This window comes from Mustela lutreola, chromosome 3 (assembly GCF_030435805.1).
Source record: "Mustela lutreola isolate mMusLut2 chromosome 3, mMusLut2.pri, whole genome shotgun sequence".
In the NCBI taxonomy this organism is placed as follows: domain Eukaryota; kingdom Metazoa; phylum Chordata; class Mammalia; order Carnivora; family Mustelidae; genus Mustela; species Mustela lutreola.
Genome location: NC_081292.1, coordinates 203,047,623 through 204,201,055, shown reverse-complemented (window position 1 = coordinate 204,201,055; position 1,153,433 = coordinate 203,047,623). Strand labels below are relative to the sequence as shown.

Below are 1,153,433 nucleotides of genomic sequence, written 5' to 3'. Positions count from 1 at the left end.
GATTTATATTTCTGTAATGATTAGTCATGTGGAGCATTTTTTAATGTATCAGTTGGCCATTTGGAGGCCATTTTTGGAAAACATTTAGAAAAATGTTATATTAACATTTTATCAGATAATTGATATTTTCCCCTATTCTGTAGGTGGCTTTGTCATTTCATTAGTTGTTTCTTTTGCTGTGCAAAAGCTCTTTAGTTTTATATAGTCCCAATTATTTATATTTTGCTTTTGTTGCTTCTGTTTTACATATGTTGCTTTGACATCATGGTCAAAATTGTTTATGACTAAAGTCAAGAAGTTTTTTGTCTTTTTGGTTCCCCCCCCCTTTATTTCTTCTAGGAGTTTTATTTTCAGGTGTTCTGGTTAAATCCTTAATCCTCTTCAGTGGTGTAAGATAGATGTGATGTGAGTGATGTAAGATGAATGTCCAATTTCATTTTTCTTCATGTGGTTAACCACTTTTTCTAACACCATTTATTAAAGAGACAATTTTACTTCTTTTTTCCAATTTGGAAGGCAAATCTCCCCCCTCTCCAATGTGTCCAAACTCTCTCTCTCTCTCTCTCTTTTTTTTTTTTCCCCAACAGAGTACTGGAAACTCTCCTCAGGAAACCTGGACTTCTACAAAGGATTTCTTATCCATGGAAGACTGCCAAAGTCAGCAATCCTCAGGTATTCCATGATCATGACCTAGAAGAGCTGAAACTGGTTCACAGGATCCTTGAGTTCCATAGCCCTTACTGAGGTCTGTCTGCCTACTACCTACAGCACAGGTGTGTGAGAACCCACCCAAGGGCCTTGGCACATTGTACTGGATCCCACAACACTGACAGAAGCACTTTTGCTCATGGATGGATGCCAAATTTTGGCTGTTAAAAGGAGAGGCAAGAAGGGAGGGGTACCTATGCCACCATGATGCTGATGTACAAGTCTTCATTTTCTTGATGCTTCCTATGATGGTTTGTTACCCAAGTTCATATGAATATATAGTCACCACTTCCATCAATCAAGATAAACTATAGTCTTTTGGCTACATAGATTGTTTCATTGAATGAGTTATTTTTATACAAGTAAAGATAAGAAACACCACCAGACAGGGCAATAGTAGTTGATTTTATGTATGATGTGGGAGTTACGTGTCTCTTTAGAAGGGGTATTTGAAGAAGGAGGAACCAAGATAGTGGAGGAGTAGCAGACTGAAACAGCACTAGGTCTCAGGAGTTCACCTACATAGTTATCAAATCATTCTGAATATCTACAAAGTCAACAGGAGATAGAAGAGAAGAAGAGCAGAAATTCTAGTAACAGAAAATCAACCACTTTCTGGAAGGTAGGATGTGTGGAGAAGTGAATCTGAAATGACGTGAAGATAGACTTCGGGGGAGGTGCCAGCTCCCAGAAAGCAGTAGAGCAGTGAAGCACAAAATCAGAATTTTTACAAGCCTGCTCCACTGAGGAACATCGCTCCAGAGACTAAGCTGGGATAGAGTCCTCGTGGGGACAGTGTGGTCTCAGGACCAGTGGGGTCACAGAAAGACCGGGGGTGTCTGAGTGTGGCAGAGCTGCCAGGTATCGGAATGGGAAAGCCGGATACAGAAACAGAACTGGAGCCAAGGAGTTTGTTTTCAGCTTGGAGTTACCTTAAGGCATGATCCAAGGCACAGTTGAACCACTACTCTTTGAGCAGGGACCCCTCAAGTGACAGATCTGGAGAGACCCCCTCCCTCCTCCAGGAGGAAAAGAACAGGAGTGTGCAGCAGGAATCTGCTGGGTTTGGAGACTCCAAACGGGGCTGTGCTCCAAAGATAGAAATGATTGGTCACAGGCCAGGTGAGCACAGGCAGAGACCAGGGAGAGAGGAGGGACTGACTGATTTTCTCTGAGGGCGCAACAAGGAGTGGGGCTCTGAGCTCTGGGCTCCTCTGGGGCCAACGATTGGGAGGCCACCACTTTCACTCCCATCCTCCGAAGCTCTATGAAAACTGTTCAGTGAACAAAAGGTCCTGAGAGCAAATCCGAGCAGATTACTTAGCTTGGCCCCTGGCAAGTTTGGTGCAATTCTGCCTCGGGCAAAGATATTTGAGAATCACTGCAACAGGCCCCTTCCCCAGAAGATCAGCAAGAACATCCAACCAAGACCAAGTTCATAAATTAATGAGAATTGCAGAACTCCAGAGCTAGGGGACAACAACACATAGAACTCATAGCATTTTCCCCATGATCCTTAAATCTTGCAGAGTTAATTTTTTTTAAATTTTATTTGTTTCTTATCCTATTTTTTAACTTTTCCTCTTTACTTTTAACATTATAACTATTTTATTTTAATAATACATTTTAAAAAAACCTTTTAAAATTTTCATTGTTATAACCATACTTTATCCCTTCATTGTATTTAACCTTATTTTTTGCAAAATATAGTTTTTTTTTTCTTTACACTTTTCAGGTACAATTTATTCTAATAGATCAAAATATACCCTAAATCTAGCACATGGCTTTGTCCTAGTCTCCAGTCTGATCTCATTGCTTCCCTTTTTTTTCTTTTCTTTTTCCAACCAACTTATCAATTCCTTCTTTAGAATCTTTTTTAATATTCAACTTTAAAGTCATATTCCATCCCTTCATTGTGTTTACCCTTATTTGTGTGTGTGTGTGTGTGTATATGTATATGTGTGTGTGTGTGTGTGTGTGTGTGTGTGTGTTTCTTTCATTAAAATTTTGGTAGATAGTTTTTTTCTAAGAGGCCAGAATACACCCAAAATCAAGTGGGCAGCTCTGTTGTACAGAGCTGTATATACACACACACACACACACACACACACACAATTTTTCAAAAAATTTTTTATCTTTTTATCCCCCTTTCTTCTCCACCCAGTTTCAGGTCTCTTTTGATGTGGTTAGCATATATTTTTCTGGGTTCTTTGCCATGCTTTTAGTATTTTACCCTCTCATTCATATATTCAAATCGGGATAAAATGGCAAGGAGGAAAAACTCATGACAAAAAAAAAAAAAAAAAAAAAGAACAAGAGGCAGTACCAATGGTTAGGGACTTAATCAATATGGACATAGGCAGTATGTCAGGACTAGAGTCCAGAATGATGATTATCAAGGTTCTAGCTGGACTGAAAAAAGGCACAGAGGATACTACAGAATCCCAATCTGGAGAAATAAAATCCCTATCTGGAGAAATAAAAGAATTAAAACCTAAAAAAGTTTAAGTTAAAGAAGTTATTTAATGAGGTGCAATAAAAAAATGGAGGCTCTTAATGCTAGGATGAATGAGGCAGTAGAGAGAATTAGTGATATAGAAGACCAAATGACAGAGAACAAAGAAGCTGAGCAAAAGGAGGACAAAAAAATACTGGATCATGAAAAGAGAATTTGAGAGACAAGTGATACCATAAGACAAAACAATATTAGAATAATTGGTATTCCAAAAGAAGAAAGGGAGAGAGGTGCAGAAGGTATATTGGAGCAAATTATAGTAGAGAATTTCCCTAATATGGCCAAAGGAACAAGCATCAAAATCCAGGCAGCAGAGAGAACCCCCTCAAAATCAATAAAAATAGGTCCACACCCCATCATCTAATAGTAAAATAGGAAAAGAGACAATATACAATATAAAGAAAGAGCCATCTTTTTTTTTTAAGATTTTTATTTATTTATTTGACAGAGATCACAAGTAGGCAGAGAGGCAGGCAGAGAGAGAGGAGGAAGCAGGCTCCCCGCTGAGCAGAGATCCCCATGTGGGGCTCGATCCCAGGATCCTGGGATCATGACCTGAGCCAAAGGCAGAGGCTTTAACCCACTGAGCCACCCAAGTGCCCAAGTAAGAGCCATCTTAAAGGCAAAACAATGGCACTAAAATCATATCTTTCAGTAGTTACTCTGAATGTAAGTGGGCTAAATGTCCCAATCAAAAGACACAGGGTATCAGAATGGATAAAAAAACAAATTCCATTAATATGCTATCTACAAGAAACTCATTTTAGACCCAAAGTAACCTCCTGACTTAAAAGTGAGGGGATGAAAACAATGGACATCAAAAGAAAGCTGGGGTGGCAATCTATATATCAGATAAATTCAATATTAAGCCAAAGATTATAATAAGAGATGAGGAAGGACACCACATCATACATAAAGGCTCTATCCAACAAGAAGATCTAACAATTTTAAGTATCTATGCCCCTAACATGTGAGCAGCCAAATACATAAACCAATTAATAACAAAATCAAGGAAACACATGAGCAATAATACAATAATAGTAAGGGACTTTAACACACCCCTCACTGAAATGGACAGATCACTCAAACAAAAGATCAACAAAGAAATAAAGGTCTTAAATGACACACTAGACCAGATGGACATCATATTCAGAACATTCCATCCCAAAGCAACAGAATAGACATTATTCTCTACTGCACATGGAATTCTACAGAACAGATCACATCCTGGGTCACAAATCAGTTCTCAACTGGTATCAAAAGATTGGTATCATTTCCTGCATATTTACAACCACAATTCTCTAAAACTAGAACTCAATCACAAGAGGAAAGTTGGAAAGAACTCAAATACAGGGAGGCTAAAGAGCATCCTACTAAAGAATGAATGGGTCAACCAGGAAATTAAAAAAGAGTTTTAAAAATCAATGGAAACAAATGAAAATGAAAGCACAACTGTTCAAAATCTTTGGGACACAGCAAAGGCAGTCCTGAGAGGAATGTATATAGCAATACAAGCCTTTCAAAGACACAAAAATATCTCAGGTACACAACCTAACCCTACCCCTAAAGGAGCTGAGTAAAGAACAGTAAAGGAACCCTAAACCCAGCAGGAAAAGAGAAATACTAAAGAGCAGAAATCAATGAAATAGAAACAAACAACAACAACAATAACAACAACAACAACAACAATAAAAACAACAGTAGAACAGATCAAAGAAACTAGGAGCTGGTTCTTTGAAACAGTTAATAAGATTGATAAATCCCTGGGCAGACTTAGCAGAAAGAAAAGAGAAAGGATCCAAATAACTAAAATGATAAATGAAAGAGAAGAGATCACAACCAACACCAAAGAAATAAAGACAATTTTAATAACATATTATGAGCAACTATATACCAGCAAATATGGTAATCTGGGGGAAGTAGATACATTCCTAGAGATGTATAAACTACCAAAACTGAACCAGAAATAGAAAATCTGAACAGAGCCATAACCAGTAAGGAGATTGAAGCAATCATCAAAAATATCCCAACAATCAAGAGCTCAGGGCCAGATGGCTTCCCAGGGGAATTCTGCCAAACATTTAAAGAAGAATTAATACCTCTTCTCCCAAAACTGTTCTAAAAAGTAGAAATGGAAGGAAAACTTCCAAACTCATTTTATGAGGCTAGCTTTACCTTGATCCCAAAACCAAACAAAGACCCGACCAAAAAACAGAATTACAGACCAATAACCTTGATGAACATGGATGCAAAAGTTCTCACCAAAATACTAGCCAATAGGATCCAACAGTACATTAAAAGGAAAATTCATGACAACTTAGTGGGATTTATTCTTCCTGGGCTTCAAGGTTGATTTAATATCTGCAAATCAATCAATGGGATATAATACATTAAAAAAAGAAAGAAGAAGAATGATATGACACTCTCAATACATGCTGAAAAAGCATCTGACTAGGTATAGCATCCTTTCTTAATCAAAACTCTTCAAAGTGTAGGGATAGAGGGTGTATACCTCAATATCATCAAAGCCATCTATGAAAAACCCACAGCAAATATCATTCTCAATGGGGAAAGACTGAGAGCATTTCCCCTAAGGTCAGGAAAAGGGCAGGGACATCCACTATCACCACTGCTATTCAACAAAATACTAGAAGTGCTAGCCTCAGCAATCAGACAACAAAATGAAATAAAAGGCTTCTGTATCAGCAAAGAAGAGGACACTATTTGTAGATGATATGATACTTTATGTGGAAAACCCAAAAGACTCTACTCCAAAACTGTTAGAACTCATACAGGAATTTAGTAAAATGGCAGGATATAAAATCAATGCACAGAAATCAGTTGTCTTTCTATACATCAACAGCAAGACAGAAGAAAGAGAAATTAAAGAGTTAATCCCATTTGAAATTGCTCTTAAAACCATAAGATTCCTACGAATAAACCTAACCAAAGAGGCAAAGAATCTGTACTCAGAAAACTATAAAGTACTCATAAAAGAAACTGAGGAAGACACGAAGAAATGGGAAACGTTTCAAGCTTATAGATTGGAAGAACAACATTGTGAAAATGTCTATGCTATGTAAAGCAATCTACACATTTAATGCAATCCCTATCAAAATACCATCATTTTTTTTCAAATAAATGGAACAAATAATCCTAAAATTTATATGGAACTGGAAAAGACCCTAAATAGCCAGAGGAATGTTGAAAAAGAAAGCCAAAGTTGGTGGCATCACAATTCCAGACCTCAAGCTCTATTACAGAGCTTCATCAAATGAAATGGTATGGTACTGGCACAAAAACAGACACATACATCAGTGGAACAGAATAGAGAGCGCAGAAATAGACCCTCAACTCTATGGTCAACTAATCTTTGACAAAGCAGAAAGGAATGTCCAATGGAAAAAAGACAGTCTCTTCAACAAATGGTGTTGGGAAAATTGGACAGCCACATGCAGAAAAATGAAACTGCACCATTTCCTTACAGAACACACAAAAATAGACTCCAAATGGATGAAGGCAATGTGATACAGGAATCCAACCAAATCCTTGAGGAGAACACAGGCAGCAACCTCTTCAACTTCAGCCATAGCAACATCTTCCTAGAAACATCGCCAAAGACAAGGGAAGCAAATGTAAAAATGAACCACTGGGACTTCAACAAGATCAAAAGCTTTTGCACAGCAAAGGAAACAGTCAACAAATCCAAAAGACTACTGACAGAATGCAAGAAGATATTTACAAACTACATATCAGATAAAGGGCTAGTATCCAAAATCTATAAAGAACTTATTAAGCTCAACACCCAAAGAACAAATAAATAATCCAATCAAGAAATGGGCAGAGGACATGAACACACATTTCTGCAAAGAAGACATCCAGATGGCCAACGGACACATGAAAAAGTGCTCCACATCACTTGACATCAGGGAAATACAAATCAAACCCACAATGAGATATCACCTCACACCAGTCAGAATGGTTAAAATTAACAAGTCAGGCAATGATAGATGCTGGTGAGAAAGGGGAACCCTACTACACTGTTGGTAGGAATGCAAGCTGGTGCAGCCACTCTGGAAAATGGCATAGAGTTTCTCAAAAAGTAGAGCTACCCTATGACCTAGCAATCACACTTCTGGGTATTTACCCTAAAGATACAAATGTAGGCATCCGAAGGGGCACATGCACCTGAATATTTATCGCAGCAACATCCACGATAGCCAAAGTATGGAAAGAACCTAGATGTCCATCAACAGATGAATGGCTGAAGAAGATGCAGTATATATATACACATACATACATATACAATGGAGTACTATGCAGCCATCAAAAGAAAGGAAATCCTGTCATTTGCAACATTGTGGATGGATGGAACTAGAGGGTATTATGCTGAGTGAAATATGTCAATCAGAGCAAGACAATTATCATATGATATTCCTGATATGAGGAATTTGAGAGGCAGAGTGGGGGGTTTAGGGAGTAGGGTAGGAAAAAATGAAACAAGATGGGGTCAGGAGGGAGACAAGCCATAAGAGACTCTTAATCTCACAAAACAAACTGAGGGTTTCCTGGGGGAAGGAGGATGTGGAGAGGGTCACTGTGTTATGGACATTGGGGAGGGTAAGTGATACGGTGAGTGCTGTGAAATGTGTAAGCCTAATGATTCATAGACTTGTACCCCTGGGGCAAATAATACATTATATATTCATAAAAATAATTTTTAAAAAGAGAAGGGGTATTTGATCCACAAACTTCTGCTACTGATATATATCTATAAGGCACATCCTTGTCCTAAACATCTTAATTCATCTTGTAAATTCTGAAGCTCAAAGAGCATTAATATAGACTTCACTCATTAATATAAATTCACTTCACTCTTGTAAGCAGTGCGCCCTATAACATTAGGTTACAAAAACTATTTGACTTGTCAATGCATATAAATTACATTTACAGAAATAATTATTGTTATAATATGTTTGCATGGTATATGTTCAGTTTGTACCAACAGCCATAATCAGGAAGTTAAAAAGTAAAGGCCATCTGCTACTGCATTTTCAATTGTGATACTCAGACATAAACCCCATTTTCACCATGATTATTGTTCAATTGGCTTTACATATCAAAATCCAAAAAAAAAAGTATAAATTTTTGTTTTGTCTAATATGGGTCCTTTAGGAATTTAATTAAGTTACTGGTGTCTTATCTTATAGTCCCTATCCGCCCAAAGCCACAGAGAAATGAGGTATTCTAGAAATGAAATTCAATAGAATAGTTTTTATAAATTCTTTGACAATAATAAAATATAGTTGGCTCAATAAAAAGTAACTAATTTTTTTTAAGGATTTAGGGTTTTAGTCTACTACTACTTTTTTTGGGGGGGTGTTGAGTTGCCTAATTATTTCACTAGTGCTTCACAATGATTTATAATGTGCCATAGCTCTGTGTCAACTATAAGAACACATTTTATTTTATTTTATTTTATTTTATTATGTTCACATTTTAAATTATATTTCTTCATGGAACTGAGTATTCCAGTCTTAAATTAGTGTGACGATATCCAGATTTTTTTCCACTAATCTATCTGCTTATCATTCATTTTCCACACTTAGTATGGAAACTGTCTGGAAAGTGATAGTTGATACCTGGAATTGTCCTAAATAGAAGTCGATAGCTTAACAAAGAAATAAAGCAAAATCATAAAATGAAATAGGGAAAAACTTGACTCTCCTAGAAAATTAGTGCTTGCCCAAAGGAGGTCTGTCATTTTTGCTGTTCTTTTTTCTAAAGACAAATGATATCTCCACCCTTATGAAAACTTCTCATTCCACAGAAATTGCTACTTTCTATAATGCATCTAGGTCAGAAAGTGGATTGCAATTGTTTATGTCATCCTGGAATATGAAATCAATACCAAAAGGAGTGAACTGACCCAAATTATTAAATTACAATTCTTTCAGAGTCAAATGACCAGGTTCTGAGATTAAGAGTAAAATTCACTTCACTCTATCAAAATCATGGAAAAAATAATAGCTACTGGGGAATATTCATAGATATTGATAAGAATTTTGGAGTATTATGCTGATGTTTAACAGAGGATCCCGGAAACAGATTCTACAGCTTTTAGCAATTGGTGTTTTCCTGTGTTGTGTAACCACTACAGGCAATAGTTCTTTGTAAATACTTCAACAGATTAAATGCAAAGAGAAGATATAAATGTTGATGTGGAATACTCATACGAAACTGGAAACTGATCTAAAGACTAAATTAGTGAAAGCCATCCATTCATGGAAAAATCAAACCCCAGGAAAGCAGAAAAAATCTTTTCATCTTTATAAAAAGGTAATGAACTGATGTAAAGCAACATGAACTAACACACAACCTATAGAGACTTTGTAAACCCTCTGGACAGTTCAGTTAACATCAACAACAACAACAAGAACAACAACAAAGAAAGAAAGGAAAAAGAAACCTCTACTTCTAGAATATTTATTATGAAATGAAGATCAGATAGGTTAAGTAATGATTTGTGTATTCCAAAATCCCATTTTAAAAACAATAACTTAAATATTAAGCACATGTAGTGTTAGCTTTCATTTTTAAAATTATTTTTACTTGGCATTCATTTCATTTTATCTTAATATTTCATTTTTTTGATGTTTTCATTATTAAATGTCTAAATCAAGTAGGAAAACTTTCACATGTTAATGAAATATAAAATCTTGTCACTATATATTACTTCATACTATTATTATATTAGTATATTATTACATTATTTCAGTTTGTTTTATAGAGAACCTCTGAAACTTCTAGTATTGCCTTTTGAAAAAAAACTATTCCCTATTTATTACCATCCTCACTCATTATCATACAAATATACTGAGATAAAGAATAAATTATAGGGTTGGGGGTAAGATGGCAGAGAAGTAAGAGACTCTGTTTTAACTGTTCCCCTAAAGTGAGCTAATTATCAATCAGAAACTCTGAACACCCATGAAATCAGCCCGAGATGTAGGATTATACACTTCTGGATCTCTAGGGAGGGCAGAAGATGCCAGTCGAGAGGTAAAGGGAGTGGAAATCGGACTGATACTGGAGAATAAATAGAAGGGAGGGGGGGGGCACCAGAAGTGACCCTTTGGAAAGCAATACCCCAATAGGAGAATGCTCTGTGGGGTGCCTGGGTGGCTCACTGGGTTAAAGCCTCTGCCTTTGGCTCAGGTCATGATCTCAGGGTCCTGGGATCAAGCCCCACATCAGGCTCTCTGCTCAGCAGGGGGCCTGCTTCCCCCCCCCACCCCCACCCTCTCTGCCTACTTGTGATCTGTCTGTCAAATAAATAAATAAAATCTTAAAAAAAAAAAAAAGGAGAATGCTCTGTGATTGGGGATGAGCATTAATTTGGAGTCAAAAAAAAAAAAAAAAAAGCACTCAAAAAGAGCAAAAGATCTTAAGGGGCACAGGCCTAAGCCCACGGACCCAGAACGGCCACCGCTGGAGACCAGCCATGCCAGAGAAAGTGCAGCAAAGCCTCTAGGCCCTGATCCCTGGGCCACCAAGTTTTCGCAGCTTCGCCAGCACTGAGCCAGGCACCCTCTGCACTCGCGGAGTCTGATGTGTGCGCCAGCCGGTGCTCTCTAGAACCACAGCCTGTTGCACTCCGCATGCTCAGGGCATGATGGGGACTGAAATGCAAGCACCCCCCACCCATGCCAGAGAGTACTCTGTGCAGGCGCCAGCCAGTGGGCGCGAGGACCGGCCACGAGTCTGATCACTCCCAGCCCGGGCTTGAAAATCTCAGCGCACTGTCTCTGGTCTGCCGCAGTCCCAGCAAAGGCAGCTACTGGAAGCGGGCTCCCTGGACCAATACCCTCAGGGTTTTAGTAGCACAGGGATGCGAGACAAGTAGGGGTGCTTTGCAGGCCCCCTCAGATGGTGGCCAAGGACACGCACTGCCTGTGGGAGGTTAATGACTCAGCGGATTTTGCAGAGGGGGATATGTGTGTTCTTGACCACGCAGAGGGGAGCAGACTGAGGCTTCTCTCTGAGATGGAGGTCTGGGTACAGTTTGCTTTCCACTAAACCTCCAAAAAGCTGAAAAAGCCACCAAAGAACAAAAACCTCCAGAGAACAAAAGCCTGAAAAACCAGTTTCCACAGAGCCCAGCCCCTTGATAGGGAGCAAGAGGACTCACCCCAAGCAAGACTGACTGAAAAACAACAGGGCAGGCCCCTCCCCCAGAAAGCCAGATGAAAAAATGAGAGGAAAAGCACCACAGGGTCCCCATAAGACTGTACAACCCCGATATCAAGGGAAATCATGATATTAAGCTCCCGGTATGGCCCTAAAACCTGTATATTTCCTAGATACAACTTTTATTTTTAAATTTGTTCTCACTATTCTTGTTCTTTTTATTTACCATTACAATGAGAGATTCTATACAACAAATTCTATAATGACCTTTTAATTTGAACTTTTTTCATACATATACCTGTGTTTTTCATTGCTTTTGTATTTTTTAAATATAAATATAGATATAGATATAAGCTTCAAAGTAATCCTCTTTCCTTAATCAATACTACCCCTATATATAAACTAGTTTTAATCTCCTTTTATCTCTAGAAAGTTGAGTCCTTTAACCAAGATATCAAGATACACCCAGGAAGAGTCAAAATAACCTTTCTCCCCCACACTGAGGATTTATAACCACTCACCCATCTTTTTCTTCTGTCAGTGTTTCTGCATATTTGTTTATGTTCTCGTCGATTACATAAATCTTATTCTTGGGCTTCATTTTTTTTTTAAGACTTTATTTATTTATTTGACAGAGATCACAAGTAGGCAGAGAGACAGGCAGAGAGAGGAAGAAGCAGGCCCCCTGCTGAGCAGAGAGCCCAATGCAAGGCTAGATCCCAGGACCCTGAGATCATGACCTGAGCCAAAGGCAGAGGCTTTAACCCGCTGAGCCACCCAGGCAGCCCTTGGGCTTCATTTTGCTGGGTTCTCTTTTTTGTTGTCATTTACTTTTGTCAGTCTTCTCATTTGGCCATTTTTGTTCATGTACCTTTAAATCTTACCTTGGGGGCTCATTCTGGCTGAGTTTTTTTTTTTTTTTTTTTTTTTTTTTTCTGTCTCTCTCTCACTTTTTTTTTTCTTTCTTTCTTTTTGGTGGTAACTTCCTATTGCTCAGAAGTGTTCCAGGGTGCACTTTGCCAGAATCACAGTTGATATATTCAGCCACACATCCCCTCAACCACCTCTCACTAAAATGAGGAGGAGGAAGAATGCCCAACAGAGGAAAAATTCAGAGACTGTGCCCTCTCCATCAGAGCTATTGGACATGGACATAAACAATATGTCAGAAGGGAATTCAGGGTAACAATTATCCAGGCAATGGCTAGGTTAGAGAAAACCATTAATGACAACATGGAATCTATCAGGGCAGAAGTGAAGCTGCCCTGGAAGAAGTTAAAAATGCTATCAGTGAGATCCAATCTAATCTAAATACTGTAATAGCTATGGTAACCAAGGCAGAAGATAAAATTAGTGATCTAGAGGACAAAATGACAGAGAAAAAGGATCAGGAGGAGGCCTAGAACAAACAGTTTAGACGCCATGAAAACAGAATTAGGGAAATAAACGACTCCATGAAACATTCCAGTGTCAGAATTATTGGGATCCCTGAGAGGGTGGAGAAAGAAAGAAGATTAGAAGATATAGTTGAACAATTTCTCCATAAAAATTTTCCCAATCTGGGGAATGGAACCAATGTTCATGTCCTAGAAGCAGAAAGATCTCCCCCCAAGTTCACAGAATCTGGAAAGACCTCATGACACCTGATTGTTAAACTGATGAATCATAATTTTAGACAGGAGCTCCCGAGAGAGCTATAGGGAAGAGATTCCTTACATACAGAGGAACATCCATCAGAATATCATAAGACCTGTCCACAAAAACCTGGCAGGCCAGAAAGGGCTGGCAAGACATATTCAGGGCACTAAATGAGAAGAACATGCAACCAAGACTACTTTATCCAGCAAGGCTGACATTCAAAATGGATGGAAACATAAAGAGCTTCCAAGAACAGCAAGGTTTAAAAGAGTATGTGATCACCAAGTGGCATGATATTAAGGAGGGGGTTCTATAAAAGAAGAAAGAACCCAAGAGTGTCATAGAACAGAAATTTACGGAGACAATCTATAGAAACAAGGAACTCATGGGCAACATGATATCAATAAAAACTTATCTTTCAATAATCACTCTCAATGTGAATGGCCTAAATGCTCCCATAAAACAGCACAGGGTTGCAGATTGGATAAAATGATAGGACCTGCCAATATGTTGTCTACAAGAGACCCATTTGGAACTTAAGAATATATCCAGACTGAAAGTGAAGGGTTAGAGAAGCATTTTTCATGCCAATGGACCTCAAAAGAAAGCTGGGGTAGCAATTCTAATATCAGATAAATTAGATTTTAAACTAAAGACTGTAGTCAGAGATACAGAAGGGCACTACATCATTCTTAAAGGGTCTATTGACCAAGAAGATCTAACAATTATAGTTATTACCCCAATATGGGAGCAGCCAACTATAAAACACAACCATTAATCAAGATAAAGAGTCATATTGATATGAATACGTTAATAGTAGGGGATCTTAACATGCCACTCTCAGTAACAGAAAGATCATCCAAGCAGAAAATCAATAAATAGGGCACCTGGGCAGCTCATTCGGTTAAGTATCTGCCTTCAACTCAGGTCATGATCCCAGGGTCTTGGGATCAAGCCCCACATTGGGCTCCCTGCTCAGCAGAAGCCTGCTTCTCCCTCTTCACTCTCCTGCTTGTTTTCCCTCTCTCACTGTGCTCTCAATGTCAAATGAATAAATAAAATCTTAAAAAGAAAGAAAGAAAGAAATCAATTAATCAATAAAGAAATAAGAGCACTGAATGACACATCGGACCAGATGGACCTCATAGATATATACAGAACATTCCACCCTAAAACAGCAGAATACTCATTCTTCTCGAGTGCACATGGAACTTTCTCCAGAAGAGACCACATACTGGGTCAAAATCAGAGCTCAAGTGATACCAAAAGATTGAGATTATTCTCTGCATATTCTCAGACCACAATGCTTTGAAACTAGAACTCAACCACAAAAAAAAGTTTGGAAGAAATTCAAACACTTGGAAGCTAAAGACCACCTTGCTTAAGAATGTTTGAATCAACCAGAAAATCAAAGAAGAACTTAAAAAGTAATGAGAACGAAGACACTTTAGTCCCAAACCCATAGGATACAGCAAAAGCAGTCCTAAGTGGGAAATACATAGCCATCCAAGCCACCCTCAAAAAAGCTGAAAAATCCAGAATACCCCAACTCTCTTTACACCTTAAAGAACTGGAGAATCAACAATAAATTAAGCCAACCACACACACAAGAGGGAAATAATCAAGATTAGAACAGAGATCAATGAGATAGAAACTAGAAATACAGTAGAATACATCAACGAAACTAGAAGCTAGTTTTTTGCAAGAATCAATAAGATCAATAAACCATTGGCCAAACTAATCCAAAAGAAAAGAGAGGACCCAAATTAGTAAAATTATGAATGAAAAGGGAGAGATCTTGACTAACATCAAGAAAATAGAAACAATCATCAGAAATTATTATCAAGTTATATGCCAATAAATTAAGCTACCTAGGTGAAATGGATGCATTCCTGGAAACCTATAAACTTCCAAAACTGAATTAGGAAGAAATTGACAACCTGAATAGACCAATATCTAGTAATAAGACAAAAGTGGTGATCAAAAACCTCCCAAAAAAACAAGAGCTCAAGACCTGATGGATTCCTTAGAGAATTCTACCAAACATTCAAAGAAGAAATAATACCTATTCTCCTGAAGCTCTTTCAAAATATAGAAACAGAAGGAAAACTTCCAGACTCTTTTTATGAAGCCAGCATTATCCTGATCGCCAAACAAGGCAAAGACACCACCAAAAAGGAGAATTAGAGACCAATATCCCTGATGAACATGAATGCCAAGATTCTCAACAAGATCCTAGGTAATAGGATCCAACAGTACATTAAAAATATTATCCACCATGACCAGGTCGGATTTATCCACGAGATACAAGGATGGTTCAACATTTGCAAATCAATCAGTATGATAGAACAAATCAGTAAGAGTAGAGAGAAGAACCATGTGGTCCTCTCAATTGATGCAGAAAAAGCATTTGACAAGATACAGCATCCATTCCTGATTAAAACAATTTAAAGTGTAGGGATAGAGGGAACATTCCTCAACTTCATAAAAACTACCTATAAAAAACCCACAGTGAATACCATCCTCAATGGGGAAAAGCTGACAACCTTCCCTTTGAGATCAGGAACACAACAAGGATGCCCATTCTCACCACTGTTGTTCAACATAGTACTAGAAGTCCAAGCAACAGCAATTAGGCAACAAAAAGAAATAAAAGGTATTCAAATTGGCAATGAAGAAGTCAAACTCTCTCTCTTTGAAGATGACATGATACCTTATATGGAAAACCCAAAAGATTCCACCCGCAAACTACTAGAATTCATACAGCAATTCAGTAATGTGGCAGGATACAAAATCAATGTACAGAAATCAGTTGCTTTCTTACACACTAACAATGAAAATATAGAAAGGGAAATTAGAAAATCGATTCCATTTACTATAGCACCAAAAACTATAAGATACCTGGGAATAAACCTAACCAAAGAGGTAAAGGATCTGTACTCGAGGAACTACAGAACACTCAAGAAAGAAATTGAAGAAGACACAAAAAGATGGAAGACCATTCCATGCTCTTGGATTGGAAGAATAAACATTGTTAACATATCTATACTGCCTAGAGAAATCTATATTTTCAATGCCATCCTAATCAAAATTCCACCAGCATTTTTCAAAGAGCTGGAACATACAATCCTAAAATTTGTATGGAACCAGAAGAGACCCCACATTGCTAAGGAAATGTTGAAAAAGAAAAACAAAACTGGGAGCATTACATTGCCTTATTTAAAGCTTTAATACAAAGCTGTGATAACCAAGACAGCATGGTACTGGCACAAAAACAGACACATAGATCAGTGGAACAGAGTAGAGAGTCCAGATGTGGACCCTCAAGTCTATGGTCAAATAATCTTTGATGAAGCAGGAAAAAATACACAGTGGAAAAAAGACAAGTCTCTTCAATAAATTATGCTGGGAAAATTGGACAGCTACATGTAGAAGAATGAAACTGGACCATTCTCTTACACCATACACAAAGATAAACTCGAAATGGATAAAAGACCTCAAAGTGAGGCAGGAATCCTTCAAAATCCTAGAAGTAAACATAGGCAGTAATCTCTTCAACATCGGCCACAGCAACTCCTTTCAAGATATATCTCTTAAGGCAAAAGAAACAAAAGTGAAAAGGAACATCTGGGACTTCGTCAAGATCAAAAGCTTCTGCACAGCAAAGGAAACAGTCAACAGAACAAAGAGGAAACCCACAGAATGGGAGAATATATTCGCAAATGACACTACAGACAAAGGGCTGATATCCAAGATCTATAAAGAACTCCTCAAACTCAACACACACAAAGCAGATAATCACATCAAAAAAAAAAATGGGCAGAAGAACAGACACTTCTCCAATGAAGACATACAAATAGCTAATAGACACATAAAAAAATGTTCGTCATCATTAGCCATCAGGGAGATTCAAATCAAAACCACATTGAGATGCCACTTTACACCAGTTAGAATGGCCAAAATCAACAAGACAGTAAACATGTGTTGGAGAGGATGTGGAGAAAGGGGAACCCTTTTATACTGGTGGTGGGAATGCAACTTGGTGCAGCCACTTTGGAAAACAGTGTGGAGGTTCCTCAAGAAATTAAAAAATAGAGCTTCCCTATTGACCCTATTGACCCCACAATTGCACTACTGGGTATTTACCCAAAGATACAGATGTCATGAAAAGAAGGGCCATCTGTACCCGAGTGTTCACAGCAGCAATGTCCACAGTCGCCAAACTGTGGAAAGAACCAAGATGCCCTTCAATGGACAATGGATAAAGAAGATATGGTCCATATATACAATGGAGTGTTATGCCTCCATCAGAAAGGATGAAAACCCAACTTTTGTATCAACATGGTCTGGACTGGAGGAGATTATTCTGAAATAAGTCAAGCAGAGAGAGTCAATTATCATATGGTTTCACTTACTTGTGGAGCATAAGGAATAACCTGGAGGACATGGGGAGATGGAGTGGAGAAGTGAGTTGGGGGAAATTGGAGGGGGAGACAAACCATGAGAGGCTGTGAACTCTGAGAAACAAACTGAGGGTTTTGGATAAGACGGGGTTGGGAGGTTGGGTGAGCCTGGTGGTGGGTATTATGGACGACATGTATTGCATGGAGAAGTGGGTGTGGTGTATAAACAATGAATGCTGGAACAATGAAAGTAAATTAAAATAAAATATAAAATGATAAAATAAAATGGGAAAAAAAAGAATAAATTATAGTTTAAAAATTTGCTACACCAGGGAATTCTGATTTCTCCCATTACCAAACCCTGAAGATTGATATCCGTCAGGAATTTGAAAACATGAGCTCAAGAGAGTGGTGTTCCATGACCTAGAAGAGTTAACAGTGCAGCCCTCCCTTATTTGTTTTGTTTTAACATATTGCAGTTTATGTGGGCCCAAACATTTTCCAGTTTTACTTAAACCTACTCTCACAAAGCAGACAGCTAGCTTTTAAAAAAAAAATGCATGAAAAGAAGGTGTGGAATAAGACCTAAATTAATAAAATCCATCTAAGCAAACAAAAATCAAGTGGTAAAAGAGACACAGAGCAGAGTGTAAGGCCCACTTCTCAACCACAGTACGTTGTGGTCTGTGCATGTATGATGGGAAGAATTCAATAAAAATTGAGAAAATGACATAAGACTTAGCAGACAAAAATATTACGGATAAGGGCTAAGTTGAAACACAACCTTTAAAATAAAACCAATACACAGCTGAAAGATTGACCAATCCAGGAATTGACATTGATGGATCAAAGAAGGGCTCATTCTGGCTTTGGGACAGAGGGTAGGAGGTCCATTTTGTGTGGAGAGGCCATCTGCTAAAAAGCAAGAGTCAAGCTGGGTATAACCAATTTATTTTTTTTCCCAAATTGACTAATTAGATGAGTTACCTCATCTCTGATCCTCAGGGATGGAAAAAAGGAAAAAGTGAAAAGAGATCAGTGTATGGTGGAGAATTCCATGATTCTAATTTAACATCCCCCATTTAAACATCTCTGGGCTCTATATGCTTGTAATAACAAATTTCTTAAGATTAAGTTAAGTCTTAAGATAACTGTTGGACAAGCAGCTAAAATGATAATGTTGTTAATGGCTACTTGTCATTAACCTAGCTGTTATTTTAGAGGACTTAACTAGACAACTACAGCTATTCAAGAATCATTTGAGAAGAGAATATAAATCTCATTGTTCTCTGGAGACCTCTCCATGACATCACCTGGGGAAATTAAGAAAATGCCAGCAATAACATTTCATGATGAGTGAGAGTGGTAAGAAATCGCAGATAGAAAGTACCACTCCTAAGAAAAGTAGCATTAGTGATGTCCTTGATGGCTTCAAGTTGATACATTGTTGAAATACACAATATGCAATATACAATACACAGCTGAAAACACTTGGACATTGATAACACTGACTCAAAGCTTATTCAGAGATGTTGGACCTTGCAAGTAAAGAAGTTTTGAGATAATCTATCCAATTTGTTTCACTTATTCCTCCTTTTTCATGCATGCACTATAGGTATACATGATTAAAATCTATACCTAATGGCAGAGGAGCCTTTTCAATAAGTATAAAATACAAATTCAAAGTTATAATACATGTCCTGGTTTAAGTGGCAGCATTTTCTCCATGGTGTCTATGTAACAATAGAATGTTCTCTGTAACAATCAATGCCATCTTAGATTCAATGAAATAAGAGAAGTGATAATATATAAGTTATATTGAACACCTCCTTTACATCCCACATAGCACTGTACATGTATTAATTTCACTCATTACAAAACCTCTATAAAGGAGAACCTAATACTACTGCTATTTTACATTTTAGAAAACAAAGGCACACTGTTATATAATAATCACCCAAAATAGTGTAACTAGTAATTGTATGACTGAAGCTTCAAACCCAGTCAGACCTAAACGCTGCACCATATTGTGCCATTCAAGATACACTATTCACTTGGAAACGACCATCTTGTTTGGGCGGAAATGATAAGCTTACCTCTGAAACTAAAACAGAAAATACTATTCCTTAGAAAATCTCATCATTGTCCCTTGTTTTAAAGATTTAATGGCATCCTGTCAATGATATATTTTTGAAAGAAATTTTAAAGTTCTGTTGTGAAACACTTCAAAGTTATTGCTCAATAAGAAGTATTGACCCAACTTGTACCAGTCTTTTAACAACTACACTTTTATCTTTTATGTATGAATGTGGGGCTGGAAATAGATACATTCTGTATATCAGTTAGGAAGGAAACAAATTAACCAATATCAGATCCATTTTTTAATGGGAAATTGGGTTTTTATCTCTTTGTCTAAAAAAATGTAGTGTTTACAGCTTCTAATTAAACTTAAAAAGAACTTAAGACATCACCATTTTCAATATCTAGCTATAAGCTGTCTCTGAACACCATTCTCAAAGAAAAATTAATTCTGCATATACATGTGGGATATTATCTTATAAATCCTGCAAAGAATTACAAAAAAATAGAAAAAGTATATAGAAATAATGTGGAGAGTACATAGTATCAGAAAGAAAATGGGTCAAATTTGTATTAATCTTATTTATCAAAAATGACTTAAAATTTACAAACATTTGGGGCGCCTGGGTGGCTCAGTGAGTTAAAGTCTCTGCTTTCAGCTCAGGTCATGATCCCAGGGTCCTGGGATCGAGTCCCGCATCGGGCTCTCTGCTCAGCAGGGAGCCTGCTTCCCCCTCTCTCTCTGCCTGTCTCTCTGCCTACTTGTGATCTCTCTCTGTCAAATAAATAAATAAATAAAATCTTAAAAAAAATTTACAAACATTTTATGTACTTTATAGTCAATGTGCTATCCTGTATGATTCATCAAAAAAATTGTTAATCGTGGAACATTAACATATTATACATTAACAGCTATTTCTTTGTCAGAATTAACTGAAAATTCTGTTTTTGCCAGTTTGTATTTCTGTGCCATCATATATGTAAAATGCTTTTGTGGTTCTGCAAGGTTGTTCCAAGAACTCTTTGGATAGAGTAAATGCAAACTTTGCCTTATAAAACATATTGTCCTGATTACTTCAGCTGTTAAGATACTAATACCACTAAATTTGAGCAGACCAATTGATGCTGGGTAGAGCACTGCTATCAGTACATATGTAATTATAAGTGTATGTATGTCCAAACGTAATGACAGTGGAAACAGTGAGGGTTAGATGTTTGTGACACTAGTTAGTTTTTCTTACTAAATGGGTTTTTTGCTTTAGTAACCTCACGTCTTATGTTAGCACATTAGTGGTGTAAAATATATGAGCACCCCAGACCAATCAGCCTGTGGAAGAAGGGATCATTTTCTGCATCTCAAGTGAGTAAGATAAGAGTTTTCATAAATATGAAGAGTGAATAAATGACATGATTTTATCAGACTTGGGAGTATTTTGAGATACAATGAGGTTTAATTCAGTTTATCTTAAAAAGTGTAATTTATAAGCCATGCAGTATTTTCCAGGGACTATGCTAAATGATGTACAGAGTAAGAAAAAGTCACATCCCTTGCCCTGAAGAAAGCAATCATCAAGTATGGAAGATCGACAAATGTAGGCACTCGGGGTATCACCAAGTGCAAGATGTACACTGACATTTTAACTGATGAAATGAGTTCTTCTTTCTTGGTATACTTTTAAAGAGGATAGAATGAGATATCAGAAGTAATTTTAAAGAGTCAAATAATTTTTGATGCAAACATATTTGCTTATGTTTGGATAACTAAGCATATGAATCTGCTTATAACATAAGAGTGGGGGATAATTTTATGAGTAGCTAAATCCTGTACAGCCAAATATTAGAGCAAGTATCTAGATTCACCCTTAAATAAAAGTTTGATCCTAATTTTAAAATATAGTCAATATAAAACGTCATCTGTAAAAGCAGGCAAACATCACACAACATCAATTTCTTTTACAGAAATAAAAGTTTTCCCAGGTGCCTGGGTGGTTCAATCAGTTAAGTATCTGCCTTTGGCTCAGATCCCAGGGTCGTGGGATCGGGTCCTGAATCAGGCTCCCTGCTCAGCTTCTTCCTCTCCCTCCACCTCCCCACTGCCCCCAGCTCGTGCTCTCTCTCTCTCTCACTCTCCCTCAAAATAAATAAAATCTTCTTTAAATTTTTTAAAAATAAATAAGAATTTTCCCTCAAAGTCCACAGTTTGATTTTTAAAAATTTTTGCAGTTGGAAACACCACAATCTCTGTCAAACTTATGCTCCATATACATGCATATATACATGTACATATACATGGAGAGAGAGAATAAACAACACACACACACACACACACACACACACACACACACACACACCGAAACAGGAGATTATGATTTCATTCAAGTATCTTGAAACCAACCAAGAGTTACTAAAATTACATGTATGTAATATAGTCTCTCTGAGTTTCCTATTCTGGCTGAGATTTTTCTTTTCTCTCTGCTTCTAGGAACATATTGAAAAAGAAAGATTAAACAGAATTCTCAAGTAAGTCATTTACTAACTGAGAATTTAATTGTGAGGTTGCCAATCATGGTTTGATTTTTCATCGTCTTGTTCCAGGGTTGTAAACCTTTCAATTCATTTATATTTATAAACAATTCCCACCTTATTATGTGCATGGATTATTAGGAATGTCTCCCAATAGAATTTTGTCAGCTTTCTGTACACAATTAATTAAAAGCTCGGATTCATTTTTTATCAAACTTCTACAGTGGGTTAAACTATCTGAAATCTAAACTAAAGGTCTTTTCGAGCCCAAATGATGACTCACTCTTTAGTTTGGAAGGCTCTTTATTTCACGGGATTCAAAAAGGGAGATTAAAGCCATTGGAGAAACCACCTTGGGCAGAATGTGGTTTTGCTGATAACAGAATTATATTTCTCAGCAAAAGAATCCAGACCCTGTATCCAGTTAATAAACCAACTGTGATAAAAACAAGTCAATGGAGAAAACTTTTAGCCTAAAACTATAATCCTACCTGCAAAAGAATGTAGAAGGTATAATAGCTGACCTCTGACCATGCAATATTTGCAAATTACATTATATTTCTAAGAGGAACTCGAATAAGCATAGTTTCCATACCCTCTGCAGTGAGTAAAATCCCTAATCCTGCAACTCTCTCTAACCCAGATTCTTGTACCTTCAAATCAATTCAGGAGCTTTTAAAACCTATCAATGTCTGGGCTCTAGCACCCAGAGATTCTGTTTTAATTAGAATGGGAGGAGAGAGAGAATAGTGTGTTTATAATATATTTATATGTATCTCCAGGTAATTTTCCTATGCGTAGGCTGAGAACTTCGAAGTCCTAATCTGTTAATTCTGAGGAATTTTGAATCATCTATCCCATTTCCTCAACATTACTTTAAGTTTTCTTTTTTTTTTTTTTTAAGATTTTATTTATTTGACAGACAGAGATCGCAAGTAGGCAGAGAGAGAGAGAGAGGAGGAAGTGGCTCTCCGCTCAGCAGAGATGTGGGACTCGATTCCAGGACCCTGGGATCATGACCTGAGCCGAACCAAGGCAGAGGCTTTAACCCACTGAGCCGCCCAGGCGCCCCATCATTACCTTAAGTTTTGAAGGATCAGTGTGTTTACTGTGATGCAGCGAATAACAGAGCAAAAGTGCAGAAGAAAATTGACAGGAATGATAGTAAGGGTATATTTTAAGTGGCACTTTACCAAGTAAAGTACTTGAAATTTCAAAGATCTTTCAATGCCATTGTCTTATACAACTGTAGTTTCTTTTAGACTCGGGTGCAAAGACTTGAGTTAAGCATAGTCCTCTACGCCTGGAACATTTACAGTTTAGGCCCAGGTAATATCTCTTCTGTCTGTTTATTGACTCCCAGGCCTCTCCCATTTCCCCACAAGGGGCAGCCATTCTATGCTAAATAGCATCATTTCCTTACATACAAAAATGTTTTAAAATAAGGTAGAGCAAGTTCTATTATTCTCATTTTTACAGATGAAGAAGCTACAAACCAAGTAGCCTTTATGGCATATGCTTTTTTATATGCAGAGGGTGGAGACGCCATAAAGTTCTAGAAACAAATATACTCTCTGCAGAGTTTGTACCAGTTGACACTCTCTCTGGAGACAGAGTGCCTCTTTTCATACAGCGCCACTAAAGCTAGAAATCTTCACTCATTCTTTAATCTTATGGCTCCGATAGATGAAAACGTACTTCATAGTGTTGCTTTAATTGAGAACACTTCATTGCTAGTGAGGTGGGACATATTTTCACATGCTTAGTGGACATTTGCATTCCTTTTGAGTTGTTTTGCTTCTTATTGCCTATTCTTACTTAACCTTTTTTTAATTAAGGTATAGGTAATATGCAACAAAATGGACAGAGTTTAAATATCCAGCCAGATGAGTTTGAGCAGATGTGTACATGTGTGTAGCCGCCAGGCAAACAAAATATAAGATCATTTATTTCCATCATACCATTAAGTTTCATGTCTCCAACTACAAGTACTTCTCATATCAACTTTCTGGTTTCTATCACTTTAGATAATTTTTTTTCTGTTGCCAGAATTTATGAATAATGGAATCATACAATATATACACATTGTATCTAGATTCTTCTGGCTAATATGCTTCATATCAATAGTTTAACCTTTTCTTGCTGCTTATTATATTCTATTGTATGAATATACAGCAACTTGTTTTTATGCATCCCTCTATTGATGACACACTTTACCCAATTTTTTTGGCTGCCATAAACGTGACTCTAAGACACCTATTGGGCAAATTCTTTTGTGGACTTACGTTTTCAGTTCCAGTGGCTAAATACCTAGGAATGGAATTACTTGCTCATACTGTAGACATGTTTCATTTTATTTAAAAAGTGTAATTCCAAAGTGATTTAAACCATTTTAAGTTCCTACCAACAATGCCTCAGAGTGCCAGTTGCTCCATATCTCTACAAATATTTAGTGTTTTGAGGTTTTTTTATATTAGCCATTCAAGTCAGTGTGAAATGATTGTAGTTCTAATTTGCATTTCTCTGGGGACCTTTATGTATGATTACTGACCATGTATCTTTTTTTTAAGGATTTTTTTTCTTTTTTTGGTAAGGAAAATAGTTTTACCAGTAAAGAAAAACTGTTCAAGTTTTCGCCCATTTTTGAAAACTGGAATTTCTTTTAATTGCTAATTTGTAGGAGCTCTCAGTGTCTTCTTGATAAAATTCCTTTGTCACACTTATGTGTTGCAAATAATTTTTCCCTGTTATGGATTATATATTCATTTTCCCAATTATGTTTTTTGATAAGCAGAAATTTTCCTATTTTGTTGAAGTCCAATTTATTTATTTATTATTATTAATAATTTTAGTGAACTTGTTCAAGAAGTTGTTTTTTTATCCCGAATGAGAAAAATATTATTTTGGGGTTTTGTCTGGAAGTTTCCTAGTTCTGTGTTTACCGTATGATCCATGATTTATCTCAAATTATTTTTATGTGTTGAATGAAAGAGATTAGTTTTGTTTTGTTTTTCATATAATAATCCAATCATCCTAGCAACATGATTAATAGGGAAAAATGCTTGCAAATCTCACAGCTGACAAAAACTTCATGTATGGAATATATAAAAAAGTTTTAAAACTTAACAGTAAAACAATATACAATCCATTTAATAGATGGGCAAAAGACATGAAGAGATATTTCACCAAAGAGGTTCCAGAGATGGCAAATATGCTGATGAAATAATGTTCAATATCAAGATCACTGGTCACTATAGAAATGCAAATCAAGATCACAATGAGTTATCACTACATACTTATGAGAATGGCTAAAACAAACAAAAAATTGTGACATATCAAGTTGTGGTGATGATGTGGAGAAACGAGATCTTTCATACACTGCTTGTGGAAATGTAGAATGGTATGGTCACTCCGGAAAATGGTATGGCAGTTTCTTAAAAACTAAACATATATTTATCATATAACCCAGCAATCATCCTCCTAAGCATTTATTCCAGGAAAATAAAAACTTATGTTCATATAAACCATGCCCATGTTTGTTCAAGGCAGCTTTATTTGCAAAGGCAAAAAACTAGAAGCAACCAAAACATCCTACTATAGTTGAGTGTTAAAAACAAAAACAAACAAAAAACTATGCTTTAGGCATACTTTGAAATTCTACGTGGCAATAAAAATAAATGAACTACTGGTACATGAAACAGCTTGAGTAGATCTCAAGGGGATCGTGGCTGAATGGAAAAAAGTCAATACCAAAAGGTCATGTACTATATAATTCACATAACATTTTCCAAATGAAAAAATTAATAGATCTAAAGAACAGATTTGTGGTTTCCAGGGATTAGAGATGGTGGAGAAGAAAGGGTGACTATAATTAAGTAACACTGAGATCTTCATGGTCATGGACTATTTTTGTATCTGTGGTGATGATTCCAAAAATGTACATGTGGTAAGATTACGTAGAACTGTACACGTACTTTGTTTTATACTGTACTAAAGGCATTCTTAATGTAACCAATGGAGCAAAGAGGGTTAAGCAGGGAGAGGTGAATATAGGTCCTCTCTGTGTACTATCTTTGCAATTTCCTGTGCATGTATAATAAAGACTTTCTTATGCTATTGCATTTTCTTGGCTCTTTGTTGAAATCAGTTGACCATTTTATGTGAGGGTTTATTTCTTGACTCTCTAGTGTATTCCCCTGGATTATTTATCTATACCTAAGTACATGTCTTCCTATATAGGATAGAGTTATTTTATTGCCTGACTAGAACTCTGCTTATCTTCAGGGAAACCTGGGTATCTGGTATTGACTCTTATATCAAATGGTTCAGAATGCTAACCGGCTATGGTTTGTGTGCCGACCAACTTACCAGTGATGAGTGATGTGGTATTTAATCTTAAACTCCCCTTGTGACATCCCTTCAGTGGTTTTTAACTGGCAAACACGGTCAGCTTTGTTATGGGACAAGAACATATAAGACCTTACTGGAAATTTCTACCTTGAGCTCTACAGAAGGTCATCACACAAATCTTGATGATTTATTCTTGAGACAAAGTGTATCTTTATAAAGAACCTGGAGGATCTGCATCTGGAAGTCTCTCAAAACTAATGCTTGTCTGCTTTCTCTTTTTCTTACTGTATTATATTCTTGGCCTGCGAGTGACCTGTGAATCGTTCAAATATTCAAAGTTGAGTAATCTCGAAAAGTCTGTCTTATTACTGTAGATTTATGATTCAGTCCTAAAATCATACAGTATAGTATCTCCAACTTTATTTTTCTCAAAATTGCTTTCATATTTTACATCCTATAAATTTCCAAGTAAATTTTAAAATTAGGTTATCAATTATTTTTATATACATGCAAAAAGTTTTATAAGCCTATTTTGAGAGAATCTTAATATTAACTTCCAACCCATAAACGAGATCTCTCTCTCTATTCATGCAGGTCTTCAATTTTTCCTCAAAAAGACCTTATAGATTAAATGTAGAAGTCTTGCTGATATTTTAATAGATTTATTATAAGGTAGATGACATCATTTTTGGTGTTATTATATATTATGAAATGCTTAAATTTTTTTGTTTCTGATTGTTCACTGCTAATACATAGAAATACAATCAACTTTTATATTAATATTAAATCTGCATCTTGATAAATTCAACTAGTAATTCTGATATGTTTTCCTAAAATATCACAGGGTTTTGCATGTAAAAAAATTACGCTATCTGGAAAATTAGTTTTATTTTTGTTTCCAAACTGATTGTCTTTCTTTTTCTCTTGCTTTATTATAATTCTAGAACTTTCAGAATAATGTTGAACCAAATTGGTAAGAGAACACATACTTAGGATTTATCTTATAAGAAAAATTTTCATATTTCTCTATTAGGTTATGCATATGCATCAGCTATAGATTTGTTTATTTCATGTTTGTTTGTTTTAAGGACCTTTAGCATCTTGAAGAAGTTTTCTTTAAATCCTGATATGATAAGAGTTTTCAAAGAGAAGAAACATAAAATTTTGTCTGTTATTGCTGCCTAATGAGAAGTATGGTTTTTCAACTTTATCCTGTTAATATGGTATTTTACATTGTTCGATTTCTACTCTTGAATCAAATTTGCATTCCTGTGATACATCTGACTTGGTCATGATGATTTATCTTTTTTATGTGTTGCTGAATTTGATTTGCTAACATTGTGTTGAGAATTTTTACATCTGTATTCATGCAGAATTTCAATACATAATTCTCTCTTGTTGAATTTTTCAGGTTTTTTGTATTTTTTGTATTTTTATATATATATTTTTTCAGGTTTTTGTATTTTTCAGGCATTGTCAAATATCCCTCTAGGGGAAAAGTAGTACCCAGTTGAGAAGCATTGTTCTAAAGATTACAACATTCGTTTTTACTTGTTCATAGTCCACTATTACTACACTATTTTGAAATAGTATAAGAGATTGCTTATAGTCTAATTCTATTTTCCCACCTCTACTTTTAAAGATTTCTTTTATAATTTGATTTTCTATTCACAAAAAAAATCCTCCAATATTATGACACAGAAAGTATCTAGCACCACCATTTGCCTAGCAATAATTTATTCAAATTCCGTTTTTTAAACTTCATTCTTATTAGACTCACCTGAAAATATTTCAGACAATTCTGAACTCCAAGCTTTATTGAAGACTAATTAAATTACAAACGTTGAAGGAAGGATCAGGCATTGGTAGTTTTTTAAAGCTCAAATTATTCCACGTGCAACCCAGATTGGGACCACTACTCCAATGTAAGCAAGGGAATAGACTGAGAACAATGTCCTTGTAGAATCAAATCTATAAATTTACAACAACAATCACATTTTTGTATCATATACTTATTTGATTTGTTAGTGTTAATGGTAAGTGAGATTTGTTAGTATAAGCTAACTTTCAGGTTGAAATGTATTTGACACACTTGGACAAATAAGGTCTTAACTGGTAATGTATTTTACTAAAGATAATCTCAATCCAAGAGAGTATACACTCTGGGTTCAATCTGAAGAAGCAGAATAATCCCAGTTGAAGATACTTAAGGAATCAGGACACTACAACAATTTTCTCTCATACCACTATTTCATATTATACAGTTGTTTACCTTTTCACCAGTTTTTACACTACATATAGTAATAGTTTAGATTCTATGGTCAGCACTATGATTCATTTAACTCCTTTAATCTACATAATACTTATTTATGCATTATTATTTCCAACACTGAGAGTTGAAGAAACAGGCTTTGAAGAGATGAAATCCTTATCCAAGTTCTCACAATAGTAAATGACCAAGTACTTAGACTCCAAATCCTATTTGGTAACCACTCTAATGGACAATCTACCACACATGATCTAGAAAACAATGTAATTTTCCAAGCTATATAATTAAAATTGTTCCATACTGAGTAAGAGTTGGTAGATATACTATGTGCAGTGCAATGATAATTACATGGCAAATAACTGATAAACACTTCTTGGTTGCCTTACAAAGATGTGTACATACCATCACTAGAAAATAAATAAAAAAGGAAAATTTTAACATCACATCTAATGTAGTAATTAGGATGAGAAAAAAAGAGTTGTTTTGTGGTTTTTAATTGTTTTTTTTTTTTATTTTTCCCATCATAAAACTCTTTTTAGCTTCTTCTGTGTACATGAACCATGATGTGTCTTACATGTTAACGTACAGGCTAGCATCTCAGTTCCGGTTTTATGCAACAGCAAAATTTTTGTTATGATATAATATATATTTTTAAATATATTTTCTCAATTAGATAATGCAATTTTTTCAGCCCCTTATTCAAAGTAATATCATGGAATGAATACAAGTCATGTTTTTTCTTGCACTGACCTCCAACCCTTTAAATATTGTCTAAGCCTATAGCACTTCTGGAATAAGCATTGGTACTTTTCAAAAGTTACATGGATTGTTTTTCCTTATCTGTGATTATCTTTGCTTGCGTGCTAGCAAATATTCTTATTATGGATGGTCAATGATGTCATATATAACATACCATTGAGCATCTAATCAGGGTGCTTATAATATCATACGGTGTAATACAGTGTAATGGTGACATATTGACTGATTTAAAAGATGTGACTCTCATTTAATTTCCTTTTTATAGTTATTGTATCTATACATATTGTAATACTTAAAGTTATTCTGTCATAGCTAATTTGGCATTTTTTAACTTGATGTTCTTGCTGTCATTTATTCACACGTTATAAACCTGGACCTATATTTCGACAGACCTAACCTATAATTAGAAAACACAAAAAAGCACTTTTTATTAACTTCTTTTACTCTACATGAAACCCTTCAATTTAGATGGCATAACCATGCTAATTTCCTACCATCAGCCTTACATCATTTGTATACTTTCAAAATGCATCTCTCTGCTGTACCTGCTCTGATCTCACCCCATACCACCACAATCCCCTCTTAGAGTGTCCTCTGCAATTTTTATCATCTATTCAAGTATTTTATTCTATCTAGTAGTTTAGTCATTGTAAGAGGAGAGTATATGAGTAGAAAAACCAAAAAGATCCTCTCTTTCTTTCCAGAAAGATAGTCAGGTGTTTTGTGTTTTTGTTTTGTTTTGTTTTCCCCTCAGAGAAACCCCAGCAAGCTGAGGTTAAAGGCAGCTGAAATCATTAGCTTTTCCTGTCTTCTTTACCATGCTCCGGAAGGGTTGGCACAGGCGACGGAAGAAAAAGGTGAGGATTTGGGGGACAGGAATTAAGAGAGATTGGGTAGAACCTAAAAGACTGTATATCTTTTAACAGAGGCCTTGGGTCCTATTAGCTGGCAATACCTTGAAGAAGTGGAAAATATCAGAGAATAGTCACTTTATGCTCCAGTGAGGCAGATACTGAGTTTTTGTTGTTGTTTTCTACATGGACCTCAAATATAGCATAAAAACAGCAGAGTTTCTGAAACTAAAAGGCCCCTCAAGACTGGGATAGCGGGTATTTCAGTGGATACTACTTAGGATTAGTGAATTAGGACTGAAGCCACCTCCACGTGGGACACTCGAGTAATTGTACAACATTGGTGGACTGAAAGAAGGAATCAAGTCTGATCGTAGATGAGCACTTGGACAGGGCCTTGATTTAGAATTAACTGATGAAAAAAAAAAAAAAAAAAGTAAAGACACATACCAGTGCTGCACAACTGAATCTATGATTCACGTCCTCCATAAGATGTTAATGTTTTACTACTCCAATTTAATTGTAAGTTCCTATAAGTAGTAGTCTCAGTTTTTATAGTCCTCTTCAAATCTACCAAAAATACCAGATAATAAGATGTCAAATATTTGCTGATTTGTTTCTTATCTATCTATGGCTTTTAGGGTAGAGATAAAAATTTCTAACTTATAAATACAATGTTTAGAACTACTGATATTTATAAAATGATGCAATACTATTGTACTGCTAATTCACAGGTCAAAAACTGGAAATATGCCCTAGCACATGAGGTTTAAGGAGTTCAGTGTCATTCTGTTGTTTAAATGTGTGTGTGTGTGTGTGTGTGTGTGTGTGTGTGTGTGCTCGTATACAAGAATACTAAAAAATAAATTTTTAAATTAATTATTGAATGCTTATATTAAAGGTTGGCTGAAACAATATTAGAAATCTTAATAGCTTAACAGATGGATGTGAAACCATTTGGGAAAATCAAATTTGCCTTTCCAATAATAGCATCTTCACCATAGAAATATGTTTTAATTTTTTTCATAAAAAGGTAAATTCTTCATAATAAAATATAATATGCTTCATGTACCTGTATATAGATTATGTTGCTATATCTGTAATATAGATGTTTAAAACTATATACAATAGTAATGTTCCTGAAAATTCACATGTAAATAGGATTTATTCTTATTCAAGTAGCATGGCTACAATCTCAGAGAAATTTTCAATATGTAGGAAATTCTTTGTGTTGTGAGTAATCACATCCTAATGAGAGTCTTTTAAACATTCAGGACAATTATTTTTATGCACAGTTTAACTAAATTAGGCCATTCCTAAGTCATAAAAAATAAGCAGTCATCATGCAGGACCCTCCCAAAAATATTATGTAAGCCCAGTATTAGCAGCAGTGGGAGATCTTTTGAGAACCCTGCTAACAGTCAGTGGACAGGACAAGCGTTCTTATTTACTAAGACTTTCCTCCTCCACCAATGGATTCCAGGGTGGCTATGAACGTGCATCTTAATAAGTAGCCTAACTAGCAAGTCTCTGTGCCACTGTGCTTGAGATTTCCCTCCCTCTTTGAGAGCCAGTGGGAGAGCCCAGCATAAGGAAACTCCTTCTTCACCCTTAGACAGTGCCAGCAGGGACCAGTGAAGTCCTGGTAGTACCAGATAAACCAAGTAGACCAAAATGAAATGGTTTTACTGTACTGCTAATTTTTTTTTTAAATTAGGGCATATTGAGCATTTTTATTTTATTCATTTCTGATTATTTCTCAACATCCTGTAAGAGCCCCCCTTTGTTTTTTTCCCCCTTTATGCCATTCATTACAATCTATTTTTTTATTTTTTTTTGATTTTTTATTTTTTATAAACATATATTTTTATCCCCAGGGGTACAGGTCTGTGAATCACCAGGTTTACACACTTCACAGCACACACCAAAGCACATACCCTCCCCAGTGTCCATAATCCCACCTCACACCAGTCAGAATGGCTAAAATCAACAAGTCAGGAAATGACAGATGCTGGCAAGGATGCGGAGAAAGGGGAACCCTCCTACACTGTTGGTGGGAATGCAAGCTGGTGCAGCCACTCTGGAAAACAGCATGGAGGTTCCTCAAAATGTTGAAAATAGAACTGCCCTATGACCCAGCAATTGCACTATTGGGTATTTACCCTAAAGATACAAACGTAGTGATCCAAAGGGGCACATGCACCCAAATGTTTATAGTAGCAATGTCCACAATAGCCAAACTATGGAAAGAACCTAGATGTCCATCAACAGATGAATGGATCAAGAAGATGTGGTATATATACACAATGGAATACTATGCAGCCATCAAAAGAAATGAAATCTTGCCATTTGCGACAACATGGATGGAACTAGAGCGTATCATGCTTAGCGAAATAAGTCAAACAGAGAAAGACAACTATCATATGATCTCCCTGATATGAGGAAGTGGTGATGCAACATGGGGGCTTAAGTGGGTAGGAGAAGAATCAATGAAACAAGATGGGATTGGGAGGGAGACAAACCATAAGTGACTCTTAATCTCACAAAACAAACTGAGGGTTGCTGGGGGGAGGGGGGTTGGGAGAAGGGGGTGGGATTATGGACATTGGGGAGGGTATGTGCTTTGGTGAGTGCTGTGAAATGTGTAATTTTTAAATTATCTTTACTAAAAACCAAAATAGAAACTGATGTGATCCAGTGGCTCTCCCTAAAATAATCTGAGTATAACATGAACTAATGAAAGGAGACCTTGTCGTAATATGAGAATGGAGAGTAGGGTCATGGAAGATGGTTCTCTGGCAGTACTTGTTATGTTTTACAGTATTTAAAAAAGTGCTTCATTATGAATTATTGTATCTGAGTCAGTTCTTAGTTCTTATCTGAGATGAAATAAGTTGCAATGATCTCCTTTAGTTCAAAGACCAAGAATGATAACTTGGAAATTTTAAACAGAAAGAACACTAATGCAAGGAATTAAATGCTAATGAAACCACCAGACAATACCAGGAAAAGAAGTCAGGTCTTGTAGATGCAAAGAGAATATATTGATATCTGGAGGTCAGAAAGCTACTGCTTCAGTCATTACAACTCCATTCAAATGGCTTCTTAGCCTCAGAAAGTTGGTGGGTCTCAGGTGTGGTAAGTATGGACAATGTAACTATTTCTAAATACCAGATTTTATGATCTTGCTTTTAGCAGAGAAGAAGAAACATGGTCTCCACATTATGTCTACCTTGCCAATCTTAAGTGTAGGCAATTGGAGGAACCCAAACAGCATCCAAAATTCTCACATCAAGGCAGTCTCAAAAACATAATTTTTACTTTTCCTGCTTCTAAAATCAGGAAAAGTAGAAAAGAGGTTGATGAAATCAGTCTATAATATCTAGTATAAATGTTAATTCTTTACATTTATGCTTCTCCACTCACCCAATGTTTGTGGTTCTTCTTAGCCATGTCTCAAGAATAAGGAAGTCTTTTGAAACACAAAACCATCTGAAATAATCTCCTACTACTCCTTACCTTAAGCAGAGAAGTATAATCCATTTTAATTACCTTTCTGTTCTTTTAAACATTTTCCCTTTATTCCTAACATTTTTAAATACCACATATTTTCACTTAATAACCTCCCTCTCTTTTTCTCCCTCTTTCTTTTAACTAAGATTCATTTATGCTATCACCCAGAACAAAAACATCAGGACAAAAATGTTTTGTTTGCTAACAACAGCAATACAATTTTTTTCTTTCTGCACTCTTTTGTCACTTTTGAAGATCTAAAGTGATTTCAGATATTTTTTTGAAATGTAAAAAAAAAAAAAAATGCTACCTGTATTTTAAAAATTTAGCCATGAGCTTCTGTAAAGATAAATTACTATATTTCAAGGAAAAGTAAATTTATAAGAATGGGTCCTGGGATTGAGTAAGGCATCAGGTGCCCTGCTCAGTGGGGAGTCAATCTGCTTCTCCCTCTGCTCCTCTCCTCATGCTTGCACTCTCTGCTTTTCTCTCTCTCTCTGAAATAAAATCTTAAAAAAAAAATAATAATAAGCAAAAAAGATCAAACCTGTAAGAAAAACCCTTAAAGAGATGCATGGCAGCAAAGAAAGCAGTCAGGGTAAAGTGAGAGCAAATGTTTTAGGGTGGTAAATAGAAAAACAGTAATAGAGCTTGAAGTCAGTAGTACATATTCCAATTTTATGAAAAAAATTCCTATTAGTGTATAGAAATAAGATAGTATTATTATATTTGGAGTAATTTTTATCCTGCCCAATCTGTTTTTAAGGTTATTTTATAATGACCATTGCAATTATTTTATAATCAACCATTTTATAATGACCAAAGTATCCTAAAGATGGTTTTCCTTATATATACATTTAATTATTCATTTATTTTCCCCAAAAATATTTATACCATATCTACTGTGTAACAGGTAATAAAATTGAGATAGATACCATTTTCATATTTCCAGAGCCATTCTGGTGACCAATTAATGATAAATAATTAAGAAAGTCAATATTCTTAGATTTCCTCCCCCATATGATATTTCTTATTTCATGCCTAAAAATATTTCACAGCACCAAAAATTCTCTCTGCTCAAACCATCATTTACCACTAAACAGGTTTATACTTCACCAAGTTAGGTCATGGCTGGTAAAGCAGAAATTTAACCAGATAGATTATCTTTAGATAAAGTTATGAATTTTATATTCCAAATACAAGACTCTAACTTGGAATTATAAAACAGTATGTAACTTAATTAAAAATCCTACATTTTTTACATGAAGCAGGAGATGTTTGATCTTCTTTGCTATAAGTTATCCATAAAAGTTAAATTTTAAAGGATTTATTAAAGAATAAAAATGAATGCATTATATTTATCATATTAAACTAGACTAGACTAGTACAGATGCTATCAATACATACTCTAATTTTATTATGCAAACAATTTTTAAAAGTATAAATGAAAAGTTGTCATAAACTTCATTGAAAATGCCTATTATTTCTAAATTATGAATTAATTCTGTTATTTCACCTGATAATGCAAGAATTAGCTTTCTCCAAGACAACACATAATGTGCATTTGGGATTAGAATGATGGAATCACATTCTTTGTAATTACTTAAAACAGAATAAAACAAAACAAAAAGAACACTACATGACAGAATAGTTTCAGAGAAGTTTATGACTCTTGACACATCCTAAATTGGTTGCAAATTACAGTGCATTAAGATGCTACTCTCTTACATGACCTAATTCTCCCAAATTTATAGCATTTCCTAGTAATATAGAATTTAACTTAATTTAACTGTTTTCTAAGAGAAAATGATCACATTAGAATTATTATAGTGGTTCTACTGGAGTGTATAGTCCAAAGTCATAATATATGAATGAACCATATACACTTTCACCATATTAAAGTTAATATAGTTTCTATTGTTTCTGAAACATGTAAATTCTCTCTCTCTTCAAAATGTTTTCTAGTTCCTAGTGACATGCTTAGATATTTCAAAGAAATTCAAGCATATTCACTTAATAATCTACTTTCTTCAATATAATTTAACACGAAACTGGAACCATGAAATTGTCATTAAAAATAATAATAGGGGCCCTTGGGTGGCTCAGTTGGTTGAGTGACCAACTCTTGATTTGTGCTCAGGTCATGACCTCAGGGTCCGGGATTAAGCCTGGTGTGGGGCTCCATGCTCAGTGGGGAATCTGCTTGAGGAATCTTTCAACCTCCCTCTGCCCCTTCCGCCACTCACATTCTCTCTTTCTAAAATAAATAAATAAATCCTTAAAATAATAATAATAATAATGAAAAAAGACACATGACAATATGATATAAATAAAGCTTTAAAGTTACTCATAATTGAACCCTATGATGCATGGCATTTAAGGCCACAGTGTTATTCACACTTCCTCATCTTTTAGAACATAGCTGACATAAAGACTTAGAATTTAATCAGTAACAATCTCATGTATAAATAATCACTATTCCTCAGTTAAATATACACACTTTGTTAACTAGACCTAATGATGGTGCATTTCTTACTTAATAAATCAAATTCCATTTAAAAAAATAAATATATATAATAGAATAAATCTATCCATATGAATTATATAGGGCAGATCTTGCATCTTAATTCGAAGAACATGAGATTCAAAATGCTTATGGCTGCCTGGCTATTGTGATGATTCAGAAACCCAACTTAAACCTTCCAACTTTAAGTCTCTTTTTTACCACTGAACTATAATGCCTCCTCAGTCTCATAATCAGAACTTGTTTTTGTTTCTAATCTAATGTTGGAAACTATAGAACATACTAGATTCAAGTCCAGTATAGGTGTCCATATATGTGTTTATGTATTTCTTGTTCTTTTTAAAAAATTGCTGTATTTTAAAAATTTTCCTAAAATTTTGAAATAATTCAAACTTAGAAAAAAGTTACCAAAATAGTACAGAAATCCCAGATTTCAAAATGTGCTAACATTTTACCATATCATCCTGTCTCTCTCGCTCCTTCTCTCTCCCTCCCCTACCCCAGATGGTAGATGGCAAGATGGATGGATGGGTAGATAATAGGTCTATTTATCACCTTTCTCCAATGTGTGAAAGCAAATTGTAGATATGGTATTCCTCTACCTCTAAATACTTAAGTGTCTATTTCCCGAAACCAAAGACATTCAATTCTATAATCATTGATACAATGATGTCATCTAATTTAAAGATATTCGCATTTCATCAACTGTCCAAAGAGTGAACTTTATAGCAGAGAAAAAAAAAAATCTGGTTTAGTATCTAACCCAGGATTGTGTGTTTCATTTAGTTTTCACTCTAATTCAAAAAAAAATTTTTGAGAGTTATGTTTATTTTAGAAAATATGCATGATAAAGAAAACAAAATCTATATTCTTTTGAAATTTAGACACACTTTTCCATATTTTATTTTGTCTGTAAGAATTTTAAGGAATTAGAAAAAGAATTATAAGAAATTTTAAAATCTACTTTTCCCATAAGTTAAAGGAACACAATTAATAATTTTACATATATACATACACACAGAAAAGAGGCATCAACAAACTTTTCCATAGGGCATACTGTCATTCTAATCATACATAATACAAATTGTTAAGTAGTGTGTCTTTAAATGCTCATTTTTTCCCTTTTTTCTCAACTATGAGCATGTATAGAGTAAGAAATACTATAAATGTTAGGAATATTAATACATAAGCCTTAATCTTTGCTTTCTTTGCTTATTTCTTATGACACCTTGTGTTACCTTTTACATAAAGAACCCTCCTCCACAACTAAGTAAAACTCTTTGGCACTCAGCTAGCCCATTGGTACTTATCCATGTGAACTAATAAAATTAATACATTAGCCAAAGACCTAGAATAGCCAACAAAACATTGAGTAAGAAGAGAACTCTGGAATCACACTTCCTGACTTCATGACTTACTATAAAGCTACAAAATTCAAGAGAGGGTGGTCCTGGTAATAGAACAGACAAATAGATCATGGAACAGAGTAAGATTTCAGAAACAGACCCACCTAATACAGTCAACTAATCTTTGACAAAGTTAAGATGATACAATAAAGCAAAGATAGTCTTCCCAACAAATGGTGCTGGAAAAAACAGACATCCACATTCAAATCAATGAATCTAGTCATGGAACTTATACCTTTAACAAAAATTATCTCAAAATGGATCATAGACCTAAATGTGAAATTAAAACTACAAAGCTCCTAGAAGAAAACACAGGAGAAAAATTAGATGATCTTGGATATGGTGATGACTTTTTTGGTACAACACCAAAACCCAATCCTTGAAAGAAATAGCTAATAAGCTAATAAGCTAATAGCTAATAAGCTAGCTAATAAGCTAGACTTTGTTAAAATTAAAAACTTCTGCTCTACTAAAGATATTTTCAAGAGAATGAAGGAAAAAAGCCACAGGCTTGGAGAAAATACATGCAAAGGACACATTTGAAAATGGAATGTTATCCATACTATATAAAGATCTCTTAGAATTCAACAATAAAAAAATAATGAAGAGCAAGATGGCAGAGGAGTAGGAGGCCTAATATCATTGGGTCCCAGGAGTTCAGCTAAATAGTTATCAAACCATTCTGAATACCTACATACTCGACAGAAAATCAAAAAGAAGAAGAGCAGCAATTCCAGGAACAAAAAAGGGACCACTTTCTGGAATGTAGGACGTGTGGAGAAGTGAATGTGAGACAACATACAGAAAGATAGATGGTAGGGGAAAGGGCCAGCTCCCAGCAAGCAGTGGAGCAGCAAAGCACAGAATCAGAACTTTTATAAGTTTACTCCACTGAGGGATATTACTCCAGAGGCTAAGCTGGGAGTAGAGCCTTTGCAGGGACATTTGGTCTCAGGACCCGCTGGGTCACAAAAAGGCCAGGGGTGTCTGAGGGTGGCAGAACTCCCAGGTATCAGAGCAGGGAAGCCACCTGCAGAGACGAAGCTGAGGAGTGAGCTCTCCACTCAGTTACCCCATGATATGAGGCATAGTCAGGCCACTGATCTTCGAAGCAGGGACCCCACATGTGGCAGATCACGGGACACCCCCTCCTCCAGGAATCCACTGGGTTTGGAGACTCAAAATGCTCAGTCACAGGCTGGCTGAGCTCAGAGTGCAGGCAGAAACCAGGGACATGGGAGGGATTGATTGCTTTTTTCTGAGGGTGCACTGAGGAGTGGTGAAGGTACACTGAGAGCCCCAAGCTCTCAGCTCTTATGGGGCCAGAGATTGTGAGGCAGTCATCTTCATTCCCATCCTCCAAACTGTATGGAAAGCATTCAGGGAACAAAAGCCACTAAGAGCAAACCCCAAGCAAATTACTTAGCCTGGGCCATGGCAAGGGCAATGCAATTCCTCCTCAGGCAAAGCCATTTCAGAATCAATGCAACAGTCCTTCACCCAGAAGATCAACAAGAACATCCAGCCAAGACCAAGTTCACCAATCAAAGAGAACTGCAAAATGTGGGAATACAGCATACGGAATTCATGGCTTTTTCCCCATGATCCTTTAGTCTTTCAAAGTTAAATTTTTTTTTAATTTTATTTTTTTCTATTTTTTTAAACTTTTCCTCTTTTCTATTTTGACATTTCGTAACTATTGTATCTTATCAATACCTTTTAAAAATCATTTTTAATTTTCATTCTTATAGTCATATTCTATCCCTTCATCATATTTAGCCTTATTTTTTGTATGCATATAGGTTTTTATTTCTTTAAAATTTGGGATACAGGTTCTTCTAATAGATTAAAATATATCCTAAATCTAGCATATGGCTTTGTTCTAGTCTCCAGCCGATAACATTCTTTCCCATTTTTTTTCTTTTTTCAACCAACTTCTTATTAATTCCTTTTTAAGAATCGTTTTAAATTTTCATCTTTACAGTCATATTCCATCCCTTCATCATGTTTATCCTTATTGCTGTATATATGTTTTTCTTTCATTGAAATTTTGGGAGGCAGTTTCTTCTAACAGAACAAAATACACCAAAATTCAAGTGTGAGACTCTGTTCTATTCACAACAACTATATATATATATATATATATATATACATACATACATATAGATATAGATATAGATATAGATAGATAGATAGATAGATAGATAGGGTTTTTTTTTTCCTCCTTTCTTCTCCCAGTTTCAGATCTCTTCTGATTTGGTTAGTGTATATTTTTCTGGAGCCATTGCTACCCTTTTAGTATTTTCTTCTCTCATTCATCTATTCTTATCTGGATAAAATGGCAAGGTGGAAAAACTCATCTCAAAAAAAAAAAAAAAAAAAAGAACCAGAGGCAGTACCAATGGCTAGGGACCTAATCAATCTAATCAATACAGACATTACTAAGATGTCAGATCTAGAGTTCAGAATGATGATTATCAAGGTGCTAGCTGGGCATAAAAAACCATGCAAGATACTGCAGAATCCCTTTCTGGAGAAATAAAAGAACTAAAATCTAACCAAGTTGAAATTAAAAAAAGCTATCAATAAGGTGCAATTAAAAAATTGAGCCTCTTATTGCTAGGATAAATGAGGCAGAAGAGAGAATTAGTGATATAGAAGAGCAAATGATAGAGAATAAAGAAGCTAAACTAAAAAGAGACAAACAACTACAGGACCATGAGGGGAGAATTTTAGAGATAAGTGATACCATAAGATGAAACAATATTAGAATAACTGGGATCCCAGAAGAAGAAGAAAGAGAGGGAGGCAGAAGATATATTGGAGCAAATTATAGCAGAGAATTTCCCTCATTTAGCAGAGGGAACAAGCATCAAAATCCAAGAGGCACAAAGAACCTCCCTCAAAATCAATAAAAATAGGTTCACACACTGTCATCTAAGTAAAAGTTAGAAGACTCAGTGACAAAGAGAAAATGTTGAAAGCAGCTCAGGACAAGAGGTCTGCAACATACAATGGTAGAAATATTAGATTGGCAGCAGACTTATTCACAGAGACCTGGCAGCCCAGAAAGAACTGCCATGATATATGCAGAGCACTAAATGAGAAAAATATGCAGCCAAGAACACTATATCCAGCTAGACTGTCACTGAAAATAGAAGGAGAGATAAAACATTACCAGGACAAAAAAAAAAAAAAAAAAAAAGAAAAAAGAAATGAAAAGAATTTGCAAACACCAAACCAGTCCTATAGGAAATATTGAAAGAGGTCCTTTAAACAAAGACAGAGCCTAAACGTAGTAGACCAGAAAGGAACAGAGAAAATATACAGTAACAGTCACCTGGCAATACAGGCAATACAGTGGCACCAAATTCTCATCTTTTAATAGTTATCCTGAATGTAAATGGGTTAAATGCCCAATCAAAAGATACAGGGAATCAGAATTGATAAAAAAAAAAAAAAAAAGACCCATCCATATGTCACAGGAAATTCATTTTAGACCCAAAGACACCTCCAGATTTAAAGTGAGGGAGTTGAAAATCATTTACCATGCTAATGGACATCAAAAGAAAGCTGGGGTGGCAATCCTTATATCAGATAAATTAGATTTTAAGCCAACGACTATAATAAGAGATGAGGAAGGACACTATATATACTTAAAGTGTCTATCCAACAAGAAGTTCTAACATATTAAATGTCTATGCCCCTAACATGAGAGCATCCAATTATATAAAACAATTACTAAGAAAATCAAAGAAACACATGGACAATAAACAATAATAGTAAGGGACCTTTAACACCTACTTCACTGAAATGGACAGATCATCTAAGCAAAAGATCAACAAGGACACAGGGCCTTAAATGACACACTGGGGTTCCTGGGGGCCTCAGTGGGTTAAGCCTCTGCCTTTGGCTCAGGTCATGATCCCAGGGTCCTGGGATCAAGGCCCACATCAGGCTCTCTGCTCAGCAAGGATTCTGCTTCCCCTTCTCTCTCCGCCTCCTCTCTGCTTACTTGTGATCTCTCTCTCTCTCACTGTCAAATAAATAAATGAAATATTAAAAAAAAAAAATGACACACTGGACCAGATGGACATCACAGATATATTCATAACATTCCATCTCAAAGCAACAGAATACACACTCTTCTCTAGTGCACATGGAACATTCTCCAGAATAGATCACATACTGGGTCACAAATTGGGTCTCAACTGGTACCAAAAGATTGGGATCATTCCTTGAATATTGCAGACCACAATGCTCTGAAACTAGAACTCAACCAGAAGAAGAAAGTTGGAAATAACTCAAATACATGGAGGCTAAAGAGCTTCATACTAAAGAATGAATGGGTCAGCCAGGAAATTAAAGAAGAGTTTAAAAAACAAAACAAAACAGAAACAAAAACATGGAAACAAATGAAACTGAAAGCACAACTGTTCAAAATCTTTGGGACACAGCAAAGGTAGTCCTGAGAAGAAAGTATATAGCGATATAAGCCTTTCTCAAGAAACAAGAAAGGTCTCGGGGCACCTGGGTGGCTCTGTTGTTTAACACTCTGCTTTCAGCTCAGGTCATGATCCCAGAGTCCTGGGATCGAGACCCTCCTTCCCCCCTCTCTCTCTCCCTGCCTCCCTGCTTACTTGTGATCTCTGTCTGTCCAGTAAATAAATAAAATCTTTTTAAAGAAAGAAAGAAGAAAGTTCTCAAGTATACAACCTAACCCTACACCTAAAGGAGCTGGAGAAAGAACATCAAAGAGATTCTAAACCCAGCAGGAGATGAGAAATAATAAAGATCAGAGCAGAAATCAATGAAATAGAAACCAAAAGAACAGTGGAACAAATCAACAAACCTAGGAGCTGGTTCTTTGAAAGAATTAATAAGATTGATAAACCCCTAGCCAGACTTACCAAAAAGAAATGAGAAAGGACCCACATAAATAAAATCATGAATGCAAGAGGAGAAATCACAACCAACACCAAAGAAATACAAACAATTATAAGAACATATTGTGAGCAACTATATACCAGAAAATTTGAAAATCTGGAAGAAATGTATGCATTCCTATAGACATATAAACTACCACAACCGAACCAGGAAGAAAGAGAAGACCTGAACAGACCCATAACCAATAAAGAGATTGAAGCAGGTATCAAAAATCTCCCAACAAACAAGAGCCTGCGGCCAGACAGCTTTCCAGAGGAGTTGTACCAAACATTTAAAGAGGAATTAATACCTCTTCTCCCAAACCTTTCCAAAAAATAGAAATGGAAGGAAAACTTCCAAACTCATTTTATGAGGCCAGCATTACCTTGATCCCAAACCCAGACAAAGATCCCATCAAAAAGGAGAATTACAGACCAATATCCTTGATGCATATGGATGGAAAAATTCTTGCCAATATACTAGCCAATAGGATCCAACAGGATCCTAAAAGGATTGCTCACCACAATCAAGTCAGATTTATTACTGGGCTTTAAGGTTGGTTCAACATCTGCAAATCAATCAATGTGATACAATACATTAAAAAAAGAAAGAACAAGAACCATATGATACTCTCAATAGATGCTGAAAAAGCATTTGACAAAGTACAGCATCCCTTCTTGACCAAAACTCTTCACAGTGTAGGGTTCATACCTCAATATAATCAAAACCCACAGCCAATATCATCCTCAATGGGGAAAAACTGAGAGCGTTTCCACTAAGGTCAGGAAAATGGCAGGGACATCCATTATCACCACTTCAAAAAAATGAAACAAGATGGGATCAGGGGGAAAGACAAACCATAAGAGACTCTTAAGAAGTCCTAGCCTCAGCAATCAGACAACAATATGAAATAAAAGCCTTCTGTATCAGCAAAGAAGAAGTCAAACTCTCACTCTTTGCAGATGATATGATACTCTATGTGAAAAACCCAAAAGGCTCCACTCCAAAACTGCCAGAACTCATACATGAATTCAGGAAAGTGTCAGGATATAAAATCAATGCACAGAAATCAGTTGCATTTCTATATACCAACAGCAAAGCAGAAGAAATAGAAATTAAGGAATCTATTCCATTTACAATTGCACCCAAAACAATAAGATACCTAGGCATAAACCTAACCAAAGAGGCAAAGAATCTATACTCAGAAAACTACAAAGTACTCATGAAAGAAATTGAATTGAGGAAGACACAAAGAATGGAAAAACTTTCCACGCCCATGGATTGGAAGAACAAATATTGTGATAATATCTATGCTACCTAAAGCAATCTATATATTTAATGCAATCTCTATCAAAATACTATCAATGTTTTTCAAAAAAATGGAACAAATAATCCTAAAATTTACATGGAACCAGGAAAAACCCTAATTAGCCAGAGGAAAGTTGAAAAAGAAAACCAAAGTTGGCAGCATCACAATTGCAGACTTCAAGCTTTATTACAAAGCTATAACCATTAAGACAGTATGGTACCGGCAGAAAAACAGACACAGATCAAGAGAACAGAATAGAGAGCCCAGAAATGGACCCTCGACTCTATGGTCAACTTATCTTCAACAAAGCATGAAAGAATGTCTAATGGAAAAAAGACAGTCTCTTCAATAAATGGTGTTGGGAAAATTGGACAGCCACATGCAGAAAATTGAAACTGCACCATTTCCTTACAGAACACACAAAAATAGACTCCAAATGGATGAAGGCAATGTGATACAGGAATCCAACCAAATCCTTGAGGAGACCAGACTGCAACCTCTTCAACCTCAGCCACAGCACAATCTTCCTAGAAACATCATCAAAAGCAAGGGAAGCAAGGGCAAAAGTGAACTATTGGAACTCCATCAAGAAGAATGATGCTTTTGCACAGCAGAGGAAACAGTCAACAAAACCAAAAGACTACTGACAGAATGCGAGAAGATATTTGCAAATGACATATCAGATAGAGGGCTAGTATCCAAAATCTGTAAAGAACTTATCAAGCTCAACACCCAAAGAACAAATAATCCAATCAAGAAACGGGCAGAGGACATGAACACACATTTCTGCAAAGAAGACATCCAGATGGCCAAGGGACACATGAAAAAGTGCTCCACATCACTTGGTCTCAGGGAAATGCAAATCAAAACCACAATGAGATACCACCTCACACCAGTCAGAATGGCTAAATTTAACAAATCATGAAACAACAGATTTTGACAAGGAGAAAGGGGAACCCTCCCACACTGTTGGTGGGAAGGCAAGCTGGTGCAGCCACTCTGGAAAACAGTATACTATCTGAGGTTCTTCAAAAAGTTGAAAATAGATCTACCTTATGACCCAGCAATCACACTACTGGGTATTTACCTAAAAATACAATTGTAGACATCTGAAGGGATATCTGCACCCGAATGTTTATAGCAGCAACGTCCACAATAGCCCAACTATGGAAAGAACCTAGATGTCCATCAACAGATGAATGGCTAAAGTAGATGTGGTATATCGATATACAATGGAATACTATGCAGCCATCAAAAAACTGAAATCTTGCCTTTTGCAATGAAGTAGATGGAAATAGAGGGTATTATGCTAAGTGAAATAAGTCAATTAGAAAAAGACAATTATATGATCTCTCTGATATGAGGAATTTGAGAGGCAGTGTGGGGGGTCATGGGGGATAGAGAGGAAAAAATGAAACAAGATGGGATCAGGGGGAAAGACAAACCATAAGAGACTCTTAATCCCAGGAAATGAATTGAGGGTTGCTGGGGTTGGAAAGGGAGGGATAGTGTGGATGGGTTATGGAAATTGGGGAGGGTATGTGAGTGCTGTGAAGTGTGCTAGACTGATGATTCACAGATGTGTGCCCCTGAAGCAAATAATACATTATATGTTAATTTTTAAAAAGGAGGAGGAGGAGAAGAAAACGAGGAAGAAAAATTAAAAATTGGGCCAACAGTCTTTACAGATACTTCACCAAAGAAGATATACAAATGGCAAATAAGAATATAAAAAGATGCCTGACACTGTATGTGATCAGGAAATTGCAAATTAAAACAATGAGATGCCACTACCGACATGTTAAAATGGTCTAAATCTGGAACTAGGACAAAATCTGGAACAATGACAAAAATCTGGAAAATGCTGCTGAAGATGTGGAGCAGCAGAAACACTATCTCATTCCTGGTGGGAATGCAAAGTAGTACAGCCACTTTGAAAGAACTTGATGGTTTCTTGCAAAACTAAACATACACTTAGCATAAAATTCAGCAACCCTGCTCCTTGGCATTTACTTAAAGGAATTGAAAACTTACATGCACTCAACAATCTGCACGAGGATGTTTACAGCAGCTGTAGTCATAATTGCCGAAACTGGGGAACAATCAAGATGTCCTTCAGTAGGTGAATGGATAAACAAACTGTGGTGTATTCAAACAATGGAGTATTAGCACAAAAAAATGATCTATCAGAAAGGGCATGAAGGAAACTTAAATTCATACTAGTCAGTGAAAGAAGCCAATCTAAAATTCCAAGGACATGACATTCTGGAAAAGGCAAAACGAGGGAGACTGTAAAAAGATCAGTGGTCTATGAATTGTGGGGAGGGTGGTATGAACAGGCTGAGTACAAATGATTTTAGGGCAGGAAAACTACCCCGTGTATTATACATAGTAGCATCGGCAACCATTTCTCAACCCAACAATAAAAGATAAAATGGAAAAATCTTCAAGAGATGAAAACGAGTTAAAATTCTGTGTGGTAGCTAAGGTAAAATTAATAGGATGGTGTCACACACACATAAATACCTCTGAATGAATCAGGTAATAACTAGATTAAATCAATCTATTATTCCCTATCACTAGAAAGTAAAAATAACTATCACTTACACTAATTTCCTGTCTTCTTTTATTCACTGTTAAAATTCTTATATTAAAAAAAATGTATTTTTTGTATATAAGTGCTGTTACTAAATCATTCTTTAAAAATATTTAGGGAAGAGGCACCTGGATGGCTCAGTCAGTCAAGCCTCCACCTTCTGTTCAGGTCACAATCCCTAAGCAGGCTTCCTGCTCAGCGGGGAGCCTGCTTCTCCCTCCCCCTCCGCCCGCCACTCCCCCTGCTTGTGCTGTCCCTCTCTCTTTCTCTCTCTGTCAAATAAAAAAAGTCTTTAAAAAAAGTATTTGGGGAAGAATGAGCACTAATGTAAAGTATAGACTTGGGTGATAATGATGTGTCAATGTATGTTGATGAGTTGCAGCAAATGTACCCCTCCTGTGGGCATCTTGATAATGCGGGAAGCGAAGCAGGTGTGGGGTAGGGAATATATAGGAAATCTCTGTACCTTCCTTTCAATTTTGCTATGAACCTTAAATTGCTATAAAAGAATAGTCTTTAAAAAAAAACTAAGTAAATAAATACACTGGACGCAGATTTAAGGAATCTGAATTGAATTAGTCAAGTTTAGGAGGCCAAGCGTATCCCAAACTAATATGCAAATTATAACTACTTTTTTGCATTGGGTGAGTGTGGGGTAGGGGTGGGGGAAGAAATCATTCAACTGGTTTTAAGCAAAAATCCAAATGACTATGGGAGAAACACTACCAAATTCCAATTATCAGCATAGTTGGTGAAACTGAGATTATCTCCTAGAGGGCACAGAATTCATTAATGTGATTTCTTTATAGTTGGTGTAAACTCTCAATATGTGTAGTATTGCTCCTTTTTATGATATCTTACTGAAATTGCATTTCTAATTATTTAAGCTCAAACCAAATTCAACCTAATCTTATCTAAGGCATTAAATTAATGTTTTTGTATGATTTTTGAGTATGGTTTAATTGCCATGTGTTTAATATCTATTTTAAAAACTTCATATCTACTAATATCTGATGAGCACAAATGATCACCCAAGCAAAGCATTCCTACTATATTTTCCCTGACTGAATTTTAGGAGGTCCCCGGACAATAGTATAAGAAGGACAGATACTTTCATTGCCCAATTTTTCAAAGTTGTCTGTGTCCTTGACATAAGCAATAGATCAATACTTGGCAGCCTTTAGTTCATGTCTGTCTACTTAGAATATCATTACCATTAACCTCCATACCTCTAATTCTTAACCATATTCAAATAGTAAAAATGTCCTTCATATGTCTTCAATCAGATTTTAGACTTCAGACCATGGCAGTGGAAATGCTGAGTACTGATCACATTCTTTTTAGGCTTCTACTCAATCCCACAGTACTTGTCAATGCACAAACCTAAGGTTTTCTGTTGAAAGTCCAAATTCTGGGCTCCAGAAGGCTTTTAACATTGTTATTGACATCATCAGAGCTCTCCACTAAAATCCTCAGGATGTTATAGCAGCAAACCGGGAATGTGTACTATATGCTAGCCCCCGCATTGGGTTCTAGGCAGTTGTAGGTGAATTAGTTATGGTTTTAACCTCTAAGGAGCTTAATAATAATACCTTTGTTTATGAAGTTCTCTCACACATATTATTTTCATTTAATCCTCATAATGTCTTTTGATATTATACTAATAATTACACTGTGGTCTACTGAATTACAAATGAAAGTGAATTGAAGGATTGACGTTGCAGATTTAATCAGTTTCACCATTCTAGTAATCAGAATCTGGTGGACTGTTTCTTTCATAGTCATTTGCATGCATAAAAGAAGCTATTGCACAATGGCATATCATTTCTAAAATAAATAATGGCTATCCACTTTCCCTTTTGTGTCTTCACTTATTTTTGAAATTTTTTATAATAGGCATATATTGCAGTCATTGTCAGTATTTTATATATATCTTGTTTTGACACTCTTAGGTAGATACTTTGTTCAGAGAAGCCAAATGAGGTCATACAGATCTACTTACTAACGACTTTGCTGCCAACAAAAGTAATTGACAGATTCCCTGACCTCCTACATCCAAGACAAACATTCCCCATAAATTGGTAAAGAAGTTCCAACCAAAGTTTTCCCAGATTGCTTTCCGCACATAAAAAAAAAAAAAATTATTCTTTGTTTTATATACATTCTAGTACAATGTTTCAATTCTAATTTTCTATAAAACAACCCAAATAAACAAAACAGTTTGCTTATTTATTTTAAATATTTTATTTATTTATTTGTCCAAGACAAAGAGAGCAGCAGGCAGGAGGAGAAGCAGGCTCCTGGTGCCTGGGATCATGACCTGAGCCAAAGCAGACACTTAACCAACTGAGCCATCGAGGTGTCCCAACAAAACAATTTAATCATGCTTCTATAAACATTTCCCATAATTAAGTAATCTATTCATCTATCACTCTGTTAAACATTAATAAACAATCTAGCAATTGCTATTTCTTACTATTAATAGCATTTAAATAAAAATAAGTACCTGAAAGTTAAAATGATTTTACTGGCAATTTTGCTCAATTATATAAATAAAAAAATGCACTAGTGCAAACAGTCAGATCACACTAGTTTTACAGATAATTATTTGGAGGGTTAGGAAAAAGCAAACTGATAGATCACAGAAAAAATAAGATAATTAAAGTAAACTGATGAAATGAGTTCATTTGAACTTGTTTCACCACTAAAAGTGAAGAAAACTGACTTCAAATATTTTATTGTGCTATAAGTAAAAGTGCACAGAATTTATGAGTATGTAACTTTCCTCCCTTGTGATATGTGTGGATGAATGTGCATTTACACATGTGTGTTCATGTTTGTATGTGAATCTGTCTTTCTTGTTTTTCTTTTTCTTTCTTAAAGGAAAGCCTCTTGATTCCCTCCAACTGAAGCTGTGTCGCCAAAAAATAAAGGATTAGCCAATTGGTGGTGAGATTTTGATAACAGTGGTGAAATTCTATGATCCTAAAGAGGAGTTGCTTTTTAAGGCTTAGCCAAGATAAACAGTGGTTTGAGAAGCTGGGGTTTCAGTGTAAGAAAGACTCCACAGGCCTGCTGTTACTAAATGCAAAGCAAATAACAGAAGCAGGTTGAATGCACTCCATGGGTTTTTGAAAGTGACTTGATTCATAATAAAACAGTGCTTAAAATCATGAAATTTCTTTTTCTTTTCCTCTGGAAAAATTGCACTGAGCTTACTGAGGTATTGTTATTGTTAAAAAAAAAAAAAACAGTTTTATAAAGAAATGTGTTAGAATCAAACAAATAGATCAACTAGTGCTATCACTTATATAAGAAAATATGCTACCATAAAAATACCCTTAGGCCTTTTTCTGACTCTGTATTACAGGCTTCTAAAATTAAAGCATGGCTCAAAGTAATACAAACAGAGTCACCCTCAAAAGGCTTTTTGCCTTTATTAAGTCCCCTTCTCTCCATGACAAAATTATCTTCTCCCTCCTGTCTCTAAAAAGCAATCTCATCCTAGAACATTTCAACAGATGCTACCTTTCCTATCCCTCTTGGCTCAAAAAGACTGCCTAATACTGAAATATATTTAAGGCTGACTCTGTCAGACATCAGATTCTACTCTTTCAAAATTCACTTTGCCTGTCAATAATTCCAGGCTGACATCTAAGAATTTTCTTTATTGGGAGTGAGAAATATCAAATGTCTAATATGAAATTGCCCCCTAGTGGAACAAAAAGCTCTCATAACCATCTTTAAGAATATGGGTTGAATCGTATGTGGTAAATTTATTTCAGTTCTCTTACTTTCTGTGAGGCGTAGGGTTGTAAGAGAACATAATAATCCATGTCAGTAATTATGGCTTCCCCTTTGTAAAAGAGCAGCGACCAAATTCTACATCTCACTCCGGACGATCTGCCGGCGCGGGAACAAGCTGCTTAACCTCCAGCCCTCCCATCTTCCTTTATCCCTCACAATTATTGTCTTGAAATAGTGTCGCTTTGACACAAGGGATATACCGCAAAGGGAAATAGTAGTATCTTATTAAAAGATACAATGTGCCCCAACTGAAGATTCTATCCATCTTGACTAACACGTAATCAGTAACACTTTGTTTGCAAAATTAAGTCAATATGATACATTTAATCCTTAACCAAATGATTAACATGACTTCTTAAGATGAAAGATATAATCTTTCCCAACACATGTTAAGAAATTCCATTTTCCAGCAGCGCCTGGGGTGGCTCAATCCTTAAGCGTCTGCCTTTGGCTTAGGTCATGATCCCAGAGTCCTGGGATCAAGTCCTACTTTGGGCTCCCTGCTTGGTGGGAAGCTCGGATTTCCCTCTCCTACTCTCCCTGCTTGTGTTTCCTCTCTTGTTGTGTCTCTCTCTCAAAGAAATGAAATCTTTAAGAAAGAAAAAAAGAGAAACAAAAAGAAAAGAAGAAAGAAACAAACAAACAAACAAACTCCATTTTCCCAAGAAAATTTCCCTTAATATCAATAACAGGCTGTAAGAAACACTATAGGTGCAATTTATTATTTATTTTTTAAGAGACAGCACATGACCAGGGGGAGAAGCAGAGGGCGAGGAAGCAGCAGACTCCAGCAGACTCCCCGCTGAGCAGGGAGCCCATTTAGGGCCTCAGTCTCTGAATTCCAGGATCACCACCTGGGCTGAAGGCAGACACTTAACAGGCCCAGGCACCCCAGGGGTGAACTTTTCTCTTTTTTTCAATGAAGTGATTACTTAAGTCTTAAAATACTGTTTTCCAAAGAATTGGCAATTTCAAAATATTTTGAAACAAAATGTATAAATAATTTCTCCTCCTTTCATTCTACATGAAAACATAACTCATGGAAACGCTTACTAACTAGAAAAGACACAAAACCAGTAAGATAGTATGTTATCTCAATTCTAGTAATTATCAGACATTGTTGTAAGCAATCTGTAGTTGATAATTAATAAAACTGATGGTCCATTAACATTCTTAACATACACTATTTTGTTTCCTTTCTCTCATTCTTTTATTTTTCTTTCTCTCTTTCTCATTTTTTAAATAATCTTTCCTCATTCTCTTTTTCCTACTAAGCAGCTAGTCTTAGTTATTTTCTTTTTTTACAACATCATATTTCAGACATAGAATATGTGATATCGAACTGAAATTCTAAACTTCAGTCTGTGATCATGGCTATGATTTCATTATTCCATTTGTATTTTGGCCATAATACCTTGAAGTATTTATAATAATACTACGGTAGTCATTCTTAAGTATATATATATATTTAAGTCATTCATATATATATATATATATATATATATATATATATATATATAGTATAAAACAGAATAATGGGAAGTAAGATTTTATTTTTTAAAATATTTATTTATCTGAGACAGTGTGTGTGCACATGGGCGGAGGGGCGATGTAGGGGATCTTCAAGCAGACTTCCCTCTCTATGGAGAGCCCTGGACGGAGTTTGACATCAGGACCCACGAGATCATGACCTGAGCTAAAGCCAATAGTCAGGCGCTTAGCAGACTGAGCCACCCAGACGCCCCACAAGTAGGTTTTAGATTTAGATCACACAATGGGTTTCTGCTAGATTTAGTACCATGGGGAATAGTAGAGCTTGCCCTACTGAACTGAACCATAAATGTATAGGAGCCTGCTTCTCCCTTTCCCTCTGCCTCTCTGCCTGCTTGTGCTTTTGTCTCTGTCTCTCTCTCTCTCAAAAGTATAAACAAAATCTTTAAAACAACAACAACAACAGCAACAACACAGAGATAGAAGCTAGACACAGATGTGGTAATAAAATATACCGTGTATAGGGGCGCCTGGGTGGCTCATTGGGCTAAGCCTCTGCCATCGGCTCAGGTCATGATCTCAGGGTCCTGGGATTGAGCCTCGCATTGGGCTCTCTGCTCAGTGGGGAGCCTGCTTCCTCCTCTCTACCTGCCTCTCTGCCTACTTGTGATCTCTGTCTGTCAAATAAATAAATAAAATCTTTAAAAAAATATTTTAAAAATAAAATAAAACATGTATACAGAAGGATGTTTCCAATAGAGACAGTGAATAGAGACCTATGGAGAGTCTTGTGCAGAGATGTCTTGTCCTTGTGCAGAGATGTCTTGTTTGTGTTTTTAGCTACTTTTCTGGACTAACCATGGTTCATGCAAAAGAAGAAAGTCCTAACCAATGTGAAAGAGCAGAGCTGAAATCTTGACTCATTAATTTTACCTGCTTATAGTCACAAGCATAAAAGCATTAGGAACTGTAACGAAAATATACACTCTAGCAAGAGTGATTAAATGAGCTGGTGATAGGCTTAAAACACAAGAAACAGAAAAGCAAATAACAGAAGCAGGTTGAATGCCCTCCATGGTTCACATTACTGAATCTGAAAGTCCCAGGAATTTCTATTTCTTTTTATCTTGTTACAAATGTTTGTTTATCCATTTCTCCCAGTGTTTTTTTTTTTTTTTTTTAAAGATTTTATTCATTTGACAGATAGAGATCACAAGTAGGCAGAGAGGCAGGCAGAGAGAGAGGAAGGGTAGCAGGCTCCCTGCTGAGCAAAGAGCCAGACTCGGGGCTTGATCCCAGGACCCTGGGATCATGACCCGGGCCGAAGGCAGAGGCTTAACCCACTGAGCCACCCAGGTGCCCCTCTCCCAGTGTTTTTGAGACAAAATCTATTTAAAAATTCATTTTATAGACCAGAAATTAGAAGATTAATTTTCTACATATTTGTTCATTGATTGTCCAGTGCTCTTTAATGGAAAATCACTGAAGTCTCCATACCTTAATTAGAGGGGGGGCCTAGCCAATATTCAAGATTGTGTGTGGCAAACTGAGTGTTTAGTAGTGAGATACACTAGACATGAACAATGGGTTTTGCATTGCTAGTTTCAGTGCAGTAGTATTTACTAACTCAATGACGTGTCTTACAATCAACGGTCAATTTAAAAAGTAGAACTATGGTACATAAATCCTAGAAATTATGAATAAACAGGCTTATACTTGCACAATAGTATGGACATATTCGGCAAAAGGAAGACACACTGCTCAAAGTCTGCCATACTGGAGATTAAGGATCAATAAAGATAGGATTAGTGTATAAACTACATGGAACACAGCACAATTTTGAATGATGTGAATAATAGTTGTAGATTAGCCAGAAATGGAAAAATAAGAAATTTAATAAATATCATTAATTTGAATTATTATTATAATTGGGTTATAAGAATGTATTTAGAAACAGATTCCTACTAATAAATAAGTGGATATGTCAGTCCAGGTAGTGAGATCCTATGTTATGTAAGATTTTTCAACATAGGCACCATGTTGGATTAGAAAAACAATACACTGCTTACCATAATTAATGCTCTCGGCAACAAATCCTTTATTAAATTGGTTTTTAAATTCTACATGGGGCGTCTGGGTGGTTGAGTCAGTTAAGTGTCTGTCTCTTGGTTTCAGCTCAGGTCAAGATCTCAGGGTTGTGAGATGGCGCCCAGCCTCAAGCCTCATGTTCGGCCCACCTTGGCGCTGTGCTCAGTGCTCAGTGGGGAGTCTGCTGAGATTCTCTCTCTCCCTCTCCGCTGCCCCTCCCCTCTCTGTCACACATGTACACATTCCTGTTGTCTCTCTCTCCCTCTAAAAAGAAATAAATCTTTAAAGAAGCAAACTCTACAAAGGTAAGGTAAAATAGAGTATTCAGTAGGCATATTCAGTGCACTGAGTATTTGCATTTCCTTTAATACTTCTGTCTGCAGGCTGGTTTGGGATTCTGTTCATTTATTGATTGATATTTGTATCATGCTTGCAATTTTTTCATGGATGAATGTAATGTCAAATATAGCAAAAAGAAGACTGTATTATAACATAAAGTAATATACTGAGAAAATTGAAAAATTCTTATGAGACAAATTAGAGGTAGTGGAGCTCGTAAGTACGGCCTGTGAGGTCAGATTAACTGGGTTTATTTTAGCTCCATCTAGTTACATGACACCGTAAAAGATATGTAATCATCATTTGCCTCAGTTTCCTCATTTGTAAAATGAGAATGTAATTCCAAATGTCCTTCTTTGCAGGACTGTCATGAGAATTAGATGAGTTAGTGATCTAGAGCACTTAACGCAGTGCCCAGCACATGGTAGAAATAATCAGTAAATGTTAGGTCTTATTATATAATTCAATTCCTCATAATTTTCCTGTCTTTGACAGTTTTTACGAAATGATTTAAAATCAGACACATAGAAAATTTAAATAAAAATTATTGAAACAATGGTAATAACATTCCTTTAGAATCTAAATTAGAAGATTTCGAAACTTATAGGTACAGCCAATGACCAAATAGTATATTCCAACTCTAAGTTAGCATGTCTAAAATTCATATTTACTCAAACTGTTTAAAGATCTGGCATTCTTACTTGCTCTTCAGGGGATCTTAGTGCTTATTGAATCGATCAGATTGTGGTTTCTTGATGTGGTTCTGATGTTAGTGAACTGCCTTGGTACAGACAACTAAGTATAGACAATTTTTTAGAAAAAAAATTAAATGCTAAATAAGCATTAGGGATTATAACCGATATTCCACAAAATTCAATATATTTTTGAGAATCTCTAGAGATTACAAGAAAGTACAGAGGTGATAAATACAAAGTAGAAATGTCTACATCAGTCAATATGTCCAAAGTAAAAATGGACATTTCAGTGAGACTCGTAGATGCCTGATCTATATGTCAATATGCCTATATCGCATCTTCTGTTCTTGTGGCAACAGGTATCAAACTGGATTATAACCATTGAGTACAAAACCGCTGTCAACAACATGAAGCTAAAACTGTATGTTGTGGACACTTCTGTACCTGTAGGGTTGGCTCAGTTGGAATAGGCACTTAATAAACATTATGATGTAATGAATAAATGACATTAATTATTAAAATACCTGACACCTGTGATAACTTAAAATGAATACAAACTAGTTGATCACCTCTACAATTCTGACCCTAAATACAGCTTTTAACTCCACCTTTATGTCATTCAACTCACTATTGTTTTTTTCAGATATTTGGTGCATGAAAAGTCAAGCAGGAAGTTGGTAAACATTCAGACAGTTCAGTACTGATCTAGGGCTTACATCAATGTTAATGAAGTAGTACAAATTTTGGCTGAAATAAAATATAAAACACATTCTTTTAATCTTTGTGTATATGAACATGTGCACAAAATATTTTCATTCTATGGAGGCAGAAGGCCAAAATAGTTGATTTTTACATTTTTTGTTATTTGACGCCAAAGAATAGTAATTGCAGAAATATTTGCACAAAATACATTCTGTTCTGCACATGTGATATTTGGGTCAAATTTAAACTTTGCATGTGAATTTTGGGAGCTGTAACTAAAATCCGAACATCGACAACAACTTTAAAATAAGAGATTCTCCCAAGAAAACGAGTATAAATATGCCTATCATTCTGTAATGTGATGTGTTTCTAATTTCTCACACAGTCTGATTAAAAATTGTGTGAGTACATAATATAATTTAGGAGGGCTTTCTTTTCATATGCTTGGCATCTCCAGAGGAGTTAATATTTGTTCTGTGGATCGGCGAGCACTAGAGATAAAATTAAAGCTAATGCGTAGATCTCTTTTTCATCTAAGAAATCCCTTCTAAGCCTCATTGACTGAAGGCCCGGAGTATATTACAGGGTGTGGGGAACAAAGGAGGAAAATAAAAATGAAAAGTCTGGGAAAAGTCCTACACTTCAGTCTCTCAGTTTCTGTAATTTAATTTTCTATACAAACTTGCTCTTCCTACCAAATATGCATTTTTTTAGTTTTCTATAAAAACAAATTAACAAACAAATTTGTTTATATGTTTTTAAATACCTGTTTCACCACAAAAATAAATTTTAAGAATTAATAATTTAAGTATTAAAAAATACTGTAAATATTAGGATAATTTTTTAAAGGAATATTCACTCTCATTTTCATTTGAAATGCCCTTAGGTAGTACCAATAATGTTTATGAAAGACTCCATTGAGTGCCTTTCTTTTTTAACCACAGTTTATATGACAGTCACATGGGGTACAAGTTCAGTAAGATATGTTTTTATTCTTGTTTAGTAAATTTTCTTACACAGTAAGAGAATTCCCAATTATGTATTTTAACATTTATGTGAAGATAAAAAGTTGGCTATTTGCACAAAGAGTTTTAAAAAATATGTTGAGCAAATCACTTCTGTATATTTGTGTGTATATCTGTATATCTGTATGGATATACTTCCATTGCATAATAAGACTTTTTATGTTTCCTAAAAGATGTTTTTTCAGTTCAATGGAAAATTATTTCAAAAACCATGAATTAGACTTCTTTCCTTTCAAACCATATAGAATTTGGATTTCAAGACTATGTTCTATTCATTTTAAAGGCTTAAAATAAGAAAATGTTCTTTCACGAAAGTCCAAAATGCAAACCTGCATAATCGTCTGCATCTTGCAAAAGATTATAATAAATGTTACATATGAGATCTATTCTCATCAATACTTCTTCTAGTAATCAACATTTTGAGTAGATAGCATAGCCTATTGAAATTTCTGAAATATACATATATATGTGTGTGTCTTTGTGCATACATAAAATATTTAAACATTTATCACACATATTACAAGATAAAGAAGGTAAAACTATTTATAACTCTTTAATGTGGTGTAACTACTTGAGGACTTAGGCTGTCTTCCTTCGGAAATTATTGGGAAGAACTCATGCCTGCCTTTTAAATATCTCCTTATAATTTGACTAATCTCCTAGTATTTCAGGTTAATTTCTAATACTGGATATAAAAGGGAGAGCAATTTTAAATTAATGAGGCATAGATACATTCAAAGGGGAGGAGAGAAATATGACACCTAAAAAGCAAGGGAGCCCTACCTAGCCTATGTTACAATGAATGCAAAGTCAAGCTACCTTGATCAGGTATTCACGGGAGACATGAAAGTTAAAAAAGACCAAAAGCAAAAAACAAAAACACCCTAACAATGATAAAACTGGAGTGACGCGAGACCAGCTTCATACATTATGTAGTCGTCACAAGGTACACGCTGCCAATTTAGACAATGTCTATAACATGGCAGGCAAACCACTTTCATCTATCTCAATATTTAAGTCATACGACAAAATACAGATATGTTGAATTATTTGAATCATTCATATAATAGTATGGTATTTTACTAATAAAAATTTTACCTTTAGGAATATTAGTGTGCCTACTGTTAGGAATAAACATCATGTGTGGGATCTCATCAAACTCTCTACTGTCCATTTGTAGTTAATGCAATGGAGAAAGCTTTTCCCTGCTACTAAAGTTCTTCAAGCTCTAGGATTATTTTATGTGCACTCTTAACAATACACAGGTCCACAGGCTCTATAAGATAGACAGTAAAAAGTAAATCGGCATTTAAAATGGCCCAGTCCAAGATATCAGTCGATTTTTACCCAGTGCTGAAAGCCACTCACTTTGTCCCAGCAATGGTCAGTATTTGGCTGACGAGCTACTTTGGGACAAAAGACTATGGCTTCTTGTTCTTTCAACTTCCATTTTGTATTCACCACCTGAGCTGTGGTTTGGATCCACAGTGGGGTAAAGGAAGGGAGCAGCTAGAGATAGGACACGAAAGTTCTCACATGGCTGGGGGGTGCTACTTTCCTAAATAGACTACGGCTCTTGTTCCGGGGGTGCCTCCCATCGTCCTCATGTTTTCCTCAATATGGGGATCCACGCTATTCTGGACTCTCCTTGTTAAAGACTCTTCACCCTTTAGAAGATCTCTTTGGTGAAGATTTAATATAGCCCCAAACCATTTCTCTCCCCAGAGACAGCCACATAGAATCCATAACTCAGCACTTCCTGTCCAGCCCTTGGTGGGAGAGCTGTGATTTCCCGACCCATTGCTCACTCTCCTTATTACCCGCAGGAGTGAGTCAGACACAAGTCTATGAAGTCTCCCAAATCAGAGAACATCTCAAATTCCCCAGGTCATCCTGTTGGAACTCATTTTATCTACACTTGAGATAAAGGAAGCAGCACCCTCTACTTTTCTCTCTTTGGTGAAGTAACTCTCCTCAGGAAATCTATTCACAAATTCCCCAACTACTCTTTCTGTCAATGTATTATGCTCCTCCAAATGATGCTTGTTTCTGTTTGCTTGTTTTTAAGAGTCACTGAAAGCTCTGAACTTGGAGCACCTGTGTGGCTCAGTTGGTTAAATGTCTGCCTTCAGCTCAGGTCATGATTCCAGGGTCAAGTTCCCTGTCAGACTCCCTGCTCAGTGGGGAGCCTGCTTCTCCCTCTACCCTCTGCTTGTATTCTCTCTCTCTCTCTCTCTCATAAATAAAATCTTAAAAATCTAGAAAATCTAAAACACAAAAAATCTTAAAAAAAAAAAAAAAAAAAAAAGCTTTGAACTTCTTCTTAGGAAATTATTTTAAAAACTCACACAGTTTGAAAGGAGAAGGGTTTTCTATCCTGCAGTGGGTCTTTACTGCCCATGCTCTGTGGCCATTCAGATAAACACTATAGTTTTGAAATCTTAAATGGGGAGATAAATATAGCTCCACATCATGTCTGTACTGTAACCCTTCATCTCACTATTCTAGCATAACCCCTTCCCCACCTAAAAGAGAATAAGAGAAAGAATATGAATATCCTAGCCCAGCTTCTTTATCACCGCTACTATGACGCAAGCATGGTATTGGGGCAAGGCAGAGGCTGAGGTCAGAGACGACCTAATGAAAGGTAGAAAATAAGATTTAAGGCACTGACACCAAAGAGACTTTGCTTCTAATACAAACTCATGTGTATGAAAACTTTTATACTCATCTTGGTCTAACTGAGTTTAATTAAGATATTTGTTCAATCTTGACCTGCAAGTAAGGTCAGGGCACTGTTTTCAACATTTTTCCTCCTAATTTTATTCCACATTTTACCTTGGCATTTTGATCTTTTCCTCATTAAGGGACACACTGAAGGAAAGATAGTATTTACTAAACTTTGTGTTGGAGAGAGAACCCACAATTCCACCGTGGATCGGAGTCACAATTCTCACTGCCCCTTCAATTACTCTGTTTCCCAAATGTAAAAATAAGACAATCAGGTTCACTTTGCACAATTAAATACATTAGCTTTCATGAAAGAACCTAGAACAGAGCCTTCTTCCTTTCCTCCTTCATTTGTTCAGTCTTCTTTTTCTCTTTCCTGCCTTCTCTTTCGACTTTTATTTCCCTTTAAATTTCCCTTCCTTCCTTCCTGCCTCTCTCTCTTCCCTTCCTTCTCTCTCCCCAGCTCCCTTGAATTTTTTAGGCTATTTCTTCTGCTTAAAAAAAAAATTTTTTTTTTAAAGATTTTATTTATTTATGATAGAGGTCACAAGTAGAGAGGCAGGCAGGGAGAGAGAGGAGCAAGCAGGCTCCCCACGGAGCAGAGAGCCCGACGCGGGGCTCGATCCCAGGACTCTGGGATCAGGACCTGAGACAAAGGCAGAGGCTTTAACCCACTGAGCCACCCAGGCGCCCCTCTTCTGCTTTTTAAAAATCATACTATACAGGTGTCTCTGACTCAGTCAGTTAAGCATCTAACACTCTTAATTTTGGTTCAGGTCATGATCTCAAGGTTTTGAGATGGAGCCCACATCAGGTTCATGCTGGGCAGGGAGCCTTCTAAAGATTTTCCTCTCTCCCTCTCCCTCTGTCTGCCCCTCCCTGCCTGCACACATACTCTCTCTCTCTCTCTCTCTAAAAAAGAGATTTTAATTTCTCTCTCTCTCTAAAAAAGAGAGAGAGAGAAATTAAAATCATACTATATATGTCCAGAGATGTAAAAACATTTTATGCAATTTTTCATAATGTGAAGAATAAAATTCTGACCATATTTATACCTACATAACTAATAACCTCTCAATTTATTTGGTTTAATGAGGAAACAGTTTTAAAATGAAGCTCAAATATAAACCTTACAGGTAAATTATATTTTGTCTTTATTTGCTATAGATCTTACACTGAAACAAGTGTGTAGTAAAATTGGTCACTGCATTAATATCTATCTCAAATTGCAAATAACAAATTTAGTCAATAACATCTAATTATTATGATTGCACTAGATTAAATCGAAAGGAACTATAATTATAGCATGGGTGCAATGAAAGCCTTTGTATTACCACAGCATTTCAATGTTTCATTAGGATGCGTTCAGTCATCCTCTGGCTGTGCTATGAAATGCAGTGATTCTTCTTTAATGTAGACTAATTAGAATGAAATTATAAATGGCTTAAGAAATTGTAAATACATTATTTCTAAGAGTTATTCACAATTATACAAGCTAACAAATCTTGCTAAGGTGAAATTCTTGACTTGTTCTAAAGGATGTCATAGGACAGTGCTTACTGACATAGGAAGGAGGTATTGTAGAAGAAAGAGCTTGAAAAAAAGGAATAGGAAAATAATTATGGACTTTATATGAAGAATATTGAATTGAGCAGAAAGGCAAATATCTCACTGATTAATGAATGGATATGAAGACTGAAGACTATTCTCCCTTCCAAATTGTTAGATTCTGAGTATTAGATATATATCAAAGAGTAGTATGTAAGACTAAGTAAAAGGAAAAAGTCGAAGTTATTTGAAAACATCTGTTCCGTTCTGTGTCCTGGACATCCATATAAACACAGGCTTCATGAGAGAAATAGGATTATGATAGCAGAATTAGAGAATGTCTGGTTCATCTCATTCATTTGATAAATCCCAAATAAATTACATAGGGGTTACATGACTTGCCCAAATTGGCAAATATATTTAATTTCAGGTTGGCATTTAGGCACAATTGACATACGTTCTTTCTATGCCTAAATCTGTTAAAAGTTGTTATCATAGGGACGCCTGGGCAGCTCAGTTGTTAAGCATCTGCCTTTGGCTCAGATTATGATCCCGGGGTCCTGGGATGGAGCCCCCGCATCAGATCAGATTCCCTCTCAGCAGGAAGCCGGCTTCTCCCTCTCCCACTCTCCCTGCTTGTATTTGCTCTCACTGCGTCTCTGTCAAATAAATAAATAAAATCTTCTAAAAAAAGTTTTTTATCATAAAAGGAAATTTACTTTTTAAATGTTTTTTTTCTGCATCTTTTGAAATGATGATTCTTTTCTTTTATTCTGTTGATGTGATGCAGCATACTGATTGACTTATGTATGTTAAACCGTCTTTGCACCTCAGGGATAAACCCACTTGTTCATGTTGTGTGATCCTTTAAATGTGCTACTGAATTTGGTTGGCTGGTATTTTACTGATAATTTTCATATCTATATCCACTGGAGATATGGACCCATAGTTTCATTTTCTTTAACAGTGTCCTTTTCTACTTTTGGTGTCCGAATAATGCTGGCCTTATAGAATGAGATTGATAGTGTTTGTTCCTTTTCCTTTTTTTTTTTTTTTCTTTTTTTTAAGGATATGAGAAGGATTGGTATTAATTCTTTAAATATTTATTTTAAAAAAATCAGTGACGTCATCTTGATTTGAGCTTTTCTTTGTTGGGAGATTTTTGATTACTGATTCAATCTCCTTACCAGTAATTATTCTACTCAGATTTTCTATTTCTTCCCAATTCAGTCTTGGTAAATTGTACATTTCAAAGAATTATTTCATTTCTGATAGGTTGTCCTGTTTATTAGCGTGTAGTTGTTCTGAGTGGCCTCCTATGATCCTTCAAACTTCTGTGGTATCAATTTTAATGTCTCCTTTTTATTTATAATTTTGTGGATTTGTGTCCTTTATTTTATCTTCTTTGTTAGGCTAGCTAAGGGCTTGTCAACTTTGTTTATCATTTCAAAGAACCAATTCTTAGTTTCGTTAATTCTTTCTATTGTTTTTCTATTTCATTTACTTCTGTTCTAGCCTTTATTATTCTTTTCTTCTGTTAACTCTGAGCTCTGTTTTCTCTTCTTTTTCTCCTTCCTGAAGGTGTAGAGCTCGTTTGTTTATTTGAGATCTTTACTACTTCTTAAGATAGGTGTTTATTGCTATAAAATTCTTTCTTATAACAGTTTTTCTATATCTCACAAATTCTGATATGTTGTGTTCCCATTCTATGTTGTATAAAGAAACCTTTTTTCCCCTCTAATTTCTTTTTGATTCACTGGTTGGTTGGGAGAGTGTTATTTAATTTCCATGCGCTTATAAGTTTCCCAGTCTTCCACTTATTACTAATTTCTAGTTTTATGCCACTGTGCTGAGAGAAGATATTTGATATTATTTCAATCTTCTTGAATTTGCTTACACTTGTTTTATGGACTAAAATATGGTCAATCCTAAAAAATATTCTATGTGCCTTAAGACAAATGTGTATTCTGCTGTTGTTGAATAGAATGTCCAGTATATGTTGGTTTGGTTCATTTGGTCCATATCATTGTTCAAATCTGCTGTTTCCTTGTTGATTCTTTGTCTGAATGATCTGTCCATTCTTGAGAGCAGGGGATTAAAGTTTCCAACTATTTCTATATTAATGTTTATTTCTCCTTCAGTTCTGAGGTTTTTTTTTTTTTTGCTTTACATATTTAGGTGTTCCAATGCTAAGCCCATGTTATTTATAACCGTATTATCATCTTGATGTAAGGACCCCTTTGTCATTATATAATGGTCTTTGTCTCTTTTTAAAGACTCTTACTTGAAAGTCTATTTTGTTTGACATAAGTATACCTACCCCTGTTTTTCCTTAACTATTGTTACAAATTTCTTGTAATGTCTTTTTCCATGTCTTCACCCATCGTCTGTGTTTATCTTTACTATTTTTATAAGTAATGCATTTTTTAATGATTTATTTATTTAAGAGAGAGTGCACGGGGGAGGACAGATGGAGAGGGAGAGAATCTCAAGTGGACTCCTTGCTGAGCACTGAACATTGAGCCCAAAGTAGGGCTCAATCTCCGGACTCTGAGATTATGACCTGAGCTGAAACCAAGAGTCAGATGCTTAATGAACTGCAGCACCCAGGTGCTCCTGTGTCTATTGTTAAAAGGCCAAAGTAAGTCTGTTGTAGGTAGTATACTGTTGGATCTTGGTTTCCTTGTTTGTTTTCTTAAATCCTTCATCCATTTTATGACTTTAGATTATAGAATTTAATCTGTTTATATTAAACTAACCTATCGATAGAAATGTAACCATTGATAGGTTTACTATTACCATTTTGTTAATTGTTTCCTTGGTTGTTTTATAGAACCTTTGTTCTTTGTTTCTTATCCTGCTACCTTTTTACATTTAAGATTTGTTTGAGAGAGACACAGCGCACAAGCAGGAGGGGCAGAGAGAGAGAATCATGGGGGGGACTATGCCCTGAACTCAGAGGCCAGCTCAAGGCTCAATCCCCCTGAAATCACAAGCTGAGCCAAAAGCAAGAGTCAGAGGCCCAACCAGCTGCACCCACCCAGCTGCCCCATCCTTCTACCTTTTTATGTGTTTTGATGTCTTTTGGTATCAGTATGCTTTAACTTCTTATTGTATTTCTTTGTGTAATTAATATAGGATTTTCTCAGGTGTTTGCCATGAGGCTTACATAAAATATCTTAAACTTGTAACACCCAATTTTAAAGTGATAGCAAATTAATTCAATAGAATTCATAAAATTTATATTTTTTTTACTTTTCCTCCCCCTCACATTTTAGGTTATTGCTGTTACAATTTACATATCCTTTCTATTGTACTAACAATAACAAATTATTGTATTTATGGTTTTTTTACTATTTTTTTAACTTTTACACTAGGGTTGTACATGAATTATACAACATTATTGCCATATTGCAGAATCTAACCATGACTACATATTTATCATTACCAGTGACACACTACCTTTTTATGTTTTTTATAATGTTAATTAGCATTATTTTACCTCCCTTAAAGAAATCCCCTTATTATTTCTTGTAAGGCAGATCTAACGATAAAGAACTTCCTCAGCATTTATTTGTTTAGCAAAGTCTTTATCCCTCCTTTTTTCTGAAGGACAACTTTACCTGGTATAGAACACTTGGTTAACAGTTATTTTTCAGTGTTTTGAGGATACCATCCCATTCTCTCCTGGCCTGAAAAATTTTGGAGTAATCCACCAAAGGCCTTCTGGGGGTGCCTTTCTATGTAACTTCTCTCTTTTCTCTTGATGTTCTTAAGCTTCTTTCTTTGATTTTGACTTTTGACAGTTTAACTATAATATATTTCGGTATAGCCCTACTTTGCTTCAACCTATTTGGGATCTTTGAGACCCCAAGGATCTGGATGTCCGTTTCCTTCCCCAGTTTTGGAAAGTTTTCAACCATCATTGGCTTCAGTATATGTTCTGTTCCTTTCTTTTTCTCTTTTCCTTCTGAAATTCCCACAATGCAAATATTGTTTCTTTTCGTTGTGTCCCATAATTCCTATAGGCTTTCCTTATTCTTTTTCATTCTTTTTCTTTTTGCTCCTCTAATTTCTAATGTCCAATTTTCCATATTGCTGGTTCCATCTTATTCAGGATTGATTCTATTTTGAAACTCTCCATGAAATTCTTCAGTTCAGTTATATTTGTAAATCTAGGATTTCTGTTTTTGTTTTTGATGGCTTTTATTTCCTTATCAAACTTCTCATTTTGTTCATGTATTATTTTCCTAATTTTGTTTAGTTTCATATCTGTGTTTTCTTTTGGTTCATTAAGCTTTCTTGAGAGGATTATTCTAAATTCTTCAACAGTCCAGAGATCTCCATTTCTTTAGGGTTAGCTTTTGGAGTTTTATTAGTTTCCTTTCGAGGGGTCAGATTTACCTGACTTTTCATGATCCGTGATTCCTTGTTTCTATCTGCACATCTGAGTCATTGGGTTCCCTTCTCAAGCTTTACAGGTTTGCTTTGGCAGAGACAGTTCACCAGTCGGCTCAGTTTGGGCTTCTGGCTCTGTCTGCTGCTAATGCTCTTGTGCAGTTAGAGCCTATTATGGACTATTTTGGGGTGAGGCAACTGTTAGGGCTCGGAGGACAAGGACACAATGGCAGTTAAATAAGACTGCTGGCTTGGGGCACCCGGTTAGGCACCTGCCTTTTTCTCAGGTCATGATCTCAGGTCCTTGGATTAAGCTCCACACCAGGGGTACTAGTCAGTGGGGACTCTACCCCCCCACCCCCGCTGATGTCTGCGCTCTCTCACTCTCTGTCTCTTGCTCTCTCTCTCTCATAAATAAATAAAACCTTTGGGGGAGTGGGGAGGACCACTGGCTTGATTCCCTACCTAAATAAAGCTGTAGGATTGGTTTTGCAGTTTCCTGGATTAATAGGTGGTCAGGACTGGGTACTGTATTCAGTAATAATTGGGGCAAAAAAATAGCTTCCCAGCTCTGGCAGGGAAGCAGGAAAGGACCCAGGGCCTGTACAGCCATTGCTTGGGTACCCAAATCAGGCCAGAGTGCGCACTAACTTTACTAGTTAGATGACACCGTTGGTTTTGTTTTGCAGATGGGGAAGCCATGGGCTGAGCCCTTTATTCAAGTGCCACTGTACTTATGACTATTAAATGGGCCATGCAGCTTCCTGTGTGCTCTGGTTATGTTCCCTGGTTAGACAGGATGAAGGCTGCTTTCAGTAATAAGCAGAACTATGAATTAGATTTCCTCCCCAATACAGTGGGAGAACCCATTCTAAACTGGTAAAGCTCTTTGCTGTCTTAACTGAAGCAAATGGACAAGTTCCTTGACCTGATAGGGCCAGTGGCTTTGTTCTGCAAACTACCAGCTCTACCTAACTGTCTCTTGGTTAGAATGCCATTAGGCTACACAGCTTCTAGAAGTTGCCTCCAGGGCTTCTGGTCTGATGGGGCCAGAAGACACTCTCCATAGCCGGTGGGGCTTTGATTCAGGTCCTTGCCTGTGCAGGAAGAGAAGGGGCTACTCCAGGCTACTCTCAATTTCCCAAACACATTCTGTGGTATAGAGGGTCCAAAACTTACCTTGAGCCTTGGCTGTGAATTAATCCCCCAGCCTTTGTAGCATGGGAATGTTCCATTCTGGCACTGTCTTTGCTCTGGGGGCTATCAGTTCTGCCCATCCATTTCTCAGATGCAGTAACACTGTGCTGCACTGGTTCCAGTCTTTCTCTCAAACGGTGATGGAAGACATTCTCTACAGAGGCTGGGACTGTGACTGGGTAGCATAGCTAAGCATGGGCAAATTGGGCTTGAGGACCAGTAAAAGTTTTTGTCTGATGATATGCTCTTGGCCGTTCTGCACCTGCCAAGTGCTCTGGTCATTGTGTACCCCTACCTTGGTTCTGCAGATGTGCAAATCTGCTGGATGGGGTTACCACTTGGGCAGAGCCCTTAAGAACTCAATCTGCCAAGATTTTTGTGCTGGTATTGTAAGACCCTTTCCTCTTATATTCTTCTTAGAATCACACTTAAAGATTCCCAGGGGTTGTGCCCTACAGATTTCCCTATAATCCCTGTGGTGTGAGATCAGAGTAGGGGCTCTGATCCTCCGCATTGGAGGAAAGCAGTCAACATACGGCCCCTTCTCTTACCCTTCTAATGCAGTCTGTCTTGGTCTCTGAAGTGCAAAGGTTGCTTCAGCCTCACCCCTGTTCTAGGGTTCTCTCAGTGGTATCTTGCTGTTGAACAGTTATTTGTTCTTCTTGTGATGTGGAGCAAAGTCAGGAACAACCATGTCACTATCTTGGTGATGTCATTCCCCCTTTTGCTTTTTATTAGTCATCAACCACAAGCAAAGAAGTGAACAGATAAACAGAGAATGTGAAATAAATAGCAGGTAATTTTCACAGGAAAATGGAATAATAGGGATTTTACCCAACCATTTGATGGGAGAAGGAAAAGTATATTTCCACAAACAGTTTCAAACCAAGGCAAAATGTGTACTATATATCAAAAAAAGAGAAAACTGCCAAGAAAAAGTAAAAAAGAGCAACACTGAAGCACTGAATGAATCCCAGGCATACAGATTTATTCAAGTCTCTAAAACAATGGCACGACCCAGGAAGACCTCAGAGTAAAATGGGACTTCAGCAACGTGGTTCAAGATTGATAAAGCACACCACATCCAAAAGATAAAACCATTCAATCGCTACTTTTTTTATTTATATAATTTCTTCCAAAAATATGGATCACAGACTATGTGTCTAACATAGGAGACTCTCTACCTTATTAAGATCAGAAATGTCTATAACAAATTGTAAATTCCCATACTTAAAAAATGTAATGGGTGAATATTATGGAAGAAGAAAAAAGAGTTCTGACTTATCTTGACATCCCACCAATGAGATGGCGATAGAGTGTATCCTCCTTTAATGGCTGAAGAGCAGAAGCCCTGAATACATAAGCACACAGTTTACACAAGCATGCACAGTACACATGCACATACACACACGTGCACACACTCACACAGCAGAATAAGTAGTATATGTATCTTCTAATCATTTGGGGTTTAATAGCAAACCTTACCTTTCTCTTGGCCTAAAGCAAAGGTCTGAAAGGAATTATTTGAGTTAATATTTCATTTCAATCTAAACTATAACAATATTCTTCTTTATTTTCACTTACCCTTGAATTCAAAAGCACTTCTCTGAAATATGGCAAGTAGCAGTAGTGTATAAATATAAGATGACCCATAAGATAGAAGAACAGAAATTGTAACTATCTACACAGACCTTAACCTTGAAACACTAAGCTTCCACAGAAACTAATGATTCCATGTAACTTAGTTTCTGAAACCCATGGATGCGCTGACTGGCCCCCACCGCAGGTGCTGTACTCTAAAAACAATGAATCAGAATACAAAAAAATAACATTTTATCTCAAGTATACTGAGAGGGTCACACACATATCACCAAACCCAATACTGAAAGGATCACACACATATCACCAAACCCAAAACGTAAACCAATAGTCAAACACTCGATTACATGTCAGTCACAACCATGAAAACTTGGATGGAACAGAAACCAGTAGGTCATAGACTGGCAGAAAATACCTTGGAGATTTTCTTGCCTTGATAGCAAACACAAGTTATTCTTTGTTAAAAACTGTGCAGCAGCATTTTTATTATAGTTATGTAAAACTGTTTATTGGTTTATCTGAGAGACACAGATACAATTAATTCTTTTGTAAAATAGTTCATTATTAGATTAATTCTATCATTTTATCTAATGTTTGTGACTGGATTAGATTTGCTGAGTTCTTATAACGATCTGTCTTTCCCTATTATAATTTTTCATCTTACCATACAAATAGTAGCACATTAATCAACAAAACTCCAGTTACTTCAATAGGAGCCATTTCATGGTTCAGTGAGTTAAATTACAACTTGAAATATTTCCCAGTCAAGAAAATTTACTGAAGTTACTTAGTCACTACCCTGTATCTCTTGTCTTCATTTATGAAATAAACAAAATTGTGAAAGTTTTTATTTTCTAAATGTGGAGAAAAGGCTTCATATTTAACAGCATATTTATATGGCCCTTTCTGCCTAGATAATATTATGAATTTCTGATGGAACAATCATTTTTGGTACCATGGAACATTCTTTTAATGTCAACTTAATAATAGAAAAATAGGATTTCTTTCATTTTATAAAAAGGCTGTATTTCAAAGGCCCTTCTTTCACATATATTTAATAGGAATATTACAAATAGTTTTTATTTCTTTGTTTTCTGAGTTCATCTGGGCACAATCTTACCCAAGCCTGCAAAATTCTAATAGGTATATTATGGAAGACATGGAAATAGTAAAAAAAATAAAATAAAATACTTATGATGATTGACTTACATATTTTTTAAAATATTCCCTGAAAGTTAAAATGAGTAGCTTTCTACCAGGATGTTAAAATTTCGTACAATGCTTTTATTGAACTTGTATTCAGGAAAGAGTTCATCATTAGAGACAGCATATTCCAGAAATCTGAAATGGAGGTTATAACAATTTTCTGGGCACAGGGTTGGTACAGTTACTATTCCGCAGAGTTATTTTCAGGAATGGGACAAATATTTCTATATACTGCCCAGTTTCTAATGTTACAATAAATTCCCCAGTGGAAATTAGAATATACTTAGGATAGGTTATTTCAAGTTTGCCTTCTGAAAATATTACACTATATGAGCCTAAAAATTAAAATTGATTGTTTTAGAATAGAAACAAAGTGATAGGCAAAAAGGAACGGCTTAAATCTACACGGATCCACATTCTATTTCTTTTTCTGAATAAGGGCAGCTCATTACTTACTGAGTCAACCTAATGTAGAAGACATAAAGGAAAATAATGTTAATTCCTATGTAAAAGAAATGAAGCAAGCATCGTGTCCAATTTCATTATGGTTGTACGGAGATACATAATTCTTTTAGTCCTTGAATTAAAATTTTGATGATAAAATCGAGTGTGGGTCATATAAACTTCATTTGAAAGAGTAAAAAGTATTTTTATATTTGTTCTAACCTTGGATGCAAACATGGTACTGCTTATTGCCTCAGTATATTAGCAAATGGTGCAGAGATGCCATGTGTGTCTGACAACCCTTCATCTTGGCAGTGGGGCTTTGGTGAACAGCTGAACATTAAGCACCGCTGACACACCCCCAATCTGTCTAGTATGCAGACACAGCTGGAACACGGGCACTAGGGTGGTGCTAAACGTTGTTTTGCTCAAAACCTTGAGTACTTTTAAAACGGCAATTAATAGAATCAAATGAAATTGAAAATTCAACTTTTCTTCTTCATCCTCTATGACCTAGACCATTTCTCATGATAACTAACGTCTGTACACTGCTCACAAGTTGAACAATTTATATGAATTTGCCTAGTTCCAATGAATTGTTATTAGGCTACTTGAGTGCATTCATATTTTTCAGATAAAATTCAACCAGCAATTCTGCTTACTAACATTCAGGCTCATTTCAAGATAAAAATGAACAGTCTTAGATAAGGAATCATTGAAAATACGCAGATATTGGTTGAGTGACCAATTGGCAAGAATACTGGTTTGGTGTTTGTGACTTTAAAGTTGATATTTAAATCTGCTTTCATGATTTCTCCCAGCAGCTAGATGATTTAAGAGTAACCATTCTTCTTATCCATTCCTTCACTGTGGATATTTTAGTAGGCTCTCCTTTTTCAAAATAGTGGAATTAATCTTAATATTGCATTTTAGTTTTTGAAATGACTATTGCTTCCTGAAGCTATTTTCACAATGGTGCCATAGGCATAACATTTTTCTTTTAAGAAATTAGTTGAAATTGCAGATATTGGTTAACCTGATAATTAGCTTCATTATGAGCATCATGCCTGATCTTTGTGATATTAACCAGTTTCTATTAAAATTTTCTATTTCTTTTTTAACCTTTTATCATCTCTTCTTGGATACGTGTATCACACCCTGCTAATTTAAGGGTTATTTTAAAACCCTACATTTTGATTCCTACATTTTATATTCCTGTATTCTCATCACAGAAAGTATGATAAATTAATATTTTGCATTGTTCAGGAGAAATTTTGTTATGCTGTTAAACAAAGACCTGTCATTTTTATGGAAACAACGGTACTCAAGGCATAAGTCATGTTTTTGACATATTCAGAATCTCTGAGCTTTTGAGTTAAGCTGTGCTGGCAAATTTCATTTTGTGACACCTATTCAATTTGTAATGAAATTATCTTAGTGATCCTAAGTGCTTTTTTTTTTTTTTTAAGATTTTATTTATTTATTTGACAGAGAGAAACCACAAGTAGGCAGAGAGGCAGGCAGAGAGGGAGGGAAGCAGGCTCCCCCCTGAGCAGAGAGCCTGATGTGGGGCTCGATCCCAGAACCCTGAGATCATGACCTGAGCCAAATGCAGAAGCCTAATCCATTGAGCCACCCAGGTGCCCCCTAAGTGGTTTTTATTGAGATACTTTTAAGGTAATCCTACCTGCCCCTATTCTACATCTCTCCAACTTCTCAAAATGAGTCAGAAAAATAACAGAAATCAAATTTCCTCCCCCGCTTTTATTTTTTGACCTAGCTTGTATTTTCCACCTTTATGTTATTTCCTCAAATAGTGAGTGCTACACTTATCTTCATTTTCTCATATTCTTATTTCTTGCTGGACTGATCAACCTCTCAACCAGTAAGTGAGTGAGTGGAGTCACAGTTTCATTTTGGCTCAAAGTAAGCATACATTCAATTATAAATACAGGATGAAATCCAGATATCTAAAAAATAGAGACACATCATTTTTTAAACCGCCTGAGTTGAGCATTATAATTTTGCTCTGTTTTATTCATTAGTAATTTTTGATTTTCTGTTTCTATCAAGGGAAAAAAAAAAAAGCAGCCATTTTTTTGATATCGAGCAACCCCTAACACTGACTAGGATGGTTTATGGTAAAGGTTTTCTCTGTAGAAATCAGATCAGTGAAATCATTAACAAAGGAAAACACACATCAAATTTTAAAAACTGAGAAATTTTCAAAGTGCTCACGGCAATCCTACCAAATATGTAGAATTAACTTCTACAGTCATTGTTTAGATAAAATAGACTCAGAGAAGTTGGACACAAAGTTGGACAGAAGTGAGTGGCCATCAGAACCAAAATGTCATGGCTTGCTTTCTGAACTTGGAATCTAAACAACTTTGTAGCTTACATGAGACACTGCCTGGCATTTCAGTGTATTTTGCCTTGCACATAGAAAAGCTTTTTATCTGGTCACCCAGGAAATTCACTAAGTTATGCCAAAGTCACTGGATAATGTAATCTTTTCTGTAGGAGTAAATGGGCCAAATAGGTTGTTTACTGTAGTAGAAAATACGCCATCAGTAGACAAAGGCCTTGTGTGAGGAATTTCTCCTTCCAGAGACTCATTATGAAGAACAAAATCTCAAGGAGAACATGGATGAATAGAGGTAAAGAGATGGAATAATCTAACCTACTTCGTGGTACGCATTCTCTTTAATCAGTTGATGGCCAAAGTTTGGTGTTTGAAGTTCAAATGAGTCTTTTCAAAGATACACTAAAAATGATATTTAGGAAAAAAACTGAGTACATTTCCAAAACTTAAAATTCTTATGATGAATGAAGATATAAGATAATTAAGAATAAACATTTAACAAAAATAAAATATAGAATAGCTTTTATTATTTTAAGATTGGCGTATAATCAATTTATTAACTAATAACTATACTATATTACTTGAAGTTTTCCTTCCTTAAGATTTTCCCATGTCAGGAATAATATTTTGTAGCTTATAATCTTTTAATGATATATCTTAAAAATTGAAAGTACATCAATATGTAAAAAGGGTAGTTATAGTCACAAAGGCATGAAAATTAAAGATTAAATTTCTAATTAACATCAAAGGTGGATTTGAAAGAAGATATAGTAAAACTTTGATTAACATAGCCATGGTTTCAATTAATCAAAATTTTCCTTAATTTTAAAATGAGAGTCATGCTATAAAAAAGTGATCATACGTTAAAGATCTGGTAAAAAATAATTTAAACTCAATTCTGGAGTAACTATATTGCTGTACAATCGTCTATATCATATAATGTCTGAGGGTAAACGATACAGAGATCATAATCCTATAGTTCTGTAAGCTCCTTACTGCACTGAGGGTCTAAGCTATATTCAACTTGTTAGAATGTCTACAATCCAGTCAATGATTAATGCTCAGTTCACTGGCAGACAGTGATGCCTACTTCACCTTTGTTAATTCTGATTAACTAAACTCAGAGAAGAGCACTATCTCTGCATAAGTGTTCTTAGAGTAACAGGCAAAATAAAGCCTATGATTACTGGAATGCTAAATTAATGCAAAATTATCTAGACACATGTCATCAATTACACATTCAAATGTTAAAGAAACATTTTAAATCTTAATGATATTCTCATGTAGAGACAGGTCATTCTTTCACCTTTGTTAAATCTACTTACACAAAAGACCTGATTTCTACTTGAGTAATATGGAGGCCATGAGATAGTTGATTTATTGATTTACTCAAAAAGCCAGGAAAATGATACTGATTGGGGACAATGTGCATACCCCAATTTTATAGAAACAAAATATTCATGATTGTTTCAAGGATCAGACATATGCCAAGAGATAGAGAGAGCTGAAGACTTCTATCTAAACGCCATGAAACAACCAGGGATTCCAATGGTATAAGTCTTTATAGAGTGAATGACTAGTGATTCAAGTTAAGGGAACTCTTAATTCACCATATTCCTGAACTTTCCACTCTCTCCAAGTATTCCATTGGGATGCCCTACCCCATGATATTTCTGACCCCCAAAAGATAGAAATCCCCACTCTACAAACACATGGCATGAATATTCACACCACATACTTATGAGAGATGGGCCTCTTGTGAAATATCATTTTTCTCTCATTCTCCCTCCTCACTTATTTCAACATGTTGAAATGCATGAGAGAGTTGAAGAGTCACATTGTATTTTTAGCTCTTTTCTCTGCAAATACTGTATTTGGAGATTTGTCTTATTCATACTTTAGTACATCTATAATACCAGCTCCTTGGTGAAACAAGGGAAGTTTTATCCTAAAGTCCTGCTACACAAATTTATTGCATTATCAGTGATATTTATTTATTTGACTTTATTATTAAGCACTCCTTACATGCTAATTTCAGAGAATGGAATCGTGAACAAAATAAAGGTAATCCCTAACTTCACATAACTTACAGTTTAGTATAGAGCTAGTACTCACATGGCACCCATGAGACCATAACCCACTCGCAAAAGGCTAGACAGCAGAGCTGACAGATATACCAGCTCAGCACAATTTTCTTTCTTTCTTTAAAAAAAAAAATGTATTTCTTTGAGAGAGAGAGGTATGAGCAGGAAGGAGGGAGGAGCGGGAAAAGCAGACTCTCTGGTAAGCAGAAAGACTGACATTGCTTGATCCCAGCACCCTGGGATCATGACCTGAGCCAAAGACAGACACTTAACTGACTGAGCCACCCAGGCACCCTTAGTGCAGTTCTCTAAGGAGTCACTATCAATTCATCAAAACTCTTACCAGATATGAAATATTCTTTTTTTATTGTCATTTGTTACTAGCTGACTATAAACTGAGGTAGCAGGGAACAAGTGTTGTACATCAGATGCCACAGAACACAAAACATCATTTGATCACTAAATACTTCTTTATTTGTATGATAAGTATTTCTTGAATTAAATAAATGTTGAAGATCAAGGATTTTTATTTTAAATTAATATCAGACATGTACTAAGTACCTAAAATATTACAGAAAAGGATGAGCTTATATAGTTTCCTAAGTAAATTTGGAGAAGTTGATGAGGGGACTGCTGTGATAAATGTATATGAATTATAAATGCATTCATATATTTCTTTTATTAAGCATCTACACTGCACCTAGCACTGCTTTAGGCTTAAAGGGATCATCAATGAACAAAAGACAAGATCCTGCCTTTGTGAAGCTTGCCTCTTGGTGGGGAGATAGTGTTTAATAAACACAATTTAAAAAGCAAAATACATAGCACACAAGAAACTGGTACAAGCAGGAAAAGGAGTCTCTGGATTAGGGAAGAAATAAGGGGTCAGTGTATGCGTCGTGGGTGGTCACTAGGGCCATCCATTACAAAGATGAAATTTAAGCAGAGCTGAAGGAATTGAGAAGGTTTCCAAATAATAGAAGGAGGTAGTAGTGAAGGAAAAGTGTTAAAAAAAAAATGATCGATTAATATTTATTGAGTGGCAGGTAGCAACAGGAGAGGCAGGAAATAGAGAAGAGCAAGATTATGCTCTAAATTACACCTGCCCCTTTGCAAGTTGTTGATGTAATTATAGAAGGAGGAACTGAAGATAGAGAAGAAAAGGGAGGTAAGGTACATGGCAGAACAGAAAATATATCGTAAGAAAAAGTAATCAGAAACAAAATACATCAGGGCCACGTGTCTATGTGTTTAAATAAGGGAGGTAAGAAGTGAACATTTTAATGAGCTTTGAAATAATCTTTCATGATGTAATCAGAGAAGGAGTTCAAGGCTATAAAAGAAAGGAGATTGGAAAGTCACCTCCCCCTGGGCTCGGCCATAGAAATTATGTCTAATAACGTTTGTATGTTCTCAGCACCGTCTCTATAGACGAGCATCTATTCACTTCTATGCTGTTTCACTTTCTTTATTTTAGATTAATGATCTGTTTTGAAATTCAATCTAACCCCTCCACTTCTGCACTAGATTGCGTTTCCTATTCTCTCCTTCATCATTTTTACTTTCTCCATTACTTCTTCCTAATCAACATGCAAAATTACTCTTTTCCCCTCTTTAAAAATAAACAAAAACAGGGGTGCCTGGGTGGCTCAGTGGGTTAAAGCCTCTGCCTTTGGCTCTGGCTGTGGTCTCGGGGTCCTGGCATTGAGCCCCACATCGGGCTCTCCGCTCAGCAGGGTGTCTGCTTCTCCCTCTCTCTCTCTGCCTGCCTCTCTGCCTGCTTGTGATCTCTGTCTGTCATATAAATAAATAAACTTCAAAAAAACAAAAGACAGACCTCTCTGAACTCCTCGCATTCTGCGTAAAACTGCTTCGATCTTTGGGCCTGCTCTCCCACTGAAACTGTTCGAAAGTCATCCCTGACAGATGCTAATTCCAGGTTCCTGATTGCATTCTATCTGCAACTTTTGATACAGGCGTTGTCCCCATTGTTTTGAATGCCCATGATCTTTTAGGTTACCAGGAAGTACACGTTTCAGATTTCCTCTCCCTTCCATGGATGTCTTCTCTTCTAGTTGCCCTTGAATCTCTAACCTCTAACTACTAAAGTGCTTTTAATGTTCAATCTTTGGACCATATTCCAGGTTCGGTTCTCTAAGAAAAAAACACTGAGATCGAGTGTGGCCTACAGAGCACGTACTAGGGAAGAACATCAGTGCCCGAGAGAGGCAGGAGGACTGGGCAGTGGGAGAAGTGAGCTAAGGTGCAGACGCGTGGTTGCCTCAGTGGACTCCACTGGGAGCAGAGTCAGAACTGCCCTGACCTGGGCTGAGATCGTCTAGGCTTTATAGCTTCGTCTCCTACAGTCATTGGATGACGATGGCCCAGCAAGAGCATCTAAAGCAAACCCTTAAGGAGTTCTCAGAGGGAGGCGATGTGCTAATAGTGCTCCCCGCCTCTGGAGGGGAATCTGAGCAGCGCATTTCCGCGGCCACCGCAGACCTCTTCTCCTTCACCCACACGAAGTCTCTTTTTGTCTCATGTATTCTTATGGCTTCATTCCAAAAATACATGAAGTATTTCATTTGCATGGCCAATCCCAAAATGATACAACACCTCAAACAAAATATATCCAGAACGAAACTGATCCACCCACCCCAATATGTTCCTCTCTCAGTCTTCCCAGCGTCAGTGAACAGCAACTGTATTATTCCAGTAGCTTAGGTTGAAAAACACAGATTTTTCTCTTCTTTTCTTTCTCCCATGAAGCTATTCTTTTTTTTTTTTTTTTAAGATTTTATTTATTTATTTGACAGAGAGAGATCACAAGTAGGCAGAGAGGCAGGTAGAGAGAGAGAGAGGAGGAAGCAGGCTCCCTGCTGAGCAGAGAGCCCAATGCGGGGCTGGATCCCAGGACCCTGGGATCATGACCTGAGCCAAAGGCAGCAGCGTAACCCACTGAACCACCCAGCCGCCCTCCCATGGAGCTATTCTTAAATCCTCCTCTTCTGCAATCCATGTCAATCTACACACAAATTCTACTGGTTTACTTTCACATACAAGTAGAATTTACCACTTTGTTCTGCAGAGTAAAGCAGCAGGGGCTATGGGAGGCAGGCTTTTTAGCAACAAGAGAAGAGGGTGGCCCCTGATTCCCATAGATGATTGGCTTGTTGGAGCAGTTTTGTGGCTTGTCAAGAAAGTGAAACTCATTAAGTTAAGGTGAGGCACAGCTGGTCTGGAGGCCGACAGATGTCCAGCTAACACATAAAACCTAGATCTTACAATACACAACTCCACACCAACTCGTCTGAGGCAAGCCACCATGACAAAATAAAAGCCAAAGTCTGTGCATAGTTTCGAAGGCCTAACATGTCCTGAGCCCCATTATCTCCCTGACTTTATTTCCTGATACTCTTTTACTAACATGCTCTACTCTACACAATGACCTCCTTTCTGCTTCTTGAGCACATCAAGAATATTACCGTGTCAGGAACTCTGCTCTTGCTTTTCATTCTGCCTTGAACACTTTACTCTCCTTCAAATTTGCTCCTTCATTCACTTCTTTTGAATCTCTGCTCAAATGCCTTCTTTTAAAAGAGGGTTCCCCAAACCTGCCTATTTTAAATCCTATAGACTCTTCTTCAGCACATTGTCTAATTCACTGCTTTCATTCTCATAGAGTTATCACCATCAAAAAATCACATAATTTACTGAGTTATTCTACCATGTGTTCATCTCTCTCCATTAACATGGGGGTTACACGGTAAAAGGTCATTTGTCTATTAGTTCATTCCCATTAACAGTGTCACCTGAAACAAAGGTTTGGTATATTCGGGCATGTAATAAGTCATTTGTTAAATAAAACAAATCAATAAACCTACCATTATTTTACTGTGTAACTGCAATTAGGTAATATGAAATTCTAAAAATCTTTTTTTTTTTTCAAATGTTGAGCATGATTTTTCCTTATAAAAACAATAAACACTAATTTTTCCCCCCCAGGCCAGGGATTGCATAGGGTAAAGCTTTGCAAAAGTGACCCAGAGGTCTGGGAAACACAGGCTGCAAGTTCAAGGATCACATGTTCCTTTGGGATAAACTTCAGCATGAGAGACAGAATATATGAAGGAGGCTTCATATCATGTTCTTGCCTTTCAAGGTAGTCATTCATACAGCTTCATCAGAGACCCGTCACGTGGCCAATTCTGTTTTATGGTGAAGCTGTAACCAGTTCTGGCAAGACCCATCTTATTTTTGCTCTTCCTTCATCTCTGCCTCATATCCCTTTCCCCTCACCATTGTTTGGAATTACATCTTTCAAGAAAGTGTAGGCATATGAATAATTACTCAGGCTTAATTTCTCTAGGGAAAAAAGGCTAAATAAAATACTTTTCTACCCCAGAACAAAATTACTTTAAGAAGAAACAGAGATGGCTATAACTTAAAAGGAGCCTACAATCTGGTTAGTAATGCAGAAGAGACCAAAATGTTAAATTACAGAATAAAGAATTAGAGAGTAAATCCATATGGAAAAGTGTGGGTGATACAGTTAACAAGAATGATAAGATCTGAGAGAAGCAGTGGGATTGTTACAGGTTAAATTTATCAGAGAGTATTGACCTTAAAGGATTTAAGAACATGACTTAGAAGAGTATAAATTTCCACGTATTCTAACCTGGAGAAATACTCGGATTAGGAAATGTTATGAAAGTGTACATGCATGGAAGAAAGGGAGAGGGAGAAGATGAAGAGGGGAATTTGTTCCAGATAGTAACACCAAGCAACTAAAATGGGCAAAGTATAGAAAGAATGCAAAGGAACTTACTGAGGACAAATGATACACACACACACACACACACACACACACACACACACACAAGATAATCAAGTATCCAGCTTTGTACGTATAAAAGGAGACAGATGATTTCCCTTCTCAATGAGATGAGTAGATATTATGTTATAAGACTTTCCCAAGAATTTCCCATAATACTCTCTCCTGAGTTCACACTCAATATGTGAGTGCATATACACGTATTTCACCTGAAATAACTGCATTTATTACTTTGAATTAGTCCATTAAAAGGCAACCTACTGAGAAAAAGGTGTTTTAATAGATGAGTGAAATAGGAGGTGCAGGCTGCAACATGGGACATTGCTAATAAAGCAAGCCTAGAAGAAAGGATAAAATAAAGCTCGCTGTACAGCCACAAAAGCCAATAATAGCGTAGAGACCTGAAGAGCAACCGTGCCGTGAGTGGTTGAAGGACACCAAGAAGAAGGCTGAAGGATGCCAGAGACTCCATCTGTCTTACACTGTTACCCAGGAACAACCCTGACACAGAACACATGTAATTAAAAAAAAAAAAAAACAAAAACCTAGGAGTGAAAATGGGCTGCAGGTGATAACAAGACATATACGTAGTAGTAGCCTTCAGTGTATTCAGTGTAATTCATATGCTTTTCCTGTCTTGCCATAGATTGGCAACTTGGCAACAGCCTGCTCTGGACAGTACAATCCATGGAGCTAGAGAAGCCTTGCTTGCTTTGTGCTCCACGGTCTACCATAACAGGGAGCACCACCCGTCACACAGGATTCCAGTGGTGCTTATTGAATCAATGGATTGACCAAAGTTCTCTGTAATTTAGAGTTCCAGCAATTTTTTATGCCCCCCTTAAACCAAAAGAAATAGGTGACGGTTTTATTTATTGAATAGTTAGATCCAAACATAGTAATATGTGTTTATGCCCCAATGACATGGTACGTGTTTGTTGCTCCATAACCTCTCAAACCCTCGGTCCCTATGCCACATTGACTGTTGTCCCATACCTGCTTTTCATCACATCTGCTTAAAAATCAGCTTCATAAAGATGGAACATCATCCAAAAGAAGTTAGCCATTGAATGCTGAAACTACTTGAAGTTAGTGGTTTTCTTGATGTTTGAAAAACACTGCTAAGTTGACCAGAAAGTTTTAAATATCTCTCAGTGCTCCTGGAAAATGTATGGTACTCTGTTGGGGAACATCAGACTTAATTTTTAAAAAGTGAAGAAAGTATTTATTAAATTTAAATTTCACAGTATTTCACAGATTGGTTGTTAGCATTAAGTGTGTACATATATAAAGTTCATCATTTTAAAAAATAAGCTACTGCTTACATCTTCACATTTGCTTTTGGTGTCAAATCTACATACTGTAAATTATTTCTGTTACCAAACAGGAAAAGACTACTCATTTTTAACAATTTGACAAAGCACAGATCCTCCACATTGAATCAATGGATTGACCAAAGTGTAATATATTAGTGTACATGAACAGATATATTACTCTTAACTGATAAACTTTAGGAAGATGTTCTATGTAGTATATACAGCGATTGAGTAATTCAACCCCTTGATCTTTAAAATATCTTCATCAGTATTGTGCAGGAGGTTCTATGTAAAAAACAAAACAAAACAAAAAACAGACCAAAAAAAAAAACAAAAAACCCTCAAAATAAATCTCTGCTGATGCCATCCATATTCCTCTTCAACTATTGTCCTGTGTGCTCCTCTTTTGGCCAAATCTTTAGAAAAGTATTAGGGGGTAGAAACTTAATCCACAACAGATGTATACAGAATATGTATTGATCACAGTTCCCCAGAGAAAAAGAATCAAAAGAACACACACACACACACACACATAGAAGAAATTATTATACAAAGCCCAAAACAAAACCTGGAGCTCGCATTTGTATAAGTACACGGGAATAGATACTTCAACACATAAGAACTCTGTGACCTTATAATTTATTTTGTATCTTGCAGCCTAATTTTCCTCATCAGTAAAATAGTAGTAAGTCTCTGAAAAGAGCTAGAGCCAGTAAGTGTTCTCTAGGTTCCTTCTATATCATTTTGAGTTCGAAATGGGTTTCTACATTTCTTGCAAATCCCCAAAGTATAAAACCTAGTGTCACTATGAAAAATTGTTCATCTTGAAATTGCCATTCTTCTATTGTCATACTTCAAATCATTTCTTTTTTCTTTTCACCTACTATTCATTCTTCTTACTGCTTTTTCCACATTCTTACCACCTTCATGTGCATTTATCCACCTCATGTGTTACATTCTTTTATGCACCTAGATTTGCTTTGGCCAAAATCTGTACACGTTTTAAAATTAATGAATTAATAAGTGTTTTTATTTCTATATGTAGAAATCATGATTGCTGTGCTTTCACAAGATATGAGAACACGAGAGTTGCTAGTGTTTCTACTTATCAAAGAACATAGGTTTGCTTTAAAAAACTGAGCTATATTGAACTCTTTCGATTCAAATTATTTTATTAATTTCATTATTTTATTTAAATATTACATACAAGATAGGGAATGGATTTTATGTTATTGTTTTCAGTACCAGAATCCAAGTCAACTACCTAGAATCCTGACTGTTCTCAGAGGAGCTGTGGCCAACCAAACAGTGACAATATTAGGAAAATGTTTTTAGGAACATCACAAACACATTTACAGTTCAGCATGGAGTTTTTACTGCCTATGCTTCTTATGTAATCATGGAAACAATTTTCCAAAGACCATATTTCCAAATAATGACTAGCTGATTTTCTGCCATTATTCAGACAAAACTCAGAAATACTAAGAATAGCATAGAAGAAAAAATAAGTTTGAGAGAAAGAGGTAGTAAAAGCATAAAAGCAAGTCTTTATATATAATGATCACCTAGTTTCTTGTAAACAAATTCTTAGTTATTTTTATTGTTGGTTATACAACATTGAAAACAATGGGCATGGCCATTTAATTCTACTCAACTACTAGTAACTCTCATTCTTCCTCTTGCCTGGTATCCTCTAATGTTGACTAAATTGTAAAATCAAGTTTAAAATTCATGTGCATATGTGAAGAAGCCCAAGCCCAAGGAAGAATCTAGCCCCCATTAGGTATTTTTCAGTATTTCTAGAAGTTTTCAAGAGGCATTACATCAACACACAAGCCTGTCTATCAGCTACAGCCGTCCCAAGCCTCTCAGGTCTCACTCTTCTCCCTTGGCGCTACTTGCAGACATCCAACGTGTGCAGCTACTGGCGAATTCACACTGTAGCCAAATTCACAATTTCACTGTATTGGTATTCATTACATTGTAGAAGAGGTCTCTTTTAGCAGAATAAAATAAATCATTTATCTATTTCCTATCATTCTAAACACGCTTTTGTGAAGAAGCCATGAGACAATTGGTTTCCCATAGTATGATACACACTTGGGTACCTTAAACGACTTCTGGTTGTTCGAGGTTTTATTATTGATCTATTTTTTTTTCTTTTGCCACATTTTTATCATTTTACATCATTTTCTAAGACCACATTACTTCCCTGGGCATTAGCTATCCACTACTTCCCATGCATCATTTTAAATCTGGATATATCTCCCAAATACATGTTTCATTACTCTGATTTGAGCCTTCACTTCCATTTATGCCTGGGCATGCATAATATCTCATAAAGGTGAATTTCAGTATCATGGTCTACAACATCAGCATGACCTCCTACATTAGAAGTACTGTTTCAGTCTAGACCTCATATCATGCATTAAGAATTAGAGGAAGATTTTGTTTGTTTCATTTGTTGTACTTCATTTTGTTTTAATACAATCTTGTACTGATTCACATTAAGTGGTATCAGTGGTTGATGCTTTGGAATTGGGTATACTTCTGAATGCTGACATATATGCTACAGTTAAGATGAGATCAAGAATTTTTCAGAAGCTCTTACAAAATAAGGGGAAGTCTAAAAAAATCACTTTTCTTAATTTAAAGATTAAGAAAATAGAATTAATTTTCAGATGTCTACTTTAGCTTTTCACAGTAAGCTGTGCGTTCAGCTTGTCTTATCTTCCTTGGACCAGTGAACTAGCTGTGCGTGTCTTTCTCACAGCAATGGGAGAAGCACAGCCAACTATATAAGCATATTTCTAGTTCACTATTCCAAGGCTTAAGGAATGGAGAATTTTATACTTTCCTAAGGAAAGTGAGGAGGTTGTAAATCGAACTTTTTTAAAAAATAATAATCTAATCAAGAGGAGGTGCTATTACATATTCCAGTCGAGCAAGGATTGTTCTTGGGGCAGGTGAAAGGGGCACAGATGAAGAGAATTGTAAGAGGAAGGATATTTAGAAAGCAATATACATAGCATGTACGGATAGGCTCTGATGAGCCAAGGAAAGAGGAAATATCGAGCATTAGACCCACAAGCCTGAATTTATTTACTTGATGCCCTCTATGGACATCCACAGAGACAGTGAACAGAAGAGAAGAAGGCGGTTTTATGGGTGCGAGTAGGGGTTATAAATAATCCTCATCATTTCTCGTGCTGTGAGTATCACCATTATTATTGATGACATTACTGGTTTGGGAAATGGATGACAGGATGCTGCCTTCAGTGCTATTCTTCCCAAGCTCGGACACAGGTCTGTCTAAGGGCACTGAAATCACTCAGCTCTGTCCAGACCTATCAGCATGGTCTGTCCTCCACGGAACAGTTCCCATCACTTCACCAGCCAGCCGTCCCTCCCGACTCCATACTGCCATGGACACCACGCAGTGAAAATTACTGCTGCACCTGCTCACTGCTCTTTGCAAAAACTGCTTTAGGTTCCACCCCTACTTTCTATTTTAAACTTACGTGTGTGAGTATTATGTATATATAAACGTGTGGTGGGGGGGGTGAGTAAATTTTTCCAGTTTCTATCCTATGGACTTTATGTTTTTCACTCGTATTCTCTAATTAACCACTTTCAGACTAGCAGATTGGTTTAATCTGAATTCTAGATTTAATTATTAGAAATATGTTAGTCCTAGTATTTCACTCTGGTTCATCAGTAGCAGGCCTAAAGCAGGTACATGCACTCTTTCGCTCCAGACCCAGGTTTTCCAAATCCTACCCCACGCTGACCTCAGCACCTTGGGCCCATACACATACAGAAGACAGGATGGAAACAATTGTGTATTGGTAATTTTGGTAAAATATAGAATATTCATACTATAATAGTTGTGACAATATGTTCTGCCTAGAAATCCAAATGGAATCTAAAAAATGAGGCTATTTCCACTTAAAGCATTTTTACTACTGAAGTAGTTAAATTACATTCAGATCTGTTAATGACTAAGCTCAGTACCAGCGTTAAGTGAATCTAGATCACACACACACACACACGTGTGATTCCTGGTAAATTATTTAGTGTTTTCAGCACAGCTGCACAATGTGAGCATTTATTAATTGCCTGTAAAATCAGCAAAATATGTTCAAGAAGTGTCAGCTTGCCATATATTGTACATAATCACACATTTGAGCCATACAGTTGTTTATGTCATTTTATAATCGTGCTAATAATTACCAGACAACTAAATTATGCAGCAAACCATAAATGTTACATTTAATTACTTTATCATTTTTGTATGTTGCCATGCAGATTAAATTGCTAACTCAATCCATAAATTCAGTTCTTTTCTAATTTCCGCCTTTATCAATATGAATGTGGAATGAATTAATGAAACTAGGAAGCATGTGCAAACAAGTTAGTATTTTCTTGGTATGTTTTCTAGTCACACAGCTTCTATATGATGCTGTGAAAATTTATAAGGTTCTCTCTAATATCTTCAAAGCATTCCTGAGCTCTGAAAATTAAAGGGAGAGGAATAAAATAAATCTTTCATAAGATACAATTTCCACCTTCTGTCAGGAACTAACTGATTAGAAAACTCTTTATAGGTTAAACCAACCATCACATTTTTATGGTTCTGTGTATTTCCAAATGTAAAGAATAAAGCTTTCTCTCAATACACTATCCCCATGCAGTAAACACACGGTCCACAACCACAGTCTGTGCAACAATTTATCATATACCTAGTTTTGTTTTGCTGCGGTATCTTTTTTTATAGGCTTGCAAATTTCCCCAAGAATATCCCTGCATCTAAAAGCATTTATAACTTAAAACTATCTTGTAATAAACACTAAATGTGTGCCAAACCTTCCCATAAAGCACCCAGCGTCCATCTTACAACATTTTGAGTATAAGAAACTTGGGTCATTAAAATGAGTTACTCTTCTTGTAGGTAACAGGTATTCAAAGTATCCAAACATGCCCTCAGGGCCTTAAAATCACTTGAAGACTCTAGCTGTACTGAAAAATTTAAAACTATATTACAATTTAATCAAATCTCGAGCCTTTATATGTATACAATTCTAATATGTCAGTGTTGTTTCTGGGTGATAAAAACGACCAAACTTTTGGGGCTTATCTATCTAGCATATATTTGGGGAGACATTCACACTGAAATGTTCTGGTCATTGTTGCATTATTTATAAATAGAGCTTAGGAGACTGGAGATGTGTAAACTTTGGGTTGGGTTAGATATACATAATGATATTCATTAACTCACTTGAATAGATACTGATTTATCCAATTGTTGATACAACATGAATTGTGAAGATACCTGGTAAAATAATAATGCATTTGTTAAAAATTTACAAGTACTTTTACAGATATTTCTCCAAACAAAACTGAATAATCACACAATGCTCCAAAATTTCAACAAATATTGGGGAAAGGTATAAGAAAACACAAAAAAAAACATAGTAGGAGATGGAATACTATTAATGTCATAATGCCAATTCTAAGTGCTGTAAACATTCAAAAGAGGAAAAAAAAGAGAGAGAATATTCAAATTCAAGTTCCTGGGGAGACACTTTTTTTTTTTTTTCTATAAAATTGAGAACTTGATATGATAATAAGTAATTAATTATCAAAACACATGAGCAGACTATACACCAGGAGACAATCTTGCCTGGCTTATTAATAAAGCTTCCCATGAGTTTTACTATTTCTAGTCTGCCCCTTTCCAAGCCAAACTCTTTACAGATTTCAGAAACTTCTTTCTAGAGCACAAATGATATATACTATCACTACAGTACTTAAAATTCTTCTGTTGTCCCAAGTTCTCTCTAGAATTCACTCTAATAACATTAAACGACATACAAGTCAATTCAAAATGACACCCTTGCTGAACTCTTGCTGGGCTCCATTCCCAGCCCAGCATTCACCCCTAACACTCCAGACACAGCAGCCATGTACACTTGTGCTTAGTCCCCAAAGATAATTAGGTTTTACTTAGCTTCTAGATCTTTGTCTACATAATCCCTTCTTAATATGAACAACAACAACAACAACAAGCCTATTTACTCCCCTTTTCCTGGGATAATCTCTAGTCAAGGCTCCTGTCCCTAATTAGTTATCATTCCTTAAGAAAATGTTCCCGAGGGCGCCTGGGTGGCTCAGTGGGTTAAGCCGCTGCCTTCAGCTCAGGTCATGATCTCAGGGTCCTGGGATCGAGTCCCGCATCGGGCTCTCTGCTCAGCAGGGAGCCTGCTTCCTCCTCTCTCTCTCTGCCTGCCTCTCTGCCTACTTGTGATCTCTCTCTGTCAAATAAATAAATAAAATCTTTAAAAAAAAAAAAAAAAAGAAAATGTTCCCGAGTACTTGAAAATTATAATAGGGGACTTCCTTTTGTACCTGTGCTTCACCCAGGATAACAGACCATACAAAATTTTTCTAAATATTATTACTTATTACTCAAAAAATATCAAAATAAAATAAAAATTAATAACACTTCTACTAAGTCAAAGATGCTCAAGTCTAAAATCTGAAATTTAAAAGAAAAAGAGCTGAAAGACATCTTTATATGCATTCTGGTAATGCTGACTATATTTATTATTCATATTTATATCTAACAAATTCCTTCTCAGTCCCAACTTTTCCCCCTTCCAACTTTTTCCTCTCTTCAGATACCATCTTCTTCATTGTTTGCTAAAAAAAACCCAACAAACTGCCAAAGTGTCCCTAGAGGCTTCTCTGAGGATGGTGAGACAGTCCCTCTCAACCAGCCTTGGAACTCTGAAACTGACGTGCTCTCTAGGGGCTGCAGTAAAGATAAATTACTAGTTGTCATTTTTTTTAAAAAATGCCTTTTAGCTCTTCAGACTATAGTCAATGAATAAAGTGACTTAAAATAGTAATAAATTGGGGTTTATCATTAATGCCATCCCTGCAGTGGCATGTCAATATCAAAGGGCATGCTAGCAAAGAAAACCACTAATATTAAACTTCAAGCTGAGATACAGATAGTATTCATGCGTCTTGCCTAACAACTGAGGGAAAAAAGCAAGCATCATGAAAGGAATAGCAAGTGATCAGTGGAAAAATTAAGAAGTGAAAGGGAACATATGGAGATTTGAGAAAAGCCCAATTCTATGTTTAAATTCAGAATTAGTCCAGAAAGTCCTTTTCAAATTTAGTTGACAATTCAGGTGCTTAGATCAGAGTGAAAGGTATCAGTATAAACACAAGCTCACAAATATCTATGTGTTGCCAAGTTGGTTCTTGACAAAAACCGTGATGACTGTTAGTTCAGACAAGTCTAGGATTCCACCACAAAGCTACTTAGCTGAACAACTTGGCAACCTCCTTGGAAAGAAGCTATCCTAGATGAATGAAAATAGGAAGGTTTGAGTGTAATACGGTGACCTTTTATGAATCACTGGAGACTAAGATCCATGGGCATATATCTGATTCTTGAACAAGAAGAGCTGCAAATAGAAATCAAAGGTGTTTCACTTCTCCGTGATGTTCAAGGAATAAGAAAACACTTTGTAGGGTCTAATGTTAAGCAAGTGAAGTGAAAGAGAAGAATCACTCCAAGTGTAGTGAAAGTAGCGCATAAATCTTATGTCTTGAGAGCCCCAGACGACAGAGTGCAAATTTGGTATGCACTTGAAAGGTGTAGCAACTTCTACAGAGGAAGTTAGAGTACTGGAGTTTCTCTTTTGGGAGAAAATAACATTCTCTATGCAGAGAACTAGCATTGTGTATATTGAGCAATTTAGGGAGTTTAATGTATGTGAAAGTGGCTGGTACATAGCAAAGCTCAATAAATACTAACGTTATATTTTTCTCTACCTATACACAGTCCCTTATTAATCTCATTAGTTTTTGTTATAGCTTTAGAGAGCATCTATAACCTGAGGGTTTAGGATAAATTTTGGAAGTGAAATTAACAGGATTTGCCTGGATTGGCCATGGAGGTGGGTAAAGAAAAGAAGGTAAGATGTCTCTAAGTTTGGGGCACCTGGGTGGCTCAGTGGGTTAAAGCCTCTGCCTTCAGCTCAGGTCATGATCCCAGGGTCCTGGGATCGAGCCCCGCATCGGGCTCTCTGCTCAGCGGGGAGCCTGCTTCCCCCTTTCTCTTTCTGCCTGCCTCTCTGCCTACTTGTGATCTCTGTCTGTCAAATAAATTAAAAAATCTTAAAAAAAAAAAAAAGATGTCTCTAAGATTTTTGGCTGAACAAGAAAGAGAAAGGATGGAATAGTCACTTACCGAAGTGGGGGTGGCAGGCGTGGATCTGCAGTTGTTACGGTTGGGAGGTGAGAACATTTCTGATTGGAATATATGGTTTGAGATGTGTATTAAGCAATCAAGTATTGTAAAGTTAAGGCTGAATCCAGAGTTCAAAATAACCATCAAGGCTAAATATAAATTTAGCAGTCATCAAGTATAAGAATTAATAAGATCGGGGCGCCTGGGTGGCTCAGTGGGTTAAGCCGCTGCCTTCGGCTCAGGTCATGATCTCAGGGTCCTGGGATCGAGTCCCACATCGGGCTCTCTGCTCAAGGGGAGCTTGCTTCCTCCTCTCTCTCTCTCTCTGCCTGCCTCTCTGCCTACTTGTGATCTCTCTCTGTCAGATAAATAAATAAAATCTTAAAAAAAAAAAAAAAAAGAATTAATAAGATCACCAAGAAGGGTATGTTGATAGAAAGTGAAAGACGTTCTCGAAGTCTGAGCTCTAGGACAACAAAACTTTAGAGATCTGAGAGATGAGAAGAAATCAGCAAGAATGAACAATGGCATTAAACACACACACACACACGCACACTGTACTAGAAGCAAAGTAGGACTAAGTGAGCAACCTCTGACAAATGCTGCTCATAGCCTGAGATGATTCCTCAGAATCAGTCGTTAATGTTAGCAAGATAAATAGTCACTGGTGACAAGAGTCAGCAAGTCACAGCAAGCCTATACAGTGCCTTTATTCAAATGAGGAAAAAAAAAAAAAAGAAAAGTGCTGCTTCTCCTGGGTGAATACAGACCCCAAGAAAGGGCATGGTTTGGTGAGTAGCACACGAAACAGATTTCATCCTCCACATGCTAGGTACCCTAGAGTGATGAGAACACACAGAACTATAAGCTGCATCTATGTAGACAAGAATCATTTCAGTGATGGGGGGGCATGAAGAAATGATTGGGGTAGGTTGAAGAGAGAATGTAATAAAGTAAACTAGAAACACAACTATGAAGGACTTATTAAAGAGAACTGTGCTGTAAAATGGGAAGAAATAGGGCTGTGGCTGGAGAGGGTAGAGGTATCAAATCAAGATTTTATTTTTAAGATTTTTAACAAATGCTATCCATGACATATCCACACAGCAGATAGGTCATGAATGCTATCCGTGACATGTCCATACAGCAGATCCCTATATAGATCCATACATATCTCTTGTCTCTTGCACTAGAGACATTTCCCTAGCCACTGGATGGCTTTTTATGACAACCGCATCTCCTGCGCGAAGGCTTGTACTCACTGTAGGAGCGCGCAGAGTCAGCTGGGCGGGCTGAGGAAAGCCACCGCAGGGAACATTAACCAAGCACTGTGGATGGGACATGGCAAGTAAATACTCCAGTGTCCTAAAGGCCCAGTGTTCAAAATCAGAGATTTTCTGAAGTTTTTTTGTTTTTGTTTTTGTTTTTTCAGAAAATAATCTCTTATGTTTTATAGTAGAACAAATCAGAGTACAATCTGCAGAATCTGGATTGTAGCTGTTATCACAGAATTTTTTTCTCCATTCCAATATACCTAGAATACCATAAGCAATTTGCTTTCACTTGGCAAGAACAGGGGATGCGTTAAATTTTGCTCCATACCCCACTTCATTTATAAGGATTTGGCTCTTCAGCGTCTCACCGTCCTACTGAATATTTGTATGCAATCACCAACAGAACCTGCAGAGTGGGAGGCAGTAAACACTTTCGGTGCCTTTGAAACACTAACAGACAGAAGATAAACCCCATCCTAACACAGGTATCTCAGTGATGTATCTGTGGACACAGCTGTCTGAGACTGCTGAAAATTTTTCCTCCAAAAAGGAATATCTCTAAATGATACAAAATAACTATACAATTTAATGTATTTAGTTGTACCTTTTAACTAACACAAATATGAACTTTGGGGGTTTTAAAGTGTATTGCTAATAATAATTAACAATGTTTAGTGGCATAAACTAAACATAAATACCATGACACTTTAAAGTCCATGTTTTTATTTTATCCCATAGTAAAACAAATTCCAAAAAATGTCATTTCCTTAAAGCATACACACATAGCCAGGAAAAAATATATACTGAAATATTAATTATATGTCATATTAATGACAAACAAAACTTACTTTTTTTTTCTAAAATACAAGACCCTAAGAGTTTAAAATATTAAAGGTATAACTTTTATGTTATTAAACAAAACTTGGATTTTTCTTGCTAATGCAAACAATGTTTATATAGGGAAGTTAAGCTATTCCAGTTTTTAAATCACCATATTAGACTGATTTTAAATGTAGTTATAAAGAAACATACTATGACATAACAGCATCAAGGAATGGTAAACCACTTCCATACATGAATATTAAATTAAACTTTGCTGAGAAGTATAAACCCTTAATTTTGTTCTCAATATAAATCTTCCTCTTCATTTGTTATATTTAGTGAATATTCATCTGATTCTTCTCTGTTGCCCTGGAGATCGAACTGTTTTTACTTCTACAAAAAATAAAAAATAAAACTGTCCATTGAGTTAGAAATATAAAAATATATTAACAAAATATCTAAAGATTTGTTCTTGATGTTTAATATTCACACATTCTAATTTATTGTTAGTAATTTGCTTCCAATTAGCTGTACTGCCCTTGTCAGAAATACTATTTGATAAAGTTTTGAGTTGTAAGTAATATATGCCAATTATGTAAGTATATACCAGAACTTAGAACTCAGAACAGGTTAAAGGAAAAGGAAATGTAATGGTACTCCTATTATATGGCTTAATATAATATCTATTGGTATATAAATGTAAACTAGTTTTACAAGATATGGCACAAGACTGGATTTTACTACACAACTGTATGGGAAATAGGTGTTAATTATATTTTACTCTCTTCCTCTACCTCATTAGTTTCAAAGAAGAAATAATTTTAACTTGGTCTGAATATTTGAATATTATTCTATTTATCACCTTTATATGTGGGTAAATAATGATGAGCAGATTACTTTTGTTATTGAAAATCTGAAAATGTTGTTCATATATCTTTATTGTTTCAAGTTTTGGGAACTCAATTATTTGTACCTGCAAAATAACTTACACCTCTATTAAAAATTTGTGCCGAGCATGAAAGGTGCTAAAAAAAAAAAAAAAGGTTTTTCATTCATATCTAAAAATATGCTCTATTTATCTTTATCACAAGAAAAAAATGTTAAGATGTAAATGAAGGTATCTTTCTGTTTGGCCAAAATGCATAAGCATCTAAGTCTCAACTTGAAATAAATTTAGGTCGTATTTCAGGAGGCTGTGCTCTTCTATTTGTATCTGCTCAACTGTGGGTAGAGAGAAAACCCTGCCTCAGTAACTGCTTTATATTGTCCCTACTGAAGCTGAAACCCTAGCCTGGGTGTTTATTAGCATTCACATTTTGATTATGAAACCAGGAGGAGTAAAAATATTTCCACCTTCCTCAAGTCCTGGATAATGTAATTCTTCTTAACTAAAAATGTGGGGGTCCTGCAGGGTAGGCACTAAGTAATATTTCATTGTATAAATGCTCCACAGTTCATTCAGTCACCAATTGAAGACAATCATGGTTTTATATGTTTGTATTTTTGTGTGTGTGTGTGGGGGGGGGTTGCTGTATGAATAAAGCTGCTATGAGTATTCACATGCAGGTGTTTATGTGGACATAAAATTTCAGGTCAGCTGGGTAAATACCTAGGCGATAGATTGCTAGATGCTGTGGTACGCTATCAAACTCTCTTCCAAGGTGCCTGTGGTATTTTGCACTCCAACCAACAATGACAGCTTCTAGTGCTCTCCATCCTCACCCAATTGTTACAGTTGGTTTGGGGGATTTTAGATGTATTAATAGGTATGTAGTATTATTTCACTGTTGTTTTCATTTGCAATTACCTAGTTGATAAATAATGAAGAGCAACATTTTCATATACTTATTCACCACCTGTCTGTCTTCTTCGGTGAGGTGTCTATTCAGATCTTTCATCCATTTGTTCATCAGATTTTTTTTTTTTTTTTACTGTTTTGTTTTAAGAGCTCTTTGTATATTTTAGATACAAGATCTTGATTATGCATGTTTTCAAATATTTTTTCTCAATCTGAGTTTGACCTTTCATTCTCTTAACAGGGTTTTACACAGAGCAGAAGTTTTACATTTTAATCAAGTTCAAACTTGGAGATGACAAACTAGCAACCAGAAATCTTAGACTATTTATATTAATGTTACATTACCCTAAGTTACTGAGTAGTTCTAATATGTGTGTTAGGTTTATCATTGATTCCCTTTTGTTTCCTAGTTATATAGTCATACCCTCTGAAACCAGCTTCACCACTTTCTTCACCCTGATTCTTCTCAATCTGTTGTCTGATGGCATTGACTAATGAACCTAATAGTATGTTGAGTAGTGAGGAGATGGGGACAACCTTGTCTTGTCCATGCACGCTTTAATTATTCATTGACAACTCTCCACCCTGTTACATTATCTAGTAGACATCAATCTTTTTTCTTTACACACAAAGTATAGTAACTTATATTATTTCTTAGTATCTTTTTTTTTTAACTATTCCTTCAAATATAGAGAAAAAAATAATTATACTATTTGGCAAATTATGATCACTGTTTTGTGTAAAACATCTCCTCTTGTTCTATTTATTATTTTGAAAATCTTACTCTTTGTTCATCTTCTTACCCCCAAATGCAAATATTGTACTGTATTGAACATGTTTCCTTGTATTTTATATGTCCATTTTAAAAAGAGGCTGGAATGTTTTGTGAGACTATTTTAAATGCACGTAAATTATCTTGTGTTAAGACCACATCCTGTTTCTCACTTTATTCATTAGGCATTGTGTTCCTAAAAGTTATTGGTACTACTGAGCTCATAACTAGCTTGCTGTTTCTAATTTTTTATAGCATACATCCACTATATTTTATTTATATAGTCTCCATTTAGGGACATAAAGATCTCTTTCAACTCCCCCACTTCAGTGTATTTGGCTTTTATGACACCATCTGTGATATGTACAGCCAGGTATGAAATGGATGTACACAGAGTATAAATATAAATAATTTTATAATATATGGAAGTACTGCCCATTAGGATGGCCAAAGCAGTATAAACTCCCACAAATGATTTGTGAGTGGTCCAGTTTTCCAAAATCCTTACTACCACTTGGTGCTATGCAACTTTTTAATTCTTGTTAACCCAATGACTATAAGTAGATACCACCCCTTTTAAACATTTTAATTTCTCTAATTATTTGTGAGTTTAAATATTTATTCATATACTTACTAACCATTTCTGTTTCCCTTTCTATGAATTGCCTTTTTGTATCTTTGCTCATTTTTTTTTCTGTTGGATTTTTTTTGTCCTTTATTTATTGATTTTCAAGTGCTCCTACTGTATTCTACATATCTACTCATTACTGGTTTAATATAATGACTGTGTTCTTTTTCAATTATCTGTTTTCTCTATCCACTGTGCTTTTGTTAAACCCAAATCCTGAATTTTGGTGAGAAATAAACCTATCTATTTTTCACCTTATTGTTGTTGCCTCATGAATCTTAATTAATTCTTGTTCAATACATTTTATTTGCCTTATATCTGTTATATAATGTTAAATCTCACACTGAATTATTTAAGTCTTCTGGAGTTGGGTGGTGTTTTTACAGTAAGGAGGTAAATGAATCAACATATGTTATTTAAATTTCTACTCTCTTCATTGCATCTGACATTTTTTTTTTTTTTTTTGTCTGACTAAAGCAGATCTTTTAAGCCTTTCCTCAGTGAAGCTCATCAAGGTAAGCTTCCCCTAGTCAAGATCTATCTTCTAATATATCAAGGCCTCTGAACTGTCCTTTCATAATTCCTCTCAGTGTTCAGTCATGGGGTATCTCAGATAGATCAACCAATTAATCATTTCGCATTTCTACCACGACTAATGTAAACTAGTTTTTATTCCAGATATATATAAATCTAGTTTCCAAGTTTTCCAATTCTTTTTCATATTTCGTATTTGTTTTCTCTCTCACTCTTCCTCTCTCTCTTTATTTTTTTTAAACTTCTGCCTGACTATGATGGTTAATTCTGTATGTCAACTTGCATGGGTCACCATACTCAGAGATTTGGTCAGATATTTGGTCTAAATGTTTTCTAGATGTTTAAGTGAAGGTATTTTTTTTGGATGGGATTAACATATAAATCAGTAGACTCTGAGTAAAGCAAAAAGCCCTGCATATTGTGGGTGGGCCTCATCCAATCAGTTGAGTCATAAAAAAAAAAAAAAAAAAAAAAAAAAGACTGACTTCCCCTAAAAGGGGGAATTCTCCCAGCCAACTCTCTTTGTATTTGAATTGCAGCTCTTTCTTGGCTCTCCCATATATCAGCCTACCCTGCAGATATGGATTTACCAGCTTTAACAATGTGAGACAATTACTTGAAATAACCATTCTCTCTCTCTCTCTTTATATATAAAGGGAGCCGTGACTTCCTCGCCCCCATATTCCCTGGACAGTAAGTATAGCTCCCGTAATGCCTGTGATGTCTCTGTGACCCAGATTCCCCTCTCCAAAACCCTTCTGGGTTCATCTCCCGCCCAGGCGCTGGCCTTAGTTCCTTCCTTCTCTGCCCTGACCCTTGATATGCTTGTTTAGCTCTAATAAAGTAATAAAGCTTTGTTGTGAAAAAAAATTTTTCCCATTTGGGTGGTTCATTCAGTTAAGTGTCTGCCTTTGGCTCAGGTCATGATCTCAGGGCCCTGGGATCAAGTCCTTTACTGGGATCTCTGCTCAGGGGAGCCTGCTTCTCCCTCTCCCTCTGCCTTTCCTCCTGCTTGTGCTCTGTCTCTCTCTGTGTCAAATAAATAAAATATTTTTTTAAAAGAGAGAAAGATGTATAGATATGTATATATGACTGGTATGTTTATATATAAAAAGAGATATAAAGATATATATATAAAGACATATATATATACATATATATATATTCTATTGGTTCTCTTTCTCTGTAAAACTGGATAATACACTGATTTTCTTAATATTTTTAGTGGGTGTTATATTTGTATTTAATTATTTGATAATCCTAATATATCTAATTTTTTCCCCAGAGGTTCTATTATTATAATTTCATCTAGAATAGATTCATGTTTATATTTGTTGATTTTTTTCAGTTGCATTTCTTCGAATTACATTCCTTCATACATTTTGAAAATGTCTTACTGTTTATTTGAAGTTCTTTGTTATTCTTTCCTTCTCTTTTATTTTCTCTTCCGTTTCTATCCTATTCATTTTGAAATTGCTCCTTCTTGGTCCAAAACAAGATTATATATAATAATTCCAGAACCACAGTGATATTGGAGATATCACAGATAAAACCACCGGGGCAGTAGGTATTGAGATACCAGGACCTTGTCAGCTAGCCTCCTCTAAGGCACGTATGTACTTTTATATGCAGACATTGCCCCCAGGAAATGCTATTGTTTGTTTGTGCCTTCTCCTTCTCATTCATGTTTTTTAGCACTGATCTTATCTCTCGTACCCCACTGCCCCAGAAGTGATGTTACTACTAATTATTCTATAAGATTCAAATAATCATTTACTTTTGTCTGCTTAAAGACGTGCCAGGGAAGACCATGATTGAGACTTTCCCTAAATTCTATCCATTTCTTGCCCACAGTTCACATAAATAATTTACTGCATGTACCATCATAGGACAGGTTTCCCAATTCTTTAGATAAAAGCACTAAAAAAGTTAGAAAATGAAATAAACATCACTAACAGATTTAAAATGGATAAAAAGCAGCTGAACAGTGAATGAGTAAGCTAACAAATATGATTATATTTACAATTTATTTTTAAGAGAGGTTGGTAGAATATAGTAAGTAAGAAAGATCATAATTTGACAGCTAAACAGGTTATGTTTGATCATCTTATGAGTTTAGGGAAGACAGTGCAGAATGTAGGATTTTAAGAGCTTCATGAAAGAGGAAATAAGAGACCTGAGTATGCTAACAAAATAAAAGATTCTTTTTACCACATTATTTCATATATTAGTATTTACCTCTCAGCATTTTGCCTAATGATGTGCTCTTTTTTGCTTAGGTAAGCATTTCTGAAGTTTCAAAGTCTTTAAGATGTTTTGACAAAAGAAAAAAAAATCCCTCTTCTAACTAGAAATTAAGTTTGTTTTTTTTTTTTTCCCATTATTTTTTCCTTGTCTCCAGGAGAAAGACTGAAGAACAAATTTAGTGTTATATTTTTTTATCAGGAAGAAACTTACATACGCTAAAGCGAAACACAGTTGATATAATTCATTACCTTAAAACTTGAATAAATGCTAAAAAAGATAGATTAGGTAGAGGCAAGATGGTAAAGGAATAGCAGACGGAAATGACATCAGATCCCAGGAGATCCGCTAGATAGGAATCAAACCATTCCAAATACCTACACATTTAAGAAGAGATAGAAGAGAAAAAAAAGAAGCAATTCTAGGAACAGAAAATCGACCACTTTCTGAAAGGTAGGATGTGTGGAGACGTCAGTCTGAAGAGATGGGAAGATAGACCCCGGCGGGAGGGGCCGGCTCCCAGCAAGCAGCAGAGCAGTAGAGCACAAAATCAGAACTTTTAGAAGTGTACTGCACTGAGGGACATTGCTCCAGATGCTAAATGGGGTGGGAGGGAGCCTTCGCGGGGACATTGTGGTCTCAAGTCCCACAGGGTCACAGAAAGATAAGGGGTGTCTGAGTGTGGCAGAGCTCCCAGGTATCACAGAGGTGAAGCCGACCACAGAGACAGAGCTGAAGAGTGAGCATTCAGATCTGGGTAACATTAAACCATGATTCAAGGCACAGTTGGATCACTGCTTTTCAAGCAGGGACCCCATAAGTGGCAGATGCAGGGAGACTCACCTTCCTTCTCTAGGAGGAGCAGTGCAGCAGGAATCTGATGGGTTTGGAGACTCCAAACGGGCCTGTGCGCCAGAAATAGAAATGCTCAGTCATGGGCCAGGTGACCTTGGAGAGCGGCTGGAGACCAAGAAAACAGGATTGATTGACTGCTTATCTCTGAGGGTGCACTAAGGAGTGGGGCCCTGAGCTCTCAGCTCCTCCGGCCAGAGATAGGGAGGCCACCATTTTCATTCCCTTCCTCCAAAATGGTACAGAAAGTGTTCAGGGAACAAAAGGTCCAAGAGTGAACCCGAGCAGATACTTATCCCAGTCCCTGGCAAGGGTGGCGCAATTCCACCTTGGGGAAAGACATTTGAATATCACTGCAACAGGTCCCTCCCCCAGAAGATCAGCAAGAACACCTAGAAAAGACCAAGCTCATTGATCAAATAGTGTAACTCCAGAGCTAGGGGAAAGCAATGCATAGGATTCATGGCTTTTCCCACATGATCCTTAATCTTACAGAGTTAATTTTTTTAAATTTTATTTTTATCCTTATTCTATTTTTTAACTTTTCCTCATTCCTCTTTTAACGTTTTTTAACTAGCTTATCTTAAAAATACCTTTCTTAAAAAAAAATCTTTTTAAACCTTCATTGTTATAGTAATATTTTATCCCTTCATTGATTTTATCCCTTTATTGTATTTAACCTTATTTTTTGTATACATATACGTTTTTATTTTATCTAAAAAAAATTGGGATACAATTTCTTCTAATAGATCAAAATATATCCTAATCTAGCACATGACTTTGTTCTACTATCCAGCCTGAGCACATTCTCTATTTTTTTTTCTTTTGCAACTAACTTATCAATTCCTTTTTTAGAATTTTTTAAAATTTTCATCTTGACAGCCATATTCCATCACTTCATAATGTTTACCTTATTTTTGTAATGCATGTTTTTCTTTCTTTAAAACTTTGGGAGGTAGTTTCTTCTAAGAGACCAAAATACACCCAAAATCAAGTGGGTGGCTCTGTTCTATTCACCAGTCTAATATACATATAATTTCTTTTTCTTATTTTTACTTTTTCCCCCTTTTCTTCTCCCCCCCACCCCCGTTTTGGATCTCTTCTGATTTGATTAGGATACATTTTTCTGGAGTCTTTTCCACCATTTTAGTATTTTATTCCCTCATTCATATATTCTTATCTAGATAAAATGACAAGGCAGAAAACCTCACACCCCAAAAAAGAACAAGAAACAGTACCGATGGCTAGGGATCTAATCAATACATACACTGGTAATATGGCAGAACTAGAGTTCAGAACAATGACACTCAAGGTGGTAAGTGGGCTCAAAAAGGCAGGGACAATATTAGAGAATCCCTTTCTGGAGAAATAAAAGAACTAAAATCTAACCAAGTTAAAATCAAAAAGCTATTAATGAGGTGCAATAACAAAATGGAGGTTCTTAATGCTAGGATAAATGAGGCAGAAGAGAGAATTAGGGATATAGAAGACCAAATGATGGAGAATAAAGAAGAAGAGCAAAAGAGAGACAAACAACTATTGGACCACGAGGGGAGAATTCGAAAGATAAGTGATACCATAAGACAAAACAACATTCGAATAATTGGGATTCTAGAAGAAGAAGAAAGAGAGAAAGGGGCAGAAGGTATATTGGAGTGAATTACTGTAGAGAATTCCCCTAACATGGTAAAGGGAACAAGCATCAAAATCCAGGAGGGACAGAGAACCCCTCTCAAAATCAAGAAAAATAGGTCCATACCCATCATGTAATAGTAAAACTTACAAGTTTTAGTGACAAAGAGAAAATCCTGAAGAAGCTCAGGACAAGAAGTCTATAACATACAATGGTAGAAATAGTAGATTGGCAGCAGACTTATCCACAGAGACCTGGCAGCCCAGAAAGAACTGGCATGATATATTCAGAGCACTAAATGAGAAAAATATGCAGCCAAGAAAACTATATCCAGCTAAGTTATCACTGAAAATAAAAAGAGATAAAAAGCTTCCAGGACAGACAAAAATTAAAAGACTTTTCAAACACCAAACCAGCCATACAGTAAATATTGAAAGGGGTCCTCTAAACAAAGACAGAGCCTAAAAGTAGTAGACCAGAAAGGAACAGACACAATATACAGTAACAGTCACCTTACGGCAATACACTGGCACTAAATTCATATCTTTCAATAGTTACCCTGAAAGTATATAAGCAAAATGCCCCAACCAAAAGATAGAGTATCAGAATGGATTTTAAAAAATAAGACACATCGATAAGCTGTCTACAAGAAACTCATTTTAGACCCAAAGGTACTTCCAGATTGAAAGTGAGGGCATGGAAAATAATTTACCTTGCTCATAGACATCAAAATAAAGCTGGGGTGCAATCCTTATATCAAATAAATTAGATGTTTAGCCACAGACTATAATATGAGATGACAAAGGACCCTATATCATACTCAAAGGGAATGTCCAAAAAGAAGATCTAACAATTTTAAATATCTATGCCCCTGGCATGTGAGCAGCCAACTATATAAACAACTTAATAACAAAATCAAAGAAACACACCAATAAAAATACAATAATAGTAGGGGACTTTAACACCCCCGTCACTGAAATGGACAGAGCATCAAAGCAAAAGATCAACAAGGAAATAAAGGCTTTAAATGACACACTGGACCAGACGGACATCACAAATATATTCAGAACGTTCCACCCCAAAGAGGAATACACATTCTTCTCTAGTGCCCATGGAACGTTTTCCAGAATAGATCAATCCAGGGTCACAAATCAGGTCTCAACAAGTACCAGAAGATTGGGATCATTCCCTGCGTATTTGCAGACGACAAACCTCTGAAGCTAGAATTCAGTCACAAGAGGAAAGTTGGAAAGAATTCAAACACATGGAGGCTAGAGAGCATCCTACTAAAAAATGAATGGGTCCCAGGAAATTAAAGAAGAATTGAAAACAATCCATAGAAACAAATGAAAATGAAAACACAACTGTTCAAAATCTGTGGGACACAGCAAAGGCAGTCCTGAGAGGAAAGTATATAGTGATATAAGCCTATATCACTATATCAAGAAACAAGAAAGGTCTCCAGTATACAACTAAACCCTACCCCTAAAGGAGCTAGAGAAAGAATAGCAAAGAAAGCCTAAACTCAGATGGAGAAGAGAAATAATAAAGAACAGAGCAGAAATCAATGAAATAGAAACCAAAAGAACAGTAGAATAAATCAATGAAACTAGAAGCTGGTTCTTTGAAAGAACTAATAAGATTGATAAATCCCAGGCCAAAAAGAAAAGAGAATGGACCCAAATAAATAAAATCATGAATGAAAGAAGAGAGATCACAACAAACACCAAAGACATACAAACAATTATAAGAACATATTGTGAGCAACTATACACCAGCAAATCTGACAATCTGGAAGAAATGGATGCATTCCTAGAGACATATAAACTACCGCAGCTGAACCAGGAAGAAAGAGAAAACCTGAACAGACGCATAACTAGTAAGGAGATTGAAGCAGTCAATCAAAAATTTCCCAACAAGAGCCCAGGGCCAGAATTTAAAGAATTAATACCTATTCTCCTGAAACTCTTCCAGAAAATAGAAATGGAAGGAAAACTTCCAAACTCATTTTATGAGGCCAGCATTACCTTGAGTCCCAAACCCAGACAAAGACCCCATCAACAAGAAGAATTACAGACCAATATCCTTGATGCATACAGATGGAAAAATTCTCACCATAATACTAGCCAATAGGATCCAACAGTACATTAAAAGGATTATTTACCATGACCAGGTGGGATTTATTCCAGGGCTGCAAGGTTGGTTCAACATCCACAAATCAATCAATGTGATACAATACATTAATAAATGAAAGAATAAGAACCATATGATACTCTCAATAGATGCGGAAAAAGCATTTGTTAAAGTACAGCATCCTTTCTTGATCAAAACTGTTCAAAATGTTGGGATAGAGGGTCCATACCTCAATATCATCAAAGCCATCTATGAAAAACCCACTACAAATATCTTTCTTTAAAAAAAAAAAAAGATTTTATTTGTTTATTTGACAGAGATCACAAGTAGGCAGAGACGCAGGCAGAGAGAGAGAGAGGGAAGCAGGCCCCTGCTGAGCAGAGAGCCCAATGCGGGACTCGATCCCAGGACCCTGAGATCATGACCTGAGCCGAAGGCAGCGGCTCAACCCACTGAGCCACCCAGGCACCTGCAAATATCATTCTTAATGGGGAAAAACTGAGAGCTTTTCCCCTAAGGTCAGGATAATGGCAAGGACATCCACTATTACCACTGCTTTTTAACACAGTACTAGAAGTACTAGCCTCAGCAATCAGACAACAAAAAGAAATTAAAGGCATCTGAATTGGCAAAGAAGAAGTCAAACTCTCACTCTTTGCAGATGACATGATACTTTATGTGGAAAACCCAAAAGACTCCACTCCAAAACTGCTAGAACTCATACAGGAATTCAGGAAAGTGTCAGGATATAAAATCAATGCACAGAAATCAGTTGCATTTCTAGACACCAACAACAAGTCAGAATAAAGAGAATTTAAGGAATCAATCCCATTTACAATTGCACCCAAAACCATAAGATACCTAGGAATAAACCTAACCAAATAGGGAAAGACTCTGTACTCAGAAAACTATAAAGTACTCATGCAATAAATTGAGGAAGACACAAAGAAATGGAAAAACGGTCCATGCTCATGGATTGGAAGAACAAATATTGTGAAAATGTCTATGCTACCTAAAGCATCTACACATTTAACATAATCCCTATCAAAATACCATCAATTTTTTTTTCAAAGAAATGGAACAAATAATCCTAAAACTTATATGGACCCAGAAAAGATCCCAAATAGCCAGAGAAATGTTGAAAAAAAAAGCCAAAGTTTGTGGCATCACAATTCCAGACTCAAGCTCTATTTCAAAGCTGTCATCATCATGACAGTATGGTAGTTGCACAAAAACAGACACATAGATCAATGGAACAGAATGGAGAGCCCAGAAACACACCCTCAACTCTATGGTCACTAATCTTTGACAGAGCAAAGAATGTCCAATGGGGGGGTGGGGAGCTTCTTCAACAAATGGTGTTGGGAAAATTGGACAGCCACATGCAGAAAAATTAAACTGGCCCATTTCCTTACACTACACACAACAATAGTCTCAAAATGGATGAAAGACTTTAGTGTGAGACAGGAATCCATTAAAATCCTGAGGAGAACACAGGCAGCAACCTCTTCGACCTCAGCTGCAGCAACATCTTCCTAGAAACATTGCCAAAGGCAAGGGAAGCAAGGGCAAAAATGAACTATTGGGATTTCATCAAGATCAAAAGCTTTTGCACAGCAATGGAAATAGTCAACAAAGCCAAAAGACAACTTACAGAACAGGAGAAGATATTTGCAAATGACATATCTGATAAAGGGCTAGTATCCAAAATCTATAAAGGACTTATCAAACTCAACACCCAAAGAACAAATAATCCAATCAAGAAATGGGCAGAACACCTGAACACACATTTCTTCAAAGAAGACATCCAGATGGCCAACAGACACATGAGAAAGTGCTCCACATCACTCGGCATCAGGGAAATACAAATCAAAACCACAACGAGATATCACCTCACACCAGTCAGAATGGCTAAAGTTAACAAGTCAGGAAATGACAGATGCTGGTGAGGAAGAGAAAAGGGAACCCTCCTTCACTGTTGGTGGGAATACAAGCTGGTGCAGCCCCTCTGAAAACAGCATGGAGGTATCTCAAAAAGTGGAAAATAGAGCTACCCTATGACCCAGCAATTGCACTACTGGGTATTTACCCTAAAGATACAAATCTATAGTAATGCGAAGGGGCACATGCACCCGAATGTTTATAGCAGCAACGTCCACAATAGCCAAACTATGGAAAGAACCTAGATGTCCATCAACAGATGAATGGATCAAGAAGATGTGGTATGTGTTCATACACACACACACACACACATACACACACACACACACACACATATACTATGCAGCCATCAAAAGAAATGAAATATTGCCCTTTGCAATGATAGAACTAGAGGGTATTATGCTGAGTGAAATAAGTCAATAAGAGATAGACAATTATCGTATGATCTCCCTGATATGAGGAATTTGAGCAGCAGAATGGGGGTTTGGGGGAGACGGAAGGAAAAAATGAAACAAGATGGGATCTAGAGGGAGACAAACCATAAGAGATTCTTAATCTCACAAAACAAACAGAGTTTCCTGGGGGAGTGAGGGTGTGGAGAGGGTCATTGGGTTATGGACACTGGGGAGGGTATGTGATATGGTGAGTGCTATGAAGTGTGTAAGCCTGACGATTTACAAACCTATATCCCTGAAGCAAATAATACAAATAATACATTATATGTTAATAAAAAATAATAATAAAAATTTTAAAACTAAAAAAAGAGATTAGGTATATAGTTAATTGGTTGGACTAATTTTGTTGTTGTTGTTGCTGTTTTTAAATATATATATTTATAATTTGACAGAAAGAGGGATCATAAGTAGGCAGAGAGGTACGCAGAGAGAGGGGGAAAGCAGCCTGCCTGCTGGGCAGGGAGCCTGATGTGGGGCTCAATCCCAGGACCCTGAGATCTGACCTGAGCTGAAGGCAGAGGCTTAACCCAGTGAGCCACCCAGGTGCCCTTGGACTAATTGGTTTTAAGAAGAAAAATCTTTAAATACAAATATACTTAAATATACTTATTTATACATTAAATATAAATATTTAAATACTTATAATATTCAAATATTTAAATTAAATATAAATTAAATTTAAATATGAATATTTAAATATGTATGTATATATATTTATAAATATGTTTTTATATTTATATATTATATATTTTTATATTAATATAAATATATATATAACATTTTCTTTTTCTTTATAAACGGTATTTCTCCAGAGATAATCACTCCCAGACTTTGGTGTTATTTCGCCAATAGTCGGATTAAAAAGCTTCCCAGCTGACAGATCTCAAACTGGGTTGGACAGGATGATTGTAAAAAGCCCCTAAACCATGAAATTCTATTATACATCAGATATTTGGCACTGTAATGTCATGAAGAGAATAGAAAACTTTAAATCACAGTGTACAGAGAATCTGCTCTATATCTGGTCGGTCTTCCATTCATTGTATAAAGCCTAATGTCCAAGAGTCTCAGTCACATTTCAAAAAAATGTGGAAATGTGGAAAACAACGCTGTTTGTTGTGATAGTATTTTGAGAGAACAAACATAAACCATACACTAGAAATGAATTATATTTCTACTCTTTATGAAATAAATGCTAACAAGAGAAGATTTTAGGTAATTGTGGTATTTTTAAGATATTGAAATATAGTTTTTAAGATGATGAAACAGTCACATCACTGATTCGTCAGATAATGAAAAACACAATTTCTCAACCTCTCTCAACAACAGCATTACCTTCTAGGATTATTTTAATAGTGTATTTCCACTTCTTTCCTTCTTTGGTAATAGATCAGTTTGGAAGTTAACAGTGGTCTCCTTATCATTAACACTACCAACCTAGGTTCTTATTGTGGTTTTTATCACTGAATCAATCAATTCCACATCATATAATATGAAGATTAATAAAGAAATTTTTAAATATAGCTCTATATTTTATGGACTAGTTTCCCTTAGAAATATCTATTGTCTTTGTTGTTCTTCAAGATCTTGCAGCTAGAATCTAAGATTAGGTGGCTGATTTATTCGTCTCTTTGGTTTGATGTCTGGTGGCATTCTCTGCTTATCACATAGCATTTATCCTTACTGACAACACTGAATAGCCATTGACATGTCACTTTATGGGTTAAAAAAAAAAATGTGTGGTCTAATTAAAGTCATAGAAACTGTGTTGAATAACATACACAATGACCATATCATTACATGATATCAAAATAACTTTCTTTAGCAATAGAAGAAATCTTCCTGCATATCCTTTTACAAAAATCGGTAAAACTCTTGTCTGCTAGACTAAAATTGCACTCAGTGCATTTTATTTTTAATCTTCAAAGGGAATAGTGATTTACTTGTCATTTAAGTGATCAGAATCAGTAAAATGCATATATTGGGCTGCTTTCAGTGATAAAACTCTCAAAAATAGTAAAGATGTGTTCTGGACTAGCAAAAAACCTGAATTAAGCATAAGCAAAATGAAATTTAAGAGATGCTGTGTTATGATAATAATGCTTTCATTTAATTAAATTCTCAGAAACAGGGACTATTATCCCTACTTTCACAGATGAAGAAACTGAGACACAGAAAGGCTAAGTAAATCACTAAAGACCACCGGAGCACTAACTGCTGGAGCTGGGATTCAGACCCACTGGGATTCCGCTGTCTCAGGAATCTGCCCTGATATCCGTACAGCCTCACATCTGCACCACAAAACAGATGTGCAGCATCTCCCAAGCTTCCTGGAACATAATGACATTTAGTGAATCCTAATCTAAACTTACCTTTACGATACATGAAAATCGAAGCTTCTTTCAATGGGTATACTCTTCTACCACGGAGACTTTTGTGACCAAGACTCCTTCCTAGTTTCTGAAGATAATTAGGAGAAATTCACTGTAGGAAAGATAAGTGGTTCAAGTATTCTGGTTTCTGGTCTGAGACGTAAATAGCATAGAAGTCATCACTCATGTCCTCACAACAAGAAAAAAGATAAACAAAACCAACAACTCTCCGTCAACTCAGAACTGGGCAAACTAACTGCCCCAAATCTGAAAGACAGACCAGCAGATTCAGAGAATCACAGCTTCTCAGACGCAAAGCCAGGGGCAACAGTAGCCTGTAGCAGAAGCCAGTATCAGTAGGCAGACTGTGGACTATAACTGATAAACGGTGGGCTCGAGGTAGACTAGCTCAGCAGCTAAAAACTCAAAAGACATGCAAGAGTAGGGACCCCCTACCCACATTCTTGTGCCTTTCATCTGGGGGGGGTGACATTGTTCTTTCTGTGAAAATCAGAGAAAAACCCCTTCTGCTTCAGGCAGGAAGAGAAAGAAAGTAACCATTCAGAAATCTATTCAGAGCTCTCCATTCTTCTCAATAAGGCATACCCTTGAGAAAACTTGTTTACCAGAGGCTAACCTACTGGTGTTTTATCAAAGATTAACCAACCTGAGGGAAGAGGAATACCCAACTCAGGGTCCTTTGAAGACTAATACCTAATCACAGGGCAAGAGCACAGTTCCCTTCCCTCAGACATTACCACAGCATCAATAGGGCCCCAGGAAAATGACAAGGGATTGCAGCCAGAAGAAGTGTAAGCCTTAGATTCTATTTAAGGAATAGCTAGAAAAATTGAAAGACAGAAACAAGGACTCCAGAAGAAACTAGGCTCCAACAGTACAGGTACAGCAAACAATAAATGTGACCTCCTATCCAGATAAAAACAAACTACAAAAATTCACATTAAAGACCTATCTACCTCAATTCCTTGTACCTGATAAACAGTTACAAATATGGAAGGCATTACTCTCATTATATCAATAATTGCTTTCATGTGCATGTTCTAAATATACCAATTAAAAGACACAGACTGTCAAAGTGGAGTAACAAAAGCAAGACCCAACTCTATGCTGTCTACAAGAAAGACAAGTGGATGAGCTCAAGATTCATGGTTCTTCAAGGAAAAGTTATCAATCCTTCTTAATACTGACCTTTCCTGTCACAAATTATTTCAGTGTTTTTATATCCCAGTGTACCTCCTAAAATATGTTGCTTTGCAAATTATGGTAAACCAGCTCAAATCGATTTAAGTAGACAAACGGAAAATTCCAGACCATTAATTCTTTCGTCCAAAATCTCCGGTCTGGGCTCAGCTCAGAGCTCAAACTATATCACACAACCTGCTTTCTCTATGTCTCCAATACATTTCCTCTACATGATTTCATTCTCAGATGGGTTTCAAGACAGCCGCTAGAAGTACCCAGGTTTGAAGCCAATCAAAATACTGAGATTCTTTTCCCATGATTTGGAACCAAACTCACTTTGTTTTATTGCTCCAACTGGCTTTGGTGGCCATCTTAAGCCCACTGTAGTGGTCTGAACAATGCAATGTACTGTGTGGATCTGGGTGTTACGTGAAGTAAATGCCACTGAAGCCACAAGATGAGAGGGAGTAACGTGTAGTCTCCTGAAGGAAAACAGGAAGAGCTACCGGGACAAGAGTATTTGGTAATACAGGCCTCTATGTGTAGCTGGACTAGAACATCAGCGTTTTTTTTCTACACTGTACCCCAATAATTTGATCATTAATCCTTTCTACGTGGTTTCTAATATACTGCTGGAAAAATGAACTAATTTACATGAAACCATACTGAATTGAAGGAAATGAACTGAAATAAATTGAAGAGGTGAATACTATAAAGTCCCCTACTGCATGATTTTGTAGAGCGTGGCACTAGGAAAGCGTACAATAACAAACTGGTCTTTCATCCCACTACCCAGTACAAAACGAGCAATTGTTTAAACACCGACAGGTAACCACCGTCTGAAGTAGGAAAGTGTCTTTTCCTGGTATGCCTGATCTTAAAATTGACAAATGACTAGGAGTTTTTGCTCATTAGTTGTCAAGCATTTTGTCATAATGCTACTTTATGCTGTAGAAGTTCTATGTAATAGTAACAAATCTTTCACAAAGAAAATACATGGGAGAACAATGATAAGTTCCTTAGAAACATCTCTTGACGTTTTTAGGATGAGATTCAAATCAGGTTCACCCTCTTCCCCATTTAGGTATGACCTTTTCATATTGAGAGATTATATGGTATAGGTTACTCTAGGGATGGCTAATTAAGATGTCTCACAACAAAGCACAAAAATAGGGAGAAAAGGAGAAGAAAGGGATGGAGGAATACCATATATTTTGTCTTCTGCATTTTTCTAATTGAATTAATCAACTTCTCATAAGGTCTTTCCTTGGTCCTGAAATGGTGTATAATCATACCTTACATGCTGGACATCAAGTCACATGATGTGGGAAGACATTTGTTACACTAAACAACCAAAGAGGAATTCTGAATCAGAGTAAGAGCCAAATGTATTTGAAAAACTGTCTTGCTTAAAGACTGAATTTCCCAAACATTTGTAAGTCAAAAAATTAAGGACTTTACTCTCAAACAGTGATGCTGCCAAAGATTAAACACAAACCAAATCTATATGATGGAAACATTTTGGGAAGAACGTTATTAGCAAAGTCAGAAATTAATGTTAATTGCAATTCTATTGCCATTTATAAGCATTTGGTTAATACAAAGTACTCTTACTTTATTAATGGCATTACCAAATATTTAAAAAAACACTAACTGTACAGTTTTGCATTTCTTACAAAGTTTCCAGCTATGGTGAACCTCAATTCATAATGTCAGTTTTAGGGAACATAACTAGCCTTAGTAACAACTTTATTTCCTAATAGAACTATAAATAGTGCCAACACTATTTTATTAATTTTTTTTCTGGTTTCAAAACAAGCCCTATCATTAGTTAAAATTTACATTTTAGAAATCTACATTTTGATCATCTAAAATTACAAAATCAGTGAGTAGGCACCTAATTTTTATCCATGTTCTACAATAACTCCAAACTAGGTTACAAATACAGATTAAAATTATAGCCTTCAGTGTTTGCTGTGTGACTGGTCATGGGACATCACAATTATCTGTTCTGCAGAGGACACTGCATGGCCCCTACATTTGCTCTTCTAGTACCTTCTGTCCCTTCTAAACAGTCTCTGACCTCCCATCTTCCCGGGAAAACAAAACAGATTAGGAGTCCTGTCTTAGTTCAGACTGCTATAACAAAGCAAAACAGAGCAAAACAAAACACCAGACTGGGTGGCTTAAGCGACATTCATTTATTTCTCACGGTTCTAGAGGCCGGGACATCTAATCTGACTTGCAGATTGTTTGGTGAGGGCCCACTTCCTGGTTCATAGACAGGTGGAGGGTTTCTGGTTTTGTTTTTTCTTTTGTCTTTGCCATGTCCTCACATGGCAGAAGGGATAAGAGCACCCTTGGGTGTGTTTTATAAGAGCACTAATCGCATTAATAAGGGGTCCACTCCTATTACCCAACAACCTCACAGAGGCCCTACTGCTTAATATCATCACATTGAATGAGGAATTCAACATAGGAGTTTCAGAAATTCACAAACATTCAGTCCATAACAACCAACTACTCTGCAGTTTATGTGTCAGACTCGTATCTGTTCTATGGAGGGGAAAGGGAGTCACATTCCAGGAACATAGTTTCAGGGAATCCAGTCCAACTGGAGGGTGGGCAGAGAGCACTCAAAGAAAAGTGGGTATACAGATAACTTAATATCTTAATAAATCTTACCAAAATATTATTAGAGAAGGTATAAAGTCTACGAGTTAATCTATATCAGAAGAGAATTGCACTTCATGACAGAATTCAATAAATTCAACAAGGAATAAAGATACCCTCTTCTCATATTTTTTGGATGCAGAGTATGGGAAATAGATGAATAAATATAGACAAAGATAAATACAGATATAGTCATAATTTATTTCTTGAAGAGTCATTGTAATAATGTTAATTAAAATTATAGCCATTTTGTGTAAGAAAGATATGAAGGTTTATTCACCTCGAACAATGCATTCAAATTACATTCTGGATTTTAAATTTTATTCACTGAGCACATATCCTAGGAACTATTTGGCAAAATAAACCAATAGATGATTCTGCAATGAAAAAAGACATTCTTGTCCTCCTGGAACATCTATATGCTATCCAAAATATAAATCTGTAGTTGCTTAAGTAATGGGCCATAAGAACATGGGAAAAGATCATATTCATTTCAACTGAACAGATTAATATAACCTCTTACCCACTTTAATCCACTTTGGTGGATTTAATAAGATTTTTGGGAAAAATCATAATCAACATTCCATAAATAATTTAGTAGACTATCAATACCTCATAAGCTATAAATACATATTCCATGACAAAAGTATTCCACAGTCAAGTGTTTTAAAATTAAATAAGAGGTAAGTTTTTGCATACCTATTTATAAAAAGAACTTTGCAAACAGAAAGTAATAGCAACAAATCAATTTTAAAAACCTCCGCATTTGAAAAATGCATCTGATCACAGAAACTGACTTTTCAGATCACCTATTAAAATCTCAGTGGATGTTAAAATTCCATGGCATGTAGAGATAGTCTGGGCCTTTTAAAAATAAAGGTCTGTTTTTACTAATAACTGCCCACCAGCTTTGCAAAATGTTTCTGCAAAAGAGCTGCCAAGCATTGTCAAGGCCTTACCAAGAAATACGGCTCAACCACTGACCTCTTGTATAATTTGAGATGAATCATCAAACTTGTGTAGACTTAATTCACCCACCCATTAAATATAAGTTTGCGGACTTAAAAATTGTACCCAGCTAATCACACATAGTTTCTCCCCCACCATTTTTCTGTTAAGACACTAAGCAAAACAAACTGAAATGAATGAAAAATTATAATTTGTCATCTTATTTTTATATAAAACAAACTTTCCACCTTATTAAGTGAGGGTGTTCAACCAAATCATTTCTAGAGGTTTTTTTCATATCTAAGATACCAAAAAGAAATAAAACAATAAAAACTTGTTGTTATAAAAAAATATTTTATGCTTAAAGTCTAGAGAGCTGCTTGTTGGTCTTGTGTGTAATCAAGCTATAAATTATTTCTTCAAGAGTTTTTTGAAGCATGACATTTACAACAGAAACTACATGCTAAATTTCTAAAAGTGTAAAACATCATTGAATGTAAGAAACACCATTTTTTATGTACTATGAATGAAGAAAAAAAAATCTCTACTTAAACTATAACTTATTACTGACTGAAAAATGCATACCTATTTCAGAGATACCAAAACTTAGGGGAAAAAATGTTCTCCTTACAATCAACAATAGGGGTTCCAGGATAGCTCATTGGGTTGAGCATCCGACTAGGTTTCATCACAGGTGACGATCTCAGGGTCACAGGATCTGCCTTTGTTGGGCTCTGTGCTGTGTGTGGAGCATGGTTGAGATTCTCTCTGCCCCCTCCCTGCTCTCTCTCTCAAATAAATAAATAAATCTTTAAAAAATCAATAATACATATAAATAAGATATACATATATATGGAGGAAGAAAAATTGTAACAACTTTCTTTGAACTTTTTAATGTGTTTTATAACTTTTTTTTTTTTTTTTGCAAATCCACTTTCTCAAAGAGTCATTACAATATCCCTAAAAATGGTACTTTAAATATGGTCAAATATTCCTTGATACCAACCTTAAAACATTTTTTCAGTGGAAACTCCCAGATCCCATCAGTTAGAAATTGAAAAATGAACCAATTTCTTTTAAAAATATATCTAATTCTTGAAAAATTTGAAGATCAGTGGCTCCTGTTGTACAAGATAAGCCTATAAATTCTTCATAGTAACAACAGTTACAATGGTAACAACAGTTACAATGTCCAATTACTGACTTTATACCTATACTTAGCAGTGCCAAAATTGGAAAGTGAAACTTTTATTTGTGCTGATCAAGGAGCCAGATACAGTTAGCTAGGGCAATCTCTTAAGACATCCCTTTCCAAAGTAAACACCAAATTCATTTAAATAACTGTAGAATAACAAGCATTTATAGAATGGCAGCAATTTAAGTTTTTAAGTCTGACCTCTTCACGAAATCCAAAATACATTCTTCGAGGATTAAAATCACCCCCAAACTTCCTAGAACAACTAAAGCAACATGAAAAATTCTCACCATGGCCTGTAAGGCTCTACCTGCTCTGCCTACTGGGGCCCCTGGCCTGGGTTCTCATCGCTCCTTCTCTTGCTTACTCTTCCTCAGCCACTCTGACTCTTTATAACTCATTCAGTTTCCGTGATCAACATGGGTTAAGTCTCAATTTTCAGGGTGTTGAGTACAGATCCCATCAGTTAGTCTCTGTTCCTGCTGTTTCCCGCACAGAGACCACTTTTCTCCCAGACCCTGACATCACTGTTTGAACAGCTTTCATTCCTTTGTCATCTGCTCTGATGACGCATCCTTCTTCTCGCCACCCATTACTCTTCTTGCAGTGACTCTGTTTGTGTGGCACTTCACTAATGGGTGACAGTCGAACTGGCGGGGATCACTGTAGGAGACTCACAAGGACTGAGAAGACAGTGCTTACAAAATCTGCAGTTTATCAGAAAAAGCAACAATGCAGCCACAGCATCAAAGTCAAAATGGGCATCATCGGCTGTCTCGGGCGAGGTCTGGAAAGGCCAGGTGATCTCTACTGTCCTCCTTCTACAAGGGTGACATGGATGCAGTTCTCTCAGACTGGGAGCCACTGATGTGTGTAGAGAAGACCTCAGAACTGGGAAACCCCAGAGGGAGTCTCTGCTGGGGTTTCTCTAGGTGTCTTAAGGGACCATGGGAAATCAGCAATCTCACTGTTATCAATAAACAATGCTGATAAACTGGTACAAACTGTCTTGAAATTTTGGGGATTTGTGGTTACAAACCGACATTGTTATTAGTATCTTTTATTTCATGCCTAGGTATTAGTGTCATGCAGGAAAATTCCTTATTTCAGTGGAACAATTCTGTCTATTTCCAAGCCTATTGCAATTAACCCAATGAGGAGAGGCACTTAGTAGGACATGTGTGTGTTGCATTAATAAACCTTTACTTCAAAATTTTTCTTAAGATTTGAATTTTTTAATCCTAAGTTTCTCTACATAGAAAATAAACTTGGCTACACCGTATTCTGGTGGAAAAATGACTAACTGCCCAGCAAAATTGGTGCTTCCCCTTTCCTAACAGAGTACTTGCTGGCAAGTCCAGCCTTGCACTCCATTTGACCCTCAACAAAGGAGTAAGAGAGAAAGTGATTTGTCTTGTTTTAGGGCTGAAGCAATTAAGAACTGCAGGCATGGCTTCCCGCTTTGTAACTTCCCCAGGTACTTTCTGGATGCAGATGACCCTGAGACCCTAGGGGACAGTCATAAGATGAGAACTGACGCTGACCAAGAATACCTCCATTTGTCTTTACATGTGTGAGAAATGGATCTCTATTGGACGAAGTCATGGAAACGATGCAGCTAGTGTTTCCTTATGCTACAACTAAGACTAATTCTTAATACTCTGCTAGAGAAGGACACCAATAAAAGGGACTACTCAGTTTCTCTGATGATTAAAGTTTACTTCATATGTTTGCAGAATTATGACACATTAATTTTCATTTAATAGCTGATATTTAAATTTCAGTTCAGCAATCTATTTTTATATCATTTACTGGGTACATGTCAAATATACTTCTCTTGATATATTTTACTTAATTGGCAACATAATGTTTTAGGATTGCTATTTGCTTGTGTATATGTGCTACAACTGATGTGTTCAAGATAGTTTACAACATAAACTGGTAGAAGATTCTCATATTTTTTTAAAAAGATTTTATTTATTTATTTGACAGACAGAGATCACAAGTAGGCAGAGAGGCAGGCAGAGAGAGAGGGGGAAGAAGGATCCTCGCTGAGCAGAGAGCCTGATGTGGGGCTCGATCCCAGGACCCTGGGATCATGACCCAAGCTGAAGGCAGAGGCTTTAACCCACTGAGCCACCCAGGCGCCCCAATCATATTTCTTTATTCATGCTTTGCATCTTGTATACTAACAAACATTTAAAAATTAATTTTTCAATTTTTCCAAAACCTGTTTTCACTCTGGATTTCTCTCCTTCCTAAACATAAATATTTACTCTACCTGACACACAGTTTGGAATGTGTTAATAATCTGTATTATATTTTTCCCTAAGTTCTCCACCATGAACTGAATATTAGATCCTGTGCAAATCGAATGAAATTTTCTGTTGGTTTATTGAGATTTTCTTGTTACATGTTTAATATTTTTGGTCTATAAGCTAGTTTTAAATTGGTTATCTACTTTGTGAAACAACCATTATTCAATTAATTATGTGTAAGCTAGTAATACCAAACAACCCTCTAATAATGCAATGTGTAATTTATTATAAATAAATACCACTATAGCTTCTTAGAAAGGTTACTTTTATATTAGTTTGTTACATTATTTTACATAGTATAGTAGTACCTAGCATATAAATCTAATGTTTTAAAATTCAATAAAATATTATGGATTATTCATCATCAAAATAATTCTCTTACTTTCAGATGACTATCCAAAATTCTCTAAATAAATACTTATAATCTTAGTAATATGAGGCCTTTTGTGTCTCTAGCTTTACTTGATCTCTAAAATTAGTATGATGATTGATGTATGTAATTTAGTCACTTGATAAAATTGCTTGTTCAATATCTTATCAAAAAGGAATGCAAATGAGCATGTCATAAATGTTTTTGATACCCAATGTAGGGTTTTAATAAAAATGATATACTTTTAAGATCCATTCCTTGTATTACTTTAAGAAAGTGTTCCTGTTTTTTTCACTTTATTCCTATCTGCCCCACCCCTTCCCCAAAGGCATTCTGTAATGAGATTCTGTTAAAGGTGGTAACAAAATTATTTCTGCTAAAGAATAGCTATCAAATTTTTGGTACATGCATTCTAGTTTCAAAAATTATCTGTCAAATAAAATTGCAGTGCTTATAACTCTAGCCATTACCAAAGATGAATGACAATGCATCAACCCTGTGAAAGACTAGTATTTCTTTTGTTTTGTTTGGGGCTATTCTGCTTTTGCATCACAGTACCTGCTAAATTGAGCTTCATCTCCAGGATCTTCCTTCTTTTAGTAAAAACAGCGTAAATCTAGATATAGACCGCCTTGCCTTTAGTGTACATACATTTTGACCAAATTTAGTGAAACTCATTTTGTGAACAAAATTCACAAATATGAATAAACTAGGACTACATAATAACTTAAATCACAAACTTGCATTGAAAAGAAAGTAAAATTAGGAATGTTCAAAAGCAGATTGAAGAGAGTGATAATTATAAAGTTTTCTATAGGAATTAAGCCTTGCAGTACAGGACTGCTGAGAGGAAATCTCTAAAGTAATTGTTCTTATTTCTTCAATTGTGGAAATTGTTTACCTTTACCTTCAAAATTGGTAAGGTGAGTTCAACATGATTATCCCTCTTAGGGAAAAAAATAGAAATTTTAAGTGTATGATTACCTGCATTAGTATCTGCGAACCGCTCTCCAATGAGATCAAAGCACAATCTCCCCTGCCCACTTGAGTATGGTATTAATTAGCTACGTAGTTTAGACTTCCTTAATTGATAATTTATGTCTTTACATTGTTATTTTTAGAGTGGTACACAGTAAGCTTTGGAAGAAAAATTCTCTACTGAGCATGCTCAGAATAGTATCAATGACTAAATAATAACTGAACTCATGGTCTACATCGACCTTCTTTCTAAATGCCAACGATTAGATTTGAATCATTCCATTTTTGAATCCTAAGGAACAGCAGAGGAACATGGGAGTGATTGAAAGGGGTAGGTATAGGGAAAGCAGGCTTGGATTCCAAATTGAATGCTAAAAAAAAAAAAGCTCTAAGAAAACCACTGGAAGCATATTGAAATTAAAAAGTTGCTAAGAGTCGGTTCCCATCTTTCATAGTTTTGAACAAATTCAGACATCCTCCTTTGCTCTAGTCATAATATGATTTGATTTCCTAGGAAAATTTTACAAATCATTCTAAAAATGTAGTAATCCTAAAGCGTAAGAAATCCTAAAGTATAAGAAATCCTAAAGTTAATGCAATGAAAATAACAAGATATGTTTTTATTTTTTATTTTTTTTACAATGGCGGGGCCCTAATTAAAATAAGGTATTCTAATAGGTAAAGGTTGAAAATGTCTATTCATACCTTAATTAGGAGTGAGACATAAATGATAAAAAAATTAAAGCACACATATATAAAATATGTTACTACAAAGGGGGAACAAATGAATACTAGTAGTACTCACTTGCAGAATTTTATCCTGCAATGACATCAGAACAACAGCAGCATTTTATGAACTGATCATGGTACAACTACTAAGCCAACTACTAAACTACTTTAAAAGGTTCCATGAGAAAAAATTATACTTTGATTAGTTTCCCATTTAGATAGAAAAATTTATGGGAAAGACTTTAGAACCTATAAGACCAAATCAAATCTAAAATATTGTTACTATACCTATGTATAAGGCTTTAAGTATACTTTTTTTTTTACTAAATCATTACAGTGGTCATTTCATATGAGTATTAGTATTGTTGTTTTTCCTTCTTAATGTAACTTAAATTTTGAAATTAGTATTGTTTGTTGAAGAAAATTACAAGAATGTAAACAGAAAAGAATGTAATTATCTAAAGTTTTCTGTTGAATATTATGCCAAAAAGAATATATGCAAGTATGTTTATTGGCTTATTCGTTGGAATAATAAAATATTGCAAACAACTTAAAGTTTCATCAAAGCACTCACATACCCTCATTATCACACATCCACCCAACCAAATGCTACACAGCCTTTAGAGAGAGTGAGGAATATGTGCAAAGACTGGCGTGAAAAGATCCCCAAGATAAAATATTAAATTAACATATAGACACATATATATAAAGGACCTATATTTAGATATATAGATATATATATAAAATATGCCTACATACACACACATTGGAGAACAAATAAAATATGGCACCACTATTTGTGTAAAACAGAGAAGAATATTTATACCATATATTTATATACACAAACATTTTAAATATCTACAAATGATATCAATGATACAGATAGATATAGACACACCTGTATATGGGTGCACATGTGCATGCGCGCACACACATGCACACACACACACCAGCTATATAAAATTAGAAGCAACATTTGTCTTTAGGGAAAAGAACTGAAGGGGTGAGGGGCAGGATGGGAAGAATATCTATGTCTTTACTATGAGTCTTTTAAGAATTAGGACTCTTTAATTATATATATTATTATTACATTTTGAAAATCAAAAACAATATGGTTTAATTAAAACCAAAGATTGTGCATTATAGATAAAACTAAAATGCAGTTGAGAGAAAGACTGCAAAATTTTTCAAAGTCCCACATTTTGATGATAAATACTACTAGTATGATCATGTATGTCTCCTGTATTTGCTAATATTAAATATTTTTAAATAATTCAATAATTATTTATGGTTGTATTATATTATGATAGCACTAGTTAATTAATATTATGTAATATATCCATATTTATTTTATTAATATCACAGTTGGGATTATACTATTATCATATATTAGTAAATTATTATATTTATTAATCATACTAATAAATATAGTGCTAGTATGTTAATTATGTTTTAAAATAATTTTAGATAAATATTTTTAAAGAAATACATTCATAATTCTACAAAATCTTCCTAAATCCCACTATTTAAAGAAGTTTCTGTTGGTATCTTTGTACATGCATATGTGTGTGTTTAATAAAAGTTGGGATAGATATCATCCATTTGATAAGAAGGAAAATGTAGGTCACAGACTGTGTGAACTAAGCTACTTCAATAAAACTAGTTTTTATAAAAGAGTATTTTCAGTTAATAATTCAATACATATACCCACCAACAACTATTTACTAGGAGATTTTATATGAATTTAAGAAAGAGTGATGTAAGGGGAAAAAAACACTAGATGAGATTCAGAAGACATAGATTCTAATTTGCTTGGAAACCAGCCATAGAATTCTAGCATATTTACTCGGACTTTCTCTCTGTACCTCACTTATTTATTGATTCAACAAATGCTCTTAAATATTACCTTTGAAAGACACCCACCTGGAAAGTGAGGCTTGGAAATATGATTTATAGGGTCCCCTGTAGCTTTAACATTCTGATAGAGCATTTGATAGGACAGGTCAATTTTCAAATCAGGGAATGGGAATATTAGATACTCATATTATTTTCACGAACTCTCCAATTCTCTTATTACTACTACTCATAGGAAGCCATGGGCCATCCACTATAGTTGTTACTTTACCTATACTCTTGATGGTTTTGGAGGGGAGGGAAGTGGGGGAGTTGAGTGAGCATGGTGGTGGGTATTATGGAGGACACGTATTGCATGGAGCACTGGGTGTGGTGCATAAACAATGAATTTTGGAACACTGAAAAAAAAATTTAATTTAATTTAATTAAAAAAAAAAAAAACCTTACTTCCTTTTTATCAAAAAGCCATCTCTGAAACCATCTTAATGTTCATTAATGGATGGCCACAATATCTCTCCATAGTCATATTTTTCTCCTTATCAGGTGTTCAAATTGCTTTAAATATTCTTTTGGTAGGGCAACTAACTCAAATTAATAAAATACGGCTTTTTTTTTTTAATGAAAGCAGAGAGTAATTTTCTAAAGCTGTAACGATATTTTTTCATACATTTAGAGAGAAATATGTCCTCAGGCCTACAATATGATATTGGTAGGAGGTATCAGAGTAAAACTTTATGCAGAGTTCAGAGGTGCCCTGTTGATTACTGGCTAAGTCTGGCTTATAGGAATCAACATAAGAACAGTGATATTAAAAAGAATGCTAGTAAATTAGCAAATGCAAATTAAGAGTTTGTATTTGCCTTCCATCTTTTTAATCTGTTAACATATTCTAATACTTCAAGAAATTTAGTCTAAAAGTAAGTTCAATTGTAATTACAGTACAAGCCATAAATAACAAATTATGATTGCTTTCCTTTGCATCATACAAATGAATCAAACTAAAAATCAAAATGATGTGCAATATGTCAAAGAAATGCCATGAATCATTTCATCCAGTACTTCTTTTGTGGAGAGTAATGCATCTTCCCAAAGAACTCTTAACATCTCTCTGTTTATAGGCCAGAAAAGATTTAATGGCTATGAAGAAAACTGCCAGTGGTCAAAGTTTTGAATCAGAAAGGAGGAAAGGTACTTGAGAAGACATTTACTTTTGAAGCATCATTTAACAAACTTCCAAAAGAATGATACTTATTTTATTAAAAATATCTAGAAACATATTCATTACTATTTCCCCTTGGTAAATAAGAACTTTAAAAATGATAGCAATGAATTCAATTTTTCATTATTTTTTCACCAATCATTTTACTTATTTATTTCTTCCTTTAAAAGTTCGATCTATATAGATTTTATGAAGCTGAGGAATGTTCGCACTATCCCTATACTTTGAAGAGTTTTAATCAGGAACAAATGTTTTATCTTGTCAAATGCTTTTTCTGCATCAATTGAAAGGACCATGTGGCTCTTCTCTCTTCTCTTACTGATTTGTTCTATTACATTAATTGATTTGCGAATGTTGAACCACCATGCATTCCAGGGATAAATCCCACCTAGTCCTGGTGGATAATCTTTTTAATGTACTATTGGATCCTATTAGCTAGGAGCTTGTTAGGAATCTTGGCATCCATAATCATCTGGGATATTGGTCTGAAATTCTCCTTTCTGATGGGGTCTTTGCCTGGCTTGGGGATCAAGGTAACACTGGCTTCATAGAAAGAGTCTGGAAGTTTTCCTTCTGTTTCTATTTACTGAAATGGCTTCCGGGAAATAGGTATTATTTCTTCTTTGAATTTTGGTAGAATTCCCCAGGGAATCCATCAGGTCCTGGGCTCTTGTTTTTTGGGAGGATTTTGATCACTGCTTCAATCTCATTACTAGATATTGGTCTATTCAAGTTGTCAATTTCTTTCTGTTTAAAAATCCTAGAGGAGAACATAGGCAGTAACCTCTTCGACATGAGCCACAGCAACTTCTTTCAAGACAAGTCTCCAAAGGCAAAGGAAACAAAAGCAAAAAGGAATTTTGGGGACTTCATCAAGATCAAAAACTACTGCACAGCAAAGGAAACAGTCAACAATACAAAGAAGCAACCAATGGAATGGGAGAAGATACTTGCAAATAACACTACAGACAAAGGGCTGATATCCAAGATCTACGAAGAACTCCTCAAACTCAACACCCAAAAAAACAGATAATCACGTCAAAAAACAGGCAGAAGACATGAACAGACACTTCTCCAAAGAAGACATACAAATGGTTAACAGACACATGAAAAAATGTTCATCATCATTCGCCATTAGGGAAATTCAAATAAAAACCACATTGAGATACCACCTTACACCAGTTAGAATGGCCAAAATTAACAAGACAGGAAACAAGTGTTGGAGAGGATGTGGAGAAAGGGGAACCCTCTTACACTGTTGGTGGGAATCCAAGTTGGTGCAGCTGGTTTGGAAAACAGTGTGGATATTCTTCAAAAATTTTCTAAAAAGCTTCCCTATGACCCAGGAATTGCACTACTGGATATTTACCCCAAAGATACAGTTGTACTGTAAAGGAGGGTAATTTGTACCTTAATGTTCATAGCAGCAATGGCCACAATCACCAAACTATGGAAAGAACCAAGAGATGAATGGATAAAGAAGATATGGTCCATATATACAATGGAATATTACGCCTCCATCAGAAAGGATGAAGACCCAACTTTTGTATCAGCATGGATGGAACTGAAGGAGATCATGCTGAATGGAATAAGTCAAGCAGAGAGAGTCAAGTATCATATGGTTTCACTTATTTGTGGAGAAAAAGGAATAACACTGAGGACATTAGGAGAAGAAAAGGAAAAGAGAGTTGGGGGAAATCAGAGAAGGAGATGAATCATGAGAGGACTCAGAAACAAACTGATGATTTTGGAAAGAGCGGGGGTGAAGGTTGGGTGAGCCTGATGGTGGGTATTAAGGAGGGCACTTATTGCCTGGAGCACTGAGTGTGGTGCATAAATAATGAATCTTGGAATACTAAAAATATTAAATTTAATTTAAAAAATAAATAAAATAAGTAAATAAATAAAAGTTGGATCTGTCTTTCCATCCCCGATTCTTGTGCACTGTGCCTTAGAACATATTTCTTGGTCTTCTTCCTTCAACTTTAGCAATGCCCCTTTCCCCACCCACCCATAATTTATAACCATAGCTACAAATAAAGCCATAGCTCCTTCCTCAAATCTTGGTCAAGTGGATCCAACGCTTCTAGATACGACACTTCTCAGATGTAGTATTGTCTCTTTGCCTTAATGGCTTTCTTCTTATGAAGCTGCTACTTTGTTTATCTTGGTCCTCTTGATAAGCCTTCAACAGAGGTATATTGTACAGGGTTCTGTTAGTTTGCAATTTACTTTCTTCCTCTTTTCTGTTCTCACACTCTTTTTGCATGCACTTCTCTGAAACTACACACCACATCACATTCTACTTTCTATCGAAATTATTTTTATAAATATCTCCTCTGTTCTAAGATAATACAAATAAGCTCTCTCTATTTAGGCATGTTGCTTTTCCTTTGTGTACTTTAGCAATTATAATTTTTTATAATATGTGTACCTCGGCAGTTAATACCTGAGCATTATACATCCTGATGTTTGCTAAAGTGAATTAAGTAACATCTTGCTTTGTTCTAAATCTTCCATTCTTTGGTCTTCTAAATGCCCTATTTATTGCATTTCTATATTCTCTAAGTTTCTGTAGATTTCAAAATCATTTATCTCAAATTGTAATTCCAGTAATATATATGTATTACCAGAAAAAAATTCTTCTAACAAATATAAATTCCCTGAATTATATTTAAACTACTTTAGTTTTGTCTTCTTAGATGCAAAAGCTTGCAGATTAATATCCAAATTAATACATTTTTTAGGCCTACTCTCAACTTATCTTCTTCTGTAATTGAAATTACAAATTACTTTCTCCTATTTATTTACATTTTGCATATGTGCCTTTTAAAATGTTTTCAGTTGGCTGCTTCCTGCCTGTATTTGTCAAATTCAGTACTGAAAAATATATTTGATAAACATGAAGATTATAATGATATTAATTCACCATTATACATTCATCTATTAAGTAAACCAATTTCTGTGTAACAAAGAATTTGGTTGGCTTTTGTCCCTGGTTTCTGGGAAACAGTCTCTAAATCTTTGGTATTTCCCAGGTGATAGGACTGTCTTTATTATTCATGGTAGAACCTGATAATATATGCTAATGAGGTGAATCATGGAGGGCCCCTAGATAGTTTATGTATGACAGGTGATTCAGTTTGCAGGTTGGCCATGCCACAAGAACCAGTTTGTGATTGGACTATTGGGATTTTAAACCATGAGATATCAGCCTGACCTCCAGGAAGCAAAGGAAGCTAGAGGTTGAGTTCGGTCACATAGCCAAGATTCAATCAACCATGCCTATGTAATGAAACCCCAGTGAAAACTCTGGACATCAAGGTCCGGAGGCTTTCTTGGTTGGGGATACTCTGCATATTGTCACATACAGTCTTACCAGAACAAAGGGAAGGGACGTGGTAGTTTAATATCTCGAAACCCCCAGATCTCACCCTTGTGGCTCTTCTTCTGGCTGTTTCTGATTTATATTATTTGGCTACAATAAAACTTTAATCATAAATATAATGTTTGCCTGAGTTTTATGAGTCATTCGGGTGAATTTTCAAACTCTGAGGTGGTAGGAGGGCCCCCAGATTTGTAGCCAGCTGGTCAAAGGTACAGGTGGCCTGGGGACTCTGAAACTTGTGAGCTTGTGTCTAAAGTAAGTAAGAACAATGTCCTTAACCGGTAAAGTTAGTTCTAACTGCATAACTGGTGACAGAAGTCATTCCACCAAATAACTGCATATTTACATATGCTCACCATTTTCAACAGTATGAACAGTATTGCATAGCCATTTTTTAGGCCAGAGTTTTTCAAACTCAGGATTATTGACTATTTGAACTAGGTAATTCTTTTTTGTGGAGGGCTGTCCTGTGCCTTGTAGGGATACTGGTAGATGTTGAATGTTTTGAGAACCAATGGTTTACATATACGTGCCTTAAAAACAGGAACATGAAAGAAAAAAAAAAAAAAAACAAGAACATGGAAATTCATGTCCGTGGAAATGATTTTGGATATAACACTAGCAGAAGTCAATATATGAATAAATATATGTAATGATTATACTGTTGTCTCATACAAGCATATATTTCCAGACAAATTTTCAATTCTTTTGCTGCTGTTGTAGCTTTCCTTTTTAATGGACAACACCTTTTGCTATACCTTGAACACAGATTCTGTGGGATTTTGCACAAAGACTATTTATGCAATAAGTATTTTGTATTGTTTCTGTTTTCCCTAAAGCTATGCGCTGAAATATTTCTTCAGGTGTTCCAAAATCCATCTTATGTTCCCCATTTCCACAGAGGAAAAAAGACATTACTAACAACATCATATTTCATAACTTTATACAGTCTCTGATCCAGTAATGGAGGTTATAATTCTTCTCAATGCTAAATATACCACCTAATTTTTTTCTATCATTGGAAAACAGAAGCAGTTTGTACCCAAAGTATATATAATCAAAGAAATAAAAACACTTTAAGTATATTTCCAGATGCATGTAAATTATAATATTGTTTTAATAACAAAATTTATCTATTTAAATCTTAAGAGCACCTGATGGTTCAAAATTAGTCAATGATCTGATATTTTATTTTCTTAATGATTTCTTCTTGACTATTACTAACCAAATGAATAATTCCTTGTAACCTGGACCTCTTAAAAAAAGACAGTTGAATAGCTTGATATACATCTTACAAAATTAAAACTTATTATTGGAGAAATATATATAAGTGGAGAGGAAGGATACTTTGAGGACTTTTAAGATGAAGCCAAAGAAAAAGGTAGAGCAAGGAGAGAAGAGAGGAAACAATCAACTCGGTAAGAGTGTAGAAGATTAAAAATAACAAAAAATCCACAAATCTTATCCCATGGTAGAAAAAAATTTACAGAAAATGAGTTAACAGTTTTGATACTGCTATAGATGTACGTGGAACTGGACAACTGAGTAAACGGATGGCGAATGGTGGGAGCCAGGAGGGCCTAAATGCAGCCGCAGCTCAGTTGTAACGAGGACACACAGCACCCAGGTCTTGGTTTCCACTATCATTCTCCAGGAAAGGAACCACAGCTTTGTGCAAAAATAGTAGGTTCTAGGACTGACATAGGAAATATTCGAGAGTCTGGAGCATCTTGTAGTGCCAAGAAGTAAATAAAGGCTAAAAAGAAAGAAAGAAAAAAGGAAGGAAGGAAGGAAGGAAGGAAGGAAGGAAGGAAGGAAGGAAGGAAGGGGAGCGTGTGGACGGAAAGGGAAGGGAAGGGAAGCAAACCGAGCGACACTGGGTACATGCTAACCGGAAGAGTTCCCAAATGCAAAATTGGAACAACTGCTGCAAGGCAATAAATAAATTATTCCGGATTGTAACCTACAATGAAATAAATATCCATGAGTTCATGCTGATATAAATTATTGAAAGAGTAAACAAATCAGGCGGAAAAAAACAAATCTCTTATGCACAAGCATTACAAATAATATAGGTAGAGACTCTACCCTTCAGAAGAGGGGGCACGTAAATCCCAACTCTTCAAAGTATCACCACCTTCACCCCACCCTTTCCCCAAATATGTTAGTTGTCTTCAGGCACCAACACATGTCACATATCCTCACTCACCATTCCGAAAACTTGATGTGTAAACAATAAAGAGCAGCAGCATGGCCCTTTGATTTTATAAAGCACTTTCATTAGCATAATCACATTTAAACTTAACAGTAGTTCCGTATATTGGCAATATATTTACCAATCTGCAGAAAGATGATTTCAGTTTTTAAAGGTCTCAGTGTATTTGACCAATCCATGACTCAGAACTAGGTACTCTGACGCCATATCCAGTACTATTTCTACCTCTCAATACCAGACCTTAATAAAATCTATCACTGATTTGCTTAGGCCACAACATCTGTAAGTACCAACATACACAGAAAGTCCCAGAAAAACACACCCAAGAGTAAATAAATATATGCACTTATACATAAGTAAGCTTAAATTGAGCTAGAATCACATATAGATATTCAACACATATGATTTTTCTTAAATATATGTGGAGGTTTACAGACAAGCAGAAATTATATGCAGATATACATTGTTTTATATGAATCTGTGTGTATATACACATACACACAAAAATACACATATATGTGTAAAAATCTTCATGTTCACAGAGGTTGTCCTTCTGAATGAAATATGCATATGTATTTCTCCAGTCTTTTAACTGCCTTCAAAATGTTGCATTGTTATGCTTTATGTTAAACTGTTATGTTATTTAATTTGTGTCTTCGGAATGTTATTCCCTCCATTCTATAGATGACAGAACAGCTTCTTTAGAGAAGCTATTAGCCTATAAACCTATTTGGGTTGTGGTCATACATTTGTTCCATTTCTCAGCCCAGTGTCCTCTACATATATAGGGAAAGCAAAGAATCAGTAACTGTACAACAGTATGTGTCGAATACGTTACTAGTCAGAAAGGCAAACATAAGGATTAGTAGTTCTAAAAAGTCTAGTAGCCTATGAATATTTAGCTACAACCAATTTTCCACTAGAAAGACTATGGATCTCAAAAGTACAATATCATTGGTAAAAATGTTAGCTTGAACTAAGCTTACTAAGCTTACCAACCCTATCTATCCTCAGTTAGTAAAGCAATCAAAACTGATTTGTTCTTTCTTTAGTGCCTAATAAAAACAAATGAAAGGGCAGCTCAGTGTCAGATACATCAATTTATAAGTGGATACTTTACAAACTGCTTCAATACAGCTTCGTAAGCAAAATAATGGACACCAAAAAGGTCACATTTCTATTCAACATGAACTATGAATGCATTATTAACAGTATAAAATTTATTTTGCTAAAAATAATCCAAATAAGTTTTCAATTTTGTATTTATTTGGAAAAATCAAATCACAGTACTTTTATTTTTTCTTTTTCCTATCATATTGAATCCACTCAGCCAGAAAGGGCGTCCATGCCTTGATGACATTAGTGGCTGCGGGATCCTGACTTGTCTTCAAGAATTTTCTCTTATTTATATTGCACCGTTTTTTCAGAAAAGAAAATCAACAACAATAGCAACAACAAAAAACAGAAATTTGACAGCCTCTGTTTGTTCGAAAGAGACTACTGAGAACATAAAAGGCCAGTATCTTTCTCATTGATTGTTTGAACAAAAGCTGGACAGATTCTCAGGGTCCAATTTTCTTTTTCCCCCAAGTCGTTCAATCCTGTGTCAATGCTTTGAAAAGCTTCAGGCTCAGAGCACTTGGTCTCCAAGTCACCCTCTTCCGAGTTGAAGTGTGTGGGAAATGGCAGGTTCTTGCAAAAAGAAAGTATGGGCCCTAATTCATTTTGTTCTTGCCCTATCTTTAAAACAAAATAATAACTAGATTATAGTAATCTTATTAGCAAGAAATTTTTAAAAAAGCAGATGAGAACCCACAGTCAAGTAAAAATGAGAAATTCATTTTTTTGCATATAATGTGATGCATTCTTTTTTTTTTTTCTTTTTCTCTGCATCTCCTACATTCTGTTCCACCCCAAATAATGTCGGGATATCAGTACATCACATCAGTCAGGTCCGTGGCCTGCTCAGAAGAAATGCTTACAGATTAAAAATAGTTCCAAGCACAGTATAGCAAAGTGAAATAACCCAATTCCATTCACCCTGGGTTCAAACAAAGAAAATTAGCTTGAATATGTACCCACCATGAACAAAGAGTAAAATGTCAAATTTAAATTCGTATACTTAAGCGTTTTAATATATTTAATGCTTGGCTTTAAAACCAGCTTCCACTCTTACTTGGAAACCTGACAACACAAACTGCAGAGTCCTATGCTTCCCTTTGTCAGTTGTGCCTTATCATTTTACTGGTGGGAAATTAAGAGCTATCTGAAAGACACATTCTTAATTACCATGTTCAATTCATTTTAAATGTTCATGTTATGGCATGATAGCTATAAAAGGATAATAATGAAAATGAGATATTTGATCTACGTTGAAGGAAGAAGATAAATGTCTCTCCCAGGGTTAAGAGCAATAGCAAAGGAAGACCCCGTAAGTCAGTCATTGAATTAGATTTGTAGATGAGAAAGCAACAGTCTCCTAGACTCCAATCCTAGAGAAAGCATCCACTCTGGTGTTGCGTGTTATCATGGAAGAAATATTTTTGGCTGGAACTACCATTTTCCAATAATTCACCAAAATGACCAACACAAAGGAAAAGAGGAGCAGCACATGTTATGTGTGCTCTAGCCCTTTTAGAAAACAGAGAGTTGCTCCTTTGGCCACATACACACAAATCTATAAGAAAGATGATATTGGGAAATTAAAGAGAATGGGCACTATTCAAATAGGAATGCCCCACAAATTTGACCATGGCAAAACTGGAAGAATCTACAATGTTACCTAGTATGCTGATGGCATTGTTGCAAAGAAATAAGTTTGTTTGTAAACAAACAAGACCAAGTTTCTTGCCAAGAGAATTAATATATATATTTATATTGAGCTTATTAAGCACTCAAAGAACTGAGATAGCTTCCTGAAACATGTGAAGGAAAATGATTTAAAAAAAAAAAAAAAAAAAAAAAAGGAATCCAAAGAGAAAGGTACTGGGTTCAGCTCCAGTGCCAGCCTGTTCCACCTTGAGAGACACTGGAACTAACGGAAAGGAGTCTGAGCTCCTGGAACCAACTCCTATGAATTCATGGCATGAAAAGGGTAAAAATAGTAATAATAATAAAGGCCTCAAGACTGTAAAATAACTAACTAAATAAATAAAATAAAACTCATAGAGAAAGGTCCCAAATCACCTTCTTCTAGACCTCTGCATACCCCCAAATGGAAAGCGATGGCGAATAGTAGAGGGACGGCTCAGAACTGGTACCAGGGTGCATGGTGCCTCTAAGAGAACCTCAGAGTTAATAACTCTTTCCTTAAAGGAGACACACAGCCTCATTGTGGAATGCTTAGCTGCTGGCTGAGTACAACAGGAAGGTCCCCAGTTCCCTCACTCTCTACCTAAACATCTTTTAGAAACTCAGAACAAGTACCAAGGAGCTTCCTGAATCATTTTCTCGGTGAAATTTGGATGAGTTATGTTTCCAATCAAGACAGTGACCTTACTGTCTACCCTATGGGTATAGTGTGATGCAAATATCGGTGAATGCCATATGTCACCTTTCAGTAGCACCAACAATGCCCAAGAGAATGAAAATGAGCCGGTGTGAAAGAGTTAAAATAACATCTCTCCTGGGGATGATTCAGTGCACTGAACTCTCTGTCCTTAAGCTCTCTCACACACAATATTTCTGAGCCTTCTGTGTCTATGCATGACCTAAACACAAATTGCAATTTTCTTCTGTTAAGTAATTCCTAAATCAGCACCTGCTAGGATGCCTGTGTCTGACAGTCCCCTGGTCAGTTCCAGGTGGTGATAGGTAGAAGGAGTGGCTGCATGGAAGCAGTGGCCCTAGCAATACTCGTGCTCATGGTGAATATTTATTGATTCTTCTGTGTTGGGTTTTTTTTTTCTTTCATATGTACTTAGCACTTTATATTCATTGTAGCTCTCACAATTACACATATACTATACATACATACGACGATACATACATATGACTATGCATACAGGTCTGCAACTTAATTCTATCGTTATTTAATCAAGGGCATTTCTCTAAGATAGAACACATGGACTGACCTTATGTAAAGAAGAAAAAAAAATCCACTATTTATATTGCCTTTTAAACTATACCTTCAGAGATATATAGCTCGAGATTTCAAGCAATACTACAATAAACATGTGCATATGAGTCATTGCTTTTTTCCAGGAACAAATTCCTATTGATAAACTCTGCAAAAATGTTGCAACAATCCAGAGTCTCATTGACAATACATAAGAGATCTAATTTTTCCATAGTCTTGGCAATATTGCCCCTCCACTTCTTAAAATTTTGCCAAACTAAGTAAGTTTCACCATTTGATTTTAATTTGCAACTTTCATTATTAGTGATGTTGAGTATTTCTCGTGTGTTTTGAGGATTTGTAAATTTTGTACTTTTCTAAACTCCCTAGAAATATCCTGTATCTACCTTTCCATTTCCGTTGTTTGGCTCATTATATATTATTTCACTCCATATTTTTATTTTTTATACTCTGTTATTTTCTATTTGTTTGTCCTTTCTTTAAGATTTCTTTGTTACTTATTTTTATTTATCTCAAATGCATATTTATTTCAAATCACCAGTGTCCTCCAGCATTTTATGAAAGAGAGGAAATGACAGGGAAAAGACCTTTAAAAAAACTAGTAACCCATTACATTGACTAATGTTGCAATTGTTTAGAAAAAAGAGATTAACAACCTCTTTACATGGCTGGTTCATTTTTTAAAGCATACTTAAAACAATACAGATGAAGCATTAAGCTTTCTTTCTTTTTTTTTTTTTTAAGCAGCCAGCAAAATTGTTAATTTGCTTTCAAATTGCATTTTCAACTTTCTTTGGATTTATTTAAAAAAAAAGTGCATGTCAACAGACCAGAATTAAAAAGGTGACAAACTGTGAAGAATTAGAAGTTTTAATTTAACAGATGAGCAATTGCAAATAACAAAATCTCAGAAAAACACAATTTTAATGAAAGGTGACATGCTGGAGATTCTTTTTTTGTTTTGTTCCTTTCCATCAGGTAACAACAAATTAGTTTAGGAAGCTATACTGGAATGCTGTGATTGTGATAACCAGCTCACAGGCCTTGAGGATAGCTCTGGTTTTTGTTTGTTTTCTGAAACCACATATGACACTTCTTTTGTACTAAATAGGTATTTTCTTCAGTCAGATGTATCACAAGTTGTTCAAGTCCAGACTAGTTTTTATGTGTTACTGTTATCAGATGCTATTTTTCTTGTGGTTCCCACCTCTGAAAATCTTATTTTCCTTAGTGTTCAGAACTAGAGAGGTTTGCATAGACATACAGTGAGGAAAAAGAAAGTTATTTTACGGTGTAAGAGTAGCATTTTTTGACTCAATAGAAAGAAACTGTCTTGCTCTGCAAACTCAGAAAAAACATTAATTTCAAGTGGGAGGTGGATTAAATGTGATTAAAGAATGGAGAAAAATTGAATGTGATTAAGGAAATTTATGGAATATCAGAGAGTACAGACCTATTCTTTTTTTGATTTATTAGGGCGTCTAACAAATGTTTCCTGATTAATTAGAGAAATATGTAACCACATGTTCTTTGCACATTTATAAAGCAAAAATAGCAAAATGTTCATGATTTTAATGGAACTTGTATGCATAGCTCACACTTTCATGTTTGTGAATGTGTACTCAGAAGGGTTCAATTTTCCATCCAGCTGATTCTATACATTTGATTATACTTTCCCAGCTTCCTTTTTTTTCTGTTGAAAGTTTTGATGTTGTTTTAAAGGGATAACAGAAATTAATACAATGAGAAAATAAATCTCTGAGGAATATTTTTCTTTTTCCTTATCCATTTACATGAAATTACACCTTAAGAATTTATTTTACCGGGGCGCCTGGGTGGCTCAGTGGGTTAAAGCCTCTGCCTTCAGCTCGGGTCGTGGTCCCGGGGTTCCGGGGTCCTGGGATCGAGCCCCGCATCAGGCTCTCTGCTCAGCAGGGAGCCTGCTTCCTCCTCTCTCTCTGCCTTCCTCTCTCCCTACTTGTGGTCTCTCTCTCTCTCTCTCTCTGTCAAATAAATAAATAAATAAAATCTTTTAAAAAAAAAAAAAAAGAATTTATTTTACCATACATTTAATTCCTCTACATTTAAACATGTATTTCTGGTTGATCTTGTATATCATCATTTTGCAAACAATAATATTCTAAGCACTTGTCACATTTTATTTAATATTTATTAAATATATTATAAATATACATACATTTATTATCTATCACAACAGTTTTCAACTGAAGGCAATTTTGTTTCCCCAAGAGTTTTTGGTAATTTCTGGAGATGCTTCTGGTCCTATAACTGGGGAGTTCTACTGGCCAAACAAACCTCTAAGGGGTAGCGATTAAGGATGCCACAAGGATCCTATACATCCACAGGGCAGTGCCCCACATAAACAATTACACATGCTAGGATGTCAATACTAAGGCTGAGAAAGCTGCTCTAGACCACCCATTTTCATCTTACTGATCATGAAAATCTAGCCCAGATAACTTCCTTAAAAGAAACACATAATTAAATGTAATCTAAATTTGGATCTGTGTTCATTTTCTGGTAGGGGTGACACTGAACACCCAAGCTCTACAGACAGCGGACTGAAGAGGGCTATGGAACAACAAGATGAGTTTAGCTTCCAGTGATCAATATCATTAACATTGTGGAAATGATGAATTAAAAAAACATTGCCAGGCTTTGAAGTAACAAAGCAAATACATTTTCAAAAATCAAAAGCCACGGTTAACCCTTCTAAGTATTGCAAATATGTAAGTCATTTCAGAAACAATAAATATCATCAATGTCAACCGAAAGGTACAGCCTACCAGACCAAAAAAAGTTTGCCAATCAGGTAAATAAATGATTGAGATGGTTTTATCTAATACCAAGTGTTTGAGTCTGAAATGTGTAAAATGGAAAATACAACTAAACTAGATTGTCTTGATGTATTTCTGATTAATGAGGGCTAAGATCTTGACAACATCCTGTATTTAAAAAGCAGTGGAGGAACTGGAAGAACTTCCTTTCCTCTTATTTTTTAAAGACTTTATGTTTTTAGAGCAGTTTCAGGTTCAAACTTAGCACAAATGAGGGGAAGCGGAGATTTCCCCAGGTATGAATACCCTGCTTCATTTTCAGCATCCCCCTCCAGAGCAGTACATTTGTTACAAGTGATCAGTTTACAATGGCACGTCATAACCACCCAAAACTCCCTGAATTTGTGGATTGTATCCCATTGCATAAATGTCTACAAACTAGGCATATGTTCGGAACTCATTTTTCCCCTCAACAACTTGTCAAAGAACAACTTACACATACCATCAACACTGTTTTTCATTCCTTCTCCTACAGCAATAAATTCCTTGGGTATATAATCTGCCTTTCATTTTACCATAAATGGTAATTTTACAAATATTTTACCAAGAGCTATCATCTTCTCAGTCTCTGGTAAGGTTTCTTTTCCATCTTCCACTTGACCCCTAAACCAATGATGTGTGTTTCAAAGTCTGCTCTTGTTGGTTTAGTCTCATGTATGTGTAGATGTGTGAATGTGTGTGTGTGTGCGCGCGCGCGCGTGCGGCATGCGTGCACATTCGTGAGTTTTAATAAGTGTTCCTTCTACTTTCAACTTTTCTTATCAGGCAGAACAGACTAGATAAGGCAATAGTAACAACCCCCAAATCTCAGTGGCATTAAACAGAAAGGTTTATTTCTTCTTCTTGCTATACATAATCTTGGGTCAACAAAGTGATTTGTTCCATGTCATCCTCCCTCAAGGACCCAGACTTCTTTGAAAACTCCATTGTCTGGATCATTGTTTACTCTAGCAGAGGACATCAACATGAACAAAAGAGCACTTTCCCATAAATGCTTCATCCCAGAAGTGACCTGTATCACTTCTATTCAGAGTTACTTGGTGAAGTCAATTCATAAAACCATATGTTACAAACAGAGACAGAGAAATGGAATCCTATTATATTCTCAGAAGAAGATGTGGAAATATCAACCAATACAACTAATGACTACCATAGTCTCACTGAACCACACTAAATGTGAGCAAGAGGATAAAGGAAAATTCTCAAGGACAAGTTGAGTCTGGAATAGCTCAAGAACTATACCACCTTGGTTTCAAACTTTCCATGCCATATGTAGAATATTTATGTAGTCGGAGAACTCTACTCTACAAACTTCTCTCACCAACCCAACAATCCACCAAACATTTACTGGATCCTATTTCTATTTCCAGAATAAGAAAATAAATTATGGTAAAATGAAAGTAGTAACATTTATGACATAGTGTCTCATTGTTTCACCAATGGCCACATATAATTATGTTCTATGAATACAGCATTTGTATTATATGACAAAATAAATTTTTATTTTATGGGCTGCATTTTCCAATATAATTCTCACCAGTTCATTCACATCTGCATGAGGAAACTAATTTTACTGGGAGCTTTGTTTAATGAAATGTGTTACTATATATTCTTCTACACCAAGTTAATATTTATTTTCTTTAAAGATTTCATTGATTTATTTGAGAGAGAGAGGGTGAGGGAGGGAACATCAAAGGGAGGGGGAGAAGCAGGCTCCCCGCTGAGCAGGAAGCCTGATGTAGGGCTCCACCCCAGGACCCTTGGGATCATGACCTGAACTGAATGCAGATGCTTAAGCAACTGAGCCACCCAGGCATCCCACCAACTTACTATTTTAAATTAAGCAAAATCATCCTGCTCTTAGTCAAGGTACCATTATATGAACTGTTATTATATTACCTACCACTGTAAATATTTTCTGCTATTAGTTAAAATTTAAACTGTTTACAGAAAATAACAAATTAAAAATTTATTGTCAAATGTTATTGCTTTATCAATCTTACCCAACTAATTCCAAAAGGCATCCAAACACTTGTGCTTACTTACTTACTTTCATTTTTACATTTTACTTACTTACTTACATTCATTTTTAGAAATGGCATAAATTTCTACCTAAGAATAACTTTAAACATTAAAAAGAAAACAAAAAAACTTTTGAGTAGTTCTAAGTCTAAGGATGGTAGTGAAATCATCATTTCATTCAACTGCTATTATCCCAAAGAAGATGAAAGCTTCTAAGTGATTCCCTCTCCCAAATTTCCTGTCCCCCGACCTAGGTAGGAATCATTCACTCATCCAACAACTCTTTCCTGAGCACCTTTAATGTGCAAAATTCCTATTACATCCTAAAGATACAGGAGCCAGTTTTCAATTAGGACAGACATTTTTTTTTAAATATATTTGTATCAGAAATTAACAGAAGTACTCTGAGAAGAAAGGGAAGTTGATGAGAAGTATGACTATAATAGATGTGGGAAAGGAAGCAAAAGCTCTGAGAAAATAACAGTTAAATTAAAATTTTTACTTAGGCAAAATGTGGGGGGAAGAATATCCCAGGCAAAAAAAAAAAAAAAAAAAAGGATTAATAATTAGGGACTAAGTCATCTAGGCCTTCATAGACAGAGGTGAGTATTTTTACATTTTACTCTAGGCCAGAATTCCCTGAAAGGAATTACACAAAGAATAAAATAATCAGATTTTTTGGTAAATGATTGATTAGGATATTAATGGGAATAATGGGCTAAGAGGAAGGAGAGACATATACACAGAAATGGTAGTTAGGAGGTGCTCAGAGATACCTTTGAGAAAGAAGATAGTGTCAGGAACTAAGATGATAGCAACAGAAACAACTGCAGATTTGAAAGCTACTTAACACTTGATAGTTCTTAGTACTTTGATAGGAGAGAAAGAGAGGAGGTTGCCATTTAGAAACTCAGTTCTAAAATCCAGCTGTAAAGTTTGAACTTTATTTACACTTTGGTTTTTCCTGACAATTCACATTATCCCATGAAAGCTTTCATTACTAAGTCTCTTTTTCCTATGCATAATTTCTGGAATGTCTGATGTCTCTCCCCACATGGCACAAAGGAAATTTATTAAGGGATTTAAAATGTACATTTCTAAGAATGAACCAATACATAGGTCTGAACAGTTGTAAATATATACTGGGATTATCTTTGTATTTATTTCCTACTATTTTATATCTTGTAGGAATATCACACAAAATTGTAAATAATTGAACATAAAAATATGTGGTGGAGAAATAATGTAAAAGTGAGCTAAGCTTCCCATCATAATGAGTCTTCAGAATCAGTGAGATCTAATTTGCATGACTTTCTAACTCCTAGGACTACCCTCAGTGTGTCTGAATAAACTAAGATCCATTTTGGAAGCATGTTAGAGGACAGTTATCAAAGGCAAAGATGGCTCCCACGAGAGGCAAGCAGCAAGGAGTCTTACTAACATTTTTGGCTTTATAAGTTGAGTTATTGCAATAGGTATGTGGACTTGTAAATTACATTCAAAAACAACAAAGAGATTTACTTACACTCTGGCTCTTATTTTCAAGAAAACTGAATGTCTATTCTCACACTATGGTATCAGGTCTCTCCTTCTGATCTGGAACTGGACCAGCTCTGCCATGTGTCCTTTTAGTTTCTTTAGAATCGGTCTTTCCAGGGAGTCACAGTTTGGTTCCCTAAAATCCAGGCTTTGTGTAATTCTGCTTCTTTCTCCTGTTCGTATACTCTGCTGCCAATTAATTAAGCCATGATTTGACATGGATATCTGTTTTAATATGGTAACATGCTATGTGTTTTTGATAACTGGTAAAGGAGAAATAATTCAGCTCTCTTGCTTCTTATAGGCAAGTCATTAAACAAACTACTGAATATGTATCTGATGGAACCATGAAAGGATGAAATAGAATATCTACCTGATTTTTTCTTAGTTATTGATGATGTAAAGCCATCTATAACGTTCCTTCCTGTCAGGTAAGAGGAAGAAAAAGATATAATAAGAACATTCATTTCCATATTTATTACAATGTAATAATTTAGAAGTAGTTACATTCTCTTATGAGGCCACTAGAGAGTTATTGAACTTTAAAAATTAGCAGTCTGCTATAATAAATATACAATTTCAATGTAAATGATTCCTTCATAGCCTGCCATTTTAGAAATTTAGGAAGTCCAAAAGTCATGACACAAGAAATAGTGTTAAAAGGTGATGTAAAGGAATCAGTGGCCATTGAAATGGTAGGACATCCATGGGAACTGAGTTCTAGTATCATTAATAAAACTTATAGGCCAGATGTGACTGCTTATTGAAAAAATGAGTCATTATAAAAACAGCATTATTAATATTAATTAAATATTGTGAATTTTAATTTTTGAATTTAAGACAATATTTTAGACTGCAAAAATAATTATTTAATTTAAGTCATGGATTAATAACTCATATTAGGATTTATATGAAGAACCTAATATGTAGGAAGCTGTGATCTTAAATATCTCCAAGAGAGGCAAATGTTTTACATGTCCATTTTCAGCAATATAGCTACATTTTGATAATTTAGATCTGTCTCACACTATGAATTCTTACAAAAATAAAGTGCATATAATACATATTAAATAAATGCAATTTTAAGTCACATTACTTTAAAGGAGTAGAAGTTTTATATGAATAACGGAATTATTTTTTAAATAAAAGGATGTTTACATTACATTGTATGTTCACACATTTGAAAGAGATATGATCTCAGAAGTGTCATATGTGTGTGCTCATGTACACACACACAAACACACACATACACACACACAGTGTGTTGAGAAAACTTCCAGAAAATAAGGCTCTCCAAGCTGATACAGAAAAATATCCTCGAAAGGAGGAATATGGCATCCTTGGTTAATGAATAGACAATTCAAAGTCAGAATCGTGAATAGCACCTCATGGCTAGGGGCTTTTGAGGGGTTTTGAGCAAGACATTAGGGATGGCAGTAAGTATAGGAAAAATTAGTGCCTATGATAGGAGAGGAAAAAATTACTCCCTAAGCTTGTGTGAGAAAAGCAAACAAGGAAAACAGCATTTATATGATTCTGTGAGTGAAAAGTCAGTCTTAGAAATCAAAACTATAGTATTTCTTCATGCACAACTGGGGGCCTCATTTATAGAACCCATGCTTTATACATAACACAAGTTGGTAAATGAAAAATTGTGTGTGTGTGTGTGTTTGAGATAGAGACAAAGAATGCGTGTGTATAAATTCATATAAACTATACTATATTACAATATATTCATCTGTATGTGTATATACACACACAAAACTACCTTTAACAAGTTAATGGATAGGCATCACACATAAACAGTGATTATCAACATGAAAAGAAAGCCATGTAGATTTTTGTAGATCCTAAGAGAAGAACATACTACTCCCCATTAAGTGGATTTAAAAAATATTATATATATATATATACATATATATATACACACACACACACATATATATTCCTAAAGCTTTCAATCCACTAGAACCTGCTACCAACAGAATAACTATAGAGACTAGAATATATTAATCATGTTCATACTAATCATATCTTTCTTTACTCAATTAAGGACACAACCAGAAAACTATATCACAGAAAACACAGTAGATCCTATGACCTAAACAACTGAAAACGTATGACATCTATGAGAAAACTGGAAATTCTGTCATTGACTAGATATTTGACATTAATAAATTATTATTAAAGTCCTATAATGATACTATGATTATTTTAAAAGAATTCTTCATTTTTAAGAAGTATTAAAATGTCTATTCCTAAATTAAGGTGAGGTATGGAAATTGCTTTAAAATACTACAGAAGAAAAAAAAAAGAAGAAGAAAAAATAAATAAATAAATAAATAAATAAATAAAATACTACAGAGAGGGGGAAGTGAGTGGAAGTACATGAGAAAACAATGGCCAGGAGATAATAATTATTAAAACTGGAAGTACATTATAATCTTCAGTTTATTTTTGTATATGTTTAAAATAGTTCATAATAAAAAGGTCAAGAAGGAAATAAAATTGTATATTTGGAATGGTAAATTAATTTGCATTAGGACTACACTACAGTAAAAATAAACGGTGACTCTGAAGACATTATAACATAATCCATTCAAAAAAATAAAGGAATAAAATATGTTGAGCATTTTTAAAAATAAAATTGGTAATTTTAACCTCTTCCTGGGAAGAAATTATATCCTATACACCTTACATATAACAGTAATCCAATAATTCATCCTAATAATTTGATTTTGTTTTGCCATATCAGAATATGAAAGAGACTTAAATGATACATGAGTGAGATATAACCCAAGACAAATCCAAAATGTATTATCCGCTTAATGATTTAGAAACATAGGCATACTAATAAAGATGGGTATTCATATAGTCAGAAAAATGTAATATTTATGTAATAATAAATTTTAAATATTTTCTATTCAGTCTTTAAGAAAAATCAGTTAATGTAATTTTCAGAATTGTTACATGATCTATTACATTGAAAAGAAGTTAATTAAGGGAACTACAATGAGCTAGAAGAAGCTAATTGCTAACCTTCTCTAAAAATTCTTAGGCAGCCTATAAGCCAACTTCCAATCTCTTGTGGCATCATTCATAAACCACTAACCAAAATAACTACAAATGAGGGAAATATAATGAAAACATGAGCAAAGAGCCCAGTGCATTTGTAAATCATGTCAAGCAAACTTAATTACTTTCTCAACTGAAATACATAATTCATGGATGAAGTGAATGTAGTAAATGTGATAGATTTATATTTCATAGAGTTGATGTAGTGACTCAGAATTATGATTTGAAAAACAGATTTAATTGTCTTACATGAGCTGGCATTTCTTATTGAAAATGGAAACACCAATTAAATCTTTTGATAGAATGGATAAGGTCTACAAATTAGTAATCAAACCTACTCATAAATCCGTCTTTTGTAAACTTCTAGTAAAAGATGACACACTGAGATCTGCCATACCTCCCAATTTCTCTAGAGACAGAAAATGAGACCATGTAATCAAGAAACAGGGTACTTGCCAGATGAAAGAGTAAAGTTAAGCTAGGTAGCTCACCCGTACCCTTGCTTCTTTTTTCACGGACTCTTTTTCATAATGTAATTTGGAAATAGTCTCCTACCTCTGCCTTTAGGAAGAACTAATAAAATCAATACCACTAAATGATGCCTAAATGTGTTAATGTCTCACAGAAGTTTTGGTGATGTTCATATTTTTTTAAAAAATTAGTAAAGAAATAAAATCATCTAAATTGGAAAGGAAAAGGTAAAATTATATCTATACACTGTAATGTGTACAGAAAATCTCAAGTAATACACACACATAAACACATGTATATGCCCACACACTCAAATTAGAACTATTAAATGATTTCAGCAAGATTACAGGATACAATGGCAACATACAAAAATCAACTGTATATAAATACACTAGTAATAAATAATCCAAAAATGAAGTTAATCCAAAAATTCCACTTACAATAATTTGAAAACAAATAAAGTAGCTAGAAACAAACTTAACACAAAGAGTACAAGATTTCACTGATATCTGTAAGGCATTATTGCAGTAGAGAAAACATAAAAACAATGGAGAGATACCCCATGTTCATGAATTGGAAGGATTAATGTTGTTAAGACGGTAATACCACAGATTCAACACAATTCCCATGACAATCAGAGTTGGCATTTTTGCAGAAATTAACATGCTGATCCTAACGTTCATATGGAAACGCAAGGGACCCAGACTAGGCAAAATAATCTTGTAGAAGAACAAGATGACTTGTTTTGATGACTTCCTTAATTTCAAAACTTACTATAAAACTATTAATAATCAAGACTGTAGTACTAGCAAAAAGATAACCACAGAGCAGTGGAACAAAACACAGACCAATGGAACAGAACTGAGAGTCTAAAGCTAAACCTTTTACATTTATTTTTGACAAGAGTCTCAAGATAATCCAGTGGAGCTTCTTCAGCAAATGATATCTGGACAACTGAACATCTATCCGTTAGTAAAACCAAGAGAGGTCTTGCATTTGCAGACATTCATGGGGGAAGAGTATTTTTGGACCAAAAGCATACTAGAAGTCCTTGATCTCTCATTCCCTAGTAAGTTACAAGTGGAAGTGCAGAGATTGATGTACTCTTCTCTACATTGAAAAGACATTTTGAAGGGCTCACAATCAGCCCTTCTTAATGTGGCACTTTCCAATCTGGCTTTCTGTGACATCCGTGAATAAGCATGGTTGCCAGGTGAGCAGCCCATTTCTAGGGCTATTTACCTTATTGTCCCTACTGTGAGTTAACCTCTGTTTTAGGTTTGTTCACTCTGCCTGGGAAACAGGAGGAGCAAGCAGGTCACGGATGTAGGTATTCAGTTAGTCATTCACTCATTCTCCTGGTGAGTAAACACTACTGCATACTTTTTTAATACCCTGTCACATCATTTAAGAATAATCAATGCTCTAAGACTATAAGAGTATAAATTCTATGAAATCAGGGATTTTTTATCTTTTGCTTTTTGTAGTGTCCCCATGACTAGAAGAGCACCTTAATAGGCATTCGTTGAATATTTGTTAAATGAGTAAAAATAGCCAAAGTACTCTGAGGATTAAGATGTAAGGCTCTGTTCGAAGTACTTTTATCTTTTGAAATCTCATGGCAGCCATTTGACAAAGGTTATAATCCCCACCTCACACCCTGAGGAAACTGCGGGACGGAGAACTGAGTATCACACAGCCGGCAAGTCTGCGCTCTGACCAAGACAGTGTGGCTCAGAGGCATTCAGAGCTGATGCAGACAACTTAAGTGTCCACAAGGTTATGGAAAACATAACCACATGCTATGCAACCAGAGGACATAAAATCAGATCAATATGAAATCAGTTACTACTCACTCCCCAATCTCAAAACTGCTGTTTGCAAACACGAAGTCCGTTGTAGAACAGAAAGAGAAAAAAAGTGATTGGCCACAAAAAAGCATGATAATCAGTAAATTAATTAGCCCTATGAAGCCTATGAATTCTGTTCACTTGCTTTATTAAAAACCTGGACATTTAGTGTGGTAAATTTTTTTGTCCCTCTACTTAAAAAAAGAGTCCCTTTCTTTTCTAACCACGGAATTAAGATTCCTCTTATACTTATCTTTTAAAAAGTATGCTGTTTTTTCACAGTAATCCAGCTCATAAAAGATAACAGATCTGGCAAAAAAAAAAAAAAAAAAATCCTTCAAATCTGTCAGTGTTTCATTAGCTAAAAAAATATATAATTTGTTGTTGTCATTAGAGTTTAAACTATGTTAATATCTACATTTAAAGAAATTAAAATATTTATTTTAAATACCTTGTTTTACAAATGGAATTGAAACCTGCTGAGGAATGTTAGCGACTCCCTTGATTTCAGTCATACATATATATATAACCATAATTATAAGCACATACAGTGCTTTCTTAAGTTCTGACTTGGGTGACTCCACTTTGATTACTATAGGTTCATAAAATCACAAGACTGGAAGGGACCTTCAGAGGTCATTTACATCTCCCCTCTCAGGCAGCACCCAACTTAACTGTCCCTGACAAATGTGCATCTATCCTATTTTTAAAGCCGTGATGCAAAGGAGGTTCATATAAATTAATCACACACACAGCCCTAGAGAATAGAGAGCTCAGAACGCACTCCTGATTTAACCAATCAAATTATTATTGATTGCATCAGCACTTCCATGGTTCCAACTGCTTTTTTGCTTGTAAATCAGTAGCATCTTAAGGACTCAAAATTCTCATGTACTCCCGAGGATGTAAGAAATCACTCCTCACAAGCATTTTTACTAACCAGACTAAATAAGAAGCCAAAGCAACTGCACCATTAGGGAAGGCAAACCGGCAGTGAGCAGACTAGAATCCCTAATTCCAAGTCCTATCTTCAAGTAGAAATCGGTAAAAGTCAAGATAAATATGGATATATATAAAATGCATTCTACTAAATGGATGCAAATACTGATAAAGATTTTCCCTACTTTAACTTTATAGGATCTTTCCCTGTGGCCTTGCTTCTACTGCACACATCATTCATTAGATTATGAAAACCATTAATGTCAAGAAGCAGAACAAAATGAATTCACTGAGGGGCTGCTATTAGCATATCAAGCAGCTATTTCTCACTAAATATTCCTGACAGCTCTCATTACATATGATGGATGAGCTTTATAAGTAGTAGTAGTTTCTGAGCAAAATAAAATCTTGAAGCGTACTACCACATGCGGCTGAATAACTAGCAATCATCTTTCAACAGTTTATATTTTTCCCTTTTTAATGGGAAAGTGTTATAAAATTCACAGGTAGGTTAAACGCCCGAGTCAAAATTCATTTAGAAACCGCAAGTCTAATTTATGACCTGAATGTTGTAAGTGCTTTTAGTTAAGATACATTGGAGCCAGTCATGTAAACACTCTACAAACATAGGGAATGATAATAAACGGAGAAAAGCAGTTGGAAATCAGAATTTTGGAAGCCATGGTACTGGAGGGGCTTAAAAGAAGCAGGGAAACTTAAAATATTGGCTAAGGATACTTCTTTTTATGGTTTCAGTAGAGCTTTAAGAAAATCCGGCAAACCTTTATCATAATATGAGTGAGAAGAAATAATAATAATTACAGCAATATTGCTTGCCTTCCTGCTCAGGTAAGAGGGGAGCACTGTTGAGTCCCAAGGGTGTAGCACTAGAGGCCCGAAGCATTACATTCTCTAAATCACATTTTACAAGTGACAGCACAGATTGTATCTGGCCTGTAGAAGTTTCTGTTTGGCCCATACAGTGTATTCTTAAAAATCAAATTTTCAGCATTTAAACAATCAAGAGATTTCAGATAAATGTCAACATTTCTGCTTACTTTTTCAAATCTGGCAGCAATTGGCATTAATTCCCCCTTTTGCCACAAACTCTTCCTCTTTATAGTAGTGCTGGGTAGACAAGTGGGGGTCCTGTTGTCTTCCATTATTAAAATAGTCTTATTGTCTTACTGATGGCAGAGAAAGAGAGTGTTCTATGAAATGTGGTGAGACAAACAAGAAGCTGAGAGGGAAGCCTGTCATGCGTTCTTGATGGTCATTGACTTGGGTTGCCTTGTCTGGTTCTATTTTAAATGTATGAAAGGATTTAGTATAATCTTAATATGTTAATTTCTTATTAACAATAAGAAACAAATGAATGTTCTAAAGCAATATGAAGTTGACTTCTACCTTAATATTTTCTGTGTACTGTATAATATATGTTATATATTATATATTACATATTCACTGAGGTTGTGCAAAGAAGTAGTAGCATGTACATCTTGTAATTTACACAGAAAGAAAACAGAGTATTTCAGTTAATCATATATACATTCTCACACATTTAGTGGTTAGTCATCATGTAAAACAAAGAAACCAACACATCTATATCTCTGAAGGGCTTCTTAAAGCCAAAGAATTGCCCTTAACTCTTACCTGTGTAAGACTTTCACCTGTGTAAAACTTTTAAAGTTTTAAAAGCACCTACCTATTATTCATAAAAAGGCTCCTTTTTCAACCAAAGAAAGTTCAGGACTGGTTAATTACCATTTTTTCTAATTTCAACATTGTATTGCTTGGAAAGGAATTTTTAAAGATGCATCTTTTTAAAATTTTTGTCATTAGAATGACATTTAAGTACTTTCAGATAAACCACATTTTTAAAAGCTAGTAGATACTAATTTATCAGCTTGTAGAAAATCTTTATTCTCACCGAAAATAAACTTACATCAAAAAAATAAAACTGGCTAATAAAACGCAATCTTATTTTTTATCTTCTTGTCCTACTTTATTTTCCTTTTGGGAGGACGTATTTCTAGTGTCATAACAGAAACAGAAGCTCCAAAGGACATCTACTTAAGCACTTCACCGTCAGTATCAGTGTCATATATAATGTAACACTACCCTTGCACATAAAAAAATCTCAAATCTCCTTTTGTCTTGTTGACAAAAACAGCTGGATGACAAAAATCGAGGTTCAATCTTATAGAGAAAAATACACTTTGATAATATATAATACCAAATTGCACGTAAACAACCCTCACCACGAACAAGGAGATTTTAGTTTTCGATTTACCAAGCGAATGCAGAACAATGAGGTTTACAAAGAAAATGGAATCATTCCAACCAACAATGTGTTTCCCCACCCCAGTCCCGATATTACTACGGCTGGCAGCAGACAATTCGAATTCTTCCAGCTATGTTTTTCGTGCCTCACTGCAACAGGGTATTTATAGCCACTTCATTTTAATGAATGTGCAGTGAGTATGAATCTTCATCGTATGAACTCAGTTATGCAGGAAATACTCGTTATATATAAATCTGAGTTCTGGTCTAGCCGGGCTGGTGAAAAATTTAATAAGGGAGACAGAGACTGAGTACAAAATGAGGGAAAGGGCCTCTGCTCTTCCGGGAGCACTCACCGTCCGCATCCTCCATCTCTGTCTGAGACTCAAGAGCACTTGATTTGATGTCACTTTAAAAGTCTGGATTTCTCTACAGATGCTGAAAAACTAAATGCCCAGAGTCTAGCCTCCCCTACTGCTAGTGAATGTTTCTTCCAAAACACATGAATGTTACTCACTATCCCTGGGTTCAAAAAGACAGTGATCCTACAGGAAATGGAACAGTGACCTCAGAATGCCTCAAATATGAAACAGACGTGTATGTTCAGATAAGAAGAAAAATATTCACAAAGGGCTCCCAGGAGGGAATATTTTTCCTGAAACTCTCCAGGAAATATTATTTTTCTTAAAAAAAAAAAAGAGTTAAAGAGTCCATTTCATTGATGATTCCTCTCTAGATCCACTACACCGCTTAATTTGGCTTACAAAGAATGGAGGGAGGAAGTTATCTGTAAGCAAATCACAACAACTCTCTGCATCCACCATCTTATGGTCTAGAGACAGAAAGAAATATGGCACAATTAATTATTAAAGAATCAATCTGCAATTGCACTACTGATATTTACCCCAAAGATACAGATGTAGTGAAAAGAAGGGCCATCTGTACCCCAAAGTTTATAGCAGCAATGGCCACGGTTACCAAACTGTGGAAAGAACCAAGATGCCTTTCAATGGACTAATGGATAAGGAAGATGTGGTCCATACACACTATGGAGTATCATGCCTCCATCAGAAAGGACGAATACCCAACTTTTGTAGCAACATGGATGGGACTGGAAGAGATTATGCTGAGTGAAATAAGTCAAGCAGAGAGTCAGTTATCATATGGTTTCACTTATTTGTGGAGCATAACAAATAGCATGGAGGATATGGGGAGTTAGAGAGGAGAAGGCAGTTGGGGGAAACTGGAAGGGAAGGTGAACCATGAGAGACTATGGACTCTGAAAAACAATCTGAGGGTTTTGAAGGGGCTGGGGGTGGGAGATCGGGGTACCAGGTGGTGGGTATTATAGAGGGCATGGATTGCATGGAGCACTGGATGTGGTGCAAAAATAATGAATACTGTTATACTGAAAATATAAATAAATAAATAAATAGATAGATAGATAGATAGATAAAATAGAGTTGTAGACCAAAAAAAAAAAAAAAAAAAAAAAAAATCAACCTGAATTAAGGGGAAAAAACTTATACTAAAAAAGTTGCAATCATGCTCTAGAAAACATAAGGAACAAATAACACCATCCGGGAAACACGAGATGATATAGAATTACAAAGAACAACTAGGAAACCTGTGCTCCCCTTTTTCTCTCCTGTCATTCCCCAAGGTTCCTCATAGAATGGGGTAGTTTTGCATCAGCCCTTTAAAAGTGGGAGAGAATTAAATGCACTTAAGAGAAATCTTTGATAAAAATAATTATTTCATAATGGAGACACATAATTTTACAAATAAACAAGTCATTATTTGAACATTCCTTTTATTATACATTCTTTATGATAGATCTTCGATTTAATGATAACAATGATAGGCAGACAGACAGATGGGCACATATTTAAAGGGAGATTCTGGAACTTTATTCAAATTTGCATGTTCTAAGAAAGAAGTGTTAGAAGTTTCTTTTCCAATACTGGAAGGAGATTTTTGAGATATTAACAATTGTGATCTCTGGGCCTTGGGTTCTTCTTTGTTCTGTTTCATTTTTTACTTTTTATTTAGAAATAATTTAAGACTCACAAGACATTGTAAAGATAGTACAGACTCCCTGTGTTGCTTCGCCTCACTTTGTTCAAGGAAACATCTGACCTAACCATAGCACACTTTTAAAACCAGGAAATTAACACTGACAAAAATTATTAATTAAACTGCAGATGTTACTTAGATTTTACCAGTTTTACAATTTGTAGGTAATTTTAAATTTTTTAAGCTTTCTGGCTTTTATAGCTTCTTCTAAAATGGCTGTACGGATCATGCATACATGAAATTTAAGAAACAAAACACTGAAAAAATAAAATACAGGAAAAAAGAAACAAATGAACAAAGAGAAAAAGACACAAACAAACAAAAAACACAGACTTTTAAAAGTGGTAGTTACTGGAGGGGGTGTGGGTGGGGGGATGGGTGGAACAGGTGAAGGGGGTTCAGAGTGATGTGATGGGCACTGAGGAATGTATAGAAATGTTCAGCCACTATATTGTACACCTGAAACTAACAATACAGTATGTTAATTACACTGAAACTTATACTCATGATAATAGTAATAGAAGGATTTGTAAAAAGATAACTAGAAATATTTATTTACATTTAATTATTTACTTATTACATTTAATGGATACATTAATTAATACATTTAATTACTAAATTAAATTATTATTATTTGTCTATTTTCTTTGCAGAAATGTTTTGACTAGGATTTCCAATTTTAGTATATGTGCTGCCAAAGCGAGCACTTGACTAGGGTTTCCAAAGTTATGTCATACACCAAGTATAATCAGGTTTTAGGAATAATCATCTTCACTTTGATCTCTTTTATATTTCCTTCCACATCACTAAGAAAATTTAACAAGAATTTCAGGGTTCCCCGAATGTTAACCATCCCACTGAAACACTGTAATGCACTATAAAGCAATTTCCATGAGCTAATATCTAAGCAGTTAGAATTAATGTTATCATTTGTACATCCAAAACTGAAATATTCACATTGTTTGTTTTGATGTTTTGATCAAGTCTGATAATATTCTTTCAAGTAAACTTTGTCTTATATAAATAATAAACTGAGCCAACGTTATTTTACTACTTGACATTCTGAAGAATTGCCTTTGACTTTAACTGTGATTTTCTTCCTCTACTTTCTTTCTTTCAGAAACTTTCTCATGAAATGAAATGCTTCATTACTCATTCAACAAGTGTTGAATGAATGACATGTGAGTGACACTGGAGGAGTTAAAAACATGATTGAGGTGTTATTCCTGCTGTCAAGGAGATAAAATGTGCACACAGATTACTGTAATGGAAGATAGAAAGTGTTAAGGGGCATATGAGAAATTTAGACAGAGTGCAGAGGAGCGGGGGAGTTGCTTCCAGTTAGGGAAGAGTAAACCCAGTGGGAGGTTGTACCATGTTAACTGGTAAAACACAAGCTCTTACACTAGATACACATGTTCTGTTTATTTGTCTTATTGAAAATTAGCTTTCTCTCTGGGCCTCATTTTTTCTAATTTGTTAAAGGGGAGTAATACTAGTATTTGCTACTTAAGGTTGCTGTGTGCATCGAAGAAAATGTTGCCTGCAAAACACAGAATGGGCCAGGCACAGGCATTTTATCTAACTCAACAGTGTCATGCATTGTATTGACTAAGAAAGAAAGGGATATGTGCCCTCTATCCCTACACTTTGAAGAGTTTTGATCAGGAAGGGATGCTGTACTTTGTCAAATGCTTTTTCAGCTTCTATTGAGAGTATCATATGGTTCTTCTTCTTTCTTTTATTAATGTGTTGTATCACATTGATTGATTTGCAGATGTTGAACCAACCTTGCAGCTCTGGAATAAATCCCACTTGGTCGTGGTGAATGATCTTTTTAATGTACTGTTGGATCCTATTGGCTAGTATTTTGATGAGAATTTTTGCATCTGTGTTCATCAAGGATATTGGTTTGTAATTCTCTTTTTCAATGGGATCCTTGTCTGGTTTGGGGATCAAGGTGATACTTGCCTCATAAAATGAGTTTGGAAGTTTTCCTTCCATTTCTATTTTTTGGTTCCTCAAAAAGTGGAAAATAGAGCTACCCTATGACCCAGCAATTGTACTACTGGGTATTTACCCTAAAGATACAAACGTAGTGATCTGAAGGGGCACGTGCACCCGAATGTTAATCGCAGCAATGTCCACAATAGCCAAACTATGGAAAGAACCTAGATGTCCATCAACAGATGAATGGATCAAGAAGATGTGGTATATATACACAATGGAATACTATGCAGCCATCAAAAGAAATGAAATCTTGTCATTTGCGATGACGTGATGGAACTAGAGGGTATCATGCTTAGCGAAATAAGTCAATCAGAGAAAGACAACTATCATATGATCTCCCTGATATGAGGAAGTAGAGATGCAATGTGGGGGTTTTAGGGGATAGGAAAAGAATAAATGAAACAAGATGGGATTGGGAGGGAGACAAACCATAAGTGACTCTTAATCTCACAAAACAAACTGAGGGTTGCTGGGGGGGGGGGCGAGAGAGGGTGGTGGAGTTATGGACATTGGGGAGGGTATGTGTTATAGTGAGTGCTGTGAAGTGTGTAAACCTGGCAATTCACAGACCTGTACCCCTGGGGATAAAAATACATTATATGTTTATAAAAAAATTTAAAAATTTAATAAAATTTTTTAAAAAGGGGGCGCCTGGGTGGCTCAGTGGGTTAAGCTGCTGCCTTCGGCTCAGGTCATGATTTCAGGGTCCTGGGATCGAGGCCCACATCGGGCTCTCTGCTCAGCAGGGAGCCTGCTTCCCTCTCTCTCTCTCTGCCTGCCTCTCTGTCTACTTGTCTACAAATAAATAAATAAAATCTTTAAAAAAAAAAAAAAGAAAGAAAGAAAGAAAGAAAGAAAGAGACACTGAGACTATCTGTTGTAAGTGAATTTGGCAGAAGCTCCAGGCGCACGCTATTCTTCTATTATCCCAACCGAAGCTTATGTAAAATTTTTCACTCCCTTTTTTCCTAATACAACATGTAAAGAAGAAATTAAATTAAGACTTACTTTGTATAATTAAATCTGCAATCTTCTCTCTCTCTCTCTCATTTTTTTTTTTTTTTTTGCTTTTAAAAAAACATTGCCATAAAAATATTTCAAACTACTTTTACGGTTTTCCTCATAACGTTCATATCTCCTGAGTGTTTTTCATTGCAATTATATTTAGAGGCAAACTTCGCTTTGTACCAAGGGGATAAGAGTCTGAGAAGATAAAGAGGGCCTTTTTAATTTGTCTTGATTCTGATGATTCTAAAAAATCGCTATTTATCATCTTTCCATTCTCCTTCACATTGTTACAGACATGCCTATGCCCACACCCTGGGTGGGATCACAGGTCACCATGTTGCAAACACGGCCACACCATCTGCTGTGAGTCTGTACGCATGGCAGTCCATTGGACGTTAGGGACTGGGCTATCCTGGACTGACTGAAAAAGGTAACTCTCACTAATACAACTATATTTTCTGCTCTTTTCTTCCCCCTTGAAAATGTGAATGGTACTTACTGAGTGAAAGGAAAAAGAATTAGTCACGAGAATATGGCCCAGAGATAAACTTTGCTGGGCCTATGGGAACAACTTCAAGTGTACTTCCTCCTCATTCAGCTTCTTAAAGCTCAGACCCCAGAACCTGTCCTGCAAAGTTGCTTCAAAAAAGGTATTTTCAGGGGCGCCTGGGTGGCTCAGTGGGTTAGGCCGCTGCCTTCGCTCAGGTCATGATCTCAGGGTCCTGGGATCGAGTCCCGCATTGGGCTCTCTGCTCAGCAGGGAGCCTGCTTCCCTTCCTCTCTCTCTGCCTGCCTCTCTGTCTACTTGTGATCTCTCTCTCTGTCAAATAAATAAATAAAATCTTTAAAAAAAAAAAAAGGTATTTTCAGAAAGTTTTCAGAAAGAAATTTAAAAATGGTATTATTGAAGCTGTGGGTTTCGGGGTGAGACAGGAGTGTCTACAAAAGTTGCCTGAAACTTAACAACAGAACAAAACAAAACAAAACAAAAAAACCTGATCACTTGCTGTAAGAACTGGTTCTTCCTTGCCTTACTGAAGTTGAAAGGCAACTTAATGGATTCTCTCCACCTGAGCAATTTCAGATTTCCCCAAAACTCTTTAATAAGTTTAGAAGCACATGTTTCAGAATCCACTGCAAGTTTATTGAGCAATTTTATAATAAAAAGGAAACAAGGAAAATAAATCAATGGGAAGATTTTAGCCTAAAAACATTATCTCAACAGCATTATATCTGCAATATAACCACTCGTATGTGGTGGCTTGTTAGCAGCTGCAGTCATAAATCTTGGCGTCCAGCATGTTCAGAGGAGATGATGTACTGCTGGTGGCTGTCTATACACAAATATATGATCTTTTAATCTATGAACTGTAATCACACCTTGGAACTGATGACTTAAAAGCATCCTCTGGAGACAATTCACTTATGCTTAACTTTTACTAGCCTTAAGTAATATTTTCACTCTTTCTCTGAGAGACTCTTACAGGACTGATTGTGTTTGCTCAGTCTCCAGACGCTAGCCCCTATTCTCCTACCTGTATGAGTCAGCCCTCCCCCCAGTCCTCAAAGCTAACTCTGAGACCTGACAAGAGAGATAAACCAAGCAGCACCGCCATTGGGTCTCCTATAGTTTGCCAACTTCAAGAAGGGGCCCAGATCAGTTATTGGGCTCCTGCCTTGCCCCCAGGTGTCAAGGTCCTTTTCCTTCCGGAATTTTCCAATTTATATCAGTGGACTTGGGTTTTATTTCTTATGCCTAGGTCAATTTCCATAATACGTGTGTCGCCACCTATGGAAATAGTGTGGAGAAGGGCAGACATAACCTTTGGCATCAGACATACCCAGGTTAGAACCCAGCTGACACTGGCTATTTGAATTTTAGCAAATTTCTACATCTTTCCAAGTCTTATTTTCTCAGAAAGCTGCTGTTATAATTAAATTCATCTGTACAATACATTTTAATGTACTTAACATAAAAAGTGCAGCGTGATGCCAAAGAGTTATCAGTTCCCTCACTCCATCTCCTTCTGATGACAGCAAAGTCTCTTAGACAGCTGGATGGCTAGGGCACAATCCACATGGATAAGGGTCCCCAGTACTGAAGGCACAATTTCCTCTCCGCTCTGTCAAAGACAAACATAGTAAGACACTACTTAAAGTATAATGGACAGATTTTAGTTAGTAATATACTAGTGCAATAGGGAAAAGTCTCCAGTGTGAATTGAACTCAACTTTGATTTGTACAGAGGTGACTAAAGCAATTTAAGAGAGAATGAGGAAATAGGGAGCCGGTGAGTAAGGGCTCAATAGAGTCAGAGAGATGAAAAACTACCAAAAGTAGAAAGAAGGGGATGATGGTCCCCGTGAAACCCAACTGGGTTTGTTAATTAGCACTTAGAGAAGTTAGTTTCTTACAATCCACGGAGACTGAGAGATAGGGACCCCATCTTTAGGATTTAGCTGGAACAAATAGTAAATTCTTTTGTCACTCTTGAGTTTTCTCAAGCAGGCTCCTTAAGCAGGGCTAGGGTCATCCTAAGAATGCGGTCCTCCTGTGCTGTTAGAAACGATGTATTTTATTCAAGTCTTGAAAGATCAAGGTTGAGGCCTAGTCAAGAAAAGGCTCAGAGGAGCCCAGCTAGAGTTTGGACAAGGAGAGAATTTTTGTCACCCACAACCCTCCTCCCTTTTGCCTCCCAACTATTGAAATACACTTCTTCGTCCTGGTCCTCCCCCCGTCTAGCCATTTCTAACTTGCACAAAGACCCAGGAAATGTTGGAATCTCTGGACAGTGTTTCCTCATCCCCCTATGGCTCCCCTCTTCACTCTGGCAGTTGACTTAGTTTTCTTAAAACCTCTCCGACCCTTTCAGGTATTTCTATCCTGAGGCCTAAGTTCCCGCTTCGCTGGGTCACTACGAATGCCTAGTCAGATCCTTAAATCGTGAGACACGGAAAATTCTCATTCTTTATTTGCTCAGGTCTCCTGTGACAGCCAAGTGTCTACCAGTGACTGTCTAGCAATTAGTATAAGTGTAAATTATGTTCCAAAACATTATGTATTTTTAAATTCTCAATTAATTTCATGTTTCTATAGTGTTTGCTCACCAGAAATATGTCTTATTGTTTAAAACCTAATATTTCTAAAAGAAAACAGACTTAAAAATAGATACAGGTAGAGATACCTATGGGTATCAATATAGTAGCAACTCTGTGAATTAGAAATAGTGTCCTTTATTTTTAAAAACTGTGCACAAAACCACATTGTGTATTGAGTAATAATTTTCCCCATCTCGAAACTTGAGCTTAACCTGTAGTTTCAAACCATATATATATACATATATACATATATATATATAGCATACGCATGAGTCAATGAATATACATTTTGTGATGTTTTTGATGTCAAAGAATGTGTTACACAACCAAAGTTTGCTCACAATTTCTCCTCGGTTCTAGGTAAATCTGGTCATATCTGATTTCACCTGGATCTTATTTAAAGACTTCTCTCCAGCTCATCCCTGTAGGGCAGACTTGTACCCAGATCCTCAGGTAATAGTGTATAAGCCCCAACCTCATCAAGGGTGCCATTATAATCCTTTTTAGCTCCATAGCAACTCTCTCCTGTGAGCCTAAGATACCAGATAACTATCATTTACTAAGCTATTAAAATAAAGGCTTTTCAGCTTCCTCAGGTGCAGAATTGGAAAGAAGCCTAGAAACCTGCAAGGCTTACCTGCCTGGCTAAGTCCTGCGATCCATCAATTAAATGCAGAGTGGTTTATGCCACCAGTGTTCAATGGAATCTAATTTCTCATCCGATCTTCTTAGTGCCATAGTCTCTATCTTCTGGTTTCTTGCTATTAAGTCTATTTGTTGCTGGTTTCCTATTTCTGCCTCTTGAGTAGTACTATAATTAATGGATGCTATTGTTTCTCAGACTCCCTTGCTTGTCACTTACTCATTTTTACTGTGTATACTAAAGATAAGAAAGTTTTTAAAATGTCATTAAATTGCTGCAACTCTATACTATTGCAGACAGCTATAAGCAGGTTACAAAATATAATTGTACCAGGTAGAAAGAATTATGGTAACTAGAGGTAAAAAACAAATGCCTTTCGAATTAATTAACTTTGTAGCCTTCATAGATGGAAGAATATTCGTGAATTTAAAAGATTCAAAGAAAACTGCATCATCTGCACAAAAATTACTTAGACAATGCGTTGCCAAGTGGAAGGTTGTAAGAAAAAAGCATGCATGGGTTCTGTAAATAATAATATAGCTCCTTGAGTGAGTCTGCTAATAGTCTTTTTTATTCTCTGTCCTTAGCATCTTTAAAAAATAGACATGCAATGACAAGACCAGTTTAACTAAAGATGCTTTTAGGGTGATACTTTTCCATAAGTCTCATAAATATATATACCTTTCAAGAAGGTGTTAAGTCTGATCATAACCACCATCTGTTGTCTGGACAGCAAAGCGTACATGGCTAGGTCAAAATGAGATGGTCTATATACCAGGAATAAAATCACCTTACAGACAAGTGGATCTGAAATGAGCCTCTTTTTACAAACGTATTTTCATGAAAATCCTTCATAGATACCACTTGTTCTAAATAAATAAACACTGAAAATGGTTAGAAACTTCAAAATAATAAAAAGAGAAAGCCTTCTGTCTGTCACTGCCACAATTAAATGCTATCCATCAAACAAAAAAGCTAGTAAAATATTTCTCCCAATTCATTCTTTTATTTAAATCTTATTACCATCATGATTAAAAAGAATAACTAAAGCATTTGAGAAAAATTTCAGTCTCTTCTGCTAAGGAATGCTTTCATATGAATAGAACTTCAGAATAAATCCTGTCAGACTGTCTCTGAACTAAGGGATGATAAAAGGTTTTAGCTGGAAAAGAAGACAAGTGTAAAGGTGCTAATGGCAGAGAATTTATTTCTCCTACTCAGCATCCCTTTATCCTACTAACTCAGAAATACTAACTACATATTATAATTATAATTTATAATTATAAATAAGAAATTCTGAGGCCTCAATTAAAGGTCTTTGTACCAATTATATAGAGAGATTTTTTTTCTTTTTTTTAGATTAAACACTAGAGAACAGAATGCTTTTGCAATATTTCACTATGGTGCTCGCTTCGGCGGCACATATACTAAAATTGCAATATCTCAATATTTTTTTTTTACAGGAAAAGATATCAAAGTATGTACAAACAGTATTTCACAATCCAAAGCTGGGAGTAATCTTAGGGAACAGTGTGGTTCTATTGTCAAGAAACCTACATTTGGAATTCATTTTCACACCTGACTTACCCCACAATCATTGTCACCAGACATCTATCACCTGTTTTAGCTACAAAACACAAAAAGTAAAAACATCTTCCCTCACAGAGATGTCAAAAAGGACCCATGCAAAAGCAAATACACAATAAATAATTCAAACTACCTTCCATACAAATATACAAATATAAACTCTTGTTATTAGTGGTAACAGTGTACCTTGAACTGGTAAAACTACGAAGTTTGAGGACACAGTCATCCCAACATTGACTTCACTTCTTACACAAACAGCAAAATTGAAGGATTCCCAAAACCACCCTCAGTGTGATGGCTACAGTTTATTACAGGGAAAGGATATAGATTAATATTAGCCAAGGGAAGAAGTATGTGGGGTGAGATCCAAGAAGTTTCCAAACAGACTTCCCACAGTGCTCTCCCCATGGAATCAGAACACATCACCCTCTCAACACCAGTGCCTGAAAATACACATGGAGTACTGACCACAGTATATAACTCTCAAGGTATATTTCCATATAGGGTGTCAAGAGTTTTACTGGGGCTTCATTATGTAGCATGACTGATTGATTGCCCACCTGGTTGAACTATTTCCAGACAGGCTGATATCACATGACCTAAAGCCCCTACCCTAAGTCACAATGTTGGTCTTTTGGGTATAGTAAAACCTCACTGAAGACTGTTGGGTGTGGTCACTGCCCCTGTCCCCAAGATCTGGAATGGCCAGCCCCATTTTGTTTATGGTGGTAAACAAAACCACTTCTATCGGGTACCACATAGTTTACCTCCTAGAAGCCAAGGGAAAAGACCAGACCTCTCTTTAGGCAAGGTAAAATTCTTTACTACACAGGTAGACTATCTCTCGGCCTTTGTTAAGGGCTCTCTTACACAATCACCACATTCACCTGGGGCATCTATATTTAGTATAACATTGGTATGCCAGACAGAACAATAATATCTTTAAAAACACACCTAATATTTGGTGGAGCCAGTGTAGGGGAAGGATAGTTTAAAGAAATAACGGATCCATTCTATAAAGCCACTCCCTGATTTATCATTATTTGTACTTTATGACAAACTTTCACAGAACTATCTAGCACAGAAACTAGTTGACAGTTAGATAAAACCCGTTCATTCTCAGTCTAGTTATTTTCCATCAATATTACATCCTGGGGAGGCTTTACTCACATTTACCAATTTGACCGTCAACATCAGTATTATAAAACCTTATCAACAATGTCAGTATTAACAACCCATCACAGTATGGCAGTAGGTATAAAATAAAAATAAGAATCAAACATACTAACTCATTATTAGAGTCTTACTCAGTCATTAACAACTAGTCCAGTCCATCATTATAGTATATAATGAAAATAACTCCCAGAGCAATGGCACTCGGGTTTCATTTTATCCTGTCAGGTTCCCAAAAGCAGCAGTAGTATTAGCAACATACATATGGTTCAGCATTTCGGGAATCTGGAATACTTGCGCTAAGAGATGGTATCACCTCTTGCTCTGAGCCTTTCTTATCAATGTAATATCGGATTGCGTCGTTGCGTAACCCTGTTTAGTCTTCTATTTTCAACTACCATTCCACCATTCCATTTATCATTTAGGTTTACCCAAACTTTTCTACCTCCATGGGATAAGGGAAGAATAGGGAAAGAAAAATAAGAGAGAGCCTTTCTTATCCTAAAGGAGGGACTTTTAAAGGAGAGGCCATCTAAAGAAGAAGTATAGGGACAAGAGGCAATATGTAAATGTGTCCACACCCTACTTCCCACTATCAACCACCAGAGTGATATTTGAGATGGAGACAGAATTTGGGGGAAGCTCCCAGGGATATTTGGAATATATGAAAGCATAACTTCACCAAATATTTGAAAGATCCTAGGCTTCTTGGAATAGACCAAGGCCACATCCAAGATCATGTTCATGGGAAGGAAGAAGGGTCATGACAACTGAAGGAAGTGCCAAAAAGCAGCCTCAGAAACCCCCACAAGAGTGCATGATGTATGAAATGGATTCCCATATTATTTTTCTTTTCTCCTATTATTGATGCAATGGGTCATCCTTTCAATATGTTCATGGACTAATTGGTATTATCTTCTGTGAATTTTCTATTTGTAACTTTTGTCTCCTTTTAATTAGGCTGTTCATCTTTTTATTATCTGTAGTACTTCCTTATATATTCTACATGTCAATTTTGTATATATTACAACTATCTTCCCCAACTTGTTTTATATCCATGAACTACATTTATGGTATATTTTGTTATAAGAAGTTTTAATCTTGATGTGACTAAGTTTATTATCTATTTCCTATATGATTTATACTTTGTGTGCTTGCTTCAGAAATTCACCTCTCATAATGTTCATTAAAATATCTGTCCATGTTTTCTAATTTTTTTGCCATTTTTCATATTAAGATCCTTAATATGAAATGGTTTTTGGTAGTTTTTTTCTGTATTTTTTTAAATTTTTTAAAACATTTTATTTATTTGACAGATAGAGACCACAAGTAGGCAGAGAAGCAGGGAGAGGCAGGCAGAGGGAGAGAAGGAAGCAGGTTCCCTGCTGAGCAGAGAGCCCGATGTGGGGCTCAATCCCAGAACCCCGAGATCATGACCTGAGCTGAAGGCAGAGGCTTAACCCACTAAGCCACCCAGGTGCCCCTCTGTATTTATTTTTAGAGTAAGATCTAATTTTATTTTACCATGTGGAAAGCTAAATGCCCTAATACCATTGATCAAATAATTCATCCTTTCCGCACTGATTTATGATGTCTCATCCACCATATAAATACTTTCCTTTTTGCTACTAAAATATCATGATTCATCTTGTTTTTATATGTTAGTACTGAATAACACTAATATAACTTCACTGATCTTGAACAATGTTTGCTTTCCTGATATAAATATTATTTAGATATGATCTACGAATTTGAGTCTTCTTTATGTGTGTAACTGCTGCATTCAATTGGATACTGTTCAGTTAGAATTTTCTATCTAGATTCCTGAGTAAGAATGGTCTATAAGGCCCCTTTTTAAAAATTGTTCTTATTCTTCATTGTTTTTTGTTTTTGTTTTTGTTTTTTAATTTTATCAATTTATTTATGTATTTACTTGACAGACAAAGAGACAGCACAAGCAGTGGAGTAGCAGGAAGAAGGAGAGGGAGAAGCAGCTCCCCACTGAGTAAGGGGTCCCACATGGCATCGATCCCAGAACCCCAGGACCATGACCTGAGCCGAAGGCAGTTGCTTAACCAGCTGAGCCACCCAGGTGCCCCTCTTCCTTGTTCTCATATAAAAAAGTTATTCTGGCATCCAAAAATATTAACCAAGGTTGTTTTTTTTTTTTAAATGAGACAAAAACCTGGGATGTTTTCATACATTTCAGAATAAATGCTTCAAAAGAATGTCTCTTTATGCTGTATCTATTTCATTAAGTATAGGTCAGCCCCCCCCCACTCTCATAATCTAAGTTATGGTTAATGACAGCAAAATAAGAGGTTAATAGTGTCATTAATGTGATAGAATATAAAATGGTACATTTATTTCACATTATTTGGTATGATTAAATGATACCATCTTAAAAATTTTACATTGTAAGTTTTTGCAGTCATACCAACCAATTTATAGTATTGTATTTTCCCTATTCATATACAAATACAAATGTTTCAAACAAATTTATACCTAACATGATTAATGCCTCCAAATGATTTATCTATATTATAAAACTATATTTTTAAAATTTTGTAATTTAAATTTAATTTAGTTAACATCTACTGAATTATTAGTTTCAGGGGTAGTAGTTTGTGATTCATCGGTTTCACATTAACGCCCAGTGCTCCTTCCATCAACTGCCCTCCTTAATGCCCGTCACCCAATCGCCCATGACTCTAGCCCCTCCCCTCCAGGAACTCTCAGTATGTTTTCTAAGGTTAAGAGTCTTTTACGGTTTGCCTCCTCCCTGTTTTCATCTTTTTTATTTTCCTTCCCTCCTCCTATGTTCATCTGTTTTAGAAAAAATATTGGCATGCATATTTCCCATATGATCAAAATAAATTACAAAGACCAGGAACTTGACCTAATTATTTCTACGGAATACAAAACGGTCTAAACCAGTGTACATATTTTTCTCATCTAGAAACACAAAAGGAAGAATTCCTCTTCGTACTAGAGAAAATTCTTGATGTAAACAAATGTTGATAATAGAAATGTTTCAAGAGAAGAAATATTTTGCACTTCTAAAATATATATCACCAAATATTTTTTTCAGTAGCAAATATGCTTCTTAACAAAAGCTATAACCAGAAGTGTAAGACATGCAAAGGGGTACAGCTTATAAAGTATGAGGTACAGGTGTGGAGGTATGGAGTTTGGATGAATTGATTTATTATTAGGTCCCAGCTCTGACTCATTATGTCTATATGGTTTCAGCACAGTACTTAACCGAAATACTATCCTGCAAGGTCTCTTGGGGAGCAGATAGGAAGATTCGTTCCTGATTGTTCTGTCTTTTTGTTACAACACTATTAAAACTTTATTATGTCATTGAATTAGAGAAAGTAGAATATGGAGAAGACCTTTAAACTTCATCTGGTCCAAAAATGATGCATCCTTGTGATACATCACAAGGATGTATCTAAATGATAACAGAAAGCAATGCATATAGATTATGTTCAAAGACTCCCTTAGAAGACTTCATAGTCTCCTAAAGAGCTCCATTTGCCTGAAACATAAAAGACCAGTAGAAAAAAAAGAACACCACTGGGCCAGTGTTATCCAAAGTGTGGCATTTCATCACAGGAAGGAGTGATTCAATTAGTTGACCACCCTATATATTTTCTACAACATTTGGCAATCTTAGAAAATGTCATAGGTTTGAAAGAAGCCTGAATCATTATTATCTTCAAACACTGCACTAGAAAGGCAGCCGTGATTGTTATTCATCTAACACCGTCCTCGGAAAAGCAGCACTTTGGCCAGTTCTTCTGCATTGATTATTGGATAGCCGTGTTAACACTAATGTATTTAACGAATTTAACGAGTTAAAGTGGGAAAGAAGACAGATATGAGTAAACCACAAGAAAATTAGTGCATGAAGTCTTTTATTCACTGTTATTCACTGATCATTTTGAAGCTTTCGTACAAAACCAGAGGGAATATTAAGTCCTTTGAAGTATATTTAATGACGGAATGATCAACAATAAAGGCTGTAATAAAATCTGAGTGATACATTTCATTCGATAAAGTATAAGTCAATTCCATAGTGAAACAAAGTCCATCCAATTTACTGAGATAGCCTTTGAGATATAGGGAATGTAAAAGTGCTCATTTGACCAAAGATACTCTGCCCAGTCATTGCATATCATTTTCATATCATAGCAAAGTCTGTCAATATCCATTTGCCACTAGAAAATACAAAGAAGTAGAATCCTTGTTTGTACAAAATAGATGCTTACAATCTAATTATATATATGAAGTTCATCCACTTAAATAGAAAACTCACAATAAAATGCAATTGATAATTGCCCATGAACATCACATATAACAACTGTTGCAGAAGCTCAGGAACATGCCATATCACAATGAGCTGATATTATAAAGGAAGATTTTTCTGATGATAGATTAAAAAAAAAGTGAGTAGGCTTCAGACGAATTTAACATAGTCTAAGAAACATGTGAGAAAAGAACCAAAGTAGTGTTAAAAAAAAAAAAAAAGGTAAAGTGAAATGGATAGCATAAGTTTCTCAGAAAAAGACTGAGTTGAGGATATCAACAAGGATCAAAAAAAAAATGAATACTGTTATGCTGAAAATAAATAAAAAATAAGTTTAAAAAAAAGGATCGAAAAGAATCAAAGATAAACAAGAGAGTAAGATACAGGTAATATTCATCTCTTACGAAACTACACTTTGCCTAGCTAACAGTCATGATCTGGTGTGTCACTGGATCTAAGCAAAGTGTGTCAGGAGTGTTTGCCCCGTACAAAAGCCCCTGAAGAGGTAGGAACCACAGCTACTACACCAAACCTTGGCCCACAACTCAGCCTGTGTCTCTGATTCTTCTACTGCTTTGGTTAGATTGCAGGAAGTCAGCTTAGGGAAAACCACTTAGAAACTACCATTTCTATATTTGAAAATGCATAATAACAGTTTCTTGACAGATTATTTTGCAGACCACATATATGGACCCAAAACTCTATCCAGATGCATTACAGAAATAGTCAGTGAATCTGAAGTTTCATTCTGTCGTTGAGTGTCATCAAATAGAATTTGTCAATTAAAAAAGAAAGAGATATTGATGTAGGGAATAAATAACAAGAAAAAAAAGTTAAGCAACCTATCTAGATCACTGATGTATTCATTATGTTTAGGCATAGGAAGAGACTCCAGGTATAACCAAGAAAATAGAAATCAAGTTTGAAACAAAGATTATGAGACCCAGGGTTTCTATGTCCAGGTGATGAGTTGTCATGGCATTTTTGTACAGTACCAATGGCCTCAGAAAAGGAATAGAATTGAGCCTGGACAATATAAAGCACACGAGATCACGGTAGGGATTATCAGAGAGATCATGTGGGGATTATCAGAAAGCTAAACTGAGAAGATTGGTTGTAGCTAGATTTCAGAGGACTGCTAAGAAATTCTGTATCAGAATGGTACATGCACCAAATAGGCCTCCTGACAACTTTCATGTGCTTCTATCTACCCATCACCCTTAGCAGACCACACTGCTGTTCCTCACACTCCTTGTGGATTCTGAACTTAATATTCCCTCTGACTGGAATACTCCTCCCACAGATGTTCATGTGACCCACTCCTGAACCTCCTATAGGGATTTTTAAAACATCAATATCTCAATGAGGGCTTCCCTGACAACCGTTGACAATTTTAGCCACACCCTCAATTCCCTTCCTTGTCCTGTAGCACTGATCACTCTTATATATTAAACAGTTTTGCAGATGTCTTTGTTTCTTTCCCATGCTCCTCACTCCTTTATGAGCTTCACAAATGCAGAAACTGTTGGGTTTGCTCCACCACTGAATCGGCAGGATCTAAAAGAATGTTTGTTGATATGCAAACCATATGCCGGTATGACTGTATGTGTGTGAATAAGTATTAAGTTCCAAATAGAATTCATGGTGATCCAAATAGAATTCAAAGTGATGTTTGAAGGCATCAAAGAAAGGCAAGAATTCAGCTAATAAGACCATAAGGTATAGAGAGAAATAGTCAGATACCTGATGGTAAGTTACTGAAGTTCACAAAAAGGCCATGAATCTTATGAATGATATGTCAAGGTTATGATATAATATTAAAAATTTGGAATTATACATCAATTAGAATAAAGGGAAACTCATATAGCCGTAGATTTTAAACCTGAAAAATGGGATGCCTGGGTGCCTCTGTTGGTTAAGTGTCCAACTCTTGATTTTGCCTCAGGTCGTGATCTCGGGGTTATGAGGTCCAGCCCCGCATTGGGCTTCTGCTCAACAGGAAGTCTACTGAAGATTCTCTCTCTCCCTCTCTCCTCTTTCCAGGCTCATGTGTGCAGGCATTCACTCCCTCTCTCTCTCAAATAAGTAAATAAATCTTTTTTTTTTTTAAAAGATTTTATTTATTTATTTGAGAGACAGAGATAGCAACAGAGAGCAAGGGTGGGAAGAAAAGGGAGAGGGAGAAGCAGGCCCCCCGCTGAGCCAGGAGCCAAACCCAGGGCTCCATCCCGAGACCCTGGGATCAAGACCCGAGCCAAAGGCAGATGCTTAACCAACTGAGCCACCCACGTGTTCTGACAAATAAATAAATAAATCTTAAAAAAATAAAATGAAATGAAATAAATAAAACCTGAAAACTATTAGAGTTGGCCCCCAAAAATCAAACAAGGACTGTTATAACAAAAAAATATAGAAAATGGGAAGTGATACTACCTTTATATATTAAAATTCAAGAGGAAACATCCTTTTGTTTTTTTTATATACATAAGCATACAGAAAGAAATGATATACATAAACATACAGAAAGAGATAAATAAATAGATACATGTGGAGGTATTTAAAAGCAAAGGAACATAAAGAGAAAAATATTATGTCCTGAAAAATGTAAATAAAACCTAAGAGTTCAAAAATAACTCCAGAGTTACAGTCTATCGACTTTCTTACAGTATTATGAGTTACCAGGAAAGATGACTGCCACTTTGAGGCACATTACTTCTAACATAAACTAACTTGATTTCATAAATCTCCTTGAAATTTCTGATCTGATGTTTCCTAAAAGAAAAATTTCAGTATGACCTGAAAATATAACAAGGTAGCGAACAGTCTAATGGGAATGTCACATATGTGAGATGAACAAGTGTATATGGGAAAAATCAATCTGGATTTAGTAAAACTATAAAAGGAGTCTGTGTGAGAGTTTGTCTTGGAATTAAGCACCAGTTAATGAGGATGCCATTAGAAGTCCAAAATGTTAATTTAATGAAAACCTTTAATTATGTCTGTTTCATTTTCCCATTAACAATATCAACATTTAGCAGTTGTTCTCATTAGACATTAAAAGAATATCAAAGAAATTAGAATAAAGGTCAAATAGAATTAGGGTATATAAAGACTAGCTGAAATCAAGAGAGAAAATTTGCAAGAGTTGCAGTAAACTTCTCAGAAGACCAGAAAATTCTAAAAGAAAAATGAAAAAGAAAGTATCCAAAATTTGCATCATCATTTCAACCCATGATACATATGCTGTAATTAATCTGACCAATGAGTCAAACCTGAATTCTTCACTGTAGGTATTTCATCCCCAAATCTATTGAGGGTGTCCATATTATTATTTGCATCAGACATGGAAGAAACCATACATAAAACCCCCAAACTATTACCAAAAGACCTTGGTCTTTGGTCCTACTCTATTTCTGTTATAAATTTGACCACTACTGCGACCAATCCCAACCCTAATATAAGTGCTGTTTTTAAAATAATAATTATTATTATCTAAAGATTTTTTACTGATATTTTCTATTTCTATACTTGTTTTACTTTTAATGGTTATTACATGCCTTTTATAACTAGTCTTTATTAGTGAATACTTAAATTGTGCTGCAATGAATATCCTTGTCTGTTCATCATTTTATCGATGTGTGGTGCATTTACATGCTTCACGACATATGTATTAGACTTACTGGTGTTCCTTACTACCCACACCCCAGAGTTTGTGCTAAAGCATAGACTTCTACAGACAAATTATTGCATGATATGAATTCCCTTTCCCAGCCCAGGGAAACTGGACTATATGAGCTTCTGTCTTCAGTTATCAATCTACCGATCTACTGGCTTGCCAACACTTGTGACATAGCATAAGAACATGAGCTCAGACAATTAGATTTGTTTTTAGAAAAAAAGTTTTAAAGATTTTAATTCTTTCATTAATTCTCCATCTATCCTCATCATCATTTCAAATATTTTCTTATTTTCTTAAATGTATTAATTATTACTACTTTAAAGCCCTCATGAGCTTACTTCAATATCTGGGTCATCTGAATTTGGTTCCATTGACTGTTTTTTTTCCTCCTCGGATTTTAAATAGCATGCTGAACAATGAATGAAAAGTGCTGAGGTTCTGATGGTGTGATCTTCATCCAGTGGGGGTTCATCTTTTCCTTCAATAACCAGATACATCTTTTCCTTTCCTTCAATAACCAGATACAATAACCAAATCTGCTTCCAACCAAGGACTGAGCTGAACTGAGGTGAGCTTCAGTTCTGGTATGGTCTGTCACCTCTTTCTATCACACATCCCAGGGTGTATCCCTTCATAGTTTTGTAACCAAGGAGAGTGGGACCAGTGTCCACAGGGCCTTCTCTGAATGTTAATCACTACCATGAGACTATGAAATCTCTTCTCTGCCTTTTATTCTATTAGAAGAATGTTGAACTGAGCCTTTATCTCTCTTTTATTACAGGGAATTCTGGCCCCTTAAATCTCAAAATTTTGTCTCACAAGCCCTATGAGACTATCAAAAGTTCTATCAGCTTCTGTGTCTCTGGGTAATATCAACTATTACTCCATTTTGAGAATCAAAAATGCTCTGATGGAGATAAGGAAAGGTTGCAGAATATCTTCTCACCTCTTTGCGTAGAATCTGGTTCCCTCAAGATCTAATTGTTCCAAAGATTGCCCATTGCATTCAAACATTGATTTCTCATCTACCTTTCCAAGTTTTCCACAGTGAGAACATTCACTGGTCTACCACAAATTATTCCGTCATAGCTGGAAGCTGAAATCCCTCTCAGGAATGTGTACTAAGAAAAAGCCAACTAAAAACAAGCAACCAACAAAAGAATTAAGTCAGTTAGCAATGTACCAGAAAGCTATAAGGACACATAAGAGGAAATTTGAGACAAAGATTAATAAGCCAAAGTTATAAGGAAAAGAAATAATACACTAAAATAATATAAATCCTCCCGCAGCATCCACTGAATTTAGTTCTCCTTGGAAAGTTAACAGACATTCAAGAATAAAGACTTTTGTAATACAAAAACCACTGTGAGAAGTTAAGTGAAAGAAAACCAAGCAAGTTTTTAAACACAGAAATCATCAGGTCCTTCAATATATTCATGTGCTTTATGACCCTTAGATCTCTTAAACAACATTATCCCAAATATCTGACCAAGGGATCCTTTCAATTCAGAATTCAGAAAACTTGGATACTTAAGTAGTGTTGGACAAAATCCAACAGCATTGGAAAAACTAAGTCTTAATATACAAAATGAACTAAAACAATATAAAGTAAATTTTTAGAGGTGAGCAACCATTAGCAAGAAGCAGGAGTTTATGCTGTTATGGTCCTACAAACACTTTACATGTGAACATGTAGGCCTATACTACTTTTTTTATTCTTAGATCTCCCTAGTAGCCATACCTACCTACTGCCCATAAAAATGTTTGTAGTTAAAAAAAAAAAAAAATTGTAGTAACCACCTTTACCAAAAACATGAATATAATTAATAGAAAGATAGGAAGACTAAAATAAAGTATCTCAACCAGAATCTTTTACTTGGTCCAAGTTTCTGCACATCAAAAATTACCAACTGCATTTATGTATTTGGTGTATTCTGAGAAAGGCTTTGTTTCAGTGGACAAACCTCATGAGCATTCTTCTACACCAAGAAATTAATTCTACCACTGAGTGGTGATCTTGATTATCATAGATCCCACTGATTCAATTAACATAAACAGTGGGCCAGGAACTATCACTGCCTGTAAAAGACGAAAAAAAAAAAAAAGTATCTCCATAAAGATTCTCTTTTGACTTAAGAATGCTTCCATTATTTTGTATTCATTTAATATATTAATATTATTGTGAGCTTTTATGTTAGGCTTATGTTAGCTTCTGTAAAAATCATATTTAAAATATGTTTTGTGAACTAACAGTACAGAACTCAAGAATGAAGTATCTTACAAAGCAAAGAAGAATGAGGACATGAAAATCTATATTACTCATTTTCATTTGTGTCACACTGAAGAAAAACCAAGGTCATTAATTGGATTCTCTTTGGAGCAACTTTTTTTTTTAGTTTTTTTTTTTAATTTTTTATTTTTTATAAACATATATTTTTATCCCCTGTGAATCGCCAGGTTTACACACTGGATTCTCTTTGGAGCAACTTTTTTTTTTTAAGTTTTTTTTAAATTTTTTATTTTTTATAAACATATATTTTTATCCCCTGTGAATCGCCAGGTTTACACACTTCACAGCACTCACCAAAGCACATACCCTCCCCAATGTCCATAATCCCACCCCCTTCTCCCAACCCCCCTCCCCCCAGCAACCCTCAGTTTGTTTTGTGAGATTAAGAGTCACTTATGGTTTGTCTCCCTCCCAATCCCATCTTGGAGCAACTTTTGAATGACCTATTGACCCAATATTCATTTTCCTATTGCAACCCAATGAAGTGCCATTATCAGGGTTTCTGCAAATGCATAAACTATTTCTATCCTTCATGTATTGAATCGAGCCTGAAGGAAAGTGGTGAATTTCAAGAATGTAAGTGGAAGAGCAAAGGAAAACACCACACGTGACGTGTTTGACTAAACAGCTTAGACATCCAGCATGGCCAAAGTATGTCCATTGTGCGAGGTCTGAGACAAAAGATGGCAGAGAACTGTGACAAATGAGAAAACACATGCTACATCTGTACGCATTCAAATTTATTGCTTATATGGTATGTCAGGAAAGCAAAACTCAGCAAGGTCTAGATCCAGCATCCAGGTGGCCATTTTCCGACCTCTGGTGTAGATACCACCAACCCCCACACAGTAGCAAGAAGGAGCAGTTAGAGACAATACGTTACATGGTAAAAAGTAGCATCCATTCATTGCCTTCTGTGGGCCAGGATTGTCCTGAATGCTTATCAGACAGCATGCTAACATATCTTAATAGATAATATCTTAACAACATAAGAAGAAGATACTATTAATAGCTCCACTTCAATAGATGAGGACTCTAGGGAAATTTGATTCATCATTTTCATGTACTGAGCCTGGTCTCTTAAAAATAGCTTATTTGTTGAAGTCTTCCTCTACTCCAAGTACTCTACTAAGCATTACTTTCTTTACTCCTTATAACAACCCTTTGGAGTAGGCTGTATTCAAAGAAACTGAAGCTCCAAACATGTAATTACTAGCCAAAGCAGTAAAGTGAGCAGGTTAGGGAGGTGATTATTATATTACCATTAGAAATGCAGATTTCTTGGCTACACTGGGCTTTTTGATAAGTAATGACAGAAAACAATACTGATTCAGAATGTATATAAGCTCACAATCATGCTGCTTGAGACTTCTGGTTTTTATCTGTAGCCTTGGAGAGCCGCTACGTAGCAACCCCACACCGCATAGACTTGCACTAAGTGACAAGGATGTTCCAATGTTATGGATGCCATGCTTAATCTGATTTTTCTTAAGAGTAGACTAGATAAGTTTTCATCATTTGCTTTTTCTAGAACTAACCATTTCTCTTTTTTTTTTTTTTAATGTTCAGTTAGCCAATATATAGTACATACAGGTTTTGATATAGTGTTCTACAATTCATTAATTGCCTGCAACATCCAGTGCTCATCACCACATGTGTCCTACTTAATACCCATCACCCAGCTACCCCATCCCTCCACCTTCCTCCTGGGATACAAGAAGCCTAGAACTAGCCATTTCTTTGAAATGTACACTATTTTAATAGGATGTTCTTTGCCACGAAGAAAATTTACTTCTGGAAACACACTTCTTTTAAAAGAAAATTGCAGACACCCCCAGAAATGATTAAGTGTGAGAAACACATTTTGTGTGTCTTTATGTAATTACACTTTTTTAGTCCAGTGCAATCTCTATAAATAAATTTCTATTGTCACGACAAAGTGAAAATAATAACTGTTTCATTAGACATTTCAAAACTAAGCTTCTGTTTAATTTAAACCTAAAATGTGTTTCTTTCCAAAAATAGTCCACTACCCTTCTGTCTAAAAATCCCAGAAGATTCTCTCGCTGCATGCCCGTCTGAAGTTAACCTTAACTCTTGTATCTGACTCAATTTTCACTGTTTTTCCTCTCTTTATATCCGATCTGTGCTAATATCTGGCTGTTTTTCTCCCCTGCTCCTGCTTTTCTCCTGCCCTCCTCTTAGCACTTAAACTGACAAAGCTTTATTCAGTATCTAGGCCCTGGGGGCTTTACTAGTGTCATTGTGTACCCTTCATGGCCAACGGAAGCAAAAGGGTTTATCTGTGAATAGAAATTTCTATTAGGAGATTTCTAAGTACCTTACATTGCTAAATTGACGTGAAAAAAAAAAAAAAAATCAGCCTCCCACTATAACAAAAGAAAATCTTTTCTCTCTGGAGAGAACCATGATCAAGTATATATCTTTAACTCATCTCATGAACCTTTGAGTCTCTATATCATAGGACTCTAAGACTCTTGACCAAGAATTAGGCCTGAAAAAGAGATTTCTTGCAAAATTTTCAGAAATCCAACATACCAGTTCCATGTGCCTCTCATCCCCATGTTTTAGAGTGACTAGTCAAAATACTAGAACCTGAAGCCCACCATCTTCTCACAGTCTAACATGTTTTTAGGGCTTTCTTCTCCATTGTTTAAACTGTTAACAAATAATCCAGAATAAAACTTACTGTAAAATTTAAAAAAGCATCTAAGTTGTTCCATTTCCTTGCTTTAATTAAAATTCAACCCTTTTCAGGAAGCCTGGGTGGCTCAGTCAGTTAAGCATCCCACTCTTGATTTCAGCTCGCATCATGATCTCAAGTTTGTGAGATCCAGCCCCTCGTTGGGCTCCCCACTGACGGTGAAGCCTGTTTAAGAGTCTCTCCCTCTGCCCATCTATAAATGAATGAATGAATGAATAAAATAAAATTCAAAACTTTTTCAGGAAGACCATCTCTTTACTCGTGCTCTGTCCTCTGGGTAGAAGTTACTCAATATCCTGGGCTATACTAACATCCCCTAAACTCCCTACTAAATGTTTCAAAGTATAAGTTCCTGATATTTGTGCAAACACTGAAAAACTATGTTAATTATAATGATAATAATAAATGTAAGGTGATGACAATTGGCTATGTGCCTTTCCTACTCTTTAATTTTGCTGTCTTCTTCTGACTTTATAATTATGCTTCCTTATTCACTCATTACTTGGGTCCCTGGCTCATTAGTGTTTTTGTTTATGACCCACCAGGTAATGTAGCCTCAAATATCTGTGACCTCTTAAATGCCAACAAAATTTACTCACACTCTTTGTGAGCGTTCCTTTTCTGTGACCTCTCCCTGGCCTTGTGATGGGATGGACAGGCTGAGGTACCACATACAAACTGTAAGTGAGCATTTCTGGTGATTACAGCTATAAGTTTTCCAGATATTTCAGGCTGCTAAGGCAAACATAAATAATTCAATCCAAAACTCCAGCCAAATTAGACATAAATATTTCAAGAACTATTTCTCTTGCATGAATCAACTCAAACTTTCAAAATTCAAACTATGAATCCCCAGTCACCACCTTTCCACATCTCTCATGCACTAATTCCCCCACTTGTATTCTTGAACTTCATCATGGCTACTTAGGGCTCTAACCGTTCCTTCTATTCTCTGTAATCTCAGTCTTGGATTATCTTCCTCTTATTCAATACCAAGCATGCAATCCATGGTAGATGACTTCAACCATCTCTTTCATTAGAATCGTCTATTAGCCAACTCACATTCACCTTTTTTTTTTTACTGGTGAATAAAAATTTGGCTCCCGGCTTAACTCCTCTGGAAAGACTTTCCTGAACGCCCCCCTTTAAACAGGTAGAACTTCCCATTTGCTGTTCATTACACTATTATGCACTTCTACCAAAACCATTACCATACTTTATCGGCCTTGTTTGCATACCTACTTCTGTCTAAGATTATAAACTCTTTGACAGTACAGATCAAGCTTTATTTCTGGAACTCAATGCTTAGCACAGAGATGAGTGCCACGTACACACTTAGTAATTGTCTCCTAGGTTAATCAATATTCTTTTGAGAAATTATATTGATTTCACTTGCCCCTGAGAGTGATATTCAATTGGTCTCATTCACTTTAGTAATATTTTTTTAACACTTTTAGGTTTATAGAAAAATAGAGAAAGCATAAAAAGTTTCCATATATATATATATATCCCTCACCCCCTCAGGAACCCCCCCTATTACTAACTTTTGCATCAGCATGGTACATGTGTTATAATCCATGAGCCAATATTGGTAAAGGATTATTAACTGAAATGCACAGTTTACTTTAGGGAATCACTCTGTGTGCTGTAGAGTTCCACAGGCTGTGACAATGTATAATGACAAGTACGCACTATCATATCACACAGAATTATTCCGCAGTCCTAAACCTGCCTCCTGCTCCTCTCATTTATCCTGTCCTCCCCCCCCCCCCCGACACAAACCACACGCAACCGCTGGTCTTTTCACTGTTTCCAGAGTTTTGCATTTGCAGAATATAATCAAGTTGAAATTACATGGTATACTTTGGCTTTTCTGACTGGCTTCTTGCACTTTAAATTATGCATTTAAGCTTTCTCCATGTTTTCCCATGGTTTGATAGCTCATTTCTTCTAATCGCTGAATAATGCTCCTTTGTACGGCTATACCACAGTTTATTTATCCATTCACCTATTAAAGGACATCTTGGTTGCTTCCAAGTTTTGACAATTATAAATAAAGCTGTTATAAACATTCACATACAGGTTTTTGTGTGGACGTAATTTTTTAACACATTGGCAAATACCAAAGAGCTTCACTGTTGGATCATTTGGTAAGAGTACAAAAGAAGTCTGGTTTTGTAGGAAACTGTCTTTCAAGGTGGCTGTTTTGCTTTCTTACCAACAATGAGCAGGAGTCCTTGTTTCATTCAGTTTTCAAGATAAAATGACCCACCCTTAAATATATGCTCATATATTACTCTTTTTGCAGACTGGTCTTCCAGTGACCTTTCATTATGGCTTCCCCTCTGATCTTTTCACTTCCGGTAAAAAACCCTTACATTACTTCCCAAAAAGCACTTCCCACATGGCAGGGAACAGTGCCCCTGCTACCCCCACGATGTAGGTCTCAGTTTCCTCTTTGTATGCTGAGACAATGTATCTAAAACAATGCCCACAAGTTTTTGATAAATTAATCCATAACTATATAAATTAATGTATAATTAGATATTTCTATCTTACTTCATGCACAAGGGCACAGAAGGTTCTGAGTGTAGAGTTGGGTTATTATGCCTTCTCTGTTATTTCTACATGGTAGAACTACAGGGTCTCTCAGGATACTAATAAACTGGAATTAAAAGCTGGGTCAGAGTTGAATAGTGCTGCTGCTCTAGAGAAAACTACTACTAGAAAAAGTGTACTGCTTGGAAAAGAATGAAGAGAACTTACAAATGACTTCATGTACTGTGCCCCCTTGTATAGATCTAAGCATATCTAAGGGGTATGTGCCCCCCAGCTCTAAGCATAACTAAGGGAGCACAATACACAGAACATTAAGCTGTGTGTTGGGAGAACTGGCTCGAGCCCTGGCTCTACTGGTAACCATCTGTGTGACCCTGGGCAAAGTCTCTACTTGTAAAATGAGGGGTTTGTTCATCCAATTTTCAATAATTGTATTGATTTCCTACTATGTGTGTCCTAGATGCCTGGGCTATGGCAGGACCCAGATGGTCAAAGTCCCTACTTCGGTGTGCTTACATTCCAGGGGTGAAGGAGGCAATGGGAAGAAGCAATAAACAAATAAACTAGCACATATCCAATAGCGGTAAATGATGTGAAGCAATGAAGTAGATAAATAAATGTGGAATGTGAGTGCCTCCCCAGGGAATATTAAACTGAGTGGTCCACCAATCTCTCTGAGGACATAGTGTCTAAGCTGAGCTCTGAGTGGTCAGAAAGAGCCAACTAGCCTCATAAATATCTATGCAGAAAAACTGTACCTGTGAGGAACAATGAAGACGAAGTCCCAGTCGGTACAAAGCACATGGTACAGAGAGACCACTGTGCTTCCAAGGTCGTGCCCCTCTCTCGGTCTCTAAGAGAAACTTTTATTATTGTGTGATTATGGCCACTGAAGGTGTGACATTTCACCAGTGAGGTTATACTAGAAAATTAATATTGCTCCTTAGAAGATCTGTGAACGGCAAATGTGGTTTCGTAAGGCACTCTCTCTGCCCACATTTAGCAATCTGTAAATGCTCTTTATCCCATTATCCATCCTTACCTTTTCCTCACACAACAGCTCATATTAAAAGTCCATCAACTACACAAGTTAGCACTTTGAATTGTTTTCTGTCCCAAGGATCATTTAGCATGTGTTTTTGAACTCACTTAGAGATTATTTAAGCAAAGTATTCTTTTTAACTCACTGGTATTAGACAAATCCAACTATGACTCAAATGCCAGGAAAATAAATTTTTATCTAATTTTCCTAGCTAAGGAGCCTTAATGAACATTAATCAGTTTTGATGTTAAATTAGCGGAGCTAACATTCTTGGTAAGTTTTATATATTCATTAACTTTCCATATTTATTATATCCAACTTGATTCTTAGGTGATTATTACACTCATTATTAGATTCAAAATAATAATCTCTTCAATTTTTGTAGCTCATTGCATTCTTCAGATAATTCACAACAATACAATTAGAGATGATCTGCATTTTAGACATGAGGAAACCAAGGCTGGGGAGATTAAAGAATTTATGTAATGTCCACAGCCAAGTATTAGGAAATCTAGGCCTAAAAGCCAGGTAGGTCTTCTCTTCCTTCCTGCCTCCCTCCCTTGCCTCTCTTTCCCACTTCTTTCCTTCCTTCCTTCCCACGGTCCCTGTGTCAGAGACTGTGTAAACCACTGGCAGTTTGGTCATGAATAAATCCTCTCTCTGCCTTCAAAGAGTTTGAAATTCAAGGGAGGAGACAGAAAAAGACAAACTTCCTCTCAATGTGAACAAGGCTGCAGCAGAGGTAAATCATGGAGCCCCCATGGGAGCCTCTTCTCACAAGAGCCCACTTAATTAGCTAATTGCATGGACGACATATTCCTCCGCTAAAACAGTAAAGCGCCTTTCAATGATCAGTTTAGAGACTATGACTTTGGCTAACTTAGTCCAATCTCCTTCACACTTAACATGCACAGCAATAACAGTTTCTTTGGAGAGGAATGAAACATAGTAAGTTGTGGATAAATAAACCAAGATCCCGTATCTATGAACAAAGTAGCAGAATCAAAAGCACAAAGATTCAGCTATTTCTTGGTTCTCGTACTCACTGCATGGCAATTTTCAATGACAAAGTTAATTAAACTTGCTAAGTTTCCCCATTTATCCCCATAAGATGGGGATAAAGTTTATTTACTAGGCTGTTATTAGGACTTTCATGTATTAATATTTGTATAATTTTTAGCATAGCTCGTGGTACATCTTAAATGATCAGTTAAGTGACAGGAAGACTATGATTCCTGTTCAGCAGAATTAGATGCTAATTCAATTCTTTTAAGTATTATAAATAAATCTCCTACCCAAAATGTTTCAAGATAATAAAGCTTATAAGAATTATATTTGTAGCATCTCTGGTTATGATCATTAAAGAAAAGAGAATTCAAGACAAGATGATCTAAAAGTCTATTTCCTTCCCTCCTTTGTTAAGGATATTTTCTTTAGAGTTAGAATTACTCTTTTTTCCTATCTTTGAATATCACATTATCCTAAGGATTCTTAAATGGCCAAGTCCTATCTAATCAGTTGCTGTAGGTCAATTATTTTACTACTCCTCAGCCTATCCAAGCTTCTTAACTATCCTGGCATCCCAGAACACCTTGGAACAAATCAAGATCAAATGGAAACATTCTGCATTCACCATATTAGCCTCTTTCATGAATTCTATGGGTATCTCCTCAGACTGTATTTAGTCTGAGGTAAACGGAAGCTGTACAGAGAGTTTTAGACATCAAGTACAGTAGAGAACAAGCAGTAGATATTAATGTTCATAAACTGAGTTGTTCCTGGCCATGCATTATATTATTATAACTACTTATAATTATAATTAAAATGATACCAGATAGGTTCCTTTGGGAGGAAGGAATAAGGAAGCCTTAATTAGAGAAGTGAAGTTCTCGACTAAACACATGAAAGCATCGAATTCCTTTATTTTTAAGTTGGTGAAGTAGCCAGAACATACATCAAAATAATTCACCTATCCCAATTCCATAGTACTGAGGATTGACGCCTATGAAAAGGGTGAGGGAAAGGGGAAGTACAAGTCAGAACAACATTTCGCAGTGACCATCTGGCTATTTTAAGCCCCTGCTTGTGGTACATTTACATGAAAGTCAGCTGAAGTTAAGCAAAAGCCAACAGAAAATCATCTGCACTAACAAAAATGAAAGACTCTCCCTGGGATTTTTAAAGCTTCCAAGAACAACCTGAGCCAAAATGAATGCAGTCTGTATTTCAGCTTAGTAAAGATGGTACCAGTTTGTTAATAACTACTGCCTTTCCTCTTGACAGCTGTTTAAAAGCACCAAGTTTGGAGTTTGCAACCGCTAAGATTTGAAAATGTTGGATTCTTTCTATTATTTGGACTCATAAGCACTTCCTTCCAGAGATTACAAGAAAATGGGAAACATAATGAGAAATCAACATTACTTCCCAATCCCCTGGTATGTTAAATATTTGCTCCCATATAGCATTTTCAAATCCTGCTTTGCATTTGGGCTTCCCCCCTGCCAGAGTCTTGTCAAGAGAAGTCCCAAAGCACTTGCTGTTCATCTGCTCTGTGTGCCCTACAGACTTCTTTAATTGAAGCACAGTTTGCACACTTCGGAAGAACTCCACCAGGACCAGACCTGTGCAGGAGGAATTGAGGACCAGCCTCCCCAGAAACCCACAGGCTTCATTTCGTTGGCAGCCACTGGAAAAAGTGCAAGGGCATACTACCTATAAATCTTATATCTTCATGTAGGTCAGCTTTTCTTCATCTGTAACCAATATATATCTGTTTAAGCGGATTGGAATAGTATCTCATCCGCTTACATATCTTTGTGTATCTATTCTTGTCCATTTCTATAAGCAATATATACCATAAGGTCATAAAGGACCAGAAAAAAAAAGAATTGGTCATTTTTGTATTATGGACTCTTTAACATCTTAAGATATTCTTAAAGGCAAATACTGCCGAATATCATCACCTAGAGAAAATCCTCTCTCTTGATGCTTTGCCTCATAATTGTGTTTGTTTCTTTTTATAACTACATTACTAAAATCTTGGAGAAAGCTAAAACCTCTACATCTGAAGTGGCTTTTCATTTGTTTAGCTATTAAACTTCCTCCCATGCAATATATGTTTATTTAAAGTATCTCTAACTACACATTTACAATGTGTTTGTTAAATTAGTTAAGAGATTGTAATTGGGCATTGGGGATTACTTGTACTATTCCCAAATCTCTTTACTAAGAATACATGAGAACAGTGAGTAGTTTATTTATAACCTGTTACTTTGAGCCATTAGTGATGCCATTGTTTTCCCTCTTCATATTTTGAATATGTCAAACTCAAAATTCAATCCATAGCCCAGTTTGCTCATGTTTTATAAAGTAGCCTACAATGATTTTAAGTTAAATACAGTGCATCCACCTGCTAAATTTGGAACAGAAAAAGATGGGAGAGTTCCCAGAAAAGCTGCATTAAAATTGCAAATAGAATTTGTAATTTTTCTATTCATTGCCCATGGAAAGAATTTACAATGGTATTCTTCTTCCATGTAAAATACACAATATTATGGGGAATTAAAATTAAAAACCAAGAATATTTCCAATGGGAATAATATTCTCTATCACTATTCCTATAACAATGAATCTGTGTCACTTCTATGTGTATTAAGACAGATGTGGATAATAATATCTTGTCACTTACAACATTATCTGAAATAATTTTTGTGATGGCTGTGTGTCCGGGAATCTGCTTGGCATCTGATAATCATTAACACACAATAAAGAAGTCTGACAAATTGAATCCTGCTTCTCTTACACCCGAAGGTATAAGTTCAGCCCAGAAAACAACTGGCTTCGTGCCAAGCTATCAGACCAGCAAGAAACATGCTAGATCATCTCACTTCCAAAGGGATATTCCTCTGTAGCCTACACATTCGGATTAGCCCTTAGAAAGCACTTGTTTTTTCTCTCAATCTGGTTTTTCATGAAGCAATTCTTCCAAGACCTATGCTGCCTTAGGCACACCTACATCGGCCTGGTCTGGGAGACAGAGACTGAGGCATGACCCTCAAGGTCTTTGACCATAGTGTTAGCCTCACTTCCCAACTTCTACCAGTTGAAGGAGGAAAAGCCCTACGTTAAACAGAGACTTATTAACTACTGATCAACATGACCTTGAAATTCCTGTCAGCTTGAGCTAAACTGCAGTCCGTTTTCTTTCTGACTACAGGCTCCTGACTGCCCTCTTCTTAGAATATTTAGCTTAGAAAACCTGCAACTTAAAGTTCTTTCTCTGCCTCCAAATGCCTTTCTCAAGATCCTGGAAATCACCTCTTTAAAATGTAATCATTGGAGAAGAGAGTACATTCATCTCCCAGTTTCTGTGGCAGGATAGGATCCTAACTTCAATAAGCAGCAATTAGTACCTGTAGATGGCCTAATCACATTGATTTGCCTACCCCTACATCCTGCAGTATTCTTCCATTTGCTCAGCCCAGAATTTAAAAATCTTCCTGCCATTTGTTTTAGCAGAGTTGAGTTCAGACTCTCTCCCGTATAGCAATCATCTCTGCCCTACTGAAATAGTCTCTAATAAAATCTCCCTTGACTCTTTAACTGGTCTGATGCAATTCCTCTTTTACAGTACTCAGCTGTTTTATTTATTTTTTTCTTCAACAAGAGTGAGACAGATGCTCAAGCCTAATTACGAGCAACTAGTCATTTGCATGTGCATGAATGGCTTTAAAAAATACTTTTATTTTACAAAATGAAAATGTCTGGCTACTGCTGAAACTCTTTTTGTAGGAGATAGATTTATAAAGATTGCAAGCTACCACTGTTTTTATGGGTGTAAGGTGAGTAAGTCACCTCAGTACCGTTCCAACCTCTTTAACTTGAATACATCTACATAGACAATGAGCCCAACACTTCTTTTTGACACATTGAGTCTGAGTCTTACTTCCTTCCAAGATTTTTTTTTTTTTAACCCCACCTCCTCCCTTTAGCCTCAGGACACTGTTCTATCCCTCAGTTCTTAATGAATAATTCTGATTGATGCTTACTGAGGATGAGGGTACAAGTGAGAAGTCTGAATGAAGATACGAGAAAATAATCTGTCCATTATCTCTTTAATGATTCCCTAGTGGTGTCAATTCCCTCCAGTCCTATAAAACCAGGCAGCAAAGATAAAAGTAGATTCCTGCTGATGAAGTCTACGGTGATATGAAGAATGAATCTTATTGTGGCTCACGGCAAAAGGTTAACAAGAAAATGATTAAGTTACATACAAAAGCTTCTTCCTCTTCCTGTGCCTTCAAAGTCTTCAACATAGAAGTAAAAGACTGTGCCAGGAAGGAAGGAGCCATTTATGACTTTCTGGCAGAAATGCTAATATTTTACTTTAATTTACTAATGTTATGTTCTCTTTTATTTTTATGAACTTGTAAAGTCAACTAAATTAGGAGCAGAACTGTGTAACTAAGGTAACTGCTTTCATAAATCAAGGAAATGAAAAGTAGCAGCAATAAATTAAAGTAAGCAAAAATGTGCTAGAATTATATTCACATAAGTACAAAGTTTTTAGTATTAGTCTCATTCCCTAAGAGTTCAAAGATGTCACTTATAAGACTTTCACTCGAATGATGCTGTCTGATGTGCATATCACATGCATCCCTCAACTATTTATATAATTTTTGTGTGTGTGTGCACATATGCGTGGTCTAAACAAAGCCATACAGCTGTTAGTCAATGTCATGAAATATTCTGTAGAGCCAAAAGAGAGAGCCAGTATTTATTAAAATTTACTTTTACAGCACAGGAGAAATTCCACATAAGTCAGATTGTTCCATATTAATGCATACATACTTAAATAGTATACAGAAAAATAATTATTTATGTACTTTGAGGAAAAGGCATATATTATATTTAATTAATTTTTAGGAGTAATTAATCCATTAGAAAAAAAATCAGATATGTCAGCCTCTAAAGAGTCTAAAATCTCAAATGCCACCAGATGTAGGTATGACTATAACATGTCACATATGTGGGTGAAGGTATATAATTCAGAAGGAAGAATGATTCAGTCAGGAGTATTATTCCAGTTGTAACCTGGAAGAACATACCTCTCCCAGGACATTCAAATTCACTTTTAGAACCGTCTCCTGGCTTTCACGAGTGTGCGGCCTAAATATGTTACCTTAGCTCCAAGTATACAACTCCTGAAGTATTGTTAGACCCTGTTTTCTGCTTATGAAATATAATATTTGTATAACTGACACCAAACTAGGATGTAAGAGCCTGTTCTAGTTGTAACGTCATAAGTCAGGTCAACGAGTTGTATCTGAAGTGGTAATTAGTTTGCAAATAGAAATATAAATGGACAGAACATGAAGTACCTGAGTGGTTCCATCCATTAAGCATCGGACTCTTGACTTTGGCTCAGGTCATGATCTCAGGGTCATGAGATTAAGCCCGGCATCAGGCTCCCTATGGAACCTGCTTCAGATTCTCTCTCTCTCTCTCCCTTTGCCCCTTCCTGTATCTGTCTAATAAAAAACAAAACAAAACAGTAACCAAAAATAAATAAATAATTAAACCATAAAACCCCAGAACATTATTTTGGTAACTCTGTCTTTGCCCCTTGGGTCACTCTCTCCCATTCCTGATACACATAACCGTACATACATACTAATGCCAAAGTACCCACCTTCCCCTATTAGTTCTGACTTCTTCCATTTGGATGTATTTTTTGGCATATAATTACCAAATAACAAATTCATGGTGGATATTTTCAAAATAGATTTTACTTCCAGGTCCTGTCGTTTGAAATGTTTGATATTAGGTGATTGGTTTGATCTCTAGTATGTTGTAGAAACTTTCACCCAAGTTCAAATCATTATTTGCAAAAGTGCTCTAAGCACTGGGACTTCGAAATGGAAAGGAAGCAAGCCTAATGAGTCCTTTTGGGGTTTATAGAAGCAATCAAAAACTTGGAAGGAACAAGAGGCAGTAAACTGATTGATAGTCCCTGTGTACTGCAGCATACAACAGACCCTTGAGGAGCTCACAAGCGTGTATTCTTTCGAATCTGTAGGAGGCTTTCAACAACTATTTAAATTATATCTCATGTGCCCTAGCAGGCAGTGTGGGAATAGTAATTAATAAATAGCCATGATAATATGTAAATTGCATTCCTATAAAAGTAGATATCTTGCAGTACTTCTGAAAATAAAGACCGATTTAGTTCCTCCTTAAATCTGATTATAGAACAGATTTTGTTCCCACTAAAACCAGCTTTTATTCTCCTAGATAACATTTTCTATATTTTCCCACATGCCAACCTCCATCTCCCAGAGCAGTTATGTCGGACCCTTCCCTAAAGCTCTCTTAAACAAGAATTAAATTAAAAGTCCCAAAGTCTCTGGGTAGTGTATATCAGGGAACAGCCGTGACGTTCCCAATGAACAGACAGCTCAATGAAAAGCAGCTACTATTTTCACAATGTGTCTTGATCAATTTAGGACTCTGGGCCCTGGGAGCCCAGATTCATGCCCATCTGGCAGTGCTAAGAGACACACACTTAAATATCAGATGTGCAGCAGAGCTCACATTACCACACAGGAACTAGGCAGTCACTCACTCCTGATTTCCACAACTCACCAAGTGCACAGATTTCCCAATTTGGCTGCCCAAAACACAGGAAAAGCAGCAAGAAAGAGGGAGACAAGATGGCAATGTAAGGAAGAGCTAATAAAAGAACCAAATGACTCACGAGCAATCTGGCAAGCAGTGATCAGGCCGTTGTGTCTCTGGTTCACAACTCTGAAGAAAAAAGGTTTATCTTCCCCTCAACAGAAAATGCTCCAATTAGGTTTCTGTCCCTGAAAGCTAGCAGATATTACCACAAAATGCCCCTTACCTTTTCTTAGAAAAGGGATGAGTTAGTTTGTTCTTGTGTAATTTCAACAGGCTTTATTGTTGCAAATGTTCTATATTCTTAGATATGCATATAAAAAGTAGGTATTGGGGCGCCTGGGTGGCTCAGTGGGTAAAGACTCTGCTCAGGTCATGATCTCAGGGTCCTGGGATCAACCCCCGAATCGGGCTCTCTGCTCAGCAGGGAACCTGCTTCCCCCTCTCTCTGCCTACTTGTGATCTCTGTCAAATAAATAAAATAAAATCTTAAAAAACAATAGATATTGCTCTTCTTTTAGTACAGTTACTTTATGGTGCCAATGTTCCCAAGTTTAGTGCTCGCTTTGGCAGCACATATACTAAAATGTATAAAATTTAACAAATATTACCCCATTTACTAAGAGTGTTACAACTTTGTAATTTAAAATATGAAATATTTGTCTAATATATTTCATGCTAACACAAAAGAAAAAAATAGGTATCACTTCCATTTAATTATTGTTTGTGGATATGACATTTGGTAGCAGCTTTTCAGCATTTACTTTACAAGTAAGTAGTGCAGATTGTTGCCAGGGCAAGGTAATTGAAAAGAAAGGCCCCTTCCCTTGAAATCATTCAGTAAAGCATTTGATACAGTTTTAAAGTTTCTTTAAGAGTCCCCTAGAGAAGTATAAAAAATACACACAGTGCAAAATCCTACAACTACCCAGCAAAGATACACAGACTGGAGTAAACTTGGACTAGCTGTCATATAGTTACAAACTCAGAATTAAAATAAAAGTATGGATTTAAATGTTTTATCAACTGAATTACATTCTTTTCTGCGATAAGTCAAGCATTTTCCATTTCTCACTTAATCATTGCAAAACATTTCCTCGCCATCAAAAGTGATTTCTAGAGACACCTGGGTGGCTCTGTCCATTAAGGCGCTGCCCTCCGATCAGGTCATGATACCAAGGTCCTAGGATCGAGTCCCACATCAGACTCCTTGCTCGGCAGGGAGCCTGCTTCTCTCTCTGCCTCTGCCTGCCACTCTCCCTGCTTGTGAGCTCTCTTACACTCTCTCTCTGACAAATAAATAAATAAACTCTTAAAAAATTATTTCTAGCTTATGATACATGTAATACATTAAAGATTTAGTGGAAAGGGGGGTCATCAAGATGGTGGAGAAGTAGCTGGCTGAGACTACTTCAGCTAGCAGGAGATCAGCTAGATAGCTTATCTAAAGATTGCAAACACCTGAAAATCCATCGGCAGATCGAAGAGAAGAAGAACAGCAATTCTAGAAACAGAAAAACAACCATTTTCTGAGAGGTAGGACTGGCAGAGAAGTGAATCCAAAGCGACGGGAAGATAGACCCCGGGTGGAGGGGCCAGCTCCCGGCAAGCGGCGGAGCAACGGAGTACAAAATCAGGACTTTTAAAAGTCTGTTCCGCTGAGGGACATCGCTCCAGAGGCTAAACCGGGGCAAAGCCCACACGGGGTCAGCGTGGCCTCAGGTCCCGCAGGGTCACAAGGATCAGGGGTGTCTGAGTGTCGCAGAGCTTGCGGGTACTGGAACGGGAAAGCCGGCTACAGAGACAGAGCCGACAGTAAGCTCGCAGCTCGGTGTTACCTTGAACCGGTCGCAGGCTCGGTGAGCTCGGAGCGCGGCCGGAGGTCAGGCAGACGGGAGTAACTGGGCGCTGTTCTCTAAGGGCGCACTGAGGAGTGCGGCCCTGGGCTCTTGGCTCCTCCGGCCGGAGACCAGGAGGCCGCCATTTTTATTCCCGTCCTCCGGAACTCTACAGAAAGCCCTCAGGGAACAAAAGCTCCTGAAAGCAAACCCAAGCGGATTACTCAGCCTGGCCCCTGATAAGGGCGGTGTAATTCCGCCTGGGGCAAGGACACTTGAGAATCACTACACCAGGCCCCTCCTCCAGAAGATCAATAAGAAATCCAGTCAGGACCAAGTTCACCTACCAAGGAGTGAGGTTTCAATACCAAGGAGAGCAGCAGAATTCCAGAGGAGGAGAAAGCAAACCACAGAACTCATGGCTTTCTCCCTGTGATTCTTTAGTCTTGCAGTTAATTTAATTTTTTTTCTTTTCTTCTGCTAAAATATTTTTTAACTTTTACCCTTTTCTTTTTTAACAATTTTTAATTAGTTTATCTAATATATATATACTTTTTCTCTTTTATACTTTTTCTTTATTCATTTTCTTTTTAAATTGTTTCTTTTCTTTTTTTTTTTTTTTCTTTCTGAATCTCTTTTTATCACCTTTCTCCCCCCTCACGATTTGGGATCTCTTCTGATTTGGTTAAAGCATATTTTCCTGGGGTTGTTGCCACCCTTTTAGTATTTTACTTGCTCCTTCATATACTCTTATCTGGACAAAATGACAAGGCGGAAAAACTCACCACACACACACAAAAAAGAACAAGAGGCAGTACCGAAGGCTAGGGACCTAATCAATACAGACATTGGTAATATGTCAGATCTAGAGTTCAGAATGACAATTCTCAAGGTTCTAGCCGGGCTTGAAAAAGGCACGGAAGATATTAGAGAAACCCTCTCGGGAGATATAAAAGCCCTTTCTGGAGAAATAAAAGAAATAAAATCTAACCAAGTTGAAATTAAAAAAGCTATTAATGAGGTGCAATAAAAATTGGAGGCTCTCACTGCTAGGGTAAATGAGGTAGAAGAAAGAATTAGTGATATAGAAGACCAAATGACAAAGAATAAAGAAGCTGAGCAAAAGAGGGACAAACAGCTACTGGACCACAAGGGGAGAATTCGAGAGATAAGTTACACCATAAGATGAAACAACATTAGAATAATTGGGATTCCAGAAGAAGAAGAAAGAGAGAGGGGAGAAGAAGGTATACTGGAGAGAATTATTAGAGAGAATTTCCCCAATATGGCAAAGGGAACAAGCATCAAACTTCAGGAGGTACAGAGAACACCCCTCATAATCAATAGGAATAGGTCCACACCCCATAATCTAATAGTAAAATTTACAAGTCTTAGTGACAAAGAGAAAATCCTGAAACCAGCCCGGGAAAAGAAATCTGTAACATACAATGGTAAAAATATTAGATTGGCAGCTGACTTATCCACAGAGACCTGGCAGGCCAGAAAGAGCTGGCATGATATATTCAGAGCACTAAATGAGAAAAACATGCATCCAAGAATACTATATCCAGCTAGGCTATCATTGAAAATAGAAGGAGAGATTAAAAGCTTCCAGGACAAACAAAAACTGAAAGAATTTGCAAACAACAAACCAGCTCTACAGGAAAAATTGAAAGGGGTCCTATAAGCAAAGAGAAAGCCTACAAGTGGTAGATCAGAAAGGAACAGAGACAATATACAGTAATAGTCACCTTACAGGCAATACAATGGCACTAAATTCATATCTCTCAATAGTTACCCTGAATGTTAATGGGCTAAATGCCCCAATTAAAAGACACAGGGTATCAGAATGGATAAAAAACAAAACCCATCTATATGTTGCCTACAAGAAACTCATTTTAGGCCCGAAAACACCTTCAGATTTAAATGAGGGGGTGGAGAACAATTTGCCATGCTAATGGACATCAGAAGAAAGTAGAAGTGGCAAACCTTATATCAGATCAATTAGATTTTAAGCCAAAGACTACAATAAGAGATGAGGAAGGACACTATATCATACTCAAAGGGTCTGTCCAACAAGAAGATCTAACAATTTTAAATATCTATGCCCCCAAAGTGGGAGCAGACAGCTATATAAACCAATTAATAACAAAATCAAAGAAACACATCAACAATAATACAATAATAGTAAGGGAGTTTAACACTCCCCTCACTGAAATGGACAGGTCATCCAAGCAAAAGATAAACAAGGAAATAAAGGCCTTAAATGACACACTGGACCATATGGACATCACAGATATATTCAGAACATTTCATCCCAAAGCAAAAGAATATACATTATTCTCTACTGTACATGGAACATTTTCCAGAATAGATCACATCCTCGGTCCTAAATCAGGTCTCAACTGGTATCAAAACATTGGGATCATTCCCTGCATATTTTCAGACCACAATGCTCTGAAGCTAGAACTCAACCACAAGAGGAAATTTGGAAAGAACCCAAGTACATGGAGACTAAACAGCATCCTTCTAAAGAATGTATGTGTCAACCAGGAAATTAAAGAAGAATTGAAAAAAATCATGGAAACAAATGATAATGAAAACACAATGGTTCAAAATCTGTGAGACACAACAAAGGCAGTCCTGAGAGGAAAATATATAGCGGTACAAGCTTTTCTCAAGAAACAAGAAAGGTGGGCGCCTGGGTGGCTCAGTGGGTTAAGCCGCTGCCTTCGGCTCAGGTCATGATCTCAGGGTCCTGGGATCGAGTCCCGCATCAGGCTCTCTGCTCAGCGGGGAGCCTGCTTCCTCCTCTCTCTCTCTGCCTGCCTCTCTGCCTACTTGTGATTTCTCTCTGTCAAATAAATAAATAAAATCTTTAAAAAAAAAAAAAAAAAAAAAGAAACAAGAAAGGTCTCAGGTACACACCCTAACCCTACACCTAAAGGAGCTGGAGAAAGAACAAGAAAGAAACCCTAAACCCAGCAGAAGAAGAGAAATCATAAAGATCAGAGCAGAAATCAATGAAATAGAAACCAAAAAAACAATAGAATAAATCAACGAAACTAGGAGCTGGTTCTTTGAAAGAATTAATAAGATTGATAAACCCTTGGTCAGACGTATCAAAAAGAAAAGAGAAAGGACCCAAATAAATAAAATCATGAATGAAAGAGGAGAGATCACAACTAACACCGAAGAAATACAAACAATTATAAGAATATACTATGAGCAACTCTACACCAATAAATTTGACAATCTGGAAGAAATGGATGCATTCCTAGAAACATATTAAACTACCACAACTGAACCAAGAAGAAATAGAAAGCCTGAACAGACCCATAACCAGTAAGGAGATTGAAACAGTCATCAAAAATCTCCAAACAAACAAAAGCCCAGGGCCAGACGGCTTTCCCAGGGAATTCTACCAAACATTTAAAGAACTAATTCCAGACAAAGATCCCATCAAAAAAGAGAGCTATAGACCAATATCCTTGATGAACACAGATGCGAAAATTCTCACCAAAATACTAGCCAATAGGATTCAACAGTACATTAAAAGGATTATTCACCATGACCAAGTGGGATTTATTCCAGGGATGCAAGATTGGTTCAACATCCACAAATCAATCAATGTGATACAACAAATCAATAAAAGAAAGAACAAGAACCATATGATACTCTCAATAGATGCTGAAAAGCATTTGACAAAGTATAGCATCCCTTCCTGATCAAAACTCTTCAAAGTGTAGGGATAGAGGGCACATACCTCAATATTATCAAAGCCATCTATGAAAAACCCACTGCAAATATCATTCTCAATGGAGAAAAACTGAAAACTTTTCTGCTAAGGTCAGGAACACGGCAGGGATGTCCATTATCACCACTGCTATTCAATATAGTACAAGAAGTCCTAGCCTCAGCAATCAGACAACAAAAGGAAATTAAAGGCATCCAAATCGGCAAAGAAGTCAAACTACCATTCTTTGCAGATGATATGATACTATATGTGGAAAACCCAAAAGACTCCACTCCAAAACTGCTAGAACTTGTACAGGAATTCAGTAAAGTGTCAGGATATAAAATCAATGCACAGAAATCAGTTGCATTTCTCTACACCAACAAGAAGACAGAAGAAAGAGAAATTAAGGAGTCAATCCCATTTACAATTGCTCCCAAAACCATAAGATACCTAGGAATAAACCTAACCAAAGAGGCACAGAATCTATACTCAGAAAACTATAAAGTACTCATGAAAGAAATTGAGGAAGACATAAAGAAATGGAAAAATGTTCCATGCTCCTGGATTGGAAGAATAAACATTGTGAAAATGTCTATGCTACCTAAAGCAATCTACACATTTAATGCAATTCCTATCAAAGTACCATCCATATTTTTCAAAGAAATGGAACAAATAATCCTAAAATTTATATGGAATCATAAAAGACCTCGAATAGCCAAAGGAATATTGAAAAAGAAAGCCAAAGTTGGTGGCATCATAATCCCGGACTTCAAGCTCTATTACAAAGCTGTCATCATCAAGACAGCATGGTACTGGCACAGAAACAGACATATAGATCAATGGAACATAATAGAAAGCCCAGAAATACACCCTCAACTCTATGGTCAACTAATCTTCGACAAAGCAGGAAAGAATGTCCAATGGAAAAAAGACAGCCTCGTCAATAAATGGTGCTGGGAAAATTGGACAGCCACATGCAGAAAAATGAAATTGGACCATTTCCTTACACCACACATGAAAATAGACTCAAAATGGATGAAGGACCTCAATGTGAGAAAGGAATCCATCAAAATCCTTGAGGAGAACAAAGGCAGCAACCTCTTCGACCTCAGCCACAGCAACTTCTTCCAAGGAACATCGCCAAAGGCAAGGGAAGCAAGGGCAAAAATGAACTATTGGGATTTTATCAAGATCAAAAGCTTTTGCACAGCAATTAGCAAAACCAAAAGATAACTGACAGAATGGGAGAAGATATATGCAAACGACATATCAGATAAAGGACTAGTGTGCAGAATCTATAAAGAACTTAGCAAACTCAACACTCAAAGAACACATAATCCAATCAAGAAATGGGCAGAGGACATGAACAGACATGTCTGCAAAACAGACATCCAGATGGCCAAAAGAGACATGAGAAAGTCCTCCATATCACTCGGCATCAGGGAAATACAAATCAAAAGCACAATGTGATATCACCTCACACCAGTCAGAATGGCTAAAATTAACAAGTCAGGAAAGACAGATGCTGGCGAGGATGTGGAGAAAGGGGAACCCTCCTACACTGTTGGTGGGAATGCAAGCTGGTGCAGCCACTCTGGAAAACAGCATGGAGGTTCCTCAAAATGTTGAAAATAGAACTGCCCTATGACGAAGCAATTGCACTAATGGGTATTTACCCTAAAGATACAAACATAGTGATCCAAAGGGGCACGTACACCCGAATGTTTATAGCAGCAATGTCCACAATAGCCAAACTATGGAAAGAACCTATATGTCCATTAACAGATGAATGGATAAAGAAGATGTGGTATATATACACAATGGAATACTATGCCGCCATCAAAAGAAATGAAATCTTGCCATTTGCGATGACATGGATGGAACTAGAGTGTATCATGCTTAGTGAAATAAGTCAAGCGGAGAAAGACAACTATCATATGATCTCCCTGATATGAGGAAGTGATGCAACATGGGGGGTTTAGGGGATAGGAGAAGAATAAATAAAACAATATGGGATTGGGAGGGAGACAAACCATAAGTGACTCTTAATCTCACAAAACAAACTGAGGGTTGCTGGGGGGAAGGGGGTTGGGAGAAGGGGGTTGGGGTTATGGACATTGGGGAGGGTATGTACTATGGTGAGTGCTGTGAAGTGTGTAAACCTGGCAATTCACAGACCTGTACCCCGGCGGATAAAAGTATATTATATAATTATAAAAAATTAAAAATTAAAAAAAAATTTAGAGGAAAATCTTAAGTCACAGATATTCCTATAAATTCGAACCTCACATATGCCTTATTAAAAGGCAAAATATCTCCTTCCTCCCTTCCCTTTTTTCTTTCAAAAACATTCATTAACCTTCTGAGGTGCCAGACCCTGTTCCAGGTACTTGAAAGATGTCAGTGAACAAAAGAGTGATTCTTGCCCCTGTGGTGCTTACAATCTGGTCAGTAAACAGACACCTCACAAATACCTGCTATGTGACCCTGAGCGAGTTATGTAACCTCCCTGTGCTTCAGTTCCCTAATCTGCAAAAAACGGGATGCTAATAGTATTTACTTCATGGGTGCCTGAGTGGCTCAATCAATTAAAATCCACCTTTAGCTCAGGTCATGATCTTGGGTCTTGGGATCAAGCCCTGCATTGGGTTCCCTACTCAGCAGGGAGTTTGCTTCTCCCTCTGTACCTCACCCTGCTCATGTTCTGTCTCTCATTCTCTATCTCAAATAAATAGATAAAATCTTTAAAAAACAAAGAAAGTTTAAAAAAATGTATCTACCTCATAATATTAAATGAGTTCATGTGTATAAAGTGCTTGCACAGACTGTTTTATATAAATATTAAATATACAAATAAATATACAAATTTTATTTTGTCTCACATGTGGCAATATAAATGTACAAAAAGACAAAAATACCAAGCTGATCCCTATGAAATTGATACTTTTTTAGGCAATAGTGTATAGTTCAACTTATAATTTAAGAGAATAGTATTATGTAGCTACACATTAGAAATGCCTGAGGGAAATTTTAAAAACTACCAATGCCAGGATTCACCCTCTCCCCAAACCCAAATCTATAAAGTTACAACTTTGTTGGTGAGAAGCTGGGTATCATTTTTTTAAGTAATTAGGTAATTCCAGTGGGCATCCAGTGATGAGACATCACAGCCCATTTTTTAAACATTTTATTTCATAGCAAGTAGTAAGAAAATCAAGACAACATGATGTCAAGGAAAGCAGAAGGAAGGAGGAAGGAGGGGTCAATGATGCTAAATGCTGCAGAAAAGTCATATGAAAGGGAAGGATCTTACAATACTTAGGGAGACATATTGACTCAGGTGTTCCTTACAACAATGACAGTCTCCATTGGAAAATACAACTACTCTGCTTTGGCTCCTGTCCCTTGTGATACTCATATTGTGTGATACGCATATGTGATACTCATAAGTGGTCCAGAATACCAGATTTAGTCAGTTGTGAGAAAATGTTCATGAGAAATAAAATGGAAACATTTTTGACTCAACTCCTCCTGTCACTTCAGCAGAGCCCAAATTCACAGACTCAAACATTAAAGAAAAAGTTTGTATTAGAAAATAAAATACAGGGGCACCTGGGTGGCTCAGTGGGTTAAGCCTCTGTCTTCGGGCAGGTCATGATCTCAGGATCCTGGGATCGAGTCCCGCATCTGACTCCCTGCTCAGCAGGGAGCCTGCTTCCCCCTCTCCCTCTGCTGCTCCCCCCACTTGTGATCTATCTCCTTCTCTCTCTGTCAAATAAATAAATTATTTTAAAATAAAATAAAATACATTTAAGTTTTTATTAAGAAGTCTCTATGTATCACATCTGAAAGTATAAAGTAAGCAGATAGCATATTTTCAAAATTCTACTGTTCAGAAACAAAATAGTCATGCTGAGCAGTAAGATGTTTTATACGGCAAGAACATCAGTATCTACAAGCCCCTGAGAAAAGTGCTGTGGTTAGCTACTTTAGAGAGTTTGGAGTTACTTAATGGAAATATGGTTTTTACAGTAAATGAGTTATTCTAAGAAAATATTTATAATGTAAACTGCTCATCATCAACAATATGGAATCTTTATCTAACCATATACTAGGAATCTGGGAAATCCTAAAGTCCTCAAGGGAGGTCCTCAAGATATGTCCTAAGCCTCAGTCATATACTCAGTCTTGTACTCTCCAACATTTTTAACATGAAGATACAATTTTAAAGAGTAGGTTTAGGGAGGAGGAAGCAAGATGGCAAAGGAGTAGGAAACTGAAATATCATTAGGTCCCAGGAGTTCAACTAGATAGTTATCAAACCATTCTGAACACCTATAAACTCAACAGGAGATAGAAGAGAAGAAGAAAGGAAATTCTAGGAACAGAAAAGTGACCACTTTCTGGAAGGACCACTTTCACATGCAGAAAGTGAATCCAAAGCAACAGGAAGACAGACCTTGTAGGGAGGGGCCAGCTCCTGGCAAGCACTGGAGCACCGGAGCACAAAATCAGAACTTTTAGAAGTCTGATCCACTGAAGAACATTGCTCCAGAGGCTAAGCAGGGGGTGGAGCCCTCATAGGGACAGTGTGGTTTCAGGACCTGCAAGGTCACAGAAAGATAGGATGTCTGAGAGTGCCACAGCTTCCACATATTGGAGCAGGGAACCCAGCTGCAGAGATGGAGCTGAGGAGTGAGCTCTCAGCATGGGGTTACCTTAAACCATGATCTGGGGCACAGTTGGGCCACTGCTCTTCAGGCAGGGACCCCACAAGTGGTAAGTCAGGGGAGACCCCCTCCTTTGACCTCCAGGAGGAGTAGCACAGAGGCACACAGCAGGAATCTACTGGGTTTGGAGACTCCAAATGGGGCAGTGCACGGAGATAGAAACCCTTGGTCGGTCACAGGCTAGATGAGCATTGAACGTGGCCAGAGACCAAGGAGACGGGAGGGATTGACTGCTTTTTCCTGAGGCACACTGAGAGTGGTGCCCTAAGAAATTAGCTCCTCCAGGCCAGAGATTTGGAGGCCGCCATTTTCATTTCCGTCCTCCAAAGTGGTGCAGAAAATATTCAGGGAACAAAAGCTACCGAGACCAAACGCAAGTAGATTACTTAGGCTGGCCCCTGGCAAGGTTGATGCAATTCCACCTCAGGCAAAGACATTAGAGAATCACTGCAACAGGCCCCTTCCCCAGATGATCAGAAGAACATCCAGCCAAGACCAAGTTCAGCAATTAATTATCAATGAGAACTGCAGAACTCCAGAGCTAGAGGAAAGCAACAGGTAGAATCCATGGCATTCTCACCATGATCTTTTAGTTTTGCAAAGTTAAATTTTTTAATTTTATTTTTTTCTTATTCTATTTTTTAACTTTTCCTCCTTACACTTTTAACATTTTTAACTATTTTATCTTATCAATACCTTTTTTAAAAAATCTTTTAAAATTTTCATTGTTATAGTCATATTTTATCCCTTCATTGTATTTACCCTTATTTTTTGTATACATATAGGTTTTTTCTTTAAAATTTTGGGATAAAATTCCTTCTAACAGATCAAAATATATCCTAAATCTAGTGTATGGTTTCATTCTAGTCTCCAGCATGATCACATTCTCTCTTCTTTTCTTTTTCCTTTTCCAACCAATTTATCTGATCAATTCCTTTATAGAATCATTTTTAATTTTCATCTTTACACTCACATTCCATCCCTTCATCATGGTTGTCTTTATTTTTGTGTTTATACCTTATTTATATATATATATAAATAAAAGTTTTTCTTTCCTTAAAATTTTGGAAAGTAGTTTCTTCTAAGAGACCACAATACACCCAAAACCAAGTGGGTGGCTCTGTTCTATTCACCAGTCTAATATGCATATATATATTTTCTAATTTTTCACCCTTTCTTCTCCATCCAGTTTTGGGTCTCTTCTGATTAGGTTAGCGTACATTTTTCTGGGGTCATAGACACCCTTTTAGTATTTAATTCTCTCATTCATATACTCTTATCTGGATAAAATGACAAGACAGAAAACCTCACAACAAATAAAGAACAGCAGGCAGTACTGACAGCTAGGGATCTGATCAACATGGACATTGGTAATATGTCAGAACTAGAGTTCAGAATGATGATTCTCAAGGGGCTAGCTGGGCTCAAAAAAGACATGGAAAACATGAATAATCCTTTCTGAAGAAATAAAAGAACAAAAATCGAACCAAGTTGAAATAAAAAAGCTATTAATGAGGCATAATAAAAAAAGGAGTCTCTTATTGCTAGGATAAATGAGGCAGAAGAGAGAACTAGTGATATAGAAGACAAAATTATGGAGAATAAAGAAGCTGAACTAAAGAGAGACAAACAACTACTGGACCACAAGGGAAGAATTTGAGATTTAAGTGATACCATAAGACAAAACAATATTAGAATAATTGGGGTCCCAGAAGAAGAAAAAAAAAAAAAAAGAGAGAGAGGAGGGCAGAAGATATATTGGAGCAAATTATAGAAGAGAATTTCCCTAATATGGCAAAGGGAACAAGCATCAAAATCCAGGAGGCACAGAGAACAACCTCAAAATCAATAAAAATGGGTCCACACCCCATCATCTAATAGTAAAACTTACAAGTCTTAGTGACAAAGAGAAAATCCTAAAAGCAGCTCTGGAAAAGAAGTCTGTTACACACAACAGTAGAAATATTAGATTGGCAGCAGACTTATCCAAAGACACCTGACAGGGCAAAAAGGCATGGTATGATATATTTAGAGCACTAAACAAGAAAAATACGCAGCCAAGAATACTACATCCAGCTAGGCTGTCACTGAAAATGGAGAGATAAAAAGATTCCAGGGGGGAAAAAAAAAAGTTAAAAGAATTTGCAAACACCAAACCAGCCCTACAAGAAATATTGAAAGGGGTCTGCTAAAAAGACAGAGCCTAAAAATAGTAGACCAGAAAGGAACAGAGACAATATACAGTAACAGCCACCTTACACACAATACGGTGGGACTAAATTCATATCTTTCAATAGTTAGGCTGAATATAAATGGGCTAAATGTCCCCAAACAAAAGACACAGGGTATCAGAATGGATAAAAAACCAAAACCCATCAATAATTTGTCTACAAGAAACTCATTTTAGACACAAAGACACCTCCAGATTGAAAGTGAGGGGGTGGAAAACCATTTACCATGCTAATGGATATCAAAAGAAAGCTGGGGTGGCACTCCTTATATCAGATCAATTAGATTTTAAGCCAAAGACTATATTAAGAGATGAGGAAGGACACTATTCCATGCTTAAAGAGTCTGTCCAACAAGAAGATCCAAAAATTTTAAATATCTATGCCCCTAATGTTGGAGCAGTCAACTATATAAAACTGTTAATAACAAAATCAAAGAAACACATTGAAAATAATACAATAATAGTAGGGGATTTTAACACCCCTCCCCTCACTGAAATGGACAGATCATCCAAGCAAAAGATCAACAAGGAAATAAAGACCTTAAATGACACACTGGACAAGATGGATATCACAGATATATTCAGAACATTCCATCCCAAAGCAACAGAATACACATTCTTCTCTAGTGCACATGGAATATTCTCCAGAATACATCAATCCTGGGTCACAAATCAGGTCTCAACTGGTACCAAAAGATTGGGATCACTCCCTGTATATTTACAGACCACAAACCTCTGAAGCTAGAATTCAGTCACAAGAGGAAAGTTAGAAAGAACTCAAATACATGGAGGCTAAAGAGCATCCTACTAAAGAATGAATGGGTCAACAAGGAAAGTAAAGAAGAATTGAAAAAAAATCATGGAAACAAATGAAAATGAATAATGCAACTGTTCAAAATCTGTGGGACACAGCAAAGGTGGTCCTGAGAGGAAAGTATATAGTGATAAAAGTCTTTCTCAAGAAACAAGAAAGGTCTCAAGTACACAACCTAACCCCACCCCTAGAGGAGCTGGAGAAAGAACAGCAAAGAAAGCCTAAACCCAGCAATAGAAGAGAAATAGTAAAGATCAGAGTAGAAATCAATGAAATAGAAACCAAAAGAACAGTTGAACAGATCAACAAACTAGGAGCTGGTTCTTTGAAACACTTAATAAGATTGATAAACCCCTGGCCAGGCTTATCAAAAAGAAAAGAGAATGGACCCAAATAAATAAAATCATAAATGAAAGAGGAGAGATCACAACCAACACCAAAGAAATACAATTATAAGAACATATTATGAGCAACTATATGCCATAAGTTTGACAATCTGGAAGAAATGGATGCATTCTTAGAGATATACAATCTACCAAAACTGAACCAAAGACTAAACCAGGAAGAAATAGAACCAGGAAGAAATAGAAAACCTGAACAGAACCATAATCAGTAAGGAGATTGAAGTAGTCATCAAAAATCTCCCAAAAACAAGAGCCCTGGACCAGACAGCCTCCCAGGGGAATTCTACCAAACATTTAAAGAATTAATACCTATTCTCCTGAAACTGTTGCGAAAAATAAAAATGGAAGGAAAACTTCAAAACTCATTTTATGAGGCCAGCATTACCTTGATCAGAAAACCACACAAAGACCCCACCAAAAAGGGGAATTACAGACCAATATCTTTAATGAACACAGATGCAAAAATTCTCACCAAAATACTAACCAATAGGATTCAACAGTACACTAAAAGAAATATTCACCACGACCAAGTGGGATTTATTCCAGGGCTGCAAGGTTGGATCAACATCCTCAAATCAATCAATATGATACAATACATTCATAAAAGACAGAACAAGAACCACATGATACTCTCAATAGATGCTGAAAAGGCATTTGACAAAATACAGCATCCTTTCTTGATCAAAACTCTTCACAGTGTTGGGATAGAGGGTACATATCTCAATATCATCCAGGCCATCTATGAAAAATCCACAGAAAATATCAATATCAATGGGGAAAACCTGAGAGCTTTTCCCCTAAAATCAGGAACACGGCAGGAATGTCCACTATCACCACTGCTATTCAACATAGTACTAGAAGTCTTAGCCTCAGCAATCAGACAACCAAAAGAAATTTAAAGGCATCTGAATTGGCAAAGAAGAAGTCAAACTCTCACTCTTTGTAGATGATATGATACTTTATGTGGAAAACCCAGAAGACTCCACTCCAAATCTGCTAGAACTTGTATAGGAATTCAGCAAAGTTTCAGGACATAAAATCAATGCACAGAAATCAGTTCCATTTCTATACACCAACAAGAAGACAGAAGAAAGAGAATTTAAGGAATCGATCCCATTTATAATGGCACTCAAAACCATAAGTTACCTAGGAATAAACCTAACCAAAGAGGCACAGAATCTATACTCAGAAAACTATAAAGTACTTATGAAAGAAATTGAGGAAGACACAAAGAAATGGAAAAATGTTCCATGCTCATGGATTCGAAGAACAAATATTATGAAAATGTCTACACATTTAATGTAACCCCTATCAAAATACCATCTTTTTTTTTTTTTTTCAAAGAAATGGAACAAATAACACTAAAATTTACATGGAACCAAAAAGACCCTGATTACCCAGAGGAATGTTGAAAAAGAGAGCCAAAGTTGGTGGCATCACAATTCCAGCTCTATTACAAACTGTTATCATCACGACAATATGGTATTGGCAAAAACAAACAAACAAACAAACAAAAAACAACCAGATACATAAATCAATGGAATAGAATAGAGAGCTCAGAAGCACAAGCTCAACTCTGATGGTCAACTAATCTTCGCAAAGCAGAAAAAAATGTCCAATGGAAAAAAGACAGTCTCTTCAATAAATGCTGTTGGGAAAATTGGACAGCTACAAGCAGAAGAATGAAACTGGACCACTTTCTTTCCCTCACATAAAAATAGACTCAGAATGGATGAAAGACTTCAGTGTGAGACAGGAATCCATTCAAATCCTTGAGGAGAACACAGACAGCAACCTCTTCGACCTCAGCCACAGCTAACATCACCAAAGGTAAGGGAAGCAAGGGCAAAAATGAATTACTAGGACTTCATCAAGATCGAAAGCTTTGCAAAGCGAAGGAAACAGTCAACAAAACCCAAGGACAACTGACAGAATGGGAGGATATATTTGCAAATGACATATTAGATAGACTAATATCCAAAATCTATAAAGAACTTATCAAGCACCCAAAGAACAAATAACCCAATCAAGAAATGGGCAGAGGACATGAACAGACATTTCTGCAAAGCAGACATCCAGATGGCCAACAGACACATGAAAAAGTGCTCCACATCATTTGGCATCAGGGAATGCCAAATCAAATCAAAACCACAATGAGATATCACCTCATACCAGTCAGAATGGCTAAAATTAACAAGTCAGGAAATGACAGATGCTGGCGAGGATGCAGAGGAAGGGAACCCTCCTACACTGTTGGTGGGAATGCGAGCTGGTGCAGCCACTCTGGAAAACAGCATGGAGGTTCCTCAAAAAGTTGAATGACCCAGAAATCACACTATTGGGTATTTACCCTAAAGATACAAATGTGATCCAAAGGGGCACGTGCATACAAATGTTTATAGCAGCAATGTCCACAATAGCCAAACTATGGAACAAACCTAGATGTTGCCATTTGCAACAACGGGGATGGAGCTAGAGGGTATTATGATGAGTGAAATAAATTAATTAGAAAAAAATACTTATCATATGTTCTCCCTAATATGAGGAATTTGAGAGGCAGGACAGGAGGTTTGGGGGGTAGGTAACGAAAAAATTAAACAAGATGGGATCGGGAGGGAGACAAACCATAAGAGACTCTGAATCTCACAAAACAAACAGAGTTGCTGGGGACTGGGAGGTAGGGATGGGGTGGCTGGGTTACAGACATTGGGGAGGGAATGTGCTATGGTGAGTGTTGTGAAATGTGTAAGCCTGATGACTCACAGACCTGTACCTCTGGGGCAAATAATACATTGTACGTTAATTATAAAATAAAAAATAAAAGTAAGTTTATAAAATCTACGAATGATAAGTTTGGAAGCAACATAATTTGTATAATAAAGATCCAAATAAATCTTGACAGACATGAAAAACAGGTCATATTTAAGAGAATAAAATAAAATAATAAAATAATAAAATAATTACTCTTCTGATTCCTGGGCTAACAGCCTATTCTCTAAGTTACAGCACCTTGTACAGATCTCAGTTTCAGCTACCATGTTAACATATTATAGGATGATATTATAATATATAATATACAATCCATAATATATTATAGGATGATATTCCACCATAGTTTGAAATGTAAGTTTATCTGTTATTTCTCCAGAACAACACATTCCAAGTCATCCTTAACACCTTAGGTCATCTAACAGAGTGCCTCATACATTGATCAACTCTCGCAGAACTGAGTAAATAAATAACTGAAGAGGCTACTACTACAACAAACGCCATTTAAAACAGCATGAAAAGAAGGCATGAGTGAATCAGATAAAGTGTAAAATGGACATGGCGAAAGGGGTATGAGAGGTGCCTTCAGATATCTGAGAGATTATCATTTAGAAGAGGGCTCAGGACCATTCTTCATGATTTGAAGGTAGTAGGATTGGTCAATATGTAGTATTTACCAGGACATAAATAAGAACCTTGTATCAAGAGAAGTGGAAAAAAAAAAAAAAACCCTAAAAAATCAAAGTTATGGCCAAGTATTGTTTTGAGTTTCCTAGCAATGATGTTTTCAAATACATATCAGTGACCACTTACTATAGAAGGGAAAAGCTCATCATTCATTTTTTCAATAATGTGCTCTGCTATGTTGTGGGTACAGTGCTAGGCTCTAGGGACACAGAGCCTATGGCATAGTTTTGTGCTCAAGAAATACACAATTTAATGGGAGATAAAAATAAGCACATAGGCAATAAGAATCATTTGTGACAAATGCTACAATGTGAAATAATGAGAAAACATACGAAAGATAACCTCCTCTTGGGAGACTAGGGAAAAATTCCTTCCCCTGACTCTACAATTTTGAAAAACGGAGGTAAATGATCTTTAATTTCCTTAAAACCTTTGTTTGTCTAATTCCACACACCCCTACCACTTTGAATATTACCAGCAGGAAAAGTTAGACTACTTAGTTACCTAGTTGGAGGTATGAAGATGTGTTTTGCCTGAATGATAACCCTTCAAAATATGCTTCTGTCAGTCCTTCCTATGCTGTGTCAGTACCACGGTTTTTATTATACACGAATATATAGGACAAATTTGGCTACTCCTATTGTTTTTGATTATGCTGGCATGTCACAGACAATATTCTGAGGATACGGTAACTCTGTATTCCTTTTCGAACACAATGTTATCTCTGAAAACAACAGAAATTACAATTTCACAATTATGTTAAAGGTGGAACCAGCCCTAGGCTGTTTTGGGATTGGGTATCTGTTGTGTCTCTGTGGGCTGGAAGGAGCTGTAACGTACAGTGGGGTAGTCTCTACTGGAGGCTGCTTCCCGTCGTTGGGAAACTCTTCCTACAGGTTAGTAGGTGGAGTTTTTGACCCTACAAAGTTTGTACTGAACAGTCATGGTGGCCTTTCTCCATGGATTGGGTGGGCAAGGTGAGCGACTCTATCCAAAATGCAGATGCATTGTATGGAGTCTAGGGGTTACCAAGGGGCGGAGGTGGAAGAGGAGACCGTATGCTCTGCACAGGTGGCTTTTGGTCTGTCAGACTCTAGGTCTTGGAAGCCACAGGTCAGGATGTTGTCGTTGGAGGAGTCCCTGCCTCCAACTCATGTCTCTCTCATTCCCCTGTAAGTACTTGGGACTCTGCCTCGGGCATTCCTTCTACTGTACCAGTCTAGCTTCTACCTAACAAAACAATGTGTCTAGTATACTTCTAAGCTAAAACATGTTTTACCAAAAATATGAACTGAGAATTAAAATTTAACAAGCTAGGGCTCTCCTGTGTATATATTTCACAGACATGTAAATGGATAAATGAACTTACAGGAGACAGCTGGGGTCAAGTTCACATTTTCTAAATTTAAGAAGAAACCCTTTACAAAAGGTTATACAATACACCAAATTAACATATGCCAAAAATAGACTATTTGAATTTGATTAGATAAAATATTTAAAATAAAACTATTATCCTTTCTATATAACCTAAAGTTCATTTTTATATGAACTCAGATGGCAATACCCATATTGGTCCTGAAGTCTCCTTAGATTGTTATAGCATATAAACTAGCTCCTTGGGGCACTTGGGTGGCTCAGTCGGTTGAGCAACTGCCATCAGCTAAGGTCATGACTCCAGGCTCACATCGGGCTTCCTGCTCTGTGGGAAGCTTGCTTCTCCCTCTCCCACTCCCCCTGCCTGTACCCCCTCTCTAGCTCTCTCTCTCTCTCTCTCTCTGTCAAATAAATGAATAAAATCTTTAAAAAATAACTGGATCCTGGATATCTATCACTTTCAAAAATTACAATAAATATTTGAGGACACTGGATCTGATCAGGATGCTGGTACTCTGACATAGTAGTTAACTGAACTTTGGGCTATGTCTCCTCCACAAACTGCAACATGAGACATTTGGCTATTCTTTAAAACATCCAGAACAATCTTGGGGACAAGACAGGAATACTCAATGTGTTAAATAATCCATTCATTTAGACCTCTTATTAATTGGGGCTTAACTTTCATTGGAAAACATGGAAACCTTATCATCATAAGCTCTGCACGTCATGGCACACAGATAATTTTAACTCTTGTCCTTTTATTTTTTCAGATCTGTATTCTAACTCAGCATCAACCTGCTTTTTACAAGTAATTATTATGTATCTGGGGGCAATGTAGCTGCTCCTGCAGAAAAGGGGGACAAAAACCCTGACACAACGTCATCAAAAACCCCGAAAAATGTTAGAAGACTTATACATAAAAAAGATCAAACATATTCACACTATGCTGCAAGAAAATTCAAAAAAGAAAAGGACAGAAAAAAAGTAAACCTGCAGCTCTTAGAATGAAAGAACGAGAGTAAAAGCAGATTTACCATAAGAAACAAGAGAACTGACCAAGAAAAGAGGCTCTGAATATATTAAGCTGAAGATGAATAATTAAAAGTACTAGAAGGACAAATCACACTTCATAGTAACTAATCAGAATTTAAAAATTGATAATCATCTGTGAGCTTTATAATTAGACTAGATATATTATAGATTCCAGGTCTATATCCCTATGCCTCTTGTTAATGCCCAATTATAATGCAAAATAACTAAATAATAGGGCATTAAATATACAATATAATGTATATGTACATAATAAATGGAGATATATATATCAACTATTTTGAATTACCACTTAATGAATATTCTAGAGTATGCAAGTGATTATGAAAAAGCCAAATTTGCTTTCATAGATTAACGTCTCTAGGATGTTATGTGACAGAAAAAGTAAAAGCAGCTATCCAGTATCACTCACAGTGATAAAGAAAAGGGGAATTTACAGGATTGCATAAATATTGAACACAAAAAGTTAAACTACAATATGGACACATATTAATAAAAATATTAGTAAAGCAATATCCATTTGCAAAATGCTTTAGAAAATACACGTTGGGCCTACTCAACGCAAATGAGAATTTTTAATCTTCTCATTAAATTGGGACATAAGGTTTGGCAAAGAAGAAATAAGGATTAAAAAATATATACCCTGTAAAAATTCTAAATTATCTTGATTTTCTTTCTACATGGACTAATAAATATCAATAGCATATTTGCCACATTTATTATCTCTTTGTTGTATAAAAACAACATAATGCCATGTATAAAGAACCTAATTCAGGATTATTCATCTTTTCATTTTATCTCTCTTCTCTAATACTGGATTATATTATAGATTATAAATTAAGCATCACATTGTATTATAAAAATTTTAGTTTTTATTATAGTAAAACATAATATATTTGTGTCTTTCTTATAAAATTATCCAAAGATATAAAAAGATTAATCTGGACAATCCATCATAAAATAACATCCTTCTTAGTTCAGTTTTTCAGAACTATTGGTCTGAATCTTTAAAATTAGCTTGAAATTATTAAGAGCAAAAAAAAAAAACCTTAAGGTCAATTTAGACTATCCCTCTCCCAAGGTATTTGTTGCTATTGCTGTTATCAACGTCTTCTCAAACGTTTAACAGATTTTAGGCCTTTAGAGTTTTGTCTATCAAGCATTAATGAACTAATAAAAGGAAAAGATTCTGAAGTTAGGGTCTTTCTAAATTTTCTTACTTTCAAAAATTATTTAAAATAATTTTCTAAAAATAAATTAAATAATTTTCTATGTCCCTACAAAGATAGATAGGTGACAGAAATAATATGCACACCTACCCACACACGTACACACGTACATGCAGATACATGCACATGTAAAGGGAGCTCTCAATATACTGAAAGGTCTGTAGTCATGATATGAATGTAACCATTACTTTAATATATAAGACAATTTTATATTATATAGTTATATATATATAATGTTCTTTTATATTATGTGTGTGTATATATATGTATATACATATATATACATTTATAATGTTCTTTTATATTATGTGTGTGTATATATATGTATATACATATACATATACATATACATATACATATATATACATATACACACACACATAATATAAAAGAACATTTCCCCCAGATTTCATATTTTGGTCTTATACTATTATAATCAGGAGTAATTAGGAAGTGTTGGACACTCAATGTACATTCAATAAAGTTAAAATAACTGGGTTAACTTACGAAACATGCATTAAATCTTTTCCTTTGGACACTCTTACGTTCGTTTGTTGCTCATCTCTTCGGCATAGTTCTTACCTTTGGATTACTATTTAATTTAGAAGTGTCCTTTCACTCTGCTTTTGCTCTGTCCCCTCCATGCAATACTGATGGTAGTTTATAACATCAGTCCATCCCGTTTGGGGAGTGATCTCTTCGGGTCCCACAATTTCCTGCTGTATGCATAAGTCAATGGGCTTACTAATTCACAACTAAGAGCTTACTTGGTGAGATCCAGTCGACCCAATGAAACAAATTTACAGTAGCTTTCCCATGTCTTCCTCTTCCAAAACAACATATTCATCTGCTCCCCATGTGGCGGGAGGAGAAGACTGTGTTGTTTGCCTTTGGGAAGGCTCTTTAACGCTTTCTGTGATCAGGCCATGTGCCTCTTAAAGGCATTATATACGGGGAGTTCTGATTTATATAAATGTCATATATCAAACAGGAAAACATAGATTCTTTATCTTATCAATTCCCGAAATCATGGTGGTTATAACCTGTCTTAAGACAGCAGGCAACTAGACCTTCTCTTTGATTGTCACTTTTTTTTTAAATTTAATGCAGAAGAAATTTATTGTGCAATCCAGAATCAATCAAGGTTAGTTGACCTTTAATGATGACACACGGCCAGATACCTGCCAGAAAAGGAGAGAAAGCACAAATTTAACAAGCAGCCTATGTTACAAGTTGGGTGCCCACAGAGCTTACTTCAAGTCTAACTTAAGCCCCCCAAATTCTTCAAATATGTTTCAAATCCCATAGATTTCAAATGGAAATACTCTATTTGAACAAAGTTGGAAAATATGTATATCTTACTGTTGCGTTCACAAGTGATTTTATATATATATATATATAAATCACATACAATCACAGTAATCTTGTGAGGTACTCAGAACAGGAATTTTCATTTTAAAAACTAAAAAGATGGAATTCAAAAAGTTAACTAAATAGACCTAGATGTATATATGTATATGTGTATATATATGCACACACACATGCATAATCATCAATATTGGTTTCTTCTCTGTACTAGCTCTTGTTGAGCTTATATTCTAGGGGAGGAAGCAATCATTTAACTAATTACTTCATCAAATATTTCATTATGCTTCTGAAAATTGTGATGAAGTTCAGGCAGCAGTAAATACAGCTGGGGGAGGGGGGTGGGGTTGTGATTGTGGCGGGACTCTAGCCAGGACTTGGAGGAAGGCTTATTATGTAAATGACTTCTGAGCTGACTGATAAAAGGCAGGGATTATCTGGATGAAGGGAACCTGGGCGGAGGAAAGAGTTTGTGCTTCCATCCTCAGATGGGAAGGAGCGGGATTTGACCATGTGATAGAACAGAGAGCAATTGGACCAACAGCCCCACATCAGAGTGCTGAGAAGGCAGGACAGATAAAACAGGGCTTTGTAGCCTATCTTGAGGACTGTGATCTTAATTCTAATGCCAGTAGGATGTGGCGAACAGTTTTTAAGCAGTAACATCTGCTGTTAAATTTGAATGCTAAAAGCCCGACTGTGGTTATAACGTGGGGCCCAAGGAGCTCTCTCAAGAATCTATTACAGTGATTTAGACTACAGTAGTTTCTGGAGTTTGGCTGATATCAGGAATGGGATGATTTGAGGCAGAATAGGCAAAATTGAAAAAAGAAAGTAATCATTTGGGGGGAGATATCAGAATGACCCTAAATTTACTTGTTTGTATAACAGTACTCTTCACTGGAGATTTTAAATATTATTAAAGGACAAGAACTGGGACCAAGAGTGTATATTACAACATGTGAAACTGGTTGCTTGGGCCCCTCCAGGATTTGGAATAAACAGAGCTGGAGTTATAGAAGGAGTTTGGACTGGAAATAGAAATGTGAGAGTCATCAGCCTGTAGACGGTATATGCACCTACTTATTCATCTGTGGGGAGACTATAAAGCAGCAATATTTAAAAGCCAGTCACAAGATAAGACAGCAAAGCAAGATCAGTAGAAGCAGCCAACAGAGGCTAGAAGAAATACAGATGAGTATTTGCAGCATTGCCCGCCAAGGGAAGAGGTGGTTTGGGAAGACGGAAATGCTCTTTTTAAATTTCCACTCCATTCCATTATTTATTTCCATTCCATTATTATGGAATCCCAAATAGGCTATTGGGATCATCTCTATATTCAACCCACATCCTGCCTAAAGAGGAGAAAGGAAACACACACGTGCAGTTCACATAAGAGGAATACAAATAGAATCAGAGTATAAAAGAGAATGCTTACCCACACCAACTCTATCTATACAATGTTTTTAAAAACCACAAAATGCTATTTTGCATGTATATTAGCAAAAGGCAAATGTTGGAAAGGTTGCAAGAAAACTAATAAATTCATTAGCAGTTGTTGTTAAAAATAATCGGTACAATAATTTTAAAAGACAATCTAATAATATGTATAAGCCTGAAAGTGTGTTGATGTTCATTGGCACAAGTGTCCTAGTGCTACGTGGAAATAATTTAGAAATCCCCAAATGGCAATTGCAAGAAATAATTTGGCTGGAAACTGACTCACAGGATGTTAACAATGTAGTAATAATGTACATTGTGCTAATATCTTCATTTTTGAGATGAGCAAACCGAGACACAGAAAGGCTAAGCAACTTTCTTAAGGTTGCCAGAGCAGAGATGAGGAAATGAGCGATCTGAACTGAAAGCCTGTCTATACTCCGTGTGATTCTGCCATACCCTTCAGCACGTTTTCCCTTCTGGGCCTTGCTTCTAGTCTTCTACCTTCTACTTCCCTCTCGTAGCCCTATAACAGACTCATTTTTTTCCCTATAGTGTGTGGAATACAGTGAGTGTTGGAGAGTTTTGTGGAATGAGCAAATGAATGGCTTCATGAATCTTAAAGTAAATGAATCAAGGACTCAATAGCTTACAATCTGAGGTTCCCGTGTCTGCCTCAAAAGCTTCTCCTCTACCACCACTGCTCCTGCACCATTACCACATCTTCCAAAATCTCACCAAGTCATCTTCCCATCATTCAGTTCTCTAAAAACTCTTATTTACCTGACTATGAACATTCATTGGGCATTATTTTACATATGAGACACTGTGCGAGATCCAACAGAAATAAAGATGAATTCCACTCAATCCTGGATTCAGAGAGCTCGTGTTCTTTAGGGGGAAGCAAACATGTAAACCTCCCATCTGTGTGCGTGCCCACATTCGAGGTAATGCAATCTCAAACTATGTCAATCTAGAACGGAGTCAGAATCACAACAAAATTACACACAGGGACATGAGGACCAAAAGGAGGATCACTTGGAATAATTTGAGGGTCTGGGAAGGTAGAGATGATACCTGAACTGAGTCCTGAAGTATCAGTATATATTATCCAAGTTAATGTTGGAAGAGGCAGATATGCCTCAGGTTAGGAGAAACGGCACCATATATGGAAATGTGTGTGTGCGCGCGCGCGTGTGTGTGTGTGTGTGTGTGTGTGTGTATCTTAAGGATGGCAGAGGAGCAAAGGAGGGGGATGTTCTAAGAATTACTTGGAAAAGAGACCTCAGTTTTCCTATGATACTACATAAATGTATAATCCTAGGTGCAGCACCTTACCTACTAGTAAATACATTAATCCAGTTACTGTTCAGAACACAGAATATCAGATTTGAAATGCATATTAATTTCAAGAGGATTAGCCTTATGCATAATTATAGGAAAAGCCTGATTTGATGACCTCCATTTCATAACGTGCATCTGATCTTACTCTAAAACCGCTTCCCTTCTTCCCAGAAGCCAAGTGTTTTCATCTCAGTCCCTGCTTAAATAATTTTAACCCACATCTCCACGTAGGTTATTCATTGGCCTAATCAGCTAATCTCTTGAAATAATTCAAATAGTGGTATTAGCTCTTTAAAATGGCATATTTCATATGTAATGGACAAATTCTATGCTTCCGCTCAAAAATATTAATCCTATACATGAGTTTATCCCTTTAGACTAAAATATTTTCATGTATAATCTCCGTTGATACTTAGAGCATGTGATAAAAGCAAGATAGCTATTATTATGCCAATTTTTTAAAGATGAAGACAATGAACTTCAACTTATTAAAAGTCAGAGTCCTTGGTACCATCAATACTAAAGCCCATTTTAGTTATGTCTTAGTGGGGGCATTCTACCCCTTCCACCTTCTACCTAAAGACAGGATCAATGACGTTACCACTAGGGCAAGGTAAGGTATGTGTATTGGAGCGTCCATTGGCTACTTCTTTACGGGACACCAAATAGGCAGCCTCCTACTCTAGCTCCACTGAGGGAACCAGTGTTCACTACCTCCGTCTCGGGGTGCCAGGCACATAAACTGACACATAAACGTCTTGGTAACAACATCTCATTTAAAAAGCATTATATGTTTGCTCTTTGACAATTTTAATCTTAAAAATTAAACCCATTTGCAGAGACATAGTATAACTTTCAACTGTACCAATGGCCTAAGTATTGGGACTTATGGACTAAAGTCACAGTAATATTTTTATAAGTTTTTAATTTTTTTTCCCCTTAAATATTTTGCCCTTGCCTTTCACTCATAGCGACTGAAAGGAAATTTTGATGGGTAGTTGAAACCCTGTTTGGCAAAACCATGGAAAATGTCAAAGAGTACTCACTAGTCAGTCAACAAGAAAAGAGATAGAGGCGTAGAACCCATTGGCAATAAATGGGTAACACAAAATGCCTTGAGAGAGTATCTCACTGTCCCTTTCACCCCGAGGCATCTCCAACAACTGTGGTTTCATTTAAAATGGCTTGTTCTCATTATTTATTTATAAACAAAACCAAATTTATTACCGGTGCCCCTCCATCATCCCAACCAATTCTCTATTCTTTGTTTCAGTTAATCACACTAGCCTTGCCAACCCAACCCGGAAAACGGAGTCATCGTGGCACATTCTCCTACTTTCTTACGCTAAATCTTTCTCAAATGTGTTTTCAACTTCTTTCCATATTTGTCATTCCAGTTCGGGACCTTAACATTCCCAGCGGCATTACTATAGCAACCTGAAGTTGGGTGTCTGGTCACATGCCCCTTACTTCCCCACCTTGGCCCTGACGCCTCAATTATCTTTGACAGCACAGATCTTTTCATGCACCTTCTCCTTTAAAAGTTTTTATGGTTCCCCAGCATGGCTAAGTCTTAAACTCCTTTTAGGTTTTTATAATCTGACCCCAATCACATCTCTAAAAACATACAGGCCAGCATCAAATGTATACAGCCTCATACCGGAGAAAGAATTTCTGACCTAAGCATGAATCTATCCAAGCTTTACTGACAGAGAATTAGAAGGTAATCTATGTGCTGAAATCTCAGAGATACAACTTATATTTTCTTCTTGACAAGAATTAGCCCATCTTACGCTGTTGTTAAGAGATATATTAATTTAGGGACAGTACTAGGTACAGTCAGATTGGTCTCCCCTTTAGCAAATGAGTTGGCTAAGGAGATGATTTAGAATGCACACTCCCGAAGCATTTTGAGATACGGAATAGTAGGCTCCTAGGGCATACCTACTTAACATCTCTCAAACTCATGACAGACACTAGTATACACTGTATTCACATTAAGATTCAAATGACTTCTCAGAAAATAAATTTTGATAAAGGGGAATAAATGAAAGTGAGAAAGCAGAAAACACAGAAAGAAACCTGAGATCCTGAGGTGTAGGTTGGATGGGGGGAGAGGTACAGTAGATTGAGAAGGAGATGGGGTACTTGACTTCACATCTTTGAAAACAGAAAGAGGACGTAGGCTTCTAAATTCAAATTTCATCCACTTTTTTACACCTCGTTCCTTAGAAGACATATCTGAAATATGATAAATACTAACAAAATGTTATTTCGAATAGATAAATATTATATGTATAAGTAAAAGTCAAATATTGACCTTTCATCTTTAGACAGCAATCTTTTGACACTATCAGAAAAATGGATACATTAAGTACGGACACCAACACTATTGTTCTAAAATAGTCTTACAATCTATAATCATTGGAGCTTTAATAAGAATTAGCCATGAATAGTTAAATGTAAATACAAATTCATTCTGTGACCGTATCAGTATCGGTCCTGCTCATTTTGAAAGCTTTGCTCATTCATGCTAATATCAGTTACACCAATAAATATGCCTTTCAACGTGAGCATTTTCAGAATAAGCAGGTCAGAAGAATTAGGTTAGGCATTTGAGCACTATGAAAACCATCCTCACAGCATTCTAAGTTCTAGCATTGCCAAGTTAACCCCAGACAGAAAAAAATGCACATTGTGCAGTCAGTTTCTTGAAAATAGACTGATAGTAAAAACTAAGTTTGGAACATGCAATTTAATTTGGGGGTCAGTGGGAACAGGTTTGGGTTGAATGTTAAAGTAAAATAAACTAAAGGACCAAGCATTATTACTGCTGGGAATAGTTCAACGACAACAACGAAAAACTCTGAACACTCTACCTTCAAGGAACTTGAATAAATTCTGGCAATTTCAGGTTTTACATTTCAGAAATAACCCAGCCCTCATTATTTTCTACTTCGCTGCTTCTAAGCTGGAAGAATTTAGGTCAGAGTTGGGAATGAGTTAGTCATGGTAACTGTCAACAAATAAATCTCTGCCCCATATTTCATTCTTCATGAAAAATAAATGAGTGTGGGGCAGGAAAATTGACAATCTTATAGAGACAAGAATCTGTTAGCACCTGTATTTGCATTCTAAAATTACTTTTGAAGAAACGATAATGGACTTTCTACATTCCTCCCAAAACACTAAAGATGGCATTACATAGAGGCCCATATTTGCTTCCCCTTGTCCCTAATAACTATAACTATATGTATATTTCCTTTTTGACTCCAATATAGGTGAAATCAGTCCCTAGGGCAGTGAAAAATCTCTAATAGAAAATTATTCCAATTAAGCACCACTCTGAAAATGACTTTTTTAATCTTTTCATTGCCTTCTATTGTTGAAAAAGTATCTGTTTAAAAAAGCCTGAAAGTACTATAACAACAAGAATTTTATGTTTGCATCACTCATGGCTTCACAGTGTCAGTGTCTGAAATAATGCTTCATTTTCTGCTCCTACTGATTTTACTTTGATTTGCATGGTTTGTGAAAATTTCCCTAATTTGGTCAAAGTCACATTTATTTGCAACAGAACAAAATCTTTGGAAGAGTTCCAAAAAAGTGTTCTGCAAAATTTCAGGGCACAAAGGCAAAAGGAAGGAACTTTAGCTCAAGCAGCACTGTGAACTTCAGGGCATAAAACACGTCTAATTTGTCTCAAGTTCAGTATGAGTTTCCACTCCTGGTGAGGAAGAAAGAGACTCTGAGCTCTCAGATTTGTGTGAAATATAAAAAAAAAAAAAATTTTTTTTTTTTCTTCAGTCTTGCTCATCGTGCCCTGCTTCAGTTGGGCTGCCTCTCTTTTCCCCACAACCTGCTGAAGAAAGTGTGTTGGTCACATTCAGGCGGTCGCTGTCCCTGGTACTTTCAAGTTTGAGGAGCACCATACTCTACGCAGTCTCTCTTGAGTTTCTTTGTACCGGTGAAATACCAATCGTTTTCAAAGTGGATCCCTTGGGTTTCTGGGGGATGAAGCTATGATGTGGTGAGATTTTCCGTATTATTTTTCTACGTTCTGGGATCAGATTCTGCACTCCTCTTTTCGATCTTTAGAGTGAGTGGTCACAAAACAGAGAGCTGCTGCATCAAGAAAGAGACTGCATTTAGTGGCAATTAGTGTGCTGGTCACCACGCTGTCTACGGAGAGTTTCAGAAACCTAACTCAAAATCAAAAGAACAATTTATCGGCTAGTGTGCCAAAGGAAAAAGGTGATGCTTAAAGAAGGCTTTAAAGACAAGAATAAAGGATCCATTATCACTAAAACCTTCCCTTTCTACCCACCCTCCAGCTCAGCTCATCTTGCTCGTTTCTCTTTGTGTGCTATCCACATTCTCCCCTCTTCCCCACAGGCCTTATTTAGGTGTCGGCAGGCATGCCTCCCAGCTGGCCCTGTGCAGCCACCACACCAGGTCACGTGTGTTTTACCAACACACAAATGCATTCACTGAGTTCCTACTATGTGCCAGTAACTGCTTTAGATCTTCACAATAGAGTCAGGAAAAGAAAAAAAAAAAAAAAAAAAGAGTCCCTCTGTTCAGGAAATGGGAAAGAAAATTAGGTTAAAAATGAAGACACAATATGTCAGATGGTAATGAGAACTATGGGGAAATCAGAAGGGAGATGAATGGATAATAGGGGGTGAGTGCTATTTCATTTTGGAAGATCAAGGAGTCTCGTAGAAAGGAACATTTATGGGGCGTCTGAGTATCTGACTCCTGATTTTAGCTAAAGTCAAGATATCAGGGTGGTGAGATCAAGCCCCGCATCAGACTCCAAGCTCAGCAGGGAGTCCGCTTTAGACTGTCTCTCTCCCTCTGACCCTCCCCTGCATATGTGGATGCTCTCTCTCTCTTTAAAAAAAAAAAGGATTAAAGAAAGGAGAAATTTGAGCAGATTTGAGGGAGTTAAGGGAAGGAACAGTGCGACTGTGAAAAGCACCACCTGAGAAACGAAAGTAGAAGGGGTTAACAGAGAGTCTGGCTGACAGCTTGCAGAGGACGAGAAGGCCACACACAGCTCTACACTCCATGGGCTGTATACGTCATCTTTGGTCACAAGGTTAGACTCTAATTTTAGAAGAGGAAGAATAGGAGACTTTCCTGAAAGAGAATAACAATAGCAATAATCACCAAATACTTGTTTATAGTAGGGGCTGGAAGTTGTACTGGTTCAAACAGTGCCCCTTCCAAAATTCACATCTAACCAGAACCCAAGAATGTGATCTTATTTGGAAATAAGTTCTTTGTAAATGTAATTAATTATCATGGGGGCATGCTGGCTTAGGATGAGCCCTAAGTCCAATGTCTGGTGTCCTTATAGGAAGGCCAAGTGAAAACACAGAGAAACACAGGGAAGACCATGTGATCATAGAGAAATCAGACTAATGCATCTACCAGCCAAAGATTGCCAAGGATTGCTGGCAACGAGGACCAGAAACTAGGAAGAGGAAAGGAAGGGTAGTCCCCTAGCCACTCCTAAAGGGAACATGACCCTGCTGACATCATAACTGCAGACTTCTAGTCCCTTGGAATCTGACAAAATAAATTGCTGTTGTGTTAAGCCACCGTTACAGCCGCCCTTGGAAACCAAAGCAGAGGATCTCCTGTTTTACGCAAGATAAGCACATTTCAGGTTTCCTCTTCATGCCAGTTAGCAGTAAGAGCAGTCCACCACCAGAAAGCCTTTCCTCAAAATGCCCTGTCCCTTCACCCGAGCAGAGTGCTGAGAAGACTGCACTGGCCGAGTGCGGCGTAGCCCGGGGCTGCCCTGGCACGACGGTCTGGCTAAAGGACTCGGCCCGGGGTTTATCTCCCATGTATTCACTCACGCCTGCCACTGAGGTCATGTAATCCCGGCAGTGCCGGCTGGACGTGCCAGACCCCCAGCTCCTTTCCCTAAAGCGGTGGGCAGAGCCACCTCACCACCTTGAAACCTGCCCAGGTCCTTCAGTAGGCTAGTCATGAGACAGCCGATGTTTTCTCTGTTCCCAAGGGGAAAAAAAAAAAAAATTTCCTCAGCCCTGGTGTGTCCGTAGGCAAGCCTTCGTTCTCCACAGGCTGAGATGGTCTTGCCCTTAGGGACATTTCATTTGCACCGTCTCTATCCCGGCGCTGCCTCCACTCCAGCAACTCAGCTGTGGTGTCCAATTCTCAGCTACGAGGGGGACAGGAATGGGGAAATCTTTCGTTTTAGCACGCTGCTTCTCTTTCCTCAGATGATGAGGGGCTGCTATACCGCAAGGAGCTAGTCACATCACCTTCGGAAAGATTTTTTCATGGGCCCAAAGTTTGTTTTTACCGAGGACCATGTTGTCAGAGGGAGACAAAGGTAGTAATCCCAGCTTTGCGACATGTGTGAAGAACTTAAGGAAGACTTTCAGTGGACCTCTCCGAAGAGTCTACGACCCCCATATGTGATCCCACAGAATGTGAGGAAGGTGCCCTGATCCCTGCTTCCCTGGGACCCACAGGAAGCCGGGAGCACAGCTAGCACAAGCAGCCTCTGAGGGGAGAGTCAACAGACCAGGGAAAAAGGTCTCCGTAGCTCAGGACCCTGGTTTACTAATGGAATTTCACCACTGGGGACTCTAAGCTTCCTCAGCTGAAGCCAAATGAACTTCTGAGGACTAAGGGTTATAACCAAGTGTCCAAGTGTTCTTCGCACTTAGCTGCGGCTATGCTTGGGCTACGGGCCTTTTGCCATGATGAATACCAGGAGGGACGGGGAGCAAAGATGCAAACTCTGAAATGGTAAAGTCACACTGAGGCCTTACTGGACGCCAGGCCCGTACAGAAAAGCATACAACAGCCTAAATGAAAAGCTAAAACGAGACTCTAATAGCCACATGGTGTAGGTCTCTCAGATAGAACAAACTCATTTCTTGTTGCTGTTGTTTTCTGTAGTTTCCAGATTTTCTAAGGAGAGCTTAGGAAAGAACTAGCATCATTTCCATTCTGTTAGCAAGAACCCACCAAGGAAGGTGATCTCAAATGAGTCACTAGCAGAGCAGATGCACCACATTATGTATCCAGAGGCTAACTCCAGTTTAACAGGTAAAATCTTTTTGGAATATGTATGTCCCATCTGCCATTTTTAAAAAAGGAGATTTTACCTCAAGAAGTATATGACATAAATGATGTCTGTAACAGACAAGAGGAAAGGGAAAGCCCAATCTTTCTTTCCTTGGTCACTGGAATGAAGACAAGAAAGTTGGTGAGAAACACATAAGCCACGTAGATCCCGATCACCGCTCTCGGCAACGAGGTCACGGAGCGAGGACGGTGTGATACAGGTTGACAAGAAAACCATCAGACAGAGGGGTTTTGTCCTGTTTTCCACCAGGAACTCTAGGGAAAGCCAATTGCACAGAGCATAACAAAACAGCCAGGGTAGCTACAAGGTTAGGGAGATGAAAATCCTGACCAGTCCTGTCTTGGTCTTCCTAGGGTCCCCTATGGCACAAAAAATATTGGCAGGCTCATCTGGGCAAAGATTGTGGCAATGGGAGATAATTTTTTATCTACAATCTGCAGAGTACACCCAAGATTAGAGAACAAAAAGAAATTACGACCCAACCTCAGAGGGGTCTGTGGAGCCAAGTCAGCAGGAAGAACTCCTGACCAACCTGAGAAATAACTTCCCAGGCAGGAGCTCCCAGCTACAGTCTGAGGATGCCAGCAGGGTACTCAGCCCCCAGCTAAGGCCATCGCTGCAGAAATCAGAGGAACCAGAAAACCAAGCAAGGTCTTACAGATGTAAATATTGAGATGTGTGCTCCCTACCTTGCTGCCAGATCACATAGCTCCCTGTGAGACACACATCACCTTGAAGAGAAACAGAGAAGGGGAGAAATGAATGAACGAGAAACTGACTTTGGAGTCTGAATCCATCCGATAGGCTGAATTTAGTTTCATGAGTTTGTTTTCTGTTCTTTCCTCTTGCTGCCCTGTGAGATCACATCAGATGCAGAACACAGAGAAGCCACATGGAGGCTGTACACTGGAGGGTACCTGGAGCCAAGGGAAATCATAATACACGACACAAGAGCAAAGTACCGACACTGCCTGCATTATTACGGGGTTTCTTGAATTCTTCAAGAAACTTCTGTGTCAGTGACCATTTACAGATTGAATTCCATACCTCCAGGAAGCTAACAAACCAAAAATAAAGGTGAGACAAAGAAGTTGTTAAAGGCATGAATTCAACTTCAGTTGACAGAAGGATAAGGAACTATCTCCAGATTTATTTCTAAATGTTACTCTTAATTGCTGCATGATTAAAACCATGTTAAAAAGCAGTCTGTAGAAAATTAGCTGTTCCCAGTGAGGAATTGCCAGTTAGGATTTAAACAGGCAGGTCAATTTTCTCAAAGGCCTCTCCTTCCAAAGGGTAAATAGTTGCTAACTATAGGACCAGATTTAAACAGTTGGTCTGACCTAAGGAATGAGACCCTCTGACCTTGAAAGGAGCTTGAGATAACCTATTTGGAAGACTTGGCAACAAATTTTAAAGAATGATTTTTGCAAATGGCAACTGGTGGGAGGTATAAAAACTGGTCAGTGGAACATTAAGTGAGGTGGATGTGCTCTCTGTATGTAAAATTATTTCGATTTTAATCAAATGATTTATGTACAAAGGATTACAACTAATGTACACCTCACAAGGACACTCCTATTTAAAGCACATGATAATCCGCAGAATGCAATCAGCTATGTATTTTGTGAACAGAACATAATGGAAAAGAAAAGAAGCTTGTTTTATGGACCTGCAGGTAATTTCTGCTATGCAGATACTTAGCTGTTCTATATTTTCTCCCAAGAGCAATACAAATCATTGTGCTAAAATTATAAATTTCCAGTTAAATGGCAGTATTTAAAACAGCGTAGAAATGAGAAATTGAAGGGGAATAAGTTTTATGGAAGAAATATATGTTTCTTATTGGGTATGTCTAGGAATATATTCCACTCAAGACTTCTAGACATTATTTTTTTCAAAGTAGGTAAGAAACACCTCATATACATGACTACAGAACTTTTCAGGTTCTGAAACATACCCTGTACTTTCTGAGAACCCAGAACGTAGTTCACACTAATTAAATGGAAAACAAATACATGTTGATATAATTCTATTGTCTTAAAGGATAATACTTCCTTTTTACCAAGTGCATATGGTAAACTTCAAAATTCGAAGCCTTTTCCCAAACCCATTAAGCCCATGGCTCATTTTCAGCCAAGATTAGTATGACTTTCTTAAAATTATAGATTTTAAACTTTAAACCCTAAACTGTCATCTGGATTACAAATATATTAATAAACACAAAGTTAAAATACATTAAAACAGATTATAGAGATTTTATTTATAAAGCAGCCTTATTCCTTAGAATTTTCACTTTTTAAACAGAGGCTATTCTCAGGCATTGCTTTGTGTCTGTACTGAGCTAATTTCAGAAACAATCAGCTGTTTGCAGTCCCTTCATGTGCCTACAAATATCTGTAGGTGTGAAAATGTCATAAACAAAAGAAAAAGTTCCTATATTAAGCCCACACCTTACTGTGAAATGAATTAGATCGGAAGATGAAAATCACAATTTCCATTAAGTATTTTCTGCAGTCAGGTTATTGAAGCATTTATTGGTTTTGAAGCAATGAATTTCAGATAAACAAAAGAGACCCAAACTCTGAAGTTATCAGGGGTTTTTTTGTTGTCAGTTCTGTCTTTGTTTGAAACCAACAAGAATCTACCAGCCTGCTTCTTTATTAATTGAGAAGCAAGAGAAAGAAAAGAAAAAACTCGTACTTTTAGAAAGGAACTCCTTTCCCTGATTGCACTGAAAATTAAAACAACCGACGGAGCAGAATTAGTACATGTTTATCTCGTCTCCTCTGGTTTGCCCATACCACCTTTGCTGAACGGTCTGGTGAGTCCCGTCAGTCGTCCTTAGCAAGGGAAGTCTCAGAACCAAGAAAATCTATGATATGACCGACTTCCTAATTTACCTTTATATGAACAGTACTAGGAAAAAAAAACATTCTAATCTTTTTGGTCACAGCAGATGAAACTGAAGATTTAGCACCTACAATAAGTGAACTCAGCATTACTATTAAAAATAGAGAGAAAAACAAGAAAAGAGATTATTTATAACTAAACAAATAAAAAAGCTCATTTTAAGAAATCAGTCTCCCACCAGGGAATTTGGTCAACTCAGTATCAAGTCATTCACAAGAAAAAGAAGACAAAACTCCCTGAAACTTCTAGATGTACAAAATTGAAATGCTTTTCACATGTCAGGTCCCATGAAGCTGTGAGTGGCAGAGACAGGCAGCCTCCCGTTTTGCATTCCCTGGCCTCTGTAGTCAACACCTGGGGATCACGTTTTTGAGCAAACTCAAACCCTAAAGAGTATTAGGGGAAATGTATATGCATTTTATAGAAATGATGTAACTCTACATTCTCTCTTCTTGCTCCAAAATGTTAAATTAAAAAAATTAATTGGAAAAATTCAATCTTGGCTTTATATAAACTCTATTCTTTAGGGGAAAAGGAGGTTAAAATGGTATTTGTCATTAAAGTATAGCCTCTGAAGGAGAGAGATGACAACTTTCTACTCAAAAGTCTTGTTATGAGCTTAGGCACTGTATCAGAGGCCCTTGATTCAAATACAGCTTCCTACATTCAGAGCTGTATGACTTGGGGGAGAGTTACCAAAGTTTTCTGAATTGGGAGTTTCCGCTTCTTGGTGATTCTTTTTTCTTAAATAGCACTTTCCTTTTAGAGTTGTTTTATAGACTGGTGTTTGTATCTCCCTAGCATTCACGTGTGGAAAACCTAATCCTCAGTGCAATGGTAGAAAGCGATAGGGCCTTGGGAGAGGGTTAGGCCATGAGGGTGGGGCCTTCATGACTGAGATAAATGCCTTTACCAGAAATCCCAGAGAGTTCTCCCACCCTTGCTGCCATGTGGGGACACAATGAGAAGACTGAGCCAGAAAGTGGGCTCTCAGCAGACACCAGATCTGCTGGCTCCTTGATCTTGGACTTCCCAGTCTCCAGAATTGTGAGAGATACAGTCTCATGTCTATAATCGGTCCAGGCTATGGTATTCTAGGATAGCAATCAACCAGGCTAAGGCAAGGGGTCATGAACATGACACTAGACGGCTTACGTAAAATGTGTTGCAGGGTATTCAGTATATGCGTGCACTTACTTCTTTTATTGTGATACGCAAATAATCTGAAAAAGGATAACTGAGACAATTATTGTGTAATCAATCATTGTTGATACAATGGCTTATACCAAAGGGCACTATAAAATTTTATTTTATAATATATCTTTCAAACGTTTCTGTAATAACTCCCTCTGGAAACAGTAGCAAGAGCAGCAGTGATCAGTGTATAACGGTAACAGCTGCTGCTTATTGGTATCAGCTCTATGGCAAGCACTATTCCAGGTACTGAAATGTTTAAAATAAAAATTGTAACAACTATCTTTTGAGGTAGATCCTGTCATGTTCTTCAACTAAAGAAACTGGGCCTCAGAGACATGAGCTAATTTAGTTACTGTCACACAGCTGATGTGTTGGAAACAGGAGACAACCCCATGTACGTTGTTTCCAGAACCCAGGCCCTTTTCTGCTTTCAAATTTAATCAAAAGTAGTTTATATTGACAGTAGGATACAGGAATGTGTTTGTTGCAAGAACAAGTATAAATATATGCGATCCTATGTCCAATATTCCAATAGATGAAACATTTATTACAGAGTTATCACCGAGAATTTAACTATACAACTCCCACTGACATTGGCAACTATGATGCAGCTGACTCACTAGATACTTTTAAAGCAGTATCTTTGCCCCATTGTGTTATATTAACTTGTTTTAATGTAGGTATAATACAAAAAAGAGATAGTAATGTGCAGTGATATACAGTAATCTAGTTATTTTTAAACTGTGTTGTTCACTAAAGAATATAATTACTTCTTAATCACAGCAAGAGTCATGTTGACATTACATTTACTTTTTAAATTTATTCTAGCATTAAAAATCTTACAAAAGGACACTAAAGTGCTTAGTGATTACAACACCAAATGCAATTCTAACACAAGTACTCATACTCACCCACATACATATCTACGACAAACTCATATATTTATAAGTAATGTGTTTATAAGAATGTAGTTCATTTTAGCTACCCATAGAGTCTGTAATGTCCAAAATTTATGGATCAAAACTCCTGTGAGGAATAATTCCCCTTTCACAATTTCTCAGGTGAAATCAACCTACCTGTTAAAGACAAAGGAATTTCACTGGAAAGGAATACAAATTCATTCTGTAAATCTTGCCCTTCAAAACTTCCTGAAAATTTCTTGTAATTTATGAGCTAATGTAATACCCGAAATTGTCTATAAAATTACAAGGCAGTATTGCACAGTGGTGAAAAACCAATGGATTTAGATCAGATGAAAAAGATAAGATTCCTAGCTTCTAATACTTCTTAGTTTGGTGATTTGAGAAGTTTATACAATCATCTGTAAAATGGGGATAATTAAAATCTAACTTAAAAGGATTAGTGTGCTCATGAAAGGAGATGATGTACATAAAAATACTAATGTATAAGTCATATATAAATGCTCAACAATTTTAGGCTTCTGGTATTATTAATTGTTATAGTCTTTTGACTATATATTTAGAGTAATGTTATTAAGCTGCAAGCAAATGTGTTATATTTTCTTGGAGAACGCAAAGTGTAGCAGGTAGAAAAATGTTTTATTTATGTTGGATATCCTGCTTTACACTTTCTCCATTCTTTGGCTAAAATAAGAAATCCACTTTTCTCCTAAAGATTCATCTGCAGAATCTGCTTCCTTTAGGCTCTTACTGATGGTCATCTACAATGAGCTTTTTTTCAAAGAACCTTATGGTAGAAGCGGGATATGAAATGATGTCTATCCATAAGGTCATGATTGGTAAATGGGCAGTGCATGCTTTCGAGCCTGCTGAATTTATGTTGCACAGTCTAAGCCTTTGAAATTAATGTTTTGTATTTTTCGTTTTTCTCAGATTTTAAAAGTATTCCATTCTGTTTTATAATCTATTGTCTATCTGCTCAAAAATGAATAGCTGAGACACTCCTGTTTGGGAAAAAAACACCTATATTTGGTACCACCGCTATGTGATCCTAGTTTAGATCAATGCAGGAGTCTCAAATTTCAAATCCCAAAGCAATGAGTCTCAGAACTCATGCATAAATCTGAATGCCAAATATCATCCTGGAGTTTTAGGTATCCTTAATTTAATCTTAATTTAATCTAATTTAATTTACCTACTCCACTTAACTTTAGCTAAGACACTAGAGCTCTTCCCACAACTCACTATCATTGTGTTGAAGGTACAATAGAAGAATATTGGAATAGCAGTAAGAGGCAAGATGGCAGAGGAGTAGCAGACTGAAATGACATCATAGCCCAGAAGTTCAGCTAGATAGTTGTCAAACCATTCTAAACACATAGAAACTCAACAGGAGATAGGGGAGAAGAAGAGCAGCAATTCTAGGAACAGAAAATCGGCCACTTTCTGAAAGGTAGGATGTATGGAGAAATGAATCCAAAGCAACAGGAAGAACAACTGCAGGGGGAGGGGCCAGCTCCTGGCAAGCAGCAGAGCAGTGAAGCACAAAATCAGTTTAGTATTTTATTCTCTCATTCATATATTCTTATTTGGATAAAATAGCAAGGCAGAAAAACTCACCACAAAAAAAGAACAAGAGGCAGTACCAACAGCTAGGGACCTGATCAATATGGACATTGGTAATATGTCAGAAGTAGAGTTCAGAATGATTATTCTCATGGTGCTAGCTGGGCTCAAAAAGGCATGGAAAACAGAATATTTTCTGGAGATATAAAATCCCTTTCTGGAGAAATAAAAGAACTAAAATTTAACCAAGCTGAAATCAAAAAAGCTATTAATAAGGTGCAATAAAAATTGGAGGCTCTTAATGCAAGGATCAATGAGGCAGAAGAGAGAATTAGTGATATAGAAGACCAAATGATGGAGAATAAAGAAGCTGAGCAAAAGAGAGACAAACAACTATGAGACCACAAAGGGAGAATTTGAGAGATAAGTGATACCATAATATGTAACAATATTAGAATAATTACTATTCCAGAAGAAAAAGGGGGGGGCAGAAGGTATATTGGAGCAAATTATAGTAGAGAATTTCCCAATACGGCAAAAGAAACAAGCATCAAAATCCAGGAGGCACAGAGAACCCCTTCAAATCAATAAGAATAGGTCCACAGTAATTTATCTAATAGTAAAACTTACAAGTTTTAGTAACAAAGAGAAAATCCTGAAAGCAGCTCAGGACAAGAAGTCTGTAACATACAATGGTGGAAATATTAGATTGGCAGCAGACTTATCCACAGAGACCTGGCAGGTCAGAAAGAACTGGCATGATATATTCAAAGCACTAAATGAGAAAAATATGCAGCCAAGAAGACTATATTCAGCTAGGCTATCATTGAAAACAGGAGAGATTAAAAGTATCAAGGACAAAAAAAAAAATAATTAATTAATTAATTAATTAATTAAAAGAATTTGCAAACACCAAACCAGCCCTACAGGAAATATTGAAAGGGGTCTCCTAAACAAAGACAGAACCTAAAAATAGTAGACCAGAAAGGAACAGAGACAATATACAGTAACAGCCACCTTACACACAATATGGTGGGACTAAATTCATATATTTCAATAGTTACCCTGAATGTAAATGGGCTAACTGCCCCCAATCAAAAGATACAGTGTATCAGAATGGATAAAAAACCAAAACCCATCAATAATCTGTCTACAAGAAACTCATTTTAGACCCAAAGACACCTCCAGATTTAAAGTGAGGGGGTAGAAAACAATTTACTATGCTTCTGGACATCAAAAGGAAGCTGCGGTGGCAATCCTTGTATCAGGTAAATTAGATTTTAAGCCAAAGACTATAATAAGAGATGAGGAAGGACACTATATCATAATAAGATCTACAATTTTAAATATCTATGCCCCTAACATGGGAGCAGCCAACTATATAAAGCCATTAATAACAAAGTCAAAGAAACACATCGACAATAATACAATAATAGTAGGAGACTTTAACACCCCCTCACTGAAATGGACAGATCATCCAAGCAAAAGATCAACAAGGAAATAAAGGCCTTAAATAATACATGGCAACAAATGAAAATGAAAACACAACTGCTCAAAATCTGTGGGACACAGCAAAGGCAGTCCTGAGAGGAAAGTGTATAGCGATACAAGCCTTTCTCAGGCAGCAAGAAAGTTCTAAAGTACACAACCTACCCCTACCCCTAAAGGAGCTGGAGAAAGAATAGCAAAGAAAGCCTAAACCCAGCAAGAGAAGAGAAATAGTAAAGACCAGAGTAGAAATCAATGAAATAGAAACCAAAAGAACAGTTGAACAGATCAACAAAACTAGGAATTGGTTCTTTGAAAGAGTTAATAATATTGATAAACCCCTGGCCAGACTTATCAAAAAGAAAAGAGAATGGACCCAAATAAATAAAATCACGAATGAAAGAGGAGAGATCACAGCCAACACCCAAGAAATAGGAACAGTTATAAAAACATACTGTGAGCAACTATATGCCAGTAAATCTGACAATCTGGAAGAAATGGATGCATTCCTAAAGGCATATAAACTACCAAAACTGAATCAGGAAGAAATAGAAAATCTGAGCAGACCCAAAACCAGTAAGGAGATTGAATCAATCATCAAAAATTTCCCAAAAAGCAAGAGCCTAGGACTCTTTGAAAGACCCACAATGAATATAATTCTCAATGGGGAAAACCTGAGAGCTTTTCCCCTAAGGTCAGGAATAGGGCAGGAATGTCCACTATCACCACTGCTATTCAACATAGTACTAGAAGTCCTAGCCTCAGCTATCAGACAACAAAAAGAAATTAAAGGCATCCGAATCAGCAAAGAAGTCAAACTCTCACTCTTTGCAGGTGATATGATACTTTATGTGGAAAACCCAAAAGACTCCACTCCAAAACTGCCAGAACTCATACAGGAATTCAGTAAAGTGTCAGGATATAAAATCAATGCACATAAATCAGTCGCATTTCTATACACCAACAGCAAGACAGAAGAATGAAAATTTAAGGAATCAATCCCATTTACAATGGCACCCAAAACCATAAGATACCTAGGAATAAACTTAACCAAAGAGACAAAGAAGCTATACTCAGAAAACAATAAAGTACTTATGAAAGAAATTGAGGAAGACACAAAGAAATGGAAAAATGTTCCATGTTCATGGATTGGAAGAACAAATATTGTAAAATGTCTATACTATCTAAAGCAATCTACACATTTAAAGCAATCCCTATCAAAATACTATCATTTTTTCCCAAGAATGGAACAAATAACCTTAAAATTTATATGGAACCAGAGAAGACCCCGATGAGTCAGAGGAATGTTGAAAAAGAGAGCCAACATTGGTGGCATCACAATTCCAGACTTCACGCTCTATTACAAAGCTGTCATCATCAAGACAGTATGGTACTGGCACAAAAACTGACACATAGACCAATGGAACAGAGTAGAGAACCCAGAAGCACACCCTCAACTCTATGGTCAAGTAATCTTCGCAAAGCAGGAAAGAATGTTCAATGGAAAAAAGACAGTCTCTTCAACAAGTTGTGTTGGGAAAATTGGACAGTCACATGCAGAAGAATGAAACTGGACCACTTCCTTTCACCACACATAAAAATAGACTAAGAATGGATGAAAGACCTCAATGTGAGATAGGAATCCATTCAAATCCCTGAGGAGAACACAGGCAGCAACATCTTTGGCTTCAGCCACAGCAACTTCTTCCTAAAAACATCACCAAAGGCAAGGGAAGCAAGGGCAAAAATGAATTATTGGGGCTTCATCAAGATCAAAAGCTTTTGCACAGCAAAGAAAACAGTCAACAAAACCAAAAGACAACTGACAGAATGGGAGAAGATATTCGCAAATGACACATCAGATAAAGGGCTAGTATCCAAAATCTATAAAGAACTTATCACACTCAACACCCAAAGAACAAATAATCTAATCAAAAAATGGGCAGAGGACATGAACAGACATTTCTGCAAAGAAGACATTCAGATAGCCAACAGACTCATGAAAAGTGCTCCACATTACTTGGCATCAGGGAAATACAAATCAAAAGCACAATGAGATACCACATCACACCTGTCAGAATGGCTAAAATTAACAAGTCAGGAAACGACAGATGTTCGCAAGGATGCAGAGAGAGGGGAACCCTCCTACACTGTTGGTGGGAATGCAAGCTGATGCAGCCATTCCAGAAAACAGCATGGAGGTTCCTCAAACAGTTGAAAATAGAGCTACCCTACAACCCAGCAATTGCACTACTGGTATTTATCCTAATGATACAAATGTAGTGTCCAAAGGGGCACGTGCACCCGAATGTTTATAGCAGCAATGTCCACAATAGCCAAACTATATATAATGGAATACTATGAAGCCACCAAAAGAAATGAAATCTTTCCCTTTGCAATGACGTGGATGGAACTAAAGGGTATTATGCTGAGTGAAATAAGTCAATCTGAGAAAGACAATTATCATATGATCTCCCTGATATGAGGAATCTGAGAGGCAGGGTAGGAGGTTTGGGGGGTAGGGTAGGAATAAATGAAACAAGATGGGATCGGGAGGGAGACAAACCATAAGAGACTCTTGATCTCACAAAACTAATTGAGGGTTGCTGGAAGGTGGGAAGGGTGCAGAAGGTGGTTGGCTTATGGCCATTAGGGTGGACATGTGCTATGGTGAGTGCTGTGAAGTGTGTAGGCCCGATGATTCACAGACCTGTACCCCTGGGGCAGATAATGCATTATATGTTAATAAAAATAATTAATAAAAAAAGAAGTAGAAGAATATTGAAATAGAGTTACTCCTATAAATTTTAAATAATTGGAGAATCGTTACAAACTGACCTAAGAACACAAATGAACAGGGTATTGACGATGTATCTGACTAAATATGACCACAGAAATGATCAGATGAGGCCAATTTTAAAAGTCTCCTAAAAAAAAAAAAAAAAGAAAAAGAAAATAAAATTCATTGTTGACATTGGAAAGGCAATTTCCAGAAAAGTCCAGGAGGCAGAAAATATACCATGATATAAACCAGAAGATTCCATCAGATAATAACCAGACGTAAACTTGATAAAATCATGTGAATTAAAAGAATCCCTTGAAATATACTTTTAACAGTAGTTTTTCATGAAAAGATCGGAAGATAGCCTTGTCTCTACACAGTGTTTACTGAAAATGCAAAGATTTTTCAAGAGCTGACACAGGTTTCTGAATCCATGTTTTTTGCTTTTTGGGTTTTTTTTTTTTTTTTTCCCTGAATGATTGCTATAGTATTTCAAAATGACGCATGGCATTAGATCTCTTGAGCTGGCCAGTTAAAAAGCAATCAGTAAACCATGTAGCTGCAATTATTCCCCCCGCCCTGCTGCTGGCCCAGCCCCCAGAGAAGCCATTTCTGGATACTATTTATTACCTGAATGATTTTACAACGTTGACGAAATTGTTTTGTCAATGCTTGCAAACTTCCATGCTATTAACTAAGGTTTCAGCAGAAAAGGGATTGATTGTATGTTCTTTTATGTGCTAAAGCAGCAGGCACCCACAGAATAATATATATTTAGGATATATATTATTCTAGAATGTATTATTTAGAATATAATTAGAAATTATAATCATCCTATGACTCAAAAGTTACTGTGTACCCATTGCCTGCTTTAGGAGAGCAAATTAAATGTCAGTTTCATTAGACTTTTTCACTGCATTGGTAAAAGGTATCAGAACTTCCCTGAGAACAACAGAACCGTCCTTCTATCAATTGTAAAACTCGTGCTCTTCAGCCTTCTTGGGTAAAGTTTCAATTTGCCCAGGAAAGAAATGGATTTCCTTTCAGTGGAGCTAGTCCCATGTGAATTATCAGGTATGAACTCAATGACCCAATTTTGGAGACCTGGCAGAGATAAGGATTTCGGGACTAGAAGTGAAGCTGGCACTTACAACTTTTATCAGAGATCTTTCTTTCGTGCCATTATAATGTGCATTTCATTCAGAAAAATATCTGTGCAGTGATAGCGACATAGATTCCTCAAAAATGACAATGCTTAAAGGAGATAGTTTTAACTTAGAATTTAGGAGGACAGCAAAAGGATTTGCTGAGAATGACTAAGTCACAAGTCTAGCTAAGAATTGTAAATGACTGCAAAATAACACAAAGAATTATAGGCAACCACGATGGATCTCCATCGACATGTGTCATACGCAGGTATGTTTATGCATGTGTGCACACATACTTCTAGTTCCTCCTCAGTAAGAAACTAATGGACCCTGTTAGCAAGTATTTTTATTCACCCTGGAGTCTTCTCCTTCCAGACTCTGCAGAACCACATTTTTAGATTCACTGCTGTTCCTATAACACACCATTTACTCTAAGAGTACTTGTTTTCTTATTTTAGGACTCCTTTCTATTTGCAGAAGTCTTTTGTCATTCTATTTGCTAAAGCTCATTTTGCATAGACTTCTTCAATGGATTGCATAAAGGCTTCACTTCTCTCCAATGTATTTTACAGTATGTGAGCAGCCTGCTTTTCTTAATGATGCACTGGATCCCTCAGACCCCTCGAATTCTGAGCACGTGATTCTGCGTGGCTTCTCTGTCACAATCATAATCCTCTTCAGATATTTCACTGTTGAAATAATTACATCCACCCAACAATGGCAGATATAAACCTGATTGTGGTCCACACTAAAAAGCAAATCTTCCCTCCCTCATTATCACAATGACCCTTCTTGTATTACCTTAGTAAATATCTCTGTGTCACCATCCCCATCAAGAAACTCAGAGCCATTCAAGTTTAATGATTTTAAACATGCCAAGAAGTGGGCTGCCACAGGATATTTAAATTTTTCAAAATATTAGGAGTTTCAGTCTTAAGAACCAGATCTCTAGGAGGAAACAGATAAATAATAACTAATAATTTTGCTAACAAAAAAGTCATCTTACAATGAAAGAAGATAAAGATGACAAAGAAGAAAAATAAATAATTATACATACATACTAGCACGAGACTTCATAAAAACACCTAGAGATTCTTTATGGATTTGGGGCTACCTTTCCCTTGTATCTTCTCACAGATTAGACCTATTAGTCATGTACTATAAGAGAGTTGAAAGTAAAGGCTATCTATAACATAACATATATTTTACATAATATATTGCAAAATCTAGTCGAAGGGGCTGGTTCTAGAGAACATACTGTCAAAGTTGAATGGAAGCTGACCTGTAACTGGCTATAAGGTATAGGGAAGAGGAAAACAGAAAGCAAGCTGATTCTCATCATAAAATATGGAAGAGGCAGGATGTAAGATGGCGTTAACAGAAGAGTCTACTTAACACAATTTTCTACCTAAAAGAGGTAGAAAATACTCAGCTTCAGCTTATTATTACTAAATTCAGACCATAGGTATAGTGACATATCTTCAATTCTAATTTTTTTTTAAAGTTGTGGTTGTTGCCATGCTTAAACTTTTTGAATATCAGAGCCAATATTCTTGGTTACAGTTAATCATTTTTATGGCCAAAGCTGAGAAAATGAACAAATGCTATCAGATCACAAAAAAGATAGACTTGTATCTTTCCTTTAGACTTACTTTTTCTCATGAATGCAAAAGGCCTGAGGCAACAGATTTCTCTGTTTGATTAACTCCCCAGAGAACATGGAAGTCTGAAAATCTTTCTTTGCACTTGTGTTGAAAGCTGAGCATTTAAAATGAAGAACATAATTTACTATAAAAGGATTACTGAAATTATTCATTAAAAGAATAAGATAAAGTATATTTAGAAATGTCTCTTCTTTCGGCTGAAAATTTTTGGCTAATCCATGCAACTATATTTCTGAAAACAAAGGATTATTACACTCCTACATCCGTTCTTTAAGGAAACCTGTGCATTAATGTCTATGATTTGCAGTTATCCGTCTAGGTTTGAAAGCATAATGAAATGCACACTGACCTGAACTAAATAGTTCACATGCAAATGCATTTATTGACATCTCTTCATCCTCATTTCTGGCCTTCAGAGGTATCTTACGGCGGCATGTCAATATGGAAAGCTGTACTGCACAATTTCAACTTGACAAAGAATGCAAGGCATTTGGGGTAGGCTAACAGGAAAATAGAGTATGAAATCAAGAATAAAAAGTGGATAGAAAGAAAATGAGAGTAACCATCTGGCAATCGAGAAATCAGATTTTACTTCTGAATCCATTTTTGATGACTTTTTATTTTTCTGTGTGTATTGTTGAATATTGATACACTTTAATGAATAGAGGAGAAAAGTACAAGAAACCTCTTATACCTTGTGTCAATATTCAACAATTTTTAAACATTTTGCTCAGCTTGTCTCACCATTGCATCCTCTCCTTCTGCGTCCTGCCCTTACCTCGCTCTTCCCCGTATGGATGCACAAATACCCATACGCACATGATTGCTTCTGAGCCTCTGAAAGCATGTTGGAGACATCATGCCCCTTTACTTCTAAATTCCTATTTACATTTTATAAGAAAAAGACCATTTTCTTAACCCACAGTTCAATAAGCAGAACAGCCAAATACAACATTAGTTCAATACCATTATTTAATTCATGGCCCATAATCAAATTTCACTAATTGACCCAATCATGTCCTTTATACCTATTGCTTTTCATCTACACAGGATTCCTCCAGATCATCTTCTATCTCGCTGTCATACCTCTTGAGTGTCCTTTAGTCTGGAACAGTTGCTCAACTTTTCATTTGTCTTTCTTAATATTTAAAAGCTGAGACAGTTAATTTGGTAGAATAACTCTCAATTTAGGATGTCCAATGTCTCCTTACAATGAGATTCAGGTTATATAATTTGGGCAATATGTTATTTATGTCCTTGTCAGGGCACCATATCAGCAACATGTGATGTTGACTATCCCAAATTGTTAAAGTCAGCTTTGATCACTGCCTGGCTTCTCTACTGGAAAGTCACTACTTTTCACTTTGTAATTATTAAGGAATTTTAGTGGAAATACTTTAAGACTCTATAAATATCCTATTCCTAATCAAACTTTGACTCACAATTTTTAAATTATTTTGATTTTCTAACTCAAGCATTCCTTCTAATGCCTATTAGCCAGCATTCTACTATAAGAATGAGCATTTCTTTCTCTATCATTTATTGATTTATATAAGTATGAACTCATAGAACTTTTCATTATTCAATAACTTATAATTCATTGCTATCATTGCTATGCTAGAATTGCCCCCATTTTTGACAAGAGCCTCACCAAATTGGATTCTGTTAAATTTTTATATTTTCCCATCACCCCTTGAATACTTCATGGATTTCTGATACAACAAAGTATTCTGAGATTACTTTATATTTCTCTGCACCAGCCCTGGAATCAGCATTTACTCCAAAGAGGCCTGGTTCCTTTTAGTAGAGACTCACATTTAGAAACTAAGATACAGGTATTAAGTACAATTAAATAACAAAGACACACACATATTTTCATGAGTCTTTATTGATACCTCCAATTTCCATTGTTTTTGATATATTCATTAATTTGCTTAGACCTAGAGTTGTAAAAAGTTGAAAAATGTTTTTCAAAATTGCTGACTCATACCACTAAGTTAAACAAAACTTTTTTTAAGTTAAGCAAGTATTTTTCTAGGTTAAAAATTTACAAATACACAGGGCACCTGAGTGGCTCAGTCAGCTAAGCCTCAGACTCTTGATCTCAGCCCAGGCCTTGAACTCGGGGTCCTAAGTGTAAGCCTAGCATTGGGCTCCACACTGGTTGTAGAGCCTACTTAACAACTACAAGAAATTTACAAATACACGAATCTTCAGTGTCCAACGCAATTAGTTGTTACATATAATTATACCCATGTAAGCCACACCCTTATCAAGATATAGGTAATTTCCATCTCTAAGAAAGGTCCTGTGATGGTCAACTTTATGTGTTGATTTTATTAGATCATAGGGTGTCCCAATATTTTGCTAGCTATTATTTCCAGGTGTGTCTGTGAGGGCATTTTTTTCCGATGAAATCAGCATCTGAATCAGAGGACTCAGTAAATGAGTTTGCCCTCCCCAGCATGGGTGGGCATCATCTAATCCATCGAGGGCTTGCATGGAACAAGAAGGCAGAAAAAGGAAGAACTCAACCCTTCTTGCCTGATACCTTGAGCTGAGACATCAATGTTCTGCTGCCCTTGGATGTTCCTTCTTCTCGAAGCCTTCTGTCCAGACTAGAATCTACATCATTAGTTCCCCTGGTTCTCGGGCCTTTAGACTCAGATTAAATTACCAGTTTTCCTTGGACTCCTGCTTGCAGGGGGCAGACAGTGGGACTTCTTAGGCTCCATAATTGCATGAGCCAATTCCTTATAATAAATCTCTTCTACTGGTTTTGTCTCTCTAAAGAACCTTACACCACAGTTCTCTTTCTTCCCTGTGCCAGAAGCACGCACTCTTCCTATTCTTTTTGACCATAATTGTGTTACTTGTTCTTTTTCATAAAAATGGATTCATGCAGTATGTACGCCATTATGCCTGGCTTCTTTTGCTCAGCATCACATCTCTAAGATTCATGAGTACTCTTGTTTAATCAGTGGCACATTTCTTTTTTATTGCTGAGTAATATTCTGTTTTGTAAATATAACAAAACTCTAATAAATTTAAACCATCTGATTTCTTTGCCAAATCCATTAATTTTCTAGTAACAGCATCATAATCCCTAAAAATCATTGGCAAACCCATTTTTCTATCTTAAGAATAGTAGAAGATTTAGGGAAGAAATACATGAAAATTCTTAGGGGGAAATATCCCTAATACAAATTCAAGATAATTCGTCAGTGGAAAATGAATCTTAAATATGTGATGACACAGGGAAAATTATGTTTGTGTCATTTGTTACAGTTTAATATGAAAAGAATTGTATTTCCAAGCAAAAGACCTAAGTTCTTATCCCAAATCCAGTGCCTACTAGTCATGTGACTAAGAAAGTCATTTCATCTTCCCGAGCCTAAATTGCACTACGTGTAAATAATAGAAATTCTATCATACATAAATATGAAGCTCAAATGAGTTTAATAAAATGTAGTGAGCTGTGCAAATATAAATTATTATGTTTGCTGAAAATATAGCTATCACAGCAATTTTATGAATTGAGTAACATCCCATTATTTTGCATTCGTTTTTCTTTTTTCCAGCTATACTGAGGTATAATTCACCAATAAAAATTCTATATGTTTACAGTGAACGTGATGTTTTGATTTATACATATTGTGAAATGATTACCACTATCAAGCCAATTAATGTATCCTTCACCTCACATAGTTACTTTGTTTTGGATGGTGAGAACACACAAGATCTCTCTCAGCAAGTTTCAAGTATGCAGCATAGATTACTAACTATATTCATCACACTGTACACCAGATCATCAGAATTTAATCATCTTGCATAACTGAAACTTTATATCCTTTGACCAACATCAAAGGAGTCATCTTCCTCCCACCTCCCAAACCCTAGCCACTGCAATTCTACCTTGCTTATACGAGTTCCACTTTGCAGATTCCATCTGTAAATTAGATTATGTGCACTTGTCTTTCCGTGCCTGGCTTCTTTCATTTAGCACAGTGTTCCCAGGTTCATCCATGTTGTTGCAAATGACAGAATTTTGTTCTTTTAAGAATGACTAACATTCCATTGTAGAATATATACCACATTTTCTTTATCCATTCATCTGTCAACAGAAACTGAGGTTGATTCTGTATCCTGGTTATTGTGAATAATCCTGCAGTGAGTAGCAAAGTGAGGGTATCTCTTACGGATACTGATTTCATTTCCTTCAGATATACTCCAGAAGAGGGATTACTGAATCATCCTATAGTTCTTTTTTTTTTTAATTTCTGAGGAAACTCCACAATGGTTGTGCCAGTTTACATTTCCATTAACACTATTTAAGTGTCCGATTTTCCCCACATGCTAATCAACGCTTCTAATCTGCTGTCATTTTGATACCAGACATTCTAACCGGTATGAAGTGTTAGTTCATTGTGGTTTTGATTTGCTTTATATTTTTTATAATTTTTTTGATTCTTTATGTTTTATGGTATCCATCATAATATCTTCTCCTTCATTTCTGATTTTGATTATTTTGTTTCTTTGTTTATTTTTGCCTCTTAGTCTAGCTAAATATTTGTCAATTTTGTTTGGTCTTTTTGAAAAGCCAGCTCTTAGCTCCACTGATCTTGTCTACTGTTTTTCTAGCCTCTATTTCATTTACTTCACCTTTGATCTTTATTATTTCTTACTTCTGCTAGATTTGGGCTGTTTTTTCTTTTTTCTGATTCTTTGAAGTGTAAAGTTAGGTTGTTTGTTTGAGCTCTTCTTTTTTTTTTTCCATTTTAATGGACAATTTTAAGATATTTGAAGTACACCACATCATGGGTTTGTTCATGTACACCTTGTGAAACTTAATTAGCCCTAACAAGTTAATTAATACATCCATTGCCTCAACATATACACTTAATTTTTCATGAGAAAATTTAAGTTCTACTATCAGTAAATTTCAATCACATAGTACAGTGTTATTAACTGTGGTCAGCATGTTATCTACCAGATCCTTATTCATCTTATAACAGAGTTTGTACCCGTTTACCAACTTCTTATTTTTCCTACCTCCTAGCCCCTGGAAAACATTTTTCTATTCTGTTTCTATTAGTTTGATTTTTCTCTTCTTAAGATTCCACATATAAGTAAGATCATAAAGCATTTGATTTGCCTTTCTCTGTCTGGCTTATTTTATTTGCAAAAAAAAAAAAAAAAAAATGTCCTCCAGGTCCATCCATGTTGTTGCAAATGTTAGGATTTATAGTTGAATATTATATCATGTATACATAATCACATTTTTTTTCCATTCATCTGTCAATGGACATTTAGGTTGTTTCCATGTCTTAGCTATTATAGATAGGCTACAATAAACACAGAGATACAGATAACTCTGCAAGAATGATTTCATTTCCTTTGGATATACACCCAGCAGTGGTGAATCATATGGTACTGAATCATATGGTACTTCCACTTATAATTTTTTGAGGAAACTCCCCCTCCATACTGTTTTCCATGCTTACTACACCAATTTACTTTCCGGTTACAGTGTATAAGGGCTCACTTTTCTCCACAGCCTTGCCAACACTTGGGATCTCTTATCTTTTTGATGATAACAATCTTGACAGGCATGAGGTAATATCTCACTGTGGCTTTTATTTGCGTTTTCCTGATGATTAGGGATGTGGAATACCCTTTAAGGTACCTGTTAGTAATTTGTATATCTTTCTTGGAAAACGTCTATTCCGTTACTCTGCCCATTTTCAAATTGGATTGTGTTGCTATTGTTGTTGTGTTGAGTTGGGTGAGTTCTTTATATATTTTGGGTATTAACCTCTTATCAAATATGTGGTTGCAAATATTTTCTCCTGTTCCATGAGTGACATTTTTATTTTGTTGATGATTCCTTTCGCTGTCCAGAAGCTTTTAGTGTGATGTAGTCATAGTGTGATGTTTATTTTTGTTTTTATTACCTTTGCTTTTGGTAACAAGCCCAAAATGTCATTGCTAAGACTAATGTCAAGGAGCTTTCTGCCTGCATTCCTTTCTAGGAGTGTTTCGGTTTCAGGTCTACGCTCAAATCTCTAATCCATTTTGTGTTGATTTTGTACAGTGTAAAATATGGGTCCAGTTTTACCATTATCATTTAATGAAGAGACTATTATTTCCCCATTGTACATTCTTGGCTCCTCTGTTATAAATTCATTGACCATATATGTAAGGGTTTATTTATTTCTTAGATCTCTATTTTTCTCCACTGATATGTATTTGTTTTTATGCCTGTATCATCTTGTGTGTCTTGCTTAATGTTTCAGAGTAATACTCTGACTCGATCAGAATTGTAATTTTCAGTGCCAAAAATGTCACCCAGAATTTTGAGGTCAGGCCTAAGAATGTCTTTCCCAAAATAGCAGCAACATTAAGTTTATACTTCTATGTATTTTTCTTCTGTATTTGTTTTAGTCACCATCTTCAATCCTCTAGCTCATCTAACATATTTTTTTAAAAGATTTTATTTATTCATTTGACAGAGAGAGATCACAAGTAGGCAGAGAGGCAGGCAGAGAGAGAAGGAAGCAGTCTCCTGCCAAGCAGAGAGCCCAATGCAGGGCTTGATCCCAGGACCCTGAGATCATGACGTGAGCTGAAAGCAGAGGCTTAACCTACTGAGCTACCCAGGTGCCCCTCATCTGACATATTAAACAGATTCTTACCAAGTTCCCTCCAGAGGATATACAATGGTGTTCGGTTATAACCTACATCTAAAACACTTTGAATGTATCATGTTTTATCTCAATTGATTTCAGTTGACACAAAATGAGTGACTGAAAACGGAAAGGAGATATTAATATAGCCTTCTATGCAAGGTGAAGTAACCTCACATTTCAATCTGAGTAATGGGAATTGGAATTAAGAACCTAAGAAACAGAAGTTTGCCAAACTGCAAAGCAAACATGAATTAGTCTCATGGTCATAAGTGTTCTGGAATGCTAAGAACATAAAGTTTCGGGGCACCTGGGTTGCTCAGTGAGTTAAGCCTCTGCCTTCAGCTCAGGTCATGATCTCAGCATCCTGAGATCAAGCCCCACATTGGGCTCTCTGCTCAGCAGAGAGTCTGCTTCCCCCTCTCTCTCTGCCTACTTGTGATCTCTATCTGTCAAATAAATAAATAAAATCTTTAAAAAGGAAAAAAAAAAAGAACATAAAGTTTCAGTAAATAGTTCACTTAAAAGCTCTTCTCTGCAGCCTCTAGACAATTAAAAGTGACTTCAGGGGAACCTACGTGCCTTAGTTAAGTGTCTGCCTTTGGCTCAGGTCATGATCCCAGAGTCCTGGCATTGAGTCCCACATGGGGCTCCTTGCTCAGCAGGGAGTCTGCTTCTCCCTCTTTTCCCTGCTTATGCACTCTCTCTCTCTCTCCCTAAAATATATATATATAATGTTTTAAATGGCTTCAATCTGCTCATGTTATCCAGTCTGTACTTATTTCTTGCTTTAGAAACCCCATCTCAAAAATCACACATGTACCAAACCCAATCTTACAAACCTTTTTCTATAACCTCCCTTTAAGGATCTTTTATTATTTGTTGGCAAGATTATTATTAAGAAAATAACTTGTTTTTTGGTAACAATTTTCCTGGTGATCTTTGTGAAGGATTTTACAAGTTCATGAGAATCCACTGTGACCTATCCAAGACTCTTCTCTTACATAAACCAAGACGACTGATTCGGGACTCTCTCATACTTCCAATACCCTCCTGATTCACTTCTCTGGGGGCAAGGGGGCTATCTTAGGCTGCTGTGGTGGATAAGTTTCCAGCAATAGGTATGAATCTGATCTTTGTACAGTAAACTCTCTACTCCATTCATCTTGTATCCTTAGAATTGGTTCTTCAGAAATATTTTTAGATCTCATTAAAATGAACAACTTGTTTTCCTTGGTGAAAACTTCCTACTATCACTTTTGTTTCTTAATTTGTCATGTCCAAAAAATGTCACTTTCTGTTTTTCATTTATATGAGGAAACTCAAAGGATAGAACACAGACATACTTCCTACTAAGTCTCTTTCCCAAAACCGCCCTGAAGACAAATGAGGGAAAAAGTTCCCATTAGACTGTCATCCTTCCTACAACAAACTTTGCCGTGACTCACCCATCAAAACTATCATGGACCCATCTCTGTGTTGTCTTGTGTTTGAGGAACCTACTCTTGGGATGATTGCTTCCCAACAAATTCTGCCTGTCAGAGGCCACTAATTGGTTGGTTGGTGTCTAGAGACAGCCTGATCATCATGATGGGGTAAGGGAGACTTAAGACATGGAATATTTCTACCAGTTACTTTGAATCAACTGTATATATGTTCCCAATGGGTTTTTATAGTAGTAAAAGTAAATCATCTCCTAGAATCATTTGTAGCTTTTTATATGTGTTCACGTTCCAATCTCATTTCATGTTCCTATCCCTCTAAATGGCATAACTTTTTTTTTCTTACCAATGGCAATTTGGAATTAGTATCCATTCTGCAAAACATTTAATATATCTAACATTGTGTATCTTTGAGGTAAACAAGGAAATAAAGGTAATAAGATTCTAAATATCTAGTAACTATTTGTTTATTTTTTCCCCAACTTTATTGGGGAATAATTATATATTATGTACAAGTATATATTTACAGTATATAATGTAATGATTTGATATACATACACATTGTGGAATCATTACCAAGATCAAAATAATTAACACATCCATTTTTTTGTATATTTAACTGTTTTGTGTGTGTGGTAAGAATGTAAAAAGTAAAAAATAAACAAAGGCCAAAAAATAAAATTAATTAAAAAAAGGATGCTTAAACAACTTTCAAGTTTACAATACTGAATTATTAACTACTCAATAATCATTTTTTAATTGGTATGCAGAGATCTTTAAAAGAAATACAGAGTTGACATTAGCATCTTAAAAATTAATTTCGGCAAAGGTTAAAGTCATTTAAATCTTAGGGGTACCACTCTCCACAGACCCTTCTCTTTTACTTTATCTTGAACTACCTTCTCCTTATCCTTTTGCCACTCCTTTAACCTCTATAAGAATGATTCCTACAAGGATTCTCTCTTTGGGAATGCAAGTTGGTGCGGTCAATTTGGAAGACAATGTGGAGATTCCTCAAAAAATTAAAAATAGTGCTCAGTGGTTTAAGCCGCTGCCTTCAGCTTGGGTCATGATCTCAGGGTCCTGGGATCGAGACCCGCATCGGGCTCTCAGCTCGGCAGGGAGCCTGCTTCCCTCTCACTCTCTCTGCCTGCCTCTCTGCCTACTTGTAATCTCTCTCTGTCAAATAAATAAATAAAATCTTAAAAAAAAAATAGTGCTACCCTATGACCCAGCAATTGCACTACGGGGTATTTACCCCAAAGATACGGATGTAGTGAAAAGAAGGGCCATATGTACTCTAATGTTCATAGCAGCAATGTCCACAACAGCCAAACTGTAGAAAGAGCCAAGATGCCCATCAGTAGATGAATGGATAAAGATGTGGTCCATATATACAATGGAAAATTACTCAGCCATCAGAAGGGATGAATACCTAACTTTTGTATCAACATGGATGGGACTGGAAGAGATTATGCTGAGTGAAATAAGTCAAGCAGAGAAAGTCAATTATCATATGGTTTCACTTAGTTGTGGAACATAAGGAATAGCATAGCATGGAGGACATTAGGAGAAGGAAAGGAAAAATGAAGGGGGGGTGGAATCAGAAGGGGAGATGAACCATGAGAGACTACAGACTCCAAGAAACAAACTGAGGGTTTTAGAGGGGAGGAGGTTGGGGGCATGGGTGAGCCTGGTGGTGGGTATTAGGGGGGCACGTATTGTATAGAGCACTGGGTGTTATACATAAACAATGAATCTTAGAACACTACATCAAAAACTAATGATATACTGAATGATGACTAACACACACACATGAAGCCCTAGGAAATTCTCCTACTAATGAACTATATATTACTGACTGAATCATCTTTATACCTCTACCAGGTAAGTTCCAAACCAAAATTGGAGTCGTGGTATTGGTTAAGAATATCTACAAGATAAAACCAACAGATAATCCATAAAATGTCCACTTCATTACTTATAAGCTTTGTCCAAATGACTGATTCCCTTAAAGCAGAAGCCAGGAAAAAATCAACAGAAAGAATAAAAGGTGAACCTGCTTACCCCTGGGGATAAAAATATATGTTTATAAAAATTAAAAAATTAAAAAAAAAAGAAAGAATAAAAGGCATATAGATTAAAAATAAATAAATAAATAAATCATTTCCCTTGTCAATTATATAGCCATTTATGGAGAATATTTCATGTAATCTATCCAAAAATTCTATTAGAGCTAATAAGTGAGTTTAGCAATGTTATGAAACAAAAGATCAGTATAAAAAAATTGTACTTTCATATGTCAAGAATCATTAAAAATTAAAATAGAAAGCATGTCATTTAAAACAGCATCAAAAACAAAAAACATAAACATAAAATATTTTGGGATAAATTTAGTAATATATATTCTAGACCTATACAATGAAAGTTATAAAATAATATAGAGAGAAATTAAAGAAAACAGGAAAATTGACAATTCCACCATTGTCAAGAGTCAGCATTATAATGATGCAACTTCTCCCTAATTCAATCTATGGATACAACATGAACCCTATCAAAATACAAGGTTGTTTATTTGTTTTATGGAAATAAATCAGCTAATTTCTTTATATTTAATTCAAAGGATATATAAAATTCAAAATAATTTTGAGAAGGAAAGTAAAACTGGAGTTCACTATTTGACTTTAAGTCTTACTATAAAGCTAGAGCAATCATGTCCGTATGATACTGGAACAATGACAGGCAAACAGATCAATGGAACTAAAGAGTCAAGAAATAAACCAAGATATATGTGGTCAATTGATTTTTATCATCACATTCACCAAGATAATCCAGTGGAGAAAGAATAGTCTTTGCAACACATGGTGCTAGAATAACTGGATAAATATGGGGAAAAATTAACTTTGAACTTTTGCTCATCTTATATATGAACGTTAACTCGAAATTAATCACAGATACAAAGGTAGAAGTGCAAACTATAAAATGTCCCAAATTAAATGTAGTAGAAATATTTCTGCTAATATAGTTTACACAAGGGTTTCTTTTTTAAATTTTTATTTAAATTAATTAACATATAATATACTACCAGTTTCAGAGGGAGAGTTCAGTGACCCAGCAGTCGCCTATAACAGCAAGTGCCCACGACGTCACACACCATCTTTAATGCTCACCACCCACCACCTCATCCCTGTACCTGCCTCCCCATTTGCTTCCTATAGTTAAGAGTCTCTTATTGGTTTCTCTTTCTCCCTGTTTTTGTCTTTTTTTTTTTCCTTCCTTTCCTCTAACGTTCATCTGTTTTATTTCTTAAATTCTACATGAGTGAAATCACATGACCATTGTCTTTCTCTGATTGACTTAAGGATTTCTTAAATAGGAAAAAAAAAGCATAAATACTAAAGAAAAACATTGATAGCTTGTACTTTATCAAAATTTAAAACTTCTGTTTTTTGAAAGGCACTGTTAAAGAAATGAAAAGGCAATCCATAGACTATCATAAAATATTGCAAAACACTTATCTGATAAAGCACTTAATCTAGTATATGTATTTTTTAAATCTCAGCTCAATAATATGACAACTAACCCTGATAAAAATGGGCAAAAGTTAAACAGCCACTTCATAAAAGAAGAGATGTGAATGACAATGAAGCACATTAAGATGTTCAACATCATAGGTCTCTAGGAAAATACAAATGCAAACCATGAGATCTGACTACATATCCACCAGAAGAAAATCTTTAAACACTGAAAATGTAAAGTTTTGGCAGGGAAGTTAAGCAACTGGCACTCTTCTAGATTGCCATTGGGACTACATAATGGCCCAGCCATTTGAGAAAAGTTTGGCAGTTTTTTATAAAGATAAACATAACCCAGCCGTCTCACTATAGGCATCTTTCCATAAGGCATGGAAACACGTTTACCTCAAAGATTTGTATACCAGTATTCATAGATACAGTTCCTGACTTGGTTGTATAGATGGCATTTACTTAAAGATTGCACAAATACCAGGTTAGGTATTCAGTAATCATTTTTGTTTAGTCTTTAGAATTGAATCCCTTATCAGAGGCTAAGTACAAATTTTGAGAGGAAGGTCTTGGCTTTCTCCAGAGCTGGCCAAATTGCCAAAGAATAAGAGCTATACAACTTAGCAATGCATGGTATAGAGCAGATATGCCTTGCGGTCATACATGATTTTTGGCATGCTGTGGAAAAGGGAAGATTTCTAATGTCTGATGCTCTCACAAAAAATATGCAGTCAATACAAGAAAATTAGAATCTCTTCAACTGTTAAAATAAATGTATGACTTAATTGACAGTTCACAGTAGAAAGTACAAATTCTGGAAGCATGGCTATTCAGTGAAAATACAAATGTGTATTAGTCAAATACACATTTTTTGATTTTCTAGTTGCCATGATAAAAAAAATTGAAAACAAATGTATGATGAATTCTAATATTTTATTTAAACAGATGTGTCCATAATACTATAATTTTAGCATTAATCAATATAATATTAATGCTATATTTTGCTTTTTTTCTTTTTTATTATTTAAAGACCAATGTGTATTTCACACTTACATCTCCATCCAGACTAGCCAAAATCCAAGTGTTCAGCAGTCATATATGGCAAATGCCTACTGTGTTGGACAGCAAAACTCTAGATACTGCTACTAGAAGTGCCCTGGCTGGTCACTTAACATAAATTGGCAGATAGGGGACATTCAATGATTAAGGGATAAATCTATGAATTCTTACAAAGAATCTTTGATAAAACCTGATAATTCAGTCCTGAATTATGAGGAAAAATTTTGAATATACAGTTGAATAATTAATGAAGAGAAAGTCTGTGATGCCAAAACAGCTGATTGTTGGCACCTGATACTTCCCCTTGGGCATTCATGAAAATTCTTTATGAAAATTCCCATTGTGAAAGAAAAAAAATTGGTCACCATAAAAAAACTAATATTGGTGAGTTATAATGTGGCTAGTTCTCAACTAATAATCAACATAATTCTATAAAAAGCATGAATTGCTTGGAGATATCTCTATGTACCTTGGCCTTGAATCTTCTTTATGCTGACTTGGTTAAATATTGTTAAGGGGTTAATTCAGTATATTGTCTATAAAATGAAGCTAAAGCTGCCTTTCCACAACATCTCTCTTGGCTATTGCACAATCCTCAATTTGAATGTTTGGTATTTTGTAAAATTTAGCAGATTGACTACCCTTGAACCTTGTTAGAAAGAGTTTTACCAAGTACCATTGACTACACACGATAATCAAACTTCAGTGAGTTAGTATACAGGTCCATGTTCCGCAGTCTAAAGTTTAATTCCATTTGGCAACCCAAACTTTTGCAGTGGCCTCCCAGTAAGATCTCCCAACAGTCTCCAAAAGTATACAACATCATATAGCAGACAACTTCCACCAGGAATTTGGATCAAGTAGATGGCTTCTTGAAGTCAGTAGTCTCTGTTCAAAACTCATTTGACACAATTCAGATGACCAGAGCACAGATAATCATGTTTTAATCTGAGTGATCTTTTTTTTCCTCTTTTCTTTCCTCTTTGTTGGCTTAAGGTTCTTGATGGTTATGACTATTTGTAGCTCCTTCACTATTCCTTCCTAAATATCCCTATTATTATTACTGTTTTTATTATCCTTAATCCAGTATCTTGCTATGATTTACTCGTGATTTGGCTAAGAAATACAATCAAATCAAAAATCGAATTATTCCCAATTTTCTTTGGGTATCATCCAGCATCCTTCAGTACTAGTCCCATCTGAAGCATCAACAGGTTTCATGTATATTTGTTTTCAACCACTAGATGGCAAACACAACACTAACTCAGACAGCCAACAGTCTAAAACTACCTATTACATTATACCTAGCGTTGTCAGTTTCAGTCTCCATCAAAACAAACCTGAGGCCTTTTATAGGAACTTAACTTTTTAACTAAACATTCCCCAAAAGAGAACTTGGTAAAAACAGAAATGAACTGTGTGTCTACAAATGTTTCTGTAACTTTCCTTTCTTAGACATTATTGAAACTCTGTTCTTAATAGCAATTCTTCACCATCCCAGAAAGACTGTGAATAAACCCAACTTATTTCTTGACATAGGCTTTGCTGGTGATCCTTATGAGAATTTAGGTAAATTATTCCTTTGAATTCCTTTTAGTTTATCTAGCTGGTGTATGCCTATTATTGGCAGTTTTAAAACAGAATAGCTTTATTTTCTAATTTTTAGAAGACAAAAAGTTAAATTTGCTGAAGTTGGTTGTCCTTTGGCCTAAACTATATCCATCACCATGTCCTATAGAAATCTAACACACATTCACACACACAGACACACACACACACACACACACACAGAGACACACACACACACACACACGTGCGTACGCGCACGCACAGTATTTTCCGGATTGGCAAATCATTCTTCTGCATAGTTAACCCACTTGTTACCAAAATAGTAACCATAGGAAAAAGAAGCTTTAGAAATCTAGGTAGTGAAAACTCTCTTCTGAGAACCCAACCTTGAGTAAACTGAATCCATGAAAGCATGAAAAGGCTGCAAGATTATAAAGACAGGGAGAAAGTAACATTCAAGAAAGGCCTGTATATCTGACTCCTCTGTTATACAAGCCCTCCTTTGCTGCTCTGAGGCTACACAGTTTACCTAATTAACCCCCAAAGCCATTTGTAAATAGATCAAACACAAGCCATGAAAGGAAGCTAAGTCATCCACCATTCCTTTAGAGGCCTACACTACCTAAAAACAAACATCATTTAATTTCAGTTTAGCGTAGCAGAAAGTGGAAATAACAGAGAGTCATCATGAGCCGGGCACCGCTTCCTGACACAGAGATCTGGTGCAAGTTGCTGAGTGATTTCAGTATCAGAGTTGAATAATCATTTTCATCATTCATATTAAATGAACAGTGACATGTCATTAATTAGTATTAATCAGGAAATTACCACATAAGCACAGAGAGAATGGTGGTCTACACATGGCTCATTAGGCTTATGTAGCTTAAGACATGAACTGGAATTTTAGACTCACTATTTACAGAATGTTATAGAAATAATTAGTTTTAAATATTTCTAGAATAATAGGAAAGGTTAAAAATCACTTTAAGTAAATCTTCTTAAAGTAATGAAATGTTACTTTTGGCCAGTAAGCTTGACTATTTGTTCTTCTAAAGGAAAAAGAAATATACTTTTCTTAGCAAAAGGACTACAGATCAAAGCATAAATGTCACATATGAAAAAGAAATCCTATCAATAAATATCTTTCTATATTATTTTATAAACTATATTTCTCATATTTATAGGAAAAGGCAGAACAGGATAATATGTAATAAATAGTTAATTCAAAACTGCAATTTAACCATTAATTTGATCCTTTTAACTGATTTAAAAAGACATATTGCCAAATAAAGAATAACAAAAGCATGTCTATTTCTATATTTTCTGTGTATATGAGGTCTTTGGCAATATTTTCTTGAAAGTAAATGAAGGGAGCTTGCCATTTCAAGGAAAACAGCTGATACTTGTAAAAATTTAATCAACATGCATAGTAACATGCATGGGTAAAAGACCTATTCAAAGAGCAAGATGAGCCGACTGATTTTAATGTCTCAGGGTACGCAGAGTTCCTTGATATGATTTCTGATTCCATATTGCAACCAACTTTTAAGAAACTAGCAGTTCCAAGCAGTGGTTGCAGCACTAAGAAAAGGAGTTAAAAATAATCCCGCCTTTTTCAACTATGAGTATAGACTTTGCTCATATAGTTCAATGGAAACAACATATTGCAACGGATTAATGAGACCACATGTCTTATTTTTCACCAGCCATTAAATAAATTTGCAAAACTGAAAAACAATGTTAGTCTCCTTATGGCAGGCCAAATTCTCCAACAGTTCCCAAGACTCTTGTCCCATGGTGTACATGCCCACTAGAGTTCCCTCCCCTTGAGTGTGGGCAGGACCCATGAGTATACAGGCATGGTCACTCTTGATTAGATTATATCATATGAGAAAAGTGATGGGCTAGTGATGGCCCTGGTTGTTACATTATGTAAGACTCATGGTAGACTGAAGAGAGTCTCTCTGCTGACTTTGTAAAAGTCAACTGTTGGGACACCTGGGTGGCTCAATTGGTTGAGCAGCTGCCTTCGGCTTGGGTCATGATCCCGGCGTCCTGGGATGGAGTCCCACATCGGGCTCCTTGCTCGGCCGGGAGCCTGCTTCTCCCTCTGCCTCTGCCTGCCATTCTGTCTGCCTGTGCTCACTCTCTCTCCCTCTCTCTCTCTCTGACAAATGAATAAATAAAATCTTTAAAAAAAAAAAAAAGTCAACTGTTGTATTATGAGAGAACACACATACAATAGGACTCCATCTCCACAAGAAGTGGAGGTGAAAAATAGGTGAAACCAACCAACAGTATTAAAAATTACAGGAATCATTATCCTTACAGGGGTAGGGAAAACACATGAAGATAAGGAGGCATGAGAAAGACAGCTGGGGTGTCTGGTAATGTTCCATTTCTTGTCCTGGATGCTGGCTACATTAGGTTTTTTAATTTATAAAACTTCAAGAAGCTATACTAACTGTGATTAGTGTCCTTCGATGTATGTATGTTTTATATCAATAAACAGGCATGCTTTACCACCCTCTTCAAAGAAAAATACTTCATGGGACAAGGTGTGTTTGATTTCTACGGCTACGTAATAGATCACACAAATTTAGCAGCTTAAAAAACATATACTTTCATCTCACAATTTCTGTGGATCGGAAGTCTGGACACAGCTTCGCTGAGTCCTATGCTCAAGGGTCAACCAGGGCTGTCATCAAAGTGTCAACTAAGGTGGGTTCTTTTCTGGAGCTCAGTGTCCTCTTCCAGGCTTAAAGTATGTTGATAGTATTTATTTCCTTGTGGCTGGATGGCTGATGGTCTCAGCTCCTGGAGGCCAACCTCAGGGCCCGGCTATATGGCTCTCTCCATAGATGGGATCACATTACTGAAGTTTGCTCCTTTGAGGCCAACGGGAAAGTCTCTTCTCCTAAAACTACGTCTTATATAAAGTGACTAAATCACAGTATTACATATATCCCATCAATTTTTTCATATGGTTAGAAACAAATCACAGTTTCTGCCTGTACTCAAGGAGAAAAGAATATAATAAAGAAAGGGAAGGAATTCTTGGAGGTCACTCTAGAATCTGTCCACTACACAGAGTATCAATGACTACTGTTTTTTGAGTTTTTTTTCTTTTTTATAGACAATTCTTTATGTAGCATTTCACCAAGCCCAGAAAATTTCACTTTGAAGATTTCCAGAAATTAGTTTCTCTCTTGAAAAGCTTTAGGAAGTCCTTTAGAAAATTTCATTATAGCTGAGTATGTATCAAATGATGACTAGTTTTTAGAATAATAAGTATTAAAATCAGCATACCCCTGCTGTGTTAATCAGAGACTTCTGGGTTGTTAAATTAGCATAAATTATATGAGTAAGCATCTTTCCTGGTCTTTTTGATTCTCAACTTTGGAGATTCTGTAAATTTTTCTTTAACAGGTACTTACTTTAAAAGACAGAGTATGAACTGATGCTTCTGCATGTGGTATCACGGATAATATACTAATAAGACCATTAACTAAAGAGCTCCTAACAGTGTCTATTCAGTGTTTGGAAAGTAATCCAACAATAAATTATTTTTAATGTCTGATTCAATTAATTAAATGATTGAAACAGTTCAATTTAAATGTTAAATACATTTAAAACAATCATATGCAGACTTGAATTAATTTCAAAGCACTTGCCTTCTGAAATATAAGGCAACCAAACATCTGCACAATGATATTTCCTGGGAACATACGGACTTCAGGATTTAAAAAAGAAGGTAACAATATGTGGCAATGACAAGCAATCAATGGAAAAGAAAATTGAGTTATTTGTCAGAAATAAAGATAAGAGAAGTTTATTATATTCCCACTACTCCTAAAACTGTGTTGTTCTTATATCTAACTTTCTCCCTCACTATCTCATTAGTTTTTCAATATACTTTTTGTTTACGCCCTATCTTTGGAGCATAGAAGAGTTAATCTTTGTACATCCTAAGCACTCAAAAATTATTTGTTGAAGAGATGAACATATCAGTGAATAGATATAACCTCTTTCTACAAGTTTTAGCTTTTTTTTTTTTCAAAGATTTTTATTTATTTATTTATTTGACAGAGAGAGATCACAAGTAGGCAGAGAGGCAGGCAGAGAGAGGAGAGGAGGAAGCAGGCTCCCTGCTGAGCAGAGAGCCCGATGTGGGACTCGATCCCAGGACCCTGAGATCATGACCTGAGCCGAAGGCAGCGGCTTAACCCACTGAGCCACCCAGGCGCCCCAAGTTTTAGCTTTTTATTGCCTAATCCTTTCCAAGTTTTTTTTTTTTTCTTTGTGCCTCACATGGGCTGAGTTTAAAAATCTGAAGAATACGAAAAATGCAAAGAACTTTCCACTGATTTAATGAAGAAGGCAAAGAATGAAGCTGTGGATGTAGACAGAAAGATTCACTGGCTCAGGTTGCTGGAGAAGAAAGCCCGGAATAAAGAATAAAGCTCCGAAAGCATCAGGGAGAGATGAAATTCAATACTATTTTAGGTGGAACACAGGGTTTGAAGGAGCCTCTGTTTTTACATTACTCTGGGCTGCTGGTTCGGTTGCTTCTGCTAATGCCGCGTGGCAGGTGTGCGAGCCCCACTTTCAAGTCTGATATTTCACAAGATCAGCTGGCATTTAAGCTCCTCAGGCTCTCCTCGGGAGTCATTCGATGAATATACCAAAGAGCTTTTGGATCGCTAGGATTCTTCAAAGGTCAAGTCGTAAACATTTAACAGATATGTGATGATTAAAAGGACTATTTACCATAGACGTTTTCGTCTAAATTTTTTTTTCTGAGTTTGATTACAAACTCTTAAGAACAAAACAAGATAATGCTGCAACAATCTGCCCAGGCAGAATTATTTTAGAGTTTTGTGATAACGCAGGCTCTTATTTTAAACACCTGTATTCATATGAGACACAACAATTGCTTTGATGTACTTTAAATATTTTTGTTTAAGTTCATATTTTCACTATGATATTTCAAGCATATGTGGGTAGTACTAAGTATGAGGGGCTGTTTATACATTCATTTTTATAATGGCTTAGCTTTTTTGCCAGGAGCTTCATTAGTAAATATTTTCTGAGATATTTGATTTTATTTCAACCACCAGAGCTAATAAATGTAAAGAGTTACTGAGGGGCGCCTGGGTGGCTCAGGGGGTTAAAGCCTCTGCCTTAGGCTCAGGTCAGGACCCCAGGGTCCTGGGATCGAGCCCTGCACCGGGCTCTCTGCTCAGCAGGGAGCCTGCTTCCCCCTCTCTCTCTGCCTCTCTGCCTACTTGAGATCTCTGTCTGTCAAATAAATAAATAAAATCTTAAAAAAAAAAAAAGTTACTGAGTTCAGAATGCTCAGAAGGAAAAAGGTCCTCTGCCTATTAGTGATGATAAATACTGGTTAAAAGTGGATGTTAATGGTAAAGTAATCAGATGAAATGGCAGGACTGGGGTTCTCCAGCAGAACTGCCGCTCACAGGAGGGCTTCCACAATCTGGGAAGATCAGCCTTAGAGAAAACTACTAATGGTCACGGGCTAGCAGAACCTTCTGACTGGATCTGAGCCCATAGCTACTTAGAAAGTATCATCTTTGATGTCCTAGGATAAACCCAAATGAAACTTAAGACTGCTGAATCACATGTAAACTTTAGGGAGCAGCTTCTGCTGTTGACTTTTGTTTTCAGTCATAAGCAATTTTGAGAAAAAAGCAAAAGAAAAAGAAAGCTTTGCCTGGAGAACGGTTTCTTGGTGAGATCATCAGGATTCATTCATTCGGCATGTATTCACCACACACTGGCACCAGGGACTGAGAGGAATCTGAAGAAAGTATTCCTGAGTTCCTAGAGAGCTATAAATAAAATAATCAAGATAGAAGGCAAAATATACATATGATACACAGAAATGCACAAAATACAAATTAAAGAAGATACCAAAGAATGAGAATAAGGAAATTTAAACAAGAGGATTGCAGGTGTGGGGGGAAAAAGAGAGTGAGAGAGAGAGAGAGAGAGAGGGAGAAAATGTATCCAGATAAGAAAGCATCAGAAACACAAAGTCTTACAGAAAGAGAAAAAAATGGGGTGCCTGCGTGGCTCAGTCATTGAGCTTGTGCCTCCGGCCATGATCCCAGTTTCCTGGGATCCAGCCCTGCATCGGGCTCCCTGCTCAGCGGGAAGCCTGCTTCTCCCTCTCCCACTCCCCTGCTTGTGTTCCCTCTATCACTGTCTCTCTCTCTGTCAAATAAACAAATAAAATATTTTAAAAAGAGAGAGAAAAAAAATTACAGAAAGGAGAAATAAAACCCCTGAACAAGATAACCATTTGCATGTACAGAGATACTCAATTACCCAACCAAGCATGTCAACTTTTAGCCAAAGGCCTGGCCTGGATAAGTATTTAATAAATAATAATCTGGGAATATGACCTTCTTACCCATTTAAGACGGCTTCACATTTTCACTGAATATATTTAGTCCAACAGCTGGCTAGCTAAGTCAAAGAGTTGATTTTCCCAGTTTCAGTGATTACTTTTTATAGTTAATGGATTAGGCATATTAAACCAGCCATATCAAAAACTGTATTATCTTAGTGTAACTGGGACTTCTTTTATAGTCACTACATTAGTACATAATCAGAATAAATAATTATAAAACATAAACCACTTGACCCTTTTTGAACAAAAAAAATAAGCAAATTTAGTGGTGGGATTTAAAATATCATATATAAAACATTTTATTACTGTCTTTTACTGGCTTAAATTTAAGAATAAAAAAGTGTGTGTCAGTTGTTGTATGTAAAAACTTCAACTACTCAGTGGCACACACTGATGTCTATTTCATGCTCATACATTCTTCAGGTCATCGAAAGTTCCAACGAAAGAGACAGGTCTCAGGGCAGGCAGGACTCCAGGCTTTCTGCGGGGCTTGAAGTCTGCGCTACGTGTTTCACACCCTGAGGACCAGGCTGATGATACAGGAACTACTTGCAGCATGCGATCTTCATGAAAATTATAGGAGAGAAAATGGTGCACGGAAAAATGTGCCGCCTCTTGCTGTCTCAACTAAAATCCAGCTCGTTATAACTTCTACCCGCAAACCACAAGGCACACAGCAAGGACAGTATATTCTGTGCACAGATGAAAGCATCGCAAAGCTACAGGAGAAAGGATACATAGAATTCTTCAAAGAGATGGAGTGGAAGACTGAGAAACTCTAACCCAACCTATCACAAGGTGAATCATGTATAACACTTGTTAACTTACGTTTCTGCTTCTTTATTGGACTTAGAGGAAAACAGATTTGAGATGGTTACACTTGGACCAAACTCAGGATCAGAAGCACTCATCATTAAGATTGTTAGGTGAATTTCAAGAAGATAAACCCTTTGGGATGTGGAAAAACTCTGGCATTGGTAACAATTAGGAATACTGGGCATAATCACTGATGTCTCCTCCAAATATCTCCTCCAACAATATCAAATATTGTTGGTGCTGAAATGAGCGCAACCATCATAAACCAGTTTCTACGTGTCAGGAGAATGAATGAGATGACTTACACAAATGGCTGATGGAGCTTGGTTTTGCTAGAAAGGGTATGCATAAGAACACATAAACTGTTCTGGATTATATTATGACCTATAAATATTACTACTTTAAATTTTTTTTGGTTGGTCTAAAGTATGAAATACATATTTTTAACCAATTTAAGTATACCTTCAAATGACACTACACCGCTTCACATATAATGCAAGTACTTCATAACAAAGTATTTCTAATTCTCTTCCCCTCCCCCATCCCTTATGAATTCATTTCACTTATCCATATGCTATAATCTCCCAATGCATTGTTACTATTATTAAATAGTTATCTTTTAGGTCAATTAAGAAAAAGAAAAGTACAGGATTTATTTTGCCTTTCTTTAAAAATTCTTCCTTTTATTATGTAGATTTGAGTTTCTGACCTATATCACTTTCCTTTTCCCAAAATAACTTACTTAAAAGTTCTTATGGGGCATGTCTGCTGGTGATAAATTCCCTCAGTTTTGATTTTTCTAAGAAAATGTTTCAGTTTCACTTTTGAAAGATAAGAAAATATGGAATCCTAAGCTGATATTTTTTTCTTTCAACATTTTACTCATTCCACTCTCTATGTGCTTTCATGACTTCTGATATAAGTCCACTGTAATTCTTTTCTTTGTTCCTCTAGAGGTAAGGTGTTCTGTTTTCTCTGGCCACTTTTTTTTTTTAATATAATTTTTTTATTTTTTATAAACATATATTTTTATCGCCAGGGGTACAGGTCTGTGAATCACCAGGTTTACACACTTCACAGCACTCCCCAAAGCACATACCCTCCCCAGTGTCCATAATCCCACCCCCTTCTCCCAAACCCCCTCCCCCCAGCAACCCTCAGTTTGTTTTGTGAGATTAAGAGTCACTTATGGTTTGTCTCCCTCCCAATTAATAACAAAATCAAAGAAACACATCTCTGGCCACTTTTAAAGTTCTCTCTTTGTCTTTGATTTTCTGCAATTTGAATATGATCTGCCTAAGAGTAGATTTTTTGGTCCTTTAAGCTGTTTGGCTAATTAGATCTGTATGCAGTATCTTCCTACCAATAAAATACATGAAAACCTGTAGAAGTTAACATCACAAAATGAGACTGTGACTTCCAAAATGTGCTGAACTTGATCCAACATCTCTCTGTTCGACATCTTTTGACCAAATAGTACAGTAATTTTTTCACTGAATTTCTGCAGTGTTTCTGAGTGTGTACTCCAGGGCCAGCAGCATGATCAGGTGGGAAATCAGAATCTCTGAGGATAGGCCCATGTTTTAAAAACTCTGTGTGTAATGACTACAAACATTATAATCATTCTATACCGTTGATTGTCAAGGAGTGGTCCTAAGCCAGCGTGTTTTAATAAATCCTTCATGTGGTTCTTATTCATGCTAAAGTTTCAGAATGATTACACTGTATCATGAAAATGATAATAATAAATATGTACGTAGCTTTTACAAAGGTGACCTCCATTTCCCAAAGAATCTCAAAGCCATAATAGATCTTGTTATTTTTCTACAGAACATTTCAGATTATCAGAGTAGTAATTCAATAAATTTGAGCTGAATAATAAGATATTTAATTTGCTGCTCAACTGATTTTCCTGTTTTCATCAAATGACTATTGGTATAAGGTGATACCTCTGTCTTTACGTTCTATATTTTAATACATTATTTACCTCTAATTTACAGAAATGTTAACTATTTGACAACATAGGAAAACAAATTTTTCTCAAATACATTCTATATAAATTATCTTTGGAGGAGGAAAATCCAAATTGAAGTAAGTGAATATCAATTTTTTTAGTCTCTTATTCTAAAATATAAATTTCAATATCTTCCAGTTTTTAAAGTGTTCAAGAAAACAGTATGCATTGCAAAAGAAAGTGTTTCCCCATATCTCAACTTCCTTTTATCTCAGTATACTTATACCTGTATAATATCAATATCTACAAATCTTTAAAAGGGCAAAGCACTTCTTTAGGTATTATGGATATTTCAGCTCTTAACTATTTAACAATCAGGCTCCATACAAATAAAGTACTTAATGACATAAAAATGAGTTTAAATGAACTATAAAAAAATATATGTGACATACAGTTCTTAGTAATTTTGTTAAATCTAGGCTTCAGAGGTTTTTTTTTTTTTAATTAATGAATGAGGAAATCATTTGAGGTAGTACAGTACTACATCAAACATGAAAAAAAAAAACACAGAAATTATTGTTTTCTTTTCCGTAGTGCTCTCATTCAAAATTGGTATGTGAGATGCATGTATTATTCTCTGAACTATTAAATAGTTCGTGTGAAATAGTCTGCCCTGACCTAGGTTTAAAGATAAAGAGACCATTATAAAATTATAACTATCGTATTGGGTAACTTTTTGAAACAGCACTATACCTTTATTAAGTAATTTACTCAGCTAGTAGTAATGTATCTTTTTTAAACAAAAATCTGAATACACTGTGAACTTATGGCTTTATCATTTCAATGTATTTCATAGATCAAGGGCCATTTATTGAGCATATCAAAACTGTGAAACTGACCATTAAACAAGTTTGATAAACAAGAAGAGTTAAATTTTAAATCTTAAACCTATAAGCTGACATATCCAAGGATGTCTATCTACCCTTTGAAATAGTAAAATTCTCTAAAATAAATTTAAATTATAACATATTAACAACAAAAAGAACAAGTGGAAAAACTGATTTATATTAATGTAACAAAAACAATATGGATGTTTTTAGATTTTCAAATATATCAATACTTTAGGGTGAAACTTATGTATGTTAATCTGATCAAGTAATGTAAGTACATAGACTTTCTCATTTGAATTTCTCCATTACCATCTACTTGTTCTACTGCAATATATAAAACACACCCAGAACAGCCTGCAGTATGAACTAGGAGACATGAAAGCCCATGCTATACACTGTAACATTACACTGATCACTTCTCTAGAGGAATTTTTCTGACTTCTATAAAATATCCAAGAGCCCAAATTCCAATATTATAAACAGGGCAAGAGATCTATGTTCTAGAAACAATTCATAAGGGGGCACGTGGGTGGCTCAGTCAGTTAAGCCTCCCACTCTTGATTTTGACTACTCAAGTCATGATCTCCGGGTTGTGAGATCAAGTCCTGCACTGGGCTCTGGGCTCAGCATGGAGTCTGCTTGCAATTCTCTCCCCCTTCCCCCATTCGTTCCCCCTCCTCTCTCCCCTGCAAATTAAGTAAATATTTCTTAAAAGCATTTAGAAGCAATTGGTAAATTTCTAATGGTAGTTTTAGATAATAAAATGCAAGTTTTTAAATAATATTTTAAAAGTTGACACATTTAATTTCATTTTTCAAAGCATGTGCAAAATCTATCTTTAGATTATTTGCTGGGAGAAAAAAGAGTTGATATTTTTGACATCAGTCCTGAATTCCACACATAAGAATCCTGTACCTGTAAGTACCTGTAAGTACTTCAGTATTAGAAGAAGACAGAAAGATGTCTTATGGTTTCAATATTCTTTTCTCTTTTCTCCCCACTAACACCAGTCACAGAGATTCTATGCTAAGGGAGAGATGACCTCTATTGAAGAGGCAGAAGACATGGCCAAGCAAACCCTGAACAAGTTAGATAAATCCCTTGAGGATTATCATTCACTTAGGAAGCTTGCAGGAAAAAAAAAGAAATTAAATATATAAAAGTTACTGGAGATGAGATTTAAAAAAAAAATCTAGTGTCTGTAATAGTCATTTTGCTTTCAAAGAAATCATGTTTTTGGCAGTCAAATTTTAATGAAAGACATATTCAGCTTTAAAAACAAAAGTAAAATTTCCATTTTGCTATATTGTAAAGGAAACTAAGGTTGAATAAAAATCAGGGGAAGCCATATTTGATTAGTATGAAATAATATCTGTTAAATATCCTTTCATGAAAGATATAGATATATTCCACTTCTAATTCCTGTTTTGTTAATCATATTACAATTTCTACTTTGTCAAAATTTATCATTTTATACTTCTTGTTATGGTCAAAATTTCCCCAGTTTTATGTATGTAAATAATGCAATTCTTACGACCGGTGTCCTTCTTTACATTTTTAAATTCCTCTCCTGGTATGCTCGATTTCCTTTGTTTGTTGGTTGGTTTGTTTGTTTGGAGAGAGAGGGGGAGCCTGTGTTCACAGAATGGGGGAGGCAGGGCAGAGGGCAAGAAAGAATCTTAAGCAGATTCCATCTGGATTTCACGACCCTGAGATCATGACGAGTTGGAATCAAGAGCTGGATGTTGAACCAAGCCACCCTGGTGCCCCTTGTTTTGTTTTTCTAAGAAGGACTTGTGTTGCTATAGTTTCTGAATTCTTATATTTTAAAAATATCTGCTGTTTGAGCTCTGAAAAAACTACTTCATGGAAGAAGAAGTTCTTAGAACACTTTCTTTTAATAAGGATTTTATAGCCATGCTCTGTTGATGGAATACAGAAAGTACACAGCCAGCTTCATTTATTTTACTAGCAATGGTAGCTGATTATTTCCCTAAATGTCTGGTATTTTTCCTCTATCTTTAACATCCAATAACTTTACCCAGACATGGCTCAGTATAGAAAATGTTTAGTCAACTGACAAAATTTCAGATCAATTATTATCTGGAGAAAACTGCATATCACCAACTTAATTTTTTTTTTTTTAATGAGTAAAGCTATACACTGGGCAAAATGCTATATGGGGTTTCACCAGTAAGTTACATCAACTAGGTGCTTTGAGACTGGCATATTCTACTATTCTCAGCTATTTAGAAGATTGGATATGATCTTACAGTTCTATTAAGTTTCCCATAATATAGTAGCTCTCCTGACTGGACTAATAATCTATCTTTTAAAGAGTCCAATTGATATGGTTCAATCACAAGACGGAAACAAGGAAAATTTAGGCTTTTATTGCCATAAAGAAAAAAAAAAGAGTGGTGAATACCTTTAATTTGAATTTTTTTCTATTTTCCAAAGTTTTTGTACAACCAAAATACTTACTTAAAAGTCAGTGTTTATATGTTTATGGCATCATACCAAATATTTTGTAAGGTAATTTATACAAACTCAGCTGCTGTCCATGGTATATGCACATCTATAAAACATTAATGAAACACGTGAGTGGCCCAAACTCTTATTTCCTAATTTTGGTACTTTTCTGTGTGTTGCTGGTTTTTGCTTTCACTTTTCACTTTTCATTCTCTTTTTCTGTCTCACTGACTTTCTATAGAAAACATAAATATTGGTGTCTTTTATTCCTTTAAAAGAACCACCATCTTCGTCCCTATGCATAATACTCACGCCAAGCACGGCCTGCAAAATCACCACAGAATTTTAACTGCATTAAATTTTATTCAATGCAAGCATAAAGCCATAACGTAATGGTAGCAAATTCTATTTGATTCAAACAGTGTCACCTTCAAAAGTTATTACGTGAGGCTGGCAGACAATGAAAGAAGGCCTAATACAGGAAGCACAGGCAGGTTGTGTGTGATTTCATTCATATGTATGTAATTTTATATATATAAAAGGAACTCAGTGTCTTTTCTCCTACTTTTTGCTGTATAAGGTGATATATGCTCTGTAGCCCTGTACTATATAATGGAGAAAGAGGACACGGTTTCAGGAAGTTGTCCATACAGCTCTCTAGTTTATTTTGAGAAGTAAATATCTTAGAAATCGGCTTGCAGTTTTATCTCCCTCTGATTCTTACTTCCTACTCTTCACTCAGGAGGTCAGCGTATAGTCCAATCTCGTTTGCTATGATCTGAGAGTAGTGTTTCTGTTTCTTTCTTTCTTTTTTTTTTTTTAAGATTTTATTTATTTGACACAGTGAGACACAGAGAAAGAGGGAACACACGCAGAAGAAGTGGGAGAGGGAGAAGCAGGCTCCCCGCTGAGCAGAGAGCCCGATGCGGGGCTCCATCCCAGGACCCTGGGATCATGACCTGAGCTGAAGGCAGATGCTGAACAACTGAGCCACCCAGGCGCCCCGAGAGTAGTGTTTCTTAAATAGGAAAAGCGCACATAGCAAAAAGAAAAAGTATGCAGAGAAAAAAATATGAAGGAAAAAATTTTAAACTAAAAAATATTTTTACACAGTCTCTAGAATGCCTTCCAAAGAAATGTCCTTTCCCGAAGTTAGTTTGAAAATGAGAGGAAGAGGGGTGCCTGGGGGGCTCAGTCCGTTGAGCGTCTGCCTTCCGCTGGGGTCCGGGATCCAGCCCCATGTCTGGCTCTCTACAGAGTGGGGACTCTGCTTCTCCCTCTGACCCTCCCCCTTCTCATGCTCTCTCTCTCTCTCTCATTCTCTCTCATTCTCTCTTGAATAAATAAATAAAATCTGTTTTAAAAATGACATGATTATTTCTCTTAAACTGCAAATAACCAAACCACCACCGGACGGAGCTATCTTTTCTTGGAATAAAATTGTCAGGCTCTAGGCCACTTCTTGTGTGCAAGCTCTGTCCACTCTTTGTGCAGTTAGTTCTATAATCTACAATAAGACTCTTAGCAAGCACAATTTGGAAAAAAAAATGGAAATTGTAAAAAATGAAATGCAGTTCTTTATATAAGAGCCACAGGGAATAGAAAGGTTCGAGGGAAAGGGAAAAAGACACAGTTGCAGGAAAATATGATTGGTAACAAACAGTCTTGGGGTATTCAAAAAATAGATTTTCTATTTTGACAGTGACACCAAATTGTGAGAATTTTTTTAGTTCTCAAGGAAAATGTCATGAAGTCTCATTCAAGTACAGAATAAGGGATGAGAGGAGAGAGAACAGAAACTGAGTTCAGTTGAAAAAGGAACTTTTTGTACCTTTGTGTTTCATTTATCACCTTAGAATATCTACTATTCTTTGGTAATTTAAATTCTCATACCACATCACATTTTAATAATACGTCTTCTGGGTTTTCTGGATTAATGTGCTTGAAGAAAGCAGTAAGAATCTAACTGTGCTAACTAAATACATTTGGTGTATTTCTCTTGGCTTGAGTAAGAGACAAATAAACTCAGCTAAAAGGAGAGATAATTAAACACTTAGTCACCATTCGGTAACTCAACGTGTCCAATTAAATGGATTATCATTGAAGTAAAGCAGCTAATATCTCGTTTAACCAGCATTAAGGGAGCTCCTATTCCATAGGATGTTCTGGGATATCGTGTCCCTTGTGGGAAAACAACCATAAATTTTGGATACATCGCTGCCTTTTGAATTTTGCAGTTAAAAGACTAATGCATATTTTGTCCCTCCTCTTAGTTTTCCTGGAAGTTACTCACTTTATCTTCCTCATATTTTTGTAAAATTAGGGTGGAATGTTTTCTGCTATCCAGTTCCCTAGGTGTGATGTATTTCATATGGTTTAGCATGGGGTTTAGCTGGTGTCAGTTATTACTAAAAATATAAAATATCAACAATCATCAAATTCTAAAATTCACATTGGTTAAATAGTAATTTCCAGGAAAAAAAAATGACCAAAAGGGAAAACCATAAATGAACACTAGAATTAAATATTCTCCTTTTCATATATTTCAATTGTTATCTATCATTACTTAATTTAGATCAGATAATCCTTTAATCAGGTATAAAATGAAAAGTCGACCCAAATCTGATTGGAATCCAACATTTCTAAGCTCTATTCTTTCTGCCTGCACTTCACCTCTAAGTGTCTAAGTGGAAAAGTTTGCCACCTCAATCGTCCATTTTATTTGTTCTCCCTGATTAATCTGCTGATGGGGAGTTATCTAAAGTGAGGTATTTATCTGTGGTCTTATTGTTTCCATGTAGCTATAAGCACTTCAGACTTTTTTATCCTTCTGATGAAGGGTAGTTGCTTCTTTTCTTTTCTTTACTTGGTTCCTACTACCACGAAACACTAGAAGGACAAAGACCCTTACGGCGCGCATTTAATCTGGGCTGAGATTTATTCCCTTCCTGATCTTTTAGACACTCACGCCCCCTTCATTTGGGGCTCATTGCTCACAGCCTGCGCTAATTACTTTGTACAAAATCGCTGGTGATAGTAACTTAATGAACCCAGACATTCTTAAACATTTACAGGAGGTTTGTCTTTATCTTTTTACAAATATCTGAATAATTCAGAAGAATTTAAATAAAATTATAAAATGTTACCCTTGCCTAATTTGTCAAATTAAAAGTCTACTGATAGCATTTAAACTACTTGAAAATAATTTGTCTTTTCATATATTTTCATTATTTATAGGGAATAGGTAATGAGTAATACATTTATTTTTTTAATTGACTGCTTGAAATTCAGCTTTTCAGGTAACTCCCTCCTGTTCATCCGCTCCCCCCCACCTCACCCCCGGGCTGCTTCCCCAAGTGCTTTGAATCTCCTGTAGGCACCGACTCTTCAGACTCCACAGCTCTCATTCCCATAAGGCTCAGCCGGTACCATATGCCAGTGTGCATGTTGACTGACAGATGAGGTCAAAACGATGCTTTCTATTTGGGAATTCTACCTCTTCCCAGTAAATTGCACAGTATTCTGATAGTCCTCTGTACCATGAAGAATCCAAAACGTCTCAGATGACCTTTTCTGTTTTCAAGGGTGGGTCCTGCTTTCCCCTGAGTAGCAGATCACACTCCCACCCTCTGCACGGGGCTAACTCCCACTACCCCAAGGACAGTAGTCGTCACCTTCCAGAGAGCATGCCCACCATCCAGAATGAGGAAAAACTGTTGCCTGAAAACACAGTCTCTCAAGTATCAGATGAAGATTATATCCCATAATCTCCTTAAAGACACCTTCTAGGTTTGATTCATCTTTATGCCTCCCATAGTATCTAATGTAATCATGACATGTAGAAGACACTCAGTAAATACATGCTAAATATATAGACCGAATTACTGAAGAATCACAGTAAACGTTTTAGTCCTTAGAGGCAACAATGATGATAACCTTCCATGATTTAAACAAAACAAAAACCACATCATAAAAACAGTAAAAGAGCACAATTCAGTAAGGGAAAAAACATATTACTTTATTCGAAAAAGATGTGAAAGCAAAATATATTCATTGCATTATTTTTCTAGTTTGTTATTTTCAAAGCACGGACACACACATATGAAACCACGGTATTCATGCAAAAGGGGCTTTATGCAGTTCTTCTATTGAATGTGCGTCCTCCCTGTTCTGGAAAACAATGCGTGCACACGCAAGCACACACACACACACACACACACACACACACTCATGACCTAACGCCCATAGATCACAAATGCCATCGAGGTCACCACAGATTAAAGATGCAGCCAGAATCTCTGGCTCCTTTGCTGCCTTCTCATGAAGAAAAATCGTGTTTTTAAATTTTCTTAATCAAGTTACATTTATCATTTTCCTGCTCCCTTTCCTTTCTGCTCTCAATACAATACTGTCATCTTTAGAGTTGATGTCAATGAACTTGAATTTTTCTTAAGTCAGACTCCCAACTAAGTGAGATAAATGAAATCAATATTCTTCCCTTTACAGGTGAAATGAGTTCCATAACATATGTAGTCCTGCACCTTCCTCTCCTTTTGTCTCCTTTGTACTGCAATCCATCAATGTACTGCTCTTGGCACCTGAATGAACACATCTTAATATGAGATTTCAAGCAACAATTCTTCCTAAATATAATGAAATATTTCAGTCTTTGTTCTTAAAATCCCACACCTAGATCTATGTTCTTTGCTTCTCCACAAGAATTTATTTCTATTATTCTTACAGGATTCTTAGTATTCACAAGTGATTAGTCAGGTCCTTGAGTTCAAGAAATATCTGATTTCTTCACACAAAAGTCTAAATGCTATTCCATTCTCAGGGCTGACTGAAAAAAAAAATAGGACTTTCAGAAAAGGGATTTCATATTCAAGGCCACCATGCTTCATGGTTTTGCTCTGTATCATGAAGCACCTGTTTGCCATTATTCATAAGGCTTCTTCTATCAATTCAAAAATTCCCTCTGCAGTAGTCTTTCTTATAGGAAAAAAGTAACTTTATCAGATTGCTTGGTGATGCACTTTTGCATTATAAAATGCTACACGATTTTTTTTAAGCTTTCAATTCTGTGAATCATTATTATGGACCTATTCTAATTTTACATACTAAGTACATGCTGATTCAAACAGGTCATAAAAAGAATTCAGTAAGGAAAATGTTAATTCATACTGATTAAGGAGCAAGAATCATTTTTACTTCCACATACATTCTTTTTTTCATACTTTTGAATAATGATAAGAATTAGTTTATATTGTTAAGTGTTTGCCATAAGGAAAATATGGAAGACTTATCAGCTAGAAATGCACTATGCAATCAATGTATGTATTGGAACTAAGGATTGAAAAATATTCTGGATGTTAAATTAGTAAATTGGGGGAAACATTAAGAAGATCAAATTAGGGGTGGCTTAGTCACGTAAGGGTCTGCCTTCAGCTCGGGTCATGATCCCAGGGTCCTAGGACTCAGCCCCATGTCAGGCTCCCCGGTCAGTAAGGGCGTCTGCTTTCCCCTTTCTCTCTGCCCCTCCCTCACACTCATGTGCTCTGTCTTTCTCCAATAAATATAATTTTAAAAAAAGAATCAAATGAGATAAAGTGACAGAGACCACAGAGTCTGTAAGTTACAGTTACTATGTGGGTGGAGGAGGCCAGGAGCACAGGGGAGTTTCAGTCAAATGGAGAAAAGGTGCTGGCTGAGACAGAACTTAAGTGGCACCGTTCCTGGCTACGATTTATTCCCCCAACCCCATGCTCACTCCAGCTTTCTAATAATCATATTACATGTGAAAAGCAACAAGCAAAGGAAGCAAACAGTAATTAGCAAGTAGCTACTGGAATCCACGCTCTAACTGGCGTGGAGGGAAGTCTGGAGAGGGGCTGAGAAGGGTTTGGACCCTGGACAAAGATGCCACCTAAATGGGACAGATGCGTGAATCCCAGAGGATTTTATCAACCCTGATTAAATGTGAATTCGTGAGTGTCCCAGATCTCTGTTGTGTCTCCATGTTATCAGTGTAGAGAACTCTCTACCTACAAATGTTGCTTCACCTGTTGTCTATTACTGACTGGGGTGGACACAAAGGACCGCGCGGTGGCAGAGGCCGTTCTCTAGGTTTGATGGTTCTGGCGAACTGACCAGGGAGCCAAGGAATGTGATGGCCTACGGTGTGGATTATTTTCTGCAACACCCACACCACCCATAAAGTTAGCACCCGAGGGGATAAGGTAGCATGGCAGGACGACAATAATGAGATTACAAGGCCTTCCCTCCAAAACTTAAAGGGACGGACACTAACCAATGGCAATAAAACAAACAAAGTACAGCAAACTAAGGATCCTCAACACTGCCACTAAGAAAACAGCACAACCTTTTCTATCAGACCCCCTGGTAACTGCAATTTCAAAAAGAGAGAAGACTCAGGAATTAATTCTACACAAATACATATTAAAACCTGGTATAAATGGATTACTTTTGAAAAAGATATAAAACGGAACTCCGGCCAACTGCTTATAAACGTTAGCGTTTATAGATTTTGTTTGCTGGTTGCAACAGCAACAGGAAGTTGGCTTCTACCTGCCTTCTTCCTTTACCATCTCTCACAAGCATATTCATTTTCCAGAAAATAATTTAAATCCAGAGTCCTAGCTACAAGGGAGTCAGAAAAATAAAACTGGAGGCTTTCCAATCTCTTCATCTTGAGAAAAAAAAGAGGCAGCCAGTCCGTGTGGCTCTAGAGCCCAAGCTCTGCTGCCTCCGATGTTTTGGGGGCTGTTATGAGCATTTAAAGAAAACAACTGTTTTCTTTAAAAAGAAAACAATTCTTTAAAAAGAAAACAATTGTTTTCTTTCCTTCTCGCCTTTAACCACATATACATGGTGTCAATTATATAAATAAAACATGAGATACTCTATCAATAATATTAATTTTCAAATATCTGAAAACTAGGGAATACACACAAAAATACATGAAATATTTATTTATTTTCTCCAGTGTACTAATGATAGACAGAGGCATGCAGTAATCTATTTTTAGTTATGTGATATTACTTCCTGGTCATTTTTCTTTTCTTTCTTTCTTTTTGGAAAAAATAAGCTCAGAGATACCTTCCTTCTGAAGCTAGAGAGAGAAGCTTCTGGGACACAACATCTTGACCCTATCCTGCAGTAGATAACTGGAATTGTGTCAACAATTTTTTGCATCTTATAAGGTGGCAGGCGCAGAACCCGATCTCTGCAACAGTCACGTGGCCCAGTTGCACCGCGGGGCTCTCGAGAATGGTACATTCCCCTTTGAAAGTGCTGGGACAACTTCCCTGGTAGCATCCCCACTCCATGCCCTGGTATCACGTCACCAACTGCTGCCATGGGTAGCCTGGGCAGACCTGAGCACTCACAGAGCTCTGTGCCACACTCTCTCTCACTTCTTGCTCTACTGCACAACCTAAGTTCTAGTCTCCCTTCAGTGAAAAAAGTCACAATCTTTTACTCTGATTATTGGTATCTTTTTGTGATTCATCCGTTTTATTTGGGACAATGATGCAATCTGCAAATGAAGAAATGAAGTCTCCTTAGATGCTGAAAAGATCCTGAATGCAATTGGATTGAATTTTAATACAGTTTTCAGGGGATTCAAAACAATACTTTCAAACTAATGACATTATTATGAAGAAAATCCTACTTTTATTAAAGTAGTAAAGGCCAATGAATTAATTTTACGACCCATTTCGAGTCATTGAAATACTTTATAATATTTAACATTTTGTTCTTCCCAGTATAACTTCATCCTTTTTTCTTTTTCTTTCTTTCTTTTTTTTTTTTTTTTTTTTTTTTGCCTCTTTCTCAACTTCAGGCCAACTTTCTAATTTCTAAGAGATAAACTTGATTCCAATTTTTGCCCCTTTTTTCCTTCTATAACCCAGACAAAATAGGGGCCTATGTGGGTTGGAACTAGTTATGCATGATCTCACAGCAATTGTTAAATGAAGTCTATCTCTCTTTGGGGGACTTAATAATTCAACAGTTATTTCTCCAGATTACCAACCTGAGGGTACCAACAGATTGTGCGAAGAAAAAAAGCTGCATTAATTCTCTGAAATAAGCCTTCCAGCTTTCCCAGGATCAAAATGGAAAGAAAATAATCTGAATTTTCTCCCACTATCAACTTCATCCTGTTGCCGTATGACAGTAATGTTTCTGGTTGGCTGACTGCCCACGTCTCTCCCAAAGAATTCTTACAGCATTTTAGCGACTTGTTCACTATTCCTGCTGCTACCAAACAAATATAACTATAATCACTTAGGGTTACTCAACCCAAAGATCTCCTCCACCCTGAATAGGAAGCTGGGTGCCAAGTAATAGCCATAAACAGCAGCTTTAATCCTTAGGGGAGGTACAGAACAGAGGCACACAGTTTGCTTGGTTTGTTTCTCCAGATGCCAAGAGAACAGGTTGGAAAATGAGGATCTTCCTAGATGCTAGAAAATCACAATAAATACCCTCCCTGGAACATGAATAAAGAAAGCACTCAGTCTCTGTAGAGTCTTAATTCTTTTTCCAAAACAAGGTATAAATAAGGATTTTTAGCCTTTTAGGGAGAACAACTGCACTGTGTTATGGGTCACTTGTTGTGCATTGACGTGAGTATTTCCAGAAATTTATAAGGAATATAGAATGGTTTCCTCCAGCGCAATCAGGACACACACACACACACACACACACACACACACCACACACACACACCACACGCATACACACACACACATAACCAATCATATGTCAGTAATGCCCAAATCATAAACTGGGCCAATACTTTTTATAATCAGCTTTCACAACTCTGTAACTAAACTGTTAATAGTTGAGGTGGTTCCTTATGGACAACATAGATTCTCTCACAAATCCTTTCCATTTTAGGCTACCACCCATTTCTTACTTTTTTACTCGGAATGCTTTTCTCTAAAAGAGTACTGGCTGTCTCTTTTTCCTAAGCGTCCACTCACTGCTCAGCCCACACCAATCTGCTCTGTGCCTCCGATATTCCACCACTGACCTCTACAGCACTCCCTCCACCAGGCATATTTCAGTCTTCATCTTACTGGGCTGTTCATTAGCATGTGGTACCCCTCCTTCCTTCTTAATCATCGCCTAGTCTGCATACATGTCACTTCACTCTTGTCTTCTCTCCTTTCTGGCTATTTCGCCTTAGTCCCCATAATCACATCTTCATCTGCTACCGAACTCTAAATTCAAAATTACATTTGAGATGCTTCTCTCACTTTACACGATTTCCCAAGGAGACCTCATCTACAGCCCTTTCTTAGACTCTATTATCTTCTAAAATGCCATAACCAGCAAGAAATATCTCCTACTCTGAATGTCCTCCAAAATCCTGGCCCATATACTCAACTATACATCTTTGTTTGGATGTCTCAAAGTCTCAGCAGGTTTTTAGTAGAAGAACCGTGAAACCTTCCTCAGAGGTAGACAGTCTATCATGGTGTATGCCAATCACTTTCTACCTCTCTCACCCTGAGAAAGTGTCTAATAGTGAACCCCTTCAGAGAACCTTTTTTCTCCTCAAGGGTTCAGCCATCACCCTTTATTTTCTCCAAATCACAAGATGAACAGTCTTGGTTCACTCTCTTGATATTTTCTTTGAGTCTTATGTATATGGCCAGTGTAGATATGAGTTTAAAACCTGAATGCTCTTTTGATCTATATTACCCATGCCTCCTATCTATCATGCTCACTCTTTAGAATTACTCTGGTTTTCCCCTCCATCCTGCCCTTAAGAAAAAAGTGCCTAACCTCATTACAATTTTTTCACTAAAAAGTTTTACCAAAAAGTTTGAGCTCAAGCATAATGGTAGCATTAAAAGTTCTGTCAGATGTATTACAATTGCAAAGAATGCCATGATCTCAACAACTATCAGTAAAACTTTGTTTCTGACAGTATTCCTTCAATATATATTTGTATTTACTTCTCGGTTAATTATATCCATGCACTAACATATTGTATTATAGATTAAAAACACACAAATACATATTTTTAAATTAGTTAGATTAAATAACAGCATTTTAAAATAATTTTATGTGTTTTTAGAATTTCCTAACAATACGGTAAGAATTTTGCTCTCAGTAGGATATGTTATTGATCACTTTCACTGAAGCAAGGCTATTAAATCTGCTTAATTATTTTTTGAAAATTTTGTTGTAACATTTAATGACAGAACAATAGGAATGACTATTCCTAAGTTCATGTTATTTCAACATCTGATTTAACAACTTCCATAGATGAACAATATGTTCGGGGCGCCTGGGTGGCTCAGTGGGTTAAGCCTCTGCCTTCGGCTCAGGTCATGGTCTCAGGGTCCTGGGATTGATCCCCGCATCAGGCCATCTGCTCAGTGGGGAGCCTGCTTCCTCCTCTCTCTCTGCCTGCCTCTCTGCCTACTTGTGCTCTCTGTCAAATAAATAAATTTTTTTAAAAAATTAAAAAAAAATGTTCTTACAAATACACATAAACTCAAATGAAAGAAGCTCTTCATGTGCTGAACTTACTAAATCATGACGTTTTTAAATTCCATCCATAAATTATGCAATAGTTTTTTAATTGTTTGCTATATATCCCATATTAACCACAATAACAAAAAGCTCTAAAGTAAAACATTATGTCTCTTTGAGATAGGAAACGAAATAGAGACACCTATATCCAGTCCTTTTCAACATTATATTAGCAATTTAATTAGTATAATAATACAAGAACAGCAACAGCAGCAGCGAGATGTGATGAATGCAAAAGAAGAGACACAACTGGCCCTATTCACAAGTGATATGATTGATACGATTATGTATTCAGAAAATGTAATAGATTCTATCTTCAGTGTCTATCATCTTACCTTTTTTATTCCTTGCCTGTTATGGGGGGGAAGGGAGGAAAGAAAGCTACTGTATTATTTGGGGTTACTCAGATAAAGAAAACCAACAGAAACCCATGGCTCAAAAACATGGTGGGAAGGCAGAAAGTTAGAACACGTAGGGCAGGCCAGAAGGTTGGAAGCTCAGGCAAGAGTTGATGTTAGAGTTTTGAAGCAGAATTCCTTCCTTTCCTAGAAACTTCAGATTTTGTTCTTAAGGCCTTCAACTGGTTGGATAAAGCCTATCACCGCTAGCACTCTCCTGAAGTCAACTGACTGTAAATGTTAATTACATATACAAAATACCTGCATAGCAACCTCTAATCTAGTGTTTGGCCAAACAACTAGGCATCATAGTCTACCGAAGTTGACACAAACAATTAAAAATCACATTTACCAAACGCTTTTCTGCAAAGTCAGTATGACATTGATACCAAAATCTGACTACAATGTCACGATAAAAACAAGTCCCTTATTTTAAATATGTAGCAAAAATCTGGACTTTGGGCGAATGGGATCAAATAATCCATCAGAAGAACAACACATGGCCACAAGTGGAGTTAACTCCAAAACAAGAACAACCCCCAACTTACGATGGTTTGACTTACAGTTTTTCAACTTTATGATGGTGCAAAAGTGATACCCATTTAGTCGAAACTATACTTTGAATTTTGAATTGGATCTTTTACATGGCTAGCAGCATGTAGTAAGATACTCTCTCATGATGCTGGACAGCAGCCAGAAGCTGCAGCTCTCAGTCAGCCCCACAGTCTTGATGGTTAACAACAGATACACCATAACCCTTTTGTATTCATACAACCACTGTTTTCCACTTTTGGTAGAGTATTCAATAAATTATGAGATATCCACACTTTATTATAAAATAGGCTTTGTGTTAGACGATTTTATACAATTCTGACCAATCTAAAAGTTCTGAGCACATTTACAACACGCTAGGCTATGATATTCAGTAAGTTAGGTGTTAATAAATGCATTTTTGACTTCAAAATATTCTCCACTTAAAATGAATTAATCAGGAGGTAACCACATCATGAATCAAGGAAGATCTATATAGGGATGGTTTAACATTAGAATATGTCCTAATATAATTGATAACTGCTAACACCATTAATACTTAACACTGCTCTAAATTACCCAATGCAATTAGAAAATAGAAAGAAATAAGAGATCAAAAATTGAGAGGAAAAACAGACATTAGTGGCATATGATATATGTTTAGAATACCAAGAGAATCAAATCTTATAAAGTATTAGAATAAAAAAAAATAACTGTGGCTGATTACAAAAATCAATGTGATGAAATAAAAGATACCATGCACAGAAAAACAAAAGGGAGACACTTGGGAGTAAATTAAAAAATGAAAAAAGGCAGCGGGGGTGGGAGGTACCTGGATGGCTCAGTTAGTTAAGTGCTAATTCCTGATTTCAGCTCAGGTCTTGATCTCAGGGTCATGAGTTCAAGCCCTGCATGGAACCTACTTAAAAAAAAAAAAAATGTACCACCCCACAAAATACACATTAAGGGCATCTAGATGGCTCAGTTGATTAAGCATCTGACTCTTGATTTCGGCTCAAGTCATGCACTTAAGGTAATGAGATCAAGCCCGACATAAGGCTCCATGCTGAACATGAAGCCTGCTTGAGATCTCTTTCCCTCTGCCTCTCCAGCTCCACACTGCTAACATGTATGCAAGCACTCTCTAAAAACAAAGGATAAAATCCAGATCATAATTAAATTCTACTGAAGAATTGAGTGAATTAAATAAAAGTTGTTATATTTGTTTACATTTAAGATGTTTTTCTCTCCCTTCCACCCAAAATTATCCAAAATTGATCCTATATTCATAGGAAAGAATTAGAAATGGGAAAACCATGTTCTGATAAAGGGAGGTGTGTATGTGATAAACACACATGAACACAAGATGTCCCAAGAAAGGTTTGAGCTTCACAGTTTATATTAGCTTGCTTTTTTAAATTTTTATTTATTTATTTATTTATTTATTTATTTGACACAGAAAGGAAGAGAGCACAAGCGGGGGCGGGGGGGGGCAGAGGAAGAAGGAGAAGCAGGCTCCCCGCTGAGCAGGGAGCCCAATGTGAGGCTAGAACCCAGGACTCTGGGATCATGACCTAAGCCAAAGGCAGATGCTTAACCAACTGAACCACTCAGGTGCCCCTATAATTAGCTTTCTTTCTTTTTTTCTTTTTTAAATTTCTTTTCAGAACAGAATTCATTGTTTTTGCACCACACCCAGTGTTCCATGCAATACATGCCCTCCTTAATACCCACCACCTGGCTCCCCCAACCTCCCACCCCCCACCCCTTCAAAACTCTCGACTGTTTTTCAAAGTCCATAGTCTCTCATGGTTCACCTCTCCTTCCAATTTCCCTCCACTTCCTTCTCCTCTCCATCTCCCCATGTCCTCCATGTTATTTGTTATGCTCCACAAATAAGTGAAACCCTATGATAATTGACTCTCTCTGCTTGACTTATTTCACTCAGCATAATCTCTTCCAGTCCCATCCATGTTGCTACAAAAGTTGGGTATTCATCCTTTCTGATGGAGGCACAAAACTCCATAGTGTTTATGGACCATATCTTCCTTATCCATTCGTTCATTGAAGGGCATCTTGGTTCTTTCCACAGTTTGGCGACCGTGGCCATTGCTGCTATAAATATCGGGATACAGATGGCCCTTCTTTCCACTACATCTGCATCCTTGGGGTAATTACCTAGGAGTGCAATTGCAGGGTCATAGGGAAGCTCTATTTTTAATTTCTTGAGGAATCTCCACACTGTTCTCCAAAGAGGCTGCACCAACTTGCATTCCCACCAACAGTGTAAGAGGGTTCCCCTTTCTCCACATCCTCTCCAACACATGCTGTTTCCTGTCTTGTTAACTTTGGCCATTCTAACTGGTATAAGGTGGTATCTCAATGTGGTTTTAATTTGAATGTCCCTGATGGCTAGTGATGATGAACATTTTTTCATGTGTCTGATAGCCATTTGTATGTCTTCATTGGAGAAGTGTCTGTTCATATCTTCTGCCCATTTTTTGATATGATTATCTGGTTTGTGTGTGTTGAGTTTGAGAAGTTCCTTATAGATCCTGGATATCAACCTTTTGTCTGTACTGTCGTTTCCCAATATCTTCTCCCATTCCGTGGGTTGCCTTTTTGTTTTGTTGACTGTTTCCTTTGCTGTGCAGAAGCTTTTGATCTTGATGAAGTCCCAAAAGTTCATTTTTGCTTTTTTTCCCTTTGCCTTTGGAGAGATATCTTGAAAGAAGTTGCTGTGGCTTATATCAAAGAGGTTACTGCCCATGTTCTCCTCTAGGATTCTGATGGATTCCTGTCTCACTTTGAAGTCTTTTATCCATTTTGAGTTTATCTTTGTGTGCAGTGTAAGATAATGGTCGAGTTTCATTCTTCTACATATAGCTGTCCAGTTTTCCCAGCAACATTTACTGAAGAGACTGCCTTTTTTCCACTGTATATTTTTTCCCTGCTTTGTCAAAGATTACTTGACCATAGAGTTGAGGGTCTATATCTGGGCTCTCTACTCTGTTCCACTGGTCTATGTGTCTGTTTTTATGCCAGTACCATGCTGTCTTGGTGATCACAGCTTTGTAGTAAAGCTCAAAATCAGGTAACGTGATGCCACCAGTTTTATTTTTGTTTTTCAACATTTCCTTCGCAATTCGGGGTCTCTTCTGGGTCACAAATCAGGACTCAACCAATACCAAAAGACTGAGATTATTCCTTGCATAATCTCAGATCACAATGCTTTGAAACTGGAGCTCAATCACAAGGAAAAGTTTGGAAGAATCTCAAACACCTGGAAGCTAAAGACCACCTTGCTTAAGAATGCTTGGATCAACCAGGAGATCAAAGAAGAACTTACACAATTCATGGAAACCAATGAGAATGAAGACACTTCAGTCCAAAACCTATGGGATACACAAAGGTGGTCCTAAGGGGGAAATACATAGCCATTTAAGCCTCCCTCAAAAAAACTGAAAAATCCAGAATACACCAGCTATCTCTACACCTTAAAGAACTGGAGAATCAATAATAAATTAAACCAACTCCACACATAAGAAGGGAAATAATTAAGATTAGAGCAGAGATCAGTGAGGTAGAAACTAGAGATAGAGTAGAATGTATCAATGAAACTAGAAGCTGGTTTTTTGAAAGAATCAATAAGATTGATAAATCATTTGCCACACCAATCCAAAAGAAAAGAGAGAAAGCTCAAAAAAGGGAAAGGGAAGGGAAATATAAGAAGGGAAGTAATTAAGATTATAAGAAGGGAAATAAGATTAGAGCAGAGATCAGTGAGGTAGAAACTAGAGATAGAGTAGAATGTATCAATGAAACTAGAAGCTGGTTTTTTGAAAGAATCAATAAGATAGATAAATCATTGGCCACACCAATCCAAAACATAAGAAGGGAAATAATTAAGATTAGAGCAGAGATCAGCAGGTAGAAACTAGAGATAGAGTAGAATGTATCAATGAAACTAGAAGCTGGCTTTTTGAAAGAATCAATAAGATTGATAAATCATTGGCCACACCAATCCAAAAGAAAAGAGAGAAAGCTCAAATTAATAAAATTATGAATGAAAAGGAAGAGATCACAACTAACACCAAGGAAGTAGAAACAATCATCAGAAGATATCGTCAACAGTTATATGTCAATAAGTTAAGCAACCTAGATGAAATGGATGCATCCTGGAAAACTATAAACTCCCACAATTGAACCAGGAAGAAATTGACAACCTGATAGACCAATATCTAGTAACGAGATTGAAGCAGTAATCAACCCCCCCCCCCATAAAAAGCCCAGGACCTGACAGATTCCCTGGGGAATTCTACCAAACTTTCAAAGAAGAAATAACACCTGTTCTCCTGAAGCTGTTTCAAAAAATTGAAGCAGAAGGAAAACTTCCAGACTCTTTTTATGAAGCCAGCATTACCCTGATCCCCAAACCAGGCAAAGACCCTACCAAAAAGGAGAATATCAGACCAATATCACTGATGAATATGGATGTTAATATTCTCAACAAAATCCTAGCAAACAGGATCCAACAGCACATTAAAAAGATTATCCACCATGACCAGGTGGGATTCATCCCTCGGCTAAAAGGATGGTTCAACCTTCACAAATCAATCAATGTGATAGAACAAATTAATAAGAGAAGAGAGAAGAACCACATGGTCCTCTCAATTATTGCAGTAAAAGCATTTGACAAAAACCAGCATCCGTTCCTGATTAAGATGCTTCAAAGTATAGGGATAGAGGGAATATTCCTGAACTTCATAAAATCTATCTTTGAAAGACCCACAACAAATATCATCCTCAATGGGAAAAAGCTTGCAGCCTTCCTGTTGAGATCAGGAACACGACAAGGATATCCACTCTCACCACTGTTGTTCAACATAGTATTAGAAGTCCTAACAACAGCAATCAGACAACAAAAAGAAATAAAAGGTATTCAAATTAGCAAAATAGAAGTCAAACTCTCTCTCTTCACAGATGACGTGATACTTTATATGGAAAACCCAAAAGACTCCACCCCCAAACTACTAGAACTCATGCAACAATTCAGTAACGTGGCAGGATACAAAGTCAATGTACAGAAATCAATGGCTTTCTTATACACTAACAATAAAAATACAGAAAAAGAAATTAGAGAATCAATTCCATTTACTATAGCACCAAGAACCATAAGATACCTGGGAATAAACCTAACCAAAGAGGTAAAGGATCTGTACTCAAGGAACTACAGAACACTCATGAAAGAAAGATGGAAGACCATTCCATGCTCTTGGATCAGAAGAATAAACATTGTTAAAATGTCTATACTGCCTAGAGCAATCTATACTTTTAATGCCATTCTGATCAAAATTCCACTGGTATTTTTCAAAGAGCTGGAGCAAATAATCCTAAAATTTGTATAATTAGCTTTCTTAACAAGAATACTAAATATTGTCATAATTTGAATACAGGTTGTTTCCTTAACCTTTTAAATTGAAGTCTATTATCACAAATCATAACCCAAAAGCACTGGGCTGCTTTTTTGAACAGTATTTTAAGCCAAATGTTAGACTTTAAAATAACCCTGGCAATAGGGTGGCTTGTTATTATCAATATCAAAGAATATCAAAGAACACAGAGAAAAGATGGATGGCAACCAAAAAGTCCTAGATATAGCAAACATAACCACTATGAGAACAGTTAGGTGGTCATGAAAAAAATATCAAATAAAAAAACTTTGGACAAATGAAGGAGATTAGATTTCCGATCAATTATAGCTAGGAGAAAGCGAAATTTAATTTGGGAAAATTAGATAAGTGGCTTTTCTTCCTGACTGTAAGTATAATGACAGCTATTCTTTTTTTTTTTTTTTTAGATTTTATTTATTTATTTATTTATTCATTCATTCATTCATTCTGAGAGGCAGCATGCACATGCACAAACACCATCACTTGAGGGATGCTGGAGGAGGAGAGGCGCAGGGAGAAGAAGAAGAGCGGAGATCGTCCAAGAGTCTGTCACTTAACCAGCTCAGGTGCCCAGGTGCCCTGATAATCTATTCTTATTATACAGTAAGTACATATGAAAACTCCTAGAAGGAAATCTTTGAAAAATAACTAGTTAGCCTTAGGTGGTAAGATTATAGATAATATTACAGGTAGATTTTTTTTTCTTTGAGCTTTTCATTTCTTCCAAGCTTTCACCATAAATATGTTATCTCTCTGAGATTTAACCAATGTATCATTCAGTGCAGTTCTAAGCAGCAATTCTAAGATTCATGTTAAAACTCACTGTAAAATTGCTAGCACACAGAATTGAGATTTTCATTATAGCTGCCCTCCAACTTAGTATGTCAACAATGGTAAGATTTATTCAATTACAGCTAATGAGGCAAGGTCTGATGGTAAAGTTCACACATGTTTACTTCTTTATGAGAAGAGATTATTAAGCCACAGCATTCAATTTTAGCCTGAACAGATGGGACTGAGTTGTATGGGAGGTTTTTCTCTCTAAATACTCTACCTACATTACAAGGGACACCTTGTGTCATCTTCTTGAAATTTTTTTTCTTAACTGGCAAGAGAAATGGTATGGAAGCAGAATTCCATCAGTGTAATGATTACTACAAATAGACAACACAATTCTGGGAAGGAATGATTCATGGTTTTTCTTCAGTAGAGAACATTCTTCTGAGACATTTTTTCCTCCTTTTTTAGTATGAATCTACATAATCCCCCACATTAGCTTTCATAGTTATAACTAATCTCCTGATAGCAAAATATATAATGTACAATCAAACTTACCCAACAGTCACAGAATCTATTACTGTGGGTGTAGAAGGGATCTCAACTATTATCTTGCTAAATCTTAAATCAAAAAAACATTTGAGGGCGCCTGGGTGGCTCAGTGGGTTAAGCCGCTGCCTTCGGCTCAGGTCATGATCTCAGGATCCTGGGATCGAGTCCCGCATCGGGATCTCTGCTCAGCAGGGAGCCTGCTTCCTTATCTCTCTCTCTGCCTGCCTATCTGTCTACTGTGAACTCTCTCTGTCAAATAAATAAATAAAATCTTAAAAAAAGGAAAAAAAAACATTTGAGAGTATATTTAAAAGGCTTATTGAAGTTCTGTAAATTTCAAAAGGGTGTCCTACAACAAGATATATTATTAAATTTATCACTCCTTAGCAGTGTTTTGTGAATTATTCTTAATAAATATTCACAGTACATAAATTTGAGAATGGTAAAATGGATGCATATTTAAAAGTTCCAGAAAATCTGAAGGAATGTTAAAAGCATTCATCTCTGAAGCATTTATTATGATAAATTATGGGCCAAGACAAATTGGGAAACTTTCCTTTCATTTTCCAGTCAAATGACAATCCTAGATTTTTGAGGTTTTACTATCCACTTTATCTACAGCAAGTGACCTCATAAAAAAAAAAAAAAAAGTCAATTCACATATGATCCAGTTCTTCCTGAGAGTGTAGTAAGCAAGTTCTCAAAATGCAGGTCATTAACAAAACCTGATTCAAAAAAAAAAAGTCTGAGTGTGAAGAGAGGGTCAATAAGAAAACTCAGATGCTGATAATGAAGATTGACATGTGTCATTAGACACATGTGATTAGAGGAGAAACTTGCAATATTTCAGATGAGAGATGGCAAGAGCAGAAATTCAAAGTAGAAAAGAACCAGCATTTGAGGATTTTGTAGAGAAAAATAATAGCAAGATTTTAGAGGAGATAGGACTGAGAAAAAGATGCTTTCTTTATGGGCTGCTAAGATGGTAGTAGGCCCACTAAACAGTGAAGTTTGGAGAAGGAGGATAGAGAATATATATTTTATTTCATTGACAAAGAAAGACTGCCTATACAGCCAGGATGATAGATGAAAATTTGTCAAAGGTATATTACATATTAGAAGGTAGATCAAGTAAAAACCCCACTGTCAACAGTAATAGGAAGACTTAAAATTTCACACACACAAAACAGGAACTTTGTTTGGTTTAGTCAGATGTGATTAAGAATTATGGTTAACCAATTCATCCTAAATGATGTATTGACGCCTTTCAGTCACTTGGCTGGGAACTTGGCTCACAATGAAGAATAAGGTCATTCCTACCCACCAGATGGAGGTGTGGCGATTAGCAAGTGATGGACAATTACAGTGCTGCGGGGGGACTGCCGGGCGTGAGGAAGCACAGCAGCCAGCAGACACGGAGCAAGGAACCGGACTCGTGCTGGAGGTGTCAGGAAACTCAGAATCAGAAACCAGTAAGACGTAATGAAGACAAAGAAGAAAGGAGAAGTACTGCAGACGGAGGGAAAGGGCGGACCAAGAACAGAGGGTGAAGAGAACAGTGTGGTGAGCGGGACTGAAGCCTGGAGGAGGTGAAGATCTGACAGCAACAGAGAGAGGTGGGAAGAGAGAGTGAGAAAGAGCAGAGCCTGTAAATATGCCTAGAGAAGTCTGGGTTTTGTTCGTCCTGGTGAAGGATATCAGAGAGGAAAATGATGCCAGTATTAGGAGAAGCGACACAGAATAGGACATTCGGAGACACTGGAAGAAAGTCAAGAGAACCAGGGATTATGGAATCCAAGGGAAAAGAATTTTTTTTTTAGAAGGGGGAGTGATAAACATTAACAAATGCTAACATAAGGTAAATATGACACAAACGAAGATGTGTCTGCTGTATTTAACAACGGATACCATTAGCAGGTGTGGCTTCACTGAAGTGGGTGGGGCACAAGTGAAACTTCAAAAGTCCAGGTATGAATGGAAAGTGAAGCAGCGGAGAAAGGGAGAGAGTAGCACTGAAGGAAGGAGACACAGTGGAGACGTAGTCTGGCATGAGGTAAAGAAAGGGGTTTGTTGGCAAAAGGGACTTAAGCAAATCTCCAATGGGAATAGGCTAGTAGAGAGGAAAACGTGAAGACACTGCAGAAAAACAATATGATTACTGATGAGCCAGAGTCCTTTTAGTAAATGGAATTCACTCCTGTCTTAAATGGTAGTAAACATGATTATTTGAGTAGAGGTGGAATGGAAGGAGAAATACATGGAGATGAATTTCTATCATTTTAAGACGGGACGGCAGGAGGTGAACAGGAGAGCACTCTAAGCTAAGTCATATGCTTTTTTTTTTTAAGATTTTATTTATTTATTTGACACAGAGAGAGAGATCACAAATAGGCAGAGAGGCAGCAGAGAGAAGGGGAAGCCGGCTCCCCACTGAGCAGAGAGCCGGATGCGGGGCTCGATCCCAGGACCCAGAGATCATGACCTGAGCCGAAGGCAGAGGCTTAACCCACTGAGCCACCCAGGCACCCCCCCAAGTCATATTCTGGAAGGGGGATGGAATAGTATAACAAAATAGTAGGGATGGGTTTTGTTTGTTTGTTTGTTTTTAACTGCTGCAGAAAATGGATAAACAGAATGCCTAGCAAAATAGAAAATAACATTTTAAGTAGCCCAAAGTTAATGCAAACCTAATGCCAGAGATGACACATTTATCATGGTGGAAATTTGCATTACTATGTGACTTTTCCAACAGTCATTAGAAAGCCATAAGTAGAACCAGGAAACATAGATAACTGGTTGAGGAAGTATTTTATTTTGTCAGGAGAATGGGAGAAAAAGACAAGAAGACAAGGATTTGGGCGGTTTTGGCAAGAGAATCATTGAGGTAATGAACCACCGGATCTGTGCTGAAGAAGGAGGGGAAGAACTGTGCGGATTGCCAGGAGAGAGGAGGAGGCCTAACATCGCAAGAGGTTGAGCAACCTTTGTAGTGTTTGAATATACAATAGTAATACATTTATTGGTCACCTAGTATATTCTAGGGACTTTGCACTTAATGATTAATTGTCTAGTTCTTAAAATAATCCTGCTAGTGATGATTCTATACTGACCAAAAGAGGGAAAGTCAGTACCCTGGGCTTCTGCAACACATGATAATTTCTTACCATGTGCTGGGTATCACATGTATGCAGAGTTTTATGGCATGTGCTCCAAATAAGAACCTCCTATCTTTTTCTTCTGAATCCAAGGAATGGAAGAACAAGAAAGTGAGTCTTAATGTTTAAAAGGTAGGAAGGGGCGCCTGGGTGGCTCAGTGGGTTAAAGCCTCTGCCTTCAGCTCAGGTCGTGATCCCAGGGTCCTGGGATCGAGCCCCTTGTCAGGCTCTCTGCTCATTGGGGAGCCTGCTTCCTTCTCTCTCTCCGCCTGCCTCTCTGCCTGCTTGTGGTCTCTGTCTGTCAAATAAATAAATAAAATCTTAAAAGCAAATAAATAAAAGGTAGGAACATGTGTTCCTTTAAACTAGATACAATAAGGAGGTAAGGAATACGAAGCAACTGTGTAGCTGGGTTTAAGATTTCATTGGCATATCTTAACTAAACCTGATTAAATAAGCTACCAAGAATCACACTGTTAAAAAATCCAAAACTGAAATCCAACTCAAGTCTGACTGATTTAAACGTTTACATTCTTCTAATATGACACATTCTCCTTTGATGTGAGAGAGTTGAGAGCAGAGCTGCTTACATATGTAAAGAATATTTTAAGGTAAGAACTTAGAATTGACATAATTATGGGAAGGAAAATGCCCAGTGTGGATCTGGGGAGTATATAGCTTAAGTGGAGTGAAATGGAGTCAAGAGGGACTTGGGTGGCCCAGTCTGTTAAGCATCTGACTTCAGCTCAGGTCATGATCCTAAGGTCCTGGGATCAAGCCCCACATTGGGCTCTGTGCTCAGCAGGAAGCCTGCTTGTCCCTCTCCCTCTGCTCCTCCCCCCACTCATGTTCATTCTCCCTCTCTCAAATAAATAAAAATATTTTTAAAAAATTAAAAATAAAAAAGATAGTCAACAGATATGGCTACAGTACTATCATTCTCTGGAGAAGTCCAAACAATGGGATTGACCTCGTGCTGGAGAATGACAGCTACCATTCAGAGAGAAACACTGTAGAGGGGACACCAAAGTCTTCAGAGTGACAGAGAGCGGTCTGGAGGTCAAAGGTGTGAGGAAAGGGAGTGAGATGTATCCCTAACTGATGCCGATTCATCTTCAAAGAAATGTGGTTATTGCTGCAGTTATTGTGCACAAGAGGTTCAGAAAAAAGAGAAATCGGAGAAGCTGGGTATTGAGGGAGGTGAGGAAACTACCCCCACTCGCAGAACTGAGGTATCTGGGCTTACGGGATAATTACTGGATAATGACCGACACCAACTCAACGACATAAAAAAATGAAGACTTTTGGAGCTACGTAAGAGTCAGGTATGTAAGATTCAGAGTTAAGGAAGAATATAAAATTTTGGCCTCCAGAAAGAGGATTTCAAGAGGCAAAAGAAAAGGCTTTTAGAGGGAGGAAAGCTATGGAAGTTGGTTCAAGAGAAGAGTCATGAATAAAGCCAGGGTCAGTAAGTTAGAAATATCTGTACTGAAAGAGTAAAAATGCCCCTAATATTCCACTTAATGACCTTTAAGTTCCACTAAATTCCATTAAATGACCCATAATCTTAAACTAATATCACCATTCTTGGTGTATTAAATGAGATACATATATGATAAGTTTAGCCCTTTTTGTAAAAGGAATTTAACTCATATCACCAAATAAAGCCCCGTATGTCTCCCCAGAAATGTTTGAGCAGACTCTCTAGCTCCCTGGAGAGACCCACAGATCATCTACACATTATTCTAGAAGTCACACAGTGAATGTCAATTTAAATTAAGAACGACACATATTTATGTACTATTTTAAAAGCATAAAAAATACTGATGAAAAATAATTACCATTCTCAATCCATTTGAATTAACCCTCTATTTTTAACATGGAACAAAAATACAAAAAGCTTATTTTATGCTCTAATGAGCACAATTTTACATCCTGCTGTTTGGAGAGTGATCTTACTGCATCCCAATAAGTAGATTCGTCATACCCCTACTTCAAAAAGAGAGAAATAAATGCCCTTCTCCCACTCTTCAGAAATGAAGAAACAGGGGACCTGGGTGGCTCAGTTAGTTAAGCACTTGCCTTCAGCTCAGGTTATGATCCCTGGGTCCTGGGATCAACTCCCACAGCAAGGTTCCTGCTCTGCGGGGATTCTGCTTCTCCCTCTCCTTCTTCCCTCTGCTTGTTCCTTCTCTCTTTCTCCTTTGCTTTCCCTAACAAACAAAATCTATTTAAAAAGTGAAATGAAGAAAACAGAGACTTCTGCCACAATCAAGTCTCCAACCTGGTTTTAACAGACAGGTCCTAGGCCACTGCTGCAGACAAAATAGTTACCCCACTCTGTCCTTAGGTATAGGGCAGCCCAAAGTAAAGACTTCAGTGCTCAGGTAGATGTGGCTATCTAAGTTCTGTCCCAAAGAATATGAAAGGAAATGATACAAACAAGTTCCAATGTGTCCTGAAAGGAAGGAAAGATGACCCTTTTATCTCCTACTCCTAACTGGCTACTTAAACTTGGACATGGTAGAGAGTCATGCAAATAAGGGTAACATTCTCAGGTTTGCAGAGCAACAACCCAAAGGAGACTGGGTCCCTCATTTATGAAACATACTATATCTGGACCTTCTACTTAGAGACTTTTGTGTGAGTGAAACAAACCTTCATACTGAAGATGAAACTACATCCTAACAAAAATTGCTAACACACTCTAAATTCACTGTACCATGATATTGGTAACCTATGCACTTGGCATGAATGATGATTTTAGAAGGAGAGCTCCTTCTTTTCTCTGTAGTACTGGATGGAATGAAACATTTTTTTCTCCATCAGTAGGAAAGGAGTGATGTAAGTGTCCCTTACCTCTTTATAGTGTAATCCTAAAATAGAACAAATCCAAATAAATGACCCAGTCCCTAAATTTTGAGGAATATTACATAAACTTTACCTCCCCCAATAAACACCTTTCTTGTTGAAAACAAGTTCTTTCAAGCACCAAAAATTACCATCTAGTAAATCAGTCAGTGTGTCAGATACTATTAACACTCAGTAAATATCTACGAGGCCCACTGCTTCCCTGCAATTAGGTTAGAGCCATGAACTCAGTATGAAACAATGAGTTGTGGGTGAAGACCTCTAGCTCCTTTGTCCACTGTGGTGGTAGTTTTGGAAAGCACAAGTTATCAGTGGTCCACCTATAAAATGGAGGAAGCCAGTCATCGTAGAGGCTGTGGTGAGTCACCAAGATTCCCTCGTCAGTACTGATGAAAGTTCTCAGCTGAGTTGTTCTCTAGAAGTTTTCTTCAGCCCAACAGAGCTTCTTTGTCAAGTCTATGACCCCTTTCTAAGGGTAGCACCTGTGTAATAACTGATCAGTACAGAAGTATAACAACTGAGCTCCCTTCCCCAAGTAAGACAACACTGAAAGAAATAGCCCAGCACCAGATATTCTAGTAAGACTGACTGAGGTCTCTGGTAAGACTTCATTACAAAAATGAACTATTGGGTCTTCATCAAAATAAAGAGTTCCTGCACAGCAAAGGAAACAACAAAACTAAAAGGCAACCTATGGAATGGAAGGAGATATTTGCAAACAGCATATCTGATAAGGGGTTAGCATCTAAAATATAGTAAAAAATCTATAGGGGCACCAACTTGGTTGGTTAGGCATACAACTAGGTTTCCACTCATGTGGTCATAATCTCATGTATCTTGATCTCATGTGTCTTGAGATCAAGCCCTGCAATAGCCTCTGTACTCAGCAGGGAGTCGGCTTGAAGATTCTATCCCTTTGCCCTCCCCACCTCATGCTTTCCCTCTCTCTCTAAAATAAATAAATCTTTTTTAAAAAAAACTTCTGAAACTCAACACTCAAAAAAATGAATTATCTATTCAATAATGAGCAGAAGATATGAATAGACATTTTTCCAAAGAAGACCTACAGAGGGCCAACAGGCACATGAAAACATGCTCAACATCAATGAGCTTTCGAGCATCTTTTGATACAATGAGACATCAAAACTACAATTGGATATCCCCTCACACTTTCAGAATGTCTAAAATCAACAACATAAGAAAAACAAGTACTTCTAAGGATGCAGAGAAAGGGGAACCCTCTTACACTGCTTGAGGGAATGCAAACTAGTGCAAGCACCCTGGAAGGCAGTATGGAATTTCCTCAAAAAAGTTAAAATAGTGCTACCCTATGACCCAGCAATTATGCTACTGGTATTTACCCAAAGGATAAATCAATACGACTCAAAGGGGCACATACACTCCAAAGTTTATGATAGCATTATCAATAGTAGCCAAATTATGGAAAGAGCCCAAATGTCTATCACCTGATGAATGGATAAAGAAGATGTGTGTGTGTGTGTGTGTGTATACATATACACATAGACACACACACAAATATACACATATATACATATACACATATATGTACACATACATACACTCATATACATATACATGCAATGGAATATTACTCAGCCATTAAAAAGAATGAAATCTTGCCATTTGCAACAATGGGGATGGAGCTAGAGAGTGTTATGCTAAGTGAAATAAGTCAGTCACAGAAAGATAATTGTCATATGATCTCACTGATATGTGGAATTTAAGAAACAAATGATCAAAGGGGGGGGGGGAAGAAAAAGAGAGAGAGAGAGGCAAACCAAGAAACAGCCTCTTAACTATAGAAAATAAACTGATGGGTACCAGAGGGGAGGTGAGTGGGGACGGGTCAAATAGGTGATGGGGGTTAAGGAGAGCACTTGGGATGAGCAGCATGCACTGTATGAAAGTGCTGAGTCACTATATTGTATTCCTGAAACTAATATTACACTGTATGTTAACTAACTGGAATTTAAATAAAAACTTAAAAAAAAAAAAAAGACTGCATCCCAGTTCAACTCTTCCCTCTGCCCAATTCTACTTTCTTCCTTCAACCCCATGTGATGATTTCAACGGTTCTCTCCACCAAGCTCCATGGACACAAATCCTCTCGGTTTATTTTCTGGGTTAACCAGCCTAAGACAGACATTCTCAATGCATCACATTTTGTCTGAACATGAAACAAATCTTGACGGTGTTAAGTCTTGAGATTTTAGGGTTTATTTGCTCTTCTAGCAAAGCTGAATGGCGCTGTCATTCAGACTAGTTCTATTTCCAAGGTCAAAAGAGGGAGAATTTCCAAATCTCCACCCACTACCACTGAAAGTTTATGAAAATTATGGAGAGGACACAATGGACAGGAACAATGCATTTGTATTACAGCATGAATCTCTCCTCATGTCTGAAAATGGGTTAGACTATGAGTTAGTTAGGCAGCTAAAGAGCTCTGATGCTCCTTCCGCACCCCCCCCCCTTACTGGCCTAAAATAGATCCTATTTATCTATAAGAGAAACAAAATTTTCCTCAAAGGGAAATTTCCCAAGCCCTCTATTATATTTTTGCCTCTGGATGAAAAAAAAAAAAAAACCACTGTAGATTATATTTTGATCACAGATATTCTTCACTGCCCTTCGTGGGGGATTACAACAACTCTCCACACCAGTTAAGTCAAGCCTGGCCATATGACTTCTTTAGGACAATGAAACATGACTCAAAGTGATGGGTAACATTTCTGAGCAGAAGCTGTAAGAACCAATGTGCTATATTCCTTTTCCCCTCTACCATAAGAATGAGCAATGTGTCAGATAGTGGCTGATCTTTAATGGGACCAGAGTGTAGGCATTGTGAACGGGGTCAGAGCCTTCCCTCAATGATCATGCAACGCAAATAAAAAAATAAACATTTATGTCAAAAGTCCCTGAGGTTTTGCAGGAGTTTATTGCTACAGTAAAGCTTATCTGATGATTGGAGATCTAAGAGATAAAGGCTCAAACTTACATAAAAAATAAACCAACAAATAAATTAGGTAAATAAAATCCAAATATGCCACACCACACAGAAGAAAAAGATTTAATTCTTTACTTATGTCCCAGTGAAAATTCCAACCAGTCCCAACTGTATCCAAATTAACATTGCAGACTTCAAATATATCAGAGCCACTATGGTTAGTTAAGGTAATTAGATTTCTTTCTTTCTTGTCTTCTTTCCTTCCTTCCTTTTCTATTTTCTTTCTTTTTCTTTCTCTCTTTCAGAATTTTTTGATAAATTTCTTCATCAGGGTTTCCAATAATATTAATTTCAAACCAACATACAAATAAATGTGTTGGTAATATAAACACATTGTGAGTTGTCACAGGTGATACACACTTAAAATTTCCACCTGTGTTTCCAAGGCAATAAAAACACATTATGGCCATAATCATTAAATAATCATGTAGAAAAATGTGAATGATAATTCATCAAATCTTTTTTTTTTTAATTTTTATTTATTTGACAGAGCAATACAGGGACAGCACAAGTAAAGTAGCAGGCAGGGGGAGAGTGAGAAGTCGGCTCTCAGCTGAGCAGGGAGCCAGATGCTGGACTCAATCCCAGGATGCTAAGATCATGACTTGAGCCGAAGGCAGAGGCTTAACTGACTGAGCCACCCAGGTTCCTCTCTTTGGTTTTTTGTTTTGTTTTCTTTAAGACAGAAATTAGTTTCCCCTTAACCCTTGCAAGCTCTCTCTTCTCCCATAACTACACATACAAATATGTGCATACATATATATGTGTACATACATATAATATGTATGTACATTTCTATATGTACATATAGAAAAGTGTGAGTATTCAAAAACTTAAAAATTCAATTTTCTATATCAAATACATATATTTGTATGTTATATATAAGTATATCTACATAAGGTGTCATGTACTTGTCGATAGGAAGTTAGATAACTTTCTTGGGCCTGAAATGCCAAGTTCTCCCTGTGGATACTTTATATGAAGAAATTGAAATGGGGCTTGAATAGAGGGGAGAAGAATAGAGAGCAGGAGATAAAGAAAATACTAAAAGATACAGAGACATGTCAAAAAACAGATCCTCAATTAGGGAAACTGCAAAAGAGGTTGTCAAGTAGGTATACACATTTCCATAAGAACTTTTCCTTTGTTAAACCAAAATAATTGGGAGTGATTGGCATTAAACATCAATCAAGATTATAGTGGACATCAGTTATAATTGATAGCTGCCAGAAATCAACATAATTATCAGTACTATAAAAAGCGCTCTCTGTTATTTGCTTTCAGAATATCTTATGAGTTTTTCCTCAGTTGAAATTTATGCGTTTATACAAATATAGCAAAGGTGACTTTAAGTTATTTTTATAATATCTTTAGTCTTATTTTATGGTTCTTGCTTAAAACTCTATTTCATATTTCTTCAAAGATGGAAAAGCGATTATGAAAGGCAACCAGTGAACTTTAAGAAAATCTATGTTCTTGCTGTACAGGATAGTGTCGTTTTTTACAGAATAATAATGTGTGAACTTGGCATTATTCCTCTTCGCATCGCAAGTTTGTAATTGTTTCTCCTGAAAACAAGAGCACAACTCGTGTTTTGATGCTGATGCCATGAATATGTAGAGTGACTGAAATAAGCGCTTTTGTAAAAAATAAAGTTCCCGGCATCCATGTACTCAACCGGTATTAAAACAATGTGAGGGATGAATAAAGGTCTGCGTTGGTAAATACACGATGCGTGTTTGATTCCAGCCTTCCAACGTGCAGGGCTCTGAGCGAGCTCTAAATCCCAGGGGAGCTACAGGAGTTGCTCAGGCTAGGTGCTTAAACTTAAATGATGTATTTATGACCGTATAAATTGATTTTACGAGGAGCAACTCCAGTGGGGCTTACTCAAAGTAATCATATTTCATGTAAGACAATATAATGTGTTGGAAAGGAGTCTGGAACAAAAGCCGAGCCAGAGGAAGTGTCCCTGAATAATCAGAAAAGCAGAAGAATACAAAATAAAGGGGAGTAAGTATTAAAAATGAAGATAAAGGAAAGAAAAACCACTTTATGTCAAATAGGAGCTCAACAGGCATAGGGTTAATTCAGATGACTGAAAAATGAGGCATATGAGTACATCATATATTTTGACTTATGAAGCATTATCATGTAAACATTACATGTTTACCAGTTTTCAAAGAAAGACAATGATACATGCTTAGTACTTAAAGCTTACTTAAGTAAATGTTATGCTACTTTAGTAACAAAGTATCATCCTGAGTACAGATAATAGTCAACCCAGGACAGGAGTAGTCATAAACTTTCGTTTTGGTGAATCAAGTTGGTGTCACATACTAAAAATTAGTAATGGATAGAATTTAAGCAAACCAGCTTTTACTATTACTATGGAAACAGTGACTATGACTAATTTTTAAAATAGGTATGTTTAAGTGAATAAACTTGGAGGAAAAATAACCTAGGGGGAAAGCTTTGTGAAGGTTCAACATATCTGTGCTAATCTCATAATATAAACAACTCCAGAACAGGGGGGTTTGTCCCTCTAACTTACTGCTTAGAGCAGTACCTGCTAGCAGTAGGTGCCTGACAAATATTAATTGAATAAATGATTAATGGAGTATACTAACATCTTAGCATATTTCCAAATTGATCTCATCTTATACAAGAATACCCAAGAATACATTTCATCTAGTCCTGGTGTACTCGCATTGTGCATTTTGCAGCATGTGTTGTATTTATGCATGTTTACATAAGCTACAATACTTATTATCTCAAATTAGTTATTGTTTCACAGTCTGTAGCAGTATGAAATGGAAGATGATCTCTTTTATAAATTTCTGGATGTGTTCCAAGAAAATGCTTAGAAAATGACAGCAGACAAATTAACAAGCTCATAACGGGAGGTAATTCCGATCATCTTCATCACATTCCTCTTTATCACAACAGAATGAAAATGAAATACCTACAATCTTGAAAACAGACAGCTTTGGGAGATTGCCATCTTGAGTTAATTAGAAGAATCCACTTCTTGAACACCGCACATTGACAAGAAGCATTCACGCCTTGCTTTTGAACCCGAGGGCTGCGGGGAAATGTTATTGAGGAACGATTGGACCCCAATGAGAAAACCACTTCTCCATTCTTCATCTGAAAGCTTTAGGTATGGACTATGTTGTTTCATAAGATGAGTTCTTTTATATATAGTATCATTTTTTACATAATAAATTTGATGTTTTTAATCTCCATCTGGGGGATAAAGACACTGAGGCTCAGGGAGAAAGAAAATAAATTCCCTAGGACTACACTGCTAGTAAGTGGTAGATCTGGAATTCAAAACAGGTCTGCTGCCTCTAAAATCCAATGCACCTAACCTCACATTATTCAGCCGCCTGTTCAGGAATTCAATAAAATACATTGTTGCATTTCCATATTTTGATTGCATGTTCCAATCCACCATATCTAAGTGCTTCCTAGGAGTATGTCCACGAAGCAGTGGGAATCCCCACTCCTTCTGGAAGTAGAGCCTCCATCCCATTAGACTTCTCAATGGAAAGAATTACTCCCCTAACTGGCAAGCTTGTGAGTAACAGCCCTGGTCAGCCTCGGTCTCTCATTTGGACCACCCTGCCCTCCCCTGGTTGTCTTGTCTCTTCATCCCCGTGTGGGACAACCTGACGGACAAGTCAAGCTTCTGGGGACGAGGCTGTGTCTGTTACTTGGGCAGTATCAGGATGGGTAAGTTCAATTTACGAAGTATGTACTAGGAAGCTAAGTTTCACGAGCGATCTAGCTAGGTTTTCTAACTCTGCTTCTTTATTATGAAAACTACCTTGATTTCTGATGCCGCACAGTGATTAACAATACCAGCTCTGAAGCCATTCTGCCTAAGGACGAACTTACACATAGAAAAAGTTCACTTTACATTTCTCTGCTTCCATTTCCTCATCGGCAAAATGGACATAATACCCACAGCAGTTACTAATCGGCCGGTCAGACATGCTTCAGCTACTTCGGAGGAGCAGCTAAGCCCCAGGTGCCCTGTTTTGCGGCAGAAAGAATGTTTCCGCACTCCTTGCAGACTTCTGACTCCCTCCTTTTCATCTGCAGACACGCTGTAATGCTCTCCTCCACAAAGCCCAGCTCCGAATTCTGCGGGGAGAGACACAAGTTTGTCATGCAGACTCTTAGGCCTCCTGTTTTTCCTCCTTCCTCTTTTTGCTCTCTGACACGGTACTTTACTTTCCGTTTTCTTCTTCCTCCACCAGACCCTGCGATACCTTGAACTTCACATGCACAAGCTGCAAGGTGGGTCGATGGGCATGCCCTTTCCTGAAAGAGGGGGGAACGTCCTCCGGTCAAAGTTTTATGAGCAGCTGCACCCCCTGGCTAGAGCCTCCAAACAAGCTTACATTTGCACAATGAGCCCGTAGTCTCTACAAATTCCTGGAACAGTTTCCACAAGTTTCATTCTTCCTTCTATATGAGATTTAGGATTAAGGTTTAAGAGTAAGGTCTTTTGCCTTTGCTGTACAACGTCCCTTGATTAGTCCTTTCTGCAAACACCTGCAGGAACACAAGTGTGCCCATTAACTGTGCCTTACTGCCGGCCATAAGCACCACACTTATAAGCAGTTCTAATCCCACACTCTCAAAGGCGCCAGGTCTCTCCCTATTTTATCCTTTCATGAGCAAAAAGCACTATAACTTGTCTAATAACTCCAATGCCAGTTAACTGCTATGCAAGAATTGAAAACATCCAGAGGACCTCTTGGGATTTTTCAAAGTCCAACCACCATCTTTCCTAGAGAAATACAAACAAGTTATCTGACCACTATTGTGTATCATATTGGGCATTTTTCTAAGTGCTAAAAATACATTTAAAAAGACACATTTCGGGGCACCTGGGTCACTCAGTGGGTTAAAGCCTCTGCTTTGGGCTCAGGTCATGATCCCGGGGTCCTGGGATCGAGCCCCGCATCGGGTTCTCTGCTTGGCGGGGAGCCTGCTTCCTCCTCTCTCTCTCTCTGCCTGCCTCTCTGCCTACTTGTGATCTCTGTCTATCAAACAAATAAATATAATATTTTTTTAAAAAGACACATTTCCCGTGATCTCAAGACAGAGATGGCTAAATAAATTACTAACTCTAAAACATTCTAGTAAGGTTAGAAATAGTGGTTTGTGCCAAGTGCAGTGGGAATACAGAAGGGAAATACGAGTCAAGGCAGAAAATGAGAGTCTGTAATTTCAGCTGAGTCTGGATGGATAAACAAGAGTTTGCCTCGGAGACAAGGAGACAAGAGCATTTCAGACAAAATAAAAAGAGCCCTGCCCTCCCGAACCTTCCTTTCCCTTCCATTTCTCTGTTGGATTTCCCCTGCCTGAGCTCTCTTTGGGCTTCCCCATAGTTCCATCTCTGCCTTGCAGATTTAGCCTCTTTATTTCAACTAACGCTCATGTCTGCCATCACCTGGAACGAAAGTCGAACTATTAATACAACTGACTTCTCAACCAGTGCATCAGATTCAACTGATCTCAAGGTCACCTTGATTAAATGCTGCCTGCTGTTCTTATCGCCCTAATAGCTTCCCCCGTCCCAAATAAACTTTTCTTTTTTAAAAATTATGTTAACATATTCCTTTTTTCTCAAACTCAAACACATCAAACACAGGGATGTACCAAATCAAATGTCTTAGGTATCTAAACCATCTTCTTATTCTTTCAAGATCTTTGTTGTTTCCCTATACAGGGAAGTCAAAGTTATATTTGTGACCAAAAACGAGTTGCTGGCTTTGAAGTGTCACAGCTTCCCTAACCAACAAAGCAGAAATACAACTACCAGTGAACGTGACAGTCTCCATTATATAAAGCCAGACTGTGAGGGTTTACAATAGCTATTCAGCTAGAACAGGCTGACTCGGTAGCAATTTGTCTGCCAGGAGTAATAAAATGTACAGAATAATTAGCTTGAGCCTCTAATTAATCTGTGAATGATTTTTGTTTTTAAATTATTTAGTGTTAAACATATTTTATTAGATTTCAGAACCTAAAGCCCCAGGCATACATGTATAATTTTAAAAGTATCATTTTTCTCAAGTCTTAAAAAGGGCTTAATACTAAATAAATTAAATTGTGATATTTCCAGTAACTTTTAAAAGAAGATATTACATTGAAAAGTAGAAAGCATCTTAAGATTACAGAAGACCATCATCATTTGTAACTGGACAGTTAAATATAGGAGATCTAGATCATAGTTAAACAATACCCCAGATCATAGATAACAAGTCTATCAGTTTATCACATGCGTGTTTTCACGACATAAAGCTAGGAAGACAGTGCTTTAACAAATCTTTGCTTCCCTCGGGGACCCTGACAGTGTTATCAATAAATGTCTATCACATAGACAGGATTATTGATATCTATGAAATGGAGTCGATTACAAGTCAGGAATCCAATCAGTGTGCCACAGTCTCATGTTGCCACTTTTTCCTAACACTTCAGTAAGTGGATCTCCTATAAATGAGACAAAAAGCAAATTATCCAAAATTGAAAAACATTTCAGTTTGGGAGAGTTATTTACAAAATATATCACAAAATTCAAAGACAACATTTTGTGTTCCATCAACACAGATTAGAACTAGAGAGCTAATTTATATTTGTCAAAAATCGTTTGGACTTACAGATAAAAGAACACGTCCTAGGATCACACAACTCAGCATGAAGCAATTTCTCAGAAATGAAATCAAAGTACGATGGACTTTACGACACTGACAAATGTTCTTGTCATTTATGGTTTGATTTGTCCTTGAAAATATTTCTCTATTTTTTCATTGTGATCAAAGTTCAATATTATATCAGTAAATTAATATTCCATGATATAACAGACTGATTTTATTTTTGTTTTGTTACTGGTATCAGTCACAGATGTCAAGATAAATACAAGATAGATACACATGGACAGACATAAATGATTCATTAATGGTAACTAAGACAAATACGTAGTAGCAACAAAGACATGGTAACAAGTGAATTAGATCAAGTGTGGAAAAATATAGATAATTTTGATAATTTCATCTTACTTGTTGAAAAAATTTGACCATATCATTTATTTTTGAAAAACTACACACACACACACACACACACACACACACACACACACAAATATGCAGGATGTTTTTCAATGGTGACCTCATCAAATCCAAGAAAATGTGAAGCATTACTTCACTATTTTTAGTCCAGATCTGCCAAACATACCTTTTAAATCTTACTTTTTCTATTTCTTATTAAGGAAATGTAGTTTCTAATAAACAATTGATACAGGGAGAAGAACGTTCCCTGCACGGCGCTGCCACTGGTGGCTCCTGTGGATTAAAACACTACCTCTGCAGTGGGCTCTCCAAGGATTCTGGCTTGGCTAAGTCCTTAATGAAGAACTGCATAGCCAGTGGCTACTTCTCTGGTTAGGATCGGATGAAGTGTCAGAGAGAGGAAAATGACACTGAACGAAGTAGGGACCCAAAATGAGGACGTCGCTTTACAGTTCTGAAACCAGGTCTAGCAAGAACACAAAATCTGAACCTACAGCATCTACCTAGCTTCATTATACCCTGTTTCTCAAAGGATACATCTCGACTGGAAATCCTTTAAAAGATACACATCATACTTTAAAAAAGAAATAACAGCTTTCCTGTATTTTGAGTAAACCTTCCTACTGAACCAAGCACAAAATTTTAGAAAATTTTTATAGCCGGTTTTGAACAAGAAAGGTAACATCTGCTCAGCCAATCAGATCAACTGAATGAACCCTAGAAAACAACAAGCGGGCAAACATATGATGTCAAACTAAGGAAAAGAAGAAACGTTACACCTGTATACATGTCACACTCATTCTCCCAATCCAGAGCGAAGAGGCCAGGCCCACGTTACAGAACTATTTCCTCTCCCAAATGCCTGTGGCAAGCCCATTCTCAGGAGGAGTGAAACGACACATCCACAAAAACAGAGACATCCCTGGTACTTAGCCTTATGAAATACGAGCAATAAGCAGAGCTACACCAAAGGAAGCAGGGCTAATGACGCAGCAAGATCCAGAATTGAAAGCACAATTACTATCCTAGGAGAGAAAATAGAGAATCTTACAAATGTGAAGCAAGGGCATGGGCTTTTAATGAGAAATGACTTGAGGATATTAGACATGAATGATGCATGAGACAAAATCCAGACTCATTGGCTGCATGGACCAGCAGAAGGAAAGCAGACAGAAGAGCCACACCACACTGAAATCCCTCTTGCGTACCCCAGCAGCAACTGAAGTGCACTTTGTCTAAAACTGATTGTTATATTTCATCTCCCAGAAAGGAAGGTCTTTCCAGTTCCTATGTCATGATTGAGTCCAGTATCCATCTTAAGCCCACAAAATTTGCCACCTAGAAGTTATCTAAGCCATTCCATGGCTTGCATTATACTGAACACTCTGTAAGCAACTCTTTCCTTTTACTTCTTACAGCTTCTCTACTTTCCAGAAGCTTATAACACATACTCTCTGCCCATACTTCTGCAATTCACTGTAATTATATCTCATATGGAGGCAAATTAAACAAAACCTCACGTCTGGAGCATCTTTTAAAACCAAGAAACAGTTTTTAAAAAAAAATCAAAAATGACAAAAACATCAATAGTATCAATATGAAAACCAGTCAACCTCTCCAACTTGTATGGAATAAAAAAATTTTTAAGTAGTATATAAATCAGATTTTACACAAAGCAGTGTTTGTTATTAAAGAAGCTAATTCGTACATTTTGGCACATATTCATCCTACTGCTCATTGCTAATGCTGATATTGCAATCCAGAGTGATCTTAAAGAATAAACTGGGCTTTGACATTTAATTATTATTGCATATGCCAAATAATTCTCAATGCTCAAATTTTCTTCACCCAAGAAAATGTGATTTTTGATTATTTAATTTCCTTTGTGTCCTAAATGTTAGTGTCAGTTCAGAATGAATAAAAGAAAGCCCACAGTGAATAAATCCATCCACTTTCATTATTGAAATAGAACTGCAGCTGTTTTGCACCTGTTGCTAAAATCTTTTTAGACATTCTCAATTGAGACCCTAATAGTTCTGTAGATATGCAGTTCTGGATCCCTGTGTGAACAGAACTATGTAAATATTATGCACAGTTGTAAAGAAACTACTTTATGAGGTTTTTTATAAAAGTTTACACCAAAGTTCTTGTATTAAGATTAAACACTATACTATAGCGGTTCACTTGGTCGGTAACAGTGACATTAGGAATTGAGAGTTAGAAAATCAGCTGTTTATATCTCCTGCAATGATGTTTAAGGAAATGTTACATTTGATTTTTCATAAAAATCACTAACATTTACTGAATAATTGAGCACATAGTTATCAGGAATCTCATTTCACAGAAGATAAACTGAGTCTTTAGAAAAGGCAAGCCAGTTCCTTGGTGAAGGTCATGGATCTAGAAAGTGGCTGACCCTAAATCTCGTGTTTTTAATCATTACACAAATTTCCTCCATTTGGGGATAATAGCAGTTGATTACCATTAACCTATTTTATACAAGAGGCACATGTGTGAATGTTCCGCTAAAATGTAAGACATAAATTAATGCAAAACAATTACATATCTCAGAAGCAATACAATTCAGAAAAGCCCATTTTAAAATCACAATGGACAATGTCCTATTTTAGGAAAACAACATGTATTAATATAAATATGCTTTAGGATTACATCTATGTATTGCCTAGCATTTTTCAATCAAGTAATTTCTCGGCTAATATATTTATCATCTTCAAAGGAAATTTTTAAAGGCATACAACAAAAAAGCTTAATGGTACTAAATTCTACCTGGAATGAAATGAATAAATGAATAAATGAAAAAAGACAGTACTTCAGGAAGTTGTGTTTTCTAGTCTTTTTTTGAGTCCTGACAGAAATGTCAATTAGAACATCTTCGAGGAAAAAAAAACATCACTGCATAAGAGAAATACTTAAAATATCCTTATAATATCATTCTATGAATGATCTGTTACAGACATAAGCCTATAAATTCACCAGGTAGATCTCCTGAAAAATCCTTGAATTAAGAAGGGAAGACCCTTTAAGGAATGACATACTATTTTACAAATAATTTAGATGACATTTTTTATTTGCTTAACCCATAGAATTGCAAACACATTAATAAACTGTCACTTAGTAACAAGTAATTCATATAGAATGGCCTACTTCCTCTTCACCAGATGTTGTTAAAGCACTCTTCAAGCATTCCTAAATGATCCAATGCATTCGATCATTGTAATATAGATTTAAAATATAAAATGGCTATCAAAGATTAACTCAGAAACCTGATAACCTCAAGATTATTAATAAACAATAAAACACTGTCAGCTGTTATTTATTGAGGTCATTTGCTATTTATTTTAGGTTGATATTTGAGTCATTTAACATAAATGCAAACTCTAACTTTCTTGACATTTTGGTTTTACCACACTAAGTCATCCTTACCTATAGCACACATCACTGACCTAAATTCACCATCTATGAACAATATGGTATTTTGGGGGAAAAGCAGGTGTTTCAATGTAGAGAAACCTGTGTTATCATATATTAGTTAACCTTATCCAGTTCATGCTCCTACTTCCTCTATTATAATAAAATCATATGAAAACCACACAAACCTTTTCAGAGGATTTAAATTATAGATAAATAGATAGCTATAGTTCAAACTATGTATAGATATAGAGAGAGTCCTAATCATATACTAGAGATATATTAGATATGTTTAATTATATATAATACAATATAGTTAGAATATATGTACATGTATTTACCCTGCATATAACTGTTTCATTGTGGATACTCTATAATAACTAATAAATGAAAATAAATGAATGTATGTATATATAAATCTCTTGATAGAAAGTGCTTTCTTCCCTTTTGTACTCCCAATCATGAAATGGTATTTTACAAAGGAATACCTGACTGATTCAAAGTCATTGGGGGAAAAAAAGAACTATCCAAAGTCATGAAAGATCTAAAGACTACAGATCTTTATAAAATTTTATCAAAATTGGTATTTCTGAAAATGTTACCAAGTAGAGAGCACTACTTAAAAAATAAATTCACCTAAAATAAATGGTATCTACTTACACATAAACCGTAAATAATATCAACTACTACAGAGCGTTAACCATGTGCCAGGTCCTATTCTACATTCTTTACATGTTAAAAACAAACAAACAAACAAACAACAACAACAAAAAAACCTGTCATCTTTTAAAGTATCTACTTGTTCCTGAAGAGGAAATGAACGTTCCCAAGTGACCTGCCCAAGTCCACAATTACATACTAGTGACAGAATAGTCCAACTTCATTCAAGGTTCATGCTCCTTCCTCTCCACTACCCCTCTATTAAATGTGAAAAGCAAGTTTCTCTTAAATAGGTAAAGCATTTCATCTTGTAATGTTGATTACATTATGTTGTTTCATCAAAATTATTTCTTTATAAAACCTACCTTGTGCCACTTATAATTAGTCAGTTATAAGTTATGATGGTCAAAGAGATTCATCTCTGCTGATCATTTTAAACAAATTTAAAAATAAATTTTATCAACTGAATTTGAATTTTTCATATAAATGTAATCATTATCTATACTTCAAACTACACATTAGTTCTGAAACTTAATAAGGTATAATTGTGATAACTAAATCTTGCCTCTTTTTTCATTCTTATTTGAAAAGAAAAGTCAAAATAAGTAAAAACACAATATTCACCTTCTTTGGAAGATGTCTAAAAATAAAAATTTATTTTAACTCAACAAAATATTGAAAAAATAGATCTTCAGTTATACTTTTGATTTTTTTTTAATTTCTCAATAATCTTAATAGGAGGCTTCATATTTAAGTAGCTCATCTTTAATACTCTTTTGAAGCTCTCAAAAATAAATTTAGAAATTAGAAAGTAGCAAATGAGAATTGATCTACATGATAGCAGAAGTAAATTATATTCCTGAGTACATAGTTTATGAAAAGAGAAAAAAAGTTATTTTATTTATTTATTTTTTTTAAGATTTTATTTATTTATTTGAGAGAGAGACAGTGAGAGAGAGCATGAGCGAGGAGAAGGTCAGAGGGAGAAGCAGACTCCCCATGCAGCTGGGAGCCCGATGCGGGACTCGATCCCGGGACTCCGGGATCATGACCTGAGCCGAAGGCAGTCGTCCAACCAACTGAGCCACCCAGGCGTCCCAAGAAAAAAAGTTATTTTTAAAAGGCTGTATAATTTTATCTGATTTTAAGATTTTTTACTGAATCATGTCTACAATATGTCTATATTGTTTTGCCCCACTTAGAAGCAGGTGACAGAACTGAATGAGTTCAAGTTCCCTTTTCCAATGGTTAAGTCTGTTCATCTACAACTCAATGTAGATTATAATAAATGAGACGCAAGAATTACACAATCCAGCCTTTGCAACTGATTTTCTATTTCTCAGTTGAGAGTATCTGTACCCATTTGAGAGTATCTGTGATGTGAGTGGTAAAATTAAGAAATATCTTATATTCAGACAAAGTAGACAAAATTTGGAGGAAGAAAGCTATAAATACTAGACTATAAGAATAAAAATAAATCTCAAAGTTTCTAGCAACAAATGATTTTTGTGGACATGCTTGGTCTCCAAAGATAGCTAACGCTTTTAATTTTGATCAAACTAGTCAAAGTCTTTTTAAATAAATGTTTTCATTGAGTTCAGAAGAAATAAAAGTAATCATAACCGATTGACAAATGTTTAAGTAAAGAAAATTCACCCTCTAAAATGGCCCACCCTTCAGTAGTGTTTTTCAAATTTTTGAAGAAAGCAAAAACTTAACATCACATTACAAAATTAATTTGAATTGGCTGGCAAAATACTAAGATTAGTAGTATTAATTGCTTAGAAAATGCTGTGAAATGAAATTTTTTCCTATTTTTTTTTTTTTTAATTTGACAGAGAGATCACAAGTAGGCAGAGAGGCAGGCAGAGAGAGAGAGAGGAGGAAGCAGGCTCCCTGCTGAGCAGAGAGCCCGATGCGGGACGCGATCCCAGGACCCTGAGATCATGACTTGAGCCAAAGGCAGCGGCTTAACCCACTGAGCCACGAAATTTTTTCATATTTGTGAAAGTAAAACTACTACATTGTTTCTTTTGGAGTCAAACTTCCATCATGTAAAAACTCTTAACCCTTTCATTAAATTCAGAAAATAGAATGTATTTGATGCTGTGTTACACAGGGTTAATCCATTCTCCACAGTGAAGCGCACAAATTTCAGCAATAACATATTCTGTTCCACTGTCATCCGTATAAAATATTGTTTACACTCCAGGACGATCGCTTCGGGAAATTATTGAGAGCAGCTGCTCCTTCAGAATAAAAGTAAAAAAGTCCTTTCTGTCCAACCAGGGGCACTTCAGTCCCTTGCTTTATCTCTATGGCACAGAAGCAAGCAAGATTGGATTTTAGACTTTGTTTAAAAAAAAATCATAAAATGAAATAAAAATCTTTAGAAAGACACTCTTTGAAACTTCACTTGGGAACTTTTGTCAAGCTCTGACCCATCCCCCCTTACTCAGAATCCTTTGTTAAAAATGAAATGAAAAGCAGAACCTAAGCTATACACTACAATCGGCACCAACTTCAAATGCGGCTCGTTGCTACTGAACTGAACATTATAATTGCAATTATAACTCTACACTGGTTCATGCATAAATTATTCAAATTTGGGCAATAGATTATTCAAACATTATCTCCAAGAAACACTTCTGAAAGCTCACTAACAATTACGCTCCAACCCTTTACTGACAAACGCCATATGCAATTAAGAGCTTAATGTATTTTTTTAGACCCTGAAATGGTCAATAAAAATGGTTTTAACACAAATCTATTTTTAGCTACAATTCACTATTAAAAATTCCTTTCTTGTCAAATCTCAAAAACTTCACCACTCTCTCTGAAAAGGCTGAGAATTCATCTACACTGTTCAAATTGAGTGTATATACTTCAAAAGACTAACTTCTTTTATAAAAACATGGAAATCCAAATATTTTTTTAAAAAGAAGATTCTCGATTTCTTTCTGTTAAAATGTCAGTACAATGTCATTTCATATGACCTGACTTTCCCCACCAAGTTGTATTTTCACATAAAAAATTAAACCAATCATTAGAGTAAGTTTTATTTAAGTTTTAAAGTAAATCATTTGGACCTGGCTTTTGTGCAAGTCATAAAATTCACAAATCCTGGGGCATGCTGTTGTTCACCTTGTAGACTGCGTAAATTGCCTCTTTAAAGATTATATAATCCATGATTTACATGGACATGCCTGAGGTCCCTGATTACTTTCCCCAAATATTGCATCAAGTAGGTAGTAGAGAATGCTTTACTGAATTACTAAGTCATCGTGAGTATCCCAGTGACCCTGATCTGATGCATTTTCTCTTTTTAAACAGAAAGTCAATAAATGTTTACTGCTCAAACTCTGGACAAAAAAATTATTACTCATTTTACTGAATTGTGCAGAGGCGGGTCTTGCTTCTGCCAGTACTGGGTCTCCTACACAAATTGATTCTCATTGGTTCTGGATAGGTCATGTACCTATTCCTGAGCCAAGCACCAGGGCAGCTGAAGTGTAATTCTCAAACTGCCTAGGCCTGAGCCACAGGACCAGGAATAATTCACATAAGTGTTACAATCACACTATCGTCTCTTGTAATCTGTATGGTTAAAGTATAAAGACTTCCTTGCCTTGACTATACACAGATGACAAGATATCAAGAAGTACTCTTGTTACTCATTACCTGTGTTACTTCACCTTTAACTGAAATTTTCTCTCCCACATCTGAATAATGCATACTCTCTGTATGTGAGAAGTAGAGAAATTTGTTTTGTCTCATTTACTCTTAACTCACCGTTTCCTCCTACTGAATGGAAAAATCTACAAGCTGGCCCTAATAGTTCTCACTCTGCCAGCACAGCAGAGGGTCACAGGATATGCAACATATGAATTTCTGCCTATATGTTTTCATTTATACTCCACATCCTTCCATAAAAGATTTCAACATAGCTTATAGGAAAACATGCTATAGGACAAGACGAAACTGCATGATTTTGGAATCATAATTAAAGGAAAATAAAAGCAGTAAGACAGCAGGAAGAAGACTTGACAAAAAAGAATAATCATAAAAACTGCCAAATATCTGTATGCAATTAGCACAGAAACACTCTAAAACTGCTTTTAAGCTTCAGACCAAGAAGACCAAGGTGAACATGATCAGCTTTAAACAGACTTTTTATAAGGCTTTCTACACACACACACACACACACACACACACACAGAGTTTTATAGAGTTAAAACCACCATCAGTGTCTGATTCTTCTTCTTCCCCGAAAGAAACCAATGACCCAAAAGGTATAGTACTGGCCAGAAGGTAAGCTTGGAGAAAATGCCCTGAGGTGGTAGTCATATTTCTAAAGTAAGAAGTAGAGACCTGCAGCCTTATTTTTATTCTGTTTAGGAAGCTCTGTGGCAGGAAAAGAAGAGACGTGCAGGTTAAACATACACCATAAACTATTCAATGTACAAGTGTAGAATATATATGAAATTATTAGCAGAAATTTTGCTGCCAGCAAAGAGAAATTCGTATGTACAAGAGATGCAGTTTGTCATTTCAAGACGTTCTAAAAAGTAAAAGAACCCAGTGAAAATCCTGTCTTCATCTTTCTTTTGTTATTCAAAAAACTAAATTGCAATAGAAACCTTGCATATCAAAATTATATTTATCATTATTCAAACACATTAAGAGTAAAAGAACTAGAGGACTTTTTTTTTAATAAATACCATTAATTTTCTTCTTTCAACGTTGCTGGAGAATAAAGTGATTAGATTTTGGATTTGCATTAATGAATAATTTAGGAGTTATGAAGAAGACACTAATTGTTGATGGAGCAACCTTTGCTGTAGAACACTATGTAAATAAGCAGAGTGCCTCGGGGTATTTTTGTCAGCCTCAAGAAGAGCCATTTTATTTCACTCTAGGAACTTCTACAGTTCAATGTTGCATTAACTGAAAGAAATAGTTTCAAGCAACACAGTTGCTTATGCATACCAATGGCAAATCTCAGTAGAAATACTCTTTCTGATTTTTGGATGAGGAATAAAAGGGTAACAGACCACATGGAACACAGTCATAAATAAAAATGGGGGAAATTCATAAAGAATTTCATAAAATAGCCATAGCTACAACAGTATTACATACTCAGCGGATCTGCATCACACAGTCTGTAGTACATCAACTGGTGATGAACTCACGGCCCATAAAAGACACCAACAATCACTCTACCTATATCCCAACAAGGTGACACAATCAATTCATATTTAGTAAGTGCCACTGTATGTGAGGTGCTTTTCTTGACACAGAAGTCAGGGAAACCTCTAGATATTTATAAATCATAAAAGCTTACCAATATTATGTGTGCTATAAGAAGCAAACATCAGACTGGAGAGAGAAAAACACCGCTATGGATCTATTTCTGGGATTTAGGTTTTGTAATGCTGCATTCATTTTTTTTTTATTTTTTTAAAGATTTAATTTATTTGTGAGAGAAATAGCACGCAAGAGAGAGACTGCACAAGCAGGGGGTAGGGGCCGAGGCAGAGGGAGCAGCAGACTCCCCACTGAGCGGGGAGCCCCACAGAGGAACAGGAAGGTACTTCTCTGAACTGGGATCATGACCGGAGCCAAAGGCAGGCACTTAACTGACTCAGCCACCCGGGTGCCCACTGCATTCGTTTTTAAGAAAAACGGGTGAGTGCTCTATCAGAACAAAAACGGTCTATATAGTAACTGTATATAAAACCGCACTACAAAGCATAATAATTTCTGAGGCAGATTTACTTGCATAGAAGGTCTGAATCTGGAGTGAGATATGAGGGGAAATGGAGACTAGTAAAAGACCAATTAGTGGTTTTTTTTGTTTGTTTGTTTGTTTCCCCTGTTATTAGGCATAGACCTTATTTTATTTTATTTTATTTTTTATAAACATATATTTTTATCCCCAGGGGTACAGGTCTGTGAATCACCAGGTTTACACACTTCACAGCACTCACCAAAGCACATACCCTCCCCAATTAGTTTTGAAGACAAACTCATTCCTTGCATTATGTGGGCTAGAGCTTAAACAAAATAGAAAAATGAAATTTTGAAGGGTTTTGTCTACATCCAACTCTGGCCAGATCAATGTTTCTGCATTGAAAATAGACCATAAGAAATACAACAAAGCATTTGGATCATGAGATTATGGTTATTTGTATCTTATATATTTCTCCACTTTTCCAATTCTCCTGCCATAAATACTAATTCTAAAACCAGAAAAAACATCAAAATGTTATATCTTTAAATTAAATATAATGTTAAAACTAATAGAAATAAATCTGTATTTGCTTTCACACGTTCCAAAATACACTTAAATAATATTCCATATTTATGTAAATATGCCTACACTTGAATGCACACTTACATATATAAATCGCCCATATATTATAGCCTCAGCACAGAGTTATTGGTTTCCACGTCACTGTGCAAGTCAAGGCTCCATTAGCATGGGATCCTGCTGTGAAAACTACCGACTGTTAAGAATGAAGACATCAATTTTTCCATCTCTGGTCAACATTGTAGAATGCTTAAAATAATCATATATTTCCAAATGTAAGGCTGAACTATATATTCAAATGTTTTATACCCTGAAAGGTTGTGTATTTTCAATATGTGGCTATGGAGACAGGTTAATATGCCTGCCTTAGTCATTAAATGTTAACTAAAAATCTGTTAATTTTATATATATTAAAGAAATTTCTATTCATTTTTATACATTGAAAAAAAATCCAAGTAACTATAGGTTTTCAACTCAGCAGGATTTTCAAGGGAAAATATGCTGTGCACTAAAAAATAATGGACTAGGCATAGTGAGGTGCGAGTTTAGGGATGACATAAGGTAGTTTCCTCCACTTAGAATAAAACAGACCTATGCACCCAACTAAGTACAGGGATCCCATAACTTTCTACTATTTTTTAGCAAGTACGGTCGCCTAAAGTGGATGACAGAAAATATAGGTCCTCATTCACTTACTGAGTACTTATTACCAGTCACCAAAAAAAAAAAAAAAAAAAAAAAAAAAAAAAAATGCCAGAACTCATAATCAAATGATATATAGGGAAAAGATACTATTATCTTTTTTATCCAGATATTATTTATCTAGATATTATTTTTCTAGTACAGCCATACCTCTAGTATAGCCATCCCTCCTTTGATGAGATTCTTAGTCTATATTAACAGATACATATTTCACCTCACACTTCTCGACACACTTGCATCACACACACAGAGACACACACACAATTTGTTGCATTTGCATGCAAGACGAAGAAAATATAAGCACGGCAGAAGTGTCCAGAGTAGGAAATGCCCATCTGGTCCTTGATCATCATCTCACCTCACATGGTACCTTGTTCTCAGGCATTTCAGTTGCTACTACGTCATTTCTTTTTGCAATGCAGAACTCCTTGCCACAATTAATTCCCTGCTTCTCTGAGGTATATAGGAGTTTTATTCTCCTACTTCAAACCAAGCTGAAGTGCAGGAAACTGGAGGAAACTGTCTAAGATCCTTATCTTCACAGACACACCACATAGTTACTTATTCTTTGGAACCCTCCCTGCCAGAAGATCTCTTCCAAGGAAGTAGGTCACAGGTACCTGCTACTCGCATATTCCAGAAACCAGTTTAGGGAATGTTACCGCATGAAAGGCACTTGGCTCAAGAAAATGGAGACAGAGCCTCTTCCGCAATGTAATTCAATGAACTTCTTTTTACTTTCCCTCCAAATTTTTGCTCCTCCAGAGCCCAAGTAACATTTTAGTTTGTTGAGAAAAATCGCTTTTCAGTATTCTTTCTTCTTAAGCTGTGTGTGTATACGGTATATCCTAAATACCTTGTATTTCCAATCACTCATGGAGTCTCCTGCCAGAATATTTTTTTAATTTTATTTATTTGAGAGAGTGTGTGCGCACACAGGGAAGGGCGTGGGGAAGCAGACTCTCCACGGAGCAGGAAGCCTGATGTGGGGCTCAATGCTGGGACTCCGGGATCATGACCTGAGCCAAAGACAGACGCTTAAACAAAAGCCACCCAGACTCCCCCGTGCCAGATTCTTTTGCTTTGACCTAATACTCTGGGATAGTCAAAGCTGCTTATTGCCACTTAAAAGAAATTCGCCTTTCTTATTTTGCTATTCGGGCCTCCTGAGAAGTCTGAATCCATCCTGACTTTTCTCTCACTACCGCCTGCAAAAGGTCTATCACTGGGGAGACTAGTCTCCCCACAAGCCCCGTATGCACCTCCCCAGCTCCAGTCCTGTTGCCGCTGCTTACTGTGCCGTACACATGCTGTACTTCAGTCCCATCTGGAAAGTTCCAAGACTCCACTCCATAAAGGTTTCCCCAGTACTCTCCCGTTGGATCACTGGGTCCAAAACTGTTAACAATGTGTACCACCATCTTCTGTCATCTGTAGTACTTTCTACTGTTTTTATACTTTGTTGCACTTACTCATGTATTATTGGATTGGAATCTTCTCACAAATGGAGTTCATGGCAGGCAGGCAGTAGGCAGCTGGACAAAATTCAATGAGTAAATAACCTAGAAAGATGAATTCTATATGTACATGGAGTCTTAGAGAGAGCATGTGACTCAATTTCAGACATTTATTTATGATCCAAGTAAATATAAAATATACCAGTAAATAAATATTGAATTATCTGCCATGTGACCATTCTAAAGAATTTTATTATAGAAACTCACTATATTAATACAAAACTAATGTTAATTCTGCCTTTATCATCTGAATTTCAATGTTGTGATAATTCCTGATCCATATTCTTTTATTGGTACAATGCTCAAATCCCGTTTCTTTCTTTCTTTCTTTTTTTTTAAGATTTTATTTATTTGACAGGGAGAGAGAGATCACAAGTAGGCAGAGAGGCAGGCAGAGAGAGAGGAGGAAGCAGGCTCCCCACGGAGCAGAGACCCCAACGTGGGTCTCGATCCCAGGACCCTGGGATCATGACCGGAGCTGAAGGCAGAGGCTTTAACCCACTGAGCCACCCAGACGCACCTCAAATACCATTTCTTAAGAAGACATGCTTATCCCTCAGTCTTTTAGAAATAAAAATCTCAGCTTGCCTTGGCTGTTTCTTCATAAGTGCTTTCTACTCTAATGCATTATTTAAAGTAAAAATGTGTATGAGCCTGTTTCTATCAGATATTTGATGTTCATCTGTTTGCAGAAATAGAAAAACAAGAATACAATCAACACCTTTGTATATTTAAATAATTCACATTGCCAGAGGTCCTTCATGCTTACTAAAACAGGGGTGGCTTTGAATAATCTGTGAGAGATTATATTAAAGGATGGATCTCTAAATACAGTTTCCTTCCTCAGTTCTATTACACTTTCCTTTCTGATATTAGGTATCTAAGGCATTGGTGACAATGAAACTTCAGTGTTGCATTATTTTATTGGGAAGTCTTTATTTCCCATGGGGTAATATCCTTTCTGGAAGCACATTCAAGGTAATTTCTGAGGGCTGTTTTCATTCTTTACCTGGGGAGATCTCAACTAACAAATAAGCTCCAGGGACATTTTCTCTTTTACCGCAGCTGAATCTCCAGCACCTGGAAGAACTCCCTGGCATTCAATAAATATTTGTTAATAAGTAAAGGACTAAATCTCTCTATATATATACATATATTTTTGTTGTTGTTTGTTTGTTTTCCTTTTTGCGCCTTTTTTAAAGCACCTCTCCCCCACCTCATTATTTTTCCCGTAGCTGCCCCTCCCATCGAAATCTTCAGTAACCAATTGACAGCAACAGTTTTAAACTGTACTTAGTAATAGCAGGAGAACACTAGTTGATTGGCACAGGGCAGATATTTAGCGATGCCGTGTAAATGTCTGTAGGTGTTCCGTAACCTTGCTTCCCCTCCCCCCAAAATTGAAGCCTGATTTTCTCAAGGTTAGTAAGTTTGCCCAAGCAAAACAGAAATTAAGTCTTTAAAGCTATTTTTCTACAGGAACCTAGGAGGGAAGTAAACACCACCTCCTTCTCAGTTAATGTTTATACAACTTGTGACGGTAGAATGAACAGAAGGAAGGAGAAGAAGAAAAGAGGACAGAGGAAGGATGGAAGGAAGGGGGGGAGAAAGGAGGAAGGGGGTTAGGAAGGAAGGCACAAGAGAAAGAAAGCCTAACACACACTGCATCAAAATATACAATTTATTGGAAAAAACCAGCTAGTTTTTTTAGATCACATAAATTTAAAAAACTAATTAGCTTACAGATACAAATATTTTCACTTTGAGAAGAATTTCCCTGTCAACATAAACACTTGTTCCTAAGGACTGTCATCATGTACAGATGATAACATCTGAGTAAATCTCCAAGAAGATCTTGAGCTCTTAGAAGCTCTGACTTCTTTAATTATACTATGCATCACTAAGTTCCTTTTACATATGATTGAATTATTAATACTTAAAAAGCAAAGCCATTTCATATTTAACTCTTGTTGCAGGAGCTCACCATGTAGAAGGAATTCCTTCAGAAGAACAAGGAAACCACGCACCTCCAGCTGTGACAGAAATAGGATGGAGAAGAGTCCCCCGTCAGCTCACCTTCTCTTGGCTAGCATGTCACTTATTATGATAAATCATTAAGAGGCATGTTGTACAGTACGGCTTCTGCTTACTCTACTTGATCCTCAATTTTAGATACATGTTGATATGTTGAGATGTACTTCATGTTTCTATAGAAACCTTCACTTAAAGATAAACTTGTTTTTTAATGCTGAATCACAGAATTTACATTCTGTCTTGAAGTATTAAAATTGTTCATATTTTAAATCTTGGGAAATGGAGACATCAAACAGTCACATAAATGGTTTTATAATTGTACTATCTAACTATTATTCTGAAGGCCAGGCCCCTCGAGGTTTTGGTTTTTGGTTTGGATTTGGGTAGGGGTTAGGGTTGGGTTGGGTTTCGTTTTGTTTTAGATTTTAGTTATTTATTTGTCAGAGAGAGGGAGCACACAAGCACACAAGCAGGGGGAGCGGCAAGCAGCAGGAGAAGTAGGCTCTCCGCTGAGCAAGGAAGGAACCCAATGCAGGACTCGATCCAAGAACCCTAAGATCACAATCTGAGCCAAAGGCAGATGCTTTGCGGACTGAGTTACGCAGGCATCCCTTGTTCTTGTTTTCTGTGCTGCCACTTTTCATACTGTCCTTTATAAACAAGTATACAGACACATTATGCATTAAAAGCTACCATATATTCTCAGATAAAATCGCCGAGTTTTGTATCTACATGGAAAGAAAGCATTTTATTCGGATACAAAAAAAGAAAACAATATTTAGAGTAAAGATATATTTCAACTTGTTTTTCATTGACTATTAAGAAGATATTTAAAATACAGGATACAGTATATGTACATAACCCCATACACACATGTGGCTACCTGCTTTTCTATGAATTAAAGTTACAACCATAACCTTTCTGCACCTCATTTTGGTCATCCAAAACACATGCGGGAACTCTCTCCAGGTTAATTAATGGAGAACTAACTCACTGATTTTACTGACAGCGTAATATTCCACGATGAGACACCCACCATTTGTAAAGCCACCCCCTTTCACAGGCATTCTCTTCGCCCCAACCACTTTCCTTTCCTTTTTCTTTACTCAAGATACTTCCATATCTTTTATTAAATAATTTTGCTCTTATTTATCTGTATGTTGGATTCAATGAAATTTAAACTGTTAAACAAAAGTGTGTGTATCTTTATTTTAATAGATATAGCCAGAAGACGATGTTCTCCAACTGCAGTGCAACACTCACTGTTCCTGGTGTGTGCAAGAGTGACTTCTTTTACATATCACCATCAGTGGTGGGAAACGGAGTGCTTTTATTTCCTGACAAGCCTAGGAAAAGAATGGTATAGGTTGCGCTCTGTGTTTGGGTGTGTGTGCACATTTTTCTGGCTACCACATTTGAAGGTTTTTTTTTCTTACTTTTTCTTTGGCTATTTAGCCAAGATCTTTGCTATTTCCCTAGAGACTGAATATTTTCTAAAAGCTCTCTGGTAACATACACAACATGCTGCACAAGATATTAGTGAGTACAATGCAGAAAGAAATCAAAATGAAAGTATAGGACCAAGGGTTTATTCCAGGAATGCAAGAGGATGCAGTATCAAGAAGTCTATCAGGAAGTCCATTACTTCTGCATATTAACAGAAGAAAAATAAAAAACCATATTGATAGATGATTATAAGATATTCGATGAAATTCAACAATAATTTCCAGTAAAAGCACTAAATAAAATATTAACAAAAACAAACTATGTAGATATAATATAGACTACCTTACCACAACCCAACAGTACATATTATATTAAAGAAACACTAAAATCTTTCCAGTTAAAGACAGAGACGAATGTTTTCACTATTAATATTAAATAGTGCCTTGAAAGTTTTAACAAATGCAAAAGCAAATATCTAAGGAAATTAAATAACCAGCATAAGTAGTGAAAGAGACAAAATTATCCTGTTAAGAGGAGAGAAAATCCAAGATATGAAATTTTCAAAAACAAAACTAATGAAAGACTTCACTGAGTTAGAAAATATGACATAAATGCACAACACCCAAGAGTTTTCTTTATTTGAGCAATCAATACTGGTGAATAAAAATAAGGAATAAAATCTTTTTTTATTTAAAGATTTTATTCATTTATTTGACAGACAGAGATCGCAAGTAGGCAGAGAGGCCGGCAGAGAGAGAGGAGGAAGCAGGCTCCCCGCTGAGCAAAGAGCCCGATGTGGGACTCAATCCCAGGACCCTGAGATCATGACCTGAGCCGAAGGCAGCGGCCTAACCCACTGAGCCACCCAGGCGCCCCTAAAATCTTTTTTTTGATAATGACAAAACCCAAAAGATATTTAGAAATAAATATATCAATGAAGAACAATATTTGAAAACTATAAAGTGTTACTAAAATAGGTATAACAACATCTGAACAAATGGAAAGTCTTACCATGTTCCTGATGAGAAAGAGAAAAGCAGTCCTGGAGAAGCTGAGCTGATCATCACATGTTCTCGTCCTCCTGTTGAAGATACAGAATTTTATAGAATTACACCAGCAAACAAGGCTACCTATGACCGTGATGAATAAATACAAAAATAAGATTACTACCATCATGACCTAATCATGTCTGAACACAGACAAACATGAATATGTCCAAATAACAAAACTGACTAAACATCCTCCATTCTGGTTAATATGAGTGTCTGCTGCTTCTTTACCAATTAACTCTAGACTCCCTTCCTTCTTCCTTCCTTCTGGATAAGATCTATTATTACGCCCCAATTATAGAATTGCCCCTACTTCCTTAGAGCATCCAATGCAGAACAAAGCCTTATTTCCTTGAACCTTCTTCAAACCACTAACACAAGCCTAAATCCTATAATAGATTATTTTTAACAATCTGAGACACCCTGTCATTCCCCAGTATGTGTGTTCTTCTTTGCTGCCAAGAAGAATAAACCCAACTTACTCAGCTATAGGTTGTTGCTGGTGGTCTCTGACTGGAGGGCATTGACACAGATGGAAAGATTAAGAACGCAGACCTGTCGATCCTCCAAAAACTAGTATTTTAATGTTTAAAGCAATTACAATCAGAGTTCCCACTTTTTGTTTTACGGGTTGTGATTTGCTCAAAACAATCTTCAACTTCACTAGAAATATAAATGCCTCAGAATATATAAATATATAAATTATATACAGAACGTATAAATATATATATATGTGTAGAGAGAGACAGCGAACTGGAGAGAGATGGGTGTGTTTACCAAAAAAGCAACATGAAGGGTCCTTGCGGAGATGAAACTGCTCAGTGTCCTTACTGCACTTGTTTCATTGATTCTTCTTCTACCCACTTAAGCCCCCATGTTGCATCACCACTTCCTCATATCAGGGAGATCATATGATAGTTGTCTTTCTCTGCTTGACTTATTTCGCTAAGCATGATACGCTCTAGTTCCATCCATGTTGTCGCAAATGGCAAGATTTCCTTTCTTTTGATGGCTGCATAGTATCCCATTGTATATACACACCATCTCTTCTTTATCCATTCATCTGTTGATAGACATGTAAGTTCTTTCCATAGTTGGGCTATTACGGACGTTGCTGCTATAAACATTCAGGTGCACATGCCTCTTCAGATCACTACATTTGTATCTTTAGAGTAAATACCCAGTAGTGCGATTGCTGGGTCGTAGGGTAGCTCTATCGACAACTTTTTGAGGAACCTCCATGCTGTTTTCCAGAGTGGCTGCACCAGTTTGCATTCCCACCAACAGTGTAGGAGGGTTCCCCTTTCTCTGCATCCTCTCCAATATCTGTCATTTCCTGGCTTGTTAATTTTAGCCATTCTGATTGAGGTATCTCATTGTGGTTTTTACTTGTATTTCCTTGAGGCTAAGTGGTGTTGAGCATTTTTTTCATGTGTCTGTTGGTCATCTGGATGTCTTTGCAGAATGTGTGTTCATGTCCTCTGCCAATTTCTTGATTGGTTCCTTGGGTGTTGAGTTTGATAAGTTCTTTATATATTTTGGATACTAGCCCTATATCTGATATGTCATTTGCAAATATCTTCTCTGTCAGTTGTCTTTTGGTTTTGTTGACTGTTTCCTTTGCTGTGCAAAAGCTTTTGATCTTGATGAAATCCCAAAAGTTCATTTTTGCCCTTGCTTCCCTTGTCTTTGGCGATGTTTGTAGGAAGAAGCTGCTGTGGCTGAGGTCAAAGACGTTTCTGCCTGTGTTATCCTCAAGGATTTGGATGGATTTCTGTCACACATGGAGGTCTTTCATTCATTTTGAGTCTCTTTTTGTGTGTGTGGTATAAGGAAATGGGCCAGTTTCTTTTTTCTGCATGTAGCTGTCCAATTTTCCCAACACCATTTGTTGAAGAGACTGGTTTTTTTCCTACTAGACATTATTTCCTGCTTTGTCAAAGATTAGTTGACCATAGAGTTGAAGGTCTATTTCTGGGCTCTCTATTCTGTTCCATTGATCTATGTGTCTGTTTTTGTGCCAGTACCATACTATCTTGATGATGACAGCTTTGTAATAGAGCTGAAGTCTGAAATTGTGATGCCACCAACTTTGGCTTTCTTTTTCAACATAAAAGAATGGAAATTCTATTTAAAGTTGCATATTATATTTAAATTGTATTTTGCATATGAAATTATAATTCAGGTGTATTTAGTAGAAGTGTTATCAAGGTTTTTTAGTTCAACACTTGAAAATAATCTCTAGCATGAAAATGTATATTTACTGTTACTGTATAAAACAAGAGAGAGCCCTTCAAATCCAGGTAACACATAAACCTCCCAAGAAAGACTTCATCTATGTTTCATCTAGGTGTCTGTGTAAGGCTGAAGTGTCATTATTCCAATCTCAATTACAGATTTTCAGATAAATCTAGTACCTAATGCTCCTTTTTTAAAACTGCCTTACCTCCAGGAAGTATATTTCTTGTTCCTGCTCAGTTATAATTTATCTTGATTTCTTTAATTCTTTTTCAGCTGGTCTCCTTAATCCTCTTAATTATAGCTTCTTCAAAACTCACCCTTATGTACTCTACTTGCACTATTATCAGATCATTTCATTATCAATTATCTGTAAAATTAGTTCTTAAATTATTCTTGGTTTTTAATAACTTATTGTTCTCACCCATCAACCTTTCCAATTCTAAGGTAGTATTTTTAGATATGTTTCTCATTCTCTTTCCCAGAGCCATTAATCAAAGACCTCACTTTGATTACTTTTTCCCCCCACAAATACTGTGAAGCACCCTACCTCTCCTTAAGAGCCAGGGCTAAAACAGTGTTTCTCAAGTTAGTAAAAATCACTTACAGTGCATGTCAGAGATGCAAATTTCCACCTCCATAAATTCTAACCAGGAGGTCTGTAATGGGACCCCAAAATCTGTATTTTATTATTTTTCCAAAACCTATCTTTTTCTTCACTTCCCCCCCCCTACTTCATTGAGATATAATTGACCTGTAATTAGGAATCTGTACTTTAAACGAGTACCCTACATGATTCATGATTCTGATCTGGGACATGTAAGGACAATTCTTAAGAAACCCAGAAGGAAGTAGAGATGGTGCCCATATAAAAGTCCCTCTCAAGTTCACCTTGTGACAGACTTTAAAACATCACGATCAGAAATGTCTCGGTGTTTTGGCCAGTAGTTGGGAAAATCTGGAGCTGCTTCTGTTAAATCCCCTCATGGTAAATCATGGATAGGTTTTGTTCATTTTGTTTTTGGGTTTATTATTATTATTATTATTATTATGTTATGTTAGTCACCATACAGTACATCATTAGTTTTTGATGCAGTGTTCCATGATTCATTGTTTGCATACAACACCCAGTGCTCCGTGGATAGGGTTTTAACCTACCATCTGAAATAAGTAAAGACAGTATACTTAGCGATAAGGAGAAGTGGAGGTCAAATGAGCTCAAACAATTGCTTTCGTATCACTGAGCCTCAGTGTTTTCCTCTGTAATGTCAGGATAACATCTACCCCAGAGGGTAATTGTAAGTACTTTCTTCTGGGAAGTTTTCACACTTTTCTCAGATGGTTTTATTCTTAATAACTGTTTACATTTCTAAAAGAACATGGCCTGAGTGAAACATCTTGCATTGTGTTGGGACCCTGCAGGTGTTGAAATGATTATTAGATCAGAAACTCAACAACAACAAAATACTCTTTTCCTCATGTGTTTAATTTCCTTTGTTTGAGGTGATGAAGAGTCTCAGGAAGTAGAGAGGAAAATATTATGAGTATAGCGTTTTTTGAGAACAATGACCCCTCCCTCATGTCACCATATTATACTGACCCTTCCTCATGTCCTACCTAATAGAGTGCCCCAAAGTCCCAGAGAAAAACATTTTCCTCTTTTGGAAACATAATAGCATCACAAATTATAGGCATGGATGTTTGCTCTGCAATATAAACATTTCACATTTTCCATCAAGTTTGAAAAGAGAAACAAAAAAGAGCTATGAACAGTATCTCACAGAGCATCTTATCAGAAAATACTACCTTGTGCCCCCCTCCCTAAAAAATCACTGGTCATTTGTGCCTTTAAAAAAGAAAAGGAAAGGCAGGCCACCCTCCTAGTTTTAATTAGTGTCTCACCAAAAAGATTTTATAAATCACTTTCTAATTAGACAGCAGTGAATGTTTAGAAAGCATACACCTTGTAAATCCTAAAAAAAATATCCTCTCCAGCCCCAGGAAACTGTGTGGTTATTTTTTCAATAATTAGCAAGTGCCAGATACCATGTCCACTATTGTCAGGGAATTCCTGATGAATTCCTGATTCGATAACAGGAGGTCCTTGACCAAAATCTCTGCCTTCCTTGGGGTTGGAGATTTCCCACTGGCCTCTGTATGTTTACGCCAGAGTATTTCTACTAGTACCATGCTTCCTTGTATATTCTTTCTCCCCTCTTTCACTTTATCAAAACTGCCCTATTAACTCAGGAGCCTGAAAACATATTATGATTAATTTCTCCTGGCTTACATGATAAGATACTACATGGATCAAATATACTTACTGCACTCCTTGTAAATCTTTTTCATTTCAACAAGTACCTCTCTGAAAGGGAGAGATATTTCAGGAGAGGCAATGCCATCAGGGTCTTTAAGTCATGTTGCATAATGTACTCATTCTACAAAATGAGAATAAAATACCAAATAAGTGCTACACAGTCTTTCAGATTCTAGGCACCCAAAAGGAAATTTTAGCTAACATAATTGAGTGTTGTGCCATGCACAAAAAACAAACAAACAAACAAACAAACAACTTTACTCCTTTTACATAGATTAACTCACAATCACTGACTAGGGGAGTATTACCTCCATTTTACCATCAACTTCTTTTTCATAGAACTGGAACAAATAATCCTAAAATTTGTAAGGAACCAGAAAAGACCACAAATAGTCAAAGGAATGTTGAAAAAGAAAGCCAAAGTTGGTGGCATCACAATTCTGGACTTCAAGCTCTATTACAAAGCTGTCATCATCTAGACAGTATGGCACTGGCACAAAAACAGACACATAAACCAGTGGAACAAAATAGAGAGTGCAGAAATGGACCCTCAAGTCTACAGTCAACTAATCTTCAACAAAGCAGGAAAGAATGTCCAGTGGAAAAAAAGACGGTCTTTTCAACAAATGGTGTTGGGAAAATTGGACAGCCATATGCAGAAGAATGAAACTGGACCATTTCCTTACACCAAACACAAAAATAGACTCAAAATGGATGACAGACCTAATGTGAAACAGGAATCCATCTAAATCCCAGAGGAGAATACAGGCAACAACTTCTGTAGCCTCAGAGGCAGCACATCTCCAAAGATAAGGGAATCAAAAGGTGTGCTGTGGTGACTGCTGGGTATTGTGTAAGACTAATGAATCACAGACCTGTACCCCCGAAGCAAATAATACATTACATTAAAAAAAAATGAAATAAAATAAAATAAAAATAAAGACTGATGAATCATAGACCTGTACCCCTGAAACCAATAATTTTTAAAATAATAATTTAAATAAATAAATAAACAATAAATGGAAATTCAATGAAAAAAATTATTTAAGAAACAGAGGTACCAAGTAGGAATTAAAGCCATGACTGAAACCCAGGCAGCCCAGCATCAGAGCTCAAGTGCTTAAGTATTATAAGCTTTACCACTATGAGAATTCTTCCATGAAACAGAGTCCTCAGTCTTAAGGGACAATAGCTGTGGAAAAAAGTAATAATAAAAACATATGAGCTACATAGCAAACACTCTATCCTGAAGGATGTATGCTTTCAACTGCTGGAATTCCTTTCTTTCTTTTTTTTTTTTAAACTGTGGAATTCCTTAGCCATCAATCCTCGTTATAATTGCTCTATGTAAAAGGAATCACCTTGCCCAAGGTCAGCCCCCTTTCCAGAGCAGCTCAGTCCCCAGGGCTGATCAACATGGAAGACCATTCTGAGAACCATTCAAGTTTCCCATCTTTTTACATGGGGCTCACTGGAGTCTTCTTTGAAACTGTACCCCAGCCAAGCTCTCTGCTCAATCTTGTTTCCTTCCCTTTCTTTCCACAGCTATTAATCCTCACAGTGTCCCCTAATGAATATCTTATATCCGCATCTCCATTTCAGAAAGTAAAGTCTAGTCTCTATCCTGCCTGCTCATCTCTATCTCAGAGTTTGCTTCCCACGTATCCTGGCCTAAGACATGCTATAGTAGAAGCAACATTCGAGAGGATAAGAAGTGGGAAATGAATTCATTAACTTCCAGGGCAAGTTCTATTAGTCGTGGGTAGAGCTGAGGGAAGTGAATCAATTCTAGTTCTTATCAAAAAGAAAACCCAATATGGCTGGTTCCCATAAAAAAAAAATAATAATAATAAATAAATAAAACAACAACAAAAAAAAACCCTTATTAAATGACATTAGCTAGCTCATGGACTCTCTGGGAGAACTGGTGAACGGTTCTGAAATTATCCCTACATCTGTGCATACCATACTCATGTACAACATCTCTGCCTGAGACATCCGTGCCTCAGTCAGCATCACTACATCTGGGACTGGAGTTCAGATTGTCGGTCACTGCCGTTCAGAGAACTATGATACCTTCATCATTATGCTTGCCACCTCCCCATGCAAGGCCATATCCTAATGTTGCCAATCTCTGATTCCACATCCAATTTATAAAACACGGTCAGCTGCCGATATCCTCACAGCTATGGTATCCGAGGACGGGCATTTTCAGAGCATAGATCTCGGGTAAGAAAGTCACAAGAGATAAGGATAATGTTCAAAGATGGAGGCTATATGCATCAATCCACTAGGATTACCTGGATTTTCCTCTTTATACAGCAAGGGTTCTATACAGTCGTTCTGGGCTATGTAGTGTTCCACAGCAACTGGAGTAGGAAATTAATAGACAACCTCCCTTTCTTTTTTTTTTTTTTTTTTTTTTTTTTTTTATAAACATATATTTTTATCCCCAGGGGTACAGGTCTGTGAATCACCAGGTTTACACACTTCACAGCACTCACCAAATCACATACCCTCCCCAATGTCCATAATCCCACCCCCTTCTCCCAAACCCCCTCCCCCCGGCAACCCTCAGTTTGTTTTGTGAGATTAAGAGTCACTTATGGTTTGTCTCCCTCCCAATCCCATCTTGTTTCATTTATTCTTCTTCTACCCACTTAAGCCTCCATGTTGTATCACCACTTCCTCATATCAGGGAGATCATATGATAGTTGTCTTTCTCTGCTTGACTTATTTCGCTAAGCATGATACGCTCTAGTTCCATCCATGTTGTTGCAAATGGCAAGATTTCATTTCTTTTGATGGCTGCATAGTATTCCATTGTGTATATATACCACATCTTCTTGATCCATTCATCTGTTGATGGACATCTAGGTTCTTTCCATAGTTTGGCTATTGTGGACATTGCTGCTATAAACATTCGGGTGCATGTGCCCCTTTGGATCACTACATTTGTATCTTTAGGGTAAATACCCAATAGTGCAATTGCTGGGTCATAGGGCAGTTCTATTTTCAACACTTTGAGGAACCTCCATGCTGTTTTCCAGAGTGGCCGCACCAGCTTGCATTCCCACCAACAGTGTAGGAGGGTTCCCCTTTCTCCGCATCCTCGCCAGCATCTGTCATTTCCTGACTTGTTGATTTTAGCCATTCTGACTGGTGTGAGGTGATATCTCATTGTGGTTTTGATTTGTATTTCTCTGATGCCGAGTGATATGGAGCACTTTTTCATGTGTCTGTTCGCCATCTGGATGTCTTCTTTGCAGAAATGTCTGTTCATGTCCTCTGTCCATTTCTTGATTGGATTATTTGTTCTTTGGGTGTTGAGTTTGCTAAGTTCTTTATAGATTCTGGACACTAGTCCTTTATCTGATATGTCATTTGCAAATATCTTCTCCCATTCTGTCAGTTGTCTTTTGATTTTGTTAACTGTTTCCTTTGCTGTGCAAAAGCTTTTGATCTTGATGAAATCCCAATAGTTCATTTTTTCCCTTGCTTCCCTTGCCTTTTGCGTTGTTCCTAGGAAGATGTTGCTGCGGCAGAGGTCGAAGAGGTTGCTGCCCGTGTTTTCCTCAAGGATTTTGATGGATTCCTTTCGTACATTGAGGTCCTTCATCCATTTTGAGTCTATTTTTGTGTGTGGTGTAAGGGAATGGTCCAATTTCATTTTTCTGCATGTGGCTGTCCAATTTTCCCAGCACCATTTATTGAAAAGGCTATCTTTTTTCCATTGGACATTCTTTCCTGCTTTGTCGAAGATTAGTTGACCATAGATTTGAGGGTCTATTTCTGGGCTCTCTATTCTGTTCCATTGATCTATGTGTCTGTTTTTGTGCCAGTACCATGCTGTCTTGATGATGACAGCTTTGTAATAGAGCCTGAAGTCCGGAATTGTGATGCCACCAATGTTGGCTTTCTTTTTCAATATCCCTTTGGCTATTCGAGGTCTTTTCTGGTTCCATATAAATTTTAGCATTATTTGTTCCATTTCTTTGAAAAAGATGGATGGTACTTTGATAGGAATTGCATTAAATGTGTAGATTGCTTTAGGTAGCATAGACATTTTCACAATATTTATTCTTCCAATCCAGGAGCATGGAACATTTTTCCATTTCTTTGTGTCTTCCTCAATTTCTTTCATGAGTACTTTATAGTTTTCTGAGTATAGATTCTGTGTCTCTTTGGTTAGGTTTATTCCTAGGTATCTTATGGTTTTGGATGCAATTGTAAATGGGATTGACTCCTTAATATCTCTTTCTTCTGTCTTGCTGTTGGTGTAGAGAAATGCAACTGATTTCTGTGCATTGATTTTATATCCTGACACTTTACTGAATTCCTGTATAAGTTCTAGCAGTTTTGGAGTGGAGTCTTTTGGGTTTTCCACATATAGTATCATATCATCTGCGAAGAGTGATAATTTGACTTCTTCTTTGCCGATTTGGATGCCTTTAATTTCCTTTTGTTGTCTGATTGCTGAGGCTAGGACCTCTAGTACGATGTTGAATAGCAGTGGTGATAATGGACATCCCTGCCGTGTTCCTGACCTTAGCGGAAAAGCTTTCAGTTTTTCTCCATTGAGAATGATATTTGCGGTGGGTTTTTCATAGATGGCTTTGATGATATTGAGGTATGTGCCCTCTATCCCTACACTTTGAAGAGTTTTGATCAGGAAGGGATGCTGTGCTTTGTCAAATGCTTTTTCAGCATCTATTGAGAGTATCATATGGTTCTTGTTCTTACTTTTATTGATGTGTTGTATCACATTGACTGATTTGCGGATGTTGAACCAACCTTGCAGCCCTGGAATAAATCCCACTTGGTCGTGGTGAATAATCTTTTTAATGTACTGTTGAATCCTATTGGCTAGTATTTTGTTGAGTATTTTCGCATCTGTGTTCATCAAGGATATCGGTCTATAGCTCTCTTTTTTGGTGGGATCCTTGTCTGGTTTTGGGATCAAGGTGATGCTGGCCTCATAAAATGAGTTTGGAAGTTTTCCTTCCATTTCTATTTTTTGGAACAGTTTCAGGAGAATAGGAATTAGTTCTTCTTTAAATGTTTGGTAGAATTCCCCCGGGAAGCCATCTGGCCCTGGGCTTTTGTTTGTTTGGAGATTTTTAATGACTGTTTCAATCTCCTTACTGGTTATGGGTCTGTTCAGGCTTTCTATTTCTTCCTGGCTCAGTTGTGGTACTTTATATGTTTCTAGGAATGCATCCATTTCTGCCAGATTGTCAAATTTATTGCCGTAGAGTTGCTCATAGTATGTTCTTATAATAGTTTGTATTTCTTTGGTGTTAGTTGTGATCTCTCCTCTTTCATTCATGATTTTATTTATTTGGGTCCTTTCTCTTTTCTTTTTGATAAGTCGGGCCAGAGGTTTATCAATTTTATTAATTCTTTCAAAGAACCAGCTCCTAGTTTCGTTGATTTGTTCTATTGTTTTTTTGGTTTCTATTTCATTGATTTCTGCTCTGATCTTTATGATTTCTCTTCTCCTGCTGGGCTTAGGGTTTCTTTCTTGTTCTTTCTCCAGCTCCTTTAAGTGTAGGGTTAGGTTGTGTACCTGAGACCTTTCTTGTTTCTTGAGAAAGGCTTGTACCGCTATATATTTTCCTCTCAGGACTGCCTTTGTTGTGTCCCACAGATTTTGAACCGTTGTATTTTCATTATCATTTGTTTCCATGATTTTTTTCAATTCTTCTTTAATTTCCCGGTTGACCCATTCATTCTTTAGAAGGATACTGTTTAGTCTCCATGTATTTGGGTTCTTTCCAAACTTCCTTTTGTGGTTGAGTTCTAGCTTTAGAGCATTGTGGTCTGAAAATATGCAGGGAATGATCCCAATCTTTTGATACCGGTTGAGTCCTGATTTAGGACCGAGGATGTGATCTATTCTGGAGAATGTTCCATGTGCACTAGAGAAGAATGTGTATTCTGTTGCTTTGGGATGAAATATTCTGAATATATCTGTGATGTCCATCTGGTCCAGTGTGTCGTTTAAGGCCTTTATTTCCTTGCTGATCTTTTGCTTGGATGACCTGTCCATTTCAGTGAGGGGAGTGTTAAAGTCCCCTACTATTATTGTATTATTGTTGATGTGTTTCTTTGATTTTGTTATTAATTGGTTTATATAGTTGGCTGCTCCCACATTGGGGGCATAGATATTTAAAATTGTTAAATCTTCTTGTTGGACAGACCCTTTGAGTATGATATAGTGTCCTTCCTCATCTCTTATTATAGTCTTTGGCTTAAAATCTAATTGATCTGATATAAGGATTGCCACTCCTGCTTTCTTCTGATGTCCATTAGCATGGTAAATTCTTTTCCACCCCCTCACTTTAAATCTGGAGGTGTCTTCGGGCTTAAAATGTGTTTCTTGGAGGCAACATATAGATGGGTTTTGTTTTTTTATCCATTCTGATACCCTGTGTCTTTTGACAGGGGCATTTCGCCCATTCACATTCAGGGTAACTATTGAGAGATATGAATTTAGTGCCATTGTATTGCCTGTAAGGTGACTGTTACTGTATATGGTCTCTGTTCCTTTCTGATCTACCACTTGTAGGCTCTCTCTTTGCTTAGAGGACCCCTTTCAATATTTCCTGTAGAGCTGGTTTGGTATTTGCAAATTCTTTCAGTTGTTGTTTGTCCTGGAAGCTTTTAATCTCTCCTTCTATTTTCAATGATAGCCTAGCTGGATATAGTATTCTTGGCTGCATGTTTTTCTCGTTTAGTGCTCTGAAAATATCATGCCAGCTCTTTCTGGCCTGCCAGGTCTCTGTGGATAAGTCAGCTGCCAATCTAATATTTTTACCATTGTATGTTACAGACTTCTTTTCCCGGGCTGCTTTCAGGATTTTCTCTTTGTCATTGAGACTTGTGAATTTTACTATTAGGTGACGGGGTGTGGGCCTATTCTTATTGATTTTGAGGGGCACAACCTCCCTTTCTTAATCTCCCTTTCTTAAACAAACATTTACTGCTTTTTCTCCTCTCTATGCCCACAAAAAGCAGTATAGATTAATTATGTATATTTATGTTTTAAAAGCATTTTTTATTCCTTGTTTTCCATTTTTTAATGATTTCGATGAATTTTTACACTTTAAATTCACTGAAGATTTTATGTTGGACAACATGGACCAAAGACAATTACTGAACAAAATAGGATAGTTCTAGAAATAACCATCTAAATGGTTTTTGCTCATTGAAAAGAATTGTGGAATTGTGGTACATATTTCCATATTTTACTCATAGTCACAATACAATTCTATCCTTCATAAGATAAGGTCTATTCTGCATTATTTCTGATTTAAATCATACAATCTTCGCTGAAAGTCACATTTGTCACAACTACTATTAAAGCTAGTTTATAATAAGTCAACCTCTGCTGCCATATTATACAGCAAATTATAATTCAGTCTCATACACTCAAATTACTCTTCTGAACTTCATAGTTAAAACATTCAATTTCTAACATTCTCTTAAGATTACTCAGGTTTAGATAAACATAGGGGGTTATTTGTAATGCTATGATCTCAGGTACAGGATCAGTAATGGGGGTTAACATCTCATCAAGTCAGTGTGATATTTTGTACCCTTTGTCTATGAACTGTTGAGGCAAACAGGATCAAAGAAAACAGGAGAATCTGGATTAATCACTGGTTTGGCTAAAAATTTTTCCCTGCCAAGACAACCAACACACACACACACACACACACACACACGTGCATGAACACACACACACACACCACACACACTGGTTAATTTAAAAGGTCTTTCGATGAACTATTTTACTGGACTGTTGATTGTTAAAAGCTATCAGAACATTAGGTTTGCACCAATTCCTAGTGCCTCTTTGCCAGGATTTTCGAGGCTCCACTCAAAAGCAAAATTATATATATAATAACAATGGCATTAACAGTATTTATCCCAATGAGAATTTTTTTTAAGATTTTTTATTTATTTATTTGACAGAGAGAGATGACAAGCAGGCAGAGAGGCAGGCAGAGAGGGAGAGGAGGAAGCAGGCTCCCTGCTGAGCAGAGAGCCCGATGCGGGGCTCGATCCCAGGACCGTGGGATCATGACCTGAGCCGAAGGCAGCGGCTTAACCCACTGAGCCACCCAGGCGCCCCGAGAATTTTTTTTTTAAAGGAAGACAATTCCATGACTTCCCGAAATTCCACTTGTAAAGTAATTTTTAATGTGTAGGGCATTTGACTTAATGCATGAGACAAAACCTGTGTAGCTGTCTTCTGAGCCTAAACTTTTCCTTAGATGTAAAATACTAACGTGCTTGTTAGGACTCAAAGGGATTAAATGTAATTTGCATCTGATAACAGCTTTGTTTCTCAGGGTAATTACATATCTAGAAAAATGAAACCATGCAGTTTCTGACAAACTAGGTACTGGTTTCAAAAAAGAAAGAGCCATTTTTTAATTAATAAATGATATGAAAAGGAAAACAATATTTGACTGTTGAACTGCCTATACAAAGAAATATCAACACATAGATTAATTGAGAAAGTTGTTCCAGACAGTTTGGGGATCTCATTTGGGGGAAGAAAGAAAGGCATGACGGGCATTGTAGCTCTTAGTTAATTGCTTTGGCACCATATTCACACAAACATGGCTTCATTGTTTTGCGGCCACGCTTGAGGAATTCTTCACCACCCTGTTACCCAGGTGGAAAACACTGTAAAATTAATGAAGAAATAATGAAAAATATTTCATATCATTGTAATAAAGGTATTGGGTTACTTGATGTAAGGACTGTTTATATGCTGATTTCCTCTAACACTGCTGAGCAAGAGGAAATTACAATCAAATAGATACACGGAAAAACTTAAACTTTTGTGGAAACGAGGCTAGACAGAAGCAGATCAGATGACAACAAAGAGTAAGTACAAAGCGAAGATCTGTCTTTGCTGTCTTACCTGAAAGATTAATAGCTAATGATTTATTTGGATAAGATGCTAGAAGACTTAAGCCCAAAAAATCAAATCCTAATTATTAGTCAACAACATGGTACAGAGTTAGTCAGACCAAGGCTCGACCCCCCACCCCTGCCCACCCCCAGCTAAATAACTCTGAGCAAATGGCCCTCCTTTCACTTGAGTGTCTTCATCAATAAAATGACGAAATTGCTGACATCTACCTCATGGATAGGGGTTATGGTTAAATTTCCTTCAATAGAAATACCCAGTGATTTTGCCCCACAAGCATAACTTACCCTAATACTGAATTCATGGCAAAGACTATAAAAAAGAAAGTGAAGAGTCAAAGAACTGGTAGACCAATTAATAAACTAGAATGTGTATATAACAACATAGAACACACCCTGGCAGAAATAGCCTATGTAAAAGGGATTTAGGGGCGTCTGGGTGGCTCAGTCGGTTAAGCTCTGCCTTCGGCTCAGGTCAGGATGGTCCTGGCACTGAGCCCTGCATCAAGTTCCCAGGTTCCCTGCTCGGGGGGGCGGGGGGGCTGCTCCTCTCTTACCCTCTAATAAATAAAATCTTTTAACTAATTAAATTTAACTAATAAATTACTTAAAGGGACTAATATGGGGACGCCTGGGTGGCTCAGATAGTGGAGCACCCAACTCTTACTTCTCTTGCTAGAGTGGTTTCCAACTTTGATTTTTGAAGAGAACAAAGGTTTTTGTTTTTTTTTAAAGAATAAAAAAAGTAAATGAAATAGATACAGTTAATTGTATAGTGGTAGAAGGTCTTTAAAACGATTAGAGATGCAGAAAGTTCTAAGAAAAACTTTGTCTAGCTTCCAACTTGAATGCTGTCCAATAATTTTAAATTAAGGCACAGTTTAATATAAACCCTGAATATCTGGCAGCAAATAATATCCAACAGGTCTATTCAGCAGTCATCCCACATGTAGCCAGCCATCTTCCTGGTAACAATTTAGAAATAGCCTAGCAGTTACTCTTGTTATTTTATTTTTGCTTAGGGATTCGGATTTTAAAGGGTTCAGCAACTAGCTGAAGCCTGGGCCAGATTGAATCAAACAATAGGGAAGTGTGTATTACACAGAAACAATACAGGCTCGTCCGTCGTTCCACCCCTTCTTCATCTCTAGTTTCTAACATCTTTGCTCCTTGGTACCTTGTCTATCAAGTTTTTGATAATTTCAGTGCCCTTGCAATTTACAGAAAACTGTTCATCTTCAGTGAACCTCCATCCAGGGTAGTTAAAGGACTCAGGAACCTGACCATGAATAACTACCTGGTAGGCCCAGGTTCATGGGTACCTAGCAAATGGGATCATGGTAACATATAGAGAAAAAGACTGGATGTGAAGAGAATCAGTACTAAGAAAGCCTCCAAGCAACAGTTCCAGGCCAAGAAGTGAAAATTTACTCCGGGCAAAAGCCCTGAGACCAGGAGGACAAAATGGAAGAGAAGTGTTTCTCTAAGTCATCATTTCTTCTAAGAAAAAGTCTTAAGAGTTCTGTGTGAGCTTTCCCTTGGGTGAGTACTAGGATAATTTGGTCCAGTAAATCTTGGCATTTGTGCCTACATAAAGTCTTTTGTTTTATTATTATAATTATTATTATTATTTATTTATTTATTTATTTGGGTTAAAGATTTTATTTATTTGAGAAAGAGTGAGAGGTTAGCAGAGGGAGAAGTAGACTCCCCGCTGAGCAGGGAGCCTGACATGGGGCTCAATCCCAGGAGCCTGGGATCATGACCCAAGCTGAATGCAGACGCTTAACTAACCGAGCTCCCCAGGTGCCCCGTACAGTCTTTCCTTTCCATATACTCTTAAAAATGGTGGCTGTTATCTTTACTTGTAACCTTCAGTTGTTTGTATTCTGCTGAGCTCTGTCCACCATAATTACTTACATGCTGCCTGACAGGATGAAGTGATTGAAATGGCAATACTCTGCTCCCTTTATCTGAAAGAATCCTTTAACATAAGCAAAACGAAACAAATAAACAAACAAAGATTCACAATTAGAACAGAGATTTTTTTTTTAAGATATTTTTTGTTTATTTGACAGAGAGAACGGTCACAAGTAGTCAGAGGGGCAGGCAGAGAGAGAGGGCAGAGAGCTCGATGTGGGGCTCGATCCCAGGACCCTGAGATCATGACCTGAGCCGAAGGCAGAGGCTTTAACCCACTGAGCCACCCAGGTGCCCCAGAGAGATTTTTGTTTTAATATTTCTCTGTAACACCATTAAAAAGTCCCAATGATAGAGCTCACAGATAATTCCTCTTTTGATATTTTAAACCCAAGGGAGACAAGACTTACACACTGGGGACTCAGAGTGTTAATCGTAAGAAAAATAATATTCTGCACCTCTGAATGATTAATTAATGCCTTTATTTTTCCACAAAACAATGCATGGTTCTATTTTTAATAATACTTATTCTGGCTATGTGGTTATTTATAATAACAAATAATTACATTTATTTAGACACCTATAGGAAAAAAACTGTATTCTCTGGACACCAAATTTAAGTTCTAATTTTTAGACTCGATGGCTCTAAGATTTTTCCACAAAGTTAGCACAATATCTAAAGTCTTCTAGAATGACTTCCACTATCACATCTATGTAGATAATTCTGACCAGCTCTATTCCAGCCCCGTTTTCGTGAGCTTCAGTATTGCACCCCCAATGTAATTGAACATCCCCACCTGGGCACCAACAACCAACACCTCAAATTTAGGTCAAAAACTAATTATCTGGGCGCCTGGGTGACTCAGTGTGTTAAGCCGCTGCCTTCGGCTCGGGTCATGATCTCAGGGTCCTGGGATCGAGTCCCCCATAGGGCTCTCTGCTCAGCAGGGAGCCTGCTTCCTCCTCTCTCTCTGCCTGCCTCTCTGCCTGCTTGTGATCTCTCTCTGTCAAATAAATAAAATCTTAAAAAAAAAAAAAACTAATTATCTCCTCCATAAAATCTACCCCTTCTCTTCTGTTCCCTATTTCTGCTTTGAATAATTATTAACTTATTCTCCTTGTTCAAAATGGCATTTCATTATTGTACAAATACTTCTATCTCAATATTAAATGAATAGTCCAATTCTGTAGATTTTTTTTCAATAGTATCTTCTACATGTGTTCCCTTTTCCCTTCTTTCTTTTTTTTTTTTTTTTCCAGAGGGAATATGGGATTTTAATCTTTATAAACATATATTTTATCCCCAGGGGTACAGGTCTGTGAATCACCAGGTTTACACACTTCACAGCACTCACCAAAGCACATACCCTCCCCAATGTCCATAATCCCACCCCCTTCTCCTAAACCCCCTCCCCCCAGCAACCCTCAGTTTTTGCTTTTTCCCTTTTCCCATTCTTAACACACTTTTCAAATTATTTTGTACCTAGAATTATAACACAGTCCTTAAAAAGCCCTTTTTCTTCTTCTTGCTAATCTATTTTGAGCACAATGCCTCATCTACCTTCCTACTGATGACGTCATGCCTCTCATTCTACTCAAAAACTTTTCCCATCTACCTTAATCTATCAATTAGATTAAGTTCAAATGTCTTGCTTAACCTGTTCATCATAACCCTCTATCATCAGAACAAATCTATCTTTCTAGTCTTGAAATGTATACATACTTCCCATCAGCCTATCAGAATGATTTACTGGGCTGCATTTCACTGCTTTAGCTGTCTGAACATGGTTGAGGATTACTTAGACCTTTCTACAAAGCTGCATAAAAAAACTTTAGACTTTGTGTTAAAATTAAGAATCATACAAATGACTCTAACCATTTTAACTATTATTATGACTATTATGCTGCTCAGAAAACTTCTAGTTCAATTTCCTATGCCCTATTTCTTATTTCCTGCTCTTTGAAAAAATTATTTATACTTTCTATGGTGCTCTTTATTATCTCTAATCTATCAATTTTTTTATTCCATGAAAGTCCTTTAAAAGATATTTCTGAAAAGAAGCAGGGCAAACTTCTCCTTTTATAAGCCCTATATAATATTCCATCTGAACTAAACTTACTGTGTTGGCCCCACAGAATGCACACTGCTATGCTTTCAGTTACTTAGTTTATACCTGACCTATCTCAGCATCTTTAAAGGGACCTGACCTATTGAATGTCAACAAGTTTCCATGAGCTCTCCAGGCTCTTACCTCTTGTCCTTGCCTTTCTCAAGGACCAGCAGCCATGTCTCTGAAATGTAAAAATCAAGGAATGCTTGATCCTATCTCCCAGTTTCTGGGTAAGGGTAGAAGCCTAACTTCAGTGGGTACCTTGTCCCAAGTTGCAAAAGAAACAGGTTTCCTTTCTTTTCAACAAAGCCAATTAGCTAACAGATGATTACCCCAATTACCAGGCAAGGTTGGATGAACTGTGTGACAAACAGTACCATGAAACCATCTCATATGAAGACTAGTTATTGTTTATCTTTAGAAGATGGATGTAACTGAACTTACTTGGCTCTGTGAAAAAACGAGATTCTCTTCTATCTTAGCCAATTGTGATGGGTTATCACAATCTGGTTTAATACTTTTTCAATAATAAAAGTGGTTTCTTTCTTCACTATCCTTGTGGAAGGGATTTCTGGGTTGGGAGAAGATTTTGTTTTTAATTGTATTTCCCAACCCTCTACACCATATATACTCTGGTTGTTTCATTCTTCTTATAAATACTGTAATAAGTTTGAATCACTACCACACAATGTTCAAGTAATGTCATATTACAAAGTAACCCAAAACAATTATATGCTGTTATAATTATTAAGTTCTTTTGATAGATATTAATATAGTCTCTGTTAGAAGTGGTTGAGGGTACATACCCGTGTACACACACACAAACACACACACACACACAAAACCCTTGCTATCAGGCCATATATTGTAATGAAAGCCAGTATCTGACTACATTCTGCCACCTATACAGTTATTTCTTCTCAAGCAAACACAAAAGATTATAAAATGTACTCAATAACTCATGTGCTCTGAAAATTACCTGCATGAAAATTTACTCAAGGCAGTTGCAACACTAATTCTTGCAGGAAGATTCAGCTAAACTATCAACTAACTGTCAAATGACAGAATTCTTCCTAAGTTTTAAACACAAATTAGATGGAAATCTTGAGCCCAGGGTACATTTCTGAAGGGGAAAAGCCTATTCACTCATTAGAACTTTTTTTGAGGGGGGCACCTGGATGGCTCAGTGGGTTAAGCCTCTGCTTTCGGCTCAGGTCATGACCTCAGGGTCCTGGGCTCAAGCTCTGCATCGGGCTCCCTGCTCGATGGGGAGCCTGCTTTCCCCCCTCTCTCTCTTCCTGCTTCTCTGCCTACTTGTGATCTCTCTCTCTCCCTGTCAAATAAATAAATAAAATAGTAAATAAATAAATAAATAAATAAATAAAATCTTTAAAAAAAGATTTTTTTTTTTCTGATCCATAAAGAGTGGGATCACTTGTGCATTGCTAGTGAATGCATGTCTCTGAACAATACTCATTCCACAAGCAAAACCTTGGTAATGGAAAACTTCAGCTCCCCATATCCAATGGGGCACACCCTGTGGGGCTCATGGAAAACTCAGCCGAATCACTACTATAGTGCATGCTTTTCAGGAATCTTTCCAATGCTGATCGCTCCTAAGGTGTATATTCCTGACCACTGCAGTGCCAGAATAATGGACCATCCTTAGCTGTCTGTCAAAACTAAGCCACAGGTGCATATTTTACCATGTTTCTGCTAATATTTTACAGTCAGTTACAGATAATACAAAGCTTCTGCTTTCATATTTAATGTGATCTGCCTTGATACGGCCCACGGACACTGGCACAGGAGTCCCTTCCTTTGGACTGTGTAAGAATTTTGTATCCTAACATCACAGAATTCCAGAACCCAAGTTTGCATGATTTTTCTTTGTGATCTGTGCTCTCTCCCTTTGTGAGCTTATTAAATCCCAAAGGCTTTAAATGTCGTCTGTAAGCCAACACTTCTAAATGCATCTCCCCAGGCCTTGCTCACCTAACTGTCTACTTGACATTTTCCATCTCTACTTGGGTGTTCAATGACATCTTTTTTTTTTTTTTTTTAAGTTTTATTTTCGAGAGAGAGAGCAAGGGGGAGAGAGAGAGAGAGAAACTTAAGCAGTCTTGGCAATGAGCAAGAAACCTGAAGCAGGGCTCGATCGCATGATACTGAGATCATGACCTGAGCAAAATCCAAGAGTCAGCTGCTTTACCAACTCTGCCACCTACGCACCACATGGGTGTTCAATAGCATCTTAAAACTTATTGTGCCAATAATTAGGCCCATATGCTGTCTTTTTTATTCTAGGAGTATTTAGCTTAATGTCTAAAATGTAGTAAATGGTCACTTAACATTTTTTAGTGATGGAACTTGCAAATTTCTAACTTCATATGAAACCAAATAGTCTAGGAAAATAAAGTAATTTGATCCGAATTGCATTTAGTGCCATGTTTACACAATAGCATTTTCTGGGGTTATAAATATTACAGTTAAAACTTCCACTGAAAATTTTGGCTAAACGCATTTTTATCTTTGACAAAAGAAAAATGAAGGCAGTGTACAAAGCTATCCGGCATTAATTTCACTAACAATACATTGCCACAGGTCATGGGAAACTATCTATCAACACCAAAAACATCATTACACCATCAGAAACCATGTAATTACCTCTTTTCAAAGGAAAATATTGTGGAATTTGCTAATTCTATTTCTAAGATATATTTCGGGAAGTTTAAAAATGCAGTTTAATCCAACAAACATTCGCTGAGTACCTCCAGTACCCCCATGTGTTGCTGCTGCTGCTGCTTTCTTTCTCTTGTATCCCTTAGAGGTAAAAGAAAAGGGTATGGCCATCGGCTGTGGAGACAGCAAGCCACTGTAATGAATCTGGGGGCTTCTCACAGGCTTCCCTAAGGTTGTGGTGCTTGTGAACTTGAGGCAGGAAGAGACAAATAAGAAACACATCTACACAATAATCTAGAAAATGGTATATTCGGCGAAAAAATACTGTAACTGAGAAGATCTGAGGGTGTAAACAAATAAGAATCATTTCAGATCTCCTAAGTAGATCTGGGGAGAGAACACAGACTTGAGGACCGTGAAGGAGACAAAGAGGAACTGGATAAGAATAATCGTTCCTGGGGCGCCTGGGTGGCTCAGGAGGTTAAGCGTCTGCCTTCAGCTCAGGTCATGATCCCAGGGTCTGGGATCGAGTCCCGCATCGGGCTCCCTGCTCAGCAGGGTGTCTGCCTTTCCCTCTCCCTCTGCTGTGTGTGCTGTCACACTCGCTCTCCCTCTCTCTCGCAAAAATGAACAAAAAATAATAAATAAAAATGGCCCTGGAGGGAAAAACAAAAGTAAAAAGCAAAATACACATGCATACACATGCACACACACGCACACATAAAAGCATATAAATGAAGCCTATATCACTGAGTAACATGTACTAATCAAAGAAATAGGCCTTACAACTCAGCATCAAGACATTATGGAACAATGATAAGGAACAAAGTAGCTGTGCATCTGCTAGATCTGGTATTGCCTACTAGAAACTCCAAACCTAGGGCAGAGAGTACGTTGGTTTATAAAGTTCTTATTAAAGTGAAATAGTGTATTGGTATAAAATATGCAAATAAGTACATTTAAGTAAACAAATGAACGCTTCAGGAAGTGGGTAACAGAAGCATGGTAGCCATTCTCGGTTTTGGTAAAGCGCAGCTCAACGATGCCTCCCTCTTAGATGTTTGCATCTCAAGACAAATCCATTCCACTGTACCAGTGACAGAACTCGGTTTAGTACTCAGACCCCAAAAGAAAGAGCCAACCTAGCATGTCTTTCTAAAGCCTATGTGCTGGTTAATGTATTACTTTGGTGGTGTCAGATTCAATTGTAAACATCTTAATTGGAATTTTTTCATATTTCAGTTTTCTTTTGTAAAGTGTCATGTTGTTTAGTGTTATAAGTAAATGCACTATTTCGAGAGAGGCAAAGACAACAAGGTTTTAAAAGAGGGAAAACATGAAGGCTCCTCCATGTTCTGTCTCTGCTCATCTTTCTGGCCCAGCTTTGCCTTCCGGCTACCAACCTCATCCGAGGGATCTAAACCTTCCCTGCCCTTTCACCCTGCTCCCCAAAGTACCTTGACCAAACTTTCCAAACATTTCTATAAAACACCCTTGTAAGCAATCTGAAGACTGAGACTCTGCTTCCTCCTCTCTCTCCGCAGCACAGAGCGTCTTACCAAGCACGAAGCCGTTGTTTAATGAGTATCTGTAGCATGAATAAGTGAAAAGTCATGCTCACTGTTTTCATTTAAAATGCACAACCTCATAATCTTGCTAACAGGGCCCATTCCTTATTCTCCAAAACTATCTTTTAAATCTTTTAACAAGGCTTGTTACAAACAGGATCTTGCACAAGTGCATGCCTGCATGGAAACACACACACACACACACACACACACACACACACAGGCGCACTTATTTTTTTTCCTTTTTTCCTTTATTCTCCCCCCAAAGAGCGAGATGTGGCTATTAGTCAGTCAATCAGTCAACCTGTGAAATGCAAAGAGCAGCTCACCGTGATTTCCCAGCTCAGGCAGCAAAAATAAACTATATTTCTTAGAGAAAATCAAACGAACCTCATGTGAACGAATTGTTTTCTTTACCATTTTTATATTTTTTACAAAAAGCAGAAATGCTTTTACCTAGAAATCCTTTCGTTGACTAAGTCAGCGTCATGCCGACTGACCTTTACTTTATTACTGCTCCGCCGACTCTCCAGCATTTTAATGTTTTGGTCCGTAATAATAGACTTGAAGAATGAAATGGGCTTTTTGAAGCAATTTTCTCCCTAAGGATTTAAAAATCAGTCTTATTTTTCACATACTCAAAACAAAGCACTTTAAAAAAAAATGAAAATGCAGTTAAGGCAGATGTGGGTTCATTTATGCTTTAATATCTTTAAATGCTGGATGAAAAAGAATATCGTGTATAGATATTTTTAAATATCTTTTTAAGCTTGAATGATTTCTGGGTTCAGGACCAAATGCAATAAAATATAAGACTATGATCCTTCCTTTGCAGAGCTTCCTGGGATGAGGAATCCTAGGACAGCCCAATAAGGGGTCAGAATTTCTGTGTATGTACACAGTGTTCTCTGCTGGAAATGTCCTTCTACCTGGCTCCAACCTGGTTGTGTTTCTCGTCTACCTTTAAAATCTTGACTTTCTCTGGTTCCACAGTTTCTGCTAGTATAGCCTTTCAGCTGTTTCCCAAATTAAAAAAAAAAAAAAAAAGAGAGAGAGAGAGAATCAAAAGCTATTCGAGTTGCAAAACAACCTTCCCCTGCTGAGCTAACAGATTTCTCTCCCTTTTGTTTCCGAGAGGAAACAGAATATACTCTTAAACCCTTCCACCATCCCCTAACATTTGCAGCTGTTTCCTTCTCAAAGATTCATGACTATCATAACAAAAAAAAAAAAAAAAAAAACTTCTCAAAATTTTGGTGACAATTCAAACAAAACTTATAAATGTGAAATTTAAAGCAGATTTTCCCAATTATTTTAACTCACCAATATGTATCAATTAATAGCTTACTTGAGAAAGATTTTGTTCAATTAGCATCACTGATAAAAATGACTTAAATCTGTTAGACCAAGGAGATGGCATTGCTCTTAAGCAAATACTTTGTCATAAACATTTTCTAAATAATCAAGAAAGTACTACTCAAAGATAAGATTATTTAAGTATATGATCTTTAATGAAATGGTCAACAAATATTTAAAGGAAAACAAAACACAGTGATCAGTATACTGTCCTAGGCACATAGAGTTTGAAAAAAAATCACAATATTCCAATTTCTCACCTAAATAAAAGATGGCAGTCTATTTGGTTTTGTTTTGTTTTTTAATATCTTACATTTATTTGAGAGAGAGAAACAGTGAACACAAGTGGTAGGGAGGGCAGAGGCAGAGGGAGAAGCACACTCCCCACTGAGCAGGCAGCCCCCCACGGGGCTCAATTCCAGGACCCTGGGATCATGACCTACGCCGAAGGCAGACGCTTAACTGACTCAGTGTATTTGTAAGATGAAACAACAAGCTTACAGGAAAGAGGTATCAAGTAAGAGTTCTGTGGGCAGCTGCTCAACCAACCATGTAAGGAAAAATGTCAGTAAAAAAGAGTGAAGAACTCCTTCTGAGTTAGTGGCAAGCAAGAAGTTTCATCATGAATCCTGCAGTTCTTCTCAAAATCTTCTAGTGTTTGACAGGCTTCTAGATTTTAGTTGCTCCATTTTTCTCATGTTTGTTTCCCATCACCAAAGACTAATACGAAGTCTTCATGTTCTACCCATTCAACACCTAAATGCATAATTCCACATTTTTTAACTGTTTCAAACCAAAACTCTTCACCTTAATTTCTACCAAATCCCCTGGGGCCAAGTCTAGCATTTACCATTACCCAGAACTGCTTCTTGGTACATTTGTAAATCTGCAGTAAAATCCCTCTCTGCTAACATAGTTTTCCATGTCAATGCATCTTTTCTTCTATGAAAAGCATCCAGACCAATTCCTCACTCCCATCCCTCTCACACAACCTAATTTCTCCAACTTTTTTCAGCGTCCCCTGTTCTCATTTTTTTCCCTAGCCAGCCTGAACCTCGTGGCCGCTGAGATAAACTCCTTTCCCACCAGGACCTTCAACTCCCCACAGACTCATCCTTTCTTTGTACCTAAAAATTGTCTTTATTCACCAGTCCAGTGTTTAGATACCTAAGCACTGTTCTAAAAAAAAAAAAAAAAAAACCTCAAAATCTTATTTGTGATATTGAAGATGCTGTTGGATGAAAGAAGAGAGACTATGAAGAAGAGAGTAAGGCAGCTGTTCATTCAAGGTGTTCAGTGGGATGCCATGAGACCGATGTGCTGGTTCAAGTCCCAGATCAGAATTCAACCATGAGCTCTAGCAAAACAGATTCAGTGAAATAGTTGTTGCCAAACTGGGACAGATAAGTGGATCGATTTGAGGTGACAAACGGGTGGCAATGAAAATAATAGGCCTTTTCAAGAAGATTGGCACTAGAGGAAGTGAAAGATAAAAATGAAAGCTAAAGAGAGAGGTGGGGGTCTGTCAAATCCTTTTTAACAATTTAAAAATGGTTAATTTTTAAACAGGGCTAATGAGAAGAAGATAATATGGAGGTAAATGCTGACAGTAAAGGAGAGGAAAAAAATCATCTACTGACGGATCAAAGTATTAGAAAAATGGCAAGAAATGAGATCAGATGTGCCAGTCAAGGAGGAACACCTCTTATAGACTAGAGGAAAAGACAACATAAAAAAATTAGATAAGCTTTCAAGTAAGAGAGTTGAATAAATTCCAAGTTGATGTCTGCTTTGTCTGTGCGTGTGTGTGGAGTTTGGAGAACATATCCCCTGGTAAAAAGACTGAAGATCACAGATGAAGTAGGGAGTCTGAAGAGAAGAGTGAAGTTTTAGAATCGTCTTGCAAGTAGCTGTCCAAGAGAGACATCAAAGGATTGTCAAACACGTTTCAGGATCCAGGCAAGTTCAAAACCCACACATTTATGGTATCAAGAATACACATAATTGTGTGTTTTTATAGTAGCTTTCTAGGATGCTTCACAAATGATGTACCAATTTCTATGTTCAGGTCACTTCAACCTGCTTAGACCCTCTAATCCCTGTTCTCTCAGTTCCTGCCTTGTTTCCTGTGAAAAAATCCACAAGGCCCCCTCTTGTCTAATGCTTTGTACCATTCCTATAATCATGACTGCAGGCTCCATTCATGTGCACCTTTTGACTGCCTCGCTCAGTCTTGTTAACCCACCACCTGTACCAGCTTAATTCCTTGAATCTGCTGTGACATGAGCTCACCAGATCCTCTGTATCCCTATGAACAGAAAACAGATGAGCAATAAACACTCCACAGGCTTGGTTTGATTTGACTCTCCATAGCATTTCACTCTCATATGTTCTACCTCTAGGCTTTGTTCACCTTTCTATAATGTCTCCTAATGCTTGTGATTCCCAAGATTTCACCCTCATTACTGGAGACCTGGACAGAAGAAAACCAGATGGGCAGCCTTGGAAGTTGCCATCCAAGATTATCTGAAAAGACAGATGTCTTGATGGGTCTCCCTTTGGCAAAGAAAACAAAACCAAACCACCAACATAGCATTATATATATATATCATATACAGATATATGATATATATATATCATGCTGATCAGTCTCCTCAGGGAAGATAGACTTGTGTTCTCCCATCCTCTGAATTTCTGTTAGGTTTGACCAATGCGAGGACCAGAAAGAAGAGGGCAGGAGAAAAGAGAGGCCAAGCGCTGCTTCCTGAAAGTGGGACCGCAGTTTTAGCAGGGGCTGCGCTCCTCCCCCGGGGCCATAGCGTTTCTCAGGACATCTGTCTGTCCTAGCTTCAGTTCCCTCCAGGTTCCAGTCACCACTCTTCCCCAAACATTCAGGCTGAGAGGTGGTGAATTTCTTGCTGTTGCCAGTCCCTGGATATATCAACATGCCTTTAAAAAAAAAAAAAAAATTCTCTTACTCCCACCCACACCACTGTAGATAGTTTATTCACTTAATCTCTTCAATTAACCGTTCGAGTATGCCACCTGTTTCCTGCCTGGACCCTTACTGACACTGAACTGCTTTTTCCAAACGACGGCAGAATATCCCAAGACTGAGATGGCGGCATTTCATCGGAGATACTGCACAGAAATGAAGGAGTGAATTCAGAACTAAAGACGTATGCTTGGGAAAGTGTCTGCACAAATATGGTAATTAAATCCCCAGCAGAGGATGGAATCTCTGAAGAATGGCATGGGCAGGGAGTACAAACTAAAGAATGAAATACAAATAACGGATACACTCATCTAGAATAATCGGGAAGGAATGAGTGAATGGAAAAGCAAAAGGTAGAAAAAAAATCAAAGTACCAAACAAGTAAATCTGGGGCTCAGCATATCTTAATATTTTTATTTTACAATAACATAAGAAATTTTAGGAAATCTGGGGACTATGGCTTCCCCAAACTATTAAACTTTATTGTCCTGTCATCTAAGTGTAGGCCATTCACATATGATTGTGTATTGGTGTGTGTAATTATCTTTTCTAAAAATATTCCAAATGTTTGCTTCTATCCTCATGGGCACAGATGTCCTTACATGTGCATTGTTAAAACTTTACATCATACAGTTTAGTATATTCTTTAACATAAACAGTCCCATATCATGCAAAATAACTTACCTAACCACGGAAATTTATGAAATTACTTATGATCAACTACGGGTTTGAGTGTGTGTGTTTTACAATTTGTTGTTTTGTTTTGAAGAGAAGCAATTCCTGAAATTGCAAACTGCTTTTACCAACGTAAACAAATTGTGGTATGTGGGTCTGTGGAAAGGGATAGAGACCAAATTCACAAGTCAACATCTTATAGCAGTTTTATCTATTTTCAAACTTTCCCTTTCCAATGAAGTGGAAATTGATCATGGCGTTTGACGATGCAGGTCCAATACAGAATAGAGCCAATCTGGGCATGTGAAAAGAACTTTGCAGTAATCTCATCTCAAACTATTCCTCTGCCGAAACTTCTGTAGCGTTCAGTGTCAGTCCTGGGTCAGTTCACCTCTGGATCCCTACCCTGCCTTTCTCTTGCTCTCTGTCCTAAAGAGAGGCCGCCCTTGCAGTTTGCATTCACCAGGCTTTCGGTCAGAAGACCCTCAGCTGGGTTGGGCCAGTTGAAAGCAATGGTGAGAAACTGGTGTTGGGGAGGGAAAGAAAAGCCAGAGACGTGCCCCTCCTTCTATGCTGCTGCTGTCTCTGACAGCTGCTGTCTCTTTCCCTTGGCTTTAGCACCTGCCAGGCTCTCCTGGATTTTATCTTCCACTCAGTGACCCAATGATCGGAGTCTCTGGGCTCCAATAATACTGCCTCTGGCTTTTGTCTCTCCAGCAGGGTACCGCTGGTAGCACCCTTTGTTTTTCCCAATTTCTGGGCTGCTTCATTGTCCTCTCTTTCGTTAAATGGAAGCCAATTTCCTGTATTAAATGCCCTATCTTAAATACGTTGAGTGTTTTCTATTTTCCTCATTGGTCCCTGACTAATTAATACTCTATATTCCGCTGTTATGCTTATTTGCATATTTGTTTCATTCTATTACTCTTTGAAATTAGTGCCTGTAACACCTGGCACCGTGCCTAGCACAAAGTAAATGTCTCACAAATTTGTGGAATCCCATTTCTTTTTTTTTTTTTTTTTTTTTTTAAAGATTTTATTTATTTATTTGACAGAGAGAAATCACAAGTAGTCGGAGAAGCAGGCAGAGAGAGAGAGAGGGAAGCAGGCTCTCTGCTGAGCAGAGAGCCCGATGCGGGACTCGATCCCAGGACCCTGAGATCATGACCTGAGCCGAAGGCAGCGGCTTAACCCACTGAGCCACCCAGGCGCCCCTGGAATCCCATTTCTAAAGGGAGTTTTGTGAGGTTTAATATTTAATGGGAAATTAGAATGGAATCAAGAATCTTAATTAGGGACATAGTCATTCACAGTAACCTTAAAAGCAGCTATTAAAACTATCCAATAATGACTTATCTCATTGTGACACTGACTGAGGGGAAGACCACAGCATTCCTGACCTACTCTCACACAAACTACCAAAAATCCTCTTAGAATTAATAGTAGTCATAACCCTTTTCATAGGTGAAAATGCAGCCCTCTTACCAGAACAGTAACATAACAATTGTAATGGCCTGTAATTTATACCATGATTGGTAAAACGCAGGCATTCTGTGATGGTTTCCATGGCTACGTGCATAGAGAGAGGAGCGAGATTAGAGATGAAAATAAGCTATGACTGAACTGTAAGAAGTATCAAGAGTAACTCCGAGAATGAGGGGGAAGTGTTTTTAAAAAATGAAGTGTTACGATTGAAACCACATAATAAAATATGTGGTTGTTATTACAACCTGACAGTGATGTGATTAACTGAGAAATACTATCAAAGTAAAAAGAAATGAGTTACTTTAATGCAAGGGAAAGATAACTCCACACAGAAAGCCACTATAGCCCAATACTCAGCAGCACTCCCATGTGGAAAGACAGCTTCCCTGCTCTCAAGACCCCACAAACGCACTCTGATGCTGTTGATTCAGCAAGCGATGACCCTAGAACATTCCGTGGCGATTGTTGTAAACCTGAGAAACTGAAGGTCAGTTTCCACAAGCAGATGATGATGAACTCTAAATAAGAAGGAGCGGGGGATGGTCGAAATTAGCTGCCTCCCGCATTTCCACCAACAATCCACAATTCACACAACATTAAAAAATTGCATGTGGGGCTCAAGTGGGTGAAGCCTCTGATTTTGGCTCACGTCCCGATCTCAGGGTTCTGGGATCAAGCCCTGCATCGAGCTCTCTGCTCAGCTTGCTTCCTCCTCTCCCTCTCTGCCTACTTGTGATCTCTCTGTCAAATAAATAAACCATTCCCTAGTCCACTTCCTTCCCCATTTTCTAAGGAATCTGACACAAAACTATTGCAAATGATATTAAATTTGACCTTTCACCTTAGTATCTAAGATGCTATCAGTAAGGACACTCCAAGGCCAGGGGCCTAACCAGCACTTTAAAGACAATCACATGACTCAAGTCCCACATCCACTTCCAGGTTGTGGCAGATGGAGAAAGGCGAGTAAAAGAACTCTAACCTACAAGCTAACAGAGGGCAAAGGGATCCTAGAAAATGCCGGTTAATCCAAAAGAAAGTTAAAAAAAAAAAAAAAAAAAAAAAAGAACGCATGAGAGAAACAGAAAATAAACACTAAAATAAGTAATGTAAACTCAAATATATGCTCTTCTTACAAAAGAACTTAAATATAAGAACACAAAGAGGTTGAAAATAAGGGAAATGCCATACAAGCATAAACAAATGATACCTGGGGTTCTCATATTAATGGGAAACAAAATAGATAGGCACTACAGGAGATTTTTTTAAAAAGGACATTTCATAATGATAAAGTTGTTAATCCATAAGAAGTAAAACCATTCCAAACCTGTAAGTACCTTGTAATGTGATCTCAAAATACATGAAGCCAATATTGACAAAAATACAAGGAGAAATGGAAAGAACAGTTGTGGTAGGAGTTTCAGTCATTTCTCTCAGTAACTGCTACAACCAGCAAACAAAATATCAAGAGAAATACAGGTTTTAAGAACACAATTAATAAAATTGACCATAGAACCCTAAAATAATACTGCAGAATATATATTCTTTTCAGATACTTGTAGAGCGTTTATAAAACTTGACCTTATGCTAGGCCATAAAGGAAGTCTCCACAAATTGTAAAGATTAAAAACACATTCTGTATGTTGGCACCAAAACTTGTGAAGTGCTTGAAAAGCAAGGAACATTACAGAACAAACTCTTTCATCGTGAATCAGTTTAACACCGTCTTCAATGCTTTGAAAGCCAGCCCACGACTTTCCCTTCAGCAAGGCTTGGGGAATCTGAACACTGTTGAGACTGAGGAGGTCACTTGCAGCTCCACATCTAAGCCACCAGCTTCCATATTGTGGTATTTGTCCCCTTCACAGCCTGTCTTCCATCCTTTACATCAGTGCTTTTCTCTTTTCTCTACGTCCGCATGCCTGGTTTTCTGCATCTGGAGAGATTTCTCTCTGCTCTGCCATCCTGTCTCTAGCCTCGGAAATGGGGATGCTTTTCCTTCAGTGAAGACCCCGATGGCTTCAAGTGCAGTTTCCCTCATTTCTCCTTCCTCACTTTTAGTCTTTCATAGCTGAAAACCTGAGCGCCTCACATGGATTTCCCTTTGCTCTCTTGACGTGCCATCAGGCTAAGAGCCCAGGCTTCCTTGGGTGAATTTCTCTCTGCATTCCTGCTGGGCCCTCACCTTCAAAGGGGAGCTGCTTTGAATCTCAGAGAATCTCTGCATGGCAGAGAACATAGATCTCAGCACTCTTCCTTGGTTCTCAGCCTTTGATGTATTACTCCCGAGTCTTTGGGACAGTTTATAGGAAAAAGTTGGGAGGTGGGTACAGATTTAGTCTGTGGCTGGACTCCCCATAATTCTAATCTGTCATGTAGTCTTCATGTGGTCTTTAAAACTTGTTTTAAGATTTGGCATATTTCTCTTTAACCCTATCTAGGACAGATTCTTTTCAGTCCATCATTCCACCTGAAATGAGAACTGCGCGGACAGTCTTCTCTCTCATGTGGTCCTTACCATTCTCTGGAATTCTGACCAGCTAAGTTTCTTTGTGTTTTCAACTCTCAGAAGAATTTTTTTTAATTATTTTATAGTTTGTTTAGCTTGTTTAGCTCTTAGACTAAGAGTGACAGAATCTTGAGAATTTTGAAAACAGCCAGACGTGGAAGTAACTTTCCTATCTCTTTTTCATCTTTCAGTTCAAATTATTTGCTTAACGTCCTTCCATTGAATGTCTTCTTTAATAAACTTGATGATTAGGAGAATTTAGAATATTATTTAATTTCCAAAATTAAGTGCATTATCTGGTATTAAAATATATAGAATATAAACTCATTTCACAAAAATACATGTAAGGAATGTTGAAGGACAGAAATAATGAAGATAAAAACAGAATTTAATAAAATAAAAAACACACACAAATAGGGAAACAAAAAGGCAAAATTTGGTTCTCTGAAGAGACTAATAAATCTGGCAAGTCATCTAGTTAAACTAAAGAGGAAATAAAGCAGGAATATCAGGAGTGAGAAAGGAGACAAGCCAAGAAACAGTAAAAATAAAAAATTATAATTTGACATTTGAAGGACTTATACCAAAATTTACAAAATTTAGATGAACTGACCATATTTTAGAAAAACAAAACCTACCAAAACTGAAACAAAAAGAAAAATAGAAATCTGAAGTCTTATATCTATCATATCTTACTCTGTAAGTAGTTCATCCACAAAAACACTTTAACCAAGATTGTTTCAGTGGTGAATTTTTTAAGTGGCTGAAGGGGTATAAAATAGTTTAATATAAAATATTCCAAAGATTGGGGTGCCTGGGTGGCTCAGTGGCTCAGTGGCTCGCTGCCTTCGCCTCGGGTCATGATCTCAGGGTCCTGGGATCGAGTCCCGCATCGGGCTCTCTGCTCAGCAGGGAGCCTGCTTCCCTATCTCTCTCTCTCTCTGGCTGCCTCTCCATCTACTTGTGATTTCTCTCTGTCAAATTAATAAATAAAATCTTTTAAAAAAAATATTCCAAAGAAAAAACAAGAAAAAAATTACAAGTTGTTCTGTGAATCCAGAAAAACGTTAACATCCAAACTTGAAAAGAGCATTAGAAGAAAGAAAAATTAGAGGACAATCTCTCTCATGAATAAAATTGAGGAAAAAAATACTAAATAAAATATTAGCAAATAAGAAATAATGGATCCCAAGATCATGGTCTCAGAATGTTATCAGCCAAGTATACATGGCTCCCCCCTTTTCCCCCTCAGGCTAGAGATCACAAGATTCCTCTTTGGAAAAAGCATAAACCAAAATATGCCAAAAATTTAGTATTCCCACCCAAAAGGCTGACTTAATCACATAATCATACAGTGAAACCCATGAGCAGATAAGCTCTGCCAGGCACATGAAACTTTTATGCAGTTTTTAAAAAAATCTCACTTTTAAATTTAAATGAACAACAAAGAAATCACCAAGTAGAGGAAGAAAGCCACAAAAGCAAATAGAGGAAAAGCAAAGAGAAATAAGAGGAAATAAGGATAATGCAGGAAGCGGAATAAAATTTAGTAAGGAACTATAATTAATATTGAGGAAAATTTTGTTTCTAAAATAACAATAATTTCAAGAATAATAAATAACTTGGAAATGAAAACATGTCAATTGGAAAATTAATGACAACTTTGGAACAGTGAGGAGAAGCTCCAAAAAAAATTTTTTTTAAATGATACAAATATTGAGAAAAGAAAATTAGGAAGTTAAAAAATCCCTACAGAAAGCCCAATATCTAAATAACATTATACAGCAAGTTACTAATAATTTACTTGTTGTCTACTAAAACATAAAGTAGAAAACAAGAAATTAAGTATGAAAACAGCAGAAAAAAAAGAAAAAAATCTCCTAAATCAATTGTCTAGCATAATAAATACAAGTCTGAAAAATCTAGACCAATACTTATAATCACAGAAATGCAGAGCTCAAAGGATAAAGAAAAGATAATAAAGGAATAGACAGGAAAAAAAAAAAAAAACAAAAACAGCTCTCTTTCACTTATTCCTAGGAAATCTACTGAAGGATATGCTCCAACAAAATGCATATGTAAACAAAAAGGGAGATGTGGCATCCTATAAGCGTAGACGATAATGAAGAGAAACCCCAGAATAATAAACATGCAACAGTCCTGGACAGCAAAAAGTTGGACCAAACAGTAGGGTGTTGTTGGATGCAAGTGTCCTGAAAGCGAAAAGATAAATCATGTGATGTGTTTGGCCTTTTAGGAAATAGTATTGAATGATTACAGATCTCTGGGTTTACTTGAGAGGAATTAGAAAAATAAATGGAAAGGTTAGGCAATTATTAACTCTCAAACCTAAAGTTATATGATTTAAAAAATCAATTATAATATACTCCTTGGCTATACTGTAAGCAATATTTTCCTACTTTCAATAATGCATACTCTAATCTTTAATTGAGAATTCTAATGTGGGGTCTCTGGGTGGCTCGGTTAGTTAAGCTTCTGCCTATGGCTCAGGTCATGATTCCAGGGTCCCGAGATCCAGTCCTGAGACAAGCTCTCTGCTCAGGGGGGAGCCTGCTTCTCCCTCTCCCTCTACCTGCCACTCACCTTGCTTATGCACGCTCTCTCTCTGTCAAATAAACAAATAAAATGTTCTTTTGAAAAAAGAATTCTAACATAGCAGTTTTGTGAGAATAAAAGGAATTAAGAACATAGGGTAGACAGTTTCTATGATGTAAGAAGTATCTCTGAATCATAGCCACAAGCCAGTACATAATATCTAAACCATAGAAATTTAAAAAAAAATAATAAAAAAGTAGCCATGGTAGAGGGTGAATTCCCTGGGAAGCTCACTTTGAGATGGAAATCAGCTCGTAGCTCATTAAGGATCACTCTTGGGCTTAACACCTACAGAAAGGAAAGGAGAACGGGGTTAGGCAAAAGGCAAAACTAAGCAGCGAAGCATTTTCAATCTAACATCGCAGCTGACCCTGCTCTGTAAATGCGATGACCTCTCGGAGCAGACAGTCTGGAGGTAGCATGGTCCTTTAGAACAGCCCCAAGGTAGAGGTCAGGGAGTGGAGAGAATAAGACGTTCATAACCATCTATCCTCCTGGTCCTACCCTGAACATTAATCAGCGGATGCAGACCAACCAAGGAAGGGATTCTGACCTTAGGGGAGGTAGCTCTCTTAACAGGGGCAATTTCTGGAAGAGGTTGTTGACGGAGGGCTGTCTGCCAGGGGCATGTGCAACATCTGAATAACAAACCCTTTATTTAAGAAGGGGGACCTGCACAGCACGTCACGGCTTCCACCAGAGCAGTGTAAGTCTATTATTGAAAACAGAGCAGCAAATACCAAACGCAGACGCTATACGAGGGAAAGTAGTTGTCTCTGAGAAACTGGTCTTGTGATATGGAGAATGGTTGAAGAGTAACACCGTGTCTCATTTTAAGCCTACTGGTACTGTTTGATTGTCTTCACTCTGTTGTTTATTAGTTGACAAAGAAAAAAATAATTTTTAACAGCAGAAAACAAAAAAAAGGTAAATGAAAATATATACATATAAGGATAGATAAGAGAAAATACTTCAGATTTCATTTTTATGTTAAGGTGGTAAGAATATAGCTATATACATCTTAAAGAAATATGAATATATATGAATAGAAGTAGAATATAGATAAGCTCCCAATGTTCAAACTTTCTATAGTCATTTACTATTTTTTTAATTTAAACAGGTAACAAATTACAAATACATTCGAGAAATATACATCTATATATCTCCACCTATATACACATTGCTTGCTAATCATGAGAAATCATGTTGAATGTATTAATGTGTATGTATGTATGCATCTGTCTACCTGCCTAATATGTCTATCCATCGATCTACCGTCTGTCTATCTATGACAGATCATGGTGAGCTAGAGATCAGGTAACCCAGGGAGACAGGAAATCTATTTTACCTTTACCAACAGAAAGGGGTAAAATACTCTGAATTAAGTCATTACCAGAAGTTCTGCCTTTGCCACTTAGCAAATTCCTATCAAGGTCAAACATTAAAAAAAAAAAAAAAAAACATTTCTCTTCCAAAGCGTTCAGGTACATTCCTCTTTTCTTCATCCAGGTATGATCTCTTTGTCCTTCACAATCAACACAGAATGTAGCAGGCTGATAATTAGAGCTTCCAAAACTTGCTTGATTAAAAATAAATAATTTTTAAAAGAAAAACAAAAACTTGACACGTACTTGTTAAAAGTGCAGATTCTCTAGCCCTTGCCCTAAAGTGTCTGATTCAGTCCCTCTGATACTAGGGCTATAAATCTATATTTTAAGAAATTCCCCAGCTGATTTTTTTATAGTTAGAAATGTTTCATAAACACTGCTATGGTATAAAAAGCAAATGCTTTAGAAGATGAGAGATTCCAGGTCTAGTCATAGCCAGAACTACTAGCTGTGTGAGAACACACTAAAACATCCCCAATTCCTCTATTTTCTCTTAAGTCTAACTGAATGCATTAAATAACATGTATTAGGACCTAGCACAGTACCCAGCACTAAATAGTACATGGCAATTGTTGGCCTTCTCAATGTCCACTCCCCCTTTATCACTTACCATCTCACTTCACACTCAGATGCCTGTAATTGCTGGATTACGAAATCCACGGAAAGACACCACACTTTCATTCTTGGATCTCCAGCCCCTACAGCTGTAACTGGCACATGGTGCTCCCAAACCACTTATGGGACTGATGGATTCAGGACAACCCCTTAATCACCAGTTACAGTTTTTTGCCCAGGTTTACCACCTTGTCCAAACACTTCTTGTTACTTCCACTCCCCGCAGGTTGTATGTAGCAATGTATATTCCTTATAATAAAAAGGAAAAGAAAACAGATCAAACAATGTTCTTGTGACAAAAGTTAAATTGGTGGTTAGAGTTAGAGCACAATTAGAATGAAGTTTAAAGGAACAAAGGGAGTCTGCAATGATTTTCTGTAATTGCTTATTTGTGCCATGTAACTGTGTGGATTTCATTGTTTTAATCTGCCATGTTTCTTAGTAACAAGTACACTTAGGTAGGCATTTAGACTTTTTCTAGAATACAAATGATCATCAGTCTCCGTTTAACTTGGTTCCCTGCTGAAGGTGATAAAGGCAGCTCATTTTTTTCTTCCTAATACAGAAGTTCCTTTCACTGTTTCAAAGTTTTCTTGTGATCTTGAAGGTACAGCCAAATGATAGGATTCAGATGATAACATGAAGACCGGTAAAAATCAATGAAAACTACTTCTCAAGGAACGTGCATTCCATTCTTTGGGGGCAAAAAACACATTTTTAGGGAAGTAAAAATGAACTTGTTTATTACTTACCAGCTTCTGGCAGATGTAGGAGGATTACTTGATAGTTTTGAGTTTTGAGTTTTCATACATGGAAATGAAAACGAAGTGTTCTGCTAAGAATGACGTGTTCACAAATGTATTCTCATAACCACCTCCCACTTCAGGAAGCTCTTGAGAAGGATCAGAAAGTCCAATACTGCAGCCTCACGTTCACACAAACAGCTGTTCCGTTTACTAACTCATTCCATCGATCTCTGATGAACCTCATTAATAACCCATTTTCCCTGGTACTTTTCCTTAGATTTTCTTAGATTTCTTAGATTTTGCATAGCACAATACTAAGATCCTAAGATCTTTATTATATTAGAGATCTAATATCCTAGATCTCTAAGAGTCCACGAATTTGAAGCCCAATCCCACCATTTAATGCAGTGAGTTTGGACAGTATTTAATGTCTCAAATCAGTTTATTTATGAGTGAAGTAAGATACCTTATCAGTGTCATAGAATTGCTTTAAGAATTAGGTTAGATAATGAATTCAGAGCACTCCCACCGCCTGGGTTATTATTATTAATTACATTAGGGTAAAACTCCAGGGAATTAGCAAATCAATGGTTAGTTGTTGATGTGCCTTCCCCATCGTCTAAATTTCCACGTGCGAATTCTTAGGTACTGCTTCCTATTTTACAATCTCTGTAGTAAATCATTATATTTCCTTTATACAACAAAGCCTTAAGGTAGATAATCTCAAATCATGGAAGTCAGAAAACTGAAGCTCAAAGAAATGAAACATCTGGTGCAGAGACAGCAACTCCTAGGCAGCGAGGATGCAGAGAGTCCTTTCCCGAGGTTTTTCCTAAACCCCCACTTTCACGACACCCTGCCTAGTGCAACCAGACTGAGAACAGGTAGGACACCAGCACAAACTAAATCTATCTCGGTTTAGAATTAGAGAAAAACAAATCATACTAAGATGAAACAACTTCCATAAAGCTTCAAAGAAATGCCGCCTCAAAGACTTGATGAAACTCTGATGTATCAGCTCCTTGAGTTTTTTGCACTGCTTTCGAAAGCTTGCCCTTGATTTGTACCTAAGAAATAGGAACCGACTGCTTTATAAACCCATGTTACGAGCCACTGACTGACTTTCAGGAGACTTTTCCTTCATTTGTTTTTGCTTTTCCTGAAAAAACAAATGCCAATAGCAATATTCTGCTAATATTTTTTAAGCAAAGAATTTTAGTTTCACGGTAGAATACTCTTGTGACTGAGGATTTTACTGCAAAAACTGTAAATCTAATTACAATTATAATGAATGTTATCTCATGATGCAGAAGTTCTTGTTTCTTTGTTTTGACTTCTGCATGTATTATAGGCACATTTATTACTGCATCCCAGATAACAAAAGCAGCACAGAAAGGGTAAGTGACTTGATGAAATAGTTAACAGTACCAGCCCTAACATTCCTGTACCTAAAAACAGACATGATAAACAGCAGCCCTGTGCTTTGGTTTTAGATCCTCAAATATACCTGAGACATTTGGGAATATCTGCTTAATCTGCCTTCATTCTAACCTTAAAATCTGTTCTCTGAAATAAATAACTTAACAATGTTATATATAGTTTGGGTCCAAGTATAACCTCAAGAGCACATGCCTTTCTTTCACTAGATTAAACAAAATATATTAATTCAGCTTTCTAAGGCATATCCTTCTTTTTTTTAATATTTTATTTCTTTTCAGCGCAACAGTATTCATTGTTTTTGCACCACACCCAGTGCTCCATGCAATCCGTGCCCTCCTTAATACCCACCACCTGGTGCCCCCAACCTCCCACCCCCCACCCCTTCAAAGCCCTCAGATTGTTTTTCAGAGTCCATAGTCTCTCATGGTTCACCTCCCCTTCCAATTTCCCCCAATTCCCTTCTCCTCTCCATCTCCCCTTGTCCTCCATGCTATTTGTTACGCTCCACAAATAAGTGAAACCATATGATAATTGACTCTCTCTGCTTGACTTATTTCACTCAGCATAATCTCTTCCAGTCCCGTCCATGTTGCTACAAAAGTTGGGTATTCATCCTTTCTGATGGAGGCTTAATACTCCATAGTGTATATGGACCACATCTTCCTTATCCATTCGTCCGTTGAAGGGCATCTTGGTTCTTTCCACAGTTTGGCGACAGTGGCCATTGCTGCTATAAACATCAGGGTACAGATGGCCCTTCTTTTCACTACATCTGTAACTTTGGGGTAAATACCTAGGAGTGCAATTGCAGGGTCAAAGGGAAGTTCTATTTTTAATTTCTTGAGGAATCTCCACACTGTTCTCCAAAGAGGCTGCACCAACTTACATTCCCACCAACAGTGTAAGAGGGTTCCCCTTTCTCCACATCCTCTCCAACACATGTTGTTTCCTGTCTTGTTAATTTTGGCCATTCTAACTGTGTAAGGTGGTATCTCAATGTGGTTTTAATTTGAATCTCCCTGATGGCTAGTGATGATGAACATTTTTTCATGTGTCTGATAGCCATTTGTATGTCTTTATTGGAGAAGTGTCTGTTCATATCTTCTGCCCATTTTTTTATAGGATTGTCTGTTTTGTGTGTGTTGAGTTTGAGGAGTTCTTTATAGATCTTGGATATCAACCTTGTCTGTACTGTCATTTGCAAATATCTTCTCCCATTCTGTGGGTTGCCTCTTTGTTTTTGTTTTTGTTTTTTTTTTTTATAAACATATATTTTTATCCCCAGGGGTACAGGTCTGTGAATCACCAGGTTTACACACTTCACAGCACTCACCAAAGCACATACCCTCCCCAATGTCCATAGCCCCACCCCCCTTCTCCCAACCCCCTTCCCCCCAGCAACCCTCAGTTTGTTTTGTGAGATTAAGAGTCACTTATGGTTTGTCTCCCTCCCAATCCCATCTTATTTCATTGATTCTTCTCCTACTTAAGCCCCCATGTTGCATCACCACTTCCTCATATCAGGGAGATCATATGATAGTTGTCTTTCTCTGCTTGACTTATTTCGCTAAGCATGGATAAAGAAGATGTGGTATATATACACAATGGAATACTATGCAGCCTTCAAAAGAAATGAAATCTTGCCATTTGCGACAACATGGATGGAACTAGAGCGTATCATGCCTCTTTGTTTTGTTGATTGTTTCCTTTGCTGTGCAGAAGCTTTTGATCTTGATGAAGTCCCAAAGTTCATTTTTGCTTTTGTTAAGGCATATACGTCTATAAGAAAAGGGTGCTTATCACAATTACATATGTTAGGAAATACTTTTTAAAAATTCAAAGTGTGTCATAAAAGGATCACTTAGGACAAATTCTGTTCCCTAATCATGCAAAATGAATCAATCAGCCTCATGTTTTCATATTACCTCAATGAAATTTTAACAAAAATGCTATAATGTACATTGGTACTTGGTACCAATGCATACAACTGCATGCAAAGATTGTCTTTGCTTATAATGTTTTAGCCTAAAATAAAATGTACATTTTTATTCATTGATCAAGGAAGCTTAACGAAACAAATAAATAAGAAAAAATCATTAATAAAATACTAGCACATTTAAAACCATAATTAAATGCTGAGACAACAAATATTTCCATTACCACAGAAACATTAGAAAACTGAGAATGGACTAGTTCCCAGTAAGAACTCCAGAGCTCCAGATGTCTTTTGGCAGACATGGCAATCATAACCTCCTAAAGTGATTGGGTTAAAAGGTACTTCAGAAGCCACTGAACCACTCACTGGCTATGTGATGTTCTCCAAGATAGGCTTCAGTTTAATGCCTCCTCTTCATTCAACCCCACAGCCAATCCGCCCTGTGATCCTATCCTAAAAGTGTATATCTTCTTTTTTTTTTTTTTTCCTTTCATTTGTTAATGCCCTAAGTTAAGACCTTTCACCTAATTTCTGAATCTGGAAATAGTCTCCAAGTTGGTTCCTGCTTTGCATTTTGTCCCTGAAAGAATCACACTCCTGCTTTCTGAACATCTCACTGATCTCTTAAGGAATGCCCCATTAATTGTTGGGTCCTGACCTTAGAAGTTCCCCAGGTGAAATCTCAAACTGGCCTCCAAACTTATAGGACAGGAAGAGACCAAGAAAGAGGGAAGCCACTGCAGATGGGCAGGCGGTAGGTTTAATTAGTAAGGAAACTGACACACAAGGACTGTCTTTGGTGGCAGCAAGATGAGTAGGTTCCATACCCCCAGCAAGATTTATAATTAAGTTTATACAGAGACTTTAACTGGGTTTAGTCATGAGTACCATTTAGACATTCTCAAGGCTCCATCCTTGAAACAGCTCCCACTGTGGGAATGGTGGGCATCCTTGAAACAGATCCCACTGTGGGAATGGTGGGCAGCAAGTGCATTTCAAGGAGGGGTGGGGGGTGAGGAGCCTCTGATTGCATGGTGTTAGCTCCCAGGTCAACCAGCTGTCTAGTCCTAATGATGACCTCCTCCAACAAGTACAGAGCAAGAGAATGGAGAATCTGGTAAGAGTGAAATTTAAATAAAGAATCTCTGAACCTAAAATCAATAGAGGAAGAAAAGGCTGTTAAGTGGGGTGGGTGCACATCTCACTGAGAGAGACATAGTGGGAGAAATTGTTTCATGACCTTCTCCAACACTAATCAACAGTGTCTTTTATTTTTTCCCTGAATTCAACACCCTTCACAAGTTACCTCCAACCTACATTTGCTTTCCTTATTTCCACTCATATAAAATTGTTCTTTGTAATTCAAAATACAGGACTCTTCCATACATCCCAAACATTCTGTCCTTACTCTCCTGCATGCCTATAGTTCTCTTTGTCTAGAAGTAGCATAGCCTCTTTTGGTTTGCCTATTAAAATATTACCTATTTTAATGACATCCACTATTTTTGTTCATCTGGCATACATTCCCCCTTCTTCTATTCATGGCATCCGAAGTGCACTTTGCATTTCTAGCCCCCAGGACAGAATCTTGAAAGGCTGTTAATCTCTGCCTTGTCTTACCCTGGCTAGGGAGACCCTGTATGCTTCAACCTAGGTTGGAGAGATGCTCTACTTTTGGAATTACACCAGGATTAAAATTTGCTGGATATTGGACATCACTAGGAAAACTTCATGAAATCATCGCTCATTGATTCCTGACTTTTAGATAGGTGGAACTATTCTGGTTCCTGTCTTTTGAAAGTTATCTTTTCAACATATTCTTCATTTCTGTAAATCATCTTGGTTTTAATAGCAAATTATTTAAGAAAATAAGCAGAATCATGTGGCTGACTGGAAGCCAAGAAATTCTAACCATTAAATCCTGCTGGACACTACTCAAATAACTCCTCAGTAAAGATATTTATGAACCTGAAAACGAAATTTGATGTTTCACCTGTAGTTCACAGTTCAGCAACATCAGCATCATCTAAGAACTCGTTAGAAATGCAAATTCTTGCACCCCACCTCAAGATTTACTGAATCAGAAGTCCTAGTAGTACAGCTTAGAAATCTATGTGCCCTATAGAATGTAGCACATTGCTTCCCTCTAATATTGTGCCTTCAGTTACAATCAGTTGTGTTTTATCAGTTTTCTCCTGTGTTCTATACCTCAACATTACATATTCTTCTCTGCATCTCCAATAACATCCAGTACAGTATTCTACATTATAGAAGGAGCTCAACAAATACTTATCACACTAAATTAAATAGGTCTATTCAATAGTGGCAGCAAAAAGCAGCTATTATCATTCACCTTATTTTCACCCTTCATATTTCTGTATAACAAAATATACAAACATTTATCTTTCAATTGCACACTTACCCCCAAACTATTTGGAGCATAAATAATTAATTATTTGTACATATAAAAGAGTCAAAAAGAGATAATGTTTTCAATGTAAATTAAACTCATATTTAACAGTTTCTCTAAAACTTTTCTTTGAAATAGAGAAAGAAATTTGTCATTCAAGTCTTTTACCCTAACTATATTAATAATAGTTCTGTTTACTTGAATTCCTTTCCTTCTTGTTGACCATAAATATACTATTTACCTACTGCAATGAATATATGTCACAGGTTTTGATTACCTGTCTTCTATGGATTCCCAAACTAATAAATAATAAAATTTTCATATCTGTAATCTCTTCCATACACCTCAAAGGCTAATCTAGGCATTTGCAGAGTGGGAAAGAGGTGTCACAGGTGACCAGATGGTTAAGGTGACCAAATATTCAACTCTAGCATTATCTGAATTTTCTGCTTTCATCGGTTTTTTGTTTATGTTCAACTCCACCTGAATCTAAGCCTAAAAATAATTTATGGCATAAGTTTATTGTTTTTAAAATAAACTATATTCTCATGTTTTAAAATATTTTCCTTGGAATACCTGGTGGCTTAGTCGGTTAAGCAACTGACTCTTGATTTAGGGTCAGCTCATGATCTCAGGGTTGTGAGATGGAGCCCATGGTCAGGCTCCGCACTCAGAGTGGAGTCCCCTTGAGATTCTCTCTCTCTCTCCCTCTGCCCCTCCCCCTGCTTGCATGTTTTCTTTCTCTTTCTCAAATAAATAAATAAATCCTTAAAATAAATGATAATAAAATAAATTTCTCTTAGTTAAGTCTGAGATTCTGAGCTTGGTATCAGAGTGATGGCCAGCTTGGAGCTTATTTCTGTTTTAACAGTGTTAACTCAAGCTTCTTATATGTCTAGGTAGAACAATTCTTTGCAGAGCAAACTTACAGTAATACAAACAAATTTCTTTAACTGCTCACAAACAACTTTGTAACAATTTGGGACTTCAAAATATCATCAGACCCACTCCCAAACTATCTGCACTTCTCAACGACTTGCATCTCACAAAAGCAAGTGCCAAATGCATGATAAGACACTTTCTTGCCCAGTCAGATTATATATTTATATAATAAAATCTATTAGTTTGGCTAAATAGCATTATTGATTATATCACAATTATTGATTCCAGTAAATCAATTCCTTTCTTGTTGAACTTTTTTCTATTAATTTAGCCATTGCTTTCTAATTATTTTTTAACTGTTCCTAGCAATAATTTGGCCCCAGACTTACCACAGAAATACATGTCATCTTGGCTTTATCAAATGCAGCATATAATCCATCTTAATTATCTCTTATACTTACTTGAGAATTCAGGAGAGAATAGAATTCAAGATTGAAAATAATTTTTGTCCAGATATTCAAAAATGTTTTCTTATTTGTCTTCTAGCTTCTGGTGGTTTCTGTGAAGCCCAGTGATATTCTGATTTTCAATCTAGTCTGATTCCCAAACCTTTGGAGTTTTTATATATAAGGTTAGAGGTGAAGGGAAGGGGCTGCCCGTGGGTATTCCTCACTGGACGATCCGCTCAAACCCCACTTGTCTCCTTGGGGGACCGTGCCACAAAATCCTATTTGGACCAATACTTTGACTTCTTCATGGATGTGAAGAGTGGCTGATGGCATTCTGGTGGTTGAGTAAGTGCAGGAGCTGTGGCTGCACCAGCGTTCACCATCATTTTCTATACAGTCCCTCCCCTCCACTTTCAGAGATTCTCATGACCTTGATTATGCAACAGTTTGGGCTTAGTATCCCCCCATTAGAAAACTCCTGGCAAAGTCAAGGAGATTAAATACCTAAAATACTTGGACCAGGTAGGAAATCTGAGAGCCTAACTACTTCTTATACAAACTTTGAACTGACCCGTGCACTCCACTATAAAGAGATCCTGAGCCTTTCTAGTTCTCTAGAAATACAAATCCTTTTGCTTTCTATTTTTCCTCCAGCCTGAATGTTGTTTCCTCCTGCCTGCCAAGACACTAGCAACTGCTCCATCTGCTTTCAGTTTCCTAAAATTTTGTTGACATCTCTATATTGCTACCATCACAATTTTCCCCTTACCTGGGCCTTAGAGTGTTTATCTTTTTTTAAAATTATTTTGATGTCACATTAATGTGGTTTGGAAACAGCCAAAAAAATTTTTTTTTGCTTAATCTGCCATGTTTAATTTAAAGTCTCAAAAGATAATTTAAATACTAAAAAAATTCAATCGTATAATGTAGCAGTTACAAGTATGAGCCCTGGATTGAGATGGGTATAAGTCAAAACTCTATGACATACTAACTTACTTACTGATAGAGCTGTGTACCAATTTCTCTGAGATTATTTTCAGATCTAAGAACTTAGAGACTTTTAATAATTAAATGAGAAAATACATCTAAACAATATAGTATAATGTCTAGAAAAGGCTTAGTGAACGTTCCTGAGAAACACCATCATATATTCATATACGTAAGTAACATATTTTCAGCATTTCCTTTATGCTTAGCAACTCTGATCTCTTACACACCTTATAACCAATCTATCAACTCAGCCTATCAATTCTTCCTCCCAAATATGTCTCCATGTGGCCATCTTTCTTAAACTTTGCAAAGTGACATCCCTTCATGGAGATTAACATCCCCTCCTCTGGGGGAGCCTCTCGTGAACCACTGGTCCTCTCAAATCAGTAGTCCATACAGCAGCCCGAGTGATGGTGTTTTTTTTTTTTTTTAAAGATTTCATTTATTTATTTGACAGGTAGGCAGAGAGGCAGGCAGAGAGAGAGGAGGAAGCAGGCTCCCTGCTGAGCAGAGAGCCCGATGCGGGGCTCGATCCCAGGACCCTGAGATCATGACCTGAGCCGAAGGCAGAGGCTTAACCCACTGAGCCACCCAGGTGCCCCCTGAGTGGCAGAATCATGCCCAAATGCCTTGTCATAGTCTAAGGAGGACTAGACGACAATCTCTGCCTGCCTTGCCCTCTTTCCTTCTCGCTCACTGTGCTCCCCATATTCTGAGCTGCTGCTACTTCTTCAGATACGCTAAGGTCTTCACAGGCGAGGGAACTCTTCCCACGTTTTCTCTGCCCAGACAACTCTTGCCCCTGTTATTTCTTATGACCGACTGCACTGAATCCGTCTGGTCTCTGTCTACACATCATCTTTCAGAGAGCCCATCCCTGACCACACACCCTGAAATACGTCCTCATTCCCATTCTCACTCTGCTTATTTTCTCAGCCACACCCCCTTTTCATTGCCTTTATTGCAACTAATCTGGTTTATTTATTACTCTATTAAGTTATGTGCCTTTATTTTCTAGAAATAATAAATCATATTGGGATATTTGGTGACTTGGGTCAATAACAGATAATGTTGTTCCCGTAATGCCTACTCTTGCCTCATCGGCTCTCCAGATACCACACACTAAGTCTATCTTTTTATCACCAGTTTTGGTGATATCTTCCTGCATCCACCCCTCCCTGTTTTATCCACCAATACAGATTCTCAGATGTCCACTGGAAGATAAACTTCAGGCGCTGACGTTTTGTTATATAATATACCATTAGGTGCTAAAGTTTTGTTATGTAATAGACCTTAAGGACAAGTTTGCAAGGGATATAATTAGAGCGTGTGTTTTAATTAGATTCCACTTTATCATACATGAAAGTGACATATGCTATTACTGGAAGTACTGAAATAAGTAAATAAGTAAAAATCAAATGACTAAGAAAACTATTAGGAATACAAACTATATTTTGTGCATACTGAAGAGTAAGGTTTCTTATACAAGATCACAATCCTGGAAAGAAATTGATTATTGTGTTCAGTCATTGCAGAGTGGCTGCATTTCCCATAACTAGTCATTATTGCCTTCATTTATAATGATCACATACTGAAAGACCACATATTCACTGAATTGCTTTTTGAATGTTTCTACACAAAGAATCTAAGATCTGAGGCTAAGATTGAGTGATACAAACTAGAGACTCTAGACAGGATCGGAAAAATGTTAGCCTCAAAACTACACGTCCAGTTTAAAAGTTCATTTTCCTTCCTTCCTCCTTCCTTCTTCCTCTCTGTTACGGATTTGAAGGAGTCACCACGGAGAGTAACTAGAGCCTACGAAATGGTTTCCAAAGTTCTTGTTTCTTATTTTGGTCTACGGGTTCATATTTAAATTAGTTACCATGCATGGGCATGCTTACTGTGTTTTACAGACTGGTATTTATTACCTAATTAATTAAAAAAACTATGCTAATAAAAGATAATTGTAAGTGAATTGAAGACTTTTCAGAAAAAAGTAAAACAGATTTTCATGACATAACACCAAGGATGAAAAAAATATATTTGTGTTTGATTTTAAAAATTGATTTCATTTGGGGAGACTGGGTGACTCCGTGGTAAGCTGCAACTCTTGGTTTGGCTCAAGTCCTGATCTCAGGGTCCTGAGATCAAGCCCTGCATCAGGCTCCAGGCACAGTGCGGAGTCTTCCTGAAATTCTCTCTCCTCCCTCAGCCCCTCCCACCCATGCTTGCTTGCTGGCCTCTCCCCACCAAAATAAATAAATAAAGATTCTTTAAAAATTGATTTCATTCATTTATTCACCCATTTATTTATCAAAAAAAAAAAAAAAAAAAAAAACCAATTTAACAACCACTGAGTGCCAGACACCACATTAGGCATTGGGTATATAACAACTGAAAAAATAAAATTTCTCCCTAGTAAAATATACTTCCTATAGATGGAAGACATAAAACAGGCAAACCAATGTGTCAGGGGCACTATAAAAACAAACAACATACAAAGGTAGGTTAAGTAAAATAGACTAGAGGAGTGTGTGTGTGTGTGTGTGTGATGGTAGTTTTTAGAGAAATGATGCCATTGGGACAGGGAATTGAAGGAAGTAGGAGAGTTAGCCGTATCTTAGTCAAAAGCACGCCAAGAAGTGAGGAAGAATGAGCACAGACTCTGGAGCAAATATAGGAGCCAGAATTAGGAGAAAAGAGCTGAGCAGGGAAAATTGGTGCCAAAAGGTGGGAGATGAGGTCAAAGTGATAATGGAGGCCCAGCCTGTGTAGGATTTTGTACGCATGGCAAAGGCTTTTCATATAATTTAGCAGTATATGAAAAGATACTGAAACAGTTTTGAGGAAATAGTTACATTCTATAATATTAAATGATCTTTATCAAGACACGCACACACACAGCTTATTTATAATTATATGGGAGTATTACAATCAATCTGCTAGAATCAAAAACTTTAAATATAAGTTTTAGAAAACCTTAGTAGAACGTATTATTTACAAAGACTCCCTCTTCTTAAAAGCTTTGAACAAAATACATCATTTAAAAAATTATCTGTCACAGTGTATCTATCATACAGTAGTGCTAGAGATAGATGATATTAAAATTATCACTCGTATAGGATAGTCTTGACTTCTACTGAAATGATCTTTTTAATGACTAGCAGAATGAGATTTTAGAAAAGCATTGATTGCCAGATGCATTTATATACTTATAAAAAGAATATAAAAACCTTTATTTTGCGTTTTATAAGCTACCATTAGGTAGCTAAGACACTGGTAGTGAACATATATGTTCTAAGACACTGGTAGTGAACATATATGTTAGATCAACAGCAGAGTGGCTTTTTATGAAAGGTTTGTAGACCTGTGCAGTATCTGCCACAATGCCAAATACTCAAAATTGCTTGTTTCATACATTTAAACCCACAATTTTAAGACTTCTGAAACCTACATACATTTTTAAGTTGCCTAGTTAAGGGGTTCCACTCTGCAAGGATTTGTTTTTACTATTTTTAATTGATGCATTATTTCCTCTTCAAAAATAATGACTTATTTATCTATAAAAAAGAAGTCCCCTTTAGTTGTGTGCTTATGTTCATACATAACTAATTCAACAGTGGGAGAAAAGAAAGTCAAATCAGTTTTGATGGCTTTGCCTTTGAGATATTATAATAAATTCAAGGCTGAGGATTGAGACTGGTGATCAGAAATTATGTGGACTCCTTTAAGCAGAATTCTATTTCACTGACACAATCCACCAGGCTGGGTAATGGGAGAAAATTCATAATAACTAATTGCTGCTATATCAGTTTTAATATCCACCCTCGTTTCAGGAACTTGATATATCCCAACTCTCAAGGGTATGCTTATAATTATGCTTTTGAGGTGTTCAAGTGCTTTATCACAGAGAGACACTTGAACTCCAGTGTGAGAAGGTTAATTATTTAGAATATCCTTGAGAACATTCTCTGGTATGAGTGGATTACATGAAGACACCTTGAAGTGACTACAGAAGTCCCAAGAAAGATAAATGTAAAAATCAATGATTTGTCTATGCTCAGTCTCAGAGGAATGCTTTAGAATATTAATGATATTAGCTACTAACCTTATTTTTAGAAACTGTTTTAAAAATGTTATTTCTTCCTCTAGCAATGCACTTCCCTGGAGGACTGTGCTTAAATTCAGTGAAAACTTTTAATTTCCTGACTTTTATTATGGAATTAATCCACACAAATCACTTGGCAATGAATAAACACGGCAACACGGCCCGCCTGTCATGTGGGTCTTTCCATGTTCTTCAGTGTGTGGTTTCATGGTCATAAGACTTTGATAATTACAAGAAGGTTTGTCATTCTGAACTACTAATTAGAAAACTTTTGGGTTAGGCTATCCTCCATACTTAAAAGTCTCCTGGAAGAAAAAATTTATATAACTTCATAAATATAAATTGGGAGGAAATTTGAAGTTTCAATGGTCTACTTGCTTGCCCACACATTAGATGTCGAAGGAATATACATATGGACTAGATGTCCCCAGGCTAAGGAAATTCATTGTTAAATTCTCATTTACATTTTACCCCTCTCTAAGTGTAAGCTTACTTTTCTCATTAAAGATGAGAAATTTTCCCCCAAAATAAAAGATTTCCTTTTTTATTATATGTAATGACATTGAAGCCCATTATTTTTCTCCTCATGCACTGTAGGTTTTAATTTCTCTTTCTCTTTAATGTAATCAATGGTCTAATCAATAGTCTTCCTTTCTCATTTCTGGGACTCTTCTCCATGGAGCTGTGGGCTCTTCCCAGAATCACCAGTTTGGCAGCATTTGTAACTCAACAACTAAACTGGGCTCCAGTAAGTAGCAGATTGTATGACACAGCTCAGTCAGAAAGTATCATACATATCATTATTTTTAAAAGCATTATTTTAATGATACTTTCATTATTTTAAATATCTTTTTTTTTTTTTTTCAGGGGCACCTTGATGGCTTAGTTGGTTAAGCATCAGGCTCTTGGTTTTGACTCAGATCATGATCTCAGGGTCAAGGGATCCAGCCCTCTCCTTGGGGCTCAGCACGAAGTCTGCTGGAGATTTTCTCCCTCTCCTTCTGCTCCCCCCCTGCTCATGCTCTCTCTCTCTTTATAAAATATTAAATAAGATCTTTTCCAAAAAATCTTTTTTTTATCATGCTAAGCAAAGTCAGAGAAAAACAAATATCATATGATTTCCTCATATGTGGAATTTAAAAAACAAAACAGATGAATATAGGGAAGGGAGGGAAAAATAAAATCAGACAGAATCAGAGAGGGAGACAAACCATAAGAGACTCTGAACTTTGGGAAATAAACTGAGGGTTGCTGGAGGGGAGGTGTTAAGGGGACGGGGTGACTGGGTGATGGGCATTAAGGAGGGCACGTGATGAAATGAGCAGCAGGTGTTCTATGCAACTGATGAATCACTAAACTCTACCTCTGAAACTAATAATACTCTGTATGTTAACTAATTGATTTCAAATAAAAAGAAAAAATCTTTATTTTAAAACCCTTGGCTCAGGAATAAGGGGAAATTTATTAGGAGAATACTGACATACCTCGCAGAATCCTAAGATTTGAACAACCAGGAATAATTTGGCTGAGTACCAAAATACTCTTTAGCAAAAATCAAATAGCATCTGTGAAGCAGAATTTGTAGACCTTCCCTTTACTGCATGGGATAGATAATATAGTCTTGGTTCCACTGACACTTCATTTCTGTGACTTGGTAAAAAACTACAAATTCCTGGGAGAGACCATTTGATTGGGTAGCTTGGGGTCTGGTGGTCATCCCTGGTCCATTATCTGTGGCTACACACTGAGTCTCCTGGTAGACATGTTCAACACCCACCCCTGTAGAGAAGGCACACTTACGCAAGTGATTGAGGCAGTTAGCCTGGGAGTGCTTACCACTTTCTTGCAGGTCACTCCACCCTTGTTAAAGAATGTGAGATGATTTGGCCCGGAACTCCTCATCCATAGTAGTAACACAGACCATATCTCACAATGGAAGCTCTCTCATTTTCCATGCGTTGCTATCCTATAGAACCAGTGAAATAGAATAGGGAAGGATTTCCAGGAATCTAAGCATTCTCTACAAGTGCCTTCTCTTCCAATGCTGTTCCAGTTTTGGGTTTTTCCTTGTTACTAGTATATAGTTACTTCTATTTCTTCTGTTTAGTTAATTAGCTAATGTTTAGATATTCATTGATCATGTGCCTAGTATTGGGCTAGGAGCTGGGGAGTCCCATTTTGGAACGACTAATGATGTCCAGCATAAAGTACATTTCTCCTTTGTTGGTTTAATCCTCCCCCACCCCTACCTTTTTTGGATCTTTACATATTATATCAAATGTTAATTAAAGTCAAACAATGCTTTGTTTTACCCAGATTTCACCTACATTATCTTGTCTATTCGTCCAAGATAAGTAGACCTGATACTGTTATTCTCACACATGAGTAGAAACCGAAGCTCTGGGAAGGTAAGTGCTTTATTCAGGTTTTCACAGCTACTAAATGGCAGACTTAGGAGTCAGTGAGTGTCTGACAGTGGATCCAGTAGTAATTTCATTTTGTAGGTTGTGATTTTACTCTTCTCTCCCTCCGCTATTGAAAAACTCATGAGCATCAGTACTTTCAAGATACTGGAAAGGCCAATGAAGGATGACAGTAAGTATTTGCTAAGTGTAGGCTACATCTACCAGTCTAAAAATCCATACTGGAACTATTTAGAAAATTGATAATATGTAGTCAATAATTTGGCTGTGCACCAAAATACCGTGTTTAACAAAAATCCAATAGGTTTAGCTTGGTTAAATAATTGTAAGAAAAAAAAACTTAGTTATTAGTCTTACTCTAAATTTTATGATTAGATGGTCTCTAGTCTTGATTAGACACGAACCAATAGATATAAAACCACCATCCAATGTCACTAGAGAAGGGTTTTATAATGCAAATTTACTACTGATAATCATTTCTTGTACCAATGACCAACTTCTTAAATCACTGGATTCCAGTAATACTTAGAATCCAAGCATGATTGCTGAATCAAATACTATGTCATTAAAGGAACGATACACCACCCATAAATATAAAAAGTTAACTTTTCCAACAAAATTTTTAAGCAGTTATCCTGGCTAAGGATAAGAAAATAAGTTTTTGAACAAAAATATCTGAGTCAGTGTCTGCATAAATGTTAGCAAATGACATTTGAATCAGCAACATTTATTAAATATCTGCTGTGTGACTGACATGCTATTACATAAATGGAAAGCTAAAAATAAATGAATAAAATAAATAAGAATAAAATGTCAGAAAGTTTCTTTTAAGAACTTTGATAACTTGATTTGGTGAATCGTGAATTGAAAGACATTTATATCTACATTTTTTACAGCTTTCCAACAAAGTTCCACTTAAGATTGGAGACATCCCCACCACTTCTAACATTTGAAAATAGTTATGGAAAATTTGTCTTTATGGAATGTATATTTTGGAAAAACTTACCCATAATTCTACACTATGAAAATATCAAAGGCTTTCCAAAAACAATGTGACATGAGAACATTTCCATCACCACTTCACATACGTCCTGCTCCTCTCCTGTTCTTCCCACATGGCTCTACCCACCTGATCCCGTACCTCAACACTTTTGGCCTTAATGACGTTGAGACATAAAAATTCATCCATTCATGCAGACTACTATTTTAAAGAACCCATGATGTACCGGACACTGTCAGTGGTGACACGGTAGTCAAAGAGAAAGAAGATGGCAGGATTTTATGGGTTTGGGCAGTGGGAACGGAGAGGGTTGGATAGAGGGGAGTTATTTGGGAGATAAAATTCTCCTTTCTTGGTACCTGACGAATATGGGGAGGTATCTGCTTCCCAAGGTTTGGTCACTGAATAGTACATATTAGACATAGTTGTTCAAGCAATTTTTATTCCAAAGTCTCAGCTGATTTCCAATGAAAGCCTTTTTAAACATTTTATTAGTGCTCGCATTCTAAAGCAGCCATAGGAAGGTAAATATATTTTGAAGACGCATTCAGTTTTCCTGATGTTGGTGTTTGCATCATTATGAGATTTATACAAAATATGTTCAACATAAACCTTTAAAATACACTTACAAGAAAGCAAAACAGCCTTGTCAACAACTAAATAGGTTGTCAAAATAAATCTGTATAATGTCAGATAAAAGTTACAAACATTGAATAAAAAATTTCAATGTGTGTTTTCAGGTTCCATTTTTAAACAGCCTGAAACAAATATCTTTTCAAAGCTTTCTTTTGCCAGTAGATGTTAATTCTAAGGAGGGATAATTTCACTAGGAGGTGCATTACTGCCACCTAAATTAGGAGAGTCCACATCCCCACAGATGTTTCTCAGACAAGCAGATGGGGACTTCATGGGCAATTTTTCCTTCTTCCAGGAGCAAGTGTCAATCTGGAGGAGATCTGAAAACCTGCCATTTAGTATGACGACCAAACACTCACTCGATCTAAATCTATATTCCAGTTGTTATCATGATATAGGAACTTTCGTCTTGAGCTTACCACGTAAACAAAACACTCACCATGAGACAAGATGGTGGTCTCACCGTTTTTTGGATTTAAGTGTGCATACTTCTCTCAGTTTCTTCCTTCTGCAAAAGGACTGCATCCCTTGCCTAGTCTTTTAATGAAACGTTTCAAACATCCAAAATGCCTAGAGGATAAGATGATCAATTCTTTTTTTTTTTTTTTAAGATTTTATTTATTTATTTGACAGAGAGAAATCACAAGTAGACAGAGAGGCAGGCAGAGAGAGAGAGAGAGGGAAGCAGGCTCCCCGCTGAGCAGAGAGCCGGATGCGGGACTCGATCCCAGGACCCTGAGATCATGACCTGAGCCAAAGGCAGCGGCTTAACCCACTGAGCCACCCAGGTGCCCCAAGATGATCAATTCTTACGAATGCACCATCCAACTTGAAAATAAAACTTGAAAAAGACAGAAGAGCTCCATGTGCCTCTTTGAGATCACATTTCTCTACAGAGCCATTAGAGGCAGCCTTTATTTTGAATTTTGTGTTTTCTGTTCCCATGCATTTCTTTATAGGTTTACTATGCGTATATTAAACACACAATATTGTTTGGCGGGTTTTAAACTTGAAGCAGTGTACTGGTTATCCAACAACTATCTCTCCGCGCCACACCCATCTTCTACACTCAGCCCCACGATGCTGGGGCAGGGACTCAGCCCACCACATCTCTGCTTCACCAGCTGGTTGCCTGTTGGGCTCCGCCAATAAAGGTACCAGAGGGACACTGGAAGATGGGAGAAAAAAAGGGACTTGCTTCTTCTGGTTTGCTCCCTGTTGCTGTGACCCTTAGTTTGGCAACTCTTCTTCACCCCAGCAGCACCGGTGTCTTCCAACAGGGACAGCCCCCACTGCCACCCGGAGCTAGGCACTGGCCACCCAAGCCCCTTACCTTCAGGGTATGGATCCCAACTTCATGGGCTCCTTCCTGGTTTGCAAACAATAGCACCAATCAATTAAGCCCTTTCTGCAGTCTGAGTTTAGTTTTATTCCTACAGCCACAGGCAAAGTCGCTGCCCTTTGCATGTACCACTCTCCGGTTCCAGAGGCCCCTTTTTGCTTTTTATTACTTCGTTAACTAGGTAGAAGTTTGTCGCTGTTAACAATTTATTTTGTTAAATTCTCTGTGTCTCTTGATTCAAATTTAAGTGGTATCTTCAATGTAGGTAATATTCTTGAATGTGCAGTGTTCAGGCAGAATCTTGTCTCTAAGGTCCGTCTGTGATACTCGTCTAGGTCTAGTGACAGTTTTCACCGCTGTTGAAGACTCTATCATGCTGACATGTCACAACGGATGTATTCATTCTTCTTGGAATGAGTGGTTTTAAAAAAGTGATGCTATACATATTTTTGTGATGGTTTAGGGCTATGTGGGTCAGGACGGGTTATAGATGTGTTAGAGATTCACAGATAAGTTACCAAGAAGTTATGGGTTTGTTATTCCATAGAATTTGTGCATTTTTTACAAAATAATACCAAATTGTTTTCCAAAGCAGTTGCATTACTTTATACTCCCAAAAGAACTTCATAATAATTCCCTCTGATTGAGGTATTGCCAGGGTACTTAACTTCTTATTTCTTAATGTGAAATGATACTTTACTGTGATTTAATTTCTATTTCCTTAAGGTTGAGCCATTTTTCTCTATGTTTATTGGCTATTTGGATTTCTTTCTTGAATCATTTACTTATATATTTTGTCCATTCTCATAGGCTGTTCCTTTATTGTTTTATTAGTATTCTTTATATAATACAGACTCTAATCTTATATCATTTTTAAGTAATTTTCAAGTATTCTCTCCCAATATGTGTTGTCTCTTCATTTAAATGGTATCTTTTGATGAACAGATATTTTTATTTTGAATGTGCCAAATTCAGGAATCTTAATATTCATAATTTTGGGTTTGTTTGCTGTTTATTTTGGTTGGGTTTATTTTATTTTATTTTTTGATTTATTTAAATTCAACTTAGCTAACATATAGCATATTGTTAATTTTGGGGTAGAATTTAGTGATACATCAGTTGCATGTAACACCCAGTGGGCTCATTACATCATGTGCCCTCCTTAATGCCTTCTGCCCAATGACCCTATCCGTCCACCCACCTCCCCTCCAGCAACCCTCAGTTTGTTTCCTAGAGTTAAGAGTCTCTTACAGTTTGTCTCCCTCTTTGTTTTCATCTTATTTTATTTTCCTTTCCCTTCCCCTATGTTCACCTGTTTTGTTTCTTAAATCCCACATATGAATGAAATCATATGGTATTTGTTTTTCTCTGACTTATTTCGCTTAACATAATACCCTCTGGTTCTATCCACATCATTGCAAATGGCAAGATTTAATTATTTTTGATGACTGAGTAATACTCCATTGTGTGTGAGTATGCATGTGTGTTTGTGTGTGTGGGTGGGTGTGTACTATATCTTCTTTATACATTTATCCATCCATGGACATCTGGGCTCTTTCCACAGTTTGGCTATTGTGGGTATTGCTACTATAAATTTGGAGGCACATATGCCCCTTTAAATCACTATTTTTGGAATTGTTTGAGATCATGAAGTTATTCACATAAAAAATATTTATTTACTACATTTTGGTCCTTAACCTACCTGATATTTTACATAGAAATTCAATTTTATTTTATTTCTTCCATATAGAAAGCCGATCATTTATTGGATTATCCTTTTACAGTGATCTGTAATGACACCTTTGGAACTTACCAAATTTTCAGATATTAGTAAGACCGTTCCTGAGTTCTACCGATCATGACACATTAATCTAACTGTTACAGCTTCATTAAAAAAAAGTGTGATTTTCTTGTAAGGTAAGAACTTCTTCTACTCCCTGCCTTCTACTCTTTTATCATCACCTCCTTTTCCTTACAAATTTTCTTGGCTCTCCTTGACTTTTCTTTTCTTCCATATAAAAATTTCAAATTAGTTTATTAATTTCCATGAGAAACTATGTTGTCATTTTGGTTGGCTTTTCAAGATATCTGTAGATTATTTGGAAGTATCATCACCCTTTGATATCAAGTCTTATTCTTTGTGGGTAGTATATATATCTCTATTTATTTAGGACTTCTTTATTGTCTTTTAATACATTTTAATAATTTTCTCCATGAAGACCATGTATCTTTTAAAAAATATTTTTCTTAGGTACCCCATTACTTTTTTGTTGCTATTATAAATGGTATCTTTTTAAAATTACATTTTCTGAGGTGCCTCGTTAGCACAGTAGGTAGCACGTCAGTGTCACAAAATTACATTTTCTGTCTGTTGCTGGTAATAGGAATATAATTGACTTCTGCATATTAATCTTATATCTGAAAATTTGCCAAACTCTTATTCATTATAATAATTTGTATATTTTTCTAACATTTCCTATAGAAGTTATAATTACCTTCAAATAACTACAGCTTTATTTTTAATTTGAATCATTATACTTTAAAATCAATGGGGCACCTGGGTGGCTCAGTCAGTGAAGTGTCTGTCTTTAGCTCAGGTTATTATCTTGGGGTCCTGGGATGGCCAGCATCGGGCTCCCTGCTCAATGGGGAGTTTGCTTCTCCATCTCCCTTGGCCCTTCCCCTTGCTTATGCTCTCTCTCTCTCAAGTAAATATATAAAATCTTTAAAAATAAATAAAATAAAACAAAATAAAGTTATTTTACTAGGGGCATTACGACGACCGCCGGTCCAATATTAAATGATCAATGGCAAAAGGCACCCCAGTCTTTCCTTTTACCTAATTTTGAGAGGAATATTTTTAAGTTCATCATTAAGTAAGAGTTTTGCTTCATGTAATGGGTAGATACCCTTTTTCAGGTTGAGAAAATGTCCTTCTATTTACAGTTTGCTGAGATATTTATTTACTTCGCATGAGTGGGTGTTTAATTTTATAGAAAGCTTTGCATCTACTGAAATTGTGACTATGGAACCGAAAGAGGAGACCTCAAAATAGAAATGTGAGCAGAAAACAACTTTGCTTTCGTCTCCCCCAACTTCACTTCCTATCTATTTTATGCCCTAGTTTGCTGTTTGTTTGTTTTTTCAAGACCTTGGAGAAAATAGAATGTAGATCATGTGGTGTTTCCTGTCATTCCTAGTATAAAATCACTTCTAAGCCCAGAAATCGAGTCGTTTTTGTAGCTCAGTTATCCGTGTTGGGTTAATCTGATAGCTGAGCTTTCCCAGCCCACAGCCTATTCCCACTTTCCATCTAGGTTTCGTACCGGGCCTGGAAGCTTGAAGTAGAAGAGGAAGCATGGTCGACTTCTTCCCTTAGAACTCTGTCTCTGCTAACTGCTCACGAGCTATTAGAGACCTCCGGAGTCAGGTCTAGGGGAAGGGAATGGGAGTGGGGGAGCAGGGGACGGAGCACGTTTAAGTGCCCGGCACCCTCCTACTCCAGTATTAGGAACTTCTGGACTTGACAGGCATTCAAACCTGCCATTTTTCTTTCTGGAGAGCAATTCTGAGATATTCAAAGGCTTTTTTCTCCTGGGAAGTTTCGACCCAATTTCAATGTTACAGGTTATATCATCTTCAGTGTGACATTTACAACTGATTCCCTTTTTGTATGTTTACAGGAATTCTTTTTTGTCTCCCTCTCCAGAAAATTATTTTTTGCATAAAGTCCCATTCGTCCAAGTTTTATGCTGACTGCATCTTTTTTTTTTTAACAGTATTTTTTTTAAAGATTTTATTTATTTATTTGACAGAAATCACAAGTAGACGGAGAAGCAGGCAGAGAGAGAGAGAGAGGGAAGCAGGCTCCCTGTCAAGCAGAGAGCCCGATGCGGGACTCGATCCCAGGACCCTGAGATCATGACCTGAGCCGAAGGCAGTGGCTTAACCCACTGAGCCACCCAGGCGCCCCATATGCTGACTGCATCTTTGAAAAAAAAAGTTTCACCCACCCCTAATTCAGCCTGACCTCTCTACTCTCTGCTGCCATAGGTCCATAGCTACAACTTATTATGCTTTTCAAGCATGTTTAAGAAACTAATCTCCTGCGGACTCCAAACCCCAGGGGTGCATATATAAAGTAGTTCCCTTGTATCTCATCTCTCCGGGCCTGGACTCTCTCTCCACTTTCCCTGGAAGTCATCAGGAAGATGTGCAAGCATTCCAACAACTCTCTGAAAGGAATATTCTCAACGAATCTCTCCAACCAGCTGATCTACACTACACTTTCACTACCCGTTGCATAGTCTCATATGAGGTGATAAGCCAAGCATCACCAAACTAGTCTCCTAACATTTCTCCTGAAAACTCTTAAATGTGCAATTATATGGGACCTACTGTGTTGTTTCCATTCTTTGTGGTTTCAACAAAACAGAGAAGTGCTGCATTTTAACATACTCTTATAAGATGACCCACTCATTTCTTTTCCATCTGTTAATGTAGTGAGCTGAATTCATAGATTTTGTGGTGGTAAACCATTCTTGCCTTTCCTGTATGCTTATAAGTGGTTACTCACAAAATACTGTCATTTATATTTAACCAAAGTCAGTTGAATTGCCATTCGATCTCTCTGGTTGCGTTAAAATCTTCTTCTAGTCTATGGTGCTCTATGTTTTCATTAGGATTTATATAAATGTGGTTTTCTTTCATGTATCCTGTTTGGGAATTACAGTGTTTCCTGAATTTGAGGATGTATGTTTGTCATCAATTTCAGGGAAATCTTCAGCTATTTTGTCTCTTAAATTTGCTTCTTTCCTGTCTGCTCATTGTCTTTCAGAATTCCTATTAAAATATGTTCAACCTCCACCTCTCCTCTATGTCTCTTAACCTCTTTTCTTTTTCTTCTTCTGTCTTCCTGAGTAATTTACTTACATCTATTTTTCTGCTTATGGGTAATCTTTTCAAATGTATTTAACCTGCTATTTCTACATATTCTAGGTCTTTTTTAAATCAATTTTTACACTAATTGCTTCACTTAAAAATCTGTCTGCTTGTTTCCAATAATATACCATTTTTCTGATTTTTTTAATTGAATCTTCTGCTCTTTCAAAAATTTAAAACCTATTTATTATGTCATATTCTAGGCCTTATAATTCTAGTATCTGAAGTCATTGGGAATATTTGTTTTTGTTATCTGATAGTTTTTGTCAATAGTTGCTTGTTGTACATTTTTTATTTGGGGGCACATATTTAGTGTGTTTTATCAATTTATACCTTGTTAGTCCTATTTGATGATAACACACCCATGGAGTGCTATCTGCTGGGGACAACTGTAAGGTAATTTCTCAGTTAGGGGTCTTCTGAACAATACTGGTAATATTAATTTGAATCCCAAGCCCTTAAAGAAGACAATCCTATGGTGGAGAGTTTTCAGGGTGGATGTTTCCCTTTTGTTTACTGAGGGCCTTGTCCATTTTTGTTTAGTCGTATTGGGCTAGGTTTTATTGTGGTAACAAGCCCTAAATTCTCATTGACTTATTATAATGAATGTTTATTTATTGCTCATGCCCAATCCAGTAAGGCTTGGGGTGAAGTCGTCCTCATCTGATGACTGAGGGATCCAAGTTTCTTCTATCCATGTTCCTATCTATCTCTCGTCTCAATACATGGCTTCTAAAAGGATGTGTCAAGGAAGATATCTGTACTATCATACTGCTAATGGAGATATCCTGTAGACTTCGTCAACTAGTATCATTCTTTATTTGTGATCAGTTGACAGAATTTGAAACTTTTAAAAAAATTAAGCTTTCTATGCTCACACAGGCCCAAAAATGTCACTAAAGAGATTTATTATAAACTACTATGAAAAAAAAAATATATATATAGGGGTACTTGGGAGGCTCAGTGGGTTAAGCGTCTGCCTTCAGCTTAGGTTATGATCTCAGGGTTCTGGGATCGAGCTCTGCATTCTGTTCTCTGGTCCACAGGGACCCTGCTTCCTCTTCTCTCTGCCTCTCCCTGTCTCTCTGCCTACTTGTGATCTCTCTCTTGCTGTCAAATAAATAAGTAAAAAATCTTTTAAAAAATACACATATATTTGTATTTGGAGGTTAATAATATATTTTTCTATATATACATATATATGAATATATATGTATATACATATATAATACATATAATGTATACATGTTATAATTACATTAAATATATATTATATATGAGTATATTATTTATTTTTATTATTTTTATATTTATGGATTAATCAATATTAAAAATATATTTTTATTGTATTTATATTTATATATACACACACACATACATACACGCACACAAAAGACCCAACATTCCCTGATATTAAACGTGGGAACATAAAAACTCTCTAAGAATAAAATTGGTATAGAACTAGAATGTTCCATGTTTTACACTGATTATTGATTTTCAAATAACATTTTAATGAAGGTACCAGACTGAACTACTATAATTGGTCATAAAGTTTATTTTTTGCATATGTAGCCAAATTATGTAAAAATACCTTAATGTACATACTACAGTCCTATCTCTGGTCCTTTGTCTGTATATCTAATTTATTGTTGAACCCTGCTACTTTTCCTTCATAACGACTATCAGCACTGCCTCATTATTTCCTTTTCCGGTTAATAATGTTACTGAGACGTGCTCTTCTCTGGCTTGGGCAATGACCGTCTCTTCCAGCAATCCGTAGCTTTCCAGTTCTTTTCACTGACTCCAAACTGTCTTCTCAGTTTCTTGTTTTGATCTTCGCAGTTCCCATGTTTAAACTGAGGGAACCCTAAACAATGTGACTTTCCTAGTCTAGATTCAGTTTGTCATTGAGGATAAAATAAATGTCTCCTGGATAAGACTGCAGCAGTCATGAGGTACATTTTGTTTAGTCTTACACTATCAGCGAACACAAACGTAGTCCTCGCCTCCTTAGCAATTAAAAAAAAAAAAAAAAAATCCTCACAGGAAAAAGGATCCTGAATCCTCTTCACTGAAGCCTGACTACAATGGGGTTGAGTTAAATGAACCGTGAAATCCCTCTGTGCTCCCTAAAAGTGCATTATTTCATCAGACTAAAAATAGGCCTATCATCGTTTAACAGAAGTCAGGGGAACAGTTCTAACTTGTTGGAAAATTGCTCTTAATTCCACAAATACTTTACAAAAGTTGATTTTTCAATAAATAGTTAAAAAGGGGAATATATGATTTACCAAGTTAGATATCATACTGAGTAGATGTTAAAGCCAATAAAAATATTACTAGGCTAAATTCAATATGACTTCTGTTCTTTCATTCCAATATTCTTCAAAAGATGAATTAACATGCTTTGTCATAATTGCTGACCATCCACGCACTCCTTATCTTCTGGAAATTTTGTTTCTCTCTCCAGTTACTCTAATGAAACCTCTCTGTTGTCAACAATAAACTAAATGTCACATTTAATTTTTTCCCTCAGTCCATATCTGTCTTGACCTCTCCCAAACATTGGCACTGTTGACTATGCTACACTTCTTTTTTCTTTGCTCCACTTTCCCAGCTCCACACTCACCTTTCTAAACACACACACACACACACACATACACACACACACTCTCACACACACAGTATCTATTAGACTTCCTAACTCTTCTCATTCTTTAAATGTAAGCATTAATCACAATTTAGTTCTTAGCCCACTGATCTCGTTAAATATTCTTCTTAAAAGGGTTCCTTGATCCTCACAGCTTCAAGTAACCTCTATTCCTCTGTCCTTAATTTCAGGGTATCTTGGGCTGTGTTAGAACTAGTTGACTGAACACTGCCTACAGCTCTTTAAATTCTTGGATCTGTAGATTTTTAAATGTTCTATTATTGGAAAACCAAAGAAAATCACTAGGTGGAAAATTAATTTTCTGGAATATAGCAGCAGTGACTCTTAAGGCTGAGTGAAATGAAGCTGTAGACTTCATGCAGTCTCACTTCAGAGCATCTTAACTCTGTTGGTTCTTAAATTCTCCACGATGGTCCATGAGGAAAAGTGATTTGTATGAGAGTCTAGAGACCCCATCTGAGTGAATCTAGATGTACTAAAAGTGGTTTAAAATTTTCTATATCTTTCTCTCTTCCTATTTTTATTCTCTAATAAATCTTTACTTTACCTCCTAATCTTTACCTCCTAATCTCTTCAAATCCCAGCTTTGAATAGCTTTGCTTGGACTCATTGCCCCAGCAGAATTTTGGGAGACCTTGGGTTTTGTTTTCAGCTTCTGGCTCTGCTCTGAAAACAATGTTATCTCCCTTCTTTCAATATGTCCCTTAATAGAAACATATATATATATATATATATATATATATATATATATATATATATTTAATTTGGTAAGGATGAATAATTAGTTTATTAGTTTATAAAATACCTATGCCACCTATTTGTATAAGCTTATAATTTTTGTTTAGTAAAACAGTTTGTAGAAACATTCATATATGTGTAGAAGTTCATAGCTCTATAACTAACTTTGACCATTAGGACAACTGGAGAGACAGGAAATTTGAAGGGAAGAAACTAAAACCCTTGACAGGAATTAAATGAATAACAGAGCAAGAGAGAATCCATTCACTTGCTGGGTTGGGTTGGTGATGTGTGTCTGTGTCACTCTTAGAAAGAATCAAGGTGATCTGGACTAGTCTTCACAAAAATGCTACAGACCTCATGGAAAACAAACTCATTGTATTTGCTAGTGGAAAGTCCTTTTCTGAGGAATGTTTTATCAGGGTATACCTAATTGTCTAAGATTGTTTATAGTAAACAAATCTACTGATTTATGGATGGCTCCCTGCAGATTTTTCTGCACACTCTGTAACTATCTATAATATTCTGTTGTGTATGAAACTCTTTATGGCTTATATTCTTGAAATTCATTTAATCATTATAGAGTTCTAATTTTTATATTTGATTTAATAATTTGATTATACATAATATAATGATATAAAATAACACTGGCTTTGGAAAAGAGATCTAAGGCATTTAGATTGGTTTTACTTAAAATTTTACAGCTTTAAGTTTTCCTAATGTTTATAAACAGGTCCCAGGCTTGTCATAAGAGTTTTTGCTAATTTTAAATGACAAACTTGTTTAAATCATTTGCTACAGAAATTAACTTGAATTTAAAATAAAAAATGTTTTTTAAAAATTATTTGCCATGGAATGCCTGGGTGGCTCAGTGGGTTAAGCATATCTGCCTTCAGCTCAGGTCATGTTCCCAGGATCCTGAAATGGAGCCCCACAACAGGCTCCCTACTCCACAGGAAGCCTGCTTCTCCCTCTCCCACTCCCCACCGCTTGTGTTCCCTCTCTCCCTGTGTCTCTGTCAAATAAATAAATAAAATCTTTTTTTAAAAAATCATTTGTCACAGAAGTGGGCATATATCATCTCAACTACATGGCAAATTCCTGGAAGTCTAGGACTCTGACATATAATTCCCTATTCCCTATATCTACTGCACCAATATATAGGAGCTGCTCAAAAAACATTTGCAGAAAGAATAAATATTTTAGGTGATAAAAACAAGATGCTCAGTGGCAAATTTCTTTAAGTAAAAACTCTGATGATACAGAAACATTTTATGCATAATTAAATTCAGTACAGGGGTGCCTGGGTAGCTCAGTCAGTTAAGCATTTGCCTTCAGCTCAGGTCATGATCCCAGGGTCCTGGGACTGAGTTCCCCACTGGGATTCCTACTCAGCGGGGAGACTGCTTCTCCCTCTACCTCAGTTACTCCCCCTGATTGTGCTCTTTCTTTCTCGTAAATAAATAAATAAATAAATAAAAAAAATCTTAAAAAGAAGTACATAAATTCAGTACCTAAAAAAACTTTATGGGAGAAACTGCTAAATTTGCAACAAAATTTGCTTTTTCTTTTCTCTGGTAGGAAATAAAATTATTGCGAGGTGTGCCCACCAGCTGAGAACCACCCTTTCCAGTTCCCTCTTCCCATAACGTACTTATGTGACCAGGTTTCCGCTAATGGAATGGAAACAGAAGGAATCTATGTTACTTCTGGGCCCACCCACGTCTAAAAGCATCAGAGCTACACAACCACATCTGCCTTGTTCTGAGCCAAACACGCATGTGCTTGAAGCCTAGCTTTGACAATGCAAAGAAGGCCAATACCCCAGAGAATGTCAGAGAAACAGCATGAAAGTATCATGGTCCATGCATGACAGAAGAGAGTAGACCTGAGAACCTAGAATGGTATTTAAAAGAGAAACAAGGAACATTACTCCTTGATCTTGTTATTATTCTCATGGTTACAGCAACTTATTTTTATTACTCTAATACAAGCAGAAAAAGGTAAAAGAAAATAAACTATAATGTTTTTAATTGGCAAGGTGATCTAATTTGTTTTAACAAGTTTGGGAATAAATTTGGAGAAAGGAGTTTTAAAAGAACATATTTATGATTTTATTTCCTTAGTCTCCTTTTAAAATTATTTAAATAATTGAAGAAATTATTTCAATTATTATCAAATCTTAAAGCAATATAAAGTTTTAAAATTTTCCCATGAAATTTAGGATACTTTTATTATATTTTAAAGTGACATATTTCTACTTAGTGAACTTATATTACATAGGTATTAAATTTTCCAGAGTTTTCAAGGAATAGTTTTTGGTGCGTGAGATCTTCCCTTAGTTTATTTTAACACTTGAATGTCTTCTCTTTCAAATATATGAGTTCTATAGCTTTTGCTCTAGAAAGCTCATTCCATTATCATTTCAATGGAAAGTTTTCTCTTTTGACTGTGCTCACTTTACCTGTGAATATTTTTAGTGAAACCTGGGGAGTGTCATTTGATTTCTCTTTCCAAACTCTTTACAATTACACTTAGACTAAGTTTCTAAAATGTAACAAACATGGACCACATCATTTCAAAGATAGTTGCTATGGGATACAATATGTTAAAATTTGGTGAGATTTTAGCTTCAGATAAAAAATAAGTTAAGCAGTTTCTTATCAAATAAAAAGGAAATAATTTCCAGGTCAGATTCTGTTATTATGAATCTTCATAGGTTTGTGTATCACACTACAGCATTTCAAAAACACAATTTTACCTTTTATTTGTTTGTTTGATTACATTGTTTCCCCCTCTAACAACAATGGTCAGAGAGACCCTGTGCCTGTTTTTCTTATTGGCTAGCACAATGTCTGATGCTCTATAAGTGTGTAATCCATATTTGAAAGTTAAAGGAACACCTGAAGTTAAAGATATATTTTTGATGCATACCTGATACAACAAATCGATGGTATACTTGTCTCACACCTAGAAACTTTTTCCTTTCTTTGTATTTATTCTGAAATATGTAAATAGTTAAAGCCAAAAGAAACATTTATCTTTGTAAATGTGAATAATTTTTTAGATATCTTAAAGAATAATTTAATATAAAATATGTCATGATTAAAAATACAAAATACTAAAACCCATACAGAGAAAAAAATAGAATGTACAGTGGCAAAAGCTGTATTTATGTAGACCAGAATATTCATATATTGACAAAATGAAAAATATACTTTTGTTGCATTATAAAAGTAATATTATTATTATTATTATTTTTAAGTGAGAGAGCATTTGTGAGTGTGAATGGTGGGGAGGGACAGAGGGAGAGAGAGAGAGAGAGAGACAGAGAATCTTAAGCAGGATCCAGGCCCAGTACAGAGTCCAACATTGGGCTCCATCTCTCCACCCTGAGATCATGACCTGAGCTGAAATCAAGAGGCAGACATTTAACCAACTGAGTCACCCAGGGTCTCCTGTTGCAAGCGTTTCTAAATGACATTACAGTATTTTAGATTTATGAATTACTGCAATTGATATAACATTTCTAAAGTTGAAATCCAGGTTGCAAGCCACAGCTTAGAGGTACATTCAAAGAAACAGCATTCAAACGTTCTAAAAATAATTTAAAAGCAGCATATTTAGTGAGATCTGAAAATGAAAACAATGAGGGCATAGATCACTTTAAACACACAACAAACTTAAGAAATAATTATATTTCTTTCTCACTCTCATCTATGGAAGCTACAAAGAAGGCACCTTCCCTCCTACCAAATTTCCTAAAACTCTTGCCTAATTCTTACTCGTGCTGAGTCCTACTTCTTCTCTCTCCCTCTTTCCTTCTGTTGCCATTTAAATTACTTCCCAACAATCGCTTCTCTCCTTCTAGTTCTTCCTTTTCTCTTAACTATGGTCTCATACTGCAGAGCTCAGGTACAATAGCTACCTGTGTTTTTAGTTCTTGTTTAGAACTAAATAAGGAAGCAAAGTATGGGAACTAAAACCACAAATGGAGAGTAAAGGTTAAGTATAAATTGACAAAAAGATTTTTTAAAAAATGGCAAACTAGTGTTATCTACATACAGCAAAATCAGAGCTTTGTATTATTTCTCGGAGGACAGTCATTTATATATATCAGAAGTCTGAAAAATGGGCATACCTTAATAATGAGCACTTTAAATCTTAGGAATGTATTTTATTTTATTATTATTTTTAGGAATGTATTTTAAAGAATTGTTGCTTACATTAGTAAAAACAGAAACAATGTAAATGTTCAAGAATACAAATAATTGATTCTATGATGTGAGAGAACTAGCTCCAATGACTTTTTTAAAATTTCTTTATCCAAATAGATAAAAACAGGGGTGCCTGGGTGGCTCAGTCAGGTAAGTGACCAACTCTTGATTTTGATTCAGGTCATAACCTCAGGGTGATGAGATGGAGCTGGAGCCTGCTTAAGATTTTGTCCCTCCCTGCTCCACCCCCTAAAAAAAAAAGAATTAATAATAAAAACATTAAAAGAATAAGGAGATATGGTAAATCACACACCCATGTTTTCAAGTTAGTCACTTCTAGGTGTTTGCAGATGGGGCTAGTGGGTTTCAGTGGTGCTGCTCCCCATATACAATCCTGGCGCCTTTGACTTAGAGCAATGTTGACACACTTTATAGCACAGCAATGATTTATCCTTCCCATTTGATTTGACCTTTTCGGGAGGAATAACAATAACTGATAGAAACAAAAGATAAAGGATGGCCCTACTAGAAAAGAAAGAAGAGGGGGCACATTACACGGCATATCTCATTTAAAAAAATAGAGAAGGATTTAAAACTAAAGAAAACGATTATTAAACCACATCATTTAAAGATTCTGTTTTCCATGCTTTGAGATAACTTTCCATGGGTCTTCTAGAAAACAGTATTACATGTTACCATAGAATCAGAAATTTCACCAGATCAAGTCATAGTTAGGATGTTAACTAGAGCGTTAACTGGATTTTACAAGTACCCGGAAAGACCTCAGAGCTGGACAGGTGTTTTTCCTTTGAATGATATTTTCTCCCCCAAATGGAGGTCACCCAACTTCTCTAGATAACAAATTGTAAGATTTTGCCACTGTTCAATTATATTCACAGATAAAATTTAAATCTAAATTTAAATCTAAATTTAGCCCAACACCAGAAATAAACAGATCATTAAAAAGAAAGACTTCTTTATTTGGAAAAGGCAAGAAATAATTGCCCTTCATAAAAAGGCTTTCTTCTTTTCTCAAACTCGAAATACTGTAACTTTTGTTTTGACAGTGTTGACATTTTGAAGTTTTCTTCTAACTTAAAATGATTTTCTTTTATAACTTATCTCTAAAAGGGACCATTTAATTTTTAGAACAAATTTCATTTTTAACATTCCAAATACAGGATAAGTTGTTAATGTATTGCATTTACATAATGCTTTAGAAGTAGAAGACTCCCAGGGTGTCTTAAAATCTTAGATAGGCTAGAAAAACCTACACCTACTAGGAAAATACAATAACGTCCTAAACAGAGCACATTATAGTCATTCAGTCAGTTACATACAGAATAATCATCATTTGTGTGATTTGTGAGAGAGCAAAGCCTTGAGTCCTTTTAAATCATTTCCTTTCTTCCCCCACCGATTTTTCTTCTAAAGTCAATTAGTACTTTTGCTTGACAAGGGATTAATGAGGGAAATTTCTTTCTGGAGTACTTCTACAGGGTTGGCTGCTCGTATGACATTCTGGGTTTCCTTTTTAATTAATTAATTTTTTTAAACTAATAGTGTGTTTACTATGCAATCAAATGTCAGATTTTCATCAGTTGAGTAATAATAAAAATAAAGGGCTTTGTTAGAACAAAGGTCAAGATGATTAGGTAAGATTTTTCTTTACTGTACCTCCAATACAGTACCTCCTTTGTGCATTCTCTCATTTTTTTTAGAATAATAAAGTTACTATGTTTATAAAATGCACTACAAAGGCATTAAAATACGTTACAAAAAGTTCAAACCATACAGGAAAAAAATTCCTACATTTCACCATCCGGAAAGAACACTTGAGTTAACATTAAGTAGTTTAATTGCTTTTTTCTTTCAGTGCATTGTAATGAAAGAAGGCTAGACAGGAATTATAGTTTTATAAAAATGAGACAATGGGATACTTGCTGTTTAATATATATTAATTTAAATCTTACTTGAATTAATAGGAGAAAATGAAACTGGTAAACTAAAAGAAATGCTATGCTGGTTCTTCATTATGGGGATTATTAGTTCCTAAAAGACCTTTTTTTAAAGACTTTATTTATTTGAGAGAGAGAGAGAGGAAAATGCCAGAGTGTGTGCAGAAGCAGGAGGAGGAGCCGAGAGGGAGCGGAAGGGAATGAGCAGACTGTGCTGAGCCCAGAGTCCCATGCAGGCCTCGATCTTAGGACCCTGAAATCATGACCTGAGCTGAAACCAAGAGTAGGTTGCTTAACCTACTGAGCCAACAGGGAACCCTCTGAAATATCTTTATTAGAATTAAAAAAAAAAAAAAAAAAGAATTATTAGACATTGTTATTGTATTGTCCAATTTTATATCATTTATGTATTTTTATAATGTAATTGAATTAATTGTCTAGCTGGGTCTATATGCACATAAATTCAGTGCCGCCTTTCTGGGATGCTTTCATCTTTGGAACTCTCAGTGTTCTGGAAGGACGATTTAGCCCGTTCTAAGATTTTTGGTTTAAAAACCAGATCAAATCAAATTCTTAGTTTACATTTTATTTATCTCAGAAGTTTGGTTTGGTTTGGTTTTAAGTAATCTCCACACCCAACATGGGGCTTGAACTCACAATCCTGGGGTCAAGAGTTGCACGCTCTATCAACTGAACCAGCTAGGTGACTCTAGTTACCCCAGAAACTTGTAAACCTTGTTACCATGTTGGTGTTGGCATTATATGTTGTTTGGAATACTCTGAGGCCAGTTTAACTTTTTTACTCTTTAAAAGAAAAAAAAAGTGTTTCCTTACCTCAAAGCTCAAGAAATTTTTCTTGTCTTGGAAATTCAGTATAATTTAAGCTTTTTATTTAAAAAAAAAAGATCACTGCTGATCTTAACCTTTCCTGGAATACGCTGTGTCTTTCTATTTTCAGATTTTTTTTTTTTTCTTAATGAAAACTTCCTTTTATCATGAATTTAAACATTTTTTCCTGCTCCATCTGCGTGAAGTACTTCAGGAATGCTAACTAGCTGTTACGATGCGTCTGTTCCTCATCCCCCACCCCCGCCCCAACAGACGATCTTTTTCCTAACTTCATTTATCTTTCTGTCACTTTCCTCTGCTTTTACTGTCATTAGATTACCTCAATTTTACTCTATGTCACTTACTTAGCTGACTTCTACTCAAACAACCTGCGCCATTGTCTGATAGTCCATACACCGTCCATGAAACCTTCTCACCGATGCCCAGGACTTGTGACGGGTCAGGTCCTCTCTAGCATGTCCGCCTGCTTCTGCTTTCACCGACTGGACTGCGTGCTTGTCGAGACGAAGCTACATTGGATCCCAAAAATGTTTTTGCCAGTTGTGGAAGTTATGATTACATTATTTGACTAAACATTTAAAAAACTCATTAGGGATAATGTGATAAGGAAAAGAGATGTTCCCATAAAAAGTAATTTGAATGCTTGCTTACATTTTGACATAAACAAATTCCTGGGGGGAAAAATGCTATCAAATCTGGTATGACTGAGGTAGCACCAAAAGAATGAGAATACGTTAGTAAATTCATTGAAGGATTCTGCACTTAGTCTGCTTCATGTTTGTTTTTTCCTTTTTTTTTTTTTTTAAGATTTTATTTATTTATGAGAGAGAGAAAGCACAAGCAGGAGAGGGAGAAGGAGAAGCAGGCTCCCCATCCCCACTGAGCAGGGAGCCTGATGTGGGGCTCTATCAATCCCAGGACTCCGGTGTCATGACTAGAGCTAAAGGCAGAACTTTAACTAACGAAGCCAGCTAGGTACCCCATGATTTATGGATGTTTTGGCATTTTTGTTTCTCATTGGAGATTATCAGTAATGAAAAAAAATTGAAGATCAACTAATCTGTAGTCTATACTGGGGGAAAAAAATCCATGACCCTACATCAAAATATAAGCAAATAAATGTACATTTCTCTTCTTTAAAGTAAAAATTTGTTATGTGTATAACTGATTAACTATTTCTGCACTTCTAAAAAACACAGAATGAAACTATGTGTATCCCTAATTTTTTTCTTTAGTCCAATATTACATATATGAGATTCCTCTGTTGTTGGAATATAGCTGGAGTTTCTTTGGTTTTTATTGTTTTATAGGATTGCATTCAATGACTACTTATCCATTAGCTTCTAACTCCTTCAAAAGTCTTGTCTTCTCTATTCAATCAGGTCCCCTAAGTCACCGTTTACTGATGCTTACATGATTATGTCCATTTTCCTCCTCACCTGCTTTTCTCCTACCCCAGAGACACCAAAGTGAGAATCTCTCTTTATCTTGCAGTACTGAGAGCGTGTCGTGAGAAAGAGGAACATTTTACAGCTTCTCTTAACCTTTTCCAGAGTGACACCTCCTCTTTAATCTGCCTTTTTCCCAAGGGAGATAAGGAAGGGGCATGGAGATTATATTACTAAGGATTTTTAGGATTTTGTTTATTCACCTTATTTCTTGCCCTAGTGCCAATTTTGGGTTGGTGTGATGGGAACAGGGCAAGACTAAATTATGTAAGAACCAAAGTCTGTGTCATGACATTTTCCTATGCGTTTATTGCCGCTGGTGCCTTATATTGGTTGAGTTTCTCCTTTTTAGTGAAGTTTGTTGAACTTTGAAAGGAGAAGATTCTCAATCTAGTTTTATTTTGCCATCTGTAGTAGGATATTTTCCTTCACATATTCCCTATTATGTGACAAACCCCTGATTATCTTTGTTGCTTTCTGTATATCTAAAGTCCGTATCTTTATTATTTATCTAATGAAAAACTTAAACTATCAGAGTTTTACTGTGAACTTTCCGTTATTAGCCATACCTAAAAAGTTATAGTCATATAATCTTTAAATTATGAAAGTATCTTTGAAATTTCCAAATGACAACTTTGACCATTTCCATTAACTTTAATTTAGGATTCATGTTCCATATAAATGTGTTGTAGTAAGAACCCATAATAATAGTTCTCTAATACTTGCTTTGTGTTTGGGAATATGCTTTGATGTCTTCCTTTTTTTTAAATTCTCACATAAATGCCAAGAGACATTCCTTAATGTAAAGATTAGGGAACTGAAGTTTAGAGAGAGCAGAGAAGTAACTGACCCAGGGTCAGACATGGCTTGAGATTTGGGTCTGACTCCTAGACTGAGCTAACGACTGTGTTGTGTACCTCTTTCAGCTTTAATTTTGTGGTCAGCTAGCTTTCCTCATACATTAGATTTTCAAAACTCTAGGCAAAGACCAAATGTGTTTGATTCTTAAAGAAGTCAAGTAGTAAAGCTGGGGTATTTTAGAGTTAAGAAATTTCAACTTTACTTTGGATTTTCTCCATGGGATGTTAAGTGGTAAATGGCCCAGATCTTGCCTTCATTGGTGCATACAAGAGTCATTACCTATGAACTGAGTCACTCTCCTTGGTTGACTAGGCCCCACTCCAAATCTGATCTTGACTTTCCACTGTCCCCTTGTCTAGCAGAGACAGTCTAAGAGTCCTCTAAGTTTTTTCTTCTGCTAAGTCTCCTCTTCTTTACTCCTCTTCCAATTATCCAATGTTGCCTTCTCTAATTAGAGGTTCTCTCCGTCAGTTCAGTTGGTAAGCCACAGGCAGATATTTTCTCTTAGTAAATCTGCATTTCCTTCTCTGTCTACTTCTAGACTAGTGACCTACAGACTGTCCTTTTCTGACCTTGCTGAAAATTATATGAGATAATAAATGCACTTTAACATCCTGAATTTTTCCTACTTCTTTCCCTACTTTATAGCCCCCATTGCCACTGTCTGAGCCTTAGTCCTGCATCTGAAAGTACAGGAATAAAATGAATAAAATGCTTCATGGTTGCATAGTAAGACTCACCGGTATCCTCATCTGAATGGTAAGGTGTTACCCAGTTCTGCCCTACATACTGTATTTATCCAGTTCCACATTTTGGGACCTACTATTTAACAGCTCCCTATTTTTATTTTTTTATTTATTTTTTTAAGATTTTATTTATTTATTTGACAGACAGAGATCACAAGGAGGCAGAGAGAGAGGAGGAAGCAGGCTCCTCGCCGAGAAGAGAGCCCGATGCAGGGCTCGATCCCAGGACCCTGGGATCATGACCCAAGCCGAAGGCAGAGGCTTTAACCCACTGAGCCACCCAGACAGCTCCCTATTTTTAAATACGTCATTTGGTAATACTTAAGGTTTTCAATTGTAATTGATAGAAGCAACCCTGCTAAATTAAGCAAATAAAGAATTTATTAAAGATGCCAAGGAGCTCACAGAATTTCCAGAAGGGCCCGAATTACATTCCACAGAACAGTTCCATGAAGTCACTACTCTGACCTATCCCAGAAGATTTCAATATTGTCTCTGAAAACTGGATCTACCGACTGTCCCTAGTGTTCCCTTCACCAGAATAAATTCTCCATGTTACTAGCTTGTATTTGAAAGCCTGGAGTGATTATATTCAGGAGGCAAAAGTTCTAGCACGTTACCTCTCAAAAGAGGTCTGTTCTCTTTAACAGATGTATTCCGCAAAGTGTTAATTTCAAACACTTCTCTACAAGATGTCCTAAGCATTATGGAGAAGCATCACCGAGATAACTTCAGATCACATGCTTCTGAAATTCAATGGGAACTATCATGGACTTTCAGCTTCAAAGAGAGGAGGAGGCTTCTAGAGAAAAACAGCTTTCCCTTATGGGAATCTGTTATGACAGATGAGAAATAATATCTTTTATTTTCACCCACTCAACAGGTACCAAAGTAAATTTAACTTTCTTTTTTCTATTATCCATTCATAAGTTTACTTTCCTTCAAAAGTCACTTCCTCTTATTTCTATTTATCATTCATTTTCAGCTAGTCCCGGGGTAGGCTTATGAGGCTCGGCAAGAGGAGTGACTTTCAAAGCCGGCCCACGTGAATCTGGCCATTGCTTCCCATTGCCCCTTCCCAGTCACCTGGAGCTGCGCTGGGAAGGTAAAACCTAATAGGACGGTCTTGTCCACTAGGTAGGAAAGGGGCAGTAATTGTTACTCCCAGCTTAAACATGACAGGAGAACAGAATTCCTTTAGGAATCAGGTGGTAATATTTAGAGGTACAGTAGCTGCGTGATGTTTAGTAACTAATCTCTGCTTTGGAATCCATAAGATATAATTTAGATCCTGTAAGTACAAGATCAAGCTCAGGGGAAAAAATTAGAAATAGGTGAGATGTTTAAATAAGTTCCAAGGTCTTTCCTATTTCCTCTTCCTTATCTGTAAGAGTGATAGCATTTTAAGAATCTATCTAATAGTGATTTTACTCTCATGCATATTAAATATATCATTCATTTGATACTGCGAGTCATCTCTTCAGTGTCTTATCCCCACCCCCATTTAGTAAGCACATTTCTGTTTAATTGTGGTTAAAAAGAATAACAGGAGCTCTACCATCTTAAAAACTTTTAATTGTACAGTAAATATTGTTAACATGTTGTACAGCAGGCTTCTAGAACTTTTTCATCTTGTATAACTGAAACTTTACTCATTCAATGGCAACTTCTCATTTTTCCCTCCTCTTAGCCTCTGGCAACCACCATTCCCTTTCTGTTTCTATGAGTTTAACTACTTTAGGTGCCTTATATATAAGGAATCAGGCAGTATTTATTCCTGTGGCTGACTTAGTTCACTTAGCATAATGTTCCCAAGCTGCAGCCATATTGTTAAATATGATAGGATTTCTTTTTTATGGCTAAATAATATTCCATTGTATAGATGACATTTTCTTTATCCATTTTATTAGTCAGGGTTTTCCAGAGAAATAGACTCATTATATGTGAATATCTATATGTTAACTCATTTAGCTTTTTATTTACTACCCTTAAAAACTCATCCAGACACAATTTTTCACCACATATTTGGTCATCCTTTAGCCAAGTCAAGCTGACACATACAGTTAACTACTCATCTATTGATAGACATTTAATTTCTATATTAGAATTAAAAGTGATTTATGAACTACCATTATTGCATTATACTATTATACTATTATATTATACTATTCTGCATATATTTATTTATATATTGTATTTATATATTTATATATATTCATATTTTTATATATTTTTTATGTTTATATATTTATATATTATACTATTCTGTATTTATTTATTTGCTAATGAGTTTTTTTTAACTAATGGTTTTTTTAAATGTTGTAATTAGTTTTTGGGGGGTTTGTTTTCTTTGGTTTGTTTCTTTCTTTGTATACTTTCATGTTGTTTAGTTTTTTTATTGTTTCTTTTGGGGGCTTTTTTTGTTTCTTTTTTTTAATGTTTGCATGTTGTTTATTGTCCTTTTCTTTCAACTTGAACAATTACTTCAGCATTTCTTCTCAGGCAGGTCTCTGGTGATATAATCCTCATTTGTTAATCTGGCAAAGTCATTATTTCTCCCTCATTTTTCTAAGAGAGTTTTGCCAGACATACATTCTTGGTTGACAGGTATTCTTTATTGGGTTTGTTTTCTTTTCTTTTCTTTTCTTTCCCATCTAATTTCCTTCCGGCCTGTATGGTTTCTGGTGAGAAATTCACTGATAGTCTTCTGGGTGTTCCCTTGCATGTGGCAAGTTGCTTTTCTCCTACTGATTTCAAAATTCTCTTTTAATTTTGATACTTTGATCATAATATGTCTTGGTGCTAACATCTTTGGTTTCATTATATTTGGAAACTCTGGGTCCCTTGAATCTGGATGCCCATTTCCTTATCCAGATTTAGAAAATTTTCATTTTTTTTCTTTAAATAAGCTTTCTGTTTCTTTCTCCCTTCACCTTCTGGGATTCCTTAAATGTGTATATTCATCCATTTGTTGGTACCCCCTAAAGCCCTTAAGCTCTCTTCATTCTTTTTCAATCTTTTTTTTTAAAGTTTTGCTCTTTAGACTAATTTCAAATGACTTGTCTTTGAATTTGCTGATTCTTTCTTCTGCTTGATCAAATCTGTGCTGAAACCCTCTAGTAATTTTCAGCTTGTTATATTCTTTGGTCCAACATTCTCAGGTTTTATATTTTTTATATTTTTAAACTTACTGTTGTATTCATTTTGTTCATGAATCATTTTTAAGAGCTTGCTGACATTTTTGTGATGTTTATTTTTAGTTCTCTATCAAATAACTCATATACCTCTATTTCTTTAGATTGGTTTCTGCAGACTGATTTTGTGTCTTTGTTTGGACTGTGAATTTTCTTTTTTTTTTTTTTAAGAGCTCCTTGACATTTTGTGTTGGTATCTGCATATTTTAAATATAAGCCAACTCTCCCAACTTTATCAACTGACGTGACACAAAAGAAATCCTCCACTAGTAAGCCTCCCTTCAGACTCTGGGTGCTTTTCAAACCCTCCCTGTGTGTATGTCTTCCCTGGACATGTATGTGTATATTCCTAATGACAGAGATTTCCAGTTTCTTTTTCCAGGAGTCTATAATCTCTTGCTACCTCTGGTATCTGTCTGCTGTATCATGGGTCGGCCAGAACAGCAGCCTACCACCAGGCTCTTTTTGTTATTGTCTTCAGCAGCCCCCAGACCATCTAGAATATGCAGGGGTTCATTAATACCCTGAGATAGGTGACACTGAAATCATTCCCCTGGTCAGCCCCCCAAAAACTGAAAGTTAGATGTACATTTCAATCTTCCCTTACCCTCCACAAAGAGAAGCTGGAAGTTGTGAGGCTTCCTAATCATGTCCTTTTGAGCCAGGACAGGCTCTGGCAGTGAATGTACATTAGCCAAAATTGTCACCTTTGTTCTCAGTCGTCCCCAAGCATCTAGAGAGAGTATGCCAGTCCTGTCAGTGTTCCAAGACAGGTGATAAAGAAGTTGGTCCCTTGGACAGCCCTCTGAAGTCAGAAAGTTGAATGGGTACTCTAAGTCTTTCCCTCCTGGGGGAGAATTTGGTGTTTAAGCATTTTCATCTACTTGTTCTTCACTGAGACAATGGGCATGGGGGCTAGGAGGCTATGACCAATGAATGTGCACTGGTTCAAGCCACTAGCTTTATTATCAGTGGTTCATAACCTGGGACACCCTGTTAACTCTTGAAACTCAGGCAAGACAGAAATCAGTCTCAGGTAAAGCCATCAGAAAATTCAGAATGTTGGGTATTTAGTCCAATCCTCTCCTTCCCTCTCCAGGAAGAAATTGGGAGCTGGGAGTTCCCTCCTGATCATGTGGTGCTATGCCAGATGGGAGGGATTCTGGCAAGAGGGTCCCAACTTTTCCTACTGACTTCCTTGAGTGGGCTGTAGGAGTCTTTCAGCTGGTCTACTAATATCTCACAAAGAGAACTGATTCACGTATTGTTGAATCAGTATATCCATGGAGGGAAGTAGGATCTAGGGTTTCCTGTTCTGCCATCTTGCTGATGCTATTCCTTCCCCCCAAAAAGCACATGTTTAAATTGTACATGCTAATTTCTATTCAATTAACTAACTTATAGCTGGAAAACTATAAGTCCATTATACATGATCTATCTTAGCCTACTATTGTACCACACCTGTGATAAATATGTTCCTTCACCAATGATATATAAGTGAGGGGTCAGGAGACAGGACCAACATTTCATATATATATATTTTTTTTCTCTCTCCTCTAGGTCTCTAGTAGTCTTAGAGGCATTTGCTTCAATTACCTGGTATGTATATCCAAATCTAGAATAAATGTCTATGCTGGTCAAGACCATATATTCCCGGGACCATGTGTGATGAGTTAATGTAATCCATTAACTGTCCTGGACATTCTCAAAAGGCACTCCATAGTTGCTTTTAGTCTCTGATGTTAGTATTTATTAAAGATGGAATAATTGGGGTGCCTGGGTGGCTCAGTGGGTTAAAGCCTCTGCCTTCGGCTCAGGTCATGATCCCAGAGTCCTGGGAACGAATCCCGCATCGGGTTCTCTGCTCAGCAGGGAGCCTGCTTCCCCCTCTCTCTCTGCCTGCCTCTCTGCCTACTTGTGATTTCTGTCAAATAAATAAATAAAAATCTTAAAAAAAAAAAAAAAGATGGAATAATTACCTGGGCATCTGGGTGGCTCAGCTGGTTAAATGTCCAACTGTCGACTTCAGCTTAGGTCATGATCTGAGGGTTGTGGGATTGAACCCTGCATCAGGCTAACTCAGTGCAAAGTCTGCTTGAGATTCTTTCCTTCTTGCTCTATTGGTCCCTTCACTCATGAGGTCTCTCTTTCTCTCCGAAATAAGAAATTTTTTTTTTTAAATGGAGTAACTGCTAATCACTTTTTGAGCACACAATGGAATACATCTATTTTTTATTGTTCCTGATCCATTGAATTTCTCCATGAAAACTCATCTGTATACCTAGGAAACTACATTCTTTTTCTTTTTCTTTTTATTAGATATAATTGACATACATTATATTAGTTTCAGGTGTGCAATAGAATGATTTGATATTTGTCCATATTGCAAAATGATCACCATACTCTAGTTAATATCTGTCAACATCCAGGAAACTACTTTCAAAGGAACAGGGTTATTTACTTAGTTTTAGTGATCTTGTGAATTCAGAAGTTGTTTTTTTTTTTAAATGGGCATCAGCGTACCCCACTTTCATTTGTTTCCTCTAGAAGTACATAGTTTTTCATATACCATCCTAATCTCTAATCTTCTAGTCCTCTAATGGCCACTTCCTGGTCCATATTGTCAATCTACTGGCCACTTCCTAAAAAAAATCATGAAACCATACTCTATCATTTTTATTATCTGGAATATCTTTTATTCCTCGAGGAATACCCCTCTTAATTCTGCCCATGGAGTGGAGTTGTGTTTTCCTTCTTCAGTTAAAATGAACTGATCAACTAGTTGTTATGCAGTGGACTTCTAGAGAGAGTTTTGGCTCTCTGCCCTTAATCTACTATCTGTGAACCATGCTTCTTATGAGGCAGCCTTAGGTAATATTCTAGTCCATATTCCATAATGACTGGGTGGCAGTATGGGCTTTTACCAACAATTTTAGCCAGCTTGAGCTTCCTAGCTGTTTGTATTTCTCAAATTATTTGTGTGTCAGTCATAGAGGAGTTGGATAGGTCATGGCCATTTGGAGCTTCAAGAGAGCCTGATGATGTTCAGAACATTATTCAAATTCAGTTTTTTTCCTTTCTTATTATAAGAATAGGAGCCAATAAAAGTTACAGATGTTGTATGTGATTCTTCAGAAACCAAGCAATCTTTGTGCCTGTTTTTTTAATTTTAGAGCTAGAGAGAAAATAACTCATTGTGGTTGGCTGAGAAATGCTGCTAGTAGTTCTAGCCCATGTAATTACTCAAAATTTTATTAGTTGTGATGGACCCTATACTTTAGCTGGGTTAATTGGCTACTCCTGGTGGTTATATAATTAACCAACATTTAGAATTCATGCTTAGTTTGATTTTTAGATTTAGATATCAACATTATGTTACTGATGTAATGAGTAAGAGCACTTTTTGATTGAAATAAATCAACATTTCTTCTCACCAGGTTATTATAATAAGCAAAATAATTTAAATATCCCTATAGGAACACAATAAATGTGTAATGGAGTCTGTTCCACATGAATGCAGATTTGGTTTTGACTTTCTTCTAAATAGGAATCTACAAGAACGCATTAGCCAAACTGATCATAGAATACCTATCTCCCTTAGCTTGTTGCACAGCTTGGAACTTTTAACACAGAAATGGATGATGCTATTGAAGATTCCTTTTTATTCAGTCCTCTGGAGTTTAGAATTATCCTCCACAATCTTTTCTCACATACTATACTAGACTATTAAACAAGAAATTTATGGATACTAATCCACCTCCACCTATCATATCTTCAACCAAAACTGAAATTTCTCTTTCTTTAAAGATTTATTTATTTATCCTAGATAGAGAGCACAAGTGGGAGAGCCAGATAGAGAGAGAGAGAGAGAATCTCAGGCAGACTTTGAGCTGAGCATGGAGCCTGACACGGAGCTCAATCTTACAACACAGAGATCATGACCTGAGGTAAAACCAAGAGTCAGACGCTTAACTGGACTGTGCCACCCAGGCACCCCTCAAAAGTGAAACTTCTGGATATTCCTTCCTCTCTCCCTGCCCCTTTCCAGGTATCTCATACTGTTTTATATTTATCACTTGAGTGGATTTAGGCAGTTCTAAGGTTCCCCATCTAACACGCCCAAATAAAAGGGAATGAAGAGTAAATTCGTATGACATCCTTTTTCCCAATGGCTTGGGTAAGGCAAGAGTTCCTCATTTATCCATTCTAATAATTCTGGTAGGGGTGATGCAGCAAACTTACAGAGTTTTCATTCATTAAATTCTACTTTGAACTATACTTTTATTTTTGAATATTTTATCTTGTACTGCTAACTCGATTGCATTGCAGTTTACCCTTCCACTAGCAGGTTTAAGCATACTTGTGTACTGTGCACCAGTGTCTATAAATTTTAATGCAAATACTTTTTTTAAAGATTTATTTTATTTATTTTAGAAGAGGGTGGGGAAGGGGAAGAGACAGAGGGAGAGAATTCCAAGCAGACACTTCCCTGAGCATGGAGCATAGGCAGGACTTGATCCCACAACCCTGAGAGCATAACCTGAGCCGAAATCAAGATGGATGATCAACCAACTGAGCCACCCAGGTACCCCTTTAATACAATTTCTTTACCACCCTGGATGGTTTTCTTGCATACCAATCAAAAGGATCTTAGATTCCTCACTGGGACATTGTAACAGTCTGGCCATCTTGGCATTCAGGATAATCTTTTTAAACACTCATTGTTTTAAATAGTACTACTTTGGAAGAGATTGCAGATTCTGCTTTTATGTAATCACTAGATTTTTAAAATTCATCAAATCCAGGATAAATGGAGGAGTTGGTAAAGGAACTAGATCAAATAATCTCATATAGTGGTCCATTAAAATTTTAATAGCTATCTATTCCAAACCCATTTAAATTAACCATATAAACACCCCCACACTCAGTTTAATTGTTGAAGGATTTTTTTCTTTCTTCTGTATAATTCTGATCTTTTTTGTTTTTAACTTCTACTCATAGTAAATGAACCACAAGGTCAGCTGCAGCTTCCCTTACCTAACCCTACTCATCCATTGGTAGAATGAAGGAGCCTAAGTATTTAGAAACTCTGTATCATTTAAGTCAAAGGCATGAAATTAGGGGATACACAGAATCATCATATAAACAATCTAACGTACTGATATTTTCAACATTTAGAAGCTTCAGAAAGATTACTGCATTTGGCATCTAAGACAATTTCATTAACTACCTAGTTTCCCTTCTATAGGTATATTTTATATACCTTGCCTTTATCCAGCTTTATAAATTGGACATTTGACCTTCTAACCACATTCTGTAAAAGCTGCAACTAATTAAGGATCCTGGGTAAGACCAAGCATAGTCTTCCATTCAGCAGTACCTAATATAAAAGAAATAGCTCCTTGGATCTGAATGTTTAAAATCCATTTTAGCAGAGGCTTCCCAGGGAGCTATTTATAATGTTCCAAAATGAGTTACTGTGTTTTGTTTGTCTTTGATTTCCTCCCCTTGCAACCTGTGTACTCTTTTTTTAGTGATTCTCATTTAGACTAAGTCACATTCTGATCAAAAGAAATATCTGCTCAATTCTCATTTGGCACGCTGTCCATTCTCTTTAGGATCACCAACCATAATCTGGTGGACTTGGCATCCTCACTTCTTTCTACTACTTTCATTTTTTTCAAAGTAACCCAAATTACAAAATTTCTGGCTGACTTCCCCTCTACCTGAATTTCTTCTGTAAGTGGTTAGCTATCTCCCTTTGTTCAGTATCAGTATTCCAAGTTCTATCGATAGACTTTTCCTCCCATGAGTGGTTACAGCATTTGCATGTTCTCAAAGCAGAAGTAGCCTGAGAGTCAGCCTGTCATCAAAGGTTTGCATCTCAGTCTTTCTTCTTCCCAAAATCTTAGCCATCACTTAAGTTAGAGTCAAGGGTCACTTTAATTCTTACACAATGTGCCAATTGCATCAATTATGTGAAGATGGAGAAGAGAAAGGATTACACAGCATATATTCATACATAGCCTTGATAAAGTTAAAGGTTATAGTACAGCAGAAGAAAGAAAACACAGGTAAACATCAGAGAGGTCTGAGATTGCTAGGCACAATGCTCAGGGTCTTTTCTCAATTTTACAGGATACACTTTGTCTTTGGATTATGATTCACCAAGATATGGGTAAGATACATTTGTCTCAGAACAGTTGAACAGAAGTTCCTTGAGAAATCTTTAATAAACTATCAGTCAAAAGCTAAAATAAAGCTATGTAACTGGTTAAACTAGATGCAAACCATTACTCTCCATTCTCAATAAAAAATGTAAACTACTTGCTATTGGGTGTCACTAGGGAAGTTTCGGAATTCAAGTTGCATGTTATAAATTTTTAGGTAGTACATTTGATTCCAATTAGCCAAGGAAATTCTGGTTCCAGGCATCCCTGGAGTAAGCACAGAGTTACAGCTGCTCAGACCAGTGTCAAGTTCATCCTATTTGTATATACTGTTCCTTTCCTGTACAAATTTTAGTTTTCCATGGAGATGATATTTGATTCTTTTTTCATTTTCTTTTCCAAATTATATCATTAATTTGTTTCCTATTATGTTAGTACTCCTTTTCCTTCCCTCTTGTTTGGAGGTGAAGGTATTCTTTTTTCTAAGGTTAACCCCCATCATTATTCTCTATCCCTCCCTCTGTCCTCTCATTCATTCGACAATTAAGTATCGGGTTTCTACAATGTGCTAAACACTGTGTTTGCCCTCAGGAAGCTTAAAATCTATTAAGAAAGATAACCACAAAAATATGTAATTGGTTTAGATGTTGTCAGTGATATGAGAGAAATATCTTCTGGGTATGGTGGAGCACAAAGAAGACGATTTTCAATTCCATCTGCTAGATTAGGAAAAGTTTAAAATAAAAACTGGCAGTTAAAGGGTGAGTTGGGACGAAGGATGAGTAGGTACACTGTCAACAGGTACACCATGCTGTGTAGTAAACAGGAAGGCAATGGAAGACTTTTCGTTGGAGAATAAAGTGGCCGGATTTAGAGTGATCATTCTGGCAATGACTGGAGAGTGGAGTAGAGCTGGACAAGACTGGAAGCAGGGAGTCCACTGCAGTCCAGGCCTCTGCTGCTGCATCTTTCATATCCTCTGTGCTCACCCTCAGCCACTGAATTGCACCAGTGAAGTCACCTGTATCTACTTCGCTGGAAATTCAGAGGTCTTTCCTCAGTACTTATCCTTTCTGATACATTTGATACTGTTTACTCTTCTCTCCCTTTGGAAACTGCCTTCCTCTGACTGACATGACACCATTTGCTAAAGAAAAGTATTTTCTGCATTTTGGGATAGTTTTTCTGCATTTTGGAAAGTATTTCCTGCATTTGGGGAGGGAGAGACATGATCTATCACCTCTGGGAACCGACTTTACTTTCGTTGCTCCATGATGATACGGCCCTTTTGTGGGTGAAGGTGGTTCAAGATCCAAAAGGGCCTGATATTGAAAATATTTATGTAATGGAACTGCAATGATTATAAACATAGTTTTTCCCAGAAGGGGTATTAAAACAGGTAACAGCCAAAACCATGTCTGTTTTCTCAATTTTGGTAGCAGTGCATCTGAAGAAGGTAAGGTAAATAGCAATGAAGTGTGTTTACTGCATGTCCAATAGATTTCAGTAGTTTGGTTAAATAAACCCGGAAAGTGCATGTGTAGGTTTCGGGGGTGTCTATTTTGGCGGTGGTAGAGGAATGAATGGTAGCAGGGGTCCAGTATTGCTTCAAGCCAATCTGTACCTTTCCTGAAGAGCTGTACTATCCCTCTCTCCTAGGTCTCTCTATTTGCCCATCTGGCATTGTTTCTTTGGTTGGCCATGCCTACGACTGTAGATTCTATATTCAAGTAATGCTATAAGACATGCTCTTTTGCATGTTCAAAAGAAGGCCTGAATTCTCAACACAACTCCTTTGTCACACTTCACCATCCCTTTCTTTCTATATAAAACACTCTAATGATCTACTTCATTTGTTTTTAATAGGAACAGCCTTTTCACTTTCATTTTGGAATAATGAAGCCACACTGTGAAGACCTGATGAAGGCAGAGCCAGAACACTAGTTTCCCATTCTGGTCCTCTGCTCAATTAATCCCCAGAACCTCTCAGTGATGCCAGTCAACAGCTTGCCTCTCGTGCGGATGCCAAGCAGTATATCCTTTGGGGTCCTTTTCTTAATGTTAGGGGCAACAGTTAAGTAGGTCTCAAAGGGCTTCTCTGCTGGGATCCAAGCATTTTGTTTAAGAAAGGATAACCCAGAGAACCAGTGAAATAAACAAAAGAGGTAATTGAGAAAGGCATCTGTAATATGTCGGTGAGCCTGTAACATTACCCGTTCTTTCATAAAGGCGAGCGAGAACGGCCTGCTGGGTAAAACTAAGAGCTGACTTTCTCACGAGCTCATTGGTGTTATTAAGCTACATTCACTCTGCAGGGAAGTATTTAACATCCATCATCTGTTTAAGGCTTTAAAAATTGCGCACATCTAAAAAGAAGAGTCCTCAGTTTTTCTTTCTAGAATAAATGATGATGATGATATTTACTCAGGCAACACACGCCTTTCTCTGCACTGCCAAGGCAAGGAAGGATGCTGGGAAGAATGGTAATGTGCATTCAGTAATTAACCACATATTCAAAAATACTTTAAAGACGGCACTACAGAAAACAAATAAAACTACGTGCCCTGGAGACTAAAATCTAGCCAGACTGAAAGAGTTCCACGGCTTGAAAAGATTAGGATTTGGAACTAATATTTGGGAGATTCTTACAAGAATATTACAGCAATTTGACTGCAATAAAATGAATGTTTACAGATCCCGGAAGGAGACTATGTGAACAGGATTTATGGAAACAATCAGAATAATGAAGTAGAAAGTACCAGGCCCTGTACTGCTGGAGAATTTTTGCCAAAACAAGTTCACAATAGGTCATGGAAGACAGATAATAATAATATTACAAGAAACAATAGGAACAAAAGTGATATAATATAATACAAGGGGAAATATTCTTAATAGTCTAAGAGTCCATATTATTTCGGAAATAGCATAACTTTCTAAAAGCCAAGAATCCAAGTTTCCACTCTCTCATTTAGCAGCAATGAGACTTTGAAAAATTCTCACCTTGATTATTACCATTCTTATAAGGGCTTATAAGAATTACATTACTGGGCACCTGGGTGGCTCAGTGGGTTAAGCCTCTGCCTTCAGCTCAGGTCATAATCCCAGGATCATGGGAACAAGCCCCTCATAGGGCTCTCTGCTCAGCAGGGAGACTGCTTCCTCCTCTCTCTGTGCCTGCCTCTCTGCCTACTTATGATCTCTGTCCATCAAATAAATAAATAAAATCTTTTAAAAAAATTACATTACTAAGTTTCTGTATTTCTGTATTTCAGTTGCTTGAAATTAAATGTATATCAAAGCATTTTTATAAATTATAAAATGTCATTGTTACTTTTTAATAAGGTTTTTAAGTCACCATTATGACTGGCAGCCTCTTACTGTATGAAGAATCCTTTGGTTTCAAATGAGGGAAACGTCCCTAAATTGATTTACAGCTTTAAAAAAAGATATAAAAATGATTAATTCTAGACATAGCCCATCCAGGTTCTTAAATAGTGAAAGGGAAAATATATTAAATATAAGGCAGAGGTTTTAGCGAAAATGAACAATGCCAAAAGTCTTTAAGACCAATAAAACTGACAAACCTCTGGTGAGAATAAACAAAAGAAAAAGACAAGAATCAAACTGTCAATACGAGCTGTGAGAAAAGTACAATACTAGAGGTATTGCAGAAATTAAGCAGATAATGACTCGGTATTATTTAATAACATATCAATAAATTTAAAAATATATTTGAAATTTAAAAATTCTTAGAAAAACACAATTTATCAAAAATTATTCTGGAAGAGAGATCTTGACAATTCTATGCCATTAATCAGTAATAAAAAATTTCTTTAAAAAATTAGTCTTACTAACAAGTCTTAGGTCTAGTTAGCCCTACTAGTGAGTTCTACCATTCAAGAGCAGAAAAATTGGAAATACTCCCTTGGTACAACAAGAGTATTGTAACTTCATACCTCTATACCAAAATTTTATAAGGACATTGCAGTAAACGTATATAATAGGCAAATCTCATTCAGAAACTGAGATGAAAATTTCTAAACAAAATATTAGCCAACAGAATCTCAATCTTCAAATAAGGATAATATTTTATAACAGATTTCTTTCAGGATTTCAATCTTGATTTAACTTTAGACAATCAGTTAATGAAATTCCCAACATTATTGTAGTCCTGTCAACAGATAGAGGAAATGCATTTGATAAAACTTTATATCCTATTTTAAAAAAAGAATCAGTAAGCAAACTAGAGCAGACCTTTGATGTCTACAATGAACTTAGAAAAAATAATACACTTAATGTTGAAAATGTTGAAATCTTGGGGGTCCTGGGGGCTCTGAAAATTCAGTGTCTGCCTTCCATTCAGGTCATGATCCCAATGTCCTGGGATGGAGCCTAGCTTCCAGCTCCCTGCTCAGCAGGGAATCTCCTTCTCCCTCTGCCCCTCTACTCCGGCTTGTGCTCTCTCTCTCTCTCTCAAATAAATAAATAAAATCTTAAAAAAAAAAAAAAAAAAAAGAGAGAGACCCCGGGAGGAGGGGCTGGCTCCCGGCAAGCGGCGGAGCAACGGCGCACAAATTCGGGATTTTTAAAAGCCTGTTCCGCTGAGGGACATCGCTCCAGAGGCTAAACCAGGGCGAAGCCCACGGGGGGTGAGCGTGGCCTCAGGTCCCGCAGGGTCACAGAAGGATCGGGGGTGTCTGAGTGTCGCAGAGCTTGCGGGTATTGGAACAGGAAAGCCGGCTACAGAGACAGAGCCGACAGTGAGCTCGCAGCTCGGGGTGACCTTGAACGGGTCGCAGGCTCGGTGAGCTCGGAGCGGGGCCGGAGGTCAGGCAGACGGGAGTGACTGGGCGCTGTTCTCTGAGGGCGCACTGAGGAGTGGGGCCCCGGGCTCTCGGCTCCTCCGGGCCAGAGACCAGGAGGCCGCCATTTGTGTTCCCGTCCTCCAGAACTCTACGGAGAGCGCTCAGGGAACAAAAGCTCCTGAAAGCAAACCCGAGCGGATTACTCACCCCGGCCCCGGGTAAGGGCGGTGCAATTCCGCCTGGGGCAAAGACACTTGAGAATCACTACAACAGGCCCCTCCCCCAGAAGATCAACAAGAAATCCAGCCAAGACCAAGTTCACCTACCAAGGAGTGCGGTTTCAATACCAAAGAGAGCAGCAGAATTCCAGAGGAGGAGAAAGCCAAGCACGGAACTCATGGCTTTTTCCCTGTGATTTTTTAGTCTTGCAGTTAATTTAATTTTTTTCTTTTTCATTTTTTTTTCCTCTTCTTCTGCTAAAATTTTTTTTAACTTTTACCCTTTTCTTTTTTAATGTTTTTTAACTAGTTTATCTAAAATATATATATTTTTTCTTTTTTATACTTTTCTTTATTCGTTTTCTTTTTTTAAATTCTTTTCTTTTCTTTTCTTTTTTCTCTTTTTTTTCTTTCTTCCTTTTTGAACCGCTTTTTATCCCCTTTCTCCCCCTTCATGATTTGGGATCTTGGGATCTCTTCTGATTTGGTTAAAGCATATTTTCCTGGGGTTGTTGCCACCCTTTTAGTATTTTACTTGCTCCTTCATATACCCTTATCTGGGCAAAATGACAAGACGGAAAAATTCACCACAAAAAAAAGAACAAGAGGCAGTACCGAAGGCTAGGGACCTAATCAATACAGACATTGGTAATATGTCAGATCTAGAGTTCAGAATGACAATTCTCAAGGTTCTAGCCGGGCTCAAAAAAGGCATGGAAGATATTAGAGAAACCCTCTCAGGAGATATAAAAGCCCTTTCTGGAGAAATAAAAGAACTAAAATCTAACCAAGTTGAAATAAAAAAAGCTATTAATGAGGTGCAATAAAAATGGAGGCTCTCACTGCTAGGATAAATGAGGCAGAAGAAAGAACTAGTGATATAGAAGACCAAATGACAGAGAATAAAGAAGCTGAGCAAAAGAGGGACAAACAGCTACTGGACCATAAGGGGAGAATTCGAGAGATAAGTGACACCATAAGACGAAACAACATTAGTATAATTGGGAGTCCAGAAGAAGAAGAAAGAGAGAGGGGAGCAGAAGGTATACTGGAGAGAATTATTGGGGAGAATTTCCCCAATATGGCAAAGGGAACGAGCATCAAACTTCAGGAGGTTCAGAGAACGCCCCTCAAAACCAATAGGAATAGGCCCACACCCCGTCACCTAATAGTAAAATTCACAAGTCTCAGTGACAAAGAGAAAATCCTGAAAGCAGCCCGGGAAAAGAAGTCTGTAACATACAATGGTAAAAATATTAGATTGGCAGCTGACTTATCCACAAAGACCTGGCAGGCCAGAAAGAGCTGGCATGATATTTTCAGAGCACTAAACAAGAAAAACATGCAGCCAAGAATACTATATCCAGCTAGGCTATCATTGAAAATAGAAGGAGAGATTAAAAGCTTCCAGGACAAACAAAAACTGAAAGAATTTACAAACACCAAACCAGCTCTACAGGAAATATTGAAAGGGGTCCTCTAAGCAAAGAGAGAGCCTACAAGTGGTAGATCAGAAAGGAACAGAGACCATATACAGTAACAGTCACCTTACAGGCAATACAATGGCACTAAATTCATATCTCTCAATAGTTACCCTGAATGTTAATGGGCTAAATGCCCCTGTCAAAAGACACATTGTAACAAAATGGATAAAAAAACAAAACCCATTTATATGTTGCCTCCAAGAAACTAATTTTAAGCCCAAAGACACCTCCAGATTTAATGTGAGCGGGTGGATGTGCTCACTTCGGCAGCACATATACTAAAGTAAACGGGTGGAAAAGAATTTACCATGATAATGGACATCAGAAGAAAGCAGGAGTGGCAATCCTTATATCAGATCAATTAGATTTTAAGCCAAAGACTATAATAAGAGATGAGGAAGGACACTATATCATACTCAAAGGGTCTGTCCAACAAGAAGATTTAACAATTTTAAATATCTATGCCCCCAACGTGGGAGCAGCCAACTATATAAACCAATTAATAACAAAATCAAAAAAACACATAAACAATAATACAATAATAGTAGGGGACTTTAACACTCCCCTCACTGAAATGGACAGGTCATCCAAGCAAAAGATCAACAAGGAAATAAAGGCCTTAAACGACACACTGCACCAGATGGACATCACAGATATATTCAGAACATTTCATTCCAAAGCAACAGAATACACATTCTTCTCTCATGCACATGGAACATTCTCCAGAAGAGATCACATCCTCAGTCCTAAAGCAGGATTCAACCGGTATCAAAAGATTGGGATCATTCCCTGCATATTTTCAGACCACAATGCTCTAAAGCTAGAACTCAACCACAAAAGGGAGTTTGAAAAGAACCCAAATACATGGAGACTAAACAGCATTCTTCTAAAGAATGAATGGGTCAACCGGGAAATTAAAGAAGAATTGGAAAAAATCATGGAAACAAATGATAATGAAAATACAACGGTTCAAAATCTGTGGGACACAACAAAGGCAATCCTGAGAGGAAAATATATAGCAGTACAAGCCTTTCTCAAGAAACAAGAAAGGTCTCAGGTACACAACCTAACCCTACACCTAAAGGAGCTGGAGAAAGAACAAGAAAGAAACCCTAAGCCCAGCAGGAGAAGAGAAATCATAAAGATCAGAGCAGAAATTAATGAAATAGAAACCAAAAAAAACAATAGAACAAATCAACAAAACTAGGAGCTGGTTCTTTGAAAGAATTAATAAAATTGATAAACCCCTGGCCCGACTTATCAAAAAGAAAAGAGAAAGGACCCAAATAAATAAAATCATGAATGAAAGAGGAGAGATCACAACTAACACCAAAGAGATACAAACTATTATAAGAACATACTATGAGCAATGCTACGCCAACAAATTTGACAATCTGGAAGAAATGGATGCATTCCTAGAGACATATAAACTACCACAACTGAACCAGGAAGAAATAGAAAGCCTGAACAGACCCATAACCAGTAAGGAGATTGAAACAGTCATCAAAAATCTCCAAACAAACAAAAGCCCAGGGCCAGACGGCTTCCCGGGGGAATTCTACCAAACATTTAAAGAAGAACTAATTCCCATTCTCCTGAAACTGTTCCAAAAAATAGAAATGGAAGGAAAACTTCCAAACTCATTTTATGAGGCCAGCATCACCTTGATCCCAAAACCAGACAAGGATCCCATCAAAAAAGAGAGCTATAGACCAATATCCTTGATGAACACAGATGCGAAAATTCTCACCAAAATACTAGCCAATAGGATTCAACAGTACAGTAAAAGGATTATTCACCACGACCAAGTGGGATTTATTTCAGGGCTGCAAGGTTGGTTCAACATCCGCAAATCAATCAATGTGATACAATACATCAATAAAAGAAAGAACAAGAACCATATGATACTCTCAATAGATGCTGAAAAAGCATTTGACAAAGTACACATCCCTTCCTGATCAAAACTCTTCAAAGTGTAGGGATAGAGGGCACATACCTCAATATCATCAAAGCCATCTATGAAAAACCCACCTAAATATCATTCTCAATAGAGAAAAACTGAAAGCTTTTCCGGTAAGGTCAGGAACACGGCAGGGATGTCCATTATCACCACTACTATTCAACATAGTACTAGAGGTCCTAGCCTCAGCAATCAGACAACAAAAGGAAATTAAAGGCATCCAAATCGGCAAAGAAGAAGTCAAATTATCACTCTTCGCCTATGATATGATACTATATGTGGAAAACCCAAAAGACTCCACTCCAAAAGTGCTAGAACTTGTACAGGAATTCAGTAAAGTGTCAGGATATAAAATAAATGCACAGAAATCAGTTGCATTTCTTTACACCAACAACAAGACAGAAGAAAGAGAAATTAAGGAGTCAATCCCATTTACAATTGCACCCCAAACCATAAGGTACCTAGGACTAAACCTAACCAAAGAGGCACAGAATCTATACTCAGAAAACTATAAAGTACTCATGAAAGAAATTGAGAAACACAAAGAAATGGAAAAATGTTCCATGCTCCTGGAATGGAAGAATAAATATTGTGAATATGTCTATGCTACCTAAAGCAATCTACACATTTAATGCAATTCCTATCAAAGTACCATCCATCTTTTTCAAAGAAATGGAACAAACAATTCTAAAATTTATATGGAACCAGAAAAAGACCTCGAATAGCCAAAGGGATATTGAAAAAGAAAGCCAAAGTTGGTGGCATCACAATTCCGGACTTCAAGCTCTATTACAAAGCTGTCATCATCAAGACAGCATGGTACTGGCACAAAAACAGACACATAGACCAATGGAACAGAATAGAGAGCCCAGAAATAGACCCTCAACTCTATGGTCCACTAATCTTCGACAAAGCAGGAAAGAATGTCCAATGGAAAAAAGTCAGCCTCTTCAATAAATGGTGCTGGGAAAATTGGACAGCCACATGCAGAAAAATGAAATTGGACCATTTTCTTACACCACACACGAAAATAGACTCAAAATGGATGAAGGACCTCAATGTGCGAAAGGAATCCATCAAAATCCTTGAGGAGAACACAGGCAGCAACTTCTTCGACCTCAGCCGCAGCAACATCTTCCTAGGAACATCACCAAAGGCAAGGGAAGCAAGGGCAAAAATGAACTATTGGGACTTCATCAAGATCAAAATCTTTTGCACAGCAAAGGAAACAGTTAACAAAATCAAAAGACAACTGACAGAATGGGAGAAGATATTTGCAAACAACATATTAGATAAAGGGCTAGTATCCAAAATCTATAAAGAGCTTAGCAAACTCAACACCCAAAGAACAAATAATCCAATCAAGAAATGGGCAGAGGACATGAACAGACATTTCTGCAAAGAAGACATCCAGATGGCCAACAGACACATGAAAAAGTGCTCCATATCACTGGGCATCAGGGAAATACAAATCAAAACTACAATGAGGTATCACCTCACACCAGTCAGAATGGCTAAAATCAACAAGTCAGGAAATGACAGATGCTGGCTTGATGCGGAGAAAGGGGAACCCTCCTACACTGTTGGTGGGAATGCAAGCTGGTGCGGCCACTCTGGAAAACAGCATGGAGGTTACTCAAAATGTTGAAAATAGAACTGCCCTATGACCCAGCAATTGCACTACTGGGTATTTACCCCAAAGATACAAACGTAGTGATCCAAAGGGGCACGTGCACCCGAATGTTTATAGCAGCAATGTCCACAATAGCCAAACTATGGAAAGAACCTAGATGTCCATCAACAGATGAATGGATCAAGAAGATGTGGTATATATACACAATGGAATACTATGCAGCCATCAAAAGAAATGAAATCTTGCCATTTGCGACAACATGGATGGAACTAGAGCATATCGTGCTTAGCAAAATAAGTCAAGCAGAGAAAGACAACTATCATATGATCTCCCTGATATGAGGAAGTGGTGATGCAACATGGGGGCTTAAGTGGGTAGAAGAAGAATCAATGAAACAAGATGGAATTGGGAGGGAGACAAACCATAAGTGACTCTTAATCTCACAAAACAAACTGAGGGTTGCTGGGGGGAGGGAGGTTGGGAGAAGGGGGTGGGATTATGGACTTGGGGGAGGGTATGTGCTTTGGTGAGTGCTGTGAAGTGTGTAAACCTGGTGATTCACAGACCTGTACCCCTGGGGATAAAAATATATGTTTATAAAAAATAAAAAATTAATAAAAAAAAAAGAAAATGTTGATCTTTTCCTTTAACCCTGGTTCATCTTTTACCACACCAGATAACACTATTGGAAGGGGTAGCCAGTTGAGTAGAAGGAGAAAAAAAGATTGTAAAAGAAGAAACAAAATTGACATTATTTGTCGTTGATAAAATTATTTAGACAGAAAATCAGAGGCTCCACAAGCTATTATACTTAATAAGAGTTCAGAAAATGTTTCAATTTAAAGTGAATTATTTAAAATAACAATTTGATTTCTATTCACCAACAAAAAATAGAAAATGAAATTTAAAAATATATCATTCAAATAGTTGAAAACTATTATATCTAAGAACAAATTTATCAAAAGGTATGCAAAGCCACCAATGTAGAAACTTTGAAACGTTTCTGACAGAAATTTATTTAGATATATACCATGAATATGGATTTGAAAACAAAGATAATTTAGAGCTTGAATGTACTTCCAGTAAAAATCTCAATAGGGTGCTTTGTTCTGTTTTGTTTCGGTAGAACTTGAAAGATTCTAAAATGTGCTTATAAGTACAAAGGGTCAAGAATGGAGAAGACACATATGAAAAAGTAAGTGGGGAAAACACTTGCTCAACCAAATGTCAATATTTATAATATATTGTAGTAATTAAGACATTGGTAGATAAATAGAGCAATGGAGCAGCACAGAAGGCCCAGAAAGAACACCACACATATGGAGCCCTGACAGATGTAGCTTGGCTGATAAATGAGGAAGGACAGATTTTTCCATAAATAGTGCTGGGCATTTGTCTACGTAATTGTGTATACACGCATGTATATCTGTCTGTATCCATCCTCTATCCTATAACCAACCCATCTACTCTCAGCATGCGTCTACTCATCTATTCATACTTCATCATTTCTCAAAAGATTTGAGGTAAGTAACTAAAATTTTTGAAAGAGATAAAAATGGAAAAAAATCAGGAGTAGTGGGTTTTATGTGTACATCATCATCGTTTCTGTTGGAAGAGTCCGAAGGTAACAGAAGTTTAATCAGAAAAGGGTTTCCTGTGAACATGGAACTGCATAATTTAGGACAAACTCCTTCCTTTGCATGACCATCCATCATAAGGGTTTGCAGCCTATTGGAAATAAAACTTGGACAGCACTTTTTAACCTGCTTAGAATTGAAGACTGAGAGATGATTCCATTTGTGAGAAAAAAAAGACTAACTGACATTAAAGTCACATCTCCTGATTTATTTGGGTTTGTGTTTTTCCGGCAGAATTAAACTGACACCATGAGGTTATTGTGAACTTTGCCATTTTCTATGCCTAATAAACTGAATTATTTTGATTTGTGACTCAGGTGCTGAGTACTGTCTGTTGGCTACTCCTGGGAAGATCTCAAGCTCCTGCCTGACCAGTATGTGTGCTCCCAGGCTGGCTCCAGGCTTCCATTTTGAGAACCATTATGCTTTGTAACTACAAGCATAGCCACCGATCATTAACCTATATGGGTTAGATACCTCATTATATAAGAGGATCTATGATTCACAGCATGTTAGACAAATATTGACTATACTGGTGTATACTGTGTTATTTATTTTAAGTGTGTTTGTAATCCTCTAATGTTTTGTTCTATTTGGGGCTTAAATTCCTACAAACTATGAGTGTTTCAAAATAAATCTTTTTTCCCTCTTTTCAAGATGATTAGAAATTGGAGAGCCCTTCCTTAGCAGTGAGCCATAGTAACCCACATCAGAGGGAATACACACACACACACACACACACACACACTCTTAAATAGATACATACACAACATGAGAAGGGAATCTATTTCAAAGAAACAAAGGTCTTGAGTTAGATAGCTGCACAGTGCTGTTTTTTAGATAAGAGGAGACACTGGGGCTATGAATATGTAAAGTTCATTTGTGGAAAACTTTCAAAAATGAATAAAGCCTCACTGACAGTTTACTCTAACACTGATAAAATTCAAAATATTAAAATTCAAAATATTAAAAGACCTTAATATTGGAAAGAAAACACTGGACTGTTGAGATGAAAATACTAGATTTTACTAGATGTTTTGCTATAACATCTAGCACTATTAAAATGTTGAGAAATTCTTTTTTTTTAAACATGGTATTTCTTTCTAAGGGTGCCCAGAAGTATTGTTACTACTGAATTATTACCTCATTGGTTGTTTTTTAAAATTATTTTATTTTTCAAGATTTATTATTCCAAGATTCATTGTTTATGCACTACACCCAGTGTCCCATGCAATATGTGCCCTCTTTAATACATTTAATTCTTTCAAACAGAAAACTATGGCAGGTATTGGGGATTTAAGGGAGGTTCTTGTAGTTACAAAGCATAATGGTTCTCAAAATGGAAGCCTGGAGCCAGCCTGGGAGCACACACACTGGTCAGGCAGGAGCTTGAAATCTTCCCAGGAGTAGCCAACAGACAGTTATCAGTCAGATAATCAGGACCCGTCAAATGCAGTATTTGAGGATTCCTCCACACACTCACTATCTGTCCCAGATTCACAAAATGAGTAGTCTTTCAGGAGCTATATAATGAATAAATATTTGGGAGTTAGGTGATAATAGTAAAGTGGCTCCTCAAACAGACGATTAATGTCAAGAAAATCATGCCGAAGAATTTAGTTACTATGCACATGAAAGGGACAAAAGATCAGAGAGGGTGGCCACAGAAGAAATGTGAAGACAACAGGGAAACCCAGTCAGTGACAAGGTTCTCACAGCTGGGGCATGGCCCAGAGGCTGGGCTGGGGTACGACTTGGGTTCTAGGGGCATCTGGTGGTAAAAAAAAACCACCACAACAACAACGACAACCAAGATCTCAGCCTGAGAGAACAGATCTGCTGGTGCAATGATCAAGGCAGGTGTCCCAGGGAACAAAAAGTTTGCAGCAAGTTCAGATCAGCATGGAATCAGAAGTGGCCCTAGAACCTGAGTTTGGTTTGAAGCTTTGGACAGGATCAGTGTTTTCTGTAGGTGGGGAGAAACAGAGCAGATGGATTCCATTCATGTTCATCATGGCGGTTTGGTTTTTTCTCCAATGAAATCACATGGAGAGAATTACAGAAAGAAATCTGTGGTTAAGTTACCTATGAGACAGGTGTATTATCAATTAAATATCCCAACTTGTAAAGCAAGTTTCAGAACAAGCTAACGGACAGCTTGAGGCACATGTGCACCAATCTTTTGGGAAGTGATTCTCATAGGTCTCCTAGTGTTTTTGCTCTTCTCACCAGTAAGACTCTGACTGCTCTTTGTCTGGACTGTTGTTTCAAGTATGTTTGTACCATGGGAGATAGAGATGCAACCATGCTCACTCTCAGGACAATAAGAATGCCTCTTTCTGAAGCGGAGAGCCAGCAGGGCTACTACCTATCATAAAACATCCCAGCTCTCTAAGCTTGGGATTCCTTTTCTGTGACACAGCCCATACTACTTGTGTTCTGGCCCTCTTCGTGTCACCCTCTAGTAACTGGGGCTTATGGCACCAGCCCGCAAATGCTGATACTGTGGCCACTCTTTTGGAATAGTAACAACCTGCCCTTTGTCTCTCACTGGGGAGTCTCATTTATTCTACTGGCACTCATGAAATTGTGACAGGCTGTTTGATAGCTAACAAGAGTAAAAATCTCAGACATTTCAGAGCTTTGGGCAGAACCAGAGCAGATCTGGGGTCCATCAATATAGAACTTTGTTCTAAATAAGCCAAAAGGATGTCCGAGTTTGATAACAGGGCACCTACGCACACCCACACCAATGTATTTCTTTAAACCATTATACTAAAAGTTAACTTTTAGCTTATCATTCTCTAATAAGAGACTAAAGGAACACATTCTCTAATAAGAGAATGATTATGCTAAATCATACGGTATTTGTCTTTCTCTGATTTATTTCACTTAGCATAATATTCTCTTATTAGAGAATGATAAGCTAAAAGTTAACTTTTAGTATAATACACACAATGGCTATTTAATATACACTAAGTTTAGCTTCTGAAGGACAGTATAACTGAATAAACTAGCTATTTTTTTCTTATTTCAGTCATATGTGCTTGAGCAATTGCTGAACTGAACCTAGTTACTAGATTTATAAGAACAATTATTAGGAGAAGTAAAAGACATCTATATTGAGGAAGAGAATGTGGGAGGAGTATCCTTATTGATTAAATTTTTATAACATATGTTCTAGATATTGAAAATGTTACTATTTTTAATGATCTATTATGGGAATTGTAGATCTCTAGTAGTGTTTGGGGACACTGCATTTGGATGTTACTTTAAAAAAAAAAAAAGTGTTGGCTTTTCTGCAAGAAGATGTGGCTTAAGGTTCCAGATTTTGGAAGTCTTACCTTATGATCTTGAATAATTTACATACCTTTTTTGAGCACCAATTTCCTAATAAAATTAAAAACAAAACAAAACAAATAATGTCCTGATCACTGAACTTATATAGTGCTTTGAGAATTCTTAGATGTTAACACTTTTAACCATACATTTGCTTATTTATGTTATTGAATTCTAGTTAAATTAGTTTCAGGTGTATAACATAGAGTTGAAAATTCTGTATACTATTAATGCAATGCTATGCTCATCACAAGTATAGCTACCTTTGGAACAGGTATCATACATATGTACATATGTATCATACATAGGATACATATATATCATATAAGAGTCTTGTTATCATACAAGGCTATTATAATACTATGTTCCTTATGCTGTACATCCCCATGACTTATTCATTTCCTAACAGAAAGCTTGTACCTCCCACTCCCCTTCACCCATTTTTCCCACTCCCCACCCCCTTCCCCTGGCACCATCAGTTTGTTCTCTGCATTTGTGGGTCTGTTTCTGTTTTGCTTATTCATTTGTTTTGTGTTTTACATTCTATACATATAAGTGAAATCATACAGTATTTGTCTTTCTCTGATTTATTTCACTTAGCATAATATTTTCTAGGTCCATCCATGTTGTCATAAATGGCAAGATCTCATTCTTTTTATGGTTGAATAATATTCTATTTCATATATATACACACACACATATATATATGGTGGCACGTGTATATATACACACATGCCACCTCTTCTTTATCCATTTTTCTATTGATGACACTTGGGTTGCTTATGGATCTTGGCTATTGAAAATAATCTGCTATAAACATAGGGGTGCCCATATATTTTCAAATTAGTGTTTTTTTTTTTCTTCGACACTTATTTTAAATAGCAATTTGCTAGCACTGTGAAGAAAATACCACAGTGAGGACATGATTCCTTTAGTCTTCAGCTAGGTTCCACGATGGTCTTTTTAATATTCAGTATTATTCCTTATGGCCAGGTCTTGGGAAATAAGTGGGCCATGATGGAAAAAAACTAGGGGGAAACACAGCTTGTGTGGCAGTATGGTAGATGATGAACGAAAGCTCATATTGGCATTCAAAACACATGCTATTTAAACTATGATATTCAAAGTCTGTTATGAAATGTGTTCATTTCTGAAATAAATTCCCAGAGATGTTTTCATAAAAGCCAGCCATTTTGCCCAATGTTCAACTATTATGTTTTGCTGAGGGACAAACATGAGTAATTTACCAACGTTAACAATTTACCAAGACTTCTTTTCTTCTATATATTTATAATGTTTATAGCAATTTACATGGTGGATTATTGGACCTAGGTTGCTTTGGGCAACTTGCACACAGGTTCTTCACCCGCCCCTTCGACTACGCTCTGTTTGCCCCTCAACCCACCCACTCCCCACCACTCGTCTCCTCAAGCTTGTAGCCTCTCCTCTCTGTCTGTCAACTTCTCTCCCTTCCTCAGTGTTCCTTTTCTTTCCTTCTAAAGTTTCCTTATTCCCCTTTCTTCTCTCCATTGCTATTCTCTCCTACTCCCTCAAAATTCCCCATCTCCCCTGTTGATCTTTCTTTCCCTACATTTTTCTTGGTCATTCTGTCCCCTTCTTCCACTGTCCCATCCTCCTATCTGCCGGCTCCTAATGCTCTACGTCACTGCCTTCGTTTCTCAGCTCGGGAGCCCTGCTCTTGGCACTCGAAGTCTTTTCTTTCTTCCTTCAGCAAAGTGCTTCCTCGTTCTATCCAGCTTTGCAAGCTACGGGAGCAGCAGGAGCAGCAGGAAATCAGGACAAAGTTCAATTAAACAATCCTTAAAATGTTAGGGTCTTCTCAGAAGTTACAATCTATGTAAAGACTGCATGCCCAATAGGAATGTCGTGAATTTTTACATCGTTCAGGAAAAAAAAGCGAAGTTCTAGTATTTGCTGAGGGACACTGGTCAAATCCCTCAAATCTAGTATTTGCTGAGGGACATTGGTAATGTTGGCAAAGGAAGAAAATTGATCACTTGGCATATTGTTCCTTTGGGAAATTAAATTTCAGATATTTTGATTTCTGATAAATTGACCTAGAATCATTCTGAGTGGAAGGCAATAAAGCATTAATTGTCGCTTCAAATTTCGAGAAGGTAGTTAGCTTAAATTTCCCCTGCCTTTTGTCAGACTTGGTCGTGGGATTACTAACTGGTTGGGAACAGCAGGTGAATATACAGAGAGTGCGGAGTCAGTATCTTAATTTCATTTAAATTCTTTCATGTTTCTTTATGGGTTCAGAAGAAATAAAACTTAGAATGTGTTTCTGTATTAACCTCCAATAAACTGGAAATGGAAGATAATTTCAAATTTAGAGAGGCTTCTCATAGACTCCATTTTGAAATGAATAAAACTGAGCTCTCTGATTCCTAAGGTGCTACTATAAATTTTCTGGTATGTATATTTTCCTAAAATAAATTATGCCAATTGGAATTTTGAGATGACGTCAAAGAATTGCTGACAAATAAGTTAATATGGTGATAAACAAGCAGATGACAACAATGAGTAATAAGGTTTTATAAGTAACTAGAAATGATCAGAAACACTGCGGAACTTCAAAGTAGTGGCGATGTCTAATTAGAAACCAGTTGGGAATGACTATTTCTATGTGCTCTCACTTCTCTTATCTACCCAACCCAAGCCCCTGGCATCCTGAATGAAAGCAACCTCTACCCCCTCTCTCTTCTAAGCATCAGTGATCCTTTATTAAAAGGAAGCACAAATCCCACTCCACTGGCAAACCTGTTTTGGACTGAGTCTGGAAAAATCTTTTCCTCTCCTGAATTCTTACATCAATTACCATACATACTACATGCATCTGACAATTACATATGGCCATGTGATACCTCTTTTATTTTGCTATCTTAACAGGTCACTTAAAGTAAATCTTTTTCAAAAACACAGAAGTGTTCCTGTCTTGTCTCTAAAGTTAGAATGTAAATTCTTTGAGGGAAAAAGACTTTTTTTAACTTTTGTTTTCTTCATAGCACACATGCAGTGCTTTGAAAATAGTGTGTTCCTTCAACACACATGGATTTGAGTAAAGAGCTTAGAATTATAGTTAAAAAATAATTATACTGTGAGTTTGCTGACCATATTATGCATAATCTGACTTATTCCCAGACTGAGCTCTCAAAGACACAGATTTAATACGGTAATTCCAATTGATTTAAAGTAAAACGAAAGTACTGGGAACGGAAAACTGCTGGCACTTTATAAGAGCATGTAATAAGTTTATAGACGTTGAAGCGGTATTTTTAAGCTTGGCGTTTATTTCAGAGTTTGTTTGATTTCACACTAGTTTTGCTAACTATTGGTGGAATGTTGGGTTATTGAACTGGAGAGTTCACAAGATGCTCATCATTTGTCAGTATAGTGTTTGGAAACCACAATATTAGGTACTGGAAGTTGGAATTCATATTACCACTTTTAAATCTGCTCTGTGGCAGTCTTCTAGACAGTGTGAGATATAAGCACTAGCTGAAAATTAAGGTAATGTGTGACACTTTATCTAGACAAGTGAGATAGATGATGTGACATAAAATGCTGTGTCTTGCTATTTTTGTTATTTGCTTGCATAACGATGTTTCTCATTATTCTCAGTAAAAATTAGGATAATTATATTTTGCAACCTGAGTTTTAAGAAAAGTCATAGGAAATTGCCAATATCTGACCATGTTTGCTTCCCTAAAATAGCAATATCAAATGGTTCAACCTCCCAAAATTTAGCTATGTAAATTTCTTTTTTTTTCCTAAGATTTTATTTAGTTATTTGAGAGAGAGTGAGTGAAAGAGAGCATGAGAGGGGAGAAGGTCAGAGAGGGAAGCAGAATCCCCATGGAGCTGGAAGCCCAGTGCGAAATTTGATCCTGGGACTCCTGGATCACGAAACAAAGCTGAAGGCAGTTGCTTAACTGAGCCACCCAGGCACCCCAAAATTTCTGCTTTCTATGTACACTAGAAAGAAATGTCTTGATTTTTAATCTATGAATCCACATTTTGTTTATTTGAAATGTATACATTCAGACTGTGGTCGACACCGAGATGATTGTTGAGTTTTGCTTTGTTTTATTCCCTTTTTTAAAGGGAGTGGTACATGACAAGATAATTGTATTCTGAGTCTAATGCACAGCATGCTTTTCTTATAGCATCTAATGCCCAGCTTTTGAATACCAATCTTTCAGCATCTGGTACCAGAACTGCCAAGAACAGTCCAGAAAACTGCCTAGTCTGGGGCCAGTAACATTAGAAGCACTTTTTGGATTGTTTAGTTAGTGTAATCCAAACAGCAACATTTCTGATGGGGAAATACAAGGGTGAAAAAGCTGTTTTATATCCATAAATAAAGTGTTGTGTGGTTGTAGGACATCACGATAAACTTGCTCTTAGCTGAAGAAGAAATTAAATGATAATGTTGATGGCTGCTTTTCGGGCACATTATGAGGATCAGGTGGCAGCAATTCAACTGACAGACAACTGGTAGAAATGATTAGCTATAAGTATAAGAAATGTCATCAAGGAAAATGCGACAGACCTTAATGACAAGTTGGTCGGTTGACTAGAAAAATGAAAACTTCTGCCCCAGAGACGGTACAAATGAAGATTTATAACACGGTGCGCTATCATGCTCTCTGTGCACAAGCTATGTGAGCACAGGCCTATAATATCTGGTGTGGCCAGGCACCTGGGTGACTCACTGGGTTAAAGCCTTGGCCTTCGGCTCAGGTCATGATCCCAGAGTCCTGGAATCGAGTCCCATGTCGGGGGTCTCTGTTCAGCAGGGAGCCTGCTTTCCTCTCTCTCTCTGCCTGCCTCTCTGCCTACTTGTGATTTCTCTCTCTCTCTCTGTCAAATAAATAAATAAATAAAATCTTGAAAAAAAATCTGGTGTAGCCTGTGTAACCCATGTATTGGTTATTACACTATTTTACCTGGAAGATTAAATTTCCATGAGTGATTTTGTTTGTTTGTTTCGTAGAGACATCTGAGTGAGAGGAAACAGATAGAAAGTGACTGAGCTAAATAAAGCAGCCACACTGGATTCTTACATCCAGTTTACCTGTGTGAAGAGCTGAAAGTCCCCAATAAAGACCAAGAAACAATTGTAGGTGATGCAGATTACATTCCTGAATATCACCAATGCATGATGGTTGTAAACAAGAATGTCACAGATTTGTCATAGATTCCCCAAGTCTGTGATATTTAATTAGTTACATAATATGAGCAAATATCTTCTAATTATTATTATGTTTTTACTGAAGTATAGGTTCACATAAAATATTATATTAGTTTCAGTTATACGACACGGTGATTCAACCTTTATATACATTACCAAAGTGATCACCAAGATAAATCTAGCTATCATCTGTCACCAATTATCTTTGATGAGTTATAATTAATCATAACATAATTTAAAATGTTGATTCACAAACTATGAGGACAAATACTCTCATCTACTTATTGCTCACCACTGGATGTCTAAGGAGATATAATTCTTCAGATTTACTTTGAAGCATGTGTAATACACATTGATCCAAGGCAATAAAAATCCTAATATTTCAGTAAATGTAATACACATAGTTAAGAAACATTCTCTACCTTAAAAACATGTCTTTTTCCCTAGTCAAGAGTACTGCCTTTACCTTTTCCAATTATTATTTAGATCTATAATATTAAAACCAGGTGTTTATTACCTAATGGTGTAATAGCATAGGTGTATTATAGGTATATGAATAGCAGAGTGTGCTCTGGAACGAGGCTGCGTGGGTTTGAAACATGGGTCCTTCAATGGCCTGATTCTGTGTCTTTGAGCAAACTATTCAGTTTCTGGAAAATCAGTTTTCTCTTCTGTAAAATATAAATAATATTGCCTATCTCATGGGGTTGTCATGATCATTAAATGAGTTTAAAACATGAAAGCTCCTCTAATGTTGCCCGCACCTACAGGATTAGCAAGTATCAACAGTTGTTAGCTAATATTGACACTCACTAATCTCAATAAAATGTATAGTAAATCTTAAGAAGAAAATCCACATGCAAAAAGGTAAATCTAGATACGGACTTTACACCTTTAACAAAAATTAACACAATGGATCACAGACCTAAATATAAAATGCAAAACTATAAAGTTCCCAGGAGATAGGAAAAAAAAAAAAAAAACAGGGAAAAAATAGGATAGGAAAAAAAATCTAGATAACCTTGGGCTTGGTGAAGACTTTTCACATTGAACACCAAAGGCATGCTCTATGAAAGAAAGAACTGATAAACTGCACTTCATTAAAATTAAAAAAAAAAAAATAAAATCTGCTGTGAAAGTGTCAAGTGATTGAGAAGACAAGTCACATATGGGGAGAAAATAGTTGCAAAAAACATATCTGAAAAAGATTGTTATGTAAAATATACAAAGAATTTGTAAGCCTCAACAAAGCCTTATATAAAAATGAGTTAAAAGATGAGCCAAAACCTTAACAGATACCTCACTAAAGAATATATACAGAGGGGGAAAAAAATCATGATCTGGTGACACCTGGGGGGCTCAGTCAGTTAAGCGTCTGCCTTTGGCTCAGGTCACGGTCTCAGGGTCTTGGGATCAAGTTCTGAATCAGGTTCCTTGCTCAATGGAGAGCCTGCTTCTCCCACTGTGTGCTACTCCACCTACTTGTTCTCTCTATGACAAATAAATAAAAACTTTAAAAAAAGAAATGTGTTCTGCATCATTTATCATCACAGAAATGCAAATTAAAACGACAGTATGATATCACACTACGTACCTATTAAAACAGCTCTAGAACACTGACAATATCAAATGACAGTCAGGACATGAAGTAACAGGAACTCTCATTTGTTGTGGTTAGGAATGCAAAAGTACAGCCATTTTGGAGGACAATTTGGTGATCTCTTACAAAACTAAACACACTCTTAATTTCTCACAAAACTAAACATACTCTTACTATATGAATTGAGCTCCTTGGTATTTAACCAAAGGAGTTGAAAACCTATGTCCACACAAAAACCTGCACATGGATGTTTACAGCATCTTTATTCATAACTGCCAAAGCTTGAAAGCAACCAAGATGTCTCTCAGTAGGTGAACAGAGAAACTGTGGTATCTGTAGGCAATGGAATATTATTCAGTGCTAGAAAGAAATGAGCTGTCAAGCCATGAAAGACACAGAGAACATTAAATGTGTACCACTAAGTGAAAGAAGCCAATCTGACAGGGCAGCACACAGGACATTCTGGAAAAAGCAAAACTATGGAGACAATACAAAGATCAGTGGTTTCCAGGGACCACCTGGCACTCATTTTGCTGGGAGGGGCAGGGGGAGAAAGGGATGAATAGACAAAGAACAGAGGACTTCTAGGGCAGTGAAACTACTCTGTATGATTCTATAGTAATGGATATATGCCATTCATTACACATTTGTCCAAACCCACAGAATGTACAACATTAAGATTAAACCCCAATGTAAACTTATGGACATGGGTGTTCATAATGTGCCAGTGTAGGTTCATCAATCGTAAGAAGTATACCATTCTATGGAGCTAATGGATAATGGGAGAGGCTATGCCTTTAAGGGTACAGAGGATATCCCTGTACCTACTGCTCAATTTTGCTGTGAATCTAAAATTTACCTAAAAAACAATTATTATTTTTAAAAAGCTTAAGCATTATGCTTAAATGTAAAACAATTTAAAAATACAATTTTGTTGTCTTTAAATACAGACAAATAAGGAGTAAAGAGTTTTTGAGTTAGAAAAATCAAGAAGTGATGAAGTTATACACTACGACATACAAAATACTATGGGTGGTTTTGGACTGAATTATGGTCCTCCCTACTATATCTTGGACATGGGGCCTTTGGGAGGTAACTGAGGTTAGATAAGGCCATAACGATGGAGCCTTATGACAAGATTATGGTTGTTAAAAGAAGAGCAAGAGAGAAAGATAGCTATCTCTTTGCCCTTGTGGAGTGTACTGTGAGAATGCTGTATTGCTGTAAGCAAGGAAGAGAATCCTTCCCAGGAACCAACCTGCCTGGCAACTTGACCTTGGACTTCCCAGTCTCTAGTAAGAAGTAAGAAGTAAATGTCTGCAGTTTAAGTCACCCAGTCTGTCTTATTTTGTTATAGCATCCTGAGCAAACTAATACAGGCTACATCTAGGATATTAACACGTGGGCTTCACATTTTAAATACTCTCACTGATTCCAGAAACATTTCTGCAACAATCAATATTGTTCTGTACATCAATCTGTATTAGTCTGTACATCAATAAAGAGACTTTATTTTATCTTGTAAATCTTGTCATTGTAGATATATACGTAGTTTAGCAACACACTTATAATTTAAGGAATGTGAAACCATTTAAGTAGGCAGTGAGGGAATTGGGGAGAGGTTTGTAAAAGGGTATAAATTTTCAGTTATAAGATGAATAAGGTAAGAGAATCCAATATATGACACAGTGACCATAGCTGATAATACCACTGTAAAACTGAAATTTGTTGACAGAATATCTTCAGAGATCTCATTAAAAAAAAAAAAAAAAAAGAAAGAAAGAAAAGACAGGAGGTGATAGATGTGTTAATTAACCTGATTGTGGGAATCCTTTTACTATATGTCCATATGTCAAATCATTACATTGTACATTTTTTATTTTTATTTTTGGCATGGAAAAAAGGATATTTCTATTTAAGTAGAAAAAATGTCACTACATATATCAAAATCATTTGCATGGACTCTTCCCTACATATAGGCAAGACAGAAAATCATTAACCATTGTTTTCTGAGAAATGTACATTGTATACTTTAAATATATAATAATTTTATTTGTCAATTATATATCAATAAAGCTTTTTTAAAATGGCACTAAATGACAGTTGTTTCCACCTACTAATATTTTACTCTAGTTTCTCTAGAAGCTTTTCCTTTAGAAAAGAGAAGGGAAAATTCACTGCATTTCCAGTTAGGTCATGGAATCAGCTCTAACCATTAAACAGAAATACTACATTTTCTTTATCACCAACAATATTATTGGCATTTTTATAAATGCTGAGATTCCAGAGAGAAACATCTCCCCTCCCCCAAGAAAATGTAATTAAGTTTAATTCACTAAGGGTTAGGATTTGGAGTTTTCCCTTAGAGTCATAATTTATTTGCTTTCTTCCCTTTGGTAGTTTCTAACTGCTTTTCACCGCAGTACCTAAAATTGCTTCCAAGACTTTTTTTTTTTTTTCAATTTTATGATTTCCACACCAATACGGAATTATAAACCATAAAATTCTGAGTGATTCCACTATCAAGACTGGAATTTTATAACTTCATTTTGAGAAAAACAAAAGGAGATACTTTAAAATAAGTCAATTCTTTGGCACATATTTCACACCTTATTACTGTTTTGCTGCTGATGGTGCAATTTTTATAAAACCCAATTAGACAAACTTTTTGCTTTTCCCATGGATCTATATACAAAAGTTATCAAATATTATTATTTACAAATTCCAGAAATGAATTCTGGAATTAGTATCAATATATAAATGAATACTTCATTTCAAAAGATGTTTGGTTTGGAATATTTTTTTATAAGCAATTTAATCGAATATTTTTTAAATGTTTAAGCATAATATTTTTTAATATTCAAAATCCATTATTTGCTATTCAAGCTTATAGCACTTGCTTATATATGGAATTCTGAAATTGATATAAATTTATATATCTTTTCTTAAGATTTTATTTTTAGGTGGCATCTGCCTGGTTCAGTCAGTAGAGCATATGACCCTTGATCTCAGGGTCATGAGTTCAAGCCTCACACCAGGGTTGAAAATTACATTTTTTTTTTTTTTATTTTTTATTTTTTATAAACATATATTTTTTATATACATATATTTTTATCCCCAGGTCTGTGAATCACCAGGTTTACACACTTCACAGCACTCACCAAATCACATACCCTCCCCAATGTCCATAATCCCACCCCCTTCTCCCCAACCCACTCCCCCCGGCAACCCTCAGTTTGTTTTGTGAGATTAAGAGTCACTTATGGTTTGTCTCCCTCCCAATCCCATCTTGTTTCATTTATTCTTCTACCCACTTAAGCCTCCATGTTGCATCACCACTTCCTCATATCAGGGAGATCATATGATAGTTGTCTTTCTCTGCTTGACTTATTTCGCTAAGCATGATACGCTCTAGTTCCATCCATGTTGTTGCAAATGGCAAGATTTCATTTCTTTTGATGGCTGCATAGTATTCCATTGTGTATATATACCACATCTTCTTGATCCATTCATCTGTTGATGGACATCTAGGTTCTTTCCATAGTTTGGCTATTGTGGACATTGCTGCTATAAACATTCGGGTGCATGTGTCCCTTTGGATCACTACATTTGTATCTTTAGGGTAAATACCCAATAGTGCAATTGCTGGGTCATAGGGCAGTTCTATTTTCAACATTTTGAGGAACCTCCATGCTGTTTTCCAGAGTGGCTGCACCAGCTTGCATTCCCACCAACAGTGTAGGAGGGTTCCCCTTTCTCCGCATCCTCGCCAGCATCTGTCATTTCCTGACTTGTTGATTTTAGCCATTCTGACTGGTGTGAGGTGATATCTCATTGTGGTTTTGATTTGTATTTCCCTGATGCCAAGTGATATGGAGCACTTTTTCATGTGTCTGTTGGCCATCTGGATGTCTTCTTTGCAGAAATGTCTGTTCATGTCTTCTGCCCATTTCTTGATTGGATTATTTGTTCTTTGGGTGTTGAGTTTGCTAAGTTCTTTATAGATTCTGGACACTAGTCCTTTATCTGATATGTCGTTTGCAAATATCTTCTCCCATTCTGTCAGTTGTCTTTTGATTTTGTTAACTGTTTCCTTTGCTGTGCAAAAGCTTTTGATCTTGATGAAATCCCAGTAGTTCATTTTTTCCCTTGCTTCCCTTGCCTTTTGCGTTGTTCCTAGGAAGATGTTGCAGCGGCAGAGGTCGAAGAGGTTGCTGCCCGTGTTCTCCTCAAGGATTTTGATGGATTCCTTTCGTACATTGAGGTCCTTCATCCATTTTGAGTCTATTTTTGTGTGTGGTGTAAGGAAATGGTCCAATTTCATTTTTCTGCATGTGGCTGTCCAATTTTCCCAGCACCATTTATTGAAAAGGCTGTCTTTTTTCCATTGGACATTCTTTCCTGCTTTGTCGAAGATTAGTTGACCATAGAGTTGAGGGTCTATTTCTGGGCTCTCTATTCTGTTCCATTGATCTATGTGTCTGTTTTTGTGCCAGTACCATGCTGTCTTGATGATGACAGCTTTGTAATAGAGCTTGAAGTCCGGAATTGTGATGCCACCAACGTTGGCTTTCTTTTTCAATATCCCTTTGGCTATTCGAGGTCTTTTCTGGTTCCATATAAATTTTAGAATTATTTGTTCCATTTCTTTGAAAAAGATGGATGGTACTTTGATAGGAATTGCATTAAATGTGTAGATTGCTTTAGGTAGCATAGACATTTTCACAATATTTATTCTTCCAATCCAGGAGCATGGAACATTTTTCCATTTCTTTGTGTCTTCCTCAATTTCTTTCATGAGTACTTTATAGTTTTCTGAGTATAGATTCTGTGTCTCTTTGGTTAGGTTTATTCCTAGGTATCTTATGGTTTTGGATGCAATTGTAAATGGGATTGACTCCTTAATATCTCTTTCTTCTGTCTTGCTGTTGGTGTAGAGAAATGCAACTGATTTCTGTGCATTGATTTTATATCCTGACACTTTACTGAATTCCTGTATAAGTTCTAGCAGTTTTGGAGTGGAGTCTTTTGGGTTTTCCACATATAGTATCATATCATCTGCGAAGAGTGATAATTTGACTTCTTCTTTGCCGATTTGGATGCCTTTAATTTCCTTTTGTTGTCTGATTGCTGAGGCTAGGACCTCTAGTACGATGTTGAATAGCAGTGGTGATAATGGACATCCCTGCCGTGTTCCTGACCTTAGCGGAAAAGCTTTCAGTTTTTCTCCATTGAGAATGATATTTGCGGTGGGTTTTTCATAGATGGCTTTGATGATATTGAGGTATGTGCCCTCTATCCCTACACTTTGAAGAGTTTTGATCAGGAAGGGATGTTGTACTTTGTCAAATGCTTTTTCAGCATCTATTGAGAGTATCATATGGTTCTTGTTCTTACTTTTATTGATGTGTTGTATCACATTGACTGATTTGCGGATGTTGAACCAACCTTGCAGCCCTGGAATAAATCCCACTTGGTCGTGGTGAATAATCTTTTTAATGTACTGTTGAATCCGATTGGCTAGTATTTTGTTGAGTATTTTCGCATCTGTGTTCATCAAGGATATCGGTCTATAGCTCTCTTTTTTGGTGGGATCCTTGTCTGGTTTTGGGATCAAGGTGATGCTGGCCTCATAAAATGAGTTTGGAAGTTTTCTTCCATTTCTATTTTTTGGAACAGTTTCAGGAGAATAGGAATTAGTTCTTCTTTAAATGTTTGGTAGAATTCCCCCGGGAAGCCGTCTGGCCCTGGGCTTTTGTTTGTTTGGAGATTTTTAATGACTGTTTCAATCTCCTTACTGGTTATGGGTCTGTTCAGGCTTTCTATTTCTTCATGGTTCAGTTGTGGTAGTTTATATGTTTCTAGGAATGCATCCATTTCTTCCAGATTGTCAAATTTATTGCCGTAGAGTTGCTCATAGTATGTTCTTATAATAGTTTGTATTTCCTTGGTGTTAGTTGTGATCTCTCCTCTTTCATTCATGATTTTATTTATTTGGGTCCTTTCTCTTTTCTTTTTGATAAGTCGGGCCAGGGGTTTATCAATTTTATTAATTCTTTCAAAGAACCAGCTCCTAGTTTCGTTGATTTGTTCTATTGTTTTTTTGGTTTCTATTTCATTGATTTCTGCTCTGATCTTTATGATTTCTCTTCTCCTGCTGGGCTTAGGGTTTCTTTCTTGTTCCTTCTCCAGCTCCTTTAGGTGTAGGGTTAGGTTGTGTACCTGAGACCTTTCTTGTTTCTTGAGAAAGGCTTGTACCGCTATATATTTTCCTCTCAGGACTGCCTTTGTTGTGTCCCACAGATTTTGAACCGTTGTATTTTCATTATCATTTGTTTCCATGGTTTTTTTCAATTCTTCTTTAATTTCCCGGTTGACCCATTCATTCTTTAGAAGGATACTGTTTAGTCTCCATGTATTTGGGTTCTTTCCAAACTTCCTTTTGTGGTTGAGTTCTAGCTTTAGAGCATTGTGGTCTGAAAATATGCAGGGAATGATCCCAATCTTTTGATACCGGTTGAGTCCTGATTTAGGACCGAGGATGTGATCTATTCTGGAGAATGTACCATGTGCACTAGAGAAGAATGTGTATTCTGTTGCTTTGGGATGAAATATTCTGAATATATCTGTGATGTCCATCTGGTCCAGTGTGTCATTTAAGGCCTTTATTTCCTTGCTGATCTTTTGCTTGGATGACCTGTCCATTTCAGTGAGGGGAATATTAAAGTCCCCTACTATTATTGTATTGTTGTTTATGTGTTTCTTTGATTTTGTTATTAATTGGTTTATATAGTTGGCTGCTCCCACGTTGGGGGCATAGATATTTAAAATTGTTAAATCTTCTTGTTGGACAGACCCTTTGAGTATGATATAGTGTCCTTCCTCATCTCTTATTACAGTCTTTGGCTTAAAATCTAATTGATCTGATATAAGGATTGCCACTCCTGCTTTCTTCTGATGTCCATTAGCATGGTAAATTCTTTTCCACCCCCTCACTTTAAATCTGGAGGTGTCTTCGGGCTTAAAATGTGTTTCTTGGAGGCAACATATAGATGGGTTTTGTTTTTTTATCCATTCTGATACCCTGTGTCTTTTGACAGGGGCATTTCGCCCATTCACATTCAGGGTAACTATTGAGAGATATGAATTTGTGCCATTGTATTGCCTGTAAGGTGACTGTTACTGTATATGGTCTCTGTTCCTTTCTGATCTACCACTTGTAGGCTCTCTCTTTGCTTAGAGGACCCCTTTCAATATTTCCTGTAGAGCTGGTTTGGTATTTGCAAATTCTTTCAGTTGTTGTTTGTCCTGGAAGCTTTTAATCTCTCCTTCTATTTTCAATGATAGCCTAGCTGGATATAGTATTCTTGGCTGCATGTTTTTCTCGTTTAGTGCTCTGAAAATATCATGCCAGCTCTTTCTGGCCTGCCAGGTCTTTGTGGATAAGTCAGCTGCCAATCTAATATTTTTACCATTGTATGTTACAGACTTCTTTTCCCGGGCTGCTTTCAGGATTTTCTCTTTGTCATTGAGACTTGTAAATTTTACTATTATGTGACGGGGTGTGGGCCTATTCTTATTTATTTTGAGGGGCATTCTCTGAACCTCCTGAATTTTGATGCTTGTTCCCTTTGCCATATTGGGGAAATTCTCCCCAATAATTCTCTCCAGTATACCTTCTGCTCCCCTCTCACTTTCTTCTTCTTCTGGAATCCCAATTATTCTAATGTTGTTTCGTCTTATGGTGTCACTTATTTCTCGAATTCTCCCCTCGTGGTCCAGTAGCTGTTTGTCCCTCTTTTGATCAGCTTCTTTATTCTCTGTCATTTGGTCTTCTATATCACTAATTCTTTCTTCTGCCTCATTTATCCTAGCAGTGAGAGCCTCCATTTTTGATTGCACCTCATTAATAGCTTTTTTGATTTCAACTTGGTTAGATTTTAGTTCTTTTATTTCTCCAGAAAGGGCTTTTATATCTCTCGAGAGGGTTTCTCTAATATCTTCCATGCCTTTTTCGAGCCCGGCTAGAACCTTGAGAATTGTCATTCTGAACTCTAGATCTGACATATTACCGATGTCTGTATTGATTAGGTCCCTAGCCTTCGGTACTGCCTCTTGTTCTTTTTTTTGTGGTGAATTTTTACGTCTTGTCATTTTGTCCAGATAAGAGTAAATGAAGGGGCAAGTAAAATACTAAAAGGGTGGCAACAACCCCAGGAAAATATGCTTTAGCCAAATTAGAAGAGATCCAAAATCGTGAGTGGGGAGAAAGGGGATAAAAAGAGGTTCAAAAAGGAAGAAAGAAAAAAGAAAAAAAAAAAAAAAAAAAAAAAAAAGAAAAGAATTTTTTTTTAAAAAAGAAAACACCTAAGAAAAATGTAAAAAAATATATATATATATTAGATAAACTAGTAAAAAATCGTTAAAAAAGAAAAAGGTAACAGTTAAAAAAAAAAAAAAATTTTACCCGAAGGCGAGAAAAAAAAAAAAAAATGAAAAAGAAAAAATTAAATTAACTGCAAGACTAAAAAAAATCACAGGAAAAAAGCCATGAGTTCCGTGCTTGGCTTTCTCCTCCTCTGGAATTCTGCTGCTCTCCTTGGTATTGAAACCGCACTCCTTGGTAGGTGAGCTTGGTCTCGGCTGGATTTCTTGTTGATCTTCTGGGGGAGGGGCCTGTTGTAGTGATTTTCAAGTGTCTTTGCCCCAGGCGGAATTACACCGCCCTTACCCGGGGCCGGGGTGAGTAATCCGCTCGGGTTTGCTTTCAGGAGCTTTTGTTCCCTGAGCGCTTTCCGTAGAGTTCCAGAGGACGGGAATACAAATGGCGGCCTCCTGGTCTCCGGCCCGGAGGAGCCGAGAGCCCAGGGCCCCACTCCTCAGTGCGCCCTCAGAGAACAGCGCCAGTTACTCCCGTCTGCCTGACCTCCGGCTGCGCTCCGAGCTCACCGAGCCTGCGACCGGTTCAAGGTAACACGGAGCTGCGAGCTTACTGTCGGCTCTGTCTCTGTAGCCGGCTTTCCCGTTCCAATACCCGCAAGCTCTGCGACACTCAGACACCCCCGATCCTTCTGTGACCCTGCGGGACCTGAGGCCACGCTGACCCCGCGTGGGCTTCGCTCCGGTTTAGCCTCTGGAGCGATGTCCCTCCGCGGAACAGACTTTTAAAAGTCCTGATTTTGTGCACGGTTGCTCCGCCGCTTGCCGGGAGCCGGCCCCTCCCCCCGGGGTCTATCTTCCCGTCGCTTTGGATTCACTTCTCCGCCGGTCCTACCTTTCAGAAAGTGGTTGTTTTTCTGTTTCCAGAATTGCTGTTCTTCTTCTCTTCGATCTGCCGATGGATTTTCAGGTGTTTGCAATCTTTAGATAAGCTATCTAGCTGATCTCCGGCTAGCTGAAGCAGTCTCAGCTTGCTACTTCTCCGCCATCTTGACTCCTCTCTCCGAAAATTACATTTTTAAAAAAATAAAATAAAATCTTTTAAAAATAAAATAAAATTTTAATTTTTTTTAGTAATCTCTACACCTAACATGGGGCTTGAACGTACAACCTAGATCAAGAGTTGCATGCTCCACTGACTGAGCCAGCCAGACACCCCTGAATTTATATATCTAACATGTTTTTAAGTAGAAGAGAGAGGCAGTGTGACATAGTTGCTAAGAATATGGAGTCTGTATACAGAAGAATGATCACAGTGAGACACAGCCACATAAGAGCCCAATAATCACTCAGATATTATTTTAAGGAGCCATAAGAGTAGAGTATCCAAAAGGATAAGAAAATGTAGGATTCTATCAAGTCTCGAGGGTAAGGAATGTACAGAGCTTAACTTCCCACCAAGTACAAAGATCTTTAGAGTAGATGGAAAATATGTATCTATAACTGCAGAGTAAAATGCACATGGGAAACCCAATCAAGAAACTGGCTTGGGTAGGAATTTAGTTTTGTGAGAAATGGATGTATAATTGGTATCCAGGGTCTGGAACACATGTCTTACAACACCTGCTTTATAACACATGATACAGGGATCTTCAAACTACTTTTCTTATAGATTCTTTAATTTTGAAAAGAAAAAAAAAATCTACTATTCACCTATTTTCTTCCTTCTACCCTGCACTGCTGCCACACTGGGATCCTTGTTATTTCCATGAACACCGTAAGTAGGCTCCTTCTTCTCTGAGGACTTCTGCATTGCCTGTGCCTTCAGGCCGCAAGATTCTTATCCCAAATGTCTACTAACTCCTCCATCTGAGATGTCAACTTCTCAGTGAGGCCTTGCCTGGCCATGTTAATTAAAATAGCAAGAAATCTCCCTTAACTTTATCTACTTTCCCCAATACCTATCATCATCCAATATTGTGAACTGGTAATCACTAACATCCACTGAAAGAAATGCACCAACACACTATTTGTTAAGTTTGTTATTTTGTTAAAAGTCATAAATTTTATACCATTTCCTTTTCCCCTTGATTTTGTATTTCCATTTCACTTCTCCAGCAGAATCTTAATCTAATATAGTTTATTTTATGCCTCAAAGTTTTTTCTATTATTGATTCTGTAATATTTCTTTGCAACAAAACAGAAATTTAAACCCATCATTTCTAGGCTCTATAACATTCCAAGTGTTAGAAATTGTCTTCTACATTGAATTAGTGTTATAATTTTAATAGTAAATGTCTAATTAAAAAGATACAATGTATTATAAATTTCATTGTTATTATTATAATAAAGAAAAAGTTTTTAAAAATATGTCTGTTAATTAGATGAATGAGGCTGTTCATTTTTTAATTAACATATATTTTATAGATGACTATTACTTATCAAAATAACATAGGGTTTATATTAGTTATAAACTTTGAGAAATCTTATTACATGAATATGTACATGGGACTGAAGGATGTTCTGTTACAGCAAAGTCATTCAAGAACACTAGATTAGTAATCTATCATCAAGTTTTAATTTTAATACTCTACTAACTAGCAACTCAACTAGGTCACCCTAAAATTTTACTGAAAGCAAAGATTTAGAAATTACCTGAGTTACAAAGTGATATTTCACCAGGTCATTAGTATATTACACTTTTTTGAATTCTGAGACTATCATAAAAGGTTTTCCAGGATGAATCAAGTGACTTTCAAGCATACTTGTCACATTTTCACTTAGATATACCTTTAAGTTTAAGCTAAAATTAGGCATAACCAGGGTAAAAATAACCCCATAAAGTTAGGATTTCTTCATTGGCTTTGAACAGAGATTTCTATATTCATGCCAAATTTTAATTTCTAGATGTGTCAAAGTGCCTTAAAAATGTGACAGATGGACTAGAAGATAGAAATTAAGAATATGTATAACTACCTATATATAATTCTATTGGTAATTTCCTTTTAGGTTTGAAAATAATTACATTTCCACATATGCATTTGACTTATTAGAACAGATTGTCAAGAAGCACTGGGTCCAAGATGGGACAGGGCAGGGGTGCCCAGTGCTGCGAACAGCCCTAAGCCTTCCAATCACCCCCACAATTCTCTCTCTCTCTTCTCTCTTCACTTCTCCGCTGGCATGCCCAAGAGCCAAACCAAGGAGCTCCTGAGAGTGCTGAAGAATGTGGTAAAAGCATCATTATGAAGCAGATGAAGTCTTGCATGTCAATGGTTTTAATAGAGAGGACTGGAAAAAGGACCTCCAGTTGCAAAGAGAACAGTGATGGAATATTATAACCCTAGGGGACAACTACAGTCTCTCATCTTCCTGCCTATGTCCTACCATGCTTTGCAAGCTGGAATTGTCCAGTCTTAGGAACTTCTTCTTTTTTTATTATTATTTATTTTTTATTTTTTTATTTTTTATAAACATATATTTTTATCCCCAGGGGTACAGGTCTGTGAATCGCCAGGTTTACACACTTCACAGCACTCACCAAAGCACACACCCTCCCCAATGTCCATAACCCCACCCCCCTTCTCGTAACCTCCCTCCCCCCAGCAACCCTCAGTTTGTTTTGTGAGATTAAGAGTCACTTATGGTTTGTCTCCCTCCAAATCCCATCTTGTTTCATTGATTCTTCTCCTACCCACTTAAGCCCTCATGTTGCATCACCACTTCCTCATATCAGGGAGATCATATGGTAGTTGTCTTTCTCTGCTTGACTTATTTCGCTAAGCATGATACGCTCTAGTTCCATCCATGTTGTCGCAAATGGCAAGATTTCATTTCTTTTGATGGCTGCATAGTATTCCATTGTGTATATATACCACATCTTCTTGATCCATTCATCTGTTGATGGACATCTAGGTTCTTTCCATAGTTTGGCTATTGTGGACATTGCTGCTATAAACATTCGGGTGCACTTTGGATCACTACGTTTGTATCTTTAGGGTAAATACCCAGTAGTGCAATTGCCAAGAATACTGTACTGTTGTTGGGGGAGGGGCAGTGTGCCCTACCACCTAACCTCTAGAATAACTAAGAACCCAACAGCAACACAACAAATGGGATTTAGTCCTTAATTGGCAAATTGTAGTACTACAATATTTTTTTTTAAAAGGCATCTGTGTTTAGAGAGTGAATAATTGACAGTTTATTGTATCAAGAGTTGATATTTGAGAAGTAAAAGTCCTTACTGAACAGCCTTCTTGGTACTAGATGCTGTGCTAAACCATTAAGCCTTGAAAATACCCTGCCCATACCTCTCTGTGACTCTGCAGCACAAGCAAATATAAATATCAATATCCATGATAAATAAAAATTCTCTGAAATTTTAGCAAAAAAACAAATCAAAACAAAAATATAATCAACACACAAAAGAGAGAGTAAACAACTATGATTAAACAACTATGATTTTCTATAACAACTATGTTATAACATTAAACAACTATGCTTTTCTATAGTATAAGGCATTGTCTCCCTGATAACATTGTTTCTCCAACATTTTGTTGAGAAACGGACAAAAATGTTTAAAGAATTGTAAAATTCTTAGTGAGTCAGCAACACTCAACTCTGAGAGGACTTAGAATCAAGAATAGAAAAGTTTAGCATCAAAGCCATTGTATTTATATTTTTATTTTAAGAAAGAATCTGACTTTCTGGGATTTTTCTGTATTTATAATATTTAAGAAAAAATATTTAGAGGAGAGACCTTAAAATTCTATTTAAATTTTTAAAATTAAGCAACTACTTTAGAAATGAAAACCTAGAATTAAAAACCTAGCAAATTTGGAGCACCTGGTAGCTCCGTTGATTAAGCATCTGACTCTTGATTTTGGTTCAGGTCATGATCTCAGGATCCTAAGATAAAGCCTCCTGATGAAATCCCCCCAGCGCATGGAGCCTGCTTGGGACTCTCTCTCCCCTCACTCCGTTCCTCCATGCACACTTCCATCCCGCCTCTCTCTCTCTCAAATAAACAAAATATTTTTTAAAAACAACAACAAAAAGCCCTACCAAAGTTACATACAATATTAGAACATTTATGAGAACTCAAGCTTCACCAGGTTTATAAATTTAATGTATTTGATTTACAGGAGACATTTAAAACGTCATGAAAGTTTTATTTCAGACAAAGAATCAAAAAAATCAAATACACTAAAATTATAAAACTTGATTGAAGAAATTTAGTTTATGAACAGAACCAAACTTTTTCAATTACCTTAAACATGCTTATTTACATTTGACAGATTTACAAATAAAGTAAGATTTATAAATTGCATAAAAGTCTAACATGTTTAATTTAAATCTTAGTATTTGAACATTGATTTTAAAAATCAAAGCAAATATCTTCAGCATATCAATGTCCCCCTTGAAGATGCATGCATGCATGTACAAACACACACACACACACACAGGCAGGCACACCAAGACTCATGTTAACATTTTAGAATTGAAGATACATGGGCTTGAATGCTGTTTATTAGTCTTGAGTTCTTGGGCAACTTAATATTTAAACTCCTATAAAATCTTATTTTCATCATTTATAAAATGGAGATAATATCTCTTACAATTGTTCAGAACAACTGTTTAAAGAAAATGCATGTAAAACACTTGTGCCCCTAGTAGGTATAAACTTACATTTATCATACATAAAATGATATAACTCAATGAGATTTTGTTATTGACATGTTTCTTGTTTTAAAGATTTTATTCACCCATTTGAGAGAGAGAGAGAACACAAGCAGGGGGTAGAGGCAGAAGGAGAGGGAGAAGCAGACTCCCTTGCTGAGCGAGAAGCCCCATGGAGGGCTCGATCCCAAGAGCCGGGATCATGACTGAACTGAAGGCGGACGCTTAACCAACTGAGCCCCCCACGTGCCCTAACATGTTCTTATTATAATTCCCTTATATTTGCCATTTTTAGTGTTATTAATTTTTCTTTTTTTCCATTTCATTTCATTATGTTAATTTAAAATATTTGGTGTTCATGGACCTGTGTTTGACATAATATTTTGGAGTTACTAGATGAATTTTTCCCTTAGGAAATTATAATTAAACTACTTCTTACCTGTAATACTTTTCAACATCTCTTTTACTGCCTGAACATATCAGAGATGTGAATGTATAAAATTACCCAAAAAAGAGCCAAATCGTAACCAGCTATTCAATTACAGTTCTTCAAAGGTAGCTTAATAGAAACGATTTTTAACATGAATTGTGCAGAATTTTTTTTAAAAAAAGGTTAAAAAGCAAATAACTCTAGTTAGAAAAATAGCTAGTGTAACATATAGATAAAATCTCAGAAAATATTTGCTGCCAGTCATGGTTGTGGAGGCATTGCTCTTAATTTCAATTAAAGAATGAGGTGAGGTAGAAGATTATAGAAGAAATACAGTAAATTATAAAGAAGAGAAATAGGACGTGAAAATTTATCCCAGTTTAAGAAGAGTGCTCTAACTGGTAATTAGAAAGGAATGAGGAAGGGCTACAAAAAATAATAGTGTCGTATTGACTAAGGGGACAAAAGAGCAGTATATGATTTTTGAAAAAAAATATTTATTGAGGTATAATTTGTGTATAATGAAATGTACTATTTTAAATATATCGGTCAATGAGTTTCTAAAAATAGCTTCGAGGTATAATTAACATACAATAAGCTACACATATTTAAAATGTACACATTCATAAGTTTTGACACGTGCACACCTGTGAACCATCACAGCTGAGATCATGAACATAACAATCACTTGCAAGAGATTCCTCCTGCCCCTTGTCATCCCTGCTTCCCAACCCCCTCCAGTTCTTGTTACCAAACCCAAGTTCAATGTACTTGCTGTGCCACTGTTCAATAAGTTGAGTAACAAGTTGCTGAAGAAAGGAATACGACAGAAGATGGCAGACTAATGTCCCAAATAACCATGTTACCACCTTGCTACGGGCAGGGGATTTTTAAAGGAAAGAAAGGGGAAATTAGTCTTAACGATTAAGTAGATAAAGCTGAGTTTAATTTTAACTCTTCAGAGCAACTTGTAGGCTCTAGTAGACGTTACCTGTCTTAAGAAGTTCCCCAGTTCCATCATTTGACGGTCACATGCTTTGGGGTTGGCATTCATTGCATTAAGTTCCCTGAAGAGCTTTAAATGATATTGATTATTATCTTGGTTAGAGTTTAAGCTTTAGACTGTGCTTGAGAATTATGTGAATATTAACATAGTTTGCCTAGTGTTGTGGGTCAGGGTTTCTTATGTTATAGATTACCTTATTTTTAAACAATTCAAAGCAGAAGAGGAAGGGAGGCCTTTAGAATGGCATCAGTTCTGCAATATTCTCATTCCCATCCTCCAGCAACCACTGATTTATTTTCTGTCAGCACAGATTACTGTGTGCTTTTCTAGAGTGTTGTATGAATGGAATCCTACAGTGGAAAGGAGCAGAATATGTGCTACTTTGGCATGTAGGCTGTTTTGAGCTAAAGGCAATTAAGACCCAGCAGACTCGGAAAAAAAATTTATTTACTTCTTCCTTAACTGCCTAAAGGAATGTAGACAGGGGGCCTATACCGGGAAGAGACCTATTACCAGAGATGACTTTTTATATCAGAAAGACTTATCTGTATGGGAGGACAAACATCTGTTTACAAATCATTTGCTTCTCTCACCTTTCTGTGAAATTGTCTCTTTCCCTTCAAAGCCTCAGACCCTTCCAGATTCTTAGCTCAGAATGGTATCCAAGCCTCAACGGTCTGAGTGTCTTAGAGTCTCGTATTTTTTAATAGGGTTTCTGTATTTATGAAATTAATTTTTTTCTCTTGTTAATCTGTATGTCAATTTAATTATTGGCCAAGTCAAAGAACTTAGAATTTTTGAAGGGAAAAGCTTTCCTTCCCTCCACAGTACACATTCTTTCTTGTCTGTCTCCTTTTACTCAGAAGAACGATTATGAAGATATTTTGAATGGGTACTATCTGGCTTACTTAATAAAACTTTTCTCGTGCCTTCATTGATCATCTATCACAATGCAGATGTAAACATTCACAAAAACTAGACAAACTAGAAAAAAATTGTCCTGTTAGTTATTAATAGACTGAATCAATGATTCTTAAAGACATAATCTTTCTAAACATTCATGAAAACAAATCATTGCACCTTTGCTTAGACGGAATTACAGAATTACTGAGTTAGAGGACTGTTGAAGTGAAATTCTCTTTCCAGTTTGCATTGATGCACAAGCAGGTAACATGTTCACGATCTCAGATTTAAAATGTTCTCTCATATTGAGAGAACTGAACCTCCCTCTGTAACCTGTTTGCACAATTAGCGGTACGTCTGTCAAGAGTTTCCTGTTTATATCTCAGCTAAATCTCTCTTGCAGCAACTTAACATGCATGGCTTCTTATTTTCCCTCAGTGGAGAAGAACACTGATAAAAATCCACATTATATCCAAGTATAGATCCTTCTTTTACCCCCTCCAAAGCCCAGGACATTGTGATGATGTTTAATTTCTTTCCTCATAGGTAACATTCTGTCTACTTCAAAACAAAAAGGGTTTTGAAGGGGACAGGGATACTGAGCCCATTCATTTTCATATCATTTACATTCCTTAGTTTTCATTCTCTATATTGCACACGTAACAGCTTTTGAGTCTCAGGTACATCCGGGTAAGGTTCAGGTAACTCAAAGGCTTTTATGAGAACTTTATTATGTAGCACTAAGATATGCTACCAACTGAATCTGGATCAACAGAGAAAACCTTTTTCTAAACGCAGATTGAAAATTCTCATCTCAAATCAATACATTCTCATTCTTTGGTAGCAGCATTTAATTATCCATGTCTAAGGGACCGCTGTTCACAGGGGTAGCAAGGACAATGGTGTATAGGCACCTGAATTAGAACAAACAATCCACTCTGTATAGTAAAAGTTTTGCAATTTAAACCGTCTGCACTCAAAGTAAACTTCTAAAACTCTTGTCTGATAATGTGTTATCCAAGATCATATCTGTGTAAAACACAAGATTTATTATTTAACCCTAAGTCAAATTTAAGACACAGTGAAAAAGATCATTGGGTCACTAGGAAAATTTGTCCAATTTATGCTGATCTGTGGACCGGCAGATTCTTTCCTACTCTTACAAATTGGTCAACTTTTCAGGCTTTGTTTTACTTTGACATTATCATCATCTTGTTCATTTTTTTTCTTGATGTTCTGTGTTTTCCTAGCTTTCCTTCCGTCCCTCCCAGGCTCCCTGAAGTCATGTAGCTCTTAACTGTACAGGGTCTTTACTTGTGGCCGCTTAGGAGGAGCATACGTAGACCGAGAGCTCTAGGTTTCTAGCACAGAAGTTAACTAGCTACTATGATTTTGATCATGTTCATATTTTTAAATGGCATCATGATTTGGAATTTATAAGTAGATGTCTGAAGGAAACACCTTCTGTAATAAAGAATTTGGCTGGCTACTGTTTCTGGTTCGTGATCAGAAACCTCTAGACTCTTGGAATTTTTCTAGTGACAAGTGTTTTTGGTATTCATAGTGGGTCACTGTACTCTACCTGGTAGTTTATGTTAATGAGGTGGGTCATGGTTACCCCTTATATAGTTTAAGCAACCAAGATGACTGAGGACCAGGGCTGACAATACCAGGAATACCACCCATGTGATTAGAACTTTGGTGTTTTGAGCCACATAATTTCAGTCTGACATCCAAGGAGGGGAAACTAGAAATTGAGTCTTAGAGGCAATGATTTAATCAATTATGCCTACACCATGAAACCCCAGTAAAAACTCTGGACCCTTCTCTGGTTTGCAATACTCTGAGTATTACTATACACGGATACAAGGAGACTACTATGTCCCTGAAGACAACAGAAGATTTGCATTTAGAATTTCACCAGACCTCACTCCCTGCATTTCTCCCTTTCTTTCTTCTTATTTGTATCCTTCTGCTTATAATAAACTGTAATCCTAAGTATGGTGCTTTCCTGAGTTCTGTGAGCAATTTCAGTGAATTACTGAACCTGATGACAGTCATGGGAACACCCAACTTTGTAGCCAGCTGATCAGAAGTAAGCATGCTCCCAAAGATACTTAAACTAGTGGCTGGTATCTGCAGTGAAGGCAGTCCATGAAGGACTGCGCCTGTGAACTTGAGTTTGACAAACTCCCAGCAGGCCTTAAGGGAGATCAGGCTCCCAGCACTACCTTACTTCCCAGGTCGTGATGGTAGCTCCTCAAACCTTGATGAATAGGCAGGCAGTCCAAACACTCTCTAGTTCTGAGTGGAAAATGTCTAGCTGTAGTTCTCTGCAAAAAATATTTAGATTAGAACACTTTTATCGTTTATGTGTTTCTCTGGTAATGTGTTTAATGATTCTTTTGGTATTATTAAGAATAAAGTACCAAAACCAAGCAAAGCTAAGTTTATATTAAAAGATTTAAAGCAGTAAGTGAAAACTCTAGTTCAAATTGTATAGGTAAAGCTAAGATTGTTTTTTTCTTACAATTCTTGAAAAAAAAAAAAACAGGAAGTACAGCGTGTTTTATGTTTTATAAGCTATCACGGGACTGCCTAACTTGTAAAAACAGATAAATGAAATTTATTAACATTTCTTTTACCATTCTCTGTATCAGTTTCTTGAGATGAGATCTACTTCTCATTGCAGTAGGCAGCTAGGCACTGTAGTGGGGATGTGATGTAAAGAACTCCAATGAGTGGAAGGAATTTACATTTGCCAAAGGTCCATCTCTAAAGTGAAAATCAAAATCAGTTTATCTCATAAAAAAAAAAAAATTTCTTCAACCACCTTTCAAAATGTGTTTTCCTCAATAATGTTTCTCTAATGTAATTTATGGAAAAGTCATTTAAAAAAATATAGTCAGGGCAACATTTAAATGTAATGATTTTAACTTATGCAAATAACACCTTAATGTTACTTTCGTAAAGGTGAAGGTTAAGTGCAGTAAATACCAGTAATAGCAATATAGTTTGCAAGTGAAATTAGCAAGAACATTTTAATAAGCCCCTAAAGCATGAACTAGTGATAAGAAGAAAAATGTTCCAAATAAAATATTCTTAAAAGTTCAAGGTCTTAGAGTCATAGTATTCATAATTATTTCTGAATGCAAGATGAGTGTATTGGTGAAATTCCTTATATGTGTAAGCAAAAGATATTAAAAGCATAGAGCACAGAATTCCATGAAGTAATTTTACTACAGCAAATTCAGGTACTATTTCACGCTCTTTCATTCCCTACAAATGTGCCATTGAGGTAATTTGGGAAAGACTAAAAAGACCTCATGGGTAACTTAGAAATGTTGTGTTGTTGTTGTTGTTGTTGTTGTTGTTGTTGTTTTAAGATTTTATTTATTTGTTTGAAAGAGTGAGAGAGAGAAAGAACACAAGCAGGGGGAGGAGCAGAGAAAGAGGGAAAAGCAGACTTCCCACCTAGCAGGAAGCCTAAGGTGGGGCTCCACACGGGGCTCCATCCTGGGACTCTAGGACCTGAGCTGAAGGCAGGCACTTAATGACTGAGCGACCCAGGCACCCCAAGGAAATGCTTTTTGATTTAAGTTTTGATTTAAGTTTAAAATGAAATAAAATAAATTCCATATTTTTGAAGAATGTGAATGAAAATGATGTCATTAATTCTGGAGAGACAGAGGAGAGAAAGGGGTAGGATGGGGCACTAGTTGTGTTTGCAACTTTTTCTTTATTTAACAATATTCTTTTAAAAAGTAATGAGTATTTATGTAAGTTAATCTTACATTGCTTTATTTTCTGTGAAGTCTATGTGTTTGAGTATTTAACTTTAAAAATAAAAAAAAATAAATATTTCAGTAGTTTTTCAAACTATAAAGTGTAAACTCCAAGAAATAACAAGAGGAGGGGCATTATATTTTAATGAATTATTGTTAAAATTCATGGGCACTAACCATGTAACAGGAATATTACTAAATATTTTTATTATTTATTACACCCTCTCAATAACTACAAGAGGTAGCCACTTTTAGAGTTTATCTTTTACTTGTAAGGATTTTAAGAGTTAAACTAGAGACTTTCTCCATCTTGGTAATTGTTCTATCCCTGGCACCCAGAAAAGCACCCAGCTTTTAGTAAACTAATAATATTTAAATTCAATTGCAATTACTTTATAAAACAAATATAGCAAGGCATACTTTTAGAGATAAAGTAGAGAATAAAACAAAATCTGATTTCTTAGAGCTTCTATTCTGCTGGGAGAGATATACATGAAAATTGTCGATAGGGAGCACCTGGGTGGCTCAGTTGGCTAAGCAGCTGACTCTCAATTTCGGCTCAGATCATGACCTCAGGGTCCTGGAATGGAGCTCCACACTCAGCAGGGAGTCTGCTTCAGGATTCTCTCTCTCCCTCTGCCCCTTCCCGCCAAAATAAATAAATAAATCTTTTTTTTTTTTAATGTTGATGAAAAGTGTCATGAAAGAAATGAAACAGATTAAAAAGGAGAGACCATGAATATATAAATTGCAAATGAATGGAAATGATTTGTATAACAGTGTTTGAAGAGATAGTACTCATTGGGTCTTTTGCACTCTTTACAAATCTCGCTGGATGTGCCAGAGCCCAAGTCCCTGACCACTAGACTATCTTTTAGGTTTATTTCTCAAGGTTGAGAAATTAGGTATTATCTCTCCCCTCCCTTGGACAAACAGCAGGCTTGCTTACTGACAGCTATAAAAACAGTGGATTCCTAGGGCACCTGGGTGGCTCAGTGGGTTAAGCATCTGCCTTAGGCTTGGGTTGTGACCCCAGCATCCTGGAATTGAGCCCTGTGTCAAGGTCCTGCTCAGTAGGGAATCTGTTTCTCCCTCATCCTCCACCCCTTCCCTCCACTCGTGCTCGCTCTCTCTCTCTCTCACATAAATAAAGAAAATCTTAAAAAAAAAAAAAAAAGTGTTACCTATATGTTACCTCTTATGTTCTGTAGAACTATATTTTGAAACGTATGCATAGGCACAGTACAAAGTCAAGTAAGAATTAATGTCTCTATTTTTAAAAGTACACACGTAAACCAGTCACTTCCTTTGCCTCAGGCTTTCCTCTCCCTTTCCTCTTCCTATCAGCATTCTAGCTCTGTCTACTTTCTGAACTAATCTTGATGGATTTCAGCAAGAAGTATAGCAATGGCCTATTTCCTAGTTTAAAATGACCCACCAAATATGGGACCTTATAGCCCTACCTAACTCCAATGGTTCTTTCTCCCTGACTCTTCTTTGAAGCTAATCTAACCCAAAAAGAGACTATATTTTCCTTGGAGTTACCTTCAACATTTCTCCCTTTACTCACACATGTGGCCAGTCCCTGTGTTTGACCTTATACTTCAGACCCCATTCATCAGTCTACCTGATTACTTCAGAGTCCCTTTAAAAAAGAGTATTCACCCTGAACCTCAATCTTGAATAAGGAAAGTGAAATGATTTCTATATTTCTTTGCTTTATGAATCAATCAATTATACAATTTTATTAGTTTCCTTCTATTCATATAGAAGTTACTCATATCAACTGTCTCTAGAATTGTTTAAGATCTATAGTAAAAATTTTGAAATAGACTGTATTTGTTTTTGGCTTTAGGACAACAGGTTATAACATGATGGTTTAGTGCTTATACTATTATCTTTGAACCAAGGTGCAAGTTAAAGAATGATTTTCACTGTTAATTAGAACAAGCAAGTTTTTATTTTTCTAAAGTGATATAGCCATCTGTTTATCCATATATTTCCCATCTGTGTATCTACCTTCATATTTTTATGTTGTCTGTGTTTGAGTTGAACAAATTCATCTTAATTCTTATCTTCTAAGTCCATGCATATGGAACCAGGAGAAAAGGGCAACAAATGCTTTAATTACTCTCCTTATGTATTTCATATTAACAAACAAAATTAGTTTATCTGAAATATGTACACAATGTCAATCCCATTGGATTTTAATGGAGTTAGAGTTGGCATTAATAAAATAAGCATTTGTGTCTATTGAGAATTATAGATTTATTTTGTTGAACTATGCATGACATTTAGCTTAGCTTGGGAAAGGTAAATAAAATAGTGCCTTATTAATAGAGGAAATCGTGTTTTGAGTAGCTTATAATTGTGAATGCTCACTAAAAGAGCTGTAGTAATAAAATATTCAAACTAGAGAAACTGTACTTAGTGTTTGAAGAGAACAGACATAAGTCAGTTAAAATCTAACTTTTATATACAAAAAAAGCCACAGTAGAGGTTTATTTTGCACCACAGAAGAACTGAATTGAACAGGGTTTACCTTGCATTTTCAATCCTCCTTCTAATATAAGCTGTACTCTGGCTTCTCTCCAGGCTCCTATCTTGACTACAATCTCTCTTCAAGAGTGTCATTATGACTATGCTTTTACATAGTCTTTTTTTTTTTTTTCCTGTTCTTTTTTTTTTTTTCTTCCCTGTTCTCACTCAAATGAATTCAACCTCCTACTTCTTCCACTGCTATCCTTGGACTTCACACAATCAATGCACATCTTTATGACCATAAGCTTAGAGTTTTCAATCTCTACTGAGCCTTTAGAACTGTTTGGAATCACATTTCTTTTCCCTTTCAACTTCTTTTTGAATTCCCAGAATGTCTATACCAAAACCTTGATCTGTATTCTATTATACGTTCAATACCATCACATGCAACAGACTCCTGCTTAACAGAAAAAGCCAAGATTATTAGGTGGAATATCCAATGACTTTGCATTTCCTGTTTTAAATATGCTTATTTGGGTGTCCATTCTTCCCTTCTAACCAGGCGGAGGTGTCCTCTCTCATCTTCAAAGGTGTTTCAGCTACACCCAAGAATCAATTTCCTGCTAGCCCTTTGAAATCCAGCTAGTCTTTTTCTCCAAAGATCGCTTCTGCTAGCCTACAAAGAAGCTGAAATACCCTCATCCTTAACCTACCTTTCCTTCAAGTTTTAATTTCCTCCTTTAATTCACCACAAACATTCATGACAATGTAGCATAGGCTCATTTTTCAACTTCTTTAATTCCCATCTATCTACTACTCTTAGCAAGCAGGGACTTTCAGTGCCTGATGAAGCTATTCTTCCTGCAATCACCTCTTAAATGCCAATAGAACTGCTCTTTGAAACCGCATCTTACTCATCTCTTGTGTATTCCTGGACACTACTGACACTCTGTCCTTGAAGAATGTGCATCATTATTTTCCAAGATATTTTTTCTTAAAAATTTCATCCACATCTGAAAGTTGCTTTTAAGTGTTTTTAACAGCATCTCTTCCTTTACTCATCCTTTAAAATTTTGTATTCCCCAGAGTTCAATTCTTTGACTCTCTTCTTTTCTTACTCTAACTTTATCCCTGGGTATCCACAGGTTCCCATGCCTTTAATTACCATCAAAATGCTGAAATAAGAAACTACAGTTTTATTATTCTTAGCTTTATCTTGTATTTTCAATTCCCATGTTAACCTGTATGTCCTGAAGCTACTTCAGGACATATGGACATATAGAAGCTACTTCAGGACATGTAGTATGTTAAAACCAAATTAATTATTTCTCCTCTTACCACATGTTTCTATTCTAACATTTTCCATTTGAATGAAAGTATCACAACCCACCCCATCTCTTAATCTGGAAATCTGAGGGAAATGCTAGGATTTTGTGCTTTTCCTTTTTCTCCCCTCTTCTAAGCTACTTTAACCAGTCAACTCTGAAAAAGTATTCAGTTCTAACTTTGAAAACTTACAGAATTTAGTTCTTTTTTCCATCCTTTCTAGATACTGCCTTGGAAGTCCTCATCATATTTCTTTTGAATAAGCCACCTACCTGGTTTCCTTGCATCTAATCTTACCCTCATTGAAGCCATTCTCCACTCTATATCCTGAGTTATTGTTATTTTTCCATCAAAAATGATCATTGGTCCCCTTAATGCCCACAGGATTAGATTCACATCCTTTAACTTGCCTGAGGAAGTTTTTTAGGACTTAGGCGCAACCAGCTTCCAGTCTCATCATTCCCTGGCCTCCATAAGTAACTTTATGCCAGCTCAGTTCACTTCATCTTTGCTCCTATTGTTCACTCTGGCAGTAAGACTATTCTGTTCCTTCTCTGTATTACAAATTATTTTTCCCTCTTCAAAGCCCAGCTCAAATACTGGTTTCTCTGTGTTGCATTTGGAAACTCTTCAGTGATGAATGAACATAAGAGATTGATTTAGGAAATTCAATAAGTCTTTTTGGAGAAAATGAGTATGGCTAGAAATAACTTTATGTTTCACAAGGATTTTTAAAAGTCATGCTCTCTCTTTGACCTGACACTGTTGTGTCTTAACCAAATTTAAAGAGTTGTTTCATTTTGCAATCTATCTACACATAAAGTTCCATAAGTTATGATTTATCATGAGTCTATGAGTCACCTGAACTGGGCTGAAGTAATTTTAGCTGGGCTTACTCATCTGTGGTCATCTTGGGTTGGAAGTGGACACGTTGACATAGGTGGTTCTGTTGAATAAATTGGTTCTACATCAAGTTGTATTTCATATTCCAGAAGGCTAGCCTGAACCTGATCTCATGGTAGAAGCAGAGGTCCCAAGAAAGAGTAGATGTGCACAAGAGTTCTTATAGCATGCATTTGGAACTGACAATCTATTGATTCCATTGCATTTCATTGAGAAAATTGGGGCCATTTTTTTTTTATTCAGTAAATCTGCCATAAACTGAGGAGACATTTTAGAATATGATATTCAAATCACATAATATTCTATGTGAACCTTTTAGAAGTGAATGAGTAAAAGGGGGAACATTAAAAAAGGACAGAAAAAATGTGTTGTTATATTTATTCTGTGCTATGTTATGTACGATGTAATTCTGGGTTATCCCTCAGATTTCAGAAATTAGAAATTACAGAGACTAAAGTTTGATCTTAATAGTAAATTGAAAACATTTAGAAAGATTAAAATCTAATATTAAATTAATCCTATTTTCTTGGAAATAAAATTATTCTTCAATATGAGGAGGAAACTGACAATAAAATATCATAGTTTGAGAAAGTCAAGGAAAGAAATCTCAGATAACCCTCAAAAATATTATACATAGTGCTGCTGAATAATTCTGAGAACTCTTCTCCAACAGGTATGTGGAAATTACCTGCAAGGTGACTGGCTACAGTTGATATTGTCAATTTGTTCGTGGCATGGCTTCCAAGTACCGAACACCTGAAGCTTGCATTCAGCTGACAGAGAGGCACACTTCACTGAAGTAGCATTGGAATACAAATAAATTGGATACCACTTAGAGACCTGAAATGCCACTGTGAGATGAAAGGCAAACCCCACTGAAAGTGACAGCAATATTTTCTTTTCTAGCTAGCTAGGGAAAATATATAGGTAGAAGATGAGAGACCTTTTTAATGGAATAAAGAAAAATGATACCGCTTCTATAACCCAAGCACCATGGTTCTTAATACAATTCAGTAAATGCCTCAAAATAGAAGTACATTAAACTTCAAGGCAATCAGAACACTAGATTGTCAGAATGTGGTAAAAGTAGCGATCTCCAAAGCTGGCAAAGATGCCTATAGGAACTATGGGGCGTCAAACATCTGAGAGTCAGTCGACAGTCCCTCTGACACTACATATTGAAGTGAACATGTTGTCAGCCTCCCTAAATTCTCTTTGTGTTTCAAAATATGCTGAATGATAGATTTCTTTTCTTCTTAATAAATTTTAAGTTAATTTATCTCGAGACACTGATTTCACATCAAACTTAAGAATCCTGACATTTTACACACATAAGCCATAGCCTGCTAAATAGTCTCAGAGAAATGCACACTTCACTTTTAAACTAATCAAGTATGTCTCGCTCATTTCTCAAGACATGGTGGCATATTAAATCTCTAAAGGTTCAGCCATTAAGCTTTTGAGATATAGAAGTCTCAAGTAGTTAGCAGGAATGGCATATTAGTTACAATAAAATAAATCTCATTTGGGTTTTATTAAATGGGAATGTGTGATTATAGTTTTAATCATCACATTCTCATAAAGCTATTTTTTATATAGCCACTGTCTTGTTTGACATGAAGCATATACATGTATTTATATATTATTATATACTTAAGAGCTTATATAATATATATTCTATATAAATATTCTACATGGAAAAATACTATTCCTGCAGCATGCTCTCTCTCTCCATATATATGTGTGTGTGTATATATATATATATATATATATATATATATATATATATTCAAGATAATCTTAACAGTTTGTCTAGTTTGTCTTACTAGCTTTCCAACAGAAAAAAACCTTCCGAAAATATTTTGAGCATTTTTTTATTATGTTTAAACACAGGCATGCACCCACATGCTGTATTACAGCAGTAATTACTCAATTTTTACAATTGCCAGTGATACTATTTGTTTTTCCACTCCTAAGTTTTAAGTGCCTAAGCTTTATGTGTACATAAGAATGTGTTGACTGAATCTCACTCAGAGTGTGAAATTTATTGCCATGAATGTTAAGACCATCCAAAGTTTACAAATACATCTCTCCCTTCCAATAACCAAATGAAGACAAAATACTCATTATAAAAATAGATTTAGTTATAGAAATATAAGGACACATAAATAATTGACTATAATTGAATAATTGCTTCTGCAAGATATGGATTTCTGGCAGTGCTTCAAACCTTGCCTGGTTGCAGGGCCTGGTTGAGGGTGGGGGTAGGAGGTGATTACTGGACTTTCCAGATCACAACTCCCAGGCAAATAACCACTTACTCCATTTACAGATGGGATAAAATAACCACATTCTATTCTTTAGCTGTTTATCAGGACTGCTAAAATTAGGATTCCCTCATATAATGTTTCATAGTAATTTTCTCACATTGCTTTTTTGATCCATTTCATTTTTCATCATTGCATATTATGAAGAAAGAGATTTGTTATACAGCAAAATCTGTCATAAGATCACCAACAAATATTAATTTACCCTGGATAACTTTGAGTTTCTGATTTTCATTATTTGTAAAATAAGATCAGACTAGCCATAGATAAAATTTGCATCATGTAAAGATTCTTTGATTATATTAGGGTTTCCAGTAGAGAATGAAACATTTAAAAATCCAATCTGAAGTCTATGGAGTGGAGACCAGTAATGTGGACACCCTCCTCCCCATCCATCCATCCATCTATCCATCTATCTATCTATCTATCAAGACTATACTGTCAGGGATCATTTCTATAGTTTATTATCTATCTATCTATCTTCTTTATCTTCATCTTCTATCTAGAGAGATAGCTGTATCTCTACATAGGTATAGAAAAATGCATTTTAAAAAGCATTACTTCTATCCATATGTAATTCCCATTTCCCTCTGCCTATGCATGTGTATAGGAAATGGGAATTACATATGGATGAAGGTAACACTTTTTTACAGGAAGCTAGATTTTTATCATATCTCATCTTGACTACTAGGTATGATTTAGATGAGCAGATAAGAAATGATATATTAGTCTTTGTTCCATGAAATTCTATCTTGTTTAACCCATCCAATCATATCTTATTCTTATTAGAAGAATACACATAGAGAAAGTAAATTACTTTTGATATTTCAACACATGTGAAGCACAGGAAAGCTAGATTCTAGCACAGCACCTCCTTCACCGATGTCTTTTCTCTCTACCACTTATTTGCTTTTTTTCCATTAAAGACTTTTTCTTCAACTCCTTGCTTCTCTTCACTTTACTCATTCAGTTTCCTTTTGTTGAGATTTTTTGAGGCAAAAGAAAAACTCAGAGACAAGGAAATAGAAGGAAAGTCAATTTCAGAACAAGAGTAGAAACAGCCACTGACTACTACCGGCTTTAAGGAAGGATGACTCGAAAGGGAAAGTGAATGCTCCTAATTCAATGGGCTCTAACATAACCACTTGAATCTTCAGGATTACATTGCAATAATGCCAGACTAGGAAATCCACATGCTAGAAAGGATTCTATTAACTTCTCCCACAGTGGAAGATGAATGCTGCTTTGTGAAGATTTTCAAATACTACCAAGACCTATTAGTCACAGCAAATCATATTATTTCCTCTCTCTGTGCTTTTAACATAAAGATACATCAGCTAGCCAGCTCTTATGGTGTCATATGGAGCCCATCTTAGAATCTTTTGGGGTGCCTAAAAAATGAAATGTAATTAAGGCCTACTTCAGACCAGGGAAATCAGAATCCCCATAGTGAAATCAGTATTTTTTAAAAATGTTCTATAAATCATTCTATTTTGTGGCTATAAGAATAAGAGGGAGGAATAGTCTCATGTTAAACCTCCTCCAACAGTGTGGAAATTCCTTAAGAAATTAAAAATAGAGCTACCCTATGACCCTGCAATTGCACTACTGGGTATTTCTCCCAAAGATACAGATGTAGTGAAAAGAAGGGCCATCTGTACCCCAATGTTCATAGTAGCAATGGCCACAGTCGCCAAACTGTGGAAAGAGCCAAGATGCCCTTCAATAGATGAATGGATAAAGAAGATGAGGTCCATATACACTATGGAGTACTGTGCCTCCATCAGAAAGAATGAATACCCAACTTTTGTAGCAACATGGACGGGACTGGAAGAGATTATGCTGAGTGAAATAAGTCAAGCAGAGAAAGTCAACTATCATATGGTTTCACTAACATGTGGAACATAAGGAATAACCTGAGGACATTGGGAGAAGGAGAGGAGAAAAGAGTTGGGGGGAATCGGAGGGGGAGACAAACCATGAGAGGCTGTACACTCTGAGAAATAAACTGGGAGTCTTGTGGGGGGAGGGAGTGGGGTGTTGGGTGAGCCTGGTAGTGGGTACTGAGGAGGACGCATGTTGCATGGAGCACTTGGGTGTGATGCATAAACAATGAATCTTGGAACACTGAAAAAATAAAGTTTAAATAAAAAAAAAAATCCACAAGAAAACTATAGGCCAATTTCCCTAATGAGTATAGATGCAAAATCATCAATAAAATACTACCAAAATGAATTAAGGAAAAAAAAAAAAAAAAACTCCTTCCAAATCCCCCTGGAGAAGTAATATAATTACTTAAAAATGAAAGGAAGGCGGGAGGGCATCTGGGTGGCGCAATCAGTTAAGCAACTGACTCTTGATTTCAGTTTAGGTCTTGATCTCAGGATCATGAGTTTGAGCCCTGCATTGGGCTCCACAGATGGGTATTTATTGAATGAACTGGACTCTGCTACTTCAAATCCCCTTTCCTCCAGAAGCTAATCTATCTAGACAGATTGTAGTTCTAAGCACAACAGACCTAGCATGTTGTGTTTTCCAACCACACAGGGAAGAACCTCACTCATTATGCTTTCTGAATAGCACAAAGAAGCTCAGAGGAGTCAGAGAGAGACCAGATGACCCAAGAGAATATTTCTGAAGAAGTCTGATTAATGTGGTCTAATGGATGATGTTTCTTACCAACCGTCTCAGTTAGGTCAGTCACTTCTCCCAAGCAGTCAAGAAAATGGCTGGAGTGGAAAGGACCTGGTACATTATTTGAATGCTGCTCTCTCTCGGCATTGACCATGGAATTCCTTCATAGAAGCAAGAAGACAAGGGAATAGTGTGTCCTTACTTCATTACTGCATTGGGTCTCAACTCAAAATGGTCAAAAAGTAGAACTGAACATTTATATCACACTCAAGATCTTCTAGTTCAAAAAACTAATTTTAATTAGATGACATTTTCCCACTTTTGTTTTAAAACAGTGATACTGTTAAATATAAAGACTTAATAGTATAGTTTAAAAGTTTCTCAAATGTATCCTAAGAAAATTATCAGACATCGATTTACATTATTTAGTGCATGCAATTTATAATTATGAAACAAAAAAAACTTTTCTCCAAAATTAGAAAACAGTGAAAACTAAGTCATATCAATATAATGGAATATTATGCTCCAATTCTAACTGTGCTTTAGTATATTTAATAACATGAAAAATGCTCAGGATACTTTTAAAAGAAAATACAAATTAAATAACATGTAGAGGATGTTCCTACTTCGGCACACACAGTCTATATACACGCATATACATATATACACATATATACATACATACATGTATGCACTCTATTATTTTTCTAATTTGTGCTATAATAAATTACCACAATCATAGTTGCTTAAAATAACACAAATTTATCTTACAGTTCTGTTGGTTAAAAGTTCAGTACAATCTCACTGGAATTAAAATCAGTGTCAATTGCCCTGGTTCCCCTCTGGAAGCCTTGTAGAAGACTCAGTTTTCTTGCCTTTTATAACTTTTAGAGGTCTACACTGCTTGGCTCATGATCCCCCTTCCTCTGCCTTCAAAGCTAATAATGACACGTTGAGTCTCTCACACGTCATATTGCTCTTCCCTCTTTTTCCACCTCTGTATTCCACTTTTAAGGACTCTTGCCATTACATCATGCCCACCTGGCTAATCCAGGATAATCTCCCGACTTTAAGATCAGCTGACTAGCAACCTTAATTCTATCTGCAGTCTAATCCTCCTCTGTCTTGCAACCCATACCATTCCAGGCTCCAGGCATTAAAATGTGGGATTCTTTGGGTGTCCATTATTTTGCATACCAACATATACAAGTAAATATATACAACATACCCATATATGCATGTGTATATACATACACACATATATATACACATATATGTAAAGAGAAAGATTCTAAAGATACATGTCATAACATTAATATTAGGTGACTGAATTATAGTGTTTTAGTTTTCCTTTATCTCTCTCATCGAGATTTTTCTATAATAAATACAACTGGAAAAAAGTCTAATAAATGCTATTTCTTCGTATGAGCCTCTAAATTATGTTTTGCTCATTTACTGGATATTTTCAAAACAAATATCACACACTGAAGTTTATAACTTGAGCACTTAAAAGGTAATTTATTTTAAAAGTTGAGGGTGCACTGAGTGAACATCACATGCTCAGAGGCTTAGGAATGAAGCCAACCAGGAGAGAAGATCTGGCCTCCTCAGCCATTGATTTCTGCACAATCAATTGACTCGGATCATGCAGTTAATCCAATTCAGCAGTTAAGAAAATTGAAAAGACCAGCTGTGTGATTTTTAGGTCCAGTATTTTTTTTTCTAAAGAGACACAGAAAGCAATGTCATTTTTGCTAGCCCTTCCAGGGATCTGCAAAGGTGGGGGAAGAAAAAAAAAAAAAAAAAGACATCTTTTCCCCCTCTCCTGCAAAATAATCTTTTCTAGAGATGATGATAAAATATACATCACTAATTCTCATGAGAACTTCATATAAGCAGAAAAGGTTAAGTTAATACTATATAATCTGTGAGTCACACTAGATTAAAGTTCCATGAATGTTTAGCTGAAGAAAAATAAATTTAAGTCAAAGTAGAGAATCTTAGCTTGTTGAAGCTTTTTAAAAATAATTTTTCGTATCTGAAATGGAATAATTCCATTTGCTCTTAAACAAGAATAGATAGAAACAAGTCAAACTTTGAATGCCAGGAAGTGCTATGGTGATGAATTAGGTCTCTATGTCACTCTTAAATATGGCTTAATGAGTAACTATATTCAAATGTAACACAAAAAAATAATCACATTCTTTATTCTCTAAAAACATAGAAAACATCTCAATTAGGTACTGTGCTCAAGAACGAATACTAACTACTATTAGAATCATAACTAGTTTGGTCTTTGTAAAATTAATCCTTTTTAAACCATAAAATAAGACCTTTACTGCTCTCTACATTCTTATTAATTGCACAGTACTTCATAGGCTCTTGTTGAATTGAAGAGGGAAAATTAGTCAAGAAAAGGTCATCTTCTTTCCTTACTGGTTGTATGCTAATTAGGCATACAAGGAGCAACTTGTGAAGTGATAGAATATTTGAACTGTGGTAGACAAGAACTGACTTAAAAAAAAAAAAAAAAAACCCACACATGGAACAAGAAACTTGGGAAGAACATGAGGTATCATTCTCACAGCTGGGAAGGTTTAGCTCCCACTTGAAGCCTTGGCTCCCTCCCAGGATGCCTGGTAATGTGTGTTTCCCAATCACCTCTTCTTCACTTTCAGAAAATTATCTCCTGCTTTATTGCTTTTATTAAGCTCATTGGACATGAACGTTCTAAACTGTTCATTCTGGGTACTTGGGTTGCTCAGTCGGTTAAGCATCTACCTCCAACTCGGGTGATAATCCCAGGAGCCCTGCATCGGGCTCCCTGCTCAGCGGGGAGCTTTCTTCTCCCTCTCCCTCTGCCCCTCCCTCCGCCTATGCTCTCTTGTGTACTCTCTCTCTTATACTCTCTCAAGTAAATGAATAAAATCTTTTATTAATAATAATTAATAATAAAGTATCCACTCACCCACCTGAAAAATTTCCACATATGATCACCAAATTCCTCCTGCTAGTGAAGAGGAAGAGTCACTTTGATTTTTTTTTAAGACTGATTGAGTGACTGGTTTGAGAGAGAGAGAGAGGAAGTGGGAGGAGAGACAGAGAGAGAATCTCAAGCAGACTCCTCACTGAATGTGGCAGACTCCTCACTGAATGTGGAGCTGGAGACAGGGCTCAGTCTCACAACCCTGAGATCATGACCTGAGCTGAAATCAAGAATCAGAAACTTAACAACAGTGTCCCTCACTTTGATTTTCTGAAACAAATCCTTCTTACCTGGATTATTTCTCCTTTGATGACCTAAAAACCAGTCCACCAAATATACCTTATTGTTAAGGTGACCATATAATATTTCATTCAAACCATATTTTAGAGCTGCACTATTCAATATGATAGCCACTAGCCAATTAGTTAAATTTAAGTTGAATAAAATTAATTCAGTTATACTTGTCACCTTTAGGTACTTGATAGCTACCTTGACTAGTATCTACCATACTGGACAGTGTGGATATTGACTATTTCCATCACCACAGAAATTTCAACACGACAAAGTATAACAGTTCCATGGTAGGGAATAAAATTGAGAACTATGAATAATGATTCCAGGATAGCAGATATATATTAACTGTCACCAGCAAACCAAGACATATGGTTACCCTACTTATCTTCAATTTCTCTTTTTCTTCCCTCCTTTTTTTCTGCCTGCAGATAACAAAATTTTTCCTTCATTAAAACAAAATGAACATTACCACAACTATCAGCTGACACACCTTTACACTTTTCCTATTTGTGACATTAAATATTTAACCAATTAAATAAAATTAATTTATAAAAATAAAAATTAATCAAATATTTTTTTAGCCATTGGTAGGCAAAGTAATCATTTAAATCAGTTCACTTTTACTTTACAGTTGGTTGTTGCAGAACACTACAGCAAATTATAGTCACCACTAATTGAGTATTTATAATGTGCTTTATATGGTGGTAAATGCTTCATATTTATAACTATTGTATCCTTTAATCATTATGTCATTTAATAACATCAGATGAATGGTTGGAGGCCAGTAATTACTACGGGGGTTCTGAGCAGCTAGTCAAGATGGAGAACCCTATCTGAGATTAACCAAAGTGAGTGAGAAATTGGAAGACAATTATTAAAGTTGAGGATGGCAAGAAATATTAGAAGCTGGAGGAATTCAATGTTGAAGCTGATCCCAAAAAGGAGCTGGATTTTTAAATGAACAATTGAGATGAAGTCAAGAGTCTGGCAGAAGATAATCATGGACTAAAGCAGGGAGAGAAGAAAGAATCTTGGACAATTATTCTAAACACTATTTCATATTTTCAGCTCACTTAAACAGATAAGCATGAGACATGTATATGTGTTAGACTGGCAGACTGTTATAAAAACGTCACATAAAAGTGGACAAGCTTCATGAAGATAATATCTGATTGTAAGTATAACCAGTACATCTCAACTCCTAGGACACTGTTAAGTCTGAACCAACCCTGAGTTTACATGCATCCTTTGACATTGCATTTGAACTTCATTTACTATACTTTAAGCTCCCAGACTCTTAAAAAAAAAAAAATAGCATAAATAACTGGCACCAAAAAAGAAACATAAATCAATGAAAGAAACAGGAAACCCAGAAATAAACACACAGTTATATAGTCAGTTAATCTTTGACAAAGAAAGAAGGAATATGCAACAGGAAAAAAGTCTCTTCAACAAATGGTGCAGGGAAAACTGAATGGCTACATGCAAAAGAATGAACCTGGACCACTTTCTTACACCATAAACAAAAATAAACTCAAAATGGATTACAGATCTAAATGTGATACTGAAACCATAAAAATAACTGGAAGAGAGCACAGGCAGTAATTTCTCTGACATAAGCCACAGCAACATTTTTCTAGATGTCTCCTGAGGCAAAGGAAATAAAAGCAAGAATAAACTACTGGTACAATATCAAATTAAAAAGCTTTCGCACAGTGAAGAAGTAATCAACAAAATTAAAAGGCAACCTACTGAATGAGAAAAGATATCTATAAATGATATATCTGATAAAGGATCAGTATCCAAAATACATAAAGAACTTATCAAACTCAACACCCAAAGACCAAATAATCCAATTAAAAATGGGCAGAAGACATGAACAGATATTTCTCCAAAGAAGACATACAGATGGTGAACAGGCACATGAAAAGATGTTCAGTATCACTCACCATCAGGGAAATGCAAATCAAAAACCACAATGAGATACCACCTCATGCCTGTAAGAATGGCTAAAATTAAAAACACAAGAAACAGCAAATGCTGGCAAGGATGTGGACAAAAGGAACCCTCATGCACTGCTGATAGGAATGCAAACTGGTGCAGCCACTGTGAAAAGCAGTTTGGAGGGTCCTCAAAAACTTAAAAATAAAATGGCCCTATGATCCAGTAATCACACCTTTGGGTTTACCCAAAAGATAAAAAAAAACAGTAATTTGAAGGGATACATGCATCCCGATGTTTATAGCAGCATTATTTATAATATCCAAACTATGAAAGTAACCCAAGAGTCCACTGATAGATGAATGGATAAAAAAGATACAGTAAATATATACAACTGAATAATATTCAGCCATAAAAAATGAAATCTTGCCATTTGCAACAACATGGATGGAGCTAGAGAGTATACTGCTAATTGAAATAAGTCAGTCAAAGAAAGACAAATAAGATTTCACTCATACATGGGATTTAAGAAACAAAGCAAATGAACGAGTGGGAAGGGGGGAAAAAGGAGAGAGAGACAAACGAAGAAATAGATTCTTAACTCTAGATAACAAAATGATGGTTACCAGAGGAGAGGTGGGTGGAGGGTTAGGTGAACTAGATAAAGGGAATGACATAGGTCTACTTATCATGAAGAGCAGGGAGTAATGCACAGAATTGTTGAATCACTATATTGGACACCGGAAACTAATAGAACACTGTATGTTAACTCTACTGGAATTAAAATAAAAATCTTAACCAAAAAACTGAAAAATATAGCATAAATAACATTATAGGACAAACGGCTAAGAGGGAAAAGTAACTTTCATTACATATGATAAAGAGCTCTGATTCCATATTTATAAAAATGTTCTTTCAAATAAATGATCAAGCTAAACACCTAGGGGTCAAACTTCATAACTTATCCTAACATTTCACACCAAATGCATCAACAAGTATATCACCCATGTTAGCTCTCAAGTATTTCCCAACTCTGACTAGTTTGTTTTGCCTCTGCTGTTGCACCTCTGGGCCAAGTCTTCACTCCCTCCTACTTGAATTTGTAACAGTAACAGCACCCTGAACCCACTGTTTCCTTCCTAAAATGGATGTCCCATGGCACCCAGAGTGATGTTTAAAATTTAACTCATCATTTCATGGTTTAGAAACCTCCAAAGGATTCCCCTGCATGTAGGAGAAAAACAAAACAAAACAAACAAACAAAAAACAACTAAACCCCTTTCCATGGCCTAAACTATTATTAGTCTTGGCTCAAAGCTTTTACAATGACACAAAGCTTTTGCAATGACTGCTACTCTTTTTAGAACACTTTCATTCCAGATCTTCCCTTAATTAATGTTCACCATTCGGGTCTCAAACCACCTGCTCCTTCCTCAAGAGATCTGGGTTGCCATCTGACCCAAAGCAGCTTCTCTTTTTTGATCAAATTGTGTGATTATTCACAGTATTTGCTAATTTTATAATTACAAAATTTCTTTTCCATTTTTTTAAAGATTTTATTTATTTATTTCTTTGACAGAGAGAGCAAGAGAGCACAAGCCCCAGGAGCAGCAGAGGGAGAGGGAGAAGCAGGCTCCTGCTGATCAGGGAGACCGATGCAGGAGTGGGCTCGAAGCCAGGACCCTAAGATCAAGACCTGAGCAGAAGGCAGCCACTGAACTGACTAAGCCACCCAGGGGCCCATGGCCTTGCCTGGCCTTTTTCCTTTCCTTCTTCATTTCCAGTCTTTCTTTTCTTTTTCTTTCCTCCCTTCTTTCCTATTAACCTTCCTTCCTTCCCTCTTCCCTCTCCCCAGCAGGATGTTTACTCTTTGAGACTAGATGACTCTCTGCCTATGTTACTACAACAGTATCTACCAAGTAGAAATTGGTGCTTGGCTAGATCTTGGCTAGACACTGCAGTATGTCTGTATGAAGGAATGTACAGTAATATAGAAAAATGTTTAGCAATAAGACTAGGCACATTGTTAAGAAAGTATGATTTTCTAGCTGCAAAGGAAAGGAATGAGTATGCATGTGCATTCATAAAACCAAAATACACACACCAAGGGGTCAAAGTGGTGACTTAGCATGATGGAAATGCTGCTAATTCTTTTCCTCTTTTTCAGTTTAACTGAATTCTCATTGTAACTAAAAATCTACTAAGATGTTCAGAGCAGTTTACTAATACAAAAGTAGTTGGGTGTAAGAAGTAGAAAATAGGCTTCTGAGTCAATCCTGTTTTTGAGCACTAGCCAATTTGTAGGTCAAGAGCGCTATTCTGAACTCCTAAGGATATGTCACTAATATGTGTAACTCATTATGACCCAGTATCTTAGAGGGTAAATAGAGTCCCAAAGTAAGTGAAATTTTTAAATTAACTTTCTTTAAAAACAAAAAAAGACCTAGTGGTATTCTCTTTATCACTCCTTAATAAAAGTGTCACTGAGCTCTATTTTTTTATGCATTTTTTTCATTGGAAGCTATGCAAAAAAGTGCCAATGGAGCAGATCTGAGACTACTTATCCTTAGAAAGCCCTGATTCCAAGGCTGGCCTTTGGCTGACATCTAGGGACTAAGTTTTCTCACCGTTAACTGATAAGAGGGACTTACTCTGCCTAAACTCTGTGTACACAATACGGTTTAGGACGAGCACCTGCTTTCTTTCTCAGTGTCTAGAATTTGGTATGTCCCAGCCAAAGGCTGCCTGCTTGACCAACTCTTAATAAAAACCCTGGGCACTGAGTCTCTGATGAGCTTCTCTGTTTGGAAACATTTCATAGATGTTGTCACAACATGTTGCTAAGGAATCAAGGGTCCCCCAGTGACTCCACTGGGCAAGACCCCTTGGAAGCTTTTGCCTGGTTGCCCCCTATATTTTACCCCATGTGCCTTTTTCCTTTGATTTTGTTTCATCTCCTTTTGTTGTAACAAATCATAATCCTAAGTATGACTATATGCCAAGTCCTGTGAGTTCTACTGGAAAATTATTGAACACAGAGGTGGTCTTAGGAAGTCCCTGGCACAGAAGCTAACTTACAGAGTGGGATCTCTAGCCCTTCTGTCGTTCATTTGCATTGGCTATACTATGATTAACATAGAGGTTACCTCTTAAACAACATGGTAGAATGAATCCGTAGCATGGATGGTCTGCATGGTCCTATCGTATTTAACTGACTCTCACAGAGAGAGTCTCCAAGTATAATCAGACAAGTCAAATACAGATTCCACTGAGTCCAGGTTCTTCTTATTGGGGTGCAATTTAGGTATTGGTGGCACCCGATGGGAAACTACGGACCTTTATTTCCCTAATTGAAATTTATACTTAGTGCTATCTAGTAGAAAATGGACTAGGAGCTAAGAGTCACATTATTTAGAACAAAATGGGGTAAATTATGGCATCTGATTCATAAGTAAGATCAGAGGACTTTCTCCCATGTTTTTAAAAGTAGCTTAGCTAGGTCACAATGAATGCCATTATTTTCAAAATGTGTTTTGCACTTGCTTGAGCCTCTCCATTACTGGAAAACAAACTATTCTCTTTGGTTTTGGAATCGAACACATAATAACACGGTATGTCTTTCATAAGGCATCTGTTTACCTGTCATTATGGTCTGCTAAAGTAGAGATTTTAGCAGAGATTCAAACAGAGATTAAGCTCGTGGCTCAGCTCTGTCACCAGCTAGCTATGTGGCCATGAGTAAACTACTTAAACTTTTTTTTTTTTCTTTTAAACCTCAATTCCCTTATTGGGAAAATAACATCATTTCCTATTGCTGTTAATAATGAGATAATAGACACAATGCTCAGCTGATCATTAAATAATGGTTCTCTTCCCACAGTCAGTGTAGATCCCAATGGAGACAGACATAATCGCGCATAAAGAAATAAAGATGTCCACTGTATTACTAAGACTGTTAATAGGAGAACGTGACATTAGATCCATAGCTAGGAGTGTTTCCTGATTTTTCACCCCTGAGATGAACTTTCCAACCCAGTCACTGGCACTACTGAATAACCATAGTCTTCCCCTGCAAGAGGCACTTCACAGCATGGGCCAGACCAGACTGCACCCATCTGCTGGGCAGACTGACTCCAAAACAAAGCCAAATGGAATTCAGTCACGTTGCTTCAAAACCCACCAACTGGAGAAGTCATTCCTCCTCTTTGGTATGAGTGAGTGATGCTAGAGCAATGAGGGAAGCAATAAGGGAAGCTCTGCTCCGACTGAAGCCCCCCCAGGAGAGACGACTTTTTCGTGAAACAGGCCCCAGTATTACGTACAACAGAGAAAGTGTCCAGTGACTGTTCACTCTGATTTTTACTATGAATGTTCCATGAAAGGCTAAGGACCTGGAGATCAAGGTCATGACTAATTACCGCTTACTCTCATGGGGCCTTCGCACCTGGCACTAATAGATGCTCTGAAAGGGTTGATTACTATGAGGAGGAAATGCAAAACACTGTTATTATTCCATGCCGTTATTCTGGTGGTTTGAACTAATAGTGTGGTAAGAACACTGAAACATGTGCTGGGGAACCTAAATTCTAACTCTGTCTTTTTTGTTGGTCATTTGACCTTGGCAAAGCTACTTAATTTTTTTTTTTTTTTTTTTTTGCTAAGATATGATGCTAATCATAGCCTTGCTACCTGTTTCACAAGAATAAGACAAAATAATGGATGTGAACATGTCTTGGGAAATATGTAAAATGTATGATGAAATGCTAGAAAATTCATAAGCCCCCTTTCCACATTCAAAACTTTAAAAAGTAAGCTGCAGCATGCATGGATTCTTTACTCTGGCTGGCTCATACATTATTCTCACTCTCGTGTGAGTCATATCTCTGATCATCCATTGTTTCCATGAACAAAAAGAAGTGAAAAGACTCGAAGTGATACAAAGTTGTGCTCTATTCCCTTTTATTTTCCAAATTTTCAAAAGCGATCACTTGCTCCTCTTCTAAAAATGGAAGGACTACCAAACTTGTGTATTTAAAATCAACAGTCCTGACACAGCACTTCTACCTCTAGATAAAAGTTCAAACTCAACATTGTATTCAGTCTGGTCTTCTACCATATGAGCCCAATTCTTTATCAATTGTACTTGCATATATAATGTACTCCCTAAAACATTTGGTTCTACCCTATGTTTTTCAAACACAGCCAAACAATTTTTACCTCTGCACTTTTGCTTATACTATTTCTTCTTCCTTGAATGGTAAGTTACTGTGTCTGCCTTTTAGTATCCTTTTCTTCAACATTTAGATCGAATTCTAATACTTTCATCCTCCTCTGATATCTGTATCACAACTTCTTCTCCCTGCCCACTTGGAACTTACATGTTGCCTTGTTTCGTGTGTTTTCTTCTACACACACTCCATTTGTGTTCGCATTTGTATTCATCACAGTGCCTAGTAGAGTGCCTTGCGCTTTCTGCTCATTTTCCAAATGTTTATTTGAGTTGAAGAAACTACATAAAATAAATGACCCAGTGACACTTGTCCCTCAGTGGTTTCAGTGGAAAGCACAAAACTATTCCCTCAGGATAGCATAATTTAGAAGGATGGAAGCATCGAGCATTAGCCTGATAGTTTTTAAACCTATAAAAAACAAGAAAATCTAATAATGAATGCATCAAAAATTTGTTTTCTTGTTTCATTATTTCTCTGTTCTAGGTATTACTGATTAACTTGTAATCACCATGCAAATGAGGTCCCTTGTGGGCCACTTCACATCTTTAAACTATACCCATAAGGTGAACTGCAAATGCACCTCTTAATCACAATTAGAATCTAATGAAATTCTTTAAATGCAGCAACCTGTTATTGCCCCTGCTCCTGGAAAAAATAGTTCAAAACAAACCAAAAGGGGTAAACAGCATTATATTTGCAAGGAAAAGACAATGCTTCACTTAGCAAATGTCTGTGTGTAACATATAAGAAGATCCACCTGAGTAATACCATTGCCTCCCAAATACAATCTGAGCTATAGCTCATATGAAAAGCTATTATATGCTTTGATACTGTAAAATGATCATCATAATAAAATAAAATTAGAAAAATCCTAACAATAGCCATTAGCTACAGATATTACACAAAATGAAAAAAGAAAATATGATGCTATGTACATAGAATATAATGACAGAAGCAGGTTATTATTTAAGCATGAGTTAGAATTATGTCAACAAATGTTTTGCACAAAGATAAGCTGTCATGACAATATTTCCACAGGATATGCCAAAGTAAGCCTCACATTATTTGTGGCTTTAGAAAGTGCCTTTGTCACCAGAGCTAACATTATATTTCCCTGGGACACATGGGTGGTGCAGTCAGTTGAGCAGCTGACTCTTGGTTTCACCTCAGGTAGTGATCTAAGGGTTGCAAGACTGTGATCTTGGGGTCATAAAATTGAGCCTTCCGGGGCACCTGGGTGGCTCAGGGGGTTAAAGCCTCTGCCTTCAGCTCAGGTCATGATCTCAGGGTCCTGTGATCAAGCCCCACATTGGGCTCTCTGCTCAGCACGGAGCCTGCTTCCCCCTCTCTCTGCCTGCCTCTCTGCCTACTTGTGATCTCTGTCAAATAAATAAATAAAACCTTTAAAAAAAAAGAAATATTTTAAAATAAGCTAATTGAATTAATTAAAAATAATTGGAGGCTAAGGTACTTTTTATTAAACTATGAACTGCACAAATAAATGAATTTCACCAAAATCATCTCAAGTGCCAAATGCTAAATCTCTTAGTTATCCCAAACTATTCTATAAATTCTAGTTTATAAAGTCTTTGTCTTTCAGAAAATTTGTTCTCTTTGCCTTACCCTGATAATAGAAATATTCAAATAATAAAGCAATTCTCAACAAAATAAAACTATACAGAATTCCTTTAAAATATCATGCAGCTCCTTCCCTGTGACATACCTTTGTAAATATGCGGTGTGCAGCATCTCTTTATATAGTATTCATATATAACCCATAAAATGAAAATCCTCCTCTACTCAAAATTCCTTTTCAAACTTTTCTTCTCATTATTGGATTGGATGGCAAAGAAAGTCATCTCACAGACAGCCCCATATAAACTGACAAATTATTTTTATAATAATGTTAACTTAAAATATATACATGCAAAATTAATACCAATTTTAAATGCTTATTATTTTTACAAATTACAAAAATAATTTTTGTTAAGTAAATGCTAACAAACTTCATACCCAGTGAAATCCAAATAAATTCTCTTAATTTGATGGGATGATGATACTATTTCATAGGACACTCAATGGTATTAGGAAAGTGAATAAAGTATTGAGTGCCCAGACCTGTATTTACCTCGAGGTTTTACAGCTAACTAAATTCTCTCTTCTTTCTTTGAATGAGTATTAAAACTTTCCATTTAGGAATGTGTCTTGACATTACCTGGTTGTAAGCTAACATAAAATTCATTTTTCACATGCTAAATCTGCTCTGTTCTATCTTTCATAATTCCTGAAAATGACATCTTTCTTATCTGATATGAAGGAAACCTTAGTCAAGAAATGCAAACCCAGGCACTGAAATCCTACACTTTTAAGATGATGATTGAGATGGCCCAGCACACACTTGTATTTTAATACTTTATAAGATTAAAATGAAATAACAATACAAAATATAAGAGTTCTCAGATTAAAAAAAAAAAAAAAAAAAAAAAAAAAAGCTCACCCCTGAGAAAATACCTACTTCAAGCAAAGAAGGTGGGTTTTCTCTGGTTTTGATTAGGAATGTTCTGCATTTTCTAACTTTCTACATTACTTCTGTAGACTTTGGGATGTTACTCGAAATGGGGGTGAGAAACCTGCCTCACTATGGCATTCGGCAGGGGAGACAGCAAAGGGGACACTTGGTTTCCAGGCCGGGGCAACGGAGAGGGTGACGGGAGGACGTTACTAAGCAGAGAGACGCTGGGGTGTGAACGAGATGAGCACACAGTTGGTGGGAGAAGAACCAGGCATCTTCAAGACTGCTGTGTTGAACTCCGCTGAAACCTCTGGGTGTGGCTGCTGGAGGGTGCTCAACATGGCCATCCGTACTTCAGAGGCGAGGCTAGAGCTCGGCGTGAAAATCGGTGTGAGTCTATCTCCAGAGGCACGTTGGACAGATTTGTGAGAGGGCCGGAAGGCTACATATTAAAAGGGTAGCACTTGTGGCTCACACGTTCTGAAAATGAAGTGACTTGCTGGCTCTTTCAGCCCCATCCTTCTTTCTGTCCGGTAAGCAGACGCAGGCAATAAAGGCAAGGCCTGGGGCGCCTAGGTAAAGCCAGTGGGTTAAGCCGCTGCCTTTGGCTCGGGTCATGATCTCAGGGTCCTGGGATCAAGCCCCCCATTGGGCTCTCTGCTCAGCAAGGAGTCTGCTTCCCCTTCTCTCTCTGCCTGCCTCTCTGCCTACTTGTGATCTCTCTCTCTGTCAAAAAAATAAATAAATAAAATCTTAAAAAAAAAAAAAAAAAAGGCAAGGCCCACCTGGACTGGCAAAGACCTGAAACCATCCCAACCCCTCGTTCTCTCTTCTCTCTCTCCGTTTTCTCCTCTCTCCCTCCTTTCTCTCTCTCTTCCCAGTTACCTGGTCCCCCACCTCCATCCATCTTTCTATATACCTTTCAGTAGTAAAATCTGAAAACTGGCTTTGGGGAATTTGTAAGTGAACAGGCTTTACCCATCTAGAGCCTTTTGGGATACGAAGCTATGCCATTGAACTCGTTGAAAAATAAGTATGGCCACAGAGCAAGTAGTAACCCTAGTTCTCTGACCTGGGTTTGGGGACCCAAGTCCAGGCAACAGTAAGGTAGTATTTTCTCCTCTATGCCATCATTGCTTGTGAATGTGTGCCCCTGGGGAAGGGTCATGGTGGTCTAGGGTGAATTTTCGACACTCTGGCTGCCCCAGTGTCATCCTTATTTCTGAGAAAGTTCAACTTCTTCATTCAGTTCTTACCTTCGGTCCGTACCTGTCGATGATTACCTACACTTTGCTAACAGACTTGCAGAATTTAATAACTATAACACTATATATTATTTACTGTCCTTTTAGATTGTATTCTGAGTGAAGATGAATACTCCGCTGATTCCATTTAACTTGTAACAGATCCGGGCACCTGCTTCTGGGCTGCAGCACATCTCAGCTGTGGAGTTTTTTAAATGCTTTAGCAATTGAAGTGCATCTTCATATTGAATGGCATCCCTCATCTGTAAAGCCATTTACAAACTTTACTGATCAAGCTGTACATTTCTGAGTTGGAATTTAATCTACAGAGCCTTCTGCAAAATGAGCTGAATCCTTTACTAATTATGGGCAATGGTAGAATTTATTTGGTTTGCAGTAATTTGCATTATTTGCTTATTATACCCCTTGGTTCCTGCTGCAGACCGCTGCGCAGTGTTGCTGGAGCTGGGAAATCACTCTCCACATCACCCTGCTCCCGAGGTGATAGCATTTTGGCTGCAGATGAAATGTCTTCTTAATATGAGAGTTTCACCACTCATGTGTGTACATATCCTCCATGTCCACAGGAAGCCCTACAGTGAGGCCTGCCTGGACATCTCTTCAAAACCCTCTATGAAGTTACGATGTTCCAAAACGTTTAACCAAAGATGTTATCCCATCTGGCCACGGCTGCTGTAGGACTCCCCTCAGCTCAGACAGCAAACAGCGTGTTCTCCGTAAACAACTCCTCATGCTATTAAAATTGTTCCTGTGCTCCCTACCATCACTCTTACTCAGGCCAAAGTGCAGCAGATTAGGCAGTGTGAGCGTGTAGGATTATTTTAATCAACTCTGGATACCATTTTATGATCCCTTCTGCAAAACAATGATTTTATCCCAACTAGAATAGAGCGAATTGATGACTCAAACTTCCATAAAGATAGTCAAGCACAAACTTTTATTCCTGGTTGGCAAACCTACATAGACCGCAGCAGATAATTACGATGCAGTCAGAGCACTGTTTTAAGAAATAACTTGCACGTCCATAACACTCTGGCAGACGCATCACTTCATACAGAGCAAGAATAAACACTTCTAGAAAAAGACTGAATTCACATCCATTAGTATCTGAACCAACATCTAGGCTTGTCAGGTAAGATCAATACCTGCTTCATGTTTGCATCACAGAATAACAAGAAGGCTTCTGATTGGAGAAGATAATGCCTGGAGTTTAATCCTGGTGTACCAGAAGATAAAGCACTCAACAGTCCAAAAGATTATAAAATTTATGTTTTAGTACCTTGTAGACATTAACCATACAGACATGAGGCCGGATAAGAGACTATGGATCATCTTGAAACAAAAATGTAAAACTGAGTCACTCATTTATGTGTACTGAAGATTTTTCTCAACAAAGAACATAAAAATGACTAAGATTGCCTACAATGTGAAGACAAGAAAATATATAGCCCAGTAATAAAGTCAGGAAATATGTTTCATATTAACAAATTCACTCCTCAATCCATAAATTCTATGCAGGAAGATTTAATGATTCCAACATGACAGAATTTGTTAAAAATAAAATATATATAAATCTTCACCTTTTTAAAAACTAATCTCCACATTTGCTCAGGAAAGATCTGAATCACCCAAATTTGCTCCACTGATGGCTCTTTGGTAGACATCCATGTGTCTACTGAGTGTGTAGACATCCGTGTGTCTACTGAGTGTGTAGACATCCATGTGTCAACATGATGTGCACACATCAATGTGTCTACTGAGAAATAAGTGTTCTGGAAATCAAATTAAATTACAAAAACTACAGAACATCACACTTGGTTCCTGTAATATTTTAATGTCTGTAGCATACAACAACAGACTACAGGTAAGGCTATTTGAGAAAAATGGTTTCCGAAGTTTTGCTAAATATGCCTTTCCTTTTGCCCTAATTTTACTTCAGTTCTGGGCAGAATTCTCTGTTTTCAGGACGGCCCATTGACTTTGAAAGCTGCTTCTCATGAAGCCTTGCTAGAAGTATTCCAAGAATCTACAAGATGTCAAGAAGAAAGGCTTAATTTTAAGAACCTGTTTCAAACTATTTATATTTAATCCATTTTATCAAATAATCATTCATATATTGTTGGGAATGAGATATTTCTGAAAAATTCAAAACCACATTAGATAAGATGCAGCACAGTGCCTTTTATTATTTGTTTTCTAGATAGTTTGTACAGTGCAAAGCCCAGTGGAAACATACTCACCAAACCTCCTATCCTGCTATGAAATGTTTGCTAAATATAATGGGGAAGAAAGTGTGAATGGTATGGGGCAGGCAGAAAAGTAAAAGTAAAAGCTGAAGCAAAACTATTCCAGATTTAAAGATGTGTGAACTTAGAATCAAACTTCTGCCAATCGAACTCCTTGCTTGCTTGTCTTGATGCCACAACAGCTCTGCCCGGAATATGAATAACGCACCTGTCTCTGGTCAGTGTGAGGGTCCTATATGCAACAATCTGTGAACAATACACTATGAATATTACTGCAGATTTTACCTAGAACGATCCCTAGATAGCATCATGTAAGCGCTTACCCATAACTCCCTGGGGACTACCCAAGATGGCGCCTCGTTGTGAACTGGGGCTTCCTCCTCCATTTCTATCCCATCCACAAACAAGCAAGAAGAAAATGAGAGCAGCCGGTGGCAGTGCGCGAGGTACACAGGCAAACTTGTGCTACAGCGTTGTGACCAGTAACGATTTATTCACTCAGATTGGAGAAGGGTTATAAAACAGAGCTCTGTGTGTGGAAAACATACACAAAAAGCTTAGGATGCTTTTCTGCAAGATCTACCACCTCCCAAAAACAAGGGTGGGAGTAGGCTCTGATCTACTTTCTGTGACGACGACGTCCCTGGGAGATCTGGCACCAGCCAAGGGAAACAGCAAAAGAACGTGTACAGCCAGGCTAGAAAATAACCTGACAGATGACAACTAAAACTCTTGTGTGAGAAGGTACTAACAGTCATGTCAGCATTAGGGGAAGCCCAAATCTTCACGTCGGCTGAACCCCGACAGCACTGCCCAGAAAAGCTGTTGAGAAAGCACTAGCCCTTCTGTTTGGAAACACCTGGCAAAGGTGAGGAAAGCAAGGGCAGGCAGCATTTCAGTAATTCACAGGGGAGAGAAAAAGATAAATGTATTCAAGACATGCGTGACATAAGCCAGCCAAAGTTAAGCTCTAAACTCTAATCCCCGGCCTTTACATATCCCGTGGGAGACTGGAAGGGGTTTATAGAAAAGAGAGGGACGCTGTTCCCCAAAACAAAATATGGCCTAAATAATCTGAGTTTGAGATGCTTGCATGTCAAATACGGCTTCCAAATGCCAACTTGCCTACCAGTTCCAAGTAATAGAAAGCCAACTCTCGATTGTCTCTTGAATCTTATTCATTGACTTAAAGCCAATAATCTCATGAATTCTGTCCTGTGATTCATGGGACAGTGGTTGCGTCTGCCCCCAGGCATTTTCTTTGAGCCTGATTCTTCACAAAGGGAGTCATGCCAAAGGCTTCTATGAGGAGGTTCAGGGGCTGTGAATTTGGATTACCACTTACTAAACTCCTGTTACCCAGATAGGATGATCTGTCTCAACTTTTCTGACACTCTCCCTCTACCAAAAGGGGTCAGAACAGTAATGCAACCAAAGTGTGTTCTAGAAAGCACCACTTCAGCCATTCTAAGGGGAGGATACCTGGTCCATGGGGTTAGCTTTCCCTGGACCACAGATGCGAGGAATACGGTAAGAGAGAGCTGGTGCCATCCCCTCCGTCATCCGCTGCACTTCTTCCCTTTTTTTTTTTTAAAGTATGTAGAGATGAGAGTGCTTGATTTGCTCAAATCATCTAGCACAGTTAGGGGGTATATTTAAAACTGTGTCAAATCGTTCAGCTATCTCAAAACTCATGTATGACATGAAATGAAGGAAGAGGAGTTTCTGAAGGATGAAGTGGAGAATTCACTAGATCAGTTGACGCACCCGCCCAGATTTCCTCAGCCCTGGTTCCCGCCTGATGTCACTATGACTCTAGGAGGACCCCCTGGCCTCACATTTAGTTAAGCTCAGAAAGGAACTTTCAGTTTTCACTAAAGGCTCATTGGTTTCTCTCACTGCCCTTATGACTGTGGCCAGATAGACCACTGCATGTTCCACCAGCCTGGCCACTTATGTTCACTATAGCAACTGCCTCCTCATCTCCCAAATTCCCTGTGGCACAACTTGGGACAGCCCACCTCGTGCCTCACAGCACATGCCCCCTGCCACTTGCTGTGGCGATTCCTTTCTAAACCTGGGGCTCAAGCGGGATCCCGCCTGGTGCCCACACATGGTGTGGGTTCAAGGTTCACTCACATCAGCCTGTGAGGCTACGAGCTGCAGGAAGACAGAGTGCCCTGGGCTTGCCCTGAATGCTGTGGTCTGTGTTATGAATGGCGCCGCTGCTGGTTGTGAAATCTGCCTTCTCCAGTGGCTGCCTGGAGGGGGTGGTTAGCACAACCTAGAAGAGCCGGTGAGTTAAGAGCCCATTGTGTAAACTGATCACAGAGAGATAGGAAATGGGAAGATCTAGAGGATGAAAAGATAAATTTTTCTTTTATCTTCCCTCCCCTAGACTATTACAAGATGCTGTAGTTTCATATTGCCTCCTGGAAAATGTCTTGTGACATTGAGCATCAACTGAAACGTGTTTTGAACCCAAGGGTAGCTTGACAACACATCCACTGGGATATGCTCTCCACTATCCCTGACTTGCTTTCCTAGTCTCCTCACTCTGGCTCCCCTGGGCTTGCACCCTGCAACAGAACACTAGCATGTAACTCCTGCCTCAGGCTTTCTTTTCTAGGAAACGTGAGTTAATACTGGAAAGCAAAATAATGAGATTAGTCCACGTGGAGTTTGAGGCTCCTGTAGGACATCCCTGTGAAAATGTCCAGTAAGTAAATAGATAACGGGAATCTAAAGGGATATCCAGATTGATGAGAGGGCACCCTACAGTTGGAAGTATGGTAGTACACATGACTTGATCTCTTTGACCCACTCTTTTAAATTATAAACTAACATATTATCTCTTCTAGCGTCTACTATTTGTTAGCCATGTGTCATGGATGCTGCAAGTAATGTCACAGCACAGAGTCACCGGGGGGAAAAAATCATACTGTATAGAAGTTTTTCAACCGGGGTCCATGAGCTTAGATGAAAAAAATTAAAACTGACATCCTTATTTTCACTAACCCCTAAATGATGTTTCAATTATGAATGAAGAGAATAAACCACAGCAGTCTTAGCAGTAAATGTTATACAGTCAGCAACAGAAATCACAAATATTTTCATTTCATGTCACATAACAGCTGTCACAGATAACTCATATACAACAATCATTATCTTTAAATTATGGCAGTTATTAGACCTACTGGGAGATCACAGTTAATATGCTGTTATAATATCACCAAGAGTTTCTCATATCTTTCAATATAATTTGCTTCTTTTTTTAAGATTTTTATGTGAGAGAGAGAGTGAGAAGAGCAGAGGGACAGGAACACACAGGCTCCGTGCTGAGCGCAGAGCCTGTGGTGGGACTCACCGCCATGACCCTGAGATCATGACCTGAGCTGAAATGAAGAGTGGCGTGCTCAACCGGCTGAGACACCCAGGCTCCCCAGTGAGTTTCCTTTTAAATACTAGTATTTTCTCAGATGTAGTGAAAAGAAGGGGCACATACATCCCAGTGTCCATAGCAACAGTGTCCACAACAGCTAAACTGTAGAAGGAGCTAAGATGCCCTTCAACAGATAAATGGATAAAGAAGATGTGGTCCATACATACAACGGAGTATCACTCAGCCATCAGAAAGGATGAATCCCCACCATCCCATCGACATGGATGGAACTGGAGGAGACTATACTAAGTGAAGTAAGTCAAGCAGAGAAAGACCATTAACATATGGTTTCACTCATTTTTGGAACATAAGGAATAGCACAGAGGACTGTAGGGGACGGAAGAGAAAACTGAAGCCGGTGGGGATTCAGTGAGGGAGACAAACCATGAGAGATCTGGACTCTGAGAAACAGACTCAGGGCTACAGAGGGGAGGGGCCCGGGAAGATAGGGTAACGGGGTGATGGGCATTGAGGAGGGCACATCTGGTGATGAGCACTGGGTGTTGTACGCAACTAATGCATCATTGAACACTACATCAAAACCTCATGATGTACTATATCCTAGCTAACTGAACATTAAAAAAAAAAAAGAAAGAAAAAGAAAAATCCTAGGTATTTTTTAATAAACGGAGAACAGTATTCTAAGCAGGGGCCCCTATGTGACACAGTAGCTTGGGCTGCCAAAGCAAGTCCTGCACATGGGGTGGTTCAAACAACAGACATGCACTGCCTCACCGCTCTGGGTCCAAGATCAAGGTGCCAGCCGACTGATTTCAACTAAGGGGTGCAGAAAACTTTGTTCCATGCCTCTCCCCTAGCCTTTTGTGGTTTGCTGGCAATCTCTGGTGTTCCTTGGCTTGTAAAAGCATCATTCCAATCTCTGCCATCACCTTCACACAGCATTCCCCTATGTCACCAAATTACATCTTTTGCTAAGGAGACCAGTCATATTGGAGTATGGCCTACCCTAATGACATCATTTCAACTTGATTATATCTAAAAAAATCCTATTCTAAACAAGGTCACATTCTGAGGTCCTGGAGTTTGGGACTCCTACATATCTTTTGCGGGGGGAGACACAAATCAGTCCTTAATAATAGGCTTCCACAAACTGTCAGAGCAGCCCCAGTTATAAGAGAGATTAAAATGTTATTATGGAAGAACAGTCAACATAAGAAAATATTTTAACATATTCAAATAAGAAAAAATAACAGTAGAAAACTGGAATTATCTTATATTCATGCTTTAATTATACATATATTTTTGTATATATATGAATACACACACACACATATATCCATAAGAAAAAAGCTAGAAGACTCTACATAAAAAATACATCCGTGGTTTTCTTTCAGTGTTGAAATTGAGGGTATATAAGTAAGGTTTGCCTTTTCCTTTGTACTCTTCTAAAGTTTGTAAATGTTCTTTATCTTAGCATTTCAAAAGGTCTGAATCTCTAAAGAAAAGTGTTATATAATAAAAATATCTTTAAAGATTATAAAGATAAAAGATAAATTTTTGAAGTGGAATACCCTAAAACTCTACCTTTAAAAATCCCAACTCTAAGTGCACACTACCCCAAGTATTTGATAAATCAATAACTTTTCTCGTGGTTTTCCAATTTCATTAAATAAATAAAGAAAAACTACTACCAATGTGGCTATAATGACCAATGAGCCCTCTTTTAAGTAAAACAGGACATGTATATGATTTTCAATAAGAGTAAATATATAAATAATTACGTTATATACATTTATTCAGAAATATTTTTATTTATTCAGTGGAAGAATTCTATGCAGGAAAACAAGTATGAAAGAAATGAGAAAACAGTAATGACGGGTGAGGCAAGTGCCTTCTGGACACATGAAAAGCAGAATGGGGAAAGCAAACAGGCTGTGCTGTATGTCTAGTTATCTAGAAGTCACTAATTCTTTCATTTTTTTCTTGTCCAGAGACTTAACGATTGCATGTATTTAGTAAAAGTCAAAAACCAATGCAGTTCAAGCAGAAATAAGTAAAACAAAACTTTAACAATTCTTTTAATAATAGATCTAATCCTCCTCGAAATTTTCCCCTTAAAAAACATGAGCACTTTACCGCATTTCTCTACCTCTCCTTGGCAACAGTCACATAAATCAACATCTAAGGAAGAACATTAAGTAGTATATGAGATGCTGTCATGCCAGAAAATGTTTCATTGGGGGTTTTGTTTCTTTGATACCCCAAATTTTACTTTGCCTAAGCAATCAGAATACCAAATACAATCAGTAAGTAATTGTTTTAGTTGGGAGAGTATCAGAAATTAAAGTAGAAAAAGATGGAAATGTGGAGATGATACAGACCGGCATGACAGGACCCACGAGAGGAACACCAACACAGAGAAGTTCTACGATACTGTCATGTGGCAAGCTCCTGGGCTTGGCGCCTGGGTGCGAATTAACCTTTAAAATACATGAAATGACCGTGCGTTTTGCTCTGCTCCCAGTCCTGTAGGGACAGAAGCAGGCCAGAGCAAACTTGATCACTCTGGCTTTGTAGTGAGACTTGCTCGGATCAGAACCGAGCTCCAATGTAAGGAACATGCTTGAGGTTGGTTATGTTCCGTCCCTGTGCTTTAGTTTTCCGCTCTGTAAAGTGGTGTAGCGGTGTCACCGGGAATTATTCCTGCCACTTGGAACTATTATGCAGATTAAACTAGGAAACATTGTGTTGTTGTTTTGTGGGGGAGAGGGCTGAGAGGGAGGGAGAGACACGATCTCAAGCAGGCTCCACGCCCAGTGCAGAGCCAGAAACAGGGCACGATCTCACAACTCTGAGATCACTCCTTGAGCCAGACCAAGACTCTGACGCGTAACTGGCTGAGCAACACAGACACCCAGGAAACCTTCTTTAATCCCTGGAAAATAATACACCCCTAAACAGTGTTACCTACTGTGAACAGTATTACTATTAATTCTTTAAACCCACACCAATTCTACACACAGAGTGTTTTTGCGACGGTTTTTACAATGGTTCAAGTAGCTCAGATCCATCAAGAAACAACTCAGAAACCAAAATGCTAATGTTACAGGTCTACCACTACTCATGGATTTAAAACCTATTTCCTTTTCCCCTCTACAGTGTGTCAGTGTGAAGTCGCTTATCAACACCCCTAAAGCACATAAGACCTGTGTGGGGACCCCGGTCTGTCTGGATGACGCAGTCCTCTCTCTTGTCTTCTCTTGCCCTTTGTTTCTCTCTTTCTCTCAAAGATGAAAGGAAGGAGGGAAAGAAGGGGGGAAGGGAGAGGATAGGAGAGGGGAGGGGAGGGGAGGGGAGGGCAGGGGAGGGAGAAAGACATCTGGTTTCCGTGGGCTTCAGCTTCTGAAGTCTCCATTTACAGTCAGAATAGAAGCAGCATGTTTTTAACCTCCAATGCCACTTTATTTCAGAAAGCTGCCTGAAAGGATCTCAAGAGATCCCTATCAGCAGGGGTCACAGCTATTGTTATGTTACCTGTTGGTTGCAAGAACTTTGAAACACTAACCAGCTGGTTAAAATCACAGATCAGGGGAGTAAATTCTATGAAATGGAACTTAAACAGGAATAGTCTCTAGTTTACCAAATCTACATTTGGGCTTATGGATTTTTAAGGCATTATTATTATACAGAAAGGAAATGGGAAAATACCATCTGCACAGCCACTATTTTGGGAAATTCAATAATGCAGTGGAGAAAAAAAAAAAAAACTGACATACTGGCACATAACCAAGTCAATCCAGATTTAAATAAACAAAATAATGAACCAAATTCAAGATTCAAATCCATTAAAAAAATTTTTTTATGTACCAAAAAGAGGGAAAACCAAACATAAAATATACACTCCTAAGGCACTGGAATAAGTTGACTTAGAAGATATATGATACCATACGTTTTGCTCCCGTCATTCTACTGTTTTCCCCGGTCTACTCAATCCCAGCACAACAGCACATTTAAAACACTGGCGTGAGAGACAGCTCTCATTGACTTTATGGGACTTCTAAGGTGACAATAAAAATTCAGTAAGATCATACTGTGCAGGAAACCACTTTATGAAGATGAAATTAATAAAATCACAATATCGACATATGCTCGATATTCAGGGAGAATTTGCTAGTTGCATTGTATATGCCTTCTGACATGGATGGGCTTATTCTAAAACCTTGGGGGAAATTACATATATAAATATAGAGGACAATAAAGTCACCACATGAGCTGTTGACAGGAAAGGAAGGCTCTTAGGACTCTGAGTTTTAACATAATCTGGTCTTGCTTGCTGCAGATAGAGTTGGAAGAACAGCCTCTTGCTGTTCTTTTTGTCTCACAAGCTAAGGGGTAAAATTCTCCATTTTGGGACATTTATGAGCTACTTTTTTTAGGAGCTCATAAAAGTTCAAATTGAACAGTAACTATCTAATTTTGTATCTTCATGTGTACTGATTATTATTGGAACTGGCAATAAAATTTTGCTGAGAGCAGTGTTATGCATCATGTTCTAAGCTGGCTGGCTGGCACACTATCACATGTAATATTGTAAAACAGTTTGTTCTAGTCAACCTCCACTGCAGCTACTGTGACAACATTTCGCAGATGATGAGACTTAATTGCCCAGAAATGTCATTTTCCAAAGATCCAGAAACAAAGGACAAAAAACAGGATTCGAAAAGAAATCTCATATTAACAAGGACACCAGGCATCAGTCTCGGATCAGGAGACTGGATGAACTCTGAGACATCCTGTATTTGATCTAAAGAAATTACAAATATAACTTTATATTCTTGAATAAAAACTAAAAGAAAAAGCACACAATTCTTTTAGACTGATTCATCTTCTAAACAAGCTATTTTATTTTAAAAACACAGGTTAAATATTTACGAAAATAATAAAAATCTAGCTGTAGCTATGCAGAGGTTACATAAGGTTTTAACCAAGTACACAGGAATTTGTGCAGTGTGTTGATTCAAGAAAGGAAATGATTATATAAGCCTGCAAGAGTGAAATTTATTTTTAGTGGCCCGGCTCCCAGTACGTAAGATGTAACGTATTATAGAGCAGTGTGCTAGCTATGCTTCATCAAACTGATTAAATACCATTTCATGAGGATGTGATCCACTGGGACTTAAAGTCCAGTGCAATCAGTTGTGATAAGATAGATCAGTACAGGTTGTAAAAATAACAAATCCTCCAAGAAAGAGATCAAAGCATAAAGCTTGGATTGTTGACAAACCCTGGGTCCTGGCAGAATAGTCTATAATTTACAGGCCTTTTATGGTTTGGTTGCGACCAATTTTTCTATTAAGAAGTCAGTATAATAAATATGTTCTTCAAGCATTATCCATTAAACAATCATTATCTTTAATTAAAAAAAATAAATAAAAAGCAATCAAATGTTTTCCTGTTTGCTAAGTTGCAAGTCAATGAGGTCTCTGTTTTTTGGCCCAGTATAAGTCTCCCAATTTTTCTGGAAACCAAATATCATATGCCCTCCCCACCAAACCAAAACACAAGAACAAAAGCAAAAACTTTTCCATTTCTGCCATAGGCAGAGCACAAGAAAACTCCACCTCGAGAAAAACATGTGGATAGAGTAGACCATTTTAAAACAGTTTACTATAAACTAAAATTTTGAAAACGGGACCCGATGAAAACTTATTTCTTCTGCCCCTCATCTCCTGTCTGCCGGCAGCTGGCACCCCTCCTCTGCACCCACGGGCGCCTGCTCTCCTGCTCTCTCCTCTCTCTCTCCCTCCCTTCCGGCCCCTCCTCTCTTTTACTCTGGGGTTTCCACTTTCTCTCTGCATAAATGTTCCAATTAAATGATGAAACAACATAATGTGGAGGGAATTCAGGCTTCTAGAGAGACAAATAATAACTAACATTTATTGGGTATTTAATATGACTAAGGCTTAGCAAGGCACCTTGCATTATTTACATGACTTACTTGAAGCCTAAAAATAATCTACAAAGATGAATTCTCCTATTTCCTTACTTTTTTTCGATTAGAAAACCAAGAATCAGTAGTAAGCAACTTGCCAAAAGTCACAATTTAAATAAATGTCAAATTTCAAATAAATAAAAATCCAATTTCAGTATTTTTGTCCACCACGAAAAAAGAGCTCAGAGAAAATTTCACCAAATTTTGAGAAAATGCTTTGCATGGCCAGATTTAAAATGCAGATGCTGGATTTTACATAAAAATCACTTTGGAGGAGCTGGAGGAGGCCCTTCATACAGTAAACTAAAATCTCCTGAGAAATTCTACAAGGGCTTAAATGGCTGGCGTAACTGCCATTCAGAAGGGACAGACAAACAGTGCTTGAAAAACTGACCTGCAAATCTGAAGTCACACACACACACACAGACACACACACACACACACAGAGGATACACAGATTCACAAACACTGACTAATGATGAACCTGCTTCTTATAGGGGCAACTCCATAAAATGTATCTGTTGGTAGGAAGTTACATATTTAATGGTGCTTAATAACTCCCCAACGGGCAGCCCAGGATATAAAATATAAAAAGAACCCACTCAAACAATTAGTTTTTCAGTGATATGGGCTGCTGAATTTTGATAACAGGGTGTTCCCCAAATTCAAAACCTCCGTCTGAGCATACTTCTCCATGGCCATCGGTATAGCACGAGCCCACTAAGGCCTGTCCGAATTGCTCACAAGCAAGAACGTGTTATAATCAAACACGGGAGAACAGAAAGTGTTGTGAGGGTGAGTGGCTAAGTGTTTACAGTTGGGAAGCAAATCCAGAAAGTCACAGAGGTCATCGGGTGTAGACTACAGCCTGCAGAGTCTCTTCCGCACCAACCATAGCAGAAAGACAGCTGCCGGGTATAGCACAGTGCATGGAAAGACCATGGTCTGTGCAGTTAGACCTCTGCCAGCCCAGGTATCGGCTCTGCCGGCACTCTCGGCCTCTCCCAACCTCCTGTCAGCCTTAGTTTTTAACTTATTTTAATTTTTTAATAGTAGTACTTTGTTATGTTTTTTTTTAAAGATTTGCCATCATGTATGTGAATGGTCTACTTAGAAGTATAAACTTCTGGTAAGCAACAACTGCTGTTACTATAATCATTTTAAATTGACTAGCACCTGGTTATGTGCTGAATGAAATGCTTTCCTATCAGCACAGTATCTTCATTTTATATCCAGATTACTACTCCCTAAATCTCACCCCAAAACCTCCAGTGTCTATCCAGTTCACTCTACTGTGCCTGTTTCTGGCATGCAGTTATATTGCTTTGTTGAAACAACTTCTTGAAATGGGACTAGAAGTAAAATCCAAAACCTACAAGTTCATTATTCTTCAGAGTCAAATGATCTTATTTTACCTTTGTTTTTATATCTCCCATTCCACATCCCACCCAACAATTCTTCATAGATTATGTCCTTGAGGGGAGGTTCACAGGAGTGATTTATGAGTGGAACCATTTTGTAAATGTTGAAGGATATGACTGGAGTCTGAATGCATTAAAAAGAAAGAAAATTATGTTCATATTATGGGGGAAAACATTGCCGTTTTTGCTTTTCCTGTAGTATGAATCCGTGTTGGATTAATTCATTCACGTAATTATATTCGTAGCTCTTTTACCTTTATTCATGGCTGTAACTTCCTTTATGGGAAAGAGCACTTTGCAAGTCACTATACAACGTCTTTTGAGCACAATGGGGGAAGGTCGGTGATGGTATGTGGGCCTGTGGACACTGGAAACCATTTGAATTTGGCCAGAATAAAAAAGTAGACGCTTGGGCAATTTTACATTATAAACACCAGGAAGATTTTTAGACAATAGATCCTTGATTGCCAAGCTGCTGAAGATGGTTATTTTGTTTCTGGAACATAATTGGTCTGCTGGCACTACACCCACATTACTTGAAAGGATGAAAATAAAATTATAAACTGCTGTGTAAAGTCTGAAATGGCCACCTTTAAGTTTAATCTTCCCCTTAATGTTGTAGAGTTCATAAAATATGCATTAATTCTAGTTTTTAATAGCTTTTATCAATCCATCTTTCTTCTTCAAATGGGAGACAATGCCTAGTAAAAGAGATTTTTTCACACTCTATTTCCAAACCATGATAGATCTTGTAATTTTGCTGGGGTTTTTTTGTTGTTGTTTTTTAGTTTCTCAAGTAACATTTATTAGATAAAGTGCATAAAGCAATAAACGGTTTCTTCAATGTGGAAGCTGTATGAAAAACTAGAATCATTTTGATAAACCAGTTCATTCATTATAAATAGATTAGACTTTCACTGATAAAATATTACTACTGTAATATTTTTTGAAGGTTTAAACTTATGAAAATTTTCATTTTTAAAACAAACGCTCCTAATTTTCATTTGCCTTCACATCATATTTCTTTAAGTCAAGCCAAAATAACCTAATTTTTAAAGTCTATATTTAGAAATACAAACACCCAGAAATTTTGATGAGACTAGTTACTGCATTAACCAAACTTCCCATTTACTACCATGTATCAAGATCCTGAATGTTTCAACAGCAATTAAATAATAACAAAAAATAAAAATATAAACACAACAGACTCAACCATGACCTCATAAAAATTAGAAACAACCTAAATGTCCCCAAAATAGATAAGTTAAGTAAACTATGGTATATTTAGAAAAGAAACACAATTCAGTAATTCAAATCATAGCCCAATAGAATAATTAATGACATGGACTAATGTTTTCAGTGCATTGCTAAAAAATAGGGTATGGTATGGTAACAGAATGATTTTAATTTTATTTAAAGTATAAATAAGTTTATGTATAAATTGCCTAGAAAGAAATAGAATAAAATAATTACAATTTTTTCCTCAATGATCAGATTCTGGATGACTTCCATTTTCTTCTATATAACTTTCAGTATTTTTCAAAAATTTCCATTGAACTTATAGTACATGTTTGAATCAGGAAAAAAGTGTTAAAAATTTTAAATGAAGAAACCATCCTCAGGTATTTATCAATTGAAAATGGTGTCACAGTATAATCTATGGTAACGACTAATGATAATTAATTAATAATTAATTCTAAACTCATAATAATCAATTCTAAACTAAATATTAAAGTAACTTTTATTCTACTTAACAAAAAGAAATAAACTTCTGATGAGTACATACTGAGCTACTACGAGGTATATAGATGCTGTATGATGTGAACAATATAGAATTAGTGACCAGAAAAGTAGTGATCAGTATACACCGGCCATCTAAAACATAGGGGCCAGATTCCGGAACAGTCAGGGAAAACATGAGATAAATGGACTAAGGAAGGAAAAGTAATGGAGGAATTATCAAGGTAGATCTGGAAGCACAAATCTGATGTTAGGCTTCAGCGCAGGACTGGTTTATCTATTAGGTACAGTTGGCACCATGCTGCAGTGCACTATATCTTCATTTCTTTCAAAATCCAAAGAAGAAGCTAATTTCTATGTCAAAAAAGTAACTTTATGCCAACACAATGATAAAATAAAATGTTAAATATTTTTGTATGTATGGATGAAGTTGTCCATAAAAGCTAAAACGTCTAAGTTCCAGGAATACCACATTGAGGCCCTGGTTCAATGACTTGCTAAAGAATAGTATTTAAGAAAATAATTCCAGCATCTCTAGAGAACAGAAATGAGAAAGTACCTAAGCCTAGCAAGACTCTGTGTGAATATGTTAAAGCTAACTGGGAATAAAATAAAGGATGAGAGACAGGACAGATGTAAATGGTGAGAACAGTAAAAGAAGTAGAATACCCTGACATAGACAAGAGAACTGACAAGTCTTGGAAACATCAGAGGTGGGTCTGATGACACTACAGCTATGGGGATTCATGGCTGATCAACCTACAGAGCGAGTGTTCAGGAGTTGTGCCACAGGCGCTGTCCTTCAAGCTTCCTTAGTCCACATGGGTGAAGAGAACGCTTCTCAAATTTTCACACTGCACACAACTGAGACAAATTATTATGGTGATTGACAGAATTGTTTCAATTTTTTTTCAAAAAGTAAAAGGAAGAAAACTGAAATTACACAATGATGAAAGTAGCATTCAACAAATTAATCACAGAAGTACACAATGGAGAAATGTGGATTTATCTAAAGGAAAGAAAGATGAGTGGATGACTCTAAGACCAAAATGAGTGCGCCATTGCTACTAAAACAAACAAACAAACAAGTGCAATCTCTGACTTAGACTTTGGTTGAATATAATCGCCAGAGAAAGGAAAATCACTATGTGCAATTCACCTGTGTTATTTTGGAGAGAAGCTGATATATTGTGGTAAAGATACAAGAGGTTGACAAATGGTCTGTAAACCATAGCGTCACATGAAGAATTTGGGGATGTTTGGCCTGAAGAAGGGGAATGTGTGTATCTATGTGTGTGTTGGGGGCTGGGGAACATTACTGTCTAAAATTACTTATTTTGAATAATTTATGAAAACAATTGAGACAACAGGTTAAATTCCAAAGGAAACTCTTTTACTGTGATAATATGAGTGAAATAATGAGTAAAGCTTAACAATCAGAGTTGTCTAATAATGAAATAAAATTCCTTTAAAAGTAGTGAATCACTGGTACCAGAAATATTCAAGAACACACTGGAAGACTGTCTGTCAACAATGCTACAGAAGTGAGTCTTGTCGTGGATCTCTGATGGAACAGGATGATTTCTCAAAGTCTTTTATTGAAGAGAGGCAAATGCTTAAGATCCAGTGTAGAAGAAACTGGCAAGAGTGTGTGAGTGACTAGGGGCAGGAAGACGAAGGAGAGAGGCAAGAGTCACAGCATGTATGCTGCATGCCACACACCACAGGGTAAAATAAAAAAAAAAAAATTCCAGCTTGTGATTTTCCCTCCACACATTGTTGTCTCTCCTTGTTCTTTGCAATCCTCCCCTCCTGGCCCTTTGCAAGGCGAAGTCTGTTGCAGTCACACCAAGACACAAGATGGGCTCCCTACTGTGTTCGCACCTCCGCCCTTCACCTCTCCCCACTCCTTTCTTTCAAGGATAGTCAGAAGCACCAAGCACATGGCCTAAGCACCATCCACAGATGAATCTCATAAGCAATCAAGTCTTCAGGGCCGAATTCTCTGAGTCCAAGATACGGAAGAGCAGAATATACCAGAGGAAAATCTGTGAGAAGTATTATTGTGAATTATGGTGCATATTATTAAGCAATTCCCTTTATGATTGTAAGAATAAATGTATATTGTCCAGAAAAAAAATATGTTCTAATATAGAAACAACTAGAGAAAACTAGGGTTTTTATTGATATCTCATTTAGAGAAACGTGTATTAAGTATAAATGATTATAGGAAGAAGTCAAAAGACAATAAAACAAAATGAAAAGCAGCTTGAGACTTTTCAACCATGAAGTGTGAGCCTGAATGATCAAGTTTTATTCATTCTTGTGCAGTCCATATTAGCATTTTATTATGCAAAGCTGTAAATTTGATTTTACACTGAAAATAAAATTGGTTTCTTTAAACTTGTTTCCTTTTCAATAAAATAAGGGGTTTGAGCAACACAATCTCTATAGCCCATTTCAGTGCTAATATTCAACAATTAATAGATGATATTTACTATATTGCCACAGAAGTGGGTATAGTTTTGAGAGATCTTGTTCACATTACTCTCAAACCACTTTTAGATACTCATTAGCAAGCAAGAGTTGAAATACAGAAGCTATTTTCCAACTACCATCAGTATGCAAGCCTTAAAGAAAAATGATAGAAGCAAACAGTCTCAATTATTAGAAGCATGGTTTTCATAACAATAAGTTGTGGGTACAGAATAGAATGTTGATGAACCTAGAAAGCTCTCTCATCCGCTAACATCACACAATGGTCCTCATGGAATTCATTTCTTGTAGGAATCAAAAAGGAGCTTTTAAGTCTGATCTGTGTGATTTCCTAGCTGCCTTTCTGGATAACCAGAAGTGTTATCATGGACCTTCATGGCAATTAAGAAGTTGAAGTGATAATTATTCTTGGTAAGTTTCATAGTGCAATATAATATCCTCCTAGAAATACACGATTAAAAAATAAGACAAAATTGGATTCTGGTATTCACAATTATGTCTCCCTTTTGACTATTTCAACATACTTAACGTAAGAAGCATGCCAATTTAGTTACATAAACTTTCCATACTAGCCAAAGAAATATATTATGTTGAAAATCCTAAAGGTCAAATACTTGATTGAACTTTCTGGCTCAAGGCCATGTTTTATTGTTGTGAGCTCACAGAATGAAAGATAAGAACATAGCCTGTGAAAATACAGAAAAATACACCATATTATACAAGATTTTCAAAATAGAAAGTGACACAGTAAAAGATGATGCAAAGATTCTCAATGATCTTCATAACGCCTCTTAATAATAACTCAAACATACCTGAGACAACCTGATCCACAAATGAGCAAAACATCCCCATCACTACATCCACCAGGCGCGAATGATGATGTACTCACATCTATTTTAAGCAATAAGTAAATAGGAGATCAAAGAGGACAACTTTGGATTAAGTAGGACATCGTGATGAAAAGAATCATTGCAGAAACTTGCCTATGGTTTCTGCTATGGCTTGCTTGTCCCAAAATACAACTGTACATTATTACTGAATAAATCCACTTTTGCTAGTTAAAAAAAAAGGCTGTTGCAGAGTCAATGATTGACAAATGTCAGTTTCCCTAAAAGGTACCAACCCTTAGCATTATCCTGGGATATGTATCTAGCGGACAAGTAATATTTGTGAAAACAGTACATTTCTGATGAAGCAAAAATTCAAGCCGAATACTCCTCTGTAGTTTAAGTTCTAAATTTAATCTGGTTCTGCAATATTTGGTGTACCCTGAATTTCTTAATCTCAATCTCAGCTTCCAAAGAACCCTAGAAAGAGACTGAAAATAAAAACTCTCTCACTGTTAAGATGAACAGTGGCAAATATACCATAGAGAATAGAAATTATGTTTGCTTTTAGATAGTCACAAAAGTTGTCCCTCACCAAACAGTATTTCTCAAATTTTAGGAAGTTTAAGAATCGCTCAGAAAGACTGTTTAAAATAGTGATTGCCCACACTAACCCCCACCCCTTGGGCAGGGCCTGGAGATGTGCATTTTAGCCATCATCTCAGTATCTGGAAGCACATTCATTCTCAGGCTAGACAGGTGTCCCTCCTTATCCATGGTTCCACTTTCTGTGGTCTCACTTACCTGGGGTCAACCATGGTCCCAAAGCAGATGATTGTCCTTTCGATGTATGGACAGGAAATCAATAGTGGCCTAATTCTGGGTTACAATGCCTATGTCATTCACTTCAGTTTATCTCATCACTAAACATTTTATCATCTTACATCAACACAAGAAAGATGGGTATAGTACAGTATTTTGAGAAAAGAAAAAGACCACATTCACACAACTCTTACTATATTGCTATAATTGTCCTATTTTATTATTAGCTACCTTATTAATTTCTTATTGTGACTAATTTATAAATTGGACTTTATCATAGGTATACATGTATAGAAAAAAACGTAGGATATATAGGATTCAGTGCTACCTGCGGTTTTAGGCATCCATTGTAGATCTTCGAACATATCCCCACAGATAAGGGGGAGGGGGACTATAAACTTGTAGAAACAATGTCCTAAAAATATGTGGCTGTTTCTCAATGATCTTTATCTATTAAAATGGGAGACATGGTATCTTACTGTCAATGAGCTTGTCTAAGTGGATTTTGAATGCAGTGGCATGCTATTTCTGCATTGGAGAGATTTTCATAATTGAGTGGCTAGGGTGGGGACCTGATAGAACTATTCTGAATGTGATTGATGCCACAGCTGATCAAGCTGAACTGTACTCACTAATGTGCTACGCTCTGGGAGGTTCTTTATGCTGGAGGCCGGGACTGTTGCCCAGACACTGTGATTGTAATGAAGATAGGCATGGATCTTTAATGTTTTCCACCCCCTACCCCAAATGCTGAAAAATGGTTAGTATTGAGTAGTTTTTATACATAGCAAGAAGACAGACTGAGTCAGATATTTCTATTCCCATGGATCCCAGGGACAATATTCTAATATAATTTCTAATGTTCTATGAAAATGATTGATGTCAAATTAAACCTTTGGAATGGTCGCTGATCATGTGAAAGAGTGACAGCTGGCTGGCCCGAATGCCATTATTAACAGTTTGCCTTCTGACTGGCTTAACAACAAGCCCACTCCACTCAGCATTATGTGTGTACATTTACCCCAATCTGCATACCTAAAAAATGCTCTTTAATGAATAAACTGGCCATGACAGCTGTTGCTTGATTACCTTTCTCTAAATCTTATTTGTAAATAAGGCCCAGCTATCCAGTAACCAAAAGATACATGACTTTGTTGAATTTTTACGGAACCAAATTATTTCTTCTTAAAAGAAGAATATTCTTTTGAAAAATCATTCATTGGGCGTACTGGTCAGGCTTTTCAAACCATGTCCCTCAGAATGGAGACAAAAGAAAATCAAAGAGGTAAATTTAATGTGCCAAATTTTGCAGAGCAGAAACATCATTAAATGCAAACCTGATGCATTTTGTAACCTGAGCGGCGTTCTTTAGACCTAACTGTACATTGGCAAGTTCTGGAAACTAACGGATCCAGGCTATTAGAATACCAAAACACCTGAATGCTATGTCTAAAATTAGACTATTGAAATTCTCCCTGGATGTCAGTTTTCTTTATTATAAACACATTTTTCTCATTATCAAAGCTGCATTTAGTGAGTAAAGAGTGCCACCAAGCGGCAGCATATCATATTCCTAAATCAATTGTTTTTCTTAAAAAAATATATATATATACTTTACTTTTGTTAATTGTGCTCACACCCTTAAGAGAGACAGGCTTATCTGTATATTTGAAAACATGCGTTTCAAGTGTCCAAGTAATATTTCAGGAGAAGAGCTATTTTTCTGGGTTGATAGGCAAATCTACCATGGTAAATTTTTTAAACATAAAAATTCTATCTATAGTTATTGTTGTTTGTAAAACAAGTATTGATGAGCATGCAGTTTCCAAAACTTATTGATTATATAATGACTCTTCCCATGGGAATCTGGATAGTTTCCAGAAGAACGTTATCTTGCTATACAAAATATTATCATTTCTGTTCAGAAATTTAGAATATATCAGACCAAGGACAAAAGGGCAAGGTTTTTTCAGTCACACATAATCCCCAAAATGTTGACCTCTAACTCTTGCTCCACATTTCCTATCGAAGGATTAAACAATCTTATGAGAACATAATCTACACATATTCCCCTAAATCTGTTTTAGTCATTCATTCTGCCTCTATGTTCATCTAGCCCCTCATAAAACAAATATGACCTGAACATCTACCGTACCAAGAACAGTGCCAACTAAAAATGAGTAAGATAGTCTCTGTCTTCGTGATGCCCATAGAAAGCTGGGACTTCTGGTTCTGATTGGCTCTGTTGGAAACTTCAAGCTTCCTGAACTGAGACAATTTTTTTACAATTATGCGTTTATATTTGTGAGAATTTCCTAAAGCTTTTAGAATGATTTTGCATTCATACAGTCACAATGACTTTGACCACGTACAACAGCTGTGGGAACTGTTAATTACTATTCTTATATATGACTCAGGACATGGTTAAGTGATTTACCTAAGATGTCATAGGAAGGTTGTGGCAGGGTTAAAATTAAAATCTCCTGACTTCTAAACTGCGCCCTTTCTAGGAGGCCACCACTCTTTATGATGAATACATTAAAATTAGCATGATATTTCAAGGAGGTCATCATCATAGCAGGTTCTACAATAATTACAGTGATGCTGACACTGCTTAAAGTATTTCTGGAACTCTTGTTTCAAATTTCCCTTATGGGGAAAACAAGAAAATCAGTCTCATTACACATCCAATTCAACATAGATTTATTCAGTATCTATCACTTGCATGACACTATACCAGATGATACAGATGTAGAAAGACAGTACGACTGGCAAGAAATTTACAATTCAGCAGGCACAATGAAAAATGCAGTACTGGTGCTATTTTTTCTGTACTAATAGGTTGGGCGGACATTACGCAGACATAACACCTACTGTAGTTCATTGAATCCAAGATGCTGTTAAACACTATTTTATGTCATAGTAAGAAAGAAAAACACTGACAATCAAAGTCTGACAAGTTGCTTTCCCATTGTTACTTTTTTATTTTTTTGAATTTAGACAAAGAGTTCTTTTAGTCTTATTTTGACATTGATTTCCCTTACTGTATCATTCTACTGCATACATAAAAAGGAAAATATAAGCATAATAAATTGGTTAAGGCAATGACAACTGTGTCACAACTACTACCAGGTAGTCAGTAATTGTAAAAGCTCAGCAATTATCATCTGCACCCCAATTTAAGAGATGTTAAAATGTGTCATTTTAGAATCACTGAAATTACTCAAGTGCTTACTTTTGCTCAGTCTCTGATGGAGCTAGAACAAATCATATGGGAAAAGTGGTAACAGTGGTTTGACTCACTACCTTTGGTCTTTGGGTGCTACCAGTAATCACCACAGTGATTGAGAGAATGTGCTGCCCAGTCACAAGACCAAGATCAAGCATTGGCTCTACTTCCTACAAGCTATGTGACTTTTGGCGAGGTTAGTAAGCCCTTCTTGTGTTTCCAAATCCCCATTCAAAAAAAAAAATGGTAGCAATAATAATTAATGCATCGGTATTAAATGAAATAACTTATTTAACACACTTAGCACACAGCCAAAGGTACTAATGTATTTAATTGTGGCTAAGCTCTGGAAATTCTTCTAAATAAAATAATGATACTATACTACAAAGCCCAGAAATAGCTAAAAACCTTGTTTTCTCCCCTCTCCATTGATGGTACAGGCAGCATTATCTTTTTAGCTGACCCTTTTGAAGACCCCAGATCCCACCTTGACCAAGGAAACAGAATTCAGTGCTCTGTCTTAAAGCCATTCTAGAGTTGCTAAATTGGTCACGCAGAAAAAAAAAAAAAAAAAAAAAAAACACCTGAAAGAAAAATTTAATTTCTAAACTCAATTCTTATCTTCAAATATTCAAATGTAAAGAAAACTACCCAAACTACTTTATTCATAAAGTATTCACACAGTCATAATCACAGTATTTCAAAATAACCAGAGTTTAAATACTATCACATTAACTATTCATTCAGGAGAGGTACAAACTTAAAAAAAAAAAAAAGACCTGAAAATCTGCCTTTTTGAACAACATGGCCACCAGAATCATGACTTTTTGTAATAATGAGCATATCTTGGGAAATACAACTAAGGGATTCCAGACCAGGGAGGCTTTGGATGACTGATGGATTAGCTGCCGCCCTGGCTTTCCCAGGATTCCTCTGTGACAGGTGGAATAAAGTCAAGCCCATAAATCAGACATAGCCTCCAGGCTGGGACTTGTTCATAGAACATAAAGACAAACTTCAGAGACAACCTGTATCTCTTGACCCTCCCTGAGGCTGATAAGTCCAAATATCCTAGTTTCTAGGTCACTTTCTAAGAGGAAAGGAAGCCTAATTTGAGAATATTCCTCCACTTCAGATGCCTGGCCACCATCACTAGTCCTTACTATGCATTATTCATTTATTGCTGAACAAATATATAATTGTAAACAGCCAATAATGTTTACTAATGGAATAAAAAGCTTCGTATTTCTCAAAATTTATTTCTCAACCGGAACCACTTTGTAGTCATTTCCATTTAAAAGGAGAAGAAGGAAGAAAACTGAATCCTATGGGCAAAAGGGAGTAAAATGGACAAATAAACAAATATTTGGGAAGGTGTGCAGTATTTATTTCCATTTCACCAGAGGGTGTAGATTTGTCTGTTTCATTATTTATAAGTCAAGATTTTAGTTTAGTTTTTCTGCTTGCTGAATATTAAGAATGTTCTAAGCCCCTGGGCAATAGGATTCAGCAAACTGTAACTGAATTTTATTCACTGCATTAGGAAAAAACAAAAATTTTAAATCATAAACATGTGCATAACACTGTCCAGTTTCCTCTTCGTGTATATGGGAAGCATTGTAACTACAATTCCTTTGATGTCAAGAACTAGTCAGCTTTTGTGTATTATGAATGCTTATGTGGCAAATTAATACAGTATGAATTTTATGTTAATAAAAACTGTGTTCACAAAGGTGAAACTCACTTAATCGTTACTCTAATTTGAACTTAGATTTGGTAATAAGGTCAAAAATGATAATAAAACAATTTTCAAGTTTCTAGTGCTAGCAATACTTAAATCATAGTCCTTTAAACTATAGAATACAAAATCAAGTACAGAAATAATTGAATCTTAGTCTCTTCCTCAAGTAGTGTGTTTTAAATGGCCTCTTATACTTAGCCATAATGAGGAACACTATATGGAAAAGTTGAGCAGATTAAGTTCTTGACCTATTCATAGTCTTAAGTAGATCACCTCCATCTAAAATTATAAGTGAAGAACTGAAACTCTTTTATTAAAACTACCCATTTATCTATGTCATACTGGTCTGGTCAAATTACAAAAGAAAATCCTGTACATGAAAAACTACATTCTAGCCCTGAAGAGGATTTGGCCATTGTGGTTGACGTATCATAAAGACATTCAAAACAGAAGAGAAATAATGCTCCCCACGGAATGTCACACATAACGTCTTCATCTTGGAGCCTTCAAAGTCTGCATTTGATAACAGGGAAAAGCAGTGATGAGAGAGGGTGTTACCTGTGACATCCGTGGAGGTCAAAAAATGTATATAGTCCTTCAGGTACTATTTGGACGGTTCTCAGGGCAGTTTTTCCCCTCTCTAAGGATGGATATAATCTAATTAGCTCCAACAGGAAAAATCTTACACAAAAAGTCTTTCTCACAGGCACTGACAGAGTTCTGAAATTCACAAAATATAACTCCTTTACATATAATTATAAATATAAACTATTTGATTATATCGGTCTTTACCATTTACTTTAAATTTGTTAACAGATAAGGCAGTAACTTGTAGGACCAGAAGATATCATGAAAGAGGTAAAAAAAAAAAAGCCTTTGATGACAAAAGGAAAAGAAAGTCTAGAAAGATATGAAGAACTCTCAGAAATACTGTTGAAGAAAAATGCCAGTGTCTGTGGAAGGGTAGGAGCTGGGCCAGGATGTAGGTATACTAAGAAGAAAAAGGGCCAGTCAAAATCAGACTGGACGCAGAGGCACAGAAGATCAATTATACCTATCAGATTGTCCTTAACCATTCACAAAATGCATGCCGATCAATTGCGATGACTCGAACTCTTGAAAACGAAAATCACTGCATATTAGGGGTGTAGATAGTGTGCATTAGAATATTAGTCAAGAGAATATAATTAGGGCACCTGGATGCCTCAGCTGGTTGAACAACTGCCTTCGGCTCCAGTCATGATCTCAGGGTCCTCAGAGAGAGTCCCACATTGTGCTCTCTGCAGACCAGGGAGCCTGCTTCCCCCCTCCCTCTGCCTGCCACCCCCCCCCCCCCCCCCCGCTGCTAGTGCTCTTGCTCTCTCCCTCTCTGTCAAATAAATAAACAAAATCTTTAAAAGAAAAAAAAAAGAGAGAGAGAGAATACAATTAAATCTAAATGTTTACCCTAAAATTTGTTTGTTTAGTATTAAAAGCTGGCGAACGTTCAGAAGGCATGGAAAGATAAGACTCCAAGTCAGAAATTCAGAAATTACCACCAGTGGAACTCTGACTGGTTCAAGGAGAAAAGTAACCACACAATCACTGATGACTGTCAGTCATCTACTGACTCCCAAAAAATGAGTTGTCCATGATCATTTCCTCAGTTCCTCTTCTCAAGCCTCCCTCAGGAGGCAGCAGAAGTGTCCACCAAAAAGGGCTTCCAGACCAGTATGGAGGACTACACAGAAAACTCTTTACACTTAGCATTTGGGAATAGGTGAAGTTAAGACGGGGACAAGACAGGGAAAAAAAAAAAAAAAAGGAAAGAAAGAAAGAAAGAGAGAGAGAGAGAAAGAAAGAAAGAGTGAGTTCTAAATAATGTACATGAAGACACAAGGGCAGAAATTCCTGTGTGGGACAAGGGTTTCTAATTGTTTGCTAATGGATGGGCCTTCATCTTCTTTAATCTCTGCTAAAGCCAGGTAGAGAATAAAACCTGCCTATATTAATTCAATCACCTTCTTTAATCCCTAATTGTCTTTTAACCATCGGAAGGCATAACTACCAAGAAAGCAGAAAAAGCAGAAGATATATGGTTTTGTTTTGTGTTTTATGTTGTATGTGCTAAACCACACATTACATCGGAAATGAAAAAAAAAAAAAAAAACCTGAAGCTATCATGTGTTATGCTAGACTATGAAATGATTGATCATAAGTAATTTTAATTTTAATTTGCTTACTGAAATTCAAGTTCTTAAGACCAAAACCGAACTTCCTTCTAGCATGAAGCACCGTCCTCAGTTTCAGAGAAGTGCTGGGTTCAGTGACAAGGCGGGGCTTAAGTTCCACACAGCTAGGTAGTCTTTTAGCAAGAGTCTGGTTTTCAGAAGAGATTACTGTGGTAAAATAGATTTACTAGGACTTTCAAGTTCTACCCATACTGAATAGTGTTTTAGTATAAAGCTGCAAGACTTCATTTGAGTTGTATTAATAATTTATCAACTCCAACTTACTCCTTGGTGAATTTAAAAAAACTTCACCACTCTTCACCCACATTCTGAAATTTTAGGGAACGAAATAAAAATAACTCAACTGACAGCACAAGATGGGGCTCATAAACCGACCTTCCACACAATTCTCACTCCCTCATGAAGTCCACAAGATAAATTTAAGGGTTGAAGAAAGGCGGTGTAATTGTGTTAGATACTGGGATCATCCTATGAGGAAGGGTATCCTTACGATACGTGGGTAACATAGTAAGATACAACCTTCTCTTGAAAAACATCATCTGAATTCTTCATTAGAGATTTTTTAAAACATTTTCTCTTTCTGTGAATAAATAACTTCAAAATGAAAAAATGGCAGTCTATTTTTATGTTGATCCTTTTTATCTTCTTTGAATCCCAGAAATAAAATGAGAGATCTAGGGACGCGAGTCAGTTAAGTATCCGCCTCCTGCTCCGGTCATGAGGCCAGGGTCCTGGGATGGAACTCCGCCTGGGGGCCCCTACTCAGAGGGGAGCCGGCTTCTCCTTCTCCCCCACGCTTGTGCTCTCTCTCGTGCTCTCTCTCTCAAATAAATAGAACCCTTTACAAAAGTGAGAGATCTATGAAGTTAAGAAACATGTAAAGTTATGAAAAGTTGTAACATTCTCATACCTTTTTATTTTAAAAAAAACGCTATATCAAAACTCCCGATCTGCTTTCTACTTTTTTCTAAGAGAGGCAAAGGCAGATTATGAAAGAATGTTCACTGGTCCTTCATGTACTAATCCACCCAAAGGAAACCTCATAAAAATTAAGTCACTGTAGTTACCTAAACCTTGGGTGCACAGGGCAGTTGGGCCCATTTTTCCTCCCCTCTCCATCCCAAGTAATCTCACCCCTGTCCCTCATCCTCTTCAGCCTGAAAAAAGTTATGGCCTCTTCAGAGTTTGTCAGATCTTTCCTGAGAAAACCCTTCCAGAAAAAAAAAAGCTGAACATTTCACCTTATTCCTAATGAGTGCTTACGACTTCGTTTTCTTCCATTTGCTCAATAATAACCCCATCCTCTCCCTGCTTGGACAGCTCAAGGTTAACAGCTCTATTCGATTAATCTCTAGAAGACTGACTCACTACTGTGCAGTTTTCATGTGGGGTAAAAAGAGAAGTTTGTACAGCATCCCCAGCTTTCATTTTAGGGTTCACTTCTGGGTTATCTGCCACACTCTTGTAAGCTCTACAGCTTGTCCTCAACAAATGTGCTGTAAATACGCCACAAATGTGACCATATTTCACTTAGCTGAAACATTAAGCCACCTCACTTATTTCAAACTGCAGAAAAGCTTTTAATACTGCTTTTTAGACACTTCAAGTAGAAAATACAATTTTATGATAATTTACCTTTTGTATCTACTTTGAAATGACTAGGATGGTCAAAATTCCTAAACCCATTCTTAAGAATGTTAAACCATCAACATTTTTGTGATGACGGATACCAACAACAAAAATTACTGATATTTGAAAACTCCCCAAAGAGAAAAATAGAAAAAAAAAAAAAAAAAGTTTGTTGTTGGAAAACAGCTCTTCCCTTAAGTGAAGAGCAGAATCTGCAGCTACTTATTTCTGGGATTCCTTGCATATTAGAAAATGGGGGAAAACTAATGGGACATTTTTTTAAGGAAACAATTAACCAACTCTCTTAATTGCCTCATTTCACAGAATTCAACACTGGGGGAAAAGATAGCCCTTAAAAATTCCAGCTGTTTCCTTCTTCAGTAGTTATTATAGAGGAGGAGAACTCGGAAGCTTTGGGACTATAACTTGCTCCACTCTCTCCTTACCTTAAGCATATGAAAGTGGAACTACTTTCAGTATTTTCTTGGAAGAGATGAAAGAGAACAATTTTTAACACCCTTCAGAGTTAGGCTGCTCCAGTTAAAAAACTTTCAAGTCTGGATACACTGTATCTTGCTGTTACTGCGGCATCATTCTCTGTTAAGCAGAATTTGGTGAAAGGGTCAGCTTATATTCTTTCCATTGTCAAATCATAAAGGAATTGAGAAGGCAAATTTTCCACAAGGCCATTCTACATGACTGTTCTCAGGAGTCGATTTCTAGAAAGCCTCTAATACAATAGCCATTTTTTAAAATCTTTTATCCAATGGAAACCTTTATCCATTTTCAACTTCAAATTTTGGAAAGGGTAAGGGCTCAAGGCAGTGGAGAAGGAAGAAAACCTGCCTGAACAGTATCATAGAGACTTTTGTTGACTTTGTGGCCCGTCAATCATCTGCCCTTCCATAGAACAGTAACTTCTTTTTGCTTTGAGGGAACCCTCCCTATACCCACTATTTTTTTTTTTAAGAGTTTATTTATTTAACAGAGAGAGACACAACGAGAGAGGGAGCACAAGCTGGGAAATAAGGAGAGGGAGAAGCAGGCTTCCTGCTCCACAGGAAGCCTGAGGCAGGGCTCGATCCTAGGACCCTGGGATCATAACCTGAGCCGAAGGCAAACGCTGAACGACTGAGCCACCCAGGGTCTCCCCTCATACCCACTATTAATCCATGCAATATGTCAGTATGTGTGTACCTTGTGATTATAATTTTGCTTTAGTAAGTTTGAGATGATGTTCCTGGTAGCTTCGTGGCTGGGGAAAAGAGGGAAAGTCCTTAGAAGCTGGGACTTTTCAATAATTCTATACTCTTACAGTTGTTTGGAGAATAACAAAAATGCATTAGAAAGAGAAGTCCAGAGTGAAGCCTATGAAACTATCTTGGAAAGTTACCTAATTGAAAATATTTTTATAAGCTCTCAAACCAACCAATCAATGGCACATGCCTCCTTCTCAATCTCAATCTGTAGATGATAAATCAAACTATAACCTCGCATCCACGAGGATGGCTAGTCTCAAAAGACAGAAAATAATAAATATTGGCAAGGATGTTAAGAATTTGGAACTTTTGTGCATTGTCAGTGAGAATATAAAATGTTTCAAACACGAAAACAGTACAGCAGTTCCTCAAAAACTTAAAACTAGAATTATGATATGATCCAGCAATCACAGTTCTAGATTCTAGGAGAAGCAAATGCCCTTTGGGCAAAACCAGTTTCAAGTGCTACTCTTACTTCTCTGAATCCTCACCTTTTCTGGGATTTTGTTTCATAAATCTTTCCCTAACTTATTAGTTATGTGATGCTTTAGTGGGTAATTTTAAATATTTTATTTCATATTTTCATTTTCTTGAGAGATATAATTGGTTGAAATTACCAAGTCTGCCATTACAGGAAGTAGGTATACAAAACATTAACTTCCCTTCCAAATGTGAAATTCAATCTCATTTCTGGACAAACTGTTTTTTGTTTGTTTTTTAACAGTTGACATTACGATGTTGATTCTTCCTCAATTTCATAATTCTAGAGGGCATCCATAATGGCACATGATCTTTCTTGGCCACAGGACTGGCAACTTGAAATAGACCAGCCCCATGGCCAACCACGTTAGTCGTTCAAACTATGACATCCCCCATAAACAACAGTTGAGAATGGAGAACTTGAGCCAGGTGGAACCAATCACAGTGCCCATAAGATCTGAAACCTCAACTCTGAAAGGGAAGGAGTTCTAATACCATGGGATCACAGGATATAAATATGTATATTTTGTTAAGACTATCAGCAGCCACATACAGAAAAAGTCTGCCTCTGAATGAGGTCAATATACAGAACAAACTAAGAAAAGAAATCAGAAAGAAGCAATGCCTTGACATTGGTCCTTAGACTGCCCATTTGCATAAGCAAAGAAATTACCTTTCATCAAACCTAGTTAGCAAGCTAACTGTCTAACTGGGTTTCTCTCATTTCAGAATGAAAGCATTTCGACGAATCCAGTGTTATTGGCTGTTAAAATCCACTGCACAACTGTTTTTTGTTCCACAGCATTTGAGGACCGTGGTATACCACCATTTTCCTGAGGATATTATCTCTACCGCCAGCTTCCATGAGCCATTAAGGGACATGAGCTATCACTTCCTAGAATAGACTCATTTCAATGCTACTCTCTAGTAGTCTTTGTTTTTGTTTGGTTGCTTTCTCACAACTAATCTGTAATTTCAGTAAACTTGTGGAAATAAGAAAACAAGACCTTAAGTCACCTTTTCACTATAAAACAATTGTGGTTATACAGGTTTAGCTACCAAGAACATAAATTGCATGCTTTCCATCCAATTTCTATTTAATTATGATAATGTCTTCATGACAATAAAGCAATTTCAAGCTGATCATAGAATAGTTTCCTAACATTCAGATAACATTATACTTAAAAGAATGACACCAAATAGTGTTTTAGTTAGGTTCCCAACAGGAAACAGATGGAACACTCAAGATAATTCACAGAGAATTTAATTACAAAGTGACTATTCATAAAGGTGTTGAAAGGGTGAGGAGAACCACAAAGGATGGTTCTGTAACCCAGGTTCATTAACTTCAAAGGGACAAGAGCAGAAATAGTTACAGAAAAAAGGGGAGAGACTCCTGGAGGGGAGGATGCCTTGAAAGAAGAGATACCTTCAGCTAGAGTAATGAAAACAGCCCAAAGCACCCTTCCTTGCATGAAGAAACCAGAGAAGGAAATACCTCATTCACCTACCTCTCTCTGGTCATTAGCCAAAACTCTCTATTGGTCAAATCCTCCCAGAAACCAGAGGGCAAAAAAGTTTCTTTATTTTTTTTAATTTTTTATTTTTTATAAACATATATTTTTATCCCCAGGGGTACAGGTCTGTGAATCGCCAGGTTTACACACTTCACAGCACTCACCAAAGCACATACCCTCCCCAATGTCCATAACCCTACCCCCCTTCTCGCAACCCCCCTCCCCCCAGCAACCCTCAGTTTGTTTTGTGAGATTAAGAGTCACTTATGATTTGTCTCTCTCCCAATCCCATCTTGTTTCATTGATTCTTCTCCTACCCACTTAAGCCCCCATGAGGGGCCGGCTCCCGGCAAGTGGCGGAGCAATGGATCTGAAAAAGTTTGTTTCTATAACCTATACAGGCCAGTCTGCTGGGAGCAGTCAATAAGAAGGAACGTGGTAAAGTGATAAAAACATAAACATAAGTATAATTTAAAACATTTCTTATTAATTCTCATCATCGAAACAATTTAAAATCTCACCATAGTGATTTTTCTTGGTTTGAAATATTTATCTATAAGGTATTATAAGTTAGATAATAAATAAGCTCTGTACTAAAAAAAACAGATTAAAAAAACTGAGCCTTGGAACTTCCAAAGCCTTGGAAGACAGGAGAATAGGAAAATCCAAAGCTCACCTTGTCCCATAAGTACATGTAGATGATACTCACATTGGTGTAAATAACCCAGAAAATGACCCAAAGAGTGGCAGAACAGACTTTCCACAGCTAAATGTAAGAAGAGGCCACATCAAAGCTGAATCTATATCAATAAAAAGAAAAAATTGTAAAGCCAATTCCCCCTTAAAAATAAACTAAAACAATTTTTTAAATTTTTAAATTAAAAATTAAAAAGTAAGCTTTAGGGGCTCCTAGGTGGCTCAGCTATTAAGCATCTGCCTTGGGCTCAGGTCATGATCCCAGCGTTCTGGGATCAAGCCCCACATTGGGCTTCCCACTCAGCAGGAAGCCTGCTTTTCCCTCTTCCACTACCCCTACTTGTGTTCCCTCACTCTATCTCTCTCTGTCAAATAAATAAATAAAAATATTTTTTAAAAAAATTAAGCCTTATTTCTGTCTTCCACACCTTCCAAAGTTAGTGGCCATCTTGGTAGCAGGATTCCATTCCACTCACTTATCAAGCAATTATGTTCCTCTTACCTTTGCTCTATCATACCCTAAGGCATAGTCCTCATCCTGTGGTCAAGCTGGGTCTTCAGTCTGTCTGTGTTCATCTCACAGGACATTACAAGGGGGTAAGCCCGGAGCAAGTAAATGAGAGCAAAGGTGGACACATCAGTACATCAGTTCCCCTCATATTACCTGTCAGGGAACTTTGTCATGTGGCACTTGTTGCAAAGGAAGGCTGGATAATGTGGCTTCTAGTTGTGTAACCCATGTGCCCAGGAAAAAGAGAAAAATAAATGTTTATAAGATGAACAACTAATAGTATACTGAAAGGTATTAAAATCTTCATAGCTTTTCCTAGTTTTGAGTTTATGTAATAATGAACCTTGTAACTAATAGATTCAGTCTCAAAAGTCTTTCTTATCTCCTCTTTTTTTTTTAATATTTTATTTATTTATTTGACAGAGAGATCACAAGCAGGCAGAGAGGCAGGAAGAGAGAGAGGAGGAAGCAGGCTCCCTGCTGAGCAGAGAGCCCGATGCAGGACTTGATCCCAGGACCCTGAGATCAGGACCTGAGCCGAAGGCAGCGGCTCAACACACTGAGCCACCCAGGCGCCCCTTATCTCATCTTTTTAAAGCTAAAATCTACTTTGTCAACATATTTAAATATGACCTAACTTTTCAATGATACAGGATGACTTCTCGTCTACGGCCATACCACCCTGAACGCGCCTGATCTCATCTGATCTCAGAAGCTAAGCAGGGTCGGGCCTGGTTAGTACTTGGATGGGAGACAGGATGACTTCTCAGTGTGAGCCCCTCAACCAAATCACTCATTTTTCCAAAGCATGAAGCAAGACCCCCTGCAACATTACCTCTAAAATTTTCTAATCTCACATAAATCCAAAGCACCTGCAACATCCTCTCAATGTGCTACTTGTATTGGGAAAAAAAAAAAAAATAGACAACAGTTATGGTGGAAAATACATAGATCTACCCAAGATACTGAATAAAATCCTATTCATATTAAGAAAAGTAAAACATAGGCTACATATAATCGTATTGGGACCTGGGAAACGACAAAAAGAAGATTCAGTAAATAGGAAGAAGCCTGTCAGAAAAGGAAGACAAAAGTAATATAATTCCCACAGTGACAAGAGCTTCCGTCACTTAGGAGTTATGACTTCTATATGCTACTCACCAGTGCTGCCTGAAATTGTGAAACTCTTGGAGCTCTTTTTCACATTTATATAGCACCTAAGACATTTCTCAAACTTTAATTTCTATTCTTTAGGAAGGTATTGGTTTGTTCTATGGCCTGACTGACAGATTTCTGACTCATTTCCTTTTTAAAACAAAGCTAGGAAGAAGGGAAAACATCACCCCAGTGAAATCCCTAACTATGTGACTAGATATATCTAAAGAGTGTTTTGCATTCTTTTGCATATTTAAGAAAGAAAAACCCAACCTAAAGATTAATTCGTATTATCTAATTATAAAAATACCCACATTTGACATAGTCTCTTTAGCATAATTTTGGTGTTCTTCCAAAATTTGTTATTAAAATTTGTTAATGAAAGCATTAAAATGTTGCTGGATTAAATTATTCTTTTTCTATTTATACAAGTTGATTTTCAAATAGAATCAAGAAAATAAATACAGAAGTCACTTTCTAACTTGAAAGGCACAGATTTCTTGATGTAGTAAAAGCGGTTATCAATCCACCAACAGACACATAAAAAGATGCTCAACATGACTCATCATCAGGGAAATGCAAATCAGAACCACGAGATGTCACACCTGTGAGAATGGCTAAAGTCAAAAGCACAAGAAAACAGTAAGTGTTGGTGAGGATGTGGAGAAAAGGAAATCCATGTGCACTGTTCGTGGGAATGCAAACTGGTGCAGCCACTGTGGAAAACAGTACGGAGGTTCCTCAAAAATTTAGAAACACAACTACCCTACAATCCAGGAATTGCACTACTGGGTATTTACTCAAAGAATATGAAAACACTAATTCAAAAGGATATATGCAACCTTTTGTTTACTGTAGCATTATTTACAATAGCCAAATTATGGAGACAGCCAAGTATCCATCAACAGAGGAATGGCTAAAGAAGATGCGCTGTAAACACAGAAACACACACACACACACACACACAAAATGAAATACTCTTCAGCCATTAAAAAAAAAAAAGAATGAAATCTTGCCACTTGCAACAACATGGCTAAATCTAGAGCATAATGCTAAGCAGATAAATCAGTCTAAGGAAGATAAATACTCTATGATTTCACTCATGTATGTAAATATAAGAAGCAAAACAATGAAAAGAAAAAAAGACAAACAAACAAACAAATAACAACAACAAAAAAACCACCAGACTCTTAACTATGGAGAACAAATAACATGATTAGCAGAGGTGAGGTGGGTGCGGGGGTGGGTGAAACGAGTGAGGAGGGCTGAGAGTGCATCTGTGTCACTGAGCACTGAGAAATATACCGACTTACTGAATCCCTACATTGCATACCTGAAACTAATATAATACTGTATGTTAACCATACTGGAATGAATTTTTTTAAGTGATTATCAGTATTTCCCCTATGATAAAGTTTCTACTTTAGTTATCAGTTTTTAATATTTTACATTTTCTACTGAGATTCTTTCTTCCTTATCTGTTATCATTTATTTCTACTTCTGTTATTATCTAGCTAAATTATGTGTTTCAGAAAACCGCAATGCATAATTCAGTCAGTTGTTTTATTTCTATGACATTATCTATCATTGGACTAGTTGAGTAACTATGATTCATTATAAGGTCTATAAAGCTTTTTTTATACATATGGGCAAATATGATGGGCATTAGCTTGCTTACTTGATTATCTAACTCAAATACTTTCACAGGAAAAAAAATCCATTCCAAATTCAAACTCAATTATAGAACTATAAAACATAATTGAATAAATAACTATTTCATTTAGGGCAAGTCCAGAAATACATTTTAGTAAACCATGTTCAATCTTTTCATAATTCAAAGATCTGCCCTCCTACACTCTAGAAGTGGCTGAACACTTATGTTTGAAGTTATTTTTAAAAGCACTCCCCCAACAAATTAAAAATTCATATTATCTAAGCTGAAAATATTAGGAAAGCATGAAGCTATTTAAGTTTTTTAAAAGTAATCACAAATTCTTTGTAATAAAGAATCTTTGAGAGGTCATTTAACCTACATATACACCCACTTCTGCCACTTTCAGAGACAACTGCATCAAACATACCCCAACCAGATGGAAATCTAAATCTCGTAAGAAACAAATTCCATAATCCACTACTCACTGTCAGGAAATTCTCCTTTATGTTTAAACTACAAGGCTCAGGCTACAGATTAAGCCTGTTTCCTCTAGTTCTATTCCTGGTGGAGGAGAAAAACAGATGGACACAATCCGTCAAGTAGTTAAAAACAATAATTAGGTCACTTCTCTCTTCAGCCTCAAAAAAAGAGAAAAAAAGAAATTGTGTGTGTGTCTGTGTGTTGCATGTATTTTCTTTCCTTATCATATCTGAAGGGGTACATATACAAACTATTTCAGTAATACTGTAAGTGGGGGCCTTCTGTGCAAAACCAAGTGGTAGGCACAGCTGGCTTTTAAGTGTCTTATTGTCTGGCTATCACTGACCTCACGTTTCCTGCCTCTGTGTCCCTGTCTACAACACCTTGGGATCACTGCATAAAAATTCAAGACAGGGCAGATTCTGAGAGGGACAGGGGCTTGGTCAGACCTAACAGAGCCCAGACCTTAAGGCATCTTCATTTTGGCCTGGGAGTTTATGGCCTCCGCAGTGAAGCTGCAGGCAAGCAATGCATTGAGATACCAAGTAAATAAGATGTGTGCCCCTGCTAAGGAATCTAATCTACAAAGAATCCACATAAGCAATAATGAGATCTGAAGACAGGCTTTCAGTATCTGGGACTTCTGCCTCAGGGAGGTATTTATCATTTCACAAAATCTAGAAGACTAGACTGATCACTTGAAGAAAAGCATGAACTGGGACTCTGGTGCAGAGCCAGAATTAGACCTGGGCCACGTGAAGAATGTGCCAGGAAATTTGGAGAACACGGGGGAAGCACCTGCTCCAACATCTTGAGTCAGAACAGCAGGTAGGGTGATGAGGACCAGAGCTCAGTAGCAGAGAGCTCACATTTGTCGGGCCTATAGACATTCACTGACCTGATGGGGCTGAACTTATTGAAACTTGTGGTGCAGGACCTAAAACAGAATTATGAAAACTTGACAGACTTATAAGCCTTAAAGATTTCTCATTCATTTATTTATAAGGTTTTGAGACTCTAATATAAGCATGTGCTATGTGTTCTGGGTGCTAGGAAACAGTGGTGAACAAAACAGACCCCCTCCCCCCCCAAAAAATAAAATCTGTCCTATGCAGCCTACTTTTTAGTAGCATAGAAAATAAAGAGTAATTAAAATATATAGTAAGGTGAGAAGTGCTATGGAAAAAAAAAAAAAAGATTGACTTTTTAAGAGCTGACAAACTCTTATTATACTTAAGTTACAAGAATAAAATTCCCTTTGAATTTATCATGGCAATGAATCAAACGAGGAGGAACTCAGGGAGAAGAAACTGTCTTTCCAAAGCCCCTAAAACCCCAGCACACAGCAGGCACTTACGGCTCCCACTTCACTTGAATTTCTCTGGCTACCCGGCTAGGTGGTTATGACTGGAGTAGATCATGATAATGCATTATAGGATACACACAGGGTTTGGAAACTATTAAATACTGTACAAACAAAGCGGTATTACTGTCTATTGCTTGACCACTATCCATTTAAATGGACCATCATTAATTAAAATGTCTCTGGAAAAAAAAATAGTAAAACGTCTCTGGTACCATTTTACAGAACTATACCTTTGCCACTTTCCTATTCAATGTTTTTATCAACCACCTGGCCGGAGGCATGGAAAGGGTGGTTATCAAATTTGCAAATAACACCAAGTTGATAGGCAGCGCTAATGTGCTGGATGACAGAATTGAGATTCAAAATGGTCTTGACAAGGCAGAACCCTGAGATGGAACCCATAAAACAAAATTAACAGACGTGCTATGAATTTAGAAAAAAAAAACCAACTAATGAACAAACACTCTGCACGCACACAAGATGGGCGAGATCAAGCTTGGTAGCATTTTTATTAAGACGGAAAGAAACAGCTGGAAGCCTTAGTTGATCTCTAGTTGACTGTTACTCAACATTTTGATACAGCAGCAAAAAAAAAGAAAAGAAGTCTTAGGCTATGTAATAGAGTAATAACTAAATCGGGATAAGCAGTATCTATCTAGAGAACTATCTATACCTGTATGTCACACTTCATAGCAATATTAAAAATTTTCTAGACATTCATGGAAGGGCAGCAGGAAATGCACTCAGAACATAATGAGGAGCTGAGGAATTGTTTGCTGTGGGAGAGCATTTACAGAAGCTACTTGTGTATTTTTAAGTATCTTAAAGGGCTATTACTGATAAGAATATGTCACCATTTTAAAACATATTCATTGTATGACCTCAGAAAAGGTCTTTGGCCTTCTATGACTTAATTGTTTTTAATCACTAAAAGAGTGAAAAGTATCTCTTCCGTGGGCTCTAAGGGTTACCAATGATACATGCAAGGTGTGCTGTGAATTACCCGGAACACTGTCTGTATGCCCTAGGGGGTGCAGATTTTTGTCTCTGCTGCTCTAAAAAGTATTCTAAGGTGAATGGATGAAGTCAGCAGAGCCACGCTGCAAAAGAAAAACTCTTAACTAAAAGAAGTGGTTCCTGTCCATGAATTTTCGATACTGTCGTTGAAGGAGTATCAGAGAATTGCGAAGATTCCTGCATTGGGTAACAGCTGGATTAGACAGCTTCTGAAGCAGAGTGGTTACACACTTTGACAAAGTTCACACAGCTCGTCTGTGGCAATGATATGAGCCTAAATGATCTGAATTCAGTCAATTAAGCTAATTTGACTCATTAGCCAGACTTACTTTCTATAGCCTTTTACATCATGTGGACCTCAGTATGTTTTGTGATGCCCTAGGATTTCCTCAGCTATCTTCAAACTGTTGTATAAACACATTCAATTATAAAAGTAAAGTGAATTAGAAACCACCAGGTACTGCTGGTGGATCCACTGAAATTTTGTTGTGTATCATTTGGAACAACATACTTCACAAAAATGTATTTTGGAAGCTGAGGAAGGCAATTTCTTAAGGGCTCAAACTTCTATTCCATCTATTTTGGAATGAACTGCCCACTTGCTGTTCTGATTTATTCTAATTTGCAAAACACAAGTTAGCTTGCACTTAGGACTCAAGACCATCGCATCATGAATATTAGCTATTGTCTTATGGCATTATTAATGTTCCAGGATATATTAATAAATAGATAGGTCCAAGTAAGCAGACTTTGGTGAGGGCCTAAGGCCCCCTCCAAAGAGTCATCTCTAGGAATGGATTGTGAGTCTGGTCTTTGTGACAGTATTCCTGGCGGTTCAGAAACACCACTTGTTTTCTTCCTTGTTCTAGGTTGTTTCAAATGGGCGTAGCTGCAAGATGAAAGACTTCTAATTATGTAAAATGAAGCTGCTTTCTCAAAGCAAATTTCAGTGCCTATCAGATAATAAAAAGACAAAGTGTGGGAATTGGTGCATGGTGAGTGAGCAGGAAAAATTACCTGAACAATGTGGTTTCTGAAGCCACAGGATATTTTGTCTACTGAAGGGGTGGATTGCTGAGAGGAAGTATAGAGAATTTATAGAAATAAGTGAAAAAGTTTACAAGTAAATTAAGTTCAAGGAAGTAAAATTCTATAACACCTTTAAACTTAAATCATGCTTTCTGTTTATTTGGGTAAATTTTGTTTCCTGATTATTGTAATTGGTTGAAGTTTCTAGTTCCTATGGCTGTGTGTGTTTAAGTTTTCGATGCAGGTGTGCTGAAGCTTTCAAATGTTTATAGCATTTCCTCGCACTTTCTTTCCTGAAATTTAAATAGCTTCATATTCAGTTTTGTAAATATGCATTTTTTTTATTGTTTCCAAGGAAAGCTGTAACTTAGGACTTACTTCAGAATTTACTTTTGAAACTTAGGATAATGATCTACAAATATTTCCCTGGGAAAGAGCTTTCACCTAAATAAATAGATTTTATGTGCTGAAGCTAGAATTTGATTGAAATTTAATGGGTATTTGTCCTGTGGGTTAACCTTTCTGCTTACCTTACCAAATATTTAGATAGAAGCCTAACTACTGAACTGTACCTAAAGGACAGAAATAATAAAGTTCATAGACTAATAGGGTATATTTTAAACCTGTTTAATTGATCAATGTACAAGAGCCCCCGCAAATACTTACTAATTCAATAAGCATTTATTTACATCTATGGCAATGAAGCCCTCTGCTCTGTGCTGAGCATCCAAAGGAGTTTAGTGGAGGGAGAGCTTCTATTACATAAGGTAGTAAGTGTCCGGGTGTCCCGGTGATAGGAACCCAAAGTAGAAAGAGTTAGTCAGACTAAGAAAGTAAGGGAAGCTTAATGATAGGAATCAACCATAAAAATGGTGTAGAATTAGGAAAGAAGTCAGTGAAGAAAGACAATGAGCTAAGATGGGGAGGTAAGAAACTGGACAATATATGGAAGAACTCAAATGTGGTCTATATGCAATCTCTTCAATTGTTTTTCTCCCTTTCCCTTTCAAATCTCTTCGAAACATGCTTCCATTTCCCATTTCCCTGAAACAACTGTTGGCAATATCACTGGTGACTTCCATACTGCTAAATCTAATGGTAATAGTTTTCTATTGCTATCGTAATAAATTACCACAAACTTTGTGGTTTCAAACAACACAATCGTATTATCTTATAGCCCTATGCGTTAGAAGTCTGACATGGGTCTCACTGGGCTAAAATCATGATGTTGTTAGGTTCTTGAGAATTTCGTACCAGCAGAAATGCTGAAGTTAGGACTAAGAAAGAGAAAACAAAAGACAAGAAGACTGTCAGGTCCCCCAAATTCTGCAGGCTGCAAATATGTGGTACCTTTTATGAAAAAGGAAGGATGGCTCCAAGATGGAGTGTCAAACCCAGAGGGCAGCATGGAGAGCTTCAAGGCATCGTGAAATTGCTGGGGACCTGTGTGCTTCCTGTTCTTTTATAAGATGGTCAGTCAGGTGTGGCAACGAGAGACAGGGGAAAGGCTGAGGAAAAAAGTTTATTTTATTTAGGTACCAGACAGAGTCACTGCACTCTCAGAGAGGGCCACCACGGGAAGGAACATCTAGGAACCAGGGCCACCAAAGCAGGTGGGAAGCCAAGAGAGGGCAAGGCCCTGGGGCTCATGAGGCGATTTCACTGGTACATTTGAATGTCACTACGTCACGGTCAGGGGAGGACAAGAAGGGGAACCTGTGGCAGGGGCAGCCTCACCACACTGATCACCTGGGAAGGGTGCTCACAACCTGTTTGTGGACATATTAAGGCAGAGGGAAAAACAAATTTTTAAAGGTTATAATACACTATGACTTCTTTTTTTCTCCTATTTTGTCTTCTTTTGAACCATACATCTATAACTGATATCCCTATGCCTGTCCTACCATGGTGCTTTGGGAGTAAGTAATTTGTTTCTAAATTTCACATTCACAGATTGAAAGAAACTGTACCCATGATGGAATACACACAGAGCATTACTCATGCCTGACTGAGATGATGGAGGTGATGAGATTTGGGATATTTGAGCTAATGAGATTGAAATGAGATTTTGGACTTGATGCTTGAGAACCTTGGGATGGGGTGCAAATATTTTGTATGTGAAACAGACATGAGTCTTTGGGAGCAGGAGGGTAGGCTATAGTAGGCAGAATAATGGCCCACCAAATATATCCACATCCTAATCTCCAGAACCTAAAAATATGTTATATGACCAAGTAATGGGCAATTAAGTTTGTAGATGGAATTAAGGTTGCCAGTCAGCTGACTAAAATAAGGGGATTATCCGAGATTATCATGGTGATCCCATATGTAATCACATGGATCTTTAAGTGGAAAATAAAGAAGTAGAAGGGTCAGAACCAGAAAGAGGCACTGTGAGAACGGACTGGACCTTGCTGGCTTTGGAGATAAAAGGCGGCTGCATGTAGTCAATAATACTGTAATACTTAGGTGACAAGTGGTAACTACATTTAATTGTAGTAAGCATTTCATGATGTATGTAATTGTCAAATCACTGTCATACAACTGAAACTAATATTATATGCCAACTATACAACAATTAAAATTTTTTCAAAATTTTAAGTAAAAGAAAGGGCACAAACCAAGCAATGTGAGCAGCCTCCGGAAGCTGAAAAGGGCACAAAAATGGATTCTCCCCTAGAACCTCCAGAAAGCAACATGGCCATATAGACAGTCTGACTTTAACCCAATAAACCCAACTTTCTGACTTCTAACCTCCAGAACCATAAGCTAATAAGTACAGTTACCTTGTTCTAAGCGACTAAGTTTGTGGTTATTTATTATGGCTGCCATACGAAATAAATATATAAAAAAGACTAAAGAACCAAAGGAGATTAAATGCAGGCTGATGTATTGGATTGAATCCTGGAAATGAAAAAAGACATTATTAGAAAATCTGTTGAAATTCAAATAAAGTCAGAGTCTAGCTAATAACATCATGATGTTAATCTCCTGTTTTTGACAAATGTACCACAGTTATGTAAGATGTTAAACATTGGGGGAAGCTGAACAAAGAGTATTTGGAACTCTCAATACTGTCTTGACAACTTTTTTCTAAATCTAAATTTATTCTAAATAGTTTGTTAGAAAAATAAACAGCTGAGAATGAAACGAGAGATTTAGGGCCATCAACTGAGGCAGGTACTAGACGGAAATATCATATATCATTCGATGCTCATTTCAAAAGGTTTAATTTCTAAAGAAAAATGTTCCCAAAAAACTTATTTGACATTCTTCTTGAAAACTTTTTTAAGAAATCATAGATATCAAGCAGAATGTTTCTTCTGCACATGGCTGACATTAAAATTACGAGCTAGGAAGTTTGAATGACAGTCTTGCTTCTCTCATTTCTACCTTCTTTTCCCATTTTCTCCTTACCTGTATTGGATTCATTTCTTTCTCCAAGTGGTTTCATAGAGTGCTTTCCAGTGGAAGAAAGAAATAGGACTGATAAAAATAATTTGCACCAAAGTGCTAGTTCAAAAGAAGCAGGTGCTGAGGAAAATGGAAACTCCTGGCAGCATAATTCTCTAAATATATGGATAAATTTTTTCCTAGAATTTTCCTCTGCTATAACTGTTTTCATATATAATAGCTAAGTTCTAAACTGTATTTTATCCTTCACTGTAATTTGGATAGAATGGATAGCATGGGAGAAAAAGTTTTAATACATAAATCTTTAGTTATTCCTTTGAATCACTAAGCCATCAACTACTGACCACCCCCAGTCTCAGACCAGTTACTTTCTGGTAAAATCTAAGTGGTTAAAAGGCATTGAGAATCACAGTAGCTTTCTACTGCAAGAACCTTTACCACCAAAGTAATTTCATTTTCACAGCAATAGTGTGTATTGAGTACAATCATTATCCCATTTTATCGGTAAAGAAACAGAGGCTTAGAGAACTTAAACAGCTTCCTCAGGGTCAAGCAAATAGTTTAGAACAGAGAATGTATTTGAAGTGGTTTGACTCTGCAGCACAATCCAGGCTTTGCTCTCTGGCTGTCACTCCGCCCTTCCTCTGCCTCTCACCCTCCCTACACAAGTGACCTCTGGGTAACTCAACAGAATTCTTTCCTTTTCCTCTGCATCCATTAGATCAATACCAACACACTAACACATAAAAATACGAATTGCACATGGTACATAGTAGTTATACTGAAACAGACTTTTTTAATAAAAAGAAAATGGCATCTCTACTTTTTAAAAATAGCCTGCGAGAAATGGATTTTTTTGAATATGTATGCATAATGCTCTTTCATTCTGCTCACGGACGACATGATGATACGGCTCACTCACGTCCAGTAAAGTATACAGCAGACAGTTAAAGAAACACTTAGTACAGATAAAAGTAAAGTTCTGTTTTCCCTTTAACTTTGGGTTCCAAAGAGAGAGCAGCTTTTCCAGAACAGGAATTTCCCATCTTATTTCAGTGATGCCTTTTCATAAGGAAGGCACATATACACAGGTATCACTTGTCTCCTGAGGATAAAAAGCATTGCGTACAGGTACACTTGTAGAATCTCATTTTACCCTCCTAAAATCTAACTTTAAATATATTACTATGGAATTAGGATAGAATATCTTGAGTAATCCTGTTTGACACGTGTCAAAAATCTTAATTACTTGATAAGCAAAATGTGTGAAAGACAAGTTTCAAGGAAATGACCATGGAGAATAAAGTCTGTAAGCTGTACAAAGGAGGGGCAGGGCCCCTGCTTCATGAAAAAAGCAGCAGACTTGTGACTCAGGATCCTGGTTCTTCCCGAGATCCTCAGGCAAATGTCAAATAGAGAAATAAAGATTTCTCTAAACTGAAACTATATTCACACATTGCCTTAGAGTAGACTGATGGGAAATCAATAATTACTATAGTTTAGGGGTTTTCTTGAAAACTGAAGGCCACGATTAAGAGCTTATTCTTACAGGAATTTGAAAAAGAAACATTAAAAATTTAACCCCTCAAGCCAACCCAAGCTCCAGGTTTCCTCTCAAACAGCCAGAAAGAAGACAGATTAAATGAGCCTGGGGCGGGGTGGGGGGAGGGAGCTAACCTTTAACTTGAACCAATTTGGAGCACCTACTGTAGTAGGCACTGAATGCTATTTTACTTAATCCTCATAACAATATCATATGGTGCAGGTTTTAGAAGCCATAAATTATAGATGAAAAAATGGAGACTCTAAAAGCATAATTTAGCTAAGACCACACAGCAAAATTTGAGCCAGGTCTTTTTTTTTTTTTTTTCCTTTTAAGGTTTTATTTATTTGTCAGAGAGAGCACACACAGCAGGGCGATCAGTAGACAGAGGGAGAAGCTGGCTCCCTGCATAGCAAGGAGCCTGAGAGGATTCCATCTCAGGACCCTGGGATCCTGACCTGAGCCAAAGGCAGACGCTTACCCGACTGAGCCACCCAGGCACCCCGAGCCAGGTCTTCTTCTACTGCTCTCTCCCAGTCCAACAGACAGCCGTTCACCGGGAATGATCTGGGGGACACAAGGAAACCACGTCCAAAATCATCACCTACAAAAAGTGGCAGGGGTGCCTGGGTCGTTCGGGTAGTTAGGCGTGTGACTTTTTTTTTTCTTTTTTAAGATTCTTTTTATTTGAGAGAGCAGGAAAGGGCACATGAGAAAAAGCACAAGCAGGGGGAACCGCAGAGGGAGAGAGAGAAGCAGGCCCCCCCATTGAGCAGGGAGCCCCATGCGGGGCTCAATCCCAGGACCCTGGAATCATGACATGAGTCAAAAACAGTCACTTAACTGAGCCACCCTGGAGCCCCATAGTGTGGGTCTCTTGCTTTCAGCTCAGGTCATGATCTCAGGATTCTGAGATAGAACCCAGCATCGGGCTTCTCACTGGGCAGAGCCTGCTTAGGATTCTCTTTCCCTTTCTCTCTGCCTTTCCCCCTCTCTTAAAAAAAAAAAAAAGTGATGTGATTTCTAAAAATCATATCACTCCTTAAGTCTTTTTAATTAGCTTTTCCTAAGTTTATATGCTAAGTGAAAATAGTTGAGGATTATGCCCACCATACACTTTTAAGTGAAAAAAAATTAACTTTCCAAGAAATAGAAACACAAAATAGACCTAAAGAAATTATACTTATAAAAGGGAAAAATCTAAATGCCCCCAAATGAGTTTAATTACATAAATTGTAGAGAGATCCAGTCAGTCATTAGAATAAAAACTTCTAGTAACAAAAGACTATGTTAAGCTATAATGTGAAGTAAAAAGAGCAAAATACGAAGTACTGTGGAGTTTGATTACAATTATGTCAAAAAGCAAAGGCAATAAAAACTATCCAAAAAGCATAAAAGTGATGTGTTAAGGCAATAGACTTTTGAGTATTCTTGTTTTTGCTATTGTTCGTATTTTCTCTAGCATACTTTGATTCATTTTTATAATTTCTTAATGAGAAATCAGTGAGCTTTTAGAAGCAACAGACTTAGTCATTTTATGTTTTTTTCAAATGTAGGCATTTTAAACTCAAGCCATATAATAGCCTTCCCTTTGATGGACAGAATTTTGTTTTCAATTTACTTCCTACAGTGCATACTTTCTTATACCAAGTAGATACCCAGTATTTATTTTTACTGAGTACAGTTTTAAAAACAGTAGACCAAAGCCAAGAAGATCCCTGTCTGCTTAGAAAATATTTCCTACATAGGTTTTCTACTTAGAAATTTATTTGTGCAAATGAGTTCCTTTTAAGATGCAAATGCATCAAAGAGCTGAATGAACAAAAAATGTGAACAGAGAACACACAAGAGAAGACACATGTGCCTAATAAACATTAACTGAAAAGTTCAACCTCATTAATAATCAAAATAAAAATTAAAATATCAGTTTTTCCTCATGAAAGTTGCAAAAATTTTCATGGTAATTCTCAATACCAATCAGGGTACAAACAAGAAGATAAATATATGCCTCTCATAAACTGCTGGTAGGACTGAAAGACTGGTACTTTCTTAAAAGCAATTAAGCAAAACACCCCCTAATTGTTCTAATACTCTGAATTTTTAATGTAGGAGTTACATTTCCAGGAATTCAATTTCTAAAAAATTATAGACACATGTGATAAGGTTTTATTCATGAATGTTCAATGCAGTATTATAATTCCAAAACAACTGAAACAGTCTTAGCATCCATGATAAAGAAAAAGAAAACTAAATTTTTGTAAATCAATTTGCTAAAATACCATTTCATCTTTATAATCAAATTCCCAAAAATATTTAAATATGGAAGAATTCTCACGGTACAATATTAGTTAGGATAAATAGTTCACAGATCTCATCATACATCATGACCTCACTTTTAAAAATATTTAAGCATAGGCAAAATATTGGGAAAAAATAGTAGTAACGCTTTTCTCTGGCTGATGGTATTTAACATGATTTTTGTTGCCTCAATTTTGTTTCGCAGCCAAATTTTCTAAGAGGATATTTGTTCCATATAATCAACATTTTAAAAATGTATTCCATGTATTCTGGTTTCATTTCTAGAAATACATCCTGAGAAAATAACCCCAAATAAAGAAAAAGTTTCTACACGAAGATGTTCGTGCACAGCTTTACCTTAAACAGTAAAATTGGGGGAATAGAGAATAAAAGAGAATATGGTCTCTAAACTAGACCACGCTGTATGGTATTAGTATGTTTAATTCCCTTTATGCTATGCAAAAATTCTTAGTGTGCTAACATGAAAGGTATTAGGACAAGGAGAAGAGGTGTCTGTCTCTCTCTCCTTTCTCTCTCCCACCTTCTTCCTAAAAAGCTAAATTTAGGATTGGAACAAGGATCATTTCCTGTTGAGTACTAGCAGCAAGATAAGCAAGATTCCCCTTCTCTTCTGGAAGTTTAGGTTTTATTTCCTAACCACCACAAAACATAAACACACATAAATAATAGAAAGACAGAGAGAGAGATGTTTTAGTAATATAGGAAAATATTTTTGACACCACAGTTCAATTTTGAAAGGCAAGGCCAACCATGAAATCAACAGTGGAACCTCAGCTTCCCATCTGCACATAAAACTGGCCTCCTGAGCTGCCCTTGAACTCAGCGGGATACAAAGATGGTGTGGTTTTACTTTTCTCTATTCACCGTCTTCAAACATGTTCTGTTGAATTTCCGTTCCCCATCCTTTAATAACATCTTGAACAGATCTTACAGTTTCCCAGTTGCTTTCAAATATTAAGTATTTCAGTTCAGTCTAATTGATTTTAAACTCTCCATCTTGCATTCAGTTCCATGCTCATCCTGGCCTTTCCCCCAGCAGGAGGGAGCTGGGAATAGAGACCAATCAGCTGTCCTTCCCTCCTGCCCTCTCCTTTTCTTTTAGCACTTCCAGAAACGGATGAGAAGAGAGACGACCGAAATAGACCAAAGGCATACTATTTACTGCGCTGCTGCAGCCCCTCAGTTATGAGTGCTCCCAAGGGTTCTGCTACAAGTTCTCAGCAGGCCCCCTCACCGAACAGCCTGCCGACATGGGCGATTCACTCCAGTTTCCCTGCTTGTCATTCCACTCCCTTCCACTTCCAGCTCTAGCATTCACCTGCAACCCTTCCAATGGTGTTCCCTTTCCAAGGTCCAGTTCTCCAGGTGGGACAGGGATCAGACTGCTGAAGCTCACATGCTTTCCTTGATGCTCCCTGACCCACTAAAATAGAGCACATCTTCAGTCCAATTAAAAAAAAAAAAAAGAAAGAAAGAAAGAAAGAAAGAAAGAAAGAAAGAAAGAAAGGAAAAAGAAAAAAGAGAAAAAAAACTGAGCGTGAAAGACAGCTTTACTTCTCTATCTCTCTCTCGCAACTATCCTTGAATTATCTTCATTACCTCAACTCCAAAAAGGCACACAGCAAGCCATTCAGTCCATGCATAAGCACCCAACTGGGGAATAAGACACCTATCTCCATTTTCGTGGTCACACTGACTCTACAACTTTTACAAGGTGGTCTACTGGAACATGGCTACATATGGTACTTTTCTTCTGAGGCCAACAGTTGCAGGTAACACCCAGTGTCTACATCAAGTCCTCCTTAGTGACCATCACCCAATTATGCCATCCCCCACTCACCTCTCCTAAAGCAACCCTCAGTTTGTTTCCTAGAGTTAAGAGTCTCTTACGGTTTGCCTCCAACTCTGCTTTCATCTTCTTTTATTTTTCCTTCCCTTCCCCTATGTTCATCTGTTTTGTTTCTTAAATCCCACATAGAAGTAAAATGAAATGATATTTGTCTTTCTCTGACTGACTTATTCCACTTAATATAATACCCTCTAGTTCTACCCATTTCATTGCAAATGGCAAGATTTTATTCTTTTTGATGGCTGAGTAATATCTGTGTGTGTGTGTGTACACACCACATCTTCTTTGTCCATTCATCTGTCGATGGACATATGGGCTCCTTCTACAGTTTGGCTGTTGTGGACATTGCTGTTTTAAATATTGAAGAGCATGTGCCCCTTCGAATCACTATACTTGTATCCTTTGGACAAATACCTAGTAGTGCAATTACTGGGTCATAGGATAGTCCTATTTTTAACTTTTTGAGGAAATTACATACTCTTTTCCACAGTCACTATAGCGTATTCCCACCAATAGAAAAAGAAGGGTTCCCTTTGTCTGCATCCTTGTCAATATCCGTTGTATCCTGAATTGTTCATTTTAACCATTCTGACCAGTGTGAGGTGGTATCTTGTGGTTTTGATTTGTATTTCCCTGATGCTGAATGATGTTGAGCATCTTTTCATGTGTCTATTGGCCATTTCTACATCTTCTCCGGAGAAATGACTTCTGCCCCTTTCTTAAGTGAATTATTGTTTTTTCGGTGTTGAGTTTGGTAAGTTCTTATAGATTTTGAATACTAGCTTTCTGGTAAGTCATCTGTAAATATCTTCTTCCATTCTGTAGGTTGCCTTTTCATTCTGTTGACTGTTACCTTTGCTGCACAAAATCGTTTTATCCTGATGAAGTCCCAATAGTTCATTTTTGCTTTTGTTTCCCTTGTCTTTAGAGACATGTCTAGCAAGAAGCTGCTGCAGCCAAGATCACAGAGGTTGCTGCCTGTGTTCTCCTCTAGGATTTTGCACATCACATTTTCTTTATCCATTCATCTGTGGACAGACACTTAGCTTTTTCCATACCTGGGCTATTGTGAATAATGTGCAATAAACATCAGAGTGTAGATATCTCTTTGAGATATAAATTTCAATTATTTCAGATAAATGCCCAGAAGTGGAATTCCTGGGCTATAGGGTAGTTCTATTTTTAATTTTTTGAGAAACCTTCCTACTGTTTTGCAGAGTGGCTGTACTAATTTACATTCCCAGTAATAGCACACAAAGTTTCCCTTCTCCCCACATACTCACCAATAATCATTATCTGTTGTCTTTCTGATAATTATCCTAAAAGATGTGAAGTAATATCTCTTAGTGCTTTCAGTTTGCACTTACCCATGATTTGTGCTGTTAAGCACCTTTTCATGAACCTGTTGGTCATTTGCAAGTCTTCTTTGGAAAAATGTCTATTCAGGTCCTTTACCCATTTTAAAATCAGATTATTAGGGTTTTTTTGCTATTGAGTTATGTAAGTTTCTTATCATATGAAAGTGATCGAACAGACATACCCACCTTCTGTTATAAAATAGATTATTTAATTATAGATATACAGAAAGTGTCCAAGCAGTGACAGATTACTCACTGTACAGACAGATCAAGAAATCACTCTTTTTTGAGAAAACGTTTTAACCTACATAACTACACATACACACTGGCTCACACAGAGTTATTAAATTTTCATAGTGTCAAGTGAAAAGACACTTAAGTAAGCCACCTTAAAACCAGAACAAAATTTTATATAGGGAATATAAAATATATATGAGTAAGACTTTATATTGAAATATGAAATTTTTACAAATTTTTAAAAAAATTTTATCTCTATTTAATGAAATAGAGGATATGGTTACAACCATACACCAATTCCCAAAATTTACCAAGAAATTAATGCATCATAACTGGGTTTTTAAAAAATGTTTCATTATTCACACAAAATTGCCTATGTTTTCATCAGTGAGGTCATACAAGAGGGGTTTTTTTTGCAGTATTATTCAAAGATCCATCCATTATCCATTTTCCAAAAGGATTTTTCTTAATCCTTTGAAATTTAAATCATTCTATTTTGAAGAACTTATTCAGTCATTGTGTTTGTTATTTTATATTTCAATTTTTAACATAACTCCACCACACCCTCAATATCAGTGGCTTTGCATGTGATTATAGCAGTTCTCCAACATCACTTTCCACAGAGTGAAGCTGCTTACAAAATTTACAATTATACCTTAAAATTCATTACAATTTTATTTATAAAAATTAGATGTCTATACTTTCTATAATCATCTATATACACAATAACAAAACTCAGTACATTTGGTAGAAAAGGGTAAATATATTCATGTTATGAACAGTTATATTTCTCTGATAACATCAGTAAAGGAGATTGGACAGTGAAGACCAGGACAGTGAACAGCCCCATACATGTGTATGTGAGTATGCACAAACTCAACACACACAAAACAGACAATCATATAAAAAAATGGGCAGAAGATATGAACAGACACTTCTCCAATAAAGACATACAAATGGCTATCAGACACATGAAAAAATGTTCATCATCACTAGCCATCAGGGAGATTCAAATTAAAACTACATTGAGATACTACCTTACACCAGTTAGAATGGCCAAAATTAACAAGACAGGAAACAACGTGTGTTGGAGAGGATGTGGAGAAAGGGGAACCCTCTGACACTGTTGGTGGGAATGCAAGTTGGTGCAGCCACTTTGGAAAACAATGTGGAGATTCCTCAAGAAATTAAAAATAGAGCTTCCCTATGAACCTGCAATTGCACTACTGGGAATTTACCCCAAAGATACAGATGTATGAAAAGAAGGGCCATCTGTACCCCGATGTTTATAGCAGCAATGGCCACGGTCGCCAAACTGTGGAAAGAACCAAGATGCCCTTACGGACGAATGGACAAGGAAGATATGGTCCATATACGCTATGGAGTATTATGCCTCCATCAGAAAGGATGAATACCCAACTTTTGTAGCAACATGGACGGGACTGGAAGAGATTATGCTGAGTGAAATAAGTCAAGCAGAGAAAGTCAATTATCATATGGTTTCACTTATTTGTGGAGCATAACAAATAGCATGGAGGACAAGGGGAGATGGAGAGGAAAAGGGAGTTGGGGGAAATTGGAGGTGAACCATGAGAGACTATGGACTCTGAAAAACTCTCCGAATGTTTTGAAGGGGCGGAGGGTGGGAGGTTGGGGAAACCAGGTGGTGGGTATTAGGGAGGGCACGGATTGCATGGAGCACTGGGTGTGGTGCAAAAACAATGAATACTGTTACACTGAAAAGAATTAAAAAAAAAAAAAAATCCCTGAGCCCTGAGAACCTTACCTATTTCTGAGAAAACTTTTGGTTCCAAATCTGAGTAAAACTAGGTAAGCATCTTCCCCCATTTTCAGTCCCAAAATATGCAAACAGACTGGGAGACTTAAACCAGTTCTTATTATATATAATAGTCATAACATTTTCTAGCCCTGGAATTCAGCTATACTGATGAGTATTTTAACTAGAGTAGAAAAAGGGAACAGAAATTTAAGCTGGAAATATGAGACATTTTAGAAGGGGAAAAACAAAAACAAACTTTTAGAGATCCTTAAGTATGTGTGTGTGGAGGATTTATGTTTTGAACAGCTAAAAGTCATCATAAATATTCTGATTAGAGAAAGGGAGAAAGAAATAGTAAGAGATGTCCAAAGCACAGAAAATAAAATTTGATCACCTTAAAGACAAAATGGACCTAACAGACATGTATAGAACATTTCACCCAACAGCAAGAGAATTTATACTTTTCTAAAGTGAACACAGAAATTTCTTCAGTATAGGTCACACATTAGGTCACAAAACAAGTCTTAACAAATTTTAAAAGACTGAAATCATGAAATATCTTTTCTAAGCGCAACTGAAAGAAGCTAGAAATTAACATCAGAAGGAAAACTTGAAATTTCACAATACGCAGAAATGAAAAAGCACACTCTGAACAACATGTCAAAGAAGAAATCAAACGAAAAAGTAGAAAATACCTTCAGACAAACAAAAATGTAAACACAGCATATCCAAACCTATGAGATACAGGAAAAGAAGTACCAAAAAGGAAGCTGATGACAATAAATACCTACGTTAAGAAGAAATACCTCAATAAGCAATCCAACCTTACAACTAGAAAAAAAGAATGAAGCCCAAAATCAGCAGAAGGAAGGAAATAACAAAGATTAGAGTGGGAATGTTAACAAAAAGACAGTAGAGACTACTATGAAAATCTATATATCACCAAACTGGATAACCTAGAATAAGTGGGTAAATTCCTAATCATACAACCAAACGAGATTAAAACATGAAGAAAGAGAAAGTCTGAACAAATCTATAACTAGTAAAGAGATTAATCAGTAATGAAAACAACCTCCCAAAAAAGAAAAGCCCAGAATCAGAGGGCTGTATGGATGAGTTCTACTAAACATAAAGAAGCATTAATGCCAATCCTTCTCAAACTCTTCCAAAAAATTGAAAAGGAGAAAACCTTTCAAACTCACTTTTGGAGGTTAGTATTATTATCATGCCAAAGTCAGATAAGGACACTACAAGAAAAGAAAATTATAGACCAATATCCATGATGAACATGTATGTAAAAATCATCAACAAAATACTAGCAAACCAAATTCAACAATACATTCAAATAAACAATACATTCATATAACATGACAAAGTGGGATTTATCCTTGGGATACAAGGATGGTTCAGCACAGAAAAAATCAACTAATGTGACACCACATTGACAGAATGAAGGATAAAGATAATAAGAATTGCTCAATAGATGCAGAAAACAAATTTGACAAAATACAATACCCTTTCATGATAAAAACTCAATATACTAGGAAAGAAGAAAATAACTTCAAAATAATAAGATGAAAACAACATATTAAATATGAAAAGCTTACAGCTAGAATTATACTTAACAATAAAAAACTGAAAGCTTCGGGGTGCCTGGGTGGGTCAGTGGGTTAAGCCTCTGCCTTCGGCTCGGGTCATGATCTCAGGGTCCTAGGATCGAGCGCCACATGGGGCTCTCTGCTCAGCAGGGAGCCTGCTTCCCCCCTCTCTCTCTGCCTGCCTCTCTGCCTACTTGTGATCTCTCTCTTTCTCTCTATCAAATAAATAAATAAAATATAAAAAAAAAATTTTTAAAGAAAAAAGAAAAACTGAAAGCTTCTAAGATAAGGAACAAGACAAGGGTACCCACTCTAACCACTCCTATATAACACAGTACTGGAAGTCCCAGCTAGAGCAGTTAGGCAAGAAATAAAAGGCATATAAGTCAGAAGCAAGGAAGTAAAATTATCTCTGTTTGCAGACAACATAATCTTACATGAAGAAAATCCTAAAGAGTTCACATACACAGAACTATTCAATAAATTCAGTAAAGATGCAAAGAATAAAATTGAATACAAAAATTAGTTGCATTTCTACACACGAACAGCAGATTATCTAAAAAGGAAATAAAGAAAACAATACCATTTATGTCTGCACCAAAAAGGATAAAATACCTAAGAATAAATTTACTGAATAAGGCTAAATGGTTGTACATTGAAAACTGAAACAAAGAAGACAAACAGAAAGACAAATCATGTTCATGACTGAAAGACTTAATACTGTTAGAATGTCCATACTACCCAAAGTGATCTACAGATTCACTGCAGTCTCTATCAAAATTCCAATGGCATTTTTTACACAAATAGGAAAGGGAATCCTAAATTCAGAACCATAAAGAGCTCTACGTAGTCAAAATTACCTTGAAAAAGAACAAAGCTGAAGGGCTCACACTTCTTGATCTTAAAACTTAACTATAAAACTATAGTAATCAAAACCGTATGGTACTGGGATAATGACAGACATCGAAACCAACAGAACAGAATAGAAAGCCCACAAGTAAACTCATACATACAGTCATCTGATCCTTGGTAAGAGTCCCAAAACACCCAATGGGTAAAGGATATGTATTCAACAAATCATGTTGGGAAAACTGGATATCCACATGCAAAAGAAGCCATTATTGGAGACTGACCTTACATCATACACAAAAATCAATTCAAATGGATTAAAGATTTAAATGTAAGACCTAAAACTGTAGAACTCCTAGGGAAAAAAACAAACATAGCAGAAATGCTTAATGACACTGCTCTTGGCAATGACTTTTTGGATATAACACCAAAAGCACAGGCAACAAAAGCCAAAAGTAAACAAATGTGACTACACAAAACTAAAAAGCTTCTGCACAGCAAATAGCTAACAGAGTAAAACTTAAAGAATGGGTGAAAACATTTGTCCATCATGTATCTGATAAGGGGGTTATATCCAAAATGTACAAAGAACTCTTACAACTGAATTATAAAGAATAATGATGACAATAACCTGATTTAAAAAGACTTAAATGACTTAAAAGACATTTTTCCAAAGAAGACATACAAATAGCCAACAGGTACATAAAAAGATGGTAATCACCAGGGTGAGATATTCACTCTCACCTGTTAGGATAACCATTTTCAGAAAACAAAAGATAACAAGTGCTATCAAGGATGCTGAAATACTGAAACCCTTGTACATTGTTGGCGGGAATGTAAAACGGTGCAGCTGCTATGGAAAATAATACGGAGGTTCCTCAAAAAACTAAAATTAGAATTACCATAGGACCCAGAAACCCCACTTCTAGGTATTTATTCAAAATAAATTAAAATCAGAATCTCAGAGATACATGCACTCTCATGTTCACGGCTCCATTATTCACAATAGTCAAGATGCAGGAACAATCTAGAGGTCATTAATGGAAGAATATTTGGGGTTTTTTAAAAGATTTTATTTATTTATTTGACAGACAGAGATCACAGGTAGACAGAAAGGCAGGCAGAGAGAGAGAGCGAAGCAGGCTTCCTGCTGAGCAGAGAGCCTGATGTGGGGCTCCATCCCAGGACCCTGAGACCATGACCTAAGCCAAAGGCAGAGGCTTATTAACCCACTGAGCCACACAGGCACCCCATGGATGAATGTTTATTTTAATGTGACATATACATACAATGGACTATTATTTAGCCTTTATAAAAAATGAAATCCTGCAACATGTGACAACATGGATGAAGCTAGAAGACATTATGCTAAGTAAAATAAGACAGTCATAAATGGACAAGTAATTGTATGATTCCACTTACTTGAAGTACCTAAAATAGCCAATTTCATAGAAGCAGAGATTAGAATGGTTAACTTCTAGGAGCTGAGGGGAAGAGGAAATTGGGAGTTGTTATTCAACGGGTATACAGTAACAGGTACATGAGATAAGTAAGTTTGAGAGACCTGCTATACAACATTATGACCGTAGTCAATAACACTGTACTGTACACTTAAACATCTGTTAAAAGGGTAGATCTCATGTTAAATGTTCTCATAATTTTTTTAAAGATTTTATTTATTTGACAGACAGAGATCACAAGTAGATGGAGAGGCAGGCAGAGAGAGAGAGAGAGAAGCAGGCTCCCTGCTGAGCAGAGAGGCAGATGCGGGACTCGATCCCAGGACCCTGAGATCATGACCTGAGCCGAAGGCAGCGGCTTAACCCACTGAGCCACCCAGGTGCCCCATGTTCTCATAATTTTTTAATTCACAATTTTTAAATTGTTGCCTATAGCCTTCAGTTACATGCACATACCCCCTCCCTTTATTTTCATATAGTGCCTAATTCTAATATTAATGCATGTAATAATTAGTTGCATAATTAATGCAATAATTAATTGATTAAATACTACTTTGTGCTAGATTGCTGCAGACAATGAAATACAACCTAACAAGGCAGATTAAATTTAAATTCTTCCTATATAGAAATGGAGTTTCCCTATTTCTAGCATTATTTTATATCTCAATAAATCTAATCTCTTCTAAACATTTTCAGACTCCTTATTAAGTTACTTCTGACTTATATAATTTACTAGAAAATTCATTAAAGCATTCATTAGTTTTTCACCAATCTATAAACCTTATCACTGCAATTTTTATTAGCTAAGATATAATTAACTAAGTTTGACTTTTTAATTTTAGGAACAAGTCATTTACTTACACTATCAACAGTTTTATAATAATTGCTTTTTTACTCTATCAGATTTCTTTCCCCATCAGGTCCAGTAATTAGAATTCCACACTTAATATCTCATCATCATAGTGACATACATATCTGTCTTTTTTACTACTAATCTTTAAATACTGAATAGTTTGTGATCTTACCTCTCTATTTGAAAGAAATCAATAGCAATATTTTGCATAAAACTGCAGTATGAAATATATTACAGATATATCCATTAATGGAAAATTTTGATTCTTCTTTCTGGACATTTATACCATATATACTTCTGACTACCAACTTTTTCATGTAGTGAGTTATAAATTAAAAGTTAGTGATTCTGGACAGGTAGAAACAATGACTAAACAATGTCATCTCTCTTGAAATATGTATGAATTCACTAAATAGTGTGAATGTTAAACCTGCCGGCAGGTTCTTCCCAAGATTCTGTTCCTTTTAAAAGTTAGAGACCAAAATTTAATGACAATAACAAATACGGTCTTAAATAAAATTCTGGAATTGTTTTAAACAATCCATGAACATTCTCCCACAAAAATACAACACAAATTCTTAAAAGAAGTAAAGAAAATGAAGTCAGGGGAGGTTTGCTCCAGCTAACAATTCAGTCAGCTGAGTAATTCCATCAATTTATGTTTGACCTAAAATATTACCCAAAATATTTCCCTTTCTGAGATTTAAAAATTCTGAAATTAAGAATTTAACTGGCCATTATTCACATTGTTTTTATTTTTTTTTCTTTTGCTTACAACATTATACTCAGTATTCGCAGACACTGCCTTTATATGAAACACCCAGTGTGACTTTAACGATTAGTTTTTTCAAAATAAAATCTTTATATGAAATATACTTAATTAAATAAAGAAAAACTCATGTGACGTTAAGATAAACTGCTTCCCGACAAGTTAGATGCTACATGAATATTAAAATGTGTGTTTACTGGAAAAGAAAGAGGCAGCATTTACAAAATAGTTCTGAAGAGTCTTCTTTTCACAATGACAAAAAGCATGAATTAATGTGCTATGTGTCTTAGTGCCAACAGAAAAACTCTGTGATGTATTTCATTCAATACTTTTCAGTCTTCCAATTTAGAATACACATATAGTATTACTGTATTCAAAGATTAGAAGCCATACTGGAAAATCAAAGATAAGCATGTGATCTAGCATATAACAACAAAAATATTATACAGAGAAGTATTTTTCAGCCAAAGTCACTGAAACTCAAAATTATAAGGAAAAAATGAGAAAGTTAAGAGAACTGATGTAAGAAATTCTTTATCTCATATAATGGATGTGAATAAAAATAGATCTTTGAAAAAGAAAATTCTTGACATTTCCAAACCTTCAAGTTGAGAGAAGGCAGGGATTTTTCAAGCTTGTTGTTTTTTTTCTTTTTTTCCTAAAGAATCATCTAGAATTTTAAAGCAGCCTTGGAAGTGGGGATTTTTTAAAACTAAATATTGTATACTAGAAAGTGAGTGAAAATTAGCATGTGAATGGCTCATATCTAAATATATTTTGTCAATCAGAAAACATGAATTCAGTACCAACAAAAGGCAAAGTATAAAAATGTGTAAGACACATTTACAAGAGCTTACAATGCATTGACAAAACACATAGATATACACACACATATTTATATGCTAACTATAAAAATAAGGCAAAATGAATGTGTTATAGAATGAATATTTGTGCCTCCCCAAAATTCCTATGTTAAGGCCCTCACCCCCTGGGTGCCTATATTTGGAGATGGGACCTTTGAGAAAGTAATTAAGTTTAAATGAGGTCCCAAGGGTGGGGCCTGGATTAGACAGCACTAGTGTTTTTATGAGATAGCAGAGAACTCTCTGTCGCTCTGTGTGTGCACAGAGGAAAGCCAGCATGAGGACGCAGAGAGAAGGCAGACATCTGCAAGACAGGAAGAGGGTTCTCACTGGGAACCAAATCCCGCCAAACCTTCATCTGGGATTTCAAGACTCCAGAACCATGAGAAAATAAATTTCTGTTTTTTAAGCCATGCAGTCTGTGGTATTTTTTGTGGCAGACCAAGTAGAATAATACAAAACGAATGCCAAAAGGGTAGCAAAGACAATTTGTGCTGAGCAAGGATATGCAGAATGAGCAAGACCAGGGCCAGCTTAAAATTGAGCTTGGAAAGAAATCCAGAATCACATCTACTCTTGTGGAAAGGCAGGAGGGGTCCCAAGAGAAAGATCCGTGCAGAGTCACTTGAAGAACTAGTGTGAAAGTAATGTATCCAAGTGAGGTAGAACTCTATCGTCATTTCCTTGTGAGAATTTCCTAACTCTGCATATAAAAGCTTCGCCTACAATATTAATCTGCAGAAGAAGCTGGATGGCCAAGGTAAGGTGGGAGATGGTCATTCCACCGCCTTTATTTGGGGCTCCAGCAGAGAAGAGGCTCTTTGGCATGTCTGGTCACTACTGGCTTGAACCACAGAGTCAGTGAAAGGGCAATTTGCAAGGAGGAGGCAGGAAGAGCAAACTTTTAATTGCTACCAAGGTTTGAGGTTAGGGAACCGGGGCAGAGGAGCAAAAGCATCTCTGTTACAGGAAGTCAGACAGGCAGTTTCAAAACCAACATTACAGCTTTTTAGCAAAAATAAATAAGCACTGCACCGAACTGAAATGCTCCGTTAATAGACGCTCACAGTTCTACAAAGGCATGATTAATCTTTGTACATTTCTCCAATCGAAGCAACACGTCTTTTTCTTACATTCCCCCTTTGTTCTTCTTCCAGACACAGTAGCTAACTAGAAGAGTGTCAGCTCTAATTGGATGATGGTTTGAAGGCTTCACATCACCCGGAGGTTAAGTAATGTAGCACAGAGCCTGTGTTATTCAAAGGGAATGTTTTAATACACTGGGAGAAATGTGGAGACACAGCAGCTGTGTGAACTCTGGCAGACACGCTGCCCTGAAGAAGCCCTGTATTGTCTCTAATACCTTAAGTTCAGCAGTTTTAATTCCCACCGCTGTGTGATGTTTGACAGTTCATTCATTTAGAGAGCTTCAGGGATGCACAGGTGACTCAAGTTCAGATAGCTATTTTAAGGATATGTCGCTTCTGTTTATTTTTTAATGCTAAGGAGAACACACTGAGTGAGTCAGAGGAAGACCTTTTGCACACAAAAGAAACGGTTCTTTCAAAAAGGAGAATGTTTTGACATTTAGAGACTAAGCACTTCTTTGGGGGATAGACTTCCTTAACTCTGAGACACTGATTGGTAGCAAAGTTAAACAGAGCCCAACCACACAGCACCCTCTCTGAATGTTGGCTTTTAAAATACCCCTGGCTATAGAACAGGGATCTAGGCTATGTAAAGCTTTCTATATTAGTAATTGCAGAGCCATCAATCATGCCTCCCCATCCAGTCTGCAAAGGGTATATATGAACGTCATCTTGATCTGAATTAGACACATTGCCAAAAATTGCAGTTAATGGAGCAATGGTTGAGACTATGCTCTTCACAGGAGACAAAAATACACAGGAAACAGGTCTTTGCAACACTACCTACAGTATTTTCCCGTAGTAACCACAGTGGGGGTACAGGTCAGCTGTCAGGGATTCTGGGGTACATAGGGACTCATTAAGGAGGTGAACAGAAGATGAAGGGATGAGCCAGACCACAGGTAGGTGGGGAGGACATAAACCCAGAAAAACTGAGAAGGTCAAAGCAGCAAGGGCAACAAACAAGGTCTGATAGCAAATCATAATGTACGCCACAGCTACATTCTTAAGAAACAGATGTCTATCAAAAGTAGTTCATGGAGACACCTGGGTGGCTCAGTGGGTTAAGCAGCTGCCTTCGGCTCAGGTCATGATCCCAGCGTCCTGGGATCGAGCCCCACATCGGGCTCCTTGCTCCGCAGGGAGCCTGCTTCTCCCTCTGACTCTGCCTTCCACTCTGTCTGCCTGTGCTCGCTCTTGCTCGCTCTCTGACAAATAAATAAATAAAATCTTTAAAAAAAAAAAAAAGTAGTTCATGGGATTTTTTTGGAAGTTAATACAGCATTTCTATTAAAAAAAAAAAAAACCGATGTACTTACTAATGTAAAAAGAACATTACCAAGAATAAATTAGCAACCCTTAAAATATTATTTCTTATGCTCTAAACCAACATGTTCATACTTCAATGGAAAATGACTCATTTTGTCACATTAAATAGCATAAGTCAAAGTAAAAAATCTGTATGGAAATTATATTGAGCTTCCCAGTATATGAAGATGAACCAGGTTACATTGAAATATAAAAATATCAACTTCCCCACAAAACCAATTCTTGAAGTCTAAACAATTCATTGCTCAGATATAAAAGGTTTTTTTTTTAATAAGTAGCCCAATATAATTTTTCTTCCTCTCTCATTCCTATATCCCACTTTCTCTGTATTTCAATCTCCCTCAGTGTAGTTACTATATCCAAATAAAAATTCCACCCTGCCAAGTCTTTTTTTGTAATCCGTATTCCTTTGTTCTGTCCTTCCATTTCTCTTCCTACAACCTGACCCAAACCTTTTCAAGTTGCCAGCATTTCCCACTACTCGACCGTTTTAGTGGAGGTTGGGAAGTTAAGGGAGGAGAGGAGAGAAATGTTTCTGATTCTCCAGGAAACAAGTTTGTCCATGTCCTGCCCTGCATTCCCTCCAACCTCACTTTCTTGAGAACCACAGCTCTGTTTTACACATACAACACTATTCATCATCTTTCTCAAGTGCCATGTTGATTATATTGTGCCTCTTTTTGGAAGCTTGCAGTCATTTTCAGTTGTCATGTTAGTCAAATTGAAATGGGTAATCTTTTAGATTTTTGAAGAATAATTGCTCAAATGTACAATACCTAGTTATTTCAGGAAGATTTTAGACAGGCCTTATTAGCACTTCTTTCATCTGAGGATATTTTTATTTTCCCTGGTATATTATATGCAACATCACTGAAGGCTTAGGCATTTAACTCAATTAAAACATAAACGTTAGATGCTTCCTTTTTTTTTTTTTTAACCCAAGATGCTGTAATGGAAATGTTCACTGTTCTTAATATCGAAGACATTCACAGGAACCTGGAGATATGAATGATTAAGTTTTTTAAATATTCAAATTAGTGCTGCATTCAATTATAAGCTGTCATTTCCAATAGTCATTTGTTCTGACATCTCTACATTAGCAAACTGTATTTCTGGGGGAAAAAAAAAAAACTAGTGTCTAGGGACATCATTTTGTCACTATCCATGTAAAATATTAAGAAAAAATTCTGCCCAAGATTGTGTTTGTATTATCATCAACCCAATTTGTTCAATGATTTTCAGAGAGCAAAAACAGTATTTTTTAACATGCAGTACTCATTTTTAGAAATAAATTTTACATTGTAAGCATAATTTGTTGCTATATTTTTTCTAAATTTAAAATAACCATTAATCAAGTATGAAAAATTATTATATTCATATAATAATATGAATATATTATCATATACTAATATATTATTATATTATATAGCATATATTATATATATATATATATATATATATATAAAATACATATATGCTCCCTTGGTAAGAGCATAGGAAAAAATGAAACCAAGTTCATGAGAATAGCCTTGAATTGTCCTCATCAAAGTGGTATTTCTACAACACAATCTACAATTGTTTCTATTTGTAAGTTGTTCCAGTTATTTATTGCTAAATAACAAACCACTCTAAATTTAGGATTTAAAAAAATAAACATCATTTGTTTTGCTCGTAAGTATGAAATGTGAGCAGAGTCACTGACAACGGGCCATGGGCTGGGGAAGGACAGGAAGCCGAGGACGCGCCGGGGCGGAGAAAGCATCGGAGCGCTCGCTGGTCGCTCGTCCAGCGCGGAGGACAGCTGCGCGAAGGACCGGGTCGTAGCCGTGGCCGAGCGCTGGACGCCCGCGCCCAGTCCTGCATGCGGTCCTTGGGCCTCCTCACAGCATAATGGCTGCCATCTGAGAGGCAATGTCTTTTTTTGGTCTTTTTTTTTTAAGATTGTATGTATTTATTTGACAGGGGGAGACAGAGAGAGAGGGAGCACATGCAGGAGGAGTGGGAGAGAAGAAGCAGGCTTCCCGCTGAGCAGGGAGCCGGACGTGGGGCTTGATCTCAGGACCCCGGGATCATGACCTGAACTGAAGGCAGATGCCTAATGACTGAACCACCCAGGCGCCCCTGAGAGTGAATGTCTTAAGAGGACAATGGGAACACATGTGACATTTTTATGACACACACACACCCCCACCCCTGAAGTCACACACCGTCACTCAATTGCACTGTATGGGTTAAGGCAGTTACAAAGGTTTTCCCAGTTCCAAGGGAGGAAATACGAATCCTACCAACTGCCCGAAGACTCATCAGCCTCACCGTGTAGAAACTGCATGTGAGAGTGGATATACTGCGAAGACCATCTCTGGAAAGTACTATCTACTGTAAGACTGTTCAAATATGGGTAATTTCAGAAGATGTGGCTCTCCTACAATATATGTTTCATAAAATACTCCTGCAAAAGCTTCCCTTGCCAAATACTTTTTCTGCAGCAGGGGGGCTTTTTATGAATTTGATTTTGGGTACAGTATGAGAAGCTTCCAGGCTGAATATTACTCCCCTCCCCCCCCCAAAAAAAAAACTCCTTTGATGAGAAGCACACTCATCAAACTATCTTGCTTCACTCCTTCAAGAGGTTATTAGGGTTGGAGTTAGGCCACCTTATTATCACTCTTTGTGGAATACACAATTAACTACTTTGATTCATCCAGAGAAATTCCTTATGTACCTACAATAAGAAGCAAATATCCCTGGCTGGCCTAACCCTTTACCTTCAAGCCAGTCAGTCAGCTCCTTTGTTTCAACACGTCATAATTCTGAACCTTGACATCTTTGCTCTGCTCCCAGTCTCAATCAGCAGTGTCGACCCATTTCACATCCTGTTTCATGACCTTATCCTTAGCCCAGACTTCCTGCTTCAGCTTCTTGACTAGAGACTCACACTTAATGCCTTTAAATCTGATGAGGCATAGGACAGGTTTACGGGTCATTTCCTTGCATATGATTCCCATTCTTCCTCAGGCTGTATCTCCTTCCACTTCTCCAGACAACAGTCTGCTGTCACTGCTGGTACCGTACAGCCCAAACTCTGCAGCCCTACCTGAGCACGAGCCTGTGAAGCCACCATTTCTGGCGACTGATAAAGCTGGAAGAACGGTGCCCCAACCATGCAGAACACAAGTGGGAATTACTCAGATGTTCACTTCCAATTCAGTTAGCATCTAGCTGAAGAAACATATGTGTAAGCAAGTAAATATAATACAAAACAGAACACAATAAAATGAATGCTATAAGAAAAATACAAACTCTTTAACAATATTATTTGGGAATTCAGATAAATAAACAACTGCTTTATTTTCCTAGGAAATCATTTGATGCTGACAAATAATTACATATAATAACACAGTTACTAGTTTACTTTGGTTAGTCGGCTATCCCTAAAGAAGACAGAAGCACCTGTTGGTGGGCACCATAGAAGAACAGTGTCCCTGGACTGGACCTGTCTTAACAATGAACGACAGCCCCCACAATACCCATGCTAGATCTCTCTGCTGGCGGCGGTATGGTGCCAGAAAGATCCCAATATGTTACCACAAAAGTTTATCACTGACAGCGCTATTGGAGCAGAAGAACCAAGTGGTGTTGGTGCTTGGAGATGTACCACATACCCATGAGAATCCTTCTGATCTCATTTATACTTAAATACTTGATGACACACAGTTCTGGCAGTGTTTGGCAGTTACTGCCTATGCTGTCGTGTCCTATATAAAAATTCCCACTTGTTTATTTTGGATATTATTTAAATTTCCTCTATGTGTTTCTTACCCACATTCTAAATGTTGTCTTTGATCTTTTCTCTTTATTCGACTAGTCTGATTCACTGAAATTCCAAGATATATTTTGGCACAAGACAAAAGGAACTGGATAGATTAAATATTTTTCTGATTCTCTTTTAAACTTTGGAGTAAACATAAGTTAAAAGTTATTGTCAATGCCATGTGACTTAATGAATGGTGCTGTATGTGTTTTTATGCATACTTCAGAAGACTATTTGCTGCTAATATCCTTTGGATATATACTTGAACCTTAGCACAACTTTAGGCCAAGATCATTTTTTTAAATATTTTTATTTATTTATTTGACAGACAGAGATCACAAGTAGGCAGAGAGGCAGGCAGAGAGATAGGAAGAAGCAGACTCCCTGCGGAGCAGAGAGCCCGATGTGGGGCTCGATCCCAGGACCCTGGAATCATGACCTGAGCCAAAGGCAGAGGCTTTAACCCACTGAGCCACCCAGGTGTCCCAAGCCAAGATCATTTTTATGCTTTATTTTTAATTGCTGGAGAAAACCTTGAGCATTCTAAGAAAGGAAGGAAGGAAAGAAAGAAGGAGATAAGGCAGGAAAAGAAAGAAAGAAAGGCAAGCAAAATGAACTGCTTTTTACAGAAGCTAACCCTCTGAATGTGGATGACTAATGCTTGAGAAATGAGTAAGCACTACATAAAACTGTGAGTGTTCAGTGGGAGTTTAGTGGGGTGTGTAATTTCTTCATAGCATGTGGACTATTTTGTAATCAAAGTATAATTTTATTTCGTTGTCTTATATAACACAACATAAGATATTGGGATATTGAAAATGTAGATAAATTTTAATAAATCAAAATTACCACAGGAAAGAATTCTGAATAACGAAGTCATTCCTGGGCCCCTAAATGGCGGCCTACACAAACAGCGTTCCGTTGATCTGACTGCTGCCCATCAGCACTGATCTACTCTGGCCCCTGCGGCCATCATACTAAATCGCTCATGAAGAAGTATCCGAGTGTGAACTCTGCCCTCGGGCCTGAGAATGTGAAGTCAAGCACCTTTTCTTGTCATTCTTCTCCTGGCTGTCTCAGGAGGCAGACTGGAGGCCTTCTATCAGCAAACGGCTCCAGCCTGAGCTGGTCCACAGTTCTGGAGGCCCCCGCCCACTTCACAGTGGGAACAATCAGTTGAGCCTCTCTAGAGCCAGTCTTGATATGAAAGTTACTAATAATCCCCTTGTAGCATTCCAGTCGCCTTTTGGAACTTTAACAATCACTTAAATTTTTTCTTGATAAGAGGGTCCTTGGAATACCCACCTTCTGGGACTCTAGGAACCAGGTAATCTCTTAAAATAATCTCTTAAATAATAATCAAACCAAATAATCTCTTAAAATAGGAAATTCTTCAGTCACAGGCTCTCTCATCGAGTGGCTGCTAGCTCTAGATGTATCTTGTATCTACAGAGATGTAAAAGAGGCCGCTGCAACTTGATTATGTACAGCAGGATACATTCAGATGTCAATGCTGTATTTGAAATCCAAGTGTATGCTTAGTTTTAAACCTGATATTTTTTAAAAAATGATGGTTTCCTTTTACTAAAGCATCCTGGACTCTAAAGCAATTTGAAGGTTAAGATACAGACCACATCCTTCACTGTGGTCACCCAGATAGCCTGGCACCTAAATGCCCAGTCACTCCTAGCGAGTCAAGATTACATCCAGCCACATCTCCGAAAAAACACATACTCACCTGGTTATTTTCCCCCTAACCAAACAAGTTCAGACCAGTATTTCTAAGGATCCACACAGGTTCTCAGAACATTCTCATTTGGCCAGTCCTTCTTCAGCATGTACCAAACATTGACTGGAGTGTCAGCTGTAACCATCAACCAACTCCCTTTTTGACCTGGGCTTATCCCCCTTCTTCTATTTTATTTTCATACTGTAAGTGTACATCTGAAGGTAAAGAAGCCACCCGTGGAGGGAACTGAACCTGCAAATCTAGAACCAGAGCGCATCCCTATTCTGAGTAACACTAGCATGCACCATCTGCCTAGCGTGGGTAAAACAGAAAGCAATACACACATGGTTTCTGCCCTCATACAGCTGACCATCTAACATGGAAGACAGACAGAGTAACGACAAAGGAAGGAAGGAAGGAAGTTAAGACAAGTAAACAGTGTAAAAATGTTAAGAAGCAACAGGGCTTGAGGTGCTATCAGTGAGTCATGTGGGCTGTGACCGTGTCTGAAATGTAAGAAGTGCCGCATAAAGCTCTCAGTCCCATTGAGCTCACCTCCCCCTAGCCATGGTGCCAGGAATTCCCAAATTAATCCTTTTGCTCAACCAATCAAATTATCCAGCATGTGACAGAAATTCAATAAATACTTACTGAATAAAAGTTATAACAAGAACTCTTTAGCTCCAGCCTTTCACCAGACTGGGTCCCAAGGACATAACCTGAGGGATTTGGGAATTTGTTCTAGAACACTAGCCAAGCACCAGGTTCTGAGAGGAGAGGGATAGACGCATGCTCACAATTTGCTCACTGCCGCCTCAGCTGAAGACACTAATTTATCCTGATTTCCTAAGATGGACTGTGAAAATTCAATGTGAATGACTAACCAACCTCTAACATGTCTATTTTCATAGAAGAAAAACTAACAGCTACAGGATAAAAACCTACAATATCAAACTCTGGCAACCACATTCAGTACTGACCTACTTACACAATTGGCCCTCTTAAAAGAGAAAAATTAAAACAGATGTGCCTTGATAATCTATTTCTTTTCAATGAAATAGATTTAGCAACTGAATTTCAACTGCAGTGCTAAGGGAGACTCATTACAGTGATTTTCCAATCTAGTTTAAACTCTTCTGTGGTAATTTTGGATACAGTTAGAGATTAATTTTATGGAGAACCTTAGAAAGCTAAGGTTCAAAGTTCTGAGCCATTTACGAGCCAGTTAGCAGAACTTTGTGAACTGCAGTCATAGTTCTTATTAGTTCTTGGTTCTAAAGGGACCATTCAGTCACTCATTGAATGAATATCTGAGGGTCTGAACGTGTTAATGAAAATAGATGGCTGGACAAAAAACCCAAACCAACAAATGAAACAAAACTATCACTCCTTGAAAATCTTAAATCAATGGGCCTTGATTTCATAAAACGTAAATTACGTACCTATTGTTCATCGGGTCCTATGCTATTACATACACTGGCAAAGAGTCAACTGCAAGACAAGGTGATAAACCTTTTCATAGGGATATGCACTTCACGCTACCGGAAAATGAAGGGAGAAGCAGACAAGTGTGTCATGATAACAACAGTAGAGTGACTATTGTTGTGATGTAGTTTATTTCGGGGGGGCAGCGTATGTATTTAGTCTTGTGGCAAGTTCTTACTGCACTTTCGTCACCATACTAAATGTATTTCAAGATTTTCATTTGATGCTCATAAGCCTAGGAGGTGAGCAACGGTTTTTCCCAATTCGACCTTGTATGAGGGAAGGAAGGAGTGGGCAGAGGAGGCAGGGCGGGATATTAAATCTGGCTGGGTGGGAAGCGCAGGGCGACACACAGACTTAGAGCACACGAAGGCAACAAGGAATTACTGAAGAGTTTGTATGCACAGTAGTAACGTGATCTTTCCTGCTATAAAGACCCCTTTACCTTTACATTATGGAGGCGATGTGTCCTCGGGAGCTTTCTGCAGAGCAGCTTTGCTGGGTCACAGACATGAGGCACAGGTAGCATCATCCACAACTGTTACGGAATAAGTCATCTGAGGAAACAGAGGGAGCTCTGGTCAGGATAACTTTACCAAGGCAAGTTAGCATAGCAAGCTATCAGGCCAAGAGCTCTAACAGTGCAGCTTCAAGTCCTGGCTTATTCATTCAATAGCCTTCTTTTTCTGCTGATCGTACGTGGTAGAGATGTGAGAAGCAATCACAGGGTAATTACCCATCCCAGCTGCAGATTAGAATTTGAGCAACTTTTAAAAAATACCCACTTTGAGTCCTCATCTTAGAAAAATTCACTTAGAATAGGTCTGGATAAGGCCCAGGTATTGCTTATTTTTAAAAAGGTCTCCAAGTAATTCCAATACATAGCTGTATGAATTCCTTCTACAAACCAGAAGTCTGAGGAAATGCATAAACTGCGGATTGCTGTGTGATGAATTTCAAATCTTGCCAGGATAAAGGTCCTCTTTAGGCCTTCAGGGTTTTGAATACAACCCATCGCTCTGTATCCTAAACAAATGACCTGTCTGCTTGTCTCAGCATACCTGTCAGGACAGCGACAAAGGTGAAGAATAAGCAATTGGAAACTGTCCAGACATGCACTGAGTCCCGGGTACTCTCGCTGGCCCACTTCTTCCATTTTAAAGAACTGAGTTTTAAATGCAGTCCTTAAAGAATTGCGTATTTGCTCAAATATTTTACCTGCGGTTAACATATGTTATCTCCAAAAAAGCAACGATGACTGAATTATTTATAACATGGCCCACTTCTCCAGGAAACTGAGAACATAGAGTCTTTTCCCTATACCATGATTCTTTCATCATTCAAAGCAGATACTGGGTTAATACAGCTCAATATAATAATAACACTGAGAGTCCAAAAGGCAAGTTATCAGAGAAAACAAATACAGAGATGATCTCACGTCTTTCTTACTGATCTGAGCTATTCTGGTCAACACCCACTACAACTCTATTTTTATTACAGGATTTGAGTGTTATGTTTCTGCTGTTTCAGCTCATCCTGAATCTGTTAAGGTGGAGTTAAATCTCTCTAAGGAAAAGTCGTGGCTGTAAAGCTTCAGGACAACATGTTTCTACAGTCTTGAGCTTATCTGCATCTGACAAATAAGAATCTTCTCTCGAACCGCTTTCTAGAAATGAGAGTGGGCTCTTCCATCCGCTATCAGGTGAATAAAGAATAATTAGTGGAAATGAAAGCAAATTTAGAATATAGAGATAAACAGAAATACATTACCCATCACCTCATCCCCTGATCACAGTTATTATTAAAGTTTTGGTGTTTTGCCTCTTAGCTTTCTTGTCTATACACCACATTCCCACCCACATAGATAGGATGAGACTATATATACAATTTTATATTCTGATCCTTTTACTCAATCGTATGTTGTAAATTATCTATTCATATTATGATGTAATACACTTATTTTAGAAGGGATCTGAGGTCGTTTAAAAAATAATTTCAAGATAAAACATTTAAAGATACAAAGGAAGAGCCCATCTAGTAGAAGCAGATTCTCTCTGGCACCTGCCTGATAGCACTTGCACTATGAATTTAACATTTCTCCTACCTGAGGTAAAATGGGAAATTTGTGGGTATTGTTTGCTCATTTTACAGCAAAAGAAAGCATTCTTACTCATACAGAAAACCAGGGGCAGGCATTAATATACATAATATTTTCTACCTAAATTCAATTCAGAAATTTATTACATCTAGTGATATAACTGGGTAACCATGTCCTTTATCTTCTAAACTGAGGACTTTTGAGAATATATGGATGATTATTTGTTAAAAATTACTGGGACAACAGGACAGCAGAAGTAAAATGGGACTGTCCTAATTATTAATAGGAAAATTAAATATCACAAATAATTTTAATTATTCTTACCTATTAGCAATAATCATAATAAACCTCAGTGCAACATGATCATCTTGCTTAACTTGGTTATTTTTCTGTTAAGGGATGCATGTGTATAGCATAGCCATTATTGAAAGTACAAAGACTAAATTTTAGATTAAAATTCATCATAGTCACTACGTGTGAGGGTCAATATTAAAACATTTGTTGAACACTTAAAGTCACTGAGCTATGGACTTTAGATGTTCAACAAATGGTTTCATTCATAGAAACTTACAATTTTAAAAGATGAACAGAAAGAATATCACTTTGTGGGGGGCAAGAGTACAAGTTGTACAGTCTGAAGTGAATAGCACATTGTTTAAGACTTTATTTATTTGTTTGACACAGAGAGAGCAGAAGAGCACAAACGGGGAAAGCAGGCAGGGAGCCTGATGTGGGGCTGGATCCCAGGACCCCAGGATCATGACCTGTGCCAAAGGCAGAGGCTTAACTAACTGAGCCAGCCAGATGCCCCTTAATACAGCACATTTTAATGATTAAGATGAGAGTAAACATTTTTAAACAAAGTTCAGAAGTACTTCCTGAGTATTTAAACATGAAGATCTTAAGGGGAAAAAAATGAAATAAACTCCACAAATAAAGTATTAAAATGAAGCCTACTTAACACTAAGCAAAGTGGAAAGATAAGTCAAATGTTGGGAAAAAAATACTTATGAGAAAAAGAAACCACAAAGGAATAGCATGAGAATACATATAAATCTACAAATAAGTTAAAAATAGACAAAAATTCAATAAGGAGAAAGCAGAAATAAACAGATAATACGAAAAAACAACCCACTAATGAGGAAACAAAAATGTCTAACATGGAAAACAGAGCTACCCTACAACCCAGCAACAGCACTACTGGTAATTACCCTAAAGATACAAACGTAGTGATCCAAAGGGGCACGTGTACTCGAATGTTTATAGCAGCAATGTCCACAATAGCCAAACTATGGAAAGAACCTAGATGTCCATCAACAGATGAATGGATAAAGAAGATGTGGTATATATATATATAAAAACTGGAACACTACTCAGCCATCCAAAGAAATGAAATCTTGCCATTTGCAACGGCGTGGACGGAACTAAAGGGTATTATGCTGAGCAAAATAAGCCAATCAGAGAAAGATAATTATTGTATGATCTCTCTGATATGATGAATCTGAAAAGCAGGGTGGGGGGTTATGAGGGGTGGGGAAGGAAAAAATGAAGCAAGATGGGATCAGGAAGGAGACAAACCATAAGAGACTCTTAATCTCACAAAACAAACTGAGGGTTGCTGGGGGGACGGGGGTCGGGAGAAGGTGGTAGGGTTATGCAGGGTATGTGCTATGGTGAGTGCTGTGAAGTCTGTAAGCCTGATGATTCACAGACCTGTACCCCTGGGGCAAATAATACATTATATGTTAATAAAAATAATTTTTTAAAAATATATAACATGTATTTATAAAAGATGGCCAAATACGTATAATCCGGGATAGGGACATTAAAAAACAGTGAGATACCACTTTATACTAACTAATTTACTAGAAGATTTATATTTAACAATACTTTAATACTGAGTCTTTTTTTTTTAAGATTTTATTATTTATTTGACAAAGATCACAAGTAGGCACAGAGGCAGGCAGGGGGAGGGGGGAAGCAGGCTCCCTGCTGAGCAGGGAGCCCGATGTGGGACATACTGAGTCTTTTTTAATGCACTCTTTTATTACCAGGTGTTGGTGAGGACATGAAGCAACAGGTACAGCTAGTGGCGGTGCTAACTGGTACTACTATTTGGAGAATAATTTTGGCACTGTGTACTACAATTGAGATACAAACACGACAACCAGAAATATGGCCCTCAAAACAACTAGAAATAGCAAGGCAATAGCAAATATACTTTGAGAAGCATAGATACAGCCACAAGACAGTAAGGTAAATCTCTAGAGGCCAAAAGACAAGGGAACTGAAAACTAGAATCATGTCGTGTGAGTCGTCAGTGTGGCATCTGGGGAGTTCTTTCAAGGCCTACAAATGCAGGGACGTAGATCTTCAAGACCACAAAGGAACAGAACAAGAGGTCTTCAGCTTGAGGGAAGCTGGAGTCAGAACTGAGATGCTCCAAAACCTCACCCAGTTAGACACCACAAACACCCACAAGCACACACATACACTTAGGCACATACACAGAATACATATACACACACATATATTTCCGCACACAGACACATACGGTGCTTGTACTCTAGAAGCTTACACCTTTAGTAAAAGGGTTGAAAAAAATAGGTCTATCTACTGACACTAGGAAATATGCATAGTTTGTTTTATATGGGCTCCGGGTAGAAAATTATCTCCCCTGAGAATTTGTGACACCAGATCTGTGCTGTATAGATTAGAATTCAAACATACCCTAAGTAAACCAAGAATCCTTGTTTTAAGAAAATAACACTGGGGGCACCTGGGTGGCTCTGCGGGTTAAAGCCTCTGCCTTCGGCTCAGGTCATGATCCTGGGATAAAGCCCCGCATCAGGCTCTCTGCTCTGCGGGGAGCCTGCTTCATTCTCCCTCTCTTTCTGCCTGCCTCTCTGCCTACTTGTGATCTCTGTCAAATAAATAAATAAAATCTTGAAAGAAAGAAAGAAAGAAAGAAAGAAAGAAAGAAAGAAAGAAAGAAAGAAAATAAATAAATAACACTGAAGTGTGCCTGGGTGGCTCAGTCAGTTAAGTGACTTTGGCTCAGGTCACCATCTCAGGGTCCAAGGAGCCCCACAGCCTCCCCACTCAGCAGGGAGTCTGTTTATCCCTCTCCCTCTGCCCTTCCCCCAGCTCATGCTCTCTTTCTCTCTTGCTCTCTCAAATGAAATCTTTTAAAAATAGGGAGAGAGAGAGATTAACACTGAAATGGTATAAGCCGGATGCCTGGCACGAACAAAATCAAGCCTTCCTGGAATGAATACCTTGGATCTGTCGCTATCCTTTGTGCAAAGGGACTATTTAGAGAGTTATGGATGTAATAACCATGTGAACCCAAAGGGATAAAGAGTTGCCTGAGGCTAGTAACAATGGAGCTATTATAACGCATATCAAGAGAAGGTGAGGGAAGAGAGGAGATGCAGGGATCTAGGAGAGAATTACATAAAGTCATCTTGAGTGAAACAATGACCTCCGCTTGAGAACAGATGAAGAAATTTACATAACAGAGACATGTACAAGAATGTTCTTTGTATCATTGCTCTTAAATGCAAAAAAGGATACATTTTAAATTCATCAACAGGACAATAAATTAATCAATTGTGCTATCTATCTATTCATTGGAATATTATATAGCACTTATAATAAATGAAAAAGCACTACATTTATCAATATGGATATATTTCTTAAAAAGAGCAGCTTGCAAAAGATCCCTATAACATTTATATAAATTTTTAGTTTGTAAGACAATATTTGTGTTGTTTATATCTACATGCATATATAATAAAAGTGAGAAAACATGCACAGAAATAATAAATATAACTTTGAGATGGTACATAACTTTGAGAACTCAAAAGAAGGGGAATGAAGTCGAGGAGGAACACAAATATTCATGTGTATCTGCAGTGTTTTTTTTTTTGTAATTCCATTGTAAATACGGTGGTTAATGTTTCACAGGCTGAGTAATAGATAAGTGGCTAATCCTCATTATTTTCCCTGCTATTCTTTATTCTCGAAGCATTTTATAACTAAAATCCAAGTTTTCTAGTTACTAATTTAGATGATCAGTCTTCAAAAATGATGCCTAAGGTCATGTCAAATTATAGTGACTTCAACTCTGACAAAATATCTCTATATATATTATTTAGGTAAAGTTTTCTAATAAATATTTTAAAGTACAGGGTCTAATTTACAGCCAAAATTATACACGTTCCCCTTTAAAGCGATCTCACTATGTATAGCATTAGAGCATTGTGGGAGCACACATGGTGAAGTGTCCACGTGGGGAAAAAAGAGGCTTTAAAGAAAAACGATACCATTACAGGCAAAACTATAGCCAGTCTTTGCATTGGGTAGATTTACTTTCATCAGAATGAGGACATCTCTTGCCTACTTAAAATTATTGAGCTTTTAATTTTGCTTTCTTACTGATTCATAACCCGACCTCATCCCAAATCTCTCGAGGAAATTAACTGACTATATCCTCACACGTATGTATATGGGTCTCACACACATGCATATTAAACACACAGATATATACATATACGAGGAGTATGATGCTGTTTTTCTTGACAGAAGAAAGTGGTGCACTAAACTGAAACTGAAAAAGATCCATTCTGAAATTTTAAGAGTAAACGCATTAATATGTGGCAGGTGTAAAATATTAAAATAACTCGTCACGGGCCTGCCTTTGCCCTTCTTGCCTTCTGAGCAGGAAGAATTATTTGCTGTTTGAGCAGATCCCCGGGCCGGGGCCTTTGCCATGCTGGTGAGCAGGGCTTCAGAACTGCTGATTTATGTGGTTACAAGGCACCATGTGAGTTCACTAAATTTCAGGAAGTCAAAGAAATCTCCATGTGAAATGCCAGGCTGGGAAGTCAGTCTGCACAGACATCCAATTTCTTATTTAATCCTTCCTGAGAGAAAAGAGGAAGGTAGTGACAGAGAAGAGTGGAATTGCTCAGAGCCCTTGCTCTGTTTCTCTGGCAAAGAATGGGTCCCTGGAAGCTAAGCTGTGGCCAGAGAATATCTATAACTCTGGGGAAAACCTGCTTGCTTCCAGTCACCACTATGTCAGGGTTTGAGACACGGGTCTGACATACATCCCACTCTTGGGCCCTGGAAGTATCTTTACTTTTCTCTCTTATCTGAGTGGAGGAAGCTTAGTAAATAAATATGTACTTAGCAAGTCAATGTGGATGAACAATTGACCCGCGCCACCAAAACACTACAAAGATGACAGACTCTTATCACTGAAAAATTCCAAGTCTAACTGCAAGTCTTAAGATCTAAAATTAGGAGATATATGTGGACCCACAGACATAAGTTTTTGCAAAACTGTCTAGCTGCCTTGAAAGAGCATATGCTAAGGTGGAGAATTATTAGAATTCATATGTAAGAGGGATAAAAATGTACATGTAACTTAAACATGCAAAGAAAATATAACTCTGTGGCTTCCCAGAACTGATTTCACATTTTGACAAGCTCCCACTGAATACTGGAGAAGCTGGCAGGGTACGGGTTGGGGAGAACATCATGTCAATATACAAGATTTCATGATCATGTATTTTAAATTCTTTGGGATAATTTACCTTTTAGGTAAGTACTTTCAGAGAGTCTCTCGCTTTCCCTGCTTCTGCCAACACGGCATTTAGCTCTGTGGTATAGCTTACTTGACTTCATGGCGGCGCAGGAGAGATCTTCGCTATGCTCTAAGCAGGTCTAATCCATTCTCTGGTCCGCCATCAACTTCTACTGCAGAGTTTCTGGCCAAGGTCTGCTCTATTCTGAGGTGTGGCTGGCCTGTCTGTTCCAGACTGAGATTCATGGACCCAGCCATCTCCCTCTCCTTCACCTCCCCAGCCCCACGGCCTCTTTCCGCACATTCACATTGCTCTCCCTCCTTCATCGTCCACCAGAATCCAGAGATGCCGGACCCCAGCCCACCACCGTGGGCCATGGGAGACAGGAGCCCTGACTTAGGTTCCGCTACCTACTTAGCTCCATCCACTAATGCTTCACTAGTTCTCCCACACTGTTGCACATACCTCCAAGTGCACAGGGAGCTTCTTCTACCTGCTTGATAGCCACACTCCACCACCTCACAAGTCTAACTTAGTCTCACTCATCTTCCCATTTTTCATTCTATCAAGTTTATAAGGAGACTATCCTCCGTTCCTGCAAAACAGAAAATTGCCTTTATTCCTGGCTTATAGAAACCCTGATGTTCAAACCCACCAGACCTACCTCTTAACATATTAATAGATGCTTAAAGAATTTATAAAACTCATTCTCTTTCTACAAAGCATAACTCTGTGGAACTACAGTTTTAATGTGAATTTAAAAATCCAATTAGAGATGATAAAAATTAATGTTCTTTTGCTTATATGCTGTATCAATCCTAATCTCAGAGACAAACAAATGGGGCTACTTCGTAGTAAGGAGATCAGAGAATGAAGCAACAAGCACAGTTGTGGGGAAGCACAGCTTGGAGAACCAGAAGCAGCTGAATTAACCAAAGGAATATACAGGCATGCTTTGCCATAGACCTGAAAGAGGAGAAAGACACACAACCCCATGGCAGCCTTCAGGAAGCCCAATCAAATTGTGATATCATAAAAGGTGCCAGGGTGAACTGAGGGAACCAAAGTAATGCAGCTGTTATTCAGTCTCTTGAGAGTAGATTCTCAACAATCAAAATTCTGATGACAGGAAAGAAGTGCCTCCTTTGGAAGCATTTATGGGACCCTCTTAAAGCCAGCCCAGGACTTAGGTCCTAGTAGAACCTGAGTGTTTCTCTTAATCTGCTTCTAGTGTGGCAAAATGTACTTTAGGGTTAACCTACCAACTAGGCAGTAATTTCCCAACTTCTTTGGGATGTTTCACACTGGGGAATACAGCACAGGATGGTCCAGAATTTTGGAAGGGTAGAAGTAGGTGCATTAGTTTTGACTGTGGCAAGGAGACCCAACTCATGTCCCACTGCCACCACCATTCAATGAACACTCACAGATTCTTTTTCTGTAATAAACACCCCTCCTGGATGAGGAGGGAATGAAATTCTTGTTGACTTCTGGGATCCTCTATAAACAGTTCCAATTACCTAGAACACAGATTTAATACAAAAATATTTGACAGGTAAAGCCCTACTGAGCTAATTACAGAAGAAAGATGATGGTTGAAGAAGAATTCTAAAGAGCACATGGGTGTTTGGGGTAAAGACCTAGAAAAGAAAATGGGAATAGTTAGTTTCCATTAGTGGAAACATCTATTTTATGATATAGAAGAAATTATTCATTGACCTAAGAAATTTAAGAAATGATTATTTTCAGAACATTTATATGTATACTGAGGAAGACAATTATACCATTAGCCTTCTCTCAGTCTTCAAGAGTTCTGGAGTTGGCATCTTACACCAGTCAGAATGGTTAAAATCAAAATGACAAGAAATAAAGTGTTGGCGAGGATGTAAAGAAAAAGGAAACTTTGTGTACTCTTGGTGGGAATGCAAATCTGTGCAGCAACTGTGGAAAATAGTATGGAGGTTCCTGAAAAAATAAGAAATAAAAATAGAGTGGCAAAATTGGTAGAGCATGTGACTCTTAAACTCAGGGTCCTGAGTTCAGGCCCCGTGTTGGGATACAGTTTACTTTAAAAAATTAAAAATAGGGGGCGCCTGGGTGGCTCAGTGGGTTAAAGCCTCTGCTTTCGGCTCAGGTCATGATCCCAGGGTCCTAGGATCGAGGCCCACATCGGGCTCTCTGCTCAGCAGGGAGCCTGCTTCCTCCATCCCTCTCTGCCTGCCTCTCTGCCTATTTGTGATCTCTGTCTGTCAAATAAATAAATAAAATCTTTAAAAAAAGAAAAAAAATTAAAAGTAGTACCTGGATGGGTACCTGGGTGGCTTAGTCGGTTAAGTGACAACTCTTCATTTTGGTTCAGGTCATGATCTTAGGGTCATGAGATCAAGACCCACACTGGTCTCCACACTCAGCGTGGAGCCTGCTGGAGATTACACCCAGCGTGGAGTCTGCTGGAGATTCTCTCCTCTCTCTCCCTCCCCCCATGCTCTTCCCCACACTGACACACATACTTCCTTTCTCAAATAAATAAAAAAAATCTTTAAAAATAAAATAAAGAATAAATAGTTTTTAAAAAAATAGAAATACTATGTGATCAAAGAATTCCATTGTTGGGTATTTACCCAAAGAAAATAAAAACACTGATTCAAAATGATGAATGTACCTCTATGTTTATTACATTAGCCAAGATATGGAAGCAACCTAAATGTCCATAAATAGATGAATGAATAAGGAAAAGGTGGTTTGCATGTACACACACACACAAACACACACACACACACACACACACACACACGCTGGAATATTACATCGTCATAAAAAAGAGTGAGATCATGCCATTTGAGACAGCATGGATGGACCTAAAGGGTATTGTGCTAAGTGAAATAAATCAGGCTAAAAAAGACAAATACCATATGATTCCACTCATAAGTGAAATCTAAAAAAATGAATAAATGAACAAAATAAGCAGACCCATAAATACAGACAAATTATGGTTGCCTAGGAGGTGGGTAAAATGGGCAAAAGGGAATAGGAGATACAGGCTTCCACTATGGAGTGAATAAGTCATAGGAACAAAAGGCACAGCACTAGGAATACAGTCAATGACCTTGAATTGTGATGTAGCAGGACAAATGGTAGCTACACTTGCAGTAACAAAGCATAATGTACAAACTTGTCAAATCACTAAGTTGTACACCTGAAACTAAAGTAATGTTATGTGTCAATTACAATCAAAAGAAAGAGTTTTGGACTTGGGAGTTCTCTCTCATGTGAGAGCAATTGAGTTCTCTCATGTGCTTGTGTGTGTATGTGAGTGGGTGTGTATATTTGTGAGTGTATGTATGTGTGTGCTTAAACATAAGTCTGTGTTGCTGCCAACACCATGGTGGCTCAGCTTTTTCAGATTACATATACTAGAGGTTTACGTTTAATAACATTTACTAGTTTACACCTTTTCTACTTTTTATCTTATTCATTTAATAGTGCTCATTATTTCTATTACTTTATAAAATTCCAGAAATTTAGAGCTAGGAAATATTATAAAATTTAACGACCTTCATACCATCACTTACTGATAAGTAAATCAAAGGCTAATGAAAAACTCCCCAAAACACAGCTAGTCAATGAGGCAGTAAGAGCCAGAAACAGGTCAAGAAATCAAGTTCTTTGGGGTGCCTGGGTGGCTCCATCTGTTAAGTGTCAGCCTTTGGCTCAGACCATGATCCCAGGGCCCTGGGATAGAGCCCTATCTGGTTCCTTGCTTGGCAGAGAGCCTGCTTCTCTTTCTCCCTCTGCCTGCTGCTCTCCCTCTTGTGCTACCCACCTCTCTCCCTATCAAATAAATAAATAAAATCTTTTTTAAAAACTCAAGTTTCTTGATTCCTGATATCTCCAATAAGTTATGAAAACCAAAGTTTTCTTCCTTTGGGGAAGAAATTAACACTTCTGGCAGAGTACTTAAGCAAATTTCGGATAAGTTTTAATTTAAAATCTTGTTAGGGGACACTGTTTCCTTACCACTTAGCTGTCAGTCAAAAGTGACCTTTAAGAAGACATTTTTTTTTTTTTGCCCTTTTTATCTAATCCAGTTGTTCTCAAGTTGTATCACACCTCAGTATCACCTGAGGTAGATTTTAAATTCCCAATGTCCAGATCAAACACCTTACCAATTAAGTCAAAATGACTAGGAGTGGAATCCAAGTATCAATATCCAGTATCACGTAAAGATCCTTCGCTAGGTGAGCCCAACATCAGCAAGCCACTGACATATCCTTCCCCAGATGAGCCCAATGTCAGCAAGCCACTGACATATCCTTCCCCAGGTGAGCCCAATGTCAGCAAACCACTGATGGAGCCAAACAATGATTAAGGCTCTCTCTCTCCCTCTCTGCCCCCTTCCCTCTCCCTTCCTCCCTCTCCCTCTTCCTTCCTTCATACTCTTCCCACACACGTATCCATACACAAATTTCCATCTCTGTCTCCCTCTTTTTCTCTCAAATGGCCCTTTGAATCGGGACTCCTGAAGCTGGTCTACTAGGGGCTTTTTCTTTTGCATGGACTACCTATTTTTCTAAAGTTTACTGCTCTTTTCATTACCTTTCAAAGTTAAGTGATATGCTTGGATACGTCAAAAAATAATAATTTTCAAAGACAAATAATACGTTCCCTAATGTCTTTACATTTATATTAGGAATACCTAAGAGAATCCAGATCTTCTGGATAAATAAAATCACAACTAAAAGTTGGCCATCAGAAAAAGAGCGTTTGATTAATACACAAATAACTAACTTAAGCCCCTCACATTTCTTCCATGATTGCGGAAGCACTCACTTGCTCTTCATCAGACAATCACTGGACTACTACTGTATTCACAAACTCTGATCTCTTTTTTTGGCCTCTTCCCATCCATGGCTATAGCTCTAATTGAGTTTACTAAGGAAGTAAATTATGCAATTGTCCATAATAAGATTGACCATCCAATTTTCCTACTTCCTAAACAGCTAGTCACAGACCACAATATCTAGCAGAGAATATAAGAAATGAGAAAATTTTCCAATATTGAAAACCTTATTTTTCTGTCAGATTATTTTTCTAAAATTTGATCCCTATGCATTCATTAACTTGCAATAACAAATTATACAATTAAAGTACATTAAAGCAGTCAAAACTAATATTGCTAGAGCAGAAAGAGTTATCTATTGAACTTCCAATATGTAGCAGGCTCTAACTAAGCACTTTATATCCATTACCTTATTTAATTTTCAAAAAGATTTTAAGATATGTCCTTATTTCATAGTAAGGTAAAGTGAGATTCCCTATAAGGTCAATTAACATCCCTAGGGCATCCTGGTTGCAAGAGATCAGATAGGATTTATACAATCAAAAAAAAAAATTTTTTTTTTAAGATTTTATTTATCTGACAGACAGAGATCACAAGTAGGCAGAGAGGCAGGGAGAGAGAGAGGAAGAAGCAGGCTCCCTGCTGAGCAGAGAGCCCGATGCGGGGCTCGATTCCAGGACCCTGGGATCATAACCTGAGCCAAAGGCGAGGCTTTAACCCACTGAGCCACCCAGTTGCCGCTACAATCAAAAAATTTTTAAAGACCACTAGATTTTTATTATTATTAAATCTAAATTTACTGGCCAAGATGGCAGAGAAGTAACAGACTGAGATGACATCAGGTCACAGGAATTCAGCTAGATAGTTATCAAACCATTCTGAACACCTACAAACCCAACAGGAGATAGAAGAGAAGAAGAGCAGCAATTCTAGAAACAGAAAATCAACCACTTTCTGAAAGGTAGGAAGTGTGGAGAAGTGAATCGAAAGTGACGGGAAGACAGACCACGGTGGGGGGGAGGGGCCAGCTTCCAGCAAGCAGAAGAGCAATGGATCACAAAATTCGAACTTTTAAAAAAGTCTGCTCCACTGAGGGACATCGCTCCAGAGGCCAAGCAGTGCTGGAGCTCTCATAGGGACCATGTGGTCGCAGGTCCCATGGGGTCAAAGAAGGATCGGGACTGTCTTGAGTGTAGCAGAGCTCACGAATGGCAGAGCGGGGAAGCTGGCTGCAGAGACAGAGCCGAGGAGTGAGCTCTCTGCTCAGGGTTACCTTAAGCTGTGATCCGTGGCACAGTAAAGCCACAGCTCTTTGATTAGGGACCCCACAAGTGGCAGATCCAAGGAAACCGACCTTCCTTCTCTGGAGACAGGAATCTGCTGGGTTTGGAGACTCCCAACTGGGGATGTGTGCCAAAGACAGAAATGGTCACAGGCCAGGTGAGCTCAGAGTGCAGTCAAAGACCAGGTTGATGAGAGTGATTGAGCACTTTTTTCTGAGGGTGCACTGAGGAGTGGGGCCCTAAGCTCTCAGATCCTCTAGGCCAGATATTGGGAGGCTGCCATTTTCATTCTGGTCCTCTAAAGCTCTAAGGAAAGCATTCAGGGAACAAAGCCTCCCAAGAGCGAACATGACCAGATTACTTAGACTGTCCCCTGTCAAGGGAGGAGCAATTCCAACTCAGGCAAAGACATTTGAGAATCACTACAACAGGCCCCTCCCACAGAAGGTCAGCAAGAACCTCCAGCTAAGACTAAGCTCACTGATCAAGGAGAACAGGAGAACTCCAGAGGAGGGGAAAGCAATGCATAAAATTCATAGCATTTTCCCCATGATTCTTTAGTCTTGCAAAGTTAATTTTTTTTATTTTTTTCTTACTCTAATTATTTTAACTTTTCCTCTCTCTTTTAATTTTTTTAACTAGATTATCTTAAAATAATACCTTTCAAAAAAATCTTTTAAACCTTAATAATTATAGTCATATTTTATCCTTCACTGTATTTAACATTCTTTTTTGTATACATATAGGGTTTTTCTTCTCAAAAATTTTTGGGATACAATTTCATCTAAAAGATCAAAATATGCACTAAATCTAGCACAGGGCTTTGTACTAGTACCCAGGCTGAGCAAATTATCTCCACTTTCTTTTTCATTCTATTTCTAACCAACTTATCAATTCCATTTTTAGAAATTTTTTAAATTATCAACTTAAGATCATATTCCATCTCTTGATCGTGTTGACCCATATTTTTGTGTATATAAATGAGTATTTCTTTCTTTAAAATTTTGGAAGATAGCTTTTCTAAGAGACCAAAATACACCCCAAATCAAAAGGGTGGCTCTGTTCTATTCACCAGTCTAATATATATATATACATTGTTTTAATATTTTTTAAATTTTTTAAACTTCTTTTTACCCCATTTCTTCTCCCCAAGATTTGGGGACTCTTCTGACTTCATTAGCGTACATTTTTCTGGGGTCTTTGCCAGCCTTTTAGTATTTTATTCTCTCGTTCATATATTCTTATCTGGATAAAATGACAAGGCAGAAAAACTCACTGGGAAAAAAAAGAACAAGAGGCAATACTGGAGGCTAGGGAAATAATCAATATGGACATTGGTAATACGTCAGATCTAGAGTTCACGATGACGATTCTCAAGGTGCTAGCTGGGCTCAAAAAAGGCATGAAAGATATTAGAGAAACCCTGTCTAGGGAAATAAAAGCCCTTTCTGGAGAAAGAGAAGAACTAAAATCTAATCAAGCTTAAATCAAAATAGCTATTAATGAGGTGCAATAAAAAATGGAGGCTCTCACTGCTAGGATAAATGAGGCAGAAGAAAGAATTAGTGACAAAGAAGACCAAGTGATGGAGAATAAAGAAGCTGAGCAAAAGAGAGACTAACAACTACTGGACCATGAGGGAAGAATTCAAGAGATAAAGGATACCATAAGATGAAACATTGTTAGAATAATTGGGATGCCAGAAGAAGAAGAAAGAGAGAGGGGGCAGAAAGTATATTGGAGGGGATTATTATAGAGAATTTCCCTAATATGGCAAAGGGAACAAGCATCAAAATCCAGGAGACCCAGAGAATCCCCCCTCAAAACCAATAAAAACAGGCCCACATCCCATCATCTAATAGTGAAACTTACAACTCTTAGTGACAAAGAGAAAATCCGGAAAGCAGCCCAGGACAAGAAGTCTGTAACATACAATGGTAAATATATTAGATTGGCAGCAGACTTATCCACAGAGACCTGACAGGCCAGAAAGGACTGGTGTGATATATTCAGAGCACTAAACAAGAAAAACATGCAGCCAAGAATACTATATCCAGCTAGTATATGATTGAAAATAGAGATAAAAACTTCCAGAACAAACAAAACCTAAAAGAATTTGTAAACACCAAACCAGTCCTACAGGAAATATTGAAAGGGTCTTCCAAGCAAAGAGAGATCCTAAAAGTAACAGACCAGAAAGGAACAGAGGCAATATACAGTAACAGTCACCTTATAGGCAATACAATGGCACTAAATTCATATCATTCAATAGTGGCTAAACATGCCAATCAAGACACAGGGTATCAGAATGGATAAAAAACCAAAATCCATCACATATGCTGTCTACAAGAAACTCATTTGAGACCCAAAGACACCTAGAGATTGAAAGTGAGGGGGTGGAAAACCATTTACAATGCTAATGGACATCAAAAGAAAGATGGGGTGACAATCCTTATAACAGATAAATTATATATTCAGCCAAAGACTATAATAAGAGATGAGGAAGGACACTAAACCATATTTAAAGAGTCTATCCAACAAGATCTAACAATTTTAAATATCTATGCCCCTAACATGGGAACAGCCAACTATATAAAACAATTAATAACAAAATCAAAGAAACACATGGACAATAATACAATAATAATAGGGGACTTTAACACCCTACTAACTGAAATGGACAGATCATCCAAGCAAAGGATCAAAATGGAAATAAAGGCCTTAAATGACAGGAGGAATCAAGATGGCGGAGAAGTAGCTGGCTGAGACTATTTCAGCTGGCAGGAGATCAGCTAAATAGCTTATCTAGAGACTGCAAAAACCTGGAAATCCATCAGCAGATGGAAGAGAAGAACAGCAATTCTAGAAACAGAAAATCAACCACTTTCTGAAAGGTAGGACTGGCGGAGAAATGAATCTAAAGCTACGGGAATATAGACCCCGGGGGGAGGGGCCGGATCCCGGCAAGCGGCGGAGCAACCGCGCACAAAATCAGGACTTTTAAAAGTCTGTTCCACTGAGGGACATCTCTCCGGAGGCTAAACCCGGGATGAAGCCCACGCGGGGTCAGTGTGGCCTCAGGTCCCGCAGGGTCACAGAAGGATCGGGGGTGTCTGAGTGTCGCAGAGCTTGTGGGTATTGGAACGGGAAAGCCGGCTACAGAGACAGAGCTGACAGTGAGCTCCCAGCTCGGGGTTACCTTGAACCAGTCGCAGGCTCAGTGAGCTCGGAGCGCGGCCGGAGGTCAGGCAGATGGGAGTGCCTGGGTGCTGTTCTGAGGGCGCACTGAGGAGTGGGGCCCTGGGCTCTCGGCTCCTCCGGCCGGAGACCAGGAGGCCGCCATTTGTATTCCCATCCTCCGGAACTCTACGGAAAGCGCTCAGGGAACAAAAGCTCCTGAAAGCAAACCCGAGCGGATTACTGACCCCGGCCCCTGGTAAGGGCGGTACAATTCCGCCTGGGGCAAAGACACTTGAGAATCACTACACCAGGCCCCTCCCCCAGAAGATCAACAAGAAATCCAGCCAAGACCAAGTTCACCTACCAAGGAGTGTGGTTTCAATACCAAAGAGAGCAGCAGAATTCCAGAGGAGGAGAAAACAAAGCACGGAGCTCATGGCTTTCTCCCTGTGATTTTTTAGTCTTGCAGTTAATTTAATTTTTTCTTTTTCATTTTTATTTCCTCTTCTTCTGCTAAAATTTTTTTTAACTTTTACCCTTTTCTTTTTTAATGTTTTTTAACTAGTTTATCTAAAATATATATTTTTTTTCTTTTTTATACTTTTCTTTATTCGTTTTCTTTTTTTTAATTTCTTTCTTTCTTTCTTTTTTTTCTTTCTTTCTTTTTGAACCTCTCTTTATCCCCTTTCTCGCCCCTCACGATTTGGAATCTCTTCTGATTTGGTTAAAGCATATTTTCCTGGGGTTGTTGCCACCCTTTTAGTATTTTACTTGCTCCTTCATATACTCTTATCTGGACAAAATGACAAGACAGAAAAACTCACCACAAAAAAAAGAACAAGAGGCAGTACCGAAAGCTAGGGACCTAATCAATACAGACATTGGTAATATGTCAGATCTAGAGTTCAGAATGATGAGTCTTAAGGTTCTAGCTGGGCTCTAAAAAGGCATAGAAGATATTAAAGAAACCCTCTCAGGAGATATAAAAGCCCTTTCTGGAGAAATAAAAGAACTAAAATCTAACCAAGTTGAAATCAAAAAAGCTATTAATGACGTGCAATCAAAAATAGAGGCTTTCACTGCTAGGATAAATGAGGCAGAAGAAAGAATCAGTGATATAGAAGACCAAATGACAGAGAATAAAGAAGCTGAGCAAAAGAGGGACAAACAGCTACTGGACCACGAGGGGAGAGTTCAAGAGATAAGTGACACCATAAGACGAAACAACATTAGAATAATTGGGATTCCAGAAGAAGAAGAAAGAGAGAGGGGAGCAGAAGGTATACTGGAGAGAATTATTGGGGAGAATTTCCCCAATATGGCAAAGGGAATGAGCATCAAAATTCAGGAGGTTCAGAGAATGCCCCTCAAAATCAATAAGAATAGGCCCACATCCCGTCACCTAATAGTAAAATTTAAAAGTCTCAGTGACAAAGAGAAAATCCTGAAAGCAGCCCAGGAAAAGAAGTCTGTAACATACAATGGTAAAAATATTAGATTGGCAGCTGACTTATCCGCAGAGACCTGGCAGGCCAGGAAGAGCTGGCATGATATTTTCAGAGCACTAAACAAGAAAAACATGCAGCCAAGAATACTATATCCAGCTAGGCTATCATTGAAAATAGAAGGAGAGATTAAAAGCTTCCAGGACAAACAAAAACTAAAAGAATTTGCAAACCCCAAACCAACTCTACAGGAAATATTGAAAGGGGTCCTCTAAGCAAAGAGAAAGCCTACAAGTGGTATATCAGAAAGGAACAGAGACAATATACAGTAATAGTCACCTTACATGCAATATAATGGCACTACATTCATATCTCTCAATAGTTACCTTGAATGTTAATGGGCTAAATGCCCCAATCAAAAGACACAGGGTATCAGAATGGATAAAAAAACAAAACCCAACTATATGTTGCCTACAAGATACTCATTTTAAACCCGAAGACACCTCCAATTTTAAAGTGAGGGGGTGGAAAAGAATTTACCATGCTAATGGACATCAGAAGAAAGCAGAAGTGGCAATCCTTATATCAGATTAATTAGATTTTAAGGCAAAGACTATAATAAGAGATGAGGAAGGACACTATATCATACTCAAAGCGTCTGTCCAACAAGAAGATCTAACAATTTTAAATATCTATGCCCCCAAAGTGGGAGCAGCCAACTATATAAACCAATTAATAACAAAATCAAAGAAACACATCAACAATAATACAATAATAGTAGGGGACTATAACACTCCTCTCACTGAAATGGACAGATCATCCAGGCAAAAGATCAACAAGGAAATAAAGGCCTTAAATGACAAACTGGACCATATGGACATCACAGATATATTCAGAACATTTCATCCCAAAGCAAAAGAATATACATTCTTCTCTAGTGCACATGGAACGTTCTCCAGAATAGATCACATCCTTGGTCCTAAATCAGGTCTCAACCGGTATCAAAAGATTGGGATCATTCCCTGAATATTTTCAGAACACAATGCTCTGAAGCTAGAACTCAACCACAAGAAGAAGTTTGGAAAGAACCCAAATACATGGAGACTAAACAGCATCCTTCTAAAGAATGAATGGGTCAACCGGGAAATTAAAGAAGAATTTTAAAAATTCATAGAAACAAATGATAAAGAAAACACAACGGTTCAAAATCTGTGGGACACAACAAAGGCAGTACTGAAAGGAAAATATATAGTGGTACAAGCCTTTCTCAAGAAACAAGAAAGGTCTCAAGTACACAACCTAACCCTACACCTAAAGGAGCTGGAGAGAGAACAAGAAAGAAACCCTAAACCCAGCAGGAGAAGAGAAATCATAAAGATCAGAGCAGAAATAGAAACGAAAAAAAAACAATAGAACAAATCAACAAAACTAGGAGCTGATTCATTGAAAGAATTAATAAGATTGATAAACCCCTGGCCAGACTTATCAAAAAGAAAAGAGAAAGGACCAAAATAAATAAAATCATGAATTAAAGAGGAGAGATCACAACTAACACCAAAGAAATACAAACAAGTATAAGAACATACTATGAGCAACTCTAGGCCAACAAATTTGACAATCTGGAAGAAATGGATGCATTCCTAGAGACATATAAACTACCAAAACTGAACCAGGAAGAAATAGAAAGCCTGAACAGACCCATAACAAGTAAGGAGATTGAAACAGTCATCAAAAATCTCCAAACAAACAAAAGCCCAGGGCCAGATGGCTTCCTGGGGAAATTCTACCAAACATTTAAAGAAGAACTAATTCCTATTCCCCTGAAACTGTTCCAAAAAATAGAAATGGAAGGAAAACCTCCAAACTCATTTTATGAGGCCAGCATCACCTTGATCCCAAAACCAGACAAGGATCCCATCAAAAAAGAGAGCTATAGACCAATATCCTTGATGAACACAGAAGCAAAAATTCTCACCAAACTACTAGCCAATAGGATTCAACAGTACATTAAAAGGATTATTCACCATGACCAAGTGGGATTTATTCCAGGGCTGCAAGGTGCTTCAACATCCGCAAATCAATCAATGTGATACAATACATCAAAGAGCAAGAACCATATAATACTCTCAATATATGCTGAAAAAGCATTTGACAAAGTACAGCATCCCTTCCTCATCAAAACTCTTCAAAGTGTAGGGATAGAGGACACATACCTCAATATTATCAAAGCCATTTATGAAAAACCCACCACAAATATCATTCTCAATGGAGAAAAACTGAAAGCTTTTCCACTAAGGTCAGGAACATGGCAAGAATGTCCATTATCACCATTGCTATTCAACATAGTACTAGAAGTCCTAGCCTCAGCAATCAGACAACAAAAGGAAATTAAAGGCATCCAAATTGGCAAAGAAGAAGTCAAACTATCATCTTTGCAGATGATATGATACTATATGTGGAAAACCCAAAGGACTCCACTCCAAAACTGCTAGAACTTGTACAGGAATTCAGTAAAGTCTCAGGATATAAAATCAATGCACAGAAATCAGTTGCATTTCTCTACACCAACAACAAGACAGAAGAAAGAGAAATTAAGGAGTCAATCACATGTACAATTGCACCCAAAGCCATAAGATACCTAGGAATAAACCTAACCAAAGAGGCAAAGAATGTATACTCAAAAAAATTATAAAGTACTCACGAAAGAAATTGAGGATGACACAAAGAAATGGAAAAATGTTCCATGCTCCTGGATTGGAAGAATAAATATTATGAAAATGTCTATGCTACCTAAAGCAATCTACACATTTAATGCAATTCCTATCAAAGTACCATCCATCTTTTTCAAAGAAATGGAACAAATAATCCTCAAATTTATATGGAACCAGAAAAGACCTTGAATAGCCAAAGGAATATTGAAAAAGAAAGCCAAAGTTGGTGGCATCACAATTCCGGACTTCAAGCTCTATTACAAAGCTGTCGTAATCAAGACAGCATGGTACTGGCACAAAAACAGACACATAGATCCATGGAACAGAATAGAGAGCCCAGAAATAGACCCTCAACTCTATGGTTAAATAATCTTTGACAAAGCAGGAAGGAATGTCCAATGGAAAAAAGACAGCCTCTTCAACAAATGGTGTTGGTAAAATTGGACAGCCACATGCAGAAAAATGAAACTGGACCACTTCCTTTCAACATAAACAAAAATTGACTCCAAATGGATGAAGGACCTCCATCCAAATCCTTGAGAAGAACACAGACAGAGGCTTCTTCGATCTCAGCCACAGCAACTTCTTTCTACAAACATCACCAAAGGCAAGGGAAGCAAGGGCAAAAATGAACTACTGGGACTTCATCAAGATCAAAAGCTTTTTCTCAGCAAAGGAAACAGTCAACAAAACCAAAAGACAACTGACAGAATGGGAGAAGATATTCGCAAATGACACATCAGATAAAGGGCTAGTATCCAAAATTTATAAAGAACTTATCAAACTCAACACCCAAAGAACAAATAATCCAATCAAGAAATGGGCAGAGGACATGAGCACACATTTCTGCAAAGAAGACATCAGATGGCCAACAGACACATGAAAAAGTGTTCCACATCACTCGGCATCAGGGAAATAACAATCAAAACCACAGTGAGATACCACCTCAGACCAGTCAGAATGGCTAAAATTAGTAAGTCAGGAAAAAACAGATGTTGGTGAGGATGCATAGAAAGGGGAACCCTCCTACACTTTTGGTGGGAAGGCAAGCTGGTGCAGCCACTCTGGAAAACAGTATAGAGTTTCTTCAAAAAGTTGTAAATAGAGCTACCCTATGACCCAGCAATCGCACTACTGGGCATATACCCTAAAGATACAAACATGGTGCTCCGAATGGGCACGTGCACCCGAATATTCATAGCAGCAATGTCCACAATAGCCAAACCACGGAAAGAACCTAGATGTCCATCAACAGATGAATGGATAAAGAAGATGTGGTATATATATATACAATGGAATACTATGCAGCCATCAAAAGAAATGTGATCTTGCCATTTGCGATGACATGGATGGAACTAGAGGGTATTCTGCTTAGCAAAATAAGTCAATGGGAGAAAGACAACTCTCATATAATCTCCCTGATATAAGGAAGTGGAGATGCAACGTGGAGGGTTTGAGGGGTAGGAAAGGAATAAGTGAAACAAGATGGGATCAGGAAGGAGACAAACCATAAAAGACTCAATCTCACAAAACAGGCTAAGGGTTGCTGGGGGGAGGGGGGTCATGAGAGGGGGTGAGGTTATGGACATTGGTGAGGGTATGTGCTATGGTGAGTACTGTGAAATGTATAAACCTGGTGATTCACAGACCTGTACCCCTGGGGATAAAAATACATTATATGTTTATTTAAAAATTTAAAAATTAATTTAAAAAAAGACGTTTCTTTTTGGAAAAGCCCAAAACAAGTGCAATATCTAATGAATTGGTTTTCCCCTTCTTGGACATCCAACTGGACATCACTAAGGATCCAAATGCAATAAAGAGTTATTAGCACAAAAATATTGATTTATTTAGTAAGTAAAATACCTAAAATTATTTTATTGGCTAGCACTTTTAGACAAACAAATTTAAAACTTATTTGTTCAGTTGGTATAGCACATAAGTACATTATGCTATTCGGTAAAACTATAATTGTAAGGATAGTTTCAAATGTAGCATTTAAAGACCTCAAGCCAAAGGAAAAACCTGTGCTCAAAGCAATGAAAATCAGGGGCATCTGGCTGGCTCCGTTACTCAAGTGTCCAATCTTGATTTTGGTTCAGGTCATGATCTCAGGGTCCTGGGATGGAGCCCCACATCAGCTCCTGCTTAGCAGGGAATCTGCTTGTCTCCCTCCCCTTCTGATCCTCTGTCTCTCTCTTTCTCTCTCTCTCTCTCTCTCAAATAAATAAATCTTAAAAAAAGAAAAGCAATGAAAACAATTAATTTCAACCTGTCCTGGCCGATTTGATGTCAATAGACAGCTAGGAAGAGAGATGAATAATTCACCATAGACACTACTGGTAAAAAAAATAATAATAATAAAATAAAATAAAAATTCCACAACCCGGGGTCCCTGAGTAGCTCAGTGGGTTAAGCCCCTGCCTTCGGCTCAGGTCATGATCCCAGGGTCCTGGGGATCAAGCCCCGAATTGGGCTCTCTGCTCAGCGGGGAGCCTGCTTCCCTCTCTCTCTCTCTCTGCCTGCCTTTCTGCCTACTTGTGTGCTCGCTCTCTCTCCTGCTCTCTCTCTGTCAAATAAATAAATAAAATCTTAAAAAAAAAAAATACCAGAGCCCAAATTGGCATATAACTGCTTCCCTGAGGGCAAAGCCCACAGTTGATACTGCCATAGTATCAGAACCTGAAGTCATATTGACAGAACCTGAAATTTCAATAAGTTATGTCAGTATAATTATTAGCTATCTTTGGTTAGAACTTTATAACCTAGAGTATGTAAGGGTATTAACCCAAGTATAACTTGAATATGAAAGTATATAAAAGTACACATAACCCAAGCAGTGCAAAAAATGTTTTCCTTAATCAATGTGTTGAGTGAAAAACTGTTATAAGTTATTTCCGGTGATGTGGTGCTGTCAGCAATACTTCACATTATATGGATTATAGAAAATCTGTTCTCCTTTTACGAGCTATTCATGTCCTAATCGTAAGGATTAAAAAAAACACTAAGAACATACCTTAATTTTTTTTAACTATTATAAACAATTTTGCTTTTTTTACAAAACTAGTGGCTGAATATTATCAACCTGGAAGGCATATTTTTTTACTGATAAGGTTATTAATTGTGGGATAATCATAAGTTAATTTCCATGGGTGAATCTTATCATAATTGCAGGTAGCAACATTTTTAGTAGAATACTCTAATATAAACCTCCCTTGTATTCCAGGAGGATGACAAACTCAAGTTAATTAAATTTCCTGACACAATTACAGCTTTGCTGAATCTAACAAATAGTTGCCTATATAAAGAGTTTGTCCTAGAATTAGGATGGTCAAAAAAATAAGACAAGTTTCATGATGAAAAACAGTTAATATTATTATTAAGTAGTAGTCCTAGTAGGTATTGATCTGAATATTATGTTATCTGTTTTAGATAGTTGGGAGCATAAAATATAAGTGAATTAAACTCTGCCAATTAGTGAGGAGTCTTTGAAATACTGAATACATTCTCTTGGAGGGAAAAATAAAACAAATTTAAAAACTGATAATGATGTAAAATATAGACTTGTGGAGTCACTATGTTGTACACCTGAAACTAATGTAACATTTTGTGTCAACTATACTTAAATAAAACAAAATATAATTACATACAAAGATAATAAATGGGAATGATAATGATGAAAATAAAAGATTGGTGATCAATATCACTGCCCAACACAGAACTTAACAGAAGCAGAAAGAATTCTTTTTTTTTTTTTTTAAGATGTATTTATTTATTTTATGGGGTGCCTGGGTGGCTCAATCCATTAGGTGTCTACCTTCATCTCAGGTCACAATCCCAGGGTCCTGATATCCAGTCCCACATTGGGCTCCCTGCTATCAGGGAGTCTGCTTCTCCCTCTCCCTCTGCCCCTCCCCCTGACTCATGTTCTCTTGCACATTTTCTCTCCCAAATTTAAAAAGAAAAAAAAAAATCTTTAAAGATTTGTTTACTTTAGAGAGAAAGAGAGCACATGCAAGTGGGGGAAGGAGCAGAAGGAGAGAGAAAATATCAAGCAGACTCCCTACTGAGTGGGAAGCTGGATTTGGGGCTGCTCCTCATGATCCTGAGATCACGACCTAGGCGGAAATCAAGAGTCAGATGCTAACTGACTGAGCCACCCAATCACCCCAGTAGAAAGAATTCTAATACACCACGCCAAGCCAATGGGACTTCCAAGAGAGAAACTGTCGAGAACATTTTCTAAGATCAAACAAAGAAATCATATAACTATTCCTACCTAGCCATTGAGTCAAGAGAGACAGCAAAAATCAGAACTACTAAGACTCAAAAGTTAAGGATGGAGGTAGGAAAGGAAAGAATGGGAAGCAAGCAACATGCACCAAGTTGGGCATGGAACTGGTAGAAGTCACCTGGATGCTGGGTGCTCATTGTTCAGAGTGAATTTCAAGATGTAGTTCTTTTGGGGCACCTGGGTGGCTCAGTTGGTTGGGCAGCTACCTTCAGCTCAGGTCATGATCCCAGAGTCCTGGGATCGAGCACCACATCAGGCTCCCTGCTCAGTGGGGAACCTGCTTATCCATCTCCCACCCCCCTGCTTGTGTTCCCTCTCTCGTTGTCTCTCTTCAAATAAATAAATAAAATCTTTAAAAAAAAAAAAAAAGATGTAGTTCTTTTGCTATCATATCCCTATACAGAGTGGCCACAGAACAAATTATCCCTGCTGGAACTCCTTTCAGAGAAATGGGACACTAAAAATAAATAAAATTGCATGATTTTTTAAAAATGTTATTGACTAATAAATTACTTGCAGTGTATTATTAGACTATTTAACACATTTTTATTACATTCAGTTATCCAACATATAGTAAATAGTCCAAATACTGTTTTTGAAAATAAAAATAACACATCCATATATATTAAACAAAATTTTAGAAACTCATATTGAGTATCTGAATATTAACAAATAACAAAACTTTCAGGCTTAAATTATTCTCATTTTAATCAGTATTTTAAATAACATTTTTCTCTAATACTATGTCCTGGAATTTTTCTGAAAAATATATTTTCCTATATAGTCTTATTCTTTTTTCATTTTTTTTATAAAACTGCCTAGACTTTTCTTCAACACTTTTGAATTATTGATATCCTCAACTGATACTTCTTGGAGACTATAATATTTTAAAATAAAAGCTCTATATAAGTGCTGGTATGCTTGAAAAACTCGGAGTAATTCCTGCTAAATAGGAGATATTATTAATAATTTTACACTAAAATATATCAACATTTCAACCCCAATACTTTCATAGGTAATGCTTTTTTTGCCTCCATTCAAATTGCTTTTCTTTAACAAATATTTTTGCCAAATAAATCTCACTGAATAAGTCATCTTTTTATATTTTTTAATGCTCTGCTAGAATTGGATGCTACAATATCATAGTTCTGTTTCATTCCATTCTTGCATAAAATATAAGTTTATCTAATTAAAAATAGAAGCTCTATCAAAAGATTCTCTTCATAAGTCAAGATATTTCAATATGCAATTATAAAATTTCAAATTTAAATCTTATACTCCATCTGAGATCATAAGTTAATTTGTTCAGTTCTGTCACTGGAAAAAGTTCTATGTCTTAAGGTTTTGCAGTAATTGTAATCTCCTAAAAGTTTCAAATGCTAACATTTTGGGAACTATGTTCATTAACCACATTGATTAAAATTTTCAATTTATTTTGACAAAAATGCAGTCAAAATTTAGAACTTGCTTAGATTAAATTTCTATATCATTACAGTTTAACTTAAGTTGATTTACAAAGAAATTCTCCAAAGGTTTAAATATTCTTAAACTCCATTTGATATGGACAAGAATAAAAATATACATATCATCATGTTACAGTACATTTTTAAAATTCAAATTTAACAATGTCACAAGTGTATAGTTCCTTGTTCATATATTAAAATATTTGTAAATTTGTATAGTTACAAATCATACCAATTTGTAGAATTGCAGCTTCTATTGTACATAATATTGCACCAGAAGCAAACTTAGAGTTAAGTTTTAATTTAATGAGAACATTATTTTTACCATGACCTTGTGTTCCATCAAAGTACATATGCATATACTATGAAAACAAGCAATTTTACAAATTTTTAATTTTAACAAACTTAATTTTTTTTACTGAATATATGATAGTATTCACAATAATGTCATTTGTTTCAGTTTTGATGGAAGTTAGTGACTTCTATGAATTAGATGAAAATAGCAAACCATTAGAGGAATAAATAATTTTTTTCAAGTATCTGATGGCAGGATATAAAACTGGTATTATTTAACTGATTAAAAGTTCTGCTAGAGAAGCTGACACATTAAACAGTATTGTTTCATGGGAATACAATAAAACTGAATCGAAAAGGAGCAAAATTAATTTAAAAGACTAGTCATTTGACACAAATAAAATGTCATACTTCCCAGCGTGATATAAAAGGCATAGTCTGGAGGTGCCTGGATGGCTCAGTGGATGAAGCATCGGCCTCTTGATTTGGGTTCAGGTCATGATCTCAGGGGTGTGAGATCGAGTCCCATGTCAGGCTTCATGCTTCAAGCAAAGCCTGCTTAAAATTCTCTCTCACCTCTCCCTCAATTCCTGCCCTACTTAAATGAAAGGCACATTCTGGGGTGCCTGGGTGACTCAGTCTTTAAGCATCTGCCTTTGGCTCAGGTCACGATCCCAGGGTCTTGGGATATTCTGCATGTGGGTTCCCCACCCCCACCCTCACACCTTTTTAGTTGGTAAAAGTTCATGAACATTCTATGTGAGTTATCTTTGAGAATCAGAAATTTACTATGTAGTTGTCATTTTAATGCATTTTTGAGAGCTATTAAAAATGTTAAAGTGTTACCAAATTCCAAAACGGATAAACAGATTTCCCTTCATAACTTACCATAAATGGCAACACCACTGGAAGGAGGGCAGACAGATCTCTCCAGATGCCCTCAAGAGCAAGGCACTTCGTCTCTAGCTTCCATGCATTTTTTTCATAGCCACCTAACCTAAAATCCCCATTTCCCTCTGGCCCTAGCGACTGGTGATGACTTCATGAATTTCATAGTCCACGGCATGGACCACAGCACAGTTGGCTGGAACCTCCAGAGGCTGCCTCCCTGCTGAAACCAGAAGAATGAGCTGTCCCCATTTCATGTTCTGGTGTAATCTGTTTTACCAACAAGGATCCTGCCTGTTATCCTCGATATTACTTCTAAGTTTATAACCTAGAAGAGGTTTATACTCTGGCTTGAACAATTACCATCTATCAAGTTAAAACAAACAATAATGTTTATGCTTTAAAACAAAGACATCTGTCACAAAGCCACCAATGCTAATGTATAATGTTAATCTTGTAAAACTGCAGTTCTCACCAATGACACCAATGACAAAATCCTTAACTCCTAATTTTATAAAAGCCTATGGTAAGTTTTTAACTCACATGACTCATATAGATAAAGATTCCATCAAGGTAACTGACTACATCACAGAAAAACTTCGGAAACACTACACAAAGTGAAACACACACAAAGTAAAAGAAGTCAAACGTAAAAGGACATAGATGGTATTATTACGTTGATATGAAGTTCCTAGAAAGGGTAAATTTATAAAAACAGGAAGCAGATCAGTGATTACTTGAGGCAGGTGTTGGGGCAAGGGGACATGGACATGGCCATGAAGGTTCTTATAGGGGAGATAAAATTCTAAAATTCATTTATGGGGGCGCCGGAGTGCCTTGGCCGGGTAAGCATCTGCCTTTGGCTCAGGTCATGATCTCAGATCCCAGGATTGAGCCGCACATAGGGAAGCCCCACTCAGCAGGGAGTCTGCTTCTCCCTCTGCCCCTCCCTGCTTGTGTTCTCTCTCTCACTCTCTCACTCTCAAATCAATAAAATTTTAAAAATAAGTAAAAAATAGAAGTCCATTATGGTGATAGTTGGACCACGCAGTAAAATTACTCAATATCACTGAATTACACACTTCTTGAAGTAGGTAAATTCTATGACATGGAAAACAGACATCGGTCAAGTTGAGGCCTGGGATATCTATATTTAAATGACAAGCAGGCAGGTGAGATCTCAGCTGATAACATGCAATAATGTATTTTCCAATATGCTCCATGATATATTGCAGAAATGCAGACAATCTCCTTAGAACTGAGTAAAGCATCTGGCCATGACCTGATCACTATTATAACTACATAAGAGATGCAATATGTGATTTCTACTCCATTAAAGTAATAGTAACAATGGAAGCACTGAGTAACACATAGAAAACTGAATTTACTCTGCGGCTCACCCAGAAAAATTCAAGGCTGTGCAGTAAGAGAGAAGGAGACTCAACAATGAATGTTACACAAGACTGACTTGAGAACAAAAGCATCCCCAGGTGTTTTCAAAGTGCTCGTGACCTTTCCAGACTCAGTCTCTGCGACAGATTGAATGCAGGCCTGGCATTCAATAGCATCTTTGCTTGAAACACACAGGTTCCAAAATATTATGACTCCTTGAAAAGCTATGAGAGTATGCTGGACTGATCTCAAATTTAAGAATAATTCAAGAAAGTCAGAAGATATTTCTGCCTAGAAAGTGGATCCACAGTAAGACATTTTCGTTTTTCTAAGTGTATATAATAGAAGATTTCTTGACATTTTCACACACACACACACACACACACACACACAAGAAACAAAACAAAACAAAAAACAATTCAGTCCCTCTCAAAAACACACTGGTCCGCCAGTGTGCTGAGTGCTCCAGTCCACACCACAGTTCTCTCTCTCGTTCTCTCAAGTCCATAAACGTGGGCACATCAAATCCCATCAACTGTATCCCAGATTTATCCAAATACTTCTTCTTGAGCCCAAATAATTATTGTAATCATGTTATTTAATTAAATGTTATCAGTGATGTCAATGAAACTAGTGGAACGAGAACATTTAAGACCCTTTTCTCTGTCAAGGCAATAAGAACACTGAAAAAATTTGTCAAAATCAACTTTTTCAGAACTCTGAAAATTAACTGTTAACAGGAATCCAAGCTTTTGGGGTTTCTTTTCCTGATAAGGGCAAGTTTTGTGGCACGTTTTTAAGATGCCATATTCTCCTCTCCCCATGGCCAGCTCTGCAATAGGCTTAAAAACCAACAATATGAGGAGAGGGGCAAGATGGCAGAGAAGTAGGAGACCCTGTTTCAACTGGTCCCCTAAAGTGAGCCAATTATCTACCAGAACACTCTGAAACCCATGAAACCACCCTGAGATGTAGGATTATGCACTTTCGGATCTCTACGGGACAGAAGACACCAGTGGAGAGGTAAAGCTACTGGGAACAATTGGACTGATATTGGAGGATAAACACGAAGGGGAGGGAGCCACCAGAAGCAACCCATTGGAAGGTAATAACCCAATACAAAAGTGCCCTGTGATTGGGGACCAGTATTGACTTGGAGTCTAGCTAATAGCACTCAAAAATATCTTAAAGGGCAACTGGCAGAATCGGGCGATCATGGGCACAGCCCTAAGCCCGGGGAACCAGGTCAGCCATGGCCAGCGAACACCCCTGCCAGAGAGAGTGCAGTGGCAGAACCTGCAGTTTCTGGTCCCGGATCCCCCACGGGTGTGGTTTGCACCATCGCTAGGGCTCAGCCAGGGCGCACTCGCACCACCCTCCTGCCCCGCATAAGGGAGTCTGGTGGGCGCTAGTATTCTGCGCTCTCTACGAGGGCAGGCGTCTAAACCGCGCTCCCCACCAGCACCTGAGAGCTCTGTGCAGCCACTAGCCAGTGGTCTCTAGGACTCACCAAGAGTCTGGACACTCCCAGCCCTGGCTTGAAGGAACTACCCCAGACAGCAGTCCTTGCAAAGGCAGCCATCAGAAGCAGGCTTCCTGGACTAGTATCACTCAAGGTTTTAGTGGCATGGGGGTGCAGAGACAAGCAAGCACCTTGTGCGACCCCTGAGGCAGCGGCTGAAGACATGCACAGCCTGTGGGAGGTTGAGAGTTTGCAAAGGGGGAGTCTGTGTGTCCTGGACCACGCAGAGGGGAGCAGACTGAGGCTTCTCTCTGAGACAAAGGTCTGGGTACAGTTTGTTTTCCAGTAAACCTCCAAAAAGCCGAAAAAGCCACCAAAGAACAAAACCTCCAGAAAACAAAAGCCTGAAAAACCAGTTTCCACAGAGTCCAGCCCCTTGATAGGGAGCAAGAGGACTCACCCCAAGCAAGACTGACTGAAAAACAATGTGGCAGCCCCTCCCCCAGAAAGCCAGCCAAAAGAAGGAGAGGACAACCACCTCAGGGTCCCTATAAAACTGTCAAACCCCAATATCAGGGGAAAACAACATATTAAGCGCCTGGTATTGCCCTAAAACCTGTACATTTCATAGATACATTTAGTTTCAATTCATTCTCACTATTCTTGAGCTTTTTAATTTTTTTAACCTATTTACCATTACAACTCAAGGTTTAATACAACATATTTCATAACAACCGTTTAACTTGAACATTTTTCATACATATACCTGTATTTTTCTTTTCCTTTTCTATTTTTTTAATATACATATAGATATAAGCTTCAAGGTAATCCTCTTTCCCTAATCAATACTACCCCTCTATATAAACCAGTTTTAATCTCCATTTATCTCAGGAAAGTTGAGTCCTTTAACAAAGATATCAAGACACACTCAGGAAGAATCACAACAACATTTCTCGCCCACATCGAGGATTTATACCAAGTTCCCATCTTTTTCTTCTGTCAGTGTTTCTGTGTATTTGTTTTTGTTCTGGAATTATATGAATCTCATCCTTAGGGTTCATTTTGGCTGGGTACTTTTTTTTTCTTTTATGTCATTTACTTTTGACGGTCTTTTTGTTTGTCCATATTTGTTTGTATACCTTATAAATCTTACCTTTGGGGCCCATTCCAGCCAGGTCTTCTTTTTTTTTCTGTTTCTCTCTTTATCCCTTTTTTTCTTTTTTCTTTCTTTTTGGTGGTGACTTCTGGTTGCTCAGAAGTGTTCCAGGGTGCACCTTGCCTGGATCAAAGTTGATGTATTCAGCTACACATCCCCTCAACCATCTCTCACCAAAATGACTAGGAGGAGGAACACCCAACAGAGGAAAAATTCAGAGACTGTGCCTTCTCCATCAGAGCTATTGGATATGGACATAAACAGTATGTCAGAAAGGGAATTCACGGTAACAATTAAATAGGTAATGGCTAGGTTGGAGAAAACCATTAGTGACAACATGGAATCTCTAAAGGAAGAAGCAAAAGCTGCCAGGGAAAGAGTTAAAAATGCTACCAATGAGATCCAATCTAATCTAAATACTCTAACAGCTAGGGTAATGGAGGCAGAAGATAGAATTAGTGATCTAAAGGACAAACTGATAGAGAAAAAGGATCAGGAGGAGGCCTGGAACAAACAGCTTAGAAGCCATGAAAACAGAATTAGGGAAATAAATGACACCATGAAACGTTCCAATGTCAGAATTATTGGGATCCCTGAGGGGGAGGAGAAAGAAAGAAAACTAGAAGATACAGTTGAACAAATTCTCCATGAAAACTTTCCCAATCTGGGGAGTAGAACCAGCGTTCGTGTCCTAGAGGTAGAAAGATCACCCCCCAAGATGAATGAATCTAGAAAGACCTTAAGGCACTTGATTGCAAGACTGATGAATCAAAATTTCAGACAAGAGCTTTTGAGAGCAACTAGGAAGAAGAGATTCCTTAAGTACAGAGGAAAATCCATCAGAATAATGTCAGACCTGTCCACAGAAACCTGGAAAGCCAGAAAAGGCTGGCAAGGCATATTCAGGGCACTAACTGAGAAGAACATACAGCCAAAACTACTTTATCCAGCAAGGTTGACATTCAAAATGGATGGAGAGATAAAGAGCTTCCAAGACCAGCAAGGTTTATAAGAGTATGTGACCACCAACACAGCACTACAAGAAATATTAAGGGGGGTTCTATAAAAGAAGAAAGAACCCAAGAGTGTCATAGAAAAGAAATTTACAGAGACAATCTATAGAAACAAAGACTTCACAGGCAACATGATGTCAATAAAAACATGTCTTTCAATAATCACTCTAAACATGGACGGCCTAAATGCTCACATAAAATGGCACAGGGTTTTACTGAATTATGGTCCCTGAGGACTGTCTAGGTGGAAAGTGGGAGCCAGTGGTGAAAGGGAAAAGTGGAAAGCTAGATGAAAGAGAAGAACCAGGGTACCAGGAGCCCTCACAATGCAGTAGGACAAACAGTAGCTGTCCAAGTGTCACACAACAATGCTACTTGAGGCAGCTAAGAGATTTCCTTGGGCTGTGCTTTTTTTATTTTATTTTATTTTTTATTTTTTTATTTATTTTTTATTAATATTTTATTTTTTATAAACATATACAAAAATAATGAATATTGTTATGCTGAAAATAAAATAAGTAAATTTAAAAAAAAATGGCACAGGGTTGCAGACTGGATAAAATGACAGGACCCATCCATGTGTTATCTACAAGAGACCCATTTGGAACCTAAGGATACATCCAGACTGAAAGTGAAGGGATGGAGAAAAATCTTTCTTGTCAATGAGCCTCAAAGGAAAGCTGGGGTAGCGATTCTCATATCAGATAAATTAGATTTTAAACTAAAGACTGTAGTCAGAGATAAAGAAGGACACTACATCATTCTTAAAGGGTCTATCCACCAAGAAGATCTAACAAATATTTATGCTCCCAATATAGGAGCAGCCAACTACATAAGACAACTGTTAATCAAGATAAAGAGTCATATTGATATAAATACATTAATAGTAGGGGATCTTAACATGCCACTCTCAGTAATAGATCATGCAAGCAGAAAATCAATAGAGAAACAAGAATACTCAAAGACACCTTGGACCAGATGGACCTCATAGATATATACAGAACATTCTACCCTAAAACAACAGAATACTCATTCTTCTCGAGCACACATGGTACTTTCACCAGAACAGACCACACACTGGGTCACAAATCAGGGCTCCACCAATACCAAAAGACTGAAATTATTCCCTGCATATTCTCAGATCACAATGCTTTGAAACTGGAACTCAACCACAAGAAAAAGTTTGGAAGGAATTCAAACACTTAGACTCTAAAAACCACCCTGCTTAAGAATGTTTGGATTAACCATGAAATCAAAGAACTTAAATAATTCATGAAAACCAATGAGAATGAAGACACTTCAGTCCAAACCTATAGAATACAGCAAATGTCTTAAGGGGGAAATATATAGCCACCAAAGCCTCCCTCGAAAAAATAAACAAATAAATTTAAAAATCCAAAATACTCTCTTTACACTTTAAAGAACTGGAGAATCAACACAAATTAAGCCAACCCCACACACAAGAAGGGAAGTAATCAAGATGAGAGCAGAGATCAAGGAGATAGAAACTAGGGATACAGTAGAATACATCAACAAAACTAGAAGCTGTATTTTTTTTTAAAGAATCAATAAGATCAATAAACCACTGGCCAAACTAATCGAAAGAAAAAGAGAGAGGACTAGGGGTTAGGGGTGCCTGGGTGTCTCTGTGGGTCAAATTCTCTGCCTTTGGCTCAGTTCATGATCCCAGGGTTCTAGGATCAAGCCCCACATCGGGATCTCTGTTTGGCAGGAAGACTGCTTCCCTTCCTCTCTCTCTCTGCCTGCCTTTCTGCCTACTTGTGATCTCTGTCAAATAAATAAAAATCTTTAAAAAAAATAAAAAAAGAAATAAAAGAGAGGACCCAAATTAATAAAATTATGAGTGAAAAGGTAGAGATCACAAATAACACCAAGAAAATAGAAACAATCATCAGAAATTACTATCAACAGTTATATGCCAATAAGTTAAGCAATCTAGAAGAAATGGATGCATTCCTGGAAACCTGTAAACTTACAAAACTGAATCAAGAAGAAATTGACAACCTGAATAGACCAATATCTACTAATGAGACTGAAGCAGTGATCAAAAATCTCCCAAAAAAAAAGAACCCATGACCTGATGGAATCCTTGGAGAATTCTACCAAACATTCAAAGAAGAAATAATACCTATTCTCCTGAAGCTGTTTCAAAAGATAGAAATGGAAGGAAAACTTCCAGACTCTTTTTATGTAGCCAGCATTACCCTGATCCCCAAACAAGGAAAAGACCCCACCAAAAAGGATAATTTCAAACCAATATCCCTGACGAATATGGATGCCAAGATTCTCAACAAGATCCTAGCTAATAGGATCCAACAGTACATTAAAAAAAATTATCCACCATGATAAGATGTGATTTATCCATGGGATGCAAGGGTGGTTCAAATTTCACAAATCAATCAATACGATGGAACAAATCAATAAGAAGAAGAACCACATGGTTCTCTCAATTGATGCAGAAAAAGCATTTGACAAGATACAGCATCCGTTCCTGATTAAAATGCTTCAAAGTATAGGGATAGAGGGAACATTCCTCAACTTCATAAAAATCTATCTATGAAAAACCCACAGTGAATATCATACTCAATGGAGAAGACTGAGAGCCTTCCCTTTGAGACCAGGAATGCGACAAGAATGTCCACTCTTGCCACTGTTGTTCAACAGAGTATTAGAAGTCCTAACAACAGCAATCAGACAACAAAAAGAAATAAAAGGTATTCAAATTAGCAAAATAGAAGTCAAACTCTCTTTGCAAAAGACATGATACTTTATATGGAAAATGCAAAAGAATCCACCCCCAAACTATTAGAACTCATAGAGCAATTTAGTAATGTGGCAGGATACAAAATCAATGTACAGAAATCAGTTGCTTTCTTATACACTAACAATGAAAATAGAGAATGGGAAATTAGAGAATCAATTCCATTTACTATAGCACCAAGAACCATAGATATCTTGGAATAAACCTAACCAAAGAGGTAAAGGATCTGTACTCAAAGAACTACAGAACAGTCATGAAAGAAATTGAAGAATACACAAAAAGATGGAAGAGCATTCCATGCTCATGGATTGGAAGAATAAACATTGTTAAAATGTCTATACTGCCTAGAGCAATCTATACTTTCAACATCATCCCAGTCAAAATTCCACCGGCATTTTTCAAATAGCTGGAACATTAGTCCTAAAATTTGTATGGAACGAGAAGAGACCCTGAATTGCTAAGGAAATGTTGAAAAAGAAAAACAAAACTGGGGGCATCATGTTGCCTGATTTCAAGCTTTACTATAAAGTGTGGTCACCAAGACAGTGTGGTAGTGGCACAAAAACAGACACATAGACCAGTGGAACAGAGTAGAGAGCCCAGATAGGGACCCTCAACTCTATGGTCAACTAATCTTTGACAAACCAGGAAAAAATATCCAGTGGAAAAAAAGACAGTCTCTTCAATAAATGGTGCTGGGAAAATTGGACAGCTATGTGCAAAAGAATGAAACCCGACCATTCTCTTAAACTATACACAAAGATAAACTCGAAATGGATGAAAGACCTCAACATGAGGTCAATGTGGAATCTATCAAAATTCCAAAGGAGAACATAGGAAGTAACCTCTACAACATCAGCCACAGCAAATTCTTTCAAGATATGTCTCAAAAGGCAAAGGAAATAAAAGCAAAAATGAACTTTTGGGACTGCATCAAGATCAAAAGCTTCTGCACAGCAAAGGAAACAGTCAACAAAACAAAGAGGCAACCCATGGAATGGGAGAGTATATTCGCAAATGACACTACAGACAAAGGGCTGATATCCAAGATCTATAAAGAACTCCTCAAACTCAACACATACAAAACAAGTAATCACATCAAAAAATGGACAGAAGACATGAACAGACACTTCTTCAAAGAAGACATACAAATGGCTAACAGACACATGAAAAAATGTTCATCATCATTAGCCATCAGGGAGATTCAAATCAAAACCATGTTGAGATGCCACCTTACACCAGTTAGAATGGCCAAAATCAACAAGACATTAAACAACAAGTGTTGGAGAGGATGTAGAGAAAGAGGAAACCTCTTACACTGTTGGTAGGAAGGCAAGTTGATGCAGCCACTTTGGAAAACAGTGTGGAGATTCCTTAAGAAGTTAAAAATAGAGCTACCCTATGACCCTGCAATTGCACTACTGGGAATTAACCCCCAAAATACAGATGTAGTGAAAAGAACAGCCAACTGTACCTCAATGTTCATAGCAGCAATGGCCACAGTCGCCAAACTGTGGAGAAAACCAAGATGCCCTTCAACGGTAGAATGGATAAAGAAGATGTGGTCCATATATACAATGGAGTATTATGCCTCTATCAGAAAGGATGAATACCCAACTTTTGTATCAATATGGACAGGACTGGAAGAGATTATGCTGAGTGAAATAAGTCAAGCAGAGAGAGTCAATCACCATATGGTTTCACTTACTTGTGGAGCATAAAGAGTAACACAGTAGACACTGGGAGATGGAGAAGAGAAGTGAGTTGGGGGAAATGGGAGGGGGAGACAAACCATGAAAGACCGTGGACTCTGAGAAACAAACTAGGGTTTTGGGGTGGTGCGCATGGTGGTGGGTATTATGGAGGGCATGTATTGCATAGAGTACTGGGTGTGGTACATAAGCAATGAATTTTGGAACACTGAAAAAAAAATTAAAAAAAAAAAAACAGCATCATATGGGTGGCTCAGTCAGTTAAGTGTCTGCCTTTAGCTCAGGTCATGAGCCCAGGGTCCTCAGATTGAGTCCTGCATTGGGTTCCCTGCTCAGCTGGGAGCCTGCCTCTCCCTCTGGTGCTCCCCCTGATTGTGCCCTCTCTTTCTCTCGCTCTGTCAAATAAGCAAACACATCTTTAAAAAAAAAAAAAAGCACACAATCACAGTTAAAAAAAAAAAAAATCACGGTAGCCTAGAAACCAATGGATGGGGCAGAATGTGCTGGAGCTCTTCAAAGCCCCATTCCCAGAGAATGGACATTATTTGATGTACCCAGTAGTTCCCCGGATCACCTCACTCACTGGCTTCACTGAACTAACTCAGAGCTTGCCCTGTACAAACAACATTTTCCCCAAAGATAATTAGTCAAAAATAATCAGAGGAAATTGGTTAATACCACAATTACGAGAGGTGGTGGATGAGAGTTCAGGTGAATGAAAGATTAACCAAAAACTTGAAAGGCAGGGTAAGGAGGGCCTTTGAAAACTCCGACATACTCCTAGAGATCTAGGAGGCCAAGTACAGGTGTAGGCTAAACCTATTTTTGAACTTCTGCTGTAATTATTGTCAGAACCACATCATTTAACAATAACAGGATAGCATATATGACTTTTAATTATAGGTTAATTTTGTCTCCCCAACATTATATTAACAGCTAACTTTTATATAGCACCGTGAGACAGGCATTGTTTTGAGTGCTTTAGAAGTGTTGGGTTATTTAATCCTTATAACAAGCTAAATACTGTTATTACCCCCATTTTACACAGAAGAAAACTGAGGCTTAAATCCCAAGGTCAAATACTACCACAAGCTGAAACTAGGGTTCAAAGGCCAATCTTTCAGCTCAAGAGATCACACTCCAAAACACCAAAAATATCACTTCTAATTTGGCCTTTGGCTTATAGAATGGGCAAAGGCTTTAGAGTCAAGAACCTGTGGACATGCCACTTTCTAATTTAGGGAAATCATTTCATCTCTGTGAGTCTCAGTTTTTTTCCTCTTTAAAATCAGTGTGATAGGGCTCCTACATGGCTCAGTTGGTTAAGCCTCTGTTTTGGCTCAGGTTGTAACCCTGACGTTCTGGGATTGAGCGCCTTATAGGGCTCCCTGCTCAAGGGGGATCCTATTTCTTCCTCTCCTCTGCCCCTCCACACCGTTTCTCTCTCTCTCTCTCTTTCTCTCTCAAAATCCTTCTTTTAATTTTTAAAAAATTAAAAATGTTTTAAAAATCATTCAGGTAATACCACTATATCATTGGGATTATTATGAATAGTATGAATATGTATATAGTATACAGTGTGTATGGAAATATACTTTGTATACTGAAAAGTGCTAATGAACTCATTCACTCATTAGATACTTGGTACTTGGGTAAGAGAGAGGACAAGGAGAACAGGGTGGTAGAGCAGAGTCAACAAGACCTGGGTTTGGGGGTACCTGGGTGCTCAGTTGGTTAAGCAACTGCCTTCAGCTCAGGTCATGCAGGGTCCTACGATCAAGCCCTGCATCAGGCTCTCTGCTCAGCGGGGAGCCTGCTTCCCTCTCTCTCTCTGCCTGCCTCTCTGCCTACTTGTGCTCTCTCCCTCTCTGTCGAATAAATAAATAAAATCTTTTAAAAAAAAAAAAAAAAAAGACCTGGGTTTGACTCTGACTTGAACATTTGCTTCTTAGACCTTGGGTAAATCATTTACTCTTCAGAGGTCTTAGAATTGACAACTACAAAATAAAAATAATGCATGCTAATTCCCTGTGTTCTGAGGATTAACAAGAAAAAATAAACAAAACACTTGATAAAGTGTACTCAACAAAAATCATTTCCCTTCTGACTCCCCATCATCATCATAGAGCAATGCCCCACTTCTATTCACTTTACTTTGCTTTATTTTGCTTCATAACACTTGTCAGCCTCTGACATTTATTGATTTGTTTCTTTATTTTTCATCATTCCCATCCAGAATGTAAACCCTTTCAGGTCAAGGACTTGTCATTTTCTTCACTGCAGTATCCCCATCATCTACCACAGTGCCTAGAAAAGAGTCGGTGCTGAATAAATATTTGTTGAAGGACTCATTACTATCATCTACCATCATCATTGTTAAATTGAAATCGCACTCTGTTAACACTGTAATTCATATAAAATGAGGTAAATATTCACTAAGTAACTTTAAAGTATACAATATGCACTTAATCTAATTTTCTCAAAGATTAAGAACCAGATAACCTGTATCAGAATCATCTTGGGTATTCATCACACAAGAATTGCTGAATCAAAAGGGTGATGTCCCAGGAATTTATCTTTTAACTGAAATCTATCTTTTCCTACCTTTTTATTTTTTTGTTTTAATTCAGACTCCTATTTGCTATGCATTTAAAAATGAATATTTAATATAAAATTTTCTTACAATTTGGGTAAAGGAAATATAAGGTTTTTAAATTTTTACCATGTATTTAAAGTCCAAATATTTTCTCTGACCAAAACATTTATCACAATTTTTATGAAATAATTTTTCTAATTTTTTTCCTTTCTTTGGTATTTAGAATATATCTTTAGATAATTTTTAACTCACTAGAGTTTAAAATTTGGGGTCCTAACAGGGAATCATTCAAAAGATACCAAGGAAACCATCCATATGTTAAAAACACAAATTTTCACAGTGAGGGAAAACAAAAACTAAATCATTAAAGTGACTGCCTCACTGTCCTTCCAAACTGTTTCACTGTGCTGTGGGCCAACACTAGGTTAAATACGGTAATAGTTCCAAAGCTACATCAGCAATCAAGACCACTGAACCACTCAGGAGTTCACGGGCACACACTGAAACCTCTGCCACAGCTTGAAAGGTATGCAAAGATGCTTGCATGAATACTAGGTCTTTGGCACTAAGCACAGCAGTAGTTTTACCCCCAGTCCTTGTACGTTCATTCTGAAGTTCAAAATTTGGAAATACTAATCTCTAAGCAGATTATATATTTAATTATTCAACTAAATCCTAAGTATAAACAGTTTCATACTCTGGTCTACTTTTTCTACCTGTTATTATAAGCTGGACAGAGAAATAAATGAAGCTCCTCCAAGTTGCTCCTGTTAACATCTGGCAGAGGAACACAATGAGAGCAGGGTCAAGGGAAGCCCAGCCTTACTGCTAAGCCAGTTCTTCTCCCCGTTGACTCATTAATCATAATCTCCAGAGAGCACAGAGATGGATTCCATAAAGGATGTTATGACATTGTGAAGTGACTCCTCTAGAATTAATAGATTTGGTACATCAACGGGAATTAGTAAACACTGATCTTAAGCTCAGCACTACTGCAGGCATTTAGTGAAAGACAGGAGATACAGACTTACATCTTCGTTGGGGAGACTGTCATAAATGGCACTAACTAATGTTTAAAAAGGACTAGCATATAGTACAAAGTGAAGAAATTTTTTTAAACAGATGCTAGACTAGAACAGAGTGGTTGAAAAGAGCAGATTTCAGAAACAGACTAGCATTTGAGTTCTGGCTCCACCATTTATTTACTAGCTATGTCACTGCATCTGTGTTTCAATGTTGCTAAACTAGAATTTCCAATTCTATTTAATTATTATAAACCTACTTCCAAAAGAGTTATTATATGGATTAAAAGCCAGTTGCTGTACATACTCAATAATAATAAGAATATTAAAATCAGCAATTATTGAGTGTTTGTTATCTGCTAGGCATTTTTCTAAGTATTAACTCATTTAATTTCTTGGGAATTTTTTGATGGTTTACAGGGTAGAACGCTGAGACATGGAGAAGTTAGACAGTAGGCTCAAGGTCAACCCTAGTCAGTGGTGGAGCTGAGAGCTAACCCCATGACCCTTAGTAATGGTAACTTTTTGCCTTTCACAAATGGTAGCCAAAATGGACAGACAATGGAGCAGATGTTTAGTCACACCTCTAGGACACCTGGCTGCAATACAGAATAAAAACTAGTAGATAGTAAACTTTTTATTAGAATACATACACAAGAAGCCAGAATCTCTTTAAGGAAATGGGATATACCACAGAAACTTGGCAGGCCAGAGGGAGTGGCATGATATACAAAATGTGCTGAATGAGAAAAAAATATGCATCCAAGAATACTTTATCCAGTAAGGCTATCATTCAGAATAAGAGAGATGATTTTCCCAAAAAAACTAAGGGACTCCATGCCCACTAAACCAGCCCTGCAAGAAATATTAAAGGGAACTCTTTGAGTGGAAAAGAAAGACCAAAAGCAACAAAGACTAGAAAGGAACAGAGAAAATCTCCAGAAACAATGACTTTATAGGTGATAAAATGGCATTAAACTGATATCTCTCAATAATCATTCTAAATATAAATGATTAAATACTTCAATCAAAATACACAGGGTGTCAGAATGGATAAATAAGCAAGACCCATCTATATGCTGCCTACAAGAGACTCACTGTAGACCTAAAGACACCTATTGACTGAAAGTGAGGAAATGGAGAACATTTACCATGCTAATGGAAGTCAAAAGAAAGCTAGAGTAGCCATACTTATGTCAAATAAACTAGATTTTTAAGTAAAGACTGTAATAAAAGATGAAGAAGGGCACTATATTATAATAAAGGAGTATATCCAACAAGAAGATTGAAAAAATGTAAATATTTATGCCCCCAAATTGGGAGAAGTTGAATATACAAATAAATTAATAACAAGCATAAGGAAATTCATTGATAATACTACAGTAATAGTTGGAGGCTTTATCACCCCACCCACAGCAATGAACAGATCATCTAGGCAGAAGATCAGCAAGGAAACAATGGCTTTAAATGACACACTGGACCAGATGGACTTCACAGATAAAGTGAGAACATTTCATCCTAAGCAGCAGAATACACATTCTTTTTGAGTGAACATGGAACGTTCTCCAGAATAAATCACATACTGGGTCACAAATCAGGCCTCAACAAGTACAGAAAGACTGAGATCATACCATGCATATTTTCTGACCACTAAACTATGAAACTTAAAGTCAAGCACAAGAAAAAATTTGGAAAGACAACAAATACATGGAGGTTAAATAACACCCTACTAAAGAATGAATGGGTTAACTAGCAAATTAAAGAAGAAATTTTAAAAATACATGGAGACAAACAGAAATGAAGACATAACAGCCCCAAACCTTTGGGATGCAGCAACAGTGGTCCTATGAGGCAGTGTATAGCAATATAGGCCTACTTCAAGAAATAAGAAAAGTCTGAAATACATAACAGAATCTTAAATCTAAAGAAGCTAGAAAAAGAACAACAAATAAAGCCTAGACCCAGCAAAGGAAGGGAAATAACAAAGACTAGAGCAGAAATAAATGATATAGAAACAAACAAAAAAAGTAGAACAGATCAATGAAACTAGGAGATGGTTCTTTGAAAGAATTAATAAAATTGATAAACCCCTAACCAGACTTATCAAAAAGAGAAATGACCCAAATAAATAAATTCACAAATGAAAGAGGAGTGATCACATCCAACACAAAAATACAAACAACTATAGGAGACTATAGAAATTATATACCAACAAACTAAGCAATCTGGAAGAAATTGATAAATTCATAGAAACATATAAACTATTTAAACTGAAACAGGAGAAATAGAAAATTTCAACAAACCCATAAACAACAAAGAAATCTAATTGGTACTCAAAAACCTCTCAACAAACAATAGTCCAGGGCCAGATGGCTTCCCAGGGGAATTTTTCCAAATACTTAAAGAAGTTTATACCTATGCTTCTCAAACTGTGCCAAAAAAAAAAAAAAAAAAAAGAAAGAAAAACTTCTAAACTCATTTTATGAGGCCACTAAACTATGAAACTTAAAGTCAAGCACAATTACCTTAATTCCAAAAACAAAGACCCCACTTAAAAAGGAGAATTAGAAGCCAACATTCCTGATGAAAATTCTCAATAAGATACCAGCAAATCAAATCCTACAATACATTAAAAGAATCTTCACCACCAGCAAGTGAGATTTACTCATGGATTGAAAGGGTGGTTCAATATCCACAAATCAACCAGCATGATACACCACATTAATAAAAGAAAGAATAAAAACCATAGGATCCTCCCAACAGATTCAGAAAAAGCATCTGATATCGTATATTCTTGATAAAAATCCCTCAAAAAAAGCCAGGATAAAGGGAACATATCTCAACATCATAAAAACCACATACAAAAACCCTGCAGTTAGTATCATCCTCAATGCAGAGAAACTGAGAGCTTTTCCTCTACAGTTAGGAACAAGATAAGAATATGGACTCTTACCACTGTTATTTAACATACTACTAGAAGTCCTAGCCTCAGCAATCAGACAACAAAAAGAAATAAAAAGCATGTAGATTGGCAAGGAAAAAGCCAAACTTTCACTACTTGTAGATGACTTGATATTCTATAAAGAAACCCAAAAGACTCCACCAAAAAATTGCTAGAACTGATATACAAATTCAGCAAAGTCACAGGATACAAAATCAATGTATAGAAATCAATGTACAGAATCAATGGTGCATTTCTATACACGAATAGTGAAACAGAAAGAATAAATAAGGAATTGATCCTACTTACAGTTGCACCAAAAATTTTGAGATATCTAGGGATAAACCTAACCAAAGAGGTAAAAGATCTGTACAATGAAAACTATGGAACACTTGGGAAAGAAACTGAAGAAGACACAGAGAAATGGAAAAACATCATGTTCATGGATTGGAAGAACAAATATTGTTAAAATGTTTATATTACCCAAAGCAATCTACACATTCAAAGCAATCCCTATCAAAATACCACCAGCATTTTTCACAGAGCTGTAACAAAAAATCCCAAGATTTGTATGGAACCACAAAAGACCCCAAATAGCCAAAGCAATCTTGAAAAAGAGAAGCAAAGCTGGAGGCGCCCCAGCTGCAGACTTCAAACTATACTGCAAAGCCATAGTCATCAAGTCAGTATGGTACTGGCACAATCACACACACACAGATCAATGGAAGAGAATAGCGAATCCAGAAACAGACCCACAACTATATGGTGAACTGATCTCTACAAAGCAGGAAAGAATATCCAATGGAAAAGGGATAGCTCTTCATCAAATGGTGTGGGAAAACTGGACAGTGACATGCAAAAGAATAAAACTGGATCACTTTCTTTTACCATAGGGAAAAATAAATTCAAAATGGATGAAAGTCCTAAATGTGAGACAAGAAACCATCAAAATCCTAAAGTTCACGAGCAGCAACCTCTTTGACATCGACTATAGCAACTTCTTTTTTTTTTTTTAAGATTTTATTTACTTATTTGACAGACAGAGATCACAAGTAGGCAGAGAGGCAGGCAGAGAGAGAGAGGAAGGGAAGCAGGCTCCCTGCTGAGCAGAAAGCCCGATGCAGGGCTCAATCCCAGGACCCTGAGACCATGACCCGAGCCGAAGGCAGAGGCTTAGCCCACTGAGCCACCCAGGTGCCCCGACTATAGCGACTTCTTACTAGATACATCACCAGAGGCAAGAGAAACAAAAGCAAAAATGAACTATTGGTATTTCATCAAGATAAAAAGCTTTTGCACAGCAAAGGAAATAATCAACAAAATAAAAGGCAACTAACAGAATGGAAGAAGATATTTGCAAATGACATATCTGATAAAGGGTTAGGATCCAAAATCTACAAAGAATTTATCGAACTCAACACCCAAAGAACAATAATCCAGTTAAGAAATGGGCAGAAGACATGAATAGATATTTTTCCAAAGAAGACATCCAGATGGCTAAAAGACACATGAAAAGATGCTCAACATCGTTCATCATCAGGGAAATGCAAATCAAAACCATAATGAGATACCATCCCACACCTGTCAGAATGACTAAAATTGACAACTCAGGAAACAACAGATATTGGTGGGGATGCAGAGACAGAAGAACCCTCCTACTCTGTTGGTGGGAATGCAAACTGATGCAGCCACTATGGAAAACCATATGGAGGTTCCTCAGAAAGTTAAAAATAGAATTACCCTATGACCCAGCAATTGCACTTCTAAGTATTTACTCAAAGGATACAAAAATACAGATGTGAGGGTGCTCATGCACTCCAGTGTCTACAGCAGCATTATCAACAATAGCCAAGTTATGGGAAGGGCCCAAATGTCCATCAACTGATGAACAGATGAAGAAGTGGTAAATGCATGCAATGGAATATTAGTCAGTCATCAAAAAGAATAACATCTTGCCATTTCTAACAACACTGATGGAGCTGCAGTCTATCCTGCTAAGCAAAGTTAGTCAGAGAAAGACAAATATCACATGATTTCACCCATATGTAGAATTTAGGGGGAAAAAACCACATAGACACAGGGGATGGGGAAAAAAAAAAAGAGGGAGGCAAAGATAACAGACTATTTCACTATAGAGAACAAACTGAGGGTTGCTGGAGGGGAGGTAGGGGAGGAATGGGCTAAGTGGGCGATGGTATTAGGGAGGGCACTCGTAATGAGCACTTGGTTTTATATGTAAGTGATGAATCGGCAAATCACATTCCTGAATATCATAGGATTACACTATATGTTAACTAACTAGAATGTAAATAAAAAACGAATATAAAAAAAAGAAAATGGGATATAAAGCAATTACTATTCTATTCAGCTACCAATAAGGGGGGGGGGGAACCTCTTTATTCCTTTGGAAGAACTATTAACTGTAACAGAACAACAATGTTGTGATAAATATCAAGATTTTATACCCACAATAATCCATACACATTTATGATATTTCCTGCAGCCTAAATAGTCTTTGTTTCAGTTGCTGTTACTTAAATCAAGCAGTCGTATCCTACTCTTGCTTGGAAGCCACTTAGAGCTGCAGCACCATTATCTTCAGCAGCACCATTATCTCTTGGAGGCAGCTGGTACCTAAACTAGGAGGAAACCTCAGCAAGTGTTAGAGCAGCCTTTAATCTCTATAATGACAGCACTTAGACCCTAATTATCCAGGCAAATAATTCATACTACAACAGTGGGAGCAAAGGCCCATTTTGGTCTCTTTCCTCCCAGTGTTTTCATCAGACTAAACTCAGAGAAGATCATGGCAGTTATCCAAGGTGGACATGCCATGAATCAGAGGACTGGCTCTCTGGAGAGGTCAAGACTACCTTAAGGATACTTCATCACAGAAATGAACAGTTCCCTAAGTCCTGCGATTTAATCAAGCCTCACTAAATACTAAATGACAGTTATCTGGTTGCTGCTAACTCCAAATGTTAAAATCTGGTCTTCTAAAACTGCAGAACATTTTTATCTTAAAATGTTCCTTAAAAATATAAAACCATATTTTTCATATGAAATGGGGCCAGCATAAAGACAAGAAAAAAAATATCATACCACTACATGCATAGACTAAGAAGAAAAACCAGAAAGGAAGATATCCCCATGGGCTAGGGTATGTGTGAAAGATTTTATAACAATATTCTTATCCCCATTTCATAGATGAATAAAATGAAATTAGACAACCTGTGCAAGGTCAAGGTGTAACCTATAGGTAAGAATTCAGACCCAAGTGTTCTGACATCAGAATCTAGACTTGCTCCACTCTGCTGCACTATATCTCCTAAAATGGTATTATTTGAACTGGGCCTTAACAAGTACAGAATTTATCAAAATTAAAAGAATGTAGGACATTCCAAGAGGGGAAGAAAATAAATAGCAAAGGCATAGAAGTAGACTGGAAAGTCTTAAAAGGATATAATAAAGAAGATGTCACAACATATTAGAGAATTTAGCAAGAGATCAGATTAAAAATATGGGGGAAAAGTCCTCAAGAGAGAAAAATGAAGAAAGTGGTAGTCCAGAGAAACCAATGAGAGAGCTATGTGTTTGAAAATAATGTCATTTCTTGAATACTTTCTATGTTCCAGGCAAACATTATCTCACTCAACCTTCACAACTTTGTAAATCTAAGTATTAGTATTTATTATTTCTCCAGCTCTAACAGCAAAGTGTCTTTAAATATGGAAATCCCATAGTACTTCCCTAAATGTAACTATAAAACAATAAAGTAAACAATATGCAGATAATGTGAACTAATAGACTTTCTTTTATGTTTATATTTTTCAATCTGACACTGATCTTCAGAAAAAAAGGACAAAATTATTACACTTTCAAGATCTAGAACTTAAAATATCAAATTATACACCATTTTAAAGAACTATCATTTATAAATGTAGATGCATTTAGCATGTAATCACAGAACTATGTATGAACAAATCAATTTTATAAATAGAAAATGATTAAATAGTATAATTAAGTTTGAATGGATGAGTACTTAATGAAGTGTTTTATTCTAAGCACACTCTTTAAGGAGCAAAAAATAATTATTGTGGTAAGAGCTTAACCAAATTTTGTTATTAGGTTTCAGAGCAATTCAATTCAGTAACTATTTGTAGGAGATCTACTGTGCTAAGCATTTCCAGAGTCTTTGGCACAATGAGAGCTTGCAACAGGCCCTTTAACACTAACGGGCCTGCTTTATATCTTATGGGCTCCCAACCCTTCCTCTCCTTGCACAGCTTAGACAAGGGACCACACTGGACTCAAAGGTACTCAGTTCTGGGGTGCCTGGGTGGCTCAGTGGGTTAAGCCTCTGCCTTCAGCTCAGGTCATGATCTCAGGGTCCTGGGATAAGTACCGCATCGGGCTCTCTGCTCCACAGGAAGCCTGCTTCCCACCCCCACCACCACCACCCACCTGTCTCTCTGCCTACTTGTGATCTCTCTCTGTCAAATAAACAAATAAATAATCTTTAAAAAAAAAAAAAAAGTACCCAGTTCTTAGTCTGCCCAGCAACCCACAATAAATTATAGCTGGGCTTTAAAGTAGGAATTATAAGCACTCCCCCCTGGAAACCTGAACTAAGAGAATATAGAAAAAATTGCCAGATAGTGATAAAAGCTGAGAGATTCAAGTTGTGTATGGTCCAGGAGAGAACAGTGGAGGCATTGTGCCATAAGATTTAGAGGAAGCTGGTTTGACAGAGAAAACATGAGGTGGAAATGAGACAGGCCATGCATCCCCTGAGGGAGAGAGAGAAAGAGATAAAAAACAAAATCCTTAGTTTCTCATGTTTTCCCAGGTTCAGTTCCCAAGGGTCTTGTATATACTCTGGCGCCTGTATTTATATTCCCGTGCGATTTTACCAGTTGTCCTTACAATAACCTTCTTGTTGAGCACTTCTCAGTGCTTTTCTGTTCTCTAACAACAAGATACCCCTGCCTACAACACCTACTGTGATTCCAGTTCAGAATTATCATCCCAAGGGCTCATAGATGACTTATGGAAAGTCTCTGATCCTAAAAATCTTGCAACCAAGTGGAAAACAAATACAGGCACATATCAAATATAATACAAGATAGACCATGCAGGAGAGTGCAAAGTATGCTCAAAGTCCATGGGAAGGGTGTCTGGTTCAAATTTGTTGTATCTAAGTTGACTTCTTAGAGAAGGTGAGAAAGTTGACTTCTTAGAGAAGGTGAGATTTTTTTTTCCCAAAATTTTTTTTTATTTATTTATTTTAGAGAGAGATAGGAAGCACGAGCAGGGGGAAGGGTAAAGGGAGAGGGAGAGAGAATCATAAACAGACTCCATACCAAATGTGGAGCCCGACATGGGGCTCAATCCCAGCACCCTGAGATCATGACCTGAGCCTAAATCAATAGTCAGTCACTTAACCGACTGAGCTACCCAGGTGCCCCGAGAAGGTGAGATTTTTATTGGATCTTAAACAATGTCATGGTTTAAAAAGTAAGGAAAAGTAGAGAATTATACTCTAGTGCAGGGAAACAGTGTCAGCAAACACCATGGCAGAAAAGGGAAGCTTCATTGAAAAGCAATTGTTTTGAAATAATTTTGCTATGTAGTGCATATAGCATAGGAGAGTTTAAAAAGAGAGGAAAAAAGTACAGAACATACCACAGAATGTGGAAACTGTAGAGCCCGTAGAGCTTCTCCATTCGAGAAATTAGCTTATTAATGTAAGCCTGTAAAAAATTTAAAATTCTGTATTTAGTATTCACTGGATCAAGGTAGGTATCAGTTATTAGGGTAACTGATTCTTTTTTTTTTTAATTTATTTATTTTCAGAAAAACAGTATTCATTATTTTTTCACCACACCCAGCGCTCCATGCAATCTGTACCCTCTATAATACCCACCACCTGGTACCCCGACCTCCCACCCGCCCCGCTAGGGTAACTGATTCTTGTAGGCCAGATCTTAGAAGGATCCAGAAGGCCCAGAAGTTATTATCTGAGTTAAATGTATAAGCAAGATCAATGAATGCATTTACCAAGAAAGGAGTTCCTCAGGTCCCTATAGAAAGAGTTGGGGAAGAAATCAGCCACAAAAGGACAGACCAAAAGGAATGGAAGGACAAGGCACTGCGAAGTATATGAGAACATAGATACTTGGGTGTGGCAACCAAGAAAGACAGAGCTGAGGAACATGTCAGATTAATTAGCTGCAAGGTTCAAAAACAAAGCAAAACAAAACAAAACAAAACACCTCAGGGGTGAAGTAATTGTAGTGGTTTTCATTTAGAGTACAGAAATGATTTTTCAAACCACAAAATTTATCAGCGTAACATGGTAACTCAGAGGTTCGTGAGTAATCACACCATCATAACCAGCACATTGAACTGGTTATTTAGAACTCACTTTAGTTACATTTCTAGATCCTAGGAAAATTACTTTAGAACCTAACTCCAGTGAAAGGTATTAAAACTAAATTAAAATCCATATATATCAGACACTTATATTTCTGAAAAGGCACTAATCCCTTCAAAGTGGAAGTGTTATTCTTTTTCCCATTAAAAGACCATTATAAATTTTATAAATGAATTTCATACATTCAAGCAGTCTAAAATTTAAAATATCAATCTAGGTACATACTATTTATGAAGCAGTCATTGGAAATCACTTGGCCTCTTTCTGCCTTTTCCAAATGACTTAAAGAAACATTTGGTGTATGGTGGTGCTTACTTGACTTGGGAATTATTCAGTGAAGTGTATTAATATGCTCCAGACTATGGGGGAGTTCCTACCGATAAGGGAGATAATCATTAAAAGACTAGCTCCTTAACTGCTGCCTAGTTCATTATTTTGTTCTCATTAGACAAAATGGCAGTTATCCCCTACAAAATAATCCTAAGTAGAAACTGAAGCACTGTGTTCCTTCTGGGATGAAGAATGAGAAAAATATGTTCAATGTGTACGCTTCACATTTTATATTATTGGGAAAACTATGCTCAGGATTCTAAAAAATTAAACTAATACACAATATAAATTACTAAGAACTTGATGACCCAGGAGAATGATGAACAAGTACTTGAATACGTATGTGTGTTTAAAAATCAAAATAAAGAAACCCCCTCCAGAACAAAACTGGAGAATGATGAAAACTCATACCCAGGTCTATGAAAAATATCTGCCAACCAACTCTAATATCTGAGTACAGATTTCACAAAATATCTTACATGTGAGGTCTCTGAAGGATCCATCTAACAGTATTTCATTTAGACTTTAATGAGGAAGGCGGATTTCTGTTCTTGTGAGCTGTCTAAGCTTCATCTCTCAGGTCCCCACTTTGACCCATGCGAAGGAGAAAGGGTATTGGTATCCTTCTCACAGGATTAGCATAAAGATTATATGAGACAGATGATGTTGGAAATTTCCTGGCACTTAGTACTCAAAAAATATTGGTTCCCTTCTATCATCTACAGCATCATCATTTGGTCTTCTAGGATTTGGTCTACAACAATCATACTTTGGAGCTAAGCAATTTTAGCTTTTGGCAGTCAGCTCTACGAGCTCTCCTTGAAATCTCTGATGTGTGAATACACCTTTAAATAGAAACATAAGGTACAGTATGAAGATAGTATCCTTTGGGGATAATTTAGACAATCAATAACAACCTGACACTTGTAGTAGCTGAAAAGTAAAAGAAAAATGATAAAGAATTGCTTTCTATACCTTTTAATTATTTAAAATCCAAGAAGTGGCCATAATTTAGAGATGACCGAAACAGAATTGCTTTTCTATGTTCTGTAAAAGATAAGAAATTTGTAGATTATACCCCAACTGCTTGAGCAATTCTATTTATGCTTACTCAAAATGAGAGAAAAGGTCAGAAAATGATGCATATGTCCTTTGACATTTCACTGAAAATAAACATTATTTAAAAGAGTGATACCTCAACCAACAAAGTAAAATGGGCTGTAAGAGAGGCACACATCTAAAACCATCTCCAGGTCACACTTCACTCATCATCTCATTTCAATGTGGTTAATTTTAAAGATATACAAGTTTCACGATATGCTCAAAAAGCAAAAGTACTTGAAAGCCATTTCTTATCCATGAAACACCTGTAAGGCAATTATAAGTTATATAATTGGTCACTGTATTTTGTTAAGAACTAAAGCGTCCTAAACTGCAAGTCTACCAAGTATCTCTGAAGCAGACACACAACAGGTTTGGAATTAGAAATAAAATGGTCTTGCTTCTAAATTCCATCTTAATTCACCAATTATAAGGCTTCATTTTCCCCCAAATTTGATGCATTTTATGTCACTCAAACTGATTATATTTTTTTCAATAAATTGGAGTCACCAACCCTCCCAACAACCTGTACATTTCTAAAGACTATGATTTGGGAAGAACAGAGAAGTTTTGCGACAAAATTGTCCCTTTCTTAATATAATCTCCAGTAGGTTTTAGAGTTTGTTTTTATTCATCCTTTGGGTTCTTAAACTCTGTTATGTCACATCATTTGGGGACTTGAAATGATTAATTCATGAGTGCCTATGGACATTTGGTTTAGATTAGACTAGGCTCAACCATAATAAGTCCAAAATGGTCTCTTTGAGTCCTATGATTTCCAGTTCATTTTATTCTTCCCCCATGGCAATAAGCTGTATTTATAGATCTCAACTGCATTTTATATAGGTGGGGAAAAAAAAAAAAAAACCTGCCCAAGTGCAGTTCAAGTCACTCCTGGAAAAAAGTTATCTCAAATATATGGTAGTTAATAGAGAAGTAATTTGGCTCAAATTATAAACAAGATAGCACTAGAGATGGCATTATAAATTCTTAATATCTAGACCCTCATCCATCTTTACAATTCTAGTCCTGATCTATAGTCACACATCACATGTCCTATCGTGTGATGATGAATGTTGAAGGTGCCTGGGAGCAGAGAAAAGCGATAAGCCAGGAAAGGCAAAAATACACTACTAGTGCTACCACCATCCCACACCCAGAGTAAACATCATTCATCATGTCATTCCTTTTTACTGAATTTGTCTGGAAACCTTATATACAACTCCATTAAATGGTAAAAGCAAAGGTTAATTCTAAAAAATGCTCAATGTGACTCATTTCCTTCTCACTGATATTAATAAAATAACCGTATGATAATAATTCCTTAAAATATTTTAGTTCCTTAATTTAAAAAAATGTTTTGCTATACGTAATGATCAAAAGACAATAAAAGATGTTATATTGCGAATGACCTGTCATTTTTTGTCTAAATGAGATTACTAATTTCTTTGAATAATATGCAAATTGATCATTCTGAGTTTATGTATTTTAACTTTTTGTTATGGAAAACTTAAAATATTTTTTTAAAAGTAGAGATCATTGTCTAATGGGTGTGCATATCAGGCAACCATCTCCAACAGTTATTAACTTTCTGCTGTTCCAATTTTATCTATCCCTTTACCTTTTCTTCTAAGGTGTGTTAAAAGTAACTTCTAGAAAGCATGTCGTTTTACCCATAAATACTCATAAACATATATCTCTATCATAAAAGAACTTTCTAAAACATACCACAATATCATTACCACACTCAACAAAATTTGCAATTATTTCTTAATATGAACTAATAACCAGCCCATATTAAATTGTCCCCAATTGTCTGAAAATGCCCTTCTAGTTTTTTGGTAGAAATCAGGAATTGAGATCCAACTGGTTGATAAACCTCATAAAGTATTTTTCAGTCTATCACATTCTTCTCTCCTCTTTTTTTAATTTATTTTTTAGGGACAGAGAACATGGGGGAGTGAGGGGCAGAAGGAGAGAGAAAGAATCAAGCAGGCTCCATGCTCAGCAAGTGCAGAGCACAATGCCAGGCTCAATCTCACACCCCTGCGAGCATGACCTGACCCAAAATTAAGAGTCAGACCCTTAACTGACTGAGCCACCCAAGCGCCCCCTCCTCTCATTTTTTTTTAAATGCTCTTTGTTAAAGAAACTGTGTCATTGTATATAGAATTGTTCCATTTTGTATTTAGCTAATTGGATCCTTATAATGATGTTCAATATGCTTCTCTATCTTCTATATTTCCTAAAACCTAGAATTAAAGGACTTATTAATTCAAGTTTATTAATTGGGTTTTTTTTCTTTTATCAAGAATACTTCATGCATGGAGATGTTCATTATTGTTTTACTTTAGGAAGCACATGCCTCCATTTGCCCACTTACTGTCCACAATTAAGAAGGTCCATCCACTGTCAAGTTCCCCATCACCCTTTCACTTAATGATTCTAGTAGCCATTTGTGATTATTGCCTCAACCTGTTATTCCATTAGGGCTTATAAAATGGTAATATTTAGCATTCCTTCTGAATTTAATAGCAACGGTTTCTTCTAGAAATAAGTAAACTATTAGGTATTCTGAAATACAGCCCATAAGAAAAACTGCTTGAGAAATAGCTGAATCCACCCTTTGATCAATTTTCAAGAAAAGGATTTGACGCCCTAGCTACCTCCAAAGCTGTTAAAAGGGTTTTGTGTTTCTGCTTTTATGCTTGTTTGCTGTTGTTTGTGTGTATCATTAAGTGTTTCACTGCACTGTGATTCATTATTCTTTCACCTCATCTCTGGCCAGGGGGGCCCTTCAGGTTGGCTCCTGTGTGATTTTGACCTGATTGTAATATGCTCGACTAGCTTTCTCTTATCTGTTCTGACAAGATGTCCCAGACTCCTCTTGTATGATTCCTAACCCGACCTACAATCTGTAATTTCTCTAAAGAGACTTCTTTGTTTGGTTTGGCGTGTTTTTTTAGTGGAAAAATGGTACTTAGATGCCCATGAGTTCTAGAATAGTCATTGTAACTATTGCTTCTAGGGCTTTTCAGTGTACAAACCTAAAAACAGGTATTTTCAGATTGAGAAAAATAAATAAGCACATATATCTCACAAGTTAACAGTTACAGGAATTTTACTCAGCGTCTTTGATTTTATAGTTTATATTTTCTTTTTCTTACTGTGAATATCCTGGTCCCTAACATTAACATAATTACTTACTTGCTTTATCCTATCTATTTATCTATGCATCTGTTAATAATAAAGTAACAATGCCAACATTACCAGCTGCAATACCATTGAAAGCAGTTTAAAATTTTCACGTGGTTTTGTCCTTATATCTCACTAGTGCTATAAAGTTAAAACATTGTGTTCTAAAATCACTGGAAATTTATTCTTTACAGACACAGAATTATGTTTATTAGTTTATTAGTTCATTAGTTTGGTCTCTATTTTCTAGATAGATTTGTTTTCTTTTTAAATAAATTTTGTTTTTGTTTTAAGATGTTTATTCATTTATTTTTTTTGTCAGAGAGAGAGAGAGAGTGCACAAGCAGAGAGACAGGCAGACAGAGGGAGAAGCAGGGTCCCTGCTGAGCAAGAAGCCCAATGTGGTACTTGATCCCAGGACCTGGGAGCATGACCTGAGCCAAAAGCAGACACTTAACCAACTGAGCCACCCAGGCAGGCATCCCTAATTTTGTTTATAATGACATAAATTGCTTACATGGTCCCCAAGCCAACTCTAAAACAAAGCACTCTGATGAAGGTCTAGCCTTCATTGCTCTCTCTTCCCTACTGTTTTCTTCAAATTCTTGTAAATAATCATTTTTATTAGTTTTTGGCTTATGCTTGCACTGTTTCTTTTTGAAAATATCAGCACGGCACATACAGGGACGTGTATATACTTATGCACACAAGCCAATATTCTTACCCAAGAAGAAACTTACCCTACACATTCTTCTGCACATATATTTAAAGATGTCTTTATTTATTTATTTACTTATTTGAAAAAGAGAGAGAATGTGCACACATGAACATGGGGGGGGGGGGGTGCAGTGCAGAGAGGGAGGGAAAGAATCTTAAGCAGACTCCGTGCTCAAGCAGGGCTCAATCCTAGGACCCTGAGATCACAACCTGAGCCAAAACCAAGAGTCAGATGCTTAACCAACGGCACCACCCAGGCAACCCATGCATCTGGTATGTTTAATAAATAGCACATTTTATAGATTACTCCAGACATTTTTAGAAACCTACTCCATTTTATGGATGTACCATTATTCTCTATCAGATGGTTGAGGGTTTTTTAATAATTTGAAAAATTATTTTCTAATAATTTGCAAGTAATATATTATTCCTAATGAGATTTTTAAATTTTTAGTCTATGACAACTTATTTCCCATTGAAATAAAAAAATTAACTCTGTGCTTTTCTGGAAAATTACCATATCCCCTCTCAAGGGCAGGATAGCTGACTCTTAATGTGAAAATGCTTATGTTCACAGTGGGAAAAAAAAAATGAAACACATTTCTTTAAACCAAAGCAGAAATTTGTGGTTAATACTTCTGACATAAACTGAAATATATCATTTACCCAATGGCTTACAGAACACAAAAGAACAAGCAGAAAATTACTGGTTTGAAGTCATAAGCACTAGACATTTCTTAGAAGTTTTGATGATGCTAAGAGCTGGTTAAAAGGTATCACAAGTTTGAAAAAAAAAAAGGTTGTGAGTCAAACAAGTTCATGGTTTGCAGAACACATCTCCATTACCTCTGCCAATACATAGATGGCATCATTTTGAATTCATATATGCAAAATTACTGAATATATATACCCATCACACGAATAAATCAAATGAACTTGTCAACTGAAGCAGAGGTCATTAAGGATAGTCCATCAAACACTTCGACAAATGTACATCTGAGCACCTACTGTGGGGCAAGCGCTCTGCTAGCTGCTGGAATACAATGCTGAACCGGCTCCCTGAATTTAACTTTTCCTCTGACCTGTAAAATTTTGAAGGATTGACAAAAGACAGGCATAATTTACAAACTCTGAAAATGTGCTAAGGACAATGATAAATTTTTTTACAAACTACAGTGGAGACAGAACAGAGGAGAAATTCAACTGATTAATTGTGGGAAAGCTTCCCAGTCAAGTGGCGGCTGGGCTGGGCTTGAAGGAGAAGTAACTGAGAGTAAGACAGGCAAAGGAGTTCTTGGCAAAGGGAAAAGGAGAGAACATTATCCATTAGAAAACAGGAAGGAAGGAAGGAAGGAAGGAAGGAAAAAAAGAGAGAAAAGAAAGAAGGGGGAGGGAAGGAGAAAAGAAAGGAAAAGAAAAGCAAGGCAAAGAAAAGAAGGCCGGCAGGCAAGCTAGCTCTACAAATGATCTTTCCCAGGACTCAGTACCTCCAGGGTCTCTGAGTGCCTTTCCACCTCTACAAAGGGACACTCAGACTAATTACCCTGGAATGAGCCTGCACATAGGAATTTTTAAAAACTCCCCCAAGTAATTCAGTGTGAAACCAAGGCTGATAATCATTGCAACAGCAGATGTCTGGAACTATACAAAAAGATGTGAATCCTGCAATGAATTTCAGCTCCAGGATAGAGCGATGACCTCTTTGCTTATGGGGAATCGTGTAATTGCTGTCTGATACTAAATCTTGGGCGTAAGGTTCTCAGTATTTCCCTTTCACTTTCAAATAAATAAATGTCACATTTTTTAATGCGTATTAAAGTCAGCATTCTAAAACCATCCGCTGTTTTGTTTGTTTTTATAAACATATAGGACCCATGATGTTCTTAGGACTAGTGACAAATTAGGCTTCAACTAAAGCCAAAATCCACTGCATATAAAAGAAGACTGTCCATCATTTTGGCCATTGATGCTTAATTATGCATTTTGTTAAGTAAAGGTTTTACTTTAAAAGGTTCATTACTAACAATTAGTCTTCTCTCTTTTCTAATTTATATGCACCTGTTTCTAATTACAGTGGCACTGTGTCAGCCTTAGAAAATATATCTTAAACTCTTTAGAACAACTTGGATATTTCTGCCTACCCAAGGATATTTATCTTCCTGTTAAAGAATTAATTCAACCTTACTTTGTTTCCAATACATTTCCTGTACTTTTCTGGAATAATGATTTTAGTACTCCTCCAATATTTACAAGGTAAATATAAGCATTTATATTTTGTTTTTATTCAGAAGGCTTATATCTCACTGAAGGTGGTAAGAATTTCTGAACAAAAATGTAAGACAGGAAACCCTAAAAAATAATTTGTAATCATTAGATTTTGTCTAATTCTGTAACCGTGCTTATCATTGAATGTTTGTGTCCCCTTACCAAAAAAACAAAAAACAAAAAAAGCCTATGTTGAAGCCCTAATCTCCAATGTGATGGTATTTGGAGGTGGGGCCTTTGGGATGTAGTTAGATTTCGATGAGGTAATGAGGGTAGTGCCCCTCTCATGGGATTAGTGCCTTTATTAGAAGAGAAAGAGGCCAGAGGCCTCTCATATTCCGCCACATGTGAGGATACAGAAAGAAGACGGCCATCTGCAACCAGAAAGAAGATGGCCTCTCACAAGAAACTAAATCTGTTAGAACCTTAATCTTGGCTTCTAGAAATGTGAGAAATAAATGTTGTTTAAGCTACCCAGTCTATGATATAATTTAGAGCAGCCTAAAATGATTGAGATAGACCCTCAGAACCTAAACCAAAGCCACATTAACTAGTGTCGGAAAAGTCTTCTGCCAGAAAACGTAAAACGTGACTACTATCTCGGCAAAGAAAGAACCATAAACAAATTCTCTACTCTTAACAGCACCTTAAGCTGAAAGCACAGAATTCTGTGTTACCTGTAGGGGCAAGTAGAGGGGAAGGTTTACTCATAAGAATCTATTTTTGTAGTAGCAGTAGTATGGGATTTTAAGTATATATTATAACTTACTGCTGACTAAATGAAGTCCTATTTTAGAAACTTTCAGAATTTCAACATAAGTTAATCCTAACAAGGACAAAAAGAAATTAATTACTTTTAAACATGATCATTTAATTGTTCTTAGTTTACAATATATAACATGTGGTATTATAAGTTGAAGACACGAATGCTTTTAAAAAAAACCTTACTGAGCCCTCCCTGACTGTCAAATTCCCCATGCTGTCTATGACATTCCATTCCAAGTCTATTTGGTCCCAGTGGGCTCCTGGGCTTCCTCTCCTCCATCAAAACTTAGCTCTCCTTTTTACCACCTCCTCTGATCTCAATTTTCTGGCAAGGACTTGATGAACAAATTCTTATACATACATTCATGGATGATAGTAAGTTCATTCCAAGTACATTTACGAATTTTCATAATTATCATCCAGAGCTTCTATTTTAAATAAGTTATCCTAATGCTGAGAATTGAAGTGATATTGTTTTTAAAAAGAAAAAAATTTTCCAGAAGACCTAGTTTCAAAACTCTGTGTAACTCACAACCTTTTTGATCCTCAATTTTAGCAACTGCAAAATTTATATAATATCCATCCCCTTTATTTTGAGGATTAATGGAAGGAGATAATTAAAGTACTTTGAAGCTTTATATATATATATATATATATATATATATATATATATATATTACATTTGTATGTGAATATGACTACATATGCACACATATACATGTATATAAGATGGTATTATTTACTCAATATTGTGAGTACTTAGACCTTTTAGTCCTACCTTCTGCAACCATTGAACAAATGAGTGACCAGTTAAAATATTAGATTGAAAAGAAGAGAGAAATGACCTTTTGACAGGAAAAGATCGCTATATACTTTAGAGGCTACCGCTGAGATGCCCAGAGAAATGACTTTTAGAAAAATGGTCACCATTTCATAGCTTTAGCCTTCCAAGTCCAATATAGCTGAATTTGACACAGTGGGAGAATACAGAATAAAAATGGCCCTGCAGGTAATTTCATCCTATTATGTTTATTTGAAAGGAAGACTGAACTCTATGCATTTTTTTTCAATGTTCTTTCTTACAGTTTTGGTGCACTGATCAGAAACAACCTAAAGCTATGTGCTGAGGGCTGTAATTTCATAGGAAGTATCGCAGTAAAAAATTTGATGGATGTGTATCCAAAAGGAGATAACCTAGGGAAGGCATCAGAAGCAAAATAAGATTGTCTCTAAGTAAACCCATTTAGGACTAGCCTATCACACCAACTCCACCACTATAAAATTATGGATTGGTCGGGAGCAGCCGAGAAGCTTGTAAGATATGCTGAGGAAACAAGTTCAGGCTAGTGTGTAATCTTAAAGCTGCTGAGACAGGAAAATCACTAATTGCATTTTCTGAGTGACACTTTTGATCATCCTACCTTCTCATGAAAGAGGATTTTCTGAAAATTGAAAGGGTGTTAGGATGTTGAGAATCAGCCAAGTGGTGATATGCTTGCCCAGAATATCCTTTTCTGTTTCTGCGGGGTTTGGAAGGAAGAGTTGGTTTTGATACTATTGTTTTCCCCAGAACTCATACTATGTCTGAGCACTTATTTAGGATGGGCCTCATACACAATATTTTTTTACACGACTACTGAAGTGGATAGAAGTTCATGCCAACAAGACATAAGTGTCGGTGGTTCCCTTTCCTTGTAATTTTTCTGAAGAGTCTTATATAAATGTACTGATGGGAACAAGCAGTAATGGGATTCCTCAGCAAGGAAAAGAACAATATAATGAATGGTGGGCTTCAGGGCAAGAACAACATTAGCAGGAGATAAAGAGCAGTTGAGAAGTGTTCAGACTGAAAAATTATTAGACGCCCAATCTCTAATCTCTGCTAATGCGCTCGTCGCTGAATATGGATGTATGAATACAGCGGCTGTATCATTCATGTTGTGATAACTACTCTTTTCTGTATGATGAAAGAATCTAACTACACAAGCTCTACTGCTGGGGAATAAATGGAATCATAGCACTTTAATAGAATCATTTAAGGAAAGGCACTGGGCGTTTTGGAAAGAGAGCTATGCTCATATCCCAAAAGCCAGGAACTCACCTGGGAAGGCTGATGAACTAACCTCCAGTCAAGTTACTGGACAGAACAAGGGAGAAGACAAAACTGCAAGGCTAACCTACTGATAAAAGAAAACTTTATCTCCCTCCTACCCCACTGAAGGTCATCTTTTCTACTCTTTGCCCCAGAAACACTTAATTTGAATGTTTAAAAATCTTGTGTTTTTACATTATTTACAGTTTCTTAATATGTATCTCAATAGCCTAATACTACTTAAGATTAGATAAATGTTAGATTCATTTCAAACATTTATTTGATTCAGTGCTAAATTTTATTTACATGGGTTCAGTCTTCATAGTTTGTTGACTACATGACAAGTTCTTAGGCCACAACATTTAAACATGAGATGGGAATGTGACACCTAACTATTTAAAACTCTAAGTCACACTGACTTCCATAAACTGCAGATTTCCCACTTTTCCCCCGTATTCATATTCCCTACCAGTTAGTCAATCTGGTTAAGATAAAAATGTTGAAAGGATTTGGTGTTGCAGAGAAAAGAAAGATGTAGATTTTCTAATACTATTAAGTAACATACTTTGTTTCTAGACAATTTATTTTTTTAAAAAATTCAGCATCCACTACATGCCCACCTGTTCCCAAAACTTAGGAGATACAAAGAAGAATAACACAATCCACACTTGGCTGAAGAAATATCTATATATATTTTTATACTTTTAGGAGAGAGTGATTATACACAAACTGTAAAAATTGTATTAAAAACATTACCGGGTACCTGGGTGGCTGCGCGGGTTAACCCTCTGCCTTTGGCTCAGGTCATGATCTCAGGGTCCTGAGATCGAGCCCTAAATCCGGCTCTCTGCTCAGCAGAGAGCCTGCTTCCCCCTCTCTCTCTGCCTGCTTCTCTGCCTACTTGTACTCTCTCTCTGTCAAATAAATAAATAAAAATCTTCTTAAATAAGTAAATAAAAATATTAAAGAATGGGTTTACTGGTGGCTCAGTCGGTTGGCTCAGTTGGATGCTTGGTTGGTTTGGGTCATCATCTCAGGGTCCTTTGGAGCCCTGCTTCAGGCTCTGCACCAAGCAGGGGGTCTGCTGAAGATTCTCACCCTCCCCCTCTGCCCCACCCCACTCTTGCACACACTCTCTATAGTAAATAAATAAATCTAAAAATATATATTAATTAATAAGTAAAGTTTCCAAAAATGATTAGGCAAACATAAGATGAATACCTATTGTATGCAGCAGGAATTAGAATGAATAACTGTGACATTTTGTCAACAATTGCTTTACTTTTCACATTGTTCCATTTTGCATTGTTAAAGTCACAAAGTAAATGGCGAAGGTTGGTTGGGGGGCCCGTGAGTAGTTTAAAAAAAAAAGAAAAAAAAACTAGTTTTATTTTAAAGTTAAACAATGAGTCCTACAAGCGTTATTCTGACTCAGAACGGAGGTGCAGTGTGGCATCCTCCAAAGGCTGCCAAACATCTGTCTGTCCTCAGTCCCTCAAAGATCAGCACAGCGAAGTCCAAGGTCAAAGTAGAGGAGTCATCGGGATGGATCTTGCAAAGATGCCTTTTCCCTATCAAACAACTGCGAACCCCCAGATGGAACAGTGCCAGCCTCAGAGTGACCTGTTCGTGGCCTGGAACCGACCTGGAAGACCGACGTACAGGGCTCTGTGGGGGCAGGCCTGGGCCTGGTGCAGGGGGAGGCCACGGGGGGCGGGTCTGAGTGGAGGGCGGAGGAGACGCACGTGGCACAGCCGGCGCAGGAAGCGGCGCCCAGATCGCCCCGCGGCCGCACAGCAAACCGCTCGGCCTCGGCACCACTGTGGACGCGGCCCGCCCCGAGTTTACATTTCTTTGTGTCGCTGTTTGTCTTCCGGCCACGCTTCCCCAACTGTTGTATAGTTGTATAAAACTCTGAATCTTCCAAAACCCAGCGCATCCTTGTTGTGTGACAAGGAAAATGATTTTTAAACACACGAGGCGGCTTCTCTCTTGCTAACTCGCTCGCGTAGGAACTTCTTCTCTCTTTGAAGCCACAGCCGGGGGAGAGCTGGGATTTGCACAGCAGAAACAGCCTATGTACATTCTGCTTCTGAGCCCAAAATAAAGATGTGAATCCAAAGTTTCCCTTAGCCTCAGTTTATGAAGAGACCCCAGGGTTTTCCACCCTCCGGAACTAGACTTTTGTGGAAACGGAGCCGAGCGCGGCGACCCCGCCTGCGGGCGACAGGTGGCGGTCAAGATGGCGGCGTAGGACGACGCCCGGCTCGCCGCCTCCCACACGCGCCAACTCTGCAGCTACACAAGGAACAGGAGGCGCGACAACGGCCTGAGCAACGGCTGCAGAGCGGACGGACAGCCAAGGCCGCCTCGCCGCAGACGGGGGACACTGGACACGAAGTCACCGCGGGGCAACCCCGGCGGGAGGGCGCTCACACCCGAGCTTCTCCCCAAGGAGCTGCTCCCTGAGGAGCAAAGGGTTTGCCCCCCACATAGGACGCCTCAAGTTTGAGAGAGAGAGAGAGAGAAGCCCCGAAGACGTCCGGCTTCGACGGCCCGCAGAGCGGCACCCGCCGCGCCCGCCCGAGTCCGACAACCTGAGAAACGGACGGCTCTTAGGGCTCGCGCGCAGGAACTCACCGCCGGGGCGGAGCAGAGGCCGCCGCTGCGCCACCAGGGCCGGGGCCGAGTGAATGGGGCTCGTGTGCTCGTCCGCAAGTCGGCCTGAGGGGCGAGCGCCCCCCTCTCCCACCTCCAGAGGCCCGCCTGCGGGCGCGCGCCTCCCTCACACGCTTCCTCCGCGGGCGCCATCTTTGTTTTGCCCCCCCCCCCCTTTAATGCTCGGCCTTCGCGCCCCTCGTACCCGCTGAGCAGGCGCCTTCTCCACACTCTCGCTTGTGCAGGGCACTAGTATCTCTCCGAAGGGAGCTTCTGCGCACGTCTGACGCCCCGGGTTGGCTGCTGTGCACCAGCAGATGCCCACTGGTGGCGCGGTCCGAGGCCCGAGGGCCATGGGATCCGGGGTCGCCCGGCACTGTCACGACTGCGGAGACCATGCTTGGCCGCCGGGCACTGCCGGGACGGCGGACCGAAACACCCCGACTCTTGTGTGAACGCGGCCTCTCTGCTTGTCCCGAGCTCCCGCCGGAGGAGCAGCGTTCACGTCAGGCCCACGTGGCGGGAGCAGAGAGGCTGGCGAGCGTGGTCTTCGCACTCTCTCCGCCCTAGTCCAGCTCGCGGGTGTCTCCCTGAGGGCGCACGCGCACCCTGGCTGGGTACCCGGATGTTTGCGGCTGCACCACGTGACGTGTCTGCGTCACCCAGCGCCGCTGGCCCGTGGTGCTTCCGAAAGAGTGAGAACAAGAGGCGTTCGGAGAGGATAAGGTGATGTGTGGTTATCTGGGTCCCGGGGAAAGATCTAGTCCCTCTAGCCCTCGGGGTCGCCACCAGTGGGAGTAAGTGTACGAGAGGATAAAAGGGCCAAAGTAACCCCAATCAGGTTTCAGTCAGAATAGGACAGCGTCTCGCGGGTGTTCTCATCGCCCACCGTGTCCAGCCTGGAGGCAGAGGTAGGACAGCACCGACTAATGAAGTGTCTGTTCTAGAGGAATGTGGTGACGAATGTTCTAGGACAACTTGGATGGGTTGTGGTGCCCAGTTCTGAGGTCAGTCGCCAGGGAGGCGCTGCTATAGGGGTTTCCTCAGACGTGGTCCCCACGGAGACGAGCACACGTTAAGTGAAGCCGGGACCTTCCGGAATGCGGGTACACGTCCTCCGAGCCTCCGCAAGGCTCAGGAGAAAAACTGAGGTCCGGGTCCCCCGATGAGAAACTGTTCTGCCTCCAGATGGTCTTCAGACTCGAGACCATCCGCTCTTCCGTGGGTCTGCAGACTGCCTGCCCGCCTTGCAGATTTGGGACTTGCCAGCCCCCACAAGCACGTGAGTATATAAATAGGCAGTGTGCATCCTATTGGGTCTATTTCTGTGGAAAACCCTGAGTGATACAGTGGGTAAGTCTGAAGGGGCACCCTGAGCCCGCATTGCCGGCACGTCCTGCGCAGCAGATCGTAGATAGAGACCTGCAGCACATGCGAAACAAGGAGTCCGGCGGACGGGGCTGCGGAAGACAGCTTTGGAGCTTTGCGACCAGAGTAAGTGGCAGCAGCCGTGGATTTCATCAGCAGCTATCCAAGTGACCAATAATAGCAAGTGACCCCTCAGAAGGTGCCGGCTCCCACACCCCACAGGCCAGCACAGACTAACCATACCACAAAAAAATTTAGGGACGATACTGAGAAGAGCATAAGCCGGTTGACAGCCCAGCCCTCCATGGGATCACACCGGTGTCCCGCTGAGCCATCTTCATGAGAAGAGGCAACGTTAGAGAGTAGAGTAACAGCCCTGGTGTAAAATTTGTACTTCGAATTCACTGGGTGCATGATGAAATACACTGAGCTGAACATATTAAACCCAAACCTACTTTTCTGGTCAAGATTCCTTTCAGGAGAGGTGAGGTCAGCAACATGGCAGAATAGAAGGGTCCCACTCATATGCTGCCTTAGCGACAATAATTTGGTAGCCACCTACAGTCAAAAGTACCTTTGTACTTTGGAGATTTGCTCTTGTGGGAGTTTTGGAATCCACATAAGAGATGGCAAAACCCCAATAGAGTCCAAGACCAAGGAGAGTCATTTTGAGAAAGCAGGCAGGTGCCCAGGCAGCAGGCTATCCAACAAAGGTCCCAGTACAGTCACAGAAGCAGCACTGTCCCTCTGTGGACTTGGCTGCTCCCCCATTTGACCTTGGTCCTACCACCAGCACCATCTGTTAAGAGACCCTGGAAGACAAATGACGAGTCACACCTACCCTTGCCTCCAATAATAGGCCCTTCAGTACTCAGTCTGGCCATGAATGCTGAAGTGTCCCAAAACCCTGCTCTTTCATCTCTGGTCCAGGAGTCCATGTCACCAGGGGATGGGCTGGCAGACACACCTGTCAGTTCCCCTTGAAAGCAAATCAACTGCCTTTGGTCCCACCATGAATCCTGAAATGGTACCGTGACTTGGCTCCATACCCTTTCAGGGAGTGGTCCTGACCACACAGGGACCCAGCAGATGACGTGCTTTCCTGTGCCCCCAAAGTTAGGCCCACTGATATCTATCCAACTGTGAATCCTGAATCAACCCTGTGACCCAACTCCAAATTTACTAGTCAGTGTGAGGGCTTTGCTGTATACCAACAAGCCCAGCAAGGTGCACACCAATCCATTCTCTTGGAGGGAGTCCTATAGACCTCAGTCCCAACCGTGGACCCTGAAGCAGGCTTCTGACAGGTGCAGCCCCTCTCAGATGCAATCCAGAGAAAATCCTAACCATCTAGTGGCCTACCCAGTGACTCAGCAGAAGCCTTACCATACTCAATGGGAGGAACCCCATCTGTGTACCTAACAGGTCTGCCATCTGAGGACCTACTTGAAGACCTTGAAGTGGAGACTTGTTTTAGTACCACCCTGCTAACCAAGGTCATGGAGGCAGTCCTGTCCACCCAGAGAGCAGGGTAGACACCTGCCAAAGACCCTGGTAACAGGAGCACAGTTGCTGGATTATATAGTAAAAGTTTATTTAGTTTAGTAAGAAACTGCCACACTGTCTTTCAAAGTGGCTTTCTAGCTTCATTCATTCAAAGCAATGAATGAGATTCCTATTGTTCCACATCTTCACCAACTTTTGGTATTGCCAGCGTTCTGAATTTTGGCTGTTCTAATAGGTGTATAATGGTGTCTCATTTTTTTTTAATTTTTATTTTTTAAATTTCTTTTCAGTGTTCCAGAATTCATTGTTTATGCACTACACCTAGTACTCCATGCAATACGTGCCCTCCATAATACCCACCACCAGCCTCACCCAACCTCCCACCCCTCTCCCCTCCAAAACCCTCAGATTGTTTCTCAGAGTCCACAGTCTCTCGTGATTCATCTCCACCTCGAATTTCCCCCAACTCACTTCTCCTCTCTGTCCCCCCATGTCCTCCCTGTTATTCCTTATGCTCCACAAATGAGTGAAACCATGTGATAATTGACTCTCTCTGCTTGACTTATTTCACTCAGCATAATCTTCTCCAGTCCCGTCCATGTTGATACAAAAGTTGGGTATTCATCCTTTCTGATGGAGGCATAATACTCCATTGTATGTATGGACCACATCTTCCTTATCCATTCGTCCACTGAAGGGCGTCTTGGTTCTTCCACAGTTTGGTGACTGTGGCCATTGCTGCTATGAACATTGGGGTACAGGTGGTCCTTCTTTTCACTACATCTGTATCTCATTGTTTGCAATTCCCTAACAGCTTATGATATTGAACATTTTTTCATAGGTTTATTTGCCATCTGTGTATCTTGTTTGGTGAGGTGTCTGCTCAGCATTTGTGTTTTTCGATTGTGATATTCTGCTCATTTTTTCAAACTTTAAATATGAAGGGAAAAATTCACTTACTTTTATAATAACCTCAAAGATTTCCTTCTTGGATTTCTACTCTTTCCATCCTGAGATGGGAGTGAAGAATCAGAGTTATTTAATTGGGGAAAAAACCCCAGATGCCTCACTCATAATCTTCTCTGAAAAAAACAAACAAAACAAAGAAAAAATAGAACTGATATTTTCTCGGGGAGGAACATAGACAACATTGTACCTGAAAATAATAATAATTCACATTGTCCAGGTGGCCTGGAACATTTGCCACTTGACTTCCATTGTCCTGATTTCACCTCTAAAACACTGACAGGACACAGCAGTTATCAGCATCCCACTCCAGGTGATTAATCAGAAAGTCTAGGCTATTTTTGAATTGTCAACTTTAGTTTTATGAGCTATGCCCTCACTTGTTTTGAATGCCCTTGTATTTAATTCTTATCAATTTTACGGCCAAGTAAAACAGGGATCAAATTTACTATACAAGTTCTGATTAATGAAATTATTTAAACAACTTTTACCAGTGGAATGGAAATACTGTTACTTTCTAATAACTAATACATTTTCAAATAGGTAGCAAGTCAGGATATTTATTTTCTGAAAATGTGTTATATCAAAATATAACAAATTGCCATTGGGAAAAATCAAAAGCACCTTATTAAACCGTGTTTTGGCATGAGTATGGTTTAGAATATGAAAGTGGGCTGTTAACGGGTCTCAAGCAGTTTATAATAGCTTTACAGGCATGGCTATTAAGGACACTAAAAGTATCATAACATAAAAAAAGAAAATAAAGAGACATAAATATAGGTCATGGTCAAAATATCCTTAGACATCAATAATTTAGATAAAAATTAGACTTTGCTTTCTAATACATTTTCATGTATTGGACCATATATTATATGTAATGATTCAGATTAAAATTCTATATTCTTTTAACCTTTTAATTTAAGCATTTATAATTAATATATATGTACTTTATGCTCTAATAGAATCTCTGAATATGTTTTAAAACTCTTGTTTGAAAGTGAATATTCACGTAGTGATGGTTATATCAAATTATATCATCAAAGATAAAATGAATAAATTTAAGGGCAGATAAAATTCTGAAACAACAACAAAACCACCAATCAATAGAAAATAATTAAAAAGCAGAACTATCTAATCATCATGAATCACTAAATAAGTGGAAGTTCTAGAATATTTTGGGAACTGCAAGCAACTCAGAAGGTCCATCTAACATATCTGGGTAAATCTACAGTTGAGAATTATCCTGGGCAAAGAGTTGTCAGTTGTCCTTCTGAAGATTCATGGAACATTCACTGATCATCCATTACAGTACCAATATTTATTAATTACATTCTAGAATGTCTTCGTTCTCTTCGTCTGAATTCTTTCCTGCTGCTATTTCCTCTGCTTTACCTTCTGAAGGAATTACAAATAATTTCTCCAAAACCAGAGCAGTGTTGATCAAGCATCAATCCAACCAACGTTTTTACCTAAATTAAATAGAAAATGCCAGTGTGTTGAGTAAACAGAAATAACTGTTTCTTGAAACTTGCTTCAGTTATCCATATATATTGTGTGGATATTCATTTATATACAAGTATGTGTCTGTCAAGATTAAAATATAATTGTTACTAAGTCTAATGGCTATAAATTAAGAAAAGAAAACATAAATTTCTATTAGAACATCAAAAATTATTCTTTAGGGGACCTGGGTAGCTCAGTTGGTTAAGTGTCTGCCTTCAGCTCAAGTCGTGATCCCAGGATTCTGGGATAGAGCCCTGCATTGGGCTCCCTGATCTGCAAGGATCCTGCTTCTCCCTCCTTCTGCCTGCCATTCCCCTTGATTGTTCTCTCTCTCTCTCTCATTCTGTCAACTAAATAAATAAAATCTTCAAAAAACAAAAGAATTATTCCTTAGTCATTTTTTATTCTTATTATAGTTGAAGAGTATTTTCTGACAATATATATTCCATTTTGACTAATAAAATTGTTGTTCACGCAATTATTCTCCTTGTAGATCGTGCAATTTTGCTTTGGGAAAATTCAAGAAATATTTTCTTAAACACTATGTTTTTCACTAAATTATATAAAACCTAGAATTGTGACTCTTGGAAAGTAAGACTAATTTAAAACCTTTGATGTATGATTTGTGACATGACTCCTATTTAACCTTCATGACAGAACATCTCACAATGTATGTATATATGAGCAAATGCAAATTGTTATTAGAACTGATATAACTAGGAAGTATTTTCCTTTGTGTAGTACAATTGAAGCATCAATTACGTTACAATAAATATCATTCCTTTGACATGTAATACAAAAAGGCATTTGAGAAAGAATTTTCCACACTAATTTGGCACAATTTCTCATTACTAGTGGCAGAGATAACAAAACTTTGGATTAATTTCAAACTTTGTTAATATGAATCTTTCCTAAAATAAAAACTAAAATTTTCTTTTTAAATCAACTTTATTCAGGTATAATAGACATAAAATGCTATACATTTTAAATTATACAGTTCAGGTTATATAAGAGGCCTTTGGAATGGCTCCAGATGTTTCCTTGCTGTGCAAGTACACTCCTTATAGTGGTAAATTCCAAAACACCCTTTGGACACCCACCTTGTGGCTTAGCACTCTAAACTCACAAGTCCACTCTCTTCAGTTTTTTGCCTAATAGGCACCTTCTTCATCCCAAGCAGAGGGAACAACTTCCATGTAGCCCACTCCATTTGGAGGAGCTAAGAGGAGAGTGGAAAAATTATCCTGAAAACATACTCAGAAAATCCTGAAAAGTTGGTTTGCTTGAAACTCTACTGCAGGATGCTGTTTAGAAGAAATGTCCCCACTTCCCCCCCTCCATTACCCCAGTGTTTTTTTGGATGATAAAAGTAGGATCTGGACTGATATCTTTTAGAGAGATGACCTCTGGCCTTTGTACATTTGCCATCAACCATGAAAATGTCCTCTGAATTAATTCTGGTTTCTTTTGGGGGTAAGAACTTCTTAACATTTTATTGCTTTATTAGACACTAAAGTTATAACCCAATATATTTTCTTTTGCTCAGGACAAAGTCTTCATAACTATTTCCTTTGGGGTGGGTATGGGGAAATGAAGGGACAGTTTTGTTGTAAAGAAGGTGCGAGTCATACTCTAAGTTCCAGTTTTCCATGCTGGGACTGTATTTGCCATTCCTTGGGCATGGGTTCAAAGACAGGTTTTCCAATCTGGGAATTTTATGTTTTTAATATTAAATGAAAATGGCAAATTTCAAGTATCTGTCATGATTTTCTTCATATTTGAAAGCATGTGCCACTCTCTGGTGTATGAACATTTCAGAAGTTTCATTCTTTCAGACCCTTACACTTGTAAATCTAAGTATCTAATTTTGTTAATGGGGTTTTCCATACCCCAAGATTTTGCTATAAACGGGCATGTATGTGCCAAGAACTGTTCAAAGAGTTCAGTGATTTTCATTGTTAACTCATTTAATCTTTATAACAACCACAGAGGTTGGTTGCCATTATCATCCTTATTTGATTCCTGTCTGTGGCATAGGCAGGAATGAGGTATTTTACACAAGTTTGCACAGATAATAAGTGCAAGAGACAGAAATAAGACACAGCTTTGATTTGACTCTAGAATCCATGTTCTTTTTTTTTTTTTTTTAGTTTTCTGAATTGTTTAGTAATTTTTATTTTTTTGTATTTATTGTTTTTAAATTTTATTTTTTTCAGTATTCCAAGATTCATTGTTTATGCATCACACCCAGAGCTCCATGCAATACGTGTCCTCAATACCCACCACCAGGCTCACCCAACCCTCCTCTACCCCTCCAAAACCCTCAGTTTGTTTCTCAGAGTCCACAGTCTCTCATGGTTCTTAAACACTGTGCTATGCTGCCTTTCCATAGAGTGGTCCATTTTCTCTTCTTGAAGTGAATTAATTTCTGAAGTTAAAAATTATGTTAATATAATATATTACACTTAGTTAAGTACATATCATATAGAATTTGGGAAGGGCACTACTTTGATATCTTCATATATTTCTTATTGTAGCATTATAGGGAAATCTTCTTTTCCCAAAGTAAAGTAGATATACTACCGTTTAGATGTTACAACTTGTAAATATATTAATCAATGATCTTTTTTGAAAGTCTAGAAATGGCATCAAGCAAACATTAACATTTAAAAGTGTAATGCCAAAAATGATCTAATTTCAGTAATTTTCAGAATTTTTTTTCCTGTTCAAAATTTATCATAGGGGACACCTGTGTGGCTCAGTTGGTTAGGCTCTGACTATTGATTTCAGCTCAGGTTATGATCTCAGGGTCGTGAGATCAAGCCCCATGTCAGGCTCTGGGCTGGGCATGCAGTCTGTTTGGGATTCTCTCTCTCCCTCTCTCTCTGTCCCTCGATGTCACGCTCTCTTTCTCTCTCTTTATCTCTCTCTCAAAGTCTTTAAAAATAAATAAATAAAATAAAATTTAGCATAGAATTTTATATCCCCAAAATTACCAATTCTCACATGATTAGACAGGAAACCATCTTATACCTAGCTAGTAGCTGTCATCAGTTTTGTGTCTTCTTCTGACTTTAGTTTTAAAAAAAATCTGGTTACCCATCTTTATATATTATAAATTATATACCTAAAGTTGGTAAAGCTTCCCCTGAAATTTAGTCACTATGATTCTTGAAGCCTTCTTTATAAATCCCCAAGCCTTAAATTAGTTAATTCATTATGGATCTTTGCAAAGTTCACTTCATTTTTTCATGTCTCTTAATTTGTTGAGATACAAACTGAACACTATAATTTATTATGAAAATATATCTGTCATCATAATGTTCCATCTTTGGAGCACTGGTCTGGGAGTCAGAAGATTTAGTATCTACTTCCCCCTTTCCACTTTATTAGCTATTTTGAGTTACATAGGTCATCTGACTCATCTGCACCCCAGTGTGCTTACATGTACATAGTAGCAACTTGACTAGAAGATCTTTACTGTCTCAAGATGGTATGCTTCCATGATTTTCTCCAGTGAAACAATAATTTTTAATGGATATCTCTGTATATCTAAATTTCCTGCATTTTTCTTTTGCCGTATTTTTTCTTTACAAATCAAATTATCTTTTATCCCAAAGGAGCTTCATTATATTTATTTTTCAGCTGGTCAAAGTTGTTCAGAATTCTAATTTTCTATAAGGTAAGGGATTCATCCACTTAAAATATCAGTTCTTCAATGCCAATAATCAGTACCTAGGGAAAAAATCAGAATATTCTTGCGTGTATTAGATCAGCTTTGGGAATTTATGTAAGATAAACTAGCATGTTTACACCTAGTCTCATTAAAGAAAACTTAACAGGATAAAAATAGGTCAAAATGTGAGATTAACCAATCATTACTGTTCCTCCATTTTTTTCCTCCTCTAATCGTATTTATTTAACACCCCCATTTACTGTGCTAGGTGCTATGCCAAGAAAGCACAACAGATGTATTTCTTGTCTTTGAAGAACTCACATCTTAAAATAGGTATTACTGAAGTGCGAAAAAAGGGTAAGAAATAGATTTAAAATATGCAGAGAATAAGTGACTCTTTCAAAGTATGTGTACTTTTACCAATATGTTCTAGTTGAAATCTTGTCGTGAAAGGTTCGTTGTCATCAACTCTGACCCCACAACTTGGGCAACAGCTTCTACATTGCTCATCTTCATATGACTTTTAGGAGGATCTTACAGAAAAGGAACACATAGGGGCATCTGCGTGGCGCAGTGGTTAAAAGTCTGCCTTCAGCTCAGGTCATAATGCCGGGATCCTGGCATCCTGGCATCCTGGGATCGAGCTCTATGTCAGGCTCCCTCTCATTGGGAAGCCTGCTTCTCTCTCTCCCACTCCTCCTGCTTGTGTTCCCTCTCTATCTCTCTCTGTCAAATAATAGAACCTGAAAAAAGAGAACAAATATTGTCTTTTTTTCTCTTTCCACTAGTGTTTTTACACACGTCTCTTCCTCCTTCCTTCCCCTCCCTCCCTCTCCCCTCCCTAGTCGGCCTCACCTCACTCCCTACACAGTTTCTTCCTCCAGTTTAGGTACTTCATGTAAAATTAGCCCCATACTTTCTGTGGAACCTGGGTCCCCAAAATTAGTCTCAACTTTTTCTTGAAATTATTCTTAAATTTTTTTCCTGAGATATACCTTAAAGGGTTCCTGAGAAATAAATAATGATGATGATAAATCCAGTGTATCTTCTTTTTGTAAAGAGACTTAGAACCTCCGGTAGAGGGAGTGTAAGTAATCCTCGCTGCAGTGTGGTTTGTACGCGCTTAACGTGTGGCCCCATGGTTGGAGAAGGTCAAGAGAACTATAAAGGAGGAGTTGGGAAATTTCTGATAGGACTGAAATAGGGAGTGATAAGAGTTAGAAATATTTCAGCAATATTTGAGAATATGCAGAATGTTCTAAGGAGTAGATGTGGAGGAAAGGAATAGTACAATAAGCAGTCTGGGCTTATCCTTATATTCTCATTTGTAACCATGGATAAGGAATGGGACAGTGAAGAAGAGGGACAGCAAGAGAAGAATTTTAATGAGAGTGGTTTGATGGCTACAATGATGAATTACTAGCTCACTCCTGATAAAACACATAAACACCAAGCCTTCATTCCTTTGTAAAATGTGGCTAATGGCGTTCTCCTACTGAGACAATGTCAAAAATAACAATAAAAATTATTTAAAAGCTACCAATAGAAAAAAAAATCCCTTAAATAATAAATTTTCTTTCCTGAACTTGTTCAAAGCTTCATTCAACTATTCTACAGATTTATTTTAACATGCCATTTTTTATTCTAACAGAATACGGTTATCCTGTTTGAAAAATCTAAGAGAATTTTTCCCTTTGTCAATTGAAACATGCCACTCATGTCTATAAAATGATCATATAATGTAGTGGTCATATAATGTAGAATAAGATCTGTGTTTCTTTAAAAATAATATACAAGAGAAAGATTGGTAATGAAAGTGACAGTGAATAGAAACATGATAATGGGGAGATGCTGAATCAGGTGAGCCAGAATATTTAATATAAACCAAATCATTTAAAATTTATTTTACAGAAACAGATGCATTTAAATTACTATTTAGGTGCTCTTATACATTACTGTTTATAGGGTATGGTTTAAATTCACTGCACAATTAGTTACAGCTCAGTTGGTAAACGTGTTAATGAACCAAGCAGAGTCTGAACCATTTATTTAGGACATGCAAATACTTTCAAGCAAGGAGAAACATTCTTCCCTCTGCAGGGACTCCTATGTAGAAAAATTACTGATTTTATGTTGACTCTCGTGACAGTGTTAGAGTCTATAAAAGTTTAAAACTAAATGCTTGATGGGATTTGTATATTCAGTAGAAATAAAATTCAGTGCAATTGTATTCACAGTCTTTTTATATTTTGCTTGGGAGTTTTAAAAATGCTTCTAGAAGAGGTGAATGTTTTATTGATTAGCTAACACTACAATTTTTTACTATGTATAAATAATTGCTAGGTGTTTCAGCAGATTCGAGTTGTAAAAGTGACTGGAGTCAACAATATTTGGTAAATTACAGTAATTCCTTACTAAACATTTTTCACATTTCAATTAACTTTTTTTCCTCCCCTAAGTACTAAACAATAAAGTAACTGTGCCGCTAGAAATCATTTTGTCGTGCCTGAACATTACCATTTCACAAAGAGCAATCATTTTTGGATACATAAGCTGTCAGTAAAATAATTTTATTTACCTTTTAATTGATGCTTTAAGCCTCTTTAAGACCATCATTAACAAACCTTCTTTAATGATTAGCCAGGAAATGTCTTCAAATAATTAGCAAATTTCTGGCACCAAGCAGAACAGCTTTGTCCCGCAGGACTGGAGGTGGAGGAAAGTTTGAGGAGGCCCACCAAAAGAAAATTCTAGGCCAGATATTCCCAGTGCTCACAAGGATGGGTATCTAGAGCCATTTAATAAGACTTCCATCTGGAACAGAAGAGTGCTCTTTAGTATCGTCATCATTTTTTAATCAGCAGAGGTGGGCTTGAAAATTCTTTCCTGTGTGTAAATATGGAACATCTGTGGTAGCAAATGCCTGTACAGACTCTGCGAACAAAAATAGAAAGATTCCTATTTTGAAATCTCTTTCCTGGGATGGTCATGGATGAGAAATAAAAGATCAGATCCTATCAAGACATCTTAAGATAGTATTTACAGTTGCTACAGAAGATAAGCAGTTTGCCTATTGTTTCAAGACAATGATCTTAATTGATAATTTTCTTAATGTCCCCAAGCATAAGATTCACTTATACACATAGAGGCATGTTGATGTAACACTTCTAGCAAAAAGATAATGTTACTGTCTGCACAGTTCAAGGTCTCCATGATGACTATATATCAGAAAATAATTTGAAAAAGACAAATTCTACTCCTCTGCAAAAGTACTTAAGATTGTTATTTCAGATTATTTTTAAAAACTCACATGCTGACTTTATACAAGTAATAATAAGAATATTTCATTCAGATCTGGCTCATAAAAATCCTTTTTTTTTTTTTTTTTTTTTTTTTTGTTATCACAAAAAAAACTTAGACTTACTCTCCTAATCATGCCAAGTTAATTTAGACCAAAAGATGTGAAACAATGGAGAAAAGTAATAACTATAGTATTTAAAATAATTTGGGTGGGGGTTTTCCCCTTTCTGGTGTTTATCATACTTTTCAACAGACCAATGAACACACCACACTTTGAGGTCAGAAATTTTATGCAGTATATAATATGTCCACAAAAGAATCCCAAATCAGCAAATGGCCTTTGATTTTTCTGGTTGAGGACACAACATATTTTTTAATTACAAGTTCCAATTTTAACTACCATAAATAAGTCCACCCTGATTCCATTCATATAGTACAAGACAAATTCCCTAATTTCTGGCATATAACAGATAATTATGGAAGACATATTTACCCCTGTCAGAGAAGTGATTTCCAAAACATTTTAGGAACAACATGCCATATATTAAAAATTGCATGCTGTGAACCTTATTTAGTATGTTCTATTGGGAGACTATCTAGCCAACTGTATATTTTTAAACTTGCATGTCTTTAGGAATGGGGCTATACTGTGTTTGAATTTAATTCAAATGTTCCTTATGATAAAGCAGTAGTATTTTAATACATTGAAGAAAACCTTATGCTTATTGGCAAGAAACTAGAACTGATTTATAAAAAGAGTAGAAATGTTTGAGATTAATTACCAATGTCTTCAGCTGTGATGAAAGAATGACACACCACTATTGATACAGTAGAGTGGTAAGGTGATACTAACATATGAAATAAAAGGCTTTAGATCATTTTGAAAATTTTATTCAGTCTGTTATTTTGGAAAGCTGCTGGTAAGAGATTATATTAATTATTCTAGAACTTTCCAGCAAATGAGCTTATTACTGTTCTCACCCCAAACTGTCCTGTCAATTCTACATTTTTTAATAAAGATTTTTATTTATTTATTTGACAGACAGAGATCACAAGTAGGCAGAGAGGCAGGTAGAGAGAGAGGAAGGGAAGCAGGCTCCCTGCTGAGCAGAGAGCCCGATGCGGGGCTCGATCCGAGGACCCCAGGACCATGATCCCAGCCAAAGGCAGAGGCTCAACCCACTGAGCCACCCAGGCACCCCCAATTCTACATTTTTAAAAACTATTTTCTATATAATATACAGACATACCTCAGAGACACTGCTGGTTCGGCTCCAGATCATGGCATTAAAGCAAATATTGCAATAAAGCAAATCAAATGAATTTTTTTCATTTCCTGGTGCATATAAAAGTTATGTTAACTCTATTAACTATACAATACCAGTATGTCTAAAAAACATCTACATACCTTAATTTAAAAATACTTTATTGCTTAAAAGTGCAAATCATCATCTGAGTTTCCAGCGAGTTGCCATCTTTTTGCTGGTGGGAAATCTTGCCTTGTTGTTGATGGTTGCATACAATGCTGTTTAATACCATTTTGCCTACAGAACTTCTTTCAAAATTGGAGTCAGTCCTCTCAAACCTTGCCACTGCTTCATCAAGTAAGTTTATGTAATATTCTAAATCCTTTGTTGATATCAACACCTTCACCAGGAGTAGATTCCATCTCAAGAAACAACTTTCTTTGCTCATTCATAAGGAGCAACTCCCCATCCATTCAAGTTTTATCATGAGATTACAGCATTTCAGTCCCATCTTCAAGCTCCACTTCTAATTCTAGTTCTCTTACTACTTCCAGCATATCGGCAGTTACTTCCTCCATTGAGGCCTCAAACCCCTCAAAGTCAACCATGAGGATTGGATGGAGTCAATGTCTTTCAAACACTTATTAATGTTGTTACTGTGACCTCTTCCCTCTTCTTGCAAATTATGAATGTTCTTAATGACATATAGAATGGGGAATCCTTTCCAGATGGTTCTCAATTTGCTTTGCCCAGATTCATTTGAGGAATCACTATTAATGGCAGCTATATGTATATGTATATATATATATATATATATATATACACACATATACATATGTATATGTATACATATACATATATATACATATACATATATATTTCTTAAATAATAAGACTTGAAATTTGAAATTACTGCTTGATCTATGGACTACAGAATGAATGTTGTGTTAGCAGGCATGTGTTAACATTAATCTCATTGTATATCTCCATCAGAGCTCTTGGGTGAACAGATACATTGTCAATGAGCAGTAATATTTTGAGAGGAATCTTTATCTTTCTTTCTGAGCAGTAGGTCTCAAGAGTGTGTTTGAAATATTCAGTAAACCATGTTATAAACAGAAGTGTTGACATTCAGATGTTGCTGTTCCATTTATGGAGCACAGACAGAGTAGATTTAGCATAATTCCTACGGGTCCTAGGATTTTTGGAAAGGCCAGTGAGCATTGGCTTCAGCTCAAAGTCACAAGTTGCCTTAGTCCCTAACAAGAGAGTCAGACTGTCCTTCGAAGTTTTGAAGTCAGGCATTAGCTTTTCCTCTCTAGTTTTGAGAATCCTAGATGGCACCTCTTCCAATAGAAGGCTGTTTCGTCTACATTGAACATCTGTTTAGTGTGCCGCCTTCACTGATGACCTTAACTAGATCTGGAGAACTTGCTGTAGCTTCTGCACCAGCACTTGCTGCTTTGCCTTGTACTTTTATGTTACAGAGACAGCTTCTTTCCTTAAACCTCAGGAACCAACCTCTGCTAGCTTCCAACTTCTCTTCTGCAGCTTCCTGACCTCTCTCAGCCCTCAGAGAATTGAAGAGAGTGAGGGTCTTTCTCTGGGTAGGCTTTGGTTTAGGAGCATATTTTGGCTGGTTTGATCTTCCAACCAGACCTCTAAAACTTTCTCCGTATCAACAATAAAGCTGTTTCACTTTCTTATCTTTCATATGTTCACCAAAGGAGCACTTTCAGTTTTCTCCAAGAATCTTTCCTTTCCATTCACAACTTTGCCAGCTGGTTCAAGAGGCCTAGCTTTCAGCCTGTCTTAGCTTTTGACATGACTTTATCACTAAGCTTAGTCATTTCTGGTTTTTTACTTACAGTGAGATATTTATGACTCTGCCTTTCACTTGAACACTTTGAGGCCCTTGTAGGTTCTTAATTGACCTGATTTCAATATTGTTGTGTCTCAGGGAATTGGGAGGCCTGAGGAGAGGGAGAGAAGTGGGGGAAGAGCCAGAACACACATTTATCCATTAAGTTCACTGTCTTATGTGAATGCAGTTCATGCTGCCCCAAAACAATTATAATGGTCACATCAAAGATCACTGAATACAAGTCACCATAACAAATACGATAATAATGAAAATTTTTAAATACTGTGAGAATTATCAAAATGTGACACAGATGGGGCGCCTGGGTGGCTCCGTGGGTTAAAGCTTCTGCTCTCAGCTCGGGTCATGATCCCCAGGATCCTGGGATCAAGCCCCGCATTGGGCTCTCTGCTCCGCAGGAAGCCTGCTCCCTCTCTCTCTCTGCCTGCCTCTCTGCCTACTTGTGACCTCTGTCTGTCAAATAAATGAATAAATAATCTTTTTTTTAAAATGTGACAGAGAGGGGCGCCTGGGTGGCTCAGTGGGTTAAAGCCTCTGCCTTCGGCTCAGGTCATGATCCCAGGGTCCTGGGATCGAGCCCCGCATCGGGCTCTCTGCTCAGCGGGGAGCCTGCTTCCTCCTCTCTCTGACTCCCTCTCTGCCTACTTGTAGTCTCTGTCTGTCAAATAAATAAATAAAAAAATAATAATAAAAAATAAAATGTGACAGAGACATGAAGTGAGCAAATGCTGTTGGAAAAATGGCACTGATACAGGGTTGCTACAGACCTTCAATTTGTAAAGAATGCAATATCTGTGATGCACAATCAAGCAGAGCATGATAAAATGAGGCATGCCTGCATATAAAATTCAAAATGGTATTCACTATGTTTATCGAAATGCACTGAATATTTTTCTAAATCCAAAAAGATTATAAAAACCTGGATGATTTTTTTTTTCTGCATGTTCTTATTGTCCTTAAATTTATAACATTTTCCTCCATCTCTGCACTCTGTAGTTTGAGGATGGGGGGGGAATTAGTGCTGTAATGTTTAATACTTTTCATTTGGGTTTATGAGACAGAATCTAACTCATCAAAAGTATATTAGATAGGTCTGATTAGTTCCTTTGCAAATGTCTTTTGGAATGCATATCACATACTTTACATGCAATTAGATGTTAAAATATAGAAGGATATAGGGAAAACTGAGATAGTATCCTTGAGTGTGCTTACAGAATTCCAGAACTGAAATAGAAACATGTTTTCATAATTACCATTTATTTTAGCTTCATGTCAATCTCTAACTGGATTACTCCTTTATAAATAATCTTACAGATAAAACCTTCGACAATAAAATTAGATGCAGAGGGGGATATGAAACAAAATAAGCTATGAATTCTGTTCTTGAGAAGCTAATAGTTTAATATGGGAGAGAAGATATGTAAATAACTATAAAACAGAGAGATGATTGGTAATCTGAGGGGAATCACTAGGTTAATTCAATGAAGAGGAAAATGACTTCAGAGGACCTGGTGAGGAATATGGCAGATGAGTTTTGGGAATGAGTCTGGTAGAAATAATCAGAAGATGAGAAAAGCAGGGAACTTCATAGTGTGTAAAATTACTAATAATGAGGGACTTTTTAATCTTTTTTTATTCCATCTTTAATGAACGAATAACACATAAGGGAGGTTCATTTCTCACAATGTTCATTTCACACTTGGAACCAAACTCCAAGGCCACATCTGAGAAAGTGTCCTGGGTGTAGAGCAATGGAGGGCTGTGCAAGCAATGATGACAGGGGAAGTGGGTTTTGAAATGAGGCACCCCGGAGCCAAACCGGCTCGAGGAGACCTTCTGGTCATTAGGGATTCTTTAGGCCATTTGCTCCTGAAGGATTATTGTCGGGCTCACATGCTCTGTAAATGCCAACAAAGACAATTGCTTATGGAAAAATTAACTTGGATAAATTTAAAATTGCTCTTTGCCCTTACATTAAAGATTCTGGAGACTCTCATTTTTCCATATTGTTTTGGTTGTGTGTTTCTTGGCAGCCTGATTACAGCTAGAGGCTGTGTTTTTTATATTATTCATTGCTGAATATTAGGTAAGCAGAAAAGATCGAAACAGTTGGGTTGGGTAGGCTGCTTCACACGTGTAGGTGATGGGGTGAACTGCATTCCTGAGCCTTTTAAGGCAGTTATTAGCAAGCGCACTGTGGCCACCACAGGTGAAATTTATCTCATTAATTTTAATTGGGGAAAGTCATCTTTACTTCCTTTACCTAAAGCCCACACTTCATTCCATGGTTTAATTATGTTATTAATGCACCTCACCAAAAACACAGTTCATCTCTTCCGGATCTCCTAATAAGCGTCTTACAACAGTTCTTCCAAAACTTCCCCACCATTTCCAAGCCCTCATTTCTCCACACTAATTCCCAACAAATGAGCTCACCAGTTCTTTATGAAGGAGCTTAAAGTCATTTAGTATAAACTCCCTCATCTCTTGTCATCTCAGATTTGATTTCTCTACAGCATGTCTCTTTCCTTGATGGCATCCCAGAGAAAGAGGTGTTGGTGTCTTTCCTTTCAAGGCTTAGCACTGGGTTTGGACTTTATGCTTCTCTTAAGTGTGGTCTGAGGAGATAAAGCACCAGCATCACCTCAGAGCTCACTCAAAATGCAGAATTTCAGGGCTCATGCTGGAACTAAGAATCAAGATCTAGCTACCAGAAAGATCCCAGTTATTAGCAGGCACATTTACACATTGGTGTACACATTTACATTTTGTTTCAGATCCCAGTAGGTGCTACATCCCCCAGACTATTTTCATTTAATTTTGTACCTCCACTGTAATTCATCATTGTAATACATCTTCCTCCCTCTAGTCTTTTTAAATGTTGATGGGTTTTTTTTTTTTCTCTATCTTGTCAAGCAAGTCCATCTCTTCCCACCACTTCTCACTTAAATTATGCTTTCCAAAGCTTCTTAGCACATTCTTACCCCATCGAACTTGTTCTTACATCCTTTCACGATGACTCCTGACACTTTACTTCTATACGTACCCTTGAAAGTGACCAATGATCTTCAGTTCCATAATCCAACAATCAAGACTTAGTCTGCACGTCTTTACATTTTTGCCGAATGTGGCCTTGCTCAGCAATTTGTTGAAACTTTCTCCTCCAGCTCCCATGACACTACGCTCTAATGCATGGTGCTGGCTTATTTTCCTTTCCTGTGCTCCACTGTGGTTGAAGAACTGGCAGGGGAGAATCCTTAGCTATAAGCATGGGACACCTTAATCATAAGAAATCCCCCTTTCTTTAGAATTGGGGTGGCATTTTTGCAGCATTCAAGGGAAAATCAAAGTGAAATCCAGAACTTGAAAATGCATTTGTTCAAAAGAAAAGGAAATAAGAAGATTTATGGAAAAGTCCTGGGGACTAAAAGGGCTACAGTTCCGCAGTAGATTTTTTTCAGATGCCATCTTCTAAGAGGCAATAAGTGAGCTGCACAGCTTTTAGACGTTTTTCTCCTGATATGGGAATTTGGGTATTATAATTATTCCCTTGGTGCAAACTCTCTTGGCTCAGTTCTCACTCTTCCTCCAACTTGGTAGAAACAACTTTAGAAATCAGGGAAAAAATTCATCACTCAGGATGTTAGGGAAAAAATAGACCCAGAATTCTATTCTGCCCTCTCAGAGAAAACCACTGTTAACACTTCAGGCTTACCTTTCTAAATTTTCTTTCATACATAGATAAATAGATGAATGGATGTGGTGTGTGTGTGTGTGTGTGTGTGTGTGTGTGTATAAACCTAAACATTTTTTTTTAACTATTTGTCTACAAAGAACGAAAGCTCCTTTTTTCCAGTTACTTCTATAGCATGCCTCAAGTTTCTAAGTAAAAGTATATATACCCACATCATTTTCAATTGTCAGTAGTATGACAAAGTGAGGAGATATGGCATAACTTATCTGGATAATTATCACTTTTCTATGTTTTGCTCCTTTAAACAATGTTTAAGTGAGCATTTATGTACAGATACCTTTATTTGTTTATCATATTGCTTCATTATAAAAAATTCCCAAAAGTAGAATTTTTATGTTAAGGGCTATGCATATTTCAATTGTGAACATATATTGCCAAATTGCCCACCAATCTGTAGGCTTTTCATAGTAGGGATGAGTGTGATTTCTCCTGATATTTACCATTATTGGCAGGGCCAGGATTAAGGTCATATAAAATGCAAGGCTGAATCCTGCCTTTATTTAAAACTTTGACATTTTGTTCATCATAGATTTTTTTCATTAATTTCCATCAAAATTTATTTATTCTGATTACTGAATTTTTTGTTCCTGAGGCAAATAACTTGTCTTACCATAGTCCTTGCCTTGGGTATTTAGACTGACTTTTTTTTTAAAAAGCCAATATGGTTGGTATGAAATGATGGTTGTTACTTTAGTTTGCATTTCTAAAATTTCTAGTAAGGGTAAGAAATCTTTCATAAGTATAAAATATGATAATTTATATTTTTTCCTCTAGATTGGTTGTTTGTGTTCTTTGCCAACATTTTATGAAATACCGTCTTTTGCATTTTGATTTGTAAAAACTCTGTTTATCATATACATTGTAATAATTTCCCCAGGCTTTTTTCCAAGGCTTCTTTCACATGATTTTTTCCTATACAGAAGTTTGAAAATTTTTTGTAGGTATGATTTGAATGCAAAAACTGTTTGAAATGGAAAACCAATCTTCTACTTTTCCTCCCTTTCTTCAAATTTTTTTTTCCTAAGAGAATTTAAGACCAATTCTTCCTTGTCCCTAAGGAAATATTAACTTTTTTGCAACTATTAATAATTTGAGTGATTTGAAATGCACTGTCAAAGCCTGTTATAGCATAAAAAGAGGGAGGTCAGGTAGGAGAGAAGAAGCAGAGTAGAAACACAAGAGGTAGAGTGGGGGTTTCTCCACCACTATAAAGCGATTTTTGGAGACAAGACGCCTGGTTTCAGAGCTGTCTCGATTTTCATGCTGGGGAAGTGGCAGGATTCCAGAGACTGTTGAATGTGCATCCAGGCAAAGGCAGCTAGTTCCCTAAATCCCTGTATGAGACAGAAGCCAGAGAGAGCTACCCAACTTCAAGGACAAAACATAGACTTGAATATTGATAATGGCACCATGAGACATTCTACAGAAAATCAAAGCGTTGACATTTGCATCCCATCATCCCCTGGTGCAACACACCTAATTTTTTACCTACCACGTAAGCTTCTCTGATTTTGATGCAACTTTGAGGAATAGAAGAAGGCCTCAGTTGTAATAAGGTTGGAACTTTCTGATAACCTGCTAGAAGGTTGAAATTAAAGGAATAATGTCTTGTTGACTATATATTCAAATTTGAAGTCTAAGATTCACATTTGCTAAATGATTAGATTAAAACCCTTTTCTTATATATCTTTTTGGTTTTGATATAATGCTAAGATAGGCTTTTCCATTTCAGGATTTTTTTTTTAATTGTCCTAGAATTTTTCTAGTATGTTAATGGTTTCATTTTTTTTAATCTTTAATTAGTCTCTAGTTCATTTTAGTGTGTTTGTGTGTAGTGGGAATATAATTTTAAAATCATTTCCAAAATTGTTGGCCGATTTCACTATCATCTCAACCATAAATAAAATTCCCAATAGTGTACTGGACATCCTGTGAATGTGAAGCCAGAACTTGTTCTTTTTTTCCCCGTTTCTTATAATTTGTCAGTCTAGGTTCTTTTAAAATTTCTTTCAGCTTATTCCTTTCAGTTTACTCCACCTAGCAACCAAAGTGATCTCTCTAAAAGACAAATCTGCTCGTGCCATATAGTTGCTGACAAGTATTTGAAGGGCTATGTTGTGTAAGAGAAATCTGCTCTGTTAGGAACAACCAAGACTTCTGGTAGGAAAATCTGGTGCAAATTTAAATTGTCAAACAGTTAAGGATCCGGTAACATAAAGAAGTGGATCCTTGAGTTCTCTTGCCCGTGACCGTATTTCAGATTGGATGAGTACTCTGACAAGATGCTGTAAGGGAGGCTGGGTGGCTCAGTCTGTTGGGCATTGGACTTTAGCTCAGGTCATGATCTCAGGGTCCTCTAATCGAGTCCCACATAGAGCTCCCCACTCAGAGGGAGTCTGTTTGTCTCTCACCCTCTGCTCCTCCCCCTGCCTGTGCTCTCTCTTTTTCTCTTTCTCAAATAAATAAATAAAATTTCTTTTTAATGCTGTGGAAGAGATTCCTTCATAGGTAGAAAGTTGGAACAGGTGATTTCCAGATTCCATAGAACTGGAGCTCAAAAAGTAACAAATTAAGGATAAAATTTGCTGTTAAGATATCTTCAGTTGAAACATGCCATCTTTTCCATTAAGGGCTATTTGTTTTAGGGCTATTTGTTTTATTCAGTTCTATTAAGTGCCATTTCTAGTACTTATTTTAAAATAATGTGACCAAATTTTCTGAATATCTAATATACTTATTTATAATTATATTTGTTCCCTTTACTATTGGTGTAGTATTTTATTGCAAAACAACATTCTTATGAAATGTCAAACTATATTCTCTATCTCTGTTTTGGTATTTAATTAATTGTGATGATTTAAATATATTAAAGTTTATTAGCCAGAATATGATCTTAACATAACTCATTAAGGTGTTTTCTTTCTTTTAGTATGGAGTAATGTTACTGGACCATAGTTTTGGTAAAAAAAAAAAAAAAAAAATGGGGAAAAGTTTATTGTGCTTTTTAGCAATATCCATCAGCTCAACACTGATTATCATATGAAATAGGGGCAAGGAGAATATCAGAACTTCACAGTTGAGTGATTTAGTCTCTGAACCACAATCTAGTTAAGAGCAGAGCCTCAGGGTTACTAATACATTAGGACTAAGGTCACAGAAGGGAATCAGGTGCCTTATGCCTTGACTTGATTATTATTAAATGTTTCCCTTCAGGAACATTACATTAATTTTCCATTTCAGAAAGAAAATTACTTTTGCAATAGTTAGAACAAGGCACTAACTAGGTTCCTCCAAAATCTGGATATTTGCCAACTGCCTTGAGATATTCTTGATAGATAATTTCCTCCCAGACTCCTCCATGCATGCACTAGGTTCTAATTGTCTCGTAGGTGGGAAACATAATTTTGTACTAAATGAATTTTCGCAGATGCTATTTGGAATACCTCTGTGATGCAACCAGTAATTCACAGGGGGGCTATTTTCCTAGATAAATGCTTTGAATATATGTTTAAAGTTCTGCATCTTTACTCAAAAAAATGTTTTTAGTAACATTTCTCTATTTTCTATTTTTTAAATGTATAAGATTTAAATATGATAGAGTTAGCAAGTAGAGGAAGGGCCCATGGAAAAATAATAGCTCATCCAATCAAATGTTTGAGGTTCTATTTACAATTTACTCTCTCAAAACTTATTATCTCCCAAGGGTAACTTACTTGTATTGTGTGAAAATCTACTTAATAAATTTTGTAGATTGTGTAAAGGAGAATTAATACTTGTCAGAACATTTGAGGCTTTGAAAAATTTATTTTATTTGGCATCTATATGAACATTTTTGTGTTTTGATAATATTTAGGACTGCTTCTAAGAATACTATATTCTTTGTACCACTATATATGTGGTACAAATTTTTAATTTATTCACTTTTTTCTGCAAAAAAACATCCCAAATATTACTCTGAGATTAGAATATAGCGCCTTAGAAGGCACCTGGGTGGCTCAGTTGGTGAAGCATCTGACTTCAACTCAGGACACAATCTCGGGGTCCTACGATGGATCCCTGTGTCAGGCTCCTGGCTCCAAGCTCCAGGCTCCAGGCTCAGTGGAGAGTCAGCTTGTTCCTCTCCCTCACCCTTTGCTCCTCCCCGTGTTTGTTCTCTCTCTCTCTCTCTCAAATAAAATCTTAAAAGAAGAAGAAGAATATAGCACCTTACAATTGTCTGTACACTACCTAAAATCATGAAATTGTATGTTCTTCCTCTCCCAGTAACTCTATAGGGTGGATAATTCAAACAACATTGGTCATAAGACAGGTTTCAGTTTCCATTCAATCTGTTTTTTTTTTTTTTTTACATTAACAAATGCTTTAGCATTAATTTTGCCCAAACTCACCCCAATAAATGAAACTCTTCTTGAGAGCATCTTAATCCCAGTGTATCCATTACCCGTGGATTTGTGATAAAGCACCTAAAAACTCAGTGGCTTCAAATAACCACTACTTGGGAATTTGTTACGATTCAGTAGGTTGACTCGGAATGTCTTCCGGCGTCTCCGCTGGGATAGCTAAACTGCTCTCTGCATCCTCTAGGAGATAGAACTGGGCTACATCAAAGATTTGACTTTTCCACACGGCAGCTGGATTCAAACGGGTGAAACTGGTGGAAGTGAGGCTTCTTGATGCCCTGGCTCGGCAGTCATTCCAATGTCACTTTTGCTACACTCTCTTGGAATGTAGAAAATCACCAGGCTGGGCCGCCTGGGGGGCTCAGTCGGTTAAGGATCTGTCTTTGGCTTAGGTCATGATCCCAGATCGAACCCCACACCAGGCTCCCTGCTGAGCTCTCCCTCTCTCTCTGCTGCTACCCCTGTGCTCTCTCACTCTCTGTGTCAAATAAGTAAATAAAATCTTTAAAAAGAAAGAGAGAAAGTAAGTCACCAGGCCCACTAAAATTCAAGATGAAGAAGTAGACTCTATCTCTTTCTTGATTGGATGAAGGGCAATATCACTCCCTAGGAAAGGAGAAATTTGGGGCCATATTTATTTCACAATCTACCACCTCTAGGAAGTAAGGAAGTGACCATGGTTGCAATCTGATTAATCCCCATAACTAAGTCAAAATCCCAAGAAACCAGAAAGTATAGAAAACTCATACAACGCAAGTCAATGAAAATTTTTAACTGGCAAAATTTAAATAGACACTTAACAAAAATAAATATATAAATGGCCAGTAGGCACATGTAAAGATGCTCAACCTCATTTTTCATCAGGACATGTAAATTAGCACCAAAATAATATAACACACTCAACACATTTTACACATTCTCCCATTCATTTATTCAAATAACATGTATTATTTTCTCAGTGCCAAACATTGTGATAAGCAATAGTTACATAAAATAAGTCATGTTTCTTGAATCTCCCAATAGAGATGAAGAAACTGATGCCAAATCAGATTAAGTTTTATAAAAGGGAGTGTACAAAATTTGTAAAGGAATGGAGGAAGTAGTGACAAGGTTTGAGAGACTGCTGAAGCAGGAGGCAGAGTTCTAGATGGTCTTGAAGGAAGAGTGAGAGTTTGCAAAGAATAATGGGGAGAAAAAGTATTCCAAGAAAAGAAATAATCCTGTACCAAAATACAAGGGCATGGCAGTGTGTGGTAGGTTTGGGGGAATAGGAGGAAGTTTGGCCTCTAAGGAAAAGAAGTAAGCTTAGTGGTGACTGATAGATGGGTGAGTACACAATGGGTGGAGAGGCTCATGACTAACATTTCCTACTCTGTTTCTTTCTTGGTGGGCCACCAAGACAACAAGAAGACAACACCTCCACTGAGCCTTTAATCTCCCTTCTCTCTCCTTCCTTCCATAAGGAAAAAAAGAAATCCTTCTTTCCTTGAGCTCCAGTAACACGTTGTTGTATACTTACCACTTTTTACCTCGTATTTAGACTATTTCCCTTCGTGTCTGATCTTTCCCATTTGACTGACAGCCACAGTTAATCCAGGACCTCGGTCATTGCTTCTTGTTCAATATTTTGTAGGATTCCTTACTTTTACTGAACCCAAATAAATGCTTGTTAAATAGCATTTTACTGTATTTATCTATTATTTTTTGGTATATGATGTTGACATGTTGAAACGATCAAATACAACATAGTTTACTGCAATCATCTCACAGGTTTTAAGAAGAAATGAAACAAATTGTTATTTTTGTATATTGTAGGCTTTCTTTAAAATCAAGTAATTTTATGTATTTTTAGATGATTATTGGTTTTTAGTCTATTTAAATTTTGGAATATTTATCATTTAAAACATAGATGGCCTTACATGTTAGACTGTGCTCTCAGTATAACTCTTTGTCATGGAATCGCTTGCTAACAGTAATTCATAAAAGATATATTAACTACAGTGGCAATGTGAGATATGAAATGTGTTCATATATGAAATAATGATAAACTCAAAACACCTCTAGAAATTCTTGAAGGATGGGCTTGGGGATAATAGGAGATAGTTTATTTTAGCATCTCACAGAGTGGAATGTGAATAGTTTAAAAATATAAATCTGATTTAAATATTATATGTATTTTTAGAATGAAAACTATACAAAACCAGGCTTGGCTGATGTATGTGAAGACAGAGTGAATAAAACACAGAACGGTAAGAAAGTGAAGTTCTAAAACTTAGTGTATACTGGACCTATATGTATTAAATGAAAGCTATCTGAATAATTTCAAGAAAGAAAAAAATTTTAAATCACAAAATTAACAAAGTTCATTGAGCATCTATTAGGGCTTCCATTATTTACTATATTCAGACGAAAGTTTTCACTTTCTACTTTATATTATATGTCTTCAAGGAGACTTAGTTTCTACCCAGAATGAAAGGACACTTAAATAATTTATCTCTAGATGCCAGGATTTATCCTCCAACTCCTGTCAATCCCTCATCAATCAGGCCAGTCCCTAACTAAACAGATGGGGTTTTCACAAAGCTCTGACGGCCAGTAGGCATTGTTGAGCCAAGAATGAAAATTAATTCTATAGACAATGACCTTCTCCTGAAAATGCTTACATAGTCAAGGTTTGCATTCAATCACTCAAGGAAGATATATTCTACTTGATTTAAGAGAGGCCTTTCCTTTTACTACTGTATTGCTTGCTATTGAACAGGAACTCATAAGAAAGGTATTTGTTAGAAAACAGGGTTCTCTGCCTCTTTCCAAATGATGAGGTTCAGGTCATTTAAAATAGGGTTTCTCCATTTCTGAAGGAGGGTAATGCTCTTCTCCTTTCCAGCTGCAAAATAGTGTTCAGGGTATCAAGAACCACAGTAATTTTTAGTGTATTTTGAGTGTCGCAGGCTCAAATACCTGTAGCAATTTAAGTACCTACTCCATTACAGACAACTTATTAACTTTATTTCAGTGGATCCTAGAACAATAATGAGAAAATACCATTATCCCCATTTTATAAGTAAAGAGACTGAGAGTCAGTGATGTTAAGGAGTTTGCCAAGATAAGATTTCAAGTAAGTGCTGGAAAGAAGATTTAGAACTGCTCTTCTGGCTTCAAGTTCAGAGCTCTCTTAAGTCCCCCACCCCGCCCTCTCAGAAAAATGCTATTGGCACTGTATTCTCTCCAGATTGTTTAGTGTGTTGAAGTAACACTCTGTATAAATTCTATAAACCTCAAACATGACTTCCCCTTTACCTCCAAAAAGAAGACCTCATAGCCATATTACCTCCACTAAAATTTGTTATTGCCTCAAAAAGACACTGATTGATTTAAAAAAAAAAAAAAAAAAAACCTTCATATTTTTTACCTATGATTATAATGATCCTTATCTAAAACATTTAAAATCAGCCATTAAACCATGTACTGCCTTTGAAATAGATTTTTTATGAAATAAAAGCTAAATGGTATTAATACAGCCTTCAAAAGAAGTTTCTAACTTTAGCTGAATTTAACAACAAAGTTGGGATCTTTTCTCAACCTACAAATGTAATTAATTCACCACCTGGCTCAGAGCCTCAAAAGGCTTAAATATAAAACATGAAAATTGCTTTCAGTTAAGGGGCAGTGCGATGAGATCGCATGAGAACTTAGTGAAAGACTCAGAAGATCAAAGCAGCACCTTGGCAGCAGGTCAGGGGTATCTGTTCAAGCACAGCTCCTCTCAGGGTTCAAGGGATTGGCATTTATGTGGGACTATAAATAAGCAGGCTCCATCAAGAAAGTGTCCCCAGTTTCTGCTTTTTAGAAACCTCTGAGGAGAAGTGTATTTATCCCCTGGATTTTTGTGCCTCTTGGCTGCCAAAAGGTTTTTGGAACCAAGTATCAAATTAGCATAAAGAGAAAGTCATCACTAATTATCAACAACCAAAAAAAGGGAAAAACAAAATAACTGCAGCAGATAGATGTAAGATTCATGCAGCGTACTCCATAATTCTAAATTTCTTTTTAGCTTCTGCAGGGAATTCAAATCATATTCATATTTGTCTCCCTCCTTCCTAGTGCACATCTTGGCACATAGCAGACTTTCCAAAAGATATTTGATGTCAGAATAATTACGCTGTTGAGTGAGGGACATTCACATAGAATATGCATGTCAGGGAAGTCAGTGTAATAGGGTCAGTGATTAGACTCTGGAGTCAGACTGTCTGGGGTCAAATACTCATTGCATCACTTACTAGTTTTATGATCTCACTCATTTAAAAAAAGGAAAAGAAGTGGAATAAATCCATTAAATAAAATATGGTGCATACTAAACCCAGCACGGTGCCCAGCAGACAGTAAGTACCCAATATACTTTAGCCCTTATTGTTACTGTCATTTGTCTGGCATCCCATATTTACCAACTTTAACCATCACATCTGTGTGACTCACAGAGAGAAACACAGGATGAAAGATGGTTCTATCAGGTGAACACCACCTGGATAAGTGGCTGTACAAAAGAGTAAAGATTAATGACTAGGGGAAGATCATAGGAGCTGTACTTCAGGGCTCTATCTTTGGCTTCTGCTAATCAATATTTTTATCAATGACTTGGTGGGAGATTTATCACATTTAAAGACTATCTGACATATCTGGTATAAAATGGCATCTAACATTCCCTGATTCAGCCTTTCTCAGCTTCTCCCCAAAATATCTGTGAAAAAGAGCAAATTATCAATATATCAAAAACTAAACACTGATGATCCATGGATTGTGGGAATCCAAGAGGCATGGGCACTATCAATATGGCTCAAGAAGCATCTAAATCGGTTTATCACAATCGATACTGACCTGAAATAAATTCATTTTAGCCAATTAATATTTATTGATTGCCTACAATGTGTTCAATACTATTCTAGAAACTTGGGATCTATCAGTAAACAAAGCAGATTCGTGTATTCATGAAGCATGGGGATAGACAGTAATGATAATTAATATAAAATAAAATATATTGTACTAGATGGTTTTAAGTGCTATGAAACAAAATGGGGGTCAGCAGAGGATGAGGGCTACGGTATTAAGCAGGGTGGTCAGGAAAATCTTGTTGTGAAGGTGAAAATAGCAGCCAATACTAAAGGAAGGCTCCACAGAAGTAAGGGGTTGGCTATGGAGACATCTGGAGGAGAGAAGAGCTGGAGGACAGACTCTGAGGCGGAAAGAAAGAAAACAATGGGGCACCTGAATGGCTCAGTCAGTTGTCCACCTTCAGCTCAGGGCATGATCCCCGAAAAAGGCTCTCTACTCGGCGGAGAGTCTGCGTCTCCCTCTCACTGCCTCTACCCACCTGCTCATGCTCTGTCTCTGTCTCTCACTCTCTCTGTAAGATAAATAAATAAAATCTTAAAAAAAATAAAGAAAGAAAGAAGACAAAAACAAGATAATCATTTCTTTCCATGCTTGTCCCTAAGTGAATAAAACATAATGATCCAGAGGAGTTTGTTTTAGAAAAAGAATAATAATATACATATTGAAGAACAGAGTCCAAACCACAACTCAAGAAGTCTAAGTTGAATAAAAGGAAGTTTAATGGAAATAAGTGGGGAGGGTAAATTATAAAGTATTACAATCAAGTTTAAAAAAGAAGTACCTGGGGCGCCTGGGTGGCTCAGTGGGATAAGCCTCTGCTTTCAGCTCAGGTCATGATCCCAGAATCCTGGGATCGAGTCCTGCATCGGGCTCTTTGCTCGGCAGGGAGCCTGCTTCCTCCTCTCTCTCTCTGCCTGCCTCTCTGCCTCCTTATGATCTCTGTCTGTCAAATAAATAAGTAAAATCTTAAAAAAAAAAAAAAAAAAAGAAGCCAAAATTAAAAAAAAAAAAAAGAAGAAGTACCTAATAATAGCATAGAAAAAATCTAATTTAACAGCAGGCTGTATCAAAGACACTTAGGAAGTTTTAGTTGTTGTTTTTTTTCTTTTTTTTTTTTAAACCCAATTTGAGTCAACACTGGGAGTGGCTGCCAAAATAGTTCTGGTATTAAAATGCATTATTACATGTAGTATCCAAAACTGGGAAATTGATATTTTGGCCCACTCTACATGGTTGGTCAAATCCTGGAATATATTGATCAGCTCTGTGTTCCACACTTAAGGTGCACTCAGAGGAAAACAAACATTATGTTAAGACTAATAGCAGAGGCATCTGGGTGGCTCCAGTGGTTAAGCATCTGACTTTACCTCAGGTCATGATGTCGGTTGAAACCCCACTCAAGCTCCCCATTCAGCGGGTAGTCTGCTTGTCCCTCGCCCTCTGCTCATGCTCTCTCCCTCTGTCTCCAATCAATAAATAGAAACTAAAAAAAAAAATACTAATAGCATGACATCTATGAGACTGACACTGAAAAGATAGAAAAAAAAGGCAAAGGATCACAATACGAACATATTCAAATAGTTGTAAATAAGGTACATGTATGAAGCACTTTCATACACTTTTTCTTGTTAAATCTTCACAGCATCCAGAAGTAAGTATTACTATCACTTTTATTGCCACCTCCTTTTTTAAGCCAAAGATTAAGACTCAGAGAGCCTGGGGTGCCTAGGTGGCTCAGTGGGTTGGGCCTCTGCCTTCAGCTGGGGTCGTGATCTCAAGGTCCCAGGACTGAGCCCCACGTAGGGCTCTCTGCTCTTCGGGGAGCCTGCTTCCTCCTCTCTCCCTGCCTGCCTCTCTGCCTACTTGTGATCTCTGTCAAATAAATAAATAAAATTAAAAACAAAAGACTCAGAGAGCCTGATGAGAGCCAGGTTTGACTTGGGCCCTTGAGCATGACCATGCACACTCCACTCATCATGGCTCCAGTCCAAGGACACTCACCAATCTCTCAGGGAGAGCCATGCTCCTCGCCTCCAAGTCTATCCCCAACACTAGTCTACCAGCTACTTGAATGACTGGGGCCCAGTGTTCCAGGTGCCAAATGACCATCAATTAAAGCCAGTCTTACTTCTTTTGTTTGTTTGTCTGTTTTTTGTTTGAGCATTGGAGAAAAAAAAAATTTTTTTTTAACATATAATGTTTTATTTGTTTCAGGGGTACAGGTCTGTGAATCATTAGTCTTACACATTCACAGCACTCACCATAGCACATACCCTCCCCAGTGTTCATCACCCAGCCACCTAACACTCCTGCCCACCCACCCCCCCACCCCATCCCCTCCAGCAACCCTTAGTTTGTTTCCTGAGTTTAAGAGTTTCTTATGGTTTGTCTCCCTCCCAGGTCCCATTTTGTTACATTTTTCCCTCCCTTCCCCTCATGAACCCCCTGCCCTGTCTCTCAAATTCCTCATATCAGAGAGATCATATGATAATTGTCTTTCTCTGATTGACTTATTTTGCTTAGCATAATATCTTCTAGTTCCAGCCACATCGTTGCAAATGGCAAGATTTTGTTGTGGTTTTTTTTGGTTTTTTGTTTGTTTGTTTGTTTGTTTGTTTTGATAAGCCAGTCTTACTTCTCTTTTTTTATTTTATTTTAATCCTCTTAAACCTTAGGTCCCAGCAAATTTCTCTCTTCTTTCCACCTTGAAAATTATGAATATCTCTTAAGTACCCACCACATGAGTAGCAAGAAAAGAGAGAGATGGTGGAAGGGAGATGGAAAGAGATATAGATGAATAAAAGACCCTATCTGTTAAGTTGGAAATACATATACATCTTGACTCAGTCATTCCCTTTCTAGGTAGATTCTCTAGAAAGACTTGCATTGGTGTATTAGAAGACAGGTAGAAGGTTATTTCTACAATACAAGTAACATTGTTTATAATATTGAAAAACTGAATAGAAACGACAGGTGCATCAATAGAAACATGGGTGGGGCGCCTGAGTGGCTCAGTGGATTGAGCATCCAGCTCTTGGTTTCAGATCTGGTCATGATCTCTTGGGTTGTGGGACTGAGCCTGTGTTGGGCTCCATGCTCAGTGAGGAGTCTGCTTGAAGATTCTGTCCCTCTGCCCTACAACCAGTCACGGGTGCTCACTCTCTCTCTCTCAAATAAGTAAATACATCTTTAAAAAAATAGAAACATGGGTAAGCAAAAAGGTAAAATAAACGAACCAGAGCTTACAGAGATGTAGAGGTCACAAAAAGAAAGTTGAATGGGAAAAAAGTTGCAGAATGATATATATAACATGATGACACTTATAAACATTTTTAAAACACCAGAAGTTTCAGATATACATATGTATTTCTCTGCTTGCCTCCATTCTTTCAAGAGTTGTCTTACTCCTGGTCACTTCATTTTCCCCTCTGTTCAGATGTATCTATCTGCTTGTTTCTGGGAACTTGATGAAGTCCCCAACAGAGATGAGCCTTCAGTCCTGGGAAGGAGGTAAGCAGGAAAGCTGGATCTTGAGCTTGATTTTCCTCATGCTCCTTACCTATGTATCTTTGCTTGGAATGCCTGTCCTCATTGCCTGATATAAAATTCTTACCCATTCTTCAAGATCTAATTTAAACCAATTTCCTCTGAAATACTTTCTTAATCACTCCTAATTAGAATTTAATTCTCTTTAATTAATTAATTAATTCTCCTTCCGTTCTCTTAGCACCTTTTTCAACCACACTAGAGAAATTGTTTATGTATGTCTGTCTCCCCACTACATGAATTGCCTCTAGAGACCATAGGTTTTATTTTCCACACCTCTGAATTCCTCCTCAGCACCTAACACAGGTTGCAGACCATCAGAAGTGTTCAGAATTGTTTGTTTAATCATGGTACTGTGCTGTATCAAGACTTGTTGATCTCTTAAACACCATTTTGCTCGGAGCCAATCCTTTTTTCCTCATTCATTTTTTGTGATCTTAACTAAACCCAACTACATTCGGGATCAATTGTTTGTCCCCTTCTCCACCGTTTTATCCTCTGCATGCGGTGTGTGTATCTTGTGTGTATGTGTGTGCTTCTACGTTCACACTGACTTTACTTATTTTTAATTTGGGGAGCTATAAGCTAGTAGTCTACATGATTGAATTGTGCCTAATTTTTTCAGAGTTATTTCAGTGCTAATCTTTTTATATCCATCCATACTCTATCTTAACAGAAAATTTCAGCAAAAAGTGATGAACAAGTTGTTTTTAAATGGATCTTCCCAATTAATTGCAATACTAGAAAGTTAATGGAGTTGGAAGAGGAATTACTGGAGGCTCTGGGAGTTTTATGAAAGTCATTCCAAATTACCAGATAATGAGGAGCTTTCTTTGATAGCTAATTTATAATTGAATGCAGCTGAATAGTAACCAGTCCAAAAAGCAACTCCACTTGTGTTGTAGAATTTTGATTTTTTTAAAAAGATAAGTTTCTTGGGACTAGAACAACCAGCTCACATTATATATTTCTCTCTCTTGCTCTGCATCTCTCTAGGTTTACTTCTGTCCTTACTGAAGCACATCCTTTAGTAGTTCTTTCAGAAAAATTTATGGGTAGCAAAGCGATATAATCTTTTTCTAAAAGACTCCTATTTTGCTTTCAATTTGGAATGATGCTTTAGCTCCAGTGCTTTTAAAATATCACTCTCCTTTGTCTTCTGGCATCTATTACTGACAGAAGTCTAATGTCAGTTTAATTATTGTTCCTTTGACAATAATCTTTCTTTTCTTTTCATTTAGGTTTCAACATTATCTATTTATAAATGTCATTTTCCCTTTCACTATGCTACTACTAGGTATAAATGATTTTTGTTTATCCTACTCATTGCACAAGTATACTTTTAATCTAAGTGTAACAGAACCCTAGTGTGTCTGCTCAACATGCAGCTAAGCCAATCACTGAAATATCAGGCATATACCAAGGAAAGTGTTTATTTGAAAGGGAGCCAAAGGAGGAGATGGAAGGACAAGCCTCAAATCCACCTCCCTAAGGAGGGAAAGAACACGTTTTTTATAAACATGAGGGTTGAGACCACATACATATTGATGAAAAGGGTGGAGAAACCTGGGACCGTTCATGAGGAAGAGGGAGAATGCACACTGAGCAAACATATATGTACCATATACCCCATATTCATTTTGAGACAGAGGCTCAACATCAGAATGAGACAAAATTCAGTCCCTGGCGTCAGTGAGATTATCTTAGGACAAGGAGAAGGGGCTATGAGCATGCTCCAAGAGCTTATATAAACTGGATGGAGATTTGGGCTCATTATCTTGGGTTAAGAAATTGCTTGTTCATAGGATGGAATATTATCAGTTGACCTTGAGTCCAAACGTCCGCAGTGACAACTAGTGAGTTTGTTAGTGGGGTCTGAAAAGACACAAGAGCTGATTAGGGGTAAACAGTTCTCTGAAAAGTAAACTTTAAACTTTTTGCTGGTTTTAACCTTGTTAACCCTATAGGGTGTGGACTCATAAGAGCTCAATTGTTTCCATCCAACTCCTAATTTCAGCTCAAGTCATGATCTCAGGGTCATGAGATGGAGCCCTGCATCAGTCTCCATCCTTCACAGGGAATCTGCTTGAGATTCTCTCTCTCCCCCTCACCCTCTACCTCTCCCTACCGATCTTGCACACAAGATCCCCTTAAAAGGGAGAGACAAGGGAATTGACTTCAAGCTGTATCTCTGTTACAAAAACACTGTTTTTACTTAGATTATATGTTTTAGTTGATAGAATTTTAAGAAGGCTGGTGAAATATGGCTGCAAGACACAGCATGTATTATAAAAAGAGTCAGTAATTGGCTGATAACAGAATAAACTGGTAACTCATAGCAATAGTCACCGCTTTCAAACAGCACTTTTGAAGATAATTAAAAATTTAGCCACCGCCTTTTTAATATTATTTCTCCAAAGTACTTCCATGGATTTATTTGGGAGAGATGAAAAAGTGGAAAAGGTGTTAATGGAGAATGCAGAAAGAGAATTAACAAAAGCTCCAGTAAAAAACAAAAACCTCCCACTTTTGACTTTCAGTATCACTTCAAGTGCATCACATAACTTCTCTGCCTGCAAAGTAGAAATGCTAATATTTGCTATATCTTCAACTGATAAACATTCTTTGAACAACGAGGATTAAGACTCGATGTAAACACAGCAGACTGCTATTTTTACTAACATTTTTTCAAAGCCTTCTAAAATTTTTAATCCACTAAAAATAATTACTTAATTACATGAAAAGGCATGAACACCTGACTAGATTAAGATTTCACACCCCATGGGGGAATGCACATAATGTCCCATGAATTTACAGAGGGAATAAAATTAGGCGTATAAACTTGGAGCCTTAGGTCAGGTTTACTCCAGTCTAAAGCTTTTATCCAACTGTAAGGAAAAATTTAGCTTTGTTTTATGAGATGAAAAAGTTATAAAACACACTGCTCTTACACAACTGAGTGACTCAAAATGCTATTTCTCTCATTAATTATCATATGAGCTACAAGAATCAAATTAATTCAGGGGATGCTATGAACCACTATAAAATGTCAGTGTCCGTGTTTAAATAAAATAGTTGAACACTGTCGGAGTAAAGATTGTGTTGTGAAGAGTGCTAACATTTAAAAAAGAACCATGCCTACTTATTTATCACTTGTGTCTGTGTGTGTTAGAAGGCAGGAAGGGTGAGTGGAGAGTGGTCCACAAGGCCAGCAATATGCCATCATTGTCTTACTTTAGGAGTGAGTAGTAGCATGCCATAATTTGGTTCACAGGGATCTTGATCACCTTTCTCTTCCATAAAATATCATGTTGGTCCATTGTACTGATGGTATTATGCTGAATGGACCTAATGAGTAAGAAGTACCAACCACTCTGGACTTATTGGCAAGACATTTGCATGTCAGAGGATGGGAAATAAATCTGACTAAAATTCAGAGGCCTTCTACTTCAGTAAAATTTCAATGGCTGTAAGGTATTGGCATGTTGGGATGTACCTCTTTAGGTGAAGGAGAAGTTATTGCATCCCCTGAACCCTCCTATAATAAGAAAGAAGCAGAGTGCCTCACGGGCCTCAGATTTTTGAAGGCAACCTTATTTGGGTGTGTTACTCCAGCTCATGTATTGAGTGACCTGAAAACCTGCAAGTTTTGAGTGAAGCCAAGAAGAAGAGAAGGCTCTGAAACAGGTCTACCTGCTGTGCAAGCTGGCCTCCCACTGAGCCCATATGATGGAGCAGATTCAACGATGCTTGAAATGTCAGTGGCAGACAGAGATACCATTTAGGGACTTTGGCAAGCTTGTGTAGGTGAATTGCAGCACAAGCCTTTACGATCTGGGAGCCTTGCCATTATCTGCAGATAACTACCCTCCTTTTGAAAAACAGCTCTTGACCTGCTTTTGGGCCTTAGTAGAAACTGAAAGCTTGACCACAGGTCACCAAGTTACTATGCTATCTAAGCTGCCTTTCATGAACTAGGTGCTGTCTAGCCCACCAAGCCCTAAAGTTCGATGTGTATCGCAAGACTTCATTATCAAATATAAGTGGTATATACATGATCAGGCTCAAGAAGCCCCTGAAAGTACAAGTAACTTATGTGGATAAGTGGTCCAAATACTCATAGTTCCCACTCCTGCTACTGGCTTCTCTCTCCCAGCCTGCTCTGGCCCCAGAGAAGCATTGACAGAGGAAGAGAAGACACAGGCCTGGTTTATAAATGGTTCTGCGTGATATACAGACATGATCCAAAAGTAGACCGCTATAGCACTACATCCCTTCTCTGCGACATCTCTGAAGAACAGTGGTGAAGGGAAATCCTCCCAGTGGGCAGAACTTTGGGCGGTGCACCTGCATGTCCAGTTGAGAAGGGGAAATAGCCAGATGTGCAACCATACACCAACTTATGGGCTGTAGCCAAAGGTTTCACTGAATAGTGAGGAACTTAGAAAGAACGTGATTGGAAAATTGATGACAAAGAAATCTGTGGGAGAAGGATATGGACAGACTTCTCTGAATGGGCAAAAAATGGGAAGACATTAGTGTCCCATGTGAATGCTCACCAAAGGCAACATCAACAGAGGAGGATTCTAATAATTAAGAGAATAGGATGTCCTGTTCTGTTGATACGCATGCAAGTACATCGGACTGCTTTCATCATGGAAGGAACAGAGTTTTGTTCTTTCCAGAATAGATATTTATTCTGGATATAGATTTGCTTTCCATACACACAAAACGTCTGCCAAAATTATCATCTGTGGACTTAGAGCATGTCTTATCTACTGTCATAGTATTTCACAGAGCATTATTCTGGTTAAGAAACTCACTTAACAAAAGAAATGGAGCAAAGGGCCCGAGCGTTATGGAATTCAGTGGTCTTACCGTGTTTCCCACCATCTGGGAACAGCTAGCTCGATGAAATACTGCAAGGGCCAGGGCGCCTGGGTGGCTCAGTGGGTTAAAGCCTCTGCTTTCGGCTCGAGTCATGGTCCTGGGGTCCTGGGATTGAGCCCCACATCGGGCTCTCTGCTCAGCGGGGAGCCTGCTTCTCCCTCTCTCTCTGCCTGCCTCTCTGCCTACTTGTGATCGCTCTCTGTCAAATAAATAAATAAATAAAATCTTAAAAAAAAAAAAAATACTGCCAGGGCCTTTTGAAGACACAGTTATAGCACCAGCTGTGTGGCAATCCCTTACAGGGCTGGTACGAATAATCTCCAGAAGGCTGTGCATGCTCTGAAAGAGAATCTAATATAAGAGGCTGTTTCTCTGATAGCCACATATCTAGGCATAGCCTATTGCTTCTGTTTCTCTGGGGAACCCTGACTAATTCACCAGTCTACTTGCTCTTCTCTAAATCACTGCCACACATTTCCCCAACACTGCTAATATCTATCTTTCAAAAGTCTTCATAATTGCCAATTATTATGTTCCCCCAGAACTGGTATTTTGAAGGCCTAGCTCCCAAAGTGACTGCGTTTGCAGATAGGACCTTTAAAGAGGTAATTATGGCTAAATGAGGTCATCAGAGTGTGGTCCTAATATAGAAGAAAGAGACAACAGAAAGCAAGCATAAAGAAAAGGCCATGTGGCAATACAGTGAGAAAGCTGCCAGCTACAAACCAAGGAATGAAGCCTCAGGAGAAACCAACCCTGCCAGCACTTTGATGTTGGACTTGCAGCCTCCAGAACTGTGAGAAAGAAATTTCTGTAGTTTAAGTCACCTGGCCCGTGGTGTTTTGTTATGGCAGCTCTAGCACAGTACTGTACCACCTCTGCCATGAAGTCTTTCTGAATGGGCTCTCTCCTCTGTGGAGCCCTTTCAAGCAGTTTCTTCTGCATTGCCCTTATGGTATTTCTTTTTTTTTTTTAACTTTTTATCTTGAAATAATTTTAGTCTTACAGAAAGTTGCAGAAATAGTACAGAGAGTTCTCACATATCCTCCACTCAGCTTTCCCTGCTGTTAACACCTTATATAAGCAAGAAAGTAATGTTGGTGCAATACTATTAATTAAAGAACAGAGCTCATTCAGATTCACCAATTTTTCTCAAGTGTGTGTGTGTGTGTGTGTGTGTGTTCCAGGGTAATACAAATTTCCGCATGGTGTTTAGTTGCCATGTTTTCTTAAACGCTTCCAATCTACGACATTTCCTTAATTTTCTCTTGTTTTTCAAGAGATCTCCCATAAAAGTGATATCATACAGTACTTGTCTTTCTCTGTCTAACTTATTTCACTTAGCATAATGCCCTCAAGACCATTTTTATATCTTGTTTTTTCATGTGTGTATGACTTATGCATTCATATATGGTCTCCTCTTCCTAGCAGGTTTTTGTTCCTTTGTGCCTCAGTGCTCTCTATATTAGAAAATATTAGCCCTTTATTTATGGCACATCTAAATATTTCCTCCAGTTTGTTGGTTGTCTTGGGCTTTTATTTATTGCATTTTTTGCCATGCCAGGGAGTGTTCTACGTAGTCATGTTTATCATTCGTTTCTTTTATTGTGAGTCAGTTAGAAAGCCTTTCCCTACTTTGTGGTAAAGAGGAATTCATCTATCTTATCATTTCTCTAATACGTGTCTGTCACACAGTTATTTGGTTTAATCTCCACTATCACCACCAGTAACTTTTTCTTTCTTCCCTAAACTTCAAGATCTCTGAAGAAAACCTACTCCTTATCTTATGATCCCTCAAATAATAAACCCATCCCCTTCTTTATCTTCAATAAAATCTTCGATAAAATAAAAAATTAGAAAGCATATTAAATTGAAATGAATTTACATGAAAACTTAAGCTATGTTCTAACAAATGCCATATTTCAAAAGTTAGGGGAGGTTTAAACAAATCAGTTATCAGTTTCTCCAAAATTGAGTAGACTGGTTTACAAAATAATGACTCTGGAAGGAAATGTAAAGTCAATCTTAGCCCACTTAGCCCCTTAATTTGCAAATAAGGAACTAATACCCATGTAAGTTAAGTAACTTCCTAATGTCTTACGGCCAAAGATAGAAGTATTAGCCCATTGGTCTATGAAGTCCAATCAAATTCATGGTCTACTAAACTTTCCAACCTATCATCCCAAACTTCCTCAGCTTTTCTTATAATTGAGTAAAGCTGGTTTTCAAAACAATCTACACCCTAATATAACCCAGATGGAACAGCTGATAAGAAATAAAAGATTTTTCTAAGAGGTTAAAAAGCTGCTAAAATTTCAAATGCCTGGCTGTGGTTAGATTACACTAATCTAGGAAATGCCATGGAATTTGAGTCCAAAAAGATTTTCTTCCAAATATACTCTTACTAGAAAGTCAGCTACGTCATGTGTGAAAGACAGGATTTCCTGCTAATAAATAGGGAACCAACTGCTCAAACACATCTCAAGAAATATGTCCTGCAGAGGTTTCAAACTGGTGGACAGCATGCCAAATATAGCTAATAGACCTGTTTTCTTTGAAGTGTTATTTTCCAATACTGCACAACATTATTTTTACATCAAGAAATTACTTATAAAAATATCCATTTTTACTGGATCCTGAAAAATTAAAAGACCTGGTGGCTCTGAGCTTCCATTTACATGGGATATTAACTGGCTGGAATTGAGAAGTGTTTGATTCTTTCGGACAGGTTGCAGTTTGCCACCAGCTTTGCCACTTCCCAACCCAACCCACTTCATTCATTTATGTCACACTAGACTTTACAGGCCTTTGAGTTTGCAGCCACTGATACGGACTTTAGTTGGATGCTGAGTCTGGACTAACATTAGTAAAACAGTAGTTATCATTTCTTGATTGTTTTAGGTGTCAAGAATTTTTTTTTTTTTTAAGATTTTATTTTTATTTGTCAGAGAGAGAGAGAGACGGAGAGCGAGCATAGGCAGACAGAGTGGTAGGCAGAGACAGAGGGAGAAGCAGGCTCCCTGCCTAGCAAGGAGCCCGATGTGGGACTCGATCTCAGGACACTGGGATCATGACCTGAGCCGAAGGCAGCTGCTTAACCAACTGAGCCACCCAGGTGCCCCAGGTGTCAAGAATTTTTAAGTACTTATATACATCATTTAAATCTCACAAATGATCTGTGAGGGAGGTAAAGCCCTCCCATTTTATGAAAGAGAAAACTGAGGCTCCACAAAGTTAACTCCATTAGGAGTACACGGCTACAAAGTGGCTGCTACTTTGAGCAGAGACTCAAAGTACTTGAAGACAGCAGATGGTGAAAACAGATGGCGACAATGTAGAGGAGATCTGAGAAGTTGGTGCATGGAAAGGGTCATAAAAAACATAGAAGAAAAGGGTAAGTAGAAAACTTACAGAAGAGTAAAAGAGTAAGCAAAAAAGAACAGAAGAATAGGAAAGTTCTAAGAACACTCAGCAACAAAAGCAAAAGCTCTCGCAGTAAAATATTCAGATACAGGGCGGGAAGGTGAGACTAGAAAGGGTACTTGGGGACGCAGCAAGATCCAAGGAATGAAGGCATGGCAAGTCGGAGAGAATGGGACCACCGCACCCTTAGCCCACACACACATTGTTCCTTCACAATATATTAACCATCCATGATCTGCTTAGCAAATTTGTTTCTAACTTCATCCACGGCAATTCTGGACTGTCTGAAATACTCTGGAATGCAGGTGATGTCGGTTGTCCTGTTTAGCTATCCTGGCTGCCCTAGCAAAATCTACTCTGTACCATCTAGTACATATATTGACTCTCTGGGTGTCTCATAAGCCATGCTTTTCAGTCATTTCCTCGAACCTCTTCTCTTCCTGTTTCTGACCTTCTCAAGCCCAGTTTAGTCACCTTTCTTTGTCAGTCTTCCTCTTCCTTGTACTCGTTGGTCTGCTACTGAGTGTTTTCAGAAAGAAAAAGGTAGGGAAGGAAGGAGTAAGGAAAGGAAGAAGAGAAGGAAAGAAAGGGGGGAAGAAAGAAATCGAATCCCTGTTTTGTAGCATTTGCAGATTCCCATGGTGTAAATGATTGAACGATGGCCAATTTCAAGCTATGTATACAATCCCACCGAAAACCATCTTGAGAAGAGATGTGAAGCAAATCAACGTTTTATAATACTTGCATCATACTATATACATAAAATAGATCTATCAAGCATATAGGTAATAATAAAATGTAGTGAAATAAATAGGAAGAGATCCGTCGTCTGGAGCAATTATTACTTCGTTTTTAATACAGTATATTTAATTGTAAGTTGATATCATTTAATATTTCATAATGGCTCTGTTAACAACCAACGAACAAAATACCTGAAAATGTAAAAACTGGCTCAGCACAAGCCGGCGCTGGCACGCACCACTGTTTGTATTTCAAACTTCTAGGGGACATGAGACACTTCAATGGGCGAGATAGCCTCTTTCTCTATTTTTTATAATTCAATTTTTGGCTCTGAGACCTTCTCAATGAAAACACGCTCTGCCTTCCCCTCCACGTTCGGTTCTCTACTACAACATACTTCATTTCCGAACCCAGGTGTGTAGGTTTTCCGCACATGAGGCAATTCTGTGATGCCAGCTCTAGGTCCTACAGCTTAACTCAGTTCTGACTCTACCTGGAGATGGTGCCAGACCCCGGAGGTTAAAGGGTCAGTCCCACAAGACTGCTCCACCCCTTCAGATGGCACTCACAAGTCCAGACTTGATACTTGTGCTTCTGACCAACTGACTAACTATCAGAGTTTCCCTCAACACCGTCCCCCTGCCCACTGTCAGGTTCTAGTAAAATTTCCTAGAGCAGCCCACAGAACTCGGGAAAACAATCCACTTACAAGATCACCAGTAGATCATAAAAGACTTTAACTCAGGAACAGCCCCGTAACAAATGCATAGGGCAGGGTGAGGGGGTAGTGTGGAGCTTCCATGCTCTCTCCAGGGGTGCTGCCCTCCTAGCACCATCACCTGTTCACCGCCCCAGACGTTCTCTGAACCCTGTCCTTTTGGGATTTTATATTATGTAGGCATATCTGATTAAATCATTGGCCCTTGGTGATTAATTCAACTTCCAGCCCTTTGCCCTCCGCAGAGGTCAAAGAGCGGGTCTAAACTCTCCAGCCCTCTAATCACATGATTGGTTCCCCTAGCAACCAGTTCCCATCCTTAGAAGCTTTACAAAAGTCACCTCATTAACATAAGCTCAGGTGTGGTTGAAAGTCAGTTGTCGGGATAATGAGTTCTTTCTTTGACCTCCTTGCTCCGGAGCTGTTTCTGAAATGGAGGACAAAAGACCAAACAATGTTAACAAAGATGCCCTTATTGCTCTTACTGGTAGGAAATTCCAAGAGTTTTGGGAATTCTTTGCCAGAAACGGAGACAAAGACCAAAATATATACTTCTTATTATGAATCACAATATTTCAGACTGCCGTAAAGAAGAATTTTAATCTGTCTTTTCTGGGTACCACCTCTCCCATAGGCTGTGTCACACCGTTCTAAGATCTTTCCAAGTATTGAGAGGGAGCCACCAGGTAAGCAGTTATGAGTGCAAACAGGTGCCACTGAGAAGTCCATGTCCTGGCCCACATGACAGCTGGAGTCTCTCTCCTACAAGCCATTTTTGGAAAGTTAAGGGCCAGATGTGTTTTTAGTAACTTACCCAAGGTCACACTACTACTCGGGAACAGAATCTAGGCAGTGATCCAGGCCTTCTATCTCTCAATCTTAACAATGCACAAGGAGCTTTTCATGATCTGACTCCTGCCCACCTAGTACGTTCCATGGTGTTTTCTAACTCCCAGGCTAGCTGTCTTTTTCTCTCCTCCAGCATACCTGTCTTCATGTTTGGGGGCTTTTGTCTATGCTGTTCTGACCACTTGAAGTCCCCTTCTTCCTCACCTCCTCCTCATTCCAAACAAGAGTGGATAAATTCCAACTCAGTATCCAAGACTTGACTAAGGAGTCTGCTCATTTGGATTCCAGGACATGCCTCTCTTACAGTCCCTATCACATTTTACTCTCATTTCCTGTTTGAACTTCTCTCACCCATTGAACTATGAGCTTCTTGAGAGGCGGATTCAGCATTTTGTTCATTATTAGCACGATGCCTAGCATGCAACATACACTCAGAAAATGACTGTTTATAGTTAAGAGCCTCTAAAAATGGATGAGTCTCATCTCATAGCTTTTAAAAGGGGTTATTCGTTGTACAAATAACTTATCAACTACAAATTAAACCAACAATCTAGTCAAAGAAGATGTCAGCTGGAGTTGCAGCAAGGCACTTTTATCACTAAAGCCAAACCCAAAAAAGTCCCCTGTGCAGATCATCTAAGAACTATCAGCCATGCTGCAGGGAAGAAGGACATTCTCTGTGTCCTCCTTCCCAGCAGCTGTCACAGTGAATACACCTTTCCTTGAGCTTTAATCAGAGCTACTGTTCTCTTTGCTCCACTGACAAAAATATAAAAGTAGCAGCTACACACCGAAGAAGATTCTCTACTTTCATCACTGAGGAAACCACATGTTGATGATTCTCAAGATAATTACAAGGAAGAACAAACCCAAGCCAGGACACTTGGCTGAACCAAGCCAAAAAGGCCAAGTGTGGACAAAGGTCAGTGGAAGAAAATTCACAGTAGGTACAGGCTATTTAAGTGTATGATACTATGATACCCAGTATGATCATTGCTTCTTGCCAGAGACTTGAGTCAACACAAAAGAAATTAATGTGATCTATTTCCATTCTGTGATCATTGCCAAATTAGTACAAAAATAGTAGAAAACTTGAGACAACTGGGTGGCTCCGTCGTTAAGCATCTGCCTTTGGCTCGGGTCATGATCTGGGGTCCTGGAATCAAGCCTTGCATGGGGCTCCCTGCTCTGCAGGAAGCCTGCTTCTCCCTCTCCCAATTCCCCTGCTTGTGTTCCCTGTCTCACTGTGTCTATCTCTGTTAAATAAATAACTAAAATCTTTTAAAAAATTAAAATCAAATTAAAAAGTAGTGGGAAACTTTCATAGGGTATAAATCAAGTGAGATGGAAAGCACTTCTAACTTGTTATTATGAGCAAAGTCAAGGGCCACAACATTCAGCAGCAAGCCCCTTAGTTTGCATAGATTCAAAAAAAATTGCATGTAGAAAAGAACCTTTCTTCTTTCCTGCCACGTGGAAAAACTTATTTGTAGTCTTTTCTTTAAGCATCCCTTTGCCTTCTGTTATAGGCTGAATTGCTTTACCCCAAAATTCATATACTGAAATCCTAACCCCCAGTACCTCAGAATGTGACCTTATTTGGAGACAGGTAATCAGATTAAACTGAGGTCATTAAAGGGGTCTTGATCCAATATGATTTGTCTTTACGAAAAGGGGAAATTTGGAGACACACACACACACTGAGAGACTGTCTTGTGAAGATAAAGGGTGAAGATGGCCATCTGTAAGCCAACGAGAGAGGCCGCAGCAGATCCTTCTGTCACAGCCCTCAGAAGCAACCATTGTTGCCAATACCTTGATTTCAAGACGGATGGCCTCCAGAACTACGAGACAATAAATTTCTGTCTCATAAGCCATTCTGCTTGGGGTCCTTTGTCACGGCAGCCCGAGGCAACTAATACACTCCTCCTAGACAGGTTTCTTCAGATATCCTTCATCCTTGTTCTTCCAACGTTTTCTAAGGTTAAAAAAAGTTACTTCACAGATGTGTATTACCAATCTTAGAGTTTCATTTGCCTTTTCAAAAAACTCAGTACATAATTTTACCTTACAAAGTTAGATGTAATGTGAGGAAAGCCTCTACAATTTTCAAACCTGTAATAATTGAGTTCTATAATCCCCCAAAAAGAAGAGTACAAAAGAAAACCAATGCTGAGACCTCTCATAAAGCAAGTACAAAGGCAGAAGACAAAATTGGCTGTGCGCTATCATTAACTAAAGCTATCACAGCCCCTTTGTCATCTTAAATAGCTATTCCATGATCTTTTCACTTGCAATAATGAGCCAAACTTTTGATAAAAGAAAATATTTAATCTCCTTTTAGCCAAAAATCTCCCCTTTATCATCCCATTTAATATTCTAGAAGGGGTTTCTTTCCTTTGAAAAAAATGTAAGTTTAACAATCTAAAGGCATTTGTATTTTAAAGCCTAAAAAAAAAGATTTTTGGAGAGTACCTGGTGAAGTACTGACTTGCCTCTGAAGCTCGAAATTTCAATTATTATAGAATTTCACTCAGAATAACATTTCTACCTTTTAACCTTCATCTAAATAATGTTCATTTTTCTTTCACTATGATAGAGTTCAAGCCCTTGCAATATGCTGTAAAAGTTGTAGGAGATCTACAATTGTACTTTTTTCTTTGTTCCTGGATTTCAAACTTCAGTCTATACTCCCAAAGTAAAACAAAACTCCATGTTTTCTGCAGAGACATGTTTCCCAAGAAGAAATCAGAAATGATAGATTGCAGTTCTCTCAGAGAATAAGAATGCATCAGGCGAGGCTATCTCTTTTATTGTTTTATTTTTTCTTCTGAAACACAAGAAATAAACTTCCTAATTTTGGAAAGCTCATTCCTATAAAAGCATCTCTAAACTGTGAGAAAATTATCTCAGCAATGAGGAATAAAACTGTCTTTCCAAAAATATTTACATGATTTGCAAAGGGATGGCTAAAAAACATTTTAATAGGCAGTTTATGTGTGTTATAGGTGGAAGGGACTCCAGAAAGATGATTGAACATGACAAGACTCAGATTATAAAAACTGACTTCATTTGGCAACGAATAAAAAGAATTGTGCTCACCTGATTCATGGCATTTTGCCATTATGAGAGGTGGTAAAATCCGAGTGAAGTAAAAAAGAATAAAGTTGACCAAGACGTAAGGTAGAAATGTGGCTGAAAGTCAAACAAGGGAGGAATGCTTTGACGACAAGTCAGTGACAGGTCTTCGAGGTAAGCAACACAAATGGCCTGCGCCCAATTTGAGCAGAAAAGGAACTTGCAGGAAGAACCTGAGGAAGCTCAAGGAATAAACCAGTCTGACGGGACAGGAGCCGGAATAGCTCTCACCTGGGTGGCAAGACCGAGTGGGCAGTTTGGCCTGGGCACCGCGACTGGGATGAATCCACTTCCCTGCTTGTCCTTTTACCTACGTGAAGTCTGGGAAAAGTGTCATTAGTCCATCTTGGTCACCAGCCAAGAAGAGTCAAGGGTCTTTTGACCAAGCTTGTTTACAAGGTGGGAGAGGTAAGTTCTTAAGGGAAGTAGGAAAATGCTTGAGAAGAGAAGGAGAAAGGAATGTTAGTTTGCATAAATAAGTAAATAAATAAACATTTTATGATTACACCACCCCAAAAGCCATAACATTACAAAAAGTAAAACCATTTTCAAAATGAAGGTGCTGACAAGTAGTTAAATTAAATATGAACTACACATAGTTTAGGATTCTCATTATACATAATAGGATTGAAAGGAAGTATGTTTTTTTAGACTTCAAGAGCCAAACAAGACTCACAACTCCTAGAATAAAATAAATTATTTTCAAGTGCCTACATGTATTTTTTCTGCATTTTAAACAACTTAAATGACTACCTCCCTCCCCAGTTTCCTCAGTTTTACATTCATATTATCTTTTACACACACCATTCTTTTCAATGAGATTTCACTAGTGGCGTGAATTTAATGGCATTTTTCAAATACAAATGGCTAATCCATGATATAATTTAAATTATTTTAAAAGTATGTTAGGCTATATAAATCCTTTGAAAATGTAGCCAAAATTTTAAGTTCTCATGCAAACAATAAGCCTTGTAATTACTGTTCAACAAACGATATTTTTAATGTTGAAGTATCTTCCCAACAGTAAAACTTCATTTATGCCATAATTGCAATTCAGTTTGGGTTTTGCTTTGCTTGAAAGAGATATATAAAAATTATCACTGATGATCCAGTTTATTGCCTGAAAACACCACACCTAGCAAGCTTTGTTTCTCTACCTAATAATTTGTTAAGTGTGCTCTTACCTAGAAACATCCTGATGGGTTTCTCGTCACATAATAAAACACGGTATTAAATTACCCTCATGGCTTGTCAAGACCAAGAAACTGAAGAGACAGCTTGAAAAAGGAAACCACAGCAACATGGTTTTGTTTCCTGGAATAAGATTAAATCATTTAAAAATTTTTTTAATTCTTCAAATTTAGTTTTAATTAGACTTTTTTAAACCTAAGTTCATGGCAATAGAAGCATTCTCCCTTAGATTTTTCTCAGAAAAATGAGGAGAAATGCAAAAATGTCATGTTCATTCTTTATTTGAAACGAAGAATCTTTTCTGTAGAGTAAAGGCTTTAGGCATAAAGCTCTTCATCTAATAGCAATATTTTGACTATCTTTATGCTAGAATCTTCATTTTGACAGTCTTGCAGCTGTGAAAGTTTGCAGCTTCCTGAACTAAACTCAAGAGGCTCTGAGTCCGTGCCAGCTGTCTTTCAATTTCACATCAACTCTCTTGATATTTTGTCAGTTTAAAGCTTTTGCAAAGTTTGCAAGGCCTGAATTCATTAGATAAGGGAAATGGGTCATCTAAATCTTGGCCAACCTCAACCGCCATAGAGATTCACTATTGTAAATTTCCTCCAAGACTGAATTAGAAAATAGACCCCATGGGTCTTTGTCAGTTTGGGTATTTGATGATACCATTTTAACAGCAGCTGCTGAAGCTGTGTGTGCCTCAGTAAAAATCTCTGGTTTAAATTCTCTTTTCTTTATATTTTCTGTGTAAAATTGGAGGCTGAGAGCCGGAATAATAAGGGCAAGAAGGTCATTTAAAGTTCGGTTTGCCGGACACACCATCGGGAGCAGATGAATCATAACGGTACTTGACGAAAATTACAATGGTTATTAGAAGAAAAATCCATCTTGTTTTTAAAGAATTCTGCAACATTTTTAAAGAGCTAAAAAAAAAAAAAAAAAAAAAAAAAACAGATTGGCAGGGATAGTTAAGGAAATTGGAACACAAAGTTTCAACTAACAAAAGCATTTGATGATTCCTCTAAGAGTGAAGAATAGGCTTATTATCACAGGCAATCATATGTTATTTATATTTTCGTATAGTATGCATCTTAGATCTTTAGAGACTGAGCCCTTTTGATATCTTGTTATTAGATGGAAACGTTAAGTGCATGTCTAAATTTTAAAGTGAGGGCGAAAATGCTACATAGTACATGAAATAGAAAAAAATTGTTGGTAATACTGTGTGACACATAAGTGAATGAGTGCTTTGTGCCATGTCTATGTGGATTCTCTATATGTGCACCTGTTAAATTTAGTTTCTCCTATTAATCTATCTCATGTCAATTTGACACTTAGTCCAGCTAAAAGGAACGTTGAAAGGGACAGGAATTCCTGTTCCCCAACACGTACGAGAACAGTCACGAGCTTTGTTAACAGTGGTGTCCCATAGTTCTCCCTATGATGATGGAAATGTTCTGTATCTGCACTATTAAATATGGTAACAATTAGATACATGTGGCTATTGAGCATGAGAAATGTGGACAGTGCAACTGTATAACTGAATTTTTAATTTAATTTAATCTAATCAATTCAGATTTAAATAGTTATATGCCCGTGGTTAATGCTACCATATTGGATAGCACAGCTCTATACCATTGACACTTTCACTAGATACACTTAGGGAGCATAGGAGAAAAATGGTTGTAAGTGAATAAAAGTTTGACATAGGTACCAAAAAGGCCTGCTCCTTACTTCAATCTCTGGATCTTTATAATAATCTTGTTTACTAAACCATAATTCATCAGAACTTCTCCTAAGGAGGAAGGACACCTGGGTGGCTCAGTTGATTAAGCCACTCAGGTCATGATCTCCAAGTCCTGAGATCTGGCTCTGTTCCCAGCACCAGGAGTCCACTTGAGACTCTTACCCCCCCTTCCTTCCCTTCTCCCTACCCCTCTGCTCCTCTCCCCCACTATCACGTGTGTTCTCTCTAAAAAAATAATAAATAAAACCTTTTTAAAAAGGCAAAAAAACCCTTTCCTAAGGAGGGTCCCCTGGGTGGTACAGTTGATTAGGCATGGGACTCTTGGTTTCAGTTCAGGTTGCCATCTCAGGTGGTGAGACTGAGCCCCTCTTCAGGCTCCACCCTCAACACAGTCTGCTTCAGATTGCCCCTCCTTCTCCCTCTGTTCTTCCTGCTCATGCTCTCTCTAAAATAAATAATTGTACCTAAAAACAACAACAACAACAAAAAAAAAAACCTTCTCCTGAGGAAATGAATAGTGGCTTTGGTAGCTACCAAGAGCTACCGTGATATGAATTGCCATGATACCAGTGATGAGCTACCCAGATACCAAAGCATGATGGAGCTCATTGTCAGCTACTTGATAAGATGCAAAACACCAGGACCCTATAAGAACAGCCACTATAATGAGCTTCCCACGAAGATGTCCCTAAAGGAAACCATAAAAATAGGAGACTTTACAAGCAGAATCTGTGCTTGAGAATCAGGAGTACTGTTAAGGTTGGCATATGAAGATATGACTTCTTGGAAAACCATCTTTATTTTCTGTTGAATGTTACCCTTATAGAAGAATAAGCACAATATATTCTGTTTCTAGAAATTAGCACCTCTCTGAGGGAACATTATTCTACCTAACACACATACCCCTAACAGAGTAGCCAAGATGATGCTTTAGGTCCTCAGGTAATAATGTGAACTTGGACTCTATATCCAAAAATTAGCAATATGTTTGTATACTCCTCATTCCAAAGCATATGCTGTCCAAATAAATTGTCATGGGTCTTTTTGGGTGAGGACTGGAGAAATCATTGTTCTTTATACGTGCTGTCAATGTTGCAAGATCTTTCATCATAGGAAGTTGGACTTTCCTTTGTTCAGTGAGTTCTGTATCTGAGAATTGGTTGAAGTCTGCAAACTGAGCAAGGGATTATGACATTTTGTTGGGGTGGCTACTCTTAGCTTCATGATCATCAATGCTTGATTTGTTTTGGTTGTGTACATTGTGAAATATCATTATTGATGACCCATCTATTTTGCCCCTGGGAATGCCATGCTCTATCTCTGTGAGTCAGATATGCCTGGCTTCTACTCTGACATTTGATCATTATACTAATTGCATCGGCCATGTTTCTGAGAGTTAAGTACATCACCTGACTTCTATTTCAGGATTCTTTCATCCTCTTTGTTATCAGTGATCCCAGATCTATAGCAACATCTTCTTCACCAGTCCTGACCTACAGAGGAGAGCCACCACTGAGTTCAGCAATCCTGTGCCACACTCATCGTAACACTATGGTTATGGGTTTTTTTCTTGCACCAGATTAAGATGTCAGTCAACTGAATTCTGATTTATGTAGTTCCTACATAAGAAATATAGTTTATTATATTTGTCCCTCTTTATGTAATGTATCTTGATTCCTGTGTGTATATGTGTTTGTGTATATGTGTTTGGTTTTTAATCAAGCTTATATTCTTTGGTTCTGGTGTCTGATTGAATCTTCGGTTTCTGTCATTAGTTTTGGAAAAGTATCAGCCATTATTTCTCCCAATTTTGTTGTCAGTGTTGTTTTATGTCCTCCCCACCCTCTTCTAGGATTTCTCTTGTATGTATATTTGACCATTCGACATTGTCCCATAGTTCTTGCTCTGTTCTGAGATAGTTTTTTCCCCATTCTCTTTTATCTTTGTATATGAATTTTTGTAATTTCTATTGAGCTATCATCAAATTCATGGGCTCTTTTCTCAACTGTGTCAAGTCAATTGATGGACCAATCAAAATCATTCATCATCTCTATAAATTTTTTTCATTTATAACATTTACATTTGGTTTTGAGATCTCATAATTTCTATCACTCTGCTAGAATTACCCAACTGATCATGAATGCTCTCTACCTTTTACACGTGAGTCCTTACCATAGTGGTCCTAATTATTTTAATTTCCTGATTAATCATTCTAATACCCGTGTTACATCTGAGTAAAGTTACTGTTGATTGCTTTGTCTTCTGACAGTGGATTAACTCTTTTTACATCTTTGTGTCTGTTATAATTTTTTATTGTTGAAAGATGGAGGTGAGTTATTTTTGTGCTGGGAAATGGGCATGCCTTTCTTTCTGCTAGGCCTTTATTATGGGAGGTTGAGTAAATCTGGCCAGAAGTTGAGCTGGGTTTTGCATTGTTATTAGTACACCACCAGCACAGAATTCCTCTAGTATTACTTTGTGTTTAGAGCAAAAGCTGGTTTATGGTAAAACCTGATTTAACTCAATTTCTGTTCCACCATCAGCTTTAGGATTTGGGTTATGCCTCAGAGAAACTCTCTCCAAGCTCCTTTCCCTCTCCCAGCAATAAAACACTATTATTTATTACTTAGTGTTTGTAATCTTAAGTTTGTAAGTGTCTGACGGTACCTGTCCTTGGTAAGCCAGTGTTTAATTTCTCTCTCCCCTTACAGATGACAGATTTCCTGATTTCAGGTTAGTTTCTTACCCTGTAACTTCAGCTCTCCCATGTCTTTAAGAAAAGTTGTGAACTTACAAATTTTCCACTGTGATGATGTTGTAATAAGAGTAGAATTTTGTTCTTCCCAGCTTCTGATACCCTAAGCAGAAGTCGGAATGCTCTTACGCTTTGATAAAGACAGTGCTATCTAGCCCTTATCACAGAACATAGTCAGCCGGTGGGCAGCCTGGATTTATATGACAAGTCCATTCCCATATGCCCAAATTCTCTGAGCCCTTTGATTGCTTCCTCTGTTATTTGTCATGGAAGTTCTGGCATTTTTACTTCTTAAAATATGCACCTTTCCAAGCTTCCAGGATCCAACCTAGAAGGCCATTATTTTTGAGGCCTTGCCAGAATGTTAAATTCTGTCTTATTGATAAACTCTCCTTCACTCTTTATTTCTTTTGCCGTTTGAACCAGCACCCTTAAAACCCACTCCCATATGTACTCTTCCAGTTCCAACCAGTATATGTTAACTATGTCCTGCAACTTCTCTAGTCCCCTTCCTTGCTTAGCAGACCCAGCCAGCACTTTCCCAGGCATTTTGTGTTATAATTTGACCTAGCTATTGCTCAGGAGGCACACAGGGTAAATGCGTGGGGAGTGGGGAGGGGCTGGGAGTGGAGAGGACACGCAGATGTCATTTTTGCAAGGAAAAATCCGCTCTACGCTGTCTGTGAACAAATGCCTCTTCACATTGTCTAAAGCAAGACCTGGAAAAGAAGATAAAAGCCCCGTGTTCAAAGGAATGTAAGGGTTGAAGATTTGCAAGTGTTTCAACCCAAATGTCTCTATCCCAGATCTCAATCCTTCCCAAATAGCATGCTGGATTTTGTAAAGCAGAACTGCCAGGGTTGAGAATTCAATCTTTTTTGGAATTCTGACACTCCTATAAGTCCTGGGTTTGATCATCAGCCATTTCCGTACTCTGGCAGAACATTGGAGTATATGACCTCAAGGAGGTCCTCTGGCTTTCACCCTTACCTTAGCTTTCATTGTCCTTCCCTAATGTTATCAATCCATCCCAGCAACAGCCATCCAATTCAATAGTCCTTAAATCACAATTTTGCCTGAGCCTCTCAAATACTTACCTAGCATACCTACCAGTCCATTCCTTTTTACCAGGTTGCATCACAATTACTATTTATCACCAGTGAAAGTTCTAACAATTACACTGCAATCTCATGCTAGGCTCCATCAATGCTCCATCTACCAACAGTGATGATGAACTGCCTTGATCCTAAAGGGGAGTCTGGGCAACACATCACAGTACCCACCTGAAAGGGGTTCCTACTGGTAGGTGATAAATAGGGAATTTGCAACATTGTAGACAGGACCTCCCCCCAACATCTCTTATGAATTGAAGGGCTCTAGAAAGTCACATAATTTTTAAGCCTGATCAACAAGATTCATGACACTGTTTCTTTCCCCTGTTTTATATCCTAAGCTTAAGTATGATGATGCTTCCAGGAAGGTGGTGTGAATATCCCATTCTCACGGCAGGTAGAATGAAGAAGTAAGAGAAGGTCTGTTATATACAGTTGGAGTTTTGAAGGCAGGGCCATAAATTTCCAACCCCATGAAGTCAGGACAGTGGCAGCAGTAGAAAAATCAAGAGAAACTGCAGAAAAAGTAAGCTTGGGATCAGAGATGGGTTCACCAAGAGATGTGTCTTTTATTAAAACTAGTGGAAGATCTGGGTTTTAATTTCATGAAACTGCTAGGATTTCTTTACAGTTCACAACACAAAAATTCTAGTCTATAACTCTCTTATGCATGTTCTTTCTTTGTGATGGTACTTTGATAGGTTCAGATAGAAATGTATTATGAAATCCAATGTTAGTAAATTTCTCTCTTTTGGTACAATATAAAAAAATAAAATTAGTAGAGATAGTGGCTTGCATGTAATATAATTCTACCTTTAAAATTCTAAATAAAATAGCTAAGAATTAGGCCTATAATAAATCATCTAAAATTTAATTTGAAAAATGAAAATATTGTTGGTATTTACACCAACACAGAAAATAACAAAGTCATTACTCATTTTCACAAGGGAACAAAATCTGAATGCAGTATTATTTTACTTCTTAAAACTGTATTATTGCCGGGGCACCTGGGTGGCTCAGTGGGTTACAGCCTCTGCCTTTGGCTCAGGTCATAATCTCAGGGTCCTGGGATCAAGCCCTGCATCGGGTTCTCTGCTCAGCAGGGAGCCTGCTTCCTCCTCTCTCTCTGCCTGCTTCTCTGCCTACTTGTGATCTCTGTCTGTCAAATAAATAAATAAAATCTTTAAAAAAAAAAAAAAAAAAGGAATATTTAAAAAAAAACCTGTATTATGGCCGAGTTTGCTGAGGGTTAGCCATTATTGGGTTATTCCAAATTGTCTCATTGCTAAACATATTTAATTTATTAAAAAGTTACTATGTACCAGAGATAACAGTAAATGTTTTATGTACATCAACTCTTTAATTCTTATAAGAATACTTATCAAAATCATTCTTATAAAAACATGATTATTTTTGTAATTTTAGCCAAGGCTTAGAGATTTCAAGTAATTTGTCCAAATTCACACTGTTGGTAACAGATTATAAATTCTTGGATGAAAAAATGAAAAAGACTATAGGGTGATCTGCTCCTCAAAGTTCATGCCATGGGGTGTTTTAGAGTAAATAAACTACATGGAAAAAAAACCAAAACCCTACATAATTCTAAACTCCCAATCTTCTCTGAAATGATTAGGTTTATGTTACCTAACATCTTTCTATCCTAAAGATGTAGTATCACTTTGACTGAAGCCTTAGACTTGACTTCTTCCTGCCCATGCACGTACTTGCAATAGATTCCAAGCTGAAACAAAGAATCATCCAGATACAGATGGGCTCCATTTTGAAAAAGACAATGTATTTAATAGTACTAGAAAAGACACTGAACAAATTAGGAAGACCAAGACATTTCTAGCATCAGTTCTTTTAAAACCACAATTAAAGAAAGAAAAAGACCACACAGACACACACCTATGTGGTTAACTTTATCTAAGCATCTCAGGAAGAAAGGCAAAACCAAGTCTCATCTTAAAACAAAAATGTATTTCGCATGATGAAATAAAAGTGTTAGAGTCTGGAATATTTTGGCTCTCTTTCTCAACAGGGCTGCCAAAATTTTAGTCAAATAACTGTACAAGTGAACATAAGCAAAAGATGATAGGAATACATGATGCCATGGTTCTGGAACAATAAGACAACTTGAAGAGACAAGTAAAAGTGATTACAGGTCAAATCGGGTTAACCCTGTGAACGCCCTCTCTACTACAGGATGCATACATGTAGACAATGATCTTTATTTTTTATTTTTTATCTTTATTTTTTACTTTATTAATTTTTTTTTTTTTGAGAGAAAGAGAGAAAGAAAGGTGGAGAGAGGCAGAGGGAAAGAGAGAATCTGAAGCGGGTTCCATGCCTAGCACAGAGCCCAATTCGGAGCTCTGTCTCAAGACCCATGAGATTATGACCTGAACCGAAACCAAGAGTCAGTCACTCAAATGACTGAGCTACCCAGGCACCCCAGCATAACTTCCATTTCTGGTCAATGGTCTGGCACCTAGTTTAGCCTAGTTCTTACCAAAAAAGTAAATACACAGAAATGACAGTTTTCTTATATCGATCAAATGACTCTTCTATTTCTATAAATGTTCTCTGAAATCAAGAAGCTCAGTATCTACTTCAAATTCTCTCTTCCTCTGCCCCTCCCACTTGTGTGCGTTCTCTCTCTCTCTCTCTCTCTCAAATAAATATAAATCTTAAAAAAAGAAAAAATAGTTACTTATATATGGGAACAATATTTCTGTCCTTTCTCAATGTCAGAGGCTTTTAGACTTGATATCTGTATTTCTTTCTAACTTTAGACCACTTTGGCCCACCCTCATGAAATTTTTTTTGAAATTAATGAAATTCTACAGTCAAGAGCAACTGTTTCCTGGTAGTAAAAAGAGGAGCTAGAAAGGAAAGTGTGACTGGTGTACTTGTAGACGTAGCCTTTCAACCTCTTGGCATTTCTTTTCCCTTCTCTAGTCATTTCTCCTGTCAAATAATCAAGTGAATAAATATTTCATTCAGTTCCAGTTTAATTCAAATTCTTATGTATTAAAAAAGATGGATCTAGATTTTGAAGTCCCCCTCACTGGCTTGGAAAAACAAACAGGGTATCCCTAGGAAATTTAGTAGCCAGCTATGCTTTTCACAGTTGGGGAGATATTGATATAATCTGTTTGGTGTTATCCAAATAAGAACCATAGGGCTGAGTAACCTACAAGATTTAATTAAAAGCATGTTAGTTTTTTTTTCTCACATCACAATTATATGCCTTATGGAATGCAGAGAACTGAGTAAGGTTTTGATTCAATTCTACATCACAGTCTCATGAACTATTTTGAAAGATCTGGTTCAGACATGATGATACTAATCAAGGCATTCCATCTGTAATTCAACAAGAGTAAAAGAAAAAGTTACCAGTGAGCTTTTGCCCAAAACAAAGAGCATATAACCACTATGCATTGTCTTTATTACATGTATAACATTGCAAGAACATAACTGACATCAACCAAGCATGTTAGCGTATGAGAGACTTAATAGAATTGCTAAAATTCATTGGCTACTGGAGAACTTATGCCCACTATGTTCACCCACAGAATGATGTTCAATTCTGAAAAGTGTAATATAACTCACTGGCCCATCCTAGTTGAGGGCAGCAGAGAGAGTAAGAAAGAGACTAAACAAAGGTTTATACTTAACTATAAGATTAGTGTAAAAATTTTGTTCCTCAGTTTTACTTTTCTTAAAATGTTTTACTTGGTTCAGAAGGGACTTATGCAGACATCAGTTGGATTTCATCTGGGTTTTGAGTCATTATTATAGCTTTCTATCACAAAAAAGAAAAAACTTAACTTCTGTTTTATGCCCATGTTATTCATTAGTTCTTTTTAATCCCTAATGTATTAGTAACTTTCCTAAAATGTTCTCAGCACTGGATTCTGAAAAAAGTTGGGCATCAACTTACAAATTAACTCTTAGGATATTAAGCATTCAGCGTGCCTGGGTGGTGCAGTCGTTTAAGTGTCTGACCTTGGTTTCACCTCAGGTCATGATCTTAGGGTGGTGAGATCGAGCCCTACATCAGGTTCCTCACTCAGCTGGAGTCTGCTTGAGATTCTCTCTCTCCCTCTCTAAAAGTAAATAAATAAAATCTTAAGAAAAAAAAAAATTCTTAAATCAGTTCATTTGAACTTGGAAATGACATCTTCAGAGAACCAGTCTTATAAGTGGTGGTCACATCCCAGGTCAGTTTATACAACTCACAACATAATAACATTTACCTCGGCATCCTGCCATCATGCAAGGTGCTGTTTTAATAGTGGTAAGTGAATTAAACAAGGAGGCCATGAGAGTGGTGTGGCTTCAGTGCCTCAGTAGCCTATGTCAGTAAAACAAAACCTCAGCCTGAAATGCTCCAAGGATAAGAAATCAAAATCTCGGCGCACCTGGGTGGCTCAGTGGTTTAAAGCCTCTGCCTTCAGCTCGGGTCATGATCCCAGGGTCCTCGGTTCGAGCCCCACATCAGGCTCTCTGCTTAGCAGGGAGCCTGCTTCCTCCTCTCTCTCTGCCTGCCTCTCTGCCTACTTGTGATCGCTTTGTCAAATAAATAAATAAAATCTTAAAAAAAAAAAAAAAAAGAAAAGAAAAGAAATCAAAACCTCAGGACAACCAAACACAAAAAGCCAACTAGACTTTCCCAAATAAGGCAACTGCTTAAATTATAGCTAGTCAAATAATTTCCTTGCTTTACTTCCAGTCTTCTCTATAGAAGTCTTTCCCTAGCTCCTGGCAGTGGAGTACCCTCCTAACCACTTCCAGTTTGGCTGCCCTATTCCAATTGATTTTTGCCCTTAAAAATGTAAGATGCCTCAGTTTTTCTTTCAACACTGGTAAGCATATCCATCCACTCATGTAGGGATAGAAACACCGTTGTGTCTTCTTCACACTGAGAACCGCGGACCCGCTGGTTCTGCTCACAGAAGCTCAGAATAGAGAGCAAAGGGGATTCCGGAGTGGACAGGGCTGGCTGCGCGCCTGGAAGCTGCCCCTTGGAGGCGAGAGACAGCCTCACTGCGAGGGCTTCCACAGCAGCTTCTCCTGCCTCACATAAGGCAGCCCAAGAGGTCCTTTACAGAACACGCCAGATCTGGTCGCTTCTCACCTCAGAGTTCTCCCAGGTTGCCCACTGTACTTGGAAGAAAAATTCGCAAGGCCTTACTTGGGCTGGCGTGATCTGGCCTCCGGCAGCTCCTCTGCTCTCATTTCCTGCTGCTCTTCCTCCCAGGCCCGCGCCCCGCTCCGGCCAGTCTGAAGTTCCTCAAACATGTCAAGCACGTTCTCACTTTAAGGACTCTCCACTGAATAATCTCTCCGCCTCTCCACTTCTCCCTTCCCCGCGAGGAGACGTGGCCTGCTTCTTCATTTAACTTCTGTCTCGGCTGTAATGTCACCTTCCTAGAGAGGTCTTTCCCAGTGACCATGAAACAGCGCTCCAGTCCCTCTCAAACAGTGGCCTCGCTTCAGTTTGGATCATACTCTCTGGCTTCTATTGCATATTTGTTTATCTTCCTTAGTACGACGTGAGCTCCGTAAGGGTAGGGAATTCGTTTTGTTTGCCATTGCATTCCCTAAAATGATGCACGGCCCGTAGTCCACACTCCATATATATTTTGTTCAGTAAATGAATGAGGGATATGGCTCTCTCAGAAAATTGTTCACAAATCACGACCTACCTACATTTAAAACCGGCTCCTACCATCTCAGTGTTTAGCAGCTAATGCCGGGGAAAGATAAATTAGCTAAACAGGAACAGTCAGCCCTACAATAATCTAACATTCCTCTGAACAAAATACATACCGGAGAATTAACAAACAGAATATTTTTTTAAGTCAACGTATAGGACCTTCGATCCTATCACCGTGTATAAATAAGCAAGGGCCCTAAAGCTATACACGAGGGCTGTATATTTTCCAAATTGTGCATATCTGTGCAGTCCTCTGAAGCGCTTGACGGAAGTGGAAAATACTTCAGGCTACTGGCATTCACAGATGCAACATCTTTACCTTCAATGCACCTCAGCCTTCAAGGCCGAGAGAGACAGGATTCTCAGCAGGAGTGATGACTGCTGATCAGGGAATGACAGAGTGTTAGAGCTGAGACACCTAAGAAATATTTACTCAACCCCCTACATTTATATTTGAGCAAATCAAGGCCCAGAGAGGAAAAGTTGCTGGAAGGTGCTAGAATATGCCACCCCAAAAAAGCTTCTTTGGCAGATGTATTATTTGGAGCTAAAAGCCATTGAGAGCCAGCAGACACAGAAAAAGCTCTAAAAAACAGGGTACAGGTTTATGAATGTATGTATTTAAGAGAGATGAAGAGAGAAGGAACGGGGGGGGGGGGGGGGGGGGCGAAGCAGACTCCCTGCTAATTCAGGGAGCTTCCCACCACCCCCCACCACCCCACCATGACCTGAGGCACCCAGGGACTCCACAGGCTTTTCTTTTGTAAAGGAAATTTACATTTATAAGGGAAATGTCATTTGTAAAAAGGTCCTCCTCTCCCATACCAGGAAGAGAAGGACTCTTTAAGAACTTATCAGTGGAAAAGAAATCTACTTTAATCAGCCTAACAAACCCTACCAAACAACCCTTGTGGGCCATACTTTCCCTGCTCACCTTCCCAGAACTTGCCTCCCTCACCCAAAAGCCCAAAACCTCTTTTCTTTCATTTAGCATAAGCTGGTGTATATCAGTACAAGTTCTAACTAGCCCCTTGGATGATTCAGTGGGTGCTCCCATGTGTATGCGGGACACACATGTTAACACACTTCTGTTCTTTTTCCTCTCGTTAGTCTTCTTTTGCCAGTCTGATCTACAGAGCCCAGCTAGGGAACCTAAAATAGTAGAGGGAAATGTCCTTCACCTCCCCTTTCCCTACGTTGCTGCTGTATATTTGTCACTTTACTAAACATCCTTATAAATGGGTTTTGTTTAGATGCCTTAGTAATTTTCCTCATTTTTGTTAATTTAGGAGGATATATTTATGTTGCATAATCCAATCATTTCTTTAACGAACCTGGTATAGTTGACGACTGTTGACTTTTGCCTATCCAGTAACCCCTATCCGTCCCCAGACACATGGACTTCTGACTCACTTACCCTTTCCTCATCCTGAGCCGGAGAATGGAAACCCTTCTTGGCTACAAAAGTCAGCCTACTCAACCAGAGCCTCCTCTAGCCATGTCCGCAGGAACTGGCTCCTGGAAGGACACATGGTCCAATGAGATCTATTACAGGACACCAAAGTCCTCATTACTGGACGAAACTGGAGAGGAAAATTCACAAATACAAGCCTTGATCCATTGTCAGCCACGGAAGGGAAGCCTGCCTGAACAGTGAGCCAACACAACGGAAAAGCAGAGACACCAGATGGGAAGAACTGAGACTCTATGACATTATTAGGTCCTCTGGATCCAGTTATGTCTACACCTTGATTTTTCAGTTACCCAGGTCAATGCACTAAGTTGAGTTTTCTATTATAAACCCCCGAAAGCAGACTAACAACTGCAAAGAGCGTTCCGTGAATTTACCCGGGAAAAGCAAATATAGTGATAGAATACAGGGAGTGATTTGAACACACAAGAATAAAGCTTTTCACATTCATCCGCCTTCAATAAAGAGGCTAAAACTAGAAGCAATGCAAATAATATAGTTAGCAAGTTTGCTGGCTCTAGTTTAAAGCAAGGAACCTACTGACTGAGTTTTAATCATCTGTACTTTCTTCTACCCCAATCTCTAGCAAAAATAACTTTCAATAAATTGTCATAGGAAGAAAAACCTTGTGAATCAAATTGCTATTTCTACTGGCTGATGGAGAAGGTTTTAATATAAAAAGATACTAAAAAACAAACTGCAGCTGCAAAAAATTAAGATCAACTTGGAGATTTGTGTTTATTCTTAAGGCAGAAAAATTGATGACTATAATAACAACTGCATACATAACTATCCATGGTTCCTGTGACCCTCAAATGTAGCCACAAGAAAAATGCTATCACGCATTCCAGCTTTCAGCTGGGATGAATAATACTGTCAGCCACAAGAGCTCCATTTTCCCTTCCGCCTGTGTGGGGCCATTCACCTAAATAGAATTGACTGTAATAATAACCAGCAAAACAAAATGGAAAAGGGTACTGAGGTAAGCAATTTCAATTCGACTCTATTTAAATGAAGAGGTATAGTAAAAATCCTTTCTTAGCAGCGTATTTTCCCATCTTGAAGAGCTCTGGAAGGTTTAATGTGCTCACAGTCTTCTTTAGAGGGCTACAATCCATGAGTCATTTAGCTAAGTAATCTACTTTCACCCAGAAACTCAAACATTTATTTATAGTTTGACTAGAGGTAGAGTCATAGCTTCTGTGTTACCCATGCCTGTGTCTATACAGAAACAAAAGTTGTGTTCATAAACATTAATGTAGAAAATCAAGCAGTTCAGGAGAAAAAAAGGCACTCTCACTTAATGATGAGTAAATGGAGGCCAATGTGTTTTTACCATGAATTAGACAGAAGCTACCTCAATTCTTTACTTACATTTGTAGAAACAACAAAAAATGAATGTTCCATTAATTCAAAAGTGGATTGATATCATAAAGATGTTCATTCTCCCCAAATTGATCTATAGTTGCAATACAATTCCTAACAAATTCTCAATAGGGTTGAGATACTTTCATAGATATGGACAAACTTATGCTAAAATTTGTACTAAACAGCACAGGAATTAGAATAGCTAAACCAATTTGCAAAAGAAGAATAAAGTGGAGGAAATCACTCCATCCAAAGTGAAGAGTTACTACATAATTATGGTAATGAAGCCAGTGTGGTGCTGGTGGAGGAATAAAACCAAACATCGAGGGAACAGAACACACAATGGGGACAATAGAGAAAGAAATGAATATAATTATGCCTGATGGATTTTTGCCAAAGGTGCAAAGGCAATTTAACAGAAGAATGGTAGATATCTCTTTCAGCAAAGGGTGCTGGAGTAATTAGACATCCATAAGCAGAAAGAAAGAGAGAAAGAGAGGAAGGAAGGAAGGAAGGAAGGAAGAAAACATGGAGCAGGGCACCTGGGTGGCTCCGTTAGTGAAGCATCCAACTCTTGGTTTCAGCTCAGGTCATGATTTCAGGGTCCTGGAATCAAGTCCTGCTTGGGGCTCTGAGCTCAGCAGGGCATCTGAAGATTCTCTCTCTCCCTCTGCCCCTACCCCCACCCACACACACACTGTCTAAATCAATCAATCAATAATCAATTTTTTTTAAAAAAGACACACAATGGTATTTTTTTTAATTTTTTGAGTATGGCAGACATATCATGTTAAATTAGCTGCAGGTGTACAAATTAGTTATTCAATGTGTGTAAATTATGCTATGTTCACTAGAAGTGTAGCTACACTATTGTTATAATGATTTATTCCTTATGTTGTGTCTTCTATTCTCGTGACGTAGTCACTCCATAAATGGAAACCTGTGTCTCCCACTCCCCTTTGCCCATTTTGCCCAACCTGCCACCTCCAACCTGGGCAACCATCAATCTGTTCTCTGTGTTTATAGGACTGATTCTGCTTTTTGTTTCTTTAGTAACTTTTTTTTTTTTTTTTTTTTTAGATTTCTACCTATAAATGAAATCATATGGCATTTGTCTTTCTGAGTCTGACAAATTTCACTTAGCGTAATACCCTCTAGGTCCATCCATGTTGCCCCAAATGGCTCTATCTCATCTCTTTCCATGGCTGTGTAACATTTCTTTATATACATATACCTCCCTTATCCATTCATCTATCAGTGGGCACTGAGGTTCTTAGTTTGCTTCCACATCTTGGCCATTGTGAACAATGCTGCAATAAACATAGAGGTGCATATATCTTTTTGAATGAGTATTTCCATTTTCTTTGGATAAATATCTAGTAAAAACTCAATAGTATTGGGTTCCCCTTCAAAATCATGGCTCAAGGGGTTCTACAGACTTACTCTTACTCAGAAAAACAATCATAATTGCTAAAATTACCCAAAAAAAGTCTCTGGAAAGAACATTTATTCAAGGAAAATCTACTGAAATTTAGTAAAAACAGCAAGAATCTGTGGCATTTAAACTACATCCCACTCCCCACTCCCCCTCGCCCCTTCCCAGCGCAGCATGGCAGAATTCCCGCTCTAAGTGGGTGCAGCCAAGAATACATTAATCCCTCTCCCTCTGGCTCACAGTCAAGGGCTATGATGTCTCCCCAGAAGGAGCAAGCCAGTATTTCTCTTCCTTCCCCCAGATCCATTATTGCAGAGGCTAAATTCAGATGCACTCAGCCTGAAGACCAGGACCCCCTTTCTCCACCCAGCCCCTCTGTAGAGTACAGGCTCTACCCCAGGCACAGCACTTTGTACTGAAACACTGCTGAGAAACTGAGTGGCTCACACACTGCTGGTGCTCACTTGGGAAGCATGTGTCAGTTTCTTACAAAACTAAACATGTGCTCACCATGCAACCCAAAGACTGCCCTCTGGAGCATTTATCAGAAAGAAAAATTTATGCTCACATAAGAACTTGCACATGAATGTTTGCAGCAGCTTTATTCATAATAGACAAAGGCTGGAAACCTCCCAACTGTCTTTCCATAGGCAAGAGGTTAAACTAACTGTGGTGCATCCTAATAGAGGACACTACTCAGCAATGAAAAGGAGTTGAAATACTAAACAACTCGGATCTTGAGGAAACCAAACTGAGTTAAAAAAAAAAAAAAAAACAACAACCCTCAAAAGATCACATACTATATGATTCTGTTACTAAACATTCTTGACATGAAAAAATGATGAAATGGAGAATAGATATGTGGTTCTTAAGGGTTGAGGGTGCACGGCTGTGACTGTTAAAAGGTAGCATAAGGATCCTTTTGGTGAAACTGCTCTCTGTATTGACCATGAAGTACACATGTAATAAAATTGCATAGGATTAAATAACACACACACACGCACACACGCACACACGTGTGCATGCAAGACTGGTGAAATCTGAATAAAATTGGTGTCTTCCATCAATGTTGGTTTCCAATTTGTGCTATCCTACTGTGGGGGAAATCAGGTGAGAGATATGGGATTTCTTTGTATTATTTCTTATGACTGCACAGGAATCTACAATTATCCCAAAGTAAATAAAGTTTTAAATGTCACACAGAGTTGAATGATCAGATGAATTTTAGATAAGCTTAGCTGATACAATCACATCATCATCACTACTACGTCATTTGAACCAAAGAATTTCATTTCTTTCCCCTTATTTTGGCCCTTTATGACATGAAAGACAGGAAAAAAGTTGTGTTTGTCTGTTACTACCTCCAGCTGTGGTCCCCTGATAGCTAATAGGTTAAGAAATTTTCGTTCATTAATCACAGGTTTGCCACAGAGTGGATTTGGCACCAGGCAAAGTGCATGGTCCTGTCTCACGTTGAGGTCTTTCATCTATTTTGAGTCTATTTTTGTGTGTGTTGTAAGGAGGTAGTCCAGTTTCATTTTTCTGCGTGTGGCTGTCCAATTTTCCCAACACCATTAGTTGAAGGGACTGCCCTTTTTCCACTGGACTTTCTTTTCTGCTTTGTCAAAGGTTAGTTGGCCGTAGAGTTGAAGGTCTATTTCTGGGCGCTCTATTTTGTTCCATTGATCCATAGGTCTGTTTTTGTGCCAGTGCCATACTGTCTTGATGATGGCAGCTTTGTGATAGAGCTTAAAGTTGTGATGCCACCAACTTTGGTTTTCTTTTTCAACATTCCTTCAGCTATTCGGGGCCTTTTCTGGTTCCATATAAATTTTAGGATTATTTGTTCCATTTCTTTGAAAAACATTGATGGTATTTTGATAGGGATTGCATTAAAATGTGTAGCTTGCTTTAGGTAGAGTAGACATTTTCACAGTATTTGTTTTTCCAATCCACAAGCATGGAACTTTTTCCATTTCTTTGTGTCTTCCTCAGTTTCTTTCATGAGTACTTTTTAGTTTTCTGAGATTCTTTGCCTCTTTGGTTAGATTTATCCATAGGTATCTTATGGTTTTTGCTGCAATTGTAAATGGGATTTACACCTTAATTTCTCTTTCTACTGTCTTGCTGTTGGTGTATAGAAATGCAACTGATTTCTGTGCATGGATTTTATATCCTGACATGATACTGAATTCCTATATGAGTTCTAGCAGTTCTGGAGTGGAGTCTTTTGGGTTTTCCACAAAAGAAAACTGCAAAGAGTGATGTTTTTGCGGATTCTGGTGCCTTTTATTTCTTTTTGTTGTCTGATTGCTAAGTTAAAGACTTCTAGTACTATGTTGAATAGCAGTGGTGATAACAGACATCACTGCCATGTTCCTGACCTTAGGGGAAAGCTCTGTTTTTCCCCATCAAGAATGATATTCACTGTGGGTTTTTCATAGATGGCTTTGATGATATTTCATAGATGGCTTTGATGGCTTTCCCTACACTTTGAATTCAGAGTTCTGATCAATAAACGATGCTGTACTTTGTCAAATGCTTTTTCAGCATCTATTGAGAGTATCATATGGTTCTTGTTCTTTTTTTATTAATGTATTGTATCCCATTGGTTGATTTGCAGAGGTTGAACCAAACTTGCAGCCCTGGAATAAATCCCACTTGATCGTGCCAAATAATCTTTTTAATGTACTGTTGGATCTTATTGGTTAGTATTTTGGTGAGAATTTTTGCATCTGTGTTCATCAGGAATATTGGTCTGTAATTCTCTTTTTTGATGGGGTCTTTGGTTCTGGGATCAAGGTAATGCTGGTCTCATAAAATGAGTTTGGAAGTTTTCCTTCCACTTCTATTTTTTGGAACAGTTTCAGGAGAATAGGTATTAATTCTTCTTTAAATGTTTGGTAGAATTCCCCTAGGAAGCCGTCTGGCCCTGGGCTCTTGTTTGCTGGGAGATTTTTTTTTTTTTTAAGATTTATTTTATTTATTTGCCAGACAGAGATCACAAATAGGCAGAGGCAGGCAGAGAGAGAGGAAGGGAAGCAGACTCCCTGCTGAGCAGAGAGCCTGATGTGGGGCTCGATCCCAGGACCTCGGGATAATGACCTGAGTCGAAGGCAGAGTCCTTAACCCACTGAGCCACCCAGGCGCCCCTGTTGGGAGATTTTTGATGACTGCTTCAATCTCCTTACTGGTTATGGGTCTGTTCAGGTCTTCTAAACAGTTCTAAACTGAACTGAATGGTTCATTCAGTTCAGTTTAGAACTGTTCATTTATAGTTCAGAACTGTTCATTCATAGTTCAGAACTATGGTTCATAGTTTATATGTCTCTAGGAATGCATCCATTTCTTCCATATTGTCAAATTTGTTAGCATATAGTTGCTCATACTATGTTCTTATAATTGTTTGTATTTCTTTGGTGTTAGTTGTGATCTCTCCTCTTTAATTCATGATTTTAGTTATTTGGGTCCTTTCTCTTTTCTTTTTGATAAGTCTGGCCAGGGGTTTATCAATCTTATTAGTTCTTTCAAGGAACCAGCTCCTAGTTTCATTGATCTGTTCTATTGTTCTTTTGATTTCTATTTCATCGATTTCTCCTCTGATCTTAATGATTTCTCTTCTCCTGCTGGGTTTAGACTTTCTTTGCTGTTCTTTCTCCAGCTCCTTTAGGGGTAGGGTTAAGTTGTGGACTTGAGACCTTTCTTGTTTCTTGAGAAAGTCTTGTATCGCTATGTACTTTCCTCTCAGGACCACCTTTGCTGTGTCGCAAAGATTTTGAACAGTTGTGCTTTCATTATCATTTGTTTCCATGAATTTTTTCAAATTTTCTTTAATTTCCTGGTTGACCATTCATTCTTTAGTAGGATACTCTTTAGCCTCCATGTATTTGAGTTCTTTCCAACATTCCTCTTGTGATTGAGTTCTAGCTTCAGAGCATCGTGGTCTGAAAATATGCAGGGAATGATCCCAGTCTTTTGGTACTGGTTGAGACCTAATTTGTAGCCCAGGATGTGATCTATTCTGGAGAATGTTCCATGTGTACTAGAAAAGAATGTGTATTCTGTTGCTTTGGGATGGAATATTCTGAATATATGTGATGTCCATCTGGTCCAGTGTGTCATTTGAGGCCTTTATTTCCTTATTGATCTTTTGCTTAGGTGATCTGTCCATTTCAGTGAGGGGAGTGTTAAAGTCCTCTACTATTATTGTATTATTGTTGATGTGTTTCTTTGATTTTGTTATTAATTGGTTTATATAGTTGGCTGCTCCCATGTTAGGGGCATAGATATTTAAAATTGTTAGATCTTCTTGTTGGACAGACCCTTTGAGTATGATATAGTGTCCTTCCTCATCTCTTATTATAGTCTTTGGCTGAAAATCTAATTAATCTGATTAAAGGATTGCCACCCAGCTTTTTTTAGATGTCCATTAGCATTGTAAATGGTTTTCCACCCCCTCGCTTTCAATCTGAGGGTATCTTTGGTTCTAAAATGAGTTTCTTGTAGACAGCATATGTGACGGGTTTTGGTTTTTTATCCATTCTGATAACCTGTCTTTTGATTGGGGCATTTAGCCCATTTACTCTCAGGGTAACTATTGAAAGATATGAATTTAGTGCATTGTATTATCTGTAAGGTGACTGTTACTGTATATTGCCTCTGTTCCTTTCTAGTCTATTACTTTCAGCCTCTCTCTTTGCTTAGAGGACCCTTTTCAATATTTCCTGTAGGGCTGGTTTGGTGTTTGCAAATTCTTTTAATTTTTCTTTGTCCTGGAAGCTTTTTACCTCTCCTTCTATTTTCAATGATATCCTAGCTGGATATAGTATTCTTGACTGCATATTTTTCTAGATTAGTGCTCCAAATCAGACTCCAAACGTGGCAGTCATTTCTGGCCTGCCAGGTCTCTGTGGGTAGGTCGGCTGCCAATCTAATATTTCTGCCATTGTATTTTACAGACTTCTTGTCCCAGGCTGCTTTCAGAATTTTCTCTTCGTCACTGAGACTTTTAAGTTTTATTATTAGATGACAGATGTGGACCTATATTTATTGATTTTGAGAGGGTTCTCTGTGTCTCCTGGATTTTGATACTTGTTCCCTTTTCCATATTAGGGAAATTCTCTACTATAATTCACTCCAGTATACCTTCTGCCCTTCTCTCTCCAATACACCTTCTGGGATTCTTCTTCTGGAATCCCAATTATTCTAATAGTGTTTCATCATCTTGTATCACTTAACTCTTGAATTCCCCCCTTATGGCCCAGCAGTCATCTGTCTTTCTTTTGCTCAGTTTCTTTATTCTCCATCATTTGGTCTTCTATATTACTAATTCTTTCTTCTGCCTCATTTATCCTAGCAGTTAGAGCCTCCATTTTTTATTGCACCTCATTAGTAGCTTTTTTAACTTCAGCTTGGTTAGATTTTAGTTCTTCTATTTCTCCAGAAAGGTATTTTATTTCTCCAGAAAGGGTTTCTTTAATATCTTCCATGCTTTTTTTTGAGCCCAGCTAGATCTTGAGAATCGTCATTCTGAACTCTAATTCTGACATATTTCCAATGTCCATATTGATTAGGTCCCTAGCCATCGGTACTGCCTCTTGTACTTTTTTTGTGTGTGGTGAGTTTTTCTGCCCAGTCATTTTATCCAGATAAGAATACATGAACAAGAGAATAAAATGCTAAAAGGGTGGCAAAGACCCCAGAAAAATGTATGCTAACCAAATCAGAAAAGATCCAAAACTGGGGGAGAGGAAAGAGGAGGAAAAGAAATAAAAATTAAAAATAAAAAATCATATATATATGTATTGCATACATATATATATGAGATATATATATATATATATCTATATATATATATATGACTGGTGAATAGAACAGAGCCACCCACTTGATTTTAGGTATATTTTGGTCTCTTAGAAGAAACAACCTCCCAAAATTTTAAAGAAAGAAAAACTTTTATATATATGTGCACACATATATATAAAATATATTATATATGCATATATAGATAGATATAGATATATACACAAAAATAAGGGTAAACACAATGAAGGGATGTAATATGACTGTAAAGATGAAAATTAAAACAAATTCTAAAAAAGGAATTGATAAGTTGGTTGGAAAAAGAAAAAAAAGAAAAGAGAAGGGTATGTGCTCAGACTAAAGACTAAAACAAAGTCATGTGCTAGATTACAGTATATTTTGATCTATTAAAAGAAATTGTGTCCCAGAAATTTTTAGAAAATAAAATCCTATATGTATACAAAAAATAAGGTTAAATATAATGAAGGGATAAAATATGACTATAACAATGAAGGATTAAAATGTTGTGTTTTTTTTTTTAAGAAAGGTATTGTTAAGATAAACTAGTTTAAAATGTTAAAAGAGAAAAAAGGAAAAGTTAAAAAATAGAATTAGAAAAAAAATAAAATTAAAAAAAATTTAACTTTGTAAGACTAAAAGATCATGGATGGGATGCCTGGGTGGCTCAGTTGGTTAAGCAGCTGCCTTTGGCTCAGGTCATGATCCCATCATCCTGGGGTAGAGTCCCACATCAGGCTCCTTGCTTGGCGGGGAGCCTGCTTCTCCCTCTGCCTCTGCCTGCCATTCTGTCTGACTGTGATCGCTCTCTCTCCCTCTCTCTCTCTGACAAATAAATAAAATTAAAAAAAAAAAAATTTCTGCCCTCAGACTAGCTTTAAAGTTTAAAAAAAATAAAAAAATAAAAAAAAATAAAAGATCATGGATGAAAAGCCATGAATTCTATGGGTTGTTTCCCCCTAGCTGTGGAGTTCCACTGTTCTCCTTGATCGGTGAGCTTGGTCTTGGCTGGAGGTTCTTGCTGATCTTCTGGGGGAGGGGCCTGTTGCACTGATTCTCAAATGTCTTTGCCTAAGGTGGAATTGCACTGCCTTTGCCAGGGACCAAGTTAAGTAATCTGCTCGGATTTGCTGTCAGAGCTTTTGTTTCCTGAACACTTGCTGTACTGCTTTGGAGGACGAGAATGAAAATGGCAGCTGCCCAATATCTGGCCAGAGGAGCCAAGACCTCAGGGCCCCACTTCTCAGTGTGCCCTCAGAGATAAGCAATCACTCCTGTCCCCTGGTCTCTGGCCGCACTCAGAGCTCACCCAGCCTGTGACCAAGCATTTCTGTCTCCAGCACACAGCCCCATTTGGAGTCTCTAAACCCAGCAGATTCCTGTTGCACTGTTCCTCCTGAAGGAGAAAGGTGAGTCTCCCTGGATCTGCCACTTGTGGGGTCCCTGCTTGAAGAGCCGTGGCCCCACTGTGCCTTGGTTCATGGTTTAAGGCAACGCCGAACTGAAAGCTCACTGCTAGACTCTGACTCTGTAGTCAGCTTCCCCACTCCAATAGCTGCCAGGCACTGACACCTCAATCTTTCTGTAACCCTGCAGGACCTGAGACCACACTGTCCCCACGAGGGCTCCACCCCCGCTTAGCCTGTGGAGTGACGTCCCTCAGTGGAGCAGACTTCTAAACGTTCTGATTTTGTGCTCTGCTGCTCTGCCGCTTGCTGGGAGCCAGCCCCTCCCACCGCCGTCTATCTTCCCGTCACTGCAGATTCACTTCTCCACACATCCTGCCTTTCAGAAAGTGGTCGATTTTCTGTTCTTAGAATTGCTGCTCTTCTTCTCTTGTAGCTCATGTTGAGTTTGTAGGTGTTTGGAATGGTTTGATACGTACCTTGCTGAACTCCTGGGATCTGACATCATTTCAATCTGCTACTCCTCTGCCATCTTGCCTCTCCCAAAGTTAATTTTTAAACATCAACATAGGGATTGAGGATTCATTTATTTAAAAAAAAAAATTCAAGATTTAGTTTTATAGTACTGTTTTAGTTCTCCACATTGCTTTATAGACCTGAATTTTCAAGTTCTTACCTGAGCCAATAAGAAGTATATTTAAGAAGATGACTTTTTCTGAGCTCCTGGACCTTGAATATATTCACCTTCATTTATGCATGGTCTGAAAACCTTATATCACTTTATGTGTCTTATTCTTTAACAAGTTTCTTTTGCAAGCCAGACCTGGTGAGACAATAATTTTAAGCTCCCTAAGGGTTTCCCCACCATAATATCAGCTTTCCTGGATTGACTGTATCACCAAAATTCCCCAGGGCTTTGTAATAATAAAACCTTCTACATGTACAGCACTTTCAATTTTTCAAAGCACATTAACCCATATAATTTTATCCTATGACTCTTACAGATGGTATTTTTTCCCTTCCCCTGCTTAAAAGTGAGGGCGAAACTGAAAGAGAGACTGCCTGTGTTCTCAGGTCTGGAGCTCCGACAAAACACAGGCGTCCTTCTGCCACTCAGGCTCAGCTCCTACCCTAACTGGAACTCTGCACTTAGAATCACACCCCCACCCTCCCACACGCACAGCTTCCCAGTCAGCAGTCTCAGTTCAGTGATTCCTCAGGGGCAATGGACTTCGGGTGAAATGTTATGTCTCAGGAGACCGTGTGCGCCAGTTCCTGGAGGTGTTCAAACAAACCAAATAGCCAATTAAAGTAGATTCAGTCAAATGGAGAGTTTGAAAGAAGACTTCAAAGGTCATTTCTAACTAGAATTCCATGATTAGAACAAAATACTTTCTTCAGCCTAAACTACAACTTTTCTTGGGACGCCTGAGTGGCTCAGTCAGTTGAGCAGCCGACTCTTGATTTCCGCGATGGAGCCCAGCATCAGGCTGCATGCTCAGTGCAGTCTGCTTGCCCTTCTCCCCCGACCCCTCCATACTCACCCTCTAAAATAAATAAATGAATAGAATCTTTAAAAAAATAATAATAAACTACAACTTACTTATAATAAATCACTTTCTCATTTTTCTTCTTCCTTACAGACTATGATTATTAAAAAGAAAAAATGCTAACAGAACTATGTAAAAACATTATGGCATATTAATTTTTGCCTCATTTTTTGAGTTAATACTCTACTACTACATCAATAAAAGTGTAATTTTGTTCCTGCTGCCAGGATTTCCTCTCTGTAATCCATCCTCTGTATTGGTCCTGCCTAACCGAACTTCCTGTAATTATAGAAATGTGCCTTATCTGTGCTGTCCAATACAGTAGCCATAGGTAGTAATTAAGCTACTAAGCACATGAACTGTGATTATAGAACCAAGTAACTCAATTTTTAATTTTAATTAATTTTAATTCAAATGGCCGCATGTGGCTAGTAACTACCATATTTCACAACACAGCCTATATGACTATCACAATAATAATCCTTAAAACAGCCCTGCTTCCCAAACACATAAATTTGTCCAAAACCATAGAATGTACAAAACCAAGAATGAAACTTATTAGAAATTATAGATATTGGGCAATAACGATACGTCAATATAAGTTCATCAATTGTAACAAATGTGTTACTGAGTGGAGGGTATCAATCTTGGAGAAGATGATGCAACTGTGGCAGCAGGGGAGTTCTATGGGAAGTCTCTGTACCTTCGGCTAAATTTTGTCATAAACCTAAAACAACTCTAAAAAAAAAATAGCCTATTTAAAAAAATAAAAAATCTGCTGGATCCCATTTGTCCATTTCAGTGTCTCTCAAACTTCCCTATCAAAAGACTACTGACAGTAGAAGCTAGAGAGAACTATTCCTAAAAAGTTCGGGGGCTTTAACTTAAAACTAGACAGTTGGAAATTAATTTGGAATGTTTCCTTATCTTTAAAATACATATGAATCTTGTTATCCCCTACATGATATAACCCAATTTCTACTAATACATGGAGGTTTAACTTTTCTTGCCATCAGACAAAACAAGGAAAGTTTCCCACCTTCCTCCTTGATTAATACATGAGAAGCTATTGCATGAATATATCACTAATGAAATTACTAACAATTTGGGAAGATCCTGCTGCATGAAAGGCTGTTGCTGCTGTACATATCAGATTTGACACCCAGTAAGTTTCTCTTCTGGGTACGAGTGTCACAATATTTTGAGAACTGAGATTCACAAAAGTATGTGGATACAAATGGCAACATTTTTGCTTTTTGATTTCTTTATGAGCTGTGTCAGAATAATCATTACCAGAATGTTGCCAAAAGTGGTGGAAGGTAAAAAATAATTTTAGGTCCTTGTCAATGGACATTTTTATAACTCTCCCAATTTGGTAAGGAGTAGAATCTCTGGGATCTGTATGGCCAAGGATACAATGTCTTTCCCTCTCAAAGGTAAAACTATCCAATCATTTTTCTAGTGGATAAAAATGGCAGATGGTATTCTTTATTTTATCATCAATATTGTAATTTTCATCACATAAAAATGTACACTAAATATTTAAACTCACTTTGAGAATCACTCCTTTTTTCAGTAAAATAAATAATATATTTGCAACATGAAAAAGTTGATATACTGTATACACAGAAGAGTAAAACTAGGTAGTCTTCTTAATTTCTATCAGAATTACAAATTGAATGACAAATTGAATTATGAGACCCAATTCCACTGATGGAAGGAGGGAAAAGCTGCATTTAAATTCGCCAGGTAAAGACAACAGACATATTGTTACTTAAAACAGTCTCTTTCAAGTAAATATCAGTTGATTGGAAGTATACCTTTCCCTGAGGGCTTTTCTTCCCCCTTCCTCCTTTCCCAAAGGTGGCTTTCAAAGGAAGCCTTTCAATGCTTCATAGCAATGAGGCAGGGGCTCTCCGTTTATTTAACCTCAAAGGGACCATCAAGCAAATCTTCATTCGCATGGGGATTATGCTTTTCATTACATTCCTTCTAGCTATGATGGCTCTATTTAACTGCAAGACTTCTTCTGATTTTTTTTTTCCTTCAAAATGTGTACTTTAAAAAATATGATTATAACAGTAATGGCTACAAGAGACACCATATTTTAGACATTTGCATCTCGATCACAAGCTCCAAATTTTAAATAAACATCTAAGTATATCTCCCTTAATATCTCATTTCACTTGGTTTCTCTGTGCCTTTTTCTAGTGCTGGTGGGAGTGGTGCGCTCATCTCTGCTACCCTCGCTGGTGCCTCAGGGACAAAACAGGCTTCCTTGATATCAGGTGGTTCTTAACTTTCCTCATTATCATGAACATTGCCAGGGATTCCAAGCATCCTGTTTTTGTGCACTGATCCATCTTCCTAGTTGTTTTTATACTTTTAAATTGTTACACATTTAAAATGTAAATTAACTGACAGGAAGAAAAAATCATCTAAAATTTCCTCGCAATTTCAATACTTCTGTTATCAGAGAACACACCACAGGAAGTGGAGCTGAGCATAGCCAGTAACCGTATACTTAAAAATGAATATTTCTTCAGTTGCACTTGTAAAAGAATGTTGATTTGTGAACCATGTTGGTGTATGCGTGTAACAAAATTTTAAGAAAATTTATAATATTGACTCAAAAAGCTAAACGTGTTTCTCAGAAAGACTCATTATGGATGAGCGTCCTGGGACTCACGGGGGACACTCATGTCTTCCACCAGCCTGTCTCATAGACCAGAACCAGGTATGTAGACCTGTGGCGTAAGCACATGTGGAGGACCCTGTGATGCTGTCCCCCGAGCTCCCAGTCCAAGGAGAGCTTTTTAGCTGTCTGCTCCTGCACGGTCAGCCCCAGCTGCAGAGAGCCCCTTACCTAGCTCAAATCCTTCCCAGGGAGATCCCTATCAGATGACCGATCCATCTATGTGGGCCTGGCCATTTCACTCCGATGCAGGATAACACCGACAGAGCATTTGGGCTCCCGGTCTCTCCACGGGGTCTGCAGAGCACATCATGGGGCTGCTTTGCAGCTTGACTTTCCCTCAGCTCAATCCTGCACCGTCTCCTTCCACAAGGAACATGTGCACACTAACCTGGGTCTCACGGTCTGCTTCCTTGAGAACTCAGTCTGTAGCGGCACACTTTATCCTCCTAAAATATCAGAGTTCCGTTTCTTATGCCACCGTCATACAAAATCCCTCAATTTTCCAGGCACTCACTCTACACAGAATATCATATCATCTAGCCCAGTGGTTGTCAATGGCTCAGAGAGATTTTCTTTCTTTCTTTTTTTTTAAATACTGGTATCCAGACTGATTAGCTCCAGGGTGGGCAGGGGAGGGGGGCTAGGAATTTGTATTTCTTCAAAAGCTCTCTGTGGGATTTTAAACGGCAGTCAGGGTTGAAAACATTTTAGGCTTCCAGGAAAGCACAGAAAACATATAAATGACAATCCACCAAGGTGAAAGGAAAGCGTTCTGCGCCGTATGCTTGCCCTGACAGAGGAGAAAACATGTTCCCACCACCCAGGCTGCCAGCCCGGCTACGCACACCCATCACTTTGCTTCTGCTCATGTTCCAGCAGGTGAACTATTTTTGCTCCCAGTGAGGCCACTTTCTCCATCTGTGCAATAAAACCCATCTTTTCAAGGACTTCTCTCTAAATGGCCCCTCCTGCTTCTGCATCATTTTCCCCCTTTCTCTGCTGCTGTATTCCCACCAGCATATAAACATGTGAAAACATTCTCCATTCTTTACTAAAAAAAGAAAACTCGACCCTACTTTTTTCTCTAGCTACTTCCAGCCTTCCAGCCGCTGCCCCATTTCTCTGCTGCTGCTTCAGGAAGCATCTTCAGAGAGCTGGTTACACGTGCTTTCTCCATTTCTTCACCCTCTGTACTCTCCTGAACCTACGTTAGTCGGGTTTTTATCCCAACCCTCCAATCAAAGCTCTAGTCAAGGTTCCAGTGACATCCACATTGGCAGGCTCGGTGGTTAATTCCCAGTCTTCCTATTACTAAACCTGCCAGGCGCCTCTGCCCCAGGCCACCATTCTGTCCTCACAACACTGTCTTCCCTTGGAGTCGTGGGTCGCTCACCCTCTGGAGAATCGCTTCCTAACCTCGTAGGCCTCCTTCCCGGTCTGCTTTGCTGATCCCTCATCTGTTCAGCCTCTACACATGATTTTGCCAAAGAGCTCATCTCTCCTTCTTAGCTCTCTGCATTTGCTAATTAGGGAATTATCCCAATTTTATGGCTTTAAATACCATCTATGAGCTTGAGATTTCCAAGTGTAAATGCCCAGTGCAGATTATTCCCCTGAATTCAAGCTTATTTTGTCCCAAGTACCCTTTCCAATCTCCAACCAGAAAATCGATTTCCAACCAGAAAATCGAACGGCACACATCATGTCCAAAACCCAATACATTTCCTTCCCAAACTACTTCTCCAATCGTCTCAATCTCAGTAAATAGCAACCCCAACCTAGTTGTTTTCGCTAAAATTTCAAAATTATTCTTAACCATTCTCTTTTGATTCCATCCACAAGCCTGTTAGCTCTACCTTTAAAATATATCCAGAAAAGATGACTTCCCACTACTACCCTGCTGCCACTCTGATGAAGCAACACTCCCCTCTCAGACTAAATCCCCATGTCCTTAGGGATTTACGAGCACGCTCTTCTTGGCCCAGGCTACCTGTCCAAGTACATCTCTTTCAGGTCTCCACCACTAATCCCTATCTCATAGAAGGAGAGTTACATTCGTACCTTGTAACGTGAATCTCTCCCCCTAGACTACAGCATTCGGAGAGCCATCACTAAGCACAAATTTAAGGTTTCAATAAATGGTAGGTGGATGAAAAATGAATGAATGGTTCAAAAATGTTACAATATTGACTGTATTGGATAAAGAGATATATTGATCTGCTTGACAGAAAATTCAAGAGGTATTATTAGCCACATTCATTGTGCATGCCAACTGAAAAGAATTTCACACTTGCTTTGATATATTCATTTTTCTTTTTGACTCAGTCAATAGAATTAATTGTCTTCCTTCTTGTTCAGAGGCTGATTAATTTAAATGAAAGGGCATGTGTGGTGACCCTCACAGCACACTGACTTGAGTTGGTTGACTACAATAACCCAGTATGTACAAAGGAAGCCTATTGAGACAAGACAAAAGCTAACAAAGCCAACATACCAGTCCTAAAAGTTTAGAAGGCCTTCAATAGTCTATATATTTTTAAATCATCTCAGAATCATTTATAAAGAGATTAGGTAGGGGCACTGGCTTGGTTTAGTCGGTAAAGCATGTGACTCTTGATCTCAGGATTGTAAATTCCAGCCCTACCTTGTGTGTAGAGATTACTTAAAAATAAAAATCTTTGGGAGTGCCTCGGTGGTTCCATCAGTTGGCCAACTGACTCTTGATTTTGACTTGAGTCATGAACTCAGTGTGGGGGGATGGAGCCTCATGTTGGGCTCCACACTCGGAATGGAGCCTACTTGTCTCTCCCCCTCCACTTCTGCCCCTTCTCTCTCTCTCAAAATGAATGAATAAAATCTTTTAAAAAATTAAAATTAAAATCTTTTTTAAAATGAAGAAAGAAAGATTAGGTAGCTAATGCCTATTCCTGGATAACTTAAATTGGCAGAATATAATCTTTTTAAAGTTTTTGACCATTCTTATTTTTAATTTAGGTCTCCTTGTTATTAGTTCAGAGAAGCTTACACCTGGTCCAAAATTAAAATTAGTGTGCATTTCCCTAATGAGAGTGACTTCATGATTTGCATTACATTAATTCTCAACAGCCTTGCTTAAAATTGTTTTGAATTAGAGTTTCATAATTAGGATTTAACATTTAAATCATATTCAGGAGACTATGCATATGGTTAAACAGACTGCCAGAATAAATTATGAACTAACAAAATAGTAATCTATTACTTTAACGCATTTGGTAAGTCATACTATAGTTATCCTTTTACATATTTTTACAAAATATTCTCTTTGGTTTCTTAACTATGGTTCGCCCCCCTCTTTTGACCCGTGACACTTGCTTACGGTGATGTCACCTTCGCTATGTCACCCCAGGGCATCAAACCTTAGTGGTGTCCTATGGGCCGATGACATGAGGGAGGAATTTAATAAAATACCTCATGTGTTTGCTTATGTTCTTAGTAACTTGAGCTCTCCTCTCTTTTCTCTCAATAATAACTTAACTTCCAGTAATGTTTTTTTCAACTTCTAGTATTACCTACCTAACATTCTATTTAGAAACTGGGAAAAAAACAAAACAAAACAAAAAAAAACCACAAGATCCAGTGTGCTCCTATTTTCTTTTGAAATTTAAGTGCCATTCTATTGATTATTTTGTCTTCTAACCTTTCCATTTTCCAGTCTTCTCCAACTTTATTCTATCTTAGCTTGATCACCTTCCCTCCTGCAAAAGCTTTCACAACCTCAGCACTACTGACATCTTGGGCCAGATGATTCTTTGTTGTTGGGAACCTGTACTGTTCATGGGGAATGTTTAACAGCACCCCTGGCCTCTACCCACCAGATGCAGGTACAACTCCTCCACCCCCACCCGGATTGTAAGAACCAAGAATATTTTCACATGTTATGAAACATTTCCTGGGGAAGTAGAAGGAAAGACAAATTGCCACAGTTGAGAACCACTGCTCTATGATAACTGAAGCTAAAGATCTTTCAAAAAATAAAAAATAAAAAAAAGATCTTTCCAAATGACACAGCTACCAAGGATCATGGGGATTCAAATTCATATCATCTTAATCCACAATGTGGTCTTTGCCTTAAAATGAGACATTTAGGGGCATTGATAAAGCCCAGTTTAGCTACAGTGTGTTCCTGGAGATCATGAAGATAATGACATGTGATGGTTAATTTTATTTGTCAACTCAAAGTATGCTTTAGATGAGTTTAACATCTAAGTCAGTAAATTTTTACTAAATCATCTTGCCCTCCACAATGTGGGTGGGCCTCATCCAATCAGTTAAGTTCTTAAATAGAACAAAAAGTCTAGCCTCCTCAAGCAAGAGGAATGTAGAAGATTGTGTTACTCTTTGTCCAATAGACTTCCTTGGAACTGCAACTGTACCATGAATTCTCCTGGGTCTCCTTCCTGCCAGCCCACACTGCAGATTTGGATTTTCCAGCCTCCATAACTCTATGAACAAATTCCTTACAATCAACCATGTATATACTTTTCCTCCAGAGAACTCTAATCCATGACCTAAATGAAGTAACAATATTTCTGCTTTTCTCCTCCCCAGGAGGAGAAAATGGAGAATCAGTAATGTGTATTTTTTGACTTCTGAATGTTGCCAAAGAATCAAAAGGGAAGATTGAAGGAAGTAAGACCTACAGTTTCTTTTACAACAGAAGAATTATAAAGAATTATAAAGAGGATGTGAGAAGGTGGGGGATGGAGCAAGACGGGGGAGGCGCGTGGAAAGAAGCAGAGTTAGCGCTAAGAGTCTGGGGAAACCTCTGGCAGGATGGCCAATGCTTTGGAGCCAATCCACAGTCCAGAGGAGACCCTTTGAAGGAGCACCTCACATCACCTAGACGGAGAACCACATTACCTGCAGTCTTGAGACTAAAGCGTGTCTATGACCAGCTGCTATGTGTTGCCCGTGACTTGTGCTCTGAGACTTCTTGGAGGCCCATTCAAACTGCCTGATGTAAAAGCAACCTCTCTTTCCCAAAGGCACAGAGCACTTAACCAGCCTCTTTCCAAAACAGAGGTTTGGGCTCCTCAGCACTCAGAAATAGGGAAGGGAAAATCGCACTTTTGGTGAAATCATGAATGCTCACGCTGTGTTTCCTCATGCCAAGAGTGATGTCTGGTAATAAAGTTCACCAAATAAGAAGCATAGGTCTTAAGATGAGTAGACCAGAAAATGCTGCAAAGCCAAATGTAATAGAGAGACAAGGAAAATTGCCTTTAGTGCAGCATTCTGTTTTGAAAAATCAAACTCTGGTATAACTGCTTTGTTTTAAATCCCAGCTCTTCTGAGTAGGTACTTTAAAAAAAAAAAAAATTGAATTCTACTTACATGCAGACAGCATACATATATTACAATACCTATAGGTTCTTGGTTTATTGGTAAAAATAAAATTATTTCTAATAATACATCCCATGAAAACAGCTAGACATAATTCACCAATTTTGAAGCATGAGTTTGGAATAACCTCATGAGGTTATGAGGTTATGAAGTTATGAGGTTAATCAACCTCATAACCCAGAAATTCCATTCATACCCATGTACCCAAGAAAAGCAAGTACAGATATCCACCAAGAAAACAGCAAACAAACAATAACAAGAAGGAAAAAAACAGGTACAGGAAGGTCTATGGTGGCTTTATTTAATAGTTCAAAATTGGGAACAACCCAAATAACCATCATTATATGCATATAGTAGAATACTCTACTGTACTATAAAAAAAGAATAAACTTTACTATCACAACATCATGAAGGAATATCAAAAACATGCTAAGCTAAAGAAGCCAGACATTAAAGCCACATTCTGTAGGATTCTATTTACATGAATTTCAGCGGGCGCACCTAAACAGTGGTGATGGAAGTCACGCCCACTGAAGTGATGGAAATATCCTCTCTCTCCATCCGAGGTAGAGGTCCATAGGCATCGACATATGAAAACTTAAATCAAGTTATGCAGTTAATAGAACATTTTATTGAACGTATGTTCTATCTCAACTTTTTAAACATTCTATAGAGAGAACTGTGTACAAAATTCACCGTGAGGGACCTCAGGAGGAATTACTAAAAAATAAAAGAATTCAGACTTAGTCTACAACATCTGAAACCAAGGCATCCGCTGATTTAAAGCATCACGTGCTGAGTCTGGCTCAGCCAGAAGAGCATGCGGCTCTTGATCTCGGGGTCATGAAGAGGAGCCCCACGTTGGGCGTAGAGATTACTGAAATAAATAAACCTTAAGAAAAAAGAGTCATGTGTTAGGTGTTCAGATGCTATAATCAGAAAAAAAATAATGATTCAAGTATAAAGGCCAAAAGGAAGATCATACGGTGGCTATTGGAGACAACAAACCCTGTTTTGCCGTCCAGCTGCCTCTCACATGGTGTACTCAGTTTCTGCTGCCGCCATAACTAGGTACCAAAATGTCAGTGGCTTGACTCCCAGTTTCTATGGGTAAGAATGCAAGGTCATCTCAGCTGGTTTCTCTGCTCCCAATTTCACCAGACCAAAGTCAAAGTGTCTGTCAATTGGACTCTTATTCCAGACGCTCTGGGAAGACTTTTTATTTCCCTGCCCGTTCAGAATTCAGATTATTGGCAGAATTCAGTTCCTCGCAGTTGTAGGTCCCTATTTCTTGGTTTGCTGTCTACTTAGAGACCACCCTCCCATGTTAAAGACCCACTTCTGTTCCTTGCTGATGATCCCTTGCATGCCAGACCCAGAAATGACATGTCAAATCCTCCTCACATTTCCAATGCCTCTGACCGCAGTTTCACTCTTCGGACTCCCGCTGGAGAAAGTTCTCTGTGTTTAAGAGCTCATGTGATTAGACTGGGCAGACACAAATAATGCAGGATTGTCTCCCTGGCCTGAGGACATTTGCACAGACTCTTCTGCCATGTGACATAGCATCTCAACAGGTTCCAGGAGTTAAGATGTGGGTGTTTCAGGTGCATTATTCTGCCTGCTACACTTGGACAGCTCTGTCTGGTCCTCGTGGCTGGGTGGTAGCAGGCATTTATTCATTTATCAGCGCTTAATGGTCATCTTGAACAAGAAAGAAGAATAACTAATACCTCAGCAGCCTGATCATGTTTACATGGTGGCTTCTTCATTGGAAGCTGTTAGTGTATTCTCTGAAGTATTATACCACTCAATGTTGCTATATTATTTTACTGATTCTAGTCCTAGTTTGACCTCGAAGAAGCATGTTCCTAAAGAATTCCTGCTTTCCACAAGCCTAAATAATTCTCTCTTATTGAAGATTCAGGTTCTGGGCAAAGATAAACCTTTAAGGCAAAGGGTGACTGGTGCTTCAAGAGCCGTCCTCTCTCACCCAGTATGGACCGGCCTGGAGAAGAAAAGCAAAGAGAAAAGAGAAGTGGCAGGCCTTAGCGCAGATATGTACAGGAAGGCAGCATACGAACCCTGGACAAAGCGACACCCCGGTCCACCTCGGTTGTATCCAGGATTCACATTGCCTTGACCACATTGCTCTTCCCCTTTGGTCATGTCCTTTAATATCTTTACTTTGCAGAGCACTTTGCATATCTTTTGTGACACCTATACTATCACTGAGCCTCCAAATAATCCTGTTAGGTAAATCAGACAAGCATTATTACTCTCTATTTTGTATGTGATCACTGAGGTTCCGGTAAGCAAAGTGACTCCATGTTTCATTTTAAGATTGCATTCACTCATTTGTCAAAGACAGAGGGAGCGCACAAGCAGGGGGAGCGGCAGGCAGAGGGAGAGGGGGAAGCAGATCTCCCCCCTGAGCAAAGAGCCTAGTGCGGGACTCGATCCCAGGACCCCTGGATTGTGACCCAAGCTGATGGCAGACGCTTAACCAGCTGAGCCCCCCCAGGCGTCCCCAAAGTGACTCCATGTTAACAGAGCTGGAGAGCAGCAGATGAGCCTGCATTCAGCAACTGTACCATCACTGTGGCAATTACAGCTGTACCCATCACCAGGCTCTCTAATTCTTGCTCTCTGCCTCTTTATCAAAGTCCATCCCCCATGCCTCATTCACAATAAAGTGTGAGCGACTGGGTCTTCCCAGGAGTGTCTGCACTTTAATATCAGTAGAAGCAAAACTCAAAGGATAAAATCTCAGACATTAGCAATTAAGTCAGGGAGAAGTGGGTTGGAAAGAAAGGAGGCGCAGGAGACACAAGGTCTTCCCAACACTCCGATAATGACATTTGGAAGGTTCTTCCGAAGATACCAAAAGGCCAGACTCAGTGGCAGACTCTCATGAAAGGTGAACATCAAGTTAGAGAAGCTTCAGACAAATCTCAGCTCCTTCCGAAAACGGAGTCAACACACAAACAAGGGAAGGTGGGAAGTTGAAAAAGAATTAGAGCAAGGAACTTAGGAGGAGAGAATAGAAGGCCAGATGCCAATTCTCAAGTTGATATGTTAAATCAGATATAACATTCCGCCAAGAATTGGGGAAACTGAAAATATGCTCTTCTCTCCCAAATGACTGAATAACAGCAATTTTTATGCTTTTTTCCTTTCTTGTTCATTAGAATAAATTGCCCTGTCCTGAACTCCGTAGGACCTGGGAAGCCCCTATTAAGGAAATGTAATCATCTCTGAGACTACAGTATTCACTGAAAATAGCATGCAAGTTCCTGCCTATGTCTTTCTTTTCCCTACAGCATTTTCCCACTTACTTCTTGTCCTCCTGTTATCTCTTGACCTGTTTTATGCTATCAACTTTTCAAATGTCTTTAATAACATATAGAAAACTATGCACTTTGCGGTTCCCTTTGTGAAACCTCAGGCCACCAAAAAAAGATTAAGGTAACTTCATCTGATAAAATTAGACTAACACCTTCTTTGCTGCTATGCTGGAGTCTTACTTGATTTCTTGTTTAAAACCAGAAAGTAACATCTGTTCTGTGTCATTATAAAGGTGAAAGGGACCTTGGCGAGTTATCCAGTTTGTTACATGAACCTAGGAGATACTACATTAAAACCATCAAACAACAATGCCTATCCTTCTTCTTAATTATTTATGTATTTTCAGTCTTCAGTGAAAATAACTTCAGGGGAACCTGGGTGGCCCAGTGGGAGGGGCCTCTGCCTTCAGCTCAGGTCATGATCTCGGGGTCCTGGGATCGAGCCCCGCATTGGGCTTTCTGTTCAGCAGGGAGCCTGCTTCCCCCTCTCTCTCTGCCTGCTGCTCTGCCTACTTGTGATCTCTCTCTCTCTGTCAAATAAATAAAATAAAATCTTTAAAAAAAGAAAGAAAGAAAGAAAAGAACTTCATAGAATATTTGTCCTCAAGCAATGAAAACATTATAATGCTGATTACTGTTAACATGGTTAGGTATCTAATCACAAAATATGAGTTTTTACCTCTCTTCAGATATACAAAGATGTCCTGTTTCATATGGTAAGCATATCTAACCAAAAATTACAGTTCTGTACTTATCTGTTCAAGAGGATATAATAGATCTGGGGAATTGAAAGCAACCCTCTCTTTAAAAAAATAGGAACCATACCAAGTACAGAAAGAACGGATCAGCATCTGTGGAGACACCCAATAACCACATAGAAAGATGGATCAAGATAATAGGTTAATTGGAATTCTCAAGAGAAGAGCTACCTGGGTAGACTCACTCCTCTCTCTAAGCAGATGAAACCTCTGCATGACCCCATTAATGAGGCCAGGATGGTAATAAGACTGAATGATGTGAGACAGGACACTAAGGTAAGACACCCTTCTAGCAAACATCACTGGACTAGGAGAGGAATAAGGATGTATTAGAGGACAAGTTGGGGGTGCAGAAAGGGAGGAAACAAAGCAGGAATTTTATCTCTTTATTTTACAGAAACCAGACTCCCTATTATGTCCTTGAGTCTTGGCCAGACTCTCAAGCTGGAGCTCTCTAGCAGGGATAAAGTGAAAGTAGGGCATTCTCTCCCACCTGTTACTGAGGACGACAGCTGATGACATGGGGGAACCTTGGATAGAATTTGATTCAGAGCCAGTGATTTGACATTTCATAGAGGTATATCTCTTGGCTTAAAATTAAGGGCAGGGCTCAAGTAGGAGCCACATCTTATCACAAAACACATATGAGAATTATTGTTCACCTCTTCATTATAACAAGAGAACCTAAATATTACAGCTTCTTTTTATTTATAATTGGGAAAATGCTAGTCTAGAAAGAGTACGCTAGTTAAAGGTTACTGATACCGTCCCCCTCTGCAATAAAAAACAAAACAAAACCAAGTTACTGATGCTGACACTTCGACAACCCTACTTAAATTATCCAGCTATATTTCAGGTATTGTCAAATAACCATATGCTAGATATTTTCACACAATAGGTAGGCAACGAATGGCTGTAGTTTAAAATGCAATTAATATCCCAACTCCAAGATTCCTCTGGTCTTTGCAATTCCAATTGCAAATCTATTGTTTGTGAAATCTCATCAGTGATGACAGAATAGAAGTGACTTAATTTTTTGTTTTAGAAATGACTTTATAATTCATTAAGTCTCCTATGAAAATTACATCGATTATTTTATTATTGACATAACAAACAGTGGCCTTTTAGGGGTCTCTGAGCTCTGCTCTAGGGTCCGACCTCCACCTCCTCTCATCTGGTAGGAAGAAAATTGGGCAAATAACTGCATCCCCTGCCACAGAGGAGCAGGGCTATATATTGTAGAAGCACAAACAAAGTGCAGATTACTTTTGGATTTAGAAATGATCAGAAGCACTTATATCCTGTTTTTTTTTTTTTTGGCCAAAGGAGACAGTAGAATTTTTTTAAAAAATCATCTTTTTTTTTAAGTCTATTCCAAATGTGTATAAATAGTAAAACCAAGAATTTAGCTTAAATTAATTTTAAGTTTGGTTATGTCTGAAGAAAGCGAAGTACACGTTCGGGACCCTCATTTGTGCCAGTCATCCTTTCTGCTCTCTCATAATTACCCAGATATGTTTCATGATTTTGACAACACAAAAGTTGATGCTCTAGTTGGCTGATGAAACAGTATGAGAGCAAGAGAGTCTGCGGTTTTTGACAATGAATGGAAACATATCCCCGGAATCTGCCAATTACTGTTGAGCAGAACCAAGTTTTAGTCTTACTTGAAAGGTCGTCTTGACTTGATGTGTTAGAAGAGAAGTTTTTTGTTTGGGTCTTTGGGCTTAATAGATTCTGTTCGCATGGTTTTCTTTATCATCAAAGAGAAGCGACTAACAACATTAAGGCTTGAATCAACAAAGACTGCTTTTAGGTCTCCTCGGCCCCACAATTCCTTTTTCATTAAAGTGGATTCCTTGCATAAAGCAAACTAACATATCTAACTAACACAACTAAACCAAGATATCTAACTTTCTTCGAAGGAGGGGCTTCTGTTATTCTGCTTCCACAACTCTATAATCATGTTTTTCAAACTATACTTTCTAGGCTCACAATATACAGAGTATTGAAAGGGTTCGCACTACCTGCTGATATTCTCACTGTGCCCCTTTTCTTTTTTCTTTTTTTTTTTTTTAAGATTTTAGTTATTTATTTTAGTGAGAGAGAGGGAGAAAGAGAGAAAGAGGTGTGCGAGCAGAGGAAAGGGCAGAGGAGGAGAGGGAGAGAATCCCAAGCAGACTCCATTGAGCACGGGGTTTGATCTCACAACTCCAAGAGCACAACCTAAACCAAAACCAAGAGTCACTTAACCAACTGAGCCACCCAGGCACCCCTCACTGTGTCCATTTTCTATGTCCAAAGTTACACTCCTGACCTATGATAATTGTGCATCCGCACACAGATACACATTCTCGCACATGCTCATGAAGGACAAACACAAATGTGGTGCATAACCAAAAACAAAAGCAGAATTTCCAGCATATCTTTTCATCAATTATCTATTTTTGTTCATATTTCCATCAAGAGAATGGCTGTTTTATTTTAATAATGCTTGCTACTAATTCACTAAATCTGGCTTAAGCAAAAACAGAATTTATTAGAAATACTTGCAATAGTTTATATAATTGATGGGGATGCTGAACACTCAGATCCGAGGGAGCTCCAGGAGTCAGTGGGGCACTCTCTCTTGAATGAATTTGTTCAAACCAATTACAGTCTTCTCTGTAGTCTACTCGTTTCCTATTTATTGAACAAAACATCTAATTAGTTGAACTAGAATCATATGCTCACCTCGTTCCCATTTTCCAAAACAGAAAGAGACGATCTCTAAGAAAACCGCCAGTACCGAAAGGTGGAAGTATGTGAAGCCGCCAAAATCAAGGGCGGTCCACCCTAGTGAAGCCTGTAGTTTCCCAGTAACCTCCTATCTGCTTTTTTACATTACAGATCCAAATGTCCCCATCCAACAGTACCTCACGATGGCGTGTAAAACTGAGCAGGAACTCAACATATCTCCAGAGGAAGAAAAAAAAACTCAAAGTGGCTCAGTTTCTGATGAAGTTTCCAGGGAGACTTTCCTTGTCCCCCACCCCAACCACCACCACCAAAGCTGAATCTAATCGTATGTAGATTTCAAATACTGCCAACTACCTACTTTTTCTTAAGAGAGTTTGAACTAGAATTTTCTCTCTTCCAAAAGAGAATACTGTCTACCACTTGGCTTGGGGATCAGAGAGTAACTCGATAGGTCCACAGATTGCACCCCACAGGGAACAAATTACAATGTGGGCACTAAAATATGGTGAAATGAATACCAGGAAGTAAAAAAAATCAACCAATGCTCAGTATATCCCCTTCTCAAATATGCTTTCAACTGCTTTATTCTGCTATAATTCACATACCATATTATTCATCTATTTTATGCTTATAGTTCAATGAATTCTAAAAAATATACATGGTTATGCAGCCATCCCTGCAGTCCAGTCTTAACAAAATTTATGTCATCTCAAAATGTTTCCCCGGGTCCATAGTCTCAGTTCCTACACAACTACTGCCCTTTTTTAAGCTATAATTTTGTCTTTTCTAGAAATTTCATATAAATGGAATCTTACATAGTACTTGCATCTGGCTTCTTTAATTTTCATGATGTTTTTGAGGTTCCTCCCTGGTGCTGCATCTGTCAGTGGTTCACTCTTTTTTTATTGCACAGTTGCTGAGAGGTACTCAGCAAAATGGCAACATAACATTTTGTTTAGATGTCGAGGAGCTGATGAACATTTAAATTTTTTTTTCCATGTTTTGTTTCCGTATTACAAATAATACAGCCAGAACATTTACAGAAAAGAATTTCTGCATATGTGGTCATTTCTCTTGGGTAGATTCTAGGAAAGTATATATTTAACTTGTTAAGAAATTGCCACATTGTTTTCCAAAGTAGTTATAGCATTTTATATTCCTACCAGCACCATTATGGAAGTTCAAGTTCCTCCACATCCTTGACAACACTGGTATTATGTCTTTTTTATTATCGTCATTCTAGATGGCACGCAATGCTATCTCGCTCTGTTTAAATTTATATTTGTCAATGACTATATGTGCCATTTGTATACCTTCTTTAGTGAAGTGTCTACTCAAAACCATTTTTCAATTGAGTCATTTATTCTTTATTCTCATATTATTCTTGTATTATATTTTTTATTCTTGTATTATATTCTTTATTCTGTATTATAGGAGTTTGATATATATTCTAGATGCAAGGCTTTTTAATCATATATGTTATCTGCAAATATTTTCTCTCAGTCTGTGGCTTATCTTTTCCTTTTTGTAATGGAGTCTTTTGAAAAGTAAAAGACCTTGATTTTGTTAAGGTCCAATTTATCTTTTTTTTTTCTTTAGTAATAGATAGCATTTTTAGTATCATATATAAGAAATCTTTAGCTAATCCAAAGTTTAAAAGATTTCTTCCTGTGCTTTTTCATAGTTTCAATCTTTACATTTAAGTCTATGATTCTTTAGAGGTTAACTATTTTTGTTAATGGTGAAAAAGGAAAGCTAGGTTCATTTTGTTTCATATGAATATCCAGTTCTAGTGTTATTATTTTTTTTTAAGTTTATGCTTTCTCAGGGCTCCTGGGTAGCTCAGTCAGTTAAATGTCCAACTCTTGATCTCAGCTCAAGTCTTGATCTCACGGTTGTTTTGGGCTCCATGCCCAGTGGAGCCTGCTTAAATAAATAAATACAGAAAGAATAAAATACAAGATTATGCATTCTCAAAAAAAAGAAAGAAAGAAAGAAAAGAAAAGAAAAGTTACACTTTCTCCATTGAATTACTGTGGCATCATTGTTGAAAATCAAGTGGTCATAAATTTATGGGTTTATTTCTGGACTACATTCTGTTCCATTGTTGATGTTTATCCTTACGTCTTCATTACTTTAGCTTTCCACTTAGTTTTTGGTTTTTTTTTTTTTAAGATTTATTTATTAATTTTTAGAAAGAGAAAGAGATAGCATGAGTTGTGCGGGTGGAGAGGGGAGCAGAGGGCCAGAATCTCAAGCACATTCTCAGCTGAGCAAAAGCTGGATGAGGAGTTTGATCCCCCAACCCTGAAAACATGACCTGAGCTGAATTCAAGAATTGGATGCTTAACTTTTGAACCACCTAGGTTCCCCTCCAGTTAGTTTTTAAATTAGTTAGTCTAAATTTTCCAGACTTGTTCTTTTTCAAATATGTTTTAGCTCTTCTATATCCTTTGTATTTTCATATGTTTTAGGAAGAGTTTTTCCATTTTTACAAAAAAAAAAGTGGAATTTAATAGGGATTGTGTTGTATCTATAGATCAGTTTGAGAAGACCTGTCCCTTTAACAATAGGGACAACTGATTGAATCAATTCAATCCTTGAACATAATATTATCCTCTATTACTTTATTCTTTTATTTCTATCAGCTATGTTGTGTACTTCTCAGTATACAAATTTTATGCTTCTTTTGTTAAATTTAGAAGTAAGTATTTTATTCTTTTTGTGGTATGGTGAGTAGAATTGTGGGTTTTTAAACTTTTATTTAAATTCCAATTAGTTAACATACAGTGTAATATTAGTTTCAGGTGTACAAAGCAGAATTGGTTTTTATCCATTTTTAATTGCTAGTAAATAGAAACAAAACTGATTTTTGTATATAGCTTGGGACTGCTAGACTTCAGTTTCCTCTTCTGGAAAATGAGGGTATTACTTTTTTTTTTTTTTTAAGATTTTATTTATTTATTTATTTGTCAGAGAGAGAAACAGCATAAGCAGGGAGAGCAGCGGGCAGAGGAAGAAGCAGGCTTCCCATTAAGCAAGGAGTCTGATGTGGTACTCAGTCCCAGGACCCTGGGATCATGATCTGAGCCAAAGGCAGATGCTTGCCAACTGAGTCACCCAGGTGTCCTGGGGATATTGCATTTTAAGATTATTTTTAGATAAAATACCCTAAAACCTTTGTTTTAGAACCAACGAAAACAAAGGAGGAGTATAAAAAGAAGTCATCCCTCCAATAGACTACAGAGGTTAAATACAGAAGTCAGTTTTACAAGGTTCTAAAGAGTATATCTATATACCATCCTCAAAAGGAAGGGAAGGAGGCATCACTATTGGTTCAGGGCACAATCGGACCATTTGAAGGTTGATTTCATGCTCATAGACGTCATATTCTTCTAGATGATCCTGTTCGGTTATTGGTTTCTACCCCTTGAGCTAACAGCTTATGTTCTTCCAGAGAAATGGTATAATAGTAGAGTTCATCATTCTCTATATCCGTATCAATCAGATAAAAGCTGTTGCACTCTCTCTCACAGTTTCATTCATTTTGGAATGGGAATGGATTTCTTAACACTATCAACATATCTCATACCTTAACTGTTATGCCTCACACAGACATCTGAAAAATGAGCTGATAATGAAAGAATATGAAAACGATTTATATTCTGGGATGCCTTCCTAAATAACTAACACATTGGGAAAATCAGAGCTAGAGTAAGAATTTTTGTGGATAATGAAATAGCGCATGCCCAAATTTATTTTACTGCCAACAAACTTAATTATTTCCAAGGCAGAATATCAGTATATTGGTGCTACAGTTTAAATAGAATTGTGTCATCCAAGAATCATAAATAATCTAACTGTTTACTTGAATCCGCATGCTTGTGCCCTGTGTTTAAGTAAATACAAACAGGTTGTCTTTTAAGACCTATAGCTCTAAGCAAATGAGCCTGAATGTTTCTATGTGTGTACATGTGTGTGTGCGTGTGTGTGTGTGTGCGCGCGCATGCTGTGAAGGGAGAGGAGTTTTGCTGAGCTATTTCCAAGATCTCTGAATAGCTTTTTTAAAAACTTTCTTTGCATAGGGGTAATAGAGACTATGAAGAAGAGTTTTTCATCAAGGATAACCAGGAAACAAGGATGGGCGAAATGAAGGGAACATGGTTTCCTCTGCTGCTCACCACCGTCTTTCAACCTGAGCTATTTTTATGGTCCCTAAAGGCAGAGGCCTACAGAGGGATCTAAAGCAGAACCTTGATGCCAGAATGCCCTACAGAAATAAACAAGACTCCAACAGACACAGCAATGCCTAGCAGCTCCCCTGAAAAGCAAATTTGTTTGTGAGCGATGTGACACATCTCTGAAGACTTCTAAAACCCAGAGGGACTTTTCAAGGGATCAAAGTGCTGGACCCATCCGTGGGCATACTGAGCTAGCAACACCAGAGCACTGATGTCAATTTCACTTCACTTTCCATAATAAACTGGTGAAGTCTGGGGAAATTTGGATTTATATGTAACCATGAGTCCCCTTTCCCCAAGCCAGCTCTGATTTCTTTACTGCTTGTGTCCTGACTGCCCTCTAAAATTTTCAAAATAATCTAGATAATCAGCAGTCTAAACACTCCTATGCCTCTATGTCAACAACCAAAAATATAAGGAAATAAATAATTTCCCTATCCTTGCCAGTCCTTTTGCCCTAACTATTGCTTCCTACTAAAATTAACGGTAGGGAATATTAATGTGGATGTTTGTTTTTTATCTGTAAGTTTATTTATACTTATTTCTACCTAAATATACCCAAATATACACATATACACATACACATCTCTCAATTTTGCACCTCGCTTAAAGGGACTAGACACAAAAGAATAAAACATATAAATCAGAACTTCTGAGCCATCAAAGGTCATGAAAAAAAGTACGGAAAATCAAACTACACCAACACGGCTTACTTGATCCCCATTAAGCATGGCGACCTGTGATGGTGGATTTTATCCACCTGTTCACAAGCCGGGGGATATTTTTGCAGATAATAGCTTTCCTGAAGACGGTGCCATGCAGAATATTTCAGACGGCGCCATTTGGTGATTTCCACATTTGTTTCAGCTTGACCTCCTCAACCGTCTTCCCACCGCGGGTGATGGTAGCACACTTGACACCAGCGTCGTTCTTCTTTCTGGCTTCTGCCGCAGCCTTGGTGACCCAGTCATTGGTGGCATCGTGATTCTTTATGCCTAAGTCTGAGCTGTGCAAATCCAGATCCAGGTAGGGGAAAATGAATTTTTCTTTAATCAACTCCCAAAGGACTCATGTTATTTCATCTCCTTGAATCTCTGCCACATAACTGCCATGGATTTTTTGAAGCATTTTTTGACTTCAAGAAACCTTTACAACTTCTCCTCACCCCAACTCCTTTCAATCTTGCAGACACAACTGAGTGCGGGTCATTTCCTGGAGAGGAAGGTACACAGGGGAAGGGGGTGCACCACAGCCACCCACACGCTGCAGCTCACAAGGTCACCACTGGCAGTACCAACGGGGCCCCAGCTCTTTTGGCTTCTGACACCACCTCTGCACCAACCCGGGAGCCACGGGGTTTGCGGGAAGGGGGAGGGGGATGCTGGGAGGGGCAGAACACTGATATTTATTGACTCAGCATGGTGCTAGGTGACTTAACACATTGTCTCCTTTTTGTTCAAAAACAGATCTTTGAGTAGGCACTCTTCTTATCCTTATGTCTCAAACGGAGAAACATGTTTTTGAGGAATTAAGTAACTTGCTCAGGGGTCACATGGCAAGTAAGTGGTGAACCCAGAAGTGAAGAAAATAGCAATGAGTTTTTCCCTAACCCATCCCTGTGCCCTGCTTTACTTGCTGGTGGACCAAAGCAGATTTCTCACCAAATGTCTTGACTCCCTTAGGTGCTCAAGTTTCTTCAAGAGAAGAAAGACGTACAGCTGCAGCCCTTGGATTCCCTTTGCACCCACTGAAATTAATAAAAGCCGCTCAAGGGGTCCCTGGATGGCTTAGTCAATAGAATTTGTGACTCTCGACCTCAAGGGCTGTAGATATGAGCCCCTCTAGGGTGTAGCCATTACTTAAAAATAAAATCTTAAAAAAAGAAAAAAGGCCACTCAAGCAACAAGCAACAGCCAATTCTACCTGCCACTCTATTTCCTAACAAATGTCCAATGTATCGATGCCAGAGCACCATGCTAGTTAATGTCAAAAACCTTATTAAAAAAATAATACGGTTGCCTGGCTGGCTCCGTCAGTGGAGCATGTGACTCTTAATCTCAGGGTTGTGAGTTCAGCCCCATGTTAGGTGTAGAGATTATTTTTTTTTAAGATTCTATTTATTTATTTTAGAGAGAGCACCAGCAGGGATAATGACAGGCAAAGGGAGAGGGAAAGGCAGAATCCCCACTGAGCAGGGAGCCCAATGCAAGGCTCGATCCCAGGACTCTGGGATCATGACCTGATCTGAGGGCAAATGCTTAACTGACGGAGACACCCAGGTGACCCAGGTATAAAGATTACTTTTAAAAAATAAATAACAGTGCACCTAGCTGCCTCAGGCAGTAGAGCATGCAACTCTTGATCTCAGGGTGGTGAGCCTGAGGCCCATGTTGGGGGTAGACTTTACTTTGAAAAAATAAAATAAAATAATAAGATTAATAATGATGATGATGATGATGTCCATTAGACAATCAAACACAGTTTAAGAGCAAAAAAGAGAAAAGAAGGATATTGGGTGGCTCAGTTGATTAAGCATCTGACTCTTGATTTTGGCTTAGGTAGTGATTTGGGTGTCGTGGGATCAAGCCCCATGTCAGGATCTGTGCTCAGCGCGGCGTCTGCTGGGGAGTCGCTCTCTGCCCCTCCCCCACTTGCATTCTCTCCCTCTAGAGATAAATAAATAAATATCAATCTTTTTTTTTTTTTAAAAAGAGAAAACAAGAGTAGAGAAGTACCCTTCTTCACAGAACAGCATTGGCACCTTGAGGTGTCCGACTTAGGACACAGAGGAAATTGTGGCCGTGTGTTTTTCAGGAAAGGATGCCGCACCTAAGTATTACACAGTAAAGGGAACATCAAAAGAAGAACATGGCAGCCACTACATGGTGACTGAAGACTCATTTCCTTCTCAATCCCAGCTGCTCCCCCACCACACTCCACACACACACACACACACACACACACACACACACACATCCTGTGATTTTGTTTGCCATAGTGTACATTCAGTAGAGCATAGAAATGCTGGCCTTGGCTCTGCCCTGTCACTTGGAGGAAGTTAATTAATTCTCTTTGGGCCTCATCTTCTTACACTCTTAAAAGAGGAAATTAGACCAGATAATGTTTTTTTAAACTTTCACAACTCTAACCATCTCTTATGTTCAAAGAACTAGCCAGCTCACTCTTCACCAGGGGAATTGTAACATAGCTCTTAAAAGAACTCTGATTCAGTCTAAAGCACATTTCATTCTCTGAATGATCTAAATTAATGTTCAAGATATTCCTTTTTGTTTTCTTTTCTTTCTTTCTTTTCTTTTCTTTTTTTTTTTTTTAAGAAAGTGCTTCTTGCCCTTCAGGCAAAAGAAAACTCTATCCTCATTGGTTAGCTGGCCCTCTTCAAGGCACAATGCCTCCCTAACGTCTAACCTTGGCCTGGCACTTTCTTTTTCTTTTCCTATTGGAAAAGATCTCTGAAGTCTTGTTTGCAGAATAATGAAGAAAACACTGCCGTCCGCAAGACAGCTCGTCACCTCTGAGCACACTGCATCAACATGCTGCCCCTGCGTCTTGTTCAGACTCATTGACTGCTTTGTAGAAGGACACCGACGTCCACATCTATCTCCTGGAGACAGGCAGAGGAACGAATCCTTTTTCCTGTCTCAAAAAGAGCTGACAAGCTTTTAGTAGTGTTTATCTTCGCTGAAGGGTGATAACCTTGAAAATGAAAGTTAAAAAAGACTGATACAATTAGGTACATGGTCTTCTCCATTCTGTATCACAATTGGCTTTCTTGTATAGTTTACTATGGGGAAGCTTTTTATTGTCCATAGTGATTTTTTTAAGAGTAAATGCTAAGTTACATTTTATTTATAAACTTCAAGTGCATCAGGTTGTGACTCTTTTGCAAAAATGTAATTCCTCTTTTAAGTCTAAAAGGAGTTGCAAATATAATCCTTTTAATTTTTCTTTAATGTAAGCTCTACACTCAATGTGGGGCTTGAACTTATGACCCTGAGATCGAGTTGCATGGTCTACCAACTGAGCCAGCCAGGAGCCCCCTAAATATAATACTTTTTAATATTTTCCAGCCCATCTACACTCTTCCCATATTACCCAGGCCATTGTTTCTCTTCTTTTGCATTTCTGGATCTCATATTATGTCATATTTACAATCTTTTTGTTTGTTTGTTTTTACAGTCTTGAAATTTCTCTAAAATAACTTTTCTGAACTTGGGCAAAATCTTAGAATTCTAATTATTTGCATTGTGTCACGTCAAGGACAAAGATAGGTGCACTGGATAATTCATTAAGAACTTTCTGCACAGATTGAATGTTTTTGTCCCCTCAAAATGCATAGGTGGCAATCCCCATCCCCAATGTGGGGATGAGGTAGGTGAGGTAAGTAGGGCCATCGGTAGGTGATTAAACCAAGGGTCAGAATGGAGAAGGCCACCTACTTAATTGTAGGAGTCTTTCTTACTTTCATTTTCAAAGTCATCACCGCTCAGTGAAGATAGCACTAAAAGCTTGTTGGCTCTTTCTGAAACCACAAACGTCTCGTGAACAAGATTAGTGCCCTCCTAAAAGAGACCCCAGAGAATTCTTCCCCCATTTCCACCATGTGAGGACAGTGAGACAACAACCATCTATGAACGGGACACCAGACTCTCACCAGACACCAAAACTGCTTATGCCTTGATCTTGAACTTCCCAGCCACCAGAATTAAGAGAAGTGTCTGTTGTTTGTAAGGCACTCAGTCCATCATTTTTTGTCATAGGACATGTGGGGATTGGGGTCTCCTTGAGACCTAGATTGTGCCCACTGTGGGCGTTCAAACAGCAAGGTTATGTCTGGCAAGCTGGTAGCTTGGCACTCCAGAGCCCTGTTTCCATGAGGGGCTCCCAGTGGATTAGGGAAAAGCTCAGGTTATCAGAGGAGGAATAAAGCACGAAGCTTGGCCATCAGAGAAGAGCAGCATTGCTGAGTCCAGCATCGTATCTGTTCCTCTGTCTTGTCTCAGGGCTCGCTCCCCAAGGTTTCAAGTTCTGAGGTCCAGGGGGAGCAGATCTCACAAAGATGAAGCATAACTCAGAAGAATAGTGGTCTTCCCCACCGTGCCGCAGAGCAAGATGCAGCTGTGGCCTCTGGGGACTCCTGACCCACCACAGTGGAACCAGCGGTTCTTGGTGAGTGACGCCGGCAGACTGCTAGGGGGGTGGGCAGCAGCCAGCAGGCAGGAACTGGTGCCAAGTGCACGTGAATCCTTCCCGGGGCTCTCAAAGTCCCACTGAAAGGCCATTTTGGGGGGACGGAGAGTCCTGCACAAGCAGGAGGGGAACCCTCTCCGGCAGCCCCACTGCCACACCCCCTCTCTCCTACTGCTACCTGCTGTTCTCGCAGGCCTGTGTCCAGGAGCGAGCTTATTCTTATGCCTTATTCTGTGGGATACTAGCCAGGAGGGGTCGGGGAGGCCTGGCTCACAGTGGCTCTCCATCTCTCTACAGCTGATCGGTACCACCAGGGCTCCGAGCTCCAGCACAGTCAGCAACCGCCCACAGCTGAACATCGCTGCTTGTTTGCCGTGGAAGCCAAGAATGGATGAAATACTTTGTAGGCCTCGTCTGGCCTGCAGGCCATAGTTGAGTCACCCCTGCTCTAGCCCTAAATTATTTCACAGCAATACAAGAATGCCCAAAAGTTACACTACCTGGTTTTGGCTCAGAACGTGGTATTACAGCTTAAATGTGTTATCCTAATTAGATACATGTCATCGCATGTTCTGTTTCATACTGTTTCTACAGCGCCAACGATCTTCTACATGGAGGTCCTTCTTTGGTATGAAATGTTTTTATCGTCACATCTCCCACCTCCACAAAATAATTATTAAGTGTAATGGATATGCCAGGCACTAGCTTTAAACAATGTAAATTTAAAAAATAATAATTAAACAAACAATATAAATTATGACTTTCCCTAAAACAGCACAGTCGAAAGCACACACACAGAAAAAACCTTGAGTTTTCACGACAAGGTTTTAAGATGCTTAGAACTGTAGCACAGAGCTAGACATAGAGCAACATCTCAGTAAGTATTTGTGGAGTTGAATTTTTTTTTTTTAAGATTTTATTTATTTATTTGACAGTAGATGGAGAGGTAGGCAGAGAGAGAGAGAGAGAGGAGGGAATCAGGCTCCCCGCTGAGCAGAGAGCCCGATGCGGGACTCGATCCCAGGACCCTGAGATCATGACCTGAGCCAAAGGCAGTGGCTTAACCCACTGAGCCACCCAGGTGCCCCTGTGGAGTTGAATTTTAATGAATGAAATGACATATCTGTTTGTTGGTTTGTTAGGAACAAAGCAGTGTCGTCCTACCCTTGAAGAAACTTGAGAGAAGCTCCTTTGAAGAAGTCATAGACTCAGATCCTACCTTCTTTGCAAAGTGTTCTTAGGAAGGACAAAGAGGAGCATCTGGTTGGCTCAGTCAGGTCAGCGTCCGACTCTTGATTTTGGCTCAAGTCATAATCTTAGGGTTGTGCGACGGAGCCCCATGTCTGGCTCCGCAGTGTAAGATTCTCCCTCTCTCTCTCCCTCTCCCACTGCCCCTCCCCTGCCTCCACTTAAAAAAAGGACAAGAAAGAATAAAATAAACCAAAAACAGAGAAGGAGACAAACCGTAAGAAAACAAAGTGAGGGTTGCTGGAGGGGCAGCGGGTGGAGGATGGGCCACGTGGGTGACGGGCGTGAAGGTGCGCGCTTGCTGGGATGAGCACCGGGTGTTCTCTGGGGGGGGGTGCATCGGTGGATGCTGCTCCCGAAACCAGTGCTGCACGGTATGTTAACTAAGTCAAACTGAAATAAATCAAGGAACAACAGGCCCAAAATGGAGTCACTTTTGTTAAGCTCTACCAAGACTGATGACCTAATTGAACTGTAGGTTCAGCCTCTAGCAAGTGTGGAATTTTAAACAAATCAGTCTGGAATTTCCTGATCAACACCAGCAAGACCCTGCCCTTCCCCATAAGGGAAGGTGACCTTGACTGAAACAGTTCTTTTATTTCTTCTGCTAATAACCTCCTTACCTCACCTCCTTCTGCCTATAAAAGCCTTCCATTTTGTACAACTCCTCTGGAGTACCCTTCTATTTGTTAGATGGGATGCTGTCTGACTCATGAATCATGGATAAAGCCAATTAGATTTCTAAATTTACTCGGCTGAATTTTTGTTCCTTAACGGTATATAACCTTGGGAAAAATCATAAAACAGAGATAATAAACTATCTCTCGGGGATATTGTAATGAAAGTTAGATAAGTATGTAAATCATCTAACATGTTTGGTTCAATGGAAGCTAGCTTTTTTTTAAGTCATAAAGAAGAGCTTTATGGTTATGTGCAATGAGGATTAAAAGGTCAGCATCTGTCACTTTTCTAAGCTCTTATCTAAAAGCAGATAATGGCTACTGTCAGGGGTCTCTCTAAGAGGTTCCTCCTGTTTGGAAACTGAATGTCAGTTGCAATGTAAAAATGAAAGTTCTCGAACATGCCTGAGGCTCCGATGCCAATGATAACTCATAGAAATATCGGTGCCCTATTTTACTACCAAAGAAAATCTGTAGGAGTCCCTTGTTTCAATATGGCACACAACATCTGGCGCAGAACAACCAGGAGGACAGCAGCACTGAGATGATCTCCATATTCTGGGCTCAAGTTTGGCCCCCTGGACAAGTCATGACCTCTCTCCACCTTAAGCAGCCCATTGTGGAGACAGTTCTGGACTGATGTAAGGTCTAAAATCATAGGCTCTGGCATGAGTGCCCCCCCTTCCTAGCTATGTGGCCTGAAACAAAGTTTTGGAGCCCATTGAACCTCAGTTTCCTCATCTGTGAAAGGAAAACAGTTATTGTGCTTCCTACCCTATTCATTTATTGATCATTACTGTCATTGCTCTGCCCTGGCTTCCCCTGTATTGTTGGAGCTCAATGAGTGGTTCCTCAGCTTGTGTCAGGTATTAACTCATGTTACCGCATATAATCCTGATACCGATGTAATAGGATAACTGTGATTCCCATTTTATAGATGAGAAAACTGAAACTCTGGGAAGTTAATTAACTTACACACCCTGTTAGTGGCAGAGAGAGACTCCCAGCTTCCAAGCCCAAGTGTCGAGCTACTACTCTAAGCTGCCTCTTGGGAACTGAAGTAGCATTGGGACACCCAGCAGGCAACCAGTAGGCATATATTAGGGACCAGTCCCTGCCTCGAGGAGTTTATCTCCAAAACCATAGTTTAGAGATGTGCAGGGTCAAATTATGTGCATCCACCCCAAAAGTGTTAATGGAACCTGGGTCTTCAGCCAGTGCGGCAATTTCCTGACAGGATATGATACCACAAGAGACACACTAGCAGCCTGAGTCACCCACATTCAGGTGGGGCTAGAGATAGTTAATCTGCCTCATCAAACACTGCAACTTCTTCTTGGGTTTGTTAGCACCCCCCCCCTCTGTTTCCATTAAAGTAGGGTTAAAGAAAAAAATCACTTATTCACTTAATTTCCTTTAGTCAGAAGGAAGGTTGCATTTTGCTGGTCTCATAGAGACAAACATAATGCTGCACTGCAAAGAGTAAAACACTTCTTAAAGTATAAAAATGAGGGGCGCCTGGGTGGCTCAGTGGTTAAGCATCTGCCTTTGGCTCAGGTCATGGGGTCCCAGGGTCCTGGGGCGCCTTGCGTCAGGCTCCCTGCTCAGCAGGAAGCCTGCTTCTCCTTCTCCCACTCCCCCTGCTTGTGTTCCCTCTCTCCCTGTGTCTCTCTCTGTCAAATAAATAACATCTTTTCTTAAAAAAAAAAAAAAGTACAAAAATGATAATAAATCTTTATTGGGCTTTTTTACTATCTGTGTCATACTACTGTGTTAATTGCTTGCACAGTTAGAGTCTAGATTTCAAAACTCTGAAGTAGTTGCCCAACGCCATTTTACACGAAAGGATTAGGAAGTCAGGGATCCTCGCTCCCGGTTCTGGCCCTTCTTTAACTTGCTAGTTTTAATTCCCCGCTTGAAGGAGAAGAATCTTGTCCTTCTTTCTTCCTCTCTGCCAAATTCCTATTGATTGGTTGGTGATGAGCTGGTAAAAGCTTGATGAGAATGCCATCTAGGCCTTCCGTGTCAAGATCAAGGGAGCTTATAAAGAGATGCCTTTCATCTTCTCCTAAAGTCAGTGCCTCAGGTAATCACTTCTTGTCCAGAGGCAATGAGTCCCCCAGATGAGATGCCGTGACTCGGGGAACTCTGGCCCCAACTTTGTCAGCTCATTAAGGATACGGTCTACCACAAAGTGACTTTTGAACACACTAAGTAGGAGGAATCAAACGGTTTCTACAGTGACAGGGTCAGCCGGATCAGAGCCGGAGCCTTGAACTAAATCAGATCTTGAAGAAGTAAACAACAAAAGGAGCTGAAGACAGATTGGATACAGACGTGGTGCTTTTATCTGTCAGCCAGCAGGCCGCCAGCTTTCTCTTCTGCAAGCAGACGGACATGGTGTTTCTGCCAGGCCATGGTACCACATTGCGGGTTACTCGCCCGCCGCACTTGCTGGTCTGTGAGCTCTTGGGAAGCAAGGACTCTGTTATGCATATTTTTATTTCATAGTTTGCAGCACACTGTCTTTCATATAGTGGACATTTGATGTATGAAGAAATAAAGGAAGAAAGGCACAATAACTCTATGTCCGATATCCTGAAGAAATTTATAATGAAAACTTTTGCTCTTCTCCCAGACTATTTAAAACCTCAATCGTCAAAAATGAACAATTATTTTATAGAAGAAATGGGGAGAATGGGGAATAAGAGCAAATGAATATGAACAAAGGAATAAACATTTGTTTAGAGGCTACCTTGTGTCAAACACGGTAGCAGGTAATTTGCATATGTCACCCCATCTAATCCTTACAATTACACCATAGACACACTTTCAGAGGAAGAGAGAGAGAGAGAGAAAGTGGGGCTCAGGAAGGCTAAGTAACTTGTTCAAAGTCATGCAGCTAGTGATAGAGCTGGAATTCAAACCACTAACTGAAAAGCCCATATATTTTTCATTTGATCAGGCTGGTAAAAATAGGCAAAAATAGCATTCTACAGCCATAATGAACAGCATTCAGCATTCTAGCAACAAACATTTCCATCATTCTAGCACCACTAACACTATTCCCTCTTCTCCCACTGATATACCTTTTATTTTTTTAATTTAAAACTAATTTGGAACTTCTGCTTCCAGCAAAGATGGAATAATAGTGAACAAATTTACCCTCCTGGCTAAAACAATGAAAGAAAGGAAGAAAAAAAGAAAGAAAGAGAAAGTGAGTAAAATATATAAATATATTAAACTACAGGCTTCAAAATATTGAACATCAGACAATGAAATATAGTGATTCCTGAGTGATGGGAAATAAATGATGTGAGTCCTACCACAGCCCTGACTTACTACTTTGAGAGAATTTCCAAGCCATGGCACAAAGAGAGGGTATCCAGGCACAACCCAGTGATGACCTGAGTTGAAAAGATAGAGCTTACAGTCCAAGGAGAATCAAGTCAGGTAGGGTTTACAGTCAGTGTGCCAGAGAGGAGAGAGCTACACAAAGAGATTTGCAGACGGGCCCCTAGAGAATTTAGGGTACTATTCAGTGCGGACATGTGAAGACATTATTCCTGGACAGGAAGGAGCCACCTAAGGGGATTAAAGAGAAGTATTCGGCAATCACACAAGACCAAGACTAGCTTATATTTCCAACCAGACTGGATAAACCTCATAATCCGTGAGGTTTGGGTTAGATTACTCATTGGGTAGCCTTTCCTCAGTGGTGGGGAGTAATTATATACCTAAACCCTGTACTGATCTCATAAACAAATCTTAAAAACAAGACCCAAAAGATCAAACCATTTTTAAGTAACTTAACTGGATTCTAGAATAAAGCTCAAGAATACTTATAGGAATACAATGACACACAATACCAATACAGTAATATTCACAATGTCCACCACCCAGTTATCCAGAGAAGCAAGTGAGGAAAACAATAGGAAATCATGATCTATACCAAGTAGAAAATTAACCAATCGACCAGCCTAGAACTGGCACAGATGTTAAATATTAGCAGACAAAGACACTGAAACGATTATTATTACTATGTTCTAGGTATTGAAAAAGTTCTGTAGAAATATGGAAGATACAAAAAAGAATCAAATCAAACTTTTCTTTTTTTAATTTATTTGACAGAGAGAGATCACAAGTGGACAGAGAGGCAAGCAGAGAGAGAGAGAGGAAGAAGCAGGCTTCCCACAAAGCAGAGAGCCCGATGTGGGACTCGATCCCAGGACTCTGAGACCATGACCCAAGCCGAAGGCAGAGGCTTAACCCACTGAGCCCCCCAGGCGCCCTCCCCAAATCAAACTTTTAGAGACAAAAACTATGCTATCTGAGATTTTTAAAACATACACTTAATGAGGTTAAGAATAGATTAGACACTGCAGAAAAAACATATTATTGAACTTGAAGACATAACAAACTATCCAAAAGTAACAAAGAAATTTCTTGAAAAGACTTTTTTCAAAATAAAAATAGAATCAGCGAGCTATGGGACTACTTCAAGAAGACTAATATACGTATTACTGGAGTTCCTGAAATAAGGATATGTGAAAATATATGATGGAAAATAATGACTGAAAATATTCAAATTTGATGGAACGATAAACCCCACAGATGCAAAAAGCTCAACAAAATTCAAGCATAAGAAACATGAAGAAAACTGTACCAAAGTACATCATAATCAAATTGCTCAAAGCAAGTGATGAAGAGAAAAATCTTAGAAAAAGGAAAAAAAGACACATTATGTACAGAAAAGCAAAATAAAGATGACACCAGATTTCTCCTCAGGAATAAAACAATGTAGAATATACAAACATGTAAGCAATGGGGGTTTTTTTTGTTGTTTTTTTGTTTTTTGTTTTTTAAGTACTAGAAGAAAAAAAGCTGTCAATCTAGAATTTTACACTCAGTGGGAATATCTTTCATAAACAAAGACCAAATAAAGAATTTTTCATACATATAAAGATGAAAGAATTTATCACCAGCAAATCTACATTACAACAAATGTTAAAAGGAGTCTTTCCTACAGAAGGAAAATGACACCAGCTAGAAATACAGATCTGTACAAATTAATGAAGAGCGCCAAAAGTATATTTACATGAGTAAATCTATAAGACATTTTTATTGTGATTTATATCTCTTAAAAGATAGTTGCTTGCTGAAACAATAGTGACAATGTGTTGTGGGGTTTATAACACATAAAAAATTGAAACACATGAAACTAATAACAAAGCCTAGCAGAAAAGGAAGGAAACTATTATAAGATTCTTAAACTATATTTGACTTAGTGTAATATTACCTGAAGTTAAACTATAATAAACTAAATAAATGTAAGCCCCACGAACCCTATAACAAACTCTAAAATAACAAAACAAGTTGTAGCTAATACAGCAACAAAGAAAATAAAATTTTGTACTTGCCCTCCAACATTCAAAGCAACATTATTCACAGTAGCCAAAAGATGGAAACAATCCACCTGTTACCAGCAGATGAGTGGATAAATAAATTGTGGTAGATACATACAATAGAATATTATCCAGCCTTAAAAAGGAATAAAATTCTTATACATGTTATAACATGGACAAAGCTTAAAAATATTACATGAAACAAGATGATCCAGAAACAAAAGGGTAAATACTGGATGATTCCACTTATATGAGATACCAAGAATAGCAACTTTGTAAAGACAGAAAAGTAGAATAGACTTTAACAGGGGCTGGGGGGAAAGGAGCATGGGAAGTTATTGCTTAAATGGTACAGAGCTTTTGTTAGAGATGATGAGAAGTTCTGGAAATGGATAATGATGATGGTTACATAACATCGTGCATCTATTTAATGCCACTGCATTGTACACTTAAAAATGGTTTAACAAATGGGGCTCTTGGCTGGTACAGTCAGTAGAGCATGTGACTTTTGGATCTCAGAGTCATGAATTCAAACCCATGTTGGGAGTAGAATTACTTTTAAAAAATGGCTAAAATGGTAAGATTTTTGTTATCTATATTTTACTACCATGAAAAAATATGAAGAAAATAGTATAAAAATTCAACTAGAAAGCATTCATTTAGATCCTATGGATTTGCCTGACTTATGGTTTTAATCCCCCTCATTTACTCTTTGAAATGGTTTATCTTTCAATTTACAGAAATAACTTTTTCTTTCCTTTTTTTAAAAGATTTTATTTATTTATTTATTTATTTGAGAGAGAGACAGAGGAAGAACAGAAGGAGAGGGACACGAAAACTCTGTGCTGAGTGAAGAGCCCAATGTGGAGCTCAATGCCAGGACCCCATGACCATGACCTGAGCCAAAATCAAGAGTCAGGTGCTCCACAGACTGAGCTATGCAGGGACCTCTAATTTTTTTCCTTTTAATATCACATTCTGTGATGCTTATTCATCTACATCACAGCAAGGGACAATGTGCTCCTTTGACCATCTTCCGTGCTCAACTCAGTTAAGGCCAGGAATTGGACTCCTGGATCATAAATTTTAAAGCTCAACCCTTTCCAAATATGTAACCCTCCTGCCCCCTTAAGGTCTTGGTTTCTCAAAATCATGTTGCTCCTTGAAGATCAAAATCACAGTCCATTGTCCCTCCTCCTGCGGATCCATCCAATAGGAGGCAGGCAGATGCTCCTGTATCATCTTCCAAATAAAATATTTCCAATGCTACCTCTTTATCCAAACAATAGTGTCACCAGACCTCCTCCTAAGTGCTCAGAGTGGTTAAGCTTAGTGTTTCTAGAGAACTTGTTACCCACACCTCACAAAAAAACTAATTCAGTGATTTAGATTCAGTTCCTTTCTTAAAAGAGGCTGAAGTGATTTTTTGAGACTCTCTTCACAAAGAAGAACACACACACACATACACACTGATATAGTGCACAGGTTGCCAAAACCAAACAAAAATTAATAATAGTAACAACAATAATAAAAGCAGAAGCAGTAGTAATAGCTAACATAAACTTAATGTTTACTATGCTCTGGGCATCATGCAAAACACTTTATTTGTACTGTCCTACTTCTCCTTATCATAATTCTAAGGTTAAGTAATGATTTAATGGTCATTTTATATGAAAAACTTATGCCCAAAGGGCACATAACTGAAAATATTAGGGTTGAATCCCTGAATTATGAATTACTATATAAGAATTTACTTCAAATAATGCAACTCAGCTGCTAATTAATGTATTTCATTCTAGAAGCAAGATAATAGCAGTTGTTTACCTGTCTGTAGTAATTGTAAGTATGCCTATTTATTTCAACAAATATTTATAGAGTGACTGCCATGTGCCAGGCACTGCACTAGGAACTAGGGATACAAAGGTTAGGCATGGTCCTTGCCAAAGAGCTCATAACCTGATGGCAGAGATTTTTTTTAAGGCAATAAAATAGATTTTTTTAAGGCAATCAAAAAAAAAGAAAAGGCAAGAAGGTCAAAAAGTGTGTCATAGGAATATAGGGTAGTACAGAGAAGGAGAGAATTCATTCATATCCTGAACGGTTTTGATCTCAAAAAAAAAAAAAAATATTAACACTGTTATCCATTAGCTGGAAGAACAGAAGAATAAGAATAAACGTAATAAGAGTGTGAACAAATGTAAGTATGAGGAAAAGTGCATAAAGCTGAATCTTGATGTTTTTATATCTTTTTGGTGTTTTTATATAGGTTTCTGGATTTGACTTAAAGCATACACATGGTGGTAATAAATGAGTCAATAGTCATCTATCTATAAGATTCTATCTATAAGATACTGTTACTTTACTTTTCCAAAGAGTTTTTAATTTGTGAGCTTTATGTCACTTACCTCTTTTCTTTACGCTGGGAAAAGTCTAACTATTGAACCAATGTATTCAAACCTGGAAGTACTTAGCCTCAGCAGCTACCCAAATAGCAGGCAGAGTACAAGTTGAATGTTCAGTCTCTATTTATAATAATACCAATCAGTTCATTAAAATTTCTCTAAGTTTTAGCAGAGAGAAATTCGCATGCATTTTTCTTTTTCAGTTCTCCTGGTTTTCCTACTTAGGGTGAGTAGTCTATAAAATCAACAGTGAAGAGAAAACTATGCTCCTTAAGACAGAAAATGAATTATTACTATTCAGACCACAAACTACACTTTTTTTTTTTTTTAAGAGAGAAAGTGTGAGAGTGGGGAGGGGCAACAGGAGAGGGAGAGAGGGAGAGAATCTTAAACAGACTCCACACCAGCACAGATGCTGACAATGGGCTCAGTCTCAAGACCCTGAGATCATGACCTGAGCCAAAATCAAAATGACTGAGCCACCTGAGCACCCCACAAACCATGTTTTTTTTTTTTAATTCTGTAGAAGGAATTTTTATTTGTTTGTTTGTTTATTTGAGAGAGAGAGAGAACAGAGGGAGAGAGAATCTTTAAGCAGACTCTGTGCTAAGAGTGGAGCCCAACACGGGACTCAATCCCACAACCCTGAGATCACAACCTGAGCAGAAACCAAGAGTCTAATGCTTAACTGACTATATGAGCCAGGCACCCCACAGAGGGAAATTCTAAATGGTCCAGAGTATCAAGAAAATTTGTTAAATAAAGCAATCCTAATTTACCATATTTTTTTTTAAAGATTTTATTTATTTGACAGACAGAGATCACAAGTAGGCAGAGAGGCAGAGAGAGAGGAGGGGAAGCAGGCTCCCTGCTGAGCAGAGAGCCCGATGTGGAGCTTGATCCCAGGGCCCTGGGACCATGACCTGAGCTGAAGGCAGAGGTTTTAACCCACTGAGCCACCCAGGTGCCCCCTAATTTACCATATTTGAAGCTTTTTACAAGAGTAGTAGTAATCGTTACCACCAGGTACTTTTTTTTTTTTTAAGGTTTTGTTAATTTATTTGACAGAGACATGAGACAATGAGACATATGACAATGAGAGAGAGAACACAGCAGGGAGAGTGGGAGAGGGAGAAGCAGGCTTCTCGCCAAGCAGAGAGCCCGATGCAGGGCTTCAATCCCAGGACCCTGGGATCATGACCTGAGCCAAAGGCAGATGTTTAATGACTGCGCCACCCAGGTGCCCTGCTATCAGGTACTATTGAAAAACAGTATTATTGTTATATGGTTATGTAGTCAATCATTCTTTCATTTACTCATTTTTTCAATCACTTTTTATTGAAGACCAATTTTGTGCCAAATGTTCTAAGTGCTGAGACTGTGGCATGGAACAAAATGATGGCTCTGACCCTAGAACTTACATTCTTGTGAGAGAAATAAATAATAGCCAGATCATAATGTGCTACGGTGGTAAGCACTAAGGACTAAAAGTACTGCATAACAAGGAGCACAGAGGGGCTGAGAACTCACAAATACAACCTCAGATACAGATACAGATACAACATCACATGAACGTGAAGGAAGGAACAGAGCAATTCATGTAGACACTCCACAAGAAAGAACAGCCAGTGCAAAGGCTCTGAGGTAGTAGTGTATCAGGCCTCCTCACAGAAGCAGAGGAAAGCCACTGTGGCAGGAGGGAAGGAAGTGACAGAAAGAATATTAAGACAAAAGTTGTAAGACAGAGAGGATGCTGGGAGGCAAATACAGAGTGCCTTGTGGGCCACTGTAAGAACCTTGGCTTTTATTCTAAGTGAGATAGAAGTCATCAGAGAGTCTTGAAGGAACAACCAGTCACAACTGAAAGAGTGGTTTTCCTCGAAAGTGAAGAAAGTAAGGTGCTTCAAGGAAGAGGGAGAGGGGAGCCCTGGGTGGCTCAGTGGGTTAAGCCTCTGCCTTCAGCTCAGGTCATGATCTCAGGGTCCTGGGATCGAGTCCCCCTTCAGGGTCTCTGCTCAGTGAGGGGCTTGCTTCCCCCCGCCCCTGCCTGCCTCTCTGCCTACTTGTGATCTCTCTCTCTCTGTCAAATAAATAATAAAATCTTTAAAAAAAAAAAAAAAAGGGAAGAAAAGAAAAGAAAGAGGGAGAGATCAACTATATCCAGTCATCAAGTAAGTTGAGGACTGAGAATTAACCACTCGATTTGACAAGAAGGGGCCAGTAGTGACCCTGACAAGAACCTTGCGAATGGTGTGGTAAGAGCAAAAATCTGGAACAAGTTCAAGCATGAGAGGGAAGAATAAGAATCAGAGACACTTTCAAAGAGGTATGCTATAAAAGAGATAAGGCAATATCAAAAGGGAGATACGGGGTCAAGAGAGTTTTTTGACTTTTTTTATAAGTACGAGAAATTATACCTGGTTGGCATGTTTCACTCATTACAAATCAAAAATTAGAACTCTCCAGTAACAACATAGATTGAGATGAATTTGCCTGTGTTTTCAGAATTCTTTTCATGCACTGATATGACTCATTCATCTCTTAGCATTCTATTGGCTTACAGGTTTTGTACTTCATAACAAGAGACATATTCTATTGGTCTTTTCTAAACTTTTCAATATATTGTCTGCTCTGGAATCATCAATGAAGACCTGAAAATTAGAGCTGTGCTCTGTGTGTGTGTGTGTATGTGTGTGTGTGTGTGTGTGTGTGTGTGTGTGTACGTGTGGGAGAAAGAGGCAGAGACATAGACAGAGAGGAAAGCCAACTGTATATTACTTAAAATTTGATGTTTGTAATCCATTCTGGCCAATCTTCTAAAAAAGGAATTGATCAAGCAGAGGAGTAGTTCACCCAGAAAATTAGATTAAAGTTTCCTTTTGCATGCAGTAATTTATTCCCCTAATCTCCTTGATCTTTCTGAATTAACACCCTCCAAAGTTGAATTTATTTTAGACATGCATAATTTCTAAGATTTGACCCTAGTCATTTTCTGTGCAGATTTTTCAAGGAAATCAGTGAAATCTGTGTTAGTGGATCAGTTGCATGACCAGACCACACTAAAAGACTAATAAGTTTTGAACTGAATAGAATTAATTTGTGTTTAGAGAAATATATTGAACAATATGAATCTTAAATGTGCTATTTCTCTCATATACATATAAATCATATGTGGATTTTGTTTAGCTTGGTGGTTTTGCTGGTCTGAGATGTATTTGCACACTGTTGTTCAGGGGCTAGGTTTTAAGAAAAGCCACTTAAAATTTTCTCTTTAGAAGTCATAATTTATATGCAATTTTACCCATTGACATTCTTAATTTTTTTGTGTGTCTATTAAAGAAAAAGGTTAGGATGAGTAAGAATCAATAAAATTTTGATTCTTACTGAAGAAATTGATTCTTATTCATTGTTATAGGGTAAGAGAGAATTAGAACAAGCTTCTCATTCTGCAAGAATCAGAGAAGCGCTTCAGGACCTTTGTCTTGTTTTGTTTTCATTTCTCATTATCAGTGAACTAGACCTTGAGATACAGATGGCTGCTTAACTACATTTAGATGATAATAGTGATAATGGTGATTACGGCCAGAGTAAATATGCAACTGGTCTTGCATAACTGGGTTAAGGGTGGTATTTTCCCGCAAAATATAGAAAGTAATACTTGTTCCATACACCTAATAGGTGTCTATAGGTCTTCATCCAGTGTCACAAAGTAGCTGCCAAGCATTCTGTAAGGCCCCAAAAAGTTACTCACAGGCCATTCTTGCCGAGTGTGGGCCTAGAAGGAGAATAAAACTTAAAAGGAAAGTTGAATTAATTTTTTTCCTATACCGTGTCACACAAACAGGTGCTGAGGTTTCAGAATGTAAATGCTTTTTTACCTAAAACTCATTCTTATCTTCTATTCCTAAAGATTATTAGAATAAAATAATCATTCAACAGAACTTGTTGGATGAACCCCAACACTGTTAATACTACATTCAGATTGGTGTTATGACATATAGATAAACTATTACTAGAAATGGGCTATTTTTATGTACATATAGGCTATAATTTACATATATAAATTTTTACCTCTGAATATAGGTTAATATATATCTATATCTATATCTATATATGTCTATCAATACATATAGATATATCTGAATACGGGGAAATAGACTTCGAGTTTAAAAGTTAAGAACCAAGGTTTGTAGGTTCACTTTCAACCCCACCACATACTGTGACCTTGAGCAAATTAGTTAACCTCCTGGTGACTTAATTTATACATCTACAGAAGAGTAAATTACCACCTACATTATTTACAGAGAGGATGAAGATTTACTTAACATAGTAATTAGTAGGACTCTATTATTTTGGTAAAATTCTAGCTCGGCTGGAAATCTGCACAGATTTAATTTATGGCAAATCTTAATGCAGAAATAACTACTAATGGATTTTTTTTAAAGGAACTATCCAACTGTAAAATTGGCAAAATGTTTCCCTTGGGCTACACAAATGAGTTTACTTTGTTGAAGCAAATCAGCTCATTAGATCAGACTACAGGACTGGAGAGTTCAAGGTCACAAGAGTAGCTCCCATATTGCTCAGATACTTTCACAAATAAAAAAAAACTATTTGAACCATGACTTCATTTGCCTCCCTGATCACATCTTCATCCGTTGCTCTATAATAAATAGCATAGGTCACCAAGGAATCGGTCCTAAGAATGTAAATATCCCAATCCCCACTACTGAAATAATAATGCAATACCCAAATCTTGCTAATTGTTTAAGTTCATAAGATCTCTTTTGTTTCATTACTAAAAAAGTAGGCCTCATGAACATAGAAGTTTTTGGGATGCCTGGCTGGCTCAGTTAGTAAAGCATGCGACTCTTGATCTCAGGGTCATGAATTCAAGCCCCACACTGGGCACAGAGTTTACCTTAAAAAAATAGTCTACAAGAACATAGAGGTTTTTGTCTGTTTTCCGTCATATGTCTGGCTCCTAGAACAATGCCTGTTACAAAATAAACAATAAGTATCTGTTGAATGAATGAATTACTTTCGCTCAGAAATTTGGAGCTCTCCTTCCTGCCATTTTCAAAGAAACTCTAGGACTATCCAGAAGACAGTTTTTAAAGTCTCTTTTATTATTATTATTGTGTTATGTCTTGTGGTCAAATTGACATATACATTGAACATATTTAGCAATAAACAATTGAAGAACATCTTGCCTCTGCCTTCATCTCTCTTCATCATGACACCTACTAACTGGTTGCCATTTAAAACAGTTCACCCTGGGGCGCCTGGGTGGCTCAGTGGGTTGAGCCTCTGCCTTTGGCTCAGGTCATGATCCCAGGGTCCTGGGATCGAGCCCCGCATTGGGCTCTACTCAGCGGGGAACCTGCTTTCTTCTCTTTCTTTCTCTTTGCCTGCCTCTCTGCCTGCTTGTGATTTCCCTCTGTCAAATAAGTAAATAAAATCTTTAAAAAAAAAAAGTCGACCAAAGCCTTCCAAGTTTATGCCTGTCAGCTTAACATAATAACTAATAATGCCCTCTTTTATGTCCAAGAAGTCCTGCTTGGGACCAAAACATATGTTTAACTCTAACTACTGAACTAACTATATACTATATTAAGGAATGCTTCCCATTACAAACTGACTCGAAGTAAAGCTAAAACAAAATCTGGAAGTAATCTATTAAGTATCTAATAATGAAGACCAAAATGAACTGTAGTATAGTAACAAGAATATTAAATTGGAAGTTAACAGACCTGAAATATACTCTAAACTGTGCTCCCTCACTAACTGGGTGACTTTGGAACAAAATGTTTAAATGAGCCTCACTTTAGTCCCTGAAGAGAGCCATTGACTTAAACTAGAAAATCCTAAGAGCACTTCCAGCTCTGCTATTTTATAATTCGTCAGTTTATTTAATGTTCTTTCTCCTTTATTTTAATTATTTGTTAGAACATGAGTTTTGGCTCATTGATTTAATTTCCCAATGATTAAATGACTTCTGAGATCCTATCCATCTAACCCTAAAAATGTAATTGGACTTGAAAGTATAGGTCTGCTAGGATGTAAAAATCGTGACCAGAGGTAACGTGAAGCAAATGACTAATCAGTAATTTGTAAGTACAGAGCACTTTTGAGGAGGAATATAAATCTCGTTAGGACACTGAAGTATTGGGGCAACTAGAAAAATGTTTAGGTTCTCTAAGATCCAGCAGCAAGGAGAGGAGAGGGAGTCCAAAGTTAAGAGAAGGAAGGGTCCCTGGCTGGCTCAGGTGGTAAAGCATCTGACTCTTGACCCTAGGACTGTGAGTTTGAGCCCCATGTTAGGTGTAGAGATTATTTAAAAATAAACAAACAAACAAACAAATAAATAAATAAATAAATAAAAAGAGTTAAGAGAAAGAGCTTAAAGGAAAATTTCCAGGATTTCTTTAGATACAGTTTGCCCCCGTCATCTTTATCTGGAGGCCAAACCAGTCATTCATTAAAGACATATATTATGGTTTAGCTCCCTCTCCATTTTTGCATTGTGTCCCACTGATTGATTACTGTGGTGATTTTTTTTTTTTAAGTTTGTGTAAGTAATCTCTAACCCCAGTGTGGGACAGGAACTCACAACCCCAAGATCAAGAGTCACATGTTCTTCTGACTGAGCCAACCAGGTTCCCAATTATAGTAATTTAAAAATATGTCCACAAATTTTTAAATTCTCCTTCCTTGAAGAGGTGAGACTTATTCTTCAACTTTTGAGTGTAGGCTGGACTTGATGACTAACTTCTAATAAATAAATCATGATAGAAGGGATTGGGTATGACTACCAAGACCAGATCATAAAAGCCACTGTGACTTCCTCCTTGATCTCTCCGAATAACTCTCTGGGGGAACAAGCTGCCATCTTCTAAAGATACTCAAGGAACCCTCAGCAGAGCTGCATGTGGCCTCCTGCCGACCGCTATAGGAACGGAGGCCTCCTGCTAAGAGCCACTTGATGAGCCATCCTGGAGATAGGTCCTCCAGGCCAAGTTAAGCCTTCAGATCACTCCACCAACATCCTGACTCAACCTCCTGAGAGACCTCTAGCTTGAATCACCTAATATGTTTCTGAATTCTTGATGCACAGAAACTTGAAATGACAAATATGTATTGTTTTAAGCTGCTAAGCTTTGGGGTAGTTGGTTACAAAGTAATATACAGGTAAAACAGTGATCCATGGAACTAAGAAAGTGAACGCCTTCGGGAGAAGTGGGATAGGGTCGCGGGGAATGGTTGATATCAGATGCTAAGTATGAGAAAAGAGTCTAATGAAACTATCTACATGGGAGAGGAATCTGTCCTCTGGAGTAAGATTCTGGTGGACACTGAGGACTTTTTTTGTTTTTAAACAGAATGCCACTAACCTTCTCTACGGGAAGTCTTTCCGAGTGAAACGCCATGATGTCTATTTTGCTTTAAAATATTTTAGGAAAAAAACCAACCCGGGAGTAGGGGATAGATGAAGCCAGGTACCAAAATACTGATAACAGTTGAAGCTGAACAATTAATACACACAATCTTCTCAACTTTTGTGTATGTTCAAAAATTTCTACAATAAAATGTTTTAAAATCTAAAAAATATATCATTACACTCTTGACTCTAACGCTTTATAGCAAATATACATTTTAGAATTATTTTCAGTAAGCTCCAAATGTATTTCAAATACAGTTTCAGGACCTTAAACAGTAAAAACAAATAAGCATGGCTTCTAGCCTCATCCAGCTGCATGGGTGAAGTGCGGGGGCATTGCAACACAGAACCCCCGGATTCCTAGGCCGTGTTCACTCCTTTCCTACCCTCAACACCACCAGCCTCAAGTGGAAAAGTCTGTATGGTGAGTCTGTCTGAGGGACTCTGAAGGGGTGCTCTGGGTTGAATTATGTCTCCGGGGAAGAGATACTCAAGTCTGAACCCCTGAATCCAGAAATACAGTCTTGTAGACGTAATCAAGTTAAAATGATGTCATACTAGATTAGGGTGTCCTTTTAAAAAGAGGAAAAATTAGACGCACAGAGAAGGCCACGATGGTGGAGGCGGATATTGGAGCGATACGGCTACAAGCAGCGGAATGCCAGGGATTCTGAGTAACCACCAGGAGAGGGGAGAGAAACAGCTTCTCCCTCAGGGAAACTGAGCGTTCCTCTGAGCCTTCAGAAAGAACCAACCCTGCTGACACCTTGATTTCAGACTCCGTGCCTCCAGGAATGTGGGAGAATAAATTCTTGTTGTTTCGTTCATTGAGTTTGTGGTACCTTGTTCCGGCAGGCCTAAGAAACATAAGCTGGAAGCATCAAAGCAATTTCTTGCTCTCTTGGGTTCCCTTCCCATAAACAGGCCTAGAAATATGGCTTCGCAGTGTAAAAACAGAGAACATTTTTACTGTTGATAAACCCTGACAAGGCAAAGTCCTCATCACGACCCCAGGCCCCTTAACTCCCCCTTCCTTGGGCCATTCTTACTGCCTTCACCGATTTCTCTAAGAGCAGGATGTGGTTTGCCCCAACTTCCCCCTTTCTTGGAACCAGTGTCTAATACATACTTGTTTTGAAGGGTTTTACTATTGCTGTTGCACAGAAATAGGGCTTTTGCATGATTAAAAAGTATCACAAAATCATAGAAATCTCCAAAATATAGAAATAGTGATATATACAGTTTTCATTAAGATGTCACTGAAGTTTGGCCTGTCGTGGATGACACTTCAAGGATGACTATTATTATTTCCAGAATTACTTTATGAGCCACTTCTGAACGTGGAGACTGTATCAGGCCACTGACCACAGGAAGACAGGAAGACACAGTCTTCTTCAGAGATGATACATCAGAAGGCACAAAAATACCTATGTAAATAAGAGCAGTCGGTGTTAAGATTGCAAAGTTTATGTGTAGGGGCTCCCAGGTGGCGCAGCTGGTTGAGTGTCTGACTCTTGGTTTCTGCTCAGGCTCATGAGATCGAGCCCCGCATCAGCTTCCACACTCAGCATGGAGTCTGCTTGAGATTCTCTCTCTCCCTCTCCCTCCGCCCCTCCCCCACCCTCGATAACAGTCATGTGTACACTCTCACTCTCAAACAAACAAACACAAACAGGTATATGACAGAGTCACTATAGCACAGGCTCTGCAGCCAGAATGCCGAGGTCGGAGTCACAGCTCCATTCCTAACTCACTAAGCGACCTTGGACAGATTAACCTAACTTCTCTGTTTCTGTTCCCGCAAATGTGAAATGTTAGACTGATTAACTGAGTTATATCATGTAAAGTGCTCAGAAGACAGCCTGGTCCCCAGTAAGTATTCAGTAATATTAAGAGAGAGGGAAGGGGAACACAAGCGAAAGAGAGCAAGAAAGACCACACCCAGGGAGGGGAGAGAGCCGGGAAAAAGCAGCACTAAGCAGTGGACACAGAAAAGGAGGCTCCAAGAAAGACTGGGAAGGATCTGGCAGACGTGATGACGTACAACTGTTCAAAAGCTGAATCTTCGGAGAACTCAAAAGATACAAGTGGATGAAGAGTCCAAAGGTTTGCGGCTAGGGTCACCAGCAAGCTCTCCGGCGGTGCCCTGAAGCCACAGAAGCAGGGAGAGCGGGCTGGGCGGCGAGCGGACAGCCCTCCTCAGGAGCCCTCTGCTCCTTCACCCTCCTCTGCTCACAGTGAGGGCGAGCAACGGTCCTTGACGGGAAGGTGCAGCCGAAGACTCAGCCTTGTCTTCCAACGTAGTCAACCCTGTAAATGCTCATACCCATCGGCTTGGGGAAAGCACTTTCAATAGATAACACACATTTTTTAGAACGTCTGTGTGTAACATCTTCCCCCGCTTGACCCAGGTCACTCCGTATCACCTGCCCTTCCCCAAAACTAGAGCTAGAGATGATACCAGAGAGGTAAGTAGCAGGGCACTAAGAAAATGCCACCTAGGAGGGCACCTGGGAGGCTCAGTCAGTTAAGTGTCTGCCTTTGGCTCGGGTTATGATCTCAGAATCCTGGGATTTGGGGCGCCTGGGTGGCTCAGTGGATTAAGCCTCTGCCTTCGGCTCAGGTCATGATCTCGGGGTCCTGGGATCGAGCCCCGCATCGGGCTCTCTGCTCAGCAGGGAGCCTGCTTCCCCTTCTCTCTCTGCCTCTCTGCCTACTTGTGGTCTCTGTCTGTCAAATAAATAAATAAAATCTTTAAAAAAAAGAAAAAAAAAGAATCCTGGGATTTAGCCCCCACATCGGCCTCCCTGCTCAGCGTGGAGTCTGCTTCTCCCTCTCCCCCTACCCCTCGTCCCTCTCATGCTCTCTCTCAAATAATACATAAAATGTTTAAAAAATAAAGAAAAGAAAAGAAAATGCCACAAATTAAAATGTAAGGAAGTAGAATAAGAATTGAATAAGAATCTGTCTCAAGAAACACTACAACTACTACTACTCCTCTCTACTCAGTAGTAGAGGTAGAAGGTCAATTTGGTTTTCACATGTTGGCTAGGATGTGTGCTGAAAATGCAGATTGTCAGGCGCTGCCATCAGAGAGGCCCAGGAATCTGAATTTTAACAATTCTTTCATGTGACTCTGATGCAAGGCATCCGAGTATATGATTTTTCAGAATGATGGCTCTGGGTAGTCGAGATGAACTGGGGGTAGACACACTCTCATTACAGAGTCAGAGCTCTCACAAAAGCAAGCCAACGTATTTTGTACTATTTAGCCCCACACTGTAAGAATTCCTCTAGAGAAGCAGTTGTCAAGCTTTAGGGATTGTTAAATACAGATTATTGGGCCTCACACCCAGCGCTTCCGACCGAGTAGGTCTGGGGCGAGGTCCAAGAATTAGTCGTTCTAACAAGCTCCCAGGTGATTGAATTTTGCTGATGCAAGAACCACATGCTGGCCACTACTGCTTTTCAGCTTCATAAAATGATAATACTTTACTATCCCGTGTCAAAAACATGAAGCACACTAAGCTCACTATATACAAATAAATAAAAAATGCCACTATGGGGCCGTGTAGGGAAGGGTAGTGGGGTGATGGACATTGAGGAGGGCACGTGATGTAATGAACACTGGTTATAAAAGACTAATGAATCACTGGCCTCTCCCTCTGAAACTAGTAATACATTATATGTTAATTTATTGAATTTAAATTTAAAAATTAAAAATTAAAAAAATGAAACTACGGTGGTTTGTCAGGCTGACATGCTAAAGAAGGAAATAATTTCACACATTCATTATACTACATGGTCTCAAGGCCATCCCAGGTAGGTCAGGGTAGAAATTATCAATATTTTGTTCCTTCGATTTTGTCACAGTGGTTTTGCACACACATCCCAAAACTTCCCTGGGAAGTTGTAACTGACATATGTAAAGGTACTGGGGTCAGCCCTTACCAAAAAACTGGTTTCCATTTGAGCATACTTCAACTGAGAAATAGTTTGAGGATTATTTCTCCTTCCTAACTCTGGGTTGTTGTAGAAAAATCCCAAATAAAGATCAAGGCAATAATAAAGACCAACTTACTGTGCTTGTAAACGACTTATTTTCTAACTATGATTCATACTTACATAGTTGCATAGTGTGTGTCCAAAATGACTATACATGCTGTCATTCTTTTTAGCAACTGGTTTTAAATTCCTTTAAAATGAGAAACCTGAAATAGTTTTTGTATGATACATTTACTGTAACAAACGGAAGAGCAAAATTCCTCCATACTTGCCTATCTTTTCTAAATGTGTAGTTGTATATTTGTAATATTTTTTTCATAAATATATGTTATGTGCTGACTTTCATAAAAGAAAGATTATCATTTGAAATAATACCTGATAGGCTTTCACATTTTTGGAAGAGTATTACTTAAAATATTCATGCTCAATCTAAAGTTGTTAATTATGGGGGTACCTGGGCGGCCCAGTCAGTTGAGCATCTGCTTTTGGCTCAGGTCATGATCCCAGCTATGGTCCTAGGATCAAGCCCCGTGTCTGGATCCATGCTTGGCAGGGAGCCTGCTTCTCCCTCTGCTGCTCCCCCTGCTTGTGCTCTCTTGCTCTGTCAAATAAATAAATAAAATCATTAAAAATAAAATAAAATAGTTAATTATGGGAGGCGCTGGGTAACTCAGGTGGTTAAGCATCAAACTTTCAGTTTTGGCTCAGGTCATGATCTCAAGATCATGGGATCAAGCCCTATGTAGGGCCCTGTGCTGGTTGTGGAGCCTGCTTAAGGTTTCCTCTCTCTATCTCACTCAGCCCCTCCCCCTGCAAAAAAAATAAATAATAATAAAAATAAATAAATAATAAAATTGTTAATTATGAAAAGAATAGATGTTTTGCAAGAGAAAGAGAACATATACAGTCTTCAATGCATTTATAATAATAAGAAATGAAGATCTGTGACCATCAATTACATAGTCACAGTCACAGGTATGTTTTAGGTGAATGTGAGGCAAACATTTTCTTTAACAAAAAAACAGATGATGAGGGACGCCTGGGTGGCTCAGTTGGTTAAGCAGCTGCCTTAGGCTCAGGTCATGATCCCAGCGTCCTGGGATCGAGTCCCCCATCAGGCTCCTTGCTCGGCAGGGAGCCTGCTTCTCCCTCTGCCTCTGCTGCCATTCTGTCTGCCTGTGCTCCCTCTCCCCCCCGCCCCCGACAAATAAATAAAATCTTTAAAAAAAAAATTAAAAAAAAAAAAACAGATGATGAAATTGGAAAATAAATAACATCCTATCCCTACATTGTCATCCTGGCTTGGAGAGTAAGAAAGCTTTGGCCTCACAGGTATGTCAGACGCACACCGGGTGGTTCTGATCGAATCACTGGGGTGGCAATGAGATTTCTAGAGCGCTGTGGGAGCTCAGGGTGCTCCGATGGAGGAAATCTGAGTCTGAGTGGAAGCTGCCTCGTAGCAACAGCTTTTCAAGTTTCATTCTTCTAAGCTTCAGTAGAAGAACAGGAAGATCCCTTTTTTCTTTGCAAACATCTATTTTTAACATTAAAGTAATATGTAAATATGGTTTTTAAAAGTTTAAGAAAAAAGGGGAAATGGTTGGGGCGCCTGGGTGGCTCAGTGGGTTAAAGCCTCTGCCCTCGGCTCAAGTGGATCGAGCCCCACGTCGGGTTCTCTGCTCAGCAGGGAGCCTGCTTCCCTTCCTCTCTCTCTCTCTGCCTGCCTCTCTGCCTAATTGTGATCTCTGTCAAATAAATAAATCTTTAAAAAAAAAAAAGGTGGGGGGAATGGTTTCTCCTTCCATAATACACTGAGTTCCTCTCCTCCAAATGAACCCCAGTTAATCACTGGTGTGTGTGTATGTGTGTGTGTGTGTGTATCCCAGCTTATGTACATTTACTTTTTCTTATTTACACAAGTGCAGTTATACCACACATATTGTTTTACAACTTGCTGAAAAACATATCTTGGAGATCTTTCTATCAGACACAAATCTTCCTCAGTCTTGTTTTTGTTGTATAATATGCCACTGAATGTGTGTACACTAAATTATACAGTCATCTTCCTATGAACAAACATTTAGTTGGTCTTCAGTTTTTGTTTTGCATAAGCAATGCTTGATGCAAGTATATCCATAGGGTCAATTTTTAGTTGTAGAATCAGTGGGTCAAGGGGCTATGAATTTGCAATTTTAAATTTTTCTTTATTCATTTGATGGAGAAAGAGAGATCACAAGTAGGCAGAAAGGCAGGCAGAGAGAGAGAGAGGGAGAAGCAGGTTTCTGGCTGAGCAGAGAGCCCGATGTGGGACTCGATCCCAGGCCCCTGGGATCATGACCTGAGCCGAAGGCAGAGGCTTAACCCACTGAGCCACCCAGGTGCCCCGAATTTGCAATTTTGATAGATACTGCCAAATTGCCCTCTGAAAGGGTTGTACCTCTGTTCCCATTAACAGAGAATAAAGGAGCCTCAGTAGCACTGGTTCTTTGCTCAACTGTTGCTTCCAGGCACAGGAAGAGGAAAGGGGCCTATTGTAAACACTGGCAGGAACCCACCTGTCCCTAGAGAGTTCTCCACTTACTAGCGCACCAGGGAATTCATTCAACTCTGGTGAGGACACTCAAAGGCATCTCTCTAATTTCACTTGCCAGTGTATTATATAAATATGTATTTAGCGTATTTATCAAAGGGTACCCACCATATGCTAGTTTCCCTAGAGCTTGCTGATAATCTGGAATTTTTGCATCTGTCCTACATTTCATTCTGTCCTTGGGAAATATGGAGTTCCAGCATCTGGATGGTAATAATAAATAATAATAGGTCTCTTACATGGGACTTTTGCTCCAGGAATGCAGAACACACTATGCACATTATCTCATTAATCATAAAAACATCCCTTTAAGGAAGGCATGAAAGGAAGGCATCTGTATTTTAAAATTACATAGAGCTTGAGCAACAGAATGTAAGGATTTCCCTTCTGGGTCTTCACGAACTAATGGGTTTTCTGTATTCTGGTCTCCTGATCTGAGTTCCGCTAAGTTCATGACAGAAGTTCTCTGAGTACTCCTCACTAAGGGATGTCTCGATGCTTTTATAAAACCATAACAAGGAAATGGGACAGAGGTCTCCGGATAAGACAGAGAAGGTTGTGAACTACTTCCCTCAAAAGACTTTGCCTCCTTCCATTAAACAATAGCAGAAAGAATAGAAGCCGAGCCACAGCTGGAGAAGAAACCACACGTGGATTGAAGTTTGTACCCGCGAACCAGGGGATTCTCCTGGTGATGATCGAAATGAGACAACTGTATCTGTAAAGCTTTCCAGAACACTCTCAAGCTATGATCAAATCGGAAGGGAGGGAGATGAACCCAAAGTTATGTTTGACTTGCAGACAAGAATGAGTCTGGGAGGAAGTCTCTTCGGTTGGCCAGTTGAAATCGCCACAGGAGATCTGATGCCAACATTGGCAGATCAACGTATGACTATAATACCAAGTGGTTCATTCAGTGCCTTCCATCATTGTGAAATCTAGTGCTAGTTGTTCCGAGTCCTTGGTCTGACTTGGGAAGGTTATCTCCAGAAGCTCCTTGTGGGCAAGTAGAAACAGAGGCATGAGTCTGGCATTTCCTTCAGGCTCATGGGATTGTCAGCTACAAGTATACAATGGATTTTTCTTTCAGCACATTTCTATTCTTCTCTCATAAAAGTTAAGATTCTGCAGATAATGTCTTACACAAGAAGGCAGAAATAACTTTCAAGCTGGGATCTCACTCAGGGATCCTCTTCCTACCGTTCTGAGTTCTTAACAAAGGCTATCGTCTCTTCCTGTTGCAATTTATAGCAGAATTTTTGGGGGGCCTCAGAGGAGGAAATGCAGTATGGTGAACAGAAAAGATAATACAAAATTCCACAAATAAAAATTCCCTCTCTTGCCTTATAACTTCTACCAAGAATGACTTGTGAGCCAGGAGCAGAGATCAAAGGCAGAGCACAGACTTTTCCAGAAACAAGTTCTGGGGCAGAATTTTTTAGCATTTCAGCTACCAAAATAGATAGAAGGAGTTCAGAAAAATGATGTGCAAAATACTGTGGGCTGTAGTTAGCAGAACTGATTTGCTTTCTATAGCAGCAAACTAGATGTGACTAACTCCAATGCAAAGAATAGTGGAGCTTCGCCGTGTGGCTCATATTTATGTTCATTTTGATGCAAGAAAAGGGCTTTTTTGTTGTTTTTATCGTTTCAGACCACTCAAAAACACCAATACTTTAAGTCAGTGTACTGAAATATGGTGCCATGTTTGACCAAAAAGCTCCTTATGATAATATTCATTTGGGATGGGACCCTTGGAAGATTTCATAAACGTGAAGCATTTAGTTGACACAAACGCACAGTCACATACCAAACTGTCTTTGGTAAGAAGAGACAAGGTCAGCTCCAAAGGGTTCCTGTCTCCTGTAGGGTTTGCCATTAGAGAATGAAGGCAGATTGCCAGTGCCTGTGTACATGAATTTTCTTTGTCCTCTTTTGTTTTGGTTGTGGGGCCTATCCTAGTGATTTTACAAGATGCCTGCTGTGTTCCTGAGAAAATAAAATGTGCCAAGCATGCTTGCCTTCAGCTTGTCCTCACCCACGGGAGATATCTGGGGTGATTAATTGCTGGACTCCTAACTACTCTTCTCTCCACTCCTCAGGTAGCTCGGCGTTAATCACAACAAAGTTATTCTTTCAAGTGAAAATGCTGGCAGGTTCCTTCAGGTTTTATTGGGCCCTAGAGATACTTGGCCTAATCTGAATCTAAAGGTTAACTTCCAAAACATAATTCAGCGTATCTGATTATTCTTTAAGCCATAGATACTGCCAAAAATATCTTTTTAGGATCCTGGGCAGGCAGTTTTAGTGGTTTGTGAGAACATTCAGGGCAGGAATCTCTGTATTCTCTAAAACTGGAAGACTTCTTCTGGAACTACACAACAACGTAATTTTAGAGATAGAAGGGATCTCCAAGTCATCTCATCCAAACCTGTCATTTTATCAGATAAAAAATTGTCATGATATGATTTTTTTTTTCAAAATAAATCACTTTTTTTTTAGGATAAAGTAAGATAAGCATAAGGTTCAAATGCCAAAGGCACAAAATATTGAGCAGTGGAAAATAAATATTTCCCAGTTACCCAGTTAGCATCCCTAGAGGGAACCACTGCTACCAGCTTCTCATGATTTTTCCAGAGATATTTTATATTGCCATGGTGTCCTTTTAGCAAGAGCTCCAGACATGGCAAGGCCAGAAAGTTCATAAATTCATCACAGTTTGATAATTGTCACAAAGTAGTAGTGAATTTTCTAATTCCAGTATCTATCAACTCTATCACTTACTTTCACGGACAAGTTAATTGATCTTTCTTCCTCATTTTCTCCATTCACATGGTGGAACTGATGATCCCTGCCAGGCAGAACGGTCAGGATTAACTGAGGTAATGCACCAAAGTTTCAGACCCACCCCTCGATTCAGACTCTGGGAAAATATAATCTTTTTTTCCTATCTATTTTCATTTCAGATGCGGAAGACAAAATCTTACCAAGACAGGAATGAAGACGTCAATAAAATACAGATAGTAAGAGTATGTTCATGTGGTCTGTTTTTGTGGCCCTCTGTCACTTACTTTTCCCAGCCTTGAAGAAGTTAACTAGCCTCTTCCTTCCTCATTTCAGTAGAAAGTGTCTTTATCTTCTCCAAGATCACTTTACACAAGCTAAATATCAGATGCTTCCTTGAAATGCACTACTTTCAAAGATTATATGCAGAAAAAATCACTGAAAGAGAGAGGTGGGGATGATGCGGCTGGTATGTACCACGCACTTTGCTAAATGATGCAGAACCAGGCAAAACACAATGGAGAAAATGCTGCTAAGGCCAGCTCTCCTTAGGGACTGGTGAAATTCAAGAAACTGCTGGGTCTTCTGAGACCTAGAAAATCATTAGTCTCTCTCAAATTTAAGATTTGAGTTATCAATGAAAAAAAAATACAACCAAACAATTTAAATAATTACAGGTATATATTGTTCATATGGCCGAGAAATAAAAAAAATTGGGCAGGCTTTAAAAAAACCTATGGCTCTAAGGGCACCTGGTTGGCTCAGTTGGTTGGGCATGCAACTCTTGATCTCGGGGTCATGAGTTTGAGCCCCAGATTGGGTACAGAGCTTACTTAAAAATAAAAAAGAAAAGTAAATTAAAAAACCAATGGCTCTATAATATAAACAAAGACCTACTTTTTTTCATTGCTGTACTCTGTCTTCCATGATGTTGTTTTCATCTAATCCTCGTGTCTTCTAGTGGTCTCAAGGAGGTAGTCAGAAACAACCAAAGCTTCCTAGTTCTTATCTACAAAAGCAGAAAGTACTTTTGGGTTAACTCCCATGGGTTAGAGAGCAGTTTTCTTACCTGCAAACTTCTTTTCCTCAAACTTCAACCTCATTGTCTGTATCTGGAGGACAATGTCTTAAGCCAGTCAGCAATTAGCCCTGGAGCTAGGCAATCCAACCCAAACCATGCTGAGAAACATGATGTTAACTTAGAAAGTAGAAAGAGGCCAGGATGGTGAGTCGGGACCTCACAAATATCAACTAGAGCTCTTGCTACTCCTCCCTGCGTGTCTCTTCTGTGTTGCTCTCTTGGGCTGGCTCAAGATACACTTTGGTTTCCCTCATACATTTGATTTACACATGGCCGAGGTTCACCATAGGACAACTCTCAAGCCAAATACCTGTGACTCTGCAAATCCAATTCCCATCATCCACCTGTGATTTTTGTGCTTTGGTTCAAAAGTCTCAGATATAATTGGCTTGGCCTAACCCATAGATTGACTTGCACAGTGGGTCTCCACACAATGGTCCTCATCTCCTAGAGCCAGAGGAGTAGGGTCATCTGATAGAACCATGGATGACTAGGCCCATCTGTTCAGCAGGGTTTGTGGGTGGGAACAGATTCTTTTAGAAGGGAATGTGGGCTGAAAGGCAAGTGTATACTTCTCTAACCAGAAAAATCTCAGGGGTGAAAAGGATAGGGGGGAAAAAAAAAGGTCCCAAATGTAAAGATAAAAGAAAAGCTTGGTTCAAAATTAGGCAGTATGACTGACCATAGATGTTTGCATTACTCACATTTTAACCTTATACTCTCTGGAATTTGCTTTTAAAAACACCAAAATACTACTTCAAAGAGAAATATTACAGAAGAAAACAATCTTTGATCATAATCTAGAAAGCTAAAAAGATATTTATGCTCATTATATCCCAGGTGTTGGAAACTGTCAATGCATCGCTAAATTTTATGCCTTTTGTGCAGACTATTACTTCCTCAAAATGACTTGAAAATGGGCAGGGCTAACAGAATACTTCAGTACAACTTCTCCCAACAGCAGTGCGTTTCCCTCTTAAGTAAAGTACAATTTGTGCCTCCGGATTTCCAGAAAGGTTTTAGAGGGCCCCGTCCCATCCCCAGCCTAACTCTGATATAGTCACTGGCAAAGGGGAAATTCGAAGTTCTCAGCAATACCTGCGTCTCTAAGGAAAGGAGTGTGGGGGCATCAGCCAGAGTAGTGCACCCCAAATTCCACTGGACAGGGGAACAGAGAGCTGAAATGAGACATGTTTTGCTCTCCTCGCTAATGATGGGTTCAGGCTCACTTTAACCCAAATGACCACCTAACCGATTAGTATTTTCAATGTGAAAGCAGTAGAAAAAAAGGACTCTCTTGACGCCCTCACCCCCAACCTGCAGTGGGTCGGGCTGAGGGCACCGAACCTCCCCTCCCCCCATTCCAAGCATGGAAATTGCACCGAAGTTTATCTGGGTGGTTCCAATATTTGAATTCAGAACCTTTTGCCTAGACTAGTCCAGGTATCCAAAATAATAAAATGAAGTTGAACAGAAGAAAAATACAAGAAACAGAGAGACAGCACTTTTCAAAAAACGTTATTTGGCCCGTAGCGAATTCCGATTTTAGTTAAAAAACAAAAGAAAGCCCAGTGATGGTCAAAACTAAGCAACAGTTGAAAGAAAGAAGGGAAGATTTAGACATAAAGGCAGAATTTTTTTTAAATCAACATTTCATGTAGCCGCTCCTGCGCGGGCCTTCCCATTTCTCAGTAGCTTTGATTTGTGGAAATAATGGTTATGCAATTTCCACACATTGTGCTCCAATCACAGCGTGTGGGCAACAATAAAGAGAAAACAACTAGATGCACTTGAAGCTGGAGATTTTGATAAGCTTTTCTTTTCATTTCACAAGGGTTTTTAACTTGATATTTTTCTGAGACAACTGAGATAGTGCTATGGAGCTTTCAACGAATCTACGTGAACACGGGGAAGCATCTCGTTTTCTTAAATGTATCTACGGTAGCAGCACTGATTAATCTAGTTGTGAAAAATTAGCCAAAAAGAAACTATTGGACTATGAGAATTCTACAGTTGACAGATTGTTGGTCTTTCGTTTAAAAAAAAAAACACCACCACCCTATGCCATCTGTTTACAAAAGATGAGAAATGTTGGAGAAAATTATTTCCCTTAGGGCATAATGCTACAGCCATTTAGGGAGAGGTCTCTGGCATTTTCTGTGAGCCTTTGGTACAAGGAATAAGACAGCATCAGGTCTGCACAGTCGATGACCGAGAAAAACAAAGATGATTTCCTCTGATCCTTATTTTAGTTTTACTCTTTGAACTTCCAGCAGTTTATTTATTATTGTTGTTGTTATTTTTAATTGGGTACAGATTGTTTTAGGAATCATCTTGGTTCCTTTTTTTGAAGTTGGGTTTTTTTTTGGTTTTTTTTTTTGAGACTGGTTTCTAAAGTGCTCCACCTCCGCCACCTGTCACTCTACGGGGGGCTGCGACTTGAGGACACTCACCAGTTCTGAGCTCGGCTGCGGACTGGATGGTGAAGCCCGCTGCAGGAGGAGGTGGAGGTACAGACTTGGAGGTAGGTGGCAATGCAGTCTTTCAAAATAAAAATCCCCACGCTGCCGCTCTCTGATAAATTCTCGTGCACTCCCTGTACCCAGAGAAATAAAACTAATCTATCCAATGTAATTCTCTCAGAAGGATTTTCTCTTTCCATACAAACCCTGGGAAATTCACCTCTTCACCCCATCATTCCTATGTGACTCATATGCTGGTCACCTGTCACTAGATGGCATTGTGCAGTGTTTCTTAACTGTAGTTAACTAAGTTGGCAAAATTACAGCGTGGGCCATTTTTCTGTATTTTCGTCTTTGGTATATAGATCTAGAGAATCTAAATTGGATACTGGCTGTTTCATTTTTATTTGCTTTATGGGTTTGGTTTTGTAAAATGTGTATATTCTTTGAGATTCTTCCCTGTGTGTCTTGCTAGGATGGGACCTCAATGATTCTGAGTCTTAAATCAATAATAAATTAGTTCTTCCTCTCAATTCTCTTCCAAGTCACACACACAAATGTTTACTTAGAGAGTCTTTGCAGAAATAAAATAAAGCTGAACACATGCAGGATCTTTACCTAGACACGCAGGCAGAACAAAATATATGAATGAAATTTTGTTTCATCTAAGTGTGGCCAGTTGCCAGTTGAAATCTACTCACGGATAAGCCAGGCTGATGAAATTATATAAAAACGATCCTGTGAAATTTATAAAGGAAATATAACAACGATAAACAAGGAAAATGGCCATAAATAGAATAAGAGTTAATGGTTACAGTCTTATACTTTCCCAGATGTGACAGGTAATGATGACCACTTTTCCCCCAGTTTTATTGAGAAATAATTGTCAATGACCACTTTTATTTGTTGTATTATTTGTTGTAACAACCTTATGTTACTGAAGAATGGCATCTAACTTCTATGCTGTCAGTAAAACAAGACAAATCTTTCTCAGTTTTAATTATGACTTAATGACCTGAAAATTTGTAAATAATAACAGATGACAAAATGATTATCTGGAGTGAGACTAACAAGATAAATGACAGATCAGATGATAGATAGCATCTAATCTAGTACTTGATATTCTAAATAATTATCTAAAATCCATAGTACTAATTTTCTATTCTCTCTTACTTATTTACTTTCTGGAAAGACAGTTCAGTTTTCAATTTGTCTTTTTACTTTATTATAGTCACTCATTCAACAAATATTAGCCGAATACCTATGTTGGATTAGATAGTAGAGATGCAAAAATAAATAGGACACTAAATTTGTCCTCAAAAAGTTTTTAGTTCTTTGTGTTGTTAAGCCACCATATAATAAGTTTCAGAATCAGTCACTGGGGGTACGGGGCAGAAGGAGAGAAGGAGAGTGGGAGAGAGAAAGAGAAAATGCAGAGTCTTAGATGAGACCAGGAGGTGCACAGTTGCTGTCACAGCTCTGCTAGCAGACCCCGGAGCTCCCTCATTGTATGTGTAAATGAAATAATTTTACATAAAAGTGTTTTGTAAACTGTAAAATAGTTTTTAAGTGTACAGCTTTTTAAGACTTTCCGGTTTCTTCCTGTAAGAACCCCATAGTTTTCAAATAGAACTTTGATCCTGTAATCAAGTATTACTTCCTTTTAATTTACCCTCTATTACAAAATTCCAACTGCATCAATAAACCCCATTAAATTTCCAACTCACCTTGTAAAACAAAACAGAAATACCATGACCCTGGAGAGTGAAAGGGTAGGAAGCTAAACTGAATAGCCTTGTGATCATATTATACTCTGAAACATGAAGACCCTGGGAGAATCACTTTCCCATCTTCTACTCTGCTAATTCTTGCTGTTTCCCTTGGTTTCTGCAGCTGAGAAATGGATTCTCAAGCACATTCTGTTACAACTACATGTGTGGAATAAAGAGACCTCTAGAAAGTTTCATTCTGGTCCCATAACTTTCCTTTTCCGCTCTGCTAGTAGGAAAAAAATAAATAAATAAAGACCTAACGGACGACTGGATTAGGAGATGCAGCACAATCCCACCTACTCTCAGACTTCATAATTTTGCAAAAAGCTTCTCACTTTTCATTATGGCCAGTCATTTCATATTCTTTATTTTTTTTGAAAGACTTTATTCATTTATTTGAGAGAGAGGTGGGGGGCACGAGAGGGAGAGGATCAGAGGGAGAAGCCGACTCCCCGCATAGCTGGCAGCCCGATGCGGGAGTCGATCCCCGGACTCCGGGGTCATGACCTGAGCTGAAGCTAGTGGCTTAACCCACTGAGCCACCCAGGTGCCCTGTCATTTCACATTCTTTAATAGGGAAGTCAGAAAACTTCTTTTTCCACAGATTGTATGCAGAAATCAATACGTAAGGAACTCCAGACTCAAATATATTTAAGACCACGATGAAGAACACGCAAAATGGTGTCCTCTGTCAAGTCTTTAACTGGATCCGAGTGTGTAGAGAGGTGTTGTACTTTAAGTTCCCGGTCTATTATCTGAGGATTTTGTCTTTTATTCTGTTACTGTAGTAAGTTGCATTTTTGGTATGATGACGACAGCTTAACAATAAAGATAAGCTTCTAATTAAGAATTTGGGCTGGAGGCGCCTGGGTGGTTCAGTGGATTAAGCCTCTGCCTTCGGCTCAGGTCATGATCTCAGGGTCCTGTGATCGAGCCCCGCGTCGGGCTCTCTGCTCAGTGAGGAGCCTGCTTCCTCCTCTTTCTCTCTGCCTGCCTCTCTGCCTACTTGTGATCTCTGTCTGTCAAATAAATAAATAAAATCTTAAAAAAAATAATAATTTGGGCTGAAAATATTCCCTCAATATACTGGTATATCCTTGTTTGAAATGGTCTTATTTCATTAGGAAAAGAGAGAAAAAGTTATTTGGATTCATTCTACCTATAGAAAATTATTCCTATCCTTATTCTGAATGACTAGTTTTGTTCTAGAATATTCATTTGTCATCAAACATGGGGTGGAGAAAACTTGAAAGGTTAGAAATGAAAGGTTAAAGACCTAGATATCTATTCACCATATTATTTGTTTTCTGGCTTCTCCCTCATTTTTTAGGTTTATAACATTTTTCTCTTTCTTTAAAATCCTACCTCAAGCCAACAAGTGTCTTAAGAATGACTTATTAGTATCTGTGCACAAGAAACCTAGAAAGTGGAAGTCTATATCATCAGTTGCAGAGACCATAGCATGTAAGTCTTTGGCCATCAGTATATTTAGGTAAAAAGATGGTTTTTAACATAAAAGTGTATGCACCTACATTTAGGCATGGACAAAATGTCCCCAGAAAGAAGCAGAGATTTTTTTTTTTTTTTTAATTATTTTGGGAAAGTGTGCTGAAGCTTTTCTTTAAAAATAAAATGGCATTTCATCAGTACTGGTCATTTTTTAGCCACGTATGACAAATGATCACAGATGCTCATAAAAATCTAAAAGGAACTGAATGTTGTTCTCTTCTGACACGGCAAAATCTCTTTCCTTTAACTGCATTTTAAAAGAAAAACAAACTTTAACACTTTGATTAAGGAGAATACAGGAAGCCATATGGTCCCACCCAGAGTTCCTGCATTCAAAATGTCCTCATGGGGAAGAAGGTTGAAAGTGTTTTTAAGAACAGAACTTTCATGTTTCTGCCTCTAAACAATGGCACTTCCTGTTTTGACCTCTAACCATGCTAGACTCTCAAAAAGTAGGGTGATGGGCTTCTCCTGTTCTGTGACATGGTGAAGAACATTTTTATTCCCTCCCACCATGTGTGTTCAGAGTGAAGATTAGCAAAGCTCAATCTCCCCCAAGGTCCTTTACATTGATCTATGGTCTCCTGACGAAGGTTAGGATTTTCAAAAATTTAGTGACCTAGCCACGAGCCTGGCACTGAAGTCAAGAGGATATGCACTGTTCTTCATCTCGAACACAAGTAAAAAGCTGCAAGTTGCCTTTAAATAGTCCCCGTGTTTTCCCAGAAGTTATTAACGGCCCTTCACAGAGCTGGGACTTTGCGACTGCCTCCTTGTAAAACATCTTCTTTGGAAAAAGAGAGAGAAAAAGTGAGGAAGGAAGGGAGGGAGGGGAGGGAAGAAAGAAGGTTAAGAGAAAATGTAGGAGGCGGAGAGTCCACTGAAGGAAAGAAAGAAAAATTAGAGTAGAGAGAGAAGCCATCACTACAAAGTGATGGACTTTGGACTGTCCAAGGCGCCAGGAGGGAGGGCCTTGGACCTCTCACCAAGAGGGTTCTTGGTTTTGGGCGAGAAAGAATTAAAGAGCAAGTCATTCAGAGAAAGGGGGCAAGATTTTGCAAGGATTAAAGTAAGAAAGGAGTTACTTCTAGACAAAGTAGCAGTCTCTCTTCCCAGGTGGAGAGGAGGGATTTTCCCTTTGCCTCTAACAAAGGGTTTTATTAGGTTCTTTGTTTTGTTTCTGTTTTTTAAATTAGCTGACCCTGGGGGGCGCTGACCTGGCTCTGGTTGCCGGCGCAGTTGGTTGGCTCCATTCCTTGGAACTGGGGCTTGTGGTCTTCCGTGATTCAGATTTTGTGACTCTTTTTATGACCTGCTGACTTTTAGAGTAGGGGTTAGCCTAAAACCCAAATGGTTTTACTTTGGTCAACTTGTCTCCCAAGGTTTCCCTCTCTTCCCTCAAAAGTAAGAAAAAAACTACTTGGAAAGATTAACAAATTTCAGTATCTGTTGCTTCCCAAAACCAGAAGAGAAAATTGTTTTAAAGCAAATCACTTAAAATAAAAAGTAACTCCTGTTAGTTTTTGAAAAGACGTTAAGTATGATCTCAAAATAAGTGACAAAAACACTTAAGTAGGTAATGTACTCAAAAGTTTTTTTTCTCTTTTAAGTAGTACAATATATTGAAAGAGGGCACTATTTAAAGTGGAAAAAATTTTTAACCACAATTCCATTTTATGTATTGTTGTGAGAATGACAGTTTATTAGAAATGAGAATATATTTTCTCAACAAAAAAGACAAACCTTACCTTGGAATCTATCCTTCAATTCCTGAAAGAAGCTATATAGTTCTATATTCATAAAATAGCAATGTGTAGGCTTTCTCTCTCAAATTCTATAAAATCTTCCTTAAATATAAATGCATATACTATGTTTATAGACACACACACACACACACACACAATTTAAGTTATATATGCATAGATATAAATGTCTTAGGAAGTTGTAAGTACTGCTTTTTAAGAAATATTTCAGTAATTGGGATAAATACAGTAAAAATAAATTCCTTCAAGCATATATTATTATCAATAACAATTTGTGTATGGGTTTTTTTAAAAATAAGAAATTCGAATGTTTCAGATGCAAATTCCAGATTGCTACTCATACCAAATAAACCATTTGCTAAAGTAGAAAATAAGCAAAACATCCTCCAAGGTTGCTATTGGTATAGCTAATAGCAAAATTGTTAAAACTGCTAATCCCACTTGGAAATCTGTGCAATTTGATGAGGAAATGCATGAAAAATACTAATGGGTTATCTGAGAAGACCAAAGATAATTAGAAAAGTCAATTTTTAGAATGCATTCGAGGCCAAAAAGAAGTTTTAAATGCAGAAGATTTTCTGGCACAATAAATAAAGTGATTAGGTTTTCTTGACTGATACGTCTATAAATTTATAAAACAGACATAAAAATGGGTAACTGTCAAAAACTGTCTCCTTCCTCCATAAAACAATAAACACTTGGTAAAATAATTTTTCTGTAAAAATGATCAACGGTACATCCTCTCCTTAATTCTTGATTTATGTTTTTCTATATATTTTCTACAAGTAAAGAACTGATAAATTATCTGATACTCTTGGTTCACTATCAATAGCAGTTTGGTCAGAGGATTAGATAACTGATAAGTAATTTTAAAAAAGTATGTGGTCATGATAATCCTTCAAGTCGAAGGAGATACTCAATATCCACCATCACTCTGGTCTCTAAAAGTCAATTGCTCAGCAGGTCCTGTTTCAGATGGTGAGCGCTTCAAGAGCAGGAAGGATGGAATCAGTTAGTCTGTATTTATAGTAGAATAGTACCACTCATTAGTTATCTCCAGTAAATTAGGCCAATTTGCTCGAGTAAACTATAGTTTTCTCCCTTATTGTTTTAAAGATTTTATTTATTTATTTGACAGAGATCACAAGCAGGCAGAGGCAGGCAGAGAGAGAGGGGGAAGCAGGCTCCCCGCTGAGCAGAGAGCCCGATGTGAGGCTCCATCCCAGGACCCTGACGTCATGTCCTGAGCCCAAGGCAGAGGCTTTAACCCACTGAGCCACCCAGGTGCCCCTTTTTGAAAGATTGTTTAATGTTATTTATTTGAAAGAGAGAGAAACAGCGAGAGAGCACAGGTGAGGAGCAGAGGAAGAAGCGGCTCCCCACTGAGCAAGGAGCCTGATGTGGGACTGATCCCAGACTGATCCCAGACTGATCCCAGAATTCTGGGATCATGACCTGAACCAAAGGCAGACGCTTAATGACGGCGCCACTCGCACACACCCTCTCCTTATTTTAAATTTATTTTTATTTAAATTTTTTTTTAAAAGGTTCACTTATTTTAGAGAGAGGGAGTAGGAACAGGAGGGCAGAGGAAGAGGGAGAAAGAATCTCCAGCACACTTCTCCCTGAGCGCCGGGCCGATACCCGCGCCATCTCACAACCCGAGATGCGGAGCACCAGCCCGCAGCCCTGTGCTCCTTGACCAGGCACCGTCTACACCGACGTACTGTGATGGAATTACACGCTCCATTCCTGACGCCTTCCCACGTCCGCAGCTGTAAGGAAGTCTGTGGCTCCAAGAAGGAAAAGGCCAGCCCTGGCTCTAGGAGCGCCCCAGCGGGAGGGAGAGAACCCATCCTGCCAGCACAGTTTTCTCTGAGATCTGCTCACTTTACAGTCAACACTACAATTACAAAGAAGTGAAGTTTGGGAGAAAAGCAAAGAGAATTAGCAGTCTATAAAAATCACAAAAGCTAGAAATCTGTAGCGGATTAGGATTAGGTGGGAAACCATTGTGATGCTAATCAGAACAGCAAACCCGGGCCCCAGGGCCGGGCAGGGATCCTCTGGACCGAGGCGGGAGGAGATAGCTCTGACCTCTGCTCTGGTCTCCGCTGACGGAGGTAGAAGAACGTTCATTGAAGGGAGAGCACAACTGCGTCATTTTGTTTTGACCCAGAGCACCCTGAAGGCTGTTGCTGGGGTAAGTCTTATGTTCTACCCACACTAGACTTAAGATAAATGACGACCGTGGCCATGAAAGGATATTTGGTAAGATAGTGTGTATTTCCTCATTTTTTAAACATTTGTACTGATGCCATGGGAAATGTCGATGGACCAAGAATCAAGAATGGCAGAGTGCTTCTGGGGTTTATATTTAATCAGGTAGTGTGTATTTCCTTGTTATTGAAACACTGGAACTGACGTCATGGGGTATTAGTGGAATGTTCTCTTGAAGATGTAAACTTGCATTTCTACATACTAGAAACTGACCCTCCAAGGAGGAATTTTGCTGCTTTTAACTTTTGGGATTCATGTGCCTTGTTCCTTTCCCCTCTCCAGACCCTTCTCATGTTCTTACCAGAGTAACAGATCTAGGAACTACTAACTATAGTGAAGAATGTTTAAGTGTTTGGCATGTAGAAAACTAAATTATTAATGTTTGTTGTATACACAGAGAATCATTCATTTGAAGCTTTAAAGCATTAGACATGTGCTTTTCAAAGGAAGTCCTTCTAAGAACAAACACAGGTCAGGTGACTGGCGCTTTGCCCTGTCTCTAAGCACGGTTAACCCTTCACTGAAGATCTATGAATCAGTAGTGTGGTCCACAAGATGATAATTTTGAAGAACCAGTAAAACAGAGGTTACGTGTTTGATGTGATCCTCTCAAGATTCAAGATTCAATTCTGAGCATCTAGATTCCAGGGATGTAGAATGTTGGATACATTCTATTAATGTTGACACAATTATCAGGAACATCATATAAAATAATATGCAGACACATGAAAATGTGTGTGTGTGTGTACTTTGCTGTGTCAAGGAGGAAGGAGGGTTTCTTTTACCCTCTCAGCTGGCTTAAGAGTCAAACCGACATAAAACAGATGAGTGGGAGGCTAACATACAAATTTTTAAGGTTTTTTTTTTTTGTTTTTTTTTTTACAAATGCATGAGAGTCAAGACCTAGAGAAGCCATCAGGCCTGAAAGCTTATAAAATTTTTTATACAGACCATTTTTTTTTTATGGTTCAACAAACTTTTTTCTTTTTAATTTTACAATATGCCATAAACATTTTTCCATGCAATGGACAAAAATCTGCTACTGAAACATTGAAGGCTGCAGTTAGGTACAAGAGTGATAGCTAAAGCAAGTATTAGTATAAGGTTAAAGCACAAGGCCTAGGCAAATGCCTGCCAGGGGCACTACACAAAAGGATTGTCTTCAAAGCCCCTCTGTGGGGCCCTGCATCCACCCCTAAGTTCCCTTGGGCCCCTCGGGTGGAAGGGGTCCTGTAAACTTTTTTGCATCCACATAAACCCCCCCAATTTCTGTCTGGTTTTCTTCACCTCATCCTCTACCCGGGCCATCTCGTCAAATTCTCTTATCATCTCCTCATTGCTCAAATGCATATCGTGTATGGCCTCCTTATGTGCCTTGAGACACTGAGCCAGCCCCGTGTTGGTTTTTGTTTTAGCCTTCCTGGGTACATCATCCCCAGCTGGGCGCTTTCCTGCAACCCTTGGTTCCATGGCCGGTTTCTCCTCATTCACTGGCTTTCCCTCACTCACTGGTTTTACTTCTTTTGGTATCCTCACATAGATTGTGAGGATATGCTAAGGCACAAGGAGGTGTGGGCTGAGGCAGTGAATTGTGGGACAGTGATTAGGAATTCTGTGAGAGGGAGACTAATGGAAGGTAAGGGTTATTTTAGTAAGTGTGTACGTGGGTCCATTCCACAATGACTCGTAGCCTCTAATGTTAAGACTGTTCTGGGGCGCCTGGGTGGCTCAGTGGGTTAAAGCCTCTGCCTTTGGCTTGGGTCATGATCTCCGGGTCCTGGGATCGACCCCCCGCATCGGGAATCTCTGCTCAGCGGGGAGTCTGCTTCCTCCTCTCTCTCTGCCTGCCTCTCTGCCTGCTTGTGATCTCTGTCTGTCAAATAAATAAATAAAATCTTAAAGAAAAAAAAAAAAAGACTTCTGTAGAGGGAGGGTGCTTTTCTCCTTGGCCATTGAATACCTGCTCTTAGATGGAAAGAGGGAGGCCCAACAGCTCTTCCTGCATCTTCTGTTTCTCAAGTGCCTTCGGTTCAAAATAATCAGTATGCCAAAGAGGTATATTTTGGGGTGGCATGTTCTTAATCCCTTCACCTGATAAACTTTTTCAAATTAGAAAAAAAGGAATCTTTCAACAACAAACATCTTTTAAATTCCTACTGTGAAATAATTTTGTAGCCACAGATAGCAGTGCCTGGGTATGCCCATTGTTCATAATGTGCAGAGTAAACACACTTTAAACCTTCAGTTAACAGCCAGATAAATAGTCTGAGGCTTGTGTGTAATTTAGTCAGAAAATAAGCAATTTGATCAGCGAAGATTTTCAGGCTGATGAGAAAATTGAACCAGTCAATTGCTAAATCGTTAGATACATAATGTTCTAATGGAAAAGATACGTTGCTAGCATGACCTTATCTCTTTGAATGGATCATTAATTCCAAAATACTTGAATGATAGGATGAGGGAATGTATTCAGAAAAATCAGGGGACAAACCAAACAAAAAAAGTTCCTGTGCTAAGCCCTTCAATTAGAAGGACTGATTCGAATTGCAAAACACTTTGAGGAAATGATGAAATGGAATAGTAAAGGAATGTACAGGGAAGTTGGGAAGGACAATAAACAATGAAGATAAATGCAGATAGATTTCCATAGAACGTAAACAGGCACCTTAAGACGTTGGAAAAGCATGTGCATATCCTCCTGTGTAAGTTGTATAATGCAAAGACCAAGACGAGGTGATGGAACAGTGAATGTGTTTCTTTGGGACCTAATGCTGAGTTTAGGAGACGTGTAATGGTTTTGCAAATCCTGCTTTATGTTACATCTTCTCTGTGGGAATTGCTTTGTGCTCTTAATTTTTTTTGTTGTTGTTGTTTAATGTGTTGCACCTTTAGATTATCTGTGCCAAGGGTACAATTTTAAAGATAAAAGAAAATTACTCACAGGCCCAGACAGATGTGTAGGCATTTCAGGTCAGTGCAATTTGGAAGTGTACAGGGGGTGTCCACGCCCTGGGATAGGAGCTCACACTCCGGGCTGTCAGAAGGCCTGCTGTGTGAATTAACTCTGTTGGTACAAACCCTCTTCCAGCTTGAAATACTCTCAGCTCCTCAATGTAGGAGGCCCACGCCAAGTTTAGAGTTCTGGAACCATCTCTCTTAGAAAGTACATATTTAGAAGATTCAAACCTAAAGGAGAAATTGTGGGTTTTTGTTTTTTGTTTCTTTGTTTCTTTGTTTTTTAAGATTTTATTTATTTATTTATTTGACAGAGTGAGAGCACAAGCAGGGGGAGCAGCCGAGTGAGAGGGAAAAATCTATCCGCTGAGCAAAGATTGCCTATGCCGAGCTCCATCCCAGGACGCTGGGATCGTGACCTGAGCTGAAGATAGATGCTTAACCCACTGAGCCACCCAGGCGCCCCTGGGAGATTAAAACCTTAGAGAGAATAGAGTTCAGGAAAAGGACATCCAAAGTAGCCACAGAGAAGCCTTTATGATTGCTTTGTCACTTACTAAAACAAAGCAATGTCACGAACCACGAAATCAACCTAGTATCTGTGACACGTCAGTAATAAAGGGTGTCTGTAAGGTTAATTTTTTTTTTATTGTACCTGGCTGCATGCTCGAAACTATTCAAGGTCTCAACGTTTCCGGAGCTTCAGTGGGGTTCTCTCTCGTTCCAGATAGTGTGAATCTTGAGTCTCACTTGTCTTCTGTTGACATGGGTGGTAATAGTTTGTTTTTATATCTTTGATTCTGGATCGCAGTCCTCAAGCTTTTTAATGTACAATAATTTTAATAATACAAATTTAAATTCTGAATTATCTTCATGTAACATACTCCAATAGTCCAAATAGATGTATGTATCTTCATTTTCTCTAAAACCTGAGCTGGTCTTAAATTCTTTTACTGATAACTTTACACTGAAGCTCAGATCATGAGATTTTCCACTCGAGTCTCAATGGCCTTTTTACTGAGGGCAGCATCCAAATGCACCCGGGGGCCTGGAATTTCTTCTACCTCTTAAACTCCCTTTCTTTTTCCTAATGTGCTGTCCTCTTCAACTCGGCTTTCTATTCACAATCCCCATGCCCCCCCCCCCTTTTTAAATTACCACAAACAGAAGTACTTTTCAGTTCCCAAAGACCAACACTGAAATGTTCATGGTTTTGGAAATAGTATCTGTAAATAAAGCTGTGTGTGGTAGATGTTCTCGTAAGGGCACTGAGGTCGGAGAAGCATCACCCTGCTGTAGTGAGGTAGCACTACTGGGCACTGCTGGGCAGGTGTGGAACAGGCGCACCACAGACTCAGCCTCCTGTACACAGTGCCTTGAGACAACCATGGGCAGAAATGCTCAGGACCCTTGTCAGCGGGTCCCTGATTACAACTGCAGTACTTCAGTGGGCCAACCTGCATTTCGCACTGTTTGAATCCCTAACTTTTAAACACGTCTATAGCGCTCTAAGATAAAATATTTGAAGTCTGCCCAGAGCTTGTTTATTCAATATATGATTCTAAATACCTTCCAAAAGAACCACCTTAGCAGGTCATTCCTTTTTTCTTACAACAACGACAACAACAACAACAATAATAGATTAAGGATGAACCCTGGCCCAGAGATGAACAGTTTCTGGCATACCGTCTTCTGGGCCCGGTGCGCTGACAGCTTAGTTTCCAGACATTTCTAGACACGCTAACTAAAGATTTGGACCACGGGGGAGAAGAGGGAACAGGTCAAACACAAAACAAAGCCCTTTTCCCTCCTCTTCTCCCCTGTGCTCCAAATCCTCACTGAGCGTATCTAGGTTTGATGGGAAATCTGGTTTTGTGTCACAGACAAAACAACAGCTGAGCCGCTGTACCCAGTCAGATTCCAGACTCTTCTCAAGGTCAAAGAGCGACCTTCCGCAGTGAGTCATTGGCTGGTTTCTAAAGCTTTGAAGGTGGGACACTGGGTATTGTAAGACAGAACCCGAGATTTGTAACCGTACCCAGGATGTCTTAAAAAAAAAAAAAAAAAGGTACACAAAATGGAAAAGCCAAACAAAAACCAGGCTGCAAAGCAAAACTTGACACTAGAATTTTGGCAAGTTTTCTTTCTTTGACTGCAATCATTTCGAGGAGAGGGGAAGCGTGTTTCTGCAATCTCCTCTTTTCAAAGAAGCAAACGGAAGCAGAAGAATTCGTCCTGATCTTTCCCCTGATGGGACCCAAAGGGCAAGATGGGGCTGTGTAACACAGTGATGGAAATAGGATGAAACGCGTTAGTTTTCCCGAAGCTAATCAGAGGGTTGTCATGGTAACTCACAGGAGTCAGGACTGTTGTGGCTTCACAGTATAATTTTGGGTTACATTCTTTTAAAAGAGAGCATCAAGTGCGTGCATTAAGAGTTACAGACGAATCTTTGGAAGTGGATTGGACTGATTGAAGATTTTGTTTAGACCTTGAGAGAGGAGGTGTCTTGGGAGAAAACAACACAACTAAGTCAATGGGTAAATATTGCTAAATCAAGGGGTTGGGTGAGGGTTGGAACTCACGGAAGCAGAGAAACATACCATGATAGCAAAACCAAAGAATCGGAAAGTAAAAAACAACTGGAGGGGTGCAGTAATTTAAATATGCACATTTGTCTAAGAATCGGAGTTTTAAGAGAAATTGCCCACTGCGATTAGCTTCTCTCTCGTTATCTTGGTGTTATGTGTGGAAGGCGCCAATGGATTTGATCCTGCAGTTTTCCTAAACTTTCATTCTGAAATCATTCTCTTATGTGTTAACAACCTTATGCAGCTTTCCCCCTTCTCACAGAAAAGCTTAAATGAGATAAGCTTCTATTGCAGCGGTTTATTTTTTTAAAACATTTATTTATTGGGGTACCTGGGTGGCTCTGTTGGTTGAGCCTCTGATTTGTGGCTTCCTGTCAGGTCATGATCTCCGGGTGCTGAGATCCAGCCCCACAGCAGGCTCTGAGCTCAGCGAGGAGTCAGCGAGAGATTGTCTCCTTCTCCCTCTGTTCCTCCCCCTGCTTGCGTTCTCTCTCTCAAATAAATAAATATGATATAAACTTTTATCTAATTTTTCCTTTGTGGCAGTCCCTAAGCCTGCCTCTCTGACTTTTCAGATTTAGGTCCCTTATCCTGGAAGGAATAGGGCTCTGTACAAACAGGCACTCCTTCCCAAAGCTTTCGTGTCCCTTGAAATGTTCAGTGAAAAGACATTATGGAAAGAATGACAAATTCAAAACAACATTTGAGATAAAAAAGACCTATCCTGTTTGGGACAGGACAGCTTCTTGCCGCCTATGCTGAACTCCCCACCCCCCATGATTTCCACTGTTAATACTTTTTGGAAAACAAGAGAAGCCATGAGTCCAGCCATCAGGCTCTTGGGGATTCCTGAGGATGAATCAGAACATGCAATGCGCAAGTACCCCCAAATTACTATTTAACTATTTACATCTGTTTTGGGGCATTGTGACTTGTCTTTCTACAGTAATTACAAGGTGTGGTGTGGGCCAGTGTGACTCTAAGTCAGAGGTCAACACTCAGCTCTCCATATGCCAGATTGGGTCCACCGCCGTTCTTCTACAGCCTTCACGCTAAGAATGATTTTTATATGTGCGAGAGATCAAAACAAGACTCTTCATGACATGAAATTATATGAAATTCAATTTCAGCTGCAAATAAAGTTTTGCTGGGACACATACATTGTTTCTGCATTGTTTAGTGCTGCTTTCTTGCTGTTAAGAGCAGGATTAAGTAGGTACCACAGAGACTATATAGCCTAAAATATTTACTACTTGGCCCTTAACAGAAAATTGTAGCCACGATCGTCTTTGCAGCTTGGGTTATCTAAATTTAAAATATCAATCAAATTATATTAATACTCTGCTAATGAGAGAGTTCTAATAAGTCTTCATTGTTTTTCTATAGGTGCATAAAAATGCAGAGACCAGATTTCTTTTTTTAATTCATTTTTTAAAATATTTTGTTTGTTTGAGAGAGAGAGCATGCACAAGTGGGGAGAGAGGCTGAAGGCGAAGGAGAACCAGGCCCTCCCCTGAGCAGGGAACCCAATGTGGGGCTCAATCCCAGGACCTTGGGATCATGACCCAAGCCACCCAGGCACCCCAGAGACCAGATTTCTTAATGTTAGGACTAACAAAAAGACAAGATACACAAACAAAAACAAGGGTTATTGTGATACTTATAAGTAGTCTCTTCCAAAGAAAATGGAAAACTTTTCAATGATATTTGCTATTAGGCTTCCTTTTACATACCGGAAATGGAAATGCCCTAGTTTCAACCCCATGAGACCTGGACACTCCCATTTGATCAACAGTTTTCTTTTGGAGAAATTAATGATCAGTATATGCAAGTTCAAATGCTGATGTAATTTGTCAAACTGTGGTTCGATGTGCTGGGAAAACGGCAAAGCGAAGGAAGCATTCAGACACGTTTCTTCTGAGACTTCATTCCTCTTGAATTAATGAAGAAGCCATAGAACAGTTTTCTGTGTTTGCTTTAAACAGAGGAAAGGTATTTTTTTTTTTTTTAATTAAAAGTCTAGTCGTGAATCTAATTTAGCTCTTGTCTCACTATTCAAGTCTAGAGAGCGTGGTACCTTTTGGGGGGTGGGGTAAGGGTGGACCTAGCGAATCTAAAAATAGAACAGTTAGATTTGCAATTATACCATTGCCTTATCAGAGCCCTTCTCGGTCTTTCTGCTCATGTACCTGTTGGGTGATGTCCACATGGGGTGTGCCAAGGTTGAACATAATCCCAGAATCCACTGTCTACCATGCAACCACACTCAGGCTTGTAGAATGCATGTCAATACAAGGAAACTATGGATGCATTCTTGTGAATATTTTAAGTAAACTTCAGTACATTTATGCCAATTTTAGGACTCGGGAACAACAAGTTGGTTGCAACACATCTCACATAACTAGTCACAAGACCTCGGCTGAACAAGAGTTATGGCCAGAGAACACATTTAATTTGGGTTACACAGCCAGAACTTTGGACGTATTGGCCTTTTAGGCTCTGGAGAGCCTTCTCCGGGCAGTAGCCTGTCGTGGTACTTCTGTTCCAACAGGCTCCCAGAAGTTGAACAGTAACAGCCTCTCACAGCCTCACATTTGACTCCACTTCTGATATACTTTGCCCCTTTGGAACCCATTGCCCATCAGTGCAAGGGCTCTTCAGTCCCACTGGACTCAGGTATGGGGCAGGGATCATGCCTCCTCTGGATATCATCCCCACAAGCTGCCGAAGGTTCCCCGAAAGCTCATAAATGGCAGGTATTTGGTAGCGTCAGGATTGCTTACGTCCATGCATGTTCTGTGGGTTGTCAAGAAAACACTTGTTTTCACTGGACGTGAACGGCTCTCTTCCAGGTCAGATCTTCTCAGAACATTTTGCCCTCAAGTATTTAGGACAGCAGGTATTTCAGGAGTAAGCATTCATCAAAATCATTGTTTGAGGAAATAAATCATTTTGATTTGGTTTTGGTGAGGTGGGGTCCAGAGCCAATGACCAAGAAGGAAATCTTGAGATGTCTTTGGTGCAAAAAGGTGATTTTATTAAAGCACGGGGACAGGACCTGAACGAGTGGCTGCACCAGGGTTGTGAGGCGTGGTGGATTATATGCTTGGGAGTTGGGGTGGCAGTGAGGAAGAGGGAGCTTTCAAAGCATTTTCCCATGTTATAGCCGACTCACGGGATACCGGAGGCTTTGACCTTCTCAAACGTCAAATGCCTCTAGTAAGGCATTAGCAGGAAGCTAGTTGGGAGATTCCTGGAAGACTGTCGCACGCGTCCCACCCAGGAATGGGGTTGGGGGGAGGTTGCAGGTGCCAGCTTGTGCTTTGTCTTCAGCCATCCTTTTGCTCCCTCACGATTTGATAGACAGCACCTCCTTTTAACCAGTCTAAGAAATAGAAGGAAAGGCTCCAAATACAGTGGATCTAGGTTAAAAGACTACCTACATTTCAGGGCGCCTGGTCGGTTCATATGGTTTGGCAACTGACTCTTGGTTTTGGCTCAAAGCAGGATCTCAGGGTCCTGGGAATGAGTCCCCCGTGCGACTCACGCTCAGCAGGGAGTCTGCATGAGCTTCTCCCTCTCCTTCTCTCTCTGCCCCTCCCACCACTTGCGCTCAGTCAAATAATTAAATCTTGAAAAAAGAGAGAGAGAGAATGCCTACATTTAAGGAGAAAATGAAATTCCCTAAGTCAACAACACACTGTCCTTTAGATTTCTTCTCTCTTAAAACAGCCTGTGATCTCATCAGACTCGGTAGCAGAGCCCGTCCATCTGTCCATCGGATCCGCTGGGGCGTGTCGAACACCGGCACACGGTGCTAGGCAAGCTAGGATCACGGTCCGGAATCTCCGGGAGATCTGCATTCCCCAGAGTTTGTAGGTTTAACTGCTCAACAGGGGAACACAGTTTTAGTCCTGAAGGAGAAGAACAACTTCCCTTGAATATGAATTTGATGGCTTGCTGCGGTTCTGCGTAAGCAAGAAGTCTGCTCTGAATTCAAGGCTTCTTGCAAAAGCTGAAACTTAAGTAATATCAACCACCTCTAGATAATACATCTCGTATCATATAGAACTTACTTTCCGGAAGTGGCCTATGCTACTTGGCAGCTGCAAACCTGACCTGACCTGTCCAGAGCCCTGTCCGTCTGGGGGGACTTTTCTCCCTGTTCCGTTTCTTGACCAAGAGATCAAGCTGCTGCTTTCTTGCTATAAATAGTTCTGCCATCATGGCTTTTTAAAAATATATTTATTTATTTACTTCTTTATTTGAGAGCGGAGTGGGAGAGGGAGCACAAGCCTGGGGAGGAGCAGAGGGGAGAGAAGCAGACTCCCCGCGGAGCTGTGTGGGGTGGGGCTGGGGTTGATCAGCAGGACCTCAAGATCACCAAGGGGGGGGGGCCTCAACCCACTGGGCCACCCAGCTCCCCACCCCCCCAGCATCATCACTTTTGAACAACATTCTGTCGTTTTTTTTTTTTTTTTTTTTTGGCTATATTTTTTCTTACTGTCTTAAAGGTTTTACACCAAAGTTGGCTTTTTTTTTTCTTCATTTTTTCACAGTTAAATTTTTTGTTTGCTTTTCCCTTTTTATTTTCTTGATTAATTGTATAGCTTCAGTTTTAAATGTGAATATGCTTTTGTTTTCAAACATGCTTTTTCAGAAGAAGTGATAGGATTTGATGGATTTCCTTAGCGTGTCAGAAACTGACTTAGCAACATGTTTGTTGTTTTTTTAAACCTTCCTTTGATTACTCTGAGTTTTTTCATGTCATTCCTGTAGCTTCTATTTTTTTCAGCTTTATTGAAGCATAATCTACATACAATAAAACTTAATTTTATGTGGACGTTTGGAAGAGTTTTGACAAATGTGTAATGCTCTCTAACGGCTACCAGAATCAACACAGAGAACACTTCCATCACCGCACTTCCTTCCTGCCCCTCCGCTGTTAATCTTCTCCTTCCCCCGCCCCCTCAGCCCCTGAAAGGCCCACTCATCTTTCTGTCGCTACCGGCTGCCTTTTTAGAATTTTGTATAAATGGAATCATGTTGTATGCATTCTTTTGTCATCAGCTTCTTTCACTCAGTGAAATTCTTTTTTGAGATTTGTCCATGGCCCGTGGCTTGTTTCTTTCCATTGTCACGTGTATCCATAGTTTATTCCCTTATAGTGCAACAGTTTTCCGTTGTGTCAATCCACCACAAGTTGTTTATCAGTTTACTAGCTGATGGCCATATGGCGTGTTTTCAGTTGTTGGCTATTACACACAAGCTTCTCTGAACATCTCATACAAGTCTTTGTGTGAATATAAACTTTTACTTTCTTTGGGTAGATAACAAGGAAAGGGATTGCTGGATCATATGGTAAATGTATGTGTAATTTTTTTAAATAAATATTTTATTTACCTATTTGACAAGCACAAGGAGGGGGAGTAGCAGGCAGAGGAAAAGGGAGAAGCAGGCTGCCCTCTAAGCAGAGAGCCCGATGGGGGGACTCCATCCCAGGACCCTAGGATCATGACCTTTTAAAAGACAGGTGGTTAACCAACTGAACCACCCAGGAGCCCTTACATATGTTCAATTTTTTTTTAAGGAACTGCAAACAGTTTTTCAGACTCGACCACTCTGCATTCCCACTAGCTGTGTACGGGTTTCAGTTGTTTTACATAGTAGTCGAACCTTGATACTGTATTACCAGTATTTTAAATTTTAGTTCTTGTAGTGGTGATTTATGTGACTTTAATTTGTATTGAACTAATGAGTAATGATATTTATCTAAAAAGACTGCTGGTTTCATTTATTTTTCTTTTCTGTTGTCCATTTTCTGGTTCACTGATTCCTACTCTTATCTTTCTTCTGTTCTACTTTGGTTTACTTTGATCTCATTCTTAATTCTGTTTTGTTTTCTTTAATTTGTTATGGATAATGTAGGCATCAATCCTTAATTCTTAATTTAGTTGTTTAATGTGAAAGCTCTTAGGGCATTCATTTTATTTATATATTTTCTTAAAGTAATCTCTATGCTCAATATGGGGCTTGAACTCAAACCCAGATATCAAAGGTCATATGCTCTAAAAACTGAGCAAGTCCTCCTTTATTTTAGGTTTTTCTTCTCTTCTAATACAAGCATTTAGTACTATAAATTTCTCATCAAACTCTACTTTAGCTGCATTACATAAATCTTGCTACATTGGGTCTTTATTTTTCTTGATTTCAAAATATTTTCCTTTTACCCTCGGTTATTGGGAAGGATGTTGCTTAATCCAACCATCTGAGAATTTTCTGTGTCTCTAGAAAGCTACTGCTATCTTGTATCCTTCCCTTTTGGTCAGAGACAGTTTTGTTTTGTTTTTTAATTTTCAACCCTATTAAATGTATTGAGACTTATTTTATTTATTTATTTATTTTTAAAAGATTCTATTTATTTATTTGACAGAGAGAGAGATCACAGGTAGGCAGAGAGGCAGGCGGAGAGAGAGAGAGAGAGAGAGAGAGGAAGGGAAGCAGTCTCCCCGCTGAGCAGAGAGCCCGATGTGGGGCTCGATCCCAGGACCCTGAGATCATGACCTGAGCCGGAAGCAGAGGCTTAACCCACTGAGCCACCCAGCTGCCCCTTGAGACTTATTTTAAACCTAAAACCTGATGTATCTGGGAATGTTCATGTACAGTGACAAAAACGGGAGTTCTGCTGTGTCTGGACAGGGCGCTCTGCGTGTGTTCATGAGGTCAAGCTGGCCGATGGAGCTGACACTCTGTTTGCTGCTGTGTCCCAAGTGCCTGGCGCTATCAGTTCCAGCAGAATATTTGCTGCATGAATGAGAGAACACCCGATCTGTATTCTGACTGTGATGGTTGTTTTTATCCCCCCGCTCAGGACTTGACACAATGGCCTGGCGGGAGGAGGGTCTCAAAGCTACTCCGTGCGTCCATCTCCCCAGCCCGCGGACAGGCCCGTTCAGAGCCCCATGCTGAAGGCCATTCCGACTGCCCGGCTCCCCTTGCGTGGGTTCCCTGCAAGGCTCGCTGTGCGCAGTCTTCTGGTTCCCTACACTCAAGAGGTCACTGGCCATGTCTTTGTACATGTAAACTGCCTCTCAGTAATGTTCTGAAAGAAGACATCCAGGGGAAAAGAAGTCCCGTATACGTGAGGAGAGTCAGCACAAATGTGGTTTTGAGGCAGGACCCCTGGGGATGGGTGAGGGAGGGTCAGAGGGAAAGGCGATCACGGCACTGAACTTTTTACAACATAAGTACATTCTTTAGTGATTACAGTTTTTTTAAAGTTCACAACAGACACCTATGGCGGGGGTGTGGTGTGGGGGAGAGGCAGAGGGGGCAGCAGGCTCTCCACCGAGCAGGGAGCCAGATGCCCAACTCCATCCTGCATCCTGGGATCATGCCCCTAGCCCAGAGCGTCTCCCAGGCGCCCAGTGATGACAGTTTTTTAATGTACTTTCTCTTTACAAAGAGTTGCTTCTTTGCACAAATCTTTTAAAAAGTCATGTCAGTCATGTTTGTGGCCCAGGAATAAAAACGGCAGTTTGCAGTCAAGATTATCAGTCTTTTTAGAATAGCCCCACAGTTCCCCTCACCAAGAGTTATATGTCATGTTTATTTCTTTTCAAGCTTCAGGCAAATAAACATGAATTTTATTTTGAGACTTTTACAACACCCCTTGATTACCGCGGATACACCACATGCCAGAAAACCAGGGTTTCTGGATTGGCTTCGTAACTGTTTTGTAACTGTGAAACCTATAAACTAGAGTTACGATTTGTCTCATCTCCAAAAGTGATGAGAGCATTACATTTTCCTAAATTAATGCATCTAAGTCCGCATGAAATTCGTGCACTATTAATGTCCAGCTCCGCTTCCTGTCAATTCAGTCCTTTTTCTTCTTTTTCTTTAACTCCCTCCAAGGAAACCTTGATGGAAATCAAGTCCGGCCAGTTTTGTTGGTTCTTGCCTCAAGTATAAGTACTATCTTTAAAATCAAAATTCTGCTTGCTGGTCTGAAGTGCGCTAATTAGGCCAAAACATGTCTTAGCCTGAGAATTTCTCTGCATAATTTTAAGTTTTAATATGTCAGAAAGCTAGCCAAAAGAATATTATATGTGGATTTTGGGGGGTTAAACCTATTGAAATCAATTTAATGCAATTTGCTATAAAACTTCCCTCTACCCTCTGAAATATTTTAATTAGATACTGCTCTGAGTATGCAGACATTAGCTTGACATATTCTTGTTTTTAGCTCATGGTCTCCTACATTTTCCCTTTGACTATTTTTTTCTCATATTACTCCCACAAAGGGATTCTTTGTGGCTTATTTTTAGATAATCAGGAAGAATGATTCCGCTCTGGTATGAAAGAGAATCATTCTGAATCCAATAAGAACTGTTTAGATTTGAGAGCCTGAGAAGGAGGCCATTATCGTAGCTTTGGGGACCAGCACTGCCCTATGGGAGCAGTTACTGGACGAAGTGGCTTGTGTGACCCTTCAGGCAGGGGGTGCGGGGGCTGGGCTACTGTTCCCCTGGTGTGCAGGGGAAGGGGCAGACGGAGAGGGAGAGAGAGAATCTCCAATAGACTCCCCACTGAGTGCAGAGCCTGATGCAGGGCTCGATTTCACTACCCTGAGATCATGACCTGAGCCAAAATCAAGTTTCGGACACTTAATTAACTGAGCCACCCAGGTGCCCCAAACCATGATCCTTCTGATGCCATGAGGAGGAAATGCACACTACCCCTGAAAAGTGGTTATAAATCATGGTGCAGGTCTATTGTGATGAGTCCCCTATGTCACCTATAATTCGGGATTAGTTGGGCTGTTCCTAGGTGACATCTTGAGTCCCTGGTGCCGGCCTGCTTTTAGAAGAACCTTTCACTGACTTATAAGTGTGTTTTTATTTTGGGGTTGCATAGGGCCATTAGCTGGTTTTGTAGAGTAGAAAAGGCACCCCTTCCTTGAGGAGGGGAATGCAGCCCTGCACCAGGACCCTCTGCTGGCCCCGTGTCCATGTCGTCACAGCCCACACAAGTCCCTATGAAGTTACCCAGCTGCTCCATCCACAGCCAAGGCCCCTAGGATCACTCTTGGCAGGAAAGTCTGTCCCGCGTATCTCTTGAGATCACTTCTGGATTGTGACAGCTGGAACTACTGGGGAGTTACAAGACATGTAAGGCTGGCAGTTGTTGCCAGGGCTATAGGGAAAGGCCATAAGCTATGGACAGAAGCCATGTCTGCTGTTTCTTTGGTCTCTAAGCTTAAATCAACTTTCCTCAAAGAGGGCTTCCTTTGTCGACCCATCGAGAGTCGAGTCCCATTTTTTCTTCTTAGACGTGACAAGAATTGTATTTGTGTGTTTATTTTGTTATCCGTCTTTTCAACTATCTCGGTGAGGTGTTCACCAGTACACCCGCATCACATAGCTACTACTTGACACAGAGTTGGCACTTCATAAACATTTGAGGGAAGGCATGTCTTCAGCCGCCTCTGACGGGCAGGGACGAGAGGTACCGAAGGCCATGCAGGATAGCGAAGAGGACAGGGCGGTCGCAGTCCTTGGTCAGAGGGACAGTCGGTTGGATTCTCCATCCCGCAGGGGCTTTCCTTCACTCTCACCTTTTTACAGATAAGAGAGGTCAGACAATTGATGTTTCTGATGTTTCCTTGTTTGTTTTTAGCTACATTCACCGAGAATGCCAGGCACCATGCTAAGTGTTTCGTTTACACACATTATGTTACCCAACCCGTACAACGAGTACCTTATGAAGTCGGTGTAACGATTATTCCGTTTCACAAATCAGAAAGCTGAGACTAATATGGGGCTGATGGTATTAGTTACATAACACAATCAGTGACCAGGTCACAAGTCAGATCTGTTTGACCCCGGCTATCCAGCCCTTAAGCCTTATCTCCCCCATTCTTAAGCATTCTTAAACGTGCCTTGATCTTGAGCACAGTGAGGTGGAAAGAGATGCCCAGCGCGAGCGCCTCTTACAAACTCCGCTAGCCTTGGTCTCATGACCCCAATCTTCATTTGGTCTTTCCCGGCAGTGGAGGAGTTCCAGTTCTGCCTGCGCCCTGATCTAGTAAATCACACTCTCCATATTCCATGATCTCATTTTGTTTCCTTGGGGCTCGCGGTCCACACTGCGGGCAGACAGCTATCCACCACATTGGTTTCCACACCCCTGGCCAGAGAGAAGCTGTTTCTCACCCTCAGGAGGGGGCTGGCTATTTAGCTCAACAGCAAGAACGCTAAATCTTCTTTTATTCCCCAAAGTTCCCCCCCCCAAAAGTTTCCATGATGCCTTAAAATGACAACTTTCTGAGCCTTCTTTTCAGTTTGTTTGTTTGTTTGTTTTAAGAATTTATTTATTTATTTATTTGAGAGCGACAGCACAAGCCGGGCGGGTGCAGAGGGAGAGGGAGAAGCCGACTTCCCACCTGAGCAGGGAGCCTGACACAGGGTTCGAGCGATCCCAGGACTCTGAGATCATGACCTGAGCAGAAGACAGGTAATTGCCCTGCTGAGCCCCCCAGGCGCCCCTCCTTCTTCAGTTTTGAGACTGTTGTCACTGCTGCCCAGAACCCTCCCTGGCAGCTTGCGAGGATCAGCCGCTCCAAGAGAAAAGCATAGGCAACTGCTCCTTGAACCGAACATCAGAAATGTTTTTTAAAAAGTTTATTATATTTTCTCACCCCAGATGATCAAAAAGTTTTTCGTAACCAATTTTATAATATCTATGCTACAGATTTATTTGCTGGGTAGGATATTATAGTAATTATTTAAGATATATGTGGTATTTCAATACAAGCAGTACAACTTTAAATTCTTCATTTAAACATACGTGTTCAAAGCCTAGGTGAAAGGGAAGAAACAGAGATACAGAAACTTACTCCAAGAGGTTAACATTCTAATTATAATCATTTAGAGCAAGACACAGAGACAGTGGGATATCCTGGTCTGCTTCATAAATCCTACTGTGCCTTCCTAAATCAGTCTAACGCGGCAAGCTCCTACCAACAAGACGTGTGCTCTCATTCCCCTGTAGCTCACACCTTTGCATATGCGAGACCAGAGCAGGATACGGAGAAACAGGGCACGGTCATTAGTTCTCCTCCTGTCTCTGCCTCCCCTGACCCAGCTCAATTTTGCGGATGAAAAAAAAAATTGAGGCAAGTTAATCTGTGGCTTTTTCAGATCTGAATATGGGGGGAACACAAGAGACCTACCATCCAGTGATTGTCCAGACAGTTTGTGTTCCTGTACACTGTGGAGATGTGGCTGAGGGCAACCTCAAGTTCAAGCTGCATTTTATTTTGTGAACTTGGGAAAGTTGCACAAAATACATTAATGTATTTTAAGTATCCTTGATTATTACCTATGCTAGGTGAAAAGGATTTAAAATCACAAAAACATTGGTGCCTGGGGGGCTCAGTGGGTTAAACCTCTGCCATCATCAATCAACTCGGCATGATCTCAGGGTCCTGGGATCAAGTCCCACATCTGGCTCTCTGCTCCGCGGGGAGCCTCCTCCCCGCCCCCACCTCTCTGCCTGCCTCTCTGACTACTTGTGACCCCTCTCTCTCTTTGTCAAATAAATAAATAAATTTTAAAAATAAGATAAAATCATAACATTTCTGCCTGCATCTTAAGGCTTATACCCCTGAACATTAAGAATGGTTCATCATGAGGTCTTTCAGGAAAAAAAAAAAGTATTAAAATGTTTTATGCTAAAAATAAAAAAAAAAAAATTTATGCTGCAATTTGAAAGTCCACCATGTTACTTTTCTTTATGTTGTTTCTGGTTGCTCTATCTTTTGTTTTGTTTTGTTTTTAAGGACTGTATTTAGAGAGAGAATGAGAGAGAGCATGAGAGGAGGGAGGTCAGAGGGAGAAACAGACTCCCCACTGAGCAGGGAGCCCCACGCGGGACTCCATCCTGGGACTCCAGGATCATGACCTGAGCTGAATGCAGTCGCTTAACCAACCAAGCCACCCAGGCGTCCCTGGTCACTATATTTTAATAGTGGGCAGTAAAGATGAAGGTGTCCATTGAAACAAGGTTCCTCTACAGGCTAGAAATAGGGAGTCTGAGCAAGGCCAAGCCACTAAATCCAGAAAACATTTATCAAAAGCCCAAGATGATGCTAGGTGCTATAGGCAGAGAGTTCAAAAAAAGTAGCAGAATCCGAAAGCAGAGATGAGACAGCACAGAAATAGCAATATTATAGAGTAGGGCATTTATTTATTTATTTATTTTAAAGATTTATTTATTTGACAGACAGAGATCACAAGTAGGCAGAGAAGCAGGCAGAGGGGAGCCAGCGGGGGCGGGGGGAGACAGGCTTCCTGCTGAGCAGAGAGCCCGATGCGGGGCTCCATCCCAGGACCCTGAGATCACGACCCAAGCCGAAGGCAGAGGCTTTAACCCACTGAGCCCCCCAGGTGCCTGAGAGTGGGGCAATTCTTAAATGAGGAGATTTGCAGCTAGGGGAGGAGTAGTGGGAACTCTTTGAGAAGTTGGTGACAGGAGGTGGTATGTGATACCATTTCAACTAAGAATTGCTCTAGACCATTACCTCCTTCAAAGTGACTCATGCAGTGGGGTCAAGCGTCAGTGGTTTCTGTTTTGGTCACTCACCTTTCTCTTCTATCCTCCTTTCCTTGCTCAAAGAAGAAAGAATTGGAAGGAAAACAATTTTGTTTTCTTTCCCTTCAAAGGCAAACTGTATTGTTTTGTCTGGGGTAGATATGGTGGAGGAATCGAGTCAGAGGTTAGGGCATGATGCACACTGTGAGAAAGTGATACAGAACTTTCCAGATTTTAAAGGGATAACTCACTGGAATGAAAACACCAGAGGGGTTGCCTATGAAGATAGTGTCTGTTGCCAGGGTGTATGGCGTTGGGAAAGGGTCGGTCCAAAAGACCTTGTTTTATTTATTTAATCAAGTGATCACACTCTGACACTTTTGGATGGCAGGAGCGAAAATAAAGGTATTCATGAAGTCAGACTTGCGATTGCCAGGAAGTAGTCAAGAATGCCGGTTTAATCTCTGCTACTTGTCTAAGTCCTAAGGGAAAGATGAGCTCATGAAAGGGTATATAGATCATCACAAGGCTGAATTAAAATACATTAAATATGGAAGTCGGATATAAAGCCATGTGGGTTATGCAACGTACAAAGAAGAGTTGAAGAAACACCGGAAGCTTCAAAAGGTGGAAACCCACGGTCCTCACTGGCTGGGGAAAACAGTTCCTTCTCACGCATCAGCAAACACCTTATATAAGGCGCATCAGGAAACACCTTATATAAAGCGTGGAGTTTGAAAACCTTAGCAGTCCCAACCGATCTAAATGAATGTAAATTTAGGAGGAGGGACTTCTTTTATCCTTGCATTTGTGTTCTCCACAGCCTCGGGACGGACCTGACAGGCTTCTGGAACTTCCCTGAACTGGATTAAGCTGAGATAAAGAAGGACGGATCCCAAGTCATCTGTTGAAATCTTCTTGAAAGGGTAAGTTTCACTAATTTACCATTTCTTCAAAATGATATAGTTACTTAGCAAAGTACATGCTCTTGGCTAAACAGCTGGACATTTATTTAAGATTTCATTTTTGGGTAACAGTGCCTTCAGGAATACAGGGCTCATTAACACTATGAGTGAAGGCTGTGCTCCCCTCCCCCCAACACCCCAGGATGTCTCCCATTCAGGGTGGGAGCCCTACAACAACCCTTCAGTGTATTCATGAGTTGGCATCACCAGGGAACTTCATGGGGACCAGAAGTAAAAACTGAAGACTTTGAAATGGAGCAAAGTAGATACTAATCAAAAGGAAGAAGTATGTAAGTTCATACAAAGGAATAAAAAAGTGTGAATTAAAGTCAAAAGAATGTTGAGATTATGGAAAGTATTAAAAGCGGAGAAGCCGATATAGGCAGATTTATTTGCAAAGACATTACCTTAAGGACCATAATGAGGACAAGGGATTTTATGCAGGAATGAGTTGGAGATTGTTCTCAAAAATAACCCCAAATGATGGAAACGAGGTGTTTGGCTTAAAAAAAATGAGCCAGTGTAGACATTTCTTTCTTTCTTCTTTTTTTTTTCCAGTGTAGACATTTCTTTTGTAGGTAATGTCTACTCAAAAAGACGTGCAGATCCAAAAAGTAAACAGTAAACATTTTGGATAATGAAGAAAACATTTACAATGCATAGGTATGCATTATTAAAATTTCAGGAATGTCTGTTTACTGTAATAAGTAGCATGAACAAAAGAAGGGAGACCGATCTGGAAAGAAAGAAATAACTTGTGTTGTGTTTTTTTCTTATAATCTCAGAAATGGACCCAACCAGACAGGCTGAGAGTTCAGGGTGTGGCTAGGCTCCCAAGAAAACTCATCCTAGATAATTCTGAAGCAGAAGTAACAGCAATCATAAACCTGTAAACCTGAATAATTCTACCTGGGAGCCAAATGGAACTTCATTATTGAAAGAAGTCCTCTTATTCTATGGGGGGAAAAAAAAAAACCTCTTTAAATTCTGACGTACTCAACACCTGGCCAACTGAGTTATTAGTAAAAAGTAAATAACAAAGCACCCAACCTTGGATTTCTGCATGTCTTTAACTGCAAAGAATCATTAACAATGCAGCAACTAAAGATAAGGCGAGTTCTTTCAGAAACAAATTTTGGCTTAATTTAAAGGTAAATAAGCTAATTTCAGAAAAAAAAATAGGAATTAAGAATTTAAAGTATTGTTCTGGGCTTTTCTTCCACGTAGAGAAACTAAATGGAAAGGAAGAAGAAAAGCCCAGTAAAGAAAAAGTGTTCGGTCAGTTTTTGGATTCTTTGGTATAAAGGACTGTTCATCAGAGTATAATTCTGTCAACAGTTGGATTTCAGTCTGCTCCTCGAGGTTCCGGGTTATATAAGGAGAACAGCTTGTATTCCTATGTTCTTTAAGTGATTTCATGTTTAGGGTCAGTTGTACCATAAGAGTTTTTATACTCGCTTGCTCCGATTTGGAAGTATGCATCTAACACAGTGAGGTCCTGTTCTCCACCCACGAAAAGATAAGCAATCAGCCTCCGCCTTAGGGAGATGACCATCTATTTTAGCTGATTCAGTTTACCCTTTTTTTCCCATAGGATGAAAGAATAATTAAGCTCTGCATATGTAGAGTAAGCACTTTGCCTGAGCAATGTTGAGGTAAAATGATTTTTGAGTCAGGTCGACCAGGGCTTGAACCGTGGCACGCTTCGGACTTCTCGTCCTCGAAGTCTGAGAGTTCACTAGTCAAACAGGAATCCTGATTTTTTAGCTTACAGGGGTTTCTTGAGGTAATATTAAATGTAATAATGTATATAAAATGCCTATCTCATAGATAAGCCCCCAGTTTTTAGTAGTCCCGCACCCCATATACATTATTTAAATGATACGGTCAGCTTTAGCATTTCTGTGATTGTGTCCATTTTTATTCAGTATTATTTTACCATAACGAAATAATTTAAAATTTAAAATAGGTTCATGAACGCAGTCAGGGTCTACTCGGCAGTACTTGGCGCGGTGGTGAGTAAGGCAGCGGTTTTGTTACTAGAAATTCAAGAGGTGGGGCGCCTGGGTGGCTCAGTGGGTTAAAGCCTCTGTCTTCAGCTCAGGTCGTGATCTCAGGGTCGTGGGATCGAGTCCCGCATCCGGCTCTCTGCTCAGCGGGGAGCCTGCTTCCTCCTCTCTCTCTCTCTCTGCCTACTTGTGATCTCTGCCTGTCAAATAAATAAATAAAATATTTAAAAAAAAAAAGAAGGAAAGAAAGAAAGAAAGAAAGAAAGAAAGAAAGAAAGAAAGAAAGAAAGAAAGAAAGAAACGCAAGAGGCCGTGCAGCCGGAGCTGGAGCTCAGGAGCCCATACCCCGGTCCGCCATCCTCGCCGGTCGCGGCCTCTGCGGCTCGGGGACCCGGCGGCCGAGCAGCGCCCCGAGGGAGGCCCGGGACCTGGCCCCGGGGTATTTCTAAACCCCCTGGAGGGAGAGAACCGGAAGGCGGGCGGGATCGGGATCGGTTTCGCGGGATTCCGGGACACAGAAGAGCCCGCGAGGGAGCCCCGGAGACGCGCCCTCGGAACGGACGTGGCGTTTCCGCGCCTCCGCAGCCCGCGGGCCGGGGCGGTTCGCCCTGGGAGGACGGACGGACGGACGGGCGGACGGGCGGGCGGACGGACGGACGGATGGACGGGCAGACGGACGGGCGGACGGACGGACGGCGGGTCGGCCGCGCGCACCTTCCCGCCCGCCGGGGCTGCTGCCCTCGGCCCTGCGGCCTCTGCGGCGCGGTCGGACGTGCGAGCCGCCGAGAAGGTCGGCTCAGCCCCGGTCTCGTTCCCGGAGACCCCGCGGGCAGCTCCGTCCTCCCGGCCGCCGCGCGGCGCTCTCGCTCCGGGCGCGACCCCGGCCGTTCCGCGCGACCGGGGGGGCCGCGGGGTCCCCGACCCGAGGGTCTCCGACGGGCGCTGCGCGGGCGCCGCGCTTTCCCTCACTGCGGTTCTGCGCGCTCCGCACCCGGGCCGGTTGACGGGAAGGTGGAAACGGGCCATTTGTCCTTTCTATTTACACGATCTCATTCTTAATTTTTTAAAATTTTTATCGTTTTAAAGATTTTATTTATTTATTTGACAGACAGAGATCACAGGCAGACAGAGAGGCAGGCAGAGAGAAGGAGGAAGCAGACTCCCCGCTGAGCAGGGAGCCCGATGCGGGGCTCGATCCCAGGACCCTGAGATCATGACCTGAGCTGAAGGCAGAGGCTTAACCCACTGAGCCACCCAGGCGCCCCCTCTCCCGCCGTGCATTCTTTTAAGATTTTATTATTAAGTAATTGCTACACCCAAGCCAAGCTTGAACTTAAAATCCCAAGATGAGTCGCATGCTCCCCCGCTGAGCCAGCCGGAGGGGGTGCTCGGGGCGGGGGTGGGGGGCTCCCATCACACCGGGTCCGCTTGCTCCGGGCCCCTCTGTGGAAATGGAGAAGAAAACCGTGGAGAGTGTGTCCAAGACCCAGTCAGTCTTCCTGCCTGTTAGTTTATCAGCGTTGGCACCAGAATTCAAAGGAAGAGAAAAGTCTTCTATTGCCTAAATTTGAGAGAGACAGAGACAGAGACAGAGACAGATAAACATAAAGGGAGGCTGGCAGGAAGGCCGGGAGGAAGACCATGGATAGGCGTGACCTTTAATTCATAATTCTCCTTTTATAGAGGTATCTGATCATCTTAATTTGCAAAAACTAAGTAAGTCATGCCTATATGATTACATGAATCTTTACTTCACTCTTGGAAATACTCCATGTCCTCTGGAAATATTTAAAGAGCTTTATCATATCCCTTTAAGAAGAGATAAAATCATAGCGTGGAGTGCAGGTTTCAGAGCCATCTTCGCTAAGCGGTATAGTTGATGTTTGAGTATTTTTCCTAAAAGTTGTTTTTCTTTTTTAAACTTCATGAAGAAATCACACTCTTTTTTCCTTTTTCTTTTTTTTTTTAAGATTTTATTTATTGGGCATCTGGGTTGCTCAGTTGGTTAAGCCACTGCCTTTGGCTCGGGTCACCATCCTGGAGTCCTAGGATGGAGTCCCAGATGGGGTTTCCCCTGCTCTGCAGGGAGCCTGCTTCTCCCTCTCCCTTTGCCTGCCAACTCCTCCTGCTTGTGTTCTGTCTCTCTGTGTGTCAAATAAATAAATAAAATCTTAAAAAAAAAAAAAAAGATTTTATTTATCTATTTGACAGAGAGAGCGAGCGTGTTCAAGCAGGGGAGTGGCAGGCCGGAGAGGGAGAAGCAGGCTCCCTGCAGAGCAGGGAAACCCCATCTGGGACTCCATCCTAGGACTCCAGGATCACCACCTGAGCCAAAGGCGGCCCCTTGACTGAGTGAGTCACCCAGGCGCTCCAGGAATCCACAATATTGGACAAACCCCATGGAGACTGAGGAAGATAATGAAATGCATCTTGAAGTATTCACTGTTGAGGGCGCTGTGCCTCGCAGTCTAAATTTATTGCTGACTCGAATCCTTTCATTCCTTATTCCGCTTCCCCCAGATTTCTCTACTTTCATTGTTACTTAATTTGCTTCCTCAAATGGGGAAAGCCGTCAGACATTCAAGTTTGTTCTTTAAGTCCTAGAATCTACATTAATAAATTATCTAGACAATGACCTCACCTATCCCTTTTCAAAAATATTGATATACAGATCATCTAAGAACCTGGTCAATTAAAATAATCAGTGCAAGGTAATTTGCAAATTATTTACCCAACGGTTTATTACAGAGATTTTAATTTCCATCATTAAGATTAACAATCATTTTTTAGGATGGGAAGCCTTGGTGGCAAAGTGGGTTAAGCATCAGACTCTTGATTTCATCTCCAGTCACGATCGCAGGCAGGGTCATGAGACGAAGCCCCACGTGGTGCTCCGAGCTCAGCATGGGACCTGCTTTCCATTGTTGCTCTTCCTCTGTCTCTCCCTCACCCTTGCAGCTCATCCCTGCCCACCCCCCCAAATTTTTGTTAGGGCCTTTCTGGCTCAGTCAGTAGAGCGTGTGACTCTTGATCTTGAGGGTCACGAGTTCGAGCCACATGTCGGGTGTAGAGATTACTTAAAATCTTAAAAAAAAGAAAAAAAAGAATAGTTTTTTTATTGTGTGTTTTTTTCATTTTGGGAATGTTGGCCTATTTTTTAATTGCGTTCTTGTTTAATTATGGGAAAATATACACATTCTTTACAACATCATCTATTATTATTACTATTTGAAATCAGATTATAATCATTCTCATTTATGTTCGTGCCAGATGAAGTTTGAGAGGTGTCATGATAAATTATATCAACTCTTAGAACTTCTTAAGTGTGGCCACTTGGTATTGTAGAATAAATTGCAAATGATATTAAAATAGTGACCCATGGGAGTGCCTGGGTGACTCAGTCGGTTAAGTGGCTGCCCTTGGCTCAGGTCATGACCGCAGGCCCCTGGAATGAGCCCAGGACCACATGGGGGGGGTCCCTGCTCAGTGGGGAGCCTGCTTGTGCTCTCTTTCTCTCTCTGTATCAAATGAATAAATAAAATCTTTCAAAAAGGAAAAAAAAAAAGTAGTGACCCATGGCTGTTCAAACATGGCAAGCCAAGTTCTGGATAGCCCTTTAATCAGAAAGAGTTCATCTAAGAAGAAAATACAAATGACTTCTCAATATCCTGTTTTTAACCCATCATAGGTAGAAGTTTAAAATATTTGCCCGTGATTTCTTTTTTTCCCCTGGTAGCATTTAGGGCTGGGATGGGTGAAGCTTCTATGATGTTTCATCTCCCCACTCACGGGCTGGAAATAGTTTTATTTAAAGGCAGAATGGGAAGTATATAGGCCAAAGTTGAGAGAGAAGAGATTAATACTTGTGTTGAAGGGCAGTGGCCATAGAGATACTTTAGATAACAAGTATACAAAAGGCTCGGCATTTATTACATTGCTTGGAAGGATATTTTGGAATCTCCTGAGTTTTCTTGAAAACCACATTAGCAGCTCCATCTGGGAAAAAGTCCTCTGCCCTAACCCACATTCCAAGGCCAACTTTCAGGCTTTCCTTAAAAGGTGCTTTGTATTAAGCCTTCAGGAAATAGCCCTTTGTTAGCCCTTTGTTAGTACCAGGCTCAAAAAAGGCTGAAGTGATAAAAATATAAATTGTGATTCTGTTTAAAACAAAAACAAAAACAAAAACAAAAAAACCCACAACACTCTAGCTAGAGTTGGTTTTGAATTCCTAGGACAGTGTTTAATTTGTTCAGGATTCTTACTCAGCTTTTACAATTGGCTCAATGTTCGGGAGAACGAGAAGGAGAAACCTGTTGATACAGCTCCTTTAAGTGCTGTGGGTTTCCAAACCGCGCTGTAGATATCCAGCACACATTCCTGTGGTGAGGCCAGGGGTGAGTGGAAAGCCTTCCCCGTTCATTCAAAGAAGGAGAAAGGGACTGAATTTACCTCCCAACAGGTGAAGTCAAGCGGGTCTTGTAAGTGGGTTGATTTGTTATATAAATCAGAGTTCTGTGTGCAGGGACTGTAAACAATACTTTCTCAGCAGGTACCTTCTGTTTCTCCACACCCCAGCCTCAAAGCCCCCCAGCTCACTGCTGGGGAAATACTCCTTTCTTGTTCAGAGATGCGTTTCTTCCTCCCTAATGATAGCTTTTTCTGTGTCTGTTTTTAGCTCAAAAGAAGGTTTTCCCCCCTTTATGTCATGTCTCTTTGCCTTTTCTAATAATGACATTGTTTCTCTTTTCCTATGTTACTGTGCTCCTTCACATCTTGAAAACCTGAGCCTTGTATCAAAACAATAAGAATGCATGCTCTCTAGAATTATCAAGGAATAGTACAGCTGTCCTCTCTGGAGCATCGAAAATTTTGGAAGCGCTTAGAAATTTCTTTTTAACAAAATTTATCAAAATTTTTGATAATTTAACAAAATTTATCAATTTTATTCTTATGTAATAAATTGTGTACTAAATTGATAACTATGATATAATAAATTACATCAATAATTGAACAAAAATTATCAAAAAACTTCTTACAGAAACCCATTTTGTGAAGTTTTTGGTTTTTGCTTTGATGGGTGGTTTACAAAAATATCTAGTGTGTTTCAGAAATACCTGTGCATGTTTCAGTGCAGTGAACGTTCAACAAGTAAAAGCTTTAGACAGATCCTTCATTTGCAATTAATTTTGGATATTTATCCAGAGAAGTGATTTTTTTTTTCTTTTAATAATCTTTCTGCAGAGCTAGATACAAACATGACTCAGTGCTACAACTGAACTTGAAAAAGAAGGACAGATAAGGGTTGTGGGAGCAAGAGAAAATGGTTGCTGATATTTTGAAAGTTATGTCCTGGCATTGCTATTTGAAATTTTGTAGCTGCTGTCCAACTCTTTAGCAATGGAAAAGAGACCTAGTGTGGATCTTCGCGGGCTCTGCCTGCACTTCCTGTCCCCTTTTGTTCGGCCCACGGTCTCAGAGGTCTTTCCTATTCAAAGACAATGCTCCCGAGTGCTGGCTGGCCGTCTCCCGCTGGAGCAGTGGGCTGCTCTGACTCATTCACACTTTTATCCTGTGAGATCATTCATTCTAGGAGTAATGACACTAATTTTCCAGGAGGCTGCCTGGCTAGGGATGTCACAGAAGGGATGAAGTTCAAAGACTTGAAACAGCCCTGGTACGCGGCAGGAGCTTGATAAATACTTGTTGGATAAACGTCTTCAGCTGTTTCCTTTTGCCCATTGTATCTCCAATCAGGTCATGAGGGAGCAAGCTCGCTTTTTTGTTTGTATTGCAGTTATAATTCCGACTCGTAAAATATTGGGTGGATGGATGCAGCCAAAATTAAGTAAATAAGCTTGACTTAATTTTCTTGAGTAATCGTTCCAAGCCCTCCAAACCTTTGTAGCTTTATTTCCAATACACCCTTTAAATTTTGCTTGTGGGAGTAGGGAAGGCGGGTGTCTGAGCCGGTGGTTCTCCGGGACCTCTGTACCCCTAAGGAAGAGCAAGGTCGTGTGTTGAACTTGGCCTTATGGTACTGTTGTCAGGGATACCTTAGCCGCTCCAAAAACATTTTTGAAAATAAATACCAAAAACCCACATTAAAAACACCTCTGGTTAAAACAACCCAAGCTTTAGACAAACTCCACTAATAAACCATCTGTAGCAAACCGCAAGGCCCCAGTCATTTGGGGTTTTTTATTTGAAGTGGAGCCGACACACAGCGCTGCATTGGTTTCAGGTGCACAGTACAGTGGCCTGCTGTCTTCTGACGGCTTCTCCCTGATGTCAGTTATTTTGAGCTGTTACCTGTACGGCAAATGGAAAACAAGAGCCCAGGGTGTCTGCATTCCCTCAGGGTTACTGACACTGATAACTACATAATGAGTGGCCCTCCCCCTGAAAGAGACAAAGTTCTCTAGAGGAGAACTTCTTAAACTTTCCGGCGCATAGCAGAACACCCTGCGGACTCTGACAGCGCGGTTCTGACTCTGTAAGTCCTGGGCGGCGGGCGGGGGGTGGGGAGACCTTAATAATCTGCGTTTTTAGCAAGTCACAGGTGATGAGAATGCTGCTGGTCTACAAAGTTATCACCCCTCTGTCCCCCCCCACCCACCCACCCCCTCCGCCACCGGCCCGTTTTGTAAAGCTGCAAATCCTTGGGTTGCACCTCTGGGCCATGCCCCTTACACTCTTCCCTGGCCCCACTGCTACGTTTCTCATGGAATTGGCCTGGAGTTATGGCCGGAGCGTGCGGCTTTTGTAAGCTCTCAGGTGATGCTAATGTTCAGCCAGGTTTAAGAACCTCTAGATCTTGTCTGTAGTCGGTTTCTACTTGGAAAGCCGTTCGCTCGTCTGTATCATACTTCTGCTCCCAGAAGGCATTTGCTGTTCTGAGTTAAATGCTCTGCCTTTTTTTGAGGGACTCCCATCAGGCTTTCAGAGCCCCCTTTCAAATACCACAGCCCTTTTCAGATATTTGACACATTTTTAAAAAAATTCTTCGAGCACTCAACCTGTTCTGAATCCCATATGGCTTTATCTGTAACTCCTAAGGCGATGACCGCATTCTGCTTTCTAATTATATGTGTATTTACCGTAACCTGCCTCGTTGATCAACTACCTGAAGGCAGACGTCGTCTCGCCTCTTTTATCTTCCCCTGTGGTTCCCCAGCCGGTGCCGCTCGCAGTGCCCTGAGCGCGCATTTCTTGCTTCCACCAGCGTTCCCGCGGAGCTGGGTGCCACGCGGCCCAGGCTGGGTGTGGGAAGCCAGATGCGTACCTTCCCCCTCTAGCTTAACAGTCGAATGAGGGAGACCGATATGCACAAATGATGGACAAAAACCATGTGAGAGTTCAAGACAAGACAGAACCGAAACTTCCAGATTGGAAAGAAGGTCATCTTGGAGGGAAGGATTGAGATCTGAAGGTTACAGAGTCAGGTGGGGGGGGTGCGGAACGAGGCTGAAGGGCACTCGGGATAGAGAAAACTGTAGCATTTGCGTAATTTTAGAAAGAAATTAATTTTTTTTTTCAATCAGAATTTTTCCTGCCTCTACCTTCCATCTACCAGGCCCCCAGCGAGGTGCCAACAGTGACTGGTTTCTTGGGTATCCCTTCAGTCTGAAGCAATGTGCTGTTGAACCTTTCAGTGTCCCAGCAAATGTATACTGAGCGCTGAAGTTTTGCCTCTGAACTATGCTTTTTTCCCCCCTTAATAATTCTTTATCTCTTTTAATTATAGAGAGGCCTTTTCTTTTTCATGAGGAAAAACTTGTTTTAAAGCTGAATATTAGGGGCGCCTGGGTGACTCAGATGTTAAGCATCTGCCTTTGGCTCAGGTCGTGATCCCAGGGTGCTGGGATGGAGCCGCCCATCAGACTCCCTGCTCCTCGGGCAGCCTGCTTCTCCCTCTCCCACCCACCTCGCCCCCCTGCTTGTGTTTTCTCTCTCACTGTGTCTCTCTCTGTCAAGTAAATCTATAAAATCTAAAAACAAACAAAGCTGAACATTATCCCATTACGGAGCTGTATTAACTAGGATGTCCCCAATAGTTGGGTTGCTTACCATATTTTACTATTGCAAACAGTGGCACAATGAATAATTTTGAACTTTAGACATTTTTCATAGATGAAAGTATATCTTTAAGATCATTTTCCAGAAGAGAAATTGCTGAATTATGAGCATATGCATTTGTAATTGTGAGACATACTGTTAGATTGCCTCCCAAAGGTTTTTTTTTTTTTTTTTTTTAAGATTTCATTTATTTATTTATTTGAGAGAAAGAGAGAGACAGAGGGCATGGAGGGAGGGAGGGCCAGAGGCGGAGGGAGAAGCAGTCTGCCTACTGAGCAGGGAGCTCTATACTGGGCTTTATCTCAGGAACCTGAGATCCTGACCTGAGCGGAGGGCAGGTGCTTTAACTGACTGAGCCACCCAGGACATGCTCACCATGAGAGCCCCTTTCTCTCCTGCATTCTCAATAGTGTGTTTCAGCTTTTTGGATATTTGTTTAGCTCTACTAGATACAAATAAAGATATCTTCATAGTTTTAATTTGGATCTTTTTTTTTTATAAGTGAAGTTGAACATCTTTGGTAGGTTGAAGAGGCATTTATATTTTCTTGTGTAAAGTCCATGTTTTCTTGTTAAATATTTTACTTTTATATTTAGAGTATAGAAGTATAAAGTCTCCACACCTAACATGGGGCTTTGAACTTAACAATCCTGAGATCAAGAGTCACATGCTCTATGGACCAAGTCAGCGGGGTGCCCCTAATCGTCCTCTTTCTATACTCTTTGTCCAGTTTTATCTTGGGTTGTTGATAACTTTCTTATTGATTTCTTTCTTTCTTTCTTTCTTTTTTAAGATTTATTTATTTATTTGACAGACAGAGATCACAAGTAGGCAGAGAGGCAGGCAGAGAGAGAGGAGGAAGCAGGTCCCCTGCTGAGCAGAGAGCCCGATGCGGGGCTTGATTCCAGGACCCTGATATCCCAAGGCAGAGGCTTAACCCACTGAGCCACCCAGGCCTCCTTTCTTACTGATTTCTAAAAGCTCTTTAGGCATTAGAGATTTTCTCCTTTTTTGATGAGTTACTAATAATTGACCCAATCTTTGCATTTGCTTATAGTGTTGTGGAGTTTTTGTTGTTAGTTGTTTGTTTACTTGTTTGTTTTTACCTTATGGTTGACTTTGGTTTTGATAGAGTTAAACTTACCAATCTTTTCTAGGATTTCAGGATTTTGAGTCATAGTTAGAATGGGCTGACGCATCCCAAGACCATAAGTAAAATCTCCCTTGTTACATTCCAGAACGTTGATAGCTCAGCTTTTTTACATTTAAGTCTTTGATCTTTCATATGCGTTTGGCATATGATGTAAGGCATTCACCTAATTGTTTTTGTATGCGCATCTGCTATCAAAGCATCATTTATTAACCTGATTTTTAACAAAGATAACTGTGAGAGCATTGAGAAGGGGAAGGAAGACTAGAGTCTAGGAGACCAGTCCTAGGGAAATAAAAAGGCAAGGAAGTAAAAAGCAGGTGAAGGGGTAGGGAGTTTTATTGGTCAGTCCGTATAACAACCTGAACAGTAGATACATTACATGGGTGTTGCCATTGTCACCGCCACCTCTTCGTGGTAGATGTGGCCAATCTGACGCAACACTTTTCTTTTTTTTTTTTTTTTTTTTAAAGATATTTATTTATTTATTTATTTAACAGAGAGAGAGAGAGAGAGAGAGGGAGAGAGATCACAAGTAGGCAGAGAGGCAGGCAGAGAGAGAGGCCCCCTGCCAAGCAGAGAACCCAATGCAGGGCTCCATCCCAGGACGCTGGGATCATGACCTGAGCCGAAGGCAGAGGCTTAACCCACTGAGCCACCAGGCACCCCGACCGTGATACTTCTTAAAACATTGTTCCAGGCAGCTACTTCCTGTTAATCAAAATGGATCTACGAGCCATCCCTGGTGCGGGATTTGATGTGGGAAGTAATGGAGGGGGAAGAGAAGTGGCAAGAGAGGGACTGGAAGGGCCCATGATGATGTCAGGGTCTTGAATGCATATTGAGCAATGGCGATATCATGTGGGGTTTTTTGGTTTATTTATTTTTTATTTTTTTAAGCTCTTACTTATTTGTCAGAGAGAGCAGAAGCAGAAGGCTGCAGGCAGAAGCGGCAGAGCAGGCAGAGGGAGAAGCAGGCTCCCTGCTGAGCAAGGACCCTGATGCGGGGCTCAATTCGGGGACCCTGGGATCATGACCTGAGGCGAAGGCAGAGGCTTAACTGACTGAGCCACCCAGGCGTTCCCCCCCCCCCTTTTTTTTGGAGGGCAGAAAGTGACAACGATAGTGTTTGAACAAAAGGGTGTGGGAGACAATGCGGACTTGAGGAAGAGAAACAAAGCTACGGTGAGCCGTCCAGGTTCGAGATGCTGAGTATCTGAGCTCAGGGACTCTGGTGCCATAGAGAGGACGTGCCGTATTCCAGAGGTAAACTCCCTAGGACGTGTAAGTGTTGAACTGCAGGAGCTGGAAGAAATGAGCTGTCGGTGCTAGAGGGAAGATAGACTAGAAAGGATTGGTTCCTTCAAGTAACACACAGTCGTCTGGGGACTCCAGAGAACTTACGAGGAGCACATTTGGGGATGGAGAGGTGACGCATAATGGGAGTGAGTGTGGATTTCAGTCAGACACGAACGCTGTATTTGGACTGTTTGTATTACCTAGCACTGGGCTAAAACTGTAACGCATTCGCAATAAAGAGAAGAATTTAGTGTTGATTCATAAGTAATTACTTGCGGACAGAAGCTGAAAAAATGACCAGTTAGGTCTGCAGGTTCTCGATTTGAAAGATGACTGGTTCAGAAATTGATGAACTTGCAAACGGAGCAGGTAATAATGGAAACACGATTGGGAGCCGATACAGGTCCACATAGCCTGGAACAGGAAGCCTGAGGTGACCCTCCAGGAATCCTTCAGGGTTAGTCGCCACCAGCCAGTCTCCGCATATTATGTCCAAGCTTGGGCTTCAAGACTTGAGACATTAAAATCCTGGAGAACATTCAAAGAGCAACAAAGATAATTAAAGGGTTAGAAATAATAGCTGAGGCATGAAAGTAAATTTAAGTTAGCCTGGAGAAAAGGAGAACAAACGGTTACTCCATTCACACCAGATGAAAGCACTGTAGAAGTAACGATGTCCTCAGAGTTGGGAAGCAAGGAAAGAAGGGATCAAACTGGAAATCGATGTGCGTGAGATATGGGGCAAAACTGCCTGAGAAGAAGGTTAAATAATAGAGTTAAATCTGGTAGCTCAAGTCGTCTGGAAGTTGTGAAATCTGTCTGTGAATCTTTAAAGCATGGAAAGCTAAACAGGAAATCTCTATTTAGCAAGCACTCTGTACTTAAAGGCATATTTGGAACTGGAAATTGATTGCTATATGGATTGTGAGTTCTTTGATTTCCTTGAAGGTTGTGTTTGATGGAGTTTACTTTCTTGGTACTGAACACAGCATAGGGTCAAAAGGCTGTTTATGTCTTTGTAGAAGTGTCAACAATACCGGTACCTACAGACAGGGAGTCACATTCTTTCTGTCATTGTTTACAAATGCTTTGAAGCATCCTGTATCACTTGATCCAGTTTCTCCAAATAGAGGATTTGGCAGTGGCAGAAGGTCGGATTAAGGATAAAAAGTAAAGAGCCAGCACGATTAAAAAAAAAATCATTTTTTTTCTGATTGGTAAAATTTCTACCAATTCAGGGACGTGCAAACTAGCCAGAATTCATTTGTAGTAATTGAAGTATGAAGTGAGAGAGCATGGCGCCGAATTGGGCCTGGAAAGATAGATATTAACAGGTGGATTTTTGTAACTGGGGAACCAGGCACACTTTGAGGACTTGATGATTGTTTGAGAACAGAGAGATATGGGGTGGGGAGGGGGATCCCAGAGTTTTGCAAAATTACTGTGTTTTTACAGAACAGTTACCTGTATTCATCATAAATCCAATGACAGACTCTCTATACATAGGAAAATATGGAAGGGCTTTAGAAACATTATCCCATTCAATCTGTGTAGACCTTTGTAATGTAGGAATAGTTTGAAGATGAAAAAAAATGAGGCCTAGACAGTTCAATAATCTCCCCTACTTAGAGAATTGTGATGTCAGGATTCAGTCTCAAATGAATCTGGTTCTAAATCTGTACACTTTCCTAATGTCACATTGATTCATACTATAGTGCCTGTTGCACTTTCTTAGAAAATGAGTGATTTGGGATTTCCCCATTAAGTTCAAACATTCCAACACAACCAGAAGTGTTTTGGACTAAGTAGTCCTTGCTAGAATGAATGTTTTCAGGTTGAGGCCATCCGATGGGAATACCGAAACTATCAGCCATGCCTCCCAGGCACAGGCCAAGGTAATATTTTGAGAGCAGAGGGTTGAAGGAAGACTCCAATGTTTGAAAGAGAAATTGTGATGAATGTGACACAGTGACTTGTAAGTAAAAGCCAAAGGCAGTTTGGAAGTTGGATGTCTGGGCTCAGAACAAGCAGGAAGGGCAGTAGCTAGAGATCCCGCAGAGACAGTAACGCCGAGCAACAGTGACACAGACTCCATCAGCCCGGTTGTGGGAGCTGTGGGGAACTCAGGGTGGAAAATTGTATGAATGAATGATGTCACTATAATGGAATTTGAGATCTGTTAATAAAAAGATCCATTAAAAAATGTCCATTGTATTCAGGGCTGTTCTGCCAAAATTACACAAGGGCATGTGTTTTCATGACCTAACTGATTTTGAGTGTACTGTTTTATCAGTAATAGGATTTTTTGCCCCAAGTGTAATTTGTATGTTAATACTCCTGTTTACAGTTCATTGAGTATTATTCTAGTCATCTTACACGTTTTTATAAGAACATAAATTCTCCCTAACCCCTGCCACTCCAACCTTGCCCAGTATTATGTAATTTATTGTAGGCAGATTGTTTGTACTAGCAGTAAATGTGTCCTTTTGGGCTTGGTACATTTCTTAAACAGAAGAGGCCATACTAAACCAAATATTTACTGTGAAGTGGATAACTGGCACTCTACAGATACCACATCTTAAGCCATTTTTATTTTGGCTTTATATAGCTAAAGGTTAAGGCAGCCCATCCATTGTAAGCTCTGCCTCTCAGACAGAAATTTGGCCCTGAAAAGAAAAACACTTTTGGCTTTATAAAATGATTAATTTCCAAAATTTGAATGAGCCAAAATGAATATATTATATTATATTATATACTTTTATTTATATGATCACATTTCTCAGCAGCTTGCTTTTTCATCCTTTGAAAACAGAAGGGCCTGTAACATTGTGAATGTACTTGTAACATTGCTAAAGAATTCCGTCAAAGTAGTTGTTTTAATCATTTGTTAAAAATGTGAAACTCAACACACACACACACACACACCTCTTAGGTATACAGATTGGGAAAAATTAGACCAACGACTCAAAATCTAAAATAAAAGCTTTGTCATTTCCTGAAAATTTATAGTCATGAAGAAGATAAAGGAGAAAGACCATTCACCAGCCAAAATCTGGTGGTGTAACCACAGCATAAAAGAAAGCCTGTTTCCATTAATTAAAGACACGGTGTGTGGAGGCGCCTGGCTGGCTCACTTGGCAAAGCCTGGGACTCTTGATCTTGGGATCTCGAGTTCAGTCTCCGTGTTGGGGGTGGTGTTTACTTAAAAGAGTAAATAAAATTAAAAACCAAAAACCAGGTGTGGCGATTGACTACCAAGGAGGGAAGAGAGAACCTCACAAGTTAGCAAACTCTGAAAAGGCAATTTCAGAAGGTGCCAATAACATAAGTCTGAGAATGGCCGCCGTCTTGGGCCAGTACCGCTTTACAGGTCGAAGACTTTGTTGACGACTTATTCCGATCAGCCAGTTAGGTAAGAAGTGCTTCTTTACCATTTACCATTCCCTTGCCCGTCCGTTTAGGAAGTGTGTGTGCAAAGCTTGGGGAGGAGAGATGAGCCAAGAAAACACGTGTGTGAGTGCCGGGGGCACGCCTGGGGGCTCCGTCGGTGAAGCATCTAACGCTTGGTTTCAGCTCAGTCCTGATCTCCAGTGATGAGATTAAGCCCCAGCTTGGGCTCTGCACTCCGCCGGGAGCCTGCGGGAGATGGTCTCTCTCGTCCCCTCCCCCCTCGGTTCCTTCCCTGGGCCTGCTCTCTAAAATAAGTAACATCATTAAAAAAAAAAATCAGAGTGAAAAATGAAATAAATAAAAAAGAAGGCCTCTGCCTCATCTGAATTTTTATAGGCAAAAGGAAGAGACAAAAGCAAACCAGAGAGAACTTCTTAATTTACATATACAGGTAAGTGTTACATTTTGGGCCCTTATAGCTTGGTACTGATTTGCTTTACACCGTGTTAGAGGAATTCTAATCTTCACAGAGGTCTAGGCCTCTAAAATTGCCAAAGGGGACCCTGTTCTGGCCTTCCTTATCTTGAGGAAATGGAAACCTCTGAAATTTTCTTCTGCTCTGGACTCTTTATTTTCCCCTTGGAGATAGGAGTCACATTCTCAGAAAGCCTCAAATTTGTCAGACTTCCCGGGGTAAGAAGCCCACACTCTGATAGTAGCGTACGAATAGCAGTGAGTCTAAATCAGACGATACAGCAGGGCTACTTTTGAATTGACATCTTCTCTCTTGATGGCTTTGTTCCTGAAGCTTGAGATGAGAGAGTAAGAAAGAAAGCTCAATTTGACCTGCAAAAGAGAGAATAATACGTACTTTTTCTCATGGCCACAAAATATGCTTTACGAAACTGTATAATGTCTTAAAAAAAAAAAAACACCACCAACTCAAGCCTTTTCTAAATCTGTGGAAATGAAAACAGAAGAGCTTCCTTTTAAAGACCATATTCCTTCTCGATTTTAGGGATTCTTATCCCAGAGCAGAGACCGTAATTAGGGTCAGCTGGAGAGTCACTGTGCAGGTTGCAGATAAGGGTGAAGATGAAGAAGACGTCAAGGAAGGTATTGCCAATGGGTAATATTTTCCCTGAGTAAATTTTCCCCAAAGAGAAGATGTCTCTATATAGAGTTACTCATCTGTATCTCAGGCTCACAAACTGGCTGGTAAGTTTTAGTGGCAGGAAAATTGATAAATAGTTGTAGCCTGGAGATACAATTTCTCTCCTGGCACATCAATGTCTTCCCATGTCCCTTGGCTGTTTTTATCTCAAAGCATTAATCTGTGTTTCTTGGGGAAAATAAATTCATGATGATGCATCAGTAAATTCTGAGCAGCTCAGAGATTGCCTTAAAAGTGTATTTTAAAATATTACCTTTCTGTATTAAATTGAGGGTTCACTGTTACCTAAGAAGTGATCTAAATTGGGAGCTTTTAACCAGGGATATGTGTAGACTTCAATTTGCTGTAATGACTCTGGTTAATTTATTCCTCGTTAGTCTCTCAGAACATTTTGAAACGATACATCTAGAAATCTGCACTAAAACAAAACAAGGCAAAAACCTCCCTCAGTGACTCATACTCCCCAAAGTGATTTATTTAAACAAAATAGCTACAACTTCAGTAATTGTCCATTCTTCCATTTTAAAACGGCATGAACAGTGAGGACGCTCATTTCAGTGAGTGGCTGGTTTACGTCATTCCGTGTACCCGAGGACTGGGGAAGTGGGTGCTTGGAGAAGTACCATCTTCCCACCATTAGCAACACACCCGAAAGGCAATTATATGACCCAGATTAATAAAACCCAGCAGATGATGTAATTACCCGAGTAGCTGAAAAGTAAGGAAGAGAGATTTCTAAAGATATGCCGGTACCAACATTCTAGGACTCTTAGAAAAAACTTGTATTGCCCACATTCAGACATGTCCTTTACGATAGGAAATAAGACTGGGAAGGACATGGAAACAAGGCAGGGAAACCCGAGAGCAGGACGGTGCACGTATGTACGGAGTATACTGAGTGGCCAGATGTTGCCTTGAAAATCTCTAAAACTAAGGGACAGCAGAAACCACCAGTGTTTTTAGGCAGTACTGGTAATGCCAAATGTGGGGACAGATTGCTGTCAGTGTACAGTTTTGTAGACTTCATACTTCTGGTAGTGTCTGGTTTTGGATAATTTTATTAAGTCCCTTGTGGAAGAAATCTGTGAGTTAGACCTATTAAAATCAACTTTAGAAATGAACTGCCGGTAAAAGGAACATTTGCAAAGATGGGCGCTTTGAGTAGAAGCAAAATGTCAACAAAATCAACGTCGTATCACCTTGTTTACTAAAGTTATAACTGAAACACGCCGATAAATGTGTTACTGTAGCAGTTAAAGGGTGCACTGAAACAATGAACATTTCTGGACTGCCCACCATGCCTAAGAGAGCCTCGAGGGAGGTACAGATGAATAACGTTGGCTCCAAACCCTGGGAGTTTATGATAGAACACTTGTACAGTTGATGAATTGTTTGTACTCTGAACATACAAAGTTCCCCATAAACATTCATATATCACAGACCCTCCACAGAGAGTGAGTGAGTAAATGAGAATGCTTGAATCCTTTGCTATTTAATTTATTCTTCCCTTAGGAAAGTTTAAGATAAATGATAATTTCAAATATATACATGCACACACACACAAACACACCTGCTAAATTCTTATCCCCTTAGCGGGGCCATCTTCCATTCAGTCAATAGCCACACCCACTTCCATTCATTTCTTAACACTTAACTTACTATTTATTACATGCCAGGAGTGGGGGATCCAGATTAAAAGCAAATGGCCTCTGTCTTCAAGAAACGTACATTTTAGCGGAATGACAAATACAAAGTAAATAAAGACAACTAATTCATTGCAAATTATGATGAATACTTGGAAGAAAGAGGTTGAGGACATATTGTGGGGTCAGGGTGCCTAATTTAGACTATGGGGTCAAGAAAAGTCTTTTGAAAAAATTAAGCAGAGAGATCTAAATACTCGAGAAATTAGTCTAGAAAAAATGGGGTAGGACAAGTTTTCTATGCAGAGATCCTGGGCCTTCTTTAATGCTTTCCAATTATTCTGGAGCAATCTTACCCAGTCTGGTGGCTTTGAATATCATCTAAACACTGACAACTCCAAATTTATTATCTGACTCACACTTCTTTTTGGAGCTTGACCTGGATATTCCATTACTCACTTGACATCTCCACTGAGATGTCTCAGGTATCTCAAGCTTAAAATAGCTCAAACTAGTAAGTCTCCATCCACCCCCACCACTTCCAAATCTGCTCCTCCTCCAATCTTGTCCCTCTTGGTAAAAGATACCTCCTTTATCTATACGTTTTTTTCATACCAAAAAAAGAGTTCTTGATCTCCCAACCTCATCCCCTGCACACATTACTATCCAGGTTAAGTCCTATCAATTCTACCACCCAAATAGATCTCAAATCTGTTACTACTTTTGTATAAGCATCTTTTGCTTGGATCATTGCAGTAGCACCAGTGAGTTTGAAATCATTTGTGTCTGCGTACAACCACAGCTGTGGAGCTGCGGACCACAGTCTCAGGTGGAGGAGACTCTCTCACCTAATATAAGCACGTGGCAAGTGCTTACACTTATATGAATGACTTGGCAAAATTTCTTTTCTGATGGCTGACAAGGCTAACAATATTCATGTCAATTTTTTGGCACCTGATTGAAAGGGACAATTTGAAGAAATATTTCCATACTACTACTAGAAGGATTAAACTAGTTATTTCACTTGACATCTATGTTTAGAATGTCAAATTGAATCTCTGATTAAAAAATTCATTCTCTTGTTAAACAGCAAACGTATCTTAGCCCCAGGCTGTACAGCTGTTTAAAGAAATTCAACCACATCTTCAACAATAGCTCAATACACAATATTACTCCAGAGTTCAAAGGACTTATTTCCTATTTAAAAAATGAAACCAGGTTGTTAGATAAAATCGTAATTTAACTCATTTAACCATAATTAAAAGCTGCTGATACCTTGTTTTCTGTTAGTGCTTCAGGTTGGTTAAAAAACATGTGATTAAATGGAAATAGATTAATCCTTGCTGGGTCTTTGATTTGGAATTACTTCTGAAAAATAGCCTTTGAAAGCAATCTCAATTTGTGATTAAGAGTATTTACCAGGGGGCACCTGGGTAGCTCAGTCCCTTAAGTGGCTGACTTCTGTTCAGGTCATGATCTCAGGGTCCTGGGATCGAGCCCCATGTAGGGCTCCCTGTGGGCAGGAGTCTGCTTGTCTTTCTCCCTCTGCCTTCCCCTTGCTTTGTCTCTCTCTCTCTCTCAAGCGCATGCGTTAATGAATAAATACAATCTTAGAAAAGAAAAAAAAAATTTACCAGTAAGTAACATCTATGTGCATTTGTAACACTGTGTGGGCAAAGTATAACCACAAGATGGATTTTACTACATTTTAACATAGAAAGCAATGGAAAATTTTATTGATATGCTGATCAATGTTTATAAAGGACAAAACAGTTAGATTTTATTTATGAAATAGGAGAGAGCACTTCAATAAATACAGAGTAACTACTGTATATAGGGCTATGCACTGTCTTTATAAGACACGATTACTGAAGCTATGCCGTCATACAATGGCTGTGACTCTCAGGTAACCTATTCGTGATTGCTTCGGCTCTCTGGTCGAGGATTTTAGAGGTCTGCCTTATTCGTATTTGTTTTGAGAGCAGACAAGAGGAGTTTTATCATGTTTTTGATTTGAGATAAGGAATGCCCAGAGATGTTAAATGGTTTGTTGTTCCTATCAAAATATTTTCCGTGAAGTTGAATTGCAATGTAGTTCAGATAGAGAGAAAGGGCTTCAGCTCGCATTCTCCTTCCTTTTATTAAACAACTGTAGTGCTTGATCTGCTAATGTGAATTAAGTCATGATTTCATCCAGTCCTCTTAGAATCTAGACCATTCCTAGACCTCTTCTAGGTCCAGAAAGCACTAGAAGGCAAAAGGACGCCACGTCTTTATTTTGAAACCTCTAAAATAATATATCTTGATGTGGTAACATCTACTTATTCCAGAGGTGGTCAAAATTAATTAAAAGATGTAAGTAACTCAGTTGTATTTAATTTCTGAGCTTAAAACGTATGTCATTTAATAATAGAATTATTATTCATTAGAGGAGTTGAATGTTGACTTTTATAGAGATTGCTATTTCCTTAAAGCCAGTCTTTATGCAGTGGGCTACATTTTAGAGGCAGGAACTTTGATCTTGCAAAGTACAAATAGCCGTGAAGCATTTCTGCTTTTTTACTGACACACAGAGGGCAAGTAGATCGAAATTTAAAAACAGAGATACATATTTTTTCCTATCTATAAGACCAGTTTGTTCTTACTGTATTTCTTTAAGTATTTCCCTTGTTTATCTTACTGTGCGAGATTTAAAAATAATTGAATTAGATAAATCTTCAAACCCACATGCGGGTATCAAAAGATAGGTCTGTTTTAGTTTGAAAACTATTTACTGTAAACTAATAATTCACAAATGTATTTGACTACTTCTCTTACTCAGGACCGTATCTTCAACCTTGGTGGCAGAGAACGTAGGTTGTAATAACACAGAATGATGCATACTTTCCTAGGAGTCTACTGTGTAATTTGTGGTTTGATTTCTTGACACTTGAATGTATTCCAGGAGTTTTGCTTCTGAACACCTGGTTCCTTTCTAAACCTGATTACTCCATAATTCAGGAATAATGTTTTCGATTCCCTTAATTTTTGGTGTTCTGATCCCTTTTATGGTTCTTACGTTTATATTAATATTTAATCTTGTGTGTTTTATTTGAGTTGTCTCTATAGGAGACACTTGTTTTAATTGTTCAGCTTGGTAAGCCTCCTTCTAGCTACAGTTACATGGCTGATAATAACTTCGTTTTGCTTGCCCAATTCAGGGAGTTTGGAATGCATCAAAGTCTGGTGATCAGGCTCTTGGGGTCTTTTGCATAGTGATGGCAAGGACTTGGCTTGGACTTGAATGGAAAATGGCTTGGACTTGAATGGAAAACCTGTTTAAGGCCACTTAAACCATAAGGAAATGTACTTATCATTTCACTTAACAAGAATTGTAAAGATAGGGTAGTTTCAAAGTGGAATAATTCATTGATTCATCAATGACATCACTTTGCCCAGATGTTTTCCATCTTTTCACTTTTCCAAATTCCAAAAGTGTGTTATTTGTCCCTTTGGGCAGGTTATTTCTAGTTTTCCCAAGTAGATGACAAAGTCCAGAAGCAGAAAACAGAAATTTGTTTCCACATGTCTTATTAGAAGAAAGAAACCGTTCCCAGAGGTCCCATTGGCTTTTCGGCTAGAATTATGTCACATCCCTAATCCAGAACTAATTGGCAAATGAAATGGAACATCATATTGGCTTAACTCAGCAGTGGTTTCTGGAACCTTGGAGACACAGATCCTTTTAGGGAGTTCACAAGGTGAAAATCCTTTCCTCTAACAATGATAAGATATCATTTGCCTTTTTCACTCCACTGATGGTATAAAAGGACCAGGGGTGGGTAATAACTCCCAGTTGTTTAGTACAAAATCAAGGCTGTGGCACCAAATGCACTAGTAGTAGTCAGTGTATGTCTCCCTGCCGGCTACAAAGTGTGCTGTGATTTTCTGGTCCATACTGAAGTGCTTTTGTTTCTCAGTCACATACTGTGTGATTGTTTGACTTTTAAGATGAAATGGCTGCTGCTTTCCTGGAACACTTTTCTTTTCTAATGTTATTTTTTTAACCTGAAAAACAGGTGAACAAAATACTGTTATTCAGACTTGGGTATTTTGCAGACTTTTTCTTGAAAATGAACAGAAGAAATAATGCCTGTCACTTTAAGGAAATCTGCTGACAATATTTGTTGCAAATGATAAAAATTCAAGCTTTCAGGTGAAAATTAGAATACTGGGTAACTTACATCTACTCCTCTGAGCTTGAAAGCTTCCCAGTACTTATCTTTTTCTGATGATACCAGTGCTGATACTAACAAAAGGGATCTTTTGGTATGGTATGATGAATGGTGTCAGCATTTCAAAGATGTGCATAACTCAGTGAACCAGTATTTTCTCAATGACTAACGCATGTTGCACAATCTCTCAAAGGTAATAGATCTCTTTTAAGACCAAAATAGACTAAAAGATTTGTGCATTATGCATAGTCACATGGATCTGTTTTCAGATTCTACATTTTAGCTAACCTTTGAGGAGCTACCACTTTTGAGTTTTAGTATCCTTTCAAAGAAGGATCTGCAAAAATTTCTGAAGAGGCTATTAAAACACTTCTTTTTTTTTTTTTTTTAAACTTATTTGTATGAGGTTGGATTTTCTTAAATGTACTTGAAACAAAACAACAGATTGAATGCAGAAGCAGATATGAACATCTACATTTTCTGTTAAGCCAGAATTCTCAAATCTTTCCTTTTGAAAAATAGTTATTTTCCATAAGATTATTATTTACATTAAAATGTAATGGGTTTATTACTTTTATTTTTTAATGAATTAATAACTAAATTAAAAACTTTAATTTTTATTTTCTAAAATGGTAAATAATGATAGGTACAAGTCACATAACAAATTTACTTTGTAGTCCTCAGTAGTTTTAAGAGTACAAAAAGTTTGAGAACCACTTGGTTTGGTTTAGACCAATCAAAGATTTACCTTCTGGGGCTTAGCGACAGTCTCCCCGGTGTATGTGATTTTATATTGTCTCAATTAACAGGGTGGTTATTAACAGGGTGGTTAATGGCTTAATTAGAGCAATGATCTGCTATAGTTAAGCTGAAGGAGAATTTTCCCAGTGACATGTGGCAATCAGTAAACCCTGGCTGATCTTTGGGAGATGTTGGCAAAGGGTTTTCAGGTCTCAGGGACAGGGATACACTGTAGTGTTAATGGGCTGCCAGCTTCTAGGGGAATCTTTCTTCAAAAGCTACATATAGTAAATGGACAGAAGCAGTTCGTTGCCCTTATGCGCATTGGGGTCACCCTGCATCTCTGGTCAGTCCCTAAAAACACAGTGGTATTTGCTCCAAACTGGGGACCTGTTTCCTTCTCAAGGAACACAAAACAGTGACATTCCATGTCTCTGTCTCATATCAGGACTGGAGTTCTCGGCTATATCTGGGCACACCTCCAGCCTCCACAAGTTTTGAATGATGGATTGGTAATTATTCAAAAAAGTTAGTGCATTGAGAGTAAAGGGAGCATGTAGAAATAGAATTAAACAATGTTTGTATGAAACCAGAGAGGTTAATGATTGTAAAGAAAACAGTCATTGCTAGGCTCTCATTCGATCACTGGGGGAAATTAGATCACTCTTAATCATGATTGAGGACACATTGGGAGCCACAGGATTAGGGTTTTAAATGAGGGTTTCTCCTTTGAACATACTGAGTTTAATGTTCCTGAAAGTCTGTAGGTAGAAATGTCCACTGAGCAATTGGAAGTATTTTCTGACCTTTAACAAAGAGATTGGGCTTAGAATACAGATCTTGGAGTGTTTAACATGAAGGTCACACATGAAGCTTTAGGAACTGGTAAGATTTCTTTCCCTCTGATAGATGAAGTGATAAGCCAAAGCAGTCAAATGTGCCTTGCTGCAAGGTAGAGTGTGTGACTCTTGATCTTGGGGTTTTGAGTTGGAGCTCCATGTTGGGTGTAGAGATTACTTAAAAATAAAATCTTAAAAAACAAAACAAAACAAAACTCCACACCCAATGTGGGGCTTGAATTCATGACTCCAGAATCAAAAGTGGCATGTTTTTCTGACGGAGGCACTCATAGAACAGTTTTAGATACAAAGAAAAAGGGCAGATTGTACGGATAGTTCTGACAGGCCCAACGTCCAGTTTCCCTGTTAGCATCTTACATGGACATAATATATGTCACAACTAATGAGCCAATATGAGTATATTATTATTAACTGAAGCCCACAGTTTATTCAGATCTCCTTATTACCTCGTGTCCATTTTCTGTCCCGGAGTCCCACCCTGTTGTCACGTGATGCTTAGTCGTGCTCCCTCCGTAGGTTCCCTTTGGTTGGGACAGTTTCTCAGATTTTCCTTGTTGTTGATGAGCATGCCAGTTGGAAGAGATCAGTCAGGTATGTTGTAGAATGGTCCTGATGTTTTTGCTCATGATTAGACGGGGTTCTGAATTTTAGGATGACCCCAGAGTTTTTAAAAGTGCTGTTTTAGTTAAATTCTATCAAAGATAACACACTATCAACATAATTTGTCACTGTTGATGTTGACCTTGCTCACCTGGCTGAGTTGGGGTTTGTCAGGTTTCCCCACTGCCAAGTTACCCCTCCCCCATCTTTTCATACTGTGCTCTTGGAAGGGGAGCCCTGCGTACGCCATGCTTTAGGTGGGGAGTTATGCCCCTCCCCAAGACAGAGTATCTACATAAATTATCTGGATTTTTTCTGCATGGGATGTTTGTCTGTTTTCCCTCATTTAAAAAAAAAAAAAGATTTTATTTATTTGAGAGAGAGACAGACAGTAAGAGCACGAGCAGGGGAAGGGGCAGAGAGGGAGAAGTAGATGCCCTGCTCAGCAGAGCGGAGAACACTGGGATCCTGACCTGAGCCATCCAGGTGCCCCTGTTCTCCCTCAGTTTAAAATTTATTTAATCATTATTTCTGGCAGTGTGGATTCTTGGATATTTTGTACTTTGGGTGGTAATTCAAAGCTGCGTTTCAGTTGTTGCTCAAATAGTTCCAGCCTCAGTGGTCAGGAGTGTGTCCGGTGGCTTCTGTGTTTCTGCCACGCAGCCCTGCTCAGTTGTGGCTGTTGAGTTAGTGTTTCACCCGTGCAGTGAGCACAAGCATGACTGTGCTGAGAAGTAGTAAGTGGTAAAGCAGTTAAAGGAAAACACTTAACGTTGGACCGCAAATCAAGGTGAGGCTTACTCTTCCTAAGTCTTCAAGACTTTTTTTTTAACGATTTTATTTATTTATTTGACAGACAGAGATGACAAGTAGGCAGAGAGGCAGGCGTGGGGGGGGGGGGGACAGGCTCCCTGCTGAGCAGAGAGCCCGATGTGGGGCTCGATCCCAGGACCCTGAGACCATGACCTGAGCTGAAGGCAGAGGCTCAACCCACTGAGCCACCCAGGTGCCCCAAGTCTTCTAGAGATTTTAATATCACAAAAATGCAGATAGATGAAAATCCTCGCTATGCCATGAAAGGGCCCTAAGCATTAAAAACAAAAACAAAAAAAACCCACCCAAAACCCAGAGTAGTTAAATGGGGTGGACATTGAGGACACCACTTAAAATTTATAATCTGATGCAACTGAGAAAATAATAACTGTTCTTACCACTTTTATATGTGCTGTACCCTAATTTTTTTGCTTTTAATGGAGAGTAATGTGGTAAATGTTAATTATAATGTGGGTATGCCAGAATTTCTGATGTACTCCAAACTTCTCTGAATGCCAGCAGTGTAGGATTATAGAGAAAAAAACTTGATTTTAGGTCTCATTTAAATTCCTGCAAAGACTTGATCTTCAGAAATGCTATAAAAATGCTTTCCAGTGAATAGGTAATATTTCTCACAGTGAATATCTTCTAGCCATATAGGAATTTAAAAATATTTAGAAGACAGAAATTGTGTTCATTTTATTTTGTGATCGTTTCCTCATTTGAATTAACCAGTGAAGTTTCAGAATGTTGCAGGTGACAAAAGAAGCAAGACAGTTGAAGGGTGTTGGTTGGCAGGATTTGGATAGGTTAAGGATGAAGAGACGGTATTAATCCATGACTCCTCCCATATTATTAACAGTCACGTTTCACATTTTGGGTCCAGAGAAGTCATTTCCAACCCCCATTCTGTCAGTAGTTAGTCTGTATCTGCTTTGCACTGAGCCATGAACTCGAATCTGAGGATACTACCCTGACCACGTCACAGTCCTGCTAACAAGCAGCCTGCGAGTATAGGAGGCATGGGTTGGGGTCGACCAGGAAGCCGTGGGTGCAGACCAGTGCAGGCTCCGTGCTGGATGGGCAAGCACTTAGGAAGCACAGCTAACCCGAAACTGGTTTGGGAAAAAGGAATAGGGCAATGACTAGTTATTTCGCAATAACTAGTTCGTGATTTAGCAGTAATTAGTTGTTTAGCAATAACTCAACTAAATCTTGAAGGATGAGTAGGAGATGAGGGACGATAAAGGAGGGGGAGGAGCTACGGAGAAGTGAACTTTCCACCAGGAAAAATGTTTAACGTTTGAGGTGGCAACGAGTCTTTCACTAAGGCGAGCTCATGGAGCTCTGGACCTGCCGTTATCCCACAGAAGTATAGTGCAGACCAGCTACGGATTGTTAATAAAGTAACAATCAAGTAAAATTACTTTTAGGAATGTTTTAGTCCGGGTTCAGTGGGTTGAGCGTCTGCCTTCAGCTCAGGTTACGATCTCAGGGTCCTGGGATGGAGCCCCCCGCCGGGGTCCCTGCTCAGTAGGCGGTCGGTCCTCCCGCTGCCCCTCCAACGGCTTGTGATCTCTCTCGCATATAAATGAATAAAATCTTTAAAAAAGGGATGTTTTAGTCTAATATATTTAAAATTACATCATCTCAGCATGTCAGTCTGAAAGATTATTAATGAGACATTCTTACCTTTTTTTTAAAACCACATTTGAGAAAGCTGATGTAGGATTACACTAGAGTATGTCTCAAATTGGACGGGCCACATTTCAAGTACTCGGTAGCCACATGTGGCTTGTGGCCACTATATTGGGCAGTGTGACTGTAGAGTGAAATAGAGAGAAATTTGCGGAGGTAACACGGGCGCAGAGTAGGTAGGATGTGGTTTGCCGGCAAAACTGTTTCACCCAACGGTGATAGGAGGCTTTGCAAAGTTTATGTTTGCGAGTAATGGCACCGGAGAGTGATGACTAACATGTTCACTGAGCGGAGTGGATTGCAGGTGGGTCTACCAGAGGTCTGTGAGTTTTAGGCAAAAATGATAGTATTTTTCACTAGGGAGTGACTCGAGTGTGGTGAGAGAGGAGAGTCAGAGTCCTGAGGAGAGAGCGAGTGGAGAGAGGGAGCAGGAACAACTGTGTCGCTTTTGCTTTTTTTTCATCCCTGTTGGGTCTTTGGCAGAACCATTTTGAGAACTGGGAGAAACAAGAGGCAGTATGGCAGGATTGGGAGAGAGTGTTGGGTGTGGGACATCCTCCGTTCTAAGAGGTGCCTGTGAGAATCAAGTGGACCGCTGCCGTCTGAAAACAGGGAGATAGGGGTCACAGATCTATAAATAGTAACAGGTCCCAGGGTTGGACACGATTACCCAGAGTGAGTATATAAAACAGTAATTCTAAATCCTGATTTCTTTGGTAAGAATTAACTAGGAGGTAACTTAAAATGCAGATTTGGGCCTCTGTGTCCAAGATGCTGGTTCACTGGGGTGACACTGGAAATTGTGTCTTTAATAAAAGAATTCCTAGAGTCTCTGATGCTCATGAAAGTGATGTTGAAAACACTCTTTGCAAACACTGGTGTAGAATGGTAAGTAAGAGGATCCAGAAGAAGTTGCCTACATTTACGGATGTTCAGAGGACAAAGCCCTTAAAGAAGATAGGAGAGAACCACTAGAGAGGTTAATGAAAAATCTGTGTTATTTGCTATATTTTTTTAAGATTTATTTACATATTTTAGAGAGAGACACAGGGGTGGGGAGGAAGGGTATTCAGAGGTAGAGAGAGACTCAATCACATCCCGCAGTGAGTGGGCACCCCAATGAAGGGCTCAATCAGAGTCTGGCGCCCAACTTACTGTGCCACCCAGGAGCCCCTTAGAGCTTCATTTTTAAATGTAGCTTGAAAGTTCAATTAGGTTTGCAAATTAGTTCTATTTGTTTGTTTCTGCCAAAGAGGATGGCTCTATTTTGGAATGAAGCCAAATAATTTACAAGTCACATTTTCGTCATTTTCAGGGTGTGCACAGTTCGCCTTACACGTGACCAGTCTTACTACTTTAAAAAGGTGCCAGGCAGAGTACGATGGCATCCTCTCAGCTGATGTCACTGCTGATATACATGGCTATTTCAGAATCGCTCCACATACAAAGCTTATTCTGTATTTGAAGTTCTTACACAAATACAGATGGAAGAGTGACTACTTCTGAAACATTTGCAAAATTACATTTAAAAACTCGAGATTTATAAAACTGTTCACGTGCTATCGTTTGCACCAATTCCTTGAACATTATAGACGCTAGTTGTATATTTGTCTAATTTGGTTTTATTACAATGCTTTATTTTTTTACTGTCACGGAATTTCTTAAAACACAAAAGCAGAGAAAATAGTAAAATGACACCCGTATAACCATCATCCGCTGTCAGTGGTTCCTGGATGAGTGGTCTTGCATCACCGACACACTCCCTAATTGCATCCGTAAATACATCCGTGTATATATCTCTAAGAGGTAAGGACTCTTTTTTTCTTTGAAGCATAATACTATTACCATATATGAAAAAATAACTTCTGGGGCACCTGGGTGGCTCAGTGGGTTAAGCCTCTGCCTTCGGCTCAGGTCATGATCTCAGGGTCCTGGGATCGAGCCCCACATCAGGCTCTCTGCTCAGCAGGGAGCTTGCTTCCCCCTCTCTCTCTGCCTACTTGTGATCTCTCTCTGTCAAATAAATAAATAAAATCTTTTTAAAAAATCCATGCTATCCAATATTCAGCCAGTATTAAAAATGGCCCGATTAGCTCATACTTCTTTTTACAATTGGATTCTTCAAATTAGGAACCAAACAGGCTGCTGTAATGAAATGCTAAATTTTCACTGTTTATTTAGCTGTAGATTCCAGATGAGAAGACTTGAAATGCTTCAAAAGACATGCTTTGACAGATACCAATTAGGAAAATTAAAAAGAGATGTGGTCATTATAATTTTCCAATCCAGTCTTTAGTTCAGTAGCAGAAATGCCACCTGGCCTGACACAGGCACTTGAGCCCTCTGAACCTAATGTCACACACACAGATTTCCAAACTTTCAGGCTTTCTGACTTTGTCTTTCAACCTTTGGTCAAAGTCCTAAGGGACATAATTACGTATTGGATCTGGTATTTAATTAATAGGAGCCATTCTCTAGGGTCTAGTCTTTGACCTAGTCTTTGGATAGACCAATTCCCCAGGGGCTTAATAGAGCAGAGGAAGTTGGAAATTCAGATAATTCTCTTGATACCTGATTTCCATTTCCTACTCCCTTTTTTATCTATACAGATGTAAAAGCAAAATTAGAACATAAAGGATGATTCAGATGATTCATAACATTTGTCTTTGATGATGTAGCAAAGGTGCAAGTATTTCCCAAGTGTGGTTCCCATTTAATAAAAGGTTTACAAAGGGAAACAAAGCATCTCTGCTAAAGAACTTGGTTATTTTGCAATCAATATCAACTGAAAGGGTCAAGATACATTCTGTTTACATTTGTAGCGTTGCTAATAAATCAGGTGTCTTAACATAAAACTCTAAGGAACTGGAAAACATACAGGAAGAGGCTTATGCTGGACCCACTCAGAAGTAGCCGCTCTATCTCATGTAAATTCTAGAGACTTTAAGAGTAGTAGTCACAATGGCAGGCACATGATTCATGTAAAGATATTTATAATGTTTTTTGTGGACTCTCTGCCCTTAGAGGATAAAAGGCTCATATTCTGGGTCTCCCAGGATATAGACCACACACAAGTGAGGACTGGAGAACATCGGCTTAGGTACCTTGTAGAAGCCTTGGTCTACCTGTGCCTCCAGAGAGCCTAAGTGTGAGCAGAGGAGATTTGGTCGTGGACTTGTTTGGAGCTGGCACTGCCGTTCTAGTGATTCAGCCACTGCTATCTTTATAGCTTCAGAAGAACATTTTTGTTGGCAAAAACAATTTGGCCCTTCATTTCTTAAAATGGGAGTTGAGAATTTAGCAAGTACATTTTTCTTCTCTCTCTCTCTCTCTCTCTCTCTCTCACACACACACACACACATACACACACACGATAAATAGCTTAGTGGTTTAAGATCAAGGCTTTTGAGCTCAGACTGTGGGTTTGAACTTTAGCAGATATCCCCCAGGTGGGCAAGTTACACAACTTCTCTGCAGTTATTTTCTTGTCAGGAAATTGGGTATCATGACAGTAAATAAGGTTGTTGTGAGAATTAAATAAGAAAGTGCATGTGTGGACTTAAGACGTAGGAAAGTTCTGATGCCTGGTAAAACATTCAGCAACTTCATTAGCAGTGGTAGTAACAGTATCAGGATAGAGAAGTTACAAAAACCTGATAACCTTCCCCAAATGCTGCCACTATTAATGGAGTTTACAGACTACTTCCACGTGTTTATTTCTCCAAACACACCGTCTCATTATACGAAGTTCTGCAGGGTTACACACCCGGCGTTCTGCTCAGTCAAAGCAGTCATTCAAAGCACTTTGTTGGGCCTTGAAGAGGACCTCGTCAGTTATGGCGGCTCCCGTGGCCCTTCTTCTGGAGGAGTTTGGTTAGGAACAAAACACAACTAAAGACACACAGAAAGGGGGACACATTGGGGGGAAGGGGGCTTTAAACCTGATAAGAACTATAAAGGAAAGAAAACAGTATCTAATGAGAAGAGAATCATGTTGAGTTAGTGCAGGAGAAGAGGGTTCTCGAGTTAGAGACGGCCTCTCGGAGAAAGGGAGACCGAAAGGATGGGACAGCTTCTGGTCGAATCTAGATCGTCCGTCAGCTGCAGAGCACTGTGCCGTATAGATACACCATGAAAATCACCTTTTGTTTTCCCCCAAAGAAAAACAAATTCCAGGTCAGAGGCCTGATCGAGCCCCGTGTTAGGCTCCCTGCTCCGTGGGAAAGTCTGCCTCTCCCTCTCCGCCCCTCCCTCCCACTCATGAACTTTCTCACTCTCTCTCAAATAAATAAAATCTTTAAACAACAGCAACAACAACAACAAAGACCGGATTCTTCATCAAATGCTATTAACGCTGGAAAATCAAGTGATACTCTGTTGTAAGCAGTATATATTTTTTAAAGATTTTATTTATTTGTCAGAGCGAAAGAGAGCACCAGCAGGAGGAGCAGCCACAGAGGGAGGGGGAGAACCAGACTCCTGCCCAGCAGGGAGCCTGATGTGGGTCTCGATCCCAGGACCCTGGAATCACGACCCGAGCCAAAGGCAGCTGCTTAACTGACTGAGCCACCCAGGAGCCCTGTAAGCAGTATTTTATGAAATTCCACTGTGGTCCGTACTAACAACCTTTTGGTGGGTAATTGATGGTGGTGCTGATGGGGACCTCACTGTGGCTTTGATTATACCTTATTAGATGTCAGGGACTTAGCAAAGCATTTTGCCTACGTTATCTTATTTACCTCTATTAGTTCATTTAATCTTAAAAGCAACCCTGGAGTGTTTCTGGTAAAACACGGCTGATGGAACATGTGTGTTCATTTTTTCTCAACTAAAGATGACAAAAACGAAGTCATGAAGTCACGAAGATGCAGCTATAAAGACAGGGAAGATAATGGGCAAAAGTAATACACAGTTTGAAAGATAGAAAGGAAATAGTGAACTCTTTGCTCAGAGAATATAGACCGTGGGAATGGGAAGAGCAGGAAGAAGGAAGCCTGTGGGGGCTTCTAGCACCCCAGAAACACTTGCATTGTAAGCACTGGGCCCCTGTGAAAGAGGAGGTGAACGATATGTCTGGAACAAGAGGGCGTTTGAAAATCCGCGTAAGGAGCAGATTCCCTTATCTCCCAGATTACCAGTGTGTGTACTTAAGAGAGTTAAATCACGGTCTTCCTTATTTTTTTTTTTTTTTAAAGATTTTATTTATTTATTTGACAGAGAGAAATCACAAGTAGGTAGAGAGGCAGGCAGAGAGAGAGAGGAGGAAGCAGGCTCCCTGCCGAGCAGAGAGCCCGATGCGGGACTCGATCCCAGGACCCTGAGATCATGACCTGAGCCGAAGGCAGCGGCTTAACCACTGAGCCACCCAGGCGCCCCACGGTCTTCCTTATTGAAAGTCAACAGCAGACACCTAAAATTGATGAGATAGCAGGCTAAGCATCCCATTTTAACACACGGACGTGATTCCCCGGAGCAAAGCTAAAGTAATGGAAGGTTCTGTTCTGGGAAGTAGATCCCAGAGTTGGTAATACACTGTTGTTTCTATTCTATTTTAATTTTTTAAAAATTGTGGTGAAATATACATAACCGAGTATATCATTTTAGCCATTTTTTTAAGGTCTGACACTGAAGCAAACAGGTTTTATTAGTATTTTATTAGTATTAGTAGATGAAGCAAAGTCCATTAGAAAGTTCCATTTCTTTCTTGCTAGCAAGAAATTACACAATATTAAGATATTATACAATATCTAAGATACTATACAATAAAATCAAATGGATTTAAATCATCATAGTTGTTCTTGTGGTAAAATATACACAAAATTTACCATTTTAGCCATTTCTAAGTCTGCAGTTCAGTTGCATTAAGTAAGTTCACAGTGTTGTGCAGCCATCTTTACCCTTCTCCAGACTTTTTTCATCTTTTTTTCATCTTCCCAAACTGTCCCCGCTAAACATGAACTCCCCATTCTCTTCATCACCCTCTCCTCTACCCACGTGGTAACCTTGGTTCTGGCACTTTCTGTCTCAATGTGCTGGTCTAGGTGTCTCATATCAGAAGAACCGTACAATACTTGTTTTCGTGTCCAAAGTACTTCTCTTAGCATAATGTTTTCATGATTCATTTGTATTCTAGCATGTGATTTCTATTTGAAATTTAGAGCTAATGTTAATGTATTGCTTTCATAAAAGTAGAAAGTAAAACAAACAAAACCCTGCACATGACGCTCAGTTTTGAGGTACTGAACACAGCAGAACGGTGAGGTTTAAGAAGGGTGTTTCAAGGCCACGGCTACTAAGTTAACGCAGCCAGGCTTCCTGGTTGGATTCTATCTCCTTGATACTTGCCAAATCAGCATTTTTTGTAAATCCATGATTACCTCACATGTGGATTATTGCTGTATAACAGCTAACGTATTCATTTTCTATTTCTGCTGTCACAGTTACTCGGGCGTTGGTGACTTAGAACGATACACATACATTATTTTATAGTTGTGTTGGCCAGAGTTCCGACATGGGTCTCACGGGGCCACAGGCCTTCGGGAGGGAGCCCTTTCCCTTCTTTTCCAGCCTCTAGAGGCCACCCACGCTCCTTCGCTGGTGCCTTTCTTCCTCGAGCAACATAAGCATCATCACTGCGGGTTTCCATAGTCCCAGCACCCTCGGACTTTCCTGTCTCTGCCTGCCTTTGCGATCGCATGGAGCCTGCCCGGCTAATTTGGGATCATCTCCCCATCTGAAGGTTTGCTAACCAGCCACCTAGCTCTGTCCCCAATCTTGACTTTTCCTTTGCCATGTATACTAACGTTCATAGGTTTGAGAGATGAGAATGTGGACATCATTTGCCCTGGGTGGTGGGAGGCATTACTCTGCCTACCCAACTAATGGTTTTACCTACTTCCCCCTCGACTGTGATCATGATGCTTGAAGTCCTTCAGGAGCTCTTACTGCCGTCAGGGTAGCGTTCACACTCTTCTGCAGGGTACACAAAAACCCAGTTTACTCACTCCTCTATTCCCGTATGTCAAAAACACACATCAGCACCCTGGGTTTCAGTTCCCCAATTGAGAACCAACCTTTTACTCATTTTGCCCCTCTCCTTGCGTTGTTCTGCCCTCTGCCCTTTACTAGGCTCTGTCCTACTCATCCTTCAGTCAGACCTTGGATGCCACTTCCTCTTTGAAGGCCTTTTTGCTTTGGTTGCCACAGCAACCTGCCTCGCTCCAGTATAGCACTTTCCATACTGTTCTGAAGTTGCCTTCTTTTATGATCTCCTTGACCGGATTGTAAGCTACCGAAAGGCAAGAATCCTATTTTACTCACCCTCATTTCCTAGCTAGTTAACAAGAGCAGCTTGCCAGCATAAAAGGGACACCAACTTTTGCTTGAAGATATTTCCAACCCTTAATTAACACTGGTCTGTTTTTCCAAGGAGACTTGCAGAGGATAGAGCCATGTCTAAGGACTGGAATGGAGTGAACAGTTAATCCCCTAAGTGGATTTCACTGTAAATTTGCTGGGATATATTTGCCTGTACCTGACCGAGACTTTAGCGATGAGCACGTTAATAGCTCACTTTTACGTGACTGATCCAATTTGTTAACATGCACTTGATTCTACTTAATTTTTAATACAACTTTACTGGTATAAATAAATACTTGAACAACTATATCAAATAGCCATAAAGAGGGGAAAGCTTTCAACTAAATGTATAGCCGGATTGGCTAATTAACTTTCTAATTTAAGAGACTGTGGAATAAACATCTCCCTTGGAATTGATTCAAGCTAGTCAAGCTGAAAGAGAAAGCAAGAAAGAACGAATGTTCACATTATAAGTACCTTGAAATGTTTCTATGCTATTCTTTGTTCCATTTAAAATTTCCATTGACCTGCAATGTTTACAGACCAAAAAGCCACCAGTTTATGGTTCTACAGATTTTTTTTTAAACTACCAACCTTTGCAGAGAAACTAATACAGGTCTCCTCACAACAACTGGGAGAGCCTTGATAGGAGAGGGAAAGTAATGCGGGGGTTGCGAGCACAGCCTCCAGAGCCAGACTGTTTGCACTGGGGTCCTGGGTCTGCCACGTGCTATGTGACCACCTCAGTTTTCTTCATCTGTGAAATGGGCATAATGATACTTACCTCGCAGGGCTATACGGGGGTAAAATACCATATTTAACTCACTTAAACTGATCGACGCATTTCAGACTGGACATCTTCCTGTATTTAGGGTGGGAAGAAAGACTGTGAACCCTAATTGCCTAGGGAAAGGAACTGTCACTGTAATTGGAATGAAACCTGAGTTGATGAAAGTACCGACTGCAGGTGAGCTCCTCTGCGAGGAAGCAAGCTAAGCATAGTAGGTTCTTAGTTATTGACCACGGCCAGAATTATTCCTCAGAAAACATTGGGGGGAGCATCTAGACCTCTCTAAAGATGTGAAATGGTACAAAGAGGTGGTTTATGGGATTCTATGAAGAATGCAAAAATGGCTTATTCTAGTAAAAATAAAATATAATTTGGGCTTTACTTAGCAACAGTGCAAGAAAAATGTGGAAATCCCTTTATAAAAGCTACTCTTGTTTTGACAATTCATTTATTGCCTTCCCTGATGTTTAGAATTTTGCTGCATTCTTGCTGTCAAATTTTTAATAAATAAAGGTAAGCAATGTTAGTTAAGCAAAACCTAGTGTATCTTGATTTTTAAAAGATGTATTTGTTTTCATAAATGTCAGTTGTAAAATGGGTCTCATTAATTATCTTGGAATCTCCAGGCAGGATCTGAAATATGCTCTTACGTGATGACATTTTAAATGAATTTTAAAAATGAGTTTATTAATTTTAACCAGTAAAGCAATTGATCCGCTTTAAAAAATACTTACATGGAGGGGCACCTGGGGGGCTCAGTCAGTTAAACATCTGACTTTGGCTTTAGGTCATGATCTCAAGGTCATGGGCTGGAGAGGGTTGGCCCCCTGGGTTCAGCAGGGAGTCTGCTTCTCTCCCCCTCCACCACCTTCTCCCTTTGCCCCTTCCCTGCTCCTGTATGTGCGCACACTGTCATTCAGATAAATAAAATCTTCTAAAAAAATATTTACATGGTAACTTCCTGCTAATTCATCCATAAATCCTCTTCAAATTTGCAGTGTCCATGTGGATTCTTTGTGTGGCCTTTTTAGTTCCTTTGGACTGAGAGTTAAGGTTTGGAAAGTTGTTGGTTTTTTGTTTTGTTTAGTTTTGTTTTTTTCTTTCTTTCCCTGTGCTTTTGGAGTTCTAAAATACCCCCAAATTGCTGCCTGTTGGCATCTAGGCCCCCACGTTTGGGTGAAGCGACTGCTTATTGGACCTACTGGTTTTCTTCGTCTTCGGATTCTGTGAGTGAACAAGGCTGGCTAGAAGCAAGATTGAGAAGTTGGCAGTTTGTTTGGTTTTCCTTTTGTCTCTGTGCACCATACTACCCTGAGGAAGCGAGGCAGTCATATTTCCTCCCTTCTTAAAACTCCATCTTCTTCAGAAAAGGTATGAAAAATATTTTTGCAGCAGTATAAATAGGTAATAAAATAGTAGTAACATCCCTTAGGGTCAAAGTCCCTTTGGTTTCAAGTCCCAGGAATAAAGTTCTAAATGTGGAATGGCAGGGATTGGTGAGCACCATCGACTAGGTCTGGGGCAAGACGTCTTCCTGGTACCATCACGCGGGCCAGCTGTGATCCGCCAGTTACCGTGGCTCCGGCTGTGAGCCGCTTCTTTTCACTCCTTCTGGGGGATATCGTGGCTTCTAGGCTCGGCTCATTCCCATTTTCGAAAGGACTTGACATAGTAAATCAGGAACTTGAAGCCTCTCGTTGTTGTTCTCCTTCCTGTCTGATGTTAAAAGTTCTTGGGTTTGTGCTGGGATGAACCCAGACTGGGGGATCTGCCTAGTGCAGTGTTAGCATCATCTAGGCAGATGACATAAAGTGAACTTTCCTACTGGAGGTGGGGAGTAGTTTGAGCTGTTCTATTTGTTGCATTTCTCTAATTGTTGCATTTCTCCAGTCTGTTTTCGTTTGTGCAGATAACCTGAAGCTCATTTTATTGCGTATGCCTACCGACTCAGAACGGTCTCCCTGGACAGGCACATCAGTCAAATTAGTCTCTCACCAGGGCGGGATGGGTCGCGCTCTCCCTGCCTTTGGACCCTCCCCAAAGTGGTGGGCTCTGTGGCGGAGGATGGTCTTACCAGTCAATGAGTCCTCATTAGAAAGGGCGACAGCTTCCGTGCAAACTCTCAGTCTGTCTTAATTTTAGGAATGGCGGGTATTTAGAGGAGATGGCAGAGCTGTACTTTCTCAAGGGATCAGCAAATGACTGCCCCACAGACCCATTTCCCGTCCTGACCGTGGGCTTGACATGGTAGACGTCACACAGTGCTACACGGCTTCAAGAATTAGAAATGGGGCGTGCCTTTTGTATTTCTCTGGCTTCCGACCTGGAGTGGTTGTCCTCCGTGTCCAGGCTGAAACACATAGTCTCCAAAAGTGAGTAGACAGTTGTTAATTTTGAGGCCTAGGTGTATATATATATATATATATATATATTTAAGTTATTTATTTATTTATTTATTTGACAGACAGAGAGCACAAGTAGGCAGAGAGGCAGGCAGAGAGAGAGGGGGAAGCAGGCTCCCCACTGAGCAGAAAGCCTGATGCGGGGCTTGATCCCAAGACCCTGGGATCATGACCCGAGCTGAAGGCAGAGGCTTTAACCCACTGAGCCACCCAGGTGCCCCTATATATTCTTTTTTCAATTCATTAACCCCTTTTCCTGATACTTTGTACCCACTCCTCCGAACTCAGGGCTGATTATCCGTATAATCTAGTCTTCCTTGTTCTCTTTCCTCTAGGCATGACTTTGTCTGAACCAAACTTTTTGGCCAAGTAAAAATCAGTTTATTTATTTTTATTTTTTTAAAGATCTTATTTGAGGGATGCCTGGGTGGCTCAGTGGGTTAAGCCGCTGCCTTCGGCTCAGGTCATGATCTCAGGGTCCTGGGATCGAGCCCCACATGGTGCTCTCTGCTCAGCAGGGAGCCTGCTTCCCTTCCTCTCTGCCTACTTGTGATCTTTCTCTCTCTCTGTCAAATAAATAAATAAAATCTTTAAAAAAAAAAAAGATCTTATTTGAGAGAAAGAGAGTGAGTGAGGAAGCACAACAGAGTGGGGGCAGAGGGAGCGGGGGGGGGGGCAAAGGTAGCGGGAGATGCAGGCTCCCCAGTGAGCAGGGAGCCGGAATTGGGGCTCCATCCCATGCCCCCCAGGATCATGACCTGAACTGAAGGCAGATGCTAAATCAACTGAACCACCCAGGAGCCCCTAAAAATCAGAGTTTAAACTGAATATGAATATAAGGAGTTTTTAAAATCTTTAGTTATTACTCATTTTAATTCATGGAAAGAACAGTTGTTTGAAAGGTCTAATGTCTTTAAATCAGTAATGTTCTTTAGAAATTTAATTAAAAGTTCTTAACTTTGTTGTGGATGGTGACAATTTTCTCCTCTACTAGAGGGAAACCAAGATTATGACATAGACTTCCTTTAGTCACAAGTAAGGATTGAGGTAGGAAGTGTGGTTCTTATTTTCTGTATTTATTGCAGCTGGTTCTTTTCTAATCCTCTGAAGAGCAAAATTTATTTGATAGAGAGAGAGAGAGCGCGAGCACAAGCAGGGGGAGCAGCAGAGGGAGAGGAAGAAGCAGCCTCCTCATTGAGCAAGGAGCTTGAATGGGGGACTCTATCCCAGGACCCTGGGGTCATGTCCTGAGCCAAAGGCAGATGCTTAACAGACTGAGCCACCCAGGTGCCTTAGGCCATTGGCTTTATTATATCATGACTCAAAAAGGTAGATTGGTCATGCTTAATATTTTAGATATGTGAAATAAAACTGAACCAGTGTGAATCAGTAAAACAAATGAAAAGTAAACCATTTACAAATAATTTAGTAGTCTCTCTTTCCCCTCAAGCTTTTGCATATCATCTATACTGTTTTCATAGTTCTGGTGAGTTTCATAGTTCAGGTGAGCCTCTTTATGAATCAAATGGGGTGGATAGGAAAAAAAAAAAAAAGAGTAACCCTTCTAGAAAGTTCTATGATGCTGCATGCCTGGGTGGCTTAGTTGCTTTAGTGTTCTTCCACTCTTGATTTTGGCTCAGGTCATGGTCTCAGGTTCAGGAGCAGGCTCACGGCTGTGTAAGGAGCCTGCTTGGGATTCTCTCTCCCCGCTACCTTTCTCTTTCACACATACGCGCTCTCTCTCTCGTTCTCTTTCTTAAGTAAAATGTTTTTTAAAAGTTCTATGTTTCTAATATATTAGAAGTTCCTTACTGATACAGTCCTTATATAGGAAATAGGCAAAAATAAACCGTACATTACAGTGATACTTTTGCAGCACTCCATTGTTTAACTCAGCAGGTGGTTTTGAGTAAGCCTTCAAGTCATTTGCTGAGATTCCTTTTCCCAGTAGGAAAAGTAATATACTAGTTTGCAGCTCATTTACTACTCTTCATCTTGCCCTAATCAGAGTGCATCTCCTTGGTCATGGATGAATGTTTGGGTAAATGTAAAGAAGGGGGAGGAGACACGGTCTGTTTTCAGGTGGGTCTACCCTACAGTCTTATGCAAGGATGATATTTAAAGTATGTAACAGTTGGTAAAGCAAGGGCACCAACCAATTAGAATGAAAGTCTTTGATAACAAGCGGGTCCTGTAGGTTCCCTGCCCGCCCCCTCCCCCCTTAGCCAGGAGTTAACCCAGTGGTTCCTGAAATGTGGGAGGTCTGGAGAATCCTGAGAGAAAGGGCTGGTGCAGGGGTAGGGGCTGGAGGAATTGACTTAAAACTGCAGCTGTTGACCAGCTTGTCTGGAAGGATTTGAATATGTGATGAATCAGTTCAGCTGCACTTGCGTGAACCAGCTGACCATTAAATAACCCTTATAAAATGAAAAAGCATTGTGGGTACCCTAAGATACAGGGATGCAAGTACTGTATCTTACTGGTATTTAGCAGAAGGATACTACATATATGGTAAAGGCACTGATTGATGATAATGTGGTCAGTAAGATAATTATGAGCTTTAATATATAGGGGTCATTTGGACGCTTTTAATGTTTTGTACCTAGATGCACCATATTAATTTTATGAAATCTAAGGACTTTAGTTTTGCTTTTATGAGATCCAAGCACTTTAGAATAAATTTAGACCAATTCCCTTAATAGGTCCATAAATCTGAGGACCATGGTCATGGTCTCCCACAGTTAGTGATTATGGTGGGGCCTCAAGTGAGGACCAGAGTTGATCTCTCCCCTGCACGTTAGGAGTTCTGTCTGCCTAATGACAGATGTGGAAACTCGCAGTAGGTCAATGGAATGACTTTCCCAGACAAGAAGGAAGGGGTATGGGAAGCTTAGTACCTTGACAGACCACATTTACTAAGCACCCCACAGATGTTCTTTGTAGCACTACAAAACAAGGAATCTTGATTCCCAAAGAAGATACGCTGAACAGCAAGGGTATGTAGCCACACTAACCGGGTTTGGATTTCAGTTCTCCTTTGTGTTGGTTTTGGGATCGTAAGCAAATTACTTAACTTCCTGTGCCTCAGTTTCCTGGGGTGGGACAGTAATATCTGTTTCGCCGTGTTATTAGTATGTATGTAAAGCACTTAGGGAGTAGCTGTCACACAGGAAGGCTTGCTATTACTATTGATCATGGTGTAGTGCGCTCTGCTAGACATCAGTAAGGCACCCCCAGAACTCACGGTATTGGATTCCGGCTGGATGTAGAAACAGGCACGCCAGGCCGAACACGGAGAAGCCTCGCCGGGAAGATAAAGAACTGCGGGAAGCAGAGTATTGCGGCAAAGGGAGGGTGTCCGGAGCCACCTTTTAAGAAAGTACGGGTTATGAATTGCTTAAGAAAGGGGGAGGAGACCATTCAGACGGCAGGGATGGTGTGAGCAAAGGAATGGGAGCAGGAATGAGCACGAGGTAGGCAGGAGCCCACGCACTCGCTGGGCTGGACCACGAGTTTTTGCCGTTGGGTGTTAGGAAATCATCGGTGAATTGGGTAGTCGGAGGCGGTGGAGGCCCTTGGCAAGTCGCCAGCGTCTCAGGACTGATCATAAACGAGCGACCGCTCTCGGAACTCAACTTTTCCTTTCGGACCGGGGAGGCCCACGGGAGCGCGCTTGGGGATGAACTGTGGGGTGGGCAGAGAGCTCTGCCGGAGACCTTGGACTGAGCCCTAAATGCGAGTTCCTTTTTGCCCGAAGAGACCGAGACGATATTTTAATAAAGGGATGGGGCTAAGTTGTGTAGATGGTCAACGTCTGCACAGATAAGCATCTCGGTTTCTGCAGCGTTCGCGCCCCGGCCCCCGTCCCGCCTCCGCCTCCCCGGGCTGCCGCAACCGACATGCAAAACCCCGAGCCGGGGCGAGCGGCGAAGGGCGCTCCACGCATGCGTCAGAAGCCGCCCAACTCCCCCGCAGCGTCCTTTCTTGGAACAAAACTACCGCGGAGCCACGGAGTTCCGCAGTTTACGTAGACTCGAATTTCCCCGGCTCGGTCCGTCCGTGTGCAATCCGAGAGCGGCGCACTCCCCCTCCGCAAGTTGCGTTACCCGGAGTGAATGGCTGGGTGGTGCGTGTACGCCCAGAGCGTAGCACCCATAGGCGGACGGGGTGCGGCTGCGCAGGGACCTGAGTGGGCCTTCTACGCCGGCAGCGTAGCGCGGTGCCTGACGCGCGGGCCTCCGCGACGCACTTAGCGCAGCCGGCTTTGGTGAATACACGATTTGGTGCAGCCGGGGTTTGGTACCGAGCGGAGAGGAGATGCACACGGCACTCGAGTGTGAGGTAACTATAAAACCCCGATTTGTTTACATTCCCTCCCCCAGAACCGGCCCCGTGCGCCGCGGAGCCTGCGAGTCCCGGGACGGCGGGGGGGTAGACCGGGAGGCGAGAGCCGGGGAGTCCGGGCCGGGTCCCTCGGGGATCCGGGCGCTGCAGTCCGCGGCGGCGGCGGCGAGCCGGAGCGGAGCGCGCGGTGGGCTGCGCGTGGGGCGCCGCGGCCGCTCGTGTGCGCCCTGGGCCGCCGCGGTTGGGCGGCGGGGCGGCCGGCCTTCCGCGTGCGGGGCCCCGCGCTCCGCCCGGCCTCCTGTCGAGGCTGCGGACCCGCGCGGGCCGCGGGGGAGTGACCGCTGGGCGGGCGGCGGCGGTTGGGGGGCTGCGCGCGGGCGGCCTAGGGGCCGGGGTGGCGTCGGCGGAGGAGGCGGGGACCCTGCGGCCGGAGGGTGGGGGGATCCGCGGCCAGGCCTCGGCGGGGCTTGGCGGCGGCGGCGGCGACGAGCGCCCCGACTTCGCCCGCCGGTGCTTCACGCCGGTCTCTGGCGGGGTCGGGCGAGGGGCCCCCGGGATGGCGCCTCGGAGCCGCTGGTCGGCAGCGGGAGGCTAACGGACGGGGGCGCCGGTGCTCCCGTCGCGGGCGGCCCGGAGGCCTCGTGGACGCTCCGCCGCCCGAAGAGCCGAGGCTGGACGCGGGGGAGCCCCCGCTTGGGCGGGCTGGGGTCCCCCCGCGGAGGGCGGAGGGTGGGGCTGCGGGCCGAGGGGGTGCGGGAGGCCGGGTGGGCCCGGACGGGGGCGCGGCGGCCCGGCCTTTGTTCCCGGGCGCCCTGCGGCGGGGGCCGCGGGGGTCCCGGCTGGGGAGGGAGCGGGGGAGCCGCCGCGGCCCTCCGCGCCCCGGGGTCGGCCCAGCTCGCCTCCCCCGCGGGGGTCCTCGAGTGCCCCCGCGACAGGGGGCTGTGAGCGCGCGGGCGCCGAGAGCATCTCCCGAGGCTCGTGTGAGGCGGTGCACGTGGGAGCCGCCGTGGGGGCGGGCGGGGAGCGGGAGCTGCGTCCGGCGAGGGTCGCTCGCGGGGGTCCCCGTTCGCGTAGGGAGAGGAACATGAAAGCGCATGGTTTATTCCACAGTAGGTTATCCTGTTTTTGCTTTTGCTTTTTTTCCATGGGTGCACTGCTCGGTGCTCCCGATTTCTTCTGAAAGTCGTTCCCGACGGGGAGAGCGGGCATGTGACCCGTTACGTAATTAGGAACAAGTTCTGCTCTGGAAAGGATGGAAATCGAGAATAGTTCATTGTAATCGGCGGAAAACCTGAAGTCAAGACTTCTGTACACTTTTTTTTAAGGACTTCCTGTTCTGCACATTTGAGTGCCTGTATGAGTCCAATCACTTGTTCATCCAGACAGCCTGGACCCTGAACTCGCTGAATTGTCGGGGGGTGGGGGGTGGGGTGGGGTATCAGTGACCAGTGGTAACGAAGAAAATCATGTGCTGGAGGGATTCTTTTGGTTTGTTTGTTTGAAACCTGGGTGATACTGATTTTTAAATGTGGAGTATATGTAGGATTGCAACTAACCAATTACACTGAAATAATCCGAATACTAAATAAGATGAAGGAATCCATGCTTTATTAGTGCATTAAATATCAAGAGTAGTTTCAGGTCCAGTGCCGAATTTCAAACTAATGAGGACCGAATGATCTTCAAAGGATGTGATTTGTAGGATTTCTTCTGATGAAAGTAGCTGGTACTTCATATTCTTGTGGTGTGGTCTACATTCATAACTGAAAAAATAATTCCCAGAGATGAAGATGAGAATGTATTTTTTTAATCTAAATTCCCCAGCCTAAATTTTATACACAGACTCGTGGTGAAGAATCCCTGTGGAAGAATGACTAATGATGCTGCTTTAAAATAAGTGGTCAGGGAAGACCCTCGTTACCAGTTGATACCATACTACCTTGTGGGATAAGCTGTGTTTTCCCGTTGCCAGTTAATATTCTGCAATTTAAAGGCCAACAGACCCTCCTTTTTTAAGCAGGCGACGTTTGAAGTACTTTTAGGAGGCCTCGAGTATGGTATGCAAGTACCACTCTAGGGGTGGGTTTTCATTTTAGTTTTTTACTACTTTATGGAGAACGTAGGATACAGGTATTACAGCAAGGGAATTTAGATTTACTTTATAATTAAAGAGAATTTACTTTGTTACTCAGTAATCTCCAACCTCTCTATCCTCAAGTTATTGCCCAGTACTGGAAAGAATTTAGGACTTTCGAGTGAGACTTAGCACACCATTTTATTAACTAGTTCGGTGAGCAGGTTTATCTTAATCTTTTATCTGTGAACTTGTGCTAAAAAACCTATGCCATGGGTTTACTGTGATCTTTATAAATGACATAATGAAACAAAGGGCTGCAGAAAAACTTAGTTTTACCTTCTTTTTGACATAGAGGTGTTTCAATTTTTCCTCAGTGGTTGGAAGACAACCTTCTGTCTTGAACTCTGATAACTTGATTGAGGTTAAATGGTTTCTACTGGGCCTTTGCCAGAGATCGTTATCCTTTTGTTATTGTTCTGTTACTTAAATATAATTCTAGAATTCTCTTCTGCTTTGCGTATTTTCTAACTTAAAATTCCCCTAGTACATCAGGTTTTCCCTGTCCTAAACCCTTGAGGTGTGACATACTCCACAACTTCCGGTCACACAGTGCTCATGGTGTTATTCTATGAATGGGCAAAGCTTGCTTGTGAACCTTTTAGATCAAGTTTAAAATGTTAATTGACTGTAACCGAAAAATTTAGCATTAACCCAAGGGAATACTTGGGATAAAAATACCAGTTCTTGGGGGCGCCTGGGTGGCTCAGTGGGTTAAAGCCTCTGCCTTTCAGCTCAGGTCATGATCCCGGGGTCCTGGGATTGGGCTCCCTGCTCGTGGGGAGCCTGCTTCCCCTTCTCCCACTCCCCCTGCTTGTGCTCCCTCTCTCGCTGTCTCTCTGTCAAATAAATAAATAAATCTTAAAAAAAAAAAAAAAAAGTCCTTGTCTCTAAAGTGCTTACTTCAATGGACATGTCATGGGTTTTGCTTTTATCAAAAGGACATTATTGGGGTGCCTGAGTGGCTTGTCTGTTGTGTCTGACTCTGGTTTTGTCTCAGATCTTGGGTGATGAGAGAGCGCCCCACATAGGGCCCTAAGCTTAACACAGATTCTGCTTGACATTCTCCGTTTCCCCTCCCCTCGTGTTCCCTCTAAATCAGTCAATCTTAAACATTACTAATGCACTGATACTCAGGATGCAAGAAAAATTACATAGTAGAAAAGGGAAAGAAGTGTAGCCAATCAAAACAAAGCTATTTTTTTTCCTTTACAACATTTTTATAACCCTATAAACTTGTGTTTCATTATAATGCAATTTTCATTAAAAATACACTCACCATGATTTAAAGTTTACATGTTAGAATGCCCCGGCTGTCCCAACAGCTCGATGCTGCCCCCTAGTGATAGCTTCTCCTTCACCTTCCTCTTTTCCTAAAACAAGATCTATTTAAATTAGAATTCGATTCCTTAGTGCTAGAGGATATCTAGGCTGCTTTGGGGTTAGTGTCACTAATACGATGGACGTAGTCATTTTGAATTGGTTGATTTTGATTGCTTTTAGCCCCTAGTTTTTCAGGTATGGAGTGAGTTTTGGGTGGAGGTAGGATAGTAAAATGCCAGGTTTCCTTGCAAGAGTACATGTGGGATTTTCCAAAACAGGAAAGGTGTGTGTTAAAGGTGTGTTTTTGAGGTTAATTTTGTATATGAATAACAGCAATTTTAGTCACTTAGTCTAAGCTTATGGTATTATAGCGATGCAGAGATTTGCTTTCTGTCTTAGTCGCATTTAGCTTTGTATTGCCTCGACTATACTGAAAATAAAATTTGAGAATGTTAAAATTACATGATTTTTTAAAATTCAAATTTATTTCGATCTGTGACGTTGAAGGATGTCTGAAGAATACAGAGTCTTCAAGGACTGCAATAACCACAAGATTTCCTGTAGTCATATAAATAAGGTTTCAAATTAGACCAGTTACCAATATGCTGAACTACTTTTTTCTTTTTTGTTAATTTCTGTTTCTAATTCTGTGAGTTGGTCATACAATGACTGTTAAGTTTTTTTTCCAAAATAAGCAAGTGTATTTTCAATAAAATAAGCTACAATCAGAATATTAAAAAATGTTTCTAGTAGGTATGAAGGTGATTTTACTACTGAAATTGTGAAGTTTAAATAACAGCATTATTGAAGTTATTTCCAACTGTTTTAAGAGACTACACAGTGTTCAGACATGTTAAAACAACACAGTAATTGATCTATGACATGACATATAATAGTGTCAAATTTTATTTTTCTGTTATCAGAATGTAAGGATTTTGATTGCTAGATACAGGGATTGGATATTTAATAGATTTTTAATACTTCATATTAAAAGATATTATAAGAATGGGGCAGTGGTTGGTGGCAGTGGTTACAGGTTGAAAGTATAAGGATAAAATCTAAAACCTTTTTATTTTTTTATTTTTTTTTAAAGATTTTATTTATTTATTTGTCAGAGAGAGAGTGAGCGAGAGCGAGCACAGGCAGACAGTGGAAGGCAGAGTCAGAGGGAGAAGCAGGCTCCCTGCGGAGCATGGAGCCCGATGTGGGACTCGATCCCAGGACGCTGGGATCATGACCTGAGCCGAAGACAGCTGCTTAACCAACTGAGCCACCCAGGCGTCCCTAAAACCTTTTTCAAGTAGTATTTAAATTGTTTTAAGTAAGAGTGGTAGATGATTTTATAATTACCTAATTTTGTAATTACATTTTATAATTACTCTAATATTATATGGTAGATACTTTACTGCTGAAATTGAGGGAGACATGAGGTAACATTTGCTCTTGAAGTAACATTTCTAACAGCCATGTTTACACTTCATATGTACCCTACTTTTGGGGACCATCCATTCCATTCAGAAAAGAGGTTTTTGGGGATTAGAAAAGTGAATCAGAATGTTGTAGTAAGTATCTTTTTCTTACTAATATAGTAAGATTATGTCATAGGGTCAGAAATAAGAATTACTATGAAGTATGAAAGTTATTTTTAATCCTGTAATGATTATCTAGAGACTTGTCAGTCATTGATCACTTCAGTTTTTCGACTTACTTTCATCTAATTAGGAAATCTAAATGTTCTTCAGTCATAGTAACCAAATGACTAAGGTGTGCATTCCTGCTCTGTTATTTTAATGCCTTAAAAAAAGAGAAACCATTTCCATGCCCTCATATCTGTAAGCTTTTTTCTGAACTTACTTTATGTATTTTGTGAGTTTTGAGTTTGAAAATAGTGGTTTCCCTTAAAGTTGTCTGCTGAATTTATAAAAAAATATTTTTTTATAGAAGAATTTTATAAAAAAAAATGTGTAGAGTACTAAGGGTCAGCAAGCTATGGCCCATCCACCAAATCAGCCTGCTTTTTGTAAATTAAATATTGGAAAACAGCTTCCTCATCCACTTACATATCCTATATGGCTGCTTTTGTGACATATGGCAGAACTGTATAGTTGACTTAGAGTCTGCAGTGCCCGCAAAACCTAGAATAATAAGTGGCTTTTTAAGTCTGCCGGTCCCTGGATCCAGTTCTTAATGTTTTATGGTTATTTCACGTGTTGGCTGTTATTTAAAATAGTTAACATTTCCTAGAATCTATAGGAGTTAAAAACCAGTAGAAAAATACTCAAATAGAAAATTTGTGGGTAATAGTATGAGTTCTCAGGAGTTTTTGTTTTTGTTTTTGTTTTTAACCTAAATAGTATGGATGCTTTTTGTTTCTACCCCTTTCCTTTTTCCCTCCATAGGAGGGATGGTATCTTTTTTATGCTTGGAGATGGAATATGAAGCCCTTGGCCTTCGACCTTCGGTTTCCACCTAATTCTGTCAATTGTTCTACTTACGTAGCGTCTCTCCCAGTTCATTGAGAAGGTGATAGTGTCTCCCTTGTACCTCCTTCAGAGCAGAAAATGCTTCATACTTAATTCTATGCCTTCTCCCTGTTCCTGGTCCCTTCCTTTTTCTTCTCTCCTCACGCCTCTCATAAAGTAACTGAAGATTGCATGTTTACAGGCCCGATGTTTACAGGCCCGTGAACAAATGTTTTGGTCTAATACTTCTCAGTACTCTGCTGAAGATGAATTATTACTCTATGTTGATTATATGAGAAGAAAGATACTTTGTGTTTTGTTATAGGGGAACATAACCTCTAGATGAAGGAGGCTGTGGAACTGATTTTATATGCCTTATTAAGACACATAGAATAATATGATTAGTTATCACGTAAGAAAACATCAGTAAAACAATATATTAGAAAAACATAACTGTAATGTTTATTATATTTATAAATTATACAAATTTATAGTTGTACAGTTTATAATGCACAACTATATATATGTATAATGTATAATTATACATTGTATAATTTACATGCAATTATATGTGAATTATATAATTAATAATTGTATAAATTTATACAGTTATAAAATTGCATTCTGCAATAAAATATAGAAAAGTTAGGTATTATATATATTCTATATAATATATATTATAAAGCAATGAGATCATGCTTTCCATTCCGGTGGAACTTTTTTAGTGTAGAACTTAACTGACTTCATAATTTGTTAATGTTTGGAACACATTAAAAACAAAACTTTTTAAGATTTTGTTTTAAATTGGAATACTCTAGTTTTTTCAAGTAGGGTGAATAAATTTGATGTACAAAGCCAGTGTAAATAGGAAGTTTATTTTCAAGAAAATATTGTACTGATTAAAAAAATAAGGAAATCACATATATTAAAATCACTGAAAGAGATTTTAGGGAAAAAGTACTCTTTAAATTCACTGTAAATATTAGGTAATACATAATTTACAGTTTGCAGCTTTTCCTATGAAGATTTTTGCCTAAATTACAAGTACCTAAAAATTTATTGAAGATAAAATATAAACTTTTTTAGTTTAACAGATAAGGATGTATTATTTGTTTAAAAATAAGTGAATTTAGGGGTCATGTTAATTTTAATAAGGTTTTTTGTTATTTTAACCCACTGAGCCACCCAGGTGCCCCTGTTCTTTGTTATTTTTGGAAGAAAATAATGTCAGGAGGAAAAAACTTCTTAAATTTAGAAACCATAGAAGAAATTGCAAAAGGAGAACCTGGGTGGTTCAGCTATTAAGCGTCTGCCTTTGGCTCAGGTCATGATCCCAGAGTCCTGGGGATTGAGCCTGCCTCGCATCAGGCTCCCTGCTCTTCGGGAAGCTGCTTCCTCCTCTCACACTCCCCTTGCTTGTGTTCCCTCAACTCGCTCTGTCTCCCTCTGTCAAATAAATATCTTTTAAAAAATTGCAAAAAAAATTTCATAGGTTTCATTGCATGCATATGAAAACCTGTACTACATACATGAAAGGGAAGATACTTCTGTAACCAAAAGAAAAAGAAAGCACAGAACTGAAGATGTTTTCTGCAGAAAATATGACCAAGTCAAGTTATGCAAAAGCTCATATATGTTAGTAAGAATATTGAGACACCAGGAATAATGATGAAGTAAAGATAGGGCAAAAGCTTCTACTTCAAAATAAATAGTACAAAGTACTAGAGAGAATGCTATGATCATACTGCTGGTGGCAGTATAACCAAGCTTAATTTCCCTAGAAACCAATTTGGAAGTATGTAACAAGACCTGAAAAGTGCTAACGTGTTTTGCAGTCTTCCCTGCATCTTGAAATTTTCCAAGCAAGTAACCAAAAATAATAGCACAAATTGAAATTAAAGTGATTGCATATTGTGATTAAAACTCTACTAATGCTTGTGAAAATCTTGAAACTGTAAGTAATTCATTTCCTTTCACGTGTGACAAAATGTGATTTTAACAAAAGCTTAAGATTTATAATCACTGGCACTTATTTTTTTTTCCTTTTCCCCTACTGAGTAATTGGAGCATGATTTGTTTAAGCCTATTTTTAGTTTTGTGTGTGTGTGTTTTTTTTAGTCATTGTTGTACATGAAAATAAATAGTTCTGTGAAGTTTTTAGGGAAAAGGAAAAAAAAATCAGTCCTTGCGGTCTTCTTTCATGTTCTGCGTAGAGAGACCGGGAGCTCCTTTTGTTTCATTAGTCGATTATTTCGCTATTCACTGCCGTGTCTCCCGTGTGTTCATTAATGCTTGCTGATTTTCAGTTTAAGTCATTATCTGTTCAATGACAGATGAAGATTTATGACTCTTCTTTCAGGACCTTCTTCCGTTATCTGTACCCCTGCTTTTTTCAGTACAGTTATCCTGTAATTTTGGTTTAGGACAGTGGTGTTATATTTTTATGACTATAAATGTTATATAGCTATTATAATAAACTTACTTTTTCTTTCCTGTAGAACTTTGTTTTATCTGGCATTAATACTTAATTTCTTTTCCATGTGCTTATCATGGAATCTGTCTCATGTTTGTATCTGAATGTAGCTCTGTAAGAAAGGGAATGTGCCCTAAGAAGACTATGTTTACAGAAGAATTCGTAGTTTTCTTACATGTTGGACATTGTTAAACTTGATAATAAAGATGATTGATAATTGATAATGAAATTGCTGTTTGCTAAGTCGAAGCTTCGACTTAGGAATTAGATTTTTGTAAGATTTTGTTAAATGACAAGAGCTGAATCTTCACTTTGTTCAACAACTAAGAACTAAAATAACTATAAATAACTATGGGGACACTTAAAATGGATCACACAGAAAGCTTCCATGGTAAAAAGGATATAGCTTGTGTTGTCACCATCATCAAAAAAATATTATAAATGCTGTAAAAATGTTAAAAATGTTTCATAAAGATTGCCCTGGACATTATGTGATTTTTTTTTTTCCCGTGTACTCATGGAAGGGATCATTTTAACTGGCAGCTATGAAAAGTGACCCAAAGGGAAAAGCCACGGTGAGTGGACTGATGAAAATTTGAGAGTGGCAGTAACTATTCTTAGAATAAAGGCAACTGCCCATAGCAGTGAGTCCGTTAGGCACGTGTCCTAAGTCAGGTCCTAAAGTGAACACTCTGAAGTCCTCTTTGCATGTTTCATAGGTTTGTAAGCCTTCGGACTGAAAGAGGTTGAAGTCTAGGGTAACCTAAAGTTATAAACATTTTAGTAGTTTCAAAAGGCTGTCGCAGTATTTTGTGACGGATAAAAGCCATTTCATTACTAATGACAGATCAGATGTTCTTGTATTCATAAGTAACAGAACAGACACGGGACTATCATAGGGGCGTTAAGCGGTGTGATTCCAGGCTCCCTGTAACAAGAACTTGAAGAGCAGACTTGACGTGGTGGTTTTGACACACAAGGAGAAAAATGTAGGTTTGTATATGAAAGTTTAACATACAGTAAAGATGGGTTTGATATGTTGATACTTGATTTGGTTCCTTGAATCTAGGCTCAGATGTTTTTATTCTCTCGAACGTTCAAGTTAGTGAAACAGGAGCTTCCCTGGATTACATACACCCAAGTTCCCTTACAGCGCGCATCCAACTTCTTATGTGGATGAATCTCAGTGGAAATATTAAGAGACTGTTTGAACAGTGGTGGTTTTTTTTTGGGAAGAGCTACGCTGGTGTTCGTAGATGAGGTCTCTGGTCAAGTGGGAGAATGAAGAAGCAGAACTTGAAGCTGTACCAGGATGTAGCTAGCTGTTCCTGCTGAGAACTCATTACTAAAAATAATTTTATGCCTTGAAAAGTTTTTTTTTTATGCTTGAAAAGTTTCGTAATATCCGTGAAACTGGTATGTTGTGATGATTCTTTCCTACTTCTCAAATACTGGTGCACTGGGTGTTTTGTAATCTAGAATTGGCCTTGGACACACGCTAAATGTGCTCTTGAATCGTCTCAATAGCACTTTTTCGAAGGAATCAAAACAGAGCCCCCTCCCCCCCACCCCCCAGATAGATACACTTTTTGGAAGTTAAGTGAAAGATACTTAGTGCCACATTTAATACCTTAGGGTAATACGCTTGTTTTACAGAACAGCTTTATATACAGTAGTTCTGTTGGTGGAGAAAGGTGAGCGCTCTTCCCCCTGGTTTGCGGATTGGAAACCCTGACAATGCTGGGATGAATTAGAGACAAAGGTTTCTGATCCCAAGGATCAGAAAATGATCCTTGTACACTTTGACTGTGTACAAAGTACTATATTCACCACGTGTGTCAGAAATGAGATTTAAAATAGATCCTGGTTATATTACCATTAGTAACTTGCACTCAAATAGCATTTAGTATTGTTAAGTTAAACAGAAAAATGTTCAAAGTTTTTACCACTTAAAAAAAAAAACTTGTTATTTTACTTGGTTGTCTTAATTTACTGTGAAATAGAACAGGTATTAATAATCCCCTCTTTACAAGTGGTAATAAGACCTAAAGAGGTTAAGTGATTTGCCCAGCGACTCGTAGCGAGTGAGTGGCAGAGCCAGATCTCTGAGGTCTTTGACTTCTCGAGTGGTGTTTCTTCAGTGTGCGAGCAGTCTCTCGTTGTGTGTAGTGCTTGCTGTTGAATAACAGGGAAACCAAATTGGTATCTGGCTACCAGTATGGGTGTAAAGTCATTAATGAAGTCATTTAGTGGTATAAATGTCAGTGATTCAGGATGTATGTAAAACTAATTTCTACTATTATTTAAAGAAGTCCTATAATAAAATCTTTTTAAAAATGAAATCCTTTATGAAATTGGGATACTGTGTACATTTATTAAATGGATTTTTCACGTAAAGTTTATTTAAAGTATGATATATGTATATAATCCAGGTTGGGTGTTTTCATTATTTTTTTCTTTTGATTTTGCTGTCATTCAGTGACCTTCAAAATAACCATTCCTGGAGCATTGAAATGCTTTGAAATGCTTAGTTTAAAACCTTGCTAAGCAATTTATAGTATGTTTCCTATGATTATTTGTGTGTGTGTGTGTGTGTGTGTGTGTGTGTGTTTGTGTATGTATGAGAGAGTGAAGTGAGATATAAACTTCCTTTAAAAAACACCCTCTTGGGGCTTCTGGGTAGTTCAGTCTGTTAAGTGGCGGCCTTCAGCTCAGGTCACGCTGGGATTGAGCCCTGGGTGGGGTTCCTTGCCTAGCAGGGAGCCTGCTTCTCTCTCTGCCTGTAGTTCCCCCTGCTTGTGCGTGCTCTTTCTCTCTCTCTCTCTCTCTCTAAATAATTAATTTAAAAAAATACTCTCGAGTAAATATTTTTAAGTCAAATGTTAAATAGATTATACACAGGGTATATACTACAGGCCTTTCCAGTAATAGCAACCTATTGTTGGAAATAGAATTATTTAGCGTGTATTAGTTATTTTATGTCAAGCAATGATTTTGTTAACTGATCTGTTGCTAATCTTACTGACTTTTAAATATTAACCGTAAGTAATCGGTTTTCTCTTTAAAAATTTTGGTAGTATACTTTAGATGACTCATTAGTAATTACCTTACAGTGTTATGGTTTTATCATATATAAATATGCTGGTGTCATAGAGAGAGTCCTAGATATTCAAGTTAGAGGTTTGCCACGCACTTGAAATATCACATTAATCATATCATATACATCCACTGGGTCTTAGATTTCTGTTTTTATAGGAGTATTTAGCTAGTATACTTAAATATCTTTTTATCTTAAGCCTTCTGTTAACTGTATTATGTCTATATGAAATGAAGATAATTATCCTTAGACAAAATATAGAAAAATTTGTATTGTTAGCAATTAGTGTATATTTCAGTTTGCTCTTGATATAGGTGTCTTAATTTTATTTAAAAATTCAAAAATTGGAATTTCATACGTTATGCAGAAAAAATTACCATAGAAAGCCTATAATTAAAGATGGTTACAAGCCTTTTAAAAGACCTTGGTATGGAGATTATCAACCCTAATTGCTTCTATTTGTAATAGAAATGTACACAGATATGTTTAATCATATAGTTTGTTAAGCAAGATCCTTTGGTTACCAATAATACCTTTTTTCTTCCTGGTTAAGAAGTGGTTTTCTATTACAGTATTTTTAAGTGCATAAGAAAACTAATGAAATTAGGTCTGTAGTTACAGGAGTATCAGTTTCTCGGTTTTGAAAATGTACCGTATTATATAAGCCGTTATTAAGAAAATTGGGCAAAGAGTGTATAGAAACTGAACTGTATTTACAACTTGTATTTTAAATTATTTTTTACATTTAAAGAATTTTTATTTTTTACAGAGAGAGAGTGTGTGTGAGTGGCAGTGAGTGTGGGGAAGGGCAGGGGAGAGGCGAGAGGGGTCCCAGACAGCGCTACACTTCCAATCTGGGCCTGCCTTGGGGCTCGAGCTCACGACCTGGAGATTGTGACTTCAGCTAGAACCAAGAGTTGGACACCAACTGATTGAGCCACCAGGTGCCCATATCTGAAGTTATTTAAAACAAAAAGTTAAAAAATAAGTTTGGTTTTGGAGATGGGCAAATACAGGTTTGTTAATAGAAGCTATGTATTGCTGATTTTACTAACTCAAAGTTGAAAAAAAATATATATATATATGAGATAGTTGAAAATATATATATATATATATTTTTTAAGATTTTACTTTTTGAGTAATCTTTGCACCCAGCATGGGGCTTGAACTCAAAACCCCGAGATCAGAAATTGCATGCTCCACCAACTGAGCAAGCCAGGCTCCCCCAAAATATATATTCTTTTTTTTAGGATTTATTTGACACAGAGAGCGCATGAAAAAGGGGAGCGGCCGGTGGAGGGAGAAGCAGGCTCTCTGCTGAGCAAGGAGGCGGACGCAGGGCTTGATCCCAGGACCCTGGACTCAAGACCCCTGCTGAAGGCAGACCTCTGACTGACTGAGCCACCGAGCTGTCCCTGAAATACACTTGTGTGGCTCAGTCTGTTAATGGTCTGACTATTGAATCCAGGTCAGATGATCTCAGGGTCACGCGACCGGCATTTGTCTCCGAGCTCAGCGTGCAGGCTTCTTGAGATTCTCTCTTCCTCCCTCTGCCTCTCCCCTTACTCAGGCCCTCTAAATTGATCAATAAATAGAATCCTTGAAAAAAATTGTTTTGTCTGAAATAAAACACACCTCCAGGAAAGTATCCAAATGTTAAGTATAAAGCTTGTCAAATTTTCATGAAGTGAACATACCCCTGTAACAGCACCGAAGAAATAACACACTGACAGCTGCCCAGATGCCCCTGCTTCCTCCCCACCACCTCCCGTGGCAATTTATAACCACTCTCCTCACTGAATAGTTTGCTTGTTCTTTCTTTCCTTTTTTTTTTCTTTTTTTTAAGATTTTACTTATTGGATAAGAGAGAGACAGCAGGAGAGGGAACACAAGCAGGGGAGCGGGAGAGGGAGAAGCAGGCTTCCTGAAGAGCAGGGAGCCTGCTGTGGGGCTCGATCCAGGTACCCCGGGATCATGACCTGAGCCAAAGGCAGTGGCTTAACCAGCCGAGCCACCCAGGCGCCCCATCTTGGACTATTTTTCAGAGAGAAATAAACTTGATTGTTTCTTAAGCCGCTGTCCTTTGGGGAGGGGTTCGTTGCAGTAGCGCTTAGTCTGCGCGGACCAATGCATACTTCATCCCAGTGATTCTGAAGCAAGCATTTATGTAGCGTTCTGAACTGAAGTGCAAAGTTATGAATGATTTACTGAGAAAAAACACTTACCTCAGGTTTAAATTTACACCTATGAGGTCACTCATGTATTTGCATTCCTGTGATACTCTCTTGAATGTAAATAAGTAGAGAAATCAAGATACTGGGAATTGTGGCAATAAGCAGATTGAGTACCGTACACTTAAAACAGGACACATGACGATCTGAGTCTCCTTCAGACCCCCCACAGTTGTGTTTCATGTGAAAATGGTAACCCCGCGGGTGAGGAGACCAGCAGGCACAGCCGCACACCTTGTTTTGTTCGTTGGCCTTTCGATGTCCCGGACTCTCCTCCGAGGAGGCAGATTGGAGGCCCGCTCTCTGCACTTCCCCTCCGGTTCGCATCTTGAATAAACTCTCTTCTTGCTGAGCAGCCGATGTCTCCGGGCCTGGGTCTACCGTGTGTCGGGCTTTACAAACCTGGGCTCAGTTACAAATTCGGTGACCGGCCAGGAGCTCTTTGCCTGTGGTTTGCTGACCCCCAGCCAGTCATGGGGGTCTGGTGCTGCCTGGGATCTCTGTCCTAGCGGCTCTGCCCCTGGAGCCCCAGCTCGACAGAATACCATGAACTTCTGGTGCTTAACTCTCGTGACAAGGAAACCATTTTTGGCTTGGATGGCCGGGTCTTGGTCAGTGCTCTATGTGCCATGCCCAGCCTGTGAGCTGTTTCTTCCTTTTCGTTTGGTCTGGCTTCTCAGATCTCTTTCTCCCATTGGATTACCTCCACATAGGGGTTCTTGCTCTCTTAGCTTTCTTCTCTTAAGGAAAGGCTGATTAGAAGCCTTTTGGTTCAGTTGGTGAAGACGACTTTCAGGGAGGAACCAGTGTTCACAGAGGTACCATGGACTTCATTGGGTTGGTTTGTTGCTGCAGTTTTTGGTATCTTTGGACAAAACTGGCCATGTTCTAAATGGAAAATGACAAGATGATTCCCACATGCAGGCCTTTGGGCTGTATTCTCCAAAATTGGGCAATGTTTAGTTACGAATCCATGAAAAGGGAGAAAAAAAAATCACCTCTTTTTGTAACACTGCTTGGCCACAATATTTATTAGGCTTCAGAGAAAAATGATAAAATAATAAATAATAAAATGATAAAAATGATCTCCACACCTTAATAGAGATCAAATTCACAACCCTGAGATGAAGAGTAGCGTGCCCTCCCAGCTGAGCCAACCAGGCACCCCTGGGTTTTATGAAAGGGAGATACTGGGCCCTCAGTGAGGATTTTTGTTTGTATATTATTTGTGTATTTGTGTGTCCATGTATGTTGTAAATGTGAGATACATTTTCTATCCCTCCAGAGGCTATTGCTAAAATTAGTTTTTTTTCTAAAATTAATTTGTAGAAGAACTCTAGTTAGTTGGTTCTTAGGCAAACACAAGAGTTGGATTTTCTAAAATCCAAAAATAGAAACTAACCAAGTGTTCTTCAGGTCCATGTGATCTGGGAAAATATTCAGTACTGAAGATAATTTGAGGTTGTTGGTTTAATTAAAATAGGCATGTCTTTAGAGTTGTTAGCATTAGATGTAGAATTTTTTGTTCTGCCTATGTTTACCAGAAGTGAGGTAGGCTCATGTTACTTTTGTTGCAAAATTTGTTGGAAAGGGGGAAAAAAAATAAAGCCTCAGAAAGAATTCTAATAAATAAGACTAGTGGAGACAATTCTGTATGCAGGGAAAATGAGACTCATTATTTAAAAAGGAAAATTCTGGGAGAATATCTGAATGTAAAAAGGGGAGTTGTAGAAGGTTTAGGAGAAGGGAATCTTTGGAAAGGAATTTTATTCACAGTTGGGATTAAGATTGTGGAGATGAGTCTGTTAAAATGTTGGTTGGGGAGTAGTCAGCACCCGGAGAAGAGAAGGGAATGCGGAGAGCCAGATGAGACAGAAGGTGAGCAGTGATGCTGTGTCAACAGAAGCCTCGGCTGATACCTAAGTTTCAAAAGTTGGGTTGCCCTTAGAACCATCCTGAGCTGTGGCAAAAGGACTGCACTTTTATACCCTCATATGGAACGGTCAGTGGATGTGACCACCTGGGAAGAGCGCGCACTCTGGGCGAGGCCGCTGTCTTCAGTCTGTGCAAACCCCACGGGCCTCTGAGAGGAGAGAACTGTGGGTGGTGGCGTTCCCTGTGGTCGAGAGCTTTCCTTCCTGCGGGAGGCTCTGGGGAGGCTCTGGGGAGGCTCTGATGGGGACATCACCGTATCCACGGCAAGAACTCCCAGTCTATACAGTGCCTTGGTGTCCTTGTCTTACTAGGTTTAGATACATACACACACACACATACACACACACACACACACACACACACTCTCTTACTAAGTACATACCAACATGGGAGGTGATAGGAAAAAGGAGGGACTGCATTTCTTTTTTAAATTAGAAAACATTTTTTGAAAATATATGTTGGAATGAATGAGTTTCATCAGAAGTACCCCAGTGTAAGATTGGAATTTGGGGGGGCTCCTGGGTGGCTTAGTCGGTTAAGCATCTGCCTTGTGCTCATTCTGTCTCTGTCAAATAAATAAAAATCTTTTTAAAAAATTGGAATTTGGTTTTTCTCTTTGTAAAAAGAAGTTTCTTAGATTATTTGTCTAAATTTTAAAACCAAAGGTTGTTGTCTTTGATCTGCCTAGAAAAAACCCTTTCATTTGCCTTTAGAATCTCTTATTGCTAAGTAGATAATCAAATACTAAGTTTTGTAATGATGTGTAATGCTATTTAAGCATGTTCTTTAAAACCTTCTGATATTTCTGACAGACTTCAACTTCTGACAAATTCAACTTGTAAGTGAAGTTTTTTGACTAATGAGGCTAATTTGATAGATCAAATTACATGGGGAGCATTGTCAGATAAGTGATAATAAACCTTCTTAGGTTACATTGTATAGGTGAATGCAATTGCTTTTCCAGAAATTATATAAAATTCTTAAGGTTTTACCAAATCCTCATATGATGTTATCACTTAATAATTCTAAGTATTGAAGTGTGTGTCACGGAATCACAGAATTTCCTTGTCAGTTGCATTGTAACGACAAATACCTGATACCTTTAGATTCATAAAACTAAACCAAGAATTTTTAGCACTGGGGCACCTGGGTGGCTCAGTCATTGAGCCTCTGCCTTTGGCTCAGGTCATGATCCCAGGGTCCTTGGATCGAGCCCTGCATCTGGGTCTCCGCTCAGCAGGAAGCCTGCCTTTCTCTCTCCCACTACCACTGCTTGTGTTCCCTCTCCACTTGTCTGTTTTTCTGTCTTTTGTCTGTATCTCTCTCTGTCAAATAAATAAATAAATAAAAATTTAAAAAGGGATTTCCAGAACTAATGGGAAAAACGGCACTATTTTTTGTGGAAACGAGGGTGATTTTAGATTTTAGATTTTATGTTTCAGTGGTACATACTGGTGAATGTTAGATTCCAGTTCTGGTGAACTGTCTTTTTTTTTTTTTTAAGATTTTTATTTATTTGGGGGGGTGGGGTGCATGAGCTGGGGGAGGGGCAGAGGGAGAGGGAGAGGGAGAAGCAGATTCCCCACTGAGGAGGGATCCTGACACTGAGGCTCAATCCCAGGACCCTGAGATCATGACCTGAGCCGAAGGCAGATGCTTAATGGACTGAGCCACACAGGCGGCCCTGATGTTCTTCTTTAAGGGTTAGTTGTTTTCCTGTAAAACTGGTTTGTATTCTGAATTCTGGTTTTCTCAAATATCTGGCCAAGACTCTCCAAACTAAGGTTTCTGATTTTCTCCTTTTCTCTTGACTTGGAATCATTGAGAATTAAAACTTCTTTTTTCCCTGAAGTTCTGCAAAGTGGAGCTAGATATCTTGAGATAAACTTTGGAGAAAATTGCCACAATGGCCCGTGTTTAGATAGTCTTCATGCCTGTTGCGGTACGGGCCACTCAGAGATGACCAGCTGTTGTCATTTGCTGGATCTGCCCCTGGAAAATCCAGACCTTGTGATCCTCACAGAAGCAGTTTTAGGGATCAAGGATGAATCGGAGTGCTGGCTGCTGGGGTGACCCGTCAGTTATTACTCATTGCCAAGATGATCAGAAATCAGGTTGCTCGATTGCCCAAGGGAACAGGTGGGCATGTCAGGCCGCCAAGTTGGCAGCTCCTACAAAGACTTCAAAACCCTCTGTAATGGCTTTAGTACCAGACGTAGACTTAAGTCAGTACCAACCCCAGTATTCCACTGTAAACCAAGGAGCTACAGAATGAGGTATTGGATACATTGCTGGCACTAGCTAGAGCTAGCTGGACATACAACGAGCAAGGATAATTCTTATCCCAGGCATTTTGTGGAAAAAACGATTAGTTGTATTTACCAAAGCACCCCAGATGGGTGAGATGTGACTCTCCAGTTGGTCCAGAAGTATATTGTGGGTCCCAATCTTCAAAGAACCATCAAAAGAGAGTAAAAAGATGTGACATTTGTGCTAAAAACTATCCTGAGACTGGGTTCCCACCAGTTCTAGAAGGTATGACACTTAGAGTCACCAAACCTGGAGAAGACGAGCTGGTTGATGCCAGAAACAACAGGTAATTTTAGCATTTGCTGATATTTATAAACACCTTGTTCAAGTTGAGTTGAAGCTTTTCCATGTTATTCAGAGAAGGCATCAGAAGTTGTCAGAAAACAAAACCAGGTTTGGATTGCTGCTAACAATTCAGTGACAGCGGAATGGTATTTATGGCAAAGGTCCCATAAGCCAGTGTCCGGTGTGATGGTAAAACTCAGTGGAAAGTGCATGCTTCATCCAGCCCCCAGTCAGCTGGGAAAATGGACAAAAGTGAATCATATGCTTAGAAAAACTTTGGCCAAAGTTTGTGAAGAAGCCAATTTCAAGCTGGGGGGGAAGCCTTGCTGGTTACCCTGCTTCGGGTAAATGGCCCCTAGCGATAAGCCTGGTTTCAGCCCTGGGGAAGTACTCTGGGGAAGGCCCGTTCTGCATGCTTTTCACGACTTCGGAATTCCTGACAGGCCTGCATCAGGGAATTGGGTCCTATCAGGGATGTTCAATCTTTGGGAGATACTTAGCTGCGCTACGTGAGTTTGCTTGCAGCAGGTTGACGTATGCCCCACAAATGCGCCCTTACACTGCTCGAATCCTGAAGACCTGGGGTCACAAAAGACCTGAAAGAGGAAGCATCTGGAGGACCGAATCCAGCCTTGTTGGACGGGACCTTCTGTGTGCTGTTGAGCACCCGTTCTCCAGTGATGCTAAAGGGAGTTAGAGCTGCCGCCGCACTCAGGTGAAGCTGGTTCTGTAGGAGTTCGTAGGTCCCCCGTACCCTGTCAGCAAGGAGAACATCAAAAAGACTCCTGCTTGCATCGGTGACCCTTGGATGGGCCTAAAACTACTCAGGAGAGCTGGTCCAAAGAAATCAGTCAATACTTAGCGTTTTTCTATTGTTGGCAACCTCTCAAGCTTGAAAAGATAATCCACCATTAGGATTTCGGCAGTGTTGGCCAAGGCTGGCAGTTGTTCTCACGGTTGAGTATGTCATTCTGACTCCGTGCAGAGTATGGACCACAGCAGCCCAGCAGTAACGCTTGTGACCTGGTGCACCCCATCAGTTTAGAGTCTGGTTAATTCCAGTCGTCCAGTTAACCTGCTTCTTGATGATATTTTCAGGGATTCTGCAGAATGAAGGTAGTGATCCTCCTGAATTAGTAGGTGTGCTGTTACCGTCGCCAGCTTACACTTTGTTTGTAGATAGGAATACTTCACTAGGGGAATGAGAGTGCAGACCTCTTGGTAACGGAGAATGTTGTGTTTCAGTTGGTATGTTGGAACTAAAGAGTATTTCTAAATGAATGCAGAAGGTCCCGCTCTGCTCACTCCGACCTCCTCCCATTTCAGCCAGGAGTAGCTGGAGTAGCTGGAGTAGCTGGAGTGGTCATGGTCCCATTTCCCTCAAGAAGGAGGAATGATCAAAAGACGGTGGTGATTGAAACAGATGACCAAAGGTTAAGAGGACTAAAAAATGCAGCTGCAGCTTTTCACCCAGGCCTTTCTTGGTTTGCCTTGAGAAGTGGCTCTGTCTCCTCCTCCGGGCAGGCAGATTTCAGGCCTGCTCTCCCATCTCCTGCTCTGCCTCTCCAAGAAACCCTTTCCTTGATGCATATTCAGAATCTCGGTGATTGGCTTTGCTGCACTGTGGGCATAGAACTTGTTTGGCTACCCACGGGGTCAATTCTTTGTTGCCTGATCAAAATAGAAGTATGTTTCATTTCCACCGCTGGTACCTGTTCATTTGACAGTGTGGTAACGTGCACGGATTAAACCGCAAGACATTCACAATCCAATGAATGGAGCGACACGCACTGAAATAAATACTCTCTTTCACTAGCATCTTCTGCAAGGTGAACTGCAGGCAGTGTAACTGTCCTCTTTCTGCTTAGCAGTGATCGCCACAATTACCCATGCTCCTTCATCCTCATTAGTGTACAAGTAAAATTAATGTATTTTAAGTGGTAACTTTATCCATGAGGCTGTATAAGAAACTGAAATGTTCGGATTTAAAAACCAAAACTTCAAACTTAACGTAGCTTTGGAATTAGAAAACATTATTGACTAATTCGTTTTTATAAAAAAATTTTTTTTGGTAAGATTTTATTTATTGATTTGCTTGAGAGAGAATGAGAGAGCATGAAAGGGGGTTAGGTCAGAGGGAGAAGCAGACCCCCTGCTGAGCCGGGAGCCTGACACGGGGCTCGATCCTAGGACCCTGGGATCATGACCTGAGCCGAAGACAGAGGCTTCACCCACTGAGCCACCCAGGCACTCGGATTTTTCAAAATTCTTACGCCACATCTTTCACAAAATAATTCTGCCTAATTTATTTGGGGAATCCTAACATTCAGTTGGCTAAAGTATCATTTTAAATAAACGGGAGTGTTTGATTTATCTGTGTTGATTGTAGTTCTCAGACATTAGCTGTCTGACTCAGAGACTCGATAAAACACTGCCAAGCTCTGCTGCCAGAATTCCTGAGTTACTAGGTCTGGGGGTGCTGCAAGGATTTGTATTTCTGACAGGTTCCAGGGGGACCGGTGCTGCTTCTGCGGCCCTGCAGCCGTGCTCTGATGAGTCACGGACAGAGGTTGTGTGATATCTCCTCAAAATTAAAGAAGAGCACTTAGAAGAAGCTAACCTGAATTCCAGCATGCTCCTCTAACAAGTACTGTTTCGTCACAGTACTTCGGACCCCCCTCTTTTTAGGAAATGAAACACTGCGGATGCAGCTAAGATGTGTACGCACCATCCTCTGCCATCGGACTCTCCTCCTCTTCCTGAAAAGTAACCATTCCAGAACGTAACCGTCCTCACATTAGGTTCTTGCTACCTGTCTGTATATATGTCCCCAAAGTAAAACGTTTTGCCTATTTTAATGGTGTTTAAATGATAGGACGTGGGTCTTTTTTGTGCTTTTTAAATTGTTTCTTAGCTCTGTGCATGTTATATATTCTCTCATAGTTGCATATTTATAACTGTAGTGTACTTGTTGATGACACACCACATTTATTTTATCCATTCTTCCATTGGTGGGCATGTAGGTTTGTGATGGGCACTAATTATTACACGATTGTCATTCCTTAGAAATAAGGGATTTTACCTCGCTGCTTCCTTTCCTCATTTTTCCTTGCTATTAAGCCCCCCGCGTTCTTTGAGCACTTCCTCTCTCGTATGGAGGAGACATCGCGTCCTTCCATTCCCAGGGGAATGAATATCTTCGTCTAAGCCAGTCACGGTAGTTTCTTCCTTTACCAGTGATGAGTGAGTAGTACAGTTCTGCTCTTAATATACGTAAAGAGAAATCTGGGAGAAACTTTAGGGAAAGACTCTTCTCCCTGGGTAAAAGGAGGCATGACGAGGGGTGCCTGGGGGGCTTGGCTAAGCGTCTGCCTTCGGCTCAGGTCGTGATCCCAGGGTCCTGGGATGGAGCCCCGTGTCAGGCTCCCTGCTCAGCGGGGCGTCTGCATCTCCCTCTCCTCCCTCTGGCCCTCCCCCGGGTGCCTCTGTCTCTTCTCTTCTCTTTCTCGCTCACTCTCAAATTAATAATAATAATTATTATTATCTTTATTTTTATTAAAGAGAAATGAACATGACTCCTCCAGCTTTGGGTATAGCTGTGTAATGATGGGATGGTTTTAGCAACAACAGATCCTCGCGAGGGGACAAATCTACGAGCTTGGGTTTTTGATCATGTTGTCTCCCTGAACCACCCGTTTCTTCCAACTTTTTTTTTTTTACTTTTATGTGAAATATTCTTCTAGTGTTCTGTTATTTACGGTCAAAGTATCCTGGTACAAGATAGTTAACATTTAAGAAAAAAACAACAACAACAGTACTTCAGTGAAGAGTCTTGAGTTTGTCTCCTGTGTCTGAGGGCAGGGTCACGTTCACCCTTAGTAGATGTCAGATTGCTTCCCAAAACGATGGCACCTGTAATCCACACTCCCATCAGCAGTGTTTAGTAGTTTCGACTTCTCTGCATTATATCTTTGCTTAACCCATTTGCCAGATATTTTTATTTGTTAATGTCTTGGTCCATTATCTGTGTTAGTAGTTATGTTATTTTTTCAACAAGCTGTCCTCTTTTTTTCCCCCTAAGATTGGTTTGTTATTTTAGAGAGGGAGAGAGGGAGAGCCCTTGAGCAGTGGGAGGGGCGAAGGGAGAGAGAGCAGCAGACTCCCCACTGGGAGTGGAGCACAGTCTGAAAACCCTGAGCCAGACAAGACTTGGGCGCCCACTGACTGAGCCACCCAAGGGCCCCCGTCCTCTTGAGATCATCTGTGTAGCTATCTGTGCAGTATTGGAGTTTCTTCCATATCGATTAGATATGTTTTATATATTCTGGGTACTGGTCTTTAATATGCATTGTTTACAGGTGCTCATTGCAAAGATTTCTGGTTTGTGTCTTGTCATACATAGGCTTTGTCTGTGGTGGTCTTTACTATAGAGTAATACTTAAAGAATTTAAGTTAAGATTTCTTTTAAAATTTGTGGTTTCTGTGTCTTACCAGAAAAATTTTTTCCGGAAGTCATAACACTCTCCTGAATTTTCTTCTAAAACTTGTAAAGAATTTTACTGTTCACATTTAGTCTTTTGGAGGTGACTTTGGTGTATGGCGGGAGGAGAAGCTGCTGCTTCACAGTCAGTATTATGGATTTTCTTTCCGAAATCTCTCCTGTTCCTCTTGTGTATTTGTCTGTTCCTGTTGCCAGATCGGTATTATTTTAGCGAGTGTAACTTTATAAATAAAAAAGTCTTTGTTACCCTGCTAAGCTATCAGATTGTTTTGCTGTCTTTGGGCTCCTGCTCCTCATAAGAATTTTTGGGTAAGCTTGTGCAATTTTACTGAAATCAAATAGCTACTAGGATTTTAATTGACACTGAATTAAATTTGTACATTTGGGAGGACTTCATGTACCTTCTGTCTCCCCCATGGAGGTGTCCTTCAGTAATCTTACACATTTCTTTTTCTAATGGTCTTCTGTTTATTTCTAGAAGCCTTATAATTTTTAATCACATTTTCTAACTGGTTTTCAGTTGAAGAAAATTTTACTTTATTTTGTTATTTTATTTTATATTAAAGATTTTATTTATTTGACAGAGATAGCAAGAGAGGGAACATAAGCAGGGGGAGTGGGAGAGGGAGAAGCAGGCTTCTGCAGAGCAGAGCGCCCAATGTGTGGCTCGATCCCGGGACCCTGAGATCATGACCTGAGTCGAAGGCACAGGCTTAATGACTGAGCCACCCAGGCACCCCCCCAAATTTTATTTCTAACATTTTCACCAGGTGCTTCGGTGGCTCATTCGGTTCAGCATCCTGGGATCAAGTCAGTCTGGCTACTTGCTCGGCAGGGCGTCTGCTGCTTCCTCTCCCTCTGCCCCTTCCCCCTGTGTGTGCTTGTGCTCTCTCTCATGCACACGCTCTCTTTTTCTCAAATAAGTTTTTAAAGAAATTAAAAAATAACTTTTTCATTGAAATACAGTATGTGTATAGAAAAATGCACATTTTTCTATAATGTAAGGGATGCCTGGGTGGCTCAGTGTGTTAAGCCTCTGCCTTTGGCTTGGGTCATGATCTCAGGGTCCTGGGATTGAGCCCGATGCGGGGCTCTTTGCTCCAAGGGGAGCCTGCTTCCTCCTCCCTCTGCCTGCCTCTCTGCCTACTTGTGATCTCTGTCTGTCAAAAAAAAAAAAAAAAAAAAGTACACAGTAAAACACAATGAATTATCACAAAGTAGGCATATTTGTGTAAATGTTACTCAGAAAAAGAGAATGTTACTTCACTTTCCAGTTCCAATTATTACCCTCTACCTTCCTTTCAAAAAGTCATCATGGAGGTGCCTGGCTGGCTTAGTTGAAAGAGCATGTGACTCTTGATCGTGGGGTTGTGAGTTCAAGCCCCGTGTTGGGTGTAGAGCTTACTTAAAAATAAAATCTTTTTTTAAAAAGTCATTGTTATTTTGGTTTAGTTTTACCCATTTTTAACTTTATATAAATATATATGGCTTATTACATGCTTTGTGTCTGGTGTGTGCTTCAGTGTTTGCCATCTTTTCCACAGTCTGTGAGATTTATTTGTGTTGATGTGTGAAGCTATAATTTCGTTTTCATTCCTGTGTCGTATTCCAGTAGAAGATTACTCTGTTCGCCCATTCAACGGTTGATGAGCATTTGGTCTTTTTTCCAGTCTTAAGCTATGATGAATGCTGATTGTGCTGATTTTCATGTTCTTGTCTGTTGGTGTCAGTCTGCATGCATTTCTGTGGAACATATACCCAGGATTAGAATTGCTTTGTGAGTGGATATGCTTATGTTCAACTTCTGGAAGTTCCTGTCAGACATTTTTCCAAAAGATACCAATGTATGGTTAGTCCCACCAGTAGTGCATTCAAATTTGAGTTAACTCCATATTCTTAACCTACATCTTTTGTATTTTTTTTCATTCTGGTGGGTATATAGTAGTTATTAACTGTGATTTTAATGGATATTTCTCTGATAACTATTGAAGTTGAGACCCTTCGTATGCTTAGTAATTTGGCTGTTTTCTTATGAAGTGCCTGGTCAGACTGCTTCACATTTCTCCATTGAATTTTCTCATAATTTTCATATTCCCTTTTAGAAATTCCTTGTACATTTTTGATTGGTAATGTTGTGGTAATCTTTTCTAAGTTTGTGGCTTGCTCTTCTTTTTTTTTTTTTTTAAGATTTTATTTTTAAGTAATCTCTGTACCCAACATGGGGCTTGAACCTACAACCCCAGTATCAAGAGTCACATGCTCTACCTGAGGCACCTCCCCTTTTTGTTTTAAAGACCCGTGGCTTACCCTTCTATTTAAAAAAAAAAAAAAAAAAAAAAAAAAAAAAAAAATTAGTGTGTGATTGATTGGTAGGGAGAAGCAGAAGAAGAGGGGAAGCAGACTCCCTGCTGAGCCCAGAGCCCAAGACAGGGCTCCATCTCATAACCCTGAGATCATGGTCTGAATTGAAACCGAGAATTGGACACACAACTGACTGAGCCACCCAGGTGCCCTGTGTCTTTTTAATTTCTTAATGATATCTTCTGAAGAACACAAATTCCTTAATTTTAATTGGAGTATTCTTTATTCATTCCCCTTTATAATGTTTTTAATGTTTGGTTTTGAATGTCTTGAAGCTAGTTTTCCAAATCTTCTGGATCTATACTTTTCCGTATAGTAGCTATCAGCCACGTGTGTTTTATCTAGCACTTGAAGTGTGGTTAGTCAGAATTAGGATGTTCTGTAAACGTAAAATACATGCTGGATTTCAATGACATAGTATTAAAAAAGAATGTAAAAAGCTAAGTTTTTATGTTTTTTATATTTATTACATGTTGAAATGATAATATTTTGCTTTTATAATGAGTTAAATAAAATACAACATGAAAATGACTTTGACCTGTTTATTCTAGAACATTTTTTTTTTTTTTTAAGATTTTATTCATTCATCTGACAGACAGAGATCACAAGTAGGCAGAGAGTGAGAGGAAGAGAAGCAGGCTCCCTGCTGAACAGAGAGCCCGATGCGGGGCTTGATCCCAGGACCCTGGGACCATGACCCGAGCCGAAGGCAGAAGCCCCAACCCACCGAGCCACCCAGGCGCCCCGATTCTAGAACATTTTAAAATTAATTGACTCACATGCATTTCTATATTCTAGAAGTGTGCTGTCCAGTAGAATTTTCTGTGATGATGGACATGTTCTATATCTATACTGTTAAGTCCCCATGAGCTGAAAGTGTCTATTGAGTGTTTACAGTTTAGCTGAGGTGATTGAGAAGCTGTATTTTAAAGGTAGTTAGTTTAAATTTAAGCAGCGATATGTGGGTAGTGGCTACCATATTGAATGGCACAGTTCTGGACACTTTATTGCTGTAACATTTATTGCTTTTTAGGTTTACAATGTGTCTGAATTGATTTTTATATATGATGTGAGGTAGGGGGTCAGGTTTTATTTATTTATTTTTTCTTCCAAATGTAAAACAGATTGACCAGGAACCAAGGGAAAGAGAATCTTTACTATTTATTTACTCATTCATTCATTCATCCATTCATTTATTTTTAGTTTTTTATTTATTTGACAGAGAGAGAGTACAAGTAGGCAGAGCAGTAGGCAGAGGGAGAGGGCAAGCAGATTCCCCACTGAGCAGGGACTCAATTCCAAGACCCTGGGATCATGACCTGAACTGAAGGCAGCTGCTTAACCAACTGAGCCGCTCAGGTGCCCCAGATCTTTACTATTTTTAGACTCTGTTTTGTTTCTTCGGTATATTTGTTTATTCTTCCACTAAATACCACAGCTACTTCAGTAGCTGGTAGAGTGAGTGCTCCTCTCTTATTCTTCATGAAGTCTTGACCATTCTTGGACTTTACTTTTTCCACACAAGTATTTCTTCTGGGATTTTGATTGATACTACATTGGATCTATATCACATCCAGTCATGAACATGAGATAGCCATTCATTTATTTAGGTCTTTTCATTTCTCTCAGTAATATATGATCTTTTATTTATGTAAATGTCTTACACATCTTTTGTTAGGTTTATTCCTAGCTATTGGTATGATAAATGATACTGTTTTCTAATTTCATTTTATAATTTTGCTAGTGTCTAGAAATAAAATTGATTTTTGGTTATTGTCCTTAATATGGCAGTTTTACTAAATTAACTTACTCTTATAGATTCTTTTGGATTTCCTACATACCCAGTTCTGCCGTTAGTGAATAATGATATTTTTCTTTCTGATCTTTATACCTTTTACCATTCTATTTCATCTTGTATATTGCACTGAACAGGACCTCAAGAACAAGGATCAGTTAGTTTTCAAAAAGGACCAGATAAGAGGGAAACCAGCAGTTCCTGTATAACTATATGGTAGATTCTTAAGTGTTATGCTTAAAGGGAGTCAGGATAGTCTATAGATGGAGTGATGAGCAATTTGTTCTAATTGGAAGGACTGTGCACTATTTTGATAAATTAAAAGGGGCCATTTTTATAGGGAATTGAAGAAGGAAAGAATGATTTATAGCACTGAAAGAAATGTGAAACGTTTCCCTCATGGATTGACAATTGCTGGAGAGTTTATGATTATATTGAATGTATCTAAGTACGAACTAATGCCTGCTTCTCTTTTTAAATCCCTTTAGGAAAAATAGAAATGAAGGTACATATGCATACAAAATTTTGCCTCATTTGTTTGCTGACATTTATTTTCCATCACTGCAACCATTGCCATGAAGAACATGACCATGGTTCTGAGGAACATCACAGACATCATCGTGGAATGACAGAATCGGAGTCAAGCAAATTTTCAGTGCTGGATGCTGAAAATGAAAAAAAATATTATATTGAAAAACTTTTTGACCGTTATGGTGAAAATGGAAGATTATCCTTTTTTGGTCTGGAGAAACTTTTAACAAACTTGGGCCTTGGAGAGATAAAAGTAGTTGAGATTAATCATGAGGATCTTGGCCACGATCATGTTTCTCACTTAGATATTTTGGCAGTTCAAGAGGGAAAGCATTTTCACTCCCATAACCACCAGCATTCCCACAATCATTTGAATTCAGAAAATCAAACTGTGACTAGCGTATCAACAAAAAGAACCCATAAGTGTGATCCAGAGAAAGAGACAATTGAAGTATCTGTCAAATCTGATGATAAACATATGCATGACCATAGTCATCGTTTATGTCATCACCATTGTCTGCATCATCGCCTCGATCATAACAGCACTCGCCATTTTCCTAATGATTCCGTTGCTCACAGTGAGCGTGGGGAGACTAGCCATGAACCTTCAACAGAGACCAATAAAACACAGGAACAGTCTGAAAGTAAGCTACCGAAAGGAAAGAGGAAGAGAAAAGGGAAGAAAAGTAATGAAAATTCTGAGGTTATTACACCAGGTTTTCCACTCAACCATGTTCAGGGTGAACAGTATGAGCATAATCGGGTCCACAAACCTGATCGTGTACATAACCCAGGTCATTCTCATGTACGCCTTCCAGAACATAATGGTCATGATCCTGGTCATGTACACCAAGATCTTAATCCTGATAATGAAGGTGAACTTCGACATACTAGAAAGCGAGAAGCACCACACGTTAAAAAAAGTGCAATTTATTCAGCTGCTACTCACAAAGATCATAATGAAGATCACCGTCAGCATGAGGTAGGTGTAAAGAAGATGGTTGCTCCATAATTCTCAGATAATTGTGGAACATTGTAGATAACAAAAGAAGTAACAGTGGAGAGCAGTCAATTATATTCCAACTTATTTCCAGGTAATGTTCCTGAGCAAAATTCTTTAAGGAATTTAAATCAGATTAAAGTTTTTTTTATCTGGATTTTCATTTGCAGTGTTCTCAAATATGGATTCCTCAAATCTAAATACTTAAAGGTTGTTAGAACATGTATTCCTTATTTTACTTTCCAGCTTATGACTTGTTTTGACTTCCCAAGTTAGTTTTCATTTTGTTATTGCTAGTTGGTTCTAGATGTTGGAAAATTGAAGTCCTTTCTGTTCACCTGCCCTGTTGGAAAGTAGGCATTTTCTTTTTCATAATTATTAACTTAAATGAATTAACTACAGAATGGTTCCCAGTCATTGATGTAGTTCTAAAGTCAGTTATTTTATATATGTGGTAAGTTTGTTTTTTCTATGTCACTTTATTGTAGGGCCTACTTCCTCATAATTAATTTATTTTCATGTCTTTGGCAGATGTAGGGTGAATGCAAAAAGATAAAATAATAGGAAAATCCACTCGTCATGGGATGGTTGCCCTATCCTTTAAAATTTTTATGTTCCTTTGAATACTTTCACATTTGATTGGTTCTTTCTCAATTTTTTTTTAACTACTTAAACATGTTTGTTTTTGTTGCATTAAAAGTATATCAACATCCTTGTTGAATTCTAATTTTTAGTACTTATTAAAGTTTAGAAAATTGTTGAACTTACTTATTGTTCACACGTATAAAAAGCCACACTACACCATCTAATGGGGGAAAATGACCTCACCTTTTTTGTTTCTGTCTCTATTATTGAAGTATATTTTGCATTTATGGAAATAACTCTGTGTTTCTTCCCTGTGTAAATAATCAGATACTGGTTTTCAGCAGCACTGATTTTTTTTTTTAATTAATTTTTAAAAATTTTAAATTAACGTATAGTGTGTTATTAGCCCCAGGGATACAGGTCGTGAATCACCAGGCTTACACACTTCACAGCACTCACCATAGCACATACCCTCCCCAGTGTCCATAGCCCAACCACCATCTCCCTACCCACCTCCCCCCAGCAACCCTCAGTTTGTTTTGAGATTAAGAGTCTCTTAGGGTTTGTCTCCCTCCTGACCCCATCTTGTTTCATTTATTCCTTTTCTACCCTCCAGGCCCCTCATGTTGCCTCTGCACTTCCTCACAAGAGAGAGATCATATGATAATTGTCTTTCTCTGATTGACTTATTTTGCTCAGCATAATACCCTCTAGTTCCATCCACGTCGTTGCAAATGGCAAGATTTCATTTCTTTTGATGGCTGCATAGTATTCCATTTGTATACATATTGTATATACATATTGTATACATATACCACATCTTCTTTATCCATTCATCTGTTGATGGACATCTAGGTTCTACCGATAGTTAGGTTGTTGTAGACATTGCTCCTATAAACATTCGGGTGCACGTTAGCAGCACTGATTTTAAAATCCCTTATATTTTAGAATGTCAGTGTACTTGTAAGGAAATACTTTTATTTATTTACTACCTTAGATAATATCCTAGAATCATCTCTTGATCATAACTAGATGTTATCATTAATGTTACTTTTTCTATCAGACTTGTGGGGTCTATATCAGAGATGTTGTTTTATATCCTTACAGGTCTGATGCATAGTTTTCTGATGAATTCTGATGAATTTTTTCAGGATTTCTAGAAATGTTGTATGCACTGGATAGAGTAGTACCTCATGTTAAGACCTGAGAAGGATACTTTTCTTTTTATATGTTTTGATTTTGTTTTTTGTACCATAAATAAAACCATAATGAGGTTGCAAGTCAGTAAAGAAGCATGCAACCAAAGTGTATGATGTATGAAAAAGAAAGGCTACTCTCTCCTCTGCGTTTGTTTTAGATATTTGCTCTATGATAGGTCCAGACTTTTCTGCTATTTGTTTTCTGCTTTGTTTTGTTTTGTACTTAAAAGAACCAGTAGAAGTTGTCTTCTTTTATCTTCCACTTACAGCATTGGGTTAGAGTTCCCCAATATAATATTTTTGGGGGTACCTTAGATAATCAAAATGTCTGTATTGTGTATTTTAATACAAAGTTGTTAAAATTCTCTATGTTTAATAATCTGTAATTATGGATGATTGCACTTTTAATAGGGAAATGATTTTTCTCTTCACCCTTTATGAATGTAGTTGTGAGTGATTTTTATTAATTATTGAGGAAAGTTATAATTTTTCATGTGTTGGAGTGAAAGATGGCTTAAAGTCCACGTAGAGTTGGGTAGTGAAGTTGAATGTGTTTCAGTCATAAATTCTTAAAGAAAATCTTTATTTGTAATAGATATCTATATTACAGTTTATTTTCAAATCATATTTAGACTTTTTTATTATGCAGTAATTTCTTTTTCTGCTCAATCTTCTTAATATACTCATTTACTTAATTTGTTTTATCAATTTTTTGCAGTGTTTGAACGTCACTCAGTTGTTAAAATACTACGGTCATGGTGCCAATTCTCCAATCTCACCTGATTTATTCACATATCTTTGCCCTGCTTTATTATATCAAATCGACAGCAGACTTTGTATCGAACATTTTGACAAACTTTTAGTTGAAGATTTAAGTAAGGATGAAAATCTGGTTCCTGAAGATAAGGCAAATATAGGGGCATCAGGTAAGAAAGATTCAAGTTTTTGTTTGTGTTTTTTCCCCTCAAACTAGTCTCTCTACTATTTTAAGAATGTATTTGAATTAGAAAGTAATTCCAAATCACTGTTTTCCTGTGGGTGACTTTCAGTGTGCTTTCGTCAGGATTAGATATGAAAGTTTAAAAAAGATTGGGGAAAGAGAAGAGGCACAACAGAGTTTACTTGTCTTTTTAAGATAAAGATTATGAAGGTTTTGCTTTGGACAGAGAACCAGATTAAAAAGAAAATAAAGATTTGTGAGAAATGGATTCTTCTTGAGGAGCAGATGTAAGTAATGGGGCTGCCAGTTAAAGTCATTGGCATTGTAATTACTTAACGTTAATCTGAGAGTAGAGGGCCTCTGTGAAAAGCTAAGTTTGAATTTGTAAGGAAGTAAAAAGGGAAGCCACTGTGGTCAGACTCTCTGAATAATGTCAGAAGTGCCGGTGCCTGGCACATGAATTCATTGTGGGCAGTTTGATAGAGCGCGTCAACGAACGTAAAACCAAAACTATTTTGAGGATTCTGTCTAGGCTCTTTTAAAACCATGTCTGGATGGCTAGATAACCCCCCCCTTGATGTTCACAGATATCTCCCACTTAATATTTCTAAAACTTCTTCTCCACAGAAACTTTGTACTCCTTACTGAATCTCAAATGCCATAACAGTTCATTTTTTTAAATAAAATCTGAAAATCTTTGGCATTTTTCTCTTAAGGTTTTGTTTTTCCTTTTTTCCCTGCATAATCCATCGTCAAGTCCAGTTACCTCTCCTCTTAAATTCCTTCGAGCTCTATCCACTCCACCATAACTTGGTTTTTGATTGCACTGTTGAAATAACTTCATTACCTTCCCGTTCTAAAAATGCAAATGAGATTTTCTGACACAGAGTTTTTTCTTTTTAGTGACTGCTAACGTCCTTGAACAGACAAATATTGCAGGCATTCTTCTAGACTCAGTGACTTTTACGTTTTGCAGCAGGTGTGGAAGGGGGAGAATGTTCTGTTAACCTCCCGCAAATATCAGAGCTGGTCAGTGACAGTGCTAGGATTCAAGCTGAGGGAATTCAGCCATTTTGCTATCCACGTGCTAAGTGTTTCACATGCTCCCCCCACCCCCCCACTAAATGTTAGCAGTATTCTATTGAATTATTTTTGTTTAAAGATTTACTTATTTTAGAGAGAGAAAGAGAGCACAAGCGAGTTTGCAGGTGATTATTAGCGCTGTCAGAAATGAAGGGGCAGAGGGAGTGGGGGAGAGAGAGAATCCTCAAGCAGGCTCCTGACTGAGTGCAGAGCTAGACGCGGGGCTCAGTCCCCTGAGGTCATGACCTGAGCCCAAATCAAGAGTCGAATGCTTAACGGATTGAACTACCCAGGCACCCCACTCTATCGAATTATTATGTGAGGGAGCTCTTACATGGTTCTGATTCTTACAGACTTTATAAACTGTAGTATAGAAAGGTTTCGGGACTTGCCTACCTTTTCCCGGGGGCCTAATAAATGGTAGAGCCCACCACACCCGAGGTTTGTCATAAATCCTCTGGGCAGTTAATCACTATGCTGTTACCTTCCAAATTTAGTTAATTTGGATATCCCCTTTAAATTTTGCCGTGTATCTTTATACTATTCAATATTTTTCATTAGCTCTCTAGTATTTGTCATTATATCTTTGATATTGTAAGCAGTAATGTAGAATTGTTGCGATGTGCTAGTTGTATTTTTTCTCCTATATTTTAGGAAACTATTATGCTGTATTGTTCGAGGTTCGGAGTCCTTCACTTGGTGGGTCAGGCTTTCCGGGACAGGACGGCTGCCTCCCTCCTCCTCTGTCCTCCCCCACCATTCATGTTCTGTTCTGTTCATTCCGTTCTCAGACTCCTGTTGATAGATTCTTCCGTTTGCCCCTCAGTTATCGCTGCCTTTTCACATTCTGAACCTTTCAGTCGTTTTTACATCCACTCTGGATTATAACTTAAAGTTTTCAATGTTTTAATATTGACATAATCTGTATATTTTAACAGAGCTGTTGGCAGATGCTTGACAATAATAACATTGAAAATTGGAGTTTATTCAATCCGAAAAGCCTTAGAGGAAATTATGCTTGCTTTGAAAACAAATATATAATAGTGAATATTGATTAGTTGTTTGCAGGTGGTTATTAGCACTGTCAGAAATGAAGTTTGAATTAAGTATGTCTTGATAGATGTTAATAATTGTTGGAGAGATTGCCCTGCTAGTAATTATTTTTAATGACTGCTGCACCATTAAGAAAGGTTAACTTGTTCCATATAAATCTCCCATAGTGACACAGCTACTATCTCATTACTGTTCAAAGTCTGCTGTGAACCAAGTACGCCTTATACTGTGTATGTTAGAAATCGTTTGTTTCACAAGATTGGCTCATTTAGTCATAGAGTTGACCCCAGCTTAATTACCAAGGGGGGGTACAGTTGTGAATAGGCCGCTAAGCATTTTCTGCCAATTAAAATGCTGAAACAGTGTAGAAAACTGCCATCTTGCACATGCTTTGAACTGAGTTAATTAGAAAGTTTCCACAGATGAGCGCTTCTTTTTAAAAGAATGCATTTTCTCTCTAGATAATGAGAAAGGGAGTTGGTGAATAACTAAGCTTGAAGACCTTTAACGTTTTAAGCGACCTAATTTGCAGAATAAGTGAAGCTTGTTTCAGACATTTAACGTTTTTTTATTGTATATGGCATCTTGGGTGCAAATAAAGGAAACATTTGTTAGTTGTATTTAATAGTTTGCATATTGTTGTTAACATAAGTTTTAGAAAAGATGCCTTTAATTGTTGTTGTTTTGGGATCTTTTTTGGGTTTGTTTTATACTAAACAAGTTGTGATTTTAAAAGCACAATAATTTGGTTAGGAATTAGAAAAATTTTATTACCTGAATTGCTTTTTTTTCTACACCTAGGAAATTGTAGTAGAGTTTATGTAAGTGTAAATATGAAAGTTAATTCTAAAAATAGGTTTGTGGGTTTTTTTTTTTTTTTTTTTTTTTTTTTTTAAGATTTTGGTTATTTATTTGGAATAGAGGGAGCCAGGGGAAGGGAGTGGGAGAAGCAGGCTCCCCACTGAGCAGGAAGCCAGACTCAGGGCCAGATCCCAGGATCACGACCTGAGCCGAAGGTAGACACTTAACTGACTGAGCCACCCAGAGGCCCCTAAAAATTAAGTCTTTAAATAACACAGGATAATATTTCAAGTACAATAAAATCAAAACAGTGTTTCTTCTCATAGGTCAAAAGGATTATAATTGTCCTTGAAGATTTACAAGTTGTGAGGAGAATGACTATTAAAATTTTAGTGCCGGGAAGCTTAAATTACTTTAAAAATTTTAACGGATCAGTATAAGAAAACATGTGTATAATAACACTTGTGAGAGATAGTAGGCTGTTGTGATGGAAAACCTATAGAAATACCTGGAAAATTTCCAACTTACCTGAAATGGGAAATACAGCTCTTTATCACTTCTTTCTTATCACTGGCAAAAATAAGTGATCATTTATGTTAGATGGGACATAAATACTTTAACCTTGCTCTCACATATATTTTCAGGTGACAGTGAAATAAATATAAGTATATTCTGCTGATTTTATGTAATTACTTTTCTTTGGATCCTCCTTGGGTGAACCCATCTCTAAGCGTTAAATACATAAGTGATGAATCACTTGGTGAGAATTCCTGAAAATAGAGTGATTTAATGGAGAATATAGTGGATTAAGAGAGGACTTTGGGTTTAGTTTTTACTTTGCCATTTTATTTTAGCCAGCTATTTAATTATTTTTTATTATGGTAAAATATAAATAACCTACGATTTGCCATTGTGGACCCTGAAAGGTACAAATCAGTGGCACTTACTACATTGCAATGTTGTGCAACCATCAAACTTTTTTTTTTTTTTTTGAAGATTTTGTTTTTAGGTAATCTCTGTACCCAGCATGGGGCTAGAACATCTCTAAGATCAAACAAGACTTGCATGCTCCACTGACTGAGCTCCCCAAGCACCCCAAGCTATCGGCTACAAATATTTTTTTATCATCCCAAATAGAAACTATAAACAATAAGCAGCATTTCATCTTCATTTTCTTTTCCTCCTAGCCCTTGGTAACATCTCACCTTTTTTGTTTCTGAATTTGACTGTTCTGTTCTAGATAGTTCTTGTAAATGGAATCATTCAGTATTTGTCTTCGTGTCTTTGTGTCTGGTTTATTTCACTCATTGTTCCGAAGTTTCATCCATATTGTAGCATCTATTAGAACTCCATTCTTTTTTATGGCCGAATAATATTCCATTAAATGTAAATACTGCATTTTGTTAATCCGTTCATCCATTGATGAACACTTGGTTGTTTCCACCTTTTGGCTATTTTGAATAAATCTGTAATGAACACAGGCATGCAAGTATCTGTCTGCTTTCAGTTCTTTTAGGGTATATACCTAGGAGTGGAATTCCTGTGTAATAAAGTGATTCCTTTTAGCTTTTTGAGGAATTACTAAACCATTTCTAGAGTGGCTGTGCCATTTTACATTTCCCTCAGCAATGTACCAGGGTTCCAGATTCTCTGCATCTTTACCAGTATGTGTGTGTGTGTGTGTGTGTTTACTAACCATTCTAGTAGGTGTGAAATTATATTATTTTAACATTTAACATTTCTCTGCCTCGGTATACAAATCTGTAAAATAGAAGGTCATTGATCTACATAGAATTTTCCAAGTCATATTTTGTAGGACCCTGATACACTAATAGGTTCACTAATAGGTGAATACACTAATACACTAATAGGTTCCATGATCAAGTGAGTTAGAAAAATGCCACTTGCTCTGTTCGTCTTGCAAAGATTCATGGGGCTTGTTAAGCTGTTAGAGACTCTGAGGGAACTTGTGTGGCCAAGAATTACCCAATCTTTCTGATCATTAAATTCTCCTCTCACTCCCCTCGGAATACCACCTGATGATGAGCACGGTTTGCTCAACACCAGTGTAGATTATTAAATTCTTTCAACGTATACAGTAGGACACTGCCAGTTTAAGGAGCTTCTGGTAAGCAAGGAACTGAAAAAATTACCTTATTAAAGGGGCAGAATAATTGACATCTTTTAAAAGTTTTTTTTTTTTTTTTTTTTATAATTTCCAACTCTGTCAATCAAGTCAAGGTATATAAGGAAGAATAATTAAACTATATTATAATTGTCCCAGTTGTGCCCTCTATATTACATACAAAATATGTTACTGGAAGTTTTTAGTCCTAGAAGGTATTTTTTTCTTAGATCAATTTATTAAAAAATCTTTTGAAGATAGCAAGCATACTAAATATATCTCCTCTAGTTTGAAAAATGAGATAATACTGATTCTAAAAACAGATGTTCTCTCTATATAAATGTGTTCAAAGTTATACAAATTATTTAATTTTAATCTAAGAGCATAGTGTTTTTCTCATTCTTGGTTTTTATGTTGGTCAATAACCAATTTCTTGATAATCACTTGACTGTGTGACCAGAAAACCAAAAGCATTTGTAGTAATTATTTTTTTTTGAAGTGTGTGTTTATATGCATGCATGTTTTTGTGTATGTATATATATATGTACCAACTCCTTCTGGAGGGCCACTGTCCAAGCTCAGTGTAATACCATTTTACTGAAGGACTCCCAAGTGGCATCATTCACATTTTATTCTAAGTAAATGGCTTTCCCAGAAAGATACATTGAGAATGGCACCCTGGTGGGCAGAGCTCTGATGCTGGATAGATTTATGTAAGGCTTTCGTCTTGATGGGGTTATGTTTTTTTTGTATTTCCGGAGTTTCAGATGTCTAATATCACAAATGCTGAAGATTTTCTAATCATAAAGTGGGCTTCTCTTTTTAAAGCATTTATCTTAGTTCATGAATTTACTTTCCCAAATGGATGAGAAAGAGAGAATTTCTTAGCTGATTCATAAAAAATTATACCTGGGAGTGTGTAATGTGTGACGTGTACTCATTTGCATACACATGAACTCATAGACCCTTTCGTACCACGCCCTCCCTCAACCGTTTATGTAAGCACTTGGGTAATTTAACTGTCCGTGATTGGTCCTAAGTCACAATATATTGAGCTCACGTGTCATATTGGCAAATGGATGTTTCACAAATTCAGTTTTGGTTGATTCATCATTTGGTAACTTGGTTTTTAGCTACTTAACCAAAAGCTATTTGAGACTCTAAGTCATCTCAGAATAGTGTAGAATGTTTACGGTTTCATAGACTCTTTCTTAGACTTCTTCATATTCAGAACATCCTTAGCCAGAAATTAAGATGAGAATCTTAGGATGGAAATATTTGCTTAGAATAATGTTCATTTTCAGATAAAATTTTTATGACTAGGGAATAGAATCACATTTTCTCTCAACTCTTTAATGATTAGCTTTTTAGAAATTTGCTTATAAGAATAAGAAATATGCTTATATAAGAATATATGTCGGTTTAATAGGGCCTTACTCTGTAATGTCAAATTTTAAAATATGCTTCTAATGCTAATTTATTAAATTATTTTGTGTAAGTTAATCATCTTAAATGTCTACTATATCAAATTAATGGTATTTTCTTTATATTAAGATACAGGAATTTAATTTCTATTGCAGATATCTTGAAAAGCAAATCCAGGAAGGAATGAATATATATTTCCTAGTGTAGAATGTAATATAACCCTAGAAAAAAGAAAAGATCAGATTAAATAAGATTTACCCAAGTAGATTTTGGTAAATGTAGATTGTAATTTAGTATCTTAATCTGGTTATATGAATTGTCTTGGACTTGCGGACATAGGGCTAAAATAAGACATACTTTTGCTGAATAATTCTGGTGACTAATTCCAGTGCATTTTTGAACAAAATAATTCTGAATAATACAAATTTCTAGTAGTTATGAAAAGTCATAAAATTTGTTTATATTTGTAGTATATTATGAGTTTCATCGGTAGTTTTGGCAGTCCCCATCCATATATATTAGTGAGTATGTACAGAATATCTTGGAATATCAATTACTGGCTTTTCTAAGTAGTTTTTAAAAAATTAACATATAATTATTATTGAAAATAATAATTATAAATAAAATTAATTTAAAAATTAATAAAAATTAACATATAATGTATTATTTGTTTCGGGGTGCAGGTCTGTGGTTCATCAGTCTCTATAATTCACAGTGTTCGCATAGCACATCCTCCCCAGTGTCCCTCACTCAGCCGCCTCATCCCTCCCACTCCCCCCCCCCCCAGTAGTCTTTAGTGCTGTTTTTAAGTTCTTAACTGAAGTTGCTTTTAGATAGATTGTTTTGAGAAAAAAGTACTTCTAAATTGAATTATTGCCAAAGTAAGGAAAAATACATTTGGGAAGGGAGAGTTGTATATTAATATATGAGACATTTTACCTTTAGGTTAATGTATTTATTACCAGCCTCAATTTGTCGTGTTTAGTTATTACAAGTATCTTTTGTCCACTTTTTTCCCAGATAGTATGATTGGCTGCAGAGCTGTGGTAGTTTTGACAAACCTTGATTTGGTTTAGTCGGCCCGTAACTTGATTGTCTTCCTGAGTCTATATATACTAATGGCCCCTTTACTCTGGCCTATTCACTCAGGCTCTCCCACTGATTTTATTGTTCCTGCCTGTGCTTGGGGGACAAGGAGATAAACTAACTTGGTCATCATCATTAAGTCAACTTTTAAACCTTATTTGACCTTCTGTTTTTCTTTCTAAAATAGGGTTTTTGACCTCCGTTCCCTTTAGCCCTACAGTCCCAGCCGTAGTTGAGGGACTCCTTACCTTACCCATTGGCTTCGCTAACAAGGATGTTGACTTCATAATGCATCTTTTTCCTTTCCCACTTCCTTCCTTCCTCCCAAATCTTTGTAGGTATTAAAGCCACTGAATCCACAGTCTGGTTGCGTGTTTCCATCTTCGTTTGGCCTTTTCATTTACCCGTGTTTGTATTAGAAATTCTATGTTAGAGATCGCGTAATCCATAGAGCTTCCATTAATAGTATATGACCTATTGGTTTAGTCCTGCGATTTAGTTTAGATTTAGTTTATAATGTTAATGTTATTGGAAACTTACTAAAATGTCAAGTGAAACAATCCAGTTGTATTGATAAAACTCAGCATCTAGTGGGTCAATTAAAGTTTTCATTTCGTTACCTATCCTTCTCTTTGTCTTTGACAGTTTTTTACCTTGTTGCAGAAATGTATTTTCTTTAGTTCTCTTACCATAACAGTGAGCATAAAATCTCTCAGCAGATTTATAGTCCTTTTGGGTTTGATGAGAAAAACAGCACTTTAGATTCAACACTTTACAAAATTATCATTCTTTAGTGAAATTTTCTATAGATAAAAATTAAGCAGAATTTTAAAAATATTCCTATTTCCTTTAAGCCATTAATAGAGTGTAGTATTTATTTTTTTAGAGAGAGCAAGTGCCTGTACATGTGAGCAGAGGTGAGGGAGGGGTTGGGGGGGCAAAAGGCAGAGGGGAGAGAGAATCTTAAGCAGGTTCCACACCCAGCATAGGGACATATGATGGCGTTGGTCTCACCATCCTGAGATCATGAACTAAACCAAGAGTCTGAACTTAACCTACTGAGCCACCCGGGTACCCCTAAAGTAATCAATCTCACTTTAAGTGAAAATGCCCCACCCCCTGAACCATGGGCCTTATTTCTGGTATCTAATCTGTTTATCAAGAGCTGTAAGAAATGTGCAGAAAATGCCCCCTTTTCTGTCACACTGGTGTATTTTCACAAATCATATTGTGGAAACATTTCTCTTGTATTCTGGTTATAGAATATAATTATTACTATATAATAAATGTAGAACACTATATATCATGTCATGTATTAATATATAATAATATATATTAATAATATAATATAGAATATCATAGTTACTGTATAATCAGTAAAATTATATAGTGAAATTTTTAAAAAGTAGAAAATGATAGAGAAAGCCAAATTGGAAGAAAGGGAATTTGGAGCTGGTTGTGGAGTAAAGATGGTATCACAGGGGATGGTGTTGAATTATCTTTTGAGAAACTTAGAAATGAACTGCAGAAAAACCTAACAGTAGTAAGGCTTTTTTGTATCTCTTTTGAATATGTTTCCATTTTGGACTGATACGTTAAGCTTCTTAAACTTTGCATTAGAAAGATTTACAAAGTTAACACTAGATACTTGGCTTCCTCTGATGATCACAGGAGAGTTTTATAATTCTCTAAGTCAACAGTTTGATTGCTATGGCTTTACCTTTATACCTTGGTAGACTTTTATTTATAATCTAGATATTAGGAGTGAATCACAGCCAGAAGTCATTTGAAGTCCCTGTTTTTGATAAGGTGGGCTACTGAAAGTACTGTTTGTGACTATACAACGAAGGTCTGAATTTCTTAATTCTTGTAAGTATTCAGTTTGGCTATGCAGATATTTGTCTTGTTTTTACACACAGTAGTGCTAGAATGTAAAAGTTCTTAAAAAGCATAGTCAGGGCAAGAGTGTCTATGTCCCATGACTCATTTATCTTATGTTGATTGTTCTTTAGAGCTGTTTGGTTTATATGTCATATTAACGTTGACTATTGATTTCTTTCCTACAGCATGGATTTGTGGTATCATTTCTATCACTGTCATTAGCCTGCTTTCCTTGCTAGGCGTGATCTTGGTTCCCATCATTAACCAAGGATGCTTCAAATTTCTTCTCACATTCCTTGTTGCACTAGCTGTAGGAACAATGAGTGGAGATGCCCTTCTTCATCTACTGCCCCATGTAAGAAAACTTTTTAATCTTTAAAAAAAAATAAAAATATTTAAGCTAAAAGTGTCCTTCATTATCAAGCTATGTAGCACACTAACCTAGTATTTGTTTTATTTGCTTGTAGGATGAAGTATTTTTTCTTTTTTTTTTTTTTTTTTTTTTTTTAAAGATTTTATTTATTTATTTGTCAGAGAGAGAGAGCGAGAGCGAGCACAGGCAGACATAGTGGAAGGCAGAGTCAGAGGGAGAAGCAGGCTCCCTGCGGAGCAAGGAGCCCGATGTGGGACTCGATCCCAGGATGCTGGGATCATGACCTGAGCCGAAGGCAGCTGCTTAACCAACTGAGCCACCCAGGCGTCCCTGAAGTATTTTTTCCATTGCATAGTTTTAATAGCAACACTTTTGAAATAAATTGAATCGTTAGGTTTTAAAATAGCAACAAAAATTGGTAACATAAGTTTTACTTTTTCCCGTCACAGTGTATACATACCAAATCACTGTGTCGTACACCTTAAGTGTCTTGCAGTTTTATAAGTCAGTAGAGCTGAAATTAAAAAAAAAAAAAAAAATTTGCTCTGTTAGCAGTTCTGAAAATGAATGCGTAAAAAGGTCTTTATCTGTGATCTGTGTATCAGCTGTATCAGGAAAGCCTTGAGAAGAAATACATCAGGGTCTCGCAGTGATTGTGCCCCATGGCCGGTGTGCCCAGGCGTCGTATTTGCTTGGGAGGAGGTGGACGCACTCCGCTGACAGTTTCGAGCATCGAGCCCTTTGCACTTGGGGCTGTTTATCTTTTCGCCTGGCAGACCACTTATTTTCGTCTATTCCGGGACACTTCTTTTATTTATTTACTTTTTTTAAGATACACTTAGGTGAGAGAGCCAGACAGAGAGAGTGGGCATGGGTGAGCCAGTGGGGGGGGCGGGGCAGAGAGAGAGTCCTCAGGCAGACTCCCCAGGGAAGACGGAGGAGCTCCGGCCCTGGGCTCCATCCCCGTGAGCAGGAGATGGTGACCTGAGCTGAAACCAAGCGTAGGAAACTCAGCCGACTGCCCCAGTGCCCTGTTTCTCAGGAGACACTTCTGATGTTATGATCTCGTGCCCACACGCCTAGTTACCTTGCTTCTCCTCCTCGAGGTTAGGAGTATTTTATCCAGTACTACTGCTTTTACTTCAAATTATGAAAATCCTGGGGCTTTTTCTTTTCCAAATATAAAATTACAGGTTTGAGATGTGGTGGTTTTTTTTTTGTTTGTTTTGTTTTTTTAAAAATATATATTCTTACCACCTCCTTTTGGAATATTTGGGAGACAGAATTATATTTTCTTTTTAAGTAATCTCTGCACTCAGCGTAGGTCTGGAGCTTACAGCCTGGAGATCAAGCAGGAGTTGGCTGCGCTCCCAGCGGACCAGCCAGGTGCCCCCAAGAATTGTTGGTGTGTTTTGTGTAATCTTTCTCCCTGTCTTCACTTTCAGTGAAGATTAGAGATAGATATCTGGAATTCTATATGGCAGGGCAGTGCCTTAAAAAATTGATTAGTGAATCTTCAAATTGTGAATATGAGTTTTTTTTGGTCAGTTGATTATTAGTCGATTAGTTACTGATTTCCCGCTTTGTCCCCGCCCCCTTGCTTCCCCTTCCGCCAGTCCTCAAGAATAGTGACATCTTCAAAACCGGACCTAATAAGAACAGTGAAGCAAGTCTTGAAGTAGTCAAGTTGAAGTAGTCTTTTACTGCTATTAAACTTATTTTTTAATAAGAAATATTAATTCCTTAAAGCTGAATGGTCTTGCCTTTGAGAAGTTTAGAACCCTCTTCAGTTGGCCACTAGCAAGTGAGAGGGCATACAGACACTTGAAGGAAGGAAAAGACTTTAGACTAATTTTCTAACTTTGAAGGTCACTATTGTGAAACTTAACTCCTTTTACAATTAAAAAAAACTTTGTGTCTATACATTTATTTTTGCTAACGCTTTAAGATGTGGAAAATCAAACACATGTTTAAGTATATGCTTTTGCTGTTGTTCTACTGTGTAAGCATAGGTAACATCTCACTTTTTAAAAATAATTCGTAAGAGAAAAACATAAAAATACAATCAATTTAAGAAAAAGTTAGATTACAGGGATTCACGGGTCATGTATGACCTGCTGGTGAAGTAGTTTGTTTTTACGAAATGTTAGGCATCTCGTTCTTGTTTACTTCAGTTTGCAAAGGACCCTCCTGCTTGATGGTCTCGCTACAGTATGAATCTTAACCCCTAGAGGCATTTGAGTTTGTGGTCTTCGTTTCAGAGTGACCATGAAACAGGCAATACTTCCCAGGCCACTTAGAACGTCAGCATTAAATAGAGGGCGACTTACAGTTCAGTGAGATAATATTTACAGAACCACTTTAAAAATTTAAAGATACTTTTTTCTGTGTTCTCTAGGAGATTATAATCTCAACATTTTAAAAGGCATTTTTAATTACATGTTCAGAAGTTTTCATTATTCTTATTAATAGTCTCAGGGTGGACATGATCACAGTCATCAACACGCGCACGGGCACGGGCACGGACATTCTCACGGACACGAATCTAAGAAGTTTTTGGAGGAGTACGATGCTGTATTGAAAGGACTGGTCGCTCTAGGAGGCGTCTACTTGTTATTTATCATTGAACACTGCATTAGAATGTTTAAGCACTACAAACAGCAGAGAGTAAGTATTTTTTTAATGGCTTCTTCCATTTTCTGAGATAAAAAACGTAACAAAAAATTTCATTTTCTGGCCACACACTTAATTGTGATGTTGGTAGATATTAAAGGAAACACGGACAGTGATCTTCGCTGTTTTGGTCGTTATGTTTGTCATTCGTAATCCAGATAGAGCAGTCTTCGTTTCAGTTCCTTTGTTGGATTTTTTTCTAGCTGACTTAAATAGGATAGAAAAAGCTGTTGGCCAATTTCTGCTTATTTCCAAAAAAACCAAAAATGTATAACTAGAAAACAAGTCTCATGGGTTCATTTAGGTCTATTTTCAAGTATAAGTGGCTTTCATTGTCCTGTCTTTCAAGGAAAATGTTTTCACACAACACATTTCCTCATCAGAAATGCTAATGGTAGAAGCAGTAGAGGTGAGGAGGCTTTAGATCAGGGGCTTCGTAGGAAGGAAGTAGAATGAAGTGAAGGGAGTGGCGGGAACCCCCCGGGGGATGATGTTAGACTATTGATTAAATACCTGCTTGTCATACACTGTGTTGCGTGGCACATTTGTGAGTATCAGATAAATACCTAAAATAATTTTCCCCCTAAGTAATTTCAGGGCTACTACCACTGACCTAACCTTTTCACAGCCGTTCACGTCTGTTTCTGAAGCTCTGTCTCAAGTGCTTCTCAGTAACATGTTTGTGGTACTAGTGCGGATTCTCTTCAGTGTACCCTGCTGAAGAGGAACAGTGTGTTCTGTCTAGAGGACGTTTTAAAAAAGCTTAGACAAAAAGAGGAAATTCTTACATTTTGCTGGTTTACTGCAAATAGTTAAAACAAAAACAAAAACAAAAACCTTTTTCCTCAAAAACAAAGGATAGTCATGATCATAATATGTGTACAGACCACTCTTAAAACACAACCTTTATGTTATTTTTATGGATGTATTTTTTTTGTATATGTATATGTTTTTTTCTTTGAGATAAAATATGGTTTAGAACCGAGCTCTAAACTGGGATTCGGGGGAGTGATTCTAATTCTTGCCCAGGCACAAACTGCAGCTGTGAAACTCTGACTCATTTATCATGATTTCTACTTGCTAGCTAAATCTACGGGAAATAAATCCTACTTTTTAGATATATTTTCATATCATATTCTAAATAATATATTTAATTTAAATTGGCACGTTTTAGTATGGACATCATTATATTTATTTGCCCCCAGAGAAAGGGTGATCCACATGATGTGCCAATAAATTAGTATCTAAGGAGTGGTAAGAGGGCCTGGGAAGGATCCGAAGGGAATGAAATCGAGCATCTGTTCTTTGCAGGTCTTGTGGGAAGGTTGGGTGAAGACAAGAGTAATGGGGGAGGAATGCCAGGCTGAGCGCGGCCGCAGGAAGTGAGTCAGAAGGGGAGCGATGGGGGCTTGAATTTCCAGCCACGTCCTAGGAAGGGGGAGTCCTAGGAAGGGGGAACGAGAAGCCGATTAAGAGGATTTCTTTCAGTGAGAGAAGAAGAGTTGATCATTGATGACCTAAGAAATGGAAGAATTTTAGGGTCTATTGCAAAGGATACAGAGAAGTTTTGGAATTACCGTGAAGCCCTAATTTTCCTCAGTTGTGTACTAACACCGAGGCAGCAAGCATTAATATATAATACGTACAAGTTATTAGAGTCCTCATAACTTACAGATAAGTATAAAATGTAGTCTTTCAAGAGATCAAAATAGTTTCCTGTTTTTGTTTTTTTTTTAAATCATTTAAGCTTGGTCTCCCTTTTGAATTTAAATTTGCTGGCAAAATTAAATAGGTTTGTTTTTGTAGACCAGTATAGGAGAAGAGAGTCCCCAGAGCTTGGTAGTTCTTTCGTAGATTTGAAATTGTGGGAAGTCAGTAACTGAAGGGAGCACCCAAATCTAGTAGTAAGGAGTCCTTCAAGTGTGTCGAAGAAAGGGACCTGGGCAGGTGAATCAGTGCTTGTCTTTTATGATAAATAGGACAGTGAGTAACCAGAGGAGAAAAAGTATTTGGCATTTTTTGAGGAAAGGGAATTAGTGATATTTGAACAGAACAGACATGTGACCATCTGTGTGGCGGAATCAGTTATTGAAAGGAAGCTTCCAGAGCACAAATTAAGTAATACATCAGATGTTGACTGGGTTCAGCAAGTTGAGGCTTTGAGGGTAACGATTTGGCAAGTTCTTAGGACAGCAGACATCGGAACCAAAGCAGTTAGACAGAATCCCAGCTAGTGTTTGCATTTTCTTCTTAACACTTCTGTACCGGGGTTGGCTTTTTCTCCCCCTCCCCCCCTTTCTTCCCCTTCTTCTTTAACTCACGACTGCTGTTTCGTTTCTTCTCTCTAGGTTGTCTCCATATTACTTTCTTCTGACAATTTTGTGTTTCCCCAGTTCTGTTACTTACTGCTATGAAGCAGAAAAACGCACAGCTTACTGGCTTAGAACAATTATAAGTAGCAGTTTATTATTTCTCTTAATTCTGTGAGAAAATGAGGCGAGATTCACCAGGAAGTTCTGCTGCTGCACTGGGTATCCGCTGCGGTCCCTCACTGTACTGCCTTCAGACTCCGCTGGCCTGGTTTGCCCTGGACAGAGCGGGGGTAGAAGGTCCCCAGGTGGTCTTTGTCTCTGCCACATGGCCTCTCCTCGGGGTCTGTCCTGAGTTTCCCCCTAGCATAGTAGCTGGCTTCTAGCTTCCCTGAGCAAAAGCAGAAGGTGCCAGGCGTCTGCAGATCGGTCGCACAAGTAGCCCATCGTCACTTTCTTGCATTCTGTTCATCAGAAGGCCACAGCTCATTTGCTCCCTTAAATCTACAGAGATTGGAAATAGAAGTGTAAGTGGGTGTAACTTACACCGATAAAAGAAGAAAGCGGACTTTGGCAGATAGGAGAATCCAACCTAAACAATGAAAGACAATAATTAGGATTCATTAATAATTGAGGATAAATTAGATGAGAAAGAAAACTGTATTGCAAAACTGTGAAGAGTCAGTTACTGATAGGTCGTTTTCATACATCGCCACATTTAATCCTAAGAATCTGTCATTTTTATTTTACAGATGAGCATTCTTACGCCCAAGTCTCACAGAAGTAAACTACAGATTTGGGGACTTTAATGCAAGGGTGATTCTGGCCATTATGTCCCATGTAGGGAAATGTAAGATTGCATTCAGGACGATGAAATTCAAAGGAATGAACTTTAGCTTTTTCAGAACTTCTTTTCCCACACACTATTAAATAAGGCAGATATTAAGCGTATTTGACATTTCACTCAGGTGCGTGTAATACAGTTCTGTGTATCCCAGTCTATACTTCGGAGTAGATGAATTACCTTTTAGTTGAGTCATTGGAAAAAAGAAAAAGTGACATATAAATTTAGTTGGCTATTTTATCTAGTTAGACCCCTTGATTAATCTCTAAAAACTTTTTCTCACTTTTTTCCTAAATAATTTATGAATAAAATGTTAGTGCCATTTATCCCTGTAGATGTTAGTAAGTAAATATTGTTGTTAATTGTGGCTGCAGATTTGATGCTAAAAGCAGATTCTTTTCAGGGAAAACAGAAGTGGTTTATGAAGCAGAACACAGAAGAATCAACTATTGGAAGGAAGCTTTCAGATCACAAGTTAAATAACACACCAGATGCTGACTGGCTTCAGCTCAAGCCTCTTGCCGGTAGGCAACAGTTCTGACTAAAGAGAAACTTTTAAAATATAAAAATTGAAATATTGCTTCTAAACTGTGCCAGTGTTTGAAATATCTCGTTTTTGTGGCTTTCATAATACTAGTTTCCAGCTTGTATTTTCTTAAATGTGAGTGTGTCTTGTGGTTTTGTTAGTGTTTTCTTTTAGCCTTATTTATTCTGAAATGTGGGACTAGCTAATTACATCACAGGGCAAGGAATCTATTGCACATTTACAGGGAAAAAAAGAATGAAACAAAAAGGTTTTGTAAGCAGTATGCTCGTGTTATTTTTAGATCTTGACAATGCAAAATCTCCGTGCCCACCGCATGGGATTGGTTTCGTCCGGAACAGGGCGAGTGGCCTCTGTATAACAAAGTCTCTGCTCATCCATTCGTCCCTCCTGTTGCCCGAAACATGTGATGAGCAGCTTAAGATTTTCAAGGAAACGTAAAAAATTCTTTTAATCTAATGTTACCTTTTTTTTTTAAACCTGTGTTTCCCTGGAGTATACAAATGACTTTTTGCAGAAAAGGGGCAGACAAGACTCTAACTGTATTCCGCTCCAAAATACAGTTTGAGAAGTAGTAGGCTCTTTGTCACATAATAAACAGCTTCTGAAAACTAGGGGAGAGGCCAACCTCAGTAAAAAAAAAAAATTTTATCAGATGTTGTCTTCACTTACATGGATTTCTGAACTCGCTTCTAGTGCTGATCTGAGCAGCATTTTCCGGTGGGTGGAGCTTTGGGGCGTGCCAGCTACTTAAATTCTGTTTTTGTTTTCTTGCGTGATAAGGGAATGTTAGAGTGGGTAAACTTTAAGGTTCCTTCTTGCCCTGGAAAACGGTGGGTCCATTGTCTGGTCCTGTAAATTCTGCAGTAACTTTCTCCCCTTTGGTGTTCATGATGTGCTCGTTAAGTTGCCCGCTCTTCTCACTCTGCTGCTCTGGGTCTCAGCGCTCCCACGTACTTCATCGGCTTCATCTTTTGGACGCTCAGAACCCCAGTTTGTTGGGTGCACATGTGTCTTTGCTCTATTTGCTCTTACACGTTTACTTGGGACTTGTAAAAGACATTCACTTGAGAAATGTATATTGCACGGCCATTCTGCCTGACTTGAAATTAGCAAAGAAGCGTTCATGTTGATAAGATATGTCCTCTGCTGTTAAAAATACAGGAACTGATGACTCTGTCGTTTCCGAAGATCGACTTAATGAAACTGAACTGACAGATTTAGAAGGTCAACAGGAATCTCCTCCTAAAAATTACCTTTGTGTGGACGAGGAGAAAATCATGGACCATTCGCACAGCGATGGGTTACATACCGTTCACGAGCACGACCTCCACGCCGCTGCCCACAACCACCACGACGAGAGTAAAACTGTGCTGAGGAAACACAACCATCAGTGGCACCACAAACACTCTCATCATTCTCACGGGCCCTGTCACTCCGGATCGGACCTGAAAGAAACAGGGATCGCTAATATAGCCTGGATGGTGATCATGGGGGACGGCATCCACAACTTCAGTGACGGCTTAGCGATTGGTCAGTGACTTCATCTGGGGTCAGAATTGATCGTTCTTTAAGACCGTTTTCCTTTGTCCACAGGTTCAGTATTAATATTATGAATCACAATACATAAGATTAACTTTGGGAGATGAACAAATACACTGTCATAGATTGCTCTGGTCGTGTGATTTTTTTTTTTTTTTTTTTTTTTTTTTTCTCTTTCCCAGGGGCTGTGTTAAGGTTTTCAGTATAAGTTTATTTGGGGCGTAGAGATTAATTTTACTGGATTTTCCTTTGAACATATAAATGAATGTCTATAAATACTACTTTTATAACATTCCAAGGCATAATCACCATATGAATGGTGATTTAACATTTTATTTTCAAATTTATTAGATTATTAAATTATTCATTTAATGGTGATTTCCAAGGCATAATCACCATATAAATAGTGATTTAACATTTTATTTTCAAACACATTTACAGGACCCTGAATGTATAATTTCAATCCTAGTTTTAATAATTCGTTTTTGCCTTTGAGAAGGTGAAGAAAAATGTACATGTTAAAAGTCCATTGCACCAAATTCAGATACTACGTTAGAGCCTTGCTAATAATGTGAACTGATATTACTTAGTCTAGGAGAATATTAAACATGATTCATTCATGATTTTCTTTTCCAGACTTGACTCAGAAGTAGGCTGTGGTTTCTTCCAGAAAGGAGAGGCCATATTTTTGAACCAACAGTAGCCGTCCATGTTAAAGAATAAAGAATTTTACCAGGAGAATCAAATGTAATTTATACCTCTGATATTCAGTCCTCAAGACCGTCAGACAAATAATACTTCGTGGCATTTACACTCTAAACCCAGAAAAGTTCAGATGAGGATAGTAGCCATTTAGGTATCTTTAAATATCTATATGGGAGAGCAAATGAAATCATAGACTTACAGGACTTAAAATTTAGCATCAGGTTTCCGCTTAGAGACAGAAATGCTGAAAGCCGTTATACTCTCGAGCTGCTAGTGAGTGAGAAGGAAACCCTCCCGGAGGATTAAATTTCTCAGGGAGTATTTCCTTCATGGAGTCACTCTCTCTGGTAGTCACACACCTGTTGCACTTGACTTACGTGTTCACAACGTACGGAGTCAGGTAGATGTGAGTCACGCGCGTACCGTGAAGTTAATTTAGGTAGAGAAAAGAGGCTGTACCTGTCATCGTTAGTGAGGATGGGAAAGCAGAAGTAAACACGACTTGACTTTGTTTCTACCCCCGCCTCAGGAGCAGCTTTCAGCGCCGGACTGACCGGAGGAATCAGCACCTCCATCGCCGTCTTCTGTCACGAGCTGCCGCACGAGTTAGGTAATGCACAGCCTGTAGAGGGGCCCGGGTTTTGTCGAATCTGAGACTTCTTCAGTGATAAATGTGTCTAAATTTGGGAGCGTTTAAACATAAAAGTGGCTGATTGCAGGCATACACGTGATCATTCTCTTCTTATATAATGTGTGTTATATGTGCCTAAAAATGTACATTGTTTTATATGTATATATTTTTAACTTATATCAACAGTATTACCTTATATCCCTTTCTGTTCCTTGTTTTCTGTTTCTGATCATTACGCCTAAAAACTCCAGGTTCTCATGAGTTAATTTCCTATGTTGCTTCTACCCAGTACTCAGACTTGTGCATTTACCACATTTTACATATTTATCACTTAGTACTGGATACACCATGCCTTTAATTTCCTGTCATCACAGATAATGATGCATTTAACATCTGTACACTTTAGTGCTTAAAGGCTCTTCTGAGAACATCTTTTGGGCTTCTACCCAGGAACAGAATTGATGGATCCCAGGATATACATACCCGAGAAGTGCCACATTACTGTCCACAGTGGCCGTACCAATGCAGTTTCTAACCAGCAGTACCTGAGAGTTCTTGTGTTTCCATATCCCTGCCAGGATTTGATGTTAAGTTCATTAAGTTTTGTCAGTTTGATAGGTGTAAAATGATAGTTTTTTGTTGTTCTGGTCGGCACTTTCTCACCTACCAATGATTTTTACATTTTTTTAGTTTCTCTCTATGTGTATTTTTTTCCTGTAAATTGAAAAACATTAGATGTGAACGTGCATTCATCACATAGAAAATGGGCAAGGGATATGGAGATGACATTGAGAGAAAAAAAAAACTCCATCATTTGAGTATGCAAGGAATTTTTCATGTATGAAACATCTGTCATTTGACTGTATTTAACTGTTTTTGGTGGTAGCAGTAGCTTTATTTGCTTACTTTGAATAGAGTTTATATATGTAGTTTGCTTAGAAAATTATTAACTGCTCACAAAAAGCAGAACAATGTTTTAGTGCTTACTTGGTGCTGATTCTTTAAGCCCGATTCCATACTTAACCAGCCTTGGGCACGTGGTCTTCTGTCTTGGTTCATGCCCCATCATTCTTACCCTAAGTCATCATTGCCTTCATTGTCGTTTGCTTGAACAGTTTCCATAGTGTTTTCTCTAGTTTCACCCTATTCCAGTCCATCGCATATACCTTATCCTAGGTAGATCTTCTCAGATGTGACTTGCTCACGTAATCAGAATCTTCCAGTTGCTTCCCTTATGTATGGAGTTAGAAGCTGAGATCCCTTCGTCCTACCTGAGGTGGCCTTCCCGTCTGCCTGTTGTGTTAGCCTTACTCACTGTACTCGCTGTGCATGTTTTCTACATCACCCAAACCTGATTCACCAAATACACGGTGGGTGCCTCAGCCTGTTCTTCGCTTACACTGTTCTCCTACTTGCGCTTGTCCTGCCGCTTGTGTCCCGAGTTAATCATCTTAACAGTCTTTTTCCCCCTCTCACTGCAGGACTGCCCTCTGGTCTCATGATTGGATTCCTTTTTCTTCTAAACTTTGTCACTTAACTTTCAGTAGGTCTTTCTTTGGGTACTTAGTATATATCATTTTAGGTGTCCTGTTTCTTAAAATGTAGGTTCTTTGGGTACAGATACTGTATCTTATACCCTTTTCTTAACTGCTTTCCTATGTTAGTAAGAACGTGAGCTGCTAATTTGCAATTCCATAGCAATGGAAATCAGAGCTATCAGTTCTTCTATGTGGGTAACATACTGCTAAGAATTTTAGCCTTCCGTTTTCCTTTTGTACTCGCTTAGAACTAGACTTGGATAGTCCTAGACACACGTCCCCAGTATACGGGGAAAACCTTCAGCTTCCCTTCCTAGCCACTTCCTGCTCCCATGTGGGTACATCAGGCCACTTCATGGTTCCTGACAGCAGAGAGGCTGGAGATTAAGGGTGGTTGCCTTTCTACTACTTACTCCTTTTTCTCTCTGTAGTTTCTTGTTGAAAAGTGACACGCAAAGAAAGATAGCCCCACGTAAAACACATGCAGGACAGATCTTAATGGCCAGGTAAGCCCTGGATCCCCAGAGCGGAGTTCTTGTAAAAGGTGGATTGTAGAACTCTGCGTGGGCCAGGACTCCTCAGTGAGATCTTTGACCACAGATCTCTACCTGTTTTACCCCACAGACCAGAAGTCGAGAGGGTACTGTTGCTGTGAGAGGAAGCAGCAATTTAAAGTATATTGAGGAGCACCTGGGTGGCTCAGTCAGTTAAGTATCCAACTCTAGATGCCGGCTCAGGTCACTGTCACGGGGTCCGGACACCGAGCTCTGCGTTGCGCGCAGCACCTGCGTGGGAGGCCGCCGCTCCCTCTCCCTCGCTTTCTTCGCCAGCTGGTGTCCGTGCTGTGCTCTCTCTAAATAAGTGAATAAATAAAAATCAAACTTTTTTTTTTAAAGATTTTATTTATTTATTTGACAGAGAGATCACAAGCAGGCAGAGAGTCAGGTAGAGAGAGAGGGGGAAGCAGGCTCCCCTCTCCGCAGGGATGCTGAGGCAGATGTGGGGCTCGATCCCAGGACCCTGAGACCATGACCCGAGCCGAAGGCAGCGGCTTAATCCACTGAGCCACCCAGGTGCCCCAAATAAAACTTTTTAAAGTATATTGAATTTCGCCAGCAGGAAAGAAGTGAGACCCTAAGAAAATGTGCATTTCCCCCCAACACTTAGTGCTAAATCCACATAAACTCCATATTCTAGCTGCCGAAGCTCGTAGGGATGAAAGAGCACAGCTCTGGAGGTGATAGAAGATGCTTTGGACTTTGTATCCATCAAGGTAGGAAGTAGTCTACTGACCGTAACCAGAGGAAATGGTTGAAAAAGAGATTATACAGCCCGTTTTTTTTTGCCTTTAAGGCACAGTGATAGGCACTTTGGTAAAATAGGCCTGGATGAATGTCCTACCCTGATTATCCACTCTTAATTGGAGAGGAAGGGAATCTGGAGAGAGAAGTATAGGAACATCTTCCAAGGGAAAGATGAATCCCCTTGAAGATGAGATAGAAGCATGGCAGGTAGATAGAGATGTCTTCTCCCTGGTGAACAGGTGAAGGTATTGGCAAAGCAGCGTCATCCGTCACATTCCAGGATATTGATTTGATCTAAAACCTCTTTGGCCCTAGTTACATTTTTTAATTATGAATTCTTCAAACCATTCTGAGATTTTTATACTGAAGTCATCATACCCTAAGGGGTAAAATGTGTTTAAATTACATATTAATGCATTAAAAACTGACCCTTAGTAATTCCAAGTTTTATTGTTCCTTTTCCGGACAGATTGCTGTTTCTCTAATGGGGTACCAGGTGGGGGTTTGCTTTTGTTTAGGAATGCGATAGGAAAAATTGTAGTTTTAAGCCTTAGAATGATACACAGTTCAGGGGAATTCACTCTAAGAGGGGTGTAGAAATAGAAACCATCTGAGAAAATAGAAAACCTTGGTCTCTCATTGCATGTTTGTTCCTGAACTGTGGTAAGGAATGAAATTGTCTGAATTATTACTATTCTTTCTTCTCTTTTTGCTAAACTTGTGTAGCTAAGTTTAAGTAAGTTACAGTATTACTCTGTTGTATTTTCTCTGCTTTCTCCTCACTCCTTCAGTAAAGAACTGTATCAGCATTTGAATAATTTATAGGAAAACTTGTATTAAAACCTATAAAGGGGAAATGAGAATAGGGATAATTCAGAACTCTCTTCAGATCATTCTACAGAGATCACTTACGCTGCTATATATTGGCAGTGAACAATTGGAAATTGAAATCAAGTAATGTGTTCTAATTTAAAGGAGTAACATTTTGATAAATGAATTTATCCATATTATTCAGACTCAGCTCAGAAAGGCTATGGTGCTATCCATTTTTTCCCTTTCCTCTTGTATATTTAAGGGGTAAATAGAATTTCAAAATAAGATTTTCATAATGTGCTAAATTAAATTGTCCAGGGAAAATTGAACATTCACTATGTAGATTTATACATGTGTATACTTGCATTATTTAAGGCAAAAATAAAGAATCTTAAAATACATCCTTGTTTTTAAAAATCTTAATAGTTGATGTTAGCAGATGTTAACGTAATTATAGCACTGGATCACATTAACGGCTTTGACAGGTACACCTCATTCGTTGTGCTAATAATGTCCTTTGTCAGCAGAAAGGAAAGGATACTGATTTATCAAAAGATGAATAGATTTGCTTGCTTGGTGTAAATCCCAACTGTATTCCTTTGATCTCTTTTTCAAATGTTTGTATAGATTCTTACTGAGAGGGAGAGAAAAAGGGAGAAAAATATGCAGATACCTTTGAGAAATTGTCATCTAAGATGAGAGTAGGACAGAGATATATTTTAAATGAAATAATTCATCTTATGCAAGATCATTCTACAGAGATCACTTACGCTGCTATATATTGGCAGTGAACAATTGGAAATTGAAATTTTTAAAAAGTAGTTGTATAATAACACCAAAAAACATGAAATGCTTTGATTTAAATCTTAACAAAATATGGATAGAGTCTGTATGCTGGAAACGACAAAATCAGCACACAAGAAATGAAAGGAGATTTAAGTCTGAAGAGAGTGTAGCAGGATTATGGAATGGAAGACTCAATATCTTTAAGATGCTAATTTCCCTGTAGTTTGTGCATTTCCAATCAGAATACCAGTAGGCTTTTTCGGAGCCTTTTCAAAATTTTACAGGGAAAGGGAAAGGAACTTGGATAGCCAAAAGAATTTTGGAAAAGGACAGCAGAATTGACTTTTTAGACTTGCTATAAAGCCACAGTAATTGAAACAATTTATATTGGTGAAAAAATAGACACATAAATCAGTGGAACAGAGTAGAGTTCTCACATACATGGCAACTTCATTTCAACAAGGTGCAAAGGAAGTTCCACGGCAAAATGATCGCTTTTCCAGCAGATGTTGCTGCAGTAATTGGATATGTAGTGGGGGGAAAAAGCTCCAAAAACCAAAAACCCCTCACAGTAGGCACAGATTATCTAAAAATAGGTCATTGATTTAAATAAACAAAGTTTTTTTGGTTTTGGTTTTGTTTTTTTCAAGAGAGAGGAGGTGTGTGCGTGTGCAGGGGCAGGAGAGGGGCAGAAGGGGGAAGAGAAGCCCACGTAGGCTCTAGGCTCTGCGCGCCTGATCTCATGACTGAGATCTTGACCCCGGCCTAAATCAAGAGTCTGTCACTTGAACCAACTGAGATACCCAGGTGCCCCATTAATAAAAATTTTAAAATACAGGTTTTCCCTGCTATCCAGAAATAGTGTTCCTACTGAAACCTTTTGTAAGCTACAATGGCTTAAAGCTAAGAAACACTATTAATGCAGAAGTCCTTGAGCATTCCTGGACCCAAAGAAACCTCTCTTAGGCTTTCGAGACCTTAGGATATATCTTGCTGATGGATGCACAAACGAGCGAGAAAGCACAGATGGTCACCTGGTTCAGAGCTGTGGACGCCGAGATGCTGAGTCGGCTTCCCAGGGGAGGAGCTGGGGGCCGCCAGTCTTTCTGCTCGGGGTACGGGCTGCAGGGCTCACTGCAAGACAAAGGCGAGTTTCCCATTCTGCCTTTTTTTTTGTAAAAGTGAAAATCCTCCTCAGATTTTTTTGTTGTTAGGGAAAGCGGTTACTAATGTAGGTCTTTAACAAAAATGAGGTGGCTGTAATGTGAACTGTGGCACAGTGGGGCTTACCTCTGTAAGACGCACGGAAGAAGACACAAGAGAAAGTCTGCGTTACTGGATTAGGCAAGTTATTCTTAGACACAGCACCAAAAGCAAGATCCATTAAGGAAAAAAGTAATAAAATTGGACTTTATAAAGATTAAAAACTCTACACAAAAGGAACATTTATTAAAGGAATGAAAAGACAAGGTGTAAGGTCTGTGAAGAAATATTTGAAAAATATTCCGAAAGACCAAAGACTTTTAGGAAAGTATGTAAGGAGAGTCGTATTAGATGGAAACGGGAGAATGGCCAACGAGAAGCCATTGATAGAGAATGTCCTAGCAGAGTACTGATTTTTCTGTTAACATCTTCCTGTTAGAAATTTAGAACCTTGTAACCATAAGAATTAAAAAGGAAAAGATCATGTACTGCTTGTTAGTCATATAAGATTAAGATCCCCTATTTTTAAAGGTTTGTTTATGTGTGGATGTGTAAGTGACCTCTGCGGCCAGCCTGGGGCTCAAACTAGATCAAGGGTCACGTGCTCTCCCAGCTGGGCCAGCCGGGCCCCGAAGACGGCTTCTTAAGGGAAAGAAATGCCGCCGTATTCTACATAATACCTTGCACTGCGAAGTGTTCGATGATTGATTGGATGTTTGTACATTTAATAACTAAAAAGTTTGTTACAATTAGTTGAAATTGATGTTGACCCTTTAGCTTTAAGACTGTTATTTCTGGCAGTATTTATTTTTCTAGTAAAGTTTCTGAGCAGTATGTAACCCTTTAAAAAATTTTTTTTAAAGATTTTTACTTATTTGAGAGAGAGATTGAGGGAACGAAGTGGGGGGAGGGGCAGAGGAAGCAGGCCCCCCGCTGAGCAGGGAGCCCCATGCAGGACTCGATCCCAGGACCCTGAGATCATAACCTGAGCGGAAGGCGGACACTTAACCGAATGAGCCACCCAGGCGCCCCTTAACCCGTTTTTCCCTAGTGGTCCAGCTGTAGACACATGAGTGATAAAGTCTCTAATTTTACATGTTTAGAATTAAGTTTTAATTTTTTTCTCTGAAAAAAAAAAAAAAAAAAGAAACATAAATGTGAACAGCGGACAGTATACTCAAAGAGTCTGTTACCTCTGTTTTTCTTAGGCCGTTTCCCTTTGGAAATACAGCAGAGATCAGAGAACAGAGCTTTAATTGTAGCTCACAGAAAAAGCAGTGACCAAGTTCTTTTTTTCTGTTGTTTCTGCTTTTTAAAAAAAATATTTTACTTTTCACATTCTACAGAAAATTGGCCTTTTTGATGTATGGTTCTTTGAGTGTCAGCATGTATGTAGTTTTCTGTGACCGTCCGCCCGGCCAGCAGGCGCGGAACAGTTCCATCCTCCCAGTAGTCCTTCGCGCAGGCCCTGCGTGGTCGCCCCCGTTCCCAGCCTGCTTCAGGCGACCTTGGCATTCTTCGTCACCACAGTTTGTCTGACGTGGAATCATACGTACCTTTCAGACTGTCTTTGAGCATCGAGCCTGAGAGTTTCACTCAAATTTTGCATGTATTAGGTTTAATTTAGTAAGTAACTTTTTATAATAAAATATGTTATTCAAGGCGTATTTTTTAATATCAATTCTTAATTTTGGTTTCTGTTTTTCCCCCCTAAATTTGTGCATAAAATCCTGTGGTTATAAAACTCTCACATTGTGTGTTTACTGTAGGTGATTTTGCAGTTCTTCTGAAAGCGGGCATGACTGTAAAGCAGGCCATCGTCTACAACCTCCTCTCCGCCATGATGGCCTACGTAGGCATGCTCATCGGCACGGCCGTGGGCCAGTACGCCAACAACATCACCCTCTGGATCTTCGCCATCACTGCCGGCATGTTCCTCTACGTAGCCTTGGTGGATATGGTAAGCTAGTTCATGTTTTTCTTGTTCATGCCAAACTGTAAACAGTGTGCACCTTCCAAAAATGGAAGAAATCTCTGGATATATTTGAAAGACTATTTTAGAAAATACGTACCCCATTTCAAAACATGATATCCTAAATAGCCTACTAGAGAAAGACGGTTAAGCAGGAGGATGTCTTTGGAAATCAAGTTGAGATGCTGAGAATTTTGGACCAAAGGATATTACTATTCAAAGTAATCCAGTATTTAGAGATAATTATTATACTATGAAGATTTTGTAATGTTAGGGTATAATTTTTTGTGGTTGTTAATAAATCATTCTTTGAGCTTGTTTTATAGCAAACAGGAAATACTATATCTCTTAGGTAAGCCAGTCTTCTGCAGAAAATGGTGTATATTCCTAGGGATTTATGCAGTTTCCCTCATTTCTGACTTTAAAGTTAACAAACTTGAGTTAACACTAGCAACTAGTTTTATTTTAATCTTACCTTAGTGTCTTAAATATGTTAGGCAGTATATTTGCAGAACTAGTAACTTGATTACTTGTTGTTTTTATTTTGTTTTGATTTTTCGAAATTATTTTTATTAATATAAATGTATTATTTGCCCCAGGGGTACAGGACTGTGAATCGCCAGGTTTACACACTTCACAGCACTCACCGTAGCACACGCCCTCCCCAGTGTCCATCACCCCACCCCCTCTCCCGACCCTCTTCCCCCAGCAACTCTGTTTGTTTGTGAGATTAAGAGTCTCATGGTTTGTCTCACTTTTTGTTTTTGACTTAGATATTATGCTCACTTTCCTTCTGGTAAGATTTGTCAGATAGTGTCATTTCAAAACTTCGTAACCTACATTTTATTTTTGTAAGATCTATTTATTTATTTATTTATTTGACACAGAGAGAGAGAGAGATAACAGGTAGGCAGAGGCAGGCAGAGAGAAGAGGAAGCGGGCTACCTGCTGAGCAGAGAGCCTGATGCGGGACTCGATCCCGGGACCCTGAGATCATGACCTGAGCTGAAGGCAGCGGCTTTAACCCACTGAGCCACCCAGGCGCTCTGTAACCTAAATTTTTAATCCCAGGATTATTGCCTATTTATAATAGTTTAGAAAATACCAACAAAAAATAAAAACGATTTACATTCTGTGCCTAGAGTTTGCCATTTCCTTGTTCTTTTCCTTGGACTCTAACACCTCATTTCCTGTCCCCACGCTCAGCTGATGGCCTTCCTGTCTCATGGAAAACACTGAAGCATCGAGACAGGCTTCCACGGGTTGCCATCATGTTTCTGCTCCTCCTGTATGTCTCTGTCTGTTCCCCTCTTTCCTAGAATAGTGAAGAAATCTGTTTCTCGCTGAGGCCGGCTGGCACTTGGCCCCTTTCACAAAGTCCCTGAAATCCCCCCCTTTCTCTCTGTTGTTTCTCATTTCCCCTCCCTGCTGGATCAGCTCAAACCTCCTGTACTTCTCACCGAGGTAGGAGAGAGGGCGTTTCTTTAACTCCAATTCCCAGTTTAGTTCTCAGCCACCATGTTCCTTCCTTTTTTTTTTCTTTTTAAGATTTTATTTATTTATTTGACAGAGAGAGATCACAAGTAGGCAGAGAGGCAGGCAGAGAGAGAGGAGGAAGCAGGCTCCCTGCTGAGCAGAGAGCCCGATGCGGGGCTCGATCCCAGGACCCTGGGATCATGACCTGAGCCGAAGGCAGAGGCGTAACCCGCTGAGCCACCCAGGTGCCCCACCGTTTTCCGTCTTGTATTGCAGATTACCCTTTCTGATTTTCTAGTTCTCTTCTTTCTTGAGTCTCGCCTCGTCTGGTATTCTCCCCGACTGCTGGCCCCGATTGCTTTGGCCACATCCACTACTGACCACAGCATTCTTGAGTCCATGGTCACGTACCCCGTCCGGCTTCATGCGCTTGTCCTAAGGGCTGCATCTGGCGGCGGCTCAGGCTCTTCTCTTTGAAATGCTTTCTTGTCAGTTGGCCTCTGTGCCACCACCGTTTCCTGGTTTAACCACCTTTCTGGCCTTTCCATTTGTTTTCTGGTTCTCTTCTCCTTGACCTGTAAATGTTGGTGAAAGCCCTCCAGGTGATCTCAGTTAGTCTCATGACTGGAAGTATTCAATGGCTGGTAATTCCTACATTTACATCTTCAGCCCAGACCTTTCCCTTAACTCCAGGTCAGTCTATCCACCAGCCTCCCTGAGCGTCTGAACGGAACGGCGGGCACGTCTGTTCAGAGCCGGGTTCCTGGGATGGCCAGCCTTCCCTCCCTGGACCCCCGGCTCCTGTAGGAGTCTCTGGCTTACAGAGCATGATTCCGTTCTTCAGCTGCTCAGATCAAAGCCCTGATGATAATTCTTTGTCTCGGTTCTCCCGGTTCCCCACCGCCCCCCCACCTCAGACTCATCCTAAGCCCGGGGTTGGGGGGGGCTCCACTTCCCAGCCGCCTCTGCTGCCACCATCTTCTTCTGTTTAACCTTCTCCCCACGTCTGTTGTTGCCCCGTCCGTGACGGGTTCTGAGTCAACAGTCAAGTCACTCGGGTGCTTCAGACTCTTCAGTGGCTCCCTGTGAATTTCCTCCTCCTCCTCTTAGCCCTCCCTAATGTGTCTCTTTTCCTCATCTTCTTCCTGGCTCCCCCAGGAGGCACACACTGCCTCAGGGGCCTGGCTCTTGCTGGTCACTAAATGTGGACTATATGGCCTGCAGAAGCTCTACTGACTGGCTCCCTCACTCCTTAGGAGGCTTCCCAACTTCTACCCCAACATTTAACATCTTCTATCCCTACTTCACTTTTCTTTTTCTCCTTTGCACTTGTATTCTGATCTGTTAATAACACGCTAAACATTTTACTTATTCACTGAGCTCATTGTGTGCCCCACATGGACGTCCGTTCTGGGAGGACAACCTTCTTTTTGGTAATATTTCATTTACTGCTGTAGAAGTAGTTCACAGTTAGTTGAATGAAAAATAAATGAGCTAATTCTGAAAAGAACAAGGTAATTTTTACAGTAAGGATTAGTAGTCTAATGAAGAAGAAAAGTAGCCATTAGTTAGAAATCTTTTGATAAAGGCTTACGCACCATGTCTGTGGAACTATGGGGAGAGGCTGGCTAAAAAATAGGGGAAAATTAGGGAAATTTTTTCTGGAACAAGATATCTGAGCTGAGTTTTAAAACCTGTAGAAGAGTTTATTAGGAGCAAGAGGAATGGGTATAAGAGAAAGCAGAGTAATGAGTAACATCATTCCTTAACTAGTCAGTTGACTCCTAGAACTGTGTTCTGATATTCTGAGAAAGTAACCCAACATGACTACTGCTAAGAACACAAACAAGCAAACAAAAGTAAAACTGTATTAAAGTGTTTTTAAATAGCATTTATAAGGGGCGCCTGGGTGGCTCGGTTGATTTAGTGTCTGCCTTTGGCTCAGGTCATGATTCCAGGGTCCTGGGATCAAGCCCCACATCTGCTCTCTGCTCAGCAGGGAGCCTGCTTCTCCCTCTCCCTGCCTCTCTGCTTACTTGTGATCTCTCTCTCTCTCTCTCTCTGTCAAATAAATAACTAAAATCTTAAAAAAAAAAAAAAAAGTAGCATTTATAATGTTGTAATTACATTGGAAATATCCTAAATGTCCAAGAAGAAAAACTGCCTACATATATTTTAGGATTTTAATGACACTGAGATTATTTTCCCTCATGTTAAATGGAAAAAATGGATTAAAAAATTACATCCGTGGTTCTCAGGTAGATGTAGGCCAGACCATGACTGTGACACAAAACGTAGTGCTATAAAAAATGAGAATTTATTTTGTAAATTTTGAGGCACCATTACAGGGTTTAAGCAACGATGACATGATTGTATTTTCATTTTAGAAAAACTACTTTGGCCATAGAGAGGAGGTGTTTATTCACTTACGGTCAGTCATGCGATAGCGACAGTTCTAGTTCGAGGTCTCTTTAGGATGTGCAGTCGGAAGTATCCACCGGTTTTAGGGGCTTTGCACAGCAGCTGTTGCTCACCCAGCGTGGAGGTGCTCTTGCGTTTTCACAGATCGGGCCATACTGTTGGGTACTGCTGGGTACTGCTGGCTCCGCTGTGGTTATGATCCGCAAATACGCGTGTGGGCACGGGCTGGAACTGAATTGGGGGAGGCATAGCGCCTCTTGTGGCTGGTATGTGCAATATCCAGAGGGGATACTTCTGTGAAACATCCTGTGTTCTTTATGCTTCAGTGCTAAGGAAAGCCAGATTTAACAGTTTTTGTCATAATGAAAACTTGAGGAGAAAAGATAAACCAGTCTTCGTTCTAATAGAACCACAGGTGGGAAGTTGCCAGGTTCAGTTCTGATCCATTAACCCAGAGGTCGGCAGACTTTCTGTAATGGGACAGAGAGTACATGTGTAGGCTTTGTAGCCCATGTGGTCTCTGCTGCAGTTAATCAGCTCTGCTGTTTGCAGTGGTTTCTGTCACAAGTACTTAACTCTGCTCAAAAAGAACAGTAGCCTCCATTAGCTGGTATTTACTGTGGCCATAGACTTCTGAACAAAATTGATGACCAGCATGAAGTAGTTCTTAAATAGGACCCTCCGGGAATTGTTAAATATACTGTAGCCATGTCAGAATGTGGTAGTTGGATTAACTGTCCTCATTATTTAATAATGAGCAATAGTGTTTTTTCCTAGGCAGCCGTTATGTTCTTAACACTACACTTTCCCCCTCTGAACCACGAAAAGCCCCAAGATACTGTTTGGAGGAAAGCTTAGTGTCTAAAAGAGCAGCATATCCGTGTCATCTTTCTGATGGTGTCATTGCACACTTGAAAAGCAAAACACAGAAAACAAGAAAATGAAACGTGAAGTAGCATTTCTTTCACAATTTGGACTCGATGTAGATGGAAAGACTTGATGCTCATAATAACGGACATGCGTTTCTCTAGTAAATCTTACTTAAATACAGATTTGGGCTTTATACTTTGAACTTTGCATTATTCTTAAATGTAATAGTATATGCTTATGCTTTAGAAATCAAACTATAAACTTCAGTGAACTGTGTGCCTTTAAAGGTACTGGGAACATTCAGGTTTTTGAAATTGTATCATGATTAGGAGAAACAGAGCACCCTGGGAAGGCCATGGGCTCCACTTGGTCGTAGTCCTGCTGAATAGCTTCGAGAGACTATTTTCTCTATTATTGCAAGGAAAATAACGGACGGGCAGAGAGATAACGAGTTAGGAATTGTCTGTAAATGTCTGTCCTTGCTCTCACGTGCAGCTGAATATGAGAATTTAAAACGGAAAGAGTAAAGAAGTGGAAAATCTTGAATTAGGGATCCCCCCGCAAAGAATCTTACGTTTTCAGTGACTTTAAGTCAGTAAATGTGCTGATCGTTCCTGGAGTGTTTATTGGAAATAATAAATGATCTTCTACTTTAGCATAAAGCAGATGGCAAGGTCAGTGGACGTAACTTCAGAAAACGGCTAACGCATATATTTGCATTTGTTCAGGGTTTAGGAGGGAACAGATTTAGTCATTATTTCCTAGCTAGAGCTAAACCTCATCAACATTTGGGTGAAGTATGCATTATGGTTAACATTATGTTGAATAGAATAATTTGTGGTTATGTTTTATTCATTAAAGTAGAAGAAAGTAAAAAAATTTAGCAGAGTATTACACAGAATTGCTTGTAAGTATCTGGGTTTTGTTTTTGCAGCTTCCAGAAATGTTGCATGGTGATGGTGACAATGAAGAACACGGCTTTTGTCCCGTGGGGCAGTTCATTCTTCAGAATTTAGGATTGCTGTTCGGATTTGCCATTATGCTGGTGATCGCCCTCTATGAAGACAAAATTGTGTTTGACCTCCAGTTTTAACCATTCCCAGTAATCACTGTGGATTACGAGAATGTTACCATGCAGCTTTGCATCTGTCCCTAGTACTGTATGCACATCGCTCAAAGAAAAGTCAGTGGCTTGCACTACTTCCAAGTTCCATAGATTTGAGCCGAACCACACAAGACTGGTGGTCAGGACTGCTTTTCCCTGTGCGAAGGGGTCTTTTAAAAATACAAAGCTTGTGATAAAGAGAGGAGAAAACGGGACTCCAAGAACCAATGTTGACATAGTTTGATTAAGACTTTTACAAAAATAATCATATAAAACACTAAAGTAGTCTCTTTGGTAGTAGAAACTTCTGTGGCTATGCAGAAATAGAAATTGAACCAAAAATCACTTAAACTTTAAAAATATTTTAAATGGACTTCGGGCAGACTTTTCTTTGTGCTAAAAATGAATTGTAGTGTCCTTTAATTCAGTTACATATATACATAAGGTCATGGGGATCAACTTGATACAATTTTGAAACTGCGTAAAGTAGGCCGTAGGAACTAGAGGAGAGCTCAGGCTGTGTTAGAGTATGAATTTAGCATTGGGAAAAGCCCTTAATCTTGAATCTAGAGTTACTATTTTTGTATATATTGCCATAGTGTTTAAACTTGCAGCCTAAACTACTGAACTTTGTGATTGTATGTTTGTGTGAGCTTCAGTTTAATGAAAGATTCATAACGGTTCTTTGTATTAATATTATACTTGGTGTTTGGGTGTTTTTTCTTTCAAACTTCAGCTTTGTTTTTGTTTTGGGATCTTTGGTGGGGGTAGGGAGGTGGAGCATGTGGTTAAATTTTTTTTTTTTTTTTTTCATTAAAAGTGTAACCCTCGAGGGAATACCAGAAAAAAAAGAAGAACCCAAACATGGTCGAAATATTCAGCTTTCCTATTTTAACAGTACTAACCAGTTACTGGGGAAGTTTACTTTCTAAATGTATGCATTGCTTTACCAGTTTGGTTTGGGAACCTAGAGCACATGCTGCGACCAGCAGGAAGTTAAGGCAGAAAACCCAAGTTCACCACGTCCGTGATCTCTGCGTGTCCATGGAAGTGGCTCTGACGGTGATCTCCGCTGATGCCCCGGGCTGTCGTGACACCACGCGACTTGGAAGACATCCTTACGTAACACAGCCGAAGTCACGTGATCGTCGGTGCCTGCTAGGGACTCGTCTCACTTAGAGGTGCCCTGTTCTAGCATAATTGAGCGATTTGTGAGAAACGCAAGCCATGTGTATCCTGAATTTTGACCTATAATTTGTAGCACTAGTCGTACTGCATGTAGCTTTCGTTTCCATCTTGTGCCGCACGGTCTTCATGTATGCCCGGGAAACTGTGTTTGAACTGTGTGCAGGCAGCTTTGTTTTAATCGCTTGGCTACCAGTGCAGCTGATTTAAAAATCTTACTGTTCAAATATTTAAGAGCCAAACTCCTTCCATTCCGTTTAAAGTGTTTGCATTGAGCCCTCCTCTCTCCTCAGCTCCTTTCCTCCTGGTGAACCTACAAAAATAAAACTTGGAGAGCTGCGCGTGCACCCGGGTAGTAAGAGTCTTGCCAGTGTTTCTCCTTTGTGCTGTAAGCAAGGAAGTTTAGGTGTGCTTTTCTGAATTTATGCCTGAATTTGAAAAATTATTTCCGGCTTTCTCCATGGCCTCCTGTAATAAGTAGGAGTTTTTACCTAGAATATTTTCAGCGTTGGGCACTGAGTGAGCACAGCCCTCATCTCCCTGCTTGGCCCTGCAAGCAACCCCGCTACAAGGTGCTGATATTTGATTTCGTACTGCCAACTTCAAGTGATTAAAATATCTTGCTTTCTGAACCAAGATATATTTCTAGTTCCTTTTTGCATTTTTATACCCAAGGAGGATTCTGCATTCCAGCATTAAATCTGCTTAATTTTAAAACTTTTATGAGAAGCAACAGTGGGAATATGTTCCCAGTCTTACAGGTCTGGTTTAAAGCAAGCAAGTTCTGCTGAAGTATATAAAGTTTTATATTCTCTAAAAAATGGTATTCTCTTCATTTGCTAGATTTTTTTAACCTATTAAGAGGGCTGTAACAGTTGCTGCTAGTATTTTGTTAGGGTTCCACCAGTATTTAGTTTCCACATCGTTCTAGTGAATAGTTTCAAGTCTTACTAGACAATCTGAATTCCACAACATTTCTGTTTGGCTCCAACATTCCATTTAGCTTGACCAGTCTGATTTAACGTGTGTTTGTTGGAGGTCATTCATGTTACTTGTACAATGCTGTCACTGTGTGACATCCATATGAATTTTGGTGTATATCACATTGCATTCAATCAGCTGTGATTATGCGTAGAAATACTATAGTAACTAGATGCAGTGTGAATTTTTTCCATTAACTACGTCAGTGGCTTAAATATGATTATGGTCCTGCAAGGTGATACTTGCTAAAATATCTAAACTTTTTTTTTGTTGTAACTGAATCATTTTTAAAAAATTTATAAAGCTGGAAATGATCCAATGCTGTTTTTTTTTTTTTTTTCATTGTCAACAGTGGTGTGTCATTTTATGTATGTTCCTGATGCTTATGGAACTCTCCCAAAATAAAGTTATTCAAAAAGAGCAAATACACCAGTGTGTTTTCTTTAGTCTTTATTTCAGAACATTCCTTACACTGAAGTAGGAGGCATTTTAAAAATACAGGCTGCATTTGCACATAAATCTATAATTAAGTACAGCTTTAGGGGAAATCTACGTAAGCCAAATTGTTTATATTTTCTTCCTAACCATTGAACAAGAAATAGGAACAGGTGTCTTCGAATTACGAATTAAGCTGACATAATAGTGCCACACCCCGTCCAATCCAGTGCTCCACGGGTCGGTCAGAGGGAAGAGTCATGGCAATAACAAAGTTCGTAGAATGACCAGTGGTGGATAAGGTTCCTCTCCGCTCACTTGTCTTGTACAGTGGAGCAACGTAACTTGGTCGTTCTGGTATCTCTACCCTTTTACAGGGCTTTAGCCACATCTGGAAGAAAGTGCATGCAAGTGTTTTTGAGTCAAAGGTACGATACTTACATTTGAACCTAATAGGGTATTTTAGTTCTATGTCTGCAAATTCCCATGGCCCAAACAGATCTTATTTTTGTTAGCAGTACTGCCAGTGTTCAAAACACTTAATTTGTAATCGTTTTTTAAAATTATAATTAACTGCTGTTGTATTAGTTTCAGATGTACAACATAATGATTTCAGCAGTTCTGTCCCTCAGTGTTCATCAAGTACGTACAGTCCCCAGATGTCACCAAATAGTTCTTCGAGTTCCCTGTGTAGGAGTTTCCATCTCTGCACTCATCACTGTATAACAGAAGTTCGTGCCTCTTAGTCCCCTTTATCGCATCCACCCTCCCCTCGACCTCCCGCTTCCCCCCGACAGCCACCAGTTTGCTGTCTGTCCTGAAGAGTTGGGGGTTTTTTGTTTGTCTCTTTCCTTGTTCACTTAAGATTCCATGTGAGTGAAACCAGGCGGTATTTGTCTTTCTCTGACGTGTTTCACTTACCGTTATATCCTCTGGGTCCATCCATGTTGTACATGGTAAGATTTCATTCTTTTTTATGGCGGAAAATACTGCATAATACTACGTGTATACACTGGTAGACGGCTACATGTAGTATTTTATACATAGCCACAGCTTCACCCACTCCTCTTCTGCTAGCCTCTTGGTATGCTTCCACATCTTGACTGTTCTGTTTTCGTTGACCTTTGAGGAAGTCCCCAGTAGTGGAATTACTGGGTCATACGGGATTTCTCAGTCTTTGAGGACCCTCCGGACCGTTGCACAGCGGGTGCCCCGTCGGCGCTTGCACCAGCAGTGCGCCAGGGCTCCTTTCCTCCACTTCCCTCTTGGATGCGCAGTTCTGACAGGCGTCGGGTGATACCTCCTTGTGGCTTTTTCATTTGCAGTTCCCCGGTGATTAGTGATGAAGAGCATCTTTTCAGGTTTCTGTTGACCATCTATAGGTGGTCTTTGGAAAACTGTCTATTCAGGTCCTCTGTCCTTTTTTTGTTTTTTTGCTCTTGAATTATATGTTCTTTCTGTACTTTGGATATTAACCCCTTCTTGGATGGAATCATTTGCAAATGTCTTACCCCCCATTCAGTAGGTTGCCTTTTTCTTTTGTTGATGGTTTCCTTCACTATACAAAAGCTTTTTATTTTAATGGAGTCCCAACAGCTTATTTTTGGTTCCCCTGCCTTAGGTGACCTATCTAGAAAAATGTTGTTAAAGCCAGTGCTGAGGAGATTACTGCCTAGGTTTTCTTCTAGGCATTTTATGGTTTCAGGTCCCATATTTGTCAACATTTGTCAAAGAGGCTGTCTTTTCCCCATTGTGTGTTCTGGACTCCTTTGTTGTAGATTAATTAGTCCTATAAGTGTAGGGTTATTTCTGCACTGATCTTTTTTTTTGTGCCAGTACCATACTGTTTTGATTGGGTGAGTTTCAATCTGAAATTGTGAGGTTTTCAGCTGCTTTTTTCTCAAGATTGCTTTGGCTATTCAGGTGTTTTAATTTTCCATACAAATTTTGGAATTCAAATTTTGTGAACAATGCTGTTGGTATTCTGATAGGGATTGCATAAAATCTGGAGATTGCTTTGGGTAGTGTGGACATTTTAACTATAATTCTTCCAACCCCTGAGCATGGGATGTCTTTGCATTCGTGTTGTTTCCAATTTCTTTCATCAGTATAGGTCTTTCACTTCCTTGGGTAAGTTTATTCCTAGGCATTTTGCTCAAAACTCTTTTTTTAGTATTCTCAGAACTATTTTCGGAGCCAACTAAATGAGAAAAAATAATTATTTTTTTTTTCCCTGTCAAGGAATATGTTCTCTATGTACTCTTGACCTATTCACCATACTTACCTGGGGAGGACTTTTGACTGTTTATATCAACAACCACAAAATCATACATACTTTCAAAGGGAACCACCACCACTGATAATCATGTCACCATATTAATTTAATACAGGCCAATCAAAAAAGTCTGAAAGGATTTTGTCAGTGATTCTAGAGCTTCGATCACCTCCCCATTTTAGGTGGCTATTTTAAAGGGGCCAGTGCACACATCCTGCTGTTTCAAACCTAGTTGCTTTCCTTTATTCCTATAATATACCCACTTTATTTTTAGGAAGTCCTTAGCCAAGTTCCTAAAATATTAAGCACTGTTAAGCCTAACCAACCTAACCAATCTCAAAAGAACGTGGGGCAGGTTGGTCTCTGAAAATAAGCATAAAGAACAAACTACGGTAATAAGGAGGAAATAGTGTTTTGCTTTAAAATCTAATTGGATTCCTTTTTCCCTTATAAAGTGCTGGCTTGACAGCCCACTGTTCAGAGCCCTCTTTCCTTTCAGGTTTCTCAGGTCTAAGTAAATTGTATGAAGGAGTTAATAATGGTGTTAGTGTATGCGTCTCCCACATTATTGCGGAATCCATAGAGCTGTTTTTGGATGTAGTTAAATATGAGGACTCAACAACACTTAATGAGTGTATTTCATCTTGGCCAAAACCACATTTTCTTAATGAGAATTTTTTTCACTAAGTGACTTATGTAAGAGAATCGTCCACTTACAAATACCTTCGTATTCACTGCGAACTACCTTGAAAGAGCTTCCAGGTCTACCCCAGTCAACTCTTGAAACTTCCCTGTGACTTTGAATTTGGGTCGCCTGTTTAAAGCTCTCTGTCCAGACGCAGTATCTTAGCACATAGGTCAGGTTTCTGGGAATAGCTTGTCCCTCACTGTACCCGTTAGGATTTTTGCTCGTCGGAGCTGCTCCCAGGGTCCCACAAACAATACGTGTAAATGCACAGCCTGTGTTTTATCGCACCATCCCAGGCAGGCCTTTCCAAGTGTATGAAGATTTGTCTAGTCGTTTTCTCATGATTCAGTAACAGATGGAAACAAAATCTTCCATAGCTTAGTTGGCCCATACTGAAGATTGGTTCCTAGCAAACACGTTTTTATGGGGTTGGCTTTCATATAGTTCTCTTTTAGTCTCTGAGTATCATTTTTAGGTCAAAGTATATGTAAGAAATATGTATGCATATGTGGATGCATGTATATAGTCCTCATTCTCTCTGGATTCTGTATTTGCAGATCTGCTTATCACGGACATTTATTCATCGTCCTAGAACAGTACTCTATTGTACGATCATTCACAAGCATACGCAGAGCCTCAAAAAATGTGAGTCACCAAACAAGTACTTTTCCAGCTGAGGTTGAACCTGGTGACACTCCGTTTTTCTATTTCACCTCTGGTAAATGGAAACAAGTTTCATTTTGATAGGTTATTCAATAAGGAGTTTTTTGCATTTTTGTTGTTGTTGTTAGTGATTTCCCTGTTTAAAATGGCCCTAAATGTAGTGCTCAGATGCTCTCTAGTGTTCCTGAGTGCAAGAAGACTGGGTTGGGCCTCAGGGAGAAAATACTGTACGGCTCATCCAGGCATAAGTTACAATGCTGTTTTCTCTGAGTTCGATGTTAATGAATCAAAAGTATATATTAGATATGGCATTTTTAAGGAGACACAAAACAAGTTATGTCTTGATTGGTTAACAAAAATGTGACCAGAGGAGCATGTGCTTCTCCTAGGAGCTGTGGTTGAGCATTCATTAATTCCGTGCTGGCAGGAACTTAATAAAACATAATTATCATGATGAGAATGTCTGTATGTGGGCGTGTGTGTGTGTGTGTGTGTGTGTGCGCGTGTATAAAATAGTGTCCCCCACCCCCATATTAGTATATCAAATACTAACCACAGGCACTGTGTCATAAAGAATTTTGGGATGTGATTCTGCAAGTTTCTTGGTCTTTCTACTCCAGGAAGCTCCATCCAGAAATAATCCATGAATGAAAACACCTAAATAGAAAAGAAGCAGGTTAATACAACTGTTTAAATATGTATTTGATTAAGTTCTGAATCTAAAATTCCTCTGAGTGCTCTGCAGATGGTGCCAGGTCAGCAGCCCAAGGCTTGTTCTAAAGTAAAAGCAGTATTCTCAGTGCTTTGTCTTAACATGCAGATTCTAAGAATATCTATATTCTTCCTAGTCAACTCAATAGTAAGATTAGATGTGGAAGATAAAAGAAATTTTAAATTAGTCTATGGGAAATTCTCAGTCTGGGTCAACAGTACCAGATTTATATTTTTAGTTGGCCAATGGTTATAATGTGAGAGGCCATTAAGTCTGCAGGAAAAATTCTTAATGCAGTTGTAGGGACTCAGTGGCTTCGAGGCACCATGTGAAGAAAATATGCTTGTGCAGATCTCTAATATCATAAAAGTTATTTCTCTCTCCCTCTTTCGCAATTTATCCTCACTCCCAGATCTCTTCTTAGTCTGAGAGAACACATGGGTGACCTCCTTCTAGAACGTAATTCATAGACTAACCACTGAAGAACACAAACTAGGAAAGCCCTGAAACTGCAGTCAGTTCTCGGTCCTTTTGTGTAAAGCTTCACAAATTGAATCCAGGTGTACGTACGTGAAAACATTCCGTGTAATGGTTGCACAGACCTAGGTCTTAGTTCCTAATTCTCTGTGTGACCTTGAGCAAGTCATTTAACTCTGGGTATATTTGGTCCTCTGAGAACAACTGGAAAACATTTGCAAAACAGTAATGCCTACTTTCTGCCTTGTAGAGTCGTTACGGTCAAGTCAGCTGGTACTAGTGAAAGCGCTTTGTAAGGTAGTGTGTGGAAGTCCGTCTGGGCCGTCCCGTCCAGTGGGACTTTCTGTAATGAAAGAAATAAGCCATATCTGTGCTTTGCAGTGTGGTAGCCATTGGCTATTAAAGACCTGAAACATGGCTAGTGTGATTGAGGGACTTTAATTACAGCTTAATTTTAAGAGCCGCTGTGGCTAATCTAGTGACGAATGTTGCCTGGGGAGGAAGACTTCCGCTTCTCTCAGTTTCCACTGATGGAAAGAGCAGTGGGAGTAAAATACCAGTTTTATTAACTGGCGAAGCACTTGTCCAGTAACTTTTCAACGATTATTCTGGTAAAGCTGAATTGCAAAATGCACCTTAAGCCTGGAACGATGTTGGGGACAGACCTGCCCGAGAGAGAGGCTGGTCGGTAGCCTCGTCCTACACACATTCTCCAGCCCTCTCTGAGGCCTCCAGGGCAGCCACCGTAATGGGTAGGGATAGGAAAACAGAAGCCTACAGACAGGTCCAAGAGAGCCATTTGATACCCTGCCCCACAGACTTGTAAGCATAGCCCACTGAATCTCTGGTTTTAACTAGTCAGATGGTCTGTTCTCCACTTGGGGAAGAAAGATAAAGTCAGAAAAAGTAAACAGTTCATTTCAACACCTAAGAAAAGTGGCAATAAGGGTAAAGTTTCCTCCAACCCAGCAACAATTTTACAGGAAATGCGATGGAGATCTACAAACACGGTTTTCTTCCTCCTGGTCAGGACAGGCCATGGGGAAGAATCAAGATCTGAAAGGCTCTGAAAGGACAAGTAGAGGCTGGCTGGGTCCTGGCTCGGAGCTGCTCCTACTCTGGGCCACAGCCTTTGCCATCTCGGCGATGCGGCTGACATACGGTGTCGGCTGCGGCTTCTTTAGCTCCTCTCCGCTTTCTGCCTCCTGCTGTATAACGCCCGTCACTGGGGACTCTGAGTCCCCCATTAGTGCTAATGATTCTGATAAGAGGAATCTTAGAAAGTACAGCTAGAATGTGTGATTCCAAACTTACATGGATTTACAGTGGCATTGTGGCCACGTCACGAGTCACTTTAAGAGTGACCTTTTTCGTTAAGTTCAATTTAATCCTAGGTAAGTAAGGCTGACTTCTTTGTGAGCCCCAGAACCCAGAAACAGGCACACACTAAAGTGTGTATGAAAGAGACCGGCTGGTGGCATGGTAGAGAGAAACTCTGGGGGAGAAAAAACACCTGTTCTTCCCAGGTGTGATCTGGGTTCCTCCCATTACGGTCCCATGAGAAAGTTGTTCTTTGGGAGAAGCTCATCGCTCCAAATCATTCCATGGAATCTGTTTCCTTTGGGTAATTAGCTAAGTTGGAAGGAGAAAATAAGAATGACAAAAAGGCTATATTGTGGGTATCTGTGTGTGTGTGTGTGTGTGTGTGTGTACAAAGCAATAAAATTCACAATTTACTGTCTATCAGCAGTAATTCACGAATTACTGTCCATCAGCTATTATAAATCAGACCTTGGCTGATTGTGAAATGGTTCATTTAATCGATGGCTACGCTTCACTGCATGATCTCAGAGCACAGAGTGGTCCTCACTGATCCTGAACTGTACTTTATATCTGCCCCACTATTTTCCAGATTATTTTGGATTTTGATACATTTAGATCTTGAATAAGAACAGTTGCGGGTTAAATTAGTAAATCACTGTAAAAAGAGATACCAACGACCTTGTGCCATGTCTAAGTTCAGTGTATGATGACTGGCAATTCAATAGTTTTATCTTTAATATTAAGTAGTTCATAAACTTCAGGCAATGCGTTGAGTAATTGTGTTTTTTAGCTGAGTTCAAAAAAACCTATAATCTGAGGGACATCTATACTAACTAGCCTTCAATTGAAATGTCATTTTCCCTGCCTTTTATCATAATGATATGAGGAGAATTTAGAAAAAAAAAAAAATCTTGCAACTGAATTAAATACTTTAGAGCCAACCATAGGTTCTTCAAGAAACTTTGCTTGAGAAAGGTGATAATGTTTTCAAACTTGTACTTCCACAAAAATACTCAGCAGGCCTTTGAGAAAGCAGCTAGTGAAGCATAAAAGCCAGATGGCGTGGGCTTTGGTCAGCTCTGTCTGTTGCCGGCCGAGACACCCTGGGCAGGTTAGTTAACTCTCCGGAGCCTTTGTTTCCACCGAGTGGGGGGGCGCTCTGGACCCAGCAGTGATACAGAGCAGCTCCATGTCCCCCTCTGATTCCCTTTTACCCAACTTAGTTGGAACCAAATTATTTATCCTTCTTAGTATATTGCTTATCTATCTACATTTTGACTTTTATTAGGACAGGGGAACTAAAATATCTATTTTATTGGGGCGCCTGGGTGGCTCAGTGGGTTAAAGCCTCTGCCTTCGGCTCAGGTCATGATCCCAGAGTCCTGGGATCGAGCCCCGCATCGGGCTCTCTGCTCAGCAGGGAGCCTGCTTCCTCCTCTCTCTCTCTGCCTGCCTCTCTGCCTACTTGTGATCTGTCAAATAAATAAATAAAATCTTTTTAAAAAAAATATTTTATTGCTCTCTCTTACAGCATGTGTTACAGTGAGCTGTACGGAGAATGTATTATTTTAAGGCTGATATAATGGAAGGAACAATAAACAACACCTTAGCAGAAGGTTCTTACATGCCCTTCGGGTATTCAACAATATGACCATTCTGAGTGTGTTGGGAATAAAAATAAAAGAAAAGAGCAACTGTCCCAGGATTAAGTCCTTGGAAACTCCAGTATTCAGAGGAGGAAAAGCTAGCAAAGAAGCATGAATGTGTCCAGTGAGAGAATCAGGAGAAACCCAGGGAGAAGGATGTCTTCAGAAGGAGAGTGGTGTCCACGGATGAGAACTACGAGTTTAAGACGAAGACTGAATTCATGGGATTTGCCAATAAGGAGGTCATTACTAACTCTGTTTATTACTAACGTCAGTTTATTGGAGAGGATGCGAGGTAGGTGGGAACTAGGAAGTGAGAACCTGGAGAGGCATGTAAAGACAATTCTTGGAAGAAATTTGCTATAAATGGGAGAGAGACACGGGACAGTTGCTGAGGTTATGTGGATGTTAAGATGGTTGGAATTCTTTGTTGATTTTTTTTTAAGATTTTATTTATCTATTTGACAGACAGACAAGTAGGCAGAGAGGCAGGCAGAGAGAGAGAGGAGGAAGCAGGCTCCCTGCTGAGCAGAGAGCCCGATGCGGGGCTCGATCCCAGGACCCTGGGACCATGACCTGAGCCGAAGGCAGAGGCTTTAACCCACGGAGCCACCCAGGTGCCCCTGTTGATTTGTTTTTAAGGTGACAGACTGTAAAAGTATAGTGCATGTTGGTAAGAATTTCTTTTCCTCAACTCTTTGAGAGTAACATACATGATGATGAAAATTCTGACAGTGGAGCAAAGCAAGCAAGACCGTTTTCTGTTCCGTACCTGGATCGAAGCCGACTCGTTTTGTCTGCGCACTCACCGTCTTCCGGGGCGTGCTTGTACTCCTTGTCCTCCATCACTTCGTAGTCGAACCCGAGAAGGTCGATGGGGATGGTGTATTTCCTGGCGTAGTTCTGCTGGGCACCCGTCAGGAAGGCTTGCGTGAAGAAGAAGCCGGAGAGCCAGAAGACCGGAGGAGGGCCAACCTCGTACCACTGCTGCGGTGACACAGCACACGTGTCGTGAGGTTGCAGCCTTGCAACTTTGAATACAACAACAGCTTAATAAAATTCACCCCAGCACTCCCCCTGTTATGCTTTAGGTAGACTCATAAGTGAGCCAACACATTCAGGAAAAAAACTTGACACTGTTGAGGTTTTAAAAAGCTACTTATTCAGTGTATGTTCTGACTTCCATTTCACAAGCATTGTCTCAGCTGGGATGTCACAATGTGGCTTAATGCAGAAGTGAATGTCTCTGTATGTGCCTAGTGATTCCTTCCAAAAAGCTCCACACAATGATGCATATCTGATATACGTTGTTGCACAATATATCATGTTCCATAGTTGACTAGATCCCTATAACATCTGGTAATATTTTTCCCATTTTTTTCTCTCTCATCATTGCTGTCCAGTAGAATATTCCTTTGGAAGTTTTCCCACCTACTTTACCAAAATACAATAAAATCCAACATATGGAAACACAGTATTATACAAAGACCTTATTAAAGAAACCATAGTGAGAGCTTAAGATATTATAAATATCAAAGATACCCAAATAATTCTGTTCATATCATACTTTAAGAAGCTAATTGACTACTGATTTTAAATAGAAAATTATAGAGGTCAAATGAGTTTGAAGAACTTTTCCCTGTTAGAGTCCAAGGTAGAACCTTCATCGTTCAAGAATAATCTTGTTTCTTTAGTATCAACTCTAGTCATAACAAGATGGCCTGTGTTATTCAAGGGAAGTTGAGTCATTTTATCCCTGCAGAAATTTTCTCACAGGCAATTTTGATGCATTATGAACAGTATGTAGGAAATTAATACTTTTAATGAATATAATTAATAACATAGTTAAGCACCAGTATTGCCGGATAATTAGGAGACAGGTTTCTGCGCACTCAACATTTCCAAGACAATTCGCCATGGAGATTATTACCGTGTTGGGCTGAACCAGCAGTCTACTGACTTCATGATCTGGAAGAATGCTGGACAAGGAAAAGATAATGCTGCTTGCTAGTAGCTTGCCTGGCTTTCTAAGGTGCTCTGCTCTAGGAATCTATTTTGATGCTTAGTATTTAACGTAAAAAATCAACACAACCAGTTGTTTTCTCTCTTCTAGCATCCCTGACTTGAGTGTGTTGTTTACCAAATATGAACACCTGTTCCTAAAGAAGCTTTCAGAGATTCTGTTTTCCATATTCATATTTTGACAGTTCAGTGTAACAGTTACATACATTATATGCAATACTGAGTCGTGGTCATTTGTGTCTGGGATGCACAGAAAAACTAGAGAGTAATGTCACATTAGGCACCCTGATGAAAATGAAATGAAACCATATATGATAGTTTAGATGAACTCACTTGCAAGAATTTCAGTCTTGAAAGGAAGTCATTCACATAGCTCCCAAGTGGTTTAAGGCTTGGGTATGATTTACCCATCCACATTCCTGGAATTTTGACATTCAGAATGCTGCTAACCACTTCTTCAAGATCTGTAGACATCACCACAAGCCCCTGAAACATTTGGTTAACATGATAATACTGATTTTGGACACCCCTCTCTTAAACATCCTTTTCATTATCCTTTGTTTAAACTTGTGATGAAAGCTGAGTCATATAGGAAAAAAGAAAAGATACATTCTTTTGCTGACAGTAAGTCATGGAGTCATTAAACTATTCCTTACAAAATATTGACAATTTTACTTTTAATCAAATTTTTGTGAAAAATTTTCTTACTGGGATATAATTGACACGTAACATGGTAGAGTTGACCCTTGAACAAATGGATTTGAACTGTATGGGTCCATGTGGATTTTTTTCAATAAATGCATTGAAAGTTTTTTTTTGAGATTTGTACCTATTTGAAGAAACTCACAGATGAACCAAGTAACCTGGAAATAATGAAAACTTTCAGAGAATGGTATTGTAAGAATACAGTACATTATACATGTTATGTGTTGACTGTTTATGTTATGGACAAGGCTTCCAGTCATCAGTTGGCTATTAGCAGTTAAGTTTTTGAGAGGTCAGGAGTTATATGTGGATTTTTGGCTACAAGGGGGTCAGCAACCCTAACCCTCATGTTGTTAAAGCCTCAACTGTATTAGTTTCATAGATACAATATGATGGTTTAGTATTTGGATATATTGCAAAATGGTCACAATAGTCTGGGTAACATCTGACACCATACATAGTTACAGTATTGTTTCTTGTGATGAGAACTTTTAAGATTAACTCTCAACAACTTTTGAATTTGCAACAGTATTACTAACTACAGTCACTGGGCCATACATCGCACTCCCATGGCTTTTACGTCATAACTAGAAGTTTGTGCCTTTGACTTCTTTCAGCCTTTTGCCCACCCTGGAAAAATCTTAATACTCAGCTTCTCACTAGCTACTAAATCACAGACTAACTTGGACTTAGTTTACTGCCTTTTTTTTTTTTTTTTTTTTGCCTTTAAAAAAAATTTTTTTAAACTAACATATAATGTGCTGTTTGCCCCAGGGGTACGGGTCTGTGAATCATCAGGCTTACACACTTCACAGCAAGTTCACTGCTCTTTTGAATCGACAACTGTTACATCTCCTGTCTTCTTAAAAGAATAGTGATGAATATAAAATTAGAAAAATTGTATGAAATCCTTTGGAAAGTTAAAATAGTCTCAGCTCCACCTACGAAGTCTAACTGATCTTATCCCATTTTGTTAATTACTTAAGTAAACTCTTTGCCCAACATGGGGCTCAAAATCATGACCCTGAGATCACGAGTTGCACGCTCTACCAACCGAGCCAGCCAGGAGCCCCAGTCTCACCCATTTTGAATCACTGGTGGACATATGTGAAAACTTTGAGGCCTTTAAAAATCACTGCCTCCTTGATCTTACAGTTGGGCCAGTTGCCATCATCGCTTCTCTTTTCTGTCTAGTCGACAGAATTACCCCACTAACATACGGAGAAGATTTTAGAGTAAATTCACTATGTTCAACACCTGCATTTCCTTTGCCTCCTTTCCCAAACCCGCTAAAACAGCAGTAAAAGAATTTATGTTTTAAGGGCATAAGCCTACAAGTGCAGAAAAAAATTAGGGCAGGGCAAAATGGCAGCACAGTTTTGGGAGCTAGAAAGCATGTGGACTGTTGGCAGGTGATGTTGAAGTCGGGCGTTAACCGGATCCTGACCAGCAGAGGAGAAAGCCAAGCAGCAACCAGACATCACCGGGGAATACCCAGAAGTGTTTGGAACTGAGGAAAGTGAGGAGTGGCAGGTGCTGCCCAATGAGAAGGGTTATTGAAATTGGGTTTCAAAAACAGATTTCTAGGACTTCTCCCCCAAGTCTGCACATTGCCTACCTTGAACGAAACGTGCAAGGGAGAATAAGAAATCCCTGGGGGCTGCCAGGCTCAGCTGGGGAGCAGATTACCACCCTGAAAGTCAGGAATCACACGAACGAATGTACACTGGATGCGGACATCCCCGAGCCCATCCACCCCTTTGCCCCGGAATACCGGAAACCAGGCCCTTCTCTCCCAGGAAGGACACAGGAAGAACCAGGTCAAGGAGAAACCAAGGATCCTGACTGCTGCTTAGCCAAACATTCCAGCCAGAGGACACCGCAGCCAGCCCAGGAGACCCCGCTTTCCATAATAGCTCCTATTCAACCACTTAGCTCCTCCTCCAAAGCTACGACAGAAACAAGCTCGGCTGGAACATCGATAGGACGATTGCTGGCCGCCTGCACACTTGCTCCCCCACAGTCCTTCCTGCAGGGGTCAGAGTGCACTTCTAAAAATATAAAACAGATCATTTCACTTTGTTGCTTAAAACACTCTGAAGACCTCCCCTTACTTTTATTTTTTAGAACAAAAGTCATGATCTTCAGCATGGCCAACAAGGCCACGATGAGTCTGTGGTTCTCTCTGTCCTGTTTCCCTCAGGCTCACTCCACTCCAGCCCCAGGAGCCTTTCCTAGTGTTCCCGGACCAGGCCAAGCCTGTTCTCATGGTCTTTGCACTTACCATATCCTCAGCCTGAATGTTCCATGGTTTGCCGTGAGGTTCAGACCCCTGCGGAAGGGTCAGCACCTTTCACTTTGTGTCAGTCGTCTGACACAAAATGGGTTTCCCACCCATCGTGGGAACTTAACATTTATCAAAATTATACATTTATTTGAAATTTTTATCTCCCTAATCAAAACTTCGCTCTATGGGGGCTCCAGGTGCCTCATTTGGTTAAACGTCTGACTCTTGATTTCAGCTCAGGTATGAGACTGAGCCCAGCGTCCAACTCTGCGCTGGGCGTGGAGCCTGCTCGGGATTCTCTCCCTGGCCCTTGGTCCCTCCCCACTGTCTCACTCTCTCAAAAATATATGTGCTGCCGGGGCACCTGGGTGGCTCAGTGGGTTAAAGCCTCTACCTTCGGCTCAGGTCATGATCTCAGGGTCCTCGGATCGAGCCCCAAATCGGGCTCTCTGCTCAGCAGGGAGCCTGCTTCCTCATCTCTCTCTCCCTGCCTGCCTCTCTGCCTGCTTGTGATCTCTGTCAAACAAATAAATAAGATTTTAAAAAAATATATGTGCTGCCGAAGTGAGCACTCTCTCTCAAAAATAAAATAAAATAAAGATTGGTTGTTTATTTTTTTTAAAGGGTGGGGGTGCACCTGGTGTCACAGTTGGTTAAATGTTCGACACTGTTTCCAGCCCAGGTCATGATCTCAGGGGCGTGAGGTCAGGCCCCCGACTCAAGCTCAGCGTGGAGTCTGCTCAGTTTCTCCCCCTCCCTCTGCTCCTCCCCCCACTCCTTTCTCTCTCTTTCAAATAAATAAACCTTTAAAATTTAAGCTCTATGAAAGCAAAGGCTTGGTCTTTCTTACTCCTTTGTGTTTTCTTAGCATGTATCCTATCTAGCAAACTATGCCATCGAACACACTCCATAATTCCTTACCCACTTACGAACTGTCACCCCCAGAATCCTACATGGTCTTCCAGGGCAGGGATTTTGCTTCTCTCCCCAGAATGCAGAACGAACAGTGTTTGCACACAGTCTCTCCCCCAGTAAATATTTGCTGAGTAAAATGAATGATAAGTTATTGCAAAGATTTTTCTTTTATATATTTCCTTGTATATTTCCTTACCTTGATCGCTTTTTGAATATCAATGCACGAGTCCCTTATGGTCTGCAACAGTTTATTGAACCTTCCCATCTCTTGGACAAGCACAGTGTTCATGCTCTGAGTATACGTTGTTGGGTACCTCCTCATCGCGGCCTCAACGTCAAAGTTGTGGGGAAGTTTGCCCAAGATGTCGCCAGCAACCTCATCTATGACTTCATCTGAGGATTTTGCACCGGCGTCTGCTGAACGAGACTGTAAGGAATGCAAGCGAACAACGAGAACTCCTCGGTAAGCTGTAGGGATGGCTGAGTAGGAAAGCTCCGAAGGTACACTTTGTGCGAATGAGTACTATTCTCCTCTTTTACCAAGGATTCTTCTCTGCACAAGACGGACTGAAGTGGTAAAAACAGGCATGGGATGGGGAGTCAGGAGAAAACCAGTGTTAGGGAGGAAGGAAGAGGGCATGGACAGTTGTCACGGGCAAGAGAGGGTCTAGGGCAAGACAATGAGCCACACCCTGGGCTACGTAGGTGGAGCGGGTGGATGGCCCGGAGCAGGGAGAGAAGCGTTTCTGCGGGCGGGGTCATTCAGAAGCGGTGAGCTTCAGCAGCTGGGAGACGGGAATTTGATCTTGCCTTGAGAAGCTTGCCACAAAATATATTTGCCAATAACTCTGGTGCCTACTGGTTGCCAAAAGCAGAGATATAGTTTTGTCCTTGAACCAGAAGGGCAAAGAAAATTAGCTCGTCTCCTCAAAGCAGTTGCAAGAGTTATGGAGAAAGGCAGACTTTAGGGATCCACACTCAAACAAAGGAAGGGGAACTTCATTTCAATTTTTATTTTTTATGTTTATAGTGGCAGGGTGCGAATGAATCTATATATTTTTGGAAAACCATTTAAATCCTCACAATAAATGAATGTGTGTATGTATTTGCGCATGCACGTTGAGAGAAAACAAGCACAGTTAGAATATAAACGAATATATCTCATATTTTTCAAGCCCTAGGAAATTGTGTTTAGTCTTATTTCAGATTTTGTATTTCCTGGTTTCTTTACTGGCGCTTAGGCATAAACGCAAGAGCTCTGCCAAAGTAACATTCCCAAGACCAATATTTCTTGTTCTAATTTTTTTTTCCTGTTCTGTTTTTTTAAGATATTTTAAATACATAATGTAAAAGTTTTGTCATTGTTAACTTGCTCTCCAAACTCTGCTGTTCTGGTCTCTTTGCCACTGAGATGTGGTAAACCCAATGTAGAAGCAATGAACTCCTGCCTACCCATTAGCATAATTGTACTTGCCAATCTGAGGGTGAGGATATTGAAAGAGGCTGTTTAATTACATACTGAGAAAATACCCCAAGTGTATTTAGACTTATCGGTTTGGTTCTGAGTCATTTTCTGTTGGAATGAACCTACTGTTGTATGTGTTCTGTAATGTGGCACACCCCATCAACCTTAAATAAAGCCAAAAGCCACCCTAAATGTCCTGTTGTCACTCCCCCGTGTATCACACGTGTCTAATACTCCTGGACATCTACTTACTCATGTCTGTGCATATACTTTTGTACTCAGGAAAGAACTTATTTTAGTGGAATTAACATATGTAAATATGGATGTAAAAAATAGTCTTTTTTCTTTCTCCCTTATTGGAAAATGTCATCAGACAGCAGACCACAGTGAGGAGTACCATGGACTCTTCCATCAAGGACAGCACACCACTTTATCCTCCTACTACGGTTCTTTTAGCTCCCCCCACCACGCGCCATCATCTCTTATAATCTGCACTGCTCGCTCCTGGCCCATCTTTAGAATCCAGAAAAAGTTTAGCAGTATGGTTCAGAAGGCAGATTCTGGAGCCAAACTACTGGGAATCAGACTGCTTTGAGTCCTGGCTTGAATTTGTACCTTCAGCAAGCTACTTAATCATTCTGTATCTGTTTTCTAGCTGTAAAGTGGGAATAATAAGCCCTTACCTCAGCGGACTGCTGTATGCATCGCACTGTTACGCACGAAGCACTTGGAACAGTGTCAGCATAGTCAGTACTGTGTCAGTGTTAGCTACTATCATCATTATTCTGAGATTCCATAAAAGTAAAAACATCCCTAGAAGTCAGTTCATGGGATAATTCACTGGACCAAATAAGTCTTCTTATTCAAATTTTACTCAGTCACTAGGGGAACTCTTACCATTTGGACTAATCTGTTTTCAAAAATGAAAGAAACCAATGACTGAGCATTTCTGCTAAACAAGAGAGGATCTCCTAGTAGAAGAGCAAGATTAAATGTTTTTTATTCAAATACACTGACTCGTGCCTATGGCATGCTGAGTTCTAATGCCTTAAATTACTCTCTGACATGTGATTTTATTTATGCTCTCATAAGTGGAGCTGCATGTCTACAAAGTGTCAATGATAGTTTTCTCCTCAACCCTTTTGTACATCCTTACTTCCTGTTGCAAGTCTTGAAATATGATGTAATCTGATAAAATACTGATGTGAAAGAAACTTTCTATGTAAACTACGTTACATGTTCTGGAACATTTGAAGAAGATAAGTCACTTTATCGGTTGCTGTTGAATTAGTAAGAGACTAGGAAACAGGCAAAATTTTAGACTGGATTCTGGCATCAAACCTCTTCCTACGTATCACCACGCCCACCCCGCCGCACCCTGCAGGGCCATCCTCCCCCGGGCAGGTGTGACCGTGAGCCCAGGGGGCAGGCGTCTCTCCCAGCGGACCCACACAGGCCCCCTGCGCACACCCAGGCCACTGACCATGCACTGCTCCGAAGCATCAGCTTCAGTGCTGGTGGAAAGAGATTTTATTTGCTTATTTATGTAAGAGGGGGGGGGGGCAAAAGCATGTGCACCAGAGGGGATGAAACAGAAGGAAAGGGAAAGGGAAGAGGGAGGAATCTCAGGGAGACTCTGCACTGAGCATGGGCCTAGCGTGGGCTCAACCTCATGACCCTGAAGTCATGACCAGGCCCGAAACCAAGAGTCAGATGCTGAACTGACTGAGCCGCTCAGGAGCTGCTCTCCTGGTGGAAATAGGACCAGGCTTTCTTGCTCTTTCCCCCCTTTCCTTTGGAATCAGGTTTAGAGGTTTTTGTTTGTTTGTTTTTTACTTTCTTTTTTTCTTTCTTTGGATCATGCTTCCTTCCTTTCTTTTTCTTTAGAAAACTATCTTATAGTTTTTTGTTTGTTTCTTTGGGGGGTTTTCTTGGCCCCTTTTCCTTTTTTCAGATCAGGATTTTTTTTTCTTTTTTAATCAGGCTTATTTTAACAAATCAAAACACACCTAGTTAAAGGCCTAAACACTCCCTATTGCAAGAACCAAGGAACTCTGCAGAGGACTGACCCATGGGAAGAGCAGCCCAACCGCGAGGGCAGCGCACACAGCACACACGGAGACACCTGCAGGAGTGCCAGGCCCTGGACAGCATGCGACTCCTTCCTAGCCTTACTCTCAGTCAGTAAGTAATTAATAACAAAAATAACAAGTGTTCAAGTACCCGAAGACAGAAACCCAGACGTAATGCCAAGATGGGGGAATTCTCTGCTGAAGAAAGATCAAGAAGAAATCACAGCCAGGGATTTACTCAAAACAGATACAAGCAATATGTCTGACAAAGAATTTAGAACAGAAGTCATAAGAACTCTGGCTGGACTCAAAAGAAGCACAGAAAACACTAGAGAAACCCTGGCACAGAGATAAAAGACCAAAAAACTAGTCAGGCCGAAAAGAAAAAATGCTACGACTGAGATGCAAACCTGACTGTATGTAATCACTGTGAGGATGGAAGGAGCAGGGGAACAAACAGGTGATACAGAAGATAAAATTATGGAAAAGAATGAAGCTGAGAAGAAACGGGAAAGAAAACTATTAGATCATGAATATAGATTTAGGGGACTCGGCAATTACATAAAGCATGACAATAGCCATATTATAGGAGCCCCTGAAGAAAAAGAGTGGGAAAAGGAGGCAAAAGGTTTATTTGAATAAATTATGGCTGAGAACTTCCCTAATCTGGGGAAAGAAACAGGCACTACAGTCCAAGGGGCACAGAGAACTCCCCTGAAAATCAACAAAAACAGATCAATACCGAGACATATCATAGTGAAACTTGCAAAATTCAAAGATAAAGAGAGAATTCTGAAAGTAGCGGGAAAAAAAATCCTTAACCTTCAAAAGTAGATATATAAGGTCAGCAGCAGGCTTGTCCACAGTAAGTCGGCAGGCCAGAAGGGAGCAGCATGAAATAGTCAATGTGCGAAGGGGAAAAATATGCAGTCCAGTGTACTTTACCCAGCAAGGCTGTCATTCAGAACAGAAGGAAAGATAACGAATTTCCCAGATAAGCAAAAACTAGAGGAGTTTGTGAACACTAAACCAGCCCTGCAAGAAATATTAAAGGGTGCCCTTTTAGTGGGAAAGAGAGACCCAAAAGCAATAAAGACTAGAAAGGAAACAGAGACAGTCTAAAGGAAGAGCAACTTTACAGTTTTAAATGGCACTAAATCATATCTGTCAATAATGACTCTGAATGTAAATAGATTAAATGCTCCAATCAAAAGACATAGGGTATAAGAATGATTAAAAAAATAAGACCCATGATACGCTGCTTACAAAAGACTCATTTTTAGACCCAAAGACACCTGCAGATTGAAAGTGAGGGAATGGAGGACATTTTATCATGCAAAAGGTCATCAGAAGAAAGCTGGAGTAGCCATACTTAGATCAGACAACTTAAATTTTAAACCAAAGTCTGTAATAAGAGATGAAGAATAGCACTATATCAACATAAAGGGGTCTACCCAACCAGAAAATCAAACAATTGTAAATATTTATTCTTCTAACTTAGGGTCACCCAAATATTTAAATCAATTAATAACAAATACAAAGAAACTCACTGATAATACAATAATAATAGGGAACTTTAACACCCCACTCATAGCAATAAACAGATCATCTAAGCAGAAGATCAACAACGAAACAAGGGCTTTCAATGACACACTGGACCAGATGGACTTCACAGATATCGCCAGAACATTTCATCCTAAAGTGGCAGAATACACATTCTTTTTGAGTGAACATGGAATATTCTCCAGAATAGATCACACACCAGGTCACAAATCAGGCCTCAACCAGTGCAGAAAGATTAAGATCATACCATGCATATTTTCAGACCACAGTATTATGAACTTTGAAGCCAACCACAAGAAACAATTTGTATTGACCACAAATACATGGAGGTTAAAGAACATCCTACTAAAGGATGAATAGGTTAATCAGGAAATTAAAGAAGAAGTAAAAAATTCACGGAAGCAAGTGAAAATGAAAACACAGTAGTCCAGAAACATCTGGGATGTAGCAAAGCAGTCAAGGAGGGAAGTATATCGCAATGCAATCCTACCTCAAGAAGCAAGAAAAATCTCAAATACACAATCTAACCTTACACCTAGAGAAGCTAGAAAAAGAATAGCAAATAAAGCCTAAAACCAGCAGAAAAATGGGAATGATAAAAGATTAGAGCAGAAATAAGGGATACAGAAATTAAAAAAAGAACAGCAGAACAGATCAACAAAACTAGGAGCTGGCTCTTCAAAAGAATTAACAAAATTGATAACCTGGCCAGATTTATCAAAAAGAAAAAAGAAAGGACCCAAATAAATAATCACTAAAGAGAGGGAAAGATCACAACCAACACTACAGAAACACAAACAATTATCAGAGTATATTACGAGCAATTATATGACAATGAATTGGGCCATCTGGAAGAAATAAATAAATTCCTATAAAAATATAAGCTACCAAAACTGAAGCAGAAAGAAACAGAAAATTTCAACAGACCAATGACCATCAAAGAAATTGAATTAGTCATCAAATATCTCCCAAGAAACAGGAGTCCATGGTAGATGGCTTCCCAGGGGAATTCTACCAAACATTTAAAGAAGAGTTAACACTTAATCTTCTCAAACTGTTCCAAAAAATAGAAATGGAAGGAAAACCTCTAAACTCATTCTATGAGGCCAGAATTATCTTGACTCCAAAACCAGACAGAGCACCCTACTAAAAAGGAGAATTAGAGGGCCCCTGGGTGGCTCAGTCAGTTAAACATCTGATGCTTGATTTGGTCTCAAGTCATGATCTCAAGGTTGTGAGATCGAGCTATGTGTCCGTCTCTGTACTCAGCATGGAGTCTGTTTGAGAGTTTTCCCTTCACTGCTCCCAGCCCGTTTCCTCTCTCTTTTTCTTTCTGTAAGTTCTTTCTAGCTCAGTGAAAGCTAGAAACCTACACTCTCACTTTACTGAGATTTCCGAGTATACGTTTCATATTGCCTTAATGTAGCAATAATGTGTTTATGCATTTGTTTCTTTGCACATTTTGTCAAATATTAAAACTCTACTTTTGGGTCAAATATTAAATATTAATATTTAATTTAATATTAAATTTAATAATATTAAATTTGTCAAATATTAAAACTCTACCAAAACATTTTAAAAAAAGGAAAATTTCAGACCAATATCCCTGATGAACATGGATGCAAAAATTCCCAACAAGATACTAGCAAATTGAATCCAACAGGATGTTAAAAGAATTGTTCACCACAATCAAGTGGGATTTTTTTCCTGGACTGCAGCAGTGGCTCAATATTCACAAATCAATCAACATGATACACCACATTTATAAAAGAAAGGATAAGAACCATCATTCTCTCAACAGATGCAGAAAAAACATTTGACAATATATAGTACCTTTCTTGAAAAAAAACTTCAAGAAAGTAGGGATAGAAGGAATAAAGCTGAATATCATAAAGGCCATATATAAAAGACCCATAGTTGGGGTGCCCGGGTGGCTTAGTGGGTTAAAGCCTCTGCCTTTGGCTCAGGTCATGGTCTCAGGGTCCTGGGATCCGGCCCCACATTAGGCTCGCTGCTTAGTGGGGAGCCTTCTTCCCTTTCTCTCTCTGGGTCTGCCTCTCTGCCTACTTGGGATCCCTCTCTGTCAAAAAAAAATTAAAAAAAAAATAAAAAAAAAAGACCCATAGTTAATATCATCCTCAATGGGGAAAAACTGAGACTTTTCTCCTAAGGTCAGGAACATGACAGGGATGCCCACTGTTGTTCAACATAGTACTGGACATCTTAGCCTCAGCAATCAGGCAGCAAAAAGAAATTTAAAACATCAGCAAGGAAGAAGCCAAACTTTCACTATTTGCACATGACATGATACTCTATGTAGAAAACCCAAAAGACTCCACCAAAACATTGTTAGAAATAATATATGAATTCAGCCAAGCTGTAGGATATAAAATCAACATACAGATATGTTGCATTTCTCTATAACAATAATGAAGCAGCAGAAAGAGAAGTCAAGGTGTCGATCCCATTTACAATTGCACCAAAAACCATAAGATACCTAGAAATAAACCTGACTAAAACAGTAAAAGATCTATACTCTGAAAACTATAGAACACATATGAAAGAAATTGAAGATGACATAAAGAAATGGAAAAACATCCCATGCTCATGGATTAGAAAAACAAATATTGTTAGAATGTCTATATTACCCAAAGAATTTACACATTCAATGCAATCCCTATCAAAATACCACCAGCTTTACAGAGCTAGAACAAACAATCCAAAAATTTGTATGGAACCAGAAAGACCCCAGATAGCCAGAGGAATGTTGAAAAAAACAAAAAACAAAAAACAAAAAACAAAAAACCGAACAAACCCAAAGATGGTGGCATCACAATTCCGTACTTCAAGCTCTATTACAAAGCTGTCATCATCAAGACAGTATGGTACTGGCACAAAAACAGGCATGTGGATCAATGGAACAGAAAAGAATCCAGCTATATGGCCAAGTAATCTTTGCAGCTATATGGCCAAGTAATCTTTGACAAAGCAGGAAAGAATATCCAGTGGACAAAAGACAATTTTTCAACAAATGGTTATGGGGAAACATGGACAATGACAAGCATAAGAAGGAAACTGGGCTACTTTTTTACACCACACACAAAAATAAATTCAAAATGGATGAAAGACCTAAATGTGAGACAGGAAATATCAAAATCCTAAAGAACACAGGCAGCAACCTCTTTGACCTTGGCCATAGCACCTTCTTACTAGACATGTTACCTGAGGCAAGGGAAACAAAACCAAAAATGAACCACTGGGACTTCATCAAGATGAAACTCTTCTGCACAGTGAAGGAAACAATACGCAAAAGTAAAAGACAGCCTATAGAATAGGAGAAGATATTTGCAAATGACATATCTGATAGAGTATGATCCAAAAGCTATAAAGAACTTATCACACTCAATACCCAAAAAACAATAATCCACTTAAGAAATGGGCAGAAGACATCAATAGACATTTTTCCAAAGAAGACATCAGATGGCTAATAGACACATGAAAAGTTGCTAAATGGGGAAATACAAATCAAAATGACAATGAGATACCACCTCACACCAGTCAGAATGACTAAAATGAACAACTCAGGAAAAAACAAATGTTGGTGAGGATGTGGAGAAAAGGAACACTCTTGCACTACTGGTGGGGACAGAAGCTAAGTGCAGCCACTCTGGGAAACAGCATGGAGGTTCCTCAAAAAGTCAAAAATAGAGCTACCCTATCACCCAGCAATTTCACTAAGAGTATCTACCTAAAGTATAGAGAAGTACAGATTTGAAGAGAGCGCAGGCACCCTGGTGTTTATAGCAGCACTATTGACAGCAGCAAACTATGGAAAGAGCCCAAGTATCCGTTGCGTGACGCATAGATAAAAAAGATGTGGTGTGTTTATACATATGTGCACACATATATGTACACACGCACACAGTAATATTTCTCAACCATCAAAAAGAATGAAATCTTGCCATTTGCCATGTCATAGGTGGAGCTATAGGGTACCAGGCTGAGTGAAATAAGTCGGTCACAGAAAGACAAATGCCATAGGATTTCGCTCCTGTGTGGCATTTATGAAACAATATGGATGAACTTAGGGAAGGAAAAATAAAATAAGATTAAAACAGACAGGCAGGCAACCCATAAGAAACTCTTAACCATAGAGAATGAAGGAAGGGTTGTTGGGGGCGGCGGGGGATGGGCTAGATGAGTGATGGTATTAAGGAGGCACTTGTGATAAGCACTGGGTGTTTTAGTGGTGAATCACTAAATTCTACTAAAACCAATACTACACTATACGTTACCTAACCTGAATTGAAATAAAAACTTGGAAGAAAAAAGAAAATACGATGCACTTGAACACGGTTTCTGTAAGAAAGGCGAAATGGAACTCCTAGCAGCTAAATGATACTCAACGATTCTTTCCCAGTCAAAAGGCTGATGGGGAAAAAGAAAAAGCCAACCCGAACCATATGCGCGTATACTTCATGTTTAAATTCATATTTAAGGTACATAGGAATTTTCATCTTTTCCTTAAAATGGTTCTCCGCTGGAACAGATGGCCCACGCTGCTCGGGCAGACTCCCTTCCAGCCGCAGAAGTGGTTCCTGCTCGAGCGCATACCTGGGTGAGGAGAATGTTATCAAACAGCAGTTGAGTTTCCGACTGATCTTTGGTGATATCGGCGTTGGCGTTCATCCCAAAGATTTCTGGGGCAGGGTTCAGCGGCAGAGTCTTTGTGTATTCGATGTAGCTCTTGTGCTGCAAAGATGAATACCAGAGAGTCAGGAGGTTAGAAATCAATTATCCTGTAGAACTTTCTCTCTGAGAAGAGAAAATTTCCAGTACTCAAGTTATTGGGTGGATGAGCCTGTGGAACTGGACACCAAATGCTTTCATTTTCTTTCAACCTGGTCCAAAGTTAAAAAAAAAAAAAAAAAAAAAAAAGGAAACATTTAGGAAGAAAAAAATAAAATGTCCCATTCAATTGGAATGGATTTTAAAATGGAGAGAGGCATATCCCGGCCACCTTATTTAGACAATTTCTTCCAGAGAAATTTTTCTGTGCCACATTTACTGATGATTGTTCTTCATTGATTGCAATAAAAATAATTTTTTTCTCTTTACTCTGATTTTTCTATTTCCTCGTGTGATAAATCCATGTAATTCAGAAAAGTAAACATTACCCACATGCTTATTAACCTGAGATAATCACCATTAACATTTCTTTTTATGCATATGCACACACATTCTATATTTTATTTACATGGACTTCTGTCAAAATTGCAAACCTTTCTTCAGGCGCACACAGTCATACCAACACTTATAGACACATATGGTGGGTGGGGCTGGGGACCTGGTCACTGACGGTTTCTCAACATGGGTCATGTTCCATACACCTGACTTCATCTCGCCTTTTTCTCACGTGAAATCCTGATACCCCTGGTTCCACATGTGGGCCTCGTCCACTTGTCTAGTGACCGAGGCTCTGATCTTCTCATCCCTTTGACATCTGCTCTCAGCTAGCATTAACCCTAATGGCCTATGTGGTTATGGTATGTGCCTCTGATGTATGTGGTCATAGGTTTAACTTTCAATACATGCCCTTCTGACTTTTTGGGATAAAATGAGATCCAATTAAATAGTCCTGGGGGTCCCTGGGTGCCTACTGTGTGATCATGTGAAGGCAGATACCGCATCTTCCACTAGGCAGCCCTGGAAACAGGAGCAGAAGGAAATGGACTCTTGGCAGTAGATGGTTCTGTAACTCTCTTCCCCTTTCTATACGTGTGGCCTTGGGCAAGTCATTTAACTTCAGTCAATCCGCTTTCTCATTTGTAAAAAGGGCTGAGTAATAAAACCGATGTTAATTGGATGCTCTAGTGAGATAATTACTGTACTGCTTTGTAAATAAGTAAGCATGATCAAGATATTAACTATTCTTGTTAACACCATTTTGTAACCCTTCTCGTGTGCATTTCCATTTTAACTGGGGACAATGTCTTTTTATCAAAGGGTCAGATTCATGATGATAGAATTTCAGGTCACTAAGAAAGATCTTCTTGGGCGAGTGGCGTTTCTGAAAGTCCTCACATTAGAGCAAACAGCAAACCACTACCTACATATGCATGAGGTTTGTTTCAAGAAGGCTGGAAAAAGCACACATGATGGTTAACCAAAAAAATGAGGCCTCTGGGGGGAAAACAGTCACTATTTTATCAGAGGAATTTCAGGTTTTACTGCTTTTCGTTTTCTGGAAGGGCGTACTTACATCGCCAGAAGGAGGAACGAAATAGATGCCGCTTGAGTCGAATTTATAGCTTGGGTTTTGGACTAATTCTTTGTTGAAGAATTTGTTCAGAATGCTGTGCAGCGTGCGCCGGTCCCAGTCGTCGGTCACGCGGCCTCCGTAGTTGCACTCCCCTGTCATGTACCGCAGAGCCTCGTACGGCAGTTCCTGGAACCCAGAGCTCGAGTCACTCCACCAGCGGAGAGTTTCCAGCCGCATGCAGAGCCCCGCAGAGCTGTGACACCTGCTACGTGCCGGACGCAGAGTGAGCGGGACCAGAATCCCACCCCTGAAACACTGACCTTGCTGACTGCCATTTAACACAAACCCAATATAATTCAGAGATAATCAGGGTAAATTTCCTGCAGTTTTTATATCCCTCTGGGTTGGACAATTGGAATCCCTGTACAGGCAATTTTGCATATGATTTTTTACCAAAGCTCAGATTGTAAGATGTCTTTTACCATTTCATGAAATACTCTTTTAAAATATTTTAATAATTTAAGCAACAGAGGAACATGGGGGAAGGGGAAAAAACTGAGAGAAGGAAGCAGACCATAAGAGACTCTTAATGAGAGAACAAACGGAGGGTTAATGCAGGGAGGGAGGTGGGGGAGGGGCTAGATGGGAAATGGGCTTAAGGGGGGCACTTGGGGTGAGAGCTGGATGTTATATGTAAGTGACGAACTCCTGAAACCAGTATCACACTACATGTTTACTAACTAGAATTTTAAAACTTGAAACAAAAAAACATTTTAAAAACTATCTTCTAATATTGAACACTTCAGTCACTCCTAATTAACTGCTGTGTTAAATTACGTTTCATTAAATATACATTTCTTAAAATTTCTAATGATTCTTTGATTCTTGAAAAGAAAAATACTATGTCAAAGATACAGGAGTTTATAAAAAGCAATTGATTAATGTCACTAAGCTACTTTTTCTTTTTTTTTAAGAAGGCTCCATGCCCAGCATGGGACCCAATGTGAGGCTTGAACTCATACTCTGAGATCAAGACCTGAGCTGAGATCAAGATCAGACACTTAACTGAGTGAGCCACCCAGGCGGCCCACCAAACTGCTTTTCTGAAAGGCTATAGTAAATGTAGGAATCAGTTTTAAAATGTTTGCTAATTTGTTTGACCAAAGATAAGTAATATTGCGTTAATTTGCTTTCTTAGAATATCAGTGGAATTTATAGTTTTTTCATGTTTAATAACATGTGTTCTGTGAACTAGCCTTCTACCCATTTTTTTCAATTAAAGTTTTAATAGATTTATTATATATGTATTATAATATATAATATATGTTACATATTATATATACTATATATACATAGTATACATAAACTGTTTTACATTATCCTTTTAAATCAAATTTTTGGAAATATTTTTTCCCTTTAGTTTGCTTTTTTATTATATTCTCTGATATGAAGAATTTTTAAATGTTTATGAGTGCAAAAGTATTAATTGTTCATATTGTAATGTGTTTTATCATCAGCATAAATACTTAAATATCCACCAGCAATTCAGAGCATTCTATGTCTCATTGCTCTCAACAAAACTGAACATTATCACTTCGGGGAAAAAAAACCAATGGTTAAACAATAACATTGTTTAACTCCATGTACATTTTTAAATTTTTAAAAATATTTTTAAAATATTTTTTATTTTTAGTAATCTCTATATCCAGGGGAAATTTACTGAGTTATGAGTTGGAAGTGATAAGACTTGTTATTTGTTAGAACTAGAATAAAAGGCAGAGAATTTAGGAGAACTTGTATCAGTGACCGTTTTTCCACAAGACTTTGTGGAGAAACAAACAGAATCAGGACGAACTCCAGCATGTTTCTGTTCTTCCAACTTCAAATGTGATGGGAGTTTGATCAGATGCACGCACTGCCTGGACTTGCCTTGTTAACCTCATAAAAATGAATCATAGCAAGAAAACTCACTGGCAAAGAGAGTAGGCAGTATATGAGGTAGACCAAAGGTGAACCAGCTGGCCTCTGGGAGGGCCTCCTGATGCAGAGGAAAGAGGAGAGGGGGACGTGTTTGATCACGTAAAAAGGGTTAAACCTGCCAACCTGCCGCAGAACTGATGGTAAGATGTTCTTTCTCTCAGCAGCTTGATCACAACCAGCCGATCACACTGGGGAGTGCATTCTCCCAGGGGCCCAGGGATGCTGGCTGGGGTTGCAGAAATCCTGGCAGCTTGCTGCTGGGCCCTCGGGGATGAAGTTTGAGACCATAGATGGAGGGAGTATACGTGGAAGCAAAGCCGGAAGTCAGCAACTTGTATGCAAGGGTGTACACAGAGTCATTCAGTTTTGCATTGCTTATTAGCAAAAACTAAAAAGGAAATAGAATCCTAACAGTGAGCAAAGGGGGAATGCTGCGTAAGCAGCCATTAAGCAAAGATCTCTGTCTACTTTGGAAGTTGTCCACAATATATGCAGAATGAAAAGAGCAAGCTGAAAATGATTGTGTGAATACGATTATGTTTTTCAGAAAAAAACTTGTGTGTATATTGTGCTTATGTATGTATGACTTATATGCATATAGGAAAACTTCTGCACAGATATGTCCTAAGCTATGAAATTGGTTGCTTTGGAGTAAAAGTAGAGTGAGAGGGAGGGGTGGGCCTTAAACACACACACACCCCTACCAACACAAGCAAAAGAAAGCCACTGTCCATCTGCCAAGCAGATTATATCTATCTACTATTATTTTCTTCTTTTCCAGCTTAATTTTTCCTATGTCCTTTCTTTAACCCAACAGGAATTACATAGTACAAATAATCTAACTTGTTTTTTTTCCAATAGCAAATAATCAATAATCCTATCATAATTTATTGAATACTTCTATCTCCTATTCATTTTATTTTTTCTCTTTATTTTTCTTTTGAATTCTAGTTAGTTAACTAACATACAGTGTAGTATTGGTTTTAGGCGTAGAATTTACTGATTCATCTCTTACATATAACACCCAGTGCTCATCGCTGGGTAACGCTGGTGTTACATATAATACCCAGTACCCATCACCCATTTACTCTATCCACTCCCTCACCGCCCTCTGTCCTGTTCCTGTTAAATGCTGCAATTACAATGCCGAATCCTACATGTGGTATTGATGCCATTCTTATTGAGAGCTTGAAGATCTTTCCACTCATCATGATTCATTCATAAGACAGACACTGAGTCATCTACCTCCTATACATATTTAGGCACTAAGTATACAAGAGTAAACAAATCAAAATCACCATATAGTCTAGGGCTCATAATCTGAAAGAATGTGTTCTGCTCAGCACCAAAATTTGTCATTCGCAGCGTCAGGCATGCATCAGCAGCTCTGTCAAGACTTCCCGAGCGAAGTGGGGCCAGGGCACCCATGTTTCTGGCTACTGAGCCAGAGTATGTTAGGGGAAGGGTAATGGATGATAGGCAAGTAGATCATAAAAGACCAAAAATCTGGAATCATCTCCTGCTTTCATCCATGTTCACCTACAGCAATAAGGATTCTCAGCACAGTGCTGGACAAAGGACACACAACCTAATGCACGTAGAAATGTGCCAAGAGGAGGCACACTTGGTCCTGAGTCTGAGACGGTTGTTCAAGAACGACTCGCCAAGGCGAACAAAGATGGCGCACAGGAACAGGCACTTGAAGTAGAAGGAAAATATATGAGGAGGCTCGGAGATTTGAACAGCGCATCATAGTGAGAGCAAAGCAGGGGATTGTGGGAGAGTGACACAGCAGTCCCCACTTGTCCGCAGGAGATGCGCTCCAAGTTCCCCAGTGGATGCCAGACACCTCCGAGAGCTGGGCTGCCCATGTGCACAAGCCTATGACAGAGTTTATGAGTCAGGCACAGTAACAGGTTAACAAGGATAACATAGTAACTAATAATGAAATAGAACAACGACAACAATCTATTGTCATAAAATGCAAGCGAGCGTGGTCTCTCTCCAAATATCTTAGCGCACTGTACCCACCCTTCTTGTAATGAAGCGAGAGGATAAAATGTCTCTGTGATGAGAGAAGCGGGAGGAATGACACGGGCATCACGACGTAGCATTAGGTACAACTGACCTTCTGGCAATATGTCAGAAGGAAGAGCCTCTGCTCCCAGACTGCCCCTGACTGCAGGGGCCTGAAATTGAGGACAGCAAAACCGAGGAAGAGAGGGCCCTCCGGTGTTGGACATGGGCTCGAGCAGGGAGGGGAGGAGACGGTAGTAGGTGTGGCTCGGGAAGGATAAGGAGTAACTGAGTGTCAGTGACTCCCAGATTTCTAGCTTGAGGTTGGGTGGGAGTTCTATTACTCTGATGCAGGAAGAGACTTGAAAGTGGGTCCTGGCAACAGTATTCCTTAAGATAATCGTTCCTCATTCTGTTGTTTTTCCAAAATGTCCCCTACTTCTTGACCTGCTCTCCAACCACTGACATTGGGTGGTCACCAACAGTCAATCCTTAGTTCTTTTCTTGGGCTACAAGGCCTTCCTTTTAAATTTCAGATGTTCTCAGGTCTCTCTTCACACTTTAAGAAAGTAAATCTCTGGTTTGTGCTCACTTCCTTCTCTTGGGCTACATTTTTCATTTCAGAGCCCGGTTGATTTATGGTCTTCCCAACTCCTTTCAAAATAAGTATAATACACTCACTTCTTAGATTCCCACACACTTATGTGTTAAACAGAAATGATAAAATATAGGTTCCTAATAGACAAACCAGTGTCCTAACCACCTACAATAGCAGTTATGATATCCTGTTATAACAAAGTATTACTTAAGATGCTGTTGAGAATTATTCATTATTCATTTTATAAGAGTAGAAATTAACCGGAAGTCCCTGCTCACTATACAAACACAATGTGAAAAGGAGCAAAATAAGTCATGTCCTTGCTGTGGTTTTTACGATACCTCATACTGGTTCAGGAACATGTGGAGTTGCTGTACACTGATTCTTAGGTCAGTCTCGTTGAACTCATAAGGAATATTCCACCCCAGGGGTCCAAATTTCCGCCTCTCTTGTACCAAAGCATGAAAGAAACAGAGGCCGTAAAGTAATTTCTTGAATTCCTCCTGTAGTGAAAAGAAATGGCACCACATCATTTCCCCCCTAACATTACATTATACTCACCATTTTTTAAACTGAAAGTAACTTTTTGTTTCAAATATATCCATCCCAAAGTACACCAACACAGAATTCACTATTTCTACAGGCTATTGAGGCAAAAATATGTCCATTCATACACATGTTCAGTAGACACACACAGCTATGGATACCAGGTTTTTAGAGAGCACAGAGAGCTTGTCTGTTTAGTGTTACCTGATAGGCTGTTGGCGGTTCCAACCAAAGCATAATGAGGCAAGAAGAATGAATTCCAATGCGTGGTTCCAGACCACCACGGAGAAATTTCAAAGGAGACAGTTTAAACCAATTAAGCAGCTCTACAAGAAGGACTTTCAGATTAAAACTTTACAGCCTCATGACTTCCCAAGTTGCTCTTATGTAATAAGAAGTCTTACAGTTACTTTGAACGGCAAAGCCAGCTTTGAATCAGCAATCAGAACGTGCAACGCACCCTCCACGAGAATGCTCTAAAGTGGTCAAAAAAGAGTTTGAGAGAGGATTTGTGACTATTTCCTTGGCAAGAGCAAGGTGGCTGTGCTGGGAGCCCTCTGGCCCCCATCCCCAAGGGAGAAAGCAGCACGGGGTGTCGTCTTAGTCCAAGCCAGTGAGAAGGAATCAGTGGGGTCCGTCAGAGAGCTGATGCACATTCTCTGCTAGGCTAGAGGGAGAAGTACAACACTTCTGCCTGCCAGAGCGGAGCCGTGAAGGCTGCAGGCTAATGGACTGGGAGAGGGAACCGGAGTCCCGCTCCGATGGCGGGCCAAGCCAGTGCCCAGCCCAAGGAGCGCACGGGGAGTTGGGTTAAGAAAGTCAGCCCCGGGCGCCTCCGGCCGGCTCATTCCGGTAAGTGTCTGAACCTTGACTTCCCTTCAGGTCATGACCTCAGGGTTGTGAGATTGAGCCCTGCGCTGGGCTCTGTGCTGGATGTGGCGCCGGCGTAAGATTCTCTCTCTCTCTCTCTCTCTCTCTCTCTCTCACTTTCTCCCCTTCCTCTTTCTCTATTAAAAAAAAAAAAAAAAAAAAAAGGAAAAGAAAGAGGAAAAAGAAAGTCAGCCAGGGGTCCTTTGAAACATTTTTTGGTCAAGAGGACTTGCATCTTGGGGTGAGAAAATCCCTGCATAGGAGCCTGTATGAAGTGAATGACCCGACCCCCAGCAGACGGGGGTCCGGAGCGGTCCGCTGAAGGAGTAATGGAGTCACAGTCGGAGGATCCAGAAGGGGAGCCCAAGCAGAACCCACGAGAAAAGTCACAAGAGAAAAATTCAGCTTTAAACCCCTGCCAAGTCCAGAGAGCCCCAGGCCATCGCAGCCAGGGCCCAGAATGCGCCTTCCCCCTGCCCCGGGGCTGCGCGTATCCAGACCGAGCGGCCGGGCTGAGCAGCCGCCTGCCAGGGCGTCACAGAAAGAGGGACACCGACTCTGTCCTATTCTCGCAACGGCACGAAGCCCACGGACCACAAGTCCTAGCGACGTTTCTGGAGAATCAAAGCCTACATTTTACGTAAAAGCTAAGTATAATTAACATACTACACTACACTTTCTGATTTCTGAATCAAGGCTGGCTTCGAAGTTAAAATGACCACAAGTCATGTCATTATGTGACAGTAACCAGAAAAGTCATGATGTTGCCCAAAGGTTTATCCAAGAGCAGATGGAAATGTCCCCTGTGGAGTAAACTGAAAGGGGGAGTGGAGACAAGACAAAATAGCATCAGTTTAACCAAAGAGGTAGGGAAAAGCGAGGTGACAGGTGCTCTGTGGGTTTGGGAACTATTTTACTTCATTTCATTTCGTTTCATTTCATTTCAAAGTAGGCTCCACAACAAGTGTGGAGCTTGAACTCAGAACCTGGAGATGGACCCCGAGTTGAAATCGACTGAGCCACCCAGGCGCCCCTTAGAACTATTTTATATATGCTGCAGAACAGAGCAATTCGGTAAACGCGCCGATGATGTGAGAGCCGGTGCCCAGTGTAGAAGAAGGGACCTGCACATATGGAATGAGGGAAAGTAAGACTGAGCCCTGGGTGATCCGGTGGAAGTCAGATATCCTGTTACAAATTCTCACCTCTGAAGTGTGGGAATGAGAACGTACGTGTGCATGTCCTTATCTTAGGCACGTATAGGTGTGTATGTATTTGTATGTGCGTGTATGTGTGTGAGAGTACGTGCATATAAGTTTTCTCCCCTGAAAGGACCAAGAGCCAAAAACAAGGCAGTAGTACTGAGCTCGTCTAGAACCCAGATCTAGGTCTCTAGAACAAGGACTCCACAGAAGACCTTGGTTCTGTGGCTGGTTCCAGGGTTGAATGACAGATCAGCCTGCAGCACCTTGTGCTAAAAAAGTAAGAAGCCTAAGTAACACGATAACAACAACAACAGCAGCAGCAACTATAATAGTAATAAATGATGGGACCTAGTACAGAGGGGCCGGCTCGCAGGTGCTCTGCTGACCAAACTGGGGACAATTTGAGCCAAAGACTTAAGGATGGTAATGACCTGTAAATCACTGGGAGAAAAAGCAAGGAATTTGTGAGTCCGTACAACAACACATACGGAAAGGGGGAGGTGGGAGGGCTGTTGCAATCGAGAGCGGCAGGTGTCAAATACGGGTGGAGCTGGAGTTGGAAATATCACAGGAAATTACTACATCAGGCAAGGTACTCCACTGACGCTAAAGCTGGGCCGGGGGTGCAAGCCATTGGCGTGGCTTGAAAATGTGTCCCCAGAGACTGATGATTAGTTGCCAGGGGCAAAGCTGTGACCACACACTGAAGAAATCAGAAAGATGCCACTTTTTCTGGGTGATCAAAATTCGTATCAGTAGTAAGGGAGACATGGATATTGTGTACCTCCCAATGGGACAGTCTGAGGACACAATTTCACCAATGTCCTATTTTGGCTAAAAATGTGTAACTTGAATCTAATTGTGAAGAAATACCTGACAAGTGCCAAAGGAGAAATGTTCTGTTAAAAAAAAACAAAAACAAAAACAAAAAAAAACAAGAGGAGATGAATTCTTCAGAAAGGTTCATATCCTCAAAGCCAAAGAAAGGCAGAGGCAATGTTCCAGATTAAAGGAAGCAAAGAGACATGGCAACTAAAGGTCATTCTAACCCTAAACCAACCTGCAGTGAGCAGGGAAGGTGCCCTAGAGGACGTGATTGAGTCAACGGACAAATATGGGACACAGGAACCTAGACAGGGTCCTTGCCAAATCCACTAAACCAATAACGACACCACAGTAAGATAATATCGCTATTCTTAAGAAATAGACCTCAAAGTATTTATTTAGGGGTGAAGGGTTGTGGCATATCTACCTTACCCACCAAAGCTATGTGTTAACAGGAGGTGAATTGGGGTAAAGGGCATAGGACTGTTCTTCATCCTACTTTTATCCTCGCCACTTCTCTGAAAGTTTTAAATTATTTCCCAGTAAGAAGTCAAAACGACAAGGATGATGTAATCTTTTGGCTTTTGAGGAGATTGGGCTTTTGGATTCAATTGCGTTTCTTAAATGCCCAGACTTCCAGGATGTGTGACTTCCATGGAGAGACCTTCAGATCTAGAAGAAAGGGAGTGAAATGTTGCCAAGGGGCTTCTGTGCAGCCTGTCACATGCGGACAGGCCCTCACCACCTCCCTGCGCGGAACCCACTCTGTCTGGTCCCAATCAGTGCCAAAGCTACTCAGACAGCGGGTCTTAGAAGAGCAGGATGACATTGGACTTGGGTTAAAACATAGGTGCTCACTCTCTTTCAGGACCTAAGCCTTTTGTTTAATCAAAGTCCTTCTTTATTTTTAACGTTTTCTTTGGATGTGTGCTTAAACATATTCCGATATCAAAAGCATGAGCTGTTTAATGGCAAAACTTACCAAGGTTCATAACCCCTCTTAAAAAGAAACTCTTCCATTTTTAATTATGGTAAAACGCTGTGAAACCATTTTAGGTCACAGACACTCACACACAGAATTCTAATCATGAAAGCAGTGGGTGGTTTCCCTGCTTGCCTGGGAATGCTAAAAAAGACCCTTATGAGTCCCATCAATCAAGGAGTAAAATCATTTTGGCTCTCATTATAGTTATATGGAGGAAATATTTTTATGTTTTAATTTAAAGATATGGCTCCAAATAGCAGAGGGCTCAGTTAATATCCTGAAACAAGATTCTCCAACCTTGCAGATTCGTACTGGGAATGGCTTACAGCTGACTTTCTAAATAGAAAGCTACATTATTAATGACACCCCAGAAGATCTCAGCTGAGCAGAAATGAGGCTGGTGGTAAAATTAAAATAAAATATTAATACAATTGACTTCAGCATAGTCAATAATCAGTAATCAAAACCAACGGCATTGCGGGGCAGGAGGCCTATTTAATTTGTAGTTTTATTCAGCCACACACATCCGTGATCACCAGGGGCCACTTGAAGCCTTTGCAGGGCTGAGGTAACAAGACTTAGCCATTACTAACAGGCTTTTTGCAGGTGCCAAAGAACTCTGGGTCAGAGATCGGGTCCATGAGGTATGATCGAATGATATTAGCTCGTAAACCTTTCGGTGCTTCATTGGTCATTTTCACGCCATTCTGCAGGACAGACACGGGGAAGTTTGGTGATGGGTAACTTGTCAGCCAAATACGGAAATCTGGATGTGTGGATTCTGGGCTTAACTCCTGCAAAAAAGGAAATTAGACATGAATGGGTACGTGAAATCCAAGGGAAATCTCCGGATCGTATGTGCACGGGATGGCTTGGAGTGGGAGGAGGCATTTCTACAAAAGAGAACCTACTGCTGCAATCGAAGGCACGAGTCTTAAAACTGGATTCTGTCCCCGAAACAACATTCTTCATTGAGAAGGCCCAGTGTGTTGCCATGCTTCTCGATAAATTTAAATCACAGGGCTATACAGTTCACAAAGGTATTACATAATTTAGAGCTGGCCACAGTAGAGACTAAGACATTCCAAAAAAACCTTATATCGTAACTGATGTTGCTGAAATATTTATAGCTATAATTCTCTGCCCGAGAGCCAGATGAAGAATAATCCATTCTTCTTGCAAAGAATAGTAGCCGGGTTGTGATGTGAGAATGAGAAACAGAAGTCAATAGTAAACCAAGCAGAGATGAAAAGGAGAGAGAGAGAGCATTTTGAAAGGTGAAGCATTAGAACACATCACTCTTGGCTGTAGTTTCCTTAGGGGATATTCAGGTCTGTGCTAGGGAGGATGGCAGAATACGCACTTAGCACTGTCTTGAAGGCTGCATAGGCAAGGAGTGATTACCACAGGCCCTTTCTCCTCTTCCGGGCCAGTCCCACGCCCTATTTCTACTTCCCCCAATTGTCCACGTCACCAGTATCTCTCTCTCTCTCTCTCTTTTTTTTAAAATTTCAATTCTTTATCAGTAAAGCACTTCTTGAACACTCATGTGGTAAAGGAACGAGGGTGAATTAGGATGCAAAGGTGCCCACTTTCTTAGTTACCATAGTGGAGAGCGAGGGCACAGGGTTTCTCTCCTACAAGATGCCCGATGGCCGGTGACTTAAACAACACGACTCATGGGAATTTGGGGCTAAGTGTGCCATCCGTTAGGATGGAGAGCTCTTCTCTCCTATATGCCTCTCCAGTGGGTATCTGTGACACAGTTCAACAGGTCATGAGAATGGCCTAGAGAGGGGGGAGCCATGAGGAAATAGCACAAATATAAAACCTTTGACGTGACACCTGAAGGGTGGGAAGATGTCTGTAAGGCAAATAATAGGATCATTTTTCAGACAGAAATAGCGTTATGATGACCTATATTCTTTTTCTTTCTGATTTATTTATTTGTGAGAGAGGGAGTGGGAGAGAGAGTGAGCAGGGGAAGGGGCAGAGTGAGAGGGAGAGAGACTCTCAAGCAGACTCCCTGCTGAGCGTGGAGCACAACGTGGGGCTCTACCTCACGACCCTGAGGTCATGACCTGAGCCCAAACCAAGAGTCAGATGCTTGCTTAGCCAACTGAGCCACCCAGGCACCCCATGATGGCCTATATTCTTGGAAAAGTGTGCTATACCAATGAAAATGAAAGAAGTCCAAAATGGTGAGAGCATAGGAGTCATAGAAGATGGTAGCAAAGGTCAACAGGAAGCGTGCTGTCAGCCACGATGAGGCTTTCCACTTTGCCTTGTGTGCAAAGGAAAAGTTTTAAGCAGTGAAGCAATATTCATTACTCATTCAGGAAATAGTTGCAGATTGTCTGTGTGGGCCAGGCACGATTGAAGGTGCTGGAGATAGAACAGAGAACAAAACAACACCACTGCCCCAGCTCCTCTGTATCGCCAGCTCACTGCAGGAGTCCTTGTCCCTGTTGAGAGGGACTGGACAAGGGCTGACTGCGTGATTTCCCCTGGTGCTCTACCCCCCATGTGAGCCCATCTGTCCTGTAATCCAGCCATGCCACCAGCCTGCAACCCTCCAAACCAGAGGACGGGCATGGAGTTGGATGGCGTGCACATCACTGGTTATGAGGGGGAATAAAATCTAATAAAAATAAACTTGCATTTTTACCTCACAAACTTTCTCGAGGGTTGGCATCCAAGAGGTGGCAAGGTGACAATTCTGAAGAACAACCCATGTTCCTTCTTTGATAGCTTTTTCTACCATCCTCATAGCTATGGGCCCTTGGCCTTGACCAAGAGATAGAGAGCTAAGTTTTGATCCCCCGTATCCCTGTGTACAAGAATAGTAAAGATGTTATTTGACAACACATTTTTAAAGAAGAAGCACTATTATTTTTATAAGAAATGTTAACATTAAGTATACTAAAATTTAATTATGCACATCCCTCAAAGGTTAAACATGCAGCTCTACAACATTCGTACTGATTAAGAAACTTATAAATACTCAGATCAAAAGTAAGTCAGTTCATGTTGGCAACAGTCATGGTGATATCTGGAAAAGTCTGTAGGGTCTTTGATTGTGGAGATAGGGAGAAGCAAAAAAAATTAAGAGCACTTTAAACATGAGGAAACATGAGATGAAAGGACCTGTCTGTCATTCAGCTTTTCTCCTAAAATCCAGAGCCCAGAAGGAGACTATGAACAGATAGATGAACTTGTCCTGTTTCCTCCGGATCTTTGAATAATAATATTTTAATTAATTTGGCTATTGCATAAAGTTCAGATAAAAAAAAAAAACTCCTAATTCCCATTCAAAAGTTTTTTTACAGGAATTCTGTGGGAATGTTTGCCTGGAATGCATTTCTGCCATAGTCTGAGTCACCTGCGGCCTGTGGAAACCGTGGCTGTGACTCCCTGAGCTCTTCTATTCTAGCGCCATCATCCTCAAAATGCCTCTTTGGAAGAGGCCTTGAATTATGGCAGCAGTGCTAGAGGAGGGTCTCAGGCTCTCTGAACATCCACAGCTCATCAACACTAGCAGGTAGAAGCATCAGAAAACAAAACAGAGCCAGATACTACTGTTTCTGGAAAAAGGGGGGGTGGCAGGTGAAGAAGATGCACGGAGCCGTCCTACGCTGGGGCCGGAGGGTAATCACGCTGTGTGATATGGAAAGGAAAATGGAGAGGAGCTAGGAAGATCTCGAAGGATCGAAAAGGTCATGTTGATGTGGAGAGGGTGAATCCCACCTAAAATGAATTCAAGCTTCCGCACCACCACCACTCTGGTCCTTCCCATGCTTGCTCTTCCTGACCTTTTAGCAGCAGCTCCTGAACTAATACCCTGCTTCCACTTCGCGCCACTCAAATAAATTCTCCTCACTCCAGCTAGGATGAGCTTTATAAACTATCGGTCAGAGCACTCACTTTGTTGCTTAAAACCCTACCCCATAATCCCATCGTATTCGAGGCCCTCAGTGTAGCCTGTGAAGGCCCTACCTGACATGGCCCCCTGGTATACGGTCTCAGCCCCCCACTCCTATAGCCATGTCAGCCACAGTCCAGCCCGTCTTCAACCAGCGGGAAGTGCCGTGTTCCACTATCACTCCCCAAGTATCTGAGAATTATACCCAATGAAAAAAGCACAGAGTATTACAATAAATTGGCCTAATAAAGGGTATTTTAACCACTTAGCTCTGTAGTCTTAAAGAAGCCACTTGACCTCTCCATGCTTTAGTGTCCCTCTCTATAAAATGGAGTTGCCGTTACTGACCTCAAAGGACTGCTTTAAGAATTAAAAGACAGATGTGCCTAACAAGGTCTAGCAAAACTAACAGTATATATAAAGAACAATCAAAGCAGCGGTGATGCTTTTAGAAATGTCAGTACTACTTCCCATAAAATGTTACTTTGGTTAGACCAAAAGGGGGAAAAAATCAACTAAAAAATGTCCAGTCACCTGTTTATGAAGATTTTCTTATTCTAGGATGAATGATGTAAGAAAACTTACAGTAAATTCATTTGAATAATTTTTAAAGCCTTGATATATAAGTATTAGAATGTATTCTAACCTGTAATATATGATTGTCCTGAAGAGTCAAGAAAGTTCCTCTTTAGAGACTGGGAGAAGGGGTAGGATCAGAGAAGGTTATCCCCAGGGTCACTGTTCAGACTTAAATTTATTAAATCAATCCAAGCTCTTGCCCTGATGCCACAATGTCACAAAGTTCCTCTATCTCCCCAAAATAAAAGTGAGTGCCCCCCCAGCCAAGTTCTAGTTTTCATAATTTGAACAGAGAAAATTATTTTAATGTCAGTGCTGCCATCTAAATATCATTTTCTTGAAACTCTGTCAACTTCTGGACCCCCGAGTTTTTCAAGATCTAAGTGAGTGAACAATTTTTACCTTTCCCTCCCCCCACTTAGGATAAGCAAGTTTGGTTTTTAAAAAATTCACCTGGAAAATACTTTACTTATTCGCTTTTATATGAGAGAGGCTCATCTATTTTAAGGTACCTGGTCGTCGGCAAATTTTAGAAGGGCAGCCATGGGGTCTGCTCCAGGAGAGAGCACAAAAATCAGTGGTGAACAGCAGTTACTATCTCCAAATGCCTTGGACAAATCAAAGGGGGGTGGTTCAATGAATGCGCGCCCCAATCTGTTGATTATAAATTCTTGCAGCATTGGGATAACCTAGAGAGGGACGAGAACATATTTGAAAGAATAGTCAAAACTGTTTACAAATTTAAAAGTTTAGATTCAAAGATATTTTAAAACAAAGGACTACATTAGCTTAGTTATTTGTTAATGTTAGCAGAGGGTCAAAGACATCACTTACATAAATGTCTTTTAGATAGGAAAAAAAGACAAATTATTTAAATAATAAGAGAGGAGTAGTTAGTGACACAGAATTCAAAGGCATTCTTCTTCCCTTCAGTGAGTGTTCAGCACATAGTGGATGAAGAAAACAAGAAGCCTTAACTCTTTACTTAAGTTTAAAATACTATGTTCTAAAAGACCGCAAGTCATAAGTAGAAATTTGAGAGTGAGTTTATGTAGTACTATACCGTCAAGAAAGAATTGAAATAGCTTGGAAAAGAAACAAAAAGAAGGCAAAAAGAAAGGTACTCCGAAAAAGAAACAACTTATACTCCTGAGAAATACCTAAAAGTGTACGGTGGGAAGCTCCTGACACCACACCGGTGTGCTTTCCGCGATCATGTGTGAGGATGAGGAGAACTCCGTGGCGTGGGAGCCCCTCCCGAGTATTCATTGTGAAAATGGAATTTTGTTCATCAATGTGGCTGACATAGAGCCTCCAATACCCCCTTCCCTCTTTCTCTCTCTCTTTTTAAAGGATTTATTTAAGAGAAATAGAGAAAGAACAAGAGAGAGAGAGAGCAGGGGCAGAGGGAGAGTTTCAAGCAGATGTCCCACTGAATGTGGAGCCCGATGTAGGGCTTGATCTCACCATCCCGAGATCATGACTGGAGCTGCAACCCAGGGTCTGATGCCTGACCAACTGATGCCTGACCAGGTGCCCCTTTTCTTCCCTCTTTCTAATGAAGGTTCTACACCTTTTCTCTCTGGACAATGGCTCCAAGGTAATCATGACTCAGATGTGAGCCAGACAAGCAAGATAGACAGGTTTAACAGACCAGCATCCCTATGTCTAGCTTAATAGATTATGTAGACAACATATCCCAGGAAGAGGAGTAATGGACTGGCAGGAGCCCAAAGAATTTTTCGAATCACTCTAACTGGCTCCCTGCTCTTACCCAAGACGGCCTCATGTATGCGCACAACAGTCCGAATTAGGTCGTCAATCCCACCAGCCGGCACCTCTCCTGAACTTGCAGCAAATTGCAAGAGCAGTTTCCAAACACCAAGTATCTCAAAAAGCTGGTTTCCTCTGGATAAAGTCATGAGTATTTCCAGCCTCTGTGTGTTCTCGCCAACATCTATTCACACAAGGTTTGTGAGCCGAAATCACGGACCCATCACGGTGCCGGAAACAGCATCAATCTCAATGTGGGTGAGTGTGTGTGACAGAGGGTGTGTGTGTGGCGGGGGGGCTGAGAGACACTGGAGGAGTATCTGGACTAAAATCAGATGTTTAAATCCCTCCCCAGCATTTCCAGGTTCGTTGGAGCACAGAAAATGCACAGAAGAATAACACGTATGTAAGCTCTGTGTCGGCAAGGACCTGCCTCACTTGTGACTCAGAAGTTCTTCGCACACAATAAACACATACGGGACACCGAATGGATAGAAACTCGGGATGCCTCTTTTTGTGAAGGTGAGATTCTAATTATAGAAATTCTCAACAAAAGTCACAGCATAATAATTCGCCTGTACCAAAAGTTTCATTTCTACATAAGTTATTTCACGTTTCAGATATTTTGAATGCACAGATGTCAAGCTTATTGCAGAAAACTAAAAATAAATATCCCTTCTATCCAGGGCTTTGTCCTTGCCTTTCTCCTTTTCCCCCATAGCTGGTCTATTTTCATTATATTAAAAAACAACAGCAACTACCAAAAGGAAAGGAAACTCTTTTTTTTTTTCCCCCACCATCTCTTCCCAAGGCTGACTTGGGAACTAGAATTTTACAAACAAAAGCACAAGGCTTTTAAGTGCATGGCTTTCCTTTCAGTAAGCTTGAGTTGTAAGCGTCTCCTCTCTTTTGTGAGTGGTTCAAGCTGCTGTCAGCCACTGTGCACGTGTAGACCTGGCTGGAGGACCAAGTTAGGGGTGCACACATGGGGGGTACAGGGAGTGCAAACAGATTTCAGTGCTTTGTTTTTAATTTTAACCTGAGCAAGACTTACTTGTTCCCAAGACCAAACTGTAACTCCTAAGGTAAATGAAGCTGTGCTTCTAATCAGTTTGCGAGGCAACAGAATTGGGTTTGCTTCTGCAATCTGATTATGCTGGCATTAGGCCTGTAAAATGAAATCTGTCAGTAACAAAAATTACAGACCAATTTAAGCAGGCATCTTCCCAAAGGCAGGAAAGAAGTTGGTGGGCTTCCATTTATGGTTTTCTGTGTATTGCAAATTCCTGGAGGATTTATCTGAGGTCAGAGAAACATATTCCCTTATATTTGACAAGTTTGTTATTGAAAGCTGATTAATTGGCTTTCTGTTGATCGTTCAGAAGGAGAGAATGGTAGCCAGAAAACTCTCCATTTTGTAAATGGGCCCAAAACACTACACACCGCAGTATTTATTCCCCTGTTATGTTTCTTTTATCAATAAAGCACTATAAAATACTAAATTCTATACAAAAGTGTGAGCCCATCTCATTTTTACTTGTGGTGATTTACAGAGCATCTTTTATATTTTTACCAACTAGAGCACTGGTGAACCTGGGGTGTAGCTTCTTCCCACTGGGTGGAATTTGTTTTGAGGACAGAGCAGGGAAAGGGAGCAAAAAACCTGTGCTGCTAAATAATTGCTACTGAGAACTAGAGATGGAGGGACTGCTGACCCTGGTGGATAGAGAGAGTATCTCACGACTTAGAGATTGCCAAGAAATGAAAATCTACAGAGCAGAAGCCCAAACAGTGGCCTCTGAGAGCATCGCTCCTTTCTCCAGCACGCTAATGCCATGTTACTTCGGAAGACCATTCTTTTAAAAATATAGTAGCCCCTATATTCCTTTTAAATAAACACAGATTCCAAACCCCACAATTGCCCACTAGAACTCGGGGTGCCTAGGGATAGCAAGATTGACAAGTCTGAGATTGCCAGTAACAGAAGAGCATACTAAGAATTCTTTCTCTTGTAAGGATTCTAGGTGTGATCGCATAGCTAACAGTCATTAATTCCCCGGGTTAATTTGATTTATGCTCTAGTAGCAAACGTTTCCAGATCTCGGTGACTTAATGCAACAAAAAGTTTCCTTCTCTTCCCTGCAAAGTCCTGTGCATGTGCGGGCGACACTCGCTCGCTGGGCCGGCTCCGGTCCCGGCCTGCTGACGGCACTGAAATATCAAATGTGATTCCACGATGCTGATGGCAGGGGGAGTGCCCGGGAGAGTCTCAGGCTGGAGGTTTATTGTTCCTGCCCTGACACTTCTCACGTTTTATGGCCAGAGCCCTTCACCTCGTGTGCGCAAGGGAGGAACCTGGGAATGTCAGTGAATAGCATTAATGTCTACACTTACCCACCTACCCCAGGAAAACTCCAAAGGAGATATGGAAACACACAGGGCAAAGTTATAAAACGGGGGGCCAAAGTATTGGACAGAGTAGCTATGTAAAGTATAAAATTCTACGTTTCACCTAAGTTGATTTAAAAACAAAATACTGGGGTGCCTGGATGGCTCAGTTGGTTAAGGGTCTGTTTTCAGCTCAGGTCATGATCTCAGGGTCCTGGGATCAAGTCCCACATCAGGCTCGCTGCTCAGCGGGGAGTCGGCTTCCTGCTCTGCTTCTGCCTGTCGCCCTCCTCCTGCTGATGCATGTATGCACGCGCGCTCTCTCAACTACATAAAATCTTTAAGAGAAAGTTAGTAGAAATAAAAACTAAATAAAATGAAAAACATACAAACAAAACTGCCCCATCGTGACTATCTAATTCCTCATCTCCTTCAAATACACTCTAAAAAGAGAATGAACAGGGAAAGTAATATTTGATCTTTTAGCTCAGCGTATTTTCAGATTACAACGTCAACTTTTTTAACTGGGGAAAAGATATTTATAGATGAAGGCTGCAATAAACAACATAAAACGTGAACAGAAGCTTCTTTGTTTTTTTCAGATAATGAGTGGAGAAGTTGGTGGTACATGCAGAGCTGTCTTAGTGGAATTGTCTATAGAGCTTAGGAAACAAAGTAAAAGCCTTTGAAAATTTTAACAAAGGGTTTTATATGAGGAAGCTGTATTAGGCAAGAGTGTGAAATATTTCATATTCTTCCATATTTAATATTTGCAGGGAAAACTTCTGAGGATTAATACTAAAGTTTCAGTGGCAATTCGTTTTTGAAAGGGCTACCAAGGCAGAGAATGTTTCATTAGTTTAATTATGATTCCTAACCAATTGTGACTACTTCCAACACCTAAGAGCCGGGCAGTGTTATGATTGTCTTTCTTTCTTTCTTTTTAAGACTTTATTTATTTAATTGTCAGAGAGAGAGAGAGAGAGAGAGAGCGCGCACAAGCAAGGGGAGCGGCAGACAAAGGGAGAAGCAGGCCCCCCAGCTGAGCAAGGAGCCCGATGTGGGACTCGATCGCGGAGCTGAAGGCAGATGCTCAACCGATTAAGCCTCGCAAGCGTCCCAGCATTATGACTTTCATAGGCCCCAGGCACCTTGTACGTCCGTTTCCCCATGAAAAAATATCAAAAATTATATTTTGCCGTTGTTTTGGTATAATTACAAACTTAATACAGGCTGGATTACATTTTCCGTTTTTAAACAGAATTAAAACATTTTCTTTAACACCTAGAAGTATCATGGGCTTTAGGCACGATGCCTCATGGATACTTGGGCTCTGGCGAAGAACCCAGTGACCGGCCAGGCCAGAACTGCATGTGTTCGCTGAGTCGACCGCGGCTGACAGAGGAAACAGTGCCTCTGCCTCACCTGTCACTGACGCATGTAAAAACTTTAAAAAAATAAATTGCTTTCACCACCTAAGTTCTAGTTTTTTGTTGGTAGGATGGAATTACTGCCTTACATTCCCTAACAACTCCCAGTTGTGAACTGGTGGCTCAGTAGGTTAACCCTTTGTTAAGTTTTGATATCATTTTGTATTACTTTTACTTGAGTCGTAACAGAGGACAAATAGGATATTTTTTCGATTTTTTCTCAACATACCTAATATATACATTTTTTCAGAGTATATGGATATCTCTATGGATGTCTTTATACTTAGATGAATAGTTTGTTTGTTTGTTTTAATAGAGTAAATAATGCAGATGAGACCCTCCCTGAGCACTGAACTTTGCTGACATGACAGGTTAGCCGATGCATTGGTTATTCATCATTTAAAGAAATTAAAAGGAACAGTATTGATATTTTCCTTTGTAGTCAGCAGTGATGAATGTCTTAAAGATGATATTCTACTAGCTTTCCACAGGCCAACAAAGAGCTCCATATAAAGACAGCATTTGAAAAGGCAAAAATTCTTCTCTATCTGCTTGGTGCGAACACCAACACCGCTGACCAATGTCATCAAACGAATGAGGATAAGAATGAGATTATAGCATGTAAGAGAAGTGGATTGTAAGCAATTGGGGAAGCATAAATTAAAGGAAGAATCATAAAATACATCAAACTATAAAATACAGTCTCCTCTGTTATTAACTTAGTGTGGCTTTAATGATGTGCAAACTTCTTGAAAAATGACAGCATCGAAGGAAACGGGGTTAGCTCCCCCCACCCCCACCCCCGCCAAGGCTCCTCCCCCTCCCCTGTGAGTGTTACAGAAGCAAATGCAAGCTGGCGGGACTGGAAGGGCCTGCTGGGGACTGGAGTCACCGGGGCTTGCTTACCTTGTCTGGCCTCAAGCAACGAATGATAAGCATCCTTTGAAACTCATTTACTTTCTCTTCCCAATTTTCAGGAAAAACTTCATGATGTGGTTCCTAAAATTGCAATAGACATAATTCAATGTTATTTTAGAGATTCTTTCTTTTTTTTTGTTTTTAAGATTTTATTTATTTATTTGACGGACAGAGATTACAAGTAGGCAGAGAGGCAGGCAGAGAGAGAGGGGGAAGCAGGCTCCCGAGAGCCCAATGTGGGGCTCCATCCTAGGACCCTGAGATCATGACCTGAGCTGAAGGCAGAGGCTTTAACCCACTGAGCCACCCAGGTGTCCCTAGAGATTATTTCTAAAGAGAATAGTATTTTGACTTAGAAACTGATTTTTAGGGAAAGCATATCATGACTAAGTGAAATCACGAATACTAATGTAAATTTTATTAGGCTGGGGTAAAGTTATGAAATAAGGGATGAAAAGAAAATTTAAAGCACCACAAAGGAATCAAAATGAGGACATGAATTAAGCAGGTTAATGTCAATATGAATACTAATCATTAGACAAATGAATCCTGTTACTAAAAAATGTGCATACAGAGTTTTCCCATTATTTCTCCAAAGGCATTTTAAAACCTACCAACTACTGTCATCATCTATTTATAAAAATAAATATTTATTACAAAAGAAGAAAGGCATTATACTTAAGTTTATTGTGATATTTCCTGTTTGAACAATGTTTTGGTGTCTTTTTTAAAAATAAAGGTATATTTGAAACTATATATATAATAAAGAAGACAGAGAGAGTTATTAAAAATACACAAGAAGAAAGGCATTAAGATCCCAAGAGGAGTAAGTTCAAAAAAATCAAAGGGGGAGATATTTATAAAAATTTTAAAACTCTAGGGAAGGCTATGTGATATCTTATATTAGAAATCTTCATGCCTCAGCATAGTCAATAAAATTTCTATTTCAAATTAGAATGAAGTACTCACAAAAACACATCCATCCCTAGGAAATATGTTTTTATTACTAATAGAGATTCAAATGAGATTCAGTCCAAAATATTTGCATTTATGTACAGATACAATCTCACTGTTGTGTATAATACCAGTTGGTAAACAAATAAAAAATACTCTCTGCAAATCTTGCACTTTCTTTCTCTTTCCCACCTTCCCTAAAGAGAGCTCTTGCATATTACACCCAGGAAAGCTGAATGTTAAGAGAGTAGAAATAAAGGGGTAGAAAAAAGTAATTATGAATTGGCAAAATACTCGCCCTCGTGCTTAAAAAAAAAAAAAAAAAAAAAAAAAAAGTGACAGAAGGCAACAATTTCTGTGCGTGCCAGAAGGGACACTGTTTTGTGGCTTGTGTTGACTATCATAGTCTCCAATTCTCAAGATAGAGTCCCATGAAAAGTTGTTTAAGAGCTATTAGCTTTTCCCTCTGAAAGGGAGGTGGAAATTTTTTCTGTCCAAGTTTCTAGCTAGAGCACAAATTAAATTTACTTGAAACAGGTTAACAGGAGGAAAAAACCCTGAAGTCTTATTACATGTGCATAGAGGCCCAATAATAACAGAGACCTAAAGAAATGATCAAGGCAGGCAGTTTTTATCCTTTCTAGACAAAGAAACCATTGATCTGTGAAGAATCGACAGAAAAAAAAGAAAACTTAACTTTGGGAGTTTCAGTTAGTAAGGAATTCTAAATAGAATTTGGGCTGGGGTAGTAAATTAGTAGAAAGTAACAAGGGTTTTGTTTTGTTTAAATATTTTATTTATTATTTATTTGAGAGAGAGAGGGCACGAGAGGGGAAGGGTCAGAGGGAGAAGCAGACTCCCCGCTGAGTGGGGAGCTGATGCGGACTCGATCCTGGGAATCCAGGATCATGACCTGAACCGAAGGCAGTGGCTTAACCAGCCGAGCCACCCAGGACCCCCAAGGGTTGTGGATACAGCCTTCTGTGCTCTAAATTTCTGGTCTCCAGTGCTGGAGTTGTCTTTTTACCTGCTGATACAGGGAGGGTACCTTGCACCTGGGAGATTTATTTCCACTCTCCGGGGGAGGGAGGGTCCTCTTGCACAAACTGTCACTTAAGTAACGCTTATTTAAAATAATCCATATGCCAAAGTGGCACATTTGGGGTAGCCTGCCCTTGGCCCCTGAACCTTATGTCGACAGACAAGAATGTTTATTGACTTACATCCACATCCTAGCTTATATCTGCGTTTATATCCTGCGTTCAGAAAATCTAAACGAGAGCTCTTCTATAAAAAAAAAAAAATTTGTTTAAAGATTTATTTATTTCAGAGAGAGAGCGCAAGCAGGAGGACCAAAGAGAGAGGGAATCTTGCGTTGAGTGTGAAGCCCGATCCCATGACCCTAAGATCATGACCCGAACTGAAACCAAGAGTCAGACACTCAACTGCACCACCCAGGCACCCTGGTAAAATTTTTTTTTAAATGATTTTATTTTTCTCAGAGTCTACGGTCTCTCATGGTTTGTCTCCCCCTCCAATTTCCCCCAACTCACTTCTCCTCTCCATCTCCCCATGTCCTCCATGTTCTGAGAAACAAACTGAGGGATGTGGGAGGGGGCGGGGTACTAGGAGCGGGTGGGGGCTGTGGAGGACACGCTGCCCGGAGCACGGGGTGTGGTGCATAAACAATGCATTTTGGAACACTGAAAAAAAATAAAATGAAATTTCAAAAAAAGATTTTATTTTTAAGTAATCTCTACACCAAACATGGGGTTTGAACTTACAGCCCAGAGATCGAGTCCCATGTTCTACCGAGACAGCCAGGTACCCTCTTTTGTAAAATTTTTAATTTACCTGCTATTATGGTTGTAAAGTCTAAATTGTTAATAAATAAAAACCTGGCATGGAAATTCAAAAAGAATATAACTTTTTAAAGATTTTATTTATTTATTTGACAGACAGAGATCACAAGCAGGCACAGAGGCAGGCAGAGAGAGAGGCGTCCCTCGAAAAGAATATTTTAAGGGCTCTGCATCTCCATACACTTTAAGGATTTGAACACAAGTTCAGAAGAGAACTACCAATTTAGAAGGTGAGGATAAAATAAATCTAAACCTTGACTTCAAGATCTGAACAGTTGTTTAAAGCTTAATTAAAGGGGTGCCTGGGTGGCTCAGTAGGTTAAGCCTCTGCCTTCAGCTCAGGTCATGATCTCAGGGTCCTGGGATTGAGCCCCACATTGGGCTCTCTGCTCAGCAGGGAGCCTGCTTCCTCCTCTCCCTCTGCCTGCCTCTCTGCCTACTTGTGATCTCTCTCTCTCTCTCTCTCTGTGTCAAATAAATAAATAAAATCTTTAAAAGAAAATTACTTCCAAACTGTTTAAAGCTTAATTAAATATTGTTTTTATTCAAAGATAAAAATAAATTATTAAGCATTATTTTGTCCATTTAAAAACTTTGGAATAAGCCAAAGAGCTAAAAACATACCAAACTATCATATACTTTTTTCCATCCATCCTTTAAGTGCACAAATTCCCTACGAATATTTTTGAAGGACGGTAAATCATCCAGCCGACATATTTCATCCCATGATTTTTGAGGAAGCCACGTGCAGGGGTTGGCGTGAGGATTGTCCAATCCGATGCCACCAGTCAGCAGAAATCTCCACTCAGCTTTATTAATCTTTGGAAAACAAAGTAGCATGTAGAGTCAGAAATGAATTCATTTTATATATATATATATATATATATATATATTACATTTAAGCCATTTTAAAAGAACTATTGATTTTCAAGTTTTAGGTAATGTCTTTATGGAATTCTATAACTCCTGGTAGAGCCCCTGAGAACCTCCTCATATGAAACCATTTATCCATTACAACTGGCTTTCGAAATAGGTCTATTCTCGATAGCTACTTTTTGATAATTTTCCTCCAGAATTACTCATCTAAACAGAACAATTCTATTTGAGTAAATGTTTTCTAAAAATGTCTTTTTAGAGTCTTACAGGCTCTAAAAATGTCTTTTTATAGAGTCTTACAGGCTCTAAAAATTGGGAAGACAGAAGGCAGAGGGCAGGGAATCAGCAAACACAGGTGAAGGTGACTGGGAGATCCAGGCTTCTGGTATGAAATGAGTAATTCCCAGGAATAAACGCTACAGCACAGGGAATATAGTCGACGGTGCTGTAACAGCATTATGTGGTGGAGGATGGTACTTACACTTGGCAGTATAGAGTTGATGAATCACTATGTTGTACACCTGAAACTGCTGTGTGTCACTGTGTGTCAACTATACCCAATAAATATAAAGAGGAATAAGATAAAAATTGGGGGAAGACAGAAAGCATTCAGTCTGCCATATTTGCAATTATTCTCCGTAAAACATAATGAGGTATTGCTATGAAACTTGTGCAAGAAATGCAAGAATAAAGCCTTTATTCCTTCAGGATTCAACTGATACATCACCAAATCCAATGAATAAATCTTATACACCTAAGTAAATAAAATAGTAAATTTTGTCACTATTTTCAATACCTCTTTCATTCTTAAGGCATTTCTTATATTTTAAATGAATAGATTTGAAATAGAACAAAAATTTGTGAAAGGTATGGTTAAACCCAAATGGTTGGATTAAACTAGCTTGCACAAGTTCTTAAAAACATTGCCATTTACGTGATTACTTGGGGTAAATGTATCAACATAGTTAGTAAATTTATAAGCATACTTAAATGAGATTCTCATAGAGAGTAATTTATTTTCAATTAAAGCACACATAAATTTAAAAATGTCATAGTGCACTCTGCTTTATTTACTTTTTCACCTCTGAAATTCAGTCTAGCTGTGATGTCTTTCCTTAACTATAATTCTTGTTTAACTATTTGCAACCCCTTTTTATGTATGTATAAACATACACACACATACCCATACAAATTAGTAAATTAATGAATCAGTGTTAGTCTTTTTCTACAAATTATAACAGTACTGACCTCACGTTCATGTAGTAGCAGGTTAGCAGTTAGACAAAAGGAAAAGAGTAGCTTATCCTTTTCAAAGAGCGACCGGCAGACATTGACATACAGGGAGTAAGTAAAGTGATCCTTGAGAATCTGAAGCCTACAAGACAACAGAAGGACAAGTGAATAAATAAAAATGCATTATACCTTAAAAAAATGCTCTCAAGGAAACACAGTATAAATCATTTACATGTATATTACTCTAATAAGCTTTCTGGTCAATTACCTCCAAAACAATCAATGGTCGTCATTAACAGGATGTACCAATTTGAAAGCTACACAATGTAGAAACACTTCAGTAGAACTGCATTTTACTGTTGATTGATTTAAAAAAAAAAAAAAAAAACAACTTAGTCTTTCTTTTGGAAAAAAAGTCAATGCATAGTACATTGATCTAATACATTTAAAGATTTGTGGACTATTTTTAACTCTAAAGCATTTCTTGGGGTAAAATTTGATTTTTTTTATTCTGTAGATACTTCCAAAGTTCTATATTATATATTAAATTCACAGATTAAAATTGATAGCTTTTTAATTAAATTAACATTTCGTAGTATGTTACTCTGCTCATAAATCCATAAAAGCTGGAGAAATCACAAAACTTGATAAGCTACATTTTTATTTACCACATAGATGGAACATGGAAATATGACTAATCATATGTGCAACTAACAACTTCCTTGTAAGTGCTAACATGTGTTCTCTGTATTCATAGCAATTCTTTACATGAATATAACAGTTTAAGAATTTTCACTTAATTATCTCATAGGGGAAAATAAACCCATCTTTGAAAGAAAAATTTCAAAAATATTTTTTATTAAATAGGTTATAATAGTTATAATAGAAATAGACAGAATAAATAGTTGACTGAGAACCTTTGCAGAGAGCTAATGATTGACAATGGCCCAAACTAAGCAGATCAACTTACCTGAAGGGAAAATTAGTATAGTTTTTTGGTTAAACAAAATTTTATCAGTGTTTCTTAATGTGTCTAAAAAGAATAACCTACTAGTACCACCATATCTTGGCTATTTTCAGAATGACATCCTAGGCTACCAAGCATTTCAGCTCAATTTTTCTCCTGACTTGCCTGTTTCTTTAATTATTTTGTCCCTTGCCAGCATTCTCATAATGAATATTACAACAAATTGATGTATTTTATTTCTAGTTGAGAACTCTGAAAAAGGACTTGGTAGAGAGGGCTTTGAAACTAGTTGCTGAAATATAGTTGAATTCTCTGAAGATTTAAAATAATCATACAATTCCTGTCCCCATTTTTATGTTGATCATGGTCGTTTCACACTTGGTATTTAGTTTGTCTCATCTGTAACAGTACAATTAATACAGGGTAATGCAGATTTGGTCTTTCTAGAATAAAATAAAAATGTCTGCATTTTAAAACAAATTTCCTAAAAAAAAAAAATGTCCTCTTATGGATAGGAATATTGAAGGGGAAATTAAAAGGGTCACTCATATTAGAAATTCAAGTTCAGTCTCAGTGATAAAAATGCAGATTAAAATTCAATATTTTAATAATTGAATTATAGTGAAAAAGAGGATAGAATGACAATTTTCAATGTTGATGTGTGTTAGGGGGATATAAGATCATTTGCCTTCCTCCAATGGAGTTGTATATTTGAATAATCATTCAGGAGTCTGAAAGAGGTAAACACCTTTGTTCTAATTTTGGGATCCTAGCCTAAGAAATAATGAACAATGTGGATTACTTGAGAGTCTTAAAATATGAAAATCATGGCACATTCACAAAATGGTATATTGTGCAACTATTAAAAGTTATGTTTCGGGGCGCCCGGATGGCTCAGTTGTTAAGCCTCTGCCTTCAGCTCAGGTCATAATCCCAGGGTCCTGGGATGGAGCTCCGCTTCAGGTCACCTGCTTGGCGGGAAGCCTGCTTCTCCCTCTCCCACTCCCCCTGCTTGTGTTCTCTCTCTCACTGTGTCTCTCTCTCTCTCTCTCTGTCAAATAAATAAATAAAATCTTTTTTAAAAAAAAAAAAGTTATGTTTCAGAAGAGTACTTAGTAACACGGGAAAAATGATCTTGATAGAAGTGGAAGGAAAAGAAAAAAAACACTCAAAGTGTATGTATACACTTATATTGTTTACTGAGAGAGATTTCTCTTTGGTCCCTGTAAAAAAACTATATCCTCATTAGATTTTTGTTTCTGTACTTCAATGGAGGGTTGTTTTTGTTTTTTTTTGTTTTTTTTTTTTTTTTGCTATATTAAAAATTTGATAAAAACCAGATGATCCAAATTACTATAGCTATTTCACAGTATATAGCTATATGTCACAGTCATATATATACATATATATAACAGTCATAATGTATGTTTGGTGTAATAGTTAAGTAAGAATTATTATGAATAATAACCATCAGAAGGCAAGCAAAAATAAAATATGTTTTAGTTGCTGAGTAGAAAGAAATAAGAAATAATTTTACTAGTTGTTACAAGTTGATACCCTGAAACACCATCGATTTATCCTACCTACCCCCTTCCCTTGGTAACCAGCATTTTACTGTTTGTTGTTGTTTTTAGGTTTTACAGACATGAACTTTGTTTTGATTCCACATATAAGTGATATCCACAGTACTTCTCTCTGACTTATCTTGGTTAGCATGATGTGCCCAAGGTCAATGCATGTCACAAATGCAGAACATGTGCACGTAGAGCAATGAAAATGGACCCCTATTTCATACCACTCATAAAAATGGACTCAAAATGGGTCTAAGATGAAAACTGAAGACCTTATACCATAAAGCTCCTAGAAGAAAACGTAGGGAAGAAACCTATCAACATCGATTTCACCAGTGATTTTCTTGGACATGACACCAAAAGCACAAAACAAAAGCAAAAATCAACAAATGGGACTAATTCAAACCCAAAAGCTTCTGCATGTAGAAACAACTAAGAAAACAAAATAGCAACAAGAAATAAATCCATGCTTACACAGCCAATTCTTCTATGGCAAAGGAGGCAAAAATATTCAATGGGAGGAAAAGACAGTCTTTTCACAAATGACGTTGGAAAAATGAGAGCAGCATGTGGAAGAATGAAACTGGGCTATTTTCTGGTACCATATACAAAAATAAACTCAAAATGGATTAAATATCTAAATGTAAGACTTGAAACCATAAAACTCCTAGAAGAAAACAGGTGGTAGTTTCCCTTCATATTGGCTTTAGCAACATTTTCTAGATACGTCTCCTTGGGCAAGAGGGAAAAAAAGCAAAAAGAAACTATTGGGACTATACAAATAAAAAGCTTTTGCACAGTGAAGAAAACCATCGACAAAACAAAAAGGCAACTACTGAATGGGAGAAGATATTCACAAATGATATATCTGAGAAGGGATTAATATCCAAAATATATAAACAACTTATAAAACTCAAAACCAAAACCCTAAATATTCTGATTAAAAATAGGCAGAGGATCTGAGTGACATTTTTCCAAAGACATACAGAGTCAAACAGACACATGAAAATATGCACAACATCACTAATCACCCAGGAAATGCAAATCAAAACCACAACGAGGTACCAGCTGACACCTCTCAGAATCACTAGAATCAAAAGGACAAGAAGTGTTGGCGAGGATGTGGACAAAAGGAACCCTTGTGCACTGTTGGTGGGAATTTAAATTGGTACAGCCACTATGGAAAACAGTATGGAGGTTCCTCAAAAAACTTTAAAACAAAAATACCATATGATTCAGTAATTTCACTATTGGGTATTTACCCAGAAAATGAAAACACTAATTTGGAAAGATACATGCACCCTTATATTTATCGCTGCATTACTTACCACGGCCAAGGTACAGTAGCCACCCAGGTGCCTGTCAGTAGATGAATGGATAAAGAAAATGTATATAAATGTACATAAATACACAATGGAATATTCCTCAGTCACAGAAAAGAATGAGATTTGCCATTTGTGACAACATGGATGATCTAGAGAATAGAATCCTAAGTGACATAGGTCGGACAAAGACAAATACCCTATTATTTCACTCCTATGTGGAATCTAAAAAACAAAACAAACAAACAAAAAGCAGAAACAGACCCATAAGTACAGAGAACTGATGGTTGCCAGGGAGGAGTGTGTTGAGGGGCTGGGCACAGTGAGTGAAGCGGGGTGGGAGGTGCTGGCCTCCAGTTACCGAATGAAGTCACGAGAATAAAAGGTACAGCATAGGGACTAAGTCAATGACATTGCAATAGTGTTGTATGGTGACAGGCAGGAGCTACCCTTGTGGGGAGCAAAGCATAACATATGGTCTTGTCCAGTCACTATGCTGTGCACTTGAAACTAAAAGAATATTGTGTGTCAACTGTACTTCAAAATAAGCAACACACACACACACACACGCCCCACATACACACAACACAGAAACAACAACAACAAAAAAACCCAAAGGAAACAACAAAAAAATGAAAGGGCAGCCATGGGAGAAATTTTTTGCAGACCAAATATTAAATAGGTAATATCCAAAATATACAAGGAACTAACAACTGAATAACAAAAAAATCTGATTAAAAAATGGGCCGAAGACCTAAACAGACATTTTTCTAAAGAGGACATTAAAATAGGGTGCCTAGGTAGCTCAATTGGTTGAACGGCTGCCTTCAGCTCAGGTCATGATCTCAGGGTCTCGGGATCGAGTCCTGCATTGGGCTCTCTGCTCAGTGGAGAGTCTGCTTCTCCCTCTCTCTCTGCCTGTTGCTCTGCCTCCTTGTGCTATCTCTCTGTCACATAAATAAATAAAATCTTTAAATTAAAAGAAAGAGGACATCAAAATAGGCAATAGGGCTCATGAGAAGATGCTCAGCATCACTAATTTTCAGGGAAATGCAGATCGAAACATGATGAGCGATTACCTCACACCTGATAGAACTGCCGCCATTAGGAAAACAAGAGATCACAGGTGCTGGCCAGGATGGGGTGCAGCGGAACCTCCTCCACAAACCATGTGTGTTTTTCCTGTGGCTAAAGCCAGTTTGCTAGCGCAGATGGTCACTTCAGTTAGCAGATAAATTTGGGCTGAGATTTCTACCTTCATGATCTGTTAGTGGATTTCCTGTGATACGCAACACATTCTGGTTTAATGTTTACTGAATAACCGACCTGTTTTCTTTCTCTACTACCTTCGTGGAGAAAACTGGGTTGAGAAAATATTTTGCTTCGGTACTTTCCCGACAACATACTAGCACAGTGGCAGCGAATAAACCGCGGCCCATACAAAAGAACATGAAGTCGCGAATGCAATGCTGAGCATAAGCATCCAGACACCCCGGAGCACAGACTGGTTCCATTCACACGATGTTCTAGAACAGGACAAGCTAATCCACGGTGTTGGAAGTCAGGACAGTCTTCAGCTTGGTGGAAGCGGCTGGGTTAGTCTCTAGAAGGGGACACAAAGTGGGGTTTCTGGGCTGTCGATAACGTTCTGGGTCTTGATCTGGGCCCTAATTACACAGGTGTCTTCAATGATGAAAGTTCATTGAGCAATACTCTGATTTCTGCATGCTTCTGGGTGTAGACTGATAATTTCATTGAAAGTTTTCAAATATGCTTTTCCTATTTACTCTTTGGTTGGTTCCAGAATTACACTTTCAGGACCACTGGAGTCATGGATAAGATTTGCATTGTATGAAAATGAAAGGATCTTAAGTAGAGAAGACATATTTTGTTTTCTAGATTCCATCCAAATCTCACATCTGGGTAAAAGGATTTAATTTTCTAGAAATCATAAAGGACTATGGTCACAGTTAGGAAGAAACATGTCATATGCGTGGGTGAGTTCTAATTTGGTGAAACAAGATATAGTAAAGGAATGAATAATTAGTTGTAGAGCATAAAATTGTTCTAATTTTTAACTCTTGTACACAAAGCGTGTCTCTAAATGACAGAGAAAATTAGTTTTCTTCCCTAGACTCCAGCAAATACCTTAATTTAAAAGTAGTTAAAATGATATTTTGGTGACTTGTTTTTAACAAGGAACAGAAAAACAACTGCAGTGAAAAACAAAACACTGTTTACAGTTGTGGTGCCATGTGATGAGCACTGTGGTAAGTTCTGGGAATATTAAACAAACAAACAAACCCTCCCAAACCCTTGTCTCCAGGAACTCAGAACCTCGTGTAAAAACCAGACATGCTTGTTCAATTAACTAACAAAATGCAAGTGGTTGGGAGCTTTTCTAAGCAAGGTCACTTAAAATGTTGTTTTCTATATTTTAGTAATCCTTCCTACCCTTGAAAATTCCAGATAGCAGAAGAAATAGAGAAAGAATCGGCACATTTTCAAGTATCATAATAAAAAAATTTCTTCTTGAAAGTGGCCACCCCCTTCTCTTCCTCACGGGCAGACAGCTGAGAGACTGTTCGCTAAGCCCAGTGTCAGTCTTCACACCTTCACTGATCTCATATTTAAGGTTGTAAAATAATAGTACTAGCAAGAAATTGCTCACTCTAAGAATATTCAAATTTTAGCAGAGTTCTACTGGAGTAAATGAGAGCAATTCAATTCAGATTTTCAGGAGATGCTCATTTGGAATTTCTATGAAGTAATTCTGCACTGCGAGTGACCAGTATTAAATTGGATTTCCTTTGTGGGTATGAACAGTCAAGAAACTGAAGTATCCAGCTTCATACTGATCAGTAAGTTTAGAGAGGGCCATAGTCGCAATGAACTATTTTCTTTGTTCAGGAAGTAATTTCAGGTTAGATCCTATTCAACATAGGTTTCAATACCAAACTAAAATTCACCTCACTGATAATAAAATGAAATTTTATTCTCTTATACACTCACTGTCAAGGTCTTAGTTCCTTTATTACAATAGCCAAGTATAAAATAAGGTATTTTATGTAAGTAAGAATAACACAAATAATCACAACAAGGTATTTTAAAAAAAAACCTTGTTACTTGACAAAGTATGACTATGTATAAATCAGAATGTACATCTGCAACTTTTGGAACGCTGGTTTACAGAGGGTAAGAGTCCTGTCTTTCCATGCCTCCAATCACAAATACATTTTGCAAATGATCAACAGAGATAAATGTTTCCTCCTTTTAGAATTACATTATAATCCTATCTCCCAGTAAACGATTTCCTGGCAGGCTGAATTTGGTCACATCTATTCCATTTCTCATCCTCCAATTTATTTCTAGAGCAATGATTAATCCAGCTCGTGTTAGCAGAGAGGGCACACCCACACCATTCTGTAACCACAGCAAGAGCCACCAATTAACTGTTAAATTTTCATGCATCGGTCAGTATTCCTACTAATCGGTATTTCTTTTACGTACCTTTTTGCTAAAATTTCAGACTTCTCTGAATTTTCAATAGACAGGATGTAAAGGTTAATAAACCAGGTCAGTGAGTATTGGTACATGGGCTCGATGTTAGCTAGGTCCGCGATGGAGAAGAACAGGATGGCGGAATGGATGGCGATGGGCCGGTAGCCCAGCCGCGTGCGGTCGATCTTCTTCTCCGTCTCCTCGGCTACTTCCTGCTTTTGAGAAATCTCATTAGCCAAAGCCTTGGAGGAAGATAATATCTTAATAGCGGTTTCATCTTCTAATATATTGCCTTCCGAAGATGAAAGAACTTCTAAAATCTTGTCTTCTATTTCTTTTAACTGCCTGGAATAAAACACAATTTTCTCAGAAGAAAAAGAAGTCATTTAAATTCACTTCGCGCCCACATTCTTGTCTAGAAAACAAAGAGCTTGGAACCTAAACTTTGTGGTTCGTGCTTCGCTTTGTGACAAACACCCGTAACGGTGATGTTGTATAATTAATTTCTTATCTTGCCAAATGTCAAAAAGACAGGACTCTCTGCTCCACTTCTCTTCCCGACGATCATTTACGTGGTGACGGGAGTTAGAGGTATGAGCCGATCTGCTCTGCCATCAAGTATCTCAGCCTCGAGTGAACTGAAAGTATCGCTCCATTTATTTCCCAAGATTTTTCATGACTTCTAGAGCTTCACCCTTTGTACCTGTGCTAGAGACAGTGTGAGCGGACAGTGGGGTCCTGTGGGCTCGTTCAGAGAGAGAACGTCAGCTACATGATGGATACCAAAACTTTTGTGCTGAAACTCTGTTGAATACTTGAAAATTCATTGCCTTGACTTGTGTGGGGAAGGCCTTCCAGTTCTTCTAGTGCCCGAGAACTTGTATGTAAACATATACTCTTATGCAGGTTTCTAAATTAACATAGAGACATTGTAATGCCTTCTCTTTTCCTCTTAATTCTCCCCATTCAATGCACCTACTACATCTAACAAAACACAGCTTTAAAATGTACCGTAATCCATTCTAAGGGATCTTGAAACAAGAACCATGTTTTTTAGAGAGAGCACGTGCACGTGAGTGGGACAGGGGGCGGGGGGGGAGAAGAGAGACTCTGAAGCTGACTCCGTGCTCAGGTCAACCTGAGATCATGACCTGAGCCAAAATCCAGAGTCCAGCACTTAACTGAGACACACAGGCGCCCCAATAATTCTGTGTTTTATAAGATTTGATACCTTTTGTTTTCAGCTCCTTGTAGTATCAAGGCTTGCTTTTCTTCTTCAAGGTCTGGCCTCTCTCGGGCCACCACAATTCCCAGCAGCTGATCTTGCATTCCCTCCGATGTGATCATGAAGTTGAGTAATGTTACCTGTAAATGGAAAAATAAACAAGAATTGCACCATCGTTTCTATCGAGAAAGCCTCTACTTTTAAAAGTTTTAACCTTAAAATAGACTCTATTTACTATAGTAGTATATGTGAAAAGTGGCAATTTGTAGAGATTATGATTAAAGATATAGGCAAGTTTGGCTGCTGGATTAAAAACCCACCAAAGTTTCTCACAGGCATAAATGTATATTTCAAAGGGTTTTGTTGGGTGATCAGTTTATTCCTATTACAAACTGATCCAATTTCTGACAACTGTTTAATCCCCAAATCCATTAGAATCAGGTTGGAAGCTATCTTCCGTACTGGCTGGATGGGCTAATTTATGTTATGGATCCCGGTGGTGACCAAAAGTAAAGGAAACCTTAACAAGTGAGACAGGAGGAAAAAGAACACTGTTATTACTCCTCATGAGCATATACAATATTTATAATGTGATCATCATATTACATGGTTTAAAATGTATGATATTTAATGTAATATTACAATATGGCCCATTAGATAATCACATTACAGTATGAACAGCCATTATTGTGAACTAGGAAATATACATTTATTGGTATCCATTGAGGTGAAATCTATCAACGCTTACTTTATACTCCTACTATGTAATGGCTCTTACAGGCTCTGTTTCCTACATCTTAAAATTCTTCCTCCCCTGGTTGTTTCCCGTAAGTGGGAAAGTTGGCATGCTGAGGTCTTTCACATAGCAAATAAACGAATAATTCATTCTGTTTCTCCCACAAACCCTTCAGCTATGGAATGATACTCTCTTTGCACCGTCACAATGGTACTGTTGAAAATTTATGTATTTATATATGCTTTCTGCCTCCCCCTCCCTCCGTTCTTCAGTGACAATCCACTCTCGCCCCAGCCTCCATACGCCCTTCGTGCTCCCAGCAATAAACTGCAGAAACTCTTTGGTTCTGATCATCAGTGAACCCATAGGTCAACAAATGCTTTCTTGACCTTGGCTTAATTCGAGACTCCCTACCCTGCACCCTGGGTCTTTTAAACATCTGTTTTACAATCTGTCTGCTCTCTGCCCTTGGGTCTTGAGCTCGGTTCTGTGTTTATGTCTCGAGCATCACCTTCTGTGCCTCCTTTCCCCGTGACTTTCATTTCTGCTACGGCTGATTTCTGGTGGAATCCGTGCCCATCGGCTGTGAAGTGTCTGCCTGTATTTCCGCTCTGGCTGCTGAGTAGGAGACTCCACATTTCCCCACCTTTCCTAGTAAGAGAATTTGAGAATACCCCCTCCGCAAGAACAGGGCAATTCCATCTCTGTAAGAAAATGTCCTACCTGCGATCAGAAAGTGTACAACAATTTCTTGCAGTACCTCTAGGAAGGTGACCAAACTTGGCACCTTTTCCCTGGTGGTTTCCTCTTGGTTAAGTTTGTTCCCCCTTCACTTGACCTGTGGTGGGCTTTGGATACCACTAGGGATAGATTATATGAGCGTAATCATACATTTAGACGGGAGAATAAGAAATTCTTAAAATCAAGCAATTGAAAACAACTCATAAAATGTTATTTTGTAATTCTCTACTGCTTTGTCATTTATTCATGGGAAAAAAATAAAGCATTTGAGAGATTTTCCTCTTGACATGAGGAACCAAGGGCACAAAGTATTGAGAGAAATGTATGTTTTATAACTTTTACTTTATTGTTTCAGACCCATGGAGGTATTCATTCATATTCCATTAGTGCTGGATCTTTTAAGATCAAGATTCTGTAAATCAAAGCATTTGCTCACAAATGACAATAAACATTTAAAGAAAATAATAACAAACATTTTGAATTATACAACATATGATTTCATAATTTTATTCTCATTTAGATTCAAAAGGATTATAGCAGCACCGTATCATCCCTTGGGTACTTTTGAAAGCAAAGGTACATAAAAGACCCTAAAAATAGGATTTAAAGGAAGTATTTTAATTTGTAAATGAAAGCAAGTAACTGCCTCACTATGTTTTCTAATCCCTGTTTAATCAATCCCAGCAATTAAAAATAATGAAGCAATAAGACGCCCTAGGGATTGTAAGGGTTTCAATACTGAATCATAGATCAGTTTGCTCCCCACAGCAGTTTATGGCTTCTATAACTAGTTACCTGTGAACTAAGAATTGTTAGTCATTTGTGAGATTTTTATAGGTCTTACTGAAAAGTAAAAATGGTTTTCCATGTCATTTATTTAAAAAAATGAACATAGTTTTGGGATTTTAACATTTTCTTTTGTGTTTCATACTTTCTCACTTATATTTAAAAGTTAAATAATAATGGTAATCATTAACACTCATATAACACTATGTGCTGGGACTTATTCTAAGCCCTTACCTAAATTAATTTATTTAGTCTTCATACCACTTTATGAGCTGGATATTTATTATTCCCATTTTCTACACTGGGGAATGGAGGGACAGAGAGATTAAATAATTTGGCTAATGTCACACAACTGGCAAATGATAAAGCTAGGCTTTGAGCCAAGGTAGTCGGGTTCAAATGGCTTCAGAATCCATGTTTAAACTACTACTAGATACTACCTCTCCTGATAGACAATACACAATTTTTAGGTGTTTAGATAACACTTATTTTAATTAGTTAAAAATAGTGGCCAAGATTTTCTATATTTTAACATTGTATTTTTAAAACTAACCTCAAGGGTTACCCCACTTTCCCTCAGTCTTCTTGACTTCTCAGAATGTCCAATCTAAAGTATGTCCCCAATTAAGAGCTCCTGTGTTTTCTTAGTCATAAATATAGTGACTTAACATACATATTATTTATAGTGTAAACCTCTTAAGAGCAGTTGCCATGTTAATTCATCTTGGAGGGAATGAATTATGTCATCTTTGTGCTTCCTCTGCCTCTGTAGACAGAGGCCCACATTAATTTAAATACTTCTTAAAAAGGACAGTTTTTGAACTCTCTGGTTAAATCTTGTCTCCATATGTAACTTTCAAAATCGGAATCAATATTTCTTAATGTCCTCTCCTGCTAGTTTCCATAAATGGAAGTTATCCCTCCTTCCCACACTCATTCCACAAACATTGACCAAGTGCCAACCTTACTGAGTGCCAAGATTTGGGAATAAAATATGAAATGACCTCCAGGAGCTCAGTCGCAGATCAATGTCTCAAGTAATTTTAGTCATTGGCTAAAACTTTAAACTAGCTTTCTTGAAAGGAATTCCTAGTATTTTCAAAGAACCACTGATGAAAATCAATTCTTTTAAGTAATTATATAAAGTTAGATAACAGCATCCTTATTCCAAGAAAGAAGAATGGATTTTTAAAAATTTCAATGCCAATAATTAGCATATTATCATTTATTACAAAGGGGGTACATATATATCATCTATTCTTAACAATGAAATTCTAAGAGTAATATCAGTTATAGGAATTAGATTCTCAGAGTGTTTTTTTTTTTTTTTCACTTCATACTGAAGGCTCCTTTATTACTCACATGCACACACAAAATAAACATTTGGAATTATTACAGCAATTTCAGGAAATGCCAAACAAGGACAAAATCTCTTTTTCTTTGGAAACCCGTCCTTCTTATGACTTAGGAGGAAAATACAGTCATTGATTGTAAAATTCAAAAGAGAAATATTCATTTAGATACTGGCCTTTACTGATGTTTCAGGAAGATAATGAGGATTTCTCAGCTTCGTAGTAATATAGAAGCGGAAATCCGGTGCATATTCAACGGTCGAATCCCCAAGTCGGATACATGTACTCCCACCCTGCTTAAAGGTCTGTTTCAGTAGAAGAGGTTCCAGAATAGGATCTAGTTCTTCTCCAACATTTTCTAGCAACACTGGAGTGGAATCAGAAAAAGATGCCATGTTATTTTAGACATTGACTGTCAACATGCAACCCCCTAAATTCTTTCAGCCCCTGGATTACTATTATTCCTAGTTACCTATAAATTTATTTTTGTCTTCTGAGTGTAAGGAAACAGTGTCATAAAAAAATAATTGGGTGCCTGCGGGATGGGCTGAACTGGTGGGTCTATCTGGTCCTTTTGCATCATCTTCCATACTTCTTGGCTATGGTCCTACTCAGGGCTCCCCACCTGGTCTACCATTCACTGTGTGTCCCAGTACGACGGGGGGAGGTATATCCATCTGAGACACCAGACAATAAACATTTCAAGTTGAAGCTATTTAAATGGTTACTGATTTTTAATTAAGAAAGTAACTCGAGCTTATTGTAGAACATGAGGAAATGTAGGTAAGAATGAAAGTGTTAAATAAGGAGACCATCAGGCTGAGTCGGCTCTAATGCTATGGTGACCTAGCGAAGCAAGCCGGAATCTAAGCTTATTAAGGTCTCAAGGTCACAAAGTCAAAATAAAAATCCTAAGGATAACAATCAAAAATCAAAATCAAAATCAAAATCAAAATCCTAAGGATAACCAAGAGGTTTTAAGCTATTGCCAGCCAAATAATTTCCTTTCTTTTCTCCCGACTTCCCCCAGCTCTGGTCAGTGGAGCGATCTAACCACATCCAAACTGGCAATGCCCAATTCCAACCAGTTTTTGCTCAAATAAACTCTTAGAATGTTTAGTGTGGCTCAGCTTATCTTTTAAATATTTTACATAATTGACTCATACTCATATATGGTTTGATAGAAAAAGGACCCAAAACTATGATAATTTTTGTTGAATACATTGTTTTGAATTATTTGAATTTATTTGAATAAATTTTCTCTTCAGTATTTTATTAATCTTTTTCTATGCACAATCGAGACTAAACAATATATCTAATTTCACACCCTAATTATTTTGCTTGACATTATATCATAAATATACCAGTTAAAATTAATAAACATGCTTTTAATTACTGTATAATAGCCTCAATATTAATTTATCTAATATTTTAAGTCAATTCTCTACTATTATATATTTCAATTGTTATCTGTTCTCAATATTATAAATAGCACTGTGTACAAAAACTTTGTGCTTAAAAATATTTTCTTATGACAGCATTCTAGAAAGGGAATCCTTGGATGAAAGAACAGTGACATCGTTAAGGCTCATGATACATTTGCCAAATGAGTCTTACATGTTGGAGTTTGGGGGTGCTATTGCAGCCAACCTTGAATAATGGTGTTTTATGCAAGTCCTTTGAGAGCCTAGATGTGCAATCTTGCTGGGAAAGGGGAGCTTAGAGTATCCGGATGGCGGGTATTTGAACTTCTATTGCCATTAAAGTACAGACATACTCTGCTCCTTCCCAGAGGTTACACCTGGCTAAATGAATTTCTAAAATTGTCCTGTCAATTTCCTTCACTGCTGAGATCTTAATTAACCAAAGCAGGCATCTCAGATGATTTTAAAATCCATTTTCATTTTCTGCTCGAATAAAATGATTATTTTTCATAGTTAAATAATCTGAGTGCATTATAATGGATTAAATACATTCATCTATTATTTAGATTGCTTCCATTTTTTCTGTTGTTAATAATGCTACAGTGAACATCTTTTTGAAAAAACCCTTGTGTTCATCTCTGATTACTTAATCAAGCTGGAGTCCTAGAAGTGCAATTAATTTAAAGGCTATTTATATTGCCAAATTGCTTTCCTGAATGGCTGTAGAACTTTCAGAGTTGCAGTGAGCACTCTTTTTTGCCCTTTTTAAACCTGTTTTTATATAATATTGTATTTATAAATGCCAGGCACCATGATGACATTTTATCTTCTCACCCTCAAATGTTTTAAATAACATGGCATACTGTTACCCCATTTTTACATGTGGGGAAACTGGGACAAGGCAACGGAGCAAAAATTTCCAGTTAAATCAACTGGTAAATGGCAAAGCAAACACTTGAACTGAGCAGGGTGGCTACTGCCACGGCTTCCTTAACCACCATGTGAGACGGACAGCAATAAATACTGTACTCATGACTCGTAAAACTTGAAAGGTAAAAAATAGTTAAAGTTTGTATTCAAGGCTTGATGTTTTGGATGCTCTTTGTCAAATTCTATTCCCCCCCCCCCCCCCCCGCTCTGGATATTATCTATTAGTACACTGGCCCATTCTCCTATTGTGTATGTTCTTTACAATTCGGTATAGCTCCAAGTGATAAAAAACCCACAATGACTGTGACAGGAGGAAGAAGGACTTTATAGCTCATGTAAAGGGAGCCCGAGGGAATCCGTCCAGGGTGAGAAGGACAGTGTGTGAAACAGAAAAGGAAAAACATCCTTAAGGAAGTTTTCCTGAGGCTCACAAAGGGCACTTCCACTCACACCCTGATGGCAGACCATAGTCCCACGATCATATGCAAATCACAACGGAAGCTGGGGAATTTCTTTAACTACGAACACGATGTTGCCCACGGAAATACAGGGAAACCAATAGGTATTGGGGAACAAATATCGTTCATTGTCATAAAGTGCTAGTTTTTAAAACTTTATTCATATCTTTTAACATTGTTGTAACAAATAGCTCCCATTTCCTGGTTGTTTTCAAACAACCAGGTTTGTTTACACTTTTTTTTTTTTTTAATTTTTTCTTACTTGTAGAAATTTTCAAACCTTGGTCAGGGGCGCCTGGATGGCTCGGTCAGTGGAGCACCAGACCAGCTCGGGTCATGACCTCACGGTTGTGAGATTGAGTCCCGCGTCGGGCTCTGTGCTCAGCACTGAGTAGGCTTGGGATTTGCGATTCTTTCGCTCTTCCTCTGCCTCCCTGCCACCCCCCTGCCACCCTGTCCACTCGTGCTCTCTCTTTAACATAAATAATAAAATCTTTTGAAAAGTTTTTCAAGCTTTGTTCAAAAGCAAAAAGAACAGTATGCTGAACTTGATATACAAGTCTTCCTGCTTTGACCCTTGTAAATTTAGCCAAACTTCTTTCATTTCTTCCTCATCTCGCACTGGATTATTTACCAACAAATGCTCGATACCATAAAACTTCACTTTCAGGTATTTGACTAAGTACCTCTGAAAGGTGAAGACTTTTTTCAAAGATTTTATTTATTTATTTGAGACAGCATGAGAGAGAGAGAGAGAGAGAGAGAGAGATTGAGAGCATGAGAGGGGAAGGTCAGAGGGAGAAGCAGACTCTCTGCTGAGCAGGGAGCCTGATGCAGACTCAATGCCAGGACTCTGGGATCATGACCTGAGCCAAAGGCCGTCGCTTAACCAACTGAGCCACTTAGGCACACAGGTAAAGACTCTTTTTAAAAAATTTTCGCAGCCAGGGCACCTGGGTGGCTCAGTCAGTTAAGCATCCAACTCTTGATTGCTGCTCAGGTCATGATCTCAGGGTTGTGAGACTGAGCCCCACGCAGGGCTCCGCGATCAGCGGGGAGTCTGTTTGAGATTCTCTCCCTCTCTCTTTGCCCCTACCTTCCCCTGCTCTCTTTCTCTCTGTCTCTAAAATAAATAAGTAAATCTTTTAAAAAATTGCCATAGCTTAAAAAATATAATTCAAAATTCAAAATCTTATCAAATATATGGCAAGGAATAGATTTCCACATTGTTTTTAAATATTTTATTTCCATTTTAAAAAATTTTTAATTTATATTTTAATAGGCTCCACATCCAACATGGAGTGCGAACTCACAATCCTGAGATCAAGAGTCATGTTCTACCAACTGAGCTAGCCAGGTGCCCTGACTTAAAATATTTTGATCACAGTTTGATTGCTTACATTGGGATATAAATTCCATAAATTCTAATTGCCCAATAGTCTATTAAGTTTGATATTTCTTGGCTTAGCTTATAAATTTTTAGAGTCAAATATATGAATATTTTTCTTTATCAAGTGTGTATTTTCTTAGAAAGTTTCTTCTCAAAGACAAGTTAGTTATTCCCCTATTTTCTTTTAGCATTTATGTCTTCTATTTTTGCCTTTCATATTTAATTCTTCAGTTCATCTAGAACATATTTTGGTCTGAGGTAAGACTCTGACTTAACACATTTTTCCACAAAACCACTTCTTCAACACCCTTTGCTGAATAACCTATCGTTTTTCCATTGGTTCATAACATTTACTTTATAATGTGTTAAAGGCTTACATGTATTAAAATTTATTCCAGAACTTATTTGTTAATTGAAAACTCACTCTTCTTCTGAATTTTTATTGGCTTTTTCATTTATTTTTTTCTAGGTTAACTTTGGCATTATTTCTAAAATATGTATTTCTGAAAGAGTGACATGTTTATAACATTTAATTTTCTTATCAGACCAAATGAGATGTCCTACTCAAATTGTGCTTTTCTGTGAAGTTTTGTCATTTTTTTTTACTATACATTGTTAAAGTCATGCTAAGTTTTTGCTTTATTTGTTTCGCTTCCTATTCACTGGTTGGCTAGAATTACTACACACTCAACTTTTTCTCAGTTATTTTTAAATCTTGTTTTTGGAATATATCTACTCCATTAAATTCTTTTATTGTAATAGATTTTTAGCTAATTTTCTTTGATTTTCTAGATGAAATATATTATCTACAAATATTATTTCCTCTTTCCAAATGTTATTGCACTCTCATTGTTTCTTATTTTATTGCACTGAAAAGAACCTTCCTAATAATGTTAAGTGACAACAGTGATACTAGGTACCGAATTCTCATTTTTATTTTTACATGATCATATTTTTAAAGTCTATTAATTTTCTAGAATAAGATATGAACTGGAAATCCTGTTTATGAAATGTTACAACATTTAAACTTTGCTTAATTGCCTCAACTTTTATTAAAAGAAATTTTTGGATTAAAATCTCATCTTTAAATTATTTCTCCCTAAAAATATACAATTTCAGCTCCTACACCAATATGTTTCCTATTTTGAAATGGAATTAAGAATGTCTAAATTTATATGTATGGGTCTCTTTAAAGGTAAAATACATATTATAAAACTTAAATATTACAAACTTGATTCTTTTCCCAAAAAGTGAAAATGTATTCCTGACAGAATCAAGTCTTATGCCTATTTTCTGTAGCATCCTGATTTCAAAGAAATCTGTTCTCAGAATTCAATATTTACTACATTATGAGCCTCAGTGAGAAATCAAAAATATTCTCAACTTAAAAAAACAGGAAAAAGAACAAAAATCTATAGGTACACAGATTACCCCAGAATGTTATCCTTAATTTAACTATTTTATTTTGACTCCTCTAAATTTTAACTAGATCAAAATATGTTTCATTCTGTTCCATTGATCTATGTGTCTGTTTTTGTGCCAGTACCATGCTGTCTTGATGATGACAGCTTTGTAATAGAGCTTGAAGTCCGGAATTGTGATGCCACCAACGTTGGCTTTCTTTTTCAATATCCCTTTGGCTATTCGAGGTCTTTTCTGGTTCCATATAAATTTTAGCATTATTTGTTCCATTTCTTTGAAAAAGATGGATGGTACTTTGATAGGAATTGCATTAAATGTGTAGATTGCTTTAGGTAGCATAGACATTTTCACAATATTTATTCTTCCAATCCAGGAGCATGGAACATTTTTCCATTTCTTTGTGTCTTCCTCAATTTCTTTCATGAGTACTTTATAGTTTTCTGAGTATAGATTCTGTGTCTCTTTGGTTAGGTTTATTCCTAGGTATCTTATGGTTTTGGATGCAATTGTAAATGGGATTGACTCCTTAATATCTCTTTCTTCTGTCTTGCTGTTGGTGTAGAGAAATGCAACTGATTTCTGTGCATTGATTTTATATCCTGACACTTTACTGAATTCCTGTATAAGTTCTAGCAGTTTTGGAGTGGAGTCTTTTGGGTTTTCCACATATAGTATCATATCATCTGCGAAGAGTGATAATTTGACTTCTTCTTTGCCGATTTGGATGCCTTTAATTTCCTTTTGTTGTCTGATTGCTGAGGCTAGGACCTCTAGTACGATGTTGAATAGCAGTGGTGATAATGGACATCCCTGCTGTGTTCCTGACCTTAGCGGAAAAGCTTTCAGTTTTTCTCCATTGAGAATGATATTTGCGGTGGGTTTTTCATAGATGGCTTTGATGATATTGAGGTATGTGCCCTCTATCCCTACACTTTGAAGAGTTTTGATCAGGAAGGGATGTTGTACTTTGTCAAATGCTTTTTCAGCATCTATTGAGAGTATCATATGGTTCTTGTTCTTTCTTTTATTGATGTGTTGTATCACATTGACTGATTTGCGGATGTTGAACCAACCTTGCAGCCCTGGAATAAATCCCACTTGGTCGTGGTGAATAATCTTTTTAATGTACTGTTGAATCCTATTGGCTAGTATTTTGTTGAGTATTTTCGCATCTGTGTTCATCAAGGATATCGGTCTATAGCTCTCTTTTTTGGTGGGATTCTTTAGACCCTCAAATCTATGGTCAACTAATCTTCGACAAAGCAGGAAAGAATGTCCAATGGAAAAAAGACAGCCTTTTCAATAAATGGTGCTGGGAAAATTGGACAGCCACATGCAGAAAAATGAAATTGGACCATTTCCTTACACCACACACAAAAATAGACTCAAAATGGATGAAGGATCTCAATGTACGAAAGGAATCCATCAAAATCCTTGAGGAGAACACAGGCAGCAACCTCTTCGACCTCTGCCGCAGCAACATCTTCCTAGGAACAACGCAAAAGGCAAGGGAAGCAAGGGAAAAAATGAACTACTGGGATTTCATCAAGATCAAAAGCTTTTGCACAGCAAAGGAAACAGTTAACAAAATCAAAAGACAACTGACAGAATGGGAGAAGATATTTGCAAACGACATATCAGATAAAGGACTAGTGTCCAGAATCTATAAAGAACTTAGCAAACTCAACACCCAAAGAACAAATAATCCAATCAAGAAATGGGCAGAAGACATGAACAGACATTTCTGCAAAGAAGACATCCAGATGGCGAACAGACACATGAAAAAGTGCTCCATATCACTCGGCATCAGGGAAATACAAATCAAAACCACAATGAGATATCACCTCACACCAGTCAGAATGGCTAAAATCAACAAATCAGGAAATGACAGATGCTGGCGAGGATGCGGAGAAAGGGGAACCCTCCTACACTGTTGGTGGGAATGCAAGCTGGTGCAGCCACTCTGGAAAACAGCATGGAGGTTCCTCAAAATGTTGAAAATAGAACTGCCCTATGACCCAGCAATTGCACTATTGGGTATTTACCCTAAAGATACAAATGTAGTGATCCAAAGGGGCACATGCACCCGAATGTTTATAGCAGCAATGTCCACAATAGCCAAACTATGGAAAGAACCTAGATGTCCATCAACAGATGAATGGATCAAGAAGATGTGGTATATATACACAATGGAATACTATGCAGCCATCAAAAGAAATGAAATCTTGCCATTTGCGACAACATGGATGGAACTAGAGCGTATCATGCTTAGCGAAATAAGTCAAGCAGAGAAAGACAACTATCATATGATCTCCCTGATATGAGGAAGTGGTGATACAACATGGAGGCTTAAGTGGGTAGAAGAAGAATAAATGAAACAAGATGGGATTGGGAGGGAGACAAACCATAAGTGACTCTTAATCTCACGAAACAAACTGAGGGTTGCCGGGGGGAGGGGGTTTGGGAGAAGGGGGTGGGATTATGGACATTGGGGAGGGTATGTGATTTGGTGAGTGCTGTGAAGTGTGTAAACCTGGTGATTCACAGACCTGTACCCCTGGGGATAAAAATATATGTTTATAAAAAATAAAAAAAATAAAAAAAATAAAAAAAAAAATAAAAAATAAAAACAGTGGCAAAAAAAAAAAAATATGTTTCATGTTCAAATACAGGAGTGAAAATTAAAGAGACGGGCTTTTCTTCACTTTTCTATCATCAAAGTTAACCTTATACCGATTTCTGTAAAAACCCTTCCTCATTTCCTAATGTCAGTTCATCCTGTATTTGCAAACCTAGTGGGAAACCAAGACTGGGGACCAAACACATGCTGTTAACGTCTTTTGAGTAAGGCAGAGCATCTCACTAAACACAGTTATCCTTCCTAAGGAAATATAAAGGAGACCCAAGAATTCCTTTCATATATAATTTTCCCTTACGACAGCAACTGATACCAGGCTTTTATAAAATGATGAATTATCTGCATTATTCTATGTTAGACTTCAAATTTGCAACAACGTAGCATTTTGCACCCATTTTGAACCACCGACTGGGGACCCTCAAAGAGCTTGGAGGTGAGAAGCAAACAGTTATGTACGTAATCATAAAGGCAACAGTAGAAATTTGTCAAAACTTCACTATTAGCATTTGCTGGAGAGGTAGAGATGTCATAGGAAGAGAGCCGTTTGAGCTGTGTCTTGAAGGCTGCCCTTAAACGAATTCACCAAGTGGATGGAAGAACGCAGAAAGCCAGGAGATGGGAAGCGACGCCAGGTCCTAAGAACTCCCTGCTCCTGTGCACCGTGTCCACCCGTGTTACGACTCGCATCACACGTGTAACCATGGTCTCCCTCTTGAAACCAGTAAGCTCCAACACAGCAGAGACCAAGTCTGTCTTGCTCATGCTATGTTTTCAGTGGCATGTGGTAGTTGCACAACAAATATTTGTTAGGTGAGTGCAAGAACAAGCAAGTGAGCGAAGGAGAGAAAAATTAAACCAGAAATAGTTTTGCACGTTAGACCCAAGGGGGAAAAGAAAGCGAAGTGCTAGGAGATAAAGGAAAGGCGAGCTCAGGTAGGACAGATGGTCTTAAAGCAAATATTGTTTTTTTTCATAGAGTGGATGAGAAGTTATTCAGAGATTTTCTATACCAGTTGTTGTATTTTTAAAATGTCTTATTTTTCCAGCTTTACTGGGGAGTACAAATAAATGGATTCATCAGCAATATTTATATGATCACTATTCTATGCACACCTTATTCACTGATGTAGCTAATATAAATGTATCTCTATTTTCTAGAACACGGCTTTCAAACATTTTTTGCAAGCAGGAGGATACTTTTTTTTTTCCCAAAGAGGATATTGTCTGAAAACTGACTAGAGACAAAGAAGAGGGAGGCCGCTCGGGCTGAAGCAGGGGTAGGCGGACGAAGGAGCAGAAAACTTCTGCCTTCCCCGCCCAGGCTATCAGCAAGGGAGGAGGCATCAAATTATGGACATTGGGGAGGGTATGTGCTTTGGTGGGTGCTGTGAAGTGTGTAAACCTGGTGATTCACAGACCTGTACCCCTGGGGATAAAAATATATGTTTATAAAAAATAAAAAATTATATAAAAAAAAAAGCCACTGTTCCTGAATTGGCCAATGTCTACAGTAATTTTTAAAAGGAAGTCTTTAACAGCCTATGTTTAAAAACTGTAACAGTAACCAATTCTTTTACTTGAAGTTCCGATACAAAAATAGTTACAAAATCTGCCATCTGTTACTCTTTCTATAATAGTTTTAAAATGTTCACTTTTCTCTGATGACTAATGTTAGAAGGTATTGTAAATAATTACTACCCATTTTTAAAGTAGTTCATCCCCAAAAGTAGGTTAAAGCAACTGCGAGTGGTCCAGTAGACATTGGGCAAAGGCGGGGGTCTTGGGGACTAGTTTCAGCACTGCCCTTTACTGGGGACACAATCTTGGTTCAGCCAAGTAACTCACATGCTCGAGCACCTCACTTAGTTTGTTGATTAAATGAAGTGATTGGAATTACTATTGGATTTCATATTTTTATGGGCACAACTCCAAGTAAGAAATATGTTTTAAATTTTGATTAGGCACATATATACATATGCACATAAACTCCAAAAATTTAATGAACTAATGCTTACCTTGACTCCATGCTATGCAGCCTATAGTATTTTATTCTTTTCTACTGTATTTCTTTGAAAAATGCTGGTCTTGACCCACTAAAAGTTGACCTTCTCTCCCACAGTTTGGAAACCTCTATACTGATTGTCTCCATGGCCCTTTCTTCCCTAAAATTATGGAACACTAACAGCAAGATCCATGACCGAGACTGTAGAATCCTAGAATGTTAAGCACATGGTAGATGCTAAATGACTGTTTATTTTTTAGCATATCAAGGAAATTTGACTAAATGAAATCAAGTAATTTTAATTAAAGTATTTAAGGTGACAATTTTTTCAAGATATCTTCCCTATTTCTCGGAGTTCTCGTAAACATCTGTGCCTTTTTGTTATGCTAATTTAATTAAATATAATGTAATATAACTAAAAGAGACTATGCGCACACCACATAGTAAATCTCCAACTAAGAAACAACATACATTGAATTTATCAGACACTACCAGAAGTACCAAAACCACAGTAACTCATTTCCTCCTCACACTATCTGGTCAAAGTACTAATGGGGAAACTGAGTCTCAGATCACTGAACTAAACGAAGAGTAACAGAGGCAGGTACTCTAATTCCAGAGCTAGCGTACCTACCTGTAAGAGCACAGTGGTTCTAACAAGGGTAAGTGACATATGCCCACTTTCTATGTTTATTACAGTTAGTTATACTATTATACTATGCATATTGTCTATACATACCATACATACTGACTGATACTATTAAACAAGAAAGATATTTGAGAGTAGAGCTGTTTGCCCTTTCTTGTGACACCTCTGTCACTATACTCTAACACCAGTTGGATGAATGAAATACCATTTGCATGGATGTCTCCCTGTCCGTATACACAAACACAGACTTTGTAGGTAGATTTAGTTTTTTCATTCCATGTGAATCCTAACAAACCTAAAATTTATAATATTTTAAAGATTAGCCCATTGTTAATATGCAAAAATAAAATGTCTGTAAGACTACCTCCCTGATACATTTGTTATCATTCTTCCAAGCAGTATTAGCTCTAATGGCAACTGGGATTTACTCAACTCATCCTAAGGATAAATACATTGTCGTTTCATAATGTCCACATGTATTTATTTGGTCAAGTAAATAGCCAAAATTTGACAGATAACATAGATTTAAAATGTGACAACCCCAATTTACTCAAATCATAAATATTTTAACAAATGTGACATGTGCATGAGACTTTACTGAAAAATTCTGACAAGTTTCTAATCTCTCCATTGTGGCAGATAAGAGCCACAGGAAATGTGTATTCACTTCTCTGCCACTTTGGTAGGACAATTGAAGGAAGAATAAACACACAATTGGACTAATGTTGTGTTAAAATACCTCTGGCATATCAAGTGGTCCTTTTAATGGCAGTAGTGGAGTTATAGCAAGCACTAAGAATGGCAAAGTACAGACAAAAATGAAAACAATTCCATTGGAGGATGCACTGCCAATGAATCTTGGGACAAAGAAAATAGCCTAACCCGCGAGAACAAAAATTCTCAAGTTCCGGAATAATTATCAATAAGTAATGAAAGACATAACAAAGTCATTATTTATTGAAGATGAATCTGACACAAATATCTTTTTAAAAAAGAAAAAAACCTACATCCTTTTGGGTTAATTGTGCCCTCTCCAGGCATTTCCTAACACACACTTGTTATTCACATACTTACCAGGGGTACCAAACTGGATGCAATTTTCCAGAGTCCTGACATAGTCAGGATCATTTAATTTAACCACGTGAAGACTATTCGTTTTTTCCATGTTTTTGATCCATTTGTTAGCCTGACCTTGAGGATCTATCATCAGCGGCCACCTTCTTGCATTCCTGGAAGACGGAAGAAAGACAGTGCTGACCAAGTTATGATTTGTCTCCAGGCTACTTAGCCAGGCACACATCATTTTCTCATAGTTTATGCTTTACAGCAATATTTTACTTTTTAACTACTTATGAGAAACTGTGATCTTATAGCAGAGACATTTAGATTGGGCAGGCTATTAAAATGACATCTCTAAAAAATTCACCTGGCAAACACAAGTTTTTTTTACTCCATTTGGAAAATTACCATTCTCTAAAGGTTAAATTACATTTTTGGAAAAAAACAAAAAAACAAAAAAACAAAACTTTCCACACTTGCCAGTTAATGAAATTAATTAACCATCACGAATACTGCAAATCAGGAAACTCTAGCTCTTCACTAGGTCCCGCCCTTCATTAATTACTCCTGTGACCCTGAACAAGTCACCTCCATTTCTTGGCTTCGATCTGCTATCATTTGTACAAGAGGGAAAGGAGAAAGAATTGAGACATCATCCCTCTCTTTGAAATCTTGACCATTAAAGATATAATGGTTCTTAAAAAAAAAAAAGTGTGGAGCTAGATTTTAATCATCTAACCTTCCTGGATCCTAAAGTTTTAACACAACTGTTGATCTGGGACTTGTTTCAAACACTTGTATATTAAACGTCATATTTGTAGCTCACTACATATTTGTGAGCTTCCTACAGACAGAAATATGTTCTCTCAAAGTCAGTTTTTGCACTCTGGGTGAGCTCATTCTTCCTGCTCTATTCTCACCGCCCCCTTTTATGATAAGAATAAGAACAGTAAACCCTGAGGCAGCCAGGTTTTCTTCCAGGGTGTTGTGGGGTCAAACAGAGTTAACCAAGATCTGCCATCGCCAAATGGTATCCAACCATCTCCTCTCTGCCCTGTGTGAAATGGAATCAGCATTAAGATTACTGTTCTTTCTCTGGGAAGTTTTAGTAAACTTTACAAGCCATAATTCTGGCCACATTCCTATAGATACTGTCATACTCTTCAAAAGTGAGCACAGAAAACGCACACAGATTGTTAGAAGAGTGAAAGGAGAAAATAAAAGGTGATGGGGGCAAAAATAAAACGAAACAATGTGGGGCTAAAAATTTATTTATTTATTTGATTTTATCTCATTATAGTATGAATTTAGAATTTTATTGGGTAATCTGTCCCAAATAGAAATAATCATGCCTTTAGCATTTAAGTTATAACCTGGCATAAAACATGTACCTTTATTAGAAAGAAGATAGTCTAGTCCTCCAGTATTAGCCTTATACGATATAACAGTCAGCTTGAAAGTCAGCTTGATCCCCTCTTATTTCCGTTGCTTCTACGATTTTTAACCACAATGCCCATGTTCACACTGTTCCTCTGTACACAGTGCCCGTGTTCACACTGTTCCTCTGTACACAGTGCCCGTGTTCACACTGTTCCTCTGTACACAGTGCCCGTGTTCACACTGCTCCTCTGTACACAGTGCCCGTGTTCACACTGCTCCTCTGTACACAGTGCCCGTGTTCACACTGTTCCTCTGTACACAGTGCCCGTGTTCACACTGTTCCTCTGCACACAGTGCCCGTGTTCACACTGTTCCTCTGTACACAGTGCCCGTGTTCACACTGCTCCTCTGTACACAGTGCCCGTGTTCTGTACACAGTGCCCGTGTTCACACTGCTCCTCTGTACACAGTGCCCGTGTTCACACTGCTCCTCTGTACACAGTGCCCGTGTTCACACTGCTCCTCTGCACACAGTGCCCGTGTTCACACTGCTCCTCTGCACACAGTGCCCGTGTTCACACTGCTCCTCTGCACACAGTGCCCGTGTTCACACTGCTCCTCTGCACACAGTGCCCGTGTTCACACTGCTCCTCTGCACACAGTGCCCGTGTTCACACTGCTCCTCTGCACACAGTGCCCGTGTTCACACTGCTCCTCTGCACACAGTGCCCGTGTTCACACTGCTCCTCTGCACACAGTGCCCGTGTTCACACTGCTCCTCTGCACACAGTGCCCGTGTTCACACTGCTCCTCTGCACACAGTGCCCGTGTTCACACTGCTCCTCTGCACACAGTGCCCGTGTTCACACTGCTCCTCTGCACACAGTGCCCGTGTTCACACTGCTCCTCTGCACACAGTGCCCGTGTTCACACTGCTCCTCTGCACACAGTGCCCGTGTTCACACTGCTCCTCTGCACACAGTGCCCGTGTTCACACTGCTCCTCTGCACACAGTGCCCGTGTTCACACTGCTCCTCTGCACACAGTGCCCGTGTTCACACTGCTCCTCTGCACACAGTGCCCGTGTTCACACTGCTCCTCTGCACACAGTGCCCGTGTTCACACTGCTCCTCTGCACACAGTGCCCGTGTTCACACTGCTCCTCTGCACACAGTGCCCGTGTTCACACTGCTCCTCTGCACACAGTGCCCGTGTTCACACTGCTCCTCTGTACACAGTGCCCGTGTTCACACTGCTCCTCTGAACACAGTGCCCGTGTTCACACTGCTCCTCTGTACACAGTGCCCGTGTTCACACTGTTCCTCTGTACACAATGCACCTCTTCCTCATCCTTTCATGCTCAAGACCTACTCACATTTCAAGGTCAGCTCAAATGGCATCCAATACAGAAAGTACCACAGACTGTCTTAACAGAATTTTTTCCCCACAGTTCCAGAGGCTGGAAGCCCAAGATCCGGGTGCCGGCGGGTTTGGTTTCTCTAGAGGCCTTTCTTCCTGTCTTGCAGAAAACACAGCTCTCTTGCTGCATCCTCACATGGGCCCTCCCCCTGTGCAGGCATTCCTGGTGTCTCTGATTAAAAGGACACCAGTCCTATTGAATTACGGATCTACCCTTATGACCTCACGTATCCTTAACTATCTCCTTAAATGCCCTGCCTCCAAACAGTCACATCGCGGGGTAATAGAGTCAACATAGGAATGAGGGGTGGGCAATTCAGTCCATACCATAATGTTAATTGTATTTAGTAAGAAATGAGACCAAAAGAGTAGTGTAACATCTTAAGTGTAATCGACTAATAAGAAGAGAACCATATCCATAAGGGAGTGAGCAGGAAAATTAGAAAGAAATAAAACATAAATATGTAAGTTTCATTCTGTCCCATTTTAGAAGTATTTTTAAGTTGGGAGGATTATGGTGTTAGCATTTATGCTTCCCTAAAGAAACTGAATGACTCACTCTTCCTTCTGTTGCTTCCACAATTTTTAACCACAATACCCATGTTGACGCTGTTCCTTTGTCCAAAATACACTTCTCATTCTTTCACATTCAAGTCCTACTCGTGTTTCAGGGTCAGCTTCAATGTTATGCAATACACAAAGCCCATTTCGGTCTCTTCTCTCTCTAACCTCTTTAGCGGTTCATCTGTATTACATTTATGATACTCTGATACAATGGTCATATTCTATCATGGCAATTTTATAATTTGCTAATGGCATCACTCATCTAAATTGGTTACTCTTTGAGGGAAAGGTCCACAGTGATTCTTCTTTATCCTTTTTCCCTGGATCAAGTAAGTGTGATAATCCTCTGGAAGATAAACAATAAAAAGCATCTGGCAAGCACACAGGTTAACGGATTCTAAAAACAGGTATTTTCCAAGCAGTCATCCCTGCATGGGGAATACCAGGCCAAAGTACCACCCCGAATTTGGAGGAAAGAATTCTAGTGCAGACCAACCTGGTAGAAGTCTGTCATAGCAGCTCTCTTCCACTGATTATAATGAAAAGTTCTGGATAAAATACCAAATTTTACTCACAGATTCTAAAAAGCAAATAGTAAACAGTGAATGGGAAGAAAGTTAAAACTTGAGCCATGGGGGCACCTGGGTGGCTCTGTGGGTTGGGGCCTCTGCGTTCCGCTCAGGTCGTGATCCCAGGGTCCAAGGATCGAGCCCCGCATCGGGCTCTCTGCTCGGCATGGAGCCTGCTTCCCCCCTCTCTGCCTACCTGTGATCTCTCTCTGTCAAATGAATAAATAAAATCTTAAAACCAAAAAACAAAAAACAAACCAAACTTGAGCAATGACCAGTAAGGGGGTAGTCAGTTTCTTGTGTGTTTGTCATCATTGTATCTTTTTTTTCCTTTCTATCTTCTGGCTTTGGTCAAAGAACAGGCTTAATGGGTGTTCTGGGTGTCAGGTACAGGTAGCAAAAATTCAAACTGGAGGAAAGAAAACGATCCTGTGTGAGCCAGAGAGTGGGGAGTGGGGGCAAGGGAATCTCTTTTTTCTTCTGCTCATGTGTCCCGGTCCACGCCAGCAGCAGAACTGTAACCCCACGAAGCAGCATGAAGAAGCCTGGGTAGTGCAGGCACTTACTACATCAAGAGACCAGTCTCTCTGGGTAACAGAGCTGGGCCAAGGGCCCTGTGCCACGCCTGGTGTATAAGGCTGTCCTAGTCTGCTCAGGCTGTTACAACAAATGACCACAGACTGCATCGCTTAAATAACAGGCATTTTTTCACAGTTCTGGAGGCTGAGAAGCCCAGGAATCAAGGTCCTAGCAGATCCAGTGACTGCCGAGGGCCCCCTTCTGGCTTGTACATGGAGCCTTCTTGCTGCCTCCTCACATGGCAAAGAGCAGAACGATCATCCCTCTGTGTCTCCTAAGGGCATTAATCCCATTCAAGATTCCACCCTCATGTCCCAATAACCTCCCAAGGCTGCACCTCCAAATGCCATCACTATGGTGACTTAGGCCTCAACATATCCATCTGGTAGACACCAAGATTAAGTCCAAAGCAGGGGGAACCCCAGTGTTTTCCTTTTTTCCTCTTGCCACTTTGCCCCAAGTATGGACAGATGTGTGAAAGAGCGGGACGCTGAAATTCTGAGGAAATGTCATTATATTTGACAGAGAAATACAGAGAAATGGGTCCCTGGGATATGAAAAGTAAGGGAGAGATTCTGGGGGAAACAGACCCAAAGAAAGGATCCCCTAATTCAGACACAAGTTCTGAGTTCACGACCAAACACATCTGGAGAAGCACAGCAGACACTCAGGGCTACAATATAAACCCAAGTTCCAGACTAACTCTTGAGCAATGCATGCAGAGAAGTGTATCTAGACAGCGTAGCCAAGGCTTTTAATTATGACCTGACACTGGAAACATCATCCCCAGAAGGAAAGCAACTGAACCTAACCAAGTCGATTGACTACTAAAACAAAATCAGTTTTATCCAGGAGATTTTAATAGGAACCAGAATTTCATTTTCAAAAGGTCCAGGACAATGCAAAATTACACGACATACAGAGAGCCAGAATATGACGGATTCTCCAAGAAAAAGCAAAATGCTGGAATTACCAGAAAAAAACTTGAAAGCGGTTACTATAAACAACCTCCACAAGGTAAAGGTGAACATTAAAATAAATAAATAAATAAATGGAGAGGGTGCCTGGGTGGCTCAGTTGGTTAAGCACGACTCTTGATTTCTTTCTTTCTTTCTTTCTTTTCTTTTTTTTAAAGATTTTATTTATTTATTTGACAGACAGAGATCACAGAAAAGGCAGAGAGGCAGGCAGAGAGAGAGAGAGAGGAGGAAGTAGGCTCCCCGCTGAGCAGAGATCCCGAAGCGGGGCTCAATCCCAGGATTCTGGGATCACGACCTGAGCTGAAGGCAGAGGCTTTAACCCACTGAGCCACCAGGTGCCCCCAGACTCTTGATTTCTGCTCAGGACATGATCTTCTCAGGACATGGGCCGCAAGACTAAGTTCCATGGCGGGCTCCGTGCTGAGTGGGGAGCATACTTGAGATTCTTTCACCTTCTCTCTCTGCCTCTCCCCCAGACTGAGGGTTTTCTCTAAATAAATAAAATCTTTAAAAATAAATAAATAAATGGAAAGACAGGTGTGTTCAGCAGAGAAACAGAAAATAAAATAAAATAAAAAGAACCAAAAAAGGAAATTTTAGAACTGAAAAATATCAGAAATAAGAATTCCACCATAAGGATTCAATAGCAGAAAGAAGATGACAGGAAAGTCAGTGATCTAAGACAGATGCATACAAATAATCCAAACTGAACACTTAAAGAGAAAGAGAAAAGCCAGTTAAAACAAATAGAGCCTCCAAGACCTGTGAGAAAATACTAAGAGGCTTAGTATTCATGTGATGGGGTCCCAGGAGAGAAGAAAAAGATTAATACAGAAAATATTTGAAAAAATAATGACTAAAACTTTCTCAAGTTCAGTAAAACACACAGATTTAGTTTCACAAAGCTGAAAAATCCTCAAAAAAGGAGAAACTTAGAAGCAAAAACAAAAATAAAACACACAAAAATGCACACACACCCAGATACACTGTAATCAAACTGCTAAAAAGCGAAGATTTGAAAGAATATTTTTGAAAGCTGCCAGAGAAAAGTGATATATTACAGATAGAGGATAATTATTCAAATGACTGCTGACTTCACCTCAGAAATCATAGAGCCAGAGCACACTAGAATATTCTCAGTAGAATGAAAAAAAAAAAAAAAAACTGTCAACACAGAACTCTATAACCACTAAAAATATCCCTCAAGAATAAAGGCAAAATAAAAATATTCTCAAGATTAAGGAAACCAAGAAAATTCTTTGCCAGCAGATTTACTCTAAAAAATTCTAAAGTTCTTCACTCTGAAGAGGAACGATACCACAATAAATTTTAGAAAGAAAAAAAAGAAAAATGAAATGGCAACTATAATAGACTATTTTTCTCCTCTTAATTTTTTAAAAATATGTATAAATATTAAGACAAAAAACATGAAGTTGGGGGGAGCTTCAAAGCACACAGACATAATACATATGACTACTGGAGCATAATCAGGGAGGGTAAAGGAGACCTACCTGGTTGCAAGCCTTCTACATTTTAATTGAAGTGGTAAAATATTATCTCTAAGTAGACAGAAAAATTTGTACTAAAAAAATAATGCAAAGCATTATAGTGAAAATGGAATGTTAAGGATTGTGGATTACTCAAATAATGCAATAGAATGAGAAACAGAGCAACAAAAATCAGAGGTAAAAACAGAAAAAGAAAAATAATAAAGTGGTAGATCTAAATTCAATCATACCAACCACATGAAGTATAAAGTTGTCTTAACCTACTAATTAATGGAGAGATTATCAGAAAAAAATAGAAGCTCTTACTGTACGCTGTCTGTCTACAAGATACAGATACTCACTTTAAGATTTTTATTTATTTATTTATTTACAGAGAGAGATCACAAGTAGGTACAGAGGCAGGAAGAGAGAGAGAGGAGGAAGCAGGCTCCCTGCTGAGCAGAGAGCCCAAAGCGGGGCTCAATCCCAGGACCCTGGGATCATGACCTGAGCCAAAGGCAGAGGCTTTAACCCACTGAGCCACCCAGGTGCCCCCAGATACTCACTTTGAATACAGTAATATATTTATATTAAACAAAATTATGGTAAAAGATACACCATGCAAACACTAATCAAAAGAAAGTTGAATTGTGCATAGACTTCAGAAGAAGAAAAATTATTAGGGATATGGAGAGATATTATGTAATAATAAAAGGGTTAATTTATCCTAAAAACATAATAATTCCTATGCATCTGACAACACAGCTCCAAAACACATGAGGCCAAAACTAATAGAACTGAAGGGACAATAAGTAGACAGCAAATTAACAAGGGTATGGAAGATGTGAACAGTACTATGACACAGCCCAATTTAATTGGCATTTAAAGAATCCTCTACCAAAAAAAAAAAAAAAAAAAAAAAGAATCCTCTACCCATTAATAGCAAAATACATATTTTTTTCAAGTATGCATGGAGCATTCACAAAGACAGACCATATTGGTACCATAACACAAGCTTCAACAAATTTTAAACAACTGGAATCATACAATGTCTATTCTCTGAACATAATGCAATTAAGTTAGAAATTAAAAAATAGCAGAAGATACCTTAAAATCTCAAATGTTTGGAAATTAGTATGTTTTTAAAAGACCTATAAAGAGGAAGTCTCATGAGAAATTAGAACATATTTTAAAGGAAATGAAAATATAACATATCAAAATGTGTGCTATGCAGCTAAAACAGTGCTTTGGGGAAATGTATAGCAGTAAGCGCATAGATTAGAAAACAAGAAAAGTCTAAAATCACTAACTTAAGCTTTCACCTCAGGAAACCACAGAAAGAAGAGTAGTTTAGGCCAAAAACAAGCAAAAGAAAAGAACAAATATTAAAGCAGAAGTCAATAAAATGGACATCCAAAAAGATGGAGAAAAACCAATGAAATGAAAGCTTTATTCTTAGATAGGATCTAAAAAAAATTATCAAACTATAGCTTGACTGATCAAGAAAAGCAAAGAAAATGCTAATTACTGATATCAGGAATGACAGAGAAGATCACCATTACAGACCCTGTGAAGATTAAAATGATGGTGAGGGACACTACAAACAACTCTATGCCCTTAAATTTGACAACTTAGTTGAAAGCGACCCATTTTTTTTGAAAGATAGAAACTACCAAAACTCACTTAATAATAGATAACTTGAATTTTTCTCAACTATTAAGATAACTTCAACTCTTTTAAAATTGAAATCATGGATAACATCTCCCAGCAAAGAAAGTTCCAGGCACAAATAGTTTCTTTGGTTATTTCTGCAAAACATTTAAGGACCGTAGGAGATAATTCTATATAATCTCTTCCAAGAAGTAGAATGGGGGAAAACACTTTCCACTTCGTTTTATGAGGCCACCATTACCTTGATAATGAAAATGTATAGACATTAAAATAAAAGAAACCACATAGCAATATCCCTCATGAACAGAAAAATCTTCAACCAAGTATCAGCAAATTGAATCAGAAATATATAAAAGGAGAATAGATGAAGACCAGGTAGGGTTTATCCTGGAAAAGCAAGGCTAGTCAAACGTCAAAAAAATCAATCAGTACGGTTCACCATATTAACAAACTAAACTTAAAAAATACATCTCAATAGACACAGAACAAGCGCTTAACAAAATTTAATCTGCATTAAAGATTAAAACCCCTAGCAAACTAGCAACAGAGGGAATTTCCTTTACCTAATAAAAAGGATGTACAAAAAAATCCTATAGCTGATAAAGTATGTCATAATGAAAGGCTAATTCATTTCCCCTAAGACTAGGAAAAGGCAACAGTGTGCAATTTCATCTTCCCTGTCCAATATTATATTAGCCAGTGTAAATTATTTTTATATAACAAGTATTCTTACACTTGCCAAAAAAAAAAAAGTCCTTGACAGTACAATATGCAAAGAAAAAGAAACAAAAGGCATAATATTAGGAAATAAGAAATGAAACTGACTCTGTTTTCAGAGTACATCTCTGTACAATATCCTAATGAATCTATGTAAAAGATGCTAGAACTAATAAATGAGTTTATCAAGGTCATGATGTATATGGTCAATGTTCAAAAATCAATTATTTTCCTAATACTGGCAATGAACAATGAATAAACTTTACCATTTACAATAGCTCACAAAAATTAAAAAGTACTGGATATAAATCTAACAATGAAATACTGATGAAAGAAATCGAAGGAGAGTTAGGATAAAACGTTTCTGCACAATGAAAGAGATGATCAGCAGAACTAACAGGCAGCCTATGGAATGGAAGAAGATACTGCAAATGACATATCAGATAAAGGGTTAAGATCCAAAATATTTAAAGAACTTATTAAACCCAACACCCAAAAAACAAGTAATCCAGTTCAGAAACAGCCAGAAGACATGAATAGACATTTTCCAAAGAAGACATCCAGATGGCCAACAGACACATGAAAAGATGCTCAACTTCACTCACCAAATCAAAACCACGATGAGATATCACCTTACACATATCAGAATGGCTAAAATGAACACAGGAAACAACAGAAGTTGACAAGAATGCACTTTTGGTAAGAATGCAAACTGGTACAGCCACTGTGGAAAACAGTATGGAGGTTCCTCAAAAAGTTAAAAGTAGAACTACCTGATAATCAGCAATTTCACTATTAAGCATTTACTTAAAGGATACAAAAATACAGATTCAAAGAGATGCATGCATCCTGATGTTTATAGCAGCATTATCAACAATAGCCAAACTATGGGGAGATCCCAAATGTCCATGAATGGATAAGAGGGTGCTGTGTGTACACACACACACACACACACACAGGAATACTGTTTAGCCATCAAAAAGAACGAAATCTTGCTATTTGCAATGACGTGGATGGGGCTAGAGTGTACTATGCTAAGTGAAATAAGACAGAGAATGACAATATATATGTGGAATTTAAGAAACAAAATAGATGAACGTATGGGAAGGGAGAAAAAAAAAGAGAGAGGGAAACAAACCATGAGAGACTCCTAACGATCGAGAACAAACTGAGGGTTTCTGCAAGGGAGGTAGGCAGGGGATGGGCTAAATGGGTGATGGGGATTAAGGAGGGCACTTGTGGTGAGCACTGGCTGTTACATGTAAGTAATGAATGACTAACCTATACTCCTGAAGCCAGTATTGCTCTATAGGTTAACTAGAATGAAACAAATATTTGAAAAAATTGAAAACATTTAAAAACAGGGATATATTGTGCTTATAGAAGACTTATTGTCAATTTTTCTCAAATTGTAGTATAAATCAATGCAGTTTCAATCAAAATCCCAGCAAGGATCTTTTGTAGGTGTTTAAAAACTGATTCCAAAATTCATAATGAGAGGTTAAGAATTAGACATAATGATTTTGAAAAAGAAAGCAAAGTTTGAAGACATATAATCTAACTTCAAGACCTAATATAAAGCTATACTAATCAAGGCTGTGTGGTTTTTGCATCAAGACAGACAAATAGATCAACAGAACAGATAATCCGGAACCAGACCTCCATATATGTGTACAACTGACTTTCAACAAAGATGTAAAAACAATTCAACGGAAAAAGGGTAATGTTTTCGAACATGTTCTGCTGGAACGAGATATAGCTCTCTCTCTCTCTATCTATCTAGCTATATTTGTTATTATCTATCTCTGACCTGTGTATTTGCACACACAAAGATGCTGTTCCATACCCAGTTAACAATTACATGAAACTTCCCCCAACAACACCCGTAATATAACATATCTTTTTGATTCAAAAGCAGGACAATGGTGAAACTTCAGTTTTTTTTTTCTTTTAAAGCAAATTTTGCTTAAAAGAAAAAAAAAAAAACAAGATTTATTTATTTTTGAAAGGAAGAACATAGGTGTGGAGGAGGGAGAGGGAAAGAACCCAGTGGACTGTGCTGTGAGCACAGAGCCCAGGGCGGGCCTGGATCCCAACACCCAGGAGATCACACAGGACCTGAGCTGAAACCAAGAGTCAAACACTCAACTGACTGAGCTGCCCAGGGACCCGTTAGAGCAAATTTTGTTTTTAAAGATTAGGGCATCTCTAGAGTAACATATCAAATGAGTAAAATCTCAAAGGAGACATTCCTCAGGGTAAGTAGAGAAAAATATACTGGGGTTTTAATAACAGTTATTGTGGAGAGCTATATGCAACACACATTGGTTTAAACAGGATCACTTTTGGGATGAATATAAATCCTGAATTTGAAATAAACATGCATCATATTAACTATCTACTTCCTCTCTGCTGCTTTGCCTTACGTGTTTTACAAGACAACATCTTTCTTCAATCGTCTTACTTCCTCCATCCAACATTCTTGAATGTAGAAATGTTTCAAAATCAGTGGTTCCCAAATAAAGACTGAATTTTTACAGACTCAGCATTCCAAGTTTTAATACTGTTTGTTCTTTTGTGGTTTATCTATGGAGGATTATTATTTTGTGCTCTTTGGGGCTTTTGCAAAATGCAGACTTCTAAGAGTGATAACACATGTTCACGCTAGTCTGCATGGAAGGACACAGAATTTAGGTATATAATAGATGCATCTCAAATAATTTTGCTATATTCCTTTTTAGACACATACATAAAAATAGATAAAAGCAGACAGCAAAGGGGGGGGTACTCCTCTCAGTTATTACTCTACTGAAATAAAACTAGTTTATCCGACTCCTATAGAAATGAATACTAAAAGACATTTTTAAAAAGCAGAGTTACATCAGATAGAGAGGTCCGATTTATTTACCAAGCAGATAAACAATCTTAAAACCATTTCACTATGAAGTGTTCAGATACAATCCAATTACATTTAATGTTATCACTAGCCCTTGAAATTCTGATTAGCCAGGGACCTTGAGGTGTCAATAGCTCCAAAAGTTAATTATATTCCAACTTATCTAAATTTTATAGATTCTTCCCATTTCCCTAAATAATCAACTCTTCAGTCTGCTGAGATAGTACGTAAAAAGCACTTAGCACAGGATTAGGTCTCTAGAAAGTGCTCAGTATTAGGTATTATCATTATCAAGCAAGTATCTCTGGGGACTGGAAGAACTCAGCAGGCAAGTAAATAAGATACTTATCTGATACTTCAAAATAATCACCTTCAACCTATTTACCGAAACCTCTCTGTATAAGATTGCCAACAGAGATTGACAAAATAAGCCAAGAATGAAAAATGTTATTACTTCTTTCGTAGTAAAGTTGCTACCATAACCTTCAGCTAATATTTCAACATTTTTATGAACAAATAGCAAAAATGTAAGGGTGCTGGCTCATTAACACCATTTTTTACCTCTTTCTCTCCTGAATTGTGAGTTTGTTATCTCGAGAAATAATCACAGAAAGGTTCAGAATCATAAATACAGAAATATTCATCAATGTCTTATTATTATTGAAATACAACTGGGCCCAAAAGAAAGAGTACAATTATTTGCTGAAAAAGAAGAAGGTATTTGGCCTCCAATGAATAGAATGGTTGTAGAGATCCTGCCAGGTGGAAAAAAACGTAAATAAACTGCCAATCGAAACGGTAAAGACAGAACTACCCTAATGCAGGACATGATCGATTATAGTCACAAGTGCTTGGAAAAACCTAAGTATTTTTTCCAAAAGAGAAAAAACAGCAATAGCAAAAACAGAAAAAAATCTGACTGTTCTTCAGGCTGAAGTTAATCGGTAGAGCTGGGCGAAGTAAAGGTGGGCTCCTGAACTTCCAGAATCCTCCCGCACATGCCAACGTCTAATTGGGTCCTCACGCTAAACATCAACACAAACGCTCTGTGTGCCACCTACTCGTTCAATAATTTAAAAAACAGGCTGTCGTCCTGCACTTGTTAAAAGGTACTTCAAGGTCTGCTTTAGTGGCCAACTAATGCACATATTTATCATTTATCTTGATTCAGTCATTTCTCTTCTGGATAGATTTAGATTGTGAGAGCAGAGGACCAAGTGCTTAATTTTCATTCCCCAAAGAAAAGTTTTGTAATCTTTTCTCCAAATCAATCAAATAATTACATTTAAGTTTGGCTCCTGAAAAAGGTTCGTCTAAGTATGATTCATTTGATTAAAAATATGAGAACCATGTGACATGGCTTTTCTTTTTTACCTTAATTACTAGAAAGCTTTAAACTTAATTCAGGGCCCAAATGTAAGGATGAGCTTCTCTGAAATACCGAGAAGTAACTTCTTTAATTTCCCTTAGGTGGTCTCATCAGATTTTTACTTTATATTCAAATTGCACTCACCTCAAATCCTTGTGGAACAATTCAGTAAGTAAATGCTAAAGAAGCCCATAAATATACACATATATATCAGGTATATAGCATATATTTGTACATCAGGATCGTTCATTGAGCAGTAAAGAAACATGTTCATCAGAGTTTTAATTTGTGGAATAATTTTCTTAAATACTACATACAAAAAAATTTAAGAATAAGCAGGCTTCACATGTTAATTCTATTTTAAAAATTCACATGCATCCGTCATTTGTACATTCAATTAATTGTACATTAAATTAAGTACTCTGACATCAATTACTTTTTCGGTAGACTAACGGTAGACTAACAACGAATTAAAATAGTTATGTAACACAGAGAACTGAGTATTTCTACGGACGGTTTACCTGTGCTATTCCTAATCTGCTAAAACCTCCAGGAAGGCTGGCTAGTGATGGAAGGCCCATGCTAACCCGACAAATCATGACTATCTTCATACTGGGGCAGGTTAAAGTCCTTGGTTTCTGGGAGATAAAACCTTTAGGAAGGTGAGACTGGACGAGCCTGCAGTATTGTCCTCTCCAAATTTCCATGGGATTTGTCTACTAGACAGGACATTCCAGGAATAGCCTGCATTACAATCTTGGGGGCGCCTGGGTGGCTCAGTGGGTTAAGCCTCTGCCTTCAGCTCAGGTCATGGTCTCGGGGTCCTGGGATTGAGCCCCGTATCAGGCTCTCTGCTCAGTGGGGAGCCTGCTTCCTTCTCTCTCTCCATCTACCTCTCTGCCTACTTGTGATCTCTCCCTCTGTGTCAGATAAATAAATAAAATCTTAGAAAGTCCCAATCAGCCCAGGACCAGAAATGTATCCATATCATTGAAGCTGGTTCCACACAGAGCAAGAATTAAGAATTGGTATACACTTGAACCCATCACCACCAACAACTCACTGCTGTACCTTTCACTAACCTGAAATAACAAAGACCCTGTAATTTTATGGGGATAAGTATTGGACTTCATTTACTCATGGTAGGGCTTTGCTCCATTTGCCAAAAGCTGATTAAAAATTAAGCAAAAGTCGGGGTGCCTGGGTAGCTCAGTGGGTTAAAGCCCAGGGTCCTGGGATGGAGCCCCATATCGGGCTCTCTGCTCAGCAAGGAGCCTGCTCCCCCCCCCCCGCCCCGCCTGCCTCTCTGCCTATTTGTGATCTCTGTCTGTCAAATAAATAAATAAATTTTTTAAAAATTAAGCAAAAGTCATTAGGGTTTTTGGTTGTTTACTACAGTCTCCAATATGCAATCATTCTAACATTACTGGGAAAAGGAAGTGATTATTCATATTTAATTTAATTAATTAATGATGTAGGCAAAACCTTTTCACTACTATAAAAGTTTTCTAGCTATAATTGTTAAAAAGATGCACAGATAAATAGATCTACTGATTAATAGAGATCTCTTGAGAGAAAAGTAGTTTTCCTTACATTATGATGATCCCGTTATCAATGGAAAATGAGTCGGAAGGTAAACCAGCAATGTTCCACGTTCGAATCGTCACTGCTTCTCCCAGAATACCCATAAGAGAATAATCATCAGAGCAGGGAATATCTTTGCCTTTGCACAAGTTTGTCCACTCCTTGATTTGGTTCTTTAAGACATACATAGAGAGATATGAAAATGAGGCTGGAAATCACCAAATGAATACTTTGTTAACTTCTCAATTACACTTTATTCCTTGAGTGAACAAACCAGTGTTGAAACTGCACATCAAAACAATTAATCAGATTTTTTCAAATCATAATTCAGAAGGCCCATTGTGCATTCCAGTGAAAATGAACTATGTCCAATGCTAATTTTAGATACATCACTTAATAGTGAAGTTGAGGTCAGAGTTTTGCATTCAAAAAAAACAATTGCCAGTTTTTATTCTAAAGCGGCACTTGACAAAGTAGTTGGAGATCATCATTATTCTATACATTTTCTTTAAAGTACAAGTATCTGGCAAGTCTTAACAGAGCATTATGGAATAAAATAAATCTACTTTGAACTGGTGGGGGTCAAAAGGACCACGGCAGGACTATGAGTCACCAGCAAGGGTCAGGACGTATACTGGAGTTTGGGATATCCTACTTCGGGGCACAGTGTGCTAGGCTGCTCGGGAATCCAAAAGGGACTTCCAGTCCAGGTTCACACTTAGGAAGTCTGAAGTCAAGGTCCAGTTTGAAGTCACATATCAGAGAGTTCAGAAACAGTAAAAGGCACGAGCAGAGGACAGAGAGGCGAGGAAGAGACATGGTGCGAGGACATAGACACCCAAGGTGTTGGGACCCACCAAATTCTGTGGGCACGGAGTGGAGCTGGCAGAGAGGGCATGGTGGGTCCCACCATCTGCCTTGGACTCCTGCAGAGCTCCCCCCACCAAAATCCCTTTAAGTTTGCCCATAAAAGGCCACGACAGGTTAGGGACAGTTAATGACTTTCAGGACCTTGATCAGTCAGTTGTTTTTGTAGAATGTCCCACAGTCGCATCTCTATGATGTTCCCCCATGATTCAACTCAGGTAATGCACCTTCAGCAGGAATAGCGTAGAAATGATACCAGGTTCTGCTCAGTGCATCCCCTCAGTCATGCGATTTCTAACTGTTCATTTTTTGATGACCCTGATTTTTATCACTTGATTAAGGAGTTGTCTGCTGGGCTTCTGTCTTTTAATTGTATGATCTCAGATATAATTAAAGCTTCTTTGGATGGTGGGATGCAACACAAGACACTCAGATGAAGAGCAGACCTTCTTGGTAGTTGCACTGCCACATAAGAGAAGGCTGCACCCAGACACAGGGTAGCAGCACACGGTGAAATGGTAGCAGGTGCTTCGGTGGGCAAGCAGAACGCAGGAGGGCTGGCGAGGCTGCGCGGGCTTCCTGGGGAGGGGGTCGTTTGAGGAATTCCACAGGTGTGGCAGAGAAGGGGCTGCCCCCGGGCATTAGATATCTAAGGACCTCTGGAAGTTGAGTGCCTGTTATCACCTCGACTATTGGAGCCTGAGAAGGAAACGGTTGGGGGGAGGGCTGAACCAAGATGAATTCGGAGTTTTAAGCCAGGATTCAAAACTAAATGAAGGCAGCGCTTGTCAAATACTGTACTACACCTTCTGCACTGCTCTTGCCCCCTTTCTGGCTGCAACGAAGAGGCATTTTGTGGGGAGATACTTGTAACTGTAAAAATCTAGCTTTGTCAGGCACTCATTTTTAAAATGTATTAATTTATGTCATTATAGACTTATCTTTTTCTATTTTCTAGTCTCTTAAAAATATAATGGTCATATAACATGATAGCAGTCACAACATCATGATCCTCTCTCCGTGTATATTGTGAACCCATCATAGTAAGTCTAGTCAACATCATCACCAAAGTTACAAAAACTTGTTTGTTATGATAACCTTTTAAGATCTCAGTAAGATCTTTTAAGATCTCAAAGGTACAATACAGTATTATTAACTACAGTCACCATGCTGTACATTACATCCCAGGACTTAACTTTATACCTAGAAATCTGTACCTTTTGAACCCCTTCATGCATTTTGCTCACATTTTTATTCATTGAGTTGTAATATGTTGCTATCATTATTTATTGCTGATTTGGCCAGTAGAAGTAGCTTCAAGCTCAGTTTTATGTCCTTTTAATATGTCCCTATCATTTTGGGGCCACTTCCTTACTCTTGCTTTAAAAAATAATCATTTTCTAATCATGTCCTGGCTAACTGAAGGATAATCTTCCTGTTCTAAATTCAGCTGATAAACAATCTTAATAACAGAGACCCTTTGCCACATAATGCAATATATTTGCTGATGTAGCACTCTAGGGCAAACAGGGCAAAATCTCACCTTTTGTGAATACTTAACAACTCTCATCTGGCTTTCTGTTGGGTTTGGTTGTTGATGCCAGGAACAAGGGTTGTGGCTGTGTAGGGAGGGTATAAAGCATTTCTGGTTTGAATTCTGCTTTCTAATTCACAGTTCCTACTGGCATGTTTTGATCTCTTTGTTGTCAGGCTATAGGGCCATCTGCAGACTTTTGGGAAAAATCAGAATGTTTTGGCAAATATAGCTTGATGCTGGTATTGGCACGATAGACAATGATATGTGGAAGAAGTAAAGAAAGCAAAAGCAGCAGTGACTGTGGGATGTTGTTTATAGTTGACAGTGTACGTTATCATATCTGTGGATTAGAAATTTAAGTGGCCCAATTACATGCCTAGAATGGTACAGCAGCAGACAGTAACTATCCATGACCACCAAGACAGTTCTGACCTTGACTGCTGGCAGGGAAAATGAGAAAGTTCCAATTAATTCAACTCCAGGGCTTATGTGTCCTTACAGCACTGTAGGATTGTGTTTCAGAGATTGGTGCCGGCACGGCAGTTGAAGTACCCTGGGCCCAGTTATCCTAGAAGAACTGGAGTTTTCCATGTTTTATTTATGCAGAATGCCAGAAGTTCTACAGAGACGCTGATGAATAATTCACAGCGACTCAGATTCAAGCTTGGAGGGAGGGGGTCCAGCTATCTATTGAGGGCTCTTGGTATCCAGAGACTTTGATGCTAGAAAAGAACCAGGATTGTTGGAAAGCTGTTTTGTCTTGGTTGGGTTTCCCAGAAGCAGACTCTGAGATGGAGATTTATTAAGGAAGGGTTGCTGCGGGGAGCCGTGCAAGGACTGGGAAGAAGCCAGTGAAAGGTGAGGATCTGCCAAAGTGTGCGGCCCGTGGCTTTAGTTTGATCCGCCGCGGAGGGGAAGTCAGTCCTTAGAGCTGCTCCAGCCAGAGGGAAGGGAGGCCGATTCTCATGCCGCCGCCTCCGTCACTCACTGATCCAGGAACGCCTTAGAGGGAGAATAAATCCCCAGGCAATTCCGGCTCCAAACTCTGGGCCAAGGGGACTCCAAGACCCCAAGAGAAGTCTGCCAACGAAGAGCCACGAGTGCTGGTTGTTGGGCATGAAAGGGCGGGAAGCCAGGAGGCCGTCTGGGCAGACACAGAAGCTGCGGCTCTGACCTTCTGCTTACGAACAAATGGGAGGCTTTTGATGGGGTGTAACTTGACCCCTGCCCTGACCCGGAGCGGGGGTGAGAGCACATCGAGAACAAATTCATAGGAAGGAATTTTGGAACATTGAAAAGAAATAAAATAAAATAAAATAAAATGGAAAAAAAAAATTCACAGGAAGGAACAGAACAACATTAGAGACTCAAGAAAAGTCGAAGCCTCGTTTTTGTAGCGAAGCACGGGAGGCGTAAAATCGCCTTCAGGCCTTGACAGAGATGAACCCGGATGGGACATCGTGGCTGTTCCGGTCAGGGGCGAGCACAGAGGATCTGAGGTCACAGGGGCTCGGAGTTTGGGCTGTGTCTGTGTCTAGCTTAAGTGTCACGGTGCTTCTGTCAGTAAACTCCAAGGTCTCGGTTCTGGACTGTCCTGAAGGATGTGTGCGCTGGGCTGACCGGCAGCCTTCACTCTGGCGGGAGCGGGTGTCCGTGGAGGCGGCAAGATGCAGAGCCTCGGCACGCGGCCGTCAGAGGACACGGTGGGGGGGTGTGGGACCTTCCGTCCGGCTCGAGCAGGTGCCCCAGGGTGCGTTGAGAACCAGCAGGGAAGGGTAAGAGTGGCCGCCACTAGCCCTTCCATGGTTCCAGGCGGATGTAGGGGAGGAGAAAAGGTGCTAAATTAGGATTCAAGGGGCAAGTCTCGTTCCTGCTGTGTCATTAAGGACCGATGTGGCTTTAAGCAACTCCCTTGCTCTTTCTAAGCCTCCGTCTCTGAACCGGCAGAGCAAACAAATCCTGGACCAGGTAGTCTCATGCTAAACAGTACCTATTTGAGCTACAGGATGTTAACGCCGCCGGGGTAGCAAACAGTCATTCAAAGACACAAACCAACAAAGTGAGGAAGACTGTGAAGGTCACGCAGCAGGAGCGGGAGGACCTGGTCTCCAACACAGAGAAACGCCACGTGTGTGAAGGTTTTAAGTCAGGTCGGTTAAAAATAAGCAAACAAACTAAAATTGTGGACTCCCAGAATCAGCCCTACTTAAGAGAAAGTCCCCCAAAGTAAGTAAGGCTCGACGGAGACCAGGTGCAAGCAAGTGCTATGGGGAAGAAAGACAGACGGACAGACAGGATTGAGGGAGGGAGAGAGGAAGGCAGGAAGGAGAAAAAAATGAAAGAAGACCAAAAAAACGAGTTCTCATTCATTCTTTCTCCACTTGCTCGACACTAGAAGCTATTACCAAATGCTTTAAGAGTTCTCTCTTCTCCTTATTCTCATCACCCTCTTTTTCTTTTCTTTTAGTACTTTCAGTTTTTCTAAGTCTCTCTTCCTGCTCTGACATGTTCTGGGTCGGATTCCGGTTCAATTTTTCAAAAGAGAGCTCACCGTGTGCGGGGTCTCATTCAGAAATGGACTGAAAGGGGGAAGGAAAAAGCAGAAAGAAGAAATAGAAATGGGAACTGGGTCATCAAAGGGGCGCTAATTCAAAGCAGGACACTTGGCATTTGTTTTCAAAGGAAAGAAGCCACTTACGGATTCAGTTCTAGGCCAGCCTGCCTTCTCCTCCTCTGAAGTTTTCTGTCTGAAGTCATTTTTTGAAATGATTCATTATTGAGACTCATAGAGAGTAGATGATCACACTCATAAACACACACATCAAACAAAGATGTAATAAAAATCCCGATATCTTTGAAATTTTGTCATTAAATGCTAAGATGAAATGGTAGACCCTAGAGTCCGTGTTTTTGTTTCTAGAACAATTTGATTTTAGAAAAATATTTGATATAGCATCTTATGGCTATCAAGGCAATTTACAGAATAACTAAGATACACAACTAGATAGAAATCCCTTGGAAACATTTGCTCTTCGTACTCATCTAAAAACCAAAGCTTAAGCCAACAAAATCCTCTAAGATTAGTTAGTACTGGCTACAATGGGAGGGTCAGGAAGAGACCTCAGAAATCGACTAGTATTCTTCCTACCTGTCGATAGTTCGACGTAAAGGCGCCGAGGTAAGCGATGACTCCTGAGGAGACGAGGATGTCACCTGTCAGGTTGATGTACACCTGCCCCAGGTCCAGAGCTGTGAGGCTCCAGCGTGTTTTCTCTCCCCCAAGGCCTCCAATCAGCTGCTCGGCTCGTTCGAGCTTTTTGCTGCACAAGTCAACCTTGAAAATAAAAGTCCGGCTTTATCAACATCCACAGGTAGAAAATAAGTGAAAATTTCTGCACGATTTTGCCCTCTGAGATAAATCCTTCTTTTTTAATTACAAACTTGCACTCGGAATTTTTTTTTTTTAACTCTCTAAAAAAATGTGAGTTATCTCACTGTGAATACTGGCAAGTCCATGACATTTGGGAAGTGTGTTTCATAATAAAGTACACACAGTAAGTAAGTATAACAAAGTATACACAATTTATAAAATTTTTAGTGGCTATTCATCACATAACACAAGAATAGCTCTATTTAAGGAAATGATCTACAGCAGGAGACACTGAAATTTGCTTAAGTAATAAAGGACATTTTCTTGAAAATATAAATATTTTCCCTCAAATTTAAATACTCTACATTTTATTTAAAATGTTCTGGCAAAATCTTCCCCTCATTTAACTTATGGTTGACTTGATGATAATTTTAAAGGTTAAATGTTTAAAAGTTGTAATAATTTATGCTTACTTGCAAAGCACAATTTTCAAGTTGTTAAATTGTGTCAACCTACTCACACATTTGCAATTAACCTTCAATTAGGACATCAATCAATAGTTGAGAGCCTACTTTGTGCAGAAGACTGTCAACCAATTTGATTATGCGTAATTAGGCAACGTAATTAAAAAAAGAAAAAGGATAATTATGAAGGTGGAAAACTTGGGGGAAAGCCATTTCAACCCATGCAATGGCAATATTCCCCCGAGTTATATTAGTTTGATTTTAAATGACTTGGCCTCATTATTCTTGGATAAAGACAAGAGTAAGCAAAGGTTAGCTTAAGGCTCAAAATGAAATGACTGACATGAGAAGAGAAAGTAAACAATTGATAAACGCAGAGGCATTTACATTACAGTGGAATAAGAATTTGGCCTATACTTTTTCCTAACGCTATGAATATTTATATTAAATAAATGCCATTAGACCAAAAGAGATAAAATACTAAACTGGTTTATTGAAAGATAGGCTTGAAAAAGCAACAGTATGTAATTGGGGATATTTTTGATACTTCTAAACTTAAATCTTTTGTCTTTTAATATCTTCTGTCTTCCTGGCTTCTTTCTTCATTCTTTATCATAATGTTTGTAATAAATGGCATCATGTATTTGACTGCAATAAACTTGCCATCAGAAATTACTAAGTAAAAGTATTTTAACTAAAATTTTGCCTCCAAAAGCAGATTTTTAGTGCACATGTAAGCAGATATTCATTTTACATGATCATAATTTCCAATATTTTATCACAAAAAATAAAAATGTCAATCATACAACAGAGTTGACAAAGGTTTACAATAAACCACACACCCACCTATTATATTATTTAAACTAAAACTGAATACTTGGATATCATGTTTTATAGTAAGTAATATTTCTAAAGATGAGCTCAACATCACATATTTGTATAAATACAGAATATATGATCATATCCTTTGGGAAGAAAACTCTAGGAAACAGCACAGCTACTGAAGTCAGATTTTAACCTTCTAACTTAGAACCTGGGTTGACTACAGGCAAGTTACCTGACCTTTAGTTTCTACAAAAATCATACAAAAAGATGACCTCCCGCAGAAGGCTGTTTTGAGAATAAATGAGATAATACATATTGTTCCCAGGGTAACAGTGACTCGCAGAGTAAGTACTCAATAAATATTTTGACTTTTTTCCCCCTGGAACATAATTAGACTTGAGCAGTTACTTATTATAAACAGTATCACATTTTCAGTCTTAGGATAATTTTCAGGGGTCACAGAGTAGGTAGGGTTTTGGGTATTGAGTTCATACCTCAGCTCTGCCATTAACTCTTACACAACCTAAGTCACTTAATATTTTGGTTCTTACCTATATAATGAAGAATTACTTAAATAATCTCGCTCAATATTCTGGTAATCTGAGGCAAAGAGGATTGACTTTTGGTGGGGGGGAAGGACCCAAAAGGTAAAAATTGGGGGTTTTATGGATCAAGAGACAAAAATGATAATATTAGGCAGGTATTTATACAACCATTTACCATATAATCGTTAAAAAGTGTCAAAACCGTCGTTAGCTTGTGGGCCACACAGAAAGAGGCAATGGCCGATTCGGCCTGTGGGCCATTGTTCGCCACTCGCCAACCAGGAGGAAGACAGAGACTGAGGCTGTTCCTTGCTGGCACAAACATCATTCCTACCAAAGTGATTAGGATTTGCCCATATTTGTCCATAGTATCACACACCTGGTTTTCCAAATCAGCCTTCTTCTGTTTGTTAAGTTCTAGAGTATCCTGAAGCTTGGCCAGTTTGTCCTGGACTTCTCGCAGAGTGGCCTGTTTCTTCCGAAGACCATCCATAGCAATTTTAAGCTCCCCTTCGGCAGCAGCCAGTTTTATCTTTTTAGGAGCTACTATTTTTGCCACTCTGCAAAAAGTAAAATCAGAAAATTCAATATACATTTTATACTGTAGTGCACTCACTATCACTGAATTTGCTTTTCTATCCTTACTGTAACTCACAACACATTTTTATGCAAAACCTATGCTGGTTTCCGTATTCTATATTTCATCAAACTATCACACCTGACCCCAGCACATAAGAAATGATGATTAAAATAGTATCCAATATGGATAACTTTTCAAATATGTATTTTTTACCCAATATAAAGTATTAGATTATTGACAGTATGAATATTATGTTTTTGCAGAAGGAAAATAGCCTAATCATGTAAAACATTGCAGTGTTTATGAAATCTAGTCTATTTCATTAAAGCTTAATTTTTAGGAGGTGAGGTGTTTCATCTATGTCATTTTGCTTTTTAAATTTTTTCAAAATATATCTTTAACTAAAACCAGCCATCTTATAAATATGTATGTCAATAATAGAAGGGACTATATAAGAAAAGGAATGGATATAAATTATCTTCTATCTGGAAAATGGGGTGAGTGATGTTGGCTTTCTAAATACATGGTAAATGTTAAAATTTATCTTCAATACATTATGGTCCAAAACATATAGGTTATAACATAGGTACAATGATTCAAACTATGTATGAGTTTGAAAGATATCCTGTAATAGTTGTTTTTTAAAGATAACCAGTAATTTTTGCTGTTTTGTACATAATATAAGTGGTTCTCCTACAATCACCAGAGAAGACTCCTTATCGTACAAAGACTGTATATTACACTAGTGGTTTTCAAAATGGGGCCGAAGACATACTTCATCCCCTGCGGGGGGTTCGTGACATCCTGTCACATCCAACCACACATCTGTGTGAGGCTGTATTTTCATCATAAATTTCAGTAGAAACAACAAATTGCAACAGATTGAATGAAGATGCAGATTTGAGTGTCCAACTATCTTCCACTGGCCACATATTAAAGAGATTTGCAAAAATATAAAACACCACCACTGATCTCCTAATTTTTTGTGAAAAATGTGAATTAAAAAAATAAGTTATTTATGTAACATGTAATGTCTTTTACGAAGTAATTTTTTTAAAAAGATTTTATTTATTTATTTGACAGACAGAAATCACAAGTAGGCAGAGAGGCAGGCAGAGAGAGAGGAGGAAGCAGGCTCCCTGCCGAGCAGAAAGCCCGATGTGGGGCTCGATCCCAGGATCCTGGGATCATGACCTGAGCCGAAGGCAGAGGCCTTAACCCACTGTGCAACCCAGGTGCCCCTGTAAACTAATATTTTTTTTAAATTTCTCTATTTCAACTTCTAATATGGTAGATAAACAAGTTTTTCAAGGGATACCTGGGTGGTTCAGTCAGTTAAGTGTCTGCCTTCAGTTCAGGTCATGATCCCTGGGTCCTGGGATCAAATCCCAGACTAGCCTCCTTGCTCTGCCTGTCTCTCCCCTGCTTGTGTTCTCTCTCTCTCTCTCTCTCTCTCTGACAAGGAAATAAAGTCTTTAATTGAAAAAAAAAAAGTTTTACATGTCTTCAAGATTTTTAAGAGTATAAAGGATTCCTGAGTCCAAAAATGTTTAAGCAACACTGTATTATACTATATAACTGGTATGGTCTTGCCTCCAGTAAATATGTACACACACAGCAGATACTAGACAGGATTTCCCAAGGAGCCTCTCACCTATATAACTTTTCAGTTTTGTAGTGTCTAAATGACCAAACGGGAAATAAGACACAGGGCTGTGTCGTCGCTGTCGTTAGTACTCACTTATCATATGAATCCATTGCTATGACCCATTTGCACAGGCCTTCAGCTGCTGTGGAAGCATTTCTAATCTTCTCTGGAACAAAGTCTGGATTTGGAATATAGTTTTTTCTTATGATATTCATGTAAGCTGCAGGAATGTTGTCCTTGTCGTATTCATGAAGTGACTGTAGAAATCGGATGTCACCAAGAAGTCTCTTAGCGGGACCCCAGAAATCCTCTATTTTTTTTCCTGAACCTGTTGGGTCAGGGATTTTGTCAGCTTTGATGCCTTTCAAGATGCATATAGCTTCCATGACAAGCTTGACACCAGCAGGAGGACTCTTCATGGATTTTACCACTGTAATGTCCTTGAAATAACAACATGCTCATTATTAAAAAAGAATGGTTCATGTATTATTTGTAATTGGCTCTTATTTTCACGATAAACCATAAGATAGAAACTGTTCATTGGGTAGAAATGGTAACAGTGATAGAATTCTGTCAAAAAAGAAATGAGAAGTTTGTCCCAAAGGAAAAGTTAGAAACCAAAAAGAATAATGGAAATACACCCGAATGTGAGATTACTTACGACACAAAGTCTACTCCAAAAATACATAAGAGAGATTTGGCTGTTGCAAAGTAAGAGTGTTGTAGTTTCTTAAAAATTGTGAAAGTAGTAGATGCAAATATTAGAAAAATACAGAAAAATCATACATACAAAAACCTCCTATAATCCCATATCTAGTTAACTGTTGCAAATATTTTTATTTATATTTCCTCTATATGTTTTTCTATGTATATATGCTATTAGCTAGTGAATATGCTACATTTTGACCAATGGAATTATCATACATGCTGTTTTAAAACTTTTAATATTTCAATAGTAATATATAGTGAACATCCTTACGTGCTTTGAAACACATCATTTTAATGGCAACATGACCTTCTCATGTATAGACACAAACCGTAATTCTCATACCCTAATGTTTTTTCTTCTTCTTCTTCTTTTTTTAACTATTACAATTGCCATGTTAAGTTAAGAACTTTGTATCTTTTATTTTTAAAGCCTTTGACACATATTCACAAACCACTCTCCAGAAAGTATCTAAGGTTTCCTGTTTTACTACATATACTCTCAGCAACAGGGCTAGGGATTCTGAGAAGTCAAAGAAATCTTTTATTAATCTGTTTTTTCAAAATACAAGTGAGGTAGGATACATTTTCATATGTTTAATGACTATTCATATTTCCTCTTTTGTGAATTACCATCTTATCTTACATCTATTTTTTCTTATTTATTTAAAAGAGCTTTTTACATAGAGGTATATTAATCTTTTGTTTGCCTTCTAGTTCAAACATTTTCCCCCAGTGTTTCTATACTTCTGTCTGTGATGTTCATATCAAACAAAATGTGTTGGCTTTTTGGTACTAAAATTTATAACTGAAAAAAAACCCCAATTATTAGTTATGAAAAACCAGAAGAGAATCCAGAGCATATATATTACAATTTTGCTTAGTTTTTTTCCTGATCTCTCACATCAAGGAAATCTAAGGTCCTGATCCACTTCAAGATATAAACAGGACCTGCATTTCCTACTATTTTATAATAGTAAAATTATTTATGTTTAAATTTTAATCACTCTGAAACCTATATCACAGTAAGTATGAAGAAAGGACCTAACAGTCTCTCCACACCCAAAGTTTAGCATGATTCTCAACACTATTTTAAAAAAATTAATTTTTATATTTCTTAATTGAAGTATTCCCCTCTCATGTCTAAATTTTTAATACCACATTCCATCCAATCTAACACATGTTATTAAAAAGTACAACATTGTAGGTTGTATTAGTATCACAAAAATTAAAAAAGAACCCAAATAGTAACAAACATGAACACAATATGTTATCACATCTACTGTAAGGTGTATGTCAATTTTATAAAATTGACTAAATATGAAAAAGGTGAACCTTAGAAATAAAATACACACTTAGGTCTTAGGCCTCTGTCCACCACTGTACTGCGAAGTCCTTGCACAAATTTCTTGAAATAACAGAGGTTTCAGGGTAAGTTCTAAAATTTGGCAGCTTTCTCCTTTCCCAAAATTCTTAGTCATGCACATGCCTTTCTGTTTCAGGTCAATTAGGTAACGCTTTTGCCAATTTGAAAATCATTTCGATTGCATTAATTGTGGAGACTATTTGGAGAGACAGACTTGATGGTAGCCCGCGATGTTGAGCACCTCCTTGAGCTATGATGCTGTGTGTCCTAGCAAGTGTGCGGCTGTGCTCTTACCTGCGCGGTGAGAGTGTCCAGGGCAGACAGTGCTGACTCTAAGATGGGCAGGGCCTCCGCCAGGTCTGCGTCACATTCGTCTTTAATGGCTTTGGCGGCCATAGCTTGTTCATTGGCTACCGTTTCATCAGCTTTCACTACTTTTTCAGTTTTGGCAACTTCTACAGACTCCCTCTCGATGATTGCCATCATTTCATCCACCTCTTTGCTAGCAACTTTTAACTGAGGATGTAGCGCCTCCAACTCGGTTTGCATTGTGGCTACTTGGGATGCCGCAGAATCCAGTTTGTCCAAACCCACCTCATACCTCTTTTTCATTTTCATGACTTCACTGGAAGCAAACAGATAAAACAAAGTTAGTCATCAAGTTCTCTACCCTTCAAGGAAAAAATTGAAATAGTCTTGAGATTTTTTAGGCCTTTTCCAGGCATAACTAAAGGGGTGGTATGAAAGATTTTCACATAATACTTGGTCAAAAGTTACTGACTTTAGAACATTGGGTTGCACACAACTAAGAGCAAAAGTACGCCTTGTTCATTTTTTATTTCCAGTGCTAGCACAATATCCATGCATATAGCAAAATTGCAGAAATTTTTTTTTAATTTATTATATAGTAGGTATAGGCAAGGAGGGCTCTTTATCAAAATGAATGGTGTACTCCTAAAGTTAGTCACCTTGGGAATTTTATTCCTACAACACTATGGTTCCTTAAAACTTTTCTATAATTACATCTTCTAAATAGACTTCGGTGCCCAAAATATATTGTCTCGAATGTTGCCAAAGGTGGCAAATGATTTTAAGAAGTATTCAATATCTTCAAATAATTTTTTCTTTAAGACAAAAATGGGGAGGAGGGGAAAGGGGCAAGATGGCAGAGAAGTAGGAGACCCTGTTGCAACTGGTCCCCTAAAGTGAACTAATTTTCTACCAGAACACTCTGAACACCCATGAAATCAGCCTGAGATATAAGATTATACACTTCTGGATCTCTGTGGGGACAGAAGACACCAGTGGAGAGGTAAAACACAGTGGGAACAACTGGACTGATATTGGAGGATAAACAGAAGGGGGAGGGAGCCACCAGAAGTGACCCACTAGAAAGTGATATCCCAATAGGAACGTGCCCTGTGATTGGGGACCAGCATTAACTTGGAGTCTGGTTAAAAGCACTCAAAAAGAGCAAAAGATCGTAAGGGGCAACTGGTGGAATCGGGCGGTCAGGGGCACGGGTCTAAGCCCATGGTCCCAGGACAGTGACCACTGGCAACCACTTGTGCCAGAGAGAGTCTGGCGGGGCCTCCAGTCTGCGGTCACTGAGCTTGAGGCTTTCCACTGCTTGCCCCACTGCTCAGCAGGCACACTCCCGCCCGTGCGTCAGGGACACTGGCTGCCATCCCTCGGCCCACAGCCTCCTGTGACATGTGCTGCCATGGGGTCTGACTGCACCCAGCGTAAGGCGTGGACCCCAGGCAGCAGTCCTGGCCAAGGCAGCCACCAGAAACAGGGCTCCCTGGACCAATATTGCTCATGGTTTTAGTGGCACGGGGGTGCAGAGAAAAGTAGGGGCCTCGAGTGACCACTGGGATGGTGGCTGGGGGTGGGCACCACCTGTAGGAGGTGGTGGAGTTCAGTGGTGTTTGCAGAGGGGGAGTCTGTGTGTTCTGGACCATCCAGAAGGGATCAGTCTAAGGCTTCTCTCTGAGGTGGAGCTCTGGCAGACTAATTCTTTGCTCCCACCCTCTGAAAAGCTGCAAAAAGCCACCGAAGAACAAAAACCTCCAGAGAACAAAAGCCTGAAAAACTGGTTTCCACAGAGCCCAACCCCTTGACAGGGGGCAGGGTGACTCAACCCAAGCAAGATTGACTGGAAAACAATGTGGTGGCCCCTCCCCCAGAAGACAAGCCAAAAGAACAAGAGGACAACCACCACAGGGTCCCCATAAAACTGTAAAACCCCAACATCAGGGGAAAACAATATATTAAGCTCCTGGTATTGCCCTAAAACCTGTATATTTCATAGATACAACTTTTCTTTCTTTCTTTTTCTTTTCTTTTTTTTGGTTAATTTGTTCTCATGATTCTTGGTTTTTTTTTTTTTTATTTTTTTAACCTGCTTAATACAAACATTTCATAATAACTTTTTAACTTGAACTTTTTCATGCATATACCTGTGTTTCATTTTCTTTTTCTTTTTTTTAAATATACATATAGATATAAGTTTCAAGGTAATCCTTTTTTCCTATTTAAGACTATCCCTATATATAAACCAGTTTTAATTTCCTTGTATCTCTGGAAAGTTGAATCCTTTAACAAAATAACAAGATACACCCAGGAAGAACCAAAATAACATGCCTCACCCACACTGAGGATTTATAACCACCTTCCATAACTCTTCTGTTGTGTTTATGTGTATTTCTTTTTGTTCTGGTACTATAGAAATCTTAGTCTTGGGGCTCTTTTTGGCTGGGCTCTTCCTATTTTTCTTTTCATTTACTTTTGTTGCTCTTTTTGTTTGCTTGTTTTTGTTTATGTACCTTATAAATCTTACTTTTGGGGCTCATTTTGGCTGGGTTTTCTCTTTCTTTTTTTCCTTTTTCTTTCTTTCTGGTGTTGACTTCTTATTTCTCTGAAACTTTCCAGGGTTCATCTTGTCTGGATCACAGCTGATAAACTCAGCTGTACATCCTCTCAACCACCTCTCACCAAAATGACCAGGGGGAGGAAAACCAACAGAGGAAAAATTCAGAGACTGTGCCCTCTGCCACAGAACTACTAGATATGGACATAAACAGTATGTCAGAAAGGGAGTTCAGGGTAACAATTATCCATTCAATGACTAGGCTGGAGGACACCATTAGTGACAACATAGAATCTCTAAGGGCTGAATTGAGAGCCAATCTGGTAGAAGTTAAAAATGCTATCTATCAATGAGATCCAATCTAATCTAAATACTCTAATTGCTAGGATAACTGAGGCAGAGGATAGAATTTGTGATCTAGAAGACAAACTGATAGAAAAGAAAGATCAGGAGAAGGCCTGGAACAAACAGCTTAGAAGCCATGAAAACAGAATTAGGGAAATAAAAGAGGCCATGAAACATTCCAACATCAGAATTATTGGGATCCCTGAGGGGGTAGAGAAAGAGAGACTAGAAGATATAAATAAATTCTGGATGAAAGTTTCCCCAGTCTGAGGAATGGAACAAGTGTTTGTGTCCTAGAGGCAGAAAGGATACCCCCCATCCAAGATAAAAAAAAAAAAAAAAAAAAAAGTCTAGAAAGACCTCCAGACACTTAATTATGAAATTCACAAATTGTAATTTCAGACATGAGGTCTTAAGGACAGCTAGGGGGAAAAGATTCCTTACATACAGAGGAAGGACCATCAGAATAATGTCAGACCTATCCACAGAAACCTGGCAAGTCAGAAAGGGCAGGGAAGACATATTCAGCGCACTAACTGAGAATAACATGCAGCCAAGAATACTTTAACCAACAAGGCTGACATTTAAAATGGATGGAGAAATAAAGAGCTTCCAAGACCAGCAAGGTTGAAAAGGGTATGTGACCACCAAGCCAGTACTACAAGAAATATTAAGGGGGTTCTGTAAAAGAAGAAATAACCCAGGAGTGATACTGTACAGTAATTTACAGAGACAATCTATAGAAACAAGGACTTCACATGCAACATGATGTCAATAAAAACTTATCTTTCAATAATCACTCTCAATGTGAATGACCTAATTGCTCCCATAAAATGGCACAGTGTTGTAGAGTGGATAAAATGACAGGACCCGTCCATATGCTGTCTACAAGAGACACATTTGGAACCTAAAGTATATCCAGACTGAAAGTGAAGGGATGGAGAACCATCTTTCATGCCAACGGGCCTCAAAAGAGAGCTGGTATAGTGATTCTCATATCAGATAAATTAGATTTTAAACGAAAGACTGTAGTCAGAGGTACAGAAGGACACTACATCATTCTTAAAGGGTCTATCCACCAAGAAGATCTAACAATTGTAAATATTTATGCCCCCAACATGGGAGCAGCCAACTATATAAGTCAACTGTTAATCAAAATAAAGAGTCATATTGATATGAATACATTAATTGTAGAGGATCTTAACACACCACTCTCAGATATTACTGAGAGTGGTTTATTACTCAGCTTTATTCATCCAAGCAGAAAATCAATAAAGAAACAAGAGTTTTGAATGACACATTGGACCAGATGGACGCCATAGATATAGACAGAGCATTACACTCTAAGACAACAGAATACTCATTCTTCTTGCGCACACATGGAAATTTCCACAGAATAGACCATATACTGGGTCACAAATCAGGGCTCAACTGATACCAAAAGATTGAGATTATTCCCTGCATGATCTCAGACCATAATGCTTTGAAACTGAAACAACCACAAGAAAAAGTTTGGAAGGAATTCAAACTCTTGGAAGCTAAAGACCATTCTGCTCAAGAATGTCTGGGCCAACCAGGAAATCAAAGAACTTAAACAATTCATGGAAACCAATGTGAATGAAGACACATCGGTCCAAAACCTATGGGATACAGCAAAGGTGGTCCTAAAGGAAAAATACATAGCCATCCAAGCCCACTCAAAAAAACTGAAAAATCCCAAATATACCAACTCTCTTTACACCTTAAAGAACTGGAAAATCACCAACAAATTAAGCCAACCCCCCACACAAGAAGGGAAATAATTAAGATTAGAGCAGAGATCAATAAGTTAGAAACTGGAGATACAGTAGAACACCATCAATGAAACTAGAAGTGTTTCTTTGAAAGAATCAATAATATCAATAAGCATCTGGCCAAACCAAACCAAAAGAAAAGAGAGAGGACCCAAATTAATAAAATTATGAATGAAAAGGGAGAGACACGACTAACACCAAGGAAACAGGAACAATCATCAGAAATTATTATCAACAGTTATATGCCAATAAGTTAAGCAACCTAGAAGAAATGGATACACTGCTGGAAACCTATGAACTTTCAAGACTGAAACAGGAAGAAATCGACAACCTGAATAGACCAATATCTAGTAACAAGATTGAAGCAATGATCAAAAATAGTCAATAAAACAGAGGCAACCTACGGAATGAGAGAAGATATTTGCAGATGAACTACAGACAAAGGGCTGATATCCAAGATCTATAAAGAACTTATCAACCTCAACACCTGAAAAACAAAGAATCCAGTCAAGAAATGAACAGAAATGTGAACAGACATTTCTCCGAGAAAGACATAAAAATGGCCAACAGACCCATGAAAAAGTGCTCCACATCACTTGGCATCAGGGAAGTACAAATCAAAACCACACAGAGGTACCACTTCATACTAGCCACAATGGCTAAAATTAACAAGTCAGATGTTGGTGAGGATGCGGACAAAGGGGCCCCCTCCTACACTGTTGGTGGGCATGCAAGATGGTGCAGCCACACTGGATAACAGAACAGATGTTCCTTGAGAAGTTAAAAGTAAAGCTGCCCTGTGACCCAGCAATTGCACCACAAGGGATGTAACCCAAAGTTACAAATGTAGTGATCCAAAGCACACCTGCACTCCAATATTTATAGCAGGAATGTCCACAATAACCAATCTATGGAAAGGGCAGAGACATCCATCAACAGATGAATGGATAAAGAAGATGTGGTATATATGTACCATGGACTATTACTCAGCCATCAGAAAGGATGAATACTTAAGCATTTATATCAACATGGATGGAGCTGGAGGGTGCTATGCTGAGTGAAATAAGTCAATCAGAGAAAGACAATTATCACATGATTTCACTCATATGTGGAATATAAGAAAGAACACAGAGGACCACAGGGGAAGCGAGGGAAAACCAAATGGGAAGTCATCAGAGAGAAAGACAAATGATGAGAGACTTTTAGCTACAGGAAACAAACTGAGGATTGCTGGAGGGGTGTGGTGTGGGGTATGGGATAACTAAGTGGTGGGCATTAAGGAGGCAAGTGATATGATGAGCACTGGGTGTTATACAAAACTGATGAATGATTAAACTCTACATCTGAATCTAATGATGTACTATATGTTGGCTAATTGAATTTAAATAAAGGAAGAAAAGAAAAAGTTCAGTGAAACCATGTAGTCCTATATTTGAATTGGAAATCTCAAAATAAGCACATGAGATGAGTTATATTTTAAAAAGAGAGAGAGAGAGACTCACTTTTGACCTGAAGATTAAAAGTGAGGGGATGGAGAACCCACTATTGTGCTAATGCACATCAGACAGAGCTACAGTAGCCGTCTGTGTATCAGAAAGACTAGATTTCAAACCATGGACTATAAAAAGAGATGAACAAGGGGACTACATCATAATAAAGGGGTCTATCCAACAAGAAGATCTAACAATTCTATATGACTCCAACTTGGGAGCACCCAAATATCTAAATCAGTTAGTAACAAACATAAAGGAAGTTACTGATAGTAACACAATAATAGCAGGGAACTTTAACACCCCACTCACAGTAATGGACTGATCATCTAAGCAGAAGATCAACAAGGAAACAATGGCTTTGCATGGCACGCTGGACCAGATGGATTTAACAGATATAGTCAGAAACTTTTATCCTAAAATAGCAGAATACACATTCTTTTTCCAGTGCACAAAGGCCATTCTCTGGAATAGATCACATACTAGTTCACAGATCAGGCCTCAACCAGTATAAAAAGATTGAGATCATACCATGCATATGTTTTGACTGTAATGCAATGAATCTTGAAGCTAACCCCCAGAAAAAATTTGGAAAGACCATAAATACCTGGAAGTTAAAGAAGTATCCTACTAAAGAATGAATGGGTCAATCAGGAAATTCAAGAAGAAATTAAAAACACATGGAACAAATGAAAACGAAACATGATGACCCCCAAACTTACACACACACACACACACACACACACACATATTAATCAGCATCAAAAAGAATGAAATCTTGCCATTTGCAGGGACATGGATAGAACTAGAGTGTATTCTGCTAAGTAAAATAAATCAGACAAAGACAAATGCCATAGGATTTTAAGAAACAAAATAGATGAACATAGGGGAAGGAGGGACAAAGAGAGCGAGGCAAACCATACAACAGACTCTTAATGATAGAGAATAGGCAGAGCTGCTGAGGGGAGGTGGGCAGGGGGTGGGCTAGGTGGATGGCGGGCGTTAGGGAAGATATTTACTGTGATGAACACGGTTGTTGTATGTACATGATGAACCACTAAATTCTATTCCTGAAACCAATACTATAGTATATGTTAATTAGAATTTAAATAAGAACTCGAAACTACCAATAAATAAATAAATATATAAATGTCACCCTCAATGACATTAAAAATTCACACTGACACTTTCTATAGTATATAAGTTTATTGATGTTCATATTGAGGTTTTTCAGATGAGGATTTAAAGAAGGAAACCTGACTAGCTGTCTCTGGGTTTCAGCTGTTCAATATCTAAACAGAAGTTTTATCTATTATCTAATTACTTCCAAAAAAAAATCTTTCTAAATGGTGTTTACTCAGTATCATTGTCAAAGGATCCTGGAGTCAGTCCAACTCTGAGTGGCACACCTTTATTCCTTTAACAAATATGATTATGTATTTACAATGTGCTAGATGATACATCTACACAAAAGAATAAGACCGTCTCCCAAACATCCCTGAAGATGTTTGCAAAATAAATCACATAGGGGGTATAGCTCAGTGGTAGAGCATTTGACTGCAAAATAAATCACATATACACACACACACATACACGTATATGCATATATATAAACAATAATCAGAGTACAAACATGTATATATATTATATATAGATACAAAATAAATCTCTACATCATAGTTATGTCATTTTTGTACACACAAATGTTTTAAAATCACTGTAGCTTACTTAGAAATATGAAATTCCGGGATGCCTAAGTGGCTTAGTCAGTTGAATGTCTGACTCTTGGTTTTGGCTCCGGTTGTGATCTCAGGGTAGTGCGAGCGAGCCCTGCAACAGGCTCCGTGCTCAGTGTGAGTCTGTTGGCCCCTCTCTCCCCCTCTCTCCCTCTGCCCCTCCCCCCACTAGTGCATGCTTTCTTTAAAATACATAAATAAATAGAAATATGAAATTTTATTTTTACCTTCTTTTCTTTTCCAACAAGGTCTTGAAGGTGGAGATTAATTCAAGATAAGAGGTAGGAGTCACATAGTTGTATCTTTGAAGTTCAACATAGAAGGATGTAGATAAATCTATAGTAGAAGTGTGGAAGTTTTTACACATGGTGATACAGCCTTCTCGTATTTCCTCTGACATTTCAGTTTCTTCCAAGAAGCGTGAGGCAACTGCCTGGAGTGCATCTTCCGGCCATGACTGAATTCAGGATAGATGGGTTAGTACTTGATCAAAGTGACCAGTGGAAGTCTGTTACTCCTGTAGCCCTGTGTGATTTATCGATGTCAGAAGTGGAGAGGAACGGGTGAAGGACGGGGCAGGAGAGACACTTCCATGAGGAACTCCCGATCCCCGACCCCCAACCAAGGACTTACACACTCAGGAGTCAGTAGCTAGTACTACTAACATTGACTCGTCACGGTCTGTTCAAAGGTCAGAGAAATGGTTTGCGTGTGTTGCGGGCACAAGGAAGAGGACAGGGACTAAATTTATGGAAGGTCTCCTCCTGTGTGCGTTCTTCCAGTGTCATCTCATTGAATTCTCCCGATAATTCTCTGAGGTATATGTTATTACCCTCTCTCAACTCCAGAATCATCTGAATGACGCTCTCTTTGATTTTTTCTTAAAGGTATCCCAAACTTGACAGGTCCAAAATGTACTTCCTGTGTCTCCCCAAGTAGCTGCCATCTTCCCCAACTTGGAAACACCACCACCGCCCACTCCTTGCTCCAGCCATGGAGGAATCAGGCCTGATACCTCTCCTTCCCAACCCTTCATTCATCCCATAAACAAGTCCTATAGGTGCCATCCCCACACTAGCTTCCAAATCCTTTCTCTTCTTCCTACAACAGCCATCCCAATTCAACTCCCTGTTTCCTTCTGCTTGGAATATTCCAGTGGTGTCCTAACTGGTCTCCCTGCTGATGTGGCTCTCTACAGCTGCCAGAGTGATTTTTTTCAAAATGTCATACTCCCCAACTAATAATCCGTCAAAGACTTCCCAGTGTACTTCAACTTCAAAACCAACTTGTTGATCTCTGCCACCTTCCTGACGTCACCTCTGCTACTCCCCCTCAGTAACTCGGTGCCCGCCACGCCCAAGTCCCCTGCCACACCCGTTCCTTCCACAGCCCCTTCCCTTCACGAGTTTATGCCCTCTGCCCACATCCTCTCAGTACGAGCACTTCTCGTCTGGCATGCTTCCTCTGAAAAGGTCAACTCTTCAGAAATGCTTTTACTCCCTATATGCCACACTGTTGATGGAATGAGTTTTTGCTAAGTTGTCTGTCTCTAGAAAATAAGCTCGAGATCAGAACCATTGTCTATTTCATTTTCCTGTTCACTCCCAGCTTCCAGAATAGCACCTGCTATTGAGCAAGTGTTCAATCAATCTCTTGTTTGACACCGTCTTAGCAGGAAATGGAGAACAGAGGGGCTGTGCACATTCCCCAAGGCCAAATGCACTCACAGGGCCTTGGCCAAAGCCCATAAACTCCCAACACACACCATTGTCTCATCCGCTCTGTGCTTCCTGACACTGAAGTTAACTACCACAAGTGTCGCTCTGGCTTTCCTCCTTTTGACTTCCTGTTGGGTTTGGCTAATGAAAAGAGACTGGAAGGACAGGAGAGGGGCAGGAGTATTCATACCCTCCCTTCCTTTCTAGCAGGAGCTTAGTTCTAGGTTTTGTGTTCCTGCTCCTTTCAAGTAATCCTACTTCCCCAGCTCTGAGCCCCAGGAACACGCTTTCCTCCCTCTGTCCCTTTATGCCCAACCTGTACTAAAGCTCCCCGCTATGCTCCACCCCCTCCTAACTGCTCCACTGTCCCCTCTCAGCTCCTTAAACCCCACCTGGAGCTGTAGCTCCAGGAACAGTTCCTTCATTCAGCTTTGCTCAGGGAAGCCTTCAGAGGACCTGACTGATACCCAAATTCATCCTAAAACCTTCTGTTAATATACTGAGCTTAATGATGGTATTTATGAGTAATAAGATGCTTTTCTCTTATGATGATTTCTTGAATTCTAATTTTATACAATACATTATCATTGATCAGAAAATTCTGCTCAACCAACTTTTTGGGGGGAGTCTATAAAATAAGCCATGATGATGACGAAGAGTCACCATACCGTTTCAGGTATGGCCATACCTGAAACCAGTCAATGGTACAGCAGTTAACAAGAGCAGGGAACTTCCTGAGGCGGATCCGGAATGCATCTCCGATGGGACTCATGGCGAGGACCACGTGCAGCTGGTTGCGGCAGCGATCAATGAACATATTGAAAAGAGCTATGGGGCTTCCATCTGTCTGTTTGGTTTTATCCCGTTGGCGGTCTAACTGACGCATCTTATCACATATCTCCTGCTTCTCGTCTAATGCAAAGAGATTTGGAACCTCCCCAGCATTCAGCAGATTGTTGACATCTTCTAGAAATGACTCCCTTTTGATCTGAGTGTCTGTAAACAGGAAGACACCTTGCATCTCACCTTCGGCACATTTCCTGAGGATCACTTTTAAATCTTCGTGCCACTCAGTGGTACCATACCCCTTGGAGATTTCGACCTGAAAAACTGAATAGTCAGCCATGTGGGCAGCTAATCTGGTGACAGACTGCCTCCCGCTCCCGCCAACACCAACCAGAAGAGCATGGCTGCGAGGTTGCTTCAGGATCCTGGAAATTCGGCTGATGTGCTCTATGGCAAATCGGAATAAGACAAGGCTCATGGTTTTCTTGCTCATATTGTTGTATTCTTCTAAGTGAGCTTCTGCTATCACCCGAAGATTATCCACATCCTCAACTTCTCTGTAGTTGGTGTCCTCCCGCCTGGGATCGTGGAAATCACAAAACATTAAGCTACGCAAGTCATCTTCTTCTACCACCCCATCGTTATCGAAATCTAAGTGTTGAAAAAGCTCATGAAAATCTTCATCCATGTATGTTTTCAAAATTTCTTGAATGTAGTTGATAAGCCAACCTCTATCTGCATTATCCAGAAGACGGTCATAATACACTCTAAGGACCTGAATGAGCAAAAAGCCACTGTAAGAACTGATGGGTCTATTTTTGTAGTTTTACTTACATATCAATCTCAAGTCACATAAAAACTACTCCAGGATATTTCTATGGGTTTTATTAAAGGCATAGCCAAATAATCGGGATGGAGTCATAATAATGCTTATTTTAAATATTAATTATGATCATATATATTTGAGGGGAACAGAAGAAGATTATAGAGATGCAAAGAATATTAACGACCAGGGCAGCTGGGTGCCTCAGTCAGTTAAGCATCTGCCTTTGTCTCAGGTTATGATCCCAGGGCGCGGAGACTGAGCCCCACATCAGGCTCCTCGCCTCTCTCTCCCTCCATCTGCCTCTTCCCCAGCTCATGCTCTCTCTCTTGCTTTCTCTCTCTCAAATAAATAAAAAAAAAAATCTTTAAAAAAGTATTAATGACTAGAGAAGGAAAAAAGGTCTAGAGAAAGTGGCTGCCTTTACTGGTCACTCGGGTACCGATAAAGAAGCTGGGGACTCCTCGTAGTGATCTTTCCTTTTTCCAAGTCAGGAAACATTCTGAAAATTATTGGCAAATGAATAGTATTATTTTTTAAGGCACATTTTTTGGGGGGAAAAGAAATGTCTTAGGTGAAAACCAAGTCTGTTTTGCACATTTGTTATTTTTGTTATTAGTCCTCACTGCAGAGGGCAATCTACTAAAATAAACTCTTATGAAATGTACATGTTATGGGACTGTAAGAAATAGTTAACCAGGCTTGTCACATAAAACTATTTCCTCAACATGGTGTAAGTGTCCCCTGGTTACTATCTGTCTGGACTGAATTGTGTCCCTCCCTACCCCTCAAATTCATGGGGAAGTCCTAACCACAATATGACTATATTAAGAGAAAAGTCCTTTAAAGAGGTCATTAAAGTTAAATAAGATCACAAGGGTAGAGCCCTAGTACCATAGGACCGTTCTTATAAGATAAGGAAGTGAGAACAGAGTTTCCACTCTTCCCCTGCAGGTGCACAGGGGAAGGGCCATGTGAGGACACAGTGAGGGGGCAGCCTGTACCCACATTCGGTGGCACCTTGCAGGTGGACTTCTGGCCTCCAGGACTATGAGAAAATAAATTTCTGTTGTCAAGCCCCTCTGTTTGTGGTATTTTGTTATGGAAGCTCAAGCAGACTAATATGCATATGAGAGAAGCAATGTGTATTTGTGCCAACAAAACTGTCATTTGGGGGAAATTACTGCACCCTGTCTGCATAAGCGGCTTCACCTATAGAATGGAAACAGGAATACTTGCTCAGTGTTCCTCTCCAGTTGTATAGCAAAAATAAAACAACAATGTATGTGGAAGTACTGTAAAATTCAGAAATAAAATGATTACAAACCACCTTGAGATCAGCCCAATGGTGCTCCAGAGTAATGCTTTTAGTGTTTACACTACCGTCAGGCTGGTGCCATGAGCGCGTCACCCCTTCTTCTAGCAGTGGCGGCGGTGCAGGCCAATAGTATGAGTGAGGCTCCGTGCATACTCTCGCTGTTCAAAAGCTATTTATTTATTGGACAATCTAGTTCCCTGACATATGCCGATAGTCCCGTCCTTGGACTGAGGTACTGAAGATGTTGTACAATATTCCTGTGGGAGGAGAAACCTAAACCAAGCCAACCTCACATATCTGGTATCACTGCTGAAGACGAAGTCAGTATACTATTACCTAGCGGGCTACTTAGCAAGCACCTAAGGTAGTGTTTCCCAAGGACAGTCAACAAACCTGTATTGAATCACCTGTAGTATGTGCTGAAATGGCAGGGGCCCACTTGAAAACTTTGAGGGCGGTGCCTGGGAATATCTTATTTTTCTACTTCTGTTTCTTTATATAAAATATAAAAATCCTAAGTGCACAGCTCCCAAGAATTTTTACACATTTATACACCCAGGTCCCCACCACCAAGATCAAGATACAGAATGCCACCAGCACCTTCGCAGGTCTCATGCTCCCTTCTGTGGATCCCCTGCTCTCTACCCTGTGATTCTGCAGCCCCCTCTTCCATTTGGAGAAGTTGATATGTAAAGTTTCTCTATCATAAGTCTACCTCATTCCAAGAAAAGTAATCTCTGGAATATTTTTATTATATTGTATTTATGATTTGAGTTTATTTACCTCCAACCCTGAATTACAGATTGTTTTAATTAATATATAATTCACATATCACAACATTCACTCTTTAAAAGCATATAATTCAGTGCGTTTTATAATATTCATGAAGTTAAGCAAACATCACAACTCTCTACTTCTAGAACTTCTTCATCACCCCCATGTAGCAACCCTATATCCATTATCAGTCACTCCTATTTCCCCCTGATGTCCCCCCAACCCCTGGCAACTATTACTCTGTCTCTGTTAATTTACTTACTCTGCATATTTCGTATAAATGGGATCATATAATATGAGACCTTTTGTGTCTGGTTTCTCTCACTTAGATGACGCTTTCTAGGTTCGTCCGTGTTGTGTATGTACTGCTCTTTCTTTTTAGGGCTGAATAAAATTCCATGGTGTGTACATACCACATTTTCTTTGTCCATTCATTAGCTGATATGTATGTGAGTTATGTCCACTTTTTATTATAATTCTAATAATATTTGTGTACAAGCTTTTGTGTGGACATGTGTTTCCAGTTCTCTCGAGTGCATGGCTAGGAGCACCACTACTGGGTCACACGGTAGCTGTAACATTTGAGGAACTAGCTGTTCTCTGAAGCAGCTGCACCACTTTTCATACCCCCAAGCGGTGAATGAGGGCAGGATTCCTCCGCCAATTCAAGAGCACTTGCTATTACCTGCCGTTGGGGTGACAGCCACCCCGTGGGTGTGAGGCGTACCTCACTGCGGCTTGGATTTGCATTTCCCTAATGACTAATGATGTTGAACATCTTTTCATGTGCTTATTGGCCATCTGTATATCATCTTTGGAAAAATGTCTAGTCAAATCCTTTGCCCACTTTTGAATTAGTTATTTATCTTTTACTATTGAATTGTAATAGCTCTTTTCATTTTCTGGATCTGAGACACTGATCAGATATATGACTTGCAAATATTCTTTCCCATTCTGTGGGTTGTCTTTTCACTTTCTAAACAGTATCCTAAGAAGCATGAAAATTTTTACCTTTGATGAAATTTAATTTACTTTTTTCCTTGGGTCACTTTTGCAGAATAACTATATTTAATAAGCAAATCAGATTTGGGGCACACAAATGTTTGAAAACCATGGAGAAGCCAAAGGGAATGTAAAATAGTAAACCAGTTTCATGCCTTAAAAACCATTTAATAAAATTACATTAGGTCTTCTGACTTGGTAAAAGTGTCTGGACACCTAAAGTAGTATCTGGTCCATATTAGACCCTTAGGAAATCTTTTCTGAGTGAATAGAAACAAAGCACAAGTAGAGCGTTGAGTTCAATTACTTCATAATTTTTTTGAAACATTGAAAATAATGTGTCTAACACTGTTCTCAGCACTGTGAATAAATCAGTGACCAAAAAAAGAGAGAAAAATCTCTGAGCTCATGGAACTTGCCTGCTGTCTGAGGACGATGGGACAATAAACATGAGAAATAGATTTTATGGCACGTTAGATGCTGATAAATGCTACGAAAAGAAGAAAAAGAGAGTTTAAGTCAAGAAAGACTGGAACTACTAGTGGGGTGAGGGCCTGTTGTATGTAATAGGGTGGTCAGCGTGGGCCTCACGGAGAAGGAAAGATCTGCTCAAAGGCAGCAGGAAGCCAGTGCACAAGATCCGGGGACGGACTCCAGGCGGGGCGAACAGCCAGGAGGCCTGTGCTGCCGTGAAGGTGAGCGGGCGTTCTCACACAAGAGGTAGCCTGACGGGAGCCAGGAAAGAGGGACACGTACGAAATCTTGTGGGTCACCAGAATTGTATGTTTCATCCCTCCCAGTGAAGTAGAGTGCTCTTGAAAGGTTTTGAGCTGAGAATTTAAACTCATTATATTGCATAAATATCAAAAATATAAAGTTATTATATTATGAATTTCATTACACTAAAAATTCCATTTCTAAATGTCCTTTTGTAATTTTTATTTCTACAGCACATGGTTTTAACATAGCACATTCCTATTTTCTAGATTTAACTACATTATTAAAATTAAAATAGCTATATTATTTGCATATTAAAAATAAAACATTTTTCTTTAACTTTCCTATAATTCTTTGTATTAAATTATTTCTGATGCCTTATTTTATTATATTCTTTCTCTCCTTCCTTCTTCAAGTTTTTTTTTTTTTTTTAAAGATTTTATTCATTTATCTGACAGACAGAGATCACAAGTAGGCAGTGTGGCAGGCAGAGAGAGAGGGGGAAGCAGGCTTCCCGCCAAGCAGAGAGCCCGATGTGGGGCTCGATCCCAGGACTCTGGGATCATGACCTGAGCCAAAGGCAGAGGCTTTAACCCACTGAACTACCCAGGCACCCCCCTTCCTCAAGTTTTTATAAGAAAATGTTCACCCATATTCCTCTTCCCACAAAGAACTTAAATATACTTTCAATATATTTTTATGCTTTCAAAACTGGTTTGTTTTGCAGTTGTTTTGGCATCTAAAAATACAAGTAAGTAATGCAAACAAATACATTCTTTTCTTATAAAAACAGCTCCTTAAAAAGTATTCCATCTAAAAAATTATTTGAAATCAAACTAACAAGAATTAAGTCACGTAAGGGAGATTGTCCCAAAGTGATACCTACTTAGAAATATCTTTTTTTTAAAAAAGATTTTATTTATTTATTAGACACACAGAGAGAGATCACAAGTAGGCAGAGAGGCAGGCAGAGAGAGAGGGGGAAGCAGACCCCCTGCTGAGCAGAGAGCCTGATGCGGGGCTTGATCCCAGGACCCTGAGACCATGACCTGAGCCGAAGGCAGAGGCTTAACCCACTGAGCCACGGGCACCCCTAGAAATATCTTTTAAGTCAACAAAAATTTCTAAAAACAGGAGATAATCCTTTTTAAATATCATAAAATATTTTAGTGTTAAATATTCTTTTAAATTATCTTGATTATTGGCCTCCATAACGCCAAATAGCTGAATGAATTTCAACAATACAAACTTCGAAATGCTTCTTTTTACCCAGTTGTTGCCATGGTAAAATCTTTGTTTCTTGCATAATCATATTTCAGTAACACAAAAATTTACCTCATGAACCCAGAGACGTTTAATCACTCTTTTGGTTTCTGCTGTTTCTGGCCTTGACAGGCAAACGCCCTGAATGACACGGGAGAAATCACGGAGGTTGAACAAGTAGTGAGATTTAGCGGGAGTAGGCAGGAGATTCTTCATGGCTTCCTTATACAGAGTCATCGTACCGTTAACAATTTGTGCGGTCAAATCGAGAAAATCATCTGGAAATTTATAACTTAAAATAATGTAATAAAAAAAGAAAATGTTAGCATATATGATACGTAAATGATATTTAGCATGCCTAGTGTGGAAATTATTCTGATTAAATAATTGATTTAATTTATAAGATTGCCATTTCTTAATACTAATAATAGAATTTTAATTTATTTTAAAACTACTTGCCATTCATTATTTTATTTTATGATTAAAGAAACTCCATGGGAAGGCAGGACTAGTGTCATGGACTTAGAAGTACTTAAATAAGTGGACAAAAGAGCCAGCTGAGGGACCCCGATAATATAACTCGAATCCGGCATCCGCTAGACAAATCACTTTCACCCTTTAGCACTTTCAATGGCATATAAAAGGAATCCCTGAAGAACACTGGTGAAATGAGTATTTTCAGAGAAAATGGGAAGGAAATAAAAATACAGAATATGAAAAAGAGGAAAAGAAAAAAGAGAATTAAAAATAAAGCGAAATAGGATTTTTAAAAAGGAGGGCAAAGGGCACAATTAGGGTAGGAAGAACATGTACAGTGAATATCCATTGGGGAAAAACTGACTATCTTTAATTTCTGGCTTGACGAGGAGCCCGATGTCTGTCTCCATCAGCACTAGACCGGGCAAGGAAAGACAATTTCTTGAGAAAGGATATCAGGGAGCTGAGACTTGCACTGCCCAGGTCCACTTGGCTCCCTGACCTCTGCATACCACATAGAGAAACGCTGAAAATGCAGAGCTAGACAGCACCATTTCCCCTAGGGTACAGGCTCAAAGGCTATACCCTTAGATATGAATCTCCTTGAGGAACTCAAGAGACCTACTACAGGGTATCAAAGTCACAGGATAAACTTAGCATACATCTTTCTAGCATTAATTGTATTACATGGTGAAAATTCAAAACATTAATAATTCCACCATGGACATACTACATAGCAGAATGCCAACTTTGTATGTATTTGGGGGCTAAAATTCAAGACATCAGACAAAGAGAAAGATACTGTGGCCCCTTCTTGCGATGCTCCCATACTTGGAGATGAGAGCAGCAGAGGGGAGCTGCTTTATCTAGAAAATATCCAGATCTTTATCTTTATCTAGAGATGTTTTCAGGGAATAGTTCAAGAAGTATTACTTATATTGATACGTTTCCTAACGACTGTATACCCACTAATGAAAAAAGAAACGCACTTTAAATTACTTACCAGATTTTAAAATGCCAAGTTAAGATTCTAGAGAAGATTGCAAACATGGATTTATCACTAAACTCATTGATTGTTATAATATTGAAATGTCTCATATATCTGGGTGTTACTGGATTTCGACCACCACCTAAATATCAAAAACAGTAACTCTTAACAATGTTACTACTACACCCTAGAATACCTTTTCCAATATTTTACAGCATAAAACAAGTTGAAAGATGGACAAATTCACAGCATATTCACAGCACACAGAGAAATTAAGAGTACTTGTTTGGTTAACCCTGACCTAAAAACAGTTTTCCCCCCAACCTCAACACATTGTTTTTCTAGTCGAATTATCTGACTGAGTTCTTGAGTCAGGTCAATTTACTAAAGAAAATCAGACCAGACAGAAAACCACCTTCTCTGTGACTCATATAGCCCAAAGCAGTAAACTAGAAACATCCTCATTACAATACAACATTAAGATACAACATTATAAAATGGGAATATTGCATGCAATATTGGCAAACATGTCTCATCAAACTTAGATTCCTTCCCACATTGCTGAAGTTCAGCACAATCTTGGCATTTAGCCTAACTCTTTCCCCTCATCCTAAAATGAATTTCCTAAAGTTGAGTCTATGTGGTTCATGTGGCTACTTCATTGACGACTTGTATTTTTAAAAATTTAGATTGTCTCACTTTGATAAAATAATGATTACACTTTCAAAGATGAAGCTTTTAAAAAAGATTGTATGTATTTATTTTGAGAGAGGGAGCATATAGAAGTGGAGGGATGGGCAGAGAGAGAGAGAGAAAATCGCAAGCGCACTACACGCTGTGTGTGTAGCCTGACTCGGGCTTGATCTCATGATCCTGAGATCATGACTTGACTCAAAATCAAGAGTTGGACACTTAACTGACTGAGCTACCCAGAAACCCCTCAAATATGAGGCTTTAATAACTAACTAGGAATGTACCATCATTAAAAAAATCACCGGTATTATTTTGTTTAAATATATAGACGAATCTTATTTTTTTAGAAAAGAAAAGAGAGGCAAACCACAAAACAGACTCAACTGTAGAGAACAAATCGAGGGTTGCTGGAGAGGAGGTGGGTGGAGGATGGGTTAAATGGGTGATGGAGATTAAGGAGGGCACTGGGAAGAGCATGGGATGTGGCACGTAGGTAGATGAATCACTAAATCCTACACTCGAAAGTAATATTACACTGCATGTTAACTAGGTAGAATTTAAATAAAAACTTGAAAGAAAAGAAAAAAAGCATTTGAAGTGGCCCAGTAAGTATGCTGAGAGCAATTACTGACTCAGAGCAACCTGACTGGGTTACAGGTCAAGAGATCAGTGGGTCAGGAGGCAAATACCAATGAGATTCCCTGAAGCCATGATATATGGTGAAAAGGAATTTTTAAAGACTAGAATACTGGCTTCAGTTCAGGAAAGAAAAAAAAAAAAAAAACAGTTAAGAATGTCCAGTTTGTTGAATCAAGCTACTATTAACCCATCATAAAAAAGTTTCCCCTGACTAGATTCTTTCAAGTTTATCAATTTCCCTTGGGAAATGTGAAGAATCTTTAAGGGTTAATTCTTGTGGCTATTTGCTTCTTAAATTCCTCTTAACAGCCTGTATAAATCCAAAGACTCATTTAATGGGACGTGATTGGGGAAGAAACAGGAGTTTCATACAGTTGGAAGAATTAAGGACTATAACACAGGGAAATGAGCTGCTTCACAGGGATCTGGGTCCTTAGAATACAGAGAAAGGAAGTGCAAAGTTCCAGAAGGTGGGAGAAAAAGGATCTGGAAGAACTGGTAGGAGAATGGCCCCAAGGAAGGCAACCCACTCTGTAGTGTTGACCATTGTAGTACATTCCCACAGGCCCCAAAGTACACACTAAGAAGACAAATACACAAGAAACTGTAACTCAGTCCAGTTGGGTTTCTCTTTCTTTCTCTAACCATCTCTCTAGGTATAGCCACAGTGAGTCAATTTTAGTAATCACAAACTCAGAAGACGTACCTGGAGGTCCCATGGCGCACATGATTTGAATGTCTACTAGTTTAATCATAGAGCAATCTTTTAGGTCATACCAATTCCAGTGATCTAACCATTGTCTAAGTAACTCAATGGGAGGCTGAGCCCCATATACTTCCCGGGCAGGCATATTGACATCATCTACAAAGACAACCTGAGAGTAAAAAAGAAGCAATATTAAAAAATATTAACACCTTAGTATATTGTCCAATTGTGTAGACGATGTTGAGGCAAAGAATTAGATTATCTTCTTGCACATACATATGTGAGAAACGTTGGTCTCTTTTCAAATAAAAAATAATATTCCCTAGCATCCATGCTTCTAAGGAATAGGGAAAGTCTCATTACTAACCTTTCTAGGTTAAGAATTGAGGATTTATTCATCTTCTCACCCAATTTGTTTATCAATATGCCTCCTCTTTTTCCTTGTACAACTTCAATACATTAAAGTAAATGAGAAAGGTAGGATTTTAAGAATGATTATAACATTGGAGTGGTGACAAGTGAGGTTCAGTAGGGTATTTGTGGCAGAGGAACACAGAGAAGTCAATTGATAGCTGGTTAAAGTTCTACAGGAGCAAGCAGCAAGACTCTGCTGAGTAAAAATGTTCATCAGAGAACTAGAAAGGTAGATAATTTCCTAGCTGAATATTCTACTTTTTAATTCAAAGGGCAATTGCTTGTTTTTAATGTCAAGTTGCCTAATGCACATGCAGATATGAACAGACTTTAAGGAAAATTGAATCAAAATTAGTGATTAAAGGGGCGCCTGGCTAGCTCAGTGAGCGAAGCACACCGCTCTTCATCTTGGGGTTGTAAGTTCAAGCCCCATGTTGAGTGTAGAGGCTCCTTAAAAATAAAATCTTGAAAAAAAATTGTGATTTAAAAAACAACAACAACAACATACAAAAAGATGTCAAGTCCTAGTACAGTTGGTTTCCTAGTTCTGACTGTTGCAGAGGACATGCAGACTCATGCCGTACCATATATATATAGAAACAGAACAATTACCATTCTCTTGCCCAAAGGAGGACCAAAAACTCCCTTTCTTCTTTTGTCCAATTTTGACATGATAATATTCTGAGTCTGAGCTGCTGTAGTTTGTGCCGAGAAGTTAATTAGCAGAGGCTTGTAGATTTCTTTATTGAGTTGATTCAGAAGAAAATTCTATATAACAGGAAATAACAAAATGAACCATAGTTGGAATTATGCCCTGACATTTCAAAATAAACACTAAGCATCACTGTCGACAGACTTGAATTTAGAGTGTCCTAACATTGCGGAAGAAGAGATGGAATCAATCGAGATAACGGTTACCATACCGTGGTGTGTCCCTGTTTGTCCACGCCCTCTGCATGTGGCTTCTCTGATTTCCAAAGCCACCACACAGAGTACCTTGTCTTCTTAACGTTAAGTCATGGGGACTCAGAGGCTAAGCAACCTGCGTATGGTCTCAGGGGTGGGGCAAGAATTCAGATTGCCATGTGTCTCTTTCCAAATCAATGTTCATTTTATTATAGTTTTTTATCTCTCCACTTAAATACCAAGTTTTCTGACTTATTAGTGAGGAAGCTTAAATTGTATACCTGCATATTCAAAATGGATTTCATTGGAAAGCAGGTGCAGTCACACTGATTCTGAATCAAGGTGTTGTGTTCTACAAATCATCTTGTAAAGAATAATGACATAGGAAAATATTTACATTCTGTTAGGTAGAAAAAATGAACTAAATTGCAAAGTATGTTCCCCATTTTGTAAAAAGTTCCTTTGTTTTTTTTTTTTTTTAAAGATTTATTTATGTATTTATTTGAGAGAGAGAGAGAGAGAGAGAGAGAGATCACAAGTAGGCAGAGAGGCAGGCAGAGAGAGAGGGGGAAGCAGGCTCCCTGCTGAGCAGAGAGCCCGATGCGGGACTCGATCCCAGGACCCTGAGATCATGACCTGAGCCGAAGGCAGCAGCTTAACCCACTGAGCCACCCAGGCGCCCTCTTTGTTTTGTTTTGTTTGTTTGTTTGTCTGTTTTTGCCTGGGCAGTTTTAATGCCTGGGCTGAATTCGGGTTGAGGATACAGATGACAGGAGGCTTGAGTTTTCTCCAAGCGCTGCCTTTCACAATGTCAAGTCTCCATTCCTTGACTCTTGATGGTATCATGGGTAAATCCCTTAGCTTTCTGTATATGGCTCAGAAAGATCTTTTTTTGTTGTTTTTTTGTTTTGTTTGTATTTTTTCTAATTTAAATTCACATTAGTTAACATATAATGTAGTACTGGTTTCAGGAGTAGAATTCAGTGATTCATCACTTACGTATAACACCCAGTGCTCGTCACAAGTGCCTCCTTAATGCCCATCACCCATTTAGCCCATCCCCCAACTTGGTCCCCTCCAGCAACCCCGTTTGTTGTCTATGGTTAAGAGTCACTTATAGTTTTATGGCTTGCCTTCCTCTCTGTTTTTTAAAATTATTTATGTTTTAGGGAGAGATGTGCAGGGGGAGGAGCCGAGAAAAAGGGAGGGGAGGGCGGGAGGGCGGGAGAGAGGGAGGCAGAGAGAGCAGACACCCCACCGGGTATACAGCCCCACATGGGGCTCGATCCCATGACCCCAAGATTATGACCTGAGCTGGAATCAAAAGCTGGATGGCCCAACCACCTGAACCAACCAGGCACCCCTCCCTCTCTGTTTTTATTTTCTTTTTCCTTCCCTTCATCTGTTTTGCTTCTTAAGTTCCACAGATGAGTGAAACCACTTGGTATTTGCCTTTTTCTGACTGACTTATTTTTCTGAGAATATACTCCAGATCCATGTTGTTGCAAATGGCAAGAGCTCATTCTTTTTGATGACTGAGTAATATTCCTGTGTGTATATGTGTGTGTGTGTGTGTGTGTGTGTGTGTACCACATCTTTATCCATTTATCAGTTGATGGACATTTGGGCTTTTTCCATAATTTGATAATGCTGCTATAAACACTGGGGTGCATGTGTTCCGTCAAATCATCATTTTTGAACCCTTTGAATAAATACTAGTAATGCAATTGCTGGGTTGTAGGGTAGTTCTATTTTAAATTTTTGAGGACCCTCCATATTGTTTTACAGAGTGGCTGCACTAGTTCCCACCAACAGTGTTAGGTTCCCCTTTCTCCCCAAATTTGCCAACATCTGTTGCTTCCTGAGTTGTTAATTTTAGTCATTCTAACTGGTGTAAGGTGATATTGTGGTTTTGATTTGTATTTCCCTGATGCCAAGTGATATTGAGTACTTCTCCAGGCATCTGTTGGCCATTTGTACATCTTCTTTGGAGAAATGTCTATTCATGTCCTCTGCCCATTTCTTTACTGGATTATTGATTTTGGGGGTGTTGACTTTAATGAGTTCTTTATAGGTTCTGGATACTAGCCCTTTATCTGGTATGTCATTTGCAAATATCTTCTCCCATTCTGTAGGGCTGCCTTTTAGTTTTGTTGACTATTTCCTCTGCGGTGCAGAAGATTTTATCTTTATGAAGTCCTAATAGTTCATTTTTGTTTTTGTTTCCCTAGGCTTTGGAGATATATCTAGCAAGAAGTTGCTGTGGCTAAGGTCAAAGAAGTTGCTGCTGCCTGTGTTCTCCCCTAGGATGTTGATGTTTGCCTGTCTTACATTGAAGTCTTTCATACATTTTGAACTTATTTTTGTGTATGGTGTACCAGTGTGGTCCAATTTCATTCTTTTGCGTGTCACTGTCCCATTTTCCCAATACCGTTTGTTGAAGAGACTTTTTTCCACTGGATATTCTTTCCTGCTTTGTCAAAGATTAGTTGATCATAGAGTTGTAGGTCCATTTTTGGGTTCTTTATTCTGATCCGTTGATCTATGTGTCTGGTTTTGTGTTTGTACCATATTTTTTTATGACCACAGCTTTTCAATACAGCTTTAAGTCTGGAATTGTGATGCCTATAGCTTTGCTTTGCTTTTTCAACAGTCCTCTGGCTATTTGGGGTCTTTTCTGGTTCCATACAAATTTTAGGATTATTTGTTCTTGCTCTGTGAAAAATTCTGGTGGTATTTTGATAGGGATTGCATTAAATTTGTAGATTGCTTTGGGTAGTATAAACATCTTAACAATATTTATTCTTCCAATCCATGAGCATGGAATGTTTTTCCATTTCTTTGTGTTCTCTTCAATTTCTTTCATCAGTGTTCTATAGTTTTCAGCATACACATCTTTTATCTCACTGGATAGCTTTATTCCTAGTTATCTTATGGTTTCCAGTGCAATTGTCAATGGGATTGATTCCTTTTCTGCTGCTTCATTGTTGGTATATAGAAATGCAACAGATTTCTGTACATAGATTTTATATCCTGCCACTTTGCTGAATTCATATATTAGTGCTAGCAATGTTTTGGTAGAGTCTTCTGGGTTTTCCACATAGAATATCATGTTGCCTGGAAAGAGTGAAAGTTTAAATTCTTCCTTGCCAAACTGGATGACTTTTATTTCTTTTTGTTGTCTGATTACTAAGGCCAGGACCTCCAGTCCTGAACAATAGTGGTGAGAATGGACATCCTTGTCATGTTCCGGACCTAGGGGGAGAGCTCTCATTTTTTTCCCCATTAAGAATGATATTCACTGTGGGTCTTTCTTATAGGGTCTTTATGACATTGAGGTATGTTCCTTCTATCCCTTCTTTCTTGAGGGTTTTTATCAAGAAAGGATGTTATATTTTGTCAAGTGCTTTTTTTTTTTACATTTATTGAGAGGATCATATAGTTCTTATCCTTTCTTTTATTAATATGGTGTATCATGTTGATTGATTTGGGGATATTGAATCACCCCTGCAGCCCAGGAATAAATCCCCCTTGATCATAATGAATAATTCTTGTAAAGTACTGTTGGATTCTACTAGCTGTTGGATTCAACTATCTTGTTGAGAATTTTTGCATCCATGTTCATCAGGGATATTGGTCTGTAGTTCTATTTTTTAGTGGGGTCTTTGTCTAGTTTTGGAATAAAGGTAATGCTGGGCTCACAGAAAGAGTTTAGAAGTTTTCCTTCCATTTCTCTTTTTAGAACAGCTTCAGAAGATGTATTAATTCTCCTTTAAATGTTTGTTAAAATTCCCCTGGGAAGCTATGGCCCAGAACTCTTGTTTGTTGGGAGATTTTTGATTATTTATTCAATTTCTTTGTTGGTTATAGGTTCGTTCAAATTTTCTATTTATTCCTGTTTCAGTTTTGGTAGTTTATATGTTTCTAGGAATTTCTAGGAATTTATTCATTTCTTTCAGATTGTCCAATTTTTGGCATATATTTGCTCGTAATAATTTCTTATAATTATTTGTATTTCTGCATTGTTGGCTTTGATCTCTTCTCTCTCATTTGTGATTTTATTGACTTGGGTCCTTTCTCTTTTCTTTTTGTTAGGTCTGAGTGAGGCTTATCAATTTTGTTAATTCTTTCAAAGAATGAGCTCTTAGTTTTGTTGATCTGTTCTGCTGGGTTTTAAAATTTTCTATATCATTTATTTCTTCTCTAATCTTAATTTTTTTCCCTCTTCTTGTTATTCTTTTTCCAGATCCTTTACGTGTAAGATTAAGTTGTGTATTTGAGACTTTTTTCCTTCTTGAAGTAGGCCCGGTATGCTTCCCTCTTGTGACTGCCTTTGCTGTGTCCCAACTGTTTTAGACTGTTGTGTTTTAATTTTCATTTGCTTCTGTGTATTTTTTTAGTTCTTCTCTAATTTCCTATTCATTCCTTAGTAGGATGTTCTTTAGCCTCCATGTTTTGTCATCTTTCCAAACCTTTTCTTGTGGTTGTTCAAGTTTCATAGCATTGTGGTCAGAAAATATGCATGGTATGATCTCAATCTTTTTGTACTGATTAAGCTTGATCTGTGACACAATATGTGATCTATTCTGAAGAATGTTCCATGTCCACTTGAAAAGAATGTATATTCTACTGCTTTAAGATGAAATGTTCTAAACATCTGAACATTTGTTAAGTCCATCTGGTCCAGTGCGTCATTCAAAGCCATTCTTTCCTTGTTGATCTTCTGCTTAGATGATCTGTCCATTGCTCTGAGTGGGGTGGCAAATTTCCTACTATCATTGTAGTATTATCAATGAATTTCCTTATTAATTGATTTATATATTTGGGTGCTCCAAATTTGGAGCAAAATATTTACAATTTTCCAATCTTCTTGTTGGATAAACCCCTTTATTGGGATATAGGGCTCTTCTTCATCTCTTATTACAGTCTTTGGTTTAAAAATCTAATTTGCTGAAAAATGTATGGCCACTCCAGCTTTCTTCTGATAACCACTAACATAATAAATGTCTCTTCACCCCATCCCTTTCAATCTCCAAGTGTCTTTGGGTCAAAAATGAGTCTTGTAAGCAGTGCATCAATGGATCTTGTGGGTTTTTTATTCATTCTGATACTCTATGTCTTTTGATTGGAACATTGAGTGCAATTACATTCAGAGTAATTATTGATAGATATGAATTAGTGCCATTGTATTACCTGTACACGTGCTGTTACTGTAGATCATCTCTGTTCAAGTCTTTGCTGCTTTTGGTCTCTCTTTCCAACTCACTGAGTCCCCTATAATATTTCTTGCAGGGTTGCTTAAGTGGTCACAAACTCCTTTAGTTTTTGCTTGTCTGGGAAACTCTATCTTTCCTTCTGTTCTGAATGACAACCTTGCCGGATAAAGTATTCTTGGCTGCATATTTTTCCCCTTAGCATGTTAAATATTTCATACCACCCTCTTCTGGCCTGCTAAGTTACTGTGCCAAGCTGCTGCTAACCTTATGCATCTAACTGTGTGGGTTAAGAATGTCTTTTCCTTAGCTACTCTCAGAATTCTCTACATCTGTATTTTGTAAATTTCACTATGATACGTCCTGGTGTTGACCTGTTTTTGTTGATTTTGAGGGGAGTTCTCTGTGCCTCTTGGACTTAAATGCCTGTTTCCTTCTCTAGGTTAAAGAACTTTTCAGCTATAATGTGTTCTAATAAACTTTCTACTGCTTTTCCTCACTCTTCTTCTTCTGGGACTCCTAAAATAAGGATATTCTTATGCTTTATGAAATCACTGAGTTCCCTAAATCTATATTCATGATCTAATAGGCTTCTTTCCCCTATTCTTTTCAGCTTAATTATTTTCCATAATTTCATCTTCTGTATCACCTGTTTGTTCCCCTGCTCCTTCCATCCTCACAGTGATTACATACAGTCAGGTTTGCATCTCAGTCATAGCATTTCTTTTATTTTTAACCTGATTAGTTTTTAGGTCTTTTATCTCTGTAGCCAGGGTTTCTCTAGTGTCTCCTATGCTTCTTTCATGTCCAGCAAGTGTTCTTATGACTGCTGTTCTAAATTCTTGTTCACATACACTGCTTATATCGGTTTTGAGCAAATTCCTGGCTGTGACTTCTTCTTGATCTATTGTGGAGAATTCCTCCATCTTGTCACAATGTCTAGGTTTCTGTCTTTTGTGTGTTATGAAAGCTTGTTATGTTTCTTGCCCCTGAGAGTAAACGTGTATTAAGAAGGAGTCACAGGGGCGCCTTGGTGACTCAGTGAGTTAAGCCTCTGCCAGCTGCTCAGGTCATAGTCTCAGGGTCCTGGGATCAAGCCCCACGTTGGGCTCTCTGCTTAGTGGGGAGCCTGCCCCCCTCGCTGGCCTCTCTGCCTTTGTGATCTCTGTCAAATAAATAAATAAAATCTTAAAAAAAAAAAAAAGGAGTCACACACTGTCCAGGGGTGGGCACTTCTGAAATTGTTTTTCACGTGTGCTATTTGCACTCTGCTGTTGTGTTTTGGCTGCTCTTTCCCAGAGGCTGGTCCTCTGCAGAGTTCCTCCTTGCTTGCAATGGGGAGTGTTTAGGCCTTTAACTAGGTATGCTTTGATCTTTTTGTTAAAATAAACCTGAAAAAAAAAAAAAAGCCTCATGCAATAAAAAAAAAAGAGAGAGAGAGAGAAGGAAAGACAACAAAAAACCTTACACAAACAAACAAAAAACTATAAACCTGATTCTAAAGTGGAGGGGGGGTGGGAAAGAAGGAAAAAAAAAAAAAAGAAAAAAGAAAGAGAGCGCGAGAGAGAAGCTTGATCCAAAAAAACAAGAAAAGGAAACAAACTAACAAATGAGCAAAAAACCCTATAAGCCCAATTTCCATCCCCACCCAAAAAGAAAGAAAACTAAAAGAAGTTAAAAAATAAAAAATATTTTTTAAGAAGCCTGGTCTTATTTCCACCAGAACTGAAGTGACACTTTAGAGCACTCAGTGATCAATAATCTGGTACATGTGCAGGGGTCTGTGTTGTTCCTCCCAGGGAGAGGCTGCTGCACAGGCTCATGGCCAGACCTACCTTTGGAAAGATGCAGAGGGGTAGGGTTTGGTGGAATCATCTGCAGCCTCCACTGGAGGCTGTGTTTCTTTCTAAAGTCCAGCTGTCCTGGTGGGCGTGGGTACCGGCCGGGAGAAACGGGATGTGTGTGGAAGACGGTGTCTGTCACCCCGTCCTCTCCTCCCCAGGCAGGTGACCTCAGGGCCACCACCTTTCAGGAGACACTCACACAAATAATCTCCCCTCCTGTGTCCTGGCCCTCATCAGGTCACCACGCTCAACCCGTCTGTGCCCGGGCCATTGGCATGCCTGGTGCCACAGTTCTCCTATGTTTCATCTTGGGCACACAGCTGGAATTCAAAACTCCAAATCTTAAAGGACCCAGCAAGGCACAGACCCCCTCTCCTCTCGGGGAGAAGAGAGCTAAGCCCAGCACATTCTGTCCCAGAAAAGCAGTCGCATGGACATGGCAGCGCCTGGAGTCTATGGTGAAGCAGTGAAGAGTCCCCACCAGGCTATCTGCCCTCAGCCGGCACCTCTGTCCCCTGCTGCTGAATGGCCACTCAGCAGCGCCCTTGGAGAGGCAATGCCCTCTTCCAAATGTACTCTGGGAAGGTAAACATTTGTTCTCTCCCAGTGTGACCAGGGACACACATGGTGTCTCGAGCCAGCCCTCCACATTGCTTCCTCGCCCGCCCCCTTCCTCTCTCCCTGACTTCTCACCACAAAAAGGGCCCCTTCCTCTCCATGCACCACAGCTTTTCTCTCCCCTATTTCAAGTCTCCAGACTTTGCATCTGCCACATTCTCTCCCTCCTATTGTGCGGATTGTTCTCTTAATCCTCAGATCAATTTTCTAGTTGTTCATAATGATCTGATGCTGATCTAGCTGTGTTTGTGGGTCAAGGCAAGCCCGGGGTCCCCCTACTACTCCACCATCATAACTCCTCCCTCCAGAAAGATCGTTGTTTAACCCCAGGCAAACCAAACCTTGACTTAAAATCTCAGTTTAAACTTCACCTTTTCCTGCTCTTGGACATTCCCTGATGCATCCTGCACGTAAATTATGAGAAGGGCACCATCACAATCTTTTGTGGAAGATATTATTCAATAAATGATACCAGGACACTTGTTTAACTACATGTCCAAATATAGTTCAAAAAGATTAGCAGATTTAATCAAAATATAAAATCAATAAAGAACTGGAAACAGGTACTGTCATAAAGTGGTTGACGGAGAGCCTATAATGTGAAGGACCACTGATGGCTTCTTTGGGCTCCTCTACTTGCTTTGCCCTGTCTTCCTACCCACTGCTGGATGGGGGACAGAGCTAGACGAAGAGAGACAAGAGTCCTACCTTACTGGCATCACTCTGGTTCTCTCTTAGCTAATGCGGTCTTGCCTGCTGTCATGGAAATCTTCCAAACATTTGCTCTTTTAGAGGAGCAGAGCTACGAGATCTTTAGCAACTCCAAAGAGATACCCGCACTGTACAGTTCTCGGCCATAAGGGAACTAATGGAGCTGCTGTGGGCCGTCATCTAGAATGGAGCCCCAAGAAAGCTGAAGGCCACTTATCTTCCACACACTTTCTCCAGGTGACCCTGGAGAAACCTGCACTTAACTCTCATGACAAAGCTGCGGGTGCTACTCACTATTAGCTCCAGCCAGTTTCTGCCTTTAGAAATCTGGAACTAGGGGCAAGAACTGGCCTTTGTTCAGTATGACCTTCTAAATACAAGGGAACCAAGACTATGTAGAGATACTGAGATTTTGGACATTATCTGCTACAGCAGCTAGCATTTTCTTACCAAACACACAATGGGCAAGATTCCAGAAGTCAAAGAAAATCATTTTTATTACTACATAGTAATCCTCCATATACTAAACAATTTTGAAAATTAAGAATTAAACACCTTTTCCTTTCAAGGGATATGAAATCTCCATCCTAATGAGCTATTTTAAAGGTATAATAATTTTAAAAGGTATAATAATTTAGTGATATAAAATGGAATCATATCTTTAGTCCATTCCTAAAATAAATAGGCAGTTAAGAATTCTCTGTGGCTACATCAACATATTTTAATATTTAAAAATATAAAATCTACTATTTCAGGTAGTTAAAAAATAACATTCTTAAGAATATGATAGATATTTTAACATTTAGATTTCTTCAATACTTACAATAATATAAACGCTCTTTCCAGTTCCTGTCGGTCCTACAAATATTGAAGGCTTTTGATGGGTGGTCAACAATTCCATTAAAGCAGAGCACCGCACCGTGTCCAGAGTTGGTACAATGATTTCATTAAACATCACATCCTTAGGAATTTGAGGAGCTTCTGCCAATTTCTTTACCCATGGTTCCCATTTTCCTATTCCCTGTTTATAATAAACAGCCAAATGATGAATGTTATATTATAAAATACTTCTAAGAGCTCTGTTATTCTGTGCCATTATAGAAAAGATCAAAGATCAAGATGAAAAACAAAACAAAACAAAAATTACAACAAAACAAAAAAACCACTGACATTTACATATTTGTGGGGTTTTTTGGTTTTTTTTTTTTTGTTTTTTTAAAGATTTTATCCATTTACTTGACAGAGATCACAAGTAGGCACAGAGGCAGGCAGAGAGAGAGAGAGAGAGGAGGAAGCAGGCTCCCTGCCGAGCAGAGAGCCCGATGCGGGACTCGATCCCAGGACCCCGAGATCATGACCCGAGCCGAAGGCTGCGGCTTAACCCACTGAGCCACCCAGGCGCCCCTACATATTTGTTTTTATCCTTTAAAACACTCCACCCTGAGTTTGAAAGTTAAATTTTGTGTTAAATTGTGGAGAAACTAGGCTTTCATATGAATAAAAAAGAAATGGCAATGCTGTGATATTTCTAATTGCTGAAACTACTGATTACGTTAAACCAAAGATCAAATATTTTGTACAAATGTTAATTTTTTTAATGAACTAAGAAACTAGACTAATTAGTGCATTAAATAGTAAAGAATTTTATTCAGTAAGTGTTAACAAATATAGAATTTTTTTCCCTAGAACATCAGCTGCATGTTTCTTGTACTTTTATTAATGGTAGATATAACATAAGCTTATAATTTTATGTGAGATTTTAAAAAAATTGTGGTTTTAAAAAAACTCCTAAAATTTACCTTCAACCATTTTTTAAGCATACAGTTCAGTAGTGTTAACTATATTCAACTTGTTGTTCAACAGATATCTAGAATGGATAAGATTTCTTCATGTGAGATTACTATTATGAATTAACATTATACTATATTTTTGTATCCAACTTGTCAACTAAAATTTGTATTTCCTATGCAGTCTTTAGAACAAATACTTCCAAAAATAACATGTTAACTCTCTTGCTTTAGAAAAACATCACTGCTCTCTTCATTTCTACAGAATTAAATTTAAGATCCTCGTCATTCAAAACACAACAGAATTCAGACTCCTTCCTTCATGCATCCACAGTCCAGCCCCATTGATGGACTTACTGTTTCCCAACATGCCCAAGTCCCTGGATCTTCCCACAGGGCACTCTTTTGGCCTAGAGTGTCACATGACATTCTTCTGAAGAGGTTAAGAAATCACCGAGGGCAGCACTGTGACTTACTCATTTTTGTAACCTCTGGCACGAGCTGTGCATATAGTACAGGTTTTTGTTTGTTTGTTTGTTTGTTTGTTTAGGTGAGTGATTTCACATCAAGTTGAAAACTGTATTGCAAGGAAGTAACTAGAACTTTCTAGAACTGAAGAAGAAACAATGTCCTTCCCTTATTCTTGATAATCTTTTCTAAGATGGATATTTTATCACCATATGGGAAAGGAAAGATTAAAAAATCAGAAAACCTGGAGTGAATACTCATTTAGAGACTTTGTGATACTGGAAGAATCACATATCTCTGAGTCCTAATTTCCTCAATGGGAAGATTTATAAAATGAATCTATCTTTCCTAGTTCAGTGAGATGTTGGGAAACAAATTGAAATGATCATAGAAAAACTTATTAAACTGCAAGGTGCTCTGAAAATGCAGGGTATTGTTAGTAATTGAAATAAAATAAAATAAAATTGGCAAATAAAAGGCTACTATCTTGTGGCTGGCAGGATGAAGAGTGTCTTCTGAGGTAGGCTTGAAGATACATCTCAAGAGCCATAAAAAATTCAAAAACTGATACAGCAAATTCCATTTCTAGGAACTTATTTTAAAGAAACAATCAGATATGTACACAATGCCTTGTATATAAGAATATTCACTAAAGCAGAAAAACTAAGAAAAAACAAAAACAGTCCAATGTGTAAGAGTAGGGAACCGTTTGGAGAGATCATGGCCCATCCAGATAATAGCCTCTAGGGAGGCTTTAGAAAAATAACTTTATTAAAGAAATATTGGTGAGATAGAATTATCTTCTGGGGATATAGTATGAACCACTTTCACTTGAAGCTTCATATTTAAATAAGTATTCCTGAAATTCTCAGTACAGTACTCATGGGAGCTGTTACACGTAAATAAGTAAACAAACACCACCCAGCTTTTATTGTCCAGTGCATTTGGGAAGGGTTGAGTTAACATTAACCCAGCTATGTTCCTACAGGACTTCTTAGCACCTGCGATATGCTAACATGCACCATATGAACCCCAAGAGGGACCCTGAAACAGCATGAACCAAGGGCTGGACTAGGGGTCATACTGTGTACTTGTATTTAATGAACACAACAGGCTCAAATAAGAAATATTTGTCTTATTTCTATCAAAGAGAAAAACAAGGTTCAGAAAGATTACTAGTCCAAGGCTATACAGAAAGAAAGTGGCTTTAAAAGGACTTAAACCCTGATGTGTCTGACTTCAAAGCCAGAGTACCTTCCTCTACTACTCCATGCTGAGTCTTAAGGTAAAAAGTGGTGACAGGGTGGCCGCAGGGCCATTATGTGCTGTGTGTCTACAAGGGAACTCTGTCTGGCTGGTAGTTGTAAATCTTGCTTCAGAGCTCTTACCTCAGTGACAAATTGATAATCATAAATTGTTCCTTTTTCAGGAAATGGGACAGTTAGTGCTTTTGAAGGCATCTGGTCCATGCCACTCAGTAATTTAAACTTATTTCGAGTTAGTTCTGAAATTGGGCCTTCCATTAGCTCTCGAAGAATCTTATCAAATTTCAACCGATCATCATCTTTACAGGAAGCTCCGATGGACCAGATCAATGAAAACAGAAAAATGCCCTGCATTGGAGAGACGAGAAGATGAGTGCATTAAAGAATAACTTTAATGTATTCTTGAAGCTTGAATCAGATCAGCCAGATTAATATCTTTGAAAGAAATTTAATAAACTAATACATAACCGTAGGTTATCTCGGGATTTTATAATAATTAGATTTTAAAAAATTGGATTGCATGTCTTATGAAGTCCTGCTATCAGAAAAGATGACACAATGCAAAATACATGGTGAAACCTTAGAATGATTAGTCTGGTAAATCATGTGATATTCTAAATACGTGGAAGGACCCTGATATTAAAAAAGTACATTGCGATAACTTTTTATTAAGGCAATTGTAATAAGGAATAATCAACCCCCATAAAATACGTGCTTTTTAATTTAAATCTTGATAGTGTTTTCTTAAAAGAACAAATTCATATTTGTTTATTTACCTGTTGTTGTAACAATCTGAGCACGGACTGCATAACAAGACCTATAGCTAGAAATGACAAGACCTAACACTAAATGAGAAAACCTCTTTTCTTTTTCTCTTTTTCTTATTATGTTCAGTTAGCCACCATATAGTACATCATTAGTTTGTGGTGCAGCGTTCAGCGATTCATTAGTTGCATATAACACCCAGTGCTCGTCAAAACGCACACCCTCCTTCATACCGATCACCCAGCCACGTCATTCCCTGCCCCCACTTCTGTAACCCTCAGTCCCTTTTCCTGGAGTCCAGAGTCTCTCACGCTTTGTTTCCCTCTCTGATTTCAAGTTTTCCCTCCCTTTCTCTGCAGTCTGCCATGTCGTTCCTTATGTGGTTTCAATCATATGTGGACCGTAAGTAATAATATGGAGAAAACCTATTTTTCTGTTTTAAAATCAAATGCCCCTTTTATTTAAGATTTTTTATTGGAGAGAGAGTTGGGGGGGGGAGGAGAAAGGGAGGGGCAGAGGGAGAGACTCTCAAGCAGACTTCCAGCTGAGCATGAAGCCCAATATGGGGCTCGATTTTGTGACCCTAAATCATGACCTAAGGTGACATCTAGAGTCAGATGCTTCACTCACTGAACCTCCCAGGTATCCCTAAAGCCCTTTTTTAAATGCCAAACAAGCACAATCTTGACTCCTCTTAAAAGGTCTGCACTATACTTAACACTGTTTGCCTGCTCCTTGATTACTAACAGGCTGTTTCTCTCTGGAAACCATTTAAAACTAAATTAAAAATTAATTTATTTCATAGAATATATGTAATAAGAGCAACATCTTGACCACCTTAGAAGTGCTACTATTAGCAATATATAATTTTTTATTAGGGAATATTCAAGGGCCATTGATCATTTTATTTGAAAAGTGTTTTCATACAAATTTCTTTCCTCAATGCTAATATACATTTATATTACACACACATATATACATGCACATACATTTTATTTTTTAGTTTTTTAAGATTTTATTTATTTATTGGACAGAGAGAGAGATCACAAGCAGGCAGAGCAGCAGGCAGAGAGTGGGGGGGAAGCAGGCTCCCTGCTGAGCAGAGAGCCCGATGTGGGGCTCGATCCCAGGACCCTGAGATCATGACCTGAGCCGAAGGCAGAGGCTTGGCCCACTGAGCTACCCATATACTCTCATATATTTTCAACATTTATATCTCAAGAAAAAGGGAAGAAAATCAAAATAAAAAACAAAGAATTATGATTTGAAGGTTGAACAGGAGGCGAATCTTGTTATCTACTGGTCAGGGCTGGGGCACCTGGGTGGCTCAGTCAGTTAAGCATCTCCCTTCAACTTGGGTTGTGATCCCAGGGTCCTGGAACTGAGCCCTGAGTCAGGGTCTCTGCTCAGGGGGGAGCCTTCTTCTCCCTCTCCCCCTGCTCATGAATATATGTGAGCTGCCCCCACCCTCAAATAAATGCACAAGATCTTTAAAAAAAAAAAAAAAAAAAAAGGGTCAGTCGTCCCGGGGATTGATCACGTCTGAGGCTGGTTAAATGACCTGCGATCTCAGTAGCAGATCTAGGGTTATCATTGGGTTTCACCCAAACCTCATGATGCGATGGAGCTGACAGTAGGAGAGCTCCCCTACATGCACTTACTATTGGGGGTCCAACTTCTTCCTTACTGTCCGGCCTCTATTTCCAGGGAGAAAATGAAGTTTCTGATCAGGAAGCATTGGGGAGAGCGTAGATGTCTTTCTATCGGAAGATTCAAAGCCAGTGGACCTTACCTCCAGTAATGAGTACGTTTCTCGATCATTTCTCTCTCTCACTTTGATTTCATCAGAAAAGTTATCCATAAAACAGTCTATCAGATTCATTAAGGATCGGACTAAGTTTGTATCTGAAGTAGGAGATAATTCCTGAAAAATCAGGGGAAAGTGTGTAAAATTAACTTCAATTAGGCACTCATTAAAATAGCATCAACTAATACTTATTGAATTGACTTAGTCCTCATGGCCATGGTACCCATGAAGAAGAACTATGATAATTCTCATTTTGCAGGAGGGAAAACTGAGGCACAAATCAATTCCCAAGTCCGGAGTGTGGTATCACTGGCTGTCCTGTCCCACAGATGCACTCTTGAACCATTCCTGCACTGATTCCCAAATTCAAAAATTTACTTTTACATGTTTAGTTGTGTTCATCAATGACCTAGAATCTATCTTATACCAATTTTGTAAATCAAAACACTAAAAAAAAATCTTTGAGCATTAAAATTAATGAATGTGTTTCCAAACTTATTTTATACATCTTTATAGCAGTCCTCATGGTAAACTCATTTCTATGAAATAAATTTGAAAGTCTTGAAGAGCCCAAAATATTCCCAGAGTGCTATAAACACCATGCACTTCACTTTTTTGGGGGGGAGGGGAGGTCTCAACATGACTGTTTATAAAATAATGCAATAGTGTGTACAGCTCCTAACACCATGCACCATACAACAATTTCTCCATGAACAGGTTGTCTTCTTCCCTCCAAGCTTTCTTCCAACCCTCAGATGATACTGTTTCGTGGTTAACACTTAAGAGTTAACACTCTGTGGGGCATCTGGGTGGCTCAGTGGGTTAAAGCCTCTGCCTTCGGCTCAGGTCATGATTCCGGGGTCCTGAGATCAGGCCCGGCGTCGGGCTTTTTGCTCCGTGGGGAGCCTGCCTCCCTTCCTCTCTCTCTGCCTGCCTCTCTGCCTACTTGTGATCTCTCTCTCTCTGTCAAATAGATAAAGTCTTTAAAAAAAAAAAAAAAAAGAGTTAAGTCTCTGAAATGGACTCAGAAGATTAGAAGCAGCCGATCTCATCTGTAGCCACTGTCCCAGTAGAAACAGGCAGAAATGACAAAGGAGTTTCTAAAGATTGGACCAAGTATTAGTGACCCAACACTAAAATATGAATAGTTATCACTACAAGACACTTATTACTACATGGTAACAAGAGGAACTCAGAATTTATTTGAGAGGACAAAAGTGCAGAGGACATTTTAGAAGCTTGTATTAAAGTGTGTTTTCTTGGGGTGCCTGGGTCCGTTGGTTAAGCAACTACCTTCGGCTCAGTCATGATCCTGGAGTCCTGGGATCGAGTCCCGCATTAGTCTCCCTGCTCAACAGGGAGTCTGCTTCTCCCTCTGACCCTCTCCCTCTCATGCTCTCTCCCTCTCAAGTAAATAAGTAAAAATTTTTAAGAAAGTGTGTTTTCTCCTTTGTTTCTGAAAAGATATTCATTACATTCTCTGACAATGCCAGGGTAGGGGTGGGGGGGGGGAAGCTGTAGCTTATTTGACAAGTGTAACCGTTTTTGAAACATGATTACTTCAAACTTTCAACACATTTCATGTTTGCTTGTTGTTTAAATTTTTTAACAACCAAGCTTCTTAAAAGAGCAGCGTACCCCACTGTTGTGACCAGGAGCTCCCATATTCAGCCGACTGCCCTGGAGCTCCCTTGCCTCTTCCCTGAAAGTGTTTGGGCCATGCTTGTCCCCATGACCTTCTTAATTGCCAAATCTAAGGGACACGTGCCAATCCTTCTCTGCCCTGACATGTTAGTGGTTTCTGGTAATACCAACTACTTGCTTCTTAAAAGGCTCTCCCCCCCGAAATTGTAGCAGCACCCAGGATGCTATTCTTTGCTCTCTTAATTTTCTTTCTCTTTAGGTAATACCCACTGGCAGGATTTTAAATTCCACCTTCCTTATCTGTACCTTGAGCCAAACTTGTGTCTTAAGCTTTTCTATTTTATTTCCAACAGCAGGAGAAATAACCAGGCCTGTGTTCCTGCATTTGTTCCAGAGCCAAAGTCATCCTAAAAGACCTTTGGTTGACATCTCCCAGAGCAGACATTAAGCATATTTTCCCCACAATTTCCAGCTGGAGAGGGTTTAAGAGCCTGGCTGGAGCTCCATCAACTCTCAGAGGCAGGAGATCCCCACTCAGGCTGTCATTTCTCCCCCACTGTACCTTCCCCACTGCACCAATCCCCTGGATACACTGAAAGAAAGAAAAATGGATTTGGACTTCTTTCAGTCTTCTACCAGGGACTGACTTTCCTCCCTGAATCCCAGGTTTTTCTAACCAACACCAGTCATCTCTAAACAAGGAGATGCGCTCATGCTAAATAGAGCGGATTCCCCATTTAGCCTGCCTGAAGCAACAACGCATTCCTCCATTATTACCCACTACCTCATTTGTCAGATGTCATAAATGAATTACTTTTAAAAATCAGCCTTTTGCTAATGATAAAATATGACAGCTTTATTCTAGGAACTTCAAAAAACAAAAAAAAAATTATAAAAATGGAAACTAAAATATAATAGTCGCTGAGAAATGAGAGAGAACATTTTAGGATATTTTCACCCAGATGTGGTTAGGTGGACCTTTAAGATTTTTTTTTTTTCTTGAAGGGAATAGATTAGCATCCATATATTCAAACCCTAAAATGCCTCGTTAAATCTTTCTACTTTAATCAGAAAAGGTTTTAGTTAAGCCAATTAAATTATTTTAATATCTGAGCATTGGTATTAACAATAGACAAAAGAATATATTTGGCTGATTTGGATTTTCCATTTATTCAAGTCTTACAATTCTGATGCCTCTTACCTTCGCATGCTTTCTAATAAATTCAACAGAAACTGGGACCATTCTGTCAAATAAGCCTACTATAAATTCTTTCTGCATGGAACCAATTGCAGCAGGTAGAAGATTTATCCAAGACAACATTAATGGTCTCCAACCTAACATGTGAGGTTCCATGTAAATCATACCACATCTGGAAACCTGGAAAAAGAATAATTGTTTACCATCAAAGTAATGCTTCTGTAAGAAATATGACTTGGTACATCTGTTTCTTATAACCTTCAGAAAATTCTTTTTAAAAAAGTTTAATTTTATGTAATTTCATGATCTAAATTTTTGTTTATGACTTTACCCATGGCTTTAAAGAAAGAAGAAAATATCCTTGACTCTCAGATGTGTCATGGTAGGTCAACAGATAGGTCTGTTCTTAAAGAATCGGAGTATTGTTAAAATGAATTCTACTAATGTTTTTCTTTCAAAGTCAAGGTTACTAAGCAATAAAATCACTTATAGCATTTCAAATTTATAAGCAGATGTCAAAATTGAGAACTTACAGTAGCAGGAGAAGCGACTTCCAAATCCATTGGTTCAAAAATAAGATTCATTTGTGGTGACATCTGAATGATTTCCCCACTCATCAGACACAGCTTTTTGTTATCATCCAGCACCGTGTTCATATTCTCAATCCACACCGCATCTACTGGTCCATCAAAGATTAACCATTTCCTATCTGGTGTCTGGTTTAAGCATATGACGAATAAAGGACAAAAATTAGTAGGGATATATAAGGAAACAGTCCAATAATGTTTCAAAATTTAAAAATGTAACTTCTAAAATTATTTTCACCATAAAAATGTAAGGGCAGGGGCACCTGGGTGGCTCAGTGGGTTAAAACCTCTGATTTCGGCTCAGGTCATGATCCCATGGTCCTGGGATCAAGACCCATACGGGGGGGGTGGGGGGGGCTCTGCTCAGCAGGGAGCCTGCTTCCTCCTCTCTCTCTGCCTGCCTCTCTGCCTACTTGTGATCTCTGTCTGTCAAATAAATAAATGAATAAATCTTTAAAAAAATACGTAAGGGCATCTTTTGAATAAAGTGTGTGTGTGTTTATGGAGAGAGAGAGATAGGAAGAGTCACTGAAGAAGCCTATATACGCCATGGACAAGACTGAAGTATAACATCTTCTCAAAATCTCATCTTTTCTAATGTTTCTGGACTCATATGTAACATGTTTTAGAAAGCATTATGAGTAAAAAAACATAATTGCCAGAGAAGATAGTTTTCATTCAAAGTATCTGATTCTATGCAGTATTATGTTCATATAGATTAACTACTCTTGGGTGCCAAATCAAGTTTTTTCTTCCCTCTGCTGAATGAATTCACACACACATATCCCGCTTTGGTTGAATGGTTTCGTGGTGATACAGGATATCAGTCTAAGGTTCAGTCTCACGATGATAAACATGACAATATTTGCGCATTGCCTGAACAACAGCAAATGTTCGATGAGGCCCAAGGAATGGCCAGATATTCATGGGGAGTGCAACAGCGAATTCTCCTTTCCAGATCTTACAAAATCTGCTTTTTTGTGCACACAGACGATGCCTTGGTTCCCTCTCAGCAAATGTGGATTCAGGTTGAAGAGGTGAGGGGTCTGAATCCATCCTAACACCTTCCGAGGCCCTGTCGCCAACTGCTTCAGTCTGCAGGACCGTGGACCTGCCGCAGACTGGGCCTGCTCCACACCCACACTCAGAAGCCAGCTCTGGCCAGGCTCCGGGAGCAAGGAAGAGCTCATAGCTCAGAGATCACCTCAAGACCGAAGTTCCCTAGTCCTGTTGGCTTCCCATGCCTGCTAACCCTCACTTTGGGCAACACGGCCAGGTACCAGAGATGGGGGCTCTGCGGCCTGGAGGACCTCATGTGTCATTTGGCTTTACTGCTTGTCCACTGTCTGGTTTTGGGTCAGCTCCTTCACCTTTCTGAGACTATTAATGGGGCAAAACGTCCTGAAAAATGTAATGTATGCTATGTAACTGAGTATAAAATGGGAGATATCTTGTCATTATTTCTGCATAAATAATGCGACTACATATATTATGTAGAGATGTCGTGTGTTAATCTGGGCCAGAGGGCATCCACTGTGAAAAGAAAGAACCTGAGAAGTTCTATCAATGATCTCCCATCTCTATCTGTCCTGTAATTACTTTTATCCTTGAAATTACTAGTAAAGCCTGATATCGGGCAAGATCTCCGTCCCATGAAAGCCAATTCTTATGTTACACTCATTGCCTGAGGTCCTTGAGCCACTCAGAGCAAAGCTGAGCTTTGACGTTTTTCTATTATTACACCAACTAAAGAGTCATGGTCAGCTGAGTCCCTCGGTTGGGTAAAGAACACCAAAGTAAGGACATATTGTCTGAAACAACTGGAAAAGAAAAAACAACGAAATTCATCAGAAGGAGCTCACAGTCTTTCTGCACGTGCGCAATAGAGCTCTGGTACTCACAGTGGAAGCAGCGAACGCTCTGAAACTGACAGCCAGGATGCCATCGGACCACTCGTGCGACACCACATCAAACTGTCCGTACAGCTGACCCATGGTGACAGACTTGGGGTTTAACACAGTGATTTGAACCTTGTTCTCCTCCATTAACCCCTTAATGGAAAAAAAAAAGCACATTTATTTAGAAGGATATTGTCTTTATTCATAAAAAACATGATTGGATATGTTGAAAATCCTAGATTCTGCAAAGAAACTACCAGAAGCAAGGAGTGCATTTCACAAATTTCCAGCAGACAGAGTCAGTTTATTAAGCCTGGTTGTATTTTCTCTACAGGGCTAAACAACTAAAAAAATAAAATTTTACAAATACCACTTATGATAGTATTTAAAACTCATGAAATACTCAGTAATAAATTAGCAAATTTATTGTTGCAAATAAATTAGCAAACTTGCCAACAAATTAGCAAAGAGCTATAAACCTGAAACTACGAAAGAAGAGTTGGAAATTTTTTCTTTTTGTAAAGTGTCCAATGGTACGTACATATTATATATAGGCTCTTCGAGTTACATATAGTTGGTCGCATATCTTCTCCATTTCTCTTTCTTTTCTTTCTTTCTGTTTCTTTGTTTTGTTTTTTATAAACCTTAAAAAATATTACCACTATTCTAAGTTCTCTGGCATTAGAAAAATAGGTTTGGAACCAAATACGGCCTATGGGCTGTAACGGGTTGACTGCTGCTACCAAACCTTCTTTGAGAGAAAATGAAAAGATCTAAATATAGGCAACCCTGTTCCATTCTCACAGAATCAAAAAGGTAATATTCATGAGTCGTCAATTTTGACCAGAATCTTGAAAGCTGGGAATTATACAAAAGATGTTAACACACTTAGGGCATGAGATTTTATGTTTTTAACTAATAGGTGTTATTTTCTTAGAGTAGCTTTAGGTTCAAAGAGAAATTGAGTGGAAAGTACAGAGATTCACATATATTCCCTCTGGCCCCCAGATCCCCCTCCATTTCCCCTATAATTAGAGACTTGCAGTGGGGTGGTATATCATTATGAATGATCAACTCATATTGATACATTATTATCTTTTTAAAGATTTATTTATTTATTGAGAAAGAGAGAGAGCACGAGTGAGAGAGGGAAAGGAGAATCTCCAGCAGAGACTCCCAGCGAGTGGGGAGCCCGACACAGCCTCAGCCTCGCGACTCTGAGAACATGACCTGAGCCAAAACCAACAGCCAGACGCTTGACTGACTGCACTGCTCAGGGATCCCTGATACGTTCTTATTAACTAAAGTCCTTGGCTGACATTAAGGGTCGCTCCTGTGATGTACATTCTACAGGTTTTGTCAAATGCATAACGGCACTTATCCATTATTACAGTATCATACAGAATAGCTTCACTGCCCTAAAATCCCCTGTGCTCTCTTATTTGTCATCGTTTCTTTTTCTGTATATATAACATAACAAGTGCAACTCTTCCCAATGCTGCCTTCTGCCCACACCCCCAGGGCTTGGGACACAAAAAACCGAACTCAAGAAAAGATGTGGAATAATAACACTAGACAGTAAAACAAGCTTGTCGTCTTCTCATTCTTCTCTGTGCCCACCAAGGGGATAACAATGCATCATTCTCCATGGGGAGGTATGGGAAAGCTCCGCCATCTGAGTCAGGGAAGTTGTTGCACGAAGGCAAGACTTTTGTCTCAAAAATGCAGCAAGGCTAGTGAGACTCCACAATCAAGATATAATGATCACAAATACCATTTGGCTACATACACTGAAATATATGAAGTGAAAACTACTCAAAATACAAAAAGTAGACAGAAATACAGTATTAGTTGCAGAATTAAAAATAGCCTCATTCCTTTAGCATGTCAAAGTAGGCCAATTTTAAATAAATGATCGTATTATTCACGATCCAAGTCTTATGCAACCTTTTGTTGCATTTGTGTGTACATGTGTGACTCAGATAACACAAAGCACACATGCACTTCAATACCACGAGCAACCAATCACAGAACTTTGCCTTACAAATCTAACCATTCAGAAAATAAAAATACTCTTAAAAGTAAGAAAAAAAAGCTTTCAGGCTTTTCATGTTTTCAGATTTTTTTCTACAACATGTGTTACTTTCATAAATAAAAAAATTTTTGAAAAGAAATAGAAAGTTGACATGCAAACCTATGATAGATAGGGTAATTACTTCATATGATCTTTCTAGTACTATTGTCTTTTGACTCATTTTTCCCTTTGATTTTTAAGTTGCGACATTAAAATATTTTTTAAAATCACTGTACATTCTGAGGCACCTGTTAGGCTCAGTGAATTAACACTCTGCCTTAGGCTCAGGTCATGGTCTCAGGGTCCTGGGATCGGGCCCCGCATCGGGCTCTCTGCTCAACAGGGAGCCTGCTTCCCCCTCTCTCTCTGCCTGTCTCTCTGCCTACTTGTGATCTCTCTCTTTTTCAAATAGCCACATGCAGAAAAATGAAATTGGACCATTTCCTTACACCACACACAAAAATAGACTCAAAATGGATGAAGGACCTCAATGTGCGAAAGGAATCCATCAAAATCCTTGAGGATAACACAGGCAAATAAATAAATAAAATCTTAATAAAGTAAATCACTGTACACTCTATCTTGCACAAAGCCGATTATGAATAAATTAGTGCATTAATAACACACTCACCTTTTCACAGATGTCATTTAGTGCTCCAGCTAAGACGCGATATGCACTGGTTTTTCCTCCAAATGGTTCCCCGACAATCATAAAACCATGACGCACAATCATCATTTCATATATTTGAAGTATCTTCTCGGAAAAGAATCTGGTCAGTTGCAAATTCATGGACTCACAGTTGTCTTTGATAGCTGCGAGCAAATCATTGTAATCTGGTTTTGGTAATTTCACACCAGGAAACAAATCTGAGGTGATTCCCTGGTGACAGAGGATTTGGGGATTTATATTACATATCTGATACCCTCGCTCTCTCTACACACACACACACGTACACACACACACACACGTACACACACACACGTACACACATGTACACACACATACACACACGTACACACACATACACACACGTACACGCGCACACACATACACACACGTACACACACACGTACACACACACACACACACACACATCATGAAAGTCTTCCCATCCTCGCGATTAATATTGATGGAAATAGAGCCATTCAATAGTTCAACAGTAGTTTTAACAGCTTTATAGAGTATGACTGACATGCAATGAACTCTATATATTTAAAGTGTTACAACTGGGTAAGTGGAGTCATCCGGTCACTCAAGATAATCAACATGTGTCTCCCAGAAGTCACCTGGTCACCTTTCGCGGCCCTCCCTCCCTTCTCTCTTTGTCCCCCCCCCACCAGGAATCCACTAATTTGCTTTCTGTTGCTACTTTTATTTGCATTCTCTAGAAGTGAATATGGATGAAGTTACCCATTACAGGTACCACTTTTTTTCTGTGTGACTTCTTTCCACTCAGCGTAAAGATGTGGAGATTCCCACACGTGACACCATATTTAATAGTTCGTTGCATACAAGGATTACATTCAAATCCATTCCCTTGTTGATGGCTACTTTCTTTCATTGTTTCCAGTTTGGGGCCATTGCAAACAAAACTGCTATGAACACTATATACAACTCTTTGTGTGGACAAATGACTTACTTCCATTTCTCTTGGTTGAATACTGAAGAATGGAAAACATGGATAATATGGGGGTTATGTGTTTAATATTTAAAACACTATCTGCTTTACAAAGTGGTTGTATTATTGTGCATTCACTCTAGCAGTGTATAACACTTCTAATATTTGTTATGGTTGGTCTTTTTATTTATTTATTTATCTATCTATTTATTTATTTATTTTTATAAACATTTATTTTTATCCCCAGGGGTACAGGTCTGTGAATCACCAGGTTTACACACTTCACAGCACTCACCAAGGCACATACACTCCCCAATGTCCATAATCCCACCCCCTTCTCCCAAACCCCCTCCCCCCAGCAACCCTCAGTTTGTTTTGTGAGATTAAGAGTCACTTATGGTTTGTCTCCCTCCCAATCCCATCTTGTTTCATTTATTCTTCTCCTACCCACTTAAGCCCCCATGTTGCATCACCACTTCCTCATATCCGGGAGATCATATGATAGTTGTCTTTCTCTGCTTGACTTATTTCGCTAAGCATGATACGCTCTAGTTCATCCATGTTGTCGCAAATGGCAAGATTTCATTTCTTTTGATGGCTGCATAGTATTCCATTGTGTATATATACCACATCTTCTTGATCCATTCATCTGTTGATGGACATCTAGATTCTTTCCATAGTTTGGCTATTGTGGACATTGCTGCTATAAACATTCGGGTGCACGTGCCCCTTTGGATCACTACGTTTGTATTTTTAGGGTAAATACCCAGTAGTGCAATTGCTGGGTCATAGGGCAGTTCTATTTTCAACATTTTGAGGAACCTCCATGCTGTTTTCCAGAGTGGTTGCACCAGCTTGCATTCCCACCAACAGTGTAGGAGGGTTTCCCTTTCTCCGCATCCTCGCCAACATCTGTCATTTCCTGACTTGTTTATTTTAGCCATTCTGACTGGTGTGAGGTGATATCTCATTGTGGTTTTGATTTGTATTTCCCTGATGCCGAGTGATATGGAACACTTTTTCATGTGTCTGTTGGCCATCTGCATGTCTTCTTTGCAGAAATGTCTGTTCATGTCCTCTGCCCATTTCTTGATTGGATTATTTGTTCTTTGGGTGTTGAGTTTGCTAAGTTCTTTATAGATTCTGGACACTAGTCCTTTATCTGATATGTCGTTTGCAAATATCTTCTCCCATTCTGTCAGTTGTCTTTTGATTTTGTTAACTGTTTCCTTTGCTGTGCAAAAGCTTTTGATCTTGATGAAATCCCAATAGTTCATTTTTGCCCTTGCTTCCCTTGCCTTTGGCGTTGTTCCTAGGAAGATGTTGCTGCGGCAGAGGTCGAAGAGGTTGCTGCCTGTGTTCTCCTCAAGGATTTTGATGGATTCCTTTTGCACATTGAGTTGGTCTTTTTAATTTTACCCACACTAATAGGTACGTCACACTGTCTTACTGCGGCTTCTTCAATGTGCATTTCCTGATGACTAATGTTTTGCATGTGCTTATTTGCTTTATGTGTATGTCTTTTAGTGAAGTCCCTCTTCAAATCTTTTGTCTATTTTTAATGTTTTTTTTTTCCTAATGGTAAGTTTTGACCGTTCTTTAAATATTCTGTATACGAGTCCTTCATCATAAATCTAAATTTGCAAATATTTTTCCTAGTTTGCAACTTGTCTTTCATCCTCTAACCAGTGCCTTTCAAAGAGCAAACTTTTTAAATTTTGAAGAACCTATTTTATTGATTTATTGCTTTATGTGTTGTGCTTTTGGTGCTGTGTTTAAGAAATTTTTGCGTATCCCAAAGTCACAAGAGCTGTCTCCCGTTTTCTTCTAGAAATTTTACAGTTTTACAATACTTCTAAATTAAAAAGTTAGACAACTATGATCTAATTTCAAGGCTTATTATAAAGACAGTTTCATAGTAGTATAATGATAGATAAATATAACAATGGAACACAATGGGGAGCCCAGAAGGAGACCCCCACACATTTGAACAATTCATTCTCAACAAAGGCACAAAGACAATTTAGTAGAGAAAAGATAAAAAAGAATGCCTGGATTTGTTAAAACAATGAACATACAAAAATTATTTCAAAGGTATTTTAATCATTGTGGTGGCTAATCAGCTTAGTGCCCTTCAAAGATTCATGCCCATTTAAAACCTCAAAACGTAACCTCATTTGGAAATAGGATCTTTGCAGATATAATCAGATAAATTAAGAAAAGGTTATACTGGGCCTTAAGTCCAATGACTGATGTCTTTATAACAGAAAGGAGAAGAAGATTCAAACACAAATACACCCAGGGAAGGCCATGTAATGACGGAGGCAGAAATCAGAGAGATACCAGCACACCATATTATTAAACTTAGTTCTCCCTTTAGATCATCCTGAAAAATATCAATTTCATAAAAGCCAGTACATTCTTTTAAAGAAATTGGGCTTTTTATTACTTAATTTTTTTTAAAGATTTGATTTATTTATCAGAGAACGAGAGAAAGTACAAGCAGGGGGAGCTGCAGGCAGAGGGAGAAACAGACTCCCCACTGAGCAAGAAGTCAGATACATGGCTTCCCTCCTGGGACCCTGGGATCGTGACCTGAGCTGAAGGCGGATGCTTACCCAACCGAGCCACTCAGGTGTCCCAAGAAATTAAGCTTTTTAATAAATTTCTTCAATTTTTAATTTTACAAACATTTGTCAAGTACCTTTTCTGTGCAAAGGGTTCAGTGGTGGGTTAGACCCGTTATTTTCCTTCAAGGAGCCTACATTCTAGTGCAATTTATCAGCAAGCAGACTTTGTAACTTTTGTGTGCTTATTTACATTGCACAGTTTTAAAAAAGTACAATTTAAAAATCCCAGCTTCTTGAAAGTCACCTAAAACAACAGAACTAAACACACTTCGAGTAAAACATGGAATGATCTATGTTTCTCTGTGCCATAGCATTATTTTCTGTAGAAGTTTCTCATAAGGACTTGCAAACTTGGACATTTGATAAATACATTATTATAAAAATTCTGATACACCAAAATGACAAATATCCTTACCTCAAAGAGTGGTAAATCATGGGACAAAAATTTTGGCAGATTTACATCAATAATAGATCTAAGCAGCAAAATTTCTTCATTTTCATTTGGGTATTTCAGCTAAAAGAAAATATACTCATGATGATACTGCCATCAGCTAAGTACACCCCCTACATGTTCACACACACACACACACAAACACACACACACACACACGTATACACACATAGGCCCCAAAGACAATTTAAACCCACATAAAACTTTTCTCATTTATTTTCATTTAATTGGATTGTTAATAATTTTAGGTTTTGAAAAAATCCCAAAACACTTGTGGTAACCCCAAAGTTTACTAAAAACCTGGTTGAACTCTGAACCTGTTGCTCAGGCCCATAATAAGGTGTGCAGAGTTCACAAAATATGAATTTCAAGTTATTTCTCTTGACTTCAATACTTTATTCAACACCTCACTCCAAAGTTTCTCCTACCATCATGCATTTAATTTTCCAGAACCCCCACTCCTTCCCTCTAGAATCTTTCTGCCTAAAAAATTCCATGTTCCAACTTAACTGGATTCATCCTTACAAAGTCAGTGGTTCCGGCAGTCAAGTTCAGAGAACCTAATGCCAAAGGTCATCCTGCCAATAGGGTGTCTTTGGATCAGTCTAACCACACCTAAATTATGAGGTGTCGAAAGTCTATTTTGTCATTTGAGAAGCTATCATTTTAAAGCAAATGTTTAAATTGTTCCTTGATATAATAAAAACAAACTTCAAAATATTCAAGCCAACACTTTCAACAATTCTAAATTAGCTTTTGACAAAGAATGAAAGGATTCATTTGCAGGATTCATTTGCTGTATAACTTTAATAGCTCAATTCCACAGTCAAGATGTCAGTGATAACATACACTAGACAATGCATTATCTTTCCCATTATCTGAGCACAGTGTAATCCTGACACGCTAAGTTAATAAAAATTGTTACTTCTAGTTGCATTGGCTTATTGCAAAAAACAATGACATGCAGTTTTTCTAGGCTAATGTGAAATGGAATATCACCACTATGTATCAGAACTCTCAGTACCGTTTATTACAGAAGATAAAAATGCATGTCATTGTTCTTAATCATGTAGAATATATTTTAAAATCCTTTCTTCTATAAAACATGAACATAAAAATTTTATAAACTCCAAGGTCACATTTTCCACTTTGCTATTAACTATAGCCTACCTTGCTTTGCTTCATAAAGAACTAATACACAGAGTTCACACCTCCAAAAATATCTTCAATGAAAAGTTACAGAAGTCTTAAAATATTTGGAGTTTTTCCATCCATATAGATTTATACCATTTTAAGATGCAAGCATTATATTGCAAATCTGTAACTGCTAGTCCACAATGGGCTGTAGTCACATAATTATATCAATTGATAATGTTTTGGCACATTTGTATATATTTATTAATTATACATTATTTCCTTTAAAGCTATACATGTTCATATGGACTGAAAGCCTTCAAAATATTTCTCGGCAGCAAGGAATTTCATTCCTTGGTAGTACCTATATTTAACATTTAAAATTACAGAGCAGAATTCAAATCAATAAGAATTATGTCTAAGTTTTTACAAATCATAAAATTTCCTTTTTCACATGTGCAAACGAGCAACTCTTTTTTGGTACAGTAGCTGGATTTTTTCAACTGATGAAACCAACCAGTTACTGGAACTTTGTAAAGACACAGGGTCCTACGATTTAGGAACAGAAAATTCTGGAGTAAGAAAGAACTTGAGTTGTCTACCTTCAGATTCCCAGCAGCGGTGAGCACGGACTTCACGGCTCTCATGCCGTAGTCATAGTGATGTTGCGAGGACAGTTGCTCTGAGCACAGGCGGTAGGTAGCCACGATTTTTACTGAGAGTGGCCGGGCTGTGACAAACCCACAGGAGTACAGGACTATTTCAGCAATCATGGCGTAGTCAGGCACCATCATTGCTACTGTCCGAAAGAGAGCCTGGAGGAGTGCAGAAAAGGTATTTTGGAAAAGACCATTGTAAGGCAACCCTACTGTGTATTTCCTAACGTGTTATGACTGTGTAGCTTTTCTGCAATAACTTTCGATTACAACATCCAGATCATATAGATAAAAACATTTTTAAAAAGGGGTTTTTTTTGTAATTGTTATATAATAAATATCATTAACTTCTGTATCACTGTTTTTCCTTACGTTATGCTTTGAGAACACTCACAAACATTCATGATACTTAGATTTTGGGTGAATTATTAAATCACATGCTGAGTATCACTTATGCTCTATTCTTCTTGGGAAGGGACAGGTTATAGGGAAGATATATTCAAGTCTGTTGGGATGTCCAAAAGCTCAGCTTTTCATCTGGGCTGGTGAGAAAATGCATTCTACTGGGAGACCAGGCTTCAAGCGAGGCTGTCTTGGAATCTGTTTAGTTGTAGTCTGCAGGCTAATCAGATAACTCCCAATAACAAGCCTATGTTAGATAAATAAGGTATTTTGAGATATTTTCAACCTTTTTGAATTTGTAGCCACCATGTCAGTCTTTAAGAAAATTTAAGTTTAGGGGCGCCTGGGTGGCTCAGTGGGTTAAGCCTCTGCCTTCGGCTCAGGTCATGATCTCGGGGTCCTGGGATCGAGCCCAGCATCAGGTTCTCTGCTCAGCAGGGAGCCTGCTTCCTCCTCTCTCTCTGCCTGCCTCTCTGCCTACTTGTGATCTCTCTCGCTGTCAAATAAATAAATAAAATCTTTAAAAAAAAAAAAAAGGAAAGAAAGAAAGAAAATTTAAGTTTAGAATGCTAGTATGTATCGGGGCCTACTTCAATAGCTCATACAGTAAGTCAGGACCTTTGTGTACTAAAGAGAAAAATGGCAATTTTTTTTTCAAAGTGGGCTCCATGCCCACTGTGGGGTTTGAGCTCCCAACCCCAAGACTGAGAGGCACACGCTGTAGTGACTGAGACAGCTAGGCATTCATAAAAAAAAAAAAAAAGGGTAATTTTGTTCAGATAGTTTGTAAATATCTTCTAGGAATTCATTGAGTTTCCTGAAACACAAGGCAAATAGGAAAAAAAGACATCTTGCCTAACTGATCTGTTATGATTATTCCAGGTTGAGAACAAATAAAAGACTGGCATTGAGCAAGAGCCTTCCAGTGTGTTATGTTAATTACTAACTAGAGGCTTAGGACTGCTCTTTCAGTATGGTGACCATTAAATAAAGAATAAAATGTTAAAAATATACAGCTTGAGCAAATAAACTGGGAAGAGAGAAGCTTAAGCAAGTGCTGGAAACCGCTACATACTTGAGGAAAAGAGAATGTAAGAGAATTACTATACAGATGGTACCTCTTTAAAAGGGAAGGTTCTCAACAACTATTTCTTTTCATGAATAAAAGAATGAATGAATGAGCTGGTCAGTCAGTGGGTCCCTGACTTGGTTCAGGTGGTGTGGTCTTTCTAGGACAATATTAACTGCTGTTAGTTTTGGGTGAACATCCAGGTCTGCGTGGTGTAGGTTTCCCCCTGACCACATCAGATATTTCACAAATTCCTATTCAGAGTGTCTCAGACACACTAGCAATATGGCCGTGGAACACCACAGAACAGACAAATCGTGGCCAAGAGAACAAAAATGGACAGTGGTAAAGACATTTCATGGGGTCATCATGATGTTCGTCTGCTCAGAATCACCCAATGGGAATCGATTTAACATGGATTTCCACTGATCACAGAGAAAAGCATCCCACTCAGAATATTTTTAGGTGAATATTCTAATTCAATGGTTCTCAGTATGTGAAAAATACTGATAGGATATGGTGTGAGAAATAATTTGTTAGTAATAGCAATATGTTTAAAGGTAATTTAGTGCTCTTAAAAAAATTAAGTTTGATTTTGGCTTAGCCAATGACGTACTTTCTTGAGTCTAAAAGAAGAGTATAGCTCAGGTATCTTACCAGGGCTTGAATAAATTGTGATACAGGTAATCAACACGAGCATTATCCCTGTAAAAAGCTATACACCAGGTTATTGACTTTGTGACATTAGAAGATCTAGAATATCTCCATTTCACCATGGCTTCTAACATGCAGCTATTCTGAAAAGTTTATCGAATACTGATTCTTCAGAATAGTTTTAATATTAAACACAGCATCTCTAATGTAGCAATGAGCTTCAGCAATTGCTCACTATGCAGATCTTATCTCGATGTATAGGATGTCAAAATGGGACTATTTCCATGAAAACATCGGTGTAGGGAGATGGCAGGACAGATACAACTGGGTCCGAGTTCCAAGGTTCTTGTAGATCAGGCCAAGAACTTTGAACTTTTTTCTGCAGGCAAAACAACAACAACAAAACACAATAGCTTCTTAAGTCTGGAAACTATAGGATTCGATTGCTTCGAAGACACCGGTAGGATTATAATGGGGAATTCACAGTAGCTTATTTTAGTAGGGAAGAGACTGGAGACAAGCGAGCTGCTGCAGTAAGACACACAGCGGAAGAATGAGGGGGAATGGAAGGAATGTGTGGCCTGGGACTACGGAAGAGCAGCGAGAATGATAAGGCTTTTGTACAACAGGATGCCTGGTTTTGGCGACAGGCTGAGTCACTGGTGAAGAGGAACGCCTCAAAGACGACTCTAAAGACATTCTCTGCATCTTAGTCAGTTGTTTGTTGTTTGTTTTTTGTGGGCTCCCCCCCCCCTTTAAGGAAGATCTGTTTCTTTCTTTTCAGACTAAGACATTTTTTCAGAACTGTTCGGTATTTCCATTTGTACTTGAAAACAGATGTTCTGTGGCTGCTCTAACCAAGAAGACTGCACAGTAGGAAGAACAACAAAGCTATGAGAAGTTGAGAGCAGCTTTTGGCCTGAAGGAGAAGATGCATCACCTAGAAAACCACTAGGTGGGTATTTTGACGCCATTTCAACATGCACAGCCCATAAGACTGTGACACATTCTGCATAGCGCATGAACGGACTCCGCTAACAATAGCTCCCGCTTATATGATTAGCTAGTCACAGGTTTTTGCCTTTACAAATACTATGTATTCAGAGTGAACTACTGAAGAAAAGAAAAATGTAGGCAAACAAAAAACTACTACAAAAATAGCTCCTCAAATGTAATTCGCAATGAAAACTGCAGAACGCTTCTTGGATAAAAGAGGATTTACCAGTTTTTATTTTTTAATCATACCTTCCTTCACTAAGGCAAAGTATTAAAACATCTCATCTAATACATAAAAGTGCATGGAATGGAAATACTGAAATGCATTGTAGCAATCAGTCGAATCAAAAGTGTCTTCAGTGGAAAAGAAAAATTCCTCAACTAGTCTAAGAAGCTGTCAGCCTAACATGGGAAGACCAGCTTCGAGTCGGAAGACTTGGCTTTGGATCTGCAGTTACCACTGCGTTATTCTTCAACATTGTTCTCCATGCTCTAGCCATAGATGCAAAAATATAAAATGCAATAAATAAAAAAAAAATGTCCAAGATACAGGGGAATGTCCTATTTCTCTCATAATCAAGTTCTTCTTCTTTTTTTTTTTAAGTGAAGAGTCTAGTCTATTCAATTAGCAAAGTGCTTTGCTTCTTTTATCAGGAAAAATAAATTAGTGTTGGGTATAAAGGTCAATTGAGAATTGATGTGGGCTGTGAATTATTTCAACCTCTGTTGGGAGGCTATTTCGCAACACAGCTCTTTGTCTTATGACCATATTTAAGGAAATATTTTAAAACAGACAAAAGTCTCAAGTAAAAACTGCCCATTGCAATATTATTTATGATGAAGGAAAACTAAAAGCAACCTAAGTGTCCAACAGTAATATGCAGTTCCGTAAATTTATTTACAGTTTGAATTATGTTTGTAACAATGGGAAAATTCTCATAATATTAACCTGAAACAACAACATTCACATCTTCTGGATTCTACCATTTAAAATTTGCCTTTTAAGAGATATTTAAAACTGCAGGATACAATATAGTAAGCAATAGAATGAGTATCTTTTTCAGTATTTCCTATATTTTCTAGTTTTCTGTAATTATCAGTCTTTAAATGTCAGTTTGGAAGTTGCATCCACTTTGCTCATTCACTTTTTAACGGTATTCAAAGCTTTTAAAAATGATTTTCAAGGGGCACCTGGATGGCTCAGGTAGTTAAGCATCTGACTTCAGCTCAGGTCATGATCTCAGTGTCCTGGGATCAAGCCCCAATGTCATGCTCCCAGCTCAGTGGGAGCCTGCTTCTCTCTCTTCCTCAAACCTCCCTCTGCTTGTGCTCTGTCTCTCTCTCTAATGAATAAATATAATCTTTAAAAAAGTAAAATTGTTTTCTGAAACAGTTTTCTAAAATACAATGTCCAAAACAAATATTTTGCATAAAATTCAAGGAGAGGGTATCCTTTCTTTTTACGTATTAACTTAGTATAGTACAGAAAGGAAACAGATGATCTAATTAGCCCTTCTGTACCTTCAGATTATCCGGCAGTTCTGATCGCCCAGCATATCCAGGGTTCATGGTTATAAAGACAGCACATGTAGGGTCAAGTTTTAACTCAGTTCCTTCGAACACTAGTATATCGACACCTGCATTAATACCTGTGGGTCATCAAGAATGAAATGACTTAGCAATTCCACACTTAAATGCAACTTGTGCCATCTGTCATCCTCCATATTTCTACTGTTCTGACATAATGCAAACACAAACCAGTCCATTACCTCTTTGGATAGTAAGAATTTGTTGAGCAACCACAGACAGTACTTCCAAATCAATTCTGTTAAACTCATCAAAGCAAGCCCAGGCTCCACAAGATAACAGTCCCTGGGAGAAAAGAGTAATGAAATTTTTCAATTTTATCTGATTAAATATTGCATTGAAATGTTGCATTTTCACCTGATATTTTCAAGGATTTAATATCCTATCAAGGAAATTGCTTATTCACCTTTATCTTTAAAGACAGCATATTATTATTATTTTTAGAAATCCATTATTCTACAGGAGTAAGGAGTTTGATCAATTGGAAAACTGTCCATTTGATCGATAGCTTTTAACTTTCTGTGTATCTTTTGACATTTAGATGTATACCCGTAATCTCAAAGTCTTTCTTGCTTTTTATATACAAGATGATTTTGTTTGCTTTTTCTATATGAACTTCATAGAGTAGATTGTAATAATTCTCTAAATAAGATGACGTCTGTTGCTAATGAGACTATTTTGTGGTCTGAGTCCCTTAATAGACAACTTACACAGTTTGAGGTCCTAGTTTGTACTTCTAACTCACAGCTACCCACAAATATGTGCCATTTGGGCATTAAAGAAAACTGGACCACCAAGCTTGAGTAGCTCAGCCAAATTCAAATTTACTTAAAAAAATCAATTCAATATTTATTGAATCTGCATTCTGTAGATTGTATGTGTGTATATATACACACACACGTGTGTGTGTGTGTGTGTGTGTGTGTTTCACTGAGTAGCTGGTATGTTTCAGGCATGATGCATGTATCTTTGATGCAAAGAAACTAAGACTGTATCACACTAGATGTTAAGTAATTAGTACAAGGCCACAGAGCTAATAGGGGCTGACCTTGGATTTGTACACAGTTCCATCTACTGACCACACCGAATTAAATGAAAATTCTGTCCATTTCAAAGAATAGCACATTTTTATTAGCTACTATGACTTTAATCTCTACATATAATAAGAGGATTAGAAACCACAGAAAACAAAAAATACTTATGAGTCACACATTCATATAGTTATCAGAATTTTGAGGTTCTTAATAGCAATTCCCATGTCTTTTTGATCCTGTACCCTATTATTCAGCATGATCCTCACACAAAGTATCTATATAACCAATATATACTTATCAGTAAGCAACTTTAATACTAAAAGTATATGCTGTATCAAGGAATTAAGAATATCATTCAAAAATTGAGTAGTACGTGCCAGACTTTTCTTAAATGTTTAGGAATATAATGGCTATTCAAACTAAACTATACAGAGACTCTTTTTGACTTACTATTCTTTCTTAAAAATCATGACAACAAGGTTGTATATCACTACAGAGTATGATTAAAATGGTCATTTGTCATTCAAATGTTTTCTTGATGTTATTATAATTTTGACTTTTAAAATCTTATCCTAATTGTTTCAGCATCACAAATATAGAGACTTTTTTTTTTTATATTCCCAATCTGTTATAAAATAACCTTGCCTATGCCAGCCAGGAACAGCTTACTGTATAGGGTAGGATTGGTATATGTATTTCTTGTTAGTTTGGATTTCTTTTTAAATGTTACCTTTTCTGAAGAAATTTTGGAAAATAATGACAGAATCTTAAAAAATCAGAATTACAGAATCTTTCAGAAAAACAGACATAAATAAACAGAACCTATAATCTCTAATGGGTAATTCTATGTTTAGCTGTTCCAACTAACATTTTAAAGAATAACAGCCAGTTAGCAACCAAGGGCTAAAATGACCAATGAGTCACAGCTTTATAGACAGGAATGTTACATTTTTAATTCTTCTTTTGCAATCTTACAGATGGGAATCTATAGAGTGGGAATCTGACTCAGTATAAGAAAAAAAAAAAAAAAAACCCAACAAGAATTTTAAGTTTGCAAGAAAAGATTAACTACAAAGTATCTATGAAAAGTAAATTACTGAATCATTAACTGGTTAATAATAAGAGCTACAGATTAAAGACTTTAGATTTCCCACAGTCTTTACATGATGTCGTGGTTCTCAAATTTTTAGCGGCCTCAACATACTGAAGGCACAGCCCTCCTTTCTATAAGTCATACTGACCCACAGCAGCAGGCACTGGAGACAGGAGTAGAGCTCCTTCTCCGGTAAGCTTGTGAAATAACCCCACTTCTCTGGAGAATAGAGATAGTGCTTATTTTACTTAACTTACAGTAAGTCTTTTACTTGCATGACATTCTGTTTCATTATAAATAACTTCCCTCTCTGAGCTGTTATTTTGTAAAGAAATGAGTCAATTCAAACCTTAAAGAATTTTCCTAAAGCCAGATAATCCAACCCATCAGAACAGTTGAAAACAACACATTGTTTGGCCACTGCTTTTGCTAAATCTTTGGTAGTTTCGGTCTTTCCAGTGCCAGCTGGCCCTTCAGGGGCTCCTCCAAGGTGCAGGTGGAGGGCTCCAAACAAGGTTCTGAAATAGAAGAAATAAGCAATCTTTATAAGATAATGTCATTTTTAATATATATTATGGAAAGAGGAGAAGTTTAAACTGAGAGCCAAATTTGCCACTTCCTCTTCAATAATTTCTTCCTTCCCATGAACCTCTGAGAATCTCTGACGGTGGCCTACTTTACCTGTTACTGTATTTCACTTCTGAAGCGCTGATTATAAAGGACAGAATCAGAGCAAGCACACTTGGAATTCAACGCTGATCCTGGTCAAAATGGGGAATTCTGCTGACGCCAAACCACCCCTCCCCGCAACTGCAAGCACTCAGAAATGCTCCACAAAAAAGTCCAAATAGTAACTTTTGAAATACCAGCCATTTCAAAAGCATGAAAGAGAAATCACCAGTGAAGAGGGAATGCAAAGCCATTGGTAATTGAGTGCTAAAGCTAGACAGGCGCGTGTTGTTTTGGGATCTGCATACAAACACACGCAAGTGTATTTACAACCACACGGAAACAGAAAAATTCTTTTTTTTCTTTTTTTTAGATTTATTTATTTGAGAGAGAGATCTAGCAAGGAGGCGCGGGGAGCAGAGAGAGACAGAGAAAGTCTTAAGCAGACTCCGTGTTGAGCTCAGAGGCTGACACGTGGCCCAGTCTCACAACCCTGTGATCAAGACCTGAACCAAAACCAAGAGTTGGATGCTTAACCAACGGTGCCATAGAGATGCCCCCAAACAGAAAAATTCTTATATTGAGTAAGGTGAAGAGCTGGAATGGATTCACGTATATAAACCCAAAAGCCTTGGAAAGCTGGTTTATCTCTAAATGGAAACTGAAATTACTCTAGCAGCCTACTCAAGAAAGACGAAGATCAACTACAGAGGAGACAGAGGAGACAGGAAGGGCACCCTTCATGGCGGCTTACAGAGGAGACAGGAAGCGCACCCTTCATGGCGGCTTACAGAGGAGACAGGAAGTGCACCCTTCATGGCGGCTTACAGAGGAGACAGGAAGTGCACCCTTCATGGCGGCTCCCAGTGGAAACCCTTCGTGGGGGTAGGGCCAAAATTTTCAGTATCCATGGGCACATGAACCCAAACTGAGAAATGAACACTGAAATGTTGTTTTGGACCAAAGAAAACTCTAAAGCTCTTTTAAGAGATAAATGTGACACTGCTCCACATGGACACCTCCACAGCTGAGAAAACAACCCTTTCCCAAAATGAGCTCATAAGTAAAACCACAGAGAGAGAGAGAGAGAGACATCAAAGTTAAGAGTCTGACTTGCAGTGGCAGATGGACAAAGGTGCGGGAGAATTACCATATACATGGTACTCGGGTTTCCTGATGGTTTATTTAATGAAATCTTAAACAAAAAGCAATAGACAGGGCCTACTGGGTGGTACTACTGGTTAAGGGTCCAACTCTCGGTTTTGGCTCAGATGTGGTCTCAGTGTCGTGAGATTGAGCCCCGCATCATGCTCTATACTCAACACAGAACCTGCTTGACTTCCCCCCACCTCCATCTGTTCCTCCCCCCCACCCACTTTCTCTTTCTCTAAAATAAATTTAAAAAGCAAGAGACGTAAGAAAATTGTGAGAAAAATCAGTTTCATAAAAGAGAAAACTTGAAATCTAGCAATAAAAAATACAGTTATTGGACTTTTTAGAAAGTTAACAGATTAAATGGCAGAGTAAACATAAAGAGCAGAATTATACACAAAATAAATAGGAGGAAATCACCCAGGAAGAGACCAAGATGGGATATCAGAAAAGCTGAGAGACAAAGAAAAAAAAAAGTGAACAGGAAAAAAGCAAAATCTAAAAAGCATTGGCTGTGGGGCACCTGGGTGGCTCAGCAGGTTAAACATTTGACTCAGTTTCAGCTCAGCTCATGATCTGAGGGTCCACGCACTGGGCATGGGAGACTGTTTAAGGTTCTCTCTCCCCATCTTCTCTACCCTCCTTCTCACTCCCTCCCCCACCCAAATAAAAAAGTAAAAATGAATGGCTGAGAATTTACCAGAATTGAAGAAAGATATGAACTGAAAAGTCTCAAGTGGGATACATAAAAACTCACCCACATATAGTTACATTACAGTGAACCTCAACAATAAAGAGGAAATCTTAAAAACCACGATAGAAAAAAATTACCTACAAAGGAATCGCAGTAACAGACAACTGAGCAGTACCAATGAACACCAGGAGAACAGTATCTCCAGGGACCTGAGGGGAAACTAGGTTCACTTACAGTTCTATAGCTAGCTATCTTATCATTTAATAAAAGAATGAAGACCATATTTCGTCTAAAAAGGCATTTTTAGACAAAGACTGTTAGAGCTCACTACTTGCAGAGCTTCGCTGAAACCATTACTAAAGGATATTGCCTAGTAAGAAGAAAAATGAAACCAGAAAGAAGGCAAAGGAAGAAGCAATGGTGAGTTAAGACAATGATAAAGTTTTGGTAAAAAATATAAATACCAGGTATAAGAAATGCATAACAGAATATAAATAGAGCAATCTATGCCAGATCATCTTATCTTACAGATAGGGACATTGGTCACCTAGCACCAGGCATACAGAAAGTGGCCAGGAAGCTTGTAAAAGAGAGGTCAAGATTAAAGATCTTTGGAAAGAGCTGTTAGTGTGTTGTTTATTTCCGGTCCCTCTGTAGAGAAGAATGCGCTTGCCCCTCTCCCAAACTACCTGAGGGGCTTTAGAGAACTCTTCAGAAACCTTGGCTCACTGACCGACCCCTGGAGTTTGTGTAACACAGGAACGGCGAGTGCAATTATGACTTAAAATATTTCAAGTCAAGAGAATGTCTATAGCTATTCCTGAGGGCAGAGCTGGGGAAAACAGTGACAGTAAGAGAGATGTAGTCATACTACTGGCAAAATAAATGTGTATTTATCAACTGACCAGCTCTAGATCCCACCAGAAGGAAGCTAGATTTGGGTCATGTTGAATGGGACTCTGTGGAGGAGGCCCACCTAACACCAGAGAAGACACCAAGGTGAGTGTCTGTGTGTAGCTGACCTCAGAGAGAGGCTGAAGCAAGTCATCAGCACCCACCAGAGAAGGTATTTTCCACAGGTGACTGGTAGCGGGGTGGGGTGGGGAGGATTTCCAAAGAACCAACATAAATGGCACATCTAAGCTTGTGTCTTCATCGAGGACACTAAACAGCCAAGAGATAGTTTCCACACAAGACACTTGTCACCCATGAAACCACCTCTCCCTTTGCTTCTCCCCTCCTCCGTCAACCCCAAGACTGGAGGAGCCACGGGTGAGCTATGGAGGGATGAATGCAAAGGACAGGGATAAAACTGACAAAAGAAGAAAAAAACTGACGAAAGATTGACCACACTTGCCTCCCCGGATAAAGGTCTTGGGCTTGTGTCAAGCTCAAGCTGGGAGAGAAGGGGAATTTCAAAGTGGATGAAAGATGTTGGCTTTGATGTTAGACCTAAATGGACTTCGACCATCTGAAAAAAATAACACTTTAATTTCGTTCTTGAGACAACTTGGAATATGGGAAATGCAAACTTGGATTAAAGTTGTTAAAGCCCTTTTATTGTTCAGAAGCATAATAGAAAAAAATTTCAGTGTAAATACTCATGAGTTACCTAATGGAGATATCCAGAAAGCATGAAGCACAAGTTTACAGGGGAGACCTTGGCTGGAGATACAGACTTGTGGATCTTCAGAATGTAGGCTATTAAAGCCTGCAAGTGGACTTGAACGTTTGGGAAACTATGAATCATGAGACAAACCACCACATGAAAACAGAAATCTAGAAAATTCCGTGTTTCAGGGGAAACAGCAGTCTGCCTCAAAGGATCCAAAACAAAGAGAAAGTTTCAAGAATAAAGATGAAATGCACAATGTGAATAACAATAGCAATATTGGGCAATACTTATCTCCAGAGCTAAGAGGAAAAAGCCAGCAGAGAAAGAGAAATTGAAGATCAAGTTGAGAAACATATTAAGAGCCTAGGAAAAGGGGTGCCAGGGTGGCTCAGTGGGTTAAGCCTCTGCCTTTGGCTCAGGTCATGATCCCAGGATCCTGAGATCGAGCCCCACATCGGGCTCTCTGCTCACCAGGGAGCCTGCTTCCTCCTCTCTGTCTGCCTGCCTCTCTGCCTACTTGTGATCTCTGTCTGTCAAATAAATAAATAAAATCTTTAAAAAAAAAAATAAAAGAGTCTAGGAAAAGATAACATAGGATACATTTGCCAAGTGGAAGATAATCTTTTTCTTTTAAAGATTTAGTGGTCTAAGGGTGAAATTTATTTCCAATAGACCCTTAAATTAGTGAGTTTACCTGTAACATCGATCAGTGAGCGGAGTAATAACCAGTCGAGGGGAATTACCCAGATACTCATATCCATACCGTAAGCCAGCATTGATCATCTTTGTTTCTAAATTATTCTCCTAGGAGAAATCAGAGAAAATGAAGTTAATTTAAATAACAACATTTTAAGTAATATGAAATCGCAAGCTCCTTAACAAATAACTGTCAAGTTAGAAACAACATCTTTAAAATTCACTTTTCAGAGGGAGCTGGGTGACTCAGTCAGTTAAGCGTCTGCCTTTGGCTCAGGTCATGATCCCCGAGTCCTGGGATGTGGCCGGGGTCAGGCTCCCTGCTCGGCTTCTCCCGCTCCCTCTGCCCCTCCCCCCACCCAATGCTCTCGCTCTCTCACATGAATAAATAAAAAATCCTTTAAAAATTCCAATCAGACATCATTAATTCAGTAGAAGAATTGAATATCTAATCTCCTTGGATAAATCTGAAGTCACTGGCTTCAACTTTTTCCATAGGTATCTGTGGAAAATATATTTGTTCCTTTTCTCTCCTGTATTTTCTTTTCTTTTTACTTGCTTGTGCTTTTTAAATTAAGGTATAATTGACATATAACTTTAATTTCAACTGTAAACATAATTACCGAATATTCATGTATATTATAAAATAATCACAGTAGGTCTAGGTGAGATCTATCATCACATGTAAGTACAGTTTTCTTATAAGAATTTTAAGATTTACTCTTAGCAACTTTAAAAACGCAATATGGTATTATTAACTATAGTCAACATACAGCGTGTTACGCGCCCACGACTTATTCATGTCTAGAAGTTTGCAATTTTTGATTCCCTTCCCCCATTTCTCCCACCTTCCCACTCTCAGCCTCTGGAAACCACCAATCTGCGCACCATATCTGTGGGCTTGGTTTGTTTTAAATTGCACATTTGAGATCATATTGTCTTTGTCTGACTCATTTCACTTAGTGTAATGTCCTCAAGGTCAATCCATATTGCTGCAAATGGCAAGATTTCATTTTTAACAGCTGAATAATATCCCATTTCCATATATACCACATGTTCTTTTTTTCAAATATTTTATTTATTTATTTATTTGACAGACAGAGATGACAAGTAGGCAGAGAGGCAGGCAGAGAGAGAGGAGGAAGCAGGCTCCCTGCTGAGCAGAGAGCCCGACGCAGGGCTCGATCCCAGGACCCCGGGATCATGACCAGCCCCGAGTCGAGGGCAGAGGCTCTAACCCACTGAGCCACCCAGGCGCTCCTCTACCACATGTTCTTTACTCATTTGCCTGTCAGTGGACATTCAGGCTGTTGCTATATCTTACTGGAAATCTCGCTGCAGTAAACGTGGGCATGCACATACCTTTCCGGGTGTTTTTGTTTTCTTCAGGTAATACCCAGAAGTGGAACTGTTGGCTATAGGACAGTTCCGTTTTTTATTTTTTGAGGAGACTCCATCGTGTTTTCCACAGTGGCTGCACAAGTCACATTCCCAGCAGCCCTGCACAACGGCTCTTTCTCCCACATCCTTACCAGTGTTTGTTATCTTTTGTCTTTTGATAAAGCTCCTTCTGAGAGCTGCGATAGGCTCTCTCGCGGTGGCTTCCATTTTCATCTCCCTGACGGTGAGCGATGCTGAGCCTCTTTTAGTGAACCTGTTAACTGTCTGTATGTCTTCTCTGGAATAATGTCGATTCAGCTCCTTTGATCGTTTTCAAAACAGGTACTTTGTGTTTTTGTTATTGAGTTGTAGGAGTTATTTATATATTTTAGAGGTTAACCACTTCTCAGATGCAATTTGCAAGTATTTTCTTCTGTTCAGGAAGCTGTCTTTCATCTTGTTTCCGGTTTCCTTTGCTGGGTGACACCTTTAGTCTGATGTAGTCCCACTTGTTTGTTTTGCTTTTGTTACCAGATCAAAAAAAAAAAAAAAAAAATCATTGCCAAGACTGAATTAAGGGGCTTAACATCTGTTTTTTTCTAGGAGTTTTATGATTTCAGGGCTTACATTCCTGTCTTTCATCCATTTTGAGTTCACTGTTGTGTATGATGTGCGACAGTGGCCCAGTTTCAGGATCTCCTACGTGGCTGCTCAGTTTTCCCAACACTATGATTGAAGAGACGTTTCTTTCGCCATTGTATATTTTTGGCTCCTTTGTCATAAATTATTTGAAATATAGGCCTAAGTGTACTTCTGGGCTCTCTGTTCTGTTCCATTGACCCATGTGCCAATACCATTCTGTTTTGATTACTGTGGCTTTGTAATATAATTTGAAATCAGGGAGCCTGATGTCTCCAGCTTTGCTGTTCTTTTTCAAGACTGCTTTGGCTCTGGTACCTTTTATGGCTGCACACAAATTTTAGGACTGTTTTATTTCTGTGCAAAATGCCTTTGGAATTTTGACAGGGATTGCATTGAATCTGTAGATGGCTTTGAGTAGTAGGAACCTTTTAACAACATTAATTTTCCAATCCACAAGAACAAAATATCTTCCCATTTATTTGTGTCTTCTTCGATTTCCTTCACCAACATCTTAGAGTTTTCAGTGTGTGAGTCTTTCACCACCTTGGTTAAGTTTGTTTTTAGGTATTTTATTCTTTTTGATATAAGTGGGGATTTAAAAAAAATTCTCTGATAGTTCATTGTTCTCCTATATTTATTAATTAGTTGTTCGATTCATTTTCACTTCAGAGTGGATATTATATTATTGCCATTTTACAGGTAAGAAAATGGATACTTACAGACAGTAAGTAACTTGCTGTAAAGGAAGGGTCTGGCATTTAAAATTGCTTGCAGGGAGCTCTTCTCCACTACCTCTCCTGTGGTTTTCCGGGGTCTGGTCCTGACCTTTTCTCCTCCCACTCCATACCTTTAAGCCTTTCACAGACGTGAATCTGCTCAGATTTTTCCCCCCGACACAGGGTGAATTTTTGAGTCCGGGTCTCCAGACGTCCTCAGCAGCTGGCCCCACCTTGTCCGCTGTGCTAACTGTTCTACTCCTCCTGCCTTCCCAGTCGTGACCACTGTCACCACCCCTCCAGGTGTTCGGATAGAGCCTTCTTTCCCGATCGTGTTTACAGTTCCTTCAGTTGATCAGCAAGAGGAAACGTATTGTGATTAAATCACAATAAAAGTCTGATTTTTTAATATTCTTTAGATATATCAAAAAAATCTAAAAATGCAATTTTAAACTGCCCAGTTCTGATATTTTACAGATTCAGCAAACATAATGACTCATTTAAAATGAGTAATTTTTTAATAATCACTCAGTTTGTGTGTGTGTCTCTATGTATATGTATTTATACATTTGAGTATGGATTTGGGTATAGATAAAGATACAGTTTTTTGTACAGATGATACACAGTCTTTGGCTGCCTTAATCTTTAGTCTGGAGAATGCTTGTGTGGATATAGTCAGCCATCAGCAAAAAATCCTGTATTACTGACACTATGCCCCATGTGAGGAAGCAAGCACAAATGAAAAAGCTATGAGCTGGAATTGTCGCGCAATAACATTCAGTGATATCACTTACTTGCCAATAGTACCTAAGCTGACTTAACCACTCGAAGTCAGATTCATCACTAACTTTTTTTTTCACAAGTGTCGTGAGGACATCTCTAGCATGGACATCCAGCACCACCAGGGCTCCCAGAGTAACACGGTTCTGCTTGGACAATTTGCCACGGACCAAAGTCACAATATCATCAATTTGCATGTTACATTTTTCCAAGTATTGCTCAAGAGCCTGAAAGAAAATGAGATATAATTATCGTAATCAGAATTTTTCTGAACAAAAAACATTTTGAGCTAGTCTGAATAAGGTATTTCTGTACATTTTTCCCCATTATGACCTAATTTAAAAATAATTTGTTTTTCTTGCTAGGAAAGCATTAGCTGAACAAGGACAGTCTGGCCAGATGCAGTGGACGCACGTGGTTTGTGTTACTCTTCCGCCCTCCCAGGTCTATTTCCTCTGCGGTCCGCTCCGCGGTCCCGGGGAGCTGTCCATCACCTTGCCCCACTGCGGGGCCACAAGGCGTGGGAGGAGGCGTGACCCAACCTGAGCCAATCAGCGCTCTTCCCAGCACCGGCTGTCCAGGCCCAGGGTGGGAAACAGCGCTTCTCGCTACATTTGGAGGGCCCTGAGAATGCCTGTCTGAAGCCACTGCCAGCCTTCATCCCCAGTGCCGAAAAGCCCGCCAGAGACTGGCAGAGCGGAAGGATGTAGGAAGAGAAGCTTCAGCAGCACCAGTGCCCCGAGACCCCGGACTCCAGCGGCCTTGTGGTCCACCAGGCCTCCAGGACTGCTGGGTAAGCTTGCTGAGCCGGTGAGCAACGCTAGTTCTGACAGCCAGCCTTGCGCTAGTTCTGACAACCAGCCTTGCTTTGGGACCTCTTTTTTGGTGGGGGTAAACCGAATCAGTAAGTCAGAAAAGAGAAGAGGGTCTATAATGACAATCAAGTTGGAGTCAGTGAGAACCGCTACGCTTAAGGGAAGGGTCAGGAGGCCCCAGCAGGCTGCTGTGGTTGCGTCCTCCACTCCAATAACATTTAACAAACACGGGGCCCAAGGCGTGCATCGCAGTCCTTCAGGACCAGGTAATTGGTCCTGGGAAGCATTTCCAAGGACCAAGGAAGCCTTTCCAAGAATAAGAAAAAGTTTAAAGGACCGGCAAACAGCAAACTGTTTCTCTAAGGGGCACTTTCCTTAGTCCTTGAATGATTCTATCTTTATTCTTAAGAAGGTAATTTTTTCAAAAGTTTGGTGCTTGAACACTGTTGCCATCATATTATTTACCTGATCGATTGCTATTAATTCTCTTCCTACGCAGTGAAACGTAAACTTCTGTCCCACCTATGTTTCAGTAGATGTAAGTGTTTAAATTCTTGGAATCAATTAGTGAATTTAAGTATGTTGAACATATAAATTAGTAAGAACCAATTTGATTCTAAGAACCTAAGCCACACCATTGGGCACATCTTAGTTTTCTCATCAGTAAAAGTGAGGATCATGTGAACCTTACTGGTTCTTACAGCCTATAATTCAACACAAAACATAAAATAAAAATTTAATGTTTAGACCTGACAGTACAAATTATATGTCCATAAGAATTTATTACTACACACAGGAGCAGAATGTTTTCTCCTATACTAGGAAACCAGATTTAGAATGAAAATTTAACTTCAAACTGTGATAAACTGAGTTCTTTAGGAACAATATTATATGAATCAATGATAATTTAGATTAGAGAGATAGGGAAAACAATCATGATATTGATAGCATTTCTGTTACATTTTCTTCTTTGTGAACCATTCTGCACAGGGAGTGAGCAGATGAATCTAAAGGTAACTACTATTACATTCTGCCAAAATAAACCCTATCTGAAATCAAATATTTTTATCAAACCTAGATCCTTCTACATATGCAATGATACAATGACTCAAAATCACACAGTATTTGCCATATCCTGAGCTCGGTGATAGCAGCAATTCTTTCATTCATTTTACAGTCCCTCTCATGCCTCATGCAGACTGGTTCCACAATCACCATTCACTGCGTAAAGAAATCAGACAGGTCCTTTGGGAGCATGACGGTGTGACACATAGGGCTTCTGTAACATCAAGCTCCAGACAACTTGGGATGTTTGCGGGAAGTGGAAGTATCCAGTGCCCCAAGAGGCTGCCAAGAGTCTCGAGCTCCACCAAAGTCATCAGTTTCAAATATGAACCGCACATTAATTAGGGGAAAAATGATCAACACATACAATCCTAGAACATATGCTAGCCTCCCATGATAAAACTACATGTTAAATTTTTAAAACACCAGCAGGGCTATAGAATACTAAAACGTGAGCCTTTCATGTTGCTGCTACAGAACTTGAAGGGCCTAAACACGGATGAAAGACAAGCAGGCACAAGGTGCGCAGATCGCGATCAAAGGCTTCATGAAACAGGGGAGTCGCAAGCAGATGACTAGGAATTAATTTTTTAGGACACATACAAAGCTTAATTTCATATCATGAACCTTAGCTATGAAAGCACCATAAAATGCAACAGAAGAGGGCAGTCTTGTGAGCAGCAAACAGAGGTGTAACTTGCTAAGAACTTTTGAGTCTGCGACACTGAATCACCCTCAAGTAGCACAGGTTCTCATCTCCCTTTCTCTGCGAACAACTCCATATTTGCATCATGTGACATGAGCAGAGAAGAACTGAATAGACTGATAAATGAGTCAGTAAATAACCCAATCTCTGCTATAAACAAAACAAAACTCCTCTTTGTATCTTCATGCAATGTGATAAGAATTACGGCAGATCGCTTTGAGTAGAGGACATGTGGTCATGGGAGTGACCTGAACTACGTGTCCCTCGAGATTCAAATTCTGCTTGGGAGAGAACTGGAAGCTTGAAAAAGGTATCATTTACATTTAATGCTGGACATCAACTCCTGCCTTTTGCAGGTTGCTTAGAGTGAGACCAAATAAAAACATGGACTTGACAGAGGAGTAGAGGTTTGATAAATACCACATTTAAACGGAAGAAATTTGGAAGATGCCTACAAATTTGTCTAATCTGCTCACATTTACTTCTTTGTTCCCTGCAGACTATGTCCCCACAGTGGCTAGTGATAAAGTTAGTATCGTGATTTGGAGAGCTGACCAGCAAGCAAGGAGGGAGACCCAGGAATCTCCACGTTGCCCCGGTAGCCTGCATTGGTGAGAGAGGAAACCCTCTGTGTGGGGAGGTTGACAAGTGGTAGCTTAAAAGTAAAGAGAGAAAATGAATTCTCTAGACTCACTGAACAAAAAGAAAAATACATACGGTGCTTGAAGCCAAGAGCCCACAAGTAACTCCAAGAGCTTACTGCTGTGAGGGAAACCCCTGTTCCCCAATGGCCTGTGTTCCATGAAGACAGACTTTTTCTGGGAAAACCCTGATTTCCCCTCTGCCCTTATTCCTTTCTACAGGATAGAAATAAATGACTTGTTGCTAAGTTTGACAGAACTAAGCATGTGTCACACAGCTCCTTCCTCTATGGGGTCTGCCTGGTTACAGAGATATTAGTTTCTCTCAAACCTTAACACTATCAGCATTCAACAGTACCTTAGAGCTAAAGACAATAATACCAAACTCCATGTCAAAAATATATTTAAATTCCATGATTTTAAACAAAAGATCTATGACTACTACATTCCAGTTGTCATCAGACATTGCATCTGTCAACTTGATATCATTTCTCAAGGACAGGAATGTTGTGCTAATTGTGGTTTCTGTTATTAAATACTAACAGAAATCCAGTTAATATTACTAAATTAGGATAACTAATATATTACAATATTTAAAACTAAGAATAACTCAAAATATTCAAAAATCAATAGATTAAGAATAAAAATGAAAACAGTCAAAATTATTCAACCAATATTTTGTCTTCATAGGGTGGTTTTACTCAAAGCAGAAAAGAGAATTACATTATTTTTCCTCCTCATCTTTCTGAGTTTAGGAAGTGTCTTACTTCTATTACCATTCTATTTTTAAAGGTACAAAAACGTACCGGATTGAGGCTCAAGTACCCTTGATGTTTTAAGAGGACTGTCTTTACTTGGTTTTTTATAATTAGTGTATTCTGGCAATAGTAGTAGTTGAAAAAATGCTGAAAAACCTGGGGGTAATAAAGCTTACCTCTTGTCCTGTTGCAATAGCTGTTTGTACTTCCATCGTCCAAAAGGTTTGAGATACACAGAGTACGGTCTGTCCTGGCCAATCTCTCACCCAGTTAATTCGCATATCTTGTGTATAGGCGAGCATTGCAGCTCTGATTACCTAATTGGTAAGAAAAATGCAAAGGATCATTTTACAGTTTACTTGAGTGAGCTAAACAATGAACAGCTGACCTCCTAAACAGACTAACTCATACTGTTCAACTTTTTACATCTTAGTCAATTACAAGGACTCAAAGCAGTGGTTAGACAATTTAAATTCAAGTTTATCCATATACCTGTGACCGAAAAAATACATTACATAGCACTTTATTTTGTTGATACGTGATCAATCTATGTGCACCATATTACATCAAATATTCATTTGACGAGATGTAGCCACAGATATCTTAGATGCTTTTGGATTGATTAAGCACAAGCAGTTTTATTTTGAAATATAAATTTAAGTCATTCCAAATGAGATCTGTCAAATCCATCAAATAGATAATAATTTTCTTTGAACTGCATCAGATCCCCATTCAGCCATGGGCTGATGAACACACGCACACTGAGGCAAACCACACAATTCCTCTCAAGTTCGTTCCGTGTTTCCAGACCTCACTTCTTAATCTGTAGTTGGATGCCCGAGGTGATGATGACCAGCTCAGGTGTATAATTCATTTATGGAGAGCTAAGTACTAAGAAAGCCAAGAAGTCTTACTTATGCTCTTTGCTGCATGTTTTATGTCAAATTCATGTACTTCTCCTCCATATGTTTTCAGTGGACTGACATATCCACTTTTTCCACCAGGCGTATTGAGAAACATTCTAATCGTTTCTGTGTATCGACCAAAAATAGTAATGTTGCCTGTGGGGTGAAACCCACCTTCATGCTTGATTTCAGAGAAAACTGTCAAAATTAGATTTTTCTGAGAAATACATAAAGGATGTATGAACCGTTCTGGATTTCTAGTCTAGCAAGATATTTATGGAGCTGAACAGAGATGAAGGGCAGTGTTGCTGTGGATAACAAAGAAAGTTTCAAAGGCTAGAAGGAGCCACAGAAAGGGGATGGGAGGCGCGCGGAGAATGGAAGGTGCTGTGCAGAAATGGCAAGGAGGGGTAAACACACGTTCTAGAATGGAAGTACCATAGGTAGATGGGAAGTGTGGAAAGAACAAGAGGAAGGCATTAAAATCTAAATCACAACTTCTACATAGTTGGATGAGGAGAAATATGATTGTGAAAAGTTGTACAATATTGTGTGTAAGATGTATTTATTTGCGCCATATAAAATATATGTATATATACATATATGAATTTATATATTTTTTGGAAATAACATACACATGATAATCTAGTAAAATAAAGGGGCAAACATGCCAAGAACGTGACTTTTTAAATTAAAGTGACCCCAAATTCACTTAATTTAAGCATGCTTGAAAGAATGCAAATACATACAGTAAAACATAGTAACACACATATCTCTCTTTGTGGTACTTTATGCTGCAGTTGAGTAACATATTTCAGTAACACAAACTTATACATACACATTTAGGGATGATACTTCCTACATAATTCCTTTCTATCCCTCTAAACGCTCTGGAATAGCAACCAAAATAACTTTCCTAAGCGCTTTGATAAAAAAATTTAAAATAATAGTTGTAATAGTATTAGGCCTAAAAAATGAGTTATCACTGTGCACATCAATTAACAAACCATATAACCAAGACTGCTGGGTCGTGCTCAAAGTGGAATTCATCTACATTGCTTACAGCTGCGTGTACGGGAATCTTATTTATCAACATGTATCAAGGCCTATGAAGTCTCATCTCTTTGACTTAGTGGTCCCACAAATAAGAAGTTATCATAAGAAACAATTCAATCAAAGAAGCCAGTTGTATCCACGTGGATATTTAATGCACAATAGGGAGAAATGACTTTATATCTACTTAAAAACTATTATGCAGGCAGATATTAAAACTATACTTAAGAAGAGAAAGAAGCACTTAGACACATGATATCCACTGAACACTTAGATTCTTTTTTTTTTTTTTTTTAAGAATTTGCTTCGCTTCTTTTATTTATTTGACAGAGATCACAAGTAGGCAGAGAGGTAGAGAGAGAGGAGGAAGCAGGCTCCCCGTGGAGGAGAGAGCCCAATGTGGGGCTCGATCCCAGGACCCTGGGACCATGACCTGAGCTAAAGGCAGAGGCTTTAACCCACTGAGCCACCCAGGTGCCCCTGAACACTTAGATTCTAATGAATTTTTTCAATAATGTGTGAGAGAATCTGAAAAATCAGTGAAAACTGTTGTTAAGACATCATACCATATTTCGTTCTCATTCCTGCTCTCAAGATTCCCAACTCAATCATGATTTTTATTCTCGCTGAAGAACTTGAATGCTAAGTCCACATTACAGGGAAAGAATGAATTTAAGTGCTCGACTAATCTATATTTCTTGCCATGACTTGAAATTTTCTACTAATAAAAATAATTATAAATGACTGAGTTGTTGTTTTATGAGACATGGAAAATATGAAGTGACTGTTAAAGAAAGTATTTGTGATTTTCTAACATTTTGGTACATATTTTGTATATATACAGGACAAAAAGATTCACTATAGAAACATACATGCAGGGAGACTGATGTGGAACTATAGAGAGATGCATTCAAGGCAAGACTAAACATAGACTTTATACACCAAGGTGTGTTGGATTAATAATGAAAGAACCAGCATGTGGTTGCAAGAAATAATGGAACTTATGGCTAACAACTAAGTTTTCTGTATTTTCAATGGTATTTTATCCCACTTTTCAAGTGAATTGCCATGAAATTAATTTCATAGACCATATCTCTGTCTTTAAGTTATCCATTACAATTGAACTGGCAATTCACGACTCAATTTCTGTCTAAAAAAAAAAAAAAAAAAACAAAACAGCGCATTTATTAGTGATACACTTTTTACATAATCTCTACCAAAATGGGGCTCAAATCCAGGTCTCTGAGAGCCAGAGTCACATGCTTTGCCAACTGAGACGCAGGTTCCCCCAATGATACATTAATATTCCACATCTTTACTGGAAATAGTGATAAACACAGCGAAGTACCTTGTGGATGGATTTAATCATGACTCTCTCCAGCTCCACTAACCATTTCTCCACCTGGCCTCTGGCTTTGGCCGTTGAAATGGTCTCTGTGAGCTCCACAACCTCTCCTTCACTACTCTTCATGTGAGTGATGTCTAAAGTTTCTGTAAATTCTACTTTTGCAATTCCTTCAAAACATTTCTTCAAGTGAGGTTGCACCCTGTCGGGGGAAAAATGTTTAAGAGAATTAATCAAATTAAAGCAATTCCTTATCTGTCAGTGTTCTTTGTGTATCAATCTTCATTCACAACGTATAAATGTGCATTATGTGTTAGGCCCCTATTCGATGCTGTCAGAGATGAAACACTGAGGGGGAACAAAAGACATGATCCCTGCCTGTATGGATTACACAGTCCAGTAGGAGGTCATCATTAATTGAATAATCACAAAAAGATCTGCTAAACTATAATTATAATAAGAGCTACAGAGGAGACACCGTGAGGCTTTGTTTCCAACACAATGAATTAAAAGTTGTTAAAAGTAACGTAAGGAGCAAACCCGTCTTAACTAACAGATAACACACTAATTGGAAGAATCTTCAAATGCACAAAACTAACTTTTTCAACTGGGATCTTCATAGACTACTTACAAATTGTGAACTAGGTTTAGCACTTTACATGCTTCACAGTTTGCTAAATCAACTGCTTTGAAGGTTTTCAACTATAGTCATTGTAATAGAGATGGGAAGGGCTAAAGTCCTCATTTTTTGGCATGTTACCAGTAACCAGTTGCAGTCAATAGGCAATAAAGAGGCATAAAAATACAGATGGAAATCTGAGCCTAAATTAATCTTTTTGTCTGGATTACTTATCTCCGACTTGGAAGGCACAAGGCACAAAACTAACGAATTTAATAAATATCCGTTCAGTTCCTGCTATAGACTAAATATACACATTCTTCTAAGGAATTGAGAATCAGCATTGGGGGAAAAAAAGTAAAAAATCTCTGCCATCACAGAGCTTATATTCTGCTAGGAGAAATCAGACAGTAAACAAGTAAGTACATTACCGAGTTTGCCAGATTATAAAAAGTAAGCTGAAGGAAAAGAGGGCAGAGGAGATAGTCCGGGCAAGGCGGCTGGGAAGGCCGGCACGGTTGCCATTTTAAATTCAGTGTCAGGGGAAGCCTTCCTGAGGGGCAGACATTTGAGCACGTTTCCACAAAAATCTACGGGAGGTAAAAGAATTCATGGATATTGAGATAAAGAGTATCTTATGCAAAGAGGACAGTACGCCGAGAGAGGAGGCTGCCTCCTCTCTTATAGTGGAATTGGAAGGACTGTAACAGAATGAACAAGAAAACTAGTGGGAGATACCCAGGAAGGATAATGCGGGACCCCCTGTGTGGGTCACTGCAAGCCTCTAGAAGAGTGAAGTGTTCTGAAAAACCTGTAAGAGAAAATAAAGTATGAAATCCTCCCCAACTTGTATCACATGTGGAAAAATATCCCTCAATGATATTATGTTTGTAATAATTACACTGGTTACTGATAACATTTAGAATATTCTTGAACATAATTATATACATTTAGATTTTACCTTATTTTAAAAATTAATTTAAACAGATAAACACATAGCCATGTGTTTACATATATTACATTTATATATATTACACATGGCCATGTATAATATGAGTTACTTACCTAGTGGGATCTTTAGTCTCAGACAGTATCTCAAGAAGTTCATCATTAGACAAGAAAAAGAATCTGGGGAAGAAGAGACGTTTCTTTTCCAAATATTCATTAAGTCCTTTAAGAATGAGTTCCAAAAGTTCATTTGATTTTTTCAGCCTTTCCAGCATTCTCTCAATAGTTACAACTTGTAGAACATGTTTGTCCTAAAAATGAAAAACACCCAACTCAAAAATATTAGGTACCAGCTTTCTTTGTATTCATATTACACAACTAGGAGATTACATGTTTTTAATTGAACAAAGGTTAACCGAAATTTAAAGCGAATATTTTTTTAAAATAGTCCTGCATAATCTAGGTCTAACTAGCCTCTTAAATTAGTAAGAGTCATGTTGACTTGAACCATAACAATAATGCTCGTTTCTCATTCTAAGTTGGAAAGCGTGAGAAGCAGAAAATGAGTATGAAAGAGAGGAGAGAAGACAAGAGGGGAAGGGGGCAGGGGGGGCAGGGGGGGCAGGGAGGAAGTTAGAAGGAGGGTGAGCGGGAGGGCAAGCACCCCCAGCAGGCCTGGGGCAAGAACAGCGAACTCACAGGAAGGATGATGGGAGAAACGACTGTAGGACTTGTGTTGGCCTTTTACTCTTGGAGAAGAAGCATTTAAAAAATGATAAATCATCATCATTTCAGATGTTATTATTATCAGTAATAAAACAATACAAACCCTGTTTTACAACTATAGATAAAACTGTAAGCGTTTGGGGGTGAAGAAAGGAGTTTCTGATAAAAATCTTACACTACGGTGAAATGTATTTGGCACGAAACAGTAATACTGCCCGCTGAAGCACTCAAGTTCCAGGTATGGTCTTCCTGAACTCTCCGGAAGCCAAGACTGCTCTACTGTGAAGGCCTGGATTTCTGAACACTTCGTCACAGAAAAGTACCACTGTGAGCTGTTTGGTTTAACATTATTCAAACATGGTCAAGTTTTTAAAAGAGTTTCTTTTATGCCGTGGGACACAAGATGAGACTTCTAACCAAGAGGTAGTCTTAAGAATTGATATATTTTTTTTTAATATTTTATTTATTTATTTTACAGAGATCACAAGTAGGCAGAGAGGCAGGCAGAGAGAGAGAGAGGAGGAAGCAGGCTCCCGCTGAGCAGAGAGCCCAATGCGGGGCTTGATCTCAGGTCCCTGAGATCATGACCTGAGCTGAAGGCAGAGGCTTTAACCCACTGAGCCACCCAGGCGCCCCAAGAATTGATATTTTTAAAAAGTAAATAATTTCTTGATTTATAAAACATCCATATAAAATAACCACTGGGTTTATGAAAATCTTTAGAAACAGATTTTTAAAATATAATCTAGATATCATTGAAATAAAATTCTTTTTACTTCTTTTGATGTCATCTAGGTCTAGTCTTGGTCTTTTAACTCCAAGCTCAGTGATCACCACTGACACCAACGACAAATAAGAAAAGTTCTTTTCTAAGTAAGCACCAATATGTTAGGAAGAGGTGCTAAAACACATTGGAAATACCAGGCCAAATAATAGTGAGAAGATACTAGTATATTTATTAATATATGTAACAGGGCATTGTAGAAAATTTCTAGATGTTAAGAGAATGTTGTTAAAAAATTAAACATGGAATTTCAAGATTACTGATTTAGCTTACTTGTGGCACTCAGCCATGACTAAGAGATCAAAAATGTCAGCTGTAAATTGTTCTATACAGAAATTTTATACTTCTGCATCACTCTCTAAAATGTTTTTGTTAATGTACTTGGAATGTGGCTAAAAAGGGAAGATACATGTTCCTGCTTGTTTTGATTTTTATTTGATTTGATTTTGATTTTTTATTTTATTTTTTTAAAGATTTTATTTATTTATTAGACAGAGATCACAAGTAGGCAGAGAGGCAGGGAGAGAGAGGGGGGGAAGCAGGCTCTCTGCTGAGCAGGGTGAGATCCCAGGACCCTGAGATCATGATCTGAGCTGAAAGCAGAGGCTTTAACCCACTGAGCCACCCAGGTGTCCCTTGGTTTGTTTGTTTGTTTGTTTGTTTGTTTTTCAGCGTAACAGTATTCATTGTTTTTGCACCACACCCAGTGCTCCATGCAATCGGTGCCCTCTCTAATACCCACCACCTGGTTCCCCCAATCTCCCACCCCCCACCCCTTCAAAACGCTCAGATTGTTTTTCAGAGTCTATAGTCTCTCATGGTTCACCTCCCCTTCCAATTTCCCTCAACTCCCTTCTCCTCTCTAACTCCCCGGTGCCCCTTGTTTTGAATTTTAACAGTGTAACTTGGAAACACAGCAATTTAATCAAATAATATAATTATCATTAATACCTGTTTTCTCAATAAAACAGGTTCCTATGAAATATATAACAGATCATTCTATTCTCTTTAAAGAGATAATTTTAAAACGACATTTTCTTTCCTAACAGTTTTATGTTTAAACAGCATTTTTAAAAAACGCATGTAAAAAGAAGCATGACAAAGACTCAGATCATAATTTAAATGTGCAATTCATCCAATCAAGAAAGCATAGAGGAGTACTCTGGTACTCCTAAAAACGAAAACCAAAATGATGTTCTCAGAGTGCCACCTTCTGGTAACATGTGCCTTTCCTTGTTGGAAACAAAACAAAACAAACAAAGAGCTGAACAGTTGCTAGTAAATGTGAAAAACTCCTCTCACAAATTAACAACATTTGTTTCATTCTCAGCCAAAGACCTTATTGCAATATTGCTATCTTGGATCTTAGGTTTGAAAGCTAAAGAAAAATTCCACTATTTAAAACAACAGGTCATATTTCTTTCCCCAAATCTTACAATTACAGAAGAAATACCTCTGGAAGCACTTAACGTTTAAGTAAAAAATTTTTATTGGATTCCTGAGGTCAAACCTACTTAGATTAGCTCAATGAGAAAAAACCGTGGGAGCTCTGTATGAGCAATGGCAATAATCTCTGCACCTTTGTGTGTGGACTTCAAAAATAATCAGCTCATGACTGGAAACTAAAGAACCTTCACTTCCTTCCTGTGAGAAGGGGACCATAACAAAGGTTGCATCAGCTGAAGGACAGCGCAGACCTGGTTCCTACATCCCAAGGCTACTTATCAGCTGTGTGGCCTTGGGTGACTTACCTCACCAGAATCTGTTTTCTTATCTCTAAAATGGGAATAAGAGCACTCTTCCACAGCTGTTACAAGGACCAAACTACAGAAAATACTGGAAGCCCCTAATATGGCATGAGCATAGGAATCACATGGACATGGAACCACCTTTATTTTCTCTTCCATCACTGTCTGTTGAAGAGACAGACATACAGACGGATGCTACTGGGGGTGGGGCGGGTGGATGGAAGGAAGGAGTTACTCCGCTCCCGCAGTTTCATGGAGTTAAAGGGAACAGTTTATAATCTGCCACTCTTCAGGAAAGCTATTCATCATTGTAAAATGAAACTGGCTTTAAGTCCCTTTAAGTTGTGCCAAAAATCTAGCTCCGCAGTAGGCATTTGCTGACACGCGAGCAAACACGGATGAGGCGAGCCTGTAGACACACAGAGCAACTCAAGGGAAGTAGAGGCCTCCGTGGGGCACCAGGATGGAGCTTACTAGCTGTGTTCTCAGGACATAACAGTAAGACGTTCTAATAGGAAGCTACTAGAAATTTGAAACTTTGTATGACTCCCTTGACACTTTCATTACTCTCTGTCTCCTGGAGGGGAAGAAAAAGAATGATTGACTGTCGTATATATTTTTGTTGTTGTTAAAGGAATAATTTTACAAACGTACGGGTCTTCTTCTGCTTCACAAGTATCACTACTCTCAGCAGCTCAAGGGACAATCCACTGGGTGATTTACATACTTATAAGATACTCATTAAACCTTTTAAATACTAGGAGACAAAATGTGGATTCACATTGTTTATATGAACCAGAATTTAAAACTCAACTTATTTCTCCCAGCTAAAAGTTTGGACCTTGGGGTACAGTGTCTTGCGTATCTTTCAGGTTTCTTCCAAGGCTTCTGGCAAGGGAGGCTCAGTGATAGGGGGGCCAGACTACCTGGGGTCGATCCAAGCAACCCAAATGTCCCCATTTCCAGTTCTCATCATCCTACTCTTTCTCGGTAAGTGATCTCTTTTACATAATAGATCTGGCAAGCCTACAAATTAAATTACATTGTAATTCGCCAACCCACTGAATCAGACTCTATCACTCATTTTTGGCTACATCAAACGTGTAGCTGGGCAAAATAAGAGGCTCTTTGAGGGCAGTCACCGTAGCTCCTTAGTCTTCTGACTACGCCTTGAGTAGAGCTTCAAATTCTGAGTTAAGCCAAATCATTCTTTAATTTCTCTAGTGCTTTGAAAAGAATTCAGCCCATCTCATATTTTTTTTTTTCTCAAATTCCTACCAAACTGACTGATTCCAGCAGCCACCTGGTCCACCAGAGCGTTACCTATAAAACAGACTTCATTCCAGGAGACCAAGAGCATAATTCAAGTGATTTCTGTACTGCATGCCAGGTAGTTCCAGGGTTCCATCTTCAAATGATAACTACATTCTCACCATCCTCAACTAGGCCATATAAACCATCTAGGCCATATAAACTAGGCCATATAAGCAATCCTAGTTCCATCTTTGAGGTGTTCATACATTTAAGGCAAAATAGAATCCTTCTAGGTACATTAAGCAAAAAAAAAAAAAAAAAAAGAAAAAGAAAAAAAAAGACACTTAACATAGGGAAAGAAGTGATGAAGTGATTACAAAATCATTAGAAAGTCTGAGGGAGCATGCTCCGAGCTCTGCCCCTGCCCTAATCAGGACAAAAGAATACCAGCAATGGCACTACTGCATTTGAGGACTCACTATGGTGGCTGTGAATCCAGGGCTTAGAAAGCCACCATCAGCACTGCCTCTAAACACCTATAAAACTGATGACCAGACACTGAATTCTTGCTGGAAAAGAAGAAAAAAAAAAGAAGTCATGTGCTCACGATCTTGCCTGACAGCAGAAATAGCTAAAATGTCAACAAGATGTCTGCTGTTTCACATATGCTTTCCAAATCCCAAGTGAGTGTTTATATCTGTCTACATCTCATTCACTGCCCCAAACTAGATGCTAGAGAGTCTGAGGGAGGTGGTTTTTAGCCTTCCAGCTCACTAAAAAGGAGGGAGATGGGGTGGTGCGAAGTGATCGTATTTACTACAGCAAAGAGAAAGGAAGAAAACCAGAATTGACTCCTAAGTTTTTCGCCTGAGCAACCAGGGGAACGGTATTTATGTGCACTAAGAGGAAAAGTTTTGGGGAGAAGCTCAAGAGTGCCTTCTGCCCATATGGACGACAAATAAAGACTTGTAAAGGTCAGAAGTCAAGCTTGGGAGTGAGCACAGTATACGTGAAGAAAGATTATCCACTTCGTTCACCTCCAAATAGGAGGCAGTTAACTGGCTTCCATTCCTGACTCCAAGAGAATCTCTTGAAATGTTTTCAAGTGTCTGCAAAGAGAGGAAGCGACATCTACCTCAACTGAAAGTCTGCTCCAGTGCGACCGGAGCAGGAAAAGAACCGCGGGAGATGTTGTGGTAGAAGGACCAGGTGAAGGGGAGGCACAGACCATGTGCTCACGGCTACCACGAGGTACTGAAGGCAGATCCCATCTTTCTGCAAGCCCCAGATGAATTTAAGGGCAACCGACTTAGAAATACACACTCACGGAACACCTGGGGCCGTAGCCACCACTGGAAAGTCAGGTTGAAGGTGCAGCGAAATAGCTCAGAGGATGCTCAAGCCTGGGAGAGATGCTCAAGATAGAATCTGTACCCAGACAGAGCTCGTCGGGAGCTTCACCCATCCATACTGAGTCAATCAGCGAACGCCGCATGTCCACAATGTATCAAAAAGCTAGACCAGTTGGGGTAACCAAAAGTAAAGGTACGATGAGTGCCCGGACCACACTGACAGGAGGCTGGCCACCTTCTGACCACCAACGAAAAGGGCAGCCGGTTTGGCTGGTCAGTGATACCAGTAAATGCTCTCTTTCTCCCCCTCTTTCCGATCTCTCTCCCCGCCTTACTTCTTTCCCTTTGTCCCAGCGCCGCACAATAAGCCCAGGAAGGAGAGAAGTAGTGTGGAAGGGCAACCCCCCACATCTCTCCTACGTACGGGAGCCTCCGCTTTACCTGCCCTGCGCAAAGGAGACGAGCTCTGGGTAGAACGTGAAACTGAGGTTTTGCAGCAGGTATAGCTAGCTAACTCTTCATAGGCAAAACTCTCGTAATAGTGATTGAAAAATTCTGGAATTAGATTGAGAGGTCAATAATGGAGCCTCTCCTAGTGAGACAGGATCTTTGGCAGCAGGCTTCAAGACATGGAATTATCTTCCACATTCTTTATTTAACCTCCAAGTCTTTTCTCTTGCCTAGCTCTAAAAGAACATTTCTTAGGAATCCTTCACATGGAAAGTGATGGTTTTTTGTATCAAACACTTAATCCAATGATGTCTCTACTACACAGGTCATCTCATTAGCCTTTCTGAGAAAATATGGACTAAGATTTATTTTCAAAGCTTTGGAGAGTATGGACAAAAGCTGTCCTGAATACTAATATGTGGAGAAAAAGAAAATGTAAAGACAGTTCAGGAAGACAATCAGGTATTACAGCATGAGTAAAGAAGTGTCACCCAAAGGAAACTGCTTATTTCGCAATAAGAGTAAGCAATATTTGTTCTGTTTTGTCTGTTTTTCTTTTAATATACAGAGTTTTATTAGTTTCAGGTGTGCTTGTTTGTTTTTTGAGGTTTATTTATTTTAGAGAGGGGACAAAGGGGCAGAGGGAGAGGGAGAGAGAATCTTTACAGAGACTACACAATGATCATGGAACCCAAAGTGGGGCTCAATCCCATAACCCTGAGATCATGACCTGAGCTGAAACCAAGAGTCAGACGCTCAACCGACTCTGCCCCCCAGGTGCCCGTGTTTGTTTTTTAATTCAGCAGTTTGACAGAAATGAAGATCTGTTTCCTTAATTTACTAGTTCAGCATAGCTGCCCTTTTTCTAGGTACTAAAATAACTATAAAATTTCCTTAGCAAAATGAGGTTTTGAAAAGTATTTTGATCAAATACCCAAAAAAAGAATGTATTTTTTTTTTTTTTAATTTTCTTAACTAGGAAAATACAAGCATCTACTGTTTGCTTTTTTTGGGCAACCAAAAAAAATTCTACTTGATCCTTTTTCCGGTGAAAATGTGTATGTGCTGTAAGGGTTGTGCCCTTTTGCAAGGAAATGACATATGAAAGGCTAAACTTTTAAAATAAATTAAAGATGATTAAATGTATTACAAAGTGACTCACCAAAGGTCCTTTAAATATAACATTCCAGTGTGATTAATTTTATAAAAATTTGGTTTATACGGAGCTGTGTTTCAAGTATTACTGTATAAAATGAAGTAAACATTAAATCCATGTCTATCTTTTATTTTTCCTAGCAAATCATATAGCTGGTGTTGATATAGTATTATCCATATTTAGGGTTATAGTCACAACTTGCAAAGTTTAAATAATAAAAATATGTGTATTTCTATTTTTAAGGTAGGAAAATATTAAGATAATACTCATCCTACCGTCCAATATTGTATTTGATCAAAAGACCAATGGAGAAATTTACATTCATTTAATGAATATAATTTAATAACTAAGATTTCTTCTATTTTAATGTTAACTTCCTAGTAACATACAAAACCATGCCTGTAAAGCATTCAACAAAAAAAAAGGTATCTTTTTCAGGTTTCTAGTTTGGGAAACAAATTCCATCCTTGAATTGTCAGTTCAGTATTTGTGTTTTGATTGATTGCGTTTTGTTCGTGTTTACTGGTCTCTTTACATTTATCTTTACAACTCATTTTTTTAAAGATACCTAAAGAGAACTTATTGATGGAGTGACATGCTGGCAGGTTTCCACGATAGTGCAGTTTCAGCGGTGGTTCCGCTCATAACAAGGGGCCATAGACTAGAGAGGACGTCAAGTGCTGTGGACCAGTGTCTTCTTGCCAGAGCATCCTGGAGGAACCACTAATAGAACCACAGGTCATTAAATAATGCAAACTACTTTGAACCTCAAGAAGCAGTCAGGACAAAATATCTACTCAGTTTATATTTCTTCCTCTTAGGATTCTAAAATAATATCTGAAAGAGGAACGTATGTGGGGGGAAAGAAAATGACTTATTTGGATTATTTCAAAAACAAAAATCTTGTCACTTCAACCAAATAATTACATTCTCAGAGATTTTCACCTACTTGCATAACACTTTTCATTATATCTCTCCACGTTTTATCCACAGTTGTAAATCGTCTTCCTTCCTCAGGCATTTGAGACATAATGTCTGGAGAACTGAAAATGGGCTCCAAATACAGCCATGTGGCTTGGACCTTGAGCCATTCATCCAGAATTTCCTGAAGGAGCAGGAGCTTGCTCTCCCATTCTCTGAGAAGCAAAACACAATGGTTCAACAGAAAATCAAGCAACGTTTCAGATGACAAAACTCAACATGATCCCTGGAATTGTCAGTCCCGTATGCAGCGCTGCTGTTCCAGCTTTTGACAATAAATCACTAAATTTGTTCTACAAGGTCTGTTTAGCACCCACATTTATGTCTATATGGATACACATGTTCAGATATACCTATCTACAAATGGGCTGGATTCTGTATATGCCACAGCACTGAACCTTTCTGCAAATCAATTCCATGGCTAGGGGTTACAAACTGAGAAGTGAGATTCTGGAGACAGTAATGCTGTTCTTAGTGAAGGACACTCTGAACTTCGTAGGAAAAGTAGTTACATCCAAGATTCATTTCCTTTAACGTTCTTCTTTTTTTTTTTTAAATTTGGGCCTATAAAGGCTTTATTTCCAGAACACAATATTTCAATTCAGAAGATCTAAGTGGCATTTGAAGAAAAATCTGCATAATCTAAAGTATAATACTGTGTCATTCATGAGAAGGAAGCATTTTTAATCTACAATAGTGATCAGTTCATTTCTAAATATGGAGAACAAAAATAACGACAAGATGTCCTCAAGAATAAATATTATAATTACACTCTAAACTTATGTTTTTTAAAACTTACTATTTTATCAGCACAAGTGTAAGGTCTCTGTACGTATTTGCTCCCTCCTCACCATAATCCATAAGGCCTAGTGTATCTGTTTACCAGTGGGGAGACAAGGCACATAGAAATACCCGGTTGAGGTCCACCCACTAATAAATGATAGAGCCACATTTGAACCCAGATCGCCGCAGCCACTATGCTACAAGAGTCTACATAGCCATTCAGAAGGACGATCGGTCAGCGGCAACAGACCTTACAGATGGGATAGCTTTATGTGTAGTTTAATACATTACGCACCATTTATAATTAGTGACCTGCAATTTTAGACTGTTAAAACCAAGCCCTGCAAATGGAAGTCCTAAAAGTCACCAGGCATTTTCACTCTTCTAAAATGACTTCAGCATCTGTCAGTGAATTTAACGTCTCTTCACAAGAGGAAACAAATGCCTCGGACTCCCGCCGTTCTTCCCTTTCTCCATCTAATCCCTGACTGACTCGGAAGAGTTCCCACTAGCCAATGATCTCATGGGTAGCCCATAAAAGTAGCGTCTGGTTAGACCGCTTTCAGAGTGGCGACAAAATTTGCTCTCCATGAGCACATCCGAGGAAGCAAGGCAGGAGGCACAGCAGCCGAGGGACGAGGCCAAAGGCAGAGCACACCCAGGGTTAGGGTAACACAACAGTGACCAGAGGCGGACGCTGCAGAACGGTTGGCTTTCCCTCGTCATACAAATTCCCATTGAAGATGGTAGTCGGATTCGGACTTTTTTAAAGCAAATATAAACTGCTTCACACAAATCACAAAAATGGAAAGAAACAGACAGGATAAGGATTTAGTTTAAGCATCTGTGTCCGATGCCTGAAACCTCAGGCTGTAGTCGCAGCGTTCATACTTCGGCACTTACCTCAGAAGTGAAAATTACAATAAGCGTTCAAGAATAATCTACAATAACCTAATTAGTGTATTTGGAAAATGACATTATCGTCAGTGTCATGGTTTAGATGTCCTATGAGCTATGTGTAGAGATGTGAAATTATTTTTGAGTTTAATGTATAAGATCAGACTGGACACAATAAAAGTGAATATCCAGAGGCCTACTGTCCACTACCTTGGTAATAGCAAAGGAGTAAGTACTATTCCAAATGCAAAAAAGCTTATCACTCCTTCCAATCAACTATTTAAAATATTAAGTATGAAGGGCAGAATCAATTTGCAAAAAGAACTGTATAGTACAGATAAGTGACGATTATGGTAACACAACCTAAACATTGTCATGTACATATTACTTTACCTTATTTGTTTTTCATAAGGCTTAATGAAAGGAGAGCCTCGCATAGTTTGTGTTTTAATAATGTGGTCGTCCAACAACATCTGGATTTCATCAACCGATGACAAAATAAATGTCCCGCTTTCTCTATAAGGAAGAATCACAAATTCCATTGCCTCCCACTCGTTAGTCATCTTGTCCATGGCCTTTTCAAGAGAATACTCTTTGCTAGCTGCTTCACTAATCCCTTCAAATCTATCCAGATACGGTTCCAAATCCATGTCTAAAAAAGTGAAGACAGTGGAGTCGTCTGCCGGCTGCAGTGGGAAGCCAACAATGTTGGACATGGCCTCCCAGTGCCGGGGGCGCAAGCCAGGATTACAGATCACTTGAATCAGAGGAATGTGCTGCTTGAAATCTTCTACCTTTGCTCTTACTTTTTTTGTCATTGCCAATGCATTTGGAGAATCATGGAAGGTTTTTTCCAGCTTATACAGCCCTCTCCAGTAATTTCCAACATCTGTTTCTACTTGGTCGGGATTCACCTTATGATACGGTCCTTCAGTCCATCCTCGGTATTTGTTGCTAAATTCCACAGCAGTTTCATAGAGACGGAGGTAAGGGTTCAGCCCATCCTGGATTTTTTTACGTTGAGGGTATATTGATGGTAGCCAACCAAACGCCTCTTCCTCAGCATTAAATTGCTCGATCTGGAATGACAGGTATAAGGTATGTTATTCTAGAAGTGAATGATACTCAAAATTAATTTTTTGAAAATATTTTTATCAAAAGTGGCCCCAAGCTCTCAATAAGCCCCAAAGTAAAAACGAAATTAGGCCATAATCGAGAATTACTGAGCAGTAATCGATCCTATTTCTTTTTTATAACATTTTCCAGAGAATAGTACCTGGTTAAGTTAGTTAAAATAGTAATGGTATATATTTAAAGAAGTCTCTATCCATCCAGATATATTGAAGTTATACCAGGATTTATTAATTGACTAGAACTTAAGTACTTTTAATACACACAGCATTGTATCAGGTACTGTGGAAAACAGAGGGAAAAAGTAGTATATTGCAAAATACCAACACTAAGGAGGTGGTATATATCAGGAAATAGACATGCATATGTAGAAAGTGAAATTACAATTGTTCAACAATAATATGAGGCGATAGAAGAGGGGTCTTAGAGTAGTATCTCTTTAATATACATGAATAGTATATACTAAAAATGCTATCACTCCGAGGCAGGAGATCATGGTGAATAGGTGCTTATGTAGAGAAGATACAACCAGAGCTGGTCTTGAAGACGTGTGTGGGATAAGAAGAAGCAAAGAAGGGGCGCCTTGGTGGCTCAGTGGGTTAAGCCTCTGCCTTCGGCTCAGGCCATGATCTCAGGGTCCTGGGATGGAGCCCCGCATGGGCTCTCTGCTCAGCGGGGAGCCTGCTTCCTCCTCTCTCTCTGCTCTCCTCCCCCATTGTCCCACCCTCACTCAGGCTCACTCTCTCTCCAATAAATACAATCTTAAAAAAAAAAAAAAAGAGGCAAAGAAAGCACTAATTTCCTCTTTGTTTAGTAGTGAAGTTTGTGAAACTGTGGGTGGTTTAAAGGAGAAATCTATAGATTTGAAAAGTGTGAATTAGGTTTATAAACTATGCAGGTTACCCAAAATTTAAGTGGCCACAGAATTCTAAAATCTACAGCTTCTGTTTTCTCCACATGTGTTCAGACTTCAGTGACTGTTATAAACTATTTAATTATATGAACTAATAAGATACAAAAATCCTTTGATGTAAGAAAAATGGGAAAGCATCATAATATGGTCTGTTTTCATATTTCCCCTTTTTGTTAAAAAATGCAATTAAAAATCTCAAACATCTCCTTTGGCAAAGGGTATGGCTTTTCCACCTCAAGCTTCTTCTAATGAGAAAGCCAAGTTCTGACATAGCAATATCAGGGAAAAAGTGGCTCAACGGGAGAAGATAATGGGCATAATTTCAAAACGCAGTCACCAAATCTATACCGCCTTCTATGAAGATGTGCACACTATAATGAGGAAGCAGGTGCTAGCACATGATATAAATGATTAAATGATGCAAAATAAAAAATAAGCAGATGGAAATATCACTCTATCCTTCAAATAAAAGACAAAGGCCACTGAGATAACTACCAAAAGAAAGCAGCAAGCTTCTCCTCAAAGCATGTCTATAAGATCTATTTTTACCATTTATTATTTCCAAAAATGTTTAATTCCAGTATAGTTAACGTATCGAGTTATATTCGTTATAGGTGTAGAGCATAGTGATATTTGCAGCATTTATATTATTCTCTCAAGGTACTTGAACTTTCATTTGAATCTATTTTTAAAAGGTGAATGTACAATACAAACGCAAGGCTCTTTCTTTTGAACTAATTCATCCTCTTAAAAATGTTGGAATTATACCTTGTCTGCTGCTAAGTCCAACTTTCCATTCAGTGTTTGAGCCTTTTTCAGGTATCGCTGTACATCCTGAAGGTCTCCAAAGGAGTAAAATTCTTCTGCCTGTTTAGCATAACTCTCCAATTCCTCCACAAACCGTTCACACCGTAACTAGTACAAACAATATTTGTTGTTAGGATTTTTTTAAGGTAAAACCCCTAGGCATTGCAAGAAAGTTCAAGTATTTTTAAAGATTATCAGAATTATTATTCTATTTTGTCACAGGCAAAAAGAGAGGAATCATCTGGAAGAGAACAAGGATCTAAAACATGCAGCATTTTTAAGAGTCAGGATTTAAAAGTAATGAATTAAGCTTCCTATAATTCAGGAATTAAAGTTAACTTTGTTTTATCAATCTAAGATATTCTAACCAGTAAAATAAGAATGGATTAAACAACGGTATTATTCTTTAGTATGCTAAAGAATGTGTGCTGACAAATGATTTATAAGAATTTTTTTTAATTCATAATAATCAAGTATGAGGCTAAAAGAAAGCTCCAGTTTTTTAAGATCTGGGGCATTTTTACAAACAACTGGAAAAAAAACCCAGATTTTCTTTAATCGTGTTCTGATATTCAGTATCTTTTCAATTTTTGGTTGCTAAAACAAAATACTTCAAGGTTATTTTTCTTGTCCTATGTACTCTCTTCACAGGAAATGTGCAAGACAAATACATCTGGATTTTAAAATCTAAAAACTCTAACTTTCCAACATAAAACAGGTGTGTGGTTTTTGTTTTTGTTTTTAATGAGAAAAGCTCATTACAAAATTGTCATTGGTAAGGCACTCTAAGTTAAATGGCTCTAAAAATAGAGCTCTTAATAAAATATTCAAAAGTCAAATCTGAGTTATTAAAAAATGGATTTTCTATTTTATGGATTATCTAGGCTGATTTGTATCCTCTTTAGTTCATGGAAATTTTATAGTTCTGGTGCAGTGGGGGAAGGACATTGAGAAGATGAAATTCCTCAACATTATAGGAAGTTTGCAGAATAGTAAAGTATAGATAAATTCTGGGCCATCTAACAGTTTGCTAAGAATCTGTTATGATTTCCGTGTCTAATATTTGTGATTCATGATGTTTTCTACAGGTTTAAAAAAAAACCTGAAATGACCTAAATGCACAACAGAAACATCGACTACTGTTTAAAATAAAAGTTTTTGGTTAAGCCTGTGAATTAGTCTTCCAGCATGTTCTGTCAATTAACCACATTTGCCGTAACGTGATTTGCTATAAGGGACATCTCTCCTGGCTGACCTGGCATGAGTCTCCTCACTTTGGGAACCTCAGCTTCTTCATTTATATGGTGAAACTGAATATAAGAAATCATGTATGCAGACACAGCCCTGGAGCGCTCCCACTGTTCCCGTGTGTGGGACACCTCACTGGCCACGGTGTAAAGGGAGAAAGGAACAAGGAAACAGCCTCTATCAAAGGGCTGACCGTCCATGGGGGAGACGCACCGGACAAGGACAACATCACGATCGGGTGCTTAGTCCACGGAGATGCGTCACAGTGTGATGGAAGCAGAGAAGCAGCAGAGCTGAGCTCTGGCGAGAGGAATTCTGAGAGAGTCGCTGGCGTGAGGATCCCGTGAGTGGGCCAGGGGTGCGCTCGCTGGCAAATGGAGGGAATGCGCGCGCGAGAGGAGAGGTGTAGCGGGCCAGGGGTCTAAAAGTTGCTCGGGGTGAGCCAAAAGTCAAGAATGAGGAGTGGAGGAGGTAGACGAGACTGGACAAGCAGACGAGGGGAAAAACACAAACCGTCGTCTATGTAGGACACCAGAGAAGGCGAGAGTTACTGAATGTTCGAGTGAGGACTCTGGGCACAAGCCTTAGGTGATTCAGTGTGTGTGAAGGCACACTTTGCTGAGAGAGCTTTGATGTTAAATAAGGAAAGCAACTCAAAAAAGTACTATAAACTGTATAAGATAAACACTATTTTTATTAATGGTCACTTGAGGGCAGTATACTAGGATTTTTCACCCTTGAAAAGTCAAGAAATGATATAACATATCGAGCCAGTACGGATACCATCTTCCTCTAAAATTGATGGCATGAGAAAGCTTAAATATCTGACGTGTGAGACAGAGCTGATGATGCCACGTAGGTTGAAACTTAAGCATTTCCAGAAAATGAAAATAATTCAAAATATCTGTGATGCCAACCTTAAGGCCTTCTTGATATTGTTCTGTTTTCTCTTTAATGATTTTCCTATGTTCATCAAAAATTTCATCCATTCTTCCATACCACTGAAACACATTATTATTGAGCCTAATGTCTGCTGGAGAAAAGTTTGTGCACTCGATGAGGAAGGCGAGGCAGTTTTTAGAATCCACCAGTCTCTGGCCCAGCTCGACCATGTCGGTGGTCTCTACTTTCTGAATATAAGCCTGCAGGAAGACAAAAGTTACAGAAGGCATTTTAAGGAACAGCTTAAGTCAAAACATAGGCTGTGGAAACGCTATGTATAAAGAAGCATGAATATGCACAGATTTGTTGGAAATGTAGACTTTGCAGTTTAAGAGAGAAGACTGCAGCACAGTTTTCCTGTCATCGTTCCCAAGCACCTCTACACAAAAGCAGTGGGAAAAAAACAGAAAATACTAAACAACACATAAGAAGCACTGGAAAACCAGAGAGTGTTATGGGTTCCTGGGAAAGATGAAGCAGGGTAATATCACCTATGCTTTCACGGTCGCATATTGGGGCCCCTCCTAATCCCCCTCCAGTGCCTGCCACCCTGCCAGATGCTGGCAATTCAGTGTGACAACCAACAGCCCACGGCTTTGCTCTCAGAGACTTGTTGGGGGAACAAGTATTAGTTGAACTGCCACCGTAACAAACGTCAGATTGCAGACTTGCAGCAGACACCAGGGCTCACTTTTCTTAATTACAAAATCTAAAAGAGAACTATAGGCAAATATAACAAGAACTGTGCTAAATCTGTATGAGGATAATGATAATACTTTATTGAGGGACATTTTAAAAGTTCTGAATAAATTTGAAAACGTAGGTTAAGATGTAACATCCTCGAGATGTAAATTCTCCTCTAGTAAGTATAAAACCAAAGCAATTTCAATCAAAATTGCATTGGCAATTTAAAAAACAAAATTCGTCATAATTCTGACAGTCTCTGAAATCATAAATACTTGAGTAGCAAAGATAATCATGAAAAAAAAATGAGAGCGAGTAGCCAAATATGAAAATATAATACATACAGATACAGTTATTTAAACAGTTCTTGTTCTGTCCCAGGAATAGAGGAGGAAGAAGAACAGAAGTCAGAACTAGATCCATGTACATGGAAATTGAGTGTTGAAAAGATGCATTTAAAATTAGGAGTCAACTGACAGATCATTTAATAAATCATATTAGAATAATTAGCTACTGGGCGCCTGGGTGGCTCAGTGGGTTAAGCCACTGCCTTCGGCTCAGGTCATGATCTCAGGGTCCTGGGATCGAGTCCCGCATCGGGCTCTCTGCTCAGCAGGGGGGCTGCTTCCCTCTCTGTCTCTCTCTCTCTCTGCCTGCCTCTCCATCTACTTGTGATTTCTCTCTGTCAAATAAATAAATAAAATCTTAAAAAAAAAAAAAGAATAATTAGCTACTGATCTTGGAAAAAACTAAGGTTCCTTGTTACCTAGGAGAAATACAAAGAAGGTACATTGTTGTGAAGAAAGGAACTTGCAGCAGAGTAATGATTTTGCTTTTGCAAAAGCAAATCTGTGAGAAGTGGTGGTGAATGCAGGGGATGTGTATGTGTGTGTGTGTGTGTGTGTGCACGAGCACACGCAGACATGTACGCACGTATATGTGCACATAGACATAGAGCTCTCCCAAAGCTCTTTTGACACATGTTAACTTATATATCTGAGTAATATAAATGTTAAAGGAAACCTGCTTCCCCGTTGAAAAATGAGAAGACTGGTGATTACCTGTAACTACTTACATCCAGCTTCCCTTGTCTGTATCTAACCTCCCTGTCTGTGAAGTAAAGGCTTCTTGTTCTCATGTTTTTAAAAGTCTATTTAATCTTCATTTTTCTGTCTTTCTCTCTTCTTCTCTCTCTCTAGTGTTATTTAGACTTAATACTGTATATATGTTTGGAAAGAGCAGAATTCACACTAAAAAAATCATCACTCTAAAAAAAGGAATTATGGGAAAAGATGAACTTCTGCTTCTGCTTTCTACTTTGTAAAATCCCAGATTATTTAAAATTTTACTTCTGTGATTAAAAAGAAAAAAAAACAACACTGTCTAAAAGTCTTTCATTAATATATCATTCTAACAAGAACAAATATTATGTTACAAATCCAAACAAATAAGATGGGAACCATGATGGTTTCCACAGGTAAATAAATGTCTAACTGAAAATATACTTTTATAATGTGATTAATCAGATTACTGTGTATTCAAATGAATGGATTTTTATTTCCCCAACTGATAATGACTGATTTCAGTACTGCATAAACTGAGAAGTTATTTTACTATTGTGTGACTAAACTTTTTTAAGATGCAGAAATATTTTAAATATCAGTTAATGAATCCTATTTGCTAATTCTGTTACAGATTGTTATGAACAATAGAAATTCACACTAAATAATTCCAAATTTGTAAATATTTCCAGTGATGGCTAGGAGGGTAAATAAATGACACTCTTCCTACTCAGCATTATTTTTTCCACAGGCATATATGGTTATGGAATTCTCCAACTACTTTATAATCGTCCAGGATCAGAGTGCCACTTGACATCCTACAACAACTAATATAAAATATAAAAATATAAAAGTGATCATATACAGGTGTGTGTATCAAATACACATACATACGCATTCACGTGCTAACACCAATGCAAGTACAAAGACTTTAAAGAAAACAGATTTCTTTTAGTTAAATGCTGATATGTAAAGTCAGTTCTAATGATTTAAAAACTTTTCTTTGAAAGTTGACTAATTTAAAGAATGTACATAAGCACTGTAATTTCTTGCCTATACAAAGTTTTGAATGATTTTACGTATTTTGCTGGGTTTGCTTCCCTATCTCACAATCTAAAAAGAAAAGATTCTATTTTAGATCTTGGGAATGCTGGGTAGGAAATGGGGTAAGTCTTATAAAAGCTTGTTGTTACAAGAATGAAAAAGGAGGGCGCCTGGGTGGCTCAGTGGGTTAGGCCGCTGCCTTCGGCTCAGGTCATGATCTCAGGGTCCTGGGATCGAGTCCCGCATCGGGCTTTCTGCTCAGCAGGGAGCCTGCTTCCTCCTCTCTCTCTCTGCCTACTTGTGATCTCTCTGTGTCAAATAAATAAATAAAATCTTTAAAAAAAAAAAAAGAATGAAAAAGGAGTAAAATAAAATTGTGATTAGCTAGTTGTTTTATACTGTTTTACTTACCACTAGGCAGATTCTAACACAAAAGGAACACCAAAAATGATTAAAGTGAGACTTACCTAATATTTTTAGTAGCATAAATCCTATGCTCAAAACTTATTTCGGCAAATTACCACGAAAATTTTAATGTATAACCAAAATAGCCTATAAAAACAAATTATTAAAGATTAAATATTTGTGGGCGCCTGGGTGGCTCAGTGGGTTAAGCCACTGCCTTCGGCTCAGGTCATGATCTCGGGGTCCTGGGATCGAGTCCCGCATCGGGCTCTCTGCTCAGCAGGGAGCCTGCTTCCCTCTCTCTCTCTGCCTGCCTCTCTGTCTACTTGTGATCTCTCTCTGTCAAATAAATAAATAAAATCTTTAAAAAAAAAAAAAAAAGATTAAATATTTGATTAAAAAAATTAAGAATGGCACATATCTCAGGTTGCCCAAGACAGTCCTGGCTCATGCTATTAGCATGGTAGTAAGTATTAATATTGTTCCCAAAAATATTGGTAGACAATACACAAACAGCTCCAATATTTCACCTCTCCCAATAGCCATACCCTGTGGTATCTTCTCATGCTGTGGCCATGTGACTTGCTTTGGCCAATGAGATGTTAACTACTGTAATGCACAGAGACAATTGAAAAGCATTTGTACACCCGGGTGTGGTTTTGTGTCTCTACCATGCCGTGAGAACACGTCCAGTAAACCTGCTGGAATTTAAGAGACAAGCGGAGCAGAGTCAAATTGCCAAAGATCGTTTCACTAGTCAACTCAACTGAGAACTAGCTGACCCAACTGAGTGAGTGACCCAACTGGGAGCAGAACCAGCCAGGAGCACCAAACTGTAGACTCATGAGCTAAGAAAAACAAAACAAAACATTATTTTAAGCCTCTTTTAACTTTCGTAGTGATTTGTTATTGTATTATCATGTTGATAATTAACTAATAACAGCAGGGGAAACAATTAACTTACACACATATGACTATAAAGTTTATAAATAATACCTTCATTTCCATTAGTTCTGCTGTATTTGGAGGAGTGCTAAGAGCTTTTTCCGCTATCTTCTCAAATTCATCACATAATCTGAAATACCAGACAAAATCAATTTATGTAACTAAGTTTTATTCTTAAATATATTCTTATATACTAAATGTGCCCTTATGTGAAAAACAAAGTAAGATGATCTTATCTATATGACATCTAAAAATCTGTGCCATTATTCATTCAATACACATTTAATGATCATCTCTTACATTTGCAACTATAATACTAAGTGACAGAGATAGAGAATTGTAGAAGACGTAATAATGACTCCAAGCGGTTCATAATCCTGTATAGAAAACAAGGCCATAAATAAACGATCACTTCTGACCTAGAATTTTAGGGGCTCTACCAGAGATTTATTTGAGATAGCACCAAAAAAGTAGTATTAAGTAAGGGAGTGATTAACTCTACTTGCGGCAAACAGTTAACATGGACCTCTATGCTCAGAAACTTCTAGTAATATGCAAATATTTCCTACTTATTTGGGTTGTAGCCCATATAATGAACTTACTGTGAGATTTAAAAAAAAAAAAATAACAAAGTGGTAAAAGGTTAAAAAAGACCAGATAAAACAGGTAGAAATTTCTTAAAGAAGATTGACTGCAATGGGGTACCTCGGGTTTCAGGCGGTTAAGACTTTGACTCTTGATTTTGGCGCTGGTCATGATGTCAGGTCATTTGACTGAGCCCTGCCTCAGGCTCCCCACTGGGCATGGAGCCTGCTTAAGATTCTCCCTTTCCTTACCCTATCTCTCTCTCTTTAAAAAAAAAAAAAAAAAAAGGAAGAAGAAGAATGGCTGTGAGGTGGAGAAAGAAACAGCATGGTTGTGAATTTGGGTTGAAGTGGGGAGTGTGGAAGAAGAAAGAGGGTTCTGAAGATGGTTGTAAGTTTGAGAGGCAGAATCCACAGCAGAGGAGCGATTTTTAGTGAGATACAGAGGACATGGGCAACTGGTAGAACCAGCTCCAGAAGGATGGGCGCCAAGAGGGTTGAGCCCATAGGCAGAGAGAACTTTGAAAGGTATGACAGACTCTTTCCCAAAAATATGGGGAGACAGGAATGAAGGGCTCTTGCAGAATTGAGGTGAGACACAGAGGGGCAAGAAGTTGAGGCACTGGTATCTGACTGGTCCTCTAATATTCCGGACATGTCCTTTGTACTTCCCGTGTGTGGTGAGAGGCAAGGTTTGGAGGAAGAGGGGAAAAGTAGAATCAGCACAACCTCAGAAGGGACAGTTAAGAGACAGAGGAAATAGCTATGAAATTAAAATAAATATTTAACGCAGCATGAAGAGCTACAAGTAAAAGACATTTTCACTATTCTCCCAGAACTTTTAGAGGAAAAGTGCTTTCACAATTGAATATGGGATTCTGGTTCCGACTGGCTGTGCAGGGACCCGTCCTGCCTCAGCCTTACCCCTCACTCCTCCTGCCTCTTTCCAGCGACACAGATCAGTCCGAGTTCTTCAAGTAACACCATCCATTTTCACACCTCACACCCTTATATATGTTACTTTTTCTAGCTGCAATTCTTTTATTTACATTGTTCACCTGGTAGACTCCCAGTACTCATCCTCTAAAATGAATTCACATATCTTCTTGCTCGTAGCTTGCCCTGATTTTTCCCACTTGCCCAATCTCTGCTGGGAAGGACATTAATCATGTCCTTCTCCATTCTGTGTCTGTGGCTCAATCCAGCATTTACTGAACCTTACGGTTTGTATTTCTATTTCCCCTTAAGACTATAGCTTATAATAGTTATATATAACTTATATATTATATTATTATAATAAATTAAATATATTATGTATTACAGTAGTTATATTCATATTTAGAATATAAGCACCTACTCTTGTGCTTAATACAAGCTTCCTTCAGGCTTTTTTACAGCCCGAATCTTCTTTTTAATGATCTATTTTTTCCTATAATACCATAACAATTACAAAATTTTTGATTGGGAGGGGTGTCTTCCATGTGACTGATACCAGAAAAAAGGTTCCCAGAGCAACACGAACACCAGTTGTTGATTCAAGACGAGTTCTACATCCTGTCTACATACAAAGGCATTCTGTTTATACCTTAGCATTTTGTGAGTTTACTTAACATGAGCCGGTTATCCTAAAATTCCCCAGGTTAGTAAAAAAATAAGTTTTTAGTTAAGACAACAAGTTATTAGCCTTGAAGAGTAATCCCAGTGAGTGAAATTCTAAATCTGAGGATCCATTAGGACCCAGGAAAACTATTGGGTAAATCCACTTTGAAAATCCATTTTGTGTATTGATTATACAAACTTAAAACTTAAAACATTAGTGATGTTAGAGAACACCTATCTGACTTGTGAAAACAAAACTGCAAACACTTCTTACTACCGCCTTATTTCAAGCAATCAGGAAGGTGCATTCGTGGTGAAAAACTAATAATCATAAAATGACAAAGCCAAGTAGAAGTAAGTGTGACATCATCTTCTTGGAGGGTCATTGATGACACTGTTGTAATCTAAAACTTCATTTGAATGACAATTGATCCTATCTAACAACACCCTGAAAAAAAAATATCAGTATCACATAAATACCTTGTATTTACTTCCTGATGATCTCGGAACATTTTAGCTATAAGTTTTCCGCAAATAAGTTCTGCTCGTTTCACCAAAGCTCTGATTAATTCCTCACAGTGCATTTCAAACATTCCTAAACGGATAGTCTGCAACAAGAAGTATTAAAAGTTTAATGAACATGAAAAGAAAAGATTCCCACAATATTTTGCCTTTCTCACAATATTGTTTGGTGTGTGTGTGTGTGTGGTGTGTGGTGTGTGTGTGTGCGTGTGTGTTTAATATGATGTAGGCAGGATTTTCTAACCTCCCATTTGCATTTTACAACCATCTTCTGGATAAATCTTCAAGAGTTTGTTATCTTGGAAGCCAATTCTATCTCAGGACAACAATGGACATAAGAACTTTGGAGAATTGAGTTACTGCTAAATAGACAGTGGGGGATTTAGATGTCGTATCTGCTCCGTACAGAAGAGTAATGTGTATTTTGGGTGGAAATTTTGGAAACTATGAAAAAGGACAAACAAAAAATTACCAGTCTCCTACGGAACAGAAGTAATCACATTTTGGTGTGATTACCATATTTTCTGAAAGATTTATAAACACTAAAGCAAAAAAACAAAAACAAAACAAAACTAAGCTCTTGGAATTTTTGAGGGGACAAATCATATCAAGTACAAATTATGTAAAGCAGAAGTCAGACTTGAAGTACTAGACTTTCAGCTCTCTGGGGACAAGAACACTGTTTTGTCTACTTCTATATATCCTGGGTTTCCCACAATGCTCGGTTCATGGAGAGGCAATAAGTACTTTCCCTGTTGACAGTTATGATCTGATTCTTTCACTGTATGATCTAAAAACATATCCTCATAAAACTGGGAAAAGATCCTAGTTACAAAGAACAGTTGTACAAAACGGACCCTTTACCTTTCTAGATGTGTACTGTATCTCCTCTATTAGTTTTTGATATTTGCGAATTTCTTGCATTATTTTCTCATAACTCCGGTTCTCTTCAAGGAAAGCATCAGCATCTTGCTCAGCTTTCCTGGTGATCAGGAAGTCATACTTGTCATAGAGTCTGAGGTGCTCCTTGGGTGCCACACTCTCTCTCTCTATCACTTCTTTCACTTTTTCTTTGTGGGCTTCGACAATTTCATCCAGAATTACTGGCTTCAAGGTTGTTGGTTTAGACTTACTTTCCTAAACAAAGGGAAAAATAACATTCATTTAAAAAAATAAAGGTAACTGTATCATTTATCTTTGTAAAAATGCCAATCTTACTGTGTGTATTTGTGTGTGTGTGCACACACACATACATTCATAAAGTCTTTTTTATTTATTTTAAGATTTTATTTATTTGACAGAAAGCGAGAAAGCACAAGCAGGGGGAGCATCAGGAAGAGGGAGAGGAAGCAGCAGACTCCCCACCGAGCAGGGAGCTTGACTCGGGATGCAGGACTCGATCCCAGGACCCTGGGATCATGACCTGAGCCCAAGGCAGATGCTTAAATGACTGAGCCACCCAGGTGTCCCTCTTTTTTTATTTTCTAATCTCTATAGAAAGAGATTCAGTCTAATAGTATACTGAACACCTAAGTTTCATGGACTTTTTTTGTTTTCCTTCAAGGCTACCTAGTTGTGTTTTGGGTTTTCTGTATGCATGAAAGAACTATCACTTGAAAATACACACGAAATAAAAACACCAAAACCCACATTGTATTTGTGCAATTGAAAGGTAGTGCTTGCATTGTACTAAAAAGTAAGCCAGCTCAATGTCATATCATCATATTCATCATATATCACAGTACTTTTTCACCTTGAGGAGTAATCTGTCTAGAACAAAGAAAAATTGTTTACTCATTCATTGAGCTTTGATCTTTGATTCTGTGAACAGCAACTAGAAGAAACTAAAATCCCTGGTTACAAAATGTGCATTCTGCTATCACCATTAGAATAATGAATGAGATAACAACTTTTAATAAGCAAACAAATCTCAATAGCTTGTCTTCTCTTTTCAAATAAGAGGGCAAGGATATGTGCCTATAGGGTTTATTATCCTGAACCAAGTTACACTTAAAAATATACCTGCTCTACCTTTCATTTGGAAGAAGGGATTTTTCACTCTAACAAACAAAAATTATGATCAGTAGTGGATATTCTAGAGCATTCACTAGATACTATTAAAGGATTCCTTAGAGAACTGGGTAATTTATTCAGCTATCCAGGATGCATTTGCCCGCTATGCCCTCTAGGGGGATGTTAGGAAATTATAATGGTTAGAATTAGACCATTTTTGAGAACATTAGTGAATCCCACCACCACTACCACCACTACAACGCTGGGCTCAGTAGATGCTTGGTGCCATCTTTTCTGGGGCCAGCGGGGTGGTGGTGGAGGGGAGACTCTGAGCTAAAGAAATCTATATTGCGTACTGTACGCAAAGTAATTATTGGATCTAATGCCAAGCTCATCAATACTCATTATATAATATTTCTTAAACGTATTAACAGCCTGCCTAATGTCTTCAGCCTATAGGTCTATCTTTCTAAACCTAATTGGATACCAGTACACAGAACTATATTAGAAAGTATACTTTTGATATGAATTCTAATCAGTTCCTATCAAGAGTTAAGGGAAATGATATTTTGAATGAGACAGCTCAAGTATTCGAAAGTCTATCAAAATAGATCATGAGATGGTGATATGCTTGGATTCACAGCATCTTGGGCCCTTGTAGGTTTGTCTTCCAGGGGGAAAGAAATGTATTTTAATTTTACTTTCAGTTTCTATCAAAGATTATGATAATAAGAACACCTCTACAACCCACTTCTGCCATTGCTGTCAAAGGTCATCAAAATCATGTTCAGTCATCTTACTCGAAGTACCTTCTACATCGCTTCCAAACCTGAGTACTAGCAAAATATCCCTAGATGATTCCGGCAACCTATTTCTGAGAACGAGCTATCATTGTGAATCCACATGTCTAGGGGCAAGAAGTGGTGGTGGTAGATTTGTATTTTTAAAATATCACCAGGTGATGCTGATATGTAGGATTTCAGAACCATTACTCCATGTAAAATGTAAGACTCCTCTCTCAAAAAACTGCTCAGGGAAAAAGACCTGAGCAGTTTAAATTAACTGCTTAATCCCAGTTAAAACTTGTCATATATTCCTCCTCACTTCAGAAGCCAGGAAACTTAGAGCCATATTTTATAACCATTAAATCAAAGTAACTATCTTCATTCAAATGATGGTAATACTTTTCGTCACTCTGAGCATGCCTAGTAACAATTATTAACTCGTTCTATTTGTCTGTTTCATAAACTCCCTCAAATCCTTATTGAAAAATGGCAGGGTATGCCTGGAGAAAGATACAATAGCTGAACTGAAATTAAACAAAGGCCAAAGTAAACTACATTTCTCCAGAGACTTCTATTTATGACAATATGTGGACTCTATAACCTGAAAATAACTATCTAGTTCAAAACATATAAGAATGCCGGAAAAAATGCCAAATATAACTTTTCTAATGCGTAGCTAAGGAAGCAAAATAAAATAATAGGGAAAGTCTAGGGGCTAAACGTGAGGGAACACATGAGTTGGGAGGTAATTATGTGCGGAAGTGAACAGCTGCCCTAGAGACTGCTGATCCCTGGTGGTCTAAGCTTTGTTTTAATGAGTCTCTAGCAAGATGGGCCTACGTGCAAGGGAGGGGGTGGCAGAATGGCTGTTAGGAAACAAAGCCTCAAGCCTGAGCAGAGAGGAATGTCACATTGGCTACCCCCACAGAAAGCCAAGAATACCGAAAGGTGATAGAAAATTTCAGAATGCTGAAAGGTGACAGAACCTCTGAGTGAGGAACCAACAACATCTTGTTTGACCTTGTTTTTTGGTGGAGAAGAAAAAAGACTGTCGCCTTAAGATTGTGACCACCAACTTGTTCTCATGCAGACTTGGTAAGCATTCACACTGCCCGTGTTGTCCACAAAATCCTTGGCAAGAATTTTATTTAAAAAATGGTCTTTGGGGGTGCCTGGGTGGCTCAGTGGGTTAAAGCCTCTGCCTTCAGCTCAGGTCATGATCCCAGGGTCCTGGGATCGAGCCCCGCATCAGGCTCTCTGCTCAACAGGGAGCCTGCTTCCCCCTCTCTCTCTGCCTACCTCTCTGCCTGCTTGTGTCTCTGTCAAATAAATAAATAAAATTAAATTTAAAAAAAAAAAAAAAAGGTTGTTGGTCTGGAGAGACCTCCAGAGTAACTGTGAGGAGAATATGCAAATTCGGGAGGAACCACCTTAAATTAAGGCCTTAAGGACTTCCCTGCATGAAGTTCTTACATGTATGAGCCCATAATGATAAAGGAAAAAGACCCATAGAAATAAACCACCATGAGCAAGTGTCAGATCAGTGAACGGAGAAGTGAAAGAGAAATGAATATACGACTAAACACAGGCGACAATAAAAAGTGACAAGTCCCATGTGACAACTTACTGGAATTCCTAGAAAATAAAAATATTGAAAAAATAGAAACTTTACGATGAAGATAAACATCCTCACAATGGATAATTTCACAATCACAATGTTGAATAAAATAAAACAAGTCACTCATTACAAGAGGACTCCACATATATACACAGACAAGGAAACACTAAATGGAAATTGTTTAGGGATATGCAGACAGGTAGCAAGTGTATCTTAAAATTTTCAGATTAAGAACGACAAAATTCAAGATTATGATTCTTTTGCTAGAAGGCAGAAGCAGAGGAAGGTGAGCAGGGAAGGGCGGTGGGGAGCAGGAAGAGCTTAAAGGCATCAGTAATACTACATTTCTCTCGTTAGATTGTAAGTACACAGGGGTAACTGGATTACCACTTAAAACTACACACTAGTCTCCTGGACCCTTTCCTGTACATGAAATATTTGTGAACTATTTTAAAAATAAAAAGAGGGGTGTCTGGATGGCACAGTCGGTTTTAGCTCAGGTCATGATCTCATGGTCGGGAGATCAAGCCCCGTTTTGGGCTCTGTGCTCAGCACACAGTCTCCTTCAGATCCTCTCTCCTTCTCCCGCCCCATCTGCCTGCCCAGCTCATGTGCACATATGTGCTCTCTAAAATAATACTTTTAGGGACGCCTGGGTGGCTCAGTGGGTTGAAGTCTCTGTCTTCATCTCAGGTCATGATCCCAGCATCCTGGGATCAAGCCCCACATCAGGCTCTCTGCTCGGCAGGGAGCCTGCTTCCTCCTCTCTCTCTGCCTGCCTCTCTGCCTACTTGTGATCTCTGTCTGTCAAATAAATAAATAAAATCTTTAAAAAATAAATAAGTAAATAAATAAAATAATATTTTTAAAAAATAAAATAAGAAGGAAATGAGAAAGCTACTGATTGGACTTACAAAGCTTGAAAACCTTTTAAGTTAAGGAATTATCAGACATGCTCGACTTGTATACTAGACTGCAGTAGCTCCCGTTGAAATATACAAGTTCAGCATAGCTTTGCTAAGTAAATGGCCAGAGAGAGAAGCCAAGTAGAATCTGTGATTTGAGAGTACAGACACTAATGCTGATGGGAAAAGGTATATGTGGAGAGTAACCAACCGGAGGACCGTCTGAGAGAGCTAGAGAAGTATCAGGGGCTGTGCAGCATGGCGTGAGTACCACAGCCAACCCTGACTGCCTGCCTTAAACCTGAGCACAAACTTTAATTCCTTCCCTTAAGAAAAGTTTCAGTCCAATGCAAGACTAGACTAAGTAACTAAGTATACTGTAATGGAAATACTGTATTTTTTAATTAAAAGCTTCTCATAAGCCAATGTTGCCAAGCCTTTTATATTCCGCACAGCAGAGGACACAGGTCTACGCCTTTTAGAAGTTGTTTGAAATGAATGTCATCATGAAAATTCAAGCAATCAGAATATCCCTGTTACTTACCCACTTGGAATACAGTTTTGTCTCAACTCTTGGCACAAAACTGACAGCCTTAATCATGGTATCATAAACATTTAGAAGGATGTCTATATAGTCACTGAACTCAGGTTCAAACTTAATGGTGTCATTTTCAAGAATCAGCCTCATGATGAAACCAGGATGTTCAAAAGCTCTAACAGAATCCTGCCAAAAAAAAAAAGGATACATGTATGTGAGTATATACATATATATGTGTGTGTGTGTGTATATATATATATATATATATGAATAAATGGAGAAAGACTAAGCAGTGCAGTGGTCCCAGTTAGAACTCATGGGTTCTCACCTTTCCTCTTATGCCCTAGACAGTTAAGCCAATGAGGAGGTCTACTAGAAAGTGCAAGAGCACTTCCCAGCTAGACATGTTGGTGTTTAGTACCCACCAGGCCTACAGATCAACCAGAGTTGGGGTCAAGGTTTCAGAAAAAAGAGGATGTGCATAGCAGTGGGGCTCTGGAGTCATGCAAGAAAGAGCCTATGAGAACATTCGGATTCCCAGGCCCAGCGCATACTCAAACAGGACCTTCTCCTGGAAAGAAGAGAGTTCCTTGCAGAAACCTCCCCCAGCCATCATGGCCCAAATTTCCCAATGAGAAGAGTTTTCATTTCTCTTCACTAATCCTCACCAACTAGGTGATACTCGTATATCCTGAATATTCAGGATACTAAGTGTTTTTAAACAGGTAAGTGATCTAAAGATGTACTTCTTCTTCTACCACTAGTAAAGGTCTTTTTTTTTTTTTTTTTAAATCTTCTTCCTCTTGAAAATAAATTAGTAGTTGAGTAGTGGTGTTATGGCACCATACTTACTGGTGGTTGTGCTATTAAGTCTGTGAAATCCTGCATGGAGACCAAAGTGAGTTCTTGCAGCTGTAAAGTCATAAGCGTAGCTGCGCAGTTGAAAAAAGATTCCAATTTGGCACTGCTGTCACTAGTTGGCAATTGCTTTTTTTTATTACCTTGGTAATAAATATTCTGAACTTCTGGAAACCACCTTGAAAGCACAAAAGACTTTTAAAAGTTAATACTTCCAGTGAATCGCTCCTCTTACGTTAAGCATTAATAGTAACTTCTGGACATCCAAAGGTCTTCATAGAGAGCTCTATTGCTAAGACATTATCTACCCTCTGAAATGTAAGCACTAGCATACTTCAATTTTTCTAGGAAAAGAAATTTTAATCAAGGCCAAGAGAAGATGACTCAACAATGTGATGTGGTGAGGAAAAAAAGAAAAAAAACCCAAAAACATCAAAAAATAAACCCTGACTCTAACTCCTGAAACTATGCTTTCTGTACTTTTTGAATAAAAGTTTATTGGATATTACAAAATACTATGCACCAGTCTCCAAAATGTTCTTTAGGGAATGGATTTGTTAGTATAAAGCTAAAATGTAAATAGCTGCTTAAACCAAGAGAGAGCTTATTTAGTACTATATGTTATTGGTACTATATGCTATTCTGTTTCACAATGACTTGAAAACAAGACAAATCAATAAAATCAAGTGTATTATTTTATTCCCCTTATTGTGAAACCCTGAAAGAATGACTGATTTAGAACAAAGTCTCAAACGTGTATGTAACCTTGTAATAGAAATGTAAATTCACATATAGATACATAATAGGTTTTTAGCTTATAAAACCACTAAAACTACAAAATTAAGGAATACCGATACTTCTTTCATAAGAGATCATGAATTTTTTTTAAATGGCAAATTCACATATAGATACATAATAAGTTTTTGGTTTATAAAACCACTAATACTACAAAATTAAGGAATACTGAATCTTCTTTCATAGGAGATCGTGAAGTTTTAAAAAAACATAGTCCATATACTTTCAGGAGTTGCCAAATCCTTTCAATAAAGATCTCAATTTTAAATGCATGTATTCATTTCTTTAACAAATATGTGTTTAATGTCTACATGCTAGAAACAGTTTCATGGGAAATGTAAAAAGATATGACATCATCTCCTATCTCTTATAATAAAAAGGCAATGAGTCATAGCAGAAAACAGTCTTGAAGTCAACGGATTGAGATATAATTTTCCATTTAAGTAACAGAGAAGGGTTTTATAATGAAAATGGCAATTTCATTGATAGATGGAAATGAAATGAGAAGGACCGTGAGGAAAGGATCTGAAGTAGAAGCGGGATAATAAGAAAAATAGGTGGGTAAGTGGGGCTAATTGATCCAATAATTTCATTGTCTATAATAGAAGTAATAGAGAGATTTCTTCCTAGAAGATAGAAAGAAAGAAGTGGGGGGAAGTCTGAGAGGACTTTAGTAGAATTGGGAGCTGAACACGAGAAGTTGGGACAGCCTCACTCTCTAAAATGAGGCCATGGCAGATCTTTCTGCAGTAAGGTGTCCTTGTGGAAGCAACAGATAATGAGGAAAACTAACAAATACTATATAGAGAAGAGTAATGCTACATTAAGAAAGGGGACCGAGAAACTTCCGGTAGTTTGGACAAGAGATGGAGTAAGTTTGGAGCTACAGAACTGGAAAACGAACAAATAAAAAGATATGTTTTAAAAATTATTCTGTCATTGTCCCAAAGATATTTACGGGGATCCCTAGTATGTACAAAACACTTTGTGCAAAATATTAGTCAGTCTCCAAAGTGCCTTGAGGCTAAGAGAGGGATGAAAAGATGAACACATAAATACATATTACAAAAGAAAGGCATTAAAAGAGAATAAAGGGTCAGAGGTATTCAGAAGAAAGTGATCATTTTTAAGGGGTAGCAATAGAGATTTCATAGAAGACGGATCATTTGAGCTGGGTACTGAAGGGCAGAAGAGAGGCTTCTCCAGTAATGAGCCACATCAAGTACTGTAAATAGCATAAATCATACTATTTTGCTGATGGTATTCAAGAGGTTTTTTTTGTTAAATTTCCTTAACCTCTGATTCAGTTTGATAGAATTATGTGTGAAGATGGTAATGCTAAGAGTCACAAGTTTAAGAAGGAAGCAACTAAACAACTTCCAAATGTTCCTAGAATTCCCATCCCACAGATGAAAACAAAGAAGAGTCACTAATTTTTTTAAAAAATCGATAATTGGTTAAAAAGGAGAACGAAGAGACTTTATCCACTGAATACTTAACAGTTATAGACTGATGTTAGAAGTTATGTCTTGTTTAATTTAACAGGACTATTTCTCCAGGCATGGCCCAAGGTGAAAGTCTTTTCAGACCTGAGAATGGAAGTGCTAGGTTAGGTCCAGGTTGCAGAAGACCTTAAAAGGTAGGTTTAGAAATGGTGACTTATTTTGTCAACAAAAGGGAAGCACTAAATTCGGGGTTAGGACATGTCACATGACGGTGGTCTGTAGGCTACACAGGAGGCTAAAAGAGCCCAGCAAGGGTAGTTGCGGTGGGAATAAAAAGGCATGTGCAAGAAAGAGGCTTCTGAGCGAAGATCAAGGACAACTGGTGGTCCTCAGTCTAAAAAACATAAAAGGATTCAAATCATAAAAAATCATAAATCAGTAACAGAAGGACACTCTGGCAATATATAACTACATAGAAATTAGACAACACAATCCTGCATGGCCAGTCAAAAAGGAATTCATATGGGAAATCAAAAAATAATTTGAGATGAATGAAAATGAAAACACCATTTACCAAAACTCACAGAACACAAAGAAAGCAGTGACTGGAGGAAGTTTATAGATGTCAATGGCTACATTAAAAATGAAAAAAATCTTAACTCAGTAACTAAATTCAACTAGAAAATGGAAAAAGAGAAAACTAAACTCAAAACGAGGAGAAAGGAAGAAATAAAGATTTGAGAAGGGGAAAAAATAGAGAATAAAAAAAGATAGAGAAAATCAACAGACCCAAAATTTGGTTTTTAAAAAGATCAGCAATATTGGGGAGGAGCAAGATGGCAGAGGAGTAGGAAACCCAAATTTTATCTCATCCCAGGAATTCATTTCGTTACCAAATCATTCTGAACACCTACAAACTCAACAGGAGATCAAAGAAAAGAATAGCAGCAATTCTATGAATGAAAAAGTGAACACTTTCTGGAAGGTAGGACTGCGAAGAAGAGAATCCAGGGCAATATTAGGGAAGAGAGACCACAGGGGAGAGAGAGCTTCTATCATCTGGCTACAGGCAAGTGATAGAGCAGTGGAGCAAAAATCTGAACATTAAGAAGTCTGCTCCACTGAGGGACATCGCTCCAGCGGCTGAATGGGGGGAGGGGTAAAACCCTCACTGGGACTGTGTGGTCTCAGGACCCTTGGGGTCACAGAAAGACTGGGCAGAGCTCAGTGGCACAGCTCCCAAGTATTGGAGAGGGGAAGCCAGCTGCAAAGACAGAGCCGAGGAGTGGGCTCTCAGCTCAGGGTTGTCATAAATCATTATCTGTGGCACAGTTGGGCCACTACTCTCCAAGGAGGGACCCCACAACTAGCAGATCTGGGGAGACTCTCCTTCCTCCACTGGGAGGAGCAGCATGGGATCCTCCACAGGAACCTGCTGAGTTTGGACACTCCAAATGGGGTCGTGTGCCAAAGACAGAAATGCTCAGGCACAAGCCAAGTGAGCATGAAGTGTGGCTAGGGACCAGGGAGAGAGGAGTGATTGACTGCTTTTCTCTGAGGCCACACTGAGGATTGGGGCCCTGACCTCTCACCTCCTCTGGGGCCAGCGACTGGGAGGCCACCGTTTTCATTCTCATTCTCCAAATCTATACAGAAAGCTTTCAGGGAACAAAAGCTACCAGGAGCAAACCCAAGTGGATTATTCTGCCTGGCCCCTGGCAAGGTCAATGCAACTCTACCTCAGGCAAAGACATGTGAAAATCAGTGCAACAGGCCCCTCACCCAGAAGATGATCAGCAAGAACATCCAGCCAAGACCAAGTTTACCGAGCAAAGGGAAGTGCAAAATTCTAGCATTAGGGGAATATAGCACATAGAATTCATGGCTTTTTCCCCATGACTCCTTAGTCTTTCAAAGTTAATTTTTAAAACTTTGTTTTTTTCTTTTTCTATTTATTTTTCGAATTTTTCTTCAACTACCATCTTATCAATTCCATTTTTAAAATCTTTTTAGATTTTCAGCTTTACAGTCATATTCTACCCCTTCATTGTATTTAATCTTATTTTTTATATAAATATAAGTTTTTCTCTTTTAAAATTTTGGGATACACTTTCTTCTGACAGATGAAAATATACCCTAAACCTAGTATATGACTTTGTTCTTGTCTCCTGCCTGATCACATTCTCTTTTTTTTCCCTAATTTTTTTCTTTTTTTAATGAATTTCTTAACAATTCCTTTTTAAAATTCTTTTTAAATTTTCATCTTTATGGTCATATGCCATTCCTCCATTGTATTTACCCTTATTTTTGTATATATATAAGTTTTTCTTTCTTTAAAATTCTGGGAAGCAGTTTCTTCTAATAGACCAAAATACACCCCAGATCTAGTGCGTGGCTCTGTTCTATTCACCACCCGCTTCCCATTTCTTTCCCCTCCAGTTTCAGATCTCTCCTGATTTGTTTATATTTTTCTGGAGTCATTGTTACCCTTTTAGCATTTTGTTCTCTCATTCTTCTATTCTTCTCTGGACAAAATGATAAAACAGGAAAACTCACCTCAAAAAAGAAAGAAAGAAAGAAAGAAAGAAAGAAAGAAAGAACAAACAAGAGGCAGTACTGACTGACGGGAGCTTAATCAATATGGACATTAGTAAGAACTAGAGTTCAGAATGAAAGATACTAGCTGGGCTTGGGAAAGGCATAAAAGATACCAGAGAATCCCTTTCTGGAGAAATGAAATAGCTAAAATCTAAACAAATTGAAATAAAAAAGGCTATTAATGAGGTGTAATTAAAGAAAGAGGCTCTAACTGCTAGGATAAATGAGGCAGGAGAGAATTAGTGATATAGAAGACCAAATGATGGAGAATAAAGAAGCTGGATGAAAGAGAGATAAACAACTACTAGACCACAGGGTCTAGTGACAAGAGATAAGTGACACAATAAGACAAAACAGTATTAGAATAATTGGGATATTAGAAGAAGAAAGGGAGGGGACAGAAGGTATATTGGAGCAAATTATAGCAGAGAACTTCCCTAATTTTGGGGAAACAGGCATCAAAATCCAGGAGCCACAAAGAATCCCCCTCAAAATCAATAAAAATAAGCCAACCCCCCATCATCTAATAGTAAAACTTACAAGCCTCAGAGACAAAGAGAAATGCTGCTGCCCCTCGGAACAATTTGTTACTTAAACTGTAACCCCTGGAGGATATTACTAGTTACCAAGCACATTTAGATATGGCCTTAAGAAATACATATACTGGCAACAGGTCTTTGGGGAGAAGGACGATGTACGACCGTGAAGCTGGGCAGCTGGGGATGCCTGGCTCACTCAGGGCAGAAGGCCACCCCTTCCCAGAAGCTGGGCAGCCGGGAACACCGGGCCCGCCCAGGGCGGAAAGCCGCCTGCTTCAGGGAAGCCGAGCACCTGGGAACGCCCAGTCAGCTCAGGGTGGAACGGAAAACCGCCTGCTTCACTTATCCGTTATTGCTCTTTTCTCTTCCCAGAAGCGCCTGTCGTTAGTTAGATGAGTCCTTTGAATGTGCCTGGTTAACTAGAAACTCTATCCTCCTCCTTGCTAGTCTGCAGGACGTGACTAACGTTTGACCTTCATCAATCCTTCTGTTGGCTATTGTTTTCTATCCAATAAAAGTGAGACTGTGGAGTTGCTCGTGGCAGCCGTCCTTTTTGACTGTTGTCTCCTGCTCCCAATCTCTTGCAGCTGACTTGTTGGTGCCTAATTCTTCTCTCGTCACCGACTGGAAGCGGCAGAGAAAATACCAAAAGCAGCCCGGGACAAGAGGTCTGTAACCTACAGTGGTTGAAACATTAGTTTGGCAGAAGACTTATGGCAGCCTGCCAGGTCAGAAAGGACTGGCACAATATATTCAGAGCATTAAACAAGAAAAGCATGCAGCCAAGAATACCATACCCAGCTAGGCTATCACTGAAAATAGAAGAAGAGATGAAAATCTTCCAGGACAAACAGAAACTAAAAAAAAAAAATTGTGAACACCAAACCAGCCCTACAGCAAATATTGAAAGGGGTTGTCTGAGCAAAGAGAGAATCTTAAAGTAACAGACCAGAAAGGAACAGAGACAATATACAGTAACAGTCACCTTACAGGCAATACAGTGGCACTAAATTCATATCTGTTAATAGTTATCCTGAATGTAAGTTGGCTAAAAGCCCCAATCAAAAGACAAAGGGTATCAGATTGGATAAAAAAAAATAAGACCCATCGATATGCTGTCTACAAGGGACTCATTTTAGACCCAAAGAAACCTCCAGATTGAAAGTGAGGGGGTGGAAAATCATTTACCATGCTAATGGACATCAAAAGAAAGCTGGGGTGGCAATCCTTATATCAGATAAATTATATTTTAAACCAAATACTATAATACGAGATGAGGAAGGACACTATATCATACTTAAAGGGTCTGTCCAACAAGAAGATCTAACAATTTTGAATATCTATGTCCCTAACATAGGAGGAGCCAATTATATAAGCCAATTAATAACAAAATCAAAGAAACACATTGATAATAATACAATAACAGTAGGACATGAAAACCCCCTTCACTGAAATGGACAGATCATCTAAGCAAAAGATCAACAAGGAAATAAAGGCTTTAAAGTACACACTGAACCAGATGTACTTCACAGATCTATTCAGAACATTCCATCCCAAAGCAACAGAATACACATTCTTCACTAGTATACATGGAACATTCTCCAGAATAAATCACATCCTAGGTCACAAATCAGGGTTCAACTGGTACCAAAAGACTGGGATCATTCCCTGCATATTTTCAGACCATGAAGCTCTGAAGCTAGAACTCAATCACAAGAGAAAAATTAGAAAGAACTCAAATACATGGAGGCTAAAGAGCATCCTACTAAAGAATAAATGGGTCAACTGAGAAATTAAAGAATTTTAAAAATTCATGGACACAAATGATAATGAAAACACAACTGTTCAAAATCTCTGAGATGCAGCAAAGGAGGTCCTAAGAGGAAAGTATATAGCAATACAAGCCTTTCTCAAGAAACAAGAAATATCTCAAATACACAACCTACCCCTTCCCCTAAAGGAGCTGGAGAAAGAACAGCAAAGAAAGCCTAAACTCAGCAGGAGAAGAGAAATCATAAAGATCAGAGCAGAAATCAATGAAATAGAAACCAAAAAAAAAAACAGTAGAACAAATCAATGAAACTAGGAGCTTGTTCTTTGAAAGAACTAATAAGATTGATAAAACCCGGGGCAGACTTATCAAAAAGAAAAGAAAAAGGACCCAAATTAATAAAATCATGAATGAAAGAGGAACCATCACAACCAACACCAAAGATATACAAACAATCATAAGAACATATTATGAGTACCTATATGCTAGCAAATTAGACAATCTGGGAGAAATGGATACATTCCTAGACAAGTATAAACTACCAAAACTGAACCAGGAAAAAATAATAGAAAACCTGAACAGACTCACAATCAATAAGGAAATTGAAGCAGTAATCAAAAATCTCCCAAGAAACAAGAGCCCAGGGCCAGATGGCTTCCCAGGGGAATTCTACTAAACATTTAAAGAAGAATTAATACCAACAAAAACTACAGGCCAATGACCCTTATGCACGTACACACGAAAATCCCCAACTCAATCCAACAACATATAAAAGGAATTATACTCTATGGCCAAGTGGGATTGGTATTTATCTCAGGAATCAGATTAGTTCAGTACATGAAAACCAATGTAATGTATTAATAAAGTAGAAAAATCCACTATTTCAGCTGCAAAAAAAAAGCCACACACACATACACACACACTAGGCAAAATCTGTGGTATTATATGATAAAAAAAATCAACAAACTAAGTATGAAAGGGAAATTCCTTAACCTGATAAAGGGAAATTACACAGCTAACTAAATGCTGAAAGACTGAAAGCCTTCCCCTAAGATCAGGAACAAAACAAGGATCTCTGCCCTTGCAACTTCTTTCAACACTATACTAGAGAGTCTAACCAAAACAATTAACCAAGGACAAGAAAAAACCACACAGATAAGAAATGAAGAAGTATAGCTGTCTATTTGCAGATAACACAATCATTTATATATATATATATATATATATATATATATATATATATATATATATAAAAGATATGAAGTTTACACATAACCCCCCCCCAAAAAAAAAAATCATTGGTACTAATAAACAAGTTTAGCAAGGGTGCAGGATACAAGATCAGTATACAAAAAGATAATTAGACTTTATCAAAATTAAAAATATTGTGCCTCAAGATGCCTGGGTACCTCAGTCAGTTAAGCAACCAACTCTTGATCTCAGCTCAAGTCTTGATCTCAGGGTCATGAGTTCAAGCCCCATGTTAAAAAAAAAAAAAAGTACCTCAAATTTATGCCTATCAAGAAAATGAAACGATCAACCACATAATGAGAGAAATATCTGCAAATCGTGTACCTGAGGGCTTAGTATCCAGAATATATCAAGAACTCTTAAAATTCAACAATAAAAAGATTACTCAATACAAAGTAAGCAATGATCTGAATAGACATTTATCCAAACAAGATAAACATATGGACAATAAGCATTTGAAAAGATACTCAATATAATTAGTCATTAAGGAAATGCAAATCAAAACCTCAGTAAGATAGAACTTAACATCTACTAGGATGACTATATCTAATCAGAAAGATGGACAGTAACAGTGTCGACAAGGATGTAGAGAAAGTGGAACCCTCATACATTGTTGGAAGGAACATAAAATCTAACAAACGCTTTAGGAAACACTGTGGGAGTTCCTCAAAAAGTTAACCATAGAGTTATTATATAACCGAGTAATTCTACTCCTAGGTATCTACCCAAAGAGAACTAAAAACATGTTTATAAAAATGTTCATAGCAGCATTATTCCTAATAGACAAAAGATAGTAACAACACAAATGTCCATCTACTGATGAATGGATAAACAAAATGTGTTAGATCCATACAATGAGATATCATTTGGGGGGCACCTGGGTGGCTTAGTGGGTTAAGCCTCTGCCTTTGGCTCAGGTCATGACCTCAGATCCTGGGATGGAGCCCCACACCGGGCTCTCTGCTCAGTAGGGAGCCTATTTCCCCCTCTCTTTCTGCCTGCCTCTCTGCCTACTTATGATCTCTCTCTCTCTCTGTGTCAAATAAATAAATAAAATCTTAAAAAAAAAAAAAAAGAAATATCATTTGGCCAGAAGAAGGAATGAACTATTGATATATGCTATAACAGGGATGAACCTTGAAAATATCATGCTTAGTGTAAGAAGTGAGACATAAATGAATACATATTATATCATTCCACAGAGATGAAATGTTTAGAATGGGGACAGAAAATGTACTAGTGATTGTCAGGGCATGTTGGAGGGGAAATCGGGAATGACTGATAACAGATAAAGTGTTTCTTTTGGGGGGTGATGGAATTAGTGGTGATCACTGCAAAACCTTTGAATATATTATAAACTACTGAAATGTACACAAGAAGGTGGTGATTTTATGGTGAGTGAATTATACCTCGATTTTAAAAAGTAATTAGCAATACACTGACTATGGCTGGAGGCAGGGTAGGGGTGGTAAAGATGTAGACGATAAGCAACAGATAGAAAAAGTCACAAAGTTTTCAGCTTGGCCTGGGAATGGTCTAGAACAAGAAGAGTAGCATGCTTGGAAGAAAGAATTACCACTATAATGGAAATGCTAATATTTAGATGCTGACGTGATATTCAACAGGAGACATATAGTATGAGGTTAGTAACAAGGGCCTAGAGCTCAAAAAACTTAAGATCTTTAGACAGATAAGGCAGATGAAATCTTGACATTGCCAAGAATATAGAGAAGACTCACAAGAGTAAACACCTGAGAGGCCCCCACTCTTGGCAATAGTAAGAACAAGTACAGCTAGGAAAAAAACAAACAAACAGAAAAACCAGAGGCACAGGGACCTAGAAAAACAGCTTCCAGACGGCAGGGGTGATAAACCACAATAAATGCTGAATAGAAGCAGAGAATGAATCCTGAGAGAAGACATCTGGGTTTGGCGTAGATACCATAATTAATCATTTGCTAACTGTTTCTCCATTGTGGTAAGCTGGTGTTCTACCTTTTAGCCATGATAAACACATTCCGGTTCACTATTTAAAGTACAGTCAGAGTGTTTTCCCCTTAGAATAAATCAGGGAGCACTGAGGCTACAGCAAATCAATCTACAACTCTCCACAAAATTTTCAGCAAAGGTTTTATTCTGCTCTGTACTTTGACACCCAATTTACCAAAATTTATGGTGGTAATGTATTCCTCCTGGACTATAACTCGAAGTTACCGATCAAGAAAATTTATCGGTTTTATGTCCTTAAGGGGTCATTTTCTGCTCTGTAATTAATTATGGGGTTTCATTCTATAGCTCTCATCTATTTGTTTATGTTAACTAAATACTAATATTAAATAAAATTCTAAAGTTCTTTCAAGTGACTTCAGACAAAGAATTTGATTCTAAAATATTGGAGAAAAACAACAAAGATACAATCTTTAGCTATCAGGATGTATCTCTAAGTAACTTATGAAAATCATGAAACCATGCAGGAGTTTCATGCTCTCTGCTATCTGAAATTTGAGCTAATTTTAACATCCTATTTATAATAACTCAACAACCCATGATAGAAACATTTTCCTGTATTGTTTCAGAGCATGCTCTCTGGCACCTACATTGGTAATTATCATATGTGACTATTCCATTTTTAAGAGTCGAGCCAAGATGTTTAATTATCATGTGATAAGTCTAACCTCTCAGTGTGATAGTAAACTCCTTTAAAGAATATATTTTCCCTACCTAATAGTGCTTTAAACTTCTTTCATTCCCCATCCAAAAGCAAAATGAAAGAGGTAGAGTGCCTTAAATGTAATATTAATAGTAGATGTTGAATATCTAGCAAATGGATTAGTTGATGATCATTCTCTCCCTGGTATTCAACCCCTCTCACAGAGCAGAAGTAGAAACCAGAATTGAGAGAAAAAAACATAATCATTTTAGTTCCTTCACAATCTATGTTGTGTAGAACATCTGGGTAGACAGTACAGACCAATTCAGTTAAAGACACTATACTTAGTTCTTGAACAGAAGTAATTACAAACTTGTTAAAATCAGATTTTCTAAATGCAGTTAAAATGTAGTTCCCCGCCAATAACATTTTTAAATTTGTGCTTTCCTCCATGAAATTTTAAAACTTTACATTTTAAGGAGAGTCTCTTTAGCAGATTCCATGTGTTTCATGACAATGGTCTGAAATATTGACAGTTCTAATGCATCCTGGCGATTATGAAATTCTTCTACATCAACTAAACGTAATTTTCTGCAAGACATAAAAATAAACAATAATTAAGGCAGGAGATTTTTTTGCATTAAATATTTTTGTTAACTGATCTCAAAAATATAATATTCCTCGGTTTTATCATTAAAATTTGTGTTTAATAAAATTAAATAGTTAAGAACATAAAATTTTTAAAATTTTAATTTTTAAAATAATGTAATTAAATTTGATAAGAACACAACATAAGATTATGAAACATTATTGTGAAGTAAAACACAGTTGAAATAACTGGGATTTGATAGAAAATTTAGACTGATTTTTGCTTTCAAATCAGAATAATTGCAACAGGAAAAGAGGTAAAGCTCAAAGCTTAAGAAAGCTCACTATACCTGAAACAAAAATTGTACCCACTCTGGAAAGAAAGTAACCTTGCATTTTAGGGAGCCATGTAGTGGGGGAATTCTCACACCTGATTAAGACCTAATATATCAGTCTTTTGATCCTGTCTGGTTTTGACTTTTTTTTTATTATGTTCAGTTAGCCAACATACAGTACAACATTAGTTTTTGATGGAGTGTTCAAGGATTCATTATTTGTTTGCTCATCACATCATCTAGTTATCCTATCCCCCACCTCCCTCCCTTCTGTAACCCTGTTTCTTTCATGGAATCCAGAGTCTCTCATGGTTTGTCTCCCTCATGAATTTTAAGAAAACATAGTGCTTCCTCTAGTCAACAGTTTCCCACACACCTTCTTTTCTGACTACAGTGCTATGGATCTTTGTTATGTACATGATTTACACATTTAAGAAGTTTCTGTTGTGGGCTCTATGCTGGATGTGGACCCCAATTCAAAAAAATAATAATAATTTTCTGTTGGGGAAATTGGGCAGCCACATGCAAAATAATGAAATCGAACCCTTATCTTATACCATACTCAACAATGAACGCAAAATGGATTCAAGACAGGAATGTAGGACCTGAAACCATAAAACTCCTAGAAAAAAACATGGGTGATACATCCCTGGACACGAGTGTTGGCAATGATTTTTTGGATCTGATGCTAAAAGCAAAGGCAAAAGCAAAAAATGAACAAGTGTCACTACATCAAACTAAAATGCTTCTGCACAACAAAAAATCAACCATTAACAAAATGAAAAGGCAATCTATTGAATGGGAGAAAATATTTGCAAATCATATACTGAAAAGGGGTTAATATCAAAAATTCATAAAGAACACATAAAACTCAATAGAAAAAAATCTGATTAAAAAATGGGCAGAGGATCTGAATAGACATCGTTCTAAAGAAGACATGCAGATAGCTAACAGGTATATGACAAGATGTTCACATTACTAATCATGAGGGAAATACAAATCAAACCACCACGAGATGGTCCCCCCACACCCGTCAAAACGGATATGAAAAAAGGATAGGAAATAACATGCATTGATGAGAATGTGGACAAAAGAGACTCCTTGTGCACTGTTGCTGGAAATGTAAATTGGTGCAGCTGCTATGGAAAATAATACAGGGTTCCTCAAAAAGTAAATAATAGAACTACCAGATTATTATATACCAATTCTACTTCTGAATATTTATCTGAAGAAAATGAAAACACAATAAAAGAATAATGTACACCCGTGTTCACTGCATTATTTCTAATAGCCAAAACGTGGAAACAATCTAAATGTCCATTGACGGGTAAACAAAATGTGGTGTACAGATATACACAGTGGAATAATATTCAGCCATAAAACAGAATGAAAGCTTCCCATTTGAGGCATCATGGATAGAGCCTGAAGGCATTATGCTAAGTTAAATAAGTCAAATATAGGAAGACAAATAAAGAACTTTATAAACTCCTATGTGCAATCTAAAACGACAAAAACTGAGCTCACGGATATAGAAAACAGATTGGTGGTTGCCGGAGGCAGGGGATGGACGGTGGACAACATAAGCTTCACTTTCTTAGACATCTTCCTTTTATTTTTAGTTTTTTAAAGATTTTATTTATTTATTTGTCAGAGAGAGAGAAAGAGCACAAGCAGGGGGAGAAGCAGGCAGAGGGAGAAGCAGGCTCTCTGCTGAGCAGGGAGCCAGATGTGGGACTTGATTCCAGGACCCAGGGATCATAACCTGAGCCAAGGGCACATGCTTAACTGCCTGAGCCACCCAGGTTCCCAACATCTTCCTTTTATATTCAACTACTGTAATCCCTAGCCTATGGCAATTTCCACATATATGTACCTACAAGCTACACATACATATTCATATATGCACACTACTTTTCAAGCAAAAATGCCCATATGCTATGTAGGCTGTGACTGTATTACAGATGCTCTCTCTGACATTCAGTGGGCTCTGTCAGTCTCACTACTGAAGGACATGAACTTGCACCTTCCATCTACAAGCATCCCCTTTCAGCTTTCCACACTCGTGCATTTTTGCAGTCGTTCAGATGACTTTTCCATCACCATTCTCCACACCTCTGCTACACAGAGATGTCCCATACTTTCAACACCTGCTGAGAGGCCAAACACTTTTCACCTAGAGGAAGGATGCCCTTTATAGTCAACGCTGGCTCCTACTCTGAGAGGCAGTGCTGCTGACGGCCCGCCCCACTCAACATTCTCATAGAGTGAAAATGACTCATGTCTACGAGGGCAACATTGGAATTGGTGGAGTCCTCTTCCTACCCACAGACTGCAAAGCTTCTTTCTCGTTTGTCTTCACCCCAGATGCCCTGAGGTTTGCTTCAGTTGCTGCTACTAATACTTCTGCCACTATGATCACGGACAACAGGTTTGGGCATATCCATTGTTTACTGTTTTGTTTTGTTTTTTATTTCAACTTTGTTCCCTTTTTCTTCCCCTTCATTTTCTTGTCTCTTGCCTCCTGACGTTGGCCAACAAAGTCTAGCCCGTTGTGGACAGTACTAGGCACTACAGCCTCACCCGCCTGCATCCACTTCAGTGTGTCCTGGCAATTCCAAAGAGATCCATATCTATAAATGGATATTTAAAAAAAAAAACACTGGCATTGTTGTGAGAATGAAATATATATATCACTGTATGAAAACATCCTTCGTGAGAGCGATACTATACAGTGTGGCCTCATGACTGCATGCAAAATTAAATCATGGCCAAATTTAAGCAAAGAAGTCCACATTATACAATGGAAAGCTGAAAGATGTTCTAACAGTATTCAGTCTGACCAACAAAAGCCATTTTTATGCTATGGATATGTGTGCCTGTGTGTGGATGCACATATGTATTTGATAATATGAGTACACATAAAAATAATGAAAGATATCCCACTGGATGGTTATCATGGGTCTTTAGACTGGTGGAAAGAAAGGCAGAGATGAGGAAAAGAAAGGCTGCGGGAAGTCAGGCAAAGTGAAGATTGCACTTAAAAAGTATATATGAGGGACGCCTGGCTGGCTCAGTGGGTTAAGCCGCTGCCTTCAGCTCAGGTCATGATCCCAGCGTCCTGGGATCGAGTCCTGCGTTGGGCTCCTTGCTCTGCAGGGAGACTGCTTCTCCCTCTGCCACTCTGTCTGCCTATGCTCACTCTCTCTCTCTCTCTGACAAATAAATAAATAAAATCTTTTTTTAAAAAAGTATATATGATCACATTTACATGTTTATGTAAAGTTACATATGTAGCTGCATATTTAATTAAAATTTGTTTTTTAAAAGGCAGACAGGGACAGAGCGAGGAAAGGGCGGGCCTTGGACAGCACAAATCATTCTACCTGTGAGAAAACAGAATGCCAGGGAAGACAACGGGTGAAGAGAGAAGCTATAATCAGATGCTGGCAGAGCCCAGGCAAGGAGCTTGGTTTCCTAGAGCAGATGGCAGGGGTAGGGCTAGAAAGGTACGCTAAAGAGCCTAACTCTGGAAGGAGTTCAGAGAAGTTGGTCGGAGAGATGGCCCTAGGGCATGTCCTGGGGTTTCCCAGGGTGGGGCCAAGAGCTGCCTTCTGCCACGGCCATAGCTTGAAAGACAGTACTTTCCTTCTGCTGGTTTTGGGAGGCAGAAAAATGTGCCCACTTGCTGCGCCCTTCTGCCCACAGCATACATACAGTAGAAACCAGGAGACCCTGGAGAGCGGGTCACTTGTCACAAGGGCTGCAGATGTAGGGGTTGAAAATGTTGGGGTGGGGGTGGGTAAGACCACCTGGGACACAGGTGCCTCCTCTGGCATAAGACAGGACTGATCCAGGTTCTGAGGTTCCTGAAGGAAGGCCTTCTTTAAGAAAAATAAATATAGATTTGTATTACTTTTGTACATTTTCTAAAACCATGTCTACGGGTGCTCGTTGCTAGGATGCCCACCAGTGCCTTAGAAGAGGTCATGCAAGGGTGGGCGGGAACATGAAGTAGCAGCTTCTAAACTGTGTGGTCGATGGTCCTCAGCCTGGGCAGCAAGCATGTCAGCTCCACGGCGCCCACCAGCATCCACATCCCGCTGCGCCAAGCACTTGCCAACGTGTGGCTGTACCGTCCCCACCGTGACAAGGTCTATGAGGTGATGCCTAACTTCCTGCTGTCACCCAGGAACTTTAACTCATGCCATTCAGGTGTGCCATATTTACTAGGTTCCTAACCATCTAGATGACTGTAGCAGCTAATGGTCTGTGGGATTTAAAACACAGCATGACAATATAGACCCTTAAGGGTGATCACCTTAAGTCTGCATGGTAATGAGATACGGGACGGGAGTAGGGGGGGAACTGAGTCAGAGGTCAAAGACAATGTTCCTGATTTACTCTACCACTACATTGCTGATTTAAACCCATGTTTGAATACTGATGGTTAAGTTTGTAGTTATTTTTTTTAGTTTGCAGTTGAAATAGTAAAAGAAACAATTAAGATGTGACAAAATAGCTTTTATTGCTCTTTTAAAAAGAAGCTCAAGGGGCGCCTGGGTGGCTCAGTGGGTTAAAGCCTCTGCCTTCGGCTCAGGTCATGATCCCACGGTCTTGGGATCGAGCCCCACACCGGGCTCTCTGCTCTGCAGGGGGTCTGCTTCCTCCTCTCTCTCTCTGCCTGCCTCTCTGCCTACTTGTGATCTCTGTCAAATAAATAAATAAAATCTTAAAAAAAAAAAAAAAAAGAAGAAGAAGAAGCTCAAGAAGGCCAGAAATACTCACTTAAAAGTCCCGTGCCACAAATCTAGCACTGCCAACATTGTAGGGTTCAATGTGTTCAAGTGATCCTTAATATAATTGCTTGCAGCTAAAAATGATTTCCTCCAAGGTTTTGGAAGAACTTCCATTCTGAAAACAAAGAAAAAAGAATCAACTATCTCTAAAAAATCAGAAAAAAGCATTGTCATGCATACTTTCTGAATAATAATAGATTCCTTTTTTTTTCTTTAGAGAGAGAGAACGGGGGAGGAGGAGCAGAGGGAGAGAGAGAACTTTCAGCAGGTTCCATGCCCAGCACAGAGCCTGACTTGGGACTCAAACTCACAGCCCTTAGATCCTGACCAAGAGTGGGTTGCTTAACCCATTGAGCCACCCAGGCACCCCAATAATGGTTTTACTTTAATAAAAAGTATTATGTATCCCTGACAATAATAACAAAATACATAATTATGTATGGAAGATACATAAAGGCCATACTTTCTATGGCCTAAGCCATATGATTTTAGAATAATGAACACATGAAATTATACTTGAATCCCTTTCTTTTTTTAAGATTGATTTATTTGAGAAAGAGTTCATCAATCAGGGGAAGAGGAGTAAAGGGAGAGGGAGAACCAGGCTCCCTACTGATCAGGGAGCCCCACACAGGGCACAGTCCCAGAGCCCCAAGATCATGACCTCAGCTGAAGGCAGATGCTCAACCAACAGAGCTAACCAGGCACCCCTGAATCTTTTTTTTTTTTTTTAATTTTATTTATTTAAGTAATCTCTGCACCCAACATGGGTGCTCAAACTTAGAACCCCGAGATCAAGGGTTACATGCTCTTCTGACGGAGCCAGCCAGGTGCCCCATAAACTTGAATCATAAGTTAACTTGAATCATAAAGTAACTATTTTTCCTTTAAATACTTGGTCAAGTTCACAAGTAACTCAAAATGATCAAATAGAAACAGTAGCCAACTTTTTCTCATATACGTCTTGAAAGAGGTAATTTGAAGACACAAAAAGTTTAAATTTTTTTTAAAACATCTTAAGTATTGCATGGAGCACTGGGTATGGCGTATAAACAATGAATTTTGGAACACTGAAAAAAAAATAACAATACAAAAAATATATATATATATAGTCCAGCCTACCTGTGGAAATCCCCTTCAACTTAATCTCTGTTAATGTGTAAAGGACACTTCCAAAATTACCAATGCTAAGGTCCTTATTTGAAGCCATTTACTCTGTAACTCCTTTGACATGCATAGTCATCCTTGATACATTAAAGATATGCCATTTTCACCTTTCAGAATGTCTTTAAACCTCCATATTTTATGCCTACAATATTTTCTTCTCATGATTTTAAACACTGAATCTCACTTTATTATGTGTAAGCTTAACTCGGTTTTTCAGTTGTAGTCATTCCACCTTTACAACTACAAAAGGTGATTTTGGTCCCTTCACAGGAGAAAAGCTGTTCTCCACATAGGATATGTTGGAAATGACCACATAATTTTTTCTTGCCATTATAGGAAAACAATCTGAGGCACTTTCAAATAATATGAAAGAAGCAAAACAATTTTTACTAAATCATAAAAATGTAAGTTCTATTCTTCAAACTATTTAAGAGATTTATTCCTAAATGGGATTTAGGGATTAGGGAAAATATAGAGTGAGTGTACTTTTCTATTATGTGTCCTATATTTTAATCTATGTAATAAATTGCAATATGTTCTATATACACACATATTTTCTGTAATGTTCCCGGTATGATTTATGCATTCCAATTGCCATCAAGTTCTTATATCCCTATTGTATCCAAAGCCTGTGCTAGTAGCTATGGAAATACAAGGATCTATATAAGCTTCTTTCACCAGGGTACTTCTGTTTTAACCACATAGGTATCCATCTCTCTGTCTGTCTACCCATCTACCCATGGATTTGTAAATAAAACATACTAGGGCTTAAATACACAAACTTAATAAGAATAATCAGTTGTATAAATGAAGTATATAGGTTATAAACATATATATGAGAAATACAATCAGTGTATAAATAAATACACATACATAGAAACAGTCATATAATTAATATTCTTAGAGAAAGTTAATCACTTACTCTGCGCGATGGGGTGGAATTTCAGCTGTTTTTTTATCTTCTTCTTTTTCCCTAGGATCTTTCAAAACAAAATCAACTAAAAGAAAATTGAAAAGTTCTGATAAACATCCTTATATTAATTATGGCACATTTCCAAGCAATTGCAAAACTAATTCCACTAAAATCAATTATTTAAATTATGTTATTTAAAATAATGGAGCCATTTCTGCATATATCAGACAACAAAAATATTTATGAGAAAACCCATGATGTCTGTGTCTTTGAGAGTATATGTTCCCTCTCTTTAACAACAGGCTCCTATTATTTCATTTGAAAATAATAATTGGTTTTAAAATTACATTTTCCTTCATAGCTATTCTACCAAAAGTAGTTTTCAATGAAGGCCAACAATAAAGAATCACAGCAGTTTCCTTTCACTGAGGAAACTTACCATGTTGCTTTGTTCTCTTTTAAATTGCATAAAAACATAAAACAAGCCTGTTATAAAATCAGTAAAGGGAGCTGCTTCTGCTTCTATCTTCTATGGTCATTAATCCACAGTTAATTCTAATTTTCCTACCTTTAGGTGCTCTTTCTAAAATGCCAATGCTAACACCCCTCTTCTTAAAATCCTTTGGTGACTCTGCTTTAATTTTGAATGTTTTAAAAAGGCATTGAGTGCCCTTAAGATTCTGTCCCCTTCCCAAATGGACTCTATGCTTTGCCATCACGGCTGCTGCAAGCCTGAAGAGTCTTTCATGCGTGTCTGCCACATGTCACACCGTTTTCTCAGGGTGAGCACTGTCTCGTGTTTGGTTTGTATTTCGAGACAGTTCAGGCACCTCCAGATTTCTTCCTACCAAGTCCGGCATGAGCTTCTGTCCCGTACAGCACATCCTGTTTCCCCCCTTCCCACGCCTACCGCTCTACTTTGTAATTAATGATTTGTCCCTCTCCCTCATTTCCACAATGAACTCCTTGGAATCAAAGATTTGCCTTTTTATTTTTACATTAGCAGGACACTCAATAAGAGTCTTAAATTAAGTAAATGCCTTCCTTAAAAGGTTCCCAGGCAACTCCAAAACATGAGGATTTCTCCAGCTTTGAATACAACATCAATTATACCAGTTTTACAATCCCAGTTAATTGGAGAACTTTTTTTTTAAGTATAGATTTAATATATAGTTTTAATTCAGATGGACTCGGAAATGAGTATGTGGAAAACGATTCTGATGTTTAGTCAGTCTTAGAATCCAGTGGTCTATACCAGGAATCAGCAAACTTTTTATGTAAAGGGCTTGAGTATCAATACCTTCAACTTTATGAGCTACAAGGTCTCCATCACAAATACTAATCTCTTCTCTTATAGATCAAAAGCAGCCCAAACCATGTGCAAATGAATGCGTAGGACTGTACTGCAATAACAGTTATTTACAAAAACAGGTAGTGAGCTGGACTCGACCTGTGAGCTGTAGTTTGCCAACCCCTAGTCCATAACAACAATTTTCAATTAATCACCTTCTAATAGTGATAGCAATAATATTAATGTCAGTTAAATAATTAAATTTTAGAATTTCCTCAGTTCTAGAATTTACTCAGTTTTTACTGAGTGGATGTAACACTCAAAAAAAAAAAAAAAAAAAAAAAGATGGGATTTAAAATTTTCTTGCTGTACTTTATTAAAGAAACCTGCCTAAGATCTTAAGCAATGAAACAGCAATGCAAAAAGCAGAATAAATCTATGAATGCTTTCAAGTATAGGTATTAACTTTCAGTTAATAAGACACATTCAAATTAGAAAACAAATACTGATTTACCTATGGATTTTTTTACACTAAGAAGATAATCTTCTCTCATTTCATCAGATAATGCAAGTATGCTGTTGGTGAGGACTTTCAGATGTTGGGGGACTAAATTCAATACATGCTCTAGCCAAGAATCTTCCATTGGGGCTACATGGTCTGTGTCAATTCCATGGTGAATATAATAGTAATATCTCTGCATAAAGAAGATGGAGAAATATAAATGTGTTTAGTTCTGTAGTAAAAGAAGTGTGTTCATAAAAACAAACAAACAAACAAAAAACAACCACCTACTGAGCAAAATCAAAACTTTAGGCAAAGTATTTACAAATCACAAAAAAAGTATCTTGTGTAATTCATGGAGGTATTTTTTTGAGATCCCCTAAGTTAAAAAAAAAAAAAAAAAAAAGGATAGTTCATGAAAATTAAAGCTCATCTCAGTTCATAACTACAATGAAAAATATTAAATTATATTACCAAATATATGATGTACTAAGAAGAATCCATGCTGAAGTAGAATTTAGTGCTTTATAAATGTGTGAAAATGTCATAGTTTTTGTCCTTTTATTATTGATAATCAAGTGAATCATACAAGCTGCAAACAAATCAGTAACCCTATACATTAAGCTCAGAAATCTATGACAGGACTGAGGAAATCTCCAACTGACCAATAGTCCATTTATAATTTTACAGCTACTATTAAATGTGTACATAAACATTCATTTTAAGACATGTTTAGTATTTCTCTAACAGACATTTAACTTTGGTATATTTTCATAAAGTTTTACATGTCACTCATTAGAAAAATTTTAAACATCCAAGTATTTTTTCAAAATACTTCCAAATCAGCAATGTTAGAGTCTTCGATATTTAATTTTTAAAAATTCTTCAGTATTCAAAATAATAGAATAATTATATTTTAAGTAGGTTAATATGCTCTGTAAAGTATACTTTATATAACTAAGAGAATTTCTCATGGAAGAATAAAGACATATAAAAGCTATACACGACCGAGGCTCTTTCTAACAAAGGGAGCTGGTAAACGAGATTTTTCATTGTGGTCTTAGATGGCAAGTGGGGAAAATGATTTCCTCCATTCATCCCGTAGAGCAATTTTGTGGAACTCCATATTTACTTCCACACCAGAAAGGAGCACAGGGTAAGCTCAAAAGTTTACAGGCATCTTCAACTGCTTCCTTTACATTCAAGTATACTGACAAAAGAGACAGTCCATTACCAAAATGTCTTTCTCTATTGCAGAAGTGGTCAGTTTGGGAAACGTGCTTTCACCAGGACTAGGTGAGTCTAACACCGCATCTTGTTGCCTAAGAAAATGATAAACACACTATTCAATCATACAAAAGGGCAGTTAGAATATACATCAATGGATATACAGTTGACCCTGGAACAACTCAAGTTTGAACTGTGTGGGTTCACATACACTTCTTTTACAGTACAGTGTTGTAAATTATTTTATGATTTTCTAAATCTTTTCTTTACTTTACTTCATTGTAAGAATACGGTATATGATACATATAACCAAAAAATATGTATAAAATAACTGCTTCTATTATCAGTAAGACTCCTGGTCAACAGCAGGCTATTAGTTGTTAAATTTTTGTAGAGTCAAAAGCTATACGTGAAATTTCAATTGTGGCGGGGGTCAGTGTCCAGAACCCCCCTAAGTTGTTTAAGGGTCTACTGTCAAAACATCAGGCTGTCTCTACTAAATCTTAAGAAAAAATGAATTGTTGGAACGTTTTATTAATAGTACATGTAACATATATTTGTTTGATACCACATTCCACCCAGAACACTTTCTCTTTATTTATAGAGAGACAGTTCTATTGGAAGTGATTTGCAAGACCAAATCCAGAGGCTACATTCTTCTTGATGAGCTTTACCTATTCTTCCTCATTTCTCCAAACTCAAGCTCTCTCTTCTTTAAAATGTTGTAAGACTATTCTTGCATTATTGCTAAAATATGTATGGTTATTTATAAATAAGGGATTTAAAAGAGCACTGAGGGAAAAGATTTTTAGTTTTCCCAAAGACAGGTACATTCTTGAAAAGATCATTTCTCAGATATCTAGAGATATACAGAATAAGCTAGCAAAGAGTGAAAGTTTATATGTTCTCATGTATTTATTACTGCCTGTCTATAAATGGACAATGTTGATAACTGTAATTAAATTCAAACTCTATACAAGCCACATTTTTTAAAAATCAAGTCTTTATTTTTTTAGAGACTCCACTTTAGGAGGGGCAGAGAGTGAGCATGAGTACAAGCAAGGGGAACAGCAGAGGCAGAGAGAGAAGCAGGCTCCCCACTGAGCAGGGAGCCCGATGAAGGATCAGGATTGATCCTAGGACCCCGGGATCATGATCTGAGCCGAAGGCATATGCTTAACCAACTGAGCCACCCAGGCGCCCCTACAGGCCACATTTTGTGACTTCTTCTGGGCACTACTGTGGAGAAAGACATAGGTCACATCTTCATGAAAATTAAGTTGTTCTGGGATAGCTTTAACTTACTCATCATTGAATGCATCAGGCTCTACATCCCAACTTCATCTAGGATTACAGGTCAGTGATGCTGTGTAACAAAACAGTCCCTCCCACTAACAGTCTAGTGAGTGAAGATTGGAGTTTTATTGAATATCCATCTGAGACACAATACTAAGATAGATGCCAGATGCATCTTCTAAATTATTTTGTCTTTTGCAAATCCAGGAATCAAATATTTTGTGAACTTCACATTCTTTTCCATTATATGGAAGAGAAAAGAGCCAATGCAATGCCTCGGGTAATGTCTCAGCTTAATTCAGTACATAGTAGGTGCTCCAGATCTTCAAGGTATTCTGTAGTTGGAATGAGAAGCACTGACTATTCTAACTACAAAAGTAGCCTTGTCATTATTTTGATTGTAAAGTGTTACTAATGGGACAGTAATGGACCTCAAGAATCAGGACACCTGCATACAAACTCTGCCACCCTAAAGTAGATGACCCCAATAACTGGGTTGTTGATGTTTTTTAATGGCAGAAATGCCCATGTTATTTAACTTGCTGAACCCGGAGAATATACCAAGCTTCATCCTCCGTATGAGTACTGCCTGCCTGAAAGAGTGCAGCACGGTCAAGAAAGGGAAGAAGGAGAAGGTTGGGGGTGACGAGGGCAGCTGCCCGGGTTTTTGCAGTCATCACGAAGATCCTTTCAGCTTTAAAATTCTAGGATTCAATCATTCTGTGGCTACAGGCAAAGATCCTACTTGCTGGAAATAGTAATAATAAAAACCTTCTTTATTGATCACCTAGTCAGCCCCTCAATAGTTTCGCATACATTATCTCTAATCCTCACACCTATTGTTAGACGAGACAGAGAAATTATTCTCACTTCACAGATGAGAAACTGAATTTCAGATTCAATAACTTCCTCTCTGTCATGTAGTTAATTAAGTACAAAAAATAAGGATTTGCCCATCCACATGTGCGTCCAAACTGCCACGTTCTTTCCAGCAGAACAATATTCCTTTCAGAAATAAATCAATATAGGAGACATTTTACCTGACTAAAGAGAAAATATGGTGTACCTTATTTCCTGAAAATGAAAAAACTATATCGATTTTCTCTTTATTAAATCAATAGTGATTTTGAGTCAAGACAGTAGCAAAAACATCCCTTTTTTCAAGTTTCCTTGTGAACACGGTAGTAATTTTAACCAACATTGTAAAGAGACTAGAGAGTCATCAGCAGAGGAGATATTTCAACAAATTTTTGAAACATGAAAAGAAGAGAGAGGACAGATAAAATGGGGTTGAAAAAACACATGGCCATCATTCACGCAGGAAAGTGACCATTCTGCCTAGGAGATCCTGGTCTTGTAGTCTAGCAGGTGCTAAAAGATAAAATTACTAGAATGGCTGAAAATAAGGAAGTTATCTAACTTTATGCCAGCAAATTAGACAACTTAAGTGAAAAGAGACCCCTAAAAAGCAAAAACACCAAAGTTGACTCAAGAAGAAAGAAAATCTGAATAGATACCTATCAAGTTTACTAACTGAATTCATAGATAAAAATCTTCCCACAAAGAAAACATCAGGTTCATATGGCTTCAGAAAGTCTGTCCAGGGCCTCTGGGTATCTTGGTCAGTTAAGCATCCGGCTCTTGTTCTTAGTTCAGGTCTTGATTTCAGGGTTGTCAGTTCAAGCCCCACACTGGGCTCCATGCTATGCACAGAGACTACTTAAAAAAAAAAAAAAAGTTCTGTCAAAGAAGGAATAATACTAATTCTACCTAAACCCATTCAGAAAACAAAGAAAACACTTCACAACTCATCTTGAGGTCTAAAGCCAGACAGGACAATAAAAGTACACACCTGTATCTTTCATTAATATAGACCTAAAAATTCTTAACAAAATATTAGCTGGTCAAATCCAGCAACACACAAAAAAAGATTATACATAATGACTAAGTGACAGGAATGCAAGCTTTAACATGAAAAGCCTTTAATGTAATATACTATATGAAAACATTAAAGGATAAAAACCAAATTCTTATTTCAATGGACCCTGAAAAAGCATTCAACAAAAATCCAGCACTCGTTTTATGATAACTAACATCTCTCAGCCAACCAGGAAAAGAAGGTATCTTTTTCAACCTGATAAAGGGTATCTTAAAAACTTATAGCTAACATCTACATAAATGTGAAAGACTAAATGTTTTCCACTAAGACTGGGAAGTCGACTATCACCAATTCTATTCAACAATATACTGAAGAACCTAATTAAGTACAAAATGAGAAGTGAGAAAAAAGAAAGGCATCAGAAATGAAGTAAAACTATATTTGAAGACAACATAATTGTATACACAGGGATTTCCATGGAAGCTTTTAAAAAGCTGCAGAACTGGTAAGCAAGTTTTAGTGAGGTCTTAGGATGTGAGATATCTAAGTAAAAATCAATTGATTTTTCTACATACTGACAAAGAACAATCAGAAAATTAAATAATTCCATTTACAGCAAAAAATACTTAGGATATTTTTAAAAGGAGATTTTTAAAAACGAGATTCATACATTAAAATACAAGACACTGCTAAGAACAATTAAAGAAAAAATAAGTAAATGAAGAGAAATAACATGTTTATGGGCCAGAAGACTCAGTATTATTGACAATTATCCCAAAATTGGCCTACAGATTCAATGCAATTAGCTATTAAATCCTAGGTTGTTGTTTGTTTTCCCCAGAAACTGACAAGCTAGTCTTCAAATATGTATGAAAATGCAAAATACTCATGATAACCAAAACAATTTTGGAAATGGATAATAAATGTTGTGGATTTAAACTAATTTCAAACTTGACTATAAGGTTCAAGTGATCAAGACCGCGTGGTAGTGATGTTAAGATGAACATATAGACCAGGGGAACAGAAATAGAACCCCTCACATGGGCAAATGTTTTTTAACAAATGTGTCAAGGTAATTCAGTGGGAGGCTGGAACATTTGGCTATCTATATGGAAAAAAATCAAACCTCAACCTTAGCTCATACTATAGATATGCCATTAAACTAAATCATGTATCTAAATATAAGAGCTAAAACTATAACCTTCTAAGAAAACATGGGAGAAAAATCTTGTGATAGGAAAATATTCTTAAATAGAACTCCAAAAACATCAACAAAAGAAAAAATTGATAAATTGAGCTTCCTTAAAATTGAAAGCTTTTACTTTCAAAAAAGTACTGTTACAAAAATGAAGAGATAAGCCACAGACTGGAAAAAAATATTTGCAAATAATAGATCTGATAAAAGACTTGTAAAGGAAATATATCAAGAACTCTTAGAATGTATTAACAAAAATATAACATAACCCAATTTAAAGATGGGCAACAGACTTAGACATTTCAAAGATATTATATGAATGTCAAAGAACCACCAGAAAAGACACTTATCATCATTTGTCATTCGGGATATACAACTTAAAGCCACAGTGAGATAAAATAACACATCTACTTGAAAGGTTTTTGTTTTGTTTTGCCTATTCTAACCAAAGTGTGGGCAAGGTTGTTGAAAAACTAGGAACTTCTTACACTGCTTGTGGGAATGTAAGATGGCATAGCCACTTGGAAACAGTTTAGCAAAGTCTTTGAAAATTAAACATATCCTACTATACAATTGAGCATTTCTACACTTTGGCATCTACCCAGGAGAAATGAAAACACACATCTACAAAAAGACTTGTGTTCAAATGTTCATGGCAGCATTTTCAAATAGTCCCAAACCAGAAACAATAAACAAAATGAAAGGATTTTAAAAGCATACATATTGTAAGATTCCATTTATATGAAATTTTAGAAAAGAAAAAACAATAAAAACAAAACACAGATCAATGATTGTCTGGTGCAGCCAGTGGCAGAGAGAATTATTTGGAATGGGAATAATTTTTAGCAGATGATAAAAGTATTCTAAACCTAGATTTTGGTTAAGGTTGTACAGCCATAGAAATTTATTGAAATTCATTCAGTAGTACATTTAACCTGGATTAATTTAGTGGTAGGTGAACCACAGCTCAGTAAAGCTCTTCTTAAGCCTATCTAGAAGGCTATGAAAATAAAATGTTCAGGAAAAAAAAAAAAAAGAGGTGATAGAGTACAAATATAAATTGCAAATAAAATAATGACAACTAGAGTGACAAAGGCTTCTCATCAACAGTAATACATGCCATGGTGGCTACAGTTGAAAGTACTATATTGCATGACTGAATTTTGCTGAGAGTAGAAACTATAGATTCTTACAAAAAAAAAAAAAATGCTGACGATGTGAGGTGAAGAATCTGTTAATTAACTTGATTGTGGGAATACTTTTACAACATATACATATACTCTCACACTGCAAACTTTAAATATGCCCTAATTTTATTTGTCAGGGCGCCTGGGTGGCTCAGTTGGTTAAGCGTCTGCCTTCAGCTCAGGTCATGATCCTGGGGTCCTGGGATCAAGTCCCACATCGGGCTCCCCACCCAGTGGGGAGTCTGCCTCTCCCTCTGCTCCTCCCCCTGCCTGTGATCTCTCATGCTCTCTCTCAATAAATAAATCTTAAATAAATTAAATCTTTAAAAAAGTTGTTTTGTCAATAATACCTTAATAAAACTGGGGGGAAATTGTACATGCTAAAAAATAACACTCCCAATATTTTTCAATCTAATGTTTTCATATATAAGGTAAAAATTAAGATTATCATTTAGTTTTGTAGCCAGCTTAGCCATTAATTCAAGAGTAAGGACAAAACACAGAACTTTACAGAGATGAAAAATCTCAACTTTACGCCTCATAGATCCTCCCTGAAACAACCACTGCGGGGTGAACTTCAGAGGAAAAAAAAAAAGCACTCAGAAGTGAAAACTTCAATGCAAAACAATTTTCTTTTTTTTTTTTTTTTTTTTTTTTATTTTTTATTTTTTATAAACATATATTTTTTATATACATATATTTTTATCCCCAGGTCTGTGAATCACCAGGTTTACACACTTCACAGCACTCACCAAATCACATACCCTCCCCAATGTCCATAATCCCACCCCCTTCTCCCCAACCCCCTCCCCCCGGCAACCCTCAGTTTGTTTTGTGAGATTAAGAGTCACTTATGGTTTGTCTCCCTCCCAATCCCATCTTGTTTCATTTATTCTTCTACCCACTTAAGCCTCCATGTTGCATCACCACTTCCTCATATCAGGGAGATCATATGATAGTTGTCTTTCTCTGCTTGACTTATTTCGCTAAGCATGATACGCTCTAGTTCCATCGATGTTGTTGCAAATGGCAAGATTTCATTTCTTTTGATGGCTGCATAGTATTCCATTGTGTATATATACCACATCTTCTTGATCCATTCATCTGTTGATGGACATCTAGGTTCTTTCCATAGTTTGGCTATTGTGGACATTGCTGCTATAAACATTCGGGTGCATGTGTCCCTTTGGATCACTACATTTGTATCTTTAGGGTAAATACCCAATAGTGCAATTGCTGGGTCATAGGGCAGTTCTATTTTCAACATTTTGAGGAACCTCCATGCTGTTTTCCAGAGTGGCTGCACCAGCTTGCATTCCCACCAACAGTGTAGGAGGGTTCCCCTTTCTCCGCATCCTCGCCAGCATCTGTCATTTCCTGACTTGTTGATTTTAGCCATTCTGACTGGTGTGAGGTGATATCTCATTGTGGTTTTGATTTGTATTTCCCTGATGCCAAGTGATATGGAGCACTTTTTCATGTGTCTGTTGGCCATCTGGATGTCTTCTTTGCAGAAATGTCTGTTCATGTCCTTTGCCCATTTCTTGATTGGATTATTTGTTCTTTGGGTGTTGAGTTTGCTAAGTTCTTTATAGATTCTGGACACTAGTCCTTTATCTGATATGTCGTTTGCAAATATCTTCTCCCATTCTGTCAGTTGTCTTTTGATTTTGTTAACTGTTTCCTTTGCTGTGCAAAAGCTTTTGATCTTGATGAAATCCCAGTAGTTCATTTTTTCCCTTGCTTCCCTTGCCTTTTGCGTTGTTCCTAGGAAGATGTTGCTGCGGCAGAGGTCGAAGAGGTTGCTGCCCGTGTTCTCCTCAAGGATTTTGATGGATTCCTTTCGTACATTGAGGTCCTTCATCCATTTTGAGTCTATTTTTGTGTGTGGTGTAAGGAAATGGTCCAATTTAATTTTTCTGCATGTGGCTGTCCAATTTTCCCAGCACCATTTATTGAAAAGGCTGTCTTTTTTCCATTGGACATTCTTTCCTGCTTTGTCGAAGATTAGTTGACCATAGAGTTGAGGGTCTATTTCTGGGCTCTCTATTCTGTTCCATTGATCTATGTGTCTGTTTTTGTGCCAGTACCATGCTGTCTTGATGATGACAGCTTTGTAATAGAGCTTGAAGTCCGGAATTGTGATGCCACCAACGTTGGCTTTCTTTTTCAATATCCCTTTGGCTATTCGAGGTCTTTTCTGGTTCCATATAAATTTTAGAATTATTTGTTCCATTTCTTTGAAAAAGATGGATGGTACTTTGATAGGAATTGCATTAAATGTGTAGATTGCTTTAGGTAGCATAGACATTTTCACAATATTTATTCTTCCAATCCAGGAGCATGGAACATTTTTCCATTTCTTTGTGTCTTCCTCAATTTCTTTCATGAGTACTTTATAGTTTTCTGAGTATAGATTCTGTGTCTCTTTGGTTAGGTTTATTCCTAGGTATCTTATGGTTTTGGATGCAATTGTAAATGGGATTGACTCCTTAATATCTCTTTCTTCTGTCTTGCTGTTGGTGTAGAGAAATGCAACTGATTTCTGTGCATTGATTTTATATCCTGACACTTTACTGAATTCCTGTATAAGTTCTAGCAGTTTTGGAGTGGAGTCTTTTGGGTTTTCCACATATAGTATCATATCATCTGCGAAGAGTGATAATTTGACTTCTTCTTTGCCGATTTGGATGCCTTTAATTTCCTTTTGTTGTCTGATTGCTGAGGCTAGGACCTCTAGTACGATGTTGAATAGCAGTGGTGATAATGGACATCCCTGCCGTGTTCCTGACCTTAGCGGAAAAGCTTTCAGTTTTTCTCCATTGAGAATGATATTTGCGGTGGGTTTTTCATAGATGGCTTTGATGATATTGAGGTATGTGCCCTCTATCCCTACACTTTGAAGAGTTTTGATCAGGAAGGGATGTTGTACTTTGTCAAATGCTTTTTCAGCATCTATTGAGAGTATCATATGGTTCTTGTTCTTACTTTTATTGATGTGTTGTATCACATTGACTGATTTGCGGATGTTGAACCAACCTTGCAGCCCTGGAATAAATCCCACTTGGTCGTGGTGAATAATCTTTTTAATGTACTGTTGAATCCGATTGGCTAGTATTTTGTTGAGTATTTTCGCATCTGTGTTCATCAAGGATATCGGTCTATAGCTCTCTTTTTTGGTGGGATCCTTGTCTGGTTTTGGGATCAAGGTGATGCTGGCCTCATAAAATGAGTTTGGAAGTTTTCCTTCCATTTCTATTTTTTGGAACAGTTTCAGGAGAATAGGAATTAGTTCTTCTTTAAATGTTTGGTAGAATTCCCCCGGGAAGCCGTCTGGCCCTGGGCTTTTGTTTGTTTGGAGATTTTTAATGACTGTTTCAATCTCCTTACTGGTTATGGGTCTGTTCAGGCTTTCTATTTCTTCATGGTTCAGTTGTGGTAGTTTATATGTTTCTAGGAATGCATCCATTTCTTCCAGATTGTCAAATTTATTGCCGTAGAGTTGCTCATAGTATGTTCTTATAATAGTTTGTATTTCCTTGGTGTTAGTTGTGATCTCTCCTCTTTCATTCATGATTTTATTTATTTGGGTCCTTTCTCTTTTCTTTTTGATAAGTCGGGCCAGGGGTTTATCAATTTTATTAATTCTTTCAAAGAACCAGCTCCTAGTTTCGTTGATTTGTTCTATTGTTTTTTTGGTTTCTATTTCATTGATTTCTGCTCTGATCTTTATGATTTCTCTTCTCCTGCTGGGCTTAGGGTTTCTTTCTTGTTCCTTCTCCAGCTCCTTTAGGTGTAGGGTTAGGTTGTGTACCTGAGACCTTTCTTGTTTCTTGAGAAAGGCTTGTACCGCTATATATTTTCCTCTCAGGACTGCCTTTGTTGTGTCCCACAGATTTTGAACCGTTGTATTTTCATTATCATTTGTTTCCATGATTTTTTTCAATTCTTCTTTAATTTCCCGGTTGACCCATTCATTCTTTAGAAGGATACTCTTTAGTCTCCATGTATTTGGGTTCTTTCCAAACTTCCTTTTGTGGTTGAGTTCTAGCTTTAGAGCATTGTGGTCTGAAAATATGCAGGGAATGATCCCAATCTTTTGATACCGGTTGAGTCCTGATTTAGGACCGAGGATGTGATCTATTCTGGAGAATGTACCATGTGCACTAGAGAAGAATGTGTATTCTGTTGCTTTGGGATGAAATATTCTGAATATATCTGTGATGTCCATCTGGTCCAGTGTGTCATTTAAGGCCTTTATTTCCTTGCTGATCTTTTGCTTGGATGACCTGTCCATTTCAGTGAGGGGAATATTAAAGTCCCCTACTATTATTGTATTGTTGTTTATGTGTTTCTTTGATTTTGTTATTAATTGGTTTATATAGTTGGCTGCTCCCACGTTGGGGGCATAGATATTTAAAATTGTTAAATCTTCTTGTTGGACAGACCCTTTGAGTATGATATAGTGTCCTTCCTCATCTCTTATTACAGTCTTTGGCTTAAAATCTAATTGATCTGATATAAGGATTGCCACTCCTGCTTTCTTCTGATGTCCATTAGCATGGTAAATTCTTTTCCACCCCCTCACTTTAAATCTGGAGGTGTCTTCGGGCTTAAAATGTGTTTCTTGGAGGCAACATATAGATGGGTTTTGTTTTTTTATCCATTCTGATACCCTGTGTCTTTTGACAGGGGCATTTAGCCCATTCACATTCAGGGTAACTATTGAGAGATATGAATTTAGTGCCATTGTATTGCCTGTAAGGTGACTGTTACTGTATATGGTCTCTGTTCCTTTCTGATCTACCACTTGTAGGCTCTCTCTTTGCTTAGAGGACCCCTTTCAATATTTCCTGTAGAGCTGGTTTGGTATTTGCAAATTCTTTCAGTTGTTGTTTGTCCTGGAAGCTTTTAATCTCTCCTTCTATTTTCAATGATAGCCTAGCTGGATATAGTATTCTTGGCTGCATGTTTTTCTCGTTTAGTGCTCTGAAAATATCATGCCAGCTCTTTCTGGCCTGCCAGGTCTCTGTGGATAAGTCAGCTGCCAATCTAATATTTTTACCATTGTATGTTACAGACTTCTTTTCCCGGGCTGCTTTCAGGATTTTCTCTTTGTCATTGAGACTTGTAAATTTTACTATTATGTGACGGGGTGTGGGCCTATTCTTATTTATTTTGAGGGGCATTCTCTGAACCTCCTGAATTTTGATGCTTGTTCCCTTTGCCATATTGGGGAAATTCTCCCCAATAATTCTCTCCAGTATACCTTCTGCTCCCCTCTCACTTTCTTCTTCTTCTGGAATCCCAATTATTCTAATGTTGTTTCGTCTTATGGTGTCACTTATTTCTCGAATTCTCCCCTCGTGGTCCAGTAGCTGTTTGTCCCTCTTTTGATCAGCTTCTTTATTCTCTGTCATTTGGTCTTCTATATCACTAATTCTTTCTTCTGCCTCATTTATCCTAGCAGTGAGAGCCTCCATTTTTGATTGCACCTCATTAATAGCTTTTTTGATTTCAACTTGGTTAGATTTTAGTTCTTTTATTTCTCCAGAAAGGGCTTTTATATCTCTCGAGAGGGTTTCTCTAATATCTTCCATGCCTTTTTCGAGCCCGGCTAGAACCTTGAGAATTGTCATTCTGAACTCTAGATCTGACATATTACCGATGTCTGTATTGATTAGGTCCCTAGCCTTCGGTACTGCCTCTTGTTCTTTTTTTTGTGGTGAATTTTTACGTCTTGTCATTTTGTCCAGATAAGAGTAAATGAAGGGGCAAGTAAAATACTAAAAGGGTGGCAACAACCCCAGGAAAATATGCTTTAGCCAAATTAGAAGAGATCCAAAATCGTGAGTGGGGAGAAAGGGGATAAAAAGAGGTTCAAAAAGGAAGAAAGAAAAAAGAAAAAAAAAAAAAAAAAGAAAAGAATTTTTTTTTTAAAAAAGAAAACACCTAAGAAAAATGTAAAAAAATATATATATATATTAGATAAACTAGTAAAAAATCGTTAAAAAAGAAAAAGGTAACAGTTAAAAAAAAAAAAAATTTTACCCGAAGGCGAGAAAAAAAAAAAAAAAATGAAAAAGAAAAAATTAAATTAACTGCAAGACTAAAAAAAATCACAGGAAAAAAGCCATGAGTTCCGTGCTTGGCTTTCTCCTCCTCTGGAATTCTGCTGCTCTCCTTGGTATTGAAACCGCACTCCTTGGTAGGTGAGCTTGGTCTAGGCTGGATTTCTTGTTGATCTTCTGGGGGAGGGGCCTGTTGTAGTGATTTTCAAGTGTCTTTGCCCCAGGCGGAATTACACCGCCCTTACCCGGGGCCGGGGTGAGTAATCCGCTCGGGTTTGCTTTCAGGAGCTTTTGTTCCCTGAGCGCTTTCCGTAGAGTTCCAGAGGACGGGAATACAAATGGCGGCCTCCTGGTCTCCGGCCCGGAGGAGCCGAGAGCCCAGGGCCCCACTCCTCAGTGCGCCCTCAGAGAACAGCGCCCAGTTACTCCCGTCTGCCTGACCTCCGGCCGCGCTCCGAGCTCACCGAGCCTGCGACCGGTTCAAGGTAACACGGAGCTGCGAGCTTACTGTCGGCTCTGTCTCTGTAGCCGGCTTTCCCGTTCCAATACCCGCAAGCTCTGCGACACTCAGACACCCCCGATCCTTCTGTGACCCTGCGGGACCTGAGGCCACGCTGACCCCGCGTGGGCTTCGCTCCGGTTTAGCCTCTGGAGCGATGTCCCTCCGCGGAACAGACTTTTAAAAGTCCTGATTTTGTGCGCGGTTGCTCCGCCGCTTGCCGGGAGCCGGCCCCTCCCCCCGGGGTCTATCTTCCCGTCGCTTTGGATTCACTTCTCCGCCGGTCCTACCTTTCAGAAAGTGGTTGTTTTTCTGTTTCCAGAATTGCTGTTCTTCTTCTCTTCGATCTGCCGATGGATTTTCAGGTGTTTGCAATCTTTAGATAAGCTATCTAGCTGATCTCCGGCTAGCTGAAGCAGTCTCAGCTTGCTACTTCTCCGCCATCTTGACTCCTCCCCCGCAAAACAATTTTCTAATATGATACTATATGTGGAAAACCCAAAAGACTCCACTCCAAAACTGCTAGAACTTATACAGGAATTCAGTAAAGTGTCAGGATATAAAATGAATGCACAGAAATCAGTTGCATTTCTCTACACCAACAGCAAGACAGAAGAAAGGGAAATTAAGGAGTCAATCCCATTTACAATTGCACCCAAAACCATAAGATACCTAGGAATAAACCTAACCAAAGAGACACAGAATCTATACTCAGAAAACTATAAAGTACTCATGAAAGAAATTGAGGAAGACACAAAGAAATGGAAAAATGTTCCATGCTCCTGGATTGGAAGAATAAATATTGTGAAAATGTCTATGCTACCTAAAGCAATCTACACATTTAATGCAATTCCTATCAAAGTACCATCCATCTTTTTCAAAGAAATGGAACAAATAATTCTAAAATTTATATGGAACCAGAAAAGACCTCGAATAGCTAAAGGGATATTGAAAAAGAAAGCCAACGTTGGTGGCATCACAATCCCGGACTTCAAGCTCTATTACAAAGCTGTCATCATCAAGACAGCATGGTACTGGCACAAAAACAGACCCATAGATCAATGGAACAGAATAGAGAGCCCAGAAATAGACTCTCAACTCTATGGTCAACTAATCTTCGACAAAGCAGGAAAGAATGTCCAATGGAAAAAAGACAGCCTCTTCAATAAATGGTGCTGGGAAAATTGGACAGCCACATGCAGAAAAATTAAATTGGACCATTTCCTTACACCACACACAAAAATAGACTCAAAATGGATGAAGGACCTCAATGTGCGAAAGGAATCCATCAAAATCCTTGAGGAGAACACAGACAGCAACCTCTTCGACCTCAGCCGCAGCAACATCTTCCTAGGAACAACGCCAAAGGCAAGGGAAGCAAGGGCAAAAATGAACTATTGGGATTTCATCAAGATCAAAAGCTTTTGCACAGCAAAGGAAACAGTTAACAAAATCAAAAGACAACTGACAGAATGGGAGAAGATATTTGCAAACGACATATCAGATAAAGGACTAGTGTCCAGAATCTATAAAGAGCTTAGCAAACTCAACACCCAAAGAACAAATAATCCAATCAAGAAATGGGCAAAGGACATGAACAGACATTTCTGCAAAGAAGACATCCAGATGGCCAACAGACACATGAAAAAGTGCTCCATATCACTCGGCATCAGGGAAATACAAATCAAAACCACAATGAGATATCACCTCACACCAGTCAGAATGGCTAAAATCAAAAAGTCAGGAAATGACAGATGCTGGCGAGGATGCGGAGAAAGGGGCACCCTCCTACACTGTTGGTGGGAATGCAAGCTGGTGCAACCTCTCTGGAAAACAGCATGGAGGTTCCTCAAAATGTTGAAAATAGAACTGCCCTATGACCCAGCAATTGCACTATTGGGTATTTACCCTAAAGATACAAACGTAGTGATCCAAAGGGGCACGTGTACTCGAATGTTTATAGCAGCAATGTCCACAATAGCCAAACTATGGAAAGAACCTAGATGTCCATCAACAGATGAATGGATCAAGAAGATGTGGTATATATACACAATGGAATACTATGCAGCCATCAAAAGAAATGAAATCTTGCCATTTGCGACAACATGGATGGAACTAGAGCGTATCATGCTTAGCGAAATAAGTCAAGCAGAGAAAGACAACTATCATATGATCTCCCGGATATGAGGAAGTGGTGTTGCAACATGGGGGCTTAAGTGGGTACGAGAAGAATAAATGAAAGAAGATGGGATTGGGAGGGAGACAAACCATAAGTGACTCTTAATCTCACAAAACAAACTGAGGGTTGCTGGGGGGAGGGGGTTTGGGAGAAGGGGGTGGGATTATGGACATTGGGGAGGGTATGTGCTTTGGTGAGTGCTGTGAAGTGTGTAAACCTGGTGATTCACAGACCTGTACCACTGGGGATAAAAATACATGTTTATAAAAAATAAAAAATTATATTAAAAAAAAAAAAGAATTAGAAAACACATTAGTAACCCCAAGTGTTAACTTAAGGAAAAAAATTATGGAGAATTTAAGGACTCAGTAGAATAAAAATATTAGAGAAATACTGGTAGAAATAAAACAACAAATGATCACACTGAAAATGCAAAGGAAACTTTAGAGCTAAGTGAGAGCAGTCCAAGACCCCTTTGTGTTACTCAGGAGAAGACTGATAAAAATTGAATTTTAAACTTTAAAAAGAATAAATTATAATAGGTGGCTTTAAATATTATGGTAACCACTGAAAGAATAGAGATATTTGATAGCTTTTAGGCCAATAGAAAGGGAGAAGAGAAAATTCAATTCAATAGAAAGCAGAAAAAAAGAAAAACGAAGTAAAAGCAACATAAATAGAAAGTACAAAATAAATCGGTAGAAGCACACATATATAAGAAATACCAACAACTATAAATGGGATTGGATGTACTATTAAAGTACAGAAACTCTTAAGATTGAATTTCATATGTCTATCCATATCCTGTTTATAAAAGGCATAACTAAAAAATGACATAAAATGCCTAAAAAGAGATTAGATGGCTTATAACACAAGAACAAAGATAATCTGAAAAACCAATACCATTCTATAAATATCAGAATAAGACACATTCCTTCCGAATGCATAGCCGAGCTCACAAAAAGAAATACTCAGGAGTTTAAAAAAAAAAAAAAATGGAATGGCAATCAGCAAAAGCCCGAGGCTATGGCTACCCTTCTGGGGCCCGGGGCCATAGTCTTTAATGACCCTATGAATCAGGAGATCAGGTTCTGAGTAGGACTGAGTGAAATGGAGAATTCAAAGAGAACCCTGTGTGACGCTAAAACCCAAGATGGGCTCTATCTTCACCCAGAAAAATGACCAGAAATGACAGGCACGGGAAGTTATATCAAGAAAATCATCTGTCGTGACCAGATCTCTGGGTAGAGAAAAAGTTGCTTCAAAGACTTTGTAATTAGAGCCTACCTGGTCCACAGCTTTGGGTTTTGATTTTTACATTGTTTGTGGGTTATGAGAGAGCTTCATCCCAAAAGCCGACAGAAGTGAGCCAAACGAGTACGATTCTAGTGGAGCCCAGGACAGGCAAAGTCCAACCCCTCTAGCAGAGGTGCCCACAATCCAGCTGCACAGGGCTCCCCCAAATCCCCTTGCCCTTTGTAAGCACAGAGCACCCACTGTACCCCTTCAAGACCATGGGGTTCGTAAAGCCCCACATGGGGACCGGAAGACCGGGTTCTGTGAGTGAGTTACTTAATGCACCAGGTCATGAAATTATGTCCACAAATAGCCATGTGTGGGCCTTGAGAGTCCTAAAGAAAGAATGTACCAACCAACTAGCATGCGGCAGTGAGGAGAGAGTGAGGAGGAGTTAGTGACTTGTGTCCGCTCGGCTCTTCAGAAATGGACGTCCAGCTCACACCAGGCAAACCCGGCCCTGCTCACATGGCCGATGGCTTCACCCTAGTTCCTTTCTTTTTTTAAGACGAGGAGGCCCCCCAATGCCAGAGAAGCTGCTAGATCACCTGAGCTGGTGAAATGGGGAGAAAGAAAAAATCGCCCCACACCCTTCACCAACCACAGTCGTCGCAACCACAACTCCCAGACGTTGTGCTCTCCCGGCCAACCTCAGAATTCACACCAGCACCACTTCAGCTCCTGGTATTTCAAAGAGGGACACCCGAAACAGGGCAAAGCTCCAGATTTCATTCTTTATTGGTATGACCTCACTCCAACAAGGCTTGAAGGCATTCTTAGAGACGCACAGAACTTGTATACTTTTAGATAGAAAGTTCCCCAGTGCTCTCACGAGGGTCACACACACTGGTCAGCTTACACAACTCACATAATGACGTTAACAAGAGTGCTTCTAAAGTTTTCTCGTTCTTTATGTAGAGATTTGTTCTTGGTTTTAGTAGTAGATGGTCCAGCATAACTGTCCTCAGCTTGGTCCAATATTTTGCTCTTTTTTCCAAAGTGTTCCAGGTACTCAGCTTGAATTAAAAAAAAAAAAAAAAGCATGAGTTAGTCCTCTAAAAAATAAGCTAAACCATGTGGGTGGTTAGAATAAAAGGCTAAAGCACCTTTCAAGAAAACACTACACACTTTAAGTTCTCAAGTAACCATAGGTACAATTAATTTTCTTTTATTAGGAAGTTAAACTACTCTTGTTTCATATCATCATAATAGAAACTTCGAGTTATTTCAAAAATATTTAATTAATTTAATTTATATTTTGATTAACATGCTAATAAACCCTAATTTTCAATTAATTTGCATAGAGCCTTCCTAAAATGAAGATAAAGATTATTATTAAAAACATAACACAAAACTATGTCAGAAAATTTAAAGAACCATGATGAAAAAAAGTTAATATTCAACATAATCAATCTGATGAGTCAAAAAGATAAAAAGTAAAAAATATTAAAATGACTAATTTGGAAGCAATATTTGCAACTTATTAAAATCCTTCTTACAAAAAACTTCTAAGTCTGTTGTAGAGAAGTCTGACAATAAATCAAAGTTTTAATATAAATGCCCCCCAATTCTGAAAATATCACCTTTTATAGCCTTTACAACAGCCTGAGATAATTAAGAACTACAATTAATTATTTTATGAGGGAAAACATTTGGGATAAATTTTTCTACTTGATATAAATGTCATTTCAGTTTTATAATTTCACTACTCTCAACTAAATGTTGTAATGATTTTTTTTTCCTCTTAAAAATTTCTCTAAGTTGGAATGAACTTCTTACCATATGACTGTTCGTTTTTAACACTAAACGGTTCTGGAATATCATCGTCCTGTTTTATATTCAAATGGAATGACGGAGCTGCCTGCTGCCACTGGGGCTTCGTACTCACCTGAAACGTGAAATTTAAATAGCATTAATAAAACAGGATCGGGGGTGGGGGGAGGACCCTTTTTTTCATGAAACTCATGAGTGTTTATAAACACGTTTTCTCAAACAAATCAGGACATCTGGAAAGAAGGCACACTCAACAGCAAATCTTAGTCTTGTGAACGGCTGTGGTGTGACATTTGGGAGACATTACCAAAGTCTCTGCAGCTAGTTGGATGTGGGCATCTGTTACCTAACACTGGGGTGTTCATTCCAAAGAGCCTACTCACCCCCAAACATTGGCAAGTGGTTTTAAAGCCTTCCATGTTAATGAGAGGAACATGCTGCTGGTCTCCAACACTAATGAGCTTCTTTGCTTTCCAGCTCCAAAAGATCTTTCTGTTCTCGTGGCTCTAAGCAGCTCTAGATTTCTCTGGCCACTCACGAATGTATTCCATAGTTTAAGGCAGGGTTCATAAATTCTTGCACTTACAAGAGCCGGGCAGATACCATACAAGAGGGAGGAAGACTCGGGATGATAGCTAATTGGCATTCAGCTTCAGTGCTGAAAACCACAGAGGGTGGTGGGGACTGCAGCAGAACAGGAAAATACCTCAGTCTTCTAAAAAGACAACAAAAATTCGCCCAGGGAAAGTTTTCTAATACCAGAACACAGACCCACTGCTCCTGGGACCTATGACTCTTCAATAAACCCAGATGGGTAGATTTTATTTCTCCTAATTTTTTTTAGAGACTTTATTTGAGAGTGAAAGCAAGAGAGACCACGGAGGGAGAGGGAAAAGGAGAAGCAGCCTCCCTGCTGAGCCCAAGCCCAGTGGCTGCATCCCAGGGCAGATGGGTGGGCTTCCAAGCGATATCACATGGTCCTGATCACCGAGTCTGTGTCCCCCTTGCACACCCAGACCAAGCTGAGAGCTGATGCCTGCGCACCGGCCGCCGCTCCGTGGTTTCACTCTCTCCAGTCTTTTACTCCTCCTTCACTCAAATAAACTGACTGTATGCGAGTCCTCATTTCAGTCTCTTCTTCTGCAGGAAAACAAGCTAAGACAACTCAAAAATCAGTGCTCTCCCAACCTTCGGGCTGCCCTTTCATTTCTCCACACTCATCTTGCTCCATAAAGGATTTAGGACTCGTGGGAGCGCTTCGAGTGAGCCGTGCAGAAAGGGTGAGAATCAGGTCCCTGGCTGCGACCTCCAGTACCGGGTCACCCTGGATTTCAACTACAGGGATCACCTCCAGAAGCGTGAAGGTCTGTAGTGAAAATCACTTTAGATCTAAACTACTGCTGGAAAAAAGTCACCTAAGTGCAAACCTTAATTCTCAGATGAAAATAGTTCGCCATTTTTAATTGATGGATTTTTTAAGCAGCTCTTAAAAATATTATTTCTTGCACAATACATAAAACTCAAAGAATGCTGAAAACAATTAAGATACATATGAACATAAAACCAGGTTTAAAGCCCCAACAGAAGGATTTTAGACTATTAGATGCCACCAACAGGAAAGGATTGTTCTACAACTTGGTAAATAAGAATGGTAAATAAGAAATTGTAGGTTTATATTTCTAAACCCATATACTAACAAGACACAATGAACCAAGAACAACTGTTATTTTTTCCAGTTTTAAAATCTGTTAAGTTTTCAAAAGAAAATGTCTATTTTATTTCAAGTCGTATCTTTTAAATTAGAATACTTAAAATTGATTTTGTAGAACTAGAGAAACATTCTATGGCTCCATTTCTCAGAACTTGGCATGATAAACTGGCATTATCCACATAAACATATATTTTTTAAAGATTTTTTTTATTTCTTTGACAGAAATAGAGAGCCAGAGGGCACAAGTGGGTAGGGGAGCCCAGTGGGGGCTCGATCACAGGACCCTGGGATCATGCCCGGAACCAAAGGCAGACGCTTAACTGACTGAGCCACCCAGGTGCCCCCATTTAAACAGATTTTTAATTAAAATTTGTATTTTGTAATGTTTAAGGAAATTCACTTAATAATATTAGCTCAGGTTTTCCAAGGGAAAAATTGTCATCCATTTTAAATTATTAGGAACCTTTGTACAAAAAGCCACACAACTTCAGTTTTATACTTGTTTGGAGCTTTTAAATTATCTTTCAAATAATAATGCTTTAGATAAACCTTGAAAACATTATGCTAATCAGGCATCAAAGGACAATGTTGTATGGTTCCACTTACTAGAGGTAGCTAGAGCAGCCCCTTATGGAAAACAGAAGGCCAGCCACCATGGGCTGGGGGACACATGGGCGAATAGAGATCTACTGTTTAATGGGGACAGAGCTCGAGTTTGCAAAGATGAAAAGAATTCTGGAGATGGATGGTGGTGACATGCACAACGATATGAGTGTACTTAATGCCACTGAATTGTGGTTCAATTAAAAACAGTTAAAATGGTAATTTTATGTTAGGTATATTTTATCACAGTTAAAAAAAATAACGTTTGCACTGAACTTCTACTTAAATTTCACTTCGATGAGTCACAAGAGCACAATTCAATGGCATTACGCTCAACATAATTACTATTAGGATTACTGGTAAAATTTATTATAATAAAGTATATCGTATCCAGGACTTACCAACTGAAAATGCCTATGAACTGCCTCTACCATAGGACAATGAGAATTTATAATCATAATAATTTCTAGAAAGGATACCAGGATAAGAGGACTCTTCTGTGGCCTAGCATTTCAGTGCTGAGAGATATAGCTCAAAGAAACTCAATTTTAAACTCGGAAGGTACCGCTCAGGTTGATAAATGACCCTTTCAGATCTAAAGCCATTAGGGACAAAGCTGTAAGCTGAGGCCTCCTTTCCTGACTCCAACACTGATAATCTTGCCATTGGTCCATCTTGAAAATTCCTTTATCCAGAATATTAAAATACTCTGGACATACTAGGAAATGCTGGCTTACAAGTTACTTTAAGATTGTTCTTTTTCCTACTATGTGCATCTTACAGAATTTCTCCATCAGAAAATAATCAAATGGAGCACACAATTCAAAATCAGATGTTCAGTTACTTATTTACAAGTCTGAAACCACATTTTCAAAAGGGCAAAGAGCCACGGAGAGGATACAGGTGAATTACCGTAGACAACTGGGGTAAAACTCTTGCCGATGTCTTGGATTTTTCTTTACTGTCTGCCTTACCCTGCATGAAAATAGAAGAAAAATTGTTGACTCTTTACATCACAATCGATTCACTCAAGCACTTGTATAGTCACTACACAGTAAGGCGTTACCCCAAACCCTCAAAGACCTACTGTACTAGTCTCACATTTGTCCACAGAGGCCTTCGAAGGACTTCCTCTGTAGCAAGGAAAAAAAGGAACATGGCATCCCACAAGACTCAGAAAGCTTTAAAAAGTGTGCAAAACTTTTTATCCAGCACATCTGCTTTGGGGAATTTCTCTGAACCCAGGTGATGTGCAGGCCTCACCTGGCGCTCCCGCACTTCTCTATCCCTGGAACCATTTTGTTCCGTCAACAACGGTGATGTGCCGCTTCCTAAGGTAACAACGATTCGACCTTATGCGTCCTCAAGTCGCCATAAGGAACACCGGTACTTGTCAGAGCGAAGTGTTGCTATCTCCTTTGAGGAGAGGACAAGGACCTGGTAGGGACTTCGTCTACGTAAGAGGGAGCACAGTTGAGGAGGACAGAGTCCTGCTTGGGCAGCTCGTTCATTGCCTCTCAGCATCAGGTCTTTACTTTCTACTCGGCTTTGGGACTCCTGAGCAGGACTCCATGAACATTTCTCCCGCTGGCACAGCACTCTAGAGGGTTCTAGAGGGACACTGAAAGAGAAGGGCTTTTCCTCCTGGTTCCAGTGCTTTTCCCCGTGGCTCCGCAGCGTGGCTGCCAGAAGTCAGCGTCCGTCCCGCGGGCGCCCTCCCAGCCTGCGGTATGGGGCTGACCCTGCGGCAGACAGCCTTCAGGAGCTTTCACTGGCATCGCTATAAGCAGCCTTCCAGCAAGTTCCTCTTAGATCACAAAGGGAGACTTCAGTTCCAACTTTTTAGCACGTAAGTAGGTGTTTTACTCACTTCCCAGCCTGCAGGATCTCTGCAAATGTCTTAGTCACCTGAGTGGGCCACAGCCACTCCCTCTCCAAGTAGCCTTAGCTAAGCTTTGGGGGACGGATGGATCTTCCAAGTTCCTTCCTTGAGGACTCTCCCTTGGACCTAGAGGGAGTGGCTGTTCCTTATATCTGCCATTCCTTGATTTTTTTAAACTGTTGTCCGAATCAGCATCCACTAGCCACCTGCAGCTACCAACAGCTTTAAATGAGGCTCATCTAAAGTGAGAGGTGTTTAGAGTATTTTTTATGTTTAAGAATATATTAAATATATACTAGATGTTGCAGACTTAGTACAAAACACAAAGAATGTGATTAGAATATATTTTACATTGATTACGGTGTGAGTTGTATATTGCTTTAAGGACTTGACATGAATTTTTGTCATTTCATTCCCTTTCAAACTCTGAGACAATATACCACTTTTGTGCATATTGTATAGATAAGGACTTTTTATAGGACTCTCTACCCCTACAAAGCACACAGGCCAGTTAATATGAAGAACTATATGCTTATATCCAGGACAGGAGAGGGTATGAACGCAGCACTGACAGAACGTTTCAAAAAAGAGAAAGATTGAAACCCATGCCGGGGGGCATAGTCAGATCTCCACAGAGGAGGACAGCAATAGGCTTACTGAAGACAGAGGAAGCATCACGAACAAGGACTTGGAGACGAATTTAGGACAGCAGGCCTGGGAGAGGATACAGGGATTGACGATAAAGGGACTTGATCCAACCAAAGTGGAAAGTACAACCATTCTCTTATTCCACCATGATTTACGGAACTTCTACCACGCGCTGGGTTCTCTCGGAGGCATGGAGCTGTAGTCATTGACAGGCCCAGCCCAACCCCTCACGGAGCTTACATTCCAGTGGGTACAGACAGCTGTCGCTACAGGAAGGAACAAGTATGATGGAGGGAAATAAAACAGGTGAAGAGATAGAGAAAAGGCAGAGAAGTGCTAGGTTTCACGGAATGGTGAGGCCACTTTACAGGGGTTATATTTGAGCAGGAACCGAGTCAAGGGTGAGGGACGGCTGGGGAAGTGGGGGCTGCTGTCTTAAGGAGCGCAAGTGTTTGGGGCTTGACCGGCCTGGTTGGCAGGAGAGCCCTTTTAGTCTCCTCTGAGGGGACCTTGAGTCCCAGTTTTCTGGGACAGTCCCTGTGTATACAGCTCTTTCCCGAGTATAATTAGGACTCTCACTCTCAATGTCATCTCAGTTTGGGTGAGAAAGCATATTTTTATCTTCTTTATCCTTCAAGGCCATTCGGAGGGCTATTTCATAAATGGTCCCGGCAGCAGTAAACAAGGTATGTTGAGGAAGAGACTCAGGGCACCAGTGAGAAGAGTTTAGTGGCTTTTTAAAAACATCTAGGCCACCAAAGATACTGGCCTTGATTTAGAGAAAATGCTAGGAACTACAACCTTCCTGGGACAGTTAAATCATACTGTTCCTTTGGTCAGAAACATCAAAGTCTCCCTATTAAAGCTTCATCACCTTGGTTTTCAAAGCCTCCTCAACATGCCCCAAACTATCTCTTTCCCCAGCCTCTCTTAGTTACTCTGTAGCCATAGGCCTCCTGTGGCCCATGAAATATGAGCACTGACAGGATGCATAAGAGCTGCTGTGCCTTCTCCAGGCTCTCCTGTCCCTGCCACTGGCAGTGAGGGGGCCGCATGTACTCACCGGCCTAGGCAGGAGGGGGAGGAGGCCTGCCCGGCCCACGTCAGACTTCATGCGCGTAAGGGCAAGCCCTGTTAGGTCTCTAAAATGTAAGGGAATAGGGCGCCTGGGTGGCTCAGTGGGTGAAGCCGCTGCCTTCGGCTCAGGTCATGATCTCGGGGTCCTGGGCTCGAGCCCCGCGTCGGGCTCCCTGCTCAGCGGGGAGCCTGCTTCCTCCTCCCTCTCTGCCTGCCTCTTGCCTGCCTCTCTGCCTAATCGTGATCTCTCTCTATGTCAAATAAATAAATAGAATCTTTATAAATAAATAAATAAATAAAACGTGGGGGACTGTTATGTCAGTATTAACCAGACTAACCAAGTATGCTGCTCAGTATTTCCTTGTGATAGTCCAGCTCTTTCTTCAGGACCAAGGTCAAAAAAGTGTAGATTTTCTTTTTGAACTCCCAATTGCAGGTGATCTCTTTAAATACGTGGAACACCCTTTTGGTAATTCTCTTATTGTTTGAATCCGGTCTGAAATATAATTTGTGCCTGTGTCTGTCCTGCTCTCCTAGCCAGCCCCTCATTCCAATCCATGTCAACCTACTAATTCGGTCTTCCAGAACTGGATAAATGGACTTTAGTTTTAATTTTGTCTTAGAAAAAATTAAAATTAGTTATCCAAGTCCTACGAGAAAATGCATAACTAAAAAAGAAGAAGAAAAATTGCAATGAGCTTCAAACCGTATTTACCAAAGTAGAACGTCAGATTAGGTGAATGTCTCACACACATCCAGTGCTAGAGCAGAAATACGTTCTACAGTTCCCAGTGAACCACGAGATGTGAGGGAAACGTGAGCATGAAATCTTCAAGCTCAAATGTGCATCGGGTGGTCTCAAAGTGGGAGGCTTCCTGGTGGGCAGAATGAGGGTTGGATAAGAATGAGGTTGTAGACAATAGAGAAGAAATGTGGGAATATATGTTCCCAGCAACCTAGAATTTTCACACTAAGACACAGAGGGAATTCACGTGGGGTCTACAGTATAGCACCAGGACAAACGTACAGAACACCTTGCTCACCAGGCCTCCTGCACAAACCCTCACACACCTGACCTGGGATCTCTGTCCAGCCCGTTCCGCATGCTGAGCCAGCAGCACCGTCTCTCAGCACCCTGGGTGGACGGCGGTGCGGGCCTTGTGTGTCCTCATACCGCGGTGCAGAACATACGTCTCATAGAGTCTTTTGCACATAGTGGTGCTCTAGCTAACCAATAAGAGCAGCCACACATAAGCCAGAATTTCACCTAACTAAGTAAGGTCATTCTTCAATAAGATCAGAGGAGTGGATTTTCAAGTAAGATCTACATGTTTTTGCTGACAAGAAATTCTATTTTAGTCAGCACTTTCCTATGCAGTGATGACCGAGCCGTACACTACCCTTTCCTTTCCTCTGGCGCGCCTGTGAGACTGGCCCGAAGGAATCTCCACGGACTCTTCTATCAGACAGACCTTGTGCCTCACCTCCTTTCCCACTCTTGTCCGGCTTCACCTGTGGCTACACGCGTGCCTGGAGGGAACAGTTCTCTCTGGCTTCAATTCACATAGGAATGACAATGTTTCATCTCACCTCAAGAAAATGTCTTTTGCTTTCTGCTGTGGGGTTTCTCCGATTCCATAGAATGGGACTCTCAAGGTCGCCCCCTCTGCACACGTACCCGTACACATGCATGTGTGCACACGTGCACATGTGCGTGCAAACACACACACACACACACACACACACACACACAAGTAACCAGAAGTGGGTGAAAGTTAACACCCTCAGGAGAAACCACCACCAATGTGGGATAAGAGCTGATTAATGAAAACGACTCCCTAATCATACCGGGTACGTGATTACAGGAAGCATTGGAGAAGCTCTTCAGAAAATGGTGACAGGATCACCCCCCAATTACCCAATGCGGCAGTGAACTTGCTAACACATCCCTAGACTGATTTTTCCTTCTTCTTACTTTTATTCTCCTCTATCTCTTATTTCTGCTTCCTGGGATCACCTCCCAAATAAAATACACACGAATCCTTTCTTCAGGCTCTTCTTTCACAGGAAAACAAACAACTTAAAAAGCAATGCTTTTCCATCCTTCGGTCTGCCCTTCCATTCTTCCAGTCTTATCTTGCTCCATAAAGGATTTAGGATTTGGGGGAGCGCTAGGATTGAGAAAGAATGAAAACCTGGACACCAGTTCACTGACATTGGGAACCACCAGTGCTGAATCACCCTGATCTCAAGCACAGGGATCACCTCGAGAAGCAGGAAGGTCTGTAATGAAAATAACTCTGAGTCTTAACTACTGCTGGAAAAATGTCATCCAAGCACAAAACTTAATATTCAGATGGCAATATTTTTTACTCAATGGGTTACTTTTTAGAATATCATTAAAAAAATATTGTCTAATAATTTTTTTTATTTCTAAAATTCCAAAGGACACAAAGAAAAAAAAGCGAAGATACAATCAAATAAGAGCACAGCATATGGCTTAAACCAGGCAACAAAATCATTTTAGACAATTATATGCCTCACTGGCTAGAAAGGATTATTCATCTCAACCACTGAATATTTATTCAGTAAGTAAATTTAAATTTTGTTGATATTTCCAAACCTATATACCAGTAACATAAAAAAACAAATGGCAATTTGTTTTTCAGTTTTAAAATTTGTTGAAGTTTTAAAGGGAAAATGTCTATTTCAGATCTTTGTCTTTAAACTAAAAAACAGATTTTTGCAGAACTAAAAAAATGCTAAAATTTTATTTTATAAAACATAGTATGGTAATCTTGACATTATCAACACAAACAGGTTCATAATTAACATGTACTTTGAAATGTTCAAGAACATTCACCTGCAAAATTTCATTTGAGATTTTTTTAAGATGAGAACAGCTTTTATTTCAAATTATTAGGAATCATCTCTGCATGAAGCAATCCATATTTTATAGTTTATTCTGAGTTTTTAAAAGATGTTTCAAACAAGTAATGTTTGCATTGAACCTCCACTTAAACTCAACCTCCAGCAATCACAAGAGTATAACTCGATGGCATTAAACTCAATATAATTACTAGAAAGTAAATTTTATTGCAGTCAAATCTAACTTTTCTAGCACTTTATCAACTAAAAATGTCTATTAACTGTTGTTTCTACTGAACAATGATAATTTAAAGTCAAAATAATGACAAAGGATGTCGAGATCTAAGAAATCACGTTAGTGCTGGAAGAGGCATCTCCTCAAAGTTCATTAAATCAACTCTTCTCATTTTCAGACTTAGAAACTGGGGCTCAAAGAGGCAAATGACTCACCAACTGTCACAGAGTCATTAGAGGCAAAGCTATAACCCAAGTCCTTGTTTCCTGATTCCGATATAGCTTCTGCTAGCCCATTTTCACAATTCTTTTATTCAGAATACTTGAGTGTTCTTTGCAAACCAGTACTTGTAACTTATGATTCCTTTATTAAGCTGGTTATTTTTCTCAATATGCATATCATGGATGCTATCCATCAGAAAAGAATGAAACGAAGCAGAGAATTTAAACCCAGAAATTCAGTTACCTTCTCAAAGCAATAAAGTATGAGAATACATTGGTAAATTACCGTAGATAGCTGTGGTAAAAATCTGACTGATGTCTTGGATTTTTCTTTGCCGGCTGATTTGTCCTGCATGAAAAAATACAAAAATAAAAACAAAAAATGGAACTGTTCAGTCTGTTAATGCTACAACTGATTTACTCAACTAACTTTCACAGTGTCTAATATAAAGTACATATCCTCCAAAATATTCTAAAAATATACGCATTCGAAGGCATAATGTTGTGTACAGAAAGTCAAAGGAATCCACAAAAAATTGTTAGAGCTAAGTAATACATTCCAACATTGGATATAAGACCAATGCACAAAAAAATCAATCGTATTTTTAGACACTAGCAATGAACAGTCCAAAATTGAAATTAGCAAATCATTTACAGTAGAATTAAAAAGGATAAAATAGGAATAAATTTAAGAAGTGTTAAGACTTGCATAATGGAAGTTATAAAACATTACTGAAAAAATTAAAATTAAAGACAATTTTAATAAGTGCAAAGTTTGCTCCAGGTTCAAAAGGGACACTGTAAGAAAAAGGGACTCTTCTTCCAGTTTCCAGTGCTTTTCCTCATTGCGCCCACGCTGCTGATACCAGCAGTTAGCTTCCTTGCCCCTGAGCAGAGCGCCTTTCTAGCCTATGTTACGTGCTGATCCAGGGGCAACTTCCAGCAGGTTTCACCGCCATCTCTATTGGTAGTGTTCCAGTTGGTTTCCCTTACATCAAAAGGAGAATTCTTTTCAAACTTTTCAGGATGCAAGTACGTGGTTTTCTCACTTCCCATGTGGATATCATCTTCACTGATTTTCACAGTTGAATAGTGTTCTACTATACGGATATAATGCAATTTATCCATTCCTTTGACTTGCAAGTAGGCATTTAGCTAATTTCCAATGTTTCTCTATTACAAAAGATGTTCCAATAAACATGGCATACATTTTACTATGCCTGCATACACTTTTTGCATCTCAGGCACACACGTATTGGTGATGTATTTAATATACATATATATATATATATATATGTGTGTGTGTACACCCAATTTTGTCCCTTTAATTCCATTGGTACATATGTTTGTCTGTATACAGACTGTGTCACATCACTGTAACTTTACAATAGGTCTTGAAATATGTAAGGCAATTCTCTCCACCGTACTATTGTTAAAAATGATCAGATACAGAGTTCTGGTCCAAGATGGTGGCCTAGGAAGACTCTGAACTTCGCTCCTCCACAGACACAAAAATTTACACCTATCTCCTGAGCAGCTCCTCCTGAAGAAGAACTGAGGCCGACTAAACAGCTGCTGCACAAAAAGCTAAAGAGGCCGCAGAGAATGGGCAACTGAGATGGAGACACAGTAAGGAAAGGAACACGCACTCCCAACACGGCCGGCTGCAGGGGCTGGGGGAGGGGGAATGGTACTGTGGAACTGAGCAGCTGTATGCACTGAGGCACAGGAAAAAAAAAAAAAAGTGGTTTAAAAGAACTAAAACATAAAAGATTAAGCCTTAGAAGTCCATCAAATAGCAAGGACTGCTGGACACTCTCCAGGTTCAAGGGTCCGACCAGCACCATCGCTTATATTCCCCTTCCACATCCACAGACAGGAGCAGGGTCTGAGCACCGCAGGCAGGCTTCTGCCTCAGAGAGCACCAAGTCTCCAGCTCACACCAACCCCAGATACCCTGGGGCACAGAAAAAAACAAAAACAACCCATTGTTTAAAAGAACAGCAGGAATATAAAAGAGTCAGCTCTGGACCCCAGCAACGGTGGCAGCGCAGTGGCTGGAGCTCTCTGGGTTAGAGGAGCTGGCAAGCACCATGGTTTACATTCTCCCTCCACCTGGATCGTGTGGACAGGACCAAAGTCCAGGTGCCATCATGAGTCTACTGCCTCAGTGAGTCCCAGCCCTAACCCACACCAGCCCTAGCCGTCCCACCAAGGCGGCTCCAGTGCAGTGCACGCTGGGACATCCCTGGTACGTGCTCACTACAGCTCCAGCTGTCATGCCAAGGTGACACAGACGCACACCACCCCAAAACACTCCAAGTCCACACCATCTTGATTTCAAATGACTTGCTTAGAGCAACCCGAGCACAGAGCTCTCAGGGACCTACCGGCTCATGCCTGCTTTGATTCTAGCCCTCCCTCCCAAAACAGCATCATGTGGGGCACTTCAACAACCCTGAGCCCTTGCCTACCTCAGTTCCAGCTAGCCTGCCAGGACACCACATGCATGGGGCACCCTGGGAACTCTGGCCTGCTCTCCATCTTGGTCCCAGCCATCCTCTCAGGGTGCTCCCTTCATGGAGTGCCCCAGGACACACCCCAGCCTGCATAGCTCCAATCACCCCAACAGATCAGCCTCTACCCTGAGCAATCTGGGCAACCTGGCTTGTACCCACTTCAGTTTTAGCTATCTGCCAGAGGACTCGCTGCATGCAGAGACCCAGGACCACCCCAGTCCATGCCTATTTCAGCTCCATTCATCCCACCAGGGCAGCCCAGCACAGAATACCTCAAACCCAGAGCCCATTGTCAGACAGAGCTCCAGCCAGCCGGTGCCACCAGGCACATACAATCCACACAGGGAACAAACATACAAAAGATCATTATTTTAAGTTTAGGAGAAATAGCTATTCCATCTAATTCAAAGCAACAAACACAACAGGTCAAGCAAAATGGGGAGACAGATGTATATGCTCCCAATGAAAGAATAAGACAAGCCCCCTCCTAAAAACTAAATGAAACAGACATAAGCAATATGCCTCGTGGAAAGTTTAAAGTAATGATCATAAAGTCGCTCACCAGAGGGGAGAGAAGAGTAGTAAGAACTTCAAAAAAGACACAGAAAACATAAAAAAGAACAAATCAAAATTAAATACAATAACTGAAATGAAAAATATAGTAGAGGGAATCAACAGTAGATTAACAATTGCAGAAGAATGGATCAATGATCCAGAAAACAGGATAATAGAAAGGACCCAAGCTGAACAGCAAAAAAAAAAAAAAAAAGATTTTTAAAAAAATGAGGCTAGGATAAGCGATCTCTTGGACAACATCAAACAAACAAGCATTTGTATTTTAAGGGTCACAGAAGGAGAAGACAGAGAAAGGGGCAGAAAATTCATTTGAAGAAACAATAGCTGAAAACTTCCCTAAGGAAAGAAACAGACATTTAAGATCAGGAAGCACAGAGAGTTCCAAACAAGATGACTCCAAGGAAGTCCACACCATGGCACATAATTAAAATGTCCAAGGTTAAAGATAAAGAGAGAATTTTAAAAGCAACAAGGTTATCAATCAGTATTGAAGGAGAGATAAAGAGTTTCTCCCAGACAAAAGTTAAAAGAGTTCATCACCACTAAACCAGTCTTACAAGAAATGTTAAAGGGATTACTTTAAGTGGGGGCGGGGGGGGGGGGAAAGAGCCATCAATAGAAGTAAGAAACTGGGGCACCTGGCTGGCTCAGTTGCTTAAGCATCTTCCTTTGGCTCAAGTCATGATCCCAGCGTCCTGGGATGGAGCCCCTCGTCAAGCTCCCTGCTCAGCTGGGAGCCTGCTTCTCCCTCTTCTTCTACCCTTCCCCCCAGCTTGTACTCTCTTTCTCTCTCTCGCTCTCAAATAAATGAATAAAAACCTTTAAAAAAATAAAGTAAGAAACTTATGAATAAAAAACACAAAATATGACAACATATACATAAAATATGTATGTATATTACATACATATGTGTGTAGGGAGTATGTAGGGAGAAGGGAGTCAAAAAATTCTTTTAAAATGTGTTTGAACTTAAATGACCATCAATTTAATATATAAGAGCATTATCTCATATATGAACTTCATTGTAACCACAAACCCAAAACCTTTAATAAATACACAAAAAATAAAGAGACAGAAACCCTGGCATAACAACTACAGAAAGTCCTCAAAGGGAAGAAAGAGAGGGAACAGAGGAGAACTACAAAAACCCCCATAAGGGCGCCTGGGTGGCTCAGTGGGTTGAGCCTCTGCCTTTGGCTCAGGTCATGATCCCAGGGTCCTGGGATCGAGCCCCGCATCAGGCTCTCTGCTCAGCGGGGAGCCTGCTTCCCTCTCTCTCTCTGCCTGCCTCTCTGACTACTTGTGATCTCTGCCTGTCAAATAAAAAATTAAAAATCTTAAAAAAAAAAAAAAACACCATAAAAGGACTAACAAAATGGCAATACATACATACCCACCCACCACCAATTACTTTACACTTAACTGGTCTAAATGTTCTTATCAAAAGACATAGGGTGATGGAAAAAAAAAAAAAAAAACCAAGATCCATCTATATGCTGCCCATGAGAGACTCACCTCATGCCTAAAGACACATACAGACTGGAGGTAAAAGTTTGAAAGAAGATATAGCATGCAAACAGAAGAAAAAGAACAAGCTGGGATAGCAATACTTATAATCGACAAAATAAAACAAAGACTCTAACAAGAGACAAAGAAGGGCATTACATAACGATAAAGGGGTCAATCTAACAAGAGAATATAACAATTGCAAATATTTATGCACCCAACAATGGAACAACTAAATACTTGAAGTATTAACAAACATTGAGGGAGAAATAACAGGAGAGTTTAACTCCCCCACTTACATCAATTGAGTGATCATCTAGAAAGAAAACAAAAAAATCAAGAAACTACATCTTTGAATGACACGAGACCAGATGGACTTAATAGATTTATACAAACATTCCATAAAAACAGAATACACATCCTTTCCGAGGGCACATAGAACATTCTCCAGGACAGATCACATGTTAGGCCACAAAACAAATCTCAATAAATTTAGGAAGACTGAAATCACATCAAGATTGGAAAAATTAGTATTATTAAAATGTCCATACTACCCAAAGCAATGTACAGATTCAATGTAATTCCTACCAAAATACCAGCAGGATTTTTCATGGAACTATAATACTAAAATTTGTGTGGAACCACAAAAGACTACAATAGCAAAAGCAATCTTAGGAACAAAGCTAAAGGTATCATAATCCCAAGTTTTATGATATTCTATAAAGCTGCAGTAAGTAAAACATGATGATACTGACATAAAAACAGACACACAGATCAATGAAACAGCACAACGGGCCCAGAAATAAACCCATGCCTGTATGTTAAATTAACCTACAACAAAGGAGGCAAGAATACAGTGGGGAAAAGATCATCCCTTCAGTAAATGATGCTGAGTAAACTGGACAGCTACATGCAAAAGAAGGGAACTGGACCCCTTTCTGACACCATAAAAAGAAATAAATTCAAAATAGATTAAATACCTAAGTGTGAGACCTGATATCATAAAACTTTTAGAAGAAAACAAGCAGTAATCTCTTTGGCATTGGTTTTAGCAATAGTCCTCTAGAAAGGTCTCCAGGCAAGAGAAACAAATTCAAAAATCAACTCTTAGGGCTACACAAATAAAAAGCTTTTGTATAGAGAAGAAAACCATCAACAAAACAAAAAGGCAGCCTACTCAATGGAGGAAGGTCTTTGCAAATGATTTATCCAATAAAGGGTTAAAATGCAAAAAATAAAGAACTTCTACAACTATACACACACACACACACACACACACACACACACACACACTTAAAAAAAAAAAATAGACACTTGGCCAAAGATGACATTCAGATGACAGATACACATGAGTGAAAAAGTGCTCAACATCCCTAATCATCAAGGAAATTCAAATCAAAACCACACTGAGATACCACTTCACACCTGTCAGAATGGCTAGAATCAAGAAGACAAAAAGTATTGGTGAAGATGTGAAGACAAAAGAATATCACACACGATTGATGAAATGTAAATTGGTGCAGCCACTGTAGAAAACAGTATGCAGTTTCCTCAAAAAATCAAATCTATTGTGGCCCAACAACTCCCTACTGGATATTTACGCAAAGAAAAGGAAAAACACTAATTTGAAAAGATACATGACCCCGATTTATTGCAGCATTATTCTAAGAGCCAAGATACAGAAGCAACCCTAGTGTCCATCTGTTCATGAGTGGATAAAGTTGTGGTATACATACACAAACACACGCAAACACATACACAAACACACATACAATAGAATATAACTTGGTCATTGCCATTTGCAACGTCATGGAGGGACATAAAGAACATTACACTAAGTGAAATAAGTTAGACAGGACAAATACTACAGATTTCACTTATATATGAAACCTAAAAAAAAGAAGTGAATGAACAAAAAGCCTAAACAGACCCCAAAATACAGAGAATCGATCATTACCAGAGGGAAGAGGGGTGGGGTAAGCAAAAAATGGGTGAAGGGGAGTGGGAAATTCAGGCTTCCAGTTAGTTAATGAAGTTAGGAGAATAGAAAGTACAGCGGAGGGAATCTAGTCAATAATCCAGCAGCAGCGTTTTATGGTGACAGATGGTAGGTTTGCTTGCAGTGAGCAGAACATCTAAACTTGTCCAATCCCTGTGTTGTACACCCAAAACTAATATAACATTATATGTCAACTACACCTCGATTTAAAAAAAAAAAAAAACTGGGGAGATTTTGATAAAAATACATTGAATTTCTAGAATAACTTGAAGGAAACTGACAAAATTATGATATTGACTCTTTCATGAATATTTATTCATTCAGATTCTAGGAGTGTATCATTCAAAAAACATTTCATAATATTCTTTATAAGGGCCTTAGATATCTTCCTTAGATTTATTTTTAGGTATATAAAGATTTTGAATCAGAAAATGAATCATGGCATGTGAACAACAGACTTAAACATTTTATCCCAACTGCTTTGTCAGTAGGGAAAGGTCTCTGAAAGCTGCATCTGTGTACAATTGCTGTGATAGTTAGGCTTTGTTTGCGGTGATCAAGTCTCCCAGCCTCCTAGCGTTTTTGTTTTGTTTTTCTTGCTCCAGGCCTGGAAGGCTAAAATCCATATATGGGCATCACCTGGGCTCCCAGCTTTCTGGCTTCTGGTGGGGAGTAAGCAGTGAGAGGCACTGGTAGGACACTAGAGAGCAGGAAGTGAGGGTCTGGGGTAGGGCTTTCCTAGGACTCCCCATTTCCCATTCTGATAACAGCTGAATTCTTTCAGAGCTCAGCTCCTGGGAGGATGCTATATTCCAAACATCCCACCTCTCAGCAGGCTTTGAAAATGGTGTGATCTGTCAGGTCCAGGAATGGTCATTAATGTGGAAAACAAAGGCAGAAGAAAAATTTTTACAGCCCATTGACAAGTCCTTGAAACAGGCAGAGGGACATTCCTCTAGGGCTTGCCTTGCTGTGGATACTTTGCCAAAGGCAAAAGGCAATCTTAGCCCCAACCCCAGGACCCTGTAAGTCTACTTTAACATATAAAAACTCCTTTGGAAACTTCCTTTATCTCTACCCCCCAAGATACCTCTTGACAATCATTCCCCAAGTGTATGACCCACCAATAGCCATCTGAAGGGTCTGATGCCTGAGTTTTTACTCAACAGTAATAAATGACCTTTCCTAACAATAGCTAGCCCACTCAGGGTCCTGCAAACTGTGTTTCCAAAATAGGTGGGAGGCCTACACTGTCCCTAACCCTCCCCCCACTTAAAAGCATATAATGGGCCACTCCTCATGACCCCAGTGCCGCTCTCTCTACCAAAGGATCCTGTCCCAGTGCTTCAGTGAAATCAGCTTTTTGCACCAAAGACTCTCGAGAATTCTTTCTTAGCCATCGGCTTCAAACCCTAACTTCTTTCCTAGGTCAGTAATGACCTCCTTTTGCTCTCAGTCCGTAAGCGCCTCCTCATCCCCACTGGTTCTTTCCCTTACCCTCACCACTGCAAATGGTCTCTAAGTTTTCTTCAGTTAAAGCCCTTTGAGCATGTCAGCTGTATTCTGTTGGGATCCTAACGAATACGACTTTAGATTATTAAAATAAAAGTTGCTACAGAGTCTAGATCAATCCTGAAGCATTCTGGCTTCGCATTTAGTTTTTATTTTGCTCATTTTCAACTACTTGTCTATTGAAAGGGATATCATAAAACTGGTAGTAATCTAAGCTTAACCATTCTGCTCATAGGACCAGAATCTGTGAATGTGTCTAGTTCCATCCGCCATTTTATGAAGTGCTCTCTTTAAAACAATAACCTTTCCAAATTTAACAGCATTGATTTAACATAGTGGTCCTATATTTGCATTATGGTTGTTGAAGTTTTCACCAAGGAGGTATGGGTTTCATGTTGAACGGTTTTTACCCTGACCTTTTTAAACAAGGGCATCGAGGAGATATTCAGGAAAACTGAATGAGCATATAAATGCAAAATCACAGTCCTCCTCCAGGGGCGCCTGGGTGGCTCAGTGGGTTAAGCCTCTGCTTTTGGCTCAGGTCATGATCTCGGGGTCCTGAGAGGTCCTGGTTCGGAGCCCCACATGGGGCTCTCTGCTCAGCGGGGAACCTGCCCGCCCCCCCCCCACCTACCTGCTTGTGATCTGCCAAATAAATAAATAAAATCTTTAAAAAAAAAATCACAGTCGATTTAATAATCAGAAAAAGCACTAGGGTAGAGATGGGCTGCCAGCTTTTCCTCCTCACCTGCCCACAATACATAGTGGATTTGCGGGGCACTTCATGGTCTTTGCCTGTTTTTTTTTTTTTTAAATCTTTAAACTGGAAGTTCTTCAATGAAGCTCAAATGCCTTACTTTATGTTTTAATCTTAAAAATAAAATGAGCAGTTGCAAGAGATTTATCTTTGTTTTAAATACCTAACTTAAGAACTCAGACTGCTATTCCTGAAAAATGCCATGTCACTCTCAAACTTCCACTAATGAGATGAATATGTTAAAATCTCCTCCAGCAAATATGATTTACCACCTGCTCGCTTTTTCAAACTAAGTGAATACATAAGTAAATGTCACATAAGAATGGCATTTCCAAAAGTTTAATCCATTCCATTTGTTTTAGGTTAAAATATAAAAGCTTTCATCCTTTCAAAAGGAAAACTACACTTGAAATTAGCATAAATAAGTGTACCAAGAGTTTTAAAATTTCTGTTCAAAGCAGTGAGAGAGGGACCTCTGCTGTTTAAAAATAGCATTTAAAGCAGTGGGAACAATCCTAGATGGGCTCCTGCCGCATTCCTCGGACATCGCAAGTCTCTTTCGAGAACAGTTGGGAAAGGGTGAGGAGTGTCATTTCCAAACAGCATTTTTATTAAGGTAAAGCAAACTTAAAACTGCCAACAGGCTTTTCTAATGGACACTTTTTAGGTGTAAATGGGTCAGCTGGGGGCTTTGGAAAATAATACCAATTCAGAAATACCATGACAAGTAAGGTAAACATGAGTTTTAAATTTCTACAACACAGGCTGCAGCTCAGATGAGGCCAAAGACTGATAAGAGCATCAGCAAATAAGTTGCTTAATGCATAGTGATGGTGATGGTGACAAATGTTTTTAAAAGGGTTTTGACTACAGTTATCACATTAAAAAAAAACAATCCATCGGACCGTCTCCTAACGGCTCAGTGTTTTGGTTACCTATTTTTTGGTTGTTTGTCCATTTCTTCTTTTACCACTGATTAATATGATAAGTGGATCTGCGTTTCTTCTCAATTTATAACACATTTCAATACGATGTTAAAACCAGGTTTTCTTGATCATTTAGACATTATGTGATTCATGAATTAGGATTGACAGCCCAAGGGAGAGGGGAATAAATTGCTTTTTAACATCCTTTCCTCAATAAACTACCAAAAAAAAAAAAAAAAAAAAAAGATGAAGTATCAAAAAGGAAAGAATTCTAGCTTGGTGTTAAAACAAAGAAGCTAAGCAACATGTGCAGGCTTAAAAGCCACTGTCCTCCCCTGAGAACCCCGACGCTCAAGGGGCCTTTTCCATACTCATCCGCGGAGTCAGGCCGGTGTCCTCGCTCGCCAAAATCATGCCCAGGCTTCACGCCTTCCCAGCCTGCCCGGCATCAAGACGCTGGGCCCCCGTTCTGCATCCCTTTGTTGACCACTGCCCTTAAATTCCATGAAGAAAGCTCAGAAAAGTGGGTGTAGCAACACGCATCTTTTATTACCTGCCATGGGGCTTTTCTTAAGAAATTCCACTGGCCGCTTCCCAGGCCCTTTCGCCCACGGTGTGGAGCCGCGCTTGAACCTCGCAGGGGAGGTGCCCTGACCCCCCTACCCCACCCCTACCCCGCCCTCACCCCACCCCACCCCCCTCGCGGGGCAGGGAGGGGAGGCTTGCAAAGGTAGAGTGATTTGCCCGCAGTCCCCCCGCTAGGAGAGGGCGGGGACCATCCCCAGGGAGCCCAACCCCCCCGCAGCTCCCCGCCGAGCCCCCCCCCCGCGCCCCGGGGACGCTCCCGGCCTCGTCCCCCCGCCCGCGCGCCGCTCGCTCGGCCGAAGAGGTCGGTCGTTGTGACAACGTGAGGACGAACCGTCGGGAAGGAAACTTTTACCGAGTTTTCGCGGAAAGCGCTCGGTATCCCGGACGTCACCGGAGCGAAGGAAGCGGACCGCCCCCCCACCCCACACACACACGACCCCAGCGGGGGAGTCCGGAGGGCCGCGCTTGCATCCCTCGAGGCTGAAGGGAGGCTGGGTGCGGGCCCGCCCGGCCACCCTCTCACCTGCTCGCCGCTCATGGCTGGCAGGACGCTCTCGGGTCACCGGGTGGTGACTTGATCCCCCTGTGAGGCGCCCCTCAGACAAGAGAAATGGCGTCCGGAGAGCCCGCCCGCAGCCTCTGCGCCCACAACGCCCTGGGGAGGGGAGGGGGGGGAGTCTAGCGTCCTCGTTGCTTAGCAACAGGCCCGGGCCGGATCCAGTTCCGGTCACCTACGGCTCCTGGGAAGGCCCCCGGCCGACGGGCGCCGCCGACCTGCAGGGGGCGCCTGGGAGCCGGGCCCGGGCGCTGGCCGGCGCGCTGGCGCCCCCGCAGGGCGCTCGTGGAACTGCTGAAGGCCGAGGGCGCCTCTGCCCCGAGGAGGGATGCCTTTCCCGCACCGACCTGCGGTTCGCGGACTCTCGCAGCTGCGTGCTGCGCGCCCCGGCCGTAGCCCCTCACTTACCCTCCTGCCCTGAAAGATCTCAGGGAACCAGTGAATTCGCTTTTCTCTAGAAACTAAATTCCTCTGGGAACAGCTAGAGCTAAGTCGAGGGGAGCGTCCAAGTCTTGGCTGCTGTAAATGATGCTGTAATAAACCCAAGGGTGTCTCTATCTTTCCGAATTAGTGTTTTTGTTTTCCTGGGTAAAGAGTGGCGTTCCTGGATCTTACGGTTTTTCTATTTCTAATATTTTGAGGCGCCTCCATACTGTTTTCCGCAGAGGCTGCAGCAGGGTGTGTTCCCAGCAACAGCGCAGAAGGGTCGCTTTTCCCCCAGAGCTGCGCCAACACCTGTTCCGACGGGTCGTTCCGTCTGGTCACTCTGACAGGGGTCGGGGCATCTCATCATGGCTTTGATTCGCGTGTGCCTGATGGTTAGGGGTGTTGAGCACCTTTTCATGGGTCTTTTGACCATCTGTGTCGGTCTCGTCTAGAACATGTTCGGGTCCTCGGTACACTTCTTAAATAAAAAATAATTTTGGTATCTAATATAATTTCCTTATATATTTGGATATTAACCTCTATATAGCATTTGCAAGTATCTTCTCCCATTCAGTAGGTTGCCTTTTGGGGTATTTTGATGGTTTCCTTCGTCGTGCATAAACTTTATTTTGGTGTAGTCCCAAGAGTTGATTTTTGTTTGTAGCTCTCTTGCCCAAGATTTATCTAGAAAAATGTTGCTATGGCTGATGACAAAGAGATTATGGTCTATGTTTTCTTCTAAAAGTTTTATGGTTTCAGATCTCATATTGAGGTCTTTAATCCATTTTCAGTTTATTTTTGTCCATGGTCCACTCGTCCTAGTCCCATTTATTAAAGAGGCAGTTTTTCCCCTACTGTATATTCTTGTCTCCTTTGTTAATATACCAACCCTTACGTTTATAGCAGCATCACTTACAATAGCCAAAATATAGAAACAGCCAAAGTGTCCATCAATGGATGGATCAAAAAAAAAAAAAAAAAAAAAGTAGGATCTATACACACTGGGACACTACTCAGCCATAAAAAAGAAAAAAGATACATTCTTGCCCTTTGTGACAGCATGGATGGACCCAGAGGATATTATGGTAAATAAAATAAATTAGATAGAGGAAGACAAACACCATAGGATTTCACTTTATGTGGAATCTAAAAAACAAAACAAGTGAAGAAACAAACCAAAAAGCAGACTCTTTAAATACAGAGAGCAAGCTGGTAGTTGCCAGAAGAAAGGGAGATAGGGGATGGGTGAACTAGATAAAGGATTTAATAGGTACAAATAACCAGTTGTAAAACAAATCATGGAGATGAAAAGTGGAGCTTAGAGAAAATAGCCAATAACATTGTAATGCTGCTGTACGGTTAGGGATGGGGACTGTGATGATCACAGTGAGCACGGAGTAAGGCACGGAACTGCCGGGGAAATGTTGGACACCTGAAACTAACACATCATCGTAGGGAATCATACTTCCATTAACAAAAAAGAAATTGAAGGAAGATCAGAGGCAGGTATTGGTCAAAATTTGGAGCAGAACGAAAAGGTTTTGAAATAACTACTCGGCAGGAAAGGAGAGAGAATAGGAGTGATCGAGGACAGACAGGAACAACCCAGTTGAAGTCTCTGAATTAGGAGTGACAAAACCCTGTACTCCGGAGACGTCAACACTCAGGCTCCGGTTCAAAGAAAACCAACACACAACACATTTCCCAGGCCAGGGTGACAGAAGGATAACTGTTGGCTCCCAAGCTGGCCCCCACACAGGGAAGGCAGAGAGAAACTGGAGAGAGAAAACAGGCCACCCCAGATGAGCAGGCGGCAGGTTCTATATGCAAAGGGACTTGCCGGCAAGGCTTGGTTTCTGCAGCCATAAGACGAACAGATTTCCACGCCCACCAGCCAGAATCTTCCGTTTATGTAGAGACCCCAGCAGGGCTCAGCCACGTCCAGATGGGCTCAGCAGCAGATTGCTCTCGCAAGAGTGGCGTCCTGGAGAACAGCGCGGGCAGAATGTGCATTCCGAGGGGGGGGGGGGGCGGAGAAGGAGCTTCCAAATGCTTGGGTCCCGCTCGCGGGTCAACCAGTGGTCACGGCCCTTCGATGGCCTCCTTCGGCAGCAACAGACCAAGGGAATGGAGACTCTAAGAGTGAAGTTAAAATAGAGACTCTCAGAACCCAAAATCAGTAAAGGAAGACACGGCTATTAAATGGGGAGAAAGCTGTCCAGTAGGGTGGGTGGGCATCTCGGTGAGGGAGACGTGGTGGGAGACACTGTCACAGCAGAAAGAACAGGAGTGCTGGCAGGGACTCCGCAATTTCCGAAGTGGAGCAGCACCAGGTATTGACAAGTCCCCAAGATGGCCATGAAAGTGGGTGACTGAAGCATGGACTTTTGTCATGGCCGATCAAGGAACTGAGTTGCTAAGGCTATGGCTGTCCCCATGGACACTGAAATAGCGGAGTGGAGTGGAGAGCTGTGACTCAAAGTCTCCCATGAATGAAACAGGAGAGAAGAGGTTATAGCCTAAAATCAGCAAGAACTTTTAACTGGAAAACCGCTGACGAATGGGGCAGACCCTATCCCCTGTACCTGGAGTGCGGAGGAATGGAAAATCCCATATAGAAACAGAGCCTCTGAGGAGACGCACTGCAGTAAAAACCTGGAGGTAGAGGTAGGGTTCCAAGAACAGGCAGAAGACAGAGTGCTTCCCCAGCCCAAGGGCACAGTGAAAAGCTCTGACCGCCAGGAAAATACCCGAAGGTTGACTCTTCAGCCAAAAAGCAGCAAGAAAGCACTCAGAAAGCTAGAGTGTGAGAAGTTAAAAAATTACCCTGAGGCCTTACGCTACAGGCAATAACCAAGAGGTGAGAAGGTATGATTGGGTTAGTGGCTGCCCGTGTGCTGCCAATAGAAGAATCCCCAGCAGTTTCCGGGTATTTAAAAGGATTTTGGCATTCTTAATAGAAAGCCAGCGTCACCTGGATGGCTCTTTGGAGGGTACCGGTCGACAGAAGCAGGCTAGCAGGAGATCGAGGGGCTCACAGCACCCGTCGGCAAGACATGAGCCTGGATAGGTCAGCCATTCACTGTCCACACTTTCCCCATCTGCACGTTGTCCCTTTCGGGCCCTCTGCTGTCTCCCTGTCCATTCACCCCAACCTCAAAAGCCACAGTAGAAATAAATATCAGATGTTCTGACTTTCTATCTTACCTCTACGAGACTTCCATTTCTAGGTCCTTGAGGGTGACCTGTCTTCTGTGGGGCACCCTGACAGAATTATGGAAGGAAAAACAATTTTATAAAAATTGACAAAGACAATTCTTTTGTAGTTGTCAGTTATTATGATTCCTGTCAAGCAAGAGAAATACGACTTCCAGGACTGAATTTCCCTACTACTTATCACGGTAATCAGAAATATTACCAATCAGACTGAGACCGAGGTGTAATCCCTGGCTTCACCATGCAGATTAAGGTCAACTCAAAACCCTCACAAGAATCAATAACATTCCAAAAATTGTTAGGAATGAACTTTAGATTAGATGGGTTGGACCACTGGATCCTTCAAATTATGGAAAGACACTTTATCACTGCTCTTACTTATTTCCTTGAAAGAGTCCCTTATCCATTCAGTGTTTCATTCGGATAGAGCTATTTTTATGCTTTTGATTTATTAACCTTCAAATATGGACATCTACTTTAGAAGGAGGTATCTAGAAACAGAACCTGATTACCTCAGTTAACTAAACATAAAAGACTAAAATGGAAAACAGAAATTCACTTGTTGATACTTTGGTTCCCTTGGAGTCAAGTTCAGCTGCATTTATGATTTTGTGTTTTTTCTCAAGGTTTAGGTGTTTGGTTTTTTTCTAAAATGATTTTATTACACATGAACCAAATGCTTGCTTAAGGATTTTATGTTCAAATTTGTGCTGATTCTAAGGGAATCTTTTATGAGAAATTTATTTTCCTTTAAAATATGCTGTATAAGCTGCTGAGTTTTGCCTTGTTGTGTTATTTGTTACGACTGATGTTTGTTTGTTTGTTTGTTTGTTTTACCTCCTGCTTTTGAAACTGTGGTTTTGTAGACCGAAAGAGTATGTAAGTTATACATGCTCCTTTGAAGAAGTGTGGCTGCTTTTTATTATGGTGGGGCATGTTATGAGGTTGAGAAAATTGCCTGTACAACCTACAGCAGAATCCAGCATCTGGCATTCTCTTTTCTGCCCGGGTCTTCCTCTCTGTGTGAGCCTGCCCTCCTCCCCATCTTCCTCACCTTCCTCAGTGGACAAGCGATTCCTTGAACACCTGCTCTGGGCCAGGCATTGTCCTAGGTGCGGGAGAGTGTGGAGGCAGCCAAGATTCCATCTCCTATTCTAGTAAAGAGGAACAGAAAATGAGTAAGAAAAAAATAAATATTTTGTTTATTTATTTTAGATGATGAAAAATGTAAGAAGTAAATGAAACAGGGTAAGAAAAGAGACTGAGGTCAAAGAAAAGCCTCTCCTAGGAGAGAGATATCTGAGCTGAGATCTGAAAGACAGAAGGAGCCAGCCCTTCAGAAACGTCAGGAATGAGTTTACCTGGGAAGCGGGTGAGACTCAGGCCTGAATGTGAGAATAAAGCTGACATAATTCAAAACCTGAAGAAGTCTGGGAACCTCACGAGGAAGGATCTTATTTTAATAAGGTGAAGAAACCATGAGTTGAAATGGGGCAAGAGTAGTAGCAGGAAGGCCAATTAGGAGCCTATTAAGTAGGTCAGGGAAGGGAGGATAGTGGCTTAAACTTGGGAGAAGCGATGGAAGTGGAGAGAAGGAAACACATCAGGGAAATATCTGGGGGGAAACCTGAAAGGACTTGCTGATGGACTGATATAAGGAATGAGAATAAGGTAAAATGACTGTTAGGTTTTTGTTGTCTGAGCTACTTGGTAGATGGAAGGTATAAGAAAATTTTTAAAAACTTGGTTCTCAAACAAGTTTGAGATGTCCATTAAATGTCCAAATAAGATGTTGAGGAGCTAGGAAGCTGTGCAACTCTGGGGATAGCTCCGGTCAGGGATAGATTAGAAGCTCATCCATAGACAGATGATAATCGACCATGAGAGCAGATGAAATCATCAAACAAGAGAGTTTAAATAGAAACAAAAAGGAAGGTGATCCAAAGATCAAGCCCCAAGACTCTTGTTTTCTCTTTCTGGAAATTCACCGTTTAAAAATTACATATTTTGTGAACCCTTTAGCAAAGAGTTATCCAAGTACAAAGTTAGAGTTACAGCAGATACCTCAGATACAAAAGGAACCCTACAAACTGTGGTTGACAATTCATGCATGTGGTATTTGTTTGTGAAAATACTGAGCTATATATGGACCAAATCCCATAAAAACAAATAATGATGCTGTTTTATTACCCCACGTTGACCTTCAGCTAATCACAACCAGATCTGGACCAACACAAATGGTTGCATTCAATTGCTTTGAACACTAGAGGGAGATATACTCACCTGCAAAGCAGAGAGAAAAATGAATTTTTTCTGTAGAATTACTCCTCTGCCATAGAACCATAAACTATTTTAAATTTTACTTATTTATTTGACAGAGAGAGAGAGCTCAAGCAGGCGGAGTGGCAGGCAGAGGGAGAGAGAAGCAGGCTTCCTGCTGAGTAAGGAACCCAACACGTGGCTCGATCCCAGGACCTTGGGATTATGACCTGAGCCTAAGGCAGTTGCTTAACCAACGGAGCCACCCAGGCGCCCTTGTAGACTATTTTAAACTTTGATATTGTTGCAATCATCAAGAAATAAGTCTTAAATAAATTACACATGTTTAGAAAGTAACTCGATTTCTTTGCTAAGTCAGGTTTTACTAAAAGGCTATGTTGTGTATACTTGTGGTATGGTATATTGTCAGTTGATGTCTTGGTTCTTTTTCTTTTTTTTTGGACAGTGTGGGGCAATAAGATAGAAATCAGTTAATTTTTATTTGGAGGCACATCAGTTCTTCCTTCCTAGGAATTCTGGTAATATATTCGTTGTAAGCCAAAGCGTCCGAGGCTTTGACTCTTGGCCTTGACTCTGCGGACTTCGGGAATGTGCTGAACTTCATCACGTCGAGGGCTTTTAGGTGGCTTAAAGGTCACTGGCACTGACTTCATGCTGCACTTTTTATTTGCCCTATAAAAATGTTCTTCAGCTTTGCTAGGTAATCGCATAGATATGTAGTGTTTTCATGATTGCTTGGGGCAGCTAGAAAACTTTCTCTTTATTTACTTTGGTAATCTTTCCAAAGAACACACTGTAAACGTCCTCTTTTCCTGATCAAAGGTTGAATGTGAACCCTACCCAGCTACTCTAGCCTACCAAATGCTTTATTTGACCTTGTAACTAATTTACAAGTCCTCTTCTTTTGTTGTTAGCATCAACACTGAAATGCTCCTGTTAATTAAAGGAGGGAAATGTGTTTTCTGTCTCTAGGGAAGAAGGATAGTAAAGGAAAAAGAAGATTTTCTGGAATCAGAGCTGGTATGAATCCTGACTTTGGACAGATGTTAGCTAAACTTATCGTGGCAATCATCTCACAACATATACATTTTGTGATTATATTATATGTATAATATATAACATATATATTATTTGATATTAATATCAAGTAATTATATTTTACAATTGAAATGAACACAATTTATAAGTCAGTGATATTTAAAAAAAAATTCCTGACTCTCTCTGCTGGTGAATATAAACAAATTATTTTTATCTCTGAACTGTCATTTTCATTTCTCTAACTTGGAATTACAACCTTTTAGAATTGTTGTGGGGGCTGATTCAGACGATGGACAAAAAGCATCTTCCTTAGCTCTGGGTGAAAAGCAGACATTCCAAGTTTCCCGGGCCCCCCCTTCCTTCCATGTGAAGGGCTTTTTAAATTGACCCTGTAATTCATATGTTCCTAGATTATGTGCTCTGAAGTATTTGTCAAGTGCTGGTCGTATGTACAGAAGGTGACCCCCAGGCCACGTTTGCAAGGCAATCTTGGAAGTGTTCATGTGTGGTCAGAGCTGTGTGCCCTGTTCTCTGCCTGACGAGGTCAGACAGAGGATCACTGGGATCACTCCTAATTATGGGCTTGTGAGCAAAGACACAGGACAGGAGGCTCTCAAAGTCTGGTGCGCACTATTACCCCTGGAGGGAATGACTTCCCCTTTCCCCCCACAAATGTAAATTTCCGTCCCACCCCCATAAAGGTCCTATTCACATCCTTTCTCCAACAGATCTTCGCAGCCTCAATGAACGCATCCCTCCAGACACCACTCGTATTTACCAAAGACAGTCGCCTGGCAATTCTTGCCTTGCATTCCTACTTGCCCTTCATCCACAGGTGTCTCACCAACCCGGCAGGTTCTTCGGAGGCGTGGTTGCTACTATATCCTGTTTCTCCCCGGTTCACTAGAGCACATTCCACGGTCCTCTTCTGGAAGCAGACATCACTCCATAGTCAGATGGATTTCCATGTCTGTTTTCCTTCAACTTACTTGACACACGCATCTTGACAATAGAACTCATCCAGGGTAAGTGTATAGGTATGGTTTAAATCATTCTGCTGACAGCATCTGAAAATTATCTCTTTAAACTACAGATTCTTAAAAAGAAGAAAACCAGAAAGTATAACATATTCCGTGTACCTTTATGCTCTTTATTTTGGTACCCATGCCATGATTTTCACTAAGTATCTACTCTCAGATTAGTTACCACGATGTCATGGCCATCGTTCACAGATATAACATGTACGATAAATGTTTTCATCACCGGCAACTGACTTTTTTCCTCTTAAGCCCCAGAGTCAAATGTTGCTCTTGGTCATACGACACATGACAATTTGGCCCTGGTAAAACTCTTGAGACTGCCACACATGACTCCGTGTTTGCATATATGGAGGTAGAACCATGATGAAGTTTTATCACTATATATTATTCAAACTGCACTAAAGTGTTGCTAAAGCTGAAATGAGAGCGCTCTTCAAGGTCATGAGGGTTAAAGAATCACAAAGGAAATGCAGCACCTGTTCCCCAAGTGTCAAACCATAACAGAAAAGTCCTAATCCTAAATCTGGCCTGTGGAGCAGCTCTGTGCTGTGTCCCACATGCAGCAGGACTCTGCAGCAGGGCGGCCCCTCCCAGCCTCTAAGGAACACCTAGGGAAGATCACATGTTTGAGAGTAGACGCTACAGGAATGTACTTTCAAATATTAATAATTGAAGCAATATTATTTTTGAAAGAATTGAGTGACAATGTATTTTTTAAAAAATATTCAAGGAATGGGTACAGTCTTTCAAAAGTACATGCAGAAAAAAGCATGGCAGCAGACTCCTTCTTTCCTGCTTTTATTCATTCACCAAAATCTTAGCTGCTAAATTACATGTTTAATTGACATTTTTTTCTAAACTCTACACCTTTTCTTCTTCTTATCATACACCATTTTCTATTTCCTTGCCACCTGATCTCTTTGAAAATCTTCTATATTCGGGCTTCTATTTCCACAGTCCATTAAAATAGCCTTAATATTGCAAACAACCTTGACCACTTCTTGGTTTTCTTAACTACTATTCAGAATTTGATGTCGCAGTTACATACTTCTTAAAATTACCTTCTTCCTGGTCTTGCATGACAGTGTAGCCCTGTTCTTCTAGTTCCGTCATGTTTTTCCGGCTCTTCTTACTTCTCTGCCCATTTCTTTGCAGATAATCCTTAAATCTCTGCTTGTGCTCTCTCCCCTGTCTTCATGCCAGTGGCTCATCAACTTTTAAAGCTTCATACAACACCGTGATGCTTATGGTTCTGGAGTCTCTGCTCTATGTTCTCACTCACTTGTGCTCAATTATCTATATGACTTTTCCCTTTAACTACATTACAGTCTGAAACCACAGATCCAAAACTGGTCTTCTCTTCCAAACTTTTCAGCTTTACCTGAAGCCTTACCAATCTTCCAAAATCACTATCTTGAGTCCATCTTGGTTTTCTCCTTGTTCGCCAAGTCCAGGTTAGTCATCTGTTGCTGTTATTTTTTTGTAGAAATGTCTTACGATCATCTCGTCCCTCTAGCTCTACTACTACTTTTAGACTCCAGGCTCTGAACACCTAAGTAACTGTGTGGGTCTTTTAATTATTGTTTGTTTGGTTCTCAGTCTGTCCAATATGCACACCTGGAGGCAAAAAACACTAAATTAATCCAAAAGGATTCCTTCTTGGTCTCATATCATCAAACACTCTTTCAAAAGACTATCCATCAATTCCCTCTTCCTTACCTCCTTCCACAACCATCTTCCCTATTCAGAGACTCTATATTGTGCAACACCGAACCTCTACTCAGGTTGTGATCCTCCACATTTTGATTGAGTCTACTTTTCCTCTGTATCATTCATTACCTAACTCTATCCCAACCCAAGTCAAAGCACCCCATCAACAAGCTTTTGCCCAGGAGAAGGAGCAAGATGGCAGAGAACTAAGGACCCTGCTTCAACTGGTCCCTGATGTGATCTAAATATCCACCAGAACGCTCTGAACACCCATGAAACCAGCCCAAAATGTAGGATTATCCAGTTCTGGATCTCTACGGGGGCAGAAGATGCCAGTGGAAAAGTAAAACAGAGTGGGAACACTCCTACTGATATTGGAGGATAAACAGAAGGGGAAGGAGCCACCAGAAGGAACTCACTGGAAAGTAGTACCCCCAATACAAAAGCGCCCTGTGCTTGGGGATCAGCATTAACTTGGAGTCTGGTTAAAAGCACTCAAAAAGAGCAAAAGGTTTTAAAAGGCAAGTGGTGGAATCGAGTGGTCACAGGCATGGGCTTAAGCCCACGGTCCCAGGATGGTCACAGCCAGTGACCACCCATGCCTGAGAGAATCCCCCTGGGCCCGAGACTTTCCACAGCTTTATTACCGCTTGGGCTGGGCGCACCCCCGTGGGTCCCTGAGAAAGCCTGCTGTGGATGCCAGCAGGGGGTCTCTGAACCTGCAGCCTTCCATTACCTACACCACTGCCGGGTCCTGGGCATGGACCCCAGACAGCAGTCCCGACAGCCTCCAGGATCGGGCTCCCCCAATATTTATTTGATGATATTATTTGTGGTTTTAGTGGCACAGGGGTACAGAGACAAGTGAGGGCCTTGGGTGACCCCTGAGATGGTGGTTGGGCATATGCAGTGCTTGTGGGAGGTTGCGCTATTCAGCAGAAATTGAGAAGGGGGGTCTGTGTGTTCTGGACCATCCAGGGAGCAGTAGACTGAGGCTTCTCTCTGAGGCCAAGGACTGAGTAGAGACCTCTTACTTCTTGCACTAGCCCTCTGAAAAGCTGCAAAAAGCCTCCCAAGAACAAAAACCTCCAGAGAACAAAAACCTGAAAAACCGGTTTCCGCTGAGGCCAGCCCCTTGCTAGGGGGCAGGGCGACTCAGTCCAAGCAAGACTGACTGAAAAACAGCAAGACAGGCCCCTCCCACTGAAGACAAGCCCAAAGAACAAGAGGACAATAACCACAGGGTCCCCATAAAACTGTAAAACCCCAGCATCAGGGAAAAACAACATAGAAAGCCCCTGGTATTGTCACAAAACCTGTATATTTCATAGGTACAAGCTTTTTTTAATTAGTTCTCATGAATGCTCTTTCATTTTTTTAACCTCACCATTACAATTTTTTAGATATTTAATACAACATATTACATAATAATAATTTAACTTGAACTTTTCTCATACATATACCTGGGTTTCTTTTTCATATATAGGCTTCGAGGTAATCCTTTTTCCCTATTCAATACTACCCCTATATATAAGCCAGTTTTAATTTCCTTTTATCTCTGGAAAGTTGAGTCCTTTAACAAAGATAACAAGATACACCCAGAAAGAACTGAAATAAACTTCCTCGCCCACATCAAGGGTTTATAACCACCTTCCCATCCTATTCTTCTGTCAGTGTTTCTGTGTATTTCTTTCTGTTTTTGTACAATATAAAACTTATTCTTGAGGTTCATTTTGACTGGGTTTTTCTTTCTTTCTTTTTTTTTTTCTTACTTCTCTCCTACTTTTGTCAGTTTTTTTGTTGTTTATTTTTGGTTTACCTTATAAATCTTACTTTTGGGACTCAGTTTGACTGGGTTTTTCTTTTTTTTTCTATTTTTCTCTTTTTTTTCTTTCTTTTTGGTGGTGACTTTGATTGCTCTGAAACTCTCCAAGGGGCACCTTGACTGGATTGAGGTTGATATATTCAGCTATATATATATATCCCCTCAACCACCTCTTACCAAAAATGACTAGGATGAGGAACATGCAACAGAGGAAAAATTCAGAGATTTTTGCCATAGAACTATTAGATATAGGCATAAACAGTATGTCAGAAATGGAATTCAGGGTAAAATTGTCCAGGCAATGGCTAGGTTGGGGAAGACCACTAGTGACAACATAGAATCTCTAAAGGTGGAAGTGAGAGCTGATCCAGCAGAAGTAAAAAAATCCTATTAATGAGATCCAAGATAATCTAAGTACTCTAACAGCTAGGGTAACTGAGGCAGAAGATAGAATTAGTGATCTAGAAGACAAATTGATAGAAAAGTAGGACCAGAAGGAAGGTCTGGAACAAACAACTTACAAGCCATTAAAACAGAGTTAGGTAAATAAATGATGCCATGAAATTTTTCAATGTCAGAATTATTGGGATCCCTGAGGTGGTGGAGAAAGAGGGAAGGCTAGAAGATAATAGTTGAACAAATTCTGGATGCAAATTTCCCAATCTGGGGAATGGAACAAATATTCGTGTCCTAGAGGCAGAAAGGACACCATCACCCAAGAACAAAAAGTCTAAAAAGACATCCAAATACTTGATTGTGAAATTCATGATTCATAATTTCAGACAAGAGGACCTAAGGGCAGCTAAGAGGAAGAGATTCCTTATGTACAGAGGAAGGACCATCAGAATAACATCAGACCTGTCCACAGACCTGGCAAGCCATAAAGGTCTGGCAAGACATATTTAGGGCACTAACTGAGAAGAACATACAGCCAAGAATACTTTATCTAGAAAGACTGACATTCAAATGGATAGAGAGATAAAGAGTTTCCAAGACCAGCAAAGTTGAAAAGAGTATGTGACCACCAAGCCAGCACTACAAGAAATATTAAGGGCGTTCTACAAAAGAAGAAAGAATCCAAGAGTGACATAGAACAGAAAGTTACAGAGATAATGTATAGATACAAGGACTTCATATGCAACATGGTGTCAATAAAAACTTATCTTTCAATAACCCTCTCAACATGAATGACCTAAATGCTCCCATAAACAGGCACAGGGTTGCAGACTAGATAAAATGACAGGACCCATCCATATGCTGTCTACAAGAGTCACATCTGGAACCTAAAGATATACCCAGACTGAAAGTGAAGGGATAGAGAACCATCTTTCATGCAAATGGGCCTCAAAAGAAAGCTGGGGTGGTGATTCTTATATCAGATAAATTAGATTTTAAGCTAAAGACTGTAGTCAGAGATACAGAAGGACACTACATCATCCTTAAAGGGTCTATCCACCAAGAAGATCTAACAATTGTAAATGTTTATGCCCCCAACATGGGAGAAGCCAACTATATAAGCCAACTGTTAAACAAAATAAAGAGTAATATTGATATGAATACATTAATTGTAGGGGATCTGAACATGCCACTCTCAGTAACAGACAGATCATCTAAGCAGAAAATCAATAAAGAAACAATAGCTTTGAATGACACATTGGACCAGATGGACCTCATAGATATATACAGAACATTCCACCATAAAACAACAGAACACTCATTCTTCTCAAGCACACATGGAACTTTCTCCAGAATAGACCACATACTGGGTCACAAATCAGGGCTCAACTGATAACAAAAGATTGAGATTATTCCCTGCATATTCCTAGACCATAATGCTTTGAAATTGGAACTCAACCACAAGAAAAAGTTTGGAAGGAATTTAAACACTTGGAAGCTAAAGACCATCCTGCTCAAGAATGTTTGGATCAACCAGGAGTTAAAAGAAGAACTTAAACAATTCATGGAAACCAATGTGAATGAAGACACATCGGTCCAAAACCTATGGGATACGGCAAAGTTGGTCCTAAGGCAGAAATACAAGCCTCACTCAAAAAAATGGAAATATCCCAAATATGCCAACTCTTTACACTTTAAAGAACTGGAAAATCACCAACAAATTAAGCCAAGCTTAATTGGCTAGAAGCTGATTCTTTGAAAGAATCAATAAGATCAATAAACCACTGGCCAAACTAATCCAAAAGAGAGAGGATCAAAATTAATAAAATTATGAACAAAAGGGGAGAGATCATATTGTTCAACATAGTACTAGAGGTCCTAGCAAGAGCAGCCAACAAAGAGAAATAAAAGGTATTCAAATTGGCAAAGAAGAAGTCAAACTCTCCCTCTTTGCAGAAGACACAATACTTTATAAGGAAAACCCAAAAGACTCCACCCTCAAACTACTAGAACTCATACAGCAATTCAGTAATGTGAGAGGATAAAAAATCAACGCACAGAAATCAGTTGCTTTCTTATACACTAACTATGAAAATATAGAAAGGGAAATTAGAGGGTCCATTCCATTTGCTATAGAACCAAAATCCGTAAGATACCTTGGAATAAACCTAACCAAAGAGGTAAGGGATCTGTACTCAGGAACTACAGAACACTTATGAAAGAAATTGAAGGAGACACAAAAAGATGGAAGACCATTCCATGCTCTTGGATCAGAAGAATAAACATTGTTAAAATGTCTATACTGCCCAGAGCAATCTATACTTTCAATGCCATCTCGATCAAAATTCCACTGGGATTCTTCAAAGTACTGGAACAAACAATCCTAAAATTTTGTATGGAACCAGAAAAGACCTCAAGTCACTAAGGAAATCTTGAAGAAGAAAAACAAAACTGGGGGCATCACGTTGCCTGATTTCAAGCTTTAGTACAAATCTGTGATCACCAAGACAGCATGGCACTGGCACAAAAACAGACACAAAGGCCAGTGCAAAAGAGTAGAGAGTCCAGATATGGACCCTCAACTTTATGGTCAAATAATCTTTGACAAAGTAGGAAAAAATATCCAGTGGAAAAAGACAGTCTCTTCAATAAGTAGTGCTGGGAAAATTGGACAGCTATGAATAGAAGAATGAAACTCGACCATTCTCTTACACCATACACAAAGATAAACTTGAAATGGATGAAAGACCTCAACATGAGCAGGAGTATATCAGAATCCTAGAGGAGAACATAGGCAGTAACCTCTTCGACATTGGCCACAGCAACTTCTTTCAAGACACATCTCTAAAGGCAAAGGAAACAAAAGTGAAAATGAACTTTTGGGACTTCATCAAGATCAAAAGCTTCTGCACAGCAAAGGAAAGAGTCAACAAACAGTCAAACTAAGGCAACTAACAGAATGGGAGAAGACATTCACAAATGACAATACAGACAAAAGGCTGGTATCCAAGATCTATAAAGAACTCCTCAAACTCAACACATACAAAACAAATAATAACATCAGAAAATGGGCAGAAGACATGAACAGATGCTCCTCCAAAGAAGACATACAAATGGCTAACAGAAACATGAAAAAATGTTCCTCATCAGTGGCCATCAGGGAGATTCAAATCAAAACCACATTGAGATACCAGTTAGTATGGTATCATACTTATACCATAGGTATGGTATCATACTTATACCATACCATGGTATATAACTTATATAAGTATGGTATATAACTTATACCAGTTAGTATGACCAAAATCAACAGGACAGGAAACAACAAGTGTTGGAGAGGATGTGGAGAAAGGGGAACCCTCTTACACTGTTGGTGGGAATGCAAGTTGGTGCAGCCACTTTGGAAAACAGTGTGGAGATTCCTTAAGAATTAAAAATAGAGCTACTCTATGACCCTGCAATTGCCCTACTGGGTATTTACCCCAAAGATAGAGATGTAGTGAAAAGAAGGGCCAATGTTCATAGCGACAATGGCCACAATTGCCAAACTGTGGAAAGAGCCAAAATGCCTTTCAACAGACAAATGGATAAAGAAGATATGGTCCATATATACAATGGAGTTATTATGCCTCCATCAGAAAGGATGAAAACCCAACTTTTGTATCAACATGGACAGGACTGGAGGAGATTATGCTGGGTGAGATAAATCAAGCAGAGAAAGTTAATTATCATATGGTTTCACTTACTTGTGGAGCATAAGGAATAACATGGAGGACATTAGAAGAATGAAAGGAAAACTGAAGTGGGGGAAATCAGAGGAAGAGATGAACCATGAGAGACTGTGGACCCTGAGAAACAAGCCGAGGGTTTTGGAAGGGGGGTGTGGGTGGAGAAATGGTGAGCCTAGTGGTGTGTATTAAGGAGGGCACGTGTTGCATGGAGCACTTGGTGTGGTGCATAAATAATGAATCTTGGAACACTGAAAAAAAATAAAATTAAGATGTTTTTTTAAAAAAAGATGCTTTTGGTGGCGCCTGGGTGGCTCAGTGGGTTAAGCCACCGCCTTCGGCTCAGGTAATGATCTCAGAGTCCTGGGATCGAGCCCCTCATCGGGCTCTCTGCTCAGCAGGGAGCCTGCTTCTTCCTCTCTCTGCCTGCCTCTCTGCCTGCTTGTGATCTCTCTCTGTCAAATAAATAAATAAAATCTTAAAAAAAAAAAAAAAAGATGCTTTTGCCCAAATATCCAACAATGGGCTATTTTTTTAAAACAAGAATTCGCATAGTATAAACTTCCAGTTTATTAGCTATTTATCTATTTATTTATTTACTATTAACTATTATTATTTGCATGAATGCTATTGTCCTTTCTTTAATATATATGTATATATGTATGTGTGTATATATATTTTCTACAAATAGAGATAGAAATATACTTTTATTTCTATTTCTATTTCTATATACTTATTCTTTAAGTCCCAGTTCAAAGATCACTTCATCTACAAAGTCTTCCCTGAGCATCCAAGTCACTTGTGTCCCCAAACATACCTCGCATAGTTTTAGAAATATAATTGAACAGGTGTAAAAATCTTCTAGTTGTACTATATTTTGAAAAAGAATGACCTCAGTGGAATTAATTGCTTACTTAGGCCCAAAGGATACATACATAAATTAACAGGTAAAGATGATATTTTTCTAGGCCAAGCCATTAGTGTTATTAGTAGAAGCAATAAATAGAAATGAATTCCCAGAGTTATTCTATTTTCAGTGAAGCTAAAAAATAGCTTATCACCATAGCCTATGAAATACTTATCACTGTAGTTTATACAGTAATCATCATTTTTGTTTTTAAAAATTTTATCTCTAATTACTGATTGCTATACTGGTGATATATATCATGATAAACACGTCAAAGCCCATAGAATGTAAAACACAAAGAGCAAACCCAAATAGAAAGTATGCACTTGAATTATAATGTATCTATATTTGCTCATCACTGTAACAAGTGTACTAACTAACACTAATACTAATAATAGGGGAAATTGAGTGGAATATAGGAACTCTCTAATTCCCATTCAATTTTTCTATAAACTTAAAACCACTCCAAAAAATCAAATCTATTAATTTCTTTAAAATAACATATTTATTGCAGAAAATGTATAATGTCATGTTAAAACACAAGGAAGCAAACTTAAAACATCTTCAAAACATTTCCAATATTTTGGTATCCCTTTAGTCTATCATTCTATCTCTCCATCACTGGAAGATACTTTACCCATTATTATTACATGACTATTTTCTTTTTAATATTTAGTCATATATCACAAGCATTTCTCTCTCCTTGAATAATCTTACAATAAAATATTTAATAATCACATAATATAAACCTCTTTATCTTAAAGCAGTGTTTCTAAGATTTCTTGAGTTTCAACTTTTGCAGCCTGATAAACTCATTTCCTTTATTACTGTCTAAATCTGCATTCTTATTTTCTTCTTGGTACTCGTATCACTCATGTCTGCATTTTTTTTTTTTTTTTTTAAGAGCGTGCAGGGGACGGGGGCAGAGGGAGAGGAAGAGAGACAATCTTAAGCAGCCTCCACACCCAGTGTGGAGGCTTACACAGGACTTGATCTCACAACACTGAGATCATGACTTGAGCTGAAATCAAGAGTTGGGTATTTAACTGACTGAGCCACCCAGTGCCCTCATATCTGCATTTTTCATATCCCTTTCTCAGGATGCTTAATAATGAGTTATTTATACTACTTCCCAATTTTCTATATAGCAGTCCCTTTCCACAGAACCAATTTTTTTCGTACTAACATTTCTAAAACCACAGCAGCTAATTAGGTAAGGGTGGTTTTAGATATAAAGCAGCATGCATACCATTATACAGCACATCAGTGACTAATCAGAATATATAGTAAAGCATCCCAATGAACCCAAGATCTTTTTCCACCTGATGCATAATTTTTATGACGTATGGTCCTGGATTACTATTGGGGTTTATTTGAGACAGAAACTTAGAGATGGGGCTGATTAGAAGAGCACCATACAGAATCTTTCTGTATTAGGACAACATCACAAAGTTTATGAATTAGTGCACATGGGCCAGTGGTGGGCCAGGGATGGGCCAAAAATGTCCTTCGGTTCTGGCTTGCGTTGTTCTTGAGAAGTCAGCAATTATCCTTCTCGTCGTTCACCTGGATGTGATGTCCCTTTCTTCTGGCTGCTTTTAATATGTTCTCTTTTCACAGATGTTTGGCAATTTGATGATGAGGTATGTTTTGATGTGGTTTTGTGTTTAGCTCGCTTCACGTTCACCTATTTCCTTGGGTTATATTTTTCATGCATTTTGGAAAATATTTAACCACTATTGCTTGAAACCTCCATCCATCTGTACCTGCTCCCCCTGATAATCCAATTGTGTAGATACTGACCACTTGATCTGTCCACAGCTCTCTGAGGCTCCGTCCACTTTTTGTTTTTTTTCAGTCTTTGCTCTCTCTGCTTCAGTTTTGACAGTTCCCATGTTCTATCTTCAAGCTGTGGTTTTTTGGGTTTTGTTTTCCTGCCATGTTCAACCTATTTTGTGGTAATTTCTTGTTGGTTCTAGAGCTTCTATTTGATTCTTTTCCTAAAGACTCCATTTTTCTGCTAAGCTTCTCTACTGTCTCGGTGTGTTCGTGTTTTTCTTTTAATCCTTGAACGTATTTATAACAGTGGCTCTAAAGTCCTATCTGATGATTTCATCAGCCCAGCTATTTCTTATTCTATTTACATTGGCTAATTTTTTTTCACTCTGGCTGTAAACTGGGATTGGTATATTTGTGCACAATTCCCACACAGGGTCCTTGGTCTGTGAGGTACCTTAAAGCTATCATAGTAGGGAGCCCAGTCGAAGCCTCTGGAACTTCCCTCCACTCCTACCAAAAAAGGGATATCAAAACAAGTTTCACATCCATCTATGGGGTAAATGACAAAAATTAATGCCATCCTTCAGTATCTAATGGAAGAATACTTTTGCCTGGGCCCACAACAAAAGTTACACTGAATCATAATCTTCGACTTCTGCTTTGATTCTTTGAGCAAAAATAAAATATGTTAAGATTGAAAAGGGGAACAGAGGTACAATTGTAGCAAATATTAGAATATAAGGGAAAACATTATGGATAATGTTATTTCCACATGCTTTAGACCTAAGTGATTTGGACAAATTCCCAGAAAAATACAACTAAAATATAAACAAAACTAAAAACTAAAGACTAAAGAAGAAACAGAAAATCTGAATTATCTTATAATTGTTACTGTAATTGAATCCATAATGAAAAGATTTCTCAAAAGGTAAAACTAGCTCAGAAAGTTCCACACGTGAATGAAACATTCAAGGAATATGTTCTAATTTTAAACAAACTCTTCCTCAGTCTAGAAATGAGGAAAATATCCCCCAACTAATTAATAAACCCAACTGAAACTTGCTAATAAAATTAGACAATGACAACATCAACAAAGAAAATTATAAGCCATTCTCACTATGGGAAAACCCTAAATATTAGTAGGCCAAAGTGAATGGAGTATATAAAACACAAGGATACAAGAATTGTTTAACTTTAGAAAAATCTATTCATGTAATTTACCTCCTTGAGGTGTAAGGAAAAATATATTTGGTCTTTGTCCCACGTTCTTGGCACAGAGCTTTTAAAATCCTTGGCATTTCCTGAAGGAGAGGAGTGTCTATTGTGATTCATAATGAGGCCCTTCTACCCAACCTTCGGGATAAGAGCTGATCAGGAGGAAGACCACACACAGGACTGGAGGTTTGGAAGTTTCAGTCCCTGCCTCTGACATTTAGGGATGGGAGGGCAGGGGGACTGGTGGTTGTTTGATCACCCACGTTCAGTGAGTGGCTCAGTCATGCCTCCTTAATGAAACATTAAGAAAACACTCTTGAACAGAGAGGTTCAGGCTGCTTCCAGATGGGTAAACACAACCCTGTGCTGGGCTGGGGGTGTGTCTGGAGAGGGCATGTGAGCTCTGAGCCGGCCCTCCTCTGCCTCCCATTCCCTTGCCACATGCATCTCTTCCATTTGGCTCTTCCTGAGTTGTGTCCTTTTTTGACGAAACTGGGACCATAACTGCAGAGCTTTCCTGAGTCCTATGAATCATTCTGTCAAACTATCAAACCCGGCAGAGTGGTGGTCCTGGGACGTCTTGTATTTATAGTCAGGTGGGCGGCAGTGGGTGTTACAAGTACAACTTATAACCAGTATCTGAAGTGAGGACAGTCTTGTGGTCCCGAGCTCTTAACCTATGGGGTCTGTGTTAATTCAGCGTTGTTAGTGACAGAGCTGAATTGAACGTAGGACACCCAGTTGGTATCAGAGACAAGATTACAGGAAAGGTACCACACAGATTAACAAATTAAAAGGAAAAAAAATCACATGATTTCCTCAGAAAGTACAGTAAGAAACAGGTGGCAGATCCTTTAGGTCTGTCTGCCCAGACCCCACGCTGGTACACACTAGTGTACCATGAATGGGTTACAACTGAACCAAGCCTGTGAAGGCTTATGAAGGCCAGAGCCCTGGAGCTCACCGCTTCCCCAACTTCAGACTCATATTGTTTTCTACTGTCATGTATGAGTAGTATAATTTTTGACATGTGCTGTTGTGTCAAGAAATACAGATTTTTTAAATAGATGAGCTTCACTCACTTGGGTAGCTCTTATTCTATTGTTCCACATCCTGCCCATCGGGGGATGAAATCCATTGGTTTCATCTGAGTACAGTTTCTCTGGAGGTTCCTCAAAATGTTGAAAATAGAACTGCCCTATGACCCAGCAATTACACTATTGGGTATTTACCCTAAAGATACAAACGTAGTGATCCAAAGGGGCACGTGCACCCGAATGTTTATAGCAGCAATGTCCACAATAGCCAAACTATGGAAAGAACCTAGATGTCCATCAACAGATGAATGGATCAAGAAGATGTGGTATATATACACAATGGAATACTATGCAGCCATCAAAAGAAATGAAATCTTGCCATTTGCGACAACATGGATGGAGCTAGAGCGTATCATGCTTAGTGAAATAAGTCAAGCGGAGAAAGACAACTATCATATGATCTCCCTGATATGAGGAAGTGGTGATGCAACATGGGGGCTTAAGTGGGTAGGAGAAGAATCAATGAAAGAAGATGGGATTGGGAGGGAGACAAACCATAAGTGACTCTTAATCTCACAAAACAAACTGAGGGTTGCTGGGGGGAGGGGGTTTGGGAGAAGGGGGTGGGATTATGGACATTGGGGAGGGTATGTGCTTTGGTGAGTGCTGTGAAGTGTGTAAACCTGGTGATTCACAGACCTGTACCCCTGGGGATAAAAATATATGTTTATAAAAAATTAAAAAAAAAATTCTAAACTTGTTACTACTAGGAATTTCCTCTTTTCTTCCCTCCATGCCTGAACTAACATGACACAAGGATCATGGCTAAGAGCGTGTTTTGCAAACGCAAAGTTTCCTCAGTTGGGCTGAGTCAAAGCCAAGACCAAGGGTGCAGAGTGTTAGCAAGCCTATGTGACTACTTACTCATATCCTCCAATGTAATTGCTTTTAGTGATCAAGCTCATATTTTCCATCTCCATTGATCTGACTAGGTCGATGGGAACTTACTATTACTTAGTAACCTCTTAATATGCCCATGCATAGAATTTCCAAAATGACGGGTTATTCTGAATGGAAACCAACAGATGAGCCAAAATTGAACCCACATTTGCCAATGACTTGCAAACATTTCACCTACTATAGAAGTTTTCATAAATGGCTTCTCTCCTGCTTTGATTCCCTCCAAACTGTCACTGAAAAAATCTTGAAAACTCTTTCACTGAGGAACTTCACTCTAAGCCATCTGCCCTCCTCCCTCTCTGCCCAGTAAGACCCTGCGGCCGGGTAGGGTGGGTTTGTCCGAGCAAAGCTTGTTGCCCCTCCCGCTCCGGCCCTGCTCTCCTCGCGCGCTCTCTGTGGGGAGTCTTCCTTCTTGAAAGGATTTCAATCATAACTCTGCTCCACAAACTGAAGTCACGCTTGGTGAGTTTCCAGCATCTTTTTTTTTTTTTTTTCCTGGTTTTCCATCCTCATTAGCCAGGAGCCCCTTCTAGAAACCAACACAGCACGACTCTGTTCTGGAGCTTGTACCTTCCAGGTGAGCCTCCCGCGGAGCAAACTTTGAGAACTGCAGGTTTCCTTCGAGATCATCGCCACTGAACACGGTATTCTCTTTCTGCTCTCTTTGGAGGTATGTATTCAGTGTCTCCCTTCTCTGTCAAGGCAATCTTCCCTCTGCAACCCGAAGGAGAAAATTTCTGCCGATCCTATGACCTCCAAGGCTTTGTCCCATCACACCTTCCCACCCCGCCACTCCAACACACACTCATGTTTACCATTACTCGTGCCCCTATAATCGCTGTTCCCCCGCTCACAGATGCAAAATGCTTCTATGTTAAGAGATGGTTAGCATTTTCTTTTGTCACAAAATCAGGATCTCTGCAGGCTGGCTTTTTGGACTCTAAGCCATACTCTTACCTTGAGGGCACGGACATTGGCCATGCTACCCAGCCAAAGATATCCGGTAGGTTTGCTCAAAAACAATTCTTGTCGGGTCAGCCTTTATTAAATCCTCCCCGGGAGCTGATATTTTGGGAACAGAATATGACTGGTAAAGAGAACCACGCGACATTTCCAAAAGCAAAAGCGTATGCAACCAATGAAAGGATAAAATTTCAAGGCCTGTATAGTAAAGCAGCTGTTAGATGATTTACTGGAAAATTCTTCCAAAACATAACAGAGGCTTCCTACTACAAAGGAAATATTTTCCCTTCGAGTCCATAATATTAAAGTTCAATACGTTACGTGCTCCAAAGACCTCTCTACTAAAACCTGAGGTTTTCACAAAACTCTCTCGGCGTTCGGGATCGGATTCTCGTTCCGTCCCTCCCAGGGGCCCGAGCATCCCCGGTGCGAGAGCCGGGCCGTGCGCTCTAAAGCGCAGGCTCGTCCCTTCCGTGCAGGTTCCAGTCGCCCCCGCAGAGGCTGGGCCTCCGCGTCTCACCGAGCGAGCGACTCATCCGGACGGAGGCGCGGGACCCAACCTCTCGCTTCCCGTTAGAGAAGTGGCCTCGGATCTGGCCGCAGGGCCCTGGGGGTTGCACCGGCGGGCAGGACCGCCGCGAGGCCGCACTTGCAGGGGGGCGGCGGGCGCAGGCAGGGAGAGAACGCGGAGCCCCTCCAGGGCCAGCCTCGGCCCCGCACGAGCGCAGGACGCCGAGGGCCTTTCCCGCTCCAGCGCGCGGGAGTGTTTCCGTCCGGTCGCGTGCAGAGAACGAAGGCGACGCTGGGCACAGGGCCCGGGGCTCTGTCACCGCGCCAGGCCCCAGGCGGTGACGTCGGGTGCATCTGAGCCGCCGAACGGGCCCCCCGGCCCCAGACCAACGCGTCCCGTGCGCCTCGGCCTGGACTCCGCGAGCACGCGGCCGGTACGGGGCTTACGCGACAGCGGTCGCGCTCCGCCAGAGGCTGTCCGCCCGCATTCAGCGTCCTGCGGCTCCCGCGACGAGCCCCAGCTGCGCGGAGGGCACCGCCGAGCCTCCCGGCCGGGGACTCCCGGGACCTGGATCCGCCCCGCACGAGCCGGATCGGCGGCGGCGACGAGAGACACCGCGAGGCCCCTGCAGGCTGTTTGGGAGGCGCCGACCGGGGCTGGCCCGCGTGTCCCCCCGGGCCTCGTGACCTCACGGCCGCACTGGGCTGCGACAGGAGCGGGGCGGCTCAGCGGGTCCCCGGCTCCGGCTCAGCCTCGGGCTGCTGGGCCGTGGGGGTTGGAGGCCCGAGTCCGGGGCAGGACGAATCCGGGCCGCGAGCTTTCCTGCCGATGAAAGGGGTTATTTGGGGGAGAATGGGGAAACCGACTTCGAAAACCTCATTCCGTGAGAACAGAAGGTCCCCGTCTGAAGAGGTGCACGTCTGGTCCGAGCTGAGAACTTCGTCCTTCCTTAGGAAAACACTGCTGTTTCCGAGTGACCTTGAACTGTTGACTACATGGACCCTTCGAACTTCACTGCTAAGGGGGGTTCCGATTTTGCCTCCAATGATGCTCTGCTCCGCTGGGGGACAGCACACACCCCCCACCCCCCACCCCCCACCTTGTGCTCAGCGCCCTTGTCCCCTCCGAGGATCAGCTGTGAAGTCCGTCCCCGAACAAAACGGTGCAGGGTCGCCGGGCCCACGAGTTCACAGTTGTCGGGAGATACCTTAGGACCAGTCACGGAGCTGGTTTTGTCCTCTGGGTTGTAGCTTCCATTCCGCAGCCCGTGGTGTGCCTGCCCCTTGGTTCCTGCTCTTCTCCCTCTGCGAAGGGACCCTGGTGTCCTTCAGGGACCAGGCAGCGCGGGGCTCACAGCAGTTCGGCTCAGGCCCAGGCATGAGTCATGATGGGCCATTCCTCTTGGCCAGTGACTAGTGTGGGGATCAAACCAAAAAAGAAACACTGCTCTGGGGCTTTGGAAAAAGACTTTCCTCCCCAGGAAAAGGAAACTTGACACGACTGAGCAGCTCCGTTTTAACCCACTCTGCAACCCCAACGCTGCTGGGCTTCTCCTCTGGGGAGAGAATCAGCTCCTTGTCGTTTAACTCCACTGGATATGGAGAAGATTGCAGCTAAAAGGATCGTCAGTGGTAAGATCTTGAATTTATTTTCTATTTCTGGAAGAGAAACCAAGTCACAGGCTATCAGCGCCTACCTAAGAAGAAAAAATAAGTATTCATAGTAAGCTACGGGAATTCACACAAATGCAGTCAAACTTGCTCATCTGTGAAATGGGTATAGCAGCACCAACAACGCCCGAGGTTTATGATGATTAATTTCTTTAGTACAGATAAAGCTCTTAAAATAGTACTTAAAATAAAGACTCAATTTAAATGTCAAATGTTATTATTATGGAGACGAAAGAAGAAGGATTGATCATTCTGGACTAAATCAGGGCTACCGACTAGGGATCAAGATACAGTCAAGGGCAAGATTCGGGTGGAGCCTGGTTAATACAGGCAGGACGGTAACTGCCGCTTAGCAAGGTCTTCATCGTGCTGTTCCCTCTGCAAGGGTGTTCGGTGATCGGGCCCCGGCAGCAGCGCCCTGGGGTTGGAAGCTGATAGGCTGAGTGATGCCCCTCTCCCCAGATCTGTCAGTGTCATTATCCCCAGAACCCGTGACTCTGCTTCCTTACATGGAAATGAACTTTGCAGATGTGATTAAGATATGGGGTCTGGAGGTGGGGAGATTACCCTGGACTATCTCGAGAGTCCAATGTCCCTCTATCAGGGAGGAAGGAGATCCGAGTCGATAGTGGGAGATACACTGTTGGACACCAGAGGCGACAGTGAGGGGAGGAGGGGGCCACAGCCAAGGACCACAGGACGTCCTAGAAACCAAGAAGGGCCAAGGAAGCCGCTTCTCTCCTAAACCTCCAGAAGGAACTCAACCAGACCAACAGTTTGAATTTGGACTTCGGACCTCCAGAACGGTAAGAGAGTAAGTCTGAGTTGTTCTAAGCCAAAGTTTGCGGCCATGTGTTATATTAGCGATAAGGAACAAGGATTTCTGGCTAACCAGGTAAGACACGTCCCCTGCATCTCACGTGTACGTCCTTCAGTGTCGGTCTAGATGTTTGCTTGTTTGTTTTTTAAGATATTTATTTATCTGTTTGACAGAGATCACATGTAGGCAGAGAGGCAGGCCGGGAAAGAGGAAGGGAAGCAGGCTCCCCACTGAGCAGAGAATCTGACAGGGCTCGATCCTAGGACCCCGGGTCCATGACCCAAGCCAAAGGCAGAGGCTCAACCCACTGAGCCACCCAGGCGCCCCCGGTCTGGATGTTTTTGCTGCAAATAACAGAAGTCTCGACTGAAAATGGCTTACACAGTTGAGGCATCTGGGATGTCACATAGCAAAAGAGAGAAACAGTATCAAAGTTTAGGTTGGTTAAGCTATAAGTTGGTTAATTCAGCAGCTCAGTGACATCATCAGAGATCTCTGTGGTTTTTTTCCCCAAATTCCTGCTCGGCCAGTCTCAGCATGATCTCTTCAGACTGGTCCATCCAGAGTCAAAACGGTTGTTGTGGCTCTAATCCCTACACCCTTACATGTTAATACCCAAAAATTGAAAGATAAAATACCTTCTTTCAGGCCACCTTCTTTAAGTACAGGAACATTTGGCCAACAGTCCCCAAGGAGACCTTGCCTCCTGTTAAAAGAGGATGTTCATGACCTCCACCCTGACCTCAGCCTGGACTTGACTGATTGAGTTCTTCTCTCTGGCTTATCTCTGAATTCAGGCAAAAGACCCTGCAAGCAAAGCACCCCATGATGGCAACCCTCAAGTAATAAGGACTGCCCTGATGTCAGCAAGACTCTCCATGAATGGACCCCAAAGACAAGGATCAACCTTCACCTTTCCCACCCCCTGCATGTGCCCACCAAGCTTTGTCTCACATTTTCCTTATATAAACCTGGAAGCATTTACAGTACTTTGGAGCCACCAGTCCATCGTCTTCTCGGGTTGACCTTACTGAAATAAATCCCTCTCTTTTTAACCACCACTCCTTTCTATGCCTTTGTCGGCAGTGAGCAGCTGAAACGTGTGTTTCATGGGCGGGAACCCCCAGAGTGAGGTGCTCTCGCCCCCCTCTGCGCTGGTTACCATGCGGTGTTACCAAGAACGGAAGGACTCACCGATTTCTAAACCGGTTACTAGGAAAGGGACGGACTCAAGATTCACCTCCAGGGACAAGAGAAGAGCTGGTCCCCCCTGTAGGAGGAGCAAACGGCTACGTTAGAGACAAAGATTTTACAAAATCGCGGAGGGCTGTCCTTTCAGCAAAATGTGCAAACGTCTGTAACTTGCACTTTTTTTTTTTTTGCTCGAAATCTTCTGACCTGGATGTGCATTCATGTGCATTCATTATTTAATACTTTTCTTTGCTTAGAGCAGCCCCCAAATTAATGTTTATGGAATCAAAGCTCAATAATGGTTATTTTGTGTCTCCAGTGGTATTATTTTCTTATTTGGTTCTCAACAATTAGGCAGATATTTACAGTCTACTGGAGATTTTATTCACATGAATTTTATGTTAGATTGAATAAAAATAAATATACTAACTCTTATGTAATATTTTCTCTAGGCCTATTGTTATACTAATGACTTTATATAACTCTTCTAATCTTAGTATTACTTGGGGGGGTGTTTGAGTGGCTGGGGGGGCTGTTAAACCTGGGCCTTGAACTCATGACCCTGAGATCAAGAGCCACATTCTCTATCGATGGAGACAGCCAGGTGCCCCTGAAGTTTTTAGTCCCCATTTTATGGATGAAGAAATTGAGGCACAGAAAGGAAAGCCATTGATAATCCACATACTCCGCCTTGGAAAAGGCTAAGCAATGGCAAAGAGTAACTCTCACGATATTTTAAAAGGAAATAAAGACAATGGTAAGCATCTGACTCTTGATCTCAGCTCAGGTCATGATCTCAGGGTCATGAGATCGAGCCCCTCGTTAGGCACTGCTTTGGGCACGGAGTCTGAGATTCTTTCTCCCTCTGCCCCTGCCCCTGCTCTCTTGTGCATTCTCTCTCACTCTCTCTCTCTCCAAAAATCAAATAAAATTAATAAAATAAAAAGAAGTAAAAACAATTTAGTAAAAATGCCTGATACATGACATAAGCTACAGGATAATTTTATACCTACATTTCCCAAAAAATTCTTTAATAAAATTAAAGACAAGCATCATTCAAACCTAAACTGAGAGATGGATAAAAACATGTTTTATGTGTGTCTGTGGGAAAGACCCAACAGGGAAAAAAAAAAAAAAAAAAAAACTTTATAAATTGTGGTCTAACACTCATGAGCATGAGAAAAACACTCGAGGTTGAGCGGGAATCAAAATCATTTGGCTTCCTGAAACTGGAGACCAATATATTTAATGTCTTTTATATGTTTGCAGAATGACTTTGACCTCCCTCTGAACTAACATCTTCTTCTAAAACGTGCCTGGGGTCTCGTGCTACAACCATTCTGGACCTAAAAGGCCTGTATTCTGCTTTGGCTCTTGGGCTCCTCTAATCACTATTTATCCACTTTATTGTTATTGGGTTTAGATGTAATGAAACCAAATGATTTTATCAGTTCCCGCATACAGATGGAGACAGTAATAAACTTCATGTTAAGTTTATTACGATTCCCTCCAGGAGAGAAAACGATGCCGGCTAATGCTGGCTCCACCACGTCTGTCGGCTGGCGCGGCAGAGGACATCGAGATGCTTTCTAAATAAGCTCCAGGACAGTTGGAATTTCTATACCAAGGAAAACAAAAACTCCCTCACCTGAATCCTATTAGAGCTGACAAGGGTTTCAGTGAAGCTAGATCGTTGCTGGAAGATGGGACAGGGTCGATTTCATGATGCCGAGTGAGCCAGAGAGTGCCTCCGAATACACACGCGCCGAAATCCAGGAAGGGCAGAGAAGGCTCGCTTGTGGTCAGTGCAAAGGGCACCACACGTGAACTCACAAAACAAGACTATTTGCATGTGGCACTACGTTGGCTTCCTTCGGGCTCTACTTAAGCCGATAAAGAAAACCCGAAAATGTTGCCCATTCCTCTGAGTGATTCCAAATGATCCTGTATTTGATGTGGTAGAGGTAATGTAGCAAAGACGCAAGCTTTCTTTTTCTAGTATTTGCCATCCAGAGTTTTTCTTTTGTCAATTATTTCTAAAAAGGAGTTACTTAAAAGAGTTTCCTGGTGATTGTAAATTTCTCTTCTGCATTTAGTTTTCCTATAACCAGTTTGTTGCCAAGCATGTCAGGAGAGGCTATTTCCTCTGAATATTCTTTTTTTTTTTTTACATTTTATTTTTAATTGAAGTATAGTTGACATAAAATACTGTATTCATTTCAGGTGTACAACTGAGTGATTAGAATGAATATCCACACTTGTCAGACTTTAAAATTGACATTTCTATGGCATTCTGAATCATTGCTGGTAAAATGTAAATTAGTCTAGTGGGTTGCAAACTAATTTGGCAGTATATACAAGGGCGCTACAATGTTTGGGCATTTGACGGAGTGCTTCTGTGTCTGGAAGTCACTTTCAGGAAATTACATAAAATTCAAAAACCATATTTCTGTTGTTTATGGTAATTGTGCTAGCTGAGATGAGATACAATCTAAAGGCTTAATAACAACAAGATGGTTAAGTGAATAATGATATAACCACTGAATGAGATGTTGTTAATTCTAAAATTGGTAATAAAATGAAAAAATTCTTAAATATAATAAAAGTTCAGAAACAGGCGACAGGCAGAAGCAAAATTGCATTTGGCATTTGATCTTAACAACATTAAAAAATACGTACTTTTTCAAAGATATATATCTCCAAATGCCCATTAACAAGAGAAAGGATAATTAAGCTGTGGTGTAAGCACATGATAAAAATCTAAAAAATTTTTAGATTTTAAAAGGCATAATTTCAGCCATACAAGCCAACAGGGATAAATCTGAATAACATATCTCTTTTTTAGATTTATTTATTCATTTGAGATGGAGAGAGAGAGCGTGCACAAGCAGGGGGAGGGGCAGAGGGAGAGAGAGAGTCTTAAGCAGACTCCCCACTGAGCGTGAAGCCCCAGGTGGGGCTTGATCTCATGATTCTGAAATCATGACATGAGCTAAAACCAAGAGTGAGATGCTTAACTGATGGAGTCACCCAGGTGCCCCATGAATCTTAATAATATACCTAATAAAAATAATCTTTCAAGACAAGCTAACTAAATCTTACGTTATTGAAACACAGATTCATATACATGTGCGCATGTGTGTATGTGTGTGCCTGATGAACCTAAGAAAAGGAGTGGCAATAAACACAAGATTTGGGACAATAGTTATCTCTAGCAGAAAGATACAGGGTCCAGAGGAGTAGGGGAAAAACAATTAGGCAAAGGTCAGTTACTGGAACAGTCCATTTGTGGGGCAGGGCAACAGGTCTTCTGCAAGTCACTTTGTTTTATAATGATGACCAAAATCAAGGATGGCCGGGGCACCTGGGTGGCTCAGTGGACTAAAGCCTCTGCCTTCAGCTCAGGTCATGATCCTGGGGTCCTGGGACGAGCCCCACATCCGGCTCTCTGCTCCTCGGAGAGCCTGCTTCCTCCCCTCTCCCTGCCTGCCTCTCTTGCCTACTTGTGATCTCTCTCCCTGTGTCAAATACATAAATAAAATCTTTAAAAAAAAAAAAAATCAAGGAAGGCCATGCATTGGCCAGGCAATGACCAAGAATTATGATTTATTTGATTCTCACCATTGTTAGAAGGTTAGATTACGACTGACATTTCTCCTTTATACATTTCTACAGTTTTTAATTTCTATTATTAACATTATACTTTAAAATTATAAAAACAATAAACCGATCTAGAAAGCCTGCAGGTATAAAAATTCAAACGACTTTTTAATGCCTGAGTTTGGATGCGCTAGAATTACCAACTGCAGGTCAAGCAATTGAACCCAAAGCTAGGATTTAATTAACATTAAAGGACAGACAGTAGCCGGTTATATCATCCAGATCTGGTTTTATTTTCTTAGTTCTGATGATTCAAATTCTTTGAGAATGTGACCATTCTAGGTTCTAAGTATAAACACCTAAAACTACCATATTTTCTCATAACAACAATAGATGACACTGACTATTACTGCGTGCCAGGTACTGGGCCTGGGAAGCATTGGAATCTGTATTTTCAGTCCTAGGCCGGCATCAACTCCTTTCTGTAATTTTCCAATGTTTAATATCGACTTCCAGATTTCTAAAATTTTTAGGATACTAGTCTTAAAAGTCACTTCCAGAAATTGGAACTCACCTGCTCAAGTGTTCTATTTTCTCCAAATACTGAAAATATAGCTGACATTAATTATGCGCTAAGTGCTTTTCATCCATGGCCAGACGTAATGTTCGCACTAGATGTGTGACAGTTAACTATTATTGTCCAAATTTGACAAAGCGGGAAGCTGAGACACAAAGAAGACAGGTGCTTTGCTCAAGATCACACAGTAGTAGATATGGGAGCTCAAGATTCGAGCCTAGACTTAATATGGATCAGCCTCCTCCTGAGAACAACCAAAAAAATCTTAGCAAATGCTGATCTTTTTTTTTTTTTTTTAAGATTGATTTATTTTAAAGAGAGAGAGAGGCCACGCGTGTACACACGTGAGTAGGGGGGAGGCAGAGAGAGGGAGGGAGGTCCTCACGCAGACTCCCTGTGAGTGCGGAGCTCAAGGTGGGGCTTGGTCCCAGCACCCTGAGGTCATGGCCTGAGCCTAAGGAAACCAAGAGCCGGGAGTTTAATCGACGGAGCTACCCAGGCGCCCTTCAAATGACGATCTTCATATATACGTCTTTACCACAGTGGGAGCATCATCAGTCTGAGAAATGGGCCCAGAGTTCAGTCCTGAGAACCCAGCGTGAGCGTCCGTTCGGGGCACAGTTTCTCGGGCTCAGGCGGAGACAGAGGCTGGAGGACAGAGGCCGAGGCCATGGTCCGGAGGCGGAAGAGCAGGACGCAGAGGCTCCGCGGCTACTTTGGTCAAATGCAGGCTTCGCCACATATTAGCTTTGTGACCTGAGAACGTCAGGGAGTTCTCTGTGCTTCATTTCCTAGGACGGTGACACCGGCTCCTAGGAGCAGCGGCCTCCGAGGCGTCGTGGGGCTGGAAGGAGTCCATCTGTGTGGCTCCGAGCGGCCTGGCGCCCGGCGCTCACCGGACAGGAGCTGCTTCACCTGCAGCCTGTGTGTTGCCAGCCTGAGACCTTGAATCCGCCGCCGGCCCCCGTCTCTCTCTTGTTATACGTTCATAGGATGCTTTGAATTGCTTTGAATTACTTGGGAAACAAGCCAAGGTACCTTGTATGATACAGAACGGAAAATACCCTTGCGGGGACTAGTAAATTCACCACTTTAATGGTGTGGAGTAAAGGCTCAGACACGCATCCGTTGGTTTTCTTTGCTGTTGAGAGAACCTGATTCTAGAACAGCAGATCCGGGTCCGGGCTCGGCTCTGTCAGGAACTGCACAGGGTCGCCCGAGTCTCAGCTCGTAGGGTCCTCGGTCTTCCCACCCGACAAGGATGGCCCAGGCCCCCCGAATGAGGCTCCTGGTGAGCTCTGGCTTCGGCGGGGCTGTTGTGTCATTCGGAGCTCTGGGCTTCGGTGAACGCTGGGCTGCAGGGGGAGCTGGAACTCCACTACGTGGGGGTCGGGGGCAGGGACCGCAGCCCTGGGGCAGGTGTCACACATCCAGGTGAGCGTGCAGGGGTGAGAGGGACCCAAGAGACCAGAGAGAACATTCTTCCCGCAAATGATGGTGCGCGCGTGCTCCCAATACGAGCTGTTCGAGGCCGGGTTTTTCCTTTTTGACATGAAACATATGCACATTTCCATGGGACTTTTTCCCCCTAAGTGCCCCCAACTGAAATGTTCGTTTTGCATTTGTTTTGGATCCTTTAGGACTCCACTGATGAGGGAGCAGGAGGCTGGCTGAGGACAAAGCAAGAGCTGGCGCCTTGCACCCCCCCTTCATCCGCTCCCCTCCATAGGTGTAGCATTGCTCAGGCACCCCTGACTGCCATAAAATGATAAATAGTTAACTTGCTGAGATCACAATCCTGCACGATAGGAGTCTCCCTTGGTTTGCAAATGTCCTTGAGATTACAACAAAGAAGTTACCTTATCAATAGCCCAATTTCCAAAGACACAGAACTCAGTTCCTCAAGCCTAATGTCACCCTCCCCTCCATAAAAACCGAAGGAGGTGGAGGTAGAAGGAAAAGTAAATAAAGTTAAATTTCTTCTAAACCTAAATCTCATTAACAAGGATGCTTGATAGCAGGAATGTAACATTCCGCCAGGAGACTCTCAATTGTCTTTACTTGATAGTAACTAAGCCTTCAATATTCTGATAGTATTCTTTGCCCCAATAGCCCTTCTGAATACCCCTTTGTCCTCACCTACCCAACTCCTGCGTATATAACCAACCACCCCTCACAACCCGGGGCGGCCGCATCTCTGCCTGCCCACGGGCCCTGTCCCCGTGCTTTAATAAACCACCATTTTGCACCAAAGATGTCTCAAGAATTCTTTCTTGGTCATCGGCTCCGGACCTCAGCCCACCAAACCTCACCTAGGTTCTAGAACTTCATCACCACGAACCTTTAACTCGGCTTCTAGGACAGAACATTTGTATTTGTTTGGCAGAAATTTTCTCACAGTTCATGTCCAATTATTAAGTAAGTTAGATAGAAAATAGTGATATTACTACACTTTCATGCTGAGCACCCTTGACATTTTCCATAAATAGGAACTTTGTTCATTGGCTGGAATCCTGTTTAATGCTAAGTGCTGTCAGAGGCAGGATTTGGTACACCAGTCTCCTTGGAGAAAAGGAGGTGGGCCTCTAATTCAATTAGGGATGGAACTGAATTTGATAGCCCCACACTATTTGCCAGTAATATTTTTGTAGCCACAAATAACCTGGTGACTCAGCATTTTCCTTCACAGTGAGGTCAAAAAAGGGTCTTGGTAGTCATTCATTTCCACATTTCTCAGAACATCAATTAAGTGCCCATCACGAGCACGGCCGCTCAGAGCAGGAAAGCCTCCATGTTACCAAGGCCACGCGGAAGGGATCAAACATTAAGGTATTCTTCAACCGCAGGTGCTATGGGCTGGCATCTAAACAAAGGAGGAGGAGTCCAGGAAAAAAAAAAAAAATCTAAAACTCTCCAGTTAACCTATCATCGGAATATTTAGTATTGCTTGGACTTGAACCAAAAGTCATTTAAAATTTTGTTTCTCGGGGCACCTGGGTGGCTCAGTCACTGGGCATCTGCCTTGGGCTCAGGCCATGATCCCGGGTCCTGGGATCGAGCCCCACATTGGGCTCCCTGCTCAGCGGGGAGCCTGCTTCTCTCTCTTCCACTCCCCCTGCCTGCATTCCCTCTCTCGCTGTGTCTCTCCCTGTCAAATAAATAAAGTCTTTAAAAAAATAAAAATTTTGTTTCCCAAAATGTAATAGAAGAGAAGTATGAATGGCTAATAAACTACGAGAAGGTTTCTGGCCTCACCGTGGTTTCCAAATGTGGAAAATAAAGCAAAATACTCTTTTTCTCCTATAGAATTGGTAATTACTTGAACATCGATAATATCCGATGCTGGTGGTGGAGGAACAGGGGCTCTCCCTTAGCTGCTGGGCCTTACGGTATTGGTAAGATTTTCCAGAAAGAAAAAATCTTAATGTTTTACGTATCCTTTGACCCTGAAGTTCTACTTTTAGGAAACTCTCTCTCTCTTTTTTTTTTAAAAGATTGTATTTATTTATTTGACAGAGAGAGATCACAAGTAGGCAGAGAGGCAGGCAGAGAGAGAGGGAAGCAGGCTCTCTGCTGAGCAGAGAGCCCGATGTGGGGCTCGATCCCAGGACCCTGAGATCATGACCTGAGCCGAAGGCACCGGCTTAACCCACTGAGCCACTCAGGCACCCAAGAACCCTTTTAAGGAAATAATTATAAATGTATAAAAGGAGTCGCCTTCAAGGATAGTGCCGCAGTGTTTTCAGTAATGAATGGTCAAAAACATTAAATGTCCAAAAATAGGGGATTGGTTAATAAAAGATGTTATGCTCGTACAATGGCGCAGCGTATAATCCTCGAATACAATGTTATGTAATATGCTTATGCTATATTAACTCAAAGACATCTTGTCCTGGAGCAGCTATTGTCCCTAAATAGATGGATGTGAACCGAATCCTTGATTTTTTTAATTTTTCATTTTTCTGTATTTTTTACAGTGAATCCATTTGCCACTTTAAAAAAAATGATAAAATGTAATAGTTTCAATAAGAAAGAAATGGATAAAGAGTGATACAACGCTTCTTAAACTTGCATAAGCTTCTAAATGCTATTAAAGCAAACAGATAATGGCCTTCCCCTAAGAGCCCTATGACAGTCCCTTTATTAAAATGTATATTTTACTGGTTTGGATCAACTCAATTCCAAATAATTGAAGAGTATAATATTTGTCGAAGACACTGTGCACACGTAGGATTCGAGAGCCCCTGCTAGACATTGTGTGTAACCCAGGAGGCGGCTGTGCACCGTTTCAGCGCACCGCTGGGACTTGCAAACTTGCTCTCCTGTCCATGGAAAGCCCGTGGAAATAATAGGAAGAGCTGACAGACGTAGGTGCTTTTGTAGTTGAATCTGAAATAATAGGGGTAGAAAGACCACGGTCACTGGTACGGGGTGGCCTGCGCTCAGTTCCCGCCTCTGCCCTTCGTGGGCTGCGTAACCTCGGCCAACTCACCGACCCCCGGCAAACCAGGACAACGCTAAGAGGGACCTCTTCCGGAGCTCACGGGGTTTAAATGAGAGAAGGAACGACACAGGGAGAATTTGAAATTAGAAGTGACAAATAAGCACTCAGTAACTCTAGCTATCATCCCCATCAGTAGGCTGATCCCGTGGTTGGTGCGTCCGAAGCCTCCTGCCCGAGTCCCGTGTGGCCGCACCCAGGACGGACGTCGGGGCAAGATGGGTCAGGCCGGCCCCTGCCAGCGCGCCTCCGCCTTACCCAGGGCCTGGAAAGTGCAATCCACGGAGAGAAACTGAACTTGGAAATGCCCTTGCATTCCCACTCTGTGTGTGTGTGTGTGTGTGTGTGTGTGTGAATGGAATCCTTTTGTTTAAAAAAAAAAAGGGAAAAGAAAGCAGTTCAAGAAAAGAGGCGCTGTCCACTGTAGTTAATATCGCAAAGCCTCGGGGAGGAATATTTTCACTACTGTCTGACCTCGAGCCAACCAGGGGTTCTAATCAGGGGATCCTCCTTGAATGGCAGGATTCTTTTTTTCTTCTTTAAAGTTGCTTAAAAGTTACCAAACTTTGAAGTCCCTGGAAGGACAAAAATCTCTGAGCAAATTGGTTAATGTGGCTGAAGCCCGGAGATGAGTGTCCTCACACAAGGAAGGGCCTGATGTATGCAGAGCGCTGAGCACAGGGAACAATGACCACTTTATGTGCTAAAATAATTAACCTGTTAAAACAATGATCGCTTACAGGAAAAATGTGAGAAAAGTTTACTTCAACCAGGAAGACATTGATGAGTTCACTGTGGCCTTCTAATGGAATCAGTAACTGAAAACCTCAGCTCCGGGCTCCTGAAGAAAAACCACTCTGTCTTGAGCAGGGGAAAGGGAAAAAAAAAAATTGTTTGCTTCCTGAAAAACACAACGCTTGTGTTTTCAGATCTTAAAGAGATGTAATTTCGAAAAGGGATAATCACAAGCAACACTTTCTGCTGAGAACAAAAACCAAAGCAAAAAAATATTTATGGACATTCCCAAGAAACCGCTATGGCAAATCTCATTGGAACGTTAATTCATGTGGAGGCTTGGAAACGTCAGCACACAGCAGGGAATGAAAGGGCGTTTGAAAAATGAGGGACAACTCCAGTCTCTTCTCTAGCCATACTTCCAGAACTTGCAAAGAAAGTCGTTATTTTTAGCAGAGCTGCTATCACGTTTACCAACAGCCGTTCCGGACACGTGTCCACGGCTCTGAGCCAACATCACCGTATCACCAGGGATCCAAACCTACCAGAACATTCTGTTTTTCAAAAGCAGTTCTGCCTTGGAACACATTCACATGGAGGGTAGAGTACGAGAACTGTCACGGATAATGACAGCTCGGGGCCTGAGAACAAAAGAAATCGGCCAGGGATCTTAAGGAGTATGCTGTGAAGGAAAGTCCCTTTTTAGCTCCCAGTGAATTCCTCAGCAATTAGTGGTTTGTCTTGAAATGACAGCAGTTGCAAGAGCCGTGGCCAGAGAGCCACCGCCTGCCTCCACCACGGGAACAGCCTTGGCCTCTGAGAAAAGGAACTGCGTGGAGCTGTTGTGGTAGCCGCTCTGTTCTTCAAAGCTCTACGGGCCCCTGTTTCAAGAAGACAGGAAACAAACAAACAAAAAACAAACAAAGAAAATTTGTCCTCGATCAGGAGTTCATAGATATTTCAAAGCAGAGGGATGCATTCCTGCCGGAAAGTATTGTTTCCGAGTGAGGAACTGTGTTTCAGGTTGTGAAGCTCCTTCCTCCGTAAGCGGCTGAGGACGTCGCAGGGATGCGGAGGCTGACTTTCTGGCATCACTCAAACAGACACGGTGACCTGCCGTGAGAAGCCACATACTTCCAAAATCCTCAAGATTTGTTAAAGACAATATATTATTTTAGTTTTACATTTTTTTGTGTATGTGTTCCTGCTCAGTTTTGCCTCCTTCCCCATCAAATGCCTGATTATAAAAGAAATGTAGGCGTATTGTAGATAACTGCAAAGCGCGAGGGAAAGATTGCCCAGGTGCTGCCATGACTAACACAGCACAGTGTTTTCTTTTTTCTTGTCTGTTTTCTACATTTCTGAAAAAACATAGATAAGATTATACTCTGCGCGCGCGCGTGTGTGTGTGTGTGTGTGAGAGAGAGAGAGAGAGAGAGAGTGTGTGTGTGTTCACTTGATGTTTCATAGAACTTTCCCAAGGTCATGGAGAACACTTCATAATTATTGTTTTAAAGGCAATGTTGTTTTTCATGACATAAATGCACCATTATTTGTTTCACTTTGTCCTGTTGTATGTTTGGCAGATCCTTTTGAACATGTGTACAACCTGTGTTTTCTTAATGCAAGTAATGAGGAGGTTTTCTTGCTAAAACATGGAAATAATGGTATCTTATATATATTTGTGCACATATGCGTATATTTCAATTTTGGGTGCCAGACATTTTGATTTATTTAATATTTTTTATGTCATCTCTCAGAAAGGAAGAAGACGTGTTTGTATCTAGACTATATAAAGAATTCCTAAAAGTCAATAATAAAAGATAATCCAATTTCAAAATGGGCAAAAGATCGGAAGAGATATTTCTCTGAAGAAGATATACCAATAGCCCATAAACACACAAAAAGATGCCCAACATCATTAGTAATCAGGTAAATACAAACCAAAACCACAGAGATAATACTTTATAACTGCTAAGAGGACAATAAGCAAAAAGACAATAAAGGGGCGCCTGGGTGGCTCAGTGAGTTAAGCCTCTGCCTTTGGCTCAGGTCATGATCTCAGGGTCCTGGGATGGAGCCCCGCATCGGGCTCTCTGCTTGGTGGGGAGCCTGCTTCCCTCTCTCCCTCTGCCTGCCTCTCTGCCTACCCGTGATCTCTCTGTCAAATAAATAAATAACATCTTTTTTAAAAAAATTTCTTTTTAAATAATTTAAAACTTTAAAAAAATTTTAAAAAGACAATAACAAGTGTAGGGAGGATGTAAAGAAATTGGAACTCATGGAAACTGTCAGTGGGCATGTAAGTGGTGTAGGCACTTTAGAAAACAGTGTAGCAGTTTCTTAGTGGTTAAACATCCAGTTATCGTGTGACCTGGGAATATAGGTATTTACCCAAGAGAAATGAAAACCCCCAAACTTGTACATGGCAGCCTAATAGCCGAAACATGGAAACAACCCAAAACTAATGAATGGGTCAATGAAATATGACAGATCCACACAGTAGAACATTAGTCAGCAATGAGAAGGAATACAATATTGATAGTCATGGATGAACCCCGAAAACGTTTTGCTAAGTGAAAGAAGCCAGTCACAAATGATTGCCTATTTTATGATTTCCTTATAAGAAATGCACAGTATAGGCAAAGTCATAGAGACAGAAAGTAGTTTGGTGGTGGCCTAGGGCTCAGAAGGTTGGGAGGAAAGCCAGAGTAACTGCTATCAGGCACGGTGTTTCCTCGTGAGGAGATGGAGATGTTCTGGGATTAGTGGTGATGGTTGTGCAATTCCGTAACTATGTTAACAACTATTAATTGTGCACTTTAGATAAGTGAATTATATTTCAAGAGAGTTGTTACTTAAAAAGAGAAATCTTAGCACGTTACGGGAAATAGACACTGGCTCGATTTTCATCGTTTGAAAAGTACCAGTGATGGAGCCACCGTATTCTTGGAAATACAGTTTTCCTGGCTGCAAAGCACCCTCTGTACCGAATCTCTTTATATGTACTAGAGGTGATCTTGTAACCAAAGGAGATACTTACTAAATTTCTATTTAGGTTTCAGAGAGTTAATTCATAAACACTTGCATTTTTAAGAACAGAGTTTAGGCTTCCTGAGTGAAACTAAACAAATTATTTTTAGAGAAATTAATCTAATTCACAGGCTTTTACTGTAAGTTCAAAGCAAGTGTGAGCTTTCTTTACCCAGGTACTAGAATAAGATTTATTTACATTTGAATCTCAGACTTTGCCAAACATTTTGAAGAAACTCTTTATATAAGTCTTACATGTAGAGAGATTATTCCCATTGCTATTTTTTTCTAAGAATAAATGTAGTCTGGCCAGTTTGATTTAGTTGGCATTTGTTTATTTTTTCACACTCATTTTTTTCTTTCTTTTTTTTTTTTTTTAAAGTAGGCTCCACACCCAGCACAGAGCCCAACATGGGGCTTGAACTCACAACCCTGAGACAAAGACTTGAGCTGAGATCAAGAGTCAGACACTCAACTGACTGAGCCGCCCAGGTGCCCGCACAAACACCTGCTCACAAATGACACTTATTTGTGCAATTGCACAAATGGGGCTGGAGTCCAGGAGTGACAAGGCTGCAGAAGCACTTGAGGGATCATAAATATTACTGGGGTTATTTTCCGAAAATGTAATCTGCCACTGAGGATAATCTTCAAAGCTTGTATTTGTCATTTTCACTTCTGTGTGAATATATTCCAGATTCTTTCTGGGAAGAGATTTTCGTAAGAGGGAAAGAACCCGAGTACACAGCATTAAAGGAGTTGGGAAAAGGGTATAAGTAAAAGAAGGAAATGGGGTGCTTACAGTAGAGACGGGTTTTACCCACACCCCGCCTGCAGCTCTACCCAGGAACCTGTATGTGCGCCGCCGCCCCCACACTATTTTAAGTAATTGTTCCTCTCTGTTGATAGAAATGGTGGATGTTTCATTAAAAAGACATTCGCATTCCTTCCGCCTTTCCTCCAGCCACTTGTCTCCATCCCGCCGTCCCCCTTCCTTCTCCCACACCGTATCCTACTGGAGACGCGGCTTCACGGCAAGTGAACAGGACCGTACACAGAGACCCGAATCGTGGAAGGCATTGTAGCGCCCGGCTTGATTTCACTGGCCTCCTCCGAGCCAGGAACCTCATTCAATCAGCTGTGCAATGACGGCACCTCGACTTCCTATCTCCACCGCTGCGCACACCTTACAGCTTCAAATCTGTGCTACCAAGAAACCATCATCCAAAACAGCTCATCTTGCCTTCCGACCTGCTTCCTCCTCCAGGATCCCCTTGTTTTCCTCAAGAGCCAACCACTGCAATGGCTGCTCAAAGGAAAGACTTAAGAACCATCCCTTAGAGCTCCCTCATCCTACACGTCCAAGTAATCAGGCAACTCTATCAGCCCGAACTTTCCAGTCTCACTTGAGTCTGTCCATTTCTCTCGGCCTCCTAAGCCCGCACCATCTCTTGCCAGAACAGCCGAAATAATCTTCCCTAAGTGGCTCTCTGCCTTCGGATCGACCCCCTTGCAAAACCCCCTTCACACAGGGTCCAAACAACACACCTTCTAGAACACAAAATATGATCATGCACAACCCTCACTTGAAAACTCTTGAATGGCACCGGTGACCGCAGAAAGTCCCATGGGTTACCATTGTCTCTGCCGCCTCTCCCGTCTCTCACCTCTGGTCTCTCTTCCAGCTCCCTGAATGAGCCGGCCTCTCCCGACTCAGAGCCAGCTTGCCTGGAGAAGGTCTTCACGTGCAAGCTATCTTTGCCAGAAGTTTCTCAGACATTAGAGATAAAGAAATACGGAAGACCATTTTACACCAATATCTGCTCCACATGAAGCAAAATTTGTGTGGATACAGGCCGTCGGTGCAGACACACACACACACACACACACACACACACAATCTGTCTGTACAGTGCATAGAACAAATAGCTAACTTGGAAATTAATTCGTATTTCAATTATTATTGAATTATCGAATTAATTCGGATTAATTCGTATTTCTCTTTTCTATTTAGCAAGTAGTACATTCTATAATGATTCAAATATTACTTTGACTTTGATATATTTCAAAATTTTTAATTAAACATATAAATAAAAAGTGTGATCCAAATAGGTTTTTCAATGGCACAAATCCCAATCACTTTCTCCTAGGTTTTGTTTTTGTTTTTAACTTAATACTGGAAATTTTTTTTAAAGATTTTATTTATTTATTTCACACAGAGAGATCACAAGTAGGCAGAGAGGCAGGCAGAGAGAGAGGCAGAAGCAGGCTCCCTCATGAGCGGAGAGCCCGATATGGGGCTGGATTCCAGGACTCTGAGATCATGACCTGAGCTAAAGGCAGAGGCTTAACCCACTGAGCCACCCAGGCGCCCCAGTACTGGAAATTTTAATTTAAATATGGTGTGATAGAAAGGACACAGGTGGTATTTGAAACCAGGTGAACTTGAGCTCAAATTCCCGAATGTAGTAATTAGGTGATTTCGAAAAACTGATTAACCTCTCAGTGACTCAGTTTCTCCACCTACAATATGATGATATTCAGGGGTGTTGTGAAGAGTTAATGAAACAGCATGAATAGAGTTGGGCACTTAGCAAACTTTACTCCTCATTTATTTTATATCCTCTATATTTCTAAATACAGATATACCGGCGGTTGGTATTTTTTGTTTAGACCCACAAACACCCATTTTATAAACACACACTGTGAAGACCTTCCAAAATTGATACTTAGATACAATGTTGTGGGACTATTTGTGTGTGTTATTTGGCACACTGGAGCAAAGCCAAAGTAATTAAGTCTCTTACAAATTTAGTAATATAAAAGGCCCCAGGCATTGGCCATTGTAATTATTCTATTTCTGGGAAGAAAAGAGACAGGTTTATTTGCAGTATCCCGTGCTTAATCATTAGTATTAAATGAATTCAGACCAGAACTAATCAAAGAAGCAAACAGCTGATTACTGCTGTTTTGTAAAAGAAAGAAGTAATTGATGTTCACAAAGGTTAAAACGGCCAAAAAGGCCTTTAAATAAATGGCTCAGCTCCTTTTCTCCCTTTATAACTTGTTTTCAATGGTCTTTAGTCTGTGATTACTTAAATATTCATTTATTTCAGAAGACTTTTTGTGCAAATTCCAATTAAAAAACCAATCACGTTCTTAATAAATTGGGCTAACAACTTCTTTCAAAGGAGGAAACAAATCACAATGTTTCATCTATAAAATTTGACTTCATATGAGTATCTAGACAGTTAATTCAATTATAACCTGGAAAGATCAGGAAGCCTCATAGATTTATTCCTGATGACTGAGTTCTAGGGCAAGGAAGGGCTCTGATATGCCTTATATGACCTACAGAATCTATTGTGTTTTATTCCATCATTCTACCTTATAACTTTCTCCACAAACATTGTGTACTCACTTGTTGACCAGTTCGTAGAACTCAAGTGCCTGCGCCTTTGCAATCGTGTCTTCAATTGCCGACCCAGTTACATTTTATGATCCGGCTAGCAGTATTGGCATGATTAGCATGTATTTCTTTCGGCCTTTCAAAGGGGTATTACAATCACTAAATTTAAATTCCAGTGGTGAACCAGAAGGGTGGAATCCTTCCTACTAATTATAAAATAATGCCTTTTTTTTTTTTTTTTTTTTTTTTTTTTTGCTTATTCTGAAGGTTGACCACAGTACAGGGTTAGCATAGGGCCTAAATGTGAGAGATTTTTCATTTGATTCTGACCACACTGGCGCCCACCCTGCCTGTTAGATTCTTTAACAGTTTCCATAGGAATGTGTTTTACAAGGAAGGACATAATTTCAGTAAACTGGAAGATTTGTTCCCTATAAGTAAAACTACTTTTGCATATAAGAAGATTGTGTGTGTGTGTGTAAACTATGTATAAGGGAGAATGTTAGAACTTCCCTACTCTTCTAGAAAGCTTTGACAAACAAGGAAGAAGCCAGAAGATCGGGAACATCCCGTGATACCTAATTTCATGTATAAAATTGATAGGGCTAAGGGAAGCCCAGATCGATGGTAAAACATTATTTCTGTTTCTGGGTGTTTCTGAACGAGATTAGATTGTTACCGATAGACTGAGTAAAGAGCACCCTTACCAACGCAGGCGGGCTTCATCCAGTAATTAGTTGAGGACCTGAACAGAAAAAAAGGCACCAGAAGGGAACACTTTTCCTCTCTTTTCTTGAGCTCGGTCATACATCTTCTCCTGCCCTCGACATTGACCCTTCTGGTTTCCTGACCTTCAAATTTGGGCTGTGATTTACACCCCCAGCTTTCCTGGTTCTCTAGCTTGCAGACAGAAGATCATGGAACTCTCAGCCTCCATGGGCATGTGAGCCCTTTCCTATAATAAATCTCTTCTTAAATATACCTACATATCCATGTGTTCTTTTTCTGGGGAGAAACCTAATATAAGGCCTTTGCTTTCAGGTGTGGAAAATATACAAACGAGTTGCTAGAGAGGAAGGAGCAGTAAGAGTACAGTCTGTCCATGCTGGAAGCCAGGGCATGGCCACACAGAGTCCCCAGCAAAAAGCCAGGCCATTGACTATCAAGGAAACATCATCAAAATATTGAGACCTCATGAAAATCAGAGTGTGTTGTATCAGAACCTAAAGGCGATATTGCTGATAGAGATGTGAAGCCTACAGTACTACAAACAGGGGTACTGAAAATGGTCTCAGTTAAATAAAATATTCGGAGTCTGTCCCAAGTACAAGAGCTGGTTCTTACAAAGTCACTTGAATTCTATTCTGGGAGAAGCCAGATCTTTAGAGATACTTGGGCTATACTGATTAAGCATCGAGTACAGTGTGAGTGTCCATGATACCATCCAGAGAGATGTTAGCACAAACAAAGTAATTACAACACACACCACACACTGGGTTCCTCGCTTGGAGATTCCCGGCATAAATTAAAGCCTCCAAGGAATCCCGCAGTAAAAATGCATGTGGAACACTGTTGAACATGGTGTTTCTAAAACCCTGTTGGGTATACATGCCTTCTTTTTTCGCCACGTACCTGGTAACATTACAAGGAATGTGCATTTGGAAAATATTGATGATTCTGTCAGTTAAAATGCTTTCAGCGGCAAATAACAGAAAATCCCAAAGAGAGTGGCTTATCCAAATAGGACGTTTATAAAAAGCACAAACCGAAATGTTGAGAAGGAAGTTACTGCTGCTGTTACATCAGTGGCTTCAGTGGAGCGGTAAGGTCAGGGCCAGGATCTCCAGGATTCCCTTGTCCTTTCATTCGTAATTACAAAATGGTGGAAACAGCTCTCATCCAACATGGTTAGAGGTTGGGGTTGGCAGCATTCCTTGTTTTCATCCAGAAATCCAAGCATTTCAGAAGCCGCCCAGCAGACTTCCGCCTCATCCCTTGCTCTAGGTGAGCTGGATAGCTTCTGTAATGGAGGTAGGCCACAGAGCAAGAAACGGGCTACAGCTGGGGGGTTAGCCAACCCACGGTTTCTTCAACGATGGTAGAATTACTTTTAGAGACTTGCCCTGTAGTTGCATGCTTCCAGCTTCCACCAAGGGATACTGTTAGAACCAGTTATATGAAACCTACTTGGTTTTTCTAGTAAGTGCACTCTGTTCATGAAGATGTTGTCCAAAGTAGAAGAATATATTCTAATGAGACCCACATGAGAACCTCATCTCAGGCTCACTGCTATCTTCTCCCTCCCTGTGATGCTTGTGTCAGAGTCAGTGTTTACCCCGCACAACCTTTTTGGCTCTACCTTAGCCCTGGAGGCCACACTGCTACTGTTGGATCACTCTCTACAAGGTCCCGTAATACTCAATGCACACAGGGAATTGGGCAAGTTTCTCATTGCTCCAAGACTTACAGATCTTTCCTTTTTGGCCTTCTGAGACTCTCCCCTCTTTTCACAACAGATTTAAGTATTTATAAATGAAAGCCTCCGTGGAACAGGTTTTTTTTTTTTTTTTTTTCCTTTTGAGTGCTACTATATATGTCCCTGATGCAAAGAAGCACAATCTCCTGATATAAAAGACAAGATATAGGCAGAAATGACAAATTAGTATTGTAAGAATTGTTTGACCACATTCTACACAATAAACTAATTGCAAATTAAGATCTTTGGTATTTAATATCTGTCTCTCCTGATAGATTATGAACTCCACTCATTTGACCAATATTGTTGCCCGCCTCTGTCCTCACCTTGTGCCAGATTGTACTCTCGCCACCACACCCTCCTCTACTTCCTTTGCGCGCAATAGACCACTAGCTGCAGGCTTCTTCGGAGAAGCAGATCATCCCCTCACTTCACATCTCTGTTGTCAACCATTTTCTTTTTCATTTTTTATGTTGGGAGACATTGTTTTTCTTTATTTTAGCCACAGTTGCCTTTGTGCTTGTGATCTCATCACTTTCTCTGGCATCGTCTGACATTAATCATCTTGTGCTAGCATGCATTTCAGGTGTTGCCTCCATGTGGGCTTCTCTCCTTTGCCTATTAACATTTTCAAGTCTTCCTCATTTTAAAACATTAAAAAAAAAAAAAAAACTCTTCCAACTATAGTTCTCCTCCTTTTCCCCTTGATTTCTGAGAAGACCAGTATGTACCTGTGGCCTCCACTTTCTATTTT

The 1,153,433-nt window shown here is 38.4% G+C and overlaps 2 protein-coding genes, 1 long non-coding RNA gene and 1 pseudogene across 4 annotated transcripts; 2 read left to right on the top strand and 2 right to left on the bottom strand.

Moving 5' to 3' along the window:
* Positions 1 to 596,859: 596,859 nt before the first annotated feature.
* Positions 596,860 to 706,523, bottom strand: LOC131827977 (tigger transposable element-derived protein 1-like; annotated as a pseudogene).
* Positions 706,524 to 708,926: 2,403 nt separating this feature from the next.
* SLC39A10 (solute carrier family 39 member 10) lies at positions 708,927 to 842,590 on the top strand. Of its 2 annotated transcripts, XM_059168547.1 has the most exons (11): positions 708,927 to 709,025; positions 735,254 to 735,356; positions 805,353 to 806,377; positions 808,898 to 809,105; positions 818,759 to 818,928; positions 821,419 to 821,613; positions 825,176 to 825,296; positions 826,481 to 826,849; positions 828,093 to 828,173; positions 835,608 to 835,798; positions 841,512 to 842,590. In XM_059168547.1, exons 3-11 carry the CDS (start codon positions 805,364 to 805,366, stop codon positions 841,668 to 841,670), a joined length of 2,508 nt encoding a protein of 835 aa, XP_059024530.1. In that variant the 5' UTR covers positions 708,927 to 709,025; positions 735,254 to 735,356; positions 805,353 to 805,363; the 3' UTR covers positions 841,671 to 842,590. The 2 variants fall into 2 exon arrangements, with proteins under 2 accessions (XP_059024530.1, XP_059024529.1); XM_059168546.1 differs by lacking the exons at positions 708,927 to 709,025; positions 735,254 to 735,356 and adding an exon at positions 777,633 to 777,954.
* Positions 842,591 to 844,283: 1,693 nt separating this feature from the next.
* DNAH7 (dynein axonemal heavy chain 7) lies at positions 844,284 to 1,107,816 on the bottom strand. The gene is made up of 65 exons (XM_059168545.1): positions 1,107,604 to 1,107,816; positions 1,096,984 to 1,097,046; positions 1,090,679 to 1,090,741; positions 1,087,459 to 1,087,567; positions 1,086,548 to 1,086,695; positions 1,070,085 to 1,070,172; positions 1,068,863 to 1,069,043; positions 1,067,067 to 1,067,142; positions 1,064,967 to 1,065,092; positions 1,059,730 to 1,059,849; positions 1,048,204 to 1,048,387; positions 1,047,358 to 1,047,537; positions 1,042,357 to 1,042,629; positions 1,041,451 to 1,041,578; positions 1,038,839 to 1,038,917; positions 1,034,624 to 1,034,848; positions 1,032,420 to 1,032,566; positions 1,030,001 to 1,030,686; positions 1,027,896 to 1,028,082; positions 1,019,594 to 1,019,787; positions 1,017,913 to 1,018,111; positions 1,014,783 to 1,014,923; positions 1,010,636 to 1,010,848; positions 1,007,102 to 1,007,211; positions 1,002,627 to 1,002,795; positions 1,000,333 to 1,000,435; positions 1,000,085 to 1,000,212; positions 995,389 to 995,601; positions 993,617 to 993,715; positions 989,584 to 989,832; positions 986,882 to 987,031; positions 984,927 to 985,109; positions 984,397 to 984,573; positions 981,537 to 981,668; positions 979,103 to 979,327; positions 976,283 to 976,480; positions 966,780 to 966,935; positions 965,754 to 965,922; positions 963,731 to 963,857; positions 962,323 to 962,542; positions 956,256 to 957,128; positions 954,077 to 954,306; positions 945,908 to 946,238; positions 943,636 to 943,982; positions 941,694 to 941,874; positions 939,259 to 939,444; positions 933,716 to 933,879; positions 918,507 to 918,661; positions 906,696 to 906,886; positions 902,911 to 903,044; positions 901,689 to 902,024; positions 894,334 to 894,460; positions 892,834 to 893,028; positions 889,382 to 889,474; positions 883,397 to 883,573; positions 881,052 to 881,213; positions 878,977 to 879,177; positions 874,294 to 874,455; positions 869,359 to 869,544; positions 867,711 to 867,848; positions 858,193 to 858,423; positions 854,423 to 854,575; positions 852,877 to 853,054; positions 848,463 to 848,566; positions 844,284 to 844,674 (listed from the first exon to the last, which is right to left on the bottom strand). The coding sequence occupies exons 1-65, from the start codon at positions 1,107,616 to 1,107,618 to the stop codon at positions 844,468 to 844,470; spliced, it is 12,075 nt and encodes a 4,024-aa protein (XP_059024528.1). The 5' UTR covers positions 1,107,619 to 1,107,816; the 3' UTR covers positions 844,284 to 844,467.
* LOC131827639 (uncharacterized) lies at positions 998,210 to 1,014,078 on the top strand. The gene is made up of 4 exons (XR_009352095.1): positions 998,210 to 998,279; positions 998,405 to 998,522; positions 1,010,987 to 1,011,414; positions 1,013,707 to 1,014,078. It is a non-coding gene; the product is annotated as an uncharacterized LOC131827639 (long non-coding RNA).
* Positions 1,107,817 to 1,153,433: the final 45,617 nt, after the last annotated feature.

What these genes read in the sequence shown, in the direction of transcription:
- SLC39A10 (XM_059168547.1), top strand. Translation starts at nt 805,364, where the DNA reads ATGAAGGTACATATGCATACAAAATTTTGCCTCATTTGTTTGCTGACA. An exon ending in TTCTTCATCTACTGCCCCAT is followed by an intron (nt 818,929 to 821,418) that starts GTAAGAAAACTT and finishes TCTTATTAATAG; the next exon opens with TCTCAGGGTGGACATGATCA. An exon ending in CAGTGACGGCTTAGCGATTG is followed by an intron (nt 826,850 to 828,092) that starts GTCAGTGACTTC and finishes CCCCCGCCTCAG; the next exon opens with GAGCAGCTTTCAGCGCCGGA.
- DNAH7 (XM_059168545.1), bottom strand. An exon ending in TTTTACCACAGCTATCTACG is followed by an intron (nt 1,090,742 to 1,096,983) that starts GTAATTTACCAA and finishes ATTTTCATGCAG; the next exon opens with GGTAAGGCAGACAGTAAAGA. An exon ending in ATGATTTACCACTCTTTGAG is followed by an intron (nt 989,833 to 993,616) that starts GTAAGGATATTT and finishes CTCTGTCACCAG; the next exon opens with GGAATCACCTCAGATTTGTT.